The following is a 1,153,433-nucleotide window of genomic DNA, read 5'->3' on the forward strand; positions in this document are numbered from 1 at the left end:
TCTCTTTGCATGCCTTTCATACGTCACATGTCCCTGGGAGAGAGACTGCCCGACAATCCTCAAGCCTTCGTATTGTTCATTCCTTTGTACATTACAAACATTCTTGTTTGGGGCAGATTGTATCATCAATCCACAAGCCTCTTGTCATTTGTTTTTGTACGTTACTTACGCCCCTGTTAGAGGCAGATTGCTTGACAATCAACGAGCCTCATGTTGTTTCCGTTTCTATGTTTCATGCGATTTTGTCCGAGGCAGATTCAGTCCAAGAGCCTCATGTTGTTGCCATCTCTATCTTGCTCTTATGTTTGTTACTATGTGTCTGATTGTGGTCTTAGTTGTACACGTCTTAGTGTTAAGTTCTTTGATGTGGGTTCAGCTTGTTCATGTCTCGTCATGTGTACCTGTTGGGAAATTTGCCCTTATCGGTCTTTGTAACCTGCTGGTCATGTATATTATATTTTGCAATAAGCCTCAGGACGTAGCAGTAATAATCTTCTTTACACCTTCAAGTATGTGGAGACTACCTTACTGGTACACGAAACCTCAGGTTAAGTATGTTATATACTTTTTTATGTTTTTCTATGTGGGTCTGTTGTTGTCACTTTATGTATGGCATGGTTCAATAGGATTACTTATATATGTAGCTCGGGACACTTTTCAAATCTTCCTCTTCTGGCACTACCTATCTAAATACCTACTGACGTTTGTGTTTTGGCCACTTTTCTAACCGACTCATTGTACCTTCTATCTTAAAAAAAAAAAATTCTACCGGAGTACCCCTTTAACTCCTACAGGACCCATGACGTACATGTACATCATGAATCCGCTCAAGTTCTATAACGCGGGGCCACAGCGTGGCTAATATCGCGCAGCACTGATTGCAGTGCCGCGCGCTATTAACCCTTTAGATGTGGCGTTCAAAGTTGATCGGCATCCCAAACAGCTTATAGAACAGCCAGAGCGTCCCTACCTGCCTTCTTGCGGTCCAATCGCCAAATGACTGCTCAGTGCCTGAGATCCAGGCATGAGCAGTCAAGCGGCAGAATCATTGATCAATGGTTTCCTATGAGAAACCATTCAACAATGTAAAAGATCAGTGTGTGCAATGTTATAGCTGTTACGCCTAGCGCTCCGGGCCCCCGCTCCTCCCCGGAGCGCTCACGGCGTCTTTCTCCCTGCAGCTCCCCGGTCAGTCCCGCTGACCGGGAGCGCTGCTCTGTCATGGCCGTTGGGGATGCGATTCGCACAGCGGGACGCGCCCGCTCGCGAATCGCATCCCAGGTCACTTACCCGTTCCCGTCCCCTGCTGTCATGTGCTGGCGCGCGCGCGCCAGCTCCCTGAGACTTAAAGGGCCAGTGCACCAATGATTGGTGCCTGGCCCAATTAGCTTAATTGGCTTCCACCTGGTCCCTGACTATTTCTATCCTCCTCCCATGCACTTCCTGGCCGGATCTTGTTGCCCTTGTGCCTAGTGAAAGCGTTTTGTGTGTTTAAAGCCTGTGTACCAGAACTTCTGCTATCTCCCCTGACTACGAACCTTGCCGCCTGCCCCCGACCTTCTGCTACGTCCGACTTTGCTTCTGCCTACTCCCTTGTACCTCGCCTATCTTCAGCAGTCAGAGAGGTGAGCCGTTGCTAGTGGATACGACCTGGTCACTACCGCCGCAGCAAGACCATCCCGCCTTGCGGCGGGCTCTGGTGAAAACCTGTAGTGGCTTAGAACCGGTCCACTAGCGCGGCCCTCACCATCCCTCTCTGGCACAGAGGATCCACTACCTGCCAGCCGGCATCGTGACAGTAGATCCGGCCATGGATCCCGCTGAAGTACCTCTGCCAGTTGTCGCTGACCTCCCTACGCTGGTCGCCCAGCAAGCTCGTCAGATCGCCCAACAAGATCACCAGCTGTCGTACTTGACCACCATGACACAGCAACTCCAGTCACAACTACAGCAAGTACAGTCACAGCTACAGCAGCAACAACCATCTCCTCCGCCAGCTCCTGCACCCCTTCCGCAGCGAGTGGCCACTCCTAGCCTCCGCCTGTCCTTGCCGGACAAATTTAATGGGGACTCTAAGTTTTGCCGTGGCTTTCTTTCGCAATGTTCCCTGCACTTGGAGATGATGTCGGACCAGTTTCCTACTGAAAGGTCTAAGGTGGCTTTCGTAGTCAGCCTTCTGTCTGGAAAAGCTCTGTCATGGGCCACACCGCTCTGGGACCGCAATGACCCCGTCACTGCCTCTGTACACTCCTTCTTCTCGGAAATTCGAAGTGTCTTTGAGGAACCTGCCCGAGCCTCTTCTGCTGAGACTGCCCTGCTGAACCTGGTCCAGGGTAATTCCTCCGTTGGCGAGTACGCCATACAATTCCGTACTCTTGCTTCTGAACTATCCTGGAATAATGAGGCTCTCTGCGCGACCTTTAAAAAAGGCCTATCCAGCAAAATTAAAGATGTTCTGGCCGCACGAGAGACTCCTGCTAACCTGCATGAACTCATTCATCTAGCCACTCGCATTGACATGCGTTTTTCTGAGAGGCATCAAGAGCTCCGCCAGGAAAAAGACTTAGATCTCTGGACACCTCTCCCACAGTCTCCACTGCAATCTGCGCCTAGGCCTCCCGCCGAGGAGGCCATGCAAGTGGATCGGTCTCGCCTGACCCTGGAAGAGAGGAATCGCCGTAAGGAAGAGAATCTTTGTCTGTACTGTGCCAGTACTGAACATTTTTTGGTGGATTGCCCAATCCGTCCTCCACGTCTGGGAAACGCACGCTCGCACCCAGCTCTCGTGGGTGTGGCGTCTCTTGATGCTAAGTCGGCTTCTCCACGTCTCACGGTGCCTGTTCGGATTTCTACTTCAGCCAGCTCTCCCCTCTCAGCCGTGGCCTGCCTGGACTCTGGAGCTTCTGGGAATTTTATTCGGGAGTCCTTAGTGAATAAATTCCGCATTCCGGTGACCCGTCTTGTCAAGCCACTCCACATTTCCGCGGTCAACGGAGCCAGGTTGGATTGCACCGTGCGTTTCCGCACGGAGCCCCTCCTAATGTGCATCGGACCTCATCACGAGGAAATTGTATTTTTTGTCCTTCCTAATTGCACTTCTGAAGTTCTCCTTGGACTACCCTGGCTTCAACACCATTCCCCAACCCTGGATTGGTCCACTGGGGAGATCAAGAGTTGGGGTCCCTCTTGTTCCAAGGACTGCCTTCAACCGGTTCCCAGTACTCCCTGCCGTGACCCTGTGGTTCCTCCTGTATCCGCTCCCCCTAAGGTCATTAAGGACTCTGCCTGCCACAGGAAATGCCTCTCCCCCCCTCCCAGTCCCATCAGGCAAGCCCCTGTGTCCCCTCATGGCCCTCGTCCTGGTGTCACACTGCCCCGTGCCAGGTCTCGCCCTCTGCCCTCTCTCCCCATTCCTACTCCTGCTGTTCTGCCTGCCGTTGAGGAATCCCTCCATCCTTTCCCGGTGTCCTCATCCCAGGGGAGGCAGTTACCGGATAAAGAGAAGGGGAGACCTAAGGGGGGGGGTACTGTTACGCCTAGCGCTCCGGGCCCCCGCTCCTCCCCGGAGCGCTCACGGCGTCTTTCTCCCTGCAGCTCCCCGGTCAGTCCCGCTGACCGGGAGCGCTGCTCTGACATGGCCGTTGGGGATGCGATTCGCACAGCGGGACGCGCCCGCTCGCGAATCGCATCCAAGGTCACTTACCCGTTCCCGTCCCCTGCTGTCATGTGCTGGCGCGCGCGGCTCCGCTCTCTAGGGCGCGCGCGCGCCAGCTCCCTGAGACTTAAAGGGCCAGTGCACCAATGATTGGTGCCTGGCCCAATTAGCTTAATTGGCTTCCACCTGGTCCCTGACTATTTCTATCCTCCTCCCATGCACTTCCTGGCCGGATCTTGTTGCCCTTGTGCCTAGTGAAAGCGTTTTGTGTGTTTAAAGCCTGTGTACCAGAACTTCTGCTATCTCCCCTGACTACGAACCTTGCCGCCTGCCCCCGACCTTCTGCTACGTCCGACTTTGCTTCTGCCTACTCCCTTGTACCTCGCCTATCTTCAGCAGTCAGAGAGGTGAGCCGTTGCTAGTAGATACGACCTGGTCACTACCGCCGCAGCAAGACCATCCCGCCTTGCGGCGGGCTCTGGTGAAAACCTGTAGTGGCTTAGAACTGGTCCACTAGCGCGGCCCTCGCCATCCCTCTCTGGCACAGAGGATCCACTACCTGCCAGCCGGCATCGTGACAATAGCCCCCTATGGGAGCTATGACACTGCAAAAGTGAATAAAGATCATTTAACCCCTTCCCTAATAAAAGTTTGAATCACCCTCCTTTTCCAATAAAAAAAAAAACTGTGTAAATAAAAATAAACATATGTGGTATCGCCGCGTGCGGAAATGTCCAAATTATAAAAATATATCATTAATGAAACCGCTCGGTCAATGGCGTACGCGCAAAAAAATTCCACTTTTTATATCATGAAAAAATGAATAAAAAGCAATCAAAAAGTCCGATCAATACAAAAATGGTACTGCTGAAAACTTCAGATCATGGTGCAAAAAATTAGCCCTCATACCGCCCCATACGCGGAAAAATAAAAGTAATAGAAGATAATTTTAAACTTATACATTTTCCTACATGTAGTTATGATTTTTTCCAGAAGTATGACAAAATCAAACCTATATAAGTAGGTTATCATTTTAATCGTATGGACCTACAGAATAAAGAGAAGGTGTCATTTTTACCAAAAAAATTACTAGGTAGAAACGGAAGCCCCCAAAAGTTTCAAAATGGCTTTTTTTTTTTTTTTTTTCAATTTTGTCTCAAAGTAGAGTTGGTGGCACAAAAATAAGCCATCATATGGATTTTTAGGTGCAAAATTGAAAGAGTTATGATTTTTAAAGCTAAAGAGGAAAAAACTAAAATGCAAAATGGAAAAACCCCGGGTCCTTAAGGGGTTAAGGCAGATTCCATAGCTGCTTTATGATAGTGCCTCTGCTAGCCTTCCTGACCCTTACCCTCTACCCCACCATTCAACTGTCATTAAACTAGCTGCATCCTTCTCCTGTACTTCTATACCAATATCTTCACTCACCTCTGCTCCAGAGACTGCTGGCTCATTAAAGGGGTACTCCGGCATTTTTTTTTTTAAATCAACTAGCGCCAGAAATTAAACACATTAATAAGTTACTTCTATTTATATATCGTCATCCTTCCAGTACCTATCAGCTGCTGTAGGCTCCACAGGAAGTTTCTTCTTTTTGAATTTCTTTTCGGTCTGACCACAGGGCTCTCTGCTGACAACTCTGTCCATGTCAGGAACTGTCCAGAGCAAGAGCAAATCGCCATAACAAACCTATCATGCTCTGGTCAGCAGAGAGCACTGTGGTCAGACGGAAAAGAAATTCAAAAATAGAAAACATCTGTTAAATCTGTTTAACTTTCTGGCACCAGTTTATTTAAAAAAAAAAAAAAATTCCATACCCCTTTAAAGGGGTTCCCCACTGCCCTGTCTTCCGGAGCTCCGCTCGCAGCATCTGGAAGTTTATTACTCCGGATGCTGTGTGCGAGCTTCCGTGTTCGAGGGCGCCCCCCTCGTGATGTCACGCCCGCCCCCTCGTGACGTCATGCCCGCCCCCTCAAGGAAAGTCTATGGGAAGGGGGCGTGGCAGAGTGTCGCTGTTTAAACCAATAAGATGTTCAGTATACAGTATAGTTACATTGAAACACAAATTACCTGGCCCAGATGGAATCCATCTCAGAATTTTGTAGGAATTAAGTACAGCACTAGATAGCCCCATATCCCTGATATTTAAAGATTCTATAGTAACAGGGGTTGTTCCACATGAGTGGTGCTTAGCCAATGTGGTGCCTTTATTCAAAAAGAGGTCAAAAGGAATCCTGCAAACTTAGGCCTGTAAGTTTAACCCCTTAAGGACATATCTTTTTTTCTGTTTTTGCACTTTCGTTTTTTCCTCCTTACCTTTTAAAAATCATAAGCCTTTCAATTTTGCACCTAAAAATCCATATGATGGCTTATTTTTTATATATTTTTGCTCCACCAATTCTACTTTGTAATGACATCAGTCATTTTACCCAAAGATCTATGGCGAAACGGGAAAAAAATAATTGTGCGACAAAATGGAAGAAAAAATGCCACTTTGTAAATTTTTGGGGGCTTCTGTTTCTACGCAGTACATTTTTCATAAACAATTACACCTTTTCTTTGTTCTGTAGGTCCATTCGATTAAAATGACTACTTATATAGGTTTGATTTTTTATTACTTCGGAAAAAAATCACAACTACATGCTGGAAAATTTATACGTTTAAAATTGTCCTATTCGGACCCCTATAACTTTTTCATTGTTCCATGTACGGGGCAGTATGAGGACTCATTTTTTGCGCCGTGATCTGAAGTTTTTATTGATACCATTTTAGTTTTGATCGGACTTTTTGATTGCTTTTTATTCATTTTTTTAATGTTATAAAAAGTGACCAAATATACATTATTTTGGACTTTGGAATTTTTTGTGCGTACGTCATTGACCGTGCAGTTTAATTAACAATATATTTTTATAGTTTGGACATTTACAAACGCAACAATACCACATATGTTTATTGTTATTTTTATTCACATAGTTTTTTTTTTTTTTTTATGGGAAAAGGGGGGTGATTCAAATTTTTGTTAGGGAAGAGGTTAAATGATCCTTAACTTTTTTTTCATTTTTTTTTGCAGTGTTATAGCTCCCATAGGGGGCTATAACACTGCACACACTGATCTTTTACACTGTTCATTGCAAAGCCATAGCTTTTCATTGATGAGTGTTTTCGGTGGTTGATTGCTCAAGCCTGGATTTCAGGCTTGCAGCAATCAATTGCCGTTCAGACGTGCAGGAGGCAGGTAAGACACCCTCCTGCTGCGTCCTAGCTGATCGGGACATCACAATTTTTTTGTGATGTCCCGATCAGCCCGACTGAGCTGCCGGGATGCTTTTACTTTCACTTTTAGATGCGGCGATCAACTTTGATCGCCTTCGTCTAAAGAGTTCATGCCAGACATCTGCAGGAACGGCGATGTCTGGCATTTGCCACGGGCCCTGGCTGCTGACAGTAGTCGGGACCGTGCGGGTATGTTGCAAGCTTAGCTCCTGAGCTTGCTTCATAACCCTCCTATGCTGCAGCGCCATAAAAAAATGGGGTTCTGCGGCAAGGGGTTAATATCTGTTGTGGGTTTTAACACAGCACTAACACGGGTTTATAATAAATTGATCCTGTCAGACTTCTCTCATCAGCTTCTACGCGGAGGTCAGTTATAGATTGGACTGGGATGAAGCTGTGGATGTTGTATATCTGGACTTTACTAAGAATTTTGATACTGTGCCACCCAAAGGGTTAATACATTAAATGAGAATGCTGGGACTAGGGGAGGATATGTGTGAATGGGTTAGCAACTGGCTCTGTGATAGGAAGCAGAGGGTGGCTATAAGTGGAATTTGGCAAGTTGGGTGCTGCAGGGGTCCACTTCTTTTTAATATGTTTATTAATAAGAGGGATTACAGAGTAGAATTTCAATATATGTCATTACCACAGTGGAGGATAATATAATATAAAAGAGGAATCTGAGAAAGCTGGAGGCTTGGGCCCACACAGGGCAAATGACGTTTAATGTGGATATTAGAGATGAGCGAATCAAGCAAATCTGAATTCATTACAAATTTAATGTAAAATTTGATTTGCAATGAATGTGAATACTGTCGCGATTCTATCATGCAAATTGCTTCATTAAACTCCATGTAGTGCGGTCCAGGCTCCAGGGCATCTAAAATTGCAGCCAGTGCAGCCACTAAAATTTGAAATTGCGCCCCTCTTATGTCTTCCAAAAGTAAAAACATGTCAACTTTATGATGCCAACATAAAGTAGACATATTGTATATGTGAATCAATATATAATTTGTTTGGAATATCCATTTTCTTTATAAGCCGTGAATTTCAAAGTTAAAAAAAAATAACATTTTCAAATTTTTCATAAAATTTTTGAATTTTTCACCAAGAAAGGATGCAAGTATCGCCGACAATTTACCACTAACATAAAGTAGAATATCTCATGAAAAAATATTCTCAGAATCAGAATGAAAAGTAAAAGCATCCCAGAGTTATTAATGCTTAAAGTGACTGTGGAATTGGCAAAAAAGGGCTGAGTCCAGGACAACTGTTGTGGGACACTTTTATATATGCCCGTGCCCGGGCCTCAAAAATAAACTAAATAAACTCATACGGACCTTCCTACGAGACCCCGTTGGTCCGGCACAGGCCTCACTGTCCGGGAGTGCTGACGTCATTCCACTTCCTGGGGACGGGGACGCCGCAGAGCCGTCGGTGTATCACTGGCCGTAGTGATGTCCTGCCCCGATCGGTGATAGGCTGAGCTCACTGTCATGTAAGTAGCCGGCCAGAGCTTCTTACATGACAGTGGGCTCAGTCTATCACCGGCCCTGGCGGACATCGTTACAGCCAGTGATACGCCAACGGCTCTGTGGTGTCCCCGTCCCCAGGAAGTGGAATGACGTCAGCACTGCCAGATCGTGAGGCCTGTGCCGGACCAACGGGGGCTCGTAGGAAGGTATGTATGAGTTTATTTTGTTTCTTTTTGAGTCCCGGGCACGGGCATATATAAAAGTGTACCACTACAGTTGTCCTTTAAGGTGAAAATGGGCTTGGTCCTTAAGTTGTTTAAAAAAACTTTTGCACCACACTTTGCCATTTGCCCTGGATTATTTATTTAATGCATTTTCCACCATTATAGTGAGTTTCACAGTTTTCCCGTAGGTCTGGTATTTTTTTGCTCAGGCTTTGTTGCAACTTTGACATTTTTAATATTTATTGCAGTTTGACCCATGTGCTCTGTATACTTTACCTTTGTTGCCATCTGCCCATTTTACATTTAATTTATCTTTAACTAGCGGAGTACCCTTCGTTGCCCGTTTTTTCCTTCTTAATCCTTGTTGTGGAGGAAAATCAACAGAGGAAGCTTTTGACTTCTTATCCCGTCTTCATATATTGTTGTCATATCCCGACCTCCTATCCCGACCTCCTATCCCGACCTCCTATCCCGACCTCCTATCCCGACCTCCTATCCCGACCTCCTATCCCGACCTCCTATCCCGACCTCCTATCCTGACCTCCTATCCCGACTTCCTATCCCGACCTCCTATCCCGACCTCCTCTCTCAACCTCCTATCCCAACCTCCTATCCTGACCCGTAATATGTGTACAAGGTATTGAAATATCTACAGCCGTACAGAAGTTATGCAGTAACATATATTTCCCATAGACCCTGGCGGAGTGTTTTTTTGGTCACAAACAGTGTCGCATAGGTCATGCGACTGAAAATTAGGCGCAAAATCCGACAAAAAGACTCGGGTTCACGTTAGTAAATGAGGGCCATTGAGTTTTATATATATATATATATATATATATATATATATATATATATATATATATATATATATATATATATATATATAGATTATTAATAAATAATCTTCACATAATACCATATTTATATAATAATTGATCTCCTTTTTCCTTTTTGTCCATCACATACATTATGGTTGTCATCTTGTCTGTGGTGTCTTTCTCGGCCTGTATGCTCGGCACTGTGCACTTCCTCACCGGTCCCCTTTTTCATTAGGTCCCTACAGCACTTTCTTTTTCTCTCGCCTTCTCTACGTTGTTCCGTGTCATGTCGTCTTGCGCACACGTCACTTTTCATCCGGCTGTAGAGATCCATGACACTCGGAGGCTCTGGCTCAGAACTGACAGCAGGGAATAAGTCACCACAAGGCAAGCTGCGGGGAAGTGGGGTTTCTCTATAAACATGGCGATAATATTGGGATACAATTATTGGAAATGGCCTGCCAAGGGGTACTCAGGGGAAAAAGGTTAAAGGGGCATTCCAGGAAAAAAAATGTGTGTGTGTGTGTGTGTGTGTATATATATATATATATATATATATATATATATACATACCATATATTATATATACCATATATTATATTATATCTACCATATATTATGTCTACCATATATTATGTCTACCATATATTATGTCTACCATATATTATGTCTACCATATATTATATCTATATATATATATATATATATATATATATATATATATATATATATATATATATATATATCACTCAAGGAAAACGTCCGGCACTCGAGAAGATGCAGGTAAAACTTGTCAATGGCTTTATTCACACGCTTAAGGCAGGACACAAACTGACGCGTTTCGCACACTCAGGTGCTTAGTCGTAGATAGACATACTGTCACGATTCGGCTTCCAGGTAGTGGATCCTCTGTGTCAGCGAGGGATTGGCGTGGACCGTGCTAGTGGACCGGTTCTAAGAGGCTACTGGTATTCACCAGAGCCCGCCGCAAAGCGGGATGGTCTTGCTGCGGCAGTAGCAACCAGGTCGTATCCACTAGCAACGGCTCTACCTCGCTGACTGCTGAGAAGGCGTGGGACAGAAGGACTAGGCAGAGGCAAGGTCGGACGTAGCAGAAGGTCGGGGGCAGGCGGCAAGGTTCGTAGTCAGGATGGGTAGCAGAAGTTCAGGTACACAGGCTTTGGACACACAAAACGCTTTCACTGGCACAAGGCAACAAGATCCGGCCAGGGAGTGCATGGGAGGAGGTCAGATATAGTCAGGGAGCAGGTGGAAGCCAATTAAGCTAATTGGGCCAGGCACCAATCATTGGTGCACTGGCCCTTTAAGTCTCAGAGAGCTGGCGCGCGCGCGCCCTAGAGAGCGGAGCCGCGCGCGCCAGCACATGACAGCAGGGGACCGGGACGGGTAAGTGACCTGGGATGCGATTCGCGAGCGGGCGCGTCCCGCTGTGCGAATCGCATCCCCGACGGCCATGACAGTGCAGCGCTCCCGGTCAGCGGGACCGACCGGGGAGCTGCAGGGAGAAAGACGCCGTGAGCGCTCCGGGGAGGAGCGGGGACCCGGAGCGCTAGGCGTAACACATACACTCAATAATGCAGGTTAAAATACACATGAGTTTGGTCACATGACCACATGAATCTTAATTAAAAACAGTTGGTTACAAAACATGGCATTGGGAATCATGATCACATTTAGTCATTCGGAGAAAGTTCACACAAGGGTGCAGATAATGCGGTTTTAAATTTCAACTTTGATTTAGATTTAAATTTCGAATCCTCTGAAAACTAGTTATTCAATACTACTCCTAAATGTTCCATCATCAAAGATATTCATGTTCATTTGGAGTACATATTTACCGAGATAAATAGTTTGGACTATACCTATACATCAGGATCTGAAATATTTATATATAGATTAATGACCGCATGATACGCATCTCCCCGTGCGAACACCCCCCTATAATTTGCGACACTCCAAAATTTATTATAAATATTAAAGAAACGAGAAGTATATATTAAACCGGGAACTAAACATATGCTGTTGGCAATGAATTGTATACATCAAATATATTCTCTTAATCAATTTATGCACACGTTAACATTAAATCCAATCTTTTATTTAACCCTTGCGGGTATCTTGTTCCCAAAAGGAACATCCAATGTGCCTCTCTATTGTATAGTTTCTTTCTAAGATCGCCTCCCCTGGGTCCTAAGGTGACTTTTTCCACCCCCAATACTCGTAAATGGGTAGTATCCCCTGAGTGGGACTCTCTAAAGTGACGTGACAGCATGGAAATATTTGTTAGGGTAATATGTTTCCTAAACCTCATTTTTAATGAATTCCCCGAGCATCCTACAAACTGCAAATTGCAAACAATACATGTTGCTACGTATATGATGGATTTAGTGTTACAATTGATATACTGGTGTATATTGTATGTCCTACTTGTTGTGCAAGACGTTACAGTATTTGAATTTACCATGTGTGTACATGTAATGCATCTGGTATGACCGCATTTGCGATTACCTATGTTCCTCAACCAGTCCCGGTCCTTTACACTTTCCTTTTGGCTAGTAAATAAACTAGGTGAGACTCTGGTTCCAATAGTGGGGCCTCTCCTGGATACAATGGAAATACCTTCCGATAATATGTCTCTTAATATTGGATCTGTTTCTAGTACCGGAATATATCTGTTTATTATTTTCTTGATCTGTCCAAATTGCCTACTGTATGATGTCACGAAAAATGGTGGTTTATCCTTATTCGGATTTATGTTTTCATTTTTGATTTCATTTATGGCTAATTTACCTCCAGCCTTGTGTAAGTCCCTTCTATTTTGGTGTCTTCTAGAATAGGATACTAGTTCCTCGCGCCCCAGTCCCTCCATTTTTATCTGTGCTTTTTTTTAGTGTTTTTTCGCTATAACCCCTCTGCTCAAATCTAGTATGGAGTTCTTCTGCTGCAATTTTAAATTGTTTCTCACTAGAGCAGTTACTGTTACGCCTAGCGCTCCGGGTCCCCGCTCCTCCCCGGAGCGCTCACGGCGTCTTTCTCCCTGCAGCTCCCCGGTCAGTCCCGCTGACCGGGAGCGCTGCACTGTCATGGCCGTCGGGGATGCGATTCGCACAGCGGGACGCGCCCGCTCGCGAATCGCATCCCAGGTCACTTACCCGTCCCGGTCCCCTGCTGTCATGTGCTGGCGCGCGCGGCTCCGCTCTCTAGGGCGCGCGCGCGCCAGCTCTCTGACACTTAAAGGGCCAGTGCACCAATGATTGGTGCCTGGCCCAATTAGCTTAATTGGCTTCCATCTGCTCCCTGACTATATCTGACCTCCTCCCATGCACTCCCTTGCCGGATCTTGTTGCCTTGTGCCAGTGAAAGCGTTTAGTGTGTCCAAAACCTGTGTACCTGAACTTCTGCTACCCATCCTGACTACGAACCTTGCCGCCTGCCCCCGACCTTCTGCTACGTCTGACCTTGCCTCTGCCTAGTCCTTCTGTCCCACGCCTTCTCAGCAGTCAGCGAGGTAGAGCCATTGCTAGTGGATACGACCTGGTTGCTACTGCCGCAGCAAGACCATCCCGCTTTGCGGCGGGCTCTGGTGAAAACCAGTAGCCTCTTAGAACCGGTCCACTAGCACGGTCCACGCCAATCCCTCGCTGACACAGAGGATCCACTACCTGGAAGCCGAATCGTGACAGTTACGTTTTATTCTGCATAATTCCCCAAAGGGAATATTATCCAAGACGTGTGGTGGATGGCAGGAGGAGGCCAATAAAATAGAGTTAGAGGCTGTATCTTTTCTATAGGGACGAATTTCTATACCGTCACTCCCACTAATCAACGAAATGTCCAAAAAATTAATTGTATTTTTATCGTAATGTGAGGTGAACCCCAAATTTAAATTGTTGTTCCCAATGTACCTAACAAATTCCGAAAATTGTGTCTCTGTACCCCTCCAGATTATCAGTAAATCGTCTATATAGTGACTAATCCAGTGTATATTATCATGATATGGGTTATTATCACTGAAAATGAAGAGCTGCTCCCAATGAAACATATAGATATTTGCAAAAGATGGGGAATATTTGGCACCCATTGATGCTCCCCTGGTCTGCAGGTAGAAACCACCATCAAACACAAAGTAGTTGTGTTTAAGCAAAAACTCTGTGGCGATGGTGATAAATTCCCGCAGACCAGGGGAGTATGTACTGAATTTTTCCATATGGGCGGACAGAGCCTCTAAGCCCTTAGACCAGGGAATGCATGGATATAAGCCTAGAACATCACAGGTTGCCCATGACAACTGCTCATCCCAAACAATTTTTTCTAAGATATTGATAACATGCTTAGTATCTTGTGTAAACGTGGGGGTAATTTTAGTCAAGGGTTGGAGATAGTGATCCACCCACTCCCCAAGGCGCTCACCCAGCGATCCAATGCCGGCGACTATAGGTCGAAGGGGAGGTGGGAATACACCTTTGTGCACCTTGGAGTGAGTGGAACACTGGGGTAACTGGATTCTCTACAAATAAATACTCCTCCAGTTTCTGGGGGCAATTAATAAAAAACTGGAGGAGTATTTATTTGTAGAGAATCCAGTTACCCCAGTGTTCCACTCACTCCAAGGTGCACAAAGGTGTATTCCCACCTCCCCTTCGACCTATAGTCACCGGCATTGGATCGCTGGGTGAGCGCCTTGGGGAGTGGGTGGATCACTATCTCCAACCCTTGACTAAAATTACCCCCACGTTTACACAAGATACTAAGCATGTTATCAATATCTTAGAAAAAATTGTTTGGGATGAGCAGTTGTCATGGGCAACCTGTGATGTTATAGGCTTATATCCATGCATTCCCTGGTCTAAGGGCTTAGAGGCTCTGTCCGCCCATATGGAAAAATTCAGTACATACTCCCCTGGTCTGCAGGAATTTATCACCATCGCCACAGAGTTTTTGCTTAAACACAACTACTTTGTGTTTGATGGTGGTTTCTACCTGCAGACCAGGGGAGCATCAATGGGTGCCAAATATTCCCCATCTTTTTCAAATATCTATATGTTTCATTGGGAGCAGCTCTTCATTTTCAGTGATAATAACCCATATCATGATAATATACACTGGATTAGTCGCTATATAGACGATTTTACTGATAATCTGGAGGGGTACAGAGACACAATTTTCGGAATTTGTTAGGTACATTGGGAACAACAATTTAAATTTGGGGTTCACCTCACATTACGATAAAAATACAATTAATTTTTTGAACATTTCGTTAATTAGTGGGAGTGACGGTATAGAAATTCGTCCCTATAGAAAAGATACAGCCTCTAACTCTATTTTATTGGCCTCCTCCTGCCATCCACCACACGTCTTGGATAATATTCCCTTTGGGGAATTATGCAGAATAAAACGTAACTGCTCTAGTGAGAAACAATTTAAAATTGCAGCAGAAGAACTCCATACTAGATTTGAGCAGAGGGGTTATAGCGAAAAAACACTAAAAAAAGCACAGATAAAAATGGAGGGACTGGGGCGCGAGGAACAAGTATCCTATTCTAGAAGACACCAAAATAGAAGGGACTTACACATGGCTGGAGGTAAATTAGCCATAAATGAAATCAAAAATGAAAACATAAATCCGAATAAGGATAAACCACCATTTTTCGTGACATCATACAGTAGGCAATTTGGACAGATCAAGAAAATAATAAACAGATATATTCCGGTACTAGAAACAGATCCAATATTAAGAGACATATTATCGGAAGGTATTTCCATTGTATCCAGGAGAGGCCCCACTATTGGAACCAGAGTCTCACCTAGTTTATTTACTAGCCAAAAGGAAAGTGTAAAGGACCGGGACTGGTTGAGGAACATAGGTAATCGCAAATGTGGTCATACCAGATGCATTACATGTACACACATGGTAAATTCAAATACTGTAACGTCTTGCACAACAAGTAGGACATACAATATACACCAGTATATCAATTGTAACACTAAATCCATCATATACGTAGCAACATGTATTGTTTGCAATTTGCAGTATGTAGGATGCTCGGGGAATTCATTAACCTGTTGGGGACGAAGGGCGTATGCATACGCCCTTGCGTCCTGGTACTTAAGGACGAAGGGCGTATCCATACGCCCGTGGGAATTTCGGCCCCCGCCGCGCGCCGGGCGGGGACCGGGCCGGGGTGACTGCTGATATCTATCAGCAGGCACCCCGTGCAAATGCCCAGGGGGGTCATTAGACCCCCCCATGTCGGCGATCGGTGCAAATCGCAAGTGAATTCACACTTGCGATTTGCGCCGATTCCGGGTCATTACGGGTCTATGGTGACCCGGTGACCCGGAATAGAAGGGGGATCGCGGGTGTCTAAGACACCCACGGTCCCCCTAAAGCGATAGGAGTGAGGTGGCAGAGTTGCCACCCCTCCTATCTCTGCTATTGGTGGTCTAGATGCGACCACCAATAGCAGATCAGGGGCGGAGGGGTTTACTTTTGTTTTCCCCGTCCTGCCCTCCCACAATAGGCGGGGCAGAACGGGGAAAACGAAGAGGAGTGGCGCCGGAGTCCACTTACCCCTCCAGAGACAGCGGAGCGTCGGGGATCGGCGGCGGCGACGGAGATCTGCGGCGGCGTGCGGCAGAAGAGGACGGCTCCCGGATGCGACGGAAGCCGGTGAGTAGTTGCATAGCAACATCTAGAGGGCTACAGTCTGAGACCACTATAGTGGTCTCTAGACTGCAGCCCTCCAGATGTTGCAAAACTACAACTCCCAGCATGCCCAGACAGCTGTTTGCTGTGTGGGCATGCTGGAATTTGTAGTTTTGCAACAGCTGGAGGTCTGCAGTTTAGAGACCACTGCACAGTGATCTCTATACTGCCCTCTAGATCTTGCAAAACTACAACTCCCAGCATGCCCACACAGCTGTTTGCTGTCTGGGCATGCTGGGAGTTGTAGTTTTGCAACATCTGGAGGTCCACAGTTTGGAGATCACTGTTCAGTGGTCTCTAAATTGTAGCACTCCAGATGTTGCAAAACTACAACTCCCAGCATGCACGGTCTGTCAGTACATGCTGGGAGTTGTAGTTTTGCAACATCTGGAGGTCCACAGTTTGGAGATCACTGTTCAGTGGTCTCTAAATTGTAGCACTCCAGATGTTGCAAAACTACAAATTCCAGCATGCCCACACAGCAAACAGCTGTCTCGGCATGCTGGGAGTTGTAGTTGCGTACCTCCAGCTGTTGCATAACTACATCTCCCAGCATGCCCTTCTGTGATCAGACATGCTGGGAATTGTAGTTTTGCAACAGCTGGAGGCACACTGGTTGGAAAATACTGAGTTAGGTAACAGAACCCAACTCAGTATTTTCCAACCAGTGTGTCTCCAGCTGTTTCAAAACTACAACTCCCAGCATGTACTGACAGACCGTGCATGCTGGGAGTTGTAGTTTTGCAACAGCTGGAGGCTCACTGGTTGGAAAATACTGAGTTAGGTAACAGAACCTAACTGAAGGTTTTCCAACCAGTGTGCCTCCAGCTGTTGCAAAACTACAACTCCCAGCATGTACTGACACACCATGCATGCTGGGAGTTGTAGTTTTGCAACAGCTGGAGGCTCACTGGTTGGAAAATACTGAGTTAGGTAACTGAAACTAACTGAAGGTTTTCCAACCAGTGTGCCTCAAGCTGTTGCAAAACTACAACTCCCAGCATGTACCGACAGACCATGCATGCTGGGAGTTGTAGTTTTGAAACAGCTGGAGGTTCCCCCCCCCCCCCCCATGTGAACGTACAGGGTACATTCACACGGGCGGGTTTACAGCAAGTTTCCTGCTTCAAGTATGAGCTGCGGCAAATTTTTCGCCGCAGCGCAAATTCCTAGCGGGAAACTTTCCGTAACCCGCCAGTGTGAATGTACCCTAAAAACACTACACTAACACCTAATAAAGAGTAAAACACTACATATACACCCCCTTACACTGTCCCCCCCAATAAAAATAAAAAACGTATTGTACAGCAGTGTTTCCAAAACGGAGCCTCCAGCTGTTGCAAAACAACAACTCCCAGCATTTCCGGACAGCCACTGATTGTCCAGGCATGCTGGGAGTTTAGCAACAGCTGGAGGCACCCTGTTTGGGAATCACTGGCGTAGAATACCCCTATGTCCACCCCTGTGCAATCCCTAATTTAGTCCTCAAATACGTATGGCGCTCTCTCACTTGGAGCCCTGTCGTATTTCAAGGAAACAGTTTAGGGCCACATATGGGGTATTTCCGTACTCGGGAGAAATTGCACTACAAATTTTGGGGGGCTTGTTCTCCTTTTACCCCTTATGAAAAGGAAAAGTTGGGGTCTACACCAGCCTGTTAGTGTAAAAAAAAAAAATGTTTACACTAACATGCTGGTGTTGCCCTTTACTTTTTATTTTCACAAGAGGTAAAAGGAAAAAAAGACCCCCAAAATTTGTAACGCAATTTCTCCTGAGTACAGAAATACCCCAGATATGGGCGTAAAATGCTCTGCGGACGCACAACAAGGCTCAGGAGTGAGAGCGCACTATGTAGATTTGAGGCCGAAATTGGTGATTTGCACAGGGGTGGCTGATTTTACAGCGGTTCTGACATAAATGCAAAATAATAAATACCCACATGTGACCCCATTTTGGAAACTACACCCCTCACGGAATGTAATAAGGGGTACAGTGAGCATTTACGCCCCACAGGTGTCTGACAGATTTTTGGAACAGTGGTCTGTGAAAATGAAAAATTAAATTTTTTTGTTTGCACAGCCCACTGTTCCAAAGATCTGTCAAACGCCAGTGGGGTGTAAATGCTCACTGTACCCCTTATTACATTCCGTGAGGGGTGTCGTTTCCATAATAGTGTGCGATGTGGGGTTTTTTGCTGTCCTGGCACCATAGGGGCTTCCTAAATGGGACATGCCCCCCAAAAACCATTTCAGAAAAACTCACTCTCCTAAATCCCATTGTTGCTCCTTCGCTTCTGAGCCCTCTAGTGCACCTGCCGAACACTTGACATACACATATGAGGTATTTTCTTACTCGAGAGAAATTGGGTTACAAATTTTGAGAGGATTTTTTTCCTTTTACCCTTTGTAAAAATTCAAAAACTGGGTCTACAAGAACATGCCAGTGTAAAAAATGAAGATTTTGAATTTTCTCCTTCACTTTGCTGCTATTCCTGTGAAACACCTAAAGGGTTAACACACTTACTGATTGTCATTTTGAATACTTTGAGGGGTGCAGTTTTTATAATGGGGTCATTTATTGGGTATTTCTAACCAGAAGACCCTTCAAATCCACTTCAAACCTGAACTGGTCCCTGAAAAATTCCGATTTTGAAAAATTTGCGAAAAATTGGAAAATTGCTGCTGAGCTTTGAAGCCCTCTGATGTCTTCCAAAAGTAAAAACTCGTCAATTTTATGATGCAAACATAAAGTAGACATATTGTATATGGGAATCAATACATAATTTATTTGGAATATCCATATTCCTTATAAGTAGAGAGCTTCAAAGTTAGAAAAATGCAAAATTTTCAAATTTTTCATGAAATTTTAGCATTTTTCACCTAGAAAGGATGCAAGTATCGCCGAAAATTTACCACTAACATAAAGTAGAATATGTCATGAAAAAACAATCTCGGAATCAAATTTATAAGTAAAACAATCCCAGAGTTATTAATGCTTAAAGTGACAGTGGTCAGATTTGCAAAAAATGCTCCCGTCCTTAGGGTCATAATGGGCTCCGTCCCCAAGGGGTTAAAAATGAGGTTTAGGAAACATATTACGGATGCCAAAAGTACCCTAACAAATATTTCCATGCTGTCACGTCACTTTAGAGAGTCCCACTCAGGGGATACTACCCATTTACGAGTATTGGGGGTGGAAAAAGTCACCTTAGGACCCAGGGGAGGCGATCTTAGAAAGAAACTATACAATAGAGAGGCACATTGGATGTTCGTTTTGGGAACAAAATACCCGCAAGGGTTAAATAAAAGATTGGATTTAATGTTAACGTGTGCATAAATTGATTAAGAGAATATATTTGATGTATACAATTCATTGCCAACAGCATATGTTTAGTTCCCCGTTTAATATATACTTCTCGTTTCTTGAATATTTATAATAAATTTTGGAGTGTCGCAAATTATAGGGGGGTGTTCGCACGGGGAGATGCGTATCATGCGGTCATTAATCTATATATAAATATTTCAGATCCTGATGTATAGGTATAGTCCAAACTATTTATCTCGGTAAATATGTACTCCAAATGAACATGAATATCTTTGATGATGGAACATTTAGGAGTAGTATTGAATAAGTAGTTTTCAGAGGATTCGAAATTTAAATCTAAATCAAAGTTGAAATTTAAAACCGCATTATCTGCACCCTTGTGTGAACTTTCTCCGAATGACTAAATGTGATCATGATTCCCAATGCCATGTTTTGTAACCAATCGTTTTTAATTAAGATTCATGAGGTCATGAGACCAAACTCATGTGTATTTTAACCTGCATTATTGAGTGTATGTCTATCTACGACTAAGCACCTGAGTGTGCGAAACGCGTCAGATTGTGTCCTGCCTTAAGCGTGTGAATAAAGCCATTGACAAGTTTTACCTGCATCTTCTCGAGTGCCGGACGTTTTTCTTGAGTGACTTCTACTTAGCCGGGAGCGGTACCGGTGTCCGTTGCACGAGACAGTGCAGCAGGCGTGAGAGTGGTGAGCAGCCTTACCCTATCTGCATATATATATATATATATATATATATATATATATATATATATATATATATATATATATTATATATACTGGCTTCAGAAAGTTAAACAGATTTGTAAATGACTTCTATTAAAATCTTAATCCTTCCAATAATTATCAGCTGCTGAAGTTCAGTTCTTCTTTTCTGATGACTGACAACAGTGCTCTCTGCTGACATCTCTGCTTGTCTCGGGAACTGCACAGAGTAGGAGAGGTTTGCTATTGGGATTTGCTTCTACTCTAGACAGTTCCTGAGACAGGTGTCATCAGAGAGCACTTAGGCAGAAAAGAACAACTCAACTTCAGCAGCTCAAAAGTACTGAAAGGATTAAGATTTTTTTTTTTTATAGAAGTAATTTACAAATCTGTTTAACTTTCTGGAGCTATTTGATATATAAAAAACAATTTTTTTCCCTGGATAATCCATTTAAGAACCACTGCTGTAAATGAACGGCTGGTGCAGCAGGGAGATCACGAGGGTCCTTTAGATAAGGTAAAAGATGTCTAGGGGTAGAGTACCCCATTTAACCCCTAGGTGTCTTTCTTCACAGCAACCTGCTGTTTACTGCTTGTTGTTAGGCTTAATCTGTCTCTAGTAACAGAAAGTAACTTTTATGGAACTTTTATGGAACTTTTAACTCTAGTAACTTTTATGGAACATAGGAAGTGGGGGTGGGGCTTAGCTTCTGTAGGAGAGTGACAAGGCTGTATACCTGCAGTCTGTGAGCCTGACTGCTTCCTTCAGAGGATTTTAGTGTCTTTAAATCAGTGTTTCTCAACCAGGGTTCCTCCAGCTGTTGCTAAATTACAGCTGAGTTATACTATATTTCTTATTTTTCCTGCTCCCCCTAAAAAAACTAATTAGACCAGTGTGTCCCCAGCAGTTGCAATCCTAAAACTTGTTTTAGGGTTTTTGTTTAATTCACTAACAATGCAATATTTAAAAAGGACCTGTCACCAAATAAACTTTTCTAAACTAACTCAGGCTATGCTCCCTAACTACTCCTAACACCCCTCCCACCTTTAAAAAAATTTCAGAGCTTTAAAAAGCTGTGTATCATACCTATTATTGCTCACATAGTGGAGTCTCCCTGCATCAGAAAGTGGGCGTTACGATGTGAGGGCAGAAGTGGTCCTCCAGCAGGCTTCAGTGATGTTGTTCCTGCTGGGGCACCATTTCCGCCTCACATCATTGCAGCTCTGTGATGAATAGAATACCTCAGTCTCTGTACGCCCCCTCTCTTAGTCTTACATTGAGGGAGCATGGCCGTGACGTCACGAGCCTCTAGCACTGCATCCGATGCTCAAAACCAGTGATTCCCAACCGGGGTGCCCCGACACACTGGTTTGCCATTCGGCATTGCCCAGGATGCCGCAGGCTCTGTCGGCCAAAAAATGATTTTTTTCTTCTTAAATTCCATCCTGATGGAAGCATCAGCATCATGCTCTGAATGCTTCTGCCAGAAAGGATCCTGCTTCCGGGCAGGGAAGCGCCCATGTCACTGCATTGATGACGTGGGACGGGGGGGGGAGGGGATGAATGGAAGGAGCAGGGGGGTTAATGGAAGTGGGGGTAATGGGAGCAGGGTGGTTGTTGAATGTATGCAGGAGCAGAAGTGGGTAAGGGTGGAATTTGGAATTTGAATGGAAACAGAAACAGGGGGAGGATGAATGGAAGCAGGGACAGGGGGTGATTGGAAGAAGAAGCAGAGGGAGTTAATGGAAGCAGCGGGTGGTTAATGGAAGCAGGGGGGCTAATGGAAGCAGGGGGGTTAGTGGAAGAGGGAGGTGTTAATAGAAGCAGGGTGTAATGGAAGCAGGAGGTTTAATGGAAGCAGGCGGGGTTAATCGAAAGAGGGACAGAATGGGGTAAATGGAAGAAGGAGCAGGGGAGTTAATGGAAGCAGGGAGGTGAATGGTAATAGAGGGGGTGAATGTAAGGAGGGGCAGGATGGGGTGAATGGAAGAAGGAGCAGGTGGGTTAATTGAAGGGGGGTAATGGAAGTGGGGGAAGGGTAAATGGAAGCAGGGGGGTTAATGGATGCAGGGGGGGGGGTTAATGGAAGCAGGGGGGTTAATAGAAATGGGTGGGGGAGTTAATCAGTGGGGTAGGATCAGTGGGGTTAATGGGAGCAGGATCAGGGGGGTGGATGGAAGCAGGAGCGGGGGAGGGGGTGAATGGAAGCAGGGGTGTGGTTGGGTGGCTGCGGGGTGAATGGAATCAGTGAAAGGGTTGGATGGGTGGCTGCAGGGTGAATGGAAGCAGTGGCAGGGTGGATGGGGGTGAATGGAAGCTGCGGTGGGGAAGGTGAATGGAAGTAATGGAGGAGGGTGAGTGAAGGCGATGGCGCTGGGAAGCAGGTGGGTGGCTCGAGGCATTTTGGTGGGAGGCTGAAGGCAAAAGGTGTGAGTGGTTAGCTAAAGATAATAATGGTGGGTGGGAGTCTAAAGGCAATAATGGAGTATGAAGGCAATAGTGGTGGGTGGATGGGAGTCTGGAGGAAATAGGGGTGGGTGAGAGGCTGGAGGCCATAGGGGAGGGAGAAAGGCTGGAGGCATTTGAAAGAGGTTGGAGGAATTTGTGTCTGGGGAGGCTTGAGGTATTGTGTGTGAGAGGGAGGCTGGAGGCATTTGGGGGAAGCTGGAAGTATTGTGTTTGAGTGGGGGGAGAAAGGTTGGAGTCCTTTGGGAGGGGATGCTGGAGGCATTGTATGTGTGTGGGAGAGAGGTTGGAGGTATTTTGGGGGAGGCTGGAGGTATTGTGTGTGAGGCTGCTGGAGGCATTGTGTGTGTGTGTGTGTGTGTGGTTGCTGGAGGCATTGTGTGTGTGTGAGGTTGCTGCAAGCATTGTGTGTGAGGCTGCTGGAGGCATTGTGTGTGTGTGTGGCTGCTGGAGGCATTGTGTGTGTGTGGGGGGGGGGGGCTGCTGGAGGCCTTGTGTGTGTGAGGTTGCTGTAAGCATTGTGTGTGAGGCTGCTGGGGGCATTGTGTGAGGCTGCTAGGGGCACTGGGGGACATGTATCAAAGATTTTACCCCTGTTTTGTGTGTATTTTTTTGCGCAAAATTTTGCGCAAGTGCTTTTTTTCCCCCATTTTTTTGCGCACGTTTTGGTAGAGCATGTCGTCCAGATGTGGCTGAATCAGGGTACCTTGGAGCTGCATATATAGTACACATGGATTTATTACCTGCATTTTTTTCCTTTGCACCAAAAATTTTGACGCAAGTGCGTCTTTTTGCCCATAAATATAAGCCATCTTTAACTGCACGTACCTATCCTTTCTATTTCTGAAGGAAAGTTCTACTAAGGAACCACCAGAATGTTTTATCTTTCCTATCTCAATTCCTCATTTGGTTTGCTTTATATTGCTTTTTACTCCTTGGTTATTCCAAAGCACTTTTAAAATAATTTGCATATAGAATATTTATTTCCAGTTCAGTTATTCATTAGATCACTTGTATATTGGTTTTGTTCTTTTATGATCCAACAATTTAATACATTTACATAGGAAATGTTTGATAACTTATCATTGAACAAGATCCGTCACATTAAAATAGCTTTGTAATCCACTTAACACTGTAGATCATTCTCCTTTTATTTTTAAAATTTACTGCTTTCCGTTATACTTTTCCCCAGCGCCCGGTAAGATGGTGGCTATCACTGATAGCCAGCCATCTTACCATGTGACCATCTGGGCATGCTGGGAGTTGTAGTCTTGCAACATCTGGAGGGCCACAGTTTTGGAGACCACTGTATAATGGTCTCCAATCTGTGCTCTTCCAGATGTTCCAAAATTACAAATCTCAGCATGCCCACTCTGTCGAGGCATGCTGGGAGTTGTAGTTCTGTAACATCTGGAAGACCACAGATTGGAGACCATTATACAGCGGTCTACAAACTGTGGACCTCCAGCTGTTGCAAAACTACAACTTCCAGCATGCCCAGACTGGCCAAGCATGCTGGGAGTTGTAGTTCGTCAACATCTGACCCTTCAGATATTACCGAAATACAACTTCCAGCATGTCTGGCCATGCTGGGAATTATAGTTTTGCAACAGCTGGAGGCACACTAGTTGGGAAACATTGTTGGTTTCCTAACTCTTTTTCCCAACCTGTGTGCCTCCAGCTGTGCCTCCAAACTATAACGCCCAGCATGCACTGACAGACCATGCATGCTGGGAATTGAAGTTGTGCAACAGCTGGAGGCACACTGGTTTGGAAACAGTAAATTAAGTAAAAAACTTTCAAGTGTTTTGCAACCAGTGTGCCTTCAGCTGTTGCATAACTACAACCCTCAGCATGCACGGATTGCCAAAGGGCATGCTGGGAGTTGTAGCAGTATGCCTCCAGCTGTTGCATAACTACAAGTTCCAGCATGTCCTTCTGCTGTCACTGCATGCTGAGATTTGAAGTTTTTGCAACAGCTGAAGGCACACTGGTTGCGAAACACTGAGTCTGTTTCCGTGTTTCGCAACCAGTGTGCCTCCAGCTGTTGCAAAACAACTCCCAGCATGCACGGACAGCCAAAGGGCATGCTCGGAGTTGTAGTTTTGCAACAGCTGGATGTTCCCCCCCCCCCCCTCCCTCCAATGTGAATGGACAGGGTACACTCACATGGGCGGAGGTTTACAGGGAGTACTGCAAGATTGAGATGCAGCAAACTCGCTGTCAACCCCCGCCTGTGTGACTGTACCCTAAAAACACTACACTACACTTAAATAAAATAAGTAAAAAACACTATATATACACACATACCGCTACACAGCACCCCTCCCCTCCCCAATAAATATGAACAACGTCTGGTACGGCACTGTTTCCAAAATGGAGCCTCCAGCCGTTGCAAAACAACAACTCCCAGTATTGCCGAACAGCCATTGACTGACCAGGCATGTTGGGAGTTTTGCAACAGCTGGAGGCACCCTGTTTGGGAAACACTGGCATAGAATACCCCTATGTTCACCCCTATGCAAAACCCTAATTTAGGCCTCAAATGCGCATGGCGCTCTCACTTTGGAGCCCTGTCGTATTTCAAGGCAACATTTTAGGGTCACATATGGGGTATCGCCGTACTCGGGAGAAATTGCCTTACAGATTTTGGGGGGCTTTTTCTCCTTTTACCCATTATGAAAAGGAACAGTTGGAGTCTACACCAGTATGTTGGTGTATAAAAATAAAATTATTTACACTGACATGCAGGTGTTGCCGCATACTTTACATTTTCACAAGAGGTAAATGGGAAAAAAGATCCCCATGTTTTGGGACACAATTTAGCCAGAGTACGGAGATACCACATATGTGGGCGCAAAGTGCTCTGCGGGCGCACAACAAGGCCCATAAGATAGAGTGCACCATGTACATTTGAGGTGATTTGAGGGGTGTCACAGATGTTAAATGAAGAATAAGGACATTGGTATGATTGATGTGTTATAATTGGTGCAAAAAGTGGTATTATTGTGAGATTAAAACTCTTCATAATGAAGAAAAAAAATTCTAAAACAAAAAACGAGGACACACTTACTGTTTAGGTACAGATACGCTGCAGACAAAGCTCCTACTAAATAGAGCTGCGGTGTAAATTTATGCTCTGTGGAGAATTCTAAATTTAAACGCAATTCAAGAAAGTAGCTGCACAAGAATGATAAATTTAACGCAGCTGCGCCAAATTTAGACAACAGGCAGAGGGGTAAAAAACTTCTATTATACACTGGAAATGATACATGTCCCCCACTGTGTGCATGAGTGTGTGTAAGGTTGCTGTAGGCTGTTACGTTTCTGGAGGTATTGTGTGTGTGTGTGTGTGTGTGTGTGAGAGGCTGCTGGAGGCACTGTGTGTAAGACTGGAGGTATTTGGGGGGGGGGGGAAGATGGTATGATGCTGGAAAAGTACGGAGCCTAATCTATATATTTGTTTTACAGGTCCTGCGGTAAAGAGTTGTGGCTGGACCAGATGGAGACGGTCTGGGCCAGATGGAGAAGTAAAAGAAATGAGTCTGATCAGAGAAGATATCATCTGTGAGTCCTGCATATGTAATCTACATAGCCAACAGATATATAGGTGTTGTATATTGCTTCTTTTTTGCCATTTTTTTGCCGTGCATCAAATATTATTGGGTAGGGGTGCCCCAAGCCGAAAAAAAGGTTGGGAACCACTGACCTAGATAGTCTTAAAAAATCCAATTTACCAATGAGAAGTGCCTAAAACAAAAAAATTTGTAAGGTCACTGTTAGAGATGAGCAAACTTTTCAAAAACTCGATTCGGCCGATTCGCCGAATTTTCCCGAAAAGTTTGTTTCGATCCAAATTTATTTGCGGCGAATCAATATTAAAAAAGGCTATTTCTAGCCTACATACAGCCTCTATAGGGGTATAGAGCACTTTGCTGTGTCCTAAAACGCATATGGAGTGTGCTGGGGTAGCGAAATAATACTGTTATTCAGAATAGCATGCAGATTACCAGCATCGCTCTTAGAATCACTGCCGCACAGGAGCACAATGACAGAGCCTGGTGGTGGCATCAGTGTCAGGAGACCATATAGTGACTGAATGACATAGTGTGGACATGTTGGCAGCAAGAGGAGACCATTTAGTGGCTGAATGGCGCAGCGGGGAGTTGGCTGATACACTAGTACACTACACACCAGGGCTTCACAATCCCCCCCAAAAAAACAACACAATATATTACATTTTTGACAAAGATTTCTCATTGGTAGCACCCGCTATCCAAAAATTTGAAATTAACAGACCCAGGCCCCACCTCTGCGGCATCAGTAACCCATATATTGCCTGCATGACACAGCCTGGAGTTGGCTGATGCACCAGTACACACCCGAGCTTCACAATCCCCTCCAAAAAACAACAAGTAGAGGGCTCAGAAGGGAAAGAGCGACAAGGGGATTTTGGAGAGTACGTTTTTCTGAAATGGTTTTTGGGGGGCATGTTGCATTTAGGAAGCCCCTATGGTGCCAGAACAGCAAAAACCCCTCACATGGCATACCATTTTGGAAACTAGACCCCTTGAGGAACATAACAAGGAATAAAGTGAGCCTTAATACCCCACAGGTGTTTCACGACTTTGGCATATGTAAAAAAAAATTATTTTTTTTCACTAAAATGTGTGTTTCCCCCCAAATTTCACATTTTTCCAAGGGTTAATAGCAGGAAATACCCCCCAATATTTGTAACCCCTTCTCTTCTGAGTATGGAGGTACCCCATAAGTTGACCTGAAGTGCACTATGGGCGAACTACAATGCTCAGAAGAGAAGGAGTCATATTTGGCTTTTTGAGAGCAAATTTTGCTCGGGGGGCATGTCGCATTTAGGAAGCCCCTATGGTGCCAGAACAGCAAAAAAAAACACATGGCATACCATTTTGGAAACTAGACCCCTTGAGGAATGTAACAAGGAATAAAGTGAGCCTTATTACCCCACAGGTGTTTCACGACTTTTGCATATGTAAAAAAAAAAAAAAAATTTCCACTAAAATGTGTGTTTCCCCCCAAATTTCACATTTTTGCAAGGGTTAATAGCAGGAAATACTCCCCAATATTTGTAACCCCTTCTCTTCTGAGTATGAAGGTACCCCATAAGTGGACCTGAAGTGCACTATGGGTGAACTACAATGCTCAGAAGAGAAGGAGTCATATTTGGCTTTTTGAGAGCAAATTTTGCTCGGGGGGCATATCGCATTTAGGAAGCCCCTATGGTGCCAGAACAGCAAAAAAAAAACCACATGGCATACCATTTTGGAAACGAGACCCCTTGAGGAACGTAACAAGGGATACAGTGAGCATTTGCCCCCCACTGGTGTCTGACAGATCTTTGGAACAGTGGGCTGTACAAGTTTTCATTTTCACGGACCACTGTTCCATAGATCCGTCAGACACCAGTGGGGTGTAAATTCTCACTGCACCTCTCATTACATTCCGTGAGGGGTGTCGTTTCCGAAATGGGGTTGCATGTGGGGTTTTGTTTTTTTTGCGTTTGTCAAAACCGCTGTAACAATCAGCCACCCCTGTGCAAATCACCTCAAATGTACATGGCGCACTCTCCCTTCTGGGCCTTGTTGTGCGCCCCCAGAGCACTTTGCGCTCACATATGGGGTATCTCTGTAGTCGGGAGAAATTGCGTTACAAATTTTGGGGGGCTTTTTTCCCTTTTACCTCTTGTGAAAATGTAAAGTATAGGGCAACATCAGCATGTTAGTGTAAAAAATTTAATTTTTTTACACTAACATTCTGGTGTAGACCCCAACATTTCCTTTTCATGAAGGGTTAAAGAAAAAGCCCCCCAAACCTTGTAACGCAATTTCTCCCGAGTACGGCGATACCCCATATGGCGCCCTAAACTGTTGCCTTGAAATACGACAGGGCTCCAAAGTGAGAGCGCCGTGCGCATTTGAGGCCTAAATTAGGGATTTGCATAGGGGTGGACATAGGGGTATTCTACGCCAGTGATTCCCAAACAGGGTGCCTCCAGCTGTTGCAAAACTCCCAGCATGCGTGGACAGTCAACGGCTGTCCGGCAATACTGGGAGTTGTTGTTTTTCAACAGCTGGAGGCTCTGCTTTGGAAACAGTGGTGTACCGGACGTTCTTATTGGGGGAGGGGGGCTGTGTAGGGGTATGTGTATATGTAGTGTTTTTAACTTTTTATTTTATTTTGTGTTAGTGTAGTGTAGTTTAGTGTTTTTAGGGTACAGTCACATGGGAGGGGATTACAGCGAGTTTCCCAGCGCAAAATTTGCTGCATCTCAAGATGCGAGAAACCCACTGTAAAAGCCTCGCCCATGTGAATGTACCCTGTACATTCACAGGGGGGGGGGGGGGGCACCAGCTGTTGCAAAACCACAACTCCCAGCATGCATGGTCTGTTAGTGCATGCTTGGAGTTATAGTTTTGCAACAGCTGGAGGCACACAGGTTAGGAAACACGGAGTTAGAAACAGACAATGTTTCCCACCCAGTGTGTCTCCAGTTGTTGCAAAACTACAACTCCCAGCATGCCCAGACAGCTGAATGGCATGCTGGGAGTTGTAGTTCGGCAACATCTGAAGGGCCAGATGTTGCTGAGCTAAAACTCCCAGCATGCCTGGACAGTCAGTGCATGCTGGGAGTTGTAGTTTTGCAACAGCTGGAAGAGCACAGATTGGAGACCATTATACAATGGTCTCCAAACGGGGGCCTTCCAGATGTTGCAAAACTACAACTCCCAGCATGCCCAGACAGCCAAAGGCTGTCTAGGCATGCTGGGAGTTGTAGTTTTCAGACTCCTAGAAGCAGCAGTGAAGATCTTCACTGCTGCCTCTGAGGACCACATACTTACCCGTCGCTGCTCGTCCACGTGGCCGGTCCCGCGCTGCTCCTCGGTCCTGCCGCTGGATCAGGTAAGTCCGCCGGTCCCCACGTGTTCCCCCCCCCCCTATGCTGCAGGTCCCGAGCGACTCCCTGCAGCCTTCGTCCCCCGTTCTGCCCGACTTCCGGGGCGGGCAGTGCGGGGGATCTGAACTTTCACCCCAGATCACTGTGATTGGTCCACAGGGACCAATCACAGTGATCGCTGACCAGGACCATCAATGGATGGTCCTGGGGGTGAAGCAGAAGTTGTCCCCTGCTGGAAACAGCGGGACTTCTGCCAGTTAACCCGTGCGATGCTGCGCATCGCCGGGTTAACTGAATGTCATTTATAAACGCCGGGATGCGCGAACGCACTGCACAACCCGGCGTTTATATATGACATTCTGAGGGAAGGGGTTAAACATTAATAACTCTGGAATGCTTTTAGTTATCAATCTGATTCCGAGAGTTTTTTCGTGACATATTCTACTTTAACATGGTGGTAAATTTTTGTGGTAACTTGCATCCTTTCCTTGTGAAAAATCCTAAAATTTGATGAAAAATTAGAAAATTATAAATTTTCCTTACAAGCAGAGAGCTTCAAAGTTAGAAAAATGCTAATTACAAATAAAAAAAATTTTATTCACATATACAATATGTCTACTTTATGTTTGCATCATAAAAGTGACGAGTTTTTACTTTTGGAAGACACCAGAGGGCTTCAAAATTCAGCAGCAATTTTCCAATTTTTCACAAAATTTTCAAACTCACTATTTTTCAGGGACCAGTTCAGGTTTGAAGTGGATTTGAAGGGTCTTCATATTAGAAATACCCCACAAAAGACCCCATTATAAAAACTGCACCCACCAAAGTATTCAAAATGACATTTTAACCCTTTAGGTGTTTCACAGGAATAGCAGCAAAGTGAAGGAGAAAATTCACAATCTTCATTTTTTACACTCGCATGTTCTTGTAGACCCAATTTTTTTAAATTTTTACAAGGGGTAAAAGGAGAAAATTTATACTTATATTTGTAGCCCAATTTCTCTCGAGTAAGCACATACCTCATATGTCTATGTAAATTATTCGGCAGGCGCAGTAGAGGGCTCAGAAGGGAAAGAGCGACAAGGGGATTTTGGAGAGTACGTTTTTCTGAAATGGTTTTTGGGGGGCATGTTGTATTTAAGAAGCCCCTATGGTGCCAGAACAGCAAAAAACCCTCACATGGCATACCATTTTGGAAACTAGACCCCTTGAGGAACGTAACAAGGAATAAAGTGAGCCTTAATAACCCACAGGTGTTTCACGACTTTTGAATATGTAAAAAAAAAAAATAAAAATTCACTAAAATGTGTTTCCCCCCAAATTTCACATTTTTCCAAGGGTTAATAGCAGGAAATACCCCCCAATATTTGTAACCCCTTCTCTTTTGAGTATGGAGGTACCCCATAAGTTGACCTGAAGTACACTACGGGCGAACTACAATGCTCAGAAGAGAAGGAGTCATATTTGGCTTTTTGAGAGCAAATTTTGCTTGGGGGGCATGTCGCATTTAGGAAGCCCCTATGGTGCCAGAACAGCAAAAAAAACACATGGCATACCATTTTGGAAACTAGACCCCTTGAGGAACGTAATAAGGAATGAAATGAGCCTTAATACCCCACAGGTGTTTCTCGACTTTTGCATATGTAAAAAAAAAAAAAAAAATTCCACTAAAATGTATGTTTCCCCAAAATTTCACATTTTTGCAAGGGTTAATAGCAGAAAATATCCCCCAAAATGTGTAACCCCATCTCTTCTGAGTATGGAGGTACCCCATAAGTTGACCTGAAGTGCACAATGGGCGAACTACAATGCTCAGAAGAGGTCTTTACCTCGGAGATAGGTGGGCGATCTATCCATTTCTTGGACCTCAATATTTATATTGATGAGTTCAACCATTTACAAACGGACATTTTTCGTAAGCCCACCTCTACCAATTCACTCCTCCACTGGGGTAGCTGGCATCTGGGATCCCTCAAGAGGAGTATCCCGGTTGGCCAGTACCTCAGAGCAAGGAGGCATTGTTCAGAGCAGGCGAATTTTCAGATGGAGAGCCAGAACCTGTATCATAGGTTCAGGCAGAGGGGGTACCCTCGCAAGCATCTAAAAACAGCGTACAAGAGGGCGTGTAGGGCAGATAGGAATACACTCCTGACCTCCACTAGAATAAATGATACCTCTAAGAAGGTGAGATGTATTGGAACATATGATGGGCCAGGTGATGGCAATAATGCGGAGACACTGGCATTTACTCACACGTGATCAGGATCTGGCACAGGTCATTGGAAATTTTCCTAGCATTACATTCAGAAAGGGCCCTAGTATTAAAGATCAGCTGATTCACAGCCACCTAGGGACCATAGGAAGAAATGAATGCTGGTTGAGGAACACTACCACTGGTTGCTATCCATGTGGACATTGTAGTTTTTGCCAACAGGTCAACAAGACAAAAATAGTGATGAATCCTATTGACGGACATCAGTATGAGATTAGACAGTTTATTAACTGTAGCTCTCATAATATCTACATAGCCCAGTGCCCCTGTCCAAAATGGTATGTGGGCAAAACGACACAGGAATTTCGTAAGCGTATCTCTCAACACCTTAGCTCTATTAGGACGCAGAAAGACATACCAGTAACTAGACATATGAGAGTGGCACATGGAGGACGGATTAGAGAGCTACGATTTGTAGGATTGTGTCAATTAAAATTAGGCCCACGTAAAGGGGACATTGATAACCTTCTCCTACGGGAGGAGGCAAAATGGATTTGGAGACTCCATTGCCAAGCACCGAGGGGTTTGAACGAAGGGTTCTCGTTTGCAGCATTCCTTTAGTTGTTTGATGTTACTTGTTAGTTATCACTTCCACTTTCCCAGTGCTGTACTTGATACATGATTACATGGCGGTTGTTTGTTAAACAATTCAGGATATGTTATGGTCCATATATCGTACATCATCATAGTAATATAGATGCCTATAACACTGCCCCCTTACACCTATCCACCTGTCTGTAACATAGCCTCCTCACACCTATCCGTTTGTCCGTAACATTGCCTCCTTACACCTATCCGTCTGCCAGTAACATTGCCTGCTTACACCTATCCGTCTATTGACGGATTGAGCCACTGACGTTGGGAATTTTATATAGCACATTTTCGTGGGTGCTGATTTGAGATAGTTTGCGTCTGAGATCACTTTAGCTATTTGGCAATATAATTGATTACTTGTCTATACTTGCCCATTGGTGAACTTAGTAACTGAGGGTGTTATTGCAGTTTGAATGCACATCACACTGGTGTTGGATACTTACCTGTACGGTATATGCACATTTATTCGTATCATAATCAATAATTATACTTATTGGAGGTTATTAATATATACCTTATATGTACACAAACATTTCTTATATTTTCACACACTCATATATTATTTATTATTCATTCACTATTTGGTTTAACTGTACTTATACCTTCAGGACACCATAATTCCTCCACAGCAAATATCCAGATGCACACTCTACAACCCACATAAGTGCAGGCAGACTATGACCAAAGTCTAAGTGCAGTAACATGCGCACTAGAGACAGTCACCGCGATTCAATGTATAAGTGCGGGCGCATGCGCCGGCTCATTCGCGGCCGGGTACTCACAGCGAAGTATAGTGGTCAGATGAGCGCATGCGTGACGCGCTGTTATGATGCGGCACACTTTGCCGACACAACATAATGACGTGGAGTATTGGACTGGCGCTTTAAGATGAGGTAGGCAATTGGTACCCTTTTCTATTGGCGCTCCCAAGGTAAGTTACCTGGGAAGTGTTTACCTATCCAGAATAGGGATTGGAGCAATTATAGGAGGCTTGTGATTGGTGGCATGTAAGAGTCGCTGAGTGATGATGATAGGGGCATTATCGATAAATAGTCCCCGTCGCCATTTTGTAGTGATGTTGCCACATTTTGCCTCTTGAAAACGCCGTGGAGACGGCGAAACATGTAGAGGCGGCAATTTAGTGTTTTAATTTGGTGTTAGTGTAGGAATGTTGGGCTGCTGCAGAGCTCTTGACTTTGAAGCCATACTGCTCTAATCACATTTATACTATCCTACCTGACATCCCAATTTTAATCATCACCTTGCTGGGTTATTGTTATTTTTATTTTTAAGAGTATATATAATAAAAGTTACATTTAAAAAAAGGGGGGTTAATTAGAGGTGTTTTTGCACCCCGGGCTACGGCCTTGGGGTTAGGAATTTAGGTTTGACTTTTGGCCTTAATAGCCCCCCCCAGGGGTCATCTTTGGAGTTTCAGTAGAGAAGGAGTCATATTTGGCTTTGAGAGCAAATTTCGCTCGGGGGCATGTCACATTTAGGAAGCCCCTAAGGTGCCAGAACAGCAAAAAAAAAAAAAAAAAACACATGGCATACTATTTTGGAAACTAGACCCCTTGAGGAACGTAACAAGGGGTACAGTGAGCATTTGCCCCCCACTGGTGTCTGACAGATCTTTGGAACAGTGGGCTGTACAAGTTTTAATTTTCACGGACCACTGTTCCAAAGATCCGTCAGACACCTGTGGGAGGTAAATTCTCACTACACCCCCTCATTACATTCCGTGAGGGGTGTCGTTTCCGAAATGGGGTCACATGTGTTTTTTTTTTTTTTTTTTTGCGTTTGTCAAAACTGCTGTAACAATCAGCCACCCCTGTGCAAATCACCGCAAATGTACATGGTGCACTCTCCCTTCTGGGCCTTGTTGTGCGCCCCCAGAGCACTTTGCGCCCACATATGGTGTATCTCCATAGTCGGGAGAAATTGCGTTACAAATTTTGGGAGGGTTTTTTCCCTTTTACCTCTTGTGAAAATGTAAAGTATAGGGCAACATCAGCATGTTAGTGTAAAAAATTAAATGTTTTTACACTAACATTCTGGTGTAGACCCCAACATTTCCTTTTCATGAAGGGTTAAAGAAAAAGCCCCCCAAACCTTGTAACGCAATTTCTCCCGAGTACGGCGATACCCCATATGTGGCCCTAAACTGTTGCCCTGAAATATGACATGGCTCCAAAGTGAGAGCACCATGGGCATTTGAGGCCTAAATTAGGGATTTACATAGGGGTATTCTACGCCAGTGATTCCCAAACAGGGTGCCTCCAACTGTTGCAAAACTCCCAGCATGCGTGACAGTCAACGGCTGTCCAGCAATACTGGGAGTTGTTGTTTTTCAACAGTTGGAGGCTCTGCTTTGGAAACAGTGGTGTACCGGACGTTCTTATTGGGGGAGGGTGGTTGTGTAGGGGTATGTGTATATGTAGTGTTTTTAACTTTTTATTTTATTTTGTGTTAGTGTAGTGTTTTTAGGGTACAGTCACATGGGCAGGGGATTACAGCGAGTTTCCAGCGCAAAATTTGCTGCATCTCAAACTTGCAGCGAGAAACCCACTGTAAAACCCTCGCCCATGTGATTGTACCCTGTACATTCACAGGGGGGGGGGGGGGGGGTGCACCAGCTGTTGCAAAACCACAACTTCCAGCATGCATGGTCTGTTAGTGCATGCTGGGAGTTATAGTTTTGCACCAGCTGGAGGCACACAGGTTAGGAAACACTGAGTTAGAAACAGACAATGTTTCCCAACCAGTGTGTCTCCAGTTGTTGCAAAACTACAACTCCCAGCATGCCCAGACAGCTGAAGGGCATGCTGGGAGTTGTAGTTCGGCAACATCTGAAGGGCCAGATGTTGATGAACTAAAACTCCCAGCATGCCTGGACAGTCAGTGCATGCTGGGAGTTGTAGTTTTGCAACAGCTGGAAGAGCACAGATTGGAGACCATTATACAATGGTCTCCAAACTGGGGCCCTCCAGATGTTGCAAAACTACAACTCCCAGACAGCCAAAGGCTGTCTAGGCATGCTGGGAGTTGTAGTTTTCAGACTTCTAGAAGCAGCAGTGAAGATCTTCACTACTGCCTCTGAGGACCATATACTTACCTGCCGGTCCCGTCGCTGCTCGTCCACGTGGCCGGTCCTGCGCTGCTCCTCTGTCCCGCCGCTGGTTGGGGTAAGGCCGCATGTTCCCCCACCTATGCCGCGAGCCCCCGCAGCCATCGTCCCCCGTTCTGCCCGACTTCCAGGGGCAGGCAGTGCGGGGGATCTGAACTTTCACCCCAGATGGTCCTGGGGGGTTAAGCAGAAGTTGTCCCCTGCTGGAAACAGAGGGGCTTCTGCTGGTTAACCCATGTGATGCTGCGCATCGCCAGGTTAACTGAATGTCATTTATAAACATCGGGATGCGCGAACGCACTGCACAACCCGGCATTTATATATGACATTCTGCGGGAAGGGGTTAAAAAAATCACACGCAACAAGTGTTCCCTTGTGTAACGATTAGCATTCTGGAAAATTCTGTTTTATTACTGATAAAATTATCAGTAAATAAAAATAAAAAAACACTACCCAAGAGTGTTTAATTACCCCATACATTGCACCAGGACAAAATTGAAATTGTCTGACAAAATACCTTTTTTTTAAAAATTTAAAAAAGCGCATATGCAGCAGTTCAGAAGACTCACACAATAAACCACACAATGTTTGAAATTTGGCTAAAAAAATTATTACATGTGTGTAAGCGCATCTGTCTCCAAAAAAATTAGATGACAAAAGGATTTTAATCGCCAAAAATGATTAAGCAGAGTTAATCCCTCTCCATCTATTTATATATTTTTTTCATTAAAAAAATCACACGCAACACCCCTACCCCTTAATTCCCTGGTTGAACTTGATGGACATATGTCTTTTTTCGACCGTACTAACTATGTAACTATGTAACTATGTAACAAGCGTTCCGTTGTGTAACGGTTAGCATTCTGCAAAATTCAATTTTATTACTGATAAAATTACCAGTAAATTTAACAATAACACTACCCAAGAGTGATTAATTACCCCATACATTGCACCAGGAGCAGTCAGGAGTAAGCCTCAGCAGTACCCAAGAGGCTTTAATAACCCCTTACCTTGCCCGATCAATTGCGAGATCGAGCAATAACAGGTGTGTTATGGCCTCAGATGTCCTGGGCTGCACTAGCGCTCCACTGAACGGCTTAGCGTGTCTCTATCTTTCAAGGACAGGTGCGTGTTGCACCCTGAAACCAGTTTGTGATAGGGATCTGTGATTGCAATTATTTAACCTTAAAACGAGGAATTACCAGTAAGTGAGGGTCATAAGCTGGCATTGATTAAGTCCCTTCCCTTTGTACACACCGCCCGTCGCTATAAGCGATTGGATTAGTTAGTGAGTTGGTTAGTGAGGTCCTCGGATCGGCCCAGGCGGGGTAGGAGAAGGCCCTGGCAGAGCGCCGAGAATTTAACGATCATTGTTGAAATTTGCATTAAACATGTATTTAGCTACTGCTAAACATCCAAAAATTTAAGGCCCAAGGCCAGAAGCACCAGGGAGGCAAGTAGTTCCTGAAAGACACAGAATGAGTCTGGAGCATGCATTTGCAGTACCCAAGAGGTTTTCATAACCCCTTACATTTAAAGATCAATGTTTACATTCGCATTAAGCATGTATTCAGCTACTGCTAAACTTTAAAAAAAATTATAGGCCCAAGGCCTGAGGCACCAGGGAGGCAAGTAGTTTGTAAAAGACACAGAATGAGTCTGGAACAGTCATTCGCAGTACCCAAAAGGTTTTCATAACCCCTTACATTTAAAGATCAATGTTTACATTCGCATTAAGCATGTATTTAGCTACTGCTAAACTTAAAAAAATTATAGGCCCAAGGCCAGAAGCATCAGTTTTCCCCATATTAGGAGCATAGTTGTCCCCCAGATTAGACAGCATAGATGTCACCCAGATTAGGCAGCATAGATGTCACCCAGATTAGGCAGCATAGATGTCCCCCAGATTAGGCAGCATAGATGTCCCCCGGATTAGGCAGCATAGATGTCCCCCGGATTAGGCAGCATAGATGTCCCCCAGATTAGGCGCATACTTGTCCCCCAGATTAGGAGCATACTTGTCCCCCAGAGTAGGCAGCATAGATGTCCCCCAGATTAGGAGCATACTTGTCCCCCAGATTAGGCAGCATACATTTCACCCAGATTAGGCAGCATAGATGTCCCCCAGATTAGGAGCATACTTGTCCCCCAGAGTAGGCAGCATAGATGTCCCCCAGATTAGGAGTTTAGTTGTCCCCCAGATTAGGCAGCATAGATGTAACCCAGATTAGGCACCATAGATGTCCCCAGATTAGGAGCATACTTGTCCCCCAGATTAGGCAGCATAGATGCCCCCCAGATTAGGAGCATAGTTGTCCCCCAGATTAGGCAGCATAGATGTCACCCAGATTAGGCACCATAGATGACCCCCAGATTAGGCAGCATAGATGTCACCCAGATTAGGCAGCATAGATGTCCCCCAGATTAGGAGCATAGTTGTCCCCCAGATTAGGCAGCATAGTTGTCCCCCAGATTAGGCAGCATAGATGTCCCCCAGATTAGGCAGCATAGATGTCCCCCAGATTAGGCAGCATAGATGTCCCCCAGATTAGGCAGCATAGATGTCCCCCAGATTAGGCAGCATAGATGTCCCCCAGATTAGGCAGCATAGATGTCCCCCAGATTAGGCAGCATAGATGTCCCCCAGATTAGGCAGCATAGATGTCCCCCAGATTAGGCAGCATAGATGTCCCCCAGATTAGGCAGCATAGATGTCCCCCAGATTAGGCAGCATAGATGTCCCCCAGATTAGGCAGCATAGATGTCCCCCAGATTAGGCAGCATAGATGTCCCCCAGATTAGGCAGCATAGATGTCCCCCAGATTAGGCAGCATAGATGTCCCCCAGATTAGGCAGCATAGATGTCCCCCAGATTAGGCAGCATAGATGTCCCCCAGATTAGGCAGCATAGATGTCCCCCAGATTAGGCAGCATAGATGTCCCCCAGATTAGGCAGCATAGATGTCCCCCAGATTAGGCAGCATAGATGTCCCCCAGATTAGGCAGCATAGATGTCCCCCAGATTAGGCAGCATAGATGTCCCCCAGATTAGGCAGCATAGATGACACCCAGATTAGGCAGCATAGATGACACCCAGATTAGGCAGCATAGATGACACCCAGATTAGGCAGCATAGATGACACCCAGATAAGGAAGCATAGATATCCCCCAGATTAGGCAGCATAGATGTCCCCCAGATTAGGAGCATAGTTGTCCCCCAAATAAGGAGCATAGTTTCCCCCAGATTAGGCAGCATAGATGTCACCCAGATTAGGCAGCATAGATGTCACCCAAATTAGGCAGCATAGATGTCCCCCAGATTAGGCAGCATAGATGTCCCCCAATCAGCGTGGGCCGGTCAGAGCCAATCAAAGGGCCGTATGTGGCAAGCGGGCCATACAATGCCCAGGTCTGCCCCAGAGGGTTTCATAACCAACCACAATAGAGAAAATTTTGTTGTAGGAGCATGGTCAATCTACTCAGACTCATCTGTCATTGGTGGCTGGAAATCCTGGCTGATCCATCCCTGATTCATCTTGAAAAACGTCAGTCTCTCTACATTTTTAGTGGACAGACGAGTTCGCCTTGGGGTTACTATGGCCCCAGCCGCACTAAACACCCGCTCTGATGGCACACTACTGGCCGGGCAGGACAGCTTTTCCAGGGCAAACTCCGCTAGTTGGGGCCATAAATCGAGTTTGGCAGCCCAGAAGTCCAGCGGATCTTTAACGGTTGTTGGGAGGGTCATGTTCAGGTCCTGCTCCATGTCCACCTGCTGCTGATGAGTAGCTTCACTATGCAGCTGAAGGAAGCTACTCATCAGCGACTGTAGACTCCGGCTGCTGCTGATTGAGCCGGTACTGCTCCTGCCACCCCTCCCCTCCCCAGCAGCCGTGGCAGTGGAAGGTGAGCGCAGAGGGCCCCCCCGAGTCAGACCTGCGAGTGGATGGACCATATGGCCGATAAACATCGGCCAACCGACTACGTAGAAGCTCCCTGTAGTAGGTCAGTTTGTCCTCCCTCTCAGTAGGTGTAAAAAAGGCCCCCATTCTGGGCCGGTAGCGAGGGTCTAATAAGGTGGAGATCCAGAAGTCATCGCGTTGATGAATTTTGACAATTCAGGGGTCACTACGCAAGCAACTCAGCATGCATCGTGCCATTTGTGACAGTGACTCGCTGGGACTACCTGCCTCCATCTCCACTGCATACTGCCACGGTGTGTCTGGGTCCTCTGTCTCGCCTCCCTCGTAATAACCCTCCAGCTCCTCTGGCTGCTCCTGTTCCTCCTCTCCTGTCCAATGACCAGAAACACCGGCCATCTCATCCACAGTAAACTGTGCTCCGCTCTGCCCCTCATCATCCTCCTCCAGTTTATCCCCCAATGGACTCATGTAGCCTTCTGATGTAGGCGCAACATCTCTATTGCTGTGACCAGCCATGTTTTCAATCATTTTTTGGAGTAAATGTAGAAGTGGAATTACGTCGTTCATGGCGTAATTCGAGCGACTAACAAAAAATGTGGCTTCCTCAAAGGTCCTCAGCAAACGGCAGGTGACACGTATGAGCTGCCACTCGTTCACATTGAAGTTATACAGGGGAGTACTCCTATCTGCTTGTATCATCAAAAAATCCGTGATGGCTTTTCTTTGTTCGTATAGTCTGTCCAACATATGGAGGGTGGAATTCCAACGTGTGGCAACGTCACAAATGAGACTATGTTGTGGGATACCGTTCTGACGCTGCAGCTCAAGCAAAGTGTGCTTGGCGGTGTACGAGTGGCTGATGTGCATGCACAGTTTCCTTGCCATTGTCAGGACGTCTTGCAACTGGGGTGAAGACTTGATGAACTTCTTGACAGCCAGATTCAACACGTGTGCCATGCAGGGCGAATGGTTCACACTTCCTTGTCGCAGCGCGGCCACAATGTTCTCCCCATTGTCGGTCACCACGGTGAAATACTCTGATTTCTTCCCTAATGAACTTTAGCAGTTCCTCCCCTGTGTGACTCCGTTCGCCAAGACAAACCATGTGAAGGACGGCTTGACATCGCTGTGCCCTACACACGTGGTACGATGAAGGGCCACCGAGATTTGGACAGGCAGTGGAGGCCAAGGACACGGGGGAGGAGGAGGCGCACACTGTAAAAGGACCAACTGCCTGGGAGCCAGAGCATGGAGGAGGAAGCGGTGTGACCTGTCCAAGTTGCTGTTGTGGCTGTGCAGTAACAACATTTACCCAGTGGGCCGTAAAAGACATGTATTGTCCCTGCCCGTAGTTACAGCTCCACACGTCGGCACTGTCGTGCACTTTTGAACACACCGACAGGCTCAAGGACTGGCCCACCTTCTCTTGTACAAACTTATGCAGGGCTGGTACTGCCTTCTTCGCAAAGAAATGACGGCTTGGGACTCTCCACCTCAGCTCGTCACAAGCCATCAATTCCCTGAAAGCTGCAGAGTCCACCAGTTGGAAAGGGAGGGACTTCAACACCAGCAACTTGGACAGGAGCACATTCAACTTCTGCGCCGTTGGATGAGTGGGCGCATACTGTTGTCTCTTGGACATGGCTTTGCCGATCAATTGTTGGCGAAATGGCTGACTATGAGCGGAAGAAGCAGGTGCGACAGAAGGAGGGTTTGACACAATGCTCCCTTCGGCTGAGGTGGTGGAGCCTTGGCTGGATGACAGAGGGAGCGAATGGCCACTGGGTGATGCGGCAGGCTAGACCACTACCCCGGAGCCAAGGTTATCCCAGGCCGCTTTATGGTGGCGAATCACGTGTTGACGCAGGGCCGTGGTTCCGAGATTGGGACCCTGGCCACGCTTCACTTTCTGCCGACAGATTTTGCTTGTGACTACGCTAAGGTCCTCCGAATTCTTTAGGAAGAACAACCACACCGCAGAGTAGCTGATTTTCCCACCCGCAGTTCGCACTATTTCACTGCTATTGGCGCCGTCTCCATGAACCCATGTTCCACTACCTCCCTGAATGATAGCTTGCCGCGAAGCAGGTGGTCTCCCCCTGGCACGTTTGGCTCCTGAATTTCCACTACTTTCACCACCACGCTTATTGTCAACCGTGCTACCGCCTTGCTGCCTCCTAGACAAAGAGCAAATCTCTTCTCCTGATGATGATGAAGCCCTGGCTTCTGCACCCGGCTCCCAATTGCGATCGGCTTCATCATCATCAAAAGATGTGTGCACGTCACTGATGTACTCCTCGTGTTCCACAACAGTGTCTGCCTCAGGACCCTGAACAATTGAAACAACGCCTCCCACATCACTCTTCACATCAATACTTGCCCGTCTTGCGGAGCTAGGCTATGAATGTCTCCTCACATTCTTGGCTGCCCATTAGATGCTGACTGTCCTCTATTACATCGTCCTCACTAAATAGTGGAGCTTAAACCAAAGCATGAGATACTTCTTTGGGAGAGGGAACAGCATAGGACAAAGGCAATGGGATTACGGGGACTGCTCCCGGGCCATGCCAACTAAGGGTTGTGTCTGAGAAACCCACCGACTCTTTGACTGGGGTTGTCAGATGTCGCTTGTGATGATGGGGATGAGTGTGCAAACCAATTGACGAGGAGAGATGGGTCGACGACACGGCCGCTGGGTGTTAACGGGAGCTCAGTCCTATTGCTGTGACTCCTGCTGCCACTTGCCCCAAGTCTGCTGCCAACTCTGCCTGACGTATGTAGGCCTCTGCCCCTTCTCTGTGCACGTCCTTACACTTCCCTGCCTGACATACTTATTGCGTTTAAGAGGGTATAGAACAGCAGCAGGCGATTACTTACGGCTGTCCTTTCAAAGTATATAGGCCCTAGACAGAATAACAGTTACTAAATAGTACACTCCTTTGTTGTATGTATGCCCTTTGCAATGATGAGCGCACTGTTAAGCGTATTTACACGCAGAAAAAAACTAATTTTTTGTTGTATACACCAGCCAGTGTATACTAATGTGTGGAATAGCACTGAATTTAGCACCGAGACAGAAATACAGGTACTAAATAGTACACTACTTGGTTGTATGTATGCCCTTTGCAATGATGAGAGCACTGTTAAGCGTATTTGTACACAGGAAAAACTTTTTTTTTTCTTTAATACACTGGCAGGTGTATAACGTGTGGTATAACACTGAATTTAGCACAGAGACAGAAAAAAATGTGGTATATGGTACGCTATTTGCTTGTATGTAGGCCCTTTGCAATGATAAGGCCACTGAAAAAGCGTATTTGTACTTAGGAAAAACGTTTTTTTCTTTAATACACCGGCAGGTGTATAACATGTGGTATTACACTTAATTTACCACAGAGACAGAAAAAAAGGTAGTATATGCTACGCTATTTGCTTGTATTTAGGCCCTTTGCAATGATAAGGCCACTGTTAAGCGTATTTTTACGCAGGAAAACCTTTCACACACTCTGTCACACAATTCTGAGCATCAGAAGATTTGTGGAGCAAAAAAAAAAATTCAATTGGGCTGAAAAATGAGGAGATAAGATGCTTCAGAAAGTTCAGGCAGCTTGGAAATCTGTACGAGGCAGCTGACAGCTATCTGCCCCTCTCTGCTGCAATGCTCAATAACGTGAATAGGAGGTTTAGCTATCAATGATCTTTCTCAGTGTAACAGCACAGCACTCTGCACTCCTGTCTTTCCCTAATGCTGATGTGACTAGCAGTTGCAGTGTAACGCTGTGGTATGAGCTATTCACACACACTAAGTCCCGTCCTCTCCATCTGAGTGCATAGATGAAATGAAGAGAGGCAAGATGGCCGCCGATTATATAGGGGCTGTGACATCACAGGGGTCAGTGAACACTGATAGGCTGCATCTCACATGTGGTTCAGGGTCAGCCCGCCTACCTTCATTCCCGCCGCTGTTTCCCACCCTCCCATAATCCCCTGCCCCATGTACTCACATGTGGATCCGCCATCTTAGCTCTCCAATAGCCTGGAACGCTGTAAAATTGAGTTTAATGAAGCACTTTGTGCAATAAAATCGCGGCGATATTCATTTTTGTTGCAAATCGAATTTTTCATGAAATTCGTAACGAATTTGGGTTTGTCAACTTCGATTCGCTCATTTCTAGTGAGTACTATTGCTTGCACTTTCACAGTATGTAGGCTCTTGAAAGATTCGCAGGTACAATATGGTAGACTACTTAGATGTAGGCATGTGGTATCCACGTTTGAGGGGAAAAATGCGCTACAGTACACTTGGAAAACGTATTCTTATGAAACGACAGCCAGTGATTAGTTTTTCCTGGCCTTTCACTGTATGTAGGCTTGTTACAGATTAACAGGTACAAAAAATTGCACTACTTAGATGTAGGTATGTGGTTTGCACGTATGAGGGCAGAAAAATGCGCTACAGTACACTTGGGAAACACTTTTTCCTAAAACACCAGCCAGTGATTACTTTTGCTAGGACTTTCCCAGTATTTTAACTTGCTACAGATTTGCAGATACAAAATAGTAGACTGATTTGCACTGAAAAAACTTATTTTTGCACAGCAGCTGGAGACAACAGTGCAGCACCACAAAAAAAAGGGGGGGGGATTAAACCCCAAATTGCACTCTGTCAGAGTATTAAGAATGGTGTGAACTGGTTTTTATACCGTCTATAGACTAGTATAAGCAGCAGATGATTTCTTGTGGGAAAAAATACACAGAATTGCGCTGAAAAATCATTCCTGTCTCCTGTGATAAGGTTCATGAAGTCTTCTTGATATGTATAAGGCAACGAAAATCTATCTCTCCCTCTGGCAAAATGCTGAATGAGGTGACTGGGAGCTTAATGGCTGTCATCAAAATCCTTCTCATTGAGAACAAGCACTGCACTTCTCTCTGTCCACAACGCAGATGTAACTAGCAGTTGGCAGTGGAACGCTGCGGTACAATCAATTCAGCGTCTCTGTGAAACACACACAGACTCGCAGTCCTTCCTATGTCTGCAGTGTATATGGCATGAAATGGGCAGCCGCAAGACGGCTGCTGATTATATAGGGCTGTGACATCACAGGGGTCAATGAATGCTGATAGGCTGCATCCCGCATGTGATTCAGGGTCATCACTCCTACCTTGCTTCCTGCCTCGCATTCCTGCCTTCCCAGCATCCCCTGTCCCATGTAATGACATGTGGATCATCATTTTAAAATGGAGTTTAATGAAGTGATTCGCACAATAAAATTGTGGTAATATTCACATTCGTTGCAAATAGAATATATCATGAAATTCGTAATGAATTTGGGTTTGTCTGCTTCGATTCGCTCATCTCTATAAAAGATCAGTGTGGGGGCTATTACATTGCAAAATAAAAGTGAAAAAAAAAAATTAGTAAAGATCATTTAACCCCTTCCCTAATAAGTTTGAATCACCTCCCTTTTCACATAAAAAAAAAAGAAAAACAGTGTAAATAAAAATAAACAGATGTGGTATCTCCGCGTGCAGAAATGTCTGAATTATAAAAATATGTTGTTAATTAAACCGCACGGCCAATGGCGTACGTGCAAAAAAATCCAAAAGCCCAAAATAGCATATTTTGGGTTGAAAAAATGAATAAAAAGGGATCAAAAAGTCCGATCAATACAAAAATGATACCACTAAAAACTTCAGATCACGGCGCAAAACAATAAGCCCTCATACTGCCCCCTACGCGGAAAAATAAAAAAAAGTTATCAGAAGGGGTCAGAAGATGACAATTTTAAACATATACATTTTCCTGAATGTAGTTATGATTTTTTTCAGAAGTACGACAAAATTAAACCTATATAAGTAGGGTATCATTTTAATCGTATGGACCTACAGAATAAAGATAAGCTGTCATTTTTACCCAAAAATGTACTGCGTAGAAACTGAAGCCCCCAAAATTACAAAATGGCAGTTTTTCTTAAATTTTGACGCACCATTATAACTTTTTTTCCATTTCACCATAGATTTTTGGGTAAAATGACTGATCTTATTACAAAGTAGAATTGGTGGCGCAAAAAATAAGCCATCATATTGATTTTTAGGTGCACAATTGAAATGGTATGATTTTTAAAATGTAAGGAGGAAAAAACGAAAGTGCAAAAAGGGAAAAAATCTCCGTCCCCAAGGGGTTAAAGTAGTAGCCCAGCTTTGAAAAACATATCCACTATGTTAAGGATAGGAGATAATTTTGAGATTATGGGGGGTCCAACCGCTGAGGCCCCCCGTGATCTTCCGTACGTGGCCCAGGCTCTCTGGCTAGAGATTGCTGAAGGCAGCGCTTCGGCTCTCCCATAGCGCTGTATTTCCTAGCCAGAGAGCCTTGGTCACGTACGGGAGATCACGGCGGACCTCAGTGGTTGGGCCCCCAACAATCTCAAAATTATCCCCTATCCTTAAGATAGGGGATAAGTTTTTTTTTTTAAAGCTCGATTACTACTTGTGAATGGGGGTGTACAAATATGCCTTGCATTATGAAGTGGGTAAATGCAAATAAAATTACTTATACACATCCTCTTTGGCCAGGTCACTCATTTCCTTATAGTTGCATTTGCAATAGGATGTTTACAACTTCTTTCCACGCATCATGGATTGATTGCCTGTTGCTGTGGTGTGCATCAGCTTGATTCCACAAAAGTGGGCAAAACTGTACCTAAAAAGATTTTGGACTTTGGAATTTTTTTGCGCGTACGCTATTGACCGTGCGGCTTCATTAATGATATATTTTTATAGTTCATTAATTATATATTTTTATAGTTCGGACACGCGGTGATGCCACATGTTTATTTTTTTATTTATTTACACTGTTTTATTTTTTTATGGGAAAAGGGGGGTGATTAAAAAATGTTATTAGGGAAGGGGTTAAATGACCTTTATTAACACTTTTTTTTACTTTTTTTGCAGTGTTATAGGTCCCATAGGGACCTATAACACTGCACACACTCATCTCTCATGCTGATCACTGGCGTGTATTAACACGCCTGTGATCAGTGTTATCAGCGCTTGACTGCTCCTGCCTGGATCTCAGGCACGGAGCAGTCATTCATTGATCGGACACCGAGGAGGCAGGTAAGGGCCCTCCCGCTGTCCTGTAAGCTGTTCCGGACACCGCGATTTCACCGCGGCGGTCCCAAACAGCCCGGATAGCTTCACTTTCACTTTAGAAGCGGCGGTCTAAAGGGTTAATACCGCACATTGCCGCGATCGGTGATGTGTGGTATTAGCCGCGGGTCCCGGCTGTTGATGAGCGCCGGGACCGACGCGATGCGATGCGGGGTCGCAGCTTCATATCGCGGGAGGCCGCGCAGGACGTAAATATACGTCCTGCGTCGTTAAGGGGTTAAGGACCAGGCCAATATTTGTTTTTGCACTTTTTTAAATTTTACACCTACAGACCCAAGAGCTTGTTTTTTAAATTTTTTGTGGCACCAATTGTACTTTGCAATTACATTAAACATTTCATAACAAAATCTATGGCGAAACAAAAGAAATTTTTTTGGGGGGTGAAACCCCACCCAACATTTTGTAAATTTTGGGGGCTACCGTTTCTACGCAGTGCTCTTTCAGTAAAAATGACACCTTATCTTTATTCTGTAGGTCCATGTTATTATATGGATACCTGATGTATGTTGGTTTTTATTTTATTTTACTACTATATGCACCAAAATTAGTAAAATTGTCCTCTTCTGATGTTTATAACTTTTTTATTTTTGTGCATACGGGGCTATATGAGGGCTATTTCTTTCCACTGTGGTCTGTAGTTGTTATCGGTATTATTTTTGTTTTAATGGGACTTTTTTTTTTTTTTAATTTTATGGTACATGAAGTGACCAAACAATTTTGGGCTTTTGGGTATTTTTCATGTGTACCCCATTGACTGTAAAATCTAATTAACCTTACATTTTAATAGTTCGGACATTTACGCATGGCACGATACCACATGTTTATGTTTTACTTTTTGTTCTTTTTTTAAAAAAAATTTAAAATGGGGGTGATTCTAACTTTTATTAGGGCAGGGGTTTGTTCACATATATATATATTTTTTTTTACACTTTTTACTTTTTTTTAGTACCCATAGGGAGCTATAACATGCAATCTTACGATTGCATATATTGTTAAATGCTGGGTTTTGGCTCTAGTCTACAGAGACTGGCTGGAGCATCAGAACACCAATCAGTGCAGCATTGAAAGGATTAATGCTGGGCATCGGCCAGATCGGCGAAGTCTGGCAATAACTGTGGGGCCTGGATGCTGATAGCAATGTGACCCACCAGTAATGAAGCTTGATCAGCTTGTGAGTGTGCTTTAAACTGCAGGAGCGGGACCAGGTTATACAGGTATGCCCTTGGTTCTTATGAGGTTAATGTCACGATGCCGGCTGGCAGGAGGAGGATCCTCTGTGCCAGAGAGGGATTGGCGTGGACCGTGCTAGTGGACCGGTTCTAAGTCACTACTGGTATTCACCAGAGCCCGCCGCAAAGCGGGATGGTCTTGCTGCGGCGGTAGTGACCAGGTCGTATCCACTAGCAACGGCTCAACCTCTCTGACTGCTGAAGATAGGCGCGGTACAAGGGAGTAGACAGAAGCAAGGTCGGACGTAGCAGAAGGTCGGGGCAGGCAGCAAGGATCGTAGTCAGGGGCAACGGCAGGAGGTCTGGAACACAGGCTAGGAACATACAAGGGAACGCTTTCACTGGCACAATGGCAACAAGATCCGGCGAGGGAGTGCAGGGGAAGTGAGGTATACATAGGGAGTGCACAGGTGAACACACTGATTAGAACCACTGCGCCAATCAGCGGCGCAGTGGCCCTTTAAATCGCAGAGACCCGGCGCGCGCGCGCCCTAGGGAGCGGGGCCGCGCGCGCCGGGACAGGACCGACGGAGAGCGAGTCAGGTACGGGAGCCGGGGTGCGCATCGCGAGCGGGCGCCACCCGCATCGCGAATCGCATCCCGGCTGGAGGCGGAATCGCAGCGCACCCGGTCAGTGGATCTGACCGGGGCGCTGCGGGAGCGAGAGTGTAGCGAGCGCTCCGGGGAGGAGCGGGGACCCGGAGCGCTCGGCGTAACAGTTAAAAAGGGGGTTTGTTAAGAATTTATGAATTTTTCACTAATGGATTGTGTGTGTTTAATTCACAATCAGCTCTGGGTTTTACCACATTGCCTTTGTAAGATAGTTTTATTATATAATAAGGAGAAAAAGAAGCAGTGTGTGAACTGATTTAAAGGGGTATTTCGGGATTTTTTATTTATTTTTTATTTGCCTATGCTTCAGGGGCTGAAAAGTTTATTTAGTTCATAACATAGTGTCTGTACCTGTGTGTGACGGTGGTCTCACAATTCTTCTGTGATTATCGCCCCAATATTTATTTTTAAGAGGATACAAAATTACTCAGGTCTCAGGATTTCGCAGGCTGCAGTGTGTCAAGTTGTGACATCACTTGTCAGGTGATCAGAGGGAGCCTGTACTGCTTCAAAGGATGGAGAAACTGCTGGGTGGGAAAGAGATCATTTTGCAACAGCTGTAGGCACCCTGGTTAGAAACTTTGGTCTATTGCATGTAATTCATCTCATTTGTGTTTCAATGGTTGGGGTGGCTGATGTGTGGGAGGGAGAAAACTGACCTCACACTTACAAACTATGGAAATATAGGACTTGTAGTTTGAGAACAAAATCCAACAGGTAATACCTAGTTCTGGTAAATAGCCCCTTTAAATATTTCCACTGTTCAAAGTTTCACAGAATAGTATGAAACTCTTCAACAGATGAATTGCTACAATTGCTTGAGTGCCCTCTTAGCAGAGAGTAATTATCAATGAGCAACTTTTAAAGCACAAAATTTGTTAAAAGTATTTCCGTTTTAATAATTTGTTTACTGCACAAGGAAGAAATGTTTTGCTTTCATGTATGCTCAAAGAGAAAACATAAAAGTCTAATGATTGTAGTTGCTAATCTCCATACTATCTTTACATGTGTTTCTTTGAAAAGGAAATTCATTGCACTCTGCCCAGAAAATTTTTAGATATTCAATAGTATATTTGGTTACAGATTATAAGCCACAAATATGTGATGTAATGTGGAGGGATTTGTTTACATACAATGTGATTATCAGTATTCCTAAACTACAGGAATATTCTTGTAACTAAAGCAATGGCTTTGCTAGAGGCTTAAAGTGATTCTGTCCGCGGTATTTGCTGCTAAGAGCTACAGATGCTGTTTGATAGCTGTAAGGGTATAATAGCAAATTGTTCCTTTCCTGAAGCTGATGATGCTTTCCAGATTTATAAAACAATTCAAGGAAGTGGGCTGAGCTTCTTAAGTGCCACAGCCTGGTACACATCCTTGCATGTCTTCACCTTTCAGATCCTCTTGGATTGATGTACAGGGCTCTGTAGATCAATCAAGGGGGAGCTGGGCAGCGAGGGTGAGCAAGAAGGTTTTCCAAGCTGTAGTTCAGCTCCATCTACTTGACACTACAATAAAAAGGTGACTTTATACGTTTGGCAAACTGCATCACCTCCAGGAAAGGTAGTTTGCTTTTTATCTTAACAGTTACCTAACAGTATCTGCAGATCTTAGCAGCAAATATAGCTGACAAATCCCCTCTAAAAGATCAGAGGCACACTCCCTAGGTCTTTCACCTTCCTTTTTCTTTTCAATCCAGGTTGAGACCACCATGATGAAAGCTTCCAGCCACAAGTTTCTATCTTGCTGAAAAACCAAATGCCAATCTTAGTGCCCCCCACACAGCAATGTGGGGGCAGATTTATCAAAAGCAATCCACCGTATTTTTCACTGTATAAAATGCACTTTTTCTTCCCCAAAACTGGGGGGGGGGGAAAGTCGGTGCGTCTTATACGGCGAATACACCCCTATTGTGGCGGTCCCTGCGGCCATCAACGGCCGGGACCCGCGGCTAATACAGGACATCACCGATCGCGGTGATGCCCTGTATTAACCCTTCAGAAGCGAAAGGGACTGGTCTGAAGGGAAAGTGACACTAACCCAGTGATTTCACCGCGGCGGTCCAGAACAGCCCGACTGAATAGCCGGGTTAGTGCTTACAGGACACCGGGAGGGACCTTACCTGCCTCCTCGGTGTCTTCTCCGTTCAGGGATCCCCTGTCGCGTACGTGCGTCGGCGTGCGTAACGACGTGATGGCGGCGACGGAGAGCAAGGATACCCGGCCGGCCGCAGAGACATTCCGGAGCGACGGGGACACGGCGACAGCGATGGAGCGACATCCATGGCAGCGGTGACGGGTCCGGAGCGGCGGGGACACGTGAGTGTTACCTCCTATGCAGTGGTCTTCAACCTGCGGACCTCCAGATGTTGCAAAACTACAACTCCCAGCATTCCCGGACAGCCGACGGCTGTCCAGGCATGCTGGGAGTTGTAGTTTTGCAACATCTGGAGGTCCGCAGGTTGAAGACCACTATTGAGTTCAAAATCTTAATTTTTTTAGATTTTGTACCTATAAATTTGTTGCGTCTTATACGCCGGTGCGTCCTATAGGACAAAAAATACGGTAATTGGTTGCTATGGGCAACTGGTCTACTTTTACTCTCCTTAGATTTTTTTTATGAATCTTGCCCATAGTGCCCACATAAGAAGACAGGCACATTTGTACCCTACATAGTAATAATTTCCTTAAGCAGTAATAATTGAAATTGAAATTTTATGTCCTAAATGTGTCCATGTTTGTGATGTATTTTTTATACCTAAATGGTGACACCTCATTTGATCGGTCAAATACTGACTCTATTTGAAATAGATAGAGCTGAGGAGAATAATAAAATACATGTGGGAACATAATAATCAGGGAATGTAACTACAAGGAACAACATGAAAGGAACATTCATGCCACAATTAAGGATGCAACAAATCCAGTGGGAGATACGTGATCCAACAAACACAATTGAGATGTTTAGAACCATGTATCTGAAACTTGTTTATAAGAGAAGATATGCTTCTTGAGTAGAAATAATAAGAAATGATGGACCTTGGATGGCTCATTTTCATAATTACAGTTCCTTAAAAGCCTGGGACTATGATACAGTTCATTGACAAGCAATTCACAAAATTTGACCAATGGACCTCTGATCCTTTAGTATGAACCAACAATTTTTGGGCCATAATCTATATCTACTCTATCTATCGTTCTACCTATCTATCCCTATGTGTATATGTATGTATATATATATATATATATATATATATATACATATACATACACACACACACAATATAGTATGCAAAGTTTCTCATCACACCCCCTTATAAGGTAGCGTGCCCTCTGATCAGCTCTGGCTCTGGTTACAAAGTCTCAGAAGCTTATTGGGATTTATGCCAATTCAGAGTTCTCCCCAGTAGGAAAGAGGAACCATTGGCAGCCAGCTGTTTTGGGTGCTTGCCCCTCGTCATTACAGAGCAGGGTGTTCTGCCTTGGCTGAGGATGAGAGACCTGTAGCGACTAGCTTAACGGGACAAGTATTTTCCTCAGGGAGAAGCACCGCTTCCAGTGCAAAACGGAGATTTAAAAAAGCCATTAGCACTCCACGGGCTTTCCAGGTAAGAAGCGTGATGAGAAACTTTGCATACTTCTTACCCGGAAAGCCCGCAGAGTGCTAATGGCCATTTTGAATCTTCGTTTTACATCGGAAGCAGTGCCTCTCCCTGAGGAAAATATTTGTCCTATATATATAGATAGATAGATACATACACATATATATATATATATATATATATATATATATATATATGTTATAAGCCTGCAGGGCTGTATTTGTGTGAGGGTGGAAGTAATTATCGCCTCCTGCATTTCCAGGTGTCTGGTTTGAATTCTCCGCCTAAATCGTTGGGCATCCGCTCGCTGTGCCAGAGCCTCGCTCTTCATGAGCCTATCTGGGTGGTGCGTATTCAGTATCCCTGATAACACAGCTGGCTTCCTCATAGTGGGATGCTGCGTTGCCTATGGACTGAAGGGTAATATACGTGCGGCATGCATCAGCTGCCGGTTGCCCTGCCTGCAGCAGTGTCGGGGTCCGGGAGCAGCAGGCAGGTAAGTTATTACTGGAGGTGGTGCGGGCTCAGCACCTCGCGCAGCCCAGCAGCTGCCTCATGGCTGGATTCCTGTCATAGGAGCGCGCACAGGGTGAATATGGTCCCTACACTGACTGACCTTACATGCCACCCGGGGCCGCTTTAAGAGCACAGGGGCTGATGAGTCAGGCATCAGTGCGCACGGCTGCACATGACATCTAGGTGACTCATGGTGCACAGTGCCTGGAGCCCGCACTCGCGCATTGTGTCTGGAGAGCCCGCACAGGAAAGGGCCACTGCCAGGGCAAGGACAGGCCCGCTTCCAGGACAGGAGAAGCCCGGGCCCCCAGCTCTGGAGTCTGGACTGCTGGAGAGGGCGGCTAAGGAGTGAGAGGCATGCAGCAGCAAGTGCCAGTAAGTGGCTGCTGGCCTGCTGCCATACATGATGGGGATGTAGTCCTGAACTGTGAGCCTACATTATGTAGGCTCACAGCTCAGGACTACATCCCCATCATGTGTGATTGTGACTGTCTATTATATGTAGGCTTACAGCTCAGGACTACATCCCCATCATGTGTGATTGTCTATTATATGTAGGCTACATATAATAGGCAGTCACAATCATACATGATGGGAATGTAGTCCTGAGCTGTGAGCCTGGGCATGTGTGGTGTGGTCAGGGCACACTGGGAGTTGCATGCTGGGAGTTGCAGTTACTACTGTAACGCCCAGCATGCCCTGATACAATCTCGGTTTGCTCTGCAGCTGTTCCAAAATTAGTTTTGGGTCAGCAGCAAAACCATAGGCTGTATCAGCCTGATACAGTCTATGGTTTTGCAGCTGACCCAAAACTACAACCCATTATGTTGCACTATACTATAATACAGGTTATATGGTGCTACATGCTGGGGGTAGCTGTAGTTTCGGTTCAGCTGCAGAGATATAGGCTGGAATCTGGATCAAGAAATTTTCTTGATCCAGATTCCAGCCTATATCTCTGCAGGTGACCCAAAACGACAGCTCCCATGTAGCACCATATAACCTATATTATAGTTTAGTGCAACATAATGGGAGTTGTAGTTTTGGTCACCATATATTGTATCAGGGCATGCTGGGAATTGTAGTTGGTAACTGCAAATCCCAGCATTGCATTCCTTGAAGTAATGCAATGCTGGGAGGTGCAGTTACCAACTACAATTCCCAGCATGCCCTGATACAATCTATGATGACCAAAACTATAACTCCACACATCTTGCACTATATAGGAGTACAATTTAGATTATGGTGCAACATGCTGGGAATCCTAGTTTTGGGTCAGCTGCAGACCCAAAACTACAACGTGCATGCTGCTCCAAGCTTGCTGGGTGCCGCATCACTTTTTCAACCAATCTGGTGCAAAAAAAAAATTCAATTTGGAATGTTCCCCCCTCTGTGCCACCATCTTATAGTAAAAGCGTTCTTCTGTTTGCCAAGTAAAGAAAAACATGAGTTTTACCATTCAACTTACAATTTTTTTCAAATGCACATCAAATGTATCCCAATAAACACCAGCAAACATGCACACAAGTGGGAGGTCTAGTCAGGGCTGGTGCATGGATTTTTGACACTCTAGGCAAAACCTAATTTTGACAACCCTTTGGCTCCGCCCATTGAACCCCTTGGCAAATATAAGATGATGGGTAGAATTAGTCCCGTAAGCCTCATGGTAAATTCTAGACTTGCCCACCTCCCTACAATTATAACTATACTGCACCTAACCTAATGTGGGGGAACTGTACTGCACCTAATGTGGGGGAACTGTACTGCACCTAATGTGGGGGAACTGTACTGCACCTAATGTGGGGAACTGTACTGCACCTAATGTGGGGGAACTATACTGCACCTAATGTGGGGGAACTATACTGCACCTAATGTGGGGGAACTATACTGCACCTAATGTGGGGGAACTATACTGCACCTAATGTGGGGGAACTATACTGCAACTAATGTGGGGGAACTTTACTGCACCTAATGTGGGGGGGGGGGAACTATACTGCACCTAATGTGGAGAGGGAACTATACTGCACCTAATGTGGAGAGGGAACTATACTGCACCTAATGTGGAGAGGGAACTATACTGCACCTAATGTGGGGGAACTATATTGCACCTAATGTGGGGGAACTATATTGCACCTAATGTAGGGGAACTGTACTGCACCTAATGTGGGCAAACTGTACTGCCAACCTAATGTGAGGGAACTGTACTGCCAACCTAATGTGAGGGAACTGTACTACTAACCTAATGTGGGGGAACTGTACTGCCAACCTAATGTGGGGGAACTGTACTGCCAACCTAATGTGGGGGAACTGTACTGCCAACCTAATGTGGGGGAACTGTACTACTAACCTAATGTGGGGGAACTATACTGCCAACCTAATGTGGGGGAAATATATTTCCATCCTAATGTGGGAGATTTATACTGCCAACCTAATGTGGGGGAACTATACTGCCAACCTAATGTGGGGGAACTATGCTGCCAACCTAATGTGAATACAAAAATACAGGATGCGTTTCTTCTCAATAAACCAGCAAACAAACCCTTATAATGCAAATCTGGCACCTTGCCAGTTTTATTAGACAGGTTGCAGGGAAAGAAATAAACAAAAAGTAGGAACAAAACAAAATTCTAGACCGTCTGGTCACTGACTAAACAGATCAGCTTGTCCTGACTAACAACCGCTGAGCTTCCCTCAGCCAGTTAAAACATATGTCCCCTGCAACCTTCTACTCACAATTCATGTCACTCTCTTTGAGCCCCTCATAGCTCAGCCTGTGTACTCCTCAGCAGGCTCTGTCTCTTCCCTACAGCCCACATGCTGTCTCCTAGGAAGAGCCCACATTAGACTGAGTCTCCATCTCATATACACTTCCCTTCCCTCCTGCCTCATTACTTAAGAAGCAGGTGAGAGCTTCTGCAGGGTGAGCCAAGGAAATACACCCTTTCCTTGCCACACTGCCACATATCCCCCCCCCCCCCTTTGCTCAGACCACCGGGAAGGAGCACATTTATTTGAAAGGCAGAAACCATCCGCCTTTCCTTTCTCTTGGAAAACTTTTGTCCCACAGTCTCTGAAGTCCTTGAATTTTTTTCTTCCGGACTTTTACCAGCCACCAATTGCAAGTCTCTCGGTCACACCTCTTCAGTACCAGGTTCTTCACCCTGGTGTGGGCAGGGTTCTTGAAATTAAGGAGTGAGAGGACCGATGCTTCTAACCTTTGTCTTCATCTGGCTTGCCTGACCTCTGCCTCTGCTTCAGAGAATCTTTCGGCCTCAGTGGCTTCACCAACCACTGTCTTGTTCTCTGTACCATCAGAGGACCTCTGACACGGGTCCATCTCAGTTTCAACTTTAGAGGACTTCCCACCTAGTTTCACCTCAGTCTTGACTTCAGTGGATTTCTCATATGGTTTCACCTCATCCCTTCCAGCTTTCTCTTTAGGGGCACCAGCTTACTCAGGTTTGGCTTCAGAGTCTTTGGCTCCCTCAGATTCTTGTGTAGAATCAGCTTCTACTACTGCAGCTTCTTCAGGCTTACTCTTTTCTTCACCTGTAGCTTCAGATGTGCCATTCTCTTTACTCACAGCTTTTGAGGTTGACTCTGGTTTAGCTTCTGCTTCAGAGGATTTCTCTGCCTCAGCATTACCTTCAGAATTTTTGGTCTGCTCAGGTTCAGAGGATTTCCCACCTCTCTTCTCCTTAGTCTCCACTTCAGAGGATTTCCCACCAGGTTTCAGCTCAGTCCTAGCTTCAGGGGACTTCTTACAGGACTTCACCTCAATCTTAGCTTTAGAGGACTTTTTGGCATTCAGAGAAAGCATAACTGTATCCTGTAACTTCTGCCCCAGAAGCCTTTCTTGAGCCAATTCCGCCATATCTTGGTCTCTGCTCTCTTTTAGGACTTCCTGGTCCTCTTCCTTTTTCCCACATTTTCGCAGCTTACACTGGAGCATAGCGGACTTCATCCTCTCACTGTCCAGCAACTGTTTCTTGGACTTCACTAACTCATTGATAGATTTTCCACTCTCACCAATCTGTTCAGATAAATCTGAGATCTCCTGTTGCAAGTTCTTGTTTTCATGTTTCAGAGTCTCAACTTGTTCCAGGGCCTCCTCATACTGCTCACGGAGCAAGTCATTGTCATGACGAGCATGTGCAAGGGCACTCTTCACCTTGACTTCCTCCTCAAGTTGTCTCTTAGCTTTAGAGACACTCTCCAAATTGCTGGCAAGATCATCAACTTCAATCTTCATTTCATTCTTCTGTTTTTCTATTTTTTCCATGGCTAGCAGGCTAGCCTTGTGATCACTCAGCAGAGCCTGATATGCACCATGTAGAAGACTCACTTCTTTCTGGAATGACATCCGCTTGGCCACACTCTGCACTTCACTCTCCTTACTGGTCACAAGACCCTGGGAGCAGGACAATTCATCCTGCAGAGCCACAAACTCACTTCTGTGGTGCTCCATTATTTTTTCCAGCTGAAGCCTCGCTTCTTGCTCTTTCTTAAAGTCAGCAAGTGATTTGTCCTTCTCCTCTGTCAAGCGATGTACCTCTTTTTCTTCCCCCAACAACTTCACAGAAACCATCTGCAGGGTTTCTTCCAGATTCTGGATCTGCTCCAGTTTTTTCCCAAGGCCAGCTCGTCATTTCTGAGACCTTTTACTGACAGCGGTCTCCTCACTCTCGCTGTTAGACCTTGAGACATCCTCTGGTCCTCTGTCAGACACTCGACCCAGCTCTTCTCCATCTCTAGATGAAGTCTCCCCCTTTTTCGGGGTTGCGGCCACTTGTGCCTCATTATCAACCACAACAGGTGCCACTGACACCTGGTACTCTTCCTCTCCCACCACATTGGCAACTCTGGAGACTCTCGCTAAACACTTCTGTCGGACCGGCAATCCCTTGGCGGTAAGTTTGTTGCCCCTAGCAACAACTTCAATGGCTCTTGGCACCAGCGAGTCAGGGAGATTCTTGATCAGTTCCTCTGAACTGTCTCTCGGCTTCTTGGCAGATTTTTCTTTTGTCTTGTCACAGTCTCCTTCACTTAGGACTCTGTCTGTGACCGTAAGCGCAGCCCCCAGTTCCACTGGTACTCTCTTCCGGAGTTTTGGTTTTTCCGCAGCCCTCTCCGTAGCTTCTATTCCAGTCACCACTTTAACTTGACTCGTGGACTGTTCTTCAGCTCCCCTAGTGGTCTGGCACACTCCCACCTGAGATATACCTAGGGTCTGCTGACACTCCCCGTCCTCATCTGAGTTACTGTCCTCTGCTATGTGTTGTGAGCCTATCAGGTGTTCCTGCTCTAGTCACCTGACTATCTTCCCACAACTGCTGAAAAAACGTAAAATCCTTCCCCAGCACTACTTCATACTCTAAGATAGGCTCTATTGCCACCTTGTGACTTATGGTACCATAGGGAGTAGAAATACACACATTAACTGTTTTATAACCCCAAATACCGGCTTGTATAGACACTATAGCGGGGTCTGGCTTTCTGCAGCTGGTCTTTACCAGACTTATTACACATTTTGGATCTAACAAAACCGTCATCTTTTTACCTTCTATTTCCAGCTCACACAGGTTTTCTTTTGTCCTGCGAGAGGTGGGAATAGAACTCTTTACATCAGAACACATTAACATAAGTGTTTCAAGAAAAACATTATCAGCCTGCATGGGTTCACAATATACAGCACCATTCACACAGTCCAGTAGAGACCCCCCAGTCCTCACTCCTTCCGGAACCTTTGTGTGCGAACTCTCAGGTGCACCCTCAGCATCCCACAGCTGCCAGAAATCCGGAAAGTCTCTGCCCAGTACAATTTCCACTATAAGTTCAGCACATACCTCCATCATATGGCTTACTGTCCCAAAACATGTATCAAAGGTCATTTGAACAGTCTTACCGGGCTCCGGGCGGGACTTCACAAATAGAATTATTTCTGGCATAACCCGAGATACAGTCTGGCAACAATCCAAGTCCACCCACAGTGGGATTCCGCCCACCGACAACTCACGGGACCTTGTCTTCGTCTTGGTGACCACAGCTTGTGGCCCATGTCGGTTGTTCCCAACCTTTCGAGGTTGTCCCATTTTCTTGAAAAAAATTCTCGATCCGTTGCCCCTAGCAACGCTCCTCCACAGACACCAAATTGGGCTTGAACTCCAATGCTGGGCTCCTCCGACTTGCAATTTTGCAAGGGGTTGCTCCTAGCAACAGCTCCTCTCCAACTCGCCCATTTGTTGCCCTTGGCAACGGGTTGCCCTTAGCAACGGCTTGCCCGCATCCTCCACCAAAATGTGACAATCCATCTTGGGGATTAGCTCTGGGATCGTCCTGGACCATGCCACAGAATGCGTTTCTTCTCAATAAACCAGCAAACAAACGCTTATAATGCAAATCTGGCACCTTGCCAGTTTTATTAGACAGGTTGCAGGGAAAGAAATAAACAAAAAGCAGGAACAAAACAAAATCCTAGACTGTCTGGTCACTGACTAAACAGATCAGCTTGTCCTGACTAACAACCGCTGAGCTTCCCTCAGCCGGTTAAAACATATGTCCCCTGCAACCTTCTACTCACAATTCATGTCACTCTCTTTGAGCCCCTCATAGCTCGGCCTGTGTACTCCTCAGCAGGCTCTCTCTCTTCCCTACAGCCCACATGCTGTCTCCTAGGAAGAGCCCACATTAGACTGAGTCTCCATCTCATATACACTTCCCTTCCCTCCTGCCTTATTACTTAAGAAGCAGGTGAGAGCTTCTGCAGGGTGAGCCAAGGAAATACACCCTTTCCTTGCCACACTGCCACAATATATACATATACATATAATATACATAAACACACACGCGTGCGCGAAGTGAGTTTGTGCTTTAGGGTGCACACCCTAATGCAATAGGCTGCGCACGCCTATGATTCCTGTCCGCCCGCCTCCAGTACACATGCATTAAGCAAACTCACCCTGCTCTGTAAATACCAGTAACCTGCCCACCGCTCGTAGACAGACATGTCAAGGTGTTCACAAGCGCTGCAGTCACCGGGAGCTTTACGCTCCACAATGCTTTCTCAGCTTTCCACTCTTCCAGCGGTTGCTATGGCACGTACCCTAGTCTCTGTACAGCTCATGCACTCATGGCTTGCTCTGCTTGGGAGATTGGTGCTGCGCTTTCACTCTTACTAGTCATGCATGCATCGTAGCATTCCATATACCAGTTAAATTATTCGGTACATTAGGTACATACGCTCACAGCTACATCCATAGCAACCATACAACACACGCCCATAGCACTTGTAAGGCACGCACGTTCCCAGTAAAATACAATGCACGCACTCACTCAGCATTGTACACTGCACGCACGTTCTTTAGTATCGTACACTGTACGCACGTTTACAGTAACTATACTACAAAAAAAAATCTTTTTTTTTTGTTTGCATGCTCATTGCATTCATGGTGTACGTACATGTGGTGTCCCGGTACCGTATCCTATCCAGTACGTTTTATTGTGGGTCCCCATAGCCAGAGCCCCTAGGACATCGGGGTCCCTATTGTCTTATCCACCCCTAGTCACCTCTCATCCCTATTGTGCTTATCCTGTAGCCATTTAGGATTTGTATGTGTAAGATTGTATAAATGTAAATAAATAGTTAATTACCTGGCCCATGGCGTAGCAGGACCTGCGGGTCACGTGGTTAGGTGAACTCTGTGGTATTTCTGCTTGAGGACCTTTGGAGGTCCCTGTGACGTTGTCAATCCCATCACACTGTGTAACGGTGAGTTACGGGTGTTCGGACCAATCAGATTAGCCCCGCCCCCTGCCCATATAAGGGAGCGGTGGCCATGTTCTCGCTCTCTTGTTCCTGTGCAAGCAAGCAAGAAGCATCTGCGCTGCTGAGATCAGTGAGTCTAGGCCTGAACCTTGCGGTGATGGCTGATAACTTCTAATTTCTGAGTGTATCAATCCCCACGCACTCTGCAAGATCACCGGACCCTATCTATCCCCTAAATCCGGACGGATCTGCAATAATTACCCTAAATTCAGAGACTTTTAATATCATTCAAGGTCCGCAACAATTGTCAGTCATTGAGATATATAAAGACTGTATTCCTGAGACTGTCATTGTTCATTGGATGTACTGCAAGCACTTAAGTAAAGTTTGTTCAAGTACCTTGTGGACCTTCAGTCACTTTATTACATGCATACATGCACCTATCGTTTCTGAGAAGGGCGGCGATAGGCCGAAGAATTACCTCAGCATACTAGCCCTCAGCCTGGCGTCACGAACTATAGGGTTAACATTAACCCCTTACCTACTACAACATCCCAACTACCCTACACCCCCAAGGCTACCACATACACTCATATATTTATTCTGTTCATTCACTTACAGCATTGGTGCCGCTCATTGCAGTCAGGCGGTACATATGCTCTTAGTTTTCCTGTTATACACGTATAATAGGTATATGGTTCATACACTCATGGTATTAAATGCAGTACGTAAGGTCAAAGCTTGTGCTTGTTATTTGCCTGTAGTATTGTTCATACGCTCATCACTTTATGGCCATAGCTTTGTGCTGTTTATCTGCTGTTAGCATTTATATGGTTCATACGTTCATGACATTATATCATTCACACGCTCGTAGTCTCCACTGGCAGGGGTTTTAGCGGTCTCAATATTTACTCGCTCGTAGCGGTTACCATACATAACCCCTTAACAGTTTAGGTTCACACGCTTGTAGCATCACTTAACGTCATACGTAGCATTTACCTATACCTTAGGTAGCTTATACTGTATATATGCTCATAATATTATACTGTTTCACACTCGTTACTGTCTACACGCTTACAGTTGATGCTGTTCATACAGTGCATACGCTTATAGTGTGCGGATTATTAACACTTATTATTGTACGATCATGGTATCCATACGATTAATACGTTTTGGCTTATACTGGTCATACATGCATTACTTTTATAATGTGCACACGGGTAAAGCATATTCACGTTTTGTAAACTGCATGACGTGCTTATCGTCCGTACGCTCATGGTTTAATTCATAAGCTTATGGCACACTACTCATACGCTCATAGAAGTTATACAGTTTTATATGCCATAGCATTTATACGGTACATATACTTACGGACAATACATTCATAGCATTCATACTTGGCAAACTCGTTTATTCTGTTCACCTCATGGTGGTTGTTCTCCCACACGCTTAGTGTTTTTATACGGTCCACAAACTCTTGACTTTCATGCTGTTCATATGTTCTTGGCATGTACGTGGTCTTAGGTTCATTTCATACGATGTTACATTCATGACAGCCAAACGCTTCATACTTTATTACTGGTTCACACGCTCAAACTTTATACTGCTCATTTGCTAAGGGTATTTCATATACTGCCCATGCTCAATTATACGGTTACATAGTTACATAGTTAGTATGGTTGAAAAAAGACATACGTCCATCAAGTTCAACCAGGGAATTGAAGGGAAGGGTGTAAGGGGATAAGGGGAAGGGATGTTGTTTTATAATTCTGCATAAGCATTAATGTTATTTTGTTCCAGGAATGTATCTAACCCTGTTTTAAAGCTATTAATTGTTCCTGCTGTGACCAGTTCCTGAGGTAGACTGTTCCATAAATTCACAGTTCTTATGGTAAAGAAGGCGTGTCACCCCTTTAGACTAAATCTTTTCTTCTCCAGACGGAGGGAGTGTCCCCTCGTCCTTTGGGGGGGTTTAACCTGGAACAGTTTTTCTCCATATTTTTCGTATCGGCCATATATATACTTATATACATTTATCATATCCCACCTTAAACGTCTCTTCTCAAGACTAAACAATTGTAACTCCTTTAATCGTTCGTCATAGCTAAAATGTTCCATGCCCCATATTAGTTTAGTTGCATGTCTCTGCACCCTTTCCAGCTTCGCAGTGTCCCTTTTATGGACTGGTGCCCAAAACTGAACAGCATATTCCAGGTGAGGCCGTACCAATGCTTTATAAAGGGGGAGTATTATGTCCCTGTCCCTTGAGTCCATGCCTCTTTTGATACATGACAATATCCTGCTGGCTTTGGAAGCAGCAGCCTGACATTGCATGCTATTCTGAAGTCTGTGATCCACAAGTACACCCAAGTCCTTCTCTACCAATGACTCTGCCAGTTTAATCCCCCCTAAGACATACAACGCATGCATGTTATTTGTACCCAGATGCATAACTTTACATTTATCCACATTAAACCTCATTTGCCAAGTGGATGCCCAGACACTTAGTCTATCCAAGTCCTCTTGTAACCTATACACATCCTCTATAGACTGTACCGTGCTACAAAGCTTGGTGTCATCTGCAAAGATAGAAACAGAGCTGTTAATACCATCCTCGATATCATTGATAAATAAATTAAACAACAGCGGGCCCAGTACTGAACCTTGGGGTACACCCCTAATAACCGTGGACCAATCAGAGTATGAATTATTGACCACCACTCTCTGGGTACGATCCATGAGCCAGTGTTCAATCCAGTTACAAACTAAAGTTTCCAAACCCAAAGACCTTAACTTACCTGTCAGACGTCTATGAGGGACAGTATCAAACGCTTTAGCAAAATCCAGAAACACTATATCCACAGCCATTCCTCTGTCAAGGCTTCTACTCACATCTTCATAAAAGCAAATTAGATTGGTTTGACAACTTCTATCCTTAGTAAACCCATGCTGGCTATCACTTATAATACAATTATCCCTTATGTATTCCTGTATGTAATCCCTAATAAGTCCTTCAAACTATTTACCCACAATGCACGTTAAACTTACCGGTCTATAATTGCCTGGCGAAGACCTAGAGCCCTTCTTGAAGATTGGTACCACATTCGCCTTGTGCCAGTCCCTTGGCACAATACCAGACACCAGAGAATCTCTAAATATCATGAACAAGGGTACAGATATTACTGAACTTACCTCTCCAAGAACTCTTCGGTCTAGTCCATCTGGCCCTGGAGATTTGCTTACATTTACTTTACTTAACTTACCTTGTACCATTTCTACATTAAACCAGTTCAGTACATTACATGATGTGTTACCAGCACTGACCTGGCCAAGATCAGCTCCTTCTTCCATAGTATATACAGAACTAAAGAACCCATTCAGTAGCTCCGCCTTCTCTTGATCGCCCGTGACAACCTCCCCATTATCATTATTAAGGGGTCCTACATGCTCTGTCCTTGTTTTTTTTTGTATTTATATATCTAAAAAATATTTAGGATTAGTTTTGCTTTCTTTGGCCACCTGTCTCTCATTTTGAATTTTTGCCATTTTTATTACATTTTTACAGATTTTATTAAGTTATTTGTACTGTTTAAATGTTATATCTGACCCCTCAGATTTGTATTTTTTGAAGGCTATTTTTTTGTTGTTGTTTATTGCTCTTTTAACATCATTTGTCAGCCATGTAGGATTTCGTTTTAATCATTTATATTTGTTCCCCTTTGGTATATATTTCGCTGTATAGTTATTTAGAGTTGATTTAAAAATTTACCATTTACCTTCTGCATCAGTATTTGAGAACACCTCCCCCCAGTCTATGTCCTGTAGTGCAGCTCTCAGCCCAGGGAAATTTGCCTTTTTAAAGTTATATGTTTTTGCCTTCCCCGTCTGTCTTTGTTTTCTACATTTTAAATCAAAAGTAACTATATTGTGGTCGCTATTACCAAGGTTTTCCCTCACAGTTACATTACCAACCAGCTCTGCGTTGTTGGAAATTATCAGATCCAACAAGGCATCACTTCTTGTTGGGTCCTCCACAAACTGGCCCATAAAATTATCCTGCAATAAATTCAGGAATTTTCTCCCCTTTGTAGTTTTAGCTAGCCCCAGACCCCAATCTATATCTGGATAGTTAAAATCTCCCATTATTACCACTGTACCTGCCCGGGCGGCCCTCTCTATTTGTTTATGCAGCCGACCTTCTATTTCCTCAGTGATATTAGGGGGTCTGTAGATTACACCAAATAGAATTTTTTCAGTATTTCCCTCCTTTTGTAATTCTACCCACAATGATTCTACGCTCATGGCAGTTACTTTGTTCACACACTCATGGTTTTATTTGTCATATGCTCACGGTTCTTAAATTGGTCACAAGCTCATAGTGTCATGCTGTTTCATGCGGTTGTGGCATGCGCTCGTAGCAGGTATACAGCATTATGCTGTGTATAGTATTTATACCTCATAGAATCATACCGCATTTATTCGAGGCACTTAGGCTGCCCATGCCAATAGTCGTTCTACTGTACGCATACTCATGGTAGTCAAACTGCACATTCACTTAGCGTTATATTACAAATACGCTCTTAGCGTTGATACCTCAAGTATACTCATAGCATTTTACTGCTCATAGTATCATACCGCATATACGCTCATAGCATTTATTCCGCACATAAGCTCGTTGTATTATACCATATACATGCTCATGTCATTTATATTGCACATATAATTGTAGCAATACACTACACACACTCACAGCATTTATTTCTGATTATATGATTGTAGCACTCATTCTGCTGACACGCCGTAGCATTTATTCTGTGTACTTGTAGCTTTTATTCTGTTATGTTCTCTGCACTAACATTTATAGTGTTTTACTGCACGTTGGTAATAGTATTTATTCGGCATGTTCATCCTCAGTGTCCACACTACACATATGCTCCCGTAGCTTTACTGCATAGCATTCATACTGTATATTCGTGCACAGTATGCCTACTATAGCTTCATACAGGTTGGTTAGGATGTTGCCCTATTGCCTGACTCTTCTTCAGGTTAAGGGGTTAATGTCGGTTGCTACTGACTCGTTCTCAGAGCAATTCCATCATTGTTTTACTGTCATGACCTGACACGTTCTCAGCTCAGATACAACCTCCTCTGTTGTATTTCACGACTAAGTTAGCAGTTAGTTATAGTACACATATTCATTTATCCGGCACAGGTGCACGTTCAAGGGTGGCCGTCAGTTTAGTTGCACTAATCATCTATTCAACACCCGGTCACCTGACTCGGTCCTTCAGGATCAGGGGTTGAACTGCAGTTGTTACTGTCTCATTGTCAGAGCAACCAATTTCACGTGGTTATGTAGGTAGTCTGGTTACGCTTATGGCTTTAGTCTGTCGATATGCTTATGGTTCAATGCTGCTTTACGTTCTTTACATTCATACAGTACATACTCTCATAGTGTGCTGCTTAATTGCTGCTACGTTTTGTTGTTCATATGCACTTTGCAGTTATACCGTACATACGCTGATAGCTCATACTGTTATACATCATAATAGTCACACAGTTGATGCGAGCGTTGTCATGCAGTACATATGCTCCTAGTATTGTGCTGTTATATTGTTTGTAGCAGTTATGTTGGTCATATGCTCATGTAATTCATGCCGTACATACGCTCATAGTTTCATACTGTTTGTCTGCTGATAGCATTCATGTTGTGCATACGTTCATTGCATTCATATCATACATACGCTCCTAGGTTCACTGGCAGGCATTTAACCTCTTAAGGACCCAGGACGTATGGGTACATCCTGGGTCCCAGTCCTGCGATATAACGCGGGGTCACATGGTGACCCCGCATCATATCGCGTCAGGCCCGGCGTCACAGTGAAGCTGGGACCCACCGCTAATAGCGCGCGGCACTGATCGCGGTGCAGCGCGCTATTAACCCTTTAGCCGCTCGCTCAAAGCTGAGCCGTGCGGCTAAAAACGAAAGTAAAAGTGCCCGGCTAGCTCAGGGAGCTGTTCGGGATCGCCGCGGTATAATCGCGGCAACTCGAACAGCTGTAGCACAGGAGGAGGTCTTCTTACCTACTCCTGTGCTGTCCGATAGCCGAATGAATGCTTCAAGCCTGAGATCCAGGCTTGAGCATTCAATTGCCGAAAACACTGATTGAGCCATTCCTAGTTAGATGAATCAATGTTATAGCCCCCTATAGGAGCTATAATATTGCATAAGAAAAGTGTAAAAAAAAAATCATTAACTCTTTCAATTATCCCTTCCCCTAATAAAAGTTTGAATCACCCGGCATTTCCAAGAATTAAAAAAAAACTGTGTAAATAAAAAAAAACATATGTGGTATCGCCGCGTGCGGAAATGTCCGAATTATAAAAAATACCACTTTTTAAACCGCACGTTCAATGGCGTACGCGCAAAAATATTCCAAAGTCCAAAATATTGCATTTTTGATCACTTTTTATACCACAAAAAAGTGATCAAAAAGTCTGATCAGAACAAAAATGGTACCGCTAAAAACTTCAGATCACGGCGCAAAAATTAGCCCTCATAGCACCCTGAACACAGAAAAATTTAAAAGTTATAGGGGTCAGAAGATGACAATTTTAAACGTATACATTAGGGACTTGCATAGGGGTGGACATAGGGGTATTCTACGCCAGTGATTCCCAAACAGGGTGCCTCCAGCTGTTGTAAAACTCCCAGCATGCTTAGACAGTCAGTGGCTATCTGGCAATACTGGGAGTAGTTGTTTTGCAACAGCTGGAGGCTCCGTTTTGGAAACAGTGGCGTACCAGACGTTTTTCATTTTTATTGGGGAGGGGAAGGGGGCTGTGTAGGGGTATGTGTATATGTAGTGTTTTTTACTTTTTATTAAATTTTTTGTTAGTGCAGTGTTTTTAGGGTACAGTCACACGGGCGGGGGTTCACAGTAGTTTCTCGCTGGCATTTTGAGCTGCGGCAGAAAATTTGCCGCAGCTCAAACTTGCAGCCGGATACTTACTGTAATCCTTCGCCCATGTGAGTGTACCCTGTACGTTCACATTGGGGGGGGCGGACATCCAGTTGTTGCAAAACTACAACTCCCAGCATGTAGGGTCTATCAGTGCATGCTGGGAGTTGTAGTTTTGCAACCACTGGAGGCTCCGTTTTGGAAACAGTGGCATACCAGACGTTTTTCATTTTTATTGGGGAGGGGAGGGGGGCTGTGTAGGGGTATGTGTATATGTAGTGTTTTTTACTTTTTATTTTATTTTGTGTTAGTGTAGTGTAGTGTTTTTAGGGTACAGTCACACGGGCGGGGGTTCACAGTAGTTTCTCGCTGGCAGTTTGAGCTGCGGCAGAAAATTTGACGCAGCTCAAACTTGCAGCCGGATACTTACTGTAATCCTCCGCCCATGTGAATGTACCCTGTACATTCACATTGGGGGGGTGAACAAACATCCAGCTGTTGCAAAACTACAACTCCCAGCATGTATGGTCTATCAGTGCATGCTGGGAGTTGTAGTTTTGCAACAGCTGGAGGCACACTGGTTGTGAAACACCGAGTTTTGTAACAAACTCAGTGTTTTGCAACCAGTTTGCCTTCAGCTGTTGCAAAAGCTACAACCCCCAGCATGTACGGACAGCGGAAGGGCATGCTGGGTCTTGTAGTTATGCAACAGCTGGAGGCATACTACTTTGGCTGGGGATGCTGGGGATTGTAGTTATGCAACAGCTGGAGACACACTGGTTTGCTACTTAACTCAGTGTGCCTTCAGCTGTTGCAAAACTACAACTCTCAGCAGTCACCGACAGCCAACGGGCATGCTGGTAGTTGTAGTTATGCAACCAGCAGATGCACCACTACAACTCCCAGCATGCACTTTAGCTGATTGTGCAAGCTGGGAGTTGTAGTTATAGTTTTGCAACAGTTGGAGGCACATTTTTTCTATGGAAAAGTGTACCTTCAACTATTGTATGAGTCCCAGCATGCCCATAAGGGAATGCTGGGAGTTGTGGTGGTCTGCCTCCTGCTGTTGCATAACTACAGCTCCCAGCATGCCCTTTTTGCACGCTGGGAGCTGTTGCTAAGCAACAGCAGGAGGCTGTCACTCACCTCCTACTGCTGCTGCTGCTGCTCCCGCACACATGTCAGTCCCTCGCCGCCGTCGCTCCTGGGGCCCCGATCCCAACAGGAACGCCGGGAATCGGGGTCCCCAGCACCCGCTCACGTCCTCCGGAAGAGGGGCGGAGCGGGTTGCGGGAGTGACACCCGCAGCAGGCGCCCTGATTGGTTCGGCCGGGAAACCGGCCGACGAATCAGGGCGATCGTGAGGTGGCACCAGTGCCACCTCACCCCTGCTGGCTACGGCTGTTCGGGGCCGTCAGATCAGCTAATAATTCCGGGTCACCGGGTCACTGGAGACCCGATTGACCCGGAATCCACCGCAAATCGCTGGACTGAATTGTCCAGCTATCTGTGGCCATCGCCGACATGGGGGGTCATCATGAACCCCCTGCGCGATATGCCCCGATGCCTGCTGAACGATTTCAGCAGGCATCGAGCACCCACTCCGCTCCAGATGGCTGCGGGGGGGGGGGCGGTAAAACACATGACGTTCTCATACGTCATGTATCCTTAAGGACTCGGAAATGGAGACGTATGAGAACGTCATGTGTCCTTAAGGGGTTAATGGGTTAAAAAAAATACAGTGGATGGAGGTTGCATTTTGGTTAGGGTATTTGTCACAATTTGGTCATTGTTATTACTGACACATCTTCAGAGCAACACAATAGCTCCCCACAGGTTTGTTGTCAGGAATACTCATGATGTTACCCAGTTGCCTGACTCCTCTTAACCCCTTAACGACGAGCGCTGTAAATGTACGTCCTGGTGACGTGGTACTTAACGCACCAGGACATAATTTTTACGTCCTAAGTATAACCGCAGGCATCGGAGCGATGCCCGGATCATGCGCGGCAGGCCCCGGCTGTTGATCGCAGGCAGGGACCCACCGGTAATGGCGGACATCCGCGATCCTGCGAATGTCGACCATTAACCCCTCAGATGCCATGATCAATACAGATCACGGCATCTGCAGCATCGCAGTCTCTTAATTGAATGATCGAATCGCCCGCAGCGCTGCCGCGGCAATCCGATCATCCAGCATGGCAGACGGAGGTCCCCTCACCTGCCTCCGCTGTCTTCCGGGAGTCTTCTGCTCTGATCTGCCTTCCCGCAGACCAGAGCAGAAGATGACCGATAACCCTGATCAGTGCTATGTCCTATACATAGCACTGAACAGGATTAGCAATCGAATGATTGCTTTAAATAGTCCCCTATGGAGACTATTAAAGTGTAAAAATAGTAAAAAATAAAGTTAAAAAAATGTGAAAAAACCCCTCCCCAATAAAAACGTAAATTGCCCCATTTTCCCTATTTCACCCCCAAAAAGTGTTAAAAAAAATATTTTATATACATATTTGGTATTGTCGCGTGCGTAAATATCTGAACTATTAAAATAAAATGTTAATGATACCGTACGGTGAACGGCGTGAACGTTAAAAAAAGGCCAATATAGCTGCTTTTTATAACATTTTATTCCAAAAATTTTTTTATAAAAAATGTATTCAAAGTTTTATATAAGCAAATATGGTATCAATAAAAAGAACAGATCTCGGTGCAAAAAATGAGCCCTCATACCGCCGCTTATACGGAAAAATGAAAAAGTTATAGGTCTTCAAAATAGGGGGATCTTAAATGTACTAATTTGGTTAAAAAGTTTGTGATTTTTTTTAAGCGAAACAGTAATAGAAAAGTAGGTTATCATGGTTATCATTTTAATCACATTGACCCAAAGAATAAAGAACACATGTCACTTTTACCGTAAATTGTACGACGTGAAAACAAAACCTTCCAAAATTAGCAAAATTGCGGTTTTCTTTTGAATTTCCCCACACAAATAGTATTTTTTTGGTTGTGCCATACATTTTATGGTAAATTGAGTGATGGCATTACAACGGACAACTGGTGGCACAAAAAATAAGCCCTCATACTAGTCTGTGGATGAAAATATAAAAGAGTTATGATTTTTTGAAGGCGAGGAGAAAAAAATGAAAACATAAAAAATAAAATTTTCTGCATCCTTAAGGCCCAAATGAGCTGCGTCCTTAAGGGGTTAAGGTTAAGGGGTCAATGTCGGTTGCTACTGACTCATTTTCAGAGTAATTTTGTTGTTGTCATATAGTGATGACCTGACACGTTTCGGGTTAGATACAACCTCGGTTGTTGTATGGTTGATTACGTTATCTCTTAGTTACAGTAGACAGTTTTAATTATCCAGCTTAGTTGCACATTGTCTTTTAATATGTCGTTAAAGTCGTACTTATAATGGTGTTGGACCATAAATTCATACATTCTTTACATTCTCACGCTTCTCATGCTCCCAGCTTGCCTATGACACATGCACAAGTACACAGCGTTAATGCACTCGACCGTAGTTTCTATGCGGGTAGGATTATTATGTGCATACGTTCCTAGTCTTGACTAGCAGTTGCGGCTCTTGCGTACATATATATAATACACGATTACAGTATTCATATTGTGCTGAAGTTTATAGCAGCATATCGAGCACATATTCTTAAAACCTGCCACATCTGCAATGGGGATGCACCACACAGATTATTGTTACAGGTTTAGCACCAGAACAATAACGTCTCAAGTAGCCTGTGGGGTTGTGCATGCTGTTAGCAGGTTATTCTGTACTTACAGATAGCATGTTTCATGCTGTGTATACAGTGGACATAGGTTTCATTGGTAGAGCATTTGACACAATTGGGTCATTGTTATTACTGACACGCCTTCAGAGCAACACGCTAGCTTCATACAGGCTTATTGTCAGGAATACTTATGTCTTTACCCACTAATCTGACTCCTCTTCAGATTAAAGGGTTAATGTCGGTTGCTACTGACTTGTTTTCAGAGCAATTTCATCGTTGCTACATAGTGATGACCTGACACGTTCAGGTCAGATACAACCTTGTTGTTGTAATCGTGATTACCTTATCACTTAGTTATAGTAGACTTATTCAACTATCTGGCATAGTTGTACGTTGTCTTCAATATTTTCATTAAAGCTGTACTTATAATGGTGTTAGGTCATAATGCATTACCTCCTTTACATTCTCTCGGTACTTACGCTCCCAGCTTGGGTATGAGATATGCACCAGTACGTAGCATTTGTTCCATCCAACCATAGTTGTATGTGTGTAGTATTAGTATGTGCGTACGTTCCCTGTGTCGTTTAGCAGTTGCATCTCTTGCTGTACATATTTTTATAATTCGCGATTACAGTATTCATATTGTGGTTACGTTCATAGCAGCTATATCGAGCATATATTTGTTAGCCTGCCAAGTCCGCAGAGGTGATGCGCCACATGGGTTATTGTTACGGACATGTCTTCAGAGCAATAACATATCGAGGAGCGAGTTGTATTGGGTATACTGTTAGCAGGTTATGCCGCATAAATGGTTAACATATTTCATGCGGTGCATACAGTGGACGTAGGTTATTTGGTTAGGGTATTGGATACAATTAGTCATTGTTGTTACTGACACGCTTTGTGAGCAATACGCCAGCTGCATACAGATTTCTTGTCAGATATACTCATGATGATTACCCAGTTGTCTGACTCCCTTCAGGTTGAGGGGTAATGTTGGTTGCTACTGACTCATTTCAGAGCAATTTATTGTTTATTATATTGTTATGACCTGACACGTTTTCAGGTCAGATACAACCTCTTCTGTTGTATTTCTCGATTACGTTATCATTTCATTATAGTACACGGATTCAACTATCTGGCATAGTTGCACGTTCTCTTTTAAGGAGTACCGGTATTTAGTTGCAGATATATTGTCTATTTAATACCCAGTTTCATGACGCTTTTGCAGGATCGGGGATTGAATCGTGGTTTCTGCTGACTCATTTCAGAACAACTGATTTTGACGTGGCATGAAGGTAATCTGACACGTTTTCAGATCTCATACAATCTCACTATTGCATTTCACACTTTCTTTTTAGAAATTTATTTTAAAAAAATGGTTTACTAAGACCTGTCACGGTTACAGACAAGATGATTTCTCTAAGACCTGTCATGTCTACAGGCTCAATGGTCACACGGGGACCTGTGACGGGTACAGGCATGACGGTGTCACAAAGAGCTGTCAGGTCTACAGGCATGATGGTTCATCTAAACACTGGTCACGTCTGCAGGTATGTTGCTCACGCAGAGACCTCTCATCTGCAACGGGTCATCACTCCCAAGTCCAGTTGGGTCAGTACATTGGTTAGTTAGGTTCGTCTGTCAGTACAGTTTCAATCAGGTAAGGTGGCTTCGGGAACCTTGTCAGGTGACATGACCCACACGGTCTATCATGTAGATAAGTATTTCTTGTCATTTACCTGTCAGTTTATGTTTTGCCTCTTAAATAGCAAGAGATTGGGGCTTGTGAGACCTGCCACGAAGTTAGCCCTTCAATGTCCATTTGAAACAGTCGTTACTACCACAGTTTCTAAGGTATGGTTACCACCTCTAGCAGCCACTAGTTGGTCGAGGCTACTCTTTCAGCACACAAGGTATAGTCTACTTCGGGTATGTGAAGATTGATGCTGGGTGTAGGATATGTTATTTCAATAATTGTATTCATCTTGGCATGGTTGCTTTGTGCCCTCATTACGCGGTTATGGCACAACTCAGACCACTATACTAGGGTTAGATCTCTGTATAGGTAGGTAGGCAACGTTTCCTGTCACTAGTACATGGATGGAGCCTGAACAAAAGTTATAAGCCCGCAGGGCTGCATTTGTGTGAGGGTGGAAGTAATTATCGCCTCCTGCATTTCCAGGTGGGGTTCATTGGGAACAGGTGGGGGATGTGTGTGTATATAACTCCTCCCTCTCCTACAGGCTACATGGATGGAGCCTGAACACAAACATATATATATATATATATATATATGCCTAAGACTAGCAAAAAAGGTTGACTGCAGCACACCGGAGTATCCAATAAAAGTTGTAGCTTTATTCCATGGATACAATGATACTATGCAAGATACAATGTAGCTATTCCATAGCTACAACTTTTATTGGATACGCCGGTGTGTTGCAGTCAACCTTTTTTGCTATCTGCTTTGTTGGACCCAGGAACGGGGCCTCTGTGACAGCTTGTACCCACTACTTGCACTTTGTCACTATAGTAGTGCTGCTCTTCTCTCCTATTTTGCACCTAAGACTATATATGGTCCCTATCAGGCTCTGTAAATTAAGTATGTTCTAAATATTTATAGAGAATATTGATGGCCTCTGGATATACTGTTACCATTTCTCTGTGTCATTTGGAGATGGACATTATGATAAATGATCATCATTTTAGTGTATAGAAGAGACCTGGTAACTTGGTGTTTTTGGTGTTCTACCCTGGTCCCCAACTGCAATCCTCTTCCTTCCTCATGACCCTTGGCCCTGGAGTGCCATACTGTTTCTCAGCCAATCACTGGCCACGGTGATGTCCTACTTCGGCCAGTGATTGACTGAGCGTCAGAATGATACTTTGGGCCTCTGCGTCGCTCCAGGCCCAAGTAGCATGCTCTCTTACAGAAATAGGATAGCAGCAAGGGACTGCTAGAGGTAAAGAAGGTTTATTTTCTTTATATAATGTAGAATGGTCATTCTTCTAACGCCCCACCACCACCACACACACACCACACACACACACCACATACACACACCACACACACACACACACCACACACACACACACCACACACACACACCACACACACACACCACACACACACCACACACACACCACACACACACCACACACACACCACACACACACCACACACACACCACACACACCACACACACACCACACACACACCACACACACACACACACCTGTCTTCTGGACCCATTTAAGTAAAATATGAATTTCCTTTTTTTTTTTTTTTTAGGTCACTGGTTGATAAACAATTGTCACATTTTGGCGTATATATTTTTTATACATAAATGTATAGCTTTTTTCAAACATTTTTGTACATATTTTTATTTAATTCTCTAAGGTTGTATGTTATACAGTCCCTTACTGGACTGTTAACCCTTAATTTTGATTTCAATACTCAGCTACAAAGTTCCTTCCACTGTGACTATCTGTCCTGCTTCCCTCTGCCCGTCTATGGGGAACAGATGAGATCAGAAGCCTCCCAGGACACCCTCGCTCCACCTGATTCCTGTGTTTCGGGCGAACATGCTGAAACCCTACCTCCTTCTGGATCCCTTTGCTGTGGCTCCCATCCTCTCCAAGATGGCGGTAGCCTCCTCTTCCATTAAGTCGTGTGCTCAGCTACCACTCCTCCTCCTGCCTGCATGTCTGGCTCGCTGGTGCGAGGTGCACTGTCAGCTGTGGCTGAGGCCCAGCAGCCCCTGCCACTTCCCCCCGACAACATCTCATCCCCACGTGGTGGGGCAGCCGCTATTAGAAAGGAGAGCCCGTATATCCAGCCAAGGGCCGCACTCTGGCAGGGGGGCCTCACCCCCTTGTTCTGACAACCACATATTGCAGGACTTCCTTCCCCTTGTACCCTCTCCTTCTGACCCTCTCTGAGGACTTCAGGAACACTCCCTCTGTGCTACAGACTCACTGAAGTCTATGGCACTCTTAGTCATCTTCTGGGGATCCCTCTGATATTGGTGCTTCTGTGCCTTTTGCACCCTGGGCCATGTACCTGCAAGAGCTGCCTACTATAAAAGATTTTCAATCTCTGATTTCTGAAGTGGGTAGCCTGCCACCTGGAAATTGCTGGAGTGTATGAAGATATGAAAGCTATCTCTGGCTTCATTGCAATGCTGGTAGACAATTTGGATCATACAATACATTAAGGATGGATAGGAAGCACCGCACTTTCCATCAACATGGGCAATCATCCACTCCCTGGTGTAATTTGTTGCATCACAGATTTTTCTACTACAGAAACCATCAAGTGCAAGGCCCGTTAGCTGTGTACCATTACTTTCCGAGATACTCCTGTGCAGCTTTTTCCGAACTTATCCAGGAGAGGGCACAGAAAGCATTGTTGTTGCATGGTTATTCTGGATGTGTTGCAAGATAATAACTTTGCCTACTGCTAGGGGTTCCCTTTTGCCATAATTGCCTAGTTACTTCTTTTCTGCAGCTACCCCGCACCACTGTCATTGGTGCTTGACCAAAGAACTGTTGAAGACTCCTGAGCACAGGGACAAACTTGCCCAACAGCTTGCAGAATACTTTGATAATATTGCCCCACTGTTCCTTCTGTGTCTGCTTTATAAACTAGTGTTCCGAAGTTGCTGCATCTCTCTGGCGTTTCATCTTCGGAAACATAGACTGACCCGTCTCTAGGATCTCAAGGCCCGTATTCTGAAACTGGAGAAACACCACTTTGCCCATCCTTTTATCCCAATTTGACATGCTCTTGTTGAAGTCTGGTCCTGGCTACAGGAAAGTTTCTTGGCTGGAGTCGAGAAGCTCCTTCAATTCTCCAGGGGACTCTACTGCAAGAGAGGCAGTGAGGTTCATTTTCTGCTGATACGTCAACTGTAGATCCAATCTACACCTTTTCACATTAGAGCTCCCGAAGGAACATTGCTTTATGACCTTGATTAAATTGCCTCTTCTTTTCAAGATTACCATGCTTCTCTTTACTCTCTTCCCTAGTCTTTACCCTCTGACCCCCAGGCCCAGTATGACTTGTTTCACGTTTTCCTCTCTGCTCTCCCTCTCCATAAACTGCCCTGGAAGCCCTACCCCATCTCAATGGGGCCTTCTCTGTTAAGAAGCTATCTGTTACTATTAATGACCAGGTGGAAAATCCCCTGATGAGTATGGTCTCTCCCATTTGTATTACAAAACATTTGGCGATATTTTTCACCCTCACCTGTTACGGCTTTTCAACTCCTCCCTACCTTGTCCCTCCTTCTATTCTTTTTTTTCATATTACAATTTGCCTAAGTCTGGAAAGGACCATGCAGATTGCTCTTGCTATCGCCTCATCGCCTTGTTGAGCTCCAACCTGAAAATATTTGCTAAACTGATGGCTGATCGCCTGGTCCACAAAGATCAGGTAGGGTATGTCCCTTGTCACCAAGCTGGAGACACTTCCAGACAGATTTTTGACTTGGTTGATGCAGTTGATCAGCCAGATGGGTCGATTCCCTTTCTCAGCTTGGACGCAGAAAAGACCTCTGATAGCCTCAGCTTGCCTTTTATGTTCACTACCATTTGGGCTTCCGGGGGTAGTTTATCATGGCTCTTTGTGGCCTCTGTTTTTCTCCTACTTATTTTGTCAGGCTTTCTCATGCTACCTCTCATGCTACCTTTCCTTAAATAGTACCCTCCAGGGCTGTCCTCTCTCCCTGATTATAGCTATTTGTATCGAACCCCGGCTGTGCGTGACTGCTCTGACATCAGTGGCGTGATGATTAGGGAATAGTTAATAGGGAATTTAATACCGCCCTTTATTCTGATGATGTCCTGTTGACGACTACCAAACCTCTTATAGCAGAAATCGTACAATTTTTCCTGATTATAATAATTAGGAAAAATTTGCCGATCATTTTAGCTGATCCCATTTTGAAATAAATAGTTCCAAAGACTCCCAATATAATATTCAGATGAGCAAAAAACCCCAAAAAAAAATACTAGCGCTAGGTAGACTCAAAGATACTCTACCCTCCGGAGCGGGTGGTGAATCAGTGGAGACAGGTTGCGTTCCGTGAGGGAAAAACTGCTGTCATTGTTGTGGTATGATCAAAGAGACCAGGATCAAGGAGTTTGAATCCTTCCAAACCAAAAAAAAAGATTTGTAATCATGGATAGAGTGGATTGCGGCACATTGCTGTCATTTACAATATGTGGAACGCACCGTGCAGACAGTGCATTCCCGCATGTGCAAACACCAATCAAATATAAAAAATGTTTTTTATTACATAGCGTATCACAACATTTTTCCAGTATACATAAAAATTATACTGGTTCCTTGTGTCTAACCCTTCTTGAAAAAATCCTAGAAGGTCATCCGTATCGATTTCAACGATTAATTAGCCGTGAATCCTTCCTTCTGGATTCGCAAGTGGCCACATTAGTCCCTCAGGGACTTAATGAAATGATTGAAAATGTATGTTAAATAAGATCCTGTTCTCTTTGTACATGCCACAGTATTGTGATATACATAAATGGTGCGTTTCTTTATTTATATGCATTAGAACCTATGGAGATGTGTATATATTTTCCTTTGGATGTTTTTAAGTGAGATGCATGTGGTTATATGCCCTTCTCCTGTTTTATAATGAAAATCAAATATTCCCCAAAATACTTTTTGGGATCAAAGTTGCTACATACATGGGTGAGTATGTACATAGTTACACTCAATAGACATTACCATATTGTGATTTTTATGTTTCATATACACACATGCATTCTCACCGTTGCATTGAATTTGTTCCTTTTCCATATATATATATATATATATATATATATATATATATATATATATATGTTTAGATGTTCATATCTATATTTATGACCATGTTGTGTTCGTGCTGGTATCTGTCCAGATAAAGATAAAGTATTGTTAATAGTTAAATTGGCTTTTTTCGAACCAACAATTTTAGAAGAAAGAGTTGATTTTATTTTATTTTGTATGTGAAAGGGTTAACTTAACCTTTTATATAAGACTCCTCCTCAGCCCTTTTTGTCATGCCTGATGAAACCACGCAAGCACGGTGAAACGCGCTGCATTCTTACCCAATACACCGTTCTTACCTTACCTGCTGTGCCTGTTCCGATCCCCACCGTTGAACCCCACTCCATCCTACGAAGTCGCCTGCTCAATATATCTATCTGTCGTAGAGGCTACAGACCGGGCTTATCACTCATCCACGCTGACCATTGTGTATGAGTCCACACAACCACCTATGGTAAGAGTTCCTATTGTTTGGATTATTTATTGGTGGTTTTACGCTATGGAGCACTCTTCTATTTTGTTCTGGGTCAAGGAATGGCCATCTATTTCTCTTCTCTTCTTTTTCTCTGTCTCTGTTTGTGTTACGGGAACTGCCCGCTCTTGTTGGTTGGAACCCCACTCCCTACCCTTTTCCTATTATTAAAGGGGAACTCTGGTGGAAAAAAATGTTTTCAAATCAACCGGTGCCAGAAAGTCGAGCAGATTTGTAAATTACTTCTATTTAAAAATCTTAAGCCTTCCAGTACTTATCCGCTGCTGTATGCTCCAGAGGAAGTTATGTAGTTCTTTCCAGTCTGACCACAGGGCTCTCTGCTGCCACCTCTGTCTGTGTCAGGAACTGTCCAGAGCAGAAGAGGTTTGCTATGGGGATTTGCTTCTACTCTGTACTCACACGGACACAGGTTGGATTAGAGAGCACAGTGGTGAGACTGAAAGAACTACACAACTTTCTCTGGAGTATACAGCAGCTGATAATGGAAGGATTGAGATTTTTTAATGGAAGTAATTTACAAATCTGTTTAATTTACAGGCACTAGTTGATTTGAGAACATTTGTATTTCACCAGAGTATCTGTTTTACCCCTTGTTTCTTGGGTCTCCTACTGCCTCTTTATCATGGAAAGGCTCCTCTCACTGTTCACAAAATTTGTTTGTTTACAATGCTTGCAGGCCTGCTGTAGTAATGCCTTCTGTATGAAGTCCCTCCATCCCATTTATGGCTTTTTTTTACCTGCGGTGCTCAACTGCGCCATTTATTGCTGTTCTTGATTAACATTGCCTATTGTCTTTTTTCATTTTGTGAAATTAACTCCTTAACGATGCAGGACGTATATTTACGTCCTCCGCCGACTCCCGCGATATGCCGCGGGGTCACGCGGTGTCCCCGCGTCATATTGGGTCGGTCCCGGGACCCGCGGCTAATACAGGACATCCCCGATCACGGTGATGCCCTGTATTAACCCTTCAGACGCGGCGATCAAAGCTGACCGCCGCGTCTGAAGTGAAAGTATCCCGGCTGCGCAGTCGGGCTGTTCGGGACCGCCGCGGTGAAATTGTGGCATCCCGAACAGCTTACAGGACACCGGGAGGGCCCTTACCTGCCTCCTCGGTGTCCAATCGACGAATGACTGCTCCGTGCCTGAGATCCAAGCAGGAGCAGTCAAGCGCCGATAACACTGATCACAGGCGTGTGATCAGCATGAGAGATCAGTGTGTGCAGTGTTATAGGTCCCTATGGGACCTATAACACTGCAAAAAAAAAAGTTAAAAAAAAAGTGTTAATAAAGGTCATTTAACCCCCTCCCTAATAAAAGTTTGAATCACCCCCCTTTTCCCATAAAAAAAAAACTGTAAATAAAAAAAAATAAACATATGTGGTATCGCCGAGTGTGTAAATGTCCGAACTATAAAAATATATCATTAATTAAACCGCACGGTCAATGGCGTACGCGCAAAAAAATTCCAAAGTCCCAAAAAGTGTATTTTTGATCACTTTTTATACCATTAATAAAATTAATAAAAAGTGATCAAAATTTCCGATGAAAACAAAAATGGTACCGATAAAAACTTCAGATCACGGTGCTGAAAATGAGTCCTCATACCACCCTGTATGTGGAAAAATAAAAAAGTTATAGTGGTCAAAAGATGACATTTTTAAACGTATACCTTTTCCTGCATGTAGTTATGATTTTTTCCAGAAGTACGACAAAATCAAACCTTTATAAGTAGGGGATCATTGTAATCGTATGGACCTACAGAATAATGATAAGGTGTAATTTTTACCGAAATAGGCACTGCGTAGAAACGGAAGCCCCCAAGATTTACAAAATGACGTTTTTTCTTAGATTTTGTCGCACAATGATTTTTTTTTTCCGTTTCGCCATGAATTATTGGGTAAAATGACTAATGTCACTGCAAAGTAGAATTTGGTGACACAAAAAATAAACCATAATATGGATTTTTAGGTGGAAAATTGAAAGGGTTATGATTTTTAAAAGGTAAGGAGGAAAAAAACGAAAGTGCAAAAACTGAAAAACCCTGAGTTCTTAAGGGGTTAATAAAAACAAATAAAAAGGTGTTACTGTCAATTAATAAGATTAATATCTACCATTCATGGAATGTATTTACTTGCCTCTGTCTATGTGACTTTAGAGCAGAGGTGTGCATCTCCCTATAGTATGGTTCGGATACTGTGCATGACACAGCACAGAATTTTGGCTTGGTTAAATGCCATATTTTTCACTGACTACACCTGAGATAGCATAAATGCTGTCCAACTAATATGCACACCTGCAATGTGCAACTGTACTAAAAGTTAACTTGCATATGTGCACAAAAGCAGTAACGTAAATAGGATTATGTTGAGATTGGAGGCTGAAAGTCGCATACTAATCTGTAACTTGGTGATGACAAAGTGTATCATACATCAAATTATTGGAGAAATATACCATGGAGCCTCTCCCACCTCACCTGCATGGTAATAGACATCATCAACTTGTGTATATACCTCACTGTAGATTCCTGTTTTAAAATATTTCCACATAATAATACTGGCACTTTTAATACTGCCCCTACACAGTAATAATTTGACATATTTTGCCCCGACACAGTTAATTTCCCTTTGTACCCTATAGTAATAATCACTCTTTTGTGTCCCCACACAGTCTTTGTGTATTACAGTACTAATACATGGAACTCCCCCTCCCCCACAGCAATCATTCCCCCACAAAGTAATAGTATACAGTGTGGCAAAAAAGTATTTTGTCAGTCACCAATTGTGCAAGTTCTCCCACTTAAGAAGATGAGAGAGGCCTGTAATTTTCATCATCTGTATACCTCAACTATGAGAGACATAATAAGAAACAAAAATCCCTAAAATCACAGTGTCTGATTTTTAAAGAATATATTTGCAAATTATGGTGGAAAATAAATATTCTGTCAATAACAAAAGTTCACCTCAATGCTTTGTTATATACCCTTTGTTGGCAATGACAAAGATCAAATGTTTTCTGGCATACTATTTTGGAAACTACACCCCCAAGGAACGGAACAAGGGGTCCGTTGAGCCTTAACACCCCACAGATGTTTGACGACTTTTCATTAAAGTCGGATGTGTAAATTAATTTTTTTATCACTAAAATGCTGGTTTTCCTCCAAATTTTACATTTTTACAAGGAGTTATAGGAGAAAATGCCCCCCAGAATTTGTAACGCCATCTCTTCTGAGTATAGAAAAACCCCATATGTGGATGTCAAGTGCTCTGCTGGCGCACTACAATGCTCAGAAGAAAAGTCACATTTGGCTTTTGGAAAGCAAATTTTGATGAAATAGTTTTTGGGGGGCATGTCACATGTAGGAAGCCCCTATGGTGCCAGAACAGCAAAAAAAACTACACCCCTCAAGGAGTGAGCCTTAACACCCCACAGGTGCTTTACAAATGCCTACTGAAGTTGGACGTGATAATGAAAAAGTAGATTTTTCTCACTAAAATGCTGGTGTTACCCCAAATTTTTCATTTTCACAAGGGGTAACTGGAGAAAAAGCCTCCCAAAATTTGTAACCCCATTTCTTCTGAGTATGGAAATACCCCATAAGTGGATGTAAAGTGCTTTGCGGGCTAACTACAATGCTCAGATGAGGAGGAGTGTCATTGAGCGTTTGGTGAGAGAATTTGGTTGGAATAGAAGTGGGAGGCCATGTGTGTTTACAAAGCCCCCCATGGTGGCAGAACAGTGGACCCCCCCACATGTGACCCCCATTTTGGAAACTACACCCCTCACAGAATTTAATAAGGGGTGCAGTGAACATTTACACCCCACTGGCGTTTGACAGATCTTTGGAACAGTAGGCTGTGCAAATGAAAAATAATTTTCACGGACCACTGTTTCAAAAATCTGTCAGACAACTGTGGTGTGTAAATGCTCACTGTACCCCTTATTACATTACATCAGGGGTGTAGTTTCCAAAATGGGGTCACATGTGGGGGGTTCCACTGTTCTGGCACTATAAGGGCTTTGCAAAAACACATGGCCTTCAATTTCAGACACCTTCTCTTGCCAAAAGCCCAATGTCGCTCCTTCTCTTCTGAGCATTGTAGTGCATCTGAAGAGGACTTTACATCCACGTATGGGGTATGTTCTTACTCAGAAGAAATGGGGTTACAAATTTTGGGGGCTTTTTTCCTATTCTCCCTTGTGAAAATGAAAAATGTAGAGTTATACCAGCATTTTAGTGATTTTTTTTTTTTTTCACATCCAAATTTAACAAAAATGTGTCAAACACCTGTGGGGTGTTAAGGCTAACTATACCCCTTGTTACATTCCATGAGGGGTGTAGTTTCCAAAATGGGGTTACATGTTGGTATTTATTGTTTTGCGTTTATGTCAGAACCGCTGTAAAATCAGCCACCCCTGTGCAAATCCCCAATTTAGACCTCAAATGTACATAGTGTTCTATCACTTCTGAGCCTTGTTGTGCGCCCACAGAGCACTTTACGCCCACATATGGGGTATTTTTGTACTCAGGAGAAAGTGCGTTACAGATTTTGGGGGTCTTTTTTTCCTTTTACCGCTTGTGACAATTAAAAGTATGGGGCAACACCAGCATGTTAGTGTAAATTTATTATTTTTTTTACCCTAACAGGCTGGTGTAGACCCTAACTTTACCTTTTCATAAGTGGGTAAAAGGAGAAAAAAGCCCCCAAAATTTGTAACGCAATGTCTCCTGAGTACACAAATGCACCATATGTGGCCCTAAACTGTTTCCTTGAAATACGACAGGGCTCCGAAGTGAGAGAGCACCATGCACATTTGAGGCCTAAATTGGGGATATGAATCCGCCACAAAAATACCCTACGCCAATGTTTCCCAAACAGGGTGTCTCCAGCTGTTGCGAAACTCCCAGCATGCCATGACGGTCAGTGGCTGTCCGGCAATACTGTGAGTTGTTGTTTTTCAACAGCTGGAGGCTCCGTTTTGGAAACAGTAGCATAAGACTTTTTTTTTTATTGTGGGGGGAGGGGACTGTGTAGGGGTATGTAGTGTTTTACTTTTTATTTTGTGTAGCGTATTGTAGTGTTTTTAGGGTACATTCACACGGGCGGAGGTTTACAGTGAGCTTCTCGCTGAGAGTTTGAGCTACGGTGGAAAATTTGCCGCATCTCAAACTTGAAGCAGAACTCGCTGTAAACCTGCCTGTGTGAATGTACCCTGTACATTCACATGGGGGGGGGGGGGGGGCAAACCTCCAGCTATTGCAAAACTACAACTCCAAACATGCAATGACAGACCATACATGCTGGGAGTTGTAGTTATGCAACAGCTGGAGGCACATTGGTTGCAAAACACTGAGAGATTGTTACTTAACTCAGTGTTTCGCAACCAGTGTGCCTCCAGCTGTTGCAAAACTAGAACTCCCAGCATGTACAGTCTCTAAGTGCATGCTTGGATTTGTATTTTTGCAACAGCTGGAGGCACACTGGTTGCAAAACACTGAGTTAGGTAACTCTGTTTCAAAACCAATGTGTATCCAGCTGTTGCAAAACTGCAACAACCAGCATGCATTGACAGCCGAAGGGCATGCTGAGAGTTGTAGTTTTTCAACAGCTGGAGACACACTGCTACAACTCCCAGCATACCCTTTGGTAGTTTGTGCATGCTGGGATTTGTAGTTATGCAACAGCTGGATGCACTTTTTCATAGAAAAAATGTGCCTCCAGCTGTTGCATAAATACATCCACCAGCATGCACAGACTACCAAAGGGCATGCTGGGAGTTGTAGTTGATACTCCAGCTGTTGCAAAACTACATCTCCCAGCATGCCATTTGGCTTTACATGCCGAGAGTTGTTGCTAAGCAACAGCAGGAGGTGAACAGGCCTTACTTCCTGCTGTATCCTGCCCCGGGACCGCCGCCGCTGTATCCTGCTTCCGGGAACGATCCTGCTGCTCCTGTCGCCGCCACCGATCCTGAGGGGACCCCCGCCGGACCAGGGCAAGGTAGGAGACTCGCGCCAGCGCCAATCTCTGCTCCGATCGCCATCCCCAGCAGGTCTTCAATTTGTTGGTCGTTCTGACCGATCAATCACATGATCATGAGGCGGCACCCGTGCCACCTCACTCCTGCTGAGTAAGGGTGAATTGGGCTGACTCGCACAGCCCCATTCACCCTTTTTTTCTGGGTAACCGGGTCACCAGAGACCCGATTGACCCAGAATAACCGCAAATCGCACGTCTGAATTGTTATGGGGGGGACCTCAGGACCCCCCCTGGACAATATGCCGGGATGCCTGCTGAACGATATCAGCAGGCATCCTGGTCCGGTCCCCGTACCCATACGCCCTGAGTCCTTAGGGACTCGGAAATGGGGGCGTATGGATACGCCTTGCGTCCTTAAGGGGTTAAAGAAGAAGTTACAGGTCTGTGAGAGTCAGAAATCTTGCTGGTTTGTAGGTGACCAAATACTTATTTTCCACCATAATTTGCAAATACATTCCTTAAAAATCAGACAATGTTATTTTATGGATTTTTTTTTCTCATTATGTCTCCCATAGTTGAGGTATAACTATGATGAAAATTTCAGGCCTCTCTCATCTTTTTAAGTGGGAGAACTTGCACAATTGGTGGCTGACTAAATACTTTTTTGCGCCATTGTTGTACTCTGTGCTCTCACAATTTTTAATTTTTCTAATGAAAAACTCCAATACTAACAAACTCCAATTTATCAAACAAATGCCAAGTGTTTACCTTTTATCCCACTCTAGTATGTAGAGGCTAGACTTCAACTGTTAGAAGATGCAAGGTCATTTTCCAAGAGTGTTTGGTTTGTAGTAGTTGGCCCAATAGACACCAGTGAAGGCACAAGGGGTCAGGGAAGGCAAATCAGATTCCAGAGGATCCAGGTATAGGTTGTGAGTAGGCGGTTGGGCAGTGAAGTCAAGAATAGGCCTAAGAGCTGTGGCATTTGGCACAAGTTTGTTGTCAGTAATCCTGGTCAAGCACATGAAAGTCTGTACGAAACACAGAGGTCAGACCGAAGACAAGTCAGGAGTAACAAGGACAGGTCATACAGGGATATCAGAAGAAATTCAGCCAACCTTCATTATGGACACTAAGGAACTACAATATTGTTCAGATACAAGTAAGTGGGAAGAGCAGAGTGCCCACTAGAGATAGGTGAGAGACAGAATAAGTGCATACTTTGGCCCTTTAAGTACCAACATGAGCCTGCAAAACACCCTATAGGCCAGACCAAGCACTACATAGGTAAAAGGAAATCCAAGAAAGGGAGATGAATTGGGCTGCTACAAGAGGTAGGTATAAGGTAACTTTATTGCACACAAAGATTCCATGCAACGCGTTTCAAAGCCACTCTGGCTTTTTCGTCAGGTGTGGTTACACATTCAACAAAATCCAGTGCACCTTCACATCAGTATCAACTTCACGTAAAGGGGTACTCCGCCCCTAGACATCTTATCCCCGCTGCTGGGGACCCCGGGGATCGCTGCTGCAGTACCCCGCTATCATTACTGTGGAGAGCGAGATCGCTCTGCACGTAATGACGGGCAATACAGGGGCCGGAGCATAGTTACGCCACGGCTTCGCCCCTCGACGTCACGACCCACCCCCATCAATACAAGTCTATGGGAAGGGGGCGTGTCGGTCATCACGCCCCCTGCCATAGACTTGCATTAAGGGGACGGGCCGTGATGTCATGAGGGGCGGAGCTCGTAACTCGCTCTGTGCAGAAATGATGGCGGGGTGCCGAAGTGGCGATCCCCGGGGTCCCCAGCAGCGGGACCACGGCGATCTAACATCTTATCCCCTATCCTTTGGATAGGGAATAAGATGCCAGGGGCGGAGTACCCCTTTAGGGCAACACAATTATATATCAGATCAAAAACATATATATATATATATATATATATATATATATATATATAACGGAAATTACACATAATGATACTCAAAAAACAACAAAATGTGACCATATATAGCTCTAAAAATCAGTTCAAAACATCATTCAGACCTGCCGGGGATAATGTGTTGAGACTAACTATACAGAAACATTCCCTATTTATTAATCTTTGGGGAAAAAAAGAGGCTTCTTTTGGGATTATTTCGTTCACTAGTACGGACAAACCTTCAGCCACCCATCATGCATCAAAGCAATATGCCGGAACACGCTATGCTGCATAAATTTTGCATGAATATTATTTATGCCTGCCCTCAGTGTTTGAATCGTGTGGCCAATATATTGCAGGCCACAGGTACATGTTAATAGATAGACCAAATAGGTGGAAGAACAATTGTTCACTTCTCTCAGGGCAAAAGACTCACCCGTAGAAAAGGATATCACCTTTCTTGAATTGCACTGAGGGACATATTTACAAAACAAACATCTAGAGACATTACATTTAACCCCTTAAGGACCCATGACGTACGCGTACGTCATGAGTCCTGGTCCTGCGATATAACGCGGGGTCACACGGCGACCCCGCATCATATCGCGGCAGGCCCGGTGTCATAGTGAAGCCGGGACCCGCCGCTAATAGCGCGCGGCTAAAATACGAAAGTGAAAGTGCCCGGCTAGCTCAGGGAGCTGTTCGGGATCGCGGCATCCCGAACAGCTGTAGCACAGGAGGAGGTCTTCTTACCTTCTCCTGCGCTGTCCGATCGCCGAATGAATGCTTCAAGCCTGAGATCCAGGCTTGAGCAATCAATCACCGAAAACACTGATTGATCCATTACTATGGAGATGCATCAATCAGTGTTAAAGATCAGTTAATGCAATGTTATAGCCCCCTATAGGAGCTATAATATTGCATAAGAAAAGTATAAAAAAAAAATCATTAACCCTTTGAATTATCCCTTCCCCTAATAAAAGTTTGAATCACCCAGCATTTCCAAGAATAAAAAAAAAACAGTATAATTAAAAATAAACATATGTGGTATTGCCGCGTGCGTAAATGTCCGAATTATAAAAATATACCACATTTTAAACCGCACGTTCAATGGCATACGCGCAAAAAAATTCCAAAGTACAAAATAGTGCATTTTTGATCACTTTTTATACCACAAAAAAGTGAATAAAAAGTGATCAAAAAGTCTGATCAGAACAAAAATAGCCCTCATAGTGCCCTGAACACAGAAAAATAAAAAAGTTGTAGGGGTCAGAAGATGACCATTTTAAACGTATAAATTTTCCTGCCTGTATTCATGATTTTTTTCTGAAGTGATACAAAATCAAATCTATACAAGTAGGGTATCATTTTACCTGTATGGACCTTCAGAATAAAGATAAGGTGTCATTTTTGACGAACAATGTACTGCGTAAAAACGAAAGCCCCCAAAACTTGCAAAATAGTGTTTTTTCATCAATTTTGTCGCACATTGATTTTTTTTCCCCGTTTCACTGTAGATTTTTGGGTAAAATTACTAATGTCATTACAAAGTAGAATTAGTGACGCAAAAAATAAGCCATAATATAGAATTTTAGGTGTCTTTAAGGGGTTAAGGGGTTAGAGGGGTTAAGGGGTTAAAGGGTTAAAGGTTTCTACTTTTTCCATATTCACCACAGCATGTTTGTCTTTTTTAAGACCACTGGGAGCAAAACTCTTTGCCCTCCGATATGTCATTGCTGGTGCTTTCAGGAGCTGCTGTTTTAAAATCGGATCTTGCATTAATATAGGCCAAAGATTTTTCAAGGTTTTTTGAAACTGGAACATGAAACTATCAAAACTGGTAATAAAATTTAATTTACGTTTTTCGGTATTCTTATTCTCTTAAATTTTTGTTTTCGGGACTAACAAGTCTCCTTGTTTGATAATGTTAGTTTTTTTAAGGCAGACTTCAAGATTTTTTTTTAGGGAAGCCCTTTTCTCTAAAACGCGTATACACTAATTTAGATTGTGTTTTAAATTCTACATCCAGGGTATAGTTCTTTTTGATCCTTTGATACTGTCCAAAGGGTATATTCCTGAACCACTTTGGAAAATGACAGCTATCGTAATTTAAAAACTGTTCACATCAACTTTTTTTAAATGTGTCCTTGTTTTAATTGTGTTGTTCATATCCTTGAAAAGTTCAAGATCTAAAAACACTATGGAAGTATCAGAATAATTCTGAATCTGAATTTATGCTGAGAAGCAATTAGATCAAAATACAAAATGTGGATGTGCGACCATGTCTGTTTTCTCTACTTGAATTCACATTGTGTTTTCTATCCCCTCCTTTTTTGTTGCTTTCACTTGGTCTGCACTCTGCCCCACCCCCTCAGCCCAACACTATATAAAGTAGCAGGTAGCTAGACGGGGCCCTTTCATTTCTGTCAGCCTCCCAGTCTGACTGGGAGCACATGGTAAGTGGGCTTTTGCACCTTGTTCACACTGGTGTGGTGCTGTGTCGTGTCCATTGCTGCCGTGACACCATGTCTGTGGGGAGGTGCGGCCCAGGGACTGGTTTGAGTGGCATTGGGGCCACTCTGCCATTGGGTCATTCTTTCTGTGGGCACTGGTGTTGCGTTGTTGGTCGCCACCCAATGCTACGCCATTTTATGCTAGGGACGTTAGGGACCCACTCTAAATAGGTGGCCTTGACGTGGCGAGTGGGCTTGTACTTTTTGATCAAAATGTATACTAACAACCTGTTAGTTTTTTAATTTATGCTGAGAAGCAATTAGATCAAAATACAAAATGTGGATGTGCGACCATGTCTGTTTTCTCTACTTGAATTCACATTGTGTTTTCTATCCCCTCCTTTTTTGTTGCTTTCACTTGGTCTGCACTCTGCCCCACCCCCTCAGCCCAACCCTATATAAAGCAGCAGGAAGCTAGACTGGGCCCTTTCATTTCTGTCAGCCTCCCAGTCTGACTGGGAGCACATGGTAAGTGGGCTTTTGCATCTTGTTCACACTGGTGTGGTACTGTGCGGTGTCCATTGCTGCCATGGCACCATGTCTGGATCAGTCGTCCTAGTCCCTTAGCAGAAATACAGCCTCAAAGCATGATGTTTCCACCACCATACTTCACAGTAGGTATGGTGTTCTTTGGATGCAACTTAGCATTCTTTCTCCTCTAAACACAACGAGTTGATTCTTCACCAAAAAGTTCTACTTTGGTTTCATTTGACTATATGACATTATCCCAATACTCTTCTAGATAATCCAAATGCTCTCTAGCAAGCTTATTGCAAATAATCATTTGCAAATAAATTCCTTAAAAATCAGACAATGTGATTTTATGGATTTTTATTCTCATTATATCTCTTATAGTGGAGGTATACCTATGATGAAAATTACAGGCCTCTTTCATCTTTTTAAGTGGGAGACCTTGCACAATTGGTGGCTGACTAAATACTTTTTAATCTCTGGGGGAAAAAAGGGTCTTCTTTTGGGATTGTTTCGATCACCATTACGGACAAACCTTCAGCCACCCATCATGCATCAAAGCAATATGCCAGGAGACGGTATGCTGCATAAATTTTGCATGAATATTAAATCTATGTTTATTTATGCCTGCCCTCAGCGTTTGAATCGTGTGGCCAATATATTGCAGGCCACAGGTACATGTTAATAGAGAGGCCAAAATAGGTAGAAAAACAATTATTCACTTCTCTCAGGGCAAAAGATTCACCCGTAGAGAAGGATATCACCTTTCTTGAATTGCACTGAGGAACCCATCTACAACACAAACATCTAGAGACATTACATTTAAAGGTTCCTACTTTTTCCGTATTCACACAACAGTTTTTGTCTTTTTCTCTTTTAAGACAACTGGGAAGAAAACTCTTTGCCCTCCGATATGTCATTGCTGGTGCTTTTAGGCGCTGATGTTTTAAAATCGGATCTTGCATTAATATAGGCCAATGATTTTTCAAGGTTTTTTTGAAACTATTAAAATTGGTAATAAAGTTTAATTTACGTTTTTCTGTATTCTTATTCTCTTTTAGTTTTGTTTTCGGGACTAACAAGTCTCCTGAGGACAGGATGGGAGGTCGAGATAGAAGGTCAAGATAGGAGGACAGGATGGTCGGGATAGTAGGTCGAGTTAGGAGGTTGTGATATAAGGACGGGATAGGAGGTGGAGATAGGAGGTCGGGATGGGAAGACGGGATAGGAGGTCGGGATAGGAGGACTTGATAGGTGGTCGGGATAGGATCTCGGGATAGGAGGCCGAGATAGGAGGACTTGATTGGTGGTCGGGATAGGAGGACAGGATAGGAGGACGGGATAGGAGGACGGGATAGGAGGACGGGATAGGCGGACGGGATAGGCGGATGGGATAGGAGGATGGGATAGGAGGTCGGGGTATGAGGACGGGATATGGAGTTGGGATATGACAACAATATATGGGGATGGGATATGAAGTCAAAAGCTTCCTCCTTTGTTGATTTTCCTCCCCAACAAGGATGAGGAAGGAAAAACCTAGCAACGCCGGGTACTCAGCTAGTATATATGTATATATATATATATATATATATATATATATATATATTTAGTAAATTTGAGTAGCCGTATTAGTCCAGTGATGCAGATGGAAATTGTAAAATGTTGCAGTATCTTGTAATACCGTTTTTATTGGACTTACAGCATTTTGTAGAGATAAGCTTTCGGGATTCCTCCCTTTATCAAGTCCAAAGCAAATCTAAGCTCACAAGTAGAAGACACAGGTTACATCTCACAAATATGCAGGGATTAAGACAATAGATGTGGAGAATTCACACTAAGATGGGCCATAAATTGTCCTGTTATGGGAACATAGACTAAATAGATAAGAATGAGAAAAAGGGGGAGGGAGGGGGGAGCAGGGGAGAGACTGATAATTAGCAGGACATAGTGAGATGTAAAAGAGAACACAGTGCAGGTTATACCATTTTATAAAGGGAGGAATCCCGAAAGCTTGTCTCTACAAAATGCTGTTAGTCCAATAAAATGGTATTACAAGATACTGCAACATTTTACGATTTGCATATATATCTATATATATATATATATATATATATATATATATATATATATATATATATAGTAAATTTGAGTAGCCATATTAGTCCAGTGATGCAGATGCAAATCAAAAATTGTAATACCTTTTTTATTGGAGTAACTGAATTTTGTTAGTCCAATAAAAAAGGTATTACAAGATTAAGGCACCAGAAGTCCTATATACTTGCATGGGACATGAAACAAAAACCCCATCCTTCACATATGGGGACAGGTTAGTGGTTAATTTAACTATTATATATTTTTTTGACATATAAGTAACATGTGTGCCAAGTTACTATCTTTAGCGGTTTGGACATGATGCTGGAACATACACATACACACACACACACACATACATACACACACGCACACATTGAGTTATATATAGACTAGCTGAGAACCCGGCATTGCTCAGTTTTTCCTTCCTAATCCTTGTTGAGAAAAATCAACAAAGGAGGAAGCTTTTGACTTCATATCCCATCCTCATATATTGTTGTCATATCCCAACCCCATCCTCATATCCCCTCCTCACATCCCGTACTGATATCCCGACCTCCTATTCTGATGTCCTATCCCATCCTTCTATCCTGACCTCCTATTTCAAACTCATATCCCGACCTCATATCCCGTCCTCATATCCCGTCCTCATATCCCGTCCTCATATCCCGTCCTCATATCCCGTCCTCATATCCCGTCCGCATATCCCGTCCTCATGTCTCGTCCTCATATCCCGACCTCATATCCTGTTCTCATATTCCGACCTCATATGCTGTCCTCATATCCTGTCCTCATATCTCATCCTCATATCCCTTCCTTATGTCCCATCCTCATATCATGTCCTCAGGTGGGACTGATTTGTGATGAAGATATTGTAAGCTGAAAACAGAAGGGGACATGGCTTTGTGGCACTGGGCATGATTTGCAACCAAGAAAAAGGATAGAGAATAAAAGGGGTGTGGCTTAAACTGTGGGCATGTCTTTGTGAGATGGGGTGTGACTTGAAAGCCAAACTGACACATTCACCAGGAGATGCAGAGCGGAGCTTGTGGAGTAAGGTACTGGAAGTCCCATATACAGTACGTGCATGGGGCTTGAGAAAAAAAAAACATATTTTATATAAGGGTGTAGGCAAGGGTTAATTTAACTATCCTATATTTTCATTTGACATATAAGTAATATATGTACCAGGTATTATCGAAATATCTCCAGCCGAATGGAAGTTATGTGGGAACATACATGTCCCATTGATTTGCATGGGACTTTGAACAAAAACCCCGACCCTCACAAATGGGGGGTAGTCAAGGCTTAAATTAACTATCCTATATTTTAAGTGGACATATAAGTAACATGTGGCCAAGGATTATCGAAATATCTCCAGCCGTTTGGAAGTTATGCAGTAACATACATTTCCCATAGACTTGTGTGGGACTTTAAAACAAAAACTCCAACCCTGGCAAATGGGGGTGAGTAAGGCTTAAATCACCTATCCTCCTATGTTTGTTGTTGACATATAAGTAACATGTGTGCCAAGCTTCATGTTAATATCCTATCCTTAGTGGCTTGGAGGTGATGCTGGAGCATACACACATATAACATTGAGTTATATGTATATATATATATATATATATATATATATGTGTGTATATATATATATATATATATATATATATATATATATATATATTATATATATATATATAGTAATCACTATGGGAACTCCAGCACAGGATTGCTCAGGTGTGGTGCAGTGTAACCCCCAGTGTGCCACACTGGATCCACATAGAACTTCCTCCGTAAGGAAACAGCACCCAACACCAGGTCCAGGTAAAGTGCAAGCTACAGGGTCTTTATTGCATCAAGAGAAACAATGCGACGTTTCGGCTGACAAGCCTTTTTCAAGCATGCTTGAAAAAGGCTTGTCAGCCGAAACGTCGCATTGTTTCTCTTGATGCAATAAAGACCCTGTAGCTTGCACTTTACCTGGACCTGGTGTTGGGTGCTGTTTCCTTACGGAGGAAGTTCTATATATATCTATATATATATATATATATATATATATATATATATATATATATATATATATCTATATATATATATATATATATATATATATATATATATATATAGTGTTGCTTTATAAGTCATTTATAATTATATTTCCACTTAAAAATAGCTTTATAGGAAAATGCAGAAAGCATGTTGTCACTCTGTCTCATTATGTCCTATGAAAACAAATCATTAATGTAAGCTAAGTGTGCAATATATATTTATTTACGAGCTGTCAATAAAGATGGATAGTATTCAGTGCATTACAGCATAACATTTTAAGGAGATAATTTTTATCATGGTACCAGGGGAGCTTCCTTTATTGTGTAATTTTCCTTTTATAACTGGGTCTGTGCAGCTGAATCATTTAAGGTTCTGCCAAATGTTTCATGGAATAAAGAGAGACCTAGTGGACAAGTCAATTAGAAGAAGCATTTGGATTTGCATGTGCCCATTTACCCAGAATGGCTCCTGGAGTTCCAAGCTGCTGGAATTTCTTGGACTGTGCGACATGATCCCTCTTGATTGATTAGTGAAAGAAATCTGCAGAACGGCAACAGAAAATTCAAATTTATGTTACCAGAAGGGCCAGCGGAGAGGAGAGCAGTTAATTACATTGAGTGATTCTAAACATGTTACAGGAGTCTCAAAGGGTCCTATAATTGAGAGCGTTTACTGCTGACAGCAAGACAAAAGTCACCACGGTTTTAATACAGCACGCCAGTAGAGTATTATATAGGAATTAAAACTCTCAGCTATGACATTAGCTAAGTACACCATTTTGCAAAGCTTTCAGATCTTATTATTATTTCATCCCAAGGCGGGTTTGATGCAATTAATTTTTTACCAACAAAAATATGTGCTTTTGCCGGATGGATTTGTTTAACTTCCATGATCATGTACTTAACTTTCTTCCTTATTTCAAATGTAATAAAAAAAAAAGGAACAAGTATCAAGTTAAGTAAAACTTCACACTAATACATATTCATTCATCAGTGTGGGTTCTTAATTCCCATATAATTAACAAGTAAATTGACATACTGTAGCTTTACCTATGGGAAACAATTTTGTGCACTAACCGGTGCAAATATGTTTGTTGTAATAAATACTGTGTTGGTGACCTTTAGAAACTCAATCAACTGGTGTTCCGAACTTCTGCAATAGTTTTCGTCACCCTTTCCAGTATTTTTTAATAATCAAACAGAACAGTCTGGAATGCTATACTGTAAAATTTTACAGAAAAAAGTATCCACTGGCTTTTGATAGAATTAGAAAAAAATATATAGAAACATCAGAATAGATAATAATGCACAGAGACCATAATGGAGCAATTTTTCTCAAAATAAAAACAGTTGACTGAGCCAAATAATAAAAATTTGGCATGTACATGAATATAATATATATATGAGCTTGATCACGGTGAGGTCACAGAAACGTTGCTCGCAACTCTGTTCACTGGTTTGATGGAATAAACCTTCACCCTTTGACACGATCTTCGCTTGTGTGCTGCTGCTTCTTGGAAATTTATATGTATGTATATATATATATATATATATATATATATATATAGATTAGAGATGAGCGAATCAAAGCAGACGAGCCTGAATTCGTTATGAATTTCAGGATTTATTTGATTCGCAACGAATGCAAATATCGCCGTGATTTTATCGCACAAATTGCTTAATTAAACTCCATTTTACAGTGTTCCAGGCTCCAGGACACCTAAAATGGCGGATCCACATGTCATTACATTGGGCAGTGGATGCTGGGAAGGGGGATTGCAAGGCAGGAAGCGAGGTAGGCGTGATGACCCTGAATCCCTGATGTAGCATATGGGCATTCATTGACCCCTGTGATGTCACAGCCCTATATAATCGGCAGCCATTTTGCGGCTGCTCATTTCATGCCATATACACTGCAGAGATAGGATGGACTGCGTGTGTTACACAGAGACACTGGATTGATTATACCGCAGAATACACAGAATTCTGATGAAAATCAATCCTGCCTCCTATGATAAGGTTCATGAAGTTCAGGCAGCTTGTTGATATGTATGAGGCCCCTCTGATAAAATGCTGAATGAAGTGACTGGGAGCTTAATGGCTGGTGTCAAAATCCTTCTCAGTGTAACTAGCAGTTGGCAGTGGAACACTGCCAACTGCTAGTTACATCAGCATTGTGGACAGAGAGAAGTGCAGTGCTTGCTGTCACTGAGAAGGATTTTGACACCAGCCATTAAGCTCCCAGTTACTTCATTCAGCATTTTATCAGAGGGGCCTCATACATATCAACAAGCTGCCTGAACGTCATGAACCTTATCACAGGAGGCAGGAATGATTTTCAGCGGAATTCTGTGTATTTTTTTTTCCACAAGTAATCATCTGCTGCTTATACTAGTCTGTAGATGGTATAAAAATCAGTGCACACCATTCTTAATACGCTGTGACAGAGTGCAATTTAGGGTTTAATCCCCCCTTTTTTTGCTGCACTGTTGTGTCCTTCTGCAGTGCAAAAATATGTTTTTTCAGCGGACTGTAGTGCATTTTTCTGTCCTCATACATGCATACCACATACCTACATCAAAGCAATCTACTATTTTGTATCTGTAAATCTGGGAAAGTCCAGGCAAAAGTATTCACCGGCTGGTGTTTAACGAAAATATGTTTTCCAAGTGTAATGTAGCGCATTTTTCTGCCCTCACACGTGCAAACCACATACCTACATCTAAGTAGTGAACTTTTTTGTACCTGTTAATCTGTAACAAGCCTACATGCGGTGAAAGGCCCGGGAAAACTAATCATTGGCTATTTCATGAAATTACATTTTCCAAGTGTACTGTAGCAAATTTTTTTGCCCTCATACGTGCATACCGCATATGTACATCTAAGTAGGGTACCATTTTGTACCTGTATATTTGTCAAGAGCCTACATACTGTGAAAGTCCAAGCAATAGTACTCACCAGCTGGTGTTTTTTAAAAATACAGAGTTTTTAATGCGTATTGTAGTGCGTTTTCTGCCCTCATCAGTGCATACCGCATATGTACATCTAAGTAGTGTACCATTTTGCACCTGTTAATCTGTAAAGGGCCTACATACTGTGAAAGCCCAAGCAATAGTACTCACCGGCTGGTGTTTTACAAAAATACAGAGTTTTTAATGCGTCTTGTAGGGCATTTTTCTGCCCTCATCAGTGCATACCGCACATGTACATCTAAGTAGTGTACCATTTTGTACCAGTTAATCTGTCAAGGGCTTACATACTGTGAAAGACCAAGCAATAGTACTCACTGGCTGGTGTTTTACAAATATACAGAGTTTTTAATACGTATTGTAGCGCATTTTTCTGCCCTCATCAGTGCATACGACATATGTACATCTAAGTAGTATATGATTTTTACTTGTTAATCTGTCAAGGGCCTACATACTGTGAAAGTCCAAGCAATAGTACTCACAAGCTGGTGTTGTACAAAAATACAGAGTTTTTAATGTATATTGTTGTGCATTTTTCTGCCCTCATCATATGTACATCTACGTAGTGTACCATTTTGTACCTGTCAATCTGTCATGGGCCTACATACTGTGAAAGTCCAAGCACTAGAACTCACCAACTGATATTTTACAAAAATATAGAGTTTTTACTGCGTATTGTAGTGCATTTTTCTGCCCTCATCAGTGCATACCGCATACCTACATCAAAGTAGTGTACTATTTTGTACTTGTTGATCTGTCAAGGGCTTAGATACTGTGAAAGGACAGCCAATAGTACACACCTGCTGCTGTGCTAGACAAATACTGTTTAAATGGTAGTGAAGCGTATTGTACTCTCCTCATATACACAATAAGTATGTCAGGAAGAGTATTGCCAGGACGTGCACAGAGGAGTGGCAGAGGCCTAAATTCATCAGGCAAGGCTAGAGGTCGCAGCAGCGTAGGGATGTTTGCCAGCTAGAGTCGCAGCGAGAGGTCTGAGCTCCCGGTGTCAGCTAGCACTTGTGTCGCGACCAGCAACCCAGCAGCCGTGATTGATCGGTTCACTCGGTCATCCATTTCATCTCAAGTGACATTCGACAACCCCAGTCAACAGTTGGTGGGTTCCTCACACTCAACCCTCAGTTGGCATGTCCCTCATGTTGCTGCTGCCACCTCCAGGCTCTGCCATTGTGCTGCTCTATGGTCTCCTCATGCTATTGCTACCACCTGCATGCTCTGTCATTCTACTGCTCTATGGTCTTCTCATGCTAATGCTACCACCTCCACGCTCTGTCATTGTGCCACCATATGGTCTCCTCATGCTGATGCTACCACCTCCAGGCTCTGTCGTTGTGCCGCCATATGGTCTCCATATGTTGATGCTACCACCTCCAGGCACTGTCATTGTGCCACCTTATGGTCTCCTCATGCTGATGCTGCCACCTCCAGGCTCTCTAATTTTGCTGCTCTATGGTCTCCTTATGCTGATGTTGCCACCTCCAGGCTCTATAAACGTGCTGCTCTATGGTCTTCTCATGCTGATGCTGCCACCTCCAGGCTCTACAATTGTGCTACTCTATGGTCTCATCATGCTGATGCTACCACCTCCAGGCTCTCTGATTGTGCTGCCATGGATACTGCAAAACATAATTAAGGTGCTGGTCCCCAGTTTCAGAAATTCCTTGCATTATGGTCACTTTCAGGACTCCTGATGCCACCTCTAGGCTGTGCCATTCAGCCACTATATGGTATCCTCATGCTTCAGCCACCTCTGGGCTATGCCATTCAGACACTATATGGTCTCCATATATTTACGGTGTATTGTAGGAGACATGTGGCTATCCTTGAGTTACTCTCCCAGTATTATTGCCATGTTGATACTAGACCAATAAGAAAAGGAATATTACCAAGGACTAGCAGAAACAGGGAACTGTGGATACTGACCACCGGCTGTTTGAATTGACTGACTATCCCAGGTTGTAGATTTACCATTTTGAAGTTCCAGTAGGCTTTAAGTCGTTCATTCTTTGTTGTGGTTCTTCAGTTGCAGAATTAAGTTGTATATAGTTTTCCTGTTCCTCCGATGAGCTAATGTCAATGGAACTGGGGTTTCCACATGCTTCAGCCAACTCCAGGCTGTGCCATTCAGACAATATATGGTCTCCACCCACTGATGCCACCTCCAGGCTCTGTCATTGTGCTGACATGAAACTATAGACCGGTAAGTTTAACGTGCATTGTGGGTAAATTGTTTGAAGGACTTATAAGGGATTACATACAGAAATACATAGGGGATAATTGTATTATAAGTGATAGCCAGCATGGGTTTAATAAGGATAGAAGTTGTCAAACCAATCTAATTTGCTTTTCTGAAGTTGTGAGTAGAAGCCTTGACAGAGGAATGGCTGTGGATTTAGTGTTTCTGGATTTTGCTAAAGCGTTTGATACAGTCCCTCACAGACGTCTGACAGGTAATTTAAGGTCTTTAGGTTTGGAAACTTTAGTTTGTAACTGGATTGAACACAGGCTCATGGATCGTACCCAGAGAGTGGTGGCCAATGATTCGTACTCTGATCGGTCCCCGGTTATTAGTGGTGTACCCCAGGGTTCAGTACTGGGCCCGCTGTTGTTTAATTTATTTATCAATGATATAGAGGATTGCATTAACAGCTCTGTTTCTATCTTTGCAGATGACACCAAGCTTTGTAGCATGGTACAGTCTATAGAGGATGTGTACAGGTTACAAGATGACTTGGATAGACTAAGTGTCTGGGCATCCACTTGGCAAATGAGGTTCAATGTGGATAAATGTAAAAATATGCATCTGGGTACAAATAACATGCATGCGTTGTATGTCTTAGGATGGATTAAACTGGAAGAGTCACTGGTAGAGAAGGATCTGGGTGTACTTGTAGATCACAGACTACAGAATAGCATGCAATTTCAGGCTGCTGCTTCCAAGGCCGGCAGGATATTGTCATGTATAAAAAGAGGCATGGACTCGAGGGACAGGGACATAAGACTCCCCCTTTATAAAGCATTGGTAAGGCCTCACCTGGAATATGCTGTTCAGTTTTAAGCACCAGTCCATAAAAGGGACACTGTGGAGTTGGAAAGGGTGCAGAGATGTGCGACTAAACTAATATGGGGCATGGAACATCTTAGCTATGAGGAGCGATTAAAGGAGTTACAATTGTTTAGTCTTGAGAAGAGACGTTTAAGGGGGGGATATGATAAATGTATATAAGTATTTTAATGGCCCATACAAAAAATATGGAGAAAAACTGTTCCAGGTTAACCCCCCCCCCCCCCCCAAAGGACGAGGGGGCACTCCCTCCGTCTGGAGAAGAAAAGGTTTAGTCTCAAGAGGCGACACACCATCTTTACCATCAGAACTGTGAACTTATAGAACAGTCTACCTCAGGAACTGGTCACAGCAGGAAAAATTAACAGCTTTAAAACAGGGTTAAATACATTACTGGAACAAAATAACATTAATGCTTATGAAGAAATATAAAATCCCATCCCTTCCCCAATATCGCGCCACACCCCTACCCTTCAATTCCCTGGTTGAACTTGATGGATGTATGTATTTTTTCAACTGTACTAACTATGTAACTATATGTGACATGGGACTCCTTGTTAGATTAGGTCGTTTGTACCCACACGACGGGGCCTGGGCTACTAAAACTTGGGAGTTAAAAGTTCCATTTCAAAATCCTCAATTTCAATTTCAAAATCTTAGATTTATTTTTAAAATTCTTGTATTTCAATGGTCTCCTCATGCTTCAGCAACCTTCAGGCTGTACCATTCAGACAATACATGGGCTCCTTATGCTTTCCCCACCTCCAGGCTATGTAATTCAGCAAATTTATTGTTTTCTGATGCTACTGGGACTGGGATATTAACTCCAAATATTTTCTGGTAGCACTAGCTAACATAAATGCTTAATTGAGATTTCAAGATTGATCTTTCAATGTAAGGGGTCATGAAAACCTTGGGTGTACTGCTGATGCCTTCTCCTGACTGCTCCTGTGTCTTTCAGGGATTACTTGGCTTACTGATGCTTCTGGGCATGGGCCTTAAATTTTGGGATGTTTAGCACGAGCTAAATACATGCTTAATTGAGATTTCAAGATTTATCTTTGAATGTAAGGGGTTATGAAACCCTCTTGGGTACTGCTGATGCCTGCTCCTGACTGTGTGTTTCAGGAACTATTTGGCTTATTGATGCTTCTGGGCTTGGGCCTTAATTTTTTGGATTTTTAGCACAAGCTAAATACATGCTTAATAGAAAATTCAAGATTGATCTTTCAATGTAAAGGGGTTATGAAACCCTCGGGTGTACTGCTGATGCCTGCTCCGGACTTCTCCTGTGTCTTTCAGGAATGACTTGGCTTACTGATGCTTCTGGGCTTGGGCCTTAAATTTTTGGATGTTTGGCACGAGCTAAATACATGCTTAATTGAGATTTCAACATTGATCTTTCAATCTTAGGGGTTATGAAATCCTCTTGTGTACTGTTGAAGCCTTCTCCTGACTGTGTGTTTCAGGAACTACTTGGCTTATTGATGCTTCTGGGCTTGTGCCTTACATTTCTGGATGTTTAGCACAAGCTAAATACATGCTTAATAGAAATTTCAACTTTGATCTTTCAATGTAAGGGGTTATGAAACCCTCTTGAGTACTGCTGATGCCTGCTCCTGACTGTGTGTTTCAGGAACTACTTGGCTTAGGGATGCTTCTGGGCTTGGGCCTTACATTTTTGGATGTTAAGCATGAGCTAAATACACGCTTAATGGAAATTTCAACTTTGATCTTTCAATGTAAGGGGTTATAAAACCCTCTGGTGTACTGCTGATGCCTGCTCCTTACTGTGTGTTTAAGGAACTACTTGACTTATTGATGCTTCTGGGCTTGGGCCTTACATTTTGGATGTTTTGCACTAGCTTACATACACGCTTAATGGAAATTTCAACTTTGATCTTTCAATGTAAGTGGTTATAAAACCCTCTGGTGTACTGCTGATGCCTTTTCCTGACTGTGTCTTTCAGGAACTACTTGGCTTACTGATGCTTCTGTGCTTGGGCCTTACATTTTTGGATGGTAGCACTACCTAACATGCATTTTCAATAGAGATTTCAACATTCACCTTTTAATTTTAGGGGTTGTGAACCCCTTTTGTGTACTCATGCTGCTTCCTGCTCCACTCTGTCAGCCCATTGGTCCTGTGACAGTGTGCGACTCTGCCTCCTCATCCTCCATTGTGTCCTAAGCCTCCACTGCCCAGACAAGTCTCAGTGGCCCTTCAGCATACCATGTGTGCAGGCAGTGTAATGCTGTTCTTCACTAGTGTTGCTCGCGAATATTCGCAATTCGAATATTATTCACGAATATCGCATATTCGCGAATTCGCGAATTTCGCGAATATAGCGCTGTATATTCGTAATTACGAATATTCGTTTTTTTTTTTTTTTTTTTCTTCACAGTACACATCACAGTGATCACCCCTCTCTGTTTCCAGCTTGTGTGGTGTAAAGAAGGCTGTAATACTACTGTGTGAGACTGGCGTGCGGAAATTCGCATATGCGAAAATTAGCATATGCTAATTTTCGCATATGCGAAAATACGCATATGTTAATTTTCGCATACGCGTATTTTCGCACACGCGAAAATAAAACGAGAATATAACGAATATGCGAATATTCGCGAATATATGACGAATATTCGTCCATATATTCGCGAATATTCGCGAATTCGAATATGGCCTATGCCGCTCAACACTATTCTTCACATGGTTTGCCTTGGCAAAAAGTGTTGGAAACAATAGCTGGTCAGGGCAATGAAGACAGTGCGCCCACATCTCATGGCAACATGAGCCCTGTGGGGGCCTGTTAGGTTAGGTCCTTTGTACTCACACGGTTCCGGGAAACTAAAACTTGGGAGTTAAAAGTTCAATTTCAAAATCATTGATATAAATTTCAAAATCTCAAATTTAAATAAAAAAATCATACATTTCAATGGTCTCCTCATGCTTCAGCCAACTCCAGGCTGTGTCATACAGGCAATATATGGTTTACTGATGTCAGGATCCGGACTGGTATGCAGCGAGGACACTGGTGGTGGATCCTCTGTGTCAGTGGGGTGATGGAGTGGGCCATACCAGGGGAATGGAGTCTAAGGGGTTACTGGTTTTCACCAGAGCTCGACGCAAAGCGGGATGGACTTGCAGCGGCAGGTAACCCCCAGATCGTTCCACCCGGTAGCGACTCAACCCCAGCTGACAGCTGAGACAGGCGCGGTACACAGGGACAAGGCAAGAGCAAGGTCGGACGTAGCAGAAGGTCAGGGCAGGCAGCAAGAGTCGTAGTCAGGGGCAACAGCAGGAGGTCTGGGTACACAGGCTTGAGAACACACTAAACGCTTTCACAGGGCACAAGGCAACAAGATCCGGCAAGGAGAGGAAGGGGAAGTTGGTTTATATACACATAGCGCAGGTGTAGGTACTGATTGGGCCAGGCACCAATTAATGGTGCACTGGCCCTTTAAATTTCAGAGAGCCGGCACGCACGCCCTAGAGAGCCGTGCCCGCGCGTGCCGGGACAGAACAGCAAGAGGACGGGGCAGGTGAGGAGATTGGGATGCGACCCGCGGGCGGGCGCGTCCTGCTACGCGAATCGCATCCCCGCCGGTGATACCAGTGCAGCGCTCCCGGTCAGCGGGTCTGACCGGGGCGCTGCACAGAGAAGAACGCCGCGAGAGCTCCGGGGAGGAGTAGGGACCCAGAGCGCTCGGCGTAACAGTACCCCCCCTTAGGTCTCCCCCTCTTTTTGGAGCCCAGGAACCTATGGTTGAGTTCCTTGTCGAGGATATTGTCCTCGGGCTCTCAAGACCTCTCTTTGGGGCCACAATTCTCCCAGTCAACGAGAATTTTATTTTTACCTCTGACCACCTTGGAGGCGAGGATTTCTTTTACCGTGAAGACATCAGAGGAACCAGAGACAGGAGCAGGAGCGGTGACCTTGGGGGAAAAGCGGTTAAGAACGAGAGGTTTGAGAAGGGAAACATGAAAGGAGTTAGAAATACGAAGAGAAGGAGGAAGTTGAAGTTTTTAGGAGACAGAATTGATTTGACTTTTGACTTTAAATGGTCCAAGGTAACGTGGACCCAGCTTGTAGCTAGGAACACGAAACCGGATATATTTGGCAGAGAGCCACACTTTGTCCCCAGGAGCGAAGACAGGAGGAGTTCTTCTCTTCTTATCTGCATGTCTCTTCATACCAGACGAGGCCAGTAGGAGCAACTTTTGAGTCTCCTTCCAGATAACAGAGAAATCCCGGGTTACTTCATCTACAGCAGGAACTCCAGAAGAAGTGGGAATGGGGAGGGGGGGCAGAGGGTGACGGCCGTACACCACAAAGAATGGGGATTTGGCAGAGGATTCCGAATTTTTGAAATTGTACGAAAATTCAGCCCAGGGCAGAAGGTCGACCCAATCGTCTTGGAGGGAGGAGACAAAATGTCGCAAGTAGTCACCAAGAATCTGGTTTACTCTCTCTACTTGTCCATTGGATTGGGGGTGATAGGAGGACGAGAAATGTCATTTGATTTTTAATTGGTTACAGAGAGCTCTCCAAAATTTCAACACAAATTGAACGCCTCTATCCGAGACGATATGAGTGGGAAGCTCGTGAAGGCGACAAATATGCAGAAAAAATTGCTTTGCCAACTGTGGCGCAGAAGGAAGGCCTGGAAGCGGAATGAAGTGAGCCATTTAAAAACGATCAACGACCATCCAGATGATGGTTGCCATGGGATACGGGCAGATCAGTAATGAAATCCAATGCAATTTTGGACCATGGTTGCTCAGGGACAGGCAAAGGAAGGAGGAGTCCAGCTGGCTTCTGGCGAGGGGTTTTATACCGGGCACAAATAGTACAGGCTTGAACAAAATCAGTAACGTCACCCTCTAGTGTAGGCCCCCAATACAGACGGGAAATGAGCTGGATGGACTTTTTAATGCCAGCATGGCCAGCTAGGTGAGAGGAATGCCCCCATTTGAGGATCTTGAGGCGAAGGCGTGGAGGAACAAAAGTCTTTCCAGGGGGGGGGGTTTGTCCCAGTGAGGCTGGAGCAGAGGAGACCAGGCACTCAGGTGGTACGATATGCTGCAGAGGGGTTTCAGATTCGGTGGCATCAGAGGAACGAGAAAGGGCGTCAGCTCTGACATCTTTGTCTGTGGGACAGAAATGTATCTCGAAGTTAAAGCGGGCAAAAAACAACGACCATCTAGCCTGGCGAGGATTCAGACGCTGAGCAGATTGGAGGTACGAGAGATTCTTGTGGTCAGTGTAAATGACAATGGGGTGTTTGGAACCCTCCAATAGATGCCTCCACTCCTCGAGTGCTAACTTGATGGCCAGAAGTTCACGATCTCCAATGGAGTAATTCTTTTCTGCCGGAGAGAAAGTTTTAGAGAAAAAACCACAAGTAATGTTACGTCCGGTAGTGTTTTTTTGAAGAAGTATGGCTCCGGCTCCGACTGAGGAAGCGTCAATTTCCAGGAAGAATGGCTTCAATGGATCAGGTCTGGACAGCACTGGTGCAGAAGCGAAAGCAGTTTTGAGACGATTCCCCCCCTGAGGAAGTTGGCCTTGTGTGGCAACGGAACGCGTGGGGATCTGGTGACCCCATCCTCCTTCACTCCTCCACCTTTATTTGGCCCTCGATATCTGGTCTGTGTGGTAACCTAGCACAGTGTAATGTTGCAGTCAGTTAGTGTATGGTTGATTATATCAATATTGTGATATATACCCCTTATTGATAGTATTACTTTCTGCATTACTGTTCTTTGTATATGATACGCGGACCCGACACAAGGTTGTTTATTGTATTATCGAGGACGGGTGTCAGGTAGGAGAGGGGGTTCATGGCCCTCCCCTAGTTGTGTGCTGGCTTCAGTTAGCCAGAGATTTTATTGCTTTTAACTTCTTCTTTGTGTGCAATTGCATGTTCTAATGTATTTTTTGTATCAATAAACATGGTTGATTAATTATATTGGGTGTGCTACCATTTATCAGTGATAGCTTTTTCTGGTTTAGACATTGTGTTGTTTTTTTCACTGTGTAGCACCCCACTTGTATTAGGTTGAGCCCCTCCTGTCTTTTTGTGTCATTGAGACGATTGAAGGCCTCATCAGCTTGAGGAGGCCATGACTTAGGATTAGCATTCTTCCTGGTCAGGGCCACAATAGGGGCCACAATGGTGGAGAAGTGGGGAATAAACTGTCGGTAATAGTTGGCAAATCCCAGGAAGCGTTGGATAGCGCGGAGTCCAGAAGGGCGTCGCCAATCCAAAACCGCTGACAGTTTATCTGGATCCATTTGAAGCCCTTTGCCAGAGACTAGGTAACCTAGGAAAGGAAGACTGTTGCATTCAAAGAGACATTTTTCAATTTTAGCATACAGGTGGTTTTCACAAAGTATTTGGAGCACTAGATGGACATGACGACGGTGTTCCTCTAAGTTAGAGGAAAACATCAAGATGTCATCCAAGTAAACCACAACACAGGTATACAATATGTCCCGAAATATCTCATTAACGAAGTCCTGGAAGACTGCAGGGGCGTTGCAGAGCCCAAAGGGCATAACTAGATATCCAAAATGTCCATCTCTATTATTGAACGCGGTCTTCCACTCATCACCCTTACTGATGCGAATAAGATTATACGCGCCCCTTAAGTCCAATTTAGTTAATATATTAGCTCGGCGAAGACGGTCAAAGAGTTCAGAGATCAAAGGCAGGGGATAGTGTTTTTTTATGGTAATTTTATTTAAACCACGGTAGTCAATGCATGGTCGTAAGGATCCATCCTTTTTAGAAACAAAGAACCCCGCTCCAGCAGGGGATGAGGACTTCCGAATAAAACCTCTCTTTAGGTTCTCTTGGATATACTCAGACATGGCTTGAGTCTCTGGGGCAGACAGAGGGTAGATCCTGCACCGCGGCGGAGTGGTACCAGGAAGGAGGTCAATGGGACAATCATAAGGCCTATGAGGTGGCAAGATCTCTGCTTGCTTTTTGCAGAAAACATCTGAAAAGTCCTGGTAGGCCTTGGGAAGTCCCGGTATAGGTGGAGCCAAGGGGTTTGACAAGTGGGAGCAGATGTGAGGCATCGTTTGAGACAAGAAGGACCCCAACTTTTGATCTCCCCGGTGGTCCAGTCGAGGGTAGGAGCATGACGTTGGAGCCACGGCAGGCCAAGAAGAACTTCAGAGGTGCAGTTGGGCAGAACAAAAAAAATCAATTTTTTCATGATGCAGTCCAATGCTCATAGGCAGGGGTTCTGTGCGGTAGCGCACAGTGCAGTCCAACTTTTCTCTGTTGACAGAAGAAATATAGAGCGGTTTGACGAGACAGGTTACTGGGATGCTGAACCTATGAACAAAAGAGGCCAAATTAAAATTTCCTGCAGAACCAGAGTCCAAGAAGGCCACAGCTGAGAAGGAGGAATTGGCGGAAGGAGAAATCCGCAAAGGCACAGTCAGACGTGGAGAAGCAGAATTCACACCAAGAGTCGTCTCACCTTTGTGAGGTAATAGAGTGCGTCTCTCCTGACGCGGAGGGCGGATAGGACAGTCTTTTAGGAAATGTTCGGTACTAGCACAGTACAGGCACAGATTCTCGTTACGGCGGCAAGTCCTCTCTTGTAAGGTCAGGCGGGACTGATCTACTTGCATAGCCTCCTTGGCGGAAGGCACAGGAACAGATTGCAAAGGTCTTTGGAAGAGAGGAGCCGGGGAGAGAAATCGCCTGGTGCGAACAAGATCCTTTTCCTGTCGAAGTTCCTGGCGTCTTTCAGAGAAACGCATGTCGATGGGGGCGGCCAAATGGATAAGTTCAGACAAATTTGCAGGAATTTCTCGTGCGGCCAGGACATCTTTGATGTTACTGGATAAGCCTTTCTTGAAGATCGCGCAGAGGGCCTCATTATTCCAGGATAGCTCTGAGGCGAGGGTGCGGAACTGCATGGCGTATTCGCCTACAGAAGAACTCCCTTGGATGAGGTTCAGCAAAGCAGTCTCGGCTGAGGAGGCCCGGGCTACTTCTGAGAAAAAGGGCTGGATTGTCGCGGTGGCGGGATCGTTGCGGTCCCAGAGCGGTGTGGCCCATGACAAGGCCTTTCCAGACAGGAGACTGACCACGAAAGCCACCTTAGACCGTTCAGTGGGGAATTGGTCCGATATCATCTCCAAGTGTAGGGAACACTGGAACAGGAATCCACGGCACTGTTTAGAGTCCCCATCAAACTTGTCCGGTAGAGACAGGCGGAAGCTGGGAGCAGCCACTCGCTGCGGAGGAGATGCAGGAGCTGGCGGAGGAGAGGATTGCTGAAGTTGCGGCAGAAGCTGTTGCAGCATGACGGTCAGTTGAGTCAGCTGCTGTCCTTGTTGAGCGATCTGTAGTGATTGCTGGGCGACCACCGTGGTTAGGTCAGCAACACTAGGCAGCGGGACCTCAGCGGGATCCATGGCCGGATTTACTGTCAGGATCCGGACTGGTATGCAGCGAGGACACTGGTGGTGGATCCTCTGTGTCAGTGGGGTGATGGCGTGGGCCGTACCAGGGAAACGGAGTCTAAGGGGTTACTGGTTTTCACCAGAGCCCGCCGCAAAGCGGGATGGACTTGCAACGGCAGGTAACCCCCAGGCCGTTCCACCCGATAGCGACTCAACCCCAGCTGACAGCTGAGACAGGCGCGGTACACAGGGACAAGGCAAGAGCAAGGTCGGACGTAGCAGAAGGTCAGGGCAGGCAGCAAGAGTCGTAGTCAGGGGCAACAGCAGGAGGTCTGGGTACACAGGCTTGGGAAGACACTAAACGCTTTCACAGGGCACAAGGCAACAAGATCCGGCAAGGACAGGAAGGGGAAATGGGTTTTTATACACATAGCGCAGGTGCAGGTACTGATTGGGCCAGGCACCAATTAATGGTGCACTGGCCCTTTAAATTTCAGAGAGCCGGCGCGCCGGGACAGAACAGCAAGAGGACGGGGCAGGTGAGGAGATTGGGATGCGACCCACAGGCGGGTGCGTCCCGCTACGCGGATCACATCCCCGCCGGTGATACCAGTGCAGCTCTCCCGGTCAGCGGGTCTGACCGGGGCGTTGCACAGAGAAGAACGCCACGAGCGCTCCGGGGAGGAGCAGGGACCCAGAGCGCTCGGCGTAACAACTGATATTGCTGCTGGGCCTGGCTCTGGGACTGAAAATGTTGTTATGGTAGGTAGCACCAGCTATCCAAAATATTCATTTTAAATTTCTTGTGATTTTTCTTGAGGATTGTGAAGCCCTGATGTGTACTTATGCTTCAGCCAACTCCAGGCTGTGTCATTCAGGCAATATATGGTTTACTGATGCCGCTGCCGGGCCGGGCTATGGGAATAAATATTTTGTTATGGTAGGTAGCACCAGCTTTCCAAAATCTTCGGCTTACATTTCTGAATTAATCTTTTCATCTTAGGGATTGTGAAGCCCTAGTGTGTACTGCTGCCAACTCCTGGCTTTGCCATTCAGCCACTATATGGTCTCCTCATGCTGCCACCACCTCCACACTGTGTCATTCAGCCACTATATGGTCTTCTCATGCTGCCAACAACTCCAGGCTGTGTCATTCAGCCACTATATGGTCTCCTCATGCTGCCAACACCTCCACACTGTGTCATTAAGCCACTATATGGTCTCCTCATGCTGCCAACAACTCCAGGCTGTGTCATTCAGCCACTATATGGTCTCCTCATGCTGCCAACACCTCCACACTGTGTCATTAAGCCACTCTATGGTGTCCTCATGCTTCAGCCTCATCCAAGCTGTGTCATTCAGCCACTATATTGGCTCCTCATGCTGCCAACACCTCTACGCTGTGTCATTCCGCCACTATATGGTCTCCTCATGCTGCCACCACCTCCACGCTGTGTCATTCAGCCACTATATCATCTTCTCATGCTGCCACCACCTCCACGCTGTGTCATTCAGCCACTATATCATCTTCTCATGCTGCCACCACCTCCACGCTGTGTCATTCAGCCACTATATGGTCTCCTCATGCTGCCATCATCTCCACGCTGTGTCATTCCGCCACTATATGGTCTCCTCATGCTGCCAACACCTCCAGGCTGTGTCATTCAGCCACTATATGGTCTCCTCATGCTGCCAACACCTCCACGCTGTGTCATTCAGCCACTATATCATCTTCTCATGCTGCCACCACCTCCACGCTGTGTCATTCAGCCACTATATGGTCTCCTCATGCTGCCAACACCTCCACCCTGTGTCATTCAGCCAATAAATGGTCTCCTCATGCTGCCAACACCTCCATGTTGTGTAATTCAGCCACTATATGGTGTCCTCATGCTTCAGCCTCATCAAAGCTGTTTCATTCAGCCACTATATGGTATCCTCATGTTGCCAACACCTCCACGCTGTGTCATTCAGCCACTATATGGTCTCCTCATGCTGCCACCACCTCCATGCTGTGTCATTTAGCCCTTATATGATCTCCTCATGCTGCCAACACCTCCACGCTGTGTCATTCAGCCACTATATGGTCACCTCATGCTGCCAACACCTCCAAGCTGTGTCATTCAGCTACTATATGGTCTCCTCATACTGATGGCACCTCCAGGCTCTGTCATTGTGCCACTCTGCGGCAGTGATTCTAAAAGCGATGCTGGTAATCTGCATGTTATTCTGAATAACAGTATTATTTCACTACCCCAGCACACTCCATATGCGTGCTATAACACAGCAAAGTGTTCTATACCCCTATTGAGGCTCTCTCTAGGCCAGAAATAGTAATTTTTAATATAGTTTCACCGCGAATAAATTCGGATCGAAACAATTGTTTACAAAAAATTTGACGAATCGGCCAAATCGAATTTTTGAAAAGTTCACTCATCTCTTATATATATCCGTCAGTTTTTCTTTGCATGTTGAATGTAACATGTATGGACATCCTCTTCTTTTTATTGAAATGCTTTTCAAATTCCAAAAATCAGCATTACTAATAGATTACCTGTCATAGTGGTTGTCCATTGACTGTATCGAATGCAATTCAGAAATTCATTTTTTTTTTTTTTTTTTTGCTCTCACCTTGTCTTTTGAGGAGGTTTAACCTGGAACAGTTTTTCCCCCATATTTTTTGGTTGAGACATTTATATACTTAAGTAATTTGATCATATCCCCTCTTATATTTCTCTTCTCAAGACTAAACCACTGTTATTCTTTTAATCTTTCCTCACAACTAAAATGTTCCTTGTCCTTATTAGTTTACTTGCCCTTATCTGCAACCTTTCCCTTTCATGAATCGGTGCCAAAGAGTGAACAGCATAGTCCAGGTGAGGCCGTACCAATGCTTTTAAAGGGGTAGTGTTATGTCCCTGTCCTGTGAGCCCATGTCTCTTTTGATACATGGCAATATTTACAGCCAACCCAAGATTGCTGTTTTAATTTCTCAGATGCCTTTTAAAAATGAAAGAAGCAATCTGATTGGTTGCTATGGGCAACTGCACCACTTTTCCTCAACACAGGTTTTTATAAATCTATTTCATATTGATTGGAAAATTACAAGACATAATACTATCTTATAAAGATTACTGATTTTATTTTTAAAAATATGGTTGACACGGAAAGATGAATTATTCCTAACTACTGTAGCTCACATAACATAGAACAATACTACAATGTTGTAGGTAATGATTCTGTAATTATTTATATATGGTCTGCAGAGCCCCGGTCTGACTTCCATATGGACACTGATGCGGGATATTATTACCTTTTTTTGGACTTTGTGGTGAATATATGTACTTGAAATGTGGAGGGATTATTTAACGTTAGTGTAGCGCTATTATTTTGTAAGTGCATGATTGAATTATTTAGAGAGATGCTGTGACAAAAGTGTTTATGATGGGGCACATTTTTGGGGGCACGGGTTTTGTGGGCCAGTGTACTGTTGAGATTGTGTATTTAGATATTGTGTCCTAAAAGTTGCTCCTGTCCTTTTTAGATTGTAAAAATGCCCCTGAAATCTGGTTATATCTTTTTTTCTTGCTTTTAGTTTGGGTATTTAATCAGTTATAAAAATCATGCTTTGTATTCCCTGTAAGAAGCTCAGTGGGTGAAACCCAGAGCTGGACTGTAATTTGGTTACGTTGCTCACTTAAGTTTTTTAACTTTGTTTTGTGCGTATGGGAAAATCACCTCTTTGTTGACTGTAGCAGTATTACACTATTCCTGACCTAATTTGTCAACTAGGTCATCCCTGTATCTAATCTTTGTTTTGCTGGAGGAGTTAATCAATATCTAGCTGTTTCTTTGTGCAAGCTTCATTGTAGACAATAAAAGTAGTTATCCTCTCATATAAATCTAATTTTACTTTATTTATCTGGACAATATTGAGTGGTGAAGTATTTTGAATTTGTGTATTTTGACCTACAAATTAACTATTTGTTTATCTCTTGTATGGACATGCACTAAAATGCTAAAAAAAAAAAAAAAAAAAGTATGTAAATGCATTATGATAGATCAAATGCCTTGGAATAGATCAACTGTGTCAAGAAACAAAAAAAATAGGTGCACAATAATTTTCTATGTGTTTTTAGACACTTTTTGCCCCTTGTCTGACAAGGGAGCATGGCCTCCCAGTTATGGGAACATGGCTTTAGATGCAACAACATACAATAAAATTGTGCCAATTTTTTAAATCAACTAATAGGTGGTGTAAAGTTAGACACAACATCTAGAGACACTATATTTATTAAACAACCTTAGCCACTTTGATATACTTGATGCATTTTAGACTGTCTAGTTTACACTGCCAAATAGTTAAAGGGGTATTCCGGTGGAAAACTTTTTCTTTTAAATCAACTGGTGCCAGAAAGTTAAACAGATTTGTACATTACTTCTATTAAAAAATCTTAATTTTTCCAGTACTTATTAGCTGCTGAATACTACAAAGGAAATTATTTTATTTTTGGAACACAGATCTCTCTGCTGACATCTCTGTCCATTTTCAGAACTGTCCAGAGTAGGAGAAAATCCCCATAGCAAACATATACTGCTCTGGTCAGTTCCTAAAGAGAGCACTGTGTTCCAAAAAGAAATGAATTTCCTCTGTAGTATTCAGCAGCTAATAAGTACTGAAACGATTAAGATTTTTTAATAGAAGTAATTTACTAATCTGTTTAACTTTCTGGCACCAGTCGATTAAAAAAAAAAGTTTTCCACCAGAGTACCCCTTTAAGCAGCTTTAATAAATATGGGCCATTGCGTTATAGGGCTTAGAGTAATGAGGCATTTTGATTTATTTTAGCCCTTTTCACCATAACCTTGTTATTAACACTCAAGAAAAGATTGAATGACAAAACTCTCAAAAACTAATTACATAGAAAATGTGTACTTTTGTTTTTCATTAAGAAAGAACATCATGTGCATTTTACCTTTCCAAGGAAAATGTGATTGTATACTGCTTCTGCACATCTTAAATTTTCCATGAAGTACTGATTTATCTAGAGACTGTACAATGATATGCTTCTGAACCTCAAAGGGGTGGTTAGGGTAGATTTTACAAATAATTTGCTACAGGCAAATGTGTGGGATACATTTAAGTCACATCACATTTCAATCCTTTACATGTTTTATGGCAAAAAAACTTTTAAACTTGCACCAATGTTACTAGTTAAAAACTGGTAAAATATTCAACTGTATTAACTTTGTTATTACATTTTTACGTGTATTTAACCCATTGCAATTATTCCCTCATTGAATTAAATAAGTTAATAAAAAAAATGTCACAGTGGTGGCAATTGCCGAGTATTTCTTTGAAAACTAAGAATAATTTATAATTTATATGTTTCAATATACGATTGATGTCATAGTATTCTCAGAAGCTTGCTTCTTACTCTCCGAGTTTCCCTCCATCTCCAGATAACTAATGCATAGATATGAATGGAATACATATATTTAATTTTAAATATTTTTTTAACTAGCCTATGAATGACAAATTCACCATTTTTTTCTCCATAGTTTATAATAAAAAATCATATTAAATAATGGAAACACACATAATATTGCCAAAGTGGAGATAAAGCAAATAGGGAAATATTTTTAATGTAGAGCAGTTGAGTATCTGTCCTTAAAGAATTCTCACATGTCTACAATAAATAAAAATGCTATCATATTAAAAGCATACAAATAAACTAAGAAACTATATATTTGTTTCTGAAGTCATTGACACTGCCCAAAAATCATCATTCAAGAACGTTGCTGCATGATCTCTGTGACCTCATTCAAATAATATACTGAAGTCAGGTGGGGACTGTGCTTGTCCACATGGCTCCACCAGAAGCTCTCCTCCTGAACTTGTAATTACTTCATCCTGTTAATAAAAATTAAAAGTTGTACGTTACAAATAAATACGTAAATAATAGTAACTATGGGGGATATTTATCAAAGGATTTAGACTGGTTTTTCCCATCTAAATTTGTTGCACAGAAAGTCGCAGTCTAAATATGTGCGACTTTTCTGAGACTTTTGCTTTAGAGGATTTTTAGAACGTGATGCATTCTAGTCTATTTTAGACAGAAAAATGCATTGGTGCTGAAATTATCAAAAGCGACTTTTTAGCGACAAGTCGCATCGGCTGAAAGTACCCCAAAATGTCAGACCATGCTGGAGCAGGTTTAAATACAGTCTAAAGCATAGATCCCAAAGTCTGTGCACAGGATTTATCAAGAGCTGTGCGCCTCTTGATAAATTAGGTGCACAATAGACCGGCCTAACCTTCTGTAGATTGGTCTATATTGATGCGGGACATAAACAGTTTTGATACATCTCCCCCTATATCTCAAGATCAAAAAAATTTCAAGAATGAAATTAATATGGTTTGTAGAAAAATCTATTTTCAAAACATATCTATCTACGTCGGGGAGTGAACTCTAAAAATACCTGATGTCAAAGATGAATGTTGAAGCTCCTGGTCACTTAGGAGGTGGGTCTTCCTTTAGATGCACAGAGGGCTTTACATTGAGAGTTTTTCCAGTCCCTGATCTGTTATTACTAATAGCTTTAGCATCCAATTAGGTGACCACTAGAGTTATAAGTAGAGATGAGCGGATTTTTGAAAAACTTGGTTCGGACCAAATTTATTCGCGGCAAATCACTATTGAAAATGGCTATTTCTTGCCTACAGAGAGGCTCAATAGGGGTTTAGAACACTTTGATTTGTCCTAACACGCATAGGGAGTGTGCTGTGTTAGTGAAATAATACTGTTATTCAGTATGACATGCAGATTACAGGCATCTCTATTAGAATCACTGCTGCAGAGTGTCTGGATGTGGCAGATTTTTTATGTAATTTTCATTTAATTTAATTTTCATTTATTTTAATTTTCATTTATTTACATTTTTTGATTACCCATTCTGGTGAGCATCAAGCTGGCGGTGCGCCACGAGGCGAGCTACCATCTGTTTCAGCCCCTGCCTCTCAGCGCGCCCTCATACTCTGAGTGTCAACTTGAAAAGGGAGGGACTGCAGTACCAGCAACTTGGACAGGAACACATTCAGCTTCTTTGCCATTGGATAAGTTGGCGCATAAAGCTAGTGCAAAAAGCTGTGCAGCGAAAAAGCTCATACTTGTATTGTAAAACCGAGCTGGGGGTCCTCTGCCAGGTTAGATACCACCTGTTCCAGCCCCTGCCTCTCAGCGCTCCCCCTGACTGTGAAAGTGTGAATGTTTCATTAAATCAGTTATGGTTCATTGTTATCGCTCAAAGCTGTTTCATTGAATTCTTGTGATAATTCCACAGGTAATATGACGGCGACGACCATAGGGCCTCAGTCTTGAAAAGATTACATCGATTTTTTTAAATTTAAGATTTATATTAGATTCCCAAGTTTAATGTCCCGGAGTTTACTTTGAACTAATACTGTATGACCCCCAAACTAACAAGGAGTCACATGGTGCCACAATGAGTCTAGAGATGGCCGCAGCATGAGGAGACCATAATCTGGCAGAATGACACAGCTGGGAACTGGCGACAGCAAGAGGAGACCATATAGTGGCTGAATGACACAGCCTGCAGCTCGCGGCAGCATGAGTAGAACATATAGTGGCTTAATGGCACTGCCTGGAAATGGTGGCAGATGAGGAGACAATAGGGCTTCACAAACCCTAAGATTCAAAGATGAATTTAAAAATTTAAATTGGAGATTTATGTTAGCTACTGCTATCATAAAAATGTGTAGGCAATATCCCAGGCTGAGCAGCATCAGTAAACCATATAGTGGCTGAATGACACAGCCTGCAGATTGTGGCAATATGAGGAGACCATAGGGCCTCACAATCCCTAAGATTAAAAGATGAATTTTAAAATTTAAATTGAAGATTTATGGTAGCTAATGCTATCATAACCATTTTTCAGCATTAGTACACAATAACATGGCAGTATGGCTCAGTATGACAGCATGAGTAGAACATATAGGGCCTCATTTACTAAGCTGAAACCGACCAGTTATTGTCTGGTTATTTTGGCGCAGAGTGTCTGAGACCTGTCTGCGCCAGTCTGTGCCAGTGTGCGACATTGTGCGCCAGGAAAATCCGACAAACCCGACATTGCACTGTGGAAAGCTGAAAAGGGGGCGTGGTCTGTCACAAAAGGGCATGGTTGGCCCGAAAAGGGGCATGGTTCCACAAACCAACTGATTTACTATTGAATTCACAGAAAATCCTGTGGATAAATGGCTGGAAATATCCAACTAGAAAAAGCTGGTCAGAAAATGTTCCTGACTTTTCCCAATAGTAAATAGAGAGGAATCCTGCAAGTCTGAAACAACTTTTCCCACTAGTAAAAACCCAACACTCTTTGTAAATGAGGCCCATAGTGGCTTAATGGCACAGCTTGGAGTTGGCGGCAGCATGAGTAAAACATAGTGGCTGAATGGCACAGCCTGGAGTTGGCGGCTGATGAGGAGGCCATATAGTGGCTGAATGGCACAGCCTGGAATTGGCAGCAGATGAGGAGACCGTATAGTGGCTGAATGGCACAGCCTGGAGTTGGCAGCAGCATGAGTAGGACATATAGTGGCTGAATGGCACAGCCTGGAGTTGGTGGCAGCATGAGTAGAACATATAGTGGCTGAATGGCACAGCCTGGAGTTGGCGGCATGTGAGGAGACCATATAGTGAGTTGACGAAAGCATGAGGAGACCATATAGTGGCAGCAGCAGCATCAGGAGTCCTGAAAGTGACCATGTGACAAAGTGGTGCGGTGGGTAGCAATACCAGTACCCGGTGACGAAGGTGGGTCAAAAAAGTGTGGAGGAATGTTTGTAACTGTGGAGCAGCACCTTATATCTGTTTGGCACTATCCATATTTGTGAAGTGTTGGTGTGGCACCATGGTCAATCTACTCTGATGCATCAGGCATTGGTGGGTGGAAATTCTGGCTGATCCATGCCTGATTCATCTTCACAAAGGTCATCTTCACAAAGGTAAGTCTCTCCACATTTTTCGTGGACTGAATAGTTCTCCTTGGGGTGACTATGGCCTCCACCGCACTAAACACCCGCTCTGATGGTACACTACTGGCCCGGCAGGACAGATTTTCCAAGGCAAACTCTGCTAGTTGTGGCCACAAAACAAGTTTGGCTGCCCAGAAGTCCAGTGGATCTTCAAGGTGTGTTGGCATGGGCATGTCAAGATATGCCACCACCTGCTGGTTCAGGTCCTGCTCCAGGTCTGGTCTACCTTCTGCTGATAAGTTTCTTCACTATACAGGTGAAGAAAGGTACTCATCAGTGACTGTAGACTAAGGCTGCTGCTGATTGAGCTGGTACTGCTTCTGCCATCCCAACCCTCCCCAGCAGCCATGGCAGTGAAAGGTAAACACAGAGGGCCCCCCGAGTCAGACCTGCGAGAGGACGGACGATAGCGCCGATAAGCATCAGCCAAATGACTACGTAGGATGTCTCTGTAGTAGGTCAGTTTGTTCTCCCTCTCAGTGGGTGTAAAAAATGTCCCCATTTTGTGGGGGTAGCAAGGGTCCAATAAAGTGGAGAGCCAGAAGTCATCCCGCTGCCAAATGGTAACAGTTCGGCGGTCACTACGCAAGCAAGTGAGCATGCATCGTGTCATTTGTGCAAGTGTCTCGGAGAGACTCCCTGCCTCCATTGCACGGTGTGTCTGGGTCCTCTGTCTCGCCTTCCTCATAACCCTCTGGCATTTCTAGCTACTCCTTCTCCTCCTCTCCTGTCAGATCACTAGAAAAACCACCCATCTCGCGAAGCGTACACTGTGCTCCACTGTGCCCCTCTTCCTTCTCCTCCAGTTCAGCCCCCACAGGGCTCATGTGGCCATGAGATGTAGGCGCCACATCTCCATTGCCCAGACCAGACGTCGTTTCCAACAGGTGTTGTAGGAAATGAAGCAGTGGAATTACGTTGTTTATCCTGTAATCCTGAAGACTGACAAATAATGTGGCTTTCTCAAAGGGCCTGAACAAACGGCAGGTGTCACGTATGAGCTGCCACTGGTTCACATTGAAGTTACACAGGGGAGTACCCCTATTTGCTTGGATCATCAAGAAATCTGTGATGGCTTTTCTCTGTTCGTACAGTCGGTCCAACATATGGAGGGTGGAATTCCATTGTGTTGCAGCGTCGGCTTCATCATCATCAAGTGTCTGCACGTCACTGATGTCCTCCTCAGGTTCCTCAACAGTGTCTGCTTTAAGACCCTGAATGCAGGCAACACATCACTTTTCTCATGACTACTTGCCCGCCTAGTGGAGGAAGTGGCGGATGTCTCCTCCACTTCTTGGTTGGGCAGTAGCAGCTGACTGTCCTTTTACATTGTCCTCAGATGGAGCTGAACACACTGATGCTTCTTTAGGGGAGGGAACAGCATAGGAAAGAGGCAATGGGAGGACAGGGACTGCTCCCGGGCCATGCCAACTGAGGGTTGTGTCTGAAGAACCCACCGACTGTTGACTGGGGGGTATCAGATGTCATTTGTGATGAAGTGGATGATCGTGTTAACCAATCGATGACGGCAGATGGGATGCGGGTCGAGACACGACCGCTAGCTGATACCGGGAGATCAGGTCTCTTGCTGCAACTCCTGCTGCCACTTGCTCCTTGACCCCTTACTGATAAATTTAGGCCTCTGCCACTCCTCTGTGCATGTCCTGGCACTTCTCTGCCTGACATACTTAGTGCGTATATGAGGGGAGTACAGTACACTCCACTACTCTTAAAACAGTATTTGTCTAGAACAGCAGCAGGTGTGTACTTTTGCCTGTCCTTTTACAGTATCTAGGCCCTTGACAGGTTAACAGGCACAAAACAGTTCACTATTTAGATATAAGTATGTGGTATGCACTTATGAGGGCAGAAAAATGTGCTATAGTACGCTTAAAAATTTATTTGAGTACAACACCAGCCGGTGAGTACTTTTGCCTGTCCTTTCACAGTATCTAGGCTCTTATATGTTAAACAGCAGTGGTCCTTGCCAGCACAATGATTCCCACATATCTAGTGCCTCAGTAGTGGCAATACAGTGATTAGTGGCACACATATTGAGAGGCATCTTTCCTTTAATGAACGAAGATGTGCTAGACAGTCCCTGTGTTTTTCATTTGTGTGGTACGCACACACAATTTTGTTTCAGTATAATCACCACATGTGTAGTCCGATTTTAGAAGTATAATTAAAAGTGATATTTTATTATTTACTTTTTTTTTGGGGGGGGGGATTCCAGTTAGGGTACCCCTTTGGTTGTTTCCCCTAAATTTGTTGTTCATTATAATTACCCTGTAACTCCCTGGGGTTTGTTGTTCATCATGCACTTATGTGGGCACAAAAATGCAATACAATATGCTTAAAGAACTAGTGGAGTAAAACACCTGCCGTTGAATACTTATGCCTAACCCATCACAGTATCTAGGCCCTTAACAGATTAACAGGTACAGAATAATACACTATTTAGATGTAGGTATGTGGTATGCGCTTATAAGGGCAGAAAAATGTGCTACAGTATGCTTAAAAAGTATTTGACAACACCAGCTGGTGAGTACTTCGGCCTGGCCTTTCACAGTACATAGGTCCTTAACAGATTAACATGTACAAAATAGTACACTACTTAGATGTAGGTATGTGGTATGCACTTATGTGGACACACAAATGAGCTACAGTATGCTTAAAGAAGTAGTGGAGTAAAACACCAGCCGGTGATTACTTTTGCCTGGACTTTTAAAGTATCTAGGCCTTTCACAGATTAACAGGTACAACATAGTACACTATTTAGATGTAGGCATGTGGTATGCACTTATGAGCAGAAAATGTGCTATAGTATGCTTAAGAAACATATTGGAGTAAAACATCAGCAGTGATTACTTCTCCCTGGCTTTTTTCCCAGTATCTAGGTCCTACAAAAATGCGGTACAGTACGCTTAAAAAAGTATTTGAGTACAACACCAGCTGGGGAGGACTTTTGCCTGGCCTTTCATAGTATCTAGACTTGTTACAGATTTACAGATACAAAATAGTAGACTGCTATGATGTAGGTATGTGGTATGCATGTATGAGGACAGGAAAATGCGCTACAATGAGCCTAAAAACCCTGTCATTTTTTTTAAAAACACCAGCCGGTGATAACTTTTGGCTGTCCTTTTACAGTATGTAGGCACTTGACAGATTAACAGGTACAAAATAGTACACTACTTAGATGTAGGTATGGGGTATGCACTTATGTGGGCACAAAAATGCGCTACAGTACGCTTAAAAAAGTAGTTGAGTACAACACCAGCCAGTTAGTACTTTTGCCTGTCCTTTCACAATATCTAGGCCCTTGACAGATTAACAGGTACAAAATTGTACACCACTTAGTTCTAGGTATGTGGTATGCACTTATGTGGGCAGAAAAATGCGCTATAGTATGCTTAAAAAACTTATTTTTGCACAACACCAACAGTACACAATAATGCTGCAGCACACAGTCACTGTGTACTAAACCCAAAATTGAACTCTCTCACAGACTATTAGGAATGGACTTCTGGGTGTGTATCATACCGTCTATAGACTAGTATAACCAGCAGACCATTTGTTGTGGAACAAAGAGGACAGAAAAATTCTCGCTACAGTACGCTTAAAAAAGTATTGGAGTAAAACACCATCCGGTGATTACTTTTGCCTGGCCTTTCACAGTATCTAGGCCTTTGACAGATTATAAGATACAAAAAAGTACACTACTTAGATGAGGGCAGAAAAATGCGCTACAGTAAGCTTATTTTCTTATTTTTGCACAACACCAGCAGTACACAGTCGCTGTGTACTAAACCCAAAATAGCACTCTCTCACAGACTATTAGGAATGGACTGCTGGGTGTGTATTATACCATCTACAGACTAGTATAACCAGCAGACCATTTGCTGTAGAAAAAAAGAGGACAGAAAAATGTGCTACAGTACGCTTAAAAAAGTATTGAAATAAAACACCAGCCGGTGATTACTTTTGCCTCGCATTTCACAGTATCTAGGCCCTTGACAGATTATAAGGTACAACATAGTACACTACTTAGATTTACATATGTGGAATGCACTTATGAGGGCAGAAAAATGTGCTACAGTACGCTTAAAAAACGTATTGGAGTAATACACAGGCCGGTGATTACTTTTGCCTAGCCTTTCACAGTATCACTGTGCACTAAACCCAAAATTGCACTCTTTCAAAGATTATTAGGGATGGATTGTTGGGTGTGTATTTTACCGTCTACAGACTAGTGTAACCAGCAGACCATTTGTTGTGGAAAAAAGACACAAAGTTTAGCTGAAAAATTATTCCTCCATCCTCGGCTGTTTCTCAAGCTGAGCCAGCTTATTCAAATGTATGAGGCAACACACAGCTCTCTTACCCTCTCTGTAATACACTGCTGTAGAAAGTGACTGGGAGGTTAACGGCTGCTGTAAAAATTATTTTCTGTGAAAAATGCACTGCTCTCTGTCCACCAGAACTCTGACATGACTATGAGGTGAAACGCTGCTGTAAAAAGCCACACACAGCGCTGTCCTATCTCTCAGCAGTGAAAGAATGAAGTGACGAGCCGGAATATGGCTGCCAATTTTGTAGGGCTGTGACATCACAGGGGTGACGCTGCTAATTGGCTGCATGTGATTCGGGGTCATCCTGCATATGCTCGTTCCCGCCTTCCCAGAGTTCCTTGCCCCATGTCCTCACATGTGGATCCGCCATTTTACATGCCCTGGAGCCTGGACCGCACTAAATGGAGTTTAATGAAGCCATTTGCGTGATAGAATCGCGGCGATATTCGCATTTATTGTGAATTGAACTTTTATGAAAATCATAACAAATTCGGATTTGTCAGATTCGATTCGCTCATCTCTATTTATTAGTCATTGCAGAGAGAATGGGCCAGGAACACTTTCAATGCAGAGTGCTCTAGGAATACAACAAGACTGATCTACATCTCAACAGTACTAAGTTGCCAGGCTTATAGATCTCTAGATGAATATATGGAGATGTCAGTTCAGAACATGAAACAGATCAATTTACCCTCAGTTCAGGGGCACATGCAAGGGGTGCCCTTGTGCCCCCAGTTCTGCTAATTTGCTTTTGGGCTAGTCTGAAAGCACCCGTGTGTTCACTGAGAGTTCACCAGCAATGTCCTCTGATAATAAGATAATGATATCTTTATTATATGGCAGGGTGACCATTAGAGATGCGCAAGTCACTTCACTAAACTCCATTTAGTGTGGTCTAGGCTCCAGGGCATAGGGCATGGGGCAAGGAACTCTGGAAAGGCGGGAGCAAGGGTAGGCAGGATGACCTTGAATCACATGAAGAATGCAGCCAATTAGAGATGAGCGAATCAAAGCAGACAAACACGAATTTGTTACGAATTTCATGATTTATTCGATTTGCAACGAATGCGCATATCGGCGCGATTCTATTGCGCAAATCGCCTCATTAAACTCCATTTTACAGTGTTCCAGGCTTTATGACACCTAAAATGGCGGATTCACATGTCATTACATGGGGCAGGGGATGCTGGGAAGGCTAGGCGGGAAGCGAGGTAGGCAGGATGACCCTAAATCACATGCGGGATGCAGCCTGTCAGCATTCATTGACCCCTATATAATCGGCAGCCATCTTGTGGCTGCTCATTTCATGCCATATACACTGCAGAGATAGGACAGACTGTGTGTCTGTGTGTGTTACACAGAGACGCTGAATTGATTGTACCACAGCTTTTCACTGCCAACTGTTAGTTACATCAGAGTTGTGGACAGAGAGAAGTGCAGTGCTTGTTGTCACTGAGAAGGATTTTGATGCCAGCCATTAAGCTCCCAGTCACTTCATTCAGCATTTTATCAGAGGGGCAGATAGCTTTTCGTTGCCTCATACATATCAACAAGCTGCCTGAACTTCATGAACCTTATCACAGGAGGCAGGAAAGATTTTTCAGCGCAATTCTGTGTATTTTTTCAACAAGAAATCATCTGCTGCATATACTAGTCTGTAGACGGTATAAAAACCAGTTCACATCATACTTAACACTCCGTGACAGAGTGCAATTTAATCCCCGTTTTTTTTTTTGTGGTGCTGCACTGTTGTGTCTTGCTGCTGTGCAAAAATATGTTTTTCAGCGGACTGTAGTGCATTTGTCTGCCCTCATACGTGCATACCACATACCTACATCAAAGCAGTCTACTATTTTGTATCTGTAAATCTGTAACAAGTCTTACTGGCAAAAGTACTCACCAGCTGGTGTTTTACAAAAATACAGAGTTTTTTTGGCGTATTGTAGCGCATTTTTTTGCCCTCATACGTGCATACCACATACGTACATCTAAGTAGTGTACCATTCAGTACCTGTTAATCTGTCAAGGGCCTACATACTGTGAAAGTCCAAGCAAAATTACTCACCGGCTGGTGTTTTACAAAAAGACAGAGTTTTTAGGCTTATTGTAGCGCATTTTTCTGCCCTCATCAGTACATACCAAATACGTACATCTAAGTAGTGTACCAATTTGCACCTGTTAATCTGTCAAGGGCCTACATACTATGAAAGGACAGCCAAAAGTAAAAACCGGTGTTTTACAAAAGACTGAGTTTTTAGGCTCATTGTAGCGCATTTTTCTGCCCTCATAAGTGCATACCACTTACCTACATCAAAGCAGTCTACTATTTTGTATATGTAAATCTGTAAAAAGTCTAGATACTGGAAAAGTCCAGGCACAAGTAATCACCGTTTGGTGTTTTATGTAAATACGTTTTCCAAACATACTATAGAGCCTTTTTTTCTGTCATATGTGCATACCACATACCTACAAGTAAGTAGTGTGCATTTTAGTACCTGTTAATCTGAAACAAACCTACGTACAGTGAAAGGCCAGGGAATAGTAACCACCGGCTGGTGTGTTACGAAAATATGTTTTCCAAGTGTACTATAGAGCCTTTTTTTTCTGTCATGCGTGCATACCACATAGCTACATCTAAGTAGTGTACTTTTTTGAATCTGTTAATCTGCAACAAGCCCACATACAGTGAAAGGCTTGTAGTGAAGCGTATTTTACTCCTCTGCCTGACATACTTAGTGCGTATACAAGGGAAGTGCCAGGACGTGCTCAGAGGAGTGGCAGAGGCCTAAATTTATCAGGCAGAGGTCGCAGCAGACTAGGGGCGAGTGGCAGCAGGAGTCGCAGTGAGAGGCCTGAGCTCCCATCTTCAGCTACCGGTCGTGTTTCTACCGACAACTCATCTGTCGTTGTAGATTGGTTGACGCGGTCATCCACTTAATCAGAAGTAACATCTGATACCCTCAGTAAACAGTTGGTGGGTTCCTTAGACACAACCCTCAGTTGGCATGGCCCGGGAGCAGTCCCTGTCCTTCAATTGCCTCTGTCCTATGCTGTTCCCACCCCTAAAGAATTATCTTACGCAGTGGGTTCAGCTCCATTATTCAGTGAGGAAGATGTATTAGACGACAGTCAGCAGCTACTGCCCAGCCAAGAAGTGGAGGAGACATCTGCCACTTCCTACGCTAGGTGGTGTTTCCAGCATTCAGGGTCCTGAATCATACACTGTTGAGGAACCTGAGGAGGACATCAGTGATGTGCAGACAGAACTCGATGATGATGAAGCTGATCGCACTTGGGAGCCGGATGCAGAGGGGGCTTCATCATCTTCAGCAGAAGATGGTTGCAGGTTGCCAATGAGGCAGCAGATAAGCCAGCAAGGTGATATCATGGTTGGCAGTCAGCATAGTGGCAGAGGTGGAAATTCTGGAGCCAAACGTGCTCGGTTAGGCCACCTTCTTCGCGTCAGCCTACCTTCCCGGGAGGTAGTGGAACAGGGGTTCCTGGAGACGGCGGAAGTAGCAGTCAAGTATTTTGCACTGTTGGTGGTAAAATCAGATACTCGGCGGTCTGGCAGTTTTTCATCAAGCATCCGGAGGAAGTTAACACAGCCACATGCAAGATATGTTGGCAAAAGGTGAAGCGTGGACAGGGTATCAATGTTGGCACCACGGCGATGCGTCAACATATGATGCGCCACCATAAAGCGGCCTGGAACAACCGTGGCTCAGATGTGGTTGTCCAGCCTGCCGCATCACCCAGTGGCACGCCACTCCCTCTCAACAGTATGCGCTCACTCATCCAATGGCGCAGAAGCTGGATGTCCTCCTTTCCAAGTTTCTGGCGCTGGAATCCTTCTCATTTCAAGTGGTGGACTCTGCACCTTTCAGAGAATTGATGGCTTGTGCCGAGCCGAGGTGGAGAGTCCCACGCCCTGGCCTGCATAATTTTGTACAAGAGAAGGTGTGCCAGTCCTTGAGCCGGTCGGTGTGTTCAAAAGTGCACGGCAGCGCCGACGCGTGGAGCTGTAACTACGGGCAAGGACAACACGTCTTTTACGGCACACTAGGTAATTGTGGTTCCTGCACAGCCACAACAGCAACTTGGACAGGTCACACCGCTTCCTCCTCCACGCTCTTGCTCTCAGGCAGTTGGTCCTGTGACAGTGTGCGACTCCGCCTCCTCATCCTCCACTGCACGTACAAATCTCAGTGTGCCTTTATAGTACCATGTGTGTAGGGCAAGGCGGTGTCACACTGTTCTTCACATGGTTTGCCTTGGCGAATAGAGTCACACAGGGGAGGAACTGCTAAAATTCATTCGTAAAGAAAGTATGGCTTATTCCACGAAAACTGGAAATGGGAACCATGGCGACCGACAACAGGAAGAACATCGTGTCCGTGCTGTGACAAGGAAGTGTGAAACATGCGCCCTGCATGGCACACGTGTTGAATCTGGTTGTCAAGCACTTCCTGAAGTATTCACCCCATTTGCAAGACATCCTATTAATGGCAAGGAAACTGTAAATGCACTTCAGCCACTTGTACACCGCAAAGCACACCCTCCTTGAGCTGCAGCATCAGAACGGTATCCTACAACATAGTCTTATTTGTGACGTTGCCACACGTTGGAATTCAACCCTCCAAACGTTGGACAGACTATACGAACAAAGAAAAGTCATCACCGATTTCTTGATGATCCAAGCAGATAGGGGTACTCCCCTTCGTAACTTCAATGTGAACCAGTGGCAGCTCATACGTGACACCTGCCATTTGCTGAGGCCCTTTGAGGAAGCCACATTATTTGTAAGTAGCCTGGATTACGGCATGAACTATGTAATTCCACTCCTACATTGCCTACAACAAATGATTGAAACAATGGCTGGTCACGGCAATGGAGGCGTTGCGCCTACATCTCACGGCTACATGAGCCCTGTGGAGGCTGAACTGGAGGAGGAGGATGAGGGGCAGAGTGGAGCACAGTTTAGGTCTGATGAGATGGGCAGTGTTTCTAGTCATCGGACAGTAGAGGAGGAGCATGATCAGCTAGAGGAGCTAGAGGGTTATTATGAGGAAGGCGAGACAGAGGACAAAGACACACCGTGGCAGTATGCAGTGGAGATGGAGGCAGGGAGTCCCTTCGAGTCACTGGTGCAAATGGCACGATTCATGCTCAGTTGCTTGCGTAGTGACACTAATAAGTGGATTACACTAATGAGTGTACTGGCCCTTTAAATCTTAAAGCTCCGGCACAAGCGCACAATAGGGGACAGGGACTAGCGCGCCGGAGCAGAGAAGCAGAGGCGGAGGAAGGGGAAACACCCGGAGAGTGACAGACTGGGGCTACAGCAGGTAATGGGACCATGCGCTCGTGGCCAGCGTGTGCGGCCGGAGCGCATAACGTAACACCAGTATCAGCTATCAGGTCGTGTCTCGACCAGCAACCCATCTGCAGTCATGGATTGGTTAGCACGGTCATCCACTTCATCACATGTGACATCTGATACCCCTAGTCAACAGTCGGCAGGTTCCTCAGGCACAACCCTCAGTTGGCATGGCCCCGGAGCAATCCCTGTGCTCCCATTGCCTCTGTCCTGTGTTGTTCCCTCTCCTAAAGAAGTATCTTACGCTGTTGGTTCAGCTCCACTATTCAGTGAGGACGATCTAATAGAGGACCGTCAGCAGCTACTGCCCAGCCAAGAAGTGGAGGAGACATCCACCGCTTTTTCCACTAGGCGGGCAAATAGTGATGAGGAGAGTGACCTGGGAGGCGGTGTTGCCAGCGTTCAGGGTCCGGAAGCAGACACTGTTGAGGAACCTTAGGCGGACATCAATGACTTGCAGACACTTGTTAATGATGATGAATACAAAAGCAATTGGGAGCCGGGTGCAGAAGGGGGCTTCAATATGAGAGGGTTGAAGGTTGCCCGTGAGGCAGCAGCTGAGCCAGCAAGGTGGTAGCATGGTTGGCAGTCAGCATGGTGGCAGAAGTGGAAATTCTGTAGCCAAACATGCCTGCGGGAGACCACCTTCGCGGCAGCCTACCTTCTCGGGAGGGTAGTGGAACAGGTGTTCCTAGAGACAGATGCAGTAGCAGTCAATTATTGTGGACTGGATGTTGAAAAATCAGCTACTCGTTGGCGTGGCAGTTTTTCACCAAGCATCCGGAGGAGGTTAACATAGCCACATACAAGATGTGTCAGCAGAAGGTGAAGCGTGGCCATGGCCCTGCGTCAACGAATGCTGCGCCACCATAAAGCGGCCTCGGAGAACCGAAGCTCCGATGTAGTGGTCCAGCCTGCTGCATCATCCAGTGGCACGTCGCTCCCTCTTTCAGCCAGCCAAGGCTCCACCACCTCAGCCGAATTGTTCTGTGTGTCATACCCTCCTTCTTTCGCTACAGATGCTCTTCCTACGTTTAGTCAGTCATTCTGCCAGCAATCCATCGGCAAAGCCATGCCCAAGAGACAACAGTATGTCCCCACTCATCCAATGGTGCAGAAGCTGAATGTGTTCCTGTCCAAGTTGCTGGTGCTGCAGTCCTTCACTTTTCAAGTGGTGGACTCTGCACCTTTCATAGAACTGATGGCTTGTGCCGAGCCAAGATGGAGAGATTGCTAAGCTATCATTTCTTTGTGAAGAAGGCAGTACCAGCCCTGCACAATATTGTGGAAGAGAAGGTGGACCAGTCCTTGAGCCTGACATTGTGTACCAAAGTGCACGGCAGTGCCGACGTCTGGATCTGTAACTATGGTCAGGGACAATACATGTCCTTTACGGCCCACTGGGTGAATGTGGTTCCTGCAAAGTCACAATACCAACTTGGACAGGTAACACCGCTTCCTCCTCCACGCTATCAGGCCATTAGTCCAGTGACAGTGTGCGACTCCGCCTCCTCATCCTCCACCTTGTCCTTAGCCTCCACTGCACAGACAAGTCTCAGTGCCCCTTCAGCATAATATTTGTGCAGGGCACGGCGGTCTCATGCTGTTCTTCACATGTTTTGCCTTGGCGAACAGAGTCACACAGGGGATGAACTGCTAAAAGTCCTTCATAAAGAAATCGGAGCATGGCTTACTCCATTAAAACTGCTGAAGCGCTGCTACAGGGAAGACTGAGCCATGCACCCTGCATGACACACTTGTTCAATCTGGTTGTCAAGCAGTTCATGAAGTGTTCCCCCCATTTGCTAGACATCCTAATAATGGAAAGGAAACTTTGCATGCACTTCAGCCACTCGTACACCGCAAAGCACACCCATAGTCTTATTTGCGACGTTGCCACACGTTGATTCCACCCTCCATATGTTGGACCGACTATACGAACAGAGAAAAGCCATCACCGATTTCTTGATGATCCAAGCGGATATGAGGACTCCCCTGTGTAACTTCAATGTGAACCAGTGGCAGCTCATACGTGACACCTGCCATTTGGTCAGGCTCTTTGAGGAAGCCACATTATTAATCAGTTGTCAGGATTACGGGATGAACAACGTAATTCCACTGCTTCATTTCCTACAACACATGGCTGGTTAGGGCAATGGAGACATGGGTGCCTACATCTCATGGCCTCATGAGCCCTGTGGTGGCTGAACTGGAGGAGGAGGGGAAGGGACACAGTGGAGCACTGTTTACATTTTCCGAGGGGCGGTTTTTCTAGTCATCTGACAGAAGAAGAGGAGCAGCCAGATGAGCTAGAGGGTTATGAGGAAGGCGAGACAGGGGACCCAGACACACAGTGGCAGTATGCAGTGGAGATGGAGGCAGGGAGTCCCTCCGAGTAACTTGCACACATGGCACAATGCATGCTCACTTGCTTGCGTAGTGACCGCTGAATTGTCACTATTTGGCAGCAGAATGACTTCTGGCTCTCCACCTTATTGGACCATCGCTACCGCCACAAAATGGGGGCCTTTTTTACACTCACTGAGAGGGAGGGCAAACTGACCTACTACAGAGACATCCTATGCAGTCAGATGGCTGATGCCTATCGGCGCCATCGTCCATCGCAGGTCTGACTCGGGCGCCTCTCTGCGCTCACCTTCCACTGCCATGGCTGCTGGGGAGGGGTGGGGTGGCAGGAGCAGTACCAACTTCATTAGCAGCAGCCTGAGACTACAGTCGCTGATGAATACCTTTCTTCACCCGCATAGTGAAACAGCTCATCAGCAGCAGGTAGACCTGGAGCAGGACCTGAACCAGAAGGTGGTGGCCTACCTTGACATGCCCATTCCAACACACCTTGAAGATCCGCTGGACTTCTGGGATGCCAAACTTGATTTGTGGCCACAACTAGCAGAGTTTGCCCTGGAAAAGCTGTCCTGCTTGGCCAGTAGTGTACCATCAGAGCGGGCGTTTAGTGCAGTGGTTGCCATAGTCACCCCAAGGAGAACTCGTCTGTCCACGAAAAATGTGTAGAGGCTGAATCAGGCATGGATCAGCCAGGATTTCCAACCACCAATGCCTGATGTGTCAGAGTAGATTAACCATGGTGCCGCAACAACACTTTACAAATATGGATAGTGCTAAACAGATTTAAGGCGCTGCTCCCCACTTACAAACATTCCTCTGCATCAGACCTTTTTTCACCCACCTTCGTCACCGGGTATTGGTATTGCCAACCAACACATCACTCTGTCAGCGGGTCAATTTGAGGACTCCTGATGCTGCTGCCACCTCCAGGCTGTCTCATTCTGCCAATATATGTTCTACTCATGCTTCTGCCAACTCCAGGTTGTGCCATTCGGCCATTATATGGTCTCCTCATTTGCCAACAACTCCAGGCTGTGCCATTCAGCCTCTACATGGTCTCTTCATCTGTCGCTAACTTCAGGCTGTGCCATTCAGCCACTATATGTTCAACTGATGCTGCTGGCAACTCCAAGCTGTGCCATTCATCCACTAAATGTTCTACTCATGCTGCCATCAACTCGAGGCTGTGCCATTCAGCCACTATATGTTCTACTCATGCTGCCACCAACTCCATGCTGTGCCATTCAGCCACTATATATTCTTTGCATGCTGCCGCCAACTCCAGGCTGTGCCATTCAGCCACTGTATGGTTTGCTGAGCCTGGGACATTACCTAAAAAATTTTATGGTAGCACTAGCTACCATACATCTTCAATTTATATTGTAAAATTCATCTTTTAATCTTAGGGATTGTGTAGCCCTATTGTCTCCAGGCTGCCACTGCCTCAGAGGACCCCTAGAAATGGCAGATGGGTTACTGTAGGTTCTGGAAAACTTAGAGTTGGGGATAGAAGACATGTCTCACAGTCTGTGATTCTCCATAATTCATTTGCAGCACTCTCAGAATGTAAGGGCAATGTGGATAGTGGCTCAAGCACAGAAGGTGAGGAACCATCGACTCCTATGTCTAATGTATGCAAGATTTCAGCCAAGGACAAAAAAGATAAAGTAATATCTGAAAGGAAGCAGCTGTTGCTGGGTGATTCAATCATAAGAAGTGTGGAGCTTAAGGAAAATGGTTTTGAGATGTCTCCCGGGTTCTACCGCTAGAAGAGATAGAAGACATATTCTTAATATTGTTAAGCAAGCAAAGCAGAAAGCAAAGTGCAAGGCGTAAAAACCCTCGGGCAGAATATAGAATATTTGACACAGTCCTGACCTCAGTATCTGGGGAAATGGATTGATGAGTAATTATTTCAGAAGACTTAAAGGTAGGAAGACCATGTAGTAGAGTATTGGAGTATTGTGCACAGTACTGGAGGCCGTATCTCTAAAAGGATAAAGATAGTCTAGAGAGAGTTCAGAGAAGAGCTACTAAACTAGTACATGGATTGCAGGATAAATCTTACCAGGAAAGGTTAACCTTTCATGTATAGCTTGGAACAAATAAGAGACAGAGGGGATATGATAGAGATTTTTAAATACATAAAGGGAATCAACATGGTAAAGGAGGAGAGCATATTTAAAAGAAGAAAAAGTACTGACGTCACCTGGTCACATGACTCAGCAATCACCTGATAAAAAACCAGCGCAATGACGTTTTCATTGGGCCGGAAGAAGCGTTGATTGTAACGCGAAACCGCCTGCTGTTGCCCATTTCTGAGCGCTGTCAGCGGCGGCTGCTACTCCCACGCCATTCGAGGAGGTCCGGAATCCGAGGCCGCGATACCCGTACTGTGCAGTGAGTGCAGGATATGTTTTCTCTTTGATTGTACTATATACTGATATTGATCCTTTGACCTAGCACCGCCGCACGTTTTTTGAACTCTGACTCCCATAGCTGCCCTTGGTCCATTGGTGGATTTAGATATAGTTGCTGGTGCCGCTGATCCTTTTGTTCTCTGGAGAAGTTTATATTTTATCCTTTTACCTTTAGCTGAGCACAGCATTTAGTATCGATTGTGTTTAAATGGACATGGAAACAGCTACAAGTACCGGGGAGTCGGTTCCTGACGTAGGGAGACAGCATGCTGACACGTTCTTTTCATCCTGCAATACGCAGGATGAATTGCAGATTCTTAGCACTAAATCACTTGAGCACAGGGTTTACTCACTAGCAGATAAAGAAGCCAGGTCCTTCTGGTCTATTAACTCTCTCCAAGCATATGTGGAGTCAGGAAGAGCACCGCAAGGTTTGAGGACATATAAGGTGCCTTCCCTTTTCCAAGACAGCATGGAATTTATTGACAAATGGAAAAAAGCACATATGATGCATGCCACAATGCTGGTAGAGATTGTTTTGGAACAGCACAGACTCGAATATGTAAAAATTACAGAGCAGTTGTGCAGGTCCAAATTAGAATTATGTTCACGTTTGTCGGAAGCACAGGCCACAGCATTTTTTTTTAAATTTAGACCAAAAAATAGCATTACTACAGATTGAAATTAAAGAGCAGAAAATAGATAAATGTATTCGCGATAAGCGTGATTAAGACTCCGATAACGTCTTTTCATGGAACACTTCAAAAAATAAAAAAGGAGGAAGATTCTACAGGAGGAGAACCAGCCAGAAGAAACGGAGTCAGGATTTTTGGACGACTGAATCCGACACTAGTGCCTCGGATGAGACAAGTAGAGAAACCAGTATCCCCGAGGAGTATGCTCAGAGGCCCCCTTTAGGAGAAGGACCCCTCAGCAAATATTATCAGAAGAGGAAAGGGGTGTCCTGGAGGGACTAGAGCCGGTCAATTTAGTAGTTAATTTATCGGAGGTGACTATTCCTGAAAACACTTTCTGCTCTTTCTAGGGGTTTAAATTTTGGTTTAATGGAGAATTTTGATTTCACGGCATTTGAAATTGATCTATTCAAAGCAACAAGAAAAATTAATTTAGAAACATTTTTTGCAAAAATTCCTGAAAAAACATCTATACCTAATGCGGATCATTATTCTCCATGTGTATTAGGTCCACTAGGCTTTTGCCCAATATCAGGGGTGGATCCCGAGGATCTGGAATTTACTAGGCTATTAGCTAACTTAGCAGCAGGGGAACCTGATCTACAAGATAGTGGTCAGACTCAGGCATTGCAGTTCACAGGGGGAGTCCCTTCATCCTTTAACCCTCCCGTTATTCCAGGAAGTCCTATAGACTTGTTTAATAAGGCAGTCAGGAATGATATGAAAGAGTTAATCTATCCACAAGCTACATGTAATATCTCCCAAAAAGAAAAAGAAGGTCTAGTCTGGATTATAGTATCCAGAGCTGACAAGGGAGGAAGTATTGTGGTTTGATCTCAGGAGCAATATAACAAGGAAGCAGTCCATCAGTTGCCTGATGATGTTACCTATGAAAAACTGGCTGTGAACCCCACCATCAAAATAAAAGAAAGATTGAGGTCATTTCTTAGGGGCCATGTAGAATCTGGAGCAATAGATATGAAATTGGCTGAACGATTGATACCTGAAAATCCCAAGGATCCTAAATGGTATCTACTTCCAAAGGTGCACAAATCTCGTACCTCCCCCCAGGTAGGACCATTGTGGCTGGAATAGGCTAAATTACTGAGCACCTTTCAAAATATGTAGATTGGGCTTTACGCCCACTACTGACTGAGATGCCAGCCTATTTGAAAGACACAGGGGACGTACTGAGATTTGTGCAGGATTTTTGTTGGCAGGATTCCTACACCTTGGCATCCATTGATGTGGAGGCTCTGTACACCCGCATTCCCCATAATGCGGGTGTGCAGGCCATCCGCACAGTGCTAAATCAGACAGATAAGAAATTGACATATGTCACCTTTATCTGTGATGCATTAATGTTTATACTTACCAACAATACCTTTAAATTTGATACACAATGGTATAGACAACGTACGGGGACTGCCATGGGGAGTCCGACCTCATGCTCATATGCTAACCTCTTTCTATCAATTTTTGAGAAACAATATATATATACAGTTCCACAAATCCATTTATCAGACATCTGAAGGCATATATGAGATATATGGATGACGTGTTAGTGGTTTGAGAGGGGACCCAGTCTGAATTTGAGGACTTTGTGTCTTTCCTCAATGTGGAGAATGAAATGAATATGCATTTGTGTGTATGGAGGAGACACTCTTGAGTTTCTTGATCTGCGACTATTGGTAAAAAACGGACAATTGATCTCTGAGGGCTACAGAAAACCTGTGGCAAAAAATGCCATCCTGCACTATGAAAGTTCACATCCGAAACAAGTCAAAGACGGAATTCCGTACAGTCAATTCCTGAGATTAAGGAGGAATAATTCTGAAGATGATTGTTATAAAAAACAAGCTGCTGAATTATCAGAAAGGTTAAGAGCGAGGGGCTATCCTTCTAATATTATTAATCAAGCATATAAAAGAGCAGAATCGAAAAACAGAACTGATCTTATTAAAACTAAGAATAACTTTAAGAAGACCAACTCAGCTAATAAAAGATTTATATTTGCATTCAAGAATAGTCCCTTGAACTCTATGATTAGAACAGCTATATCTAGTAATTGGCATCTTCTGTTTGCAGACCCTGATATACAAGATACAGCGTCAAATAGACCAATTGTAACTTTTAGAAAGAACATGGCAATTCAAGAATTCTTGAAAAATAAATCAAAACAAACTAAGAAGGAGAAAGGACAAGAAACCTGGTTAACTACTCCCTTCCAAAAAGGAAATAGAAAATGTGGATCGTGTACCCAGTGCAGTATGAATATTAATTCAAATATTGTGCTGCTGGGAGGTCACACAATTAGGATGAAGGAGTTAATTACTTGTCGCAGTAGTTTTGTGGTTTATTTTTTGCTCTGTACATGTGGCAACTTTTATGTTGGAAAAACAGAAAGACAGTTACGGATAAGGATCCAGGAGCATGTATATTCGGTAAAAAAAGGAGGTGGTTCCCCTCGATTTGTAGAACACATGCGATCTAAACATAATGGGAACTGTGCCGATATTCAATTTGGAGGAATAGAGTTGGTTGTGTCGTGTCATAATAACACGAATAGGAGGCAGGCTCTGCTGCAAGCTAAGGCCAAGTGGATCTTGCGCTTAGAAGCGCAAGGTCCGCTTGGGTTAAATGACAGATTAGACATGTCTCCTTTTTTATAATAAGTGCTGTAAATTAATAGGTTATATTTATTAATGTTTTTTGGTTGAGGGAGTTAGTTACACTTACGTTATTTTCCTTCCTTATTATTCTGCACTTTGACGTCACCTGGTCACATGATTCAGCAATCACCTGATAAAAAAACAGCGCGATGACGTTTTCAGTGGGCCGGAAGAAGCGTTGATTGTAACGCAAAACTGCAGGCTGTTGCCCATTTCTGAGCGCTGTCAGCGGCGGCTGCTACTCCCACGCCATTCGAGGAGGTCCGGAATCCGAGGCCGCGATACCCGTACTGTGCGGTGAGTGCAGGATATGTTTTCTCTTTGATTGTACTAAAAGAAGAAAAACTACCACAAGAGGACACAGTTTTAAATGAGAGGGGCAAAGGTTTAAAAGTAATATCAGGATCGTTGTGCCGCGCACTATTAACCCTTCAGATGTGGCGATAAAAGTTGACCGCCGCGTCTGAAAGTGAAAGTAAACGCTTCCCGGCAGCTCAGTCGGGCTGATCGGGACATCGCGATAAAATCACGATGTCCCAATCAGCTAGGATACGAGCTGAGACCCCTTACATTGCTCTGTCGCTTGCGATCAACATTTCATTGCTCCAAGCCTGAGCTACAGGCCTATCTCGCTAATCCATGCAAAGCTATGGCTTTGCAGGAATCAGAGTAAAAGATCAGTGTGTGCAATGCTATAGCTCCCTATGGGAGCTATAGCACTGAAAAAAAAAAAGTAAAAAAAAAAGTTAACAAAGGTCATTTAACCCCTTCCCTAATAAAAGTTTGAATCACCCCCCCCCCCTTTTCCCATAAAAAAAAAACTGTGTAAATAAAAATAAACATGTGTGGTATCGCCGCGTGGGAATCTAATATAAATCTTAAATAAAAAAAAACACTTTTCAAGACTGAGGCCCTATGGTCATCTACGTCATATAATCTGTGGAATTATTACGAGAATCCAATGAATCAGCTTGGAGCGATAACAATGAACCATAAATGATTAAATGAAACATTCACACTTTCACAGTCAGGGGGGTGCTGAGAGCCTGTGCCTGGAACAGGTGGTATCTCGCCTGGCGGAGGACCACCAGCCCCATTTTAAGATGCAAGTACGATCTTTTTCACTGCAGTCACTTCTAGCTTCATGCGCCCACTTATCCAATGGCACAGAAGCTGAATGTACTCCTATCCAAGTTGCTGGTACTGCAGTCCCTCCCTTTTCAAGTGGAAACTCAGAGTATGGGGGTGCGCTGAGAGGCAGGGGTTGGAACAGCTGGTAGCTCGCCTCGTGGTGCACTGCCAGCTCTATGCTCACTAGAATGGGTAATCAAAAAATGTAAATAAATAAAAATTTTATTAAATGAAAATTACATAAAAAATCTGCCACATCCAGACGCTCTGCGGCAGTGATTCTAATAGCGATGCCTGTAATCTGCATGTCATACTGAATAACCGCAATATTTTACTAACACAGCACACTCCCTATGCGTGTTAGGACAAAGAAAAGTGTTCTACACCCCTATTGAGGCTCTCTGTATGCCAGAAATAGCCGTTTTTAATAGCGATTCACAGCAAATAAATTCGACCCGTACCAAATTTTTCTAAAATTCACTCATCTGTAGTGACCATAAGTCTTTTAATAATAGTTACAGGCTCTTGATTCACAACACTGTTAGGACTGTATTTAAGTAGTTTTATAGTGTTTATAAGGCTCAGTTGTGGCTATATGCGGTAATCCATGGTAACTATTACAGTTTTTAGGCTTATTCACTCCAAAATAAAGCGGCATAAAGTATCCCTGGTTGTCAGTAGATGCCTGCCAGTTGTAATATGCACACAGAGGCATGGGAAGATGCAGTGACTTTTCCAAGAATCCCAAAAACTATGCCTTTTATTGTGGATGATGGGTTGTATACATGTAGGCCTGGCTGGAAGTAGGGTGATGGTGGATTGGTGTTATTAATAGTAGCCAGCGTACAGCTGGTGGTGGCTGACTGATATATCAGCGTACAGCATGAGATGGCGGAGTTAAATCAATAGAATACAGCAGGGGATGGTGGACTGCTAGTAGTAGGAAGGTGGTGATTTTTAAATGAAATTTGAAAATGTTTCAATGAAGTTTTATAATTTTAATTAATCCCTTAAGGACCAAGCATTTTTCTGTCTTTGCACTTTCGTTTTTTCCTCCTCACCTTTTAAAAATCATGCCCTTTTAATTTTGCACCTAAAAATCCATATGAGGGCTTATTTTTTTGCACCACCAATTCTACTTTGTAATTACATCAGTCATTTTACCCAAAAATCGAAGGCAAAACGGAAGAAAAATACTGTATTTATCGCGGTATAACACGCACCGGCCTATAACACGCACCCTCATTTTTCCAAGGAAATTTTGGTAAAAAAGTTTTTTTTACCAAAATATCCTTGGAAAAATGAGGGTGCGTGTGTGTGCAGGTGTATACCCTGATAGACTGTTTCTGGGGGCTTTTGCAGTTCAATGATTTAAAGGAGAAGTCCAGTGGTGAACAACTTATCCCCTATCCTAAGGATAGGGGATAAGTTGCAGATCACGGGGGTCCGACTGCTGGGGCGCTGCCTTCGGCAATCTCCGGCTCTGCCATAGCGATGTATTGAAGGGGCGTGTCGGCCGCTGCTTCGTGTGGTGGTCGACACCCGCTATCTGGCCGGGACCTGGCCCCCCCTACAGAATCAGCAGAGAGATTGCAGGGGGCCCAAGAGGTCGGACCCCACGCGATCACAAACTTATCCCCTATCCTGAGAATAGGGGATACGTTTTTCACCACTGGTCTACCCCTTTAAAGCAAGCACTTTAAATCATTGACGTGCAGTGGCTTCTGTGGGGCCAGAGTGCCGCTGCTCTATTCCCTCCCTCTAATTGGGCAGTGGCAGTGGCAGGATATTTAACTATAAAACGGGGACGGGGAGGGAATTGGGCCGTGGCGGTGGCGGGATATTTAACTCTAAAACCGGGGACGGGGAGGGAATTGGGCAATGGCGACGGCGGGATATTTAACTGTAAAACCGGGGAGGGAATCGGGCAGTGGCGGCGGCAGGACATATAACTATAAAGCCGGGGACGGGGAGGGAATCGGGCAGTGGCAGTGGGACTCTAGCCAGGCAGAAGCTGCTGCAGTTCAATGATTTAAAGCGCCCACTTTAAATCATTGAACTGCAGCGGCTTTTGAGTTGTCACAAACAGTCTATCGGCGTATAACATGCAGATAGACTTTAGGCTAAAAATTGCGTGTTATACGCCGATAAATACGGTAATTGTGCGACAAAATTGAAGAATAAACACCATTTTGTAAATTTTGGGTGCTTCCGTTTCTAGGCAGTACATTTTTCGGTAAAAATGAAATTTATTTATTCTTTGGGGCCATACGATTAAAATGATACCCTACTTATATAAGTTTGATTTTGTCATACTTTTGGAAAAAATCATAACTACATGCACAAAAATTTGTACATTTAAAATTGGCCTCTTCTGACCCCTATAACGTTTTTATTTTTCCGCGTACAGGTTAGTATGAGGGCTCATATTTTGCGCCGTGATCTGAAGTTTTGACCAGACTTTTTGATCGCTTTTTGTTCCTTTCTTTATGGTATAAAAAGTGACCAAAAATATGCTATTTTGGACTTTGGAATTTTTTTTGACCATGCGGTTCAATTAACAATATATTTTATAGTTTAGACATTTACACACATGGTGATGGACTAAAGGCACCAGGGATGGACTAAAGGCACCTTTAGACACCGCTGTCAGTTTTGACAGCGGCGATCTAAAGGTTTAATAGCTGCTCGCAGCGATCGCCGCATATCGGCTATTAACGCCGGCCCCCAGCTACAAGAATCAGCTGGGGGCAGGCCGGTATGACGCGGGCTCGAGTCGGGAGCCTGCACCATACCACCTTAACAGCCAAAATAAAAATTCAATTACATGGTTCCTGGACTCTTAATGCTGACATGCACTGGTTGTGTATGCGTAGACATGACAAACTACTAGCAGAACATATCATAGTGGCTTACTGGAGGAAGTTGTAGTAGTCTGCGTAAAGTAGCAGGTTGAGACACCTTTAAAATGTATTCAAATCTGGCCAGGCAGGTGACCCAGGCCTGGCTTGCTAAAGCAAAAGGTAGGTTGCAATAGCAACTTTCAGCATGTCACAGTGGTTTACTGGAGGAAGGTGTAGTATCTTGGGTACAGCAGCAGGTTGAGAAACCATTAAAAATGTATTCAAATTTGGCCAGCCAGGTCTGGCTAACAGGAGGAAGGGAGGGAGGGAGGTTGCAAAGTGGTTTAGCCTGCGTACAGCAGCAGGTTGAGAAACCTTTAAAATCAATTTTAATTTTGCCCAGGCCTGGCTGGCAGTAGCAGGTTTGCAAAAAAAAATCTATTTTAATTTGGCCAGCAGCCCTGGCTGGCTGCAGGGTGTTTGCATAAGCAAACACAATACATTTTTATTTTGCCCCAGCGAGTCAGGCAGCCCAGGCCTAGCTGGAAGTAGCAGGTTTAATAAAGTACATTTTGAATAAGGATTTTAGGGTGAGTGCCGATCACATGTCATACCATTAACATCTACTTTATTGGTTTACATAAGTGTTAGTGATAATTTCCACATATTATATATGCACCTATATTGAATGATTGTATACTATTTTCTATGTAGTGATAATAAAAATAAAGTCTTAGATGATGCTATTTTCTGTGTGTTTAATGTCTCACGTTAGTACGGTACTCAGTTTCTTTACTGGTTTTCATGTACCAAAAAGAGCCCGCCTTATGGGCACTTGCAGTGAAGGTCAGGAGGTTCAAAAACATTTTTCTTGGTCATGCAAGCTGCATGACAGAGACAATTAATATAACGGCACAAAATGTGGCCATGGAAAGATCTCCTATTGTGCCAATCAGATGACCAAAAGTATTAAAGTCCAGAAGTCAAAGCAGGATGATGTTCTAATAATTATTTATTGATTACTGTTATTACTGTTTCAATTTGTTCAAAAACATTTAATTTTTAAAAAGTACCTTGTGAAAATCAATGAGATCAGTAAGAGTTGAATGTCTGTTTGGGTCAACACCAAGAAAGCTGTAGTAATCTCCTGAAGCATCAACAAGGAAATGCTTGAAGCCAGTCTGATGCCGATAAGATAAAGCATAGCCCCAAATTTTTTCACTAACACGAACAAGGAAGGCTCCTTCAGGCATGTTCATCAGCAATTTTTCTGCAGACTCGCGACTTATGATTCCTGTTCAAATAAATTTAGAATTAGATAGATACATATCATAATAATGCAAATTAGTACCTAGGGTATTAAAGGGGTACTCTGGTGAAAAACATTTTTTTTTTTAAATCAACACATGCCAGAACACTAAACAGATTTGTAAATTACTTCTATTAAAAAACATTAAGCCTTAAAGTACTGTAAGCCACACAGTTCAGCTGCTGTATGCCACACATGAAGTTATTTTCTTTTTAAATTTATTTTCTGTCTGACCACAGTGCTCTCTGCTGACACTTTTTTCTGTCTCAGGAACTGTCAAGCAAATCCCCATAGAAAACCTCTCCTGCTCTTGACAGTTCCTGAGACAGAAAGAGCTGTCAGCAGAGAGCACTGTGGTCAGACAGAAAATACATTTAAAAAGAAAAGAACTTCCTCTGTAGTATAAAGATTTTTTAAATAGAAGTAATTTACAAATCTGTTTAACTTTCTGGCACCAGTTGATTTAAAAAAATAAATGTTTTTCACCTGAGTACCCCTTTAATGTGGACATCAAAAAACAGTCAAGAAACTATTAAAGGGACTTCTGTCAGTATATTAAATAAGAAGTGACTTATAGAAACAAGAGCAGTGATTAAGAATGACATAGTGCTCAAAGTATAACTAATAGAAACTCTGCCTAGACAGTAGGCATTTATGCACTATATAGAAAAAAAAATATTGGCCTACAGAAGATTTTAGGACATCCCATTCTAAATCTAAAGGCATTAATATGATGCCGATTTCTTATTGCACCTGTAAGGGCTCATTCACACTGCCGGGTGCTGTGCTAAAGAGAATTTAGTTGGTCAGTCTGTTGGAAGGACAAAAGTTGAGGGGAGGAAAAAATAGTTTATCAACTGCTTATGTAGGGGATCTGGCAGTTGTGCTCTGAACCGTTCGGGGTGCTTAACAGGTTGAAACACCGCGGCAATGTGAACCTAGTCTATCAGTTTCCACCCTACTGGGATTTGTACAACATTTTGGAGTGTGCCTGTATTTTTGCCCATTCATCCAGAAGAGCATTTTGAAGTTAGACACTGATGCTGGTTGAGGGGGTCTGGCATTGAATTTTCTACTCTAGGTTATAAATTAGTCATGCTTTATGCTGGAAGGTACAGTCATAAAGGAACAGGAAAGGGTCTCTAGAACATTCCCACAAAATTGGAAGCATACAATTGACTAACATGTCTTGGTATCTTTAAAGGGGTTATCCACCATGGGGTGATTTTAGTATGTACCTGCCAGACAGTAATGGAAATGCTTAGGAAGGATCCCCGTTTGTCTTGGGGCTAAATGGCTTTGTTGTGAGATTACCCTAATACTGTGGCTAGCTTTTTGTGAACTATTTCCTGTTGGAGTTTTCTTTTTTGCCTACAAATCCCATATTTCGATTTTCCTCCCTCCCACACATCAGCCACCCCACCCAATGAAATATAAATGAGCTGCAAAAGACCTGTGGTTTTCAACCAGGGTGCCTACAGCTGTGGCATTAGTTGCAGATTGATCTCTCTCCCACCAAGCGATCCCTCCACCGATTGAAACAGACAGGCTCCCTGTCATCAGCTGACTAGTGAAGTCAGGTTTCGCCTGCATTGCAACCTGGGAAAAATCTGAGACAACAGTCATTTTGTATGCTGTTAAAAATAAATATTGGGGTGAAAATCACAGAAGAATTGAGAAAAAACCCTCAAACACAGGTACAGACAGTATATTATGAACTACAATAACTTTACAGCCCCTGTTTCTATACCTGAATGAAGGGGCCTAGGCCAACACCTGAAAACAACCCCATAGCATCATTACTCCACCACAATTTACAGTAGGTACAATGTAGTCAGACAGGCAACATTCCTCTGGCTTAGCATGTTGATTCTAAATAAATCAAACTTAACCATTTTGGCCTTGAGGACACGAGCATTTTTATTTTTAACTTCTCTCTTTTTAAGAGCCATAACTCCATCCATTCACAGACCTATCAGGGCTTGTTTTGTTTGCAACCTATTGTACTTTGTAACAAAATCTTAAGGTATTTTTTTTCAAAGGGAAGAAAACCAGAATTTTGCAATGGGGGGTATTGATATACACAGTGCACTTCATGGTAAACATTACAAATACTCTTTATTCTGTAGATCAAGGAAATTAAAATGATATCCAATTGAGATAGTTTTTCTATTATTGTACTAATTATGGGACCATTTCTTTTTCTGGGACCTTTTGATCGCTTTTTAGTATATATATTTTTTCTGATATATAATGTGAGATCATGAACATTACATTTTAATAATTTGGAAAATTACGTACAATGTAATACCAAATATGTTTATTCTTTTATTTATTTTTTTAAATGGGAAAATATGAGTGATTTTTTTAATTATTAACGGAGGGGGTTTTATATACTTTTATAAACTTTTTTTTTTATTTTAAACCTTTTAAGTCCCCATAGGAGACTTTTACATGTAATCATTAGGTTCACTGTTTAATGCAACCTAAACTTAGCCCAGCTTAACCCTGATAGAATCAGGAACTCATCGCAGTATAATGATGGGAGTCAGGGTTCTGGTATAGTATATACATTGGTGTTATTTGCACCCCTAAGCAAAATATGACTGTCTAACCCTGTTCCTGTCTGTCATCTTCCTGTTTATTTCCGCCTCTAGTGACCCCATCACTAGAAGCGGGGCTACACAGGACCAGGCCAGTACAGGAACAGAGGTAAGTGGATGCCTGATCAAAGTATACAGAATACTCCCTAATCAATTATCTAGCATTCCTCAGCAGTACTTGATAACCCTTTTCACAGGTTTACTGTATGTTCTTGCTAGGCAGGAAGTATACAATATATAACTTCTGCCCAGCCTGAGTTGTACCTGCGACTATTTAGCCAATGACACAGCTCAGCTTGTCACTATAGTGATGGGAGTCTGTGCTCCGATACTGTATGCATCAGAGCACTATGCTCCCCTGTATATTATACAGCCAATGAAGGTAAGTAGTGATGCTATGCATCAGGAACCATTTCCAGTGTGGAACAGAGCTGGTAGCCATGTTATTTTTTGATATTACCTATATTAGAGTTCATGCCCACTACATTATTTGGCATGACTATGACACAGACCACAAATACAAAGCCCATAGTATTCCTTGAATTCCTACTGTAGGACCATATGCTTGAATTAGGAAGGTACAGAGAGGTATATGTTTACATATGCCATACAATGAATGTCTTTTTTGTAATCCTACATATTAAAAATAAATGTCAGAAAGAATCTTTAAAAAGTCTCGCAGTTCTCACAGCTGAAAATGTTCTTAGTTGACAAATGAATTATTAATTGTAACACCTGTTGCTGTAACAAATGAGATAAAGAATACATTGGTCACAGATGTGCTTCTGTGGATTTGGGGCCTGGAAGAGGCTTGTTTGACACGAAATGTCTGATGCCTGTCATTTGAGACTCTTCAATGCCATGTTTTAAAGAGTATTAAATAAAGTGTGTCTTAAAAAATAGTTGGCGAGCAGATTGTAACACAAATTACAGCTTTATTTTTCAGACACTACCTATTTGTCACGGTATCATTGTTTTTGTGAAAACATGAGCATACAAACCTAAGCTAAGCATAATAGACTTTTAAAAATTTAAAGCCATTTAAATATGCCCAATTGTTGGGAAATCTCCCCAAATTAACATCTCAATACGTCTTTTTATGGCAGTCATTGAATCTAGAGCACGCTCAAGAACTAAGCGAACTAGCTTTATATGTGTGCTGGAGCCATCTGTATTTTATGGTTGACACTTGCCTGCAACTGCTTTAACCACTTAAGGACCTAGGGCGTATGGATACGCCTTGACGTCCTTGTACTTAAGGACCCAGGGCGTATCCATACGCCAGTGGGAATTTCGGTCCCCGCCGCGTGCCGGGCGGGGTCCTGTCGGCGATTGGCGCAAATCGCAAGTGAATTCACACTTGCGATTTGCGCCGATTCCGGGTCATACGGGTCTATTGTGACCCGGTGACCCGGAATAGAGGGGGATCGCGGTTGTCTAAGACACCCACGATCCCCCTGTAGGCATAGGAGTGAGGTGGCAGGGTTGCCACCCCTCCCATCCCTGCTATTGGTCGACCAATAGCAGTCCGGGGGCGGGGGGAGGTTAACTTTCGTTTTCCCCATCCTGCCCACCCACAATAGGCGGGGCAGAACGGGGAACCGAAGGGGACCGGGCGCCGACGTCCACTTACCCGTCCGGAGGCTGCGGCGACGTTGATCGGCGGGCGGCGTCACGTGCGTCTGAGGACGACGGCTGCCGGGATCCTACGGAAGCCGGTAAGTTGATCTGGAGGGCTACAGTCTGAGACCATGGTCCGTAACTGTAGCCCTCCAGATGTTGCAAAACTACAACTCCCAGCATGCCCAGACAGCTGTTTGGGCATGCTGGAATATGTAGTTTTGCAACAGCTGGAGGGCTGCAGTTTGAGACCACTATACAGTGGTCTCTAAACTATATCCCTCCAGATGTTGCAAAACTACAACTCCTAGCATGCCCACATAGCTGTTTGTTGTCTGGGCATGCTGGGAGTTGTAGTTTCGCAACATCTGGAGGTCCACAGTTTGAAGATCACTGTGCAGTGGTCTAAAAACTGTAGCTCTCCAGATGTTGCAAAACTGCAATTCCCAGCATGCCCAGAAAGCAAACAGCTGTCTCGGCATGCTGGGAGTTGTAGTTGGGTACCTCCAGCTGTTGCATAACTACATCTCTCAGCATGCCCTTCGGTGATTAGTACATGCTGGGAGTTGTAGTTTTGCAACAGCTGGAGGCACACTGGTTGGAAAATATTGAGTTAGGTAACAGAACCTAACTGAAGGTTTTCTAACCAGTGTGTCTCCAGCTGTTGCAAAAGTATAACTCCCAGCTTGCACGGTCTGTCAGTACATGCTGGGAGTTGTAGTTTTAAAACAGCTGGAGGTCCCCCCCCCCCCCCCCCCCCCCCATGTGAACGTACAGGGTACATTCACACTGGCAGGTTTACAGTAAATTTCCTGCTTCAAGTTTGGGCTGCGGCAAATTTTTTGCCGCAGCGCAAACTCCTGGCGGGAAATTCACCGTAACCCGCCAGTGTGAATGTACCCTAAAAACACTACACTACCACATAATAAAGGTTAAAACATTACAAATACACCCCCTTACACTGCCCCCCCCCACACTAAACAATTTAAAACGTCTTGTACGGCAGGGTTTCCAAAACGGAGCCTCCAGCTGTTGCAAAACAACAATCCCAGCATGTCTGGACAGCCACTGACTGTCCAGGCATGCTGGGAGTTTAGCAACAGCTGGAGGCACCCTGTTTGGGAATCACTGGCGTAGAATACCCCTGTGTCCACCCCTATGCAATCCCTAATTTAGTCCTCAAATGCACATGGTGCTCTCTTACTTCGGAGCCCTGTCGTATTTCAAGGAAACAGTTTAGGGCCATATATGGGGTATCGCCGTACTCGGGAGAAATTGAACTACAAATTTTGGGGGTCTTTTTTTCCTTTTACCGCTTGTGAAAAGGAAAAGTTGGGGGCTACACCAGCCTGTTAGTGTAAAAAAATAAAAAAATTTACACTAACATGCTGGTGTTGCCCCATACTTTTTATTTTCACAAGCGGTAAAAGGAAAAAAGACCCCCAAAATTTGTAACGCAATTTCTCCTGAGTACGAAATACCCCAGATGTGGGCGTAAAATGCTCTGCGGACACACAACAAGGCTCAGGAGTGAGAGCGCACCATGTACATTTGAGGCCTAAATTGGTGATTTGCACAGGGGTGGCTGATTTTACAGCGGTTCTGACAAACGCAAAAAAAAAAAATACCCACATGTGACCCCATTTTGGAAACTACATCCCTCACCGAACGTGACAAGGGGTATAGTGAGCCTGAACACCCCACAGGTGTTTGACAAATTTTCATTAAAGTTGGATGGGAAAATGAAAAAAATTATATTTTTTCACAAAAATGCTGGTGTTACCCTAAATTTTTCATTTTAACAAGGGAAAATAGGAAAAAAGCACCCCCAAACTTGTAACCTCATCTCTTCTGAGTAAGAACATACCCCATATGTGAATTTAAAGTGCTTTGCGGGCAAACTACAATGCTCAGAAGAGAAGGAGCGCCATTGGGATTTTGTAGAGAAAATTTGTCCGGAATTGAAGGCCACATGTGTTTACAAAGCCCCCATAGTGCCAGAACAATGGACCCCCGACACATGTGACCCCATTTTGGAAACTACACCCCTCACGTAATGTAATAAGGGGTACATTGAGAATTTACGCCCCACAGGTGTCTGACAAATTTTTGGAACAGTGGTCCGTAAAAATGAAAAATAAATTTTTTTATTTGCACAGCCCACTGTTCCAAAGATCTGTGGGGTGTAAATACTCACTGCACCCCTTATTAAATTCTGTGAGGGGTGTAGTTTCCAAAATGGGGTCACATGTGGGGGGGTCCACTGTTCTGGCACCACGGGGGGCTTTGTAAATGCACATGGCCCCTGACTACCATTCCAAACTAATTCTCTTTCCAAAAGCTCAATGGCGCTCCTCCTCTTCTGAGCATTGTAGTTTGCCAGCAGAGCATTTTACGTCCTAACATGGGTTATTTCCATACTCAGAAGAAATGGGGTTACAAATGTTGGGGGTCATTTTCTCCTATTACCCCTTGTAAAAATGTAAAATTTAGGGGAAAAACTGCATTTTAGTGAAAAAAAAAATGTTTTCATTTACACATCCAACTTTAACGAAAAGTCGTGAATCACCTGTGGGGTGTTAAGGCTCAGCGGACTCCATGTTACGTTCCTTGAGGGGTGTAGTTTCCAAAATAGTATGCCATGTGGGTATTTTTGCTGTTCTGGCACCACAGGTGCTTCCTAAATGCGACATGCCCCCAAAAAACCATTTTAGCAAAAGTTGCTTTCAAAAAGCCAAATGTGACTCCTTCTCTTCTGAGCATTGTAATTCACCTGCAAAACATTTTACGTCCTAACATGGGGTATTTCCATACTCAGAAGAAATGGGGTTACAAATTTGGGGGGGGGGCATTTTCTCCCATTACCCTTTGTAAAAATGGAAAATTTGGGGGAAAAACAGCACTTTAGTGAAAATTTTTTTTTTTCATTTACACATCCGACTTTAACAAAAAGTTGTCAAACACCTTTGGGGTGTTAAGGCTCACTGGACCCCTTGTTACGTGCCTTGAGGGGTCTAGTTTCCAAAATGGTATGCCATGTCGGGGTTTTCTGCTGTTCTGGCACCATAGGGGCTTCCTAAATGTGACATGCCCCCCAAAAACCATTTCAGCAAAATTCCCTCTCCAAAATCCCATTGTCGCTCCTTCCCTTCTGAGCCCTCTACTGCGCCCGCCGAACACTTGACATACACATATGATGTATTTCCTTACTCGAGAGAAATTGGGTTACAAATTTTGGGGGGATTTTTCATCTATTACCCCTTGTAAAAATTCAAAAACTGGGTCTACAAGAACATGCGAGTGTAAAAAATGAAGATTTTGAATTTTCTCCTTCACTTTGTTGCTATTCCTGTGAAACACCTAAAGGGTTAACACACTTACTGAATGTCATTTTGAATACTTTGAGGGGTGCAGTTTTTATAATGGGGTCATTTGTGTGGTATTTCTAATATGAAGGCCCTTCAAATCCACTTCAAAACTGAACTGGTCCATGAAAAATTCAGATTTTGAAAATTTTGTGAAAAATTGGAAAATTGCTGCTGAACTTTGAAGCCCTCTGATGTCTTCCAAAAGTAAAAACACGTCAATTTTATGATGCAAACATAAAGTAGACATATTGTGTATGTGAATCAATGTATAATTTCTTTGGAATATCCATTTTCCTTATAAGCAGAGAGCTTCAAAGTTAAAAAAAAATGCAAAATTTTCAATATTTTCATCAAATTTTGGAATTTTTCACCAAGAAATGATGCAAGTATTGACCAAATTTTACCACTAACATAAAGTAGAATATGTGACAAAAAAAACTCAGAATCAAAATGAAAGGTAAAAGCATCCCAGAGTTATTAATGCTTGAAGTGACAGTGACAGATGTTCAAAAAATGGCCGGGTCCTTAAGGTATATTTGGGCTGGGTCCTTAAGGGGTTAAATAGTACAAATAGCCTTGCAAAAACAGTGCTGCTGTCAGTTTTCATAGACCATAGACTTACTGATTTTTTATTTTAGATACTGTCAGAGGCATAGCTTGTTGCTTCTGGGCCCATATGCAAAATCTGCAACAGGGCCCAATATGCCAATTATAATACTGGTCTCTTATAAGGGAAGATGTGCTTTGGGGCCTTATTAGGCACCAGGGCCCCGGTGCGACTGCTACCCCTGTTACCTCTATAGCTACACCCCTGGATCCCATTGACATCAGGCCATTAACCATGGCTTTCTTGGGAGCTAACTCCATGACAAGAGCACTCAGCTGGTACTGCTGTTAATAATCACTGACGCTTGTGTTTGTTTCACTTTAAATACATTAGAGTAATGGCCAAATGTATGTGGTTACCTGACCCTAACACCTACATTTCCTTTTTGAACATCCCGTTCCAAAACTATGCGCAATTGGTATGGACAAGCAAGCTTAAAGGGGTTCTCCACTGCCATGCCTTCCGGAGCTCCGCTCGCAGTGTCCGGAAGTTTATCACTCTGAACGCTGTGTGCGGGCTTCCGTGTTCGAGGCCGCTCCCTCATGATGTCACACCCACCCCCTCGTGACGTCACGTCAACCCCCTCGTGATGTCACACCCGCCCCCTCAATGAAAGTCTATGGGAAGACTTTCGTTGAGGGGGCGGGCATGACATCACGAGGGGGCGGCCTCGAACACGGAAGCCCGCACATAGCGTTCGGAGTAATAAACTTCCGGACGCTGCAAGCGGAGCTCCGGAAGGCAGGGCAGTGGAAAACCCCTTTAATCCCTTAAGGACTCAGCCCATTTTGGCCTTAAGGACTCAGACAATTACATTTTTACGTTTTCATTTTTTCCTCCTCGCCTTCTAAAAATCATAACTCTTTTATATTTTCATCCACAGACTAGTATGAGGGCTTGATTTTTGTGCGACCAGTTGTCCTTTGTAATGACATCACTCATTATATCATAAAATGTATGGCGCAACCAAAAAACACTATTTTTGTGGGGAAATTAAAACGAAAAACGCAATTTTGCTAATTTTGGAAGGTTTTGTTTTCACGCCGTACAATTTATGGTAAAAATGACATGTGTTCTTTATTCTGAGGGTCAATACGATTACAATTATACCCATTATTACATACTTTTATATTATTGTTGCGCTTAAAAAAAATCACAAACTTTTTAACCAAATTAGTACGTTTATAATCCCTTTATTTTGATGACCTCTAACTTTTTTATTTTTCCGTATAAGTGGCGGTATGGGGGCTCATTTTTTGTGCCATGATCTGTACTTTTTTTTGATACCACATTTGCATATAAAAAACTTTTAATACATTTTTTATATTTTTTTTAAATAAAATGTATTAAAAAAGTAGGAATTTTGGACTTTTTTTTTTTTTCGTTCACGCCGTTCACCGTACGGGATCATTAACATTTTATTTTAATAGTTCGGACATTTACGCACGCGGCGATACCAAATATGTCTATAAAAAATGTTTTTTACGCTTTTTGGGGGTAAAATAGGAAAAAACGGACGTTTTACTTTTTTATTGGGGGAGGGGATTTTTCACTTTTTTTTTTACTTTTACATTTTTTTACATTTTTTTTTTACACTTGAATAGTCCCCATAGGGGACTATTCATAGCAATACCATGATTGCTAATACTGATCTGTTCTATGTATAGGACATAGAACAGATCAGTATTATCGGTCATCTCCTGCTCTGGTCTGCTCGATCTCAGACCAGAGCAGGAGATGCCGGGAGCCGCACGGAGGAAGGAGAGGGGACCTCCATGCGGCGTTATGAATGATCGGATCCCCGCAGCAGCGCTGCGGGCGATCCGATCGTTCATTTAAATCGCGAACTGCCGCAGATGCCGGGATCTGTATTGATCCCGGCACCTGAGGGGTTAATGGCAGACGCCCGCGAGATCGCGGGCATCGGCCATTGCCGGCGGGTCCCTGGCTGCGTTCAGCAGCCGGGATCAGCCGCGCATGACACGGGCATCGCTCCGATGCCCGCGGTTATGCTTAGGACGTAAATGTACGTCCTGGTGCGTTAAGTACCACCTCACCAGGACGTACATTTACGTCCTGCGTCCTTAAGGGGGTTAAAGGGGTACACCGGTGGAAAACTTATTTTTTTAAATCAACTGGTGCTAGAAAGTTAAACAGATTTGTAAATTACTTCTAGTAAAAAAAATCTTAATACTTCCAGTACTTATTAGCTGCTTTCTTTTTGGAACACAGTGCTCTCAGCAAAATCACGAGCACAGCTCTCTCTGCTGACATCTCTGTCCATTTTAAGAACTGTCAAGAGTAGGAGAAAATCCCCATAGCAAACATATGCTGCTCTGGACAGTTCCTAAAATGGACAGAGATGTAAGAAAGAGAGCACTGTGCTTGTGATGTCAGCAGAGAGCTCTGTGTTCCAAAAAGAAAATAATTTCCTCTGTAATATTCAGCAGCTACTGGAAGGATTAAGATGTTTTAATAGAAGTAATTTACAAATCTGTTTAACTTTCTGGCACCAGTTGATTTAAAAAAAAGAAGAAGAAAAAACTGTTTTCCACAGGAGTACCTCTTTAACCAAGGAAACCCATTTTCATGAAACTCTAGACACATAAATGGGCATTCATCATTGTAGGTGTAAGTGAAGCATTTTTCTACACCTTTTTTTGTGTGCTCTGGTAATGTGTAGGATCACCAAATTTATTAAATGATCACAGGGCATTTGATAAATTTTGTGCAGGTAAACATTTTCTGAAATGTCACTCTTCACATACACCAAAAAGCTAAGCTCAGTCTGGGCTGGTTTAGTTTAGTCTAGTGTAGACTTTTCAATGGTTTTGCACCTTTTCTTGTGCCTTTTCACAAAAAGTCTCAGTTGATAAATTTATTACCACTGCATAAGACTAACCTAAACAGATGTTTTGTACACACTTAATAAAAAAAGTGTAAACCAAAAAGGTGCAAAAAATAGCCTGAGGTGCAGCGCTGCACAAATGTGAGACAAGAATAAAGACAATGATAAATGTCCCCTATAGCTATTGGGCTTTTATCACTTTTCGGGATAATTTAATACTTAGTAGTGAGTAATGCAATTCAGAGAAAAAGATTTTTATACAAAAAGATTTTTAGCATCCAGTGTCACGTTCTGTACATTTGTTCGGTCTGCCACTTCAGTACAGCCCATAGTACTACCAATGAGGTATAAATAGGGAACCTTTAAAACATTTAACTTTTATTCCATCCTTCTAAAATACATCGTAGAAAAAATATTAATAAGTAAACAAATAAACAATGACTTCCACCAGTGTCATGGAGTAACGTACTCCACAATTGCAGCTTTCTGTTGCAAACTTCAATTCTTCAAAGGTCATTCAGCACAGAAATGACCAGTTTATCCTTGTTTCTGTCACCTTTAATTATGTAGGTTCTTTCTTGCTTGCGCACTGTTCACATTGATGCTTCGTTGCTGATACATGAAAATCCATTTAAGCAGTGTCCAATCGTTGGTGCACCATATCTAATCGTTGGTGCACAATATGTCAAAACAGTATCCTTATACCAATGTCCAATATATACTGGTCATGAAAGTTGCTGTAATAAATGTCCACCTAAGTATATTGTTTAATACACAGGCCGATTCCAGTACTAGCATGTTATTAATAATTTTATACTAGTAATTCTGGAGTTCAAGATATTATTTCACTCACCTATTTCAACATCCAATGTATAATGATCTTTCCTGACATGAAGCAACATTAACATTTGAGTGAATAAGTCCGTAGATAGTATTTAATATTCCAGGAGATTGACACTGCTTTAAGTCTTTATTCAGACCTTATTACTCGGGTGATGCGTTTTTTCCTTTATTTCGCCCACTAGTGTCCAGCATATAATATGGACTCCTAAGTTGATTCTGTGCGGTCTCTACATCACCGTACACATTGATGTGAAATATAAGTGCGTTAATCAAGCTTTATGGAGTCGGACATCAAAGCCTAATGATCCCCACAAAGATTTGGAAAAGAAAACGTGTCGAACCGGAGTACAACTAGGATCTACAATACACCTGGGATCACCTTCAGGTTTATTTTAATCTTACATGATGGCTACCATATATAGTATAACTATGTTGGACTGTGTACACTAGAGTAGCATACTATATGGTTATTAAAAAAGGGGACCTAATAACTTAATAAGTATGCTGAACCTCATATTGTGGATAAGAAACTAACATTCTGACTGTTATGATATGGAACAATAAGTTGGAAAGTCAATTAAATATTGACACAATATAGGACTTTGTAAAACCTGAGGATTGTATCTCTACCCTTATACAGGACTTTGGATTTAAATTCAAACATTGTTCCCTTAAACATATATAGGACGATAAACAAAAAATCCACCTGCCTATTAACAACAGTATACACTGCATAATGCACATAACACTCTTTATGACTATAAGTTATAACAAAAAAGTGCGGGTCAGCATGCAACCTTGTTAAAGATGATGACTGTATGAATAACTGCTTTGTTTCATATCTAAAAATCGCCTAGCAATAACTAAATGCACTTGTAACAGAAATTAAGCATAAACGCACACAAAAACCGCACCAACAGTCTGAACATAGCCCTAATGAATTAGAGGTAAGCCCTCACTAGACACTATTAATTTAAATACAAGATAATCTACAAACTAAGGGGATAACAAAATAGTGAGTGGCTAACTTGAGTAACTGTGAAATAAGATAAAATAATAGAAAGTAGGAATCGACCGATATCAATTTTTTAGGGCCGATACCGATAATCTGTGGAGGTTAGGGCTGATAGCCGATAACTTATACCGATATTCTGGTATAAGTTATCGGCCATTTTAACCCCCACCCGCGCGCGACACCGCTGCAGATCATTGATTTAAAGCTGGCGCTTTAAATCAATGCATCACTGCTTTTGTGGTGCATACGCCGCTGCCGCCACCCGCTTCTCTCCCCCTGCCTGTCCGGGGGTCCTCCTGAGTCCTATCACCGTGACCACCCCCCCCCCCCCCCGCCGTACAGCCCGCTCCACCGCACCCCCCACCGCGTTGCACCCCCCACCGCACCGCCACGGCCCCATTGCCTCCCCCATCCCTGGTTTTATAATTACCTGTTCTCGGGGCCCGGGGTCCACTCTACATCTGGCTCCAGTGGCGTCCTCCTGAGCTGTCACTGTGTGCACTCACAGGACGCAGCAGGAGCCAGAAGTAGTGTGGACCCCAATCCCCGGGAACAGGTAATTATAAAACCGGGGATGGGGGAGGCAATGGGGCCAGGAGGGGGGTGCGACACTGTGCAGCGGGGGGTGCGTTGCGGTGAGGTGGGTGGTGAATTATCGGATTATCGGCAAGGTAATTGCCGATACAGATAACGCCCAAAATCATGAATATCAGCCGATAATATCGGCCAAACCGATAATCGGTCGATCCTTAATAGAAAGCTTACCGAACAGGTGCAGATAAACGTGTGTGAATTAAGGCATGCAAGTGTGTGATACAAATGTGAGTAAACATAACTCTCCATTTCAACACTGTGGCACATGCCAAAATAAAACTGCCAGTGTAACAGTGTTACAAATTACACCACAGGCAAACACTATGTGGACTGCGCTACAGTGATGTAGATCAGTAGACCTGGTATAACTTCATAATAATACTACGATCTATATCACTGTAGTCTGCTCTAACTCCACTACATGAATGAACGAATGTATATGTGTATACTGGTTGTAAGGCTCTAACAGTTTAAACGAGTTCTCCACTGCCCTGTCTTCCGGAGCTCCCCTCGCAGCATCTGGAAGTGACAGCGGTCGCGCCCCCTTCCCATAGACTTTCATTGAGGGGGCGGGCGTGACATCACGATGGGGCGGCCTAGAACACAGAAGCCCGCACACAGCGTCCGGAGTAATAAACTTCCAGATGCTGCGAGCAGAGCTCCAGAAGACAGGGCAGTGGAGAACGCCTTTAATTAAGCTGCAGTAATGACAGTCCGACTCCATAAAGCTTGATTAACGCACTAATAATTCACATCAATGTGTACGGTGATGTAGAGACCGCACAGAATGAACTTAGGAGTCCATATTATATGCTGGACACTAGTGGGCGAAATAAAGGAAAAAACGCATCACCCGAGTAATAAGGTCTGAATAAAGACTTAAAGCAGTGTCAATCTCCTGAAATAACAAATACTATCTACGGACTTATTCACTCAAATGTTAATGTTGCTTCATGTCAGGAAAGATCATTATACATTGGATGTTGAAATAGGTGAGTGAAATTATATCTTGAACTCCAGAATTACTAGTATAAAAATATTAATAACATACTAGTACTGCAATCAGCCTGTGTATTAAACAATATACTTAGGTGGACATTAATTACAGCAACTTTCATGACCAGTATATATTGGACATTGGTATAAGAATACTATTTTGACATATTGTGCACCAACGATTAGATATTGTGCACCAACGATTGGACACTGCTTAAATGGATTTTCATGTATCAGCAACGAAGCATCAATGTGAACAGTGCGCAAGAAAGAAAGAACCTACATAAATAAACAAAGGTGACAGAAACAAGGATAAACTGGTCATTTCTGTGCTGAATGAACTTTGAAAAATTGAAGTTTGCAACAGAAAGCTGCAATTTTGAAGTACGTTACTCCATGACACTGGTGGCGGTCATTGTTTATTTGTTTACTTATTAATGTTTTTTTTTACAATATATTTTAGAAGGATGGAATAAAATTTAAATGTTTTAAAGGTTCCCTATTTATACCTTTTTTTCCAATTTTCGGGGAGACCTAACCTCTGTAAGTGGACAGCACCACTATAATCTATCTGTATATATATATATATATATATATATATATATATATATACATACATATATATACTAGCTATATACGATCCTATAGTAATGAGGCCGCTCTAGGTAAAGGCTATGGGCATCCGAACGACCTGAAACATTACATCTGCTGTTTCATGGAATTGAAGATCGATATCCTTTGAGGACTTTTAACGAGTCTGCATGCAGGGGAACCCGCCTTCTCGCGCTACTTATATACTGCCAACAGTCCTCATATCCCATCCTCATATTCCGTCCTCCTATCTCGACCTCCTATCCCTTCCTCCTATACCGTCTTCCTATGCCGACCTCCTATCCCGACCTCCTATTCTGTCATCATATCCCTTCTTCCTATCCCGACCTCCTATCTCAACCTCCTATCCCGACCTCCTATCCCAACCTCGTATCCCGACCTCCTATCCCGACCTCCTATCCCGACCTCCTATCCCGACCTCCTATCCCGACCTCCTATCCCGACCTCCTATCCCGACCTCCTATCCCGACCTCCTATCCCGTCCTCCTATCCCGTCCTCCTATCTCGACCTCCTATACCGTCCTCATATCCCATCCTCCTATCCCGTCCTCCTATCCCGACCTCCTATCCCGACCTCCTATCCCGTCCTCCTATCCCGACCTCCTATCCCGACCTCCTATCCTGACCTCCTATCCCGACCTCCTATCCCATCCTCCTAACTCGACCTCCTAACTCGACCTCCTATCTCGACCTCCTATCTGGACCTCCTATCCCGACCTCCTATCACAACCTCCTATCTCGATCATCCCGTCCTCCTATCTCGACCTCCTATTTCGACCTGCTATCTCGACCTGCCATCCCGACCTCCCATCCAGTCCTCATATCCCGACCTGTAATATGTGTACCAGGTATTGAAATATTTCCAGCCGTACGGAAGTTATGTGGGAACATACATTTCCCATGGATTTGCATGGGACTTTAACCCCTTATGGACGATCGTCCGGCTAATAGCAGCCAGCAGGGGAGGGGTTAACCGCCCCTTCTCGCGGCTCTGCTTGCTCCCTAAGTTCATTCAGCGGCCAGAGCTGCGAGAAGGAGCCAGGGACCCCCCCTCTGTGAAGATCGGAGCCCCTCACAGAGGAAGACCCCCCTTAGAGCAGGGAGAGAGTACAGCCCCAGGGACAGGTATGGTTAACCAGTAAAATAAAGTTTAAAAAAAGTGTAAAATTTTTTTTAAATTTTTATCCCCCCCTGACCCCCTAATAGGACCTAAAGGGTCCGCCACAATTTTTTTTGTGTGACCCGGGCCCTATTAGGGATTCAGGGCGCTGCATTTGGCCATTTTATTTATTTTTTGGCCTTGGCCGCAGCGCTTTTTTTCCCCCCATACAGTTAGTTACACCAATCACACACACTACATACTCACCCCCCCCACACACACCCACCACCCCCGCCACCAACCCCCCCACCACCACCGTAGAAAAAAGGCGATGGCTCACCAGGCATTTTCAGCAGTAGAGGCATACGCTTTTCTTGCCTCCGACTCCGAATCTGTCAGTGAGAACGATGAAAATCCTACAATCCTGTGTTCTTCATCGTCCTCCTCATCATCTAGTACTGATGATGAGTCACCTATACGGCGGCGGAGATGCTGCCAGGCGAGGCCACGCACCCCCCATGATAGTGGCCCAGTGGCCAGCACTAGTGCGAGTGGTGATGGTACGCCATTGATGAAGCAGAGATGAGGACATTTTGGGGCCTCTTGCTGCATATGGGCCAGGTCAAAAAAACAAGTGTCAGACAGTACTGGAGCGGGGGCATTCTCTACCAGACCCCGCTTTACAGTATGGTCATGGCACAGAGGCGGTTCGAGGCCATTCGGAAATGCCTGCATTATGCAGATAATGCGGCATGTCTGCCCCGAGGTGATCCCGCCCATGACCGGCTTTACAAAGTGAGGCCGGTCATCGATCACTTTGGGGCCAACTTTTTGGAGGCCTACGTACCCCTCAGGGAGCTTTCGGTTGATGAGTCTCTTATCAGTTTTAAGGGGAGACTCATCTTCCGCCAGTATATTTCCTCGAAGCGGGCGCAGTATGGCGTGAAGCTCTATAAACTTTGTGAGAGTACCATCGGGTACACTCTCAAGTTTAGAGTGTAGGAGGGACGAGATTCCCGTATTGAACCCCTAGATTGTTCCCCCACTCTGGGTGTTAGCGGGAAAATCGTTTGGGAGCTTGTGCACCTTTTGCTGGATAAGGGTTACCACGTGTATGTGGACAACTTTTATACCAGCATCCCTCTGTTCACATCCGTTGCTGCCAGATCCACGTCCACTTGTGGCCTCTTGAGAGGCCTCCCTCTAAATTTTCTGCAGACACCTATGCCCAAGGGTGAGTCCTTACCCATGAAAACCTGTTGCTGGTCAGGTATAAGGATAAGAGGGATGTCCTTATACTGACCATTATTCATGGTAACGGCAGCTCACCTGTCCCTGTGCGAGGTACCACAACACCGGTCCTCAAGCCCGATTGTATTCTGGACTACAATCGGTATATGGGGGGAGTTGATCTTTCTGATCAAGTCCTCAAGCCATACATGGCCATACGGAAAACACGGGTATGGTACAAAAAAGTTGCGGTCTACTTGGTACAGGTTGCCATGTACAACGCTTTTGTACTGTCCCAGTACGCTGGCAACACAGGGACATTCCTCCAGTTCCAAGAAGAAGTCCTAAAGGTCCTGATCTTTGGCGACCGGGAAAGAGCAGGCCGGACTTCCCAAGGAACTGGATTTATAGGTGCCAGGATCGTCCCAGGCAACACTGGAAAGAAGGGACGATCCCAGAAAAAATGCAGAGTGTGTAACAGGAGGGGAATCGGAAGGACACCACCACTCAATGTGACACTTGCCCCGATCATCTGGGCCTCTGCATTAAAAACTGTTTCAGGGAGTATCACACTTCCATGCAGTACAAAATTTTCCCTTTTCATTTTCATTTTCCATAATTTGACCCCAATGTACCAAGTCCAGAGTACATTCCAAATTTTAACACCATAAAACCACTAAATTGCCCAAAAAAAACTCATCTAAAAAAAAAAATTATAAGACCTCTGGGGGTATTTTTTTCTCTGGGTCATGAGTCACTGAGTCACTATCATCGGGGACTTTTTTTGTTGCCTCAAATGCGCAGCGCTCTCTCTCCACCTAAGCGGGGTGCGCATTTGAGTCAACAGGTTAGGGACGGCCACACACGTCACATTCCCAGAATGATGATTCAGAGCATAGGGTTTGGGGCGGGCATATTTTTTGGTTTTGGCTATGCTCTGGGTCATCATTCTGGGAACATAACCTGTTTTATAATTTTATGTCCCACTGTACCCCATTTTAGTTATTTAGTGTACCCCAGTTATTTACCCCATGTAATGCCCCTTGAGTGGGGGTCCCACTGTTCTGGCTCCATAGGCCGCAACGCAGAAGCTCAAGGCCCCTGAATGCGACCTGCTCCTCTCAGACCAGTGTGCAAGCTGTTTACGCCCAGACTTGAGGTATGTCCTTACTCCAAAGAAATGTATTTACAAACTTACGGTGACATTTTCTCCTTTTACCACTTGTGAAAATGAAAAATTTGGTGTAACCCCAGCATTTTAGTGTAAAAAAATCTCATTTTTCATTTTCACATCCCACTTCATGAATATTTATCAAACACCTGTGGGGTGTTAAGACTCACTGTACCCCTTGTTATGTTCCTTGAGGGATGTAGTTTCCGAAATAGTATGCCATGTGGTTTTTTTTTTTGCTGTTCTGGCACCATAGGGGCTTCCTAAATGCAACATGCCCCCCAAAAACCATTTCAGAAAAACGTACTCTCCAAAATCCCCTTGTCGCTCCTTCCCTGCTGAGCCCTCTACTGCTCCCGCCGAACAATTTACATAGACATATGAGGTATGTGCTTACTCGAGAGAAATTGGGCTACAAATACAAGTATAAAGTTTCTCCTTTTACCCGTTGTAAAAATTCAAAACTTGGGTCTACAAGAACATGCAAGTGTAAAAAATGAAGATTGTGAATTTTCTCCTTCACTTTGCTGCTATTCCTGTGAAACACCTAAAGGGTTAAAATGCTGACTGAATGTCATTTTGAATACTTTGGGGAGTGCAGTTTTTATAATGGGGTCTTTTATGGGGTATTTCTAATATGAAGACCCTTCAAATCCACTTCAAACCTGAACTGGTCCCTGAAAAATAGTGAGTTTGAAAATTTTGTGAAAAATTGGAAAATTGCTCCTGAACTTTGAAGCCGTCTGGAGTCTTCGAAAATAAAAACTTGTCAATTTTATGATGCAAATATAAAGTAGACATATTGGAAATGTGAATAAAAAAAATTATTTGGAATATCAATTTTCCTTACAAGCAGAGAGCTTCAAAGTTAGAAAAAAGCTACATTTTCAATTTTTTCATCAAATTTTGGGATTTTTCACCAAGAAAGGATGCAAGTTACCACAAAAATGTACCACCATGTTAAAGTAGAATATGTCACAAAAAACTATCTCAGAATCAGAATAAGTAAAAGCATTCCAGAGTTATTAATGTTTAAAGTGACAGTGGTCAGATGTTCAAAAAACACTCTGGTCCTAAGGTGTAAAATGGCCTGGTCCTTAAGGGGTTAAACAAAAACCCTGACCCTCACAAATGGGGGTAGTTAAGGGTAAAATTAACTATCCTATATTTTAAGTGGACATATAAGTAACATGTGACCAAGTATTATCAAAATATCACGTCAATGTAATTGTTGTTTAAAGTTAGTCATGTTTAACCCATTCACATACACATTTATCTGGTGTCAGGATGCCACTGTGGTACTTGTGACCGTATGCAAGCATCCTCCATTGTATGCAATTTTTGCTGTGGATTGCCCTTAGCAATGGTTTACAAGTGCAGAACCTCTGCCCCAGCAAAGGTGCACAACTGCACTTGGGGTTGAGTTTTCTGCTGTAACCATGCTCATGCAAATATAAGCCGATATGTCTTTGCTTAAGGCTTATACTAATGCACCCTTTTATCTTGCTGGGTAGCATTAAGGTTTCACCTGTGAGGCCTGCTATTAATGAACCAACCAGGGTGGAGCTTGTAGCTTGGTAGGTAACTGAGGAGCAATCTGCAAGTCGGACCTATAGCTGCCTTAATTTGGTTCCTGGTTTTCTTGATCCAGCACAGGTAGGTTAGTTGATAGGTCCCGCATCATTTGAGAAACCTTGGTGTGCGGGCTCAAGTGTGTCCTTCATATAAGGATATACTGGCTAATGTCTCAATTTTACATCAGTTTTGAGGGTTAGCTAATGTCATTGTTTACATTAACCACAGCAGTGAAACCACATTGTGATCCATAGATGCAAGTCCTCCACTCCAACGTAGGTGCACAACTGCACTTGGGGAAGAGCACCTTGTATCACCTTAGATCACGTCATTGTAATTGTATTATCAAAATATCTCCAGCCGTTTGGAAGTAATGCAGTAACATATATTTCCCATAGTCTTGTATGGGACTTTAAAAAAACAAAACAAATCAAAAAAACCTTTTTCACCCCCTTAACCCCTTAAGGACGGAGCCCATTTTCACCTCTAGGACGAAGCCCTTTTTTGCAAATCTGACCACTGTCACTTTAAACATTAATAACTCTGGAATGCTTTTAGTTATCATTCTGATTCCGAGATTGTTTTTTCGTGACATATTCTAATTTAACATAGTGGTAAATTTTTGTGGTAACTTGCATTCTTTCTTGGTGAAAAATCCCCAAATTTGATGAAAAAATTAAAAATTTTGCATTTTTCTAACTTTGAAGCTCTCTGCTTGTAAGGCAAATGGATATTCCAAATAATTTTTTTTTTGGATTCACATATACAATATGTCTACTTTATGATTGCCTCATAAAATTGAAGAGTTTTTACTTTTGGAAGATACCAGAGGGTTTAAAGTTCAGCAGCAATTTTCCAATTTTTCACCAAATTTTCAAACTCGCAATTTTTCAGGGACCAGTTCAGGTTTGAAGTGGATTTGAAGGGTCTTCATATTAGAAATACCCCATAAATGACCCCATTATAAAAACTGCACCCCCCAAAGTATTCAAAATGACATTCAGTAAATGTTTTAACCCTTTAGGTGTTTCACAGGAAAAGCAGCAAAGTGAAGGAGAAAATTCAAAATCTTCATTTTTTACACTCGCATGTTCTTGTAGACCCAATTTTTTTATTTTTACAAGGGGTAAAAGGAGAAAATGTATACTTATATTTGTAGCCCAATTTCTCTCGAGTAAGCACATACCTCATATGTCTATGTAAAGTGTTCGGCGGGCGCAGTAGAGGGCTCAGAAGCGAAGGAGCGACAAGGGGATTTTAGAGAGTACGTTTTTCTGAAATGGTTTTTGGGGGCATGTCGCATTTAGGAAGCCCCTATGGTGCCAGAACAGCAAAAAAAAAACACATGGCATACCATTTTAGAAACTAGACCCCTTGAGGAACATAACAAGGAATAAAGTAAGCCTTAATACCCCACAGGTGTTTCACGACTTTTGCATATGTAAAAAAAAAAATAATAATTTTCACTAAAATGTTGGTTTTCCCACAAATTTCACATTTTTTAAATGGTTAATAGCAGAAAAGACCCCCCAAAATTTGTAACCCCATCTCTTCTGAGTATGGAGATACCCCATAAGTGGACCTGAAGTGCACTGCGGGCGAACTACAATGCTCAGAACGGAAGGCGTCATATTTGGCTTTTTGAGAGCAAATTTTGCTCGGGGGGCATGTCGGATTTGGGAAGCCCCTATGGTGCAGAACAGCAAAATAACCCCCACATGGCATACCATTTTGGAAACTAGACCCCTCACAGAATGTAATGAGGGGTACAGTGAGCATTTACCCCCCACTGGTGTCTGACAGATCTTTGGAACAGTAGGCTGTGAAAATTTTTTCATTTTCACGGACCACTGTTCCAAAGATCCGTCAGACACCTGTGGGGTGTAAATTGTCACTGCACCCCTTATTACATTACGTGAGGGGTGTAGTTTTCAAAATGGGGTCACATGTGGGTGTGTATTTTTTTTTGCGTTTGTCAGAACCGCTGTAACAATCAGCCACCTCTGTGCAAATCACCTCAAATGTACATGGTGCACTCTCCCTTCTGGGCCTTGTTGTGCGCCCCCAGAGCACTTTGCGCCCACATATGGGATATCTCCGTACTCGGGAGAAATTGCGTTACAAATTTTGGGGGGCGTTTTTCCCTTTTACCTCTTGTGAAAATGAAAAGTATAGGGCAACACCAGCATATTAGTGTAAAATTTTTTCTTTTTTTACACTAACATGCTGGTGTAGACCCCAACTGTTCCTTTTCATAAGGGGTAAAAGGAGAAAAAGCCCCCCAAAATTTGCTAGGCAATTTCTCCATATGTGACCCTATTCTGTTGCCTTGAAATACGACAGGGCTCCAAAGTGAGAGCGCCATGCGCATTTGAGGCCTGAATTAGGGACTTGCATAGGGGTGGACATAGGGGTATTCTACGCCAGTGATTCCCAAACAGGGTGCCTCCAGCTGTTGCTAAGCTCCCAGCATGCTTGGACAGTCAATTGCTGTCCAGAAATGCTGGGAGTTTTTGTTTTGCAACAGCTGGAGGCTCCATCTTAGAAACACTGCCATACAATACGTTTTTCATTTTTATTGGGGAGGGGGGGGTGGGGGGGCAGTGTACGTGTGTATATGTAGTGTTTTACTCTTTATTTTATGTTAGTGTAGTGTTTTTAGGTTACATTCACACTGGCGGCGGATTACACTGAGTCTCCCGCTAGGAGTTTGAGCTGCGACGGAAAATTTGCCGCAGCTCAAATTTGTAGCGGGGAACTCACTGTAATCTGCCGCCAGTGTGAATGTAGCCTGTACATTCACACGGGAGGGGGGTCAAAACTCCAACTCCCAGCATGCACTGACAGACCATGCATGCTGGGAGTTGTAGTTTTGCAACAGCTGGAGGCACACTGGCTGGAAAACCTTGAGTTAGGTTCTATGACCTAACTCAGTATTTTCCAACCAGTGTGCCTCCAGCTGTTGCAAAACTGCAACTCCCAGCATGTACTGATTGCGGAAGGGCATGCTGGGAGATGTAGTTATGCAATGGCTGGAGGCTGGAGTACAACTCCCAGCATGCCAAGACAGCCTTATGCTGTTCCTGAATGCTGGGAGTTGTAGTTTTGCAAGATTTAGAGGGGTTCAAGTTGTAAATCACTGTCCAGTGGTCTCAAAACTGTGGCCCTCCAGATGTTGCAAAACTACAACTCGCAGCATGCCCAGACAGCAAACTGCTGTCTGGGCATGCTGAGAGTTGTAGTTTTGCAACATCTGGAGGGCTACAGTTTGAGACCACTTAGTGATCTACAACCTGAACCCCTCTAAATATTGCAAAACTACAAGTCCCAGCATACCCACACAGCAAACAGCTGTCTGAGCATGCTGGGAGTTGTAGTTTTGCAACATCTGGAGGGCCACGGTTTAGAGACCACTGTAAACTGTGGCCCTCCGGATGTTGCTAGGCAACAACTCACCTAGCAAGACCCGGAAGCCGCCGCCGCCGCACGTGGGGGATCCCCGCATGGAGGATCGCGCTCCGGGATCCGGGATCCAGGTAGGGACCTTCGGCGCCGACCTTCCCTGGACGGTTCCCCCGTTTTGCCCGGACACCGATAGGTGGGCAAAGCGGGGGAACCGAACTTTAACCCCCCCTCCCCCGGTCTGCTATCGGTCGGTCGGTCGGTCGGCCGACCAATAGCAGGGATAGGAGGGGTGGCACCCCTGCCACCAAACTCCTCTCCCTTTAGGGGGATCGAGGGTGTCTCGGACACCTATGATCCCTCTTATTTTCCGGGTCACCGGGTCACCAGTGACCCGTATGACCCGGAATCGCGCAGATCGCAGGTCTGAATTGACCTGCGATTTGCGCGCATCGCGGTCTTGGGGGGGTCTCAGGACCCCCCTCGGCAATGTGCCGGGATGCCTGCTGTTAGATAACAGCAGTCATCCCGGCCCGATCACCGCTACCGGTACGTCGCCGCGCGCCAAGTGACACTTCGCGGCGCCGTACATGTACGTCGTTCGTCGTGAAGGGGTTAAGGGTGGAATTTCAAAATATCCTTTCTTATTCCTTGTCTACGTCTTAAAAACAACACCTCTAGGTCCAAGGGTTTAGTCTGGGCATTGATGAGTCAGTGAGTCAGGTCTTCTCTTTTTAAATATAAGATATATATCTTGTACTTTCCTTTAACCCCTTGGGGACAGAGGGTTTTTCCGTTTTTGCACTTTTGTTTTTTCCTCCTTACCTTTTAAAGATCATAACCCTTTCAATTTTGCACCTAAAAATACATATGATGGCTTATTTTTTGTGCCACCAATTCTACTTTGTAATGACACCAGTAATTTTATCCAAAAATCCACCGTAAAACGTAAAAAAAATTATTGTGTGACAAAAATTGAAGACGCCATTTTGTAATTTTGGGGGCTTCCGTTTCTACGTAGTAAATTTGTCAGTAAAATGACACCTATTTATTCTGTAGGTCCATACGATTTAAATGATATCCTACTTATATAGGTTTGATTTTGTCGTACTTCTGGAAAAAATCATAACTATATGCAGGAAAATTTATACGTTTAAAATTGTCGTCTTCTGACCCCTATAACTTTTTTTGTTCTGCATACGGAGCAGTATGAGGGCTCAGTTTTTGCACCGTGATCTGACGTTTTTAGTGGTACCATTTTTGTATTGATTGGACTTTTTGATAGCTTTTTATTCATTTTTCCATGATATAAAAAGTGACCAATAAGCTATTTTGGACTTTGAAGTTTTTTTGTGCGTATGCCATTGACCATGTGGTTCAATTATCAATATATTTTTATAATTCAGACATTTCCGCATGCGGCAATATCACATATGTTTATTTTATTTTTTTTATTTACACTTTTTTTTTTTTAAATGGGATAAAATGGGGTGCTGCAAGCTTTTATTAGGGAAGGGGTTAAATGATCTTTATTAACTTTTTTTTTTGCAATGTTATAGCTTCCATAGGGGGCTATAACACTGCACACACTGATCTTTTACAGTGGGGATCAAAAGTTTGGGCACCCCAGGTAAAAATTTGTATTAATGTGCATAAAGAAGCCAAGGAAAGATAGAAAGATTTCCAAAAGGCATCAAATTACAGATTAGACATTCTTATAATATGTCAACAAAATTTTGATTTTATTTCCATCATTTACACTTTCAAAATAACAGAAAAAAAAATGGCGTCTGCAAAAGTTTGGGCACCCTGCAGAGTTACGCACTGCTCTTTTAAGGTCTATCCATAGATTTTGAATTATGTTGAGGTCAGGTGATTGTGAAGGCCATGGCAAAACCTTCAGTTTATGCCTCTTGATGTAATCCCCCGTGGATTTCGAGGTGTGTTTAGGATCATTATCCATTTGTAGAAGCCATCCTCTCTTTAACTTCAGCTTCTTCACAGATGGCATCAAGTTAGCATCCAAAATTTGCTAAAATTTTATTAAATCCATTTTTCCTTCTACTCGTGAGATGTTCCCTGTGCCACTGGCTGCAAAACAACCACAAAGCATGATTGATCCACCCCCATGCTTAACAGTTGGACATAGTTTTTTTTTTATTAAATTATATTCCCCTTCTTCTCCAAACGTACCTTTGCTCATTCCAGCCAAAAAATTAAATTTTAACCTCATCAGTCCACAGAACGTGTTTCCAAAATGCATCAGGCCTGTCTATATGTTCATTTGCAAAGTTCAAATGCTGATTTTTGTAGTGAGGACTTAGAAGATGTTTTCTTCTGATGACTCTTCCATGAAGACCATATTTGTACAAGTATCTCTTTATAGTGGAATAGTGTACCACAAATCCAGCGTCTGCCAGATCCTTCTGGAGGGATTGTGCAGTCAAACGTGGGTTTTGAATTGTTTTTCTCACAATCCAGCAAGCTCTTCTGTCTGGTATTTTCTTGGTCTTCCAGATCTTGCTTCAACTTCCACTGTTCCTGATTTCTTAATTACATTCCGAATAGAGGATATTGACATCTGAAAACATTTTGCTATCTTCTTATAGCCTTCTCCAGCTTTGTGAGCGTCAACTATTTTCAGTTTCAGACTTCTAGACAACTGCTTAGAAGAACCCATAGTGCTGATTGTTGGGGCAAAGTCAGATGAGTCTGGGCATTTAAAATCTTTAAGATTGACATCACCTGGTCTTCACAGATGATGATTGAGAACAATCCATGACACTGGCAGGTCTCAGCTTTGCAAAGGGGCAGTGAATGCTATAAATTCTGCAGGGTGCCCAAACTTTTGCAGATGCATTTTTTTTGTTTTCTGTTATTTTGAAAGTGTAAATGATGGAAATAAAATCTAACTTTTGTTGACATATTATAAGAATGTCTAATTTGTAATTTGATGCCTTTTGGAGATTTTCCATCTTTCCTTGGCTTCTTTATGCACATTAATACAAATTTTTACCTGGGGTGCCCAAACTTTTGATCCCCACTGTACATAAATCAATGGTTTCTCATAGGAAACCATTGATCAATGATTCTGCCGCTTGACTGCTCATGCCTGGATCTCAGGCACTGATCATTCATTCAGTGATCGGACAGCAAGGAGAAAGGTAAGGGACTCTCCTGCTGTCCTACAGCTGTTCGGGATGCCGCGATTTCACCACGGCGATCCGGAACAGCCCCCTGAGCTATTCGGCATTCGTTTACATTCACTTTAGACGCGGCGTTCAACTTTGATCGTCGTGTCTAAATGTTTAAAAGCGTGAGGCACCGCCATCAGTGCCGCATGCTATTAGCCACGGGTCCCGGCCGTTGTTAGAGGCTGGGCCCGACCCGCTATCACGCAGGGCCACGGGGTGGCCCCGCGTTATAGAAATGGAGTGGTCGAAGGGCGTACAGGTACACCCTCCGTCCCCAAAAGGTTAAGGTTGATGCTTAATACATTTAGTGTAGCTCTATTAGGGGATCACACTAGCGCTATGTTGAAACGTCAGAATTTCTGTATAAAGATGCAGAATTCCGGCCAAATGATGCGGACACAGATTTCTGCATCTTACATAGTTACAAAGATAGTGCGATTGAAAAAAGACATACGTCCATCAAGTCCAACCAAGGGATTGAAGGGAAGGGGTGTGGTGAGATGAAAGGGATGTGATTTTATATTTCTTCTTCTTCTTCTCCAGACAAAGGGAGTGTTCCTTGTTCTTTGAGGGGGTTTAACCTGGAACAGTTTTTCTCCATATTTTTTTTGTACGGGCCATTTATATTCTTTTAACCTTTCCTCATAGCTGAGATTATCCATGCCCCATATTAGTCTAGTTGCGCGTCTCTGCACCCTTTCCAGCTTCCCAACCTCCCTTTTATGGACTGGTGACCAAAACTGAACAGCATATTCCAGGTGAGGCTGTACCAATGCTTTATAGAGGGGGAGTATTATGTCCCTGTCCCTCGAGTCCATGCCTCTTTTGGTACATGACAATATCCTGCTGGCCTTAGAAGTAGCTGCTTGACATTGCATGCTATTCTGTAGTCTGTGATCTACAAGTACACCCAGATCCTTCTCTACCAGTGACTCTACAAATTTAAACCCCCTAAGACATACGTTGCATGCAGGTTTTTAGTACCCAGATGCATAACTTTACATTTATCCACATTGAACCTCATTTGCCAAGTGGATGCCCAGACACTTAGTCTATCCAAGTCATCTCGTAATTTATTCACATCCTCTATAGATTGTACCGTGCTACAAATCTTGATGTCATCTGCAAAAATAGAAACAGAGCTGTTAATCCCATCCTCAATATCATTAATAAATACATTAAACAAGAGCGGGCCCAGTACTGAACCTTGGGGTACACCACTAATAATCGGGGACCATTCAGAGTATGAATGATTGACCACCACTCTCTGGGTACAATCCTTAAGCCAGTTTTCAATCCAGTTACAAACTAAAGTTTCCAAACCCAAAGACCTTAACTTACCTACAAGACATCTATGAGGGTCAGTATCAAATGCTTTTGCAAAAATACTATATTCACAGCCATTCCTCTGTCAAGGCTTCTACTCACATCTTCATAAAAGCAAATTAGATTGGTTTGACAACTTCCATCCTTAGTAAATCCGTGCTGGCTATCACTTATAATACATATATATTCCTTTTACTGGTCTATAATTATCTGGGGAAGACCTAGGGCCCTTTTTGAAGACTGGCACAACATTCGCCTTGCATTAGTCCCTCGACACAATACCAGACACCAAAGAATCGCTAAATATCATGAACAAGGGTACAGAAATCACTTAACTTAGTTCTCTAAGAACTCTTGGGTGTAATTGGTAGAGAAGGATCTGGGTGTACTTGTAGATCACAGACTACAAAATAGCATGCAATGTCAGGCTGCTGCTTCCAAAGCCGGCAGGATATTGTCATGTATAAAAAGAGGCATGGACTCGAGGGGCAGGGACATAATACTCCCCCTTTATAAAGCATTGGTATGGCCTCACCTGGAATATGCTGTTCAGTTTTGGTCGCCTGTTCATAAAAGGGACACTGCGGAGTTGGAAAGGGTGCAGAGACGCGCGACTAAACTAATATGGGGCATGGAACATCTTAGCTATGAGGAGCGATTAAAGGAGTTACAATTGTTTAGTCTTGAGAAGAGACGTTTAAGGGGGATATGATAAACGTATATAAGTATATAAATGGCCCATACAAAAAATATGGAGAAAAACTGTTCCAGGTTAAACCCCCCCAAAGGACGAGGGGGCACTCCCTCCGTCTGGAGAAGAAAAGGTTTAGTCTAAAGGGGCGGCACGCCTTCTTTACCGTGAGGACTGTGAATTTATGGAACGGTCTACCTCAGGAACTGGTCACAGCAGGAACAATTAACAGCTTTAAAACAGGGTTAGATAAATTCCTGGAACAAAATAACATTAATGCTTATGCAGAATTATAAAACTACATCCCTTTCCCTTATCCCCTTGCACCCTTCCCTTCAATCCCCTGGTTGGACTTGATGGACGTATGTCTTTTTTCAACCATACTAACTATGTAACTATGTAATTCATCTGGTCCTTGAGATTTGCTTACATTTACTTTACTTAATTCACCTTGTACCATATCTACATTAAACCAGTTCAGTACATTACATGATGTGTTACCAGCACTTGCCCGGCCTGCATCAGCTCCTACCTCTTCCTTCATATATACAGAACTAAAGAACCCGTTCAGTATCTCAACTTTCTCTTGATCTCCAGTGACCACCTTCCCATTATCATTATTAAAGGGGTACTCTGGTGGGAAACTTTTTTTTTGTAAATCAACTGGTGCCAGAAAGTTAAAGAGATTTGTAAATTACTTCTATTAAAAAAATCTTAATCATTCCAGTACTTATTAGCTGCTGAATACTACAGAGGAAATTATTTTCTTTTTGCAACACAGAGCTCTCTGCTGAATCACGAGCACAGTGCTCTCTGCTGACATCTCTGTTCATTTTAAGAACTGTTCAGAGTAGGAGAAAATCCCCATAGCAAACATACGCTGCTATAGACAGTTCCTAAAATGGACAGAGATGTCAGCAGAGAGCACTGTGTTCCAAAAAGAAATTTCCTCTGGGAAAAGCTCTGTTGACTTCAATGGGATTCTGCATCAGGATTCCGCACGGAATTAGGGTATGACCATTCTTTGTGAGGAATGCTGAAAGCAGAATTTCCGCAGCAGAAAGACCAATGCTGAAATTCTACTGTGTGAATGGGACAGCGGAAACCCTTTAAAGTGCATTGGCTTTAAATGTATGCAGAAATTAAATGCGGAATTAGATGCGAAAATCCAACTGGAATTTCCATTGTGTGAACATAGCCTAATTCTCTAAATTAAAGGGTCTGTCATAGTGACAGATTTTCCAAATAATTTATAACATCTTAATAAGCATAATCTATGATGTGATACATGCTTCTCCTACTGTCAAAAGAGATTTACTGTAAATAACATCAATTCCCTGCACAAAATGTCACAGTAGACTGAGGCATCACTTAGAATATATATATTTATATATGCGCCACAGTCAACACTATCACTATACTATATAATCACTATAGTAGAATGGCCATCTTTCTAATGTCAAGGCCAGTCCTGTTATATCCCATCTCCTTAAAAGTGAAGAGCAGCTAAGGAAATTACTGGCAGTTTGACAGTCTATAAATGGTTTGATCTACAGTTTCCTTAACTAAGTCAGGGAGTAATGTTTTAAAGCACATGTGACAGTTTGCAGAAATTGTGATTATTAAAGCACATCAACTCCGTAGTTGTGGTTATTACAAAGTGGAATATATTACAGCACTATAAAATGTATTAATGCCACTATGAAAGTGAATAAATTATACATTGAAAATGGATGCAAAAGATGTTTTATATTATCCTCAGATGGAGTTAAACTGCATCAGGAGCATTCAATTCTTTGCTCTTAGATTCCAAATGAAGTGATAAGTATTTAGAATACCAGGAAAGAAAAAAAATTGCTGAATTTTACTCCTATTTGCTTGTTTGCTTTAAAGTGCATGTGTCACCACTGCTTACTGTTTGTAAACTTATATCGCTGTTGCTTTTTATTTAGCTCATAGGTGGCTCTCCCATTAGGCAAGTTAGGCGGCTGCCTAAGGCCTCTCGCTTGAGGGGCCTCACAGCTGCCTAAATTGCCCCAAAGTAAGTGGTGATGCAGTGCTGGCCGATCCTCTACACATTAAATTATAAGTCCTACAGATATGTCTACAGTTAATTGTGTTGCTCGGCTGATTGACTTCTCGCAATGTCAATCACGCTTGTGGCCGCCCACATTATGCCGGCAACCACAAGAGGGCCAAGTGTTCATCCTCTGAGCTCCAGTCTGTAGTCCGGCACATGAGTGACATCATCAGTATGTGCTTGAGCACAGACCAGAGGAGAGAAGAGCAGAAGAGGGAGGACACGCTACCTGGGAGTAATTTTTATTTTATTTTTTTGACAGTGGAGGCCTCCACTAAAGCTACCTAAAGGCTACTACTTAAAGGGGGTCACTAAAGGGGACTGCTATCACTTCCTAAAGAGGGTCACTAAACTGAACTACTATTACTACCTAAAGGGGGTTACTAAAGGGAGCTACTATTACTACCTAAAGGCAGTTATTAAAGGGGTCACTAAATGTACGGCGCTGCTTACCACATCTTAGCACACAGCGCTGCACATTTACGGCGCAGTGTTCCGGGATCACCACATCACCGGACAGGGCGATCGGTCCAGGACAGCTTCTGTTATCTAACAGCAGCCATCCCGGCACATTGGCAGAGGGTCCTGAGACACCCCCCCCCCCATGTCAGCGATCGCCGCAAATTGCCGGTCAATTCAGACCGTGATCTGCGTTGATACCTGGTCATACGTGTCTCCAGTGACCCGGTGACCAGGAAAATAAAGAGGATCAGGGGTGTCCAAGACATCCCCGGTCCCCCTGAAGGGATAGGAGTTAGGTGGTAGGGGTGCCACCCCTCCTATCCCTGCTATTGGTGGGTCAGAAGCAACCTACCAATAGCAGATTGGGGGCGGGGGGTAAAGTTCAGTTCCCCCGTTCTGCCCACCGACCGTAATCCGGGCAGAACGGAGGAACTGTCCTGTGACCGGCGGCGGTGGAGGTACCTTACCGGCAATCGGCGGCAGACGGCGAACCTCTCTCCCCCATGGTACGGCGTGCAGCGATCCTACGGAAGCCGGTGAGTTGCCTAGCAACATCTGGAGGACTACAGTTTGGAGACCACCATACAGTGGTCTCTCAACTGTAGCCTTCCAGATGTTGCAAAACTACAAATCCCAGCAGGCCCAGACAGCAAACTGCTGTGTGGGCATGCTGGGATTTGTAGTTTTGCAACATATGGAGGGCCACAGTTTGGAGATCACTGTGCAATGGTTTCTAAACCGTGGCCCTCTAAATCTTGCAAAACTACAACTCCCAGCATGCACGAACAGCAAACGACTGTCTCGCCATGCTGGGAGTTGTAGTTGGGTACCTCCAGCTGTTGAATAACTACATCTCCCAGCATGCCCTTTGGCATTCAGTACATGCTGGGAGTTGTAGTTTTGCAACAGCTGGAGGCACACTCATTGGAACATACTGAGTTAGGTTAATAGAACCCAACTGAAGGTTTTCCAACCAGTGTGCCTCCAGCTGTTGCAAAAGTACAACTCCCAGCATGCATGTTCTGTCAGAGCATGCTGGGAGTTGTAGTTTTGCAACAGCTGGAGGTTTGCCCCCCCCCCCCCCCCCCCCATGTAAATGTCTCTCACTTCGGAACCCTGTCGTATTTCAAGGAAACAGTTTAGGGCCACATATGGGGTATTTCCGTACTCGGGAGAAATTTCGTTATACATTTTGGGGGGCTTTTTCTCCTTTTACCCCTTATGAAAAGGAAAAGTTGGGTTCTACACCAGCTTGTTAGTGTAAAAAACTTTTTCACTAACATGCTGGTGTTACCCCATACTTTTTATTTTCACAAGAGGTAAAAGGAAAAAAAAGACCACCAAAATTTGTAATGCAATTTTCTCCTGAGTACGGAAATACCCCATATGTTGGTGTAAAATGCTCTGCGGGCGCACAACATAGCTCAGTAGTGAGAGAGAGGGGTGGCTGATATTACAGCGGTTCTGCCCCAAATGCAAATAAATAAATACCCACGTGTGACCCCAGTTTGGAAACTACACCCCTCATGGAACGTAACAAGGGGTATAGTGAGCCTTAATAGGTGTTTGACGAATTTTCGTTAAAGTTGGATCGGAAAAAAAAAATTTTTTTAGCTAAAATGCTGGTGTTACCCTAAATTTTGCCAAAGATATGTCAAACACCAGTGGGGTGTAAATGCTCACTACAACCCTTATTAAATTCTGTGAGGGGTTTAGTTTCCAAAATGGGGGGGTCACATGTGGGGGGGTCCAATGTTTGGGCACCACGGGGGGCTTTGTAAACGCACATGGCCCCCGACTTCTATTCCAACCAAATTCTCTCTCCAAAAGCCCAATGACGCTCCTCCTCTTCTGAGCATTGTAGTGCGCCAGCAGAGCACTTGAGGTCCACACATGGGATATTTTCATACTCACAAGAAATGGGTTTACAAATTTTGAGAGGCATTTTCTCCTATTACCCCTTGTAAAAATGGAGAATTTGGGGAAAAACCAGCATTTTAGTGAATACATTTTTTTCATTTACCCATCCAACTTTAACGAAAAGTCGTCAAACACCTGTGGGGTGTTAAGGCTCACTATACCGCTTGTTTCCAAAAAAGTATGCCATGTGTTTTTTTTTTCTTTTTTGCTCTTCTGGCACCATAGGAGCTTCCTAAATGTGACATGCCCGCCAAAAACCATTTCTCGTCTGAGCATTGTAGTTCGCCCGCAGAGCATTTTACGTCCTAACATGGGGTATTTCAATACTCAGAAGAGATGGGGTTACAAATTTTTTTTTTTGGGGGGGGCATGTTCTCCTATTACTCCTTGTAAAATTTGGGGGGAAACCAGCATTTTAGTGGAAAAAATAATAATTTACACATCCAACTTTAACGAACAGTCGTCAAACACCTGTGGGGTGTGAAGGCTCACTGTTCCCCTTGTTATGTTCCTTGAGGGGTTTAGTTTCCAAAATAGTATGCCATGTGTGGTTTTTTTTTGCTGTTCTGGCACCATAAGGGCTTCCTAAATGTGACATGCCCCCACAAAAACCATTTCAGAAAAACTCACTCTCCAAAATCCCATTGTCGCTCCTTCCCTTCTGGGCCCTCTAGTGCACCCACAGAGAACTTGACATACACATATGAGGTATTTCCTTACTGGAGAGAAATGGGGTTACAAATTTTAGGAAAATTTCTCTCCTTTTGCCCCTTGTAAAAATTCTAAAACTGGGTCTACAAGAACATGCGAGTGTAAAAAATGAAGGTTTTGAATTTTCTCCTTCCCATTGCTGCTATTCCTGTGAAACACCTTAAGGGTTAACACACTTACTGAATGTCATTTTGAATACTTTGAGGGGTGCAGTTTTTATAATGGGGTCATTTATGGGGTATTTCTAATATGAAGGCTCTTTAAATCCACTTCAAAACTGAACTAGTCCCTGAAAAATATTGGGAAAAATTTGAAAATTGCTGCTGAACTTTGAAGCCCTCTGATGTCTTCCAAAAGTAAAAACATATCAACTTTATGATGAAAATATAAAGCAGACATATTGTATATGTGAATCAATATATAATTTATTTTGGATGTCCATTTTCCTTATAAGCAGAGCGTTTCAAAGTTAAAACAATGCTACATTTTCAAATTTTTCATCAAACTTTGGAATTTTTCACCAAGAAATGATGCAAGTATCGACGAAAATTTACCACCAACATGAAGTAGAATATGTAATGAAAAAACTATCTTGGAATCAGAAGGAAAAGTAAAAGCATCACACAGTTATTAATGCTGACAGTGGTCAGATTTGCAAAAAAGGGCTGCGTCCTTAAGGTGAAAATGAGCTGGGTCCTTAAGGGGTTAAAGGAATAGTCCATCCTGAAAAACATATCCCCTATCCTAAGGATAGGGGATACGTTTCAGATCGCAGGGGGTCCTACCGCTGGGGTCCCCCGCAATCTCCCATACGGGGTCCCAGCTTGCTGGCCAGAGAGCATGCATCGACTATTGTTCAAAGCAGCGGTCGACATGCCCCCTCAATACAGCACTATTGCAGAGCCTGAGATTGCCGAAGGCAGCACTCCAGCTCTGCCATAGAGTTGTATTGAGGGATCCTTTTAGTCACCGCCGCTTCGACACTCCCCCTTACCGCGGGCTGCCGGGACCCCTTATGGGAGATCCTTAGGAGAGGGGATACATTTTTCAAGACTGGAGATCTCCTTTAAAGGGGACTGCTATTACTACCTGAAGGGGATCATGAAAAAGGGAATGCTATTACTACCTAAAATGGCCTGCTGCTACTACAACCTAAAGGGTGGCTGTTACTACTACAGTGGTCCCTCAAGTTACAATATTAATTGGTTCCAGGATGACCATTGTATGTTGAAACCATTCTATGTTGAGACCAGAACTCTATGGAAACCTGGTAATTGGTTCTGAAGCCACCAAAATAGTATATAGATAAAGCAAGTCCTTATATATAAAAGTAAGAAAGGGCTGCTGGGAGCCGTAAATCACTGTCTATGTAGAGGACAGGAGCTTCTTCAGGGTCCTGTACAGTACACACAATGTCCTAAAAAAGTTAAATGAAGCTGACCTTACTTTGTGTCCCCACCCTTGGAGACACCAGGGTATCCCTTTAGACCGCAGCCCCCACCCTTGTAGACAGCAGGGCCCCCCTTTAGAGAGCAGGGCCCCCCTTTAGACTGCAGCCCCCACCCTTATAGACCGCAGCCTCCACCCTTTTATACAGCAGGGCCCCCCTTTAGACCGCAGCCCCCACCCTTGTAAACAGCTCACCTGCAGCTGTCCTCTGTTGGGGCTGCTGTTCCGCTGCACATTTCTAGCGTCTGCATCATGTAGTCCTATGGAGGAGCATGTGACACACACGTCACTCTGCTTTCTCCGTAACGTTACGCCGGGCGCAGGGGAGGAGTGGAGTGACGTGTATTTCAAATGGTCCTCCATAGGACTACATGATGTGGACGCTAGAACTGTACAGCGGAACGGCAGCCCCGACAGAGGACAGCTGTAGGTGAGCTGTCTAAAAGGGTGGGGGCTGCGGTCTAAAGGGGGGCCCTGCTGCCATCGCCACTCCCCATGTACCCGCCGCTGCCTTGCTCCTAGCGCACCGCCGGGACATGCCTATTTTCTGCTGCTCATCTCTATACCCGACGGAGATGAGCAGTACGTCTCTGTGCTGATTGCACTAGGAGCAGGGCAGCGGCGGGGACATGTCGGGCCGCGGTGAATAAACGAATGAATGTAGCCTATATGTGGGACATGTCGGCTTCATTCATTCACTGCCGCCACTGACGACAAACAACGATTCGGACGATTGTTCGATAACGGGATTCGTCGACAACGAATCTCGTTATTGATTTTAATCGATTACATCATTTAATCGTTGCAGCCCTAGTCCAAATGTCCCAACGCTTTCAAAAGGTTTGGTCATTGTTGTTGGCTAGGGCATAAGTGTGTTCATAGTCACAGGTAAGATTAGTATATGATAGTATCTCCGACAAAGTCAGTACTTTAGAGGATCTCCAATGCCTTGCTATAAGTAATTTCGTGAACATGAGCAGGTGGGCTATGATGGATCGTGATTGCGGAGTATATAAGTCCAAATCAATCAGAAGTAAGGCTAAGGAGGGGGACAAGGATACCTCCCATTTTAGAAGTCTAAAGATAACCAACTCAATCCCTTTCCACAGGTCATCTAAGCGAGGGAAGCTCCAGAGTATATGTAGCAATGTGCCAACCTGACCACTACCTCTCCAGCACTCACTCGAGCAAGTGGCAGCAATCTTATTCAATCTATTCAGTGTGAAGTATCACCTATGAATAGTTTTGATGAACGCCTCCTGATGGGTGATGCATTTGAAAAAGAATGTAATGAATTGAAAAGCTGAACATCATTGCTCCAGTGAGATCCGGACACCAAGGTCTCTTACTGTGATTTGTCGCTCAACAAGTCGTAGAAAGAAAGAGATACCCCTAATACTCGAGGCTGAGGCGTTCAGAGCACCCAGAAGCCGGGACGGTATTTGTAGAGAATTAAGCCAACCAGTGCTAAGCAAACTCCTTATCTGTAGGCCCTTATAAAAATCCCTGTTGGGGATGGAAAAACGTTCCCTGAGAGATTGGAAATGTAATGTGCCTGAGTCATCAAGGACATCTTTAACCGAGTGCATCCCTGCTTTCGTCCAGTCCGAGAGGTCTAGTCCAGGGATGCCAAGAGATAAATAGTCTAGTGGAATGTATCTGGGCGGACATTTAACAAAGTTGGAAAAGTCCCTAATAGAGAATCTCCAGATCCTGTCAGAGACCTCAATCAAGAGTAAATGAGATTTAGCCAGGGGAACCCCAGCCAATGTGGCTAGCATGCGGGATCTGAGTGAACATTCAACACTGTAAGTTTGTTAGATACCCACAATTTATTCGTGTTATCCAACCACCAGTGTTTCAACTGGTCAAGGATACAGGCTCTGTAGTAGCTCTCAATGCAATTCACCCCCGCCAAACTACAACATACTATAACACTCCTAGGTACCATTGGACGTTTTCCCTGCTAAATGAAGTCATCTACCATGGCATTCACAGTTTTTTTTTTTAATTCAACAAGTTTTATTGTTTTCAAAATTTCAACAGAACAGAAAAACAAATAATAATAATCATATTCATGTGAGTGCAAATGCATCAACAAACAACATTGCACGAAATACAACAATGAGGAATCAGCAATGTGGGGAAGTACGTCCCCTATTCGTTCAAAAGAATCCAAGTAAAGGAAAAAAGATGGTAAGGGACACAGGAGGGATGGAAAGAAGGGAGACAATGACAGCACACTGAGACAAGGAGGGAAATACAATGTTTGACTCAGTCGTACATATACGACGCATTAAATCCAAGTGAAGTAGACGGCTGCAAAATTTACCATCAATAGTTGTGATCAGAACAGTAACAGCCGTGGTGTCGGTAACTTAAAGGGTAACAGTAACAGGAACAGGAACAATGCCAGTCCATCCATCCAGTGGCCCATTGTGGGAAGCCGGAGAGCAGCAGGTATAGCAGACAAGGCAATCTTCTCAGATCATCAACACTAGGATTAGGAGGGGTGGGCAGCGAGGGGTTGCAAGCCATCATCCCCAACATTTTAGGAAGGAGGGATGGTGGGAGTGGGCAAATGCAAAAAATCTCTCATAGCCACACGTAAGGTTCACCAGGTTGATCACTTCGATCAGTGTGGGAACTTCCAAAGACCGCCATTTTCTAGTTATAAGTAGTTTAGTTGACATGAGGATATGAGCAATGGGAGAATGCAGATCCCCCGGCATTCGGTCCACATTGAGTAGTAACAAGGCTAGGCTAGGTTGCAAAGTGAAGGGAACCCCTAGGAGTGTCTGTATAAGGAGCTGTGTGCCCTGCCAGAGTGGCCGGACTTTCGGACAATTCCATAGTATATGTAGGAGAGTCCCCCTATGGCCACATTCTCTCCAACAAAGGTCAGTACATGACGGGTTGAGGAGGTGAAGTCAGGAGGGCGTAAAGTACCACCTATAAATGGTTTTCAGAATTGCTTCTCTGTGGTTGGTTGAGCGTAATAGTGTGTGTGAGTCCCCCAAAGCAAGGAGTCATTGGTCAGTAGTGAACGTCTCAATAGGTCCTGCTCCCACCTGTCCAAAAAAGGCTGTCTAATGTGGTCACTACGATCACTGAGAAGGTCATAAAATTGTGCAATCCCTTTGTTTGTGGACGATTGTTGAAAAAAGGCAAGTATGCTGTGGCGGGATAAGTGTATCTTTCACAAAGGTTGGCGTCAACAAGCTCCTAATATGGAGCCCCTTATAAAAATCCGTATGCGGTAGATTGTATTTCATTCTGAGGTAGGGGAAATGCACGGTGCATCGGTCATCAAAGAGATCAGCAACCCTGGTCTCACCCTTCTGGAGTCAGGTGGATAAGTTTAGGTCTGGAATGTAGTTGGAGAGGAAGTCTAGAGGGATTTCTTTCAGCGGGACCTGTTGTTTACGGGTAGACCGCCACAGAAAATATCGCCATATGGTATCAGAGATATTGACCGCTGTTAAGGGGGTTGGGGGGGAGCAGTCATTAGCCGCCACTAGGAGGCGCGACTTGAGAGAGATCGGAGAAGAATGAGCTTCTTCAATTCCTACCCAAAGCTTAGATCGAGTACATGACCACCAATGCTGAAGCTGGTCTAAAACGCAGGCTCTATAGTAATCATCAATGTGGGAGAAGCCTAAAACACCAGCTGCAATATGTGTCGTCATAAGTTTCCTTGGGATTCTAGTTTTTTTTTCTGCCCAAACAAATCGAAAAAGCGACTTGTTCAAGGAGGCAAAAAAGGACTTAGGGATGGCAATTGGCAACGTTCTGAACAAGTATAATAGTTTCGGTAACAGGAGCATTTTAAAGGCCGCCAGACGGCCCAGCCAAGAGGGAAGCTGTTTAGAGAATGTTAGCAGAGAAGCAGAAAGAGTGGCAGCCAGAGGGGGGAAATTAGTGAGGAAAGTGCGGGAGGAGGGGGATGTCAATTGTATGCCTAAATACGTCACAGATTCCATCTGCCAGTCGAGGTCAAAACATCGTTTAAAAGAGTCAATAGTGGGCGGTGTAATAGGAGAGGGTGCTAAATCGGTGTAGGAGGGAAAACAGGGCCGACAAGGAAGAGGGGACATCAGTTAACGTGAGGGTAATGTCGTCAGAAAATAACGCATGTTTATGTGAATGACCTCCAACGTCAATACCGTGAATGTCAGGGTGGGCACGTTTAGCGCATGCAAGGGGCTCAATAGAAAGAATGAAAAGGAGGGGCAAGAATGGGCATCCCTGTCTCGTGTCATTCGACAGGGTGAACTGGGCTGATAGTGAGCCCTCCACGAAAACCATCACTGCTGGATCGGAATATAATGCACCAATGACGTCCAGTATCGGGCCTGAGAAGCCAAAAGCTCGAAGCACCGAGAACGCGTATTGCCAGTTCACCCTGTCAAACGCTTTCTCAGCGTCAAGAGTGAGAAAAGCCGCAGGGGTATTATGATGTGCACAATGTTGGAGGAGGGACAGCATGCGCTGACCCGGTGTGAAGCCAACTTGGTCGGGTCCAACTAAGTAGGGGACAATGGGCAGGAGCCGGGAGGATAGAATTTTTGCATAGAGTTTAACATCCCCATTCAGGAGCGAGATCGGGTGGTAGCTGGGCGTTTGATCTGGGGGCTTTCTGGGCTTGTGGAGGGTTGTATTAAGGACAGTAAGCATCTCTTGGGGGAAAGAACCAGAGGACATGGCAGCCTTAAAAACTGCATGCAAGTAGGGGAGGAGGATGTCTTTGAATCTCTTATAATATTCATTAGGGAGACCATCAGGGCCAGATGTTTTGTGGGAGGGTAAGGAGGCTATGGCAATTTCGATTTCCGGTAGGGTGATTGGTGAATTAAGCAATTGAAGGGCAGAGTCAGACAGGCGAGGCAGGTGGAGAGAGGTAAGAAAGGAGTCTATAGCATCCTGAGTCGGCTGGGCCGTCTGGGGGTCGGAACGAACATTGTACAGGTCACTATAGTAGGACTGGAAGGCATTAGCTATATCCCTAGGAGAGCGGAGGAGAGAGCTCGAGGAGGGGTGTTTTATATTGCCAATTCTACATTTTGTCCTGGGGGGTTTAAGGCATTTGGCAAGCAAGGGTGAGGGTTTGTTGTCTTGGGTGTAAAAGTGAAATTTAGATCTACGGGTGTCCTTGTCATACTGATAGAGGAAAAGTTGGCGTAAGTGCGTGCGTGAATGTAAAAGTTGGGAGTACAAGTCAGGTGAGGGCACAGTCTTGTGCAGGCCTTCCAACACAGCGACCCTGTCGATTGGCCTCACAAATCGCAGCAGTACACTTTTTCATGAGCAAGGAGTCCAACCGAATAAACTCTTCTCGGATTACCGCCTTGTGGGCCAGCCACAAGTTCTCCAATGTCGGTAGTTGTGACCTGTTCAAGCAGTCCTATAGAAACTAAAATCAAATCTATTCAGGAATACGTGTGGAATCGATGGTGAAAAATAAGTAAAGTTGCGCTCCGCAGCGTGTCGAATCCACACGTCAAACAAGTCATGAGAGGAGAGTGCGGAGATCACAATAGCAGCGCGTGGAGGATCCTGAGAGGTCCAATGTAGGGTCAATGACAGAATTGAAATCACTACACACCATTACCTCGCCCAACCGTACAGAAAGAACCAACCTGAAAAGCCATTTTAGAAAACGACCCTGACCACTGTTAGGGGCATAAAGATTAACTAGAGTGAAAGGCTTGCCGTCAATGGTCCCCACAACAATAATGTAACAGCTACGGGGATCAATAATCTGTTGAGAGAAAGTTACAGGAATGTCATCTCTAAAGGCAACTAGAACCCCCCTCTTCTTAGAATCATAAGAGTGAATAATCACCAGGAATCTCCGATGGCGGAGGGGTGGAAGGCTACCGGAGGAGACACATGTTTCCTGTAGGCATACTATCGCTGCATCCCGCCTCTCCATCTCCCGCCATAGGAAATGCCACTTCTGGGGACTGTTGAGGCTATTCACATTCAGGTACATAACTACAGGTCCCATAGCTAGTTATGAAGGAGTCCCTAAGAGACGTTAATATAGTTTAGAAACCTGACTTACCACCGAGTGGTACAGACGAGGATGTCACAATGTACCTAATGCAGGAAGGGGGGAGGGGATCGAAAACTCGACTGACCACCGAGTGGCACTGCCGAGTATGGCACCCTTCAGCAAGATCGGGGTAGTACTATAGGAAGGGGAGAATTAAAAACCCGACTGACCACCGAGTGGCACAGACGAGGATGTCACAATGTACCTGATGTAGGAAGTAGTAGGGAGGGAGGGGTTAAAGGCCCGACTGATCACCCAGTGGCACAGACGAGAATGTCACACTTCAGCAAAATCGGGGGAGTAGAGTAGGAGGGGGACAAATAAAAACCTGACTGAGCCCACAGGGTCCAGACGGGGATGTCACAAATACAGACCTGAGTCGCTCTCCGGTGGACCCAAGGGATGGACTGGCATTATTGGACGGTGTGCCGATAAGGGCCGGGAGGTCTAGGCTGCAGGCACAAAAAAAGAAGCACAAATCTCAGCACAATGAATCGAGTGCAGTACAATTCTAAAAAAAATACTCTACTCACTATATACACTAGACAAGGACAGCAGGACAAGAGGGAGAAAAGGTAGTGGGGGAAAAGAGGTAGAAGAGAGGGGGAGAGAAGCAGAGAGTACCAAATATATGAGCACCAGTGTCCCAGTAACAATAGAAAGAGTGACACCGAGGCAGGGGAGGTGGAACAAAAACACTAGCAATACAAATGAGAGGATAATAAAGCTCCAGCATCGGGATATTACGAATCATCATACTTCAGAACAGCAAACCAGAGTTGGCGGGTGGGTGGGGCGGGCGTCTGAGAGTAACTAGTGTCCGTATCTGCTGGAATCATCCCCCCAGTAAACTTCTCCTGGTCTGTAGCGTCGCAGCCGACAGATCGGCATACATCTTCACCACTTCATACGGCTCCGGTAAGGTTGGGTGTCGTCGAGAAAACTGCAAGTCTTTAGTGCTGAAAAACATAAACCGCGCCAGCACATCACGCGGCACCTCCTCAGGGAGAGATCAAGGCTTTGGGACCCTGTGGGCCCGGTCTATGCTATATTCATAGTCCGCTAAGTCCGGCAACAGCTGCTTAGTGAGGTGATGCACATAGCGGACCAATTGAGAGCCCGCCACGTTCTCCGGTATGCCCCGGAAACATGACGTTATTACCCCGGTTGCGATCCTCAAAGTCCACCATTTTGATATGTAGAGAGTCCACTTTGGTGTCCAGCGCATTATGCGCAGTTTGCAGCTCATTGTGGGCTGTAGCAAAAGAGACCAACTTTGTCTCAGCCCTTGCGACATTATGTTCCAGGGCAGCAGTGGAATAATGCTGGAGTCGGCTTGGAGCGAACTCCTCAGGAGTAGCAACATGTCTTTTAATAAGGTACCCGAAACCACTTAATCAGAGGTCTGATATGCGGCAAAGATGTCAGGCACCGGGAAGTCGGCAGAGTCTTCAGGCTATAAGGGAACCTCATCTGGGGCAGCCAGGCGAGGCTTTTACTTCAGAGGACTGACCTGCGGGGAGGCATGCGGTAGATCCTCGGAGTCTTCTACTCGGGCGCCGGTATCTGCTTCAGCTGCTTGCAGCGGGAGGGGGGAGAAGCGGGGGCTCGTAGTCATCCCACGGGACCGGGTCCTCAAACGTTAAGGTCCGGTGTACCTGAGAGGAAGGTAGGGACTGATAGGGGCTCCCTGTTGCAGGAGGAGGGGCCGCTCCATTAGATGCCCGTGGAGAGCCATTGCGGCCTGCTGCAGGCTGGTGTGCGCGCTCCATGGCGCCATCTTGGGAGGGCTTACAGGCCGCGTCTCCAGACCAAAAAAAGTAGGAAAGCTGTTGAGTCCCGCTGGGCTTGATGTTCCGCTTTCTGCTCGAGGTCACCATGGTGGTTTTGAAAGCCTTTAGTGCAAGTTTTAAGTAACTAGCAGAGTTGTAGCCGGTAAAATCCCGACACTGGAGCAGGAGCACCTCTTCTATGCAGCCATTCAGCATGGTGGCCCAACCACGCCCATCCCCCCCCCCCCCCCCCGGCATTCACAGCTTTAAAGTAGGTCTGAGGTATACGAATAGTCAATGTACGGAACAAGTACAGTGGTTTAGGTAAAAGTAACATTTTGAAGGCCACCAATCGACCACTCCAGGAGAGAATCTGCTTACGGTAGGAAGCAAAGGAAGCAGATAGTGAACATAAGAGCGGTTGAAAGTTAGTTTGGAAAAGCAAAGAAGTAGGGGAGGTTAGCTTTATACCCAAATAGGTAATGCTGCTGCGTTGCCAATCAGGGGGGAATTTAGGTTTCAATGATTCGAACAACAACGGGGGTAACTGGACCGTTAACGTTTGCGACTTTGTCACATTCAGCTTGTAAAAGAGTTGAGTATCTGAAAAAGGGCAATCAAGCAGGATTCAGGATTGGATAAAGTTAATAACACATCATCTGCGAAGAGAGCAAGTTTATGCTCTATACCTCCGATCCGCACACCTGACACTGCACTGCACGACCTAATCGTCTGGGATAGTGGCTCTATAGTGAGCAGGAATATTAGCGGGGACAGGGGGCACCCCTGGCGAGTCCCATTCGACAGGGTGAACCGGCTAGAAAGAGCTCCATTGGTAAAGACGCTTGCTACAGGATTGGAATAGAGAGCCTGTATCGAGGTTAAAATGGAGCCTTGGAACCTGCTTTGTGGGTCAACATACTGTACCTGAACAGTAGCAGCCACTCTATAGCTAATGGCGATGAGAACACCCCTCCGCTTCTTCTGAAAAGAAGAGGATATGATGATAGGAAATTTCCTGTGGCGTAGAGCAGGGGGATGAACGGAGGACACATCTCTTGTAGACATAGGACATCAGCTTTGGACCTCACAGCCTCATGCCACATAAAACCCCTCTTTTGCGGGCTATTGAGCCCATTGGCATTCAGCGAGAATAGTTTTAAGCCCATGTTAGAGAATAAGAAATCCAAGGATGGAGAGAAAAGGAAAAGAGAAGAAAAGAGAGACTACGAATAAAGGGGGAGAAGGGCGGCCACCAAATAAGAAGTGATGAACACTTATAAGGAACAAGGTGATACATAAGCAAGTGAGCATAACACCTATGATAAAAAAAAAATAAAAAAACATATCAATATTGCAAGGCAACAAGAATAAACCTTAGGAGGAAGTCTAGGGGAGATGGCAGCTATACAATCAACCCGGATCCGTAGTGCGGGGAGAAGATATGCGATATTCGGCAACGGAAAAAAAACATTTCTATAGAGCTGCAAAGCCCATTTCTATGGAGGTGAAGATGTGCATCTTATTCTGTTGCTTGACAAGAAGTTTCATCGGGAACCCCCAGCGGTACGGAAGTTCCAGTCTGCGCAATTCTTGAGTGAGGGGATGAAGGTTCCTCCGAGCCTGCAGGGTAGCTGCGGACAAGTCCACATAAAGCTTGATGTCCTCAAATGGGGCAGGTAGAGCCTTGCGCTTTCTAGAATACTGCAATTCTTTGGTCTTGTAGAAAGTGTATCTGGCGAGAACATCTCTAGGAAGGTCATCTGGCAGGGACTTGGGCTTGGCTACACGGTGGGCTCTGTCAATGCTATATTCAAAAATAGCTAGGTCAGGTAGAAAGTGGCGAGTAAGCTTTTGGACGTATTTAGTCAATTGGGAGTTGTGAATATCCTCTGGGATGCCGCGAAACTTAATATTATCGCGCCTGTTGCGATCCTCGGAGTCCCTCAACTTCTCCTGCACTGCCGTCAGCTTATCTTCCAAAGTATTGTGAGCGTCTTCTAACTCATTATGGGCTTTGGCAAAGGATGCCATTTCATGCTCCACATGCTCCATTTTACTTTCTAGCGCCATTACTGAAGTGCGGACCAGTTGTAAAATAGAAGAGAAGTCTCTATGTAGAGAGGAGCGGAATAGGAGCAACATTTCTTTAAGAGTGGACTCAGAGACAGCCTTATCTGAGGCCTTGTATGAAGCAAACTGATCTATGTCCTCACTGCAGTCAGCACCAGCACTGATCGGGGCTGCCAGCCAGTCAGGGTCTCCAGCAGAGGTAAATTGCTTGAGTGCACTGACCTGGGGTGAGGAGGTAAAGGTCTGCGGCGGACTGTAGGTCTCCTCTCTAGCTCTGGCAAGAGCGCTGGTATCCACTACTTAAAGGGGTACTCTGTCCCTAGATATCTTAACTCCTATCCTAAGGATGCTGGCTTCAGGCGGCCGTGGTCATGACTGGGAACCCCAGCGATCAGACATCTTATCCTCTATCCTAAACATCGGGATGAATTATAGAGTGTTTGTCATAATAGTTAAATGCAGTAACTTTAAACTACCAGGCTCCAATACAACTTGTATAAGGAGCTAACCCCTTTCCCATCTACTATTTACAATAGTGCCCATGAGAGCCAAGGGTCTGGATTGTAATTTTTACCTACAGATGTGCTACCCTGCATTATAAATTTAGGGTTTTCAGTCCCTGAAATGCCAAATAAATATTGTATATATCTAGCATAAGTCCGTTATTCATTGAAGGACATATCACTAAATTACTTCTGCATCTGAAAGACTTTCCAGGCATTAGAAAATATTGCAGTTCCAGCAAAGGTCTCATGTACATTATGGGGCATAGAGCTCTCAAGGATAGGGCCCCTCCTGTATCTCTATACTATACCAGTTTTCTACAAATGCATATGAAGCTTTTTGCATATGAATTCAACAAAATCACCTTTACAGTGTTTTTGATATCTAAAAATAAAACTTCAAGTTGGCTGTATAACCAGTGAACACTAGCTACGCTATAAAGTGGATTATCCTTTAATGTATTAACAACTCAGTTGTTTATGATTTCAGATGCCTTGAAAAATTAATGGTTTCTATAGGGAATGCCTATTAGCTATTATTGTGCAGATCTCATGTTGTTTTACATGCTTTTTATTGCAAACCTTGACTGGAGCTGACCTGATCTTAACCTACATCCTTCAGCCATATTCCTGATTATGGCCTTTGCTGCAGTAAACATGGCTCTTTAATGAGCCAGATGACCAAACAAATAGATACTGCACTCACAGAAGCTCAGCAGGTTTGCCATTTCCCAGATGAATAAACAGTGAAGGTTTCAATGGAATGCTCACTTTCTCTCTGTGAATGTATGCTTTCCCCTAGGACCAGAAACACATCAATTTTGCATGCACCAATTACCTCTTACTATTTAAAATCTTAATGGCAAAATGTAGGATGGGATAATCTCTAAATTATAAACCAAATTTGTCAGTTTCAGTAAATTATTTACAGGCTTTGTATATTATGTCATTTTTCTTATTTCCTTTTTTGATTTAAGCTTAAATTTCCTCGGTCCCAAGGCAATATCTATTACACGCTCTCTTCCTAAGAAGAAGGAAGTGCTTTTGGTTCCCCCCAGGTGAAAGGTTCTGGGTGCAATTAATACCTCTACCCCCCCCCCCCCCCCTGTAGTTACATCTCTACCTTTAAAAGTAGGGAAAGAAAAAAGGACCCTTATGGTGGCACTGCTGGTTCTGAAATGAAGTGGATGCCAGACCAGAGGTATTATGAAAACACCGGAATGGTTTATTGAACATGAGAAAATAGCAAAAGTACAGGGATGACGCGTTTCGGGGGAGCCACCCTCTTCCTTAGATTAATATGAGTGACATAAGTACATGCTGGGTTTAAATACATTCAAAATTGGCACCAGTACAAAAAAAGGCAGGGCTAAAAAATTACATCACATCAAGCATCAAAGATATATACAATGAATAACATACATCTGTTTAATATAAGTGTACAATAATGTTACAAGGAAAATCAACCATGAATATAGCATAGATATGGAGAAAACTAAGGTAAGATTTTAAAAAGAGCAGCAGTGTCACAACTGACATCTGATCTCCAGATGTCAACATCCTGCTATGGAACAGCGGAGGATGCCGACAGCACTGGAGTCGGCATCAGGGACGCGTTGCTATGCTGGGGAAACCTCGTGACAGGAGCGAGCCACTCACACACAGGGGGCGGCATTCACGTCAGCGCTCCTGTCACTGGTATGCCAAGCACACAGAGAAGTTGCTGCATGATCGTATACCAGCGGCACTGCGTGTGGTGCGAAGATGTATATATAGATAACTCAAAATAGGGGTCCGGGGGGTCAGGGCAGTGTGTGGATACTTCTTAAGATGTCATAACCAGAAGTATGTGTAACATGAATAACGATGTGTCCAGCACTTGGTGAGCACGTGCTAATCCACCAATGCGCAGGGATATGTAGATTAGTATATGAGCGAGTAGATAGCCATAAGTGAATCAAGTAATGATAATAAAATTGACAACTAAAGGGCATATTCAGGGCACAGATGTGGATAAAGATAATTACTACAAGCAATAAATAGTACCAGCAATGATAATAGATGTGATGACGTAGGAGACATGATAATATAATATAAGAGATAGTAAAAAAAAATATATATATATATATATATACAGTGGTCCCTCAACATATGATATTAATTGGTTCCAGGAGAACCATCATATGTTGAAACCATCATATGTCGAGTACATACATGTCTATGTAAAAATGGTAATTGGTTCTGGGGCCTCGGAATCATTGTATGTTGAATACATATCTCTATGGGAAACTGCTAATTGGTTCTGGGATGACCATTGTATGTGGAGTGTATGGGGAGTGTTTAACAAACCAGGGTGCCTCCAGCTGTTGCACAACTACAACTCCCAGCATGCATGTACAGCCACTGACTGTCTGGGCATGCTGGGAGTTATAGTTTTGCAACAGCTGGAGGCACACTGATAGGGAAACATTGATGTATGGGGTGTATAGTGTGTATATGTATTGTATGTGATGTGTGACATCACATACAGTACTGTACAGTTCTTTAAATACCTTCAGGGGGGACAGAATGTCCTCCATTATGATCCTGCCGACTACAGCTCTATAGGAAAGGAAGGGGAGGGCCGCCAGCAGCTCATTGGATGCCTGCAGCAAGATGCTGCAGGCTATTGGCTATGGCTGCACTGGGGGGCGGGGCTTACACGGAGCTCACAGTGGAAGCCTGTATGAGATAGCAGGACAGCATGTGAGTAACAGGAGGCAGAACGGGGCGCACGGGGCACATTATACAACTATCTGTCAGATGCTGAAGTTGTCAGCGCTCTCAGATAGCTGTTTGTACGATGGCCCCGACACACAGCAGCATCATATGTCGAGGCTGCCTTCAACATACGATGGGCTCTGAGAGGCCATCATATGTTGAAATGATCATATGTCGGGGCCATCATAAGTCGAGGGGTCACTGTATATGTATATATATATATATATATATATATATATATTTATGAAGTAGAAGTACATGTGTATGTAAGCAATTCTATAAAGGAACCACATGACCAGGTTACAGTATATATGTGGATTTGTAAAGAACATGAAGGAAGCATAAAATCGTAAAACCATACAAAACACTCAGGTAATAAAACAGTGTGTGACCATTAAAAATGACATTCAATCATCTTGTTCAGACCATGCGGAACCAGAGTATGTAGGGTATGGATCCAAAAATTCTCACGTCTCCTCAGTGTGTCAAACCTTTGGGAAACATCCTTGGTAATGTGTTCGATGATAATAGCTTGTACCAGGCTAAAGTTGCCAGAGTGGCGTTCACTGTGTAGGGTAAAACCGTGTACTATGTTGTTACGGTGTTTATTAAGTCGTTCACGACTTAGGACAATCTAGTATCCACCTCTCCATCCACACAATTATCAATTTCACCAATTCTTCACTCCAATAAGCACACCACTTCCAAGCGACCATGGGCGACTTGCTACATCTCCAGTATCTGACACCTCTTTCACAGAGAATACTACTGTTTTTTTTTAGGGCTCCCCTCCACGGTGAAGAGCCCCACCTCTACTCAAACCATTGGAACACCCCTCCCCCCTGGAAACGGTACATCTGGCCCCTCCATTGGGCACAAAATGAAAACAGGCTGAAAGAGGGAACACAGGGGCAGAAGGGCTACCAGGCAGAGAAAAGAAGCTAAGAGCCAATTACACAAAAAAGAAAATGAACTGAACATGGTTAAGATATTTAACCTAAGCAGTTATGTCCTGGATGAGGTCAAAGAGAAGGTCCTCAAGAAGGGGTTATCCTTGTGTCCTATGGCCAAAACAAATGTCTTTGACCTCTTCCTAGACCTAAATCGCTTTATAAGCAAACTCACCATCAGAAGATTTTTTTGCCATGAAACAATCAGAAGGGGTCACTTCATCAAATCCCCTGAACTATATATATCTGTGCTAGACCCGCCACCCATTCACACTGAACTACGCCCCCCCGTTCCAGCTTCTATCCGCTACACACTAAGGGTAGTTACATTGAGGCCTTCTCAGCATTGATTCAATCGGAATTCGATTTACTTACTTCTATCAAACATACCCCACAGTAGACCTCGAACCTTACCCCTAGGGAGAAGGCCTCTGTAAAATCCCTTTCCGCTAACGAGTCCATTATCATTCGACCAGCGCATAAGGGGGGGGGGGGGGGCTATAGTTATCATGGGCAAATGTGACTAAATTATAGAGTCACAGAGACTTTTATTTGACCCTAAATATTACAAAGTCCTCCATTACAAATAACGGTTACACCCAGGAAGTCCTAAGCGGGTAAAAGATTACATTATCATCAAAGAACCCGCCATGCCATTATTCTACTACTTACCAAAAATCCATAAGAATCTCACTCACCCCCCTGGTCGCCCAATTATATCTGGTATCAACTCCATATCTTCAAACCTCTCCCACTATGTCGACCTTCTGTTTCAGAAAAATGTCACTAGCCTCACATCCCATCTTAAAGATACTACGGATTTCATCAACACCATCTTGGAGGTCGAGTGGTCCCCAGAGTATATATTGGTCACCATGGACATCTCCTCCTTGTACAAAGTGATAGAAAATGACCTGGGGATTAAAGCGGTCACACATTTTCTACACAGTGATCCAAACATGCCACCTGCTCAAATTGATTTGATTCTAAAGGGCCTTCTGTTTATATTACAACATAATTATTTTGAATTCCTCGGCAAAATCTACTTGCAGCACATCAGGACTGCTATGGGGTCCAAGGTGGCCCCAAGTTTTGCAAATTTGTTTGTTGGTTTGTTTGAAATGAAGTTTGTCTACCCGCACCCGCTATTTTCCAACTGTATTTATTATCATCGATTCATTGATGACATCTTCTTTATTTGGAAGGGTAGCACTGAGAATCTGAACACCTTTCTCACTGACCTCAATAGCAATCACTGGTCACTACATTTCACCCAGTCCATTTACGATAACCATGCGGAGTTCCTTGATGTCATCATCTCTCAGGATGAGGGCAATAAACTGTATACCAAAAAATTTTTTAAACAGGTGGACAGCAAGAACTATTTGAATTTTAGTAGTGCACACTACAAAAAATGGCTCTGCAATATACCCTTGAGACAATTCAAAAGGATTCGCATGAATTGTACCAATGCGGAGGATTCTAAGGCCCAGAGTATGATCATTAAAGCCCGTTTCAAGGCAAAGGGCGATCCTGCCCCCTTGGTACATTCCTCATTCAAGAAAGCACTAGCTCTCACACAAAAAAAGACTGCTTGGCCCCAAAAACCAATACCGATCCATCCACTCAGGATCGATCCATCCACTTTGTCACCACTTACACCAGGGAAGATGGAAATATTAGGAAAGTGCTCACCAAACATTGGGCAATTCTACTGAAAGCCCCCTAATTGAGCATTTTCCTCCCTTCCAAACCTCCTCTCACCTTCCACAGAGGTTGCACCCTTTGCAATTTGGTTGCCCTAGTAAACTCAAGTCCAAAACTACCAAGGACACAACATCTAACTTTCTGGCCACCATGGGCAACTACATGTGTGTGTCAGGATCCAGACTGGTATTCGGGGAGGACACGGGTAGTGGATCCTCTGTACCAGAGAGGCGATGGCGTGGGCCGTACAAGGGGAACGGAATCTAAGGGAATACTGGTTTTCACCAGAGCCTGCCGCAAAGCGGGATGGATTTGCTGCGGCAGGTAACCCCCAGGTCGTTCCACCCGGTAGCGACTCATCCCCTCTGGCGGCTGAGACTGGCGCGGGACACAAGGACAAGGCAAAGGTAAGGTCAGACTTAGCAGAAGGTCAGGGTAGCAACGGTTCGTAGTCAGGGGCAACAGCATGGGTCTGGATACACAGGCAAAAGGCTCACAAAAATGCTTTCACTGGCACAAGGAAACAAGATTTGGCAAGGACAGGAAGGGGAAGAAGGTTTTTATGTAAAATGGGAGTGATTACACTGATTGGACCAGGCACCAATTAGTGGTGCACTGGCCCTTTAAATTTCAGAGAGCCGCCGCACGCGCGCCCTAGAGAGCAGGGCCGCGCGCGCCGGGACAGAACAGAAGGAGAATGGGGCAGGTGAGAGGATCAGAATGCGACCTGCGGGCGGGCACATCCCGCCACGCGACTCGCATCCCCGCCGGGGACACTAGACCACTCCCGGTCAGCGGGTCTGAGCGGGGCGCTGCACACAGAAGAACTTCGTGAGTGCTCCGGGGAGGGACAGGGACCTGGAGTGCTCGGTGTTACCGTACCCCCCCTTAGGTCTCCCCCTCCTTTTGGAACCCAGGAATCTGAAGACAAGCTCTTTGTCAATAATGTTGACCTAAGGTTCCCAGGATCTCTCTTCAGGACCACATTCTCCCAATCAATAAAAAAAATCTTTTACCTCGGATGACCTTGGTGGCGAGGATCTCCTTGACAGAGAAGACATCAGAGGAGCCGGAGACAGGAACAGGAGCAGTGACCTTGGGAGAAGAACGGTTAAGTATGAGAGGTTTAAGAAGAGAAACATGGAAAGAGTTGGGAGTACGAAGAGAAGAGGGAAGATGAAGTCGGTAGGAGACAGGATTGATTTGTTTTTTGATTTTGAAAGGTCCAAGAAAACGAGGACCTAGCTTGTAGCTAGGCACCCGAAAACAAATGTACCTAGCTGAAAGCCACACTTTGTAACCAGGGACAAAAACCGGAGGAGGTCCTCTTATCGGCATGTTCCTTCATGCGAGATGAGGCCAGCAAAAGAGAATTAGAGTCTCACTTCAGATGGAGGAAAAATCTTCAGTCAATTCATCCACAGCAGGAACTCCAAAGGAAGAGGAAATAGGGAGGGGGGGAATCGGGTGACGGCCGTACACCACAAAAAATGGGGACTTGGAAGAAGACTCAGAATCTTTAAAATTGTATGAAAATTCGGCCCAGGGCAAAAGGTCCACCCAGTCATCTTGATGGGAGGAGACAAAATGACGCAAGTAGTCACCGAGTATTTGATTTACTCTTTCCACTTGACCGTTGGATTGAGGGGGGTGAGCAGAAGAAAATTTTTATTAGATTTTTAATTGACTACATAGTGCTCTCCAAAATTTGGAAACAAATTGGACACCCCTGTCAGAGACGATGTGCGTGGGAAGCCCATGGAGGCAAAAAAATGAAGAAAAAATTGTCTTGCAATTGAGGCGCAGTAGGCAGACCTGGTATAGGGACAAAATGGGCCGTTTTAGAAAAACGATCAACAACCACCCAAATGACTGTATTGTCGTGAGACGATGGAAGGTCAGTAATGAAATCCATAGCTATATGGGACCATGGCTGTTCAGGCAAAGGAAGAAGAAGGCCTGCAGGTTTCTGGCGTGGGGTTTTGTTACGGGCACAAACAGTACAAGCCCGAACAAAATCAGTCACATCCTTCTCCAAGGAAGACCACCAATAGTGTCTGGAAATTAACTGCACAGACTTCTTCACACCAGCGTGTCCAGCCAAATGAGAGGAGTGACCCCATTTAAGGATTTTGAGCCGAAGGTGTGGAGGTACGAAGGTCTTTCCAGGACGAATTTGCACAAGGGTGGTAGGAGCAGAGGAGATAAGGCACTCAGGAGGAATAATGTGCTGAGGAAGAGCTTCAGATTCGGAGACATCGGTGGAACGTGATAGAGCATCAGCCCTGACATTTTTGTTGGCAGGACGAAAATGTATTTCAAAATTTAAGCGGGCAAAAAACAACGACCATCTAGCTTGGCATGGATTTAATCGCTGTGCAGATTGAAGATACGACAAGTTTTTATGGTCCGTATAGATGATGATGGGGTGAGCGGATCCTTCCAAGAGATGTCTCCACTCCTCAAGTGCCAACTTGATGGCCAAGAGTTCACGGTCAGCAATCGAGTAATTTTTCTCTGCAGGAGAAAAGGTTTTGGAGAAAAAAACGCAGGTGAGGGTCTTTCCCGTTGCGTTTTTTTTAATTAAAATTGCACCAGCTCCAATAGATGAGGCATCAACTTCGAGGATAAAGGGCTACAATGGATCAGGCCTGGACAGTACAGGAGAAGAGGCAAAGGCAGCTTTGAGGTGGTTAAAGGCTTCCTCCACCTGCGGTGGCCAGGATTTCGGATTAGCATATTTCTTGGTCAATGCTACAACAGGAGCAACAATGGTGGAGAAGTGGGGAATGAATTGGCGGTAATAATTTGCAAATTAGAGAGAACGTTGGATAGCTCGTAGACCAGTGGGGCGTGGCCAATCTAACACCGCAGATAGCTTGTCAGGGTCCATTTGAAGGCCTTGACCGGACACTATGTATCCCAGGAAGGGTAGACTGCTGCGCTCAAAGAGACATTTTTTTATTTTGGCATAAAGATGATTTTTGGGTAGGCGCTGAAGCACTTGACGGACATGGAGGCGGTGTTCCTCTAGGTTGGAGGAAAAAATGAGGATGTCATCAAGATAGACTACCACACAGGAATACAGCATGTCCCGAAAAATCTCATTGACAAAGCACTGAAAGACTGCAGGGGTGTTGCAAAGTCCAAAGGGCATAACAAGATACTCAAAGTGTCCATCTCTAGTATTGAACGCGGTTTTCCATTCGTCCATGAGATTATAGGCACCCATAAGATCGAGTTTGGTAAAAAATTTTGCTCCCCGCAGGCAATCAAATAGTTCTGAGATGAAAGGTAGAGGATAACAGTTCTTTACAGTAATTTTGTTAAGACCGCGGTAATCAATGCAAGGCCGTAGGGATCCATCTTTTTTGGCAACGAAAAAGAAGCCTGCTCCTGCAGGAGATGAAGATTTTCTGATAAAACCCTTTTTAAGGTTTTCTTGTATATATTCAGACATGGCCTGCGTTTCTGGAGCGGATAGAGGGAAAATCCTGCCACGGGGTGGAGTAGTGCCAGGAAGCAAGTCAATAGGACAGTCAAAGGGTCTGTGTGGCGGTAAGACCTCTGCTTGCTATTTACTGAACATGTCAGAGAAGTCCTGGTAGGCCTTAGGTAAGCCTGGCAGAGGTGTAGTGATGGAAACTTGACAGATGGGTAGAGACTTCAGGCATCGCTTGTGACAGGAAGGACCCCAACTTTTAATGTCCCCAGAGGACCAATCTAGGGTAGGTGAATGGCGCTGCAGCCACGGCAGGCCAAGTAAGACTTCTGAGGTACAGTTGGGAAGTACAAAAAATTATATGTCCTCGTGATGGAGGACACCAACACCCATGTGCAAGGGTTGAGTGCGATAGCGCACGGTACAGTCCAAATTTTTACCGTTCACGGAGGAAATGTAGAATGGTTTGAGGAGACGGGTCACAGGGATGTTGAATTTATTGATCAATGAAGCTTCAATGAAATTTCCCGTTGAACCAGAGTCCAGAAAGGCCTCAGCAGAGAAAGAAGACTTAGTGGGCAAGGAAATCCGTACTGGTATAGTCAGGAATTCACACCTAGTAACACCTCTCCCTTGTTCACTAGGTGCGTGCGTTCCCCTGGCGCGGAGGACGAAGAGGGCAGTCCTTTAAGAAATGTTCGGAGCTCGCAAAGTACAGGCACAAATTCTTGTTCCTACGGCGAGTCCTCTCTTGTTGGGTCAGGTGAGACCGGTCCACTTGCATGGCCTCCTAGGCGGAAGGCACAGAAACAGGTTGCAATGGATGCTGAAAGAGGAGCCAGGCACGGATTACGCCTGGTGCGAACAAGATCCTTTTCCTGGCGAAGCTCCTGGCATCTTTCAATGTAGTGTATATCAATGCGAGTAGCCAACTGGATGAGTTCAGACAGGGAGGAGGGTATCTCTCGTGCGGCCAGACAATTCTTGATGTGGCTGGATAAACCTTTCTTGAAGGTCGTGCAGAGAGCCTCATTATTCCAGGCCAACTCAGAGGCCAATGTGCGGAATTGTATGGCATATTCGCCCACTGTAGAGTCTCCTTGGAAGAAGTTTAGCAAGGCTGTTTCAGCGGATGATGAACGGGCAGGTTCCTCAAAGACACTGCGTACTTCGGAGAAGAAGGACTGAATGGTAGCGGTGGAAGGATCGTTGCGGTCCCAAAGCGGGGCCCAGGACAAGGCCTTTCCAGATAGCAGACTGACTATGAATGCCACCTTAGACCGTTCTGTGGGAAACTGGTCCGACATCGTCTCCAGGTGCAGTGAACACTGGGTCAGGAACCCATGGCACAGCTTAGAATCCCCATCAAACTTGTCAGGTAGAGACAGGCGGACTCTGGACGTGGAAGCGGCAGCTCGCTGTGGAGGAGATGCTGGAACTGACGGAGGAGATGGTTGCTGCTTAGGAGGCAGAAGCTGCTGAAGCATGGCAGTCAACTGAGACAGCTGTTGTCCTTGTTGGGCGATCTGGTGAGATTGCTGGGCAACCACGGTGGTGAGGTCAGCGAGATTTGGCAGCGGCACCTCAGCGGGATCCATGGCCGGATCTACTGTCAGGATCCGGACTGGTATGCGGGGAGGACACGGGTAGTGGATCCTCTGTACCAGAGAGGCGCTGGCGTGGGCCGTACCAGGGGAACGTAATCTAAGGGATTACTGGTTTTCACCAGAGCCCGCCGCAAAGCGGGATAGACTTGCTGCGACAGGTAACCCCCAGGTCGTTCCACCCGGTTGCAACTCAACCCGTCTGGTGGCTGAGACTGGCGCGGGACACAAGGACAAGGCAAAGGCTAGGTCAGACGTAGCAGAAGGTCAGGGCAGGTAGCAACGGTTCGTAGTCAGGGGCAACAGCAAGGGTCTGGATACACAGGCAAAGGGCTTGCAAAAATGCTTTCACTGGCACAAGGCAACAAGATCCGGCAAGGACAGGAAGGGGAAGAGGGTTTTTATGTAAAATGGGAGTGATTACACTGATCGGGCCAGGCACCAATTAGTGGTGCACTGGCCCTTTAAATTTCAGAGAGCCGGCACGCGCGCGCCCTTGAGAGCGGGGCCGCGCGTGCCGGGATGGAACAGAAGGAGAACGGGGCAGGTGAGAGGATCGGAATGCGACCCGCGAGCGGGCACATCCCGCCACGCGGATCACATCCCTGCCGGGGACACTAGAGCAGCGCTCCCGGTCAGCGGGTCTGACCGGGGCGCTGCACACAGAAGAAACCCGCGAGCGCTCCGGGGAGGGACAGGGACCCAGAGCGCTCGGCGTTACAGTGTGGTCTTCCCAGGTGTAAGTACTGTCCCCACATTACACACAAACGCAAGGACTTCAGCTCACATGTCACCAAAACTTTGTATCCCATCAAGACATGCCTCAATTGCGGATCCTAGTATGTTATCTATCTACTACAATGTCCTTGCGGATTACAGTATGTGGGGAGGAGGATCTGGTGTTTTCGTGAACGACTTAATAAAAACCGTAACAACACAGAACATGGTTTTACCCTACACAGTGTGTCACGCCATATGTATGAACGCCACTCCGGCAACTTTAGCCTGGTACAAGCTACTATCATTGAACACATTGCCAAGAATTTTTCTCAACGGTTTGACACACTGAGGAGACGTGAGAATTTTTGGATCCATACCCTACATACTTTGGTTCCACACACTGCCCTGACCCCCCGGAACCCTATTTTGAGTTCTCTATACATACATCTTCGCACCACACGCAGTGCCACTGGTTCACGATTGCGCAGTGTACCAGTGACAGGAACGCTGACGTTAATGCCCGCCCCCCTGCCTGCGAGTGGCTCGCTCCTGTCACAAGGTTTCCCCAGCATAGCAACGCGTCCCTGACGCCGGCTCCAGCGCTGACGGCATCCTCTGCTGTTTCACAGCAGAATGTTGACATCTGGAGACCGGATGTCAGTTGTGACACCGCTGCTCTTTTTAAAATCTTTTCTACCTTAGGTTTATCCATATCTATGCTGTACTCATGGTTGATTTTCCTTGTAACATTATTGTACACTTATATCAAACAGATGTATGTTATTCATTGTATATATATTTGATGCTTGATGTGATGTCATTTTAGCCCCGCCCCTTTTGTACTGGTGCCAATTTTGAATGTATTTAAACCCAGCATGTACGTATGTCACTCATATTGATCTGAGGAAGGGGGTGGCTCCCCCGAAACGCGTCACCCCTGTACTTTTGTTATTTTCTCATGTTCAATAAACCATTCCGGTGTTTTCATAATACCTCTGGTCTGGCATCCACTTCATTTCGGAACCAGCAGCGCCACCATAAGGGTCCTTTTTTATTTCCCTGCTTTAACGTCCATAAGGATTGGATCATTTCTTTCCCTGGGACCCGGGCCTAGCAGCTGTTCCCGTTATTGGTTTCCCATGGCGTGGGTTGAAATGCGAATATCCTATTCGCTCAAGGTGAGCGGCCAATACTTAGGGGCACTCCTTGCCCAATGACGCTACTGTCTAAAACATTGCCATTTGTGTTAGTGGTAACGCACAAGGCGCCTCGGTCGGTTTCTCCTTTCTCTATTTCCAGGTATATCTTTAAAAGTAAACATTTTGAAAATAAACTTCCATTTAAAACAACCTTAATTTTCTCTTAAAGATGTGTGCAGTTACATTTGGCTAGTGGCACCCACTGAATGATCACCTAAACCCTAGCTTTTGAAGTTGGAGAACTTCCAGGTTAATGTTTCTCAACCAGCCATAAGGATGTACAATTGTACTTTTCTTAAAGGGGTTAGACAGCCAAAGAGAGGGGGATGGGGTGATGTTAAAAGAATGCCAATTCTATTTATTTTATAAAAAAAAAAAAAAAATAAATAAGCCTCCGGTGTCCCACTCCGGTCGCCTTGGGTATCATGATTGGCTAAGTGACGGTATGAAACTCAGGGCCCATGCATCATGCTTTCTCAGGACGATTGCAGCCAGGGACCAGAGGGGGGCACTGAAAGCACTGCGGGAGCACTGAAATTAAGTAACAGTTTATTTTTAAATAAAGTATAATGGACTGTCTTCTTTTAACCCCTTAACGACGCAGGACGTATATTTACGTCCTGCGCCGGTTCCCGCGATATGAAGCGGGATCGCGCCGCGATCCCGCATCATATCGCGTGGGTCCCGGCGCTAATCAACGGCCGGGACCCGCGGCTAATACCACACATCGCCGATCGCGGCGATGTGCGGTATTAACCCTTTAGAAGCGGCGGTCAAAGCTGACCGCCGCTTCTAAAGTGAAACTGAAAGTATCCCGGCTGCTCAGTCGGGCTGTTCGGGACCGCCGCGGTGAAATTTCACCGCGGCGTCCCGAACAGCTGATCGGACACCGGGAGGGCTCTTACTTGCCTCCTCGGTGTCCGATCGACGAATGACTGCTCCGTGCCTGAGATCCAGGCAGGAGCAGTCAAGCGTCGATAATGCTGATCACAGGCGTGTTAATACACGCCTGTGATCAGGATGAGAGATCAGTGTGTGCAGTGTTATAGGTCCCTATGGGACCTATAACACTGCAAAAAAAAAAAAGTAAAAAAAAAGTGTTAATAAAGGTCATTTAACCCCTTCCCTAATAAAAGTTTGAATCACCCCCCTTTTCCCATAAGAAAAATAAAACAGTGTAAAAAAAAATAAAAATAAACATATGTGGTATCGCCGCGTGCGTAAATGTCCAAACTATAAAAATATATAATTAATTAAGCCGTACGGTCAATGGCGTACGCGCAAAAAAATTCCAAAGTCCAAAAAAGCGTATTTTGGTAACTTTTTATAACATTAAAAAATGAATAAAAAGTGATTAAAAAGTCAGATCAAAACAAAAATCATACCAATAAAAACTTCAGATCACGGCGCAAAAAATGAGTCCTCATACCGCCCCGTACGTGGAAAAATAAAAAAGTTATAGGGGTCAGAAGATGACATTTTTAAACGTATAAATTTTCCTGCATGTAGTTATGATTTTTTCCAGAAGTGCGACAAAATCAAACCTATATAAGTAGGGTATAATTTTAACCGTATGGACCTACAGAATAATGATAAGGTGTAATTTTTACCGAAATATAATGTCACTGCAAAGTAGAATTGGCGACGCAAAAAATAAGCCATAATATGGATTTTTAGGTGGAAAATTGAAAGGGTTATGATTTTTAGTCCTTTGAGTCCTTAAGGGGTTAAAAAAAAAAAAAAAAAAAAAAAACTTTGGCCAAATAACCCGTTGCATTGCCGTGGAATGAGATTTGCCATAGAATGAGATGGTCCGCCTCCATCACATCCTATTGGCTCTCTCTTGTCACGTGACATATTTAAACGTCACGCATCGATGCGCACAGCAGTGTCAATTTGGCTATCACAGGGAGAGGATCTCCTCACCCTGTGATTGCTGAAGCTGTACGGAGCTCTCATGGCCTCTGTGGCCCGACAGAAGTTCACACATGTACGCAGCTCATACGGCTGGCTCATATACATTTACTGTTGATCCACAGCGCTATCGGGATCCCTATGCCCGATGGCGCTGTCATCAGTGTGCGTCCCCGCGAGCGCCCCACGCCCGCAGCTCTACTCCCCGTCCCCCGCAGCTCTACTCCCCGTCCCCCGCAGCTGTACTCTCCGTCCCGTTAATGCTCAGGGAGCGGGGAACAGAAAGTAGAGCATCGGGCGCAGGTTAAGTTATTCGCGTAGTGCTGCGCATGCGCAGTACTACTTTACCTGCGCCCGATGCTCTACTTTCTGTTCCCCGCTCCCTGAGCGTTAACGGGACGGGGAGTAGAGCTGCGGGGGACGGGGAGTAGAGATGCGGGGGACGGGGAGTACAGCTGCGGGCATGGGGCGCTCGCGGGGACGCACACTGATGACAGCGCCATCGGGCGTAGGAATCCCCATAGCGCTGTGGATCGCTCCCTGAGCGTTCACAGGGGACGGGGAGTAGAGCTGCGGGGGACGGGGAGTACAGCTGCGGGGGACGGGGAGTAGAGATGCGTAGGACGGGGAGTAGAGATGCGGGGGACGGGGAGTAGAGATGCGGGGGACGGGGAGTAGAGATGCGGGGGACGGGGTGTAGAGCTGCGGGGGACGGGGTGTAGAGCTGCGGGGGACGGGGAGTAGAGCTGCGGGGGACGGTGAGTAGAGATGCGGGGGACGGGATGTAGAGCTGCGGGGGACGGGGAGTAGAGCTGCGGGGGACGGTGAGTAGAGATGCGGGGGACGGGGTGTAGAGCTGCGGGCGTGGGGATCCTGATGACAGCGCCATCGGGCATCGGGATCCCGATAGCGCTGTGGATCAACAGTAAATGTATATGAGGCAGCCGCATGAGCTGCGTACATGTGTGAACTTTGAGAGCTCCGTACACCTTCAGCAATCACAGGGTGAGGAGATCCTCTCCCTGTGATAGCCAAACTGACACTGCTGTGCGCATCGATGCGTGACGTTTAAATATGTCACGTGACAAGATAGAGCCAATAGGATGTGATGGAGGCGGAGCATCTCATTCTATGGCAAATCTCATTCCACGGCAATGCACCGTTCAAAGCTATGTAGTTTGGAGTTTGAGACTATGGACAGCTTTGAAAAACTGTTTTTAACTCTTTAAAAATAGATGTGGGTGTAGCTCACGTTACCTATCTACAATTGAGGTGTCTGCTATTTGCCAATACCCCAAGGCAATATACAGCAATAAATATAGCAGTCCTCTAAGTGGTAGATAAATAAATAAAAAATGTATGGATATATTAAAATTATGAGAGTAAAAATAAGAATACATAAGTAAAATATTGTTAAGAATAGACGAGAGGTTGCAGGGCCCTTGTGAAAGAACACACTCACAGTATGTATATATAAATTTTATTCACACAACGTGCCTCACGTCGTGTGACATGCCTCACGTTGTGTGAATAAAATCCACTTTTTGCACCTTATGGAGTTGCTGCTGCCTATTTGCTACTATTTTATGGACCCCTGAACCTGGGCTCTATGCTGACGGCACCCGTGCACCTTACATTGGGGATGTACTGCTCTCCTTCTGCTATATGTATATATATATATATATATATATATATATATATATATATATATATATATATATATATATATATATATATATATATATACACACACAGGTGAAACCCAAAAAATTTGAATATCGTGTAAAAGTCCATTGTATTTCAGTAATGCAACTTAAAAGAAAAGGAAGCATGAAGTGCTCCAAAATGTCCTGGTAGATGGATGTGTTGACCCTGGACTTAACCTGTTGGGGACAGAGGGCATATAGAGATGCCATCACATCCCGGCACTTAAGGACGGAGGGCATACCTGGACGCCCGCTGTATTTCCGATCACCGCCGCTCGCCGGGTGGTGATCGGACCAGGATGACTGCTGATATCTATCAGCAAGCATCCCATGGCAATGCCTAGGGGGGTCCTGAGACCCCCCCTCCCATGTCGGGCATGCTTGGAGTGGTAGTTTCGCAACATCTGGAGGGCTACAGTTTGGAGACCACTACTTTGGTCTCCAAACTGTTCTTCCTCAGTTGTTGCATAACTACAACTCCTAGCATGCCCAGACTTTCCAGGCATGCTGAGAGTTGTAGTTTTGCAACATCTGAAGGGCCAGATATTGCAGAACTACAAGCCCAGCATCCCTGACTGTCTGGGCATGCTGGTAATTGTAGTTTTGCAACATCTGTAGGCACACTGGTTGGGAAACACTGAGCTAGAGTCTGTTTCCTACCTCAGTGATACCAACCCGTGCGCCTCCAGCTGTTGCAAAACTACAACTCCCAGAATGCACTGACAGACCATACATGCTGGAAGTTGTAGTTTTGCAACAGCTGGAGGTACACTGGTTGGAATCACCAAGCTAGAGTCGGTTTCTTAACTCAGTGGTTCCCCACCAGTGTGCCTAGAGCAGTTGCAAAACTACAACTCTCATCATTTACGGTCTGTCAGTGTATTCTGGGAGTTGTAGTTTTACCACAGCTGAAGGTTTGGGGCACCCCTCCCATATGAATGTACAGGGTACATTCACACGGGCAGGTTTACAGAAAGACTCATTGCCAAAGAGGTAAAACTAACCCCAAAATGTTCTTTAACTATATAAATAGCAAAAAGGTCAAACATGAAAGTGTAGGCCCTTTAAAAAATGATGAGGAAGAAATTATAAATGGGGATCAGGAAAAAGCAAATATGTTACACAAATTCTTCTCCACTGTATTCACTGAGGAAAATGAAATGCCAGGTGAAATACAGTGTGATAAGGTAAACTCCCCAGTACAGGTCACTTGTCTAACCCAGTAAGAAGTACAGTGTCGCCTATAAAAAAATCTAAATAGACAAATCACTAGGTCCAGATGGAATTCACCCCCGTGTTCTAAAGGAATTATGTAATGTAATAGACAGACCCCTATTTTTAATATTCAGGGACTCTATAGTGACAGGGACTGTTCCCCAGGACTAGCGCATGGCAAATGTGGCGCCAATATTTAAAAAGGGAACAAAAGGTGACCCCGGGAATTATAGACCTGTTAGTTTAACTTCGGTTGTATGTAAATTGTTTGAGGGTTTCCTAAGAGATGCTATTTTGGAATATCTTGATAAAAATAAATCTATGACCCTGTATCAGCATGGATTTATGAGGCATCAGGAGGTGAGCTCCAGACTGGACCAGGGGCAATCACTGGATGTTGTAGATCTGGATTTTTCCAAAGCATTTGATACGGTTCCACATCATTTTGGTGAATAAAATGAGAAGGATTGAGCTGGGGGAGAATGTGTGCAAGTGGGTAAGTAACTGGCTCAGTGATAGGAAACAGAGGGTGGTTATTAATGGTACTTATTCTGATTGGGTGACTGTTACTAGTGGGGTACCACAGGGTTCTGTCTTGGGTCCTGTCCTATTTAATATATTCATTAATGACCTTGCAGAGTAGTTGAATAGTAAAGTAGAAATCTTTGCAGATGACACTAAACTCTGTAAGGCGGTAAACACAATAGAGGACAGGGCACTGTTACAAATGGATCTGGATAGGTTGGAGGTTTTGGCTCAGAAGTGGCAGATGAGGTTCAACACTGATAAATGTAAGGTAATGCACATGGGGAAGAAAAATCCGGGCTGGGATTATGTATTAAATGGGAGAGCGCTTGGGACGATTGACATGGAAAAGGACTTAGGAATCATAGTTAACAGTAAATTTAGCTGTGCCAGAGGCTTTTCCGGTCACGTGACGAGAGGATGTGATCTCGTCAGCTCTGCCCGCTCCAGGGCTCGCTCTCTCCCTCCTCTCCCCCCCCCCCCCCCCAGGAGGCATGAGGCTGACCCCGGGAGGAACGTCCCTGACTAGGGCGAAAAAAGGAAGAAAAAGAGGAAAGAGAGAGGAGGGAGAGAGTGAAGATGTGAATAACTCTATGTTAACTTCCATATTAAGTGGTGTGGAAAAAAGTAATAAAGCATTAGAAGACTTAACAGTTCAAGTGGGCAGTCTCAGCTCAGACGTGAGTTTTATCCATGAAGATATAAAAAAGGTGAAAGAAAGAGTGGGGGAATTAGAGAACATGGTGCCCTAGATGACGGTAAACTACAAAGCATTGAGAAAGTGCAAGAAGAACTCACAAAGGAAAATAATTTCTTAAAAAGGAAGATAGAAGATTTAGAGGATAGATCAAGGAGGGCTAATGTAAGAGTTATTGGCCTCCCGGAAGGGGAAGAAGGAGCGGACCCTATTGCCTTCTGCACAAAATGGCTAGCTGACACCTTTGGAGAACGAACGATTTCAACCTGTTATGTTATAGAAAGAGCCCACAGGATACCATATACTAAACCACCACCCGGAGCTTTGCCTAGGACTTTACTGCTAAAATGTATGTGTGCTAAAGATAGAGACACCCTATTGAAGTTATCAAGGGAGAGGGGAAAAATTTAAGTTGGGAGCGCGGGTGTTTTTTTTTATCCGGATTTTTCAAAAGAGACTCAAAGGAAAAGAATGGAGTATAGAGACATTAAGAAGAGACTCCATAATTTGAATATTGCTTTTTCACTGTTATTCCCAGCCCGTTTGAGGGTGGTTCATGATGGAAAAACACTATTTTTTCTGTCCGCAGTAGAGGCGGGAAGATGGATGGAAAGTCAGGGGTTGTAAAAGCTCTGTAATGATTATTATTAAAAAATAATAATAATAATAATAATAAAAAAAAATAAAAAAGGGGGGGGGGGGCGGCTGGAGGGGCGAGGGAGGAATGGAGGAGCCAAGTGAATAGTGAAGGGATCCGTGGATAGAAGCGGATTGATGTGGGGGATAGGGGGGGAGGGAGGGTGGGAGGTGGGTGGGAAGACAGCCTGGAAATTGGTTAGAAGCAGAGATGGTGGAGTAAAAGAGTATGGGGACCCAGGGTAGCCAAGGAGGTAAAATGTTAGTATGGAATATTAGAGGTATTAAGGAGAGGAAGAAAAGAGTAGCTATTATGGATAGGGTTAAAAATTATCTACCCGCAGTGGTATGTTTGCTAGAAACAAATTTAACAAAATAATCTGTCCATCTAATGAAAAAGAAATGGGCTGTTCAGGAATTCCACTCGTTTGGAACAAATTACTCATCAGGGGTCTCGATGTTGATTCACGGTAAAGTGAATATGCAGGTTAAAAATGCTCGCTGTGATGATAGAGGGAGATTTGTTTTTCTCCACGTAGAGTGGAATATGGTACAAGTTATTCTTGCTTTTGTTTATATTCCTCCCCCTTTCAAAACAGAGGTAATGGTTAATCTGGTGAATTTTTTAAGTGATAAAAATTACAAAGATTTATATATTATGGGGGATTTTAACTCAGAAATGGATAACAAAAGGGATCGGAGAGGAGGAGTAATGAGGGAGGGGAGGAATGTCCTGGCAGATTTTTGTAAAGAAGCAGGATGGAGAGATGTATGGAGAAACCTGAATCCTTTGCGAGAAAATGTTTCCTGTTTTAATTTGAGCCATAAAACTGCATCACGTATTGATATGATTCTGGCCAATGATAGTGGAGCAAGGGGTATTAAAAAAATTGTCTATGAGCCCAAGGGCTTGTCTGATCACTTCATGGTGGTCTGTAGTTTCGGTGGTGAAGATCGGGTCCCCACCAGAACATGAATAGAAATATTAATCCGCATTGGAGAACGCCATGCGGAAGGGGGGAAATCCAATAAGTGGCTCTCTGGTATAATTAAAAATCAAAGGGAAAATACGGAAATTACTAATTTAGAAAATAAGCAGGGAATAATAGTAACGGATCAAGAGGAGATAAGGAAGATAGCGATGGAGTATTATCAAACATTATATGAATCTGAAGGGGTAAGATCAGAATCGGAGATTAAAACATTCTTACAAAATTTAGTTCTGCCAAGTTTAAATGAGGAGGGGAAGAAGAAAAGGAATGAGGGGATTAGCCTGGGGGAAGTCCAAGAGGCATTGAGAACATGCGCGGGGAATTCTGCCCCAGGGTCTGATGGGTTCTTGTCACGATGCCGGCTGGCAGGTAGTGGATCCTCTGTGCCAGAGAGGGATTGGCGAGGACCGCGCTAGTGGACCGGTTCTAAGTCACTACTGGTTTTCACCAGAGCCCGCCGCAAAGCGGGATGGTCTTGCTGCGGCGGTAGTGACCAGGTCGTATCCACTAGCAACGGCTCACCTCTCTGACTGCTGATGATAGGCGCGGTACAAGGGAGTAGACAGAAGCAAGGTCGGACGTAGCAGAAGGTCGGGGGCAGGCGGCAAGGTTCGTAGTCAGGGTGGATAGCAGAAGTTCTGGTACACAGGCTTTAGACACACAAAACGCTTTCACTAGGCACAAGGGCAACAAGATCCGGCAAGGGAGTGCATGGGAGGAGGTCAGATATAGTCAGGGACCAGGTGGAAGCCAATTAAGCTAATTGGGCCAGGCACCAATCATTGGTGCACTGGCCCTTTAAGTCTCAGGGAGCTGGCGCGCGCGCGCGCCCTAGAGAGCGGAGCCGCGCGCGCCAGCACATGACAGCAGGGGACGGGAACGGGTAAGTGACCTGGGATGCGACTCGCGAGCGGGCGCGTCCCGCTGTGCGAATCGCATCCCCAACGGCCATGACAGTGCAGCGCTCCCGGTCAGCGGGACTGACCAGGGAGCTGCAGGGAGAAAGACGCCGTGAGCGCTCCGGGGAGGAGCGGGGACCCGGAGCGCTAGGCGTAACAGTACCCCCCCCCCCTTAGGTCTCCCCTTTTTTTTGTCCGGTGACTGCCTCCCCTGGGATGAGGACACCGGGAAGGAATGGATGGTTTCCTCAATGGCAGGCAGTACAGCAGGAGTAGGAATGGGGAGGGAGGGCAGAGGGTGAAGCTTGGCACGGGGCAGGGAGACACAAGGACGGGAGCCATGAGGGGACACAGAGGCTTGCCTGAAGGGACTGGGAGGGGGGGAGAGGCATTTTCTGTGGCAGGCAGAGTCCCTAACGACCTTAGGGGGACCGGATACAGGAGGAACCACAGGGTCACGGCAGGGAGTACTGGGAACCGGTTTAAGGCAGTCCTTGGAACAAGAGGGACCCCAACTCTTGATCTCCCCAGTGGACCAGTCCAGGGTTGGGGAATGGTGTAGAAGCCAGGGTAGTCCAAGGAGAATTTCGGAAGTGCAATTGGGAAGGACCAAAAATTCAATTTTCTCGTGATGAGGTCCGATGCACATTAGGAGGGGCTCCGTGCGGTAACGCACGGTGCAATCCAACCTGGCTCCGTTGACCGCGGAAATGTGGAGTGGCTTGACAAGACGGGTCACCGGAATGCGGAATTTATTCACCAAGGACTCCCGAATAAAATTCCCAGAGGCACCAGAGTCCAGGCAGGCCACGGCTGAGAGGGAAGAGCTGGCTGAGGTAGAAATCCGTACAGGCACCGTGAGACGTGGAGAAGCCGACTTAGCATCAAGAGACGCCACACCCACGAGAGCTGGGTGCGAGCGTGCGTTTCCCAGACGTGGAGGACGGATAGGGCAATCCACCAAAAAATGTTCGGTACTGGCACAGTACAGACAAAGATTCTCTTCCTTACGGCGATTCCTCTCTTCCAGGGTCAGGCGAGACCGATCCACTTGCATGGCTTCCTCGGCGGGAGGCCTAGGCGCAGATTGCAGTGGAGACTGTGGGAGAGGTGTCCAGAGATCTAAGTCTTTTTCCTGGCGGAGCTCTTGATGTCTCTCAGAAAAACGCATGTCAATGCGAGTGGCTAGATGAATGAGTTCATGCAGGTTAGCAGGAGTTTCTCGTGCGGCCAGAACATCTTTAATGTTGCTGGATAGGCCTTTTTTAAAGGTCGCGCAGAGGGCCTCATTATTCCAGGATAGTTCAGAAGCAAGAGTACGGAATTGTATGGCGTACTCGCCAACGGAAGAATTACCCTGGACCAGGTTCAGCAGGGCAGTCTCAGCAGAAGAGGCTCGGGCAGGTTCCTCAAAGACACTTCGAATTTCCGAGAAGAAGGAGTGTACAGAGGCAGTGACGGGGTCATTGCGGTCCCAGAGCGGTGTGGCCCATGACAGGGCTTTTCCAGACAGAAGGCTGACTACGAAAGCCACCTTAGACCTTTCAGTAGGAAACTGGTCCGACATCATCTCCATGTGCAGGGAACATTGCGAAAGAAAGCCACGGCAAAACTTAGAGTCCCCATTAAATTTGTCCGGCAAGGACAGGCGGAGGCTAGGAGTGGCCACTCGCTGCGGAAGGGGTGCAGGAGCTGGCGGAGGAGATGATTGCTGCTGAAGTTGCGACTGAAGTTGGTGCACAATGGTGGACATTTCCGACAGCTGGTGGGTTAGATGGGCGATCTGTCGGGATTGCTGGGCGACCACCGTGGTGATATCAGAGATATAAGGCAGAGGGACCTCAGCGGGATCCATGGCCGGATCTACTGTCACGATGCCGGCTGGCAGGTAGTGGATCCTCTGTGCCAGAGAGGGATTGGCGAGGACCGCGCTAGTGGACCGGTTCTAAGTCACTACTGGTTTTCACCAGAGCCCGCCGCAAAGCGGGATGGTCTTGCTGCGGCGGTAGTGACCAGGTCGTATCCACTAGCAACGGCTCACCTCTCTGACTGCTGATGATAGGCGCGGTACAAGGGAGTAGACAGAAGCAAGGTCGGACGTAGCAGAAGGTCGGGGGCAGGCGGCAAGGTTCGTAGTCAGGGTGGATAGCAGAAGTTCTGGTACACAGGCTTTAGACACACAAAACGCTTTCACTAGGCACAAGGGCAACAAGATCCGGCAAGGGAGTGCATGGGAGGAGGTCAGATATAGTCAGGGACCAGGTGGAAGCCAATTAAGCTAATTGGGCCAGGCACCAATCATTGGTGCACTGGCCCTTTAAGTCTCAGGGAGCTGGCGCGCGCGCGCCCTAGAGAGCGGAGCCGCGCGCGCCAGCACATGACAGCAGGGGACGGGAACGGGTAAGTGACCTGGGATGCGACTCGCGAGCGGGCGCGTCCCGCTGTGCGAATCGCATCCCCAACGGCCATGACAGTGCAGCGCTCCCGGTCAGCGGGACTGACCGGGGAGCTGCAGGGAGAAAGACGCCGTGAGCGCTCCGGGGAGGAGCGGGGACCCGGAGCGCTAGGCGTAACAGTTCTCATTTGATTTTTATAAAAGATTTCATGGGTCTCTGTTGCCCTGCTTGTTGGAGATTATTAATGAATCCTTGGTAAGAGGGGCTATGACCCCTTCAATGTCTGAAGACAGGGATGTCCGTTATCACCTTTATTATTTGCACTCTTTATAGAGCCACTAGCAGCTATGGTTAGGAACACAGAAGTTTTTCAAGGGTTTGGGGTACAAGGGGATAGAGAAAGAATGTTATTATATGCCGATGATGTGCTTTTGTTTGTTAGGAATCCGGTAGAGAAAGTACAGGAAGTGATTAGGTTAGTGGAAAAATTTGGATATTTTTCAGGAATGAAAATTAATTGGCAGAAGTCCGGTCCCATACCTTTGGATGAAGAAATTGAGGTCCCTATTGGCCCTGTAAAAGTACTAAGACTTAATGATAATTTGGAATATCTGGGTGTTAAGATCTCTAGTGCTGTCTTGGATTTTGAGAGATTAAATTTGGTACCTCTGCTGGGGAAGGTAAGGGGAAAGGTAAATACATGGAGGAAAATGAGATTGGGAATGGCAGATAGGACTGCTGAGAATGGTATTACTCCCCATCATAACACATTGTTTGAGAGCTTCTCCCATATGGATTAATAAGACTTGGTTTAAAAAATTGGAAAGTATATTAAATAATCTTATATGGAGTGGAAAAAGAGTCAGAATCAAGAGTCAATATTTGTACCATCCCTTAGAGGAAGGAGGGCTGGGTCTCCCTAATTTTCACCAATACTTCATAGCATCCCAATTAACATTGGTTATTCAAGAGCAACAAACACTGTTGGATTATTTGGGAAGGGGGTGTAAGAAATATAGGTCCATATGGCAGTGGTTGGAGAGTGGGAGTTTGAAGAAGGGCGTAGAAGAGGAGAACATAGCTAAAGATTTATTGGTACAAGTATGGGATAGTATGAAGTCAGCAACAGGGATAATGAGTAGTGTGTGGTGTACCCCCTTATGGGAAAATGAGAACTTCACAGAAATAAAGAAAATTGCAGAATATGTGAATTGGGAAGATAAAGGAATTAGGTTGTTAGAGCAGGTTTGCACAAATGGGAAAATAATAGACTGGGAGTGTCTCAGTGAACGCTTTAATCTAAAAAATACTAATTACTTTGGTTATGTACAGTTAAAAGACGCCTTGAGACAGGAAGAACCGAAAGGGAAATTAAAGGTAGGGTGTTATCACATTACACAATATATTAAAAGTGCACAGGGGGGGGAAAAGAAAATAATGAGTACTTTATATAAAATGTTAGGTCAGAAGGGTTGGGAGGACGTAGTCAAACGGTTAGGACAGGCACACACATACATAGAATACTGTGTACAGTACTGGGCGCCAGTGTACAAGAAAGATATAGTGGAGCTGGAGAGGGTTCAAAGACGGGCAACCAGAGTAATACGGGGAATGGGAGGATTACAATACCCAAAAAGATTATCAGAATTAGGGTTATTTAGTTTGGAAAAAAGAAGGCTTAGGGGAGACCTAATAACTATGATTAAATATATCAGGGGACAGTACAAAGATCTCTCCCATGATCTATTTGTACCCAGGACTGTATCAATAACAAGGGGGCATCCTCTACGTCTTAAGGAAAGAAGGTTGCTACACCAGCACAGACAGTTCTTTACTGTAAGAGCAGTGAAACTGTGGAATTCTCTCCCAGAGGAGGTGACCATGGTGAACTCTGTAATAGAGTTCAAAAAGGGGCTGGATGCATTTTTGGAGAGTAATAACATTGCTGGTTATGTATACTAGATTTATAGGGACAGAATATTGATCCAGGGATTTATTCTGACTGCGATATTTGGAGTTGGGAAGGAATTTTTACCTCTAGTATGAGGGTTTTTTTGCCTTCCTCTGGATCAATTCAACTCAATAGGGACTTATTAAGGTTATAGGTTGAACTTGATGGACTCTGGTCTTTTTTCAACCTTATGAACTATGTTACTATGTTACAGTGGGTTTTCTTCTACAAGTTTGAGTTGCGGCAAATTTTCCGCCGCAGCTCAAACTTCCAGCGGAAAACTCACTGTGAACTCCCACCCGTGTGAATGTACCCTAAAAACACTACACTAACAAATAATAAAAAGTAAAACACTAAATATACACACCTTTACACGCCACCCCCCCCCCCCAATATAAAAATGAAAAACTTCTCATACGGCAGTTTTTCCTGAACGAAGCCTCCAGCTGTTGCAAAACAACAACTCCCAGTATTCCCGGACAGCCATTGACTATCCCGTCTTGCAACAGATGGAGGCACCCTATTTAGGAAACACTGCTGTAGGGTTTTGGTGGAGACAAGCCCTATCCTTGTATCCGGGTCTGCCACTATTGCAAATTCCTCATTTAGGCCTAAAATGCGCATGGAGCTTTTTTTTCAGAACCCTGTTGTATTTGAAGGCAACAGTTTAGAGCCACATGTGGGGTATTTCTGTAGTCAGGAGAAATTGCGTTACAAATTTTGGGGGGATTTCTTTCCATTTACCCCTTATGAAAATGTAAAGTTGGGGGCTACACCAGCATGTTAGTGTAAAAAAATTCAAAATTTTACACTAACCTGCTGGTGTTGCCCCATACTTTTCATTTTCACAAAAGATAAAAGGAGAAAAAGACCAATAACATTTCTAATGCAATTTTTTCTGAGTATGGAAATATGTGGACGTAAAATGTGTGGACCTAAATGTGGACGTAAATGTGTAAATGTAAAAAGCTCTGCGGATGAACTACATGGCTCAGGAGTGAAAAAGCGCCATGTACATTTGAGGCCTAAATTGGTGATTTGCACAGGGGTGGCTGATCGTTACAGCGGTTCTGAAATGAACGGAAAAAAAATTTTTTTTTAAAAATTGTGAAACTACACCCCTCACGGAATATAACAAGGAGTATAGTGAGCCTTAACACACCATCGGTCTTTGACACATTTTCATTACATTTGGACATGAAAATAAAAAATTTGTTTTTTTCCCTGAAATGCAAGTGTTACCCCAAATTTTTCATTTTCACAAGGGGTAATAGGAAAAAAGCCTCCCAAAATTTCAAACACCATTTTTTCTGATTAAGGGAATACCCCATGTGTGCATGTAAAGTGCTCTGCGGGCGAACTACAATGCTCAGAAGAGAAGGGGCGCCATTGGACTTTTTGAGAGAGAATTAGGCTGGAATTTAAGGCTATGTGTGTTTACAAAGCCCCCATGGTGCCAGAACAGTGCCCCCCCCCCACGTGACCCCATTATGGAAACTACACCCCTCACGGAATGTTATAAGGGGTACAGTGAGCATTTACACCCCAGAGATGTCTGACAGATTTTTTGAACAGTCGTCCGTAAAAATGAAAAATGTAATTTTTCATTTGCACAGCCCACTGTTCCAAAGATCTGTCAAATGCCAGTGGGATGTAAATGCTCACTGCACCCCTTATTAAATTCTGTGAGGGGTGTAGTTTCCAAAATGGGGGTCACATGTGGAGGGGGGGTCCACTGTTCTGGCACCATGGGGGCTTTGTAGATGCACATGGCCCCCGACTTCCATTCCAACCAAATTCTCTCTCCAAAAGCCCAATGGCGCCACTTCTCATCTAAGCATTGTAGTTCGCCCGCAGATAACTTTACATCCACATTTGGGGTATTTCCATACTCAGAAGAAACGGGGTTAAAACATTTTGGGGGCTTTTTCTCCTATTATCCCTTGTGAAAATAAAAAATTTGGGGTAACACCAGCATTTGATTGAAATATTTTTTTTTTTTTACATTTTTACGTCCCAATTTTTCGAAAGTTTGTCAATCACATGTGGGGTGTTATGGCTCACTGTACCCCTTGCTACGTTCCTTAAGGGGTTTAGTTTCCAAAATAGTATGCCATGTGTGCTTCCTAAATGCACCATGCCCCGCAAAAACCATTTCAGTGTGCATTCACACCACGTTTTTGCAATACAGTTCCCGTATATGTTTTCTATGTGAAAACCGTATGGAACCGTATTGGAAAACGTATGCATTGACTCTCCATTGAAAACCATATGCCAAAAGATGCATCAGGTTGTGTCCGTTTTGCATCCTCTACGGTTTTGTCAGGTTTTTTTCCCGTACCCAAAACCGTAGTCTACCATGGTTTTAGGTCCGGTTGAAAAACTGCATTAAACCGTATACGTTTTTTTTTTAACCTGGGAGTCAATGGGGAACCGTACAGAACTGTATGCGCAGTTCCATCCGGTTTTCACCATCCGGTTTTTGATTTTGCACAGTTTTTTTTCTTGGAATTTCAATTAAACAAGTAAAACTTTATTAAAAATGGAGTGAAAAGTTAAAAACGTATACATTTTTTTCTTTAAAAAAACATGCAACCGGATGTCATTTTTCAAACCGTATACGGTTTTTAACTGTATACGGGTTAAAATTTGTACACACGTTTTGATACAGTTTAGTCAGGTTTTGAGGAATTAGTTTTTCCTCAAAAACCTGATACGGGAACTGTATTGCAAAAACATGGTGTGAACCCAGCCTCAGCAAGATTCGCTCTCCAAAAGCCCAATGTCGCTCCTTCCTTTCTGTGCCCTCTAGTGCACCCACAGAGCACTTAACATCCACATATAAGGTATTTCCTTAGTCGAGAGAAATGGAGTTACAAATTTTGTGGGGCATTTTCTCATATTACTCCTTTTTTAGTGTTAAAAATCTAATTTTTCATTTTCACGTCCCACCTTAACGAAAGTTCATCAATCACCTGTGGGGTGTTAAGGCTTACTATACCCTTTGTTACATTTCTTGAGGGGTTTAGTTTCCAAAATTTTATTCCATGTGTTTTTTTTTTTATGGTTCTGGTATCATCGGGGCTTCCTAAATGGGACATGCCCCCCAAAATCAATTTCAGCAAAATTCGCTCTCCAAAATGCCATTGTCACTCCTTCCCTTCTGAGCCCTCTAGTGCACCCACAGAGCAATTTACATCCACATATGAGGTATTTCCTTACTCGAGAGAAAATTAGTTAGAAGTTTTGGGGGGGGCTTTTTACCTTTTACCCCTTGTAAAAATGAAAAAAATGGGGCTACAATAACATTTTAGTGTAAAAAATAGAGATTTTTATTTTTCTCTCAAATTCCCTCAAATTCACTTCTAAACTTAACTGGTCCCTGAAAAATTCAGATTTTGACATTTTTGGGAAGAATTGGAAAATTGCTGTTATACTTTGAAGCCCTCTAATGTCTTCAAAAAGTTTAAACATTTCAACTTTATAATGCAATCATAAAGTAGACATATTGTATATGTGAATCACTATGTAATTTATTTGATATGCCCCTTTTCCTTACAAGCAGAGTGCTTCAAACTTTAAAATTTTTCCTGAAATTTGGGAATTTTTCACCAAGAAATGATGCAATTATCGACTTAAATTTACCATTAACATAAAGTAGAATATGTCACGAAAAACAATCTTGGAATCAAATTTATAAGTAAAAGCAACCCAGAGTTATTAATACATAAAGTGCAGAAAATGCTCCCGTCCTTAGGACTCCGTCTCCAAAGGGTTAATGAAGCACAGTAGACCAACACCAGCAGATTACATGGCTCCCCAAATCATAGTAATTAGGGGGGGGGGGGGGCTTTGGGGTTTTCATGACCTTTAAGCCAAAATCATCAATATTCTGATAAATCATTGCTTGAACCATCTTGCTTTGCATGTAATGAGTCTCTCTCATATATTAGTTTCACCATTTAAATTGTACCTGTCAGATCCAACAAAAAGCTTTTTTTTTTTATTATATCACTCAGTACCTAATCCTGACCATGTACAATAAATGTATGTGTCTAACACCTTTATTTATTTTTTATTACACTTTTAATTTAGCTCACTAGTCTGAATTACTCTCAAAGGGAGGGGGTGTGGCCTTACTGTGCAGGTCTCCGCCCCCTCCCTCAGTATGCTGTTTGCTCACATCCACATCACATCCACCCTAGCATTAGCAAAGCTATAACTCAAAGCATGTCTTCACTCACAGTAGCGGGACACAAGCTGACAATGGGAGGGTTTTTCCTCCAGCTGGGAGCCCTAAGCTCACAGCTGTCAATCAAGGAAGTGTGTCCTTGACATAGGTGATGATACATGGACACAGCAGGACTAGTATGTGTCCAAGCAGGCAGGGGGGCAGTTGTTTAACTGGCTTTTTCAGTATGAAAATTTTCTAATGAAAGCAATTGCAATTTGCATGCTTTGCAACATATGAAAAATGTTGTATCAGACAGTGCCCATTTAACCTGTTGGGGACGAAGGGCATATGCATACACCCTTGCGTCCTGGTACTTAAGGACGAAGGGCGTATCCATACGCCGGTGGGAATTTCGGTCCCCGCCGTGCGCCGGGCGGGGACCGGACTGGGGTGACTGCTGATATCTATCAGCAGGCACTCCGTGCAAATGCCCAGGGGGGTCATTAGAATTCACACTTGCGATTTGCGCCGATTCCGGGTCATTCCGGGTCTATGGTGACCCGGAATAGAAGGGGGATCGCGGTTGTCTAAGACAACTACGATCCCCCTGAAGGTATAGGAGTGAGGTGGCAGGGGAGCCACCCCTCCTATCCCTGCTATTGGTGGTCTAGACGCGACCACCAATAGCAGATCGGGGACGGAGGGATTTACTTTCGTTTTCCCCGTCCTGCCCACCCACAATAGGCGGGGCAGGACGGGGGAAACGACGGGGACCGAACGCAGAACGTCCACTTACCCCTCCGGAGGCTGCGGGCGATGGTGATTGGCGGGCGGCGACGGAGATCGGCGCGGGCGGTGTGCGGCAGAAGAGGACGGCTCCCTGGATCCTACGGAAGTCGATAAGTTGGCTAGCAACATCTGAAGACTGTAGCCCTAGCAACGTCTGAGACTGTAGCCCTCCAGATGTTGCAAAACTACAACTCCCAGCATGCCCAGACAGCTGTTTGCTGTTTGGGCATGCTGGAATATGTAGTTTTTAAAAACAGCTTGAGGGCTGCAGTTTGAGACCACTATATAGTGGTCTCTAAACTGTATACCTCCAGATCTTGCAAAACTACAACTCATAGCATGCTCAAACAGCTCTTTGCTGTCTGGGCATGCTGAGATTTGTAGTTTTGCAACATCTGGAGGGTCACAGTTTGGAAATCACTGTGCAGTGGTCTATAAACTGAAGCCCTTCAGATGTTGCAAAACTGCAAATCCCAGCATGCTCAAACAAAAAACAGCTGTCTCACCATGCTGGGAGTTGTAGTTGCGTAACCTCCAGCTGTTGCATAACTACATCTCCCAGCAAGCCCTTCGGCGATTAGTACATGCTGGGAGTTGTAGTTTTGCAACAGCTGGAGGCACACTTGTTGGAAAATACTGTTAGGTAATAGAACCTAACTGAAGGTTTTCCAACCAGTGTGCCTCCAGCTGTTGCAAAAGTACAACTCCCAGCATGCACGGTATGTCAGTACATGCTGGGAGTTGTAGATTTGCAACAGCTGGAGGCACACTAGTTGGAAAATACTGTTAGGTAACAGAACCTAACTGAAGGTTTTCCAATCAGTGTGCCTCCAGCTGTTGCAAAAGTACAACTCCCAGCATGCACTGTCAGTGCATGCTGGGAGTTGTGGTTTTGAAACAGCTGGATGTTTGTCCCCCCATGTGAACGTACAGGGTACATTCACACGGGCAGGTTTACAGTAAGTTTCCTACTTCAAGTTTGGTCTGCGGCAAATTTTTCGCCGCAGCTCAAACTCCTAGCGGGAAACTCACCGTAACACGCCAATGCGAATGTACCCTAAAAACACTACACTACACTAACACATAATAAAGAGTAAAACACTACATATACACCCCCCTTACACTGTCCCCCCCCCCCAATAAAAATAAAAAATGTATTGTACGGCAGTGTTTCCAAAATGGAGCCTCCAGCTGTTGCAAAACAACAACTCCCAGCATTTATGGACAGCCACTGACTGTCCAGGCATGCTAGGAGTTAAGCAACAGCTGGAGGCACCCTGTTTGGGAATCACTGGTGTAGAATACCGCTATGTCCACCCCTATGCAATTCCTAATTCAGTCCTCAAATGCGCATGGCGCTCTCTCACTTCAGAGCCCTGTCGTATTTCAAGGAAACAGTTTAGGGTCACATATGGGGTATTTCCGTAATCAGGAGAAATTGCACTGCAAATTTTGGGGGGCTTTTTCTCCTTTTACCCCTTATGAAAAGGAAAAGTTGGGGGTTACACCAGCCTGTTAGTGTAGAAAAAAAAATGTTGACACTAACATGCTGGTGTTGCCCCATACTTTTTATTTTCACAAGCAGTAAAAGGAAAAAAAAGCCCCCCAAAATTAGTAACGCAATTGCTCCTGAGTACGCAAATACCCCATATGTGGGCGTAAAATGCTCTGCGTATGCACAACAAGGCTCAGGATTGAGAGCGCACCATGTACATTTGAGGCCTAAATTGGTGATTTGCACAGGGGTGGCTGATTTTACAGTGGTTCTGACATAAACGCAAAAACATAAATACCCACATGTGACCCCATTTTGTTTGGAAACTACACCCCCCCCCCCCCACAGAACATGACAAGGGGTATAGTGAGCCTGAACACCCCACAGGTGTTTGACAAATTTTCATTAAATTTGGATGGGAAAATGAAAAAAAAAAAGTTTTCACTAAAATGCTGGTGTTACCCTAAATTTTTCATTTTCACAAGGGAAAATAGGAAAAAAGCCCCCCCTAAATTTGTAACCCCATTTCCTCTGAGTAAGAACATACCCCATATGTGGATGTAAAGTGCTCGGCGGGCGCACTACAATGCTCAGAAGAGAAGGAGCGCCATTGGGATTTTGAAGAGAAAATGTGTCCGGAATTGAAGGACACATGAGTTTACAAAGCCCCCATAGTGCCAGAACAATGGACCCCCCCCCCATCACATGTGACCCCATTTTGGAAACTACAGCCCTCGTGTAATGTAATAAGGGGTACAGTGAGCATTTACCCCGCACATGTGTCTGACAGATTTTTGGAACAGTGGTCCGTGAAAATGAAAAATTTTATTTGCACAGTCCACTGTTCCAAAGATCTGTCAAATGCCAGTGGGGTGTAAATACTCACTGCACCCCTAATTAAATTCTGTGAGGGGTGTAGTTTCCAAAATGGGGTCACATGTGGGGGGTCCACTGTTCTGGCACCACAGGGGGCTTTGTAAACGCACATGGCCCCTGACTACCATTCCAAACGAATTCTCTTTCCAAAAGCTCAATGGCGCTCCTCCTCTTCTGAGCATTGTATTTCGCCCTCAGAGCATTTTACGTCCTAACATGGGGTATTTCCATACTCAGAAGAGATGGGGTTACAAATTTTGGGGGGCATTCTCTCCCATAACCCTTTGTAAAAATGGTAAATTTGAGGAAGAAACTGCACTTTAGTGAACATTTTTTTTTTTCATTTACACATCCGATTTTAATGAAAAGTTGTCAAACACCTGCGTGGTGTTAAGGCTCACTGGACCCCTTGTTACGTGCCTTGAGGGGTGTAGTTTCCAAAATGGTATGCCATGTGGGGTTTTCTGCTGTTCTGGCACCATAGGGGCTTCCTAAATGTGACATGCCCCCCAAAAACAATTTCAGCAAAATTTGCTCTCCAAAATCCAATTGTTGCACCTTCCCTTCTGAGCCCTCTACTGCGCCTGCCGAACACTTGACATACACATATGAGGTATTTCCTTACTCAAGAGAAATTGGGTTACTAATTTTTGGAGGCTTTTTCTCCTATTACCACTTGTAAAAATAAAAAAAACTGGGTCTACAAGAACATGCGAGTGTAAAAAATGAAGATTTTGAATTTTCTCCTTCACTTTGCTGCTATTCCTGTGAAACACCTAACTTACTGTAACAAACTTACCGAATGTCATTTTGGATACTTTGAGGGGCGCAGTTCTAAGTGGGTTATCTGTGGTGTATTTCTAACAGGAAGGCCCTTCAAATTCACTTCAAACCTGAACCGGTCCCTGAAAAACTCAGATTTTGAAAATTTTGTGAAAAATTGGAAAATTGCTGCTGAAGCCCTCTGATGTCTTCCAAAAGTAAAAACATGTCAACTTTATGATGCAAATATAAAGTAGACATATTGTATTTGTGAATCAATATATCATTTATTTGGAATGTCTAGTTTCCTTACAAGCAGAGAGCTTCAAAGTTAGAAAAATGCAAAATTTTCAAATTTTTCATCAAATTTTGGAATTTTTCACCAAGAAATGATGCAAGTATCGACAAAAATTTACCACTACCATAAAGTAGAATATGTCACAAAAAAAGTAAAAGCTTCCCAGAGTTATTAATGCTTAAAGTGACAGTGGTCAGATTTGCAAAAAATGCTCCCTTCCTTAGGGTTATAATGGGCTCCGTCCCCAAGGGGTTAAGTTGCACTACTGAAATAAATGCATGATATTCCAATTTTTCGAGTTTCACCTGTATTTATACTGTGAGTGTATCCATTAAATAGCGAAGAGTTTGCAAAAGCCCTGCGACCTCCCGTCTATTCTTAACAATATTTCACTTATGTATTCTTATTACTTTCATCATTTTAATACATTTTCAATTTATATGTCTACCACTTAGAGGACTGTTATATTTGTTGCTGTATATTTTTTTATTCTTGCTTTGTACTTACTGTAGACAGGGATGTGGAAATCCTATCACCCGATGCCCGGGACATGTAGTGCTGGGGCGCCAGGCAGGTACATTGAGTCCTGTATCGGGCAAGCAGGGCTGGACCGACTTCCCCCTTTATTTTTATAATGCCATCACTCTGGGTGTATGGAGCTGGCTCCTGACTTGTGTCCACTCCATACTCGACGGCCCCCAACTTGTTTCAGTAGCTGGGGGCCCCATCAATAGCCCGGCATGCGGCGATCAAAGTTTACAGCGATGTCGAAAGGGACCTTTTAACTATCCCTGGTGGTTTAGTGGTGTGGACCCCCCCCCCCCCCCCCTGCACATACAGTGCAATCGCATGGGGGTAATCCACCGTGGAGGGCAGGTAAATTTTTCATACATTTAGAAAGCAGGGCTGAACCGACTTCACCCTTTATTTTTATAATGCTGGCACTCAGGTTGTATGGAGCAGGCTCCTGACTCGTGCCCGCTCCATACTTGACGGCTGATTTCAGTAGCTGAGGGGGCGCCGCTAATAGCCTGGCATGCGGCGATCAAAGTTGACAGCGGTGTCTAAAGAGACCTTAAAACTATCCCTGGTGGTCTAGTGGTATGAATTGCCCTAACCCCCCCCCCCCCCCCACCCCGCAGTGCAATCGCATGGGGGTGATCCACTGTGGAGGTAGCCGGAGGGCTTACCTCTGCATTCATAGCTGCCCCCTTGCATCTGCATTTGATTTAGCCTCCCTTGATCAATAGAACTACATTGATCTTTATGAGGGATCTAATGATTCTTCCTAATAAAGTGTGTTTAAAAATTAAAAAAAAGTTTAATAAAAGTTTTAAAAAGCCCCAATTAACCCCTTCCATACTAAAAGTTCATATCACCCCCCCTTTTCCCATTTTCCATGTAAAAAATATGTAAACATAATAAAAAGAAACGTAGTTGGTATTGGCCTGTGCGTAATTGCCCCAATTGAAAAATAACATTTTATATCCTGTATGGTCAATGGCGTTAACGTAAAAAAAAATACCAAACCACAGAATTTTGTTTTTTCATTTATAACATCATATTCCAGAAAAAAATAAGTAAAAGTGTTCAAAAAGACTGATCACTACCAAAATAGTACCAATACAAACAGCAGATTACGGCCCCAAAAATTAGCCCTCATACAGCCCAGTATATGGAAAAATAAAAATGTTATACAGGATTTTTTTTCAAAAATTAAAAAGTAAAAAAAAAATTTGATTAGTAAAACATGACGGAAGCTAAACACATTGGTATTGATGTAATCAGACTGACCTAAAGTTTCAAAATAACAGGTAAGTTTGATCACAAGTTGAATGGCAAAAGAAAGAAAACCCTCAAGTTTGCATTTTTTTTTCAATTTCTCCTCACAAATATATATATATATTTTTTGTTTCAGAGCATAAGTTATGGAAAAATTAAAAGGGTCTTTACAAAGTATAGTTGGTCCCGCAAAAACAAGCCCTCATATGAGTCTGTAGATGGAAAAAAAAGAGTTAGGACTATTAAAAAAAACTAAAGTGCAGAAACCAATAAAGACCTTATTTACGTACTATTTTGGTTGAAATTATTTTGTCTACCAGGACAAGTGGATTTTCATGAGGGACAAGTAGACTGTGTTGCGTTTTTTTTTTCTTTTTATTTCCACACCCCTGTATAGGACAAAATATTTTTCTCTTTTTCTTAATTTAAAAGTTTGTTCACTTTTGCTTGTACAGCCTTAACAATGTGCTCTATTAGCTCTATTTTTCTCTGTACTTTCTATACACAGTCTATGAGGGGCATTTACTAATCTTTTACTATGTAGTCTGGTTTTTACCCTGTTTTTTTCTACTTCATTTCTGACTATGTGCGACAAATTTACTAAATTGTTGCACGGCATTAATAAATTTGGCACACATAGGCAAAAGTGGGAAATTTACTTCATGTAGTAGAAAAAATAGTCTGTTCCTTTTTCCTGCTGTCTGAATAGGTTTGGCTGCTAGGTTTCCTTCTGGATCTTTTGTTTTTTAGTTTTTTTTTTTTTTAGCTTTTTCACCACATCTAAATAATTCAATAACTAAATTGTAGTCATGGCTCAGAATAATGGTAAAGGGCGTTTAGTGTGTTTGTGTGTGTTTATTACATTTTTAATACAGTTTTTTTCTCCCTGAATGTACTTACACTTTTTTTTTTTTGTTACTTCTTCTACAGATCCGTGTATCCTGTGGACTCCTTCGGATTCGGTGGACTACTTCGACGACCAGCGTTTTTCTTTACTTGATGTTAATAAAATGGTTAACGAGGGCTTGTGGGGGAGTGTTTTTTGTAATAAATTTTTTTTTTAAACCTGTTGTGTTTTTTTTAAACTTTACTAGACAGGCTTAGTAGTGGAAGCTGTCTTATAGACGGAGTCCATTACTAAGCCGGGCTTAGTAAAAAAAAACACATAGGGTCCCCCCTATTTTTATTCTCAGCCAAATACCAACCAAACAGTAACAGCCTGAAGCTAACAGGGTGGGCGAGGACCATTGTTACTGGCCCTCCCCAGCCTAAATAACGCCAGCCTGTTACCGCCTAGGCCCAGGAGCGCCATTTTTGATGCTCCGGGCCTGTTGGTACCGGCTCTTCCCAGCACCCCTGTGGTGTTGGGTACCGGGGTAATAATTGGGGGTTAGCGCTAGCTGTTTTTGTGGCTGATGCTAAGCCCAGCTTAGTAATGGACTCCGTCTATAAGACAGCTTCCACTACTAAGCCTGTCTAGTAAAGTAAGGAAAAAACACAACAGGTTTTAAAAAAAATTTATTACAAAAAACACTCCCCCACAAGCCCTTGTTAACCATTTTATTAAAATCAAACAAAGAAAAAAACTGGTCATCGAAGTAGTCCACCGAATCCGAAGGAGTCCACAGGATACACGGATGTGAAATGAAAAGAAAAAAAAAATGGGTTAGTACATTTATTATTACCTGCTCACACATCTCCCGCCCCGCACGACTACAACTGCCAGCATGCCCTTACAAAGGCTGTCTAGGCATGCTGGGAGTTGTAGTCTTGCAACATCTGGAGGCACCCTGGTTGGGAAACACTGTTTTAGGCCAGTGTTTCCCAACCAGGGTGCCTCCAGATGTTGCAAAACTACAACTCCCAGCATGCCTGGACAGCTAAATGCTGTCCAGGCATGCTGGGAGTTGTAGTCTTGCAACATCTGGAGGCCCCCTGGTTGGGAAACACTGTTTTAGGCCAGTGTTTCCCAACCAGGGTGCCTCCAGTAGCTTTTCCTGCTTCATGTTGGAGCTGGAGTAAATTTAGTAAATTTTTACGGCCGTTGCGACAGTTTATTGCGCAACTGCGACTGTCTCAGTTATTAAATACCTGACCTCTGCAAGTAAAAAATGAAAACGTGCGTAAATTAAGCGGGAATTTTTTTTTTTACTTTCTAGCTCTTGCTAGAGAAAGTCGCACAAAAAATAGAGTAGGCGCAATTGCGACAATTTTGCGCCAAAAATAGTCAGAAAAAAAAGACTAAACCTCTTAGATTCTCCCATGCACACTGCCTTTTGTGTGCTCGCCTATGTAATTTGTCTTCTGTCTACTATCTGAGCCTGAGATTAAACCTCTCCCATGCTCCCATGCTATGTATGATATGAGCAAAAAGTCTGACAGAGTTATTTTTTTCTGAGTAGCAGTTTAAATGGGCACTATTATTAAAACAAATTTTTGCTATTGCACTTCTTATGGTAAATAAAAAATCTTTCTAATGTACTTTGCTTAAAAAAAAATGAATTTTTCTATATTTTATTTGTGTTTAAATAAGCTGCCACTAGGTGTCTCCCTACTTATCCAGAGCACATTTCCCCCTATCTCTTGCACAGACTTTGGACTCATGCTGACCTGGTAGAAGTCCAACATCAAGGAATGCAGTCTGGAGTGCTGAGGGGTGTGCAGCCTTATCCAATCATAGTTCATCTCATTCACTGAAATTCTTTTTATTATAAAAATACAAAACTTATCCAAGACAACAACAAAAAACAGCTTAACCAGCTATAATATAAATAAAAAACAATACTCTGCCTAAACGGCCAGCCCAGCTTTACAAAACAAAAAGAAAACAACAAAAACACATTGACACACATAATGAAAATAAACATTAAAAACAGCACAACTTGGCTTATCAAAATATAAGCATAAAATTAGCACTAACCGGCTGTAACTCAAAACCAACCATACTCGGGAAACAAACAAAAAATAAATAAATAAACCACATATCAATGCAACAACTGGTCCGTCTGCCATAACTATAATATGAAACAAAATAAAACAATATAGATACAAAATCACATGTAAACATAAATATATGCACTCTGTTTACAGAAAACCTACAAAATCTACAGAAAACTCTAGGAAAATCCCTACACTAGAACTGTACCCTCACGCACACCACCCCTCCTGCACATGGGTCAGAGTCCATACAGTTCTCTACAGTTTACAAAGTCCTGTCCTTAACTGACCCTTGTCAGGTCCCCCAAAACACAAAAAAACACACCACAACCCACAAATACACCCTCCCCACCTAGAACTCCACCCAAACAACTTATACACAAACTTATACATACTAACTTGCATACACTGATCCATAACCCATTTTAGGCCCAAGTTTGGTCGCCTGTAAGCCCTTCATGTCATATCAGCTTAAAACTAAACAAAAAGCTAGCGTGCACCTTCATTAGCCCACCATCAGGAAGAAGGATGGCAGACCTGATACATTCAAGATAATTTTAAACTCTTTCCCTAACTCCCCCTACAATTCTCCCTAATTCTATCCCTCCATTAAAGCTAATCCTGTTTTCACCCTCTCTCTATCCCTATAACACTGCCCCTAACCAAAATAAAGGTACTCTACCCAAAAGGTCTAGTACCTAGGGCACATCAAAAGAAAAATCTCTCCACAGGAGAGAAGCCCTACTGGTACTAAGACTGCCATACTCCAAAGAACTGATCTTCCCTAGGTCACCGGTCATATTCCTACAGACCTCCACCTCGGAGAGAATTCTCTGTTGGGTCAACAATAAACACCGTGCTTTCCACGAGTAGTACCTAACCACTAAGCTAACTAAGAATAAAGTGCCCCAGTCTCGGCCACCCAAGTCCCTAAATGCCCCATAAGCCCACTCCGGATAGGTAAGGCCGGCAAGTTGACTCCAGCCGATGGAAGCACCTACCCGGTTGTAAACCTATATTAAAGGGACAATGAAGCAGGAAGTGGTCCATGCTTTCCAGCGTGTCCCTGCACTCTTCTCGGGGACATTCCCGGTCATCAGAGTTCCTGTACTTCAGGTTGTCCCTTACATATATAAACCTACAAAATAATCTACCCTTTATAATCAAATAAATACTAGTACAGAGTGATAATCAACAATTAACAATCTTTATTACACAGATAATAATACAAAAACTGAAAACCCCATTTTCCCATGTTAAAACAATGGATGGGGGAACATCCTGGCAAATAATATATCACAATGATTATGAAATGCACACCCTCAAAAATTAATGTTTGTAAAGCTGCATAAATATCTATAGGAGTTACTATTGCACTAAGCCCCTAATAAACATAATAGTATGTATATCCAATGATGCAAATAGTTATACTACTATATGTGCAAAGAAGATTTTATCTAGCACCAATAATATAAATGATTATAATAAATATAATAGCATATGTATAGGGTCTAGTGCAAAATAAGAGCATCTTAAGGTACTAGTCCTAGTGAATGGACCATATTGTCAATAATGCAGCATGTAAATAGGGCAAAGTGCAATATAAAGTATAGCAGCATCTACAATGGTATGCTAACCAGCAGCAATGGAAAGTGAACCATACCGCAGGAAAGAGGGCACAGGATATGCACCAGGATGCTCCCCTACCTCACACTCTGTCGCATTTCGACAAGTTTCCTCTAGGGGTAGTATGTATGTCCCTTACATATAGCTTCCCCTGAAAGCAGCGCCAGGCCAAGTCCCAAAACTTCTGGGGAATCCTTTTCATGTTCAAAAGATACAATCCCACCCTATGATACCGACCTGGGGAGTCCCTGAGCACCAGAGGCTTCTGGAAGTGGGTCAACAGAACCCATTTGTCAAGGAACTGCCTTGACTGGGTCCTGATCTCCCACACCCCCAGACCCAACCAACGTATTGCCTTCAGAGTCGGGGTAGCATAAGCCGAAAGATATACATGGGGCATACGGAGGTCCTTCACTCGCCCTCCTCTCCCCCGTTCCTGGAAGAAAGGCCAAAACCATTACCTGGAGGAGAGTACCCAAGGAGGAGCCCTCTCTTTCCAGAGGTTTGTGATGTTAACTTTCAAGAAGGTGTTCGTAAAGAACACCACTGGGTTTACCATAGACAAGTCTCCTCGTGCGGTAGTTCACCTCCCTCTTGACTAGGTTCTTCCTGTTCCACCATATCATTTGAAAAACAGGCTGTAGATCCTATTGTAGTAAGCCTCTGGCAAGATACATACACTAGCCAGATAGATAAACAAGGGCAGCAGATAGGATTTGATCAGGTGTACCCTTTCCCTGAGGGTCAATGACCAACCCTTCCACTGGTTCACCCTCTGAGTGGCATCCTGTTGCTTACCATCCCAGTTTTTGGTGGCCGAATCATCCTGGCCGAATGTGATGCCTAAGACTTTTGTTGATTCTTGGGGCCCTGGAAGGGTGTCGGGGAGATCAAACGTGGGATCCACCCCTCCCAGCCAGAGACTCTCACACTTATCCCGATTGATCTTAGACCCGGATGCTTCGGGTTATCGGTCCACCTCCGACATCACCACATCGACCTCCTCTCTTTCTCGGAGACAAAAATAGTGACATCGTCAGCGTACGCCACCACTCTCTGGGCGACAGACAACTCTGCCAGACTCATCCCGACTCCCGCCAATGGTCCATGACTCACCCTCCTAAGGAAGGGATCGATCGCAAACACATATAAGAGTGAGCTCAAAGGACAACCCTGACAGTCTCCGGACCCCACCTCAAAAGAGTGGCCAGACCACCCGTTCACCAGCGGGAAACTCTCTGCCCCTGCATACAAGATCTTAAGCCAATTAACAAAAGTACACGGTAAGCCATATCTTAGGAGGACGGACCAGAGGTACTCGTGGTTCACCCGATCAAATGCTTTGGCCTGATCCAAGGACAGCAAGTACCCCTTCCAGAGATCCGCACTACTCCATTACTCCACTACTCCACTGCCTCCCTGACACTAAGGACAGCAGTAAAGGTGCTTTGGCCTGGAACAGTGCAGTGCTGGGCCTATGAAAGGAGCCAGGGTGCAAACTTCACCAACTGATTAAACAGTATCTTAGCCAGAAGCTTCCTGTCCGTATTGAGAAGAGATATGGGCCTCCAATTCTTAATATGGCTGGGATCTTTACCCTTTGAGAAAAGAATCAAGGCTGAACTCCTCATCGACTTTGGCAGAGTGCCCAAGGAGAGACACTCATTGAATACCTCAGTCAAGAGGGGAGCTAAGGACTCCTTAAAGGTCCTGTACCACTCGGATATCAAGCCCTCCGGACCTGGTGACTTCTTAGGGGCAAGCCCCTCAATCGCCAGTCTCACTTCCTCTTCCTAGATCTCTTTCCTGCAAAACGCCAAGAGAGGGGTCTACCCCTAGTTAAGCCAGGAAGCCCGACATCACATCCCGATCCAGATCTTTCCTTCCCAAGAGGTGCATGTAGAAGGATCTGACGACCTCCAAGATCACTGATCTGGACCGATTCAGAGATCCCGTACTATACATCCCATACATTACTACTCACTGACATCTTGCAGTTTCTGTAAGCGTCGGCTGAGCGGTACCTCCCATAATCCCTCTCAAAAACCAAAGATGCGTTCCTATCTTACTGACTCCTCATCAGCAAGGACTTCACTCAGACCCCGATGCAGGTGATTACCTATTCAGGGACCTGAGGCTCGAGAGCTGGCGGAAGAACCTCGCAATCCACTTCTTGAATATCTCTCACCACTCTGACTTACTACTACATAGGTCCAGTAAAGGTACCTGACTCTGAAGAAAATCCTCAAAGGACTGTCTTACCTCCACTTCCTCCAGGAGGGACAAATTCAGCTTCCAATAACCTTTCCCCATCCGGGGGGTCTCTGAAACATTCAAGGAAAACAAAATCATGCAGTGATCGGAGAACTCCACCTCAACCACGGACACTGCGGAAGAGACGGCTTCCTCCTTCAAATAAAACCTGTCTAACCTAGACCTGCAGCTACCTCTATGAAAGGTGAAACCAGCGTGGCCTGAGGGGCTCCGGATGTGGGCATCCTCTAGGCGAGCTTCCCTAACAATATTATTGAGGGCCACACAGTCATAAGTCAGCGTATTATTGGAACCTCTCCTATCTTGGGGCCTCGTGACATTATTGAAGTCCCCTCCAAAAATCACTTACCGACTCGTAAAAATAAAGGGCTTAATCTTCACAAAGAGATCCTAACGGCCCCACCTGGTTTGTGGGGCATAGATGTTAATGAGCAGGAGCTCTTGTCCCTTCATGCAGACATCTAAGATCAGGCACCTCCCCATTTCTAATTCAATTACCCGTCGGCATTCAACAGGTGCGGTAAAAAGGTCCGCCACCCCACTATACGGCTCAGCCGCAAGAGACCAGAGGGACGGATCGCGCCTCCACTCTCTCCTGGCTTTTACCAGGGAGGCTAGATCTGACAACCTGGTCTCCTGTAAAAAGAAAATGTCGGCTTCAACACGGCCGAGAAAATCAAAGGCTGCAAATCTAGCCATATCAGACTTTATGCTGGCACAATTAATAGATGCCAGTGTCAATGGGGTGAGTGCCGCCATACAGGGTGATTAAATTAGATGGCCACACCCTTTACTTTAACCTCCCTTTCTTTTTCTCCCCTCATCCCCCGAAGAAGGACCACACTTAGACCTTTTTTTGGATTCCGATTGATACTTTTGATCCCTGTCTCTGTCTGGCCCCGGTCTAGCCCTGCCCTCCGAGGAAGGTGCCTTGACAGGACAGGGCCCAGTTCCCTCCAGAGGTTTTTTTTTCCTAGGCACCCCACCCTCACCTTGGAGGGAGAGGAGAAGTATCGGGAATGAGGTACCGGTTTGACAGGTCAATCAAAGGGGGGCAGTCAGGCTTCCGTTTTGGACCTGACCCGGCCATATTGCCATCCTATTTGCACAGTCTCCTGATCTCTTCACCCAGCACGTTCTCCTCCAGGGTGTCAGCAGTTACAGGGCCTTCCCTCTACCTAAATCGACCTGTCGCCCCTGCGTAGAGCCTCCAGGAGGTGCTGTTGCAAGTGGCCTCCAGAGCCGGACAGAGACCCCCCTGAACCCCTGGCAGCGACATTGGCATAGCTCCTAGGAGCAGTGGAGCAGGGGGGGGGGGGGCAGCCGGACCAGACCTAGAACCAGAACCACTAATACCACCATTCACACCACTACTCTCATCATCTTTATTACCATCCATACCAGAATTCCCATTCATACCACTACCACTACCACATACACTCCTTTCATCCACATCACTACTACACCCATCATTCTCACATCTTGCACTCTTAGCATCCTGCACCACTTAGTATAAACACCATTCGAGTTAGGTTAAAACATAGCTTTTACTGATATTAGTAAAAAATAATAATAAGGGGTACACACATGGATTGGGGGCATACGGAAAAAAGGGGTACAGGTGAAACCCTATTCTTAAAGTCCCTAATCAATTCTACTCCTAATATAAGTGTGGAAATAGAAAAAGAACAATATATAGGGGGGTAGTACAATACAATCTAAAATTGTGGTAGGTCTCTTTTACCTACGTGTTTCGCCCTCCTTAATGAAGGGGGGACTTATCAGGGATAAGAGAACCACAAAAAACAAATGATATAAATGGGTGTACCTAATAAGACATACACAATAAAGTAATCAATAGTATGATAAAGGGTGACAGAAGTAAGCAGGCGTCTCAGAGAGGAAGTCTGTGTCAGTCTTAGTCAGAGATCTATCCTTAAAGATATGGTCAAATTTACATGATAGATAATGCAGATATAATGAACATATACATCCAATAAGTAATACAGATGCATTAATGATAAACATCCACTACAGAAATTGATGGCTTCAGAGGGTATTACACAGATAGTAGCCTGTATTGTGCATATATAAGGTAACAGCCACACTGTTGATAAAAATAGAGAGAGAGAGAAAATTCCACTTAGAGATAAATGTTCATAGGCTGAAATTAATGATATTACTCATAAAGCGTTTAGAGGGCTTACCCAAAGTTGGATATTGCACAACAGGCTGCCAGATATATTATTCAAATAACCACATACATGACCACAGATTCCTACAAATAACAATAATGAATGGAAAATAGAAAGAATTACAAATAAACCCCCATTAGGTGTAAAGGAAACACTGTGTTTAACAAGAATTTATGTATGGCTCACCTGGATAGTAGGCCAGAATGCAGTTAAATACGTGGCACATCCAGTGGAAACAGATGTACGTTAGTCTAAGGCTCTAGATCAAAACAAGATCACGGCATAACTACAGTATATAGTGAGCTTTTATATTCAAGAGAATAAGCCAGTTAGATACAAACAAGCAGCAATTTAAAAGAAAATCCTACCTGGGATATTTATGGTAGGAAAAACTACACCTGATGATGGTGGTAGAATTGTGCCCTTTGGCGGTGTGGTATCCCGCACTATAAAATAAAATCCAGCATGGATTTAATAATAAGACATGAGTACTGGCAATTAAAACATATACCAAGGAAAAAATATTTGCAAACCTGATAATATTGCCGTGTAGAGGATCTGGATGTGCCACGAGGACACCGCATCCTGCCTTGGTAGGTGCTCAGGTTTAAATACCCTGCCCGGATATTGATAGGCAGTGTTATTTCCGGTCTCATGGAACGCATGCTGCGTTCCACATACACGAAAAAGGCGCAGGTGGCCAGACCGGAAATAGGCGCAAGTTGCCGGACCTGAAGTTGACGAATATCGTCACTTCCGGGGCCGTGGAACGCAATATGCGTTCCACAGCCGGAAAATATACTTCCGATACGCAGTATTTGGAACGCAAGGCGTTCCATATTGACAGATAGAATATCCCAAATATAAAAGTAGATCAAATCATTCTATATGAATTTAAAAAGTAGTTGGCTTAGATGGAGACATACTAGGCATACTATGTGTATGCGATAATGATTGGTTTACGGCTAAATTGTGGAGCGTACAGACACAGTCAGGGGGAAAAAGAATATAGAAAGAAACATATTAATAGACAATATGTAAAATAGAATAAGCCAAACAAGAGCCTGCATTACTGTCAAATGAACCAGATATGTTAGGGCGAGAACATTTTTTCAGATGCATGTCACGATAGACCTGGAGTATGTCAGATAAGGCTGTTCAAATGAATGAGGTAAATGATAGACAATCATTGAGTCCAGAAGGTGTAACTGTATGGAGGCGATAGATCCATCTGGCCTCCGTTTGTAAGAGTAATTTGTCCACGTCACCTCCTCTAGTATCTAGTTTAACAGTTTCTATCATCTGAAATTGAATTTGGAGGGGGGCACTGGAATGAAACCTGTGCATATGATTCGCCAAGGTTTTGTCGCGTTTATTTTTAATATCCCCCACATGTTCAAGGATGCGCCTCCTGAATTCCCTATGTGTCTTACCCACATAACCTTTAGGGCAGTTACATGTGGCTAAGTATACCACATTATTGGTCTTGCAGTTAGCGTAATGGAAGTTTTTGAAGGTCTTATTGTCCGTATATCGATTGAAGGTTTTTGTTACCTTCACAAAATTGCAAGCCTTGCAAGACCCACATTTGTAGGTACCTACAGTTTTTACATCCAATCAACATCCCATTTTTTGTGGTGTGGTCAGATGACTATGTACTAGAATGTCCCCGATGTTTTTGGATCTCCTGTAGGTAATAGAGGCATGATCTTCTACCAGTGAGCCCACAAGTGTGTCAGATTTTAATATTGGCCAATATTTTTTGATGACCTGGCTAATTTCACCTGCTGCTGCATCAAAGGTTGCAATAATACGAGAATTATTTTCTACCGATGTAGCGTGTTCTCTTGGTTGTAGCAACTGCGTCCTCATCTGTTGATTAGCATTAACATAGGCTTCTTTCAATACCTTATCCGGATAGCCCCGTTGTTTGAATCTATCTCTCATTTGGTCAGCCTCAGTTCTAAACGATACCTCACTTGAGCAGTTCCTGCGTGCTCAGAGCACCAGCATGCGTTCCATAAGACCGGAAATAACACTGCCTATCAATATCCGGGCAGGGTATTTAAACCTGAGCACCTACCAAGGCAGTATGCGGTGTCCTCGTGGCACATCCAGATCCTCTACACGGCAATATTATCAGGTTTGCAAATATTTTTTCCTTGGTATATTTTTTAATTGCCAGTACTCATGTCTTATTATTAAATCCATGCTGGATTTTACTTTATAGTGCGGGATACCACACCGCCAAAGGGCACAATTCTACCACCATCATCAGGTGTAGTTTTTCTGAGTCTAGCTGAAGCTGGGTCTGTATTCTAAAGTGTTGTATTATTAAGTGTTACATTTGAGAAGTTTTATAAGCAGAAGTTTAAAAAGCAGGAGTTGTAAGCAGGACCCACTGTAACTGTAAGTATTACACTCCCTTGATAAAAGTAGTTTTTCTTAATAGTTAATAACAGCTGTTTGTCACCAAGGATATGGACAGCAGGATTGGAGGTTTTCTTCAGTGCACATTGTGCCACATGTATACATCTCTGGAGCAGCAGCTTCAGGGTGAATACCGCTGTGACAAATGTGAGCATGTTGCCCACCTGGAAGCTCGTATTAGAGATCTAGAGGAGCAAAATGCAACATTGAGGGCGATTGACAATCTTACAGAGCAAGCAGTTAGTGGGGTAGAAATGGAGGTTGGAGAAACTAGCCAGGAGGCCCAAGTAGGGAGCTGGGTTAATGTAGTTAGAGGGACTGGAAAGGGGGCAAGGAAAAGGAAGGTCACTTCTGCTTCTGATCTCCCAAGTAAAATTGCCAAGTTGGGCGATGATGCGAGGGCCTCAGTATCAGAGATGGCAACCCTAGTGGATACTGGTCTCCCTAACAGCCGGGGGAACAGCTCAACTAGTAGTGTGGGGGATGGTAACGCAGGTAGGCCAAGACAGTTAGTTGTGGTAGGGGACTCTATAATCAGGAAGACGGATAGAATAATTTGTCGCCAAGACCACCTCAACCGAATGGTTTGCTGTCTCCCTGGTGCCAGGGTTCGGCATGTGGTGGAAAGGGTGGACAAATTACTAGGGGGGGCTGGGGATGACCCAGCTGTCGTGGTCCATGTGGGAACCAACGACAGAATACATGGTAGGTGGAGGTCCTTGAAGAATAATTACAAGGAACTAGGTGCCAAGCTGAAGGGAAGGACCTCTAAGGTTGTGTTCTCTGGAATACTTCCTGTGCCATGCGCATCGCAGGAAAGACAGCGGGAGCTTAGGCAGTTAAATGCATGGCTTAAGTCGTGGTGTGAGGGGGAAGGGTTTGGGTTTTTAGAGCACTGGGCTGACTTTTCATTGGGGTACAAACTCTATTCTACGGATAATTTGCACCTGAATGGAAGTGGGTCTGCTGTGCTGGGGGAGAGAATCCTGGAAGGGGTGGCTGAGTATTTAAACTAGGTGAGTGGGGGGAGGATAATAAAGCAAAGAAAGCAGACAGTGGGATGGATAGGTTAGAGAGGGGTCAGGACATAATGTCGGGTGGAGAGGAGTCCTGTGGGGGGAGGTTAAGAACAGTGGATAAGGAGATTCATGCGTTACAAACCAGCTGTAAAAATAAATGTAGCCCGAAAAATTGTAATCCCAATAATTCAAAAAATTCCATTAGCCCCAATAACTCAATAACTACAATAAGCCCCATTAACTAAAAAAATACCGTTAGCCCCAATAATTTAAATAACAACGTTAGACGCAATAACGCAAAAAATCCCATTAGCCCCAACAACTTAAATAATAACGTTAGACCCAATAACTCAAAAAATCCCATTAGCCCCAATAACTTAAATAGTACAATTAGCCCTTATAACTCAAAAAATGACATTAACCCCAATAACTCTGAAAATCCCATTAGTGAGACTATATGTGTAAAACTTAATGGAAATGTAAAGTGTATGTTCACAAATGCCAGAAGCCTAGCAAATAAAATGGGGGAGCTTGAGGCCTTGATACTGGAGGAACATATTGATATAGTTGGGGTCACTGAGACATGGCTGGACTCCTCGCATGACTGGGCTGTCAATCTGCAGGGGTTTACATTGTTTCGCAAGGATAGAATGAACAGAAAAGGTGGTGGAGTCTGTCTGTATGTAAGAAGTGGTATGAAAGTCAATGTGAACGATGCCATAGTGTGTGATGATTCTGAGGAGGTGGAATCACTGTGGGTAGAATTACAAAAGGAGGGAAATACTGAAAAAATAATATTTGGTGTAATCTACAGACCCCCTAATATCACTGAAGAGATAGAAGGTCGGCTGTATAAACAAATAGAGAGGGCCGCCCGGGCAGGTACAGTGGTAATAATGGGAGATTTTAACTATCCAGATATAGATTGGGGCCGGGGGTTGGCTAAAACTACAAAGGGGAGAAAATTCCTAAATTTATTGCAGGATAATTTTATGGGCCAGTTTGTGGAGGACCCAACAAGAAGTGATGCCTTGTTGGATCTGATCATTTCCAACAACGCAGAGCTGGTTGGTAATGTAACTGTGAGGGAAAACCTAGGTAATAGCGACCACAATATAGTTACTTTTGACTTAAAATGTAGAAAACAAAGACAGACGGGGAAAGCAAAAACATATAACTTTAAAAAGGCAAACTTCCCTGGGTTGAGGGCTGCACTACAGGACATAGACTGGGGGGAGGTGTTCTCAAATGCTGATGCAGAAGGTAAATGGGACATCTTTAAATCAACTCTAAATAACTATACAGCTAAATATATACCAAAGGGGAACAAATATAAACGATTAAAACTAAATCCTACATGGCTGACAAATGAGGTTAAAAGAGCAATAAACAACAAAAAAATAGCCTTCAAAAAATACAAATCTGATGGGTCAGCTATATCATTTAAACAGTACAAGGAGCTTAATAAAATCTGTAAAAATGTAATAAAAACAGCAAAAATTCAAAATGAGAGACAGGTGGCCGAAGAAAGCAAAACTAATCCTAAATATTTTTTTAGATATATAAATACAAAAAAACCAAGGACAGAGCATGTAGGACCCCTTAATAATGATAATGGGGAGGTTGTCACGGGCGATCAAGAGAAGGCGGAGCTACTGAATGGGTTCTTTAGTTCTGTATATACTATGGAAGAAGGAGCTGACATTGGTCAGGTCAGTGCTGGTAACACATCATATAATGTATTGAACTGGCTTAATGTAGAGATGGTACAAGGTAAGTTAAGTAAAGTAAATGTAAGCAAATCTCCAGGGCCGGATGGACTACACCCAAGAGTTCTTTGAGAGGTAAGTTCAGTAATATCTGTACCCTTGTTCATGATATTTAGAGATTCTCTGGTGTCTGGTATTGTGCCAAGGGACTGGCGCAAGGCTAATGTGGTACCAATCTTCAAGAAGGGCTCTAGGTCTTCGCCAGGCAATTATAGACCGGTAAGTCTAACGTGCATTGTGGGTAAATTGTTTGAAGGACTTATAAGGGATTACATACAGCAATACATAGGGGATAATTGTATTATAAGTGATAGCCAGCATGGGTTTACTAAGGATAGAAGTTGTCAAACCAATCTAATTTGCTTTTATGAAGAGGTGAGTAGAAGCCTTGACAGAGGAATGGCTGTGGATATAGTGTTTCTGGATTTTGCCAAAGCGTTTGATACTGTCCCTCACAGACATCTGACAGGTAAGTTAAGGTCCTTGGGCTTGGAAACTTTAGTTTGTAACTGGATTGAACACTGGCTCATGGATCGTACCCAGAGAGTGGTGGTAAATGATTCGTACTCTGATTGCTCCCCAGTTATTAGTGGTGTACCCCAAGGTTCAGTACTGGGCCCGCTGCTGTTTAATTTATTTATCAATGATATAGAGGATGGTATTAACAGCTCTGTTTCTATCTTTGCAGATGACACCAAGCTTTGTAGCACGGTACAGTCTATAGAGGATGTGCATAAGTTACAAGATGACTTGGATAAACTAAGTGTCTGGGCATCCACTTGGCAAATGAGGTTCAATGTGGATAAATGTAAAGTTATGCATCTGGGTACTAATAACCTGCATGCGTCGTATGTCTTAGGGGGGATTGGACTGGCGGAGTCACTGGTGGAGAGGGATCTGGGTGTGCTTGTAGATCACAGACTGCAAAATAGCATGCAATGTCAGGCTGCTGCTTCCAAAGCCGGCAGTATATTGTCATGTATCAAAAGAGGCATGGAATCGAGGGGCAGGGACATAATACTCCCCCTTTATAAAGCATTGGTACGGCCTCACCTGGAATATGCTGTTCAGTTTTGGTCGCCTGTTCATAAAAGGGACACTGCGGAGTTGGAAAGGGTGCAGAGACGCGCGACTAAACTAATATGGGGCATGGAACATCTTAGCTATGAGGAGCGATTAAAGGAGTTACAATTGTTTAGTCTTGAGAAGAGACGTTTAAGGGGGGATATGATAAACGTATATAAGTATATAAATGGCCCATACAAAAAATATGGAGAAAAACTGTTCCAGGTTAAACCCCCCCCCAAAGGACGAGGGGGCACTCCCTCCGTCTGGAGAAGAAAGGTTTAGTCTAAAGGGGCGGCACGCCTTCTTTACCGTGAGGACTGTGAATTTATGGAACGGTCTACCTCAGGAACTGGTCACAGCAGGAACAATTAACAGCTTTAAAGCAGGGTTAGATACATTCCTGGAACAAAATAACATTAATGCTTATGCAGAATTATAAAACTACATCCCTTTCCCTTATCCCCTTACATCCTTCCCTTCAATCCCCTGGTTGGACTTGATGGACGTATGTCTTTTTTCAACCATACTAACTATGTAACTACCATAAATATCCCAGGTAGGATTTTCTTTTAAATTGCTGCTTGTTTGTATCTAACTGGCTTATTCTCTTGAATATAAAAGCTCACTATATACTGTAGTTATGCCGTGATCTTGTTTTGATCTAGAGCCTTAGACTAACGTACATCTGTTTCCACTGGATGTGCCACGTATTTAACTGCATTCTGGCCTACTATCCAGGTGAGCCATACATAAATTCTTGTTAAACACAGTGTTTCCTTTACACCTAATGGGGATTTATTTGTAATTCTTTCTATTTTCCATTCATTATTGTTATTTGTAGGAATCTGTGGTCATGTATGTGGTTATTTGAATAATATATCTGGCAGCCTGTTGTGCAATATCCAATTTTGGGTAAGCCCTCTAAACGCTTTATGAGTAATATCATTAATTTCAGCCTATGAACATTTATCTCTAAGTGGAATTTTCTCTCTCTCTCTATTTTTATCAACAGTGCGGCTGTTACCTTATATATGCACAATACAGGCTACTATCTGTGTAATACCCTCTGAAGCCATCAATTTCTGTAGTGAATGTTTATCATTAATGCATCTGTATTACTTATTGGATGTATATGTTCATTATATCTTCATTATCTATCATGTAAATTTGACCATATCTTTAAAGACAGATCTCTGACTAAGACTGACACAGACTTCCTCTCTGAGACGCCTGCTTACTTCTGTCACCCTTTATCATACTATTGATTACTTTATTGTGTATGTCTTATTAGGTGCACCCATTTATATCATTTGTTTTTTGTGGTTCTCTTATCCCTGATGAGTCCCCCCTTCATTAAGGAGGGCGAAACGCGTAGGTAAAAGAGACCTACCACAATTTTAGATTGTATTGTACTACCCCCCTATATATTGTTCTTTTTCTATTTCCACACTTATATTAGGAGTAGAATTGATTAGGGACTTTAAGAATAGGGTTTCACCTGTACCCCTTTTTTCCGTATGCCCCCAATTCATGTGTGTACCCCTTATTATTATTTTTTATTAATATCAGTAAAAGCTATGTTTTAACCTAACTCGAATGGTGTTTATACTAAGTGGTGCTTGAAACTCAATTCTTATCACCAAGAGTTCTATATCGTTGCAAGGTTGTGGTACCTATTATCCATACCATAAGTTGTGTTTTACTCTTAGCATCCTGCCTAACAAATTCTGGGCTGGCTGGGACTTGTAGTGTGGCTGGTTTTAGAAAGAACTTCTGTGCCGGCTTAGCTGCTGGGGTCAACGCTTATGGCTCCTCCTCCAGGGCTGATGTAACTTCTGCAGTCTGGGGCATCCCCTCCAAGCGCACCCCAGCTCCTCCCACACTCTCTTTTGCTTTATCGGACTGCAGACCGCCCCCCCCCCCCCCAAGCACCCGGACCCAACGCTCTCCACTGGCACCCAGAAACTCCCCCCCCCCCCCTCACAGGGGAATGCCCTGCTGCACAGGTAATGCTCGCAGCACTTGGGGAAACCCCCCCCCCCCCCCGAGCACGCGGCAACGCAACTTGCCTCTGGCGCTCGGACATGCCCCCGCCACCCTGGGGCGGTCCTGCAGTGCCAGAGCTGCCCACCATGAGCCCATCCTGCCCTTCCTTACCGGCAGGACAGGTGGGCTTTACATTTATAGCGTCTGCAGCCATATTTGACGCCATGCTGTACCCGCTCCACCACAGGAATGGGGTCTGGCAGTCTGGGGAGCCCCGACTGCTGGAAAGGAAGAAACATGTAACGCATTGTCAACGCATTGTCTCCTTGGTCTTCTGCTTCTTTACTTTATGCCTCACTGCCACATCCTCACACTGGTCGTCACCAAAGGTAAAATGCTGGAGGTGGGTTGGGGACTCCTGCATCTTGATCGCCCTCAATAATCCCCCAGGCTCACTCTCCATGTCATCCTCCTCACTCTCACTTGATGGTAGCGCCTTGATGGTAGCGCCACCTGTAGGTGTCCTGGGTGTCACATGGAGCAGCTACAGGCACAACATCTTCCTCCTTTGCAACATCACTGCCATCCTCACTTTCTTCACCGCCACTACTCTCCCCATTTTCCACCTCCACCTTACCTGGGGATTTCATGGAGGCAAAGCGATCCTCATTTTCTAGTTTTTCCCTGAAGAGACCACTCCCCTCCAGGATCCCCTCCAGCTTTGTGATCGCAGCCTTCAGGGATGCAATTCTTTTCTTCAGCACAGGCCTGCTTCTCTTGGATCCAGAGTTTGCCAGACTCTGAGCCCCACATAGATCCTCTCTGGCCAACCTAAGCTCCTTAGCACAGCGATCGTATTCATCAAACCGTGCGGCCATGCGGGAGCAATAGGTGGCGCTGGACTCCTTGGGCCCTCTTTCAGCCCACATCTCCGTACTCTTCCTCCTCGCCTTCCTTCCACCAGATCTCTGGCTGGCACCCGTCACCTGGGAAGCAGAGCCTGCATTTCTGCAGACTCTGCTAGATTGTTTCCCTCCGGACGGAATAATGGCTGTTGCAGTTTTCTCTCCACCTCCCGCCAGCCTGGAAGAACGGGAAGTGGAGGCCTGGGTCTCCCGGGGCTCCATACAGGAAAGCCTTCCCCAAGAGCCTGCCACACTCCCGTGAAAGGCTGATGGAATGCCTGCTTATCTTCTTGGAAGTCCTGAGAGCAAAAGGAGACACACTTGTACGAACTGCACACAGAACTGCTCTGGGCTGTGTGTAGCAGAGTAAGTGAGGAAGTTCTCCCCTGTATGGCTTTAGATGATGTCACGCCTGCTGGAGATTGCCCCTTCCCAGTCTTTAAATCAGACTGAGACTGAGCAGAAAATACAGAGCAATATCAAGGTAGAAAACTAAAAAATAATACAAATAAAGGCAGGTGGTGGTTTTATCATGATGGGGGCAGTGAGCTGGCAGGATTATAACATTTAACAAGATCATGAGAGGAACTCTTTAATTAAAGGGAATTAAAAAAAATGTAGAAAACTTCATATTTAAGCAAAATTGTTAAATTAGATGTGAGTCCCTTACATATCAATAAATACCTATGTACTGTTATTTAGATAAAATAACCTACATCCCTGTAGTGTTTTTTTTCCTTCATGAATATGATCACTTGCTAAATTCCTCCTTGAACTGAGACCCTGCTGTTGCCATGTAACAGAGCACCCACTTTCTCACAATTCTCTTTTCTTACATACACAGTAGAGACTAACAAGCAATATAAAGTCACATGGGGGATTTGTAAAGCTGATGCTATATTGTTTTTGTCCTACTAGCTGAGCATTTTTACAGCATAACGAATAAAGGAGATTGGCTTTTTTACTTTGATTCAAGACTACTCTTTTCTGTTTTGCATTCTGAGGCAGCAGAGCTCCCTTTGGCCTAGGCATGGATTCATCATACTAACAAGTGTGCTGATTTATGTTTTGTGTTGCATAGATAGACAGATAGATATGTGTGAATATATATATATATATATATATATATATATATATTCCTATATACTAGCTGAGTACCCAGTGCTGCCGGTTTTTCCTACCTCATCCTTGTGGGTGTAAGAAAAGCAACAAAGGAGGATGCTTGTGTAATCCTATCCCATCTTTAAATCCTGACCCCATATCCCCTCCTCATATCCTGACCCCAAATCCCCTTCTCATATTCCCACCTCATATTCCCACCTCATATCCTGTCCTCATATCTTGACCTCACATCTCGTCCCCATATTCCGTCCCCATATGCTGTCTCATATCCTGACCTCATATCCCGACCTGATATCCCGTCCCCACATCCCGTCCCCATATCCTGACCTCATATCTTGTCCTCATATCTCATCCTCATTTCTAATACTCGTATCCTGTCCTCAGGTGGGGCTGAGTTGGGATAAAGATATTGTAAGCTGAAAATAAAAGGGTGTGGCTTAAAGGATGGGCATGTCTTTGCAAGATTTGGCATGGAATACATGGAGGGTGTGGCTTGCCAGCCGGACTGACGCATTCACCAGGAGATGCTGAGTGTAGGTTGGAGTAAGGCACCAGTAGTCCTATATATTTGCATGGGACTTGAAACAAAACAAGTATCCTTCATATATGGGGGTAGGCTAGGGTTTAATTGAACTATTATGTATTTTAATTTGACATATAAGTAACATGTTACCAAGTATTATCGAAATAGCTCCAGCTGTACGGAAGTTATGCTGGAACATACATTTCCCATAGATTTGCATTGGACTTTAAACAAAAACCCTGATCCTCACAAATGAGGGTAGGTTGGGGTTAAATTAACTATCCTATATTTTTAGTGGACTTATAAGTAACATGTGACTGAGTATTATCGAAATATCTCCAGCTGTTTGGAAGTTATGCAGTAACATATATTTCCCATAGACTTGTATGGGACTTTAAATAAAAACCTCGACTATGGAAAATGGGGGGCAGGAAAGGGGTAAATTAACTATCCTATGTTCGTTGTTTACATATAAGTAACATGTGTACCAAGTTTCATGTTAATATATTTAGCCGTTTGGAAGTGATGCTGGAACATACACACATGCATACATACACACTCCCACTGATATATATATATATATATATATACTAGCTGAGTTCCCGGCGATGCCCGGTTTTCCTTCCTAATCCTTGTTGGGGAGGAAAATAAATAAAGGAGGAAGCTTTTGACTTCATATCCCGTCCTCATATATTGTTGTCATATCCCAACCCCACATCTCGACCTAAGTGGACATACAAGTAACATGTGACCAAGTATTATCGAAATATCTCCAGCCGTTTGGAAGTTATGCGGTAACATATATCTCCCATTGACTTGCATGGGACTTTAAACATAAGCCCCACCCCTGGCAAATGGGGGTGAGTAAGGGTTAAATCACCTATCCTATGTTTGTTGTTGACATGTAAGTAACATGTGTGCCAAGTTTCATGTTAATATCTTTAGCCGTTTGAAAGTTTTTGTGTAACATACACACATACATACATACATACACACGTTGAGTTATATATACATATTATATATATATATATATATATATATATATATATATATATATATATATACTAGCTGAGTACACGGCATTGCCCGTTTTTTCCTTCCTAATCCTTGTTGTGGAGGAAAATCAACAGAGGAAGCTTTGACTTCATGTCCCGTCCTCATATATTGTTGTTATATCCCAACCCCATATCCCGTCCTCATACTCCGACCTCCTATCCCGACCTCCTATCCCATCCTCATATCCCGTCCTCCTATCTCGACCTACTATCCTGTCCTCATATCCCGTCCTCATATCCCATCCTCCTATCCCGACCATCCCATCCTCCTATCCCGTCCTCATATCCCGTCTTCCTATCTCGACCTCCTATCCCGACCTCCTATCCCGTCCTCCTATCCCGTCCTCCTATCCCGACCTCCTATCCCGACCTCCTATCCCGACCTCCTATCCCGACCTACTATACCGTCCTCCTATCCCGTCCTCATATCCCGTCCTCATATCTCGACCTCCTATCCTGACCATCCCAACCTCCTTTCCCGTCCTCATATCTCGTCCTCCTATCTCGACCTCCTATCTCGACCTCCTATCCCGACCTGCTATCCCAACCTCCTATCCCGACCTGTATATCCCAACCTCCTATCCCGACCTCCCATCTTGACCTCCTATCCTGTCCTCCTATCCCGTCCTCAAATCCTGACCTCCTATCCCATCCTCATGTTGCGACCTCCTATCCTGACCTCCTATCCCGACCTCCTATCCCGACCTCCTATCCCGACCTCCTTTCCGGTCCTCCTTTCCCATCCTCATATCTCGACATCCTATCCCGTCCTCATATCTTGACCTCCTATCCCGACCTCCCATCCCAATCCGTAATATGTGTACCAGTTATTGAAATATGTCCAGCCGTACGGAAGTTATGTGGGAACATGTGGGGACTTTAAACAAAAACCCCGACCCTCACAAATGGGGGTAGTTAAGGGTTAAATTAACTATCCTATATTTTAAGTGGACATATAAGTCTTATCTAAATATCTCCAGCCATCTGAAAGTTATGCAATAACATATATTTCCCATAGACTTGTATGGGACTTTAAACAAAAACCCCGCCCCTGGCAAATGGGGGTGGGTAATTGTTAAATTAACTATCCTATGTTTGTTGTTGATATGTAAGTAACATGAGTGCAAAGTTTCATGTTGATATCTTTTGCCGTTTGGACGTGATGCTCTAGCATACACACACACACTTAAATACACACACACTTACATACACACACACACTGAGTTTTATATATATGCTAGCTGAGTACCCGGCGTTGCCCTGTTTTTCCTTCCTAATCCTTGTTTGGGGGGAAAATAAACAAATGAGGAAGCTTTTGACTTCATGTCCAGTCCTCATATATTGTTGTCATATTCCAAACCCATATCCCGACCTCCTATCCCGATCTCCTGTCCCGACCTCCTATACCGTCCTCCTATCCCGATTTCCTATCTCGACCTCCTATCCTGACCTCCTATCCTGACCTCCTATCCTGACCTCCTATCCTGACCTCCTATCCCGATCTCCTATCCTGACCTCCTATCCCGACCTACTATCTCAACCTCCTATCCCGACCTCCTATCTTGACTTCCTATCTTGACCTCCTATCCCGACCTCCTATCTCGACCTCCTATCCTGTCCTCCTATCCCGACCTCCTATCCCGTCCTCCTATCCCGTCCTCCTATCCCGTCCTCCTATCTCGACCTCCTATCCCATCCTCCTATCTCGACAACTATCCAAACCTCCTATCCCGACCTCCTTTCCCATCCTCCTATCTCGTCCTCCTATCTCGACCTCATATCCTGACTTCCTATTCCGTCCTCATATCCCATCCTCCTACCCCGTCCTCCTATCCCGTCCTCCTATCCCGACCTCCTATTCCGACCTCCTATCCCGTCCTCATATCCCGTCCTCCAGCCGTTCCTTCCTAATTCTTGTTGGGGAGAAAAATAAACAAAGGAGGAAGCTTTTGACTTCATCTCCAGTCCTCATATATTGTTGTCATATCCCGACCTCCTATCCCGTCCTCCTATCCCGTCCTCCTATCCCGACCTCCTATCCCGTCCTCCTATCCAGACCTCCTATCCCGACCTGTAATATGTGTACCAGGTATTGAAATATGTCCAGCCGTACGGAAGTTATGTGGGAACATACATTTCCCATTGATTTGCATGGGACTTTAAACAAAAACCCTGACCTTCACAAATGGGGGTAGTTAAGGGTTAAATTAACTATCCTATATTTTAAGTGGATATATAAGTAACATGTGACCAAGTATTATCGAAATATCTCCAGCCGTTTGGAAGTTATGCAGTAACATATTTCCCATTGACTTGTATGGGACTTTAAACATAAACCCCGCCCCTGGCAAATGGGGGTGGTTAAGGGTTAAATCACCTATCCTATGTTTGTTGTTGACATATAAGTAACATGTGTGCCAAGATTCATGTTAATATCTTTAGCCGTTTGGAAGTTTTTGTGGAACATACTTACACACACATGAATAGAGATGATAGAGATAGAGATAGAGCAAAATTGTAGAGCAGCACTCCCAGGTCAGACTAGTAGTAAATGGGTGCAAGCGGTCTCAGGGTTATATTTATATAGTTATATTCCCTGAGGAAGCTTGTTGCGAAACAACGTTGTTGGGATGGCGTTCTGGACGAGGGTAAGATGTTCGCAGCATGCACCTATGATGGGTGATGGGGGCTCGGATTTTTGAGCCGTTTTTCCAGGACTGAGGTATTTGCTGTGTATTTTCTCAGCACCTTGATCCCGGTTCCTGGGGCCATTGTCCCGCTCCTCCCATCTTCCCACTATCATAACTGCATACATGATTTCTTGCTGTGCGGGTATATCCTTTTGGGCAGTGTGCAATACTCTAACTAATAGTCAGATATCCTCTGTGTGTATACGTTTACATGTATTGGTATCATTTGCTAGTATATTTTTGTACAGCTATACTCCTTCTAGTATGTATACAACAGATTTGAGGTTACTTTGGTAAACCCATTCTCTTATATATTGTAGTCCCACTTTTTACTTGGCCCTTGTTCAGATGATGTAGTAGTCTATCTGCTGTTGTTCCATTTTACTTGATTTTATTATCATCACCAATAATAAAGCTTATACACTTTTTTGTACTTTACCTTTTGTCTCAGTGTTATTTCTTTGGTTATTCTATTTACAATTATTGTAGATTAACCCCTTAAGGACCGAGCCCTTTTTCATGTTAAGGACCAGAGCATTTTTTGAACATCTGACCACTGTCACTTTAAACATTAATAACTCTGGAATTCTTTTAGCTATCATTTTGATTTCGAGATTGTTTTTTCATGAAATATTCTACTTTAACTTAGAGGTAAAATTTTATGGTAACTTGCATCCTTTCTTGGTGAAAAATCCCAAAATTTGATGAAAAAAATGAAAATTTTGCATTTTTCTAACTTTGAAGCTCTCTGCTTGTAAGGAAAATGGATATTCAAAATAATTTTTTTTTAGGTTCACATATACAATATGTCTACTTGATGTTTGCATCATAAAATTTATGAGTTTTTACTTTTGGAAGACACCAGAGGGCTTCAAAGTTCAGCAGCAATTTTGAAATTTTTCACAAAATTTCCAAACTCACTATTTTTCAGGGACCAGATCAGTTTTGAAGTGGATTTGAAGGGTCTTACTATTAGAAATACCCCATAAAAGACCCCATTATAAAAACTGCACCCCCCAAAGTATTCAAAATGACATTCAGTAAGTGTATTAACCCTTTAGGTGTTTCACAGGAATAGCAGCAAAGTGAAGGAGAAAATTCAAAATCTTCATTTTTTACACTCGCATGTTCTTGTAGACCCAATTTTTGAATTTTTGCAAGACGTAAAAAGGAGAAAATTTTTACTTGTATTTGAAACCCAATTTCTCTCGAGTAAGTAAATACCTCATATGTCTATGTTAATTTTTCAGTGGGCGCAGTAGAGGGCTCAGAAGGGAAGGAGCGACAAATGGTTTTTGGGGGGCATGTCACCTTTAGGAAGCCCCTATGGTGCCAGGACAGTAAAAAAAACACATGGCATACCATTTTGGAAATTAGACACCTCAGGGAACGTAACAAGGGGTAAAGTGAACCTTAATACCCTACAGGTGATTCACACCTTTTGCATATTTAAAAAAAAATATATATTTTTTACCTAAAATGCTTGGTTTCCCAAAAATTTTACATTTTTAAAAAGGGTAATAGCAGAAAACACCCCCCAAAATTTGAAGCCCAATTTCTCCCGATTCAGAAAACACCCCATATGGGGGTGAAAAGTGCTCTGCTGGCGCACTGCAGGTCTCAGAAGAGAAGGAGTCACATTTGGCTTTTTGAAAGCAAATTTTGCTCTGGGGGCATGCTGCATTTAGGAAGCCCCTATGGTGCCAGAACAGCAAAAAAAAACACATGGCATACCATTTTGGAAACTAGACCCCTCGGGGAACATAACAAGGTGTAATGTGAACCTTAATACCCTACAGGTGTTTCACGACTTTTGCATATGTGACAAAATTTGAAGCCCAATTTCTCCCGATTCAGAAAACACCCCATATGGGGGTGAAAAGTGCTCTGCTGGCGCACTATAGGTCTCAGAAGAGAAGGAGTCACATTTGTCTTTTTGAAAGCAAATTTTGCTCTGTGGGCAAGCCGCATTTAGGAAGCCCCTATGGTGCCAGGACAGCAAAAAAAGAAAAACATGGCATACCATTTTGGAAACTAGACCCCTCGGGGAATGTAACAAGGGGTTAAGTGAACCTTTATACCCCACAGATGTTTCATGACTTTTGTATATGTAAAAAAAAAAAAAAAAAATTTTACCTAAAATGCTTGTTTTCTCTAAAATTTTACATTTTTAAAAAGGGTGATAGCAGAAAATACCCCCCAAAATTTGTAACACAATTTCTCCCGAGTACGGCGATACCCCATATGAGGCCCTAAACTGTTGCCTTGAAATACGACAGGGCTCCAAAGTGAGAGCGCCATGCGCATTTGAGGCCTAAATTGGGGACTTGCATAGGGGTGGACATAGGGGTATTCTATGCCAGTGATTCCCAAACAGGGTGCCTCCAGCTGTTGTAAAACTCCCAGCATGCCTAGACAGTCAGTGGCTATCTGTCAATACTGGGAGTAGTTGTTTTGCAACAGCTGGAGGCTCCGTTCTTGAAACAGTGGCGTACCAGATGTTTTTCATTTTTATTGGGGAGGGGGGCTGTGTATGGGGTATGTGTATATGTAGTGTTTTTTACTTTTTATTTTATTTTGTGTTAGTGTAGTGTAGTGTTTTTAGGGTACAGTCACATGGGCGGGGGTTCACAGTAGTTTCTCGCTGGCAGCTTGAGCTATGCAGAAAATTTGCCGCAGCTCAAACTTGCAGCCGGATACTTACTGTAAACCTTTGTCCATGTGAGTGTACCCTGTACGTTCACATTGGGGGGGACATCCAGCTGTTGCAAAACTACAACTCCCAGCATGTACGGTCTATCAGTGCATGCTGGGAGTTGTAGTTTTGCAACCGCTGGAGGCTCAGTTTTGGAAACAGTGACGTACCAGACGTTTTTCATTTTTATTGGGGAGGGGGGCTGTGTAGGGGTATGTGTATATGTAGTGTTTTTTACTTTTTATTTTATTGTGTGTTAGTGTAGTGTTTTTAGGGTACAGTCGCACGGGCGGGGGTTCACAGTAGTTTCTCGCTGGCAGTTTGAGCTGCGGCAGAAAATTTGCCGCAGCTCAAACTTGCAGCCGGATACTTACTGTAATCCTCCGCCCATGTGAGTGTACCCTGTACGTTCACATTGGGGGGGGGGGGGGAAAGAAACATCCAGCTGTTGCAAAACTACAACTCCCAGCATGTACGGTATATCAGTGCATGCTGGGAGTTGTAGTTTTGCAACAGCTGGAGACACACAGGTTGTGAAACACCGAGTTTGGTAACAAACTCAGCATTTTGCAACCAGTTTGCCATCAACTGTTGCAAAAGTTACAACCCCCAGCATGTATGGACAGCGGAAGGGCATGTAGTTATGCAACAGCCGGAGGCATACTACTTTGGCTGGGGTTGCAGGGGGTAGTTATGTAACAGCTGGAGACACACTGGTTTGCTACTTAACTCAGTGTGCCTTCAGCTGTTGCAAAACTACAACTCTCAGCAGTCACCGAAAGCCAACGGGCATGCTGGGAGTTGTACTTATGCAACCACCAGATTCACCACTACAACTCCCAGCATGCACTTTAGGTGATTGTGCAAGCTGGAAGTTGTAGTTATACAACAGCTGAAGGCACACTTTTCCATAGAAAAATGTGCCTTCAGCTGTTGCAAAACTACAAGTCCCAGCATGCCCATAAGGGCATACTGGGAGTTGTGGTGGTCTGCCTCCTGCTGTTGCATAACTACAGCTCCCAGCATGCCCTTTTTGCATGCTGGGAGCTGTTGCTAAGCAACAGCAGCAGGCTGTCACTCACCTCCTGCTGCTGCTCCACGATACCGCCGCACATGTCAGTCCCTCGCCGCCACCGTCGCTCCTGGGGCCCCGATCCCAACAGGGATGCCGGGGATCGGGGTCCCCAGCACCCGGGGTTGTCTTCTCGCACCCGCTCACGTCCTCCGGAAGAGGGGCGGAGCGGGTTGCGGGAGTGACACCCGCAGCAGGCGCCCTGATTGGTCGGCCAACGAATCAGGGCGATCGTGAGGTGGCACCAGTGCCACCTCACCCCTGCTTGCTATGGCTGTTCGGGGCCGTCTCTGACGGCCCCGATCAGCCAGTAATTCCGGGTCATCGGGTCACTGGAGACCCGATTGACCCGGAATCCGCCGCAGATCGCTGGACTGAATTGTCCAGCGATCTGCGGCAATCGCCGACATGGGGGGACATAATGACCCCCCTGGGCGATATGCCGGGATGCCTGCTGAACGATTTCAGCAGGCATCCGGCCCCGGCTCCCCTCCGGCTAGCGGCGGGGGCCGGAAATGCTCAGAGCATATCCATACGCCCTCGGTCCTTAAGGACTTGGAAACGGGGGCGTATGGATACGCCCTATGTCCTTAAGGGGTTAAACTAACAGGCTTATAATCATGGGGTTAGTTTTTTGGCCCCTTTTTGAATATTGAAACCCCATTTGCTATATGTCCTGGGGAACATACCCTATCACTATATTATTATAGAGTCTGAATATTTGAAAAAGGTCGTCACGCCTCCTCCTATAGACATGAATGGAGGGGGCATAACATGATATCACGCCCACGACATACATGCACGTCTATAATATGGTGTTGCACACAGGCAATATGCAGATACAGAATCTGTTCTTTTATACAGGGCTGAGGCTAATGAGGCTAACCCCTTAACTCCTTGGGGACGGAGCCCATTATAACCCTAAGGACGGGAGCATTTTTTTCAATTCTGACCACTGTCACTTTAAGCATTAATAACTCTGGGATGCTTTTACCTTTCATTCTGAGAATGTTTTTCGTGACATATTCTACTTCATGTTAGTGGTAAATTTTTGTCGATACTTGCATCATTTCTTGGTGAAAAATTCAAAAATTTGATGAAAAAATTGAAAATTTTGCATTTTTCTAACTTTGAAGCTCTCTGCTTGTAAGGAAAACAGGCATTAAAAATATATTGACTCACAAATACAAAATGTCTACTTAATGTTTGCATCATTAAGTTGACATGTTTTTACTTTTGGAAGACATCAGAGGGCTTCAAAGTTCAGCAGCAATTTTCTAATTTTTCACAAAATTTTCTAAATCGGAATTTTTCAGGGACCAGTTCCGTTTTGAAGTGGATTTGAAAGGCCTTCATATTAGCAATATCCCATAAATTACCCCATTATAAAAACTGCATCCCTTAAAGTATTCAAAATGACATTCAGAAAGTTTGTTAACCCTTTAGGTGTTTCACAGGAATAGCAGCAAAGTGAAGAAGAAAATTCAAAATCTTCATTTTTTTACACTTGCATGTTCTTGTAGACCCAGTTTTTGAATTTTTACAAGGGGTAATAGGAGAAAAAGACCACCAAAATGTGTAACCCACTTTCTCTCGAGTAAGAAAATACCTCATATGTGTATGTCAAGTGTTCGGAGGGCGCAGTAGAGGGCACAAAAGGGAAGAAGCAACAATGGGATTTTGGAGATTGAATTTTTCTGAAATGGTTTTTGAGGGGTATGTCACATTTAGGAAGCCCCTATGTGCCAGAACAGCAAAAAAAAAAAAAAACACATGACATACTATTTTGGAAACTACACCCCTCAAGGCACGTAACAAGGGGTCCAGTGAGCCTTAACGCCCCACAGGTGTTTGACAGCTTTTCGTTAAAGCCGGATATGTAAATAGAAAAAAGATTTCACTAAAGTACAGTTTTTTCCCCAAAATTTACCATTTTTACAAAGGGTAATGGGAGAAAATGCCCCCAAAATTAGTAACCTCATCTCTTCTGAGTATGGAAATACCCCATGTTAGGGCGTAAAATGCTCTGCGGGCGAACTACAATGCTCAGAAGAGAAGGAGTCACATTTGGCTTTAGGAAAGCAAATTTTGCTGAAATGGTTTTTGGGGGGCATGTGGCATTTAGGAAGCACCTATCATGCCAGAACAGCACAAAATACCCACATGGCATACTATTTTGGAAACTACACCCCTCAAGGAACGTAACAAGGGGTACAGTTAGCCTTAACACCCCACAGGTGATTGACAAACTTTCGTTAAAGTGGGATGTGAAAATGAGAGATTTGATTTTTAACACTGAAATGCCGGTGTTACCCAAAACTTTTCATTTTCACAAGGAGTAATAGGAGAAAATGCCCCACAAAATTTGTAACCCCATTTCTCTTGAGTAAGGAAATACCTCATATGTGTTTGTAAAGTGATCCGCCGGTGCACTAGAGTGTTCAGAAAGGAAGGAGCAACATTGGGCTTTTGGAGAGCGAATTTTGCTGAAATGGATTTTGGGGGCATGTCGCATTTAGGAAGCCCCCATGATGCCAGAATAGTAAAAAAAAAAAAACACATGGCATACTATTTTGGAAACTACACCCCTCACAGAACTTAATAATGGGTGCAGTGAGCATTTATACCCCACTGGCATTTGACAGATCTTTGGAACAGTGGGCTGTGCAAGTTAAAAATTTCATTTTTCATTTTTACGGACGACTGTTCAAAAAATCTGTCAGACACCTGTGGGGTGTAAATGCTCACTGTACCTCTTATTACATTCCGTGAGGGGTGTAGTTTCCAAAATGGGGTCACATGTGGAGGGGGTCCACTGTTCTGGCACCATGGGGGCTTTGTAAACACACATAGCCTTCAATTCCAGCCTAATTCTCTCTCAAAAAGCCCAATGGCGCTCCTTCTCTTCTGAGCATTGTAGTTCGCCCACAGAGCACTTTTCTTCCACATATGGGGTATTTATATACTCAGAAGAAATGGGGTTTCAAATTTTTTTTTGGGGGGGGGGGTTCCTTTTACCCCTTATGAAAATGAAAAATTTGGGGTAACATCAGCATTTCAGGGAAAAAAAACAAATGTTTAATTTTCATGTCCAACTTTAACGAAAATTTGTCAAAGACCTAAGGCTCACTATACCCCTTGTTACGTTCCATGAGGGGTGTAGTTTCCAAAATGGGGTCACATGTGGGTGTTTTTTTTATGCGTTAATATCAGAACCGCTGTAACGATCAGCCACCCCTGTGCAAATCACCAATTTAGGCCTCAAATGTACATGGCGCATTTTACGTACACATGAGGTATTTCCGTAAGAAAATTGTGTTACAAATTTGGGGGTCATTTTCTCCTTTTACCTCTTGTGAAAATGAAGTATGGGGCAACACCAGCATGTTAGTGTAAAAATGTTAAATTTTTTTTACACTAACATGCTGGTGTAGCCCCCAACTTTACCTTTTCATAAGGGGTAAAAGGAGAAAATTGCCCCAAAATTTGTAGTGCAATTTCTCCCGAGTGCGGAAATACCCCATATGTGGCCCTAAACTGTTGCCTTGAAATACGACAGGGCTCTGAAGTGAGAGAGCACCATGCGCAAATAAGGAATTTGCAATAGGGGCGGACCCGGTTACCTACAGTAAAACCCTACAGCAGTGTTTCCCAAACAGGGTTCCTCCAGCTGTTGCAAGACTCCCAGCCTGCCAGGACAGTCTATGGCTGTACGGCAATACTGGGAGTTGTGGTTTTGCAACAGCTGGAGGCTCCTTTTAGGAAACACTGCCGTGTGACTTTGTGACTATGTGACTTTTTTCATTTTTATTTGGGGGGGGGGGGACGACATGTAACAGGGTGTACATGTAGTGTTTTACTTTTTATTATTTGGTAGTGTAGTGTAGTGTTTCTAGGGTACATTCACACAGGCGGGGGTTCACGGTAAGCTTTCTGCTGGGAGTTTGAGCGGGAAATTTGCCGCAGCTCAAACTTGTAGAAGGAAACCCACTGTAAACCTGCCTGTGTGAATGCACCCTGTACATTCACATGGGGGGGGGGGCACCCCAAACCTTCAGCTGTTACAAAACTACAACTCCCAGAATGCTCTAGGCACACTGGTGGGGAACCACTGAGTTATAAAACAGACTCTAGCTCAGTGATTCCAACAAATGTGCCTCCAGCTGTTGCAAAACTACAACACCCAGCATGTATGGCCTGTCAATGCATTCTGAGAGTTGTAGTTTTGCAACAGCTGGAGGCACACGGGTTGGAATCACTGAGTTAGGAAACAGACTTTAGCACAGTGTTTCCCAACCAGTGTGCCTACAGCTGTTGCAAAACTACAATTCCCAGCATGGCCAGACAGTCAGGGATGCTGGGCGTGTAGTTCTGCAATATCTGGCCCTTCAGATGTTGCAGAACTACAACTCCCAGCATGCCTGGACAGTCTGGGCATGCTAGGAGTTGTAGTTATGCAACAACTGGGGAAGAACAGTTTGGAGATTGCTAAGTAGTGGTCTCCAAATTGTAGCCCTCCAGATGTTGCAAAACTACAACTCCAAGCATGCCCAGACTGTCCAGGCAAGCTGGGAGTTGTAGTTCTGCAACATATGAAGGGCCAGATATTGCAGAACTACATGCCCAGCATCCCTGACTGTCTGGCCATGCTGGGAATTGTAGTTTTGCAACATCTGGAGGGCTACAGTTTAGAGACCACCTTATAGTGGTCTCCAAACTGTGCCTCTTCAGATGTTGCAAAACTACAACTCCCAGCATGCCCAGACAGTCAGTGCATGTTGAAAGTTGTAGTTTTGAAACATCTGGAGGACCACAGTTTAGAGACCACTACACAGTGGTCTCCAAACTGTGACCCTCCAGATGTTGCAAAACTACAACTCCCAGCATGCCCAGACAGCCTTTGGCTGTGTGGGCATGCTGGGAGTTGTAGTTTTGCAGCTTTTAGAAGGCCACAGTGAAGATCACTTACTGCAAGGGGTAAAAGGAGAAAAAGCCCCCAAAAATTCGTAACCCCATTTCTCTTGAATAAGGAAATACATGTGTGAACGTAAAGTGTTCTGTGGGTGCACTAGAGGGCACAGAATGGAAGGAGTGACAATGGGATTTTGGAGAGTGAATTTTGCTGAAATGGTTTTTGGGGGCATGTCACATTTAGGAAGCCCCTATAGTGCCATTACAGCAAAAAAAAAAAAAAAAATAATAATAATATATATATATATATATATATATATATATATATATATATATATAAATAAAAAAAATAAACCACATGGCATACTATTTTGGAAACTACACCTCTTAAAGCACATAACAAGGGGTCAAATGAACCTTAACACCCCACAGGTGTTTAACGGCTTTTCGGTAAAGTCGGATGTGTAACTGAATTTTTTTTTTACAAAAATTTTCCCCAAATTTACCATTTTTACTAGAGGTAATAGGAGAAAAGCCCCCCAAAATATGTAACCCCATCTCTTCTGAGTATGGAAATACCCCATATGTGGACGTCATGTGCTCTGCTGGCGCACTACAATGCTCAGAAGAGGAGTCACATTTGGCTTTTGGAGAGAGAATATTGCTGAAATGGTTTTTAGGGGGCATGTCAGATTTAGGAAGCTCCTAAAGGTGCCATAACAGCAAAAAAAAACATATGGCATACTATTTTGGAAACGACCCCCCTCAAGGAACATAACAAGGGGTACAGTGAGCCTTAACACCCCACTGGTGTTTGACGACTTTTTGTTAAAGTCGGATGTGTAAATGAAAAAATGTTTTCACTTAAATGCAGTTTTTTCCCCAAATTTAACATTTTTACAAGGGGTAATAGGGGAAAATACCCCCCCAAAATGTGTACCCCCATCTCTTCCGAGTATGGAAATGCCCCATGTGGACGTCAAGTGCTCTGCTGGCGCACTACAATGCTCAGGAGAAAAGGAGCGCCATTGAGCTTTTGGAGAGAGACTTTGTTTGGAATGGAAGTTGAGGGCCATGTGCGTTTACACAGCCCCCCCCCCCCCCCCGTGGTGTGAGAACAGTGGACCCCGCACATGTGACCCCATTTTGTAAAGTGCACCCCTAACAGAATTGAATAAGGGGTGCAGTGAGCATTTACACCCCACTGGTGTTTGACAGATCTTTGAAACAGTGGGCTATGCAAATGAAAAAAAATTTATTTTTTATTTTCACGGACCGCTGTTCCTAAAATTACATTCTGAGGGGTGTTGTTTCCTAAATGGGGTCACATGTGGGGGTTGCATTGTTCTGGATTCATGGGAGCATTGTAAACACACGTGGCCTTCAATTCAGGCTCTCCTTCTCCTCTGAGCAATATAGTTCCCCTGCAGAGCACTTTACGTCCACATATGGGGTATGTTCTTACTCAGAAGAAATTGGGTTACAAATATTTTTTTTCTCTATTTTCCCTTGTGTAAATGAAAAATTTAGAGTAACACCATAATTTTTGTTAAAATATATTTCTTTTTTTTCCCCATCCAACTTTAACGAAAATTTGCTATGTTCCGTGAGCAGTGTAGTTTCCAAAATGTGGTCACATGTGGACATTTATTTTTTTATGTCAGAACCGCTGTAAAATGCACCCCTGTGCAAATCACCAATTTAGGCCTCAAATGTACATGGTGCTCTCTCACTCCTGAGCCTTGTTGTGCACAGAGCATTTTACTCCCACATATGGGGTATTTCCGTACTCAGGAGAAACTGCGTTACATATTTGGGGTCTTTTTTCCCTTTTGTGAAAATGAAAGGTATGGGGCAACACCAGCATGTTAGTGTATTATTTTTTTTTTTTTTACATTAATCAGGCTGGTGTAGACCCCAACTTTTCTTTTCCATAAGGGGTAAAAGGGGAAAAGCCCCCCAAAATTTGTAATGCAATTGCTCCCGAATACGGAAATACCCCATATGTGGCCCTTAACTGTTTCCTTGAAATATGACAGGGCTCCGAAGTGAGAGAGCACCATGCGCATTTGAGGACTACATTAGGGATTGCATAGGGGTGGACATAGGGGTATTCTATGCCAGTGATTCCCAAACAGGGTGCCTCCAGCTGTTGCTAAACTCCCAGCATGCCTGGACAGTCAGTGGCTGTGCAACAGCTGGAAGCTCAGTTTTGGAAACACTTCCGTACGGTAAGTTTTCCATTTTTATTGGGGGGGGGGGGGGGGACAGTATAAGGGGGTGTATATGTAGTGTTTTACCCTTTATTATGTATTAGTGTAGTGTAGTGTAGTGTTTTTAGGGTACATTCACACGGGCGGGTTTACGGTGAGTTTCCCGCTAGGAGTTTGCGCTACGGTTGAAAATTTGCCGCAGCTCAAACTTAAAGAGCACCTGTCATCAACAAAAACTTTTAATATGTTGTTCATAATCATTAATGAAGAGATATTGTAATATATCTTCATCAAAAAATATTAATATTTATACCAGTTTTTTCATTTTATACTTTTGGCCACTAGGGGTCACTCTTCTATGCCTGGTCTGCAAGCAGCATCCTATGCTTTTCATAGTAAGTGTACAGCTTTTAGGACTAATGCTGAAGGGCTCTGGTCCTTCCACCAGAAGTTCGGTGCTCTCAGCTCAGGACTCGCTCCCAGCCTGTGAGCTACAAGCCTACACATGCCTCTCATATAACAGCCAGTCACCTCCCCCTCCCCCCTGCTCTGTGTTCTCCCTGCCCCTCACCACACGTTATCTTATACATTGTATCATCTCACTGCACTCCCTGCTCTGTGGCCCCCCCCCCCCCCTGACATTCATCTTAATTACTGCCTCTGTAATTGCTCCCTCAGCCCCTGGTTCTCAGCATTGACTTTTTAGTGCAGAGAGACACAGGAGAGAGAGAGAGACAGGCTGCTGTCCCTACCCTGTACTTAGTCTGTATGCAACCAGGGTGCCTCCAGCTGTTGCAAAACTACAACTCCCAGCATGTCTGGACAGCTGTTGGCTGTCTGGGCATGCTGGGAGTTCTAGTTTTGCAACAGCTGGAGGTGCCCTGGTTGGGAAACACTGCTGCAGAGGGAGAGCAGCATACAGGAAGACTGGCAGAAGCAGAGTCCCAGCCAGGCTTCATGTGACATCATGCCTGCCGGGACCCGCCTCCTTCCACCCCTCAGAAAGACAGTGTTCGTGAGCTAATGAAGAGGGATAAAAAAAGTTATTTCCACAGCGTTTTAAACCTCAATAAACACAGGGATAGGCATAGTTAGAGAAAGGGACAGATGGGAAGGGGGATCAGGGAAAGTTTAGATGATGACAGGTACTCTTTAAAGCAGAAAACTCACTGTAAATCCATACGTGTGAATGTACCTTGTACCTGTCTGGGCATACTGTGAGTTTTAGTTTTGCAACATCTGGAGGGCTACAGTTTAGAGACCAATGTATAGTGGTCTCCAAACTGTAGCCCTCCAGATGTTGCTAGGCAACAACTCACCAGCTTCCATAGGATCGCCGCTCCAGGGAGCCGTATCTCTTCACCGCATCTCTTTGCCGATCACCGCCGGTAAGTTACCTCCGGTGCCGATAACCGCCGGTTCCCCCACTCTGCCCGGACAACAGTCGGTGGACAGAGCAGGGAACAAAATGTGGTGTCCCGGTACAGGACCTTGTCCTGACCCTGTCTTAAGTCCCCTCAGTTAGAGACCCTCCATTCCACAGGGCTCTCCTGCAGGGGTTTCCCCTTGTTTGCCTCATATAAATGTGTTTCTGAATAGTGTCCAATATGTATATAGAGGTTGTATAAATATTTAGGACCTTCCTAGGTCATGTAATATATTATAAAGGTTGTACGAATGTTTAGGACCTTCCTGGGTCATGTGATAATGTCATGTGATGTACGCAGAGTTCTCTGAGTTCAGGACCTACAGGCTTTACAACCAATGGGATTAGTCCAGCCTCCTTAGTATATAAGGGGCTGTAGTCACAAAATTCATGCTTTTATCTCCGGGATTTCAGCAAAGCAAAATCAGCATATCTCAATTTATCTCAACTAGGCCAAAGCCTAAAGAACCAGCAGCCACTAAAACAGTGAGTTATAAAGCACTATCTACAAATTCTTTGTGACTACTATTCAACTCAAATCCTATAATCACTAGCACAGTGGCCTGCTTAAGTCTCAAGACTATTAGTCCCAGCAAAGCCTGTGAGGAACCTGCATCCCGGTTACCTAATGAGAAACTGTTTAATTGTAAAGACTGTTGGCATAAGAAGTTCAGTAAAAGTTCCAGTTATCTCATAAAACCTGCTGTGGCCATTCCGTTTATTATCCTGCCATTTGTGAACCGTTTGTCGGAGGGCCTTCCATACAAAACAACCGCACCAAGGGTTAATACCACCAGACCCTGTAGCATTATTGCAACACCCCTGTACTACTACTCTTCTGGCTCACCATAAAAACTTTAACTCCCCCCGCCCCAGATCTGCTATTGGTCGGTCGCTTCTGTCCGACCAATAGCAGGGATAGGAGGGGTGGCACCCCTGCCACCTCACTCCTATCCCTTCAGGGCAATCAGGGGTGTATGGGACACCCCGATCCCCCCCTATTTTCCGGGTCACCGGAGACCCGCATGACCCGGAATCGCCGCAGATCACCTGTCTCAGGACCCCCCCTGGGGTTTGCACGGGGTGCCTGCTAAAATCATTGCCTGGTGTGCGGCGGGGACCAGAATTCCCACAGGCTTACAGGTACGCCCTTGGTCTTTAAGGGGTTAAAAGTGGGTGGATACAATATGATAAAACAGGAGCAAACAGGTTGTCCTTCTCCAAGTAATAACTTATGTCCTCTAGCTGATAAACAGATGCAAAATATTTTACTTAAAGTAATGTACAGATCTCTATGGCATCTGTAGTGGTTGAAAAAAGCCATAAAGACGTCAAATACAGAATCTCTATTGGGTCCAATAAACCAGCATAAATGTCAGAAAATTAAAAATAAATGGATTTTCTTCTCCCTGAAGATGCCTTAGAAAATGATTTAATTGCGCTATTCACCGGGCAATGAAATCAGCCTAAAGTCGAACTGCAAGTGCCTTACTACCATACTACCCTTATTGCATTCTTAATGACAAAGAAATCAAATTAGATGCATTCCTAGACCCTGTATAAGACCAGTACCTGGCAGAAATGAGCACTTAATTATTAATGCTCAAACTTTTATTGCTAGATCTATTCTGTTCAAATATATTCACATACCATACATACATAACATTGCATTTAGTTATGGATAAGATAGCTGAAGTGTAGAACAGTAAATGTAAAATAGTGTCAATGTATAAAATGTGTAGTCTGCACGCATATCAACTGTCATGTTCCACTGTTCCACTGTCAAAATGAAACATTAGCAATCTCATAGATACTAATGTCTGGTTTAGTTTTTATTCATTACTAGCTGAGTACCCGGCGTTGCCCATTTTTCCTTCCTAATCCTTGTTGGGAAGGAAAATAAACAAAGGAGGAAGCTTTTGACTTCATATCCCATCCTCATATATTGTTATCATATCCCAACCAACTATCCCATCCTTCTATCCTGACCTCCTATGCCATCCTCATATCCCGTCCTCCTATCCCGTCCTCCTATCCCGACCTCCTATCCCGACCTCCTATCCCGACCTCCTATCACGTCCTCCTATCTCGTCCTCCTATCTCGTCCTCCTATCCCGACCTCCTATCCCGACCTCCTATCTCATCCTCCTATTTCGACCTCCTGTCCCGATCTCATATCCCGTCCTCCTATCCCGTCCTCCTATCCCGACCTCCTATCCCGTCCTCCTATCCCGTCCTCCTATCCCGTCCTCCTATCCCGACCTCCTATCCCGACCTCCTATCCCGTCCTCCTATATCGACCTCCTATCCCTACCTCCTATCCCGTCCTCCTATCCTTATCTTGACCTCCTATCTCGACCTCCTATCCCGACCTCCTATCCTTATCTTGACCTCCTATCTCGACCTCCTCTCCAGACCTCCTCTCCTGACCTCCTCTCCCAACCTCCTCTCCCAACCCCCGCTCCCAACCTCCTCTCCCGACCTCCTATCTCGACCTCCTATCTCGACCTCCTATCCCGACCTCCTATCCTGACCTCCTATCTCGAACTCCGATCCTGACCCCTATCCCTTCCTCATATCCCCTGCTCCTATCTCGACCTCCTATCCTGACCTCCTATCCCAATCTCCTATCCCAATCTCCTATCCCAATCTCCTATCCCAATCTCCTATCCAGTCCATCTATCCCAACCTCATATCTCGACCTCCTATCATGTCCTCCTATCCCGTCCTCCTATCCCGTCCTCCTATCCCGACCTCCTATCCCGACCTCCTATCCCGACCTCCTATCCCGACCTCCTATCCCGTCCTCCTATCCCGTCCTCCTATCTTGACCTCCTATCCCGACCCGTAATATGTGTACCAGGTATTGAAATATTTCCAGCTGTATGGAAGTTGTGTGGGAACATACATTTCCCATTGATTCGCATGGGACATTAATCAAAAACCCTGACCCTCACAAATGGGGGTAGTTAAGGGTTAAATTAACGATCCTATATTTTAAGTGGACATATAAGTAACATGTGACCAAGTATTATGGAAATATCTCAAGCCGTTTGGATGTTATGCAGTAACATATATTTCCCATTGACTTGTATGGGACTTTAAACATAAATCCCGCCCCTGGCAAATCGGGGTGGGTAAGGGTTAAACCATCTATCCTAAGTTTGTTGTTGACATAGTTACATAGTTAGTACGGTCGAAAAAAGACATATGTCCATCAAGTTCAACCAGGGAATTAAGGGGTAGGGGTGTGGCGCGATATTGGGGAAGGGATGGGATTTTATATTTCTTCATAAGCATTAATGTTATTTTGTTCCAGAAATGTATCTAATCCTGTTTTAAAGCTGTTAATTTTTCCTGCTGTGACCAGTTCCTGAGGTACACTGTTCCATAAGTTCACAGTTCTCATGATAAAGAAGGCGTGTCGCCCCTTGAGACTAAACTTTTTCTTCTCCAGACGGAGGGAGTGCCCCCTCGTCCTTTGGGGGGGGGGGGTCAACCTGGAACAGTTTTTCTCCATATTTTTTGTATGGGCCATTAACATACTTATATACGTTTATCATATCCCCCCTTAAACGTCTCTTCTCAAGACTAAACAATTGTAACTCCTTTAATCGCTCCTCATAGCTAAGATGTTCCATGCCCCATATTAGTTTAGTCGCGCGTCTCTGCACCCTTTCCAGCTCCACAGTGTCCCCAGGTGAGGCCGTACCAATGCTTTATAAAGGGGGAGTATTATGTCCCTGTTCCTTGAGTCCATGCCTCTTTTTATACATGACAATATCCTGCTGGCTTTGGAAGCAGCAGCCTGACATTGCATGCTATTCTGTAGTCTGTGATCTACAAGTACACCCAGATCCTTCTCTACCAGTGACTCTGCCAGTTTAATCCCCCCTAAGACATACGACGCATGCAGGTTATTAGTACCCAGATGCATAACTTTACATTCATCCACATTGAACCTCATTTGCCAAGTGGATGCCCAGACACTTAGTCTATCCAAGTCATCTTGTAACTTATGCACATCCTCTATAGACTGTACCGTGCTACAAAGCTTGGTGTCATCTGCAAAGATAGAAACAGAGCTGTTAATACCATCCTCTATATCATTGATAAATAAATTAAACAACAGCGGGCCCAGTACAGAACCTTGGGGTACACCACTAATTACCGGGGACCAATCAGAGTACGAATCATTGACCACCACTCTCTGGGTACGATCCATGAGCCAGTGTTCAATCCAGTTACAAACTAAAATTTCCAAACCCAAAGACCTTAACTTACCTGTCAGACGTCTATGAGGGACAGTATCAAACGCTTTAGCAAAATCCAGAAACACTATATCCACAGCCATTCCTCTGTCAAGGCTTCTACTCACCTCTTCATAAAAGCAAATTAGATTGGTTTGACAACTTCTATCCTTAGTAAACACATGCTGGTTATCACTTATAATACAATTATCCCCTATGTATTCCTGTATGTAATCCATTATAAGTCCTTCAAACAATTTACCCACAATGCACGTTAAACTTACCGGTCTATAGTATCCTGGGGAAGACCTAGAGCCCTTTTTGAAGATTGTCACCACATTAGCATTGCGCCAGTTCCTTGGCACAATACCAGACACCAGAGAATCTCTAAATATCATGAACAGGGGTACAGATATTACTGAACTTACCTCTCTAAGAACTCTTGGGTGCAATCCATCTGGCCCTGGAGATTTGCTTACATTTACTTTACTTAACATACCTTGTACCATCTCTACATTAAGCCAGTTCAGTACATTACATGATGTGTTACCAGCACTGACCTGGCCAATGTCATCTCCTTTTTCCATAGTGTATACAGAACTAAAGAACCCATTCAGTAGCCCCATTCAGTAACATGTGTGCCAAGTTTCATGTTAATATCTTAAGCCGTTTGGACGTGATGCTGGAACATACAGACACACATACATATATACACACATACATACATACACGCACACACGTTGAGTTTTATATATATAGAAAAAGCACATGGAAGTCTAAACTAAATGCTCTTCTGATGTCATGGAAAAGTTTGAGAAAAAAGCTTTATATTTAAAGAAAATTCTCTATTGGACTTTGAAACGATAGACAAATGTTCTTGCAAATGTGGACATGGCCTTTAAGCCCCTTTAGTATTGCTCAAATATTTATACAGTGCCCCCCCCCCCCGACCTATGATGGACCCGACATACGATCATTTCAACATACGATGGCCTCTCCTTTCACCTACACTCTCATATATAAGGAAGTCACTTTCTCTTATGCTTTACTTGTGAATGTTACCTGTTGACTGAAACTAGCACTCATATATCTCTATATATTTTGGTACACTGATTTTTTTGGCTTGATTCTTGACATCTCTACTGGTATATGCATTGTTACTTTGCTATCTTCTGTTACCGACTTTAGCTAAGACTGACTTTGTTTTGACTGTGTGTTTGTCTTAGTGCATCTCCGTTAGTTTGTGTGCCTCCATCTATACCCCAAGAAAAACCTCCAAACCCCAGTCACCAAGGTGACAGGGTAAAAAACCCTTATTGAAAATTCCCTCCCTAACTGTAAATATAAAACTTCACTTTTATTTCACTATTATTAAAAAAGTCCCCTGTAGTGAATAAAATTAGCAGGCTATTCCCTCAACTAGTGTAACTTCTCCTATCTGGAGTTCACAGTAATATGTACTTGACAGTGGCTGCAGACCACTGTCGATTGGGGAAAGTGCTGCAAATAAAATGTAATCAATCTGTCTCCCCTACATGTTTCGTGGTATGACCCACGTCCTCAGGGGTTAAGAGACAAATGGCTGGCCTGGAGTGTCCAGAGGACGTTATAAAAGGAAGCACTTGCATATACACGTGGCCATTTGTCTCTTAACCCCTGAGGACGTGGGTCATACCACGAAACATGTAGGGGAGACAGATTGATTACATTTTATTTGCAGCACTTTCCCCAATCGACAGTGGTCTGCAGCCACTGTCAAGTACATATTACTGTGAACTCCAGATAGGAGAAGTTACACAAGTTGAGGGAATAGCCTGCTAATTTTATTCACTACAGGGGACTTTTTTAATAATAGTGAAATAAAAGTGAAGTTTTATATTTACAGTTAGGGAGGGAATTTTCAATAAGGGTTTTTTACCCCGTCACCTTGGTGACTGGGGTTTGGAGGTTTTTGAGGGCAAATTGTGTCAAAAAAAAAAAAAAAAAAAAGGCCATTTGTCTCTTAACCCCTGAGGACGTGGGTCATACCACGAAACATGTAGGGGAGACAGATTGATTACATTTTATTTGCAGCACTTTCCCCAATCGACAGTGGTCTGCAGCCACTGTCAAGTACATATTACTGTGAACTCCAGATAGGAGAAGTTACACTAGTTGAGGGAATAGCCTGCTAATTTTATTCACTACAGGGGACTTTTTTAATAATAGTGAAATAAAAGTGAAGTTTTATATTTACAGTTAGGGAGGGAATTTTCAATAAGGGTTTTTTACCCCGTCACCTTGGTGACTGGGGTTTGGAGGTTTTTCTTGGTTTATTTAACCCCTTTTCCCGCCCTGGGCATTAAAGTTTTTGTCCATCTATACCCCGACTCCTACTGTTTTGTAGTTTATTATTTTTACTCTGTCTGTCCATGCACATAGTAGGTAGGGAACATCCTCGTGGTTGTGGACCCAGTGTTTAGGATGGGTATGCAAGTGGGCAGGGACACAGGGTGTGGGCAAGATTAGGATTTCACTCTATCCCTGCTCAACGTGACAATATTAAAAAGAGTAGGATCCAAAACTAACCCCTGTGGTACCCTACTACTAACTGTCACCCAATCAGAGTATGTATAATTAATAACCACTCTCGGTTTCCTATCACTAAACTGAACAGTTATTTACCCACTTACACACATTCTCCCCCAGCTCAATCCATCTCATTTTATGTACCAAACTTTTATGTGGCTCCGTAGCAAATGCTTTAGAAAAATAAAGATATGCGACATCCAGAGATTCACCCAGATCCAGTCTCATGTTCACCTCCTCAAAAAAGCTGATCAAGTTAGTTTGACTATCCCTCATAAACCCATACTGAAATGGGGTCATACATTTATTTTTATCAAGATACTCCAAAATATCATCTCTTAGAAAACCCTCAAACAATTCATCAACTCAGTAGGGACTCATTAGGGTTATAGGTTGAACTTGATGGACTCTGGTCTTTTTTTCAACCTTATGAACAATGTTACTATGTTACTAATTTACATACAACGGAGGTTAAACTAACAGGCCTCTAATCCCATGGTCACTTTTTGGCCCCTTTTTAATAGGAGCAGCACATTCGCTATGCACCAGTTCTGGGGAACCATCCTTGTCAATAGAGATGAACAAATCGAATCTGACAAATCCGAATTCATTACAAATTTCAGGAGAAATTCACTTCGCAACGAATATGAACATCACCGTGACTCGTTCGCATGATTTGCTTCATTAAACTCCATTTAGTGTGGTCCAGGGCATCTAAGATGGTGGCTCCACAAGTCAGGTCATGGAGCAAGGAACGCTGGGAAGGTGGGAAGATGGGTAGGCGGGATGATCCTGAATCACATGCAGCATGCAGCCTATCAGCAGCCAGCCACCCCTGTGATGTCACAGCCCTATATAATCGGCAGCCATCTTGCGAACAGTCACTTCAGCATTCTATTGCAGAGAGAGTGAGAGAAAGAGAGGGATAGAGAGCAGTGTGTGTTGCACAGAAAATCATTTTTATAGCAGCGATTGACCTCAAGCCCAAATGCAGCCTAGAAGCACTGATAGGGAAGGGAGAGAGATTGAAAGAGAGTGCAATTTTGGGTGTAGTACACAACCACTGTGTGCTGCAGCACTGGTGTGTACAACAACTGAAAAGCTAATATTAGCCAGCCAGTTAGGATGAGCAGAGCACTAAAAGCCATAATCACCTGCTATTAGTGCCTAATACAGGTTTTGTAGCGGAGCGTATCGTCCTCTATTAAGTGTAACCTGTGCGTACATAAGTGGTGTACCATTTTGTTCCTGTTAAAGTCTTAAGGGTCTAGTTACTGTGTAAGGCAAGGCAAAAGTACACCCCTGCTGCTGTTCTAGACAAATACTGTTTCAAGTGTAGTGGAACGTATTGAACTCCCCTCATAAGTGCATATCACGTACGTACATCTACGTGGTGTACCATTTTGTTCCTGTTATAGTCTTAAGGGCCTAGTTACTGTGAAAGGCCAGCCAAAAGTACACACCTGCTGGTGTTGTAGACAAATACTGTTTTAAACCCTTCAGGACCAAGCGTTTTTCCGTTTTTGCACTTTCGTTTTTTCCTCCTTAACTTTTAAAAATCATAACCCTTTCAATTTAGTACCTAAAAATCCATATGATGGCTTATTTTCGAGCGACCAATTCTACTTTGTAATGACAGTAGTCATTTTACCCAAAAATCTATGGTGAAACAAAAAATCATAAAATTCATTGAGTGACAATATTTTTGGTAACTTTTTGACAGCTTCTCTTTATTCTGTAGGTCCATATGATTAAAATGATACCCTACTCATATAGTCTTGATTTTGTCTTACTTCTGAAAAAATCATAACTACATGCACCAAAATGAATACATTTAAAATTGTCATCTTCTGACCCGTATAACTTTTTTTTATTTGTATGCATACGTGGCAGTATGAGGGCTCGTGATCTGAAATTTTTTTGCTGCACCATTATTGTATTGATCAGACTTTTTTGATTGGTTTTTATTCATTGTTCTTTTCTTTTCATTTCTTGATGTAAAAAGTTGACAAAAATATGCTATTTTGGACTTTTGAATTTTTTTGCGCACACGCCATTGACCATGCGGTTTAATTATTGATATATTTTTATAGTTCTGACATTTACACACACACATGGCGATACCACATATGTTTATTTTTATTATGGTTACATGTTTTTTTATATGGAAATTGGGAAAAAGGGGATAATTTAATACATTTTAATAAGGAAGGGGTTAATGAGTGTTTTTCAAAACTTTTTATTCAACTTTTTTTTTATTTGCACTTCTAGTCCCCTTAGCAGAATTTTAGGAGGAATCATTAGATTCCTCATACAGATCAATGTGGTTTCATAGAACCACATTGATCTGTGTGCTCTGTGCTCGATTGATAAAGCCTTGTCCTGCCAGGCTTTATCATTCTTAGCGCCGGAGCTGGCACAGGAGGAGAGGTAAGCCCTCCGGCTACCTCAGCAGCGGGGGAGGGCTATCCACCCCATAGGACAACCAGGGATGGTTTAAATGTCCCTTTAGTTGCCTCTGTCTAAAGAGTTAAAAGCCTGCTGTGGCAATCCCTGCATGTCGGTTATTAAAGGGGTAGTCCAGTGGTGAAAAACGTATCCCCTATCCTAAGGATAGGGGATAAGTTTGAGATCGCGGGGGGTCCGACCGCTGGGGCCCCCTGCGATCTCTCTGTATGGGGCCCCGGCTCTCCGCCGAGATAGCGGGTGTCGACCCCCGCACGAGGCGGCGGCCGACACGCCCCCTCAATACATCTCTATGACAGAGACGGAGATTGCCGAAGGCAGCGCTTCGGCTCTGCCATAGAGTTGTATTGAGGGGGCGTGTCGGCCGCCGCCTCGTGCGGAGGTCGACACGCCCCCTTCCCGCGGGCTGTCGGGCCCCGTACAGGAGATCGCAGGGGGCCCCAGCGTTCGGACCCCCCGCGATCTGCAACTTATCCCCTATCCTTAGGATAGGGGATAAGTTGCTCACCACTGAATCACCACTGGACTACTCCTTTAATGCCGGCTCCCAGCTACAGGAACCAGTATATCAGCTGCCGGCGGGCTGGAATTCGCATCGCAGGACGTCCCCACATGCGAATCCCAGCCCGTCACTCACCTCCCTGTACTCGCAGCCCCGGTACGCATGCCCCCACCTCCTAGGGTGCGCGCGTGCCGGAGCTCTCACTCTTAAAGGGCCAGTGCTCATTTAGTCAAGTGTCTACACCTGCACCCTGGTCCTTAAATATCATCTCCTCCCTTGGTTCCCTGGGAGGGAAGTTCTGTGTCTCAGTTACTGTGTACCTGTTCCTTGCTACCTTCCTACCATGCACCTGTGATCCAGCCCTGACCTACTGCCATCTTCCCACATCCTGCCAGTCTCCTTCTGTGCCATGCCACCTCCCAGCTACCTGTGTGGACGAGTCGTGCCAGGGGTAGTGACCTGGGTGTCACCTGCCCCAGCAAGACCATCCCGCCTTGTAGCGTGCTCTGGTGAAAACCAGCAGCACCTTAAACACCGCTCCCTGGCACGGCTCACATCATCATCCACAATGGCCCAGAGGATCCATCAACTGCCGTGACCATTATATAGTGTACTAATTTGTACCTGTTGATCTGTCAAGGGCCTAAATACTGTGAAAGGACAGACAGAACTAATCACTGGCTGGTGTTTTACACAAATACAGAGTTTTTAGGCATACTGTAGCGCATTTTTATGCCCTCTTAAGTGCATATCGATTACACACATCTAAGTAGTGTACTATTTTGTATCTGTTTCACTGTATGTGGGCCCTAGACAGATTAAGTCCAGGCAAATGTACTCACCGGCTGGTGTTCTAGAGAAATACTGTTTTAAGCATAGTAAAGCTTATTGTACTCCCCTCATATACGCACTAAGCATGTTAGGCAGAGAAGTGTCAGGATGTCCACAGAGGAGTGGCAGAGGCCTAAATCCTTCAGGCAGAGGTCACAGTAGACTAGGGGCGAGTGGCAGCAGGTGCCGCAGCAGGAGGCCTGAGCTCCCGTCATCAGCTAGCGTTTGTGTCTCCAACAGCAACCCATCTGCCATCGTCGATTGGTTAACACGGTCATCCACTTCATCACAATTGACATCTGACACCCCCAGTCAACAGTCGGTGGGTCCCTCAGACACAACCCTCAATTGGCATGTCCCAGGAGCAGTCCCTGTGCTCCCATTGCCCCTGTCCTATGCTGTTTCCTCCCCTACAGAAGTATCTTGTGCTGTGGGTTCAGCTCCACTATTCACTGAGGACGAGCTTATAGAGGACATTCAGCAGCTACTGCCCAGCCAAGAAGTGGAGGAGACATCCACCGCTTCCTTCGCTAGGCGGGCAAGTAGTGATGAGGAGAGTGACGTGGGAGGCGGTGTTGCCAGGGTTCAGGGTCCTGAAGCCGACACTGTTGAGGAACCTGAGGAGGACATCAGTGATGTGCAGACACTTGTTGATGATGATGAAGCCGATCGCAATTGGGAGCCGCAGGTTGAGAGAATTGAGAGTTGCAGGTTGCCAGATAGGAAGCAGTTGAGCCAGGAAGGCGGTAGCATGGTTGGCAATCAGTATGGTGGCAGAAGTGGAAATTCTGGAACCAAGTGTGCCCGGTGGAGACCACCTGCTTCGCGGCAGCCTACCTTGCCGGGAGGTAGTGGAACAGGGGTTTCTGGAGACTGCAGTAGCAGTTAATTAGTACAGATTGTTGATGAGAAAATCAGCTACACGGCAGTGTGGCAGTTTTTCATCAAGCATCCGGTGGAGGTTCACATAGCCACATGCAAGATGTGTCGGCAGAAGGTGAAGTATGGCCAGGGTCCCAATGTTGGCACCACAGCCCTGCGTCAACATAAGCTTTGCCTCAATATAGCGGCCTGGGAGAAGCATGGCTCCGATTTAGTGGTCCAACTTGCTGCATCACCCAGTGGCCATCCGCTCCCTTTTTCAGCCAGCAAAGGCTCCACCACCTCAGCCGAAGTAAGCTGTGTGTCATACCCTCCTTCTGTCACTCCAGATGCCCCTGCTCCTCCTACTTTTAATCAGCCATTCCGCCAACAATCCATCAGCAAAGCCATGTCCAAGAGACAACATCATGCTCCCACTTATCCAACGGCGCAGAAGCTGAATGTGCTCCTGTCTAAGTTGCTGGTGCTGCAGTCCCTCGCTTTACAAGTGGTGGACTCTGCATCTTTCAGAGAACGGATGGCTTGGGCCGAGCCGAGGTGGAGAGTGCCAATCCGTAATTTCTTTGCAAAAAGGGCAGTACCAGCCCTGCACAATTTTGTGGAAGAGAAGGTGGTCCAGTCCTTGAGCCTGTCGATGTGTACTAAAGTGCACGGCAGCGCCGACGTGTGGAGCTGTAACTACGGTCAGGGACAATACATATCCTTTACGACTCACTGGGTGAATGTGGTTCCTGCACAGCCACAACCCCAACTTGGACAGGTCACGCTGCTTCCTCCTCGATGCTCTCAGCCTCCACTGCCCAGACAAGTCTCAGTGCCCTTCAGCATACCATGTGTGCAGGGCACGGCGTTGTCACACTGTTCTTCACATGGTTTGCCTTGGCAAAAAGAGTCACACAGGGGAGGAACTGCTAATAGTAATTCGTAAAGAAATCGGAGCATGGCTTACTCCACGAAAACTGGAAATGGGAACTTTGATGACTGACAACAGGAAGAACATCTTGCATGCGCTGCGACTGGAAAGGCTGAGCCATGTGCCTGTATGGCACACATGTTCAATCTGGTTGTGAAGCAGTTCCTGAAGTGTCACCCCCCATTTGCAAGACATCCTAAAAATGGGAAGTAAACTTTGCATGCATTTCAGCCACTTGTACAACGCAAAGGACACCCTCCTTGAGCTGCAGCGTCAGAACGGTATCCCCGAACATAGTCTGATTTGTAACGTTGCCACATGTTGGAATTCCACCCTCAATATGTGGGACCGACTGTACGAACAGAGAAAAGCCATCACCGATTTCTTGATGATCCAAGCGAGTAGGGGTACTCCACTGTGTAACTTCAATGTGAACCAGTGGCAGCTCATACGTGACACCTGCCATTTAATCAGGCCCTTTGATGAAGCGATATTAATATTAACAGCAAGGGAATAGAGAGGGTGCTACCTAGCGCATTACCACTAAAAACAAGGGTGAACAGAGGTAATTATAATGCTCACCCAGAATGTTACACTCGCCAAGTGTAACAATGAAAAAGGGCTTGTGTGTAAGTATGCCGGCAGCCGGTTCACCTTCAAACAGATGCCCAAAGAAACAAGGAGCCTCAAAGGAGGTGGCGGACATCAAATGGCGCTGGACACACTCGGAGGGTAAAATCTACTTTAATCACCCATCATACAACGCGTTTCACAGATTATCTGCTTCATCAGGCATCTATGCATCATATTATTATTAAGTCACCAGGATTATGGGATGAACGACGTCATTCCCCTGCTTCATTTCTTACAACACGTGTTGGAAATTATGGCTGGTCAGGGCACTGGAGATGTTGCACCTACGTCTCACGGCGACATGAGCCCTGTGGGGGCGGAACTAGAGGAGGAGGAGGAGGGGGAGGGGCACAGTTTAGGTTTTGCCAAATGGGCATTTTCTCTAGTAATCTGACAAGAGAGGAGGAACAGGAGCAGCCAGAGGAGCAAGAGGGTTATGAGACCGAGGACCCAGACACACCGCGGCAGTATGCAGTGGAGATGGAGGCAAGAAGTCCCTCCGAGTCACTTGCACAAATGGCACGATGCATGCTCACCTGCTTGCGTAGTGACAGCTGAATTGTCACCATTCGGCAGCGAGATGACTTCTGGATCTCCACCTAATTGGACTTAAAATAGGGGCCTTTTTTACACCCACTGAGAGGGAGGACAAAATTACCTACAACAGAGGCATCCTATGTAGTCAGTTGGCCGATGCGTATCGGCGCCATCGTCCATCCTCTCACAGGTCTGAATCGGGGGGGGGCCCCCTGCACTCATCTTCCACTGCCGTGGCTGCTGGGGAGGGTGGGGTGGCAGCAGCAGTATCAGCTCCATCAGCAGCAACCTGAGTCTACAGTCGCTGATGAGTACCTTTCTTCACCCGCATAGTGAAGCAACTCATCAGCAGCAGGTACACCTGGAGCAGGACCTGAACAGGCAGGTAAGGGCATACTTTGACATGCCCATGCCAACACACCTTGAAGATCTGCTGGAATTCTGGGCAGCCAAACTTGATTTGTGGCTGCAACTAGCAGAGTTTTCCCTGGAAAAGCTGTCCTGACCGGCCAGTAGTGTGCCATCAGAGCGGGTGTTTAGTGCGGAGGGGACCATAGTCACCCCAAGGAGAACTTGTCTGTCCACAAAAAATGTGGAGAGACTGACCTTTGTGAAGATGAATCAGGCATGGATCAGCCAGAATTTCCAACCACCAATGCCTGATGCATGAGAGTAGATTTGACCATGGTGCCACACCAACACTTCACAAATGTGGATAGTGCCAAACAGATTTAAGGTGCTGCTCCCCAGTTACAAACATTCCTCTGCATTAGACCTTTATACACCCACCTTCGTCACTGGGTACTGGTATTGCCACCCACCACATCACTGTCACCGGGTCACTTCCAGGACTCCTGATGTTGCTGCTGCCACCTTCAGGCTGTCTCATTCAGCCACTATATGGTCTCTTCTCATGCTTCAGCCAACTCCAGGCTGGGTCATTCAGCAACTACATGGTTTAATGATGCTGCTCGGCCTAGGACATTACCTATATATATGTTTATGGCAGCACTAGGTCCCATACTGTACATTTTCAATGGAAATTTCAAAATTCATCTTTTATTCTTGGAGATTGTGAGGCCCTATTGTCTCTTCATCTGCCATAAAAACCAGGCTGTGCCATTCAGACACTATATGGTCTCCCCATTCTGCCAAAAACTCCAGGCAGTCATTCAGCCACTATATGGTCTCCTCATACTGATGCCACCTCCAGGCTGTCTCATTCAGCCACTATATGGTCTCTTCTCTTGCTTCAGCCAACTCCAGGCTGTGCCATTCAGCCACTATATGGTCTCCTCTTATTGATGCCACCTACAGGCTCTGTCATTGTGCTGCCATGTGACATGTGACTCCTTGTTAGATTTGGTCCTTTGTCCCCACATGCCGGGGTCCAGGACACTAAAACTTGGGAGTTAAAAGTCCAATTTGAGAACCCTCAATTTCAATTTAAAAATCTTAAATTTCCATTTAAAATTCTTAAATTTCAATGGTCTCTTTATGCTTCTACTAACTCCAGGCTTTGCCATTCAGACACTATATGGTCTCCTCATGCGTCAGCCGCCTCCAGGCTGTGCCATTCAGCTACTTTATGGTCTCCTCATGCATCAGCCAACTCCAGGCTGTACCATTCAGCCACTATATGCTCTCCTCATGTGTCAGCCACCTCCAGGCTGTGCCATTCAGCCACTATATGGTCTCTTCTCATTCTTCAGCCAACTCCAGGCTGTGCCATTCAGCCACTATATGGTCTCCTCCTACTGATGCCACCTCCAGGCTTTGTTATTGTGCTGCCATGTGACTTCTTGTTAGATTTGGTCCTTTGTACCCACACTAAAACGTGGGGGATAAAAGTTCAATTTCAAAACCTTCAATTTAAATTTAAAAATCTTAAATTTAAAAATCATGGTCTCATGGTCTCCTCAGTTTTTGAATGGCACAGCTTGGAGTTGGCAGAAGCATATGTGTTCTCCTCATGCTTCAGCCAACTTTAGGCTGTGTCATTCAGCCCATATATGGTTTACTGATGCTACTGGGCCTGGGTCTGGGCTTAAAAATGTTTTATGGTAGCACTAGCTACCCTAAATCTTCAATTTAAATTTCAAAATTCTTCATTTTTTCTTAGGAATTGTGAAGCCCTGGTGTCTACTTATGCTGCTGCCAACTCCAGGCTGTGCCATTCAGACACTATGTGGTCTCATCATGCTTCAGCCAACTCCAGGCTGTGTCATTCAGCCAATATATGATTTACTGATGCTGCTGGGCCTGGGAATAAAATTTTTGTTATGGTAGCACTAGCTACCCAAAATCTTTAGTTTAAATTTCAGAATTTATCTTTTAATTTCAGGGATTGTAAAGCCTTAGTGTCTACGCATGCTGCTGACAACTCCAGGCTGTGCCATTCAGACACTATATGATTTACTGATGCTGCTGGGCCTGGGAATAAAATTTTTGTTATGGTAGCACTAGCTACCCAAAATCTTTAGTTTAAATTTCAGAATTTATCTTTTAATCTCAGGGATTGTAAAGCCTTAGTGTCTACGCATGCTGCTGACAACTCCAGGCTGTGCCATTCAGACACTATATGGTCTCCTCATGCTTCATCCAACTCCAGGCTGTGTCATTCAGCCAATATATGGTTTAATGATGCTGCTGGGCCTGGACCTAAAAAATTTTTATGGTAGCTCTAGCTACCATAAATCTTCAATTCAAATTTCAAAATTCATCTTTTAATCTTGGGGATTGTGTGACCCTAGTGTCTACTCATGCTGCTGCCAGCTCCAGGCTGTGTCATTCAGCCACTATATGGTGTCCTCATGCTGCCAACACCTCCACACTTTGTCATTCAGCCACTATATGGTTTTGTCATGCTGCCAGCACCTCCACGCTGTGTCATTCAGCCACTATATGGTCTCCTCATGCTGCCAACACCTCCACGCTGTGTCATTCATCCACTATATGGTCTCCTCATGCTGCCAACACCTCCACGCTGTGTTATTCAGCCACTATATGGTCTCCTCATGCTGTCAACACCTCCACGCTGTGTCATTCAGCCATTATATGGTCTCCTCATACTGATGTCACCTCCAGGATCTCTCATTTTGCCGCTCTGGGGAAGTGATTCTAAAAGGGATGCCTGTAATCTTCATGTCATACTGAATAACTGTATTATTTCACTACCCCAGCACACGCCATATGTGTGTTAGAACACAGCAAAGTGTTTTACACCCCTATTGAGGCTTTCTGTAGGCCAGAAATAGCCATTTTTTAATATAGATTTGCTGCAAATAAATTCAGATGGAAGCAAATTTTTCCGAAAAATCGGCCAAATCAAATTTTTCAAAAGTTTGCTCATCTCTAGTCACTGGTAGAGAAGGAGCTGTGTGTACTTGTAGACCATAGTCTACAGAATATCATGCAATGTCAAGCAGCTGCTTTTAAGGCCAGCACAATATTGTTCTGTGTCAAAAGAGGCATGAAATCAAGAGACAGGGGCATAATGCTACCCCTTTATAAAGCATTGGTACAGCCTCACCTGGAATATGCTGTTCAGTTTTGGTCACCAGTTCACAAAACCAACGTTGAGGGGCTGGAGAAGGTGCAGAGACGCGTGACTAAACTAATTTGGGGTATGAAACATCTTAGCTATAAGGAAAGATCAAAGAAATTAAATGTATTTAGCCTTGAGAAGAGACATTTAAATGGGCATTAAACGTGATTTTTAATATTTGATTCCTTATGTCAAATAAATAACTTTTTTAATTGGCTTCCATTTAAAAAAAAAAAATATATATATATATATATATATATATAAAAAAAAAAATTTGTTAGTTTTTTGGCTGTATACTTCTGACCACCAGGGGTCTCCCTTCTTGGCCAGAACACATTCTGTCTGGTCAAAATTTCAGCTGAACAGGCCAAGCTACACAGACTAAAAGCTGAACAGAGTCTCACTGAAAGCTATTGCACAGAGCTTGAGTTCTATTCATAACAGCACTGCAACGATGTGAGGGTGGAAGTGGCCCATTTGCAGGCTTCAGTTACATCAGACCTGCTGGGAAACGACCACTTTCTTCTGCTGAAAGGTATGATACAGAGCTTTTAAAAGTGTAAAATGTTTTAAGGGTGGGAGGGGTGTTATGAGTAGTTAGGGAACATAGCCTGAGTTAGTTTATAAAAGTACATTTAGTGACAGGTACTTGTTAAGAGGGGATTTGATCAATGCATATAAATGGCCCATACAAAAAATATGGTGAAAAACTGTTCCAGGATAAACCCCCCGAAAGAACAAGGGGGCACTCCCTCCGTCTAGAGAAGAAAAGGTTAGGTCTCAAGGGGCGACACTCTTTTTTTACCATAAGAACTGTGAATGTATGGAACAATCTACCTCAAGAACTGGTCCCAGCAGAAACAGTTGAAAGCTTTAAAACAGGGTTAGATACATTTCTAGAACAAAATAACATAAATACTTATGCTGAGATAGAATAAAATCCCTTCCCCTTCATCCCACCATACCCCTTCCCTTCAATTTCTTGGTTGAACTTGATGTACGTATGTCTTTTTTCGACCATACTAGTAACTATGTATACCTAAGAAGAAAGAGCTTCACCACTATTTGACCAATAAAAAAAACGACTTTATTTATATTTCCATAAAACATATATTACAAAGGATTGGGTCTTTTATTGCATCCATCCAATAATTTAAAGTGCATGAAGGGAGAGGGATGCCGCTTACTAAATCATATACATATTTAACCTGTTAATACATTACATGTAGAGATGAGCAAACTTTTCAAAAATGCGATTCGGCCGATCCGCCGAATTTTCCCCAAAAATTTGTTCTGATCCGAATATATTAACTATATTAAAAACAGCTATTTATGGCCAACAGAGAGCCTCAATAGGGGTATAGAACACTTTGCTGTGTTCTAACACGCATATGGAGTGTGCTGGGGTAGTGAAATAATACTGTTATTCAGAATAACATTCAGATTACCGGCATTGCTTCTAGAATCACTGCCACAGAGTGGCACAATGACTGGAGGTGGCATTAGTATGAGGAGACCATATAGAGGCTGAATGACACAGCTTGATGAGGCTGAAGCATGAGGAGACCATATAGTGGATGAATGACACAGTGTGGAGGTGGTGGCTGAAGCATGAGGAGACCATATAGTGGCTGAATGACACAGCGTGGAGTGTTGGCAGCATGAGGAGACCATATAGTGGCTAAATGACACAGTGTGGAGGTGTTGACAGTATGAGGAGACCATATAGTGTTTGAATGACACAGCGTGGAGGTGTTGGCAGCATAAGGAGACCATATAGTGGCTGAATGACACAGTGTGGAGGTGTTGGTAGCAAGAGGAGACCATATAGTGGCTAAATGACACAGTGTGGAGGTGTTGGCAGCATGAGGAGACCATATAGTGGCTGAATGACACAGCTCTGATGAGGCTGAAGCATGAGGAGCCCATATAGTGGCTGAATGATACAGCGTGGAGGTGGTGGCAGCATGAGGAAATCATATAGTGTCGGAATTACACAGCGTGGAGGTGTTAGCAGCATGAGGGGACCATATAGTGGCTGAATGACACAGCCAGGAGTTGGCAGCAGCATGAGTAGACACTAGACCTTCACAATCCCTAAGATTAAAAGATGAATTCAGAAATTTAAGGGGTTACTGGTTTTCACCAGAGCCTGCCGCAAAGCGGGATGGACTTGCAGCGGAAGGTAACCCCCAGGTCGTTCCACCCGATAGTGACTCAACCTCACTGGCAGCTGAGACAGGCGCGGTACACAAGGTCAAGGCAAGAGCAAGGTCGGATTTAGCAGAAGGTCTGGGCAGGCAGCAACGGTTCGTAGTCAGGGGCAACGTCAAGGGTCTGGATACACAGGCAATGGAACACAGAGAAACGCTTTCTCAGGGCACAAGGCAACAAGATCCGGCAGGGACAGAAAGGGGAAGTGGGTTTTTATGGTGTGGGGAGTGCTTGGAACTAATTGGGCCAGGCACCAATTAATGGTGCACTGGCCCTTTAAATCTGAGAGACCCGGCGCACGCCGGGACTGAGCAGAAGGACGGGGCCGGTGAGAGACACGGGATGCGACCCGCGGGCGGGCACGTCCCGCCACGGGGATTGCATCCCCGCCGAGGGAGACAGAGCAGCGCTCCCGGTCAGACTTGCTGACCGGGGTGCTGCAAGCAGGAGAGTAACGCCGCGAGCGCCCCGGAGGGGAGGCGGGGCCCGGAGCGCTCGGCCTTACATCAATGATGATAGGATGCATCTCGCTGTGATTCAGGGTCATCCCGCCGACCTCCCTTCCCGCCGTACTTTCCCACCCTCCCATAATCCCCTGCCCCATGTAGTGACATGTGGATCTGCCAATTAAGCTCTCCTTTAGCCTGGAACGCTGTAAAATGCAGTTTAATGAAGCGATTTGTGCAATAGAATCGCGGCGCAATATTTGCATTTGTTGCAAATCGAATATTTCATGAAATTCGTAACTAATTCGGGTTTGTTAGCCTCGATTCGCTAATCTCTAGTATGAACCTACAGAATTAAGAAAAGGTGTCATTTTTACTGAAAAATTTACTACGTAGAAACGGAAGCCCCCACAAGTTACAAAATGCCGTTTTTTTTCTTCCATTTTGTCGCACAATGTTTTTTTTTTCCATTTCGCCGTAGATATTTGGGTAAAATGACTGATGTCATTACAAAGTAGAATTGGTGGAGCAAAAAATAAGCCATCATATGGATTTATAGGTGCAAAATTAAAACAATTATGATTATTTAAAGATAAGGAGAAAAAAAAAACTAAAGTGCAAAGATGGAAAAACCCTGAGTCCTTAAGGGGTTAAAGAATAATTTTGGGATCTTTCCTTCGTGGTCATTAAAAGCTAACTCCTCTGTAGAATGTGGTACATTCCAGTTCAGCTGCATTCATGTACTTCATTATTGCAGCTGGATTATGTAACCACCCAGTAAGGATTTCTATAACTACAATATCTAAAAACAATAATTATGGGCACTTTTTTTCTTCTTTGCCACTGAAAACTGAGGCATCCTGAGCAATTGTCTTAATAACTCACACTTGTACTGATGGGAAGGAATATATGGCCATGACTTTGTGTTTCATGTTTTTATGTCAATTCTTGAAGCAGAAAATACTCCATGTCAGGACCTTCCACTGACATTAAAGGGACTTTGATTCAGGCAGAATTTCCACCTAAAAATTCTACTTGGAATGTGCCTCAAATGTGTGCCATGGTTTTTGCATGGAGAAGTAGAGGAAAATCATTGAGAAAATTCTGCTACTGTGCGCCAATAAGTTTGCAAGCTGACATCCAAAAATGATGTGGAGTGGAGGGCCTGTATAGGCAGTCTAAGGCCAAGATTACACTGCGGAATCTCGTCTGACCAGTCTGCGCTAGGACCGCACAGAGATTACTGTCCCCATAGATGGCAATGTCTATGGGGATTGACTCATTCAACACATCAGACATTTTTTAGGAGATTTTCTGTGCAGAATGTCTGCCTTGAAACCTGTGCACTGTGCAGGGGAATCCCTTTGCCAGTAATGGAACTCCCTGCACCAGAATTTGCAAGCTGAATTTCAAAATGAAATTGTGCTCAGAAATTCCATAGTATGGAATGTTTAACGATGCCAACCGTAACTTTCTCCCATACTTTTTATTGTGATTCATGGATTGGAATTACAGCCATTTTGTGCAGATTCTACCTTTTGCTGAACTGCACCCTGGGGGACTAAATCCACCCCATGATGATGTCAGCAACCAGTGTTCACACAGTTACATGGGAAAATAAATAAAACATTAAAAACCAGCAAATGTACAAAAGATTACAATAACATACTAAAGTCAATTCGGTAATTTAACCCTAACTTGTCTTGTGCGCTAGTACGTAGAATCCAACAGACTTCGGTACGAAGAAGTTCTTTATGCCTATCCATGCCATATACAGCATTAACCCTTCTAAGCCCGCAAATTTCAAGAGACCAGGGTTGCTATCATGCACTTCCCTGATGTGTTGAATAAGTCTCTGTGCTCCAATACCGATGCACATTAAACAAACTGTTAACGGATCCTGACATTTAGAGATCTAATAGTCTTTCCTAAGTAATAACATCCACAAGGGAAAAAAAGGATTTAGACAATAAAAGAGGTTCTGCTGTTCAATAAATTATTAATTTGGTAATTTTCACCTGACAAAAAGTCATTTTTACATGTAAAACAATAGAGACACCAATTGCAGCTACTGCATTTGTAATTCCCCTTAGGGGTACAGGATTGCAACTACCTGTTGTAGAATTCTGTGCTACAAAATTTGCTTTAATCCCTTCCCGACCCATGATATACATGTACGTCATGGGTTGGGTGAGCGGACATGATGCGGACCCGCAGGTGAGGTCAGCTTCATATCCGGGAGATGCCCACTGCTATCAGCAGCTGACATCGGCCAGTAATGACGGACATCAGAGATCACTCCGAGGTCTAAAATTTAACTGGTTTAACACCATGATCTATACAGATCACGGTATTTAAACATTAAAGGGGTATTCCAGGCAAAACCTTTTTTTATATATATCAACTGGCTCCGGAAAGTTACACAGATTTGTAAATTACTTCTATTAAAAAATCTTAATCCTTCCAATAGTTATTAGCTTCTGAAGTTTTCTGTCTAACTGCTCAATGATGATGTCACGTCCCGGGAGCTGTGCATGATGGGAGAATATCCCCATAGGAACTGCACAGCTCCCGGGACGTGAGTCATCAGAGAGCAGTTAGACAGAAAACAACAACTCAACTTCAGAAGCAAATAACTATTGGAAGGATTAAGATTTTTTAATAGAAGTAATTTACAAATCTGTTTAACTTTCCGGAGCCAGTTGATATATAAAAAAAAGTTTTGGCCTGGAATACCCCTTTAAATTCCGGTATTCCCTGGTGTCTAGTGGTCACATCGCCCCAGAACTCCCCCACCACCACCCCTCCTGTGCAATTACATCATGGGGAGATGTTGTGTTTTTAGGGAAGACAGGGGACTTACTTCTGCTCTGCAGGCTTTCCTGGCTCTGTGATTGCTGAAGGCTGCCTTTAGCACACTTTAGAAATCAAGCGCAGGTAGTATAGATCAATGTAAGCCATCTAATGAGGGCTTATGATAGGCCAATAGGGGGGCCAAAAATGTGTAAATAAAAAATGATATATATATTTCTACAAATTTTAATAATAAATAAATCCCCCTAATAAAAATTCTAATTACCATCTTTTCCCATTTTTCAAATAAAACACTGTAAAAAAATAAAATAATAAACACATTCGGTATCGCCGCATGTGTAATTGTCCGAACTATTCAATTATGATGTTACTGATTCTGCACGGTGAAAGGCGTAAAAGCAAAAAATAATCCAAACACCAAAATTGTGCAATTCCATACCATACCGTTAAAAACTACAGCACATGGCACAAAAAAATAAACCTTAACCCTGTAGGTTGAAAAAAAAAAAGTTATAGAGGTCAGAATATGGTACTGAACAATTTTTTTTTCCAAGTTTTCTTTTTTTTTTTTTTTACCATAAAAAATAATATATAGTAAATTTGAGTTGCCGTATTAGTCCAGTGATGCAAATCATAAAACGTTGCAGTATCTTGTAATACCTTTTTTTATTGGACTAACAGCATTTTGTAGAGACAAGATTTCGGGATTCCTTCCTTTATCAAGTCCAAAGATTTGCTTTGGACTTGATAAAGTGAGGAATCCCGAAAGCTTGTCTCTACAAAATGCTATTAGTCCAATAAAAAAGGTATTACAAGATACTGCAACATTTTATATATATATATATATATATATATATATATATATATATATATATATACACATATATATTTATATATCCAAGTTTGGCATCATTGGAATTGTACTGACCCAAACAATAAAGTTTGCATGTCAGACTTACCATATTGTGAACTCAAAAAAAATCCCCCCCCCCCCCCCCAAATTGTGCAATTCCATACTTTTTCAATTTTACCTTACATATATATTTTTTTTCTGCCACTGTAATACATTTTTTGATAAAATAAAGGGAGCCAATGAAAAGTACAACATGTCCCGGAAAATAAAGCCCTAATACAACTTTTCATTGGAAAAATAAATCAACTGGTGCCAGAAAGTTAAACAGATTTGTAAATTACTTCTATTAAAAAATCTTAATCCTTCCAGTACTTATCAGCTGCTTTTTGCTCCAGAGGAAGTTATTTTCTATTTTAGTTTCCTTTCTGTCTGACCACAGTGCTCTCTGCGGACACTTCTGTCCATGTCAGGAACTGCCCAGAGCAGGATAGGTTTGCAATGGGGATGTGCCCCTACTCTGGACAGTTCCTAAAATGGACAGAGGTGATAGCAGAGAGAACTGTGGTCAGACAGAAAGGGGAAAAAAAAAAGAAGAACTTCCTCTGGAGCATACAGCAGCTGATAAGTACTGTAAGTATTAAGATTTTTAAATAGAAGTAATTTACAAATCTGTTTAACATTCTGGCACCAGTTGATTAAAAAAAATGTTTTTAAGTGGAGTACCCCTTTAAGATTTTTATTTTGACGAAAGGCTACATGCAGTTTATTACATGCCATAGGAGCAAGATCAGGATCCTTTTAAATAAAGTACCAATACTAAGATATGATTAATTTTTATTGAACTGGCAAGGGAAGAACATTTCAACAAGAAAGCTGTCACAGTTGCGCTCCGTCCGGACTCGCCGGCCGTGAGCCCTCTCTGTCCCTGCTGCCGGCAGGGCTGAGAGTCGCATCGTGGGACGTGCCCTCATGCGAATCTCAGCCCGTTGTCACCTACGGTCCTGTGTCTATGTTCCATGTGTCCCCGCAGCTCTGGCGTGCGTGCCTCTGCGTGCGCATGCCGGAGCTCAAGTTCTTAAAGGGCCAGCATTCAATTAGTTCTAGCGCCTGCACCTGTTCCCTGGGCTTTAAGTATCTGCCCCTCCCTGTTCCCCGGGCCGGATCTTTGGTATTCCTTGGTTGTCTTTGGTTGTCTGGCTTTAGTGAAGTCTTGTTCCCAGAGTCTGTGTATCTGTTCCTAGTTCAGTCCTATCCGGTACCCGTGTTCCTGCCCTGTCCTGTTGTCATCCCGCCATGTCCTGCCTGCCACATCCTGTCAGTCATGTTCTGTTAGCCAAATCCTGTCTGCTGCATCCTGCCAGCCACGTTCTGCCAGTCTCTGCCTGTGCCAAATCACCCCCCATCTACCTGTGTGTACAGGGGTAGCGACCTGGGTGCCACCTGCCACAGCAAGACCATCCCGCTTTGTGATGGGCTGTGGTGAAAACCAGTGGCACCTTAGACCCCACTCAAGTCTCCTTCCACACAGGCCCAGAGGATCCACCACCTGCTGTCCACCTGCCGTGATTCCTAACAAAAGCTACATTTTTATTGCCTGATTTTTTCCTTTTAGGAGAAGATATTGATCCAGGGATTGTGTTTTTTTCAATGCTTTAAGGAGATTTTCGGGTTAACCCCTTATTAGTAAGTGATTTTTACATTCACTAACCTGAACCTTTGGAGTGGTGTTAGCCATAATTGACTTTCTATAGCCTTTGGTGGATAGATAGCCTTCCTTGTTAGTAACAAGCGCATCTAAGAATTTTATTATGTCAGGATGTGTCTTGAGATAAAAATCATTATTATTGTGCATATATTATGTACTTTTATCTCTTTTATATAGATCAGAAACATTAGTTAAAGGGGTGCTATCCCCATAGCAAACCTCTTCTGCTCTGGACAGTTCCTGACATGGACAGAGGTGTCAGCAGAGAGCACTGTGGTCAGACTGATAAGAAAGCCAAAATGAAAATAATTTCCTCTGTAGTATACAGCTGCTAATACGTACTGGAAGGATTAAGATGTTTTAATAGAAGTAATTAAAAAATATGTTTAACTTTCTGGCATGAGTTGATTTAAAAAAAAAATGTTTTTCACTGGAGTACCCCTTTAATACTATACAGAGATTGTCCCTATTTAGAAATACAATTTTATTTACTTATTTTAGACACAGATATTTAGGCAAGTTATTTCCTTTCAGTATATTTTTGGAGTGTCCAGAGGTATAACATGAAGCTTTTGGGCCCCAGTGCAAAATAGGGTCACCACTTATCATGTGCTATTTAAAATATTTTTGTCTTCTCATATGGCAGTGGAGCCTTTGAGCCCCCTTAGACATCAGGTCCCTAATGTTACCTCTGCACACCCTATTGTTATGTCCCAGAAAGTGTGGAGGGCATTAGAGGTACCAAAAGAAACCCTAATTAACATGGAAAAAAACATACGAACTGATACCAAAACATCAAGTATTACATGTCATGATTTATACAAAAAATTCTAAAAGCCTTAAACATTAGTTAATGATGTTGATTGACATTCATTCAAGTGTCAGAGGCTTTTTGCAGCTATAGTGACGGAACATGTGACGGAAGTTTGTAAACGGAAAAATTCATAGTGTGAAAGGAGCCTAATTCTCCAAAGTTATGAGTGACAGAAGAAACCAGTCTTGTCCCTAAAATGAACATTCTACATGACAGCTATTGTTAGTGAGACAAAAGCCACAGCAGATGATGTACTATGAAGAATTAAAAAGAAGGTTGTTTCCACATTGGTAATTATCCCATTTGCATGAATTATTCAGACCAATGTGCTCTCTGGTTACTAAGCCTTGGTGCCATGTGCGCCTGGTGTTTTTGTTCTCCTCTCTATAGAGAAGTTTACATTACCATTCTTCAATATTCCATTCTCCTCAGCATCAAGATTGGTTTCTAAACCATTTAATTTGTTTGCTAATAAACTTCTCTTCACAAGCACTTGCACAGTGGCAGGTAATGGGAAAGCCATCCCATCACCAATAAAAGCTGATGAACTGTAGCAATTACTAACAGCTACTGTGCCTGAAGTTACATCCCGGAGCTAGCCTTCTCTTATTCACAATCCATTCATTTATTGTGTAGCCTGTCAATCTATAGATTAGATAGATTGTATATAGTAAGGGGCTATACAAAAACCTTAGTTAGGTATTACCTCACGGCAATTAAAGGTAGAAAAAAGTGATCCCTGTGAAGGATTGAGGTGCCTTATTAAAATGTAACTTTTAATAGTTATACGCTTAAAAATCTTAACAAAATAATAGTGCTCTAATAGTGCAACCAAAAAAGAAAAAACGCTAGAGAGCTAGTTGACTAGCGTATGGCGCTCATATATCAGCCTCGTATCACGATAAAGGCTGATTAATACTTGTCAAACTGCTTCTTAGTACTTGTCAACATGTCACCATATCAAAACTATTACTGAAAAAACAGAATAATTGTATTTAGAATAACTGTTATAGAGTCCCTTGTCCCAACGCGTTTCCATGGGTGGAACTGATAAGTAGATTTGTTCCCACCACTTCATCAGGGGACTAGAAATCAACTTATTGTATTTATATGTATCCAAGTAATAGAATGGAGAACAGATACATTGTACTCCAAGTGATATGCAAAAAAAATGGACTATCACTGCCCGTGTCTCTCTAGAAGCTTAAAGCGATCAGTAATCCACTATTCATTCCCCTCAGGGTCCTGGGCGCAACCTAGAATAAACATAGAAATCTCCCTTAGCAACATATTATAACTCACCAGGGGTCGTGCCTGACGGATATAGTGCTTGTACTCACGATTAAGTGTGGATACTGGGCTAGTTTGAGAGACCACCGGGTGCTGTAAAGGCAATATGCCCAAATTAGATAACTATAGAGACGCCATAGGTGTATAATAAGGAGACCATAATATAGTTACAGACACACTTACAGTTTGTTGATAGAGATGCACGCATGAAACGCTGCAATGGCAGCGAGTGCCGGAGCGGTGTCCGGAGCTGGTGCGTGTATGGTGAACACGCCGGCGTCTACCTGAAGCCTGCGCGCACCTTATTTACGTCACCGGAGGGCGCTCCCCATGACGCCGTCAATAGGGGCGCTACCTCCCTGTCAATCATTAGAACTCCGTTCCTAGGATTGGAACATGTTCAGACGTCAGGTGCGGTAGGTATCAGAGGTACGTTAAATAAAGTAAATTATTATACTAACGACAATCCTGACTTAGGTTAACCATTAGATTAGTAACTATGGGCAAACTATTCTCCGCAAAAGCATATGTCGGGTAGATAGCACCTACATATGAAAACCATCTCCTTCTCAAACAATTTGTTTGAGAAGGAGATGGTTTTCATATGTAGGTGCTATCTACCCGACATATGCTTTTGCGGAGAATAGTTTGCCCATAGTTACTAGTCTAATGGTTAACCTAAGTCAGGATTGTCGTTAGTATAATAATTTACTTTATTTAACGTACCTCTGATACCTACCGCACCTGACGTCTGAACATGTTCCAATCCTAGGAACGGAGTTCTAATGATTGACAGGGAGGTAGCGCCCCTATTGACGGCGTCATGGGGAGCGCCCTCCGGTGACGTAAATAAGGTGCGCGCAGGCTTCAGGTAGACGCCGGCGTGTTCACCATACACGCACCAGCTCCGGACACCGCTCCGGCACTCGCTGCCATTGCAGCGTTTCATGCGTGCATCTCTATCAACAAACTGTAAGTGTGTCTGTAACTATATTATGGTCTCCTTATTATACACCTATGGCGTCTCTATAGTTATCTAATTTGGGCATATTGCCTTTACAGCACCCGGTGGTCTCTCAAACTAGCCCAGTATCCACACTTAATCGTGAGTACAAGCACTATATCCGTCAGGCACGACCCCTGGTGAGTTATAATATGTTGCTAAGGGAGATTTCTATGTTTATTCTAGGTTGCGCCCAGGACCCTGAGGGGAATGAATAGTGGATTACTGATCGCTTTAAGCTTCTAGAGAGACACGGGCAGTGATAGTCCATTTTTTTTGCATATCACTTGGAGTACAATGTATCTGTTCTCCATTCTATTACTTGGATACATATAAATACAATAAGTTGATTTCTAATCCCCTGATGAAGTGGTGGGAACAAATCTACTTATCAGTTCCACCCATGGAAACGCGTTGGGACAAGGGACTCTATAACAGTTATTCTAAATACAATTATTCTGTTTTTTCAGTGATAGTTTTGATATGGTGACATGTTGACAAGTACTAAGAAGCAGTTTGACAAGTATTAATCAGCCTTTATCGTGACACGAGGCTGATATATGAGCGCCATACGCTAGTCAACTAGCTCTCTAGCGTTTTTTCTTTTTTGGTTGCACTATTAGAGCACTATTATTTTGTTAAGATTTTTAAGCGTATAACTATTAAAAGTTACATTTTAATAAGGCACCTCAATCCTTCACAGGGATCACTTTTTTCAGCCTGTCAATCTATACAGCTGCTAATGGAACTATTTGGAATCACATATGATATCTATTTTTCTTATATAGTAAATGCAAATGTGTTCATATTATTATTGGATGTCTGCTTGTATTGCCATACCTTTGGCTTATTTAGGTAAGAATTCTGATATTGTTTGAATTGTTTCTTTTTTTCTAGATAAAATGAAGTCCTATGTTCATCTGTGCCGCATTTATATTCGAATCATGTTGTCTGTTTCAACGGGAACCTATCATCACACTAGTATATCCATCATTGGTTGCCCTTGTTTTGTAATATGTACCGTTGTGGCATGGGGCACATACATTATATAGCCCCCACCTTATTCCCCCCTACACTTTGTGATAGCAGATGAATTGCTTTGCTATCAGCTGGTCATATTGAAAGTTTTATGTCTTTATTTATATTATCAAAATATCTGTCAACTGCTTTCCCTGAATTGTCACTTTGTTTTCTTGATGTTGGCTTTAGCTCTGATTAAAGGGGTACTCCGGTGCTAAGACATCTTATCCCCTATCCTACGGATAGGGGATAAGATGCCTGATCGCACCCCGATAGAATCAGTCCCCGGAGCGTGCTCGCTCCGGGTCTGATTACTGGCGATCATGGGGACGGAGCATAGTGACGTCACGGCTCCGCCCCCATGTGACATCACACTCCACCCCCTCAATGCAAGCCTATGGAGGGGGCGTGACAGCTGTCTTAGCGCCGGAGTACTCCTTTAATCTCTGCTTACTCAAAACTCTGCTACTAATGCAGCTCTCAATCCTGCAGTCCTTGCTTCCCATACCATCCGTTATCTTCCGTTCATTTCCCATTCTGCTACAGATTATAGCAATCAGGTTCTTCTCATTGCATTTTGATCATCCGTCTGGCAGTAGAAGCGCATGGATATCGCTTTTTATTTCATTTTTTCTGCTGTTTATTAACAGGTTTTATGCACAGAAAGACTAGACTTTATAGTATATATTTATCAATACACATAATATAATTTATATATTCTGGTTAGCATTGCTGCATTTGCTGCTACTACGTGTGATCTTTGTGAATCCTCTAATTTGATGTAACCTTTTAGAGTACGTATCTATTCTATTTAAATTTGTCATGTCTTAGTTTGTAACATGCACTGTCCTGACAAAGGGCCTATTCAAGGCCAGAAACGTGTTGAAGTGTGCTACTAATAAACTTGATTTTAATGGTACTTAGAAGAGTTTAGTCTCGTTCATCGGTCTGGTCCAGCGCTGCAGAAAATCAATTTTTCTGTCCTGCCTTTTACCATTATGTTAGATCATAGGCTTTTATTATATATAATTCCTTCCCATACAGCTCTAACAATAAAATAAGAGACCTTTATGCAGAACTGGCTTGCAAAGCCCATGATGTCAAAGACAGAGAGGCAGCAAGAGGATCCACATAACCTGCTAGCCCTAAAGTTCCAAGAACCTAATAGACACCATATGGACCTGAGGTCACAAAAAAAAAAAATACTGATATAGAGAAGACATGACAAACAATCAAATAAATAGGCAATATAAGGAATTTAGAGAAGAGGCAAAAATTTGAAAAAAACTACATGGGTCAGTAGAGGAAAATTAGTAAGGCATAAATAATACAATAAAATGAGTAAGCTAAAGACAAAGACGGAAAGTGTATACTGCCAAATCAATAGAGGAAGAGGGATAAGAGAACGGAGACTGTGACAGTCTCCAAATCAATTCGGTAAGAAGGTGCTTCACATATACACAGCTTATAAAACATAGATCCACTAAAATATAAAAGTAGGTGCCTAATAACTCACAGGACCTCAGAGCGGCACTGATAAGCAGGAGAATAAAAAATCATAATGGATAAAAATTGCCTCCTCTCAGTCCAATCAGTCCCCTGATGCTCCAGCCAGGCTTTGCAGGCTGGAGCAGCAGAGCACCAATAACATGGCATAGCATTGATCAGTATATTCAATCAAAAGATTGCATGTTATGTATGGTATAGCTCCCTATTAGGGCTAAAAAACTATTTTAAAAAATTGTGTATTTAAAAAAAAAGTTAAAAAAAGTGAATTAACCCCTTCCTAATAAAAGTTTGAACCCCTCCCCTTTCCCATTTTTTAAATAAAATAAAAATAATCATATATGGTACCGCTGCATGCGTAAATGTCTGATCTATTAAAGTATAGGGTTAGCTAAACACGTAAAAAAAAAAAAATACCAAAGTCCAAAATTGTTCATTTTTGGTCACTTCATAAACCATAAAAAAATTTATAAAAAACGATCAAAAAGTCCCATCAAAACAAAAATGGTACCAATAAAAACTACAGACTATGACACAAAAAATTTGCCCCAGATAGATCATATGCGGAAAAATAAAAAAGTTATAGGGGTCAGAAGATGACAATTTTAAACATACTAATTTTGGTGCATGTAGTTATAATAAGTAGTAGAAAAAAATAAAACTTACATAAATTGGGTATCCTTGTAATTGTATGGACCTACAGAATAAAGAGAAGCTATGATTTTTACTAAAAAAGTGCACTGAGTAGAAACGGAAGCCCCCAAAAAGAACAAAACAGCATTGTTTTTTTATTTTTACCACACAAATAATTTTTTTTTGTTTTGCCGCAGATTATATTATACAATAAGTGATGTCATTACATAGTACAATTGTTGACAAAAAAAAATAAAAATCAAGCCCTTAAATGGGTCTGTAGGTGAAAAATTTTAAGCATTATGATTTTTAGAAGGAGAGAAGGAAAAAACAAAAGTGCAAAAACGAAAATTGGCCTGGTCCTTAAAGGGATACTCTGGTGGAACTTTTTTTAAATCAACTGGTGCCAGAAAGTTAACCCCTTCATGACCTGGGGTTTTTCCGTTTTTGCACTTTTTTCCTCCTTAGCTTTAAAAAAATCATAACTCTTTCAATTGTGCACCTAAAAATCCATATGATGGCTTATTTTTTGCACCACCAATTTTATTTTGTAATGACATCGGTCATTTTACCCAAAAAACTACTGTAAAATGGAAAAAATTATTATTTTGCGACAAAATTGAACAGAAAACACAATTTTGTGAATTGTGGGCGCTTCAGTTTCTACGCAGTAAATGTTTTGGTAAAAATGACATCTTCTCTTTATTCTGTAGGTCCATATGATTAAAATGACACCCTACTTATATAGGTTTGATTTTGTCATATTTCTGGAAAAAATCATAACTACATGCAGGAAAATTTATATGTTTAAAGTTGTCATCTTCTGACCCCTATAACATTTTTATGAGGGCTCCTTTTTTGCGCTGTAATCTGAAGTTTTTAGCGGTACCATTTTTGTATTGATTGGACTTTTTGATCGCTTTTAATTAATTTTATCATGATATAAAAAGTGATCAAAAATACGCTATTTTGGACTTTGGAATTTTTTTGCGCATTTGACCGCGTGGTTTAAATAATTATATATTTTTATAATTTGGACATTTCCACACACGGCGATACCACATATGTTTATTTTTATTTTTACACTGTTTTTTTTAAAATGGGAAAAGGGGGTGATTCAAACTTTCATTAGGGAAGGGGTTAAATGATCTTTTCACTTTTTTTGCAATGTTATAGCCCCCATAGGGGACTATAACATACAGTAAATTGATCTCTCATACTGTTCAATGCTATGCCATAGCATAGCATTGATCAGTGTTTCTGCCGCTTGACTGCGCATGCCCGGATCTCAGGCACTGAGCAGTCATTCGGCGATCAGACACGGAGGAGGAAGGTAAGGCACCTCCTCGTGTCCTCCAGTTGTTCAGGACGGCACAATTTCGCAGCGGAGGTCCCGAATAGCCCACTAAGCTAACTTGCACTTATTAGCATTTACTTTAGACGTGACAATCAACTTTGAACGCCACATCTAAAGGGTTAATAGCGCTATTAGCCATGGGTCCCAGCCATGGCCCAACTTTATAGAAAGGGAAAGGGGTCCGGAAGGGGTTGAACAGATGTGTAAATGATTCTATAAAAAAAATCTTTACCCTACCAGTACTTTTTAGCAGCAGTATGCTACAGAGAAAATTATTTTCTTTTTAAATTTCTTTTTTGTCTTGTCCACAATGCTCTCTGCTGACACCTGATGCCGTATCAGGAACTGTCCAGAGCAGGAGAAAATCCCCATTGCAAACCTATGCTGCTCTGAACAGTTCCTGACACGGCCAGAGATGTCAGCTGAGAGCACTGTGGACAAGACAAAAAAGAAATTCAAAAAGAAAGGAATTTCCTCTGTAGCATACAGCTGCTAAAAAGTACTGGAAGGGTAAAGATTTTTTAATAGAAGTAATTTACAAATCTGTTTAACTTTCTGGCACCAGTTGATTAACCCCTTAAGGACCAAGCATTTTTCTGTTTTTACACTTTCGTTTTTTCCTCCTCACCTTTTAAAAATCATAACCCTTTCAATTTTGCACCTAAAAATCCATATGAGGGCTTATTTTTTGCGCCACCAATTCTACTTTGGAATGACATCAGTCATTTTACCCTAAAATCTACGGCAAAACGGAAAAAAAATCATTGTGCGACAAAATTGAAGAAAAAACACCATTTTGTAAATTTTGGGGGCTTCTGTTTCTAGGCAGTTTATTTTTCGGTAAAAATGACACTTTATCTTTATTCTGTATGTCCATACGATTAAAAGGATACCCTACTTATATAGGTTTGATTTCGTCGTACTTCTGGAAAAAATCATAACTACATGCAGGAAAATTTATACATTTAAAATTGTCCTTTTCTGACCCCTATAACTTTTTTATTTTTCCACATACAGGGTGGTTTGAGGGCTCATTTTTTGCGCCGTGATCTGAAGTTTAATCGGTACCATTTTTATTTTGATTGGACTTCTTGATCGCTTTTTATTCCTTTTTTTTATGGTATGAAAAGTGACCAAAAATACGCTATTTTGGACTTTGGAATTTTTTTGCGTGTACGCCATTGACCGTGCGGTTTAATTAATTATATATTTTTATAGTTCAGACATTTACGCACGCGGCGATACCACATATGTTTATTTTTATTATGGTTGCATATTTTTAATATGGAATTTGGGAAAAGGGGGGTGATTTTAACTTTTAATAAAGAAGGGGTTAATGTGTGTGTTTTTAAACTTTTTTAAAACTTTTTTTTTACACTTTTTAGGAGGAATCATTTGATTCCTCATACAGATGCATGGGATTACATACAATCCCATTCATCTGTGCGCTCTGCGCTCGATTGATAAAGCCTGGCCCTGCCAGGCTTTATCATTCAGAGAGCCGGAGCCGACACAGGAGGAGAGGTATGCCCTCAGGCTACCTCAGTAGTGGATCGCTCCCCCGCGATCGCGCTGCGGGGGAGCGATCCACCCCACTGGACCACCAGGGACTGTATACAGGCACCTTTAGACGCCGCTGTCAACTTTGACAGCGGCGATCTAAAGGGTTAATAGCCGGCCGCGGCGATCGCCGCATGTCGGCTATTAACGCCGGCCCCCAGCTACAGGAATCAGCTGGGGGCTGGCCGGTATGACGCGGGCTCGAGTCGGGAGCCCGCGTCAAACCCCGGTAACGGCCATTGGACTAGTATAGACGTCCATGGTCGTTATCGGGTTAAAAAAAAAAAAATGTTAAATGTTTTCCACCTGAGTACCCCTTAAAGGCCAAAATGGGCTTGGTCCTTGAGGTGTTAATTCTCAATGAAGACGGTCAAATCAAAACATCAAAACATTCATCTGGGGCTATAAATGTTCCTGTAATAGCAGGATAGTTTTCAACTGTTTATGGGTGGCCTTTTAACTGTATGTTTCTCAATTTTTAGCTCTGGCAGATTGATTTAGGAGGCATGGTGCTCCAGATCATATTGGTGCTCAGCTATGCAATCGATTTTTTCATCCATCTTCATCTCTGCTTCAGAGACACATAAGGACTTCTGAGCTAGTTTGAGCTTTGCAGGCCCAGTCCTGATACCTGCCTCATAAAGTCTTTCACCGCTTTGCCAGTTCTTGTTTAAATATTAGCCGTATGGAGCATATTAAGTTCAGTGGACTAAGCTGGTCCCAAGCCTTCCCAACAGTGCCAGAGCACAGTCCTCTATGAAAGCAGGTCTGGGAGGGCAGGTTTCCATCACAACCATGCTGAAAGATTGTGTAGCTCATAATAAACACATATCCAAACCAACAGTGGGATATGTCTTCTGAAATAAGGTAATATTATTATGCTTGTGGAGCAACTTAGGCAGTGCTAAGAGGGCTAAGTAGTAAGGGGTGGCATGAAGCTTACAGCAGGGATATCTTTCTCAGTGACCCGTGCACATGCGTTGCCACCACCACCCAAGAGCAGCATTTACAATTTTGGAGGTTTCTGGAAAAGTAAACAAACATCCGTTTGAATAATATTTTCTGGTTTAGAAAAATGTTTTTATTGGTTGGTGGGGAAAAAAAGCTCTATTTAAAGCGGTTGTCCAAGATTAAATGATCAAAAAATAATTATAATGTTGTTACTGATGAAAATTAAAAAGCTTTTGTAATATAGTTGATTAAACTTTTTTGAATATTTAATAAAGAAAATGGCTCCTTGGTCCCCATAGCTACTTGGACACTAACCAGTCCTGCAGTAGCATCAAGCTTGTCCATGAGTCATGGACAAGAGATGACTCATGGACAAGGCTACATGAGTAGACCACCAATCACCTCCCACCACCACAAGGGAGGGACACACCCTTTTCCCATGAGAGGATTTCTAAAACTATGAGCTGATAAAAATAGGTATTTTTATAAAACATATAGGTATTAGAGGCATAAAACACATATGGTCAAGATTATGCACTGTTTTTAGGGGCAAAATAGCTTTTTTTTCCCCCTTTTTTAAATTCTGAATGACCCCTTTAGGGGTAAAGATAATTAAACAGGCTTGGGTGCTGCATGGTAGGTGCCACCAATTTTACTTTGAAGTGACATTAGTCATTTTACCCAAAAAATCTTGGCAAAACGGAAAGAAAATTAATTGTGCAACAAAATTGAAGAAAAAAATTTCATTTTGTAACTTTTGGGGGCTTCCGTTTCTATGCAGTGCATTTTTCGGTAAAATGACACCTTATCTTTATTCTGTAGGTCCATTCGGTTAAAATGATACCCTACTTATATAGGTTGGAATTTTTTGTACTTTGGAAAATAAATCATAACTACATGCATAAAATGTATACGTTAAAAATTCTCATTATCTAAACCCTGCAACGTTTTTATTTTTCCGCGTACGGGCCAGTATGAGGGCTCATTTTTTGCACGGTGTTCTGAAGTTTTTATCAGTACCATTTTTGTATTGATCAGACTTTTTGTTCACTTTTTATTAATTTTTTCATTATATAAAAAGTGACCAAAAATACGCTATGTTGAACTTTGGATTTTTTTTGCACGTACGCCATTGACCGTGTGGTTTAATTAACAATATATTTTTATAGTTCGGACATTTCTGCAAGCGGCGATAACACATATGTTTATTTTTGTTTACACATTTTTTTTTTATGGGAAAAGGTGGGTGATTCAAACTTTTATTAGGGAGAGAGAGAGGGAGAGGGAGAGGGAGAGAGAGAGAGAGACCCTTAAGGACGCAGGGTTTTTCAGTTTTTGCACTTTCATTTTTTCCTTCTTACCTTTTAAAAATCATAACCCTTTCACTTTCCCCCCTAAAAATCCATATTATGGCTTTTTTTTTGCGTCACCAATTCTACTTTGTAGCGACATTAGTCATTTTACCCAAAAATTCACGGTGAAACAAAAAAAAATCATTGTGCGACAAAATTGAAGAAAAACGCCATTTTGTAACTTTTGGGGGCTTCTGTTTCTACGCAGGGCATATTTTGGTAAAAATGACACCTTATTATTCTGTAGGTCCATACGGTTAAAATGATACCCTACTTGTATAGGTTTGATTTTGTCGTACTTCTGGAAAAAATCATAACTACATGTGTATACGTTTAAAAATGTCCTCTTCTGACCCCTATAACTTTTTTATTTTTCCATGTACAGTGCTAATGAGGGCTAATTTTTTGTGCCGTGATCTGAAGTTTTTATCGGTACCATTTTTGTTTTGATCAGACTTTTTGATCACTTTTTATTCATTTTTTAATGGTATAAAAAGTGACCAAAATAAGCTTTTTTGGACTTTTGAATTTTTTTTATGTGTACGCCATTGACCGTGCAGTTTAATTAACAATATATTTTTATAGTTCGGACATTTACGCACATGTTTATTTTTAAGAGAAGAGGTTAAATGACCGTTATTGACACTTTTTTAAAACTTTTTTTGCATTGTTATAGGTCTCATAGGGACCTATAACACTGCACAGACTGATCTCTCATGCTGATCACTGGCGTGTATTAACACGCCTGTGATCAGTGTTATCGGTGCTTGACTAACTCCTGCCTGGATCTCAGGCACGGAGCAGTCATTCGTCGATCGGACACCGAGGAGGCAGGTAAGGGCCCTCCCGGTGTCCTGTGCTGAGCAGCCGGGTCACTTTCACTTTCACCGCGATCGGTGATGTCCTGTCCTGTATAAATATACGGCCTTCGTCGTTAAGGGGTTAAACATACTAATTTGGTTAAAAAGTTTGCGATTTTTTTAAAGCAGTACAATAATAGACAAGTATGTAATGATGATCATTTTAATCATATTGACACACAGAATAAAGAAAACATGTCTAATTTTGCCATACATTGTACAGTGTGAGAAAGAAACCTTCCAAAATTTGCTAAATTGCGGTTTTCTTATAAATTTTCCCCCAGAAATAGTCTTTTTTGCACCATATATTTTATGGTAAAATTAGTGATGTCATTACAAAGGACAACTGGTCACGCAAAAAACAAGCCCTCATACTAGTCTGTGGATGAAAAAAGAGTTATAATTTTTCGAAGGAAAAAACTAAAACGGCAAAATAACATTGTCTGAGTCCTCAAGGCCAAAATGGGCTGAGTCCTTAAAGAAGAACTCCAGAATATAAAAATTGTCCCCCATACTGCCGGCAGTTAAAAAATAAAGCTGTACATACCTTCCTCCGCTCCCTCGGGGCCTTCAGTAACCGTCTCCGATCTCCGCCGGGATCCTCTTCCTGGTTGCCGGTGGTCGGAGAGTTTTACTGCGCTCAGCCAATCACCAGCCGCAGTGACATCCGACTCGGCCGGCGATAGGCTGATTTTTGTGTCCTGAAGCATTCTTACACTGCCGCTCAGCCTATCGCTGGCCGAGTCGGACTTCATTGCAGCTGGTGATTGGCTGAGCGCAGTAAGACTCTCAGACCACCGGCAACCAGGAAGAGGATCACGGTGGAGACCGGAGATGGTTACTGGAGGCCCCGGGGGAGCGGAGGAAGGTATGTACATCTTTATTTTTTTTACTGCCGGCAGTATGGGGGACAATTTTTATATTCTGGAGTTCTCCTTTAAGGGGTTAAGCATACTATTTTCGTACAAAAAGTTAGATTTTATTTAAATAAGTAGAATGAAACATAAAAATTATCATCTTTTTTCGTGACATATTCTACTTTGACATAGTGGCACATTTTCGTTGTTACTTGTATCCTTTCTTGGTGGAAAATCCCAACATTTCATGAAAATTTTTAAAAATTAGCACTTCTCTAACTTTGAAACTCTCTGCTTGTAAGGAAAATGGATATTCCAAATACATTTTATATTGATTCACAAATACAATATGTCTACTTTATGTTGGCATCATAAAGTTGACATATTTTTACTTTTTGACAACATTATTGGGCTTCAAAGTATAGCAGCAATTTTCAAAATTTTCAAGGAAATTTCAAAATCTTACATTTTCAGGGACTAGTTAAGTTTTAAGTATATTTGAGGGGCCTTTCTGTGAGAAATTCCCCATAAATGACCCCATCATAGAAACTACACCCCTCAAAGTTGTGTTTCACAATAATAGCAGCAAAGTGGAGGAGAAAAATGAAAATGATGAATGAATTTGCTGTCATGGTTTTTGGGGGCCCTGTTGCATTTAGGAAGCCCAAAGTTTAGCAGCAATTTTCAAATTTTTCCCAATATTTTTCAGGGACTAGTTCAGTTTTGAAGTGGATTTAAAGAGCCTTCATATTAGAAATACCCCATAAATGACCCCATTATAGAAACTGCACCCCTCAAAGTATTCAAAATGACATTCAGAAAGTGTGTTAATCCTTTAGGTGTTTCACAGGAATAGCAGCAACGGGAAGGAGAAAATTCAAAACCTTCATTTTTTACACTCGCATGTTCTTGTAGACCCAGTTTTTGAATTTTTACAAGGGGCAAAAGGAGAGATATTTTCCTAAAATGTGTAACCCCATTTCTCTCCAGTAAGGAAATACCTCATATGTGTATGTCAAGTGCTCTGTGGGTGCACTAGAGGGCCCAGAAGGGAAGGAGCGACAATGGGATTTTGGAGAGTGAGTTTTTCTGAAATGGTTTTTGTGGGGGCATGTCACATTTAGGAAGCCCCTATGGTGCCAGAACAGCAAAATAACCCCCACATGGCATACTATTTTGGAAACTGCATCCCTCAAGGAACGGAACAAGGGTTATAGTGAACCTTAACACCTCACAGGAGTTTGACGACTTTGCGTTGAAGTTGGACGTGAAAACGGAAAATTAGATTAACACTAAAATTATGGTGTTACTCAAAATTTTTCATTTTCACATGGTGTAAGAGGAGAAATGGACCACAAAATTTGAAGCCCAATTTCTCCCGATTAAGAAAATGCCCCATATGTGGATGTTAAGTGCTCTGCTGGCGCACTACAGGTCTCAGAACAGAAGCAGCACCATTGGTCTTTTGTAGAGAGAATTTTGCTGAAATTGAAGTCGGGGGCCATGTGCATTTTCAAACTTCCCATGATGCCAGAACAGCAGAAACCCACCACGTGACACCATTTTAGAAACTAGACCCCTCCAGGAATGTAACAAGGGTTACAGTGAGTACTTACACCTCACAGGTTTTTTGAACAGTGGGCCGTAAAAGTGAAAATTTTTATTTTTAACACTAAAATGATGGTGTTACTCCAAATTTTTCATTTTCACATGGTGTAATAGGAGAAAATGGATGCCAAAATTTGAAGCCCAATTTCTTCCGATTAAGAAAATGTCCCATATGTGGATGTTAAGTGCTCTGCTGGCGCACTACAGGTCTCAGAACAGAAGGAGCGACATTGGCCTTTTGTAGAGAGAATTTTGCTGAAATTGAAGTCGGGGGCTATGTGCATTTTCAAACCTCCCATGATGCCAGAACAGCAGAAACCCCCCACATGTGACACCATTTTTGAAACTAGACCCCTCCAGGAACGTAACAAGGGTTACTTACACCTCACAGGTTTTTTGAACAGGGGCCGTAAAAGTGAAAAATTGGATTTTTAATACTAAATTAGTTTCACAAGTAGTAAGAGAAAAAAAGCTCCACAAAATTTGTTGTCCAATTTCTCCAGAATAAGGATATACCCCATATATTGCAGTAAAGCACTATGCGGGTGCAAAACAGGAATTAGGAGTGAGACAGCACCAATGAGATTTGAGGCCTAAAGTGGTGCTTTGCACTGCAATGGTTTAGGTTCTGGCATCTAAGAAAAAAAAAAAAAAAAAAAAAGAAGCCGGCAAGTGACCACAATTTTGAAACTACACCCCTCAAGGAAGGTAACAAGGGGTACAGTGAGTACTTGTACCTCACAGGTTTTTTGAACAGTGTCCTGCAAAATGAAAAATTTTATTTTTTTACAGTAAAATGCTAGAGGTTACCCAATTTTTAACATTTTCCCAAGGGATAATTGGAGAAATTTTGGAGGGTTTTTTCTCCTGACTATGGAAACACATCCACATATGGGGTAACGTGCTGGGCGGGCGCACAACAAGGCTCAGAAGTCATAGAGGTCTGATTGCATTTGAGGCCTATGGCATATCAGTAGCTGACGGTTACATTCAGAGAAAGATACAAAAATGAAACACCCACATGTGACACCATTACAGAAAGTACCCCCCCTGAGGAATGGGTACAGGGCTAAAGAGGACATGGGTGTTTTTCTAAATATATTTTCCAGGAATGGATGAAGGGTAGCTTTAGAAAATTGCAATTTTCAACCTATGCTCTGCTTCATCTTTTTGGGAACAACTAACATGTGACTCCAAATTGTCGCTTGGAAATATGACAGAGCTCATGAGCAAGAACTCCGCATTTGAGGCCGATGTTTCTTACGGACCTAACAGTTACATACATTCAGGGGAAAATACAAGAAAAGCATACCCACATGTGAGCCTATTACTAACAGTGCACCCCCCCCAGGGAAGGTGTGGGGGGGGGGGCAATGAAAATTGCAATTTTAGTACTGATATGCCAATTATATTCCCAGAATGATGACCCAGAGTATAGTCGAAAGTAAAAATTATGCCCGCCAAAAACCCTATGCTCTGAATGATCATTCTGGGAATGGGATGTGTGTGGCCACCCCTAAACTGTTACCTCAAATGGGCACCCCGCTCAGGTAGGGAGAAAGTGCTGCGTATTTGAGACAACTGCAAACCCCCAATGCTGTTGACTCTGTGTCCCATGACCCATTTTTTTTTTTTGGGGGGGGGAGATATCAGGGGTACTGGGAAAGAGGTTTAGGAAAAAAAAATTGGGGTGTTTGATTTGGAAGATAATGTACTCTGGACTGGTACATTTGAGTCTAATTCAGGGGAATTAAAATTAGGGAAAAGGATTAAAAATGTAGTGCTCCATTAAAGTGTGATACTCCCTGAAGAAGTTTTTAATGCAAAGGCCAGGGTGGTCGGGGCAAGTGTCACACTGAGTTGTGGTGTCCTTCCGAATCCCCCTCCTGTAACACACACTGCAATTTTTCTGGGATCGTCCCTTCTTTCCAATGTGGGGGACCTCACCTGGAAAGTGTTGGCCGGGGACGATCCGGGGGCCCACAGTTCCAAAGGTGCTCTTAGCCACTCATTGGCTGCCACCAAAGATGAGGGCCTTTAGAACTACCTCGGGAAACTGCAGGAATGTCCCTGTTTTGCCAGTGTACTAGGACAGTACAAAAGAGTTCTACATGGCAACCTGTACCATGTAGACCACAACTTTTTTGTACCATGTCCGTGTTTTCCGCATGGCATCATATGGCTTGAGGACTTGATCAGAAAGATCAACTCCCCCCCATATACATATTGTAGTCCAGAATACAATTGGGCTTGAGGACCTGTCCCCCGATACCTCGCACAGGGACAGGGGTGCTGCCCCTTCCCATGAATTGTGGTGAGCAAAGGCACATCCATCTTGGTCTTTTACCTGACCAGCAACAGGTTTTCATGGGAAAAGGCATGGGACTCAGTCCGGGGGATAGGAGCATGTAGTGGATGGGTCAGAAGGCCTCTTTGATTCTTTCGTACTGTCCCATAAACGACCATGGATCTAGTGGCAAGGGATGTGAAGAGAGGGATACTAGTATAAAAGTTATCCACGTAAAGGTGGTAACCTTTATCTAGCACTGGGTGCAAAAGGCCCCAAACGATTTCCCCCCTAACACCCAGAGTGGATAGTCGAGTTGTATTAGATTTTTTTTTACTGGGTGGTAAGCAGTCTAGCTGGGACAGTTCACTAGCCTTCTTATGGGAAAAATCAATACTTTTTAGGGTAATGTTTGGCGCGGAATCTGGCTTTCAGGATATTACTTTGTTCCTGAAAGTCAGACACCGAAGAGCAATTTCGCCTGAGCCTCTTAAACTGACCTAAAGGTATATTGGTGATCCATTTTTTGTAGTGTGCACTTCTAAATTTAAGGTAGCTGTTACTATTAACTGTTTTAACCCTTTAAGGATGCCGGGCGTATCCATAAGCCCCGTTTTAACCCCTTAAGGACCACGTGTTTTTCCGCTTTTGCACTTTCGTTTATTTCCCCTCACATTTTAAAAATCATAACCCTTTCAATTTTGCACCTAAAAATCCAAATGATGACTTATTTTTTGCGCCACCAATTCTACTTTGCAGTGACATCAGTCATTTTACCCAAAAATCTACGTCGAAACGGAAAAAAAATAATTGTGCGACGAAATTGAAGAAAAAATGCCATTTTGTAATTTTAGGGGCTTCCGTTTTTACGCAGTACATTTTTCGGTAAAAATGACACGTTATCTTTATTCTGTAGGTCCATACGGTTAAAATGATACCCTACTTATATAGGTTTGATTTTGTCGTACTTCTGGAAAAAAATCATAACTACATGCAGAAAAATGTATACGTTTAAAATTGTCATATTCTGACCCCTATAACTTTTTTATTTTTCTACATATGGGGCAGTATGGGGGCTCATTTTATGTGCCGTGATCTGAAGTTTTTCGTGGAGCCATTTTTGTATTGATTGGACTTTTTGATTGCTTTTTATTCATTTTTTTATGATATAAAAAGCGACCAAAAATACGTTATTTTGGACTTTGAAATTTTTTGTGCGTACGCCATTGACCGTGTGGTTTAATTAATTATATATTATTATAGTTCAGACATTTACGCACGCGGCGATACCACATATGTTTACCGTATTTATCGGCGTATAACACGCACTTTTTAGGCTAAAATTTTTTGCCTAAAGTCCAGGAAAGGCAGGGGGAGCAGCTGCTGTCGGCCCTTTTCACCCCCTGGTTATCGGCGCCGCTGCCCGTTCTGTCCCCCTGACTATCGGTGCCGGCGCCGATAGCCAGGGAGAGAGAAGCGGCGCCGACAGCCAGGCCTCCGCGCTGCTCCAGGCCTCCGTCGTGCGTCCCCGGCGTCATTGCTATGCGCTGAACGGCGCGGCGCATGACGTCAGAGCGCCGCGCCGTGCATAGCAACGACGCTGAGGACGCACAACGGAGGCCTGGAGCAGCGCGGACCCGACTCAGGTAATTATGCCACCGGGGTTGGGGGGAGGCAACGGGGCAGTGGCGCCGGCAATGGGTGCCGCTGCCCCTTCTCTCCCCCTGGCTGTCGGCGCCGCTTCTCTCCCCCTGGCTATCGGTAACCAGGGGGTGAAAAGGGCCGAGAGCAGCGCTCTAGACCCCAGGAAAGGCAGGGGGAGAGAAGCGGGCAGCGACGGCCTCTCTCCCCCTGCCTTTCCTGGGAGTATATCGGGGTATACACGCACACACACGCACCCTCATTTTATCATGGATATTTGGGTAAAAAACTTTTTTTACCCAAATATCCTTGGTAAAATGAGGGTGCGTGTTATAGGCCGGTGCGTGGTATACCCCGATAAATACGGTATATTTATTTACATGGTGTTTTTTTTTTATGGGAAAAGGGGGGTGATTTGAACTTTTATTAAGGAAAAGGTTAAATCACATTTCTTAACTTTTTTTTACACTTTTTTTTTGCAGTGTTATAGGTCCCATAGGGACCTATAACACTGCACACACCGATCTTATACCCTGTTCACTGCAAAGCCATAGCTTTGCTGTGATCAGGGTTATCGGCGGTCGATTGCTCAAGCCTGAATCTCAGGCTTGGAGCAATCAATCGCCGAGGGGACATGCCGGAGGCAGGTAAGAGGACCTCCACTCATGTCCCAGCTGATCGGGACACCGCATTTTCACTGCGGTGGTCCCAATCAGCCCTGCTGAGCAGCCGGGAAGGTTTTACTTTCGGTTTAGACGCGGCGTTCAACTTTGAACGCCGCGTCTAAAGGGTTAATAGCGCGCGGCACCTCGATCACTGCCGCACGCTATTAGCCCCGGGTCCCGGCATCAGATACATGCTGGGACCGACCCGATATGACGCGGGGTCACCGCGTGACCCCGCGTTATATCGCGGGAGCCGGTCAAGGACGTAAATATACGTCCTTGGTCGTTAAGGGGTTAAAGTCCTAAAGGATTGAGGGTGTATGGGTACGCCCGTGGGAACTAGCCATTAGCCGGTCGGGGACCGGACCAGGATGCCTGCTGAAATCATTCAGCAGGCAGCCCGGCACATTGCCGAGGGGGGTCCTGAGGATCACCATGGAATCCTTCCCAATTAAGACATTTCTTAACTCTAATTCTAAATTTGTTATATACCTATTACAATACTCCTCTGGCCTACAATATTTTGGGCGTACTATCCAATGTTTAAAGGATAGAGTAAGTAAACACAGGAGCAACACTAAGTTAGGATTTTTGCTGCACAGTGTCTCTAAACATTTAGTAGAGGTTCACAACTCCGATTTTGGGGTTATCACGATCACCCCCATTGAAGAGATACCCAAAGAGAATTACCAGTGGTTCTCCATGTTAAAAAGAAGGGAGAACTACTGGATTTACAAATTATGCATTTTAATGCCTCTGGGTCTCAATGAAATGACCGAGAGCTCCCTGTAAGACTAGTTTATACAGCTATAACATTATATCAATTTGATGTTTTATTATTACAGCATTATGGTTATTTTATCGTGTGAATAATTTCATTCACGTACAGTACAGACCAAAAGTTTGGACACACCTTCTCATTCAGAGTTTTCTTTATTTTCAGGACTATGAAAATTGTAGATTCACACTGAAGGCATCAAAACTATGAATTAACTTAAATTAAAATTTAATTAAATTATGTGAAATTATATACATAACAAAAAAGTCTGAAACAACTGAAAATATGTCATATTCTAGGTTCTTCAAAGTAGCCACCTTTTGCTTTGATTACTGCTTTGCACATTCATTCTCTTGATGAGCTTCAAGAGGTAGTTACCTGAAATGGTCTTCCAACAGTCTTGAAGGAGTTCCCAGAGATGCTTAGCACTTTTTGTCCGTTTTGCCTTCACTCTGTTGTCCAGCTCACCCCAAACCATCTCAATTGGGATCAGGTCCTGCGACTGTGGAGGCCAGGTCATCTGGCACAGCACCCTATCACTCTCCTTCTTGGTCAAATAGCCCTTACCCAGCCTGGAGGTGTTTTTGGGGTCATTGTCCTGTTGAAAAATAAATGATGGTCCGACTAAACGCAAACCGGATGGAATAGCATGCCGCTGCAAGATGCTGTGGTAGACATGCTGGTTCAGTATGCCTTTAATTTTGAATAAATCATCACACCTCCTCCTCCACACCAGCACACCTGTGAAGTGAAAACCATTTCAGGTGACTACCTCTTGAAGCTCAACAAGAGAATGACAAGAGTGTGCAAAGCAGTAATCAAAGCAAAAGGTGGCTACTTTAAAGAACCTACAATATGACATATTTTCAGTTGTTTCACACTTTTTTGTTATGTACCGTATTTATTGGCGTATAACACGCATTTTTAGGCAAAAATTTTTAGCCTAAAGTCTATCTGTGTGTTATACGCCGATAAGCCGCTGCAGTTCAATTATTTAAAGTGGGCGTCACTCGTCATTGCACCGTGCAGCGCATAGCAATGAAGCAAGGGACGCCACACCGGAGGCCAGAAGCAGCGCGGACCCGACCCCGGCAACAGGTAATTATACAACCGGGGATGGGGGAGGCAACGGGGCAGCGGCGCTGGCAATGGGTGCCGATGCCCCTTCTCTCCCCCTGACTATCGGCGCTGCTGCCTCATTGCCGGCGCCGCTTCTCTCCCCCTGACTATCAGCACTGGAAATGGCGCAGCGGCACTGATAGCCAGGGGGAGAGAAGGGGCAGCGGCGCCGATAGCAGGGGGAGAGAAGCGGCAGCAGGGCTCTAGACCCCAGGAAAGGCAGGGGGAGAGAAGCGAGCAGCGACGGCCTCTCTCCCCCTGCCTTTCCTGGGGGCTTCTGCGGGGTCAAAAACAGTGTATCGGGGTATACACATGCACACACACACCCTCATTTTACCAAGGATATTTGGGTAAAAAACTTTTTTTACCCAAATATCCTTGGTAAAATGAGGGTGCGTGTTATAGGCCTGTGTGTGGTATACCCCGATATATACGGTATATAATTCCACATGTGTTAATTCATAGTTTTAATGCCTTCAGTGTCATGAAAATAAAGAAAACTCTGAATGAGAAGGTGTGTAAAAACTTTTGGTCTGTACTGTAGATATATATTTTTATGCCATTATTTTACATATCGTTATTTTACATACTTTCATGCTATCATGCAATTTTATTGCGTTCCTTTAATGTCCTCTCATCATCATTTTTTCCACTCCAGATTATTAATTGGATTGCGGCTTGGGTATATATATATATATATATATATATATATATATATATATATATATATACTTATATATATGATACGGCTACTCTAATAATACTCTACTACTATATATATATATATATATATATATATATATATATAATATGAACTAATACGGCTACTCAAATTTACTATATATATATATATATATATATATATATATATATATATATATATATATATATATATATAGTAAATTTGAGTAGCCGTATTAGTCCAGTGATGCAAATCATAAAATGTTGCAGTATCTTGTAATACCTTTTTTTATTGGACTAACAGCATTTTGTAGAGACAAGCTTTCGGGATTCCTCACTTGATAAAGGGAGGCATCCCGAAAGCTTGTCTCTACAAAATACTGTTAGTCCAATAAAAAAGGTATTACAAGATACTGCAACATTTTATGAAATATATATATATATATATATATATATATATATATCATAAATATATATATATATATATATATCATAAATATATATATATATATATATATATATATATATATATATACACATATACACACACAACGTATTTATCGGCGTATAACATGCACTGGCGTATAACACGCACCCCCATTTTAACAGGGAAATTTACCGTAAGTAAAAAAAATAAAATGTAAAATAAATGACTTGGACTAAATGCCACATCATCCCCCCAAATTTGTTTTCTTCTGCACTTCAGTTTGGTTCCGTCCCCTCCAGTGCCACATCATTCCTTCCCTTTTATCAGTCCCTGTGCCACATTTACCCCTCTCATCGCCACCCCCCATGTCTCATCATCCCCCCATGTCTCATCATTTGCCCTGTCATAGACCACCACTAGCCATAAAGACATTAAGCATTTAATTTCCCCCTGTCTCATCATCCCCCAACCCCCCAACCTGTCTCATCATTCCCCCCCATCATTCCCCCCTCATCATTTCCCCGTCTCATCATCCCCCACCCTGTCTCATCATGTCCCCCATCATTCCCCCCTCATCATCCCCCACCCTGTCTCATCATGTCCCCCATCATTCCCCCCTCATCATCCCCCCACCCTTTCTCATCATGTCCCCCATCATTCCCCCCTCATCATCCCCCCACCCTTTCTCATCATGTGCCCCATCATTCTCCCCTCATCATCCCCTACCCGGTTGAAGACCACTGTATGCTATTTTTCCCCTCCCTCATCATTCCCCCTTTCCCCTGCTTTTCATAGTTTTTTTTTTCCTTACCTGGCTGCGCTTCGGCTGTCTTGTGCGCTGCGGTCAGGGAAGCAGATGAGTGACGTCCTCTCCCGGCTCCTCTGTGCGGCATCAGGGATGTCACTTTTCGGCGGGGACTACAGGAAATGAAAAGTGACGTCACTGATGCCGCATAGAGAAGCTGGGAGAGGACGTCACTCATCTGCTTCACCGACCCCAGCCCGCAAGACACGCCGCCTGACCTGCCGAAGCGCAGCCAGGTAAGGAAACTAAAAAAAACTATCAAAAGCAGGGAAAAGGGGGAATGATGAGGGAGGTAAGAAAAATGAAAAGTAAAACTGCCACTTGTTTTCTCACGCACTATCCACAGGTACTGGTGGATAGTGCGGGAGACGCTGATTAAAAGGTAGGGCAGATCTGGACAAGGTAGGGCTCATTTTAATCGGCATCTCCCGCATCAACCAGTACCTGTGGATAGTGCGGGAGAAAACAAGTGACAGTTTTCCAGAGCGGGGAGGAGACGCCGCTGGTCACTGATTTAAAGTGGCCGCGGCCGTGCTGCTAATACTCAACAAGCAGACGCTGCTGCGGCCGCTTTAAATCAGTGACCAGAAGATTTATCGGTGTATAACACGCAGGCAGGCTTTTTGCCTTAAATTTAAGTTTTAAAAGTGTGTGTTATATGCCGATAAATACGGTATATACGTATATATATATATATATATATATATATATATATAAAGCATATATATATATAGTTTTTATAGTATATTTATATGTGCACCTTTATCCCTACAAACTTTATCCTTATATGCCTAGTTACCCCCCTTCCTTGTGTATTTATAAATTGTTTATGAATTGTTTATACCTCTCTCCCTTTACATATAACGTATTACTTATACATCTGATGCTGCTGCTACCATATATACTGCTGCTACTTCTGAGGCTGCTATTATATACTGCTGCTATCTTTGGTCTAAGCATATATTATATATATTCTTTCTGTCCGTGTGAAGCTGCTATTTGAGTCCCTGCTAATTTTAGCCCCGTTTTTAATTTTCTATGTCTGAGGCTGCTATTCTCTATTATATAGCATACACTATATGTTTCATTGCTATATCGCTTTAAATCCTCTAATGATTTTTTTATATTGTCACCACCTCATGCCCCTTAGACAAACTGTTTTAAAGACCCCTTACTATTCCGTATTATGCGTTATACCTGTTGGTGATATACTAGTACCGAAATGTCGTATCATAATATTCACATACTGTCTCCATTCATGTCTTTCTATACAGGAACATTGTCAGTGGCTGGAATAGGTCACGTGACTCCGCCCCTTAACAACGCATGGCAAGTAACCAATAGGCCGCCGAAGCTCTCTACACCATGAGTGCGTCTCACATCTGTGATTGGCTGGGACTCGTCACGTGACCCACAGCCCTGACGATACGTCCCCAGCAACCCAGCTTTTGTTTATACAGTATTGGAGAACTGCCGCATGAGCTCTGACATCACTGTTTGTTTACATTATGTGCATGGCAAGCCTCACTTTCATGCACTACTACTGGTGCATGTGAACAGGGCTTGCTCTGACCTCTAGTCACGCACACTGTGGGCGATCCGATCTAGTCACCCAGCGCTGCGGGCGATCCGATCGTTCATTTAAATCGCGAACCGCCGCAGATGCCGGGATCTGTATTGATCCCGGCACCTGAGGGGTTAATGGCGGACGCCCGCGAGATCGCGGGCATCAGCCATTGCCAGCGGGTCCCTGGCTGCAATCAGCAGCCGGGATCAGCCGCGCATGACACGGGCATCGCTCCGATGCCCGCGGTTATGCTTAGGACGTAAATGTACGTCCTGGTGCGTTAAGTACCACCTCACCAGGACGTACATTTACGTCCTGCGTCCTTAAGGGGTTAAGGTCTTTGGGTTTGGAAACTTTGTTTGTAACTGGATTGAACAATGGCTCATGGATCGTTCCCAGAGAGTGGTGGTCAATGATTCTTACTCTGAATGGTCCCCGGTTATTAGTGGTGTACCCCAAGGTTCAGTACTGGGCCCGCTGTTGTTTAATTTATTTATCAATTATATAGAGGATGGCATTAACAGCTCTGTTTCTATCTTTGCAGATGACACCAAGTCTTGTAGCACGCTACAGTCTGTAGAGGATGTGTATAGGTTACAAGATGACTTGGATAGATTAAGTGTCTGGGCATCCACTTGGCAAATGAGGTTCAATGTGGATAAATGTAAAGTTAGATTAAAGTGTGAGTGTTAGTGTAAAAATGTAAAGTGAGGTTCAATGTGGATAAATGTAACATGCATGTGTCGTACGTCTTAGGGGGATTAAACTGGCAGAGTCACTGGTAGAGAAGGATCTGGGTTTTCAGCAACCCATCTGCCATCACAGACTACAGAAAAGCATGCAATGTCAGGCTGCTGCTTCCAAAGCCGGCAGGATATTGTCATGTATAAAAAGAGGCATGGACTCGAGGAACAGGGACATAATACTCCCCCTTTATAAAGCATTGGTACGGCCTCACCTGGAATTTTCTGTTCAGTTTTGGGCACCAGTCCATAAAAGGGACACTGTGGAGCTGGAAAGGGTGCAGAGACGCGCGACTAAACTAATTTGGGGCATGGAACATGTTAGTTATGAGGAGCGATTAAGGGAGTTACAATTGTTTAGTCTTGAGAAGAGACGTTTAAGGGGGGGTAGGATAAATGTATATAAGTATATTAATGGCCCATACAAAAAATATGGAGAAAAACTGTTCCAGGTTAAACCCCCCCCCCCCAAAGGACGAGGGGGCACTCCCTCCGTCTGGAGAAGAAAAGGTTTAGTCTCAAGGGGCGACACGCCTTCTTTACCATAAGAACTGTGAACTTATGGAACAGTCTACCTCAGGAACTGGTCACAGCAGGAAAATTAAAAACAGCTTTAAACAGGGTTAGATACATTCCTGGAACAAAATAACATTAATGCTTATGAAGAAATATAAAATCCCATCCCTTCCCCAATAACGCGCCACACCCCTACCCTTCAATTCCCTGGTTGAACTTGATGGACGTATATCTTTTTTCAACCGTACTAACTATGTAACTATGTATGTACAGGTTACACTTATCAGAGGGAGACAATACTCTACACTATGCTTACAACTGTATTAGGCTGGGTCCACACTACGTTTTGTCCCATACGGGAGCGCATACGGCAGGGGGGAGCTAAAACCTCGCGCTCCCGTATGTGACCGTATGCGCTCCCGTATGCCATTCACTTCAATGAGCCGACCGGAGTGAAACGTTCGGTCCGGTCGGCTCATTTTTGCGCCGTATGCGCTTTTACAACCGGACCTAAAACCGTGGTTGACCACGGTTTTAGGTCCGGTTGTAAAAGCGCATACGGCGCAAAAATGAGCCGACCGGACCGAACGTTTCACTCCGGTCGGCTCATTGAAGTGAATGGCATACGGGAGCGCATACGGTCACATACGGGAGCGCAAGGTTTTAGCTCCCTCCTGCCGTATGCGCTCCCGTATGGGACAAAACGTAGTGTGGACCCAGCCTTAGGCTACAAAACCAGGTGTGTCGTTTTGGCTGGCCTTTCAGAGTAACTAGTTTAACAATCATTTTTATTAAAATTTTAGTACAAACAAGGCAATATACAAGCAATATCGTAAGAGGAACGCTTCTCTATGAATGATGGCATACACATATGTCATTAACAAATAAACATACACGAGCACACTTTTAACATGACTATGAACATACATGAGTCTACCATTGAGCGTTCACCCATCAATAATACTTAAGCTCGGAAGTGAACACTTGTGATATGTGTACACCTCCCATGAATGTTTGTTGTATTACCTGATAAACAGTTAAACAAAACATATCCATAGATGGACTAACATAACCAATGAAATTAAAGGAAAATTAAAGAAACTTAAAAATATAAGGTATGTTGTCTTCCCATTGAGTATTGTTTATCATATGATACAATATTGTCCCCAGTATACGTAAGTTATTTCAACTGACTAACTAATGAGTACAAATTGGTATAGATGTCGAGTAGAAATATTTCCATGTGTTTCACAGTACATTCTAGAACTCTAGTTAAACGAGAATAGTCATGGGGGTTTATATAGTCTTATCCAAGAATCCCATAATAAAGTGCATTTCTCTCTCTTGCCTTTTTTGCCCAGCCAGGACCAATTCAAAAGTATAATTATTTAATAGGGCATTTATTAGTTCTCCGATATGGGGAACATCCTTCGTTTTCCATTTGGAGGCTATCAATGATCTAAACATCAGACAAATATGAACAATTGGTATTTGAACATTCTTTGGAAAATGATCTATGCCTATAAGTAGTAAAAGTAGTTCATCATTAATTTGGGAATTTTGTGGGAGCAATTTGAACAACATTTTTTTAACATCTGATATAAAGTGGGATATAATAGGACATGTAAGAAAAATGTGCTTTAAGGAACCTTGTTCTCCACAATCCCTCCAACACATGGGAGAAATATGAGGGAGTATTAGTGACAGTTTTTTGGGGGTATGGTACCATCTATTTACAACCTTACAGTGGTGTTCCCACATGTTTGCACATGCAGTCGCTCTTTTTACTATTGTGAGTGAACTATACCATGCTGTCTCAGAAATGTTTATTGCCATGTCAGATTCCCATTTTATCATGTTAGAATTCTTTTGTGTCCATTTATCTTCATTAAAATAGACATAAAAGTTTCTCAAACCTTTTTTAATTTCTTTTTCCGGTTCTTGTAACCAGGCATGTAAACATTTTGGTATCTCTATATATGATTCAGGAAATTTTGATATATGTTTAAGTAATATGTCATGGAATTTTTTATCATTGTCAGTCAATTTGTAATGCAATTTTAATTCGTCAAATTATATTATTTCACCATTTTTAATTAAATCAGCCACATAGATGAGTCCCAAGTCTTTCCATTTATCAAGGGATATTTTTGGTAGAAATGGCAGGAGAGATAACAGTGGAATAGGACAAATTATTGTGCCTTCTATTTTATCTATAGTTATCATCTTTGAGCCCCATACTTTGCTCGCTGGCACCACCGTTGGTGGAAATCTAGGTTTAGTGAGCTTTTGGGTTCGCGAAGTGTTTAGTAGAATATCTCTCCAATCAGTGACGCCCGCCATTGAAGATTCTAATTTGGCCCATGGCTTTTATTTTTCTGGGGAAATCAACCATTCCAGTGACTGTTTAATAATGATGGCTGTGTAATAGGCATGGTAATTCGGTAAACTCATGCCGCCATGCCGAAACGATTTTTGCAGAGATGTTAGTGACACCCTCGGTTTCGAGTGTCCCCAGATAAAGGAGGTCATCCGTTTGTTAAGTGTATGTATTGTTTTTAATGGTATGTGTACCGGAAGGGAACGCATTATGTACAAGATTCTAGGCATAATGAACATTTTATATATTATCGATCGTCCCATCCAGCTCCATTCTCCTTTTCCATAATTATCCAGATAAGTTTGGAGTTCAGTTTTCAGAATTAAGAAGTTTGTTTTGACGATATTAGGGACACTTTTTTTTCAGTATTATTCCCAAGTATTTCATTTTGGGTGGATCCCAATTATACATGAAACGCTCACCCAATTCATCTTTAACTTGTTGGTCTATATGTATACTCAATATATTTGATTTGGGTTCGTTTATTTTATAGTATGTGAGTGTACTAAATCTATTGAGTAATTTTTGTACCCATGGAAGAGAATTCAGGGGATCAGATAAAGATAGAATTATGTCATCTGCGTATAGACCCAATTTTATGGATATCTTTATGTATTTGAATACCTTTGATTAAATGGTTATCCCTTATTTGTTTAGCTAGTGGTTCAAGAGAGATTAGGAATAGTAGGGAGGACAGCGGACATCCCTGTCTCGTCCCATTTGTAATGTTAAAGGGAATTGATAGGATGCCATTTACTAGTGCCGAAGCACTTGGTTCACTGTATAAAGCAAAAACAGATTGAATGAGTTCTTCTGGGAAGCCAAACAATCTCATTGTTTTAGAAGCGTACCCCCAATGTATCCTGTCAAACGCCTTTTCCGCGTCTAGTGAAACAAAAATAGATGGTAACTTAGTTTTATTTGACCAATGGATCAGGTTCAATATCTTTCTGACACCATCATTAGCCTGTCGATTAGACATAAAGCCTACTTGATCTCCGTGAATGATGTATCCAAGGACTGCGGATATTCTATTAGCTAATTTCTTGGCATAAAGTTTTATATCATTATTCAATAAGGAAATGGGTCTAGGCCCTTATGACTTTAACAGGAATAAAATCATATACCAAATAGGTGTATGTAGAGGTTACAATTATGACATTACACATCAGTAACCCCACCCACTGTAGCACAGCTGAGCAATATGTGCTGTTCACAATAATTATAAAACTATAATTCCCTGCAGCCCTGTGGAGAATGATCTCCTTCCCACTCCTTGGTTGCTCCACCCATTGAAGCAGACAGTTTACCTTTCAACAACTGATTAGTGATCTAATGTTTCAGACTGCACTGCAACCTGAAAAAAACTGAGACAACATTAATTTAAAAGAAAATAAAAAAAGGAAAATGCTGCAAAAAATAACATCAGGGCAATTATCACAAAAAAAAGTGCCAGACCAGCTATCAAACACAGGTACAGACACTGTATTATGAACTACACTACATTTACAGCCCCTGTAGCATAGTAAAATAAAAGGGATATTCCAGGATTATTTTTTTTAACTTGTAGGGTGGTCAGGATGACACACAGGTCTGCTTATACAATAATATAATTGTAGTGACTTACTGCATTAATTCAAATATGGACTATTGAATCCCCTCTCTAAACACATTTCCCTGCCAACTCAGCTATCTGTGTAAACCAATTTGCCTCTGTATGATATATACAGAGTTTCTCACAGTAAACTGCCTGCGAAAACTTCTTCAAGTGACGATCCCACAATTTTGAAATTTGGGCTCACCCCCGCTAGCGGCACCGACGATCGGCGGCTCCTGGACCATGCCGCAACCTATATGAAGCGCTACTTAGAGTCGTGCCTGCCATAAAATGAGAATGATGGGGCTGGGGGAGAATGTGTGTAAGTGGGTAAGTAACTGGCTCAGTGATAGGAAATAGAGGGTGGTTATTAATGGTACTTATTCTGATTGGGTGACTGCTACTAGTGGGGTACCACAGGGGTCAGTCTTGGGTCCTGTTCTGTATAATATATTTATTAATGACCTTGTAGAGGGGTTGAATAGTAAAGTAGCAATCTTTGCAGATGATACTAAACTCTGTAAAGCTGTAAACACTTTAGAGGACAGTGCACTGTTACAAATAGATCTGGATAGGTTGGAGGTTTGGGCTGGGAAGTGGCAGATGAGGTTCAACACTGATAAATGTTAGGTAATGCACATGGGGAGGAAAAATCCTGGCTGGGATTATGTATTAAATTGGAGAACACTTGGGACGACTGACATGAAAAAGGACTTAGGAGTCTTAGTTAATAGTAAATTTAGCTGTAGTGACCAGTGTCAGGCAGCTGCTGCCAAGGCTAATAAAATCATGGGGTGCATCAATAGGGACATAGATGCCCAAGACAAGGAAATAATTCTACCACTGTACAAATCACTAGTCAAACCACACATAGAATACTGTGTACAGTACTGGGCACCAGTGTACAAGAAAGATATGGTGGAGCTGGAGAGGGTTCAAAGACGGGCAACCAGAGTAATACGCGGAATGGGAGGACTACAGTACCCAGAAAGATTATCAAAATTGGGGTTATTTAGTTTAGAAAAAAGAAGGCTTAGGGGAGACCTAATAACTATGTATAAATATATCAGGGGACAGTACAGAGATCTCTCCCATGATCTATTTATACCCATGACTGTATCTATAACAAGGGGGCATCCTCTACGTCTAGAGGAAAGAAGGTTTCTACACCAGCACAGACGGGGGTTCTTTACTGTAAGAGCAGTGAGACTGTGGAATTCTCTGCCTGAGGAGGTGGTCATGGGGAACTCTGTAAAAGAGAGAATGGATGCATTCTTGGAGAGTAATAACATCGCTGGTTACGTATACTAGATATATAGGGACAGAACGTTGATCCAGGGATTTATTCTGACTGCCATATTTGAAGTCGGGAAGGAATTTTTACCTCTAGTATGAGGGTTTTTTGCCTTCCTCTGGATCAACTCAACTCAGTAGGGACTCATTAGGGATATAGGTTGAACTTGATGGACTCTGGTCTTTTTTCAACCTCATGAACTATGTATGTTATTATGTTACTATTTGCATGACATAATAAGGTGAGGGGTATTCCTGCTTTTTTACACACCTTTACCATCTAAAACTTAGTACACTATCAGAGCGCCATATTCTCTGTCTCCTTTTCACCCCATATTCCATGTATGCAGATGTGGGACAAATAAAAACTACAGATAAGTTTTAGGGTGGAAACATGGAGATGTGAAAAAAAAAAAAAAAAAAAAAAAAAAAAAATATATATATATATATATATATATATATATATATATATATATATACACACACACATATTAAAACAAAACAAAAAATATTACATTTGTGCTGACCTGTAGAACAAATTTAGCATGTCAGAGTTACCATGGAGTGAGTTTAGAAAAAATGGTGTCAGTAAAAAATACAACTTGTCCTGTAAAAAGCAAGCCCTCACACGATTCTGTCAGTGAAAAAAGAAAACTGCTTTGGGTCTTTGAGGAGAAAAATAAATGTCATGCTCAATGAAGCACTACTAAATGCTAAACGGCTGTGTCCTCTGGTCAGCTGTACACCCCTGCATTTGACACAGGTGTCCCCCCTGTACTTTTGCATGTTATTCCAATAAAGACCAGTGTGTGTCTAATGGTGAGTGCTTATTTTTGTTTTCTTACATAAAGATTGTGCTATCATAACTTACTGTAACCAGAGCACCACAGGGCATTGTTTGTAGCAACAGACTGCTCCGAGCTGGAATTACCTGGTGTCTGGGTTGTGGTAGGGCAAGACTGAATTTCTCAATGTGTGGATTAATGTAAATTGAATTTGCAGCAACTGAAAAGCATTGCCAAGAAAGTAAAAAATACAAGGGTATTACCATGAAACCAAGGGGCAATGTGTCCTGTGACCTTTTCCAAACCGGCACGTCGTGGAATCTGTTCTTCTTTAAACCAACGAACAATGACATCTTTGGATATTGGACGAGTTGGTCTTTCCCATATTTTTCTAGTAAATAGAGAATTTGAAAATGGGTAAATTGTGATCTGGAATACAAACTGTCAGTTTATCAGCACCTCTAACATCTGTTAAGTAGACTGCAAAGATTTATATTGGAGCCTAAGCCCAGTCACTTCATTGGAGCTTCTTACTATTAGACACATTGGGAGTTATTTATTAATTGTGTCAGTTTGTAATTTTCATATTGTGTGATTTCTGTCTGAGTGAAACTCATCTTATTTATTATTGTGTCTCGCTGTCTCTGTGTATCTCTATTGAAGCATTGTAGCCACATTTCTGACATACATAACAAGATTCATCTTTACCTTACAAATAGAACTTGAAGATAAAAAATAAACATGGAGGCCAGTGTGACTAGGTGTGAAGACTAAAGAAACACAGCAGTATTTTAAAGATTTCCAGTTCAGCAATTTCATGTTTTGGGTAGAAAGGTTCTCACACAGAAAAAAACTAAAATATTATTGAGGACTTATGTTTTACTCTGTGATTCAGGCTCCAATCATGGTTCACCACTTATGCCAAGTTTACACTGCACTTTTGTCTCCATTTCAATGTTACAGTTTGTTTAGTTTTGCTGTATACAAAGGTAGAAAGCTACACTAGTATATTAGCTACTTCCCAAGCGACAAATTATGATTTTTTGGGCTTAAATGGCTCTATCACAAAAACATTTTTGTTCAATTCAATAGATCGCTCTAAAATAAGTATATTTCTAAATACATTCAATTATTTTTTTCATTAATTTAACTTAGAAATTGCTTGTATAAAAGTGGCCACTAGGGGTCCTAATAAAAGAGGCCCACGCTGACCTCTGGCCGTCACTATGTGAAAACAGACGGTGGCAACAGTCCTGGCCCCTGTCGGAATACAGGAAGTGAGGGCGGGCTTTAGAAGGCTCTGCGCTCCTGGTGTGAGGTGGAAATTTGTGCCCCATGCAGACTTGCATCCGCTCCTCCCCTCAGCTCTCTGAAGATTTCTGAAGCTAGAGCTGGGGGGAGGGCAGAGCGAAGGTAGAGCAGGGGGAAAGAGGAGGTGCACGGAGAAAGAAGAAAGAGAAGGGGAGAAAGGATGTACAGGACTCCTCATCTCCCCTCCCCCTGCATGCAGGTCTGCACAGAGAAGAGACACAGAGTAGGGGAGAGAGGATGTACACGCCCCCCTCATCTCCTCACTGAGCTCTGCCTGTGTCCACTGAACGGGAGGAAGACAAAGTGCAGGGGCTGGGGAATAAATCTCGGACTGGGGATGACTTCTATGTGTGAAGGGGGGGGGGGCTCCTGAAAGACACATACTGGGAGTTGTAGTCCCTGTTATGTGTGTGTGTGTGTATGCTAGTGTTTCCCAACCAGGGAAGGCTGAGAGTTGTAGTTCTGCAACACCTGGAGGCACCCTGGTTGGGAAACATTAGCATACACACACATAACGGACTACAACTCCCAGCATGTGTCATGTAGGAGTCTTCAGTCTGTGGTATAACGCCAGCAGCTGCCTCAGTAGTCTCCTGGGGGTTGTAGTTCACCAACACCTCTATTTTCTCTCAGAAGTCTCCTGGGAGTTGTAGTTCACCACACCTCTACAGGGCATACACCAGCACCCTGGTTGGGAAACACTAGCATATACACACACATAACAGGGACTGCAACTCACAGCATGTGTCATTCAGAAGTCTTCAGTCTGTGGTATAACAGCAGTAGCGGACGCAAGTCTGCACGGAGTGCAAATTTCCACCACACACCGGGCACCATGCTGCAGCTGCTCGTCCGTCGCAGGTAGTGTCTGGGGCTAAAGCTCTATCCCAGGCAGAGTACACGACTGGCTGTGATTTGTAGTCCCATTATGCAATATGTAAGAGGAGCAGAGGATTATATACATTATCCTCTGCTCCTCTTTCATATTGCATAAGATATTGTGTGTGGGGGACTATAAATCCCAGCCAGCCATGCAATATGTAAGAGGATCAGAGGTTGAGGAGATCCAGAGAGGAAAGGGTTACAGAGCAGCCTACAGTGATTGGCTGACTGCCAAGCTCCCTCCCAGACTCAGTGACATACAGTGAAGGCAGAAGTTTAGTCATGTAGAGTGAGGGCAGAAGAGGGACCCCCCCCCTGCCTGAGAGAAGATGGGAAACCAGACTGCAACTGATGTAAGCTGTTTTTATTAGAAGTATAGGGGCTAAACACATAAAACTTAGATGTACATGATCAGGGTGAGGTACTGAGTAAAACATAACAGTTTTTAATTATTTGGGGGAGATGATAGGTACGCTTTAAGTTTTCTTCCTCCTCACCAATTGTTTTTCATTACATTACAGCTTATTGTTTGCTTTTACTGGCACCCTTTATATTACAAAGCCAGAAGAAATTATTTGTAGGGAAACTATGCCATAAATAAAAAAAATATTCTATAAATATAGAATTGTGCAATTGTTTTCACCATATGGCGAAACTGACATGCTAAATTTAATCGAAATAAATTTAATGCAAATTATATTTTAAAAAATAATGGCCAATTTCCCTTCATTTTGCAAGAATTTTACAAGCATTCCTATGTGGATTCTAAACAGCAAGAAACGAACACTTTCTGCAGGGTCAAATTGCTGACAAAATTGTGGTGCACAATTGTGGTTTTCTGATAATAAGTTACCCCCAATGTATACAAAAAGGGCAACATTGGCTCTGGAAAAACTTTTGGTGGAGTGGCCACAGCCTCTTTGCTATTGTGTTCACTGGGGGTCCCAGCAGTTGCACCTGTAACACATACCTATAATTGTGATATACACCTAATAATGTATTAACTATGCTAATTAAAGGGGTACTCCATCCTTAGTACACAGCCGTCATGCCCCCTCCCATAGACATGAATGGAGGGGGCGTGCCGTGACATCATGTGCATGGAAGCCCCAGGCTTCCGTGTTCATAAACACCGCAGCACCGGCCCGGAGATCATGGGGGTCCCAGCGTCCGGATCCCCCGCAATCAGACATGTTTTCCCTTATCCTTTGGACGGGGGGGGGGGGGTACACCTTTAAGATTTAAAATGAAATATGACAGCAGTCATTTAGCACTAAAAAGAATTTATAGGTAAATAGTGCAGTACGGGTGACCCTGCTTTTAATGCTTTTTACCTGACAAAAAATAGCTGCAGCTATCTGGGTGGTAATTTGGCAATTTCTTGTTATGTGCCCTGAAGGTGGACTGCTGCTGTATGTGCTGTGGTTTCTCCCATCCGTTTTGTCTGATAACAATGTCCCCTTCGGCCCATAATTCCCCCCATTATATAAATATTCATTTTCTCATCCTTATTACGTCTGTGAAGGGGCTGATTTATCAGCTTAAGGATGCGGGAGAAAGCCGCAGCAGCCTGTCTCTGTTGCATATGGGAAGAAATCCCCATATAAGCAATAAGATGGATTTCTCCTGAACAGCTGCAATCATTTTCACCTGATAAGAAGCGTTAGACACAGACACACCTGCACTATCTAGGCTGGTGAATGCAGTGAGAGAAAACTGCACCTGGACTGACCTGGTTATGGGCCTTGTGAGGGTACGCCTAAAGCCCGCTCCTTTGTGCCACAACAGCCCTGTCTTCCTACATAGAAGAAAGGACTCGAGGTCTGGTGGCGGACATTTACACAGCTCAGCCTATTTTTGGGATGCTGTGGAGCAGGACCTTTTAAAAGCCCCATCTCTTCTATGTACACCATCGACCGTTAGGGTGAAGATAAGGGGGAGGTGCTGCAGGTTTGCATGTGGGTTAGGAAAATCAATATCCACATTATTGCTTCTTGTATTATGATATGCCTGTTTTTTTTTCATTTTCTGTTCATTGTATCAAGTATGTTTCCGGTGGAACCCTGCATCCCTACTCCAGATTCCTTGCTGCAAATATGTACCCCAGCTACCAGAAAGTGGAGGCTCAGGATCCGCCTGTCAGGCATGGTGAGGTAACTATGGTAAGGGACCCCAGAGACACTAGGGGACACCCCCAAAACCCTGCTTCATTAACATAAACTTTTGAGCTTCTTACCCTAAACTTAAAGGGGAACGCTGGAGCCGGTGCCGGGAGCTTGTGACATCATAGCCCTGCCCCCTCATGTTGTCACGCCACACCCCCTCAATGCAAGTCTATAGGAGGGGGCATGGCAGCTGCCATGTCCCCTCCCATAGACTTTCATTGAGGGGGCGGGCTGTGGCATCATGAGGGGGTGGCGCTATGAAGTCACAAGCTCCCGGCGAACAGTTTCTTCCAAACGCTGAGCAGCGGAGTACCCCTTTAACACATTCAGTCTCAAAGTCAGTCTTTTTTTGGTGCATTGGTACCATGGACAAGCTGATCTGCTTCAGAGCAACTCATAATGGGCCTCATTCTAGAGCACCATATTTTTGCTGTGCTTTTTAGAATACAGATATTTCTAGTCATCTGGGGCCACATTTCACATCAAAATCGATAGCTGCTTTCAGCCACTTAGGATGGCCAATGGAAAATGAAAACAATTGAGCGGAATGTGGAACATCAATCTAAACATTATATATATATATATATATATATATATATATATATATATATATATATTTACATATATTTATATATATTTATAATATATAACATGATATAACATAATTTATACTGTATCATTAATAACTTACTGAACTGGCACTCGAAGTTTAACAGGTGATACACTAATGTTGTTGTGACTTGATTCTTCTTGCCCATTGCTGAGGTTGGCATTTTGGAATAAGTTACTTAGTCCAGCAACCTTTCCTTTCTGAATGGCTCGCAGAGATTGACGATGATATTCAGCCCTTGCCTTTCGAGCTTTGTGCTTGCGTTCTTCATCTGCTGCCTTCGACTTGCGCACTGAAAAATATTAAACGGAAGAGACAAATGGTCCTTTTAGACCTAAAATAGTGGGCACCAGAATGCAAACAAAACAATTTGTAAGCAAAAATAAAATAAGTTGATGTAAAAGGTATATTAGGGACAAAGAAATTGAGTATTTTTAGAGCGTGCACAAATATCCTATTTGGAGACTGCTATGTGGGAATGAAATATAATGAATGAATGAACATAATGGCAATTTATTAAATTCATTTTTCCGATTCCTACACAGGGGTATACTGTTAAACATATTTAATTTTAAGATCAGAGATTAACATTTGTGAGAATAAATTAAGATAATGTTTTAATATTGGCGATTGGTGTTACTTGCTAAACTCACAGCAAGACTGACTTGCATTGTCATTGCTTACAAAGGGGACCAGTAGAATCTGGGAAATCATTACCTAAACAGATATGACATATCATATAATGACAGATAGATAGACAGATAGACAGAATAATCAGTAATAAAAAATGGCTACATCAATTCGCTAAATGAGGGGATTCATTTAGAAGACTGAAAAGATTACCTGCCTGCAAATTTTTTTTGCTGCAGAGGGCTCAAATCCTTCATGAACACATAGGAACTGAGTTCCTGCACTTTTTCTGCAACAGGAATACTGTTCCCATTAGCAGGAGTCTTGCAGGACCAGCCCTTAAGTGAAAATCTTGGGTGAGTTTCTACACTTTTTTCCCAGGACTTGACCCCTGCTGCAGGGGTTCGGTTTTAGAGCTTTTTGCTACAGTGTACTGTGAGAGACAACAGCACACACAGCATGAAGCTAATGAAAGAGCTTTCTGAGGAGAACAACCAAGCAAAAGGTTGTTCATAACCAGTCTTGAAATGGCTTCTAAAAGATTAGACTATTCCACTTAATTTTGAATATTTCTATTAAAGGGTACCTCTCATCAAATAAACTTTTGATATATTTTAGATTAATGAATGTTGAATAACTTTCCAATAGCATGTTAATGAAAAATATGCTTCTTTCTATTGTATTTTTCCCGATCAGTCCTGTCAGCAAGCATTTCTGACTCATGCCGGAGTCCTAAACACTCAAAGCTGCCAGCCTGCTTTGTTCACAGCCAAACAGGCTGTGAACAAAGCAGGCTGGCAGCTCTGAGTGTTCTCCTTTGTGAACAAAGCAGACTGGCAGCTCGTAGTGTTTAGGACTCCAGCATCATTCTGAAATGCTTGCTGCCAGGACTGGTAGGGAGACCCCTAGTGGTCATTTCTTCAAAGTGGAAAATTAAATAGAATCATATTTTTTAATAACATGCAATTGCAAAGTTATTCTGCATACATTAATCTATAATATATCAAAAGTTTTTTTTTGATGAGAGGTACCCTTTAACCTCTTCAGGACATAGGGCGTGTGGATACGCCCTGCATCCGGAGTCCTTAACGATCGAGGGCATATCCATACGCCCGTGGGAATTCCGGCACCCACCGCTAGCCGGTTGGGGACCGAAGCCGAATGCCTGCTGAAATCGTTCAGCAGGCATCCCGGCACATCGCCCAGGGGGGTCATTATGCCCCCCCATGTCGGCGATCACCGCAGATCGCTGGACAATTCAGTCCAGAAATCTGTGGCGATTCCGGGTCAATCGGGTCTCCAGTGACCCGGTGACCCGGAATTACTGGCTGTTCGGGGCCGTCTCTGACGGCCCCGAACAGCCAGAGCCTGCAGTGGTGAGGTGGCACTGGTGCCACCTCACGATCGCCCTGATTCATCGGCCGGATTACCGGCCGACCAATCAGGGCGCCTGCTGCGGGTGTCACTCCCGCAGCCGCTCCGCCCCTCTTCCGGAGGACGTGAGCGGGTGCGGGACGTGCACCCCGGGTGCTGGGGACCCCGATCCCCGGCGTCAATGTTGGGATCGGGGCCCCAGGAGCAGCGGCGGCGGCGGGACGGACCTCATGCGGCTGGATCGTTGGAGGTGAGTGACAGCCTCCTGATGTTGCTTAGCAACAGCTCCCAGCATGCAAAAAGGGCATTCTGGGAGCTGTAGTTATGCAACAGCAGGAGGCAGACCACCACAACTCCCAGCATTCCCTTATGGGCATGCAGGGACTTATGGTTTTGCAACAGCTGGAGGCACATTTTTTCTATGGAAAAGTGTACCTTCAGCTTTTGTATAACTACAACTCCCAGCTTGCACAAACAGCTAAAGTGCATGCTGGGAGTTGTAGTGGTGCATCTGCTGGTTGCATGACTACAACTCCCAGCATGCCCGTTGGCTGTCGGTGACTGCTGAGAGTTGTAGTTTTGCAACAGCTGAAGGCACACTGGTTGTGAAACTCAGAGTTTTTTTTTACCTAACTCAGTGTTTCACGACCGGTGTGCCTCCAGCTGTTGCAAACTACAACTCTCAGCAGTCACCGTACACCATGCACCGTACATGCTGGGAGTTGTAGTTTTGCAACAGCTGGAGGCACACTGGTTGTGAAACACTGAGTTAGGTCACAAACTCAGTGATACATAACCAGTGTGCCTACAGTCGTTGCAAAACTACAACTCTCAGCAGTCACCGACAGCCAACAGGCATGCTGGGAGTTGTAGTTATGCAACAGCTGGATGTCCCCCTCCCCCCCAATGTGAACGTACAGGGTACACTCACATGGGCAGAGGATTACAGTAAGTATCTGGCTGCAAGTTTGAGCTGCAACAAACTTTCTGCTGCAGCTCAAACTGCCAGCTAGGAACTACTGTGAACCCCCGCCCGTGCGACTGTACCCTAAAAACACTACACTACACTACCACAAAAAATAAAATAAAAAGTAAAAAACACTACATATACACATACCCCTATACAACCCCCCTCCCCTCCCCAATAAAAATGAAAAACGTCTGGTACGCCACTGTTTCCAGAACGGAGCCTCCAGCTGTTGCAAAACAACTCCCAGTATTGTCGGACAGCCGTTGACTGTCCAGGCATGCTGGGAGTTTTGCAACAGCTGGAGGCACCCTGTTTGGGAATCACTGGCGTAGAATTCCCCTATGTCCACCCCTATGCAAGTCCCTAATTTAGGCCTCAAATGCGCATGGTGCTCTCACTTTGGAGCCCTGTCGTATTTCAAGGCAACAGTTTAGGGTCACATATGGGGTATCGCCGTACTCGGGAGAAATTGTGTTACAAATTTTGGTGGGTATTTTCTGCTTTTACCCTTTTTAAAAATGTAAATGTAAAATTTTTGGGAAAACAAGCATTTTAGGTAAAAAAATTTTTTATTTTTTTTACAAATGCAAAAGTCGTGAAACACCTGTGGGGTATAAAGGTTCACTTAACCCCTTGTTACATTCCCCGAGGGGTCTAGTTTCCAAAATGATATGCCATGTGGTTTTTTTTTGCTGTCCTGGCACCATAGGGGCTTCCTAAATGTGGCATACCCCCAGAGAAAAATTTGCTTTCAAAAAGCCAAATGTGACTCCTTCTCTTCAGAGACCTGTAGTGCGCCAGCAGAGCACTTTTCACCCCCATATGTGGTGTTTTCTGAATCAGGAGAAATTGGGCTCCAAATTTTTTGGGGTATTTTCTGCTATTATCTTTTTTAAAAATTAAACATTTTTGGGAAAACAAGCATTTTAGGTAAAATTTTTTTTTTTTTACATTTGCAAAAGTTGTGAAACACCTGTGGGGTATTAAGGTTCACTTTATCCCATGTTACATTCCCCGAGGGGTCTAGTTTCCAAAATGGTATGCCATGTGTTTTTTTTTTTTTGCTGTTCTGGCACCATAAGGGCTTCCTAAATGCAACATGCCCCCCAAAAACCATTTCAGAAAAACGTACTCTCCAAAATCCCCTTGTCGCTCCTTCGCTTCTGAGCCCTCTACTGCGCCCGCCAACACTTTACATAGACATATGAGGTATGTCCTTACTAAAGAGAAATTGGGCTACAAATACAAGTAAAAATGTTGTCCTTTTACCCCTTGGAAAAATTCAAAAATCGGGTCTACAAGAACATGTGAGTGTAAAAAATGAAGATTGTGAATTTTCTCCTTCACTTTGCTGCTATTCGTGTGAAACACCTAAAGGGTTAAAACACTTACTGAATGTCATTTTGAATACTTTGGGGGGTGTAGTTTTTATAATGGGGTCATTTATGGGGTATTTCTAATATGAAGACCCTTCAAATCCACTTCAAACCTGAACTGGTCCCTGAAAAATACTGAGTTTGAAAATTTTGTGAAAAATCGGAAAATTGCTGCTGACCGTTGAAGCCCTCTGGTGTCTTCCAAAAGTAAAAACACGTCAATTTTATGATGAAAACATAAAGTAGACATATTGTATATGTGAACCAAAAAAAATGTATTCGTAATATCCATTTTCCTTACAAGCAGAAAGCTTCAAAGTTAGAAAAATGCTACATTTTCAAATTTTTCATCAAATTTACGGATTTTTCACCAAGAAAGGATGCAAGTATCGACAAAAATTTACCACTATGTTAAAGTAGAATATGTCACGAAAAAACAATTTCGGAATCAGAATGATAACTAAAAGCATCCCAGAGTTATTAATGTTTAAAGTGACAGTGGTCAGATGTGCAAAAAACGCTCCGGTCCTTAAGGCCAAAATGGGCTCCGTCCTGAAGGGGTTAACTAAAACCAAGAAAATAAATAAGTAAATATATATATATATATATTGAAGCAAATCTTTCAGGACCAATATTTTACACATCTAGGATGCATAACTAAAGTTACCCATACACATTTGACAGCCATCTCTTCCAGTCTCCTCTTACATATGAACACTCAGCTCAGTCAAGCCTTTATGGGTTCTAAATTTAGAGTGTGTGTTTAGATAAGCTGCTAAACAAAAGTATTGGGCAGTTAAAACCTAACAGGCCCAATCCTTCTCTTCCCAGGAATCATCTGTCAAGGAAGAGTCAAGAGACCTCAATACAGATTTGAAAGTTGACTGGTCCCTGGGGTGGGTTTAGATGACTTTTCTCTTATGTGTATAGGGGCCTAGAAGTTTGAATGATTGCATATGTTTAATTTGTAAACTAGAAATTAATTAAAGAAAATTGAGCAAAATGGAGAAAAAGGATTATATTGACCCTTAAAATATTATTTTCCTCATTGCATAATAATGGGATTTTATTCTACATGGTTCAGTTGTCTGGAAGATACATGACAACAGATGATATGAATAAAGAAATACTTTAGCTGTCCATTTATTAGTGTTTTTTCTATACCTAAGGCCTGATTTACACATTCATAGTATGAATAAAAGCCCCGACCTAACCGTGAGTATAGAGACCTGAACTGAGAGCCTCATTTTTTTCACTTCACACCATTTGACCCACGGTCATGTAAATGAACCTTATTTTAAGACTCTATTTGCACGTTTTAGTAAAAGTAAATAATGTTTATTATTGTGATAGGGAACTTAAATGGGTACTCCGGCGCTAAGACATCTTATCCCCTATCCGAAAGCATAGGAGATAAGATGCCTTATAGCGGGGTTCCCGCCGCTGGGGACCCCCGTGATCTTTCACGCAGCACCCCGTTACCATCATCCCCCGGAGCATGTTCGAAGCAGGTCTGATGATGCTGTCACACCCCTCCCATAGGCTTGCATTGAGGGGGCGGAGCATGACGGCACACGGGGACGGAGCCATGAAGTCACAATGCTTCGCCCCGTGAACGCCAGTCATTAGATCCGGAGCAAACATGCTCCGGGGGCTGATGATAACAGGGTGCTGCGTGAAAGATCACAGGATCCTTTGGATAGGGGATAAGATGTCTTAGTGCCTGAATACCCCTTTAACATTATAACCGGACAGTCTATATTATCCAATATTGAGGTGTTTACAATGCAATATTGATCAATATAGTGAATTTAGTTAAATTAGTAACTTTTCCCCATGTTTAGTAACTAAAATGTATTGTCAAAGATCTTTTTGCTTTTCAAGATATCCAAAAGATGAAAAAATACAATCTATCAGTTTTACTTACATTGCTCTTGCCACTCTTGCTCATCATTTTCATTACGTTGACTTTGTAGCTGTGCATTCTTTAGACTCAAGTAGAGCTCTTTTGCACGTTGCTCTTCTCTCTGGCGAATTTGCTCCTCACCCCTTCTCCTTTCCTCATCTTCTCGTTTCTAATTAATGATAATCAATTAACACAAATTCAGTGTATCCTATATGTTAGACTGCTAAAAAAAAGTTTTCATTTAGTCAACAGGTTCACATATCAAATTATATTATACATTTTTTTAAATACATTTACACATCATGAAGCTACATCATTAGATGCTTAAAAACACTTAAATAGTTAAAGTTTAAAGTGAACCACTAAAAAAAGTCCCTGAGTAGTTTAGTTATTTGCCTGATATTGTCGATTTTTTACTCACTAACTGCCTTGTGCTGTTTCCTGTTATCTGACGTGACCTGACCTCTGTTTATGACCTGATCTTGCTTTTGCCAGCTCCCTTTATACCTTGCTTCCCTCTAGGTTTGAACTTTGCTTATCCTGACAGTGATTCTGATTTGGTACTATGCTCCCTTGCGAGGTTTAAAGGGGTACTCCGGTGCTTAGACATCTTATCTCCTATCCAAAGGATAAGGGATAAGATGCCTGAACCGCGGGAGTCCCGCCGCCTCATTGCAAGTCTATGGGAGGGGGCGTGACAGCTATCACGCCCCCTCCCGTAGGCTTGCATTGAGGGGCAGAGCGTGACATCACATGGGGGCGGAGGCGTGACGTCACACACCGCCCGCCCTGTAGTCGCCGGTAATCAGACCTGGAGCGAACACGCTCTGGGGACTGATTACAAACGGGGTGCCGCGTGCAAGATCACGGGGGTCCGCAGCGGCGGGACTCCGGTGATCAGGCATCTTATCCCCTATCCTTTGGATAGGGGATAAGATGTCTAAGCACCGGAGTACCCCTTTAAACTCTCTGACAGTAAAAGCAATAATAATGGAAATCAGACCTCAAGGAATGAACTGATATCATGGTGTGTAATTAATTGTAAATGTAGCAAGAGAAATACGATGTAGCTGGTTTCACATAAAATAGCGTAATTTATTATTTAACCCCTTCCCGCAGAATGACTTATATTAACATCATGATGTGCAGGTAGTTCGCACATCATGACGTTTATATAAGTCATTCAGTTAACCCGGCGATGTGCTGCATCGCATGGGGTAACTGGCAGAAGTCCTGCTGTTACCAGTGGGGGGCAACTTCTGCTAGCCCCCCCAGGACCATCTGTGGATGGTCCTGGTCAGCGATCACTGTGATTGGTCCCTGTGGGCCAATCACAGTGATCACTGACTGAGGGGGTTAAAGTTTAAATTACACCTCTGCCCGCCCCTAGAAGTCAGGCCCGCCCCTAGAAGTCAGGCAGAGTGGGAAAAGAGGATCCCGAGAGCTCTGGGGGGATGCGGCACATACCTGCGGGGAGACCGGCATGGCAGGGACAGGCGGCAGGCACACGTGGAGGCGGCAGGCAAGTGGAGAAGGCAGCGGAGGCAGGCAAGTGGAGGCAGCAGTGAAAATCGCTATAAAGTGATTTTCACTGCTGCTTCTAGGAGTTTGAAAACTACAACTCCCAGCATGCCCAGACAGCCTTTGGCTGTCTGGGAATGCTGGGAGTTGTAGTTTTGCAACATCTGGAGGGCCGCAGTTTGGAGACCACTGTGCAGTGGTCTCCAATCTGTGCTTTTCTAGATGTTGTAAAACTACAACTCTCGGCATGCCCAGACAGGCCAATACACTGACAGACCATGTAACCTGGGAGTTGTAGTTTTGCAACAGCTGGAGGCACACGGGTTGGGAAACACTGAGTTAGGAAACAATGTTTCCCAACCAGTGTGCCTCCAGTTGTTGCAAAACTACAACTCCCAACATGCCCAGACAGCCAAGGGCATGCTGGGAGTTTTAGTTTTGCAACAACTGGAGGAGATCAGTTTGGAGACTGCTAGTTAGTGGTGTGCAAACTTTAGCCCTCCAGATGTTGCAAAACTTCAACTCCAAGCATGCCCAGACTGCCCAGGCATGCTGGGAGTTGTAGTTCGGCGACATCTGAAGGGTCAGATGTTAAAAAACCAGAACTCCCAGCATGCTCCGCCCCTCAATGTAAACCTATGGGAGGGAGCATGAAAGCTGTCCTGGGACTGATTTTAATGGGGTGCGGCGTGCAAGATCACAGGGGTCCCCAGCGGCAGGACCCCCGCGATCAAGCATCTTATCCCCTATCCTTTGGATAGGGGATAAGATGTCTAAGCACCGGAGTACCCCTTTAAGTAATCTCTGGATAGCCAGAGATAGCAGTAGCAGTAGCAGTATAGTAGTGATATAGTGTGTCCAGCTGGATGAACTATACAGGATGGCATGGGCTGCGCCCGGCCTGCAGATACAAAAATGCCTGTATGAAAAACAAAGATCGCAGCTTTGGTAGTGTGTAACGTCGGGATGTGCTGACTCCGCTATGCGAGGGATTGTCTGCCATATCTACCAATATAAATCGAACTGTTATCTAACAAAGTGTTATGTGACTGGCATCTGAAATATTAATTCAGTCATCCTGAAGGGCAAATATATGTCTTTGTTCCACAACAACTGGTCTGCTGGTTATACTAGTCTGTAGATGGTATAATCCATACCCAGCAGTCCCTTCCTAATAGTATTTAAGAGAGAGTATTTTTGAAATTTTGGGTTTAGAACACAGTGACTGTGAGCTGCAGCATGGTTGTGTACTGCTGATGTTGTGGACAATTTTTTTTTTGGCGTATTGTAGCGCATTTTTCTGCCCTCATAAGTGCATACCACATACCTAAATCTACTAAGTGGTGTACTATTTTGTACCTGTTAGGCTGGGTTCACATCACCGTATGCACTCCCGTATGGGAGAAAACGTAGTGGGAACCCAGCCTTAATCTGTCAAAGGCCTACATACTTTGAAAGGACAGCCAAAAGTAATCACCGGCTGGTGTTTTACTCCAATACATTTTTTAAGCATACTGTAATGCATTTTTCTGCTCTCATAAGTGCATACCACATACCTACATCTAAGTGGTGTACTATTTTGTACCTGTTTATCTGTCAAGGGTCTAGATACTGTGAAAGTCCAGGCAAAAGTAATCATCAGCTGGTGTTTTACTAAAATACGTTTTTTAAGCATATTGTACCGCATTTTTCTGCCCTCATAAGTGCATACCACATACCTACATCTAAGTAGTGTACTATTTTTTTTTTTACCTGTTAAGCTGTCAAGGGCCTAGATACTGTGAAATTCCAGACAAAAGTAATCACAGGCTGGTGTTTTACTAAAAAAAAAAAATAATAATTAAGTGTACTGTACCGCATTTTTCTGCCCTCATAAGTGCATACCAATTATGTACATCTAAATAGTGTACTATTTTTACCTGTTAATCTGTCAAGGGCCTAGATACTGTGAAAGGACATCAAATAGTACACACCTGCTGCTGTTCTAGACAAATACTGTTTTAAGCGTACTGAAGCATATTGTACCTCCCTCATATACGCAATAAGTATGTCAGGTAGAGTAGTGGCAGGACGTGCACAGTGGAGTGGCAGAAGCCTAAATTCATCAGGTGCAGGCAGAGGTAGGGGCATGTGGCAGCTGGAGTTGCAGTGAGAGGTCTGAGCTCCCAGGGGTCAGCAAGCAGTCATGTCTCGACCATCAACCCAGCAGCCGTGATTGATCGGTTCACTGGGTCATCCACTTCATCCCAAGTGACATCTGACACCCCAAGTCAACAGTCGGTGGGTACCTCAGACTCAAACTTAAGTTGGCATGGCCCTCATGCTGCTACTGCCACCTCAGGGCTCTGTCATTTTGCCGCCATGTGATATGTGACTTCTTGTTAGATTTGGTCCTTTGTACCCACACGCCGGGACCCAAGACACTAAAACTTGAGAGTGTTAGCTAAAATTTCAAAATCGTAAAATTATATTTCAAAATCTTCTGCCAACTCCAGGCTGTGCTATTCAGCCACTATATGTCTCCTCATGCTTCAGCCACCTCCAGGCTGGGCCATTCTGCCACTATGTGGTCTCCTTATGCTTCAGCCACCACCAGCCTTTGCCATTCTGCCAATATATGGTCTCCTCATGCTTCAGCCACCTCCAGGCTGTGCCATTTAGCCACTATATGGTCACCTCATGCTTCAGCCACCTCCAGCCTGTGCTATTCAACCACTATGGAAATAATGCAAAAAAATAAAAAGTGGTCTGCTATGGCGCTGCCTTGTAGAGATTGGGATACAGGTTCAGTTCTTTAAGTATAAAATCTCATTTATAAGTACATAAATTGAGATGCAGATATGCAAAACGCGTTTCGGAGGTAAGTTCCCCCTTTATCAATTGCAAAATATACAATAACACTGTATATTTTGCAATTGAAAAAGGGGGAACTTACCCCTGAAACACGTTTTTGCATGTATGCATCTCAATTTATGTACTTATAAATGAGATTTCATACTTAAATGAGATTTTATACTTAAAGAACTGAACCTGCATCCCGATCTCTACAAGGCAGCGCCATAGCAGACCACTTTTAATTTTTTTTGCAATATTTCCAAGTCTTCTGCCGACCTCTTACTGAGTGCCCGGCCGAACCCTGCCGGCTGCAGCCCGAGATCATCTGACCCCAAACGGAGGGGTGATTTACCAAGCCATACCCCAGGTGAGTACAACTAACATTGGGGTTGTGGACCGGGATTATCCCACTGAATTATGCGAGGCACTATCCTCTCTCTCTCTTTTTTCTCCTTACCTGCAATTCTACCACTATATGGTCTCCTCATGCTTCAGCCACCTCCAGATTGTGCCATTCAGTCACTATATGGTCTCCTCATGCTTCATCCACTACTAGGTTGTGCTATTCAGCCACTATAGGGTCTCCTCATGACTCAGCAATCTCCAGGCTGTGTCATTCAGCCAATATATGGTTTACAGATGCTGCTGGGCCTAAAAATGTTTATGGTAGCACTAGCTACCATAAATCTTCAATTTAAATTTAAAAATTAATATTTTAATCTTAGGGATTGTGAAGCCCTAGTGTCTACTCATGCTGCTGCCAGCTCCAGGCTGTGTCATTCAGCAACTATATGGTCTCCTCATGATTCAGCCAACTCCAGGCTGTACCATTCAGACAATATATGGTCTCTCTTCATGCTTCTGCCAACTCCTGGCTGTGCCATTAAGACACTATATGGTCTCCTCATGCTTCAGCAAACTCCAGGCAGTCATTCAGCCACTAAATGGTCTCCTTATACTGATGCCACCTCCAGGCTCTGTCATTGTGCTGCCATGTGACATGTGACTCCTTGTTAGATTTGGACAGTGTTAGCTAAAATTTCAAAATCTAAAATTCAATTTCAAAATCTTCTGCTAACTTCAGGCTGTGCCATTAAGCCACTATATGTCTCCTCATGCTTCAGCCACCTCCAGCCTTTGCCATTCTGCCACTATATGGTCTCTTAAGGCTTCAGCCACTACTAGGCTGTGCCATTAAGCCACTATAGGGTTTCCTCATGACTCAGCCACCTCCAAGCAGTGTCATTCAGCCAATATATGGTTTACAAATGCTGCTGGGCCTAAAAATTTTCATGGTAGTACTAGCTACCATGAATCTTCAATTTAAATTTCAAAACTCATCTTTTAATCTTAGGGATTGTGAAGCCCTAGTGTCCACTCATGCTGCTGCCAGCTCCAGGCTGTGTCATCCAGCAACTATATGGTCTCCTCATGCTTCAGCCATCTCCAGGCTGTGCCATTCAGACACTATATGGTCTCCCCATGCTGCCACAAACTCCAGGCAGTCATTCAGCCACTCTATGGTCTCCTTATACTGATGCCACCTCCAGGCTCTGTCATTGTGCTGCCATGTGACATGTGACTCCTTGTTAGATTTGGACCTTTGTACCCACACGCCGGGTGCGGGACACTAAAACGTGGGAGTTAAAATTTCAATTTCAAAATCCTCAATTTCAATATTTTAAATTTCAATGGTCTCCTCATGCTTCTGCCAACTCCAGGCTGTGCCATTCAGACACTAAATTGTCTCCTCATGCGTCAGCCAACTCCAGGCTGTGCCATTCAGACACCTTATGGTCTCCCCATGCTGCCACAAACTCCAGGCAGTCATTAAGCCACTATATGGTCTCTTTTTACTGATGCCACCTCCAGGCTCTGTCATTGTGCTGCCATGTGACATGTGACTCCTTGTTAGATTTGGACCTTTTTTACCCACACACCGGGGCCCGAGACACTAAAACTTGGGAGTTAAAATTTCAATTTCAAAATCCTCAATTTCAATATCTTAAATTTCAATGGTCTCCTCATGCTTCTGCCAACTCCAGGCTGTGCCATTCAGACACTATATGGTCTCCCCATGCTGCCACAAACTCCAGGCAGTCATTCAGCCACTATATGGTCTCCTCTTACTGATGCCACTACCAGGCTCTGTCATTGTGCTGCCATGTGGCATGTGACTCCTTGTTAAATTTGGTCATTTTTACCCCCGCCGGGGCCCATGACACTAAAACCTGGGAGTTAAAATTTCTATTTAAAAATCCTCAATTTCAAAATCTAAAATTTTAAAATGTTAAATTTCAATGTTCTCCTCATGCCTCTGCCAACTCCAGGCTGTGCCATTCAGACACTATTTGGTCTCCTCATGCTTCAGCCACCTCCAGGCTGTGCAATTCTGCCACTATATGGTCTCCTCATGCTTCAGCCACCTCCATGTTGTGCCACTCTGCCACTATATAGTCTCCTCATGCTTCAGCCACCTTTAGGCTGGGCTATTCAGCCACTAAAGGGGCTCCTCACGATTAAGCCACCTCCAAGCTGTGTCATTCAGCCGATATATGGTTTAATGATGTTGCTGGGCCTGGGCCATAAAAATTTTATGGTAGCACTAGCTACCATAAATCTTCAATTAAAATTTCAAAATGTATCTTTTAATCTTAGGGATTGTGAAGCCCTAGTGTCTACTCATGCTGCTGCCAGCTCCAGGCTGTGTCATTCAGCAACTATATGGTCTCCTCATGCTTCAGCCATCTCCAGGCTGTGCCATTCAGACACTATATGGTCTCCTCATGCCTCAGCAAACTCCAGGCTGTGCCATTCAGACACTATATGGTCTCCCCATGCTGCCACAAACTCCAGGCAATCATTCAGCCACTATATGGTCTCCTTATACTGATGCCACCTCCAGGCTCTGTCATTGTGCTGCCATGTGTCATGTGACTTCTTGTTAGATTTGGGCCTGGGCCTTAAAAATTTTATGGTAGCACTAGCTACCATAAATCTTCAATTAAAATTTCAAAATGTATCTTTTAATCTTAGGGATTGTGAAGCCCTAGTGTCTACTCATGCTGCTGGCAGCTCCAGGCTATGTCATTCATCAACTAGAGCTGCCAACACCTCCACGCTGTGTCATTCAGCCACTATATGGTCTCCTCATGCTGCCAACACCTCCACGCTGTGTCATTCAGCCACTATATGGTCTTCTCATGCTTCAACAATGAGGGTCCTGGCTGGGGCCCAAATAAAAGGAATAAGCTCAAGAATAAATTGTATTTGTGTATCGGCGCACATAAAAGGAACACACATATGGGAACAAACTTACTAATACAGTTGGTTTAATAGTATCTGGATGAGATAAGAAGATTTTGAGGAGTGAGCTGGTGTTGGTTTCGTTCACTAGGCAGAAAAAATAAATAAAGGAACGGCTTTTAAGTAAATACTCCAGATACTATATCTATGTCATAGGATTGTGTCGATTTTGTACTGTTAAATACTGTAGCAGAAAGACTTACTTCTATCTTTAGAGTTGAGCTATGATGCAGATAGATGCCGACCCCCCGCCTCGATGACCGTAATTGGCGGAAAACTTCTGTCTCACTCACTACATATATTTGTAAGATAATCGTGATTGAGTGATTCGAATATAATGCAATCTGCTTACATGTACACAGTAATAGTAAAGTATAAATCTATATATGGTACCATGTAATAGGCACTATGAGTGGTTGAAGGTACCTGTGGTCTGAAAGCTGGTTTGCATAGATTGATCCACGGAGCGTTGTTTGTCCTGAGTTGCGGTGAAGGATACCAGTGTGCACGATACAATCCACGGAGCGTTATTCGTTCAAAGGTATGGTGTGGGTACTGAAGCACAGTCCTTCCAGGAGCCCCCAGAGGGACAGTATGACAGGCAGTCCAGATGGACAGCGGGTGAAGGCGCCGGAAGATCTGCTCCGGCCGTGAGCGTCTCACCGGTGCGACCACGCTGTGATAGTTTGCAAGGAGATCTGATTACTGAACGTGACGTCACGATTGCAACTACAGCAAGGCGCAGGAGCCAAAGAATCAACTAACGCGTTTCGGTCAGTACGCTGACCTTCGTCAGAGATGAAAAGTCACTACTGGCTCCTGGTATTTATGCAAACTATAGATGTTAGTCCGGGCCGGCCCAATATTCATGTTCGCCTCTCTGGCAACCATACTTTCCGGATTGCCAATTTCTAGTGGGGTGTATACACCATATCTAATCTTTATGGATAGTGTATTAATCAATATATGTCTCAGACTCCAAATCTAGTATTTGCACATTCATATACGCAATACTTCCGGACCTTGGCTATACAAAACGCATTAAAAACGCAAGCAAAGAATGCACAATGTGAACATGTTCCTATCTAGAAAATTTGTTGCTGAAACAACAAACTAAACGGTTAGGAATGGGGGGTAAAAATGTCCTATATATCAATATTGCCACTCTGACAGATAACCGGGCTAGCATAAGGGATATTACTTTTAATTTATTACGTTTTAAAAAAAATATTTTAATAATATTTTAAAATATTTGATTTTTAAATGGGACACTTATCAAAAAAATATATACGGTATATATCATAAAACGGCAAATAATTCCAGATCGATATTTAAACCGTATGGGGATATTGTGTTTAGATTAAAAATCCAGCGGCTCTCCGTTCTTGACATGTTTGCCACGTGATTTCCACCTCGCCAATGTTTTTTTAATAAGTGTCCCATTTAAAAATCAAATATTTTAAAATATTATTAAAATATTTTTTTAAAAACTTTAATAAATTAAAAGTAATATCCCTTATGCTAGCCCGGTTATCTGTCAGAGTGGCAATATTGATATATAGGACATTTTTACCCCCCATTCTTAACCGTTTAGTTTGTTGTTTCAGCAACAAATTTTCTAGATAGGAACATGTTCACATTGTGCATTCTTTGCTTGCGTTTTTAATGCGTTTTGTATAGCCAAGGTCCGGAAGTATTGCGTATATGAATGTGCAAATACTAGATTTGGAGTCTGAGACATATATTGATTAATACACTATCCATAAAGATTAGATATGGTGTATACACCCCACTAGAAATTGGCAATCCGGAAAGTATGGTTGCCAGAGAGGCGAACATGAATATTGGGCCGGCCCGGACTAACATCTATAGTTTGCATAAATACCAGGAGCCAGTAGTGACTTTTCATCTCTGACGAAGGTCAGCGTACTGACCGAAACGCGTTAGATGATTCTTTGGCTCCTGCGCCTTGCTGTAGCTGCAATCGTGACGTCACGTTCAATAATCAGATCTCCTTGCAAACTATCACAGCGTGGTCGCACCGGTGAGACGCTCACGGCCGGAGCAGATCTCCCGGCGCCTTCACCCACTGTCCATCTGGACTGCCTGTCATACTGTCCCTCTGGGGGCTCCTGGAAGGACTGTGCTTCAGTACCCACACCATACCTTTGGACGAATAACGCTCCGTGGATTGTATCGTGCACACTGGTATCCTTCACCGCAACTCAGGACAAACAACGCTCCGTGGATCAATCTATGCAAACCAGCTTTCAGACCACAGGTACCTTCAACCACTCATAGTGCCTATTACATGGGACCATATATAGATTTATACTTTACTATTACTGTGTACATGTAAGCAGATTGCATTATATTCGAATCACTCAATCACGATTATCTTACAAATATATGTAGTGAGTGAGACAGAAGTTTTCCGCCAATTACGGTCATCGAGGCGGGGGGTCGGCATCTATCTGCATCATAGCTCAACTCTAAAGATAGAAGTAAGTCTTTCTGCTACAGTATTTAACAGTACAAAATCGACACAATCCTATGACATAGATATAGTATCTGGAGTATTTACTTAAAAGCTGTTCCTTTATTTATTTTTTCTGCCTAGTGAACGAAACCAACACCAGCTCACTCCTCAAAATCTTCTTATCTCATCCAGATACTAATAAACCAATTGCATTAGTAAGTTTGTTCCCATATGTGTGTTCCTTTTATGTGCGCCGATACACAAATACAATTTATTCTTGAGATTTGTAAATTACATCTATTTAAAAATCGTAATCCTTCCAGTACTTATCAGCTGCTGTATACTACAGAGGAAGTTGTATAGTTATTTTCTGTCTGACTACAGTGCTATCTGCTGACACCTCTGTCCGTGTCAGGAACTGAAGTAATTTACAAATCTGTTTAACTTTTTAGCACCAGTTTATTAAAAAAAAAAAAATTTGTTTCCACTGGAGTATCCCTTTAAGCCAAATTTTGAAAACAGAGGACAATACTTCAAATCTAACCTCAGGACTTTCACAGCTCTGAAAGAACATAGAAACATAGAATGTGTCGGCAGATAAAAACCATTTGGCCCATCTAGTCTGCCCAATAATTTGAATACTATCAATAGTTCCTGGCCCTATCTTATATGAAGGATAGCCTTATGCTTATCCCATGCATGCTTAAAGGGGTACTCCGGTGAAAACCTTTTTTCTTTTAAATCAACTGGTGGCAGAAAGTTAAACATATTTGTAAATTACTTCTGTTAAAAAATCTTAATCCTTCCAGTACTTATAAGCTGCTGAATGCTACAGAGAAAATTCCTTTCTTTTTGGAACACTGATATCACGAGCACAGTGCTCTCTGCTAAGATCTCTGTCCATTTTAGCAACCATGCATAGGAGATGTATGCTAAGGGCAGCATGGTGGCTCAGTGGTTAGCACTGCTACTTTGCAATGCTGGGGACTTGGGTTCAAATCCCACTAAGGACAACAATAAAGTGTTATTATTATTATAATAATGTCAGCAGAGAACTGTGCTCGTGATGTCATCAGAGAGCATTCCAAAAAGAAAATAATTTCCTCTGTAGTAGTCAGCAGCTAATAAGTACAGGAAGGATTAAGATTTTTTTTATAGAAGTAATTTACAAATATGTTTAACTTTCTGTCACCAGTTGATTTAAAAGAAAAAAGGTTTTCACCGGAGTACCCCTTTAAACTCCTTCACTGTATTTGTAGCTAACACTTCTGCAGGAAGGCTATTCCATGCAACCACTACCATCCCAGAAAAGCAATAGTTCTTGATATTACTTTTAAACCCTTGCCCCCCTAATTTAAAACTATATCCTCTTGGGGTAGTTTTTCTTCTTTTAACCCCTTAAGGACTCATGACGTACCGCTACGTCATGAGTCCGCTCCCGATCTATAACGCGGGACCACGGCGTGGCCCCACATCATAGCGGGTCGGGCCTGGCCTCTAACAGTTAGAGGCCGGGACCCGTGGCTAATAGCGAGCGGCATTGATCGCGCTGCCACGTGCTATTAACGCTTTACACGCTGCGTTCAAAGTTGAACACGAGTCTAAAGTGAAAGTGAAAGCATGCCGGTTAGTTCAGGGAGCTGTTCGGGATAGCCGCGGGGAAATCGCGGCATCCCGAACAGCTTACAGGACAGCAGGAGGGTCCCTACCTGCCTCCTCGCTGTCTGATCGCCGAATGACTGCTCAGTGCCTGAGATCCAGGCATGAGCAGTCAAGCGGCAGAATCATCACTCACTGGTTTACTATGAGAAACCAGTGATCAATGTGAAAGATCAGTGTGTGCAGTGTTATAGGTCCCTATAATACTGCAAAAAAAAAAGTGAAAAAAAAATTGAATAAAGATCATTTAACCCCTTCCCTATTAAAAGTTTGAATCACCCCCCTTTTCCCATAAAAAAATAAATAAAAATAAATAAATAAAAACAGTGTAAATAAAAACATACATATGTGGTATTGCCGCGCCGGAAATTTCCGAATTATAAAAAATATATTGTTAATTTAACTGCACGGTCAATGGCGTGCGCGCACAAAAATTTCAAAGTCCAAAATAGTGCATTTTGGGTCATTTTTTATATCAAGAAAAAATGAATAAAAAGCGATCAAAATGTCCGATCAATGCAAAAATGGTACCGCTAAAAACTTCAGCTCACACAGAAATATAAAAAAGTTATAGGGGTCAGAAGAGGACAATTTTAAACGTATACATTTTCCTGCATGTAGTTATGATTTTTTATTTTTTAGTATGACAAAATCAAACCTATATAAGTAGGGTATCATTTTAATCGAATGGACCTATAGAATAAAGATAAGGTGTCATTTTTACCGAAAAATATACTGTGTAGAAACGGAAGCCACCAAAAGTTACAAAATGGCGTTTTTTTTTTCCGTTTCGCCATAGATTTTTTGGTAAAATGACTGATGTAATTACAAAGTAGAATTGGTGGCGCAAATAATAAGCCACCATATGGATTTTTAGGTGCAAAATTGGAAGAGTTATGATTTTTTAAATGGAAAAACGCTGAGTCCTTAAGAGGTTAAATATGCTCTACTCCTTTACCATGTTGATTCCCTTTACGTATTTAAAAGTTTCTTTCATATCCCCTCTGTTTCATCTTTCTTCCAAGCTATACATTTTAGAAGGGTATTCCAGCTGTTATGGCAGTATATTTTGGTGGTCCTGTACCAGAAAGCCGCATGGAGTTTAAATAAATTCAAAATGGAGGATCATCTTTAAGAGGGGTCTCCAAGGCTTGCTTAGAGGAGCCTTTTGTAACATTAGACAAAGACCACCTGTGGGCTGGATAAGGGGCGGAGACAACATAATAAAAAGCCCATTGAGAGGGGCCAAGGTCTCTTTCTCTTCCCGGACAGCATATCATCACACCATTCCATTTAACTTCCTGGTGGGACACTTTCCATTCAACTTCCTGTTGGGCCTGAATCCTGAAAGAAAGGACTACAGCTTTCCCATGCCTGGCTTTGTTCATTATACTTGCTTTAAAGGGTCCCCGAAGCTAAGCATTTCAGTATTATATTCTTTGTGTGTTTCATTTAGTATAGTTGTATCTTTTAAGGAAAATCCACCCAAATAGCCAACATATAGTGTTTCTACTATAATTGTTGTATATGTGTTTACTTACACTGCATATTTAAGTTTCTAGCTATTTAGTATTATCTAATTCTCTTTTCTCTCTTTAAGTTAGAGTGTGTTTAGTTAGTTGTATATTAAACATCTTCATTTCTGCCAGTATTTGGATGTGTAGTGTTGATTTGTGCATATGATATTAGGATATAACTCTTCCAAAATTCCTAACAATAGGTTGGTCTGTGGGGTGTTTATGAATGCATTTGGTCTCCGGTAGTACTGCTCAGCTAAGTGTCTATGCACCTGGTCTGTGAATATATTGTATTCACATGACCGCACGGTGGCAGTCATTTTGTGTCTCAGATGCATGGTCTGCAGATATTTAACTGTTGGAAAGCTTTGGAGCCAAATCCAATTCTGTCCCAAGCCCCAAACCACAACACCAGCCCTAATACATCTTATGCCCTATCCAAAGGATATGAGATAAGATGTCTGGTCGTGGGGCTCCCGCCACCCTTGCAATCTGTCATTGTGCACCCACATTTGTGAGCGCTCCGCAGCACCTCTTTGAGTTTTCTGAAATATTTACCCCTAAATCCCTTTCCTCAAATACTGATGTCAACACTGTGTCAAATGTTCTATAAAATGCCCATAGATTTTTATGCCCAAGGTGCATTATCTTGCACTTATCCACAATAAATTTCAGTTGCCAGAGTTCTGACCATTCCATTCTTCTAGTTTGCCTAAATCCTTTTTCATTTGGCATATGCTTCCAGGAACATCAACCCTGTTAAATATCTTTGTGTCATAAGCAAAAAGACATACCTTACCATCAATACCTTTTGTGATATCACTAATGAAGATATTAAACAAAAGTGGCCACAGTACAGATCCCTGAGGTACCCAACTGGTAACAAGACCTTGCTCTGAATATACTCCATTGACTCCAACCCTCTGTTGTCTGTCCTTCAGCCACTGCCTAATCCATTCAACAATATGGGAGTCCAAGCTCAAAGACTTTAGTTTATTGGTAGGGCTGCTATGTGGGTCACTGTCAAAAGCCTTACTAAAATATAGATATGCGATGTCTACTGCCCCTTCGCCATCCATTATTTTAGTCTTCCAATCAAAAAAATCAATAAGATTTGTTTGACATGATCTCCCTGAAGTAAACCCATGTTGTTTTTTTTATCTTGCAATCCATGGGATTTTAGATGTTACACAATCCTATCCTTTAGTAGGGTTTCCATTAATTATCCCACAATTGACGTCAGACTTACTGGCCTATAGTTACCTGATTCCTCTTTACTACCTTTTTTGTGAATGGGAACAATATTTGCTAATTTCCAATCTTTTAGGACAACCCCTGTTACAAGTGATTGGTTATATAAATCTGTTAACGGTTTTGCTAGCTCACCACTAAGCTCTTTTAATAATTCTGAGTGTATCCCATTAGGCCCCTGTGATTTATTTGTCTTAACTTTAGAGAGCTGACTCAGAACCTCTTCCTCTGTAAAAATACATGCATCAAACGTTTCATTAGTCTTCCTCCCTAATTGAGGTCCTTTTCCTTCGTTTTCTTTTGTAACAACTGAACAGAAGTATTCATTAAGGCAGTCCGCTAGCCCTTTATTCTCTTCTACATACCATCCTTCCTTTGTTTTTAATTTATTTAGTCCTTGTTTTAATTTCCTTTTTTCATGTATATCTGAAGAATGTCTTATCCCCTTTTTTTCACAGACTGAGATGGTTTTTCTTCTGCCTTTAGAAGTTCTTTTAACTTGCTTGGCCTAATTCTGGCTAATCTTGTCGATTTCCCTATCTTCACTGCTCTTTTTTTTTTTATTAAGAAATGCTAGCTTTTCGTTTTATGATTTGGGCCACTTCTGCTGAGTACCACAGTGGTCTCTTCCTTTTTCTGCTTTTATCTACAAGACTAATGCAGTTATCTGTAGCCTTCAATAATGCAACTTTTAAGTAGTTTTCTCCTGGACTTCATGTCATTAATTCCAGTCTGATAGGGACTCATTTATGACCAATCTAATTTTTGACCAAAGTATTTTTTTTATAAAATCCCCCCAAAAATCATTTTGTTTTTTGTGTGGTGTGACTCTCACTGTACTTATATTATATTAAATGAATCCACACTAGATCCCAAGTTTTTGCCTACAGAAATTTCATATACCAAATCCACATTTGTGAATACTAATTCTAAAATGGCCTCCTTCCGGGATGGCTCCTCAACTACTTGTTGTACAGATAATCCCAGTAGGGAATTTAGAATATCTGTACTCCAAGCAGAACTATCTATTTTGGTTTTCCAGTTAATATCCGGAAGATTGAAATCTCCCATAATGATAGCTTTTCCTTTCATTGTCATTTTAGCTATTTCCTTAACTAGTAGATCATCTAATTATTTATCTTGGCCAGGTGGTCTATATATCACACCTACACGAGTTACTGTCTGATTACCAAACTGCAACGTAACCCAAACTGACTCAATGTTGGCCTCACTAACTTGAGGTTCGATTTTATGCAATCTTTAACACACAGGGCCACCCTTCCCCATTTCTTGCCTTCTCTGTCTTTTCTGTATAGAGTACCCTAGTATGGTTATATCCCAGTCATTACTCTCATTATACCATGTCTTGTGAGATTACCATAGTGCTGTGGCTATCTTTTTGTGAACTGGTATTTCCTTTTTTCCTACAAATCCCATAATTAAATTTTCCTCCCTCCCACACATCAGCCACCCCACCCATTGAAACATAAATGAGCTGCATCCATTCAAAAGACCTGTGGTTTTCAATCAGGATGCCTACAGCTGTTGCATTAGTTGCAGTTGATCTCTCTCCCACCAAGCGATCCCTCCACCCATTGAAGCAGACAGGCTCCCTGTCATCAGCTGACTAGTGAGTCAGGTCTCGGTGCATTGCAACCTGGGAGACAACAGTAATTTTGTATGCTGTTAAAATAAATATTGGAGTGAAAATCACAGAAAAATTGTGAGAAAACCGTCACACACAGGTACAGACATTATATTATGAACTACATTAACTTTACAGCCCCTGTAGCATAGTCAAATAAATAAATAAAAAATCCTGGAATACCCCTTTAAAAGGAGAAAAGCCACACAAAATTTTTAACTTCAATAGTGCCTGGGCTGCAAAAACTAAAAAAACATTGCGCCACTATCGGCTCCTCGACCATTTTGAATAGTGTGACCTGTGGTAGTCTAAAAAAAAACCTGTTTATGTCAACTTGTTTAACCCTTTAAGGACATGCACAGTAAATGTATGGTGCCGCTTAGAATATCTTAGCACACATAGCTGTACATTTATTGTACATTTACACTTAGCGCAGTGTTCCGGGATCGCCACGTCACCAGACCCAGTGATCGGGTCGGGAGGGCTGCTGTTATCTAACAGCAGCCATCCCGGCATATAGCCCAAGGGGGTCCTGAGACCCCCCATGTTGGCGATTGCCGCAAATCGCGGGTCAATTCAGACCGGCGATTCCTGGTCATACAGGTTTCCAGTGACCCGGAAAATGAGGGGGATCACGGGTGTACAAGACACCCCAAGTCCCCCTGAAGGCATAAGAGTTAGGTTGCAGGGGTGCAACCCCTCTGATCCCTGCTATTGGCAGCTCAGAAGCAACCAACCAATAGCAGATCAGGGGCGGGGGGGGGGGTAATGGTTCAGTTCCCCCATTCTGCCCACCCACGGTACTCCGGGAAGAACAGGGAAACTGTCCTGTGACCGGTGGCGGCGGAGGTCCCTTACCAGTCGATCCTCTCTCCCCCCTGGTGCGGCGATGACAGGCGGCTCCCTTATGCAGCGTGCAGCGATCCTACAGAAGCCGGTGAAGTTGCCTAGCAAAATCTGGAGGACTACGGTTTGGAGACCACTATACACTATATCTCAACTGTAGCCCTCCAGATGTTGCAAAACTATAAATCCCAGCATGCCCAGACAGCAAAAAGCTGTGTGGGCATGCTGGGATTTGTAGTTTTGCAACAGCTGGAGGGCTTCACTTTGGAGATCCCTCTGCAGTGGTCTCTAAACTGTGGCCCTCTAGATCTTGCACAACTACAACTTCCAACATGCCCACGCAGCAGTTTGTTGTCTGGGAATGCTGGGATTTGTAGTTTTGCAACATATGGAGGGCTACAGTTTGGAGATCACTGTGCGTTGGTTTCTAAACCGTGGCCCTCTAAATCTTGCAAAACTACAACTCCCAGCATGCACGAACAGCAAAAGGCTGTCTCGGCATGTTGAGAGTTGTAGTTGGCTACCTTCAGCTTTTGTATAACTACTGTACATCTCCCAGCATGCCCTTCTCTTCTGAGCATTGTAGTGTAGCAGAAGAGCACCTGACATCCACACATGGGGTATTTCCATACATGGGGTTACAAATTTTGGAGGGAATTTTTTCCTATTACCACTTGTAAAAATGTACAATTTGGGGAAAAACCAGCGTAGTGAAAAAACTAAAATTTAATTTACACATCCAACTTTAGAAAAAAGTTGTTAAACACCTGTGGAGAGTTAATGCTCACCGTACCCCTTGTTACATTCATTGAGGGGTGTAGTTTCCAAAATAGTATGCCATGTGTTTGTTTGTTTTTCTGCTGTTCTGGTATGATAGGGATTTCCAGAAGAACTCACTCTCCAAAATCCCATTGTCGCTCTTTGCGTTCTGAGCCTTCTAGTAAAATATGTAAAAAAACAGATAAAAGCCGCAAAAATAGAGACAGAAAGACTCATTGCCAAAGAGAGTAAAACTAACCCTAAAATGTTCTTTAACTATATAAATAGCAAAAAAGGTCAAAAATGAAAGTGTAGGCCCATTAAAAATTTATGAGGAAGAAATTATAAATGGGGATCAGGAAAAATCTAATATATTAAACAAATTCTTCTCCACTGTGTTCACCGAGGAAAATGAAATGCCAGATGAAATACAGTGTGATAAGGTAAACTCCCCAGTACAGGTCACCTGTCTAACCCCGGAAGAAGTACAGATAGACAAATCACCAGGTCCAGATGGCATTCACCCCTGTGTTCTAAAGGAATTAAGTAATGTAATAGACAGACCCCTATTTTTAATATTCAGGGACTCTATAGTGACAGGGACTGTTCCCCAGGATTGGCGCATGGCAAATGGAGTGCCAATATTTAAGGAGTGGTCAAAAGGTGACCCTGGGAATTATATACCTGTTAGTTTAACCTCGGTTGTATGTAAATTGTTTGAGGGTTTCCTAAGAGATGCTATTTTGGAATATCTTGATAAAAATAAATGTATGACCCCGTATCAGCATGACTTTATGAGGGATCGGTCCTGTCAAACTAACCTGATCAGCTTTTACGAAGAGGTGAGCTCCAGACTGGACCAGGTGCAGTCGCTGGATTTTGTATATCTCGATTTTTCCAAAGCATTTGATACGGTTCCACATAAAAGGTTGGTGCATAAAATGAGAGGGATTGGGCTGGGGGAGAATGTGTGCAAGTGGGTAAGTAACTGGCTCAGTGATAGGAAACAGAGGGTGGTTATTACTGTTACTTATTCTGATTGGGTGATTGTTACTAGTGGGGTACCACAGGGGTCCGTCTTGGGTCCTGTCCTATTTAATATATTCATTAATGACCTTGCAAAGGGGTTGAATAGTAAAGTAACAATCTTTGCAGATGACACTAAACTCTTTAAAGTGGTAAACACTATAGAGGACAGGGCACTGTTATAAAATGGATCTGGATAGGTTGGAGGTTTGGGATGGGAAGTGGCAGATGAGGTTCAACACTGATAAATGTAAGGTAATGCACATGGGGAAGAAAAATCCGGGCTGGGATTATGTATTAAATGGGAGAACACGTGGGACGACTGACATGGAAAAGGACTTAGGAGTCTTAGTTAACAGTAAATTTAGCTGTAGTGACCAGTGTCGGGCAGCTTCTGCCAAGTCTAATAAAACCATGGGGGATGCCCATGAGAAGGAAATAATTTTCCCACTGTACAAATCAATAGTCAGACCACACAAAGAATACTGTGAACAGTACTGGGCACCAGTGTACAAGAAAGATATAGTGGAGCTGGAGAGGGTTCAAAGACGGGCAACCAGAGTAATACGGGGAATGGGAGGACTACAGTACCCGGAAAGATTATCAGAATTAGGGTTATTTAGTTTAGAAAAAAGAAGGCTTAGGGGAGACCTAATAACTATGTATAAATATATCAGAGGATAGTACAAAGATCTCTCCCATGATCTATTTATACCCAGGACTGTATCAATAACAAGGGGGCATCCTCTACGTCTAGAGGAAAGAAGATTTCTTTACTGTAAGAGCAGTGAGACTGTGGAATTATCTCCCGGAGGAGGTGGTCATTGTGAACTCTGTAATAGAGTTCAAAAAGGGTCTGGATTTTTGGAGAGTAATAACATTGCTGGTTATGTATACTAGATTGATAGGGACAGAAGATTCATCCAGGGATTTATTCTAACTGCCATAATTGGAGTCGAGAAGGATTTTTTACCTCTAGTAACCTCTAGAGATTTTTTTGCCTTCCTCTGGATCAACTCAATAGGGACTTATTAGGGTTATAGGTTGGACTTGATGGACTCTGGTCTTTTTCAACCCTATCAACTATGTTACCCACAGAGCACTTCACATACACATATGAGGTATTTCCTTACTCGAGAGAAATTGGGTTACAAATTTTTGGAAGATTTCTCTCCTTTTACCCCTTGTAAAAAACTGGGTCTACAAGAAAATGTGAGTGTAAAAAATGAAGATTTTGAATTTTCTCCTTCACTTTGCTGCTATTCCAGTGAAACCCCTAAAGGGTTAACACACTTATTGAATGTCATTTTTAATACTTTGAGGGATGCAGTTTTTATAATGGGGTCATTTATGGGGTATTTATAATATGAAGGCCCTTCAAATCCACTTTAAATCTTAACTGGTCCGTGAAAAATTCAGATTTTGAAAATATTTGGGAAAATTGCTGCTGAACTTTGAAGCCCATTGATGTCTTCCAAAAGTAAAAACATGTCAACTTTATGATGAAAATATAAAGTAGACATATTGTATATGTGAATCAATATATAATTTATTTCGGATGTCCATTTTCCTTATAAGCAGAGAGTTTCAAAGTTAAAAAAAATGCAACATTTTCACATTTTTCATCATATTTTAGAAATTTTCACCAAGAAATGATGCAAGTATCGACTAAAATTTACCACTGCCATGAAATAGAATATGTCACGAAAAAACATTCTCAGAATCAGAATGAAAAGTAAAAGCATCCCAGAGTTCTTAATGCTTATACTGAAAGTGGTCAGATTTGCAAAAAAGGGCATTGTCCTTCATGTGAAAATGAGCTGCGTCCTTATGGGGTTAAAAATGTACGGGTAATAGTTTAACCAGTAGTAGTTTTTTCCTTTTCTGTGGAGGAAAAGTGCAGTGTAAATTTTAGCCACCATTACAATTACAATTCAAGGCTTTCAAAAATGGTTCAGCCTCTAAGCAAATCTCCAACCAAATAATAAATAAATCATCAATGAGTCATCTAAAAAACACAATGAAGGAGATTTATCAAGCCCAGTAGTAGATTTTTTTGCGTAAAAAAGTTGCACGTCTATACATGCTGCGACTTTTTGATTTTTGCTTATTCCAAAGCACATTTCTGAAATCTGCTCATGTAGTAATTTCTTTTATTTTTTTTTTTTACTTTGCAGTGGTCATGTATTTATGAAATGCGATAGCCTCCATTTATGAAGAAAAAAAGTTGCATCTCCATTTAAAGGGGTTCTCCGGTGCTTAGACATCTCATCCCCTATCCAAAGGATAGGGAATAAGAGGCCTGATCGCGGGAGTCCCGCTGCTGGGGACCCCCGTGATCTTGCACACGGCACCCCGTTTGTAATCAGTCCCCGAAGCGTGTTCTCTACCGGTCTGATTACTGTCGATCCCAGGGCTGGCAGCGTGTGACGTCACGCCTCCGCCCCGTGTGACCTCACGCTCCGCCCCTCAATACAAGTCTATGGGAGTGGCGTGACAGCTATCACGCCCCCTCCCGTAGGCTTGCATTGTGGGGGGGAGCGTGATGATACACGGGGGCGGAGGTGTGACGTCCCACGCCATCGGCCCTGTGGTCGCCGGTAATCAGACCCGGAGCAAACACGCTCCGGGGACTGATTACAAACGGGGTGCCGCGTGCAAGATCACGGGGGTCCCCAGCAGCGGGACTCCCGCGATCAGGCATCTTATAGGGGATAAGATTTCTAAGCACCAGAGTACCCCTTTAAAAGTTACATATGTATTCCAGGTCTAACTAGGCTTACAGACAGTACATATGTCTGTAGAAAAGGACATTAACACCCACTTTAACAACTGTTCTTGTTCTGCATCATGAAACAAAGCTAATACATTAATGTTAATTATAGCATTATTTTTTTTATATAATTAATAACTCTATGAATTTTAAGGTTGAAAATACACACTGCACCCTTTATTAATTTTAGGACATGTACATTCTGGCGTACCCACTACATTTTAAAATTAATGTGTTAAAATAGAATAAGGCACAAAATAATTGTGTAAAATTTTTTACAAACTACGTTAATAACCCATATGTGGCACTAAAATTTTTCATAAAAAAAAAAACATCCATAGTAATACAGCTTCATGCACATTTTGGGGTGGGTAATGTTTTTTTTTTATTTTTTATTGTGGCTTCACTATTGTTTATGTGCCTGTTGGTGCTACGCTGTCTTCCTTCCTGACATAAACTTCAGCCTCAGCGCAGCGACGCAAGACTGCGCCCACCAACCAATCACAAAATGCAGGCTCAAAATTAAACAAAAAAGCCTCCAGAGTTCGGATGTTCATGGTGCGGCATAGTATGTATTTAATATTTTTTTAAATTCTGAGGAGGGTGGATGGGTTGTTGTAGGATAGTTGGAGTGCAGCTATTTAGTGCCAATCAGGCCAGTCAGGGTGTCACCCACTGGTGATTAAGGGTAGATAAAGAACTTCGTCTATTAACAAAAGAGAAACATTTTCTGCTTTAAAAAATGCTACTGGTTTCCTGGGTTTTGCTTATGTGTCATTTATTTATTAAGGTTGTGTGACTCTTTGATAAATAGGTCGCATGTAAGCCAAAGTAAGTAAAAAAAAAAATTGTCATATAAAAGTCATACATTTGAAAAGAGTGATAAATGTCCTTCAATGTGTAAACTAAAACCCAAGGACTTTGCTCACTCCATAAATCAATTTGCATAAAAAGGGCGAACCGAGTCCCCATAGCACAGCCCCTGGTCTGCCTGTAAATTATATTATCAAAAGAAAAAAAAATGTTTCAAAATAAAAGGAATGGAATCACAAAGGATATTAGATTGATGAGTATCTAGAGAAAAATCCCCCCCACAGATATTTACCAACAGTCTGAATCCCCAATTCAGTGTCAATGTTGGAATATTACAAATGTAATTAATGAGTTGAGTAGAATCTCTTAAATAAGAGGGTAATTAAAGAATATACGCTGAAGAAACAAATCAATAAAATGTGATTAGCCATGATAGAACTGATGCCGAAATAATCGGGGTGAACTGGTGGATTTTGAGAGCATTTATGTAACTTAAGCAATAATAAAAAATGGGTAGTGAATAGTGTTTAGACAAGAATGTGTGTTCCCTCTTTTCCATCAAAGACAACTTCTGTACACCCTTAATCAGATTGTTATATAAGCTAAAATCAAAAACTTCATAGGGGGAGATTTTTCAAAACCTGTCCAGAGGAAAAGTTGCCCAGTTGCCCATAGCAACCAATCAACTGGCTTCTTTTATTTTAAACAGGGCCTCTGCAAAATAAAAGAAGCAATCTGATTGGTTGCTATGGGCAACTTTTCCTTTTGCACAGGTTTTGATAAATCTCCCCCATAGTAGTCATGATCTGACAATATACAAAGTGCTTTAGTGATATACCTATCCCTATCTAGGATAGGAACCCCACCCCCTTTATCAGTGGGGTGCACAATGATTGAATGCTTATTCTGTAATGTTTTTATAGCTTTTCTTTCCTCTTTCGTTAGGTTATCATTGTATTTAAAATGAACAGATCTCTCCTTAAATTGGCAAAACTATTTGGACACTCGGGAAAAAAGTGTCTACATGGGATCCCCTATGGTGAATTGGATAAAATGTGGAAACTGCTTTAACATCCACATTTTTTTTTTTAAGGTAAAATTTCCACATTTTCACCTACTGCTGATCTAGATGTAATTTCACCAAAGTAAAGCTTCTCAAGTAAAGAAAAATGACAGCTCAAAGTAAATTTCCTAATATACTTATTTAGATCTAAAAAAAAATCTATAAGTTCTTAGTAGGTGACATGAGAGAAAATGACAGACCCTTATTTAGTAAGCTGATTTCATTTTCTGAGCATAAGTTAAAAAGTTTTACATTTTGTGTATATTGTGAATGGATTTTTTTTATTTAATCTGTTTATGTGTACCCCGGGGTTTGTTTTTCTTTTTGGGTTTATCATTTGAGGGTGATTGACAGGTGGGAAATAGTGAGTAATCCAATTAGGGACAGGACTCTGTACTGATGGATGATGGGACAGGAGCCTAAAAAAAGATGAAGAAGGGACTGATGAATTACTCAAGTTAGGTCAAAGAGAGGAGGGGATCCCCAAAGTGTCATGAATGACAACGAATGGAACAACAAATGATAAATTAGTATCCTCACCACCAAATGACACCTTTATGGTGTTAGCCGCACCCTCTGTCATGGTGTTAGGTAAAGTACATGATTAATTTAATTCACCAGAATTGGCTCCAGAAATAGAGACACATAAATGTCACATAGGACAGGGAAGAGCGAGCCCTAAGCTTATCACAGAACCCTCTTACTGGCAACTTGCACAACTGCCCTAAATGGCAGCTCACAACTAGGTGCCAGTCCCTTTGCTAACTAAAGTGCAAGTATTGTACAGGTCGGGACATACAGTCAATAAACCAGAATACAGAATTACAGCAGGAATACAACGTAGCACAAAACAGGCAACAGGGAAACATAGTAACAGGAATATAGCTTACAGACAACAGCCTGATAACCAAAACAAAATAACTGGTAGTTATGAAAATATAACACAATACACAATGCAGATAAAGGAGCCTTCTAAATATGGGAGAAATGGGGGGATATGAAGGTAATGTCTGTGAGGTGCCTTCTTTATATGGGGCAATGTATGTGAGGGAGCTTGCTATATATGGGGCCATGTGAGGGGATATGGGAGCATGTGAGGGGACCTGCTATATGGGGACAGTGTGACTTGGCCTGGTATATGGGGCAATTGTGCTGGTACGAGGAGTCTAAAATGTTTGTCCAGCAAATTCCGTAAGGACGAGTCATGGATAGAGAATTCATAATAGTCCGGGATAGCTGGGGATAACAGGGCTGCAAATTTGTCATGGCTGATGAAGAAATAAAGAGGGCAATCCAGGCATGCTTTCAGACAGAGGGGGAAATTTGGCTAGGATGGCTGTTAGCTAGCCCCGCTATGCCTCCATCTGGTATCAGAATGCCTATGACAGAAAATTCTTCTGCCCAGGGTAGGCGGTCCATGAAGCTTTCCCACCCCACAGTTCGTTTAAGCCTTAGCCCACCTCATTCTGTAGCTAGGCAGCAGGCATGTGCAGGACACTCTGGCCTGTTATAGTGGTGATACATGTAGGGGACAACCACCTGTGCTTGCTAGAAATAGCCGAGCTGCTTACACTTATGCAGGCTAATCTACAGAGATTTCCATCTTTCTTCTTAGAGCTGGTTTAGATATGGTCCAAGATTGTCCCCCGCATGGTATGGCAGGTTGCCCAGAATTTCTGGGCAATGGAGAGGGCTAGAAGTACTGAAAATGTTAGAATGTCCCATTTTGTGCAGCCACGTTTGGGAGTAGTGGTTAGGCATAGTCAATTGGAGGGCATAGCAGGGGTCTGATGCAGTCAGATGAGGTGCACCTTACTGACATTTGCATGGATATTTTTCTGTATGGTCTTCAAGACTGTATTCAGCAGGCTCTTTTCTTGCTTGGTGAGGGGCAGAGCCCTGTGTAAGAATACTTCATGGCAGTGATGGAAATAATGTTTGAGATGAGCAAGCTAGTAGGAAGACATGCATGCCTAGCGATTGGCGAGGTGATGATGATGCCAGCAATGTTTGTGGTATAAATATTGTTTGGAGTAAATATTGCATGTATTTAATAAAGCTGTGGCCTATCCAATCCACACACACACAGAGAAAAGTTTTCTCTGTGTTTATTTAGCTTATGCCGACTTGCCATGAAGGGTACATGTTGGATTGGGGTTGGGTCTGCAGGTAGTCTGGTAGCCCCTGACCAAATAGGGAAGAAGCGCACTGACTATATGTGACCCCAGATAGTGAAGAAGTACCAGGGAAACCCCACAGGAAAGGGTTAAACATAGGTTTGGAGGGGTTAAAATACAGCACCTTACCTCATGGCAGTAGCTTTCCCTCCCTAACTGATTCTTCTAGGTACTGGGGATTACAGAGCTGCAAGTTTGTCCCACCTACCCTCCCTCTGCAACACATGGAGAAAGTGATTTGTATTATCATGAAGTAGGACCTGACTGGAGATGTCAAGGAGAGAGTGATATGAAATTTTTTAAAGGAAGGAGAAAAGAAAAAGAAGTGAAAGAGGCACTGTAACATGGTAACATAGTTCCTAAGGTTGAAAAAAGACCAGAGTCCATCAAGTTCAACCTATATCCCTAATGAGTCCCTACTGAGTTGATCCAGAGGGAAAAAAAAAAAAAAAAACATACTCGATGTAAAGATTCCTTCCCGACTCCAAATATGACAGTCAGAATAAATCCCTGGATCAACGTTCTGTCCCTATAAATCTAGTATTCATAACCAGTGATGTTTTTATTCTCCAAAAATGCATCCAGACCCATTTTTTTTCACATATCTCTTTTTATTGAAAGTCATAAGAAGTCGAGTAAAACAATAACAGTGCGATGAAAGAATTCAGCGGTCATGTCTCAATACACAGTAGAATCTACACAGTATGATCATCAGATAGAGGCATGCCAATACAGATATAGGCGGGAGCTTCATCGCCAACAAGTTAAAGGGGTATTCCAGGCCAAAACTCCTCTTTATATATCAACCGGCTCCGGAAAGTCAAACAGACCTGCAAACCACTTCCACCAAAAAATCCCAATCCCCCCAACAGCCATCAGCCTCCGAGGTTGAGTTGTTGTTCTCTGTCCAACTGCTCAACGACAATGTCATGTCCCAGGAGCCGCGCAGTTCCTATGGGGATAATTTCCCATCATGCACAGCCCCCGGGATGTGACACCACCACCAAGCAGCCAGACAGAAAACCTTAGAAGCCAACAACTATTGGAAGGATCAAGACCTTCCAATAGAAGCAATCCACAAATCTGCCCAACCCTCCAGAGCCAGCTGATACACACAAAAAAAGTCACTGCCTGGAACCCCCCCCCCCCCCAAACAAAACATAACTATCACATAACTAATGAACAATGAAGCCCAAACTTGTCTACATCAGCGAAAAGCCTAGGTGTACAAGTGGCTACTAAGACAGGTGTGGAGATGCAAAAGGGTTTAACCATAGGGAGGAACTTGGTTAAAAGGTATGGAGGAAGGGGTTGTGGAGTAGGCTAGTGTATCATCCGGCCGGGCAAATGTCTGTTTGTGGCATATAGCCAGAAACTGGAGGGGGGGGGGGGGGTGGAATAGAACCGCTAAGGTTATGAGCACCAACCTTAAGTTAGGAGAGAAGAAAGGTTACGTGTAAGCAGTAAAGGGCCTATCCAGATGGGGCGGCAAGTCTGAGTTTATGTGAGAGCCATGGCTGCCACAGAGTTTTAAATTTATCATGCGTGTGTGAGTGCCAGCTAGTCATTTCCTCTATACGGCATATTTGATGAATTTTTTCGACCCACTGAACTGAAGGTTTGAACGAAGAAGTGGGTAGCGCTAATGCTACAGTGGCCATATTAAGAGAGATGAAGCTCCGACAGACTGAATTAATTGTGGCCTCAACCTCTCTTCAAAAGGGATTGATAATAGGGCATAACCACCATATGTGTTCAAATGTGCCCACAGCACCCTCACATCTCCAACACATCTTGTTGGGGGATAGCCCAAACCTGAATAGAGCCTCTGGGGTTTTGTACCACCTAGTTAGCAGTTTGAAATGATTTTCCTGAAGTTTGATACAACGAGAGAAGCCGTGAGAACACCGGAGCACCCAGCGGCGTAGGTCATCAGTTAAAGTAATGCCTAGTTCCTTTTCCCAGGACTGGAGGTAGAGAGGGTATGAAGAGCTGTCATTTTGAATAAGATGTTTATAAAACACAGAGTTTCAACTTGCCCTGTGTACCATGAATGTAGAGCTCGTCTATCCACGTAAGGGACTTGGCAATGGAAAATGCTTTCAAGAAGGATGAGCACGCTTGTCTAGCTGCATGAGCATGGAGTGGACCAGAGGGGTGAGATCGCACCAGAGACCGGAAAACCTCAATATCAGGCGGGGTGTTATCTGGAAGGAGATCTATCAAGGTGGTAGAGGGTATCTCGGACCAGAGCGGATTAGTGCAGCCTCCCAAAGGTCCAAGAGTTTGGGGGATTAGCGAGGCCGGGGCTATGGGGGGGGGACCTCCTTTTGGACAGAGTCAGGGGTCCTGAGATTGTATTTAACTAGTAGGGTGCCTTTTAGGAGTGGGTTACGAAGCGCGGAGATCTCCGCCCTCTGGGGGACCCTCAAGAAGCTAAGATTACGTACCCCTAACTGTCTGGTTTCCAGGCCTGGATCTCTTAAAAGACCTTTACCTGTTGTCAACTCCACCCACCGTTTCAAGTGGATCGCTTTATAATACGCCTCAATATCAGGGAGACCCAGACCTCCATGTTGTTTTTTACGTGTCAGGACAGGGTGGGCTAAACGCAGTTTCCCTTTCTTCCAAAGAAAATTAGAGAAAAGGCTTTTAAGGTTCAGGAGATAGGATTTGGGGAGGTGAATCGGGAGTGTAGATAGTGTGTAAAGAAACAAGGCGAGGACATAAGTCTGTAAGAGATTCTTAGGGCCCATCAAGGACAAGAAAGGCAAGTCATATGAGGGCAACGTGTCTTTTAGTTTACGCAAAAGAGGCGTAAAGTTACAATCAAATAACTTGGACAAATTATTCGACAGTCTGATGCCGAGGTATTTCATAGAGACTGAGGGCCATAAAAACGGGGCGAGGGAATTAATGTTGTGGCTAGTGTGTGCAGGTAAAGAGAGATATTGAGAATTTCGGACTTAGAGAAATTCACCTTAAAATTGGACGCCTCCCCAAAGGCTGACAAGAGCTGGAGTACCCCAGGTACAGATTTGCGAGGGTTTGTGAGCAGAAGCAGAACGTCATCTGCAAACGCCGAAACTAGGTGTGTCTGTGAGCCAATTTTAAGACCAGATATCTCCGGGTCCTGTCTGAAACCCTGAAGAAGCATCTCCACGGTCAGGATAAACAGAGTTGGTGACAAAGGGCAGCCCTGTCTCGTCCCATTCCTTATCAAAAAAGGGGGCGAGAGCGTGCCATTAATTTTAACGCGAGCGAAGGGCGTGGTATATAGAGAAAAGATTGCATTTATAAATTGGGGATGGCACTTTTGGCATTAAGTAGGTCTTTCAGCTTGTCCCTAAGGGTATTCAAAGCTTCATATACTTCCTGGGCCGCGGATTGCTTGTGTTGCTGTTCTAAGGCAGAAATCTGGCTAAGTAGCAATTCAAGTTCTTTGGCTCTTTCTCTCTTGACTCGGCTCCCCAAGGAGATAAGGAGACCCCTAATATAAGCCTTGTGGGCTTCCCATATACAGGGGAGTGATAAGTCAGGAGTAGTATTCAGCTCGAAATATTCTTTCAGTTTAGAGGCCAGTTCGGTTACATGCGCAGCCGAGTCAAGGAGAGTTTCGAGTCAAGGAGAGAGCCAGGTCATGTCTCGTCTGGGGAGGGTAGGGAAAATGACTGTTGCATCTACTGGCGAATGGTCAGACAGGGTGGTCGTACCAATGGCGGCCGAGCGCAAGAAAGGGAGCAGGCTCGCGTGTATAAAAAGGTAATCCAGTCTCTGATGCGATCTATGAGGGGCAGAAAAAAGGTGTAGTCAGATTCCAAGGGATGGAGCAATCTCCAGGAATCTACCAGGTCCAACTCTAGCAGTTTTTGTCTGAGACAGTTGAGCGCAGAGAAAGAGTGTACCGAGCGGCGCCTGGAGGAATCCCGCAGAGGGTCCAAGGGAATATTGAAATCGCCACCTAACACAATAGGTCCCTTGGCAAATTATTTTAGGTTATTTAATGTAGCTATGAGCCATCCAATCTGGCCTTTTTTATGGGGCATAGATGTTTGCAAAGGTGTAGGTTGCATTGCCAAGGTTACATTTGAGGAAGAGAGCTCTACCGTCACTGGAGGCATACTTGTCGGAGAGGATGAAAGGAGCATCTTTATGTATGGCTATTGATACTCCACAGCAGGTAGAAGACGGGCCTGGACTATAAGACCAAAAGGAATAAACATTAGTTGGTAATCTAGGTGTCTTACCCTCCTTGAAATGAGTCTCCTGTAGAAAGACTATGGATATGTGATCCTTCTTAAGCAATGAGAGAACATGACTATGTTTGGCAGGGGAATGGAAGCCCTTTACATTATAGGAGCATAGTTTCAGGGCGGCCATAGGGGAGGTGAAGGGTGTATGGATACATAAAAGTATCCCAGGGCTGTAAGTGAATGAGGTGCAACCATATAGCAGCAAGAGATATAAGGGTTACAAAGGGGGGGGGGGGGGGGGGGTGTAAGCCGGCCGGGCAGTATGTAGATATGGGGGACAATAAATGTAATTTCTGTGGAGGGATTACCATATCCAAGGGTGAATCCAATGTAGGGAATAGGGAAGTAACTTCAAACAGGGACATCTGACTTGTCCGCGAGATATGTTCGAAGTTTGTTAGAGAGTTATACTATACCAGAAGGGGGGGGGGAGGGGGGGGAGTGAAGGAACAGCGAAGGAAATGTAGGCAAAGGCCTTATGGGCCAGCAGGGAGGGGAAGGATGGAGGGGAGTGAGGGGGGGAGACTATAAAGGGGGGCAATAGGTACAGGGGGCCTGAAGCGTGAGCCCGCAAAGTGTGTAAATGGTGTGAGGGCAGGTTAAACAAGTACCTTAAACTTAAATTAACTAGTTGCAATTTCAAACAAAATTGAAAGCAGGCAACAGCAGAAATATAGAAAACATCACATCCTGGTATTTGAAAAAAGAGGAGGGGAGAGATGGGGGGAGAGGTAGGGGCAGCAAAGGAAACATAGGCAAAAGGCCTTGTGAGTGGGCAGGTGGGGGAAGGGGGAGGGCAGGGGAAGGGGGGAAGGAGAGAGGAAGGGAGGGGAGGAGGGGAGGTAGGGGGGAGAGGAGGGGAGGGAGGGGAGAGGAGGGGATGGAGGGAGAAACAATTACATGAGCCCGAAGCAAGAGCTCCAAGGCGTGTATGTTGTAAGAGGGCAGGCTAAGTAAGTACCTTGAACTCAATGTAACTAGTAGCAATAATAACACGAGTATGTCAATTCTCATCTAGTCCCCACCAACACTGATTCAACATAATCAAATAACAGTATCAGTGGAGACTAAAAATACATCACATCCAGATATTTGAAGGCCATCTGTCGTGCCCCATTTGGCATGCGGCACGTAACCTTCTAAGTCTCTGCTTCCACAAAACAGGTGATCACAGTCATCTAGTAGCAGTTCACCGCAGTCGGGTCACCTGTAGTTGCCAGCAGTCTATATATCTCATGCAGCCCCTGCTGCTTGTGCTCAGATCCTCCTAGCCTCGTGGGTCCTGTATGACAGCTCAGTCAGCTGCTGTCACACACGGAGGAGAGGAATCAGAGTGTCCTGTGGTGATGCAATAAGACCCCGAGCCTGTGGTCAGGGGATGCTGTGTGAGGGCTGTGAGCTGTATAAGGCAGGCAAAATGGCTCTCCTCTGTCAGGGGATAACACTTGGAGCGTGCTGCCTCCGGTACCAGTGGGGAGTTGAGAGAGGTTTCAAAATGATCCAGGCCTCCTCTTCCGAACCATATACGTTTTGGGGCACCCAGGTGAGAACCAGTCACTCAAAAAGTCCAGAAAGTGTGGTTCCTGTACAGAGCTGAGGTGAAGCACGTCCTCTCACTCTGCTGGCAAGCTCCGCCCCCTCATGCAGACCCTTTTTGAACTCTTTTACTGAGTTCATCATGACCACCTCCTCAGGCAGAGAATTCCACAGTCTCACTGCTCTTACAGTAAAGAACCCCTGTCTGTGCTTGTGTAGAAACCTTCTTTCCTCTAAACATAGAGGATGCCCCTTTGTTATAGATACAGCCTCAGGCATAAATAGATCATGGGAGAGATCTCTGTACTGCCCCCTGATATATTTATGCATAGTTATTAGGTCTCCCCTAAGCCTTCTTTTTTCTAAACTAAATAACCCTAATTCTGATAATCTTTCCGGGTACTGTAGTCCTCCCATTCCCCGTATTACCCTAGTGGCCCGTCTTTGAACCCTCTCCAGCTCCACTATATCTTTCTTGTACACTGGTGCCCAGTACTGTACACAGTATTCTATGTGTGGTCTGACTAGTGATTTGTACAGCGGTAGAATACTATCTTTGTCATGGGCATCTATGCCCCTATTGATGCACCCCATGATTGTATTTTCCTCTGCAGCAACTGCCTGACACTGGTCACTAGAGATGAGCGAACAGTATTTTGATTAGTCACAAACTTCTCGGCTCGGCAATTGCTGACTTTAGCCTGCATAAATTAGTTTATCTTTTAGGTGCTCCGGTGGTCTGGAAAAGGTGGATACAGTCCTAGGATAGAGTCTGGGAATGTGATGCTGTTGCTAAACTCCCAGCATGCCTGGACAGTCAGTAACATAGTAACATAGTTTGTAAGGTTGAAAAAAGACCAGAGTCCATCTAGTTCAACCTATATCCCTAATGAGTCCCTACTGAGTTGATCCAGGGGAAGGCAAAAAACCCTCATATTAGAGGTAAAAATTCCTTCCCGACTCCAATATGGCAGTCAGAATAAATCTCTGGATTAACATGCTGTCCCTAAATATCTAGTATACATAACCAGCGATGTTATTATTCTCCAAAAAAAGCATCCAGACCCCTTTTGAACTCTTTTACAGAGTTCACCATGACCACCTCCTCCGGGAGAGAATTCCACAGTTTCAGTGCTCTTACAGTAAAGAACCCCCGTCTGTGGTGGTGTAGAAACCTGCTTTCCTCTAAACGTAGACAGTGGCTGTCCGGAAATGCTAGGAGTTGTTGTTTTGGTGGCTCCATTTTGGAAACACTGCCGTACGATACGTTTTTATTTTTATTGGGGCGGATAGTGTAAGGGGGTGTATATGTTGTGATTTACCCTTTTTATGTGTTACTGTAGTGTTTTTAGGGTACATTTGCACTGGCGGTGGTTTACAGTGAGTTTCCCACTAGGAGTTTGCGCTGCGGTATAAAATTTGTCACAGCTCAAACTTGAAGCAGGAAACCCCCTGTAAACCCGCCTGTGTGAATGTAACTTGTATATTCACATGGGGGGGGGGGCAAACTTCCAGCTGTTTCAAACTGATATACCGTGCATGCTGGGAGTTGTAGTTTTGCAACAGCTGGAGGCACAATGGTTGGAAAACCTTCAGTTAGGTTCTATTACCTAACTCAGTATTTTCCAACCAGTGTGCCCCAGCTGTTGCAAAAATACAACTCCCAGCATGTACTGATCGTCGAAGGGCATGCTGGGAGATGTTTTTATGCAACAGCTCGAGGTACACAACTACAACTCCCAGCATGCTGAGACAGCTGTTTGGGCATTCTGGGAGTTGTAGTTTTGCAAGATCTGAAGGGCCACAGTTTAGAAACCACTGCACAGTGATCTCCAAACTGTGACCCTCCAGATGTTGCAAAACTACAACTCCCAGCATGCCGAGACAGCTGTTTGATGTTTGGGCATGCTGGGATTTGCAGTTTGGCAACATCTGGAGGGCTACAATTTAGAGACCCCTGCACAGTGATCACCAAACTTTGGCCCTCCAGATGTTGCAAAACTACAAATCCCAGCATACCCAGACATCAAACTGCTGTGTGGGCATGCTGGGAGTTATAGTTTTGCAACATATGTAGCCCTCCAGATGTTGCTAGGCAACTCACCGGCTTCCGTAGGATGCAGAGAGCCGCATCACTGTCCTCCTCTGCCGCCGATTATCGCCTCCGCCGATGAGTAAGTGGATCTTCGGTGTCGGTCCTCCTCGGTGGGTGGGTAGAATGAAGAAACTGAAAGTTAACCCCCCCACCCCGCTCCCGATCTGCTATTGGTCATCACTTCTAGACGACCAATAGCAGGGATAGGAGCGGCAGCACCCCTGCTACCTCACTCCTATCCCTTCAGGGGGATCATGGGTGTATTGGACAACCCCGACCCCCCTTATTTTCCAGGTCACTGGGTCACCATAGACCCATTTGACCCGGATCGCCGACATTGGGGGGTCTCAGGACCCCCCTGGGCATTGGCACGGGATTCTTGCTGAATGATTTAGAGCGGCGGTGATCGGAAATGTGGAGGGCGTACAGGTACGCCTTCCGTACTTAGGTGACGGGACGGGTTATTTTTAAAAGTCTTCCATTTAGTGTCAGTATTCTTGTTTGTGAGGACATTATCCCATTTTATATTGTTAAGGGCTTCTCTGAGTTGATTGAACTTTGCCTTGCTTAAGTTCATTGTTTTTGTGGCCGCCCGAGAGATTCTCTTATTGAAGAACAAGCTGTAATGTATTATATTATGATCACTATTTCCTTGGTGTCCTTCTACTTGCACATTAGTCACTCTGTCAGGTCTGTTGGTTAATATTAAGTCTAGTCGGACGCCCCCTCTGGTTGTTGCCTGCACCATTTTGGAAAAGTAATTGTCTTTAGTTATAGTCAGAAACCTGTTTCCTTTATGGGATTCACAGGTCTCAGTCTCCCAGTTTATATCAGGATAGTTAAAGTCCCACATTATTATCACCTCATTTTGATTTGCTGCTTTGTTTATTTGCCTCAGTAATTGATCTTCTGCTTCTTCCATTATGTTTGGTGGCTTATAGCAAACCCCTATCAGAATTTTATTATTTTTATCTCCATATATTTCTACCCATAATTACTCCACATTATCGTTTCCCTCCCAAATATCCTCCCGCAGTGCAGCCTTCAGACTGGACCTTACATAAAGACAAATTCCTCCCCCTTTCTGTTTTGTCCGATCCTTCCTGAATAGACTATAACCCTGTATGTTGACCGCCCAGTCACAGCTATCGTCCAACCAAGTCTCTATTATACCCACTATGTCATAATTCTCCTCAGACATTATCAACTCCAGTTCATCAGTTTTATTGGTCAGACTTCTGGCATTAGTCAACATGCAATTCAATGATTTTTCTTTTCCTATGAAGCCTATCCCTATTAACTATTCTAACCCCTCCTTCTGCTCCACCACCAGGTACATTATTAAGTCCCCCCTCTATCTACACCATCTTCCCCCTCTATATTGTAGGTTCCCTCCCCCCCAGTGCCTAGTTTAAACACTCCCAAACTTCTACACCAGCTTCTGAGCCACTTGTTTACCACCTTTTATTGTACAATGTCTGTTTAGTATTATATTAGTTACATGCAGACACTACATTTAGTTTTTCTGTAGGAGTACTATTGTTTTTATAATGTTACAGAACACCACTCTAACATATTACAAATACTATATTTTAAGGCACTGGAAATTACGTTTCTGTAAGCTATAGGACTGATAATTACACATGTACTTTCTGTGATTTATTATTTGTTATATAGGCTGAATGTAATAAATGTCTTATCTTTTTTCTTACAGTACAGCACAGAAATGTATTTGCATCTCTTCATTCCATCCTCCTACTGTCTGCATATTAAACATATCCCAGAGTATGAGGACTTGGAGCTCTCCTGCATTTTATGGCAACATTTTAAAATAATGGAAGGCACATTAATGGAAAGGTAAATTATAACAGGGTTCTGGGGAAAGTGCTACTTTAGCAGCGCATTAGTTCAACATGATTAACATAGTTATAATGAACACTAAATGAGATTCTAATGATGTGAAGGAGTAAGGAGTCATTGAGAAAGAAAAAGAGAGGGCGGGTTGGCAGTTTTATGTGAATAGTTCATGGGAGGAGGAGGATGTAGACTGTATTGTGGAAGTAATAAAAGGACAGCGATAACGTGACCTGTAATACAGTGAGGGCAGGTGCTTAAATCCTCAAAGGACAGAAAGGTCCCTGGAATGAATTTACAGGTGTTAACATCTAAGCTGCTGAAATTAATATACAATATAGAAATAGTTCACAACTATTCAATCAAGAAACTGAAAAGAGGGGAAGATTTATCAAAACCTGTGCAGAAGTAGAGTGGTGCAGTTGCCCATAGCAACCAGTCAGATTGCTGCTTTTATATAGTTTTTGAGACCTTTTTTAAAGACAATCTGATTGGTTGCTTTGGGCTACTTTTCCTCTGCGCATGTTTTCATATGTCCCCCAATCTATATATAGAAAACTCAATGTGTGTATGTGTGTATGTATGTATGTATGTATGTATGTGTGTATGTATGTGTGTATGTTCCAGCATCACGTCCAAATGGCTCAAGATATTAACATGAAACTTGGCACACATCTTACTTATATGTCTACAACAAACATAGGATAGGTGATTTAACCCTTACTCCCCCCATTTGCCAGGGGCGGGGTTTTTGTTTAAAGTCCCATACAAGTCTATGGGAAATATATGTTACTGCATAACTTCCAAACGGCTGGAGATATTTCGATAATACTTGGTCACATGTTAGTGCTGAGACAAAGGGTGCATACCCTAAATGCATCAACGCTGAATATTGGTTGTTGGTTGCCTGGCTGAGTCCCGCTTGCATGCGGTTTTATGGGATCCGAATAAACAGTTTTTTCATCGTACCACTGGCTACCTTTTTCTGTTCTATTGGTCACATGTTACTTATATGTCCACTTAAAATATAGGATAGTTAATTTAACCCTTAACTACCCCCATTTGTGAGGGTCGGGGTTTTTGTTTAAAGTCCCATGAAAATCAATGGGAAATGTATGCTCCCACATAACTTTCTTACAGCTGGACATATTTCAATACCTGGTACACATATTACAGGTCGGGATAGGAGTTTGAGATGGAAGTTTGAGATAGGAGGTCGAGATAGGAGAACAGGATAGGAGGTCAAGATAGGAGGACGGGATAGGAGGTCGGGATAGGAGGTCGGGATAGGAGGTCGGTATAGGAGGTCAGGATATGGCAACAATATATGAGGACGGGATATTAAGTCAAAAGCTTCCTCCTTTGTTTATTTTCCTCCGCAACAAAGATTTGGAAGGGAAAAACAGGCAACGCCGGGTACTCAGCTAGTATAACTATAAAAAATGTGTAGAAAAAAATGCTCTACCACAAGAACACAGTGCTAGACAATAAAATGCAGTTGTATTCAGGTCGGTCACAACTTTCAACATGTGGAAATATTTTTTTAATGACCGTGTAGTTTTCTGCAGATGTGGCTAGAAAATCAACAATAAATGAGTTTAACGTTTTTAAGAGCTAATTTAAAACAATTACTGATCTTCTGCCATTGCAATGGTGCTCAATGTCCACTGCTTAGTACTTCCAGTTTTTCATCTTAACAATCAGGAAATGTGAGCTTAGGCAATCATTTGCTGCAGCCGTGACTCCTTAGTCTGTAACTGGCTGTGTAAACAGTTTCTGCATGTAGAGATGTAGAACAAGGCTAACTCTCACAGAAATCAATCAAATCTGGAATACCCATTTAGGTATTTTGGGAAACACTTTGGGGGTGATATATACCTTGTGCAAAGGAACAGTGGAGAAGTTATCAATAGAAACTAATTGGACTGTTTCTAAATTTAGAAAAATGGCTCTGAAAAATGAAAGTTGGAATTGAGTAGAAGCCTTGACAGAGGAATGGCTGTGGATATAGTTGTTACGCCTAGCGCTCCGGGTCCCCGCTCCTCCCCGGAGCGCTCACGGCGTCTTTCTCCCTGCAGCGCCCCGGTCAGTCCCGCTGACCGGGAGCGCCGCACTGTCATGGCCGTTGGGGATGCGATTCGCACAGCGGGACGCGCCCGCTCGCGAATCGCATCCCAGGTCACTTACCCGTCCCGGTCCCCTGCTGTCATGTGCTGGCGCGCGCGGCTCCGCTCTCTAGGGCGCGCGCGCGCCAGCTCTCTGAGATTTAAAGGGCCAGTGCACCAATGATTGGTGCCTGGCCCAATTAGCTTTATTGGTTCCCACCTGTTCCCTGGATATATCTAGTCTCCTCCCTTGCACTCCCTTGCCGGATCTTGTTGCCTTAGTGCCAGTGAAAGCGTTTAGTGTGTCCAAAGCCTGTGTACCTGAACTTTGCTACCCATCCTGACTACGAACCTTGCCGCCTGCCCCCGACCTTCTGCTACGTCTGACCTTGCTTCTGCCTACTCCCTTGTACCGCGCCCATCTTCAGCAGCCAGAGAGGTGAGCCGTTGCTAGTGGATACGACCTGGTCACTACCGCCGCAGCAAGACCATCCCGCTTTGCGGCGGGCTCTGGTGAAAACCAGTAGTGGCTTAGAACCGGTCCACTAGCACGGTCCACGCCAATCCCTCTCTGGCACAGAGGATCCACTACCTGGAAGCCGAATCGTGACAGTAGATCCGGCCATGGATCCCGCTGAGGTGCCGCTGCCAAGTCTCGCTGACCTTACCACGGTGGTCGCTCAGCAATCGCAGCAGATTGCCCAACAAGGACAGCAGCTGTCGCAGTTGACCGCCACGTTACAGCAACTTCTGCCTCTGCTACAGCAGCAACCATCTCCTCCGCCAGCTCCTGCACCTCCTCCGCAGCGAGTGGCCGCTCCTAGCCTCCGCTTGTCCCTGCCGGACAAATTTGATGGGGACTCCAGACTCTGCCGTGGATTTTTGTCTCAGTGTTCCCTGCATATGGAGATGATGTCGGACTTGTTTCCTTCAGAACGGTCTAAGGTGGCGTTCGTAGTAAGCCTTCTCTCAGGAAAGGCCTTGTCTTGGGCCACACCGCTCTGGGACCGCAATGATCCTGCCACAGCCACAGTCCAGGCCTTCTTCGCTGAACTCCGGAGTGTCTTCGAGGAGCCAGCCCGAGCTTCTTCTGCCGAGACTGCCCTGCTGAACCTGGTCCAGGGTAATTCTTCCGTTGGCGAGTATGCCGTACAATTCCGTACTCTTGCTTCAGAATTATCCTGGAATAACGAGGCTCTCTGCGCGACCTTTAAAAAAGGCCTATCCAGTCGCATCAAGGATGTGCTGGCCGCACGAGAGATTCCTGCCAATCTGCAAGAACTCATCCATCTAGCTACCCGCATTGACATGCGTTTTTCTGAGCGACACCAAGAGCTCCGCCAGGAAAAAGACTTAGATCTCTGGGCACCTCTCCCACAGTATCCGTTGCAATCTACGCCTGGGCCTCCCGCCGAGGAGGCCATGCAAGTGGATAAGTCTCGCCTGACCCAGGAAGAGAGGAATCGCCGCAGGGAAGAAAATCTCTGTCTTTACTGTGCCAGTACCGAGCATTTCTTGGTGGATTGCCCTATCCGTCCTCCACGCCTGGGAAACGCACGCACGCACCCAGCTCACGTGGGTGTGGCGTCTCTTGGTTCCAAGTCTGCTCCTCCACGTCTCACGGTACCCGTGCGGATTTCTGCTTCAGCCAGCTCTTCTCTCTCAGCCGTGGCCTGCCTGGACTCTGGAGCTTCTGGAAATTTTATTCGAGAGTCCCTAGTGAATAAATTCCGCATTCCGGTGACCCGTCTTGTCAAGCCACTCCACGTTTCCGCGGTCAACGGAGCCAAGTTGGATTGCACCATACGTTTCCGCACGGAGCCCCTTCTTATGAGCATCGGATCTCATCATGAGAGGATTGAACTTTTGGTCCTCCCCAATTGCACCTCGGAAATTCTCCTTGGACTTCCCTGGCTTCAACTTCATTCCCCTACCCTGGATTGGTCCACTGGGGAGATCAGGAGTTGGGGGTCCTCTTGTTCCAAGAACTGTCTAAAACCGGTTCCCAGTACTCCCTGCCGTGACCCTGTGGTTCCTTCTGTATCCGGTCCCCCTAAGGTCATTAAGGACTCTGCCTGCCACAGGAAATGCCCTTCCCCCCCTCCCAGTCCCGTCAGCCAAGCCTCTGTGCCACCCCATGGCCCCCGTCCTGGTGTCACACTGCCCCATGCCAGGCCTCGCCCTCTGCCCTCCCTCCCCATTCCCACTCCTGCTGTACTGCCTGCCGTTGAGGAAACCCTCCATTCTTTCCAGGTGTCCTCATCCCAGGGGAGGCAGTTACCGGGCAAAGAGAAGGGGAGACCTAAGGGGGGGGGTACTGTTACGCCTAGCGCTCCGGGTCCCCGCTCCTCCCCGGAGCGCTCACGGCGTCTTTCTCCCTGCAGCGCCCCGGTCAGTCCCGCTGACCGGGAGCGCCGCACTGTCATGGCCGTTGGGGATGCGATTCGCACAGCGGGACGCGCCCGCTCGCGAATCGCATCCCAGGTCACTTACCCGTCCCGGTCCCCTGCTGTCATGTGCTGGCACGCGCGGCTCCGCTCTCTAGGGCGCGCGCGCGCCAGCTCTCTGAGATTTAAAGGGCCAGTGCACCAATGATTGGTGCCTGGCCCAATTAGCTTTATTGGTTCCCACCTGTTCCCTGGATATATCTAGTCTCCTCCCTTGCACTCCCTTGCCGGATCTTGTTGCCTTAGTGCCAGTGAAAGCGTTTAGTGTGTCCAAAGCCTGTGTACCTGAACTTTGCTACCCATCCTGACTACGAACCTTGCCGCCTGCCCCCGACCTTCTGCTACGTCTGACCTTGCTTCTGCCTACTCCCTTGTACCGCGCCCATCTTCAGCAGCCAGAGAGGTGAGCCGTTGCTAGTGGATACGACCTGGTCACTACCGCCGCAGCAAGACCATCCCGCTTTGCGGCGGGCTCTGGTGAAAACCAGTAGTGGCTTAGAACCGGTCCACTAGCACGGTCCACGCCAATCCCTCTCTGGCACAGAGGATCCACTACCTGGAAGCCGAATCGTGACAATAGTGTTTCTGGATTTTGCTAAAGCGTTTGATACTGTCCCTCACAGACGTCTGACAGGTAAGTTAAGGTCTTTGGGTTTGGAAACTTTAGTTTGTAACTGGATTGAACACTGGCTCATGGATCGTACCCAGAGAGTGGTGGTCAATGATTCGTACTCTGATTGGTCCCCGGTTATTAGTGGTGTACCCCAAGGTTCAGTACTGGGCCCGCTGTTGTTTAATTTATTTATCAATGATATAGAGGATGGCATTAACAGCTCTGTTTCTATTTTTACAGATGACACCAAGCTTTGTAGCACGGTGCAGTCTATAGAGGATGTGTATAGGTTACAAGATGACTTGGATAGACTAAGTGTCTGGGCATCCACTTGGCAAATGAGGTTCAATGTGACTATATGTAAAGTTATGCATCTGGGTACTAATAACATGCATGCGTCGTATGTCTTAGGGGGGATTAAACTGGCAGAGTCACTGGTAGAGAAGGATCTGGGTGTACTTGTAGAACACAGACTACAGAATAGCATGCAATGTCAGGCTGCTACTTCCAAGGCTGGCAGGATATTGTCATGTATAAAAAGAGGCATGGACTCGAGGGACAGGGACATAATACTCCCCCTTTATAAAGCATTGGTACGGCCTCACCTGGAATATGCTGTTCAGTTTTGGGAACCAGTCCATAAAAGGGACACTGTGGAGCTGGAAAGGGTGCAGAGACGCGCGACTAAACTGATATGGGGCATGGAACATGTTAGTTATGAGGAGCGATTAAAGGAGTTACAATTGTTTAGTCTTGAGAAGAGACGTTTAAGGGGGGATATGATAAATGTATATAAGTATATTAATGGCCCATACAAAAAAATATGGAGAAAAACTGTTCCAGCTTTATGGAACAGTCTACCTCAGGAACTGGTCACAGCAGGAAAAATTAACAGCTTTAAAACAGGGTTAGATACATTCCTGGAACAAAATAACATTAATGCTTATGAAGAAATATAAAATCCCATCCCTTCCCCAATATCCCACCACACCCCTACCCTTCAATTCCGTTGTTGAACTTGATGGACGTATGTCTTTTTTCAACCGTACTAACTATGTAACTATGAATTACAGGTAGTTGCTAATGGCAACTGCTCCACTGATCCTTTGCACAAGATCTGATAATTCTTCCCCATTAAGTGTTTTGCCAAAATATTTGCTAAGGGTTTGTAAATGTACCCTAAGTGTTCCACTCTTTAAAGGGGTTATCCAGGAATAGAAATGCACAGCTATTTTCTTTCAAACCCCGGGTGGTTTCCTTCAGGACGGAGCGGTGAGCGGTGCAGAAGCACCAACTACTTTTATTCTACTGTTGCAATCTGTGTCAAAAACTTGTTGCTATTGGTTATCACAAAGACTTGCTACAATTTAATTTAACATCATCTACAAAGACTTGGAAATGAAAAAGCTGAGTTGGAGGTACTCCATCTGCTTAGTATGTATTGTCCGAGATCTCTATCCTGGTGGAATCCTCAGACCACCTTGAAATTGAAGGAAAAGAAGTGATAGTAGTGGATAAGATCTCAAGGACTGGGGAATAAAGGGTGTGAAGTGGCTGGAATGAAAGAAGATGCAGGGAGTTGAATGGATGAATAGATACAAAGTAATAGATGCGAATATGGATAGTATCTATATTCGTATCCATTACTTTGTATCTATTCATCTTTCATTCCAGCCACTTCACACCCTTTATTCCCCAGTCCTTGAGATCTCATCCACTACTATCACTACTTATCTACAAAGACTTGCTACTATTTGACATCATAGAGAACATACTATATTTCAAAACTGGCTGATACACGGCCAGCTTCAGAATAATCCATTAGGTGGTACTGTATGGACTGTTTTTTTATTTGATTTATTATTTTTATTTTTATCAATATTGTATCATTATACTGTTTACCAACTTGTCCATAGCAAGGGCACTGCTCGGACTTTTTTCTGCGTAACAGTTCAATAAATATTTGATAAATATCATTTATACAACTAGTCTTGTTCTTATAATTTTTAATATTTATTATTTCACTATCTTTATACACACTAACATTATTTCACTATCCCAATTATCTATTCGCATATACAGTGACCCCCCGACCTACGATAGCCCCGACATATGATCAAATCGACATACGATGGCCTCTCAGAGGCCATCGCATGTCGATGTCAGCATCGACATACGATGCTTTTTTATGTCGGGGCCATTGCATTAAGTGCTATCCGGCAGCGCAAAATGCTTAAGCTGCTGTCGGATAGCAGCTTAATGTTTCCCGTGTAGTGCGATAAGTATTACTTACCCCTCCACGATGCTCCGGGGTGCCCTCTGTGTCCAGTGCTGGTCTTCCGGTGTCTTCTTGGCCCTCTCCGATGACGTCAATACGCTGCTGCGCACGTCATCCAATAGGAGTGGCGTACGCAGCGGCGTAATGACGTCGCTACGCAGGCCCAGTAAGGCCTTGCGGAAGACAGTAGAGGACCGTAGAAGACAGCGGAGGACCAGAGAAGACAGCGGAGGACCAGATAAGACCAGGAGAGCCCAGCGGAGGCCCGGGGTCACCATTGGGAGCGGCGGGGACACCATCGCGAGCGGCAGGGACAGGTGAGTACAGCTTCCTATACTTTACATTGCACGAATCCCTCAACATACGATGGATTCGACAAAGGATGGCTCGTTTGGAACGAATTACCATTGTATGTTGAGAGACCATTGTACTGATTTCACATCTCCACATCTGTATACCTAGAGGTCTGTATCCTTTATTTAAATATTTTATCTTCTTCTTGACACGTGGGGTTATGTGTATCACAGTAACCTTGGCACATAGTGTGAGCCCCCCCATTACCTTTTTTTTTTTTATAGTTATACACACCTTTTCTTATACCTTATTTATTTATATATATATATATATATATATATATATATATATATATATATATATATATATATATATATATATTTATTTTATTATTTGTTTTATATATATATATATATATATATATATATATATATATATATATATATACATATATATATATATATACACACACATATATATATATATATATATATATATATATTTTTTTTTTTACTATTATACACATAATTCAATGGAGTACGCATCTGTACTCCATTGAATTATGCCTATGCCTGTCAGTACTGACAGGCATAGGATAGATCAGTTAAGGACTGATCGCTCATGTTGCCATGACAACAGAGTCCAGTGTTAGGCCTCCGGTTGCCATGAAACCATCGGCACTTTGCTTTCACTTTGTAGTGCGCCGATCGGTGACAGATAGATACTAATAGACATTGTGGTCACAGTGACCGCAGGCTTACCTGAGTGCGCACGGGTGGCCTCCTCCGATGGGGCCCCCCTCACCACCAATCGATTCACACAGTGAAATGACAGAGGAGAGGGGGAAGGAGGAGACCCCTGCCAGATCCCTGCTATTGGTCCGTCTGTACTGACTACCACTGTGATTGGTCCCTGGCCGGCTTCAGGGAGGCTCGGCTATGCAGCGCAGCCGAGCACAATAAACTGTCTCATTATGACAGACAAAATGAGGGAAAAAAATCCATAAAATCACATTGTCTGATTTTTAAAGAATTTATTAAACCTGTGTGGTACCTTAATAAGACAGTTATAATAGAAAATATGATCCATTTGAAGAGACATCATACATCAAAGAATACATGAGTTCAAATAAACTAATAGGCAATAAACCCTCTGAGCCATAATAGGGTGTGATTATTCCTTCCTAAAAGATCTTATGGGAAAAGAAAATATCAACCAATATGGACAGAGATATTTTGGAGGCCTAAGGAATTGCATTGAACTCTATCAAGAATTGTCCAGCCGCAAGTTTCCCAAAGTACCTTTTAGGGAATCCAGACAGTACCATGTAAAATACCAAAAATGTTTTATAATATGTTACCATTCAGTTGCATCTAGAAGATACAGAATATACCGCCTCCACTTTTTAAAAAAGGCTTTCATGTAAAGATCAGTATTCCTAAGTGTAAGTATAAGTTCCTTTTGCATAGTCCCATGAAATTCTGGTAGGATCTCTGCCACTGTAGGGATAGTGTCAACTTACCAATGTCTAAGTAAGCATTTTTTAACCACTAATAATAGTAAATGGGTGCCCTTGGAAAATGTACCCCTATTGGGGGGGGGGGGAGGGGGGAATCAGATTCCATTAACGGTTGGTAATGAAAGATGTATGATTCAGGGGATAAAGTATTACACAAGTCCCAAATTTCCGCCACAAGGCATTCCACTTCTTTTCTCATTTGCATAACTGCAGGACAGTCCCACATACAGTTCCACAAATCAGCTTTATAAAGTTTACAAGTCAGAAAGCAATCTAAATATGGTTCGGGTGGTGGGGTGCCCCTCCAATGAGAGGCATAGGTAGCTTTTTGCACAATACACCGATAAGACTCTCTCAACTGCTCACTAGGCGTAGAGGAAGTGACAGCTTTTAAACCGTCTCTGATATTATGTTCAAGGTCCTGTTCCCCTGGCGAGATTTCCATTTCATGAGAGCTTTCATAACAATTTCAAACACTGTTGATGGTATTTTGGCCCATTCCTCCATGCAGATCTCTTCTGTAGCCATGGTGTTTTGGGGCTGTCGCTGGGCAACATGGACTTTCAACTCCCTCCAAAGGTTTTCTATGGGGTTGAGATCTGGAGACTGGCTAGGCCACTCCAGGACCTTGAAATGCTTCTTACGAAGTCACTCCTTCATTGCCTGGGTGGTGTGTTTGGGATCATTGCCATGCTGAAAGACCCAGCCATGTTTCATCTTCAATGCACTTGCTGATGGAAGGAGGTTTTCACTCAAAATCTCATGATACATGGCCCCATTCATTCTTTCCTTTACACAAATCAGTCGTCCTGGTCCCTTAGCAGAAAACCGCCCCAAATCATGATGTTTACACCCCCATTCACAGTAGGTATGGTGTTTTTTGGATGCAACTCAGCATTCTTTCTTCTCTAAACATGAGTTGAGTTTCATCTGACCATATAAAAATTCTCCCAATACTCTTCTGGATCATCCAAATACTCTCTAGCAAAATTCTGACGGCTAAAGCAGGGGTCAGGTCTGGCGCTGCATGATTTGAGTCCCTGGTGGCGTAGTGTGTTACTGATGGTAGCCTTTGTTACTTTGGTCCCAGCTCTCTGCAGTTCATTCACTAGGTCCCCCCATATGGTTCTGGGATTTTAACTCACCATTCTTGTGATCATTTTGACACCACTGGGTGAGATCTTGTGTGGAGCCCCAGATCGAGGGAGATTATTAGTGGTCTTGTATGTTCTAATAACATAACGTAGGTCTTCCATTTTCTAATAACAGGTGATTTCTTCACACCATGCTACTTGCCTATTGCAGATTCAGTCTTCCCAGCCTGGTGCAGGTCTACAGTTTTGTTTCTGGTGTCCTTCGACAGCTCCTTGATCTTGGTCATAGTGGAGTTTGGAATGTGACTGTTTGAGGTTGTGGACAGGTGTCTCTTATACTGATAAGTTCAAACAGGTGCCATTAATACAGGTAACGAGTGGAGGATAGAGGAGACTCTTAAAGAAGAAGTTACAGGTCTGTGAGAGCCAGAAATCTTGCTTGTTTGTAGGTGACCAAAAAATTATTTTTCACCATAATTTGCAAATAAATTCTTTAAAAATCAGACAATATGATATATATATATATATATATATATATATATATATATATTCTCATTATGTCTCTCATAGTTGAGGTATACCTATGATGAAAATTACAGGCCTCTCATCTTTTTAAGTGGGAGAACTTGCACATTAAAAACTTGAACATTGGTGGCTGACTAAATACTTTTTTGTCCCACTGTATATATATATTTACTTAAAAAGAATGTGAATGGCATGCAGTAGTAGGATAGCTAGAAAACTGCACTATTAGTTTTGTAGGTGATACCCTGAGTGTCTCTACCTTTAATAATCCTGGAAAATAAAGTTATACACAATTTGCTGATATGTTGCAAGAATAAACACAGTTAAGGAGTTTTATGGCACAGAGTGAGGATGAATAATAAATGGTCATGTACTGAAACATGTCATTAAGCCTTTTATCTCTGTACCTTGCTGGAAGATGAAGAATGTGGCCAATGAATTACAATGCAAATAGCCTGGTATGGGCTTTTAATACTCTCTCTCTATATATATAATTATGTCTGATTATAAACAACAATTATGTATTCACATAAAATAGCATTAAAACATCTTGAACATTATGTATTCAGTCCTCTCATGTTCAATATGCTTTAGCTTATGCTACTATTATATAGCTAGCAGTAAGTAAATTGTAATCTGCACTCACAACAAGGCTATGTTTACATGGCAGAATGTCCGTGTGGAATTCTGCATGAATATTTTGCTTATACATTGATTTCAATGGGATTCTGCTGCTCTGTTCACACAGCAGAATTTCCAAGAGGCGGTGCAATTTCCATCTATGCAATCTGAGACGGTGGAATGTCCGTAAAATTGTTATTGTTATTATTTGTTTTTTGTGGTAGAGTGGTCCTTTGGAAAGCCCACCACCACTTTTATATGTACAACTGTTTCTGATCAGCTGATGATGTACCTTTCAAAAGACGACTGCTTTAAATGAGTACTATAGTGGAATATAACATATCCCCTATTTGAAGGATAGGTTAAAAGTTATAGATCACGGGGGTCCAATCGCTGGGACCCACCGAGATCTCCTGTATGGGGTTGAGGGAGTCAGCAGGAAGCGCTGTGCCGTCCCCAGCAGGAAACCGGGGCAGACACACCCCCTCCATGTATCTCTATGGGATACATGGAGGGAACGTGTAGGCCACCACATGCGGATAGGGGATAAATTATATTCCACTTCAGTATTCCTTTCATATGGTTTTGCTTAGTGAAGTTTATTAAGGAAGACACAAGCACATCATAAGTGCTTTCACATTTTGCCATCTGTGTCTGCACCAGCAAACACAGATTGAGATTGCAAAGCTATTTAATTTTCAATCTTCCTGCAATACACTGTTCAAAAAAAAATAAAGGGAACGCTAAGATAACACATCCTAGATCTGAAGGAATGAACTAATTGTATTAAATACTTTCATCTTTATATAGTTGAATGTGCTGACAACAAAATCACACAAAAATTATCAATGGAAATAAAATGTATCAACCCATGGAGGTCTGGATTTGGAGTTACACTCAAAATCAAAGTTGAAAACCACACTACAGGCTGATCCATTTTTGATGTAATGTCCTTAAAACAAGTCAAAATGAGGCTCAGTAGTGTGTGTGTGTGTGGCCTCCACATGCCCGTATGGCCTCCCTACAATGGCTGGGCATTTTCCTGATGAAGTGGTGAATGGTTTCCTGAGGGATGTCCTCCCAGACCTGGACTAAAGCATCCACAAACTCCTGGACAGTGTGTGGTGCAACGTGACATTGGTGGATGGAGCGAGACATGATGTCCCAGTTGTGCTCAATCAGATTCAGGTCTGGGGAACGGGCAGGCCAGTCCATAGCATCAATGCCTTCCTCTTGCAGGAACTGCTGACACACTCCAGCCACATGAGGTCTAGCTTTGTATTACATTAGGAGGAACCCAGGGCCAACTGCACCAGCATATGGTCTCACATGGGGTCAGAGGATCTCGGTACCTAATGGCAGTCAGGCTGGCAAGCACATGGAGGGCTTTGCGGCCCCCCAAAGAAATGCCACCCCACACCATTACTGACCCACCGTCAAACCGGTCATGCTAGAGGATGTTGCAGGCAGCAGAACGTTCTCCACTGCGTCTCCAGACTCTGTCACATCTGTCACATGTTCACAACTATTTTAGGGGAAACCCCCCAAGGGGAACCCTTAAACTAAGTACCACCTAAAATCTAACTTTTATTGGTCTTATTAAAATATTAAACTAAATAGTAAATATACGATTTCCTTATGGTGTAATCTACACCACTAATTGTTTAAAACCACAGCCTTAGACCAACTCCCATTGTGATATTGTTGTAATGACTGCAATTAATGCCAGAATGATTGCACATTGATCATCCTCTTTGAATGTGATGATCTGTTTTTGGGGAGTTGTAAGTGGCTGATAATTAAAAACTCCGAACATTAGCCAGCACCTCCAACATTTCGCTGGCACCCCAGCTTCGTCAGGAAGGGCTGGGGGCTAATCTGTCACATGTGCTCAGTGTGAACCTGCTTTCATCTGTGAAGAGCAAAGGGTGCCAGTGGTGAATTTGCCAATCTTTGTGTTCTCTGGCAAATGCCAAACGTCCTGCACCGTGTTGGGCTGTAAGCATAACCCCCACCTGTGGAAGTCGGGCCCTCATACCACCCTCATGGAGCCTGTTTCTGACCATTTGAATGGAAATATGCACCTTTGTGGCCTGCGGGAGGTCATTTTGCAGGGCTCTGACAGTGCTCCTCCTTGCACAAAGGCAGACTTAGCAGTCCTGCTGCTGGGTTGTTGTCCTCCTACAGCCCAATCCACATCTCCTGATGTACTGGCCTGTCTCCTGGTAGTGCCTCCATGCTCTGGACACTACGATGACCGACACAGCAAACCTTCTTGCCACAGCTCGCATTGATGTACCATCATGGATGAGCTGCAATACCTGAGCCACTTGTGTGGGTTGTAGACTCCGTCTCATGCTACCACTGGAGTGATAGCACCTCAAGCATTCAAAAGTGACCAAAACATCAGCTAGGAAGCATAGGAACTAAGAATTGTGGTCACCACCTGCAGAAGCACTCCTTTATTGGGGTGTCTTGCTAATTCCTGTCACATACCGGCTGGACTGGTAGTGGATCCTCTGGACCAGAGAGGCGATGGCGCGGGTTGTACCAGAGGACCGGTTCTAAGTGGTAACAGGTTTTCATCAGAGCCCGCCGCAAGGCGGGATGGACTTGCTGCGGCGGTAACCACCAGGTCGTATCCTCTAGTAGCAACTTAACCTCTCAGGCAGCTGATATGGCGTGGTACACAGGGAGCAGGCAGGAGCGTAGTCGGACGTAGCAGAGGTCAGGGCAGGCGGCAAGGGTTCACAGGCGAGTAGGCGGTAGCAACGGGTTCGGCAACAGGCAAGGCAATACACACAATAGGAACGCTTTCTCAGAGGCACTAGGGCACAAAGATCCGGCAAAAGCAGGAAGGGGCAGGTGCCTTTTATAGGGAAGGCAGGGGAAGTGAAGAACCAGCGCACCAATTACCGGTACACTGGCCCTTTAAATTTACTGAAGGCGGCACGCGCCCTAGAGAGCAGGGCCGCGCGCGCCGGGAGGCAGAGAAGGACAACGCAAGGAGCCAGGTGAGTGGAGCTGGGATGCGGCGCGTGAACGGGGGCCAGCCGTCACGGCAGCCGCGTCCCCAACACAAGGGAACCCGGGCTCCCAGTCAGTGTGGCCGACTGGGAGACGCCGGGATCCCGTGGCAGAAGGCCGAGGGGGCGGACGCTCCGGTCCGGGGACGGGAACCGGAGCGCACGCTTTAACAATTCCCTATAATTTCCACAACAGCATGTGAAATTGATTGTCAATCAGTGTTGCTTCCTGAGTGGACAGTGTGATTTCACAGAAGTGTGATTGACTTGGAGTTACATTGTGTTGTTTAAGTGTTCCTTTCCTTTTTTTGAGCAGTGTATTTGACAAAACCTAACATTATTACTATTTGTATTCTCTAAGGCTGGGTCCACACTGCGTTTTCTCCCATACGGGAGCGCATACGGCAGGGGGGAGCTAAAATCTCGCGCTCCCGTATGTGACCGTATGCGCTCCCGTATGTCATTCATTTCAATGAGCCGACCGGAGTGAAACGTTCGGTCCGGTCGGCTCATTTTTGCGCCGTATGCGCTTTTACAACCGGACCTAAAACCGTGGTTGACCACAGTTTTAGGTCCGGTTGTAAAAGCGCATACGGCGCAAAAATGAGCCGACCGGACCGAACGTTTCACTCCGGTCGGCTCATTGAAAAGAATGACATACGGGAGCGCATACGGTCACATACGGGAGCGCGAGATTTTAGCTCCCCCCTGCCGTATGCGCTCCCGTATGGGACAAAACGTAGTGTGGACCCAGCCTTACTTCACTAAAGTGTGAGGCTTTATGTATCCTTTTTTATTTATTTGTAAAAATCAATATAGCATTCTTGTGTGACCTGATTGTGTTTCAGTTTTTAGTAAAGATGCCTTATGGTAATTGTACTAAGCTTAAATCAAATTGATCCTGAATGCAATGTCCATAAAACCAGGATTTGGACTGTAACATAAACAACCCTTTTTATGAGACAATGACATGAACAAATTTGTTTCTCCTAGCTTCATAAATGTACGAGTTGGAAAAGTAGTATTGATGTTGGGGTTAATATTGGCATAAAGGAAAATTGACCATGCCTCAGTTTGAGAATTGCAAATCTTATTGATCTGCTGCAGCAAGCTTTCAATTCCAAGCAACTGTACAGGATGGGACGTGCAGAAGTTGCTAAAGCAGGACTGGGCAGACTGCAGCTTGGCTCACAATGGAATAACTCAGCAAAATGCTTAATTATGAAAACTAGAATATGAGCAAAATAATTCAAAAGGTATGGGCACCTTTACTTGGTCAGATACGAATGAGTGGGCATATAACAGTAAATAAACAGTTGGATGCTCTATAAATAAAATTCACTGTCTTGTTTAAATTATGTAATAATATGGCTGACAAGTGATATGTTTTAGCTTAATGCTTCATTAATCCATTCTCATTCCATTACAACTAACTCAGTCACACATTTATTAAATCAGCAAGAGAAATGACAAGAGGCCACTCACCGCAGACTGTACTTTACTTTATTCTTCCTGCATAAAAATGCCAGCAAGGCAGGACAAGACACCTGGAAGGTGCTGCAGTTACAGCGGCTGTTTCACACAAAATAGTGCTTCATCAGACTGCATGTGGCTTCTCGTCATTTCTCTTGCTGATGTTTTAGATTTACCTGTGAATTTCCAGAGATTGAGCACCACCAGAATTTGCTTTTATTCATCTATCCATTGTTATTTGGCTAGAGTGACATATGGAAAGTGCTATAGTGTGGTTGTGCCGACCCCTGTATCTATCATATTGACATGTATTATCATTCATTACATGCATGTTGGTAAATGCAATCATTCAATGTAAATGCACTTCTTTGACTACACTAGATGCAAACCGCTGTTATTTTCACATATTGACTATACCACATCTCAACAACATACAAAACACACTTACAAATTTAATTAAAGTAGGAATTCCTGCAAGACTGTAGTAAAGGGGTCAAGGATGCTATGGAGCAAAACAGTTTGGACAAATGAAAAGTATTCCAGCTCACCCCCGTAGCCTCTCCACAACCCGGACTGTGCAAGGCAGCACACATGTAGCAAATGGAAAACATAGGAATGTCCAGCACAGATTTCATGTAAAGTAATTCTTTATTCAGGGGTGTGGAAATTAAAAAAATAAATAAAAACTTGTCCAAGGGACTAAAGCGGAACACAATCTACTTGTCCCTCAAGAAAATCCACTTGTCCTGGTAGATAAAATAATTTCAACCAAAATAGTACAATTCACCCCACTAGACCACCAGCGATGGATATAAGATCCCATTAGACACTGCTGTCAACTTTAACAGCGGTGATCTAATGGTTTAATAGCCGGCCATGGCGATCACAGCATGCCAGGCTATTAGCGGCGGGAGAGCTGTAGCTAGCTCCTTTTACACCTGAGGCAAGCCCAGAAAATCCCCCTCCCCCCCCCCCCCCCATCTGACCCCTATAGCTCCAATTTTTCCATATGCAGGGATGTATGAGGGTAATCTTATGTGCCATGATCTGTAGTTTATCGGAACCATTTATCTGAACTTTTATTAAGAAAGGGGCTTATTCACATTTATACGCACTTCTTAAAATATTGTAATCACTATTTTTCAGTCTTCATAGGGACTTCTATATGGAGTCTTTTGATTGGAAACCACTGAACAACGCTGTGTTACTGGGGGGGGGGGGGGTGTTCTGCTTCTTCAGTTTGTGTGGTGCATTTTATTTACTCTAATTTGTGTGTCATTATGTTGCATTTAGTTACTAGATAACTACAACTCCCAGCATGCCCTGATACAGCCTATGGTTGGGTGTTGCAGCATGTTGTACTGTATAGTAGTACAGTTAAAGTTATTGTGTAACATGCTGGGAGTTGTAGTTTTGGTTCGTGTCAGCTGCAGAGCCATAGGCTGTGTCAAAGGAATACTGGGAATTGCAGTTAGTAACTACAACACCCAGCATGCCCTGATGCAGCCTATGGCTCTGCAGCTGACCCGAACCAACACTACAACTCCCAGCATGTTACACTTTATAGTTCTAAAGTTTAGGATATGGTGCAACATGCTGGAAGTTGTAGTTTTGGTTCGGGCGTGTTTGCGTGCATCCATGGGGCTCTTGGTCGGCGGGCGAGTATGAAGGGGGCGGGATTCTGGGGGTGCAATTTAGTGCGGGTGGCCAGAAGCCACTAAAAAAAATTAAAAAATTAGATAGCACACCTGGCGGCAACATTTGTCAGTCCTCCCCTGTACAAAACATCCATACACATATCATACATACACTGGGCAACTGCCCCCTATATCATACGTTACATACATCATACATAAACACATCATAGATACACCCGCCGCTGCCCCCCAAATCATACATTACATACACACATCACACATACACTCACACCATACATATGCACACATCATACATACACCCGCCGCTGCCCCCCATCAAACACTACATGCACACATGACACATACACACATCATATATACACATGACACATACACTCACACCATACATATGCACACATCATACATACACCTGCCGCTGCCCAACCCACATCATACATTACATACACACATCCACAGAAACAGACACCATACACACATTATATATACACATAACACAAACACTCACACTATACATATACAAAATACATATGCACACATCATACATACAACTGCCGCAGCCCACCCCACATCATACATTACATACACACATCACACTTATACACATCATATATACACATGACACATACACTCACATCATACATACACCTGCCGCTGCCCACCCCACATCATACATTACATACACACATCACACATCATATATACACAACACACACTCACACTATACATATACACCATACATATGCACACATCATGCATACACCTGCCGCTGCCCATCCCACATCATACATTACATACATACATCACACATACATAGACACCATACACACATCATATATACACATCACACATACACTCACACCATATATATATACACAGACACCATACATACATACATCATATATACACACATGACAGATACACCATACATATGCACACATCATACATACACCTGCCGCTGCCCACCCCACATCATGCATGAGATACACATATCACACATACACAGACACCATACACACACATCACATCTACACATGACACATACACCATCATATGCACACATCATACATACACCCGCCGCTGATACACCCCCCCCCTAATCATACATTATATACATATACAACCACCCTTCCAGCTGCCTGCATGCTCTGCCTCCTCACCTGAGCCTGTGTGAGGTGAAATCCCCAGCCCGTGCAGTATGTCTCCTTCACACACACGTCCTCTCCCCTCCCCCTGCTCAGTATTTTCCCTCGTGAAAACTTGAAACCTCCCCATGATAAGCAGGGGAGGAGCTGTGTACAGGGGAGGGGAGGAGCTGTGTACGGGGGAGGAGCTGTGTACATCCTCATTCTCCCCCTGTCTTCTTGTATTATGCAGAGCTGCGCTCTCCATCCTCCGGGAGGGGCTCTGAACTCGCTCCTCCCCGCTCTGGCTTCGCATGGGTTCGGAAATCTCACCTCACACCGGCAGGGGGGGCTCTGAGCTACTTAAATCAGCTGGGGACCGCCGCCGCCACCCCCTCCATACACCCTGAGCGCCGGTATGAGGTGCAGACTGGCATCGGCTCCTGCGCCTCACACCAGCATTAAAGAAAAATAAGGGGGAAGTCGGTCTGTCCCTGCTTGCCCGATACAGGGCTAATTCTATGAAAAATTCACCTGCCCTGCGCCCGTAACTACATTTCCCGGGCATCGTGCAATAAGATTTCCACATCCCTGTTTATTGCTTAAAAACCAAAATCAGGATACATCTATAATGTGGTTCAGGTGCGTTTTCAGCACCTTTAATTGTACGATAAAGGGTGCAGAAAACGCACCTGAAACGAGTTACAGATGTATCCTGATTTTGGCTTTTAAGCAATAAAGAATTGCATGAGTTTGCGCTGGACATTCCTGTGTTTCCCAGTTTGGTAAGTTGTTAGATGTTGGTATGTGAGGCAGGTATCCACAATGTGAAGCGTTGAAATAGAATTATCCTACTTTATGGTTGACTTTATACTCCAAACTGTGGGGGAAAAATACATAATGGTGAGCATCAGATCAGAGTACACCTCCCTTATTTATCACTTCAATTATTAAGTATACCTGGCAAGCTTGTCAAGGCCCAGTGATTAGGGGAATGGGCTAAAATTCCTCCAGGTCCATGTGGACAACAATTACTAGAAACATATCACTTCAGTTCATTTTGCAGATTAGATTATACTACAGTAGATACTGAATGCAAATTTACTTACTTTTTACATGCATAATCATTGGATGATTTTCTTCAATAATTAAATCACCAAGTGTAATATTTGTGACACATTGGTATGATGCGTTTCCCTTTGGTTACGTTTAAGATTTGTGGGAAATTCTCACATAGTTTTAGGTTATATTTTGCAGAAAGAAAATGCTGGAGCATTCACACACTTTGAAGCATCATTGTAGTTGCCATGAACACTATCTGTCTGCATGATACAAATAACAATGACATAATGCAGTGGTTACCCTTGACAGCCCATTCCCAAAAATTGTACCCCCATTTTTTAGACATTTTTGTAATAAATATAGTATAGTTCATATGTTTTACTTTACTCCATTTCCTCTCCCCAGGCCCCCTGCTTCTCTCCCTATGATCTCAGTCCCCAAATTCACAGGTGACGTCTTCTCTGATCGGAGTTAACTTCTCCTTTTCTTATTTATCTGTCCTAGACCGCCATTAACAAACATTTCAGGCTCCTTTCTTTAGTACAATAGCTACCTCTTTACAAACTTCCCATATGTATTGTGCCACACAGTAATAGTTCCCGCTTTGTGTCCTCATAAAGTAGTTAGGCCCCCTCTGTGCCCCCATATTTAACCAATATATAGTTCTAGGCCCCTTTATATACACTGCTCAAAAAAATTAAGGGAACACTTAAACAACACAATGTAACTCCAAGTCAATCAAACTTCTGTGAAATCCCACTGTCCACTCAGGAAGCAACACTGATTGACAATCAATTTCACATGCTGTTGTACAAATGGAATAGACAACAGGTGAAAATTACACTCAATTAGCAAGACACCCCCAGTAAAGAAATGGTTCTGCAGGTGGTTACCACAGACCGCTTCTAAGTTCCTATGCTTCCTGGCTGATGTGTTTGTCACTTTCGAATGCTGACGGTGCTTTCACTCTAGTGGTAGCATGTGACGGAGCCTACAACACACACAAGTGGCTCAGTTAGTGCAGCTGATCCAGGATGGCACATCAATGCGAGCTGTGGTAAGAAGTTTTGCTGTGTTTGTCATCATAGTATCTAAAGCATGGAGGTGCTACCAGGAGACAGGCCCGCTACCTCCGCCTTTGTGCAAGGAGGAGCAGAAGGAGCACTGCAAGAGCCCTGCAAAATGACCTTCCGCAAGCCACAAATGTGCCCATTCAAATGGTCCGAAACAGGCTCCATGAGGGTGGTATGAGGGCCCGACATCCACAGGTGTGCTCTTTACAGATGAAATCAGGTTCACTCTGAGCACATGTGACAGACGTCTGGAGAGTGTGGAGATATCCAATTTACACTTAACCCCAGGGCAGTGACCCGGGGTAAACACCCCTTATGATATACCCCTATAATGTAACTTTTATTTGTGCTCAATTAAAACGATGTATATAGAAACCCAGAAAAGAATTATTCAAAATGGATGCCAGACAGGTATGTGCATTGGTAATATGTGATGGGGTATTGACCCTCTAATTCTTCTATTTCTGGTACTGCAGATACCGTTAATCCTGTCTGGAGATCGCTAAGATAGTATCACTAAATTGCCAGCCTTTACATGTTTCGCCATTACAACAGTGTTTTCAAAAGGCAACCATTAGCAATAGCTATGCCACTGGTTGTGGGGTGGCACAGCCCTCCATGTGCTTACCAGAGGTAGCCTGAATGCCATTAGGTACCAAGATGAGATCCTCAGACCCCTTGTGAGACCATATGCTGGTGCAGTTGGCCCTGGGTTCCTCCTAATGCAAGACAATGCTAGACCTCATGTGGCTGGAGTGTGTCAGCAGTTCTTGAAAGAGCAAGGCATTGATGCCATGGACTGGCCGCCCGTTCCCCAAACCTGAATCCGATTGAGCACATCTGGGACATGATGTCTTGCTCCATCAACCAACGCCACGTTGCACCACAGACTGTCCAAGAGTTGGCGGATGCTTTAGTCAAGGTCTGGGAGGGCATCCATCAGGAGACCATCCGCCACCTTATCAGGAGCATGCCCAGGCACTGTAGGGAGGTCATACGGGCACGTGGAGGCCACACACACTACTGAGCCTTATTTTGACTTGTTTTAAGGATAATACATCAAAGTTGGATCAGTCTGTAGTGTGGTTTTCCACTCTGATTTTGAGTGTAACTCCATATCCAGACCTCCATGGGTTGATACATTTGATTTCCATTGATAGTTTTTGTGTGATATTGTGGTCAGCACATTCAACTATGTAAAGATGAAAGTATTCCATACGAATAGTTCATTCATTCAGATCTAGGATGTGTTATCTTAGTGTTCCCTTTATTTTTTTGAACAGTGTAGTTGTAGGCCCCCATACTGCTCTGCTTTGGTGCTCCGCTGCTTCTCTGGTCTGTAACCTATTGCTATGGATTATAGCAGTTGGCCCTTGGTCTGCAGGAGCAGTGGGGCATCAAAGCTAATGGTAGTTGCTGCCCACACCGCCCGGTGTACATGTTCCTCCTCTGCTGTCCTCCTGCTCCACTCCTTGGTACAATGAAGTCAGCCTAGTATAAATATAAACTGCTTTTACATAACGTATCCAGCAGCAAGGACGAAAATAATAAAGTGAAGAAATAAACTCCCCCAAAAAATTATGTGAAAGGAATGTATAATCCAATAAGGATAAGGAAATTTGGGGGAAGGGTAATTAATACTTAGCTTTTATTGAATTACGCTAAAATCAGACAAGCACTGTCTAAATATATAAGTTTATACTATAATGCCGAATATGTCCATGGGGTAGCTGATTGAAGCCCCTCAATCAAACAGTGGTCAACATGTAACAAAGGTCACCAAGGGTCCAAAATCTTAGCCCAAGGCATAACCTTTAGCTGTGCATGAAGATATCACATGAAACAAATAGGTACCCTACGCGTTTCTGTCGCAATGAAACAACGTCCTCAGGGGTAACCCAATAAAAGAAAAACTGTGAAGTGCCCAGTCGACAAGGACACCCCAGAGCCCTTATATCTTATTAGAGATATCAAACAGCGCAATATTTTTTAACATAATAGTGTATATTCTAGAGGGATGGCCACTTGTGATATAAAGTATGTCTTTTTATATATAAAACCCATCAAAAAGGATATGCATTATGGCCGTGAGACTCCTAGAACCTGAAAAAAATGGAAACAGAAGAGGCACAAGAAAAGTGTACTTTAAAATGGGCCATTTGTTCCTGAAATAGAAAGAACCCCCTCCACATCAATGCAGTCCTACTCACAACCATTCATCAGTCTATTCAGATAACCTAGAGGGAAAAAGATGTAAGAAAAGTTCCTATCACTGCATGCTCCACCTTTAAAGTAAACAGGGGTGTGGGGGAGAGCCGCTCTGTGGTGTACTGATGGTCTCAGGTACGGCATAAATGAGATGCAGTGCACACCTACTGTCAGCAGGGAGCCGAGACTTTCAGCTTCTTTGCACTGTCTGCACATGTCAGCTGCGTCTGACGATATATCCGCTTCCTGTTCTGTGCCGCGTCAGAGATGTCACGCCCCCATCTGAACTCAATATAGGGCATAACCTTGTGCTCTGACGCCGCACTTAGATTCAGCACAGGAGCCGCATATACAAAGAGTGATTGCTGGCACTCAATTTGAGAGTATTGTCACAGAAACCAGAATACTGTGTATGGAGTGTGTAAAAGGGATCGTTTGTACCTATATATTTAATACAGAACTTGAACTTAATTATAGTTTTGCATAGTACATAAGAGGGACTTATTTACTTGTCGCCCAACAGTAAGTAAATATCAAAAACTGGTATCACAATAAATGTGCAATACATGTACAAAACTATAACGTAATGTAGTGCTTCAATAATAGTTTTGCTAGATACATAAAATGGACTATTTTCTTGTCGCCCAACAGTAGGTAAGTATCCAAATCTAGTATCATAATGAATGTACAAAATAGTGCGCACACATGGCCGTTCATGTTGGGGTGCCCCCTAATAATTATAAAAGGGGCACTCTGCCACTATTCATCAGGACACGGGTCGCCATCTAGCGCACAACTGATACTACAATAGGATTACCAGATGACTTATCTGCTATATCTAGAGTTGTACACATTAGGCATCAGCAGTTTCAGTGAATATAAAGACACGATGAGAAGGTAAAGAGGGGAGGGACCGAACACATTTGATTCAGAGAGATTTGGAGAAGCGAATAGAGTTAGAGGACACTGAAGACTAAATAAATGATAAAAACAATAAAACTAGGGTATAGCGGTCCCTCAGGGGAATAAGGTGAAAGTGGGGACAACAGGGCCTAGGGACCTATATTCCCTAAACTACCTATTAGGCCCTATTCCTAGGCAGGATGGTCTGCTTTTAGTGAGAATGTCTCCCAAATTATGTCCTCTTCTATACGTTATCAGAGGTCTCTCCGGCAGAGTCATTCCAATGTCTTGGTCCATCCTTAAGATGTTCCAATATTTGCTCAATATTCCTCTAACTTGTTCAGATTTCTGGTCATAAGTTGCAATAATTCGAGTACATTCTGTGCCCCCCTACATTCTGTGCCCCAATATTGAACAAATATTGGAACATCTTGGATGGACCAAGACATTGAATTACCCTGCCTGAGAAACCTCTGATAACGTATAAAAGAAGACATAATTTGGGAGACATGCTCACTAAAAGCCATCTGGGCCCTCCAATGAAATCACAACAAACTTGATTTGGCAGAACACCTCAACCAAAGGGTAATTTTCCCTGATGGAAAATGCAAGGCTTGCTCCTTCCTTCAAAAAACCGACTCTCTTTAATTCAGTTACTACTAAATGGATGAAAATCCAGCATTTCATCAATTGTAACACTAGATTTGTTGTCTATATGGCAACTTGTGAATGTGGGAGCAGATATATAGGGAAGACAGTGAGAGATTTCCAAAAAACGTATCCTCGAACATCTGGGAGACGTCAGACATAATCGAGACACCCCATTATCTAGACATATTAATACCATGCATGCAGGTGAATATAAGCACCTCAGGTTTATTGGTATTGATAAAATTATTCCATCATCTAGAGGAGGGGACACTGAGAGGGAGAGCCGTTGGATTCAACAACTGAATACGGTAGCTCCCTCTGGACTAAACGAACAATAACGTTTTGCATGTTTTTTATAATGCTAGATTAGGTATGGTGACAACTAGGCAGTTAGTAGAGGTTGCATCAGACCTCTTAAGGAAGAGTCACCCCTTACGGAATAGGAGGTCGAGAGCGGGACCACCCTTTTTAGGGCAAACCATCCTGCCTAGGAATAGGGCCTAATAGGTAGTTTAGGGAATATAGGTCCCTAGGCCCTGTTATTCCCACTTTCACCTCATTCCCCTGAGGGACCCCTATACCCTAGTTTTAGCATTTTTATCATTTATGTAGTCTTCAGTGTCCTCTACCTCTATTAGCTTCTCTTAAGCTTTCTGAATCAAATGTGTCCGGTCCCTCCCCTCTTTACCATCTCATTGTGTCTTTGTATTCACTGAAACTGCTGATGTCTGATATGTACAAATCTAGATATAGCAGATAAGTCTTCTGGTAATCCTATTGTAGTATCAGTTGTGCGCTAGATGGCGTGTCCCAATGAATAGTGGCAGAGTGCCCCTTTAATAATTATTAGGGGGCACTCCAACACGAACGGCCATGTGTGCGCACTATTTTGTACATTCATTATGATACTAGATTTGGATACTTACCTACTGTTGGGCGACAAGAAAATAGTCCCTTTTATGTATCTAGCAAAACTATTATTGAAGCACTACATTAAGTTATAGTTTTGTACATGTATTGCACATTTATTGTGATACCAGTTTTTGATATTTACCTACTGTTGGGCGACAAGTAAATAAGTCCCTCTTATGTACTGTGCAAAACTATAATTAAGTTCAAGTTCTGTATTAAATATATAGGTACAAACGATCCCTTTTACACACTCCATACACACTATTCTGGTTTCTGTAACACTACTCTCAAATAGAGTGCGAGCAATCACTCTTTGTATATGCGGCTCCTGTGCTGAATCTAAGTGCGGCGTCAGAGCACAAGGTTACGCCCTGAATTGACGTCAGACGGGGGCGTGACATCTCTGACGTGTCACAGCACAGGAAGTGGATATATCGTCAGACGCAGCTGACATGTGCAGACAGCGCAAAAACGCCGAAAGTCTTGGTTCCCTGCTGACAGTAGGTGTGCGCAGTAGGTGGAACATGCAGTGATAGGAACTTTTCTTGCATCTTTTTCCCTCTAGGTTATCTGAATAGACTGATGGATGGTTGTGAGTAGGACTGCATTGATGTGGAGGGGGTTCTTTCTATTTCAGGAACAAATGGCCCATTTTAAAGTACACTTTTCTTGTGCCTCTTTTGTTTCTATTTTTTTCTGGTTCTAGGAGTCTCACGGCCATAATGCATATCCTTTTTGGGTTTTATATATAAAAAGGCATACTTTATATCACAAGTGGCCATCCCTCTAGGACAGTGATTCCCAACCATGGTGCCGCTGCACACCTGTGTGCCTTTCGGCACTGCCTGTGGTGCCGCAGGATTTTGCCGTGTCCCCCTCCAGCCCACGCATTTATGACTTACACCGTGTCCCCTACGTCCCCCTGCGTCCCCCTCTCCCTTGCAGCACAGAGAGCCAAAAATGGTGCCCTGGGGCGGAATGAGCTGCATCTGCGCCAGACTCCCGTGCCTGCCATGGAACTGCAAGTTGCCTGGGCTGGCTTGCTTAAGGTACTGTACCTTTTCCACCCCTCTGTTACCCCTTCTCAACCCTGTCCAAACCCCCCCACCACCACCGTCACCCAGGTCCACCCTATACCCCTCGTCACTCATGTCCACCCCCCTGTCCATCCGTGTCACCCATGTCCACCCCCCTGTCACTCATGTCCACCCCCCCTTTCACAAATGCCCACCCTCCTTTTATCCCCGTCACCCATGTCCACCCTCCTGTCATCCATGTCTGCCTTGTCCACTCCCCTGTCCATCCCAGTCACTCATGTTTACCCCCCTGTCTACCCCCGTAGTCTACCCTGTCACCCGTGTCCACCCTCCTGTTCACCCATCAGTCCCTTTGTCACCCCAGTCCACCCCTCTCTATCACTCCTGTACTTCTTTTACCCCCTTGTCCACCCCTCTGACCCCCTTTCTCCCATGTCCACCTTTCTGTCATCCATGTCCACCCCCCATTCTGTCAACCCCTGTCCATCCCTGTCACCCATGTTCACCCTCCATTGTCCACCCCTCTGACCACATCCTTGTCACCCATGTCCACCCCCTATTCACCCCTCTGTCACCCCCTTTGCCCCCGTCACCCATGTTCACTCTTCTACACCCATCTGTCACCCTTGTACACCTCCCCACACCCCTCTATACACTCCTCTACACCCCTCTGTCACCCATGTACACCCATCTATCACCCATGTACACTCCTCTACACCCCTCTGTCACCCATGTACACTCCTCTACACCCCTCTGTCATCCATGTACACTCCTCTTTACCCCTCTGTCACCCATTTACATCCATCTGTCACCCATGTACACTCCTCTACACCCATCTGTCATCCATGTACACTCCTCTACTCCCATCTGTCACCCATGTACACTCCTCTACACCCAGCTGTCACCCATGTACACTTTTTTACACCCCTCTGTACACTCCTCTACACCCCTCTGTACACTCCACTACACCCCTCTATACACCCCTCTGTACACTCCTCTACACCCCTTTGTCACCATTGTACACCCCTCTTTCATCCATGTACACTCCTCTACACCCCTCTGTACACCCCTCTGTCATCCATGTACACTCTTCTACACCCCCCTGTCACCCATGTGCGGAGCCTAATAGGTTTGTTTTGCAGGTTTAACAGTGAAGAATTGTGTGTGGAAGAAATTGTGATGATGGGCCAGACCAGAGGGAGAAGAGAAGGCAACGATGCAAATTAGAGAAGACGTCATTTGTGAGTTACTGCTATTTATACAGCAACTCACAAATGACGTCTTCTCTAATTTGTTACCGTTTTTTCCTTTTTTTTTTTTTTTCTCGTCAACCTCGGTAGGGGTGCCCCGTGGAAAAAAAAAATTTCCGAGGTGTTCCCCAACCCAAAAAAGGTTGGGAAACACTGCTCTAGGATATATACTATTATGTTGTTTTTAAAAATATTATTGCGCTGTTTGATATCTCTAATAAGATATAAGGGCTCTGTGGTGTCCTTGTCGACTGGGCACTTCGCAGAGTTTTTTTGTATTGGGTTACCCCTGAGGACGTCGCTTCATTGCAACAGAAATGCGTAGGGTACCTATTTCTATTTGTTTCATGTGATATCTTCATGCACAGCTAAAGGTTATGCCTTGGGCTAAGATTTTGGACCCTTGGTGACCTTAGTTACATGTTGACCACTGTTTGATTGAGGGGCTTCTATCAGCTACCCCTTGGACATATTTGGCATCATAGTATATACTTATATATTTGGACAGTGCTTGTCAGATTTTAGCGTAATTCAATAAAAGCTAAGTACTAATTACCGTCCCCCGAAATTTCCTTATCCTTGTTGGATTGCAATGACGTCAGCCTACCAAGATCCATGGCTCATTTCTTTTAAAGTAGCCCTGGCTACTTTAGAAGCAATGACCAGTGGCTGTGGCCACCATTATTGATTTTCTTTTAAATACCCCCTGGGAACTTCTAAGTACCCCTGGGGGTACTTCTATCCCAGGTTGGGAACTACTAATGTAATGAGTAACTAAAGACCTATGGCCTACAATGTTTATTCTTCAGCCCCTACATTAAAACCCAAAGGGAACCTGTCACATTGAAAATGTACTCCAAACTGCAGGTAACGTGTTATAGAGAATATAGTATAGTTTTGCGAGAATAAGATTTAGTATAACTTGCCATTTATTTATATAAATTGCTGCCTTTCTGGGCTGTGTAGTCAAGTAGTCAGGCCTACTAATTGATTGAGAGCTAACTGTGTTCCAAAGTTTGACCAAATAACAAATGAATTGGAACACTCCAAGACTTTACTGGAAAAGCATACTAGCTTATTCACCGATTACATAACACAGCTATGTTTCAATCCGACAATAAGACTCACGCTTTGTAAGTGACCTTATACTGATTAGGTTAAAAGTGTCATATAAAATTTTTTGAACATTATCATCTTACAGATTAAGTTCACATCCATCAACACATCTCATATGGTTATATCATTAAAGTGCATTTTACAAATCCATTACACAGTATTTACATAATATAATCATGGACACATAATAAATATCACTAATTGCTTATGATTTGGAATAAATGGGCCGGCATTCATCAGGTGGTAATAATGAATAGACAGAAAATTAATTGTCTATACTCTGAACCGTCTTTGAACACAGCCATTCAATGGACCAACTTTGCTTCATGGTTGTTGATCATGTTTCACATCCAAAAAGAGGAGGCGACAGAGAAAAATAAAAAAAAATTATAATAAAATTAAAAACATTATTACTTTTTTCTTCTGTGTAATCTTCAATTATACCTACCACAGTCATGCAGGAATGAATCTGTCATATACCTTTTTTGTTTTCTTTTGAGCCTAATAATAAAACACTTCAATGACACCTTACATTATATACAATATATTAGCAAAAAAAAAAAAAAGGCGGTGCTCTAATCCCAAAGTATAGGAAATAAGGTGTGTGTTACTCACCCGGTGTGAGTGGGGGTCACACTAGATGTGTATTCCCCCACAAACACCCTGGGTCCTCTTCAAACGTAAAATTTATCTCCCAGTCTCTGACACAAGGACATCCCTTTCAGGAGTGCGCAAGGTATTCCGGAAAACCCATATGGAATCCGTAGCAATATAAAAACAAATGTAGAAAAAACCCAGCGCTCAGAGTGGGAGAAATGACAGTGTTATTTTATAGTGTCATAGAAAGCAGAGAGGTGGCTCACTTACTTCACATGGGGGGAGTGTAAGACCAAGTCTCACATACTATCCCCCCTTCAGGAAGGCATATAGATAATAACCAAGAGAGATCCTCGCATATCATATGGTTTTTAATGGATATGCGTTTCGGAGGTCATATATACAGCCTCCTTCTTCAGGCAACAGGCATGCCTGAAGAAGGAGGCTGTATATGTGACCTCTGAAACGAGTTGCCATTAAAAACCATATGATATGCGAGGATCTCTCTTGGTTATTATCTATATGCCTTCCTGGAGGGGGGGATAGTATGTGAGACTTGGTCTTACACTCCCCCCATGTGAAGTGAGTGAGCCACCTCTCTGCTTTCTATGACACTATAAAATAACACTGTCATTTCTCCCACTCTGAGCGCTGTTTTTTTTCTACATTTTTTTTTTACCTCACATTATATGAGATGTATACATAGATATATCTCAAATTATCTAATAACTTGGGAAAAAATATTCCATTGGGGCATTGAACCATTGCTGTATCACTTGATGGGTGAATAAACCAGTCTACTATTACACTAAAGCTATGTTATAGACCCTGGGTCAGGTATTTTAAATTTGAGCACCCACATTGGATTGCAAATTCCAGAACTGTGCCTCCTTCCTCTCTGTGTACAAATGTGTATATAAAAACATAGTAACACAGTTCATAAGGTTGAAAATAGTCCACCAAGTTAAACCTATATCCCTAATGAGTCCCTACTGAGTTGATCCAGAGGAAGGCAAAAAACCATCATACTAGAGGTAAAAATTCCTTCCCGACTCCAAATATGTCAGAATAAATCCCTGGATCAACGTTCTGTCCCTATAAATCTAGTATACATAACTAGCAATGTTATTATTCTCCAAAAATGCATTCAGACTCCTTTTAAATTCTTTTACAGTGTTCACCATGACCACCTCCTCTGGCAGAGAGTCCCATAGTCTCGCTGCTCTTACAGTAAAGAACCCCCGTCTGTGCTGGTGTAGAAACCTTCTTTCCTCAAGACGTAGAAAATGCCCCCTAGTTATGAATACAGTCCTGGGTATAAATAGATCATGAGAGAGATCTCTGTACGGTCCCCTGATATATTTATACATAGTTATTAGGTCTCCCCTAAGCCTTCTTTTTTCTAAACTAAATAACCCTAATTCTGATAATCTTTCTGGGTACTGTAGTCCTCCCATTCCGCGTATTACTCTGGTTGCCCATCTTTGAACCCTCTCCAGCTCCACTATATCTTTCTTGTACACTGGTGCCCAGTACTGTACACAGTATTCTATGTGTGGTCTGACTAGTGATTTGTACAGTGGTGGAATTATTTCCTTGTCGTGGGCATCTATACCCCTATTGATTCACCCCATGATTTTATTACCCTTGGCAGCAGCTGCCTGACACTGGTCACTACAGCTAAATTTACTGTTAACTAAGACTCCTAAGTCCTTTTTCATGTCAGTCGTCCCAAGTGTTCTCCCATTTAATACATAATCCCAGCCTGGATTTTTCCTCCCCATGTGCATTACCTTACATTTATCAGTGTTGAACCTCATCTGCCACTTCCCAGCCCAAACCTCCAACCTATTCAGATCCATTTGTAACAGTGCACTGTCCTTTATAGTGTTTACCGCTTTACAGAGTTTAGTATCATCTGCAAAGATTGATACTTTACTATTCAACCCCTCTACAAGGTCATATATTAAATAGAATAGGACCCAAGATTGACCCCTGTGGTACCCCACTAGTAACAGTAACCCAATCAGAATAAGTACCATTAATAACCACCCTCTGTTTCCTATCACTGAGCCAGTTACTTACCCACTTACACACATTCTCCCCCAGCCCAACCCTTCTCATTTTATGTACCAATCTTTTATGTGGCACCGTATCAAATGCTTTGGAAAAATCCAGATATATGACATCCAGCAATTCCCCCTGGTCCAGTCTGGAGCTCACCTCCTCATAAAAGCAGATCAGGTTAGTTTAACAGGACCGATCCCTCATAAACCCATGCTGATACATACATGTATTTTTAGCTGTCAGAGCTGTCAATCTTTTGATTGTAAACACTGAACAATGCTGTGCAATAACACAGCATTGATCAGTGCTATTGACGCTCTGTTTTGCTTGCCTGGAGCTGAAGAAACAGAGCACCATCGGGACAGCATGGAAGGACATAGGGACCCTTGGGCTGTCATGCAGTCTAATCGCAAATCGACCATGGAGGTTCCAATCAGCCACACCAAAGACCAGCTACAAAATTTTAACTTCTTTAGGTGCCGCAATTAACTTACTTTGATTCATCTGAAGGGTTAATGTCAGATATTGTGAGTTCACTGATGCCCTGCATTAGCAGTATTTCCCCGGCTGCTGATGTTTCGGCAATGAAATAAGCCTCAAAACAAGTGTATAACACTGCCTAAGAGCTCTGAAACATGTGTATAACACTGCTAAGGTCACCTAGTAATGTAATCAACTAGTTTTAAAGTTTAACCCCTTAAAGGGGTACTCCACCCCTAGCATCTCATCCCCTATCCAAAGGATAAGGGATAAGATGTCAGATCACCAGGGTCCCGCTGCTGTGGACCCCCGGGATCTCCGCTGCAGCTCACGCTTTCATTACTGCACAGAGCAAATTTGCTCTGTGCATAATGACCGGCGATACAGGGACCGGAGCATTGTGACGTCATGGCTCCGTCCCCTCGTGACGTCACGGCCTGCCGCCACGCCTCCTCCCATAGACTTGTATTGAGGGGGCGGACCGTGACATCACAAGGGGGCGGAGCTGTGACATCACGATGCTCCGGCCCCTGTATTGTTTGTCATTACGCACAGAGCGAGTTTGCAGTAATGATAGCGGGGTGCTGCAGCGGAGATCCCGGGGGTCCCCAGTGGCGGGACCCTGGCGATCTGACATCTTATCCCCTATCCTGTGGATAAAGGATAAGATGCTATGGGTGGAGTACCCCTTTAAGGACTCAGGGTTTTTCTGTTTTTGCACTTTCGTTTTTTCCTCCTCACCTTTTAAAAATCATAACCCTTTCAATTTTGTATCTACAGACCCATATGATGGCACTTTTTTTTGTGCCACCAATTCTACTTTACATGAGTAATTTTACCCAAAAATCTATGGCAAAAAAAAAAACTGTGTGACAAAATAGAAAATAAACACATTTTGTAAATTTTGGGGGCTTCCGTTTCCACGTAGTTAATTTTTCGGTAGCCCTGACACCTTCTCTTTATTCTGTAGGTCCAAACGATTAAAATGATATCCTACTTATATAGGTTTGATTTTGTATTACTGGAAAAAATTATAGCTACCTGCACAAAAATGTATATGTTTAAAAATGTACTCTTCTGACCCCTATAACTATTTTTATTTTTCAGCATATGGGGATGTATGAGTGCTAATTTTTTGCACCGTGATCTGAATTTTTATCTGTACTATTTTTGACATCCTGCGTCAAGGGATTAAAGTTACAGAGAGATATTGTTGCCGATGGTAACTAACAGTATGCTTAAAAACACACTGCACTACTGGATTTTGTATGCTATTTAACTGGATAAAGTATGTCCAAGCATTCCAAAAATTATCAATTTTTGAGTGTTTCAACAGGATGAGTGTCATACATAGTGAGTATGCAAGGTTGAAAAAAGCACAAGTTTATCAAGGTCAACTTAAAACCCTACTATGTTGATCCAGAGGAAAGCAAACCAATTACCCCATGACAGATGAAAAATTCCTTCCTGACTCCAATATGACTTGATAACCTATTTTGGTGCTGTAGTTAATTAAATCAGAAAATAAGGAATGCGAAAGTGTATACAATATCCTCCGTGGTCAGGACCATGGACCCTGATTGTAAGCGAACGTTGGAGATATGCATCTCAGCTAGTCTACTTCGCAGGCTCTGTCAAGCATACGACCATTTTTGTTCCCATATTCATAAAATTTACTTCAACCCAATTGGAGCCATCGACCAAATGAGGCCTCCAAGAGACGTTTCACCTAAAGCATGGCTAGCTGCAAATCAAGTAAAACAGGCTGTGAGAGCTAACACTTGTGTGCCAGTTCAAGTGAAGAGACTTTGGATGAAGCTCGACCAATGGCCAGCGCCCTCTCCCGTTTCAGTCAGGAGACATGTTTAATAAAGACTCCGCGGAGGACACCTTTAAGCATCTCCCATTGGAGAAAAGGGTCAGTGGAGTCAGATGCATGGTCAGTCACAAAAGTGGAAACCCCCGCAGTCAGGTCAGCTAAACACACTGGATCTAAAAGAAAGGATTCATTTAGCCTCCATGACCAAGTGGACTTCGTCAGGAAGGGAAGTTGGAGGGAACAGAAAACTGGGGCATGACCAGACCACTAGTGATGTCGCGAACATAACATTTTCGGTTGGCGAACGCGAACTTCCGCAAATGTTCGCGAACCGGGCGAACCGCCATTGACTTCAATGGGCAGGCGAATTTTAAAACCCACAGGGACTCTTTCTGGCCACAATAGTGATTTAAAAGCTGTTTCAAGGGGACTAATACCTGGACTGTGGCATTCTGGAGGGGGATCCATGGCAAAACTCCCATGGAAAATTTCATAGTTGATGCAGTGTCTGGTTTTAATCCATAAAGGGCATAAATCACCTATTATTCCTAAATTCTTTGGAATAACGTGCTTTAGCCCCCTTTAGGCAGCACATAGAGCCCCCCTTTAGTCATCACATAGTTAGATCCCCTCTTTTGACAGCACATAGATTCCCCCATATTAGGCAGCACATAGTTAGAGCCCCCCTTTAGGCAGCACATAGGTAGAGCCTCCCTTTAGGCAGCACATAGAGCCTCTTTAGGCAGCACATACTTAGATCTCGCCTTTAGGCATCACATAGTTAGATTCTCCCTTTAGGCAGCACATAGAGCCCCCTTTAGGCAGCACATATTTAGATCCCCCTTTAGGCAGCACATAGATTCCCCCATATTAGGCAGCACATAGATTCCCCCATATTAGGCAGCACATAGTTAGAGCCTCCCTTTAGGCATCACATAGAGCCCCCTTTAGGCAGCACATATTTAGATCCCCCTTTAGGCAGCACATAGATTCCCCCATATTAGGCAGCACATAATTAGAGCCCCCCCTTTAGGCAGCACTGGTTTTATTTCACAGACAAAACATTTTTTTTTTTTTTGAACAACTGTCACACCAAATGTGATTTGCACTAGTGGGACAATGAGCAAAAGAGGTTGCCAGCGGAGTTCCCCATTTAAGCAGAGGTCCGGAACGAGGGTGCCTCCAGCAGTTGCAAGACACACGGACTGAACTTATAGCCCTTTTAATACTGTAGTTAGTTACTTGAAGGAAATTAAGTTTTACATCGGAGTACCCCTTTTAACCAGCGGTTCCCTCCCAACCAGGGTGCCTCCAGCTGTTGCAAGACACACAGGCTGATATTTGAGCCCTAAAAAGGGCTTTTTTGGGTGCTGTCCTTAAAGCAGATGTTAGACTAGTGCTTTAGGAGTAAAGTGGACCCTGAATACACTACCTAGCAGCAACCTAGCTATCGCTTTCCCTATTACAGCAGGAGCAGCTTCTATGTCCCTGAACTTTCTAAGCCTGCAGCATGCCGAATGAAGGTAAAATGGCGTGCAGGAGGTAGGAGGGTCTGGAAGGGAGGGACTGCTGCTGATTGGCTGTAATGTGTCTGCTGACTCTGACTCAAAGGGTCAAAGTTTACCGCAATGTTAAAGTATAGGGGGCAAATCGAACTTCACATATGTTCGCCCGGCGTTGCGAACGTAAACATGCTAAGTTCGCCGGCGAACAATTTGCGACATCTCTACAGACCACGAGATGTTTCCAATTGAGGAGGAGGACAGCCAAGAGAGGGTGCTATGCTTGACCATTACGTAGTACAGGCGACTATAGGAGCTGTGTGGGGAGGAGAAAAAACTATAATCTTTGGCTGAGGGATGTTACAACTGCCAAGTGTCACAGAGCTGTAGCTGGGAGGGAGCTTTCATACGATTAATGGCTGCATATGAGAGGCTGGAAAAAAAAGTGGAATTGTCTAGGATTGGATCCAGAGTTAAATTCAGGACCCCGCACAGGACCACAGTCCTCTGAATCACTGGCAGGGCTAGGTCTACAAGACCTGTAGGTGGGGATAGGGCCTTCACCATCATTCATTTTGTGCCCCTAACGAATGATAGTGAAGGCCCTACCCCCACTGACAGGGTAAGGATGATATATCTAGAACGAGTATCTAGAAGCACAGTAAGAATTTGATTAAGATATTGTTCTTTGCCTGCACCAGCCGCTGCCCTCTGACATACCTACAATCAAAGGATGATAAGTGAACTAAGATCTTGCAATGAAATGCAGGAGCATTAAAAAGTATGGATTATGTTATCCTTACAAATTACGGAAAAAGCTGAAACTTCTAAAATGGAAATAGCCTTTTATGGGGAAAAAAAAACAAAAAAAAACAAGAGAAGTAAAGTAGTATAGCAAGTTGGGGTTTTACAGATTCCTGTAAGGTTTTATTTAATATAGCAGAAAATAAATTTATAGAATAATTTCCAATTTAATCTTCTTTATGAGCAAAAGGATTCTAAAATCATATTGTCAAATATTATGTCATTATAATTACTAAAGTGAAACAAATAGTTTTCATTTGGTTGATAGTGGAGAAATTATGTGCATAGGTCTGGAAAGTAAATGCTCTTTAATGGACTTGACATTTTTTTTAACTACACTTTCCCGACTTTAAATATGGTCCACTCATCATTTTAGGAGGGAGATTTGTGGAGTGTTAAATATTTTAGCATGGTCAAAGCACGCTTGTTAAGTGTTCTGCATATAATTCAAGACTTTGAATCCTTAATGAAGGCATACAGCTCTGGGAATTGTATTCAGTACATTATGGATTTTAGCCGACACAAAATGTAAAATACCCAGAAATATTAATACAATTTTAGCAAAAAATTACCAGAAAAAATATGTATTATTATAATTGAGCGGACTTTCAAAAAGTTCAGTTCGCCAGACTTGCCGAACTTTTTGGAAATTGTGAGTTCGGTTCGGCTTGGTTTGACTCGAACAGGCAATTCAATAAGCCCCTAAACATGTTTATAACACTAACACCTCTAAACCCCATGTCTAACACTGTGGAATGTGTTTTAAAGTGTTTTTAAGGCTCAGTTATGGTGACATGCGGTAACCCATGGTAACTACTACAGTTCACCGGCATAAATTATCTCTGGTTGTCGGTAGATGCCTGCCGGTGTTAATATGCTCACTGAGGCATGGGAAAATGAAGTGGCTTTTCCCAAACGTGCCAAAAATTATCCTTTGGATGATGGGTTGTATACTTGTAGGTCTGGCTGGAAGTAGGGTGATGGTGGATTTGTGTTTCTATTTGTAGCCAGCATACAGCAGGTGGTGGCTGGCTGATGTTACTAGTGTACAGTATGAGATGGCAGTTATGTCAATAGTGTACAGCAGGAGATGGCAGACTGGTAGTAGCAGAAAGGTGGTGGTTTTTAAATTAAATTGAAAATGTTTTAATGAAATTTATTTATTTATTTTGAAATAAAAATAAAAATGTAATCATATGGTTCCTGGACTGGTAATGCTGACATGCATGGGTTGTGTATGCGTAAACCTGGCTGACAGTACCAGCAGAACATGTCATAGTGGAGTGGCTTACTGGAGGAAGTCGTAGTAGTCTGTGTAAAGCAGCAGGTTGAGACACCTTTAAAAGTATTTCAAATTTGGCCAGCCAGGTGACCTAAGCCTGGCTGGCCAGAGGGAAGGAGGTTGCAATAGCAACCTTCAGCATATCACAGTGGTTTTCTGGAGGAAGGTGTAGTAGCCTGTGTACAACAGCAGGTTGAGAAACCTTTAAAATAAATTTTAAATTTTGCCAGAGCTAGCCAGGTGGCCCAGTCCTGGCTGGAAGTAGTAGGTTTACCAAAACAAAATCTATTTTAATTTGGCCAGCAGCTCTGGCTGGCCGCAGGGTGTTTGCAAAAGCAAACACAAGAAAATTGAATTTTGCCCAAGCCAGGCGGCCTAGGCTATGCTGGGGAATCACACTGTGACCACAGAAATGTAGCAAAAGTTATCTTCGATCATTTATTGCCCCTGGCCGTAGCTATTACTCTATGTATCAACCGTGACATGCACTGTTCTGTACACACAAGTTCATGGAGTGGTGCACCCTCTCCGCCACATGACTGTGCAAAGCAGGGATGGCTTTCTTTGCAAATTAATGGTGACTAGGTATGTGCCACCTGGGCTCGGCACACCCCATTAGTTGCCTGTAGGCCGTGGAGTCAGCAAGATGGTATGGGAAAGACTGCACCACCAATAACTTGGCAAGGTAGGAATTGAGGTGTACTACAACAGGGTGACTGGGAAAATACTTTTGTCTGGAGGACATGGATTCTCTAATGGATAACTGACGGGGTCGGGGAGGAGCGAACGACACAGATGAGGTAAATCCTGAAATTGTATAAAAGGCTTGCCTGTTAGACAGTTGGGATTGATCTGGAGGATCATCAGTAACAGCAGCAACAGTGTTTATATCACATTGCGGGGCATCTTGAGTGTCCCATGTGGCATTGTGGTGATGCTCCATATGCCGTATGGATAGACATACGAGGAGATTTATCAAAACCTGTGTAGAGGTAGAGTGGTACAGTTGTCCATAGTGACCAAAAATATTGCTTCTTTTTCTTTTTAAAGAGGCCTGTGAATAATGAAAGAAGCAATCTGATTGGTTGCTTTGAGCAACTGTACCACTCCCACACAGTTCATACACTCAGACCCTGGCCACAGCTTACTCACTGTTTGCAGAGACGACATATTGCCATGTCCTATGCATCAGGTAAGGTAGAAAAGAAGTTCTACACATCAGAATATTGGACAAGGACCACACCACCTGACAGTGCTCCTCCTCTGAACTTAACCCCTTAAGGACGCAGGATGTACTCAAACGGCCCCTTTTCCGAGTCCTTAAGGACTCAGGACGTTTGAATACGTCCTGTCAAATCCTGGCCCCGTGCCCGATGCCTGCTGAAATCGTTCAGCAGGCATCGCGGCATATCGCCCAGGGGGGTCAGGATGACCCCCCATGTCGGCAATGGCCGCAGATCGCTGGACAATTCAGCCCAGCGATCTGTGGCGGATTCCGGGTCAATCGGGTCTCCAGTGACCCGGAATTACAGGCTGTTCGGGGCCGTCTCTGAACAGCCATAGCCAGCAGGGGTGAGGTGGCACTGGTGCCACCCAACGATCGCCCTGATTCGTTGGCCGGTTTACCGGCCGACCAATCAAGGCACCTGCTGCGGGTGTCACTCCCGCAACCCGCTCCGCCCCTCTTCCGGAGCACGTGAGCGGGTGCGGGACGTGGACCCCGGGAGCTGGGGACCCCGATCCCCGGCGTCCCTGTTGGGATCGGGGCCCCAGGAGTGGCGACGGCGAGGGACTGGCTGTATGCGGCGGCTTGCAGCAGTTGGAGGTGATTGACAGCCTCCTGCTGTTGCTTAGCAACAGCTCCCAGCATGCAAAAAGGGCATGCTGGGAGCTGTAGTTATGCATCAGCAGGAGGCAGACCACCACAACTCCCAGCATTCCCTTATGGGAATGCTGGGACTTATAGTTTTGCAACAGCTGGAGGCACATTTTTTCGATGGAAAAGTGTACCTTCAGCTGTTGTAAAACTACAACTCCCAGCTTGCACAAACAGCTAAAGTGCATGCTGGGAGTTGTAGTGGTGCATCTGCTGGTTGCATAACTACAACTCCCAGCATGCCCGTTGGCTGTTGGTGACTGCTGAAGGCACACTGGTTGTGAAACTCAGAGTTTTTTTTTTTTTACCTAACTCAGTGTTTCACAACCGGTGTGCCTCCAGCTGTTGGAAACTACAACTGCCAGCATGCACCGTACATGTAGTTGTAGTTTTGCTTAGACACACGTGTATAGGGCACAATTCCAGCTGACACGCCGGCAACAAAGATTTAGGTGAGTGTACACATGAATGTTGTGACTCACTGTTTAGTAGAAAGTTTATTTCAGATTTATTCAAGTATATTTAGGTAATTTGTTGTCTCGCAGGACATCAGGTTAGCAGCACTGTATGCAAGCAGCAAAGGTGGAAACAAGCTCCGTGCTCCCTTCAGTCATGGCCCAATGTTTCAGGGGCAAGCCCCCTTAGTCATGCGCGACTATTCAACACTATTGAACAGAGAGGCTGGAGCTCGGTCGCATGGGCGTTTTATATACGTTCTACACATTGAGATAACTTGGTTATTATCGTACATACTAGTTGTAGTTTTGCAACAGCTGGAGGCACACTGTTTGTAAAACACTGAGTTAGGTCACAAACTCAGTGATACACAACCGGTGTGCCTACAGCTGTTACAAAACTTAAACTCTCAGCATGTACAGTCTGTCAGCACATGCTGGGAGTTGTAGTTTTGCAACAGCTGGATGTCCCCCCCCCCAATGTGAACGCACAGGGTACACTCACATGGGCGGAGGTTTACAGTAAGTATACGGCTGCAAGTTTGAGCTGCGGCAAATTTTCTGCCGCAGCTCAAACTGCCAGCGAGAAACTACTGTGAACCCCCGCCCCTTGCGACTGTACCCTAAAAACACTACACTACACTAACACAAAATAAAGTAAAAAGTAAAAAACACTACATATACACATACCCCTACACCAGTGAATCCCAACCGCGGTGCCGTGGCACACGTGTGTGCCGTTCAGCACTGCCCATGGTGCCGTGGGATTTTGCTGTGATTTTTTTTATTTTTTACTATTATTTTTTTTTAAATGTCCCGCCCCGGCCTGACGGCGCAGGGGGGACGGGAAGTCTGCGTGCGCACTGCGCACACAGCGTCCCCCTGCATCTCCTGTGTTCCCCTCTGTCTGCCGCGTGACCCGTGTTCCCCTCCTTCCCCCTCTGTTCCCTGTGTCCCCCGCGTCCCCCTCCTCCACTCTCCGTCTCCTGCGTCCCCCTCTCCCTTGCGGCGCAGTGAGCCGGATATGGTGCCCTGGGTCGGAACGAGCTGCACCTGCGCCGGACTCCCGTGCCTCCTGTGGAACTGCAAGCTGCGCGGGCCGGCTTGCTTAAGGTACCGTACCCTTTCCACCCCTCTGTTTACCTTCTCAACCCTGTCTAAATCCCCCCACCGTCACCCAGGTCCACCCTCTACCCCCCCCCCCTGACCCCGTCACTCATCTCCACCCCCTCTGTCAGCCATGTCTGCCTTGTCTACCTCCCTGTCCATCTCTATCACCCATGTCCACCCCCCCCTCACCCATGTAATCCCCCCCGTCACCCATGTAATCCCCCCCGTCACCCATGTAATCCCCCCCGTCACCCATGTCCACCCCCCCCGTCACCCATGTCCACCCCCCCCCAGTCACCCATGTCCACCCCCCCCCCTGTCACCCATGTCCACCCCCCCAGTCACCCATGTCCACCATCCCTCTGTCACCCATGTCCACCCCCCCTCTGTCACCCATGTCCACCCCCCCAGTCACGCCATGTCTGCCTGGTCCACCTCCCTGTCCATCTCTATCACCCATTTAAACTAGGTGAGTGGGGGGAGGATAATAAAGCAAAGAAAGCAGACAGTGGGATGGATAGGTTAGAGAGGGGTCAGGACATAATGGCGGGTGGAGAGGAGTCCTGTGGGGGGAGGTTAAGAGCAGTGGATAAGGAGATTCATGCGTTACAAACCAGCTGTAAAAATAAATGTAGCCCGAAAAATTGTAATCCCAATAATTCAAAAAATTCCATTAGCCCCAATAACTCGATAACTACAATAAGCCCCATTAACTCAAAAAATACCGTTAGCCCCAATAACTTAAATAACAACGTTAGACGCAATAACGCAAAAAATCCCATTAGCCCCAATAACTTAAATAATAACGTTAGACCCAATAACTCAAAAAATCCCATTAGCCCCAATAACTTAAATAGTACAATTAGCCCTTATAACTCAAAAAATGACATTAACCCCAATAACTCTGAAAATCCCATTAGTGAGACTATATGTGTAAAACTTAATGGAAATGTAAAGTGTATGTTCACAAATGCCAGAAGCCTAGCAAATAAAATGGGGGAGCTTGAGGCCTTGATACTGGAGGAACATATTGATATAGTTGGGGTCACTGAGACATGGCTGGACTCCTCGCATGACTGGGCTGTTAATCTGCAGGGGTTTACATTGTTTCACAAGGATAGAATGAACAGAAAAGGTGGTGGAGTCTGTCTGTATGTAAGAAGTGGTATGAAAGTCAGTGTGAACGATGCCATAGTGTGTGATGATTCTGAGGAGGTGGAATCACTGTGGGTAGAATTACAAAAGGAGGGAAATACTGAAAAAATAATATTTGGTGTAATCTACAGACCCCCTAATATCACTGAAGAGATAGAAGGTCGGCTGTATAAACAAATAGAGAGGGCCGCCCGGGCAGGTACAGTGGTAATAATGGGAGATTTTAACTATCCAGATATAGATTGGGGCCGGGGGTTGGCTAAAACTACAAAGGGGAGAAAATTCCTAAATTTATTGCAGGATAATTTTATGGGCCAGTTTGTGGAGGACCCAACAAGAAGTGATGCCTTGTTGGATCTGATCATTTCCAACAACACAGAGCTGGTTGGTAATGTAACTGTGCGGGAAAACCTTGGTAATAGCGACCACAATATAGTTACTTTTGACTTAAAATGTAGAAAACAAAGACAGACGGGGAAAGCAAAAACATATAACTTTAAAAAGGCAAATTTCCCTGGTCTGAGGGCTGCACTACAGGACATAGACTGGGGGGAGGTGTTCTCAAATGCTGATACAGAAGGTACATGGGACATCTTTAAATCAACTCTAAATAACTATACAGCTAAATATATACCAAAGGGGAACAAATATAAACGATTAAAACTAAATCCTACATGGCTGACAAATGAGGTTAAAAGAGCAATAAACAACAAAAAAATAGCCTTCAAAAAATACAAATCTGATGGGTCAGCTATAACATTTAAACAGTACAAGGAGCTTAATAAAATCGGTAAAAATGTAATAACAACAGCAAAAATTCAAAATGAGAGACAGGTGGCCAAAGAAAGCAAAACTAATTCTAAATATTTTTTTAGATATATAAATACAAAAAAAACAAGGACCGAGCATGTAGGACCCCTTAATAATGATAATGGGGAGGTTGTCACGGGCGATCAAGAGAAGGCGGAGCTACTGAATGGGTTCTTTAGTTCTGTATGTACTATGGAAGAAGGAGCTGACATTGGCCAGGTCAGTGCTGGTAACACATCATATAATGTTTTGAACTGGCTTAATGTAGAGATGGTACAAGGTAAGTTAAGTAAAGTAAATGTAAGCAAATCTCCAGGGCCGGATGGACTACACCCAAGAGTTCTTAGAGAGGTAAGTTCAGTAATATCTGTACCCTTGTTCATGATATTTAGAGATTCTCTGGTGTCTGGTATTGTGCCAAGGGACTGGCGCAAGGCTAATGTGGTACCAATCTTCAAGAAGGGCTCTAGGTCTTCGCCAGGCAATTATAGACCGGTAAGTCTAACGTGCATTGTGGGTAAATTGTTTGAAGGACTTATAAGGGATTACATACAGGAATACATAGGGGATAATAGTATTATAAGTGATAGCCAGCATGGGTTTACTAAGGATAGAAGTTGTCAAACCAATCTAATTTGCTTTTATGAAGAGGTGAGTAGAAGCCTTGACAGAGGAATGGCTGTGGATATAGTGTTTCTGGATTTTGCCAAAGCGTTTGATACTGTCCCTCACAGACGTCTGACAGGTAAGTTAAGGTCCTTGGGCTTGGAAACTTTAGTTTGTAACTGGATTGAACACTGGCTCATGGATCGTACCCAGAGAGTGGTGGTAAATGATTCGTACTCTGATTGGTCCCCGGTTATTAGTGGTGTACCCCAAGGTTCTGTACTGGGACCGCTGCTGTTTAATTTATTTATCAATGATATAGAGGATGGTATTAACAGCTCTGTTTCTATCTTTGCAGATGACACCAAGCTTTGTAGCACGGTACAGTCTATAGAAGATGTGTATTGGTTGCAAGATGACTTGGATAGACTAAGTGTCTGGGCATCCACTTGGCAAATGAGGTTCAATGTGGATAAATGTAAAGTTATGCATCTGGGTACTAATAACCTGCATGCGTCGTATGTCTTAGGGGGGATTAAACTGGCAGAGTCACTGGTAGAGAAGGATCTGAGTGTACTTGTAGATCAAAGATTACAAAATAGCATGCAATGTCAGGCTGCTGCTTCCAAAGCCGGCAGGATATTGTCATGTATAAAAAGAGGCATGGACTCGAGGGGCAGGGACATAATACTCCCCCTTTATAACGCATTGGTACGGCCTCACCTGGAATATGCTGTTCAGTTTTGGTCGCCTGTTCATAAAAGGGACACTGCGGAGTTGGAAAGGGTGCAGAGACGCGCGACTAAACTAATATGGGGCATGGAACATCTTAGCTATGAGGAGCGATTAAAGGAGTTACAATTGTTTAGTCTTGAGAAGAGACGTTTAAGGGGGGATATGATAAACGTATATAAGTATATAAATGGCCCATACAAAAAATATGGAGAAAAACTGTTCCAGGTTAAACCCCCCCCAAAGGACGAGGGGGCACTCCCTCCGTCTGGAGAAGAAAAGGTTTAGGCTAAAGGGGCGGCACGCCTTCTTTACCGTGAGGACTGTGAATTTATGGAACGGTCTACCTCAGGAACTGGTCACAGCAGGAACAATTAACAGCTTTAAAGCAGGGTTAGATACATTCCTGGAACAAAATAACATTAATGCTTATGCAGAATTATAAAACGACATCCCTTTCCCTTATCCCCTTACATCCTTCCCTTCGGTCCCCTGGTTGGACTTGATGGACGTGTGTCTTTTTTCAGCCATGCTGACTATGTAACTATGTAACATGTACACCCCCCTGTCACCCATATCCACCCCCCCCCCTGTCACCCAAGTAATTCCCCCCTGTCACCCATGTCCACCCCCCCCCCGTCACCCATGTCCACCCCCCCCCTGTCAGCCATGACCGCCTGGTCCACCTCCCTGTCCATCTCTATCACCCATGTCCACCCCCTCTATCACCCATGTCCACCCCCTCAGTCACCCATGTCCACCCCCTCAGTCACCCATGTCCACCTCCTCAGTCACCCATGTCCACCCCCTCAGTCACCCATGTCCACCCCCCCTGTCAGCCATGTCTGCCTTGTCCACCTCCCTGTCCATCTCTATCACCCATGTCCACCCTCCCCAGTCACCCATGTCCACCCTCCCCCAGTCACCCATGTCCACCCTCCCCCGGTCACCCATGTCCACCCTCCCCCAGTCACCCATGTCCACCCTCCCCCCAGTCACCCATGTCCACCCTCCCCCAGTCACCCATGTCCACCCTCCCCCAGTCACCCATGTCCACCCTCCCCCAGTCACCCATGTCCACCCTCCCCCAGTCACCCATGTCCACCCTCCCCAGTCACCCATGTCCACCCTTCCCTAGTCACCCATGTTCACCCTTCCCTGTCACCCATGTCCACCCTTCCCTGTCACCCATGTCCACCCTTCCCTGTCACCCATGTCACCCATGTTCACCTTCCTGTCACCCATGTCCACCCCCCATCACTCATGTCCACCCACACTCACACATGTCCCCCCACCTATCATCCCTGTCACCCATGTCCACCCTCCTGTCATCCATGTCTGCCTTGTCCACTCCCCTGTCCATCCCTGTCACTCATGTTTACCCCCCTGTCTACCCCCGTAGTCTTCTCTGTCACCCATGTCCACCCTCCTGTTCACCCATCTGTCCCTTTGTTACCCCAGTCCACCCCTCTCTGTCACTCCTGTCCCTCTTTTACCCCCTTGTCCACCCCTCTGACCTCCTGTCCACCCTCCTGTCACCCATGTCCACCCCCTGTCCACCCCTCTGTCACCCCTATGCCCCCGTCACCCATGTTCACTCTTCTACACCCATCTATCACCCTTGTACACCTCTCTACACCCCTCTGTACACTCCTCTACACCCCTCTGTCACCCATGTTCACTTCTCTACGACCCTCTGTCACCCATGTACACTTCTCTACAACCTTCTGTCACCCATGTACACCCATCTGTCACCCATGTACACTCCTCTATACCCCTCTGTCACCCATGTACACTCCTCTGTACCCCTCTGTCACCCATGTACACTCCTCTGTACCCCTCTGTCACCCATGTACACTCCTCTACACCCCTCTGTCACCCATGTACACCCTTTTGTCACCCATGTACACTCCTCTCTAGCCCTCTGTCACCCATGTACACTCCTCTACACCCCTCTGTCACCCAAGTACACTCCTCAACACCCCTCTGTCACCCATGTACACTCCTCTCTACCCCTCTGTCACCCATGTGCACTCCTCTACACCCCTCTGTCACCCATGTACACCCATCTGTCACCCATGTACACTCCTCTCTAGCCCTCTGTCACCCATGTACACTCCTCTACACCCCTCTGTCACCCATGTACACCCATCTGTCACCCATGTACACTCCTCTCTAGCCCTCTGTCACCCATGTACACTCCTCTACACCCCTCTGTCACCCAAGTACACTCCTCAACACCCCTCTGTCACCCATGTACACTCCTCTCTACCCCTCTGTCACCCATGTACACTCCTCTAGACCCCTCTGTCACCCATGTACACCCATCTATCACAAATGTACACTCCTCTACACCCCTCTGTCTCCCATGTACACTCCTCTACACCCCTCAGTCACCCATGTACACCCATCTATCACACATGTACACTCCTCTGTCACCCATGTACACTCCTCAACACCCCTCTGTCACCCATGTACACTCCTCTCTACCCCTCTGTCACCCATGTACACTCCTCTCTACCCCTCTGTCACCCATGTACACTCCTCTCTACCCCTCTGTCACCCATGTACACTCCTCTCTACCCATCTGTCACCCATGTACACTCCTCTCTACCCCTCTGTCACCCATGTACACCCCTCTGTCACTCATGTACACTCCTCTTACACCCCTCTGTCACCCATGTACACTTCTCTACACCCCTCTGTCACCCATGTAAACTTCTCTACACCCCTTTGTCACCCATGTACACTCCTCTACACCCGTCACCCATGTACGCTACTATACACCCCTTTGTACATTCCTCTACACCCCTTTCACCCATGTATGCTCCTCTACACCCCTGTCGCCCATGTACACTCCTCTACACCCCTGTCACCCATGTACACTCTTCTGCACCCCTCTGTCACCCATGTACACTCCTCTACACCCCTGTCACCCATGTACACTCTTCTGCACCCCTCTGTCACCCATGTACACTCCTCAACACCCCTCTGTCACCCATGTACACTCCTCTCTACCCCTCTGTCACCCATGTACACTCCTCTCTACCCCTCTGTCACCCATGTACACTCCTCTCTACCCCTCTGTCACCCATGTACACCCCTCTACACCCCTCTGTCACCCATGTACACTTCTCTACACCCCTCTGTCACCCATGTAGACTTCTCTACACCCCTCTGTAACCCATGTACACTCCTCTCTACCCCTCTGTCACCCATGTAAACTCCTCTACACCCCTCTGTCACCCATGTACACTTCTCTACACCCCTCTGTCACCCATGTACACTTCTCTACACTCCTTTGTCACCCATGTACACTCCTCTACACCCGTCACCCATGTACGCTCCTCTACACCCCTTTCACCCTTGTATGCTCCTCTACACCCCTGTCGCCCATGTACACTCCTCTACACCCCTGTCACCCATGTACACTCTTCTGCACCCCTCTGTCACCCATGTACACTCCTCTACACCCCTGTCACCCATGTACACTGTTCTGCACCCCTCTGTCACCCATGTACACTCCTCTATACCCCTCTGTCACTCATGTACACTCCTCTACACCCCTCTGTCACCCATGTACACCCATCTGTCACCCATGTACACTCCTCTACACCCCTCTTTCACCCATGTACACCCATCTGTCACCCATGTACACTCCTCTATACCCCTCTGTCACTCATGTACACTCCTCTACACCCCTCTTTCACCCATGTACACCCATCTGTCACCCATGTATACTCCTCTACACCCTTCTGTCACCCATGTACACCCATGTACACTCCTCTACACCCCTCTTTCACCCATGTGCACCCATCTGTCACCAATGTATACTCCTCTACACCCCTCTATCACTCATGTACACTCCTCTATACCCCTCTATTACCCATGTACACTCCTCTACACCCCTCTGTCACCCATGTACACCCATCTGTCACCCATGTACACTCCTCTACACCCCTCTGTCACCCATGTACACCCATCTGTCACTCATGTATACTCCCCTAAACCCCTCTGTACACTCCTCTACACCCCTGTCACCCATGTACGCTCCTCTACACCCCTGTCACCCATGTATGCTCCTCTACACCCCTGTCGCCCATGTATGCTCCTCTACACCCCTGTCGCCCATGTATGCTCCTCTACACCCCTGTCGCCCATGTATGCTCCTCTACACCCGTCACCCATGTACGCTCCTCTATACCCCTGTCACTCATGTACGCTCCTCTACACCACTGTCACCCATGTACGCTCCTCTACACCCCTCTGTCACCCATGTACACTTCTCTACACCCCTCTGTCACCGATATAAACTTCTCTACACCCCTTTGTCACCCATGTACACTCCTCTACACCCGTCACCCATGTACGCTCCTATACACCCCTTTGTACATTCCTCTACACCCCTTTCACCCATGTATGCTCCTCTACACCCCTGTCGCCCATGTACACTCCTCTACACCCCTGTCACCCATGTACACTCTTTTGCACCCTCTGTCACCCATGTACACTCCTCTACACCCCTGTCACCCATGTACACTCTTCTGCACCCCTCTGTCACCCATGTACACTCCTCAACACCCCTCTGTCACCCATGTACACTCCTCTTTACCCCTCTGTCACCCATGTACACTCCTCTCTACCCCTCTGTCACCCATGTACACTCCTCTCTACCCCTCTGTCACCCATGTACACCCCTCTACACCCCTCTGTCACCCATGTACACTTCTCTACACCCCTCTGTCACCCATGTACACTTCTCTACACCCCTCTGTAACCCATGTACACTCCTCTCTACCCCTCTGTCACCCATGTAAACTCCTCTACACCCCTCTGTCACCCATGTATGCTCCTCTACACCCCTGTCGCCCATGTATGCTCCTCTACACCATTGTCGCCCATGTATGCTCCTCTACACCCCTGTCGCCCATGTATGCTCCTCTACACCCGTCACCCATGTACGCTCCTCTATACCCCTGTCACTCATGTACGCTCCTCTACACCACTGTCACCCATGTACGCTCCTCTACACCACTGTCACCCATGTACACTCCTCTACACCACTGTCACCCATGTGCACTTCTCTACACCCCTCTGTACACTCCTCTACACCCCTCTAAACCCCTCTGTCACCCATGCCCACCCCTCTACACCCCTCTGTCACCCATGTAAAAAAAAAAGAAAAAAAAAGCTTGGCGCCTAATAGGTTTGTTTTGCAGGTTTAACGGTGAAGAATTGTGTGTGGAAGAAATCGTGATGATGGCCCAGACCAGATGGAGAAGAGAAGGCAACGATGCAAATTAGAGAAGACGTCATTGGTGAGTTGCTGTATAAAGCAGCACTTTAAACTACATACCCACTGATAAATAGATATAGTGCATTGCTTTTTTTACAGTTTTTACTTTTTTTTTTTTCTTGCTCGTCAACCTCGATAGGGGTGCCCCGTGGAAAAAAAAATTTCCGAGGTGTGCCCGACCCGAAAAAGGTTGGGAAACACTGCCGTGCACAGTCCCCCCTCCCCTCCCCAATAAAAATGAAAAACGTCTGGTACGCCACTGTTTCCAAAATGGAGCCTCCAGCTGTTGCAAAACAACTACTCCCAGTATTACCAGACAGCCACTGACTGTCCAGGCATGAGTTTTGCAACAGCTAGAGGCACCCTGTTTGGGAATCACTGGCGTAGAATACCCATATGTCCACCCTTATGCAATCCCTAATTCAGGCCTCAAATGCCCATGGCGCTCTCACTTTGGAGCCCTGTCGTATTTCAAGGCAACAGTTTAGGGTCACATATGGGGTATCGCCGTACTCAGGAGAAATTGTGTTACAAATTTTGGGGGGTATTTTTTTTTTTCTGCTTTTTCCCTTTTTAAAAATGTAACATTTTTGGGAAAAGAAGCATTTTAGGTAAAAAAAATTTTTTTTTTTTACATATGCAAAAGTCATGAAACCCCTGTGGGGTATAAAGGTTCACTTAACCCCTTGTTACGTTCCCTGAGGGGTCTAGTTTCCAGAATAGTATGCCATGTGGGGTTTTTGTTTGCTGACCTGACACCATAGGGGCTTCCTAAATGCGGCATGCTCCCAGAGCAAAATTTGCTTTCAAAAAGCCAAATGTGAGTCCTTCTCTTCTGAGACCTGTAGTGCACCAGCAGAGCACTTTTCACCCCCATATGGGGTGTTTTCTGAATCGGGAGAAATTGGGTTTCAAATTTAGGGGGGTATTTTCTGCTATTACCCTTTTTAAAAATATAAAACTTTTGGGAAACCAAGCATTTTAGGGAAAAAAAAATTTTTTTTTACATATGCAAATGTCGTGAATCACCTGTGGGGTATTAAGGTTCACTTTACCCCTTGTTATATTCCCCGAGGGGTCTAGTTTCCAAAATGGTATGCCATGTGTTTTTTTTTTTTGCTGTTCTAGTACCACAGGGGCTTCCTAAAGGTCATCATAATCGTTAAAGGGGTTCTCCACTGCTCTGCCTTCCAGAGCTCCGCTCGCAGCGTCCGAAAGTTTATTACTCTGAATGCTGTGTGCGGGATTCCGTGTTCAAAGCCTCCTCCTGATGACATCCCGCCCGGCCACCCCCTCGTGACGTCACGCCCACCCCCTCGTGACGTCACGCCCGCCCCCTCAATGAAAGTCTAACAGCTGTCTCGTGATGTCACGATACTCCGGCCCCGTGATCGGCAGTCATCAGACCCGGAGCGGATGTTCTCTCCGGGGCCTGATGAGAGCGGGGTGCTGCGTGCGAGATCGTGGGGGTCCCCAGCGGCAGGACCCCGCGCGATCAGGCAACTTATCCCCTATCCTTTAGATAGGGGATGAGTTGTCAGCATGGTAGTACCCCTTTAAGGATACCAATAATGTTGTCCAGCCCATTTTTTGGAGTTTGATGTGACATTATGTCCAATTTGCTTTTTTGGTTTTGTTCCAATTCACACAAAAGGAGTAAACATGTGTATAACAAAACATGTACTTCTGCAATCCTTTTCTGTGAAAAATCCTTCATTTTCTAGAAGAATTTCAGGGGTGCCAACATTTACGGCCATGACTCTAAGTTGTAGAAGTATTAATATAAGTATATGTACCAAATCAGTGGCTATGTCTTGTTGTATTATACTGTTAACTATAGAAAGAAATGGAATTGTCCAGCGCAGGATGTCAAGCAATGCAATTTTTATTCAGCGATAACAGTGGGTGATGACAAGGTGACGCGTTTCAGCCGCGCTCAGCGGCCTTAGTCATACAAAACAATAGTGCAAGTGAATTGCTTTTATGGAAGGGAAAAACTGGTATCCACCCCGGTGGGAACCTTCCCAGGGCTTAACCCATTATTCACCTCCATCTAGCAGATATAGTAAAAACGCACATATAATGTGAACAATAGTCAAAATATTAAAACACTTGAGTTACAAGCGATAATATAGAAAAAGACATTCGTTATTACTAAAAATATAAAAGCCAATTACAAAATGTCAGATAACATATGTACATGTGCGATCTCGTAGCAAAAAATTTAGAATGATCTACATAAATTTAACCTAATATCGTGTCATGCATAACAGACTAGATTTGAATAACCAATATGGTTGTGTGTACTTCCATAGGACATCAAAAAATTATATTACAATTGTATAATAGGAACGCACATGGACATATGGACTAATATGGAACAATTAAATTGTCTCAAAAAACCCCACATATAATATATATATTATTCAATAATCTATTATATATATATATATATATATATATATATATATATATATATATATAAAAACAAAAGGGCAACAGCACTCAAAAAGTCCAAACGATTTAAAGAAAAGGTGCAGGCAACCTGTAAAAGGATCAAGTCCAACGATCCATATAAATGTAAAAGAAGGAAGATCAGGGCAGCACTCCAATGGTGTGAAAAAAAGAGAAAATTTATTCCATCAAAACAATGTGCAAAACAGCAGCGACGTTTCGATCCTCTCCAGGTTGAAAAAGATCCTGGAGAGGATCGAAACGTCGCTGCTGTTTTGCACATTGTTTTGATGGAATAAATTTTATCTTTTTTTCACACCATTGGAGTGCTGCCCTGATCTTCCTTCTTTCATATATATATATATATATATATATATATATATATATATACTATTTATTATTTATCATATGTGCGAGAAACAATTATGGGAAAGAGTATAAAAGTGAAATTCCTCCCCGACTCCAAGAGAAACCAATAAAAATATCATACTGTAAGGGAACAATGGATCAATAATGGAGGATGACATCTTGTCTTAAATTTAAGCCAAGGGGACACCTGGTTTGAAGTTAAATAATCCAGAAGACTTCTCTGTCCAATAGTTTTTGTTTAATATTACCTCCTCTAATATTATTAGTAACCCTTTCAATCCCCTGAAGGCTAAGACCAGAAAAATCACCCTCATGCTTTTCGGCAAAATGCTTACTAACCATGGAAAAATGTCGGGACTGAAAATGTGGAATGTCTGACAGGTGTTTTCTGGTCCTAGCCTTCAGGGGATTGGAGGTGCACCCCACATACTGTAATTGGCAGATGTTACATGTCATTAGATAGACCACATGGCTTGTGTTACAATTAATGTATTCTGACATACCGAATGTTTCTCCAGTAACTGTGGACATAAAAGTTTTGGAATTCTTCATGACTTTGCAACAAATACACTTTAAATGTCCACATTTAAAGTTACCCTTGGTATTGAGCCAGGAGGGTTTCTTAATCACACCAGAACTAAACAAGCTAGGGGAGACACATTGGCCGATGGTTTTGGCCCTCCGTGACACAAATTTATACCCATGTTCAAAAATTTTTATGTATTGGCTATCATTAACTACCATTGGTAGGTATTTCTCAATTATTTTGCATATTGGTTTGAAATCATGGCTATAATTTGTCGAAAAAACAAGGGGTTTGACTTCACTGTTTCTCCTAGTAACTTGAGATGATGACTCTTTAATGCCATATACCAAGTCAAACCTATTTTTTCTCCTAGCAATATCCTTTGCTCGGTTCAATGACCAAGTCTGATAACCTCTCTGTCTCAGCCTCACTGATATGTTCTCTGCTTCATTTTCAAACAACTCCAATGTGGAGTTATTCCTCCTAGCTCTAATCATTTCTCCTACCGGAGATTTTTAACCACATGTGGTGGGTGGCACGATGCTGCTTGCAGTATCAAATTGGTGGCCAATTCTTTACGGTATGTAAAGGTAGTGACCCTGCAATTCAAAGGGTCACCTCTCAATTTCAGATCCAAAAAACTAACCTCGATCTCATCACAATGTAGTGTGAATCTGAGGTTACAAGGGTTCTGATTGAGATACAGGCCAAACTGTTGTATGGTCGGCATAGACGACCCCCCGATAAACAGGAGGTCGTCTATGTACCGACTATACTACAGGATGTGCTCCCCAAATGGATTGTCATGTGAGAAAAGAAAATTCCTTCCCCACCAGCACATGTATATGTTTGCCAATGAAGGCGAGAATTTAGCACCCATAGATGCTCCGGTGATCTGCAGAAAATAATCTCCATCAAACATAAAAAAATTGTGAGTGAGTAAATACTCCACCACCAAAATAATAAAATTCTGCAGGTCACCGGAGTATGGGGCATAAATGGACAAAAACCACTTGAGGGCAATCAGTGCCTCCTTGTGGGGAATCACTGAGTACAAAGCAGTGACATCAGCCGTTATCCATCTCATCCCGGGTTCCCACCGGATGTTGTCCATGGCAACCAGGACATCCCTGGTATCTTGGAGGAAACCCGGGATGAGAGGGACCAACGGCTGAAGTCTGGAATCGACCCACTCACAGAGTGTCTCATTGAGAGAGCCAATCCCCGCCACAATGGGACGCATCTGAGGAGGGAATGTATTTTTGTGGATTTTGGGGAGCGAATGAAAAATTGCCATAAGGGGATTGGCTATTTTGATATAATCAGCCTCCTTAGATGTAAAATGGCCATCATTCACTCCCAAGTCCACCAGGTTATATAGTTCCAATTTGAATTGTGGTGTTGGATTCATTTTTAATATTCTATATGTGTTTATATCAGATAAAATATCCATGTTTAGTTTTCTATAAAGTTTGGAATCCAGCACCATAACCCCTCCGCCCTGTTAACTATATAAACACATATATTAATAGATGGATATTGTACACACTGTAAATCTGCCGTGTTGTTAAAAAATAATAAAAATATATTTTAAAACAAAAATTACAATAAAAGGTAACACTTCTAATCTAAAGTAGAAGGCAGATAACACACGATCCGTCATTGACTGTTTCAGATTGCAGGTTTCTATGGTCCACGTGTCTGCAAAACGCATATCTCTACATCTTATGAACAGCAGCTTTGGCAAGATGGCTGCCCCCATAATTATGATAATTAAATAAAGAATCCATAACCAAAAATTTTATTAGATTACAACAACACAAATATGTATCTGGTTTTAAGTGGTAGAGCAAAATATAAGGAATATATTCTATTTAAATGTAAGGTTATTCTAGCCTACCAGAGAATCTTTGGTAGAACCAAGCTCTGAAGTAATAGTGACCAGCAGAATTCAAGCAGAAACTGCATTAAAGGGTTACTCCACTTCCCAGCGTCCAGAACATTGAGTTCATGAACGCTGTGTGCTGGCTTCCGTGTTCACACCTGCCCCCTTGTGACGTCACGCTCCGTCAAATGATGTCACGTCCTGCCCCCTCAATGAAAGTCTATGCGAGGGGGTGTTTGACGGCCGTCGCGCCCCCTTCCCATAGACTTTCATTGAGGGGGCAGGCCATGACGTCACGAGGGGGCGGGTGTGAACACGGAATCCCACACACAGCATTCAGGAACTCATTGTTCCGGACGCTGGGGAGCGGAGTAACCCTTTAAATAGTATAATGATTAATCCCTTGAGGACCAGGCCATTTTTTATTTTTGCACTTTCATTTTTTCCTCCCTTCTAAAAATCATAACACTTTAAATGTTTCATCTTCATATCCATATGAGGGCTTGTTTTTGCACCACAAATTTTTATTTGTAATTAAATCAATAATTTTATAACAAAATCTATATGCAAAATCCGGCATTAACTGTGGATCCTGGCTGCTGATAGCAACCATGACCCACCAGGTATGAAGCATGCTCAGCTTGTGAATGCACTTCAGACTGTGGGATCGGAACCAGGGTGTACAGGTGTGTCCTTGGTCCTTAAAGGGGTTATCCAGGAAAAAAACTTATATATATATATATATATATATATATATATCTCAACTGGCTCCAGAAAGTTAAACAGATTTGTAAATTACTTCTATTAAAAAATCTTAATCCTTTCAGTACTTATGAGCCGATGTAGTTGAGTTGTTCTTTTCTGTCTAAGTCCTCTCTGATGACACCTGTCTCGGGAACCGCCCAGTTTAGAAGAGGTTTGCTATGGGGATTTGCTTCCACTCTGTACAGTTCCTGAGACAAACAGAGATGTCAGCAGAGAGCACTGTTGCCAGACAGAAAACAACAACTCATCTTCAGCAGCTGATAATTATTGAAAGGATTAAGATTTTTTTTTATAGAAGTAACTTACAAATCTGTTAAACTTTCTGGAGCCAGTTGATATAAAAAAAAATAATAACATTTCCCTGGAATACTCCTTTAAGAGGTTAATATAACTTTTTAATTCAAGAAAGACACCACACATATGGTCTGTGTTCATTTAAAATGATTAAATGAAGTATAGGGAAAAAGGCAAAGCATTGTTAACCCCTTAAGGACACATGACGTACTGGAACGTCATGTGTCCGCTCCCGATCTATAACGCGGGGCCACGCGTCATGGCTAATAGCGCGCGGCATTGATCGCTGTGCCGTGCGCTATTTACCCTTTAGACGCGGCGTTCAAAGTTGAACGCCGCGTCTAAAGTGAAACTGAAACCATGCCAGTTAGCTCAGTGGGCTGTTCGGGATAGCCGCGGCGAAATCGCGGCATCCCGAACAGCTTACAGGTCTGCGGAAGGGTCCCTACCTGCCTCCTCGCTGTCCGATCGCTGAATGACTGCTCAGTGCCTGAGATCCAGGCATGAGCAGTCAAGCGGCAGAATCATCGATCACTGGTTTCTTATGAGAAACCAGTGATCAATGTGAAAGATCAGTGTGTGCAGTGTTATAGGTCCCTATGTGAGCTATAACTCTGCAAAAAAAAGTGAAAAAAATAAAATTATAATAAATACCATTTAACCCCTTCCCTATTAAAAGTTTGAACCCCCCCCCCTTTTCCCATTAAAAAAAAACCCAGTGTAAATAAAAATAAAAACATATATGGTATCGCCGCATGTGGAAATGTCCGAACTATAAAAATATATCGTTAATTAAACCGCACGGTCAATGGCGTGCACGCAAAAAAATTCCAAAGTCCAAAATAGTGCATTTTTGGTCACTTTTTATATCATGAAAAAATGAATAAAAAGGGAACCATTTTCACATTGATAGGACTAAACTTAAGATCATGGCGCAAAAAATGAGCCCTCATACCGCCCCATACACGGAAAAATAAAAAAGTTATAGGGGTCAGAAATGACAATTTTAAACGTATACATTTTCCTGCATGAAGTTATGATTTTTTCCAGAAGTACTACAAAATCAAACCTATACAAGTAGGGTATTATTTTAACCGTACAGAATAAATATCAGGTGTCATTTTTACCGAAAAATTTACTACGTAGAAACGGAAGCCCCTAAAACTGCAAAACTTACAAAACTGCATTTTTTTTTTCGTTTCACTGTAGATTTTTGGGCACAATGACTGACGTCATTACAAAGTAGAATTGGTGTCGCAAAAAATAAGCCATCATATGGATTTTTAGGTGCAAAATTGAAAGAGTTATGATTTTTTAAAGGCAAGGAGCAAAAAACGAAAATGCAAAAACGGAAACCCCCCGGTCCTTAAGGGGTTAAGCACAACCAATTTATTATAAGTAAAAGCACTGTATTATCCAACTCTTAGATAAAAGGGTTACAATGTTAAACCATACACCTTTAACCCCTTAAGGACCAGATGTTTTTTTTCATTTTTGCACTTTCGTATTTTCCACCTCACCTAAAAATCAGAACGCTTTCAATTTTGCACCTACAGACTCATATGAGGGCTTGTTTTTTGCATTTTTAATTTTACAACTTAAAAAAATTATAACTACATGCACCATAATTTTATGTTTAAAATTGTCATCTTCTGACCCCTATAACTTTTTTATTTTTCCATATATGCGGCGGTATGAGGGCTTATTTTTTGCACCATGATCTGAAGTTTTTATCGGTCCCATGATTGTTTTGATGGGATTTTTTGATCACTTTTTATATTTTTTTTAGGGTGCACAAAGTGACCAAAAATATGCAATTTTGGACTTGTGCAGTTTAGGTAACATTATATTTTTATAGTTCAGACATTTACGCATGCGGCAATACCGCATATGTTTATTTACATATTTTTTTATGAGAAAAGGGGGGTGATTCAAACTTTTATTCAGGAAGGGGTTAAATCACATTAATTCACTTTGTTTTAAACTTTTTTTTTTTTTTTTTACACTTTTTGTTGCCCCATAGGGGACTAATACATGCAATCCTTTGATTGCATTCACTGAACTATGCTATACCATAGCATAGTGTTATCTGCACTCGATTGCTCAAGTTTGGATCTCAGGCTTGGAGCAATCAAAACGACGATTATACAGTGGGAAGGAAGGTAAAAACCCTCCCACTTTCACAGCGGCAGTCCCGAACAGCTCAGCTGAGCTAACCAGCAGTATTTCCTCCTGTTTTAGATGCCGTGATCAACTTTGATGGCGGCATCTAAAGAGTTAATACCAGACATCAGTCCAATTGGCGATGTCCTGTATTAGCCACGGGTCCAGGCTGCTGATAACAACCAGTATCCAGCAGGTACGAAGCACGTTCAGTTCCTGAGCAAGCTTCACATACCGGGAGCCAGCCACGAGCGTAAATATATGACTGTGGACATAAAAGGGGTTAAGTGGGCTTCTATTTTCCATTCCATTTTCATTTATGGCATTTGCAGAAAAAATGACTAGCCAACTCGCCGTATTTTTCAAAAAAAATTTGTTTCGATCCGAATTCAGTTGCAGTGAATCTATATTGAAAACGGCTTCCAGAGAGCCTCAATAGAACACTTTGCTTGGTTCTAACACGCATATGGAGTGTGCTGGGGTAGTGAAATAATACTGTTATTCAGTATGACATGCAGATTACAGGCATTGCTTTTAGAATCACTGCTGCAGAACATTACAATGACAGAGCCTGGAGGTGGCATCAGTATGAGGAGACCATATAGTGGCTGAATGACACAGCATGGAGGTGTTGGCAGCATGAGGAGACCAAATAGTGGCTAAATGACACAGCGTGGAGGTTTTGGCAGCATGAGGAGACCATATAGTGGCTGAATGACACAGCGTGGAGGTGTTGGCAGCATTAGAAGACCATATAGTGGCTAAATTACACAGCATGGTGTTGTTGGCAGCATGAGGAGACCATATAGTGGCTGAACTACACAGCTTGGATGTGGCCACACCCCTACCCCTTAATTCCCTGGTTGAACTTGATGGACATATGTCTTTTTTCGACCGTACTAACTATGTAACTATGTAACTATGAGGAGACCATATTGTGGCTGAATGACACAGTGTGGAGGTGTTGGCAGCATGAGAAGATCATATAGTTGCTGAATGACACATTCTGGAGCTGGCAGCAGCATGAGTAGACACTAGGGCTTCACAATCCCTAATATTAAATGATTCATTTTGAAATTTAAATTGAAGATTTATGGTAGCTAGTGCTACCATACAATTTTTTAGGCTCAGGACCAGCAGCATCAGTAAACCATAGATTGGCTCCGGTGCTGGCGTGTGGGTACAAAGGACCAAATATAACAATGAGTCACATGTCACATGGCAGCACAATGAGATCCTGGAGGTGGCATCAGTTTGAGGAGACCATATAATGGCTGAATGACTGCCTGGAGTTTGTGGCTGCATGGGGAGACCATATAGTGGCTGAATGGCATAGCCTGAAGGTGGCAGAAGCATTAGGAGACCATATAGTGTCTGAATGGCATAGCCTGGAGTTCGCTGAAGCATGAGAAGAGACCATATAGTGGCTGAATGAGACAGCCTAGAGGTGGCAGCAACAGCATCAGGAGTCCTGAAAGTAACCCGGTGACAGAGTGGTGCAGTGGGTGGCAATACCAGTACCCGGTGACGAAGGTGGATGAAAAAAGGGTCTGATGCGGAGGAAGGTTTGTAACTGGGGAGCAGCATCTTAAATCTGTTTGGCACTATCCATTTTTATGAAGTGTTAGTGTGGCACCATGGTCAATCTACTCTGATGCATCAGACATTGGTGGTTGGAAATTCTGAATGATCCATGCCTGATTCATCTTCACAAAGGTCAATCTCTCCACATTTTTCGTGGACAGATGAGTTCTCCTTGGGGGGGGAAGGGGGGGGACTATAGCCCCCGCCGCACTAAACAACAACTCTGATGGCACACTACTGGCCGGAAAGGACAGCTTTTCTAGGGAGAACTCTGCTAGTTGCGGCCACAAATCAAGTTATGATTCCCAGAAGTCCAGTGGATCTTAAAGGTGTGTTGGCATATGCATGTCAAGGTATGCCACCACCTGCTGGTTCATGAGTTGCTTCATTATGCGGGTGAAGAAAGGTAAACATCATCGACTGTAGACTCAGGCTGCTGCTGATGGAGCTGGTACTGCTCTTGCCACCCCGCCCCTCCCCAGCAGCCATAGCAGTGGAAGATGAGTGCAGAGGGACCCCCGAGTCAGACCTGCGAGAGGATGGACGATGGCGCCAATAGGCATCGGCAAACTGACTACATAGGATGCCTCTGTAGTAGGTCACTTTGTCCTCCCTCTCAGTGGGTGTAAAAAAGGCCCCTATTTTGTGGTGGTAGCAAGGGTCCAATAAGGTGGAAATCCAGAAGTTATCCCCCTGCCGAATGGTGACAATTAGGCTGTCACTACGCAAGCAAGTGAGCATGCATCGAGCCATTTGTGCAAGTGACTCGAAGGGACTCCCTGCCTCCATCTCCACTGCATACAGCCACGGTGTGTCTGGGCCCTCTGTCTCACCTTCCTCATATCCCTCTAGCTCCTCTGGCTACTCCTACTCCTCCTCTCCTGTCAGATTACTAGAAAATCCTCCCATTTGGTGAAACCTAAACTGTGCTCCACAGTGCCCCTCCCCCTCCTCCTCCTCCAGTTCAGCCCCCACAGGGCTCATGTGGTTGTGAAATGTAGGCACCACATCTAAAGTGCCCTGACCAGCCATAGTTTCCAACACGTGTTGTAAGTAATGAAGCAGTGGAATGATGTTGTTCATCCCATAATCCTGGCGACTTACTAATAATCTGGCTTCCTCAAGGGGCCTGAGCAAACGGCAGGAGTCACATATGAGCTGCCACTGGTTCACATTGAAGTTACACAGGGGAGTGCCCCTATTTGCTTGGATCATCAAGAAATCGGTGATGGCTTTTCTCTGTTCGTACAGTCGGTCCAACATATAGAGGGTGGAATTCCAACATGTGGCAACGTCACAAATAAGACTATGTTAGGGGATACTATTCTGACGCGGCAGCTCAAGGAGGGTGTGCTTTGTGGTGTACAAGTGGCTGAAGTTCATACAAAGATTCCTTCCCATTTTTAGGATGTCTTGCAAATGGGGGGAGCACTTCAGGAACTGCTTCACAACCAGATTGAACACGTGTTATGCAAGGCGCACGGCTCAGCCTTCCCAGCAGCAGCGCATGCAAGATGTTCTACCCGATGTCAGTCACCATGGTTACTATTTTCAGTTTTCGTGGAGTAAGCCATGCTCAGATTTCTTTACAAATTACTTTTAGCAGTTCCTCCCCTGTGTGACTCCATTCACCAAGGCAAACCATGTGAAGAACAGCGTGACACCACCGTGCCCTGCACACATGGCATGCTGAAGGGCCACTGAGACTTGCCTGGGCATTTAAGGCTGAGGACACGGTGGAGGATGAGGAGGTTGAGTCACACACTGTCACAGGACCAATGGCCTGAGAGCGTGGAAGAGGAAGCGGCGTGACCTGTCCAGGTTGGTGTTGTGGCTGTGCAGGAACCACATTCACCTAGTGAGCCGCAAAGGACATGTATTTTCCCTGACCGTAGTTACAGCTCCAGACGTCGACGCTGCCATGCACTTTGGTACACACCAACAGGTTCAAGGACTGGCCCACCTTCTCTTCCACAAAATTGTACAGGGCTGGTACTGCCTTCTTCCCAAAGAAATTATGGCTTGGCGCTGTCCCCCTCGGCTCAGCACAAGCCATCAGTTCTCTGAAAGGTGCAGAACCCATCACTTGAAAATGGAGGGACTGTAGCACCAGCAACTTGGACAGGAGCACATTCAGCTTCTGCACCATTGGATGAGTGGGTGCTTACTGTTGTCTCTTGGACATGGCTTCACCAATGGATTGTTGGTGGAATGGCTGACAAAAAGTAGGAGGAGCAGGAGCATCTGGAGCAACAGAAGGAGGGTATGACACACAGCTCCCTTCGGCTAAGGTGGTGGAGCCTTGGCTGGCTGAAAGAGGGAGCGGCGTACCACTGGGTGATGCAGCAGGTTGGACCACTGCATCTGAGCCACGGTTCTCCCAGGCTGCTTTATAGTGACGAAGCATATGTTGACGCAGGGCCGTGGTGCCAACATTGGAACCCTGGCCACGCTTCACCTTCTGCTGGCATATCTTGCATGTGGCTATGTGAATCTCCTCCGGATGCTTGATGAAAAACAGCCACACCACCAAGTAGCTGATTTTTCCACCAACAGTCCACACTAATCGACTGCTACTGCCGCTGTCTCCAGGAACCCCTGTTCCACTGCCTCGTGGGAAGGTAGGCTGCTGTGAAGCAGGTGCTTCCCCTCGGGCACGTTTGGCTTTAGAATTTCCACACCTGCCATCATGCTGACTGCCAACCATGCTACCACCTTGCTGGCTCAGCTGCTGCCTCACTGGCAACCAACAACTCTCTTCTCCGGATAATGATAATGATGAAACCCCTTCTTGACCTGGCTCCCAATTGCGAACAGCTTCATCATCATCATCATCATCATCAACAAGTATCTTCACCTCACTGATGTCCTCCTCCAGTTCCCCAACAGTGTCTGCTTCAGGACCCTGGACCCTGGCAGCACTGCCGCCCTTGTCACTCTCCTCATCACTTCTTCCCCAGTTAGCGGGAGATGCGGCAGATGTCTCTTCCACCTCTTGGCTGGGCAGTAGCTGCTGACTGTCCTCTATTAAATCGTCCTCACTGAATAGTAGAGCTGAAGCCACAACATAAGATACTTCTTTAGGGGAGGGAACAGCATAGGACAGAGGCAATGGGAGGACAGGGACTGCTCCGGGGGTTGTGTCTGAGGAACCAACCGACTGTTGACTGGGGGTTTCAGATGTCACTTGTGGTGAAGTGGATGACCCTGTTAACCAAACAATAACGGCAGATGGGTTGCTGGTCGAGACGCGACCGCTAACTGATAACGGAGCTCAGGCCTCTCGCTGTGACTCCTGCTGCCACTTGCCCATAGTCTGCTACGACCTCTGCCTGATGAATTTAGGCCTCTGCCACTCCTCAAAAAAACAGTATTTGTCTAGAACAGCACCAGGTGTGTACTTTTGACTGTCCTTTCACAGTATCTAGGCCCTTGACAGAATAACAGGTACAATATAGTACACTACTTAAATGTAGATATGTGGTATGCACTTATGAGGGCAGAAAGATGCACTACAGTACACTTAAAGTATCTGAGTACAACACCAGCCGGTGAGTACATTTGCCAGGACTTTCACAGACTTGACAGATTAATAGGAACAAAATAATGCGCTACTTAGATGTAGGTATGTGGCGGTAGAGTACGCTTACAAAAACATATTTTAGTAAAACACCAGTCAGTCATTACTTTTGCCTGGACTTTCACAGTATCTAGGCCCTTGACAGATTAACAGGTACAAAATAGTATATATATACCATGTTTGTCTTGATCGGACTTTGTGATCGCTTTTTATTCATTTTTTTCATATAAAAAGTGATCAAAAATGTTGGACTTTGGAATTTTTTTGCGCGTATGCCATTCACCGTGCGGTTCAATTAACTATATATTTTTATAATTCAAACTTTTCCGCATGCATCGATACCACATATGTTTATTTTTATATTTATTTACACTGTTTTGTTTTTTTATGGGAAAAGGGGGCTGATTCAAACTTTTATTAGGGAAGGGGTTAAATGACCTTTATTACCATTTATTTATTGACCATTTATTTTTCACTTTTTTTTGCAGTGTTATAGCTCCCATAGGGGGCTATAACACTCCACACACTGATCTTTTACACTGATCCCTGCAAAGCTATAGCTTTGCATTGATCAATGTTATAGGTGGTCGATTGCTCAAGCCTGTATCTCAGGCTTGGAGCAATCAATCGTCGATCGGACGCGTCGGAGACAGGTGAGGAGACCTCTGCTTGCAATTTTATCGCAATGGTCCGATCAGCCCGACTGAGCTGCCGGGAAGCTTTCACTTTCATTTTAGATGCAGCAATCAACTTTGATTGCCGCGTCTAAAGGGTTAATAAAGCGTGGCACAACGATCATTAGCCGCTGGGACCGACCCGGTATGACGCGGGGTCACAGTGTGACCCCCGTTTTATTTACCTGGACCGGGCAAAGGGCGTACAGGTACGCCCTGAGTCCTTAAGAGGTTAAAAAACTTATTTTTGCACAACACCAGTAGTAAACAACAGTGCTGCAGCACACAGTCGCTGTGTACTAAACACAAAATTGCACTCTTTCACAGACTATTATGAATGGTCTGCTGGGTATGTATTATACCGTCTACAGACTAGTATAACCAACAGACCATTTGTGGTGGAACAAACAGGGAAGAAAAATGCGCTACTGTACGCTTCAAAAATGCACTTATGAGGGCAGAAAAATGCGCTGCAATATGTAAAAAAAAAAAATTTGCCCACAGCACCAGCAGTACACAACAATTCTGGAGCATATAGTCACTGTGTACTAATCCCAAAATTGCAAAAAGACTCTCTCTCAAATACTATTAGGAATGGACTGCTGGGTATGGATAATACCGTGTACAGACTAGTATAAACAGCAGACCAGTTGTTGTGGAACAAAGACACAGATTTGCCCTAAAAAATTATTTCTCCCTCCTGTTAAAACGTTTCTGCAGCTGAGGAAACACACAGTTCTCTGCCCCTCTCTGTAATACAATGCAGTGACTGAGGGGTTAATCGCTGCAGTAAGAATTAATTTCTGTGCAAATACGCTGTGCTCTGTGTCCTACAGAAGGCTGAGGTGACTAAGAGGTGAAACGCTGCTGCAATGAGCTTTTCTGTGTAACACACACAGTGATATCCGTCCTATCTCTCTGCAGTGTAATGAATGATATGACGAGCCACAAAATGGCTGCCGAATATATAGGGCTGTGACATCACAGGGGTGACTGACTGCTGATAGGCTGCATCCTGCATGTGATTCAGGGTCATCCCGCCTACTTCCCTTCCTGCCTCGCCTTCCCAACGTTCCTTGCCCCATTTACCGACATGTGGATCTGATATTTACATCCTCCGCGGGGTCATGCAGTCGGTCCCTGAGGCCATCAACGGCCGGGACTCGCGGCTAATACAGCACATCACCGATCGCGGTGACGCCCTGTATTAACCCTTCAAACGTGGTGATCAATGCTGACTGCCGCGTATGAAGCAAAAGTGAAAGTATCCTGGTTGCTCAGTCGGGTTGTTCGGGACAGCCGCGGTGAAATAGCAGCGTCCTGAACAGCTTACAGGACCCCGGGAGGGCCCTTACCTGCCTTCTCGGTGTCCGATCGGCGAATGACTGCTCCGTGCCTGAGATCCAGGCAGGAGCAGTCAGGCACCGATAACACTGATCACAGGCGTGTTAAGACACGCCAGGGATCTGTATAAAAGATCAGTGTGTGCAGTGTTATAGGTCCCTATGGGAGCTATAACATTGCAAAAACAAAGTAAAAAAAAAGTGTTAATAAAGATCATTTAACCCCTTCCCTAATAAAAGTTTGAATCACCCCCCTTTTCCCATAAGAAAAAATAACAGTGTAAATAAAAATAAACATATGTGGTATCGCCGTGTGCTTTAATGTCCGAACTATAAAAATATATCGTTAATTAAACCGCACGGTCAATAGCGTACACATAAAAAAAATCAAAAGTCCAAAAAAGCGTATTTTTGGTCACTTTTAATACCATTAAAAAATGAATAAAAAGTGATAAAAAAAAGTCTGATAAAAACTTCAGATTACGGCGCAAAAAATGAGTCCTCATACCGCCCTGTATATGGAATAATAAAAAAGTTATAGGGGTCAGAAGATGACATTTTTAAACGTATTCATTTTCCTGCATGTAGTTATGATTTTTTCCAGAAGTACAACAAAATGAAACCTATATATGTAGGATACCATTTTAACCGTATGGACCTGCAGAATAATGATAAGGTGTAATTTGTACCAAAATATGCACTGCGTAGAAACGGAAGCCCCCAAAAGTTACAATATTGCGTTTCTTCTTCGATTTTGTCGCACAATGATTTTTTTTTTTCCGTTATGTCGTGGATTTTTGGGTAAAATGACCAACGTCACTGCAAAGTAGAATTGGTGACGCAATAAATAAGCCATAATATGGATTTTTAGGTGGAAAATTGAAAGGGTTATGATTTTTAAAAGGAACGAAAATGCAAAAACTGAAAAACCCTGCGTCCTTAAGGGGTTAAAGGGAGTACACCCACTTCCATCATGAAAAAATATGCCTACCTTTAATTCTTCCTGAAACTTCATTTCTAGTAATTTTGCTGCTTTACGATCCTCAATCTCAACTTTCCATTTTTCAGCAACAATTCTTGCTTTTTCTTTGGCCATGGCATCTCGAAACTTCTTTTCAATTTCTGCTTCTTTCTGCTTCCTGCATTTATGTAAAATGATGATGTTATTGTTAAGTATGTCAGAAATCAAAGCAATTCAAGAATTTGTTCATATCATGAATGGACCATGGTTCTAACTGTATAATGTTGAAACATGTTCAAATGCTGTCATGCCATGTGTTGATCCATCTGTTCAATCACCTCAGAGCCAAGGGCACAGCTATAGAGGGTGCAATGGTAACAGTCCCACATGGAACATGGAAAATAGTGGGTAGGGGTGGGTCAAGCTTTCTTGATGACAAAGACTGGGGTTTTAAAACATACCTTGCATCCTATGGCCCACATTTAACATTCTACCCAGAACAGAAACTTTCTGTTTTTTTCCATAGCAACCAATCACAACCTAACTTTAAGTTTATCAGAACTGGTTAAGATATGAAAGCTAAGGTGTGATTGGTTGCTAAGGACAAAAACAGACCGTTTTGGTTTTAGGCAGGTTGATAAATCTGGGCCTGTGTGTTCTGAGCTTCTGAATTGTAACTGTTTGATGGGCAATCGTTAATTGAATTAGGTACAAGCAGTAGGAAGGTAAACAGGGCACTGCTCTATGCAACACGTATTCCCATAGGATAGGCTCTTATTGGCTCTAGGTATAAAATAGCAGCTAGCTGTGTTCTTGGGTGCAGACCTCTGAAGTGTAAGAAGCTTAAAGTAAATACCATATAGAAGAAGGAAATGAAGTTGCACTAACCCGAACGTTTCTTCAGCGTGATGACAATTTTATTCTAACAAATTGACTGCAAATAACAGGAAAAACAATTCATTTGGGAGAGCGAGGGCTGATGAGGCTCTCAGACGCGGGGCATACCACTGATACGCTACTAGTTTTGCGTCACTGAGGACGCTTTTTCTGTCTCGGAATCAGAATGAGAAGTAAAAGCGTCCCAGAATTATTAATGCTTAAAGTGACAGTGGTCAGATGTGCAAAAAACGCTCTGGTCCTTAAGGTGAAAATGGGTTTGGTCCTTAAGGGGTTAAAGATCGGTTAGTACACACTGAGGTTGAGTAAAAAAAAAAAGATAGACAGTAATTTCTGATCTCAAGTAGGCTGGGTTCTTTTTCCTGCCTTTCGTGTATAAACTGTCCAATAATGATTAAAGGATCCCATTTTACACATCAGAATACACAATAGCCCTCATTTACTAATGTCAACCCGACTCTTTTTGTCGGGTTATGTGACCAAAAATTTGGTCAACCCGACAAAATATATCATCACTCCGAGTGCTTTTTTAACCCATCAAAATGGGCGTGGTTATCACAAAAAGGGGCGTGTTTCTGACAGAAAAGAAAAAACACTCGGAGTATTATGAAAAACTCACAGGAAAACCTGTGAATTTTTCTTCACCAAAACCTGACAGCTCTGAGCTGTCGGGAAATGACTCAAAACTGACTAAATCCTACCCCCATCATGGAACAGGGTCTGTTCCATGTTGGGGGTAGTAATACAGGGGCAAAGGGGTTGATCACATCGGGTCTGATGAGACCCGATCCGATCAAAAGTTATTAAGCAGGGGAGAGGGCGGCATGGTCTGCTCCCCATCGATGTACGATGTATTTTACTTTCATTTTCAAATTCCCCGCCGGGATTCCTGAATGGGCGGTACTGAGGAACCATTCAGGGATCCCGTCAGAGTTCTCAAATAGAAGAGCTGCGGTGGGGAAAGATATATAGCATTGTCCAGGCAAGCTGGGAGTTCTAGTTTTGCAACATCTGGAGGTCCGCAGGTTGGAGACTACTGATATATAGAATCGCTGGGGGAATGTATATGTCCCCACAGCTTCTATATATCTTGTCCCCCGGTGTTATAATTACCTGTTCCCGAGGTCTGTGACGGCGCCTGAGCCAGAAGGATCGCGGACCCCGGGAACAGGTAATTATAACACCGGGGATGGGGGAGGCGATGGGGCAGCTGTGGTGTTTGTACTCAGGGGGATTGTGTATAGAAGCGAAGTGGGGACCAGATAACGCTTATATGTCTGGTCCCCACTTCACTTCTATACACATATGCCTCTGAAGCGCTATCACTCACAAGCGGAGCATTATCAGAGCATCAGGTAGCGGCTTCCCGGAGAGATGCTCTGCTAATAAAATGCTTGTCAATGATAGCGCTACCGGGAGCTTATGATTGCGCTGTGTGGGGGACATATATAACATGCGCTGTACAGGGGACATATATAACATGCGCTGTGCGGGGGACATATATAACATGCGCTGTGCGGGGGACATATATAACATGCACTGTGCGGGGGACATATACAACATGCGCTGTACTGGGCATATGATAGCACTGTGCGGGGGACATATATAACATGCGATGTGCGGGGGACATATATAACATGCGCTGTGCAGGGGACATATATAACATGCGCTGTGCAGGGGACATATGTACAATTTATCGTGCGACACAATTTCTTTTCCCATGCGACACATTCCAGGTTAAACCCCCCCCCCCAAAGGACGAGGGGGCACTCCCTCCGTCTGGAGAAGAAAAGGTTTAGTCTAAAGGGGCGACACGCCTTCTTTACCGTGAGGACTGAATTTATGGAACGGTCTACCTCAGGAACTGGTCACAGCAGGAACAATTAACAGCTTTAAAACAGGGTTAGATACATTCCTGGAACAAAATAACATTAATGCTTATGCAGAATTATAAAACTACATCCCTTTCCCTTATCCCCTTACACCCTTCACTTCACAGAGTAAATGAAGAAACACAAAGAGATAAACCCGACACTCTTAGTAAATGAGGGCCAAGGTGTATAATTTAAAACACTTTTTGAGATGGGTAATGTATGTGCTTGTATGTCTGTGCAAAAAAATTGTACGTGAGTCAAAAAATGTGAAGCTTAAAAACAAAGAATCAATAACCAAAGATATTGCATTAGGAAGGGCAAAAACAAATTGCCAGTATCAAAACATTGCATAGAGACAGGAAATTCTGAGAAGGAAATAAGGTTTATTGCGATAGACTATGTGCCAGTCCCAACAAGGGTGGGGGGGGGGTGGGGGGGCAGGTTAGCAGTACAGTACTTAGAAGGCGTGAATTATGGTGGATATACCAGTTGAATGCCCTTCGCCCTAATGGGCTCAATGTGGAATTTAATATGATTTAATGTTGCATGTGCTAGGTAAAGGTCTGTCAACTTGGAGTGTTTGAATTTAGTCTAAAATAAGATTGGGTTTGTGCATCATCACATTCAAGGTAAAACTACTTTTGCATTTTTTTCCCCCCCTAGTCTGCAGTGCACCTGGGGGAGGGGTAATTAATTAGTCTCAGGTGTACAAAATGAATTCCTTAACTCTGTAGAGCCCTGCTCTGGTTAAGAGTGCTTGTGAATAAATCTGTGGCTTGTGGATTAACCCCTTAAGGACGCAGGACGTACTCAAACGTCCCCTTTTCCGAGTCCTTAAGGACTCAGGACGTTTGAGTACGTCCTGTCAAATCCCGGCCCCCCGCCGCTAGCCGGAGGGGAGCCGTTGCCCGATGCCTGCTGAAATCGTTCAGCAGGCATCGGGGCATATCGCCCAGGGGGGTCATTATGACCCCCCATGTCGGCGATGGCCGCAGATCGCTGGACAATTCAGTCCAGCGATCTGCGGCGGATTCCGGGTCAATCGGGTCTCCAGTGACCCGGAATTATTGGCTGATCGGGGCCGTCAGAGACGGCCCCGAACAGCCAGAGCCAGCAGGGGTGAGGTGGCACTGGTGCCAACTCACGATCGCCCTGATTCATCGTCCGGATTACCGGCCGACCAATCAGGGCGCCTGCTGCGGGTGTCACTCCCGCAACCCGCTCCGCCCCTCTTCCGGAGGACGTGAGCGGGTGCGGGACGTGCACCCCGGGTGCTGGGGACCCCGATCCCCGGCGTCAATGTTGGGATCGGGGCCCCAGGAGCAGCTGCGGCGGAGACGACGAGGGGCTGACCTGTGCGGCGAGGATCGTTGGAGGTGAGTGACAGCCTCCTGCTGTTGCTTAGCAACAGCTCCTAGCATGCAAAAAGGGCATGCTGGGAGCTGTAGTTATGCAACAGCAGGAGGCAGACCACCACAACTCCCAGCATGCCCTTATGGGCATGCTGGGACTTGTAGTTTTGCAACAGCTGGAGGCACATTTTTTCTATGGAAAAGTGTACCTTCAGCTGTTGTGTAACTACAACTCCCAGCTTGCACCAACAGCTAAAGTGCATGCTGGGAGTTGTAGTAGTGCATCTGCTGGTTGCATAACTACAACTCCCAGCATGCCCGTTGGCTGTCGGTGACTGCTGGGAGTTGTAGTTTTGCAACAGCTGAAGGCACACTGAGTTATGTAGCAAACCAGTGTGTCTCCAGCTGTTGCATAACTACAGTCCCCAGCATCCCCAGCCAAAGTAGTATGCCTCCAGCTGTTGCATAACTACAAGACCCAGCATGCCCTTCCGCTGTCCGTACATGCTGGGGGTTGTAGCTTTTGCAACAGCTGAAGGCACACTGGTTGCAAAACACTGAGTTTGTTACCAAACTCTGTGTTTCACAACCAGTGTGCCTCCAGCTGTTGCAAAACTACAACTCCCAGCATGCACTGATAGACCGTACATGCTGGGAGTTGTAGTTTTGCAACAGCTGGATGTCCCCCCCAATGTGAACGTACAGGGTACACTCACATGGGCGGAGGATTACAGCAAGTATCCGGCTGCAAGTTTGAGCTGTGGCAAATTTTCTGTCGCAGCTCAAACTGCCAGCGAGAAACTACTGTGAACCCCCCGCCCGTGCAACTGTACCCTAAAAACACTACACTAACACACAGTAAAAAGTAAAAAACACTACGTATACACATACCCCTACACAGCCCCCCTCCCCTCCCCAATAAAAATGAAAAACGTCTGGTACGCCACTGTTTCCAAAACGGAGCCTCCAGCGGTTGCAAAACTACAACTCCCAGCATGCACTGATAGACCGTACATGCTGGGAGTTGTAGTTTTGCAACAGCTGGACGTCCCCCCCCCCCAATGTGAACGTACAGGGTACACTCACATGGGCGGAGGATTACAGTAAGTATCCGGCTGCAAGTTTGAGCTGCGGCTCAAACTGCCAGCGTGAAACTACTGTGAACCCCCGCCCATGTGACTGTACCCTAAAAACACTACACTACACTAACACACAATAAAATAAAAAGTAAAAATCACTACAAATACACATACCCCTACACAGCCCCCCTCCCCAATAAAAATGAAAAACGTCTGGTACGCCACTGTTTCCAAAACGGAGCCTCCAGCTGTTGCAAAACAACTACTCCCAGTATTGCCAGATAGCCACTGACTGTCCAGGCATGCTGGGAGTTTTACAACAGCTGGAGGCACCCTGTTTGGGAATCACTTGCGTAGAATACCCCTATATCCTCCCCTATGCAAGTCCCTAATTTAGGCCTCAAATGCGCATGGCGCTCTCACTTTGGAGCCCTGTCGTATTTCAAGGCAACAGTTTAGGGTCACATATGGGGTATCGCCGTACTCGGGAGAAATTGTGTTACAAATTTTGGGGGGTATTTTCTGCTTTTACCCTTTTTAAAAATGTAAAATTTTTGTTAAAAGAGGCATTTTAGGTAAAAAAAAAAATATTTTTTTTACATATGCAAAAGTCGTGAAACACCTGTGGGGTATTAAGGTTCACTTAACCCCTTGTTACGTTCCCCGAGGGGTCTAGTTTCCAAAATGGTATGCCATGTTTTTTTTTTTTGCTGTCCTGGCACCATAGGGGCTTCCTAAATGCGGCATGCCCCCAGAGCAAAATTTGCTTTCAAAAAGCCAAATGTGACTCCTTCTCTTCTGAGACCTGTAGTGCGCCAGCAGAGCACTTTTCACCCCCATATGGGGCGTTTTCTGAATCGGGAGAAATTGGGCTTCAAATTTTGGGGGGTATTTTCTGCTATTACCCTTTGTAAAAATGTAAATTTTTTGGGAAACCAAGCATTTTAGGTAATTTTTTTTTTTTTTTACATATGCAAAAGTTGTGAAACCCCTGTGGGGTATTAAGGTTCACTTTACCCCTTGTTACGTTCCCCAAGGGGTCTAGTTTCCAAAATGGTAAGCCATGTGGGGTTTTTTGCTGTCCTGGCACCATAGGGGCTTCCTAAATGCGGCATGCCCCCAGAGCAAAATTTCCTTCAAAAAAGCCAAATGTGACTCCTTCTCTTCTGAGACCTGTAGTGCGCCAGCAGAGCACTTTTCACCCCCATATGGGGTGTTTTCTGAATCGGGAGAAATTGGGCTTCAAATTTTGGGGGGTATTTTCTGCTATTACCCTTTTTAAAAATGTAAAACTTTTGGGAAACCAAGCATTTTAGGGAATTTTTTTTTTTTTTTTACGTATGCAAAAGTTGTGAATCACCTGTGGGGTATTAAGGTTTACTTTACCCCTTGTTATGTTCCCCGAAGGGTCTAGTTTCCAAAATGGTATGCCATGTGTTTTTTTTTGCTGTTCTGGCACCATAGGGGCTTCCTAAATGTGACATGCCCCCCAAAAACCATTTGTCGCTCCTTCCCTTCTGAGCCCTCTACTGCGCCCACCGAACAATTAACATAGACATATGAGGTATGTGCTTACTCGAGAGAAATTGGGTTTCAAATACAAGTAAAAATGTTCTCCTTTTTACCCCTTGCAAAAATTCAAAAATTGGGTCTACAAAAACATGCGAGTGTAAAAAATGAAGATTGTGAATTTTCTCCTTCACTTTGCTGCTATTCCTGTGAAACACCTAAAGGGTTAAAACGCTGACTGAATGTCATTTTGAATACTTTGGGGGGTGCAGTTTTTATAATGGGGTCATTTATGGGGTATTTCTAATATGAAGGCCCTTCAAATCCACTTCAAACCTGAACTGGTCCCTGAAAAAAAGCGAGTTTCAAAATTTTGTGAAAAATTGGAAAATTGCTGCGGAACTTTGAAGCCCTCTGGTGTCTTCCAAAAGTAAACACTTGTCAATTTTATGATTCAAACATAAAGTAGACATATTGTATATGTGAATAAAAAAAAAATATTTTGAATATCCATTTTCCTTACAAGCAGAGAGCTTCAAAGTTAGAAAAATGCAAAATTTTCAAATTTTTCATAAAATTTTGGGATTTTTCACCAAGAAAGGATGCAAGTTACCACAAAATTTTACCACTAAGTTAAAGTAGAATATGTCACGAAAAAACAATCTCGGAATCAGATTGATAACTAAAAGCATTCCAGAGTTATAAATGTTTAAAGTGACAGTGGTCAGAATTGCAAAAAATTTCCTTAAGGTGCTTAAGTAGTCCTTAAGGTGAAAAAGGGCTCAGTCCTTAAGGGGTTAAAGTACGGCTGAGGATTTAAGTGCAAAGTTTTAAAAACAGAAGTTGCATGTGCTAGGTGTGAGTCTGTGAACTATTTGAATTTAGTCTAAATAAGGGTATATTCACACGAGCGGACCCACAGCGAATTTTACTCTGCAGATCCGCCACTGAAGGACCTCTGCATGTTGGCTTTACATGTGCCTGCTCAGAGCGGCAATACCCCATTACGAGCAGACACACTGTGATGTGCGAGTCGCAGCGTGCATGCACAGTATACTTGCACATCGCGGCAGCTCTTGGCCTAGCTCATGGAGCAGGGGGAGTGACGGCAATGTGTGCGAGTACACCGTGCATGCACTGCAACTCGCACATCACAGTGTGTCTGCTTGAAGTGGCGTATTGTCACTCTGAGCAGGCACATGTAAAGCCACCATGCAGCGGTCCTTCAGCGGCGGATCTGCAGCGTAAAATACGCTGTGGGCCCGTTCGTTTGTGCAGATAGTGCTTCATCACATTCAAGGTAAAACTACTTTAGCATTTTTTTCCCTAGTCTGCAGTGCTCCTGGGGGAGGGGTAATTCATTAGTCTCAGGTGTATACAAGTAATGTAAAAGGTTGAGAGTGCTTGTGGACAAATCTGTGGCTTGTGGACTAAAGTGCGGCAGAGGATTTAAGTGAGAAGTTTTAAAAACAGATGTTTAAAAAGAACAGGAGTTGGAAGCAGGAGCTTAACATAACTGTAAGTATAACTATTCCTTAATAATGAATCACAGCTGTTAGTCACTAGTGTTGCTAGCGAATATTCGCAATGCGAATTTTATTCACGAATATCGCATTCGCGAATCCGCGAATATAGCACTATATATTCGTAATTACGAATATTCGTTTTTTTGGGTTTTTTTTCACAGTAAACATCACAGTGATCACCCCTCTCTGCTTCCAGCTTGTGTGGTGTAAAGAAGGCTCTAATACTACTGTGTGAGACTGGCGTGCAAATTTTTGCATATGCAAATTTTTGCTTATGCTAATTATGGTTTATGTAAATTTTCGTATATGCTAATTTTCACATTATTATTCGCATATGAGAAAATAAAACTCGAATATGCGAATTTAGCGAATATATGACGAATATCTGTCCACATATTCGCGAAATATCGCAAATTCAAATATGTCCTTTGCCGCTCAACACTATTAGTCACCAAGGATAATGGACAGCAGGATTGGAGTTTTTCTTCAGTGCACAATGTGTCACATGTATGCACCTCTGGAGCAGCAGCTTCAGAGTGAATACTGCTGTGGCAGATATGAGCATGTTGCCCACCTGGAAGCTCATATTAGATATCTAGAGGAGCAAAGTGCAACACTAAGGGCAATAGACAATCTTGAAAAGAGCTTATTGCTTAGAGAGCAAGCAGTTAGTGGGGTAGAAATGGAGGTTGGAGAAATAAGCCAGGAGGTACAAGTAGGGAGCTGGGTTAATGTAGTAAGAAGGACTGGAAAGGGGGAAAGGGAAAGGAAGGCCACTTCTGCTTCTGATCTCCCAAGCAAAATTGCCAAGTTTGGTGGTGATGCGAGGACCTCAGTATCAGAGATGGCAACCCTAGTGGATTCTGGTCTTCCTAACAGCTGGGGGAACAGTCCAACTAGTAGTTCTGGGGATGGTAATGCAGGTAGGCCAAGACAGTTAGGGGTTGTAGGGGATTCTAGAATCAGGAAGACTGATATAATAATTTGTCGCCAAGACCACCTCAACCGAATGGTTTGCCGTCTCCCTGGTGCCAGGGTTTGGCATGTGGTGGAACGAGTGGACAAATTACTTGAGGGGGAGGGGCTGGGGATGACCCAGTTGTCGTGGTCCACATGGGAACCAATGACAGAATACATGGTAGGTGGAGGTCCTTAACCCCTTAAGGACCCAGCCATTTTACACCTTAGGACCCGACCATTTTTTGAACATCTGACAACTGTCACTTTAAACATTAAGAACTCTGGAATGCTTTTAGTTATCATTCCGAGACTGTTTTTTTGTGACATTCTACTTTAACATAGTGGTAAAATTTTGTGGTAACTTGCATCCTTTCTTGGTGAAAAATCCCAAAATCTGATGAAAAATTAGAAAATTTAGCATTTTTCTAACTTTAAAGCTCTTTGGATATTCCAAATTTTTTATTTATTTTATTCACATACACAATATGTCTACTTTATGTTTGCATCATAAAATTGATGAGTTTTTACTTTTGGAAGACACCAGTTCAGCAGCAATTTTCCAATTTTTCACAAAATTTTCAAACTCACTATTTTTCAGGGACCAGTTCAGGTTTGAAGTGGATTTGAAAGGTCTTCATATTAGAAATACCCCACAAAAGACCCCATTATAAAAACTGCACCCCCTAAAGTATTCAAAATGACATTCAGTCAGCGTTTTAACCCTTTAGATGTTTCACAGGAATAGCAGCAAAGTGAAGGAGAAAATTCACATTCTTCATTTTTTACACTCGCATTTTCTTGTAGACCCAATTTTTGCATTTTTACAAAGGGTAAAAGGAGAAAATTTATACTTGTATTTGTAGCCCAATTTATCTCGAGTAAGCACACACCTCATATGTCTATGTAAAGTGTTCGGCGGGCGCAGTAGAGGGCTCAGAAGCGAAGGAGCGACAAGGGGATTTTGGAGAGTACGTTTTTCAGAAATGGTTTTTGGGGGGCATGTTGCATTTAGGAAGCCCCTATGGTGCCTGAACAGCCAAAAAAAAAAAAAAAAAAAACACATGCCATACCATTTTGAAAACTAGACCCCTTGAGGAACGTAACAAGGAATTAAGTGAGCCTTAATACCCCACAGGTGTTTCACAACTTTTGCATATGTAAAAATAAAAAAAGTGTGTTTCCCCCCCAAATTTCACATTTTTGCAAGGGTTAATAGCAGAAAATACCCCCCAGAATTTGTAACCCCATCTCTTCTGAGTATGGAGGTACCCCATAAGTTGACCTGAAGTGCACTACGGGCGAACTACAATGCTCAGAAGAGAAGGAGTCATATTTGGCTTTTTGAGAGCAAGTTTTGCTCGGGGGGCATGTCGCATTTAGGAAGCCCCTATGGTGCCAGGACAGCAAAATAACCTCCACATGGCACCATTTTGGAAACTAGGAAACTAGACCTTTGAGGAACTTAACAAGGGGTACAGTGAGCATTTACCCCCACTGGTGTTTGTCAGATCTTTGGAACAGTGGGCTGTACAAAATTTTTTATTTGTACAGCCCATTGTTCCAAAGATCTTTCAGACACCAGTGGGGTGTAAATTCTCACTGCACCCCTCATTACATTCCGTGAGGGGTGTAGTTTCCGAAATGGGGTCTTATGTGTTTTTTTTTTTTTTTGCATTTGTCAAAACCGCTGTAACAATCAGCCACCCCTGTGAAAATCACCTCAAATGTACATGGTGCACTCTCCCTTCTGGGCCTTGTTGTGCGCCCCCCAGAGCACTTTACGCCCACATATGGGGTATCTCCGTAGTCAGGAGAAACTGCATTACAAATTTTGGGGGGCTTTTTTTTCCCCCTTTTACCTCTTGTCAAAATGAAAAGTATAGGGCAACACCAGCATGTTAGTGTAAAACATTTTTTTTTTTTTTACACTGACATGCTGGTGTAGACCCCAACTTCCCCTTTTCATAAGGGGTGAAAAGAGAAAAATCCCCCCAAAATTTGTTAGGCAATTTCTCCCGAGTACGGCGATACCCCATATGTGGCCCTAAACTGTTGCCTTGAAATACAACAGGGCTCCAAAGTGAGAGCGCCATGTGCATTTGAGGCCTGAATTAGGGATTTGCATAGGGGTGGACATAGGGGTATTCTACGCCAGCGATTCCCAAACAGGGTGCCTCCAGCTGTTGCAAAACTCCCAGCATGCTTGGACAGTCAACGGCTGTCCGGCAATACTGGGAGTTGTTGTTTTGCAACAGCTGGAGGCTCCATTTTGGAAACAGTGGCGTACCAGATGTTTTAAATTTTTATTGGGGAGGGGGGCTGTGTAGGGGTATGTGTATATGTAGTGTTTTTTACTTTTTATTTTATTGTGAGTTAGTGTAGTGTAGTGTTTTTAGGGTACAGTCACACGGGCGGGGGATTATAGCGAGTTTCCCGCTGCGAGTTTGAGCTGCCGCGCAAAATTTGCTGCATCGCAAACTTGCAGCCTGATACTCACTGTAAGCCCCCTGCCCATGTGAATGTACCCTGCACATTCACAGGGGGGGGGGGGTTGGGAAACCTCCAGCTGTTGCAAAACTACAACTCCCAGCATGCACAGTCTATCAGTGCATGCTGGTAGTTATAGTTTTGCAACAGCTGGAGGCACACGGGTTGGGAAACACTGAGTTAGGAAACAGACAATGTTTCCCAACCAGTATGCCTCCAGTTGTTGCAAAACCACATCTCCCAGCATGCCCAGGCAGCCGAAGGGCATATTGGGAGTAGTGGTTAAGCAACAGCTGGAGGAGAACAGTTTGGGGACCACTGTGTAGTGGTGTCCAAGCTGTAGCCCTCCATATGTTGCAAAACTACAACTCCCAGTATGCCAAAACTGTCCAGGCATGCTGGGAGTTGTAGTTCTGCAACATCTGAAGGGCCAGATGTTACAGAACTACAACTCCCAGCATGCCTGGACAGTAAGGGCATGCTGAGGATGTGTAGTTTTGAAACATCTGGAAGGGCACAGTGGTCTCCAAACTGTGGACCTCCAGATGTTGCAAAACTGCAACTCCCAGCACGCCCAGACGCCAAGGGCTGTCTGGGCATGCTGGGAGTTGTAGTTTACAGGGTCTCATTACAGCAATGCATGTCGCTTTACGGCGACGTGCATTGCTGTAAAGGGCCCGACCACGGCTGAAGATCCACTCACCCGTCGCCGCTGCCGCCGCCGTCTTCATCACCGGGATCCGGGTCTTCAGGGACGAGGTAAGTACCGGGGCCGGGCCCCAGCAATCCCCCATCCCCCGCCGCGTCCTCCGGTCTTCCTCCCGTCCTCTCCGGACTTCAAGGGGCCGGGCAGGGCGGGAGGAAGTAACCGCCCCCCCCCCCCCCCCCCCTGCGATTGGTCGGTTAACTAACCGACGGTTCGCAGGGAATAGGAGGAGGTGGCAAGCTTGCCACCTCGCTCCTATACTTTAGCATGGTCCTGGCTGTCTGTGACAGCCGGGATCATGCAAAATTACCGGTCGGTCGGGTCCCAGAGACCCGATCAGCCCGGTATCGCCGCAGATCGCAAGGGCCCCCCTCGGCGTTTGCCCTGGATGCCTGCTGAAGCATTTCAGCAGGCATCCGCTTCAGATTTCTGCCCTGGGCGCGGCAGAGACCGGAGAAACACCAGGACGTACTAGTACGTCCTGGGTCCTTAAAGCCCAGGGTGCCAGGACGTTCTAGTACGTCCTGGGTCCTTAAGGGGTTAAAGAATAATTATAAGGAACTAGGTGCCAAGCTGATGGGTGTATTCTCTGGAATACTGTCTGTGCCATGCGCATTGCAGGAAACACAGCGGGAGCTTAGGGAGTTAAATGCATGGCTTCAGTCGTGGTGTAAGGGGGAAGAATTTGTGTTTTTAGAACACTGGGCTGATTTTTTTTATTGGAGTACAAACTTTATTCTATGGATAATGTGCACTTGAATGGAAGGGGGCCGCTGTGCTGGGGGAGAGAATCCTGGAAGGGGTGGCAGAATATTTAAACTAGGTAAGTGGGGGTAAGACAACAAAGAAAATCAAACAGATAGTGAGACAGATAGGATAGAGAGGGGTCAGGACATAATGGTGGGTGGAGCAGAGACCTTTGGGGGAGGTTAAAAGCAGTGGATAGGGAGTTCCATGTGTTACAAACAAGCAGTGAAAATAAATGTAGCCAAAATATATGTAGCCCCAATAACTAAAAATATTTAATTAGCCACAGTAACTCAAAAAAAAATCCCATTAGCCTCAGTGACTAAAAAAATCCCATTTGCCTAAATATGTCAGAAAATCCCTTAAGTGAGACTGAATGTGTAAAACTTAATGGAAATGTAAAGTGTATGTTTACAAATGCCAGAAGTCTAGCAAATAAAATGGGGGAGCTTGAGGCCTTGATACTGGAGGAATATATTGATATAGTTGGGGGTCATTGAGGCATGGCTGGACTCCTCACATGACTGGGCTGTCAATCTGCAGGGGTTTCTACTGTTTCGCAAGGATAGGATAAACAGGAAAGGTGGTGGAGTCTGTCTGTATGTAAGAAGTGGTATGAAAGTCAGTGTGAACAATGCCATAGTGTGTGATGAGTGGAATCCCTGTGGGTAGAATTACAAATGGAGGCAAAGACTTAAAAGGTCATTTTTGGTGTAATCTATAGATCCCCCAACACCACTGAAGAGATAGGTCAGCTGCATACACAAATAGAGAGGGCTGCCCGTGCCGGTACAGTTGTAATAATGGGAGATTTTAACTATCCAGATATAGATTGGGGTCGGGGTTTGGCTAAAACTACAAAGGGGCGACAATTCCTAAATGTATTGCCGGATAATTTTATGGGCCAGTTTGTGGTTGATTCAACAAGAAGTGATGCTCTGTTGGATCTGGTCATTTCTAACAATGCAGAGCTGATTGGGAATGTAACTGTGAAAACCTGGGTAATAGCGACCACAATATAGTTACTTTTGACTTAAAGTGTCAGCGATTGCGATTTGTGCGATTCCGGGTCATTACGGGTCTATGGTGACCCAGTGACCCGAAATATAAGGGGGATTGCGGTTGTCTAAGAAACCTACGATCCCCTTGAAGGGATAGGAGCGAGGTGGCAGGGGTGCCACTCCTCCTATCCCTGCTATTGGTCGCCAGTAGCGACGGCCAATAGCAGATTGGGGGCAGGGGGGGTTAACTTTAGTTTTCCCCGTCCTGCCCATCCACAATAGGTGGGGCAAAACGGGGAAACATCAGAGGACCGGCGCTGAAGATCCACTTACCCATCCAGAGGCAGCGGGCCACGGAGATCAGCGGGCGACGATGTCGTGCAGCTGGATCCTACGGAAGCCGGTGAGTATATAGTGGTCTCCAACTGTAGCCCTCCAGATGTTGCAAAACTACAACTCCCAGCATGCCCAGACAGCTGTTTGGGCATGTTGGAATATGTAGTTTTGCAACAGCTGGAGGGCTACAGTTTGAGACCACTATACAGTGGTCTCTAAACTGTATCCCTCCAGATCTTGCAAAACTACAACTCCTAGCATGCCCAACCAGCTGTTTGCTGTCTGGGCATGCTGGGATTTGTAGTTTTGCAACATCTGGAGGGCCACAGTTTGGAGATCACTGTGGCCCTCCAGATGTTGCAAAACTGCAAATCCCAGCATACCCAAACAGCTGTCTCGGCATGCTGGGAGTTGTAGTTGCGTACCTCCAGCTGTTGCATAACTACATCTCCCAGCATGCCCTTGGGTGATCAGTACATGCTGGGAGTTGTAGTTTTGCAACAGCTGGAGGCACACTGGTTGGAAAATACTGAGTTAGGTAACAGAAACTAACTGAAGGTTTTACAACCAGTGTGCCTCCAGCTGTTCCAAAAGTAAAAGTCCCAACATGCATGGTCTGTCAGTACATGCTGGGAGTTGTAGTTTTGAAACAGCTGGAGGTTTGCCCTCCATGTGAACATACAGGGTACATTCAAACAGGCAGGTTTACAGTAGGTTTCCTGCTTCAAGTTTGGGCTGCGGCAAATTTTTCACCACAGTGCAAACTCCTAGCGGGAAACTTACCGTAACACGCCAGTGCGAATGTACCCTAAAAACACTACACTACACTAACACATAATAAAGGGCAAAACACTACATATACACCCCCTTACACTGCCCCCCCCCAATAAAAATGAAAAATGTATTGTATAGCAGTGTTTCCAAAAAAGAGCCTCCAGCTGTTGCAAAACAACAACTTCCAGCATTTCCTGACAGCCACTGACTGTCAAGGCATGCTGGGAATTTAGCAACAGCTGGAGGCACGCTGTTTGGGAATCATTGGCATAGAATACCCCTATGTCCACCCCTATGCAATCCCTAATTTAGTCCTCAAATGCGCATGGAGCTCTCCCACTTCGGAGCCCTGTCGTATTTCAAGGAAACAGTTTAGGGCCACATGTGGGGTATTTCCATACTCGGGAGAAATTGCAATACAAATTTTGGTGGGCTTTTTCTCCTTTTACCCCTTATGAAAAGGAAAAGTTGGCGGCTATACCAGCTTGTTAGTGTAAAAAAATTAACATTTTCCACTATGAGGTGTTGCCTCATACTTTTTATTTTCACAAGAGTTGAAAGGAAAAAAAAGACCCCCAAAATTTGTAACGCAATTTCTCCTGAGTACGGAAATACCCCATATGTGGGCGTAAAATGCTCTGCGGACACACAACAAGGCTCAGTAGTGAGATTGCACTAGGTACATTTGAGGCCTAAATTGGTGATTTGCACAGGGGTGGCTGATTTTACAGCAGTTCTGACAGTTATAAAATAAATACCCACATGTGACCCCATTTTGGAAACTAAACACCTCACGGAACGTAACAAGGGGTATAGTGCACCTTAATACCCCACAGGTGTTTAATGAAAATTCTTCAAATTTGGATGGAAAAATGAAGAAAAAAAACATAAAATTTCACTAAAATGCTGGTGTTACCCTAAATTTTTCATTTTCACAAGGGAGAATAGGAAAAAAGCCCCCCAAAATGTGTAACCCCATTTCTTCTGAGTAAGAACATACCCCATATGTGGATGTAAATTGCTCTGCGGGGAACTACAATGCTCAGAAGAGAATGAGCGCCATTGGGCTTTTGAAGAGAAAATTTGTCCAGAATTGAAGGCCATGTGTGTTTACAAAGCCCCCATAGTGCCAGAACAATGCCCCCCCCCCATATGTGACCTGATTTTGGAAAATACACCCCTCACGTAATGTAATAATGTAATTTTTCATTTGCACAGCCCACTGTTCCAAAGGTCTGTCAAATGCCAGTGGCGTGTAAATACTCACTGCACCCCTTATTAAATTCTGTGAGGGGTGTAGTTTCCAAAATTGGGTCACATGTGGGGGGGGGGGGGTCCACTGTTCTGGCAGCACGGGGGGACTTTGTAAACGCACATGGCCCCTGACTTCCATTCCATTGCATTTTTTTCCCAAAAGCTCAATGGCGCTCCTTCTCTTCTGAGCATTGTAGTGCGCCAGCAGAGCACTTGACGTCCATACTCAGAAGAGATGGGGTTACAAATTTTGGCGGGCATTTTGTCCTATTATCCCTTGTAAAAAAATTTTATTTAAGGGAAAACTAGCATTTTAGTGAAAAAATAAAATAAAATCATTTACACATCCAACTTTAACGAAAAGTCGTCAAACACCTGTGGGGTGTTAAGGCTCACCGTACACCTTGTTACGTTCCTTGATGGGTGTAGTTTTTAAAATAGTATGCCATGTGTTTTTTTTTTTTTTTTTGCTGTCCTGGCACCATAGGGGCTTCCTAAATGGGACATGCCCCCCAAAAACCATTTCAGCAAAATTTGATTTGCAAAAGCCAAATGCGAACTCCTACTGAGCATTGTAGTTCGCCAGCAGTGCACTTGACATCCACATATGTGGCGTTTCCATACTCAGAAGAGATGGGGTTATACATTTTGGGGGGCATTTTCTCCTATTACCCCTTGTAAAAATTTTAAATTTGGGGGAAAACTAGCATTTTTGTGAAAAAAAAAATTAATCATTTACACATTCAACTTTAACAAAGTCGTGAAACACCTGTAGGGTGTTAAGGCTCACTGGACCCCTTTTTTTACGTGCATTGAGGGATGTAGTTTCCAAAATAGTATGCCATGTGTTTTTTTTTTTTTTTTTTTTTGCTGTTCTGGCACCATAGGGGCTTCCTAAATGCGATATGCCCCCCAAAAACCATTTCAGAAAAACTCACTCTCCAAAATCCCACTGTTACATAGTTACATAGTACGGTCGAAAAAAGACATATGTCCATCAAGTCCAACTCCTTCCCTAGTGCACCCGCCTAACACTTGACATACACATATGAGGTATTTCCTTACTCGAGAGAAATTGGATTACACATTTTAGGAAGATTTCTCTCCTTTTACCCCTTGTAAAAATAAAAAAAAACTGGGTCTACAGGAACATGCCAGTGTAAAAAATGAAGATTTTGAATTTTCTCCTTCAATTTGCTGCTATTCCTGTGAAACACCTAAAGGGTTAATAAACCTTTTGAATGTCATTTTGAATACTTTGAGTGGTGCAGTTTTTATAATGGGCTCATTTGTGGGGTATTTCTAATATGAAGGCCCTTCAAATCCACTTCAAAACAGAACTGGTCCCTGAAAAATTTTGATTTTGAAAATTTAGTGAAAAATTGCTGCTATACTTTGAAGCCCTCTGATGTCTTCCAAAAGTAAAAACATGTAAACTTTATGATGCAATCAAAGTAGACATGTTGTATATGTGAATAAATATATAATTTATTTGGAAGCGGAGAGCTTCAAAGTAAAAAAAAAATGCTACATTTTCAATTTTTTCATCAAATTTTGGAATTTTTCACCAAGAAATGATGCAAGTATCGACAAAATGTTACCACTAACATAAAGTAGAATATGTCACGAAAAACTCTCTCAGAATCAAAATGAAAGGTAAAAGCATCCCATTGTTATTAATGCTTAAAATGAAAGTGCAAAATGAAATGTGCAAAAAATGGCGGGTCCTACAGTGAAAATTGGCTGGGTCCTTAACCCCTTAAGGACCAAGGACGTACCGGTACGTCCTTGGTCCTGCTCTTCTGATATAACGCGGGGTTACACAGTAACCCCGCGTCATATCATGGCGGGCCCGGCGTCATAGTGAAGCCGGGACCCGCCTCTAATAGCGCGCAGCGCCGATCGCGGCGCCGCGCGCTATTAACCCTTTAGCCGCGCGCTCAAAGCTGAGCCGCGCGGCTAAAAGTGAAAGTTCCCGGCTAGCTCAGTCGGGCTGTTCGGGATAGCCGCGGCTAATCGCGGCATCCCGAACAGCTGACAGGACAGCGGGAGGGCCCCTTCCTGCCTCCTCGCTGTCCGATCGCCGAATGACTGCTCAGTGCCTGAGATCCAGGCATGAGCAGTCATGCGGCAGAATCATTGATCACTGGTTTCTTATGAGAAACCAGTGATCAACATAGAAGATCAGTGTGTGCAGTGTTATAGGTCCCTATGGGACCTATAACACTGCAAAAAAAAAGTGAAAAAAAAAAGTGAATAAAGATCATTTAACTCCTCCCCTATTAAAAGTTTGAATCACCCCCCTTTTCCAATAAAAAAAAAAACACAGTGTAAATAAAAATAAAAATAAACATATGTGGTATCACCGCGTGCGGAAATGTCCGAATTATAAAAATATATCATTAATTAAACCGCTCGGTCAATGGCGTGCGCGCAAAAAAATTCCAAAGTCCAAAATAGTGCATTTTTGGTCACTTTTTATATCATTTAAAAATGAATCAATAAGTCCTATCAATGCAAAAATGGTACCGTTAAAAACTTCAGATCACGGCGCAAAAAATGAGCGCTCATACCGCCCCATACACGGAAAAATAAAAAAGTTATAGGGGTCAGAAGATGACAATTTTAAACGTATTAATTTTCCTGCATGTAGTTATGATTTTTTCCAGAAGTCCGACAAAATCAAACCTATATAAGTAGGGTATCGTTTTAATCGTATGGACCTACAGAATACATATCAGGTGTCATTTTTACCGAAAAATGTACTACGTAGAAACGGAAGCCCCCAAAAGTTACAAAACAGCGTTTTTTTTTTTCAATTTTGTCGCACAATGATTTTTTTTCCCGCTTCACCATAGATTTTTGGGCAAAATGACTGACGTCATTACAAAGTAGAATTGGTGGCGCAAAAAATAAGCCATCATATGGATTTTTAGGTGTAAATTTGAAAGAGTTATGATTTTTTAAAGGCAAGGAGCAAAAAACGAAAATGCAAAAACGGAAAAACCTCCGGTCCTTAAGGGGTTAAGGGGGTTAAGGATTGTACCCAGAGTGTGGTGGTCAATGATTCGTATCCGATTGGTCCCTGGTTATTAGTGGTGTACCCCAAGGTTGAGTACTGGGCCCGTTCTTGTTTAATTCATTTACTAATGATATAGAGGATGGGATTAACAGATCTGTTTCTATTTTTGAAGATGTCACCAAGCTTTGTAGTACAGTACAGTTTATAGAGGATGTGCATACGTTACAAGAGGACTTGGATAGACTCAGTGCCTGGGCATCCACTTAGCATATGAGGTTCAATGTGGATACATGTAAAGTTATGCATCTGGGTACTAAAAATCTGCATGCAACTTATGTCTTAGGGCGGTTAAACTGGGAGAGTCACTGGTAGAGAAGGATCTGGGTGTACTTGTGGATCATAGATTACAGAATAGCATGCAATGTCAGGCAGCCGCTTCTAAGGCAAGCAGGATATCGTCTTGAATCAAAAGAGACATGGACTCGAGGGACAGGGACATAATACTACCTCTTTATAAAGCATTGGTATGGCCTCACCTGGAATATGCTGTTCAGTTTTTGTCACCAGTTCATAAAAGGGAGGTTGTGGAGCTGGAGAAGGTGCAGAGACGCGTGACTAAACTGATACAGGCATGGAACAGAATATAAATGGACCATACAAAAAATATGGGGAAAAACTGTTTCAGGTTAAACCCGCTCAAAGGACAAGGGGGCACTCCCTCCATCTGGAGAAGAAAAGGTTTGGCCTAAAGGGGTGACATGCCTTTTTTACCATAAGAGCTGTGAATTTATGGAACAGTCTACCTCAAGAACTGGTCACAGCAGAAACAGTTTAAAGCTTTAAAACAGGGTTAGATGCATTCCTAGAAAAAAATAGAGGGTATTTTACTTACCATATTTCTTCTTTACTCGAGTCCCGATGGGATATACTCCCATCCCAAATCAGGACCATCCACTAGAAAAAACTAAACAATTTACATAACAGCTGGGTTGAGCCAGAGGCCCTATAAAGATACCCAGCCCCCAAAACTCCTTGTGTAATAAAATAGACCGATAGAATGCAAAATAAAAGTTTATTGGGTGCATATTGTGCTGCTTTCGGGATTCGAGGAAAGAAGAATCACGGTAAGTAAAATACCCTCTTTCCTCATCGTCCCTCAGGCAGCACAGAAGGGATCTAACATAGAACCAAAAGGGGGGGGGGGTTAATCTTTTCATGCTGCAGACAACACTCCGGTGCTAAAGGCTGGGTTCGAGGTCTGGAGGTCCAGCCTATAAAGTCTAGCAAACGTAGAGGAAGACGCCCAGGAGGCTGCATTGCAGATTTCCATTCATGAGATTTGCTTTCTCTCTCCCACGATGCTGCTGTTGCCTGAGTAGAGTGCGCCTTCAAAGGATTTGGTGGTTTTTTACCCACACTTGCATAAGCTTCTACAATAGTTGAACGAATCTATCTGGCCAAGGTGTCCTTAGAAGCCTTGTTACCCCTGTTGACTCCAGCAGGAATAATAAAGAGGTTCTCCTCCTTCCTGAACTCCAATACTCGCTCAAGGTAAAGTGCGCTTAACATCCAGCAGATGCAACCTCTGACCCTCTTCAGACACCGGATCTGGAATAAACACTGGAAGAAATGTCTCCTTATTAATATTAGTAGAGGAACCTTAGGATGGAAAGTTGGCATTGTTCTCAATTTTACACCATCTGGTAATATCCTTAGATAAGGTTCTCTTGAACAGAGTGCTTGCAGCTCTCCCACTCGCTTGGCTGAGGTTATAGCAATAAGAAACAGGATCTTCATGGATAACCACTTTAGATCGATCAGCCCGACTAGTTCAAACGGGGCCTTAGTTAGCGCATTAAGGACCAGAACCAAGTCCCATGAAGCCACAGGCGGACGGATGTTGGGTCTTAGCTTCTTTAGTGCCTTAAAGAATCTTGTAATTATTGGATCATTGCTGAATCTACCATCCATCATGGAATTGATCGCTGTCATGTGGACCTTCAGGGTGTTAGGCTTTAACCCCTTTTCATAACCTTCCTGCAGGAAAGTTGATGTTTGGACATCCCCATTTGTCTACTAGCAAGTTGAAGTAAACCTGGTTCAGTGACCATTCTGTGGAAAGTATCTTTCCCCCGCTCAGCAGATCCGCTTGAACATTCAAGGTTGACTTTGATGTGAGATGCCTTGAGATGCAGCAAAACTAGCTCCGCCCATGCCATTATCTTTGCGTGCAGCGGGTACCTCCTTGTTTGTTTAAGCAAAAGGTTGCAGTGGCATTGTCAGTTCAAATCAAGACTGATTTGTTTGTGACATAAGGCTCGAAGCGACAAAGGGCTAGGTGAACGGCCATCAGCTCCCAAAAATTTGAGGATTTCAACGTCATTCCTGGACCCTAGGAACCTTGGATTCACTTGTCCTCTAAGTGGGCACCCCATCCGGTGGCAGAGGCATCGGTAGTGATGGTCACCTGGTGCTCCATGAGGAATACCTTCCCTCTGTTCAGATTGGACCGAACCGTCCACCATAGAAGATCCCTGCAGAAACAGGTGGAAATCTTGATAACAGACGCTAGAGAAGTCCATTGCTTGTTCCACAATTTCAAGAGACCGCTTCTATGGATGCTGTAAGCATTCCTAGGATACTCATAGCTCTCCTGATGGATACTTGTGGAGCATGGCACAGCTTCAGAACTTCGCATCTTATCCAGGCAATCTTGTCTTCCGGCAAGAAGATTTTCAATTGCTCCAGATCTACTACTAGGCCCAAGAATAGCATGTGAGATGAAGGAATTAGCTTAGACTTTTAAAAGTTTACCAGAAACCCCACTCTCTGTAATAACCGTAGACAAATATCCAGATGTTGCTTCAGTAATTCTGGGTTGCTGGCTACAATCAGCCAATCGTCTAAGTAGGGGACAATTCTTATCTCTTGAAGTCGCAAAGCTGCTACTAGGATCACCACCAACTTCGTGAAGATTCGGGGGGCTGGGCATAACCCAAATGGCAGCGCCTGAAATTGAAAATGTAGAATCCGATGCTGTACCTGAATAGCAATTCTTAAATACTTCCTGTCCTCTTTCTTGATGGGAACGTGATGATACGCATCCTTGAGATCTAAACACACAATCACATCCCCTATCATAATGCTGTACAAGGACCTCATATTGTCCATTCTGAAGTTGGTCTTCACCAAGTGCTTGTTTAAAAAACGCAGATCTATTATAAGGCTCTTACTTGTTTTCTGGTTTCGGGACAGGAAATACTTGGGAGTACACTCCTCTTAACTTCTCCTCGGGGGTACAGCTTTTAGAGCGCCTTTTTGGACAATTCTGTAAGGAGCGCCATCACCCTCCGATCTTGATCGTGATTTATCAGGAATCTGTCCCTTGGTAAATGACGAAATTCCAGGGCATACCTTGTTTGTATGATCTGTAAAACCCATGGATCTGATGTTGTTGCCTTCCACTCTCTTGTAAATTGAAGCAATCTCGCTCCCTCCAGATCATGATCCCTGGCATCCGAACTCCGTCTTGGTGTCGGTAGCCCCAAACTGTCTTCCTTTATTTTTATTCTGATATCTGAACTGAATTTTCTTTCTTGAAAGGTCTTCTTGCAATAGGTAGCTCTGGCCGACTGCCCCTGGGATCTTCTAAACGGTTTCCGAAAAGAGTGCGGCAGGGCCATTTGCTTGTCCTTTTTGTTCTTCTTCAAGACTTTATCCAAGCGCTTGCTAATTAGTTTGCCAGGCTGAAATGGCAGGGCACAAAAATGGGACTTCGAGGAAGTGTCCCCATTCCATAAATCACATAAGTATTCAGTAGCTGACTTCATGGCGGTAAGCTGATGCACCAAGTCCTGCCTGGATACTCCACTCTGAATATCCTGAGACAGGTGACTAAGCCAGAGTCTAAGTGCTCTAGACACTGGTACAGATGACATTGCATAAATCTGATGGCCAGCCTTCATGCAGTTTATCTAGACAGCTGATACATCTTTTAGTTTTAGCTACTGACACCTTCCTTTTATTTGTGAAGTTGCCACAATCATCATAGGCGCAATCATCTGGCAATGGCTGCTCACATGAAATACAACATCTGTGCTTTGTCTTGGACACTCTTTTCCCTGATCCAGCTTCAGACATCTGAGAACAAGCACAGAGGAGTTCCCTAACTACAACACCCCATAGGTTTAATAAAGAAACAGAAGGGGACTTGAGTTTACCATACCTTATCAGACCAAGAATCCGGCTGCCCAGCTCAGAGAGACTGAAGCAGCTACGGTCGCGGCCTGATGAGGCTTTCCCGCCGACACCCTGCCGTGCTGGACCACCCTGTGGAACACAGAACCGGCACACCGGACACAAGCACAGGAGACCGTGCGCATCAACAGCAGGGATGCGCACAGAGACCGGCGGCAAGAAACAGTACTGCGAACAGCCGTACAGCGTAATTGCGAAGCCAGATGTGAGCCAAGCACCCGCAAGGCTCATAGCCAGGTCCACGCAAGGCTATCTTCAGCCAGGACCCCGCAAGGCCATCGTTGTAGCCAAGACCCCGCAAAACTAATCCTTCCACTGATAGGATGATCCATCTTCTAGGAGGACTAAAAAAAAAAAAAAAAACACAAGGGGTTTTGGGGGATGGGTATCTTAATAGCTGTATGTAAATTAATTGTTTAGTTTTTTTCTAGTGGATGGTCCTGATTTTGCATGGGAGACTAGTATATCCCTTCTGTGCTGCCAGAGGGTCGATGAGGAAAACATTAATGCTTATGCAGAAATACACTGCTCAAAAATATAAAGGGAACACTTAAACAACACAATGTAACTCCAAGTCAATCACAATTCTGTGAAATCACACTGTCCACTCAGGAAGCAACACTGATTGACAATCAATTTCACATGCTGTTCTGCAAATGGAACAGACAAGAGGTGGAAATTATAGGCAATTAGCAAGACGCCCCCAATAAAGGAGTACTTCTGCAGGTGGTGACCACAGACCACATCTCAGTTCCTATGCATCCTGTCTGATGTTTTGGTCACTTTTGAATGCTGGCGGTGCTTTCACTCTAGTCGTAGCATGAGACAGAGCCTACAACCCACACAAGTGGCTCAGGTAGTGCAGCTCATCCAGGATGGCACATAAATGCGAGCTGTGGCAAGAAGGTTTGTCTGTCAGCTGTGTCCAGAGCATGGAGGCGCTACCAGGAGACAGGCCAGTACATCAGGAGACATGGAGAAGGCCTACACAGTGCGTTCTGAGTAGAAAGACGGCGGAGGGAGTGAGTGCTCGCTGGGAGAGCGAGCGCTCGCAAGCATTTTATGCAGCGGCACGCACGTTAGAAGAAGTGAACGGCGCATGTGCTTGAGTCCCAGCGCTGAATTACAGTAGGTGAGGGGGCATCGCAGACCTCGCGCCACGCCTACCCGACTGTCAGTGGCTTTCATAAAAAGCCTTTTTAGGGTAATAAAAGCCGGGAAATATTAGATAGAAAGGTTGTTATACAGTAAAAGTTCATGACAGTTGCACTTTAAGGACTGAGGGAGTATGGGTATGTCCGTGGGAATTTCGGTCTCCGCCGCTAGCCGGTCATACAGCAGACATGCCGGCACATCGCCCAGGGGGGTCCTGAGACCCCCCCCCCCCATGTAGGCGATCGCAGCAAATCACCGGAAAATAAGGGGGATCAGGGATGTCCAAGACACCCCGGATCCCCATGAAGGGATAAGAGTTAGGTGCCAGTGGTGCCACTCCTCCTATCCCTGCTATTGGTTGGTCAGAAGCGACCGACCAATAGCAGATCGGGGGTGGGGGTTAAAGTTCGGTTCCCCCGTTCTGCCCACCCACAGTAGTCCGGGTAGAACGGGGGAACCGTCGGTGACCAGCGCCAGAGGCGATAGTTGGCAGCAGCGGGCGGCGATGACGTGCAGCTGGCTCCTTGGTGCGGCGTGCTGCAGACTACGGAAGTCGGTGAGTTGCCTAGCAACATCTGGAGGGATAAAGTTTGGAGACCACTATATAGTTGTCTCTAAGCTGTAGCCCTCCAGATGTTGCAAAACTACAACTCCCAGCATGCCCCGGCAGCTGTTTGCTGTTTGGGCATGCTGGGATTTGCAGTTTTACAACATCTGGAGGGCCACAGTTTGGAGATCACTATGCGGTGTTCTCTAAACTGTGGCCCTTGAGATCTTGCAAAACTACAACTCCCAGCATGCCCAAACAGCAAACTGCTGTCTTGCCATGCTGGGAGTTGTAGTTGCGTACCTCCAGCTGTTGTATAACTTCAGTTCTGCAACAGCTGGAGGCACCCTGGTTGGAAAACAGAACCTAACTGAAGATTTCCCAACCGGTGTGCCTCCAGCTGTTGCCAAAGTACAATTCCTAGCATGCACAGTCTGTCAGTGCATGCTGAGAGTTGTAGTTTTGGAACAGCTGGAGGTTTGCCCCCCGCCCTCATGTGAATGTACAGGCGGGTTTACAGTGAGTTTCCTGCTTCAAGTTTCCGCCGCAGCTCAAACTCCTAACGGGTAACTAACCGTAAACCCCCACCCGGGCGCATGTACCCTAAAAACACTACACTACGCTAACACATAATAAAGGGTAAAACACTACATATACAACTCCTTATACGCCCCAACCCCCCCCCCCCACCCCAATAAAAATGAAAAACATATCTTACGGCAGTGTTTCCAAAATGGAGCCTCCAGCTGTTGCAAAACAACTGACTGTCCAGGCATGCTGGGAATTTAGCAACAGATGGCGGCACCCTGTTTGGGAATCACTGGGGTAGAATACCCCTATGTACACCCCTATGCAACCCTTAATTTAATCCTCAAATGTGCATAGCACTCTCTCATTTCGGAGCTCTGTCATATTTCAAGGAAACAGTTTAGGGCCACATATGGGGTATTTACGTACTACAAATTTTGGGGGGCTTTTTCTCTTTTTACCCCTTATGAAAAGGAAAAGTTGGAGTCTACACCAAAAAATTTTACACCAACATGCTGGTGTTGCCTCACACTTTTTATTTTCACAAGAGGTAAAAGGAAGAAAAGACCCCCAAAAATTGTAACGCAATTTCTCCTGAGTACGGAAATACCCTTTTGGTGGACGTAAAATGCTCTGCAGGCGCACAACAAGGCTCAGGAGTGAGAGCGCACTATGTACATTTGAGGCCTAAATTGGTGATTTGCACAGTTGTGGCTGATTTTACAGCGGTTCTGACATAAATGCAAAAAAAATAAATACCCACATGTGACCCATTTTGGAAACTACACCCCTCACGGAACGTAACAAGGGGTATATTGAGCCTTAACACTCCACAGGTTTTTGACGAATTTTCGTTAAAGTTAGATGGGAAAATGAAAAAGAAAATGTTTTTAAATAAAATGATGTTACCCTAAATTTTTCATTTTCACAAAGGAAAAAAAGGGGGGAAAAAGGCCCCTAAATTTGTAACCCCATATGTGTATGTAACATATGTGGATGTAAAGTGCTCTGCGGGTGAACTACAATGCTCAGAAGAAAAGGAGTGCCATTGGGCTTTTAGAGAGAAAATGTGTCCGAATTGTAGGCAATGTGTGTTTACAAATCCCCCATGGTGCCAGAACAATGGACCCCCCCCCCACATGTGACCCCATTTTGTAAACTACACCCCTCACGGAATGTAATAAGGGATGCAGTGAGCATTTACGTCCCACAGATGTCTGACGAATTTTGGAACAGTGGTCCGTGAAAATGAAAAATTTTATTTTTCATTTGCACAGCCCACTGTTCCAAATATCTATCAAATGCCAGTGGGGTGTAATTACTTACTGCACTCCTTATTAAATTCTGTGAGGAGTGTAGTTTCCAAAATGGGGTCACATGTGGGGGGTCCACTGTTCTGGCACCACGGGGGGCTTTGTAAATGCTCAAGGCCCCCGACTTCCATTCCAAACAAATTTTCTCTCCTTAAGCCCAATGGCGCTCCTCCTCTTCTGAGCATTGTAGTGCAGCAGCAGAGCACTTGACGTCCACACATGGGGTATTTCCATACTCAGAAGAAATGGGGTTACAAATTTTTGGGGGCATTTTTTCCTATTACCCCTTGTAAAAAAAAAATTATTTGGGGAAAAAAAACTGCATTTAAGTGAAATTATTATTTTTTCATTTGCACATCCGAATTTAACAAAAAGTCGTTAAACACCTGTGAGGAGTTAATGCTCACTCTACCCCTTGTTACTCTCCTTGAGGGGTGAAGTTTCCAAAATAGTAGGCCATATGTTTTTTTTTTGCTGTTCTGGCACCATAGGGGCTTCCTAAATGTGACATGACCCCCAAAAATCATTTCAGCAAAATTCACTCTACAAAATCCCATTGTCGCTCCTTCCCTTCTGAGCCCTCTAGTGCACCCACGGAGCACTTTACATCCACGTATGAGGTATTTCCTTACTCAAGAGAAATGGGGTTACAAATTTTTTTTTTTTGGAGGGGGGGGATTTCTCTCCTTTTACTTCAAAAAATGGCTCTGCAAGAACATGCGAATGTAAAAAAATTAAGATTTTGAATTTTCTCTTCCCTTTGCTGCTATTTCTGTGAAACACCTAAAGGCTCGAATTCCACTGAGGTTTTTTCCCCCCCAGCAAAAACGTCAGGAAAAACTTCCAGGAAAATTGCCACATATGTTTCCTGCGTTTTAGCAGTTTTTCTAGCATTTTTCCTGGTGTGTGGAAATAGCCAGTTGTGTCCCCTGTGGCAGTTTTTTCACTGTCTACTGGGTACCACTCTGTGGGTCAGATGCTGAGCACCCAGTCCACAGAGTGTAAGGAGATGAGGAGTGATATACAGCATCACTATTCACCTCCCAGGCCGTATAGTATACAGGGGGGCATATTGTACCTGTGTATACTGTACAGATTCCGGGAATCCTGGCACCAGACTGACAGGACTCCCTGCTCCTATAGCCCTTTGGGCGGTATACAGTATATACAGCTATCTATAGATAGCTGTATATAGTGTATACAGAACAGAAGGTCCACTTTCCTTTCTCGCTCCCTGTCCCCGTCGGGTCCGTGTAGCTCCTCCCCCTAGTGATGACGTCATTAGTGGTGGAGCTACATACGGGAGTCAGGCTAATAAGGGTCTGAAGCTCTGTTCAAATTGTCCATTTTGTATAATGTGAACAGACCCTTCTGGCAGTGTCTTCCTAGACAGGGAGACTCCAGCTGTTGCTAAACTACAACTCCAAGCATGCCCAGACAGCCAAAGGCTGTCTAGGCATGCTGGGTGTTGTAGTTTTGCACCAATTGGAGGCTCCCTGTTTGGGTAGACATTGCATTATGGGCACTCTCCCCAGCGGAGAGTGCCAAAAATGTACTAACCAATTTATAGTGTTTTTTTTTTCTTTCTTCTCGTTTCAAATACGTGTATGCAGAGGCTTACTGCGAATTCGATGGATTACGATGGATTAACTGGATTTTTTTCTTTTAATAAAATGGTTAACGAGGGCTGTGGGGGGAGTATTTTTAAAATAAAATTATATTTCCAATGTGTTGTGTTTTTTTTTTATTGAATTTTCAGGCTTAGTAGTGGAAGCCGGTCTTATTGACAGAATCCATTACTAAGCCAGGGCTTAGCGCTAGCTGTTTTTGGGGCTAACGCTAACCCCCAATTATTACCCCCAAAAATGGTGCTCCTGGGCCTAGGCGGTAACAGGCTGTTGTTTAGGCTGGGGAGGGCCAGTTACAATGGTCCTTGCCCACCCTGGTAACGTCAGGCTGTTGCTGCTTGGTTGGTATTGTGCTGAGAATGAAAATGAGGGGAACCCTATGCGTTTTATTTTTATAAATAAATTTAAAAAAACGCATAGGGTACCCCGTATTTTCATTCTCAGCCAGATACCAACCAAACAGCAACAAACTGACGTTACCAGGGTGGGTGAGGACTATGGTTACTGGCCCTCCCCAGCCTAAATAACACCAGCCTGTCACCGCCTAGGCTCCAGGCCTGTTGTTACCGGCTGTTCCTGGCACCCCTGTGGCAGTGGGTACCGGGGTAATAATTGGGAGTTATCACTAGCTGTTTTTGGGGCTAACGCTAAGCCCTGGCTTAGTAATAGATTCCGTCTATTAGACAGCATCCATTACTAAGCCTGAAAATTCAATAAAAAAAAAAAAACAACACATTGGAAAATTTATTTTATCTTAAAAAACACTCCCCCACAGCCCTTGTTAACCATTTTATTAAAATAAAAAAAATCCAGTTCATCCGTCATTATCCATCGAATCCGCCATAATCCTCTGCATACACTGATCTGAAACGAGAAGAATAAAAAAAAAACACAAAAAAATGGGCTAGGACATTTTTTGCGCTCTCCGCAGGGGAGAGTGCCCATAATGCAATGTCTTCCCAAACAGGAAGCCTCCAATTGGTGCAAAACTACAACTCCCAGCATGCCCAGACAGCCTTTGGCTGTCTGGGCATGCTGGGAGTTGTAGTTTAGCAACAGTTGGAGTCTCCCTGTCTGGTAAGACACTGGCAGAAGGTTCTGTTCACATTATACAAAACGGACAATGTTAACAGAGCCTTATACCCTTACCAGCCTGGATCCAGTCTGTAGCTCTGCCCCTAATGACATCATCACTAGGGGCGGTGCTACACTGACCCACGGGGACTGGAGGGAGGTAAGGGGACTTCTTAGTCTTCTGTATACACTATATAATGCTATCTATAGATAGCTGTATATATTGTCTACTGCCCAAAGGGTTAACCTACACTGTCCAGCAGTGTAAGTTAACTCTTTCCTTGCCGGGCTGGCTTAGCGCACAGCTCAGCAAGGGGTTACGTGAGCCACCAATGTATATTCTGTATACACACTTCAGGCTCACTGTAAGTTCTTGCCTGGCAGTAGATGTACGATGTATATCTCCCGGCTCTGTAGCCTTGGGTACAGCTGATTCCGACAGTCACTTCAGGAGGATCGCAGCGGGTGTCAGGAGAAGGGACATCTGCTGTGATATGTCCCTTACTGCAGGTACTACAGCTCCCAACATGGAGCACACTCTGCTCCCTGCTGGAAGCAGTAGTACATGCATGAATAGACAGATCGCAGCGAGTGCAACTTCTGACACCCGCTGTGATCCTCCTGTATAATGTATAGATGCGGCCAGCCGCTCTTCTATGGTCCCCTGCACTGACACTATATATATATATATATATATATATATATATATATATATATATATATATACATACATACATACATACATACATACACATACACACACACACACACACGCATTCATATTTCCCACAGAGTTGTGATTGGCTGGAACAATCTGACCAATCAGAGCTCTCTGCGGGAAATATGAAAAGGTGTATATATACGGCAGTGCAGGATACCATAGAAGAGCGGCCGCCCGCATCTATACATTAAACATGAGGATCGCAACAGGCGATCTGTCTATTAGTTCAGGTAATAGAAAGTTGTGCGAACCAGTTCACTCTTGAAAGCACCCAGACTGGATTGGACTAATCCTATGTAACAGCAGCAACGAAAGAAGGTGTCCAGCGCAGACTCGTAGATCATGGAACTTCTTTTTTGGTAAAATTGCATAGTAGCCATGGGATACAACAGCAAAGAATTCAAGTTGTGTAACGCGTTTCAGCCAGCAAGGCCTTAGTCATACAGGTACTACTACTCCCATCACGGAGTAAAATAAATGAAAAACACACACACTACATTTTTATTATTGTCGGCTAAATTTTTTGTGCTTTACCTGCCCACATAAATCGATCCCTGTTTAAAAATGAATAAAAATTTCGAAATAAAAAGATACATTTCGTTAGATACAATTTTTTCCATCACTACTGTATGTTTTTTTTTTTTGTTTGTTTTTTAATGGTACCCTACGAAATAAAAAAAAAGGTATCTCCATAATTTTTTTGGATCGCTAAAGTCTAAGAAAGAATAAAAACCACCTGTAAAAACGCAACATGTTAAAAACCAACATGTCATTTTTCTTGGAGTTTTTGCTCTTCCATAGACTTCTATGGGAGGAAAACGCCATGATTTCAGGGCAAAAAATGCAAGTAAAATTTAACACTACGTTAAAGTAGAATATGTTCCGAAAAAACATTCTCGGAATCAGAATAATTGGTAAAAGCATCCCATCTTATTAATGCATAAAGTGACAGTGGTCAGAATTGCAAAAAAGGGCTCAGTCCTTATGGGGTTAAACCCCTTCCTAAATAAAAGTTTGAATCACCCCCCTTTTCCCATTTAAAAAAAGATATATAAACAAAAATAAACATATGTGGTATCGCCGCATGCCAAAATGTCCGTACTATAAAAATACAATTGTGCAACACAAAAAGAGAAACACAGCCGCACATCCACCATTTGTAAGTTGATCTACTTGCTTCTCAGCATAATTACAAAAACTAACAGGTTGTTAGTATACATTTTGATCAAAAAGTACAAGCCCACACGCCTCGTCAAGCCCACCTCGTTAGAGTGGGTACCTAACCTGACACTGGCGTAGCCCCCAGCGGGGGGAGTGACCCAGTGGCCAGGGCCGGACTGGGGACAAAAACCAACCCTGGAAATTATTGCATACCAGCCCCACAGCACTGTGTCATTGTGCCAGCCAACAGCCGGCAGATAGGTGTATATATGTGTATATTATATATAAAATAGTTGGTATTTATACTTACCGTAATTGTACTTTCCTCGAGTCCCCGAAGGCAGCACAGAAGGGATATTCTGGTCTCCTGACCTCCCACTAGGACCGCCCATCTAGATTAACATAATTAATTATTTAATTGATTCCTACCCCTAGTCCTATATACAGGCCCCGCATACAATCCACCATGTGTAAAAAAAATAGACTGACTGATGCAAAAAAAAAAACTTTATTTGGTGGGTATTGTGCTGCCTTCGGGACTCGAGGAAAGTGTAATTACGGTAAGTATAAATACCAACTTTCCTCTTCGTCCACTACGGCAGCACAGAAGGGATTTAACATAGAACAAAAAAGGGGGGGCATCATTTATGAACAGCGGACAAGACCCCGGTGCTGAAGGCTGGGCTCTTGGACTGGAGATCCAGCCAATAATGTCTTGCGAAGGTAGATGTAGTCGACCAGGACGCAGCATTACAAATCTCTGTCAAGGACACCTGCTCCCTTTCAGCCCAAGATGTTGAGGTTGAGCGAGTGGAGTGCGCTCTAAGAGGGTGAGGAGGATCCTTCCCTTGGATAGTGTAAGCTTCTATGATGGAAGTACGGATCCATTGTGCCAACGTGTCTTTAGATGCTTTTAGACCTTTCTTAGCTCCGGTTGTTATAATAAATAGATTTTCATCTCTACGAAAATCTTGCACATGATGAAGGTAACACAATAAACCCCGCTTTACATCCCATGTGTGATATCGCAACTCTTCTTCCGAATTCGGATTGGGGTAAAAAAACGGTAAAAAAGATTCCCTATTCACATTAGCCGTAGAAGGTACTTTCGGAACAAACGAGGGCATTGTTCACAGTCTCACCCCATCCGGTAGAATTTTTAGGTATAGTTCCCGGGATGAAAGTGCTTGCATCTCTCCAAGTCTTTTGGCAGAGGTTACTGCCACGAGAAACAGAACTTTCATGGATAACCACTTAAAATCTATTTCTTCCATTGGTTCGAATGGTGGTAATGTAAGTGCATTTAGCACCAGACACAAATCCCAGGAGGCTACCGGCGGACGAACAGATGGGTTGAGATTTCTTAAAGCCTTGAAAAATCTTCCAATAAGAGGCTGATTATTAAACTTTACCTCTGTCATAGTATTTATTGCTGTTAAGTGTACCCTCAAGGTATTTGCTTTAAGTCCTTTATCATATCCTGACTGAAGAAATTGGAGGACTGCAGACAGAGATAGTTGAAGATTAGATGCTGTAAGCCATGCTTGCAATTTTCTCCACAGTCTAGAGTAAATAAAGTTAGTTGAAGACTTTCTAGAGGCCAGTAGAGTCTTTACTACATCATCCGATAGGCCCAAAAGTTTTAGTCTTTTCCCTTCAGTAGCCAGGCCGTTAGATGCAATCGTTCCGGATGAGTGTGACAGAATGTTTTCTGTAGAAGAAGGTCCGGGACTGGTGGCAACTTCCAATATCTCCCTTCGGACAGCCGCAAAATTGTTGGTAGCCAAGCTCGACGTGGCCAAAATGGTGCTATTAGAATGACCTTGGGAGACTCCAAAAGGATTTTGCTCAAGACCTTCGGCAACACTGGAAGTGGAGGGTACAGGTAGACAAATCTGTTCTTCCAAGGTATAGAAAAGGCATCTAACACGTCCGGCTGATCGTACTTGATCAATGAACCGAACTTCTCCAACTTGCGATTCCTCCGGGTTGCCATTAAATCTATCTCCGTAATCCCCCACCTGTCTGTCAACATCTGGAAATATCTTGGATTTAATGACCACTCCCCCGACTGTAGAGTCTCTCGACTTAGAAGATCCGCTTGGATATTCAGGCAGCCCTTTATGTGCACCGCATGGAGATCTATCACTACATCTTCTGCCCAGTTCATAATCTGTGCACATAACTGTTGAAGAGACCGACATCAGGTTCCGCCCTGCTTGTTTATGTAGTAGGCTGCGGCGATGTTGTCTGTCTGTCTCCAGAGGGTCTGTGCTCTTGCAGAGCACTTGTAGTGGAGGAGGGCCATCTGAATGGCCTTTAGCTCTTTGAAATTTGAGGATCTCTTCATCACCGATGGGTTCCAAACTCCTTGAATCCAGGTATTCCCTGAATGGGCACCCCAACCTGAAGCAGATGCATCCGTAGTAATTAGTACATGTTCGTTGTTGATGAATCTTTTGCCTGAATTCAGATTCGCTTTCTTGGTCCACCAAAGTAAACTGTGACGAACCTTCAGGGAAATTGTTATTATCGAATCCAGAGACTTGAATTGAGGATTGTGGGAGAGAATCTCCAGTTGAAGCTCCCTGAAATGTGCTCTTGCCCACGGCACAGCTTCTATTGTTGCCGTCAAAAGTCCCAAGACGCTCATTGCTCTCCTCACTGATATTGATGGATTTCTGTATACCTGCTGAATTGCCTCTCTTAGCTGAACAATTTTTGTTGAGGGCAAGAAAATCCTCATTCTCTCAAGATCCACCGTGAGTCCTAAAAACTGAATTTGACGTGTGGGTGTGAACTCCGATTTTCGGTAGTTCACAATGAACCCTACATTTTGTAGTAACTGGATACAAGCCTGGATGTGAACTTTTAATATTTCTGGTGTTGTGGCAACAACTAACCAGTCATCCAGGTATGGCACGATCCTGATGGTCTGCAGACGTAGGACTGCTACTAATACCACTACCACTTTTGTGAAAATTCGGGGTGCAAGTGACAGGCCGAATGGCAGAGCCCGAAACTGGAAATGGCGAAAACCTTCTTTTGAGGCAATAGCAAGCCTGAGGAATTTTCTCTCTTGTGATGCAATGGGGATGTGTAGATAGGCATCCTTTAAATCTAGTGATGCCATCACTTCTCCTTGTTGCACCAACCCGTATACCGATCTGATGGTGTCCATCTTGAACTTTACTTTGCGTAAGTGCTTGTTCAGATACCTGAGATCGATAATTAAACGCCATTTTCCATCTGGTTTGGGCACAGGAAATACACGTGAGTAAACTCCTCTGAATTTTTCTTCTTTTGGAACCGGTTCGAGAGCCTCTTTTTCCAGTAATTCTGCTAGGAGAGAAAGCACTCGCTGGTCTTCTCCTGAATTTAGTAGAAATCTGTCCCTGGGGAGATGCTGAAATTTGAGAGCATAACCTTCGCGAATGATTTGCATTACCCACACATCTGAGGTTATTTTCTCCCACACGTGCGCAAACTTTAAGAGTCTTGCACCTACCGGTTCCCCAATCCTGGCGTCAGAACTCTGTCTTCTGGTTTGGGAGTGGATTGGTATTCTTTTTCCCTTTGTTCTGGTATCTTGCCTGAAATCTTTTCGGTCTCTCCGGATAAGTACGCTTCCAAAAGCTGTTCTTTGCTTTCTGGGGGTGATTCGTCTTAAAGGGTTTGCGAAAGGACCGTGGTAAATACAGCACCTTATCCTTTTTATTTTCCTTCAAAACTCTATCCAGATGTTTTCCCACCAACCTGCCAGGTTCAAAGGGGAACGCACAAAAATTAGATTTTGTAGAAGTGTCTCCCGACCATGGCCTTAGCCAAACTGCCCTACGGGCAGAATTAGCTACCGCCATGGACTTAGAAGCGATCTTCAGAATGTCCACAGAAAAATCACACATGAATTCGGTAGCGGCCTTTAGAGAAGAAAGTTGTTCTTTAAGTCGTCGTCTTGAGCTGCCTGTCTGCAGATCCTGCGAAAAATGGGTTAGCCAAAGCCTCATAGCTCTTGATACAGGTACCGTTGATAAGGCTGCTTTGTTTAAAGCTGACATATTCCCATGCACTCTTTTCAGCATAGTTTCTGCCTTTTTGTCCATAGCATCCTTTAATAATACCGCATCATCTGCAGGGTAGAAGGCATTCTTTGATACTTGGGCTACCGCTGAATCTACTCTTCCCGGCTGCTCCCACTCTTCTGATACAGACGGGTCCAGCCTGTACACCTTTTTGAATCTTGATCCCATATCCAGGCGCTTATCTGGATTCTTCCACTCTTTTTGCATAATGCTCTGCAAAATGTGATGACCTGGCAAGACAGTAGACTTTCTCTTAGGAAAGTAAAATAGACTTTCCTTATCCTGCGCAGGTCGATCACTCTTACCTGACTCCATGCTCTTCTTAACTTTCTTAATCAGTTTTTCTGCAGCATTAGCATTAAACAGGTAATAGTCTTCTGCAACTTCATCTGACTCAGATGAGTCAGAGGAGTCAGAAGAAGACTGTCTTTTAGAATGTCTCTTTTTCTTTTTATGAGATGGACCAGGAGAACTATAAGAGTTAGAAGATAATTGTTTCCTAGACTGCCTCCTTCTCTTTTTGTGTGACGGTTCAGAAGTGCTCTCGGAAGAGGATGATAACAACAACTTTTTGACCCCTTTTTTATTTCTCTTCATAGTATGGTCCGATTCCGAATCAGATGATGAGGAAGCAGCTTTTTCTTTTTTATATATATACTTCTTGCGCGTAGCGGGACCAGAATCTGACATACGCTTACGCATCCAGCTAAAGAAGTTTCTAGCCTCATCCTCAAAACTTGATTTATCAGGGGGTGAACATGCCTCACATATATTAGATGGCCATCCTTCCTGCAGATATTGTAAACAGCTGATACAGCGTTTGATGATTGTGACTGTTGTTCCAAAAATGGAAAGGCAGAAAAGCCAATATCTAATAAAACCAAACGGGTATGAGTCAGGTAAAGGTTCACTGCAATTTATACAGCATCTATGTTTATACTTGGATCTCTTCTTCCTTGCCGAATCAGAAGACATCTGAAACAGAGGAAGGAGAAACTGAATGTAGTGTAGTGTAAGTGTTACTGAACTACAGGGACCCGCAGGAAGAAAATTACAGTACCTTATCAGTCCAAGAGCCCGGCTGCCCAGCAATGTGGCTGAACAACGCCAGGCTCCCGGACTAATAAGCATTCTCCTGCCGACCCCCTACTGTGCCAGAGTTGGCTGACGTCAGTAATGCGCGCCGCTGCAGCTGTACATATATGCTAACAGCTGGCAGCGCGCACCAACTAGAGACACCACAGCAGAGCGCGCGCGCCGATGCGCCCGAAGATACAGCACAGCGGCGCATGCGCACAGAGACGAGACACGGCAGAAGCCGACAAGTGCGCTACGATTCCTAACAGCAGGCACCACTGGAAGCGAGCGCATAGACGAGCGCACGGACAGGATACAAGTAAGATAACTTTTTCATACTTACAATGCGCCGTCTAGCTGGAACATCTCAGCATAAAACATATAGTAGAAAACTACTTACCAGGACCCCGCACTGGTTCCATAGTTTTCTTTGCCGTATAGTCATACCAGCCACATCACGCTGCCAGGACCCCGCACCGGCCAACAGTAGAAGGGATGACGGTGCTGGTATAAAGCTGGGACCCCGCACCAGCCGCACCTCCTGCTGTCCGAACGGCATGCCAGGACCCCGCACCGGCTTAAGGACAGCAGGGAAGCCAGGACCCCGCACTGGCACATACTCACATAATAGTTGCAGCCAAGAACCCTGCAAGGCTGAATCCAAAATGGGCAACCTAATGGTGAACTTCAATTTTGGAAGGAGGACCAAAAAAAAAACACATGATGGATTGTATGCGGGGTCTGTATATATGACTAGGGGTAGGAATCAATTAAATAATTAATTACGTTAATCTAGATGGGTGGTCCTAGTGGGAGGTCAGGAGACCAGAATATCCCTTCTGTGCTGCCGTAGGGGACGAAGAGGAAATATAGTTTTTTCAAGAAAACAGCACCTGAATGCATTGAAGAGTGCAGGCAAGTGTAGGAATCCTGGTTACAAATCCACAGCAAATTTTATAAAGAAAAGAATCAGAACGCTGCTTTTATTTTGCAAAGGCCCTTTTAAAAATGAAATAAGCGATCTGATTGGCTGCTGTGGGCAACTATGCAACTTTTCCTCAGGACAGATTTTGATAAATCTTCCCCAATGTCTGGGTGAGCCAGCAGAAACGATGTCTGTAACTCTACACATGTTGGAATAAAACTCACTTTTTATTTTTGCAAGAAACACAGATGTGCTGCAGGGATTCCTTCTCTCTCTCTTTCTCTCCCTCTCTCTGTATACACACAGACATCTATATTAATTTGTATATATATATATATATATATATAATGTCACCCATAGAATACAGCCAGTGGTATTGCTAGGGTTGGTATCACCCGGTGTGGTAGAAAATAGTGTCACCAAATGGCCAGTTGTGACAGACGCCACTGGTGTAGTGCATTGTGAAAAAATCCAGTATAATAATCAAATATACCAATTGCCACAGAATAGGAAAGCGCTAAAGAAGTCTTCACCATTTAAAACTACAGCTCCCAGAATGACTTAAAGGGGTACTCCGGTGGAAAGGATTTTCAAATAGAAGTAATTTACAAATCTATTAAATAAATTCACTAGCGCTGGATGGGTTTGGATATGATCAGTGTAGTAAGAACTAACCTGTAAAAGCTGTAGAAGGAGAGAGAGATCCTGGTGATATAGAAGGAACTGTAAGTGGTGTGGGGGAGTGCTCTCCTGATGACTAAAAATGAATACACAGTGACTTAATTATGTAAAATGATATGCATGTCATTAGATTTGAACTCTGTCTATATAGCGTGGTCTACCTTTAAATGATCAGTCGCGCTGGTGCAAGCGATGAAGGTTCGAACAGCTGATGTGGTAAGCTGAGAGGGTGATGTTCCTGTGGTATAGAATGGGTTAAAACAATCTGGTTATAATGAGAGGAGTGGTGAACGATTTCGGCAAAGTCGTTCCTATTGATACCTGTTAAAGAGCTGTATTGCTGAATCCGTGTGGGTATTATAGAGGAGAATGCTTGATACTGTATGCCTGCGTGGGCTCTCCCTGAGGGTGCTCCAGAGGTTGAAAGTACGAGAAGAATCCCTTTCTACTGTTCAACACTGAATAATTAGCAAAAATAATGTTCAGCAAAAATAATGTTGTCACAGCTAAGTATTGCAGGCTAATGGATGTCCGCAAAGCATATAAGTATTTTCATAAATAGCTGTTTGCTATTATAGCATTGAGTGGCGTACCTGATATTGCTCCCGCTGGTGTCTGTTGCGCGATTAGCGCTATTACGGGCCCTCAATGGAGGTGCTGCTGGATTGGTGAACGGGTATGGAATTGAAGTCCTGTCCGGGAATGGTTTTTTGTAATCCGGTTAGTTGAAAGGAGCGTTTGGCGGCAGTGGGAATGCGCCCCGGCCGGTGGCGCCTCAACCTACCTGCACGCTCGCTGTTAGATGATTCAGGTGGAGGTGATTTGGATCTGAGTGACATCACTACGGTATCCTCTGTGGTCCACAAACCTATCGACGCGTTTCAGAAGACTATCGGCTTCCTTCGTCTGGATAGAGCTGGTGGTTTGATGGTCCATTCTTATAGCGGCGTGTCTCTGATGTTAACCCCTTACTAACCGGATTGTCTAATAGTTACAGATATGCAAACAGTTCTAATTCAGCATTTAAACCATGAGGTGCTAAAGAATTGAGGTTAAATATCCATTTGGTTTCGCTTCTGGATAGTTGTGCAATAAAATTACCTCCCCTCCAGTGGGGGGTAATTTTTTCCAATCCAAAAAATTGGGACATTTTAACTGATTGTTTGTGCATGGTTTTATAGTGTGCAGATAACGGGTGACCCTCAAAACCCCGTTGTATATTATATACATATTCTTTAATACGCACACCTAGTTGCCTTTTGGTTCTGCCCACATATATTTTATCACAGGGACATCTAATTGCGTATATGACTCCCTGTGTCTTACAATGTATGTGGCTTCTAATTTTATATTCTGTTTGTTCTTTACTGTTTTTCACAATTGTTGTAGGATGTTTGTTATCCATAGCTTTGCATGCATTACACATTTTGCCAGGATAGAAGCCGTTTTTTAGGGGCAAGAAATTATTACTGGTGTCTTCTTTATTCTTATTTTTTGTTGTTTTATTCTGTATTGAGGGTGCTATGAAGGTTCCGATGTTTTGGGCCTTCTTATAGACAAAAGTCGGTACTTTTGGTATAGTACCCCCCAAGATTTTGTCTTGGAGTAGAATGTCCCAATGTTTTTTGATTAATTTTTGAAATAGCAGACTATGTTTATTGTATTGAATTATTATTGGGATTTTTGTATTACAATTTGTATCCTCATTCTTTCCAGTTGTTTTATCTTTTGGTATTAGTAATTTTCCTCTGTCCGCTTCAAATACCTGTTGTTGGATTAGATTTAAATCTTCCTCTTTGTATCCCTTACTGATACATTTTTTCTTTAGGTCCTCAGATTCCTGACTGTATTTTGCTACCTCTGTACAGTTTCTTCTTAACCTAAGAAATTGACACCTCAGCCAAATTGGTAAGTGGCAACTTTCTCTCTAGATAAAAGAATTGCTGTCGGTTGGTTTAGAATATGTGGGCGTAGTTACCTGGTTGTTAAGAATATTTATAGTGAGATCTAAAAAATGCACTGAAGTCTGGCTAAAAGACGCAGTTAAATATAAAAAGTACGGATTTTTATTAATATCTATTAAAAATGAAGCCAGACTATCAGGCCCCCCTTTCCAAATAAATAAAATTTCATCAATAAATCTACGCCAGAGGACGAGGTTTGCGCACGAGACTCCTCCTGGGTAGATGGTTTCTTCCTCCCAGAGTCCAACGTACAGATTTGAGTAACTTGGCGCAAACATTGCCCCTATAGCGGTTCCCCATTTTTGATTAAAAAACGTATTTTCATATTTAAAATAATTGTGGGTTAGTATAAAATTAATGCATTCACCAATAAAGCAAAACGAATCCTAAATATCTTTTTAGATATATAAATACAAAAAAAACAAGGACAGAGCATGTAGGACCCTTTAATAATGATAATGGGGAGGTTGTCACGGGCGATCAAGAGAAGGCGGAGCTACTGAATGGGTTCTTTAGTTCTGTATACACTATGGAAAAAGGAGCTGACATTGGCCAGGTCAGTGCTGGTAACACATCATGTAATGTACTGAACTGGCTTAATGTAGAGATGGTACAAGGTAAGTTAAGTAAAGTAAATATAAGCATATCTCCAGGGCCGGATGGACTACACCCAAGAGTTCTTAGAGAGGTAAGTTCAGTAATATCTGTACCCTTGTTCATGATATTTAGAGATTCTCTGGTGTCTGGTATTGTGCCAAGGGACTGGCGCAAGGCTTATGTGGTACCAATCTTCAAGAAGGGCTCTAGGTCTTCGCCAGGCAATTATAGACCGGTAAGTCTAACGTGCATTGTGGGTAAATTGTTTGAAGGACTTATAAGGGATTACATACAGGAATACATAGGGGATAATAGTATTATAAGTGATAGCCAGCATGGGTTTACTAAGGATAGAAGTTGTCAAACCAATCTAATTTGCTTTTATGAAGAGGTGAGTAGAAGCCTTGACAGATGAATGGCTGTGGATATAGTGTTTCTGGATTTTGCCAAAGCGTTTGATACTGTCCCTCACAGACATCTGACAGGTAAGTTAAGGTCCTTGGGCTTGGAAACTTTAGTTTGTAACTGGATTGAACACTGGCTCATGGATCGTACCCAGAGAGTGGTGGTCAATGATTTGTACTCTGATTGGTCCCCGGTAATTAGTGGTGTACCCCAAGGTTCAGTACTGGGACCGCTGTTGTTTAATTTATTTATCAATGATATAGAGGATGGTATTAACAGCTCTGTTTCTATCTTTGCAGATGACACCAAGCTTTGTAGCACGGTACAGTCTATAGAGGATATGCATAAGTTATAAGATGACTTGGATAAACTAAGTGTCTGGGCATCCACTTGGCAAATGAGGTGCAATGTAGATAAATGTAAAGTTATGCATCTGGGTACTAATAACCTGCATGCGTCGTATGTCTTAGGGGGGATTAAACTGGCAGAGACACTGGTAGAGAAGGATCTGGGTGTACTTGTAGATCACAGACTACAGAATAGCATGCAATGTCAGGCTGCTGCTTCCAAGGCCAGCAGGATATTGTCATGTATAAAAAGAGGCATGGACTCAAGGGACAGGGACATAATACTCCCCCTTTATAAAGCATTGGTACGGCCTGACCTGGAATATGCTCTTCAGTTTTGGTCGCCTGTTCATAAAAGGGACACTGCGGAGTTGGAAAGGGTGCAGAGACGCGCGAATAAACTAATATGGGGCATGGAACATCTTTGCTATGAGGAGCGATTAAAGGAGTTACAATTGTTTAGTCTTGAGAAGAGACGTTTAAGGGGGGATATGATAAACGTATATAAGTATATAAATGGCCCATACAAAAAATATGGAGAAAAACTGTTCCAGGTTAACCCCCCCCCCCCCCCCCCAAAGGACGAGGGGGCACTCCCTCCGTCTGGAGAAGAAAAGGTTTAGTCTAAAGGGGCGACACGCCTTCTTTACCGTGAGGACTGTGAATTTATGGAACGATCTACCTCAGGAACACAGCAGGAACAATTAACAGCTTTAAAACAGGGTTAGATACATTTCTGGAACAAAACAACAATAATGCTTATGCAGAATTATAAAACTACATCCCTTTCTCTTATCCCCTTACAACCTTCACTTCAATTCCCTGGTTGGACTTGATGGACATATGTCTTTTTTCAACCATACTATGTAACTATGTAATAAAATTTGTTTGGTTCAATGGCATATTTTGTTGTTTGTTTAAAAAATATTCCACTGCAGACTGGCTTTGTTTGTTTTCTATCACCGTATACAGGGATGTGATCTCCAGAGTTCCTATAATATACTCCTCTTTCCATGTGACATCTTTAAGTAATTGCAAAATATGCAACGTATCTTTCAGATAGGCTGGTAGTTGTGTGGCACATGGTTGGAGGTGGGTATCTATATATATCTTGACAGGTTAGCCGTAAGACAACCTATACCTGAAATAATAGGTCTCCCCGGTGGATTGTCTAAATTCTTGTGGATCTTCGGGATTTGATAAAATATGGGGATCCTGGGGTCTTTAGTGTTAATAAAGTCCTTTTCTTCTTTAGTAATAATGCCCATTTGAGTTCCCCTTTCTAATAGTAATAAGAGTTCTTTCTGATATTTAGTGGTTGGGTCACTCTTTAGTTCTTGATATGTCTGTCTGTCGCCCAAAAGGCGCATACATTCTTCATGGTACATATCGTAATTTAATATCACTACACTTCCACCTTTATCTGCTGGGCGGATCACTATATTGTTGGTTTGAAGTGTTTTTAATGCTTGTTGCTCTTGATGTGTTAGGTTATTTTTCTGGTACTTGTGGTTGGTTTTAATTTTTCTAAGATCCCAGGTCACTAAACTTTCAAAGGCTTGCATAGCCTCAGAATATTCAAACTGTGGAAAAAACTTTGATTTCTTTTTAAAATTTGTATGAATATAGGGTGTAGTAGTTACATTGCCCGATGTTGTTTCTGAAATTATGGGATTTTTAATAAAGTATTTCTTGAGTCAGTTTCCTCATGAATTTTTTGACCCCTATATACGCGTCTAATTTATTAATGGATGCAGTAGGCGCAAATTTTAGGCCTTTTTGGATCAACGCGTGTTCTCCTATGGTGAGAGTATGGTTGCTCAAATTAAAAATTTTCTGTTGTTGTTGTTGTTCTTGTTGGGGTTCTTGTTTAATTACTGATGTGTTTTTTTGGGAGTGCTTCCCGCCCCTTTTACCTCTTTTTTTGATGTGTTTGGTCCTCGTTTTTGAAAAAAATCCTGTTTAATGTTTCTCTGTTTAGGTGGCATATTGGTTTTTTGTTTTGGTCTCGTGTCTCCTGTTGGGTCCCTATACTGTGTCGTAATGCTGCTAGGATTTAGTTCATCCTGATGAAGTGGTGAATATCTATTTTCAGTTTGTAAGTTATATTGGCTCACACTGGGGATGATGTCCCTATTGTTACTAGTAGAATCTGATATCCTGTTTTGTACCTCTGTTGGAACTGGGTTTTGAGTACTGAAGTCTTGATTTAGACTGGGCTCATGTATAGTGAGGATGGATAGATCTAAATCGTTAGGGAGTTCAGGTTCTTCCCCTATTTGGTCCACTGTTTCTAGTTCTTCAAAGATATATGACTTTTCTCTATTTTGGTCTATACTTATGTTGGTCACATCTCTACTTAATTTACGTTGTTTCTTTTTGATGATATCATTTCCTTATTATAACTCCTCTCATTATAACCAGATTGTTTTAACCCATTCTATACCACAGGAACATCACCCTCTCAGCTTACCACATCAGCTGTTCGAACCTTCATCACTTGCACCAGCGCGACTGATCATTTAAAGGTAGACCACGCTATATAGACAGAGTTCAAATCTAATGATACGCATATCATTTTACATAATTAAGTCACTGTGTATTCATTTTTAGTCATCAGGAGAGCACTCCCCCACACCACTTACAGTTCCTTCTATATCACCAGGATCTCTCCCTCCTTCTACAGCTTTTACAGGTTAGTTCTTACTACATACCTTTAATTGATATGTGTCTGACTCAGCGCTTGCCAATTCAATAATATAATTTACAAATCGGTTTAACTTTCTGGCACCAGTTAAAACAAGCTCCCGGTGTTTAAAGCGTGGTCACGCCGTGACCCCACATCACACTGGGTCGGTCCCGGCTGCTAATCATAGCCGGGACCCTGGGCTAACAGCGCGCTGCACCAATCATTGTGCCGCGCGCTGTTAACCCTTCAGACGCGGCGATCAAAGTTGACCACTCTGTCTGAAAGTGAAACTAAACGCTTCCTGGCAGCTCAGTCGGGCTGATCGGGACATCGCGATAAAATCGCGATGTTCCGATCAGCTGGGACGCAGGCGGAGGTCTCCTTACCTGTGTCTGCGGCGTCCGATCAGGGTTTGATTGCTCCAAGCCTGAGCTATAGACTTGAGCAATCGAGCCCCTATCTCGCTGATCCATGCAGAGCTATGGCTCTGCAGGGATCAGCATAGGAGATCAGTGTGTGCAGTGCTATAGGTCCCTATGGGAGCTATAACACTGCAAAAAAAAAAAAAAAAGTGAAAAAAAAAAAGTTAACAAAGGTTATTTAACCCCTTCCATATTAAAAGTTTGAATCACCCTCCTTTTCGCATAAAAAAAAACTGTGTAAAAATAAACATATGTGGTATCGCCGCGTGCGTAAATGTCCGATCTATAAAAATATATCATTAATTAAAGCGCACGGTCAATGGCGTACGCGCAAAAAAATTCCAAAGTCCAAAATAGCGTATTTTTGGTCACTTTTTATATCATTAAAAAATGAATAAAAAGCGATCAAAAAGTCTGATCAATACAAAAATGGTACCGCAAAAAATTTCAGAACACGGCGCAAAAATGAGCCTTCATACTGACCTCTACGCAGAAAAATAAAAAAGTTATTGGGGTCAGAAGATGACAATTTTAAACGTATACATTTTCATGCATGTAGTTATGATTTTTTTTTAGAAGTGCGACAAAATCAAACCTATATAAGTAGGGCATCATATTAATCGTATGGACCTACAGAATAAAGATAAGGTGTCATTTTTACCAAAAAATGCACTGCGTAGAAACGGAAGCCCCCAAAAGTTACAAAATGAAATTTTTTTCTTCAATTTTGTCGCACAATGATTTTTTTTTCCATTTCGCCGTGGATTTTTTGGTAAAATGACTGATGTCACTGCAAAGTAGAATTGGTGGCGCAAAAAATAAGCCACCATTTGGAAATGTATGTGCAAAATTGAAAGCGTTATGATTTTTAGAAGGTGATGAGGAAAAAATGAAAATGCAAAAACGGAAAAACGCTGAGTCCTTAAGGGGTTAAGCAGGGGTAAGGTTATGCTGGGAGTTGTAGTTTCACTCATCATAACTGTAGAACTTACAAGTGACTCCAGCTCTGATAGGACATAGTGAGGAGAATACACAGGAATATCAGTGACTATAGGTGACGTCTTCTCTATAGTCTTTCCTTATTTAATTCAGATGGTACATACCGCCAGGACTTGTTCCAGCTAAATGTTCACTCAGTAGAACTTGATGGTTCCTCACTGTCAGCGGATTCTGATCCTCTATATGAAAACAATTAGTATGATAATACTGCCAAACACTGTATCCTTTGAATATAATACTGGCACACACCGTACCCTCTGAATATGATACTACTACACACTGTACCCTCTGAATATAATACCGTCACACACCGTACCCTCTGTATATAAAACCGTCACACACCGTACGTCTGTATATAAAACCGTCACACACCGTACCCTCTGTATATAAAACCGCTAGAGATGAGCAAACTTAAAGTAAATTTGATTTGTCACAAACTTCTCGGCTCGGCAGTTGATGGCTTATCCTGCGTAAATTAGTTCAGCTTTCAGGTGCTCCGGTGGGCTGGAAAAGTTGGATACATTCCTAGGAAAGAATCTCCTAGGACTGTATCCAGCTTTTCCAGCCCAACGGAGCACCTGAAAGCTGAACTAATTTATGCAGGAAAAGACATCAACTGCCGAGCCGAGAAGTTTGTGACGAATCGAATTTACTGTAAGTTCGCTCATCTTTAAAAACAGTCACACACCGTACCCTCTGTATATAAAACCGCCACACACCATAACCTCTGTATATAAAACCAGCACACACCATACCCTCTGTATATAAAACCGCCACATACCGTACCCTCTGTATATAAAACCGCCACACACCGTAACCTCTGAATATATTACTACAACACACTGAACCCTCCGAATATAATACTACTACATACTGTGCTCTCTAAATATAACCTTGCCATGCACCCTCTGAATAAAATACCGTAATGTATTGTGGCCCATAAAAACCATACAACCCCAAAAATTCCTTATAATATACACTATGGCCGACATGTCTTTTTTTTATATTGTGAGGGGCACAGGACATGGGGTATTATATATAAGGGGCACATGTCAGGGGGGGCATTATATATAAGGGGCACATGACAGGGGGGGGGGTCCTGTCATTTGCCCCCACATATAATGCCCCCCTTCCATGTGCCCCACATATATAATGCCCCCCTGACATGTGCCCCTTATATATAATACCCCATGTCCTGTGCCCCTCACAATATAATGCCCCCCTGACAAGTGGCCCCCACATATAATGCCCCCTGTCATGTACCCCCACATATAATGCCCCCTGACATGTGCCCCTCACATATAATGCCCCCCTGTCATGTGCCCCTCAGGGTGCATTATATGCGAGGGGCACAGGATTTGGGGCATTATATCTGAGGGGCACAGGACAGAGGGCATTATATATAAGGGGCACATGACAGGGGGGCATTATATGGGCACATAACACGGGGGGTTCCTGTCATTTGTCCCCACATATAATGCCCCCCTGCCATGTGCCCCTCATATATAATGCCCCCCTGACATGTGCCCCTTATATATAATACCCCATGTCCTGTGCCCCTCACATTATAATGCCCCCCTGACATGTGCCCCTCACTTATCATTTGCTTCCCCCCTTCTCACACCTATCACCTTTCTCACACGCTGCGGCTGCTCCGTTCCTGAAGTGTCAGTAACAGACGCGGGGACATGATTTCCGGGCGCCGGCGCGATAATGTGATGTCATCGCGCCGGCCTCCCGTGGATGGCGTCCCCACAGTGTGTGAGAAAGGTGACGGAGTGGTGGAGCGGGACAGCTGACAGCTCCCGCTCCACCATGCTAGCCGGAGCTTATAGCTCCTTCACTATGCGGTTGCTGCTCTGCATACAAGGACCTGATACTAGTATCAGGCCCTTGTTTGCTAGTGTAGTGTAGTGTGCATTGGCGTCCGCCGTGGCCCAACCGCACTGTGCCGCGCTGAATATATAAAAACGGGTCAGTCTGATGGTGCCTGAATTGCTCAGGCACCATCAGACTGACCCCTTTTTATATATTGCCGGGCCCAGGGTGAGCGGACCACCGGGAATTTTCCCGGTATCCCTCCAAGCCAGTCCGGCCCTGCCAGTGGCCAGGCAGACCCACTACTGCCCGACCAAGCCCCTGGCTCCGGGACACTCCACCACACAGACAAAGCATCACAGAAACAATGGTCACCACAGAGAACCACACCAGTATGAAACCTACCATGTGCTCACTGCCAGAGGGCTGGGAGAATGCTAGGAGGAAACCCTCATGCATAGTTACATAGTTAGTATGGTCGATAAAAGACATATGTCCATCAAGTTCAACCAGGGAATTGAAGGGTAGGGGTGTGGCGCGATATTGGGGAAGGGATGGGATTTTATATTTTTGCAGTTTCCTGCTAATTAAAACCGCCTGGGACAAATGGGTGGAGTGGAGTGCTGGCTGTGGAAGTGGTGAGTGGGCTTTTTGATCAAAATGTATACTAACAACCTGTTAGTTTTTGAAATTATGTTGAGAAGCAAGTAGATCAAATTACAAATGGTGGATGTGCGGCTGTGTTTCTCTTTTTTTGTTGCATATAAAAATACAATGTTAATTAAACTACATGGTCAATGGCGCACACATAAAAAAAATTCTAAAGTCCAAAATATAATTTTTTTGGTCACTTTGTATTCCCAAAAAAAATTTATTGTAACCGTATGGACCTACAGAATAAATATATGGTGTCATTTTTACCGAAAAGCGTAGAATCGGCACCCCCAAAAGTTTCAAAATATTTTTTTTCTGGGTTCGCTGTAAGTTTTGTGGTAAAATTATTGATGTCATTACAATTGGTGGCACAAAAAAAAAAGCCCTCATGAGTCGGTAGGTGCAAAATTGAAAGCGTTATGATTTTTAGAATGTGATGAGGAAAAAACGAAAATGCAAAAACAAAATAATCTGTTTTCCTTAACCTCTTAAGGACCAAGGACGTACCAGTACTTCCTGAGTCCTTTCCCTTTCTATAACGCGGGGCCACAACGCCTCTAACAACGGCCGGGACCCGTGGCTAATAGCGCACGGCAATGATCATGGTGCCGCGTGCTATTAACCATTTAGATGCTCAAAGTTGAACGCCGCGTCTAAAGTGAAAGAAAATCACTGCCGGCTAGCTCAGGGGGCTGTTCGGGATGTCCGCGGCGAAATTGCGGCATCCCGAACAGCTCTGGGACATGAGGAGGGTCTCCTACCTTGCCTCGATCGCCGCTTGACTTCTCAGTGCCTGAGATCCAGGCATGAGCAGTCAAGCGGCAGAATCATCGATCACTGGTTTCCTATGAGAAACCAGTGATCAATGTAAAAGATCACTGTGTGCAGTGTTATAGGTCCCTATGGGAGCTATAACACTGCAAAAAAAAAAAAGTGAAAAAAGAAAGTTAATAAAGATCATTTAACCCCTTCCCTAATAAAAGTTTGAATCACCTCCCTTTTCCCATTAAAAAAAAAAAACTGTGTAATAAAAATAAACATATGTGGTATTGCCGCGTGCGGAAATGTCCAAATTATAAAAAATACATCATTAATTAAACTGCACAGTCAATGGCGTACACGCAAAAAAAAAAAATTCCAAAGTCCATTATAGTGCATTTTTGGTCATTTTTTATATCATGAAAACATGAATAAAAAGCGATCAACAAGTCCGATCAATACAAAAATGGTACCGCTAAAAACTTCAAATCACAGCGCAAAAAATTAGCCCTCATACCGCCCCATAAACGGAAAAATAAAAAAAGTTATAAGGGTCAGAAGATGACAATTTTAAACATATACATTTTCCTGCATGTAGTTATGATTTTTTTCAGAGTACGACAAAATCAAACCTATAAAAGTAGGGTATCCTCTTAATAGTATGGACCGACAGAATAAAGAGTGTTATATTTACCGAAAAATGTGTGGCATAGAAACAGAAGCCCCCAAAAGTTACGAAATTACGTATTTATTTATTTTTTTTCAATTTTGTCTCATCAAAGTAGAATTGATGGCGCAAAAAATAAGCCATCATATGGATTTTTAGGAGCAAAATTGAAAGAGTTATGATTTTTTAAAGGTGAGGAGGAAAAAATTAAAGTGCAAAAATGGAAAAAAACCTGGTCCTTAAGGGGTTAAGGGGTTAAAGAGTATAGTGGCCTGTTAGTGTAAAAGCAGGGATATATAAACACACATTGGCCCTCATTTACTAAGAGTGTCGGGTTTATCTCTTTGTGTTTCTTCATCTACTCTGTGTATTTTTCTCCCCGATTTACTAATGTGTCGCATGGGAAAAAAAATTGTGTCCAAGGGTTGGAAATTGTGTCGCAAGGTAAATTGTATATATGTCCCCCGCACTGCGCTATCATATGCCCCGCACAGAGCATGTTGTAAATGCCCCCAGCACAGCGCATGTTATATATGTCCCCTGCACAGCGCATGTTATATATGTCTCCCGCACAGCGCATGTTATATATGTCCCCCGCACAGAGCATGCTATATATGTCCCCCGTACAGCGCATGTTGTATATGTCCCCCGCACAGCGCATGTTATATATGTCCCCCGCACAGCGCATGTTATATATGTCCCCCGCACAGCGCATGTCATATGTCCCCCGCACAGCGCATGTTGTATATGTCCCCCACACAGCGCATGTTGTATATGTCCCCCGCACAGCGCATGCTATATATGTCCCCCACACAGCGCATGTTGTATATGTCCCCCGCACAGCGCATGCTATATATGTCCCCCGCAAAGCGCATGTTGTATATGTCCCCCGCACAGCGCATGCTGTATATGTCCCCCGCACAGCGCATGCTGTATATGTCCCCCGCACAGCGCATGCTGTATATGTCCCCCGCACAGCGCATGTTGTATATGTCCCCCGCACAGCGCATGTTGTATATGTCCCCCGCACATCGCATGTTGTGTATGTCCCCCGCACATCGCATGTTGTATATGTCCCCCGCACAGCGCATGTTGTATATGTCCCCCGCACAGCGCATGTTGTATATGTCCCCCGCACAGCACATGTTATATATGTCCCCCACACAGCACATGTTATATATGTCTCCCCCACAGCGCATGTTATATATGTTCCCCCCACAGCGCATGTTATATATGTCCCCCGCACAGCACATGTTGTATATGTCCCCCGCACAGCACATGTTGTATATGTCCCCCGCACAGCGCATTTTATATATGTCCCCCGCACAGCGCATGTTATATATGTCCCCCGCACAGCACATGTTGTATATGTCCCCCGCACAGCGCATGTTATATATGCCCCCCGCACAGCGCTATCATATGCCCCGCACAGCGCATGTTATATATGCCCCCCGCACAGCGTATGTTATATATGTCCCCCGCACAGCGCTATCATATGCCCCGCACAGCGCATGTTTTATATGCCCCCCGCACAGCTTATGTTATATATGCCCCTCGCACAGCGCATGTTATATATGTCTCCCCCACAGCGCAAGTTATCTATGCCCCTCCCACAGCACATGTTATATATGTCCCCCGCACAGCGCATGTTATATATGCCCCTGCACAGAGCATGCTATACATGTCCCCCGCACAGCGCATGTAATATATGTCCCCCGCATAGCACATGTTATATATGTCCCCCGCACAGCACATGTTATATATGTCCCCCACACAGAGCATGCTATATATGCCCCCCGCACAGCGCAATCATAAGCTCCCGACAGTGCTCTCCGGGAAGCCGCTGCCCGATGTTCTCCGCTGTTGAGTGATAGCGCTTCAGAGGCATATGTGTATAGAAGCGAAGTGGGGACCAGACATAAGCGTTATCTGGTCCCCACTTCGCTTCTATACACAGTCCTCCTGAGTACAAACACCACAGCTGCCCCATAGCCTCCCCCATCCCTGGTGTTATAATTATCTGTTGCTGGGGCCCGGGGTCCGCGCTTCTTCTGGCTCTGTCGCAACGCACATTGACAGCGCCGGAGCCAGAAGGATTGCGGACCTCAGGAACCGGTAATTATAACACCGGGGATGGGGGAGGCGATGGGGCAGCTGTGGTGTTTGTACTCAGGAGGATTGTGTATAGAAGCGAAGTGGGGACAAGATAACACTTATATGTCTTGTCCCCACTTTGCTTCTATACACATAAGCCTCTGAAGCTCTATCACTCACAAGTGGAGGGCATCGGGCAGCAGCTTCCCGGAGAGATGCTCTGCTAATAAAATGCTTGTCAATAATAGCGCTACCGGGAGCTTATGATTGCGCTGTGCGGGGGGCATATAAAGCATGCTCTGTGCGGGGGACATATATAACATGCGCTGTGCGGGTGACATATTTAACATGCGCTGCTGGGGGGCATATAATAGCGCAGCGGGGGACAAGATGTATAGAGGCTTTGGGGACATATACATTCCCCCTAGCGATTCTCTATATCTTTCCCCACCGCAGCTCTTCTATTTGAGAACCTTGACGGGATCCCTGAATGGCTCTTCAGTACCGGCCATTCAGGGATCCCGGCAGGGATGCCGCCCGCTCCCCTGCTTAATAACTTTTGAACGTATCGGGTCTCAGAAGTGAGACCCAATGTGATCAACCCCTTTGCCCCTGTACTACTACCCAAAACATGGAACAGACTCTGTTCCATGATGGGGGTAGGATTTAGTCAGTTTTGAGTCAGAGCTGTCGGGTTTTGGTGAAGAAAAATTCACAGGTTTTCCTGTGAGTTTTTCATCATACACCGAGTGTTTTTTTCTTTTTTGTCGGGAACACGCCCCCTTTTGTGATAACCACACCCATTTTGACGGGTTTAAAAAAACACTCGGAGTAATTATATATTTTGTCGGGTTGTGCGACCAAATCTGTGTCGCATGGGCTATGCGACACAAATTTGGTCGCACAACCCGACAAAAAGAGTCGGGTTGACATTAGTAAATGAGGGCTAATGAGTGTTCTGCAAGTTTCTGTTGCAGCCGTAGAAGGGTATATATATGTATATATACATATATATATATATATATATATATATATATATATATATATATGTATGTATAAAACTCAATGTGTGTGTGTGTGTGTATGTGGGTATGTTCCAGCATCACTTCCAAACGGCTAAAGATATTAACATGAATAGCTAATTTAACCCTTACCCACCCCCATTTGCAAGGGTCAGGGTTTTTATTTAAAGTCCCATGCAAGTCTATGGGAATTATATGTTACTGCATAACTTCCATACTACTACGATAATACTCGATCACATGTTACTTATATGTCCTCAAAAAATATAGGATAGTTAGATTAACCCTAACCTAGTCCAATGCAAATCTATGGGAAATGTATGTTCAAGCATAACTTTAGTATGGCTGAAGATATTTTGCTAATACTTGGTCTTATGTTACTTAATTGTCAAATAAAAATATATAACAGTTAAATTAACCTCTAACCTACCCCCATATGTGAAGAATGGGGTTTTTGTTTCAAGTCCCCTGCAAGTATATAGGACTTCTGGTACCTTACTCCACAAGATCCATTCTTCATCTCCTGGTGAATGCGTCAGTCAGCCTGGAAAGCCACACCCTCCACGCATTCCATGCCTTATCTTGCAAAGACACGCCCTCCCTTTAAGCCACACCCCTTTTATTTTCAGTTTACAATATCTTCACCGCAATTCCGCCCCACCTGAGGATGGGTGAAAAGGATTAGAAATGAGGATTAGATATGGGGATGGGATATGGGGTCGGGATATGAGGGTCGGGATATGGGGACTGGAAATTAAGTCGGGATATGAGGATGGTATGTGAGGACGGGATATGAGGTCGGGATATGAGGTCAGGATATGAGGATTAGATATGGGGACGGGATATAGGGATGGCATATGAGGTCGGGATATGAGGTCAAGATATGAGGACAGGATATGGGGCCGGGATATGAGGCCTGGATATGAGGCCGGGATATGAGGTTGGGATATGCGGTTGGGATATAAGTTCGGGATATGGGGGTGGGATATGAGGTCAAGATATAGTTACATAGTTACATAGTTAGTATGGTCGAAAAAAGACATATGTCCATCAAGTTCAACCAGGGAATTAAGGGGTAGGGGTGTGGCGTGATATTGGGGAAGGGATGAGATTTTATATTTCTTCATAAGCATTAATCTTATTTTGTTCCAGGAATGTATCTAATCCTGTTTTAAAGCTGTTAATTGTTCCTGCTGTGACCAGTTCCTGAGGTAGACCGTTCCATAAATTCACAGTCCTCACGGTAAAGAAGGCGTGTCGCCCCTTGAGACTAAACTTTTTCTTCTCCAGACGGAGGGAGTGCCCCCTCGTCCTTTGGGGGGGTTTAACCTGGAAAAGTTTTTCTCCATATTTTTTGTATGGGCCATTAATATACTTATATACGTTTATCATATCCCCCCTTAAACGTCTCTTCTCAAGACTAAACAATTGTAACTCCTTTAATCGCTCCTCATAGCTAAGATGTTCCATGCCCCATATTAGTTTAGTCGCGCGTCTCTGCACCCTTTCCAACTCCGCAGTGTCCCTTTTATGGACAGGTGCCCAAAACTGAACAGCATATTCCAGGTAAGGCCGTACCAATGATTTATAAAGGGGGAGTATTATGTCCCTGTCCCTTGAGTCCATGCCTCTTTTGATACATGACAATATCCTGCCGGCTTTGGAAGCAGCAGCCTGACATTGCATGCTATTCTGTAGTCTGTGATCTACAAGTACACCCAGATCCTTCTCTACCAGTGACTCTGACAGTTTAATCCCCCCTAAGACATACGATGCATGCAGGTTATTAGTACCCAGATGCATAACTTTACATTTATCGACATTGAACCTCATTTGCCAAGTGGATGCCCAGACACTTAGTCTATCCAAGTCATCTTGTAACTTATGCACATCCTCTATAGACTGTACCGTGCTACAAAGCTTGGTGTCATCTGCAAAGATAGAAACAGAGCTGTTAATACCATCCTCTATATCATTGATAAATAAATTAAACAACAGCGGTCCCAGTACTGAACCTTGGGGTACACCACTAATAACCGGGGACCAATCAGAGTACGAATCATTGACCACCACTCTCTGGGTACGATCCATGAGCCAGTGTTCAATCCAGTTACAAACTAAAATTTCCAAACCCAAAGACCTTAACTTACCTGTCAGACGTCTGTGAGGGACAGTATCAAACGCTTTAGCAAAATCCAGAAACACTATATCCACAGCCATTCCTCTATCAAGGCTTCTACTCACCTCTTCATAAAAGCAAATTAGATTGGTTTGACAACTTCTATCCTTAGTAAACCCATGCTGGCTATCACTTATAATACAATTATCCCCTATGTATTCCTGTATGTAATCCCTTATAAGTCCTTCAAACAATTTACCCACAATGCACGTTAAACTTACCGGTCTATAGTTTCCTGGGGAAGACCTAGAGCCCTTTTCGAAGATTGGCACCACATTCGCCTTGCGCCAGTCCCGTGGCACAATACCAGACACCAGAGAATCTCTAAATATCATGAACAGGGGTACAGATATTACTGAACTTACCTCTCTAAGAACTCTTGGGTGTAGTCCATCCGGTCCTGGGGATTTGCTTACATTTATATCACTTAACTTACCTTGTACCATCTCTACATTAAGCCAGTTCAGTACATTATATGATGTGTTACCAGCACTGACCTGTCCAATGTCGGCTCCTTCTTCCATAGTATATACAGAACTAAAGAACCCATTCAGTAGCTCCGCCTTCTCTTGATCGCCTGTGACAACCTCCCCATTATCATTATTAAGGGGTCCTACATGCTCTGTCCTTGGTTTTTTTGCATTTATATATCTAAAAAAATATTTAGGATTAGTTTTGCTTTCTTTGGCCACCTGTCTCTCATTTTGAATTTTTGCTGTTTTTATTACATTTTTACAGATTTTATTAAGCTCCTTGTACTGTTTAAATGTTATAGCTGACCCCTCAGATTTGTATTTTTTGAAGGCTATTTTTTTGTTGTTTATTGCTCTTTTAACATCATGTGTCAGCCATGTAGGATTTAGTTTTAATCGTTTATATTTGTTCCCCTTTGGTATATATTTAGCTGTATAGTTATTTAGAGTCGATTTAAAGATGTCCCATTTACCTACTGTATCAGTATTTGACAACACCTCCCCCCAGTCTATGTCCTGTAGTGCAGCCCTCAGCCCAGGGAAATTTGCCTTTTTAAAGTTATATGTTTTTGCCTTCCCCGCCTGTCTTTGTTTTCTACATTTTAAGTCAAAAGTAACTATATTGTGGTCGCTATTACCAAGGTTTTCCCGCACAGTTACATTACCAACCAGCTCTGCGTTGTTGGAAATGATCAGATCCAACAAGGCATCACTTCTTGTTGGGTCCTCCACAAACTGGCCCATAAAATTATCCTGCAATAAATTTAGGAATTGTCGCCCCTTTGTAGTTTTAGCCAACCCCGGACCCCAATCTATATCTGGATAGTTAAAATCTCCCATTATTACCACTGTACCTGCCCGGGCGGCCCTCTCTATTTGTTTATGAAGCCGAACTTCTATCTCTTCAGTAATATTAGGGGGTCTGTAGATTACACCAAATACTATTTTTTCAGTATTTCCCTCCTTTTGTAATTCTACCCACAATGATTCCACATCCTCAGAATCATCACACACTATGGCATCGTTCACACTGACTTTCATACCACTTCTTACATACAGACAGACTCCACCACCTTTTCTGTTCATTCTATCCTTGCGAAACAATGTAAACCCCTGCAGATTGACAGCCCAGTCATGCGAGGAGTCCAGCCATGTCTCAGTGACCCCAACTATATCAATATGTTCCTCCAGTATCAAGGCCTCAAGCTCCCCCATTTTATTTGCTAGGCTTCTGGCATTTGTGAACATACACTTTACATTTCCATCCTTTATGTTATTGGGGTTAATCGGATTCAAGGGTGTAAGTTTTACTTTCCTATGAAGCTTATTCCTATTAACTATTCTAACCCATCCCTCCGCTCCACCCCCAGGTACATTTATAATTCCCACCTCTCTATCTACACTATCTTCCCCCTCTTTGCTGTAGGTTCCCTCCCCCCAAGTCCCTAGTTTAAACACTCCTCCACCCTTCTAGCCATCTTCTCCCCAAGCAAAGCTGCACCCTCCCCATTGAGGTGCAGCCCGTCCCTACGGTAGAGCCGGTAACCGACAGCGAAGTCAGCCCAGTTCTCCATGAACCCAAACCCTTCCTTCCTACACCAGCTTCTGAGCCACTTGTTTACCTCCCTGATCTCCCGCTGCCTCTCTGGTGCGGCTCGTGGTACTGGTAGTATTTCAGAAAAGACTACCTTGGAGGTCCTTGCCTTAAGCTTGCGGCCTAAGTCCCTGAAATCATTTTTAAGGACACTCCACCTACCTCTTACTTTGTCATTGGTGCCAATATGTACCATGACTGCTGGGTCCTCTCCAGCCCCGCCCAACAACCTGTCAACCCGATCCGCGATGTGCCGAACTCGTGCGCCAGGCAGACAACACACTGTTCGGCGATCCCGGTCTTTGTGACAGATTGCCCTGTCTGTGCCCCTAATAATTGAGTCCCCCACCACTAGTACCTGTCTGGCCTGCCCTGTACTCCTCCCTCCCTCCTTACTCGAGCAGACACCCCCCTGGCGGTCAGAGGCGGTATCCTGCTGCAGTTCTGCTAGCTCTGTAATGGCATCCCCCTCATCTGCCAAGCGGGCAAACTTGTTGGGGTGTGCCAGTTCAGGACTAGCCTCCCTGACACTTTTTCCCCTACCCCTCTTTCTAACTGTAACCCAGCTAACTGCCTGACTGTCCTGCAACTCCGTCCCACTGTCCTCCCCCACCTCTATTCCCGAGAGTGCCTGCTCAGTGAGCACGAGACTCCTCTCCATGTTGTTAATGCTTCTCATTGTTGCCAGTCGCCCCTCTAGATGCAGGATCTGGGCTTCCAAACGGACAACTAGCACACATCTCGCACAACAATATGCACCCTCAAACTGTTGTTCAAGGATTGCATACATTGAACAGGATGTACATTGGACTGCGTTTTCCAACATGGAGGTCATCTAATTATGGGGATTTCACAAATGTATAGGAAAAAACAGACAGTCAAAATTACACTTAAAACTTTTTGTAGACCTTGTGGGTTCAAAAATTAAAACTCACAGCGATCTCAACCTCCTGCTTTCAAACTCCAGTTTTTGAAACTCCTCTTTCACGCCCCCTCTTATACAGCAACACTCAGAAAGAGCAAGCTCTCAATAAGAGTCCCAAGCTAAGATTTATACACCTGTGCCCAATCTACTCCTCCTCCCCCTAGAGGTGGAACAGAGAAAAAAATAAAAATAAAAAAAATAAAAAAAATGAAAAAGGGTGTTTAAACTCTAACAGTTATCCCACTATGTGCAAAAGAGAAAAACTTACCCAAAATATGAATGTGGGCTATAAGCAGTTGCACCCACTCCACAGATTCACTCCGCACAACAGATAATCACAGTTTTTGAAACTCCTCTTTCACGCCCCCTCTTACACAGGGTGGTATATGAGGACGGGATATGAGGATTAGATATGGGGACAGGATATAGGAATGGCATATGAGGTCTGCTGGCACTACGCGCTGCTAATAGGAATACTTTTCATTCATAGCGCTGAAGGGGTATATGTATATAGAAGTGCTGGGGGTACAGACATAAAGCGTTATCTGCACCCCACATCCCTTCTATATACATATGCCGGTGCTGCGCTATGAATGAAAAGTATTTCTATCAGCAGTGGGCCGCCAGCTGCTGCTAGAATGCTTTTCAATATATAGACGCTGCGAGGGTACATATGCATGCGCCGGCGGGGGATACATTATACTTGCGCCAGTGGGGGATGCATTATACTTGCGCTGGTGGGGGATATATATTTATTGATGCGCTGCAGGGGGCATATTATAAATCCACTGTGGGGCTAGAAACATAGGCTATATGTCTGTCCCCCACCCTGCAGAGGTATATATCTTTCCCCCAAAGCACTTTTAATATAGATATGGCCCCCTGCTACTCCCAATGTTCATTTTTAAATCTCCTGCTGAGAGCCCTGAATGGCTCCTCAGTACCGGCCATTCACGGCTCCCTGCGGGGTGTTCAAAAATCACTTTGGATCGCATCAGGTCTCAGAAGTGAAACCCGGTGCAATCAATCCCTCAGCCCTGTACTACAACCCTCATCATGGAACAGACTCTGTTCCATGATGGGGATAGTAGTACAAACACTAATGTAGCCTCCCCAGCTGTATGCAGACTCCCGCAGCTAGGGAATTACTACTCCCAAAATGGAAACAAGTCTGTTCCATGATGGGAGTAGTAGCAGTCCTTCAGCACTGCAGGAGTCTGCTGATGTGCTGATGTCACCTCTTCTGAGCATGCTCAGAAGTAATAACGGATATCGTAAACCAGGTGCAAACGGATGACATAAAGGCTCATCCATTTGCCATAGACTTCAATGTTAAAAATAACGGCCGTTAATTTACCCGTTCCTTGTGACGGAAGAAAAATGAGTGCATGTGCCGTTATTTCTTCCGTCACAACTAACGGACGTTATTCATGACTGGCTATAAACGGTTCATAACGGGTAATAAAAAAAATCCCATAGACTTGAATGGGATTGTTTAACGGCTGTTTAACAAGGGTTTTCTGATGGACGTTTGTAACAGATGAATTTTTATAGTGTGAAAGCAGCCTAACAGCGATGCCTGTAATCTGCATGTCATGCTGAATAACAGTATTATTTCACTACCCCAGCACACTTCATATGCATGTTACGGCAAGGCAAAGTGTTCTACACCCCTATTGAGGCTCTCTGTAGCCAAGAAATAGCCGTTTTTAACCCCTTAAGGATGCAGGTTTTTTCATTTTTCTGCACTTTCGTTTTTTCTCCTCACCTTTTAAAAATCATAACCCTTTCAATTTTGCACCTAAAAATCCAAATGATGGCTTATTTTTTGGGCCACCAATTCTACTTTGCAGTGACATCAGTCATTTTGCCCAAAAATCTACATTGAAATGAAAAAAAAAATCATTGTGCGCCGAAATTGAAGAAAAAACGCCATTTTGTAACTTTTGGGGGCTTCCGTTTCTATGCAGTAAATTTTTCAGTAAAAATGACACCTTATCTTTATTCTATAGGGTCAAAATATTAAAATGATACCCTACTTATATCGGTTTGATTTTGTCATCTTCTGACCCTTATAACTTTTTTATTGCTCTGCGTATGGGGCGGAATGAAGGCAAATTTTTTGGGCCGTGATCTGAAGTTTTTAGCGGTACCATTTTTGTATTGATCGGATCGATATTTTTTTTTCATGATATAGAAAGCAAACAAAAATACACAATTTTGGACTTTGGAATTTTTTGGGCGCATACGCCATTGACTGTGCGGTTTAATTAATTGTATATTTTTATAGTTCGGATTTACGCAAGAGACGATACCACATATGTTTATATTTATTTTTATTTACATGGTGTTTTTTTTTTTTATGGGAAAAGAGGGGTGATTTGAACTTTTATTAAGGAAAGGGTTAAATCACATTTATTAACATTTTTTTACACTTTTTTTTGCAGTGTTATAGCTCCCATAGGGGGCTATAACATTGCATACACTGATTGCCAGCACTGTTCACTGCAAAGCCATAGCTTTGCAGTGATCAGTGTTATCGGCGGTCGATTGCTCAAGCCAAAGGGACACCCCGAAGGAAGGTAAGAGTCCTGATCAGCCCCACTGAGCAGCCGGGCAGCTTTCACTTTTGTTTTAGACGCGGCGTTCAACTTTGAACGCCAGGTCTTAAGGGGCTAATAGCTCGCTGCCACGCGCTATTACCCCCGGGTCCCGGCTTCAGATACATGCAGGGACCGACCCGATATGAGGCGGGGTTACCACGTGATGCCGTTAAGGGGTTAATAGCAATTCTGCGTGAATTAATTCGGATTGAACCAAATTTTTTCGGAAAATTTCGTAGAATCTGATAATTTTTTTGAAAAATTCACCCATCTCTTGTAACTATGTCAGCTATCGTGTGTGTCGTCTTTATATGTTTTCGTGAGGTCAGAAGACACGCATAGGCGTGTAACCGCCAGAAATCGCCTCTGAGCGCCCACGAATGTTCCGAGACCTGATCCACCGGTGTCCTCCATGTAGGAGCGTCAAGTCCATTACTTAGCGGTGAGTGCAGGGTGCTTTGTGTCTAGGGTCATTGTCTATATATGTTTTGGTTACATTGTCATCAGCGAATAATTGATACATTCATTGTATATATACTGTATAACATATTTATATGATCTTTTTTTTTTCGGTCTTTTCTTTTGCTTATGGATTTTTTATTAAGAAGAATCTGTAGGAGGATGGGACGCTACCCACTCTGTTTCCATCTATATATTTATGTTTGAATTATGTTATTATTATTAATTGATATTGCAATAATAATAATTTAGTTCATTATTTTTTTATATATATTTTGTTCTTTTTAAATTTTCGACATGCTATTCCCATTTTACAACAGGATTACTATCATGATTTTGTGATGAGAGGGGATGGCATTGGATCACAGGCTTTATTTATGTAGATTTATATATTTTTTTACTTTTTGGATTATTTTATTTCTTTCCTTTTTTTATAATTTATCATGTATTTATCATTTTTATTATTTAATATTCTGTATGGATTCACAATTATGAATATGTTACCCTAAGCTGAGTTAGCTGGTGCTTTTTGTTGGTGGTTAGAGATGGATTGAAACTTTGTGGTTTTTACCTTTCTAACCCCCTAAAATGCTGGTCTCCTCAGATCGTATATATGCAAGGAGGGAGGCCAGATGTCCCTCAGATATTTGGGTGGTATACTCTCAAGGAAATGTATGGTTCTACTTTGCATTAGGCCCATGATTAAAAAATTTTATAAAAAATTTAATATATTCATTTATTTAAACTTTTCATTTTTTATTATTTTACTAGCTGAGTACCCGGCGTTGCCTCGTTTTTCCTTCCTAATCCTTGTTGGGGAGGAAAATAAACAAAGGAGGAAGCTTTTGACTTCATAAACAGAGAGAGAGAGAGAGAGAGAGAGGAGAGAGAGGAGAGAGAGGAGAGAGAGGAGAGAGAGGAGAGAGAGGAGAGAGAGGAAGAGAGAGAGAGAGAGAGAGAGAGAGAGAGAGAGAGAGAGAGAGAGAGAGAGAGAGAGAGAGAGAGAGAGAGAGAGAGAGATTTTTAATTTCTATTCTTGTTGTTTAGCCTACTCTATTTCCATTCTTTGTTGTCTTTTTATCCCCCACATTGTTTTCCTATCTTTGCTTCTATTTCCTGCTTCTTGCTGTGCTGAAAAGTACAAATCCCAGCATGCCACATGCCTTGCTGGTTTGGGGCGGCTCCTTTTTGTTTGTTTGTTCCGCCCTTTACCCACCCTATTATTTTCCCGGGTCAGCCTCCTTACACACAGCACACTAATATAATCAGCCAATCAGCCTTGGTTGGGATACACTGGCATACACACACAAAAGAGACTACAACTCCCAGCATGTGTCATTCAGAAGTCTTCAGTCTGTGGTATAACACCAGCATGCTGCCTCTGTAGTCTCCTGGGGGTTGTAGTTCACCACACCTGTGTAGGGCATACACCAGTGTTTCCCAACCAGGGTGCCTCCAGCTGTTGCAAAACTACAACTGCCAGCATGCCCTCACACCCTTGGGGCATGCTAGGAGTTGTAGTTTTGCAACAGCTGGAGGCACACTGGTTGGGAAACACTGGTGTAACATGATGTGTATGCTGAATAGGCTAGAACAGTGTTTCCCAACCAGTGTACCTCCAGCTGTTGCAAATCTACAATTCCCAGCATGCCCAAAGTCTGTCAGGGCATGCTGGGAGTTGTAGTTTTGCAACAGCTGGAGGCACATTGGTTTGTAAACACTAGCATACACACACACACACACACACACACACACAACAGGGACTACAACTCCCAGCATGTGTCAATCAGGAGTCCCCCCTCCCCCTTCACATAGGGGGAGATTTATCAAAACCTGTGCAGAGGAAAACTTGCCCAGTTGCCCATAGCAACCAATCAGCTTGCTGCTTTCATTTTTATGAAGGCCTGTGAAAAATGAAAGAAGCTATTTGATTGGTTGCTATTGTCAACTGGGCAAGTTTTCCTCTGCAGAGGTTTTGATAAATCTCCCCTATAGAGATCATTCCCAGTATGAGATTTATTCCCCTGCAGTCCATACATCCTCAGCCCGTGCACCTTCTCATCCTCCCCTTAAGATAACACTTATCTTCTCTGTGAGGTCCTTCTCCTGTGCAGACCTGAGTCCTTATAATACAGAGCAGGGGGGAGCGGAAGTGAGGATGAGATGAGGGGGTGTGGCTTATTCCTCTCATGCAGACAGAGAAAAAAAAAGTGCTATGACATCAGAACTGTGGACAACGGTAAAAGAAAACCCTCTGAACTAAAGAACTTCCTGCCCAACAAACAGGTAAGAAAAACACACACATGCTGCCAAAACATATAATACATGTATATTGCAAAAAAACTAAACTTACAAAGAAGATGCCATGTAGTAAAAAAAAATTAACCACCGGAGTACCCCTTTAAGTTTCCTTTTAGTGTTCTGTTTAGCGTTAAACCCCTTAACGATGCAGGACGTATATTTAGGTCCTGCGCCGGCTCCCGCGATATGAAGCGGGATTGCGCCGCGATCCCGCATCATATCGCGTCGGTCCCGGCGCTCATTAACGGCCGGGACCCGCGACTAATACCACACATCGCCGATCGCGGCGATGTGCGGTATTAACCCTTTAGAAGCGGCGGTCAAAGCTGACCGCCATTTCTAAAGTGAAAGTGAAAGTGACCCGGCTGTTCGGGAAATCGCGGCGTCCCGAACAGCTGACCGGACACCGGGAGGGCCCTTACCTGCCTCCTCGGTGTCCGATCGGCGAATGACTGCTCTGTGCCTGAGATCCAGGCAGGAGCAGTCAAGCGCCGATAACACTGATCACAGGCGTGTTAATACACGCCTGTGATCTGTGTAAAAGATCAGTGTGTGCAGTGTTGTAGGTCCCGATGGGACCTATAATACTGCAAAAAAATTTTTTTTTAAAGTGTTAATAAAGGTCATTTAACCCCTTCCCTAATAAAAGTTTGAATCACCCCCCTTTTCCCATAAAAAAATAAAACAGTGTAAAAAAATAAAATAATAAACATATGTGGTATCGCCGCGTGTGTAAATGTCCGAATTATAAAAATGTATCATTAATTAAACCGTACGGTCAATGGCGTACGCGCCAAAAAATTCCAAAGTCCAAAAAAGCGTATTTTGGTTACTTTTTATACCATTAAAAATGAATAAAAAGTGATCAAAAAGTCCGATCAAAACAAAAATCATACCGATAAAAACTTCAGATCACGGGTCAGAAGATGGGGCATGGAACATCTTAGCTATGAGGAGTGATTAAAGGAGTTACAATTGTTTAGTCTTGAGAAGAGACGTTTAAGGGGGGATATGATAAACGTATATAAGTATATTAATGGCCCATACAAAAAATATGGAGAAAAACTGTTAAACCCCCCCAAAGGACGAGGGGGCACTCCCTCCGTCTGGAGAAGAAAAAGTTTAGTCTCAAGGGGCGACACGCCTTCTTTACCGTGAGGACTGTGAATTTATGGAACGGTCTACCTCAGGAACTGGTCACAGCAGGAACAATTAACAGCTTTAAAACAGGATTAGATACATTTACGGAACAAAATAACATTAATGCTTATGAAGAAATATAAAATCCCATCCCTTCCCCAATATCGCGCCACACCCCTACCCCTTAATTCCCTGGTTGAACTTGATGGACATATGTCTTTTTTCGACCGTACTAACTATGTAACTATGTAACTATGTTACATTTTTAAACTTATAAATTTTCCTGCATGTAGTTATGATTTTTTCCAGAAGTGCGACAAAATCAAACCTATATAAGTTGGGTATCATTTTAACCGTATGGACCTACAGAATAATGATAAGGTGTAATTTTTACAAAAATATGCACTGCGTAGAAACGGAAGCCCCCAAAAGTTACAAAATGGCGTTTTTTTTTCGATTTTGTCGCACAATGATTTTTTTTTTCCGTTTCGCCGTGCATTTTTGGGTAAAATGACTAATGTCACTGCAAAGTAGAATTGGCGACGCAAAAAATAAGCCATGATTTTTAGGTGGAAAATTGAAAGGGTTATGATTTTTAAAAGGTAAGGAGGAAAAAAGAAAGTGCAAAAATGGAAAAACCCTGAGTCCTTAAGGGGTTAATGTCCAAATGAGTTAGACGATCCCTCCCCCAGCGATGGCTGACAACTCGTTAGCGTCATCTGTTGCCAAGTGATGGGTCATGTGATCGCATGGATGTTACATAGTCACGGCCTCCGTGCTTTCCCATCTCGCTCTTGTGATCAGTTCACGAGATTGCATGCGCGTGGTGTTGCTGGTCACGTGACTTGCCATGATCATGTGGTTTATTCCATTGAAGTTTGCAGGTGTAGTGGAATTTACACCATGCTAGCAGCGCCATGTCGGCGATACCGAGCGGGTGAGCGTTACTTCTCCTTTGATTTAGTACATTGCTGTAATCATGTATGTAATTGGGTAGTATTTTGATATGTATGTTGGATAATTAATGATATTTGTTATGAAGAACTTGGAGTCATGGTTCAGGCATAATTTTAACACAGTATATGCACAGTAGCACTATTGGAGCCTCTACCTGCCGCTCGGTGAGTAACACCCAAACACCCCCGCGCCCCCTGTACCTTGCAGCAGCGCCCCCCCCCCCGTACCTTGCAGCAGGGCCCCCATCCCCCCCGCACCTTGCAGCAGCGCCCCCATCCCCCCCGCACCTTGCAGCTGCGCCCCCCCATCCCCCCCCCACACCTTGCAGCAGCGTTCCCCCGCACCTTGCAGCGGTGCCCCCCGCACCCCCCGTACCTTGCAGGAGCAGCCCCCACTGCGCCCCCCACACCTTGCAGCAGGGCCGTCGGTGAGTGCGGGAAGCCGATGCGCAGCCCTGGCTGCTACTGCGCCTGCGCAAAATTTCGACTGATGCCCTGCCGGAATCAGTCGGAATTTTGCAGTGCCGTCACTCCGCACTACATTCGGCCACTAGAAGAGTGCCCCCTAGTGGCCGAATTTCAAATTGCTTTTAAAATGTTTTAAAAGCATTTTTTTTTAATAAAAGTATATTAGAGATGTGTGGTAGTACTTAGGTACTAAAACATATCAAAAAAAAAATTTCATGACAGTGCCCATTTAATTTGTCATAATTGCACTTTGATGGGTATATACCCCTAAGGCTAAGTTCAGACTACTGAATCTCCGGGCAGAAAATTTCCGCCAGGAGATTCCGAGTGCGGCCAGCGCTGACTGAAGACACTGCAGTCTCCAATAGACTGCAATGTGTTCCGCGAGTATTTCCGCCTGAAGAAAGAGCAACCCCATTCTTCAGGCGGAAATTTCCAAGCGGATTTTCCGTTCACAAATTCCGTTTCACAAATTCCGAAGTGTGAATTTGTGATCGGAAACCCATTCACTACACTATACATTTAACAAGCGGAATTTCCGCCTGCAATTTCAAAGAGGAATTGCAGGCGGAAATTCCGTAGCCTCAACCTAGCCTTAAGATTTGTGTATTACTAAGCTTGAAAGAGGCTCCATAGGAGCAGAAACATTGCTGTATCAAGAGAGGAGTAAATACATTTACTTTTTGTTTATTGGAGTGCTGCACCATTGGCATTTTTTTTCTATCTGGATGGACCCTGATCAGGATGGAGGTGCTGTCACCACAACTGCATATGTTGGCTAGGTAGTGCTGCAAAAAACCATGTACCTCTAAATAAAATAGTTACCAAACAACACGGTATATAGGTACGAATATTATCATCATACATATTAACATCATACTGTTACTGACCAAATCCTGTATACTGACCAATATTACCAATAATACCTCTTTACAAGGAGGAATATTATCAGCATACATATTCCCTTTATACTGTTACTGACCAAATGCTGTGTACTGAGACCAATGTTACCAATAATACCAGTATCCAAGGATAAATATTATCACCATACATATTACCATCATACTGTTCCTGATCAAATCCTGTATACTGAGACCAATATTACCTATAATACCAGTATATAAGGAGGAATATTAACTTTTAGAATTTCTGCTGCAGGAATTCTCATGCACAGTTCTGTGCAGAAATTTGGCTGTATGAACATAGCCTTACACCAGTTTACAAGGATGAATATTATCACCATATATATTACCATTAGAGATGAGCGAATCGAAGTTGACGAACCCGAATTCGTTACGAATTTCATGAAAAATTTGATTTGCAACGAATGCGAATATCGCCGCAATTCTATCGCACAAATCGCTTCATTAAACTCCATTTTACAGCATTCCAGGCTAAGATGGTGGATCCACTTGTCAGTACATGGGGCAGGGGATTATGGGAGGGCGGGAATGAAGGTAGGCGGGCTGACCCTGAATCACATGTGAGATGCAGCCTATCAGTGTTCACTGACCCCTGTGATGTCACAGGCCCTATATAATCGGCGGCCATCTTGCCTCTCTTCATTTGATCTCTGCAGTCAGATAGAGAGGACGGGACTGCGTGTGTGTGAATAGCTCATACCACAGCGTTACACTGCAACTGCTAGTCACATCAGCATTAGGGAAAGGCAGGCGTGCAGAGTGCTGTGCTGTTACTCTGAGAAGGATCATTGATAGCTAAACCTCCTATTCACGTTATTGAGCATTGCAGCAGAGAGGGGCAGATAGCTGTCAGCTGCCTCATACAGATCTACAAGCTGCCTGAGCTTTCTGAAGCATCTTTTCTCCTCATTTTTCAGCCAAATTGAGTTTATTTTTATTTGCTCCACAAATCTTCTGCTGCTCAGAATTGTGTGACAGAGTGCAATTTAGGGTTTAATCCTTGGATTTTTTTTTTCTTTTGTGGTGCTGCACTGTTGGGTCCTGCTGCTGTTCAGAAATATGTGATTGTTCAGTGGACTGTAGTGCATTTGCTCCATTTGTACCTGTTCATCTGTCAAGGGGCCGGCTACATACTGTGTAAGTCCAAACAATACTATTCACTGGCTGTTTTTTTTATTTTTTTATAGTTTTTTCTGCGTATAGCACATATAACTGCCCTCATCAGTGCATACCGCATAGGTACATGCAAGTATTGTACCATTTAGTACCTGTTAAGCTGTCAAGGTGCTCCATACCGTCAAAGTCCATGCCATAGTATCCACCGGCTGGTGTTTTTCAAAAATACAGAGTTTTTTCAGCTAATAGTTAGGCATATTACTGCCCTCATCAGTGCATACCACATAGGTACATCCAAGTATTGTACCATTTAGTACCTGTTAAGCTGTCAAGGTGCTCCATACCGTCAAAGTCCATACCATAGTATCCACCGGCTGGTGTTTTTAAAAAATACAGAGTTTTTTCTGCTAATAGTTAGGCATATTACTGCCCTCATCAGTGCATACCACATAGGTACATCCAAGTATTGTACCATTTTGTACCTGTTAATCTGTCAAGGGGCTGGCTACATACTGTGCAAGTCCAAACAATACTATTCACTGGCTGTTTTTTTCTTTTTTTAAATAGTTTTTTTCTGCGTATAGTTAGGCATATTACTGCCCTCATCAGTGCATAGCGCATAGGTACATCCAAGTATTGTACCATTTAGTACCTGGTAAGGTGTCAAGGTGCTCCATACCGTCAAAGTCCAAACCATAGTATTGTACCATCTAGTACCTGTTAATCTGTCAAGGGCCTACATACTGTTCAAGGACAGCTGTAAGTAATCACCTGCTACTGTTCTAGATTAGTAGTGTAGCGTATTGTAATACCCTCATAAACGCACTAAGTATGTCAGGCAGAGAAGTGCCAGGAAGTGCACAGAGGAGTGGCAGAGGCCTAAATACTTCAGGCAGAGTTGGCAGCAGACTTGGGGCGAGTGGCAGCAGGAGTCGCAGTGAGAGGCCTGAGCTCCCTTTATCAGCCAGCGGTCGTGTCTCCACCAGCAACCCATCTGCTGTCGTGGATTGGTTAATACGCTCATCCACATCATCACAAGTGACATCTGACACCCCGAGTCAACAGTCGGTGGGTTCCTCAGACACAACCCTTAGTTGGCATGGCCCGGGAGCAGTCCCTGTCCTCCCATTGCCTTTGTCCTATGCTGTTCCCTCTCCTAAAGAAGTATCTTATGCTGTGGGTTCAGCTCCACTATTTACTGAGGACGATCTAATAGAGCACAGTCAGCAGCTACTGGACAGCCAAGAAGGGGAGGAGACATGCGCTGCTTGCTCCGCTAGGCGGCCAAGTAGTGATGCGGAGAGTGACGTGGGAGGCTGTGTTGCAAGTGTTCAGGGTCCTTAAGCAGACACTGTTGGGGAACCTGAGGAGGACATCAGTGACGTGCACACAACTGTTGATGATGATGAAGCCGATCGCAAATGGAAGCCGGGTGCAGAAGGGGCTTCATCATCATCAGGAGAAGAGAGTTGCAGTTTGCCCTTGAGGCAGCAAGGCGGTAGCACGGTTGGCAGTCAGCTTGGTGGCAGTAGTGGAAATTCAGGAGCCAAACGTGCCCGGGGGAGACCACCTGATTCGCGGCAGCCTACCTTTCCGGGAGGTAGTGGAACAGGGGTTTCTGGAGACGGCGCCAGTAGCAGTCCATTAGTGCGGACTGCGGGTTGGAAAATCAGCTACTCGGCAGTGTGGAAGTTTTTCATAAGGCATCCGGAGGAGGTTCACATAGCCACATGCAAGATCTGTCGGCAGAAGGTGAAGCGTGGCCAGGGTCCCAATGTCTGCACCACGGCCCTGTGTCAACACATGCTTCGCCACCATAAAGCGGCCTGGGAGAACCGTGGCTCCGATGTAGTGGTCCAGCCTGCTGCATCACCCAGTGGCCGTCCACTCCTTCCGTCATCCAGCAAAGGCTCCACCACCTCAGCCGAAGGGAGCTGTGTGTCAAACCCTCCTTCTGTCGCTCCTGCTTCTCCCGCTTTTAGTCAGCCATTCCGCCAACAATCCATCGGCGAAGCCATGTCCAAGAGACAACAATATGCGCCCACTCATCCAATGGCGCAGAAGTTGAATGTGCTCCTGTCCAAGTTGCTGGTGTTGCAGTCCCTCCCTTTTCAAGTGGTGGACTCTGCACCTTTCAGAGAATTAATGGCTTGTGCAGAGCAGAGGTGGAGAGTCCCAAGCCGTCATTTCTTTGAGAAGAAGGCAGTACTAGCCCTGCATAAGTTTGTACAAGAGAAGGTGGGCCAGTCCTTGAGCCTGTCGGTGTGTTCAAAAGTGCACGGCAGCGCCGACGTGTGGAGCTGTAACTACGGGCAGGGACAATACTTGTCTTTTACGGCTCACTGGGTAAATGTGGCTCCTGCACAGCCACAACAGCAACTTGGACAGGTCACACCGCTTCCTCCTCCACGCTCTCGCTCACAGGCAGTTGGTCCTTTTACAGTGTGCAACGCCGCCTCCTCAGCCTCCGTGTCCTCGGCCTCCACTGCACGGCCAAATCTCGGTGGAAAAGCCATCACCGATTTCTTGATGATCCAAGCAGATAGGAGTACTCCCCTGTGTAACTTCAATGTGAACCAGTGGCAGCTCATACGTGACACCTGCCGCTTGCTGAGGCCCTTTGAGGAAGCCACATTATTTGTGAGTTGCCTGGATTACGCCATGAACGCCGTAATTCCACTCCTACATTTCCTACAACAAATAATTGAAACCATGGCTGGTCACGACAATGGAGACGTTACGCCTACATCTCAGGGCTACATGGGCCTTATGGGGGCTGAACTGGAGGAGGAGGATGATTAGGGGCAGAGCGGAGCACAGTTTAGGTTGGATGAGATGGCCGGTGTTTCTAGTCTTCGGACAGAAGAGGAGGAGCAGGAGCAGCCAGAGGAGCTGGAGGGTTATGAGGAAGTTGAGACAGAGGAACCAGACACACCGTGGCAGTATGCAGTGGAGATGGAGGCAGGTAGTCCCTCCGAGTCACTGGCGCAAATGGCACGATGCATGCTCAAAATTCGTCAGCGCGATGACTTCTGGATCTCCACCTTATTAAACCCTCGCCACCGTCCCAAAATGGGGGCCTTTTTTACACCCACTGAGAGGGAGGACAAACTGACCTACTACAGAGAGTTTCTACGTAGTCAGTTGGCTGATGCCTATTGGCCACATGGTCCATCCACTAACTCGGGGGGCTCTCTGCGCTCACCTTCCACTGCCATGGCTGCTGGGGAGGGGAGGGTTGGCAGGAGCAGTACCAGCTCAATCAGCAGCAGCCTGAGTCTACAGTCGCTGATGTGTAGCTTTCTTCACCTGCATAGTGAAGCAACTCATCAGCAGCAGGTAGACATGGAGCAGGACCTGAACCAGCAGGTGGTGGCATACCTTGACATGGACATGCCAACAACCATTGAAGATCCGCTGGACTTCTGGGCAGCCAAACTTGATTTATGGCCACAACTAGCAGAGTTTGCCCTGGAAAAGCTGTCCTGCCTGTCCAGTAGTGTGCCATCAGAACGGGTGTTTAGTGCGGCTGGGGTCATAGTCACCCCAAGGCGAACTCGTCTGTCCACTAAAAATGTGGAGAGACTAACGTTTGTCAAGATGGATCAGGGATGGATCAGCCAGGATTTCCAGCCACCAATGCCAGATGGCTTGGAGTAGATTGACCATGCTCCTAAAACAAAAATTTCTCAATTATGGTTGGTTATGAAACCCTCTGGGGCAGACATGGGTATTGTATGGCCCGCTTGCCATATACTGCCCTTTGATTGGCTCTGACCGGCCCGCGCTGACTGGGGGACAACTATGCTGCCTAATCTTGGGGACATCTATGCTGCCTAATCTGGGGGACAAGCATGCTCCTAATCTGGGGGACATATATGCTGCCTAATCTGGGGCACATCTATGCTGCCTAATCTGGGGCACATCTATGCTGCCTAATCTGGGGCACATCTATGCTGCCTAATCTGGGGGACATCTATGCTGCCTAATCTGGGGTACAAGTATGTGTCAGGATTCGGCAGGCTGGACCGGTTCTAAGTTGCCACTGGTATTCACCAGAGCCCGCCGCAAAGCGGGATAGTCTTGCTGCGGCAGTAGCAACCAGGTCGTATCCACCGGTAACGGCCCAACCTCTCTGACTGCTGAGACAGGCGCGGTACAAAAGGACAAGGCAAGAGCAAGGTCGGACGTAGCAGAAGGTCAGGGCAGGCAGCAAGGGTGGTAGTCAGGGGCAACAGTTGGTCTGGAACACAGGCTTGGGACATACACAAAACGCTTTCTCTGGCACAAGGCAACAAGATCCGGCAATTCTGGGAAGGGGAAGTGAGTTTATATGAGCAGGGAGCAGGTGGAAGCTAATTAGACTGATTGGGCCAGGCACCAATCATTGGTGCACTGGCCCTTTAAATCTTAGAGAGCTGGCGCGCGCGCGTCCTAGAGAGCAGAGCCGCGCGCGCCAGAACATGAGCGCTCCGGGGAGGAGCAGGGACCTGGAGTGCTCGGATTAATAGTACCCCCCCTTAGGTCTCCCCCTCTTTTTGTCTCCTTGTCCCTTCAAGTGAGACGAGAACATAGGGGGCGACTCTTGAGTTTCCTTCCGGAAAAAAGAGAAGTCCTGGGAAGCTACATCAGCGGCAGGCAATCCAGAAGAAGTGGGAATGGGGGGGGGGGGCAGAGGGTGAAGCTTGTCACGGGGCAGAGTGTTACCAGGAAGGGGGCTATGAGGAGCAGATGTGAGGCATCGTTTGTGACAATCAGGACCCCAATTCTTGATCTCCCCGGTGGTCCAGTCAAGGGTGGGAGAATGACGTTGGAGCCATGGCAGACCAAGGAGGACTTCAGAGGTGCAGTTGGGCAGAACAAAAAATTCAATTTTCTCGTGATGCAGTTCAATGCTCATAAGCAGGGGTTCTGTGCGGTAACGCACAGTGCAGTCCAGTTTTACTCCGCTGACCGAAGAAATTTAGAGTGGCTTGATGAGACGGGTCACTGGGATGCAGAACCTATTAACAAAAGAGGCCAGAATAAAATTTCCAGCAGAACCAGAGTCCAAGAAGGCCACAGCTGAGAAGGAGGAGTTGGCAGAAGGAGCAATCCGCACGGGCACAGTGAGACGTGGAGAAGCAGAATTCACACCAAGGGACGCCACTCCCATTTGAACAGGGTGCGTGCATTTCCCAGACGCGGAGGACGAATAGGGCAGTCCACTAGGAAATGTTCAGTACTAGCGCAGTACAGGCATAAGTTTTTACCTCTGCGACGAGACCTCTCTTCATGGGTCAGGCGAGACCGATCCACTTGCATAGCCTCCTCGGCGGGAGGCACAGGGGTAGATTGCAAAGGATACTGGGAGAGAGGTGCCCAGAGATAAAGGTCCTTTTCCTGGCAGAGCTCCTGGTGTCTTTCAGAAAAACGCTTGTCGATGCGGGTGGACAAAAGGATAAGTTCTGACAGGTTAGCTGGAATTTCTCGTGCGGCCAGTACATCTTTGATGTTGCTGGATGAGCCTTTCTTGAAGGTCGCGCAGAGGGCCTCATTGTTCCAGGCTAGCTCTGAGGCAAGGGTACGAAACTGGATGGCGTATTCGCCTACGGAAGAAGTTCCTTGGACTAGGTTCAGCAAAGCAGTCTCGGCAGAGGAGGCCCGGGCTGGCTCCTCGAAGACACTACGGACTTCAGCAAAGAAGGACTGGACTGTGGCTGTGGCAGGATCATTGCGGTCCCAGAGCGGTGTGGCCCAAGACAAGGCCTTTCCAGACAGAAGACTAAGTACGAAAGCCACCTTAGACCGTTCTATAGGAAATTGGTCCGACAACATCTCCAAATGTAGGGAACATTGAGACCGGAAACCACGGCAGAGATTAGAGTCCCCATCAAATTTGTCCGGCAGAGACAAGCGGAGGCTAGGAGCGGCCACTCGCTGCGGAGGAGGTGCAGGAGCTGGTGGAGGAGATGGTTGCTGCTGTAGCAGTGGCAGAAGTTGCTGTAGCATGGTGGTCAACTGCGACAGCTGCTGTCCTTGTTGGGCGATTTGTTGGGATTGCTGGGCGACCACCGTGGGTAGGTCAGCAAGACTTGGCAGCGGCACCTCAGCGGGATCCATGACCGGATTTACTAACAGGATTCGGCAGGCTGGAGGTGGATCCTCTGTGTCAGAGAGGGATTGGCGTGGACCGTACCGGTGGACCGGTTCTAAGTTGCTACTGGTATTCACCAGAGCCCACCGCAAAGCGGGATGGTCTTGCTGCAGCGGTAGCAACCAGGTCGTACCCACCGGTAACGGCTCAACCTCTCTGACTGCTGAGACAGGTGCGGTACAAAAGAACAAGGCAAGAGCAAGGTCGGATGTAGCAGAAGGTCAGGGCAGGCAGCAAGGGTCGTAGTCTGGGGCAACAGCAGAAGGTCTGGAACACAGGCTTGGGACATACACAAAACGCTTTCTCTGGCACAAGGCAACAAGATCCGGCAATGCTGGGAAGGGGGAGTGAGGTTATATGAGCAGGGAGCAGGTGGAAGCTAATTAGACTGATTGGGCCCGGCACCAATCATTGGTGCACTGGCCCTTTAAAGCTTAGAGAGCTGGCACGCGCGCGCCCTAGAGAGCGGAGCCACGCGCGCGACCTAGAGAGCGGAGCCACGCGCGCGCCCTAGAGAGCGGAGCCACGCGCGCCAGAACGTAACAGCCGGGGACCGGGACAGGTAAGTGGCTTGGGATGCGATTCGCGAGCGGGCGCGTCCCGCTATGCGAATCGCATCCCCGTCGTCAGTGTCAGTGCAGCGCTCCCGGTCAGCGGGTCTGACCGGGGCGCTGCAGAGAGGAGAACGCTGTGAGCGCTCCGGGGAGGAGCAGGGACCCGGAGCGCTCGACATAACAGTATGCTCCTAATCTAGGGGACAACTATGCTGCCTAATCTGGGGGACAACTATGCTCCTAATATGGGGGAAACTGATGCTTCTGGCCTTGGGCCTATAAATTTGTGAAGTTTAGCAGTAGCTAAATACATGCTTAATGCAAATGTCAACATTGATCTTTACATGTAAGGGGTTATAAAACCCTCTGGGGTACTGAGAATTACTGCTCTAGAATCATTCTGTGTCTTTCAGGAACTACTTGCCTCCCTGGTGCCTCAGGCCTTGGACCTTGGACCGCAGCATATTTCACACCTTGGATGCCCCCCAGCAGTCACAAGGGGGAGATCACTGCTGTGGCTGGGTAGCTCAGTGTGTCCGCGCATGACTGCCAGTGGGAAATCCACCGCTATGAGTGGACACACAAAGCTACCAAGCCTCAGCAGGGAGCTCATTATTGTGACTGTTGGCGGGCATCTGCAGCACGTAATATGCTGTGGAAGTGCGTCGTGTGATCCTACACATTATACATTTTTATTTTTCATTATATTTAATGTATTTTTATTTAATTTTTTTACTTTTTTTTTACACATTTTTTATACTTATTGGGGTTTATTTACTAAGAGTGGAGTGTAGGTTTCTTTGTGGGTTTTGATTTCCCACTGGTATTTTCCCAAGGTATTTACTAAAGTTTCCCTACATTTTGCACTTTTCCCTACATTTTGCTTTTTTTACAACTGTTCTGATCTGTCGGGTTTTTCTTAGCTCAAATACACCACTTTTTTGGTGGAAACCTTAGTAAATATGTTGGGATTTTCCAAAACTGTCAGGGTCACGCCCCTTTTGTTTGGACCACGCCCACTTTATCCAGTGACCACGCCCCCTTTTCGGGTTTTTCTTGTAAAATGGAGGCTTTTGTTTTTTGGGTCGCAAATTGTGTCGAAATGGACGTGCGACACAATTTGGGCGCAAAATCTGATAAAAAAAAAGAGTCTGGATCACGTTAGTAAATAAACCCCATTGTTTTTACACTTTAAATTTATTTTATATTTTTTTCACTTTTTTTTATACTTTTGAATACTTAGTATTCCAAAGCATAGCAGATATATGATGCCTGTTAGTTTTACATTAGCAGGGAGCATATCATGACGTGCCTCTGGCACGTCCTGACAGGCAATAACTGGGACAGACCTGGGGGTCCTTGTAAAGACCCCCGGCTGCCCAGGTAACCAGGAGCACCCCACGATTGCTGCGAGGTGCTACAGAAAAGAGACAGAGGGAGCCCCCTCCCTCTGTCAAAACTTCTTACAGCTTGCGATCACTTCCGACCGCAGCTGTAAGGGTTAAACTGCCGGGACCAAAGTTTTCTTCGGTCCCGGCAGTGTGGCAGGTCCCCACCCGCCGGGGATTACACATAGCACCCTGCGATCGCGCTGCAGGGAAGACAGAGGGAGCTCCCTCCCTCTGTCATAACACTTACAGCCCGCGGTCACTTACGACCTCGTGGGTGCACTGGGCAGCACCCACGAGAAGCATGGACGAGTATAGACATCCAGGTGCCGAAACAGCCGCCAACCTGGACGTCTATACTCGTCCATGGTCGTTATCGGGTTAAAAGAAAAATTGCAACAAGAGGACATACTATTGAATTAGAGGGAAAATAACCTACTTAAGATAAGACCAGGAACTATTGAAAGTATTCAGAATATTGAGCAGAATAGATGGGCCTAATGGTTCCTTTCTGACACATTCTATGTTTCTACCTGACCCCATAGCACCTAGACCTGTTACATTCCCTGCTTCTTAGATATATATATATATATATATATATATATATATATATATATATATATGTATATCAGTCCTTTGCCCTTAACCAGTCTTTGCAATTCTTGCAAGTAAAGCCGTGTTCACACTCCATAATCTGTGACCGGAAAAATTCCAAGAGTCCAATTGCGGCCAGCACCTACTGAATTAGTTGGCACTATTACTCCGCTGTCCCAATAAATAGCAATGTCTGCAGCGTGGATTCTGCCAGAACATTGAGCCGATGTAAACTTTGCCCAAAAAATTCCACAGGTTAACGAAAAAAAACATTAACCTGCATTTTACCCTCGGGCAGCAAAGTTTCTGAACGAAATCCAGAAGCGAAATCACATTCAGAAAGTCTGTAGTTTGCCCCCGGCCTAACTGTTGTATTACACATATGTAACTGATAAAATAAACTTTAGATTTATATTAAATAGAAATGGTAATGTAATCAAATCAATATCTCACCATTGTTCCTCTGCTTCCTTCTGAGCTTGATATCTGGCTCTCTCTGCCATGAGCTCCTCACAGATTTGCTCATACTGCTTATCTCCCTGGGCTTCTCCCATAATCCAAACCCATACTTCTCCATCAGTAGCTCTTAGCCATTCAATATGTTTTGAATTATCTAGAAAGAATAAAAACATACAAAGAAAAAAAAAGAGATAATTTTTTTTTATGTATCCATTTTTATCTCACTATGTAGATTGCAAGCCCTCATCTGAAGGGTCCACTCTCCCTCTGTACCAGTCTGTCTTTTATTTATTCATGTTTTATTATGTTATATATTTTTTATATTTTACCCTTTATAATAATAATCTTTACTGGACATATATTCACGGATGTCACCATTAATGTGATTATTCAGTGCTGTATATATATATATATATATATATATATATATATATATATATATATATATATTAATAACCCCCACTGATAGAAGTGTCTAAGAAGCAAATTTTTTATTATTCTTATGCTGAGTGTTTTTTTATAGATTTTTGGATGAATGGCAATTCACCCTTAAATTAAAGGGTACCTCTCATCAAATAAACTTTTTATATATTTTAGATTAATGAATGTTGAATAACTTTCCAATTGCATGTTAATGAAAAATATGCTTCTTTCTATTGTATTTTTCCCGATCAGTCCTGTCAGCAAGCATTTCTGACTCATGCTGGAGTCCTAAACACTCAGAGCTGCCAGCCTGCTTTGTTCACAGCCAAACGGTCTGTGAACAAAGCAGGCTGGCAGCTCTGAGTGTTCTCCTTTGTGAACAAAGCAGACTGGCAGCTCATAGTGTTTAGGACTCCAGCATGAGTCTGAAATGCTTTCTGCCAGGACTGGTAAAGAGACCCCTAGTGGTCATTTCTCCGAAGTGGAAAATTAAATAGAAAGAAGCATATTTTTTAATAACATGCAATTGTAAAGTTATTCTGCATACATTCATCTATAATATATCAAAAGTTTTTCTGATGAGAGGTACCCTTTAACCTATCATGTACCGTTTCTTTAAAATATTAGTTTTTTGCAATTTGTTTGTCATATTATAATTCCAATAATATAAGCACATATTGCATATCTCCCTGGGCTTTTGACTAGGTGCAGAAAGCTTATAAGTCTGTAAGAGGGGTTACCATTAGAATGCAGTTAATAAAATAACTTTTATTTTTTCACAACAGTTTCCCAACTGTTCTAAGGCTGGGTTCACACCATGTTAATCACATACGGGGACCAGATATGACTGGGCAGGGCCGGACTGGGACCAAAACTAGGTCTGGGCATTTTACAATAAGCAGCCCATTTTAGCCATGGGTGTGGCTATGTGGAGGCGGGGTCACAAATGGGAGGGTACAGATGTTAATCATAGTTGGGTATAATAAGCTACCGTATATAATGGGAAAAATAGACAAATTTTAAAAACAAAATATATATAAGTATATATATATATATATATATATATATATATATATATATATATATATATACACACACGCTATACAGGCTATGATATATATTTTAAGTGTATTTCATTTCAAAAAATGGATCCGCAAAATCGCAGAAAGATTGTGTACTTTTTTCTTATATTTTTTGTTATATACACAAAAATATTGTACATAAATACATTATATTAGAAATCGAAGAAGAACAATATTTCAGTTCATGCACAAATATACATACAAAATTTATGTATTGTTTATATTAACCTCTTAAGGACGCAGGGCGTACAGGTGACCCCGCGTCATACCGGGTCGGTCCCAGCGGCTAATGATAGCCGGGACCCTGGGCTAATAGCGTGCGGCACTGTTCGTTGTGCCGCGCACTATTAACCCTTTAGACGCAGCGATCAAAGTTGATCGACGCGTCTAGAATTAAAGTGGAAGCTTCCCAGCAGCTCAGTCGGGCTGAACGGGACTATCGCGATAAAATCGCAATGTCCCGATCAGCTAGCACGCGAGCGGAGGTCCCCTCACCTGTTTCAGTCGCATCCAATCGGCGATTGATTGCACTAGGTTGAGATACAGGCTTGAGCAATCAACCACCTATAACGCTGATCAATGTAAAGCTATGGCTTTGCAGGAATCAGTGTAAAAAATCAGTGTGTGCATTGTTATAGCCCCTATGGGAGCTATGACACAGCAAAAAAAAATATAAAAAAAATTAACAAAAGTCATTTAACCCTTTCCCTAATAAAAGTTTGAATCACCCCTTTTTCCATAAAAAAAAAAAAAAACCCAGTGTAAATAAAAATAAACATATGTGGTATCTCCGCATGCTGAAATGTCTGAATTATAAAAATATATTGTTAATTAAACTGCACGGTTAATGGAGTACGCGCAAAAAAATTCCAAAGTCCAAAATAGTGTCTTTTTGGGTACTTTTTATATCGTGCAAATATTAATAAAAAGCGATCAAAAAATACAAAAATGGTACCGATAAAAACTTCAGATCACGGTGTAAAAAATAAGCCCTCATACCGGCCCGTACGCAGAAAAATGAAGGGGGTCAGAAAATTAGAATTTTTTATGTATAAATTTTCCTGCATGTAGTTATGATTTTTTTTCAGAAGTACGACAAAATCAAACCTATATAAAGAAGAAATCATTTTAATCGTATGGACCTACAGAATAAAGATAAGGTGTCATTTTTACCGAAAAATTTACTACGGAAGCCCCAAAAAATTACAAAATGGCATTTTTTCTTAAATTTTGTCGCACAGTGAATTTTTTTACCATTTCGCCGTGGATTTTTTGGTAAAATGACTAATGTCACTGCAAAATTGAATTTGTGGCACAAAAAATAAGCCATCAAATGGAATTTTATGTGCAAAATTGAAAGGGTTATGATTTTTAGAAGGTGATGAGGAAAAAATGAAAATGCAAAAACTGAAAAACCCTGCGTCCTTAAGGGGTTTAAAGGGGTACTCTGGTGGAAACCTTTTTTTTTTTTTTTTTATCAACTGGTGCCAGAAAGTTAAACAGATTTGTAAATTACTTCTATTAAAAAATCTTAATCCTTCCAGTGCTTATTAGCTGCTGAATACTGCAGCAGAAAGTATTTTCTTTTTGGAACACAGAGCTCTCTGCTGACACCTCTGTCCATTTTAGGAACTGTCCAGAGTAGGAGAAAATCCCCATAGCAAACATATGCTGCTCTGGACAGTTCCTAATATGGACAGAGATTTCAGCAGAGAGTACTGTGGTCATGATGCCAGCAGAGAGCACTGTGTTCCAAAATGAAAAGAATTTCCTCTGTAGTATTCAGCAGCTAATAAGTACTGGAAGGAGTAAGATTTTTTTTTAAATACAAGTAACTTACAAATCTGTTTTAACTTTCTGCCACCAGTTGATCAAAAAATAAATAAAATAAAAAATAAATAAAAAATAAAAAAGATTTCCACCGGAGTACCCCTTTAATGTGCTTTATGTAAGTGTATGGGAAAGTAGTTGTCTGTGCACACAATATGTAAAAAAGGACATATTTTCTACAGCCGTGTAAATAAGTGACACGTCTCTGACGCAAAAAAAATAAATATATATATATATATATATATATATATTTTACATATTTTGTGCAAAACAACCACTTTCTCATAGACTTAAAGCATATTAAAGGGGTACTCCGCCCCTAGACATCTTATCCCCTATCCAAAGGATAGGGGATAAGATGTCAGATCGCTGCGGTCCCGCTGCTGGGGACCCATGGGATCCCCGCTGCGGCACTGCACTATCATTACAGCACAGAGCGAGTTCGCTCTGCACGTAATGAGGGGCAATACAGGGGCCGGAGCATTGTTACGTCACAGCTCCGCCCCCTCGTGATGTCACGGCCCACCCCTTTCAATACAAGTCTATGGGAGGGGGCGTGGCGGTCGTCACGCCCCCCTGCCATAGACTTGCATTAAGGGGGCGGGCCGTGATGCCATGAGGGGCGGAGCCATGACGCCACGCTGCTCCATCCCCTGTATCGCCCGTCATTACGCACAGACCAAACTCGCTCTGTGCTGCAATGATAGCGGGGTGCTGCAGCAGGGATCCCGGGGATCCCCAGCAGCGGGACCGCGGCGATCTGACATCTTATCTCCTATCCTTTGGATAGGGGATAAGATGTCTAGGGGCGGAGTACCCCTTTAATGTTAAAAATACTGACACAGCCTTTCTCCTTACACATTTGGATTTTGTGGACACATTTTTTTTCTTATAAAATTCCCCCCTATGTCTTGTACTTCTTGGAGATTGTTTTTGCTTTTGTTTTTATCTTGTGTGGTTCTGTCTCCCCTTTACTTGTCGGGGGGCATTTAGGAGGGGTAGCAAAGAAATTGTGTGAGAAGGTAGTATTCTCAGCATTCTCAATTACCCTGGGGTCTAAGTGAACACTAGAGAAGAGAGTTTTTGTGTGATCAAGTAATGGGTAGCTTTAAGTGAACATATTTCAAATATGATGCAAAAGCAGGTCCTGATAATGTCCACATGACTGTAGGATATACTCCTCCAAAGGTTGGTAGGGAAATCGAATGTGGGGAGGGGGTGGGGGGGTCTGTATGGCTAATTAATGGTATGGTTGGATTGCAGTACCAAGACAGGTTACCAAGCTTGGAGAAAAGACATCTTGGGGCGATTTGGTCACATTGTAGAAATATATGAATGGACAGTACATCTTTCTAGTGATCTTTTTATACCTATACCGGTAACTAGAGATAAGCAAATTTTTTGAAAAATTCTATTCGGCCGATTCGCCAAATTTTCCGAATTTATTTGTGGCAAATCTGTATTAAAAACAGCTATTTCTGGCCTACAGAGAGCCTCAATAGGGGTGTAGAAAACTTTGCCTTGTTGTAATACGCATAGGGTGTGTATTGAGTTAGTGAAATAATACTGTTATTCAGTATGACATGCAGAATAGAGGCATCGCTATTAGAATCACTGTCGCAGAGCTGCACAATGACAGAGCCTGGAGGTGTCATCAGTATGAGGAGACCATATAGTGGCCTAATGACACAGCATGGAGGTGGTGGCAGCATGAGGAGACCATATAGTGGCTGAATGACCTAGCCTCGAGGTGGCAACAGCCTGACAAGACCATAGGTCCTCACAATTGAAAAGATTAACCCCCATCCCGACCCATGACATACAAGTACGTCATGGGTCGGCTCCCACTCTATAACGCAGGGCCACGCCGTGGCCCCGCTTCATAGCGGGTCGGGCCCGGTACCTAGCAATGGCCGGGACCTGTAGCACCGTGATCACTGCCGCGGGCTATTAACCCCTTTAGACGCGGCGTTCAAAGTTGAACACCGCATCTAAAGTGAAAGTAAACTAATGCCGTTTAGCTAAGGGAGCTGTTCGGGATCGCCGCGGCAAAATTGCGGCATCCCGAACAGCTTACAGGACAGCTGGAGGATCCCTACCTGCCTCCTCGCTGTCCGATCACCGAATGACTGCTCAGTGCCTGAGATCCAGGCATGAGCAGTGAAACGGCAGAATCATTGATCACTGGTTTCCTATTAGAAAACAGTGATCAATGTAAGAGATCAGTGTGTGCAGTGTTATAGGTCCCTATGGGAGTTATAACACTGCAAAAAAAAGTGGGAAAAAAAAGTGAATAAAGATCATTTAACCCCTTCCCTAATAAAAGTTTGAATCACCCACCTTTTCCCATTTAAAAAAAAAAAAATGTGGTATCGCCGCATGCGGAAATGTCCGAATTATAAAAATATTTAGTTAATTAAACCACATGGTCAATGGTGTACGCGCCGAAAAATTCCAAAGTAGCATATTTTTGGTCACTTTTTATATCATGAAAAAATGAATAAAAAGCAATAAAGTATGATCATTACAAAAATGCTACCGCTAAAAACTTCAGATCACGATGCAAAGAATGAGCCCTCATATCGCCCCATACGCAGTAAAATAAAAAAGTTATAGGGGTTAGAAGATGAGAATTTTAAACGTATAAATTTTCCTGCATGTAGTTATGATTTTTTCCAGAAGTACGACAAAATCAAACCTATGTAAGTAGGGTATCATTTTAACCATATGGACCTACAGAATAAAGATAAGGTGTATATTTTTCCAAAAAACGTACTACGTAGAAACGGAAGCCCCCAAAAATTACAAAATGGTGTTTTTTTCTTCAATTTTGTCTCACAAGGATTTTTTTTTTCCGTTTCGCTGTCGATTTTTGGGTAAAATGACTGATGTCATTACAAAGAAGAATTGGTGGTGCAAAAAATAAGCAATCATATGGATTTTTAGGTGCAAAATTGAAAGAGTTATGGTTTTTTAAAGGTAAGGAGGAAAAAACAAAAGTGCAAAAATGGAAAAACCCTGGGTCATGAAGGGGTTAAAGATATTTTTTAACATTTAAATTGAAGATTTCAAATAGATGAACCTACAATGTTTTATTTAACCCCTTAAGGACCAAGGACGTGTGAGTACTTCCTTGGTCCCACTCCCGTGATATAACGCGGGGTCCCACGGTGACCCCGCATCATATCACAGCGGGCCCGGCGTCATAGGGCAGACCCGCCTCTAATAGCATGCGCCTCTAATAGCATGCAGACCCGCCTCTAATAGCATGCGGCACTGATCGCGGTGCCGCGCGCTATTAACCTTTTAGCCGCTCGCTCAAAGCTGAGCCACGTGGCTAAAAGTGAAAGTAAAAGTGCCCGGCTAGCTCAGGGAGCTGTTCGGGATCACCACGGTATAATCGCAGCATCTCGAACAGCTGTACTACAGGAGGAAGGTCTCTTACCTTCCTTCCTGCAGTCCGATTGCCGATTGAATGCTTCAAGCCTGAGATCCAGGCTTGAGCAATCAATCGCCGAAAACCCTGATCAATGCATCCCTATGGAGATGCATTGAACACAGTTAAAGATCAGTAAATGCAATGTTATAGCCCCCTATGGGGTTGGTAGGTATAGTCTGGCATTCTTGATACCGACCCTATGGGGTCGGTAGGTATGGTCTGGCATTCTTGATAATTTGCTTGGGCATTGGGCTATGTTCTTTCCAATTTGACACATGCTTGTCACAGTCTTCTACTACGGTTTACCTGTATTTTCAACCCGTATTGCCATATATTTTTGTGAGTATTCCGGCGTATTATATCACATACAGACTTATACCTGCCTTTCTATAGGGATCCAGTGCCTCTTATTTTATGCATTCTGTACTTTTCTATGTATGTTTTAACTTTGTGAGTTTAATAAAGTATATGGATTTATAATGACTTTATGTATTTGTGTGCACTGACTGGTACACGTCATTGGGGTTCTAATTCAGAAAGTGCACTCTCACTTACTTTTTATAGTAAGTTGTTTTTTCTCCTTTCAGTGTTAATTATGCTACAGGGGCTGTAAAGTTAGTGTAGTTCATAATATAGTGTCTGTACCTGTGTGTTACGGTTTTCTCACAATTCTTCTGTGATTTTCACTCCAATATTTAATTTTACCAGCATACAAAATTACTGTTGTCACAGATTTTTCTCAATATATGACGTCGGTGACGTCATATATTACCTGTGGAATTACCACAAGAATCCAATGAAACAGGTTGGAGTGATAACAATACACCATAACTGATTAAATGAAACATTTGCACTTTCACAGTCTTGGGGGCGCTCAGATGCAGGGACTGGAATAAGTGGTAGCTCGCCTTGTGGCGGACCGCCAGCTCGATGCTCACCAGAATGGGTACTCAAAAAATGTACATAAATTAAATAAAATTTACATTAAAAAAATGTCTTTATTTTCTTCAATCTTGACACTATATGGTCTCCCTGCTGCCACATCCAGACACTTTGCGGCAGTGATTCTAATAGCAATACCTGTAATCTGCATGTCATACTGAATAACAGTATTATTTCACTAACACAGCACACTCCCTATGCATGTTAGGACAAGGCAAAGAGTTCTACACTCCTATTGAGGCTCTCTGTAGGCCAGAAATAGCTGTTTTTTAATAGTGATTCACCACAAATAAATTCGGACCGAAAAAATTTTGGGGGGAAAATTCGCTCATCTGTACTCTTCACAGATGAAAGCAGGTTCATACTGAGCACATGTGACCGATGTGAAAGAATCTGGAGATGCGGTAGCGTACATTCTGCTGCCTTAAACATCCTCCAGCATGACCAGTTTGGCGGTGGGTCAGTAATGGAATGGGAGGCATTTCTTTGGGGGCCACACAGCCCTTCTTGTGCTTGCCAGAGGTAGCCTGACTGCCATTAGGTTCCAAGATGAGATTCTCAGACCCCTTGTGAGACCATATGCTTGTGCGGTTGCCCCTAGGTTCCTCCTAATACAAGACATTGCTAGACCTCATGTGGCTGGAGTATGTCAGCAGTTCCTGCAAGAGGAAGGCATTGATGCTATGGACTGGCCGCCCGTTCCCCAGACCTGAATTCGACTGAGCACATCTGGGACATCATGTCTCCCTCCTTCCACCAACACCATGTTGTACTACAAACTGTCCAGGAGTTGGCCTCATCAGGAGCATGCCCAGGCATTGTAGGGAGGTCATACTGGCACGTGGAGGTCACACACACTACGGAGCCTCATTTTGACTTGTTTTAAGGACATTACATCAAATTTGGATCAGCCTGTAGTGTGATTTTCCACTTTGATTTAGAGTTTGACTCCTTATCCAGACCTGTATAGGTTGATAAATTTGATTTCCATTGATAATTTTTGTGTGATTTTGTTGTCAGCACATTCAGCTATTTAACCCCTTAAGGACATAGGGCGTATCCATACGCCCCCGTTTCCAAGTCCTTTAGGACCGAGGGCGTATGGATACGCCCTGAGCATTTCCGTCCCCCGCCGCTAGCCAGAGGGGAGCCGGGGCCGGATGCCTGCTGAAATCGTTCAGCAGGCATCCCGGCATATCGCCCAGGGGGTCATTATGTCCCCCCATGTCGGCGATTGCCGCAGATCGCTGGACAATTCAGTCCAGCGATCTGCGGAGGATGCTGGGTCAATCGGGTCTCCAGTGACCCGATGACCCGGAATTACTGGCTGATCGGGGCCGTCAGAGACGGCCCCGAACAGCCAGAGCCAGCAGGGGTGAGGTGGCACTGGTGCCACCTCACGATCGCCTTGATTCGTCGGCCGTATTCCCGGCCGACCAATCAGAGCGCCTGCTGCGGGTGTCACTCCCGCAACCCGCTCCGCCCCTCTTCCGGAGGACGTGAGCGGGTGCGGGCAGAAGACCCCGGGTGCTGGGGACCCCGATCCCCGGCATCCCTGTTGGGATCGGGGCCCCAGAAGCGGTTGCGGCGGCGGGACTGACCTGTTCCCTGAGCAGCAGCAGGTGGTGAGTGACAGCCTCCTGCTGTTGCTTAGCAACAGCTCCCAGCGTGCAAAAAGGGCATGCTGGGAGCTGTAGTTATGCAACAGCAGGAGGCAGACCACTACAACTCCCAGCATGCCCTTATGGGCATGCTGGGACTTGTAGTTTTGCAACAGCTGGAGGCACATTCTTTCTATGGAAAAGTGTACCTTCAGCTGTTGTATAACTACAACTCCCAGCTTGCACAATCAGCTAAAGTGCATGCTGGGAGTTGTAGTGGTGCATCTGGTGGTTGCATAAATACAACTCCCAGCATGCCCGTTGGCTGTCGGTGACTGCTGAGAGTTGTAGTTTTGCAACAGCTGAAGGCACACTGAGTTAAGTAGCAAACCAGTGTGTCTCCAGCTGTTGCATAACTACAATCCCCAGCATCCCCAGCCAATGTAGTATGCCTCCGGCTGTTGCATAACTACAAGACCCAGCATGCCCTTCCGCTGTCCGTACATGCTGGGGGTTGTAGCTTTTGCAACAGCTGAAGGCACACTGGTTGCAAAACACTGAGTTTGTTACCCAACTCGGTGTTTCACAACCTGTGTGTCTCCAGCTGTTGCAAAACTACAACTCCCAGCATGCACTGATAGACCGTACATGCTGGGAGTTGTAGTTTTGCAACAGCTGGATGCTCCCCCCCCCCAATGTGAACGTACAGGGTACACTCACATGGGCGGAGGATTACAGTAAGTATCCGGCTGCAAGTTTGAGCTGCGGCAAATTTTCTGCTGCAGCTCAAGCTGCCAGCGAGAAACTACTGTGAACCCCCGCCCGTGCGACTGTACCCTAAAAACACTACACTACACTAACACAAAATAAAATAAAAAGTAAAAAAACACTACATATACACATACCCCTACACAGCCCCCCTCCCCTCCCCCAAAAAAATGAAAAACGTCTGGTACGTCACTGTTTCCGAAACGGAGCCTCCAGCGGTTGCAAAACTACAACTCCCAGCATGCACTGATAGACCGTGCATGCTGGGAGTTGTAGTTTTGCAACAGCTGGATGTCCCCCCCCCCCAATGTGAACATACAGGGTACACTCACATGGGCGGAGGATTACAGTAAGTATCCGGCTGCAAGTTTGAGCTGCGGCAAATTTTCTGCTGCAGCTCAAGCTGCCAGCGAGAAACTACTGTGAACCCCCGCCCGTGCGACTGTACCCTAAAAACACTACACTACACTAACACAAAATAAAATAAAAAGTAAAAAACACTACATATACACATACCCCTACACAGCCCCCCTCCCCAATAAAAATGACAAACGTCTGGTACGCCACTGTTTCCAGAACGGAGCCTCCAGCTGTTGCAAAACAACTACTCCCAGTATTGCCAGATAGCCACTGACTGTCTAGGCATGCTGGGAGTTTTACAACAGCTGGAGGCCCCCTGTTTGGGAATCACTGGCGTAGAATACCCCTATGTCCACCCCTATGCAAGTCCCTAATTTAGGCCTCAAATGCGCATGGCGCTCTCAATTTGAAGCCCTGTCGTATTTCAAGGCAACAGTTTAGGGCCACATATGGGGTATCGCCGTACTCGGGAGAAATTGGGCTTCAAATTTTGCGGGGTATTTTCTGCTATTACCTTTTTTAAAAATGTAAAATTTTTGGGAAAACAAGCATTTTAGGTAAAAAAAAATAATTTTTTTTACATATGCAAAAGTCGTGAAACACCTGTAGGGTATTAAGGTTCACTTTACCCCTTGTTACGTTCCCTGAGGGGTCTAGTTTCAAAAATGGTATGCCATGTTTTTTTTTTTTGCTGTCCTGGCACCATAGGGGCTTCCTAAAGGTGACATGCCCCCCAAAAACCATTTGTTGCTCCTTCCCTTCTGAGCCCTCTACTGCGCCCACTGAACAATTAACATAGACATATGAGGTATGTGCTTACTCGAGAGAAATTGGGTTTCAAATAAAAGTAAAAATTTTCTCCTTTTTACCCCTTGCAAAAATTCAAAAATTGGGTCTACAAGAACATGCGAATGTAAAAAATGAAGATTTTGAATTTTCTCCTTCACTTTGCTGCTATTCCTGTGAAACACCTAAAGGGTTAACACACTTACTGAATGTCATTTTGAATACTTTGGGGGTGATGTTTTTATAATGGGGTCTTTTATGGGGTATTTCTAATATAAAGACCCTTCAATTCCACTTCAAACCTGAACTGGTCCATGAAAAATTGCGAGTTTGAAAATTTTGTGAAAAATTTCAAAATTGCTGCTGAAGTTTGAAGCCCTCTGGTGTCTTCCAAAAGTAAAAACTCATAAATTTTATGATGCAAACATAAAGTAGACATATTGTATATGTGAACCGAAAAAAAAATATTTTGAATATCCATTGTCCTTAAAGCAGAGAGCTTCAAAGTTAGAAAAATGCAAAATTTTAATTTTTTTCATCAAATTTGGGGATTTTTCACCAAGAAAGGATGCAAGTTACCATAAAATTTTACCACTAAGTTAAAGTGGAATATGTCAAGAAAAAACAATCTCGGAATCAGAATGATAACTAAAAGCATTCCAGAGTTATTAATGTTTAAAGTGACAGTGGTCAGAATTGCAAAAAATGCTCCGGTCCTTAAGGTGAAAAAGGGCTCGGTCCTTAAGGGGTTAAAGACGAAAGCATTTCATACGATTAGTTAATTCATTCAGATCTAGGATGTCTTATATTAGTGTTCCCTTTATTTTTTTGAGCAGTGTAGTAAAGCATGTAAACATAGATATCATTTTATTGTATTGACCCCCAGAATAAAAAGAACATTTCATTGTTAAAAAATAGAAGAAACACAGTCCTAAATGGCTCACTCAATAGCCAAGATGTACAAGCACAATAAAAAATCTAGAGATAGTGGATTCTCAATAACTATTAAAAGTGTGTCCGCAGGGCCCTTGCAGTTATATATAACACAGTAGCACTGAACGTATATCTCTACAATAGCGGCTCATTAAAGGAACATTGCATGTTTCACAATGCATACATATAGCATAGGATTCAACAGTTTAACGTCCGTTCCAGCAGCAAGAAGAGAAATGTCTCTCATGTCCGCAACACAACGTATATCTCTACAATAGCGGCTTAATAAAGGAACATTGCATATTTCACAATTTACACATATAGCATATGATTCAACAGTATGCTCCACCTGCAGAGAGAAAAAGTCATTGAAATTATTTTTATTTTAAGGGTAATTATTATTTAAAGCAGACAGGAACGGCCATGGGTACCAGGTTTGCGCCAAGTTATGCCAATTTGTTTATGGCAGCATGGGAGGAGGGTACTATCACCCCCATTCTCGGCGCAAACTTGGTACTATGGCAATGTTATCTTGATGATATTATTTTGATCTGGAGGGGACCCCAGGTGGACCTGGAGGCATTCATTGATGAGCTCAAGTCCAACAATCATAATTTAAAATTTACATCTACCGTTACATAGTTACATAGTTAGTACGGTTGAAAAGACATTCGTTCATCAAGTTCAACCAGGGAATTGAAGGGTAGGGGTGTGAAGAAATGAAGAAAATAATGCAAAAGGAAAAAAACACAGCCAAAGGTGCGCCCCTGGGTGAGGACCGTTTGGAAAGGTGAATCAGGGTAGAAGAAAAGATGGGTCCTTACCCTTAGTGTTGTGCTAAGAGCACAACACCTACAGGAGCGTCTGGGATAGAGGAAAGCTGGACAGCTGCCACGAGGAACTTCCCGGAGTGACGTCAGTCTAACTGGTAGCAGAACAGAAGAAGAATGAATGGAAACGTGTTCCTCAATTAAGGCGCTGGTCCATGGGTACATTTGAATATTTTATTTTGACATATAGAGCAATGCGTTTCCGCCCTGGACAGCGATCATCAGGCATCCATGATTCACCTTTCCAAATGGATGTTGTACGCATCCATATACACGTTTATCAGGTGTCAGGATGTGATTGTGGTACTTGTGACCGTCTGCAGGCATTCTCCATTGTATGCAATTTTTGCTGGGGATAGCAACGGTTGACAAGTGCAGGATCTCCACCCCAGGGAAGGTGCACAATTGCACTTGGGGTTTAGTTTCCTGCTATAGCCATGTCCATGCAAATATAAGCCGGCAAGTGTCTTTTAAGGCTTATACCAATGCACCCTTTTATCCTATTGGGTAGCGTTGGGGGTTTCACCTGTGAGGCCTGCTATATATAGGCCAGCAAGGGTGGGGCTTGTAACCTGTCTCCCCCCTCCCATTGTATGTGTGCTGAGTTCACACTGGAGGCGACTGGGGAGCAGTCTGCAAGTTGGACCTTAGGCTGCTGTATATCTGGTTCCTGGTTCTATGCATCTGGCCAGGTAAAAAAGGTTAGTGGTTAGGTCCCGCTTCACATGAGAAACCTTGGCGTGGTGTGCGGGCTCAGGTATGTCCTTCATTTAAGGATATACTGGCTAATGTCTCATTTTTACATCAGTTTTGAGGATTAGGATTTTTAGGATCATTGTATTTATTTACCACAGGATTGAAACCCCACTCTTGTCCATAGGTGCGGGTCCTCTACCCCACTGTATGTGTGCACAATTGCACTTGGGGTTGAGCACCTGTTATCACCTTGAGACCACGTTGTTTTGTTTTTCAACCTAAATGCATTTTTCCCAGGTACACAATAGGGATACTTCCAGTTTGGCTTTTATTGGTTTACAGGTAATTAAATAAGATTGGCGGGGAGGAGGTTGCATGCTGAAAATGTCGAACGTAGAAACTCAGAAGATTTATGAATTTGAAAGTTTAAAACCAAAGGGCTTGAATGCAAGTTTAGAAACATTTAGGTTTTTGTAATGGGCTGGTTTTCGTTTTGGGGGTTGCCCTGTTTTGATACCTGGGACACTTCACATAGTGGACTCCACCCCACCTATAGAAAATATGCAGGATGACTGTTTATTGCACCAAAGATGATTAGAGGTTAGGACCTGTTGTAGTAATTTTTTTTATTTATTTATATATTTTTTATATATTTATTTTCTATTTTTGTTTAATGGTATTCTCGTTTTGTCTATTAGTATTATATGAGTATCCTTTTTTTTTTATTATGTCTAGATGTTAATATGTATGCCTTTTGTGAAGCATTTGTATTTCTATATGTCTATCTTCCTCTCTATGAGTTATAATCCATGTCAGATTGTATCTATGACTCCAGAACAGATACAGGTGACCTCATTAGATGGACATAAATGGAGCCAGCAACAGAGTTATTTTACACACCACTGAAGAAGAGGTCTGGTGATATCCTTTTGTATCCTGAAACTTGTTTGGGGAAAATTTGGCGAGATTGTGGTCATTTGGGTTTAACCCATATTCACACTGAGCGTTTCCTAGTTCAGCAATTGAAGTCCAGAGCTGCTGTATGTTAAAAAAAAAAAAAAAAAAAAAAAAAGGTCATTTCACCTAAGGATCATTCAAGCAAGTAGACAATACATTGCTTTGCATTCCTGCATACTTGGATTCTGCACTATATACCAACTCTGCACTATATACCAACTCACTCTGCAAGTTCATAGTCTGTTTCAGGGAGCGTGCGCCCCTTGACTGTGGCCTCTGGCAAGCTCGCTAGCGAGGACGGCCATACGGAGCTCTGACCACTGGCCGCTGCTGGCTTAGGTGATCTAATACCACAACCAGAAAGAGCAGCTGAACTGAGACAACGTGGATCAGTGAGTGGCACGTAGTGTCTTTGAAAAATAGCTTTCTCCTGCAGGTCATCCCACCTCGTATTGGTGATTCCATCTTTATCCCCTGTTATTGTGAACTTGTATTACAAAAATATAATAGCGCAGGACTTGGTCCTTCCCCTTAAGAGTATAAACAGATGTTAGAGACACATTTTTCTCTTTGCAGGTGGAACATACCGTTGAGTCCTATGCTATGTGTAAATTGTGAAATATGCAATGTTCCTTTATTAAGCCGCCATTGTAGAGATATATGTTCAGTGTTACGGACGTTAGAGACATTTCTCTCTTTGCAGGTGGAATGGACGTTACACTGTTGAATCATATGCTATGTGTGCATTGTAAAACATGCAATGTTCCTTTATCAAGCCACTATTGAAGAGATATACGTTCAGTGCTACTGGGCACACTTTTAATAGTTGTTGAGAATCCACTATTTCTATATTGTGATTGTAAATCTTGGTTATTAAATGTTTTTTTTTATGTTTAGATGGCTCCATTGAATTATCTGAACCATCTATATGCCACACACTCAACCTTTAGATTGAGTGAGCCATTGAGGACTGCTTTTATTCTATTTTTTACTATTGTTCCCATTATTTCTCTTGGAGTGAGAGAAATTGCAGATAACCTTGTATCGTCTATTGTGAGCTCCACAATCCTCAGTTATGAACATTACATTTTTACCATAAAATGCACTGTGTAAAAAAGAAACCATCCAACAGTTGCAAAATTGCATTTTTCTTTTCAATTTCCCCACCAAATAATATTTTTTTTGGTTGCACCACACATTTTGTGGTAAAATAAAATGTGTTATTACAAAGTACAATTGGTCATGCAAAAAACAAGCGCTCATATGGTCTGTGGATGAAAAAATAAAAAACCTATGGATTTTAGAAGGCAAGGAGGAAAAATAAAAGTGCAAAAATGAAACTGGCTTTGTCCTTAGAGTAACTGTCATCAAACCATATCTTCTAAACTAACTTTTCTAATATCACTAGATTATACAGTCATGGCCGTAGAAGTTGGCCGTAAACGTATTTCTCACAGAAAAGGATTGCAGCAACACATGTTTTGCTATACACATGTTTATTCCCTTTGTGTGTATTGGAACTAAACCAAAAAAGGGAGGAAAAAAAGCTAATTGGACATAATGTCACACCAAACTCCAAAAATGGGCTGGACAAAATTATTGGCACCTTTCCAAATTGTGGAAACATAATATTGTTTCAAACATGGTTTGCCCCTTTTTAACTCACTTGGGGCAAGTAACAGGTGTGGGCAATATAAAAATCACACCTGAAAGCAGATAAAAAGGAGAGGTGTTCACTTATTCTTTGCATTGTGTGTCTGTGTGTGCCACACTAAGCATGGACATTAGAAAGAGGAGAAGAGAAATGTCTGAGAACTTGAGAACCAAAATTGTTGAAAAATATCAATAATCTCCAGGTTACAAGTCCATCTCCAGAGATCTAGATTTGCCTTTGTCCACAGTGTGAAACATTATCAAGAAGTTTGCAACCCATGGCACTGTAGCTAATCTCCCTGGGCATGGACGGATGAGAAAAATTTATGAAATGTGTAAACGCAGGATAGTCCAGAGGGTAGATAAGCAGCCTGTTACGCCGAGCGCTCCGGGTCCCCGCTCCTCCCCGGAGCGCTCGCTACACTCTCCCCACTGCAGCGCTCCGGTCAGATCCACTGACCCGGGGCGCTGCGATTCCGCTTCCAGCCGGGATGCGATTCGCGATGCGGGTAGCGCCCGCTCGCGATGCGCACCCCGGCTCCCGTACCTGACTCGCTCTCCCTCGGTCCTGTCCCGGCGCGCGCGGCCCCGCTCCCTAGGGCGCGCGCGCGCCGGGTCTTTGCGATTTAAAGGGCCACTGCGCCGCTGATTGGCGCAGTGATTCCAATTAGTGTGTTCACCTGTGCACTTCCCTATATCACCTCACTTCCCCTGCACTCCCTTGCCGGATCTTGTTGCCATCGTGCCAGTGAAAGCGTTTCCTTGTGTGTTCCTAGCCTGTGTTCCAGACCTCCTGCCGTTGCCCCTGACTACGATCCTTGCTGCCTGCCCCGACCTTCTGCTACGTCCGACCTTGCTTCTGTCTACTCCCTTGTACCGCGCCTATCTTCAGCAGCCAGAGAGGTGAGCCGTTGCTAGTGGATACGACCTGGTCACTACCGCCGCAGCAAGTCCATCCCGCTTTGCGGCGGGCTCTGGTGAAAACCAGTAGTGACTTAGAACCGATCCACTAGCACGGTCCACGCCAATCCCTCTCTGGCACAGAGGATCCACTACCTGCCAGCCGGCATCGTGACAGTAGATCCGGCCATGGATCCCGCTGAAGTTCCTCTGCCAGTTGTCGCTGACCTTACCACGGTGGTCGCCCAGCAGTCACAACAGATAGCGCAACAAGGCCAACAGCTGTCTCAACTGACCGTTATGCTACAGCAGTTACTACCACAGCTTCAGCAGTCATCTCCTCCGCCAGCTCCTGCACCTCCTCCGCAGCGAGTGGCCGCTCCTGGTCTACGCCTATCCTTGCCGGATAAATTTGATGGGGACTCTAAGTTTTGCCGTGGCTTTCTTTCCCAATGTTCCCTGCATCTGGAGATGATGTCGGACCAGTTTCCCACTGAAAGGTCTAAGGTGGCGTTCGTAGTCAGCCTTCTGTCTGGAAAAGCCCTGTCTTGGGCCACACCGCTCTGGGACCGCAATGACCCCGTCACTCCCTCTGTACACTCCTTCTTCTCGGAAATCCGAAGTGTCTTTGAGGAACCTGCCCGAGCCTCTTCTGCTGAGACTGCCCTGTTGAACCTGGTCCAGGGTAATTCTTCCGTTGGCGAGTATGCCGTACAATTCCGTACTCTTGCTTCAGAATTATCCTGGAATAATGAGGCCCTCTGCGCGACCTTTAAAAAAGGCCTATCCAGCAACATTAAAGATGTTCTGGCCGCACGAGAAATTCCTGCTAATCTACATGAACTCATTCACCTAGCCACTCGCATTGACATGCGTTTTTCCGAAAGGCGTCAGGAGCTCCGCCAAGATATGGACTCTGTTCGCACGAGGCGTTTCTTCTCCTCGGCTCCTCTCTCCTCTGGTCCCCTGCAATCCGTTCCTGTGCCTCCCGCCGTGGAGGCTATGCAGGTCGACCGGTCTCGCCTGACACCTCAAGAGAGGACACGACGTCGCATGGAGAACCTCTGCCTGTACTGTGCTAGTACCGAACACTTCCTGAGGGATTGTCCTATCCGTCCTCCCCGCCTGGAAAGACGTACGCTGACTCCGCACAAAGGTGAGACAGTCCTTGATGTCTACTCTGCTTCTCCACGTCTTACTGTGCCTGTGCGGATGTCTGCCTCTGCCTTCTCCTTCTCTACTGTGGCCTTCTTGGACTCTGGATCTGCAGGAAATTTTATTTTGGCCTCTCTCGTCAACAGGTTCAACATCCCAGTGACCAGTCTCGCCAGACCCCTTTACATCAATTGTGTAAACAATGAAAGATTGGACTGTACCATACGTTTCCGCACGGAGCCCCTTCTAATGAGCATCGGATCTCATCACGAGAGGATTGAACTTTTGGTCCTCCCCAATTGCACCTCGGAAATTCTCCTTGGACTTCCCTGGCTTCAACTTCATTCCCCAACCCTGGATTGGTCCACTGGGGAGATCAAGAGTTGGGGGCCCTCTTGTTCCAAGGACTGTCTAAAACCGGTTCCCAGTAACCCTTGCCGTGACTCTGTGGTTCCTCCAGTAACCGGTCTCCCTAAGGCCTATATGGACTTCGCGGATGTTTTCTGCAAAAAACAAGCTGAGACTCTACCTCCTCACAGGCCTTATGATTGTCCTATTGACCTCCTCCCGGGCACTACTCCACCCCGGGGCAGAATTTATCCTCTATCCGCCCCAGAGACTCTTGCCATGTCTGAATACGTCCAGGAAAATTTAAAAAAGGGCTTTATCCGTAAATCCTCCTCTCCTGCCGGAGCCGGATTTTTCTTTGTGTCCAAAAAAGATGGCTCCCTACGTCCTTGCATTGACTACCGCGGTCTTAATAAAATCACAGTTAAGAACCGCTACCCCCTACCCCTCATCTCTGAACTCTTTGATCGTCTCCAAGGTGCCCACATCTTTACTAAACTGGACTTAAGAGGTGCCTATAACCTCATCCGCATCAGAGAGGGGGATGAGTGGAAAACGGCATTTAACACCAGAGATGGACACTTTGAGTATCTGGTCATGCCCTTTGGCCTGTGCAACGCCCCTGCTGTCTTCCAAGACTTTGTTAATGAAATTTTTCGTGATCTGTTATACTCCTGTGTTGTTGTATATCTGGACGATATCCTAATTTTTTCTGCCAATCTAGAAGAACACCGCCAGCATGTCCGTATGGTTCTTCAGAGACTTCGTGACAATCAACTCTATGCCAAAATTGAGAAATGTCTGTTTGAATGCCAATCTCTTCCTTTTCTAGGATACTTGGTCTCTGGCCAGGGACTACAAATGGATCCAGACAAACTCTCTGCCGTCTTAGATTGGCCACGCCCCTCCGGACTCCGTGCTATCCAACGCTTTTTGGGGTTCGCCAATTATTACAGGCAATTTATTCCACATTTTTCTACCGTTGTGGCTCCTATCGTGGCTTTAACCAAAAAAAATGCCGATCCCAAGTCTTGGCCTCCTCAAGCGGAAGACGCCTTTAAACGACTCAAGTCTGCCTTTTCTTCGGCTCCCGTGCTCTCCAGACCTGACCCTTCCAAACCCTTCCTATTGGAGGTTGATGCCTCCTCAGTGGGAGCTGGAGCTGTTCTTCTACAAAAAAATTCTTCCGGGCATGCTGTCACTTGTGGTTTTTTTTCTAGGACCTTCTCTCCGGCGGAGAGGAACTACTCCATCGGGGATCGAGAGCTTCTAGCCATCAAATTAGCACTTGAGGAATGGAGGCATCTGCTGGAGGGATCAAGATTTCCAGTTATTATTTACACCGACCACAAGAACCTCTCCTACCTCCAGTCTGCCCAACGGCTGAATCCTCGCCAGGCCCGGTGGTCTCTGTTCTTTGCCCGATTTAATTTTGAGATTCACTTTCGGCCTGCCGATAAGAACATTAGGGCCGATGCTCTCTCTCGTTCCTCGGATGCCTCAGAAGTTGAACTCTCTCCGCAACACATCATTCCACCTGACTGCCTGATCTCCACTTCTCCAGCCTCCATCAGGCAAACTCCTCCAGGAAAGACATTTGTTTCTCCACGCCAACGCCTCGGAATCCTCAAATGGGGTCACTCCTCCCATCTCGCAGGTCATGTGGGCATCAAGAAATCTGTGCAACTCATCTCCCGCTTCTATTGGTGGCCGACTCTGGAGACGGATGTTGTGGACTTTGTGCGAGCCTGCACTATCTGTGCCCGGGATAAGACTCCTCGCCAGAAGCCCGCTGGTTTTCTTCATCCCCTGCCTGTCCCCGAACAGCCTTGGTCTCTGATTGGTATGGATTTTATTACTGATTTACCCCCTTCCCGTGGCAACACTGTTATTTGGGTGGTCGTTGATCGATTCTCCAAAATGGCACATTTCATCCCTCTTCCTGGTCTTCCTTCAGCGCCTCAGTTGGCTAAACAATTTTTTGTACACATTTTTCGTCTTCACGGGTTGCCCACACAGATCGTCTCGGATAGAGGCGTCCAATTCGTGTCTAAATTCTGGAGGGCTCTCTGTAAACAACTCAAGATTAAATTAAATTTTTCTTCTGCATATCATCCCCAGTCCAATGGACAAGTAGAAAGAATTAACCAGGTCTTGGGTGATTATTTACGACATTTTGTTTCCTCCCGCCAGGATGACTGGGCAGATCTCCTTCCATGGGCCGAATTTTCGTATAACTTCAGAGTCTCGGAATCTTCCTCCAAATCCCCATTTTTCGTGGTGTACGGCCGTCACCCTCTTCCCCCCCTCCCTACCCCCTTGCCCTCTGGTCTGCCCGCTGTGGATGAAATTTCTCGTGACCTTTCCATCATATGGAGAGAGACCCAAAATTCTCTCTTACAGGCTTCATCACGCATGAAGAAGTTCGCGGATAAGAAAAGAAGAGCTCCTCCCATTTTTTCCCCTGGAGACAAGGTATGGCTCTCCGCTAAATATGTCCGCTTCCGTGTCCCTAGCTACAAGTTGGGACCACGCTATCTTGGTCCTTTCAAAATTTTGTGTCAGATTAATCCTGTCTCTTACAAACTTCTTCTTCCTCCTTCTCTTCGTATCCCTAATGCCTTTCACGTTTCTCTTCTTAAACCACTCATCCTCAACCGTTTTTCTCCCAAATCTGTTCCTCCCACTCCTGTTTCCGGCTCCTCGGACATCTTCTCCGTCAAAGAGATCTTAGCTTCTAAAAAGGTCAGAGGGAAAACCTTTTTTTTAGTGGATTGGGAGGGTTGTGGTCCAGAAGAGAGATCCTGGGAACCTGAGGACAACATCCTAGACAAAAGTCTGCTCCTCAGGTTCTCAGGCTCTAAGAAGAGGGGGAGACCCAAGGGGGGGGGTACTGTTACGCCGAGCGCTCCGGGTCCCCGCTCCTCCCCGGAGCGCTCGCTACACTCTCCCCACTGCAGCGCTCCGGTCAGATCCACTGACCCGGGGCGCTGCGATTCCGCTTCCAGCCGGGATGCGATTCGCGATGCGGGTAGCGCCCGCTCGCGATGCGCACCCCGGCTCCCGTACCTGACTCGCTCTCCCTCGGTCCTGTCCCGGCGCGCGCGGCCCCGCTCCCTAGGGCGCGCGCGCGCCGGGTCTTTGCGATTTAAAGGGCCACTGCGCCGCTGATTGGCGCAGTGATTCCAATTAGTGTGTTCACCTGTGCACTTCCCTATATCACCTCACTTCCCCTGCACTCCCTTGCCGGATCTTGTTGCCATCGTGCCAGTGAAAGCGTTTCCTTGTGTGTTCCTAGCCTGTGTTCCAGACCTCCTGCCGTTGCCCCTGACTACGATCCTTGCTGCCTGCCCCGACCTTCTGCTACGTCCGACCTTGCTTCTGTCTACTCCCTTGTACCGCGCCTATCTTCAGCAGCCAGAGAGGTGAGCCGTTGCTAGTGGATACGACCTGGTCACTACCGCCGCAGCAAGTCCATCCCGCTTTGCGGCGGGCTCTGGTGAAAACCAGTAGTGACTTAGAACCGATCCACTAGCACGGTCCACGCCAATCCCTCTCTGGCACAGAGGATCCACTACCTGCCAGCCGGCATCGTGACACAGCCTAAAACAAGTTCCAAAGATATTTAAGCTGTCCTGCAGGCTCATGGAGCATCAGTGTCAGCAAGAACTATCCGTCGTCATTTAAATTAAATAAAACACTATGTCAGGAGACCCAGGAGGACCCCACTGCTGACACAGAGACATAAAAAAAGCAAGACTACATTTTGCCAAAATGAACTTGAGTAAGGCAAAATCCTTCTGGGAAAACGTCTTGTGGACAGATGAGATCAAGATAGAATTTTTTGGTAAAGCACATCATTCTACTGTTTATCGAAAATGGAATGAGGCCTACAAAGAAAAGAACATAGTACCGATAGTGAAATATGGAGGTTCAATTATGTTTTGGGGTTGTTTGCTGCCTCTGGCACTGGGTTCCTTTTTAATGTGTGCAAGGCATCATGAAATATGAGGATTACGAACGGATTTTGGGTCGCACTGTACAGCCCAGTGTCAGAAAGCTGGGTTTGCGAGATCTTTGGTCTTCCAGCAGGAAAATGACCCCAAACATATGTTAGAAAGCACCCAGAAATGGATGGCAACAAAGCGCTGGAGAGTTCTGAAGGGGCCAGCAATGAATCCAGATCTAAATTCCATTGAACACCTATGGAGAGATGTAAACCCCTTGGGGACAGAGCCCATTATAACCCTAAGGACGGGAGCATTTTTTTGCAAATCTGACCACTATCACTTTAAGCATTAATAACTCTGGGATGCTTTTACTTATAAATAGTGTTGCTCGCGAATATTCGCAATTCGAATATTATTCGCGAATATCGCATATTCGCGAATTTCACGAATATAGCGCTATATATTCGTAATTACGAATATTGTTTATTTATTTTTATTTTTTTTTCTTCACAGTACACATCACAGTGATCACCCCTCTCTGCTTCCAGCTTGTGTGGTGTAAAGAAGGCTGCAATACTACTGTGTGAGACTGGCGTACGAAAATTCGCATATGCAAAAATTAGCATATGCGAATTTTCGCATGTTCTAATTTTGTGTTTGCTAATATTCACATATGCTAATTTTCGCATACGTGAATATTCGCATATGCGAAAATAAAACGAGAATATAACGAATATGCGAATATTCGCGAATATATGACGAATATTCGTCCATATATTCGCGAATATTCGCGAATTCGAATATGGCCTATGCCGCTCAACACTACTTATAAATTTGATTCCGAGACTGTTTTTTCGTGACATATTCAACTTCATGTTAGTGGTAAATTTGTGTTGATACTTGCATCATTTCTTGGTGAAAAATTCCAAAATGTAAGGAAAAATTTGAAAATGTTGCATTTTTCTAACATTGAAGCTCTCTGCTTATAAGGGAAAGGGACATGTCAAATAAATTACATATTGATTCACATATACAATATGTCTACTTTATGTTTGCATCATAAAGTTGACATGTTTTTACTTTTTGAAGACATTGGAGGGCTTCAAAGTATAGCAGCAATTTTCCAGTTTTTCTCGAAAATTTCTAAACCAGCATTTTTCAGGGACCAGTTAAGTTTAGAAGTGAATTTGAAGGTCTTTATGTTGGAAATCCCCTATAATGGACCCCATTATGAAAATTGCACCCCTCAAACTTTTTTTTTTTACACTAAAATGTTATTGTAGTCTTTGAACAGCTACCTGAATATGCATCTTGGTTTACGAACTACAAGAAAAAAATGAATAAGCTTGAACATGATATCTTGTACAAAAAATTGGGCAAACTAAATAGAGACCGAGTTGATTATAGGTCTTACAATTTTAGATACTGGCTCAAAAATTAGGACCAAATTGAACTTGTAGAGGCATCAGAAAGTTCTGATACACCCCCAATTACCCACACTTCCTCTAACTAGAGGACACCACGTCCTATACACAACAAATCTCGACCACACAAGAGACTGCCTTCTAACCGCAATACTACTCATTCCAACCCGCAACAATATACATGGTCCTTTGTAGCTTCCAAATATCACAGTAACCGCACCAACCCTCAGAATAAACAGGGATCCACCACACGCATCAGTTAGTTTCAGGTCCACCTACCGTGACATGTCCCACAGGTTCAGGACAACTTCCAAATACCTCGGATCAGACAGTGAGGGGTTCCCTAGGATCAAACAACACTATCAAAAAAACACAAAATGTAACATCTGTGGCCTGCCCTCGTATTAACAGTTTCTGTAAAGACACTTACCTCCTCTACGCATATGGAGACGTCCTGCCATTCCAAGCCACTAATCGGTACCACTGGCAGTTCTAGTAGTATTCAATCCCATTCTGCTACACCTACTACTATTCCTCAAGATCTGTTAGACCTTCTTGATCATTAACCAGGGAATGGCAACCATCTTCCCACAGGAAGGTTTGACAGTATGGAAGAATCCTTTTTGGATGATTGCTTGATCACGGTACATCATGTCACACCCACCATCACCAATTCGGAACATCAATTCTATACCCCCACAGGCCCCAATATATCACTCTCAGCTCTGACCATACATGATTGTTCTGATTTAGATGCCTCCCAACAAGGCAACACTACAGCTTTTTTAGGACTTCCTCTTTCTATGAACGTCCCCTACCAGTCATGTCACCACTGGAAACCCAACCGGTGGAGACAGTACACTTAGCACCTCCCCTAGGTCTAAAAAGAAAAGACAGAGGAAAAGAGGATGTAGAGGAGGAAGAAAGAAGAGAAGAAAAAGAAGAAACTCACAGACACCCTCTCAAACAGTAACTACTGTTAAAATATTCAATCTCTCCAATTATGTTTTGGATGAGATTGAAAATAATATTTTACAAAGGGGCCTATCATTCTGTCCTACAGATAGTTCTGATAGCTTCAATTTATTTATGGACCTAATTAGTTTCATCAGAAAACTGACGATCAAACGTTTTTTTGCTATCAAAGAGAGCGATGGACCCAATATGTCAGAATGTAACCCAGTCTCCACACATTTAGAGACTTAAGACCCACCACCTATACATACAGAAGTGCACCCTAAATCGACTGTTTTTCCCCTTCAGTCGAGGGGCTGTTTTATAGAAACCTTTTCTTCTTTAGTTAATACAGAAGATCTAGAAGGGCTCTCTAAATCTGATACTCCTAAATACTCCAGTAACATTAATAAGAAGGAGGCAAGGGCCATTAAGAAATTAGCTGAGAATGACAGTATTGTGATTAAATGTGCTGACAAAGGGGGGGGGGGAATAGTCATCATGAATTGGGAGGACTACATCAGAGAAACATTGAGGCTTCTTTCTGATAAGTTCTACAGGCCCCTCCCCTTTAATCCCACAACTGAATATACCAAAGAGCTACACATCTTAGTTATGAAAGGCTTTAATCGGGGCGTTTTGAGTAAAGCTGAGAAAGATTTTGACCGAACCTGCTTCACCTATTTTTTAGTTTTTACCAAAGGTCCACAAATGTGTTACAAATCCACCCTGCCGGCCTATAGTGTTGGGAATTAATTCCCTGACTTCGAATCTGTCCCACTATGTGGATCTGCTTTTGCAGAAACACGTCGTGGGCCTTAAGGAAAGATTTAAGGATACTGCTCAGTTTATTAGCAGTGTGATAGATATACCATGGGAGGACCATTACCATCTAGTCACCATGGATATCTCATCACTTTATACCGTAATAGACCATGATTTGGGAGTTAATGCTGTTAATCAATTTTTATTAAGAGACAATATGATGCCAGTCGCTCAGAGAGAATTTATTTTAGACAGTCTCATGTTCACATTGAAACATAATTATTTTGAATTTAAAAATCATATATATTCGCAAGATACGGGTACCGCTATGGGTTCTATAATGGCGCCCAGTTTTGCGAATTTGTTTGTGGGTAATTTGAAGAAAATGTCATCTATGCACATCCTTTGTTTATGCACTGCCGCCACTTTAAAAGATATATTGATGACATTTTCATTATTTGGGATGGGAGTGTCATAGAATTTAATGATTTTGTTTCCTGTCTTAATACTTATCAATGGGGCTTGTCATTTACACATTCTGTTTTTAAAAATCATGCAGAGTTTTTAGATGTTGTGGTTTTTCACGATGACGCAAAGGTTCTGCTCACTAAGACTTATTTTAAGGCCGTAGATAGTAACAGCTATTTGGATTTTAACAGTGCACATTTTAAAAAATGGCTTGTTAATATTCCATTTGGGCAGTTCAAAAGAATTCATTGGAACTGTGATTTTGACAAAAATGGCACGTTTTGCAGCCAAAAATACCCTAAAAATTTGGTCAAGACATCCTTGAATAGGGCAAAAATTCTCACCCAGCAAGAATGTCTAGCCACAAAAAAGCCCCCTGAAAGTAAACGGCAAACAACTAAACCCGGTCTGCTAATTTTATAACCACATTTACTCGAGATCACCGAGCTATTCGGGATGTTTTTAAGAAACACTGGCATATATTATGTAAGGATCCTTTTCTGAAACCCCTTTTACCTCCTAAACCTGGTATTACCTTTAGGAGGGGCCGTGCACTTAAAAATATCCTGGCACCTTGTAGACTTAAGGCACCCAGGAAGACCTCCCAAACTTTTTTAGGGACGGTTGGGTGCTTTAAGTGTGGTCATGACAGGTGTAAGTGTTGTAACTCCCTTGAGAACCGTTGTAAAAGTTTTATCTCTACGGTATCGAAGGAAGTCTTTAATATCAAAACATTCATAAATTGTACCACCCGTTTTGTCATTTATCTTCTGGAATGCCCCTGCGGCCTCCAATACGTAGGTCGCATTACACAGTGCCTTAGGGACAGGATTAGCAAGCATCGTATTAACACAAATCTGGGTTTCACCCTACACAGTGTTTCTAGACACTTGATCACACACCATCAGTCCAATTTTAGCTGTATGAAACTTTTGGCGATAGAAAGCATATCCAAGGATAATCCGCAAAGATTTAATGTTCTTAAAAGAAGAGAAAATTTTGGGATCTTTAAACTACAGACATTTTTCCCCTTGGTCTAAACGAGATGGTGGAAAGTGCCCTATAATGACTCTAGTAATAATGTGTATCTGTGGGTCCATTTATAATCCCACGATTCACGGTATTTCCTTGTAAGAGACTGCGTCCTGGAGGTACGTTATATGGATTATATACATTTTAGATTATGTACTTTTACCTTTTCTCCATTGGCACACAACCTTCTGTTACTATTAGTGCACTTTTAATGACACCTTTGTGTGCATTCTTTCTGGATTTTATGTATTTATTTATATATTCCTATTTTGGGTTATCTCTGTTATTAACCATTTTAGATGTACATGCATTTTTTGTATTTATACATTTTAGCCACTTGTATTTATATATGGGTTTATGTATTATCTTTTCCCCATATCTAAATGTCCTTATTAAGCATAGTTAATACAGACTGAGTTTGGTGATCTCTATTAGCAACTATTCTCTTGCTTTATTATTGCATTCACCTCTGGTTTTACATACCCTGCTGATCGTATTAATTATACTGACATCTGACTGCCTTCTGATTAGCTCGTTTTATTTATGTGGACTAATATGTGCTTTTTCTGTTCATTTAGGACACACTTATATTCTGCCTGCACTGATCACTTTGTTAACAAATATATACTTACCTACGATCTTGTTGCCAGTTCGTGATCCTGCTATATGCTGCTATATATCCTGCTACGGCTCCCCTGTTTGTTTATTAAAAAGACACATGGCCAGTCTGTTTACTATATGTTATAAAGACTTCTATAGAGCCTCACTTTGAGGTTTTCACTACCGGGATGTGCTGTCTTCATACTGTTAAGATGGGCAGTTGTTTCCTAGTTATATGTATGTATATACAGTGGATCAACATATGTTATATTATACTAATAGTGAATATGCTGTTTGTGATATATTATTACTTGTTTTTTTTAAACAAAGAATTTTATGCTGAATGTGACATCATGTTAACTCCACCCCTTGACCTGTACTTACCTCCATCTTGTGCTATAAGCAGCCTGCTGGTGCCAGTAGTGCTTTAGGTTGTCTGGGGAAGGGGTAACATGCCCCGAAACGCGTCATTACCTTGTATTCCTGTAACCTGAATAAAAGCCTTTGGATAATATCCTCTTTGTGACTCTGAAAACCTTGGATTAAGCAGCACCTGGTTCCAGTGGTCTCTTCTTTCTTTATTACTGTTCCGGTTTCTTCAGGACGGGTTGCCCCCTCCTGCGACCATCAGGCTGAGCAGCTTATCACACAATTTGAGTACCCTTAAGGGGTGATATGAGCATTATTTCTGCAGTAAGGTGAGCGGCCACCCAGATCATAATTTCGGGTGTTATATTCCACACATATTGTTGGACTCCCTACCTTCTGAGGGTAATACACGAGGCGCTGCCTTTCGGTTCTTTTTTGCCTTTCTACTTCTATAAATGGTAAAAAGGCCCCCCAAAAATGCATTTTTTCTCGAGTAAGGAAATACCTCATATGTGGATGTAAAGTGCTCTGTGGGTGCACTAGAGGGCTCAGAAGAGAAGGAGCGACATTCGCATTTTGGAGAGCGAATTTTGCTGAATAGGTTTTTTGGGGGGCATGTCCCATTTTGGAAGCCCCCATGATGCTAGAACAGTTAAAAAAAATAAAAAAAAACACATGGCATACAATTTTGGAAACTATGCCCCTCTAGGAACATAACAATGGGTACAATGAGCCTTAACACCCCACAGGTGATTGACGAATTGGGATGTAAAAATAATAATAAAAGACATTTTCAATAAAATGCTGGTGTTACCCCAAATTTTTCCTTATCACAAGGGGTAATAGGAGAAAAAGCCCCCCAAATTTTTAAACCCCATTTCTTCCAAGTATGGAAATACCCCATATGTGGATGTAAAGGGCTCTACGGGAAAACTACAATGCTCAGAAGAGAGAATTTGGTTGGAATGGAAGTCAGGGGCCATGTTTACAAAGCCCCCATGATGCCAGAACAGTGGAACCCCCACATGTGACCCCATTTTGGAAACTACACCCCTCACAGAATTTAATAAGGGATGCAGTGAGCATTTACATCCCACTGGCATTAGACAGATCTTTGGAACAGTGGGCTGTGCAAATGAAAAATTACATTTTTCATTTTTACGGATGACTGTTCAAAAAATCTGTCAGACACCTGTGGGGTGTAGATGCTCACTGCAAACCTTGTTAAATTCCGTGAGAGGTATAGTTTCCAAAATGGGGTCACATGTGGAGGGGGTCCACATTTCTAGCAGCCTTCAATTCCAGCCTAATACTCTCTCAAAAAGCCCAATGGCGCCCCTTCTCTTCTGAGCATTGTAGTTCGCCCACAACGCACTTTACCTCCACATAGGGGTTACAAATTTGGGGGATTTTTTCCTATTACCCCTTGTGAAAATGAAAAATTTGGGGGGTAACACCAGCATTTCAGGGGGACATTTTTTTTTTTTTTTCATGTCCAACTTCAACGAAAATTTGTCAAAGACCTGTGGTGTGTTAAGGCTCACTATACCCTTTGTAACGTTTGTTACATGAGGGGTGTAGTTTCCAAAATGGGGCCACATGTGGGTGTTTTTTTTTATTTTTGCGTTCATGTCAGAACTGCTGTAACGATCAGTCAACACTGTGCAAATCACCAATTTAGGCCTCAAATGTACATGGCGCTCTCACTCCTGAGCCATGTAGTTCGTCCGCAGTGCATTTTACGCCCACATATGGGTTAGAAATTTTGGGGGTCTATTTCTCCTTTTACTTCTTGTGAAAATGAAAAGTATGGGGCAACACCAGCATTTTTTTTACACTAACATGCTGGTGTAGCCCCCAACTTTACCTTTTCATAAGGGATAAAAAGAGAAACATCGCCCAAAAGTTGTAACACTATTTCTCCTCAGTACGGAAATACCTCATATGGCCCTAAACAGTTGCCTTGAAATACGACAGGGCTCTGAAGTGAGAGCGCCATGCACATTTGAGGCCTAACTGAGGGTTTTGCAATAGGGGTGGACCCGGTTACAAGGATGGGGCTTGTCTCCCCCAACACCCTACAGCAGTGTTTCCCAAACAGGGTGCCTCCAGCTCTTATAAGACTCCCAGCCTGCCAGGACAGTCTATGGCTGTCTGGCAATAATTGGAGTTGTGGTTTTGCAACAGCTGGAGGCTTCGTTTAGGAAACACTGCCATATGGAATGGTTTTCATTTTTATTGGGGGGGGGGGGACGTGTAAGGGGGTGTATATGTAGTGTTTTACTTTTTATTATTTGTTAGTGTAGTGTTTTTAGGGTACATTCACACAGGCGGGGGTTCACAGTAAGTTTTCCGCTGGGAGTTTGAGCTGCGAAAATTTGCCGCAGCTCAAAGTTGTAGAAGGAAACCCACTGTAAACCCACCCGTGTGAATGTACCCTGTACATTCACATGGTAGGGGGGGGGGCCCTAAACCTTCAGCTTTGGCAAAACTACAACTCCCAGAATGCTGGGAGTTGAAGTTTTACAACAGCTATAGGCACACTGGTGGGGTACCACTGAGAAAACAGACTCTAGCTCAGTGATTCCAACCCATGTGCCTCCAGCTGTTGTAAAACTACAACTCCCGGCATGTATGGTCTGTCAGTGCATTCTGGGAGTTGTGGTTTTGCAACAGCTGGAGGCACACAAGTTGGAATCACTGAGTTAGGAAACAGACCCTAGCTCAGTGTTTCCCAACCAGTGTGCCTACAGCTGTTGCAAAACTACAATTCCCAGACAGTCAGGGATGCTGGGAGTGTAGTTCTGCAATATCTGGCCCTTCAGATGTTGCAGAACTACAACTCCAAGCATGCCTGGACAGTTTGGGCATGCTAGGAGTTGTAGTTCTGCAACAACTGGGGAAGAACACTTTGGAGACTGCTAAGTAGTGGTCCCCACCTCGCCGCCCGTGTCCCCCCCCCCTCACTCTACCCGGACTTCGATCGGTGGGCAGAGCGGGGGAAATTAACTCTAACCACCCCCCGCCCCCAACTGATGTTGATCGTCAGCCTGATGGACCAATGGCAGGGGATAGGAAGGGGTGGCAACACTGCCACCTCCCTCCTATCTTTTAGGATAGTCAGAGGTGTCTGACAGCTCCGATCATTCTTATTTTTTGGGCGATCGGTCACCAGTGACCCAATGGACCCGGATCGCTGCAAATCAACAGTCTGAATTGATCGCCGACATTGGGGGTCTCAGGCCCCCCCTTTGCATTGCCACGGGAAGCCTGCTGATAGATATCAGCAGTCATCCCCGTCCGATCACCGCACGGCAAGCGGTGCTGATCGGAAATGCAGAGGGCGTACAGGTACGCCTTCCGTCCTTAACTACCTGGACGCGAGGGCATATCCATATGCCCTCCATCCCCAACAGGTTAAAATTGCTGTTGGGAAAAGGTGCCCTTTCAATAAGAGAGACCTGGAGCAGTTTGGAAAGGAAGAGTGGTCCAACATTCCGGCTAAGAGGTGTAAGAAGCTTATTGATGGTTAAAGGAAACAACTGATTTCATTTATTTTTTCCAAAGGGTGTGCAACCAAATATTAAGTTAAGGGTGCCAATACCTTTGTACAGCCCATTTTTGGAGTTTGGTGTGACATTATTTCCAATTTGCTTTTTTTCATCCCTTTTTTTTGGTTTCAGTTCCAATACACACAAAGGGAATAAACATATGTACAGCACAACATGTGTTACTGCACTCCTTTTCTGTGAGAAATACTTCCTTTTCTTGAGAAAATTCAGGGGTGTCATCATTTATGGCCATGACTGTAACTGCTCCTAACAGCCCTCCTGCACTTAAACATTTTTTCCGAGCTGTAAAAAGGTCTGTATCACATTGCTCACATTGTGTGAGCTCCTAGCAAGAGAGAGTGGGCATTCCCTAGCAGACACAATTAGGGAGATTTATCAAAGGATTTAGACTGGTTTTTCCTGTCTAAATTTGTTACACAGAAAGTCGCAGTCTAAATATGTGCAACTTTTCTGAAACTTTTGCTTTAGAGGTTTTTTAGAACATCATGCATTCTAGTCTTTTTTAGACAAAAAAATGCATTGGTGCTGAATTTATCAAATGCGACTTTTCAGCGACAAGTCGCATCTGCTGAAATTACGCCAAAATATCAGACCATGTTGGAGCAGGTTTATATACAGTCTAAAGCATAGATCACAAAGTCCATACGCAGAATTTATCCTTTTGATAAATTAGATGCACAATAGACCAGCCTAACCCTCTGTAGTTTGGTCTATATTGATGCGGGACATAGACAGCTTTGATAAAACTCCCCCAATGTCACTGAAGCCTGTGAGAGCTGTGCCTCACCATGCCCCACACGCATTTCCTGAATTTGGTCTCCTGCCGGGCCAGGAGGAGACCAAACTGACTGTTTGACTTGTGCAGGGAACAGAAAAGAGCCACCCAGTGGCCGTTTTTCAATCATATTAAAAACATATAAAGGTTGAGAATGTTAACAGCAAGTAAATAGCAAAGTGTCTTATAATTACATAAGGAAAAAGATATTGAAAGTTTAGTTTCGTAACAGGTACTCTTTAACGGGGTGCTACCTGTGTAGTATTTCTTAAAAAATGGATGATGCAAATACCCGCCACCAACACCCAAGGTGACGTACTGACCTTGAGTCGATGTGCACAGAGGTGGGTGGGGCCCCTGTGGTATGGTGGTGGGTATAGAGAATGAGATTGCGACAGTCTGCTGCTCTCACCCCTTATTTTTCCGTATTCCCGAGAGAGACGGAAAACAAAGGCAGTGTAGAGAGTTCAAAAAGTTTTTTGTTTTTTTTTTGCTGAGAGTGCTACTGTGTTTCGATGGGAGTCAAATGAAACAGATATGAGCCAGCACTTACGCAGGACTAACTTTTATTAGAAAAAGAAGTCAAAGGTAAAACAGGACAACGAGTTTCGGCGCACATTCGCGCCTTCCTCAGGTCCACAATAACAACTACAGAGAAAGCATATATAAAGGTCAAAGTAAATGAATAAAAAATGAATAAAAAACACTTAAAAAATGTGTAATAAAGATGACAAAATTGTAATGATTGTGGTCTAAAAGCAAGTGAACAGAAACTTTGATGTGTAAGCATATATAAAAGCAATCTCATATAGAAAAACTATTTTTCAAATGCCTTGGCATGTAACTGCGAGCGTAAATCACATGCAATGACATATAACGGCAAATGTGGTTTGGAAGAGTGATGTCTTACAAACCAGAAAGGGAGATATCATAGGTGTGCGGAGTTTGAACCATGATATAGTGGTCCAATCAATCCCCCGGAGGTTCAGTGAGCAGGCTGCACCCCAGGGGTAGATGTGTATCTGGGTGCGGAGCATGTGTCGGTCATGGAGAGAGGCAGATACCATAGTACTATCTATTAGGTGCAGACAAAAACTGAGGTAAACACCATTCTTATTTATTATCTATTCAGCATAATATCACAATACCACTCATGGTATTGTGTGGTACTCAAAGGCATAATCTTCAGGCAAGTCTAAAAGCTAACAGAGGATTTACACGACTGGATACAGCCCTCTAAGTATGCATATACTACTAAATGTACTACTAAAATAAAAATAAATAACTGATATGGCTAGTTTTACTTAAATTTTTTTTAACTATTAATTGAAAGTAACGTCTATAGCAGGGCCATTGACACAGACGAGATACATACATATGAATTAGCAATTAATGTTGAGAGTAAAAATCAATATTAAGTCCAATGAAAGACCACCTGCATAAAAATGTATATATAGTAACTCATTGGATACAGTCTATGATGTAATCAGATAGGTAAGTTAAGCATATATATAAAAATATGAGACAGTTGGTGTTCTGCACCACTCACCACCCGTCAGCCAGCAAATAGAGCGAGGTCGCTGCAGCTTTCAGAGTAGATATGCAATCTGGGTAGCAGTACAGCGATGTAAAGAGCCGTTCTACCTAATGCTTGCAGACTGGCACGGATACGCATCCAGCCCGAAATGTTAGCTTGAGACTCTGGAGAGTACTGCTTGTTGTGATCTGATCTTGCTGCAGGATGGCATGGCCGTGCGTCCGGCCCTGATGGAAGTGGCTGTAGCAGGGCCTGTGTTGGGGGGGGGGGGGGACAACCTGGGCAATTGCCCAGAGCACCCATGTCCTAAAGGGCCCCCATAACACATATATAATCAGAGGCACATTACTGTATTTTGCCCTGATTTGCGCCAAATTGCCGTAAAGTCGCTACAAAAACCCAGCGATTTTGTGCAAATTGCAGCAGACTACAGTAATTTGAGATTGGCACTGTGGGAGCCCGGGCTTCAGAGAGCCCACAGACTCTCACTCTGTATGGTAAAGGGCCTTACTGATTATATCATTACAGGTCCTTTAACATACAGTGTACAAAGGAGAGACAGAGGTAATAGGGAAAAGCATGGGGGGGAGTGGGCTGTGAGGAAGGTGGGGAGACCAGTACATGTGGTGAGGGGCATATAAACTGTATATAAGTAAAGTAAAATATATGGGGGTATAAGTAGCATTGTATAATGTGAAATAGAGAAAAGAATATGTGTAGAAGGGGGCCATAAGGAGCAGTATATGTAAGATATGGGGTCATGGGGAGCAGTATATGTGAGATAGGGGGTCATACGGAGCAGTATATGTGAGATAGGGGGCCATACAGAGCAGTATATGTGAGATAGGGGGTCATATGGAGCAGTCTATGTGAGATCGGTGGTCATAGGGAGCAATATATGTGAGATACGGGGTCATACGGAGCAGTATATATGTGATAGGGGATCATACGGAACGGTATTTGTGAGATAGGGGGTCATAGGAAGCAGTATATGTGAGATAGGGGGCCATAAAGAGCAGTATATGTGAAATATGGGGTCATAGGGAGCAGTATATGTGAGATAGGGGGTCACATATACATAAGGAGCAGTATATGGGAGATAGGGGGTCATAAGGAGCAGTATATGGGAGATAGGGGGTCATACGGAGCAGTATATGTGATATAGAGGGTCACATGGAGCAGCATATGTAAGACAGAGGGCCATGGAGAGCAGTGTTTGGGGGCGGGGGGTTGGTCCAATCTGGGATCTGTACACCATAGGTCATTACCTATACACAGAATATCTGATCGGTGAGACCTGACCCCCTGGGACCACCACTGATCATGAGGATAGAGGTCCATTGCCCCCAATTGAATGGAGCATCACCACATGATCACCTGCAGCTCCATTTGTTTTTTATGGGACTTATGAACATTGCTGATCACGGCACTCGCATGTATGGAGACCCTATAGAGAATGAATGGAGTGACATGGGATCATGTGCTGTTGCTCCAATCACCCAGGGGTTCCAGTGGTCAGATCTTACCAATTAGATTTTTACACTGTCCCCTAGGTATGCTGTAAGCATGATGATGGGGCAGCAGCAAGCACAGCATAAGCGGAGCAGGTTGGCAGTGTAAAGAATGGATTTCATGTTACTATAGAGTTTATGGTAGACTCCAGAAGTGAGGGGCCACAGGTGTCTTGGTATAGTCTTTCGTCATCAGGACACACCATTATATTTGCCTGGGCTGGATGGAGAAGATAACATATACAATCAGAGAAGACGCCCCCTGTGATTACTGGATTTAATAGTCCTGTATTCTGTGACTGCTTCTGATCAGGTGAGAGCTGCTCTAACAGGGCCAGAATACAGGAGTGTTTTAGGGTCTGGTTTATTTTAAAGGTTAAAGCGCAACTGTCACATAAAAATAAGTCAATAACCACCAGCACAGCCTACGAGCTGAGCAATGGTATACTGCAGCCTACAAGCTCATCAATGCTATACTGCAGCCTACGAGCTGATCTGTCGTATACTGCAGCCTACGAGCTGATCAATGATATACTGCAGCCTACGAGCTGATCAATGGTATACTGCAGCCTATGAGCTGAGCAATGGTATACTGCAGCCTACGAGCTGATCAATGTGTGGTAGCTTGGGGGTGTGGGTGTATGGGTGTAGGTGGTGTAGCTGTGCAGTAATGAAAGGGTGTTGGATTAACCCTTAACTGTCGTGACGCCAGGGTGTGGGTTCTTCCTCAGTGTATATCCTACCGCCACCCATCCCAGGAACGATAGGGAGGAATAAAGGATTGTCCACAATCAGAGGTTTAGTAAACTGTAGATAACTTTACTGCGGCTTTTATGCAGGTTGATAACGGCAAACAGTCTATACAGAGGAGTAGTCTAAGTTCCTCACAGTTGGTTGGGGCCTTGTGGTATATAAGCTCTAAGTCTGGAATTACGCTGTTCTGCTGGATTTAGGGGAATTGTTTAGGTCCAGCAGTCACACAGGATTAATGGGATTTAGATTTGGTAGACTCACACTTAGTAAGCTGCTGAATTGGTAGGCTTCAGGCTTAGTTTTGTCTTGTAGGTTTGCACGGATCTCCTCTCTCTCTGCTAGTCCGGAACCCAAGAGATGCTGCTTGCTTTGCAGCCCAGGAGTAAGAGAGCGAGGATTGGTTAACAGCTCCCTTATAAGGAAAGGTAACCACCTTTGACCTAGGGAAAAATCCTGGGTCACTAATACCCTTATTTTAATCCCACTCCCTAAAACTTAACTTTTATTAATGTTAGGTAAATAATGAATAATTGTGATCAAAGTATAATTAAAAACTGGCCTCCTTGTATGTTATTACTGTATCAGTAGTGAACTGGAAGCTGCCTGCTATCCAAGTATATTAGTCACAACCGGTGGACTGCAGTTCCACTGGTTAGAGACACACACCAAGGAGGTTAATTAAAAGCTGATAATGCCCCCTCTACATGTTTTGTTGCTTCAGCAACGTCTTCAGGAGGGCAATAAGGGTATTAGTGACCCAGGGCTTGTCCCTAAGTCAAAGGTGGTTACATTAATTTGACCCTAACCCATTCCGGGGTAATCGTTGTTGGTAGTTATAAGGAAAAGGGCAGGCTTAGAGCTTATTGGTTCCTTTCACAAAGCATTAATGTACATCATGTGACCACATCACGTGCCCTGGAAGGTCCTTAAGCTTAACTTAACCTTAGGCTTAGTAGTCATGTGACCTAAGGTCTGGAAGTACTATACATATAATAAAATATATACAATTTTTATAGATCAAACACAATAAAATTAAAGAAGGAATAGGTGACTAGGGGTTATCCCACCAGGAGGATCCTACCAGTATATAGGAACTCTGACTTTGGGGACTTAGCACACAAGGTACGGTACAAGTTACAGTACCGGGACACCACAAACCCCCTTACTTGAGATAAGTCGACCTCGATGACCGTCCCCTAACGGCAGAGGGACAAAATACTTAAAGTTCTGAAACAGTCCTGGGCATAATTTCAAATATCCTTTTGTCAGGCTGTATTAATATACAATAAGAGAGTCTTTGCGCATGAAAATGTCCTTGCAAGCTCTGAATAAACCAATTATTTTCCATTTGTATACCAACAAAATTACTTAACTTTAATGTACACACATAAGTACTGATAAACTCACGAACAAAAAAATGTATTGTCCATGAAATTAGGAACAGGATGACATTATAATGCAAGAAATTCATCCTAGTATCTATTTACTTTAATGTTTTTATTTTTTCTGACTGATTATAACTGTTATAAGTATGTATGACAGACTGAGAGTTACTACATACTAAGACATTAGAATTCTCACATCATATATTTTTTTTATTTCTACCACGAGTTACCTGTTACGTACACTGATACTGGCTTGCCTGAGGCTGTCTAACCAATACCTGGCTACTAGGGTCCATTGGCTACACGCACTATCCCTAGAACTCTTTTTAGATAAACCTTACCTAGGTTACCTTTATTGAATAAGTGTGTACACTTAGGCTAACAGGAGCGCCATCTGGCCAGGAAAAGCATCCTGAACAGAGAAAAAATTAGTGTACAAACAGTGGTATGGACTGGGTAATGACATTGTAACAGTCCCTAAAGTTTTATAAGTTGTTTAGAGTGTGAGATTTTAGTTTTGTGTACAATAATGAACATGAGGTAAGTACACTAAATAAGTGAAGATATGTATTATGTGTACATTAAATTACTTGAAAGTCAGTCTTGATATCTGAGGGGTAGATTACCCTGAGTAGGTGTTAGCGATGAGTGACATTAAAGCTACTCTCAGTGAAGCTAAGATAGCCACCTGGATACAACTACTATAACACCCTTGACATTTTGTGTACATGTGTACAGAGGTTGGATCTCCTGTACAATAACCATTTACATTGGTTTAACCTTTGGACTCACATTTATTAATGAGTACAACAATTTCAAGGTGCATTCACCTGATAGAAGTGTAAACAAGAAAATATTATATTACTTTTGTGTTATGTACAAGTAAACAGACGCATAAGGATCGACAGTCCACTTGTGCTAGGAGTCCAATAAAGCACGGCTACCACATTTAGCAGGGCACATACTTACAAATCTCCTAATGATCAAGAGTTTCTTGGCCGAGGGCCAGGCACAAGTTTGGTGGTTCCAGAAATAACTGGAGCTGTCTTAGCATAGTCCTGCTAGGTGCTTCCTTAAACATGGCAGTCTGTTAAGGTAAAATTGGACAACAACAAAAATGAGAGAAGAACATAACCAAGGTAGGCTTCACATAAACCCCCTCCTGATATGCCCTCCTCTATTGGTGACACTCTTGCACCTCTGGGAGTCAGGATGAGCTGAAGACCCCTTTATGGGGTTAATGATGGTGTCCCACGCAACATTAGACAGAGTGAACTGGGACACCGTGGGGTTTACATTCACCATGAACTCTACGGCTGCTGTTCCCGTTGGTGCCGGTTGGTCTGGCCAAACCTCAGTAGGAGTAGGCCTGGGTACATTACAAGGCGTGAAGTCATCCGGGTGCTGTGGAAAGAAATCTTTCTTGTTGGAGGCAATAGGGATGGACCTCTTCGGTCTCAGTCCATGTGGATCCGCCTCCCAGTCATCGGAGGGGAAATACTTGAAGGGGATCTGTGTGGTGTTCTTTGGCCTTGTGACCGCTGCAGCCCACTCACCCCTTAAACTTTTGACGTGGTATATTCGATGATCTCTCCAACTTCCAGGGAGGGGTATTTCTTTGGAAGATACTCCCTCTGGACGGCCCTTCTGTTCACCAGGATGGTACTCCCCGTCCTGCAATCGAGAAGAGTACCTTAACGCCTGGCCTTGTCAAATTTGGCCACTATCGCGCGGCGGCACTATAAAGGTGTTTCCCCTTCTCGGGGGTAGTCCCACATACGAATGTAGGGAGCCTCAAGGTCCTTGGTGTTTTGCTGTTGACGGACCCTCTCTTCATACGGTAGATGGACAGATTTAGGAGCATAAAGGGGCCTATGTCGAGCCTGGGAGTTGTTCCATAAGTTTAGCCATTTTGGACCCCCTGCGTGCCCTCTCCCTTTGTGCTGTAGGGACTGGTGGGAGTGGCTTCCCGGGCTCAGGGAGGACAGTCTTGTGCATGACCTCGATCAGTCCCAGTTGATCTCCAAACACCCACTTAGGCAGAGGGAGTGAGCGCGGTCGTGCACTCAGCAGGGTTACTTGGGGCTGGGGTATTTCTGGCTCTGGGCTGGAGGCGGATGAAAATGCGGCTTCCGCCGGGGTACTCACGGAAGACTCCTCCGTCAGGATCTCAGCCCAGGACCCGCATGTACGGTGGTGAGGGGACAGTTTCACCGGTGATGCCGCTCTTGATGTCCCTGAAGATTCCCCCAGAGGGGTTGCCGGCCAGTCGTCGTCATCAGGCAGCGGGGCAAGTCGCAGGCCGCCTCCGTATTCAGCGACAACTGCTGCAGACGGTCGGCTAGTTCTTGAAACAGTTGGGCTGCGACCGCCACAACTTTCTGCTGCCCCGGCGCCATCTTGGTACTTTCGCCACGTGGAACACTGCTCTCCGCCATGTTTGTACTCTCCTTCTCTTCCTCGTGCAGACTGAAGAGGTCACTGTGTAGTGCTCCTTTTATGGTCTTCTCCAAAATGGCTGCTGCCCGGAAGGGCGTCATCGGTACAGCCCTGACTTCCAGTCCTCCGGCAAACAACAGCAGTTAATTCGAGTTCCCCTTTGGCTGCAACACATGTACTTGGTAGCCACGCCCAGGGGTAGGTCGTGGTGCAGCACAGGCTTTCTTTGCATGCTTTTCAGGCAAGCAGTTAACCTCTGCAGTACTGTATGGCCCAGAGGATCATAGCATGGCTTCACTACGCACTTTACACATCTTCGCAGCAAATACATTTTCACTTCCCCCCCTTTTCGTACATACTTCCCGCACACCGTATCATAAGCACAGTCCCGTACACTTGAATGTGATTCACAGTACATTAATACAATCCGTTACATGGGGGGAGTACTCTGTTAATGGTGACAACAGCTGTAGGCACACATCCCTATTCTGTTTGTGACGCCAAAAAGCTATGTGGTAGCTTTGGGGGTTAGGGTGTAGGTGGTGTAACTGTGCAGTAATGAAAGGGTGATGGATTAACCCTGAACTGTTGTGACGCCAGGGTGCGGGTTCTTCCTCAGTATATATAGATAGAGATATATATATATATCCTACCGCCACCCATCCCAGGAACGATAGGGAGGAATAAAGGATTGTCCACAATCAGAGGTTTAGTAAACTGTAGATAACTTTACTGCGGCTTTTATGCAGGTTGATAATGGCAAACAGTCTATAAAGTAGAGTAGTATGTAAGTTCCTCACAGTTTGTTGGGACCTTGTAGTATATAAACTCTGAGTCTGGAATTACGCCGTTCCGCTGGATTTAGGCCAATTGTTTAGGTCCAGCAGTCAAGCAGGATTAACAGAATTTTGATTTGGTAGACTCACATTTAGTAAGCTGCTGAATTGGTAGGCTTCAAGCCTAGTTTTGTCTTGTAGGTTTGCATGGTTCTCCTCTCTCTCTCTGCTAGTCCGGAACCCAAGAGATGCTTCTTGCTTTGCAGCCCAGGAGTGAGAGAGCGAGGATTGGTTAACAGCTCCCTTATAAGGAAAGGGGCAGGCTTAGAGCTTATTGGTTCCCACCAGCTGTCAGTCCTTTCACAAAGAATTATGGTACATCATGTGACAACATCACGTGCCCTGGAAGGTCCTTAACCTCTTAAGGACCCAGGACGTACGGGGACGTCCCCGCATCCTGGGCCTTAAGGACCCAGGACGTCCCCGTACGTCCTGGCGTTTTCCGGTCTCTGCCGCGCGCCGGGCAGAGATCGGAACTGGATGCCTGATGTAGGCCCCCCATGTCGGCGATCGCCGCAAATCGCAAGGGAAATCACCCTTGCGATCTGCGGCGATACCGGGCTGATCGGGTCTCTGGGACCCGACCGCCCGGTAATTTCGCATGATCCCGGCTGTCACAGACAGCCAGGACCATGCTAACATATAGGAGCGAGGTGGCAAACCTGCCACCTCCTCCTATACCCTGCGATCTGTTAAGTTAGTTAACCGACCAATCGCAGGAGGGGGGGCGGTTACTTCCTCCCGCCCCGGCCCGGCCCCTGAAAGTCCGGAGAGGACGGGAGGAAGACCGGAGGACGCGGCGGGGGACGGGGGAGTGCTGGGGACCGACCTGGTACTTACCTCGTTCCTGAAGACCCGGATCCAGACGATGAAGATGGCGGCGGCGCCGACAGGTGAGTAGATCTTCAGCCGCGGTCGGGCCCTTTACAGCAATGCACGTCGCCGTAAAGCGACATGCATTGCTGTAATAGGACCCTGTAAACTACAACTCCCAGCATGCCCAGACAGCCCTTGGCATCTGGGCATGCTGGGAGTTGCAGTTTTGCAACATCTGGAGGTCCACAGTTTTTGGACCACTGTGCCCTTCCAGATGTTGCAAAACTACACATCCTCAGCATGCCCTTACTGTCCAGGCATGCTGGGAGTTGTAGTGCTGTAACATCTGGCCCTTCAGTTGTTGCAGATCTACAACTCCCAGCATGCCTGGACAGTTTTGGCATACTGGGGGTTGTAGTTTTGCAACATCTGGAAGGGCACAGATTGGGAACCACTGTATTAGTGGTCTGTAAACTGTAGTCCTCCAGATGTTGCAAAACTACAACTACAAGCATGCTGGGAGTTGTAGTTCGGCAACATCTGGCTCTAAAGATGTTGCCGAACTACTACTCCCAGCATGCCTGAGAATGTTTGGGAGTTGTGGTTTTGCAACAGCTGGAGGCACACTGATTGGGAAACATTGTTTCCTAACTCAGTGTTTCCCAACCCGTGTGCCTCCAGCTGTTGCAAAACCACAACTCCCAAACATTCTCAGGCATGCTGGGAGTAGTAGTTTTGCAACAGTTGGAGGTCCCCCCCCTGTGAATGTACAGGGTACATTCACATGGCAGGGGGCTTACAGTGAGTATCGGGCTGCAAGTTTGCAATGCAGCAAATTTTGCGCGGCAGCTCAAACTCGCTGTAATCCCCGGCCCGTGTGACTGTATCCTAAAAACACTACACTACACTACCACAAAATAAATAAAAAGTAAAAAACACTACATATACACATACCCCTACACAGCCCCCCTCCCCTCCCCAATAAAAATGAAAAACGCCTGGTACGCCACTCTTTCCAAAATGGAGCCTCCAGCTGTTGCAAAACAACAACTCCCAGTATTGCCGGACAGCCGTTGACTGTCCAGGCATGCTGGGAGTTTTGCAACAGCTGGAGGCACCCTGTTTGGGAATCACTGGCGTAAAATACCCCTATGTCCACCCCTATGCAAATCCCTAAATCAGGCCTCAAATGCACATGGCGCTCTCACTTTGGAGCCCTGTCGTATTTCAAGGAAACAGTTTAGGGTCACATATGGGGTATCGCCGTACTCGGGAGAAATTGACTAACAAATTTTGGGGGTCTTTTTCTCCTTTCACCCCTTATGAAAAGGTGAAGTTGGGGTCTACACCAGCATGTTAGTGTAAAAAAAATAAACTTTTTACACTAACATGCTGGTGTTGCCCTATACTTTTCATTTTGACAAGCGGTAAAGGGGAAAAAAAGCCCCCCAAAATTTGTAACACAATTTCTCCCGAGTACGGAGATACCCCATATGTGGGCGCAAACTGCTCTGGGGGCGCACAACAAGGCCCAGAAGGGAGAGTGCGCCATGTACATTTGAGGTGATTTGCACAGGGGTGGCTGATTGTTACAGCGGTTTTGACAAACGCAAAAAAAACAAAACCCCACATGTGACCCCATTTCGGAAACTACACCCCTCACGGAATGTAATGAGGGGTGCAGTGAGAATTTACACCCCACAGGTGTCTGACAGATCTTTGGAAGAGTGGGCTGTTCAAATTAAAAATGTTGTACAGCCCACTGTTCCAAAGATATGACAAACACCAGTGGGGGGGTAAATGCTCACTTTACGCCTTCTTACGTTCCTCAAGGGGTCTAGTTTCCAAAATGGTATGCCATGTGGGGGTTATTTTGCTGTCCTGGCACCATATGGGCTTCCTAAATGCGACAGGCCCCCCGAGCAAAATTTGCTCTCAAAAAGCCAAATATGACTCCTTCTCTTCTGAGCATTGTAGTTCGCCCGTAGTGCACTTCAGGTCAACTTATGGGGTACCTTCATACTCAAAAGAGATGTGGTTACAAATTTTGGGGGATATTTTCTGCTATTAACCCTTGCAAAAATGTGAAATTTGGGGGGGAAACACACCTTTTAGTGATTTTATTTATTTATTTTTTTACGTATGCAAAAGTCGTGAAACCCCTGTGGGGTATTAAGGCTCACTTTATTTCTTGTTACGTTCCACAAGGGGTCTAGTTTCCAAAATGGTATGCCATGTGTTTTTTTTTGCTGTCCTGGCACCATAGGGGTTTTCTAAATGCGACATGCCCCCGAGCAAAATTTGCTCTCAAAAAGCCAAATATGACTCCTTCTCTTCTGAGCATTGTAGTTCACCCATAGTACACCTCAGGTCAACTTATGGGGTACCTTCATACTCAGAAGAGATGGGGTTACAGTGTTTGGGGGGTATTTTCTGCTATTAACCCTTGCAAAAATGTGAAATTTGGGGGGAAACACACATTTTAGTGAAATTTTATTTTTATTTTTTTACATATGCAAAAGTCGTGAAACTCCTGTGGGGTATTAAGGCTCACTTTATTCCTTGTTAGGTACCTCAAGGGGTCTAGTTTCCAAAACGGTATGCCATGTGGGGGATTTTTGCTGTTCTGGCACCATAGGGGCTTCCTAAATGCAACATGCCCCCCAAAAACCATTTCAAAAAAACATACTCTCCAAAATCCCCTTGTCGCTCCTTCGCTTCTGAGCCCTCTACTGCGCCCGCCGAACACTTTACATAGACATATGAGGTATGTGCTTACTCAAGAGAAATTGGGCTACAAATATAAGTATACATTTTCTCCTTTTTCCCCTTGTAAAAATTCAAAAATTGGGTCTACAAGAACATGTGAGTGTAAAAAATGGAGATTGTGAATTTTCTCCTTCACTTTGCTGTTAATCCTGTGAAACACCTAAAGGGTTAAAACGCGGACTGAATGTCATTTTGAATATTTTGGGGGGTGCAGTTTTTATAATGGGGTCATTTGTGGGGTATTTCTAAGATGAAGACCCTTCAAATCCACTTCAAACCTGAACTGGTCCATGAAAAATTGTGAGTTTGGAAATTTTGAGAAAAATTGGAAAATTGCTGCTGAACTTTGAAGCCCTCTGGTGTCTTCCAAAAGTAAAAACTCGTAAATTTTATGATGCAAACATAAAATAGACATATTGTATATGTGAATAAAAGAATACATTTTTTTTTTATTTGAAATATCCATTTTCCTTACAAGCAGAGAGCTTCAAAGTTAGAAAAATGCACACTTTTCAAATTTTTCATAAAATTTGGGGATTTTTCACCAAGAAAGGATGCAAGATACCACAAAATTTTACCACTATGTTAAAGTAGAATATGTCACAAAAAACAATCTCGGAATCAGAATGATAACTAAAAGCATTCCAGAGTTATTAATGTTTAAAGTGACAGTGGTCAGATGTGCAAAAAATGGCCGGGCCCTGAGGTGTAAAATGGCTGGGTCCTTAAGGGGTTAAGCTTAACTTAACCTTAGACTTAGTAGTCATGTGACCTAAGGTCCTGGAAGTACTATACATATAATAAAATATATACAATTTATATACATCAAACACAATAAAATTAAAGAAGGAAGAGGTGACAAGGGGTTATCCCACCTGGAGGATCCTATCGGTACATAGGAACTCTGACTTTGGGGACTTAGCACACAAGGTACAGTACAAGGTACGGTACCGGGATACCACAAATGGTATACTGCAGTCTATGAGCTGATCAATGGTATACTGCAGCCTACAAGCTGAGCAATGGTATACTGCAGCCTACAAGCTGAGCAATGGTATACTGCAGCCTATGAGCTGATCAGTGGTATACTGCAGCCTACAAGCTGATCAATGCTATACTGCAGCCTACGAGCTGAGCAATGGTATACTGCAGCCTACGAGCAGCCATATCTTTGTTTTGGCACTTCATGTCTTCTATGCTGTAAAAATTACTTTTATCCACAGTCACCAAAAGTCAGAGAGGTGTAGTCAGGGATCTACAATGCCCCGGCGCCTTTTTTTTTTTTTGTGAATATATCTGAAAGTTCATCTGCAGGTGGTCTAATAGTATAAGGGTATACAGCAATGCCAAACCTAAATAGCGGTGTATAGTCTATACACCGCTACTGAGGAAGGGGAACCCCCCAAAAACGTGTTTGGCATTGCTGTATACCCCAATACTCTTAGACCACCTGCATGTGAACTTTCAGATATATTCACCAACAATTTTTTTTTACACCTGCATCTGCTGGAACCTCACTGCTTAGGTACCCCTGTACCACTCGCGCAATCCTCAGCACGAGGACGCCACTACTCCTCGCTGCACCCACCACCAACCACTGCTACCAACTACAGCCACTTCCATCACGGCTGGATGCATGTCCGTGCCATCCTGCAGCAAGATCAGATCGCGACAAGCAGTACACATTTCGGGCCGGACGCGTGTCTGTGCCAGTCTGCAAGCATTAGGAAGAATGGATCTTCACATCGCTATACTGCTACCCAGATTGTATATCTCCTCGGCTGTAGGGTTGTGAGTAGTGAATCGCACCAACTGTCTCATATGGTTATATAAACTTACCTATCTGATTACATCATAGACTATATCCAACGAGTGACTATATATACATTTTCATGCAGGTGGTCTTTTATTGGACTTAATACTGATTTTTATCATCTGTTTACTCTCATCATTTATTGCTAATTCATATGTATGTATCTTGTCTGTGTCAATGGCCCTGCTATAAACATGACTTTCAGTTAATAGTTTAATAAATGTTTTAAGTAAAACTAGCCATATCAGTTTTTAATTAATTTTTATTTTAGTAGTACATTTAGTAGTATATGCATAGTTAGAGGACTGTAACCAGTTGTGTAAATTCTCAGTTTGTTTTTTGGCATGAAGGGTATAGTGCAACACAGCAAACTTGGTATACATTGTATTTTATAGCCACCCACAACCCTTTTGTATTATTTACCTAAAAGCTCACTAGAACTTAAAAATATTGATGCTAGTTGTTTTGTTTGAAACTTGTATTACTCAAACAATGTAAAGGAAACACTGTCATTTTCAGTGGTGGCTACCAGCATTTATTTTCTTAGTGCGGGTGCCTATGTTTTTCTGACTCTATGGAGTGAATTCACTGAGGAAGCGGAATAAACTGATCCGACAATCCCCTGATAATAAAGTGACCTCTAGCAAGGGGGAGGATTTTTAGCAATCACCACAAGACATTGATTAGTAAAGCTTCTATGCGTATGCATATTTGTCATTGCTGAAATGAGGAAAAAAATAACCACAGCTCCATCTACCAACATTACAGATTATGCCACAAGAAGTGCTGAATAATAAAGCAAGCAAGAGCCTAAGATTGTGCTGCCTTTATGCAGAGAATGAGTAAGCTCGCACACCCACATAGGTGACATTTTTTTCTAATGCTAGAATTTCATTTCAATATTTTACTGCCCTATCTGGAATTGACCCATAGTAACTTACAGAGGCAAAGTGATTTTCAGTGTCACCTTTAACATTGAGCTTCTTCTAGGCAAAATAAACATAAATGGCAGAATGAAGGACTCTTTAACATATTGTTCTATTGCGGCATTTTAAAAAAAAAGAGTTCTACAGTATATTTCATGTAATTGTGTTTCTTTTTACATTTCCAACTGATTACAAGTAAAATTGCAGTCACACAGTAAGCAGAAGGCATAACAAAAGATATTGTAACATAGTGACTGGAATGGTCATCGTTGATCACTGTCTCCACAAGGTACCTGTCGTATGTGGATACCAGGTTTCAGGAAGTTCATATCTCGTTGAAACGGTGGGTAAAATATTGGAGATACAAAAATAGATAAATCCCTTATGAGACTATTGTTAGTTATCAGGCCTGGATCATTTTGGGTTGAAAGGCAAATTTGATAGTAGGGCCATTCATTCCCTTTCAATGTGGTCCAGATCAGCATAGGCACTAGAGGAACGCTAGTCACTGGGTTTTAAAACCCTCTCATGGCAATTTTTTAACTGGAAGTTTTCAGCCTCAAAAATCAGACTTTGTGACCTGTGTGAGTAACATATGTGTTGTCTACTATGTTGGGTTGCTGGTAGTAGGTCAACTGCATAGACAGAGAACATATCAGTATAGTAAATTCTGGACAAGAAGAATTTATTTTTGTGTTTATGCCTAAGTGTGAAGGTTTTTTTTATTTTGTTACTTAAAAAGGGGTACTCTGGCCCTGAGACATCTTATCCCCTATCCAAAGGATAGGGGATAAGATGTCTCACCACGGGGGTCCCGCTGCTGGGGACACCCGCAATCTTGTATTCGCCACCCACCTGTTTGAACTGCACGCCGCGGTGCCAGCTCACAAACAGCCGGATGGCGACTACGGGGCCAGAGTATCTTGATATCATGACTCCGCCCCCGTGTGACGCCACCCCCCGACCCCGCTATGCAAGTCTATGGGAGGGGCTGTGATGGTGACAATGTGTCTGATAAGAGGTCTGCAGAATTCATATTGGGGATTCATATCATGAAACACTGTTTCACTGACTTGTAGATTCCTTGCATGCCTCTTTCCCCTAACTGTCCCCCTCAGGCCAGCGGGCTGAGCAGCACCCCTTACAGGTCCTTCAAGTGGAGCAGAAGTTTGCCAACCAGCAAGGTGAAGTTTGCAAAGTACGGATTCAAGACCTCAGGTCGATAATCTTGCAACCCAACACAGAGACAGTCCTTTGGTGCCGCTCACGTTTTGGAGTGAGAAACCAGGACTACCAAGCCCTGCTAGAGCCTATACAGTTAGAAGATCATCCTCTAGTTCAAGCGACAAGAAGTCTGGTCACCATTACCAATGGGAGAGTTCCAGTTCGACTATTCAATTTGTCCAGTGTGGCTACCATCTTACCGAAATACATTCTGTTCACCCAGTTGTATCTTCTAGAGTCAAGTGACATGCTATCACAATGCAAGGTGGCTCAGCAACGGACAGCCCAAGTGACTCCTGGTTCTACTAAAAGTCCCCCTGAGCCCTGGTGGGCACAACTTCAAGTGGGAGATAAAACTACTCTGAGGGATCAAGTTAAGAGAGTCATCAATGTCACTAAGAGGTACCGAGAAGCTTTCAGTAAACATCCTATAGACTTTGGGCGTACGTCCATGATACAGCATCGGATTCTGACAGGCGACAGTCCACTTATCAAAGAAAGACACTGCCAGGTCGCGCCAGGCATGTACCAAACTGTCAAGAAGATGCTAGTCGACATGAAGGATGCAGATGTCATCCAAGAAAGACAAAGTCCCTGGGTGGCACCCCTTGTCTTAGTCAAAAAGAAGGATGGGACCATCCATTTCTGTGTCGACTACAGGAAGCTGAGCAATGTCACACATAAGGACTCTTATCCCCTTCCAAGAATCAAGGAGTCACTCACTGCCCTTGGATCAGCCGCTTACTTCTCCACCTTGGACTTAATCAGTGGGTATTGGCAAGTGCCTAAGGCTGTGGAAGACCGAGAGAAGAAAGCCTTCGTGACACCCATAGGGTTGTTTGAGTTCAAGAGTATGCCATTCGGGCTGTGCAATGTGTGTCCTATTGTACCTCGATGATGTGATTGTGTACTCCAAGTCCTACCAGGAGCACCTTGGTCATCTCGCGGATGTCTTCCAAGTTCTCATCAAACATGGATTAAAGATCAAGCCGTCCAAGTGTAATTTGCCTAAACCTCAGGTCATGTTGTTAGTGCCGAGGGAGTCCAGCCTAATCCCGAGAAGGTGGAGGTTGTCAAGAACTGGCCTACCCCGCGCACAGTGAAAGATGTCTGGAGCTTCCTAGGATTTGCCGGCTACTACCGCCTCTTCATCCCTCACTTCCGTCAACTTGCAGGACCCCTTACAACTCTCTTAAGAGGCACTGTGAAGGAGAACTACAGTGGGAAGCTACCTGTGGAATGGGCCAAGGAGCAAGAGACAGCATTCCAAGCTCTGAAACACCTGTTAACCGAGTCAGCCATTCCGGTTATGTACCGATGCCAGCTTTGAAGGTCTGGAAGCTGTCTTTTTCCAAGTTCAAGAGGGGCAAGTGTGGCTGATAGCCAATGCCAGTTGTATTCTAGAAGGAGCAGAGAAGAACAATGCCAATTACGATTCCTTCAAGCTGGAACTCCTCACCCTTGTTTGGGCTGTGACTGAGAAGTTCAAAGATTACTTGCCCGCTACGCTCTTCACTGTCTACACAGATAATAATGTGATTGTATGAAAAAAGGGGGGGAGCACTTTCCTCGAATCTGGTCTTTTATGTGCTCATAGATGAAAGCATAAGTAGATCTTGTATATTGTGTACACAGTTGGGTAAAGAAGTAGAATGCAATATAAATGAAACAATGATATATTTATTAATTGGTGTATAATGTCTATGGCATCTGCCTGCAGGGCCCTTGCAGCAGTGCCAGTAGATATATGATACATAAAATTAATAAAATCCAAATAAATAGGCAGCCGTTGTGAGTGTAATAATATACACTCTATAATCCAGTGGGTAAGGTCCGTGAATTAAGTAATTTGTGTGGCTCAGAGAGATTTGAAATTCTTATGCAGTAGTTGTGAGAATGTACAATGATTGGTGGTTGCAGGACAGTGTTGCTCGCCTTTCCTGATGTGGTCCCATGGTGCTCCCGCTACTTACCCACTGCGGCTTCCGAACCGAACGCCTGGTCGCTTCCTGGAGTGACGAGTCATCAGAGACATAATAATCCGTTAGCCCACATGAACACTGCCAAACTGGGGGCCAATGAGCAATGTTGGGCTTCCAGATTGGCCAATTACAATTTTGACATCAAGTACAGAAGCGGCAAGTCGAATGTCAATGCTGATGTGCTATCCCGAATGGCCCCAGGCGAAGAATCACCTGTCAAAGACGAGTCGGAAGACGTGGAGATGCCCCCGTTCTACCAGAGATTTGTAAGTCAGGATACTGCGACCACCTTTGAAGAGGGTGGATACAGGTCCAAGAAGGTTCAGGAAGACCTACATACCTGGAAGACTCTGCAGGACGAAAGTTGAGTCATGGGGGATCTGTTGGACTACCATCTGTTGAGAAACGTACCATCCCATCTATGCCGGGTCCAGAGCGACTTCAAGTTGAAGCATCTGTTGCGACAGAGGAAGCAACTGTTCGTACACAAGGGCCTGTTGTACCGAAACTCTTTGGATCCGGTTTCAGGTGAACGACTTAATCAGATCCTGGTACCCCGAAGGGATGCGGCGATGGTCATCAACGCCTACCATGATCCGTTGGGACACTTTGGAGTCCACAAGACCGAAGCTACTGTCAGGCGAAGATTCTACTGGATTGGGATGCAAAGCAACATTGAGAAATGGTGCAGTGAGAGTGCCGTCTGCAGCATCACCAAGTATTGGCGTAAGGAATCCAGAGCACCTCTCCATTCCATCCAGAGTGAAAGGCCTAATCAGTTGGTTACCCTAGACCATGTCAAGTTGTCTCCCACCTGATCCGGGTTCACTTATGCTCTCAACATGGTGGATCACTACTCAAGTGGGTTGCCATAGTCCCAGTTAAAGACCTCACAGCCAAAACCAAGGCCCAGATGTTCTACTTCTTGGGTGCAATTCCTGGGGTGTCTGAAGTCTGTCCTAACAGACCGAGGAACGGCCTTCAAAGCCCAACTCTTCCAGGAGCTGTGTCAATTCCATGCCTGCAAGAAACTCCAGACGATTGCCTATCCCTCTCAAGGGAACGGGCTCTGTGAGCATATTAATCAAGTTTTCATCCACATGCTGCGAGCAGCGTCTGTGTCCAGACACGAGGAGCTGCCCCGGTTGTTACCCGAACTGTTAGAAATCTATAACAACACCGTGCAGTGTTCCACTGGATACACTCTGTTCTATTTGATGATGGGCCGACATGGCCTGCTGCCAAAGGATCAGACGTGTGGACTTCAAACTCCATTCAATAACTCTCTGCAAGCTTCCATGCAGTGGGTCTCCGACCACCAGAGAAGGATCCAGGAAGCAAAAGAGATTGTTAACAGAAAGATGGGTGAGGCCCAACAAAGGCAACAGCAAGACTACAACCATCATGCTTTCGCCAAACCTCTCCAGATAAGTGACAAGGTCTGGCTGCGGAAGTTCCTGAGAACCCACAAACTGGACTACATCTGGGAAACAGAGCCCTACACGGTGACCGCCGTACCCTATCCAGACTCAGACGTGTATGCAATCCAGAAGTCAGGATACGGACCGCAAGTCGTTCATCGTAACCGAATCAAGCTATGTCACATGCTTGTGTTCATTGTCCCTTCCTCACCAACAGTTAGACCTGCAAGGGAATATGTGCCAACTTGTGGGGCGGTACAACCAACTCTAGTCACCCCACCAGCTCAAGTCTTGTCACTGTTGGTTCCAGAATATACTCCGGTCTCCAGACCACTTGCCTCACTCATTTCTGTACCAACATGTCCAAGTCCTGCCAGTCCAGAGTTACTACCTACTTCAGCCGCCGAAGAGGAAGAGCCTGTTGTAAGTTCAGCTGAGTCAAGAGCTCCTGAAGAAGTTGACGTTCCTGAGTCCCAAGAGATGGTGCTGCGTCGGTCCCACTGGTCCACGCAAGGGCAGTTACCAGCCAGATAAAAAGACTAAGCATCATATATCATAAACAGTAGTGTACTACACATAATGTACACCTAAAAGTTCACATAGTCCTGTACACACAATTGACGTGTACAAGTAGTGTACACCTCAAGTCACATACAGTAGTACTGTAGCACTCAAAATTACACAGTCTACTTTAATGTCATGTCAAATGTCTAATGTCATATGTTCTTGTGTTCGTGCACAGGATACTTTTCTGGCCAGAAGGTATTTGTGATACTAAGTAACATACGTAATCAAGTCTAAGGTAACAGAAATGTAAAATATTATCAAAATAAAATGTCTGGCATAAAAATGTCTAGCATAAACTTAAATATAGTGTTCTGGAGAGAAGTGTTTTCAATGCCAAGGGACCCCAGTAGCCAAGGCATCGGGCAGAAAGACTCAGGCATCCCAATCCGCAAATGTCTTGTACCAAATGTATAGAATGTTACCTGCATAGTCCAAAAATGTCATGTTATGTCTAGTCAACTGCATGGTCAAGTCATCAAATGCATAATTATAGATACTTAAAGTCAAGTTTTAAGTACTAGTCATAGTTTTCATTAATCCTTTTCTGAGTTGAGCAACCAAAAATCAGAGCATATATGGACAATATTACAGAGACTCTTATGTTATCAGTTTTACCAGCCTGGGAAGGACGTTTGCAGAAAATGCCTCAGGACTGCATCTGGCCCCAGGGCCACCTTGACTCTCAGCTCTAACCAGCGTTGAGGGTGACTTGTGTTCAGTAGGGGGGTTTGTGATGTCCCAGTACAGGACATGGTTCTGCACTACACTTAGGCCTTGCCAGGATGAGTCCCTCTGTGACCTGGTGGCTTTCCTGCAGTGTCTCCCTGCCTATGTCAATGTATAGTCAGTATAAAGGACCTTTGGAGGACTCCAGTAAATGTCTAAAGGACCTGTGAAAGTTCATATGTTATGTTTATGTTATCACATGTTACCCAGAGGGCACTAGTTTAACACATGACCTGCAGCTTAACCAATGGGCTTTGGCTCAGCCCCTCTTATATAAAGGGGAGGCCATTACAATTCTCTTTTTCTTCCATCACTATACTGAGACCAGCAAACACCAGATATCTCAGTGCTAGTGTCCAGTACCTGGAAGGCCTACAGTCATTCAAGTAAGTCAAGTCTATGTCTGCTGTCACTGTCTACAGTCTAATCAAGCCTCAAGTCAATTCTCTTAAGTCTATTACAAGTATAATTGTTCCCAGCAAACTGCAAGGTCCTTCTATGTTCCTGGCCACCTCTATGGGATTCTGGCCTAGCTGTGACGATTATAACACCTATGTGACCTCAGTAAAGCCTCCGTTAAACCATAAATCATGTGGACTCTCATTTTCACTGCCTAGCTATTGGAATAGTGGAGATACCTTTTGGGTGGTTCAAGTACCCAAAAACCACTCTAACGTCACAAACATTAGGGGTTAATAACATCTTGCCCCTGGGGTTAATACCATCTTGACCCGTCCACCTACACCGCTACACCCCGTAATCCCGCCATCACTGTGGGTCACCACAATAGCACTGATCAGTATTATCGGCAATCTTCTGCTCTGGTCTGCTAGGATGACTGCCAGAGCAAGTAAGGGGACCTCCAGCCTCCAAGTTGGATGATCGGATCCCTGTGGCAGTGTCGTGGGTGATCCAATCATCCATTTAAACACCCGCATTGCCCCAGATGCCGTGATCTGTATTGGTCACAGTATCAACCCGATCGCTGATGTCCACCATTACCGGCGGGTCCCTTGGCACATTTAAGTCACGTCCCTTTTACAAAAGCCATGTCTCTTTTACAAAACCAAAGCCTTTTGAAGTCTGTCCAAGTTTGCATTGTGTAAGTATTGGACAGTTTTAGTAAATTCCCCCATCATGTCTCTAAAACTTGTGACACAGTGATCAGCACAATATGTAACTAATATCAATATTTTATATTACTTTATCTATTATTTTAGATAAAGTTTTTCACAATCTGAAGTATTCTTGAAGTATTTTCAGCAATATTGCTTAAACCCTTAAGGACGCAGGGTTTTTCAGTTTTTGCACTTTCGTTTTTTTCCTCCTTACCTTTTAAAAAACATAACCCTTTAAATTTTCCACCTAAAAATCCATATGATGGCTTATTTTTTTGCGCCACCAATTCTACTTTGCAGTGACATTATTAATTGTACCCAAAAATTCACGGCGAAATTGAAAAAAAAAATCATTGTGCGACAACTTTCTACGCAGTGCATATTTCAGTAAAAATGACACCTTATTATTCTGTAGGTCCATACGGTTAAAATGGTACCCTACTTATATAGGTTTCATTTTGTCGTACTTCTGGAAAAATCATAACTACATGCCAGAAAATGCATGTGTTTAAAAATGTCCTCTTCTGACCCCTATAACTTTTTTATTTTCCATGTACAGGGCGGTATGAGGGCTCAATTCTTGCGCCGTGGTCTGAAGTTTTTATCGGTACCATTTTTGTTTTGATGGGACTTTTTGATCACTTTTAATTCATTTTTTAATGGTATAAAAAGTGACCAAAAATAGGCTTTTTTGGACTTTGGAATTTTTTTTACGTGTACGCCATTGACCATGTGGTTTAATAAACAATATATTTTTATAGTTCAGACATTAACGCATGCGGCCATACCACATATGTTTATTTTTATTTACACTGTTTTATTTTTTATGAGAAAAGGGGGGTGAATCAAACTTATATTAGGGAAGGGGTTAAATGATCTTTATTAACACTTTTATTTTCTTTTTTTTGGAGTGTTATAGCTTCCATAGGGACCTATAACACTGCACACATTGATCTTTTACACAGATCACTGGCGTGTATTAACACGCCTGTGATCAGTGTTATTGGCGCTTGACTGCTCCTGCCTGGATCTCAGCCACGGAGCAGTCATTTGTTGATCGGACACCGAGGAGGCAGGTAAGGGCCCTCCCGGTGTCCTGTAAGCTGTTCGAGATGCCGCGATTTCACCGCGGCTGTCCTGAACAGCCCGACTGAGCAGCCGGGATACTTTCACTTTCACTTCAGACACGGCGGTCAGCTTTGATCGCCGCGTCTGAAGGGTTAATACAGGGCATCACCGCGATCAGTGATGTCCTGTATTAGCCGCGGGTCCCGGCTGTTGATAGCCGCCAGGACCGACCCGATATGACATGGGGTCACCGTGGCATATCGTGGGAGCTGGCAGAGAACGTAAATATATGTCCTTCGTCGTTAAGGGTTTAAGGACATTTTTTTTTTTTTTTTTTTTGTACTTTCATTTTTTCCTCTTCATCTTCTAAAAGCCATAAAACTTTACATTTTCTACTTACAGACCCATGTAAGGGCTTTTTTTTTTTTTGCACCACTCATTACATCACTCATTGTACTGTTTCTAAGTCCCAATTGCACTCTGACATCCTGCCTGCTTCCTCCTTAGCAAATGCTGACTTTATTTATATGCATAACCATTCCCCTGTGATATCTCTTTCCCAAGAGAAGATATATAAAGGGGATATACATCATAAGGTGATTTTAGTACATACATGGCAGACAGTAATGGACATGCTTAGAAAGGATCTGCACTTGTCTTGGGGCTAAATGGCTATGATGTGAGATTACCATAACCTGTTTGATTTTTCTTTTTTTGACTACAAATCCCATAGTTCCATCTTCCTCCCTTTCACACATCAGCCACCTCACCCCTTGCAAGATAAAGGAGCTGAATCCATTCAAAAGACCTGCGGTTTTCAATCAGGGTGCCTACAGTTGTTGCATTAGTTGCAGATTGATCTCTCTCCCACCAAGTGATCGCTCCCCCCATTGAAGCAGTCAGGTCTTGGCCACAATATCTTAAATATTGGGGTGAAAATCACATAAGAATTGTGAGAAAACCGTCACACACGTACAGACACTGTATTATGAACAACACTAACTTTACAGCCCATGTAGCATAGTCAAATAAAAAAAATTCCTGGAATACCCCTTTAATTTACTGTCTCCTTTCGGTGAGTACTGCACATCAGTGATAACTCAGGGATCAGCATTCAGGGGAACGCTAAAGCAGAAGACAGTTTTTGGTGGCATAGAAAAAAGCTGATCATTGATAGGGCCAGACAAAATTACTTTCAGGGCCACTCGGCACAGGTTGACAGTTTATACCAATCCTGGACAAAAGATAGTAACATAGTTACATAGTTTGTAAGGTTGAAAAAAGGACAAGAGTCCAACAAGTTCAACCTAAGACCCTACTGTGTTGATTCAGAGGAAGGCAACCCCTCCCCCATGATGCTGATGCCAATTGCCCCATGAGAGAGGAAAAATTCCTTCCCAACTACAATATGAGAATAAGAATAATCTCTGGAGCAACATTCCCTGGATTTTTTTACATAGTGATCTCACTATTTCTTTCTAAAAGCTACCTCTTTACCTCTCTTGACACGTCTCCAGTCAGTATGCGCACAGCATGGAGAGGCACTGACTCCATCCTTAGCAACAGATAAAGATAGCCTGCTGTTAATAACAGAAGTCATCTTTACCTGATCACCATGTATAAGGCCCAGATGGCAGCATCGTTTGAAAACGGCACTTGTTGCAAAATGGTTAAAACCGCAGAGTGAAGACCTGGATGCAGGTGCACATTGAATCTTGCAGTGCAAATACTATGAGGCTAAGTCTCCATATTACCTTATTATTTTTATTTTGTTCTCTGACTTAAGACAGACATATACAGTAGCTAAAGTAAAAAGAATTTAACAAGGTGAACGATCTAAATAGGTAATAACTCCTGTCGTATTAAAAACAATAGTCAAGCTCTAAAAGGCCATTAAAGTATTTTTTGGTTGTGACTAGAGATGAGCGAATCAAATCTGACAAAGTCGAATTCGTTCCGAATTTCATGAAAAATTTAATTTAGGCCGAATCCGAACTTCGGCTCAATTCTAAATAACGGATTTCTTCATTAGCGACATCCCTGCAATCATCCTGTATAATGTACAGATGTGAGCGGCTTTCTCCAGCGCTCGCATCTCTGCAATAGCTAGGACGATTGCAGTGGCTGTCAGGAGTGACACTTGCTGTGGTCTGTCCTCAACTGCAGGTACTACTGCTCCCAACATGGAGCACACTCTGCTCCATGCTGGGAGCTGTAGTACCTACATTAATAGACCTTAATTAATGTCACTTCTGACACCCGACGCGTTCGGTCCTGTATAGTGTATAGATGCGGGCGGGTGGCCAGCCACTCTTCTCTGGTCCCACTGTAGTATAAGTATATGCCGTATATATATATATATATATATATATATATATATATATATATATGTATATATACCCCTATTATTCATATTTCCTGAGTGGCTGGAACCATCTGGCCAATCACAGCTCCCTACAGGAAATATTAATCAGTGTATTATTATAAGCACACTGTGGCCAATGAATTATAATAAACATACCTGGGGGCATAAATTTGGGGCCCTTAATGGCTCCTCGGTGCTGGCCATTCAGGGCCCCTGGCGGGGGATTTGAAAATCAAAGTTTCCACAGTAGTATATACATCGCAGGGAACAAAGCATGCCGCTTGCTCCCTTACTTTATAACTACTGATCACATCGGGTCAAGTGAGATTCGGTGCGATCAATCCCTTATCTCCTGTACTACTACCCCCAACATGGAACAGATTCTGCTCCATGATGGGGGTAGTAGTATAAACACTAATGTAGCCTCCACAGCCACCTGCAGACTCCTACAGCCGGGGAACTACTACTCCCATCATGGAGAGAAGTATGTTCCATGATGGGAGTAGTAGTAGTCCCGGCTGCGGCAGTCTGCCGATGGCTGATACTAATGGAGGAAAAACTGATACAAATGGATGTCAGTAAATGGCAACCCTTTGCATCAGTATGCATCCGTTATTAGAATGGTCCGTTTAGGAGGCAATAGCGGAGAAAATATGAACTTTAGCGATCCAAAAAAGTTATGGAGATACCCTTTTTAATAAAATTTTGTAGGGTACCATTTAAAAAATAATAAAAAAGATACAGTAGTGATGGAAAAAATTGTATTTAACGAAATGTATCTTTATTATAACAAAATTTTAATACATTTTTAAACAGGGATCAATTAATGTGGGCAGGCAGGGCACTCAAAATGTAGCCAACAATAATAATACTACATTTTCATTATTGTTTTCTACATTTTTAGGTCCCTGCCCGCCCATATAAAGTGAGCCCGGTTTAAAAATTTACATTTTTTTTTTTTGTCTTTCAATTTTCAGGAGCGGGCAGGGACCAGAAAATTCTACGCTCAATATTAAAAATGAATGAGAAGTGCATTTCATAATTTTTTTTCTAGTTTTTGTTCTAAATCATAATATTTTTTTAATTTTCACTTTACTTTTTTAGTCCCATTTTTTTATATTGAGCGCTGAATTATCTGGTCCCTGCCCGCTCCCGAAAGTTGAAAGACAAAAAAAGAAAATGTTAATGTAAATTTTTAACCCCTTAAGGACACAGGGCGTATCCATACGCCCCTGTTTCCAAGTCCTGCGCATTTCCGTCCCCAGCCGCTAGGTGGAGGGGAGCCGGTGCCGGATGCCTGCTGAAATCGTTCAGCAGGCATCCCAGCATATCGCCCAGGGGGGTCATTATGTCCCCCCATGTCGGCGATGGCCGCAGATCGCTGGACAATTCAGTCCAGCGATCTGCGGTGGATTCCAGGTCAATCGGGTCTCCAGCAACCCGGTGACCTGGAATTACTGGCTGATCGGGGCCGTCAGAGACGACCCCGAGCAGCCATAGCCAGCAGGTATAAAGTGGCACTGGTGCCACCTTACGATCGCCCTGATTCGTCGGCCGGTTTACCGGCCGACCAATCAGGGCGCCTGCTGCGGGTGTCACTCCCGCAACCCGCTCCGCCTCTCTTCCGGAGGACGTAAGCGGGTGCGGGAAAAAGACCCCGGGAGCGTGGCCCCAGGAGCGACGGCGGCGGCGAGGGACTGACCTGCGCGGCAGCGGCGTGGATCTGCAGTTGGAGGTGAGTGACAGCCTCCTGCTGTTGCTCAGCAACAGCTCCCTGCATGCAAAAAGGGCATGCTGGGAGCTGTAGTTATGCAACAGCAGGAGGCAGACCACCACAACTCCCAGCATTCCCTTATGGGCATGCTGGGACTAATAGTTTTGCAACAGCTGGAGGCACATTTTTTCTATGGAAAAGTGTACCTTCAGCTGTTGTATAACTGCAACTCCCAGCTTGCACAATCCGCTAAAGTGCATGCTGGGAGTTGTAGTGGTGCATCTGCTGGTTGCATAACTACAACTCCCAGCATGACCGTTGGCTGTCGGTGACTGCTGAGAGTTGTAGTTTTGCAACATCTGAAGGCACACTGAGTTAAGTAGCAAACAAGTGTGTCTCCAGCTGTTGCATAACTACAATCCCCAGCATCCCCAGCCAAAGTAGTATGCCTCCGGCTGTTGCATAACTACAAGACCCAGCATGCCCTTCCGCTGTCCGTACATGCTGGGGGTTGTAGCTTTTGCAACAGCTGAAGGCACACTGGTTGCAAAACACTGAGTTTGTTACCTAACTCGGTGTTTCACAACCAGTGTGCCTCCAGCTGTTGCAAAACTACAACTCACAGCATGCACTGATAGACCATACATGCTGGGAGTTGTAGTTTTGCAACAGCTGGATGTTTCTCCTCCCCCAATGTGAATGTACGGGGTACACTCACATGGGCGGAGGTTTACAGTAAGTATCCAGCTGCAAGTTTGAGCTGCGGCAAATTTTCTGCCACAGCTCAAACTGCCAACGAGAAACTACTGTGAACCCCTGCCCGTGCGACTGTACCCTAAAAACACTATACTAAACTAACACAAAATAAAATAAAAAGTAAAAAACACTACATATACACATACCCCTACACAGCCCCCCTCCCTAATAAAAATGAAAAACGTCTGGTACGCCACTGTTTCCAAAACGGAGCCTCCAGCTGTTGCAAAACAATTACTCCCAGTATTGCCGGATAGCCACTGACTGTCTAGTCATGCTTGGAGTTTTACAACAGCTGGAGGCACCCTGTTTGGGAATCACTGGCGTAGAATACCCCTATATCCACCCCTATGCAAGTCCCTAATTTAGGCCTCAAATGCGCATGGCGCTCTCACTTTGGAGCCCTGTCGTATTTCAAGGCAACAGTTTAGGGCATCGCCGTACTCGGGAGAAATTGCATTGCAAATTTTGGGGGGTATTTTCTGCTATTACCCTTTTTAAAAATGCAAGATTTTTGGGAAAACAAGCATTTTAGGTAAAAAACAAAAAAATAAATTATTTTTTACATATACAAAAGTCGTGAAACACCTGTAGGGTATTAAGGTTCACATTACCCCTTTTTACGTTCCCCAAGGGGTCTAGTTTCCAAAATGGTTTGCCATGTGTTTTTTTTTTGCTGTTCTGGCACCATAGGGGCTTCCTAAATGCGGCATGCCCCCAGAGCAAAATTTGCTTTCAAAAAGCCAAATGTGACTCCTCTTCTGAGACCTGTAGTGCGCCAGCAGAGCACTTTTCACCCGCATATGGGGTGTTTTCTGAATCGGGAGAAATTGGGCTTCAAATTTTGGGGGGTATTTTCTGCTATTACCCTTTTTAAAAATGTGAAAATTTGGGGAAAGCAAGCATTTTAGGTAAAAAATTTTATTTTTTATTTTTACATATACAAAAGTCGTGAAACACCTGTGGGGTATTAAGGTTCACTTTACCAATTGTTACGTTCCTCGAGGGGTCTAGTTTCCAAAATGGTATGCCATGTGTTTTTTTTTTGCTGTCCTGGCACCAAAGGGGCTTCCTAAAGGTGACATTCCCCCAAAAAAACATTTTTCGTTCCTTCCCTTCTGAGCCCTCTACTGCGCCCGCTGAACAATTAACATAGACATATGTATGTATGTCCTTACTCGAGAGAAATTGGGTTTCAAATACAAGTAAACATTTTCTCCTTTTTACCCCTTGCAAAAATAAAAAAATTGGGTCTACAAGAACATGCGAGTGTAAAAAATGAAGATTTTGAATTTTCTCCTTCACTTTGCTGCTATTCCTGTGAAACACCTAAAGGGTTAATACACTTACTGAATGTCATTTTGAATACTTTGGGGGTTGTAGTTTTTATAATGGGGTCTTTTATGGGGTATTTTTTTAATATGAAGACCCTTGAAATCCACTTCAAAACTGAACTGGTCCCTGAAAAATAGTGAGGGAAATTTTTTTGAAAAATTTCAAAATTGCTGCTGAACTTTGAAGCCCTCTGGTGTCTTCCAAAAGTAAAAACTCATAAATGTTATGATGCAAATATAAAGTAGACATACTGTATATGTGAACCCAAATTTTTTTTATTTTTAATATCCATTTTCCTTACAAGCAGAGAGCTTCAAAGTTAGAAAAATGCTAAATTTTAATTTTTTTCATCAAATTTGGGGATTTTTCACTAAAAAAGGATGCAAGTTACCATAACATTTTACCACTAAGTAAAAGTAGAATAAGTCACGAAAAAACAATCTCGGAATCAGAATGATAACTAAAAGCATTCCAGAGTTATTAATGTTTAAAGTGACAGTGGTCAGATTTGCAAAAAACGCTCTGGTCCTTAAGGTGTAAAATGGCCTGGTCCTTAAGGGGTTAAACAGGGATCAATTTTTGTATGCGGATAGAGACCTAAAAATGTAGCCAACAATAATAAAAATGTAGAAATTTGCCATTTTAATGTAAAAATAATATATTTTTTATAATTCATTTTGAAAAAAATGTTTTATTAGTAATGTATTTTAATAAAGTGTGTGAATATGTAGGTTTCACTTTTTTTTCTCAATTTTTAATTTTTTTTTTAGATAGTACTACTACTCCCAGCATGGAACAGACTGTACTAATAAACAGATCACAGCATGTATCACTCCTGACACCCGATGTGATCATCTTATCTATTGCAGAGATGGAGCGGCTTACTCCTGCACTCGCATCTCTGCACTATACTCTGGCCAGCCAGTGATGTGAATAGAATTCACATCACTTATTCATATTTCCCGCAGAGAGCTGTAATTGGCCAGATGGTTCCAGGCAATCACAGCTCTCTGCGGAAAATATGAATAATAGTTATGTATATGGCATATACTACAGTGAGACCAGAGAAGAGCGGCCGGCCGCCCACATCTATACATTACACGGGGCGATCACATCAGGTGTCAGAAGTGACACTCACTGTGATCTGTCTATTAATGCAGGTATTACAGCTCCCAGCATCAGTGGCGTCCCGGGTGCGGGGGGTGCGGCCCGCACCGGGTGACACCAACCTAATGGGGGGACACCAAGACGCTCCGCAGCCCCCCCCCCCATCTACACCGACACCCCCCATCTGTGCCTGACCGGCCTCCCATCCGTCAGCACCCCAAACCCCCCCGCCCGGCCTACACCTGCGCTGTGTGTGCGGTGCACCCGTCCGTCATCACCCCCCCCCTCACCTTCACCAGCACTGCGCCGGCCTGACGTCACACCGCATGGCCGCGCAGGAGGACGTCAGTTACGTCACTCGCAGGGCGCCCGGTGAGAAGGATCTCTGCGCTGGATGGGTGAGTGTGTGTCTGTCTCTCTGTCTGTCTGTCTCTATCTATGTGTGTGTGTGTGACCGTGTGTGTGTGTGTGTGACCGTGTGTGTGTGTGACTGTGTGTGTATGTGACTGTGTGTGTGTGACTGTGTGTGTGTGTGTGACTCTGTGTGTGTGTGTGACTGTGTGTGTGTGACTCTGTGTGTGTGACTGTGTGACTGTGTGTGTGTGTGTGACTGTTACGATTCGGCAGGCTGGATGTGGATCCTCTGTGTCAGCGAGGGATTGGCGTGGACCGTGTCGGTGGACCGGTTCTAGGTGTGCTACTGGTTTTCACCAGAGCCCGCCGCAAAGCGGGATGGTCTTGCTGCGGCGGTAGCAACCAGGTCGTATCCACCGGCAACGGCTCAACCTCGCTGACTGCTGAGAAGGCGTGGGACAGAAGGACTAGGCAGAGGCAAGGTCAGACGTAGCAGAAGGTCGGGGCAGGCGGCAAGGTTCGTAGTCAATAAGGATAGCAGGACATCTGGAACAAAGGCTTTGGACAACACTAAACGCTTTCACTGGCACAAGGCAACAAGATCCGGCAAAGAAGTGCAGGGGAAGTGAGGTAATATGGACAGGGAGCAGGTGGAAGCTAATTAGGCTGATTGGGCCAGGCACCAATCACTGGTGCACTGGCCCTTTAAATCTTAGAGAGCTGGCGCGCGCACGCCCTAAGGAGCGGAGCCGCGCGCGCCAGGACGTGACAGCCGGGGACCGGGACAGGTGAGTGACTTGGGATGCGATTCGCGAGCGGGCGCGTCCCGCTATGCAAATCGCATCCCCGCCGGCAATGTCAGTGCAGCGCTCCCGGTCAGCGGGTCTGACCGGGGCGCTGCAGAGAGAGGAACGCCGCGAGTGCTCCGGGGAGGAGCAGGGACCCGGAGCGCTCGGCGTAATAGTGACTGTGTGACTCTGTCTGTGAGTGTGTGTCTCTCTGACTTTTTTTTTTTGTGTGGGTCTCTGTGTTGTATGTGTTTTTTTGTGTGTGTGCTTGTGTGTGTGTGTGTGTGTGTGGGGGGGGGGGGGGGGGGTTGAACCAGCGATCTAATGTGGGGAGACTTTGACCCATTGTGGGGAACCTGCAAGGGAACCTGCGACCTAATGTGGGGAAACTACTACCAAATGTGCGGAGTCTATGCTACCTAATGTGGGGAGTCTATGCTACCTAATGTGGGGAATCTGTGCTACCAAATGTGGGGAGTCTATGCTACCTTATGTGGGGAAACTGCTACCTAAGGTGGGGAAATTGCTACCTAATGTGGGGTAACTGCTACCTACCTAATGTGGGGGAACTGCTGCCTACCTAATGCTCCCCCCCCCCCCTTGGCAGTAGCATCCTCATCATCCACCAGCAACACCCCCCCCCCCCCCCAGCAGCACCTCCATCAGCAGATCCTGATGGTGGATGATGGCGGTGCTCCTACCAGGAGGATGATCCTGCCGATGGATGATGGGGTGATACTGCTAGGGGGGATGGCCAGTAGGACCCTCATCATCCTCCAGCAACACCCCCCCAGTAGTAGCACCCCCATCATCCACTAGCAACACCACCAATGCCCCCCTCCCATGGTAATAGCATCAGCTAACGGATGTTGAGGGGTATTACTGCGGTCGTGGTATTATATTCAGAGGGTGCACGGTATGGCAACGTTATATTCAGAGGGCGCAGTTTGTAGAAGTATTATATTCAGAGGGCGCAGTGTGTGGTAGTATTATATTCAGAGGGGGCAGTGTGTGGTAGTATTATATTCCGAGGGCGCAGTTTGTGGTAGTATTATATTCAGAGGGCGCAGTTTGTGGTAGTATTATATTCAGAGGGCGCAGTGGGTGGTAGTAATATATTCAGAGGGCACAGTTTGTGATAGTATTATATTCAGAGGGCGCAGTTTGTGGTAGTATTATTAGAGATGAGCGAACTTACAGTAAATTCGATTCGTCACAAACTTCTCGGCTCGGCAGTTGATGACTTATCCTGCGTAAATTAGTTCAGCCTTCAGGTGCTCCGGTGGGCTGGAAAAGGTGGATACATTCCTAGGAAAGAGTCTCCTAGGACTGTATCCACCTTTTCCAGCCCACGGGAGCACCTGAAAGCTGAACTAATTTATGCAGGAAAAGTCATCAACTGCCGAGCGGAGAAGTTTGTGACGAGTTGAATTTACTGTAGTTCGCTCATCTCTAAGTATTACTTTCAGAGGGCGCAGTGGGTGGTAGTATTATATTCAGAGGGTACAGTATGTGGCAGTATTATATTCAGGGGTATAGTATTTGGCAGATTTATATTCAGGATTACAGTATGTGGCAGATTTATATTCAGAGGGCGCAGTTTGTGGTAGTATTATATTCAGAGGGCGCAGTGGGTGGTAGTATTATATTCAGAGTGTACAGTATGTGTTGGTATTATATTCAGAGGGTACAGTATGTGGTAGTATTATATTCAGTGGGTACAGTGTGTGGCTGTATTATATTCAGGGGTACAGTATGTGGTAGATTTATATTCAGGGGTACAGTATGTGGCAGATTTATATTCAGGGTACAGTATGTGGCAGATTTATATTCAGGGTACAGTATATGGCAGATTTATGTTCAGAGGGCACAGTGTGTGGCAGTATATTCAGAGGGCGAAGTGGGTGGTAGTATTATATTCAGAGGGTACAGTATGTGGTAGTATTATATTCAGTGGGTACAGTGTGTGGCGGTATTATATTCAGGGGTACAGTATGTGGCAGATTTATATTCAGAGGGTACAGTATCTGTTGGTATATTCAGAATGTACAGTGTGTGGTAGTATTATATTCAGTGGGTATGGTGTATGGAAGGTTTATAATCAAAGAGTGTAGTGTATAGTAGTATTATATTTAGAGGATACAGTGTCTGTCAGGTTTATAATAATACTTGTTTTCATATAGAGGATGAGAATGCGCTGACATAGTGAGGAGACGTCTGGGCGTCACATTCTGCAGAGAGAAGTTTTAGCTGGAACAAGTCCTGGCGGTATGTACCATCTGAATTAGATAAGGGAAGACTATAGAGAAGACGTCACCTGTAGTCACTGAGATTATTGTGTATTCTCCTCACTATAGAGAAGACGTCACCTGTAGTTACTGATAATGTACATTCTCCTCACTATAGAGAAGACGTCACCTGTAGTCACTGATACCATTGTGTATTCTCCTCACTATAGAGAAGACGTCACATGTAATCGCTGATATCATTGTGTATTCTCCTCACCATAGAGAAGACGTCACCGGTAGTCGCTTGTCAGTTCTACAGTTAGGTCAGTGAAACTACAACTCCCAGCATAATCTCACCACTGCTCAAAGGGGTACTCTACTGGAAAACATTTTTTTTAATCAACTGGTGCTATAAAGTTAAACAGATTTGTAAATGACTTCTATTTAAAAATCTTAATCCTTCCAGTACTTATTAGCTGCTGTATAAGCGATTTACAGGAAGTTATTTTCTTTTTTAATTTCTTTTCTGTCTGACCACAGTGCTCTGTGCTGACACCTCTGTCCATGTAAAGAACTGTCCATAGTAGGAGCAAATCCCCATAGCTAACCTATCCTGCTCAGGACAGTTCCTGACATGGACAGAGGTGTCAGCAAATAGCACTGTGGTCAGACTGGAAAGAACTACACAACTTCCTGTGAAGCATACACCAGCTTATAAGTACTGTAAGTATTAAGATTTTAAATAGAAGTAATTTAAAAATCTGTTTAACTTTCTGGCACCAGTTGATATAAAAGTAAATGTTTTCCAGTGGAGTACCCCTTTAAGTAATTCTGGGAGCTGTATATTTAAATGGTGAAAACTTCTTTAACACTTTCCCATTTTGTGGCAACTGGCATATCGGATTATTATACTGGAATTTCTCACAATGCGCTACAATAATGGTGTCTGTCACAACAGGCTAAAAACTTACTGGGGGGAGGGGGGGAGGTATGGGGGTGACACCATTTTCTGCCACACCGGGTGACACCAACCCTAGCAACGCCACTGCCCAGCATGGTTTAGCGTGTGCTCCATGTTGGGAGCAGTAGTATCGGCAGTTAAAGGGGTACTCCCGTGGAAAACTTTTTTTTTTTTTTTTAAATCAACTGGTGCCAGAACAGATTTGTAAATTACTTCTATTAAAAAATCTTAATCCTTCCAGTACTTATTAGCTGCTGAATACTACAGAGGAAATGGTTTTCTTTTTGCAACATAGAGCTCACTGCTGACATCATGACCACAGTGTTCTCTGCTGACATCTCTGTCCATTTTAAGAACTGTCCAGAGTAGGATAAAATCCCCATAGCAAACATATGCTGCTCTGGACAGTTCCTAAAATGGACAGAGATGTCAGCAGAGAGCACTGTGGTCATGATGTCAGCAGAGAGCTCTGTGTTCCAAAAAGAAAACCATTTCCTCTGTAGTATTCAGACCCAAAAAAGTACTGGAAAGATTAAGATTTTTTAATTGAAGTAATTTACAAATCAGTTTAACTTTCCGGTACCAGTTGATTTAAAAAAAAAAAAAAAAAAGTTTTCCACAGGATTACCCCATTTAAGGACAAATCACAGTAGGTATCATTTCATTTCTGACACTCAATGCGATCGTCCCATCTAGATGCGAGAAAGCAGTCTGCATCTATACATTATACAGGACGATTGCAGCGAGTGACACCCGGAGCAATCTGTCTATTAGCACAGGAACTACTACTCCCATCATGAAACAGCCTGTTCCATGCTGGGAGTAGTAGTACTACCTAAAAAATTTAAAAAAAATTTGAAAAAATGTTAAACACACACACACACACACACACACTATATTAACCCCCTTAAGGACTCAGCCCATTTGGGCCTTAAGGGTTTTATTTTTACGTTTTAGTTTTTTCCTCCTCGCCTTCAAAAAATCTCTTTTAAAACTCTTTTATATTTTCATCCACAGACTAGTATGGGGCTTGTTTTTTGCGTGACCAGTTGTACATTGTAATGCCAACACTCTTTACCATAAAATGTATGGCGCAACCAAAAAAATACTATTTGTATTTGTATTAAAAAGAAAATGATACCCCTGATAACGTACTTTTCTATTACTGTTGTGCGTAAAAAAAATTGCAAACTGTTTAACCATATTAATACGTTTAAAATCCCCCTATTTTGAAGACCTATAACATTTTCATTTTTCCGTATAAGCGGCGGTATGAGGGCTCATTTTTTGCGCCGTGATCTGTACTTTTTATTGATACCATATTTGCTTATATAAATCTTTTAATAAATTTCTTAAAAAATTTTTTGGAATAAAATGTTTTAAAAAAGCAGCTATTTTGGACTTTTTTTTTTTTACGTTCACCGTATGGTATCATTAACATTTTATTTTAATAGTTGGGATATTTACACATGCGGCAATACCAAATATGTATATAAAATATTATTTTTACACTTTTTGGGGGTGAAATAGGGAAAATGGACAATTCACATTTTTTTTAACTTTTTTTTTACTTTTACACTTTAACAGTCCCCTGGGGACTATTTATAGCAATCATTCTATTGCTAATACTGTTCAGTGCTATGCATAGGACATAGCACTGATCAGTATTATCGGTCATCTTCTGCTTTGGTCTGCTCGATCGCAGACCAGAGAAGAAGGCCCATGAGGCAGCGGAGGCAGGTAAGGGGACCTCCGGCTGCCATGCTGGATGATCGGATCACCACAGCAGCGCTGCGGGCGATCCGATCATCCATTCAAAGTACTGCGATGCTGCAGATGCCGCGATCTGTATTGATCACAGCATCTGAGAGGTTAATGGCCGACATCCGCACGATCGCGGATGTCCGCCATTACTGGCGGGTCCCTGGCTGCTATCAGCAGCCAGGACCTGCTGCGCAAGATGCAAGCATCTCTCCGATGCTCGCAGTTATGCATAGGATGTAAATGTATGTCCTGGTGCGTTAAGTACCAGCTCACCAGGACATACAGTTATGTCCTGTGTCGTTAAGGGGTTAAACACATTAAAATACAGTACTAATAAAAATTTGCCGAGAATTTATTTGGATCGAATCGATCCAAATGGCCAAATCGAATCTTCAAAAATGCTCTCATCTCTAGTTGTGACCACAAGGTCAACCAGAGAATGCAGGGCAAAGGCCACTAATCAGCTATAAACCCCAAATAATTAAATCATAGACCCATTCAATGAAAGTAAAAATTTCAAGGCCCCTTTAAACTATCTACTAAGGGATTACTGATGTAAACAAGCTGTTACATGGAATAACTACATGATAATGAAAAGTGATATATCTACATAATACAAATATATCTTTACAACAGTTGGTAAGATATATATATTTATATATAGGTTGAAAAACAATAATTACAGTAAAATAATATATTACACAAATTTTTTACCCAGAATAAGACCATTGTACTTTACCAATAAATACTCAATTTTAAATACCACATTTTTATTTAGTTTATATGGATCCTATACATCATTTTACAAGGTGACATGTAGGGATTATGTGGAAAGCATATTTTTAGAACTGGCATATAGGAACTTCAAGTATGTCTCTGGACATAAGCATATCAAACATCCATTTGTACTTTAGTCCTGCTCCACAGCACACAAAATGAATTCAGCCCAGGCCAAAACAAAGCTTTACCGGGCATTGAATTTGCAGATAAATCAGTAAGCATGCCGGGCACATACTGACTAATAATACTAGTGGAACAGAAACTTTCCTAAACAGGACATTGAGACTACAGCTAAAATACATAATTTCTGCACTCTCATGCCATAGTTATAGTATAAGATGTTCTGAGTCGTCTGGATGCTCAAAAGTTGCATCTGTGGGAATAGAAACTTTTGTTGGTGGAAGATCTAGAATGGCCCTTTGGAGACTACATCACTTTGCTACAATCATTCTCCTCTAAAGTTTAGAATTATTTAGAAGTCTCATCCACTCGCCTGTGGCCCAAAACCAATCTCTGTCCACTCTAGCAGTGACCTAAATTCAGCTACTCTTCTGCCATTGTTTGCTTTTGAACAATTTTTTGTTTAATTTTTCAGTTGTGTTTTAAGTGGGAGTTGATCTGAAAGATGTGCATAGCAATGATTGGGAAGCCCATAGAATAAGCAGTAGCTGTGCATTTGAGGCCTGCTCTGTTTATTCCGGGCTGCATTTTTACTTTATTTTGGGGATCAGTGGGGGTCTCATAGGTCAGACCCACCAGTGACCACAAGGTATCCCCTATCCTGTGGATGAGGATAACTTTCCCAAATGGGAAAACTCCCTTTAATGAAAATACAAGATCAAAGAGACCATGCAATCCATTTTCACATTTTGTGGCCTTGTACTAAAAGAAAAAAAAAAAAAATAGTTTTTCCCTATCATCCTGTACACAATAAACCATAATGAAATCTTACCCATTTGAAATCTTTCAAATTTGCTATTTACTATTGCAAACCCGACATGTTTTATCGGGTTGTGCGCCAGATTCTGTTGCAGTGCGCCAGAAATTCTCTCTGCGCCAGATTTTGTGCCATAATTCACACCAGAATTGAAAAAGTCCTGGCTAACTCTCCATTATGCTAAGAAAACCCAAAAAAGGGGCTTGACCGCCGGGAAAAGGGTGTGTGATCTCCAAAAGGGGGCGTGTTCCCGACATTTTCACAAAAACCCAACATATTCACTAAGGTTTCCACATGAAATGTGGTGGCTTTCAGCTAAGGAAAACCAGACAGATCAGAGCATGTGTAAAAAAAAAAAGCAAAATGCTGTGGAAATACCGTGGAAAATAAATTGTAGGAAATTAAAAACCACAAAGAAACCTACACAACACTCTTAGTAAGTAAGGACCAATAAGTTGTATTTTAGCCATTTTTTCAGATGTTTTTTGCAATAAAGCCCTAGACCAGCACGTGGAGTATTTAAAACACACATCAATATTTGAGGGAGGTGTAAAAAAATCAGTTGAAAAAAGTTGTTTGGGCCACGAACAGCTGAAAAAAAGGACATTGCATTTAATTTTATGGAAGCTAAAGGAACCAGACTCTCGGCACCAGAGTATGAATATATGGGGGGTAAGTAGAAGATGGTAAGTGTGGATGTCTGTGGATAGCTGGTAAGGGGGTGCAGTCTTCTAAGAATAAGATAAATACAGTGTGCAGTAGAAATGAAAGGAGGTCACTCACCCTTTGTACAGCAAACGTGGAGGGACTTTTATTGGAAAATCACAGTGCAAACCAACAAACTGGTAGGAACGAAGACACGGAGTTCCGAGAGCTGCGGCCACAATCCCATTTCTTGGTCAATCACACCGCTTGGTCACGCCTCCTTTCATTTCTACTGCACACTGCATTTGATTTTATGAGTGTAAAGTTTTACTCAAATCACCAACCTTTTTTCCACTAAGTTAAAGGAGGATTTTCCACCTTGGCAAGATGTCCCCTATCCACAGGATAGATAACTTACAGATCAGTTTGGTCCAAGGACAGTGCTTGGCAACAGCTGTTTTGAACAATACATTCTTAATGGTAACACAAAAATTGGTTTTAAAAATAATTGTAAACATAATTTAAATTTTATGCTATTAGTCCACATTTTTTATTTTTATATGTACAATATGTACATATGTACAGATTATATAAATGAACATGTGAGCCATTGACCAAGGTCAACTTCCTTTGTTGCTCTATGGTCCAGTTCTAATGCTCACATGTCCATTGTAGGTATGTTTAGGCTTGTGCAATTTGTTTTGTAGCAAATACATTTTCATACAAAAATGTACTTATTCAGACATTTTGATCCATGCACAGCTATGAACAAAATGTATTCACATGTTTTGTACAAATCCAATAATTGGAATAGACCGCATGAATAAGAAGAACAAAGGATTAAAATCTGAATCATGCAAAAGACTAAAAAACTGAAAAAAAGGAAACAAAACTGAACAGAACCAATTTTTTCCTTTGTGCACTTGTCATGGTATGCTAATTAGTGGGTGGGGGTTACATATAAGCTGCATATGCCACACTCCCTACGTTTAACAATGAACCTTAGGTGCCCCATGGCCCTATTGCTAGTACTCTGTACTTCTTGAGACCACTTTGATAATCACTGCATAAAACGGCTATTTTGAAAATGCTCTGACCCAGTAGTTTAGCCATCACAACTTTGCTTTTTTCCTTTGCAATTGTTCAAGAACTGCCTCTTCACTTGCAGCTTATTACATCCCACCCTATTACAGAAGCTTTTGTCACAAGAGAATACATGGTATTTATCTATCTTTTTTATTGTTTTGGCTCATCAGGGTATAGGATTAATTGAACAGGTTTTCTTATAATATGACCTTGGAAGTACTCTTCTCATTAATAGAAGAATAAAAAAGCATAACACAAGATGTAATCTCCATGTCAGAATAAAATGGTGGCCCTCTGTGTAATCATATTGCACTCATAGCCTTTTGGTTACATCTGCATATTTGATACTAATTAAAGAAAGATTCCACACAAGGATCCAACCTGCCGTCTGTAATCGCTGGGGTCAGCAGACTGCATGGCAGCCCCATTTATCATACTTGCCACAATTTTTTATTACATTAACAGAGTACCTCTGACTTCCTCTGCTGTCATTGCTGAAACTGCAGTACATAGAGATTCGACTGTGGAGAAAACAGTTCTTTCCCATGTTTCATGAATACAGTCAAGTGAGTCCCTAGTGATTGTTTTCTTTACTCGCAACATGATGGGATTTCGGAGCATTTATTTTTGAATTTTTTTAAATAAAAAGCTAATACTGTTTTCCTAGTCTTTAAGTATAATGGAAACCACTTGAAACAAGTTTTGGTGTAGCCTTAGTCTTTAAGAGTACAATAAAATAGCCCTTTATATTCCATGTGTCACACTAATTAGTTAAAACTTAAACTTTATTGTGAACAAATAATAAAGTAGGGAACATAAGTATTAAAATCACAATCCCACTGTACTCATATATGTCTGTGAAATCAGCCTATCAGTGTGGATGGGGCGACCTTATTGATAGATCTATGTAAAGATGTTGATTGCACCTCATGTGATGTTGAGGTGACAAAACGGTGTCACTCGAAGGTGATTCCTGATGCAAAAGTCACAATAGTCACTGTTAAACCACTTGTATATGTAGCAATACTAAGATCTTATATCTCCCCTCAGGGAGGTGTTTAGGGAGGTCACATACCTCAGCAACAAACACCTGCCGTGCACTGCAGGTGTGTGTCTAGGAACTGAATATTTTAGGCACTTTGGAAAGACATGGTGTACAGTGGAAATTCTAATTAAAATACACAGCTGTCACCCCCAACATGTTTTGCCACTTTGGTGGCTTTATCAAGGAGGCAAACTTACAGCAATGAGTGTCAGGGCTAAAATTAGTCTTTTTATATGGTGCCTCTCTGATTGTTTGGTACAATAGACCAATCCTGACCCTGAATACTTAGGACCAATCAATATGGTACTTTTATACCTCTTACAACCAATTACCAATCATTATACTAACATTACTCCTAATGTGCCATTCCAAATCTAAATTATACATGATGTCACACACCCGGGGAGATTGTTAACCACTTGGCATTGAAGCCAAATAGACCAATCAATGTTCAGGATTAAGTACCTACCTCTCGTTATGTTTGCGTCCATACACTTCCTGTTTCTGCCGGTCATGTGATCACAACACGGAGCATGACCCGCCGTCATCAGATGCGGTCACATGGTCAACTATGCGATCCTTTGAGCATAGGTTGCACTGGCGTGACATGTGCATGCGCACATGCGATATACTCGCGTACCGATGCTCATGTCTAAGGAGAATAGATGATTAACTCCTTCAGGACCCATAGTGAGTATCTCATGGTGCAAAGTACATTAATGATGGTCCATTGACTGCATAATACCCATATGAGGATATCTTCAATACATTGGTTCCTAAAGAGATATTTTTTTATATACCGTATATTGTTTGTAGTGCATCAGTAAACATATATGATTTAGACATTCAATTTTCAATGTTTATGGTAGGGCAACGTATATTAAATATTGATTTTATTAAAACAGGAGGCTCATAATATATGCATATCTTTCTCTTTTACTTGCTCACAGCAGCAAAATAGTTAACAGAATACAAGAAAAAAACTTTTTCAACATGCACAGGTAATGTCCACCAATCAGGTGAGACCCTAGGTTATATAAGTCCTGAATAGGAGGTAATCTTCCTTCTTTCTCGCTGCTCCCAGCAAGATAAGTATATTGCTCTCATGTTATTGTTCACTGGCTATTGTACTGTATCATTAGTCTCATATCTATTTACATTTTCACCTCATATTATACATACTCATTTAGTCTCACTCTCTTCCCTATAAAGACTCTTATCCTTTATGCCGGTTTTTCATTTGTTCGCACATCCCCTCTCCCTCTCCCCGTCCCTTTCCTCATCTGCTTCCCGCTGTCTTCAGCACTCCTGAGGGAGTTTCACATTCATTTATATTTCCTCTAGAGTATTGCCTTTCATTTTAGTATTGGTTGCGGTTTTACTTACCGCCCTCCTATTATCTTCAACTGGTCAGCGCCCTCCGCTCACCGCCGTTCACTGTTGCTTAATGCGCTGGTCTCGTCCTTCCTCTCTTCTCGCGAGACTTCGCTCCTTCTGATAGACGCACGCTTTCTCCTCACAGCTTAATCGCGTCTGTGGAAAGACTCCTGTCAGCATCTCCCACTGCCTCTTCTGCTTCCCCTCGGTTGTCACCTTGCTCTCTGCTGTCCCACTATCTCACCGCTGGTTTACCAACCAGTATTATACTTTGCTAGCCCACTGCTTGTGCCCCAACCAGCAAAGTTTATTACATTACCTTGTTCTAACATTAACCTTTATACCATCTCTGATATAGTACATTGCTAAGCTATATTGAATCCATTTTTCTAAGTTCTCTAATTTCCATATACTATTCTGTATCTCACTATGGAGAATGCTAAGAATGTCTCCTCTGAGGTTAACCCTTGCGGTGCGGACCAGGACCACATTCAATCACTATTGGATAAGCCGGTGCATAATGCCATGCTTACAGCTATTACCACAATAAATGATTCCATCACCAGATCTATTAATTCTGCTATGACACAGAACATACAACCCAATGTGTCCACCCCATCTGACCATTTCTGGTCAGCAGATGAGTCTACCACCCAACTTGCTAAAGGCTTTAGACCTTCCGGCAAATCCACTAAAAAACTACGGTTTTACAAAGACGACCAGAAACCCCATGGAAAATCCTCCCATAAAAGGGTAGGTCAAGAGAAATCAAAAACATCACTTAAATATAGTGAATCTGAACAATCTGCATCACATACGCAGACCAGACCCTCTGTCCAAGAGGAGGTAACTACCATTCTGACTAAGAAAGCCCATAAAAGGGCAAAGCCGGATTCTTATGTGGTCTCCTCTGCCGATTCTGACTCTGATCACTCTGATAATTATCATTCAGGTTATGAAACCATAGATGAAGCAGATATAGAAGAGGGTGAAATTTCTGATTCATGCACGGATCAGACTAACACAGATAACCCTACTTCTGTTATTCTGGACAGCTTAGGTAACCCCTTTTTTGATCCAGACTACATCACTCACCCCAGGTCCTCAGAATGGACCCCTCACCCACAGATTTCAAAATTCGTATCTGCTAGGGTTAAGAAACCCATTGACAGATCAGCATGCAATAAACTGCGATCTGAATGTCCAAGACCCTTCCTTCCGGACAAAGTAGCTATCACTCCGGATTTGGATCCTGTTCTTATTAAATATCTTCTAAAAACAGGAAAAAAAATCTCAAAAAGGGACTGGACCGCTCGTTAAAGAGCGTACAGGACAAATTATTGGATCTTCTCGGTCCTCTAACAAAATTATTGGACATATCTAAAGAGGCCTTGTCCTCTAATCAACCCATGGACACTCTTGTAGTTCGGGGTTGGCTACAAAGGTCCATTTGCATTTTAGGCAATATCAATGCCGCATTGACCGCTGAGAGGCGAAGGACTATTCTCATGAAGTTGGATCCCCAGCCTCTACTCAGAGACTACTTTTTGGAGAAAAATTCCTCAAAGAGATAAGCAAATTTGTTGGAATTTTTACCTCACTGGATAAAGCCCAGAACTCCCTTCGCAAGGTTTTTCCTGGGAGAGTTTTTGGGCGGGCCGGGAAAGGATGGAGTCGCTTTTCCAGCCGCTCTGCCTCCTCAAGAGGCACTTCCAGAGGCTCCTTTAATCAGGATAGGTCCCAATATGGATCCACAGCATACCAGTCAACTTCATTCTTCCCAACCAGATCCAGACCTTGGAGATCCAGAGGAGATAGAGGATCCCAGAGATCAAGATCATCTGCAGGTAAATCCTCCCCCTCTCCTTTCTTCCCCTTGAGGAAGACTCCAACATTTTTCTCAAGCATGGCAGGCCATAACATTAGACCCTTGGATCCTCAACACAGTCTCAGGGTACCTAATAGAATTTACAACTCTTCCCTTTCAATCTTCTTTCCCTTTACCGATTCATTTTTCCTCGTTCGACGAGAAGCTGATAGATCAGGAGATAGAAGATCTTTCTTTGAAACACGCCATTATGCAGGTCCCTCTGCAAACACCAGGTTTCCTAAGCAACATTTTCTTAGTCAAGAAAAAAGATGGAGGTCACAGACCAGTGATCAACCTTCGTTTCCTCAACGATTTTGTAGTATATCATCACTTCAAGATGGAGGGCATCCATATTTTGAGAGATCTCCTTATTCAGAACGATTGGATGGTTAAGGTAGACTTAAAAGATGCCTATCTTACAGTCTCAATACATCCATCTCACCAAGTTGTCCTTCAGTTTATTTGGAAAGACATAAAATGGCAATTTACCTGCCTTCCCTTCGGTCTTTCTTCAGCTCCTTCACCAAGCTGATGAAACTGATCGTAGCTCTTTTAAGGAGCAGAGGTGTTCGTCTGATCATATATCTAGACGATATCCTCATCATGGCTCAATCAGAGTTTACAGCTCATCAACACCTACAATGGACATTATCCCTATTAAACAATCTGGGATTTTCAATAAACTTAAAGAAATCGGTACTGACCCACACGAGGGAGGTAGAATTTTTGGGTTTTACAATAAACACCCAACTAACTACACTCAGCTTTCCATTCAAGAAGCTACAATTGATAAGCAAAGAAATCCGTTCAATATTGGACAAACAGATGATCTCCTTGAGAACGATTGCACGTATTGTAGGCCTTCTCTCAGCTTCAATTCAAACTATCTTTCCGGCCCCCTTACACTACAGAGCCTTACAGCAGCTCAAGATACAACACCTCAGACAAGGCTTATCTTATTCAGACAACATCCCTCTTTCCTCGGAAGCCAGGGAGGAACTTCTATGGTGGCTCCATCACATCCAACTCTGGAATGGCAAAACCATCTTCCATTGCAATCCAGACATCATCATAGAATCAGACGCCAGCCTTTCAGGCTGGGGAGCATGTTGTGGTCAACTGTCCACAGAAGGGAAATGCTCAGATACAGAAAAAATTCTTCATATCAACTGCCTGGAACTATTAGCAGGTTTCTTCGCCATCAAGAGCTTTGCAAAGTTCAGGTCTCATTGTTGTATCTTGCTACGTATGGACAACATTTCTGCTGTCCAGTATATCAACAAATTGGGAGGTACAAAGTCCAAAACCTTATCAGATATTACCGCCAATATTTTGACTAACTGTCTAGACAAAAATATCATCTTGAAGGCAGAATACTTACCTGGCCTCTCCAACAATGTGGCATATTGGAACTCCCGCTTCCTTGCAGACCACAGTGATTGGATGCCAGATCCTTCCGTGGTGGCCTTCACAGACATGGTTCCCACAAATCTTGAATCTCTTGATAGATTTTCCAATTCTCCTTCACTCTCACCCCCACATCCTTCTGAATCCGTCCTGGAACCTTCACCCTCTAATTCTTTTGGGAGGTTTTCCTCTTCTAGCTTGCCTGGTCTCAGGTCAACACTTCTTAACCTTGAAGTTTCTCAATCTACTAGAGACATCCTCTCGGATGCTTGGGCCCCAGGCACCAAAAAAGCTTACGGATCGGCCTGGCGACCTGGGTTCATTGGTGTTCTCAACGACACCTGGATCCCAATAACACATCTATCTCAAATATCTTAAATTATTTATCTGAAGCTTTTGATTTCGGCATAGCATATAGAGCAATTAATCTATACAGATCTGCTATCTCTTCTGAACATAATCAGATAAACTCTCTACCCATTGGTAAACACCCTCTTATTTGCAGACTTCTTTGGGGTATTCGTTTTCGCAGACCTCCTTTACCTAAATACCGTTCTACTTGGGATGTTTCCCTTCTTCTCACTCTTTTCTTCATGGGAAGACAATTAGTCTTTATCATTGAAATTTCTTTCTTATAAGTTAACCACTCTTTTGTGTCTAATTTCCATAAAAAGAGTCTCTGATGTTAGAGCCCTTGACATTTCTCACAGATCCTTTTCTCCTCAAGGAGTTCAATTCACCATATCTTGTTGCACTAAAACCAACATAAATTCTGTGTTCTACCCATCTTTTCTTCTACACCCCAAACTCTGTGTAGTCAGATGTTTAAAATCCTATGAAGCTAAAACTGCATTTATCAGGTCTCCTAGAGCTTCCCAACTTCTTATCTCTTTCCGTAAACCTCACCTTCCAGTCTCCTCTCCCACTCTCGCTAGATGGGTTAGACAAACCATGTCCCTAGCGGGTATTGATATATCTCAATTCGGGGCTCACTCTGTTAGAAGTGCCATGTCTACAAAGACCTTTCAAGTAGGTGGCTCATTGTCTGATGTCCTTAAAGCAGCAGACTGGTCGTCAGAGTCTACCTTCAAATATTTTTATTTCAAACCAGAACCTCACGTAACTATGTATATCTTATAATTGTACTGTAATCTTATTGCTTTAAACTTGCATATATTATGAGCCTCCTGTTTTAATAAAATTGGAGATTTTCCTAGTAATTCATAACGGAAAATATAGATTTTATTAATGACAGGAGGCGAGTAATATCCCTCCCTTTATCCCTCCCATATATTATCAGTTTGTCTCTTTTTCTTTTCAGTCTTCTGATTCATCACTCAACAACTACCTACATGAATTCCCCTTTTCAAAGTTATTCTTCTCTCAAGTCATCCTCATCGGATAGACCCTCCTACGTTTATCTGCATCCAGTTTCTACTGTTTCCTGGACTGTATTATTTTTTTTTCTTAGCTTACATCAAGCCTATTTGTAGTCGGATTCTTATATGTACCGTAAGTAGGGTACCACTTGCATGAATAATTAGGCCTGGGGTGTGCCTGGGTGGCCGTGAAAGGTATCCTACAGAAGGGGGATACCCTGAGAGTGACTGTAGAAAAAAAAGGGAAGGGAGGGTGGGGACATCTTGCATGCTGGCGACAGCACCTGTGTGGATAAGGTGGGTATATAAAGACCAGACTCCTCCCACAAATTAGGTTAACTGTTTCAGCTAACCTCCACTTGTGGTCGGATTCTTATATGTACCGTAAGTAGGGTACCACTTGCATGAATAATTAGGCCTGGGGTGTGCCTGGGTGGCCGTGAAGGGTATCCTACAGAAGGGGGATACCCTGAGAGTGACTGTAGAAAAAAAAAGGGAAGGGAGGGTGGGGACATCTTGCATGCTGGCGACAGCACCTGTGTGGATAAGGTGGGTATATAAAGACCAGACTCCTCCCACAAATTAGGTTAACTGTTTCAGCTAACCTCCACTTGTGGTCGGATTCTTATATGTACCGTAAGTAGGGTACCACTTGCATGAATAATTAGGCCTGGGGTGTGCCTGGGTGGCCGTGAAGGGTATCCTACAGAAGGGGGATACCCTGAGAGTGACTGTAGAAAAAAAAAGGGAAGGGAGGGTGGGGACATCTTGCATGCTGGCGACAGCACCTGTGTGGATAAGGTGGGTATATAAAGACCAGACTCCTCCCACAAATTAGGTTAACTGTTTCAGCTAACCTCCACTTGTGGTCGGATTCTTATATGTACCGTAAGTAGGGTACCACTTGCATGAATAATTAGGCCTGGGGTGTGCCTGGGTGGCCGTGAAGGGTATCCTAGAGAAGGGGGCAAAAATACCTCAGTTAGGTAATACATGAATTAATGGTTAAGCATAACCTACGTCATATGAACCCAAGATAACAGACAAAATGGTCCAATTAACAGCCGTAGGATGGAACGTGTCAATGGAACAGAGCGATAACAGTGCCCTAACTTACTTAACATCTAAGTGATAACTGACAAAGAGAAGCCCCTACCCAGAAGCTGGCACAGTCGTTATGGAGCTGAAGCCAAGTTAAATTTCTAGTTATACCATTTGGCACTACTAGACTCATAGCGCCTACCAGAATGGTACCACCAAGGTGCAAATGGATAGAGGTAACCCAAGTGCCAAATATAGAAAATGTTGAAGTGCTAAATAGACAGAAGGTACAATGATTCAGTTAGAAAAGTGGCCAAAACACAGACATCAGTAGGGATTTAGATAGGTAGTGCCAGAAGAGGAAGATTTGAAAAGTGTCCTGAGCTACACATATAAGTAATCCTATTGAACCATGCCATACATAAAGTGACAACAGACCCGCATAGACAAAACATAAAAGGATATAACATACTTAACCTGAGGTTTCGTGTACCAGTAAGGTAGTCTCCACATACTTGCAGGTGTAAAGAAGATTATTACTGCTGCGCCCTGAGGCTTATTGCAAAAGAAAATATACATGACCAGCAGGCTACAAAGACTGATGAGGGCAAATTTCCCAACAGGTACACACATGACAAGACATGAACAAGCTGAACCCACATCAAAGAACTTAACACTAAGACATGTACAACTAAGACCACAATCAGACGCATAGTAACAAACATAAGAGCAAGATAGAGATGGCAACAACATGAGGCTCGTGGACTGACAGTGCAATCTGCCTCAGACAAAATCGCATGAAACACAGAAACGGAAACAACATGAGGGTCGTTGATTGTGAAGCAATCTGCCTCTAACAGGGGCGTAAGTAACATACAAAAACAAATGACAAGAGGCTCGTGGAAAGATGATACAATCTGCCCCAAACAAGAACGATTGTATCGTACAAAGGAATAACAACTATACGAAGGCTCGAGGATTGTCGGGCAGTCTCTCTCTCCCCGGGAACATGTGACGTACGAAAGGCATGCAAAGAGACAGCTTAACACTTACCTGGAATGGCAAGGTCGATCTGACTGTAACAAGGAGTATGTCATGACCAAAAAGGAAACTATAAAGATGAAGCATTACGGATTGATGACAGCAATCAGCCTCTAACCCCACCAAATGTATAGCACTAAGCGGTAAAACAACCTAGAGTACATAATGTAAGCTGAAACAAAAGAGCTGAAACAACAGAAGGGGACAACAAACTATGAAACGTATAATGTAAGGAACTGTATGCGTATTAATTACCCTGTAGGGAACCATATGTATGTCCCACTGTAGGGAACCGTTAACATTGAAGTAACATAAGCTCTGTATAACATAAGCTATCTGCCTCTAACAGGGCGTATGTAACGTACACAAGAGGCTCGTGGATTGATGATACAATCTGCCCCCAATGAGAACATTTGTAATGTACAAAGGAATGACAATGCTATGAGGCTCGAGGATTGTCGGGCAGCCTTCTCTCACGGGAGCACTTGGCGTACGAAAGGCATGTAAGGTGACGACTTAAAGCTTACCTGGAATGGCGAGGTCAAACTGGCTGTAACAAGGAGTATGTAATGACCAAAAAAGAAACTATAAACATGAAGCTTTACGGATTCCCGACAGCATTTAGCCTCCAACCACATCGAACACATAGCGCTAAGACATAAAGCAACCTAGCGTACATAACATAAGATGAAACAAAAGAGCTGAAACAATAGAATGGAACAATAAACTATGAGACGTACACTGTAAAGATATGTATGTGTATTACCATAGATATGTCCCACTGTAGGGAACCGTTAACGTTGACGCATGGTATATCCCTTGAAGTAACGTAAGCACCATATAACATGAGCTATCTGCCTCTAACAGGGGTGTGTGTAATGTACAGACAAAAGATAACAAGAGGCTCGTGGATTGACGATACAATCTGACCCAAATGAGAACATTTATAATATACAAAGGAATGACAATGATATGAGGCTTCGAGGATTGTCGGCCAGCCTCTCTCTCACGGGAGGGGTGACGTACGAAAGGCATGTAAAGTGATAACTTAAAGCTTACCTGGAACGGCGAGGTCAACCTGGCTGTAACAAGGCATGTATAATGACCAGAAAGAAAACTATAAAGATGAGGCTTTACGGATTGACGATAGCAATCAGCCTTCAACCACACCGAACGTATAGCGCTAAGAGGTGAAACAACCTAGTGTACATAACGTAAGCATAACGTGACAGCTGAAACAAAAGAACGGCGAAAAAACTATTAAATGTACACTGCAAGGAACTGTATGCGTATTAACCTGTAGGGAAATGTATGTATGTCATCTTGTAGGGAACAGTATGTAAGTCACACTGTACGTAACCGTATGTATGTGACACTGAAGGTAACCGTATGCATGTGACACTGAAGGTAACCGTATGTATGTGACACTGAAGGTAACCGTTAACGTTGAAGCATGGTATATCACTTCAAGTAATGTAAGCACCGTATAACATCTCGGAAAACCCTGTATATAAGCTTACAGTAGTGTAAACCCTGAACAACATTAATGTTCAGCAGAACAGCTAAATTAACCACTAATACACAGTATATATAAGCCACAGTAAAGCAATTACCAGCAATAGAACATAGGCCCATATGTCAGCTAAAATAATGTTAAATGCCCAGTATATCTGCTACAGTAACATAAGCCCCAAGTGACATTGATGTACCGTATATCAGTTAATTAACACTAATGCATAGCATATAGACATTTGTTATGTAATGCAAATTATCAGCTATAGTAACATAAGCGTATGACCACAATAGGGACATTAATGCACCACATGACAGCTATGGAAACGTAACACAGCATTGGCTATATTAACACAAAGCCCAGTAAATCAACTATACCAAAACGAGCACAGTACATCAGCTATGGTATCAATGCATGGTACTGTAAACCAATATATAATGTGAAGCACAGTATCAGCTCAGGTAACACATGCCACCGGAACTATTGTAGCATAAATGTCATAGTCATGTGTGTACAATGTGACAACTCCAGAAAGGTATACATAATTTTATGCATATAGGAACATAGGAACATTTGCGTAGTCTGAACGTTATGGGGTAGAATGAATCATGTTCAATGAGAAACATTAGAGTAACATGACAGCGCTGAACATGAAAACGTACAAACATACAAGCCATGAAAACAATACTGCAAGAAATATATGCAGGTCACATTGAAGGAAGATGTACATGTTACATCACTAGGGAAACATATGCACGTACACTGAATGGGAACCTGAGTAATACACTGTGTTGAACGCAAGCGTGGTATACTGTGTGGGATATAAGCATTTAACACTATGTGGAAGGTAAGCGTGGGATACTGTGTGGGAACGTATGGACGTACGCGGTTTTGCTTGTTGCCTGCTAATGCAACTGAGTGGAAACACAATCATTTTGCAGTTGTGTAGAATGTAGCCATGACACAGGAAGCTAAGTGATGTTAGTACCCTGGTTGAAATGAATACGTGTTATCTTGTGTGAACCGTATGCATGATAAATGCAGGGAAACATGGCGTGTATGGTAACGAAATACAGAACGCTGTAAGGAAACATAAGTGTGGAGAACCATGTGGTAATGTTAGGAAGGGCATCCTATCACACCTGACCTCCCACATGAGTAAATGTAAAAGCAATGCCATGATAACAGCCTAACATACTAGACCTGAGAACCATGAGAGTCATGCTGTGACAGCGTGAAATACCTGACCTGCATACATTAATGAAAGCCTAACATGACAGAACTAAAAACCAAGACAAATGTGACAATAAAGCTACAAAACATCCGCTGAGGTAGCAGGTGGGCGCACAGTATATTCTATGGTGACATAACCCGTACATGACTATGTGTATGTAATAAACTATACAAGTTATATGAATGGTAACATAAAACAGTATAATAGAGACATATGATGTATCTACGATAAGTGACATAACCACAGTGACGTATAACCATATACTGACGGCAACTAACATGGTATATCCTAAGGATGTATAAGTGGTGTATATATAACTGACAAACAAAGTAAATGAATGCACTGGTGATGTATAACAGTACAATATATAATGACAATTTATACATGGCCTATAATGGATGACATGTCTGAGATAGAGTTCGGTCCTGGGCTGCAGCATAAAAGAGCGTACAGATGGGGAGACGCAGCAGGGGAGACTCCAGCGAGGGGACAGAATGGAGAGTGGTTGTGAGCATGAAACTGGATTACACCAGGTCACATATGAAGGAAAAGTTATCTCGTAAATCTAAGAACACAGTCAAAACACAACACCAAAATATGGAGGCCCCCACCAACACTGAGAGGGTTAAACCTGGAGATTCAGCAGCCTGTGCTGCTCTGTCAGCCCAAACACATCCTCCTGCTGCAGTCAATTATTTGTATAAGCCACAGCTGTGACCTCCTATGAGTGATCTTTGCAGACTAAGAGACTGAGGCAGGAAAGAGTTAATCTCAGGCTGAAATATGCAAATTACCTCATGGCCAGCAGGCCAGGCTGGAGCCTGCACAGCTACATGTGCTTACTGCATGTTTACAGCATATTGTAGAACGAGATGTAGCTACTTCACAGCCTGCAGCATGAAAGGTACCGTAACACATTACCGTATTCCTTGCATCATAGTTAGGCTAGCGAACAGTGCCTCTCTGCGACGTATGCATTCAAACCTCCCGCCAAAACCACAGCATCCGGTGCAAAGACATCTTGCATGCTGGCGACAGCATCTGTGTGGATCAGGTGGGTATATAAAGACCAGACTCCTCCCACAAATTAGGTTAACTGTTTCAGCTAACCTCCACTTATTTTTCCTTTAGAGGTCTCATCGAGAAAGATCGAAGATTACCTCATATTCAGGACTTATATTTGTCAAAATAAAAGCCTCCTTAAATAGGTAAGAATTAACCCTTTACATATCATTATTGCACATAGGGAAAGCACAATCACAATTATCTGACTATAATCCTACTATCATTGTGAATAGTGACCAGGTCTCCGTAGGACCGGAGTCCTCATCACACCGCATGCGCAGCGAAATGCGTTGCATTCTGGTCAATAAACTTACCTTGAATCTATCCACCTGTCTGGTCATTCAGTGCCGGGAACCGGGTTCACCTGAAGCCAAAAATATCCAAATGTATGCAGCCTGGACACACTTCTTTACAAACCCTAATCTCTCATGTACCCAGCTTTTCCAGATTCCTGCAAAACCTACGCTCTCATGTTCTCAGCTTTTCCAGATTCCTTTAACCCCTTGAGGACTCAGCCAATTTTGGCCTTAAGGACTCAGACAATTTAATTTTTACGTTTTCATTTTTTCCTCCTCGCCTTCTAAAAATCATAACTCTTTTATATTTTCATCCACAGACTAGTATGAGGGCTTGTTTTTTGCGCGACCAGTTGTCCTTTGTAATGACATCACTCATTATATCATAAAATGTATGGCACAACCAAAAAACACTATTTTTGTGGGGAAATTAAAACGCAATTTTGCTAATTTTGAAAGGTTTCGTTTTCACGTACAATTTATGGTAAAAATGACGTGTGTACTTTATTCTGAGGGTCAATACGATTAAAATTATACCCATTATTACATACTTTTATATTATTGTTGCGCTTAAAAAAAATCACAAACTTTTTAACCAAATTAGTACGTTTATAATCCCTTTATTTTGATGACCTCTAACTTTTTTATTTTTCCGTATAAGCGGCGTTATGGGGGCTCATTTTTTTGCGCCATGATCTGTACTTTTTTTTTGATACCACATTTGCATATGAAAAACTTTTAATTAATTTTTTATAATTTTTTTTTAATTATATGTATTACAAAAGTAGGAATTTTGGACTTTTTTTTTTTTTTCGTTCACGCCGTTCACCGTACGGGATCATTAACATTTTATTTTAATAGTTCGGACATTTACGCACGCGGCGATACCAAATATGTCTATAAAAAAAATGTTGACGCTTTTTGGGGGTAAAATAGGAAAAAACGGACGTTTTACTTTTTTAATGGGGGAGGGGATTTTTTTTTTACACTTGAATAGTCCCCATAGGGGACTATTCATAGCAATACCATGATTGCTAATACTGATCTGTTCTATGTATAGGACATAGAACAGATCAGTGTTTTCGGTCATCTTCTGCTCTGGTCTGCTCGATCACAGACCAGAGAGGGGGAGCCGGGAGCCGGACGGAGGCAGGAGAGGGGACCTCCTTGCGGCGTTATGAATGATCGGATCCCCGCAGCAGCGCGCACTGCCGCAGATGCCTGGATCTGTATTGATCCCGGCACCTGAGGGGTTAATCGCGGGCGTCGGCCATTGCCGGCGGGTCCCTGGCTGCGATCAGCAGCCGGGATCAGCCGCGCATGACACGGGCATCGCTCCGATGCCCGCGGTTATGCACAGGACGTAAATGTACGTCCAGGTGCGTTAAGTACCACCTCACCAGGACGTACATTTACGTCCTGCTTCCTGAAGGGGTTAAATCCTACGCTCTCATGTACTCAGCTTTCCAAGATTCCTGCAAAACCTACACTTATGTACTCAGCTTTTCAAGATTCATGCAAATCTTACACTTAAGTACTGAGCTTTTCCAGATTCATGCAATTCCTACACTCTCATTTCTTTTCAGCATCTTCTTGCACCAAAATGTACAGTGAAAAATCCACATGATTTTGCATTTCTGCGATGTGTGGCCATACCGTTAGGGTAGTGGTCTCTAAATTGTTGCCCTCCACCTGTTGCAAAACTACAACTCCCAGCATGTCCAGACAGCAAACGGCTGTCTGGGCATGCTGGGAGTTGTAGTTTTGCAACATCTGGAGATCCACAGTTTTCAGATCAATGTGCATAGCTCTCTAATATGTGCCCATCCACATCTTGCAAAACTACAACGCCCAGCATGCCCAGACAGCGGATTCCTGTCTGGACATGCTGGGAGTCGTAGTTTTGCAACAGCTAGAGGTCAACAATTTAGAGACCACTACCCTAAGGGAATGGCCACACATCGCAGAAATGCTAAATCATGTGGATTTTCCACTGTACATTTTGGTGCAAGAAGATGCTGAAAAGAAATGTTTCCTCAGACAACAGCCAGAGCGAGCATATAGAAAAGATGGGTACATGAGAGATTAGGGTTTGAAAAGATGTGTGTCTTTGAAAAGCTGGGTACATGAGAGTTTAGGGTTTGAAAATATGTGTGCTGGGTACATGAGAGATTAGGGTTTGAAAAGATGTGTGTCTTGGAAAAGCTGGGTACATGAGAGTTTAGGGTTTGAAAAGATGTGTGTCTTGGAAAAGCTGGGTACATGAGAGTTTAGGGTTGAAAAAATGTGTGCTGGGTACATGAGAGATTAGGGTTTGAAAAGATGTGTGTCTTGGAAAAGCTGGGTACATGAGAGTTTAGGGTTTGAAAAGATGTGTGTCTTGGAAAAGCTGGGTACATGAGAGTTTAGGGTTTGAAAAGATGTGTGCTGGGTACATGAGAGATTAGGGTTTGAAAAAATGTGTGTCTTGGAAAAGCTGGGTACATGAGAGTTTAGGGTTTGAAAAGATGTGTGCTGGGTACATGAGAGATTAGGGTTTGAAAAGATGTGTGTCTTGGAAAAGCTGGGTACATGAGAGTTTAGGTTTTGAAAAGATGTGTGTCTTGGAAAAGCTGGGTACATGAGAGTTTAGGGTTTGAAAAGATGTGTGCTGGGTACATGAGAGTTTAGGATTTGAAAAGATGTGTGTCTTGGAAAAGCTGGGTACATGAGGGTTTAGGGTTTGAAAAGATGTGTGTCCAGTCTGACTATATAAGGGATTAGGGTTTGCAAAAATCTGTGTCTGTGCTTGTCTAGAGGCTGCGAAACAGTGTGATCTGTGCAGTGAGCAGACACACCCTCCCATCAACCAATCACAGTGCAATCACAGTGTCTGTGCCGGCAGCTCTGCTGACTCAGAACTTTCATCAGCTCATCGGGACACAGAACTTGTCAAGACACAGAATTTCTCGGGGCTTCCAAAATGGGACATGCCCCCCAAAAATCATTTCAGCAAAATTCGCTCTCCAAAATCCCATTGAGGGGCATTTACTAAGGGGTTTAGTCATTTTTTTCTGACTATTTTTGGCGCAAAATTGTCGCAATTGCACCTACCCTATTTTTGTGTGACTTTCTTCAGCAAGAGCTAGAAAGTCAATTTTTTTTCCCGCTTAATTTACGCATGTTTTCAGTTTTTACTTGCAGTGGTCAGGAATTTATTAACTGAGACAGTCGCAGTTGCGCAATAAACTGTCGCAACGGCCGTAAAAAATGACTAAATTTACTCCAGCTCCAACATGGAGCAGGAAAAGCTACTGATGCCCGGCTCCGACATACTTTCTCCCCGCTACCCTCACTGCGCTACCGGGACACTACAGTGATTTACATCCCACCCCTCTCACCTGCCAGCACCACACAACTTCCATCTGTCTGCTGTTGCAAGACTACAAGTCCCAGCATGCCCTTACAGTGAGGAAACGCTGGGAGTTGTAGTCTTGTAGCAGCGGGAGCTGAGCGACGCGGGCGGGAGACAAGGGGGGGGGGGGTAGCAGGGAAGGCCGTATGAGGAGCCCGGGCGGCTGCACTGTAATCTCAGCCCGGGCTCCTGCCCTGAGAGCCAAAGGCTTTGGCTGTCAGGGCATGCTGGGTCTTGTAGTTTTGCAACAGCTGGAGGGCCACAGTTTGCAGACCACTGGTTTGTGGTCTGTAAACTGTAGTCATCCAGCTGTTGCAAAACTAAACAGCTGAAGGGGACCGGCGAAGACGTTCACTTACCCTTCCGAGGCTCCAGCGACGATCGCTGACAGAGATCGTCGGGTGGCACTGTCGTGCGGCAGTGTCGTGCAGCGCTGGATCCTACGGAAGCCGGTAAGTTGCCCAAGCTTCCCAACCAGGGTGCCTCCAGATGTTGCAAGACTACAACTCCCAGCATGCATGGACACCCTTTGGCTGTCCAGGCATGCTGGGAGTTGTAGTTTTTCAACAGCTGGAGGCAACCTGGTTGGGAAACACTGGCCTAAAACAGTGTTTCCCAACCAGGGTGCCTCCAGATGTTGCAAAACTACAAGTCCCAGGTTGAGAAACACTGTGCCCGGCCTCCGCCCCACCTTACTGTAAGGGCATGCTGGAAGTTGTAGTCCTGCAGCTGGGGGCAGGGGACAAGCTTGTCACTTGCCCACACATCTCCTGCACCACACAACTACAACTCCCAGCATGTCCTTACTGTAAGGGCATGCTGGCAGTTGTAGTCGTGCGGGGCGGGAGATGTGTGAGCAGGTGATAATGAATGTACTAACCCATTTATTTTTTTTCTTCTCATTTCAGATCCGTGTATCCTGTGGACTCCTTCGGATTCGGTGGACTACTTCGATGACCAGCGTTTTTCTTTGTTTGATTTTAATAAAATGGTTACCGAGGGCTTGTGGGGGAGTGTTTTTTGTAATAAAAATGTTTTAAAACCTGTTGTGTTTTTTCCTTACTTTACTAGACAGGCTTAGTAGTGGAAGCTGTCTTATAGACGGAGTCCATTACTAAGCTGGGCTTAGCATTAGCCACAAAAACAGCTAGCGCTAACCCCCTATTATTACCCCGGTACCCAACGCCACAGGGGTGCCGGGAAGAGCCAGTACCAACAGGCCTGGAGCGTCAAAAATGGCACTCCTGGGCCTAGGCGGTAACAGGCTGGCGTTATTTAGGCTGGGGAGGGCCAGTAACAATGGTCCTCGCCCACCCTGGTAATGTCAGGCTGTTACTGTTTGGTTGGTATTTGGCTGAGAATGAAAATAGGGGGGACCCTATGCGGTTTTTTTTTTAAATAAATAATTAAATATTTTCAAAAAACACATAGGGTCCCCCCTATTTTTATTCTCATCCAAATACCAACCAAACAGTAACAGCCTGACGTTACCAGGGTGGGCGAGGACCATTGTTACTGGCCCTCCCCAGCCTAAATAACGCCAGCCTGTTACCGCCTAGGCCCAGGAGCGCCATTTTTGACGCTCCGGGCCTGTTGGTACCGGCTCTTCCTGGCACCCCTGTGGTGTTGGGTACAGGGGTAATAATTGGGGGTTAGCGCTAGCTGTTTTTGTGGCTAACGCTAAGCCGGGCTTAGTAATGGGCTCCGTCTATAAGACCGCTTCCACTACTAAGCCTGTCTAGTAAAGTAAAAAAAAAAAACACAACAGGTTTAAAAAAAAATTTATTACAAAAAAACACTCCCCCACAAGCCCTCGTTAACCATTTTATTAACATCAAGCAAAGAAAAACGCTGGTCTTCGAAGTAGTCCACCGAATTCGAAGGAGTCCACAGGATACACGGATCTGTAGAAGAAGTAACCAAAAAAAAAAAAAAAAAGTGTAAGTACATTTAGGGAGAAAAAAACTGTGTTAAAAAAATGTAATAAATACACACACACACACACACACTAAACGCTGTTTACCACTATTCTGAGCCATGACTACAATTTAGTTATTGAATTATTTAGATGTGGTGAAAAAGCTAAAAAAAAAAAACTCAAAAACAAAAGATCCAAAAGGAAACCTAGCAGCCAAACCTATTCAGACAGCAGGAAAGAGGAACAGACTATTTTTTCTACTACATGAAGTAAATTTCCCACTTTTGCCTATGTGTGCCAAATTTATTAATGCCGTGCAACAATTTAGTAAATTTGTCGCACATAGTCAAAAATGAAGTAGAAAAAAACAGGGTAAAAACCAGACTACATAGTAAAAGATTAGTAAATGCCCCTCATTGTCGCTTCTTCCCTTCTAAGCCCTCTACTGGACCCAAAAAGCACTTTCCATCCACATATGAGGTATTTCCTTACTCAAGATAAATTGGGTTACAAATTTTATGGGCTTTTTTCCTTTTATCCCTTGTAAAAGTGAGAAAAAATGGGGCTACAAGAACATGTTAGTGTAAAAAATGAAGATTTTGTATTTTCTCCTCCACTTTTTTGCTTTTCCTGTGAAACACCTAAAGGGTTAACAAACTTTCTGAATGTAATTTTTAATACTCTGAGGAGTGCAGTTTTCATATTGGGGTCATTTATGGGGGATCTCTAACATAATGACCCTCAAATTCACTTCAAAACTGAATTGGTCCCTGAAAAATTCAGCTTTTGAAATTTACATGAAAAATTGGAAAATTGCTGCTAAACTGTGAAGCCCTCTGATATTTTCAAAAAAGTAAAAACATGCCAACTTTATGATGCAAACATAAAGTAGAAATATATCTTCAATAAAAGCACTGAAGCATTAGAAGAGAATGCTGCACTCACTCACCAAGTACGCAGTGGCGTAGCGGGGGCCCCCGCAGCCCCCGCGGTGCAGGGGAGCCCAGTCTAGGCTGGGGCCCCTTAGCCCCGGCCCCATGAAAGAATTGTGTGCCCAGGCCCGTCTGCAAAAGGGGCAGCTGCCCCGGGCCCTGTAATTCCTGGGGGCCCAAAAGCAGCTCGCCCCTTTTGCCCCTTTTGCTACCTTTTTATGTTCGCCGCCACCACTGTCACTCATCTCCAGGCAGCCAGTATCGCAATGGCTGTCTGGGAGATGGTAACGTGACGTGACGTGGCAGTACATATCAGTATGGGCGGAGTAATTTGTTACCCCACTGCAAGTACGGTTAAAATCTTCTTTATTTTGGAGCTTTACACAAACGGTGACAGACTTCAATGTAAGCGGGGAGCACGAGAGACACCGCTCTCAATGCAGGGGGCGTACACCAGAAAATTTAAAAACAGTAGAAATATTGTGTATGTGAATCAATATATGATTTGTTTGGCATGTCTATTTTCTTTATGAGCAGAGAGCTTCAAAATTAGAAAAATGCTAAATTTTCTAATTTTTCATCAAATTTTGGAATTTTTCCACCTAAAAATGATGCAAATTTCCATGAAAATTTACCACTAACTTAAAGTAGAATATGTACCGAAAAAAAACTATCTCGGAATCAAATTCATAAGTAAAAGCATCCCAGAGTCATAATGCTTAAAGTGATAGTGGTCAGATGTGCAAAATATGCTCTGATCCTTAAGGTCACAATGGGCTTGGTCCTTAAGGGGCTAGAAAGGAATGTCTGCAAAACTTGACAATTTTTTTTTTTTTTTTACAAAGACACAATGAAAGTGCCTTTAAAAGAAACTAGGAGTCTAATAAATGTATTCTGACATGCTGCCAGTAACTTGTTTTCTGCACAATAAATGGCTTTTATTTTTCTACAAAGGTTCCTGACACTATTTTCACATCCAATCCTAATGTCCATGTTCAAAAACATTTTCCAAGTTTTGATAAGTATTGCTCTGGGCCATGACTATTTGAACTGGCTTCTTAGTACAAGCATGAAATATTAATCATTTGTTCCCATTGTAATGATTATTTTACAGCAGCTCCTGCACGTTTCTCCCTGATCTCCATTGTATGCTGGAAAGGGGATAGTCATGTGCCAGGAAAATATCAACGACACTAGTCATTTCTTATTGTACTATAAGGACAAAAGCATTACAATTCGCAGAGTATACAATTTCCACATTAAAGAAAAAGAGAAAAGTGTAGTAGACAGTTATCAATAAAGACAAGACAGACAGAAACAGCACCTGACTATAATGTAAAGGCCAAAACAACAAATGTAAAGGTATATTTTTAAAATGTCTATTTATGTACAGTATTAGAGATGAGCGAATCGAAGCTGACGAACCCGAATTTGTTACGAATTTCATGAAAATTTTGATTTGCAACGAATGCAAATATCACCGCGATTTTATTGTGCGAATCGCTTCATTAACCCTTTAAGGACCACGGGTTTTACCGTTTTTTGCACTTTCGTATTTTTCGTCTTCCCCTTTTAAAAATCATAACTCTTTCAATTTTGCACCTAAAAATCCATATGATGGCTTATTTTTTGCTCCACCAATTCTACTTTGCAGTGACATCAATCATTTTACCCAAAAATCTACATCGAAACGGGAAAAAAATCATTCTGAGACAAAATCTCCATTTTGTACATTTTGGGGGCTTCCGTTTCTACGCAGTACATTTTTTAGGTAAAAATGACACCTTATCTTTATTCTGTAGGTCCATACAATTAAAATGATACCCTACTTATATAGGTTTGATTTTGTCGTACTTCTGTAAAAAATCATAATCTGACCACTATAACTTTTTTATTTTACTGCGTATGGAGCGGTATGAGGGCTAATTTTTTGCACCGTGATCTGAAGTTTTTAGCGGTACCATTTTTGTATTGATTGGACTTTTTTATCGCTTTTTATTCATTTTTTCATTACATAAAAAGTGACCAAAAATAAGTTATTTTGGAATGTGGAATTTTTTTGCGCGTACGCCATTGACCGTGCGGTTTAATTAATGATATATTTTTATAGTTCGGACATTTACGCACGCGGCGATACACATATGTTTTTATTTATTTTTATGTACATGTTTTTTTATGGGAAAAGGGTGGTGATTTGGACTTTTATTAGGGAAAGGGTTAAATGACATTTATTAACTTTTTTTACACTTTTTTTTTACAGTGTTATAGCTCCCACAGGGGGCTACAACACTGCACACACTGATCTTATACACTGTTCACTGCAAAGCCATAGCTTTGCATTGATCAGTGTTATCGGCGGTCGATTGCTCAAGCCTGCATCTCAGGCTTGGAGCAATCAGTCGCCGAAGGGACACGCCGGAGGAAGGTAAGAGGACCTCCGCTTGTGTCCCAGCTGATCGGGACACCGCATTTTCACTGCGGCGGTCCCGATCAGCCCCACTGAGCAGCCGGGAAGCTTTCACTTTCGTTTTAGACGCAGCAATAAACTTTGAATGCCGCGTCTAAAGAGTTAATAGCACATGGCACCGCGATTGCTGCCGCACGCTATTAGCCCCAGGTCCCAGCTTCAGTTACATGCCGGGACCGGTTACATTATCGAGGGAGCCGGCCAAGGACGTAAATATACGTCCTTGGTCGTTAAGGGGTTAAATTCCATTTAGTGTCATCCAGGATCCAGAGCATCTAAAATGGCGGATCCACATGTCAGTACATGAAGCAAGGAACGTTGGGAAGGTGGGAAGGTAAGGCGGGAAGGCAGGTAGGCAGGATGAACCTGAATCATATGCAGGATGCAGCCTATCAGCAGCCAGTCACCCCTGTGATGTCACAGCCCTATATAATGGGCAGCCATATTGCGGCCAGTCACTTCATTCATTATACTACAGAGAGATAGGACAGACAGCCTGTGTGTGTGTGTGTGTTACACAGAAAAGCTTATTACAGCAGCATTTCACCTCCTAGTCACATCAGCGTTCTGGTGGACAGAGAGCAGTGATTTATTTTTTTTTCACTGAAAAGAATTTTTAGTGCAGCAATTAACCTCCCAGTCACTTTCTACAGCATTATATTACAGAGAGGGGCAGATAGCTGTGTGTTGCTTCATACATTTCAACAAGCTGCTTCGACTTCATAAATCTTAGCAGAGGAGGCAGGAAAAAAATTTCTGCGCAATTCTGTGTCTTTGTTCCACAACAAACCTGTTGGTTATACTAGTCTGTAAATGGTATAATACCAAGCAGTCCATTCCTAATAGTCTGGGAGAGAGTGCAATTTTGGGTTTAGTATACAGCGACTGTATACTGTTGGTGTTGTGCAAAAAGTTGTATTTTTAAGCGTACTGTAGTTCTTTTGTCTGTCCTCATAAGTGCATACCACATACATACATACATGCATCTAAGTAGTGTACTATTTCATACCTGTTAAACTGTCAAGGGCCTACATACTGTGAAAGGACAGCAAAAAGTAATCACCGGCTGGTGTTTTACTCAAATAATTTTTAAAGCATACATTAGCGCATTTTTCTGCCCTCTTAAGTGCATATCACATACCTACATCTAAGTGGTGTACTATTTTGTACCTTTTAATCTGTCAAGGGCCTACATACTGTGAAAGGACAGCAAAAAGTAATCACCGGCTGGTGTTTTACTCAAATAATTTTTGAAGCGTACAGTAGCGCATTTTTCCGGTCTCATAAGTGCATACCACATACTTACATCTAAGTGGTGTACTATTTTGTACCTGTTAATCTGTCAAGGGCCTACATACTGTGAAAAGACAGCCAAACGTAATCACCTGCTGGTGTTTTACTCTCATATGTTTTTTTAAGCATAGTGTAGCACATTTTTCTGCCCTCATAAGTGCATACCACATACCTACTGTTACGCCGAGCGCTCCGGGTCCCCGCTCCTCCCCGGAGCGCTCGCTTCACTCTCCCCGCTGCAGCGCCCCGGTCACATCCTCTGACCCGGGGCGCTGCGATTCCGCTGCCAGCCGGGATGCGATTCGCGATGCGGGTAGCGCCCGCTCGCGATGCGCACCCCGGCTCCCGTACCTGACTCGCTCCCCGTCTGTCCTGTCCCGGCGCGCGCGGCCCCGCTCCCTAGGGCGCGCGCGCGCCGGGTCTCTGCGATTTAAAGGGCCACTGCGCCGCTGATTGGCGCAGTGGTTCCAATTAGTGTGTTCACCTGTGCACTTCCCTATATCACCTCACTTCCCCTGCACTCCCTCGCCGGATCTTGTTGCCATTGTGCCAGTGAAAGCGTTCCTTGTGTGTTCCTAGCCTGTGTTCCAGACCTTCTGCCGTTGCCCCTGACTACGATCCTTGCTGCCTGCCCCGACCTTCTGCTACGTCCGACCTTGCTTCTGCCTACTCCCTTGTACCGCGCCTATCTTCAGCAGCCAGAGAGGTGAGCCGTTGCTAGTGGATACGACCTGGTCACTACCGCCGCAGCAAGACCATCCCGCTTTGCGGCGGGCTCTGGTGAAAACCAGTAGTGGCTTAGAACCGGTCCACTAGCACGGTCCACGCCAATCCCTCTCTGGCACAGAGGATCCACTACCTGCCAGCCGGCATCGTGACAGTAGATCCGGCCATGGATCCCGCTGAAGTTCCTCTGCCAGTTGTCGCTGACCTCACCACGGTGGTCGCCCAGCAGTCACAACAGATAGCGCAACAAGGCCAACAGCTGTCTCAACTGACCGTTATGCTTCAACAGTTACTACCACAGCTTCAGCAGTCATCTCCTCCGCCAGCTCCTGCACCTCCTCCGCAGCGAGTGGCCGCTCCTGGGCTACGCCTATCCTTGCCGGATAAATTTGATGGGGACTCTAAGTTTTGCCGTGGCTTTCTTTCCCAATGTTCCCTGCATCTGGAGATGATGTCGGACCTGTTTCCCACTGAAAGGTCTAAGGTGGCTTTCGTAGTCAGCCTTCTGTCCGGAAAAGCCCTGTCATGGGCCACACCGCTCTGGGACCGCAATGACCCCGTCACTGCCTCTGTACACTCCTTCTTCTCGGAAATCCGAAGTGTCTTTGAGGAACCTGCCCGAGCCTCTTCTGCTGAGACTGCCCTGTTGAACCTGGTCCAGGGTAATTCTTCCGTTGGCGAGTATGCCGTACAATTCCGTACTCTTGCTTCAGAATTGTCCTGGAATAATGAGGCCCTCTGCGCGACCTTCAAAAAAGGCCTATCCAGCAACATTAAAGATGTTCTGGCCGCACGAGAAATTCCTGCTAATCTACATGAACTTATTCACCTAGCCACTCGCATTGACATGCGTTTTTCCGAAAGGCGTCAGGAACTCCGCCAAGATATGGACTCTGTTCGCACGAGGCGTTTCTTCTCCTCGGCTCCTCTCTCCTCTGGTCCCCTGCAATCTGTTCCTGTGCCTCCCGCCGTGGAGGCTATGCAGGTCGACCGGTCTCGCCTGACACCTCAAGAGAGGACACGACGCCGTATGGAGAACCTCTGCCTGTACTGTGCTAGTACCGAACACTTCCTGAGGGATTGTCCTATCCGTCCTCCCCGCCTGGAAAGACGTACGCTGACTCCGCACAAAGGTGAGACAGTCCTTGATGTCTACTCTGCTTCTCCACGTCTTACTGTGCCTGTGCGGATGTCTGCCTCTGCCTTCTCCTTCTCTACTGTGGCCTTCTTGGACTCTGGATCTGCAGGAAATTTTATTTTGGCCTCTCTCGTCAACAGGTTCAACATCCCGGTGACCAGTCTCGCCAGACCCCTCTACATCAATTGTGTAAATAATGAAAGATTGGACTGTACCATACGTTTCCGCACGGAGCCCCTTCTTATGAGCATCGGATCTCATCACGAGAGGATTGAACTTTTGGTCCTTCCCAATTGTACCTCGGAAATTCTCCTTGGACTTCCCTGGCTTCAACTTCATTCCCCAACCCTGGATTGGTCCACTGGGGAGATCAAGAGTTGGGGGTCCTCTTGTTCCAAGAACTGTCTAAAACCGGTTCCCAGTAACCCTTGCCGTAACTCTGTGGTTCCTCCAGTAACCGGTCTCCCTAAGGCCTATATGGACTTCGCGGATGTTTTCTGCAAAAAACAAGCTGAGACTCTACCTCCTCACAGGCCTTATGATTGTCCTATCGACCTCCTCCCGGGTACTACTCCACCCCGGGGAAGAATTTATCCTCTCTCTGCCCCAGAGACTCTTGCCATGTCTGAATACGTCCAGGAGAATCTAAAAAAGGGCTTTATCCGTAAATCCTCCTCTCCTGCCGGAGCCGGATTTTTCTTTGTGTCCAAAAAAGATGGCTCCCTACGTCCCTGCATTGACTACCGCGGTCTTAATAAAATCACGGTTAAGAACCGCTATCCCTTACCCCTCATCTCTGAACTCTTTGATCGCCTCCAAGGTGCCCACATCTTTACTAAATTGGACTTAAGAGGCGCCTATAACCTCATCCGCATCAGAGAGGGGGATGAGTGGAAAACGGCATTTAACACCAGAGATGGACACTTTGAGTATCTGGTCATGCCCTTTGGCCTGTGCAACGCCCCTGCCGTCTTCCAAGACTTTGTCAATGAAATTTTTCGTGATTTGTTATACTCCTGTGTTGTTGTATATCTGGACGATATCCTAATTTTTTCTGCCAATCTAGAAGAACACCGCCAGCATGTCCGTATGGTTCTTCAGAGACTTCGTGACAATCAACTCTATGCCAAAATTGAGAAATGTCTGTTTGAATGCCAATCTCTTCCTTTTCTAGGATATTTGGTCTCTGGCCAGGGACTACGGATGGATCCAGACAAACTCTCTGCCGTCTTAGATTGGCCACGCCCCTCCGGACTCCGTGCTATCCAACGCTTTTTGGGGTTCGCCAATTATTACAGGCAATTTATTCCACATTTTTCTACCATTGTGGCTCCTATCGTGGCTTTAACCAAAAAAAATGCTGATCCCAAGTCCTGGCCTCCTCAAGCAGAAGACGCCTTTAAACGACTCAAGTCTGCCTTTTCTTCGGCTCCCGTGCTCTCCAGACCTGACCCTTCCAAACCCTTCCTATTGGAGGTTGATGCCTCCTCAGTGGGAGCTGGAGCTGTTCTTCTACAAAAAAATTCTTCCGGGCATGCTGTCACTTGTGGTTTTTTCTCTAGGACCTTCTCTCCAGCGGAGAGGAACTACTCCATCGGGGATCGAGAGCTTCTAGCCATTAAATTAGCACTTGAGGAATGGAGGCATCTGCTGGAGGGATCAAGTTTTCCTGTTATTATCTACACCGACCACAAGAACCTCTCCTACCTCCAGTCTGCCCAACGGCTGAATCCTCGCCAGGCCCGGTGGTCTCTGTTCTTTGCCCGATTTAATTTTGAGATTCACTTTCGTCCTGCCGATAAGAACATTAGGGCCGATGCTCTCTCTCGTTCCTCGGATGCCTCAGAAGTTGAACTCTCTCCGCAACACATCATTCCACCTGACTGCCTGATCTCCACTTCTCCTGCCTCCATCAGGCAGACTCCTCCAGGAAAGACCTTTGTTTCTCCACGCCAACGCCTCGGAATCCTCAAATGGGGTCACTCCTCCCATCTCGCAGGTCATGCGGGCATCAAGAAATCTGTGCAACTCATCTCCCGCTTCTATTGGTGGCCGACTCTGGAGACGGATGTTGTGGACTTTGTGCGAGCCTGCACTATCTGTGCCCGGGATAAGACTCCTCGCCAGAAGCCCGCTGGTTTTCTTCATCCTCTGCCTGTCCCCGAACAGCCTTGGTCTCTGATTGGTATGGATTTTATTACTGATTTACCCCCTTCCCGTGGCAACACTGTTATTTGGGTGGTCGTTGATCGATTCTCCAAAATGGCACATTTCATCCCTCTTCCTGGTCTCCCTTCTGCGCCTCAGTTGGCTAAACAATTTTTTGTACACATTTTTCGTCTTCACGGGTTGCCTACGCAGATTGTATCGGATAGAGGTGTCCAATTCGTGTCTAAATTCTGGAGGGCTCTCTGTAAACAACTCAAGATTAAATTAAATTTTTCTTCTGCATATCATCCCCAGTCCAATGGACAAGTAGAAAGAATTAACCAGATCTTGGGTGATTATTTGCGACATTTTGTTTCCTCCCGCCAGGATGACTGGGCAGATCTCCTTCCATGGGCCGAATTCTCGTATAACTTCAGGGTCTCTGAATCTTCCTCCAAATCCCCATTTTTCGTGGTGTACGGCCGTCACCCTCTTCCCCCCCTCCCTACCCCCTTGCCCTCTGGTCTGCCCGCTGTGGATGAAATTTCTCGTGACCTTTCCATTATATGGAGAGAGACCCAAAATTCTCTCTTACAGGCTTCTTCACGCATGAAGAGGTTCGCGGATAAGAAAAGAAGAGCTCCTCCCGTTTTTTCCCCTGGAGACAAGGTATGGCTCTCCGCTAAATATGTCCGCTTCCGTGTCCCTAGCTACAAGTTGGGACCACGCTATCTTGGTCCTTTCAAAATTTTGTGTCAAATCAATCCTGTCTCTTATAAACTTCTTCTTCCTCCTTCTCTTCGTATCCCTAATGCCTTTCACGTCTCTCTTCTCAAACCACTCATCCTCAACCGTTTTTCTCCCAAATCTGTTCCTCCCACTCCTGTTTCCGGCTCCTCGGACATCTTCTCTGTCAAGGAAATCTTGGCTTCCAAAAAGGTCAGAGGGAAAACTTTTTTTTTAGTGGACTGGGAGGGTTGTGGTCCTGAAGAGAGATCCTGGGAACCTGAGGACAACATCCTAGACAAAAGTCTGCTCCTCAGGTTCTCAGGCTCTAAGAAGAGGGGGAGACCCAAGGGGGGGGGTACTGTTACGCCGAGCGCTCCGGGTCCCCGCTCCTCCCCGGAGCGCTCGCTTCACTCTCCCCGCTGCAGCGCCCCGGTCACATCCTCTGACCCGGGGCGCTGCGATTCCGCTGCCAGCCGGGATGCGATTCGCGATGCGGGTAGCGCCCGCTCGCGATGCGCACCCCGGCTCCCGTACCTGACTCGCTCCCCGTCTGTCCTGTCCCGGCGCGCGCGGCCCCGCTCCCTAGGGCGCGCGCGCGCCGGGTCTCTGCGATTTAAAGGGCCACTGCGCCGCTGATTGGCGCAGTGGTTCCAATTAGTGTGTTCACCTGTGCACTTCCCTATATCACCTCACTTCCCCTGCACTCCCTCGCCGGATCTTGTTGCCATTGTGCCAGTGAAAGCGTTCCTTGTGTGTTCCTAGCCTGTGTTCCAGACCTTCTGCCGTTGCCCCTGACTACGATCCTTGCTGCCTGCCCCGACCTTCTGCTACGTCCGACCTTGCTTCTGCCTACTCCCTTGTACCGCGCCTATCTTCAGCAGCCAGAGAGGTGAGCCGTTGCTAGTGGATACGACCTGGTCACTACCGCCGCAGCAAGACCATCCCGCTTTGCGGCGGGCTCTGGTGAAAACCAGTAGTGGCTTAGAACCGGTCCACTAGCACGGTCCACGCCAATCCCTCTCTGGCACAGAGGATCCACTACCTGCCAGCCGGCATCGTGACACCTACATCTAAGTGGTGTACTATTTTGTACCTGTTAATCTGTCAAGGGCCTACATACTGTGAAAAGACAGCCAAAAGTAATCAATGGCTGGTGTTTTACTCCAATACATTTATTAAGCATACTGTAGCGCATTTTTCTGGCCTCATAAGTGTCATGTCTGTATTGGCCTGTGTTCACACACAGCTATTGGTTTGGTTGTGTGATAACAACCCAGCCAGGGAATAGTTAATGCCTCTAACTTTTTCAGCCAATAGCTCCTAGGGTGTGTCTATTTAAAGTCAGCCCAGTCTAGCCTCTGGGCTGGTGATTGAGATCATTACATCTTGACTTGCTAAGATGCTGGACATGCTGCTTTGGAGCTCTTGGTGAAACCACTCTTTATTTGAGCTTTTAATCTACTATCTCTGTCTTAGCATGCACTTTCTATTTTCTAGTTTTAGCCATGGTTAGGCATGCTTATAGTAAATTTGAATCTGTTTGTATAGTCGGTTTTATGATTTGTATATTTTTTCTGCTATGTGTCTGTTCACACTGTTTTCTCTTGTATCCGTTCTTATGAAGTTCTGTGTTTTATATTTCTGTTATCTTACGCAGTCAGCATCCTGTCCACACTGGTGAGTGTGGCTCTGGCTAGTAGTATATTTGGATTTATTATTATGGCTACTCCTTTAGTAGAGTGGAGTGTCCAGTTTGTGCGTCCAGTGTGAACAGTGTCCTATGTTAAATCCCTATTACCGCTCTATGGGGATTCATTGTCTACTGGAGGTGTTCTGAAGGGATTGTGATTATTCCTGTCGTGTGTTCATTGTGAACAGTGTTGTATAATTATATCCTGTTGTATCTGTTTTCTCAGTTGTAACTAGGCATCCCTGTTACCTGTCCATGGGGAATCTGTGTCTACTGTAGGTTTTCTGAGGAATTGCGATTCTTGTCTTGTGTTCAGTGTAAAGAGTGGTCTATAAATATATCCTGTGTATCTAGGCATCCCTGTTACCTGTCCATGGGGGCTCCATGTCTACTGGAGGTTTTATGTGGGATTGCGAATATTCCTGTTTAGCGATAGATCCCTTTTACCGGTCCGTGGGGACTCAGAGGGTATTGTTATTCCTGTGTCTACCTGAGGTTTTTCTAGGGTATTCAGCTTGTTCCTGTTTTGTTTCTGGAATATGTTCAGGCTCATCTGTTTTCCTGTCTGGTGTTTTAAACTCTATATGTTTATTAGTTCTTTATTCACTTCTTTGGAGTTCTGTACATGACCACTGATCCTTAGTATTCCCTGTGCTGCTCATTGATCTGTGTCCTCTGAACTTAATCTGTTATAGAGTTATATGTTCCTGTTAGGGCTGGGCGGTATACCGGTTCATACCAAATACTGAAATTTTTGTGCTGCACGATATGAATTTTAACCCATACCGCAATACCGGTTTGGCCCCTCCCCCTGGGGAATGAATGAATTATCAGCCTAGCGCTGCGCTGTCCCCATCGGGGAACTAATCACATGTGGCCCTCTAGCGCTGTTATGCCCACCCCCCAATTATTTATCAGCGCTACTACTCATATATGTCACCTGCAAGCATTGCGTTCCTGGTCCTCCTGTTTGTTGTGGCCGCGCTGACACTCTATACCAGTGGTCTTCAACCTCCAGATGTAAAACTACAACTCCCAGTTGTAGTTTTGCAACATCTGGAGGTCTGCAGATTGCAAACTACTGCTCTATACTGTATCCCTATGCCCGGGCTGCAAAAGGTAAACTAAATAAACTTTAAAGGAAAAATGTCAGATATTTTCTCGTGCACTATCCACAGGTACTGGTGGATAGTGCGGGAGACACTGATTAAAACTAGCCCAACCTTGGTCGGATCCGCCCGGCCGTTCTCCCGCAATTGTAGTTTTATTCTATGTGTATATCTTGCTGTAACTGGCACGGGCGGGGCTTCTGCAGCTAACTGGCACTGATGTCAGTGCTATTTATGAATATTCATCCCCCCTCCCTTCAGTTCTCCCTCTCTTCACCGCTCCTAACTGGGGGGAGGGGGATGAATATTCATAAACGGCGCTGGCGTCAGTGCCAGTTAAGCACAGAAGCCCCGCCCGAGCCAGTTACAGAAGATTTCAACAGATAATAAAACTACAATTGCGGGAGAACGGCCGGGCGGATCCGACCAAGGTAGGGCTCGTTTTTAGTACCTGTGGATAGTGCGGGAGAAAATATCTGACAGTTTTCCTTTAACTTACCTTCCCCGTCGGTCCGGACTGGCTTCCCAGGGAATGGAATGTCGGACAGCCGTCAGCCTATCACCGGCCGCAGCGATGTTCCTCCTCGGCCGGTGATAGGCTGAACGCACTGTCATGTAAGAAGCCGGCAAGAGCTTCTTACATGACAGTGGGCTCAGCCTATCATTGGCCGAGGCAAAACTTCAATGCGGCCGGTGATAGGCTGACGGATGTCCGACGTTCCCGTCCCCAGCGTGAGGCCGACGTCGGAACATGCGTGAGTTTATTTTGTTTATCTTTTGCAGCCCGGGCATAGGAATACCACATAGGGATACCGCCGCCAAAAACAGGAGGAACGGGAGGCAGCGCTTGCGGGTGACATGTGAGTAGTACCCCGATGGGGACACTGCAGCGCTGGGCTAATAATTAATTGAGGGGGAGGGGTGGAATACCGTGGAACCACCATAAGTTACAAAAATAGCGCAATACACATATTTGGCCATACCGCCCAGCCCTAGTTCCTGTTATGTTTCTGGTTTGTGACCGACTATTTATTAGTATGTGTTTTTAGGCCCCTGCACTTTAGTTCAGGGAGGGACCATCGCCCAGTTGTCCATCCACCATTTAGGGTGGATGGGCAAGTTGGCAGGGAGAGTGGTTTTAGGGTCAGTTCAGGGCTAACTGTCCCTGTCCCCCGGTCGGTCCCTGATAATAAGTGCATTCCACATACCAACATCTAAGTGGTGTACTATTTTGTACCTGTTAATTTGTCAAGGGCCTACATACCGTGAAAGGACTGCCAAAACTAATCACCGGCTGGTATTTTACAGCACTTGTGTACTGCTGATGTTGTACAAAAATATGTTTTTAAGCGTACTGTAGCACATTTTTCTTCCCTCATAAGTGCATACCACATAACTACATCTAAGTAATGTACTATTTTGCACCTGTTAATCTGTCAAGGGCCAAGATTCTGGAAAAGTGCAGGCAAAAGTAGTCACCGGCTGGTGTTTAACCCCAGTGCTTTTTTAAGCGTACTGTAGAGCAATTTTCTGCCCTCATAAGTGCATACCACATACCAACATCTAAGTAATGTACTATTTTGTACCTGTTAATATGTCAAGGGCCTAGATACTGTGAAAGTCCAGGCAAAAGTATTCACGGGCTGGTGTTTTACCCCAGTGCTTTTTTAAGCGTAACATAGAGCATTTTTCTGCCCTAATAAGTAAATACCTTCATCTAAGTAGTGTACTATTTTGTAGCGGTTAATTTGTTAAGGGCCTACATACTGTGAAAGGACAGCTAAAAGTACACACCTGCTGCTGTTCTAGACAAATACTGTTTTAAGCGTAGTGAAGTGTATTGTACTCCCCTCATATACGCACTAAGTGTGTCAGGCAGAGAAGTGCCAGGACATGCACAGAGGAGTAGCAGAGGCCTAAATTCATCAGGCAGAGATCGCAGCAGACTAGGAGCGAGTGGCCTGAGCTCCCAGTATCAGCTAGTGGTCGTGTCTCGACCAGCAACCCATCTGCCGTCATCGATTGGTTAACACGGTCATCCACTTAATCACAAGTGACATTTGATACCCCCAGTCAACAGTCGGTTGGTTCCTCAGACACAAAGCTCAGTTGGCATGGCCCGGGAGCAGTCCCTGTCCTCCCATTACCTCAGTCCTATGCTGTTCCCTCCCCTAAAGAAGAATCTTATGCTGTGGGTTCAGATTCACTATTCAGTGAGGATGATCTAAAAGAGGACGGTCAGCAGCTACTGCCCAGCCAAGAAGTGGAGGAGACATCCGCATGTTCCCCTGCTCAGCGGGCAAGTAGTGATGAGAGTGATGTGGGTGGCGGACACTGTTGATGAACCTGAGGAGGACATCAGTGACGTGCAGACACTTGATGATGATGAAGCTGATCACAATTAGTTGCTGGGTGCAAAAGGGGCTTCATCATCATCAAGAGAAGAGAGTTGCAGGTTGCCAGTGAGGCAGCAGCTGAGCCAGCAAGGTGGTTGCAAGGTTGGCACTCAGCTTAGTGGCAAAAGAGGAAATTCTGGAGCCAAAGGTTCCCTGGGGAGACCACCAGGTTCGTGGCAGCCTACCTTCCCGGGAGGTAGTGGAACAGGGGTTCCTCAAGACGGCGGCAGTAGCAGTCAATTAGAGTGGACTGTTGGTGGAAAAATCAGCTACACGGGGGTGTGACACTTTTTTCATCAAGCATCCGGAGGAGGTTAACATAGCCACATGCAAGATATGTCGGCAGAAGGTGAAGCGTGGCCAGGATCCCAATGTTGGCACCACGGCTCTGCGTCAACATATGCTACACCACCATAAAGCGGCCAGGGAGAACTGTGGCTCTGACGTAGTGGTCCAGCCTGCTGCATTACTGTCACAATTCGGCTTGGCTGGAGGTGGATCCTCTGTGCCAGAGAGGGATTGGCGTGGACCGTGTCGGAGGACCGGTTCTAAGTTGCTACTGGTATTCACCAGAGCCCGCCGCAAAGCGGGATGGTCTTGCAGCGGCGGTAGCAACCAGGTCGTATCCACCGGCAACGGCTCAACCTCTCTGACTGCTGAGATAAGCGCGGTACAAGGGAGTAGACAAGAGCAAGGTCGGACGTAGCAGAAGGTCAGGGCAGGCAGCAAGGATCGTAGTCAGGGGCAACGGCAGGAGATCTGGAACACAGGCTAGGAATACACAAGGAAATGCGGGGCCGCGCGCCGGGACAGCACAGACGGGGAACGGGTCTGGTAAGGGAATTGAGATGCGCATCGCGAGCGGGTGCGTCCCGCATCGCGAATCGCATCCCGGCTGGGAACATTATCGCAGCGCACCCGGTCGGCAGGTCTGACCGGGGCGCTGTGAATAAGAGAACGTCGGAGCGCACGGCGTAACAGTACCCCCCCCCTTGGGTCTCCCCCTCTTCTTGGAACCTGAGAACCTGAGGATAAGACTCTTGTCCAGGATGTTGTCCTCAGGTTCCCATGATCTCTCCTCTGGGCCGCAATTCTCCCAGTCAACCAAAAAGAATTTTTTACCTCTGACCGTCTTGGATGCAAGAATTTCCTTCACCGAAAAAACGTCAGAGGACCCGGAAACTGGAGTGGGAGAAATAACTTTGGGAGAGAAGCGGTTAAGGATGAGTGGTTTAAGGAGAGAGACATGGAAAGCATTGGGAATACGGAGAGAAGTAGGAAGAAGGAGTTTGTAAGAGACAGGGTTGATCTGGCACTTGACTTTGAAAGGACCAAGATAGTGTGGTCCCAGTTTATAACTGGGGACACGAAAGCGGACATACTTGGTGGAGAGCCATACCTTATCTCCGGGAGAAAAAATGGGGGGAATTCTTCTTTTCTTATCGGCATATTTTTTCATCCGGGATGAAGCCTGCAAAAGAGAATTTTGAGTCTCTTTCCATATGGTGGAGAGGTCCCGAGTCACTTCATCAACAGCGGGCAAACCAGAGGGCATGGGAGTAGGGAGGGGGGAAGAGGGTGACGGCCGTACACCACGAAGAATGGGGATTTAGCAGAGGATTAGGAGACTCTGAAATTGTATGAAAATTCGACCCATGGTAGAAGATCTGCCCAGTCATTCTGGCGGGAGGAAACAAAATGTCGCAAATAGTCACCCAGAACCTGATATATCTTTCTACTTGCCCATTGGATTGGGGATGATAAGAAGACGAGAAGTTTAATTTGATTTTGAGCTGATTAGAGGGCCCTCCAGAATTTAGACACACATTGAACGCCTCTATCCGAGACAATATGTGTGGGCAACCCGTGAAGGCGAAAAATGTGTATAAAAAATTGCTTCGCCAACTGAGGAGCCGAAGGAAGACCTGGAAGAGGGATAAAATGTGCCATCTTGGAGAATCGATAAACGACCACCCAAACAACTGTGTTGCCATGGGATAAAGGTAAGTCAGTAATAAAGTCCATACCAATCTGAGACCAAGGTCGTTCAGGAACAGGCAGAGGATGGAGGAGACCAGCAGGCTTCTGGCGAGGGGTCTTGTCCCGGGCACAGACTGTACAAGCCCGCACGAAATCAACAACATCAGTTTCCAGGGTAGGCCACCAATAAAATCGAGAGATGAGTTGGATGGATTTTTTGATGCCAGCATGGCCTGCGAGGTGAGAGGAGTGTCCCCACTTGAGAATCCTGAGGCGCTGGCATGGAGAGACGAAGGTCTTCCCTGGAGGAGTTTGTCTGATGGAAGCTGGAGAAGAGGAGATCAGACAGTCCGGAGGAATAATGTGTTGCGGGGAAGTTTCCACTTCAGAGGCATCCGATGAACGAGAGAGGGCATCAGCCCTAATGTTCTTGTCAGCAGGGCGAAAATGAATTTCAAAGTTAAAACGGGCAAAGAACAACGACCACCTAGCCTGGCGAGGGTTCAGCCGTTGGGCAGACTGAAGATAAGAGAGGTTCTTGTGGTCAGTGTATATAATAACTGGATATTTGGATCCCTCCAGCAGGAGCCTCCATTCCTCAAGCGCCAATTTTATGGCCAGTAGTTCTCGATCACCAATGGAGTAGTTTTTCTCCGCCAGAGAGAAGGTCCTAGAAAAAAAAAACACAAGTAACAGCATGCCCGGAATAATTTTTTTGTAGGAGAACTGCTCCAGCTCCCACCGAGGAGGCGTCTACCTCCAATGAAAAGGGTTTGGATGGGTCAGGTCTGGAGAGTACGGGAGCAGAAGAAAAGGCAGTCTTGAGATGTTTGAATACGTCTTCCGCTTGAGGAGGCCAGGACTAGACTTGTGCACTAGAAAAAATTTCGTTTAATTTTGTTTCGTTTTTTCGTTTTGGAAAAAAATTTCGGTTCGGCAATATTTTCGGTTTAGATTTTTCGGATACATTCGGTATTCGGGTATTCGGGTTGTTTTTTTCGGATACATTCGGTATTCGGGTACATTCGGTAAATCTTTTTAGTCTTTTTTTGGACTTTAGCGATCCTAATAAATTATGGAGATACCTTTTTTATTAAAATTTTGCAGGGTATCATAAAAAAATCATAATAAAAAAGATACAGTGGTGATGGAAAAAATTGTATCTAACGAAATATATCTTTTTTATTATTAAATGTTTATTCATTTTTAAACAGGGATCAATTTATGTGAGCGGGTAAAGCACTAAAAATGTAGCCGACAATAATGAAAATGTAGTGTGTGCATGTTTTTAACTTTTTTTTAAAACATTTTTTAGGTAGTACTACTACTCCCAGCATGGAACACACTCTTCCATGATGGGAGTAGTAGTTACCTGTACTAATTGACAGATCGCAGGGGTCCCTTGCGATCCTCTTGTATAATGTATAGATGCGGCGGCTGCTCTTCTATGGTCCCCTGCACTCATTCATATTTCCCGCAGAGCTGTGATTGGCCAGATGGTTCCAGCCAATCACAGCTCTCTGTAAGAAATAGGAATATGTGTATATATACGGCCGTGCAGGGGACCATAGAAGAGCGGCCGCCGCATTCATACATTATACTGGAGGATCGCAACGGGCGTCAGGAGTGATACCCGCAGTGATCTTCCCTTTACTACAAGTACTACCACTCCCAACATGGAGTACACTCTGCTCCATGCTGGGAGCTGTAGTACCTGCATTAATAGACAGATCGCAGCGGGTGTCAGAAGTTACACTCGCTGCCATATGTCTATTAATGCAGGTACTACAGCTCCCAGCATGGAGCAGAGTGTGCTCCATGTTGGGAGTATTAGTACCTGCAGTAAGGGACAGATCCCAGGGATGTCACTTCTCCTGACACCCGCTGCAATCCTCCTGATGTGAATGTCGGGATCAGCTGTTCTCAGGGCTACAGAGCCGGGAGAACAGCTGACGCTGAGCCGTAGGTATACATCGTATATCTACTGCCCAGCAAGAACCTGCAGTGAGCCTGCAATGTGTATACAGTATACACATTGCTGGCTCACTTAACCCCTTGCTGAGCTGTGCGCTATGCGCAAGCCCAGCAAGGGAAGAGTTAACTTACACTGCTGGACAGTGTAGGTTAACCCTTTGGGCGGTATACACTTTATACAGCTATCTATAGATAGCTGTATACAGTGTATACAGAAGACGAAGTCCAGCTTACTTCCCTCGAGTCCAGTGCCGGGTTCGTGTAGCTCCGCCCCCCTAGTGATGACGTCTTTGGGGGCGGAGCTACAGAAGGGAACAAGGCTAGTTAATCTGAAGCTCTGTTCACATTGTACGTTTTGTATAATGTGAACAGACCCTTCTGGCAGTGTCTACCCAGACAGGGAGACTCCAGCTGTTGCCAAACTACAACTCCCAGCATGCCCAGACAGCCAAAGGCTGTCTGGGCATGCTGGGAGTTGTAGTTTTGCACCAATTGGTGGCTCCCTGTTTGGGTAGACATTGCATCATGGGTGCTTTCCCCAGCGGACAGCGCCAAAAATGTCATAACCAATTTTTTGTGTTTTTTTTTCTTCTCTTTTCAGATCCGTGTATGCAGAGGATTACTGCGGATTCGATGGATTACGGCGGATTATTTATTTTTTCCTTTAATAAAATGGTTAACGAGGGCTGTGGGGGAGTGTTTTTTAAAATAAAATAATTTTTCCAATGTGTTGTGTTTTTTTTTATTTTTATTGAATTTTCAGGGTTAGTAGCGGAAGCTGTCTTATTGACGGAATCCATTACTAGGCCAGGGCTTAGTGCTAGCCACAAAAACAGCTAGCGCTAACCCCCAATTATTACCCCGGTACCCACCGCGACAGGGGTGCCGGGAAGAGCCGGTACCAACAGGCCCGGAGTGTCAAAAATGGCGCTCCTGGACCTAGGCGGTAACAGGCTGGCGTTATTTAGGCTGGGGAGGGCCAGTAACAATGGTCCCCGCCCACCTTGGTAACGTCAGGCTGTTGCTGTTTGGTTGGTATTGTGCTGAGAATGAAAATACGGGGAACCCTATGCGTTTTTTTTTTTAAATTTAAATAAAAAAATTTTAAAAAATAAACGCATAGGGTTCCCCGTATTTTCATTCTCAGCACAATACCAACCAAACAGCAACAGCCTGACGTTACCAGGGTGGGCCAGGACCATTGTTACTGGCCCTCCCCAGCCTAAATAACGCCAGCCTGTTACCGCCTAGGCCCAGGAGCGCCATTTTGACGCTCCGGGCCTGTTGGTACCGGCTCTTCCCGGCACCCCTGTGGCGGTGGGTACCGGGGTAATAATTGGGGGTTAGCGCTAGCTGTTTTTGGGGCTAGCACTAAGCCCTGGCCTAGTAATGGATTCCATCAATAAGACAGCTTCCACTACTAACCCTGAAAATTCAAAAAGAAAAAAAAAAAACACAACACATTGGAAAAATTATTTTATTTAAAAAAACACTCCCCCACAGCCCTCGTTAACCATTTTATTAAAGGAAAAAATAAATAATCCGCCGTAATCCATGGAATCCGCAGTAATCCTCTGCATACACGGATCTGAAACGAGAAGAAAAAAACACAAAAAATTGGTTATAACATTTTTGGCGCTGTCCGCTGGGGAGAGCACCCATGATGCAATGTCTACCCAAACAGGGAGTCACCAATTGGTGCAAAACTACAACTCCCAGCATGCCCAGACAGCCTTTAGCTGTCTGGGCATGCTGGGAGTTGTAGTTTAGCAACAGCTGGAGTCTCCCTGTCTGGGTAGACACTGCCAGAAGGGTCTGTTCACATTATACAAAACGTACAATGTGAACAGAGCTTCAGATTAACTAGCCTTGTTCCCTTCTGTAGCTCCGCCCCCCAATGACGTCATCACTAGGGGGCGGAGCTACACGAACCCGGCCCGGGACTCGAGGGAAATAAGCTGGACTTCGTCTTCTGTATACACTGTATACAGCTATCTATAGATAGCTGTATATAGTGTATACCGCCCAAAGGGTTAACCTACACTGTCCAGCAGTGTAAGTGAACTCTTCCCTTGCTGGGCTTGCGCATAGCGCACAGCTCAGCAAGGGGTTAAGTGAGCCAGCAATGTGTATACTGTATACACATTGCAGGCTCACTGTAGGTTCTTGCTGGGCAGTAGATATACAATGTATACCTACGGCTCAGCGTCAGCTGTTCTCCCGGCTCTGTAGCCCTGAGAACAGCTGATCCCCACATTCACATAAGGAGGATCGCAGCAGTGTCAGGAGGAGTGACATCCCTGGGATCTGTCCCTTACTGCAGGTACTAATACTCCCAACATGGAGCACACTCTGCTTCATGCTGGGAGCTGTAGTACCTGCATTAATAGACATATGGTGAGCCAGGGTAACTTCTGACACCCGCTGCGATCTGTCTATTAATACAGGTACTACAGTTCCCAGCATGGAGCAGAGTGTACTCCATGTTGGGAGTGGTAGTTCTTGTAGTAAAGGGAAGATCACTGCGGGTATCACTCCTGACACCCGCTGTGATCCTCCAGTATAATGTATGAATGGGGCGGCCGCTCTTCTATGGTCCCCTGCACGGCCGTATATATACACATATTCCTATTTCTCACAGAGAGCTGTGATTGGCTGGAACCATCTGGCCAATCACAGCTCTGCGGGAAATATGAATATGTGTATATATACGTGAGTGCAGGGGACCATAGAAGAGCAGCCGCCGCATCTATACATTATACAAGAGGATCGCAAGGGACCCCTGCGATCTGTCAATTAGTACAGGTAACTACTACTCCCATCATGGAAGAGTGTGTTCCATGCTGGGAGTAGTACTAAAAAATGTTTTGAAAAAAAAGTGAAAAACACGCACACACTACATTTTTACTATTGTCGGCTACATTTTTAGTGCTTTACCCGCTCACATAAATTGATCCCTGTTTAAAAATGAATAAATATTTCATAATAAAAATGATACATTTCATTAGATACAATTTTTTCCATCACTACTGTATCTTTTTTATTATGATTTTTTTATGATACCCTACGAAATTTTAATAAAAAAGGTATCTCCATAATTTTTTAGGATCGCTAAAGTCCAAAAAAAGAATAAAAAGATTTACCGAATGTACCCGAATACCGAATGTATCCGAAAAATCGAACTATCTGTATCCTTTTTATTATCTTTGTTATCAGAATGAATTCTTCACGTTCGTTTACGGATAACGAATGCATTCGTTATTTAAAGTATATGGTCGGGAAATAACAAATGTATTCGTTACTCTGCTATTCGTATTATCGTGGCTATTCGGGAATGTTCAAAATATGTTTTTGTGCATTCGGATAGGTCCGAATGCACGAAAACGGTAAAATTCGGTAATTTAGACATTCGTGCCGAACCGAATTGCACATGTCTAGCCAGGACTTAGGGTTGGCGTTTTTCTTGGTTAGGGCCACGATAGGAGCTACAATAGTAGAGAAGTGTGGGATAAATTGTCTGTAATATTTGGCGAACCCCAAAAAACGTTGGATAGCACGGAGTCCGGAGGGGCGTGGCCAATCCAATACGGCAGATGGTTTATCTGGGTCCATTTGTAGTCCCTGGCCAGAGACTAAGTATCCTAGGAAGGGAAGATACTGACATTCAAAGAGACATTTTTCCATTTTGGCATATAATTGATTGTCCCGAAGTCTCTGAAGAACCATGCGGACATGCTGGCGGTGTTCTTCCAGGTTAGCAGAAAAAAATCATAATATCGTCTAGGTAAACCACAACACAGATATATAGAAGATCACGAAAAATTTCATTTACAAAGTCTTGGAAGACGGCAGGGGCGTTGCAAAGGCCAAAGGGCATAACCAGGTTTTCAAAGTGTCCATCTCTGGTGTTAAATGCAGTCTTCCACTCGTCCCCCTCCCTGATGCGGATGAGATTATAAGCACCTCTTAAGTCCAGCTTGGTAAAGATGTGGGCGCCACGTAGGCGGTCAAAGAGTTCCGAGATAAGAGGTAGGGGATAGCGTTTTTTTACAGTGATTTTATTAAGTCTGCGGTAATCAATGCAAGGGCGTAGGGAGCCGTCTTTTTTGGAAACGAAAAAAAATCCAGCTCCGGCAGGAGAGGAAGACTAGCGGATAAACCCCTTTTTTAAATTCTCTTGGATGTACTCCGACATGGCTTGAGTTTCCGGAGCAGACAGAGGATAGATTCTGCCCCGGGGTGGAGTAGTACCAGGGAGGAGGTCAATAGGACAGTCATAAGGCCTGTGAGGAGGCAAAGTCTCTGCTTGTTTTTTGCAAAAAACATCAGCATAATCCAAATAGGCCTTGGGGAGACCAGATAACGGGGGAACCACAGAGTCTTGACTGACAGTACAGGGAGCAGGCTTAAGACAGTCCTTGTGGCAAGAAGTACCCCAGTTCTTGATTTCCCCGGTGGTCCAATCAAGGGTTGGGGAATGGCGTTGAAGCCACGGTAATACAAGAAGAATTTCTGAAGTGCAGTTAGAGAGGACCAAAAATTTAATTTTTTCGTGATGGGGTCCGATGCACATTAAGAGGGGTTCCGTGCGGTAACGCACAGTACAGTCCAATATTTCATTATTAACAGAGTCAATGTAGAGGGGTCTAGCGAGACTGGTCACCGGGATGTTGAACCTGTTGATGAGAGAGGCCAAAATAAAATTTACTGCAGATCCGGAATCCAAGAAAGCCATAGCTGAGAAGAAGAAGGTAGAAGAAGAAATCCGCACCGGCACGGTAAGACCTGGAGAAGCAGAGTTCACATCAAGAGCTGTCTCACCTTTGTGCGGAGTCAGCGTGCGTCTTTCCTGGCGTGGAGGTCGGATAGGACAATCCTTCAAGAAATGTTCGGTACTGGCACAGTACAGGCAAAGGTTCTCCATGCGGCGTCGTGTCCTCTCTTGAGGTGTCAAGCGAGACCGGTCAACTTACATAGCCTCCACGGCGGAAGGCACAGGAACGGATTGCAGTGGACCAGAGGAGAGAGGAGCCAGGGAGAGAAACCGCCTCGTGCGAACAAAGTCCATATCCTGGTGGAGCTCCTGACGCCTTTCGGAAAAACGCATGTCAATGCGGGTAGCAAGATGAATCAGTTCATGCAGGTTAGCAGGGGTTTCTCGTGCGGCCAGCACATCTTTAATGTTACTGGATAGGCCTTTTTTAAAGGTCGCGCAGAGGGCCTCATTATTCCAGGACAATTCGGAGGCGAGAGTACGGAATTGGATGGCGTACTCGCCAATGGAAGAATTACCCTGGACCAGGTTCAGCAGGGCAGTCTCGGCAGAAGAAACTCGGGCAGGTTCCTCAAAGACACTTCGAATCTCCGTGAAGAAGGAGTGTACAGAGGCAGTGACAGGATCATTGCGGTCCCAGAGCGGTGTGGCCCATGACAGGGCTTTCCCAGACAGAAGGCTGACTACGAAAGCCACCTTTGACCTTTCAGTTGGAAACTGGTCCGACATCATCTCCAAATGCAGGGAACATTGCGAGAGAAAACCACGGCAAAATTTAGAGTCCCCATCAAATTTATCCGGCAAAGATAATCGGAGGCTGGATGCGGCCACTCGCTGCGGAGGAGGTGCAGGAGCTGGCGGAGGAGATGATTGTTGAAGCTGTGGTAGTAGCTGCTGTAGCATCACGGTCAATTGAGACAGCTGGTGGCCTTGTTGCGCTATCTGTTGTAACTGCTGGGCGACCACCGTGGTGAGGTCGGCGATAACTGGCAGCGGGACCTCAGTGGGATCCATTGCCGGATCTACTGTCACGATTCGGCTTGGCTGGAGGTGGATCCTCTGTGCCAGAGAGGGATTGGCGTGGACCGTGTCGGTGGACCGGTTCTAAGTTGCTACTGGTATTCACCAGAGCCCTCCGCAAAGCGGGATGGTCTTGCAGCGGCGGTAGCAACCAGGTCGTATCCACCGGCAACGGCTCAACCTCTCTGACTGCTGAGATAAGCGCGGTACAAGGGAGTAGACAAGAGCAAGGTCGGACGTAGCAGAAGGTCAGAGCAGGCAGCAAGGATCGTAGTCAGGGGCAACGGCAGGAGGTCTGGAACACAGGCTAGGAACAGACAAGGAAACGCTTTCACTGGCACAATGGCAACAAGATCCGGCGAGGGAGTGCAGGGGAAGTGAGGTATAAGTAGGGAAGTGCACAGGTGAAGGTACTGATGAAAACCTGATGCGCCAATCAGTGGCGCACCGGCCCTTTAAATCGCAAAGACCCGGCGTGCGCGCGCCCTAAGGAGCCGGGACAGCACAGACGGGGAACGGGTCTGGTAAGGGAATCGAGATGCGCATCGCGAGCGGGCGCGTCCCGCATCGCGAATCGCATCCCGGCTGGGAACATTATCAAAGCGCACCCGGTCGGCAGGTCTGACTGAGGCGCTGTGAATAAGAGAACGCCGTGAGCGCTCCGGGGAGGAGCGGGGACCCGGAGCGCACGGCGTAACAATTACCCAGTGGCACGCCGCTTCCTCTTTCAGCCAGCCAAGGCTCCACCACCTCAGCCGAAGGGAGCTGTGTGTCATACCCTCTTCTGTCACTCCAGATGCTCCTGCTCCTCCTACATTTAGTCAGTCATTCCGCCAACAATCCATCGGCGAAGCGATGTCCAAGAGACAGCAGTATGCGCCCACTCATCCAACGGTGCGGAAGCTGAATGTGCTCCTGTCTAAGTTGCTGGTACTGCAGTCCCTCCCTTTTCAAGTGGTGGACTCTGCACCTTTCAGAGAACTGATGGCTTGTGCCGAGCCGAAATAGAGAGTGCCTAGCCGTCATTTCTTTGTGAAATAGGTAGTACCAGTATTGCACAATTTTGTGGAAGAGTCCTTGAGCCTGTCGGTGTGTACCAAAGTGCATGGTAGCGCCAATGTCTGGAGCTGTAACTATGGTCAGGGACAATACATGTCCTTTACGGCTCACTGGGTGAATGTGGTTCCTGCACAGCCACAACCCCAACTTGAACAGGTCACGCCGCTTCCTCCTCCACACTCTCAGACTGTTGTCCCGTGACAGTGTGCGACTTCGCCTCCTCATCCTCCACCGTGTCCTCAGCCTCCACTGCCCATACAAGTCTCAGCGGCTTTTCAGCATTCAATCTGTGCAGGGCACAGTGTTGTCACGCTGTTCTTCACATGGTCTGCCTTGGCAAACGAAGTCACAGGGGAGGAACTGCTAAGAGTCATTCGTAAAGAAATCGGAGCATGGCTTACTTTAAGAAAACTGGAAATGGGAACCATGGTGATTGACAATGGTAAAAACATTTTGTTTGCACTGCGACTGGGAAGGCTGAGACATGCGCCCTACATGGCACACTTATTCAATCTGGTGGTGAAGCGGTTCCTGAAGTGTTCCCCCCCCCCCCCCCATTTTCAAGACATTCTAACAATGGGAAGGAAACTTTTCATGCACTTCAGCTCGTACACCGCAAAGCACACCCTCCTTGATCTGCAGCGTCAGGACCCCCCCCCCCCCCCAACATAGTCTGATTTGTGATGTTGCCACACCTTGGAATTCCACCCTCCATATGTTGGACCGACTGTAAGAACAGAGAAAAGCCATCACCGATTTCTTGATGATTCAAGCGGATAGGGGCACTCCCCTGTGCAACTTCAAAGTAAACCAGTGGCAGCTCATACGTGACACCTGCCATTTGCTCAGGCCCTTTGAGGAAGCCACATTATTATGCTTCATTTCTTACAAAACATGTTGGAAACAATTGCTGGTCAGGGCGTCTACATCTCACAGCCACATGTGCCCTGTGGGGGCTGAACTGGAGGAGGGGGAGGGAACAGTGGAGCTCAGTTTAAGTTTTGCCAAAAGGGTGGTTTTTCTAGTAATCTGACAGGCGAAGAGGAGCAGGAGAACCCAGAAGAGCTAGAGGGTTATGAGGAAGGCGAGACAGAGGACCCAGACACACCGTGCAGTATGCAGTGGGGATGGAGGCAGAGAGTCCCTCCGAACATTTGAACAAATAGCACGATGCATGCTCGCTTGCGTAGTGACAGCCGAATTGTCACCATTTGACAGCTGGACTTCTGGCTCTCCATCTTATTGGACCCCTGCTACCGCCACAAAATGGTGGCCGTTTTTACACCTACACCTATTTTACACCTTATACTGCCATGGCTGCTGGAGAGGGGAGGGGTGGCAGGAGCAGTACCAGCCAACACACTTTGAAGATCCGCTGGACTTCTGGGCAGCCAAACTTGATTTGTCGCTGCAACTAGCAGAATTTTCCCTGAAAAAGCTGTCCTGCCCGGCCAGTAGTGTGCCATCAGAGTGGGTGTTTAGTGCGGCGGGGGCAATAGTCACCCCAAGGAAAACTTGTCTGTCCACGAAAAGTGTGGAGAGACTGACCTTTGTGAAGATGAATCAGGCATGGATCAGCCAGGATTTCCACCCACCAATGCCTGATGCATCAGAGTAGATTGACCATGGTGCCACACCAACAATTCTCAAATATGGACAGTGCCAAACAGATTTAAGGTGCTGCTCCCCAGTTACAAACATTCCTCTGCTTCAGACCTTTTTTTTACCTACCTTCGTCACTGAGTATTGGTATTGCCACCCACCACACCACTCTATCACTGGGTCACTTTCAGGACTCCTGATGCTGCTGCTGCCGACCTCCAAGTTGTGCCATTCAGCCACTATATGGTCTCCTCATGCTTCAGCCACCTCCAGGCTGTGCCATTCAGACATTATATTGTCTCCTCATGCTGCCACAAACTCATTTTTCTTTATTCTGTGGGTCAATATGATTAAAATGATACCCATGTTAAATGCTTTTCTATAATTATACCGCTTAAAAAAAATCTCAAACCATTTTAACAAAATTAGTATGTTTGAAATTGCCCTATTTTGACCACCTATAACTTTATCATTTTTAAGTATATGGGACGATATGAGGGCTTATTTTTTGCGCCATGATCTGTAGTTTTTATCAGTACCACTTTTGATTAGGTTTAACTTTTTATAATTTTTTAATAATTTTTTTTGGAATAAAATGTGACAAAAAAGCAGCAATTTTGGACTTAAAAAAAAAATGTTACGTTTACGCCGTTCAACCGTACGGGATAATTAACAATATATTTTAATAGTTCAGATTTTTACGCATGCAGTGATACCAAATGTTTGTATTAATTATTATTTTTTTTTACGCTTTTTCGGGGGTAAAATGGGAAAAACGGACATTTAACTTTTTTATTGGGGGAAGGGATTTTTCAAATTTTTTTAACTTTTTTATTTTAAATTTGTAAACTTTTTTTTTTACACTTTTTATGTCCCCATAGGGGACTATTCATAGCAATCATTTGAGCACTGATCAATGTTATCTGCTCTGGTCTACTCGATCTCAGAAGCCAGGACCTGCCGCGCATGACGCGTGCACCGCCCGGTGCTCGCGGTCATGGCGACGCGTAAATGTACGTCATGGTGTGATAAGTATCACTTCACCATGACGTACCTTTACATCCATTGCCGTTAAGGCGTTAATTATGTTTAACCTTTTAAGGACGCCGGGCGTATGCATACGCCCTGCATCCCGAGTACTTAAGGACGTAGGGTGTATGCATACGCCCTTGGGAATTCCGGTCCCCGACGCTTGCTGGTTGGGGACCGGACTGGGATGCATGCTGAAATCATTCAGCAGGCATCCCGGCACACCACCGAGGGGGGGTCCTGAGAACCCCCCCCCCCCCCGCCCCATGTCGGTGATCGCAGAAAGTCGCACGTCAATTCAGACATGCGATTTTCTGCTATTTCGGGCTGATCGGGTCTCTGGTGACCTGATCACCCGGAAAATAGGGATGATCGGAGCTGTCAGTGACAGCCCCGATCATCCTGAGGGATGGGAGCGAGGTTGCAGTGCTGCGATCTCCTTCTATCCCCTGCCATTGGTCAGAACTGATTCTGACCAATGGCAGGGCAGGACAATGGGTTGCATGGTTCTGCCCACCCCTGGATGTCGAGGGGAACATGGGGAGAAGATGGAGGCTGGTACCTGGAGGAGAAGATGCCTGGGGACCCCCGATCGTCGCTGGAGACTGCTGGATCCTGGCTCAGGTAGGGAAACCACATTGGGGGGGGGGGGGGGGGAATGAAAGTGAAAGTAAAGTGATCTTTACTGTGGCAACCACTAGGAAGGCCAAACTGCCACTCCCAGCATGCCCAGACAGCCTTTCATGCTGGGAGTTGTAGGTTTGCAACATCTGGAGGGTCACAGTTTCGAGACCACTGTTACAATGGTGCCCAAACGGTAGTCCTCCAGATGTTGCCAAACTACAACTCTCAGCATGCCTAGACTGCCCAGGCATGCTGGGAGTTGTAGTTGTGTAACATCTGTCCCTTCAGATTTTGCAATTTTCATGACATTTTTGAAAATTGCTGCTCTAAATTGAAGCCCTCTCATTTTTTCAAAAAGCAAAAATATGTCCATTTTATGATGCCAACATAAAGTGGACATATTGTATTTGTGAATAAAAATAAAATTTCTTTGGAATATCCATTTTCCTTACAAGTAGAGAGCTTAAAAGTTAGAAAAATGCTAAATTTTCATGACATTTTGGGATTTTCCACCAAAAAAGGATGCAAGTAATGCCGAAAATTTACTACCAAAATAAAGTAGAATATGTCACGAAAAAAACAATCTCAGAATCAGAATATTCGGTAAAAGCGTTTTCGAGTTATTAATTCGTAAAGCGACGGTTGTCAGAATTGCGAAAAAGGTCTCAGTCCTTAAAGGGGTATTCCAGGCAAAACATTTTTTTATATATATCAACTGGCTTCGGAAAGTTAAACAGATTTGTAAATTACTTCTATTAAAAAATCTTAATCCTTCCAATAGTTATTACCTTCTGAAGTTTTCTGTCTAACTGAGTCTCGGGAGCTGTGCATGATGGGAGAATATCCCCATAGGAACTGCACAGCTCCCGGAACATGAGTCATCAGAGAGCAGTTAGATAGAAAACAACAACTCAACTTCAGAAGCTAATAACTATTGGAAGGATTAAGATTTTTTAATAGAAGTAATTTACAAATCTGAAATAGGAAGATAAAGGCAACTCGGCACTGCTGAGACTGTACTGCGGATAGATGAGTAAAGGAGGGGATCGCTGGTGGACTGCTGTATGAACTCGGGTGGTACTCAAACTAAATAGCAACAGTTCAATATATCTTGATAGAAGAAAGAATGGAAAAAAGTCGGCAACTCACCACGCTGGTTCTTGTGTGATCCTTCATTTATTTACGGCATACTCACATGCAACAAACAGGGGAGAGACAGACTGCGGGGAGTACAAAGTTTTGGTCTGGAATACCCCTTTAAGGTGAAAAAGGACTGCGTCCTTAAGGGGTTAATAATTTTTTTTTTATGCATTCAAGTGTAAGCTCTACATTCTTTTGGGTGTATAATGTTTATGAGTAGAGTACTTGGTACTTATTATTTAACTCCTTAACAACGCAGGACGTATATTTACGTCCTCCGCCGGCTCCCGCGATATGCCGCGGGGTCACGCGGTGTCCCTGCGTCATATCGAGTCGGTCCCGGCGGCTATCAACGGCTGGGACCCGCGGCTAATACAGGACATGACCGATCGCGGTGATGCCCTGTATTAACCCTTCAGACGCTGCGATCAAAGCTGACCGTCTGAAGTGAAAGTGAAAGTATTCCGGCTGTTCGGGACCGCCGCGGTGAAATTGCGGTGTCCCGAACAGCTTACAGGACATCGGGAGGGCCCTTACCTGCATCCTCGGTTTCCGATCGACGAATGACTGCTTCGTGTCTGAGATCCAGGCAGGAGCAGTCAAGCGCCGATAACACTGATCACAGGCGTGTTAATACACCCCAGTAATCAGCATGAGAGATCAGTGTGTGCAGGTCAATGGCGTACGCGCAAAAAAATGGCGTACGCGCAAAAAAATTCGAAAGTCCAAAAAAGAGTATTTTTGGTCACTTTTTATACCATAAAAAAATGAATAAAAAGTGATCAAAAAGTCTGATCAAAACAAAATTGTACCGATAAAAACTTCAGATCATGGTGCAAAAAATGAGTCCTCATAACGCCCTGTACATGGAAAAATAAAAAGGTTATAGGGGTCAGAATATGACATTTTTAAACGTATAAATTTTCCTGCATGTAGTTATGATTTTTTTCAGAAGTAGGACAAAATCAAACCTATATAAGTAGGGTATCATTTTAACCGTATGGACCTACAGAATAATGATAATTTTTACCGAAATATGCACTGCGTAGAAATGGAAGCCCCCAAAAGTTTCAAAATGGGGTTTTTTTCTTCAATTTTGTCGCACAATAATTTTTTTTTTCGTTTCGCCGTGAATTTTTGGATAACATGACTAATGTCACTGCAGAGTAGAATTGGTGACGCAAAAAATAAGCCATAATATGGATTTTTAGGTGGAAAATTGAAACGGTTATGATTTTTAAAAGGTAAGGAGGAAAAAACCTAAGTGCAAAAACTGAAAAACCCTTAGTCCTTAAGGGGTTAAGCTAAGTGGACATAATGATGTTAATATGTTAATATGAATCACGATAAACATTATCTGAGATGTCCTAATGGACTAATTGGTATACTAAAAATTTATAAATGTTGCACACCAAAGAGTTAAAAATTACCTCACAAGCAAAAATCTAAGCACAAAATCTCTGATACGGAGGGAGATCTGCAGGAACAGCTTTGATATTCTTGCCTAGCCTGTTTCACTTAGCACACCTAGGCATTTTAAGTAGTTTTTTTCTTGAAAAACATATTTCAATGTCCAACAATGTCTCTGGGGTAGGGTGATTGGATTCTAAAAGAATACAAAAAAGGTGCACCAACATTTTGTCCACATATGGTAAGCTGATACTGTAAACAGGATCACCTTGCTGGATGTTCATTAGGTAGATGGGTCAAGCTTTGGCACTTAGGACCCATACTACTTTGGACTGCATGAAACTTAAAGCACCAAAAGTATGGTTATCGAAGTTATACAGAATGTCAGCAGCAAGTTTATGGGTTCCACATACTGGGTTAACTTATGTGGATTCTGCAGTGTCTTGTTGGAATAGGAAAGAGGGCCAAAACCGAGAGAAAATTGTTGCCATTAAATGAAGATTGTGATAGATCCTAGCGTGTTAAGGTGTTGACAAAGTGGCTTTTTTGGGCAAAAGTTCACAAGGTAAGGGTGCATGTCTATAACGTCTTAGGGATACAGCAGCCACATTTGGTGGGAGAATTTGCAAACTGGTCACTGTTGTATCCCGGTTAGACCCGCACCACACCCTATTCTTTGGACAGCGTGAGGCAATGACTCCGGTGGGGTTATTTCTGACACCTATTCAGTTTGCGATACTGAGTAGAAAAAGAAGATCGCACTCACCCAGTAAAATAAAACATCCTCTTTATTAGATAATTTCTTTAAAATGTGTCCAAGAAAGGGTAGAGAGATGCGGTCAGCATAGGCTGACAGGCTGACTGAACGGCCGAGGCGAGGCAGCGCTCCTTTCGCAGTTCAGCCCTCTTTCTCAAGCCTGCTGCATGTCACACCTATGCACCTTTTTACCTGGCGCAGGTGCTGATGTAACGGTCAGAAGAACCAAGGTAAAGTGAGAGGAAAGGGGAAGGGGGGAGGGGAAAGGAGAAAAGAAAGGAGGGGAGGGGAGAAGCAAAAGGGGAAAAGCAAAAAAAGGGGGAAAAAAGGAAGAAAAGAAGAACAAAAGTGAAGATAAAAATGAAGAAATGCAATAAAAACAGTCATTTTGCAAGATGTATAGAATTAATTAGACCAGGAATGCATTAAGTTTGTTTCTTTCATTTAGTCCTAGGTTCCCTAGAGCTTCGGTTTTTGCAATCAATTTTGCTTCACACCTGCGGAGGGCATTGACTCTATAATGACTCATTTTAGGCCGATGAGCTTTAGGGTGTTTTTATCTCCTTTATGTATTGTCCTCATATGTTATATCATTCTGATAGCTCCTGTACCAGTAATAATTGACCTCAAATGTTCAGGGAATCTTGTGAAAACACATCTGGTGGTTGAACCGATATAATATCGGCCCCAATCGTAGAATAGACAGTAACTACATACTTCGATCTACAGCAGATAAATTGTTTAATCTGTACTTCACTTCCTCCTATTTTGAAGAAGGTTGTTTTTTTTAGTATGGGAACAATAGGGACAGTTTCCACATGGAAAATTTCCTGTTGGTTGTTCGCTTTGTAACCAGTTTTTGTTTTTAATTTCAGAGGAAAATGTACTTTTAACCAATTCATTTTTAATAGTTTTACTTCTCTTGAAAGCAATGATAGGTTTATTCTTTGCTTCTGGACCTATACTTGTATCTTCGGCCACTATATCCCAATACTTGTGGATAGATTTTTAATCAAATCTGCCATTGGGCTGTAATCAAATGTGATTTAATTAATAGTTTTTCTCAACAGATCTTGTCTTTTCATTTTTCGAACTCTTTCTAAGCTCTCTGTTAATAACTTTTCAGGATAGCCTCTTAAAAATAGTTGATTTAATAATTTAATTTAGCTTTTTCCTAAAACAATTCTTCACTGTTATCCATTTTTCATAAACGAAGTAGCTGGCCATACGGTATGGCTTTTTTTTTTATGTGATTAGGGTGGTAGCTCCCATAGTGAAATAACATATTACCTGAGGTTGGTTTTTTTCTAATTTTTTGTCAGGATTCCTTCTGCTGTTTTTTCTAATTCTACATCGAGAAATTCCATCTTCGTGGTGCTGAACTTAGAAGTGAAGGCCATATTTACTTTATTTTCTGTATTCAGAAAAGTGACAAAATCATGAAACTCGATTTCTGACCCCCTCCAGGCTATAAAAATTTCGTCCACGTATCTGGCATATGTGGAGATATTTTTAACAAAAGGATTAGAGGGAACTGTGGTCTGCATTGCAGCAGAAAATGCCGGTGCGTTCAGGCGCTCTCCTCGCAAGTGTAGATCAATCCAAGGTTGGATACAAATCAAATCCAAAATGGGAAATTATATTTAGGCAAAAGAATTTTATTTAACATAAAAGAATAAAATGGGGATAGTGAAAAAGGCCGTAACATGGGGGGTGGGACAACGCGTTTCGAAGGGCGTGATCCCTTCTTCGTCAGGTCCAATGGTTATGCAGATGGAGATGTCGTCATTTATACTGGTGAGTAAAAGAACGCGAAAATCATACACAGGTGTTGCGGAACAGTAAATCTCTTAAAAATGACATATCCTTAGTTCTAAAAAATTTATAAAAAAGGATTTTAACAAAACAATTTGATGTTATAAAAGAACAATGAATAAAATATGCGATTACATTTATAAGATTGTGCATAAACTCAATACTACAGTTACTGATAGCTCTCTCTTCGTACAGAACCTCGGTGTACTGGTATGCTAGGAAAAATGCGGACTCTGTTTAGTGCAACAGAATGGGACCTGTCCATTCTTAGTATGGGAGACTCCAGGGGAAAAAAGAGAAAAAGCTGTATATCTCTATTGCACACATTCATATTTTTATGTATGATTATTTGTATTTTTGATTTTTGATATTTTTGATATTTTATGGTGACCCATAGAATAAGTAGTAATAAAATTGATATTATAATTGGCCTTCACTTTTTCTTCTGTAGACTGAACATCTAGAAGTCCGCCAACAACAGGAAGCGAGCCGGGACCAGACGACAGGCACTCCTCCTGGGTAAGTTTTCGTGCTTTATTATATGCATGATTTATAAGTGTTTTTGGGTAGCCCTTGGCTATAAAACGATTTTTTAGAATTATGGACTGTTTGGAAAAGGTACTTGAATCTGTGCAATTTTTTCTGACTCGGCGGAACTGGCCGTAAGGAATATTCTCTTTCCACTTTTTGTAATGTCCGCTGTAAAGGCCAATTATAATATCAATTTTATTACTACTTATTCTATGGGTCACCATAAAATAAAAAACATCCTGAATAAACATTGGAACCTTTTGAAAAGTGACCCATACCTGAAGGATATTATACCATCCCATCCGGGACTTACCTTCAGGAGAGCGCCTTCTTTAAAAAATATCATCGCTCCAAGCAAATTGAAGAGACAAACCTACAAAAAAGTTAATACAATAGAATCTTCATATAAGAAAGGGGTTTATAAATGCGGCAAGAGAAGATGCCTCTGCTGTCGGAAAATCGAAGATGGAAGTAAAGAGTTTTTCAGCTCATACACAAAAGAAAAATTTCCTATCAAGTTCCACATGACCTGTCAGACCAAATTTGTCATTTATCTTGTTACCTGTATCTGTGAAAAACAGTATGTGGGCCGGACATCACAGCAGTTACACATTAGATTAAATCATTATAGATGTAATATCAAAAAGAACTACATGTGCCATAGCCTCTCCAGGCACCTGTCGACAAAACATGGAGGAACTGAAGACAGCATAACCATTTTACCTATAGACCATATCCCAGAAAATTGTGGGAACCGTTTGGAAGCTCTAGCAGAAAAAGGAAATGTATTGGATCTACCATCTCCAAACGTTACAACCTCACGGGCTTAATGAAGCGATCAAATTGATTTGCTAATTCTGGCCAGCGCATGAAACTAAGATAATACTAAATTTCCTGGAGATACGATATCAAAAATATAAATATCAAAAATACAAATAATCATACATAAAAATATGAATGTGTGCAATAGAGATATACAGCTTTTTCTCTTTTTTCCCCTGGAGTCTCCCATACTAAGAATGGACAGGTCCCATTCTGTTGCACTAAACAGAGTCCGCATTTTTCCTAGCATACCAGTACACCGAGGTTCTGTACGAAGAGAGAGCTATCAGTAACTGTAGTATTGAGTTTATGCACAATCTTATAAATGTAATCGCATATTTTATTCATTGTTCTTTTATAACATCAAATTGTTTTGTTAAAATCCTTTTTTATAAATTTTTTAGAACTAAGGATATGTCATTTTTAAGAGATTTACTGTTCCGCAACACCTGTGTATGATTTTCGCGTTCTTTTACTCACCAGTATAAATGACGACATCTCCATCTGCATAACCATTGGACCTGACGAAGAAGGGATCACGCCCTTCAAAACGCGTTGTCCCACCCCCCATGTTACGGCCTTTTTCACTATCCCCATTTTATTCTTTTATGTTAAATAAAATCCTTTTGCCTATATATCATTTCCCATTTTGGATTTGATTTGTATCCAACCTTGGATTGATCTACACTTGCGAGGAGAGCGTCTGAACGCACCAGCATTTTCTGCTGCAATGCAGACCACAGTTCCCTCTATTTCCAAGACCGCCTAGGATCATCCTAAGACGGAGAAGGTGACGTGGCAGCACTCCCGGACTTTCTATTCACCACGCTATATGGTGTTGTACCCGTAGTGCAACACCCAAAGGCGAGCAGAACTGCTTCTCTTCTCATTTACTCTCAGTTATTAGGAGTAACTGCACATTGCTGCGCTTTTTTTCTGTTCCCTTTTTTTCTATAGTTTCTCTAACAAAAGGATTAGCTTTATTGAAAATCAAATCCATCTCAATTGTAGCAAGAAAGATATTAGCAAAGCTACATGCTACCGATGTACCCATCGCAGTCCCTGAGCATTGAGCACACCAGTCTTGGTCGAACATAAAACAGTTATTGCTCAAAACTAGATCCAGAGATTTGCATACAAATTCTACTTACTTCTCAGTTTTGCCTGCAAATACCAGGAATCTTTTAACTGCTTCTATCCCAGCTGTTTGAGGTATTCTGGTGTAGAGACTTCTACATCTACTGTTGCAAAGGCTGTCTCCAGTTCCCAGGTATGGCAATTAAATTAAAAAAAGAATGAGTGTCCTTAAGATAGGATGGTATTTTGGCAAGGAGGGGGCGGAGCAAGCAGTCTAGATACTGGGATAGCGGCTCTGTAACGCTCCCTATGCCCGCTACAATAGGCCTTCATGGGGGTGATGACAGCGATTTGTGAGTCTTAGGCAGAAAATACCACTGAGGTGGTTTTTGGGTATGGAGGGAGTCGTTTTTTGGCTTGTTTTTTAGAAATCATTCCTGTGGTGACATATTTTCTGAGAAAACTGGTAAGTTTATTTTTGAATTTGGTTGCCAGACCAAACCTGCAACACACCTGGTTTTTCATGTGGGCAACAATATCAGATATGTTCCAAAAATGACCCAACCTGAATCAGTAGCTGACTCCCTTCCACTTATTCAAAGAAATGGGATGCGTCAGGGGTTCAGATAGCAGCCTGATTTAAAATTCTCCCACCGTATCTAACGTATCACCTAAATGTAATGCGAATGAGCACTTACAGAGAGCTAAGCAAGGGTTCCAAACTTACACAGATATGGGGACAAAAGAGCTTGACTCAGTCCCCCATAACTTAAAATTTTTAGGTCTAGGGAATTAAATGTGACCTATAGCTTTAGTATTGTTAAATAGGCAGCATATTATAGACAATATAATATCTATAATATCCGCGACATCCAAAGACATGATTCTGCAAATTAATATTTCTACACAGCTGAGTCATTGCTTTAGTAACATTTATGTAACTGTGTTATATTTATTATGTATTGTTCCTTGGCCACATTGTTTTCTTTGGCCAATCTTTCCTTTGTTATAAATTTCTCAAAAAATCCAATAAAAATCATTTAAACCAAAAAGGCAACATATAGGGGGTAATGGATTATTCAGCATTGTCTGATTGTAAGCATTTTTTGGAATGAGAACCTCTTAAAATGTAAAGTTTGGGGCATTCGTTAACTTTACATATTATAATTTAGACTTTGGCTTGCTATTCTCCAGCTTGTTTCTGCAGAATAGGTGATTTTGCTTTTGTAAGCTGGTTTTGTAAGCCAGGGTCCTGTTTACTTTGATTTGCATTGTTTTTGTGCGAAAGTCACAGTTGATAAATCTCGGACCACTACAAGTCAATTTGTATTTTTTAAGTACAGGCTTTGGAAGTAACTTTCTTTTCTTCCCTGCTGTGCAATGAGGTGCACTGCTACCAAATTTTTCCCAATTGCATCTTTAAATATGCCATATGGAATGTGAAGGCTCTGTAAATGAGCGCTGATCTGTGGCTTTTGGTAGAGGGTGCCAATAAAGATATTATCAAAGAGAATATTGATCTCCGAAATGTCCTATTTTTCATGCCCTCCATCCAATAGTAGCTGGGATAGATTCCCTTCTTGAAATATTGAGATATTAAATGGACCATTTGTTACAGCCCTTAATCTCCAGAACAGCTGAGAACATATAGGATATTAATGTTATGCACTAGCCAGAGGCATGTGTATCCTGTAATATAGTTTCATTATATACATGCATCTCTCATGAAAAGAATGTCCAGGCAATGGCATTTCACGTGAAATATAGCAATTTTGATAAACATCTTAAACAATTTATATTGGATGTTTTGTATTTTCTGCTAAAACATAACTTTTTCAGCTTAAAAAAAAAAAATCTCCAGAGAACAGGTTGTCTAATGGTTGCCAAATTTACTCATTCAATGGCCAATTTGTACATGGCCCACTGGGAGGAGAGTCATTTGAATGTGACTATTAACCTTTTCAACATCCTATGGGTTGAAATTGTGTGGCTTGGCATGGTAATGGAAAGCAGTCGAGGGTTCTATGTCATCAGCAATTTTGCAGGAGATTCATCATGCTGCAGATTCATTTACATTTATGAAAAATTCTTAGGTGGGAGAGATCATTGGTTCGTCAGCAGTTCACAGCAAAACAGAGCAAATTTCTTCGGCAACAGCTTCACTCCTGTCCTCATGTTGTGATTAATATTACAACGTGCCCTTATTCACTTCAATGGAACTGAGCTGTAGTACCACACACAACCTAAGGATAGGTGTGGTGCTGTTTTTGGAAGCAATCAGAAAGAAATTGTCCTACACGTTTAGCGATCAGCCTATCAGCATTCATTGACCGCTGTGATGTTACAGCCCTATATAATCAGCAGCCATTTTGCGGCTGCTCATTTCATGCCATACACTGTAAAGTGATAGGAGGAACTGAGTGTCTGTGTGTGTTACACAGAGACGCTGAATTGATTATAACGCAGCGTTCCACTGCCAACTGCTAGTCACATCAGCATTGTGGACAGAGAGAAGGGCAGTGATTGTTGTCACTGAGAAGGATTTCGACGCCAGCCATTAAAGAGGTAATCCCGTGGAAAAGTTTTTTTTTTTAAATCAGCTGGTGCCAGAAAGTTAAACAGATTTGTAAATTAGATTCAGAAGAAGGGTAGAGCCAGCACTGAATAAAATATCCTTTTATTTATATCCAAGTTAAAATTCCATGGCAGGGGGCGCATGCGCGCAGCTCACCAGAAGGACGTGCCTCATGTGAGCTCCGCGCCGACCTGAGCTTTCAGCCTAACTCAGCGCCGTATAACGGCTCCATTTCACCAGAGACTTGCTTTATTCTGTGGGGGAACATGCCCCGCTCGCAACGGAGAGAAAGCCAGAGGAATACACAGCGCCTCTCGCAATCTATACCTGATATCTTCAGGGCAAGCGTGCAGACCAAGATGGCGGCGTCCCACACTGACTCGCCGGCCACTCACTCTGACGAGGAGGAAGCTCTAGCTTGCGAAGATCTTACTCCAGCGGCCATGTTCAGCCGCATCAAGACTTTATTCCAGTCTGAACTTGCTAAAGCTGTCACCGATATCACTACCCAGATACATGACCTGGGGCAACGAGTGGCGGTCACAGAAGCCAAAGTGGATGAGCTGGTGGACACCGTGGAGTCTGACAGACGCGATATTGAGGATCACTCTGCTCAACTCCAGGCCCTAGAACTGAAATTAGAGGATCTGGAGAACCGCTCCCGCCGAGCGAACTTGCGCATAAGGGGGCTGCCTGAGGAAGCTACTGACCTCTCTAAAATTGTCACTGCAATGTTCTTTGAATTAGCTCCCCAGCTGGAGCCGGAGCTCCTACGGCTGGACCGAATCCACAGAGCGCTGGCCAGGCCTAAGAACTCAGACCTCCCGAGAGACGTCATAATGAAGCTCCACTACCCAGAGGTGAGAGACATTTTATTGCAAGCTGCACGAAATTTGTCCACCTTACCGGGTCAGCCCCCCTCTGTGCGCTTATACTCAGACCTGGCGCCAACTACTCTGGCGCGTCGCAGAGACTTTCGCACGATAACCCTGGCTCTGCAGAGAGATGGAGTGAAATACAGGTGGGGTTTCCCATTCTCCCTCACCTTTCAGATGAATGGCCGCACTCATACGTTTCGAACCCTCCCGGATGCTAGAGCTGCTCTGGTCCACGAGAATGTTGCAGTGCTGGATCTCCCTCCGCTCCCTCAACGCCCTGGACGCCCCGCACGGATGTGGCAGTCAGTCGCCAGGGCCCACCGATCTCTGCCACCCGAGGCTCCTCCTGACCCGCTGGGCTGATCTCCTTGTACTGGTTGGTGAACCCCCTCATCCTGCCACTGCCTTACATGCTATCTCTGCATAATCAGGGACTCCTGGTCTTCCTCGGGAAGAACTGTTTATTTTTATTTTTGCTTTTTCAGAACACCCCACTGCCCCTAGTTTACTTTTTTGGAAGTGGTGCGTATGCACCATGGTGCCTGGGTGTTTCCCCCAACCATAATTTTTTCTAGGTGGCACATCCACTCCCTATACTTTGGAACTGACTTGGACAGGTCTCTGTCGGCCTCTTTATTTGTATATTAGGCTGGCTCAACGTCGGACTATGGCGCCCCCCCTCACCCTGATGAGGGTACTTGGAAGTAGGGCAGACCATGCTTTTTGGTGGTCTGTCTTTCCAGGCTCTATGGACTTTCAATATGTTTTTTATTTCTGTTTGTACAGTTTTTTTTTGTTTTGTCTGTTTCATGGTGTGCGCTTCTATGACTCCCTTATGGAGCTATAGGGTACTGTATTTCGGTTCACTCGGGGTGGTGACCCAGTATGATCTAAGCAATTTTCTCCCTCTACTGATGGGTGGGTGTTATATTATGCAATCGTTTTGTGTGGAGTCATGAGGGAAGTGCTTTCTCATAATGTGCGAGGATTTAATTCCCCGCCGAAACGTAGTAAAGCTTTTAGAGCTTATCTAGTTCATGCTCCGGCAATCATCTGCCTGCAGGAGACACAATTTACGCCTGAGTCCCACCCGACTTTTTTCCACAGGGCTTATACCAGGTTTTCTATGTCCAATTATAAGACGAAATGCAGGGGTGTAATGATATTGCTGCATAACACATTTCTTTTTCAAGTCCAGGAGGAACGATTGGACCCTGAGGGGAGGTACTTTGTCATGTAACAATCCACAAAGTACTAACGGATATGCATACTGAACACTTACGCCCCTACTGACTCTCCCATCCCCTTTTTCCAGAGAATGTGTGACATGCTAGACACTTTGACATATGACGTTTTATTGTGGGCGGGAGACTTTAATTTAGTTTTTAATGGTAAATTGGATCGGTCTAATCCGACTCCTTTCCGTAGGTCCGGAACTCAACAGCGCACACTCTCCTCTCTGTTTACCTCACACTCTCTAGCAGACACTTGGCGAGAATATAATGGTTCTACCAGAGGCTATTCATATTATTCTCCCGCACAAGGGCACTACACTCGTATTGACTGGATCCTAACCAATACCACATCCTTGCCCCAATTGTTGTACGCTAGACATGTTGTCACACCCTGGTCGGACCACGATATGGTACTTGCAGCATTTAACTTTATGAACCCCCTCCGATCCCCCTTTCGGTGGCGCCTCAATGAGGCGCTACTTACCATTTCCAGAGTAAAGCAACAATTGTCAGATGATCTTTCCTCTTACTTTGCCACTAACGTTAGTGTTGATGTGGACCCTAAGTGGGTTTGGCTGGCCCATAAGCCCTTTATTAGGGGCCGCATTATTTTCCTGGCCACCGGTATTAAACGGGACAGGCCTCAGACCCAGGTAGCGCTGGAAGCTAGATTACATAGCCTTACATTTGCACACCAGCAAAACCCGTCGCTGTTTCTTTATAGGGAGTTGAGAGATCCACTAAGGCAGAGAAAGCGTTGAGGTGGACGAAGGCGTCCTACTACAGGTATGCTAACAAACCTGACCGCTTGCTGGCTTCTATGCTGAAATACACTACCACCTTCAATAGGGTAAATAGCTTGCAAATACGCCCTGGACTGCGCACCTCCCACCCTGACAAAATAGCCTCTGCTTTCCACTCCTTTTACTCTAATCTCTATACTGAACCTTCTCGCCCCGCTCCCTCCACGGACACCCTTCGCTCTTTTCTGTCTTCTGTTTCCCTCCCTTCTCTTTCTCCTGAAGCCAGAGAGTCGCTTAATGCCCCTATAACGGTAGAAGAGATTGAACATGCTATCTCCCGCCTCAAGGCTGGCAAATCTCCGGGGCCCGATGGATTGTCCGCGGCCTACTATAAAAAGTTCGGACCCTTGTTGATGCCTCATATACTGAACCTATATAATTCCTTAATGTCCTCCTCTCCCCTTCCTTCTGAGTTTTTGGACGCACTTATTACTGTGCTTCCCAAGCCTCACAAGGATCAGTTGGATGTGGCTAATTACAGACCGATTTCCTTGCTTAATATTGATTTGAAATTGTTGACTTCCATTTTGGCGGCCCGCCTTAATAGATACCTGTCAAGCTTGATAAATTTAGACCAAGTGGGCTTCATACCGGGCCGTCAGGCTCCTGATAATATTACAAAAATTGTCTCCATCATACAATGGTCGCACGCCCACTCTGTCCCTATGTCAGCAATATCTTTACATATAGAAAAGGCCTTTGACTGTGTCTCTTGGCAGTATCTGTTTGCGGTCTTGACCAAATTCGGAATTTCTGGACCTTTTGTGAGTATTTTGTCTCATCTCTACTCCTCTCCTAAAGCTTTTCTTAAACTCCCATCTACCTCTCCTCAGTCTATCTCCGTTGGCAGGGGCACCAGACAAGGGTGTCCTCTATCTCCGGCTTTATTCGCCTTGGTGATGGAACCTCTGGCCGCTAAAATCAGAGCTCATCCGGATATTCAGGGTGTTGTGATTGCTTCCTCCGAATACAAGACTTCATTGTTTTCTGATGACCTACTTCTGACGCTTACTGAACCTCTGGTGTCCCTGCCGAACCTTTTCTCTCTTCTTGATTCCTTTTCCGCTCTCCCTGGTCTTCGGGTGAATGTCTCCAAATCAGAAATCTTGCATTGTAATGTACCAGATCACCTCAAGGACCTTATTGCCCATAATTTTAAATTCCAGGACGCTTCCCGAGGCTTGAATTATCTAGGACTCACTCAATCTGTCTCCTCTTTATACCAAAGTAACTATACTCCTTTGTACACCTCTATTCGCTCTGACCTGGCTAAGTGGGATTTTCCTTATCTGTCCTGGACAGGGCGAATAATCGTGATTAAAATGGTGATTTTACCCCGGATTCTATATTTATTTTGTTCCCTTCCCATATCGGTAGTCACCCGTGATGTTCGAGCATTGCAACAGGAAGTTTTTGCCTATATTTGGGCACATAAACGCCCCCGTATAGCGCGCTCTATGATGCATTATAATAAAAAGGTTGGTGGTCTGTCAGTCCCCAACTTACTTAAGTACTATTACGCTGCTAGGCTGGCGCAGCTCGCACTAATTAACCGAACTGAGGGGACTCCTCGTGGGTCACCTTGGAGGATTCTTTACTCCATCCCTACTCTTATAGGGCGTTTATGTGGTCTTCTTGCCCCCTGACTGGTCTACTCCCTTCCTCAGCCCTGGTAGTTTTATATTCGCTGTCTCTCTGGCGTCAGGTGCGCTTCAAATTTCAGCTTCAGTCTCCTGTTTCTCCCCTTCTTCCTATTCTTTCTAACCCTCTCTTCCCTCTTGGACTGACCGCACAAAATTTTTCCTGGTGGGTGCGGGGCAAGTTACTCCGCCTACACGATGTACTGGTAAGGCGACAGCTTCCTTCACTGGAACACTTTCACTTAGCACACGCACCCCCCCCCCCCCCCCGAACGAATTTCTACGTGCCAGACAAGTTTTCTCCTTCTTTCGCTCGCAAGTCATTTCTCTTGGAGCTATTTCCCCTATTTTTTTTTAATCGAGCATGCTTTTCACACCCGACAGGTTAGGTATGCTCTCCTTTCTATACTCTCATCTGAATGCCCCTCCGCGAGATGACAAGCTCCGATTCATGGTTGACTGGGAAATGGACTTAGGTTCCACCCTGACATTGTCACAGTGGCAGGACTGTTGTACCACCTTGAGCCGTGGCAGCTGGCAGGTGTCCTTGATGGAGACAGCACTTAAAGTTCTGCACAGAACCTACTTTGTCCCCGCTAAATTACACGTTATTTATCCGTCAGTTTCCCCTTTATGTTTCCGAAATTGTGGGTTTCATGGGACCATGTACCATGTATGGTGGTCATGTCCTGTGGTCACTGATTTATGGGTTAGAATTTTAAACCTCCTTTCCTCTTTATTTTCGTGCACCGTCCCTAGGACACCTGCCTTCTGCTTACTAGGTTTTAAACCATTGAGGATGCAGTTTAAAACTTTCCGCTTGATCCAGCTGATTCTACTGGCTACCCGCATACATATAGCCTCCCAATGGAAAAAACCTCAGCTGCACTTCAACACTGTGATACAAAGGGTGAACATCATTATGCTGAATGAAAAGATTACTGCCATTAGAGAGGACTCTGTTGACCGTTTTGAAGAGGTGTGGGAACTGTGGCTGACTTCCACGCACAGTCCCAGTATGTCTCATTGCTTTTCCTTGTATTAACATAATTTATTTTTCATACCCACCCCATGTGAACGTCACATGTCTATGTAATACCCTGATTGCTTTGCATTTCATGTGTTTTTTTTTTTTTTATATGCCTAACTGTAAGTCGTGTACACCATGTGTTTATCTGTTTTGTTGTCGCTTGGCCTTGTTGGCCTGCGATTTCGCCATCCTTTCGGGATGACTTCCTTCTTTGTTGTGCTTTCATTATCTAATAAAAGCTTCATGGTTTGACTGTTAAAATTCCATGGCAGGCAAAAAATGTGACACAAGAACAAAAGTGTAAAACAGCATAGCTGAAAGTCTTCAACGCCGATGTGTTTCAGGCCATAAGGCCCTTATACATGTGATCACTTCAACACATTATTTTATACTGAGGTAGCTCAGGTGTTCACCTCCCACAAGGGGAGGGAACGCCGGAAACTGATCACCTAGGACAACAAACTTTATTGTCCAATGTGCATTAAAACAAACATATATAAAAATGAGAAACATTTGCAAATAGAAGAGAAGATATTATAATTATGGTAATGCATAAAGTATACCAAGGGGTAAACTAAATCCATAAAAAAAAAAAAAAAAAAAAAAATGGAAAAAGCTATATATAGAAAAGTATTATATTTTATCACACAGAGGATGCGGAAAAAATCACAGCATCATTCACAAGATTTAATAGTGAAGGATCAGATCAGTCCTATTATTCAGACCATAAGGAAAAATACTATTAAACCAGTAAATCCACATAGCCTCCCTGTTATCACCACTTCTTTTACTAGGTGTAATTTTTTTCTAAGGCTGGAAACGTCACCATTGTGAACTAAAAAAAAATGTTTAGATATATTAGGGGGGACCACTAGAATGACGAATGTGTTCCTGAATGCGTTTTTTCAGTGAGCGTTTTGTACTACTAATATAAGCCAAAGAACAAGCAGAACACAAAATTTTGTATATAACTAACTTAGAATTACAATTAATAAAACTATTAATTCAATGTTTTTTTATTATCAACTGTGCCCTCAATGGTGGTACATCTAGTGGCATATTTGCAAACTACACATCTTGCTTCTGAACAGTTAAAGATTTATTTTTGTTTAATGGTGTTTTCTAAAACTGGAGCATCAATGGATGCAAAATCTTCACCCACTCTTGCTAATTTATTTGTGTTCTGGTGGGAGAATTATTATATTTTTTCTGATCACAATCCTTATCGAGACAATATCGCATGGTTTGGCAGAAACATCGATGACGTCATTGTTGTATGGAAAAACAATGAAATGTTCGCGAATACATTCATGTTCTATCTTAATGATAACCACTATAATTTACGATTTACTCATACCTGGTCTAAAACCTGTACACCCTTCTTGGATGTGCTTTTGATTGCTAATGGCAACAGCGTTTAAGTCCGTCCATTTCGTAAAGCCATTTCTGGCAACACCCTACTTAGAGCTGAATCCTGCCATTCAAAGCACACCATCAAGGGTGTTCCAATTGGCGAGCTGATCCATGTTAAATGGAATAGTTCTGAAGAGTCTGTATACCAAGAGGAAGCTAAATCTATGTGCACACGCTTCAGACAGTGTGGTTATCCTAATTGGATGTTGGATAAAGCCTGCAAATGGGTAGACCCCTTACAGAGACCGGACCTTCTTAAAGTTAAAGAACGTAAACAGGTTAGTGACCCTATAACATTTGTTACCACCTATAGCCCACAGTTCAATAAAATTAGGAATATCATTTTAAAACATCTTTCCATATTACACTTAGATTCCGGTTTAAGTACATAATTACAAAAAGGCATTAGATTTTCCACCCGCAAAGCACCTACATTGGCTAACTCATTATCACCCAGTACAGTTGTTGATCGCGATACTCACAATACTTGTCTTAAAACTAAGCGTTTCTTTAGATGTTCAGAAGCGAGATGTGTAGTTTGCAAATATACCACTAGATGTGCCCCCATTGAGGGCACAGTTGATAATAAAAAAACATCAAATTAATAGTTTTATTAATTGTAATTCTAAATTAGTTATATACAAAATTGTGTGTTCTGCTCGTTCTTTGACTTATATTGGTAGTTCAAAATGCTCACTGAAAAAACGCATTCAGGAACACATTCGTCATTGCAGTGGTCCCCTCGGTGGTGGTATGTCTAATGTATCTAAACATTTTTTTTTTCAGTTCACAATGGTGACGTTTCCAGCCTTAGATTCCGTGCCTTAGAAAAAATTACACCTAGTAAAAGAGGTGGTGATAACATCAGACACCTCCATAACAGGGAGGCTATGTGGATTTACTTGTTTAATAGTATTTTTACTTATGGTCCTCTGTGTGATAAAATATAATACTTATATATATATATATATAATCTTTTTCCAGTTTTTTTTTATAGATTTAGTTTACCCCTTGGTATACTTTATGCATTACCATATTTATAATGTCTTCTCTACTATTTGCAAATGTTTCTCATTTTTATATATGTTTGTTTTAATGCACATTGGACAATAAAGTTTTCTGTCCTAGGTGATCAGTTTCCGGTGTTCCCTCCCCTTTTGGGAGGTGAACACCTGAGCTACCTCAGTATAAAAGAATATGTTGAAGTGATCACATGTATGCCATGACTAAGGGCCTTATGGCCTGAAACGCGTCGGCGTTGAGGACTTCCAGCTATGCTATTTTGCACTTTTGTCCACATTTTTTGCCTGCCATGGAATTTTAACTTGGATATAAATTATAGATACTGGGAAAGTCCTGGCAAAAGTAATCACCAGCTGGTGTTTTACAAAAAATAAATTTTCCAAGTGTACTGTAGCACATTTTTTTGCCCTCATACGTGCATACCTCATACATACATCTAAGTAGTGTACCATTTGTACCTGTTAATCTGTCAAGGGCCTACATACTGTGAAAGTCCAAGCAAAATTACTCACCGACTGGTGTCATAAAAAAAAAAAAACCTCAGTTTGTTGGCGTATTGTAGCGCATTTTTCTGCCCTCATCAGTGCATACCACATACCTGCATCTAATTAGTGTACCATTTTGTACCTGTTTAACTGTCAAGGGCCTACATACTGTGAAAGTCCAAGCACTAGTACTCACTGTCTGGTGTTTTACAAAAATACAGAGTTTTTAATGCGTATTGTAGCACATTTTTCTTCCCTCATCAGTGCATACCGCATATGTACAAACAAGTAGTGTACAATTTTGTACCTGTTAATGTGTCAAGGGCCTACATACTGTGAAAGGTCAGCCAAAAGTAATCAACTGCTGCTGTTCTAGACAAATACTGTTTTAACAGTAGTTAAGCGTATTGTAATACCCTCATATACGCACTAAATATGTCAGGCAGAGAAGTGCCAGGACGTGCACAGAGGAGTGGCAGAGGCCTACATCCTTCAGGCAGAGGTCGCAGCAGACTAGGAGTGAGTGGCAGCAGGAGTCAAAGCAAGAAGGCTGAGCTCCCAGTATCAGCTAGCGGTCAACCCATCTGCTATCGTTGATTGGTTAACATGGTCATCCACTTCATCAAAAGTGACATCTGACACCCCCAGTCAACAGTCAGTGGGTTCCTCAGACACAACCCTCAGTTGGCATGGTCCGAGAGCAGTCCCTGTCCTCCCATTGCCTGTGTCCTATGCTGATCCCTCTCCTACAGAAGTATCTTATGCTGTGGGTTCAGCTCTTCTATTCACGATCTAATAGAGGACGATCTAATAGAGGACAGTCAGCAGCTACTGCCCAGCCAAGAAGGGGAGGAGACATGCGCCGCTTCCTCTTCTAGGCGGCCAAGTAGTGATGAGGAGAGTGACGTGGGAGGTGGGGTTGCCAGGGTTCAGGGTCCTGAAGCCGACACTGTTGAGGAACCTGAGGAGGACATCAGTGACGTGCAGACACTTGTTGATTATGATCAGGAGAAGAGAGTTGTCGGTTACCCTTGAGGCAGCAGCTGAGCCAGCAAGGCGGTAGCATGGTTTTCAGCCAGCATGGTGGCAGAAGTGGAAATTCTGGAGCCAAACGTGCCCGGGGGAGACCACCTGCTTCGCAGCAGCCTACCTTCCCAGGAGGTAGTGGAACAGGGGTTCCTGGAGACGGCGGCAGTAGCAGTCAATTAGTGCAGACTGTTGGTGGGAAAATCAGCTACTCAGCGGTGTGGCAGTTTTTTATCAAGCATCCGGAGGACGTTCACGTAGCCACATGCAAGATATTTCGGCAGAAGGTGAAGCGTGGCCAGTGTCCCAATGTTGGCACCACGGCCCTGCGTCAACACATGCTTTGCCACCATAAAGCGGCCTGGGAGAACCGTGGCTTCGATGCAGTAGTCCAGCCTGCTGCATCACCCAGTGGCCAGCCGCTCCCTCCTTCAGCCAGCCAAGGCTCCACCAACTCAGCCGAAGGGAGCTGTGCGTCACACCCTCCTTCTGTCTCTCCAGATGCTCAAATGCTCCTGCTTCTCCCGCTTTTAGTCAGCCATTCTGCCAACAATCCATCTGCGAAGCCATGTCCAAAAGACAACAGTATGCGCCCACTCATCCAAAGGTGCAGTCCCAGCAGCGGGATCAGTAAACCATATATTGCCTTAATGACACAGCCTGGAGTTGGCTGAAGCATGAGGAGACCCCAGGGTTTCAAAATCCCAAAGAAAAAAACTGAAGAATTTTTGAAATTTAAATTGAAGATTTTGGATAGCTAGTGAGACCTACCATGACATTTTTATTCCCAGACCCAGGCCCAGCAGCAGTATCAGTAAACCATACATTGCCTGATTGACACAGCCTGGAGTTGGCTGAAGCATGAGGAGACCCCAGGATTTTAAAATCCCAAAGAAAAAAACTGAAGAATTTATGAAATTTAAAATGAAGATTTTGGATAGCTAGTGCTTCCTACCATAACAAAATTTTTATTCCCAGACCCAAGCCCAGCAGTATTATCAGTAAACCATAAATTGCCTGAATGACACAGCCTGGAGTTGACATAAGCATGAGGAGACAATTGAAATGTATGATTTTTGTTATTTAAATTTAAGATTTTGAAATTTAAACTAAGGATTTTGAAATTGAACTTTTAATTCCCAAGTTTTAGTGTCCCGGGCCCCTGCGTGTGGGTGCAAAGGGACAAATCTAACAAGGAGTCACATGTTACATGGAAGCACAATGACAGAGCCTGGAGGTGGCATCAGTAGGAGGAGACCATATAGTGGCTGAATGGCACAGCCTTGAGTTGGCTAAAGCATGAGAAGAGACCATATAGTGGCTGAATGGCACACCCTGTAGGTGGCTGATGCATGAGGAGACCAAATGATGTCTGAATGGCACAGCTGGGAGTTGGCAGAAGCATGAGGAGACCATTGAAATGTATGATTTTTTTATTTAAATTTAAGATTTTGAAATTTAAATTAAGGATTTTGAAATTGAACTTTTAACTCCCAAGTTTTAGTTTCCCGGGCCCCTTCATGTGGGTACAAAGGGCAAAATCTAAGAAGGAGTCACATGTCATATGGAAGCACAATGAAAGAGCCTGGAGGTGGCATCAGCATGAGTTTACAAGAGGGCTTCATAACCCTTAACATTAAAATGTTAATGTTGAAATCTGCATACAAGATGTATGTAAGCTAGTGTTGTCCTCCAAAAATTTTAGGCACAGGCCCAGCAGCATCACGAAACCATATAGTTTCTGAAACACACAGCCTGGAGCAGGCAGCAGGATGCGTACATAACAGGACTTCACAACCCCTAACATTAAAAGATCAATGTTGAAATCTCGATTGAGCATGTATGTTTGCTAGTGCTAACATAAAAAAATTGTAATATCCAAGACAGTCCCAGCAATATCAGAAAACAATATATTGGCTGAATTACACAGCCTGGAGATGGGGAAAGCATAAGGAGCCCATATAGTGACTGAATGGTACAGCCTGGAGTTAGCCGAAGCATGAGGAAACCTTATATAGCCTGGAGTTGGCAGAGACAAAATAGGGGCTGAATGAAACAGCCTGGAGGTGGCTTGTTAGTGGATGGACAATGGCGCCGATAGGCATCAGCCAACTGACTACATAGGATCTCTCTGTAGTAGGTCAGTTTGCCCTCCCTCTCAGTGGGTGTAAAAAAGGCACCCATTTTGTGTCGGTAGCGAGGGTCCAATAAGGTGGAGACCCAGAAGTCATCCTGCTGCCAAATGGTGATAATTCGGATGTCACTACGCAAGCAAGTGAGCATGCATCATGCCATTTGTGCAAGTGACTAGGAGGGACTCCCTGCCTTCATCATCACTGCATACTTCCACGGTGTGCCTGGGTCCTCTGTCTCACCTTCCTCATAACCCTCTAGCTCCTTTAGTTGATCATGCCCCTCCTCTCCTGTGAGATGACTAGAAACACCGCCCATCTCATCAAACCTAAACTGTGCTCCACTGTGCCCCCCCCCCTCCTCCTCCTCCTCCAGTTTAGCCCCAACAGGGAACATGTTGCTGTGAGAAGTAAGCGCAAAGTCTCCATTGCCCTGATCAGCCATCGTTTCCAACACTTGTTGTAGGATATGAAGCAGTGGAATGATGTCGTTCATCCCATAATCCTGGGTGACTTATGTATAATGTGGCTCCCTCAAAGGGCCTGAGCAAACGGCAGGTGTCACGTATGAACTGCCACTGGTTCACATTGAAGTTACACACAAGATTACCCTTATGCGCTTGGATCATCAAGAAATCAGTGATGGGTTTTCTCTGTTCGTACAGTCGGTCCAACATATGCAGGGTGGAATTCCAATGTGTGGCATCGTCACAAATCAGACTATGTTGGGGGATACCATTCTGACGCTGCAGCTCAAGGAGGGTGTGCTTTGCAGTGTACGAGTGGCTGAAGTGCATGCAAAGTTTCCTTCCCATTCTTAGGATGTTGTCAGGATCTGGATACTGTGAGGATACTGGTGGTGGATCCTCTGTGTCAGTGGGGTGATGACGTGGGCCGTACCAGGGGAACGAAGTCTAAGGGGTTACTGGTTTTCACCAGAGCCTGCCGCAAAGCGGGATGGACTTGCAGCGGCAGGTAACCCCCAGGTCGTTCCACCCGATAGCAACTCAACCCCAACTGACGGCTGAGACAGGCGCGGTACAAGGGATTAGGCAAGAGCAAGGTCGGACGTAGCAGAAGGTCAGGGCAGGCAGCAAGGATCGTAGTCAGGGGCAACGGCAGAGGGTCTGGAACACTGGCTTGGGACATACAAGGAAACGCTTTCACTGGCACAAGGCAACAAGATCCTGGGAAGGGGAAGTGAGGTTATAAAGACATGTCACAGGTGTGAGCACTAATTGGGCCAGGCGCCAATCAGTGGCGCACTGGCCCTTTAAATCGTAGAGAGCCGGCAGCGCGCGCCACGACTGAGCCGTGGGGGAATAGGACGGGTGAAGAGACCGGGATGCGAGCCGCGAGTGGGCGCGTCCCGCTAAGCGGGTCGCATCCCCGCCGGTAACATTAATGCAGCGCTCCCGGTCAGCGGGTCTGACCAGAGCGCTGCAAGAAGGTGAACGCCGCGAGCGCTCCGGGGAGGAGCAGGGTCCCGGAGCGCTCGGCGTAAAAGATGTCTTGCAAATCGGGGGGAACACTTCAAGAACTGCTTGAAAACCAGATTTAACTCGTGTGCCATTCAGGTCGCATGGGTCACCCTTCCTTGTTGCACCTTGGGCAAAATGTTCTTCCCCTTGTCGGTCACCATGGTTCCCATTTCCTATTTTCGTGGAGTAAGCCATGCTCCGATTTCTTTACGAATGACTTTTAGCAGTTCATCGACTATGTGACTCTTTTTGCAAAGGCAAACCATGTGAAGAACAACGTGAGACACCATGGTATGTTGAAGGGCCACTGAGACTTTTCCAGGCAGTGGAGGCTGAGGACACGGTGAAGTCGCACGCTGTCACAGGACCAAAAGGCTTACAGCGTGGAGAAGGAAGCAGCGTAACCTGTCCAAGTTGGGGTTTTGCCTTTGCAGGAACCATTTTTACCCAGTGAGCCGTAATTACAGCAAGTTACAGCTCGTAGTTACAGCTCCAGACGTCGGTGCTGCCATGCACTTTGGCACACACCAACAGGCTCAAAGACTGGCCCACCTTGTCTTCCACAAAATTGTGCAGGGCTGGTACTGCCTTCTTCGCAAAGAAATGACAGCTTTGCACTCTCCACCTCGGCTCGACACAAGCCATCAGTTCTCTGAAAGGTGCAGAGTCCACAACTTGAAAAGGGACGGACTGTAGAACCAGAAACTTAGACAGGAGCACATTCAGCTTCTGCGCCGTTGGATGAGTGGGTGCATACTGTTGTTTCTTGAACATGGCTTTGCTAATGGATTGTTGGCGGAATGGCTGACAAAGTAGGAGAAGCAGGAGCATCTGGAGCGACAGAAGGAGGGTATGACACACAGCTCCCTTCGGCTGAGGTGGTGAAGCCTTGGTCAGCTGAAGGAGGGAGCGGCTGGCCACTGGGTGATGCTGCAGGCTGGATCACTAGATCGGAGCCACGGCTCTCCCAGGCCGCTTTATATTGGTGAAGCATGTGTTGACGCAGGGCCGTGGTGCCAACATTGGAACCCTGGCCACGCTTCACCTTCTGCCGACATATCTTGCATGTGGCTATGTGAACCTCCTCCGGATGCTTGATGAAAAACTGCCACACCGCCGAGTAGCTGATTTTCCCACCAACAGACCGCACTAATTGACTGCTACTGCCAACGTCTCCAGGAACCCCTGTTCCACTACCTCCTGGGAAGGTAGGCTGCCGCGAAGCAAGTGGTCTCTTCTGGTCACATTTGGCTCCAGAATTTCCACTTCTGACACCAAGGTGACTGCCAACCATGCAACCACCTTGCTGGCTCAGCTTCTGCCTCAAGGGCAACCAGCAACTCTCTTCTCCTGATGATGATGAAGCACCTTCTTCACCCGGCTCCCAATTGCGATTGGCTTCATCATCGAGTTGTGTCTGCACGTCACTGATGTCCTCCTGAGGTTCCTCAACAGTGTCTGCTTCAGGACCCTGAACCCTGGCAACTCCGCCTCCCATGTCACTCTCCTCATCACTACTCTCCCGCCTAGTGGAGGAAGCTGGGCAGTAGCTGTGCTGCTGATTGTCCTCTATTGGATGGTCCTCAGTGAATAGTGGAGCTGAACCCACAGCATAAGATACTTCTGTAGGAGAGGGAACAGCGTAGGACAGAGAGAACAGCATAGGACATGCGAACTGAGGGCCACTAGTCTGCTGCGACCTCTGCCTGAATGATTTAGGCCTCTGCCACTCCTCTGTGCACGTCCTGGCACTTCTCTGCATGACATACTTAGTGCATATATGAGGAGAGTACAATATGCTTCACTAGTCTTGAAACAGTATTTGTCTAGAACAGCAGCAGGTGATTACTTTTGGCTGTCCTTTCACAGTATGTAGGCCCTTGACAGATTAACAGAAACAAAATAGTATACTACTTAGATCTAGTTATGTGGTATGCACTGATAGGGGCAGAAAAATTCTCTACACTACACTTTAAAAAGTATCTGAGTGCAACACCAGCCAATGAGTACTTTTGGCTGGACTTTCACAGTATGTAGGTCCTTGACGGATTATCAGGTACAAAATAGTACACTACTTAGATGTACGTATGTGGTGTGCACTGATGAGGGCAGAAAAATGTGCTACAGTACACTTGGAAAATGTATTTTCCTAAAACAACAGCCAGTGATTACTTTTCCCTGTCCTTTCACTTTATATAGGCTTGTTACAGATTAACAGTTACAAAAAAGTGCACTACTTAGATGTTGGTATGTGGTATGCATGTATGAGCGCAAAGAAATTAGCTACAGTACACTTGGAAAACTCATTTTCCTAAAACACCAGCCGGTGATTACTTTTGTTTGGACTTTCACAGTATGTAGGCCCTTGACAGATTAACAGGTACAATATGGTACACTACTTAGATGTAGGTATGAGGCATGCACTGATGAGGGCAGACAAATGCGCTACAATAAACCAAAAAAACTCTGTATTTTTGTAAAACACAACTGGTGAGTACTATTGCTTGGACTTTCACAGTATGTAGGCCCTTGACAGATTAACAGGTACAAAATGGTACACTACTTAGATGTAGGTATGTGATATGCACATATGAGGGCAAGAAAATGCGCTACAGTACACTTGGAAAACATATTTTCATGAAACAACAGCCAGTGATTAGTTTTCTCTGGCCTTTCACTGTATGTAGGCTTGTTACAGGTTAACAGGTACAAAAAAGTGCACTACTTAGATGTTGGTATGTGGTCTGCACATATGAGGGCAAAAAAATGCGCTACGGTACACTTGGAAAAGTATTTTCCTAAAACACCAGCCGGTGATTACTTTTGCTTGGACTTTCACAGTATGTAGGCCCTTGACAGATTAACAGGTACAATATGGTACACTACTAAGTTAGATGTAGGTATGCGGCATGCACTGATGAGGGCAGAAAAATGCTCTACAATACACAAAAAATCTCTGTATTTTTGTAAAACACAACTGGTGAGTACTATTGCTTGGACTTTCACAGTATGTAGGCCCTTGACAGATTAACAGGTACAAAATGGTACACTACTTAGATGTAGGTTAGTGTTGAGCGGCATAGGCCATATTCAAATTCGCAATATTTCGCGAATATATGGACGAATATCCGTCATATATTCGCTAAATTCGCATATTCGTAATAGTCGCGCTTTATTTTCGCATATGCAAACATTCGCGTATGCGAAAATTAGCATATGTGAAAATTAGCATATGCAAACATTAGCATAAACGAAAATTCGCATATGCGAAAATTCGCACACCAGTCTCACACAGTAGTATTAGAGCCTTCTTTACACCACACAAGCTGGAAGCAGAGAGGGGTGATCACTGTGATGTATACTGTGAAAAAAAAAAAAACGAATATTCGTAATTACGAATATATAGTGCTATATTCGCAAATATTCGCAAATTCGCGTATATGCGATATTCGCGAATAAAATTTGTATTGCGAATATTCGCGAGCAACACTAATGTAGGTATGTGGTATGCACATATGAGGGCAAGAACATGCGCTACAATACACTTGGAGAACGTATTTTCATGAAACAACAGCCAGTGATTAGTTTTCTCTGGCCTTTCACCGTACGTAGGCTTGTTAAAGATTAACAGGAACAAAAAAGTGCACTACTTAGATGTAGGTATGTGGTTTGCACATATGAGGGCAAAAAAATGCGCTACAGTACACTTGAAAAACGTATTTTCATGAAACAACATCCAGTGATTAGTTTTCCCTGGCCTTTCACTGTATGTAGGCTTGTTACAGATTAACAGGTGCAAAAAAGGGACTACTTAGATGTAGGTATGTGGTATGCATGTATGAGGGAAAAAAATGCGCTACAGTACACTTGGAAAACGTATTTTCATAAAACACCAGCCGGTGATTACTTTTGTTTGGACTTTCACACTATGTAGGCCCTTGACAGATTAACAGGTACAAAAGGGTACACTACTTAGATGTAGGTATGCGGTAGGAGTTTGTCTGTATGTGAAATCGAGTCTGAAGGCCATACTGTGGGAGGATATATGGGAGGGAAACAATAATGTGGAGTCATTATGGGTAGAAATATATGGAGATAAATTCTGATAGGGGTTTGCTATAAGCCACCAAACATAATGGAAGAGGCAGAAGATCAATTACTGAAGCAAATAAACAAGGCAGCAAATCAGAATGAGGTGATAATAATAGGGGACTTTAACTATCCTGATATAAACTGGGAGACTATAACCTGTGAATCTCATAAAGGAAACAGGTTTCTGACTATAGCTAAAGACAGTTATCTGGCCCAAATGGTGCAGGGCCCGACCAGAGGGGGCGCCCTACTAGACTTAATATTAACCAACAGACATGACAGAGTAACTAATGTGCAGGTAGAAGGACACCTAGGAAATAGTGATCATAATATAATACATTATAAATTGTTCCCGCGAGGGGGCCACAAAAACAATGAACTTTAGGAAGGCAAAGTTTTATCAACTCAGAGAAGCCCTTAACAATATACTATGGGATAATGTCCTCAAAAACATGAATGCTGACACTAAATGGGAGACTTTTTTAGAATATTTTAAATTCTCACTGTAAGATGTATATACCTTTATGGGAATTAAAGGATTAGGAATAAAAGAAAACCAATATGGATGAATAAAAGTGTTAAGGGGGCAATAAATGACAAAAATAAAGCATTTAAACTACTAAAACAGGATGGCAGTGAAGAAGCATTAAAAGCTATAGAGAAAAATGTAAAACATGTAAAAATATGCTGCAAAAATAGACAAAAAGACTCCTTGCCAAAGAGAGTAAAACTAACCCCAAAATGTTCTTTAAATGGGCACTGTGACCAACTTTATTTTTTAATATGTTGTAGTACTTATGTACTACAACATATCTCTAATATACTTTTATAATTTTTTTTTTCATTAAAAAGGTTTAATTTTCATTTAAAAACCGGCTACTGAAAAAGGACTGATTTTGGAGTGGCAATCAGTCCTTTTTCAGTTAGGCTGCACTCGCTCCCTGCCTGTCAATCAGACAGGCGGGAGCGAGAGCATTGGCTCCCCGGCCACTGGCTGGGAGGCTTACTCCTCCCGCACATCGCCGCCGCCACCTCGTTGCCGCCGCTGTCCCTGCATGCCCGCTGCCGGACTCTGCAGTAACTGCAAGTGTAATGAGGGAACGGGGTATGCGGGGCGGGGCGGGGCGGGGCGGGGGGGGGAGGGGAGGGGGGGAACGGGCTAGCAAAAAAAAAAAAATAGGATGGTGGAAGCTACCCTTAAACTATATAAATGGCAGAAAGGTCAAAAATGAAAGTGTATGCCCTTTATAAATGATGAGTAAGAAATTATAGACAGGGATCAGGAAACAGCAAATATATTAAACTCCCCAGTACATGTCACCTGTCAAACCCAGGAAGAAGTACAGTGCCGCCTACAAAAAATCAATAGACAAATCACCAGGTCCAGATGGCATTCACCCCCGTGTTCTAAAGGAATTAAGTAATGTAATAGACAGACAGACATTTGATATGGTGCCGCATAAAATATTGGTACATAAAATGAGAAGGATTGGCGCTTGGGGAAAATGTGTGTAAGTGGGTAAGTAACTGTCTCAGTGATAGGAAACAGAGGGTGGTTATTAATGGTACTAATTCTGATTGGGTGACTGTTACTAGTGGGGACCACAGGTGTCTGTCTTGGGTCCTGTTCTATTTAATATGTTTATTAATGACCTTATAGAGGGGTTGAATAGTAAAGTAGCAATCTTTGCAGATGATACTAAACTCTGTAAAGTGGTAAGCACTTTAGAGGACAGTGCACTGTTACAAATGGATCTGGATAGGTTGGAGGTTTGGGCTGGGAAGTGGCAGATGAGGTTCAACACTGATAAATGTAAGGTAATGCACATGGGGAGGAAAAATCCGGGCTGGGATTATGTATTAAATGGTAGAACACTTGGGTCGACTGACATGGAAAAGGACTTGGTAGTCTTATTTAATAGTAAATTTAGCTGTAGTGAGCAGTGTCGGGCAGCTGCTGCCAAGGCAAATAAAATCATGGGGTGCATCAATAGGGGCATAGATGCCCACGACAAGGAAATAATTCTACCGCTGTACAAATCACTAGTCAGACCACACATAGAATAATGTGTACAGTACTGGGCACCAGTGTACAAGAAAGATATAGTGGAGCTGAAGAGGGTTCAAAGACGGGCAACCAGGGTAATACGGGGAATGGGAGGACGACAGTAGCCAGAAAGATTATCAGAATTAGGGTTATTTAGTTTATAAAACAGAAGGCTTAGGGGAGACCTAATAACTATGTATAAATATATCAGGGGACCGTACAGAGATCTCTCCCATGATCTATTTATACCCAAGACTGTATCTAAAACAAGGGGGCATCCTCTACGTTTTGAGGAAAGAAGGTTTCTACACCAGCACAGATGGGGGGTTCTTTACTGTAAGAGCAGTGAGATTGTATAATTCTCTGCCTGAGGAGGTGGTCATGGTGAACTCTGTAAGAGAGTTCAAAAGGGGTCTGGATGCATTTTTGGAGAGTAATAACATTGCTGATTATGTACCGTATATTTAATTTACAGGGACAGAACATTGATCCAGGGATTTATTCTGATTTCATATTTGGAGTCAGGAAGGAATTTATACCTCTAGTATGAGGTTTTTTTTTGCCTTCCTCTGGATCTCAGTAGGGACTAATTATGGATATAGGTTGAACTTGATGGACTCTGGTCTTTTTTCAACCTTATGAACTATGTTACTGTGTATGCACTGATGAGGGCAGAAAAATGCGCTACAATACTTAAAAAAAACTCTGTATTTTTGTAAAACACCAGCTAGTGAGTACTATTGCTTGGACTTTCACAGTATGTAGGCCCTTGACAGATGCTGAATAAAGTGACTGGGAGGTTAATGGCTGGCGTGAAAATCCTTCTCAGTGAGAACAACCACTGTTCTCTGTCCACAACACTGATGTCCATATTTCGCGAAATATCGAATATGGCCTATGCTGCACATCACTGGTACTGACATGTGGATCTGACATTTTAGGTGTTCTTCAGCCTGGAACGCTGTAAAATGGAGTTTAATAAAGCGATTTGCGCAATAGAATCTAGGCGATATTCTCATTCGTTGCGAATTGAATAAATCCTGAAATTCATAATGAATTTGTGTCCATCTTCTTTGATTAGCCCATCTCTAATCACAAGCATAATTACATATTTACATAGTTCATATTGTTGAAAACAGACATATGGCTATCAAGTCCAACATATATCCCTACTTTATTGATCCAGAGGAAGGCAAAAAAGAAAAAAAAAACTTATAAGGCTGATGCCAACTGCCCCATGCCAGGGGGAAAATGTATACTAAATTCCAAATATGGCAATTAGAATAAATCCCCGAATTACAATTCAACACTTGGGATATATCAGTGTCCACAGTGTTTTTCCATTTAATACATAATTTCCGCCTGCCTTTTTATTTTAAGATTGACACATTCTCTCTACAAGTTCATAAATAAATACATTAAAGAGAATAGGACCCAGCGATTTGCATTATAGAATCGCGGCAATATTCGCATTTGTCACGAATCGAATAAATCCTGAAATTCGTAACAAATTTGGGTTTGTCTGCTTCGATTCGCTCATCTCTACTGATTACCCTAACTCAAAAAAGCAGCGCAGCATGTAGGGAAGTGAAAGTCAAATTGAGTACAGCAGGGATTCCTTTTTCTTCGCTCTTTCCGGCAAGGTTGAGAATAGTGCATAATAATTCAGTAAAAATCTTTGTTAACCAGTAGGAAGTGGCTCCTGGTTGGAAAGTGTTGGTGCAAAAAGAGATAATTAAAATACAGATCTGCTATTAATATTTTAGGGGAGATTTGGGGGGTGGTGGTGGAGTTATCCACTAGGAGGGGACACATGGTTCGTATGGGTAAGGTAGAAGGGGAGGGGAGACAGTTCTGCCTGGTGAGAGAGGGTTATTTTTTCTTTTTTTTCTTTTCTCGCATGGAACATTAGGCATATTGCAGATAAGATAAAAAATGCAATTTTTTATTTTGTTAAGCATATTCCCTCTATTATTTGTTTAATAGAAACTCATATTCCTACTCTTCAGGTATATCCTTATATATAGTAAAATAGTAACATAGTTCATAAGGTTGAAAAAAGACCAGAGTCCATCAAGTTCAACCTATATCCCTACTGAGTCCCTACTGAGTTGATCCAGAGTAAGGCAAAAAACCCTCATACTCGAGATAAAAATTCCTTCCTGACTCCAAATATGGCAGTCAGAATAAATCCCTGGATCAATATTCTGTCCCTATAAATCTAGTATACATAACCAGCGATGTTATTATTCTCCAAAAATGCATCGACCCCTTTTTGAACTCTTTTACAGAGTTCACCATGACCACCTCCTCAGGCAGAGAATTCCACAGTCTCACTGCTCTTACAGTAAAGAATCCCCATCTGTGCTTGTGTAGAAACCTTCTTTCCCCTAGACAAAGAGGATGCCCCCTTGTTATAGAGACAATCCTGGGTATAAATAGATCCTGGGAGAGATCTCTGTACTGGCCCCTGATATACAGCCCATTCTGCAGCACCTGAAACTACGGATACTGGAAGCCTGTGCTAGCATTTCTCCTGCGGTGTTGCTATCAGTGTGTGAAAAGTGGGAGAAGAGGGTTGCATTGACAATCCAAAACAATGGGCAGCACATTGAACACGTTTTATAAGTGGTCAGAAACTTGTAAATAACTCATGAAAGAATAAAATTACGTTACAACCAAGCACATCATTGTTTTTCTTGTGAAATTCCCAATAAGTTTGATTTGTCACATGACCCTCTTCCTATTGAAAAAACTAAAGTTGGATTCAAAATGGCCGACTTGGTCACCACCCATCTTGAAAAGTTTCCCCCCTCACATATACTAATGTGCCACAAACAGGAAGGAGGGGGAACTGTACTGCACCTAATGTGGGGGAACTGGTCTGCACCTAATGTGGGGGAGCTATACTGCACCTAATGTGGGGGAACTGTACTGCACCTAATGTGGGGAACTATACTCCACCTAATGTGGGGAAACTATACTGCACCTAATGTGGGGGAACTGTACTGCACCTAATGTGGGGGAGCTATACTGTACCTAATGTGGGGGAACTGTACTGCACCTAATGTGGGGGAACTATACTGCACCTAATGTGGGGGAACTGGTCTGCACCTAATGTGGGGAACTATACTGCACCTACTGTGGGAGAACTATACTGCACCCAATGTGGGGGAACTATACTGCACCTAATGTGGGGGAACTGTACTGCACCTAATGTGGGGAACTATACTGCACCTAATGTGGGGGAGCTATACTGCACCTAATGTGGGGGAACTGTACTGCACCTAATGTTGGGGAACTATACTGCACCTAATGTGGGGGAACTGTACTGCACCTAATTTGGGGAACTATACTGCACCTACTGTGGGAGAACTATACTGCACCCAATGTGGGGGAACTATACTGCACCTAATGTGGGGGAGCTGTACTGCACCTAATGTGGGGAACTATACTGCACCTAATGTGGGGAACTATACTGCACCTAATGTGGAGAACTATACTGCCAACCTAATGTGGGGGAACTATACTGCCAACCTAATGTGGGGGGACTGTACTGCACCTAATATGGGGAACTATACTACCAACCTAATGTGGGGGAACTGTACTGCACCTAATGTCTAATGTGGGGGAACTCTACTGCACCTAATGTGGGGAACTATACTGCACCTAATATGGGGAAAATTATACTGCACCTAATGTGGGGGAACTATACTGCACCTAATGTGGGGAACTATACTGCCGACCTAATGTGGGGGAACTATACTGCACCTAATGTGGGGAACCATACTACACCTAATGTGGGGGAACTATACTGCACCTAATGTGGGGGAACTGTACTGCGCAGTCTTGTGCAGGGGGGCAGGGTCTTGTGCAGGGGGGCATGGGGTCTTGTGCAAAGGGGGCATGGAGTGTTGTACAAAAGGGGCATGGGGTCTTGTGAAGGGGGGTCATGGGGTCTTGTGAAGGGGATCATGAGGTGTTGTGCAGGGGGCATGGGGTCTTGTGTTGGGTGGACATGGGGTCTTATGCAAAGGGGGCATGGGGTCTTGTGCAGGGGGGCATGAGATGTTGTGCAAAGGGGACATGGGGTGTTGTGCAGGGAGGGCATGTTTTTTTTTTTTTTTTGATGCGGCCCACATAAACTTAAACCTTGTTTTTTTGGCCCATGTTAGCCTTTGAGTTAGACATGCTTGCTGTACACAGTATTCTATGTGTAGTCTGACTAGTGATTTGTACAGCGGTAGAATTATTTCCTTGTCATGGGCATCTATGCCCCTATTGATGCACCCATGATTTTATTTGCCTCGGCATCAGCTGCCCGACACTGGTCACTACAGTTAAATTTACTTTTAACTAAAACTCCCAAGTCCTTTTCCACGTCAGTCGTCCCATGTGTTCTCCCATTTAATATATAATCCCAGCCTGGATTTTTCTTCCCCATGTGCATTACCTTACATTTATCAATGATGAACCTCATGTCCCACTTCCCAGCCCAAACCTCTAACCTATCCAGATCCATTTGTAACAGTTCACTGTCCTCTATTGTGTTTACTGATTTACAGAGTTTAGTATCATCTGGAAAGATTGCTACTTCACTATTTAAACCCTCTACAAGGTCATTAATCAATATATTAAATAGGACAGGACCCAAGACGGGCCCCTGTGGTACCCCACTAGTAAGAGTCACCCAATCAGAATAAGTAAAATTAATAATCACCCTCTGTTTACTATTACTGTGCCAGTTACTTACCCACTTACACACATTCTCCCCCAGCCCAATCCTTCTCATTTTATGCACCAATCTTTTATGTGGAACTGTATCAAATGCTTTGGAAAAATCCAGAAATGCAACATCCAGCGATTCCCCCTGGTCTAGTCTGGAGCTCACCTCCTCATAAAAGCTGATCAGGTTATTTTGACAGGACCGATCCCTCATAAAGACACGCTGATATGGAGTCATACATTAATTTTTATCAATATACTCCAAAATAGCATCCCTTAGAAAACCCTCAAACAATTTACATACAACAGAGGTTAAACTAACAGGTATATAATTCCGGGGGTGACTTTTTGACCCATTTTTAAATATTGGCAACACATTTGCTATGCGCCAGTCATGCGCCAGTCATGTCCCTATAAAGTCCCTGAATATTAAAAATAGGGGTTTGTCTATTAGATTGCTTAATTCCTTTAGAACACGTGGGTGAATGCCATCTGGATCTGGTGATTTGTCTATTTTGATTTTTTGTAGGCGGCACTGTACTTCTTCCTGGGTTAGACAGGTGACCTGTACTGGGGAGTTTACCTTATCTCGCTGTATTTCACCTTGCATTTCATTTTCCTCGGTGAATACAGTGGAGAAGAATGTGTTTAACCCCTTAACCCCTTCCCGACCTATGACATACCTGTACGTCATGGGTGGCAAGGTGTTCCCGACCCATGACATACAGGTTCGTCATGAACATTTTTGCCGCTACTCGCGGCATCCCGCAGCGCCCGGAAAGATGGTGGCTATCACTGATAGCCAGCCATCTTACCATGCGACCACGGGGGGTTTCATCCCCCACCCCGCCCAGCGATCGCTGCTATCAGCTGGTCAAATCTGACTAGCTGATAGCAGCGTTTCGCTATGAGAATACTTAGCAGCGCAGTGTGTGAGTCCGGATCACAGATCACCGCTCTGCTAAGTGTCCCTGACCCGTCCCCCGGCGTCACTTACCCGTCCGAGCGGTGTCCCGAGCGCTCCCGGCGCGAGCGACGTCCTCCAGGCGGTCCCGGCGGCGCTGCGTCCCGGAGGTGAGTTTCTGGCAGCATTGCGGCATCTTCATTGGCAGCAGTGAGATCGCCGTAAAGCGATCTCACTGCTGCCTCTAGGAGTTTCAAAACTGCAACTCCCAGCATGCCCAGACAGCCTTTGGCTTTCTGGGCATGCTGGGAGTTGTAGTTTTGCAACATCTGGAGGTCCTCAGTTTGGAGACCACTGTATAATGGTCTCCAATCTGTGCTCTTGCAAAACTACAAATCTCAGCATGCTCAGTCTGTCCAGGCATGCTGGGAGTTGTAGTTCTCTAACATCTGGAAGTGCACAGATTGGAGACCATTATACAGTGGTCTCCAAACTGTGGACCTCCAGATGTTGCAAAACTACAACTCCCAGCATGCCCAGACTGCCCAAGCATGCTGGAAGTTGTAGTTCGGCAACATCTGATCCTTCAGATATTGCCGAACTACAACTTCCAGCATGCCTGGGCAGTCTGGGCATGCTGGGAGTTGTAGTTTTGCAACAACTGGAGGCACACTAGTTGGGAAACATTGTCCGTTTCCTACCTCATTGCCTCCAGCTGTTGCAATTGTTGCAAAACTATAACTCCCAGCATGCACTGACAGACCATGCATGCTGGGAGTTGTAGTTTTGCAACAGCTGGAGGCACACTGGTATGGAAACACTACGTTTGGTTGCAAAACACTTGAAAGTTTATTACTTATTACCAGTGTTCCTCCAGCTGTTGCAAAACTACAACTCCCAGCATGCACGGACAGCCAAAGGGCATGCTCGGAGTTTGCAACAGCTGGATGTTTGCCCCCTCCCCCCAATCTGAATGCACAGGGTACACTCACATGGGCGGAGGTTTACAGTGAGTGCTGCAAGTTTGAGATGGCGCAAATTTTGCGCTGCAGCTCAAACTTCCACCAGCAAACTTGCTGTGAACCTCTGCCCATGTGACTGTACCCTAAAAACACTACACTACACTGACACTAACCTAAAATAAAAAGTAAAACACTACATATACACATATCCCTACACAGCCCCCCCTCCCCAAAAAAATGAAAAACGTCTGGTACGCTACTGTTTCCAAAACGGAGCCTCCATCTGTTGCAAAATAATAACTCCCAGTATTGCCGGACAGCCATTGACTGTCCAGGCATGCTGGGAGTTTTGCAACAGCTGGAGGCACCCTGTTTGGGAATCATTGGCATAGAATACCCCTATGTCCACCCCTATGCAAATCCCTAATTCAGGCCTCAAATGCGCATGGCGCTCTCTCACTTTGGAGCCCTGTCGTATTTCAGGGCAACAGTTTTGGGACACATATGGGGTATCGCCGTACTCGGGAGAAATTGCCTTACAAATTTTGGGGGGCTTTTTGTTCTTTAACCCCTTGTGAAAAGGTGAAGTTGGGGTCTACACCAGCATGTTAGTGTAAAAATTTTTTTTTTTTACACTGACATGCTGGTGTTGCCCTATACTTTTCATTTTCACAAGAAGTAAAAGGGAAAAAAGACCCTCTAAATTTGTAATGCAATTTCTCCCGAGTACGGAAATACCCCATATGTGGGTGCAAAGTGCTCTGGGGGCACACAACAAGGCCCAGAAGGGAGAGTGTACATGTACATTTGAGGCGATTTGCACAGGGGTGACTGACTGTTACAGCAGTTCTAACAAACGCAAAACAATAAATATCCATATGTGACCCCATTTTGGAAACTACACCCCTCATGGAATGTAATAAGGGGTGCAGTGAGAATTTCCACCCCACTGGTGTATGACAGATTTTTGGAACAGTGGTCTGTGAAAATGAAAAATAAAATTTTTGATTTGCACAGTCCACTGTTTCAAATATCTGTCAAACGCCAGTGGGGTGTAAATGCTCACTGCACCCCTTATTAAATTCCATGAGGGGTATAGTTTCCAAAATGGGGTCACATGTGGGGGGGTCCACTGTTCTGGCACCATAGGGGCTTCCTAAATGGGACATGCCCCCCAAAAACCCTTTCAGAAAAACTCACTCTCCAAAATCCCATTGTCGCTCCTTCCCTTCTGAGCCCTCTACTGCGCCCGCCGAACACTTTACATATGCATATGAGGTATTTCCTTACTCTAGAGAAATTGGGTTACAAATTTTAGGGTAATTTCTCTCCTTTTACCCCTTGTAAAAATTCAAAAATTGGGTCTACAAGAAAATGCGAGTGTAAAAAATGAAGATTTAGAATTTTCTCCTTCACTTTGCTGCTATTCCTGTGAAACATCTAACGGGTTAAAACACTTACTGAATGTCATTTTGAATACTTTGGGGGGTGCAGTTTTTATAATGGGGTCATTTATTGGGTATTTCTAATATGAAGACCCTTAAAATCCACTTCTAACCTGAACTGGGCCCTGAAAAATTACGATTTTGAAAATCTTGAGAAAAATTGGAAAATTGCTGCGGAACTTTGAAGCCCTCTGGTGTCTTCCAAAAGTAAAAACTTGTCAATTTTTTTATGCAAACACAAAGTAGACATATTGTATATGTGAATCAATATGTAATTTATTTGGAATATCCATTTTCCTTTCAAGCAGAGACTTTCAAAGTTAGAAAAATGCTAAATGTTCAAAATTTTCATGACATTTTTAGATTTTTTACCAAGAAAGGATGCAAATATCAGTGAAATTTTACCAATAACATAAAGTAGAATATGTCATGAAAAAACTATCTCGGAATCAGAATGATAAGTAAAAGCATTCCAGAGTTATTAATGTTTAAAGTGACAGTGGTCAGATGTTCAAAAAATGCCCAGGTCCTGAAGGTGAAAATGGGCTGGGTCATGAAGGGGTTAAGGACCAATGCAAATAAACCTGTACGCCCCTGAAAGACCAGGCCTGTTTTTTCAAATCGGGGATGTCTGTCTTTATTACAGAATAACTCTGTTAACGTTTTGCCAATCACGATAATTCTGACATTGTTTTTTTGTCACAAGTTGTCCTTCATTTACATAGTAAAAGTAAGCCGATATCATTTGTAGTTTTTTTTTACAATGCAAAAAATCATGACATTTTTACAAAAAAATTACGATTTTTTGCTATTTTAACACTGATAGGTTGCATATATTTATACTTACTGACCAAATAGTGCAATTTTTCACAAATGCATCATTTGGGGGGCATATTTTTTGTACATCACTTCTGATATTGAAAGAAAGGCACCCTATATTTTATTTAGCCGCTTGTCCCATGTTCGGAAATACCCCCGCTTTGGCCATATATGGTTCCTTGGCCGCGTGGTAGGACTCAGAAGCAGAGGAGCGCCATTTGGCTTTCAGGGCAGAACAGTACCCCCACCCCCACAAGTGACCCCATTTATATACCGCACCCCTACAAGTTATTGGCTGGACCAGGGACCTCTCTGATTGGTCCTTGGTTGGCTGGCAGTATAACGTGTCTGTCTGTGACAGTTAAGGCTCCTGATGGATATATCCACCATGTTGCGGGAATAAGCAGCCGCTCATGGTGAATATATCCATAACTGCTGCGGCTGGGTAGCTCAGTGTGTCCACCCATGACTGCTGGCGTGAAATCCGCTGCTATGAGTGGACACACAAAGCTACCCAGCCGCAGCAGCGAGCTCATTACCGTCACTGCTGCATAATGTGTAGGATCACATGGTGGACATCCGCAGCATATTACATTACGCTTTTTTTTATTAGATTCATTTAATAAATGTATTTTAAATATTTTTTTTTTATACTTTTATTACATTTTTATTTATTTTTACACTTTTATTTTATTTATTTATTTATTTTTACACTTTTTAATGCTTTGGAATACTTAGTATTCCAAAGCATTGCAGTTATATGCTGCCTGCCAGTTTTCACTAGCAGGCAGCATATTAGGACTTGCCTCTCAGGCAATACCCAGGGCAGACCTGGGGGTCTTTGTAGGAGCCCCGGCAGCCCAGGTATGCAGAAGCACCCCGCGATCGCGATGCGGGGTGCTGCAGGAGAGACAGAGGGAGCCCCCTCCCTCTGTCAGAACTCCTTACAGCGCACGGTCACTTCTGACCGCGGCTGTAGGGGTTAAACTGTCAGGAGTGAAATGAACTTCACTCCCGGCAGTGCGGCCACACACAGCACCCCGCGATCGCGCTGCGGGGTGCTGCAGAGGAGACAGAGGGAGCCCCCTCCCTCTGTCAGAACTCCTTACAGCGCACGGTCACTTCTGACCGCGGCTGTAAGGGTTAAACTGTCGGGAGTGAAGTGAACTTCACTCCCGGCAGTGCGGCAGGCCCCGGCCAGCTACGTATTACACACAGCACCCCGCGATCGCGATGCGGGGTGCTGCAGAGGAGACAGAGGGAGCCCCCTCCCTCTGTCATAACACTTACAGCCCGCGGTCATTTCCGACCACGGCTGTAAGGGTTAAAACTGCCGGGACCGAAGTTTACTTCGGTCCTGGCAGTACAGCAGGATCCCGGTTGTGTGATACAGCCGAGTCCCTGCCGCGATCTCGTGGGTTCACTGGGCAGCACCCACGAGAATAATGGACGAGTATAGACGTCCAGGTGTGGGAATGGCCGCCAACCTGGACGTCTATACTCGTCCATAGTCGTTATCGGGTTAATATATTAGCTTTTTCCTGATCCCCGTTTAACCCCTTAAAGACGCAGGACGTAAATGTACGTCCTGGTGAGGTGGTACTTAACGCACCAGGACGTACATTTACGTCCTATGCATAACCGCGGGCATCGGAGCGATGCCCGTGTCATGCGCGGCTGATCCCGGCTGCTGATCGCAGCCAGGGACCCGCCGGCAATGGCCGACGCCCGCGATCTCACGGGCGTCCGCCATTAACCCCTCAGGTCCCGGGATCAATACAGATCCCGGCATCTGCGGCAGTGCACGATTTGAATGAATCCGATCATTCATAGCGCCGCACGGAGGTCCCCTCTCCTTCCTCCGTCCGGCTCCCGGCGTCTCCTGCTCTGGTCTGTGATCGAGCAGACCAGAGCAGGAGACCGAAAACACTGATCTGTTCTATGTCCTATACATAGAACAGATCAGTATTAGCAATCATGGTATTGCTATGAATAGTCCCCTATGGGGACTATTCAAGTGTAAAAAAATGTAAAAAAAAATGTAAAAGTAAAAGTAAATAAAAAGGGAAAAATCCCCTCCCCCAATAAAAAAGTAAAACATCCGTTTTTTCCTATTTTACCCAAAAAAGCGTACATTTTTTTTATAGACATATTTGGTATCGCCGCGTGCGTAAATGTCCGAACTATTAAAATAAAATGTTAATGATCCCTTACGGTGAACGGCTTGAACGGGAAAAAAAAAGTCCAAAATTCCTACTTTTTTAATACATTTCATTAAAAAAAATTATAAAAAATGTATTAAAAGTTTTTTATGTGCAAATGTGATATAAAAAAAAAGTACAGATCATGGCGCAAAAAATGAGCCCCCATACCACCGCTTATACGGAAAAATAAAAAAGTTAGAGGTCATCCAAATAAAGGGATTATAAACGTACTAATTTGGTTAAAAAGTTTGTGATTTTTTTAAAGCGTAACAATAATATAAAAGTACGTAATAATCGGTATCATTTTAATCGTATTGACCCTCAGAATAAATAACACATGTCATTTTTACCATAAATTGTATGGCGTGAAAACAAAACCTTCCAAAATTGGCAAAATTGCGTTTTTCGTTTTAATTTCCCCACAAAAATAGTGTTTTTTGGTTGCGCCATACATTTTATGATATAATGAATGATGTCATTACAAAGGACAACTGGTCGCACAAAAAACAAGCCCTCATACTAGTCTGTGGATGAAAATATAAAAGAGTTATGATTTTTAGAAGGCGAGGAGGAAAAAATGAAAACGTAAAAATTTAATTGTCTGAGTCCTTAAGGCCAAAATGGGCTGAGTCCTTAAGGGGTTAAAATTTCTCTCTCACAATTTTTAAAGGGCCTACACTTACATTTTTTACTTTTTTGCTATTTATAAAGTTAAAGAATATTTTGGGGTTAGTTTTACTCTCTCTTAGACAATGAGTCTTTCTGTCTCTATTTTTGTGGATTTGTCCTGTTTTAGTAGTTTAAATGCTCTATTTTTGTCCTTTATTGCCCCCTTAATGTTCTTATTCATCCATATTGGTTTTCTTTTATTTCTGACCCTTTTATTCCCATGAGGTATGTACATCTTACAGTGAGAATTTAAGATATTTTTAAAAGTCTCCCATTTAGTGCCAGTATTCTTGTTTTTGAGGACCTTATCCCATTTTATGTTGTTAAGGGCTTCTCTGAGTTGATCAAACTTTGCCTTCCTAAAGTTCATTGTTTTTGTGGCCCCTCACGAGATTCCTTTATTGAAGAACAAGTTATAATTTGTTATATTATGATCACTATTTCCTAGGTGTCCTTCTACTTGTACATTTGTTACTCTGTCAGGTCTGTTGGTTAATTTTAATTATAGTAGGGTGCCCCCTCTGGTTGGGCTCTGCACCATTTGGGGCAGATAATTGTCTTTAGCTATAGTCAGAAACCTGTTTCCTTTATGAGATTTACAGGTCTCAGTCTCCCAGTTTATATCAGGATAGTTAAAGTCCCCCATTATTATCACATCATTTTGATTTGCTGCCTTGTTTATTTGCCTCAGTAATTGATCTTCTACCTCTTCCATTACGTTTTGTGGCTTATAGCAAACCCCTATCAGAATTTTTTTTAATCTCCATATATTTCTACCCATAATGACTCCACTTTATCATTTCCCTCCCGTATATCCTCCCGCAGTGCGGCCTTCAGACTGGACTTTACATAAAGACAAACTCCTCCCCCTTTCCATTTTGTCCGATCCTTCCTGAATAGACTATAACTCTGTATGTTGACAGCCCAGTCACACCGATCATCCAACATAAGGGAGTCCCATTTGTATTACTTAACAAAAAAATTTACAATTATGGTAGATATATATTTATACATGGAAAAGGGGATGGGAAACTCATAATTCTGGCTTTTGTTTACATTGCCCCACCATTTAAAACCAAGGTGTTGATTAAATTACTCAATTTTTGTGCGGATAAGACACACACTGGGTTATGGGTGCTAGGGGATCTGTACTGTGCAATGGACAATAGCAGGGATAGATGCTCAAGTAGTAAAGTAAGGAAAGTAGGAACATCCCCACTGGCAATATTCTGTAAAAAGGAAGGATGGATAAATGCATGAAGGGTTTTTAACCCCAATATACAGCAGTATTCTTGCTTTAGCTCATCGTACAGTTCAGAATCATGGATTGATCTGTCTGTGTGATGCACATGCTTTGTCTCAGATTAAGAAAATATTTTATGCTACCAGGTCAATAACAGACCATTGTCCAGAGACAACCAGAGACTCAGAGATTGGGCAAATGCCCTATCTTTAAATTAAATCCTCATTGGATGGAGGTTGTCAGTGAGACGGCCTGGTTTAATGAGGAAATAGGATAATTTTGGCAGATTAGCTGCAATTCTACTTCTCGAGCAATGGTGTGGGATTCTATGAAAGCCTTTCTAAAGGGATTATATATGAAAAAAAATAAGTGAGAAGAGAAAGAAATATCACGAACAGGAAGTAAAATTGAAACAAGTGGATTACCTAGTGCATAACTTTGGTGGGAATGATCAAGTGACACAAATTGATGAAATAAAATTAGCCCAAGATGAATATGCCACCTTCCTTATGAAAAAAGCTCAACATAAAGTAAAATTTAGAGGACAAAAGGATTTCTTTGGAGGGGGCAATCCAAATAAAATTTTTACATGAGCTTTTGGAAAATCAGAAAGACAGTCAGGAAATTTTAGCCTGTAGGAGTCAGAATGTTGCTATAGTTAAAAATCAACAGAGTGTAGAAAGCATGTTGGTATCAATTTATTCAAATCTCTATCAAACTGAAAGTATTCTAACAGGAGACGGAATTGGGCTTTTTTTTTTAAGAAAATTAATACCGCAAAATTATCAAATCAGGCTAGGGCTAGTTTAGATGAACCAGTTACAATAAATTAATTAGAAAGTGCACTAAAATCAATTACAGGTAACACCTGTCCCAGGCCGGCTGGTCTACCCTTCCAAATCTATAGGAATTCTATTCAGCTTTGTTGCTCAGACTGTGCGAGATAATAGATGAATCTTTAGAAGTGGGTGCCCTGCCAGACTGAATGAGAGGTGCTAGTATCATTCTAATAAAGAAGCAAGGCCGGGACTTGCTGGACCCTGGGTAATATCGACCCATATCCTTACTAAATACCCATATAAAACTAATAGCTAAAGTTCTAGCAAAGAGATTGAACAAGGTAATATATGAGATAATAGGTAAAGTACAGTGTGGTTTTATGCCGGGAAGCACAGTCTATGATTACATACACAAAGTTTATGAATATGTGCAAATGCCGGGAAATGACCCTAGCTCTATCCTGTCTCTGGACGCTACCAAAGCTTTTGACAGGGTAGAGTGGGGGTACCTTTGGCTAACACTGGAGAAGTTCGGAATAGGCCCTGGGTTCATTAATTATGTTAAATTACTATATAACAATCCCAAATCAAATACAATCCTTAACGGTATTCCATCAAAATCATTTAAATTAAACATGGGGACAAGAGTGCCCGCTATCGCCCTTGCTTTTCGCCATATACATAGAGGCTCTCGCAGTCTGGATAAAACAAAGAAACACATTTGGGTGGTGGGGAATTGAAAACAAAATCTTATTATATGCTGATGATGTGCTCCTCTTTGTAAATAATCCCAAAGAAAAGATCCCCATTATTATGGAAAAAATTTAAAATATTATGGTACACTGTTTATAGTTATTTCTATAGAAATTTTTTTATATTTGAAACAATGCATACAGTATCTACTGTAATATGTAATTTGTCTATTTATTTGTTAATATTTAACTTTGAATAAAAAATAAAAAAAAGTTAAAATTTATTCTCATACATAGTCTAGTGCATTTATTCATATTTGTCGTTTAACTGGATTCCGGTTTTTGAACTGTTTGTTAGTACACTATATTCTGCCCTGTTTGCCTGTATATATTCTGTCTTGTATTTCTGCTTGTTTGGTAGTGTTCCCGTTATGTTTCTGGCCTGTGATCGACTATGTATATTATTTGTTTTTACACCCACTGCACTTTAGCTCAGGAAGGGACCGGCAACGTAGTTGTCGATCTGCTGTTTTGGGGGGCTGGGCAAGTAGGCAGGGATAGTGTTATAGGGACAGAACGTTGGTCCAGGGATTTATTCTGACTGCCATATTTGGAGTCGGGAAGGATTTTTTAAGTCTAGTATGAGGGTTTTTTGCCTTCCTCTGGATCAACTCAGTAGGGACTCATTAGGGATATAGGTTGAACTTGATGGACTTTGGTCTTTTTTCAACCTTACGAACGATGTTACTATGTTACTATGTTACAGCTTAGGGCTTACTCTCCCTGTCCCTCCAGTCGGTCATAACAATAACATATAGTTTTATTCCATTACAAGGTTCAGCAGCAGGGAAGCGGGCAGGAGGGGCCTGACAAAGCGATATGTTGACAAAGCAATACAGACAGTTGTCCAACACTCCTGTCACGATGCCGGCTGGCAGGAGGTGGATCCTCTGTGCCAGAGAGGGATTGGCGTGGACCGTGCTAGTGGACCGGTTCTAAGTCACTACTGGTTTTCACCAGAGCCCGCCGCAAAGCGGGATGGACTTGCTGCGGCGGTAGTGACCAGGTCGTATCCACTAGCAACGGCTCAACCTCTCTGGCTGCTGAAGATAGGCGCGGTACAAGGGAGTAGACAGAAGCAAGGTCGGACGTAGCAGAAGGTCGGGGGCAGGCGGCAAGGTTCGTAGTCAGGGTGGATAGCAGTAGTACTGGTACACAGGCTTTGGACACACAAAACGCTTTCACTGGCACAAGGCAACAAGATCCGGCAAGGAAGTGCATGGGAGGAGGTCAGATAAAGGCAGGGAGCAGATGGAAGCCAATTAAGCTAATTGGGCCAGGCACCAATCATTGGTGCACTGGCCCTTTAAGTCTCAGGGAGCTGGCGCGCGCGCGCCCTAGAGAGCGGAGCCGCGCGCGCCAGCACATGACAGCAGGGGACGGGAACGGGTAAGTGACCTGGGATGCGATTCGCGAGCGGGCGCGTCCCGCTGTGCGAATCGCATCCCCGACGGCCATGACAGTGCAGCGGTCCCGGTCAGCGGGACCGACCGGGGCGCTGCGGAGAGAGAGACGCCGTACGCGCTCCGGGGAGGAGCGGGGACCCGGAGCGCTAGGCGTAACAGTACCCCCCCCCTTAGGTCTCCCCTTCTCTTTGTCCGGTAACTGCCTCCCCTGGGATGAGGACACCGGGAAAGGATGGAGGGATTCCTCAACGGCAGGCAGTACAGCAGGAGTGGGAATGGGGAGGGAGGGCAGAGGGCGAGGCCTGGCACGGGGCAGTGTGACACCAGGACGAGGGCCATGAGGAGGCACCGAGGCTTGCCTGACTGGACTGGGAGGGGGGGAGAGGTACTTCTTAAGGCGGGCAGAGTCCATAACGACCTTAGGGAGACCGGATACAGGAGGAACCACAGGGTCACGGCAGGGAGTACTGGTAACCGGTTTAAGGCAGTCCTTGAAGCAAGAGGTACCCCAGCTCTTGATCTCCCCTGTGGACCAATCCAGGGTTGGGGAATGGTGTAGAAGCCAGGGTAGTCCAAGGAGAACTTCAGAAGTGCAATTGGGGAGGACCAAAAACTCAATTTTCTCATGATGAGGTCCGATGCACATTAGGAGGGGCTTCGTGCGGAAACGCACGGTGCAATCCAACCTGGCTCCGTTGACCGCGGAAATGTGGAGTGGCTTGACAAGACGGGTCACCGGGATGCGGAATTTATTCACCAAGGACTCCCGAATAAAATTCCCAGAGGCACCAGAGTCCAGGCAGGCCACGGCTGAGAGGGAAGAGCTGGCTGAAGAAGAAATCCGTACAGGCACCGTGAGACGTGGAGAAGCAGACTTAGAGCCAAGAGACGCCACACCCACGTGAGCTGGGTGCGTGCGTACGTTTCCCAGGCGTGGAGGACGGATAGGGCAATCCACCAAGAAATGCTCGGTACTGGCACAGTACAGACAAAGATTCTCTTCCTTATGGCGATTCCTCTCTTCCAGGGTCAGGCGAGACCGATCCACTTGCATGGCCTCCTCGGCGGGAGGCCTAGGCGCAGATTGAAATGGAGACTGTGGGAGAGGTGTCCAGAGATCTAAGTCTTTTTCCTGGCGGAGCTCTTGATGCCTCTCAGAAAAACGCATGTCAATGCGAGTGGCTAGATGAATGAGTTCATGCAGGTTGGTAGGAGTATCTCGTGCGGCCAGAACATCTTTAATGTTGCTGGATAGGCCTTTTTTAAAGGTCGCGCAGAGGGCCTCATTATTCCAGGAAAGTTCAGAAGCAAGAGTACGGAATTGTATGGCGTACTCGCCAACGGAAGAATTACCCTGGACCAGGTTCAACAGGGCAGTCTCAGCAGAAGAGGCTCGGGCAGGTTCCTCAAAGACACTTCGAATTTCCGAGAAGAAGGAGTGTACAGAGGCAGTGACGGGGTCATTGCGGTCCCAGAGCGGTGTGGCCCATGACAGGGCTTTTCCAGACAGAAGGCTGACTACGAAAGCCACCTTAGACCTTTCAGTAGGAAACTGATCCGACATCATCTCCAAATGCAGGGAACATTGCGAAAGAAAGCCACGGCAAAACTTAGAGTCCCCATTAAATTTGTCCGGCAAGGACAGGCGGAGGCTAGGAGTGGTCACTCGCTGCGGAGGAGGTGCAGGAGCTGGCGGAGGAGATGGTTGCTGCTGCTGTAGCTGAGACTGAATCTGCTGTAGCTGCGACTGGAGTTGCTGAGTCATGGTGGTCAAGTACGACAGCTGGTGATCTTGTTGGGCAATCTGTCGGGCTTGCTGGGCGACCAGTGTGGGGAGGTCGGCGACAACAGGCAGAGGAACTTCAGCGGGATCCATGGCCGGATCTACTGTCACGATGCCGGCTGGCAGGAGGTGGATCCTCTGTGCCAGAGAGGGATTGGCGTGGACCGTGCTAGTGGACCGGTTCTAAGTCACTACTGGTTTTCACCAGAGCCCGCCGCAAAGCGGGATGGACTTGCTGCGGCGGTAGTGACCAGGTCGTATCCACTAGCAACGGCTCAACCTCTCTGGCTGCTGAAGATAGGCGCGGTACAAGGGAGTAGACAGAAGCAAGGTCGGACGTAGCAGAAGGTCGGGGGCAGGCGGCAAGGTTCGTAGTCAGGGTGGATAGCAGTTGTACTGGTACACAGGCTTTGGACACACAAAACGCTTTCACTGGCACAAGGCAACAAGATCCGGCAAGGAAGTGCATGGGAGGAGGTCAGATAAAGGCAGGGAGCAGATGGAAGCCAATTAAGCTAATTGGGCCAGGCACCAATCATTGGTGCACTGGCCCTTTAAGTCTCAGGGAGCTAGCGCGCGCGCGCCCTAGAGAGCGGAGCCGCGCGCGCCAGCACATGACAGCAGGGGACGGGAACGGGTAAGTGACCTGGGATGCGATTCGCGAGCGGGCGCGTCCCGCTGTGCGAATCGCATCCCCGACGGCCATGACAGTGCAGCGCTCCCGGTCAGCGGGACCGACCGGGGCGCTGCGGAGAGAGAAATGTCTTTTTTTCGAGAAATGTCAAATTTTATATTAATGTAATCATACTCCTCCCCAACCCCTTTCCTCAATACAAATAGTGTCTTCTCACTATGGTCATCAAAATTGGACGCACCCCTATGTCTCTCTATTCTCTTAATTACCCACCTCTTTTGAAACTTACTGAAGGGCACTCTATTATACCCCTATACTATTATTATGCACACATTACCCCATACATACAATTCCACTCTTGTCATAATGATGTTCGTTAAATCCAATCTGCATTTTTTCATTTTATCTGGCATAACAAAAGACCCTGCATTGCTTCATATACTTTGGGGGACATTTATCAAAACTTGCGCAGAGGACAAGTTGACCAATTGCCCATAGCAACCAATTTTATGTTTGTCTAGGTATGAATATAAGGTTTTATAATTTAGCAGCTCTACTGAGACATTTTCATTACTGGCTTTCTCAGAATGTGAGGAGAAGTGCTAGAAAACTTAAGAGATGATCTACTAAAAGCCCGCTCCTCTACTCCCAGAAAACAACTTCAAGAGGTTCAATGGCGCCTTTTGCACCTTATGTGCCATTAATTTACCTACCCTAGCTTTAACTTCTAAATGCCTCTCTGAATGTCCTAAATGTGTCTACCCTAAAGCTGACTTGTGGCACTGTATTTGGCAATGACAATTAGCCCAAATATGGAGTCAAATTAAGATATTGGACTTATGTTTGCTTCTGTACATTAGGTTATTACCCCTGGTCTATACAGCAGGGGTTCAGCTGCACAGGGGCCCAACGTGTGAGGGGGCCTGCCACCCTTTGAAAGGGTGGCGGGCCCCCTCACACAACACACACATGAGCAGCAGCGCAGCAGCACAGAATAGTGCAGCGGGCACTTTAGACCAGTGATTCTCAACTGGTGTGCCGTTCGGCATTGCAGGCTCCAGCGGACAAAACTGAATGTATGCAGAGTCAGAAGCAGGGGAGGGGGGAATTTGAATGGAAGCAGGGGCAGGGGGGGGATGAATGGAAGCAGGGGCAGGGGGGATGAATGGAAGAAGGAGCAGGGGGTTATGAACCGGGGGGGGGGGGGATTAATAGAACCAGGGGGGGTAATGGAAGCTTGAAGCAAGGGAGGGTGAATGGAAGCAGGAACAGCAGGGGTGAATGGAAGAAGGAGCAGGGGGGGTTAATGGAAGGCTTGGGGTTAATGGAAGCAGGGGGTAATGGAAGAAAGTGGGGTGAATGGAAGGAGGGGCAGGATGGGGTGAATGGAAGAAGGAGCAGAGGGTTAATAGAAGCAGGGGGTTAATGGAAGCAGGGGGGTGAATGGAAGGAGGGGCAGGATGGGGTTAATGGAAGAAGGAGAAGGGGGGTTAATGGGAGCAGGGGGGTTAATGGAAGCAAGGGGGGTTAATGAAAGCATGGGGGTTAATAGAAGCATGTTGGTCAATGGAAGCAGGGGGGGTTAATGGAAGGAGGGGCAGGATGGGGTGAATGGAAGAAGGAGCAGGGGGGTTAATGGGAGCAGGGGGTGAATGGAAGCAGGGGGGGATGGGGCAGATGAATGGAAGCAGGGTGGGGAGGATGGGGGGTGAATGGAAGCAGGGGCAGGGTGGGGGTGAGTTGAAGCAGGGGCAGGGTGGAGGTGAATGGCAGCAGGGGCAGTGGGGGTGAATGGAAGCAGTGGGGGTAAATGGAAGCAGGGGTGGGTGGATGGTGGCTGCGGGGTGAATGGAATCAGTGGCAGGGGTGGGTGGCAGGGAGGTGAATTGAAGCAGTAGCAGGGTGGATTTGGGGGGTGAATGAAAGCAGGGGTGCGGGATGAATGGAAGTAATGGCGGGGTGGTGAGTGGTGAAGGTGCTGGGAGGCAGGTGGGTGGCTGGAGGTGTTTGGGTGGGAGGCTGAAGGCAAAAGGTGTGAGTGGTTAGTTGGCTGGAGGAAATAGTGATAAGTAGGAGCCTGGAGGCAATAAGGGAGTATGAAGGCAATAGTGGTGGGTGGATGGGAGTCTGGAAGCAATAGGGGTGGGTGAGAGGCTGGAGGCAATAGGGGTGGGTGAAAGGATAGAGGCATTTGAAAGAAGTTGGAGTTATTTGCGTGTGGGAGAGGCTTGAGGCATTGTGTGTAAGAGGGGGGCTGGAGGCATTTGGGGGGAGGCTGGAAGTATTGTATGTCTGTGTGGGTGGGTGAGAGAGGTTGAAGTCATTTGGGGGGATGCTGTAAGCATTGTGTGTGGGAGAGAGGTTGGAGGCATTTGGAGGAGGCTGGAGGTATTGTGTGTGAGGCTGCTGGAGGCATTGTGTGTGTGTTAATAGAAGCAGGAGGGCTAATGGAAGCGGGGGGGGGGGGGGGTAATGGAAGCAGGGGGGTTAATGGAAGCAAGGTGGGTGAATGGAAGGAGGGGCAGGATGGGGTGAATGGAGGAAGGAGCAGGGGGGTTAATGGGAGCAGGGGGTTCATGGAAACAGGGGGGTTAATAGAAGCAGGGGGGGTTAATGGAAGCAGGGGGGTTAATGGAAGCAAGAGGGGGTGAATGGAAGCAGGGGCAGGAGGGGTGAATGGAAGAATGAGTAGGGGTGGGGTTAATGGGAGCAGGGGGTTAATGGGAGCAGGGGGGGTTAATCGGAGCGGGGGGTTAATGGGAGCAGAATCAGGAGGGTTAATGGGAGCAGGATCAGGGAGGTTAATGTGAGCAGGAGCAGGGAGGGTTAATGGGAGTAGGGCAGGGTGAATGGAAGCAGGAGCAAGGGGGTGAATGGAAGCAGGAGCAGTAGGGGGTGAATGGAAGCAGGGGGAGGTTGCGTGGCTGCGGGGTGAATGAAATCAGTGGCAGGGGTGGATGGGTGGCTGTGGGGGGAATGGAAGCAGTGGCAAGGGTGAGTGGCTGGGGGTGAATTGAAGCAGTTGCTGGGGGGTAAATGGAAGCAGTGGCAGGGTGGGGGTGAAAAGAAGCAGGGGCAGGGTGGGGAGGAATGGAATCAGCGGGGTAAATAGAAGAAGGATTTGGTGGATGCAGGGTGAATAGAAGCAGGAGCAAGGGTGGGTGGCTGGGGGCGTGAATGGAAGCTGTGGTGGGGGAATGGGCAGGTGAATAGAAGAAGGGTGGGGGAAGGGGGCAGGTGAATGGAAGCAGGATGGGGAGGAGGGGCAGGTGAATGGAAGCAGGGTGTGGGGGAGGGGGCAGGTGAATGGAAGCAGGGTGGGGGGAGGGGACAGGTGAATGGAAGCAGGGTGGGGGGGGAGGGGGCAGGTGAATGGAAGCAGGGTGGTGGGGATGGGGTGGATGAATGGAAGCAGGGTGGGGGATGGGGCGGTAGAATGGAAGCAGGGTGGGGGGATGGGGTGGGTGAATGGAAGCAGGGTCAGGGTGGGGGTGAATGGAAGCAGGGTGGGGGGATGGGGCGGGTAAATGGAACCAGGGGCGGGTAAATGGAAACAGGGGTGGATGGGGTGTGTTAAAGTAAGCATGGTGGGGGGATGGGGGGATGAATGTAAGCAGGGTGGGGATGGGGGTGAATGGAAGCAGGGGCAGGGTGAATGGAAGCAGGGGCAGGGTGGGGGTGAATGGAAGCAGAGTGGGGGATGGGGTGGATGAATGGAAGCAGAGTGGGGGATGGGGTGGATGAATGGAAGCAGGGTGGGGGATGGGGTGGGTAAATGGAAGCAGGGGGATGGGCGGATGAATGGATGCAGGGTGGTGGATGGGGTGGGTAAATGGAAGCAGGGACGGTAGGGGTGAATGGAAGCAGGGGAGGGTGGAATGTGGCTGCAGGGTGAATGGAATCAGTGGCAGGGGTGGGTGTCTTCTGGGTGAATGGAAGCAGTGGCAAGGGTGGATGGCCGGGGGGGGGGGGGTGAATTGAAGCAGTGGCAGGGTGGATTTCGGGGGTGAATGAAAGCAGGCGTGGGGGTGAATGGAAGTAATGGCGGGGTGGTGAGTGAAGGAGCTGGGAGGCAGGTGGGTGGCTGGAGGTGTTTGGGTGGGAGGCTGAAGGCAAAAGGTGTGAGTGGTTGGTTGGCTGGAGGCAATAGTGGTGGGTAGGAGCCTGGAGGCAATAAGGGAGTATGAAGGCAATAGTGGTGGCTGGATGGGAGTCTGGAAGCAATAGGGGTGAGTGAGAGGCTGGAGGCAATAGGGGTGGGTGAAAGGCTGGAGGCATTTGAAAGAGGTTGGAGGTATTTGTGTGTGGTAGAGGCTTGAGGCATTGTGTGAGAGAGGGGGGCTGGAGGCATTTGGGGGAGGCTGGAAGCATTGTTTGTGTGTATGGGTGGGTAAGAGAGGTTGGAGTCATTTGGGGGGATGCTGGAAGCATTGTGTGTGTGGGTGAGAGGTTGGAGGCATTTGGGGGGAGGCTGGAGGTTTTTGTGTGAGGCTGCTGGAGGCATTGTGTGTGTGTGTGTGTGTGTGAGGCTGTTGGATGCATTGTGTGTCAGTGGGGGGCTGCTTGAGGCATTGTGTGTGAGGCTGCTGGAGGTATTGTGTTTTTTGGGCTGCTGGAGGCATCGTGTGTGTGGGGCTGCTGGAGGCATTGTGTGTGTGAGGCTGCTGGGTGCATTGTGTGAGGCTGTTGGGGGCATTGTGTGAGGTTGCTGGGGGAATTGTGTGCATGTGTGTGAGACTGCTGGGGGCACTGTGTGCATGAGTGTGGTTGCTGGAGGCACTGTGTGCATGTGTGTAAGGCTGCTGGAGGCACTGTGTGTGTGAGACTGGAGGTATTTGTGTGTGTGTGTGAGGCTTCTTGAGGCACTGTGTGAGGCTGCTGGAGACACTGTATGTGAGACTGGAGGTATTTGTGGGGGGGGGGGGAAGATAGGATGATGCTGGAAAAGTACAGAGCCTAATATATATATATATATATTTTTTTTTTTTTTTTTGCAGGTCCTGCGGTAAAGAGCAGTGTCTGGAAGAAACAATCATGACTGTCTGGGCCAGATGGAGAAGCAAAAGAAAAGTGAATGACTCTGATCAGAGAAGACATCATATGTGAGTCCTGCATATAGCAGCATTGTTGTCTACATAGCTAACAGGTGTTGTATATTGCTTCCTTTTAGCCCTTTTTTGTCGCGAGTCAAATACTATTTGGTAGGGGTGCCCCGCAAAAAGTTTTCTTTTTGCGAGGGGTGCCCCGAGCCAAAAAAGGTTGGGAACCACTGCTTTAGACAGTGAGTCTGCAGCTGGCCGACCTGGGTCTGACGAGGAATGTTGCGCAAGTGACATCACTCGTCAGGCCGCTGCCGGAGAGTAGAAGTGCTGTGCAGGCCAGGTATGTGTGCCTATGTGTGTCTATGTGTATGTGTCTCTCTGTGTGTGTCTCTGTGTGTGTCTGTGTGTTGGGGGGTATGCTACCTAATGTGGGGAAAATGCTAGCTAATGTAGGGAATCTACGTTACCTAATGTGAGGAAACTATGCTACCTAATGTGGGTAAACTATGCTACCTAATGTGGGGAAATTATGCTACCGAATGTGGGGAAACTATGCTACCTAATGTGGGGGGCCTGAATGAGCTTTAGCATATGGGGGGCCTTAATAAATAATTAACAACTGATATTAGGGGTCCTCCTGAGCAACTGAAATGGGTGGGGGACCCCCTGAGCAAGTGACACACGGGGTCCACGAGAGTAAGTGACATATGAAGGGGGGGTTCCTGAACAATTTACATATGAAGGGTGGGGCAGGCACATCCTTTGCACAGCGGCCCTCTGCTGTCTGCTACAGCTGTCTGCTGTATCTCGCTTCTCATACAATTACCATATATTAACCCCTTTCCTCTTTGACGATTTTTCATTTTTGCACTTTTTTTTTTCCTCCTCACCTTCCAAAAATCATAACACTTTCAATTTTCTACCTACAGACCCATATGAGGGCTTGTTCTTTGCGCCAACAATTTTACTGTGATACCATTAATAATTTCACCACAAAATTTATGGGGAAACCAGAAAAAAAATATTTGTGTGGCAAAATAAAAATAAAAAAGCCATTTTGTAATTTTTGGTGGCGTCCGTTTCTACGCAGTGCAGTTTTCGGTAAAATTGACACTTTATATTTATGTGCAATTTATTTTAGTTTGATTTTATTTTACTACAAAAAAAGTGTATAACTACATGCACGAAAATTTATAAGTTTAAAAATGTCCTCTTCTGAGCCCTATAACTTTATTTTTCTTCATACGGGGATGTATATTTATCGGTACCATTTTTGTTTTGCTCTGACTTTTTGATGGTATAAAAAAGGACCATAAATACGCTATTTTGGACTTTGGAATTTGTTGACGTGTATGCCATTGACCGTGCGGTTTTAATTAATGATATATTTTTGTAGTTCGGACATTTATGCACGTGGTTATACCACATATGTATATATTTATTTTTATTTACACTGTTTTTTTTTTTTTAAATGGGAAAAGGGGGTTGATTCACATTTATTAAAATCACATTTATTAACTTTTTTTTTACACTTTTTTTTTCAATGTTATAGCCGCCATAGGTGACTATAACATGCAATACCTTGATTGCCAGCACTGATCAATGCTATGCCATAGCATTGCATTGATCAGTGTTATCGGTGCTCCTCTGCTCCTGCCTGGATCTCAGGCACAGAGCAGTCAATCGGATGGCAGGAAAGAAGGTGAGAGACCTTCCTCAGTCCTCTCAGCGGATCAGGATGCCACGGTTTCGCTGTGGCAGCCCCGATCAGTCCACTGAGCTAGCCGGGAGTTTAATTGACCTCTTTTAGACGCCACAATCAACTTTGATGGCAGCGTCTAAAGGGTTAGTGCGGGACATCAGCCCGATCGGCGATATACGGCATTAGCCGTGGGACCTGGTTGCTATAAGCGGGTATAAGGTGTGCTCACCTGCTGAGCGTGTGTCATACCTCAGGAGCCCACAATGGACGTATATTCACGTTCATTTATGGCAAGGACTTAATAGTTTATCATTGTTTTGCAACAACTGGTTGCGAAACACTGAGTTAAGTAACAAACTCTGTGTTTTGCAACCAATGTTCCTCCATCTGTTGCATAATTATAACTCCCAGCATGTATGGTCTGTCAGTGCATGCTGGAAGTTGTAGTTTTGCAACAGCTGGAGGTTCGCCCCCCCCCCCCATGTGAATGTCCCCCCCCCCACGGGCGGGTTTACAGCGAGTTCTGCTGCAAGTTTGAGATGCGACAAATTTTCTGCCGCAGCTCAAACTCCCAGCGAGAAACTAATTGTAAACCTGCGCCCGTGTGAATGTATCCTAAAAACACTACACTAACACATAATAAAGGGTAAAACACTACATATACACATGCCCCTAGCCCCCACTCCAATAAAAAAAAAAAAAATTATTGTACGGCAGTGTTTCCAAAACGGAGCCTCCAGCTGTTGAAAGACAACAACTCACAGTATTGCCGACAGTCACTGACTGTCAAGGCATGCTGGGAGTTTTGCAACAGCTGGAGACACCCTGTTTGTGAAACACTGCCGTAGGGTATTATTGTGGCGGATTCAAATACCCTATTTAGTCCTCAAATGTGCATGGCGCTCTCTCACTTCGGAGCCCTGTCGTATTTCAAGGAAAGAGTTTAGGGCCACTTATGGGGTATCTCCGTACTTGGGACAAATTGCATTACGAATTTTGGGGGGCTTTTTCTCCTTTTACCCCTTATGAAAAGGAAAAGTTAGGGGCTACACCAACATGTTAGTGTAAAAAAAGATCTTTTTTTACACTAACATGCTGGTGTTGCCCCATACTTTTCATTTTCACAAGCGGTAAAAGGAAAAAAAGACCCCCAAAATTTGTAACACAATTTCTCCTGAGTACAGAACTACCCCATATTTGGGCGATAAGTGCTCTGCGAGCGCACAACAAGGCTCAGGAGTGAGAGCGTGCCATGTACATTTGAGATCTAAATTGGTGATTTCCACAGGGGTAGCTGATTTTACAGCGGTTCTGACATAAACGCAAAACAATAAATACCCAGATGTGACCCCATTTTGGAAACTACACCCCTCACGTATTGTAATAAGGGGTGCAGTGAGCATTTACACCTCACAGGTGTCTGACAGATTTTTGGAACAGTGGTCCGTGAAAATTAAAAATTTTATATTTTATTTGCACAGCCCACTGTTCCAAAGATCTGTCAAACGCCAGTGGGGTGTAAATACTCACTGCACCCCTTATTAAATTCTGTGAGGGGTGTAGTTTCCAAAATGGGGTCACATGTGGGGGGGTCCACTGTTCTGACACCACGGGGGGCTTTGTAAACGCACATGGCGCCTGACTTCCATTTTAAACAAATTCTCTCGCCATAAGCTCAATGGTGCTCCTTCTCTTCTGAGCATTGTAGTTCGCCTGCAGAACACTTTACATCCATATATGGGGTATTTCCATACTTAGAAGAAATGGGGTTACAAATTTTGGGGGGCATTTTCTCTTATGACCCCTTATAAAAATGTAAAAGTTGGGGGAAAACAATTTTAGTGAAGAAAAATAAAAATTCATTTACACATCCAAATTTATTGAAAAGTCATCAAACACCTGTGGGGTTTTAAGGCTCACTGGACCCCTTGTTACGTGTCTTGAGGGGTGTAGTTTCCGAAATGGTATGCCATGTGGGGTTTTCTGTTGTTCTGGCACCGTAGAGACTTCCTAAATGGGACATGCCCCCAAATAACCATTTCAGCAAAATTCACTTTCCAAAATCCCATTGTCGCTCCTTCCCTTCTGAGCCCTCTACTGCGCCCGCCGAACACTTGACATACACATATGAGGTATTTCCTTACTCAAGAGTAATTGGGTTACAAATTTTTTTTTCTCCTTTTACCCCTTGTAAAATTTGAAAAACTGGGTCTACAGGCATCCCGTGCAAATGCCCAGGGGGGTCATCAGACCCCCCCATGTCGGCGATCGCGGTATATCGCAAGTGAATTCACACTTGCGATTTGCGCGATTCCAGGTCATTACGGGTCTATAGTGACCCGGTGACCCGGAATAGAAGGGGGATCGCGGGTGTCTAAGACACCCAGGATCCCCCTGAAGCGATAGGAGTGAGGTGGCAGGGGTGCCACCCCTCCTATCCCTGCTATTGGTGGTCTAGACGCGACCACCAATAGCAGATCGGGGGCGGGGGTTAACTTTCATTTTCCCCGTCCTGCCCACCCACAATAGGCTGGGCAGGACGGGGAAACGACGGGGACCAGCACCGAAGATCCACTTACCGATCCGGGCGACGGAGGCTGCGGACGACGGAGATCGGCTGGCGGTGATGATGTGCAGCTGGATCCGATGGAAGACGGTGAGTTGCCTAGCAACATCTGCCGGGTACAGTTTGAGACCATTATACAGTGGTCTCTAACTGTAGCCCTCCAGATGTTGCAAAACTACAACTCCCAGCATGCCCAGACAGCTGTTTGGGCATGCTGGAATATGTAGTTTTGCAACAGCTGGAGGGCTACAGTGTGAGACCACTATATAGTGGTCCCTAAACTGTAGCCCTCTAAATCTTGCAAAACTACAACTCCTAGCATGCCCAAACAATTGTTTGCTGTCTGGGCATGCTGGGAATTGTAGTTTTGCAACAGCTGGAGGACCACAGTTTGGAGATCACTTTGCAGTGGTCTCTAAAACTGTAGCCCTCCAGATGTTGCAAAACTGCAAATCCCAGCATGTCCAAACAGCAATCAGCTGTCTCGGCATGCTGGGAGTTGTAGTTGCGTACCTCCAGTTATTGCAAAACTACAACGCCTAGCATGCCCAAACAATTGTTTGCTGGAGGCAGACTGGTTGGAAAATACTGAGTTAGGTAACAGAACCTAAATGAAGGTTTTCCAACCAGTGTGTCTCCAGCTGTTGCAAAAGTACAACTTCCAGCATGTACGGTCTGTCAGTACATGCTGGGAGTTGTAGTTTTGAAACAGCTGGAGGTTTGACCCCCCCCCCATGTGAACGTACAGGGTACATTCACACAGGCAGGTCTACAGTAAGTATCCTGCTTCAAGTAAGTATCCTGCTTCAAACTCCTTTCGGGAAACTCACCACAACACGCCAGTGCGAATGTACACTAAAAACACTACACTACACTACACTAACACATAATAAAGGGTAAAACACTACATATACACCCCCTTACACTGCCCCCCCCCCCCCCCCAATAAAAATGAAAAACGTATTGTATGGCAGTGTTTCCAAAACAGAGCCTCCAGCTGTTGCAAAACAACAACTCCCAGCATTTCCGGACAGCCACTGACTGTCCAGGCATGCTGGGAATTTAGCAACAGCTGGAGGCATCCTGTTTGGGAATCACTGGTGTAGAATACCCCTATGTCCACCCTATGCGATCCCTAATTCAGTCCTCAAATGCGCATGGAGCTCTCTCACTTCGGAGCCCTGTCGTATTTCAAGGAAACAGTTTAGGGCCAGATATGGGGTATTTCCGTACTCAGGAGAAATTGCACTACAAATTTTGGGGGGCTTTTTCTAATTTTACCACTTATGAAAAGGAAAAGTTGGGGCTACACCAGCTTGTTAGTGTAAAAAAATTTAAAAAATTACACTAACATGCTGGTGTTGCCCTATACTTTTTATTTTCACAAGCGTTAAAAGGAAAAAAAGACCCCCAAAATTTGTAACGCAATTTCTCCTGAGTACAGAAATACTATGTAGGCGTAAAATGACAGATTTTTGGAACAGTTGTCTGTGAAAATGAAAAATTTAATTTTTAATTTGCGCAGCCCACTGTTCCAAAGATCTGTCAAACGCCAGTGGGGTATAAATACTCACTGCACCCCTTATTAAATTCTGTGAGGGGTGTAGTTTCCAAAATAGGGTCACATGTGGGGGGGTCCACTGTTCTGGCACCACGGGGGGCTTTGTAAAAGCACATGGCCCCATACTTCCATTCCAAACAATTTTTTTCCCCAAAAGCTCAATGGTGCTCCTTCTGTTCTGAGCATTGTAGTGTGCCAGCAGAGCACTTGACGTCCACACATGGGGTATTTCCATACTCAGAAGAGATGGGGTTACAAATTTTGGGGGGTCTTTTCTGCTATTAACCCTCGCAAAAATGTGAAATTTGGGGGGAAACACATTTTTTTTTACATATGCAAAAGTCATGAAACCCCTGTGGGGTATTAAGGCTCACTTTATTCCTTGTTACGTTCCTCAAGGGGTCTAGTTTCCAAAATGGTATGCCATGTGTTTTTTTTTGCTGTCTTGGCACCATAGGGGCTTCCTAAATGCGACATGCCCCCGAGCAAAATTTTCTCTCAAAAAGCCAAATGTGACTCCTCTTCTGAGCATTGTAGTTCGCCCGTAGTGCACTTCAGGTCAACTTATGGGGTTACTCCATACTCAGAAGAGATGGGGTTACAAATTTTGGGGGGGTATTTTCTGCTATTAACCCTTGCAAAAATTTGAAATTCGGGGGGGGGGGGGGGGAAACACACATTTTAGTGGAAAAAAAAGGCTCACTTAATTCCTTGTTACGTTCCTCAAGGGGTCTAGTTTCCAAAATGGTATGGCATGTGTTTTTTTTTCTGTTCTGGCACCATAGGGGCTTCCTAAATGCAACATGCCCCCCAAAAACCATTTCAGAAAAACGTACTCTCCAAAATCCCCTTGTCGCTCCTTCGCTTCTGAGCCCTCTAATGCACCCGCAGAACAATTTACATACACATATGAGGTATGTGCTTACTTGAGAGAAATTGGGCTACAAACATAAGTATAAATTTTCTCTTTTTACCCCTTGTAAAAATTCAAAAATTGGGTCTACAAGAACATTCGAATGTAAAAAATGAAGATTGTAAATTTTCTCCTTCACTTTGCTGCTTTTCCTGTGAAACACCTAAAGGGTTAAAACGCTGACTGAATGTCATTTTGAATACTTTGGGGGGTGCTGTTTTTATGATGGGGTCATTTGTGGGTAATTTCTAAGATACAGACCCTTCAAATCCACTTCAAACCTGAACTGGTCCCTGAAAAATAGTGAGTTTGAAAATGTTGTGAAAAATTGGAAAATTGCTGCTGAACTTTGAAGCCCTATGGTGTCTTCCAAAAGTAATAACATGTCAATTTTATGATGCATACATAAAGTAGACATATTGTATATGTGAATCGAAAAAAAAAATATTTGGAATATCCATTTTCCTTACAAGCAGAGAGCTTCAAAGTTAGAAAAATGCAAAATTTTCAAATTTTTCATCAAATTTTCGGCTTTTTCACCAAGAAAGAATGCAAGTTAACACAAAATTTTACCACTATGTTAAAGTAGAATATGTCACGAAAAAACTATCTCGGAATCAGAATGATAACTAAAAGCATTCCAGAGTTATTAATGTTTAAAGTGACAGTGGTCAGATGTGCAAAAAATGCTCTGGTCCTAAGGTGTAAAATGGCCTTGTCCTTAAGGGGTTAAAGGGGGACTCCGGTGGAATTTTTTTTTTTTTAATCAACTGGTGCCAGAAAGTTGAACAGATTTGTAAATTATTTCTATTAAAAAATCTTAATCTTTCTAGTACTTATTAGCTGCTGAAAACTACAGAGGAAATTATTTTCTTTTTGGAACACAGTGCTCTCTGCTGACATCTTTGTTCATTTTAGGAACTGTCCAGAGCAGCATATGTTTGCTATGGGGATTGTCTCCTACTCTGGACAGTTCTTAAAATGGACAGAGATATCAGCAGAGAGCACTGTGCTTGTGGTGTCAGCAGAGAGCTCTGTGTTTCAAAAAGAAAATCATTTCCTCTGTAGTATTCAGCAGCCAATAACTAAAGGGAGGATTAAGATTTTTTTTAATAGAAGTAATTTACATATCTGTTTACATTTCTGGCACCAGTTGATTAAAAAAAATAAAGTTTTCCACCGGAGTACCCCTTTAAATAAACAAAGAAGTAGGTAATAAAATAAATGTGACATCAATTTGGTTATTCTTGATCAGCTAAACATACAATATTTTTATGTCTTCTTCTATATGGGAGTATAAAATGAAGACTGTAATCTTTTTTTATAATTCATATTCAAAGACTGCATTGTACATTGTACTAATGTGAGTCTCTATTCGCTCTTCTATTCCATTTGTGACACTAATAGGCTTTGCTGGAAGGACAAACTCAATCCCGTGTAATTTAAATTTAACATTAGCATTTAAAGTGCTAATTTGATTTAACCATGTTATTCTTGCAAGTCTTACTCTATGTATATGTCCTGTAGCAAATCCCTATGGCTTATCTGTGGCCAATTTTCCAATCATGTCATTGTAAGCTGGGACTCACAACCGAAAACAATGATATTGTTAGCCATTGATTTGATTGCTGCATTTTTATTCTAAGAATTGAAGCTCATCAATGCTATTAAAAGAAAAACCTCATTGTAGAGAAAATTGTGGGGTAAGGTGGGTGATTTTAAACTGTGGTTAAGCTGTCAAGATAATAGGCAAGTTAAAGTAAAGATTCACCTAACAAAATGTCTGCAGAATTCAATCAGAAAGTAATACAAAGAAGTACCAAGAGGACTGTAAAGGAGTTAGAAAAAGATTGTTTTTCTCACATTTCAAGCTTTTAATTGCTGATTTTTGTCTATTGAAATAAAATGTAACTCAATACAATTAAAATTAATGGCTCATTGTTTTTATGGAGTGAGCTTTCTTCTGGACCACCATAATAGTTAAAAATACCTTTCCTAAAGGAAATTTTGTGCATATTTACCCATTTCTGTTAATTCTTCTGCTATTAAGTAGATGCTGAAAGGGACCAGGCTTTTGAATTTCACTGAATAACACCAAAGTAGTATATGGCACACAAATGTGTCAAACGTAGTCAGTTGTAGACAATGTTCAACATATTATACTCCAGCATCCTATCCTCCTGGGCTGCTGATGTATACCTAGCCTAAGTAAATTTGTAACTGCAAAGTTTCAGTTCACTATTTTAGCCAAGTGCTAAAATAATCTGCCAAAGGTTACCTGACTGGCTAATAAGACAATTACCTAAATTACTTACTAAAGGAATTTTTTTAAGTACAGGTTTAGTAGAAAGAAGCTTGAATGTCGCTATCAGGTAAATGATGTCCAGATTCTTAGAATAACAAACTGCTAGGTAGCCACAAGGAGCTAGGAAAAGGGAAGAATGGAGGAAGAAATTGAAAAAGGCTAAGGGTATGTTCACACTGAGGAAATGAAGCGGAATTGAAGAGGAATAAATTTAGTCAGGAAAATCTTAATTTTCACTATTTTCTCCCTTCCACAGAATTTGTGCAGAATTTTCACATGGAATTTCAGTACGAATTAATTCTGTGTGAACTCGTTTAGTCAGTAAAACAAATCCCATTGACTTCAATGGGCTTTTACTCGTGGATTCAGCCTGAAGAATGAACTTGCTCTACCTTTAGGCAGAACAGAATTCAGGGTCATAATTCTGCTTGAAGACATTCCACAGTGTGAACAGGGCAGCGGAAAGTCCATTATAGTCAATGGAACTTTCATTGGTGGATGATTTGGAGTGGAATTACTTGAGTAAATTTCTCTCCAATTCCTCAGTGTGAACATAACCCTAAGGTTGTACTTAGACTTGATGAAAAATAAAACAAATGATTAACAAAAATGTAAGCGGGTTTCCAAGTTTCCATGATACCCACAGCTAAACTTAAATGTATGGCATGCATGTGTACTGATTATATAGCTTGTAAAAGATAACTGAAGATATTTATCTTTCATAAGAACTGAGTTCAATAACACTGAATGCATAATGCACTCATTTTAAGTGCATATTATGTGCTATGCATAGAACTTTGTGGGGTGGATTGCTTATTTATAATGTAAGCAGCCTCTATGGACAAGATTTGTGGGTTATTGTGGAGCACTGACTATTTGAAGCTGCTGTATGTTCCCCAATATCGGCTTCAAAGAACCAAATATTAGCATTTTTTATACTTGGAGGTATATAAGCATTCCCAATTATATGATCCTAAAATATATTTCAGAAGCAAACATCACACACTTTATACAGCTTAAAGTTTGCTTATTAGCAATGATATTACAGATTATTGACATATATTATAATCTATCATCATTTTCCATGCAGGCAATCAATAATATTTTTTTTTCTTCATTGCCACTTACTGTGTTGGAACTTGGCTTTGATTTTCATTTTGGACTCCTCCTTATCCAGATTTCTATCCCACTCAGTCCAACGTCTGATTTGCTCTTCCCTCATCTTATAAAATAGAATTTGTTTCTGCTCCTCATTGAGCTCCGCAAGAAGGTCAGGATCAATGTACATGTCCCTTAAAATTTGTTGCAACATATTGACTTTGAATCCTCTTTGTGATGGGTCAGACAAAAGCAAAACTTAATTCCACCAAACTCCTTTCATTGCTTCGTAAAGGGAGTATATATCAGGAATAAACATTAAGTCAGAATGTAAATAAGAGTTGTAAGAAGTTAAATGTTGCAGGAAAACAAAGTACAGGTCAATAATCTGTAGTAGTATCTACATGCAGTAAACCTGAATAAATATGAACTAGACTTAACAGGAAAAGATGTGTAAAGAAGCAACAGAGCAGCACACAGAGTATCACACCCTTTGCTATGGTTGATTTGTTCCTGGCTTTGAAGTAATGTGTGCTCAGGATAACAATGTTTTGAGTGATGTCATGGTTAAAAGTAACAGCTACACCAGCAATATCCATGTCAAGGCTGTTCGGCCTTTGAGAACTGATCTCTGGTGACAGACAGGAAAGCTTGGTTTTGTTCTGAGTGCCATTCGATTACAGCACAGGGCAGCTTGGTGCTAGGCACCAGGGTATGAAGTTTCACTCTTTATTGATTAAACGTTGTAATGTTTAGAAGGCTGTAGCATAAAGGTAGAAAATTATGTGACCCACCTTGCATAAACACACACATGAAATATATGTTATTATTATACCTCTTACAGGTTAACAGTTTCCAGGAAAAAGGACAGTACAAGCTCTTTTTAAAAGAATAAGGCTAAGTTTCCACTTGGTTTTCTTTCTGGCAGTTTTTAGAATACTGCCACTGCAGTTTTTGAGCCAAAGTCAGATGTGGATCCACAAGGGAGGACAAGTATAAGTCCTTCCTTTATATGTCCTATTCCTTTTGAATACACTTCTTGCTTTGGCCACTTAGCCTTATAAAGACTCAGAACAAGGTACAAAAAATTTTGTGGAAATTCCAGCTAGGGCATAGCTGAATGGTGGGGAGGGGGATTTCCTGCATGGCACTCTGGCTCTCCTCGTGCACAGAGTGTGAGTTGGCACGTGCCCTCCATTCGAAGTTCACAATATGGTCAACATGACATGCTAACTTTATTCTTTGGGTCAGCATGATTCTAATTATACCAAACATGGATCATTTTTGTTTTGTTTTATGGTTAAAAAAATAAAAATAACAGAAAACTTGAAAAAGAATGTTTGTTCCATGACATGTCCTGACCCCTATTATTTTTTTATTTTTCCACCTATGGAGCATTGTTAGGGTTAATTTTTTGTGCCATGATCTGTTATTTTTAACCCCTTAAGGACGCAGGGTTTTTCTGTTTTTGCATTTTCATTTTTTCCTCATCACCTTCTAAAAAATCATAACGCTTTCAATTTTGCACCTAAAATTCCTTATGATGGCTTATTTTTTGCACCACCAATTCTACTTTGCAGTGACATCAGTCATTTTACCCAAAAATTTATGTCGATTTGGAAAAAAAAAATCATTGTGCGACAAAATTGAAGAGAAAATGCCATTTTGTAACTTTTGGGGGCTTCCGTTTCTATGCAGTGCATTTTTCGGTACAAATGACACATTGGGGGAGATTTATCAAAACCTGTGCAGAGGAAAAAATGACCAGTTGCTCATTGCAACCAATCAGATTGCTTCTTTCATTTTTCACAGACCTTGTTAAAAATAAAAGAAGCAATCTGATTGGTTGCTATGGGCAACTGCACCACTTTTCCTCTAGTCAGGTTTTGCTAAATCTCCCCCTTTATCATTATTCTGTAGGTCCATACGGTTAAAATGATACCCTACTTATATAGGTTTGATTTTGTCGTACTTCTGAAAAAAATCATAACTACATGCAGGAAAATTTATACGTTAAATCTGACCTCTATAACTTTTTTATTTTTCTGCGTACCGGCTGGTATGAGGACTCATTTTCTGCAGCGTGATCTGAAGTTTTTAGCGGTACCATTTTTATATTGATGGGACTTTTTGATCGCTTTTTATTCATTTTTTCAGCATATAAAAAGGGACCAAAAAGACGTTATTTTGGACTTTGGAATTATTTTGCGCATACACCATTGACCGTGCAGTTTAATTAACCATATATATATTTATAATTTGGCCATTTACGCATGCGGCGATACGACATGTTTATTTTTATTTACACAGTTTTTGTTTTAAATGGGAAAAGGGGGGGGGGTGATTCAAACTTTTATTAGGGAAGGAGTTAAATGACCTATATTAACTTTTTTTTTGCAGTGTTATAGCTCCCATAGGGGGCTATAACACTGCACACACTGATCTTTTACACTGATCCCTGCAAAGCCATAGCTTTGCATTGATCAGTGTTATAGGTGGGCGATTGCTCAAGCCTGGATCTCAGGCTTGGAGCAATCAATCGCCGATTGGATGCGACGGAGGCAGGTAATGGAACCTCCGCCCGTGTCGTAGCTGATCGGGACATTGCAATCTTATTGCGATTGTCCAGATCAGCCCGACTGAGCTGCTGGGAAGCTTTCACTTTCACTTTAGAAGCGGCAATCAACTTTGATCGCCGCGTCTAAAGGGTTAATAGCACGTGACACAGCAATCGGTGCCGTAGGATATTAGCCCAGGGTCTGGCTATCATTAGCCACCGGCACCGACCCTGTATGACGCGGGGTCACGGCGTGACCCCGCGTTATATGCCGGGTCCTGGTGCAGGGCTTACAGGTATGCCCTGCGTCGTACCACTTTGTATGCATGTAACTTTTTTTGGGATGGGATGTGACCAAAAATCAGCAATTTTAGTGTTTACGGCATCACCTGTGCAGGATCAGGAACATTATTATTCATTAGTTCAGGCAATTACGCATGAAGCGTAATAGTACTTATACTGCAAGCATGTTCATAGTATTCATACCGTGCGTGCGTTCATAGTATTTATACCGCACGCACTCTCATAGTATTCATACCGCACGCACACTCATAGTATTTATACCGCACGCACGGTCATAGTATTTATACTGCACGCACCCTCATAGTTTTTACACTGCACACACCCTCGCAGAAGTTATGGCATTTATGTTCATAAAATGTATACTGCACATTGTTCAGCATTTATACTGCATATGCACATAGTTCGGTTATTGCATTGACGCTTATAGCAGTCATACTGCATATACACTCATAGCGTTGATTCTGCTCGCACACTTTCAGCACTTATACTGCACATACGCTGATAGCATTTATACTCCACTTTTTCTCAAAGTGTTCTTGTTGCACTTATGCCAATAGCATTTATACTGCACATACGCTCATAGCATTTATTCTGCACGCACACTCGTAGCATTGTACTGTATCATAGTTTTCATAATTTCATACGGTTCATATGCTTGTAGCATTTTAATGCACATATGCACATAGAGTTCATACAGTACATATGGTCTTAGCATTTATATGGCACATAGCATTCATACTGTATGCACGCTCATAGCATTCATAATGCACGTACGCACATAGCTGTTATACTGCACTTATGCTTTTAGCCTTCATACTGCACATAGGCTCATAGTTTGTATATCGTTTGTATATTCATACTGTACGTACGCTCAAAGCATTCATTATGCACGTACGCACATAGCTGTTATACTGCACATATGCTTTTAGCATTCATACTGCACATAGGCTCATAGTTTGTATATCGTATGTTCACAGCATTTGTGCTGTTTTATGCATATAGTGTGGTGTGATACAGAAGTGCATAGTTTTACATGGGTCATAGGCTCATAACATTGGTGCTGTGCATAGTACATAGTATTTAGGTCGGGTTTACATAGAAACGTTTATTGGTCATACGCTAGTAGCACATGGTCGTAACATTTAGACTGTACACGTGCTTGCAAGGTTCATACGGTTCATACGCTCATAGCATCTATTTGGTACATATGCTCATAGCATTCATACTATGCATATGTTTTGTTAGCATTTATACTGCACATGATAGCACATGATATTCATAGCATGCATATCTAACTTTATGGACAAAAAAATCAAAGCCTTACATAACTTTAATACATCCTCAGAGGTTTGTAATATATGACAGCATACATGTTAGGCCTGCCACGTCTGCAGGGGGAGGCCCTGCGTAATTATTGTTTCTGACACGTCTTCAGAGCAATAATATTATGACTCATAGATGGTAATATACCCGTTATGCCTGCCACGTCTGCAGGGGGATGCACTGCGTAATTATTGTTATTGACACTTTGACAGCATAACATTACGAACCATAGGTGGTAGTATACCCGTTATGCCTGCCACGCCTGTAAGGGGATGCACTACAATTGTTGTTACTGACACCTCTTCAGAGCAATAATATCACGACTCATATGCGGTAGTAGACCTGTAACATCTGCCATGTCCGCAGGGGGATGCACTGCGTAATTATTGTTATTGACACATTCAGAGCATAACTTTACAAGCCGTAGGTGGTAGTATACCCATTATTCCTACCACACCCGCAGGGGGGGGGGGGGGGGTGCACGGCAATTGTTGTTACTGACATCTCTTCAGAGGAATAATATCACGACTCATATGCTATAGTATGCCTGTTACATCTGCCAACTTCTGCAGGGGGATGCCCCACGCAATTATTGTTACTGACACATTTTCAGAGCAATAATATCACGTCCTACATATGGTAGACTACTGGTTATTCCTGCCACGTCTGCAGGGAGATGCACTGCATATTTTGCTACTAACACATTTTAAGAGCAATAATAAGACTCTTAGGCAGCAGTATTCCCGACATGCCTGCCACATCTGCAGGGGGATACACAGGGCTTAATAGTCCTTGTTTCTCACTCCAGGACGTGCATGGCACCACAGAACGGTCTCTGTGTTAGGTTGTAATATCACCAACCTGAGGTCTTGAATCCGTACTTTGCAAACTTCTCCTCGTCGATTGGCAAACTTCTGCTACACTTGGAGAACCTTTAGGTGGTGCTGCACAGCCCGCTGGCCTGATGGGGACATGTAGGGGAGAGAGGCATGCTAAGAATCTACTATGTCAGTAAAGCAATGTTCCCCAATATGAATTCTGAAAACCCCTTATCAGACACATCAGTTACAATCACTCCCTGTCCCTTAAGCACATGTTTTCCCACTTGAATGGTGGGTTCCCCATATCCATGCCTGGGTATTGGTTTCCCGTTACTTGCCACTACCTTGAAATCAACACTGTCGGGTTCACAAAACAAATTAGCATTCCAGCACTTGTAAAACATGTCTTTAGATACAGTGGACACTTGTGACCCTGTATATATTAGCGCCTCCAACGGGATACCTTCTACAATGACTTTAACATAGGGGCAGGGGGCGACATGTAGTGAGAGTCCTGACTTAGATTGTTCTGGGTTTGGACCTGATATCTGTTTTCCTAAGGGCCGGTCCGCGACCTCAGGGGAAATCTGTTTAAATCGCAATATTGTACCTTCCAATGTCCCGATTTGTTACAATAGGTACAAAAGGGTCTTTGAGTCCCTGGGGGGGCCTATTGGGCAGATTATGGTGGGGATTAACCTGACGAGGGGCATCAGCAGATATAGGTCTCTTAGGTAGGGGCTGTTCACGGTTGGCCTGAGCGGCCTGACTGGAAAGTTCATTCACAGCCTGAGTCAATTGTTCAATGTCCGGTTTGACACTCTGAAATTCTGAGGCTGTAAAGGCTGATAGGGTATTGGACACTGGGGCTGGAGCCGGTGGTGGTGGTATGGGGCCGGCTTCCGCACCCTGGGGTTCTGGCATAGGGGCATAACTCTCTTCAGACTCAGTGTCGGGCTCTATAACATGAATAGCCAGTCTTTTAAAAGCAGAGAAGGACAGATTGGGATTTTGTACCGCTAACGTCCTCAACTGAGCTTTGTCCCATTTGTTATGAGCCCCATCAATAAACCTGTCCATCAATACTTTGTTACCCTGATTGGGAGTGATACTGTCTAACTTTTGAACAGTCTCTAGGGTATTTTGTAAAGCTACTGCATAAGCTCTCAGAGTCTCACCTGGCTTTTGTCGCCTTTCGTACAACCGGAGGCGAACCTCTGACGGAAAATGTGCCTCAAATACCTGATATAACACCTCGAAGATCTGTTCTACCATCGCCTTCTCGGAGGCGGGCCAAGTGTGGACTTCCTCTATTGCTAGCCCTTGTAGTTGTCCTGTGAGCAGTAATTGTTGATTAGGAGGGAGAAAGTTAAAGACAAACAAGCTCTGAATATTCTCCTTGAAAACCCTCAGGGTGAAGGGGTCTCCGCTGTAGGTAGGACAGGATTCCCCAGAAATACTGGGGCACCCACATGATTTACATGAACTGCAAGCGGGACCAGCAAGACCCCTACCGCTAGTGTAGCAGATGTTCCCACTGCTGGTGATGGAGGGGTACTTTCACCGGGTTGATCTGGAGAGCTGGGTGCTGACATGTTGTCAATCTCTTTGAGTGTGCTGTCGCTTTAAGAGGATTTGAGTGCGCTGTCACTTTAAGAAGATTTGAGTGTGCCATCACTTTAAGAGGATTTGAGTGTGCCGTCACTTGAGTGTGCTGTCTCTTTAACCCCTTAAGGACTCAGTGTTTTTCCGTTTTTGCACTTTCGTTTTTTCCTCCTTACCTTTTAAAAATCATAACCCTTTCAATTTTCCACCTAAAAATCCATATTATGGCTTATTTTTTGCGTCGCCAATTCTACTTTGCAGTGACATTAGTCATTTTACCCAAAAATGCACGGCGAAACGGAAAAAAAAATCATTGTGCGACAAAATCGAAGGAAAAACGCCATTTTGTAAATTTTGGGGGCTTATGTTTCAACGCAGTGCATATTTCGGTAAAAATTACACCTTATCATTATTCTGTAGGTCCATACGGTTAAAATGATAATCTACTTATATAGGTTTGATTTTGTCGCACTTCTGGAAAAAATCATAACTACATGCAGGAAAATTTATTTGTTTAAAAATGTCATCTTCTGACCCCTATAAATTTTTTATTTCTCCACGTACAGGGCGGTATGAGGACTCATTTTTTGCGCCATGATCTTAAGTTTTTATCGGTATGATTTTTGTTTTGATCGGACTTTTTGATCACTTTTTATTCATTTTTTAATGGTATAAAAAGTGACCAAAATATGCTTTTTTGGACTTTGGGATTGACCGTGCGGTTTAATTAATGATATATTTTTATAGTTCGGACATTTATGCACGCGGCGATACCACATATGTTTATTTATTTATTTTTTTTACACTGTTTTATTTTTTTTATGGGAAAAGGGGGGTGATTCAAACTTTTATTAGGGAAGGGGTTAAATGACCTTTATTAACACATTTTTTTTGCAGTGTTATAGGTCCCATAGGGACCTATAACACTGCACACACTGATCTCTCATCCTGATCACAGGGGTGTATTAACACGCCTGTGATCAGCATTATCGGCGCTTGACTGCTCCTGCCTGGATCTCAGCCACGGAGCAGTCATTCGTCGATCGGACACCGAGGAGGCAGGTAAGGGCCCTCCCGGTGTCCGGTCAGCTGTTTGGGACGCCGCGATTTCACCGCGGCGGTCCCGAACAGCCCGACTGAGCAGCCGGGTCACTTTCACTTTCGCTTTAGAAGCGGCGGTCAGCTTTGACCGCCGCTTCTAAAGGGTTAATACCGCACATCGCCGCGATCGGCGATGTGTGGTATTAGCCGCGGGTCCCGGCCGTTGATGAGCGCCGTGACCGACGCGATATGATGCGGGATTGCGGCGCGATCCCACTTCATATTGCGGGAGCCGGCGCAGGACGTAAATATATACATAATAGAAAAGCATGTGACAATGGGTACCACTGTAATTATGAATTTCACATGAGAAAAAACCGACATGGTCACACATCCACGACATGCACCTTAGTCTAATGCTTCTCAGCAACATTTATTAAAATAACAGGTCGTTAGTCTACTTTATGAACATGAAGTGCAAGCCCACTAGCCAGGTCCCGGACACATGTAAGAAGTGGGTCCCTAGCTTCCCTAGCATAAAATGGTGCAGCACTGAGTGGCGACCACCACCGCTCCAACATCAGTGCCCACAGGAGGAATAACCCAACTGGCAGAGCAGCCACAATGCCACTCAAACCAGTCCCTGGGCCGCACCACCCCACAGGCACAGCGCCGGGGTGGCAACGGATGCCAAACATCACCGCACCAGGGGAAAAAGATGTATAAAGCTCACTCACCATTTGCTCCAAGTATGAGAGGGGGAGGCTGCCAGGAGGAATAGGGACCTAATGCATCTTCCTGCCAATTATATAGGCCTGGGCTGAGGGGGAGGGGTAGAGTGCAGACCAAGCAAAAAAAAAAAAGAATAGAGAGAGGAGGAAAGGATAGAAAACACAATGTGAATTCCACTTGAGAAAAAACAGACATGGTCACACATCCACAACATGCACCTTGATCTAATGTTAGCTAGGGATGCTAGGGACCCACTACTTACAGGTGGCCATGACGTGGATAGTAGGCTTGCACTTCATAATCATAAAGTACACTAATGACCTGTTAGTTTAAGAAATGTTGCAGAGAAGCATTACATCCTTTGACTGTCCAGGCATGCATGGAGTTGTAGTTTTGCAACAGCTGGAGGCCCATGTTTGGTAAAACGCTGTTTTACAGCAGTGTTGATGGCAGCTGTGTTCCTCCTGAAGCCTTGTCCATCAGCCATCCCTTGTACATGACCCTTGGACAAGCTGATGTTGCTGTGGAACTCATTATTGTCCCAGGAGGTATGGGGACCCCTAGTGGAGTTATTTTCCAAGGCAGTTTTCTTCTTATTATTATTATTTTTTTTTTTAAAGAAGTACATATTAGAAAAACTATTGTTTTGTCAACATGTACAACATATCATTTTTTTTTATATCAGACAGTGCCCATTTAAGGCCAAAATGGCTGTGTCCTTAAGGGGTTAATGGTGCAGCAGGGCAGCAGTGTGACAGGTGAGTTTTTTTTTTCATGTGTGTCCAGGGAGGGGAGTGGGTTAATATTGTATGTGCTAAAGAAAACAAAAGAAAAACACCGTACTGGTTGGCGTCATGAATAGAGTAAGCATGAAGATGACCACTTACCAGATATTGTTATCCTCAGGGTGCGACACTTCCTTAGGTATATAGCAAAATCAAAGATCAGTCGCCTCAGTTTCTTTGGTATCTGCAGTGGTCAAGCTGATATCCAAGCATACAAATGAAATGTGATATAGTTAGTGTTGAGCGGCATAGGCCATATTCGAATTCGCGAATATTCGCGAATATATGGACGAATATTCGTCATATATTCGCGAATATTCGCATACTCGTTATATTCTCGTTTTATTTTCGCATATGCGAAAATTCGCGTATGCGAAAATTAACATATGTGAATATTAGCATATACAAAATTAGCATACGCGAAAATTCGCATATGCTAATTTTCGCATATGCGCATTTTCGCACGCCAGTCTCACACAGTAGTATCAGAGCCTTCTTTACACCACACAAGCTGGAAGCAGAGAGGGGTGATCACTGTGATGTGTACTGTGAAAAAAAAAAAAAACGAATATTCGTAATTACGAATATATAGCGCTATATTCGCGAAATTCGCGAATTCGCGAATATGCGATATTCGCAAATAATATTCGAATTGCGAATATTCGTGAGCAACACTAGATATAGTTACAAAGTAAAACTAGAAAAATATCTTATGTCGCATGTATTGTGCTAACATGGACCAGTTTATTATGAACAAGTATGATACAGTGTGACATGTTTCCCACCTGGACAGGACATTTCATCCGAGATGCCTGATGAAGCGTTCTGTCTGAAGTTTACGTAGAAGTGTGTGTGTATGTGCGATGGGTGGGGGATTGATGGGGTTTTAGGATGGCTGAGGTGTTGCTGAAGGTTGGGTCTCCAGAATAATTTACTCTGGTGAGTTTATAGCAGCCACGGGGAGTTAGACAGATTGGGTTACATGACTCGAAGTGGTTAGATTTATCACTTTGTGACACCAGGGCACCGTTAACCTACACAGTTCGAGCATACGACAGCTTCTCCTGGATCAGGCACAAAAAAATAAAGGGAACACTAAGTTAACACATCCTAGATCTGAATTAATGAACTAATCATATGAAATACTTTTGTCCTTACATAGTTGAATGTGCTGACAACAAAATCACACAAAAATTATCAATGGAAATCAAATTTATCAACCCATGGAGGTCTGGATATGGAGTCACACTCAAAATCTAATTGGAAAACCACACTACAGCCTTATCCAACTTTGATGTAATGTCCTTAAAACAAGTCAAAATGAGGCTCAGTAGTGTGTGTGGCCTCCAAATGCATGTATGACCTCCCCACAATGCCTGGGCATGCTCCTGATGAGGTGGCGGATGGTCTCCTGAGGGATCTGGACCTGGACTAAAACATCCGCCAACTCTGGGACAGTCTGTGGTGCAATGTGGCGTTGGTGGATGGAGTGAGACATGATGTGATTCAGGTCTGGGGAACGGGCGGGCCAGTCCATAGCATCAATGCCTTCCTCTTGCAGGAACTGCTGACACGCTCCAGCCACATGAGGTCTAGCATTGTCTTGCATTAGGAGGAACCCAGGGCCAACGGCACCAGCATATGGTCTCTCTGACAAGCACATGGAGGGCTGTGCGGCCCCCCGAAGAAATGTAACCACACACCATTACTGACCCACCACCAAACCGTTCGTGCTGGAGGATGTTGCAGGCAGCAGAACATTCTCTACGGTGTCTCCAAACTCTGTCAGGTCTGTCACATGTGCTCAGTGTGAGCCTGCTTTCATCTGTGAAGAGCACAGGGTGCCAGTGGCGAATTAGCCAATCTTGGTGTTCTCTGGCAAATGCTAAACATCCTGCACGGTGTTGAGCTGTAAGCACAAACCCCACCTGTGGACGTCGGGCACTCATACCGCCCTCATGGAGTCTGTTTCTGACAGTTTGAGTGGACATATGCATATTTGTGGCCTGCTGGAGGTCATTTTGTGGGGCTCTGGCAGTGCTACTCCTGCACAAAAGCGGAGGTAGCGGTCCTGCTGCTGGGTTGTTGCCCTCCTACGGCCTCCTCCACGTCTCCAGATGTACTGGCCTGTCTCCTGGTAGCACCTCCAAGCTCAGGACACTACAAACACAGCAAACCTTCTTGCCACAGCTCGTATTGATGTTCCATCCTGGATGAGCTGCACTACCTGAGCCACTTGTGTGGGTTGTAGACTCCGTCTCTTGCTACCACTAGAGTAAAAGCACCGCCAGCATTCAAAAGTGGCCAAACTATCAGCCAGGAAGCATAGGAACTGAGAAGTGGCCTGTGGTAACCACCTGCAGAACCCCTCCTTTATTGGGGGTGTCTTGCTAATTTCCTATAATTTCTACCTGTTGTCTGTTCCATTTGCACAACAGCATGCGAAATTGGATGTCAATCAGTGTTGCTTTCTGAGTGAACAGTGTGATTTCACAGACGTTTTATTGACTTGGAGTTACATTGTGTTGTTTAACCCCTTAAGGACTCAGCGTTTTTCCGTTTTTGCATTTTCCTTTTTTCCTCATCACCTTCTAAAAATCATAATGCTTTCAATTTTGCACCTAAAAATCCATATGATGGCTTTTTTTTTGCGCCACCAATTCTACTTTGCAGTGACATTAGTCATTTTACCAAAAAATCCACGGCAAAACGGAAAAAGAAAAAATGTAATTTTGTAACTTTTGGGGGCTTCTGTTTCTAGGCAGTGCATTTTTTGGTCAAAATTTACACCTTATCTTTATTCTGTAGGTCCATACCGTTAAAATGATACCCTATTTATATAGGTTTGATTTTGTCACACTTCTGAAAAAAATCATAACTACATGCAGGAAAATTTATACGTTTAAAATTCTCATCTTCTAACCCCTATAACTTTTTTATTTTTGATCCCTTTTTATTCATTTTTTTAATCATGTAAAAAGTGACCAAAAATACGCAATTTTGGACTTTGGCGCGGCACAATGATTGGGACCGACCCGGTGTGATGCGGGGTCACGGCATGACCCTGTTTTTCACACCGGTACCTGGCTCAGGGCATACAGGTACGCCCTGAGTCCTTAAGAGGTTAAGTGTTCCCTTTATTTTTTGAGCATTGTAAATACATTGATGCCGGGTTAAGGATAACTGTCTCTTTACTTTGCTGGAGGTAGCAGAACTTAAACAATGCAGACTTTGGTTTGTGAGGGATGGGCAAACTGGAACCCAGGGAGCCTGTTGCCTTGCTGGGAGTTGTAGTGGCTGCTCACTGTCTCATAGTGATTAGCGGCATTGCCCATATTCAAATATTCGTACTATATTTGCGAATTTCACGTATTCGTTATATTGGTATATTTGCGTATTCAAGGAAGAAAACAGTGAGGGGGTGGGCAACTTTACTATTGGTTGCTAGGGATGTTGTTGATAACCTATGATAAGTGTATTTGCATCATTCTAATTGGCTCACAAGTGAAAAGAAGGAATATGCGAATATTCACATATGCGAATGTGGAAAATATGGATATTCTCATATGCGCATATGCAGAAAAAATTTATATTCCCAATTTCGAATATATAGTGAATATATTCGCAATATTCACAAATTTGCAATATTCGCGATAAAAATTCGAAATGCGAATGTTCCCGCCCAACACTACTGACTGACTGACTGACTGAAGTAGAGATTTACCTCAAGAACTTTGCTTACCGCCAGGTTTGACAAATCACCTGTGCGTCGGGGTCTTTTCCTAAGATTTGGAGAGGCTATGCAATTTAGTAGACTTCTTTTCCCAAGGCTTCACCTCAGCTTTCTAGCTGGAACACGCTCTCCTCCTTCTACTCCCTCCTCCCTCACTAAGCTGAACTCTCCTTCTCCCCTAAATTACATTAACCCCTGAAGGACCCAGACAATTTTCACTGTAGGACCCGGGCATTGTTTGCACATCTGACCACGGGCCCCTTTAAGCATTAAAGGGGTTATCCAGGAAAAAACTTTTTTTTTTATATATCAACTGGCTCCAGAAAGTTAAACAGATTTGTAAATTACTTCTATTAAAAAATCTTAATCCTTTCAGTACGTATGAGCTTCTGAAGTAAAGGTTGTTCTTTTCTGTCTAAGCGCTCTCTGATGACACGTGTCTCGGGATCCGCCCAGTTTAGAAGCAAATCCCCATAGCAAACCTCTTCTAAACTGGGCGGTTCCCGATACACATGTCATCAGAGAGCACTCAGACAGAAAAGAACAACCTTAACGTCAGAAGCTCATAAGTACTCAAATGATTAAGATTTTTTAATAGAAGTAATTTACAAATCTGTTTAACTTTCTGGAGCCAGTTGATATATAAAAAAAAGTTTTTTTCCTGGATAACCCCTTTAATAACTCTGGGATGCTTTTACTTTTCATTATGATTCCGAGATTGTTTTTTCATGACATATTCTACTTTATGTTAGTGGTAAAATTTTGTGGATACTTAAATAATTTCAAAAATGTTATGAAAAAATTGAAAATTTAGCATTTTTTTACATTTTGAAGCTCTCTGCTTATAAGAAAAATGGATATTCCAAATAAATTATATATTGATTCACATATACAATATGTCTGCTTTATGTTTCCATCATAAAGTTGACATGTTTTTACTTTTGGAAGACATCAGAGGGCTTCAAAAAATAGCAGCAATTTTCAAATTTTTCACAAAATTTTCAAAATCTAAATTTTTCTAGGACCAGTTCAGTTTTGAAGTGCATTTGAAGGGCCTTCTTATTAGAAATACCCCATAAATGACATCGATATAAAGACTGCACCACTCAAAGTATTCAAAATGACATTCAAAATGTTTGATAACCCGGGGGGGGGGGGCATGGCCTGGCTGCTGTGGTGTATGGTCGCAAGAAAGTGGAGCTCCGTTCACCGGCCTGAACCAGCGACAAATTACCTAGCTTTTCACCAACCCACCTGGCCCCAAAAGATCTTATCTTGTCCCTCTACTCCCCCGCTATGCCTGCGAGAAAGAAGAAGCCTCTGCGACATCGCTCGCTGGCGAAATTCAGCTTCACTCCCCTGGAGTCCTCGGGCCAAGATGGCGCCGCTGGAGAGCACGTAAGGTCTCGCTCACCAACACAGTTGCAGGGCGGACACCGCTCCCCGGCCTCCATCTCCCCTCTGCAGCGCAGATCTTCCTCCTACACGGCGCTGCATGCCACCTCTGCCGCATCACCGGAGACAGAGACGGGGGTGAGACTTACCTCCGGTACAGCCTCTGGAGCCGTTCACCGTCCAGGCAGACGCAGCAACTCACCGGACCCACAACGGCAGGTTGGTTCTCCTACCATCCCTCTCCTCAGCACAGCTCAGGCGCGCCTGACTCGCAGCTGCTTCCTCGGATCACATTACCGGAGGGGAATGGAGGGAAGTCCTGGGCAGATGCAGTAACTGATACAACAGACCCCTTGGCTGCCATGCCTGTGCTTAACCCCTTAAGGATGCAGGACGTAAATGTACGTCCTGGTGTGGTGGTACTTAACGCACCAGGACGTACATTTACGTCCTAAGCATAACCGCGGGCATCGGAGCGATTCCCGTGTCATGCGCGGCTGATCCCGGCTGCTGATCGCAGCCAGGGACCCGCCGGCAATGGCCGACGCCCGCGATCTCGCGGGCGTACGCCATTAACCCCTCAGGTGCCGGGATCAATACAGATCCCGGCATCTGCGGCAGTGCGCGATTTGAATGAATGATCGGATCGCCCGCAGCGCTGCTGCGGGGATCCGATCATTCATAACGCCGCACGGAGGTCCCCTCTCCTTCCTCCGTACGGCTCCCGACGTCTCCTGCTCTGGTCTGTGATCGAGCAGACCAGAGCAGAAGATCACCGAAAACACTGATCTGTTCTATGTCCTATACATAGAACAGATCAGTATTAGCAATCATGGTATTGCTATGAATAGTCCCCTATGGGGACTATTCAAGTGTAAAAAAAAATGTAAAAAAATGTAAAAGTAAAAAAAAAGTGAAAAATCCCCTCCCCCAATAAAAAAGGAAAACGTCCGTTTTTTCCTATTTTACCCCCAAAAAGCGTAAATTTTTTTTTATAGACATATTTGGTATCGCCGCGTGCGTAAATGTCCGAACTATTAAAATAAAATATTAATGATCCCGTACGGTTAACGGCGTGAACGAAAAAAAAAAAAAGTCCAAAATTCCTACTTTTTTAATACATTTTATTTAAAAAAAAATTATAAAAATGTATTAAAAGTTTTTTATATGCAAATGTAGTATAAAAAAAAAGTACAGATCATAGCACAAAAAATGAGCCCCCATACCGCCGCTTATACGAAAAAATAAAAAAGTTATAGGTCATCAAAATAATGGGATTATAAACGTACTAATTTGGTTTAAAAGTTTGTGATTTTTTTTAAGCGCAAAAATAATATAAAAGTATGTAATAATTGGTATCATTTTAATCGTATTGACCCTCAGAATAAAGAACACATGTCATTTTTACCATAAATTGTACAGCGTGAAAACGAAACCTTCCAAAATTAGCAAAATTGCGTTTTTCGTTTTAATTTCCCCACAAAAATAGTGTTTTTTGGTTGCGCCATAGATTTTATGATATAATGAGTTATGTCATTACAAAGGACAACTGGTCGCGCAAAAAACAAGCCCTCATACTAGTCTGTGGATGAAAATATAAAAGAGTTATGATTTTTAGAAGGCGAGGAGGAAAAAATGAAAACATAAAAATTAAATTGTCTGAGTCCTTAAGGCCAAAATGGGCTGAGTCCTTAAGGGGTTAACCAATCTCTCACAGACACTGTAATGAGAGACATGCTTCTCCTGCTGCGTACTACCTTCTTAAAGGACATTCATAAGCTAGTTCATCCATTGCAGGCTGAGGTCCAAGATATTGGGGGTAGAGTGGACCATCTAGAAAACAAGCTTGGTGAGTTTGCAGACTCCCACAATTCACTTATTGACATGCACAATGAAGTTGAGGATGATATAACTCTGCTGAAAGCTAAGGTGGCAGACCTGGAAGATCGCAGCCGCCGAAATAATATCGAGTTACGCGGTATGCCTGAAACGGTCGCCCCGGCGGAGATTCCTGCATATGTACGTTCGCTTCTGAAACACGTATTGCCGGACTGCAACCCACAAAACCTAACTATTGACAGGGCGCATAGAATCCCCCGGCCGAAGCATCTTGAGCACTCTGTCCCGTGGGATATTTTAGCCCGTGTACATTTCTTTCACATCAAGGAAACACTTATGGAACTGGTGCGGCGCAACAATGCCTTACCATATCATCATGTCCTCCTATATGCGGATCTCTCGGCAGCGACACTCCAAGCTCGCCGAGCACTATTGCCCATTACCTCTGCCCTTCGTGCAGCTGACGTGCCATACCGCTGGGGGTTCCTGACCCGCCTTTTGATCAAGAGAAACAACGCTGTTCATGCTGTCCGCACGCTACTGGAGGGAGAATCCCTCTTGTCCTCCTGGAACATTGCTTTAGCTCCGTCTAAAGCACCTCGCTCTGGCTCGAAGGCACCTCTTGTAAAACAAGGACTGGGACACTGCTTGAGGATGGTGAAAACTTCTCTCTGCTGGCATTACCTGGCCTTGGTGGATTCCTTATACACCACGGTTTTCAGAGTGGACTCTGACCCCCACTCCTTTGTGGACGGTATTGGGCGAAAACCGTCCGTTTTTGTGTGTCACGTTGTTCTGTTTATATTGTTATTGTCCTGTTTGTTTGTTATATGTCACAATACCAATCTCTCATGTTTTGGTCTGTTCAATATGTACTGCCTAGTGATGACAGGCACACGCTGGCTGGGAGGTGTGTCCTGTCCGAGTAGTTAATTGTCTTTGCTACCACTTGGAGCAATTTTTTTTGCTTCTACAGTATAGTTGTTAAGTTTGCTAGTATCAATGTGAATGGGCTCAACGCTCCACATAAGAGGTCGCATTTGTGGAAGGAGGCGAGGGATCTCAAATGCGACGTCCTGTGCATACAAGATACTCACTTATTGGTTGAGGATGCTCCCAGATTGACTAACTCTTTGTTCCCACATATCTTTCATTCCCATTATAGCACCAAATCAAGAGGAGTGGCGATCGCAATCAAACACACGGTGGCTTTCACAGTGAGAGAGGTGGTCTCCGACCCGCAGGGAAGGTACATCATACCACGTTGTGTCGTCAATGCCGCGCCGCTCACCATTGTGGCTCTCTATGCCCCCAATGTAGGTCCCCTGAGATTCTTCAGAAAACTCTTGAAGGAGGTTCGTACTAAGCCTTGGGTGTCTCTGCTCCTGTGTGGGGACTTTAATACTGTCTCTGATCTTCATCTAGACTCTACTTCTATTTCTTGCTCCACTTCCGCCACCCTATCTTCCTTTCTCCTTGAGGAGGACCTGTTTGACATATGGAGAGCGCAGCATGCCACAGAAAGGGACTATACGTTCCTATCTACTGTCCATAACTCCTATTCCAGAATAGATATGTTCATACTGGACAGGTCACTTCTCTCCACCTCCATTGCATCATCTATTGAATCCATTAAGTGGTCTGACCACGCGGCCATTACCTTGGACCTGGCAGACGCAGTCTCCTCCCCCATAACCTATACTTGGAGGTGCAACCCTTTTATTTGGTCCCATGCAAAATATGGGGAATGCTTAAATAAGGATATAGTTGATTATTTTTCCCACAATGCAGGTTCGGTGGCTGATCCGTTCATTGTCTGGAACTGTCACAAACCTGTGATTCACGGTTCCTTTATCAAATATGGGTCCCTCATTAAAAAACAGCGTGAGCAGCAGCTGGAGGACATATTACACCGCTTGCAATTAGCAGAGCAGGCCAACAAAACTTCAACCTCGGCGGCTCTAGCTGCTGAAACCACTAAACTGCGGCATGAGCTCCGCTGTGTTTTATTAACGGCCTATGAAAAATCCTTTAGAAAATTAAAAGCCACCTATTATTCTCAAAATGATAAAGCAGGTAAACTCTTAGCTAATAGACTTAAAAGGCGACAGGTTAGATCCCGAATCCCACATCTCCTGCACCCTACCTCTGGGGCTAAATTGTATACTCCCACTGATATAGCGAATGGTTTTCTCTCTTTTTATGACAAACTTTATAATTTGGGTGATAACGCAACAACCTTGATAGATGTCCCTGCTCTGACCTCAGACTTTTTAAACTCATTACGCCTCCCATCCCTAACTACAGAACAGCTTTCTGACCTCAACGCTGAGGTATCTACTGCCGAAGTACAACACACAATTAAATCTCTTCCCTCTGAAAAAGCCCCGGGCCCTGAAAGGTACGGTATATAAATGCGTATTATAAGAAATTTAACACGTTACTTTCCCCATACCTGGCCAATTTTTGTAATAGTGCAATGTCCACGGGTTGTGTCCCAGAGGAAAATTTACGGGCCACCATCACTGCGTTACCGAAGCCCGGAAAGTCCCCGCACCGTCCCCAAAACTTTAGGCCCATCTCGCTCCTTAATCAGGACTTTAAAATATACGCCAAGATATTGGCCTCCCGGATTTCACAAGTACTTCCACGCCTAATATCCACGGATCAATCTGGCTTTGTGGCGGGCCGTCAGGCCTCTGACAATACCAGAAGATTACTCAATGTACTGGACTACTTGGAGCATTCTGGGACACCGGCGGTACTCCTGGCGCTGGACGCTGAGAAGGCGTTTGACCGCCTTTGGTGGTCTTATGCCTTCGCGGCCCTAGTGCAGATGGGATTCGAGGGTGGGATAGTGTCGCCACTTAAATCCCTTTATTCCTGTCTCTCTGCCAAGGTGGCGGCTAATGGCGCACTGTCTAATGTCTTTTATATCACAAACGGATCAAGGCAGGGGTGTCCGTTGTCGCCACTCATATACATTTTATCCATGGAGCCGCTGGCACAGGCCATCCGCCAGCATCCAGACATATCTGGGATTGCGGTTGGAGGCAGACAACACGTAATCTCACTATATGCGGACGATATTATCCTAATTCTCACAAACCCCAGTGTCTCAATACCAGCGGTCATGGATACAATCTCTACATTTGGCGATTTCTCATATTATCTTCTTAATGCTAATAAAACCCAAGCCTTGGCTGTCAACGTGCCTCCAACGCTCCTACTACCTCTCAAAGCTAGATATTTGTTCGACTGGAAAGAATCCTCCCTGAGCTATTTAGGCATACAACTCTCTTTCCCACACAAGTCTTTATTTGCCAATAATTATGCCCCATTGTTGACCCGCATTAGGGATGACGCAGAAACTCTATCGAAAATAGAGGTCTCCTGGGTGGGCAGGGTCGCAGCTTTTAAAATGTTTCTCTTGCCTAAATTTCTTTACCTATTCCGAACTCTGCCTATTGCTTTACCTTTATCTTTCTTTACTCAAGCCCAAAAAATACTAACCTACTACATATGGGCGGGCGGACGCCCAAGGCTCTCCGTGAATATTCTTACCAGGACTAAGAGGTCAGGAGGCCTAGGTTCTCCTAACCTTCATTATTATTATATAGCCACTCTGGTGTCGGCGTTGCGGCAGTGGCGGCGTGACCCTGCGGATTCTCCGTGGGTGGATCTGGAAAATCAATCGATGCTTCCCTTCCGGGTGGAAGACCTCCTACACCTTCCTTATTGGGAAGTGCCCTCCCCTCCTATGTCAAACCACTTGGTGAAAGCTTCATACGCAGCGTGGGTCCAATATATCACACGGTCCCCGTTGACCAGTGGTATGTCATGCAGAGATTTACCTCTTACATTTGTACAAAGTTGCATTCCAGACTTGGATTTGACAGGTTGGTTAGCCAGGGGTATAACACATGTACACCATTTATTTGTAGACAACTCTCTTGCCCCCTTTCGAACCCTTACAACCACCTTCCATTTACCTCAACAAGATTTTTATAAATACTTGCAAATCAGGCATTTCCTGCAGGGCCTGACTAGAACAGGGACCCCTCGGGATGCCTCGGCTCTCAAGTTACTAGCCTCCCAATTTAAGGGATTAAAGTTATACTATCTCCAACTACTACAGGATAATACATTTATAAAATCTCACCCCTTACGGCTTTGGGAGAGGGAATTAGGGTTCACAAGCAACTCAGAGGAGTGGCGTACAGCATTTACTCTTTTGGGAAGGTCCTTTCAATGCTCGTCTCATTTGGAGTCGGCCTATAAAACTATATTACGCTGGTATTTCACGCCTGACAGATTATGTGTAATGTACCCAGAAGCCTCTGATCGTTGCTGGAGGGATTGCGGTTCCAGGGGCTCGCTGACCCACATTTTATGGTCCTGCCCTTTAATACAGCCCTTTTGGTCTACTTGCAAACGACTTCTACAAGACCTTTTTGGTAGACATATTCCCTGGTCTCCCCAATCAATCCTGCTTTTTCTCAATCTAGATGGTTTGCCGAGGGATTCTCAGGAATTGTTCTGTATAATATGTATATTGGCTAAGATTTTGATAGTAACTGGAAATCTCTGACTCTTTCTAACGCAGACACCTTACTGCAGAAAATACACACGACCTTTGCATATGAAAAAATCATAGCCAGAGGGGCGAACAAAATGCCTAAATTTGCCGCTAGATGGAGGCAGTAGTCCTTATCAACACATTGCATTGATACTTCTTAACAAGACCATCACATCCCTATAGTTAAATGTCTTCCTGCATTCTCTGACATAACCCCACTCACTAGAGCTATATTATAATACTGAGTTACTCAGTTTAGTTTCTTGATGACAGTCGGGCAGTACATTGGACTTTTTAAGCACACGATATTGATTGTATATTGAAAGACCGAATTAGCTATTGCATTTATATGATGTGAATGCTATTGTAGTGACATGTTTTTTTATGTTCAAGGTTTGGACTTGTCGTCCACCCATTGTTGTATTATTTGAAAATGTTCAATAAATACTATTTACAAAAAAAAAATAAAAAAAAAAAATGTTTGATAACCATTTAGGTGTTTCACAGGAATAGCAGCAAATTGAAGGAGAGAATTCAATATCTTCATTTTTTATACTCGCATGTTCTTGTAGACCCAGTTTTTGAATTTTTACAAGGGGTAAAAGGAGAGAAATCTTCCTAAAATGTGTAACACAATTTCTATCAAGTAAGGAAATACCTCATATGTGTATGTCAAGTGCTCTATCCTTTGGATAGGGGATAAGATGTCTCGGGGCGGAGAGCATATTACGCCCACATATGGAGCATTTCCGTAGAAATTGTGCTTCAAATTTTGGGGGGCTTTTTTTCCCTTTTACCGCTTGTGAAAATAAAAAGTATGGGGCAACACCAGCATGTTTAGTGAAACATTTTAATTTTTTTACATTAACAGGCTGGTGTAGCCCCCAACTTTTTCGTTTCATAATGGGTAAAAGGAGAAAAAGGCCCTAAAAATTTTAAGTGCAATTCCTCCCGAGTACTGAAATACCCCATATGTGGCCCTAAACTGTTTCCTTGAAATACGACAGGGCTCTGAAGTGAGATAACGCCATGCGCATTTGAGGACTAAATTAGGGATTGCATAGGGGTGGACATAGGGGTATTCTACGCCAGTGATTCCCAAAAAGGGTGCTTCCAGCTGTTGCTGAACTCCCAGCATGCCTGGACAGTCAGTGGCTGTCCAGAAATGCTGGGAGTTGTTGTTTTGCAACAGCTGGAGGCCAAGTTTTGGAAACACTGGCGTACGATACGTTTTTCATTTTTATTTGGGGGGACAATGAAAGGGCTGTATATGTCGTATTTTACCCTTTATTTTGTGTTAGTGTAATGTATCGTTTTTAGGGTACATTCGCACTGGGGGGGGCGTTTACGGTGAGTTTCCCGCTAGGAGTTTGCCCTGTGGCTCAAACTTCACACAGGAAACTTACTGTAAACCCGCCCATGTGAATGTGCTGGGAGTTTTAGTTTTGAAACAGCTGGAGGTTTGCCCCCTCCCATGTAAATGTACAGGGCACATTCACATGGGCGGGTTACATAGTTACTATGTAACTATGCAACCCGCCCATGTGAATGTGCCCTGTACATTTACATGGGAGGGGGCAAACTTTCAGCTGTTTCAAAACTAAAACTCCCAGCATTTACTGGCAGACCGTGCATGCTGGGAGTTGTACTTTTGCAACAGCTGGAGGCACACTGGTTGGAAAACCTTCAGTTAGGTTATGTTACCTAACGCAGTATTTTCAAACCAGTGTGCCTCCAGCTGTTGCAAAACTACAACTCCCAGCATGTACTGATCTTTGAAGGGCATGCTGGGAGATAGTTATGCAACAGCTGGAGGTACACAACTACATCTCCCAGCATGCCGAGACAGCTGTTTGGGCATTCTGGGATTTGCAGTTTTGCAACATCTGGAGAGCTACAGTTTAGAGACCACTGCACAGTGATCTCCAAACTGTGGCCCTCCAGATGTTGCAAAACTACAAATCCCAGCATGCCCAGACAGCAAACTGCTGTGTGGGCATGCTAAGAATTGTAGTTTTGCAAGATCTAGAAGGCCACAGTTTAGAGACTATTGCACAGTGATCTCCAAACTGTAGCCCTCCAGCTGTTGCAAAACTACAAATCCCAGCATCCCCAAACAGCAAACAGCTGTCTGGGCATGCTGGGAGTTATAGTTTTGCAACATCTGGAGGGCTACAGTTTAGAGACCACTGTATATTGGTCTCAAACTGTAGCCCTCCAGATGTTGCTAGGCAACTCACCGGCTTCCGTAGGATCCAGGGAGCCGCATTGCCATCCTCTGCTGCTGCCAATCGCCGCCCGCTGCCACCGCTGATGGATAAGTGGACTATGGGTGGGCAGAACAGGGAAACCGAAAGTGAACAATTAATAGCACGGATAGGAGGGGTGGCACCCATGCCACCTCACTTTTATCCCTTCAGGGTGATCGTGGTTGTCTTGGACAACCCCAATCCCCCTTATTTTCTGGGTCACCGGGTGACCGAAGAGCTGTATTACCCTGGTCGCCGCAAGTCGCTGGTGTGAATTCACCCGTCCACATGAGGGGAGGGTCTCAGGACCCCCCTGGGCATTTGCACTGATAGATAGGTACACCCTGGGTCCTTATGTACCAGGGAGTCAGGGTGTACCTGTACGCCCTGGGTCCTTAACTGGTTAAAATATATGTTTGGGGGTCTCCCATTGGATGTCAGGGGGACCTGGTCCCTTTGCCACAAACCCTTAAAGGTACAGAGCATAAATTAACACATAACATAGTTACATAGTTACATAGTTAGTATGGTTGAAAAAAGACATACGTCCATCAAGTCCAACCAGGGGATTGAAGGGAAGGATGTAAGGGGATAAGGAAAAGGGATGTAGTTTTACAATTCTGCATAAGCTTTAATGTTATTTTGTTCCAGGAATGTATCTAACCCTGTTTTAAAGCTGTTAATTGTTCCTGCTGTGACCAGTTCCTGAGGTAGACCGTTCCATAAATTCACAGTCCTCACGGTAAAGAAGGCGTGCCGCCCCTTTAGACTAAACCTTTTCTTCTCCAGACGGAGGGAGTGCCCCCTCGACCTTTGGGGGGGTTTAACCTGGAACAGTTTTTCTCCATATTTTTTGTATGGGCCATTTATATACTTATATACGTTTATCATATCCCCCCTTAAACGTCTCTTCTCAAGACTAAACAATTGTAACTCCTTTAATCGCTCCTCATAGCTAAGATGTTCCATGCCCCATATTAGTTTAGTCGCGCGTCTCTGCACCCTTTCCAACTCTGCAGTGTCCCTTTTATGAACAGGCGACCAAAACTGAACAGCATATTCCAGGTGAGGCCGTACCAATGCTTTATAAAGGGGGAGTATTATGTCCCTGTCCCTTGAGTCCATGCCTCTTTTGATACATGACAATATCCTGCCGGCTTTGGAAGCAGCAGCCTGACATTGCATGCTATTCTGTAGTCTGTGATCTACAAGTACACCCAGATCCTTCTCTACCAGTGACTCTGCCAGTTTAATCCCCCCTAAGACATACGACGCATGCAGGTTATTAGTACCCAGATGCATAACTTTACATTTATCCACATTGAACCTCATTTGCCAAGTGGATGCCCAGACACTTAGTCTATCCAAGTCATCTTGTAACTTATGCACATCCTCTATAGACTGTACCGTGCTACAAAGCTTGGTGTCATCTGCAAAGATAGAAACAGAGCTGTTAATACCATCCTCTATATCATTGATAAATAAATTAAACAACAGCGGGCCCAGTACTGAACCTTGGGGTACACCACTAATAACCGGGGACCAATCAGAGTACGAATCATTGACCACCACTCTCTGGGTACGATCCATGAGCCAGTGTTCAATCCAGTTACAAACTAAAGTTTCCAAGCCCAAGGACCTTAACTTACCTGTCAGATGTCTGTGAGGGACAGTATCAAACGCTTTGGCAAAATCCAGAAACACTATATCCACAGCCATTCCTCTGTCAAGGCTTCTACTCACCTCTTCATAAAAGCAAATTAGATTGGTTTGACAACTTCTATCCTTAGAAAACCCATGCTGGCTATCACTTATAATACTATTATCCCCTATGTATTCCTGTATGTAATCCCTTATAAGTCCTTCAAACAATTTACCCACAATGCACGTTAGACTTACCGGTCTATAATTGCCTGGCGAAGACCTAGAGCCCTTCTTGAAGATTGGTACCACATTAGCCTTGCGCCAGTCCCTTGGCACAATACCAGACACCAGAGAATCTCTAAATATCATGAACAAGGGTACAGATATTACTGAACTTACCTCTCTAAGAACTCTTGGGTGTAGTCCATCCGGCCCTGGAGATTTGCTTACATTTACTTTACTTAACTTACCTTGTACCATCTCTACATTAAGCCAGTTCAATACATTATATGATGTGTTACCAGCACTGACCTGGCCAATGTCAGCTCCTTCTTCCATAGTATAAACAGAACTAAAGAACCCATTCAGTAGCTCCGCCTTCTCTTGATCGCCCGTGACAACCTCCCCATTATCATTATTAAGGGGTCCTACATGCTCTGTCCTTGGTTTTTTTGTATTTATATATCTAAAAAAATATTTAGGATTAGTTTTGCTTTCTTCGGCCACCTGTCTCTCATTTTGAATTTTTGCTGTTTTTATTACATTTTTACAGATTTTATTAAGCTCCTTGTACTGTTTAAATGTTATAGCTGACCCATCAGATTTGTATTTTTTGAAGGCTATTTTTTTGTTGTTTAGTGCTCTTTTAACCTCATTTGTCAGCCATGTAGGATTTAGTTTTAATCGTTTATATTTGTTCCCCTTTGGTATATATTTAGATGTATAGTTATTTAGAGTTGATTTAAAGATGTCCCATTTCCCTTCTGTATCAGTATTTGAGAACACCTCCCCCCAGTCTATGTCCTGTAGTGCAGCCCTCAACCCAGGGAAGTTTGCCTTTTTAAAGTTATATGTTTTTGCTTTCCCCGTCTGTCTTTGTTTTCTACATTTTAAGTCAAAAGTAACTATATTGTGGTCGCTATTACCAAGGTTTTCCCTCACAGTTACATTACCAACCAGCTCTGCGTTGTTGGAAATGATCAGATCCAACAAGGCATCACTTCTTGTTGGGTCCTCCACAAACTGGCCCATTAAAATTATCCTGCAATAAACATGTCACAGCAATAAATCACATTATAACAGGTTAGGCAATGGAGCCGTGGGCCTAACACATAGACAGCAGGGATGCCCGAGGCAATCTTTTGCCCACAGGACAGCCTTTGGTGTTGGAACTAGAGATGAGCGAATCTAAATTGACGAACCCAAATTCATTTTACAGCGTTCCAGGCTATGGTAGAGCTAAGATGGCGGATCCACATGTGAGTACATGGGGCAGGGGATTATGGGAGGGCGGGAAACAGCGGCGGGAATGAAGGTAGGCGGGCTGACCCTTAATCACATGTGAGATGCAGCCTATCAGTGTTCACTGACCCCTGTGATGTCACAGCCCCTATATAATCGGCGGCCATCTTGCCTCACTTCATTACATCTATGCACTCAGATGGAGAGGACGGTACTGTGTGTGTGTGAATAGCTCATACGACAGCGTTACACTGCAACTGCTAGTCACATCAGCATTAGGGAAAGGCAGGAGTGCAGAGTGCTGTGCTGTTACTCTGAGAAGGATCATTGATAGCTAAACCTCCTATTCACGTTATTGAGCATTGCAGCAGAGAGGGGCAGATAGCTGTCAGCTGCCTCATATAGATCTCCAAGCTGCCTGAACTTTCTGAAGCATCTTATCTCCTCATTTTTCAGCTCTATTGAGTTTTTTTTTCTCGACAAATCTTCTGCTGCTCAGAATTGTGTGACAGAGTGCAATTTAGGGTTTATTCCCTGGATTTTTTTTTTGGTGGTGCTGCACTGTTGGGTCCTGCTGCTGTTCAGAAATAAGTCATATTAGTGTGGACTTTAGCGCCTTTTTACAATTTTTCACCTGATACTCTGTCTCTGTGCTAAATTCAGTGTTATACCACACGTTATACACCTGCCGGTGTATTAAAGAAAAACATTTTTTTCCTGAGTACAAATACGCTTTTTCAGTGGCCTTATCATTGCAAAGGGCCTACATACAAGCAAATAGCGTACCATATACCACCTTTTTTTCTGTTTCTGCGCTAAATTCAGTGTTATACCTCACGTTATACACCTGCAGGTGTATTAAAGAATTTTTCCCTGAGTAAAAATACACTTAACAGTGGCTTTATCATTGCAAAGGGCCTAAATACAAGCAAATAGCGTACCATATACCACCTTTTTTTCTGTCTCTGCGCTAAATTCAGTGTTATACCACACATTATACACCTCCCAGTGTATTAAAGAATTTTTTTTTCCTGAGTAAAAATACGCTTAACAGTGGCTTTATCATTGCAAAGGGCCTAAATACAAGCAAATAGCGTACCATATACTATCTTTTTTTCTGTCTCTGTGCTAAATTAAGTGTTATACCACACGTTATACACCTGCCGGTGTATTGAAGAAATATTTTTTTTCCTGAGTACAAATACGCTTAACAGTGGCCTTATCATTGCAAAGGGCCTAAATACAAGCAAATAGCGTACCATATACCACCTTTTTTTCTGTCTCTGTGCTAAATTAAGTGTTATACAACACGTTATACACCTGCCGGTGTATTAAAGAAAGAAAAGGTTTTCCTGCGTAAAATTACGCTTAACAGTGGCCTTATCATTGCAAAGGGCCTAAATTCAAGCAAATAGCGTACCATATACCACCTCTTTTTATGTCTCTGTGCTAAATTCAGTGTTATACCACACGTTATACACCTGCCGGTGTATTAAAGAAAAAAAAGTTTTTCCTGAGTACAAATACGCTTTTCAGTGGCATTATCATTGCAAAGGGCCTACATACAAGCAAATAGCGTACCATAGACCACCTTTTTTTCTGTCTCTGTGCTAAATTCAGTGTTATACCACACGTTATACACCTGCCGGTGTATTAAAGAAAATATTTTTTTTCCTGAGTAAAAATATGCTTAACAGTGGCCTTATCATTGCAAAGGGCCTAAATACAAGCAAATAGCGTACCATATACTACCTTTTTTTCTGTCTCTGTGCTAAAGTAAGTGTTATACCACACGTTATATACCTGCCGGTGTATTAAAGAAAAAAAAGGTTTTCCTGCGTAAAAATACGCTTAAGAGTGGCCTTATCATTGCAAAGGGCCTACATACAAGCAAATAGCGTACTATTTTGTACCTGTATTTCTGTCAGGTAGGGAAGTGCCAGGACGTGCACAGAGAAGGGGCAGAGGCCTACATACGTCAGGCAGAGTTGGCAGCAGACTTGGGGCGAGTGGCAGCAGGAGTCGCAGCAATAGGCCTGAGCTCCCGTTAACACCCAGCGGTCGTGTCGTCGACCCATCTCTCCTCGTCAATTGTCTTGCACACTCATCCCCATCATCACAAGCGACATCTAACAACCCCAGTCAAGAGTCGGTGGGTTCCTCAGACACAACCCTCAGTTGGCATGGCCCGGGAGCAGTCCCTGTAATCCCATTTCCTTTGTCCTAAGCTGTTCCCTCTCTCAAAGAAGTATCTCATGCTTTGGGTTCAGCTCCACTATTTAGCGAGGACGATGTAATAGAGGACAGCCAGCATCTAATGGGCAGCCAAGAATGTGAGGAGACATGCGTCCTTTGCTCCGCAAGGCGGCCAAGTAGTGATGCGGAGAGTGACATGGGAGGTGGTGTTTCAATTGCTCAGGGTCCTGAGGCAGACACTGTTGTGGAACACGAGGAGGACATCAGTGACGTGCACACATCTTTTGATATGATGAAGCCGATCGCAATTGGGAGCCGGGTGCAGAAGCCGGGGCTTCATCATCATCAGGAGAAGAGATTTGCTCTTTGTCTATGAGGCAGCAAGGCGGTAGCACAGTTTGCAATCAGCGTGGTGGTGGCAGTAGTGGAAATTCAGGAGCCAAACGTGCCAGGTGGAGACCACCTGCTTCGCGGCAAGCTACCATTCAGGGAGGTAGTGGAACAGGTGTTCCTGGAGACGGCGCCAATAGCAGTGAAATAGTGCGAACTACGGGTGGGAAAATCAGCTACTAAGCGGTGTGGTTGTTCTTCATAAAGAATCCGGAGGAACTTAGCGTAGTCACATGCAAAATCTGTGGGCAGAAAGTGAAGCGTGGCCAGGGTCCCAATCTCGGCACCACGGCCCTGCGTCAACACATGATTTGCCACCATAAAGCGGCCTGGGATAACCATGGCTCCGAGGTAGTGGTCCAGCCTACCGCATCACCCAGTGGCCATCCGCTCCCTCTGTCATCGAGCCAAGGCTCCACCACCTCAGCCGAAGGAAGCATTGTGTCAAACCATCCTTCTTGCACTCCTGCTTCCTCCGCTCGTAGTCAGCCATTCCGCCAACAATCGATCGGCGAAGCCATGTCCAAGAGACAACAGTATGCGCCCACTCATCCAACGGCGCAGAAGTTGAATGTGCTCCTGTCCAAGTTGCTGGTGTTGCAGTCCCTCCCTTTCCAACTGGTGGACTTTGCAGCTTTCAGGGAATTGATGGCTTGTGCCGAGCCGAGGTGGAGAGTCCCAAGCCGTCATTTCTTTGCGAAGAAGGCAGTACCAGCCCTGCATAAGTTTGTACAAGAGAAGATGAGCCAGTCCTTGAGCCTGTCGGTGTGTTCAAAAGTGCACGGCAGCGCCGACGTGTGGAGCTGTAACTACGGGCAGGGACAATACATGTCTTTTACGGCCCACTGGATAAATGTTGTTCCTGCACAGCCACAGCAGCAACTTGGACAGGTCACACCGCTTCCTCCTCCATGCTCTCGCTCCCAGGCAGTTGGTCCTTTTTCAGTTTGCGCCTCCTCCTCCCCCGTGTCCTCGGCCTCCACTGCACATCCAAATCTCGGTGGCCCTTCATCGTACCACGTGTGTAGGGCAGAGCGGTGTCAAGCCGTCCTTCACATGGTTTGCCTTGGCGAACGGAGTCACACAGGGGAGGAACTGCTGAAGTTCATTAGGGAAGAAATCAGAGTATGGCTTACTCCATGAAATCTGGAAATGGGAACCATGGTGACCGACAATGGGAAGAACATTGTGGCCGCGCTGCGACAAGGAAGTGTGAACCATTCGCCCTGCATGGCACACATGTTGAATCTGGTTGTAAAGAAGTTCATCAAGTCTTCACCCCATTTGCAAGACGTCCTGACAATGGCAAGGAAACTGTGCATGCACTTCAGCCACTCGTACACCGCCAAGCACACTTTGCTTGAGCTGCAGCGTCAGAACGGTATCCCACAACATAGTCTCATTTGTGACGTTGCCACACGTTGGAATTCCACCCTCCATATGTTGGACAGACTATACGAACAAAGAAAAGCCATCACGGATTTTTTGATGATACAAGCAGATAGGAGTACTCCCCTGTGTAACTTCAATGTGAACGAGTGGCAGCTCATACGTGACACCTGCCATTTGCTGAGGCCCTTTGAGGAAGCCACATTTTTTGTTAGTCGCTCGAATTACGCCATGAACGACGTAATTCCACTCCTACATTTACTTCAAAAAATTATTGAAAACATGGCTGGTCACGGCAATGGAGATGTTGCGCCTACATCAGAAGGCTACATGAGTCCTGTGGAGGGATGAACTGGAGGAGGATGATGAGGGGCAGAGCGGAGCACAGTTTACGGTGGATGAGATGGCCGGTGTTTCTGGTCATTGGACAGGAGAGGAGGAGCAGGAGCAGCCAGAGGAGCTGGAGGGTTATTACTAGGGAGGTGAGACAGAGGACCCAGACACACCGTGGCAGTATGCAGTGGAGATGGAGGCAAGTAGTCCCAGTGAGTCACTGTCACAAATGGCACGATGCATGCTGAGTTGCTTACGTAGTGACCCCTGAATTGTCAAAATTCGTCAGTGCGATGACTTCTAGATCTCCACCTTATTAGACCCTCGCTATCGGCCCAGAATGGGGGCATTTTTTACACCCACTGAGAGGGAGGACAAACTGACCTACTTCAGGGAGCTTCTACGTAGTCGGTTGGCCAATGCCAACATCGGCCACATGGTCCATCCACTCGCAGGTCTGACTCGGGGGGCCCTCTGCGCTCACCTTCCACTGCCACGGCTGCTGGGGAGGGGAGAGGTGGCAGGAACAGTTCCAGCTCAATCAGCAGCAGCCTGAGTCTACAGTCGCTGATGAGTAGCTTCCTTCAGCCGCATAGTGAAGCTACTCATCAGCAGCAGGTGGACATGGAGCAGGACCTGAACCAACAGGTGGTGGCATACCTTGACATGACCCTGCCAACAACCGTTGAAGATCCGCTGGACTTCTGGGCAGACAAACTCGATTTATGGCCGCAACTAGCGGAGTTTGCCCTGGAAAAGCTGTCCTGCCCAGCCAGTAGTGTGCCATCAGAGCGGGTGTTTAGTGCGGCCAGGGCCATAGTCACCCAAAGGCGAACTCTTCTGTCCACTTAAAATGTGGAGAGGCTGACGTTTGTCAAGATGAATCAGGGATGGATCAGCCAGGATTTACAGCCACCAATGACAGATGGGTCTGAGTAGATTGACCATGCTCCTACAACAAAATTTTCTCTATTGAGGTTGGTTATGAAACCCTCTCGGGCAGACCTGGGGATTGTACGGCCCGCTTGACACATACGGCCCTTTGATTGGCTCTGACCGGCCCGCACTGATTGGGGGACAACTATGCTGCCTAATCTGGGGGACATCTATGCTGCCTAATCTGGGTGACATCTATGCTGCCTACTCTGGGGGACAACTATGCTCCAAATCTGGGTGACATCTATGCTGCCTACTCTGGGGGACATCTATGCTGCCTAATCTGGGTGACATCTATGCTGCCTAATCTGGGGGACAACTATGGTCCTAATCTGGGGGACATCTATGCTGCCTAATCTGGGGGACAACTATGCTCCTAATATGGGGAAAACTGAAGCGTCTGGCCTTGGGCCTATAATTTTTTGAAGTTTAGCAGTAGCTAAATACATGCTTAATGCAAATGTCAACATTGATCTTTAAATGTAAGGGGTTATGAAACCCTCTTGGGTACTGCGAATGACTGCCCCAGACTCATTCTGTGTCTTTCACAAACTACTTGCCTCCCTGGTGCCTCAGGCCTTGGGCCTATAATTTTTTGAAGTTTAGCAGTAGCTAAATTCATGCTTAAGGCAAATGTAAACATTGATCTTTAAATGTAAGGGGTTATGAAAACCTCTTGGGTACTGCAAATGTATGCTCCAGACTCATTCTGTGTCTTTCAGGAACTACTTGCCTCCCTTGTGCCTCTGGCCTTGGGCCTTACATTTTTAAATGTTTAGGAGTAGCTAAATACATGATTAATGCAAATTTCAACAATGATCGTTAAATTCTCGGCGCTCTGCCAGGGCCTTCTCCTACCCCGCCTGGGCCACTCCGAGGACCTCACTAACCAACTCACTAACTAATCCAATCGCTTATAGCGACGGGCGGTGTGTACAAAGAGTAGAGACTTAATAAATGCCAGCTTATGACCCTCACTTACTGGTAATTCCTCGTTTTAAGATTAAATAATTGCAATTACAGATCCCTATCACGAACTGGTTTCAGCGTGCAACACGCACCTGTCCTTGAAAGATAGAGAGACGCTAATCCGTTCAGTGGAGCGCTGGTGCGGCCCAGGACATCTGAGGCCATAACACACCTGTTATTGCTCGATCTCGCAATTGATCGGGCAAGGTAAGGGGTTATTAAAGCCTCTTGGGTACTGCTGAGGCCTACTCCTGACTGCTCCTGGTGCAATGTATGGGGTAATTAAACACTCTTGGGTAGTGTTATTGTTAAATTTACTGGTAATTTTATCAGTAATAAAATTAAATTTTGCAGAATGCTAACCGTTACACAACAGAACGCTTGTTGCGTGTGATTTTTTAATGAAAAATATAAATAAATAGATGGAGAGGGATTAACTCTGCTTAATCATTTTTGCCATCTGATTTTTTGGAGACAGATGCACTTACACACATGTAATAATTTTTTTAAGCAAATTTCAAACATTGTGTGGTTTATTACTTTTGAGAAAAATGTCTTTGGGTAGTCCACCATCCTGCATTATAGAGTATTCTGAACTGCTATATATGTGCTTGTTTTTAAAAAAAAAAAAGGTATTTTGTGCGACAATTTCGATAACATTTTACGGTTTTTGGGGTGGATTGTGAAGCCCGGGTGACGGGTGTGTAGTGTGTACTCGTGCATCAGTCAACTCTAGTCTGTGTCCGTTAGGCAATATATGGGTTACTGATGCAGCAGAGGTGGGGCCTTGTTCTTGGAATTTCAATTATTTAAAAAAATTTAACATATTGTGTGGTTTATTATATTATAGAAGAATGTCTTTGGGTGGTCCACCGTCCTGCATTATAGAGTCTTCTGAACAGCTGTATATGCGCTTGTTTTAACAAAAAGGTATTTTGTCAGACAATTTTTTAAAAATTTGCGTTTTTTGGGGGTGGATTGTGAAGCCCGGGTGTGTACTCATGCATCAGCCAACTCCAGGCTGTGTCTTTCAGGCAATCTATGGGTTACAGATGCAGCTGAGGTGGGGCCTGGGTCTAGGAATTTCAATTTTTTTAAAAAAATTCAACAATTGTGTGGTTCATTATTTTTGAGAAGAAAGTCTTTGGGTGGTCCACCGTACTGCCTTATAGAGTCTTCTGAAATGTTGGATATGCGCTTGTGCTTACACAAAGTTGTAAATAAAAAAAAAAAATTATACAATTTTGTTGATTTTGGGGCGGATTGTGAAGCCCTGTGTGTACTGGGGCATCAGCCAACTCCAGGCTGTGTCCTTCAGGCAATAAATGGGTTCCTGATGCCGCAGAGGTGGGGCCTGGGTCTGGGAATTAAAAAATTTTGGATTGCGGGTGCTACAAAAAAAGATGGACACACACTAATCCGTTCAGTGGAGCGCGCCTGCGGCCCCGGACATCTAAGGGCATAACACACCTGTTATTGCTCGATCTCAGGAGAAGGGGGTTCATCATCGGGAGAAGAGAGTTGCAGGTTGCCCTTGAGTCAGCAAGGCAGTAGCACAGTTGGCAGTCAGCGTGGTGTGGCAGTAGTGGAAATTCTGGAGCCAAACGTGCCCGGGGGAGACCACCTGCTTCGAGGCAGCTTACCTTTCCGGGAGTCAGCGGGTTACCAGCAACGGTCGATGAAAGATAGAGACACACTAATCCGTTCAGTGGAGCGCGCCTGTGGCCCCGGAAATCAGAGGGCATAATACACCTGGTATTGCTCGATCTCGCAATTGATCGTGCAAAGGTAGGGGGTTATTAAAGACTCTTGGGTACTGCTGAGGCCTACTCTTGACTGCTCCTGGTGCAATGTATGGGGTAATTAAACACTCTTGGGTAGTGTTTTTTTTATTTTTATTTACTGATAATTTTATCAGTAATAAAATAGAATTTTTCAGAATGCTAATTGTTACACAACGGAACGCTTGCTGTGTGTGATTTTTTAATGAAAATAAAAAAAAAAATATGGACAGGGATTAACTCTGCTTCATCATTTTGGGCGAAAAAAAGTCCTTTGGTGATCTGATCTTTTGGAGACAGATGCGCTTAAACACATATTGAATTAGTTTTTGTAAAAAAAATTCAAACATTGTGTGGTTTAATATTTTTGAGAAGAATGTCTTGTTCTTACACAAAAGTATTTCTTTAAAAAATTTCTAAAATGTTGAGTTTTTTTGGAGGGAATTGTGAAGCCCGGGTGTGTACTGGTGCATCAGCCAACTCCAGGCTGTGTCCTTCAGGCAATAAATGGGTTCCTTATGCCGCTGAGGTGGGGCCTGGGTCTGGAAATTTCAAATTTTTGGATAGTGGGTGCTACCAATGAGAAATCTTTGGCAAAAATGTCATATATTGTGTTGGTTTTTTGGGGGGGATAGTGAAGCCCTGGTGTGTACTCTTGCATCAGCCAACTCCAGGCTGTGTCATGCAGGCAATATATGGGTTACTGATGCCACAGGGGTGGGGCCTGGTTCTAGAAATTTCAAATTTTTGGATAGCGGGTGCTACCAATGAGAAATCTTTGACAAAAATGTCTCATTGTGTTGATTTTGGAGGGGGGATTGTGAAACCCTGGTGTGTACTGGTGCATCAGCCAACTCCAGGCTGTGTCCTTCAGGCAATATATGGGTTACTGATGCCGCAGAGGTGGGGCCTGAGTCTGTTAATCTCTAATTTTTGGATAGCGGGTGCTACCAATGAGAAATCTTTGTAAAAAATGTCATATATTGAGTTGTTTTTTTGGGGGGGATTGTGAAGCCCTGGTGTGTAGTGTACTAGTGCATCAGCCAACTCCACGCTTTGCCATTCAGCCACTAAATGGTCTCCTCTTGCTTCCAACATGTCCACGCTATGTCATTCAGTCACTATATGGTCTCCTGACACTGATGCCACCACCAGGCTCTGTCATTGTGCTGCTGTGCGGCAGTGATTCTAAGAGCGATGCCGGTAATCTGCATGCTTTTCTGAATAACAGTATTATTTCACTACCCCAGTACACTCCATATGCGTTTTAGGACACAGCAAAGTGTTATATACCCCTGTAGAGGCTGTATGTAGGCTAGAAATATCCTTTTTTAACATCGATTTGCCGCGAATAAATTTGGATGGAAACAAACTTTTCGGGAAAATTCGGCGAATCGGCCGTATCAAATATTTGAAAAGTTCGCTCATCTCTAGTTGGAACACCACAAGTTCAAGATACTTATGTTCAGCATTGGCTATATAAATCTATACACAATGATCTCCCCTTAGTAGTGTGTGACTGAATATGTTTTTAAAATGGTTTAACTGATGTTGCGTATTCAGAGCTATAGTACAACGTTTTTTTCTTCCTTTTCTTTGTGGACTCCTTATTCTTCCCCTGCAGTAACAACTCTCCATGTAAAAGTTTCTCTGTAGGATCACTAATATATTTGTCCTGTAGAGTAAATTAGCTGAAATCTAGTATCTTGCTATCTCATATGTCCCCGTTTGTTACCTTTATTGCTATGCTTATTTATTTTTTTCTATTTTACTGCTAAAACAAACCCTGGACATTCAGATGTGTCTATATCATCAGTGGTCAGAAAAACATCTACTCAACTTCATCTGCATGACTTTTTCAATACCCTGCTTATTTCTGTTACAGTATCATTTTCACTATGAACTGGATTTTGGTCATTGACATAATCAATATAGTAAATTTTAATTCTCAATAAAATTTTGGTAGCATTTTCCCCAGTTTTCCTTTCCAAATTACTAAAGCTGTAATATGTTGATATTTTTTCTTTAAGGCATATTTAAATTTTACCAATATAATTCTGGCAACTAGATGTCCCAATACAGGCTAATTTGATATTCAGTTCCTTGAAGAGTCATTTATGTATTCACAACATCACCTTTGTCCCTGCAGCAGGAGCTGGGAGATACAGTTAGGAAGTAAAATCTGACATAGCTTGGAAGCTAAAGGAACAGATATCAGGCCAGAAATTAACTTTAAACATATAATAATGATATAAACAAAATGCTATTTGAATTGTTAAGCTAGGTTCACACGGCCGTTTGCATCCGACCCGATGGGTCTGATCGGCTCTTTTTATTTTGGAGGTGATCGGACCCTGAAATGGGTCAGATGCAAGCGGCTACTGCTTGATCCCGACAGCCCCCATTCACTTGCACGGGTTCTGTCGGTGACAGGGTAATTTTACAGGATTTTAGCGCAGAATAAAAATAGAGTTTGCCTTATTTTTTTCTCCGCAAAACTCCCTCCCTTCTGGCCAGATTGCCAATGGAACTCCAAATAGCGAAGTCCAAGGGCAATGGGAACAAGGGATTAGTAACATCCATGTTTTTTTTGTGTTTGTTTTCTTGTTTTCTTTTAGTTGGTGACATGAAAGGAAGACAGAGTAGTATACCCTTTGCTCTTATTCTCTTGATTACGAAGATTTTTTTTTACTATAAGCTGAGCAGTTAAGTTATACAAGCACAATGTTATGTGTTTGAATTAAAGTCAGATGCATTTGTAGAGAAGGAAAAAAAGTCTGTTATTTAGCTACTAAATCATAGTGGAAATCGTGGCATTAATCAATAAAACTATTTATTGTCTGACTAATTTGTTTATGTTTCACTGTTTCTTTGTTGTAAGCTTAAAAACTAATTGTTTTTCTAATAAAGTGAGCCAGAGTTAACAAAAGGCAGCAGAGTTAACAAAAGCACCAGGGCCCAGAATTAAAGGGAATCTGAAGGCTCTATTTTATACCCATAGCTGTTAGGTCAAAAAAGCTGACTTTTAAACTGAATTTAATTTGGAACTAAGGGTACTAACGAAACTAAACAATAAAAAAAATTAAATACCACCTTAGGGTCAAGGAGGGGATACCAAGTTTCCCAAGTGCCACTACCCGGCATTCCTCCTTGCTTGCTCTCACCTCCCAGCACACCAGTCAAGAAGGGGCATGGAGGGAAGGACGAGTGAAGAGAACATGTCACTTTTTTCAACTCCCTATAAAATCAGAGGAAGATATCATACATTTTTATGACAGCTCTATTATTGTCTAGCCTTAATGCTCTTACAATTATACCAGTAGAATATCAATGCTCATAAACTAGTTTCAGTACATATTCTTACTGTCTTACTATTGGTAATGTTAAATGATCAGTAGTTTTCTGCTCTTGCTAATAAATGGGCAATAATAAATGGGCAATAATGGTTATATTTTCAAGCAAGAGGCTTTTTTTTTGCCCTAGGCAGATGAGACAAATCCCCCCCCCCCCCAACCCCAATACAGCAACGTGCCTTAAACCCCCACATGTACACTTCCCCTGGTAAAAGAAAAAAAAAAAAGCCCTCAATGAGCCAGTCAGTTCAGTAATCTGCAAAGGCTTCATTAGCTATTTAGGCTATCTAACTCGATAGTATAGTAGTATCAAATCAGTAGCTGGTCACTAGAATTGAAGCTGACAAACACAAATTTGTTATGAATTTCAGGAAATATTCGATTTGCAACAAATGCAAATATTGCCGCGCTTCTATTGTGCAAATCACTTAACCCCTTAAGGACTCAGCCCATTTGGACCTTAAATGGGCACTGTCACCAACTTTATTTTTTGATATGTTGTAGTACTTATGTACTACAACATATCTCTAATATACTCTTATTATTTTTTTTTTCATTAAAAAGGTTTAATTTACATTTAAAAAACGGCTACTGAAAAAGGACTGATTTTGGAGTGGCAATCAGTCCTTTTTCAGTTAGGCTGCACTCGCTCCCTGCCTGTCAATCAGACAGATGGGAGCGTGCGCATTGGCTCCCCGGCCACTGGCTGGGAGGCCACTCCTCCCGCACATCGCCGCCTCCTCGTTGCCGCCGCTGTCCCTGCACGCCCGCTGCCGGACTCTGCAGTAACTGCAAGTGTAATGAGGAAACGGGATATGCGGGGCGGGGGGGGGAAAGGAGGGAACGGGCTAGTGCCGTAGCGGGGGAGGGGAACGGGCTAGCAAAAAATATATATATATAGGATGGTGGGAGCTACCCTTTAAGGTCTCAGACAATTTTATTTTTACGCTTTCGTTTTTTCCTCCTCCCCTTCAAAAAATCATAACTCTTTTATATTTTCATCCATAGACTAGTATGAGGGCTTGTTTTTTGCGCGATCAGTTGTCCGTTGCAATGCCATCACTCACTCTACCATAAAATGTATGGTGCAACCAAAAAAATACTATTTGTGTGGGGAAATTAAGAAGAAAACCGCAATTTTGCAAATTTTGGAAGGTTTTGTTTTCATGCCGTACAATTTATGGTAAAAATGACATGTTTTTTTTATTCTCTGGGTCAATACAATTAAAATGATACCCATGATTATACACTTTTCTATTACTGTTGCGCTTAAAAAAAATCTCAAACATTTTAACCAAATTAGTACGTTTAAAATCCCCCTATTTTGAAGACCTATAACCTTTTCATTTTTCCATATAAGCGGTGGTATGAGGGCTCATTTTTTTTATGCAATTTTTTTAATAAATACCATATTTGCTTATACAAAACTTTTATTACATTTTTTATTAATTTTTTTGGGAATAAAATGTTATAAAAAAGCAGCTATTTTGGCCTTTTTTTTTTTTTTTACGTTCACGCCGTTAACCGTATGGGATCATTTACATTTTATTTTAATAGTTCAGATATTTACGCACGCGACGATGTATATAAAATAATTTTTTTTACACTTTTTGGGGGTAAAATTGGGAAAATGGGACAATTATTTTTATTGGGGGAGGGTTTTTTTCAAATTTTTTTACTTTATTTTTTTACTTTTTTTACTTTTATTTTTACACTCTTATAGTCCCCATAGGGGACTATTTAAAGCAACCATTCAATTGCTAATCCTGTTCAGCGCTATGTATAGGACATAGATCAGGATTATCGGTCATCTTCTGCTCTGGTCTGCGGGAAGACAGATCAGAGCAGAAGACTCCCGGAAGACAGCGGAGGCAGGTGAAGGGACCTCTGTCTGCCGTGCAGGATGATCGGATCACTGCGACAGCGCTGCAGGCAATCCGATCATCCTGATAAGTGACCGCGATGCTGCAGATGCCGTGATCTGTATTGATCACGGCATCTGAGGGGTTAATGGCGGACATCCTCGGGATCACGGGTGTCCACCATTACCGGCGGGTCAATTAAACTATATTTACTGCTCCAGGACATCTAAAATGGTGGCAAGGAACGCTGGGAAGGCTGGAAGGCAAGGCGGGAAGGGAAGTAGCTGGGATGACCCTGAATCTTATGTAGGATGCAGCCAATCAGCAGCCAGTTACTCCTGTGATGTCACAGCCCTATATAATTGGCAGCCATAATTCCGGCTCCTCACTGAATCACAATACACTGCAGATCATAGGATGCAGAGCCTGTAGAGGGAAGCACAGTCCAGCTGCGTTTAACATCCTCCTAGTCACATCAGCGTTCTTATGGACGGAGAGCATTGTTTTTTCACTGAAAAGGATTTTTACTGCAGCTGCAGGCATTAACCTCCCAGTCTCTTTCTTCAGCATAGTATTAGAGAGAGGGGCAGATAGCTGTGTGTTGCCTCATACAATTCAACAAGCTGCATCAACTTCATAAACCTTAGCAGAGGAGGCAGGAATAATTTTTCAGCGCAATTCAGTGTCTTTGTTCCACAAAAAAATCATCTACTGGTTATATTAGTCTGCAGATGGTATAATAACCAGGAGTCCATTACTAATAGTCTGTGACAGAGTGCAATTTTGTGTTTAGTACACAGCTTTTTTTGGCTGCAGCACTATTGTATACTGCTGGTGTTTTACAAAAATATGTTTTTTAAGCATACTGTAGCGGATAATTCTGCCCACATAAGTGCATACCACATAACTAAATCTAAGTAGTGTACAATTTTGTACCTGTTAATCTTTCAAGGGCCTAGATACCCAGGCAAAAGTAATCACTTGCTGGTGTTTTACTAAAATATGTTTTTTAAGCATACTGTAGTGCATAATTCTGCCCTCATAAGTGCATACCACAGACCTACATCTAAGTAGTGTACTATTTTGTACCTGCTAATCTGTCAAGGGCCTAGATACTGTGAAAGTCCAGACAAAAGTAATCACCAGCTGGTGTTTTACTAAAATCAGTTTTTTTTAAGCGTACTGTAGTGCATTTTTCTGCCCTCATAAGTGCATAACACATACCTACATCTAAGTAGTATGCTATTTTGTAGCTGTTAATCTGTCAAGGGCATAGATACTGTAAAAGTCCAGGCAAAAGTAATCAACGGCTGGTGTTGTACTCCAATATGGTTTTTTTAAGCATACTGAAGCGCATTTTTCTGCCCTCTTTGTTCCACAATAAATCATCTGCTGGTTATACTAGCGCGTAGATGGTATAATACATACCCAGCAGTCCATTCCTAATAGTCTGTGAGAGAGTGCAATTTTGGGTTCAGTACATAGTGATTGTGTACTGCTGGTGTTGTGCAAAAATACAAATTTTTAAAGGGGTTGTGCGCTGCCCGGCCTTTCGGAGCTCCGCTTGCATCGCCCGGAAGTTCATTATTCCGAACGCTGTGTGCAGGCTTCCGTGTTCGCGGCCGCCCCCTCGTGACGTCATGCCCGGCCCCTCGTAACGTCACGCCCTCCCCCTCAACAAAAGTCTATGGGAAGGGGGCACGACCGCTGTCGTGACGTCACAAGGGGCCGGGCGTGACGTCACGAGGTGGCGGACGCGAACACGGAAGCCTGTACACAGTGTTCGGAGTAATGAACTTCCGGACGCTGCGAGTGGAGCTCCGAAAGGCAGGGCAGCGCACAACCCCTTTAAGCATACTGTAGCACATTTATCTGCCCTCATAAAAGCATACCACATACCTACAACTAAGTAGTGTATTATTTTGTACCTGTTAATCTGTCAAGATCCTAGATACTGTGAAATACCAGGCAAAAGTAATCACCGGCTGGTGTTTTACTAAAATATGTTTTTTTTAAGCGTACTGTTCCGCATTTTTCGGCCCTCATAAGTGCAAACCAAATACGTACATATAAGTAGTGTACTATTTTGTAGAGATATGAAGACAAAGGAATGGATCCAGCTCCCAGGTGTAAAGTAATCCAGTAAAACTTAGCTTTTAATCATGCATATTAAAACCAAAAAAGGGATAGCCACGAAGTGGCAAGTGACATGTCACTGATAAAAAGGAGGTGAAACGCCTACGCATTTCGAGCTGTCACTCTTAGTCATGGCACCAAAACAGTCATGGCAACAAAAATAGTTTTAAGCGCAGTGAAGCGTATTGTACTCCCCTCATATACGAATTAAATATGCTTGGCAGAGAAGTGCCAAGATGTGCACAGAGGAATGGCAGAGGCCTAAATTCATCAGGCAGAGGTCGTAGCAGACTAGGGGCGAGTGGCAGCAGGAGTCGCAGCGAGAGGCCTGAGCTCCCGGTATCAGCTAGCGGTCGTGTCTCCACCTGCAGCCCATCTGCTGTCATTGATTGGTTAACACGGTCATTCACTTAATCACAAGTGACATCTGATACCCCCAGCCAACAGTCGTGTGGGTTCCTCCGACACAACCCTCAGTTGCCATGGCCCGGGAGCAGTCCCTGTCCTCCCATTGCCTCTGTCCTATGCTGTTCCCTCCCCTAAAGAAGTATCTTATGCTGTGGGTTCAGCTCCACTATTCAGTGAGGACGATCTAATAGAGGACAGTCAGCAGCTACTGCCAAGCCAAGAAGTGGAGAAGACATCCGCCGCTTCCTCCACTAGGCAGGCAAGTAGTGATGAGGAGAGTGACATGGGAGGTTGTGTTGCCAGCATTCAGGGTCCTGAAGCAAACACTGTTGAGGAACCTGAGGAAGACAGACGTGCAGACACTTGTTGATGTTGATGAAGCCGATCGCAGTTGGGAGCCGGTTGCAGAAGGGGCTTCATCATCATCAGGAGAAGAGGGTTGCTGGTTGCCCTTGAGGTAGCAGCTGAGCCAGCAAGGTGGTAGCAGGGTTGGAAGTCAGCATGGTGGCAGAAGTGGAAATTCGGGGGAGACCACCTGCTTCGCGGCAGCCTACCTTCCCAGGAGGTAGTGGAACAGGGGTTCCTGGAGAGGACAGCAGTAGCAGTCAATTAGTGCAGACTGTTGGTGGTAAAATCAGCTACTCGGCAGTGTGGCAGTTTTTCATCAAGGTTAACATAGCCACATGCAAGTGGTGTACCCCAAGGTTCAGTACTGGGCCCGCTGTTGTTTAATTTATTTATTAATGATATAGAGGATGGTATTAACAGCTCTGTTTCTATCTTTGCAGATGACACCAAGCTTTGTAGCACAGTACAGTCTATTGAGGATGTGCATAAGTTACAAGATGACTTGGATAGACTAAGTGTCTGGGCATCCACTTGGCAAATGAGGTTCAATGTGGATAAATGTAAAGTTATGCATCTGGGTACTAATAACCTGCATGCATCGTATGTCTTAGGGGGGATTAAACTGGCAGAGTCACTGGTAGAGAAGGATCTGGGTGTACTTGTAGATCACAGACTACAGAATAGCATGCAATGTCAGGCTGCTGCTTCCAAGGCCGGCAGGATATTGTCATGTATCAAAAGAGGCATGGACTCAAGGGACAGGGACATAATACTCCCCCTTTATAAATCATTGGTACGGCCTTACCTGGAATATGCTGTTCAGTTTTGGGCACCTGTCCATAAAAGGGACACTGCGGAGTTGGAAAGGGTGCAGAGACGCGCGACTAAACTAATATGGGGAATGGAACATCTTAGCTATGAGGAGCGATTAAAGGAGTTACAATTGTTTAGTCTTGAGAAGAGACGTTTAAGGGGGGATATGATAAACGTATATAAGTATATTAATGGCCCATATAAAAATATGGAGAAAAACTGTTCCAGGTTAAACCCCCCCCAAAGGACGAGGGGGCACTCCCTCCGTCTGGAGAAGAAAAAGTTTAGTCTCAAGGGGCGACACGCCTTCTTTACCATGAGAACTGTGAACTTATGGAACAGTCTACCTCAGGAACTGGTCACAGCAGGAACAATTAACAGCTTTAAAACAGGATTAGATACATTCCTGGAACAAAATAAGATTAATGCTTATGAAGAAATATAAAATCTCATCCCTTCCCCAATATCGCGCCACACCCCTACCCCTTAATTCCCTGGTTGAACTTGATGGACATATGTCTTTTTTCGACCGTACTAACTATGTAACTATGTCAGCAGAAGTTGAAGCGTGGCCAGGGTTCCAATATTGGCACCACAGCCCTGTGTCAACATATGCTTCACCACCATAAAGCGGCCTGGGAGAACCATGGCAATGATGTAGTGGTCCAGCTTGCTGCATCACCCAGTGGAATGCCGCTCCCTGTTTCAGCCAGCCAAGGCTCCACTACCTTAGCCGAAGGGAGCTGTGTGTCATACCCTCCTTCTATTGCTCCAGATGCTCATGCTCCTCCTACTTTTAGTCAGTCATTCTATCAAAAATCCATTGGCAAAGCCATGTCCAAGAGACAATAGTATGTGCCCACTCATCAGACGGCGCAGTAAATGAATGTGCTCCTGTCTAAGTTGCTGGTACTGCAGTCCCTCACTTTTCAAGCCGCAACACCAACTTGGGCAGGTCACACCGCTTCCTCCTCCACGCTCTCAGGCCGTTGGTCCTGTGACAGTGTGGGGCTCTGCCTCCTCATCCTCCACCGTGTTCTCAGCCTCCATTCCCCAGATAAGTCTCAGTGCCCTTCAGTATACCATGTGTGCAGGACACGGCAGTGTCACACTGTTCTTCACATGGTTTGCCTTGGCAGTTCGCCAAGGCAAACCATGTGAAGAACAGGAAAAGTCAGGAAAAGTAATTCGTAAAGAAATCTGAGCATGGCTTACTCCACGAAAACTGGAAATGGGAACCATGGTGACAGACAACAGGAAGAACATCTTGTATGAGCTGCGACTGGGAAGGCTGAGCCATGCGCCCTGCATGGCACACGTGTTCAATCTGGTTGTCAAGCGGCTCCTAATGTGTTCCCCCAATTTGCAAGACATCCTAACAATGAGAAGGAAACTTGCATGCACTTCAGCCACTTGTACACAGCAAAGCACATCCTCCTCGAGCTGCAGCATCAGAAAAGTATCCCCCAACATAGTCTGATTTGTGATGTTGACACACATTGGAATTCCACCCTCCCTTTGTTGGACCGACTATATGAACAGAGAAAAGCCATCACCGATTTCTTGATGATCCAAGCGGATAAGGGGACTCCCCTGTGTAACTTCAATGTCAACCAGTGGCAGCTCATACAAGACACTTACCGTTTGCTCAGGCCCTTTGAGGAAGCCACATTATTAGTAAGTCGCCAGGATTACGGGATGAACGACAGCATTCCACTGCTTCATTTTTTCCAACATGTGTTGGAAACGATGGCTAGTCAGGGGACTGGAGATGTGGCACCTTCATCTCACGGCCACATGTGTCTTGTGGGGGCTAAACTTGGGGGCAGAGTGGAGCACAGTTTAAGTTTTAAGTTTAAGTTTTGCCAAATGAGCGGTTTTCTAGTAATCTGACAGGAGACGAGGAGCAGGAGCAGCTAGAGGAGCTAGAGGGTTATGAGGAAGGCAAGGCAGAGGACACAGACACACCGGGGCAGTATGCAATGGAGATGGAGGAAGGGAGTCCCCCGAGTCACTGGCACCAATGGCCCGATGCATGCTCACTTGCGTAGTGACCCCCGAATTGTCACCATTTGTCAGCAGGATGACTTCTGGATTTCCACCTTATTGTACCCTCGCTACCGCCACAAAATAGGGGCCTTATTTACACCCACTGAGAGGGAGAACAAACTGATCTACTACAGAGGCATCCCATGTAGTCAGTTGGCCGATGCCTATCGGCGCCATTGTCCATCCTCTTGCAGGTCTGAATCAGGTGGCCTCCCTGTGCTCACCTTCCACTGCCTTGTCTGCTGGGGAGGGGAGGGGTTGGGTGGCAGGCGCAGTACCAGCTCCATCATCAGCAGCCTGAGTCTACAGTAGCTGATGAGTACCTTTCTTCACCCGCATAGTGAAACAATTCATCAGCAGCAGGTAGACCTGGAGCAGGATCTGAACCAGCAGATGGTGGCATACCTTGACATGCCCATGCCAACTTGATTTGTGGCCACAACTAGCAGAGTTTGTGCTTGAAAAGCTGTCCTGCCCGGCCAGTAGTGTGCCATCAGAGTGGGTGTTTAGTGCGGCGGGGACCATAGTCACCCCAAGGAGAATTAGTCTGTCCACGAAAAATGTGGAGAGACTGACCTTTGTGAAGATGAATCAGGCATGGATCAGCCAGGATTTCCAACCACCAATGCCTGATGCATCAGAGTAGATTGACCATGGTGCCACACCAACACTTCACAAATATGGATAGTGCCAAACAGATTTAAGGTGCTTCTCCCCGGTTGAAGACATTCCTCTGCATCCGGACACAAGTAAGTATTGAGGATATGCATTAGCTAAAACGTAACTTTTCTTAGGATGAAATATGTATGTACCCAAAATTTTTTGGAAAACAAACAAAAGGAAAGCTGTGCAGAAACACCATGTGCCAACTACACCACCAAGTATTGATGTAATGCAAAGACCTCTGGGTGAGGGCGGTCACGTGACGGCATGACGTAACACCGTCAGCTCCAGGTCTGCGGACCGGCCCTTCTCTCGCCGAACGCTGCAAGGAAAAAAAAAACCTCTGCTACCCTGCCCTGGTTCCCCCCCCCCCCTCACCTCGGTGAAGATGTGCCGCGGATCGAGCTCCCTCATCGGAGGATGGGACCTGGATTTGTTCGGGCGATGCTGAGCTCGGGCGCGGCTGAGCCAGCCCAGGCCCCTGGAGAGGGGCCTGACAGCTTTGCGATGAGTGGCTGGATGGGGTCATGTGATCCAGCAGACATGTGACTCGGCGTTCCCGGAAGACACCGAGGCAGGACGAGAGACATAGGCGCCTGCACCAAGGGCTGGAGGAGTGTGTGGAGATTGACTGAGCCAGCGAAAGACTGTAAGTTGAGCTAAGTTACTCTATATGCTGCTGCACTGGTGGTGGGGCTCCACTGCGCTATGTGAATACTAGCTCTCCTCGGGATACTTGGGCTCTCCAGGCTATATTATGATTAGTGGCTCAACCAGTACTATGGAAAATGCTATGGAAAATGCTTGCCAAGAGAATACCAGGGTATGTCCCTCTTACTACTATAGGAGGTGTCATGGAAGGACGCACGGAAAAATAATGAGGCATCCCTGGTATCCTTTATGGGGACGCTGGACCCTGTTGTTCTGACAGCCTCGGCACAAACCAAACTAGAGGGGGCTGGATGTGATGGCATCCCTACCTCACTTGGAGCTCTGATGATCTCTACCAGTACATTTGCTTATTCGCCTGTCTTTATTTCTTTTCCCCCAGCAAAGTGAGAGGTGGTGGACTGTACGCATTTCTGGTCTGGGAACTGAATATACTGCAGAACTGTGAGTCTCGTTTGTTTGTTCCTCTTTTTTTTTTCTTTCTGCTCCACCTCAGGCTATTAAAAGAGGAGCATGGTAAGAATTAAGAATTTTCTCCAAACACATTTTATTAAAACACCTTCCCGTATTGTGTTTAATTATAGACTTTCGGCTCCAGGTGTTGCCATGCCTCCCAAAGTCAATGCCAGGGGGAGTGATGCCCCACACAATATAAGAATGGATAGATTCCTGAAGTCCCCACTCGATAATATCAAAACTAGGAACCAAAAATAAGTGGGACAAGAACAAGAACATCATAATACTATGAGTGGATCAAGATTTACTATATTACAAGCAGGAGATGACTTGCCAGAGGTGGAAGGGGGGGAATCTAGACTCACAGGTTCTGAAATCTATTATGAACGGGGTTGAAAAATGTAATAAGTCACTGGAGGACCTAACATCACAAATGGGCGCTTTAAGTGCGGAGGTCTCCTTTATAAGAGAAGACACCAACAAGATAAAAGATAGAGTTAAGCAGATAGAAAAAGCAGTTCCACGCATGGAAAAAGAGCTGGGCGAGATGTGAAAGGAGCGGGAAGTTTTGAAAGAGGATAACAAATATTTTAGAGAAAAGCTGGCAGACTTAGAGGACAGATCAAGACATAACAATGTACGAATTGTGGGGATCCCGGAGGGTGAAGAAGGGGAAAACCCAACATCCTACATTGAAAAATGGTTGAAGGAGGTTGCTGGGGAATCCCTACTCACAAATTTATTTCATGTCGAGAGGGCCCACAGGATCCCCATGAAAAAGCCTGCTCCGGGTCTTGCGCCAAGAACGCTCTTGGTCAAACTATTATGCTCTCAGGATAGAGACTGCCTTCTGAAATTGTCAAGAGAAAAGGGAGCAATCCCAGTCGGCAACTTTAGGGTGTTCATGTACCCGGATTTCTCAAGGGATACCCAGTGTAGAAAAATGGCCTTTAACCCTGTTAAAAAGAGACTGCATGCGTCCGGCATTAAATTCTCTCTTTTGTTCCCCGCCAGGCTGAGGATAACATTTGAAGAAAGGTATTTCTTCACTAGTGACGATGAGTCCAGTAAATGGTTGGAGGAGAGGGGATTGTAGGAGTGGTAGGGGAAGCAGAAATTATGTAGAAGGTGGTGGAGGGGGGGGTCCGGAGGAATGGGGCATAGTGCAGTTTAGAGATTCGTGGGTATCACAAGTCAACAGAGGGGGGGGTTGGGGGGTTTGATGGGAGGTTGGGGGGAGGGTTGAGGCACTACCAGCTGGGATGCACTCCATAGTGAGAAGTGGAGCCTGTCGGTTCCGAAAAAAAAGAACAGTAAAATGTTTATGTCTATGAATAACAGTAATAAAATATTAATATGGAACGTGAGAGGGTTAAAAAAACAGGAGTAAACGGGTAGCAATATTCGATAGAATAAATAAGCATCTCCCAGCAATTGTATGTCTCCTAGAGACCCATTTGACTAAGGATTCGCTGAATATTTTAAGTAAGGGTTGGGTAAAGGAAGCTTTCCATTCTACTTTTTCAGAATATTCCTCAGGGGTCTCAGACTTAATCCATAAGGCTGTAAACATGCAAGTGTTAAACTCTCTAATCGATCATAGAGGTAGATTTGTATTTCTCTATGTCAAATGGGTGGGTAGGTTATCTATCCTAGCGTTTACATACATTCCCCCTCCCTTTTCAACAGAAGTATTTCAAGTCTTAAAGGATTTTCAAATGGATAAATAGTTTACTGACCTTTGGGTAATGGGTGATATGAATGGCATCATGAATAAGGATCTTGACTGGCAGGGTAGAAATTTGGGAAATAATAATACTCTGCTTTATAGCTGGTGTCAGGAGGTGGGATGGGAGGATGCTTGGCGAAAGTTATACCCGTATAAGAAGAAATTCTCTTGTTATAATGCCACTCACAAAACAGGCTCCAGAATTGATCATGTCTTGGTTAATAATGCAGGTTTAATCTTCACTCATAAAATAGTGTATGAGCCCGGGTGTGTGTCAGATCACGCAATGTTAGTTTGCTATATTAAAAAGGAGATGAAGACACAAGATGCCTCTAGGAGTATGTATATAAATCCCCATTGGTTAAAAACGTAGGACGTAACAAAGGGGGTAAGCTCCGAAATTAGAGAATTTTGGGAAATAAACAAAAGCACAGCTGATACTCTGATAGTATGGGATACATTAAAAGCTTTCTTGAGGGGGCTTCTAATTAGGAATATCGCTAGGTTGAAAAGGAAATGTAAGGAGAAGGAAAACGCGATACTGGGTAAAATAGTGGCAGCCGAAAGCATATATGGCATTAATCCTAATTCAGAGAACTGGGACCATCTTAAAAAGCTGCCAGACATGTACATTAAAATTGCCCTAGAGAAGGCTCAACATGCTATTTTTTTCAGGAAACAGAGACAATATGTTGAAACAGGTAAACCAAACAAAACACTTATGGGAATTATTAACCAGAAAGGGAAAAAAACAATTATTGGGATAAAAAATAAAGAGGGTAGGGAATGTACTAAACAGGAGGAAATAACAAGTGTGGCAACTCAATTTTACCAGGATTTATATTCGAGGGAAAGCTTTGTGTCAGATGATGAAATTGACATTTTTTTGAAGAAAATAGGGCTCTCTAGTATCAGCGAGGAAGAAAAGGCGAAAATGGGGGAAGGGATTAGTATAGGAGAAATGGAATCTGCCCTAAAGTCCATTGTACATAACTCCGCCCCGGGCTCGGATGGTCTGGTCTTTGAAGTTTATAAATGTTTTGGGGGTGTGCCACTGCCATACCTTTTAGAGGTTTATAATGAATCCTTGAGTAGGGGGGAGTTATCCCCAACTATGGCTGAAGCCATCATTGTACTGATTCCTAAGAAAGGTAGGGAAAGTGGCGTAATGGATGATTTTAGGCCAATTTCACTCCCAAACACAGACCAGAAAATACTAGCTAAAATATGGGCCAGGCGCTTGCAACGAGTGATGGATAAGCTAATGGGGAAGGAACAGAAAGGATTTATGCAGGGAAGAAATATCTATAATAATATTAGAAGAGTTTTTCTTAATATGCAGGCAAGGGGTGAGGGGGGCTCCCACTCCATCCTGTCTCTTGACGCTCAAAAAGCGTTTGACAGGGTGGAGTGGGGCTTCCTCTTTAAAATAATAGAACATATGAATCTTGGAGAAGGCTTTTTGCAGGGGCTTAGGACCCTATATAGATCCCCCAAAGCCAAAGTTAATATTAATAATATTATTTCCTGGGAGGTAGTGTCTCTGCAGAGAGGAACTAGGCAGGGATGCCCTCTATCACCGCTCCTCTTCTCCCTCTTCATTGAACCACTCGCGCAGTTGATTAGATCTTCCAGCTTGTTTGATGGGTTTGGTGTCGAGGGAGAGGAGGAGAAAATATTGCTTTATGCAGACGATGTTGTATTGTTTGTCACAGATCCTGGAAGAAAGCTTGTTAGTATTATCGATTTAATAAAGGATTTTGGTAAATATTCTGGCTTTCAGATAAACTGGAATAAATCAGGATTATTAATGTTGTCAGGAGATAGCCAGGGCTGCCAGGGAGTGATACATGTCTTGCAGGAAAACGAGGCCCTGGAATACCTAGGAATTAAGATTTCGAGAAATATAGAAGAGTTTGCCCAGTTGAATATTACTCCATTGAGACAGAAAGTAAGAAATAAAATCCAAATATGGAAAAAGTTGCGCATGAACATGGCTTAAAGAATTACTCTGATAAAGACGATTATTTTCCCTATGGTTTTGCATGTGATCAGAGCAGCACCAGTATGGTTAGGGGAACACCATTTTAATAAAATACAGAGTGAGATCAATGATTTTTTATGGGACGGGAAACAAACACGGATGAAACACACATTTTTGAGTCCTCCTTTGAGTAGTGGTGGTTTGGGTATACCAAATATGCAACTGTATTATATAGCGGCACAAATTGAATACATGATAAAGGACGATGACATTTAAACATTTTTTTTTCTAAACTAGGTATTAGGGGGGATAGCACTTTGGAGTTAATTGAAGGGGGAAGATGTATGCACATGGAGAGGGGAAAAATCCCCACTTGTAATATGTTTAATAAAGTATGGAGATTCACGAGACATTTATTAGGGATTAAGGGTAGTATGCACTACACACTAATGTGGGGTAATGGAAATTTTCCAGAAATGCTGAAACTAAAGGAATATGTTAACTGGGAAAGAAATGGGGTTATTAGAGTTAAAGATTTTGTGATAGAAAGCACGTTAAAAGAGTGGAAAACATTTAATAGGGAATTTAGTATTAGTCAGAGCGATTATTTTTCATATTTACAAATTAAAAGCGCTTTTGAGAAGGAGAAGAACAACCCTAGATGGGCAATAAATAGACATGAGTTAATTGACTATATGTTTGGGCTTCGGTCCTCCTCGACAAAGGTATTAGGTAACTTATATAAGGGCCTAGTTAGATTTTCCGTTGAAAAATTTCCTCCAAAGAGTAGGGATAAATGGAAGCAAGTGATTTGTCAAATCGATGGGGAAGAATGGAGGGAAGTGTTTATAAATATTTCCCAATCATCTCTCAATATGAACCATAAAACTTCTATGATAAAGCTGATACACAGGATCCCATATACGCCGGGGTTCTTGTATAAGATAGGAAAAAGACTTGACTCTAAATGTCCGAAATGTAATATGGAAGGTGCGGATTTGTCACACATGGTGTGGAGCTGCTTAAAACTGCTTTCTTTTTGGACAGGGGTATATAAGATGGTAGAAACGAAATTGGGTACTAAGATAAGCTTTGATATTAAAACTGCCATTTTAGGGATAGGACTTAGGGTGCAGTGTAAGAACAGTGTTCTGATAAAGGCTTTCGGATTAGCTAGAATAATTATTCTTAGGAGATGGTTTGCTCCCCAGGGCCCATGTTGGTTTGAGTAGCAGAGGGAAGTTCAACAAATGAGAAGATTTGAAGTTATTTACTATCAGGGAAAAAAGATAGGTCAAAAAGTTGAAAACGAGTGGAAGAAATGGGATGAGGCATCCTAGCTGGTAGTGGGTTGGGGGACAGGGGTGTGGGTGGGATTGTTTACATTGTGTAAAGCGATTTTTGAAATGCATTACTGTAATTTTGTAATTTGAAATAAAAAATTTATAAAATAAAAAAAAATGCAAAGACCTCTAAAAGGTGGAAGGGAACAACGTATGGTTCATTGTTACCGGTGGGGGTAAAAACTTCCTCTGCAAGGCCCTACTCTGACACTATTAATTCCCTCTTTGGCGAGTGTTACTCGCCCTATAAAGGGCAGCCCCACTCAGGATCCTTTCCCTATTTCAACCTACAAACACTGCCATTTTACAGGGTTTTTAGGTGGAAATAGAAAGAGTTTCCTGTGTGGGGCCACCCTTTTTAGGGTGAGTAACAGTTGCCAAGAAGGGAATTAATTGTATGAGAGTAGGGCCTTACAGGGGAATTTTTCCCCCCACCTGCTACAAGGGACAATACGTTGTTCCCTTCCAACATTTCAAGGAAAGTGTTCCTCGTCTTAAAAAGTGTGGCCCCACAAAGGAACCTCTCCATATTTCCACCTAAAAAACCCTGGGAAATGGCAGTGTTTTGTAGGGGGAAATAGGGAGAGGTTCCTGTGCGAGGCTGCCCTTTTTAGGGAAAGTAACACTTGTCAAGAAGAGAATTAATAATGCAAGAGTAGGGCCTTACAGGGGAAATTTTTACCCCCTCCAGTTACACTGAACCACACGTTGTTCCCTTCCACCTTTTAGAGGTCTGTGCATCACATCAATACTTGGTGGTGTAGGTGGCACATGATGTTTTTGAAAACCTTTCCTTTTGTTTGATTTCCAAAATTTTTTGGATACATATATTTTATCCTAAGAATATTATTAAAAGTTAAGCGTTACGTAATACATATCCTCTATACTTACTTGTGCACACTAACACTTTTACAAAGGAGACCGTTTTCTTCTGCCTACCTTCCTCAGCTACTATTCTGATCCTGCCACCCGCCTGATGCCACACATCTGATGCCAAGATCTACTTTTTTCACCCACCTTCATCACCTGGTATTGGTGTTGCCACCCACCGCCCCACTATGTCACTGGATCACTTTAGGACTCCTCATGCTGCTGATGCCAGATCCAGGCTATCTCATAATGCCACCATATTCTCCTCATGCTGATGCCACCTCCAGGCTGTCTCATACTGCCATCATATGTTCTCCTCATGCTGCTGCCAACTCCAGGCTGTCTCATTCTGCAACTATATGGTCTCCTCATGCTGCCGCCAACTCCAGGCTGTGTCATTCAGCCACTATATGGTCTCTTCATGCTACCGCCAACTATAGGCTGTGTCATTCAGCCGCTATATGGTCTCCTCATACTGCCGCCACCTCCATGCTTTTTCATTCAGGCACTATATGGTCTCCTCATGCTGCCACCACCTTCATGCTGTGTTATTCAGCCACTATATGGTTTTCTCATACTGATGCCACCTCCAGGCTCTGTCATTGTGCCGCTCTGTGACAGTGATTCTAATAGCGATGCCTCTAATCTACATGTCATACTGAATAACAGTATTATTTCCCTTACCCAGCACACACCCTATGCATGTTACAGCAAGGCAAATTGCTCTACACCCCTATTGAGGCTCTCTGTTGGCCAGAAATAGACATTTTTAATACAGATTTGCCGCAAATAAATTTGGACAAAACCAATTTTTTTTTAAAGAAAATTTAGCGAATTGGACAAATTCTTTAGCATTCTTCAAAAATTCACTTATCTCTAAAGAGCACCACACTGTCTTAAGTTAAGATCATCCCAATTAAAAAAAATGTATGCTGCATTGAAGAAGTGCTGGATCTTCTTGTTCCACTGGCTGTATCATATAATTGGGATGTTTGATTGGTACTTTAACTCTTGCTGCTACTGTCAGCAACAATTCACACCCCAGCTCCTATAGCACATGCCTGACAGTAAATTAGTGCCACTGTCACTAGATGCTGAGCCATTGTAAGAATAAAAGAGAGCTTCAGCTCTATCACTATGAAGGAACAAGGACTGATCACTAAGTGATGGAAGTGCTACTTTGCACAAGATTATTTGTGGTTGGTTTAGCCTATTTATAGTAATCATTGTCTAAAATATAGGAAATCAAGCCATAAATAGTTTAACACTTTTTCTGTGGGTGAAAAGAAAGCCAATATACTGTCTCAACTACAAATACAGTCCTTTTAAATACATTCATTAACTATAAAGAGTCAGCCAAGTAAAACCAAGAAAAGATCCTTAGTATAGCAAAGTCAGGAACATGTGAGTCATTGGAGAGATAAGTCAGGATCAGACGGAGCACATTAATCTTATGTTTCCAAAGGAGCCATCATTGTGGGTAATAGTACTGTCAGTCAGCATTTGATACTTCTTACAAGTAGGTAGCTACACACTGACAGCTGGTGAAGCTTCTGGGGAATCAGTTAAGAAGGTTTTGGCTGGAGTTACCCATAATGTGCTGTAACAAAGCCGAGGAAGCTGTACTTAATGTTATCAGGATACCTTGCTCTAATATCAAGGGTTGCAAGTTCATGCCCTTTGGACAAAGGGTTGTATAATTATGGAGCAAGTGTTTGTTATTTATGGACTCACGCATGGCTTGTTAAGAAACAACAACAAACATTTCATTGTCATAGGTTATATAGAATAATAAGTAGCAATAATTTATCTTACAAACTACATGCTTCAACAGCTTAAATAATTTTTTTTACATACATTTTTTAAATCGTTTTTTTAGTTTCCCCAATTGACTTTCATAAGTAATTATTAGATTGTTTAGACAGATCAAAACATTGTCTTTGCATTGATCTGATTAAAGGAAAACTGTCAGTAAACTCCCCGCGCACTAACCAGAGGTACTGGCTGGTACTGTAGGGGATGCTAATCAATATGCTGCCTACCATGCCCAGATCCGCCCCTTCATCTTCATTCTTCTGGATATGCAAATGAGCTGCTAATGGGAAGGGGCGGGGTAACAAGGCTCCTTCTGGCACTCTGACATCAGCGGCACTTGTCCGTCGCACCGCCCGGCTTATGAATATTAATCTCTTCCCTCTTCAGTTTGACTCCAGTACAGAGCGGGGAGGAGGAACAGTCGGAGGGAGTGGATGAATATTCATAAGCCGGGCGGCACTGCAGACGAGCGGCGCTGACGTCAGAGTGCCTTGTAACCCTGCCCATGCCAGTTAGCAGCTCATTTGCATATCCAGAAGAATAAAATGGTAGGCATATTGATCAGCATCCCCTGCACTACCAGCCAGTACCTCTGGTTAGTGCGGGGGGAGTTTACTGACAGTTTTCCTTTAATTAAAGGAGTATTCCGGTGAAATACAAATTTTTCAAATCAACTGATGCCTGAAAATGTAACATATTTGTAAATTACTTGTATTTAAGAATCTTACACCCTCCAGTACTTATCAGCTGCTGTAAACTACAGAGGAAGTTGTATAGTTTTTTTCAGTCTGACCCCAGTGACCTCTCCTGACAGGACCTATCCAGTGCTGAAGAGGTTTGCTATGAGTATTTGCTTCTACTCTACTAGGCTTGCTTCTACTAGAGCATACAGCAGCTGATAAGTACTGGAATGTTTAAGATTTTTAAATAGAAGTAATTTACAAATCTGTTTAACTTTCTGGCATCAGTTAATTTGAAAACATTTATTTTCCACCAGAGTACCCCTTTATATTGTTTCATAAACACTTTTGAAATTCCTACTGCTGCCATGATGACTGATTGGCACCCCACAATTGCATTGAAGTAGGTACCAGTCGGAGGTCTTACAACCATGGAATCTGTCAAACAACCTCCTAAATTCAGTTGTGATTGCTGATGTTGTTCGTTGACCACAAGTGTCAGCTGCTAAAAGCATGTAATGCAAATGTTGTCAATGGCTTTCCTTTACAAAATTGATGTAATGTGCACCTGTCATTTCAGGGGAGTTTTCAGGATAAACTGCCATGTATGTGTACTTGAGGAGCAGCACTATTTAAGGCCATTATATAACCTGTATATAGCATATTTTATCAGATTTCTGCTCTGCAGGCTTTATCTTTAATTTGTATTTATCCCAGATCTGGTGGGCTGAGCTCCATCCTCCCCCATCTCTGCACAAAAGCAAATACAGATATGTAGTCATTAAAATGAAAGATCGGTCCCCCATGCAAGGTCTCTCTGTGAACTCTGAACTGTATGTTCCATTGAACTCATTTTTGTTTATTTTCTTTTAAGATGTCATGTGTTAATTCAGTCTAAAAATAAGCAAAATATAAAAACCTTGGTGTTTGTGTGTTTCTATGGAATCTGATGGCTGATGATAGAGGAGGCCTTGTTTATACGATATAGACTGGTGTAGACTGGCTTTGCAACCTTTCCCCATATAAAGACAAAAACTCTTGCATTAGGTCATATTTATCATCAAAATCACATTCATTATCCTGATTTTTAAATTTTTAGTCTATATTTTTATTGTTAGACTAGGTTTAGCCAGCACTACTACTGTGTATGGTAAATCACATTAGAAATAAAAAAAAGATGCTTGTATTAGCAGAGTATGTCACCTGACATTCAACTCCATTCAGACTAACTGAAAGACAAGGGGGTCATATTCAAAACTCTTTACATCAAAAATGTTGTGTTTCGTGCCATACTTTTTGTGCAAAAAAGTGTTCATCAGATATTCAAAGTGTTTTACATGAGAATGATCCAAGGTTTATACTAGTCACGCCAAAACTTCATGTTTTACATGATATTTTCAAAGGAGTGAGAGTTCATTTTACATAAAAAATTTAGCTATTATAGAAATCACAACAATTATAGTTTTTTTGTTTGTTCTGTTTTTTTTGTTGTTGTTTTTTTATTTAAAAAAAATTGGGGGGGAGGGGGGGAGTGTTATTTAATATTGAAATATAAATGTTAATTATTGTCAAATGTTAATCAAATTTGTTATTATTTTTTTCATGGTCACTGCACCTGCACTTGCATTTAACCCCTGGACATGATTTATCCACACAGTTACCGCTTGTCTGGGCACTAGTAATCATAGAATATTACATGAGATGCTTCCACCAGAACTTTCAAGGATTAACATTTTGGCGCCAAAATTGATGATTTTGCGCTTTGCACAAGAGAGCATTTAAAAATGTCAGGAGAAAAAAAGTGTGATCAATATTGCTGTAACCCTTTTTGAATATGTCCCCTAAGTTCTTTGTTTTGTTATAAATCTTGGTCAAAATGTAAAAATCGCACTGAAGTTGTAAAATGTCCTAAAACATAGCTATACTTCATTATAAGCATTGAAAATAGAAAATGTTTTATTATTATGGTCTTCACCCTTGTGCTGTTTTCTCTCATCCTCAGTCTCTCTGTGTCATTCATTGCATTATCCACTTTCTCCTTGTTTTAAACATGCTCCTCCATCATTCACTGTGATTGCTAATTTCCCTTCACCTCTGAAGCTCTCTTTACATTTTAGGCAGCCTCCCTGAATGGCCCCATAACAGCTGTTACATCTTCTGCCAGAAGAATTTTTATAATGTAAAGTTGATTCCCTCCTTAACTTTGCAAATTATAATATAATAATATAAATTACAAGTGTAAATGCCCTTCAGTTGTTGACAATTCAGCTTGTTAGTAACAATGTCCATTATAACTTCTACACAGCCATCACCCAGTTTTCCAAAACTACCTGGAAGCTAATCTACAAAGGCATTCTGCTATAAGTGGGAGACTAAGGATGGGTTCACACTGCAGAATCTCCTGGTTGAATTTCTGCCGGAGATCGAGACGTCGGCACTAGGACCGCGTTGACTGCATTGCCGTCCCCATAGATCGCAATGCATTTCTGAACAGATCTCAAAAGATCCAGCCAGAAATGCTTTGGCGTCTATCGGGACGGCAATGCAGTCCGCGCAGTCCGCACAGTCCTAGTGCCGCCGGCTCGATCTCCGGCAGAAATTCAGCCCGGAGATTCCGCAGTGTGAACCCTGCCTTTGGGTCTATTCACACAGCAGAATTCAACCTAAAATTAAAGCCTATAGACTTCTAAGGGATTCCGCACTCCCATTCACACTTCCGAATTTCCACTTGCGTAGGCGGAGTCGCAGCGCATGTAGTCATGCTGCCTAGGCTCTCCTCCCAGACTTTCCTACGAGTGCATGAAGTTCCCATCACTGAGAATCAAGAACCCATAGTGTTAAAGGTACTGGGGAGGGCCAATAGCAAAAAGGGACCTGACAGGTTCCCTTTCATTTGTTCTTTATTATTATTGGACCTCTATCTTACCTAAGCTATTTCTTTACTTTCAATGTTTAGTTTTTATTTTTTTATTATTATTTTCAAAGAAAGGAGAAGTGTAAATGAAAAACAATAAACAGGAGAAAAACTTAGCTGTCAACTATGAAAATAAGGACAGACGCAGCTGTCATTAGGGTAAAAGTATCTAATAACCACGATGAACACGTATCTCATTACCTTTTGAGGTTATAAAGCAAATAAAACTTAAACAAGAAAACATACCTATGAAGAGAGAAGAATAGAACAGTATGCTTAAGTGAGTGTTTGTCTGCTCAAGTATTTTATATGGACAGTCTGAATAATTAGTGTTAAGATTAATCCGAGTATTGATAAGGATCGCTTGAATCATAGGGACGTAAAGTGCCGGCGCTATGACTGCTCGGGAATGCGTCGTCTCATAGATGGCAATGCATTTTGTGTGTTATCTGCAGAAAGAATAGACATATCTAATTTGAATTTCTGTGCCAGATGTTTCCAGTGCGGAAATTCGGCTATGTGAACAGTGCAGGACAACCCCATTGAAATCTCTGTGTGGAATACTAATGCCAATACCAAATACCAAATTCCATTGTGTAAACATAACCTAATGCTTTCTTTGCAGTTTAGTCACCCTTGCCCTTAGCCAGAGGTTCAGTAACACTTCAGTAGCATCTCTAGTTTGTTCCAGGGGGCTTGGCTTGAGCTCTCCTCCCCTAAGCAACATTACCACCTCTGGCCCACCCCTACCGAGTGTAAGGATGTGACTGTAAGAACTGGCCGGAGTTAGAGATGTCGCTCAGGGAGTAGACATGAACTCAGGAAGGAGCTCAAGCCAAGCCCTCTGAGACAAGCTAGAGATGCTCTGTTGTCAAGCAAACATCATATGTCACTGCTAAAAAAGAAGGGGCTCTTATAGTAGTGTTCTATGCATTATATTCCTTAACCCCTTAAGGGTTTTTCAATTTTTTGCACTTTAGTTTTTTTTCTCCTTACCTTTAAAAAATCATAATTCTGTAAATTTTTTGCGCCACCAATTCTAACTTGTAATGACATCAGTCATTTTACCCAAAAATGTACAGCAAAACAGAAAAAAAATCATTTGCGACAAAATTTGGTTAGATTTTGTCGTACTTCTGGAAAAAATCATAACTACATGCACGAAAATGAATATGTTTAAAATTGTCATATTTTGACCCCTATAAATGTTTTCTTTTTCTGCATATGGGTCGGTATGAGGGCTCAGTTTTTTGCGCCGTGATCTGAAGCTTTTAACAGTACCATTTTTGTATTTATCCGACTTTTCGATCGCTTTTTATTCATTTCTTCATTATTTAAGAATTGACCAAAAATACGCTATTTTGGACTTTGGAATTTTTTTGCTCATACGCCATTGACCATGCGGTTTAAGTAACAATATATTTTTTATAGTTTGGACATTTCTGCACGCGGCAATACCCCATATATTTATTTTTATTTACACCGTTTTTCTTTGCAATGTTATAGCCCCATGGGGGGCTATAACACTGCACACACTGATCTTTTACATTGATCAATGATTCTGCCGCGTGACTGCTCATGCCTGGATCTCAGGCACTGAGCAGTCATTCGGCAATCGGACAAGCAGGAGGAAGGTAGGGACCCTCCTTGTGTCCTGCAGCTGTCACGTCCCCTCCCATAGACTTGTATTGAGAGGGGGCGGGGCGTGATGTCACGCTGGGGTGGAGTCGTGACGTCACAATCTTCCGTCCCTGTGGTCGAGAGCCAGCCAGAACCTCCAGCGCTTCCAGAAGCAGATACAGGTGGGTTCTGCATGCTATATTGTGGGGGTCCCCAGCGGCAGGACCCCCACGATCAGACATCTTATCCCCTATCCTTTGAATAGTGGATAAGATGTCTAGGGGTGGAGTACCCCTTTAAGAGGTTAAGAGCAAAGGGGGGTATGTATGAACGATTTTACCCTGTTTTTTTTACTGTGATTTGTCTCAAATTTCCTTTTATGTCATTTTTTGCGACAAACAATTGCGCCAAATGGTTTAGAACAAAATCACTGATTTCACTTTGTTAGTCGTGATTTCAGTTACAATCATTCTTTGGTCTGGAATTCATTATTTGCGACTTTTCGATTTGGCGCAAGTTTAGGCACAAATACCTCCATTTAGGCGCACATCTACACCATGAATAAAGTGACAGAGAAAATAGCTACAACAATAGAATGTCCCAAAGTCAGATTTACTGCCTGGAATTCTGAGGTCTGCGCCTTTTGTAGGGCTACATTTGTGCCAAAATTACAAACTTGCGTACAACAATGAATAATTTTGGCACAAATAAGCTCCATTTGACGCAAAAAAACATACATAAAATCACGCATTGCTACACCATTATTGAAACATGTCCCCCAAAGTCTGCAAACCATTACAATAGTAAACACAAATCCTCTAGACTACCTTTATCACATCCATGGCAACAAAATACAACTAGGTGACAAAATGATGCACCTGCAGTGCTCTACCAAGGTCCATTTTAAAGCATATTTATGAGTGTCAAGTTCTTCTGTTAAGCTGAACAGTTCCCAAGCTCTGTCATTAAATACACATTTTACAGACAGAAGATTTATTCTATAAAAACCCAGCTAATAAACCATGACAAGTCAACACAACGTTGTTCACCTGGCTATTAACAATCCTGATTATAAACAAAAAAATATGATGCAAAAGAGAAAGCCCAAGCAGAATATAATGCTGCGAGGGCTGGAACAGTCTCTGACTGTTTAGCTTATTCTCTAGAACATATTTTTTTATCCTGCCATGACACAGTAGAATATGTAGATAGGGCTTCACCAAGAGCAAAATGAACCTTTCTTAGTAGATAGAGAAGCAGCACATATTTTCCCAAAGTAAGGTGTTGCTATAAACATTACATAGTCTCTGGTGCCCTCTAGAGGAAGTCATGTTATTACACATTCTATGTTTGAACCAACTCGGTGTGTACTCTAGCCAAATCAGGAAAAATAAATAAATAACACTGCACAATATTTTCCACTGAAGTAAAAATATTCAGGCACTAGAAGAATTAATGATACTGTAGTTAGTATCATTACCCTATATTCTAATACATATTAAGCAGCGGTAACATATCTATGTTTATAAGTCTAGTTAAGAGCTTTATGGTCCAGACATGAAAGCTCTACCTAGACATAACCCTCTGCTATGAAGTAACAGGGAATATATGGGGTAGATTACAGAAATAAAGTAAAATTAAAGTAACTTGCAGCGTTAAAGCAAATGTTTATAGTTTTTATAGTTGTGTGATTTGTAATTATATGTTTAAGTATGTTTAATTAACACCTCCGGTGACAAACAATATATATATTTTTTTTAAATCAACTGGTGCCAGAACATTAAACACATTTGTAAATGACTTCTATTTAAAAATCTTAACCCTTCCAGTACTTATCAGCTGCTGTATACTAGAGAGGAAGTTCTTTTCTTTTTAAATGTATTTTCTGTCAGACCACAGTGCTCTCTGCTGACACCTCTGTACATGTCAGGAACTGTCTAGAGCAGGATAGGTTTGCTATGGGGATTTGCTCCTGCTCTTGACAGTTCCTAAGACAGACAGAGGTGTCAGCAGAGAGCAATGTGGTCAGACAGAAAGAAATGTAAAAAGTAAAGAATTTCTGTGGAGCATATAGCAGCTGATAAGTACTGGAAGGATAAAAAAATTTAAATAGAACTAATTTACAAATCTATAAAAAGAGAAAGGTACCATAAGCGTCTAGACTAATACCACAAAATGGTACTTGATACCATTTTATGGTATTAGTCTAGAGGCTTATGGTACCGTTCTCTTTTTATAGTTTTTTACTCTTTGTACTTTTTTAGGTGTAAGTACTTTTTCCATCTAGCCTCGACTAATACATTTTTGTGAGCTGCACAATACCCATTTTTTCTTTGATACGCATTAACAAATCTGCTTAACTCTCTGGCACCAGTTGATTATAACCCATTAAGGACACAGCCCATTTTGGCATTGTGGACACAGCTAGTTTTCATTTTTGTGTTTTCCTTTCTTTCCCCTCCAGACCATATATGAGTGATAACGCTTTTATTTTTCCATCCACATACTTATGAGTTTTTTTTTTTTTTTTAGGGGGACCAATTGTACTTTTCATTTCAATTGTACCTTTTCTTTTATCATGAAATGTACGGCAAGTCAAAACAATTATTATTTGAGGGGAAATTGATAAGTAAACTGAAATTGTGCAACTTTTGGAGGGTTTGGCTTTTATACAGAGCACGTTATGGTAAAAATGACATGTTATCTTTATTCTGTAGGTCAATGTTATTAAAATGACATTCATTGTCTATTATTGTACTACAAAATCAGTATTCCTAAATGTTTTTGCGCCATGTAGTTTCTACTTTTATTTTGTTTTGATGGGACTTTTTGATCACTTTTTATTCATATGGTATGCGTTTTTTTTTTTGTTTTTTTTTAATGTTTACAATGTTTACTGTATGGGGTCATAAACATTATATTTTTATAGTTCAAACAATTACGTACGCAGAGATACCAAATATGTTTCTTATTTTATGTATTTTATTGGGGGAGGGCAGGGTAAAATGGGAAAAGAAGGGTGATTTTATCTTTTATAAGGCAAGGGTTTTTATGTAATTTTAATATTTTTATTTTTTTATTTTACACATTTTGAGTCCCCATAGAGCAATTTTACATGCAAACACTAGATTCCATTTACTGTATGGTGTTATGATTATTGCAAAGCATTGTGCAGTGTGATTGAGATCCACTGATACAGCCTGGCTAAGCCAGGCCGCATCTGTCAATTGGCGATCTGGTGTCTGAAATCAGGTAAGGGCACCCTCTGCTGCCATTTTAACTCATGGAACCCTGCATCCATTATGAGCCCACTGAGGTAGCCAGCATCTAATATTTGAAACTTTAGATGCTGTGACCAGCATTGATCACGGCATCTAAAGGGTTAATGGCTGGGACTCATCATTAGCAGTGAGTGTCTGGCTACTTATAGTAACTGACACTCACCGCGCTCGCTTCAAAATCACTTAAAGCTCCAAGGCGTACACTTATGCCCTTGTACGATAAGTCCCAGGCATCAAGGGCATACGATTACACCCTGCATCCTTAACAGGTTAAGAAATGTAACTCTTTAGTTTTTCCATCCACAGAGCCATTTAAGGGGCCTTTTTTGCAGGACCACTTTTGCAATGGCTTCTTTCATTTCACTATAAAATGTGAAGCAAAACAAAAAAAAAATTATTTGTGAGGGGGAAATAAAAAAAAAAAAACCTCTTTATTCTGTGGATCATTATGATTACAACAGTAATAAATGACCCAAAAGGAGCGTAAGGGGTCCTCAACAGTTAGGCGAACTAACCCATGTTTCGCCATCAAAACAGCGTTTTCAAAAGGCTGATGTTTGGCAATGGCTGGCACCAATGGTCTCTGCAGTACTATTTATAAGCAATGTTGGTGACCTCATCAGCAACCACCTTAATCAGGCTACCAATCCAGGAGATCAATACATATGTTTCAATAGCTCTGCCAATCAGCTACATAGTCCTGATATCATCTCAGAGTAACAGATCTACTACTAACATATCCCAAGTTACAGAAAAGAAAAAAGCTCCCATGTTGCTCCAGTGCCCGTCCGCACATCACAGCTAGAGTGCCGTGACATAACATCACTGTACCTCGCATGCACCTAGCTGTCGGACCTATTCCCTTACTGTGCATGTCTGTATTTCCCTACATCATGCGCATGTATTCGGACTTAATCTTTTTCACTGACTATTTCACTGAATGCGCATGTCATTGGTTATAATAGTAATACATAAAGAATTGTAAAGGCCAACAATCCCCAAACATATCTTATTATGTATAATGTATTATATTAATAAAAGTTTTTTTGTCACCAATCATAGGATAAATTGGAAGTTTTTTTGTCACAGATCATATTAAATTGTATGATGGCATAATTGGATGTAAAGTAAATAGTCCTCATGATGATGTCATAATGTCATTAGAAATAAAAAAAAATTCTGATACTTATGAAGTAATAATAATAACTAGTAAATCTGGAATAGTGATAGTAAATATTAAATACTACTCACAGAACATTTTTTATTATTCGTTAAAATTAATGGAAGTATGGAATGGTAGAGAATAAAGATCCCTGAACTTATGCATATCAATTATCGGATGATGGGTCATCCAACTCTGACCTCACACAAATTATTTAGCAGCCACTGTAAGCATTTGGTTGACAGAACATTACAAAATAACAACGTTACGTATAGACATGGAATTGAGAAGTATTTTAGAAACCGATAACTCTGATAACAACCGATCATAAAAATGCAGCAAAGGAGAAACCCTTGTTGATCCCACAAGGGGCTTGACTATGCAATCGAAAAATCCATTTTGCTTCCTCTCTCAAGAGGCGAATATCGATATTCCCCTTTCGGGGACCCAACTTCCATTGACACAGGCCAAACAATACGATTACAACAATAACCATATTTACATTTTGGATTACTGTACTATATTAAAAAATGTACTTTTTTTTTTTTTTTTTTTTAAAAGGTCTGCTTAAAGTGTACCTGTCGTTAACAAAAACATTTTTTGTAATGTAGATAACACCATTATAAGTATTTTTGTAATATACATTGGTTAAAAAAAATTGTATATTTATAGGTGAAAAAATGAAGAAAAAAAATGCTGTCCCTGCAGCTATTGCCTGTGTGTCTCTGTGCGGAGACCAAATATAGGAAGTGAGGGCAGGACAAGCAGGGCTCTGTTCAGGCTCCTGGCCTGTCAATCATCCTGCTGTGTGAGGTAGGAACATATTACAGAGTCTCAGCTTCTCTGCCAACACTTGCTGTATTTGGTATCTGCATAGAGACACAGCTGCAGGGACAAGACAGGATTTTTTCACCCAAAAATATACACATTTTTAAACCAATTTATATTACAGCTATACATATAGGGCCTCATTTACTTAGTTTTTGTTTTTTGTTTATGACAGGTATTTTCCCATGGTATTTATTATTGTATCTTTTCCCCAAAATGTTGCTCTCTTTGCACATTCTCTGAGCTATCAGGTTTTCCAGAGCTGAAATTCACTACATTTTATGTGGAAACATTAGTAAATTTGTAGGTTTCTTTAGAAAATGTAGGTTTTTTTGGAGACACTTTTCTCTGATGATCACACCCCTTTGTGGGCTTTTCTGAGTAAAGTTGAGAGTTAGTAAGGTTTTTTGGATTTTTTGTCGGAAATTCTGGCGCATGACACATGTGAAAAGCCTTAGTAAATGAGTAAATGAGGCCCATAATGTTTTTATCTGCCTTATATAAAAAGTTTTTGCAAATGTCAGGTACACTTTAATATTGCACTTTTCTGAACCCTATAACTTTTCAATATTTCTATGGGGCTGTTTGACTTTTTTGCAACAACAAAAACGTGGTCTCAAATGGCTGGAGTTGCTCAACCCCAAATGCAGTTGTACAATTGTGCATTTATACTGGGGGAGCAGATCCTGCCCTTGTAGTCCGTAGCTAGGGGCAATCCCCAGCATAAAATGCATACAATGGGGGATGCCTGCAGCAGACGACAAGTGCCACAATAGAATCCTACACCAGATAGACAGTGTGGATGTGTAACAATTAGAATAATACAGGAATTTAGGTGCACTATGTGGTAGATGTAAACAATGACATTGGCTAACCCTCAACACTGATGTTGAAATTGAGACATTAGCCAGTATATCCTTGTAGCTGCACATCAACGCCAAGGTTTCTCAAGTGGCACGGGACCTAACACTAAACCTGCCTGTGCGTGAGAAGCAAAACAGGGGCCAGTGGGCAATTACGGAAGCATTAGGCCGACTCACAGCCTCCCCCCAGGTACCCTCCAGTGTGGCTGAGCACACATACAATGGGAGGAGGGAGGCAGAACATAAGCCCCACCTAAATTGGCTGATGCAGTTGCTGGCCTCACATGTGTAACTTAAAGGGGTATTCCAGGCAAAAACTTTTTTTTATATATCAACTGGCTCCGGAAAGTTAAACAGATTTATAAATTACTTCTATTAAAAAATCTTAATCCTTCCAATAGTTATTAGCTTCTGAAGTTTTCTGTCTAACTGCTCATTGATGATGTCACGTCCTGGGAGCTGTGCATGATGGGAGAATATCCCCATAGGAACTGCACAGCTCCCGGGATGTGAGTCATCAGAGAGCAGTTAGACAGAAAACAAAAACTCAACTTCAGAAGCTAATAACTATTGGAAGGATTAAGATTTTTTAATCAAAGTAATTTACAAATCTGTTTAACTTTCCGGAGCCAGTTGATATATAAAAAAAAGTTTTGGCCTGGAATACCTCTTTAATGGTGCCTTGAAAGTGTTCAAGGCGCATTACATATGGAGTTTACACACTGCCTCCCACTGTATGTGTGCTTAGCCACACTGGAGGGTACCTGGGGGGAGGCTGTGAGTTGGCCTAATGCTGCCATAATTGCCCATGGGCCCCTGTTTTGCTCATCACGTGTTTTGCACCTAAATGTATTATTCTAATTGTTACACATCCACACTGTCTATCTGGTGTAGGATTCTATTGTGGAACTTGGAGTCTGCTGCAGGCATCCCCCATTGTATGCATTTTATGCTGGGGATTGCCCCTAGCAACGGACTACAAGGGCAGGACCTGCTCCCTCAGTATAAATGCACAATTGTACAACTGCATTGGGGGTTGAGCACCTCCAGCCATTTGAGACCACGTTTTTGTTGTTGCTTTAAATATTATACTTGGAGGTGTGTAAACTCCATATGTATTGGGCCTTGAACACTTTCAAGGCAGCATTAAGGTGCACATGTGAGGCCAGCAACTGCATCAGCCAACTTAGGCGGGGCTTATAGTCTGCCTCCCTCCTCCCATTGTATGTGTGCTCAGCCACACTGGAGGGTACCTGGGGGGAGGCCTAATGCTGCCGTAATTGCCCACTGGCCCCTGTTTTGCTTATCACGCACAGGTAGGTTTAGTGTTAGGTCCCGTGCCACTTGAGAAACTGTGTCGTTGGTGTGCAGGCTCTGGTATGTCCTTCATACAAGGATATACTGGCTAATGTCTCAATTTTAACATCAGTGTTGAGGGTTAGCCAACGTCATTGTTTACATCTACCACATAGCGCACCTTAATTCCTGTATTGACTTTTTTGCACTATGAGCTGTAGTTTTTAAAAATGTTTATTTTCCGTTCATTTTTAAGTCCCCGTAGGGCACTTTAATAAGCAATCATTAGATTGATAATACTAAATAATGATATGCTTTTACATAGAATTACTCAGTGTGAAAGGTACACTGCTGATAGAGTCATGAAAAATGATGAGGGAGGGGGTGATTGGACAGGTAACCAAAGTTGCACCTGCCAGACTCAGAGGCAAATGGCCAACATCAGCATGATCGCTAATGTCAGTCATTTACTGTAAGTGACAGCTGCTAATAGCTGCTATGCTCACTAAATAGACTTGTTATTCAGTGCAATGTACATCGCTGTTTGCCAATGCCAGGGTGGTAGTGCCATTCATGTACGTTACATGTCCCCTAGTTGTTAAATAATTAATTGGCTCTCAATCATATTTCTATCCTTGAATTGCAACACCAGTGAACTGCAAATGATCATCAGCATGCACAGTTCAATGGTATCTAATAGGGATAGAGGGAGCTGGCGCCTTTTCCTGGAGACTAAGAGTCACTGGACAAATGAATGATCAATGAGGACTTCTGGCAATGGCTATGGACAAGAGAAACGCACAGGAAGCAGAGGAGCTATTATCAGGAAAGGGGTTAAATTTATGAGAGGCATCAGTAAGGTTCCAGTGGCACAGGGGAGCAGAGATCGAGTGGTATCTGCGGAAGAGGCAAACGTAGGCAAACAGGTGGTTAAGGGAGGCCCAGGTGGCTACAGGTGGCTAATTGGAGCACCAATAAGAGTACCCCACAAAAAGGTTCCAGACTATCATATAAGCATAACAGATATTCTAGGGCTATTATGTGGGGTACATACTGTACTGACATAAATACACGCGTTACCTCCTAGAGCACACTACCATGTAAGTACAATATATAAACTGGCCTAGGATGTTATGCATGCTACTTTGACAGTATAATATATAGCATGGATAATGTCCCAGCCCAGAATATGTATTTCCCTGACACAATACCGTGGCCACAAACTGAGCAGCAAACAGGAAAATCACAGGGTAGCATAAACTAAAATATAAGCAATGTCAAACTAGCCGGGATGGGAACAGTACAGAAACAGTAAACAAAATGGTAGTCAAAGAACAAGCTAAGTATAAATAGCATTCCTTAGGAATGCATGGATGCCTGGACTGAACCCAATGGACCAGGCTTCTCACCCTCGGACAGGTACGTACATGATACAGCTGCAGGGGCATCATCAAGCTAACGACCAATGCCTGCTGCATACACAGAAGGAAAGAGAACTGCTGAAATCCGGGAGATGCATGGGTGTGATAGAATGTTTTGTCAGTATAATACATATTCTGGTATAGTAGTATGCATTACCTCTTGATCCAGATATTATATGCCACTATAATAAATATTCTGGGTGAGGAGGTAATATAGGCTATACAATTATAAGAGAAGCAGTCTGGCACATGCAGGACTAGGGTTCGGTGGCTGTAAATAGGAAACCCGGGGAGATGTGGATATAGGTGGTGCAAAGTCTGATACCAGTAATAATATGGAGGATAAAAGAAAACAAAGACTGCACTCACCATCCAACGTGTCTTTTATTCATTCATGTGTAAGCGTTCAGCGGAGGAGGCAGGGGTACTCCAGGACAAATTTTGCGCTGTATCGCGCTTCTTCTAGCCGGTGTGCCTGCACACCTACACATGAATGAATAAACAACACGTTGGATAGTGAGTGCAGTCTTTGTTTTCTTTCATACTCTGTAATATAGGTTATTATGTCAGCATAATACATGTTCCATGTATGGACCATGTTATGCATGTTATAATATAGTGACATGATAGCATGCATTATTTCCTGGCACACACTTACATAGCAGTCACTTTGCATGTCACTTGAAAATGCTATTTTGCACTTGAAGGACCAGTCAGTGGACATTGTTATGCTGTGTGCCATTTTCTACACTGTGTATGTATTGTGTTCTGTCTCACAGATATAGTTAGGCAGTGGGAAATAAGTACTGATTCCGCATAAGTTTAAAAACTGCAGAATTCTGCACCGAACCAATGTGGATGCAGAATTCATGCAGATAGGCAGAATTTCTGGCATGTGAACGCTGCCTTAGGTCGATTTTACACGGCAGAATTTCTACATTGAATTCTGCATGAGTTTATTGCCAATACACTTCAATGGGATTCTGCTGTCCCATTCACATAGCAGAATTTCCACAGCAGAAATCTTATTGAAGTAAATTGGCTGTGAATGCATGCAGAATTCAGTGCAGAAATTATGTCGTGTAAAACCAGCCTTAGGGTACGTTCACATGCGCAGATTTTTTAGCGGGTTTTCCGCTGCGTATTTGAAAGTGGGCGCCTGGGCGGGCTCTTCTCGGCTGTTCGCAGCAGATTTTCCGCGGCGGAATGTACACTGCGGACAATCCACAGCAAGCCCCATTAAAGTCAGTAGGGACTGTGGGGGATTTTCCGCAGCGTAAATTCCGCCACGGAAAATCTGCTGCGGAAAGCCGAGAATAGCCCGCCCACTTTCAAATACGCAGCGGAAAACCCGGAAAAAATCCGCACGTGTGAACGTACCCTTACGCTGCGTTCACAAGGCGGAAAATGCGCATATCTGCATGAATTCTGCTTCCGCATTGGTTCTGTGCTGAATTCCGCAGTTATTTCTCATTTGCGATATTCATGCAAAAATGTTTGCACTGATTCCGCAGCTCAGTAAAAGTTAGACTTTATTTAAAAGAACTGTCAAAGTTTGTGCATTCCGCATGCATCTGCACAAATTTGGCAGACTGAAGTCTGGAAAAATATAAGACCAGACTTATATTTTTCCGGACAGAGTACTCCTGCCTCCAATGCGCACAAGATTGACTTTTCATACTAGCAATGGGGCCAATATGTAGAAAACGACTGGACCGATTTTAGTAAGTATAACATAATTTTACTCCTGTTCACCCACACTATAACCCAGTGTATTGGGTTGAGTGCGGGTGAACAGCCTGTCAGTTGCCACCATTAATGAACTATACACTGCGCCTCAATAATTATATATGTTTTAGTCACCTTTGAATTGCATGTTGACTAATGCCAGAAGTCTGACCAATAAAACTGACGAACTGGAGTTGATAATGTCTGAGGAAAATTATGACATAGCGGGTATAACAGAGTCATGGTTGGACGATAGCTATGACTGGGCGGTCAACATACAGGGTTATAGTCTATTCAGGAAGGATCGGGAAAAAATGGAAAGGGGGATGAGTTTGCCATTATGCAAAGTCCAGTCTCAAGGCTGCACTGCGGGAGGATATACGGGAAGGAAACGATAATGTGGAGTCACTATGGGTAGAAATATACGGAGTTAAAATTTAAAAAAATCTGATGGGGGTTTGCTGCAAGCCACCAAATAAAATGGAGGCAAAAAGATAAATTAGTGAGGCAAATAAACAAGGCAGCAAATCCAAATGATGTGATAATAAGGGGGGACTTTATCCTGATATAAACTGGGAGACTGAGACCTGTGAATTTCATAAAGGAAACAGGTTTCTGACTATAGCAACAGATAATTATCTGTCCCAAATGGTGCAGGGCTTGACCAGAGGGGGCACCCTACTGGACTTAATATTAACCAACAGATCTGACAGAGTAACTAATGTGCATGTAGAAGGATACCTAGGAAATAGTGATCATAATATAATACATAATAACTTGTTCTTCAATAAGGTAATCTCTTGAGGGGTTACAAAAACAATGAACTTTAGGAAGGCAAAGTTTGATCAACTCAGAGAAGCCCTTAACAATATAAATTGGGCTAATGTTCCAAGAATACTGACACTAAATGGGAGACTTTTAAAAATATTTTAAATTCTCGCTGTAAGAGGTACATACCTTATGGGAATAAAAGGGTCAGGAATAGAAGAAAACCAATCTGGATGAATAAAACTTAAAACATTTAAACTTCTAAAACAGGACAGCAGTGAAGAAGCATTAAAAAGCTTTAGAGAAAAATGTAGAATATGTAAAAAGACAGATACAAGCATCAAAAGTAGAGACAGAAAGACTCATTGCCAATGAGAGTAAAACTAACCCCAGAATGTTCTTTAACTATATAAATAGCAAAAAGGTTAAAAATGAAAATGTTGGCCCTTTAAAAAGTGATGAGGAAGAAATTATAGATGGGTATAAGGAAAAAGCAAATATATTAAACACATTATTTTCCACTGTATTAACAGAGGAAAATGAAATGCCAGGTGAAATACAGCAAGATAAGATTTACTTACCAGTACAGGTCACCTGTCTAACCCAGGAAAAAGTACAGGTCACCTGTCCAACCCAGGAAGAAGTACAGTGCCACCTACAATAAATCTAAATAGACAAATCACCAGGTCCAGATGGTATTCACCCCATGGTCAATTCTATGGGAGTTAAGTAATATAATAGACAGACCTCTATTTCTAATATTCAAGGACTCTATAGTGACAGGGACGGTTCCCCAGGACTGGTACATAGCAAATGTGATCCCAATATTTAAAAAGGGTCAAAAAGTGACCCCGGGAATTATAGGCCTGTCAGTGTAACCTCCGTTGTATGTAAATTGTTTGAGGGTTTTCTAAGACATGCTATTCTGGAGTATCTTTATAAAAATATCATATCAGCATGGGTTCATGAGGGATCGGTCCTGTCAAACTAACCTGATTAGTTTTTATGAGGAGTTGAGCTCTAGACTGGACCAGGGGGAAACGCTCAATGTTGTACATCTTGATTTTTCCAAAGCATTTGATACAGTTCCACATAAAAGGTTGGTGTATAAAATTAGAAGGATTGGGCTGGGGGGAAATCTGTGCAAGTGGGTAAGTAACTGGCTCAGTGATAGGAAACAGAGGGTGGTTATTAATGGTACTTATTGTTGGGTGACTGTAACTAGTGGGGTACCACAATGGTCAGTTTTGGGTCCTATTCTATTTAATATATTTATTAATGACCTAATTGAGGGATTTTATAGTAAAGTAGCCATTTTTGCAGATAATAAACTCTGTAAAGTGGTTAACACCATAGAGGACAGAGAACTGTTGAAAATTGATCTGGATAGGTTGGAGGTTTGGATTGGGAAGTGGCAGTTGACATTCAACACTAATAAATGTAAGGTTATGCACATGGGGAGGAACAATCCAGGCTGGGATTACAGTATGTAGTAAATGGGGAAACACTTGGGACCGCTGGCATGGAAAAGGACTTTTAGTTAATACAAAATTTAGCTGTAGTGACCAGTGTCGGGCAGCTGCTGCCAAGGCAAATAAAATCATGGGGTGCATCAATAGGGGCATAGATGCCCACGACAAGGAAATAATTCTACCGCTGGACAAATCACTAGTCAGACCACACATAGAATACTGTGTACAGTACTGGGCACCAGTGTACAAAAAATATATAGTGGAGCTGGAGAGGGTTCAAAGACGGGCAACCAGAGTAATAAGGGGAATGGGAGGACTACAGTGCCCAGAAAGATTATCAGAATTAGGGTTATTTAGTTTAGAAAAAAGGCTTAGGTGCGACCTAATAAATATGTATAAATATATAAGGGGGCAGTATAGAGATCTCTCCCATGATCTATTTATACCCAGGACTGTATCAATAACAAGGGGGCATCCTCTACGTTTAGAGGAAAGAAGGTTTCTACACCAGCATAGACGGGGGTTCTTTACTATAAGAGCAGTGAGACTGTGGAATTCTCTCCGGGAGGTGGTCATGGTGAACTGGGTAAAAGAGTTCAAAAGAGGCCTGGAGTAATAACCTTACAGGTTATGGATATTAGATTTATAGGGACAGAATGTTGATCCAGGGATTTATTCTGATTGCCATATTTGGAGTCAGGAAGTAAGTTTTACCTCTAGGCTTTAGCTTTTTTTTCCAAATTCAAAAGAGATTTATTGAACAGACCCAGAGAGTACATAGTCAAAAATGAGCAAGAAGTACAAACAGGCAACAGCTGTGTGAGGCCAAAACACGAACAGGTCAAAAAAATCATAAAACAATACAATGCAGTACACTTAAACCGATATGCATATAAATAATAAATCCAAAAGTGTAATATATGGAATAAGCCTACTTCATGCCAGGGCAGAGACAAAGAGGAAACAAAAAGTAGGATCAAGGTAGGCAGGGGGTGATGAAAGCCTAGACAGCAGGGTAGGCAAAAGCAAATTATCCAATCAAAGGAACAAGACATATAACGTACTACAGGACACAACAAACTCACTGTCACGATTCGGCTTACAGGTTGTGGATCCACTGTGTCAGCGAGGGATTGGCATGGACCGTGCTGGTGGACCGGTTCTAAGAGGCTACTGGTGTTCACCAGAGCCCGCCGCAAAGCGGGATGGTCTTGCTGCGGCAGTAGCAACCAGGTCGTATCCACTAGCAACGGCTCAACCTCGCTGACTGCTGAGAAGGCGTGGGACAGAAGGACTAGGCAGAGGCAAGGTCAGACGTAGCAGAAGGTCGGGGCAGGCGGCAAGGTTCGTAGTCAAGATGGATAGCAAGAGTTCAGGTAACACAGGCTTGGACAACACTAAACGCTTTCACTGGCACAAGGCAACAAGATCCGGCAAGGGAGTGCAGGGGCAGTGAGCAGATATAGCCAGGGAGCAGGTGGAAGCCAATTAAGCTAATTGGGCCAGGCACCAATCATTGGTGCACTGGCCCTTTAAGTCTCAGAGAGCTGGCACGCGCGCGCCATAGAGAGCGGAGCCGCGCGCGCCAGCACATGACAGCAGGGGACCGGGACGGGTAAGTGACTTGGGATGCGATTCGCGAGCGGGCGCGTCCCGCTGTGCGAATCGCATCCCCGACAGCCATGTCAGTGCAGCGCTCCCGGTCAGCGGGACCGACCGGGGCGCTGCAGGGAGAGAGACGCCGTGAGCGCTCCGGGGAGGAGCAGGGACCCGGAGCGCTCGGCGTAACACTCACATACAAGACAAAAAAGGGAAACTCAGAAAAGATGAAGAGGGAACAAAAGAAGGAGAGGCACAGTAGAAAGGAAAAACCCAACCAAGTAGGCCTGCAACATAAGAACTAAGCCAAGGTGGACACCAATGGGACCCAAAACCCCAGTTGGGCGCACCTGGGAAGGCAGAGCAAATCATGACACAACAATCAAGCGGAACAGAGAGGCCTTAGCTATAAAGTCGGTATTTAGGGGAAGAAGAGAAATTGGATCACGAGAGCCAGGTAGCACCAAACCTGGAGACATCCACAGGATGAATGGCCAGAAGCTCTTCAACATGTTTGATTTGTGCCACTTATGCAAACCATTCCTCAAGGGGGGGGGGCTGGACATTTCCAGCATCTGGGAATAATTGTTTTAGCAGCCTGGAGAAGGTGTTGTGCAAGGGACTTCTTATAATTTTGCTTGTGCCATGGGAAACATGCAGAGCAAGGCAGCATCAGTGTTAAAGGGGACCTGAAGCCCCATTACATCCTAGATAACCTGAAGAATCGAGCGCTAAAAAGACAGCAGTTTGGGGCAGCTCCACCATATGTGCATCATGGTACCCTCGGCACCACCACATCGCCAACAGGAGCTCTGCACAGAAGGGTACCAACGATGAAGTGTCATCGGCACCCAGTACCATTGGGACAAGATCTTATAACTCGTCTCCTGAGATTTCGTAGCAATCACTGCCATTTGAGTTAGGAAGAAAAACTGAGGTCATTGGTCAGGAGGAAAGGATTTACCCAATTCGGTTTCCCAAGCTCGACAAAAGGTCGGGAGGGACTCAGATCTGTGAGACAGTAACAAACCATAGATGGCAGAGATTGAGTGCCGAAGGTACGAGGAGGCTGCGATATAGGGTAAAGTGCCCAGGAAGGCCAGAGTAAAAATGTCGTAGCTGGAGATAAGCAAAGTAAGCACATTTAGACAGAGGGCGATATCCCACCAGAACATCCATAGGCTTAAGCACACCACCAGCTAGGACATGGTGAAAATGGAGGGGGTTGGATAGAGTGGCCCCAAGGAAACAACCATTGAGGGAGGACCCAGGTAACAACTGCGGATTGTCAGTAATAGATTGGAAAAGATGGAATGAAAGGTGGACATGATATCTTCCGTGGTGTGTACCATATCCCCAGAAGGACACCGTATGGAGGGGATGTGGGTCTGGGCCAGCCTATTTCGCAGAGCCCTGGCAAGCATTTTTCCACTCTTATTTCCATATTTGTAGAACCTACTACGGCCCACTTGGAGCCAACGGTCCCAGAAAGCACCCAGAAGGTGTTTCCCCTCCTAAGTAGCCAGCTGCAAATCATGCAAAACAGGCTATGAGAGCAAACGCTTGTGTGCCAGTTCAAGTGAAGATACCTTAGATAATGCCTGACTAAGTGCAAGGGCTTTCTCAGGTTTTAATCTAGAGCCTTGTCTTATAAGAACCCCCCTGATGACAAATTTGAGAACCTCCCACGGAAGTAGTATCCGATGTATGATCAGACACAAAATCAGAAGCAGTTCGGGTGAGATCAGCCATAGAGACTGTATCAAGAAGAAGGAACTTGTTCAACCGCCACGACCATTCAGACTTAGTCAGGAATGAAAGCTAGAGGGAACATAAGACCAGGGTGTTATCACACCAGAGAATGATTCCGATCGCAGTGGTGGACAACCAGGAGAGAGCATTGCGTTGAACCAGGACATATCCAGCTGGCTGTAGGACTCGTGCGGAGAGGAGAAGAAACTATAATCCCTATCAGAGGGATGTTGTAAGCGCCAAGGGTTGCAAAGTTGGAGCTGAGCGAAGGAAGGTTTGACTCACCTAATAGCAGAGTAGGAAAGACCAGAGCGACCCAAGGAATTATCCAGGGTAGGATCCAGAGTCAAGTTAAGATCTCCGCACAGCACCACAGTCCCCCGTACTATTGGCAACACATGGTCTACAAGGTTAACCAGAAAATCACACTGTCCTTGGTTAGGAGTATACACATTAATGAGGGTGAAGGCCCTGCCACTCACTAACAGAGAGATGATGATGTACCTAGCTTGGGCATCAAGAACAACATTAGTGACCTGATGAGTTAATGACTGGTGTAGGGCAATCGCTACTCCCTTGGATCTGGAGTCAGAATTATTGGCACAGGACAAAACGGGATAATACCTATTCTTAAGGGCCAGGGTATTTCCCTCCTTAAAATGTTCTCAGGAGACGGATACACTCAGTCTAAACACAACCAGCAAGCAAAAGCTACAAGGAGTCTTGGAAAAGGTATAAAAATAGATTTTCTTGACATTTCATTAAAATAACAACACACATAGAGGAAAAACTGAACATCAAAAGAAAGCGGCAACACCGGACAACCTGCACCCCAGATGGTAATCAAAAAGGATATAAGTATACAGAAAATATGTATAGGCAATCAATAAATGCACATATAGACGCCAATCAATCTACACCAATAAATGTAAACAGTATTGCATATAGTAAAACACAGATGTAGATAAAGTGCAAGGTAGATATAAGGTGCTAAGTGCATATATAACTAAATTGTATCAACCATAAAGTGCATAAAAACATGTCAAATATCCACAAGAAGACCGAAGTGGTCAATATAACAGTGCAGGGTCCGGGATGCCGCCACTCCAACACGTGTTTCGGCACGCTGACCTTTGTCCGGGAGTGGCAACATGCCCGACCATCAAATCTTATAAATCAATGGTGGCCATTGGGTGGGAGTGTAACACATGCAATTAGATATACTGCGCACCTGTATCAGTTGCCGAGTGGCCGTATATGGCGCACGCCAAGCCGCCAACACCATCCACGGCATCCGGAAGGGCTGTGTCACATGATCGGAACACATGATAACAACACGTTACTGGAATCACCAAAACGCGACCCCCCCCCCCGAACGCTCGCGAGAGGCCTCAGCCGTGCGTGCACACCAGCGATGCGGCAATTGTAAAAGAGTGACATCTAGTGGTAAAAAATTAATACTGCGGACTGGAAACCAGAAAGCCGTACAGACAACAGGATACATAGTAACAGCAAACAAACAGAACATATATGGAGGGCAGGGGTATTCAGGTACACATATTAGTAGTATATATGTAGAGGTGAAAAAGGAAAAACGTATAAAAAAAATAATAATTAATTGATAACCTGCAGTGATAAATGTGTACGGTCTGTCACTATGTACAGCAGCCAAATCCTTTCTTTCAAAAGGTTAAAACAGCAGCAGGAAAGAAGGTAGGCGGGCTGACCCTGAATCACATGTGAAATGCAGCCTATCAGTGTTCAATGACCCCTGTGATGTACAGTCGCTGATGAGTAGCTTTCTTCACCCGCATAGTGAAGCAACTCATCAGCAGCAGGTAGACATGGAGCAGGACCTGAACCAGCAGGTGGTGGCATACCTTGACATGGCCATGCCAACAACCATTGAAAATCCGCTGGACTTCTGGGCAGCCAAACTTGATTTATGGCCGCAACTAGCAGAGTTTTCCCTGGAAAAGCTGTCCTGCCCGGCCAGTAGTGTGCTATCAGAGCGGGTGTTTAGTGTGGCCGGGGCCATAGTCACCCCAAGGCAAACTTGTCTGTCCACTAAAAATGTGGAGAGACTGACGTTTGTGAAGATGAATCAGGGATGGATCAGCCAGGATTTCCAGCCACCAATGCCAGATGCCTCAGAGTAGATTGACCATGCTGCTACACCAACATTTCCCAATTATGGTTGGTTATGAAACCCTCTTAGGTTATCAATTAGGGTTATGAAACCCTCTTTGGTACTGCGATTGCCTGCTCCTGGCTCATCCTGTGTCTTTCAGGAACTACTTGCCTCACTGATGCTTCTGGCCTTGGGCCTTTAATTTTTGGATGTTTAGCAGTAGCTAAATATATGCTTAATGCAAATGTCAACATTGATCTTTCAATGTAAGGAGTTATGAAACCCTCTTGGGTACTGCGAATGCCTGCTCCTGACTCATCCTGTGTCTTTCAGGAAATAATTGCCTCCCTGATGCCTCAGGCTTTGGGCCTACAATTTTTGGATGTTTAGCAGCAGCTAAATACATACTTAATGCAAATTTCAACATTGATCTTTAAATGTAAGGCGTTGGTTATGAAACCCTCTTGGGTACTGCTCCTGACTGCTCCTGACTCATTCTGTGTCTTTCAGGGAACTACTTGCCTCCCTGATGCCTCAGGCCTTGGGCCTTCAATTTTGGGATGTTTAGCAGTAGCTAAATACATGCTAAATGCAAATTTAAACATTGATCTTTAAATGTAAAGGGTTATGAAACCCTCTTGGGTACTGCGAATGCCTGCTCCTGACTCATTCTGCGTCTTTCAGGAAATAATTGCCTCCCTGATGCCTCAGGCCTTGGGCCTTCAATTTTTGGAAGTTTAGCAGTATCTAATACATGCTTAATGCAAATTTCAACAATGATCTTTAAATTCTCGGCGCTCTGCTACCCCGCCGGGGCCGATCCGAGGACCTCACTAAACCATCCAATCGGTAGTAGAGACATGCGGTGTGTACAAAGGGCAGGGACTTAATGAACCCGAGCTTATGACTGGTGCTTAGTTGTGATTCTTCTTTCCTGGCAAATAATTGCAATCCCTTATCCCTATCGCGAAGGGGGTTCAGCAGGATACCCGCACCTGTCGGTGAAAGATAGACACACGCTGGTACGTTCAGTGTAATGGGCGTGCACACACCTGTTATTGCTCAATCTCGCGAGTGATCGTGCAATGTAAGGGGTTATTAAAGCCTCTTGGGTACTGCTGATGCCTACTCCTGACTGCTCCTGTGTCTTTCAGGAACTATTTGACTTCATGATGCTTCTGGGCTTGGGCCTTTAATTTTAGGATTTTTGAAATACATACATACATGCTTAATTTAAATTTCAACATTTATGGTGCAATGTATGGGGTTATTAAACACTCTTGGGTAGTGTTTTTTTCAAATTTTCAGATAATTATCACAGTAATAAACTTGAATTTTCCACAATAATAACCATAACACCATTGAACGCTTGTTGCGTGTGATTTTTTAAGTAAAATAAAAATAAATAAAAATACGCAGAGGGATGAACTCTGCTTTTTTATTTCATAAAAAATTATTTTATAGAAGAATGTCTTTTGGTGGTCCACCGTCCTGCATTATAGAGTCTTCTGGACTCTTGGATATACACTTGTTTTTAAACAAAGGTACAAAAACCAAAAATGGCCGGTCAGGGCTATGGAGACGTTGCCACATGAGCCCTGTGGGTGCTTGTGAGATTAGGTTATTTGTACCCACACGGCGGGGTCCGGGACACAAATTTTGATTTAAATTTCAAATAAAAAAATCACACATTTCAATGGTCTCCTCATGCTGCAGCCAACTCAGGGCTGCGTCATTCTGGTAATATATAGAGAGCACTCGCTGTCCTAAATTTTCGTTAATAATTTTCGTTAATAATGCCTGTGGCATTCAGGCAATATATGGTTAACTTATGGCGCTGCTGGGCCTGGGTCTGGGAATTTCAAATTTTTTCATAGGTAGCACCCGCTATCCAAAAGTCTTCTTCATAAATTTCTACAATTGTTGTGTTTTTTTGGAGGGATTGTGAAGCCCTAGTGTGTACTCTTGCATCAGCCAACTCCAGGCTGTGTCATTCAGGCAATATATAGGTAGCACCCGCTGTCCTAAATATTCTTAATTTTTTTTTTTTAAATGGTTGTTTTTTCTTTGGGATTCAGAAGCCCTGGTGTGTACTCAATGCTGCTTCCTGCTGCACTCTGTCAGCCCGTTGGTCCTGTGACAGTGTGCTACTCCGCCTCCACATCCTCCACTGTGTCTTAAGCCTCCACTGCCCGGACAAGTCTCAGTGGCCCTTCAGCATACCATGTGTGCAGGTCACGGCGGTGTCACGCTGTTCTTCACATGGTTTGCCTTGGCGAGAAGTCTTGGAAACAATGGCCGGTCAGGGCAATGGAGACTATTGATGTAGCGAACATAAAATTTTCGGTTCGTGAACGGCAAAGGCGAACTTCCTCAAATGTTCGCGAACCGGGCGAACCGCCATCGACTTCAATGGGCAGGCGAATTTTAAAACCCACAGGGACTCTTTCTGGCCACAATAATGATTTAAAGGTTGTTTCAAGGGGACTAATACCTGGACTGTGGCGTGCTGGAGGGGGATCCATGGCAAAACTCCCATGGAAAATTACATAGTTGATGCAGAGTCTGATTTTAATCCATAAAGGGCATAAATCACCTATTATTCCTAAATTATTTGGAATAACATGCTTTAGCCCCCTTTAGGCAGCACATAGAGCCCCCTTTAGGCATCACATAGTATGATCCCCCCTTTAGGCAGCACATAGATTCCCCTATATTAGGCAGCACATAGTTAGAGCCCCCCTTTAGGCAGCACATAGGTAGAGCCTCCCTTTAGGCAGCACATAGAGCCCCCATTAGGCAGCAGATAGATCCCCCTTTAGGCATCACATAGTTAGAGCCCCCCTTTAGGCAGCACATAGAGTCCCCCTTCAAGCAGCACATAGATTCCCCCATACTAGGCAGCACATAGAGCCCCATTTAGGGAGCACATATTTAGATCCCCCCATTAGGCAGTACATAGATTCCCCCATATTAGGCAGCACATAGTTAGAGCCCCCCTTTAGGCAGCACTGGTTTTATTTCACAGCCAAAAAAGGTATTTTATTTATTTATTTGAACAACTGTCACACCAAAAGTGATTTGCACTAGTGTGACAATGAGCAAAAAAGGTTGCCAGCGGAGTTCCCCTTTTAAGCAGAGGTCCCCAACCAGGGTGCCTCCAGCAGTTGCAAGACACACGGACTGAACTCATAGCCCTTTTAATACTGTAGTTAGTTGCTTGAAGGAACTTAAGTTTTACACTGGAGTACCCCTTTTAACCAGCGGTCCCCTCCCAACCAGGGTGCCTCCAGCTGTTGCAAGACACACGGACTGAACTTATAGCCCTTATAATACTGTAGTTAGTTGCTTGAAGGAACTTAAGTTTTACACTGGAGTACCCCTTTTAACCAGCGGTTCCCTCCCAACCAGGGTGCCTCCAGCTGTTGCAAGACACACAGACTGATATTTGAGCCTTAAGATATTTGCCTGAGATATTTGCTGTCCTTAAAGCAGATGTTAGACTAGTGCTTTAGGAGTAAAGTGGACCCTGAATACACCACCTAGCAGCAACCTAGCTATCGCTTTCCCTATTGCAGCAGGAGCAGCTTCTCTGTCCCTCCACTTTCTAAGCCTGCAGCATGCCGAATGAAGGTAAAATGGCATCTGTGCAGGAGGGTCTGGAAGGGAGGGACTGCTGCTGATTGGCTGTAATGTGTCTGCTGACTCTGACTCACAGGGTCAAAGTTTACCACAATGTTAAAGTATAGGGGGCGAATCAAACTTCACATATGTTCGCCCTGCGATGCGAATGCGAACATGCTAAGTTCGCCGGGAACTGTTTGCCGGCGAACAATTCACAACATCTCTAATGGAGACGTTGCACCTAAATCTCACGGCCACATGAGCCCTGTGGGGGCTTGTTGGATTTGGTCCTTCATTCCCACACGCTGGGGTCCGGGACACGCAAAAGATGTTTTAAATTTCAAATCAAAAAATGATGGCGCTGCTGGGCCTTGGTCTGGGAATTTTTAATTTTCTCATAGGTAGCACCCGCTATCCAAAATCTTCAGTTTAAATTTCTTGATTCATCTTTTAATCTTAGGGATTGTGAAGGCCTAGTGCCTACTCATGCTGCTGGCAACTCCGGGCTGCGCCATTCATCCACTATATGAACTCCTCATGCTGCCAACACCTCCATGCTGTGTCATTCAGCCACTATATGGTCTCCTCATGCTGCCAACACCTCCACGCTGAGCCATTCAGCCACTATATGGTCTCCTCATGCGGCCAATACCTCCATGCTGTGTCACTCAGTCACTATATGGTGTCCTCATGCTTCAGCCTCATCTAAGCTGTGTCATGCACCTTTATATGGTGTCCTCATGCTGCCAACACCTCCACACTGTGCCATTCAGCCACTAAATGGTCTCCTCATGCTGCCAACACCTCCATGCTATGTCATTCAGTCACTATATGGTCTCCTGACACTGATGCCACCACCAGGCTCTGTCATTGTGCTGCTGTGCGGCAGTGATTCTAAAAGCGATGCCGGTAATCTGCATGCTATTCTGAATAACAGTATTAGTTCACTAACCCAGCACACTCCACATGCGTTTTAGAACACAGCAAAGTGTTCTATACTCCTATAGAGGCTGTATGTAGGCAAAAAATAACCTTTTTTAATATAGACTTGCCGCGAAAAAATTTGAATCGAAACAAACTTTTTCGGAAAATTCGGCGAATCAGCCAACCAATGGCAGTTAGGGGCAGGGGGTTAAAGTTCATTTCCTCCACTCTGCCCACCGATCAAAGTCCGGGCAGAGCAGGGGGGAACACGTACGGCGAGGGGGGGAGCATGGCCGTCTTACCAGCCCAGCAGCGGCGCCGGCATGTAGAAGTGGTGTAATAGGAGCAGCGGCGGCGGCAGGAGGAGTGTGGCCGGAAAGTGCGGCGGTGGAGGAGGCTGCAGTGAAGATCAAAAGTGATCTTCACTGTGGCCTTCTAAAAGTTGCAAAACTACAACTTCCAGTATGCCCAGTCAGCCAAAGGCTGTCCGGGCATGCTGGGAGTTGTAGTTTTGCAACATATGGAGGGCCACAGTTTGGAGATCACTGTGTAGTTATTTACTGTGGGTTTCCTTCTACAAGTTTGAGCTGCGGCAAATTTTATGCCTCAGCTCAAACTCCCAGCAGAAAACTCACTGTGAACCCCCGTCAGTGTGACTGTACCCTAAAAACACTACACTAGACTGACACATAATAAAAAGTAAAACACTACATATACATATACATCTCCTTACACGTCCCCCCCCCTAATAAAAATGAAAAATGTCTCATACGGCAGTGATTCCTAAACAGAGCCTCCAGCTGTTGCAAAACAACAACTCCCAGTATTGCTGGACACCCATTGACTGTCCTGGCAGGCTGGGTGTCTTGTAACAGTTGGAGGCACCCTGTTTGGGAAACACTGCTGAAGGGTTTTGGTGGAGAGAAGCCCCATCCTTGTATCTAGGTCCGCCCTTATTGCAAATTCCTCATTTAGGCCTCAAATGTGCATGGCGCTCTCTCACTTCAGAGCCCTGTTGTATTTCAAGGCAACAGTTTAGTGCCACATATGGGGTATTTCCGTACTCAGGAGAAATTTAATTACATATTTTGGGGGGATTTTACTCCTTTTATCCCTTTTGAAAAGGTAAAGTTGGGGTCTACACCAGCCTGTTAGTGTAAAAAAATTAACATTTTTACACTAACATGCTGGTGTTGCCCCACACTTTTCATTTTCACAAGAGGTAAAAGGAGAAAAAGACCCCCTGTTATGGACCCCCAAAGCCACGAACCACAACACCCCCAAAATTTCTAACACAATTTCTTCCGAGTACAGAAATACCCCATATGTGGACGTAAAATGCTCTGCGGACGAACTACATGGCTCAGGAGTGTGAGAGTGCCATGTACATTTGAGGCCTAAATAGGAGTTTTGCACATAGGTGGCTGATCATTACAGCAGTTCTGACATAAATGCAAAAAAACAAAAAAAAAACACCCACATGTGACCCCATTTTGGAAACGACATGCCTCAATTAACGTAACAAGGGGTATAGAGAGCCTCAACACCCCACAGGTCTTTGACAAATTTTCGTTAAAGTTGGACATGAAAATTAAAAATATTTTTTTTCCTGAAATGCTGGTGTTGTCCCAAATTTTTCATATTCACAAGGGGTTATAGGAAAAAATCCTCCTAAAATTTTTAACACCATTTTTTCTGAGTATGGAAATACCCCATATGTGGATGTAAAGTGCTCTGCGGGCGAACTACAATGCTCAGAAGAGGAGGAGCAACAATGGGCTTTTGGAGAGAGAATTAGGCCATGTGATTTTAAAAAGCCCCCATGGTGCCAGAACAGTGGAGCCCCCCCAAATGTGACCCGATTTTGGAAACTACACCCCTCACGGAATGTAATAAGGGGTACAGTGAGCATTTATGTTCCACAGGTGTCTGATAGATTTTTTGAACAGTCGTCCGCAAAAATGAAAAAAAAAAAAATTTTCTACTGTTTCAAAGATCTGTCAAACGCCAGTGGGGTGTAAATGCTCACTTTTTTTTTTTAACATCCCAATTTAACAAAAGTTTGTCAATCACCTGTGGGGTGTTAAAGGGGTACTCCGGTGAAAAACTATTTTTATTTTTTTTTAAATCAACTGGTGCCAGAAAGTTAAACAGATTTGTAAATTAGGGACAATGTAGAGAAAACCGCACTCACCCGATCAACGTGCACAGATTCTTTATTCCGTTGGACATCAACATAGAACACAGGAGGACTTATGGTCGGCAGGAACGCCAGGGAACAGGAGGTGTTGTTACAGCTGTTTCACGGGAACACAGCCCGCTTCGTCAGACTACACCCTCTGATGATGCGTCGCAGGTTAAATACACACCCACGATTATGTCAGCAGAAGGGTGTTACACACAGGTAAGTGATTTAAAATCTTACAAAAGTAGAAAAATCTTTAAAAACAATACCCTCTACAAAAATCTATGACATATATGGACTTCTATTTATAAAAATACACTGAAATCTAGCTTATCATTAAGTCCAAGATTACCTTGGGCATCCGTGCGCAGGATGAACTCCGCCTCCGTACGCAGTAGTAGCTTTTTCCTATCAATCCCTTCTTTGGGCATTATTCTCTTTATCCCAAAGAATTTTAATGCGGCTGGGTCATTATTATGAGTGGTTTTTAGATGTTCCAAGACCCGAGGGCACCCTTTTCCAGAACGAACTGAATAAAGGTGTTCTCTAAATCTGATGTTTAGCGATCGTGTGGTGCTACCTATATAGTAGCGGCCACAGTCGCAAAACATACAGTAGATAATATGATTCATTTTACAATTGATGAATTCCCTCACTTTGATTTGTACACCTCCAATGGTGAAAATTTTACCTACTTTGAGTTTAGGGCACTAATGGAACCCCTTTCCAAATACATAGACTGGATCTTACACCCCATCTTGAAAGAAATCCCACATATGGTCAAGGACACCAACCATTTCCTCGAAACTCTGAAAGACATACAGTGGCAGCCCAACTATTTGCTGGGAGCCATTGATATCGAAAGTTTGTACACTAACATCGATCAAAATATAGCAATTCAATGTGTGAGGGAATTGTTGGTGTCCTCGGATAAAAGTGATTCTTACATCACATTTATTTGTGAAGCCTTACATCTCATCCTTACCAATAATGTGTTTCAGTTCAATAACACATGGTACTCACAAAAAAGCGGTGTTGCCATGGGCACATCGGTGGCATGTACCCTGGCAAACATCTATGTAGCCTTTTTGGAAAAGAGATGGATTTTTTCAGAAATTAATCCTTTCAGAAAGATGATTGCCAGTTATGTAAGATTTGTGGACGACGTCCTAATAACCTGGACAGGTACGGGAACAGAGTTCACAAATTTTATTACATGGCTTAACACTAATAACAATATGTTTCTCAGCTTCACTAGCAAGTCAAGCAAAGAAGAAATAGAGTTCTTAGACGTTTTGGTAAGAATTAGTGAAAACAAATTGCGCACGGAGGGTTACCGGAAACCGACGGCGGGTAATTCTCTCCTACACCATAGGAGTTACCACCCGGGTCACGTCAAAACCGCCATCCCCTATGGGCAATTTCTTCGCTTGCGGAGAATAAACGATACCCAGAGTAGCTTTGAAAAGCAAGCTAAAGAACTCACTGCACGACTACTAGAAAGAGGTTATCCACCTCCAATTCTACAGACAGCTTACAATAGGGCCAATAGACAAGACAGAAATTCCCTTCTACAAAATAGTGGTTTAAAAAACTCAAAAAAAAACCAGCATAAATCGAAAAACATTAATAGAAGATTTTGCTTTACATTCACACACAGCCCGATGGCTGAGAAGATAAAGCAAAGTATTCACAAGCATTGGTACTTAATCCAGAGTGACCCTATTTTATCTGCACAATTTGATAATAAACCCCTCATCTCCTACAAAAGAGTTACAAATCTAGGTGACATCCTAACTAGCAGTAAATACTCCAGTAAGGAGAACTCGAGCTGGCTAAGCGGCCCCACAATATGCGGTAATTTCTGCTGTGGGAACTGCAAATGGTGCCCTAAACTCAAAGTAGGTAAAATTTTCACCATTGGAGGTGTACAAATCAAAGTGAGGGAATTCATCAATTGTAAAATGAATCATATTATCTACTGTATGTTTTGCGACTGTGGCCGCTACTATATAGGTAGCACCACAAGATCGCTAAACATCAGATTTAGAGAACACCTTTATTCAGTTCGTTCTGGAAAAGGGTGCCCTCGGGTCTTGGAACATCTAAAAACCACTCATAATAATGACCCAGCCGCATTAAAATTCTTTGGGATAAAGAGAATAATGCCCAAAGAAGGGATTGATAGGAAAAAGCTACTACTGCGTACGGAGGCGGAGTTCATCCTGCGCATGGATGCCCAAGGTAATCTTGGACTTAATGATAAGCTAGATTTCAGTGTATTTTTATAAATAGAAGTCCATATATGTCATAGATTTTTGTAGAGGGTATTGTTTTTAAAGATTTTTCTACTTTTGTAAGATTTTAAATCACTTACCTGTGTGTAACACCCTTCTGCTGACGTAATCGTGGGTGTGTATTTAACCTGCGACGCGTCATCAGAGGGTGTAGTCTGACGAAGCGGGCTGTGTTCCCGTGAAACAGCTGTAACAACACCTCCTGTTCCCTGGCGTTCCTGCCGACCATAAGTCCTCCTGTGTTCTATGTTGATGTCCAACGGAATAAAGAATCTGTGCACGTTGATCGGGTGAGTGCGGTTTTCTCTACATTGTCCCGATTGTGTCAAGCGATATGTGCCTTCTCTAACCAGCACCCCGACATAGCACACACCGTTCAGTCTCTACCCATACCTGAGAAAGCGGATACCTATTATCCAGTAAACTGCCTTCACCTGCATAGCAGTGCCGGACTCATACTCTTTCTACCTGCTCTAGTATATCTTGGAATTGCTTTCCACTTAAAGTCCAGAGCACGCTGCATCATACAAGGCGACCCGTCTCAAGGAATTGTATACTATATACTGCAATAGTACTTCGATCCGAGATGGAAATGGAAACCGCATCAGGGTCTTTAGAGACAAGTATGAACACAGACCAAGCCATCAAGGCAGGCCGGCAGGACGCGGGAGCATTTTTTACCCTCTGCAACGACTTGGACTCATTACAGTTCACAAGCACTAAAAACTTGGAACAGAAAATCAGCCAACTAGCTGAAAAAGAAATGAAACTCTTTTGGACTATCAATTCTCTAAAATCATATAAAGATTGCAAAAGGGTCCCTAGAGGCCTTAGAAATTATAAGGAACCCTCTCAATACCTCGATGACACCGAATTCATACATAAATGGGAGCAACTTCACCTGGATTATTCAATGAATATGTTAATCACTATCCTGGAAAGGAATGAAAAGGAATACGCTTGTGTGTCTGAAGCCCTTGGAAAAGCTAAAACAGAGCTGAAAACTCGTCTATCAGAACCGAAAAGACAAGTCTTCTTAAAACGACTAGATACCAAACTTCTAAATCTTCAAAGTACTCTTAAAGAAGAAAAAAGAGATAAATATCTGAGAGACAAACAAGATTTTGAAAGTGGGAAAATATTTGTAAAGAAACCGAACATCCCGAGAGGAAAAAAAACCACGTAACTACACCAATAAAGGCAACAATAATAATAAAAAATATCGCAAGAAAAATGAACGTACAACCTCCGATTTCATGACCACAGATTCGGACTCTAGTGATCCAGAAATAGTAACCCCTGGCAACCCATCCAGCACAATTGCAAAGGGGCACCCTTTAGAGTCAAGACAAGAAGAGGAGGAAAAAAGAATAGGAAAAGGGGGAGCAGAAAAAAGAAAAAAAGTAACGTGGAGATAATAAAGGACACTCAAGAGGCCACTACCACCGAACCCTCTGCTTATACGGACATTACCCCCCTTGAAACCCTCTCCAACCATATCCCCTATAACAGCCATATTACCCCGAATCTTGCTACCATAGTAAACCTCACGGACTTGACTTTGAATGATGATGTTACATCTCTATTACAAAAAGGTCTAAATTATTGCCCAACTAATGATTTTGATTTAGTGTCCTTTGAGGTAGATTTATTCAAAAGCATGCGTAAATTGAACCTTAAAAGAGTGTTTGCTAGCAAAGATAATAATACCTTAAAGAAAGAGGGAGATATTCCGATACAAATAAGCCCCTTGGGGTTTAGCCCTCTTATTAATCCTAGCACTTCTGAAAATGAATGTTTGTTAGCTTTGACTGAACTGTTGGGGACCAATGATGTCATTATAGGAGAAACCCCCAAAGGCGAAGCTATGACCAGCAATCCGCCGGAACATGGCTTTTTGTCTGGTGGGATAAAATCGACCTATAACCCCCCCATAGCACCAGGTAATAACCTAGATATGTTCCAACATAAAGTCATGGAGGATATAAAAGCACTCATGTACCCACAAGACAGTCCCAATCTTACTTTAAAAGAAAAAGAAGCACTAAAATGGATTCAATTACAAAAAGGTATTATTATCAAAAAATCTGACAAAGGGGGGAATATTGTGTTGATGAGAGAAAGTTATTATGTATCCGAAGCCAATCGCCAATTGTCGAATAAAAATAACTACGAGGTCCTAGAAATCAACCCTATACCTAAGCTCTCCTCACGACTGCAGTCCTTCTTACGAAGGGCTGTAGAGACGGGGACAGTTTCAAACTCCACTGCCACAAAATTGTTCCCCACTACACCAACATATCCAGGGTGGTACTTTCTACCAAAAATACACAAAACATTGGAGACCCCACCCGGGAGACCTATCGTCTCCGGGGTGGGGTCTCTAATGGAACCCCTTTCCAAATACATAGACTGGATCTTACACCCCATCTTGAAAGAAATCCCACATATGGTCAAGGACACCAACCATTTCCTCGAAACTCTGAAAGACATACAGTGGCAGCCCAACTATTTGCTGGGAGCCATTGATATCGAAAGTTTGTACACTAACATCGATCAAAATATAGCAATTCAATGTGTGAGGGAATTGTTGGTGTCCTCGGATAAAAGTGATTCTTACATCACATTTATTTGTGAAGCCTTACATCTCATCCTTACCAATAATGTGTTTGTCACGATGCCGGCTGGCAGGTAGTGGATCCTCTGTGCCAGAGAGGGATTGGCGAGGACCGCGCTAGTGGACCGGTTCTAAGTCACTACTGGTTTTCACCAGAGCCCGCCGCAAAGCGGGATGGTCTTGCTGCGGCGGTAGTGACCAGGTCGTATCCACTAGCAACGGCTCACCTCTCTGACTGCTGATGATAGGCGAGGTACAAGGGAGTAGACAGAAGCAAGGTCGGACGTAGCAGAAGGTCGGGGGCAGGCGGCAAGGTTCGTAGTCAGGGTGGATAGCAGAAGTTCTGGTACACAGGCTTTAGACACACAAAACACTTTCACTAGGCACAAGGGCAACAAGATCCGGCAAGGGAGTGCATGGGAGGAGGTCAGATATAGTCAGGGACCAGGTGGAAGCCAATTAAGCTAATTGGGCCAGGCACCAATCATTGGTGCACTGGCCCTTTAAGTCTCAGGGAGCTGGCGCGCGCGCGCCCTAGAGAGCGGAGCCGCGCGCGCCAGCACATGACAGCAGGGGACGGGAACGGGTAAGTGACCTGGGATGCGATTCGCGAGCGGGCGCGTCCCGCTGTGCGAATCGCATCCCCAACGGCCATGACAGTGCAGCGCTCCCGGTCAGCGGGACTGACCGGGGAGCTGCAGGGAGAAAGACGCCGTGAGCGCTCCGGGGAGGAGCGGGGACCCGGAGCGCTAGGCGTAACAGTACCCCCCCCCCCCTTAGGTCTCCCCTTTTTTTTGTCCGGTGACTGCCTCCCCTGGGATGAGGACACCGGGAAGGAATGGATGGTTTCCTCAATGGCAGGCAGTACAGCAGGAGTAGGAATGGGGAGGGAGGGCAGAGGGTGAAGCTTGGCACGGGGCAGGGAGACACAAGGACGGGAGCCATGAGGGGACACAGAGGCTTGCCTGAAGGGACTGGGAGGGGGGGAGAGGCATTTTCTGTGGCAGGCAGAGTCCCTAACGACCTTAGGGGGACCGGATACAGGAGGAACCACAGGGTCACGGCAGGGAGTACTGGGAACCGGTTTAAGGCAATCCTTGGAACAAGAGGGACCCCAACTCTTGATCTCCCCAGTGGACCAGTCCAGGGTTGGGGAATGGTGTAGAAGCCAGGGTAGTCCAAGGAGAATTTCGGAAGTGCAATTGGGAAGGACCAAAAATTCAATTTTCTCGTGATGAGGTCCGATGCACATTAGGAGGGGCTCCGTGCGGTAACGCACGGTGCAATCCAACCTGGCTCCGTTGACCGCGGAAATGTGGAGTGGCTTGACAAGACGGGTCACCGGAATGCGGAATTTATTCACCAAATACATAGACTGGATCTTACACCCCATCTTGAAAGAAATCCCACATATGGTCAAGGACACCAACCATTTCCTCGAAACTCTGAAAGACATACAGTGGCAGCCCAACTATTTGCTGGGAGCCATTGATATCGAAAGTTTGTACACTAACATCGATCAAAATATAGCAATTCAATGTGTGAGGGAATTGTTGGTGTCCTCGGATAAAAGTGATTCTTACATCACATTTATTTGTGAAGCCTTACATCTCATCCTTACCAATAATGTGTTTGTCACGATGCCGGCTGGCAGGTAGTGGATCCTCTGTGCCAGAGAGGGATTGGCGAGGACCGCGCTAGTGGACCGGTTCTAAGTCACTACTGGTTTTCACCAGAGCCCGCCGCAAAGCGGGATGGTCTTGCTGCGGCGGTAGTGACCAGGTCGTATCCACTAGCAACGGCTCACCTCTCTGACTGCTGATGATAGGCGAGGTACAAGGGAGTAGACAGAAGCAAGGTCGGACGTAGCAGAAGGTCGGGGGCAGGCGGCAAGGTTCGTAGTCAGGGTGGATAGCAGAAGTTCTGGTACACAGGCTTTAGACACACAAAACACTTTCACTAGGCACAAGGGCAACAAGATCCGGCAAGGGAGTGCATGGGAGGAGGTCAGATATAGTCAGGGACCAGGTGGAAGCCAATTAAGCTAATTGGGCCAGGCACCAATCATTGGTGCACTGGCCCTTTAAGTCTCAGGGAGCTGGCGCGCGCGCGCCCTAGAGAGCGGAGCCGCGCGCGCCAGCACATGACAGCAGGGGACGGGAACGGGTAAGTGACCTGGGATGCGATTCGCGAGCGGACGCGTCCCGCTGTGCGAATCGCATCCCCAACGGCCATGACAGTGCAGCGCTCCCGGTCAGCGGGACTGACCGGGGAGCTGCAGGGAGAAAGACGCCGTGAGCGCTCCGGGGAGGAGCGGGGACCCGGAGCGCTAGGCGTAACAGTACCCCCCCCCCCCCTTAGGTCTCCCCTTTTTTTTGTCCGGTGACTGCCTCCCCTGGGATGAGGACACCGGGAAGGAATGGATGGTTTCCTCAATGGCAGGCAGTACAGCAGGAGTAGGAATGGGGAGGGAGGGCAGAGGGTGAAGCTTGGCACGGGGCAGGGAGACACAAGGACGGGAGCCATGAGGGGACACAGAGGCTTGCCTGAAGGGACTGGGAGGGGGGGAGAGGCATTTTCTGTGGCAGGCAGAGTCCCTAACGACCTTAGGGGGACCGGATACAGGAGGAACCACAGGGTCACGGCAGGGAGTACTGGGAACCGGTTTAAGGCAGTCCTTGGAACAAGAGGGACCCCAACTCTTGATCTCCCCAGTGGACCAGTCCAGGGTTGGGGAATGGTGTAGAAGCCAGGGTAGTCCAAGGAGAATTTCGGAAGTGCAATTGGGAAGGACCAAAAATTCAATTTTCTCGTGATGAGGTCCGATGCACATTAGGAGGGGCTCCGTGCGGTAACGCACGGTGCAATCCAACCTGGCTCCGTTGACCGCGGAAATGTGGAGTGGCTTGACAAGACGGGTCACCGGAATGCGGAATTTATTCACCAAGGACTCCCGAATAAAATTCCCAGAGGCACCAGAGTCCAGGCAGGCCACGGCTGAGAGGGAAGAGCTGGCTGAAGTAGAAATCCGTACAGGCACCGTGAGACGTGGAGAAGCCGACTTAGCATCAAGAGACGCCACACCCACGAGAGCTGGGTGCGAGCGTGCGTTTCCCAGACGTGGAGGACGGATAGGGCAATCCACCAAAAAATGTTCGGTACTGGCACAGTACAGACAAAGATTCTCTTCCTTACGGCGATTCCTCTCTTCCAGGGTCAGGCGAGACAGATCCACTTGCATGGCTTCCTCGGCGGGAGGCCTAGGCGCAGATTGCAGTGGAGACTGTGGGAGAGGTGTCCAGAGATCTAAGTCTTTTTCCTGGCGGAGCTCTTGATGTCTCTCAGAAAAACGCATGTCAATGCGAGTGGCTAGATGAATGAGTTCATGCAGGTTAGCAGGAGTTTCTCGTGCGGCCAGAACATCTTTAATGTTGCTGGATAGGCCTTTTTTAAAGGTCGCGCAGAGGGCCTCATTATTCCAGGATAGTTCAGAAGCAAGAGTACGGAATTGTATGGCGTACTCGCCAACGGAAGAATTACCCTGGAGCAGGTTCAGCAGGGCAGTCTCAGCAGAAGAGGCTCGGGCAGGTTCCTCAAAGACACTTCGAATTTCCGAGAAGAAGGAGTGTACAGAGGCAGTGACGGGGTCATTGCGGTCCCAGAGCGGTGTGGCCCATGACAGGGCTTTTCCAGACAGAAGGCTGACTACGAAAGCCACCTTAGACCTTTCAGTAGGAAACTGGTCCGACATCATCTCCATGTGCAGGGAACATTGCGAAAGAAAGCCACGGCAAAACTTAGAGTCCCCATTAAATTTGTCCGGCAAGGACAGGCGGAGGCTAGGAGTGGCCACTCGCTGCGGAAGGGGTGCAGGAGCTGGCGGAGGAGATGATTGCTGCTGAAGTTGCGACTGAAGTTGGTGCACAATGGTGGACATTTCCGACAGCTGGTGGGTTAGATGGGCGATCTGTCGGGATTGCTGGGCGACCACCGTGGTGATATCAGAGATATAAGGCAGAGGGACCTCAGCGGGATCCATGGCCGGATCTACTGTCACGATGCCGGCTGGCAGGTAGTGGATCCTCTGTGCCAGAGAGGGATTGGCGAGGACCGCGCTAGTGGACCGGTTCTAAGTCACTACTGGTTTTCACCAGAGCCCGCCGCAAAGCGGGATGGTCTTGCTGCGGCGGTAGTGACCAGGTCGTATCCACTAGCAACGGCTCACCTCTCTGACTGCTGATGATAGGCGAGGTACAAGGGAGTAGACAGAAGCAAGGTCGGACGTAGCAGAAGGTCGGGGGCAGGCGGCAAGGTTCGTAGTCAGGGTGGATAGCAGAAGTTCTGGTACACAGGCTTTAGACACACAAAACGCTTTCACTAGGCACAAGGGCAACAAGATCCGGCAAGGGAGTGCATGGGAGGAGGTCAGATATAGTCAGGGACCAGGTGGAAGCCAATTAAGCTAATTGGGCCAGGCACCAATCATTGGTGCACTGGCCCTTTAAGTCTCAGGGAGCTGGCGCGCGCGCGCCCTAGAGAGCGGAGCCGCGCGCGCCAGCACATGACAGCAGGGGACGGGAACGGGTAAGTGACCTGGGATGCGATTCGCGAGCGGGCGCGTCCCGCTGTGCGAATCGCATCCCCAACGGCCATGACAGTGCAGCGCTCCCGGTCAGCGGGACTGACCGGGGAGCTGCAGGGAGAAAGACGCCGTGAGCGCTCCGGGGAGGAGCGGGGACCCGGAGCGCTAGGCGTAACAGTGTTTCAGTTCAATAACACATGGTACTCACAAAAAAGCGGTGTTGCCATGGGCACACCGGTGGCATGTACCCTGGCAAACATCTATGTAGCCTTTTTGGAAAAGAGATGGATTTTTTCAGAAATTAATCCTTTCAGAAAGATGATTGCCAGTTATGTAAGATTTGTGGACGACGTCCTAATAACCTGGACAGGTACGGGAACAGAGTTCACAAATTTTATTACATGGCTTAACACTAATAATATGTTTCTCAGCTTCACTAGCAAGTCAAGCAAAGAAGAAATAGAGTTCTTAGATGTTTTGGTAAGAATTAGTGAAAACAAATTGCGCACGGAGGGTTACCGGAAACCGACGGCGGGTAATTCTCTCCTACACTATAGGAGTTACCACCCGGGTCACGTCAAAACCGCCATCCCCTATGGGCAATTTCTTCACTTGCGGAGAATAAACGATACCCAGAGTAGCTTTGAAAAGCAAGCTAAAGAACTCACTGCACGACTACTAGAAAGAGGTTATCCACCTCCAATTCTACAGACAGCTTACAATAGGGCCAATAGACAAGACAGAAATTCCCTTCTACAAAATAGTGGTTTAAAAAACTCTAAAAAAACCCAGCATTAATCGAAAAACATTAATAGAAGATTTTGCTTTACATTCACACACAGCCCGATGGCTGAGAAGATAAAGCAAAGTATTCACAAGCATTGGTACTTAATCCAGAGTGACCCTATTTTATCTGCACAATTTGATAATAAACCCCTCATCTCCTACAAAAGAGTTACAAATCTAGGTGACATCCTAACTAGCAGTAAATACTCCAGTAAGGAGAACTCGAGCTGGCTAAGCGGCCCCACAATATGCGGTAATTTCCGCTGTGGGAACTGCAAATGGTGCCCTAAACTCAAAGTAGGTAAAATTTTCCCCATTGGAGGTGTACAAATCAAAGTGAGGGAATTCATCAATTGTAAAATGAATCATATTATCTACTGTATGTTTTGCGACTGTGGCCGCTACTATATAGGTAGCACCACAAGATCGCTAAACATCAGATTTAGAGAACACCTTTATTCAGTTCGTTCTGGAAAAGGGTGCCCTCGGGTCTTGGAACATCTAAAAACCACTCATAATAATGACCCAGCCGCATTAAAATTCTTTGGGATAAAGAGAATAATGCCCAAAGAAGGGATTGATAGGAAAAAGCTACTACTGCGTACGGAGGCGGAGTTCATCCTGCGCACGGATGCCCAAGGTAATCTTGGACTTAATGATAAGCTAGATTTCAGTGTATTTTTATAAATAGAAGTCCATATATGTCATAGATTTTTGTAGAGGGTATTGTTTTTAAAGATTTTTCTACTTTTGTAAGATTTTAAATCACTTACCTGTGTGTAACAGCCTTCTGCTGACGTAATCGTGGGTGTGTATTTAACCTGCGACGCGTCATCAGAGGGTGTAGTCTGACGAAGCGGGCTGTGTTCCCGTGAAACAGCTGTAACAACACCTCCTGTTCCCTGGTGTTCCTGCCGACCATAAGTCCTCCTGTGTTCTATGTTGATGTCCAACGGAATAAAGAATCTGTGCACGTTGATCGGGTGAGTGCGGTTTTCTCTACATTGTCCCGATTGTGTCAAGCGATATGTGCCTTCTCTAACCAGCACCCCGACATAGCACACACCGTTCAGTCTCTACCCATACCTGAGAAAGCGGATACCTATTATCCAGTAAACTGCCTTCACCTGCATAGCAGTGCCGGACTCATACTCTTTCTACCTGCTCTAGATTTGTAAATTACTTCTATTAAAAAATCTTAATCCTTCCTGTAGTTATTAGCTGCTGAATACTACAGCGGAAATTATTTTCTTTTTGAAACACAGAACTGTCTGCTGATATCACGAGCACAGTGCTCTCTGCTGACATCTCTGTCCATTTTTAGGAACTGTCCAGGGTAAAAGGAAATCCCCATAGCAAACATATGCTTTTCTGGACAGTTCATAAAATGGACAGAGATGTCAGCAGTGTAGTTTCCAAAATAGTGTGCCATGTGTTTTTTTTTTTTTTACTGTTCTGGCATCATGGGGGCTTCCTAAATGCGACATGCCCCCCAAAAACCATTTCAGCAAAATTCGCTCTCCAAAAGCCCAATGTCGTTCCTTCCCTTTTGCACCCACAGAGCACTTAACATCCACATATGAGATATTTCCTTTATTGAGAGAAATGGGGTTACAGATTTTGGGAGGCATTTTCTCCAATTTCTCTTTGTGAAAATGGTGGGGCTGTATACAAAAAATACAAAAACAGAGCTTCCTATTGGGCAGTATGTTTGTACTAGGTGGAAGAGATAGGTGGATATGAATGATGATCTCACCTTGCAAGGTTGTGTTGGCACACAACAACCTTGTGGACGTTTGGTAGATATGATCCCTTTGGATGTTGTTTGCGGTACAGCCGTCCGGGTTGCTCGAGATGTGTGGCAGCACACTCGATAAGCTGGTTTGCGGGGTCTGGAAAAAAGGTTCCCGGGATGTTCGGCGCCAACCGTAGATGGAATAAACATGTGGTGAGTCTCCGTTATTTAAAAGTGTTCTTTATTGCCGTATCAGACGCGTTTCGAGGTCTTGCACCTCTTTATCAATGATTATGGCATGCATACATAAAAGCATTATCACTGGCTTTTTATAATTTCTAAAATGGGCGCCAGAGAGTACAATTGGATGAGTAAAATGAGTGTCATAAGGCTGCGCTCTGGTGTGTTGTAGTGGCGCTGTCTGATGACATAGGAGTGTTTCATTCATAAAGTTTAAAAAAAAAAAAAAAAAAACATTTTTTGTTTAGCAGTAAAATGTGGCCATACATTAAAAGCAAGGATTGTGAAAATGTCCCATGTTGTATGAGGAGGTATAGTGTTATGCGGTGATGCGAGTATGTCAGATGTGTTATTTCTTTTTTTAGCAATGGTTGGATGATGCGTGTCCGATGCCAGGTGGTGGAGATGTTCTATTGACAGAGATGCTGCGTGAGATGTCATTTGTCGGGCCGTTGCGCTTTTTTCTGCTAGATGGTGGGTACCATGGCTGGTTATTTCGTATCCATGTTTGTAACTATTTTTATTTATTTTTATTTTTATTTGTAGAAGAGAGGGTTTCGGTCCATGATGCAGTTGTCTCTTATTGCCGGATGATCGGACGGGGATTGCTGTGCTGGTTATTACCAGGTGTGTGGTATGGTAGGTGTGTTTTGGTATATATGGATATGGGGATGGCAAAAGGATGCTGTGGTGCTGTCATGGTTTAGTTTGTGGAGAGGAGTGTTTTGTTAGCGCTGGTGTGTATAGATGTGACAGCAGCGGTTTCATAAGATGGTACTGCAGCGCTTTAGAATGTATGGGCTTGTAGATGGGTGTTATTGATTGTTGGTGGATGGCATGCTGTATGTGACTGCAGCGGTGATCTCTAATGATGGTGCTGCAGCACTTACAAAAAGGGGAGGGGAAGGGGCCTGTGGGTAGGTTGCGAGAGATGTGTGTGTAGTTGGTATTATGTTGTGTATGACATGCTGTACGCTATGTATGTGGGATAGGTGGTGTTCAATGGGCTGCCTGTGAAAAATGGGTGATAGGCTGTATTTTGTTGGGTTTTGGATTGAAGGACAGTATGTCGTGGGTTGGGTATTGTGTTGGGGTTGTGGAGTGGTTGGTATTTAGGGATTTTCGGATGATTTCCCATTTGGGGGTTTTCTGAAAATTTTCCAGTGTTGGATTCCGGGTGTATAAATTATTATATATTGTCAATATTTTCATTAAGGCCCAAGGGGGTTAAAGTGTTGATCTTGAAGATCCAAAATGACTCTCTCCTACAGAGTCTTTCAAATCTATCATTGCAGTTGTCCGATATCTGTTCGATTCCAGTGATTCTGAATTCTTTGAAGTTGTTGTTATGTTTTTCAGTTGCGTGTCTGGATACACTGTGTTTGGGAAATTTATGTGTGACATTGAAACGGTGTCCCCTCATACGATTTCTTAGGGTTTGTGAGGTACGTCCAATGTATTGTAGGCCACAGCCACATTCTATTAAATAAATGACATGGGTTGAGTTGCAGTCTATTCTAGATTTTATTTTGAATGTTTTGCCTGTTTGGTTGCTTTTGAACGTTTTTGCATTGTGGTTGATGTTTATACATAATTAACAGTTTCTTACTCCGCATCTGAAGCATCTATTTTGGTCCATTTGGTCCAAGGCGACTGGGAGCTACCATGTTTTTTATGGTTTTTGCACGTCTGTATGTGAATCCTGGTTTATTTGGAAGTACTTTTTTGAGAATGGGGTCTTGCAATAGAATCTTCCAGTGTATTTCCATTATGTTATTGATTTTTTGTTTGTCCGCAGTATAATCCGTAATAAAGTTGTACTTGTATTGTTCTTATCCTTTTTTTGTTGTTTGGGTTTTCCTAGTGTGATTTGACTATTGTCAACACTCCTATGTCATCAGAAAGCGCCACTACAACACACCAGAGCGCAGCCTTATGACACTCTTTTTACTCATCCAATTGTACTCTCTGGCGCCCATTTTAGAAACTATAAAAAGCCAGTGATAATGCTTTTATGTATGTATGCCACAATCATTGATAAAGAGGTGCAAGACCTCGAAAAGCATCTGATACGGCAATAAAGAACACTTTTAAATAACTGAGACTCACCACATCTTTATTCCATCTACGGTTGGCGCCGAACATCCCAGGAACCTTCTTTGTGAAAATGAAAAGTTTGGGGTAACAACAGCATTTTAGTGTTAAAAATAAAAATTTTCATTTTCACGTCCCCCTTTAACGAAAGTTCGCCAATCACCTGTGGGGTGTTAAGGCTCACTGTACCCCTTGTTATGTTCCTTGAGGGGTATAGTTTCCAAAATTGTATGCCATGTGTTTTTTTTTTTTGCTGTTCTGTCATCATGGGGGCTTCCTAAATGGGACATGCCCCCTAAAAACCATTTCAGCAAAATTCGCTCTCCAAAATGCCATTGTCGCTCCTTCCCTTCTGAGCCCTCTAGTGCACCCACAGAGCACTTTACATCCACATATGAGGTATTTCCTTACTTGAGAGAAAATTAATTACAACTTTTGGGGGGGCCTTTTTACTTTTTAACCCTTGTAAAAATGAAGAAAAAAAAAATGAAATGGGGCTACAATAATATTTTAGTGTAATAAATGGAGATTTTGATTTTTCTCCTCCATTTTGCTGCTATTCCTGTGAAACATCTAAAGGGTTAAGAAACTTTTTGAATGTCATTTTGAATACTTTGAGGGGTGCAGTTTTCATAATCAGGTCCATTATAGGGGATTTCTAACATAAAGACCCTCGTATTCACTTCTAAACTTAATAGGTCCCTGAAAAAATTTAGATTTGAAAATTTCGGGAAAAATTGGAAAATTGCTGCTATACTTTGAAGCCCTCTGATGTCTTCAAAAATTTAAAATAAGCCAACTTCATGATGCAAACATAAAGTAGACATATTGTATATGTGAATCAATATGTAATTTATTTGACATGTCCCTTTTCCTTACAAGCAGAGTACTTCAAAGTTAGAAAAATTCTACATTTTCAAATTTTCATGAAGTTTGGGAATTTTTCACCAAGAAATGATGCAAGTATTGATGTAAATTTACCACTAACATAAAGTAGAATATGTCATGAAAAAACAATCTCGGAATCAAATTGCAAAGCATCCCAGAGTTATTAATGCATAAAGTGATACAGGTCAGATTTGCAAAAAATGCTCCCGTCCTTAGGGTTATGATGGGCTCCGTCCCCAAGGGGTTAAAAGAACAAGGAATCTCAGAGACGCATTAAAATGCAGTAAATTAAAAGAGGAAAAAGTAAATAAAATTGGTTAGGAAAATGCGCAATGAAAGGGAATTTCAAATGCGGGAGCTGCAAATGGTGTCCACAGTTTGTGCAGAGCAAAACCAAAAATATTACTGAATTAATTTGCTGCAGGACCTCTTTTGTAATTTATGCACTTACGGGAGGTTCTATATTGGCAGCACTGCCCGAGCTTTGAACACCAGATTCTGCCGTCACGTTTGGTCTCTCAGGTCCTGTAAAGGCTCTCCGCGGCTAATTGAACACATGAGAACAGCACACAACAGAGATGCTACTGCACTGAAATTCATGGGACTGAAAAGAATTATCTGTCAGAAAGGGATAGATTGTATGAAAATGCTCTGTGAAACTGAGGCCCGCTGGATCCACAGCACAGGAAGAAGCGGGTCTCAATTATCGGATCGATATGAGGATATTTCTCTAAGTATTGCATTGTTTTTAAACTTATTTGTTATGTAAGTTTTATCTCTCTGCTTGTAATCCCCACCTCCTTTCAGATGTTATCTTGGAAGGTGAATTTAGATGTCGTACCTGAGCAGGAAGGGGAGGGTCTGTTGAAGCATGAGCACGCACAAAACAATTGTCACCTGAGCAAAGTACACTGGCGTCCAAGTCTCCAGCGGTGTGATGCCTTGTTTTTACACCTGCACCTGAATAAAGTCACATAAAATACATGGTGAGTGCCATTCATACTTTCTACTGTACGTTTAGAGAGCAGCACAGAAAAAAAATGTGTATAATCTCCTGGGTTAGCAGTGCATCCACATTGGAGGTAGTGCCGGTCAGCTGTTTTTTTTGAAGTTCCCTCCATAAAATGGATTATCTGGAAACAAGCGACATGTACCTTGCGCTTATGTAGGTGGTGCAGGAATGTTGAAACCTTTCACATTGAAGCATGAGATATTGAGGTCCGCCATTGGAAGAAGGTAGGATGAGGCCACGCTTCCAATTGGGTCAGCCCCAGCCAGCACAGAAACAAACATACAACAAGCACGGAACTAAGAAAGAGCAGGGGAGAAAAAAGGGAGGCGGGGGGTACAAGGAAAAAAAAGAGAGGGGGTGAAAAAAGAAAAGAGAACACAGACCAACAAGGAAAGTAGCAGCAGAAAAAGAAACTGCTGTGGGACTCACTAAACACAGAATTGTTAGCTAGAAGAGACCCAGACACCAAAGGACACCTCCAGCAGGATCTCCCACCTAATGGAGGGGGGAAGTGGAAGTTAAAAAAGCAGGAGGGGTGTCCAGAACAGCACCCGACACAGGAATAAGAGAAAAGGAATGAAGAGGGCATTTGGCATACAAGAAAGGCCTGAAGAAGAGATAATGAGAAGGGGATAAAATCCTAATCAAGCAACAGTGGTCAAGTAAATAGAGGAAAGGAGGGGGAAAAGAGGGAGGGGGGAGAAAAGGAAAATAAGGAGGGGGGGATAGAGAAAGGAAAGTAGTGAAGGCCGAGGAGGGAATGGGAAAATGAAGAAGGGAAAAGGTAAAAGGAACAATCAGGAGCAATACAATACAGTAATATGGGTGCACTACTGTGGTAGATGTATACAATGACATTGGCTAGCCCTCAACACTGATGTTAAAATTGAGACATTCACCAGCATATCCTTATATGAAGGACATACCAGAGCCCGCACACCAACGCCAAGGTTTCTCAAAATGGCGCAGGACCTAACGCTAATCCTACCTGTGCGTGATAAGCAAAACAGGATCCAGTGGGCAATTACGCCAGCATTCGGTCGACTCACAGCCTCCTCCCAGGTACCCTCCAGCGTGACGGAGCACACATACAATGGGAGGAGGGAGGCAAGCTGAAAGCCCCACCTGAGTTGGCTAAAATAGGTGCATGGCCTCACAGGTGCTACCCTAATGCTGCCTGGAAGATATTCAAGGCGCATTAACTATGGAGTTTACACACCTCCAAGTATAAAATTTAAACAAACAACAAAAAAGTGGTCTCAAATGGCTGGAGGTGCTCAACCCCAAATGCGGTTGTGAGTTTATACTGGGGGAGCAGATCCTGCCCTTGTGGTCCGTTGCTAGGGGCGATCCCCAGCATAAAAATGCATACAATGGAGGATGCCTGCAGCGGACTACAAGTGCCACAATAGAATCCTACACCAGATAGACGGTGTGGATGTGTAACAATTAGAATAATACAATACAGGAATGTGGGTGCACTACTGTGGTAGATGTATACAATGACATTGGCTATCCCTCAACACTGAGGATTAGCGTTAGGTCCCGCGCCATTTTGAGAAACCTTGGCGTTGGTGTGCGCGCTCTGGTATGTCCTTCATATAAGGATATGCTGGCGAATGTCTCAATTTTAACATCAGTGTTGAGGGATAGCCAATGTCATTGTATACATCTACCACAGTAGTGCACCCATATTCCTGTATTGTATTATTCTAATTGTTACACATCCACACCGCCATTTGAGACCACGTTTTTGTTGTTTGTTTAAATTTCATACTTGGAGGTGTGTAAACTCCATAGTTAATGCGCCTTGAATATCTTCCAGGCAGCATTAGGGTAGCACCTGTGAGGCCATGCACCTATTTTAGCCAACTCAGGTGGGGCTTGCAGCTTGCCTCCCTCCTCCCATTGTATGTGTGCTCCGTCACGCTGGAGGGTACCTGGGAGGAGGCTGTGAGTCGACCGAATGCTGCCGTAATTGCCCACTGGCCCGTCTTGCTTATCACGCACAGGTAGGATTAGCGTTAGGTCCGGCATCATTTTGAGAAACCTTGGCGTTGGTATGCGGGCTCTGGTATGTCCTTCATATAAGGATATGCTGGCGAATGTCTCAATTTTAACATCAGTGTTGAGAGATAGCCAATGTCATTGTATACATCTACCACAGTAGTGCACCCATATTCCTGTATTGTATTATTCTAATTGTTACACATCCACACCGTCTATCTGGTGTAGGATTCTATTGTGGCACTTGTAGTCCGCTGCAGGCATCCTCCATTGTATGCTTTTTTATGCTGGGGATCGCCCCTAGCAACGGACCACAAGGGCAGGATCTGCTCCCCCAGTATAAATGCACAACCGCATTTGGGGTTGAGCACCTCCAACCATTTGAGACCACGTTTTTTGTTGTTTGTTTAACAATCAGGAGCACAATATCAACGGATCACCAGGGTGACAGGTAAGTCCATTCGCCGTCAGAAAAGAGCCAACCTGTAGCAATTAAAACAAAAAACAATAGCAACATGTTAAACAATAACTACAAGGGTCCCTTGTAGGAGGCAGGGTAGGGCGAGGCAGCTTGGAGGAGTGTTGGGGGACTGCAGGAGAGGTCTCTTAGGGGCTCCAGAGGACAATTGGGGCCAGGCAGGCAGGTACAGAAGGCAAGTCCTCTTTAATGGGTTAGAAGTGTACCCAACAGATCACAGCTCGGGGGCATTGATCATCAGGACTAGGAGGCCGAAGAGCTCTGTGCGCCCTATCCATTTCAATGTGAGCATCCAGAGCACGTTCCAAAAGGTCATTGAAGATGGATAACAAGGCAGGGTATAACTCATCCGGGCCAACAGCTTCAGGCAGGCCTCGCAGACGAATATTGTTCCGTCTGTTATGGTTCTCAACGTCGTCGAGATGTTGTTGTAGAATAAACAGCAGATCACTGTGTTGCCGCACCACATGTTGCAGAGCTTGAACAGAAGAAGACGAAGATTCCTGTGCAATTTCCACTGCCCAAGCCTAGCGGACAGATAGGAGACGTCCTGACGAAGTTGAACAAATTCTTTCTTGCACTCGGCCACCATCTGTTTAGCCAAGGAAGACAGATCACCCTTCGTGGAGAGTGAGGCAACTAGGGAGCATAGGTCTTCCAGTGAGTGATTGGACAATCAGATGGAGAGGGGAGATAGTGTCCCGGAGAGTGGGGGTCCCCCAGTGAAGCTTGTGTATGTGTCAAAGGGTCATGGTCAGGGGAAGGAGCCCCAAAGATGGAAGGGGTAACCCTCACACTGGGTGGAGGGCCCCGTGTGGAGCAGGTGGGGTTCCGCCAGCAGGGTGTGCCTTCACTTGTGGTGCAACTGACTGGGGCAGCAGATGGTCCACAGCAGAAGGACATAGGGAGCAATGAGAGGGGGATTCCCACAGGGAGCCTAAGGACCATGGCGGGGGGGGGGGCAACAGCAGTCCCTTGGTGTGAAGTAGGCAGGAGGCCCCCAGGACAGCATGGAAGGCCATCACAGGAGGGAAGCCCTGCAGAGAAACAAGGAGCCACTCTTCAGTCATATCAGGCCTGAGCCCCATATCATCAAGCCACCAGGAGCTGGCCAAAAAGAACAGATGGAGACTGGGGGAGGGGGAAGCTGCAGGAGTATGGGAGTGCAGGCCAGCCATCTCAGGCTTCTGTGGAGGGAACAGCAGGAGCTGGATCCCTCCTCATAGAGGGTGCAGTGCAGGGAGACAGTTCATATGCTGCGCTGTCAGGAGTGAGCACAGAGCCTAACTGGGACCCAGAGCATGCCGACAGCTTGGAGGTAGGACCACCATCCTTTCCGGCAGGAGAGTTGCAGGCTGAAACGGCGCCGCCATCTTGCGAGGCACCAGGAGGAGACAGAGTCCGGTTGTGGCAGGGAAGCAGTGGCAGGTCCCGCCAGTGGAGAGGAGGCAGGAAACGGAGTGGGCAGATGAGCAGGGGGCCAGAGGGGGAGCAGGCAGGCAGGAGTGCAGGGCCTGCCAGCACAGTGGAGCCAGCGGCCATATTGCCGGGTGGCAGAGATGCAACCTTTTAAAATAAGCAGAAAGGTCCGGTTGAGCAGAGGAGGGATGAGAGAGAAACCCTTTCTTTTTTTTCTTATAGGTTCTCCCCATATAGGACACCAAATTCCTTGGTATAACGGGGTGCAGGACATAAGCTCCAGCAACATGCAACCTCACTCAGCCATTGCAAGCCAAGCCCCCGTATGAGTTTTTTTTGCCTTCCTCTGGATCAACTCAGTAGGGACTCATTAGGGATATAGGTTCAACTTGATGAACTCTGGTCTTTTTTCAACCTTATGAACTATATATATATATATATATATATATATATATATATATATATATATATATAAATATATATATATATATATATATATATATATATATATAAATATATATATATATATATATATTGTGACTCCCTCCCTGACCTACGATGGCCCAGACACACAATAATTTTAACATGCGGTGGCCTCTCAGAGGCCATCGCATGTTGAAGGCAGCATCAACATACAATGCTTTTTTATGTCGGAGCCAGGGGCGGATCCATAGTCGAGTCTCGGGAGGGGCACTATTAGAGTATTTTGTGTTGGCGGACAGAAAATAAGATTACGGAACTTACAGTATTATTAAATGCATCATACAGTCCTAACCTTGTTTAAGACTCTTAGGCCGTGCTCATATGTCAGAATATTAATCAAATATACCAATTGCCACAGAATGGGAAAATGCTAAAGAAATTTTTACCATTTAAAACTACAGCTCCCAGTATGACCTAAGCAGTGGTAAGGGGATGCTGGGAGTTGTTGTTTCACCCATCATAACTGCAGAACTTACAAGTAACTCCAGCTCTGAAGGGACACAGTGAGGAGAATACAGAATGATATCAGTGATTACAGATGACCTCTTCTCTATAGTGAGGAGAATAGACAGTGATATCAGTGACTACAGATGACGTCTTCTCTATAGTGAGGAGAATAGACAGTGATATCAGTGACTACAGATGACGTCTTATCATTGTGTATTCTCCTCACTATAGAGAAGACGTCACCTGTAATCACTGATATCATTGTATATTCTCCTCACATTAGAGAAGACGTCACCTGTAATCACTGATATCATTGTGTATTCTCCTCACTATAGAGAAGACGTCACCTGTAGTCACTGATATCATTGTATATTCTCCTCACTATAGAGAAGACGTCACCTGTAGTCACTGATATCATTGTGTATTCGCCTCACTATAGAGATCAGTGATTACAGGTGACATCTCTATAGTGAGGAGAATACTGTTACGCCGAGCGCTCCGGGTCCCTGCTCCTCCCCGGAGCGCTCGCGGCGTTCTCCTCTCTGCAATGCCCCGGTCAGACCCGCTGACCGGGAGCGCTGCACTGACATTCACGATGGGGATGCGATTCACATAGAGGGACGCGCCCGCTCGCGAATCGCATCCCAAGCCACTTACCCGTTTCGGTCCCTGGCTGTCACGTTCTGGCACGCGCGGCTCCGCTCTCTAGGGCGCACGCGCGCCAGCTCTCTAAGAATTAAAGGGCCAGTGCACCAATGATTGGTGCCTGGCCCAATCAGCCTATTAGCCTTCACCTGCTCCCTGTCTATTTAACCTCACTTCCCCTGCACTTCCTTGCCGGATCTTGTTGCCTTGTGCCAGAGAAAGCGTTTAGTGTTGTCCAAAGCTTGTGTTCCAGATCTTCTGCTATCGCCATTGACTACGAACCTTGCCGCCTGCCCCGACCTTCTGCTACGTCTGACCTTGCCTCTGTCTAGTCCTTCTGTCCCACGCCTTCTCAGCAGTCAGCGAGGTTGAGCCGTTGCCGGTGGATACGACCTGGTTGCTACCGCCGCAGCAAGACCATCCCGCTTTGCGGCGGGCTCTGGTGAAAACCAGTAGCAACCTAGAACCGGTCCACCGACACGGTCCACGCCAATCCCTCGCTGACACAGTGGATCCACATCCAGCTAGCCGAATCATAACAGTAGATCCGGCCATGGATCCTGCTGAGGTGCCGCTGCCAAGTCTCGCTGACCTACCCACGGTGGTCGCCCAGCAATCTCAGCAAATTGCCCAACAAGGACAGCAGCTGTCGCAGTTGACCAACATGTTACAGCAACTTCTGCCACTGCTACAGCAGCAACCATCTCCTCCGCCAGCTCCTGCACCTCCTCCGCAGCGAGTGGCCGCTCCTAGCCTCCGCTTGTCCCTGCGGACAAATTTGATGGGGACTCTAGACTCTGCCGTGGTTTCCTGTCTCAATGTTCCCTATATATGGAGATGTTGTCGGACCAATTTCCTACAGAACGGTCTAAGGTGGCATTCGTAGTTAGTCTTCTGTCTGGAAAGGCCTTGTCTTGGGCCACACCGCTCTGGGACCGCAATGATCCTGCCACAGCCACAGTCCAGTCCTTCTTCGCTGAAGTCCGTAGTGTCTTCGAGGAACCAGCCCGAGCTTCTTCTGCCAAGACTGCCCTGCTGAACCTGGTCCAGGGTAATTCTTCAGTAGGCGAGTACGCCATCCAATTTCGTACTCTCGTCTCCGAATTATCTTGGAATAATGAGGCCCTCTGCGCGACCTTTAAAAAAGGCCTATCCAGTAACATCAAGGATGTGCTGGCCGCACGAGAGATTCCTGCCAACCTGCATGAACTTATCCATTTGGCCACCCGCACTGACATGCGTTTTTCTGAAAGACACCAGGAGCTCCGCCAGGAAAAAGACCTTGATCTCTGGGCACCTCTCTCACAGTATCCTTTGCAATCTACCCCTGTGCCTCCCGCCGAGGAGGCTATGCAAGTGGATCGGTCTCGCCTGACCCATGAAGAGAGGACTCGCCGTAGGGATAAAAATGTATGTCTGTACTGCGCTAGTACCGAACATTTCTTGGTGGATTGCCCTATTCGTCCTCCCCGTCTGGGAAACGCACGCACGCACCCAGCTCACGTGGGTGTGGCGTCTCTTGGTACGAAGTCTGCTTCTCCACGTCTCATTGGGCCCGTGCGGATTTCTCCTTCTGCCAACCTCTCCTTCTCAGCCGTGGCCTTCTTGGACTCTGGTTCTTCTGGAAATTTTATTCTGGCCTCTTTGGTTAATAGGTTCTGCATCCCGGTGACCCGTCTCGTCAAGCCGCTCTACATTTCTTCGGTCAACGGAGTGAAGTTGGACTGCACTGTGCGTTACCGCACAGAGCCCTTGCTTATGAGCATTGGACTGCATCACGAGAAAATTGAATTTTTTGTTGTGCCCAACTGCACCTCTGAAGTCCTCCTCGGTCTGCCATGGCTCCAGTGTCATTCTCCCACCCTTGACTGGACCACCGGGGAGATCAAGAATTGGGGTCCTGCTTGCCACAAGAAATGCCTCACGTCTGCTCCCAGTCCCGTCTGTCGGGCCTCAGTGTCTCCTCCTGTGCCTGGTCTCCCCAAGGCCTATCAGGACTGTGCCATGCCTCCTCATAGCCCCCGTCCTGGTGACACTCTGTCCCGTGACAAGCTTCACCCTCTGCCCCCCCTCCCCATTCCCACTTCTTCTGGATTACCGGCCGCTGATATAGCTACCCAGGACTTCTTTTTGTTCCGGAAGGAAACTCAAGAGGCGCCCCCAAGGTTCTCGTCTCATTTGAAGGAACAAGGAGACAAAAAGAGGGGGAGACCTAAGGGGGGGGGTACTGTTACCCCGGAGCGCTCGCGGCATTCTCCTCTCTGCAGCGCCCCGGTCAGACCTGCTGACCGGGAGCGCTGCACTGACATTCACGATGGGGATGCGATTTGCATAGCGGGACGCGCCCGCTCGCGAATCGCATCCCAATAAACTTACCCGTCCAGATCCCCGGCTGTCACGTTCTGGCGCGCGCGGCACAGCTCTCTAAGATTTAAAGGGCCAGTGTACCAATGATTGGTGCCTGGCCCAATCAGTCTATTAGCCTCCACCTGCTCCCTGTCTATTTAACCTCACTTCCCCTGCACTTCCTTGCCGGATCTTGTTGCCTTGTGCCAGAGAAAGCGTTTAGTGTTGTCCAAAGCCTGTGTTCCAGATCTTCTGCTATCGCCATTGACTACGAACCTTGCCGCATGCCTCGACCTTCTGCTACGTCTGACCTTGCCTCTGTCTAATCCTTCTGTCCCACGCCTTCTCAGCAGTCAGCGAGGTTGAGCCGTTGCCGGTGGATAAGAACTGGTTGCTACCGCCGCAGCAAGACCATCCCGCTGTGCGGCGGGCTCTGGTGAAAACCAGTAGCAACCTAGAACCGGTCCACCGACACGGTCCACGCCAATGCCTCGCTGACACAGTGGATCCACATCCAGCTAGCCGAATCATAACAAATACACAATGATATCAGTGATTACAGGTGATTTCTCCTCTATAGTGAGGAGAATACACAGTGATATCAGTGACTACAGGTGACGTCTTATCATTGTGTATTCTCCTCACTATAGAGAAGACGTCACCTGTAATCACTGATATCATTGTGTATTCTCCTCACTATAGAGAAGACGTCACCTGTAATCACTGATATCATTGTGTATTCTCCTCACTATAGAGTTCAGTGATCACAGGTGACATCTTCTCTATAGTGAGGAGAATACACAATGATATCAGTGACAATGGGTGACGTCTTCTCTATAGTGAGGAGAAAACACAATGATATCAGTGATTACAGGTGACGTCTTCTCTATAGTGAGGAGAATACACAATGATATCAGTGACTACAGGTGACGTCTTCTCTATAGTGAGGAGAATACAGAATGATATTAGTGATTACAGGTGACGTCTTCTCTATAGTGAGGAGAATACACAATGATATCAGTGATTACAGGTGACTTCTTCTCTATAGTTTTTCCTTATCTAATTCAGCTGGTACATACCGCCAGGATTTGTTCCAGCTAAATCTTCTCTCTGCAGAACTTGATGCCCAGACGTCTCCTCACTATGTCAGCGCATTCTGATCCTCTATATGAAAACAATAATTATTATAATACTGCCAAACACTGTATTCTTTGAATATAATACTGGCACACACCCTCTGAATATAATTCTGACACACTGTACCCCCTGAATATACAACACACTGTACCCTCTGAATATAATACTGCCTTACACTGTACCCTCTGAATATAATACTATCACACACTGTGCCCTCTAAATATAACACTACCACACACTGCACTCTCTGAATATAATACTACCACACACTGCACCCTCTGAATATAATACTATCACACACTGTGCCCTCTAAATTTAATACTACCAAACACTGAACCCTCTGAATATAATGGACTTGAATTGGATTTGAAGGGCCTTCATATTAGAAATACCCCACAAATGACCCCATTATAAAAACTGCATCCCTCAAAGTATTCAAAATGACATTCAGTAAGTGTGTTAACCCTTTAGGTGTTTCACAGGAATAGCAGCAGAGTGAAGGAGAAAATTCAAAATCTTAATTTTTTACACTCGCATGTTCTTGTAGACCCAGTTTTTGAATTTTTACAAGTGGTAATAGGAGAAAAAGCCCCCAAAATTTGTAACCCAATTTCTCTCGAGTGAGGAAATACCTCATATGTGTATGTCAAGTGTTCGGCGGGCGCAGTAGAGGGCACAGAAGGGAAGGAGCGACAATGGGATTTTGGAGAGTGAATTTTTCTGAAATGGTTTTTGTGGGGCATGTCACATTTAGAAAGCCCCTATGGTGCCAGAACAGCAGAAAACACCACATGGTATACCATTTTGGAAACTACAACCCTGAAGGCACGTAACAAGTGGTCCAGTTAGCCTTAACACCCCACAGGTGTTTGACAACTTTTCATTAAAATCGGATGTGTATGGAAATACCCCATGTTAGGACGTAAAATGCTTTGCGGGCGAACTACAATGCTCAGAAGAGAAGGAGTCACATTTGGCTTTTTGAAAGCAACTTTTGCTGAAATGTTTTTTTGGGGGCATGTCGCATTTAGGAAGCCCCTGTGGTGCCAGAAGAGCAAAAAATACCCACATGGCATACTATTTTGGAAACTACACCCCTCAAGGAACGTAACAAGGGGTCCGCTGAGCCTTAACACCCCACAGGTGTTTGACGACTTTTCGTTAAAGTTGGATGTGTAAATGAAAAACATTTTTTTTTTTACTAAAATGCAGTTTTTCCCCTAAATTTTACATTTTTACAAGGGGTAATAGGAGACAATGACCCCCAAAATTTGTAACCCCAATTCTTCTGAGTATGGAAATACCCCATGTTAAGACGTAAAATGCTCTGCTGGTGAACTACAATGCTCAGAAGAGGAGGAGCGCCATTGAGCTTTTGGAAAGAGAATTAGTTTGGAATGGTAGTCAGGGGCCATGTGCGTTTACAAAGCCCCCCCCCCCCCCCCCCCCGTGGTGCCAGAACAGTGGACCCCCCACATGTGACCCCATTTTGGAAACTACACCCCTCACAGAATTTAATAAGGGGGTGCAGTGAGTATTTACACCCCACAGATCTTTGGAACAGTGGGCTGTGCAAATGAAAAATTTAATTTTTCATTTTTACGGACCACTGTTCCAAAAATCTGTCAGACACCTGTGGGGCGTAAATTCTCAATGTACCCCTTATTACATTACGTTAGGGGTGTAGTTTCCAAAATGAGGTCAAATGTGTCGGGGGTCCATTGTTCTGGCACTATGGGGGCTTTGTAAACACATGTGGCCTTCAATTCCGGACAAATTTTCTCTACAAAATCCCAATGGCGCTCTTTCTCTTCTGAGCATTGTGGTTCGCCCGCAGAACACTTAAAATTCACATATGGGGTATGTTCTTACTCAGAAGAGATGGGGTTACAAATTTGGGGGGGCTTTTTTCCTATTTTCCCTTGTGAAAATGAAAAATTTAGGGTAACACCAGCATTTTAGTGAAAAAATATAATTTTTTTCATTTTCCCATGCAACTTTAATTAAAAATCCTCAAACACCTGTGGGGTCTTAAGGCTCACTATACCCCTTGTCACGTTCGGTGAGGGGTGTAGTTTCCAAAATGGGGTCATATGTGGGTATTTATTTTTTTATGCGTTTGTCAGAACCGCTGTAAAATCAGCCACCCCTGTGCAAATCACCAATTTAGGCCTCAAATGTACATGGTGCACTCTCACTCCTGAGCCTTGTTGTGTGCCCGCAGAGCATTTTACACCCACATCTGGAGTATTTCCGTACTCAGGAGAAATTGTGTAACAAATTTTGGGGGTCTTTTTTTCCTTTTACCGCTTGTGGAAATAAAAAGTATGGGGCAACACCAGCATGTTAGTGTAAAATTTTTTTTTTTTTTTACACTATCAGGCTGGTGTAGCCCCCCAACTTTTCCTTTTCACAAGCGGTAAAAGGAAAAAAAGACCCCCAAAATTTGTAGTGCAATTTCTCCCGAGTACGGCGATACCCCATATATGGCCCTAAACTGTTTCCTTGAAATACGACAGGGCTCCGAATCAAGAGAGCACCATGCGCATTTGAGGACTAAATTAGGGATTGCATAGGGGTGGACATAGGGGTATTCTATGCCAGTGATTCTCAAACAGGGTGCCTCCAGCTTTTGCTAAACTCCCAGCATTCCTGGACAGTCAGTGGCTGTCCAGAAATGCTGGGAGTTGTTGTTTTGCAACAGCTAGAGGCTCCGTTTTGGAAACCCTGCCGTACAATATGGTTTTAATTTTTATTGGGGAGTACAGTGTAAGGGAGTGAATATGTAGTGTTTTACCCTTTATTATGTGTTAGTGTAGTGTAGTGTTTTTAGGGTACATTCACACTGGCGTGTTACAGTGAATTTCCCGCTAGGAGTTTGTGCTGCGGCGAAAAATTTGCCGCAGCCCAAACTTGAAGCAGGAAATTTACTGTAAACCTGCCCGTGTGAATGTACCCTGTACGTTCACATGGATGGGCAAACCTCCAGCTGTTTCAAAACTACAACTCCCAGCATGTACTGACAGACCGTGCATGCTGGGAGTTGTACTTTTGCAACAGCTGGAGGCACACTGGTTGGAAAACCTTCAGTTAGGTTCTGTTACCTAACTCAATATTTTCCAACCAGTGTGCCTCCAGCTGTTGCAAAACTACAACTCCCAGCATGTACTAATCACCGAAGGGCATGCTGGGAGATGTAGTTATGCAACAGCTGGAGGTACCCAACTACAACTCCCAGCATGCCGAGACAGCTGTTTGCTTTCTGGGCATGCTGGGAATTTTAGTTTTGCAACATCTGGAGAGCTACAGTTTTTAGACCACTGCACAGTGATCTCCAAACTGTGGACCTCCAGATGTTGCAAAACTACAACTCCCAGCATGCCCAGACAACAAATAGCTATGTGGGCATGCTAGGAGTTGTAGTTTTTCAACATCTGGAGGGATATAGTTTAGAGACCACTGTATAGTGGTCTCAAACTGCAGCCCTCCAGCTGTTGCAAAACTACATATTCAAGCATGCCCAAACAGCTGTCTGGGCATGCTGGGAGTTGTAGTTTTGCAACATCTGGAGGGCTACAGTTAGAGACCACAGTCTCAGACTGTAGCCCTCCAGATCAACTTACTGTCCTCTTCAGATGCACGTGACGCCGCCCGCCGATCAGCGTCGCCCGCAGCCTCCGATCGGTTAAGTGGACGTCGGTGCCCGGTCCCCTTCGTTTCCCCGTTCTGCCCCGCCTATTGTGGGTGGGCAGGATGGGGAAAACGAAAGTTAACCGCCCCCCCGCCCCCGGTCTGCTATTGGTCGTCGCCTCTGACGATCAATAGCAGACCAATAGCAGGGATAGGAGGGGAGGCAACCCTGCCACCTCACTCCTATGCCAACAGGGGGATCGTGGGTGTCTTAGACAGGGGGGGGGGGTTATGCTAAAGAGTTACTAGCACCTTTATTAATTTTTTTATTACACTTTTAATTTAGCTCACTAGTCTGAATTCCTCTCAAAGGGAGGGGGCGTGGCCTCACTGTGCAGGTCTCCGCCTCCTCCCTCAGCATGCTGTCTGCTCACATCTCCCCTAGCATTAGCAAAACTACAACTCCCAGCTTGTCCTCACTGACAGTAGCGGGACACAAGCTGACAGTGGGAAATATTTTCCTCCAGCTGGGAGCCCTGCGCTCACAGCTGTCAATCAAGGAAGTGTTTCCATGACATAGGTGATGATTCAAGGACACAGCAGGACTAGTATGTGTCCAAGCAGGCAGGGGGGCAGTTGTTTGACTGGCTTTTTCAGTATGAAATACTTGGTTTTGCATGCTTTACAACATATCAAAAGTTTTCGTATCTGACAGTGCCCATTTAATTATTTCCTAAACACGCTGCCCACACCGACACTGTCATACAGTATAGCGGAGATTGTAGTGTGTTCAGAAGGCACTATGTGCTCACCAAGACACCAAGACCAGATTGTTGTACGTTTTTCAGAAACCTACCGGATCTCATTTTCAAAAGAGATGAAGCAGAGCTGCATTAGTTTTGTTGATTACGTTTACCGGCAGTTCTATGTCTTGGTGAAAAATATAACAATATCAATAAAAGAAAGCACAAAAAAGAGAAAGCACAAAAGAGAGAAAGCAAGAGAAAGAAAAAGAGAGAGAGAGAACGAAAGAGAATGAGAGAAAGAGAAAGAGAGAGAGAGAGAGAGAGAGAGAGAGAGAGAGAGAGAGAGAGAGAGAGAGACCGGTCTTGCCGATCGGAGTAACAAGTGTTTATTCTCCGCTATCCAAAATGGAATGCGGCACGCAAGCAGTGTAGACGGCATGTTAAAATCCATTGTACGGCCAGTCTCAGATGGTGCCAGCCGTCCTCCTGCTGTCAGAGCTGACCATATACAGGATGTCCACAACGTATTTGTTGAGATTATCGATAAGTACTTGTTACCATTCTTTATTACCTTACCATTCGTATCTTGTGTTAGTGACTGTGAAGCATTTAGGCCGATAGCCACAGCCTTTTAACCATCTGCAGCCACCAGTGCCGGAGTAGTAGATGCCGGATTAAGTAATATTGAACAGGAACTTTCATTTCTACCACCTTGATCAAGCATATATATATTTTATGCCTATAATATACATTATAAGTGCAGTAATAGTGTGTATCTACAGTTTTTAGTTTGCTAATATAAATAAATCTTATTCAGGATTTGAAGCACGGTCTCCTCATATTTTTTATATATTTTATTATTGTAACACTCATGTTTCTGAAGACAGGAACTCCGGTGTATGTTGGTCCGCTGGACCTGTGTGGCAGATGACTCGGACCTCACCAGAGAGCGGAGTCTAAGATGCCGCTGCTCTTCACCAGAGCCCGCCACAAAGCAGGATGGGCTTGCAGCTGCAGATGACACCCAGGTTGCTACCCCTGGCACGGCTCGACCACAAAGGCGGCTGAGGAGATGCAAGGCACAGGAGGGATGAGACAACTCGTAGTCAGGATAGCAGTAGGTCAGGGCAAGCGGCACAGTAACGTAGTCGGAACGTAGCAGGAGTTCAGTAGGCAGGCGGCAGAGGAGCAAGGTCAAGTCACAAGAGCAGGAAATCTGGTACACGGCAAGGCAATACAAAGGAACGCTTTCTCTAGTGCACAAGGCAACAAAGATCCGGCAGAGAACTGAGGAGGGTGGAGGAATTTATAAATAAGCAACAGGTGGTTACACTAATGAGCATACTGGCCCTTTAAATCTTAAAGCTCCGGCGCGTGCACAACCCTAAAGGACGGGGACACGCGCACCGGAGCAGAGAGGTGGTGGCAGAGGCAGGAGAAACACCCGGAGTGTGACGGACTGGGGCTCGCATGTGGGTGCGTCCCGCCATGCGAGTCCCAGCCCCGTCGGCAGCAGAAGGTAAGGGTACCATGTGCTCACGGCCAGCGTGTGAGGCCGGAGCGCATAGCGTACCAATTATCATACTACAATCAAGCACCAGTATCTCTGGTGAGGTCCTGGAGATTTCAGATTTTTGTTTTATTTATCGAATACTAGTTGAGTACCCGGAATTGCCCGGTTTTTCCTTCCTAATCCGTGTTGGGGAGGAAAATAAACAAAGGAGGACGCTTTTGACTTCATATCCCGTCCTCATATATTGTTGTCATATCCCGATTCCCTATCTCGACCCCCTATCCTTATCCCCTATCCCGTCCCCCTATCCCATCCCCCTATCCCATCCCCCTATTCTGTCCTCCTATCCCGTCCTCCTATCTCGACCCCCTATCTCGACCTCATATCCCTTCTTCATATTCCGTCCTCCTATCCTGACCTCCTATCTTGACCTACTATCCCGACCTCCTATCTTGACTTCCGATCTCGACCTCCTATCTCGACCTCCTATCCTGACCTCCTATCCCGACCTGTAATATGTGTACCAAGTATTGAAATATCTCCAGCCGTACTTAGGTTATGTGAGAACATACATTTTCCATTGATTTGCATGGGACTTAAAACAAAAACCCCGACCCTCACAAATGGGGGTAGTTAAGGGTTAAATTAACTATCCTATATTTTAAGTGGACATATAAGTAACATGTGACCAAGTATTATGGAAATATCTCAGAAACATATATTTCCCATAGACTTGAATGGGACTTTCAACAAAAACCCCGCCCGTGGCAAAAGGAGGGGAGTAAGGGTTAAATCACCTATCCTATGTTTGTTGTTGACATATAAGTAACATGTGTGCCAAGTTTCATGTTAATATCTTTAGCTGTTTGGATGTGATGCTGGAACATACACGCATACATACATACACACATTGAGTTTTATATATATAGTCTAGCTGAGTACCCGGCGTTGCCCGGTTTTCCTTCCTAATCCTTGTTGGGGAGGAAAATAAACAAAGGAGGAAGCTTTTGACTTCATATCCCGTCCTCATATATTGTTGTCATATCCGAACCCCACATCCCGACCTCCTGTCCCGTCCTCCTATCCCGTCCTCCTATCTCGACCTCCTATCCCGTCCTCCTATCCAGTCCTCCTATCCCCACCTCCTATCCTGTCCTCCAATCTCGAGCTCCTATCCCGACCTCCTATCCCGTCCTCCTTTCTCGACCTCCTATCTTAACCACCTATCTTGACCTCCTATCCCGACCTCCTATCCCGTCCTCCCATCCCGTTCTCCTTTCCCGTCCTCATATCTCGACCTCCTATACAGACCTCCTATCCCGTCCTCCTATCCCGTCCTGCTATCCTGTCCTCCTATCCCGACCTCCTGCCTGACCTCCTATCCCGACCTCCTATCCCGTCCTCCCATCCCGTTCTCCCATCCCGTCCTCATATCCCGACCCGTGCCTCCTATCCCATCCTCCTATCTTGACCTCCTGTCCCAACCTCCTATACCGTCCTCCTATCCCGACCTCCTATCCCGACCTCCTATCCCGTCCTCCTATCCCATCCTCCTCTCTCAAGCTCCTATCCTGACCTCCAATCCCGTCCTCCTATCCCAACCTCCTATCCCGACCTCCTATCCTGTCCTCCTATCCTGTCTTCCTATCCTGTCCTCCTATCCCGTCCTCCTTTCCCATCCTCCTTTCCCGTCCTCATATCTCGACCTCCTATCCAGACCTCCTATCCCGTCCTCATATCCCGACCTGTAATATGTGTACCAGGTATTGAAATATCTCCAGCCGTACAGAAATTATATGGGTACATACATTTCCCATTGATTTGCATGGGACTTTAAACAAAAACTCTGACCCTCACAAATGGGGGTAGTTAAGGGTTAAATTAACTATCCTATATTTTAAGTGGACATATAAGTAACATGTGACCAAGTATTATCGAAATATCTCCAGCCGTTTGGAAGTTATGCAGTAACATATATTTCCCATAGACTTGCATGGGACTTTAAACATAAACCCTGCCCCTGGCAAATCGGGGTGAGTAAGGGTTAAATCACCTATGCTATATTTGTTGTAGACATATAAGTAACATGTGTGCCAAGTTTCATGTTAATATCTTTAGCTGTTTGAAAGTTTTTGTGGAACATACGGACATACATACATACACACACACACACACGTTGAGTTTTATATATATAGATAAGTGTAATATACGCACTTAGCGCTTTTATGTTTTTTCATGTTAAACTCATAGGGGCCAGTTATTTTTAAAGGCCACAAATACCTCCTGGCTGTGTCATTCTTCCACCATATGGTCTCCTCATGCTCCTGGCACATTAAATTAAACTTAATCTATTTAAAATCGTCAATTTAAATAAGATAAAAAAAATGGTAATCTTTTCAATTGTGAGGCCCTATGGTCTCCTCATGATGCTGGCACCTCCAGCCTGTGTCATTCTGCTGCCCTATGGTCTTCTTATGCTGCTGCCATCTCCAGCCTGTGTCATTCTGCTGCTTACTCCGGGTACGTCACGCCCCCGTGTGACGTAACGCTCCGCCCCTCAATGCAAGCCTACGGGAGGGGGTGTGATAGCTATCACGCCCCCTCCCGTAGGCTTGCATTGAGGGGCAGAGCGTGACGTCACATGGGGGCGTGACGTCACACGCCGCCGGCTCTGCGGTCGACCGTAATCGACTGATTACTAACGGGGTGCCGCGTGCATGATTGTGGCGTCCCCAGCTGCGGGACTCCCGCGATCAGGACCTTTGGATAGGGGATAAGATGTGTAAGCACCGGAGTACCCCTTTAATGGTCTACTCAGCTGCTGCCACCTCCAGGCTGTGTCATTCTGCCACTATATGGTCTACTCATGCTGCTGTGACCTCCATCCTGTGTCATTCTGCTGCTCTATGGTCTACTCATGCTGCTCCCACCTCAAGCCTGTGTCATTCTGCTGCCCTATTGTCTATTCATGCTGCTGCCACCTCCAGCCTATGCCATTCTGCTGTCCTATGGTCTACTCATGGTGCTGCCACCTCCAGCCTGTGTCATTCTGCTGCTCAATGGTGTACTCATGCTGCTGCCACCTCCAGCCTGTGTCATTCTTCTGCCATATGGTCTACTCATGCTGCTGCCACCTCCAGGCTGTGTCATCCTGCCACTATATGTCTACTCATGCTGCTGCCACCTCCAGCCTGTGTCAGTCAGCCACTATATGAGCTCCTCATGCTGCTGGCACATTAAATTAAACTTTTAATGTTCATTGGGTGAGAGGGGCAGGGGAGGGGCAGGGGAGGGACGGGACGGGACAGGGGTGGTGGCTTTTGCCTTCTTACCCTCCTTGGTCGGCTTGGTCATCTGTGATGCTGGCTCCGGAGCTGGGGCTGGCTTCAGTGCTCTCCCTCTGAGGGCAGTCCTTGTAGCTGGGGGCCGCCAGTCCACAGAGGTTGCAGGTCTTGCTCTTGGGGCAATCCTTGGTCATGTGACCTGTCACTCGGCAAAACCTGCAGGCATCTTCCTTACAGTCCTTTCCCTTCGTGGCCCATCTTGCCACATCTCCTGCAGGTTTGCGGCATGTCTGGGTAGAAGATAAGTCCTGTGGAGTTGCCCAAGGAGAATGTCGGTGGCAGGTGCTTGTAGACCATCTGGAGAAGCAAGCTTCTTGTTCAGTCTGACGACCACAGACCACTTGCAGGTCCAGTATCCGAGAGAGTTCAGGATGTGGGTGGGCTCCCTCACCACAGTGCAGAAGCGCTTCAGGAAGGTCGAGATGTCCTTGTGGGTTCCGCATTGAGACTGTTACCTGCCTCTCCTTTCTTTGAATAGGGCAGTTGCCCATAAAGCGCCTCCCAGTATCTTCTACAGGTTCCAATGGTGGCAAAGGTGATGTAGAAGATTCCAGACATAAATGTTACAATTCCAAGTTTGTCAGCCGAAGAGAACCCTTGATCCGCCAGCATCTTCTGGCAGAACACGTTGTGAGACATGTCCGGCACCCTTCCGTCCACAGGCTTTAGCTTCAAGGCAACAGTCTGCCTCATCCAGGGCTCAAGGGCTGGAGCTTCTAGGTTGGGGATTCTGCCGCCCTTCTGCCTTACTGTGGTGGAGATTGAAGCTTGCTGTGGTTGGGGCTGGATCTCCAGGCCTTGCCCTGCAGCCTCCTGGGTGGACTTGCTGGTTGAGGCCATGGCTTCTTCCAACAGGCTCTTATCTGCTTCCTTGCTTGTGGAGAGTCTTTGCAAAGTCCTCTTTCCAGGGTGGGAGTAGCTATGCAGATACGGTCCCGGTGGGAGGAGCTATGAAAATCTTCTCAGCGAGTTTCTTCAAAAAGATTCTGCGCCGCCTTCGTCTTTGCCGAAGTTCCGGAATTCACCGCCGATTCCCTTCTTCCAAGTTCTTCGTCGGCTTCTTCCGGAGCTTCAGTCTTCAAGATCTTCTCCTTCTTCAGATGTTCCAAGGCAGGCAGGAGATGATCTTCTGGTGGTATGCTCTCGAGAAATGTGGTTCTAACAAGAACGAAAAGTACTGCAATCGTACTACGCAAAATCTCTACCACAATGCTGGAAGTTCTTCAGGTCAACTTGATGATCGTGGTATCTCCCCTGCCAGGTAAGCTCAGTGTCAAATCACGCCTCGGTATGACTTCATGGGCAATGATACTGCCACTGCGCATTGTGCCGCTATGTGGCAGTGAATCTAATATTGATGCCTGTAATATGCATGTCATACTGAATAACAGTAATATTTCACTACCTCAGCACACACCCTATGCGTCTTAAGGCAAGGCAAAGTGTTCTACACCCCTATTGAGGCTCTCTGTAGCCTGGAAATAGCCGTTTTTAAATAGCGATTTGCCGCAAATAAATTTGGATCAAACCAAATTTTTTCTGTAAATTTGGGGAATCTGCCAAATCAATTTTTTTTTTTAATTTGCTCATCTTTAGACTTATTTATTTGGTTAGTTAGTGTTAGTTCTGTATAGTTTAATGTTATTTAGTTGGCTAGTTTGTGATAGTTATGTAGAGTATAATGTGATTTAGTTGTGTATTTTAATGGCTTTTATGTAGATTTATGAATCAGTGTCTAGTGATAATGTATTATATTACTGTATTGTGTGGTTTTCCCTTCATTGTTGGACATTTTTTTCTGTACATCTTGTGGATACAAAATTATAATGCTGTGTGCACATATTTACTCTCCTGACGGGGGCAGTGGGCAACTTCCTCCCCTTCTTCCTCACCAGGAGCTGGGGCGGGGGGGGGGGGGGGGGGTTGCGGGATGCGTTTCCTGACATGGAGAAGCCTCTTCGGCCTCCACATTTTCACCCATATCAGGTTGTGATGGAGCAGGTGAACGATGGGAGGGTCCTGCCTGCTCTCCGTCATCTTTTTCCTCCTCTGCCGACCACCACCATCTCCTCGTTTGCTCTCGTCTGCCGTACAGAGGGAAGTGGAGCCCCTGTAATCACACAATGTTCAGAATGTAGGCAAACAACTTAAAAGTCATAATAAATTCAAATTCACCCTTAATGACCAGGCCATTTTTCCTCTTTCTGCCCAGTCCAATGTTAGCAAATTGGACATTTGTCACTTTATAAGGTAGTTTCTTTAAAACACTTTTCCTTATCCTAGCCATTGTGAGATGTTTGCTCATCAAATCTTATATTTCATGACAGTGGTAAAATTCAGTCACAAAATGTCTTTGTTATGTTTAAAATAATTAAAATTTACCTAAAATGTGATCAGTTGGTATTATACTTTTTGTGATGCAAGGTGACAAAATGGCTTTTTTTTTTTTTTTTTACTAAGTAATCATTTGTAAAGGGATGAAATACTTATTTTCATAACTGTATATATACACATGTAATGTAAACATTGTACCTGGGCATTTGGTGTCCCAGATCTTTGTGATCAGATCCATGTTCCTCCTTTTCAGATCTGACCACTTTTTTGGCCATTTGGTGGTGCCTTTTTTGGTACTGGGAGTAAAGCTCCACTTTCGAGCCTTTCACTATGGCCTGTTTTTCGGCCTGGATCCGGATCTGGTCATAGCCCTGCTGCAAAAAGCACGGCAGGATGAAGGTGCAAGTATATAATCCCAATTTTGTTTAAAACAAGTATTGAAAATAATTTAATCAACAAAACCATGTAAAAGTATTTGTTGTAACAGCACAGCACTATGTCTGTGACATGTACATATGGTCAGCATTGAAATATATCTCACATTCAGATTGCACATCCATTTCATGCCACATACTATATACCCCTCTCACACTTGCTCACAGTGTATAGATTATAGTTAGTATCCTGTTAGTCTGGACTCAGGAGAAGCTTTATTTGTCAGACCACCAGTATTTGCTGGTTCATTCAGAGTTACCCCGGGTGCACCATGAGACGAACCAGCTTCACACATCATACTGTGCCGTTAGTTCATAAGACAGGTAAATGTTTGCTCAGCTTGACAATATCCGATTGCTCAGACCCCACACACATACAATCACAATACAATCTAATCTTATAACGGTAATATTAAATCTAATATTTCCTCTTCAAAGATTTAATACTTAGTGCACCAATCAGTAATATCTACTTAGAACTGATAAATAGTGAAGTTGTATATAGTGTGAAAAAAATATTCTCAGCAAGTGCCGATTTTCGCATGTGTGAATATATTTTAACACTATCGGCATATAAAGAGATTGATCTAACATGCATGTGAAATGTAATGAAATACACTGGTGTAATGTGAAATTACTTACAAGGATCCAGAGTTCTTCCTAACTCTCGTGAAACTTGCTTCCAACCATCTTTTCCAGTCAGTGGAAACTTCGCTTAGTAAACCAGATGTGGAAGTAGATCACGCCTATATCGCTCATGCGCACTATGCAAATTTCCCTACAAATTTTTGCATAGAAAAAAAAGTGTACAAATATAGCGAATATGCAAATTTCGCAAATATATGACAAATATTCTCCATATATTTGTGAAATATTGTGAATTCGAATATGGCCTATGCCGCTCATCACTAATAATGACAGGGTAAGTGGTGTGCCCTTCCTGCTTGGAGAGCACAGCACCCTACATTAAATGCACATACAAATCCTGTATTTTCTTACTACACCTGTCACCCTGAGTTTGCAGCCTCTTTTTGTGAGGGCAATAAAAGGGCAGGGGCTTAAGCCCCCTTTTGAGCCTATGTGTGCACGTCCCTGGCTGGCATGACTTAGGTGAACATGACTTTGTTACATAGTACGGTTGAAAAAGACATACGTCCATCAAGTTCAACCAGGGGATTGAAGGGTAAGGGTGTGGCGCGATATTGGGGAAGGGATGGGATTTTATATTTCTTCATAAGCATTAATGTTATTTTGTTCCAGGAATGTATCTAACCCTGTTTTAAAGTTGTTAATTTTTCCTGCTGTGACCCGTTCCTGAGGTAGACTGTTCCATAAGTTCACAGTTCTGATGGTAAAGATGGTGTGTCGTCCCTTGAGACTAAACCTTTTCTTCTCAAGACGGAGGGAGTGTTTTTTGTATGGGCCAATAATATACTTATATATATTTATCATATCCCCCCTTAAACGTCTCTTCTCAAGACTAAACAATTGTAACTCCTTTAATCACTCCTCATAGCTAAGATGTTCCATGCCCCATATTAGTTTAGTTGTGCGTCTCTGCACCCTTTCCAGCTCCACAGTGTCCCTTTTGTTAAAGGGGACCTGGCTTAAATGCGACACTGTACACCAAATAGACACCAACTTTTGGTGCACATTTTTGGTGTAAAAGAGTGTCAACTGAAAAATGGTCTAAACTCAGTCTAGGCAGTCTAAAGATGTTCCAGACTGTCTAGTCTATGTTACATGGACTAATAGTATTTATTTAGTAGTTTTTCTCAATAAATTTTAACATTACTGTTATTCCTTTTTGTGTCAAAGTTTGGATAACAGAATAATCGTTACCAAACAGAACCGAAAGCACAAGTCAGATGTTCAGCAGAGCTGATTAAAAGTATATAGCTATGAGAAAAAATAGCTGATTGCTTTCTGGTAAATGTAATATTCCTTCTGCATTTAAGTTTAAGAGATATGATACTGTGGGTTCCTTTAAAAAAAAAAAAAAAAAGTTTGTCTATTTACAGTATGTATATATACTTTGTACAGAACTGATACAAAACTGTATAACACATTGTGTTATGCCAAGAGCAGTGCCTAAAGGGGGGGGGGGCATGAAAGTGATTTTATCTTTGGTACAAGGCCCCCACAGGTGAGTATATAGGCCCCCACAGGTGAGTACATAGGTTTTGCCAGGAATGTTTCCTCATCTGAGTATGTTATCAGCAAGTCACTGTTCCAAACTCTGTGTTGGTGTGAATCTATTGAAATAACTATTAAAAAACACATCACAGAGGAGTTCATCAAAGAAAGACTAGCAAAGCTGGCTCTAAGTAATCAAATATTCAATACAAGGTTTTCTGCCACTTCTCTCTACAGACAGTTTATTATTAAGGTTTTATAACACACAATAGGGATTAGAAACAAAAATCCCAAAGCCATAGGTAAAACTATGTATATTTTGTACACAATGTTGAATTAAATATGGAAATGCCAGCCCTGAGTTTATCAGTAATGATGAGCGGCAGGGGCCATATTCGAATTCAGTATATTTTGCGAATATATATACGAATATTCATCCAATGTTCGCGAAATTCACATATTTGCTATGTTTGTTCACTTTTTTTCCATGTGAAAATCGTAATGAAATTTGTATAGTGTGCATGAGCGATTATATCAACTACCTAACATTATACCCTACACTAGAACCTATCGCCTAAATTAACCTACTCTATCTAAAGCTAAAAGAAGGGAGGGATCAGTGACCTCTGGAACTGCCGACATTCACAAATATTTGCATATTGGCATAAACAAAATATTTGCGCTCCACACCGACTCACACAGTAAATAATATTGGAGCTTTCTTTGGACCACAAGCTGGAAGCAGGCTGGAAGCAGGGAGGGATGGTAAAAATTTGCATTTCGAATATTCACGCTCAACACTATTTATCAGATGCATCAAAGCTACAAAGCTTTGTATGGCTCCTAATGTTTCTATGTATAATCTGTATCACATATTACATTATCTTAACTTACGTGGCATATAATAGCAGTTGGATCTTCTATGCAAAGAACTGAATTGATTGCTGTACGTAAATAATTTATAATATAAATACTTAAATATTTATATATGTAGCTTTCCACAAACACTATTGCTTTTAGTACAACACAATACTGTATGTTTATATCAAATCATACTTGCTAAGTAACTCAAGCCACATTAGGTTTAACGCTATATTTATAATGATGTTCTGCGTTGAATGCCCTGCATTAAATACACAGTGGAATTGTTACACAATTTTTCCCAATCTTTACCATAAACCACAAATGTAGGTCAAGTATTGTAGATTACACAGTGGAAAATAACTTTAGCATTAGCAGGTATGCATCATTGTTTATTCATTAACTATTTTCACTATGTACTCATAAGCACTATTGCATGAGAAGAGACATTTACATTTAAGGATGAGATACACATACAGTAACATTTTGTTAAGGCTTTATGCACATGGCCATATTACAGCTTTGTTTTGTACAGAACATTAATAGGGCTACCCAGGGGCGTGATTCACATTTTTATACAACAGGTTTCCTACTTGGCATGGCTGACGGCAACAATGTAGTGAGTTGAGGCAAATTATTTCAACTATAAAAATCAAATATGCCAATTGTCAATTAAGGTGAGAGCATTAAATAGGTCTTCACCATGTGAAACTACAGCTTCCAGTATAATATAAACAGAGTTAAGGGTATGCTGGGAGTTGTTGTTTCAGCTAACATAACTGTGGAACTTACAAGTAACCACAGCACTCATAGACACATAATCAGCTATAGAGATGAGTGAATTTTTGAAAAAATCGATTTGACAAATTTTCTGAAAAAATTTGAATCGGTCCAAATTTATTTGCGGTGAATCACTATTAAAAAAAAACATCTATTTCTGTCCTACAGAGAGGCTCAAAAGGGGTGTAGAACACTTTGCTTTGTCCTAACACGCATAGGGAGTGTGCTGTGTTAGTGAAATAATACTGTTATTCAGTATGAAATGCAGATTTCAGGCATCACTATTAAATTCACTGCTGCAAAGTGTCTGGATGTGGTGATTTTTTATGTAATTTTAATTTAATTTTAATTCATTTAAATAGTGAGCATCGAGCTGGCAGTGTGCCACGAGGTGAGCTACCACCTGTTCCAGCGCCTGCCTCTCAGCACACCCCCATACTCTGAGTGTCCACTTGAAAAGGGAGGGACTGCAGTACCAGCAACTTGGACAAGAGCACATTCAGCTTCTGTGCCATTGGATAAGTGGGCGCATTAAGCTAGAAGTGGCTGCCGTGAAAAAGCTTGTACTTAAAATCGCTTGTATCTTAAAATCGAGCTGGCGGTCCACTGCCAGGCGAGATACCACCTGTCCCAGCCCCTGCCCCTCATAGTCCCCCTGACTGTGAAAGTGTGAATGTTTCATTTAATCAGTTATGGTTCATTGTGATCGCTCTAAGCTGTTTATTTGGATTCTTGTGATAATTCCAAAGGTAATATGACAACGACGACCATAGGGCTTCAGTCTTTAATAGATTACATCGATTAATTAAAATTTAAGATTTATAATAGATTCACAATTTTAATGATCCTGGTGTTTACTTTGAACTAATACTGTATGACCACAAAACCCAAATTAACAAGGAGTCACATGGCGCCACAATGATAGAGCCTAGAGGTGGCAGCAGCATGAGGAGACCATAATCTGGCAGAATGACACAGCCTGAAATTGGCGGCAGCAAGAGAAGACCATATAGTGGCTGCATGACACAGCCTGCAGCTTGCGGCAGCATGAGGAGACCATAGGGCCTCACAATCCCTAAGATTAAAAGATTAATTTTAAAATTTAAATTGAAGATTTATGGTAGCTAGTGCTACCATAAAAATTTGTAGGTAGTGTCCGAGGCCCAGCAGAATCAGTAATCCATATATTGGATGACACAGCCTGCAGCTCGCAGCAGCATGAGGAGACCATAGGGCCTCAAAAACCCTAAGATTTAAAGATACATTTTAAAATTTAAATTGAAGATGTATGGTAGCTAGTGACAAGAAAAGGAAAGTCCAGCACTGCAGGTCCAAAGCAAGGAAGCCGTTTTATTGTATAAGAACACACGGACACCAAACGTGGATCACAAGTGACGCGTTTCGGCGTGCTCTCTCGCCTTAGTCGTACCTAAGTGGTACGACTAAGGCGAGAGAGCTCGCCGAAACGCGTCACTTGTGATCCACGTTTGGTGTCCGTGTGTTCTTATACAATAAAACGGCTTCCTTGCTTTGGACCTGCAGTGCTGGACTTTCCTTTTCTTGTCAGTTTGCATTTGTATGTGGAGTCCACACGTTTCCGCGCACTTTCCGAGACGAGGAGTGGTGAGCTGGACACTACGAGAATATGGTAGCTAGTGCTACCATAAAATTTTGTAAGTAATGTCCAAGGCGAATGACACAGCCTGCAGATTGTGGCAGCATGAGTAAAACATATAGTGGTTGAATGGCACAGCATGGAGTTGGCGACAGATGAGGAGACAATAGGGCTTCACAAACCCTAAAATGTAAAGATAAATTTTAACATTGTAACATTGAAGATTTATGGTAGCGCTACCATAAAAATGTGTAGATAATGTCCCAGGCCCAGCAGCATCATTAAATCATATAGTGGCTGATTGACACAGCCTGCAGCTCGTGGCAGCATGAGGAGACAATAGGTCCTCACAATCCCTGAGATTAAGATGAATTTTAACATTTAAATTGAAAATTTATAGTAAATAGTGCTATCGAAAAAAAATGTAGGTAATGTCCGAGGCCCAGCAGCATAAGTAAACCATATAGTAGCTGAATGGCACAGCCTCGAGTTGGCGACAGCATGAGTAGAACATATAGTGGCTTAATGGCACAACCCGGAGTTGGCGGCAGATGAGGAGACCATATAGTGGCTGAATGGCACAGCCTGAGTTGGCAGCAGATGAGGAGACCATATAGTGGCTCAATGGCACAGCCTGGAGTAGGCGGCAGCAGGAGTAGAACATATAGTGGCTGAATGGCACAGCCTGGAGTTGGCGTCAGCATAAGTAGAACATATAGTGGCTGAACGTCACAGCCTGGAGTTGGTGGCAGCATGAGTAGAACATATAGTGGCTGAATGGCACAGGCTTGAGTTGGCGGCATATGAGGAGATCATATAGTGGCTGAATGGCACAGCCTGGAGTTGGTGGCAGCATAAGTAGAATATATAGTGGCTGAATGGCACAGCCTGGAGTTGGGGGCAGATGAGGAGACCATATAGTGGCTGAATGGCATAGTCTGGAGTTTGCGGCAGCATGAGTAGAACATGTAGTGGCTGAATGGCACAGCCTGGAGTTGGCGGAAGCATGTGGAATATGGTGGCAGAATGAGACAGCCTGGAGGTGGCAGCATCAGGAGTCCTGAAAGTGACCCGGTGACAGAGTGGTGCGGTGGGTACCAGTACCCGGGTGAAAAAAGGTCTGATGAGGAGGAATGTTTGTAACTGGGGAGCAGCGCCTTAAATCTGTTTAGCACTATCCATGTTTGTGAAGTGTAGGTGTGGCACCATGGTCAATCTACTTTGATGAATCTGGCATTGGTGCGTGGAAATCCTGGCTGATCAATGCCTGATTCAACTTCTTAAATGTCAGTCTCTCCACATTTTTCGCAGACAGACGAGTTTTCCTTGGGGTGACTATGGCCCCCGCCATACTAAACACCTGCTCTGACCGGGCAGGACAGCTTTTCCAGGCAAACTCTGATAGTTGCGGCAACAAATCAGGTTTGGCTGCCCAGAAGTCCAGCGGATCTGCAAGGTGTGTTGGCATGGGCATGTCAAGGTATGCCACCACCAGCTGGTTCAGGTCCTGCTCCAGGTCTACCTGCTGCTGATGAATTGTTTCACTATGCGGGTGAAGAAAGGTACTCATCAGCGACAGTAGACTCAGGCTGCTGCTGATGGAGCTGCTACTGCTCCCATTCAGACATGCAAGAGGATGGACGATGGCGCCGGCCAACTGACTACATAGGATGCCTCTGTAGTAGGTCACTTTGTCCTTCCTCTCAGTGAATGTAAAAAAGACCCACATTTTGTGGCGGTAGCAAGGGTCCAATAAGGGGGAGATCCAGAAGTCATCCCACTGCCGAATGGTGACAATTCGGCTGTCACTACGCAAGCAAGTGAGCATGCATTGTTCCATTTGTGCAAGTGACTCAGAGGGACTCCCTACCTCCATCTCCGCTGCATACTGCCATGGTGTGTCTGGGTCCTTTGTCTCGGCTTCCTCATAACCCTCTAGCTCCTCTGGCTGCTCCTGTTCCTCCTCTCCTGTTAGATTACTAGAAAAACCGCCCATTTGGCGAAACCTAACCTGTGCTCCACTGTGCCCCTCCTCCAGTGTAGCCCTCACAGGGCTCATGTGGCCATGAGATGCAGGCGCCACGTCTCCAGTGCCCTGACCAGCCATCGTTTCCAACACATGTTGTAAGAAATGAAGCAGTGCAATGACTTTGTTCATCCCATAATCCTGGCGACTTACTAATAACGTGGAATCCTCAAAGGGCCTGAGCAAACGGCAGGTGTCACGTATGAGCTGCCACTGGTTCCCATTGAAGTTACACAGGGTAGTACCCCTATCTGTTTGGATCATCAAGAAATCGGTGATGACTTTTCTCTGTTCGTACCATCGGTCCAACATATAGAGTGTGGAATTCCAATGTGTGGCAAAGTCACAAATCAGACTATGTTGGGGGATACCATTCTGACGCTGCAGCTCAAGCTCATGCAAAATTTCCTTCCCATTGTTAGGATGTCTTGCAAATGAGGGGAACTCTTCAGGAACTGCTTCACAACCAGATTGTACATGTTTGCCATGCAGGGCACATGGCTCAGCCTTCCCAGTCGCAGCGCAGACAAGATGTTATTTCCATTGTCAGTCACCATGGTTCCCATTTCCAGTTTTAGCCATGCTCCCATTTCTTCCCGAATGACTTTTAGCAGTTCCTCCCCTGTGTGACTCCTTTAGCCAAGGCAAACCATGTCAAGAACAGCGTGACACTGCCATGCCCTGCACACATGGTATGCTGAAGGGCCACTGAGACTTTTCTGGGCAGTGGAGGCTGAGGACACGGTGGAGGATGAGGAGGCATAGTCGCACACTGTCACAGGACCAACGGGTTGACAGCATGGAGGAGGAAACGGCGTGACCTGTCCAAGTTGGTGTTGTGGCTGTGCAGGAACCACATTCACCCAGTGAGCCGTAAAGGACATGTATTGTCCGTGACCATAGTTACAGCTCCAGATGTCGGCACTGCCGTGCACTTTGGTACACACCGACAGGCTCAAGGACTGGACTACCTTCTCTTCCACAAAATTGGGCAGGGCTGGTGCTGCCTTCTTCGCAAAGAAATGACGGCTTGGGACTCTCCACCTCGGCTCTGCACAAGCCATCAGTTCTCTGAAAGGCGCAGAGTCCACCACTTGAAAACGGAGGGACTTAAGCACCAGCAACTTGGTCAGGAGCACATTCAGCTTCTGCGCCATTGGATGAGTGGGCGCATACTGTTGTCTCTTGGACATGGCTTCGCCGATGGAGAAGCAGGAGCATCTGGAGCGACAGAAGGAGGGTATGACACACAGCACCCTTCGACTGAGGTGGTGAAGCCTTGGCTGGCTGAAAGAGAAAGTGGCGTGCCACTGGGTGATGCAGCAGGCTGGACCACTACATCGGAGCCACAGTTCTCCCAGACAATTTTATGGTGGCGAAGCATATGTTGCCGTAGGGCCATGATGCCAACATTGGGACCATGGCTACGCTTCACCTTCTACAGACATATCTTGCATGTGGCTATGTGAACCTCCTCCGGATGCTTGATGAAAAACTGCCACACTGCCGAGTAGCTGATTTTCCCACCAACACTCCACACTAATTGACTGCTACTGCCGACATCTCCAGGAACCCCTGTTCCACTACCTCCCGGGAAGCTAGGCTGCTGCGAAGCAGGTGGTCTCCTCCGAGCATTCTTGGCTCCAGAATTTCCACTTCTGCCACCATGCTGACTAGCAACCATCTTACCACCTTGCTGGCTTAGCTGTTGCCTCACGGGCAACCTGCAACTCTCTTCTCCTGATGATGATGAAGACCCTTCTGCACCCAGCTCTAAATTGTGATCGGCTTCATCATCATCAACAAGTGTCTGCACGTCACTGATCCCCGCTTTGTAAGGCTGGTGTGGTGTGATTCACTATTTGCCATATTTATAAGGAAAGGAAAAGGAAGTCCATTTAAAAATTTTCCGGGTGAAAAGTTTCTGATTTCATTTCATGACGGAAGTGAGATGGTGATTGGCATGGTTGGCAAACAGGCGCATCCTAAAGTGGTAATATGACACGTCCATCTTGTTTCTATTACTGACAGGGCTTTGACATATGGACATTGTGCTTTTATAATACTGTGACATTATAGCATTATAACATTATAATATTAAAAATTTAAAAACATTGGGACATAAAAATTAGAACATTCAATCATTATACATTTCGTATATTAATAAACTCAGATTGAACTGTGGAACTATTCAGGATCGATGTGTATTGGCATGTTTGTTTTAATACTATAGCGGTGCACTATTTGAATATATGAAAACTATTCTGTATTGTTTTCAGAATGGTTATATAACATGGGACGGAGAACATATATATATATATATATTTTTTTTAATTCATTTAGGTTACTTATTTGATTTTATTGAAATTTTCCAAATGTGTCAATCCTAATACTAACCTCGTATCCTCCCTTTATTCCTTTTACATCTTTTCAAAATAGAAATATAATAGCCATCTCCACTTGACCTATTAAATGTATTACTGTGCACTCAGAAGCATAATAACCACTACCAACTGCAGTAAGTACAATTTGCAAACCAACTCTGGCATCTCTCAGAGATAAGATTAATTTACACCTCACCCACCATCGTCATAATTAGATTTTTTCTATATTTCTATATATTCATTCTCATTAGAGATGAATGAATTTCAGGAAATATTCGATTAGCAAAGAATGTGAATATCGCCGCAATTCTATAACATGAATCGCTTCATTAAACTCAATTTTTCAGCGTTTCAGGCTCCAGGGCATCTTAAATGGTGGATCCACATGGCAGTACATGTGGCAAGGGACGCTGGGAAGGCGGAAAGGCAAGGCTGGAACGGAAGTAGGCGGTACGACCCTGAAACACATGCAGGATGCAGCCTATCAGCAGCCAGTCACCCCTGTGATGTCACAGCCCTATATAATCGGCAGCCATATTGCGGCCAGCCACTTCATTCATTACACTGCAGAGAGATAGGACGGACATAGCTGTGTGTGTATGTTACAGCAAAGAAAAGCGCATTCCAGCAGCGTTTAACATCCTCCTAGTCACATCAGCGTTCTCATGGATGGAGAGCATTGTTTTTTTCACTGAAAAGGATTTTTACTGCAGCTGCAAGCATTAACCTCCTGGTCCCTTTCTTCGGCATAGTATTACAGAGGGGGCAGATAGCTGTGTGCTGCCTCATACAAGCTGCATCAACTTCATAAACCTTAGCAGAGGAGGCAGGAATAATTTTTCAGCACAATTTAGTGTCTTTGTTCCACAAAAAAATCATCTACTGGTTATACTAGTCTGTAGACAGTATAAAAACCAGCAGTCCATTCCTAATAGACTGTGACAGAGTGCAATTTTGTGTATAGTACACAGCTTTTTTTGGGCTGCAGCACTGTTATGTACTGCTGGTGTTTTACAAAGATATATTTTTTTAAGGGTACTGCAGCACATTTTTCTGCCCTCATCAGTGCATACCGCATACGTACATCTAAGCAGTGTCCTATTTTGTACCTGTTAATCTGTCAAGAGCCTACATACTGTGAAAGGACAGAAAAAGTAATCACCGGCTGGTGTTTTACAAAAATACAGAGTTTTTAGGCATATTGTAGCACATTTTTCTGCCCTCATCAGTGCATACCACATACGTACATCTAAGTAGTGTACTATTTTGTACCTGTTAATCTGTTAAGAGCCTACATACCGTGAAAGGACAGACAAAAGTAATCACCGGCTGGTATTTTACAAAAATACAGAGTTTTTAGTTGCATTGTTGCGCATTTTTCTGCCCTCATGAGTGCATACAGCTTATATACGTCTAAGTAGTGTACTATTCTGTACCTGTTAATCTGTTTAGAACCTACATACTGTGAAAGTCCAGGCAAAAGTATTCATCGGCTGGTGTTGCACTCAGATACATTTTTAAGTGTACTATAGAGCATTTTTCTGCCCCCGTCAGTGCATACTACATACCTACATGTAAGTAGTGTACTATTTTATACCTGTTAATCTGTCAAAGGCCTACATACTGTGAAGTGGAGGTCAAAGGGTAAAAGATAAAGAAGGGTTTCTTTATTAGCCAGTGGGCACAGATGCGTTTCGAGGTGGCAACTTCTTTTTCAGTGTGAATATGACTTTTTATGGAAAAAGCCATATTCACACTGAGAAAGAGGTTGCCACCTTGAAACACATCTGTGCTCACTGGCTAATAAAGAAACCCTTCTTTTATCAATATTAACTTGGAACAATGTTTCCCAAAGTGGATCACGCCTGACATCCGGTAATTTTACCCTTTGACCTCCACTGCATACTTCGGTCCGGAGCAACCCGAGTTACCGATCACCGGGAGGCAGCACCACGGATAATTACCATCCTGTATGCTTTTAAGTTGTTGTGTCTTACTAAACATTGCATTGCAGTGCATTTTTCTGCCCTCATAAGTGCATACCGCATACGTACATCTAAGTAGTGTACTATTTTGCATCTGTTAATCTGTCAAGTGCCTACATACTGTGAAAGTCCAGGCAAAAGTACTCATCAGCTGGTGTTGTATTCAGATACTTTTTTAAGTGTACTGTGGAGCACTTTTCTGTCCTCATCAGTGCATACTAAATAACTACATCTAAGTACTGTACTATTTTGTACCAATAGTTATCACCGTCTGGTGTTTTAAAATAAAACTTGCAGAGTTTTTAGGCTCATTGTGGTAAATTTTCCTGCCCTCATAAGTGCATACCGCATATGCGCATCTAAGTAGTACTATTTTGTACCTGTTTATCTGTCAAAGGAGTACATACTGTGAAAGTCCAGGTAAAAGTATTCATCGGCTGGTATTGTACTCAGATATTTTTTTATGTGTACTGAAGAGAATTTTTCTGCCCTCATCAGTGCATATTGCATACCTACAATAGTGTACTATTTTGTACCTGTTAATCTGTCAAGGGCCTACATGCTGTGAAAGGACAGCCAAAAGCAATCTCTGGCTGGTGTTTTAAAAACAAATTACAGAGTGTTTAGGCTCATTGTAGCGCATTTTTCTGCCCTCATAAGTGCATACCACATACATACATCTAAGTAGTTTACTATTTTATACCTGTTAATCTGTCAAGTGCCTACATACTGTAAAAGTTCAGGCAAAAGTACTCATCAGCTGGTGTTGTACTCAGATACTTTTTTAAGTGTACTATAGAGCATTTTTCTGCCCTCATCAGTGCATACTGCATACCTACATCTAAGTAGTGTACTATTTAGTACCTGTTAATCTGTCAAGGGCCTACATACTGTGAAAGGACAGCTAAAAGTTATCACCGGCTGGTGTTTTAAAATAAAACTTACAGAGTTTTAAGGCTCATTGTAGCGCATTTTTCTGCCCTCATGAGTGCATACCACATACATACATCTAAGTAGTGTACTATTTTGTCCCTGTTAATCTGTCAAGGGCTTACATACTGTGAAAGTCCAGGCAAAAGTCTTCATCAGCTGGTGTTGTACTAGGATACTTTTTTAAGTGTACTGTAGAGCATTTTTCTGCCCTCATCAGTGCATATTACATACCTATGTCAAGGATGGCTCGAGGATAGGCTTTCAAATGTGATTGACTGTGCTGTTATATACTGCTAAGTGTTGACACAAGAATTATACACCAAACAGGCCTGTTGGTATAAACTCTTTCTCAGCATACATACTAAGGAGCTGCCCCAAAGGAGTTCTGTTTAATTCAGGAAGTACATTTGATTTTTACATTTTACAAAGGAGGAGGTTCAGTTATAATGTCAAAATCAGTTACATTATGTTACATTTTGATTGGTTATTTGAGCTTTATCTCTGTATATATTAGGCATCTATTTCTTTCTCGGCCAAAGTTCACTCATGTGGCTCCTTTTACTCTGAGACTGGAAAAACCCGGATCCGTATCTTCCTCAAATATTTTGTCTTCTAAAGTCTCATCTTCCAAGGTTTCAATCTTAGTCACGAGCAGATAGCAAGATCAGGAACATGACATCAGGAACATGGTGTATAGTTTAACCCCTTAAGGACGCAGCCCTTTTCCCCCCTTAAGGACTGAGCCCTTTTTCGCAATTCTGACCACCGTCAATTTAAGCATTAATAACTCTAAGATGCTTTTACCGAATATTCTGATTCTGAGACAGTTTTTTCGTGACATATCCTACTTTATTTTGGTGGCAAATTTTTGTCGTTACTTGCACCCTTTCTTGGTGAAAAATCCCAAAATTTCATGAAAATGTAGAAAATGTGGCATTTTTCTAACATTGAAGCTCTCTGCTTGTAAGGAAAATGGATACTCCAAATAAATGTTATTTTGATTCACAAATACAATATATCCACTTTATATTGGCATCATAAAATGGACATATTTTTACTTTTTGAAAAAATTAGATGGCTTCAAAGTAGAGCAGCAATTTTCTAAATTGTCATGAAAATTGCAAAATCTGAAGGGACAGATGTTACAGAACTACAACTCCCAGCATGCCTGGGCAGTCTTGGCATGCTGAGAGTTGTAGTTTGGCAACATCTGGAGGGCTACCGTTTGGGCACCACTGTAACAGTGGTCACCAAACTGTGACCCTCAAGATGTTGCAAAACTACAACTCCCAGCATGCCCAGACACCCTTTGGCTGTCTGGGCATGCTGGGAGTTGCAGTTTGGCAACCACTAGGATGGCCACAGTAAAGATCGCTTTACTGCCACCTAACTTTGCCCCCCACTGTCGCTTCCCTGCCTGCGCCGTGATCTCCGCTGGATGCCTCCGGTGATCAGAGATCAACACACCATCTTCTTTTCAGGTACCGGCCTCCATCTTCTCCCCCCCGTTCTGCCTGACATGCAGGGGTGGGCAGAGCTGGGGGTTTCCATAGCAACCCACTGTCATGCGCTGCCATTGGTCAGAATTCATTTCTGACCAATGGCAGGGGATAGGAGGAGATCGCAGCACTGCGACTTCGCTCCTATCCCTCAGGATGATCGGGGCTGTCACTGACATCTCCAATCATTCCTATTTTCCGGACGACCCGATCAGCCTGGAATAGCAAAAAATTGCATGTTGGAATTGATTTTCTGCGATCGCCAACATGGTGGGGTCTCAGGACCCCCCTCGGTGATGTGCCGTGATGCCTGCTGAATGATTCCAGCAGGCATTCCGTTCCGGTCCCCAACCGGCTAGCGGCGGGGACCGGAATTCCCACGGGCGTATGCATACGCCCTACGTCCTTAAGGACTTGGGATGCAGGGTGTATGCATACGCCCCACGTCCTGAAGAGGTTAAGAGTAGGTAACAAATATCTTTTTTCAACGTTAGAGAGGGCACATAAATATATAAGTATTAATATATATATATATATATATATATATATATATATATATATATCCAATAGAGTGTAACAAGAATAGCAGGAGGCACTCACCAGGCTTCATTAAAAGTCGAGCTTTATTTTCAAAGGTGCAAATACAACAATATGTTAAGATGCAGACGCCAGAGACCGGGCATCACAACTACAGGGTGCAGCTGTGCTTGGGGAAAAGATAGCTAGAAGGGTGGAGGAGTGTTTAAACTAGGGACTGGGGGGAGGGAACCTACAACATAGAGGGGGAAGATAGTGTGGAGCGGGGGGTGGAGCGGAGGGAGGGGTTAGAATAGTTAATTGGGATAGGCATCATGGGATACACCATTGAATTGCATGTTGACTAATGCCAGAAGTCTGTCCAATAAAACTAACGAACTGGAGTTGAAAATTTCTGAGGAGGATTATGACATAGTGGGTATAACAGAGACTTGGTTGGTCGATAGCTGTGACTGGGCTGTCCACATACAGGGTTATAGTCTATTCAGGAAGGATCGGACAAAATGGAAAGGGGGAGGAGTTTGTCTTTATGTAAAGTCCAGTCTGAAGGCCGAACTGCTGGAGTATATTTGTGAGGGAAACGATAATGTGGAGTCACTATGGGTAGAAATATATGGAAATAAAAATAAAAAATTCTGATAGGGGTTTGCTATAAGCCACCAAACATAATAGAAGAGCCAGAAGATCAATTATTGAGGCAAATAAACAAGGCAGCAAATCAAAATGAGGTGTGAATAATGAGGGACTTTAACCCCTTAAGGACCCAGGACAAAACAAAACCCCACATGTGACCCCATTTCGGAAACTACACCCCTCACGGAATGTAATGAGGGGTGCAGTGAGAGTTTACCCCCCACTGGTGTCTGACAGATCTTTGGAACAGTGGGCTGTGCAAATTAAAAATTTCGTACAGCTCACTGTTCCAAAGATCTGACAGACACCAGTGGGGGGGTAAATGCTCACTGTACCCCTTGTTACGTTCCTCAAGGGGTCTAGTTTCCAAAATGGTATGCCATGTTGGGGTTATTTTGCTGTCCTGGCACCATAGGGGCTTCCTAAATGCGACATGCCCCCCCAGCAAAATTTGCTCTCAAAAAGCCAAATATGACTCCTCCTTTTCTGAGCATTGTAGTTCGCCCGTAGTGCACTTCAGGTCAATTTATGGGGTACCTCCATCCTCAGAAGAGATGGGGTTATACATTTTGGGGGATATTTTCTGCTATTAACCCTTGCAAAAATGTGAAATTTGGTGGGGAAACACACCTCTGCTCTGACTGAGTCTAGCTGAAGCTGGGTCTGTATTTTAAAGTGTTGTATTATTAAGTGTTACATTTGAGAAGTTTTATAAGCAGAAGTTTAGAAAGCAGGAGTTGTAAGCAGGACCCACTGTAACTGTAAGTATTACACTCCCTTGATAAAAGTAGTTTTTCTTAATAGTTAATAACAGCTGTTTGTCACCAAGGATATTTGTCAGCAGGATTGGAGGTTTTCTTCAGTGCACATTGTGCCACATGTATACATCTCTGGAGCAGCAGCTTCAGGGTGAATACCGCTGTGACAAATGTGAGCATGTTGCCCACCTGGAAGCTCGTATTAGAGATCTAGAGGAGCAAAATGCAACATTGAGGGCGATTGACAATCTTACAGAGCAAGCAGTTAGTGGGGTAGAAATGGAGGTTGGAGAAACTAGCCAGGAGGCCCAAGTAGGGAGCTGGGTTAATGTAGTTAGAGGGACTGGAAAGGGGGCAAGGAAAAGGAAGGTCACTTCTGCTTCTGATCTCCCAAGTAAAATTGCCAAGTTGGGCGATGATGCGAGGGCCTCAGTATCAGAGATGGCAACCCTAGTGGATACTGGTCTCCCTAACAGCCGGGGGAACAGCTCAACTAGTAGTGTGGGGGATGGTTACGCAGGTAGGCCAAGACAGTTAGTTGTGGTAGGGGACTCTATAATCAGGAAGACGGATAGAATAATTTGTCGCCAAGACCACCTCAACCGAATGGTTTGCTGTCTCCCTGGTGCCAGGGTTCGGCATGTGGTGGAAAGGGTGGACAAATTACTAGGGGGGGCTGGGGATGACCCAGCTGTCGTGGTCCATGTGGGAACCAACGACAGAATACATGGTAGGTGGAGGTCCTTGAAGAATAATTACAAGGAACTAGGTGCCAAGCTGAAGGGAAGGACCTCTAAGGTTGTGTTCTCTGGAATACTTCCTGTGCCATGCGCATCGCAGGAAAGACAGCGGGAGCTTAGGGAGTTAAATGCATGGCTTAAGTCGTGGTGTGAGGGGGAAGGGTTTGGGTTTTTAGAGCACTGGGCTGACTTTTCATTGGGGTACAAACTCTATTCTACGGATAATTTGCACCTGAATGGAAGGGGGTCTGCTGTGCTGGGGGAGAGAATCCTGGAAGGGGTGGCTGAGTATTTAAACTAGGTGAGTGGGGGGAGGATAATAAAGCAAAGAAAGCAGACAGTGGGATGGATAGGTTAGAGAGGGGTCAGGACATAATGGCGGGTGGAGAGGAGTCCTGTGGGGGGAGGTTAAGAACAGTGGATAAGGAGATTCATGCGTTACAAACCAGCTGTAAAAATAAATGTAGCCCGAAAAATTGTAATCCCAATAATTCAAAAAATTCCATTAGCCCCAATAACTCAATAACTACAATAAGCCCCATTAACTAAAAAAATACCGTTAGCCCCAATAACTTAAATAACAACGTTAGACGCAATAACGCAAAAAATCCCATTAGCCCCAATAACTTAAATAATAACGTTATACCCAATAACTCAAAAAATCCCATTAGCCCCAATAACTTAAATAGTACAATTAGCCCTTATAACTCAAAAAATGACATTAACCCCAATAACTCTGAAAATCCCATTAGTGAGACTATATGTGTAAAACTTAATGGAAATGTAAAGTGTATGTTCACAAATGCCAGAAGCCTAGCAAATAAAATGGGGGAGCTTGAGGCCTTGATACTGGAGGAACATATTGATATAGTTGGGGTCACTGAGACATGGCTGGACTCCTCGCATGACTGGGCTGTTAATCTGCAGGGGTTTACATTGTTTCACAAGGATAGAATGAACAGAAAAGGTGGTGGAGTCTGTCTGTATGTAAGAAGTGGTATGAAAGTCAATGTGAACGATGCCATAGTGTGTGATGATTCTGAGGAGGTGGAATCACTGTGGGTAGAATTACAAAAGGAGGGAAATACAGAAAAAATAATATTTGGTGTAATCTACAGACCCCCTAATATCACTGAAGAGATAGAAGGTCGGCTGTATAAACAAATAGAGAGGGCCGCCCGGGCAGGTACAGTGGTAATAATGGGAGATTTTAACTATCCAGATATAGATTGGGGCCGGGGGTTGGCTAAAACTACAAAGGGGAGAAAATTCCTAAATTTATTGCAGGATAATTTTATGGTCCAGTTTGTGGAGGACCCAACAAGAAGTGATGCCTTGTTGGATCTGATCATTTCCAACAACGCAGAGCTGGTTGGTAATGTAACTGTGAGGGAAAACCTTGGTAATAGCGACCACAATGTAGTTACTTTTGACTTAAAATGTAGAAAACAAAGACAGATGGGGGAAAGCAAAAACATATAACTTTAAAAAGGCAAACTTCCCTGGGTTGAGGGCTGCACTACAGGACATAGACTGGGGGGAGGTGTTCTCAAATGCTGATGCAGAAGGTAAATGGGACATCTTTAAATCAACTCTAAATAACTATACAGCTAAATATATACCAAAGGGGAACAAATATAAACGATTAAAACTAAATCCTACATGGCTGACAAATGAGGTTAAAAGAGCAATAAACAACAAAAAAATAGCCTTCAAAAGATACAAATCTGATGGGTCAGCTATAACATTTAAACAGTACAAGGAGCTTAATAAAATCTGTAAAAATGTAATAAAAACAGCAAAAATTCTAAATGAGAGACAGGTGGCCGAAGAAAGCAAAACTAATCCTAAATATTTTTTTAGATATATAAATACAAAAAAAACCAAGGACAGAGCATGTAGGACCCCTTAATAATGATAATGGGGAGGTTGTCACGGGCGATCAAGAGAAGGCGGAGCTACTGAATGGGTTCTTTAGTTCTGTATATACTATGGAAGAAGGAGCTGACATTGGTCAGGTCAAAGCTGGTAACACATCATATAATGTATTGAACTGGCTTAATGTAGAGATGGTACAAGGTAAGTTAAGTAAAGTAAATGTAAGCAAATCTCCAGGGCCGGATGGACTACACCCAAGAGTTCTTAGAGAGGTAAGTTCAGTAATATCTGTACCCTTGTTCATGATATTTAGAGATTCTCTGGTGTCTGGTATTGTGCCAAGGGACTGGCGCAAGGCTAATGTGGTACCAATCTTCAAGAAGGGCTCTAGGTCTTCGCCAGGCAATTATAGACCGGTAAGTCTAACGTGCATTGTGGGTTAATTGTTTGAAGGACTTATAAGGGATTACATACAGGAATACATAGGGGATAATAGTATTATAAGTGATAGCCAGCATGGGTTTACTAAGGATAGAAGTTGTCAAACCAATCTAATTTGCTTTTATGAAGAGGTGAGTAGAAGCCTTGACAGAGGAATGGCTGTGGATATAGTGTTTCTGGATTTTGCCAAAGCGTTTGATACTGTCCCTCACAGACATCTGACAGGTAAGTTAAGGTCCTTGGGTTTGGAAACTTTAGTTTGTAACTGGATTGAACACTGGCTCATCGATCGTACCCAGAGAGTGGTGGTAAATGATTCGTACTCTGATTGGTCCCCGGTTATTAGTGGTGTACCCCAAGGTTCAGTACTGGGCCCGCTGTTGTTTAATTTATTTATCAATGATATAGAGGATGGTATTAACAGCTCTGTTTCTATCTTTGCAGATGACACCAAGCTTTGTAGCACGGTACAGTCTATAGAGGATGTGCATAAGTTACAAGATGACTTGGATAGACTAAGTGTCTGGGCATCCACTTGGCAAATGAGGTTCAATGTGGATAAATGTAAAGTTATGCATCTGGGTACTAATAACCTGCATGCGTCGTATGTCTTAGGGGGGATTAAACTGGCAGAGTCACTGGTAGAGAAGGATCTGGGTGTACTTGTAGATCACAGACTACAAAATAGCATGCAATGTCAGGCTGCTGCTTCCAAAGCCGGCAGGATATTGTCATGTATAAAAAGAGGCATGGACTCGAGGGGCAGGGACATAATACTCCCCCTTTATTAAGCATTGGTACGGCCTCACCTGGAATATGCTGTTCAGTTTTGGTCGCCTGTTCATAAAAGGGACACTGCAGAGTTGGAAAGGGTGCAGAGACATGCGACTAAACTAATATGGGGCATGGAACATCTTAGCTATGAGGAGCGATTAAAGGAGTTACAATTGTTTAGTCTTGAGAAGAGACGTTTAAGGGGGGATATGATAAACGTATATAAGTATATAAATGGCCCATACAAAAAATATGGAGAAAAACTGTTCCAGGTTAAACCCCCCCAAAGGACGAGGGGGCACTCCCTCCGTCTGGAGAAGAAAAGGTTTAGTCTAAAGGGGCGGCACGCCTTCTTTACCGTGAGGACTGTGAATTTATGGAACGGTCTACCTCAGGAACTGGTCACAGCAGGAACAATTAACAGCTTTAAAGCAGGGTTAGATACATTCCTGGAACAAAATAACATTAATGCTTATGCAGAATTATAAAACTACATCCCTTTCCCTTATCCCCTTACATCTTTCCCTTCAATCCCCTGGTTGGACTTGATGGACGTATGTCTTTTTTCAACCATACTAACTATGTACATTTTAGAGACATTTTTTTTTTTAACTTATGCAAAAATCGTGAAACCCCTGTGGGGTATTAAGGCTCACTTTATTCCTTGTTATGTTCCTCAAGGGGTCTAGTTTCCAAAATGGTATGCCATGTGGGTATTTTTTGCTGTTCTGGCACCATAGGGGCTTCGTAAATGTGACATGCCCCCGAGCAAAATTTGCTCTCAAAAAGCCAAATATGACTCCTTCTCTTCTGAGCATTGTAGTTCGCCCATAGTGCTCTTCAGGTCAACTTATGGGGTACCTCCATACTCAGAAGAGATGGGGTTACAAAAGTTGGGGGGTATTTTCTGCTATTAACCCTTGCAAAAAAATTTAATTTGGGGGGGAAACACACATTTTAGTGAAAATGTTTATTTTTTTTTTACATATGCAAAAGTCATGAATCACCTGTGGGGTATTAAGTCTCACTTTATTCCTTATTACGTTCCTCAAGGGGTCTAGTTTCCAAAATGGTATGCCATGTGTTTTTTTTTTGCTGTTCTGGCACCATAGGGGCTTCCTAAATGCAACATGCCCCCAAAAAACCATTTCAGAAAAACGCTTCTGAGCCCTCTACTGCGCCCGCCGAACACTTTACATAGACATATGAGGTATTTTCTTACTCGAGAGAAATTGGGCTACAAATATAAGTATACATTTTCTCCTTTTACCCCTTGTAAAAATTCAAAAATTGGGTCTACAGGTACATGCGAGTGTAAAAAATTAAGATTGTGAATTTTCTCATTCACTTTGCTGCTATTCCTGTGAAACACCTAAAGGGTTAAAACACTTACTGAATGTCATTTTGAATACTTTGGGGGGGGTGCAGTTTTTATAATGGGGTCATTTGTTGGGTATTTCTAAGATGAAGACCCTTCAAATCCACTTCAAACCTGAACTGGTCCCTGAAAAATTGTGAGTTTGGAAATTTTGTGAAAAATTGGAAAATTGCTGCTGAACTTTGAAGCCCTCTGGTGTCATCCAAAAGTAGAAACACGTCAATTTTATGATGCAAACATAAAGTGGACATATTGTATATGTGAATAAAAAAATTATTTGGAATATCCATTTTCCTTACAAGCAGAGAGCTTCAAAGTTAGAAAAATGCAAAATTTTCAAATTTTTCATCAAATTTTGGGATTTTTTTCCAAGAGAGGATGCAAATATCGACAACATTTTACCACTATGTTAAAGTAGAATATGTCACGAAAAAACAGTCTAGGAATCAGAATGATAAGTAAAAGCATTCCAGAGTTATTAATGTTTAAAGTGACAGTGGTCAGATGTGCAAAAAATGGCCGAGTCCTAAGGTGTAAAATGGCTGGCCCCTTAAGGGGTTAACTATCCTGATATAAACTGGGAGATCTAATAAAGGAAGCAGGTTTCTGAATATAGCTAAAGACAATTATCTGTCCCAAATGGTGCATGGCCTGACCAGAGGGGGCGCCCTACTAAACTTAATATTAACCAACATACCTGACAGAGTAATTAATAAGCAAGTAGAAGGACGCCTAGGAAATAGTGATCATAATATAATACATTATAAATTGTTCTTCAATAAGGGAATCTCTCGGGGGGGCCACAAAAACAATGAACTTTAGGAAGGCAAAGTTTGATCAACTCAGAGAAGCCCTTAACAATATAAAATGGGATAATGTCCTCAAAAAGAACAATACTGTTACAAATGGATCTGAATAGGTAGGAGGTTTGGGCTGGGAAGTGGCAGATGAGGTTCAACACTGATAAATGTAAGGTAATGCACATGGGGAAGAAAAATCCGGTCTGGGATTATGTATTAAATGGGAGAACACTTGGGACGACTGACGTGGAAAAGGACTTAGGAGTCTTAGTTAACAGTAAATTTAGCTGTAGTGACCAGTGTTGGGCAGCTGCTGCCAAGGCTAATAAAATCATGGGGTGCATCAATAGGGGCATAGATGCCCACGACAAGAAAATAATTCTCCCGCTGTACAAATCACTAGTCAGACCACATAAAATAGTGTGTACAGAACTGGGCACCAGTGTACAAGAAATATATAATGGAGCTGGAGAGGGTTCAAAGAGGGGCAACCAGAGTAATACGGGGAATGGGAGGACTACAGTACCCAGAAAGATTATCAGAATTAGGGTTATTTGGTTTAGAAAAAAGAAGGCTTAGGGGAGACCTAATAACTATGTATAAATATATCAGGGGACAGTACAGAGATCTTTCCCATGATCTATTCATACCCAGGACTGTATCTATAACAAGGGTTTATCCTCTACGTCTTGAGGAAAGAATGTTTCTACACCAGCACAGACGGGGGTTCTTTACTGTAAGAGCAGTGTGACTGTGGAATTCTCTCCCGGAGGAGGTGGTCATGATGAATTCTGTAAAAGAATATGAAAGGGGTCTGGATGCATTTTTGGAGAATAATAACATCGCTGGTTGTGGATTCTAGATTTATAGGGACAGAACGTTGATCCAGGGATTTATTCTGACTGCCATATATGGAGTCAGGAAGGAATTTTTACCTCTAGTATGAGGGGTTTTTGCCTTCCTCTGGATCAACTCAACTCAGTAGGGACTTATTAGGGTTATAGGTGGAACTTGATGGACTCTGGTCTTTTTTCAACCTTATGAACTATGTTACTATGTTACCATTATACAGCCGTTTCACTCCGCCATGGAGTTTCATGAGGTTGTGCTGTCTCACCTGTGTGACTGAGGAAATAAACCCTGCTACATCACGTGACTCAGGTGAGAGGCAGGTTCACACATATCAATAGTGAATAGGTTAAAAATAGACTTAGTCACAGTATCAATAAAAGAAAAATAACAAACATCCAAACTCTGCAACAACATAACAACAAAATATATAATGCAGTATTAAATAGAAATGCTAAGATCGGATCTATTGTTTAAACTCAGATTATTCAATGCTCCAGTTCGAATGATCCATCAGGATTCTTTTTGTAAGAAATATTTCCGTCTGTCTATGCCATCTGTTGCAAAAACGCGTTCAATACCGCACATTCTTAAACTAGTGTGATCATTGTTGTGGAATTCTTCCATATGGGCAATAAGGTGTGGAGCGCCCTTTTAAGTTTTTAATGAGTAGAAGTGCTCTCTGAATCTTGTGTTCAGTGCACGTATCGTGTAACCGATATAGAATCGTTTGCAAGTGCAAAACATGGCATATACGAGATAAGATGTTTTACAGCATATACAGTGTCTGAAGTCAATTGTGGTGCCTTCCAGGTTTATGGTTTTCCCTTTAAACATGAAAGGACACCACATACATTTAAAGTTACCTTTAGAAATTGTTTTATCTAGCCAGAATTTACTGTGGGTAATCAAATCTCCCAAATTCTGACATTTTTTTTTATTATATCAAAGGTTGACTTTTTCTATAATCCTTAAAATCTGGGCCATTTTGAATGATGAACCAATTTTTTAAGATAATTTCTATTATCTTACTAGCAAGTGGACTGAAGTGAAAGGAAAAAGTAAAATGTTTTTCTTTGTGTGTATTCAGATTTCTGCGTTTTCCCTGGATCAACAACAATCCTGATCCAAAACCTGAGAGGCATAGCCTCTATACCCGAAGCGATCATATAGGTCACTGGCTTGATTTAAAAAATCTGACTCAGTGTCGTTGATTCTTCAAAGACGCAGAAACTGACTGTACGGGACAGAAGACTTAGTGTGCACAGGATGATAGCTCTGGTAATGCAAACCCCCGCTGTGGGTTTTCCGTACCCTGTTATTTTTATCCCATTTTCATGTATGGTGAGTAGTGTTGAGCGGCATAGGCCATATTCGAATTCGCGAATATTCGCGAATATATGGACGAATATTCGTCATATATTCGCGAATATTCACATATTCGTTATATTCTCGTTTTATTTTCGCATATGCGCAAATTCGCGTATGCAAAAATTAACATATGTGAATATTAGCATATACAAAATTAGCATATGCGAAAATTCGCATATGCTAATTTTCGCATATGCGAATTTTCGCATGCCAGTCTCACACAGTAGTATTACAGCCTTCTTTACACCACACAAGCTGAAAGCAGTGATCACTGTGATGTGTACTGTGAAAAAAAAAAAAAAAAAATTACGAAAATAATTACGTAATTACGAATATATAGCGCTATATTTGCGAAATTCGCGAATTCGCGAATATGCGATATTCACGAATACTATTCGAATTGCGAATATTCGTGAGCAACACTAATGGTGAGTAAAACATCAAAACATTCCAGAAAGGAAGTGCTGAATTTATACGTAAACTTTAAATTCATGTTGTTGATGCCATTCATGTGCTGCACAAAATCTTCAAAGTTGCTTTTTGTACCTGTCCAAACGATAAATACATCATCCACAAAATGGAAATATTTGTGGACGTAACTTAAAAAGGGATTCTAAACATTGAACACACACCATTTTTCGAAAATGGCGACAAAGAGGTTTGCGAAAGGTGTACCCATCGCCACACCGCTGATTTGAGCATACCAATCATCATTAAATTGAAAGGTGTTGTATGATGAAATGAGTTCTTAAGCATCGCATACAAAATTAATAAAATCTTCACTCTTGCCCGTGTCGACAAGGAGATTTCTAATACACGAGATCCCCAATTGTTGGGGGATACTCATGTAAAGGGACTTGATGTCAACAGGCAAGATTGAATGCCTCAGGCCATTCTAGATCGTGTAGATGTATTAAAAAATCACTTGTATCCTTTACCAGTGCAGGGACCGAAAGCAGCAATAGTCTAAGTAACCAATCAAACATTGTGAAAGAAATTCAGTTACTGAACCCCTCCCAGAAACAATGGGTCTTCCGGGAGGTGCAGTAGAATTTTTATGTATTGTAGGTAAAAAATACCACTGAGCTGCCTTCGGGTCCATTGGCAAAATTTTATGTGCGTTTTTTTCAAAGATGACTCCCACGTTCGAATAATGTCTCAACAAAGAATGTAGTTTTTCTAAAATACCTTGAGTGGGGTTCTTATTAAGTTTTTTATAAACTTTACTATTTTTTAATTGGCGGAGGGCTTGTATAATTGGCGGAGGGCTTGTATAATAAGAGACCGTCATCAGCACCACATTACCCCCCTTGTCTGCTTTTTTTAATTATGATATTAGTATTATTTTTACAAAGCGATCTGTTCTGTGGCAGACAAATTAGGGGGGTCGCGTGGGTAAATGACGGCCTGCATATCGAGCAACACTCTATTCCAAAATAAATCCAACCCAGAACCAGGTATAGTTGAAGGACAAAAGAGGAATTTGTTGCCTCTATTGAACACGGGAACCTGTAAAAAATCAGAGTTACTTGTATCATGCTTATCTTCATCTAACAATCTAAGGGCCCTGGCCTGGGCAACTCCACTATGGGATCGCAGTGATGCCATCACTACTAACCTCTAGGCACTCCTGATGGAATTTAGCACAGTCTTTGAAGAACCTGCCCGAGCTTCCTCCACTGAGACGGCTTTACTGAGTCTCTCCCAGGGCAACTCCACTATGTGTGAATATGCCATCCGATTCCGGACCCTTGCCTCGGAGTATTCTTTGAATAACAAAGCTCTCTGCGCTACTTTCAAGAGAGGGTTATCTAGCCAAATAAAGGATGTTCTCGCTCCCCGGGAATTGCCATCTAATCTGAATGAACTGATACAATTGGCATCCCAGATTGATATCTGTGAGAGACGTGAGGAACAACGTCAAGAAAGAGAATCTGCATGAACTCGAAGCTTTCCTCGCTTGGCACCAGTCTTCCAACAACCACCACAACCTTCTACTTTGCCTCCTGCAGTGGAGGCTATGCAGATGGATCGGTCTCGCCTGACTCCGCAGGAAAGAACTCGCCGACAAGCTGACAATCTGTGTCTCTACTGCGCCAGTACCGATCATTTCCTCAAAGATTGTCCTGTACGTCCACAGCCACAGGGAAACGCTCGCACCTAGGGTTTGTGGGAGAGGCCTCCCTAGGCGTGAATTCCTCCTCCCCACGCCTTAATATGACAGTTCAGCTTCATCTTCCTTCTAAAGTGAACGTCTCAGTTTTGGCCTTCCTGGACTCTGGTTCTGCTGGTAACTTCATTGATGCCTCTCTAGTGCACAAGTATCTCCTGCTAGTTCTACGCCTCCCAAAACCGCTGTTCATCTCCACGGTCAATGGAGGAAAAATTGGACTGTACCGTGCTATACCACACAGAACCCCTTTTGATGCAGGTTGGAGTCCCACACAGTGAGAACTTGTCCTTCTACGTACTCCTACACTGTACTTCCCCTCTCTGGCTAGGTCTACCTTGGTTGCAGCTCCATGCCCCACACCTGGATTGGAAAACTGGAGAAATCCTATGCTGGGGTCCGCACTGCAACAATCATTGCATTCACGTACGGGTGACAAAGTTGGAACCATCATCTCGTCCACTGCCCGGTTTGCCTTCCTTTCTCTTGGATTATGCAGATGTCTTCAGTGAAAAGTAAACAGAAGTGTTACCTCCACATCGCCCCTACGATTGTCCCATAGACCTGCTGCCCAGCACCACACCTCCCAGGGCCAGAATCTACCCGTTATCTGTTCCCGAAACTCAGACCATGTCTAATTATAACCAGGAAAATTTACAGAAGGGATTCATTCCTCCCCTGCCGGAGCTGGTTTCTTCTTCGTAGAAAAGAAAGACGGGTCTCTACGACCTTGCATCGACTACCGTGGCCTGAATAAAATCACTGTAAAGAACCGCTATCCACTTCCTTTGATCACAGAGTTGTTTGACCGTCTGCGAGGGGCCAAAATCTTTTCTAAGTTGGATCTTCGTGGGGCCTATAGTTTGATCTGTATACAAGAAGGGAAGACTGCATTTAATACTCGTGATGGACATTTTGATTATCTGGTGATGCCATTTGGACTCTGTAATGTTCCGTCGGTCTTCCAGGAGTTTGTCAATGACATTTTTCGTGATCTCCTATACTCCTGTGTTGTCTACTTAGATGACATTCTAATCTATTCGGCCGACCTCCATACTCATCGTTCTCACCTCCGCCAAGTCTTACAACGCCTCCGAGACAATCATCTCTATGAAAAAGTTTAAAAGTGTACTTTTAAGAAGACCAGTCTTCCGTTTCTGGGGTATATTGTCACCAGTCAAGGTCTGTAAATGGATCCTAACAAATTATCTGCAGTACTGGATTGGCCTCGACCATCTGGCTTTAAAGCGATTCAGCGCTTCCTCGGCTTTGCCAATTACTATCGGCAATTTGTTCCGCATTATTCCACCTTGGTCGCCCCCATGGTCTCTCTTACAAAAGAAAATGCTAACCTGAAGGTCTGGACTCCAGAGGCCGAAGAGGCCTTTAAACAGTTGAAATCTGCCTTTGCTTCTGCTCCTGTGTTGTCGAGACCAGATCCAGTCAAGCCATTTATTTTGGAAGTGGATGCTTCTTCTGTCGGTGGAGGTGCTATTTTGACACAAAAATCATCCAAAGGAAAAACTGTAACCTGCGACTTCTTCTCTAAAACCTTCTCACCAGCGGAGAAAAACTATACAATAGGAGATCGTGAGCTCTTGGCTATTAAGTTGGCTTTGGAAAAATGGTGCCATCTCTTGGAGGGCTCTGTACATCCACTTGAAATTTATACTGACCACAAGAACTTGCTATATCTACAGACTGCTCATCGTCTCAACCCTCGACAGGCCCGTTGATCACTGTTTTTCTCCAGATTTGACTTTTTTATTCATTTCCGGCCAGTAGAGAAGAATCGTCGTGCTGACACGCTATCTAGATCCTCTGAAGTACTAGATCAAGAGTCACTTCCTCAGCATATTATACCTCCTGATCATCTCATTACTGCAGCTCCAGCAACTCTTCAGCACCTGCCTCCTGGGAAGACCTATGTTACTTCCCGGCTAAGACTCCGAATCTTGAAATGGGGTCATTCCTCTCTTTTGGCCGTCCATGCCGGCATAAGTAAGTCCTTGCAACTCATCTCCCGAGTTGAGTGGCCAACTCTGAGAAAAGATGTTGTTGACTTTGTCTGCTCTTGTTCGGTCTGTGCCGGGGACAAGACCCCTTGTGCCAAGCCTGCTGGTCTACTACAACCTTTGCCAGTTCCCGACTTGTCCTGGACCAACATAGCAATGGACTTCATCACCAACCTTCCATCTTCCAGCAGCAACACAGTCATCTGGATTGTGGTGGACCGGTTTTCTAAAACAGCCCATTTTGTGCCCTTGCCAGGTTTGCCATCTGCACCACAGCTTGCCAAGCTATTCTTCACTCACATCTTCCGTCTCCATTGATTACCAACCCATATTGTCTCCGATCGGGGGGTCAAATTCATCTCCAAGTTCTGGAGGGCCCTCTGTTCCCATCTCCAAGTAAAACTGGACTTCTCCTCGGCTTACCACCCTCAATCCAATGGTCAAGTCGAAAGGGTGAATCAGGTCCTGGGGGATTATCTTCGCCATTTTGTCTCCGCCCGTCAAGACGACTGGACCGATTTACTACCCTGGGCCGAATTTTCTTATAACCATAGGAATTCTGAATCCACTGGAACTTCCCCCTTCTTTGTGGTCTTCGGCTTTCATAATCGTCCACCTCTTCCCTTGTCTTCCTCTTCCTCCGGAGTACCTATGGCTGAGGAACTGGTTCGGAATTTCACATCCATCTGGCTGAAGACTCGTCCTTCTTCATGCTACGAATTGTATGAAGTCGAAGCGGACAGAAAAAGAAGTCCTCCTACCAAGTTCTCTCCGGGGGACAAGGTGTGGTTGTCCTCCAAGTACATCCGTTTTAAGGTACCCTCTTATAAACTAGGTCCTCGTTTTCTGGGTCCCTATAAAGTAAAAAAACTACTTAATCCCGTGGCTTATTCCCTCTATCTGCCCGCCTCTCTCCGGATCCCGAATTCCTTCCATGTCTCCCTATTGAAACCTGTCATTCACAATCGTTTTTCTCAAAATGACATCACACCTTCCTCCATCTCTGGTACCTCTGGATGTCTTTGCTGTAAAGGAAATTTTTGGCTCCAAACTGGTCAGAGGGAAACGCTACTTACTTGTGGATTGGGCAGGATTCGGTCCTGAGGAGAGGTCTTGGGAACCTCAAGACAATATTCTGGACCAAGATCTTCTTAAAAGGTTTCTGAGCCCTAAGAAGAGGGGGAGACCAAAGGGGGGGGGGGTATTGTCACACGCTGTGCTCCGGCCGCAAGCTCCGGCCGTGAGCGCAGTGTCCCTGGGTCCCCTTCTGTCGGCGGGGCTGGGATTCGCATCGCAGGTCGCTCCCGCATGCGAATCCCAGCCTGTCACTTACCTCGCTCTTCTGCCACTGTAAAGCAGCTCCACCACGCTCGTCACCGTCTCCTAGGAAGCGCGCGGAGCTCTGAAATTTAAAGGGCCAGTGCGCCCATAATTAGTCTTGCACGTGAACACCACATTAAAGTTCCTGCACCTCCCACACCCCCCTGCCGGATCTTCAGTGCCTATTGCCTGAGAGAAAGCGTACCTTATTGCCTGTTTGCCATACCCGTGTACCCAGACCTTCCCGCTACGTTTTTGACTACAAACCTTTGCCGCCTGCCTTGACCTTCTGCTATGTTGACTACGCCTCTGCCTCATCCTCCTGTACCTCGCCTTGCCCAGTTACCTGTGTGGTCGAGCCGTATTGGGGGTAACGACCTGGGTGTTGCCTGCCGCAGGAAATCCATCCTGCTTTGCAGCTGGTTCTTTTGAAGACCAGCGGCACCTTAGACTCCGCTCCCCGATACGCTCCGAGTCCTCAGCCACACAGGTAGAGGATCCACATCCTGTTCAAGACCGCCCGCATCCAGGTGTGTGACAGTTCCTCAGTGCGTACAAAAAATGAGTCCCACAGAAAGTAAAGATGGCATAGATTTATCAAGCGTGAGGTCTGTGAGATTGATAATCATAGGGTTTTTCTCTGAAGTGGATGTTACTCTCGCCAAGTCACTCCTTTCCTTTTCTGACTTTTGTTGGTGATGCGCTTTTCTGTGACGGCCCCATCTGATTTTACGCCTAAAGGGTCCAAGTTGGTTTTTGACGGAATTTTTACATGTGTATCGTCATATCCGCTTGATTCAGTGTCTGTGGTCCAAAAGTCTGTTACTTTCTTTTTCCCTTTAGGTTTTTTTGGACGTAGTTTGCGATTCTGTTGGTATGAATAAACATTATCGTTGTCACAGTCCATTTTGTCCCTAACGAACGTATCCCTTTTTTGATCTTTAAGGACAGATTGCAGAGCATAAGTTTACGTTCTAATTTCTTTTGAAAATTAGAGTAGTGGTCCTCTGTGATTCTTTTGCGGTGTTCTTTTTCAACCCGACATAAGTCCTGAATTTGGTTCCATTTTTCCAAGAAAAGTGATTCATCAGTATATTGCGAGGGGGTTTTAAAATTTCTGAGCCCTCTAGGGACTCTAGAACTTTCATTGTATGACTTCAAAGATTCCAAAGTCCAAAACAATCGCATCTCCTTCTCGGCAAGAGTGGAGACCTTGAATTCCAGGGTTTTAGTGCTTAAGATTTGTAAAGCATCTTTTTTGTTGCAAGCTGTAAAAAAAACTGTTGGCGTCTGCTCTACCAGCTGTGATAGGACCAACCTCCTCAGCTGCCCCACCATTGGAGTCGTCTGACTCGGGTAAAAAAGTAGGTTTAAAGCAATAAAGTGCACAAAGAAACAGGTACCGGCACTAACTGTAATGTAGTCCTTGTGGCCAGCTGAGGATCACGGAAAAGGGCTAAGCGATGAATGAGGTGATGGAAGCTTTGCGGTGGTGCTCAAATCCCAAAGAGTCCAAGACATGCAATAGAGTGTGACAAGAATAGCGGGAGGCACTCACCAGGCTTTATTAAAAGTCAAGCTTTATTTTCAAAGGTTCAAATACAACAGCATGTTGAGACGCAGACGCCAGAGACCGGGCATGACAACTACAGCCGTTTCACTCCACCATGGAGATAAAGTCAACCTTTGATATCATTCAAAAAATGTCAGAATTTGGGAGATTTGATTACCCACAGTAAATTCTCCAGTAAATTGAAGGAAAAAACCTGGCTAGATAAAACAATTCCTAAAGTTAACTTTAAATGTGGATCATGTACGTAGTGTCCTTTAATGTTTAATGGGAAAACCATAAACCTGGGAGGCACCACAATTAACTTCAGAGACTGTATATGCTGTAAAACATCTTATCTCATATATGCCATCTTTTGCACTTGTAAACGATTCTATATCAGTTGCACGATACGTGCACTGAACACAAGATTCAGAGAGCATGTCTTCTCATTAAAAACTAAAAAGGGCGCTCCACGCCTTATTGCCCATATGGAAGAATTCCACAACAATGATCACACTTGTTTAAGAATGTGCGGTATTGAACGCGTTTTTGCAACAGATGGCATAGACAGACGGAAATATTTCCTACAAAAAGAATCCCGATGGATCATTTGAACTGGAGCATTGAATAATCTAGGATTAAACGAAAGATCCGATCTTAGCATGTTTATTTAAAACTGCATTATATATTTTGTTGTTATGTTGTTGCAGAGTTTGGATTTTTGTTATTTTTCTGTTATTGATACCAAGTCTGTTTTTAAAATATTCACTGTTGATATGTGTGAACCTGCCTCTCACCTGAGTCACGTGACGTAGGAGGGTTTATTTCCTCAGTCACACAGGTGAGACAGCACAACCTCATGAAACTCCATGGCGGAGTGAAATGGCTGTAGTTGTCATGCCCGGTCTCTGGCGTCTGCATCTCAACATGCTGTTATATTTGCACCTTTGAAAATAAAGCTCGACTTTTAATGAAGCCTGGTGAGCGCCTCTCGCTATTGTCACACTCTATTGGATGTCTTAGACTCTTTGGGATTTAAGCACCACCGCAAGGCTTCCATCACCTCCTTCATCGCTTACCCCTTTTCCGTGATCCTCAGCTGGTCACAAGGACTCCATTACAGTTAGTGCCGATATCTGTTTATATATATATATATATATATATATATATATATATATATATATATATATTGATCGGCAGTCAGAATTATTTTAATCAACTTGACAATTCCCCCCTAAAAAAGATATTTGTTAAGCAAACACCACATCTTTCCCTAGAATATACTCCGCCTAACAGTCTCAAAGTTCAGGGAGAAAAAAGAAAAAAACGGGTATGGGATGCTTCACTGGTTTGAGTCGAGTGGGTCCTAATGAACAACCCCCCTTTGCACCCAGACTGATCCTTTACCTGAGACTCCTATATTAGCCCTATTCTACTGGAGCCACTAATAAGCACCAACACTACTACATGTCAGTGAATGCAATCTACACTTAACCCAACGGGACAACAATGGTTAAAAAGCAGCACTTCTAAGCTGGTAAAAGTACAGTATGTTCTATAAGACCTGATAAGTAGTTAAAAGGAAAAATTATGCAAAACAGAAAATGTGACTTAACAGTATCTGTGAGAAAAAAACAAACCATAACAAGGAAAAATAAGGAGTTCAGCTGCAGTTGAGTATTTGGGCTGCTATTCCCTCCGTTACATCTCCTTAAAAATAACATAAGCAGGTTTTCATACTCCAGTATTCCCATTAATTTGGCAAATTTTTTCTTTTTCTTTCTTTTCTATACACTTAAATTAAATTACAATGAAATAATGACACATTAATACATTCATTGTTTTCTTTTATCTTCTTTTTTGGGGACTTATTTCAGCTGTTTATTTTTTGACAATGTGATTAAAGGGGTTCTCCACTGGAAAACAATATATATTTTTGAAATCAACTGGTGCCAGAAACTCAAACAGATTTGTAAATTACTTATATAAAAAAAATCTTAATTCTTCCAGTACTTATCAGCTGCTGTTATGATCCACAGGAAGTTATTTTCTTTTTGAATTTCCTTTCTGCCTGAGCAAAGTGCTCTCTGCTGCCACCTTTGTCCATTTTAAGAACTGTCCAGAGCAGGATAGGTTTTCTGTGGGTATTTGCTCCTACTCTGGACATTTCCTAAAATGTACATTTTAGGAAATGTCCAGAGTAGGAGTAAATCCCCACAGAAAACCTATCCTGCTCTGGACAGTTCCTAAAATGGACAAATGTGGCAGCAGAGAGCACTGTGGTCAGTCAGAAAGGAAATTCAAAAAGAAAAGAGCTTCCTGTGGATCATAACAGCAGCTGATTGTTTTTTGCGTGACCAGTGGTCCGTTGTAATGCCATCACTCACTTTACCATAAAATGTATGGAGCAACCAAAAAAATACTATTTGTGTGGTGAAATTAAAAAGAAAAGCGCAATTTAGCAAATTTTGGAAAGTTTCATTTTTTACACCATACAAATTACGCTACCCATGATAATATACTTTTCTGTTACTGTTGTGCTTAAAAAAAATTGTAAACTTTTTAACCAAATTAGTACGTTTTAAATCCCCCTATTTTGAAGACCTATAACTTTTTCATGAGGGAGGTATGAGGGCTAATTTTTTGTGTCGTGATCTGTACTTTTTATAGATACCATATTTGCTTATATAAAACTTTTAATAAATGTTTTATAAAAAAAAATTTGGAATAAAATGTTAGAAAAAAAACAGCTTTTTTGGACTTTTTTTTTACGTTAACGCCGTTCACCATACGGTATCGTTAACATTTTATTTCAATAGTTTGAATATTTACGCACATGGCGATACCAAATATGTATATTAAATGTGTTTTTTTTTTTTTTTACACTTTTGGGGGTGAAATAGGGAAAATGGGACAATTTACGTTTTTATTGGAGGAGGGGGTTTTTCAAATTTTTTTACTTTTTAGTTTAATTTTATTTTTATTCTATAATAGTCCCCATAGCGATCGCGGATGTCTGCCATTACCAGTGGGTCCCTGGCTGCTATCAGCAGCCGGGACCTGTTGCGCATGACCCAAGCATCACTCCGATGCTCGCTGTTATGCATAGGACGTAAATGTACGTGAAAGTACCAGCTCACCAGGACATACAATTATGTCCGTGTCGTTAAGGGGTTAAAGGATTTCTATTATAGAAAATAAAAATACACACAAATATACCTTTACACACAGTTTTAGCAGTAATAACTCTAAATCTATAGAAGGCATCAAGTACAGTACAGTATTCTGCACATATTTGATGTGCAGGATTTGAAGCTGCAGATTTTATTTTATGCTGCAGATTTCAATGTGAACTAAATAACTGAACATATCTTCAAATCTACAGCTTCAAATCCTGCACATCAAAAATACACAGGATACTGTACATGTAAATAGTCCCATGAAGTGTAAAATGTTCCATTAATACAAATTTAATCAGCTCCCCTGATTCCAGCACAACCTGCCACATGCCCCTCATGGGGGAAACTTGGTTATGTTGTGTAAACACATGCTGCAGCTTATCTCTTATACACAAATTAATCATATGGGCCCTAAACAAAACATAAAACTGATATTTACATGTCATGAAACATATATGAAAGGAGACAACTTTCCATTCTTTGCCATCTTCATAAGGAAACATTCACAGGTTTATGTCTGCCTTGTACGTGTTAATTGCCCCACTCAACTATTGCAGAAAGATACCTTTATGTTACAGTAACAAAATAATCTGGAAATAATAGACATAATAGACCAAATAAAATCTGTTATAGAAATGACCATTTCTTTGTAGACTTTCACCCTCCATTGACCAATTAACAAGCAGCTCTTTCCATCCCAGATTTAGTGGTCTGTTACAGGATCTAAGAAGCATATCTCATGGTCTACTGTCTGAGCATCCGGTCATGCTCTGTTTAGGCATTCAGTAAATGACTCACAAAGCTTCCAGAAAGAGAATCATCAAGGTTACAGTCAGTTAGAAGCAATCAGGGGAGGAGATCTTACGAAATGGTTAGTGCTGGGCTCCAGCTGACTTTCAAGATCACAAGGCAGGTTACACCTTGGCTGTTAATGTTGCAGTAGATTCCTGTCCACAATGTCACCAATTTAAGAATAGTGTTGAGCGGCATAGGCCATATTCGAATTCGCGATATTCGCTAAATTTGCATATTCGTAATATTTGCGTTTTATTTTCGCATATGCGAAATTTCGCACATGCGAAAATTAGCATATGCAAAAATTAGCATAAAATAAAATTAGCATAAGCGAAATTTTGCACGGCAGTCCCAAACAGTAGTATTAGAGCCTTCTTTACATCACACAAGCTGGAAGCAGAGAGGGGTGATCACTGTGATGTGTACTGTGAAAAAAAAAAAGAATATTCGTAATTACGAATATATAGCGCTATATTCGCTAATATTCACGAATTTGCGAATAAAATTCACATTGCGAATATTGGCGAGCAACACTATTTAAGAATAGGTAATATAATAGGCGTAATGCTGCTGGTAGCATGTGTCGTGGTTCTTACCAGCGTCGGGCAACATTCTCCATGTCTGCTATATTTCTTGGAAGGAAAGGAGCACTCCTGTGGTGCTTCTCTTGAAAACTGGATACTTCTTGGCACTGATGTTGGCTAGAACCTAATGAAGAGGGGAGCCCGATTCACCCCCACCCCCACCCCCGAAACGTGTTGTCTGTCACTTTCCCTTAAGAAATAAAAGGACATTTATTTGATAATTTTCTTGTCTGAACCAGTTAAATATATATATATATATATATATATATATATATATATATATATATATATAAAATATCGAGCCAGACAGTACTGAATAATACTGTCCTGCCTAAATCTGTAGTTCTAGGCATCGGTGAGGCTTTCCAAATGGGCCAGTTTAATATTTATTACTTTCATTCTAGGAGGAATGTTTACAATATAAGATAAAAATAAAGATAGAAATAAAATAAGAAAGAAAAAAAAATACAAAGTATACATGTACATGTTTTTTTCTTAACCTCCCTGGCGGTATGATTCTGTCTGGAAATTTGTACCAAAAGCGGTACAATTTTTTGCACTAAATTTCACATCTCCCTCCCGCCCATTTCACATCTCCCCGTCACATTCCCCCTCCCTTGTCACATTCCTCCTCTCCCTTGTCACATCCCCCCCATCACATTCTCCCCCCTCCTTGTCACATTCCCCCCCCCCCTTGCCACATTCTCCCCCTTCATGTTACATTCCCCTCCCCCTGTCACATTCCCCCCCCTGTCACATTCCCCCCTGTCACACCCCCCCGTCACATCCCCCCCTTGCCACATTCCCCCCCCAGTCACATCCCCCCCCTTGTCACATGGTCATGAAGGGGGGCTTCATGTCACATTCCCCTCCCCCTGTCACATCCCCCCTTGTCACATTCCCCCCCCCCTTGTCACATTCTCCCCCTTCATGTTACATTCCCCTCCCCCTGTCACATCCCCCCCGTCACATTCCCCCCTCTTTCACATCCCCCCTGCCACATTCCCCCCCCCCTGTCACATCCCCCCCTCTGTCACATTCCACCCTCTGTCACATTCCCCCCTCTGTCACATCCCCCCCCCCTCTGTCACATACCCCCTCTGTCACATTCCCCCTCTCCCTTGTCACATATTCCCCCCTGTCACATTCCCCCCTTTGTCACATTCTCCCCCCCCCCCCCCCCCCTTGTCACCTTGTTCTGCAGCAGAATACACTGGGTTTGCCGGGCAGATTTCAAACCTAGTGTATTTGCTGCAGAACAAGACCTTTCCCCTTCAGCCAATCACAGGCTTTACACCACTGCGGCCTGTGATTGGCTGAGAAGTGAAAGGTCCTGTAAGATGAATAGTGCAGAGAGCAGGGACCAGAGCGCACGGAGGGGAACGACATCTGCAGGGACCGGGATTAGGTGAGCAAAAGTTTTTTTTATTTTACTACTTTTTCCTTTTACACTTAGCTCAGTGTTTTTCTAACAGGGGGCCTCCGGCTGTTGTGAAACTACTACTCCCAGCATGCCCGGACAGCCTTTGGCTGTTCGGGCATGCTGAGAGTTGTAGTTTTGCAACAGCTGGAGGCCCCCTGGTAGGGAAACACTGACTTTTAGTATTTTTCTTTACCTGCTCTGGCCGGCCCCCGCCACAGGAGCCGACCCGAGCAGATAATCGCATGTTTTCCCGGGGGCCGCATCGCTATATCGCATTGCTTTTGCAATATATCGTGCAGCCCCGCCGGGAACTCTGCAATTCTACCCCGAGCGTGACTCGGGGTTACCGATCCTGGCAGGGAAAATTAACCCCGAGTCACGCTCGGGATTACCACTCAGGAGGTTAATTTGTTGGTTCAACAGCCTTACATATATATTGCCTAGCCAAGGCCGAGTGTCTTTTTGGGGTTTTAAAAACCTGCAAGGTTTGGTTGCACTAACCCTTTAGAGTAGTGATGTGATTTTAGTGCTCTCACTGCTGTTATTGAGCCCTTGAGAATTATGGTCTTTCTCTTTTAGGAAAGTGCACTAATGCTGGTTTATTTGCCTCAGTATTCACACAGGGACATCCTTTCCCTTACTTGTATGGCCAATTATAGATCAGTACCTAGTCCTCTGTGCTATGCCATTACATAGTGCTGGAGAAAGTGTTCTGGACTGAACATGCTGGCTCTGTGATGTGGGATGATGTATATTGCACTGTTATAGATGACATGTGGGGGTAAAGGGTTTTATTGATTCACTGGGTTTGAGTTGCTATGTGAGAAACATCAAATAATGAAACAGAAAGTAACAGCTGAAGATGGTGATAATGATTAGTGATGAGCGGCATTGCCCATATTCGAATTGGCGATATCTCGCGAATATATAAACAAATATTTATCCTATATTCGGGAATTTCACATATTCATTATATTCGCATATGTGAATATTCGCAAATGTGAATATTTGCATATTCGTGTGTTGGAGGAAGAAAACAGTGAGGGGGTGGGCAACTTTACTTTTGGTTGCTAGGGATGTTGTTGATAACCTCTGACAAGTGTATTTGCATCATTCTAATTGGCTCACAAGTTTAAAGAAGGAATATGCGAATATTCACATATGCGAATATTCACACATGCGAATATGCGTGAATGCGAATATACACATATGCGAATATTCTCATATGCGAATATGCGCATATGCGGGGAAAAGAGAATATTCACAATTTCGAATATATAGTGAATATATTCACAATATTCGCGAAATTCGTGAATTTGCAATAACAATTTGAAATGCGAATATTCGCGCCCAACACCAATGATGATGTTGACAAGACTACAGACTAAAGGGGGTATGTGTGAAGCCTAGTTAGGCTGTATTTGTGAGAGGGGCGGTAACATCTCCACCCCCCTCGCACGTCAGGCGGCACATAGGGTTGTGGGCGGGGGCAGGGGTATATAACGCCCCTACCTCCTATCAGTGGGCCGTTCCTGACGTTTGCGGAAGCAGGAAGTGGTGCGCGCCATGCATGGTAGAGGGGGTAAGAGCCGGTCTCCGGCGTTTCAGGTATGCAGCTGGGTGCTGCTGGAGTTTTGCGTGACACTCGTGTTCCGCAGCGTACGTTTGTATTTCCCACCAACTATCGGCACTCGGGCACCCAGTGGTGTTGGTGCCTACACCGGGTGTCTAGGTGCGGGCTTCCGGCGCAGCCCGTCAGCTGCCTCAGTGCCGGATGCATGGGACGCGCAGTCACCCGTTGTCACACAGAGTAAGCATCTATGTGCTGAGGGCAGGGGGGAGTAAAGTGAGTACGGTGACATGCTTTGTTCAAGGCATGTCTGGCGCGGTCCTCGGCATTACCCATAGCCTCCCGGGGCACCCGGCTCCCACCGGGTAAGATCGTGGCTTATCTACAGTGCCGGGGTTGCTGCAGATGCTGGTTAAGGCAGCCACTGGTAGCGGGACTCAGAGAAGTTTGCGCAGCGCCTTACAGCCAGGGGCCTGCTTGGTGGATTGAGGGTACACTCCTCCTGTGATTCACAGGTAGTCTTTCTCGCTGTGGGCTGACGCCATCACCGGCAGGTCAGATGATTCCCTGGTGTGCTCGGCACCTGGATAGCGGTCAGTCAGCCGCTTTCGGGGATCGGAACGGAGAACTGATTGGCGGGGGTTTAGTTCCCCCAGCAGATGCACATTCTGGCCATACAGCTTGTTGTGGTACTGTATTTAATTTTATGTATATGCGGACTGCTGGGTCATCAGGGCTTTACAGGGAGTCACCCTTTCTTCACGGTCCGTTCACACAACGTTTATGCATAAGTTGTATAAGGTATCTAACATTCAGTCGCTAGGGATACATACCCTGCGTGCACACTTACTGGTACTAACAATTTCCAGGTATACCCGTTACTCTGTGCACACCATGTACACGTTGCACTAAAAAAAAAAAAAAATAAAAAAAAAATAAAATAAAGTAATGCACTGTGACGGGCATATCAGTTACGGTTGTTACAGCAGTTATCACATGTTTCTGGGGTTTGTCTGCAAGGTCACAGCACTTGTAATCAGGTTATAGCATCGGCTACACTTCCATCCGAGGCAGCATGTCATAATCACTTCTTCACATCCACGTCCATACCATCGTTACTGTTCCATCACCATTTTACTATTTAGGTCATAACATTGACGGTCATCAGCCCATAGCATTTTGCTGTTTCACACGATCACTGCATTACACTGCCCATACGCTCATGACTTTTCACATGATTCATATGCTATGGCTTTTACATGGTTCACAAGCTCGCAACATTTATTGTTTATACGATCATGACATTCATCCTTTCTCACGACCAGGGTTTTGTTATACGCACATAATTCTTTCACTGGTTATACGTTTTTAGGGCATCTTCACTGTCTTTCATTCATGGTTCGAACATGCTAATGGCATTTTACGCTCGTGTCATTTATTTTTCACACGCTCATGGCATACTGTTTGCACGCTCGCAATATTCACACAAGAAATATGCTCATAAGCATCCATACCGTACATACGCTCACAGTATTTATCTGTCCATACGCTCATTAGATTCACTATGCAAGAACCTGATGTTGCTCTGTTAAACTCACGGTATTCATACCATTATACTCATTATTTTATACTGTCCACACAGTGCGTTCATGCTTTTCATATGTCCATGGCATTTACATTTTCATTTGCTCTTCGTATTCCGTGTTACGTATCTTTGCATCCACACTGTGTTACGCTCATGGTGTTCATACTGTTTAATATTCTCAAGGCATTGAGGTGGTTCATACGCTCATGGTATTTCATATTGTTCTTCACCCATGATTAGCTACATCATCACACGCTCGTGGCATTTATAGTGTTAACACGTTTGTTTTTGATGCTGTATTGACATGCTCACGATTTTCATACGATCATACGCTCACAAGCTGATACTGCTCATATGCTCATGGCTTTCATGCTGCTCACACACCTATGGCTTTTGTATTGTTCACATGCTCATGACAGTCATTTGTGGCATTCATACGGTTCATACGCTCACGACTTCATACTGTTACACGCTCATGGCATTGATGCTGTTCATACACTCCGGCTGCGATGCTGTTACTTGCTTTACAGTTTGATACGGTTTCACGTGTACGACATCAATATTTCATACATGGCATTGATGCTGTTCATACGCTCTTGGAATTGATTCTGGTCCACACGCTCTCCGCATTGATGCTGTTTTACATGCCCATGCCATCGTTGCTGGGTTCTACGTCTATGGCGTTGATACTGTTCTGTCACTCCCGATATTCATTGTTAACACACTCATGGTGCTCACATTGTTTCATGCGCTCACATAATTTATACTGCTCACATGCTCATTGCAGCTATTACGGTCCTCATGCCAATAAGCCCTTAACACTGGTCTTACACTCGTGGTTTCACACTTGTCATACGCTCTCGCTGTGCATTCATTCATAGCATTATGCTACATGGTCCCTTGTGGCGTTCATGCGGCACATGCGTTCGTGGCATTCAAAGGTTCACGCGCCCGCAGAGTTCGTATTGTACATGTCTCTGTGGCATTTGTGCAGTGCATACGCCACAGTATTTGCCACACAGTATTAGTCATCCATGATGAGCACATTTTCATTTATACAGTACACATTCGTAGTATCTCATGGAACACACGCTTATAGTTCTATAACATGCATGCACTCAGTGTAGTAGTCGGTACATACAACCAGCTCATACAATAGTTGCTCTCATTCTTACACGGCATACTTGCTAGATACAATTGCGGCACTTCCTTTGTCGGCACATGCGCCCATTATGTCACAGGGTACACATGGTCATCATCCATTCTAGTCATTGGCCCACAGTGCTCACATTACATAAATCCACACAGCATTGATACCGGTAATACATTTATAGGATTCATACTGTCATACTGGGAGAATTTATATATTCGTGCTCTTTCACACTGGGCAGTCACACATAACACTTTAGCCACACCAGCCCGGCATACAGGACCAATTACTGACATTAAAATTTACATGCATACTCTTAGGTCCATAACATCTATAGATTAGATCACACTTCAGCCGTCATTCCACGTATGTGCTAGAAATTGTCAGCATATGGATCAACTTCTCATGGGCCCGATCTGAACTGACTGTTATTGAATTTTCTTCGGAATATTAGACACCCAAGCAGTGATACAACTGTCATCCCTGACACGGCTGCAGGGAGGTGCTGTGAGCAATTGTTGCTCCCGACACGTCCTCAGAGCAGTGACATCACGGCAGTTGTATTCCTACCACGCCTGCCACGTCTGCAAGGAGATGCACTGCTTAATTATTGCTAATGACACGTTTCAGAGCAACAAAAATCACATTACATGAGCGGTTGTATACTCGTCATGCCTGCCATGCCTGCAGGGGGATGCACTGTGCAATAGTTGTTACTGACACATCTTCGGAGCAACAACATCACCTTACACGGGCAGTTGTATACCCTTATACCTGCAACGCCTGCAGGGGGATGCACGGCGCAATTTGTTGTTACTGACACGTCTTCAGAGCAACAACATCATGACACATAGGCGGTTGTATACCCTTATACCTGCCACGCCTGCAGGGGGATGCACGGCGCAATTTGTTGTTACTGACACGTCTTCAGAGCAACAACATCATGACACATAGGCGGTTGTATACCCTTATACCTGCCACGTCTGCAGGGGGATGCACTGCGCAATTGTTGTTACTGACACGTCTTCAGAGCAACAACATCATGACACATAGGGGTTGTATACTCTTATACCTGCCACGTCTGCAGGGGGATGCACAGTGCAATTGTTGCTACTGACACGTCTTCAGAGCAACAACATCACGTCACAAAGGTGGTTGTTTACCATGCCTGCCACGTCTGCAGGAGGAGGCACCACGCAGGTTGTTACTGACACGTCTTCAGAGCAATAACATCACTATTCACAGGTGGTTGTTTACCCGATTTGCTTGCCACACCTGCAGGGGAGGTACCACGCAGCTAATGGTTACTGCCATGGCTTCAGAGCATAACATTACGACACATAGGTGGTTCACCCGTCATGCCTACCACACCTGCAGGGGGAGGTACCACACAAGTCATCAGTACTGACACGTTTTTCAGAGATATGACTTTTTGACAGGTGGTTGTTCACCAGCAATACCTGCCATGGGGGGCACCACACAGGTTATTGTTACGGACAATTTTCAGAGCAATGACATTTCAACATAGGCATTTGTTACCCTTTAGGCCTATCACACCTGCAGGGTAAGGCTCACGCAGGTCTACATTACAGACACGTCTTCAGAGCAACATTCCGAATTATAGAAATAGAGGAATGTCCAGCACAAAGCACGATGCAAGGTGTAAATTTATTGAAGATACACACAGCAAACAGCAACACGGATCATGGAGTAAAGTGATGCGTTTCAGCAACCTTGGTCGCCTTAGTCATAAGGCGACCAAGGTTGCTGAAACGCATCACTTTACTCCATGATCCGTGTTGCTGTTTGCTGTGTGTATCTTCAATAAATTTACACCTTGCATCGTGCTTTGTGCTGGACATTCCTCTATTTCTATTGTTCGTCTTCGTGGTGTCCGCACGAGTCCGTGCACTGAGGCGGCGGTGGAGAGCTGGATGACCTTTGCATCTCCATAACATTCCGAATTAGGTTTGTTACCCTTCATGCCTGCCACGTCCGCAGGGCAAGGCTCACGCGGGTCTACACTACTAACACAGTCGCAAGGCAATAGACCACGGGTGAGCAAAAGCAACTTGCCACACACATGGGGTCACCATGTGTGACAACACGTCTGCCAGGGGATACACCATACAGGTTGTCACCAACATGTTTCCAGCAGAGTCCATTCACACGGTCCATGGCCCTATTAGCGCCTGCTTCACCGGCATTATCATTTGCACAATTGTCCAGCGTGTGGGCACGACTGCTCAGGCACAGAGCGGTAGTGTCTGCAGGTACATTTGGGTAGGCAAATTACAGACAGGATAGCTAGTGGGTCACTCGCAGTGGGACACCATTCATGAGGCAGTGGTGTTAGGAATGGGGCATTGGGTTAGCTTAGTTTTCAAGTAAGGGGCTCAGATATTGTTGGATTTACAGGAAATTAGGCTGTTCAACGCCAAGGGTAATCGGGGGGGGGGGGGGTGGTTGTGCCTATATGCTAACAGTTATATATTTGGCCACTTATTAGCAGGAACATGATAGGATTCATCAGGCCTGATAGGTCACAGTGTTTCACTCCTGCACTGATATTAGGCAGCATGCTACAGCGGACATCGGCTGGGGGTTTGGCCTGACCTTGCTCAATTGCCAACTCTGGTTTCGGTCAGGGGTGGGCATGAATACAAAGTTCTTCAGTTTCCAGGCATCGATTCCTCGGCCAGTCAGTTCGCTTCACCAATTCCATCTCAATATCAGAGCTTTATCTTGGTCAGTGCTAGGGTAGGGGCTTTAGTCCTTGATTACATTTAATTCCCTACTAGATCTACTTTTTGCCCTCTTAAGGTATGGCCTCCGTCGCGGTCATTGGGCACATCTCAGACCGATAGGTTAAGTCATAATGTGTACATAACAAGTAAGTATATATCATTGTTATCACGAGTACGAATGTGTAAGCCCCGATCACAAGTGTGAGAGGGGCGGTAGCATCTCCACCCCCCTCGCACGTCAGGCGGCACATAGGGTTGTGGGCGGGGGCAGGGGTATATAACGCCCCTACCTCCTATCAGTGGGCCGTTCCTGACGTTTGCGGACCCCTCCCAACCCTCCCTTTCTTTTTCCTCTTTTATTCTTCATTTCATCCATTACAGGGCATGCCCTCTTAAGGTATGGCCTCCGTCGCGGTCATTGGGCACATCTCAGACCGATAGGTTAAGTCATAATGTGTACATAACAAGTAAGTATATATCATTGTTACCACGAGTACGAATGTGTAAGCCCCGATCACAAATTATATTCAGGAGGTAACAATGTGTACCTATAGTAGTGGAAACACTTGTATGTGGCACAGCTGGAACATGGGTTAGTTAAAGATTAGAGGGAAACATGGCTTTAACTTTCAGGTTCAGCAGAACCTCCTGGGGGAGAGAGACAAGTTAACAGCTTTCGTAATTTAAAATGAAAGACAGAGGTGTAGACTTCCCAAACAATGCAGATAAGGGAGGGGGATCAGCGGTTTACCGGAGCAAGTTGTGTATCTGCATACACAACAATGTTGAGCGAATATGAGGGGATTCCAGCCTGTCGCCAGCCTTCCTGAGATAGATAGTAGAAAAAGACAAGTGACTTCAGAGGTTTTAAGGAATTCAGTGGGGCTGTACAGGACTTAGTTCACGGGAGTAAGCAGTAGGTGTTAAAAACCTTTAATCTTTATAGCATGCAACCCATTTCACTGTGCATGCGCAGCTACCTCAGGAATGTCAGGTAAGGGAAATCCTCACAGTTTTATACAGGAGGGTTTTAAGCCTTTTTAGGGTTTGCTGAATTGTATTCTGATGTAAAGGGTTAAAACCCTCTTGTATAAAATTGGGAGGGTTTCCCTTACCTGACATAAATGAGGAAGCTGTGCATGCACAGTGAAACGCGTTGCATTTTATACAGATTAAAGGTTTTTAACACCTACTGCTGGCTCCTGTGAACTAAGTCCTGAACAGCGCCACTAAATTCCTGAAAACCTCTGAAGTCGCTTGTCTTATTGTCAGTTCACAGCTTGAAATGTATACAGCCCAGGCTCTCCCCCTCTATACTTTTCATAGCAATAGCTAAGCCCCACCCTAAATTCCTGTGCTTTGTGTTAGAAATGTCAAATTAAGAAAACATTTCTTATCTATGGTGGAGAATTATCATCCAGGCTTTTTATATATAAAAAAATGATTATTTATAAAAAATTTAATGAAAATTACAGTTTACATACATAGATATATTGTCTCTTAGTACAATTAACAATATTAGACTAAATATATACTATGTAGGAGATCCTTATGAATAATAGAGGCAAATGTTAAAGGCTAATTACATCTCACCAGCTTAGGCCTAGTCAGTTCATACAAAATGGTGGATTCATCTTGTTTCCTTGTCCAAGATCGCCTTCTCCTTCTTCCATCCTTCTTTATCCAGACATCCTCATGTGTCCACCTTCAGGCTGGCTTGGTCTGGTCTGGCTTGGTCCAAAATGCTTTCTTATATACCATTGACTAAACTCTGATTGGATGTTGAACACTTTCCTTTAAGCTAAAGATTCTATTTGAAGTTTGCTCATGTAAGCATGCTGTCATGGTATACAATTATGCAAATTAAATACTTCTTAGCGTCAGGTATTCTATCTATAGGATTCAGCTAACTCAACTAGAATATATTTAACTTGTTTCAAAAGGTTAGTTCAGCCATCTTGTATTCGATACCCTTGCTCAATTACCTTGATCCATGGATTATAATTAGTGTTGCTCGCGAATATTCGCAATTCGTAATACGAATATTTGTTTGTTTGTTTTTTTTTTTTTTTTTTTTTTTTTTCACAGTACACATCACAGTGATCATCCCTCTCTGCTTCCAGCTTGTGTGGTGTAAAGAAGGCTCTAATACTACTGTGTGATACTGGTGTGCGAATTTTCGCATATGCGAAAATTTACATATGCTAATTTTCGCATTTGCGAATTTTCGCTTATGCTACTTTTGTATATGCTACTTTTCGCATACGCGTATTTTCGCATATGCGAAATAAAACGAGAATATTACGAATATGCGAATTTAGCGAATATATGACGAATATTCGTCCATATATTCGCGAATATTCGCGAATTCGAATACGGCCTATGCCGCTCAACACTAATTATAATGATATTGTATATTATGCACAATATTTTACACTCTGTCATGGCTCTCTTCTGCTAGAGACAGCATCTCCTGACAACAGACATTGGCCAAGTTTTTTCTTTTGGGTGTAAGAAGAGATTTTTCGTAAATTTAATTATTTGCAATGGATTAGGAATCATATAAGCTATCAAATAGAGAGAAATAGTTTGAAACAAAATGACCAGTTATAGAGGACAATGGCTTTCAATAAAAAATGATCCACCAAACTATTTACAATGCTACTGTATGTGTATTTTCTTATTATGTCTTTGCAAGCTTTTACTGGAGGGTTAACTGAACAAGTCAAATAGGGAATCTGTAATTCATGGTGAATCACACAGTTTGATATGTGAATATATGAATTGATAAGAATTAATTAATTTTACAAAGATGATTTTATGTTTTTTTTCTGCCTAAAATGTCCTTCTCATGACAAATGAAAAATCTTGCGATTAAAATATATAACATAGAATGACAGTTAAATGTGTCACTGTCATTGGAAGACATGAGTTGTTTTGGCACTTTCATTTTTTCCTCCTTACCTTTTAAAAATCATAACCCTTTCAATTTTGCACCTAAAAATACATTTGATGACTTATTTTTGTGCCACCAATTCTACTATGTAATGCCATCAGTCATTTTACCCAAAAATCTACGGCGAAACGGAAAAAAAATCATTGTACGACAAAATGGAAGAAAAAACGCCATTTTGTACATTTTGGGGGCTTCTATTTCTACGCAGTAAATTTTTCAATAAAAATGACACTTTATCTTTATTCTGTAGGTCAATACGATTAAAATGATACCCTACTTATATAGGTTTGATTTTTTATTACTTCGGAAAAAAATCATAACTACACGCAGGAAAATGTATACGTTTAAAATTGTCCTCTTCTGACCCCTATTACTTTTTTATTGTTCCATATACAGGGCGGTATTAGGGCTAATTTTTTTGCACCATGATCTGAAGTTTTTATTGGTACCATTTTTGTTTTGATTGGACTTTTTGATTGCTTTTTATTCATTTTTTAATGTTATAAAAAGTGACCAAAATACGCTATTTTGGACTTTGAAATTTTTTTGTGCAGTTTAATTAACAATATATGTTTATAGTTCGGACATGCACGCGGCAATACCACATATGTTTATTTTTATTTCCACAGGTTTTTTTATATAGGAAAAGGGGGGTGATTCAAACTTTTAATAGGGAAGGGGTTAAATGATCTTTATTAACTTTTTTTGTTCACTTTTTTTTGCATTGTTATAGCCCCCATAGGGAGCTATAACACTGCACACTGATGTTTTACACAGATCACTGCAAAGCCATGATCAGTGTTATCGGTGGTTGATTGCTCAAGTCTGGATTTCAGGCTTGCAGCAATCAATCGCCATTCGGACATACAGGAGGCAGGTAAGACACCCTCCTGCTGTGTCCTAGCTGATCTGGACATTGCAATTTTATTGCAATGTCCCGATCAGCCCGACTGTGCTGCCGGGATACTTTCACTTTTAGGCGCGATGATCAACTTGGATCGCCGGATCTAAAGAGTTCATGCCGGACATCTGCCGGAATGGCGATGTCCAGCATTAGCCACGGGTTCTGTCTGCTGATAGCAGCCAGGACCGTGCGGGTATGATGCGAGCTCAGCTCCTGAGCTTGCTTCATAACCCTCCCGTGCTGCAGGGCAGTTTAAACCCGGCGTTCTGCGGCAAGGGGTTATAGGGGTACTCCGGTGAAAAACTTTTTTTTTAAATCGACTGGTGCCAGAAAGTTAAACAGATTTGTAAATTACTTCCTGTACTTATTAGCTGCTGAATACTACAAAGCAAATTATTTTCTTTTTGGAACACAGAGCTCTCTGCTGACATCACAAGCACAGTGCTCTCTGCTGACATCTCTGTCCATTTTAAGAACTGTAAAGAGTAGGAGAAAATCCCCATAGCAAACATATGCTGCTCTAGACAGTTCCTAAAATGGACAGAGATGTCAGCAGAGACCACTGTGTTCCAAAAAGAAAATAATTTCCTCAATAGTATTCAGCAGCCAATAAGTACTGGAAGGATTAAGATTTTTTAATTCTATTTAACTTTTTGGCACCAGTTGATTTAAAAAAAAAAAAAAGTTTTCCACCAGAGTACCCCTTTAAGGTCACCGAGAAGTTTCTTTTTTCATATGGCAATGGTTATATATAATAGACTGTGTACACTTTTTTCTTAGAGTTTATAATACAGCAACTATAAACAGAATTAATTCAACATCTGCCCAGGAATCATTCTGTCTTAGGCAACTACAATTTATTTTTAAGCATTTAAAAAAAAAAAAAAAAAAATGCCTTCTTTTTTATTTGAACCATTTACATCCTCAAGACATGGGCAGATCTTAAAGTTTTAGATTGTAGATTTCATTTTGCATGTTTGCAATGTAGACAATGAGGCACATTATGTAATAGATCCTCATAGAATGGACCTATCAAATGGTCTCAAGCACTTTTATCACACATAGCTCACACAATCCGCAATGAGGTAGAAAAAGGCTCAGCACATCTGGAACAGGATTGTCTTTAAAAACATAGTTTATTCTTATCTTCTTAAAAAATCCATAAAACCAAAAGACCAACACGTTTCTGTTTAACCCTTTTTCAAGCTTTTAACTATCAAAACACTGAATAAATACAAAAGTATCAAAAGTGCCCCTCCCCCTGACCCCCAATGCCATGCAGCAAACTAAGCAGGATTTTAACCCTATGATCACCTCCGAATCTAAAGAAACAATGCTCTCTTAGTTACACAAGAGTATGTACCAGCACTTGAAACATGTCACATTGTTCCTGTACCATGCTTGCTTTTAAAGAATACATTTTTTTCTACATTGCTTGCACCTTATCTGCGCTGGATCCCTTCTGTTTCTTGGATGATGTTCTGTTGTGCTGCAATGCACTGATCCGGGCTGCAAACAGGTTTGCATAGTGAGCTGGAATTTAATTGTTCTTTTGTCTATATTACAGTAATATTCTAAAAAAAAAAAAAAAAAAAAACATACCACTTAATTACATAAGCAAACGCATTGTCCCAAATAGAAATGTGAAATGTAACGAAAATAGCTACATACACAAGTTGCTGGAATGTTGGATCCCCTATTTAGGTTACTTATCAATAGAACAGCATTATGTCCGACCTATTGTTAAAGGGGCATTCCAGGCCAAAACTTTTTTTATATATCAAATGGCTCCGGAAAGTTAAACAGATTTGTAAATTACTTCTATTAAAAAATCTTAATCCTTCCAATAGTTATTAGCTTCTGAAGTTGAGTTGTTGTTTTCTGTCTAACTGCTCTCTGATGACTCACGTCCCGGGAGCTGTGCAGTTCCTATGGGGATATTTTCCCATCATGCACAGCTCCCGGGACGTGACATCATCATTGAGCAGTTAGACAGAAAACTTCAGAAGCTAATAACTATTGGAAGGATTAAGATTTTTTAATAGAAGTAATTTACAAATCTGTTTAATTTTCCGGAACCAGTTGATATATATATAAAAAAATACCCCTTTAAGGCCCTGTGGGGACCGGGAGCCAATTTTAATGATCCAGTAGGCTTTGCGTGTGAGGCGTTTCCTCCTCCTGTCTCCACCATGTATAGATCTGGTAACAAATTCAATTGGAACCACACACATAGTAGATACATTGCCATTGTGTGTGTCCCGGAAATGTTTTGACGCTCCAGATGGCGCTCTAGTCTGAATTGGATTTGTAACCTTTGCTCCTGAATTGAATTGGTTACCAGACCTATACGTGGTGGAGACAGGAGGAGGAAACTTCTCACACGTGAAGCCTTCTGTATCATTAAAATGGGCTCCTGGTCCCCACAGGGCCTTAACAATACGTTGGATATAATGCTGATAAGTAACCAAAATAGTGGATCCCACATTCCAGCAACTTGCGCATGTAGCTATTATTCCTTACAATACAATATTACTATAATATGAGCATGGCCATACTGTTCATTGGAAGATATGCACAATCTTGTACGTCATTTGCATTGTTCTATATTTGCTAATTCTGTCTCTGTTTTTGTTAAACAGCATTGTTTCATTAGGTTAAAGGATTAAAATCCTGCTTAGTTTGTTGCACAGCATTGTGGGTCAGGGGGGAGGGGCACTTTTGATACTTTTGTATTTCTTTGGTGTTTTGACAGTAGTTAGGACCTTGAAAAAGGGTTAAACCGAAACACGTTGGTCTCTTGGTTTTATGCTTCACCTTCCCTTATGTATTTTTTAAGAAGATAAGAATAAACTATGTGTTTTGAAGATAATCCTGTTCCAGAGTGCTAAGCCTTTTTCTACCTTGGCTGCTATGCCCTCATGCACCTGGCTAGAAGGACCATGAGATACAGAGTGGAGGAGGGAGCTGAATACAATTTTTCCTTTCTTCTAACTTTTATCACACAGAATGGTCTGGTTGGAGAGGGCTATATTGTAACACCAAGCGCTCCGGGTCCCTCTCCTCCCCCGGAGTGCTTGCGGTGTTCTGCTCCCAATCGCAGTGCCCCGGTCAGACTCGCTGACCAGGAGCGCTGCTCTGATTTCCCCGGCGGGGATGCGATCCGCGTGGCGTGAAGTGCCTGCCTGCGGGTCGCATCCCGTTCTGCTCGCCTGCCCTGTCCTCCATCTGCTCAGTCCCGGCGCACGCGTTCCCGCTCTCTAGGGCGCATGCGCCGGTTATCTTAGATTTAAAGGGCCAGTGCACCATTAATTGGTGTCTGGCCGAATCAGTTCCTTCTCACTCCCAACACTTAAAAACCCACTTCCCCTTCCTGTTCTCGCCGGATCTTGTTGCCTTATGCCAGTGAAAGCGTTTATTGTGAGCCTATTGCCTGTGTATCCAGACCCTTTGCTGTTGCCCCTGACTACGAACCCTTGCCGCCTGCCCTGACCTTCTGCTACGTCTGACCTTGCCTTGCCTTGTCCTTGTGTAACGCACCTGTCTGAGCTGCCAGAGAGGTTGAGTTGCTACCAGGAGGAACGACCTGGGGGTTACCTGCCGCAGCAAGTCCATCCCGCTGTGCGGTGGGCTCTGGTGAAAAACAGTAATCCCTTAGATTCCGTTCCCCTTGTATGGCCCACGCCATCGCCTCTCTGGCACAGAGGATCCACAAACTGTGTCCTCCCTGCATACCAGTCCGGATTCTGACAGTAGATCCGGCCATGGATCCCGCTGAGGTGCCGCTGCCCATTATCGCTGACCTCACCACCGTGGTCGCCCAGCAATCTCGGCAGATCGCCCAACAAGGACAACAGCTGACTCAGTTGACTGCCATGCTACAGCAGCTTCTGCCTCCACAGCAGCAACCATCTCCTCCGCCAGCTCCAGCTTCTCCTCCACAGCGTGTTGCCGCTTCTAGACTCCACCTGTCCCTACCTGATAAGTTTGATGGGGACACTAAGCTGTGCAGTGGGATCCTGTCCCAGTGTTCCCTACACCTGGAGATGATGTCGGATCAGTTTCCCACAGAACGGTCTAAGGTGGCGTTGGTGGTCAGCCTGCTGTCTGGAAAGGCCTTGTCCTGGGCCACACCGCTTTGGGACCGCAACGATCCTGCCACTGCTACCATTCAGTCCTTCTTCTCCAAAGTATGCAGTGTCTTTGAGGAGCCAGCCTGGGCTTCCTCAGCCGAGACGGCTTTATTGAATCTCATCCAAGGGAGCTCTTCAGTGGGCGAATACGCCATACAGTTCTGCACCCTTGTCTCTGAGCTAGCCTGGAACAATGAGGCCCTCTGCGCGACCTTCAAGAAAGGTTTATCCAGCCACATCAAAGATGTTCTGGCCGCAAGAGAGATTCCTGCTACCCTGTCTGAACTTATCCATTTGGCCACCCGCATTGACATGCGTTTCTCAGAAAGACGCCAGGAGCTTTGCCAGGAAAAGGATCTTGTTCGCACCAGGCGGTTTCCTCGCTTGGCACCTCCCTTCCAGTGTCCTTTGCAACCTGTTCCTGTGCCTTCCGCCGAGGAGGCTATGCAAGTGGTTCGGTCTCGCCTGACCCAACAAGAGAGGACTCGCCACAGGAACAAAAATTTGTGCCTGTACTGTGCTAGTACTGAACATTTCCTGAAAGACTGTTCTATTCGTCCTCCACGTCAGGGAAACGCACGCACCTAGTTAACGTGGGAGAGGCGTTACTAGGTGTAAATTCATCCTCTCCACGACTGACTATACCTGTGTGGATTTCTCTACCCGCAAATACTTCCTTCTCCGCTGTGGCCTTTCTGGACTCAGGTTCAGCAGGAAATTTCATTGAAGCCCCACTTATCAGCAGATTCAATATTCCTGTTACCCGTCTTGTCAAACCTTTCTTCATTTCATCAGTGAATGGAGAAAAACTGGATTGCACCGTGTGTTACTGCACAGAACCTCTGCTCATGAGCGTTGGAGTTCTCCATCATGAAAATTTAGAATTTTTTGTATTGCCCAACTGTACCTCTGAAATTCTTCTTGGCTTGCCCTGGCTCCAGCGTCACGCACCTACCCTCGACTGGACCACTGGGGACATTAAAAGTTGGGGATCTTCCTGCCACAAGCGATGTCTCAAGTCTGTTCCTACCAGCCAAGTCTCCATCGCTACACCATTGCCAGGCCTTCCTAGGGCCTATCAGGACTATTCTGAAGTTTTTTGTAAAAAGCAAGCAGAGGTCTTACCACCACACAGATCCTACAACTGCCCTATTGACTTGCTTCCTGGTACCACACTGCCCCGTGGCAGGATTTACCCACTCTCCGCTCCAGAAACGCAAGCCATGACTGAATACATTCAGGAAAACCTAAAAAGAGGTTTTATCTGGAAATCTTCTTCTCCAGCCGGAGCTGGATTCTTCTTTGTTGCCAAAAAGGACGGATCTCTACGCCCTTGCATAGACTACCGAGGTCTTAATAAAATCACATGTAAAAAACGCTATCCCCTGCCACTTATTTTTGAACTCTTTGACCGACTTCGCAGAGCAAAATTTTTTACCAAACTTGATCTAAGGGGCGCATATAACCTCATTCGAATTTGTGAGGGTGACGAGTGGAAAACCGCATTTAACACTAGAGATGGACACTTTGAATACCTCGTCATGCCGTTTGGACTTTGCAATGCCCCTGCAGTCTTTCAAGATTTTGTTAATGAATTTTTTCATGACTTGCTGTATACCTGCGTTGTAGTTTACTTAGATGACATTCTAATTTTTTCCTCCAACCTAGAGGAACACTGTCTCCATGTCCGTCAAGTGCTCCAGCATCTTCGTGAAAATCATCTGTACGCCAAATTTGAAAAATGTATTTTTGAATGCAGCAGCCTTCCTTTCCTGGGATACTTAACCCCTTAAGGACTCAGGGTTTTTCCGTTTTTGCACTTTCGTTTTTTCCTCCTTACCTTTAAAAAATCATAACCCTTTCAATTTTCCACCTAAAAATCCATATTATGGCTTATTTTTTGCGTCGCCAATTCTACTTTGCAGTGACATTAGTCATTTTACCCAAAAATGCACAGCGAAACGGAAAAAAAAATCATTGTGCGACAAAATCGAAAAAAAAACGCCATTTTGTAACTTTTGGGGGCTTCCGTTTCTACGCAGTGCATATTTCGGTAAAAATTACACCTTATCATTATTCTGTAGGTTTATACGGTTAAAATGATACCCTACTTATATAGGTTTGATTTTGTCGCACTTCTGGAAAAAATCATAACTACATGCAGAAAAATTTATAAGTTTAAAAATGTCATCTTCTGACCCCTATAACTTTTTTATTTTTCCACGAACGGGGCGGTATGAGGACTCATTTTTTGCGCCGTGATCTGAAGTTTTTATTGGTATGATTTTTGTTTTGATCTGACTTTTTGATCACTTTTTATTCATTTTTTAATGTTATAAAAAGTTACCAAAATACGCTTTTTTGGACTTTTGAATTTTTTTGCGCGTACGCCATTGACCGTACGGCTTAATTAATGATATATTTTTATAGTTCGGACATTTACACACGCGGCGATACCACATATGTTTATTTTTATTTTTTTTTACACTGTTTTATTTTTCTTATGGGAAAAGGGGGGTGATTCAAACTTTTATTAGGGAAGGGGTTAAATGACCTTTATTAACACTTTTTTTTTACTTTTTTTTTGCAGTGTTATAGGTTCCATAGGGACCTATAACACTGCACACACTGATCTCTCATCCTGATCACAGGCGTGTATTAACACGCCTGTGATCAGCATTATCGACGCTTGACTGCTCCTGCCTGGATCTCAGGCACGGAGCAGTCATTCGTCGATCGGACACTGAGGAGGCAGGTAAGAGTCCTCCCGGTGTCCGATCAGCTGTTTGGGACGCCGCGATTTCACCGCGGCGGTCCCGAACAGCCCGACTGAGCAGCCGGGATACTTTCAGTTTCACTTTAGAAGCGGCGGTCAGCTTTGACCGCCGCTTCTAAAGGGTTAATACCGCACATCGCCGCGATCGGCGATGTGTGGTATTAGCCGCGGGTCCCGGCCGTTGATTAGCGCCGGGACCCACACGATATGATGCGGGATCGCGGCGCGATCCCGCTTCATATCGCGGGAGCCGGCGCAGGACGTAAATATACGTCCTGCGTCGTTAAGGGGTTAATCTCTGGTCAAGGTCTTCAAATGGATCCTGGCAAACTCTCCGCGGTGTTGGATTGGCCACGCCCCTCTGGACTCCGTGCTATCCAACGCTTCCTTGGATTCTCTAACTATTTCCCACTTCTCCACCATCGTTGCTCCTATTGTGGCACTGACTAAGAAAAACGCCAATCCAAGATCTTGGCCTCCCCAAGCGGATGAAGCTTTTAACCAACTCAAGGTTGCCTTTGCCTCTGCACCAGTCCTGTCCAGGCCTGATCCTATGAAGCCTTTTTTCCTTGAGGTTGACGCCTCCTCGGTCGGAGCTGGAGCCATTCTTCTTCAAAAAAAACGCTTCTGGAAAAAACACACTTGCGTTTTTTTCTCTAAAACCTTCTCTCCTAAAGAAAAAAAACTATTCTATTGGAGACCGTGAACTTTTTGCCATTAAGTTGGCGCTTGAGGAGTGGAGACATCTCTTGGAAGGATCCATTTGTCCCATCACCATCTACACGGACCATAAAAATGTATCTTACCTCCAGTCCGCCCAGCGGTTAAATCTTCGCCAGGCTAGATGGTCGTTGTTTTTTGCCCGCTTCAATTTTGAAATACACTTCCGTCCTGCTGACAAGAATGTCAGGGCTGATGCTCTATTATGTTCCACCGATGCCTCCGAGTCTGAAGCTCCTCTACAGCACATTATACCTCCTGAGTGCCTGATCTCCTCTGCCCCAGCCTCTCTGGTGCAAATTCTTCCTGGAAAGACTTTTGTCCCTCCACGTCTTCGCCTCAAGATCCTCAAATGGGATCACTCCTCTCATTTGGCGGGCCATGCTGGAATCAAAAAATCCATTCAGTTAATTTCTCGTCTATATTGGTGGTCTTCCCTGGAGAAGGATGTGACTGATTTTGTTCGGGCTTGTACAGTTTGTGCCCGTGATAAAACTCCTCGCCAGAAGCCTGCAGGTCTTCTCCTTCCTCTGCCAGTGCCTGAACAGCCATGGTCCCATATTAATATGGACTTCATCTCTGACCTTCCATCTTCTGACGGCAATACAGTCATTTGGGTGGTCGTTGATCGTTTTTCTAAAATGGCTCATTTTGTCCCTCTGCCAGGTCTTCCTTCCGCGCCACAGTTGGCGAAACAATTTTTTCTCCACGGGCTTCCCACGCACATCGTCTCTGACAGAGGCGTTCAATTTGTTTCAAAATTCTGGAGGGCACTCTGCAGTCAATTAAAAATCAAATAACATTTTTCATCTGCTTACCACCCACAATCCAACGGTCAAGTGGAAAGAGTGAACCAGATACTTGGTGACTACCTGCAACATTTTGTTTCATCCCGTCAAGATGATTGGGTCGACCTTCTGCCTTGGGTAGAATTTTCTTACAATTTTAAAAACTTTGAATCCTCTTCTAAGTCTCCATTTTTTGTGGTGTACGGCCTTCACCCTCTTCCCCCCCTCCCCATGCCCACTTCTTCTGGAGTTCCTGCCGTGGATGAGCTGACTCAAAATTTTTCCTCTATCTGGCGTGACACTCGAAAGTCTCTTCAATTGGTAACTTCCCGTATGAAGAGACACGCAAAAAGGAGAGAAGGGTTCCTCCTGTTTTTTCCCCCGGTCACAAGGTATGGCTTTCTGGGTACCCAGGGTACCCAGTTACAAGTTGGGCCCTCGATTTTTAGGCCCATTCAAAGTCAAAAAACAAATTAACCCTGTCTCTTATCAACTTCATCTTCCTCCCTCTCTCCGTATCCCTAATTCTTTCCATGTTTCTTTGTTAAAGCCTGTTGTTTTCAACCGTTATTCTCCCAAGGTCACTTTTCCTGCTCCTGTCTCTGGCTCCTCCAATGTATTCTCTGTGAAGGAGATCCTCGCCTCTAAAGTTGTCCGAGGTAAAAGATTTTTTCTAATTGACTGGGAGAATTGTGGTCCTGAAGAAAGGTCCTGGGAGCCTGAGGCCAATATTTTGGACAAGGAGCTCATCCACAAATTCCTTGGTTCCAAAAAGAGGGGGAGACCTAAGGGGGGGTACTGTAATGCCGTGCGCTCCGGGTCCTCACTCCTCCCCCGGAGCACTAGCGGTGTTCTGCTCCCGTTTGCAGCAACCCGGTCAGACTCGCTGACCGGGAGCGCTGCTCTGATTTCCTCAGCGGGGATGCAATCCGCGTGGCGGGACGCGCCTGCCCCCGGGTTGCATCCCGTTCTGTTCACCTGCCCCGTCTTCCGTCTGCTCAGTACCGGCGCGCGCGGTCCCGCTCTCTAGGGCGCGCGCGTGCCGGGTCTCTCAGATTTAAAGGGCCACTGCACCATTAATTGGTGTCTGGCCCAATCAGTTCCTTATCACTCCCAACACTTAAAAACCCACTTCCCCTTCCTGTTCTCACCGGATCTTGTTGCCTTGTGCCAGTGAAAGCATTTATTGTGAGCCTATTGCCTGTGTATCCAGACCCTTTGCTGTTGACTGACTGACTACGAACCCTTGCCGCCTGCCCTGACCTTCTGATACGTCTGACCTTGCCTTGCCTTGTCCTTGTGTACTGCGCCTGTCAGCTTCCAGAGAGGTTAAGTCGCTACCGGGAGGAACGACCTGGGGGTTACCTGCCACAGCAAGTCCATCCCGCTTTGCGGCGAGCTCTGGTGAAAACCAGTAATCCCTTAGATTCCATTCCCCTGGTACGGCCCATGCCATAGCCTCTCTGGCACAGAGGATCCACTACCCGTGTCCTCCCCGCATACCAGTCCGGATCCTGACATATATAATGTTACATCATTAGGATATGGGGTTCAAAGAGGCACTGCTTGAATGGACTGAAAAAAGACGACCACAGGACAAACATTTACTTTATTGAGTATAATAATGTGACAGCACATTTCGGCACAAACCTGCGCCTTCCTTAGGTACACCAGTTTAGCTGATGACGTTTCCCTAGATGCACAGGCACACAGTTCAGGACTCATCATTAGATAAACTGGTGGACCTGAGGAAAGTGCAAGTTTGTGCCGAAATGCGTTGTCCCACTATCATACTCATTAAAGTTGATTTAGGCCCTGTGCATCACCTATGGTCATCTTTTTTTCCAGTCCATTCAAACAGGGCCTCTGTAAATCCCATTTTCCCTTACTCTCCCATTGCTTTGATAATTGGTCTCTGGCAGTTACCAGTTTGGGTGTGAGTACAGCAGCTTGTCTATCATTTATGGACACAGTGGATTTGTGCCTATTTTTAGCTCAACTCCTGAATATTAGTATTTCACGGGCATCTATACCTTCAGGCACACACCATATTGAGAATCTTCACAAGGGAGCTTCTTATTTTTGCTGCCCAATTTATCATTAGGATATGTTATAATTTTATCTGCTTATTCCCTGTACAACTATGCTACCAGGTACCCATTGTGCACGTATCTGCAGTGAAGTCCCATTTAGGTGAATAGAGCTGTGTTGTTCTTTCCTACACACCAGGTGGCTATAGAAAATCTGTGAGGGAGCAGCAATACTCCTTCATTTTGAGGATTTTTAACGGGCCAATGCAGTTAGAACATTCCGAATCATGTGTCCTCTCTTACTTAAAGGGGTACTCGGCCCCTAGACATCTTATCCCCTATCCAAAGGATGGGGGATAAGATGTCAGATCGCCGGGGTCCCGCTGCTGGGGATCCCCGGGATCCCCGCTGCGGCACCCCGCTATCATTACAGCACAGAGCGAGTTCGCTCTGCACGTAATGGCAAGCAATACAGGGGCTGGAGCATTGTTACGTCACGGCTCCGCCCCTCATGACAACACGGCCGCCCCTTTCAATACAAGTCTATGGGAGGGGGCGTGGTGGTCGTCACACCCCCTGCCATAGACTTGCATTAAGGGGACGGGCCGTGATGTCATGAGGGGCGGAGCCTTGATGTCACACTGCTCCGTCCCCTGTATCGTCCATCATTACGCACAGAGCGAACTCGCTCTGTGCTGTAATGATAGCGGGGTGCCGCAGCGGGGATCCCGGGGATCCCCAGCAGCGGGACCGCGGCGATATGACATCTTATCCCCTATCCTTTGGATAGGGGATAAGATGTCTAGGGGCGGAGTACCCCTTTAACTAGGAAAGCCATTATACATTTGACTTGGTTGTATGTTACCCTTTGCTGGCATTAGTAACATAGTTCATAGTAACCTAGTTCTTAAGGTTGAAAAAAGACCAGAGTCCATCAAGTTCAACCTATATCCCTAATGAGTCCCTACTGAGTTGATCCAGAGGAAGGCAAAAAACCCTCATACTAGAGGAAAAAATTCCTTCCCGAAAGAATAAATCCCTGGATCAACATTCTGTCCCTATAAATCTAATATACATAACCAGTATTGTTATTACTCTAAAAAAAATGCATCCAGACCCATTTTTAACTCTTTTACAGAGTTCACCATGACCACCTCCTCCTGGAGAGAATTCAACGGTCTCACTGCTCTTACAGTTTAAAACCCCCGTCTGTGCTGGTGTAGAAACCTTATTTCTTCTACACGTAGAGGATGCCCCCTTGTTATAGATACAGTCCTGGGTATAAATAGATCATGGGAAAGATCTCTGTACTGTCCCCTGATATATTTATACAAAGTTATTAGGTCTCCCCTAAGCCTTCTTTTTTCTAAACTAAATAACCCTAATTCTGATAATCTTTCTGGGTACTGTAGTCCTCCCATTCCCCGTATTACTCTGGTTGCCCGTCTTTGAACCCTCTCCAGCTCCACTATATCTTTCTTGTACACTGGTGCCCAGTACTGTACACAGTATTCTATGTGTGGTCTGACAAGTGACTTGTACAGTGGTAGCATTATTTTATTGTTGTGGGCATCTATGCCCCTATTGATGCACCCCATGATTTTATTTGCTTTGGCAGCAGCTGCCCGACACTGGTCACTACAGCTAAATTTACTGTTAACTAAAACTCCCAAGTCCATTTCCATGTCAGTCGTCCCAAGTGTGCTCCCATTTAATACATAATCCCAGCCCGGATTTTTCCTCCCCATGTGCATTGCCTTACATTTATCAGTATTGAACCTCATCTGCCACTTCCCAGCCAAAGCCTCCAACCTATCCAGATCCATTTGTAGCAGTGCCCGGTCCTCTATTGTGTTTACCGCTATACAGAGTTTAGTATCATCTGCAAAGATTGCTACTTAACTATTCAACCCCTCTACAAGGTCATTAATAAATATATTAAATAGAACAGGACCCCTGTGGTACCCCACTAGTAACAGTGACCCAATCAGAATAAGTACCATGAATAACCACCCTCTGTTTCCTATCACTGAGCCAGTTACTTACCCACTTATACACATTCTCCCCCAGCTCAATCCTTCTCATCTTATGCACCAACCATTTATGTGGCACTGTATCAAATGAGGTTAAACTAACAGGCCTAAAATTTCCGGGGTCACCTTTTGTCCCCTTTTTAAATATTGGCACCACATTTGCTATGCGCCAGTCCTGGGGGACAGTTCCTGTTACTATAGAGTCCATGAATATTAAAAATAGGGGTCTGTCTATTACAGTACTTAATTCCTTTAGAACACGGGGGTGTATGCCATCTGGACCTGGCAATTTGTCTTTTTTGTTTTTTTGTCGGCGGCACCATTCTTCTTCCTGGGTTAGACAGGTGACCTGTACTGGGGAGTTTACCTTATCTCGCTATACTTCACCTGACATTTCATTTTCCTCGGTGAACACAGTGGAGAAGAATTTGTTTAATATAATAGCTTTTTCCTGATTCCCGTTTATAATTTCTTCTTTATCATTTTTTAAAGGGCCAACACTTTCATTTTTGACCTTTTTGCTATTTATATAGTTAAAAAAACATTTTGGGGTTACTTTTACTCTCTTTGGCAATGAGTCTTTCTGTCTCTATTTTTGCGGCTTTTATCTGTTTTTTTTACATATTTTACATTTTTCTCTATAGCTTTTTAATGCTTTCTCACTGCCGTCCTCTTTTAGTAGTTTAAATGCTTTATTTTTGTCATTTATTGCCCCCTTAACATTTTTGTTCATACATATTGGCTTCTTTTATTTCTGGCCCTTTTATTCCCATAAGGTATATACATCTTACAGTGAGAGTTTAAGATATTTTTAAAAGTCTCCCATTTAGTGTCAGTATTCTTGTTTTTGAGGACACTATCCCATTTTATATTGTTAAGGGCTTCTCTGAGTTGATCAAACTTTGTCTTCCTAAAGTTAATTGTTTTTGTGGCCCCTCGAGAGATTCCCTTATTGAAGAACAAGTTATAATGTATTATATTATGATCACTATTTCCTAGGTGTCCTTCAACTTGCACATTAATTACTCTGTCAGGTCTGTTGGCTAATATTAAGTTTAGTAGGGCGCCCCCTCTGGTCGGGCTCTGCACCATTTGGGACAGATAATTGTTTTTAGCTATAGTCAGAAACCTGTTTCCTTTATGAGATTCACAGGACTCAGTCTCCCAGTTTATATCAGGATAGTTAAAGTCCTCCATTATTATCACCTCATTCTGATATGCTGCCTTGTTTATTTGCTTCGTTAATTGATCTTCTGCTTTTTCCATTATATTTGGTGGCTTATAGCAAACCCCTATCAGAGTTTTATTATTTTTATCTCCATATATTTCTACCCATAATGACACTACATTATCATTTCCCTCCCATATATCCTCCCGCAGTGCAGTCTTCAGACTTGATTTCACATAAAGACAAACTCCTCCCCCTTTCCGTTTTTTCTGATCCTTCCTGAATAGACTATAACCCTGTATTTTGACCGCCCAGTCACAGGTATCGTCCAACCAAGTCTCTGTTATGCCCACTATGTCATAATCCTCCTCAGACATCAATCACTCCTGTTCCTCAGTTTTATTGGTCAGACTTCTGGCATTAGTCAACATGCAATTTAATGGCATATGGTTTTTCTTCCTTTGAAGCCTATCCCTATTAACTATTCTAACCCCTCCCTCCGCTTCACCCCCAGGTACATTAATAAGTCCTCCCTCTCTATCTACACTATCTCCCCCCTCTATGTTGTAGGTTCCCTCCCCCCCAGTCCCTAGTTTAAACTCTCCTCCACCCTTCTAGCCATTTTCTCCTCAAGCACAGCTGAACCCTCCCCATTGAGGTGCAGCCCATCCCTATGGTAGAGCCGGTAACCGACAGCGAAGTCAGCCCAGTTCTCCATGAAACCATACCCCTCCTTCCTACACTAGCATTGTAATAACATTTGTTAAAAATAGTTAACAATCGATGGCCGCAGTGCTGTCCCGTCACAGTTAGTGAACTGCTGAACCGTCAGCTCCTGCTGAGACTATTTTTTATTTTATTTTATTTGTTTGGCTGTGAAAAAAGCAGGCTGGCAGCTCTGAGTGTTTAGGACTCCAGCATGAGTCAGAAATGCTTGCTGACAGAACTGATCGGGAAAAATACAATAGAAAGAAGCATATTTTTCATTAACATGCTATTGGAAAGTTATTCAACATTCATTCATCTAAAATATATCAAAAGTTTATTTGATGAGAGGTACCCTTTAAAGAAATAGTTTCTGATATTACTTTTAAATTACTTTTAAACCTATGCTCCTCTAATTTGAAATTATGTCTTCTAGTATTTTTTTTCTTTTAAATATACTCTCCTGTGTTGTGTTGTGTTGATTGCCCTTATCAAAATAGTCTATATGGAACAAAAGAAAGAAAAAAGATGAGGTGTGCTCCCTGAGAAGCGCGCAAGATGATTGAATAGCAAAGGTCAGAACAGTTTACTTCTTACCGGAGCAGGTTGTGCTCAGAGCAAAACACCATGAAGGGCATGAATCAAATAGGGGTGAGAAGCCTTGTGGTTTGACAGGTCGAATTCTTGGACCAGATTTGTACTGAATGCCGCCTAATGAAGACCCCGGACCATGTTGAAACACAGTGCAATTATAAAATACAATACTATACATTTTAACATACTCTATTATCCGTGACTCCATTTGGGTGAAGCGCCATCAAATTGTTGGTTGTTTTTCCATTACGGGTCCCTGGACACTATCTGTTTGCTTTATTTAAATAGGCACTGACATTTGAACATACTTTGCATAGATTGATAGTACTAGGGAATATACAGTAAGAAACTGTAATAAATCTTATTAGAAAAAACGTATTTCTTCTTATATCAAGCGTCCTCCCATGCCCCCACTCTTTAAAAGCCTGTATTCTACTCTAAACATTAGCCAAGCTTTTTCCTGTGTCAAGGAGAAAATATATAATCAGAGATAATTATATGACCAGTTCTCAAAAAGTAGTGGAAAGAGAAAAAAGAAAAAGGAAAGAACAAGGGATAATGGTGATAGTGGTTTAGGATAAATATATATATATATATGTGAGTGAATGAAAAAATCTGAGTGGAAAAATAAGGGTGATAAGAATGAGCTATTAAGGGTGAAAGGGTTTATACGATATCAAAAAGAGTGAATGGGTGCAGAGTTATAATCGGAAAAATGAAAATATTAATAATTACTAGACATCAAAGATGAGAAATAATGTATATAGATAATTAAAATACCTGCAAAAGATAATAATCTTAAATAATCATATGCATTTATTAAATGATAACAAAATAATAATCAATGCCTGAGCAGGGCCCTTGCTCAGGCATGCGATGTGAATATTAAAAATGTATAACAATTAAAAAGTGCCAACTATCTAAAAAATGTGGAATTAAAAATAGTCCTTTATAGCCGAAAAAAGTCTTATAGAATAGATTTGTGTGAATAGCAGCAGTATTGAATGTATTGTCCAGCGATCAAAGAGTCTGCATAATCCAGTAGTACTCCAATGTAAAACAGTCACTTTAAACTGTAGCAAATATAGTGGATGAATGGCACAGCTCGGAGTTGCCAGCAGCATGAGTAGGCACTAGGCATTCACAATCCCTAAGATTAAAAGATGAATTAAGAAATTTAAACCGAAAATTTTGGATAGCGGGTGCTACCTATGAGAAAATTTGAATTTCCCAGACCCAGGCCCAGCAGCGGCATCAGTAACCCATATATTGCCTGAATGACACAGCCTGGAGTTGACTGATGCACAAGTACACAGCAGGGCTTCACAATCCCCCCAAAAAACACAACAATTTTATAAATTTCTGAAAAAGATTTTGGATAGCAGGTTCTACCTATGAGAAAATTTGAAATTCCCAGACCCAGGCCCCGCAGTGGCATCAGTAACCCATGTATTGTCTGAATGACACAGCCTGGAGTTGGCTGATGCATGAGTATACACCAGGGCTTCACAATTCCCCCCAAAAAACACCACAATTTTTGAAAAAGATTTTGGATAGCGGGTGCTACCTATGAGCAAATTGGAAATTCCCAGACCGAGGCCCAGCAGTGCCATCCTTTTTTTATTTGAAAATTAAAACAAACTTTGAGTGTCCCGGACCCCATCATGTGGGTACGAAGGACCAAATCCAACAAGCCCCACGGCAACATCAGTAAAGCATTTATTGCCTGAATGACACAGCCTGGAGTTGGCTGATTCACAATCCCCCCCCAAAAAACACCACAATTTTAGAAATTTTTGAAAAAGATTTTGGATAGCGGGTGCTACCTATGAGAAAATTTGAAATTCCCAGACCCAGGCCCAGCAGCGCCATCAGTAAACCATATATTGCCTGAATGACACAGGCTGGAGTTGGCTGATGCATGAGTATGCACCAAAGCTTCACAATCCCTAATAAAAAAGACAAACATTTTTGACGAAAAATGTTAACAAAAATTTAGGACAGCGAGTGCTCTCTATATATTACCAGAATGACGCAGCCTGGAGTTGGCTGCAGCATGAGGAGACAATTGAAATGTGTGATTTTTTTATTTGAAATTGAAATCAAAATTTGTGTCCCTGACCCCGCCGTGTGGTACAAAGGACCTAATCTCACAAGCATCCACAGGGCTCATGTGGCCATTTTGGTTTTTGTACCTTTGTTTAAGAACAAGCGCACATCCAAGAGTCCAGAAGACTCTATAATGCAGGACGGTGGACCACCAAAAGACATTCTTCTATAAAATATTTTTTATGAAATAAAGAAGCAGAGTTCATCCCTCTCCGTATATTTTAGGAAAATGTTACTTTAAAAATCACACGCAACAAGCATTCAATAGTGTAATGGTTATTATTCTGGAAAATTCTACTTTATTACAGTGATAATTCTCAGAAAATTTGAAAAAAACACTACCCAAGAGTGTTAATATCCCCATGCATTGCGCCATTAATGTTGAAATTTAAATTAAGCATGTATGTATGTATTTCAAAAATCCTAAAATTAAAGGCCCAAGCCCAGAAGCATCGTGAAGTCAAGTAGTTCCTGAAAGACACAGGAGAAGTCAGGAGTAGGCATCAGCAGTACCCAAGAGGCATTAATAACCCCTTACATTGCACAATCAATTGCGAAATCGAGCAATAACAGGTGTGTTATGCCCTCAAATGTCCGGGGCTGCACGCGCACTACACTGAATGGACCAGCGTGTGTCTATCTTTCACCGACAGGTGCGGGTAACCCGCTGAACCCCGTTCACGATAGGGATCAGGGATTGCAATTATTTGCCAGGAAAGAAGAATCACAACTAAGTGCGGGTTATAAGCTCGGGTTCATTAAGTCCCTGCCCTTTGTACACACCGCATGTCTCTACTACCGATTGGATGGTTTAGTGAGGTCCTCGGATCGTCCCCGGCGGGGTAGGAGAAGGCCCTGGCAGAGCGCCGAGAATTTAAAGATAATTGTTGGAATTTACATTAAGCATGTAATAGCTACTGCTAAACTTCCAAAAATTAAAGGCCAGAAGTGTCAGTGAGGCAAGTAGTTCCTGAAAGACACAGGATGAGTCAGGAGCAGGCATTCACAGTACCCAAGAAAGTTTCATAACCCCTTACATTTAAAGATCAATGTTGAAATTTGCATTAAGCATGTATTTAGCTACTGCTAAACATCCAAAAATTGAAGGCCCAACGCCTGAGGCATCAGGGAGGCAAGTAGTTCCTGAAAAACACAAGATGAGTCAGGAGCAGGCATTCACAGTACCCAAGAAGGTTTCATAACCCCTTACATTTAAAGATCAATGTTGAAATTTGCATTAAGCATGTATTTAGCTACTGCTAAACCTCCAAAAATTGAAGGCCCAAGGCCTGAGGCATCAGGGAGGCAAGTAGTTCCTGAAAGACACAGAATGAGTCAGGAGTAGTCATTCGCAGTACCCAAGAGGGTTTCATAACCCCTTACATTTAAAGATCAATGTTGAAATTAGCTTTAAGCATGTATTTAGCTACTGCTAAACTTCCAAAAATTAAAGGCCCAAGGCCAGAAGCATCAGTGAGGCAAGTAGTTCCTGAAAGACACAGGAGCAGGCAATGGCAGTACAAAAGAGGGTTTCATAACCCTAATTGATAACCCAAGAGGGTTTCATAACCAACCATAATTGGGAAATGTTGGTGTAGCAGCATGGTCAATCTACTCTGAGGCATCTGGCATTGGTGGCTGGAAATCCTGGCTGATCCATCCCTGATTCATCTTGACAAACGTCAGTCTCTCCACATTTTTAGTGGACAGACGTGTTCGCCTTGGGGTGACTATGGTCCCGGCCACACTAAACACCCGCTCTGATGGCACACTAATGGCCGGGCAGGACAGCTTTTCCAGGGCAAACTCTGCTAGATGCGGCCATAAATCAAGTTTGGCTGCCCAGAAGTCCAGCAGATCTTCAATGGTTGTTGGCATGGTCATGTCAAGGTATGCCACCACCTGCTGGTTCAGGTCCTGCTCCATGTCTACCTCCTGCTGATCAGTTGCTTCACTATGCGGGTGAACAAAGCTACTCATCAGCGACTGTAGAGGCTGCTGCTGATTGAGCTGGTACTGCTCCTCCCACCCCTCCCCAGCAGCCATGGCAGTGGAAGGTGAGCACAGAGGGCCCCCCGAGTCAGACCTGCGAGTGGATGGACCATGTTGCCGATAGGCATCGGCCAACTGACTACGTAGAACCTCTCTGTAGTAGGTCAGTTTGTCCTCCCTCTCAGTGGGTGTAAAAAAGGCCCCCATTCTGGGACAGTAGCGAGGGATAAGGTGGAGATCCAGAAGTCATCCCGCTGACGAATTTTGAAAATTCGGGTTCACTACGCAAGCAACTGAGCATGCATCGTGCCATTTGCACCAGTGATTTGGAGGGACTACCTGCTTCCATCTCTACTGCATACTGCCACGGTGTGTCTGGGTCCTTTGTCTCGCCTTCCTCATAACCCTCCAGCTCCTCTGGCTGCTCCTGCTCCTCCTCTCCTGTCCGATGACTAGAAACAAAGGCCATCTCATCCAAACTAAACTGTGCTCCGCTCTGCCCCTCATCATCCTCCCCCTCCAGTTCAGCCCCCACAGGGCTCATGTAGCCTTGAGATGTAGGCGCAACGTCTCCATTGCCGTGACCAGCCATGGTTTCAATAATTTGTTGTAGGAAATGTAGGAGTGGAATTACGTCGTTCATGGCGTAATCCAAGCGATTTATAAATAATGTGGCTTCCTCAAAGGGCCTCAGCAAATGGCAGGTGTCACGTATGAGCTGCCACTGGTTCACATTGAAGTTACACAGGGGAGTACTCCTATCTGCTTGGATCATCAAGAAATCGGTGATGGCTTTTCTTTGTTCATATAGTCTGTCTAACATATGGAGGGTGGAATTCCAACGTGTGGCAACGTAACAAATAAGACTATGTTGTGGGATACTGTTCTGACGCTGCAGCTCAAGGAAGGTGTGCTTGGCGGTTTAAGAGTGGCTGAAGTGCATGCACAGTTTCCTTGCCATTTTCAGGATGTTTTACAAATGGGGTGAAGACTTGAGGAAGTGCTTGACAACCAGATTCAACACGTGTGCCATGCAGGGCGCATGTTTCACACTTCCTTGTCGCAGCGCGGACACAATGTTCTTCCCATTGTCGGTCACCATGGTTCCTATTTCCAGATTTTGTGGAGTAAGCCATACTCGGATTTCTTTACAAATGAACTTTAGCAGTTCCTCCCCTGTGTGACTCCGTTCGCCAAGTCAAACCATGTGAAGAACAGCTTGACACCGTCGTGCCCTACACACATGGTACGATGAAGGGCCACCGAGATTTGGACGTGCAGTGGAGGCCGAGGACACGGTGGAGGATGAGGAGGCGGTGTCGCACATTGTAACAGGACCAACTGCCTGGGAGCGAGAGCGTGGAGGAGGGAGTGGTGTGACCTGTCCAAGTTGCTGTTGTGGCTGTGCAGGAACAACATTTACCCAGTGGGCCATAAAAGACAAGTATTGTCCCTGCCTGTGGTTACAGCTCCACGCGTCGGCACTGCCGTACACTTTTGAACACACAGGCAGGCTCAAGGACTGGCCCACCTTCTCTTGTACAAACTTATGCAGGGCTGGTACTGCCTTCTTCGCAAAGAAATGACGGCTTGGGACTCTCCACCTCGGCTCGGCACAACCCATCAATTCTCTGAAAGGTGCAGAGTCCACCCCTTGAAAAGGGAGGAAGTGCAACACCAGCAACTTGGACAGGAGCACATTCAACTTCTGCGCCGTTGGATGAGTGGGCGCATACTGTTGTCTCTTGTACATGGCTTCGCCGATGGATTGTTGGCGGAATGGCTGACTAAAAGCGGGAGAAGCAGGAGCGACAGAAGGAGGGTTTGACACACAGCTCCCTTCGGCTGAGGTGGTGGAGCCTTGGCTGGATGAAGGAGGGAGCGGATGGCCACTGGGTGATGCAGAAGGCTGGACCACTACATCGGAGCCACGGTTCTCCCAGGCCGCTTTATGGTGGCGAAGTATGTGTTGACGCAGGGCCGTGGTGCCGACATAGGGACCCTGGCCACGCTTCCCCTTCTGTCGACAGATCTTGCATATGGCTACATGAACCTCCACCAGATGCCTTATGAAAAACTTCCACACTGCCGAGTAGCTGATTTTCCCACCCGCAGTCCGAACTAATTGACTGCTACTGGCGCCGTCTCCAGGAACCCCTGTTCTACTACCTCCCGGAAAGGTAGGCTGCCGCGAAGCAGATGGTCTCCCCCGGGTACGTTTGGCTCCTGAATTTCCACTCCTGCCACCACGCTGACTGCCAACCGTGCTACCGCCTTGCTGCCTCAAGGGCAACCTGCAACTCTCTTCTCCTGATGATGATGAAGCCCCTTCTGCACTCAGCTCCCAATTGCGATCGGCTTCATCATCATCATCAACAGTTCTGTGCACGTCACTGATGTCCTCCTCAGGTTCCCCAACAGTGTCTGCTTCAGGACCCTGAACACTTGCAACACCGCCTCCCACGTCACTCTCCGCATCACTACTTGGCCGCCTAGCGGAGCAAGCGGCACATGTCTCCTCCCCTTCTTGGCTGTCCAGTAGCTGCTGACTGTCCTCTATTAGATTGTCCTCATTAAAAAGTGGAGCTGAACTCACAGCATAAGATACTTCTCTAGGAGAGGGAACAGCATAGGACAAAGGCAATGGGAGGACAGGGACTGCTCCCGGGTCATGCCAACTGAGGGTTGTGTCTGAGGAACCCACCGACTGTTGACTGGGGTTGTCAGATGTCACTTGTGATGATGTGGATGAGAGTGTTAACCAATCGACGACGACAGATGGGTTGCTGGTGGAGACACGACCGCTGGCTGATAACGGGAGCTCAGGCCTGCTGCCACTCGCCCCAAGTCTGCTGCCAACTCTGCCTGAAGTATTTAGGCCTCTGCCATTCCTCTGTGCACGTCCTGGAACTTCTCTGCCTGACATACTTAGTGCGTTTATGAGGGTATTACAATACGCTACACTACTCTTTAAACAGTATTTGTCTAGAACAGCAACAGGTGATTACTTACGGCTGTCCTTTCACAGTATGTAGGCCATTTACAGATTAACAGGTACAAGATGGTACACTACTTGGATGTACGTATGCAGTATGCATTGATGAGGGCGGTAAGATGCGCAACTATAGGCAGAAAAAACTCTGTATATTTGTAAAACAACAGCCGATTAATACTATTGTTTGTACTTTTACGGTATGGAGCACATTGACAGATTAACAGGTACTAAATGGTACAATACTTGGATGTACTTATGCGGTATGCACTGATGAGGGCAGTAATATGCGTAACTATTAGTGATTTCGCCTCACAGTCTCATCCCTGGGTCTTTAATGAAATGATACAAGCATTGCATTTATCAGTTGAAGGAGATCCCTACAATGTGCTCAGTTTTTAAAACAGTTTGAAAACTAGACGAATATTTGTAATAGCGAATTTAAATCACGAAATTCTTAATATTCGCGAATTCACGAATATGCGATATTCGCAATGAATATTCGAATTGCGAATATTTGTGAGCAACACTAGTAACTATACGCAGAAAACAGGTACTAAATGGTACAATACTTGGATGTACCTATGCGGTATGCACTGAAGAGGTCAGTAATATGTGTAACTATACGCAGAAAAAACTCTGTATTTAAAAAAAATAAAACAGCCGGTGAATACTATTCTTTTGACTTGCACAGTAAGTAGCCCCTGGACAGATTAACAGGTACAAAATGGTACAAATGCACTACAGTCCACTGAAAAATCACATATTTCTGAACAGCAGCAGGACCCAAAAGTGCAGCACCACAAAAAAAAAAAAAAAAAATCCAGGGATTAAACCCTAAATTGCACTCTGTCACACAATTCTGAGCAGCAGAAGATTTGTGGAGCAAACAAAATAAACTCAATTGGGCTGAAAAATGAGGAGATAAGATGCTTCAGAAAGTTCAGGCAGCTTGTAGATCTGTATGAGGCAGCTGACAGCTATCTGCCCCTCTCTGCTGCAATTCTCAATAACGTGAATAGGAGGTTTAGCTATCAATGATCCTTCTCAGTGTAACAGCACAGCAATCTGCACTCCTGTCTTTCCCTAATGCTGATGGGACTAGTAGTTGCAGTGTAACGCTGTGGTATGAGCTTTTTACACACAATCAGTCCCGTTCTCTCTATCTCTGAGTGCATAGACGAAATGAAGAGAGGCAAGATGGCCGCCGATTATATAGGGGCTGTGACACCACAGGGGTCAGTGAACACTGATAGGCTGCATCTCACATGTGATTCAGGGTCAGCCCACCTACCTTCATTCCCGCCACTGTTTCCTGCCCTCCCATAATCCCCTGCCCCATGTACTCGCATGTGGATGTGCCATCTTAGGTCTCCAATAGCCTGGAATTCAGTAAAATGGAGTTTAACCTGTTGAGGACCCAGGGCATACCTGTACGCCCTGAGTCCGCTCCCGATCTATAACGTGGGGCCACTGCATGGCCACGCGTCATAGTGGGTTGGGCCTGGCCTCTAACAACGGCAGGGACCCGTGGCTAATAGCGTGCGGCATTTATTGCGCTGCCGCGTGCTATTAACCCTTTAGACGCGGCGTTCAAAGTTGAATGACGCGTCTAAAATGAAAGTGAAACCAAGCCGGTTAGCTCAGTGGGCTGTTCGGGATAGCCGCGGTGAAATTGTGGCATCCCGAACAGCTTACAGTACAGCTGGAGGGTCCTTACCTGCCTCCTCGCTGTCCGATCGTGGAATGACTGCTCAGTGCCTTAGATCCAGGCATGAGCAGTCAAGCGGCAGAATCATCGATCACTGGTTTCTTATGAGAAACCAGTGATCAATGTGAAAGATCAGTGAGTGCAGTGTTATAGGTCCCTATGAAAAAAAAAAGTGAATAAAGATCATTAACCCCTCCCCTATTAAAAGTTTGAATCACCCCCCTTTTCCCATTAAAAAAACAAACAAACAGTGTAAATAAAAATAAACATATGTAGTATCACCGCGTGCGGAAATGTCCGAATTATAAAAATATATCATTAATTAAACCGCACGGTCAATGGTGTGCGTGCAAAAAAATTAATCAATAAGTCCTATCAATGCAAAAATGGTACCGCTAAAAATTTCAGATCACGGTGCAAAAAATGAGCCCTCATACTGCCCCATACACGGAAAAATAAAAAAGTTATAGGGGTCAGAATATGACAATTTTAAACGTATACATTTTCCTGCATGTAGTTTTGATTTTTCCAGAAGTACGACAAAATCAAACCAAATAAGTAGGGTATCATTTTAACTGTATGGACCTACAGAATAAAAAGAAGGTGTCATTTTTATCGAAAAATGTACTGTGCAGAAACGGAAGCCCCCAAAAGTTACAAAATGGTGTTTTTTTTTTCAATTTTGTCTCACATTGATTTTTTTTCCATTTCGCTGTAGATTTTTGGGTAAAATGACTGATGTTATTACAAAGTAGAATTGGTGGCACAAAAAATAAGCCATCATATGGATTTTTAGGTGAGAGATTGAAAGAGTTATGATTTTTTAAAAGTAAGGAGGAAAAAACGAAAATGCAAAAACGGAAAAAACCCGGGTCCTTAAGGGGTTAATGAAGTGATTCGAATCGCAGCGATATTCGCATTCATTGCAAATCTAATTTTTCATGAAATTCGTAACGAATTCGGGTTCGTCAACTTCGATTCGCTCATCTCTAGTCATGATGTCAGCAGAGAGCTCTGTGTTCCAAAAAGAAAACCATTTCCTCTGTAGTATTCAGCAGCTAATAAGTACTGGAAGGATTAAGATTTTTTAATAGAAGTAATTTACAAATATGTTCAAAAAAAAAGGTTTTCCACGGGAGTACCCCTTTAACCTCTTCAGGACCCATGACGTATGCATACGTCATCACACCCTGGGTCTTAAGGACCCATGACGTATGCATACGTCATGGTCTTTTCCTGGTCTCCGCGCTCACCCGGCGGAGCTCGGAAGCGGATCTCTGCTGAAATCCTTCAGCAGGGATCCAGGGCAGACGCCGAGGGGGGTCCCGGGACCCTAATAGGCCCCTAGGGTCCTGTGATCAGTGTCACCCGGGACCTATTAGGCGCCACCCCTTTTTTTTGGCCGCAGCGTGTTTTTTTATTTTTTCCATTATAACGGTGTGTGAGTGATAATCACACACCGTTATATAAAGTATTACACCAAGCACCACACTACATACTTCCCCGCCCCCCCCCGCACACACCCCCTCCCCTCCCCGTCACCGCCCCTCCCCCCGCCACCGTAGAAAAAAGGCGATGGCTCGCCGGGCATTTTCGGCAGTGGAGGCTTACGCTTTTTTAGCCTCCGACTCCGAATCTGCCAGTGAGGGCGATGAAGATCCTACATTTTTGTGTTCTTCATCGTCCTCCTCATCATCTAGCAGTGATGATGAGTCCCCTGTACGGCGGCGGAGACGCCGCCAGGCGAGGCCACGCACCCCCCATGATAGTGACCCAGTGGCCGACACTAGTACGAGTGGCAATGCTGCTCGTAATAGGAGTCCGACCCCCCAGACAAGTGCACCGGAGCCCCCTTCCGATGAACCTGTCTGGAGCCCCCAGAGGGTTATCAGCCACGGATTCCTGAGTATGTTGGCGACTCAGGAATCCGGATTGACACGGCTGGCTTCACTGATCTGGACTTTTTAAAGTTTTTTTTTCAGTGACAGCCTGGTCAATCTAATGGTGGAGCAAACGAACTTGTACGCCCAGCACCCAGATTCGTTTTTGGCCAGGTCCAATGAATGGCGCGCCATTGATGCAGCGGAAATGAGGACATTTTGGGGCCTCACGCTGCATATGGGCCTGGACAAAAAACCAAGTGTCCTTCATTACTGGAGCGGGGATGTCCTCTACCAGACCCCGCTTTACAGTATGGCGATGACACGGAAGCGGTACGAGGTGATTCGGAAATGCCTGCATTATGCAGATAATGAGGCATGTCCACCCCGAGGTGATCCCGCCCATGACCGGCTTTACAAAGTGAGGCCGGTCATCGATCACTTTGGGGCCAAATTTTTGGAGGCCTATGTACCGCTCAGGGACCTCTCGGTAGATGAGTCTCTCATCAGTTTTAAGGGGAGACTCATCTTCCGCCAGTATATTCCCTCGAAGCGGGCGCGGTATGGCGTGAAGCTCTATAAACTCTGCGAGAGTACCTCCGGGCACACTTGCAGGTTTAGAGTATATGAGGGACGAGATTCCCGTATTGAACCCCCAGATTGTTCCCCCACTCTGGGTGTTAGCGGGAAAATCGTTTGGGACCTTATGCACCCATTGCTGGATAAGGGTTACCACGTGTACGTGGATAACTTTTATACCAGCATCCCTCTCTTCACATCCCTTGCCGCCAGATCCACATCCGCTTGTGGGACCGTGCGGAGGAACCAGAGAGGCCTCCCTCTAAATTTTGTTAAGACGCCTATCCCCAAGGGTGAGTCCCGTGCCCTTACCCATGATAACCTGTTGTTGGTGAAGTATAAGGATAAGAGGGATGTCCTTATGCTCACCACTATTCATGGGAATGGCAGCACCCCTGTCCCTGTGCGAGGTACCGTGGGACCGGTCCTCAAGCCCGATTGTATTCTGGACTACAATCGGTATATGGGGGGAGATGATCTCTCAGATCAAGTCCTCAAGCCATACAACGCTATGCGGAAAACACGGGCATGGTACAAAAAAGTTGCGGTCTACTTGGTACAGGTTGCCATGTACAACGCTTTTGTACTATCCCAGTACGCTGGCAACACAGGGACATTCCTCCAGTACCAAGAAGAAGTCCTAAGGTTCCTGATCTTTGCTGACCGGGAAAGATCAGGCCGGAGTTCCCAAGGGTCTGGAGTTGTAGGCGCCAGGATCGTCCCAGGCCAGCACTTTCCAGGTGTGATCCCCCACAGTGGAAAGTCGGGACGATCCCAGAAAAGATGCAGAGTGTGTCACAAGAAGGGGAGACGGAAGGACACCACGTATCAGTGTGACACTTGCCCAGATAATCCGGGCCTCTGCATAGGCTGCTTCAGGGAGTATCACACTTCCATGGAGCACTAAATTTTCCCTTTACATTAAAATTTTCCATAATTTGACCAATGTACAAAGTCCAGAGTACATTCCAAATTTTAACTCCCATAAACCACTAAATTGCCCAAAAAAACTGAAAAAAAAAAAAAACTTATAAGACCTCTAGGTGTGGTTTTTTTTAGAAATGGGTCATAGGTCACTGAGTCACTATCATCGGGGACTTTTTTTACGGTGCCTCAAATGTGCAGCGCTCTCTCTCCACCTGAGCTGGTGCGCATTTGAGGCAACAGGTTAGGGACGGCCACACACATCACGTTCCCAGAATGATGACTCAGAGCATAGGGTTTGGGTCGGGCATATTTTTTTTAGTTTTGGCTATGCTCTGGGTCATCATTCTGGGAACATATCCTGTTTTATTATTTTATGATTTATAGTTTTCTGGCCCACTGTACCCCATATTACGGGCCTCTGTACCCCACCTGTCTACCCCAGTTACGGCCCGTTGTCCCCCATAGTGTTCCCCTATTTTAGGGCTCAGTGCTCCCCCCATTAATGCTCCTTGAGGGGGGGTCCCACATCCTGGCTGCTATAATAAGCTCAAGGCCCCTGACTGACTTCCCACTCCAAGACCTGGTGTGCACCCGCGGAGCGAAAATCATAAAAAATTAAGGTATGTCCTTATTCCAAAGAAATGTATTTACAAATTTTGGGGTGTCTTTTCTGCTATTAACCCTTGTAAAAATGTTAAATTTTGGGGAAAACCCACATTTTAGTGAAATTTTTATTTTTTTATTTTACATATGCAAAAGTCGTGAAACCCCTGTGGGGTATTAAGGCTTACTTTACCCCTTGTTACGTTCCTCGAGGGGTCTAGTTTCCAAAATGTGATGCCATGTGTTTTTTTTTTTCTGTCCTGGCACCATAGGGGCTTCCCAAATGCGACATGTCCCCCCCATTTCAGCAATGTTTGCAAATGTGACTCCTTCTCTTCTGAGCATTATGGTGCTCCTGCAGTGCACTTGACGTCCACTTATGGGGTATCTCCATACTCAGAAGAGATGGGGTTACAAATTTTGGGGGGTATTTTCTGCTATTAACCCTTGCAAAAATGTGAAATTTGGGGGGAAACACACATTTTAGTGAAAAAAAAATAAAAAAAATTTTACATATGGAAAAGTCGTGAAACCCCTGTGGGGTATAAAGGCTCACTTAATTCCTTGTTACGTTCCTCAAGGGGTCTAGTTTCCAAAATGGTATGCCATGTGGGGTTATTTTGCTGTTCTGGCACCATAGAGGCTTCCTAAATGCGACATGCCCCCTAGCTAAATTTGCTCTCAAAAAGCCAAATATTACTCCATCTCTTCTGAGCATTGTAATTCGCCCGTAGTGCACTTCAGGGGAACTTATCGGGTACCTCCATACTCAGAAGAGATGGGGTTACAAATTTTAGGGGGTATTTTCTGATATTAACCCTTGCAAAAATGTGAAATTTGGGGGGAAACACACATTTTAGTGAAAAAAAAAGAAAAAAAATGTACATATGGAAAAGTCGTGAAACCCCTGTGGCGTATTAAGGTTCACTTAATTCCTTGTTACGTTCCTCAAGGGGTCTAGTTTCCAAAATGGTATGCCATGTGGGGTTATTTTGTTGTTCTGGCACCATAGGGGATTCCTAAATGCGACATGCCCCCCTAGCAAAATTTGCTCTCAAAAAGCCAAATATTACTCCTTCTCTTCTGAGCATTGTAGTTTGCCCGTAGTGCACTTTAGGGGAACTTGTGGGATACGTCCATACTCAGAAGAGATGGGGTTACAAATTTTGGGCAGTATTTACTGCTATTAACCCTTGCAAAAATGTGAAATTTGGGGGGAAACACACATTTTAGTGAAAAAAAAATAAAAAAAAAATGTACATATGGAAAAGTCGTGAAACCCCTGTGGGGTATTAAGGCTCACTTAATTCCTTGTTACGTTCCTCAAGGGGTCTAGTTTCCAAAATGGTATGCCATGTGGGTGTTTTTGCTGTTCTGGCACCATAGAGGCTTCCTAAATGCGACATGCCCCACTAGCAAAATTTGCTCTCAAAAAGCCAAATATTACTCCTTCTCTTCTGAGCATTGTAGTTCGCCCGTAGTGCACTTCAGGGGAACTTATGGGGTACCTCCATACTCAGAAGAGATGGGGTTACAAATTTTGGGCAGCATTTACTGCTATTAACCCTTGCAAAAATGTGAAATTTGGGGGGAAACACACATTTTAGTGAAAAAAAAATAAAAAATAAATGTACATATGGAAAAGTCGTGAAACCCCTGTGGGGTATTAAGGCTCACTTAATTCCTTGTTACGTTCCTCAAGGGGTCTAGTTTCCAAAATGGTATGCCATGTGGGTGTTTTTGCTGTTCTGGCACCATAGAGGCTTCCTAAATGCGACATGCCCCACTAGCAAAATTTGCTCTCAAAAAGCCAAATATTACTCCTTCTCTTCTGAGCATTGTAGTTCGCCCGTAGTGCACTTCAGGGGAACTTATGGGGTACATCCACACTCAGAAGAGATGGGGTTACAAATTTTGGGCAGTATTTACTGCTATTAACCCATGCAAAAATGTGAAATTTGGGGGAAAACACACATTTTAGTGAAAAAAAAAATGTACATATGGAAAAGTCGTGAAACCCCTGTGGGGTATTAAGGCTCACTTAATTCCTTGTTACGTTCTTCAAGGGGTCTAGTTTCCAAAATGGTATGTCATGTGGGTGTTTTTGCTGTTCTGGCACCATAGAGGCTTCCTAAATGCAATATGCCCCCCAAAAACCATTTCAGAAAAACGTACTCTCCAAAATCCCCTTGTCGCTCCTTCGATTCTGAGCCCTCTACTGCGCCCGCCGAACACTTTACATAGACGTATGAGGTATGTGCTTACTCAAGAGAAATTGGGCTACAAATATAAGTATACTGTTCTGTCCTCACTACACGTTACCCTGTGGTGTGTGTAGTCTGACATGCAGATAAACCACCCTATTCTTCAATAGCCAAGACTGTATGGTGAAGTCTGTAGATTTATTGAGTCATAGGTAATAAGCACGCGGTGAAACTAGAAAACAATAGAGCAGAAAACATGAATAAACACATGTTCATATACAACTAACATATCAGCATATCAGCATTACAACATATCAGCATTACAAGATAGCTGAAACATAGCATGTAATAACATGGATGACATGTGGACAGCTGGTCTGCTGGTCACAACTTAAGACAGTGCAGCTGCTGCTCTGGAACATAAGAGTCTGTGTAGCTGGAAGAAGCTGTGGCTGAGAAATACTGTAGGGCAAGTCCATTGATGCTATCATGCAGTCTAGTTACTAACTTATTTATTTTGCACATTACAGATGCACATGCGTATAAGAATTATTCACACATTCATTCACGCAGTTTAGTGAATCTGAATCAGTTTAGTGTACCTGAATCTACAAAACAAATTTGCCCTAACTTCTGGCATCTGTGTTACACTCACGTTTCTGAAGACAGGAACACCGGTAGATGTGGATCTGCTGGACTTGTGTGGCAGATGACACGGGCCATACCAGGTAGCGGAGTCTAAGGTGCCACTGGTTTTCACTAGAGCCCGCCGCAAAGCGGGATGGACTTTCTGCGGCAGGCGGCACCCAGGTCGCTACCGCTGGCACGGCTCGACCACACAGGCGGCTGAGGAGATGCGAGGCACAGGAGGTATAATGCAGCTCGTAGTCTTGATAGCAGAAGGTCAGGGCAGGCGACACAGTAGCGTAGTCCAGACGAAGCAGGAGTTCAGTAGGCAGGCGGCAGAGGAGCAAGGTCAAAGTCACAAAGCAAGGGTTCAGATACCCGGCAAGGCAATATTGAGGAGCGCTTTCTCTAAGGCACAAGGCAACAAAGATCCGGCAGGGAAGTGAGGAGCGTGCAGGAATTTATAAATGAGCCACATGGGAATTACACTAATGAGCGTACTGGCTCTTTAAATCTTAAAGCAGAGAGGCAGAGGCGGAGGAATGAGAAACACCCGGAGAGTGACGGACTGGGGCTCACATGTGGACACGTCCCGCCATGCGAGTCCCACCCCCGTCGGCAGCAGCAGGTAAGGGGACCATGCGCTTACGGCCAGAGTGTGTGGCCGGAGCACATAACGTAACAATCTGCTTACCTCTAGGTCCCTCCCTCAACTTAAAAATCCATCAGCAGTGCGTCCGCATATACATATGGCAGGTGACAAGAACATGGCTTTTAGAATAGTACAATAAAAGAATATTATCAAAGATTAATATGGCTTATACATTTTGTTTATGATCTTTCTGCCTTCTTTGACCTTTTCTTGACAGAAAAAAACATAGTACTGTACAAGATTTAGTTTGTTGCAGGTCCAAAAATAAGAATTATGTATTACCCTAGTAATTTTGTCTGTAATCATTTTAGGCTATTGATTTTTGTCTCTTCTTTGTTAATTATTATGTTACAAAGTTTATGAATACAAAATTCTTAAATTATAAAAAACAACATATACTCACTTAGGCTGGGTTCCCACATATCAGTTGATTGGCAGTTTTCCTCCGGCATGCACCAGAGGGAAACTGATGCTAGAACTGATCGCATTCATTTCAGTGGGACAGTTCACAATCATACAGCGTCTTAATTTTGACACTGGATGGTTGGACATGCCAGAAGGCACTGGACAGGGAAACACAGATTGTAGTATCAGTTGCGTCGATATCTAGGCTGAGTTCATCTATGCCGGACATAAGTGAACCGAGACTTATAGATCAACAGTTATCAGTTTTATCTGTTTATTAAGCAATGTTTTTCTTTACCCTTGCCCCCTCCCTTTCTACCTAGATGCACTCTATTTTGTAATCGCTACTTCTCTGAAACTCTGTGGAACTAATTTGTGACAAGAACGCAGCTTGACCTAGCCAAGTACAGCTCTTGAAAGAATATGTTACAAGGAAAAAGGTGCTAAACCTTTTCAGAAAAAATGTCATGACAAAAGTAGTAGAGCAGAGATATTAATGACTGCTTTCTTCTTTGTCTTGTTGAGCTTTATAGATCAGTTATATCTGTTTTTGAGCAATGTTTTTCTCTACCCTTGCCCGCCCCCCCCCTTTCTATTTAGATGTACTGTATTTTGTAATCACTACTTCTCTGAAACTTTGTGACAAGAGCACAACACAAGGAAAAAAGTGCAAAACCATCTAAGGAAAAATGTCATGACAAAGGAGTAGAGCAGAGATATTAACATCTGCTTTTGTCTTCTGAGGCTGTTACTGAATAGAGAAATAATTGGTAAATACAATGCAACAGAATAACAAAATGTTCCATGTATAATTAATTTTTGATTGGCATCAGGCAGCAATTTATTGATTTGGCCTCTTTTTGTATACTTGGGATGCTTTTTTCATGTCTCATTAATTCTTTTCTGATACAGATCTTTTCATGGAATAAATATAAAAGTAAAATGCCATCTTCTTTCAATAATAATGAAAATGACTTAATGTATGCTTGTTAGAAAAGGATGATACATATAACAGATATTAACAGAATAGCAGGCTGTATTGACAGGGAGCAGAATAGATTTCAATTGGAAAGTCACACTGACTCCATGTGACAGATCCAGGGAATGCCTTCAGCATCATCTTAATAAAATGATGAAAGATGGAGAGATCTGGATAACGTGTTTATTTGATTTGCCAGCATTAAACAACATGGTCATGTAATACTATGAAATGCTATACTATACAAAGCAGAGGTAAAAATGCAAAACCCCAGTTAAGACATCCTCATATTTGCACTTAGAATCTGTTTAACAAAAGATCATCACCATCTCTCCATAGGTCATTTTATTAGATACTAGATTAAGCACAGATAAAAAAATAAGTTGTATGTAACCAACAGATTTTAACCTCTGCCTCCCTATACATGTGTATTAGTTGCCCTGCGTTAGAGAATCCACTATTGGCACATCTAATTACAGAGAGCATTGCAACTAAAGGAGTACAGTAACACAGAATTAGCATGGATGAAAGAAAGTGGATGATATTTTACCAGATCTCACCTTAACACTGTAGACCAATCCCTATTATTATAGAATCTTTAACCCCTTAACGACGCAGGACGTATGGGACCTATAACACTGCAAAAAAAAAGTAAAAGAAAAGTGTTAATAAAGGTCATTTAACCCCTTCCCTAATAAAAGTTTGAATCACCCCCCTTTTCCCATAAAAAAAATAAAACAGTGTAAAAAAAAATAAAAATAAACATATGTGGTATCGCCGCGTGCGTGAATGTCCGAACTATAAAAATATATCATTAATTAAGCCATACGGTCAATGGCGTACGCGCAAAAAAATTCCAAAATCCAAAAAAGCGTATTTTGGTAACTTTTTATAACATTAAAAAATGAATAAAAAGTGATCAAAAAGTCATATCAAAACAAAAATCATACCAATAAAAACTTCAGATCACGGCGCAAAAAATGAGTCCTCATACCGCCCCGTACGTGGAAAAATAAAAAGTTATAGGGGTCAGAAGATGACATTTTTAAACGTAAAAATTTTCCTGCATGTAGTTATGATTTTTTCCAGAAGTGCGACAAAATCAAACCTATATAAGTAGGGTATCATTTTAACCGTATGGACCTACAGAATAATGATAAGGTGTAATTTTTACCTAAATATGCACTGCGTAGAAAAGGAAGCCCCCAAAAGTTACAAAATGGCGTTTTTTTTTCGATTTTGTCGCACAATGATTTTTTTTCCGTTTCGCCGTGCATTTTTGGGTTAAATGACTAATGTCACTGCAAAGTAGAATTGGCGACGCAAAAAATAAGCCATAATATGGATTTTTAGGTGGAAAATTGAAAGGGTTATGATTTTTAAAAGGTAAGGAGGAAAAAACGAAAGTGCAAAAACGGAAAAACCCTGAGTCCTTAAGGGGTTAAAGGGAGACTCCGGTGAAAAAAATTTTTTTTTTTTTTTAATCAACTGGTGCCACAAACAGATTTGTAAATTGCTTCTATTCTTCCACGACTTATCATGAGGAAGTTCTTTTATTTTCGAATTTCTTTTCTGAACCCCCTTAGCAAACCTATACTGCTCTGTAGCTGTTTGGTTGGTATCTGACTGTTAATACAAATAGAGGGAACCACACACATTTAAAAAAAATTATTTATGCAAAAAATGTGTTGGGTTACCCGTATTTTTATTCTCAGCCAGATGTTACCAGGGTGGGCGAGGGCCATTGTTGCTGGTTTTCTCCAGCCTAAGTAACAGCAGGCTGTTAACACTTAGGCCCAGAAGTGCCACACATTTTAACCCCTTAAGGACTCAGCCCATTTTGGCCTTAAGGACAATTTAATTGTTATGTTTTAATTTTTTCCTCCTCGCCTTCAAAAAAATCATAACTCTTATATTTTCATCCACAGACTAGTATGAGGGCTTTTCTTTTTTCCGCGCAACCAGTTGTCCGTTGTAAAGCCATCACTCACTTTCCCATAAAATGTATGGTGCAACCCAAAAAATACTAAGAAAACCGCAATTTTGCAAATTTTTGAAGGTTTCGTTTTCATGCTACACAATTTACGGTAAAAATTACATGTGTTCTTTATTCTTTGAGTAAATGCGATTAAAATGATTTCCATGATTACATACTTTTCTATTACTGTTGCGCTTAAAAAAAAATCGCAAAATCATTCTATTTTGAAGACCTATAACTTTTTCAATTTTCCGTATAAGCGGCGGTATGAGGACTCATTTTTGCGCCGTAATCTGTACTTTTTAATGATACCAGATTTGCATATTTAAAACTTTTAATGAATTTTTTATCAATTTTTTGGGGAATAAAATGTTATAAAAAAGCAAGCAAGCAATTTTGGACTTATTTATTTTTTTACGTTCTCGCCGTTCGACGTACGGTATCATTATATATTTTAATAGTTCAGAAAATTATGCACACGGCAATACCAAATATGTTCATTAAATTATTTTTTTTTACACTTTTTGGGGGTGAATTGGGGAAAATGGGACAATTTTTATTGGGGGAGGGGAATTTTTTAACTTTTTTTTTACTTTTCTTAACTTTTTTGTTTTACACTTTAAAAGTCCCCATAGGGGACTATTTATAGCAATCATTTGATTGTTAATACCGTTTAGTGCTATGCATAGGGAATAGCACTGATCGGCTCTGCTCGATCTCAGACCAGAGCCGAAGACCCGAGGAAGGCAGCGGAGGCAGGTGAGGGGAACTCGGTTTGCCATTCTGGATGATCGGATCGCCGCACTGCCACAGATGCTGTGATCTGTATTGATTATCGCATCTGAGGGGTTAATGGCGGACATCCACCCGATCGCGGATGTCCACCATTACCGGAGGGTCCCTGGCTGCTATCAGCAGCCGGGACCTGCCTCGCTTGACCCGAGCATCGCTCTGATGCTCGCAGTGATGTATGGGACGTAAATGTACATCCTGGTGTGTCAAGTACCACCTCACCAGGACGTACTGCGTCGTTAAGGGATTAAACATCTTTCATTTTTTTCACAACTGCTACTTTAGAGCAGAATATTCAGGAGAGGAAGTAGCTTGCTCTCCTGAAACAGCTTGCTCTTTCTGAGTGTTGCTGTGTAAGAGGGGGCGTGAAAGAGGAGTTTCAAAAACTGTGATTATCTGTTGTGCGGAGTGAATCTGTGGAGTGGGTGCGACTGCCTATAGCCCACATTCATATTTTGGGTAAGTTTTTCTCTTTTGCACATAGTGGGATAACTGTTAGAGTTTAAACACCCTTTTTCATTTTTTTTTTTTTTTTTTTTCTCTGTTCCACCTCTAGGGGGAGGAGGAGTAGATTGGGCACAGGTGTATAAATCTTAGCTTGGGACTCTTATTGAGAGCTTGCTCTTTCTGAGTGTTGCTGTGTGAGGGGGCATGAAAGAGGAGTTTCAAAAACTGGAGTTTGAAAGCAGGAGGTTGAGATCGCTGTGAGTTTTAATTTTTGAACCCACAAGGTCTACAAAAAATTTTAAGTGTAATTTTGACTGTCTGTTTTTTCCTATACATTTGTGAAATCCCCATAATTAGATGGCCTCCATGTTGGAAAATGCAGTCCAATGTACATCCTGTTCAATGTATGCAATCCTTGAACAACAGTTTGAGGGTGCATATTGTTGTGCGAGATGTGTGCTAGTTGTCCGTTTGGAAGCCCAGATCCTGCATCTAGAGGGGCGACTGGCAACAATGAGAAGCATTAACAACATGGAGAGGAGTCTCCTGCTCACTGAGCAGGCACTCTCGGGAATAGAGGTGGGGGAGGACAGTGGGACGGAGTTGCAGGACAGTCAGGCAGTTAGCTGGGTTACAGTTAGAAAGAGGGGTAGGGGAAAAAGTGTCAGGGAGGCTAGTCCTGAACTGGCACACCCCAACAAGTTTGCCCACTTGGCAGATGAGGGGGATGCCATTACAGAGCTAGCAGAACTGCAGCAGGATACCGCCTCTGACCGCCAGGGGGGTGTCTGCTCCAGTAAGGAGGGAGGGAGGAGTACAGGGCAGGCCAGACAGGTACTAGTGGTGGGGGACTCAATTATTAGGGGGACAGACAGGGCAATCTGTCACAAAGACCGGGATCGCCGAACAGTGTGTTGTCTGCCTGGCGCACGAGTTCGGCACATCGCGGATCGGGTTGACAGGTTGTTGGGCGGGGCTGGAGAGGACCCAGCAGTCATGGTACATATTGGCACCAATGACAAAGTAAGAGGTAGGTGGAGTGTCCTTAAAAATAATTTCAGGGACTTAGGCCGCAAGCTTAAGGCAAGGACCTCCAAGATAGTCTTTTCTGAGATACTACCAGTACCACGAGCCGCACCAGAGAGGCAGCGGGAGATCAGGGAGGTAAACAAGTGGCTCAGAAGCTGGTGTAGGAAGGAAGGGTTTGGGTTCATGGAGAACTGGGCTGACTTCGCTGTCGGTTACCGGCTCTACCGTAGGGACGGACTGCACCTCAATGGGGAGGGTGCAGCTTTGCTTGGGGAGAAGATGGCTAGAAGGGTGGAGGAGTGTTTAAACTAGGGACTTGGGGGGAGGGAACCTACAGCAAAGAGGGGGAAGATAGTGTAGATAGAGAGGTGGGAATTATAAATGTACCTGGGGGTGGAGCGGAGGGAGGGGTTAGAATAGTTAATAGGATTAGGCTTCATAGGAAAATAAAACTTACACCCTTGAATCCCATTAACCCCAATAACATAAAGGATGGAAATGTAAAGTGTATGTTCACAAATGCCAGAAGCCTAGCAAATAAAATGGGGGAGCTTGAGGCCTTGATACTGAAGGAACATATTGATATAGTTGGGGTCACTGAGACATGGCTGGACTCCTCGCATGACTGGGCTATCAATCTGCAGAGGTTTACATTGTTTCGCAAGGATAGAATGAACAGAAAAGGTGGTGGCGTCTGTCTGTATGTAAGAAGTGGTATGAAAGTCAGTGTGAACGATGCCATAGTGTGTGATGATTCTGAGGATGTGGAATCATTGTGGGTAGAATTACAAAAGGAGGGAAATACTGAAAAAATAGTATTTGGTGTAATCTACAGACCCCCTAATATCACTGAACAAATAGAGAGGGCCGCCCGGGCAGGTACAGTGGTAATAATGGGAGATTTTAACTATCCAGATATAGATTGGGGTCCGGGGTTGGCTAAAACTACATAGGGGCGACAATTCCTAAATTTATTGCAGGTTAATTTTATGGGCCAGTTTGTGGAGGACCCAACAAGAAGTGATGCCTTGTTGGATCTGATCATTTCCAACAACGCAGAGCTGGTTGGTAATGTAACTGTGCGGGAAAACCTTGGTAATAGCGACCACAATATAGTTACTTTTGACTTAAAATGTAGAAAACAAAGACAGGCGGGGAAGGCAAAAACATATAACTTTAAAAAGGCAAATTTCCCTGGGCTGAGGGCTGCACTACAGGACATAGACTGGGGGGAGGTGTTGTCAAATACTGATACAGAAGGTAAATGGGACATCTTTAAATCAACTCTAAATAACTATACAGCTAAATATATACCAAAGGGGAACAAATATAAACGATTAAAACTAAATCCTACATGGCTGACACATGATGTTAAAAGAGCAATAAACAACAAAAAAATTGCCTTCAAAAAATACAAATCTGATGGGTCAGCTATAACATTTAAACAGTACAAGGAGCTTAATAAAATCTGTAAAAATGTAATAAAAACAGCAAAAATTCAAATTGAGAGACAGGTGGCCAAAGAAAGCAAAACTAATCCTAAATATTTTTTTAGATATATAAATGCAAAAAAAAACAAGGACAGAGCATGTAGGACCCCTTAATAATGATAATGGGGAGGTTGTCACAGGCAATCAAGAGAAGGCGGAGCTACTGAATGGGTTCTTTAGTTCTGTATACACTATGGAAGAAGGAGCTGACATTGGCCAGGTCAGTGCTGGTAACACATCATGTAATGTACTGAACTGGCTTAATGTAGAGATGGTACAAGGTAAGTTAAGTGATATAAATGTAAGCAAATCCCCAGGACCGGATGGACTACACCCAAGAGTTCTTAGAGAGGTAAGTTCAGTAATATCTGTACCCCTGTTCATGATATTTAGAGATTCTCTGGTGTCTGGTATTGTGCCAAGGGACTGGCGCAAGGCGAATGTGGTGCCAATCTTCAAAAAGGGCTCTAGGTCTTCCCCAGGAAACTATAGACCGGTAAGTTTAACGTGCATTGTGGGTAAATTGTTTGAAAGACTTATAAGGGATTACATACAGGAATACATAGGGGATAATTGTATTATAAGTGATAGCCAGCATGGGTTTACTAAGGATAGAAGTTGTCAAACCAATCTAATTTGCTTTTATGAAGAGGTGAGTAGAAGCCTTGACAGAGGAATGGCTGTGGATATAGTGTTTCTGGATTTTGCTAAAGCATTTGATACTGTCCCTCATAGACGTCTGACAGGTAAGTTAAGGTCTTTGGGTTTGGAAATTTTAGTTTGTAACTGGATTGAACACTGGCTCATGGATCGTACCCAGAGAGTGGTGGTCAATGATTCGTACTCTGATTGGTCCCCGGTTATTAGTGGTGTACCCCAAGGTTCAGTACTGGGACCGCTGTTGTTTAATTTATTTATCAATGATATAGAGGATGGTATTAACAGCTCTGTTTCTATCTTTGCAGATGACACCAAGCTTTGTAGCACAGTACAGTTTATAGAGGATGTGCATAAGTTACAAGATGACTTGGATAGACTAAGTGTCTGGGCATCCACTTGGCAAATGAGGTTCAATGTGGATAAATGTAAAGTTATGCATCTGGGTACTAATAACCTGCATGCATCGTATGTCTTAGGGGGGATTAAACTGGCAGAGTCACTGGTAGAGAAGGATCTGGGTGTACTTGTAGATCACAGACTACAGAATAGCATGCAATGTCAGGCTGCTGCTTCCAAAGCCGGCAGGATATTGTCATGTATCAAAAGAGGCATGGACTCAAGGGACAGGGACATAATACTCCCCCTTTATAAAGCATTGGTACGGCCTCACCTGGAATATGCTGTTCAGTTTTGGTCACCTGTCCATAAAAGGGACACTGCGGAGTTGGAAAGGGTGCAGAGACGCGCGACTAAACTAATATGGGGCATGGAACATCTTAGCTATGAGGAGCGATTAAAGGAGTTACAATTGTTTAGTCTTGAGAAGAGACGTTTAAGGGGGGATATGATAAACGTATATAAGTATATTAATGGCCCATACAAAAAATATGGAGAAAAACTGTTCCAGGTTAAACCCCCCCAAAGGACGAGGGGGCACTCCCTCCGTCTGGAGAAGAAAAAGTTTAGTCTCAAGGGGCGACACGCCTTCTTTACTGTGAGGACTGTGAATTTATGGAACGGTCTACCTCAGGAACTGGTCACAGCAGGAACAATTAACAGCTTTAAAACAGGATTAGATACAATACTGGAAGAAAATAAGATTAATGCTTATGAAGAAATATAAAATCTCATCCCTTCCCCAATATCGCGCCACACCCCTACCCCTTAATTCCCTGGTTGAACTTGATGGACATATGTCTTTTTTCGACCGTACTAACTATGTAACTATGTAACTATGTAACTATGTGTTACAAAGTGTTGTTCTGGCGTCATTTATTGGTTTTTGCCTATGTGTGCAAAAAAATGGTATTCTAAAGTGATTTATAGTTTTTTGCTTATGTGTGCCAAATTTATCAACCCCTTGAGCCAGTATAATAAATATGTCACACATAAGCCAAAGCCAACTAAAAGCCCCAAAAAATGCCTACAGAACTCACTTACCAAAGAAACAATGATAAATATTAGCTCTACTGTATTTACATTCATTGTCAGATGATATATGTAAAGAACAAGGAGGGGCATTTACTAATCTTTTACTATGTAGTCTGGTTTTTACCCTGTTTTTTTCTGCTTCATTTTTGACTATGTGCGACAAATTTACTAAATTGTTGCACGGCATTAATAAATTTGGCACACATAGGCAAAAGTGGGAAATTTACTTCATGTAGTAGAAAAAATAGTCTGTTACTTTTTCCTGCTGTCTGAATAGGGTTGGCTGCTAGGTTTCCTTCTGGATCTTTTGTTTTTGAGTTTTTTTTTTTTTAGCTTTTTCACCACATCTAAATAATTCAATAACTACAGTGGTCCCTCAAGTTACAATATTAATTGGTTCCAGGACAACCATTGTAAGTTGAAAGCATTGTATGTTGAGACCATAACTCTATGGAAACGTGGTAATTGGTTCTAAAGGCACCAAAATGTCATCCAAAATAGGAAAAAGTGACAAAGAAAAATAAGTAGATAACTAATATAGATAAAGCAAATCCTTACATATAAAAGTAATAAAGATCTGCTGGGAGCTGTAAATCACTGTCTATGTCAGTGTTTCCCAAGCAGGGAGCCTCCAGCTGTTGCAAAACTATAACTCCCAGCATGCCTGGACAGCCAAAGGATGTCCGGGCATGCTGGGAGTTGTAGTTTTGCAAAAGATGGGGCCACCCTGCTTGGGAAACACTGGTCTATGTAGAGGACAGGAGCTTCTTCAGGGGTCCTGTACAGTACACAGTGTCCCAAACAAGTAATGGAGTCGCCCTCACCTGGTGTCCAAAAGAGCAGCTAACCCTGATACAGGTAAAGTGTACAGAACATGTAATACCAGACACCAGTCAGTGCATACACTTCAGTAATACAGGGATTTTACCAGTGAATGCCCATTTTGATTGGTTGGTTCTTCCAGCCATTGACACGTTTCACAGATCTGGACTGTCTGTAGCATTGTATGTTGAGTCTGGTTTCAACTTACGATGGTCCAGAAAAGACCATTGTATGTTGAAACTATTGTATGTTGAGGCCATTGTAAGTTGAGGGATCACTGTAAATTGTAGTCATGGCTCAGAAGTGGTAAATGGCATTAAGTGTGTGTGTGTGTTTATTACATTTTTTTAACACAGTTTTTTTTCTCCCTAAATGTACTTACACTTTTTTTTTTTTTGGTTACTTCTTCTACAGATCCGTGTATCCTGTGGACTCCTTCAGATTCGGTGGACTACTTCGACGACCAGCATTTTTCTTTGCTTGATGTTAATAAAATGGTTAACGAGGGCTTGTGGGGGAGTGTTTTTTTGCAATAAATTTTTTTTGAAACCTGTTGTGTTTTTTTTTATTTTACTTTACTAGACAGGCTTAGTAGTGGAAGCTGTCTTATAAACTGAGTCCATTACTAAGCCGGGCTTAGCGTTAGCCACAAAAACAGCTAGCGCTAACCCCCAATTATTACCACAGGGGTGCCGGGAAGAGCCGGTACCAACAGGCCCGGAGCTTCAAAAATGGCGCTCCTGGGCCTAGGCGGTAAACGGCTGGCATTATTTAGGTTGGGGAGGGCCAGTAACAATGGTCCTTGCCCACCCTGGTAACGTCAGGCTGTTACTGTTTGGTTGGTATTTGGCTGAGAATAAAAAAAGGGGGACCCTATGCGTTTTTTTAATATATTTAATTATTTATTTAAAAAAAAAAAAAAACGCATAGGGTCCCCCCTATTTTCATTCTCAGCCAAATACCAACCAAACAGTAACAGCCTGACGTTCCCAGGGTGGGCGAGGACCATTGTTACTGGCCCTCCCCAGCCTAAATAACGCCAGCCTGTTACCGCCTAGGCCCAGGAGCGCCATTTTTGACGCTCCAGGCCTGTTGGTACCGGCTCTTCCCGACACCCCTGTGGCGTTGGGTACCGGGGTAATAATAGGGGGTTAGCGCTAGCTGTTTTTGTGGCTAACGCTAAGCCCAGGTTAGTAATGGACTCTGTCTATAAGACAGCTTCCACTACTAAGCCTGTCTAGTAAAGTAAGAAAAAAACACAACAGGTTTTAAAAAAAAATTATTACAAAAAACACTCCCCCACAAGCCCTCGTTAACCATTTTATTAAAATCAAACAAAGAAAAACGCTGGTCATCGAAGTAGTCCACCGAATCCGAAGGAGTCCACAGGATACACGGATCTGAAATGAGAAGAAAACAAAAAAAATGGGTTAGTACATTTATTATCACCTGCTCACACATCTCCCGCCCCGCACGACTACAACTGCCAGCATGCCTGTCACGATGCCGGCTGGCAGGAGGTGGATCCTCTGTGCCAGAGAGGGATGGCGAGGACCGTGCTAGTGGACCGGTTCTAAGACACTACTGGTTTTCACCAGAGCCCGCCGCAAAGCGGGATGGTCTTGCTGCGGCGGTAGTGACCAGGTCGTATCCACTAGCAACGGCTCACCTCTCTGGCTGCTGAAGATAGGCGCGGTACAAGGGAGTAGACAGAAGCAAGGTCGGACGTAGCAGAAGGTCGGGGCAGGCAGCAAGGATCGTAGTCAGGGGCAACGGCAGGAGGTCTGGAACACAGGCTAGGAACACACAAGGAACGCTTTCACTGGCACGATGGCAACAAGATCCGGCAAGGAAGTGCAGGGGAAGTGAGGTGATATAGGGAAGTGCACAGGTGATCAGACTAATTGGAACCACTGCGCCAATCAGCGGCGCAGTGGCCCTTTAAATCGCAAAGACCCGGCGCGCGCGCGCCCTAAGGAGCGGGGCCGCGCGCGCCGGGACAGGACCGACAGGGAGCGAGTCAGGTACGGGAGCCGGGGTGCGCATCGCGAGCGGGCGCTACCCGCATCGCGAATCGCATCCCGGCTGGAGGCGGTATCGCAGCGCCCCGGGTCAGTGGATCTGACCGGAGCGCTGCAGTGAGGAGAGTGTAGCGAGCGCTCCGGGGAGGAGCGGGGACCCGGAGCGCTCGGCGTAACAGTACCCCCCCCCTTGGGTCTCCCCCTCTTCTTAGAGCCTGAGAACCTGAGGAGCAGACTTTTGTCTAGGATATTGTCCTCAGGTTCCCAGGATCTCTCTTCTGGACCACAACCCTCCCAATCCACTAAAAAAAAGGTTTTCCCTCTGACCTTTTTGGATGCCAGAATTTCTTTGACGGAGAAGATGTCCGAGGAGCCGGAAACAGGAGTGGGAGGAACAGATTTGGGAGAGAAACGGTTGATGATAAGTGGTTTAAGAAGAGAAACGTGAAAGGCATTAGGAATACGAAGAGAAGGAGGAAGAAGAAGTTTGTAAGAGACAGGATTAATCTGGCACAAAATTTTGAAAGGACCAAGATAGCGTGGTCCCAACTTGTAGCTAGGGACACGGAAGCGGACATATTTAGCGGAGAGCCATACCTTGTCTCCAGGGGAAAAAATGGGAGGAGCTCTTCTTTTCTTATCCGCGAACTTCTTCATGCGTGATGAAGCCTGTAAGAGAGAATTTTGGGTCTCTCTCCATATGATGGAAAGGTCACGAGAAATTTCATCCACAGCGGGCAGACCAGAGGGCAACGGGGTAGGGAGGGGGGGAAGAGGGTGACGGCCGTACACCACGAAAAATGGGGATTTGGAGGAAGATTCAGAGACTCTGAAGTTATACGAGAATTCGGCCCATGGAAGAAGATCTGCCCAGTCATCCTGGCGGGAGGAAACAAAATGTCGTAAATAATCACCCAAGACCTGGTTAACTCTTTCTACTTGTCCATTGGATTGAGGATGATATGCAGAAGAAAAATTTAATTTAATCTTGAGTTGTTTACAGAGAGCCCTCCAGAATTTAGACACGAATTGGACGCCTCTATCCGAGACGATCTGCGTAGGCAACCCGTGAAGACGAAAAATGTGTACAAAAAATTGTTTAGCCAACTGAGGCGCTGAAGGAAGACCAGGAAGAGGGATGAAATGTGCCATTTTGGAGAATCGATCAACGACCACCCAAATAACAGTGTTGCCACGGGAAGGGGGTAAATCAGTAATAAAATCCATACCAATCAGAGACCAAGGCTGTTCGGGGACAGGCAGAGGATGAAGAAAACCAGCGGGCTTCTGGCGAGGAGTCTTATCCCGGGCACAGATAGTGCAGGCTCGCACAAAGTCCACAACATCCGTCTCCAGAGTCGGCCACCAATAGAAGCGAGAGATGAGTTGCACAGATTTCTTGATGCCCGCATGACCTGCGAGATGGGAGGAGTGACCCCATTTGAGGATTCCGAGGCGTTGGCGTGGAGAAGCAAAGGTCTTTCCTGGAGGAGTTTGCCTGATCGAGGCTGGAGAAGTGGAAATCAGGCAGTCAGGAGGAATGATGTGTTGCGGAGAGAGTTCAACTTCAGAAGCATCCGAGGAACGAGAGAGAGCATCGGCCCTAATGTTCTTATCGGCAGGCCGAAAGTGAATTTCAAAATTAAATCGGGCAAAGAACAGAGACCACCTGGCCTGGCGAGGATTCAGCCGTTGGGCAGACTGGAGGTAGGAGAGGTTCTTGTGATCGGTGTAAATAATAACTGGAAATCTTGATCCCTCCAGCAGATGCCTCCATTCCTCAAGTGCTAATTTAATGGCTAGAAGCTCTCGATCCCCGATGGAGTAGTTCCTCTCCGCCGGAGAGAAGGTCCTAGAAAAAAAACCACAAGTAACAGCATGCCCGGAAGAATTTTTTTGTAGAAGGACAGCTCCAGCTCCCACTGAGGAGGCATCAACCTCCAATAGGAAGGGTTTGGAAGGGTCAGGTCTGGAGAGCACGGGAGCCGAAGAAAAGGCAGACTTGAGCCATTTAAAGGCGTCTTCCGCTTGAGGAGGCCAAGACTTGGGATCGGCATTTTTTTTGGTTAAAGCCACGATAGGAGCCACAACGGTAGAAAAATGTGGAATAAATTGCCTGTAATAATTGGCGAACCCCAAAAAGCGTTGAATAGCACGGAGTCCGGAGGGGCGTGGCCAATCTAAGACGGCAGAGAGTTTGTCTGGATCCATTTGTAGTCCCTGGCCAGAGACCAAGTATCCTAGGAAAGGAAGAGATTGGCATTCAAACAGACATTTCTCTATTTTGGCATAGAGTTGATTGTCACGAAGTCTCTGAAGAACCATACGGACATGCTGGCGGTGTTCTTCTAGATTGGCAGAAAAAATCAGGATATCGTCCAGATATACAACAACACAGGAGTATAAAAGATCACGAAAAATTTCATTAACAAAGTCTTGGAAGACGGCAGGGGCGTTGCACAGGCCAAAGGGCATGACCAGATACTCAAAGTGTCCATCTCTGGTGTTAAATGCCGTTTTCCACTCATCCCCCTCTCTGATGCGGATGAGATTATAAGCACCTCTTAAGTCCAGTTTGGTAAAGATGTGGGCACCTTGGAGGCGATCAAAGAGTTCAGAGATGAGGGGTAGGGGGTAGCGGTTCTTAACCGTGATTTTATTAAGACCGCGGTAGTCAATGCAAGGACGTAGGGAGCCATCTTTTTTGGACACAAAGAAAAATCCGGCTCCGGCAGGAGAGGAGGATTTACGGATAAAGCCCTTTTTTAAATTTTCCTGGACGTATTCAGACATGGCAAGAGTCTCTGGGGCGGATAGAGGATAAATTCTCCCCCGGGGTGGAGTAGTGCCCGGGAGGAGGTCGATAGGACAATCATAAGGCCTGTGAGGAGGTAGAGTCTCAGCTTGTTTTTTGCAAAAAACATCCGCAAAGTCCATATAGGCCTTGGGGAGACCGGTTACAGGAGGAACCACAGAGTCACGGCAAGGGTTACTGGGAACCGGTTTTAGGCAGTCCTTGGAACAAGAGGGCCCCCAACTCTTGATCTCCCCAGTGGACCAATCCAGGGTTGGGGAATGAAGTTGAAGCCAGGGAAGTCCAAGGAGAATTTCAGAAGTGCAATTGGGGAGGACCAAAAGTTCAATCCTCTCGTGGTGAGATCCGATGCACATTAGAAGGGGCTTCGTGCGGAAACGTATGGTACAGTCCAATCTTTCATTGTTTACACAATTGATGTAGAGGGGTCTGGCGAGACTGGTCACTGGGATGTTGAACCTGTTGACGAGAGAGGCCAAAATAAAATTTCCTGCAGATCCGGAGTCCAAGAAGGCCATAGTAGAGAAGGAGAAGGCAGAGGCAGACATCCGCACAGGCACAGTAAGACGTGGAGAAGCAGAGTAGACATCAAGGACTGTCTCACCTTTGTGCGGAGTCAGCGTACGTCTTTCCAGGCGGGGAGGACGGATAGGACAATCCTTCAGGAAGTGTTCGGTACTAGCACAGTACAGGCAGAGGTTCTCCATGCGGCGTCGTGTCCTCTCTTGAGGTGTCAGGCGAGACCGGTCGACCTGCATAGCCTCCACGGCGGGAGGCACAGGAACGGATTGCAGGGGACCAGAGGAGAGAGGAGCCGAGGAGAAGAAACGCCTCGTGCGAACAGAGTCCATATCCTGGCGGAGCTCCTGACGCCTTTCGGAAAAACGCATGTCAATGCGAGTGGCTAGGTGAATGAGTTCATGTAGATTAGCAGGGATTTCTCGTGCGGCCAGAACATCTTTAATGTTGCTGGATAGGCCTTTTTTAAAGGTCGCGCAGAGGGCCTCATTATTCCAGGATAATTCTGAAGCAAGAGTACGGAATTGTACGGCATACTCGCCAACGGAAGAATTACCCTGGACCAGGTTCAACAGGGCAGTCTCAGCAGAAGAGGCTCGGGCAGGTTCCTCAAAGACACTTCGGATTTCCGAGAAGAAGGAGTGTACAGAGGCAGTGACGGGGTCATTGCGGTCCCAGAGCGGTGTGGCCCAAGACAGGGCTTTTCCAGACAGAAGGCTGACTACGAAAGCCACCTTAGACCTTTCAGTGGGAAACTGGTCCGACATCATCTCCAAGTGCAGGGAGCATTGGGAAAGAAAGCCACGGCAAAACTTAGAGTCCCCATCAAATTTATCCGGCAAGGATAGGCGTAAACCAGAAGCGGCCACTCGCTGCGGAGGAGGTGCAGGAGCTGGCGGAGGAGATGATTGCTGAAGCTGTGGTAGTAACTGCTGTAGCATAACGGTCAGTTGAGACAGCTGTTGGCCTTGTTGCGCTATCTGTTGTGACTGCTGGGCGACCACCGTGGTGAGGTCAGCGACAACTGGCAGAGGAACTTCAGCGGGATCCATGGCCGGATCTACTGTCACGATGCCGGCTGGCAGGAGGTGGATCCTCTGTGCCAGAGAGGGATGGCGAGGACCGTGCTAGTGGACCGGTTCTAAGACACTACTGGTTTTCACCAGAGCCCGCCGCAAAGCGGGATGGTCTTGCTGCGGCGGTAGTGACCAGGTCGTATCCACTAGCAACGGCTCACCTCTCTGGCTGCTGAAGATAGGCGCGGTACAAGGGAGTAGACAGAAGCAAGGTCGGACGTAGCAGAAGGTCGGGGCAGGCAGCAAGGATCGTAGTCAGGGGCAACGGCAGGAGGTCTGGAACACAGGCTAGGAACACACAAGGAACGCTTTCACTGGCACGATGGCAACAAGATCCGGCAAGGAAGTGCAGGGGAAGTGAGGTGATATAGGGAAGTGCACAGGTGATCAGACTAATTGGAACCACTGCGCCAATCAGCGGCGCAGTGGCCCTTTAAATCGCAAAGACCCGGCGCGCGCGCGCCCTAAGGAGCGGGGCCGCGCGCGCCGGGACAGGACCGACGGGGAGCGAGTCAGGTACGGGAGCCGGGGTGCGCATCGCGAGCGGGCGCTACCCGCATCGCGAATCGCATCCCGGCTGGAGGCGGTATCGCAGCGCCCCGGGTCAGTGGATCTGACCGGAGCGCTGCAGTGAGGAGAGTGTAGCGAGCGCTCCGGGGAGGAGCGGGGACCCGGAGCGCTCGGCGTAACAATGCCCTTACAGTAAGGACATGCTGGAAGTTGTAGTTGTGTGGTGCAGGAGATGTGTGGGCAAGTGACAAGCTTGTCCCCTGCCCCCAGCTGCAGGACTACAACTCCCAGCATGCCCTTACAGTAAGGTGGGGCAGAGGCCGGGCACAGTGTTTCCCAACCTGGGACTTGTAGTTTTGCAACATCTGGAGTAACCCTGGTTTTGAAACACTGTTTTAGGCCAGTGTTTCCCAACCGGGGTGCCTCCAGATGTTGCAAAACTACAAGTCCCAGCATGCCTGGACAGTCAAAGGCTGTCTAGGCATGCTGGGAGTTGTAGTCTTGCAACATCTGGAGGCAACCTGGTTGGGAAACACTGGCCTAAAACAGTGTTTCCCAACCAGGGTGCCTCCAGATGTTGCAAGACTACAACTCCCAGCATGCCTAGACAGCCTTTGACTGTCCAGGCATGCTGGGACTTGTAGTTTTGCAACATCTGGAGGCAACCTGGCTGGGAAACACTGGCCTAAAACAGTGTTTCCCAACCAGGGTGCCTCTAGATGTTGCAAGACTACAACTCCCAGCATGCCTAGACAGCCTTTGACTGTCCAGGCATGCTGGGACTTGTAGTTTTGCAACATCTGGAGGCAACCTGGCTGGGAAACACTGGCCTAAAACAGCGTTTCCCAACCAGGGTGCCTCCAGATGTTGCAAGACTACAACTCCCAGCATGCCTAGACAGCCTTTGACTGTCCAGGCATGCTGGGACTTGTAGTTTTGCAACATCTGGAGGCAACCTGGCTGGGAAACACTGGCCTAAAACAGTGTTTCCCAACCAGGGTGCCTCCAGATGTTGCAAAACTACAACTCCCAGCATGCCTGGACAGCCAAAGGCTGTCCAGACATGCTGGGAGTTGTAGTCTTGCAACATATGGAGGCACCCTGGTTGGGAAGCTTGGGCAACTTACCGGCTTCCGTAGGATCCAGCGCTGTTTTACAACAGCTGGAGAACTACAGTTTACAGACCACACACCAGTGGTCTGCAAACTGTGGCCCTCCAGCTGTTGCAAAACTACAACACCCAGCATGCCCTGACAGCCAAAGCCTATGGCTCTCAGGGCAGGAGCCCGGGCTGACATTACAGTGCAGCCGCCCGGGCTCCTCATACGGTCTCCCCGCTACCCCCCCTTGTCTCCCGCCCGGGCTCCTCATATGGCCTCCCCGCTACCCCCCCCCCCCCCCCCCCCTTGTCTCCCGCCCGGGCTCCTCATACGGCCTCCTCGCTCCCCCCCCCCCCTTGTCTCCCGCCCGCGCCGCTCAGCTCCCGCTGCTACAAGACTACAACTCCCAGCGTGTCCTCACTGTAAGGGCATGCTGGGACTTGTAGTCTTGCATCAGCAGACAGATGGGAGTTGTGTGGCGCTGGCAGGTGAGAGGGGGGGATGTAAATCACTGCAGTGTCCCGGTAGCGCAGTGAGGGTAGCGGGGAGAAAGTATGTCGGAGCCCGGGCCAAAAATAGTCAGAAAAAAATTACTAAACCCCTTAGTAAAAGTGCCCCTCATAATGTTTAGTAGATTAGCCTTTTCCTCATCATCCTCCACCATTACACCCAAATAATTTCTTAGGGGGCCAACATTTTCAGTTTTAAATTTCTTATTATTTATGTAGGTGAAGAATAATTTTGACTCTTTTTCACTTTCTATGGTAATCATTCTCTTTAACTTTTGCTAATGTTATTTCTTGTACAGAATTTATTTTTCTCTTTCATAATTTTTTTAATGCCTCCTCACTAGCTTCTTGTTTTAGTAGTCTGGAGGCCTTCATCTTATCATTTATTACATCCCTAACTGTTTGGGTATTCCCATAGGGTATATGTCGTTTACAAAATCTATTTAGGATAAACTTAAAAATGGCCCATTTAGCTTGTGTACTTTTATTACTAAGGACGAGGTTCCTTTAGTGAGCGCACCTGAACAGTCTGTGTATTTCTTACTGGACAGGTAAGGCCAACAGCTCTCTGGAACCAATTGCGCTCTGCTGCTCCGGAATATCTAGCAGAATTTCGAGGTGGAATTCCGCACAGAAATTTGGGGCGTGTGAACATGTCCTAAGAGTTACAGTATAAGATCAATCAGCAGCTAGCAGGTTTTGATTCCAGGCTACCAGCCTTTCTGGCTTGGCTACTGATTTTTACTCTCATTTTGTCTCTGTCTGTGCACACATGTATTTGGTGTAGTCATGGCTTTCTTTCCTGTTAACTTTGTACTTGGTCGGTTTTAGTCTTTCCCATTTGTATCCTGTTATGTGAACCTTAGTCCTATGTGTTTGTTAGTGTCCACTCCGTGAATCTTTACCTGTCTTTAGATGTGTTTGCATTTTGCATATTCCTCCAAGGTTAGATCCTGTCCCACATAGTTGTGTGCCCCTAACTTGGAGTCTTTTTGGATTTTGTGTCCCTCCATGATTGGCGTTTGAGTTTGTAGTTTTATTCCTAATGTTAGATATATTTCCTGAGCGTTGCTTTGTCCCTAAACTAGGAGTCAGTTTTGGTTCTTAGTTCTAATGTATCCTGATCTGTTTAGTATCTTGGTCCTTGTTGAGATCTGTTGGTCTTTGTGCGTTTTTGTATTTTATCTAGTGTGAATTGGTTCTTATGCATCCTTGATCTATACTGTCCTCTGTACATGATCATTGATCTATAGTGTCTTCTGTACATGGTCACTGATCTAAAGTGTTTTCTGTACATGATCACTGATTGATAGTGTCCTATGTACATGATCACTGATCTATAGTGTCTCTTTACATGATCTCTGATCTATAGTGTCTCTGTACATGATCACTGATCTATAGTGTCCTATATATATGATCACTGATTTATAGTGTCCTCTGTACATGATAACTGATCTTTAGTGTTCTCTGTACATGATCACCAATTTATATAGCGTCTGACTTCAGTTTACCTGTCTATCCCTTGAATTCCTGGTCTAGACTCACCGTATATATTTCTAGTCATTCTGTCTTGCTCATTTTATCATATCTGCTGTATTATTGCTTTGGTCCTAAAGCTGTATACCTGCTGCTATGATTCCCTGATATCCATTTACTACTTTGTATGCCTGCCGTTATTCACTATTCTGATTTCTTGATTTGTGTCCTTGACCTTGTACTGTTCTGTTTATTGTTCTGACCATGACGCTCATGCACTTTAGTTAGTGTTTGGACTGTCGACCAGTTGTTGACAAGTTGATTATGGAAATAGGCAGGAAAAGTGGTTCAGGGTCCGGTTAGGGCTCACTCCTTTCCTGTCCTACATGATGTTATCCTTCATAAAAGTTCCACTCTATGTCACTGAGGTTGGTGAAAATTGGCCTTCCTAAAGTTTAATGTTGTGGTCACTTTTACCAAGATGACCCCTACCTCTAATTCGAAAACTATGTCTGGCCTATTGGTTAGGGTAAGGTTCAGAAGTATACAAAAAAGAAGGTTGCAGCAGCACTCTTGATAAAAATTGGAGGCTCTTAGCGCACTTTTTGATCAAAATGTGTTCCCCATCCACCACACGGATGTGGCCTTTTGTCGGACGGGACCCTAACATGCTTAATTCACTCAACTCTGCTTGGCATATGGCCTCTGAACTGGTGACATGCAGGATCCACTATCAATTTAAAAACCTCCTGTGAAACAAGTAGGGGTGCACGGCTAGAGAGGGTGTCACCCCCCCCCCCCCAACTTGCATAGCAAAAACACAAAAAAGAAAAATATCCAGCAAAACTACCTAATACAACTGTTTTGTTCTTTTTGTTACAGAAGAGAATTCTCATTTCTTACATTTGATTGTAGTATAAGATTAAACCAAGTAGGAATTTGAAAGATCTTTTGCAATATTTTTTTGTATTATTTAACTTGACCTTTATTTCAACACTATTCTCAATCCTCCGACACATAATAACATATATAACCTAGAGCAGAGGTCGGCAACTTATAGAATATGGGGTGCTTTTGAGTGGCACGCGGGGCTGGCTCTGGGCGAGAGGCACTCACTTTGCTAATGAGCGAGCGCCGCTTTAAGCTGTGTGCACACACGCACACAGCTTAAGCCTCCTCTCAGTATGAGCTGCAGGACCTGCGGCTTCACTGAGAGGAGACCTGTGAACTTTGCACCCACGCAGTGCAGGAGCTGATGATTTCACTCATCGGTGCCTGCACTGTAATGGGAGAAGAACGCAGACAGCTCATGCTGCCCAGAAGATCGCTGCGTGGGAAATAGGTGAGCAGAGCAGTGGAGGCAAGGTGACGGGAGGGGGGAAGGGGGGATGCAAATTATGATGATGAGGGGAGGAGAGAAGGTGCAAATGATGATGATGAGGGGAGGAGAGAGGGTGCAAATGATGATGATGAGGGGAGGAGAGAGGGTGCAAATGATGATGAGGAGGGGGTGCAAATGATGTTGAGGAAGGGGGGTGCAAATGATGTTGAGGAGGGGGGGTGCAAATGATGATGATGAGGAGGGGGAGTGCAAGTGATGATGATAAGTGGGTGTAAGTGATGATGATGAAGGGGGGTGCAAGTGATGTTGATAAGGGGGTGTAAGTGATGATGATAATGAAGGGGGTGCAAGTGATGATGATGGGGGGGTGCAAGTGATGGGGGTGGTGGTGCAAGTGATGATGGGGGGGTGCAAGTGATGATGGGAGGGTGCAAGTGATGATAAGGGGTTCAAGTGATGATGAGGGATTGCAAGTGATGATGAGGGGTGCAAGTGATGATGGGGGTGCAAGTGATGGGGAGGGGGGTGCAAGTGATGGGGGGTGCAGGTGATGGGGGGTGCAGGTGATGGGGGGTGCAGGTGACAGGGCTGGCTACTTCCCTACCTGGCTACCTACACAAAAACCTGCCTGGCTACCTACCATATTAATTTCCTGGGTACATACCCACCTACTTAGCCACCTAGCTACCTACCTACATAGCTACCTATCTACATAGCAACCTAAGTACCTACCTACATACATACATAGCTACCCATTTACCTACCTTGCTACCTACCTATGAACTTACCTCCATATCTTCTTACCTACCTGCATAGCTACCTATTTTCCAAAGAAAATTGTAGCTCACCAAAGTGCAGAATTCAGTGCAGTTTATTCCATTTAAAACAGAAGTTACAGAGCAGGCTACATTTTGTCACCTCTCATGCTTGACAAAGGCAAAGACAGGTCACTGAAATGTAGCCTGCTCTGTAACACTGTTGGGAATGGAATAAACTCCATCGAATTCTGCACTTCTGGGAAGTGCACTGGAAAAATGCAGAAACTAAGAGGTTTGTATTGCAGATGCTGCAGTGATGGGTTTTGGCTGGAAGAAGTCGTCATGGTGGTCTGAGCAAGATGGAGAAAAGAAGGAAAGCGAACGATGCCGACCGTAAAAGACTTTAATTGGGAGTCAGTTAATGTAACTGTATGTATATTATTGTGCAACACAACTGGGGTCTGATCCTGGGGTCTATATTATGTAAAGGGGGGGAGGGTCTGTATTATGTAAAGGGGGGAAGGTCTGTATTATGGTGGGTGGTGATTCTGGGGTCTGTATTATGGTGGGTGGGGATTCTGGGGTCTGTATTATGGTGGGGTCTGATTATGGGGTCTGTATTATGGGGGTTTGATTCTGGGGTCTGTATTATGGGGGGGTCTGATTCTGGGGTCTGTATTATGGTGGGTGGTGATTCTGGGGTCTGTATTATGGTGGGTGGGGATTCTTGGGTCTGATTCTGGGGTCTGTATTATGGTGGGTGGTGATTCTGGGGTCTGATTCTGGGGTCTGTATTATGGTGGTGTTAACTCTGTGGACTGTATTATGAAGGGGGGGTCTGTAGTATACAGGTCTGAGTTAAAATGGTGGTTCTCACTGTAAGGTCCTTACAGGGAGAACAATATATAGGGACAATTCTGAAGAAAAAAACACCCTGTGACAAGCCACACCCACAGCAAACCACACCCACAACAAGCCACACCCATATTGCCGACACACCAAGTGACTTAAAAACCTTTTTTGGCACAGCACTACGAAAAGGTTGCCTACCCCTGACTTAGAGACTAATATTTATAAAACCTAAGGCTGGGTTCACACTGCAGAATTTCTGGGCAGAATTTCTGACGGAGATTGAGCCTGCGGTGCTAGGACCGAGCAGACTGCATTGCTGTACCCATAGACTGCTATGCATTTCTGGGTGGATCTTTTGGGAGATCTGCTCAGAAATGCATTGACATTGGGGACGGCAATGTAGTCTGCGTGGTCCTAGTGCTGCCGGCTCGATCTCTGGCAGAAATTCTGCCCAGAAATTCCACAGTGTGAACCTAGCCTAACACTAGCACTTATACAAACATTATTATTAGTTCATTGTTATATAGTCTTTGTTTTCATTCCCCTGATGATAGTTTGGAGCTGAAAATATGGAATCTAGTATTCACAATGCATGAAACTAGTGTACATTTTTTCTGCTATATTTGATATCTTCGCTAATTGGACACTATCATAATTTTTTTTTAATCAAGTTTATATGGTCAACATATATTCAGAGCTAGCAGTACTGCAGCAGGAGTCTGACGGCCAGGGGGGTGTCTGCTCCAGTAAGGAGGGAGGGAGGAGTGCAGGGCAGGCTAGACAGGTACTGATAGTGGGGGACTCAATTATTAGAGGAACAGACAGGGCAATCTGTCACAAAGACCGGGATCGCCGAACAGTGTGTTGTCTTCCGGGCTCTCGAGTTCAGCACATCGCGGATCGGGTTGACAGGGTGGAGAAGTCATGGTACATATTGGCACCAATGACAAAGTAAGAGGTAGGTGGAGTGACCTAAAAAATGATTTCAGGGACTTAGGCCGCAAGCTTAAGGCAAGGACCTCCAAGGTAATATTTTTTACCTGTACCACGAGCCACACCCGAGAGGCAGCGGGAGATCAGGGAGGTAAACAAGTGGCTCAGAAGCTGGTGTAGGAAGGAGGGGTTTGGGTTCATGGAGAACTGGGCTGACTTCACTGTCGGATACCGCCTCTACTGTAGGGGAGGGTGCAGCTGTGCTTGGGGAGTGTTACGCCGAGCGCTCCGGGTCCCCGCTCCTCCCCGGAGCGCTCGCTTCTCTCTCTCCGCTGCAGCGCTCCGGTCACGTCCTCTGACCCGGGGCGCTGCGATCCCGCTGCCAGCCGGGATGCGATTCGCGATGCGGGTAGCGCCCGCTCGCGATGCGCACCCCGGCTCCCCTACCTGACTCGCTCCCCGTCTGTTCTGTCCCGGCGCGCGCGGCCCCGCTCCCTAGGGCGCGCGCGCGCCGGGTCTCTGCGATTTAAAGGGCCACTGCGCCGCTGATTGGCGCAGTGGTTCCAATTAGGGTAATCACCTGTGCACTTCCCTATATTACCTCACTTCCCTTGCACTCCCTTGCCGGATCTTGTTGCCTTAGTGCCAGTGAAAGCGTTCCTTGTGTGTTCCTAGCCTGTGTTCCAGACCTTCTGCCGTTGCCCCTGACTACGATCCTTGCTGCCTGCCCCGACCTTCTGCTACGTCCGACCTTGCTTCTGCCTACTCCCTTGTACCGCGCCTATCTTCAGCAGCCAGAGAGGTGAGCCGTTGCTAGTGGATACGACCTGGTCACTACCGCCGCAGCAAGACCATCCCGCTTTGCGGCGGGCTCTGGTGAAAACCAGTAGTGGCTTAGAACCGGTCCACTAGCACGGTCCACGCCAATCCCTCTCTGGCACAGAGGATCCACTACCTGCCAGCCGGCATCGTGACAGTAGATCCGGCCATGGATCCCGCTGAAGTTCCTCTGCCAGTTGTCGCTGACCTCACCACGGTGGTCGCCCAGCAGTCACAACAGATAGCGCAACAAGGCCAACAGCTGTCTCAACTGACCGTTATGCTACAACAGTTACTACCACAGCTTCAGCAGTCATCTCCTCCGCCAGCTCCTGCACCTCCTCCGCAGCGAGTGTCCGCTCCTGGGATACGCTTATCCTTGCCGGATAAATTTGATGGGGACTCTAAGTTTTGCCGTGGCTTTCTTTCCCAATGTTCCCTGCATCTGGAGATGATGTCGGACCTGTTTCCCACTGAAAGGTCTAAGGTGGCTTTCGTAGTCAGTCTTCTGTCCGGAAAAGCCCTGTCATGGGCCACACCGCTCTGGGACCGCAATGACCCCGTCACTGCCTCTGTACACTCCTTCTTCTCGGAAATCCGAAGTGTCTTTGAGGAACCTGCCCGAGCCTCTTCTGCTGAGACTGCCCTGTTGAACCTGGTCCAGGGTAATTCTTCCGTTGGCGAGTATGCCGTACAATTCCGTACACTTGCTTCAGAATTGTCCTGGAATAATGAGGCCCTCTGCGCGACCTTCAAAAAAGGCCTATCCAGCAACATTAAAGATGTTCTGGCCGCACGAGAAATTCCTGCTAATCTACATGAACTTATTCACCTAGCCACTCGCATTGACATGCGTTTTTCTGAAAGGCGTCAGGAACTCCGCCAAGATATGGACTCTGTTCGCACGAGGCGTTTCGTCTCCTCGGCTCCTCTCTCCTCTGGTCCCCTGCAATCTGTTCCTGTGCCTCCCGCCGTGGAGGCTATGCAGGTCGACCGGTCTCGCCTGACACCTCAAGAGAGGACACGACGCCGTATGGAGAACCTCTGCCTGTACTGTGCTAGTACCGAACACTTCCTGAGGGATTGTCCTATCCGTCCTCCCCGCCTGGAAAGACGTACGCTGACTCCGCACAAAGGTGAGACAGTCCTTGATGTCTACTCTGCTTCTCCACGTCTTACTGTGCCTGTGCCGATGTCTGCCTCTGCCTTCTCCTTCTCTACTGTGGCCTTCTTGGACTCTGGATCTGCAGGAAATTTTATTTTGGCCTCTCTCGTCAACAGGTTCAACATCCCAGTGACCAGTCTCGCCAGACCCCTCTACATCAATTGTGTAAATAATGAAAGATTGGACTGTACCATACGTTTCCGCACGGAGCCCCTTCTTATGAGCATCGGATCTCATCATGAGAGGATTGAACTTTTGGTCCTCCCCAATTGCACCTCGGAGATTCTCCTTGGACTTCCCTGGCTTCAACTTCATTCCCCAACCCTGGATTGGTCCACTGGGGAGATCAAGAGTTGGGGGTCCTCTTGTTCCAAGAACTGTCTAAAACCGGTTCCCAGTAACCCTTGCCGTAACTCTGTGGTTCCTCCAGTAACCGGTCTCCCTAAGGCCTATATGGACTTCGCGGATGTTTTCTGCAAAAAACAAGCTGAGACTCTACCTCCTCACAGGCCTTATGATTGCCCTATCGACCTCCTCCCGGGCACTACCCCACCCCGGGGCAGAATTTATCCTCTCTCTGCCCCAGAGACTCTTGCCATGTCCGAATACGTCCAGGAGAATCTAAAAAAGGGCTTTATCCGTAAATCCTCCTCCCCTGCCGGAGCCGGATTTTTCTTTGTGTCCAAAAAAGATGGCTCCCTACGTCCTTGCATTGACTACCGCGGTCTTAATAAAATCACGGTTAAGAACCGCTACCCCTTACCCCTCATCTCTGAACTCTTTGATCGCCTCCAAGGTGCCCACATCTTTACTAAATTGGACTTAAGAGGCGCCTATAACCTCATCCGCATCAGAGAGGGGGACGAGTGGAAAACGGCATTTAACACCAGAGATGGACACTTTGAGTATCTGGTCATGCCCTTTGGCCTGTGCAACGCCCCTGCCGTCTTCCAAGACTTTGTCAATGAAATTTTTCGTGATCTGTTATACTCCTGTGTTGTTGTATATCTGGACGATATCCTAATTTTTTCTGCCAATCTAGAAGAACACCGCCAGCATGTCCGTATGGTTCTTCAGAGACTTCGTGACAACCAACTCTATGCCAAAATTGAGAAATGTCTGTTTGAATGCCAATCTCTTCCTTTTCTTGGATATTTGGTCTCTGGCCGGGGACTACAGATGGATCCAGACAAACTCTCTGCCGTCTTAGATTGGCCACGCCCCTCCGGACTCCGTGCTATCCAACGCTTTTTGGGGTTCGCCAATTATTACAGGCAATTTATTCCACATTTTTCTACCATTGTGGCTCCTATCGTGGCTTTAACCAAAAAAAATGCTGATCCCAAGTCCTGGCCTCCTCAAGCAGAAGACGCCTTTAAACGACTCAAGTCTGCCTTTTCTTCGGCTCCCGTCCTCTCCAGACCTGACCCTTCCAAACCCTTCCTATTGGAGGTTGATGCCTCCTCAGTGGGAGCTGGAGCTGTTCTCCTACAAAAAAATTCTTCCGGGCATGCTGTCACTTGTGGTTTTTTCTCTAGGACCTTCTCTCCAGCGGAGAGGAACTACTCCATCGGGGATCGAGAGCTTCTAGCCATTAAATTAGCACTTGAGGAATGGAGGCATCTGCTGGAGGGATCAAGTTCTCCTGTTATTATCTACACCGACCACAAGAACCTCTCCTACCTCCAGTCTGCCCAACGGCTGAATCCTCGCCAGGCCCGGTGGTCTCTGTTCTTTGCCCGATTTAATTTTGAGATTCACTTTCGTCCTGCCGATAAGAACATTAGGGCCGATGCTCTCTCTCGTTCCTCGGATGCCTCAGAAGTTGAACTCTCTCCGCAACACATCATTCCACCCGACTGCCTGATCTCCACTTCTCCTGCCTTCATCAGGCAGACTCCTCCAGGAAAGACCTTTGTTTCTCCTCGCCAACGCCTCGGAATCCTCAAATGGGGTCACTCCTCCCATCTCGCAGGTCATCCGGGTATCAAGAAATCTGTGCAACTCATCTCCCGCTTCTATTGGTGGCCGACTCTGGAGACGGATGTTGTGGACTTTGTGCGAGCCTGCACTATCTGTGCCCGGGATAAGACTCCTCGCCAGAAGCCCGCTGGTTTTCTTCATCCTCTGCCTGTCCCCGAACAGCCTTGGTCTCTGATTGGTATGGATTTTATTACTGATTTACCCCCTTCCCGTGGCAACACTGTTATTTGGGTGGTCGTTGATCGATTCTCCAAAATGGCACATTTCATCCCTCTTCCTGGTCTTCCTTCTGCGCCTCAGTTGGCTAAACAATTTTTTGTACACATTTTTCGTCTTCACGGGTTGCCTACGCAGATTGTCTCGGATAGAGGCGTCCAATTCGTGTCTAAATTCTGGAGGGCTCTCTGTAAACAACTCAAGATTAAATTAAATTTTTCTTCTGCATATCATCCCCAGTCCAATGGACAAGTAGAAAGAATTAACCAGATCTTGGGTGATTATTTGCGACATTTTGTTTCCTCCCGCCAGGATGACTGGGCAGATCTCCTCCCATGGGCCGAATTCTCGTATAACTTCAGGGTCTCTGAATCTTCCTCCAAATCCCCATTTTTCGTGGTGTACGGCCGTCACCCTCTTCCCCCCCTCCCTACTCCCTTGCCCTCTGGTCTGCCCGCTGTGGATGAAATTTCTCGTGACCTTTCCATCATATGGAGAGAGACCCAAAATTCTCTCTTACAGGCTTCTTCACGCATGAAGAGATTCGCGGATAAGAAAAGAAGAGCTCCTCCCGTTTTTTCCCCTGGAGACAAGGTATGGCTCTCCGCTAAATATGTCCGCTTCCGTGTCCCTAGCTACAAGTTGGGACCACGCTATCTTGGTCCTTTCGAAATTTTGCGTCAAATTAATCCTGTCTCTTATAAACTTCTTCTTCCTCCTTCTCTTCGTATCCCTAATGCCTTTCACGTCTCTCTTCTCAAACCACTCATCCTCAACCGTTTTTCTCCCAAATCTGTTCCTCCCACTCCTGTTTCCGGCTCCTCGGACATCTTCTCGGTCAAGGAAATCTTAGCTGCCAAAAAGGTCAGAGGAAAAAATTTTTTTTTAGTGGACTGGGAGGGTTGTGGTCCTGAAGAGAGATCCTGGGAGCCTGAGGACAACATCCTAGACAAAAGTCTGCTCCTCAGGTTCTCAGGCTCTAAGAAGAGGGGGAGACCCAAGGGGGGGGGTACTGTTACGCCGAGCGCTCCGGGTCCCCGCTCCTCCCCGGAGCGCTCGCTTCTCTCTCTCCGCTGCAGCGCTCCGGTCACGTCCTCTGACCCGGGGCGCTGCGATCCCGCTGCCAGCCGGGATGCGATTCGCGATGCGGGTAGCGCCCGCTCGCGATGCGCACCCCGGCTCCCCTACCTGACTCGCTCCCCGTCTGTTCTGTCCCGGCGCGCGCGGCCCCGCTCCCTAGGGCGCGCGCGCGCCGGGTCTCTGCGATTTAAAGGGCCACTGCGCCGCTGATTGGCGCAGTGGTTCCAATTAGGGTAATCACCTGTGCACTTCCCTATATTACCTCACTTCCCTTGCACTCCCTTGCCGGATCTTGTTGCCTTAGTGCCAGTGAAAGCGTTCCTTGTGTGTTCCTAGCCTGTGTTCCAGACCTTCTGCCGTTGCCCCTGACTACGATCCTTGCTGCCTGCCCCGACCTTCTGCTACGTCCGACCTTGCTTCTGCCTACTCCCTTGTACCGCGCCTATCTTCAGCAGCCAGAGAGGTGAGCCGTTGCTAGTGGATACGACCTGGTCACTACCGCCGCAGCAAGACCATCCCGCTTTGCGGCGGGCTCTGGTGAAAACCAGTAGTGGCTTAGAACCGGTCCACTAGCACGGTCCACGCCAATCCCTCTCTGGCACAGAGGATCCACTACCTGCCAGCCGGCATCGTGACAGGGAGAAGATGGCTAGAAGGGTGGAGGAGTGTTAAAACTAGGGACTGGGGGGGAGGGGACCTATAACATAGAGGGGGCAGACAGTGTAGATAGAGAGGGGGGACTTAGTAATGTACCTGGGGGTGGAGCGGAGGGGGGGGGTTAGAATAGTTAATAGGGATAGGCTTCATAGGAAGAAAAAACATACACCACTGAATTGCATGATGACTATTGTCAGAAGCCTGTCCAATAAAACTGATGAACTGGAGTGGTTGATGTCTGAGGAAAATTATGACATAGTGGGTATAACAGAGACTTGGTTGGACGATAGCTGTGACTGGGCGGTCAACATACAGGGTTATAGTCTATTCAGGAAGGATCGGACAAAATGGAAAGGGGGAGGAGTTTATCTGTATGTGAAATCAAATCTGAAGGCCGCACTGCGGGAGGATATATGGGAGGGAAACGATCATGTGGAGTCATTAGGGGTAGAAATATATGGAGATAAAAAAATAATAATTCTGATAGGGGTTTGCTATAAGCCACCAAACATAATGGAAGAAGCAGAAGATCAATTAATGAGGCAAATAAACAAAGCAGCAAATCAAAATGAGGTGATAGTAATGGGGGACTTTAACTATCCTGATATAAACTGGGAGACTGAGACCTGTGAATCTCATAAAGGAGACAATTATCTGTCCCAAATGGTGCAGAGCCCGACCAGAGGGGGCTCCCTACTAGACTGCAATTAACCAACAGACCTGACAGAGTAACGAATGTGCAGATAAAAGGACACCTGGGAAATAGTGATCATAATATAATACATTATAACTTATTGTTCAATAAGGGAATCTCTCGAGGGGCCACAAAAACAATGAACTTTAGGAAGGCAAAGATTGATCAGCTCAGAGAAGCCCTTAACAATATAAAATGGGATACTGTCCTCAAAAACAAGAATACTGACACTAAATGGGAGACTTTTAAAGATATCTTAAATTATCACTGTAATAAATATATACCTTATGGGAATAAAAGGGTCAGAAATAAAAGAAAACCAATATGGATGAATAAAAACATTAAAGGGGCAATAAAGGACAAAAATAAAGCATTTAAAATACTAAAACAGGACAGCAGTGAAGAAGCATTAAAAAGCAATAGAGAAAAATGTAAAATATGTAAAAAACAGATAAACGCCACAAAAATAGAGACAGATAGACTCATTGCCAAAGAGAGAAAAACTAAACCCAAAATGTTCTTTAACTATAAAAAAATAAAGCAAAAAGGTCAAAAATGAAAGTGTGGGCCCCTTAAAAATTGATGAAGAAGAAATTATAAACGGGGATCAGGAAAAAGCAAATATATTAAATCAATTCTTCTCCACTGTGTTCACCGAGGAAAATGAAATGCCAGGTGAAATACAGTGTGATAAGGTAAACTCCCCAGTACAGGTCACCTGTCTAACCCAGGAAGAAGTACAGTGCCGCCTACAAAAAATCAAAGCAGAGAAATCACCGATTTCACCGCGGCGGTCCCAAACAGCCCGACTGACTAGCCGGGATAGTTTCACTTTCACTTTAGAAGCGGCGGTCAGCTTTGACCGCCGCTTCTAAAGGGTTAATACCTCACATTGCCGCGATCGGCGATGTGTGGTATTAGCCATGGGTCCCGTCCGTTGATGAGCGCCGGGACCAACGCGATGCGATGCGGGGTCGCAGCGCGACCCTGCTTCATATCGTGGGAGCAGGCGCAGGACGTAAATATACGTCCTGCATCATTAAGGGGTTAACCTCCGTTGTATATAAATTGTTTGAGGGTTTTCTAAAAGATGCTATTTTGGAGTATCTTGATAAAAATAAATATATGACTCCATATCAGCATGGCTTTATGAGGAATCAATCCTGTTAAGCTTTTATGAGGAGGTGAGCTCCTGACTGGACCAGGGGCAATTGCTGGATGTCGTTTATCTGCATTTTTCCAAAGCATTTGATACGGTGCCTCATAAAAGTTTGGTGCATAAAATGAGAAGGATGGGGCTAGGGGAGAATGTGTGTAAGTGGGTAAGTAACTGGCTCAGTGATAGGAAACAGAGGGTGTTTATTAATGGTACTTATTCTGATTGGGTGACTGTTACTAGTGGAGTACCACATGGGTCTGTCTTGGGTCCTGTTCATTTTAATATATTTATTCATGACCTTGTAGAGGGGTTGAATAGTAAAGTAACAATCTTTGCAGATGATACTAAACTCTGTAAAGCGGTAAACACTATAGAGGACAGTGCACTGTTACAAATGGATCTGGATAGGTTGGAGGTTTGAGCTGGGAAGTGGCAAATGAGGTACAACATTGATAAATGTAAGGTAATGCACATGGGGAAGAAAAATCCGGGCTAGGAATATGTATTAAATGGGAGATCGCTTGGGACAACTGACATGGTAAAGGACTACGTCTAGAGGAAAGAAGGTTTCTACACCAGCACAGACGGGGTTCTTTACTGTAAGAGCAGTGAGACTGTGGAATTCTCTCCCAGAGGAGGTGGTCATGGTGAACTCTGTAAAAGAGTTCAAAATGGGTCTGGATGCATTTTTGGAGAGTAATAACATCGCTGGTTATGTATACTAGATTTATAGGGACAGAACGTTGATCCAGGGATTTATTCTGACTGCCATATTTGGAGTCAGGAAGGAATTTTTACCTCTAGTATGAGGGTTTTTTGCCTTCCTCTGGATCAACTCAGTAGGGACTCATTAAGGATATAGGTTGAACTTGATGGTCTCTGGTCTTTTTTCAACCTCATGAACTACGTTACTTTGTTACTATGTTACTAACATACTTATAAAACATTTGTAGGTTTTTGAGCCACGTTTTTTTTTTTTTTGCATTTTTCTTTTTGAATTCTCATGTTAGAATGTGTAGTATGAAAAAATTGTCAGTTAGCATTCACAATAGATTGACATTTTCTGTTTGCAAGTGATAACATTTCAACTATGTACAATGGGGAAGGGATCAGCAGTCATTTTATTATCGCTACACAAGATTGAAAGACAGCATTGCTTTTTATAAAGATTGGGGGCACATGGTGTGTCCTGTAGTTTCAGGATTTTAGACTGAATTTAAATAGGAATTTAAATTTGTCATTTGAACAAACTGCACAGATCAATAGTAGAAGTTAATATAAGAAACTTTGTTGGGACAAAATGCTTCTTTTTCCTGTTATAAATCTTTTTCCCTCTCCCCCTTCTACTGTTTTTAAAATTGTCTTTGAAAATCAGCTCAGCTTTGTCCTGTGTTTGCCAGACAAATCACTACAAGTGTATGGAAGGGGAGGAGGGAGCTCTGTCCACCAGCTCTGGGAGACCTGAATATTAGAGATGAAGCCTGCAGAGCAAAAATCGGGTAAAAAAAAAAAAGATACCATATGCAAGTTATATAATGGCATAAAATAGTGCTGCTTCTCATGAACACACATGTCACGATGCCGGCTGGCAGGTAGTGGACCCTCTGTGCCAGAGAGGGATTGGCGTGGACCGTGCTAGTGGACCGGTTCTAAGCCACTACTGGTTTTCACCAGAGCCCGCCGCAAAGCGGGATGGTCTTGCTGCGGCGGTAGTGACCAGGTCGTATCCACTAGCAACGGCTCACCTCTCTGGCTGCTGAAGATAGGCGCGGTACAAGGGAGTAGGCAGAAGCAAGGTCGGACGTAGCAGAAGGTCGGGGCAGGCAGCAAGGATCGTAGTCAGGGGCAACGGCAGAAGGTCTGGAAACACAGGCAAGGAACACACAAGGAACGCTTTCACTGGCACTAAGGCAACAAGATCCGGCAAGGGAGTGCAAGGGAAGTGAGGTAATATAGGGAAGTGCACAGGTGAAAACCCTAATTGGAACCACTGCGCCAATCAGCGGCGCAGTGGCCCTTTAAATCGCAGAGACCCGGCGCGCGCGCGCCCTAGGGAGCGGGGCCGCGCGCGCCGGGACAGAACAGACGGGGAGCGAGTCAGGTAGGGGAGCCGGGGTGCGCATCGCGAGCGGGCGCTACCCGCATCGCGAATCGCATCCCGGCTGGCAGCGGGATCGCAGCGCCCCGGGTCAGAGGACGTGACCGGAGCGCTGCAGCGGAGGGAGTGAAGCGAGCGCTCCGGGGAGGAGCGGGGACCCGGAGCGCTCGGCGTAACAGTACCCCCCCCCTTGGGTCTCCCCCTCTTCTTGGAGCCTGAGAACCTGAGGAGCAGACTTTTGTCAAGGATGTTGTCCTCAGGTTCCCAGGATCTCTCTTCAGGACCACAACCCTCCCAGTCTACTAAAAAAAAATTTTTTCCTCTGACCTTTTTGGCAGCCAAAATTTCCTTGACCGAGAAGACGTCCGAGGAGCCGGAAACAGGAGTGGGAGGAACAGATTTGGGAGAAAAACGGTTGAGGATGAGTGGTTTGAGAAGAGAGACGTGAAAGGCATTAGGGATACGAAGAGAAGGAGGAAGAAGAAGTTTATAAGAGACAGGATTAATTTGACACAAAATTTTGAAAGGACCAAGATAGCGTGGTCCCAACTTGTAGCTAGGGACACGGAAGCGGACATATTTAGCGGAGAGCCATACCTTGTCTCCAGGGGAAAAAACGGGGGGAGCTCTTCTTTTCTTATCCGCGAACCTCTTCATGCGTGAAGAAGCCTGTAAGAGAGAATTTTGGGTCTCTCTCCATATAATGGAAAGGTCACGAGAAATTTCATCCACAGCGGGCAGACCAGAGGGCAAGGGGGTAGGGAGGGGGGGAAGAGGGTGACGGCCGTACACCACGAAAAATGGGGATTTGGAGGAAGATTCAGAGACCCTGAAGTTATACGAGAATTCGGCCCATGGAAGGAGATCTGCCCAGTCATCCTGGCGGGAGGAAACAAAATGTCGCAAATAATCACCCAGGATCTGGTTAATTCTTTCTACTTGTCCATTGGACTGGGGATGATATGCAGAGGAAAAATTTAATTTAATCTTGAGTTGTTTACAGAGAGCCCTCCAGAATTTAGACACGAATTGGACCCCTCTATCCGAGACAATCTGCGTAGGCAACCCGTGAAGACGAAAAATGTGTACAAAAAATTGTTTAGCCAACTGAGGCGCAGAAGGAAGACCAGGAAGAGGGATGAAATGTGCCATTTTGGAGAATCGATCAACGACCACCCAAATAACGGTGTTGCCACGGGAAGGGGGTAAATCAGTAATAAAATCCATACCAATCAGAGACCAAGGCTGTTCGGGGACAGGCAGAGGATGAAGAAAACCAGCGGGCTTCTGGCGAGGAGTCTTATCCCGGGCACAGATAGTGCAGGCTCGCACAAAGTCCCCAACATCCGTCTCCAGAGTCGGCCACCAATAGAAGCGGGAGATGAGTTGCACAGATTTCTTGATGCCCGCATGACCTGCGAGATGGGAGGAGTGACCCCATTTGAGGATTCCGAGGCGTTGGCGTGGAGAAACAAAGGTCTTTCCTGGAGGAGTCTGCCTGATGGAGGCAGGAGAAGTGGAGATCAGGCAGTCAGGTGGAATGATGTGTTGCGGAGGGAGATCAACTTCTGAGGCATCCGAGGAACGAGAGAGAGCATCGGCCCTAATGTTCTTATCGGCAGGACGAAAGTGAATCTCAAAATTAAATCGGGCAAAGAACAGAGACCACCGGGCCTGGCGAGGATTCAGCCGTTGGGCAGACTGGAGGTAGGAGAGGTTCTTGTGGTCGGTGTAGATAATAACAGGAAATCTTGATCCCTCCAGCAGATGCCTCCATTCCTCAAGTGCTAATTTAATGGCTAGAAGCTCTCGATCCCCGATGGAGTAGTTCCTCTCCGCTGGAGAGAAGGTCCTAGAGAAAAAACCACAAGTGACAGCATGCCCGGAAGAATTTTTTTGTAGAAGAACAGCTCCAGCTCCCACTGAGGAGGCATCAACCTCCAATAGGAAGGGTTTGGAAGGGTCAGGTCTGGAGAGCACGGGAGCCGAAGAAAAGGCAGACTTGAGTCGTTTAAAGGAGTCTTCTGCTTGAGGAGGCCAGGACTTGGGATCAGCATTTTTTTTGGTTAAAGCCACGATAGGAGCCACAATGGTAGAAAAATGTGGAATAAATTGCCTGTAATAATTGGCGAACCCCAAAAAGCGTTGGATAGCACGGAGTCCGGAGGGGCGTGGCCAATCTAAGACGGCAGAGAGTTTGTCTGGATCCATCTGTAGTCCCTGGCCAGAGACCAAATATCCTAGAAAAGGAAGAGATTGGCATTCAAACAGACATTTCTCAATTTTGGCATAGAGTTGGTTGTCACGAAGTCTCTGAAGAACCATACGGACATGCTGGCGGTGTTCTTCTAGATTGGCAGAAAAAATTAGGATATCGTCCAGATATACAACAACACAGGAGTATAACAGATCACGAAAAATTTCATTGACAAAGTCTTGGAAGACGGCAGGGGCATTGCACAGTCCAAAGGGCATGACCAGATACTCAAAGTGTCCATCTCTGGTGTTAAATGCCGTTTTCCACTCGTCCCCCTCTCTGATGCGGATGAGGTTATAGGCGCCTCTTAGGTCCAATTTAGTGAAGATGTGGGCACCTTGGAGGCGATCAAAGAGTTCAGAGATGAGGGGTAAGGGGTAGCGGTTCTTAACCGTGATTTTATTAAGACCGCGGTAGTCAATGCAAGGACGTAGGGAGCCATCTTTTTTGGACACAAAGAAAAATCCGGCTCCGGCAGGAGAGGAGGATTTACGGATAAAGCCCTTTTTTAGATTCTCCTGGACGTATTCGGACATGGCAAGAGTCTCTGGGGCAGAGAGAGGATAAATTCTGCCCCGGGGTGGAGTAGTACCCGGGAGGAGGTCGATAGGGCAATCATAAGGCCTGTGAGGAGGTAGAGTCTCAGCTTGTTTTTTGCAGAAAACATCCGCGAAGTCCATATAGGCCTTAGGGAGACCGGTTACTGGAGGAACCACAGAGTTACGGCAAGGGTTACTGGGAACCGGTTTTAGACAGTTCTTGGAACAAGAGGACCCCCAACTCTTGATCTCCCCAGTGGACCAATCCAGGGTTGGGGAATGAAGTTGAAGCCAGGGAAGTCCAAGGAGAATCTCCGAGGTGCAATTAGGGAGGACCAAAAGTTCAATCCTCTCATGATGAGATCCGATGCTCATAAGAAGGGGCTCCGTGCGGAAACGTATGGTACAGTCCAATCTTTCATTATTTACACAATTGATGTAGAGGGGTCTGGCGAGACTGGTCACCGGGATGTTGAACCTGTTGACGAGAGAGGCCAAAATAAAATTTCCTGCAGATCCAGAGTCCAAGAAGGCCACTGTAGAGAAGGAGAAGGCAGAGGCAGACATCCGCACAGGCACAGTAAGACGTGGAGAAGCAGAGTAGACATCAAGGACTGTCTCACCTTTGTGCGGAGTCAGCGTACGTCTTTCCAGGCGGGGAGGACGGATAGGACAATCCCTCAGGAAGTGTTCGGTACTAGCACAGTACAGGCAGAGGTTCTCCATACAGCGTCGTGTCCTCTCTTGAGGTGTCAGGCGAGACCGGTCGACCTGCATAGCCTCCACGGCGGGAGGCACAGGAACAGATTGCAGGGGACCAGAGGAGAGAGGAGCCGAGGAGACGAAACGCCTCGTGCGAACAGAGTCCATATCTTGGCGGAGTTCCTGACGCCTTTCAGAAAAACGCATGTCAATGCGAGTGGCTAGGTGAATAAGTTCATGTAGATTAGCAGGAATTTCTCGTGCGGCCAGAACATCTTTAATGTTGCTGGATAGGCCTTTTTTGAAGGTCGCGCAGAGGGCCTCATTATTCCAGGACAATTCTGAAGCAAGTGTACGGAATTGTACGGCATACTCGCCAACGGAAGAATTACCCTGGACCAGGTTCAACAGGGCAGTCTCAGCAGAAGAGGCTCGGGCAGGTTCCTCAAAGACACTTCGGATTTCCGAGAAGAAGGAGTGTACAGAGGCAGTGACGGGGTCATTGCGGTCCCAGAGCGGTGTGGCCCATGACAGGGCTTTTCCGGACAGAAGACTGACTACGAAAGCCACCTTAGACCTTTCAGTGGGAAACAGGTCCGACATCATCTCCAGATGCAGGGAACATTGGGAAAGAAAGCCACGGCAAAACTTAGAGTCCCCATCAAATTTATCCGGCAAGGATAAGCGTATCCCAGGAGCGGCCACTCGCTGCGGAGGAGGTGCAGGAGCTGGCGGAGGAGATGACTGCTGAAGCTGTGGTAGCAACTGTTGTAGCATAACGGTCAGTTGAGACAGCTGTTGGCCTTGTTGCGCTATCTGTTGTGACTGCTGGGCGACCACCGTGGTGAGGTCAGCGACAACTGGCAGAGGAACTTCAGCGGGATCCATGGCCGGATCTACTGTCACGATGCCGGCTGGCAGGTAGTGGACCCTCTGTGCCAGAGAGGGATTGGCGTGGACCGTGCTAGTGGACCGGTTCTAAGCCACTACTGGTTTTCACCAGAGCCCGCCGCAAAGCGGGATGGTCTTGCTGCGGCGGTAGTGACCAGGTCGTATCCACTAGCAACGGCTCACCTCTCTGGCTGCTGAAGATAGGCGCGGTACAAGGGAGTAGGCAGAAGCAAGGTCGGACGTAGCAGAAGGTCGGGGCAGGCAGCAAGGATCGTAGTCAGGGGCAACGGCAGAAGGTCTGGAAACACAGGCAAGGAACACACAAGGAACGCTTTCACTGGCACTAAGGCAACAAGATCCGGCAAGGGAGTGCAAGGGAAGTGAGGTAATATAGGGAAGTGCACAGGTGAAAACCCTAATTGGAACCACTGCGCCAATCAGCGGCGCAGTGGCCCTTTAAATCGCAGAGACCCGGCGCGCGCGCGCCCTAGGGAGCGGGGCCGCGCGCGCCGGGACAGAACAGACGGGGAGCGAGTCAGGTAGGGGAGCCGGGGTGCGCATCGCGAGCGGGCGCTACCCGCATCGCGAATCGCATCCCGGCTGGCAGCGGGATCGCAGCGCCCCGGGTCAGAGGACGTGACCGGAGCGCTGCAGCGGAGGGAGTGAAGCGAGCGCTCCGGGGAGGAGCGGGGACCCGGAGCGCTCGGCGTAACAACACACAGGGCAGCTTATTGTGAAAAGTCACCTGAAATGCTAGGTACACTTGGGTCACACATGCCATATTATGCTATGTAATTTGCTGTATATTTGCTGCTGCATATTTTCCTATCCTTTGAAGTCATTGAATGGCAAAATCACCTGCAGAAAATGTGTCGCAAAATACACAGCAAAATACGCCACACGTGACCCTAGCTTCAGACCTGATTTTAGTGTGCAAAGTGACTTGTTGTTTGTAGGCATATGTGGGTATTGGCCTATAGCATGCCTTCTTTTTTAGCATGTCAAAGTCTGTGAAATTTTAGTTAGCTGAATATTGACTGTAATGGCGCGTGGTAGACAGTGCATAATCACACAATTAGCAAAAGGGTAATTAGGATAGCCCTCCTCGACCTTACAGCACAGTTATGTCTGCAAATGCTCTTATGGAAATTAGGTGTATGTATTTTAACAATTAGTTTTATTATGTCCAATAGTTTGATGTAAGGTAAATATTTGCATCTCCTCTACTGCTGGTGTCTTTGGGTGCTATGGAGGGGGAGATTGGCAGAAAAATAAACCACTGGCAGCGCACTGGCGATTCCTAGTACAGTGGGCCTCTCTGCTGTTTATTTAAATCATTAATTCATTTACACTGCAGGCTGCCCTCAGTCCTGAGACGCTTGGCACAATGCATCCTTAACTGTACATTCTATACAAGGCAGAGTTCAGCTCCACCCTCCTCCATTAACCACGCTTCGTGCTCTCCCTCTTCCTTCTGCTCAAGGCTGATGCCAGCTGTCTCCTGAGGTCACAGTCTGGTAAGTTATATAGTAGTAGGAAGGATGCCAGTGATAATAGAGGGGGTCAGGAATGTCACAGGGGAAATGTATGTACCTGAACACAGGCAACAGATTCCATCCTCTGCTGCTGTGCATGCAGTTTAGCTGCTAACAGTGGATCCTACAATGTGTCAATTATTGCTTTGTATTGCTCTTTTTTGACTTTTTTGTATTAGACGTTGAGCTCTAGCACTACGATGGGTGTGTTCATTAGTGAAGAGAATGTACTGTACATCTAAAAAATACTTAGTCTTTAACATTTCTACAGATTCAAGATGCTCTACTACACCACATCACTCTGTAAGCAATGAACTGCACAGCTAGTAAAATGCCACATAAAAAACAGATGTCTACTCCATTATCCAGTAATAGAAGAGTGTTCAGGAGGCCTATTTCATTTAGACAGCCACTTTGTTGTAGAACTTGGATTGAAATGCAGCAACATTAAACGTTCACTTAGCACATTTTCCTATAGTCAGAACATTCATTTCTATACACATAATCATAAAGCAACATTACTGGGGAAATGGTTCACTCATTTATACACTGCCCAACAGTGCTGCAAGGATCCATATTTGTATTACTTTTGACACCGCTCTGCAGAGTGCATTAACACTATTAATGAAAAAAAAAAACATGTCAGTAAATTGGAGTAGTGATGGAGGGATACTTCTCTTCAAATGCCCATCGGAAGTGAATTGACAGGTGCCATATCCCCTGATACTTCTCATCAATGCGGCCACCGGAAGTGAAGTAAGAGTTACCACGCCCCCTTTTCTGATATGCCACGCCCCTTTGTGACATCATGCTAAGACCCCTTTTAACTGCATAGCCACGCCCCCTTTATCCCACAGGCACTGTCGTAAACTATATGGCTGCCTAGCAGAATGCCTTATAGAAAAAAAAAACATTAATGTATCACGACTATCTTCCTGATATCTTTACATGCCCCATCACTTTCCCATAGCACTTGTTAACCCCAGCGACACACAGCAGGGCTGATAACAACGCTGCATTAAGCATGAATATAGCTCCAACCCCATTGACCTCCGCTATGGTCCCTGTAGCACTCCTGATCTAAGTGTTCTAAGCGGCGCTCATACAAGCGCCAATAACAGCGCTGCATTAAGCTGTCACTTTTCCATAGCAATAGTTAAACCCGGAGCCACTCATCAGCGCCGATAACAACGCTGCATTAAGCATAAATATAGTTCCTCCCCCTTAGACCTCCATTACGGCCCTGTAGCACTCCTGATCTAAGCGCTCTAAGCAGTGCTCATACAAGCTCCAATAACAGCGCAGGCAGCCTGGAGCAGGAATATAGCTCAGCTTTTTTTGCACTCCACTACGGCCCCGTAGTGCTCTCTATGTGAACATTTATGTCAGCGCTAATTGCAGCGCTTGCCAGTCATAACCATACTACTTTAAATCATTCACATTTATTAAAATTTCCTGTTCTGTCAATACCAGCCCTTCCCCCCGCCCCGTTTGAACAACGCTCTTACTATACAGCGCTTATTACAACGGAACTCACCAGCATTTGCATATCTCTACTAAATGCATGAGGAGTTACGTTATCCTCCATGGAAATCTTTTAGACCATATAATTTTTTATATTCTACGTTACCCATTCCCATTATACTGTATATGTGTACTAACACTTTCAGCACTAAAAGTGAATATCCTCATCCTAATTTATGTAACTCCTGTTTGTAATGAATCTCTGTGTGCATATATTGTCAGTACATCCCAACTTCTGTTTCAGCACCATTGTCACGATTCGGCTTCCAGGTAGTGGATCCTCTGTGTCAGCGAGGGATTGGCGTGGACCGTGCTAGTGGACCGGTTCTAAGAGGCTACTGGTGTTCACCAGAGCCCGCCGCAAAGCGGGATGGTCTTGCTGCGGCAGTAGCAACCAGGTCGTATCCACTAGCAACGGCTCTACCTCGCTGACTGCTGAGAAGGCGTGGGACAGAAGGACTAGGCAGAGGCAAGGTCAGACGTAGCAGAAGGTCGGGGGCAGGCGGCAAGGTTCGTAGTCAAGATGGATAGCAAGGGTTCAGGTAACACAGGCTTTGGACACACTAAACGCTTTCACTGGCACAAGGCAACAAGATCCAGCAGGGGAGTGCAGGGGCAGTGATCAGATATAGTCTGGGAGCAGGTGGGAGCCAATTAAGCTAATTGGGCCAGGCACCAATCATTGGTGCACTGGCCCTTTAAGTCTCAGAGAGCTGGCGCGCGCGCGCCCTAGAGAGCGGAGCCGATCGCGCCAGCACATGACAGCAGGGGACCGGGACGGGTAAGTGACCTGGGATGCGATTCGCGAGCGGGCGCGTCCCGCTGTGCGAATCGCATCCCCGACGGCCATGACAGTGCAGCGCTCCTGGTCAGCGGGACCGACCGGGGCGCTGCGGGGAGAGAGACGCCGTGAGCGCTCCGGGGAGGAGCGGGGACCCGGAGCGCTAGGCGTAACAGTACCCCCCCCCTTAGGTCTCCCCTTTTCTTTGTCCGGTAACTGCCTCCCCTGGGATGAGGACACCGGGAAAGAATGGAGGGTTTCCTCAACGGCAGGCAGCACAGCAGGAGTGGGAATGGGGAGGGAGGGCAGAGGGCGAAGCCTGGCACGGGGCAGTGTGACACCAGGACGGGGGCCATGAGGAGGCACTGAGGCTTGCCTGACGGGACTGGGAGGGGGGGAGAGGCACTTCCTATGGCAGGCAGAGTCCCAGTTCTTGATCTCCCCGGTGGTCCAATCAAGGGTGGGAGAATGAAGCCGGAGCCATGGCAGACCGAGGAGGACCTCAGAGGTACAGTTGGGAAGGACAAATAACTGAATCCTTTCGTGGTGGGGTCCAATAGACATCAGGAGGGGTTCTGTGCGGTAACGCACGGTGCAATCCAATCTGACTCCGTTGACCGCGGAAATGTAGAGCGGCTTGACGAGACGGGTCACCGGGATGCTGAATTTATTCACAAACGACTCCAAAATAAAATTCCCAGAGGCACCAGAGTCCAAGCAGGCCACGGCTGAGAGGGAGGAGTTGGCTGAAGGAGAAATCCGCACGGGCACCGTGAGACGTGGAGAAGCAGACTTAGAACCAAGAGACGCCACACCCACGTGAGCTGGGTGCGTGCGTGCGTTACCCAGACGTGGAGGACGGATAGGGCAATCCACCAAGAAATGCTCGGTACTGGCACAGTACAGACAAAGATTTTCTTCCCTACGGCGATTCCTCTCTTCCTGGGTCAGGCGAGACCGATCCACTTGCATGGCCTCCTCGGCGGGAGGCCCAGGCGTAGATTGCAACGGAGGCTGTGGGAGAGGTGCCCAGAGATCTAAGTCTTTTTCCTGGCGGAGCTCTTGGTGTCGCTCAGAAAAACGCATGTCAATGCGGGTAGCCAAATGGATGAGTTCTTGCAGGTTGGCAGGAATCTCTCGTGCGGCCAGCACATCCTTGATGCGACTGGATAGGCCTTTTTTAAAGGTCGCGCAGAGAGCCTCGTTATTCCATGATAACTCGGAAGCAAGAGTACGAAATTGGATGGCGTACTCGCCCACTGAAGAATTACCCTGGACCAGGTTCAACAGGGCAGTCTCGGCAGAAGAAGCTCGGGCTTGCTCCTCGAAGACACTCCGGACTTCAGCGAAGAAGGACTGGACTGTGGCTGTGGCAGGATCATTGCGGTCCCAGAGCGGTGTGGCCCAAGACAAGGCCTTTCCTGAAAGAAGGCTTACTACGAACGCCACCTTAGACCGTTCTGTAGGAAACAAGTCCGACAACATCTCCATATGCAGGGAACACTGAGACAAAAATCCACGGCAGAGTTTAGAGTCCCCATCAAATTTGTCCGGCAGGGACAAGCGGAGGCTAGGAGCGGCCACTCGCTGCGGAGGAGGTGCAGGAGCTGGCGGAGGAGATGGTTGCTGCTGTAGCAGAGGCAGAAGTTGCTGTAACGTGGCGGTCAACTGCGACAGCTGCTGTCCTTGTTGGGAAATTTGCTGCAATTGCTGAGCGACCACCGTGGTAAGGTCAGCGAGACTTGGCAGCGGCACCTCAGCGGGATCCATGGCCGGATCTACTGTCACGATTCGGCTTCCAGGTAGTGGATCCTCTGTGTCAGCGAGGGATTGGCGTGGACCGTGCTAGTGGACCGGTTCTAAGAGGCTACTGGTGTTCACCAGAGCCCGCCGCAAAGCGGGATGGTCTTGCTGCGGCAGTAGCAACCAGGTCGTATCCACTAGCAACGGCTCTACCTCGCTGACTGCTGAGAAGGCGTGGGACAGAAGGACTAGGCAGAGGCAAGGTCAGACGTAGCAGAAGGTCGGGGGCAGGCGGCAAGGTTCGTAGTCAAGATGGATAGCAAGGGTTCAGGTAACACAGGCTTTGGACACACTAAACGCTTTCACTGGCACAAGGCAACAAGATCCGGCAGGGGAGTGCAGGGGCAGTGATCAGATATAGTCTGGGAGCAGGTGGGAGCCAATTAAGCTAATTGGGCCAGGCACCAATCATTGGTGCACTGGCCCTTTAAGTCTCAGAGAGCTGGCGCGCGCGCGCCCTAGAGAGCGGAGCCGCGCGCGCCAGCACATGACAGCAGGGGACCGGGACGGGTAAGTGACCTGGGATGCGATTCGCGAGCGGGCGCGTCCCGCTGTGCGAATCGCATCCCCGACGGCCATGACAGTGCAGCGCTCCCGGTCAGCGGGACCGACCGGGGCGCTGCGGGGAGAGAGACGCCGTGAGCGCTCCGGGGAGGAGCGGGGACCCGGAGCGCTAGGCGTAACAACCATGTCCCGACGAAGGCGTTGATATGTCATTGCAATAAACTATATTTTATTAATCTGGTTTCCAAGCCTTGTGAAACAAACACTTGGAGAGGTCTGGCGCTTGAAAAAGTCCCATTTTCTTTTTCTGCTTGTGTCTACTATTACCGAACTAGAAGGCATCAGGGATCAGGAGGAACTAAGCGCAGAACATCGATTTATCATACCTGTGCAAATAGATTTTCTTACCGCCGCCTAATATGTTTCAGCAGCCAAAATATTAATACCACCTTTAATATAGCGTTCCATGACCCATAAAATTAATAACACTGTCTAATATTGTGCCCCAGCACCCAGAACATGAATAACCTAATATTGGGCCCCAACAGTCATAACATAAATACTACACCTAATATGTTTCAGCAGCCATAATATTAATAATCCCTTCTAATATAGCGCTCCATGACCCATAAAATGTATAACACACCTAATATTGTGTCCCAGCAGCTATAGTATTAATACTACGCCCTGATATTATGTCCCATCAACCATAAGATTACATTTTCAACCTTACAAGCTGTTATTATGTGTGTTTTATATAGTTTTTGATACATATATCAAACACATTTCATAGAATAAGCTGTTTTCTTGTGTACATTTGTAAAGTTAATATTGTGCCCCATTCATAACATGAATATCACAGCCTAATTTTGTGCCCCATCAGTCATAACATGAATACCACATCTAATATTGTGCCCCAAGCAGGCATAACATTAATTCCACAACTAATATTGGGCCTCAATCAGTCATAACATGAACTCCACCACCTAATATGTTTCAGCAGCCATAATATTAATACAAACTTTTAATATAGCGTTCCATGACCCATAAAATTTATAACACTGCCTAATATTGCATCCAGCAGCTATAATATTAATACCTCGGCCTGATATTATGTCCCAAGAACCATAATATTAATACCAATGCCTAATATTGGTTCTCTAGGCTCTGGTTCTCTTTTTTCAGCCTTACAAACTGTTACAATGTTTCCCTTTGGAGCATTCTAGGTTTTGTTTTCCTTCTTTGTAATCCATGATATGCTCAAAGTTCACAACTTAGAGTTACAAATATTTTACACCACTTTATAATCCCTTTAGGTACTGTATACATGACAAAGATTTAGGAAAATATCACAACCAATAATATACAGCGCAACGAGGTATTGTTCCAAATGTAAGGAAAATAAATATGTCCAAACCAAGCTGTATAAACAGCGTTTTCCAGCAGAAGCAAATTTATTTTTCTGTACAGAAGCCACACATTCCACAGAGTAGTGAAAACGGGTACAAGCAGGTTTTTCTTTTACACCCTTAAAAACCGCACAAAAGCAGTGTACATAGCCGTATCCCAGAACAGCTGTATACACAAAGCATTTTCTAACAGTCAATCCCCCTATTTCTCACATTAGACACCCCTAAAAGTAACATAGATGTGTATGTAGGGGCTATATCAATGAATAGAGATGCATCTATATAAGGGATCTTGAATTATTTTAGCAAAGGATCAAAAACAGATCATTTATAGCATTGTACATTGCATAATGTTAATACCACACCTAATAGTGTTTCATTAGACATAACATTAATACAGCCTTCTAATATAGAGATTCATGACCTATAACATTATTACCACCCACTAATATTGTGTCCCATGAGCTATAATATTAATGCCTCAGCATGATATTATGTCCCATCAACCATAATATTAATACCACTGCTTAATATTGTTTCTCTAGGTTAAAGTCTTTTTGCAACATTACAAACTGTTACAATGTTTCCCTTTGGACCCCTTTTGTTTTCTTTCTTTGTAAACAATGACATTCTCAAAGTTCACCATTTACACACCGCTCTAAAAGTGCTTTAGTTACTGTATACATGACAAAGATTCAGGAAAATATTATCCCCAATAATATACATTGCAACCAGTTATTTTTCCAAATGTAAGGGGAAAATATACCCAATCATACAAATATTACACTACAGGTCTCAGAAGAGAAGGAGTCACATTTGGCTTTTTGAAAGCAAATTTTGCTCTGGGGGCATGCCGCATTTAGGAAGCCCCTATGGTGCCAGAACAGTAAAAAAAAAACATATGGCATACCATTTTGAAAACTAGACCCCTCGGGGAACGTAACAAGGGGTAAAGTGAACCTTAATACCCCACAGGTGTTTCACGACTTTTGCATATGTAAAAAAAAATTTTTTTTTTACCTAAAATGCCTCTTTTCCCAAAAATTTTACATTTTTAAAAAGGGTAAAAGCAGAAAATACCCCCCAAAATTTGTAACACAATTTCTCTCGAGTACGGCGATACCCCATATGTGACCCTTAACTGTAGCCTTGAAATACGACAGGGCTCCAAAGTGAGAGCGCCATGCGCATTTGAGGCCTAAATTAGGGACTTGCATAGGGGTGGACATAGGGGTATTCTACGCCAGTGATTCCCAAACAGGGTGCCTCCAGCTGTTGTAAAACTCCCAGCATGCCTAGACAGTCAGTGGCTATCTGGCAATACTGGGAGTAGTTGTTTTGCAACAGCTGGAGGCTCCGTTTTGGAAACAGTGGCGTACCAGACGTTTTTCATTTTTATTGGGGAGGGGGGCTGTGTAGGGGTATGTGTATATGTAGTGTTTTTTACTTTTTATTTTATTGTGTGTTAGTGTAGTGTAGTGTTTTTAGGGTACAGTCACACGGGCGGGGGTTCACAGTAGTTTATCGCTGGCAGTTTGAGCTGCGGCAGAAAATTTGCCGCAGCTCAAACTTGCAGCCGGATACTTACTGTAATCCTCCGCCCATGTGAGTGTACCCTGTACGTTCACATTGGAGGGGGGGGGGAAGAAACATCCAGCTGTTGCAAAACTACAACTCCCAGCATGTACGGTCTATCAGTGCATGCTGGGAGTTGTAGTTTTGCAACAGCTGGAGGCACACTGGTTGTGAAACACTGAGTTTGGTAACTAACTCAGTGTTTTGCAACCAGTGTGCCTTCAGCTGTTGCAAAAGCTACAACCCCCAGCATGTACGGACAGCGGAAGGGAATGCTGGGTCTTGTAGTTATGCAACAGCTGGAGGCATACTACTTTGGATGGGGATGCTGGGGACTGTAGTTATGCAACAGCTGGAGACACACTGGTTTGCTACATAACTCAGTGTGCCTTCAGCTGTTGCAAAACTACAACTCCCAGCATGCAACCAGCAGATGCACTACTACAACTCCCAGCATGCACTTTAGCTGTTTGTGCAAGCTGGGAGTTGTAGTTACACAACAGCTGAAGGTACACTTTTCCATAGAAAAAATGTGCCTCCAGCTGTTGCAAAACTGCAAGTCCCAGCATGCCCATAAGGGCATGCTGGGAGTTGTGGTGGTCTGCCTCCTGCTGTTGCATAACTACAGCTCCCAGCATGCCCTTTTTGCATGCTGGGAGCTGTTGCTAAGCAACAGCAGGAGGCTGTCACTCACCTCCAACGATCCAGCCGCACAGGTCAGTCCCTCGTCGTTGCCGCCGCGGCCGTCGCTCCTGGGGCCCCGATCCCAACATTGACGCCGGGGATCGGGGTCCCCAGCACCTGGGGTGCACATCCCACACCCGCTCACGTCCTCTGGAAGAGGGGCGGAGCGGGTTGCGGGAGTGACACCCGCAGCAGGCGCCCTGATTGGTCGGCCGGTAATCCGGCCGACGAATCAGGGCGATCGTGAGGTGGCACCAGTGACACCTCACCCCTGCAGTCTCTGGCTGTTCGGGGCCGTCGGAGACTCTAGCTCTGGCTGTTCGGGGCATAATGACCCCCCTGGGCGATATGCCCCGATGCCTGCTGAATGATTTCAGCAGGCATCGGGCACCGGCTCCCCTCCAGCTAGCGGCTGGGGGCCGGGATTTGACAGGACGTACTCAAACGTCCTGAGTCCTTAAGGACTCGGAAAAGGGGCCGTTTGAGTACGTCCTGCGTCCTTAAGGGGTTAATGCCATTATTTATCATGTGCTATAAATATATAACATCATTATTATTATTTTTATTATAGTATTTTCTTTAACCCCTTAAGGACCCAGCCATTTTACACCTTAGGACCTGGCCATTTTTTTTTAACATCTGACCACTGTCACTTTAAACATTAATAACTCTGGAATCCTTTTAGTTATCATTCTGATTCCAAGATTGTTTTTTCGTGACATATTCTACTTTAACATAATGGTAAAATTTTGTGGTAACTTGCATCCTTTCTTGGTGAAAAATCCCAAAATTTGATGAAACATTTGAAAATTTAGCATTTTTCTAACTTTGAAGCTCTCTGCTTGTAAGGAAAATGGATATTCAAAATATTTTTATTTTATTCACATATACAACATGTCTACTTCATGTTTGCATCATAAAATTGACAAGTTTTTACTTTTGGAAGACACCAGATGGCTTCAAAGTTCTGCAGCAATTTTCTAATTTTTCACAAAATTTTCAAACTCACTATTTTTCAGGAACCAGTTCAGGTTTGAAGTGGATTTGAAGGGTCTTCATATTAGAAATACCCCATAAATGACCCCTTTATAAAAACTGCACCCCCAAAGTATTCAAAATTACATTCAGTCTTCATTTTAACCCTTTAGGTGTTTCACAGGAATAGCAGCAAAGTGAAGGAGAAAATTCACAATCTTCATTTTTTACACTCGCATTTTCTTGTAGACCCAATTTTTCAATTTTTACAAGGGGTAAAAGGAGAACATTTATACTTTAATTTGAAGCCCAATTTCTCTCGAGTAAGCACATACCTAATATGTCTATGTAAAGTGTTCGGCGGGCGCAGTAGAGGGCTCAGAAGCGAAGGAGCGACAAGGGGATTTTGGAGAGTACATTTTTCAGAAATGGTTTTTGGGGGGCATGTTGCATTTAGGAAGCCCCTATGGTGCCAGAACAGCAAAAAAAAAAAAAAAAACAACACAGGGCATACCATTTTGAAAACTAGACCCCTTGAGGAACGTAACAAGTAATTAAGTGAGCCTTAATACCCCACAGGTATTTCACGACTTTTGCATATGTAAAAAAAAAAAAAAAATGTCACTAAAATGTGTATTTCCCCCAAATTTCACATTTTTGCAAGGGTTAAATACCCCCAAAATTTGTAACCCCATCTCTTCTGAGTATGGAGGTACCACATAAGTTGACTTGAAGTGCACTACGGGCGAACTACAATGCTCAGAAGAGAAGGAGTCATATTTGGCTTTTTGAGAGCAAATTTTGCTCGGGGGCATGTCGCATTTAGGAAGCCCCTATGGTGCCAGGACAGCAAATTAACCTCCACATGGCATACCATTTTGGAAACTAGACCCCTTGAGGAACGTAACAAGGGGTACATTGAGCATTTACCCCCACTGGTGTCTGTCAGATCTTTGGAACAGTGGGCTGTACAACATTTTTTATTTGCACAGCCCACTGTTCCAAAGATCTGTCAGACACCAGTGGGGTGTAAATGCTCACTGCACCCCTTATTACATTCCGTGAGGGGTGTAGTTTCCAAAATGGGGTCACATGTGGGGTTTTGCTTTTTTTGCGTTTGTCAAAACCGCTGTAACAATCAGCCACCCCTGTGCAAATCACCTCAAATGTACATGGGGCACTCTCCCTTCTGGGCCTTGTTGTGCGCCCCCAGAGCACTTTATGCCCACATATGGGGTATCTCCGTAGTCAGGAGAAACTGCAATACAAATTTGGGGGGGGCTTTTTTCCCTTTTACCTCTTGTCAAAATGAAAAGTATAGGGCAACACCAGCATGTTAGTGTAAATTTTTTTTTTTTTTACACTAACATGCTGGTGTAGACCCCAACTTCCCCTTTTCATAAGGGGTGAAAGGAGAAAAAGCCCCACAAAATTTGTTAGCCAATTTCTCCCGAGTACGGCGATACCCCATATGTGGCCCTAAACTGTTGCCTTGAAATACGACAGGGCTCCAAAGTGAGAGCGCCATGTGCATTTGAGGCCTGAATTAGGGATTTGCATAGGGGTGGACATAGGGGTATTCTACGCCAGCGATTCCCAAACAGGGTGCCTCCAGCTGTTGCAAAACTCCCAGCATGCTTGGACAGTCAACGGCTGTCCGGCAATACTGGGAGTTGTTGTTTTGCAACAGCTGGAGGCTCCATTTTGGAAACAGTGGCGTACCAGACATTTTTCATTTTTATTGGGGAGGGGAGGGGGGCTGTGTAGGGGTATGTGTATATGTAGTGTTTTTTACTTTTTATTTTATTTTGTGTTAGTTTAGTGTAGACTAGTGTTTTTAGGGTACAGTCGCACGGGCGGGGGATTACAGCGAGTTTCCCGCTGCGAGTTTGAGCTGCAGCGCAAAATTTGCTGCATCGCAAACTTGCAGCCTGATACTCACTGTAAGCCCCCTGCCCATGTGAATGTACCCTGTACATTCACAGGAGGGGGGGGACCTCCAGCTGTTGCAAAACTACAACTCCCAGCATGCACGGTCTATCAGTGCATGCTGGTAGTTATAGTTTTGCAACAGCTGGAAGCACACGGGTTGGAAAACACTGAGTTAGGAAACAGACAATGTTTCCCAACCAGTGTGCCTCCAGTTGTTGCAAAACGACAACTCCCAGCATGCCCAGGCAGCCGAAGGGCATATTGGGAATAGTGGTTACGCAACAGCTGGAGGAGAACAGTTTGGGGACCACTGTGTAGCCCTCCAGATGTTGCAAAACTACAACTCCCAGTATGCCAAAACTGTCCAGGCATGCTGGGAGTTGTAGTTCTGCAACATCTGAAGGGCCAGATGTTACAGAACTACAACTCCCAGCATGCCTGGACAGTAAGGGCATGCTGAGGATGTGTAGTTTTGCAACATCTGGAAGGGCACAGTGGTCTCCAAACTGTGGACCTCCAGATGTTGCAAAACTGCAACTCCCAGCATGCCCAGACGCCAAGGGCTGTCTGGGCATGCTGGGAGTTGTAGTTTACAGGGTCCCATTACAGCAATGCATGTCGCTTTACGGCGACGTGCATTGCTGTAAAGGGCCCGACCGTGGCTGAAGATCCACTCACCTGTCGCCGCCGCCGCCGTCTTCATCGCCGGGATCCGGGTCTTCAGGGACGAGGTAAGTACCGGGGCTGGTCCCCAGCACTCCCCCGTCCCCCGCCGCGTCCTCCGGTCTTCCTCCCGTCCTCTCCGGACTTCAAGGGGCCGGGCAGGGCGGGAGGAAGTAACTGCCCCCCCCCCCCCCTGCGACAGATCGCAGGGTATAGGAGGAGGTGGCCGGCTTGCCACCTCGCTCCTATACGTTAGCATGGTCCTGGCTGTCTGTGACAGCTGGGATCATGCAAAATTACCGGGCGGTCGGGTCCCAGAGACCCGATCAGCCCGGTATCGCCGCAGATCGCAGGGGCAATTTCCCTTGCGATTTGCGGCGATCACCGACATGGGGGGCCTGCATGGCCCCCCTCGGCGTTTGCCCTGGATGCCTGCTGAAGGATTTCAGCAGGGATCCACTTCCGATCTCCGCCAGGGGCGCGGCAGAGACCGGAGAAACACCAGGATGTACTAGTACTCGTATTGTTTTCCTATCAGCTAGTTAGGGACAAACTTCAAATGGCCCCTATGAATATTTTTGGAATTTTGGTCATTTTTTTGCCAAAATTAGGATTAGCCTGCTGTAATTTACAAATAAAGAACACAAAACAGAAAAATTCTCAAAATTATAGACTCATTTTTAAATCCACCGCAAATTTGGGTGATGTTTATTTTATAAATTAAACTCTACTATTGAAGTTTAAAACTACAGTTGTAAAATGACAAACATTACCAATGTAGCTCACTTGGTCTACCACTAAGACATATGCTCTCAGGCCTTGTATGCTTGAATTGACCCTGTCTTACATAGATTGCTACATTGAAGATGTGTAACCTTACAGTTCATCAGAACATTAGATGTTGCCAGGAGCCTAAGAATATACCATGATTTTCAGCACTGCCAGGCAATTACATTGGTAGTGCCTTCATTATAGAATGTGAGTTTGTATCATTCTTAGAGATGAGATCCTTGCCTCAGACTTAATTTGTCTATGTTACTTACTTGCGTTCTCCAGCAACCCTTTTATTGTATTAAATTAAAGGGCTATTCCAGGAAAAAACTTTTTTTATATATATCAACTAGGTTTGCTATGGGGATTTGCTTCTAAACTGGGCGTTTCCCGAGACAGGTGTCATCAGAGAGGATTTAGACAGAAAAGAACAACTTTAACTTCAGAAGCTCATAAGTACTGAAAGGATTAAGATTTTTTTAATAGAAGTAATTTACAAATCTGTTTAACTTTCTGGAGCCAGTTGATATATATAAAAAAGTTTTTTTCCTGGAATACCCCTTTAAGCTTTAACCCCTTAAGGACCCTTGACGTACGCGTATGTCATGACACCCTGCTACTTAATCCCTTAAGGACCGGGGTTTTTTCTGTTTTTGCATTTTCGTTTTTTGCTCCTTGCCTTTAAAAAATCATAACTCTTTCAATTTTGCACCTAAAAATCCATATGATTGCTTATGTTTTGCACCACCAATTCTACTTTGTAATGACGTCAGTCATTTTGCCCAAAAAAGCTACGGTAAAACAGAAAAAAAATCATTGTGCGACAAAATTGAAAAAAAAAACGCAGTTTTGTAAATTTTGGGGGCTTCCGTTTCTACGTAGTACATTTTTCGGTAAACATGACACCTTATCTTTATTCTGTAGGTCCATATGATTAAAATGATACCCTACTTATATAGGTTTGATTTTGTCGTACTTCTGGAAAAAATCATAACTACATGCAGGAAAATTAATACGTTTAAAATTGTCATATTTTGACCCCTATAACTTTTTTATTTTTCCATGTATGGGGTGGAATGAGGGCTCATTTTTTGCGCCGTGATCGGAAGTTTTTAACGGTACCATTTTTGCATTGATAGGCCTTATTGATCGCTTTTTATTCAATTTTAAATTATATAAAAAGTGACCAAAAATGCACTATTTTGGACTTTGGAATTTTTATGCGCGCACGCCATTGACCGAGCGGTTTAATTAACGATATATTTTTATAATTCGGACATTTCCGCATGCGGTGATACCACATATGTTTATTTTTATTTACACTATGTTTTTTTTTTATGGGAAAAGGGGGGTGATTAAACTTTTAATAGGCACTGAGCAGTCATTCGGCGATCGGACAGCGAGGAGGCAGGTAGGGGCCCTCCAGCTGTCCTGTAAGCTGTTCGGGATGCCGCGATTTCGCCGCGGCTATCCCGAACAGCCCACTGAGTTAAGCGGCAGCTTTTACTTTCACTTTTAGCCGCGCGCTATTAGCGGCGGGTCCCGGCTTCACTATGATGCCGGGCCCGCCGTGATATGATGCGGGGTTACCATGTAACCCTGCGTTATATCACGGGAGAAGGACCAAGGACGTACCTGTACGTCCTTGGTCCTTAAGGGGTTAAGGACCCATGACGTCAGCGTACGTCATGGAGAATTCTGGCCCCTGCCGCGCACTGGGCGGGGATCGGACCGGGATGCCCGCTGAAATCATTCAGCAGGCATCCCGTGCAAAAGCCCAGGGGGGTCATGAGACCCCCCCATGTCGGCAATCACGGCAAATCGCAAGTGAATTCACACTTGCGATTTGTGCAATTCCGGGTCATTACGGGTCTATAGTGACCCGGTGACCCGGAATATAAGTTGTCTAAGACACCCACGATCCCCCTGAAGGCATAGGAGTGAGGTGGCAGGGGTGCCACCCCTCTTATCCCTGCTATTGGTGGTCTAGACGCGACCACCAATAGCAGATCGGGGCGGGGGGGTTAACTTTCGTTTTTCCCGTCCTGCCCACCCACAATAGGCAGGGCAGGACGGGGGAAACGACGGGGACCGGCGCCGAAGATCCACTTTCCGATCCGGGCGGGCGACGGGGGCTGCGGGTGATGGAGATCGGCGGGCGGCGATGACGTGCGGTTGGATCCAACGGAAGTCGGTGAGTTGCCTAGCAACATCTGGAGGGTACAGTTTGAGACCATTATACAGTGGTCTCTAACTGTAGCCCTCCAGATGTTGCAAAACTACAACTCCCAGCATGTCCAGACAGCTCTTTGGGCATGCTGGGAGTTGTGGTATTGCAACAGCTGGAGGGCTACAGTTTGAGACCACTATATAGTGGTCCCTAAACTGTAGCCCTCCAGATCTTGCAAAACAACAACTCCTAGTATGCCCAAACAACTGTTTGCTGTCAGGGCATGCTGGAATTTGTAGTTTTGCAACAGCTGGAGGACCACAGTTTGGAGATCACCTTGCAGTGTTCTCTAAAACTGTAGCCCTCCAGATGTTGCAAAACTGCAAATCCCAGCTTGTCCAAACAGCAATCAGCTGTCTCGGCATTCTGGGAGTTGTAGTTGCGTACCTCCAGCTATTGCATAACTACATCTCCCAGCATGCCCTTCGGCGATCAGTACATGCTGGGAGTTGTAGTTTTGCAACAGCTGGAGGCAGACTGGTTGGAAAATACTGAGTTAGAACCTAACTGAAGCTTTTCCAACCAGTGTGTCTCCAGCTGTTGCAAAAGTACAACTCCCAGCATGCACGGTCTGTCAGTACATGCTGGGAGTTGTAGTTTTGAAACAGCTGGAGGTTTGCCCCCCCATGTGAACATACAGGGTACATTCACATGGGCAGGTTTACAGTAAGTTTCCTGCTTCAAGTTTGGGCTGCGGCAAATTTTTCACCGCAGCGCAAACTCCTAGCGGGAAACTCACCGTAACACGCCAGTGCAAATGTACCCGAAAAACACTACACTACACTAACACAAAATAAAGGGTAAAACACTACATATACACCCCCTTACACTGTTCCCCCCCCCCCCAATAAAAATGAAAAACGTATTGTATGGCAGTGTTTCCAAAACGGAGCCTCCAGCTGTTGCAAAACAACAACTCCCAGCATTTCCGGACAGCCACTGACTGTCCAGGCATGCTGGGAATTTAGCAACAGCTGGAGGCACCCTGTTTGGGAATCACTGGCGTAGAATACCCCTATGTCCACCCCTATACAATCTCTAATTTAGTCCTCAAATGCGCATGGAGCTCTCTCACTTCGGAGCCCTGTCGTATTTCAAGGAAACAGTTTAGGGCTACATATGGGATATCTCCGTACTCGGGAGAAATTGCACTACAAATTTTGGCTTTTTCTCCTTTTACCCCTTATGAAAAGGAAAAGTTGGGGTCTACACCAGCTTGTTAGTGTAAAAAAAAAAATAATTACACTAACATGCTGGTGTTGCCCCATACTTTTTATTTTCACAAGCGTTAAAAGGAAAAAAAGACCCCCAAAATTTGTAACGCAATTTCTCCTGAGTACAGAAATACCCTATATGTGGGCGTGAAATGCTCTGCGGGCGCACAACAAGGCTCAGGAGTGAGAGCGCACCATGTACATTTGAGGCCTAAATTGGTGATTTGCACAGGGGTGGCCGATTTGACATAAACGCAAAAAGATAAATACCCACATGTGACCCCATTTTGGAAACTACACCCCTCACGTAATGTAATAAGGGGTACAGTGAGCATTTACGCCCCACAGGGGTCTGGCAGATTTTTGGAACAGTGGTCCGTGAAAATGAAAAATGTAATTTTTCATTTGCACAGCCCACTGTTCCAAAGATCTGTCAAACGCCAGTGGGGTATAAATACTCACTGCACCCCTTATTAAATTCTGTGAGGGGTGTAGTTTCCAAAATAGGGTCATATGTGGGGGGGTCCACTGTTCTGGCACCATGGGGGGCTTTGTAAACGCATATGGTCCCTGACTTCCATTTCAAACAATTTTTTTCCCAATAGCTCAATGGTGCTCCATCTCTTCTGAGCATTGTAGTGCGCCAGCAGAGCACTTGACGTCCACACATGGGGTATTTCCATACTCAGAAGAGATGGGGTTTCAAATTTTGGGGTAGCATTTTGTCCTATTACCCCTTGTAAAAATTTTACATTTGAGGGAAAGCTAGCATTTTAGTGAAAAAAATATAATCATTTTCACATCCAACTTTAACGAAAAGTCGTCAAACACCTGTGGGGTGTTAAGGCTCACTGGACCCCTTGTTACGTGCCTTGAGGGGTGCAGTTTCCGAAATAGTATGCCATGTGGATTTTTGTTTGCTGTTCTGTCACCATAGGGGCTTCCGATATGTGACATGCCCCCCAAAAACCATTTCAGAAAAACTCACTCTCCAAAATCCCACTGTCGCTCCTTTCCTTTTGAGCCGTCTACTGCGCCCGCCGAACACTTGACATACACATATGAGGTATTTTCTTACTCAAGAGAAATTGAGTTACACATTTTGGGAAGATTTCTCTCCTTTTACCCCTTGTAAAAATTCAATAACTGGGTCTACAAGAACATGCGAGTGTAAAAAATTAAGATTTTGAACGTTCCCCTTCAATTTGCTGCTATTCCTGTGAAACACCTAAAGGGTTAACAAACCTTTTGAATTTCATTTTGAATACTTTGAGGGGTGCAGTTTTTATAATGGGGTCATTTGTGGGGTATTTTCTAATAAGAAGGCCATTCAAATCCACTTCAAAGCAGAACTGGTCCCTAAAATATTTTGATTTTGAAAATTTTGTGAAAAATTATTGTCAGGATCTGGACTGGTATGCGGAGAGGACACTGGAGGTGGATCCTCTCTGTCAGTGAGGTGATGGCGTGGGCCGTACCAGTGGAATGGAATCTAAGAGGTTACTGGTCTTCACCAGAGAACGCTGCAAAGCGGGATGGACTTGCAGCGGCAAGTAACCCCCAGGTCGTTCCACCCGATAGCAACTCAACCTCACTGACAGCTGAGACAGGCGCGGTACACAAGGACAAGGCAAGAGCAAGGTCGATCGTAGCAGAAGGTCTGGGCAGGCAGCAATGGTTCGTAGTCAGGGGCAACGGCAAGGATCTGGATACACAGGCTTGGGATACACAAAACGCTTTCTCAGGGCACTAGGGCAACAAGATCCGGCAATGACAGGAAGGGGAAGTGGGATTTTATATGTTTAGAACTGATTGGGCCAGGCACCAATTAGTGGTGCACTGGCCCTTTAAATTTCATAGAGCCGGCGCACGCGCACCCTAGAGAGCAGGGCCGCACGCGCCGGGAGGGCAGTGAAGGAGGACGTGGTGGTGAGAGACAAGGGGCGTGCTCTGAGAGTGCGCACGTCCCGCACCTCGGAATGTGTCCCCTCCGGGAACATGGAAGCAGCGCTCGCGGTCAGCGGTGCCGACAGGAGTGCTGCATACACTCCGGGGAAGCAGCGGGACCCGGAGCGCTCGGCGTGACAGAAACCCTCCCTTGGGTCTCCCCCTCTTTTTGGAGCCCAGGAACCTATGGATGAGTTCTTTCTCGAGGATATTGTCCTTGGGCTCCCAAGACCTCTCTTCGCGGCCAACATTCTCCCAGTCAACAAGAAATTCTTTTTTACCTCTGACAATCTTGGAGGCGAGGATTTATTTTACCGAGAAGATGTCAGAGGACCCAGTGAAGGGAGCAGGAACGGTGACCTTGGGGGAAAAGCAGTTAAGAATGAGAGGTTTGAGAAGGGATACATGAAAAGAGTTAGGAATACGAAGAGAAGGAGGAAGATGGAGCTTGTAGGAGACAGGGTTAAACTGGCTTTTGACTCTGAATGGCCCGAGGTAACGAGGACCCAGCTTGTAGCTAGGGACACGAAACCAAATTTATTTGGCAGAGAGCCACACTTTGTCACCAGGGGCAAAGACAAGAGGAGTTCTTCTCTTCTTATCTGCATGTTTCTTCATGCGAGAATAGGCCAGTGAGAGCGATTTTTGAGTCTCCCTCCAGATAGTGGAGAAGTCCCGGGTCAATTCGTCTATGGCAGGAACTCCAGAAGAAGTGGGGATGGGGAGGGGGGGAAGTGGGTGACGTCCGTACACCACAAAGAACGGAGACTTGGCGGATGACTCCGAGTTTTTGAAATTGTACGAGAATTCAGCCCAGGGTAACTGGTCGACCCAATCATCTTGGCGGGAGGAAACAAAATGTCGCAGGTAGTCACTAGTGTTGCTCGCGAATATTCGCAAAGCGAATTTTATTCGCGAATATCGCATATTCGCGAATTCGCGAATATTCGCGAATATAGCACTATATATTCGTAATTACGAATATTCGTTGTTTTTTGGGTTTTTTTTCACAGTACACATCACAGTGATCATCCCTCTCTCCTTTCAGCTTGTGCGGTGTAAAGAAGGCTCTAATAGTACTGTGTGAAACTGTCGTGTGAATTTTCGCATATGCGAAAATTAGCATATGCGAATTTTCGTTTATGCAATTTTTTATGCAAATTTTCGTATATGCGATTTTCCGCGTATGCGAAAGTAAAACGAGGATATTACGAATATGCGAATATTCGCGAATATATGACGAATATTCGTCCATATATTTGCGAATATTCACGAATTCAAATATGGCCTATGCTGCTCAACACTAGTAGTCACCAAAGATCTGCTTCACTCTCTCCACTTGTCCATTGGACTGTGGGTGGTAGGAGAACGAGAAATTGAATTTGAGAGCACTCCAAAATTTAGACACAAATTGAACGCCTGTATCCGAGACGATATGCGTGGGAAGCCCTTGAAGACGAAAAATCTGCAGAAAGGATTGCTTCGCCAACTGTGGCGCAGAAGGAAGGCCTGGAAGCGGAATAAAGTGAGCCATTTTGGAAAAACGATCAATGACCACCCAGATGACAGTGTTGCCATGGGATACAGGAAGATCAGTGATGAAGTCCATGGCTATGTGGGACCAAGGCTGTTCAGGCACCGGCAGCGGATGGAGAAGACCTGAAGGTTTCTGACGAGGGGTCTTGTCACGTGCACATATTGTACAGGCTTGTACGAAATCGGTCACATCCTTTTCCAAGGAGGACCACCAATAGTGTCTGGCAATCAACTGTAAAGTCTTTTTTATTCCAGCGTGACCAGCCAGAAGGGAGGAATGGCCCCATTTGAGGATCCAGAGGCGAAGACGGGGAGGAACATAAGTCTTTCCTGGAGGGACAGGTACCAGAGAAGCAGGAGCAGAAGAGATCAGGCACTCAGGGGGAATGATGTGCTGAGGAAGGGTCTCGGCTTCAGAGGCATCGGTGGTACGAGATAAAGCATCAGCTCTGATATTCTTGTCTGCGGGACGAAAATTGATCTGAAAGTTGAAACGGGCAAAAAACAACGACCACCTAGCCTGGCGAGGATTTTGCCTCTGGGTGGATTGGAGATAAGACAAGTTTTTGTGATCTGTAAAAATGGTGATGGGGTGAAGGGATCCTTCCAAAAGATGTCTCCATTCCTCAAGAGCCAACTTAATCGCCAACAGTTCACGGTCTCCGATGGAATAATTTTTTTCTGGAGGTGAAAAGGTTTTGGAAAAAAATTCGCGAGTGACATTTTTTCCTTTGGCGGATTTTTGTAGGAGAACAGCTCCGGCTCCAACAGAGGAGGCGTCAACCTCGAGGAAGAAGGGCTTCTGAGGATCAGGTCTGGACAAGACTGGAGCAGAGGAGAAGGCGGCTTTGAGGTGGTTAAAGGCTTCCTCCGCCTGTGGCGGCCAGGATTTCAGATTAGCATTTGGGGAATGAATTGGCGGTAGTAATTTCCATATCCGAGAAATCTTTGGATTGCTCGCAGGCCAGTGGGACGAGGCCAATCAATTACCGCAGAAAGTTTAACAGGGTCCATTTGAAGACCTTGTCCTGACACAATGTAACCCAAGAAGGGAAGACTGCTGCGTTCGAAAAGACACTTCTCGATTTTGGCGTAAAGTTGATTTTGGCATGGTCGCTGGAGCACTTGATGAACATGAAGGGGATGTTCCTCTAGGTTGGAGGAAAAAATGAGGATGTTGTCAAGATAGACTACCACACAATAGTACAGCATATCCCGAAAGATTTCATTGACAAAGTCCTAAAAGACTGCTGGGGTGTTGCATAGACCAAATGGCATAACTAGGTATTCAAAGTGACCATCTCTGGTATTGAAAGCGGTCTTCCATTCATCACCTGCTCGAATACAGATGAGGTTATATGCGCCCCTTAGATCTAGTTTGGTGAAAATCTTAGCACCTCGCAGTTGGTCGAAGAGTTCGGAGATGAGAGGCAGAGGATAGCAATTTTTTACGGTAATTTTATTGAGACCGCGGTAATCAATACAAGGGCGGAGAGATCCATCTTTTTTAGCGACAAAGAAAAATCAAGCTCCAGCCGGGGAAGAAGATTTCCGGATAAAACCTCTTTTGAGGTTTTCTTGTATGTACTCAGACATAACTTGGGTTTCTGGGGCAGAAAGTGGGTAAATCCTGCCACGGGGAGGTGTGGTACCAGGGAGCAGGTTGATGGGACAGTCATAGGGTCTATGTGGTGGTAAGACCTCTGCCTGCTTTTTACAAAAGACGTCCGAAAAGTCCTGATAGTCCTTAGGAAGACCTGGCAAAGGAGTAGCCATGGAGACTAGGGAGGAAGAAACTGGGTGAAGACATCGCTTGTGGCAAGAAGATCCCCAGCTCTTGGCTTCCGGTTCCGGGGCGCTGATGGTGTAGTCGCACCCGCGGGAGCTCCGTCCTACCCCCGGACATTCGCCGCTGACCCAGCCAGTTTACCTGCTACACGAGGGTGATCTACTGCCCGGATCTCCTCTGGTTACTCTCCGATGGAGAGGTTTGTAACCCGCGGCACTATTGCTTCCTCCCAGCCTCCGCACAGCCCGCAGTCACAGGTCAGCACGGCTCCCAAAATGGCGGCGAGCGGCCCAGCTCCGGAGGTGGAGACGCTGCAGCAGCAGATGCCACAGATGCCACAGAGGACCCAGGACTCACAAGTAAGCGGGGTGATTGACACTCTGATACAGCCAAGCAGTTTGTTATGGAGATGGCGAATTTGTTGTCTCCCCAGATTACCGCCACCATAGCGTCTTCCATATCCACGGCTGTGGCGCAGTTAAAATTAGAGGTGGCCACCCACTCCTCACAGATTAATGAGTTGGAGCGCAGATATGTTCATATGGACAATGAGATGGATACTATGGCAAGGGAGTTGCGCTTATTTTCTAAGGCCCAGCAAGCGCTCCAGGACAAGGTGGAGGATTTAGAAAATAGATCCAGGAGAAACAACTTGAGGGTGGTGGGGCTCCCGGAATCGGTGCCACACAGCCAACTTGGCAAGCTGTTGTCTGTGGATCTACCTAAAGTGCTTGGCTTAGACGGTGGCTACCTGACTGAACATAGGGTGGGCCCCCCGCCACAGGTGGACGCTAACAGACCTAACCGCTCTCCAAAAACGTGATTGCCCGTTTTCTCAACTATACAGACAAAGAATTGGTCCTCCATACCTTTAAGAAGCGCTCTACTCCACTCCTCTTTCAGGGCCATAAATTGCTCATCTTCGGTGACTACTCGGCAGAAGTAGCCCAGAGACGCAAAGCCTTTGCCCCCATCTGCACCAGCCTTGTAAAGAAACAGATACGATTTACTCTACAATACCCGGCCATCTTGCGAGTGTTCCTGAAGGACGGGTCTTCTTCCACTTACCAGACTCCTGAGGCGGCGGCCGTGCTGTTGGACTCCACAGAAGATATGGAGACCTCTTCCAGATCAGCACAAAAACGCAGAAGGGACGACAAGACCGGATCATCACCAGAACCTACAGGATGAGAGTGCTGTTTGCTAACTTTGCCCTATTTTTCTTTTTTCTCCTCTTATGTGGCTGACTGAAAGACTGTTCTTGCAGTTTCAGACTTTTCAGGGGGGTTCTTCTGAGTGTTGTTTTGCCACGAATAGTGCCCCCTTCTTGTTTCTCAGGCATAATGCCTTTCTGGTTCTGCCCTAACATACATTTTTCCCCTACAGGTTTTCGGAGTCATTGGGAGGACGATGGACACCGAACAAAGTCCTTTATATGATGTGTTATTAACAAGCTTTAATGGGGTGTTCTAATGCATAACGGTTATTCCTACCCTCCGCTCTCACATTAGGGATCATACTGCACAGCTTATGTCCGTTAGATGTGCTGACACCCTGTTCTGTGACGGCATATATATTTATGTATATATAACTGGGGGAAATTTTTTATTTTTTTTTTCTCCGCGGAGGAGGAAGTGGGGATGTATCTAGATGTTTTAGCTTTTGGGAGGGGGGGGCGGGGAGCCGCCTTTTGAGTTTCTTTATTTTTGTCCCCATGGGGGTTAGGATAGTGTGGTTCAGTGCCCCACAGGTTTCCATCAGCGAAAAAAGTGAAGCCCATTACGATATAGGCACTGGAGGGGGATGTTACATGCTCCTGATTATTAGTTTTCTTGGTTCACGTTTTTTTTTGGGTTATGTTTACATTGCTACTTTACTTAGGTTCCACCAGAGGTCATACACAGAGATGGTATACGGAGTGCCTGACTGCTGAGATGTTTCCTGTCCCCAGATCTATACAGAGTGACACCGAGAGATGTGAGTGGACATTACTTTCATAACCTGGAATGTTAAGGGCTTACGCTCCCCTACTAAACGACGTATGGTGCTGAGACACCTGCATAAACTTAAAGCTAGTGTTGCACTCCTGCAGGAAACGCACCTAGAGATAGGAGATTTTTTTAGGATGCGTCAGATGTGGGTCGGTGAGGTGTATGGCTCCCCAGCGGTGAATGGGAAGGCAGGGGTTCTGATCCTGATTAATAAGACATTTGCGCACACACTCATCTCCAAGACTATTGACGCTGAGGGCAGAATGTGTCACATTGTTATTGACTCTTCGATGGGGCGACTGAGCTTATACAGTGTGTATGCACCCAATGACAATCAGTCCTCTTTCTTTCGAGACATGCAAGACACCATTCAGGGTGACAGGGAGAGAGACATACTTATTGGGGGAGACCTTAATACGGTACACTCTAGTGGAGAGGATAGAAGACGTTCCTCAGGGGGATCCATGCGAAGAAGGGGGGGTGAAACTTGGATTACTGATTTACTTGACTGTACGACCCTTACAGATACGTGGAGACACTTACACCCGGACGAGAGAGAGTTTAGCTTTTACTCACCGGCATGGGAGACGTGGTCTCGTATAGACTATTTTTTAGCATCCCCTCCCTTGCTTAATAGAATTGTAGATGTAGAGATAGCAGACATTGTTATTTCCGACCATGCCCCAGTACTATTGAATATAACCCCTGTAATCCCCAAGGGACAGGATATCTTGTGGCGCTTCCCATTGGCCATGGCTGCTGACTCTGATTTTAGAACACAGCTACTTGGCTGGTGGATGGACTATAAGATCACGAAGGTGCTCATGAAGGTGATCCGAGACTATTCTGGGACACAGCGAATGCCGTACTAAGGGGAAGGGTCATGGCGTATGTCTCCCACAAAAAGCGGTCTACAGCGGCAGCCTTTAAGGCAGCAACGCAAACATTGAGGGATTCGTACACCATATTTTTGGAGTTTCCTAGTCCGGAGAACAAGGCCAAATGGGTAGACGCCAGGTCTGATTTTTTGGAGAAGCAGGAAAGGTTAGATGCTTTATTTAGGGACCAAAGGAATGCCACATTTTATAAATACGGGAATAAAGCAGGAAAACTGCTGGCAAACTTGGCGAAGGGGTGGAGACCCCTGACTGACATTAGATGCCTGCGAGATGCCAGGGGTATACCAACAACGCTGCCTAAAAAAATAAATGGCATTTTGGGCGACTATTATCAAACTCTATATCAGGGAGATGATTTAAACAGGGAAAAGGGCAGTGCCTTTTTGCAGTCACTCGATTTACCTCGCTTATCTAAGGAAGATCTAGCTTATTTGAATGCTCCAGTTACTTTAGAAGACGTTATGGCGTCTATCAGTGGACTGCAGAGAGGTAAGGCACCAGGGCCAGATGGCTTTGGACCAGATTTTTATAAATTGTTGGGAGAGGAAGTGGCCCCTACATTAACCTTACTGCTTAACTCTATACTAAGTGACAAGCGTATGCTACCGTCTGGCGTATATCAAAGTCATACCCAAGCCGGGTAAGCCCGCTGACTTCGCATGATCCTATCGGCCGATATCACTCATTAACCAGGATTACAAACTGCTTTCTAAAATATTGGCTGATAGGCTGGCGAGACTCCTACCAAAACTGATTGGAGCGCATCAGGTGGGATTCATAAAGGGGAGGTCAGCTGTTACTAATATTAGGGCGGTTATTGCTGCCCAGGACATAGCAACCAGGCAGGATCCCTCCAGGACTCCCCCAGCCTTGCTGGCTATAGACACTGAAAAAGCATTTGATAAGATCAGCTGGCATTGGCTGGGGGATGTCTTGGACAGATTCGGAGTTAGAGGGACGTTCAGTGAGTACATTCAGACCATGTACAGTGCCCCGGTAGCGAAAGTATATACCCCGGGTTTTCTGTCAAAGCCGATTCGTCTGCAGAAGGGGACGCGACAGGGGTGCCCATTGTCACCTCTTCTTTTCGACTTGGCCTTGGAGCCTCTGGCGCGTCGCCTGATCTCCTCCACAGAGTTCGGGGGTATTAGGGTGGGATCTACAGAACTCAAATTGACTTGTTTTGCAGACGATATGCTGATCTTTCTTGAATCACCAGATCTCCACGTCCCGTCAGTATTATCCATGCTACAAGATTTTGGCACTTTTTCCGGTTTTAAAATAAATCCCACCAAATGCCAGCTGCTATTCTTGGGGACGGGTAGAATGCCACGGATACCCATGCCGGTGGTGGAGGTCCCGACTTCACACATGACGTATCTAGGTATACAGATAGGACGTACCACGACGGACCTGTACAATCTTAACTACAAACCCATTTTTGATAAGGCAGAGGAGAAAGTAGCATCCGGCTCCCAGACTGGATAAAATACTGGCTTTATTAGAAAATGTTAAAAACCAAACTGGAACATAATGTAGATAAGAACAAACGAAACGCAACCAACGCGTTTCGACCTGTTAACAAGTCTTAATCATGGTAAGTGTAGTAGACAAAAGATGCATCTTAAATACTGTGGTAACCGGTGACATCACATAAAGATGTATAGAAACTGTGGAGCTGGGAGAATGGGTAAACCCGAAATGGAGTGTACGCAGGAGGCACCGGGCAGGGAGGAAACACAAGAACCATATACAAAAGAGTGAACAAGTACCAACAGAAATACAAGTAACTAATTGTTCAGTAATAAATTTGTCTGCACAAATTCTGAGCCAAGCACAGATTGAGGTCCTGGAGAAGGGGTTAAGTTTTGTGCCATCGTGCAATTTTGATTTTTATGGCACTTTATTGGATGTCAACAAGTTTGTACGTCTCCTCACGGTGAAAAAACATTTCTTTGCAGAGGATACGACTGAAGTATTAGACAACTTGGGAACCCCAGATCCCTTAAATAATGTGGGACAAGAAGGTTTACCCCTATATAGTGATTTCGGGGAACATTTGAATATACAAATCCTTGAAGATCTACAATCGGAAGCAAATCCATGTATCAATACCATTGAGAATACGTTCAATTCCTTTTCAACTAAAAATCCTGATTTTTACCCGATCCAATCCCGGTCGGAGGGCATGGACATTTTTCAAACTAGAGTAGAAGAAGATCTAAAGAAATTGTATCAACAAACATCCACTATCAAACATCCCAATCTCACATTTCAGCAACGTCAAGCCCTAAAGGAATTATCCAACAACAAATTACTTACTATACGTCAATCTGACAAAGGAGGCTCTGTTGCAGTGTTAGATTCTTCACTCTATAACAAGTTGGTGCTGGACATGCTAAATGACACACATACCTATCGATGTTTGACGCACGATCCAACCAATACCATTAAAAGCAAATTATCACGGCTTGTAGAAGAAGGTGTAGCACTGTCCATCATTACCAAGAGACAAGCAGATTATCTTTTACCCCCGTTTACGAAGTGTCCGGTGTTCCATGCGTTACCCAAGCTACATAAAGACAAATTTCCTTTGAGGCCCATAGTTGCGGGCATTGATTCTCTCCTAGAACGACTCAGTGCATGGCTGGATGGGATGTTACAGCCCCTGGTATCCCGGACGAAGGGATTCATCAAGGACACCAAGAGCCTACTACAAGCCATGAGACTTCGTGAATGGACTAATGAGGACAGTTGGATGTCATGTGACATCACTGCCCTTTACACATGTATCCCCCATGATCGGGCAATAGAAGCCATATCCTACCATCTTAGGAAGTACAGTACCTATGGATCAATTCTGCAGCAGTATATACTGGACGTTTTGCATTTTTTGCTACATCACAATTTTTTTTAGTTTTGATTCTGTTTTCTATTTACAGGTTACGGGTTGCCCGATGGGCTCTAAGTTTTCCCCCTCGCTAGCCAATTTGTACATGGCATATTGGGAGGAGGTCGTCCTGTTCTCCCATGCCAACCCATTCATTCATCTTGTGGGTTGGTATGGGAGATACATTGACGACCTCCTCCTAATCTGGAGGGGACCCCTGCACAAGGGGAGGATTTTTTCAAGTTCTTGAACAATAACGATCTGTCATTAGTTTTTACGGGCAGTACCTCAACTAGTCAAACAGATTTTCTAGATATTACCCTGAGAGGTGACTGTATATCACATGTTATTCACACCAAATTGTTCCGTAAAACTTGTGCAAGCAACAGTTTACTCCACTCATCGAGTTGTCATCCAGAACACGCAACACGTAACCCACCCATTGGGGAATTTGTACGAGCAAGACGCGCATCGTCTGAACAACATACATACGAGGAGGTATGCAAGGATATTAGAGAACGTCTATCTACCAGAGGGTATCAACCACATATCATAAATAGAGCAGAAAATATTGTTAATTCAAAATCGGCTAACTACTATCTTTGTGACAGGAAACATATTCAGTCTAATACTAAATCGCTTCCCACCTTTACCACACAATTTTCCAGACAATTTCAAGATATTAAACATATTATACTTAAACATTTACCTGTATTACATCTTGATAAAACCATGTCTGATATTGTGCGACAAGGTGTTCGGGTAGTACCCCGCAAAGCACGTTCACTGCATAATCAACTTTCTCCCAGCGATTTTAGTACAGCTCCCCACACGGACACATGGCTAACATGCAAAGGCAGCTACAAATGTAGCCACCCAAGATGTACAGTCTGCCAATACATGCCCAATACTAACAAGTTTCATTCATGTACCACAGGACAAGAGTTTCAAGCAAAAAGTTTCATTAATTGTCAGACACATCATGTTGTCTACACCATCATTTGTATACCATGCAACCTTCAATACATAGGATGTACGAGCAGAAAACTTAAAGTTAGGATCAAAGAACATCTATACATACCCGACAGTAATAAAATCGGTAGTAGGTCTGTGTCAGGCTTTACCAAACACATTATTGATCATCATGCAGGTATTGTTCCGAATATTTCAGTGACAGGTATAGAAAGAGTACGCCCGCCTAGGAGAGGCGGAGATTGGAGTAGAGTCGTGTTCAGACGGGAGGCCTTTTGGATATTGTGTTTGGACACACGCTTCCCGTCTGGACTTAACTACAGACATGACTTAAGTTATATATATTAACCATTTGAATGAGATATAGTCTATGCCCAATTTATTGTTCACCTATGTATACACTCCATTTCGGGTTTACCCATTCTCCCAGCTCCACAGTTTCTATACATCTTTATGTGATGTCACCGGTTACCACAGTATTTAAGATGCATCTTTTGTCTACTACACTTACCATGATTAAGACTTGTTATCAGGTCGAAACGCGTTGGTTGCGTTTCATTTGTTCTTATCTACATTATGTTCCAGTTTGGTTTTTAACATTTTCTAATAAAGCCAGTATTTTATCCAGTCTGGGAGCCGGATGCTACTTTCTCCTCTGCCTAATTGCCGCACCTGGGAACACGGCCCTTGCCTCATTCCGAGTCTTCCAACTGGAGAGGTGTGTTACCATATATGTAATCTGGGTCTGAGAACTATAACGGTGAGCTGAATTTTTCCTCTATTTTGCTTGTGATATCTCCATTTTTGATAAGATTAAGAAGGACTTAGACAGATGGGCCTCTCTTCTGTTGTCTGTTGTGGGTAGAGCGCACCTGATCAAGATGATGTGCTTCGATAAGCTTCTATACCCCCTACAGACAATACCATTGTTGCTCCAACATGGTGACATTCGATCTCTTCAGTCACTCATAATCAAATTTTTGTGGAAGGGACGCAGGTCGCGTATTGCCTATGGTAAATTGCAACTCAGTAAATCCCTGGGAGGTTTGAACATGCCATGTATCCGCACCTATAACTTAGCGGCACTATATAGACATGCCAGAGACTGGATACTACATAGCTCCCATTTCTCTGACTTGACGGTGGATGGACAATTAGCGGCCCCTTGGAACCTTAATGCTTTACTACATTCCAAATACTCTGAATTACCATTGTCAGTTAGACATAGCGCACTACTAAGGGACACAATCGCTGCTTGGAAAGCCATTAGAAAAATGTATAACTTACCCTTTGGGATATCTCCGGTCATGTCTCTGTGGAATTCCCCAGCCTTCCACCCTGGACATTCTAATAAACTGTTCGATAAATGGAAGGCTGAGGGAATCACTTCTATAAAAGACCTCTTACTGCCCCCTAGAGGGACTCTCATGTCATGGCCGGAGGTGCGGGACAGGTATCACTTGCCCTCCTCACAGATACTACAGTATTACCAGATCAGAACCTTCTGTAGATATAGGGCATCTAATTTTGATGAACTGCCGGGGGAAGTACAGTTTGCGGACTTGGTAGGCCAACGCTCTGAGCCGTTGTCCTTATCCCATATCTATAAAGCAATGAGAGACCATGGCTCCAGAGGACTAGCAGACAGATTGTTTGATCACTAGGCCCCGACTGTTTCCACAGACGACCTGACACCTAAACTGCTGCAGGGACTACGACACGTAAGGGATGCGATTGTGGGGGAGGACTGGAGGGAGATGCACTTTAAGATACTACACAAAGCTATATACGCCTTTAACTTCTCCCGCTGGGAAGTACCACCTCATTATCTAAAGGTGTGTCCGAAATGTCTGCTGGAGGGAGCTGACCTCTGGCACTGCCTGTGGGACTGCGACAGTCTTGATGGTTACTGGAAGGACATACAGACCTTTATATCTCAAATCTTTGACACCCATATACCTCTAGACCCATTGCACTTTATCTTTCACCATATACCTCGGCCGACACCAGGTGGTACATCGACCACCCTGGCCTCCAAGGATGTGCATATTTCCTTATTAATTGGGGTGAAATGTTTATTGCGCCATTGGCTTGTAGACACAGTACCTACACTTACTGAGGTGAGAGACACTCTGCTGCATCTTTTAGGAATGGAATCACGGGAGACGCTTAAAGACCCTGACAAACTTGCTAAGTCGTTTTTTCTTAAATGGAGGAGGGTCATTGAAAAGGTTATGCCTGCTGGGGACAGGAGACATCTGATGCTCAAATATCGGATGACTGAATGGTATGCTTTGGAGTCCCTGAAGGGAACTCTTGGAGCTCTTGCTGTAGTGGAGGAATGATTACCCGCTTGTATGAAAATATGATGATATTGTTTCATAATGCTCTGTTGTGTTCTTTGTTTTTAGATTTGGGATCTCTATATTTCGATTGAAATTTTACAGACCACGATGTGACATGAGATACATTGTTCTATCCTGGTTGTAGTCCTTGGTTGCTCCGTATGTACGACACAGTCACATTTTAGGAATATGTATGTCTCTTTTCTTATGTTGCGGGAATCTCTGTACTTCACAGATACTTTCTGCGATCTTGCTATATGACTACCTGACATGAATGTATGTACATTTGCTTTATAAAAAAGTTCAATAAATTATTATAAAAAAAAAAAAGAAGATCCCCAGCTCTTAATGTCCCCGGTGACCCAGTCAAGGCTAGGCGAATGACGTTGGAGCCAGGGCAAGCCCAGAAGAATTTCAGAAGTGCAGTTGGGAAGCACAAAAAATTCAATATGTTCATGGTGAACTCCTACAGTCATGAGTAGCGGTTGAGTGCGGTAACGCACGGTACAGACCAGTCTCTCTCCATTGACGGATGAAATAAGAGAGGCTTGACGAGACGGGTAACTGGAATGTTGAATCTCTTTACTAGGGAGGCTTCAATGAAACTTCCTGCTGAACCTGAGTGCAAGAAGGCCACAGCCGGAGAAGGAAGTAGTATTAGCGGGTATAGCAATCCGCACAGGTAAAGTCAATCGTGGAGAGGTAAAATTCCCTCCTAGCAACGACTCTCCTACGTTGACTAGGTGAGTGGGTGTGTCTCTCAGACGCAGAGGACGAATAGGACAGTCCTTAAGGAAATGTTCGGTGCTTGCACAGTATAGGCACAAGTTTTCATTCCTATGGCGAGTCCTCTCTTGTAGGGTCAGGCGATCCACTTGCATAGCCTCCTCGGCAGGAGGCACAGGAACAGATTGCAAAGGACATTGGAGGTGAGGAGCCTGGGAAGAAAACCGCCTGGCGTAAACAAGATCCTTTTCCTGACGAAGCTCCTGGCGTCTTTCCGAGAAACGCATGTCGATGCGGGTGGCCAAATGGATGAGTTCAGACAGGTTAGCAGGAATTTCTCGTACGGCCAGGACATCTTTGATGTGACTGGATAAGCCTTTCTTGAAGGTCGCGCAGAGGGCCTCATTATTCCAGGAAAGCTCAGAGGCGAGGGTGCGGAACAGGATGGCGTATTCGCCCACTGAAGAACTCCCTTGGACAAGATTCAGCAAAGCACTCTCTGCTGAGGAAGCCCGGGCTGACTCCTCAAAGACACTACGTACTTCTGAGAAGAAGGACCGGATTGTAGCTGTGGCAGGATCGTTGTGGTCCCAAAGCGGTGTGGCCCATGACAAGGCCTTTCCAGACAGGAGGCTGACCACGAACGCCACCTTAGACCGTTCAGTAGGAAATTGGTCCGACATCATCTCCAGGTGTAGAGAACACTGGGACAGGAATCCACGGCATAGTTTAGAGTCCCCATCAAACTTGTCTGGAAGAGACAGGCGGAGGAGCAGCCACTCGCTGTGGAGGAGATGCAGGAGCTGGCGGAGGAGATGGTTGCTGTTGTTGCGGCAGTAGCTGTTGCAGCATAGTGGTCAACTGAGTCAGCTGTTGTCCTTGTTGCGCAATCTGCTGAGTTTGCTGGGCGACCACGGCGGTTAGGTCAGCAACACTGGGCAGCGGGACCTCAGCGGGATCCATGGCCGGATCTACTGTCAGGATCCGGACTGGTATGCGGAGAGGACACGAGAGGTGGATCCTCTGTGTCAGTGAGGTGATGGCGTGGGCCGTACCAGGGGAACGGAATCTAAGAGGTTACTGGTTTTCACCAGAGCCCGCTGCAAAGCGGGATGGACTTGCAGCGGCAGGTAACCCCCAGGTCGTTCCACCCGATAGTGACTCAACTTCATTGACAGCTGAGACAGGCGCGGTACACAAGGACAAGGCCACAGCAAGGTCGGACGTAGCAGAAGGTCTGGGCAGGCAGCAATGGTTTGTAGTCAGAGGCAACCGCACGGGTCTGGATACACAGGCTTGGGATACACAAAATGCTTTCTCAGGGCACTAGGGCAACAAGATCCGGCAATGACAGGAAGGGGAAGTGGGTTTTTATATGTTTAGAACTGATTGGGCCAGGCACCAATTAGTGGTGCACGGGGCGCGATCCGAGAGCGGGCACGTCCCGCACCTCAGATCGCGTCCCCTCCGGGAACATGGAAGCAGCGCTCGCGGTCAGCGGTGTCAACCGGAGCACTGCATACAGAAGCACGCCGCGAGCGCTCCGGGGGAAGCAGCGGGACCCAGAGCGCTCGGCGTGACAATTGGAAAATTGCTGCTGTACTTTGAAGCCCTCTGATGTCTTCCAAAAGTAAAAACATGTCAACTTTATGATGGAAACATAAAGTAGACATATTGTATATGTGAACCAATATATAATTTATTTGGAATATTGATTTTCCTTATAAGCAGAGAGCTTCAAAGTTAAAAAAAATGCAAAACTTTCAATTTTTTCATCAAATTTTAGAATTTTTCACCAAGAAATGATGCAAGTATCGACAAAATGTTACCACTAACGTAAAGTAGAATATTTCACGAAAAAACATTCTCGGAATCAGAATGAAAGGTAAAAGCATCCCAGAGTTATTAATAAAGTGACAGTGGTCAGATGTGCAAAAAAATGGCCTTGTCCTACAGTGAAAATTGGCTGGGTCCTTAAGGGGTTAAACTAAATGAATGGGACTTGTTCATGTAAATACTGACTCAGAAGCCTAAAATACACCTATTCTAGTATTTGCTATGTGTTCATGCATGTCCTGTTATTATTATTACAGTCACTGATAATAATAAATTGAGCTATTTATGTATTATAATTATATAACATCATGAATATAGTATTTTATTTTAGTTCATATGTTAGTAATATTTGTATGATTGGGTATATTTTTTCCTTACATTTGGAACAATAACTGATTGCAATGTATATTATTGGGGATAATATTTTCCTGAATCTTTGTCATGTATACTGTACCTAAAGCACTTATAGAGCACTGTGTAAATGGTGAACTTTGAGAATATCATTGTTTTCAAAGAAAGAAAACAAAAGGGGTCCAAAGGGAAACAATGTAACAGTTTGCAATGTTGCAAAAAGACTTTAACCCCTTAAGGACCCAGCCCAAATATACCTTAACCTCCCTGGCGGTATGATTCTTTCTGGAAATTTGTACCAAAAGCGGTACAATTTTTTGCACTGAATCTCACATCTCCCCCCACCCATTTCACATCTCCCCCATCACATTCCCCCTCCCTTGTCATATCCCCCCTCTCCCTTGTCACATCCCCCCGTCACATTCTCCCCCCTCCTTGTCACATTCTTCCCCCCTTGTCACATTCTTCCCTCCTTGTCACATTCCCCCCTTGTCACATCCCCCCCTTCATGTCACATTCCCCCTCCCCTGTCACATTCCCCCCTCTTGTCACATTCCCCCTCTTGTCACATTCCCCCCTCTTGTCACATTCCCCCTCTTGTCACATTCCCCCTCTTGTCACATTCCCCCCTGTCACATTCCCCCCCTTGTCACATTCCCCCCCCCCTTGTCACATTCTCCCCCTTCATGTTACATTCCCCTCCCCCTGTCAAATCCCCCCCTTGTCATATTCCCCCCCCCCTTGTCACATTCCCCCCTGTCACATTCCCCCCCCCCCTTCATGTCACATCCCCCCCTCTGTCACATTCCCCCCTTTGTCACATTCTCCCCCCCCCCCCCCCTTCTCACCTTGTCCTGCAGCAGAATACACTAGGTTTGCCCGGCAGATTTCAAACCTAGTGTATTTGCTGCAGAACAAGCCCTTTCCCCTTCAGCCAATCACAGGCTTTACACTACTGCGGCCTGTGATTGGCTGAAAGTTGAAAGGTCCTGTAAGATGAATAGAGCAGGGGCCAGAGCGCACGGAGGGGAACGACATCTTCAGGGACCGGGACTAGGTGAGCAAATTTTTTTTTTATTTTACTACTTTTTCCTTTTACACTTAGCTCAGTGTTTTTCTGACAGGGTACCTCCAGCTGTTGTGAAACTACTACTCCCAGCATGCCCGGACAGCCTTTGGCTGTTCGGGCATGCTGAGAGTTGTAGTTTTGCAACAGCTGGAGGCCCCCTGGTAGGGAAACACTGACTTTTAGTATTTTTCTTTACCTGCTCTGGCCGGCCACCGCAACGGGAGCCGACCAGAGCAGATAATCGCAAGTTTTCCCGGGGCCGCATCGCTATATCGCATTGCTTTTGCGATATATCGTGCAGCCCGGCCGGGAACTCTGTAATTCTACCCCGAGCGTGACTCGGGGTTACCGATCCTGGCAGGGAAGATTAACCCTGAGTCACGCTCGGGAATACCGCTCAGGAGGTTAAGGACCTGGCCATTTTTTTAACATCTGACCACTGTCACTTTAAGCATTATTAACTCTGGGAAGCTTTTACCTTTCATTCTGATTCCGAGATAGTTTTTTCGTGACATATTCTACTTTATGTTAGTGGTAAAATTTTTCGATACTTGCATCATTTCTTGGTGAAAAATTCCAAAATTTGATGAAAAAATTGAAAATGTAGCATTTTTTTTTACTTTGAAGCTCTCTGCTTATAAGGAAAATGGATATTCCAAATAAATGTTATATTGATTCACATATAAAATATGTCTACTTTATGTTTGCATCATAAAGTTGACATGTTTTTACTTTTGGAAGACACCAGTGGGCTTCAAAATTCAGCATCAATTTTCCAATTTTTCACAAAATTTTCAAAATCTGAATTTTTCAGGGACCACTTCAGTTTTGAAGTGGATTTGAAGGGCTTTCTTATTAAAAATACCCCATAAATGACCCCATTATAAAAACTGCACCCCTCAAAGTATTCAAAATGACATTCATAAAGTTTGTTAACCCTTTAGGTGTTTCTCAGGAATAGCAGCAAAGTGAAGGAGAAAATTCAAAATCTTCATTTTTTACACTCGCATGTTCTTGTAGACGCAGTTTTTGAATTTTTACAAGGGGTAATAGATGAAAAATTACCCCAAAATTTGTAACCCAATTTCTCTCGAGTAAGGAAATACCTCATATGTGGATGTCAAGTGTTCGGCGGGCTCAGTAGAGGGCTTAGAAGGGAAGGAGCGACAATGGTGTTTTGGAGAGTGAATTTTGCTGAAATGGTTTTTGGGGGGCATGTCACATTTAGGAAGCCCCTATGGTGCCAGAAAAGCAGAAAACCCCTACAAGGCATACCATTTTGGAAACTACACCCCTCAAGGAACGTAACAAGGGCTCCAGTGAGCCTTAACACCCCACAGGTGTTTGACGACTTTTCGTTAAAGTCGGATGTGTAAATGAAAAAAATAATTTTCACTAAAGTGCAGTTTTTTCCCCAAATATATATTTTATAAAGGCTAGTGGGAGGAAATGCCCCCCAAAATGTGAAACCCCATCTCTTCTGAGTATATAAATACCCTAAGTTAGGACGTAAAATGCTCTGCGAGCGAACTACAATGCTCAGAAGAGAAGGAGTCACATTTAGCTTTCGGAAAGCAAATTTTGCTGAAATGATGTTTGGGGGGCATGTCGCATTTAGGAAGCACCTAGGTGCCAGAACAGCAAAAAAAAACACATGGCATACTATTTTGGAAACTACACCCCTCAAGGAACGTATCAAGGGGTACAGTGAGCCATAACACCTCACAGGTATTTCACGACTTTTTGTGTAAATGAAAAAAAAATTTTTTTTTCACTAAAATGCTGTTTTCCACAAATTTTACATTTTTACAAGGGGTAATAGGACAAAATGACCACCAAAATTTGTAACCCTATTTCTTCTGAGTATGAAAATACCCCATGTGTGAACGTCAAGGGCTCTGCTGGCGCACTACAATGCTCAGAAGAGAAGGAGCACCATTGAGCTTTTTGAAAGAGAATTTGTTTGGAATGGAAGTCGGGGGCCATGTGCGTTTACAAAGCCCCCCATGGTGCCAGAACAGTTGACCCCCCCCCCCACATGTGACCCCATTTTGGAAACTACACCACTCACAAAATTTAATAAGTGGTGCAGTGAGTATTTACACCCCACTGGCATTTGACAGATCTTTGGAACAGTGGGCTGTGCAAATGAAAAATGTAATTTCATGGACCACTGTTCCAAAATTCTGTCAGACACCTGTGGGGCATAAATGCTCACTGCACCCCTTATTACATTACGTGAGGGGTGTAGTTTCCAAAATGGGGTCACATGTGGGGGGGCGTTGTAAACGCACATGGCCTTCAATTCCGGACAAATTTTCTCTTCAAAATCCCAATGGCGCTCCTTCGCTTCTGAGCATTGTAGTGCACCCGCAGAGCACTTTACATCCACATATGGGGTATGTTCTTACTCAGAAGAAATGGGGTTACAAATTTTGGGGGGCTTTTTTCCTATTTTCCCTTGTGAAAATGAAAAATTTAGGGTAACGCCAGCATTTTAGCGGATATATTTTTTTTCTCATTTTCCCATCCAACTAGGCGCACTATACCCCTTGTTAGGTTCCGTGAGGAGTGCAGTTTCCAAAATGGGGTCACATGTGGGTATTTATTTTTTTGTGTTTATGGCAGAACCGCTGTAAATTCAGCCACCCCTGTGCAAATCACCAATTTAGGCCTCAAATGTACATAGTGCACTCTCACTCCTGAGCCTTGTTGTGCATCCGCAGAACATTTTACAACCACATATAGGGTATTTCCGTACTCAGGAGAAATTGCGTTACACATTTTGAGGGTCTTTTTTTGCTTTTACCGCTTGTGAAAATAAAAAGTATGGGGCAACATCAGCATGTTAGTGTAAAAAAAAAAAATTAATTACACTAACAGGCTGGTGTAGACCCCAACTTTTCCTTTTCATAAGGGGTAAAAGGAAAAAAGCCCCCCAAATTTGTAGTGCAATTTCTCCCGAGTACGGAAATACCCCATATGTGTCCCTAAACTGTTTCCTTGAAATATGACTGGGCTCTGAAGTGAGAGAGCGCCATGTGCATTTGAGGACTTCATAGGGATTTCATAGGGGTGGACATAGGGGTATTCTATGCCAGTGATTCCCAAACAGGGTGCCTCCAGCTGTTGCTAAACTCCCAGCATGCCTGGACAGTCAGAGGCTGTCCGGAAATGCTGGGAGTTGATGATTTGCAACAACTGGAGGCTCCGGTTTGGAAATATTGCCGTACGATACGTTTTTCATTTTTATTGGGGGGGGGGGGGAAGGTGTAAGGGGGTGTATATGTAGTGTTTTACTCTTTATTATGTGTTTGTTTAGTGTAGTGTTTTTAGGGTACGTTCACACTGGCGGGCGTGTACAGTGAGTTTACCGCTAGGAGCTTGTGCTGCGGTGAAAAATTTGCTGCAGCCCAAACTTGAAGTAGAAAACTAACTGTAAACCTGCCTGTGTGAATGTACCCTGTACATTCTCATGGGGGGGACAAACCTCCAGCTGTTTCAAAACTACAGCTCCCAGCATGTACTGACAAACTGTGCATGCTGGGAGTTGTACTTTTGCAACAGCTGGAGGCACACTGGTTGGAAAACCTTCAGTTACCTAACTCAGGTCTCAGACTGTAGCCCTCCAGATGTTGCTAAGCAACTCACTGGCTTCCATAGGATCCACGGAGCTGCGTCGCCTTCCTCTTCTTCTGTCGATCGTCGCCCACTACCGCCGTCGATCGTCGCCCGCTGCCGTAGCCGATGGATGAGTGGACTTCGGCGCCGGTCCTGTGTTGTTTCCCCGTTCTTCCCCGCCTATTGTGGGTGGGCAGGATGGGGAAACCGAAAGTAAAAAACCCCGCCCCCGATCTGCTATTGGTCATCGCGTCTTGATGACCAATAGCAGGGATAGGAGAGGTGGCACCCCTGCCACCTCACTCCTATCGTTTCAGGGGGATCGTGGGTGTCATGGACACCCACGATCCCCCTTCTATTCCGGGTCATCGGGTCACCATAGACCCGAATTCACTTGCGATTTGCACCGATCGCGGACATGGGGGGGGGGGGGGTTTGATGACCCCCCCTGGGCATTTGCGCGGGGTGCCTGCTGATCGATATCAGCAGACACCCTGGTCCGGTCCCCGCCCAGCGCGCGGTGGGGTCAGAAATTCCCACGGGCGTATGGATAGGTCCTGGGTCCTTAAGTACCAGAGAGCCAGGGCGTATCCATATGCCCTAGGTCATTAAGAGGTTAACCTAGAGAAACAATATTAAGCAGTGGTATTAATATTATGGTTGATGGGACATAATATCATGCTGAGGCATTAATATTATAGCTCATGGGACACAATATTAGAGGGTGGTAATAATATTATGGGTCATGGATCTCTATATTAGAAGGCTGTATTAATGTTATGTCTAATGAAACACTATTAGGTGTGGTATTAACATTATGCAATGTACAATGCTATAAATGATCTGTTTTTGATCCCTCGCTAAAATAATTCAAGATCCCTTACATAGAGGCATCTATATTCATTGATATAGCCCCTACATACACATCTATGTTACTTTTAGTGGTGTCTAATGTGCGAAATAGGGGGATTGACTGTTAGAAAATGCTTTGTTTATACAGCTGTTCACCTATTCTAGTATTTACTATGTGTTCATACATGTCATGTTATTATTATTACAGTCACTTATTATAATAAATTTAATTATTTATGTATTATAATTATATAACATCATCAATATAGTATTTACTTTTAGTTCATATGTTAGTAATATTTGTATGATTAGGTATATTTTCTTCCTTACATTTGGAACAATAACTGGTCGCAATGTATATTATTGGGGATAATATTTTCCTGAAATTCCTTTGTCATGTATACAGTACCTAAAGCACTTATATATCAGTGTAAAATAACTAACTGTAAATGGTGAACTTTGAGAATATAATTTTATTACAAAGAAAGAAAACAAAACCCAGAATGCTCCAAAGGGAAACATTAAAACAGTTTGCAATGTTGCAAAAAGACTTCAACCTAGAGACACAATATTAAGCAATGGGATTAATATTATGGTTGATGGGACATAATATCATGCTGAGGTATTAATATTATAGCTCATGGGACACAATATTAGGGTGTGGTATTAATATTATGGGTCATGGATCTCTATTAGAAGGCTGTATTAATGTTATGGCTGATGAAACACTATTAGGTGTGGTATTAAAGTTATGCAATGTACAATGCTATAAATTAACTGTTTTTGATCCCTCGCTAAAATAATTCAAGATCCCTTATATAGATGTGTCTCTATTCATTGATATAGCCCCTACATACACATCTATGTTACTTTTCGGGGTGTCTAATGTGAGAAATAGGGGAATTGACTGTTAGAAAATGCTTTGTTTATGCTTTTGCACAGTTTTTAAGGGTGTAAAAGAAAAACCTGCCTGTACCCCGTTTTCACTACTCTGTGGAATGTGTGGCTTCTGTACAGAAAAAATGTGCTTCTACTGGAAAACGCTGTTTATACAGCTTTATTTGGATATTTATTTTCCTTACATTTGAAGCAATACCTCGTTGCACTGTATATTATTGGGTGTAATATTTTGCTAAATCTTTGCCATGTATACAGTACTTACAACGCTTATAGAGTGGTGTAAAATAATTGTAACTCTAAATTGTGAACTTTGAGCATATCATGGATTACAAAGAAGGAAAACAAAACCTAGAATGCTCCAAAGGGAAACATTGTAACAGTTTGTAAGGCTGAAAAAAGACTTCAGCCTAGAGACACAATATAAGGCATTGGTGTTAATATCATAGTTGTTGGGACATAATATCAGGCCGAGGTATTAATATTATAGCTGCTGGACCCAATATTAGGCAGTGTTATTAATTTTATGGGTCATGGAACGCTATATCAGAAGGTTGTATATTAGGTGTGGTATTCATGTTATGACTGATGGGGCACAATATTAAGAGTTAGTATTACTTTATTCCAGTAAATGGCATTTAATATATGTACAAAACAAAACAGCTTATTCTATGAAATGTGTTTGATATTTGTATCATAAACTATATAAAAGACACATAATAACAGCTTGTAAGATTGAAAATGTAATATTATGGTTGATGTGACATAATATCAGGATGTGGTATTAATATTATAGCTGCTGGTACACAATATTAGGTGTGTTATTAATTTTATGGGTGATGGAACGCTATATTAGAAGGCATTATTAATATTATGGCTGCTGAAACATATTAGGTGTGGTATTCACGTTATGACTGTTGGGGCCCAATATTAGGTGTGGTATTCATGTTATGGGCACTGGGGTACAATATTAAGAGTTAGTATCACCTTATTCCTGTAAATGGTATTTAACTTTACAAATGTGCAAAAGAAAATCTTATTCTAGGAAATGTGTTTGATATATGTATCAAAAACTATATAAAAGACACATAGTAACAGCTTGTAAGTTTGAAAAAAGACTTCAGCCTAGAGACACAATATTAGGCAGTGGTAATAATATTATGGTTGATGGGCCATAATATCAGGGCATGGTATTAATATTATAGCTGCTGGGACACAATATTAGACAGTGTTATTAATTTTATGGGTCAGGGAATGCTATATTAAAGGTGGTATTACTATTATGACTGCTGAAACACATTAGGCAGTGGTAACAACATCTATTTGCGCATGTATGATTAATCGAGGTGGGGTGTCACGGTACCTATGCGGTCCCTTTATGTGTATGGGTCCCCATAGCCAGAGTCCCTAGGACGTAGGGGTCCATGTTGTATAGTCCACCCCTTGTCACCTCTATTCCATCTAGTAAACCAGTAACTTATGCAAGGTTTATGTAAATATAGTTATATAAATGTAAATGAATAGTTAATTACCTGCGCGTAGCGTACCAGGACCTGTGGGTCACGTGACTAGGTGAACTCTATGGTATTTCTGCTCGAGGACCTGTGGAGGTCCCGATGACGTATGCACTCCCATCATTCTGTGTATGAGTGAATGACAGGTATTCGGACCAATCAGATTCACCCCGCCCCTGCCCATATAAGGGAGCGGCGGCCATTATTCTCTCTCTTGTTCCTGCATAGCCAAGCAGTAAGGATCTCTCTTGTTCCTGGGCTGTCAACCGAGAAGGACCTGCGCAGCTATTCTCGCAGTGAGTTAGGCCTGAGCCTTGCGGCGACGGCTGATCAATACTAAATCGAGAGTGTATCAATCCCCAGGTCAAGGTCAAGGTCCGCAACAACTGTCAGTCACTGAGCAATATAAGGACTGTTATATTAGACTGTTACTGTGCCTTGGATGTACCGTAAGCACTTAAGTAAAGTTGTTCAAGTTCAAGTTAAATCTCCTTGTGGACCTTCAGTCATTTCATGCACCTATCGTTACTCGGAAGGACGGCGATTGGCCGGAGAATTACTTCAGCATACTAGCCCTCAGCCTGGCATCACGAACTATAGGGTTAACATTAACCACTCATATACCGATAAAACATCCTCACTACTATACACCCCCCAAGGGCTACCATAGAGGTTCTGCGCTTAGTTCCTCCCGATCCCTGATGCCTTCTGGTTCGGTAATGGTAGACACTAGTAGAAAAAGAATATGGAACTTTTTCAAGCGCCAGACCTCTCCAAGTGTTTGTTTCACAAGGCTTGGAAACCAGATAAATAAAATGTAGTTTATTGCAATGACATATCAATGCATTTCTGGCCCGGCATGGGCCCTTCTTCGGGACAAGGTGCTGAAACAGAAGTTGTGATGTACTGATAATATATGCACACAGCGATTCATTACAAACAGGAGTTACATCAATTAGGATATTCACTTTTAGTGCTTAAAGTGTTAGTATACATATACAGTATAATAGCAATGGTTTAACGTTGAACAGTGTTTCCCAACCTTTTTCGGGTCGGGTCACACCTCTTCCCAGCTACATCTATCTCTGGCGAGTTTGACATCTAGACATCATTGGCTCCTCACTTTGTCAGCAGATCCTCATCCTCTGTATGAAGATAATGATCATTATAACCCAGCCAGACACTATTAGCTCTGAATATAACCCTGCCTCATATAGTACCCCCTAAATAGAACCCTGTCAGACATCAGACATCATGTTCCTCCAGATGCCTCTGACCCTCCCACAAAAAAAACCTCTGTCCCCTCTTTCTCCAGATAAATTTGACCCCCTTAGACCCTCTGACCCCCTAAAACCCCTGCCCACTACTCATTCATATTTCTCTGACCCCCAAACCCTTCAGTCCTCTCCTCCTTCAGTTGCTTCTGACCTCCTCCAGACCCCTCTGTCCACTCCTTCTCCAGACTCCTCTGAACCCCCCCAAATCTCCTCCAGATGCCTCTGACCCTCCCAGAACCCTCTTTCTCCTTCTCCTAAAGATGCCTCTGACCCCCCAGACCCCTCTGCTCCCTCCTCCTCCAGATGCCTCTGACTCCCACAAACCCATTTGTCCCCTCCCCCTACAAATGCCTCTAACCCCATTCCCAGACCTCTCTGTCCCCTTCTCCTCCAGATGCCTCTCCAAGCTGGTGAAGATTTCTGCTCGGACATACCATTACAGAACATCAAATTTCCTACACTGCCACAGTGTAACAAAATAAAGTTATGGATGCAGCCACCATCAGGGTAGAGATTAGGAGTTAAAAGGGAACCTGTCAACTCCCTAATGCCTTGTAAACTACCCCCATTATATGTTAGATTGACCCCATGGGGGCCAGTAATTTCATGCAAAGCCCAGCTCTCAGAATGCTTATCAAGCCTGAATGGGTAGGAGCAGAGCACAAGGAGCAGGACAAGATGCTGCTGCTCATCCTCCATGCCTACTTACCAGGTGCGGGAAGCAACAATTTACCACTTAGGGACCAAGGGCGTACAGGTACACCCTGGCTCCCCGGTACTTAAGGACCACAGGCGTACCTGTACGCCCATGGTAATTCTGGTCCCCACCATTCAGCAGGCACCCTGTGCAAACCCCTGGGGGTCCTGAGCCCCCCCCCCCCCCATGTCACTTCAGACCTGCGATCTGTGGCAATTCTGGGTCATATGGGTCTCCGCTGACTCGGTGACCCGGATAGGGGGATCGGGGGTGTCCAAGAAGGGACAGGAGTGAGGTGGTAGGCCTTCAGAAGTGACCGACCAATAACAGATCAGGGGAGGGGGGTTGAAGTTCGGTTCCCCCGTTCTGCCAACCCACAGTTGTCCGGGCAGAATGGGGGAACTGTCCTGTGACCGGCACCGGAGGGTCACTTACCATCGGCAGCGGCATCAGTGGGTGACAATGATGGGCGGCTGGCTCACTGGTGCAGATTACAGAAGCCAGTGAGTTGCCTAGCAATATCTGGAGGGCTACAGTTTAGAGACCACTATACAGTGGTCTCTTAACTGTGTACCTCTAGATCTTGCAAAATTAAAACTCCCAGAATGCCCACACAGCAGTTTGCTGTCTGGGTATGCTGGGATTTGTAGTTTTGGAACAGCTGGAGGGCTACAGTTTGTTGATCATTGTGCAGTGGTCTCTAAACTGTGGCCCTCTAGATCTTGAAAACTACAACTCCCAGCATGCCCAGACAGCAGTTTGCTGTCTGGGCATGCTAGGATTTGTAGTTTAGCAACATCTGGAGGGCCACAGTTTTGAGATCACTGTGCGGTGGTCTCTAAACTGTGGCCCTTCAGATCTTACAAAGCTACAAACTCCCAGCATGCACGAACAGCAAATGGCTGACTCCGCATGCTGGGTGTTGTAGTCGCATACCTCCAGCTGTTGCATAACTACATCTCCCAGCATGCCCTTTGGCGATCAGTACATGCTGGGAGTTGTAGTTTTGCAACAGTTTGAGGCAAACTGATTGGAAAATACTGAGTTAGGTAACAGAACCTAACTGAAGGTTTTCCAACCAGTACAACTCCCAGCATGCAGTCAGTGCATGCTGGGAGTTGTAGTTTTGAAACAGCTGGAGGTTTGCACCCCAGGGTGCAGGGTGCATTCACACAGGTGGGTTTACAGCGAGTATCCTGCTTCAATTTTGAGCTGCGGCAAATTTTCCACTGCAGGGCAAACTCCTAGCGGGAAACTCACTGTAAACCCCCGCTTGTGTGAATGTACCCTAAAAACACTACACTACTCTAACACAAAATAAAGGGTAAAACACTACATACACACCCCCTTACGCTGCCCCCCCCCCTCCCACACACACCCAAAAAATGAAAAACTTATTGTTCGGCAGTGTTTACAAAACGGAGCTTCCAGCTGTTGCAAAACAACAACTCCCAGCATTTCCGGACAGCCACTGACTGTCCAGGCATGCTGGGAGCTTAGCAACAGCTGGAGGCACCCTGTTTGGGATTCACTGGTGTAGAATACCCCTATGTCCACCCCTATGCAGTCCCCAATTTAGTCCTCAAATGTGCATCGCGCTCTCTCACTTCGGAGCTCTGTGGTATTTCAAGGAAACAATTTAGTGCCACATATGGGGTATTTCCCTACTCAGGAGCACTTGCACTACAAATTATGGGTTTTTTCTCCTTTTAACTCTTATGAAAAGGAAAATTTGGGGGTCTAAACCAGCCTTTTAGTGTAAAAAAATAAAAAAAATTTACACTAACATGCTGGTGTTGCCCCATACTTTTTATTTTCACAAAAGGTAAAAGGAAAAAAAGACCCCCAAAATTTGTAAGACGATTTCTCCTGAGTACGGAAATACTCCATATGTGGGGTGACAACAAGGCTCAGGAGTGAGAGCGCATTATGTATATTTGAGGCTTAAATTGGTGATTTCCCCAGGCGTGGCTGATTCTACAGCTGTTCTGACATAAACACAAAAATATAAATACCCACGTGTGACCCCATTTTGGAAACTACACCCCTCACGGAATGTATCAAGGGGTATAGTGAGCCTTAACAACACACAGGTGTTTGACAAATGTTCGTTAAAGTTGGATGGGAAAAAAAAAAAATTTTTTAAACTAAAATGCTGGTGTTGGGGCGTGGCTTGGCGCTTGCCAGAGTTGGCTGCTTGATTTAGGAGCTCTTTGCATGGCTAGCAACTAAAGCGACATACAGCCCGCTTACTTGCTTGGATTGGCTTTTGCTCACACCTGCCATTCCACTACGTCTTCTGGATCCTGCAGGAGGGCGAAACCTGGAAGCAAGGTCCGTAAACTTACAGATTTTTATGTCCAAACGGACCAGGGAGGATTTCAAGATGGCGCCGGCGCGCGATACCCACCCTGATTTTCCTGCATGGCAAGACCTACTATGTGCCGCAGTGGGTGGCCGGCAGAGGAGCACTTCTATGCCGCCTTCACCTCTCTTACCTGCTCCGACGGCTGGTCCGCTCGACACACGATCCTCTGAAGTCTCCAAGCGGCGGTCCTATGGCAACAACTCCGCTTCCTCCCCGGCAACACCATCTTCCGGAAGTCCAGCAAAGCAGAAGCAGGGCTTGCAAGGGGAGGATGATGAACCCGCTGCTGAAGCCAAGGTGAGCGACTCCTTATGCTCTGTGGCCGACTGCTTGGCTAACCAGCCTTCCTCCAATGCACCAGTGACTGAATTGACCCTTAAGAATATGCTGTTGGCACTCCACCAGTCTATCCATTGTGACGTTCCCGTCTTTTACACCGAGTGCGAGAAGACCTTGCTGAGGTCCATTCTAGGGTCACCCACATAGAAAACAAGATGGGTGATCTGGTGCCATCCCATAATGAGCTGGTGGATGACCACTATGAATTGTTGGATGAAGTAACTGCTATTAGAGCTAAAATAACAGACCTCTAGGACCTGTCATGCCGGAATAATATCAAGTTTCGGGGCATCCCGGAATCAGTGGCTTCAGATCCTTCTGTCTTTAAGCAGTACTTACAGGACTTTATCCAACTGGTCCTCCCACACTGCACACCTGTGCATATGGTAATTGACAGGGTCCACAGGGTCCCCAGACCTAAATACTTGGCGGGTGACGTGCCTTGGGACATATTAGCAAAGATCCACTATTTGTATAGGAGTTGATAGCTGCTCCACAGAAATTGCATCCTTACCTGATATATTCCGTGATGTGCTCCTGTTTACAGATCTGTCTGCTGTGACCCTTCAACAGAGGCGCTTACTTGCGCCCATAACAGCGGTGCTGTGAGAGCATAACATCCTGTATAGAGGGGTATTTGTCTCCTTATCCATTTGTCTCCTTATCCAGAAGGACAATGTTCTACATGTTATCTACGATATTGAAGAAGGTTCACGCCTCCTGTCAAAAGGACTTACCTCCGTCCAGGGATCCGACTGCTGGTAGAAAACCTCCTGCCCGTGTTTCTCCGGACTGGCAGGTGGTTGGCACTGTTACTTGAGGGCCTTTGATTTGGCAGTGCTGGCCCCAATTGAGTGGCCACTGTGGCTCATGTGAACTATGCTCCTATACCACCTATGTGATATCTGCTTCATATTGCATTTTCCTAACCTACACTTTTTTGTTGACCTGTGTTCTGTTATCTTTTCAGTTTTAGGTAGATCTTGCAACCTTCTAATTCTCTGTCATATGGGTCATCATACTGTATTTTGCTGGAATGCTCCATTTGTATTTGCGTGTTATGATGGGTTGTAATGGTGCTTTTATTTACTTCTATTAATGTTAACGGTCTTAATTGCCCTCAAAAAATGGATTCCTTGTGGAGGGAGGCTAGAGTTCTAGGGAGCGACATTGTGTGTGCCCAAGAGACACATTTATTATCTGCTGATGCTCATAGAACTAGGAATAGATCCTTCCCTCATATATTCCAGGCGCATGCTGACACTAAGGTTCAGGGAGTGTTAATTGCTATAAGAAATACTGTGGCGTTTCAATTGCTTGAATCCTATGCAGACCCCCTGGAGATGTTCATTATTGTAGTGGGTCACCTCCACAATATCTTGTACACTTTAGTCACTTTATATTCCCCTAATTGTGGACAGCTATGTTTTGTTCGCAAAGCTCTGAAAAAGGTTGAGAAATGAAAAAGAGGCTGCCTTGTCATTTGTCAGGATTTTAATTCTGTCGCTGATAAGGAATGGGACTGCACACCTGGCTCGCATGCGGGCTCTGCTGACATTAGTGAGGTCTTACAGTCCTCAGACATATATGATGTGTGGCGAGCCATGCACCCCACTGAGAGGGATTACTCCTATCACTCCTCCGCACATAACACGTATGCAAGGCTGGATATGTTCTTGGTTGACAGTGCGGTTCTTTTAGATGCTGCCTCCATTGACTTAATTAAATGGTTGCATCATGCAGCCATCACTCTGTCAATAAGAGAACAGAGTTCCACTCACATATATTTGGCGCAAAAATCATTTCTTACTTAATCATACTGCACACCACGCTACTCTCCTAAGGGATTTAAAGGAATTCTTCTCCATCTGGAACACTCATAAGGCTTTTCTAAGGGGGACTTGTATTAAATTGGGTGCAAGTGTTAAACGAGAGAGGGAGGTGACTTTGCGCACTTTACTAGCAGATATTAAACAATATATAAACATCTCCATCAGCCACCACCGCTGCCACTTTAAAAAGATTGAGGGACGAGCTGAGAGAACATCTGTTTGTGGATTATGAGAGGAAAGCTAGGAAGGTTAAGGCATTGTATTATGTTTGCTCAGATAAAGCAGGGAAACTCCTGGCCTCCAGGTTTGAAGCCAAACATAGAAAATCTACTATTCCGTTCCTTTGGAATGACAATAAAAGTGGGAACTGAAAGACCCAAAAGCGATTACCAATAGATTTAAGAGCTTTTACGCGTCTCTCTATAATCTGCAGAATGATTCTTCTACTCTGCAACCTTCTCTCTCTACTATAAATTCCTTCCTGACCTCTGTACATCTCCCTACCTTGTCTACTACTGGTCACTACTTCCGGTGGGGAAGTCTCCGGGTTCTGATGGCCTCACCAATGAGTACTATAGAAAATTTGCTGATGTCCTCGGGCCTTCTATGCTTGCATTCTTTCAGAGAGCATACACCTCTTGCTCCTTTCTGGCTGAAAATCAGGAAGCGATTATTGTTACCTTGCCTAAGGCCGGTAAGGACACAGATGTTCCGCAAAACTTTAGGCCCATATCGCTCCTCAATTGCGATGTCAACATATATGCTAAACTGATGGCTGCTGGACTACCCTCATTGATCAAAAGTGATCAAACGAGATTTGTAAGGGGGCGCCACTCGTCAGACAATTCCAGCAGAATAGTTAATCTGATCCACTGTGTAAAAATCGCATACACTGGCATTGATGGTGTTGTTGGACTCCGAAAAGGTGTTCGATCGCCTCCATTGGAATTATGCTTTCTGAGTGCTGGATAGGATGCGGTTTGTGAGGCCAATCCTTAGCACCATCAAAGTCTTATACTCTTGCCTTTCTGCTCGCCTCTGTGTGAATGGTACCTTATCGGATCCCTTTCGCCTGTCCAACGGTACATGACAAGCGTGTCAACTATCCCCGCTCCTCTTTATTATCTCTTTGCAACCATTGGCAAAGGCGATCAGGGAATCAGATGAGATATCAGGGATTCAGATTGGGCCAGTGGAGCATGTCATCTCATTATAAAATGATGATATAATTTTATCTTTATCTAATCCTTCAGTTTCTCTCCCAGAAGCCCTGTCCCTCCTGGCTCGCTAGTATCCATGAGTAAGGTGGAGGTTTCCTGGCTTGGTAGTGTGGCGGCTTTAAAATGACCATGCTCCCGAAACTCCTATACCTATTCTGTACATTGCCTATCAGACCCCCTCTTTCTTTCTTTACTAAGGCACTTAGGCTACTTTCGGCCTACATTTGGGCGGGCCGTATACCTAGGGTAGCATACTCTGTAATCACGAAACATAAAAGTGTTATGGGCTTGGGTGTTCCCGATTTGCCACATTGACATCATAATTGCCCCTTTTGGGATAGGCTTATGGAGATGCCATGGGTCCAGATTGAATGTCATCTCATGTCTGTGGTTAACCCCCGCAGTCTGCTGTTTTTATTTGGGTGGAATTTAAGCATGCCACTGGGGATCTCGCCTCTCACTATAGCTGAACTAGATAGCTGGGCTTATGGTCACGGCTTATGTATGTTTTCCTCTCCAGCGTGTAAACCAGATGCCCCTCTATCACTGCTCAACTTGGGGGTCCCTGATTTGGATGTCTCCACGTGGATGGTTTGTGGTATCACTCTTATCTCACACTTATTTAAAGAGGGCTCTCTGCTGCCTTTTCCAGCTCTTATATCTACCTACTAACTACCACCTAATCAGCTGTTTACTTACCTGAGGGTTAAACACTTCCTATTCTCCTACTTTCCTATTACCTCACCTTCCTGTCCGACTCTCCATTTCGCTATATCTCTTGTCACCGTAAAGGCCTTAAACCTATTTATGAACCCCTTGCTGGGTATTTGGAATTGGTCCTTACTAGGTATATGAAAGTTTGGGAATTGGAACTGAATCACACTTTTACACCAGACCAATGGACTAAAGCTTTTAAGTATTCCCGCACATCCCTGAAATCCATATCTCAAATAGAGGCTATTGTTAAATCTCAGTTACGATGGTATTACACCCCCATGAGATTGAGAGCTATGTATCCCTCAAGCTCTGACTTGTGTTGGAGAGGGTGCTCGCACAAGGGCACTCTGACGCATCTACTATGGAAATGTCCCCTAATTAGCAGAAACTGGGAAGAAGTGGAGGGATTAGAACAGTTATTGGCTTACTTTTTACCCTTACGTTACAAATTTCTGGAGTGTTTCCACCCATGGATGTCTCAGCTCATATGACATTATCGTCTAAGTAATGCAGATCGACCACTGGTTTTGCTTGTTGCTCGGTTATGGGTTTTGTTTCCTATGTTTTCTTATCCATGCAATGCTGATGTGCATTTATGTTCCGTCCGTCTTATGCTGACTTGCCATGCTGTTTGCTTGCCGACTCAACTGCAGGATGGGTTATGTACCATTATTTTATCATCACCGTATGCTTATGTTCACATCATTATTGATTATTGTTTGGTCAGTACTTTATGCCAGATATATGTATTCTTCTGACTATGCTTTGTACTGCCTATGTCTATTGATATCTGTTTGAACATTTTCAATAAAATCTGTTAAAACTTAAAATGATGGTGTTACCCTTAATTTTTTATTTCCACAAGGCAAAATAGGAAAAAAGACTCCCAAAATTTGTAGCCCCATTTCTTCTGAGCAAGAACATACCCCATATGTGGATGTAAAGTGCTCTATGGGTGCACTACAATGCTCAGAAGAGAAGGAGCGCCATTGGGCTTTTGGAGAGAAAATTAGTCCAGCATTGAAGGCCACGTGTGTTTACAAAGCCCCCATAGTGCCAGAACAATGGACCCCCACCTGTGACCAACATTTTGGAAACTATACCCCTCATGTAATGTAATAAGGGGTACAGTGAGCATTTACGCCCCACAGGTGTCTCATAGATTTTTGGAACATTGGTCCGTGAAAATGAAAAATGAAATTTTTCATTATCACAGCCCACTGTTCCAAAGATCTGTCAAACGCCAGTGGGGTGTAAATGATCACTGCACTACTTATTCAATTCTGTAAAGGGGGTGTAGTTTCCAAAATGGGGTCACATGTGGGGGAAGGGGTCCACTCTTTTGGCACCACGGGGGGCTTTGTAAACGCACATGGCCCCTGACTTCCATTCCAAACAAATTCTCTCTCCAAAAGTTCAATGGTGTTCCTCCTCTTCTGAGCATTGTAGTTCACCCGCAGAGCACTTTACATCCACATATGGGGTATTTCCATACTCAGAAGAAATGGGGTTACAAATTTTGGGGGGCATTTTCTTCTATTACCCCTTGTAAAAATGTAAAATTTGGGGAAAAAACCTGCATTTTAGTGACCTTTTTTTTTTTCATTTACACATCCGACTTTAACTAAAAGTCGTCAAACACCTATGGGGTGTTAAGGCTCACTGTACCCCTTGTTACGTTCCTTAAATGGGTACTGTCACCAACTTTTTTTTTATATGTTGTAGTACATATGTACTACAACATATCTCTAATATAGTGTCATTATTTTTTTTTTTTTAACATGGTGTAATTTACATTTGAAAACCGGCCACTAGGGGTCTCCCTCCTAGTGGCCGGCTGCAGCTTGGCGTGACGTCATGCCTCAATTGGGACTGATGCGGGCCTGGCAATCAGTCCTTTTTCACTCAGGCTGCGCTCTCTCCCTGCCTGTCAATCAGACAGGCGGGAGCGAGCGATGTGAATGCAGGGGCTGCCTGGCGCTCATTGGCTGCCTGGCCTCGCAGCTGCATCATTGGCTGCCCGCCCCCGGCATGTACAGTCTGGAGGCAGCGTGGCACTGAATCTCAGTGCTGCGCTGATGCTCCAGGACTATACATGTCCTGTATGGGTAAGTGAGATCTTATTTCACTTACCCATACTTTATTTCGGTCCCGCGCCCCGTGAATTCCTGCGCCCGCTCCTCCCCCAGCTCTCCGAAGATAGAGTTGGGGGAGGGCAGAGCAAGGGGAGAGAGAAGGTACACACCCCCTCCCTCATCTCCCTGAGCTCAGGACACAGATCTCCACGGGGAGAAGTACACGCCCCCTCCTTCCTCTCCCCGAGCTGAGGACGAAGATCTCCACGTAATGCAAGAGCAGGGGAGAGAGGAAGCCAGAGCACTGTTCCTCATCTCCCCTGCCTGAGTTCTGACTGTGTTTACTGTAAATGGGCTGGGGATTCATACACTGCAGGGACTGGGAATAAATCTCTGCCTGGGGATGATTTCTATGTGAGGAGGAGGGGGGGGGGGGTCCCTGTTATGTGTGTGTAAACTGGGAGTTGTAGTCCCTGTTAGGTGTGTGTATGTTTGGAGTTGTAGTCCCTGTTAGGTGTGTGTATGCTGGGAGTTGTAGTCCCTGTTAGGTGTGTGTGTGTATGCTGGGAGTTGTAGTCCCTGTTAGGTGTGTATGCTGGGAGTTGTAGTCCATGTTAGAGGTGTGTGTATGCTGGGAGTTGTAGTCCCTGTTAGGTGTGTATGCTGGGAGTTGTAGTCCCTGTTAGGTGTGTGCATATGCTGGGAGTTGCAGTCCCTGTTAGGTGTGTGTGTGTGTGTGTATGCTGGGAATTGTAGTCCATGTTAGGTGTGTGTGTGTGTATGCTGGGAGTTGTAGTCCCTGTTAGGTGTGTGTATCCTGGGAGTTATAGTCCCTGTTAGGTGTGTGTGTATGCTGGGAGATGTAGTCCCTGTTAGGTGTGTGTGTGTGTGTGTGTGTGTGTATGCTGGAAGTTGTAGTCCCTGTTAGGTGTGTGTGTGTATGCTGGGAGATGTAGTCCCTGTTAGGTGTGTGTATGCTAGGAGTTGAAGTCCCTGTTAGGTGTGCGTATGCTAGTGTTTCCCAACCAGGGAATGCTGGGAGTTGTAGTTTTGCAACACCTGGAGGCACCCTTGTTGGGAAACACTGGTATATGCTCTACAGAGCTGTGGTGAACTACAACTCACAGGAGACTACATAGGCAGCATGCTGGCGTTATACCAAAGACTGAAGACTCCTGAATGACACATGCTGGGAGTTGTAGTCCCTTTTATGTGTGTATGCCAGTGTATCCCAACCAGGGCTGAGTTATATTAGTGTGCTATGTATAACGCTGTATATATATATATATATATATATATATATATATATTTATATATATATATATATATATATATATATATTAGTGTGCTGTGTATAATGCAGGTTTCCTCAAGCTGCAAGGGGGGGACCAACTGCACGGGCTGGTTTCTGCTTTTTCATGGGGTGTTCATTAGCCCCTTAACCCCTTAAGGACTGAGCCCTTTTTTACCTTAAGGACTGAGCCCTTTTTCACAATTCTGACCACCGTCACTTTAAGCATTAATAACTCTAAAACGCTTTCACCGAATATTCTGATTCTGAGACTGTTTTTTTGTGACATATTCTACTTTATTTTGGTGGTAAATTTTCGGCGTTACTTGCATCCTTTCTTGGTGAAAAATCCCCAAATTTCATGAAAATTTTGAAAATTTAGCATTTTTCTGACTTTGAAGCTCTCTACTTGTAAGGAAAATGGATATTCCAAATACATTTTCTTTTTATTCACAAATACAATATGTCCACTTCATGTTGGCATTATAAGATGGGCATATTTTTACTTTTTGAAAAAACTAGAGGGCTTTAAAGTAGAGCAGCAATTTTCCAAAATTCATGAAAATTGCAAAATCTGAAGGGACAGATGTTACAGAACTATAACTCCCAGCATGCCTGGGCGGTCTAGGCATGCTGAGAGTTGTAGTTTGGCAACCTCTGGAGGGCTACCGTTTGGGCCCCACTGTAACAGTGGTCACCAAACTGTGACCCTCCAGATGTTGCAAAACTAAAACTCGATTTAGCCAAACAACAAAACGGCAAAACAATATGTGCCGTATGTAGGTCCGGGGGTACCGATATATAGCCAAAAACAAAGAGACCCACAATACTAATATTATTTCAAAAAGTATAACAATCTTTATTAGACAATAAAAAACAACCAATTTAAAAATAGTAAAAGGCAGAGGATGACCTTATGCAGGAGACAACAAGTGCCAGTGGACCTGGTATGGGCAATATAGGCATTCAGTCAAGAACATACATAATGTAAGACTGGCACAGCTGCACACTTATGATATCGTAACAATAGATATAATATCTAACATACATTGATGTAACATAGGGAGCAGCAATGCAATATAACAAACATAAATAGGGACCCAAGATGGGTAATACCTAAAAAGACTACCTGTCATATACCCAAAGGCCAGGAACACTAAGCACCAACACCCCAACGCACGTTTCGCGTATGGGCTTCGTCAGGGGGCGTGTCCTGATTCCCAAAAGAGGCAAGTATATAAGGGCTAACATGCCCAATCAACATCCGCAGATCATGGTGATGGACAATCGTCAAGGCCAATAAGATCCAGCTGATCGATAAAGGTCAGACCGGATAGGGTAAGTACAAACCGCCCAATTAGGCGGTTTGTACTTACCCTATCCGGTCTGACCTTTATCGATCGGCTGGATCTTATTGGCCTTGACGATTGTCCATCACCATGATCTGCGGATGTTGATTGGGCATGTTAGCCCTTATATACTTGCCTCTTTTGGGAATCAGGACACGCCCCCTGACGAAGCCCATACGCGAAACGTGCGTTGGGGTGTTGGTGCTTAGTGTTCCTGGCCTTTGGGTATATGACAGGTAGTCTTTTTAGGTATTACCCATCTTGGGTCCCTATTTATGTTTGTTATATTGCATTGCTGCTCCCTATGTTACATCAATGTATGTTAGATATTATATCTATTGTTACGATATCATAAGTGTGCAGCTGTGCCAGTCTTACATTATGTATGTTCTTGACTGAATGCCTATATTGCCCATACCAGGTCCACTGGCACTTGTTGTCTCCTGCATAAGGTCATCCTCTGCCTTTTACTATTTTTAAATTGGTTGTTTTTTATTGTCTAATAAAGATTGTTATACTTTTTGAAATAATATTAGTATTGTGGGTCTCTTTGTTTTTGGCTATAAAACTAAAACTCCCAGCATGCCCAGACAGCCTTTGGCTGTCTGGGCATGCTGGGAGTTGCAGTCCGACCTTCCTAGTGGTTGCCACAGTAAAGATCACTTTACTTTCACTTTCATTTCTCCCCCCCCCCCCCCCCCCCCACCGTCGATTCCCTACCTGTGCCGTGATCTCCGCTGATGTCTCCGATGATCGCCGGGCCCCACGCATCTGGTCCTCAGGTAAAGGCCTCCATCTTCTCCCCCCCCTGTTCTTCCCGACATCCAGGGGTGGGAAGAACGGGGGGTTTCCATGGCAACCCCCTGTCCTGCGCTGCCATTGGTCAGAACTCAGTTCTGACTAATGGCAGGGGATAGGAGGAGATCGCAGCACTCAAACCTCACTCCTATCCCTTAGGATGATCGGGGCTGTCACTGACAACTCCGATCATCCCTATTTTTCAGGTGATCGGGTCACCAGAGCCCTGATCAGCCCGGAATTGGAGAAACTCTCATGTCTGAATTGACATGCAATTTTCTCCGATCCCCGACATGGGGGGTCCCAGGACCCCCCTCGGCGATGTGCTGGGATGCCTGCTGAATGATTTCAGCAGGCATCCCGATCCGGTCCCCAACCGGCTAGATGCGGGGACCGGAATTCCCACAGGCGTATCCATATGCCCTCAGTCCTAAAGGACTTTAAAACGGGGGCGTATGGATACGCCCGCCGTCCTTAACAGGTTAAAGAGGACATAGAAATGAATGGGGTTTGTACAGGACATGAACATCACTGTATGAACCATGTGCATTTATATGTCAGAGTTCATACAGGCTTGTAGAAATGCACGAGGTTCATACAGGGGAGCAGAGATGCACCGGGTTCATACAGGGAAGCAGAGATGCACGGGGTTCATACAGGGAAGCACAGATGCAGGGGGGTTCGTACAGGGAAGCAGAGATGCACAGGGATCATACAGGGAAGCAGAGATGCAGGGGGGTTCAATCAGGGAAGCAAAGATGCACGGGGTTCATACAGGGAAGCAGAGATGCACTGGATCCATACAGGGAATAAGATATGCACGGGGTTGGTACAGAGGTCTTCATGTCAGCGTTCATTGCACAACAGCTTTGAGAGAAAATCAAGTCAGGAGGGACGTACAGGAGAAATAACACAGTAGCATGTACAGCTTCATCCAGGGGAAATTGAGAAGGAGGGGAAAACGGATTTTGGCGGCATCCACCAATTGAAATCTACACTTGCAGAATTCTGCAGGTGGAGTTTTAGATTAAATCATTAACCTGTCTAGGACCAAGGGCGTACCTGTACGCCCTCAGGGTTTCCGGTCACCACCGGTAACCGGGCGGTGAACGAAACGGGATGCCTGCTGAAATCGGGGGAACTGTGATGTGAGCAGCGGTGGAGGTCCCTTACCAACTGCGGGCAGCAATACTCCTCTAGGTGTGGAGGGCGGCGATCGTGCTGTTGACGGGAGCCAGGAGGTGAATAGTTGCCTAGCAACATCTGGAGGGCCCCAGTTTGGAGATCACTGTGCAGTGGTCTCTAAATTGTGGCCATCCAGATGTTGCATAACTACAACTCACAGCATGCACTGACAGACCATATATGCTGGGAGTTGTAGCTTTGCAACAGCTGGAGGCTCACTGGTGGGGAAGCACTGATTTTGGTTCCGTTACCTACCTGGGTGCTTCCTCACCAGTGTGCCTACAGCTGTGGCAAAACTACAACTCCCACCATGCACTGTTAACCGAAGGGCATGCTGGGAGTTGTAGATATGCAACAGCTGGAGGTACACAAATACAACTCTCAGCATGCCCAGACAGCCATGCTGGGAGTTGTAGTTATGCAAGATGGCTACAATTTAGAGACCATTGCACAGTGATCTCCAAACTGTGGCCCTCCAGATGTTGCTAGGCAAGTACCTCACCTCCTGGCTCCCGTCAACAGCACGATCGCTGCTCCTCACACTTAGAGGAGGATCACGCCCGCAATTGGTAAGGGACCTCCACCGCTTCTCACATCACAGTTCCCCCGCTCTGCCCGGACTACAGTATGTGGGTAGAGTGGAGGAACTGAATTTAAACCCTCGCGCCACCTCCCCGATCTGATATTGGTCCATTGCTTCTGACCGGCCAATAGCAGGGGTGGCACCCTTGCCACCTCACTCCTATCACTTCCTATCACTTCAGGGTGATCGAAGCTGTCTTTGACAGCCCCGACCACCCTTATTTACGAGGTCACCGGAGACCCATATGACCTGGAGTCACCACAAATCTCAGGTCTGAATTGATCAACATGGGGGGGGGGGGGCCTCAGGAGCCCCCCAGGCATGGGATGCCTGCTGAACGATTTCAGCAGGCATCTCGTTCTGTTCACCGCCCGGTTACCGGAGGTGACCGGAAACCCTGAGGGCGTACAGGTACGCCCTAGGTCCTAGACAGATTAATGATTTAATCTAAAACTCCACTTGCAGAATTCTGCAAGTGTAGATTTCAATTGGCGGCGGCCGCCAAAATCTGTTTTCCCCTCCTTCTCAATTTCCCCTGGATGAAGCTGTACATGCTACTGTGTTATTTCTCCTGTACGTCCCTCCTGAAATGATTTTCTCTCAAAGCTGTTGTGCAATGAACGCTGACATCTGAAGACCTGAAGACCTCTGTACAAACCCTGTGCATCTCTGCTTCCCTGCATGAACCCCGTGCATCTTTACATCCCTGTATGAACCCTGTGCATCTCTGCTTCCTTGTACGAACCCCCTCTGCATCTTTGCTTCCCTGTATGAACCCTGTTCATTTCTACAAGCCTGTATGAACGCTGACATATAAATGCACATGGTTCATACAGTGATGTTCATGTCCTGTACAAACCCAATTCATTTCTATGTCCTCTTTATGGGGCTAATGAATAGTGTTGAGCGGCATAGGCCATATTCGAATTCGCGAATATTCGCGAATATATGGACGAATATTCGTCATATATTCGCGAATATTCGCATATTCGTTATACCCTCGTTTTATTTTCGCATATGCGAATATTCGCGTATGCGAAAATTAACATATGTGAAAATTCGCATATACGAAAATTAGCATATGCGAAAATTAGCATGTGCTAATTTTCGCATATGCGAATTTCCGCACGTCAGTCTTACACAGTAGTATTACAGCCTTCTTTACACCACATAAGCTGGAAGCAGAGAGGAATGATCACTGTGATGTGTACTGTGAAGAAAAAAAAAAAAAAAAACAAAAAAAAAAAAAACCAATATTCGTAATTACGAATATATAGCGCTATATTCGCGAAATTCGCGAATTCGCGAATATGCGATATTCGCAAATAATATTCGAATTGCGAATATTCGCGAGCAACACTACTAATGAACACCCCACGAAAAAGCAAAAACCAGTCTGTGCAGTTCGTCTCCCCCTTGCAGCTTGAGGAAACCTGCATTATACACAGCACACTAATATATACACACACACATATATATATATATATATATATATATATATATATATATATGTATATATATACACACACACATACACACAGGGTTATACACAGCACACTAATATAGATATACAGCGTTATACACAGCACACTAATATAACTCAGCCCTGGTTGGGATACACTGGCATACACACACAAAAGGGACTACAACTCCCAGTATGTGTCATTCAGGAGTCTTCAGTCTGTGGTATAACGCCAGCATGCTGCCTATGTAGTCTCCTGGGAGTTGTAGTTCACCACAGCTCTACAGGGCATACACCAGTTTCCCAACCAGGGTGCTTCCAGGTGTTGCAAATCTACAACTCCCAGCATTCCCTGGTTGGGAACCACTGGCATACACACACAAACACACACATAACAGGGACTACAACTCCCATCATTCTCTGGTTGGGTAACACTAGCATGCACACACCTAACAGGGACTACAAATCCCAGCATACACACACACACCTAACAGGGACTACAACTCCCAGCACACACACACACACAGACACCTAACAGGGACTACAACTCCCAGCATACACACACCCAACAGGGACTACAACTCCCAGCAGACACACACACACACAGACACATAACAGGGACTACAACTCCCAGCATACACACACACACACACACCTAACAGGGACTACAACTCCCAGCATACACACACCTAACAGGGACTACAACTCCCAGCATACACACACACCTAACAGGAACTACAACTTCCAGCATACACACACCTAACAGGGACTACAACTCCCAGCACACACACACCTAACAGGGACTACAACTCCCAGCATACATACACACACCTAACAGGGACTACAACTCCCAGCATACACACACCTAACAGGGACTACAACTCCCAGCATACACACACACACCTAACAGGGACTACAACCCCCACCATACATACACACTCCTAACAGGGACTACAACTCCCAGCATACACACACACACACCTAACAGGGACTACAACTCCCAGCATACACACACCTAACAGGGACTACAACTCCAAACATACACACAACTGACATGGACTACAACTCCCAGCACACACGTACACCTAACAGGTACTAAAACTCTTAGCACACACAGACACCTAAAAGGGACTACAACTCCCAGCATACACACACACACACACACACCGAACAGGGACTGCAACTCCCAGCATACACACATACACTTAAAAGGGACTACAATTCCCAGCATACACACACACACACCTAACAGGGACTACAACTCCCAGCATACACACACACACACACCTAACAGGGACTACAACTCCCAGCATATACACACACACCTAACAGGGACTACAACTCCCAGCATACACACCTAACAGGGACTACAACTCCCAGCATACATACACACACCTAACAGGGACTGCAACTCCCAGAACACACCCACACTTAACAGGGACAACAACTCCCAGCACACACGCACACCTAACAGGGACTAAAACTCCTAGCACACACAGACACCTAACAGGGACTACAACTCCCAGCATACACACACCTAACAGGGACTACAACTCCCAGCATACACACATAACAGGGACTACAACTCCCAGCATACTCACACACACCCCTAACAGGGACTACAACTCCCAGCATACACACCTAACAGGGACTACAACTCCCAGCATACACACACACACCTAACATGGACTACAACTCCCAGCATACACACACACACCAAACAGGGACTACAACTCCCAACATACACACACAACTGACAGGGACTACAACTGCTAGCATACACACACCTAACAGGGACTACAACTCCCAGCATACACACACACACCAAACAGGGACTACAACTCCCAACATACACACACAACTGACAGGGACTACAACTGCTAGCATACACACACCTAACAGGAACTACAACTCCCAGCATACACACACATAACAGGGAGCCCCCCCCCCCCCCCTCCTCCTCACATAGAAATCATCCCCAGGCAGAGCTTTATTCCCAGTCCCTGCAGTGTATGAATCCCCAGCCCGTGTACAGTAAACACAGACAGAGCTCAGGCAGGGGAGAGGAGGAACAGTGCTCTGGCTTCCTCTCTCCCCTGCTCTTGCTTTCCGTGGAGATCTTCGTCCTCAGCTCGGGGAGAGGAGGGAGGGGGCGTGTACTTCTCCCCATGGAGATCTGCATCCTGAGCTCGGGGAGAGGAGGGAGGGGGCATGTACTTCTCCCCGTGGAGATCTGCGCCCTGAGCTCGGGGAGAGGAGGGGGGGCGTGTACCTTCTCTCTCTCCCCTTGCTCTGCCCTCCCCCAGCTCTAGCTTAGGAAATCTTCGGAGAGCTGGGGGAGGAGCGGATGCGAGAATTCACGGGGGCGCAAAAATCTCACACAGGGTCTCGGCGGTGATCACGGCAGGTGAGCAATGCTCCGATACTCCTCCTCCCTGGATAACACTACACTGCTAAACAGGGAGGAGGAAACCCTGGAGCAGCCTGCTGTGCGATTCGCTGCTCATCTATGCGCGCTCCCATGCGCAGAAGTCTTTGCCCAGCAGGAGTCAGTGACGTCGCGCCTGCTGGGGAAATTGGCTTACAGCAGAGCTAGGGAGAAGAGCAGAAGAGGAGACATTTATAAGGTAGCAAACATTTTTTTTAAAGGCAGGGAGGGGGTTAGGGATAATTTAGCAATAAGTAGGGCCAGGAAAAAAAATACAGATGATGGGAGCTACTCTTTAACCCCTTAAGGACTGAGCCCTTTTTCACCTTAAGGACTCGGCCATTTTTTGCAAATCTGACCACTGTCACTTTAAACATTAATAACTCTGGAATGCTTTTAGTTATCATTCTGATTCCGAGATTGTTTTTTCGTGACATATTCTACTTTAACGTAGTGGTAAAATTTTTTGATAACTTGCATCCTTTCTTGGTGAAAAATCCCAAAATTTTATGAAAAATTTGAAAATTTTGCATTTTTCTAACTTTGAAGCTCTCTGCTTGTAAGGAAAATGGATATTCCAAATATTTTTTTTTATTCACATATACAATATGTCTACTTTATATTTGCATCATAAAATTGATGAGTTTTTACTTTTGGAAGACACCAGAGGGCTTCAAAGTTCCGCAGCAATTTTCCAATTTTTCACAAAATTTTGAAACTCGCTTTTTTTCAGGGACCAGTTCAGGTTTGAAGTGGATTTGAAGGGTCTTCATATTAGAAATACCCCATAAATGACCCCATTATAAAAACTTCACCCACGAAAGTATTCAAAATGACATTCAGTAAGCGTTTTAACCCTTTACGGGTTTCACAGGAATAGCAGCAAAGTGAAGGAGAAAATTCACAATCTTCATTTTTTACACTCGCATGTTCTTGTAGACCCAATTTTTGAATTTTTGCAAAGGGTAAAAAGGAGAAAATGTTTACTTGTATTTGAAACCCAATTTCTCTCGAGTAAGCACATACCTCATATGTCTATGTAAAGTGTTCGGCGGGCGCAGTAGAGGGCTCAGAAGGGAAGGAGCGTCAAATGGTTTTTGGGGGGCATGTCACCTTTAGGAAGCCCCTATGGTGCCAGAACAGCGAAAAAAATCCACATGGCATACCATTTTGGAAACTAGACCCCTCGGGGAACGTAACAAGGGGTAATGTGAACCTTAATACCCCACAGGTGATTCACGACTTTTGCATATGTAAAAAAAAAAAAAAAAATTTACCTAAAATGCTTGATTTCCCTAAAGTTTTACATTTTTAAAAAGGGTAATAGCAGAAAATACCCCCCAAAATTATAAGCCCATTTTCTCCCGATTCAGAAAACACCCCATATGGGGGTGAAAAGTGCTCTGCTGGCGCACTACAGGTCTCAGAAGAGAAGGAGTCACATTTGGCTTTTTTGAAGGAAATTTTGCTCTGGGGGCATGCCGCATTTAGGAAGCCCCTATGGTGCCAGGACAGCAAAAAAAAAACACATGGTGTACCATTTTGGAAACTATACCCCTCGGGGAACGTAACAAGGGGTAAAGTGAACCTTAATACCCTACAGGTGTTTCACGACTTTTGCATATGTAAAAAAAAAAAAATAATTTACCTAAAATGCTTGGTTTCCCAAAAAATTTACATTTATACAAAGGGTTAAAGCAGAAAATACCCCCCAAAATTTGAATCCCAATTTCTTCCGATTCAGAAAACACCCCATATGGGGGTGAAAAGTGCTCTGTTGGCGCACTACAGGTCTCAGAAGAGAAGGAGTCACATTTGGCTTTTTGAAAGCAAATTTTGCTCTGGGGGCATGCCGCATTTAGGAAGCCCCTATGGTGCCAGGACCGCAAAAAAAAACCACATGGCATACCATTTTGGAAACTAGAGCCCTCGGGGAATGTAACAAGGGGTTAAGTGAACCTTAATACCCCACAGGCGTTTCACGACTATTGCATATGTAAAAAAAAGAAATTTTTTTTTACCTAAAATGCTTCTTTTCCCAAAAACTTTACATTTTTAAAAAGGGTAAAAGCAGAAAATACCCCCCAAAATTTGAAGCCCAATTTCTCCCGAGTACGGCGATACCCCATATGTGACCCTTAACTGTTGCCTTGAAATAAGACAGGGCTCCAAAGTGAGAGCGCCATGCGCTTTTGAGGCCTAAATTAGGGATTGCATAGGGGTGGACATAGGGGTATTCTACGCCAGTGATTCCTAAACGGGGTGCCTCCAGCTGTTGCAAAACTCCCAGCATGCCTGGACAGTCAACGGCTGTCCGACAATACTGGGAGTTGTTGTTTTGCAACAGCTGGAGGCTCCGTTTTGGAAACCGTGGCGTACCAGACGTTTTTCATTTTTATTGGGGAGGGGAGGGGGGCTGTGTAGGGGTATGTGTATATGTAGTGTTTTTTACTTTGTATTTTATTTTGTGTTAGTGTAGTGTAGTGTTTTTAGGGTACAGTCGCACGGGCGGGGGTTCACAGTAGTTTCTCGCTGGCAGTTTGAGCTGTTGCAGAAAATTTGCTGCAGCTCAAACTTGCAGCCCGATACTTACTGTAAGCCTCCGCCCATGTGAGTGTACCCTGTACATTCACATTGGGGGGGGACATCCAGCTGTTGCAAAACTACAACTCCCAGCATGCGCTGACAGACTGTACTTGCTGAGAGTTTTAGTTTTGCAACAGCTGTAGGCACACTGGTTATGTATCACAGAGTTTGTGACCTTATTCAGTGTTTCAAAACCAGTGTGCCTCCAGCTGTTGCAAAACTACAACTCCCAGCATGTACGGTGCATGGTGTAAGGTGACTGCTGGGAGTTGTAGTTTGCAACAGCTGGAGGTACACCGGTCGTGAAACACTGAGTTAGGTAAAAAAAAAAAACTCTAAGTTTCACAACCAGTGTGCCTTCAGCTGTTGCAAAACTACAACTCTCAGCAGTCACCGACAGCCAACGGGCATGCTGGGAGTTGTAGTTATGCAACCAGCAGATGCACCACTACAACTCCCAGCATGCACTTTAGCTGTTTGTGCAAGCTGGGAGTTGTAGTTATACAACAGCTGAAGGTACACTTTTCCATAGAAAAAAATGTGCCTCCAGCTGTTGCAAAACCATAAGTCCCAACATGCCCATAAGGGAATGCTGGGAGTTGTGGTGGTCTGCCTCCTGCTGTTGCATAACTACAGCTCCCAGCATGCCCTTTTTACATGCTGGGAGCTGTTGCTAAGCAACAGCAGGAGGCTGTCACTCACCTCCTGCTGCTGCTCCATCGCAGGCTGTCCCTCGCCGCCGCCATCGCTCCTGGGGCCCCGATCCCAACATGGACGCCGGGGATCGGGGTCCCCAGCACCCGGGGTTGTCTTCCCGCACCCGCTCACGCCCTCCGGAAGAGGGGCGGAGCGGGTGCGGGAGTGACACCCGCAGCAGGCGCCCTGATTGGTCGGCCGGTAATCCGGCCGACGAATCAGGGCGATCGTGAGGTGGCACCAGTGCCAACTCACCCCTGCAGGCTCTGGATGTTCGGGGATGTCAGAGACAGCCAGTAATTCCGGGTCACCGGGTCACTGGAGACCCGATTGACCCGGAATCGCCGCAGATCGCTGGACTGAATTGTCCAGCGATCTGCGGCGATCGCCGACATGGGGGGGCATAATGACCCCCCTGGGCGATATGCCGGGATGCTTGCTGAACGATTTCAGCAGGCATCCGGCTCCAGTCCCCAACCGGCTAGCGGTGGGGACCGGAATTCCCACGGGCGTATGGATACGCCCTGCGTCCTTAAGGACTCGGGATGCAGGGCGTATCCATACGCCCTGCGTCCTTAAGAGGTTAAGGGGTGTAGTTTCCAAACTAGTATGCCATGTTTTTTTTTTTTATTTTGCTGTTCTGGAACCATAGGGGCTTCCTAAATGCGACATGCCCCTCAAAAACCATTTCAGCAAAATTTGCTTTCCAAAAGCCAAATGTGACTCCTTCTTTTCTGAGCATTGTAGTTTGCCCGCAGAGCATTTTACATCCTAACATGGGGTATTACAAATTTTGGGGGCATTTTCTCCCATTACCCTTTGTAAAAATGGTAAATTTGGGGAAAAAACAGCACTTAAAAAAATTATTATCATTTACACATCCGACTTTAACGAAAAGTCGTCAAACACCTGTGGGGTGTTAAGGCTCCCTTGTTACATACCTTGAGAGGTATAGTTTCCAAAATATTATGCCATGTGTTTTTTTTTTCTTTTGCTGTTAAAGGGGTACTCCGGTGAAAACCTTTTTTCTTTTAAATCAACTGTTGCTGGAAAGTTAAACATATTTGTAAATTACTTCTATTAAAAAATCTTAATCCTTCCAGTACTTATTAGCTGCTGAATGCTACAGAGGAAATTCCTTTCTTTTTGGAACACTGATGACATCACGAGCACAGTACTCTCTGCCGACATCTCTGTCAATTTTAGCAACCGTGCATAGCAGATGTATGCTATGGGCAGCATGGTGGCTCAGTGGTTAGCACTGATGCTTTGCAGTGCTGGGGCCTTGGGTTCAAATCCCACTAAGGACAACAATAAATAAAGAGTTATTATTATGATGACGTCAGCAAAGAGCACTTTGCTCGTGATGTCATCAGAGAGCATTCCAAAAAGAAAAGAATTTCCTCTGTAGTATTCAGCAGCTAATAAGTACAGGAAGGATTAAGATTTAATAAAAGTAATTTACAAATCTGTTTAACTTTCCGGAGCCAGTTGATTTAAAAGAAAAAAGGATTTCACTGGAGTACCCCTTTAAGGCACCATAGGGGCTTCCTAAAGGCTACATGCCCCCCAAAAACCATTTCAGCAAAATTCCCATTGTAGCTCCTTCCCTTTTGAGCCCTCTACTGCGCTCGCCAAACACTTTACATACACATATGAGGTATTTCCTTACTCGAGAGAAATGTGATTACACATTTTTGGGGGGCTTTTTCTCCTATTACCCCTTGTAAAAATTCAAAAACTTGGTCTTCAAGAACATGCGAGTGTGATTGTGAAACACCTAAAGGGTAAACAAACTTCTTGAATGTCATTTTGAATACTTTGAGGGGTTCAGTTTCTATAATGGGGTCATTTATGGGGTATTTCTAATATGAAGGTCCTTCAAATCCACTTCAAAACAGAACTGGTCCCTGAAAAATTACGATTTTGAAAATTTCGTTAAAAATTTGAAAATTGCTGCTGAAATTTGAAGCCCTTTGATGTCTTCCAAAAGTAAAAACATGTCAACTTTATGATGCCAACATAAAGTAGACATATTGTATATGTGAATCAATATAAAAAAAATGGAATGTCTATTTTCCAAGCAGAGAGCTTCAAAGTTAGAAAAACATAAAACATTCAAATTTTTCATGAAATTATGGAATTTTTCAAGAAATTATGCAAGTATCGTCGAAAATGTACCACTATGTTAAAGTAGAATATGTCAAGAAAAAAACAACCTCAGAATCAAATTAATAAGTAAAAGCATCCCAGAGTTATTAATGCTCAAAGGGGTATTCCAGGAAAAAACTGTTTTTTATATATCAACAGGTTCCAGAAAGTTAAACAGATTTGTAAATTACTTCTATTAACAAATCTTAATCCTTTCAGTACTTATGAGCTTCTGAAGTTAAGGTTGTTTTTTTCTGTCTAAGTAAACTCTTATGACACATGTCTCGGGGAACGCCCAGTTTAGAAGCAAATTCCCATAGCAAACCTCTTCTAAACTGGGCGTTTCCCGAGACACGTGTCATCAGAGATTACTTAGACAGAAAAGAACAACCTAAACTTCAGAAGCTCATAAGTACTGAAAGGATTAAGATTTTTTAATAGAAGTAATTTACAAATCTGTTTAACTTTCTGGAGCCAGTTGATATATAGAAAAAAGTTTTTTCCTGGATAACTCCTTTAAAGTAATATAAAAAGGAGAAAAAAGGCAACAGGAGATGCGTTCCTAGTGAGGACAGTTTTGCAGGTAAATCAGGATAAAAAGAAAGATGGGTCCTTACCTTTAGGTGTTACTCTTAGAGCACAACACCTATAGTAGCGTTTGGAACAAGGGAGAGGCAGGGCCGCTGCCAAGAGGAACTTCCCGGGTGACGTCAGTCTATCCAGTGGAAGTACAATGCAGAAATATTGGAAAATAATTCCTCACAATGAAGGCGCTGGTCCCCAAGTATGGTATAAAGATTTTATTTAGCACAACGCGTTTCGATCCCCATCCGGGATCGAAACGTGTTGCGCTAAATAAAATCTTTATACTATACACTTGGGAACCAGCGCCTTCATTGTGAGGAATTATTTTCAAATATTTCTGCATTAATGCTTAAAGTGACAGTGGTCAAATGTGAAAAAAATGCTCTGGTCCTTAAGGTGAAAATGGGCTTGGTCCTTAAGGGGTTAAAGGGGTTATCCAGGGGAGAAAAAAAAATGCAGATTTCTTCAAAAAACAGCATCATGCTGTCTTTAGGTTGTGTGCGGCATTGCAGCTTAGTTTGTTTGAAGTGAATGGAGCAAAGTTGTAATACCACACACAACTCTGCCAACTCTGCCACAAGACATCTTATCCTCTTATATAAAGTATAGGGGATTAGATATCTGATCGAAGGGAGTCCACTGCTGGAACCCCCCCCCCCCCCGTGATCTCCAGTCTGGTACCCCGATGATCAGAACACCAGTTCAGGCGATCAAGGTCGTGAAGTCATGCCACCTCCATTCATGTCTATGTGAGGGGGTGTGACGGCTGTGAACATGAATGTTCAGAACACTGCGGTGCCTGGCCAGAGATCGGTGGGTTCCAGCTGCCAGACCCCCCGTGATCAGAAATCCTATCCCCTCCTTTGGATAGGGGATAAGATGTTTAGGGATGGAGTACCCTTTTAAGGACAGGTGTCATGCTACTTTTCTAAAAAAAAAAAAAATTGCTTCAAAGTTTATTTTAGTTGAAGTGCCGCATCACTGAAATCAGGTAATGAAGACAGCTTATAGGCCATCAGGTATCCAACAGGTTCCCTTTAATGCATACTGTTGTAGTTTGAGCTCAAGGCAAAAGTAATTTATAGTAAGCTGGTCCCGTCAGGTCCCGCCAGGTGGCCAGAATGTTATAATTTAATGCTATGGTCTTCTCAAGCCAAACTTTGCTAGTAACGTGTGATGCAATGGCATAGATTTACGACATAAATTACAATAAATTTGTTGGGCTGTTGGAGCACATACTCTTCTCTGCTAAAAATTGCAGCTTTTTTACACCAGGAAACTGGCATACATAGATTAATAAATTTCCCAAACAAAGATAATTTCAGAAACCAATGAGCACAGAATTTTGACATATATAGATTTGTTAAATGACAAGCTCCATTTCATAAAATATACTCAATAAAAAATATATACATAGTTGTCAACAAAACACAGCTGCATTTTTATGACTTTATTTGCAGCAGATGTTCTTATCCCAAATAACCTGATTAAAAAATCACCACTGCAAGGAACTCCAGTACTGTATTCAGCTCCAGTCATTGGTACTACATGTCTTAGCATGTCACATGTGTAATTATAAGTAACTTAGGCAATTACTGTTGTTATTCTTCTTCTTCTTATAGTTTGTTTTTAATCAGCAGGAATATCATAGGCAGTACTTCATATTTGTTCCTGGAAGTTTGGCCATGATGGGAGCTCTAGTCAGCAGTCATTTTACTGCTCCATTTTGTATTGGGAGATAAATGCATTGTAGTTCGTAAGGTATTTGCTGTAAGCCTTTAGTTTCATTTGGGGCTTTACTTTACTTACATGTTTTTGTTTTTGTTTTTTAACATAGATTCAAAAAGCTTGCATTCATGTAGATATTATCTGCATTGTTGCTGAATTGAATATCTATAATATTTCTGAAAACATACCTACTTACTACTAATGGCTTACACTATGCTAGTCCTTCAGCTTGCAACATGACTTTTTTTTAATCTAATGTCTTTATCCTACCAATAAAGAATTACCCACTGGACAGATGATGCTGCAAAGGATTAACTGAGAAAGTCAGATTAAGTGCAGGGACCTACATTCCAGATGGTGATATTTCAGGTTCATTTTGCTTTTTTGGCACAAGTAAAACACTTTCATCTGTTCCACTTAATGATTTTAGAGGAATTATTCCTTATAATTATAGATGAGCAAATTATTTTTTTTAAATCAATTTTGGCCGATTCGCTGAATGTGTTTCGGTTCAAATTTATTTGTGGCGAATTGCTATTAAAAATGGCTATTTCTGGCCTATTCAATCTCAATAGGGGGTGTAGAACACTTTACCTTGTAACACGCATAGGGTGTGTGCTGGGTTAGTGAAATAATACTGTTATTTAGTATGACATGCAGATCAGAGGCGTCGCTATTAGAATCACTGTCGCAGAACGGGACAATGACAGAGCCTGGAGGTGTCATCAGGATGAGGAGACAATATAGTGGCTGAATGACACAGCGTGCAGGTGGCGGCAGCATGAGAAAATATAGTGGCTGAATGACACAGACTGGAGTTTGCTGCAGAGTGAGGAGAACATATAGTGGCTGAATGACACAACCTGGAGTTGGCAGCAGCATGAAGAGACCACATAGTGGATGAATGACACAGCCTGGAATTGGCGGCAGCATATAGGGGCTGAATGACACAGCCTGGAGCTTGCAGCAGCATGATGAGAACATATAGTGGCTGAATGACACAGCCTGGAGGTGGCAGAAGCATGTGGATACCATATAGAGGTTGAATGACACACTGTGGAGGTGGTGGCAGCATGAGGAGGCCCTATAGTGGCTGAATGACACAGTGTGGAGGTGGTGGCAGCATGAGGAGACCCTATAGTGGCTGAATAACACAGCCTGGAGTTGGCGGCAGCATGAGGAGACCATATAGTGGCTGAATGACACAGCGTGGAGGTGGCGGCAGCATGAGGAAAGCATATAGTGGCAGAATGACACAGCCTGGAGTTGGCGGCAGCATGAGGAGACCATATAGTGGCTGAATGACACAGCCTGGAGGTGGCAGCAGCATGAAGAGAACACGCGACTAAACTAATATGGGGCTAGCTATGAGGAGCGATTAAAGGAGTTACAATTGTTTAGTCTTGAGAAGAGACGTTTAAGGGGGGATATGATAAATGTATATAAGTATATTAATGGCCCATACAAAAAAAATGGAGAAAAACTGTTCCAGGTTAACCCCCCCCCCCCCCAAAGGACGAGGGGGCACTCCCTCCATCTGGAGAAGAAAAGGTTTAGTCTCAAGGGGCGACACACCTTCTTTACCATCAGAACTGTGAACTTATGGAACAGTCTACCTCAGGAACTGGTCACAGCTTGAAAAATTAACAGCTTTAAAACAGGGTTAGATACATTCCTGGAACAAAATAACATTAATGCTTATGAAGAAATATAAAATCCCATCCCTTCCCCAATATCGCGCCACACCACTACCCTTCAATTCCCTGGTTGAACTTGATGGACGTAAGTCTTTTTTCAACCGTAGTAACTATGTAACTACATAGTGGCTAAATGACACAGCCTGGAGTTAACGGCAGCATGAGGAGACTCTATAGTGGCAGAATGACACAGCCTGGAGTTGGCAGGAGCATGAGGAGACCATATAGTGGCTGAATTACACAGCCTGGAGTTGGCGGCAGCATATAGTGGCTGAATGACACAGCCTGGAGTTTGGGGCAGCATGAGGAGAACATATAGTGGCTGAATGACACAGCCTGGAGTTTGCGGCAGCATGAGGAGACCATATAATGGCTGAATGACACAGCCTGGAGGTGGCGGCAGCATGAGGAGAACATATGGTGGCAATATGAGACAGCTTTGAGCTGGCATCAGCATGAAGAGAACATATGGTGGCAGAATGAGACAGCCTGGAGGTGGAATAAGCATGAAGAGAACATATGGTGGTAAAATAAGACAGTATGGAAGTGGCATCGGAATGAGGAGAACATATGGTGGCAGAATGAGACAGCCTGGAGGTGGCATCAGCTCGAGGAGAACATATAGTGACAGAATGAGACAGCCTGGAGGTCGCAGCAGCATAAGGAGTCCTCAAAGTGACCCAGTGACAGAGTGGTGCGGTGGGTGGCAATACCAGTAACTAGAGACGAAGGTGGGTGAAAAAAGGAGAACTTGGCATCAGATGTGTGGAATCAGGCAGGTGGCAGGATTGGAATAGTAGCTGAGGCAGGTAGGCAGAAGAAAACTGTCTCTTTTGTAAAAGTGTTAGTGTGCACAAGTAAGTATTGAGGACATTATGTAAAACTTAATTATTAATAATATGCTGAGGATGAAATATATGGACCCAAAATTATTTTTTTTAAATCAAACAAAAAGAAAGGTGTGCAAAAAACACCATGTGCCACCTACACCACCAAGTATTGATGTGATGCACAGACCTCTAAAAGGTAAAAGGGAACAACGTATGGTCCTTTTTAAACAGTGGGGGTAAAAACTTCCCCTGTAAGGCCCTACTATCGCATTAATTTCCTTCTTGGCAAGTGTTATTCACCCTAAAAAGGTGGCCACACACAGGAACTTCTCCCTATTTCCACCTACAAACACTGCCATTTCCCAGGGAAATAGGGATTGGTTCCCATGTGGGGCCGCCTATTTTAAGACGGGTAACGCTTTCCTCGAAAAGGTGGAAGGGAACAACGTATTGTCCATTGTAGCAGGTGGGGGTAAAAACAGAGGAACAGAGGTTCCTGTGTGGGGCTGCCCTTTTTAGGGTGAGTAACACTTGCCAAGAATGGAATTAATAATGTTAGAGGGGTAGTTTTTACCCCACCGGTTACAATGGACCATACATTGTTCCCTTCCACCTTTTAGAGGTCTTTGCATCACATCAATACTTGGTGGTGTAGGTGGCACATGGTGTTTTTTACACACCTTTCCATTTGTTTGATTTTAAAAAAAATGTAGTCCATATATTTTATCCTCAGAAAAGTTAAGTTTTAGCTAATGCATATCCTTAATACTTACTTGTGGTCTGATGCCGAGGTATGTCTGTAACTGAGGAGCAGCACCCTAAATAGGTTTAGCACTATCCATATTTGTGAAGTGTTGGTGTGGCACCATGGTCAATCTACTCTCATGCATCAGGCATTGGTGGGTGGAAATCCTGGCTTATTCATGCCTTATTCATTTGCACAAAGGTCAGTCTCTCGACATTTTTCATAGACAGACAAATTCTCCTTGGGGTTATTATGGCCCTGCCGCACTAAACACCTGTTCTGATGGCACACTACTGGCAGGGCATGACAGCTTTTACAGGGAAAAACTCTGCTAGCTGCGTCCACAAATCAAGTTTGGCTGCCCAGAAATCCAGCAGATCTTCAAGGTGTGTTGGCATGGTCATTCCAAGCAAGTGAGCATGCATCGTGCCATTTGTGCAAGTGACTCAGAGGGACTCCCTGCCTCTATCTCCATTGCATACTGGTAAGCGTTGGCATGCTCATACGCAAGCAAGTGAGCATGCATCATGCTATTTGTGCAAGTGACTCGGAGGGACTTCCTGCCTTCATCTCCACTGCATACTGGTGTGGTGTGTCTGGGTCCTCTGTCTCATCTTCCTCATAACCCTCTAGCTCCTCTAGCTGCTCCTACTCCTCCTCTCCTGTCAGATGACTAGAAAAACTGCCCATCTCACAAAACCTAAACTGTGCTCCACTGTGTACCTCCTCCTCCAGTTCAGCCCCCACAGGGCTCATGTGGCCGGGAGATGTAGGCGCCACGTCTCCAGTGCCCTGGCCATCATTTCTAACACGTGTTATAGTAGATGAAGCAGTGGAATGACGTTGTTTATCTCATAATCCTTGTTAAGCCGAGCACTCCGGGTCCCTGCTCCTCCCCGGAGCGCTCGCGGCATTTCTCTCTCTGCAGCGCCCCGGTCAGACCCGCTGACCGGGAGCGCTGCACTGACACTGCCGGCGGGGATGCGATTCGCATAGCGGGACGCGCCCGCTCGCGAATCGCATCCCAAGTCACTCACCTGTCCCGGCCCCCGGCTGTCATGTCCTGGCGCGCGCGGCTCCGCTCCTTAGGGCGCGCGCGCGCCAGCTCTCTAAGATTTAAAGGGCCAGTGCACCAATGATTGGTGCCTGGCCCAATCAGCCTAATTAGCTTCCACCTGCTCCCTGGCTATATTACCTCACTTCCCCTGCACTTCCCTGCCGGATCTTGTTGCCTTGTGCCAGTGAAAGCGTTTAGTGTTGTCCAAAGCCTGTGTTCCAGACCTTCTGCTATTCCATTTGACTACGAACCTTGCCGCCTGCCCCTACCTTCTGCTACGTCTGACCTTGCCTCTGCCTAGTCCCTCTGTCCCACGCCTTCTCAGCAGTCAGCGAGGTTGAGCCGTTGCCGGTGGATACAACCTGGTTGCTACCGCCGCAGCAAGACCATCCCGCTTTGCGGCGGGCTCTGGTGAATACCAGTAGCATCTTAGAACCGGTCCACCGACACGGTCCACGCCAATCCCTCGCTGACACAGAGGATCCACATCCAGCTAGCCGAATCGTGACAGTAGATCCGGCCATGGATCCCGCTGAGGTGCCGCTGCCGAGTCTCGCTGACCTATCACGGTGGTCGCTCAGCAATCGCAGCAAATTGCCCAACAAGGACAGCAGCTGTCGCAGTTGACCGCCACGTTACAGCAACTTCTGCCACTACTACAGCAGCAACCATCTCCTCCGCCAGCTCCTGCACCTCCTCCGCAGCGAGTGGCCGCTCATAGCCTCCGCTTGTCATTGCCGGACAAATTTGATGGGGACTCTAGACTCTGCCGTGGCTTCTTGTCTCAATGTTCCCTACATATGGAGATGTTGTCGGACCAATTTCCTACAGAACGGTCTAAGGTGGCGTTCGTAGTGAGTCTTCTTTCTGGAAAGGCCTTGTCTTGGGCCACACCGCTCTGGGACCACAATGATCCTGCCACAGCAATAGTCCAGTCCTTCTTCGCTGAAGTCCATAGTGTCTTCGAGGAACCAGCCCGAGCTTCTTCTGCCGAGACTGCCCTGCTGAACCTGGTCCAGGGTAATTCTTCGGTAGGCGAGTACGCCATCCAATTTCGTACTCTCGCTTCCGAATTATCTTGGAATAACGAGGCTCTCTGCGCGACCTTTAAAAAAGGCCTATCCAGTAACATCAAGGATGTGCTGGCCGCACGAGAGATTCCTGCCAACCTGCAAGAACTTATCCATTTGGCCACCCGCATTGACATGCGTTTTTCTGAGAGACACCAGGAGCTCCGCCAGGAAAAAGACCTTGATCTCTGGGCACCTCTCCCACAGTATCCTTTGCAATCTACGCCTGTGCCTCCCGCCGAGGAGGCTATGCAAGTGGATCGGTCTCGCCTGACCCAGGAAGAGAGGACTCGCCGTAGGGAAAAAATTTTTTGTCTGTACTGCGCCAGTACCGAACATTTCTTGGTGGATTGCCCTATTCGTCCTCCACGTCTGGGAAACGCACGCACGCACGCACCCAGCTCACGTGGGTGTGGCGTCTCTTGGTACGAAGTCTGCTTCTCCACGTCTCACGGTGCCCGTGCGGATTTCTCCTTCTGCCAACTCCTCCCTCTCGGCCGTGGCCTGCTTGGACTCTGGTGCCTCTGGAAATTTTATTCTGGACTCTTTGGTGAATAAGTTCTGCATCCCGGTGACCCGTCTCGTTAAGCCACTCTACATTTCTTCGGTCAACAGAGTGAAGTTGGACTGTACTGTGCGTTACCGCACGGAACCCCTCTTAATGTGCATTGGACCCCATCACGAAAAGATTGAATTGTTCGTCCTTCCCAACTGTACCTCTGAAGTCCTCCTCGGTCTGCCATGGCTCCAGCATCATTCTCCCACCCTTGACTGGACCACCGGGGAGATCAAGAATTGGGGCCCTGCTTGCCGCAAGAAATGCCTCATGTCTCCTCCCAGTCCCGTCAGGCAAGCCTCGGTGCCTCCTCCTACATCTGGTCTCCCCAAAACCTATCAGGACTATGGTTTGCCTCCTCATAGCCCCTGTCCTGGTAACACTCTGCCCCTTGCCAAGCTTCACCCTCTGCCCTCCCTCCCCATTCCCACTCCTGCTGAACTGCTTGCATTTGATGAGGAAACCCTAAAATCGCTCCCAGTGTCCTCGTCCCACGTGAAGCAATTGCCGGACAAAAAAAGCGGGAGAGTACTGTTACGCCGAGCGCTCCGGGTCCCTGCTCCTCCCCGGAGCGCTCGCAACGTTTCTCTCTCTGCAGCACCCCGGTCAGACCTGCTGACCGGGAGCGCTGCACTGACACTGCCGGCGGGGATGCGATTCGCATAGCGGGACGCGCCTGCTCGCGAATCGCATCCCAAGTCACTCACCTGTCCCGGCCCCTGGCTGTCATGTCCTGGCGCGCGCGGCTCTGCTCCAGCTATCTAAGATTTAAAGGGCCAGTGCACCAATGATTGGTGCCTGGCCCAATCAGCCTAATTAGCTTCCACCTGCTCCCTGGCTATATTCCTCACTTCCCCTGCACTTCCCTGCCGGATCTTGTTGCATTGTGCCAGTGAAAACGTTTAGTGTTGTCCAAAGCCTGTGTTCCAGACCTTCTGCTATTCCATTTGACTACGAACCTTGCCGCCTGCCCCGACCGTCTGCTACGTCTGACCTTGCCTCTGCCTAGTCCTTCTGTCCCACGCCTTCTCAGCAGTCAGCGAGGTTGAGCCGTTGCCGGTGGATACGACCTGGTTGCTACCGCCGCGGCAAGACCATCCCGCTTTGCAGTGGGCTCTGGTGAATACCAGTAGCATCTTAGAACCGGTCCACCGACACGGTCCACGCCAATCCCTCGCTGACACAGAGGATCCACATCCAGCTAGCCGAATCGTGACAATCCTTGTGACTGACAAATAATGTGTCTTTCTCAAAGGGCCTGAGCAAACGGCAGGTTTCACATATGAGCTGCCACTGGTTGACATTGAAGTTACACAGGGGAGTCCCCCTATCTGCTTGAATCATAAAGAAATCGGTGATGGCTTTTCTCTGTTTGTATACTCGGTGCAACATATGGACGGTGGAATTCCAACGCGTGGAAACGTTGCAAATCAGGCTATGTTGGAGGGATGCCGTTATGACGCTGCAGCTCAAGGAGGGAGTGCTTTGCGGTGTATGAGTGGCTGAAGTGCATGCAAAGTTTCCTTCCCATTGTTATGATGTCTTGCAGATGGGGGGAACATTTCAGGAACCACTTGACAACCAGATTAAAAACATGTGCCATGCAAGGGCGCATGTCTCAGGCTTCCTTGTTGCATCACAGACAAGATGGTTTGTCACATTCACCCAGTGGGCCGTAAAGGACATGTATTGTCCCTGACCATAGTTACAGTCCACACATCAGCACTGCCATGCACTTTGGTACACCGACAGGCTCAAGGACTGGCCCACCTTCTGTTCCACAAAATTCTGCAGGGCTGGTACTGCTTGGCACTTTCCAACTCGGCTCGGAACAAGCCATCAATTCTCTGAAAGTTGCAGAATCCACCACTTGAAAAGGGAAGGACTGCAGCACCAGCAACTTGGACAGGACACTTTCAGCTTCTACGCCGTTGGATGAGTGGGCGCGTACTGTTGACTCTTGGACATGGCTTCGCCGATGGATTGCTGGCGGAATGACTGACTCAAAATTGGATGAGTATGAGCATCTGGAGTGACAGAAGATGGGTATGACACACAGCTCCCTTCGGCTGAGGTAGTGGAGCCTTGGCTGGCTGAAACAGGGAGTGGTGTGCCACTGGGTGATGCAGAAGGCTTGACCACCACATCGGAGCCACGGCTCTCCCAGGCCGCTTTATAGTGACGCTGCATACATTGACGCAGGGCCTTGTTGACAACATTGGGACCCTGATCACGCTTCACCTTCTGCCAACATATCTTGCATGTGGCCAGGTTAACATCCTCCGGATGTTTGATGAAAAATTGCCACACCGCAGAGTAGCGGATTTTCCCACCAACAGTCTGCACTTATTGACTGCTACTCCAGGAACCCTGCTGCGCATGGCGCAAGCATCGCTCCGATGCTCGCAGTTATGCATAGGACGTAAATGTATGTCCTGGTGCGTTAAGTACCAGAGCACCAGGACATACATTTACGTCCTACATCGTTAAGGGGTTAAATTATGATGTTCCTGAGGCATAAACGGCAAAAAATTCCAAATGCTGAAATTGCTGATTTTTGGTCACATCATGTCCCAGAAAAATTTTTTAATAAAAAATGATTTTAAAAAAAAAAGTCATAAATAACTAAACTACATCTCATGGGGCAAAAAATAAACCCTAACATAACTCTGTAGGTGGAAAAATTTAAAAGTTATTAGGGCAAGAACATGGCATTAAACATTACATTAAACTTTTTTTTTTATTATCTTAAAACAAAACAAAGATAAAAAAAACATCAAAATAGATGGACAGCTCACGACAAAAATTATATGAGGTTTACTGGGTTGGGTGCACCTGTACCCTCAGGTGAAATGAAAATGGAAAATAAAATAATAGAGTTCCCAGTCCTCAAATACCTCAGCCAAAAAGGTTGTACAATAGATGTTTGGAAAGATGCATACATTTTATTAACTTTTACACATAAAATTTCTCACAGGGCCCGTGTCATATAATAGAAAAATATACTTGATAATAAATGGACGATCTTTAAAAAGGGAAACCTGTAAGATACAAGAAAAATGTCCAGTGTGTATAGAAGGCCACTTCTGAATATATATATATATATATATATATATATATATATATATATACCACGTTTCAACTCCAGGAGCCATTTTTCAAGCTTGAAAATGGCTCCAGGAGGTGTTGAAATGTTGTAATGCTGACATGAGGCATTAACCTGTTGGGGACGAAGGGCGTATGCATACGCCCTTGCGTCCTGGTACTTAAGGACGAAGGGCGTATCCATACACCCGTGGGAATTTCGGTCCCCGCCGCGCGCCGGGCGGGGACCAGACCGGGGTGACTGCTGATATCTATCAGCAGGCACCCCGTGCAAATGCCCAGGGGGGTCATTAGACCATATCGGCGATCGGCGCAAATCGCAAGTGAATTCACACTTGCGATTTGCGCCAATTCTGGGTCATTACGGGTCTATGGTGACCTGGTGACCCGGAATAGAAGGGGGATCGGTGTTGTCTAAGACAGCTACGATCCCCCTGAAGGCATAGGAGTAAGGGGACAGGGGTGCCACCCCTCCTATCCCTGCTATTGGTGGTCTAGACGCGACCACCAATAGCAGATCGGGGGCGGAGGGGTTTACTTTCGTTTTCCCCGTCCTGCCCACCCACAATAGGTGGAGCAGAACGGGGAAGCGAAGGGGACCAAAAGCCGAAGGTCCACTTACCCCTCCGGAGGCTGCGGGCGACGGTGATCGGCGGACGGCGATGTCGTGTGGCAGAAGAGGACGGCTTCCTGGATCCTACGAAAGCCGGTAAGTTACCTAGCAACATCTGGAGGGCTACAGTCTGAGACTGTACCCCTCCAGATGTTGCAAAACTACAACTCCCAGCATGCCCAGACAGCTGTTTGTGCATGCTGGAATATGCAGTTTTGCAACAGCTGGAGGTCTGCAGTTTAAGACCACTATACAGTGGTCTCTAAACTGTATCCCTCCAGTTCTTGCAAAACTACAACTCCTAGCATGCTCAAACAGCTCTTTGCTGTCTGGGCATGCTGGGATTTGTAGTTTTGCAACATCTGGAGGGTCACAGTTTGGAGATCACTGTGCAGTGGTCTATAATCTGTAGCCCTCCAGATGTTGCAAAACTGCAAATCCCAGCATGCCCAAACAGCAAACAGCTGTCTCAGCATGCTGGGAGTTGTAGTTGCGTAACCTCCAGCTGTTGCACAACTACATCTCCCAGTATGCCCTTCGGAGATTAGTACATGCTGGGAGTTGTAGTTTTGCAACAGCTGGAGGCGCACTGGTTGGAAAATTCTGAGTTAGGTAACAGAACCTAACTGAAGTTTTTCCAACCAGTGTGCCTCCAGCTGTTGCAAAAGTACAACTCCCAGCATGCACGGTCTGTCAGTACATGCTGGGAGTTGTGGTTTTGAAACAGGTGGAGGTTTGCTCCCCCCCCCCCCCCCCCTCATGTGAATGTATAGGGTACATTCACATGGACAGGTTTACAGTAAGCTTCCTGCTTCGAGTTTGGTCTGCGGCAAATTTTTCGGCGCAGCTCGAACTCCTAGCGGGAAACTCACCCTAACACGCCAGTGTGAACGTACCCTAAAAACACTACACTACACTAACACATAATAAAGGGTATAACACTACATATACACCCCCTTACACTGTCCCCCCCAATAAAAATGAAAAACATATTGTACGGCAGTGTTTCCAAAACAACAACTCCCAGCATTTCTGGACAGCCACTGACTGTCCAGGCATGTTAGGAGTTAAGCAACAGCTGGAGGCACCCTGTTTGGGAATCACTGGCATAGAATACCCCTATGTCCACCCCTATGCAATCCCTAATTATGTCCTCAAATGCGCATGGCGCTCTTTCATTTTGGAGCCCTGTCGTATTTCAAGGAAACAGTTTAGGGCCACATATGGGGTATTTCCGTAATCGGGAGAAATTGCACTACAAATTTTGGGGGGCTTTTTCTCCTTTTACCCCTTATGAAAAGGAAAAGTTGGGGGCTACACCAGCCTGTTAGTGTAAAAAAAAAAAAAATGTTTACACTAACATGCTGGTGTTGCCCCATACTTTTTATTTTCACAAGCAGTAAAAGGAAAAAAAGCACCCCAAAATTAGTAACGCAATTTCTCCTGAGTACGGAAATACCCCATATGTGGGCGTACAATGTTCTGCGGGCACACAACAAGGCTCAGGAGTTAGAGCGCACTATGTACATTTGAGGCCTAAATTGGTGATTTGCACAGGGGTGGCTAATTTTACAGTGGTTCTGAAATAAACGCAAAAACATAAATACCCACATGTGACCCCATTTTGGAAACTGCACCCCCCATGGAACGTAACAAGGGGTATAGTGAGCCTGAACACCCCACAGGTGTTTGACAAATTGTCATTACATTTGGATGGGAAAATGAAAAAAAAATGTTTTCACTAAAATGCTGGTGTTACCCAAAATTTTTCATTTTCACAAGGGAAAATAGGAAAAATGCTTGCCAAAATTTTTAACCCCATTTCTACTGAGTAAGAACATACCCCATATGTGGATGTAAAGTGCTCGGCGGGCGCACTACAATGCTTAGAAGAGATGGCCACATGAGTTTACAAAGCCCCCATAGCGCCAGAACATTGGACCCCCCCACATGTGACCCCATTTTCGAAACTACACCCCTCATGTAGTGCATTAAGGGGTACAGTGAGCATTTTAGCCCCACAGGTGTCTGACAGATTTTTGGAACAGTGGTCCGTGAAAATGAAAATTTTTATTTTTAATTTGCACAGTCCACTGTTCCAAAGATCTGTCAAACGCAAGTGGGGTGTAAATACTCACTGCACTCCTTATTAAATTCTGTGAGGGGTGTAGTTTCCAAAATAGGGTCACATGTGGGGGGGTCCACTGTTCTGGCACCACAGGAAGCTTTGTAAATGCACATGGCCCCTGACTACCATTCCAAACAAATTCTCTTTCCAAAAGCTCAATGGCACTCCTTCTCTTCTGAGCATTGTAGTTCGCCCGTAGAGCATTTTACGTAGTAACATGAGGTATTTCCATACTCAGAAGAGATGGGGTTACATATTTTGGGGGGCATTCTCTCCCATAACCCTTTGAAAAAATTGTAAATTTGGGGAAAAAACTGCACTTTAGTGAAAAAAAATGTTTTTCATTTACACATCCGATTTTAATGAAAAGTCGTCAAACACCTGCGTGGTGTTAAGGCTCACTGGACCCCTTGTTACGTGCCTTGAGGGGTGTAGTTTCCAAAATGGTATGCCATGGGGTTTTTTCTGCTGTTCTGGCACCATAGGGGCTTCCTAAATGTGACATGCCCCCCAAAAACTATTTCAGCAAAATTCACTCTCCAAAATTCCATTGTTGCTCCTTCCCTTCTGAGCCCTCTACTGCGCCCGCCGAACACTTGACATACACATATGAGGTATTTCCTTACTCGAGAGAAATTGAGTTACAAATTTTGGGGGGCTTTTTCTCCTATTATCACTTGTAAAAAATGGTGTAAAATATGAAGATTTTGAATTTTCTCCTTCACTTTGCTGCTATTCCTGTGAAACACCTAAAGGGTTAACAAACTTACTGAATGTCATTTTGGATATTTTGAGGGGTGCAGTTTTTATAATTGGGTAATTTGTGGGGTATTTCTCATTTGAAGGCCCTTCAAATCCACTTCAAATCTCAACTGGTCCCTGAAAAATTCAGATTTAGAAAATTTTGTGAAAAATTGGAAAATTGCTGCTTAACTTTGAAGCCCTCTGATGTCTTCCAAAAGTAAAAACATGCCAACTTTATGATGCAAATATAAAGTAGACATATTGTATTTGTGAATCAATATATAATTTATTTGGAATGTCTATTTTCCTTACAAGCAGAGAGCTTCAAATTTAGAAAAATGCTAAATTTTCAAATGTTTATCAAATTTTGGAATTTTTCACCAAGAAATGATGCAAGTATCGACAAAAAATGACCACTACCATAAAGTAGAATATGTCACGAAAAAACAATCTCTTAATCAAATTTATATGTAAAAGCATCCCAGAGTTATTAATGCTTAAAGTGACAGTGGTCAGATTTGCAAAAAATGCTCCCGTCCTTAGGGTCTTAAATGGGCTCCGTCCCCAAGGGGTTAAAGGGGTACTCCGGTGAAAAACGTTTTTTTTTTTTTAATCAAGTGGTGCCAGAAAGTTAAACAGATTTGTAAAAAAAATGTAATCCTTTCTGTACTTATTAGCTGCTGAATACTACAGTGGAAATTCTTTTCCGTTTGAAACACAGAGCTGTCTGCTGACACATGAGCACAGTGCTCTCTGCTGACATCTCTGTCCATTTTAGGAACTGCCAGCGTAAAAGGAAATCCCCATAGCAAACATATTCTGGGCAATTCCTAAAATGGACAGAGATTTCAGCAGAGAGCACTGTGCTTGTGATGTCAGCAGACAGCTCTGTGTTTCAAAAAGAAAATAATTTCCGCTATAGTATTCAGCAGCTAATAAGTACAGGAAGGATTAAGATTTTGCAATAGAAGTAATTTACAAATCTGTTTAACTTTCTGGTACCAGTTGATTTAAAAAAAAAAAAAAAAGGTTTTTCACCGGAGTACCCCTTTAATTCACTTTTTTGTTGGAGTGCTGCGCCTGTATCTGGTTTTTATCTTGGATGGACCTTACTCAAGTCATTTGGGTCGCTGGCACCAACTTTCTTATTGGACTGGATAAGTAGTGCTGCTTTACTTTGGGACATATATATATATATATATATATATATATATATATATATATATATATATATCTGCAATAGGGATTGACCACAATTCACATTCAATAGCAGTTTGTATTCAATAATGCGGTATCTGAGTAACTGATGGTACTATGTACTTCTCACCGCTCCTTGAATAGTCCACCACTCTGTAAAGGCTCTGCTGATATATTTAAAAGTTGCCAGTATACAGTAAATAATATTGCGACTCTGCCGGAACAGTATACAGCCAAGGTGCTCCAGACCAGGCGCCGTAAAATGGTAAGTGAAAGTGGCGTCTGACGTCATTCAGTCAGCTGTTTCTGCTGCAGCCAGCAGTCCCAGAGCTTCAGTGATTTTGAAGTGCTGGAGACACGCAGTGGTATGCAAAGTAGTACCTGGCATGGTACACAGATGGAGGCAGCTGGAATAGTACCTGACAGGGTACACAGATGGAGCTAGTTGGAACAGTGTGGCAGCCGGAGTGGTAGAATTTTAAATCTAATAGCGGTCAGATAGTAATTCAGGTAAAGTTCCTAAATAAAAAGTCCTTCCTTAGCACTTTGTTCAGACAGCGTAGGTAGGCCATACGTGTTTTGGGGCATGGATAAGTGTATACTAGCCCCTTCCTCAGTGGCTTTAGAATGGTATACTCAGACAACAGGTCATTTATATAGGCAGCTCTGATTAATCAGCTGTGAGTTAGGAGATGTGGTTACTCATTCAAAATATGGCACGGATTATCCAGAGATGCAAAACATGGATAGAATCATATAACAAATAATTCTGGACAAATAATGTACAGAATATATTTAGATGGGGAAAATAAATAGATATAAATAAAAATATAAAGTTTGAATTCAGGTAGAAGAAACATACATGGTGCACATCTACAATCTTGTATAATGATCTGATTGCTTCTCAGCATAATATCAAAAACTAACAGGTTGTTAGTATACATTTTTGATCAAAAAGTACAAGCCCAGTCTGACTGGAAGAGCATGGTAAGTGAGCGATTACACCTTGTTCACACTGGTGTGGTGCTGTGCAGCGTCCGTTTCTGCCGTGGCGCCGTGTCTGCGGGGGGGGGGGGGGGGATGCGGCCCATAGACTGGTTTGAGTGGCATTGGGGCTGCTCTGCCGGTGGGTCGTACCCCCCTGTGGGCATTGGTGTCGCGGCGGTGGTGGTCGCCGCCCGGTGCTGCGCCATTTTATGCTAGGGACGTTAGGGACCCACTCTAGATAGGTGGCCTTGACGTGGCGAGTGGGCTTGTACTTTTTGATCAAAAATGTATACTAACAACCTGTTAGTTTTTGATATTATGCTGAGAAGCAATCAGATCATTATACAAGATTGTAGATGTGCACCATGTCTGTTTTTCTACCCAAATTCACAAAAATATAAAGTTGTTTAGAATATGTCACTATTTACACACTAGGTGCGATTTGGGTGCAGTTTCAGACACCAGGTTTATGTAGGCAACTCTGATTAAAATAAGGTGCAATTTGGGTGCAGTTTCTGACCCCTTTAACTTTTTAATTTTTCCACGTACAGGGTGGTTAGAGGGCTAATTTTTTGCACAGTGATCTTTTTGCACAGTGATACAAGTTTTGATTGGACTTTTTGATCGCTTTTTATTCCTTTTTTTATGGTATGAAAAGTGACCAAAATATGCTATATTGACTTTGGAATTTTTTTGCGCGTACGCCATTGACTGTGCGGTTTAATTTACGATATATTTTTATAGTTCGGACATTTACGCACTTGGCGATACAATATATGTTTATTTTTTATTATGTTTATATATATATTTTTATATGGAATTTGGAAAAAGGGGGGGGGATTTCAACTTTTAATAAGGAAGGGGTTAATGTGTATGTTTTTAACCTTTTTTTTTTTATACTTTTAGTCCCCTTAAGGGACTTTTAGGAGAACTCATTTGATTCCTCATACAGATCAATGGGGTTACATATAATCCCATTGATCTGTGTGCTCTGCGCTCGATTGATAAAGCCTGGTCCTGCCAGGCTTTATCATTCTGAGCACCAGAGCTGGCATGAAAGGAGAGATAAGCCCTCAGGCTACCTCAGCAGTGATCACGCTGCGGAGGGGGGGGGGGGCGATCCATCCCACTGGACCACCAGGGATGGGATGCAAGCACCCCCGATCTAAAGGGTTAATAGCTTGCCGCGGTGATCGTCACATGTCGGCTATTAATGCTGGCCCCCAGCTACAGGAATCAGCTGGGGGCCAGCCGGTATGACGCGGGCTTGATTGGGGAGCCATGTCATACCCCGTTAACGGCCATTGGACGAGCATAGATGTCAATGGTCATTATCGGGTTAATCAGCCACCTTAGTAGATGGCAACTGCTACATTTGATGTAGCAGTTTTTTGCTGTCGGTTTTCTTAATGTATAACACTGTAATTGGGTGGATGTGGCAGAAATGTCTAAATCTAAGAATTCAATCTTATCAGTGCTGATGGTAGATGTAAATTTTATATTTTGAGCATTGGAGTTTAACACAGAAACAAGTCGTTCCAGACCATCCCGAGATCCCCTCAAAAAAAAAAAAAAAAGGTTTTCAATGTAAGGATGCCATAGCACCAGGTCCGCGCAGAGTATTGGGGTTTTGATGGAATCTTCCCATGCTGCCATAAAGAGGCCAGCATAACTTGGCGCGAACGTAGGGCCCATGGTGGTTCCAATCAACTGTAAATAAAAATGATCTTCAAAATAAAAATATTTATGCGTGAGAATAAACTTAATGGCATCCGTGACATTTTTTTATTTGTTCTGCTTTAATGTGACACTTCTGCAAAAAACCTTTCACCGCTGTGATCCCGTGTGAATTATCAATAATAGTGTATAGGGAACTAACATCTAAAGTGTGCTCAGGAGTTCAGGGACAGTGCTCTACCAACTGAATAACCTGGATAGTGTCTCTTAAATAATAATCCTTGGATTGAACAAAAGGTTGTAAAAATGTATCAACATATTGGGATAAATTAGAAGTGAGGGAACCAATACCTGAAACAATAGGAAGACCAGGGGGTGATTTAAACATTTGGGAGTTTTAGGTAAAAAATAAAAAACAGGAATGTGGACGGGGGTACTCAGGATGAATCTGGACTCAGACTCACTAATGATGTTGCTCTCCAATGCTCGTTCACAGAGTAATTACAATTCTTGGCTGAAAGCAGAGGTTTGGTCCAACTCCAACTTCCTGTATGTCTGGGTGTCTTGCAATTGTCTTAGAATCTTCAGTGTTTTTAATCACGATCGCCACTCCTTTATCGGCGGAGCGGATCATGATTTCACTATTTTTCTGTAATTGTTCAATGGCTAATTTCTCTTTATGACTAATATTATATTTCCTTGGTGGCTTGGGCTGAATCTCAAATCACTTTCTACTGATGTTTTGAAAGTGAATATGTCGGTTTCCATCTTTGGGATGAAACCAGGATTTCTGTTTACAGTCAGTACGTGTGAAATCTGAAGTGGCATTTCTATTTTCCAAAGGATGCTCAATAAAGTATTTTTTGAGGCACAGGCTTCTGACAAACTTTCCAACTCCAATAAAGTCATCAAATTTCTTCAATGGCTGACTGGGTGCAAACTTTAAACCTTTGTTTAACAATAAGTTGGGGTAAGTGTACAACTACTCAAATTAATAATGTATGTATTTAAAGATGGTTGAATAGAAGATGTGTTGTTAATTTGCTGTTTTTGAGGGGTCAGTTGGTTTTGCCCATCTTCTGGGGTGGTTGTGTGTGGTGTTTGACTTTCTCTGAATCTCCGACATATCCTCTTTCTAAATGGGAGGGGGGGGGGATGTTGCTGGTACCAGGTTTGGTATCATTAAATCTTACTGACTAATAGAATAAAGATAGCATATTATACATGCAGTACTGTGAACCCTAAAAAAACATTATTGCCTCGCAAAATTGTGCAATTCCATATTTTTTATTTTATTTTGCCTTACATATATTTTGCTCCGTAGTACATTATATGATAAAAAAAAGTGTGCCAATAAAAAGTACAACTTTTCTTGTAAATAAGAAGCCCTAATACAACATTGTCAGTGGTATATAATAAAATAAAAAAATTATGGGTCTAAAAATGTGAGGAGCAAAAAAATGTGAGCCAAAAAAAAAAAAAAACAATCGTCATGAAAGGGGTTGAATGGAGCAAACTCTCTAACTGCCTATATATGGTACAATTTTAAGATGAAGAGATGGTGTTTCCTTATTGTTTAGACCACGCCCGGTATTTTAGACTAAGCAGCCCATTTCGGCCATGGGTGTTGCTATGTGAAGGCGGAGCCAAAAAGGAAATGGCAAAATGTAAATCATAGTTAGGCATAATATGGTACACAATAGGATAAAAAAAATATATCTGACAATTACCCATGATAAACACATAAACCTCTATAAAAATCTCATATTTACCAAATAAAACCGGTATATATGGAGGAATATTATCACCATACATATTACCACCACACTGATATTGACCAAATCCTGTATACTGAGACCAATATTACCGGTATACAAGGAGGAATATTATCACCATACCTATTACCATCATATTGATTCTGACCAAATCCTGTATACTGAGACAAATATTACAAATAATAACAGTATACAAGGAGGAAATGTGCCCCCTACAGTGAACATATAAAGGTAGATAATAGCTTTACATTGCTCTGCAGACCATAATTGATTACATACAGCTAAATCTGGGGACTCGCAGGTGATGTCTTTTCTTATTAGATTTGTTCACTTTCCTTTTTCTTCTTCATCGGCCCAGACCGTCATGATGATTTCTTCTTTCAGCCACAACTCATCTCCACAGAACCTGCTAGACAAATATTTTAGGATCTGCACTTCTCCAAACAATAATAATAACCCTCTTAGTCTCCTACACAGTAGAAAGGATAGATAAGTGGGTTGGGAAAGAATAGGTATGCCTCCCCCATGAAGTAGTTAGGTTGCTCCTGTAGGTATACAGGCCTCTTCACATTGTTTCCCCGATTATGTAGGTGCCCTAAGTAGGTAGGTTCCCTATGTAGGAAGGTATCCCCTGTAGGTAGCTGCCTCTGTAGATAGTTACTCCCTTTAGGTAGTAGCAGCCCCCTCTAAGCTGTTAGGCCCCCTATAGATAGTACCCCATTGTATATAGTAGCAGCCCTTTTTAGGCAGTTGTAGGGCAGCAGCCCCCTTTAGATAAATTTAGGTGCAGCAGCCCCCTTTAGGTAGTTGTAGTGCAGCAGCCTGCTTTAGGTAGCTGTAGATGCAGCAGCCTTCTTAAGGTAGCTGTAGATGCAGCAGCCTCCTTTAGGTAGTTGTAGGTGTAGCAATCCTCTTTAGGTAAATATAGGTGAAGCAGCAACCTTTAGGTAGTTTAAATGTAGCAGCCCCCTTTAGGAAGTTGTAGGTCCTGCAGCCCCCTTTAGGTAGTTGTAGGTGCAGCAGCCCCCTTAAGTGTAACAGCCCCCTTCAGTGCAGCAGCTCCCTTTCGTGCAGCCACTGATGTTAAGTTAAAATAAAAAATAAAATTATACTCACCTGGCTCACCCGTAGTCCTCAGCAGTGCCTTTCTCCTTGTCTTTTACTCCAGTCCGTGCTACGGTGCATGATGATGACGTCACTTATGCACTGGAGCATAGAGCGCAGAGGATGGACACTCGGGCATCTTGTCGGCTGCATTTTGCAGGCGGCCGCAAGAGTAATTGACAGGGCGAGGAACCAATGGCTCCTGCATCTGTTAGACATGCTTATAGATAAATTTGTGGACCAGCTTGCCCTGAGGATGGCCCGGCCCACCAGGCAAATGCCGGGTGTGCCCGATGGCCAGTCCTGCCCTGCCCTGGTTTAAATTTCACATATTTTGTTAGCTCTCTTGCTGATTTTTTTGCTTCTCTTAAAGCCATTTCAATTCATCACTCTGAAGGGGTTAAAATTGCTAGATATTTCTTTCCTATCAGTTGTCTTTCCCACATAATTTCTATGTTTGTCTCTTCGTATATCATGTCTCTACTGTAGCAAACCCCCCTTGAAATGAAATCTATTTATAGTGAGGCACAGAGAACAGAGGAAGGATTCCCATTGTAAATGTGTCTAGCTAAATAATAACTGGCTGGTTGAAATGAAATCAGATTCACAGTGAAACAGAGAATGGAGCATATCGAGCATCCCGTGACCCTGCTACCCTGTTATTTCTATGTTTACATTACTGCTCATGACAATTTGAAGCTTGTCATGTAAGCCGTTGTTGCAGATTAAGTAATTAGAGAGTATTAAAAGCATTTGAGGAGCTGGGTCATTGAAAAGGGAGAGGGAGGGAGAGAGAAAATAGAGGGAGCAAGAGAGATATAAAAATCCCTTACTCACAGCCTGCAAGCTGTAAGGGACAGATCGTCTCTATAGGCTTTTTTTCATCTTTTTTTTATTTGCACATCTACCTGCTTGATATTTACGACAGAGATGGGTGAGTATTGATTACAGGATGATGGATTGACAGAAGTAGTTATGTTTATCTTGGCTTGCAATAGACAGGAATGTACAATGCACCGTAGGTATTCAGAACGATTAAGGGACCATTCCAGCTGCAAAGGTTTCTCAAAGCAAAGCATGCAGTATAACAGCAGATATCAGTATAACACCTGACTATATGATTTTCTTCAAAAACTTCAACACATTTTTGCTAGATACACAATATGAGGCCTTTTCTTGGAATGCAATTCTTGATAGATTAAATACTTTGATTCAATCTTACATTGGCTTTTATGAAAACTATTGTTTGAGATTACATACATATAATGCACAGGATTTTTACATAATATTTCCATAATGTTTTATGATGATACACATAACCTCGATATGCTTGCCTTTGATTTAGAAATGACTGGTAGCATGTCACATGCTGATTTTGCTGTGGCTTTTCTAAAGATTTCACCACTGCTGGGGATAAAATTGATGGTAAAATCTGTAACAGATCCACAAAAGAATGAGCATGCTACGGACATGAAAATCTGGAACAAGCTCATATTTTTACTCCAGATACTGTAATCCACTTCAGCTTTTATCTGCACAAATCTGTAAGTGAACAAAATTTCCGTCATGTGTGCCTCGAGGCTTAAGCTGACTTTGCTTTTCAGTTAAATGTTATGTGGGAGATAAAACTATGAATTATTAGAGTCACAGGACATATTCACGTAAACATGTTGTTTGCTCAGTTGTACTCATGAACATGTAATGTTTTCTCTTTCTGAAACATGTAATTGTTGCATGAATATGTTATGAAGATCTTAAAAGGGCCCTCCGTTACAAACAATCAAGGACGTGCACAGACATTTTGAAGGGCAGGGGCTCAAGTAAAAAAAAAAGGCACTTTACTTTGTGTATTATGTGTTTTCTTTGTGCTCATTATCCCTGCACTGTGATGTCACATCACTGTGCATATTAATCCTGCAATGTCACATTACTGTGTATATTAACCCTGTACTGTGACATCACTGTGCATTATGCCTGTACTGTAATGCCACTGTGTGCATTATCCCTCTTCTGTGACGTTATTTTGTGCATTATCCCTGCACTGTCATGTTACTATTCGCATTAGCCCTGTACTGTAACATATTAGCATATTAGCATGTAGCATATTAACCCTATACTGATGTCACAGTAAAGTGATAATACACACAGTGATGTCACAGTACAAGGTTCATACGCACAGTGATGTCACAATACAGGGATAATACACACAGTGATATCACTGTACAAGGATAATACACACAGTGATAACACTGTACAAGGATAACACACACAGTGATGTCACAGTACAGGGATAAAACACACTGTAATGTCACAGTACATGGTTAATACGCACACTGATGTCACAGTACAGGGGTATTACACACAGTGATATCATGGTACAGGGATAATACATACAGTGATGTCACAATGCAAAGATAATACACACAGTGATGTCACGGTACAAGGATAATACACACAGTGATGTCACAGTACAAGGTTAATACGCACAGGGATGTCACAGTACAAGGTTAATACGCACAGGGATGTCACAGTAAAGGGATAATACACACAGTGATGTCACAGTACAATGTTCATACACACAGTGATGTCACAATACAGGGATAATACACACAGTGATGGCACGGTACAAGGATAACACACACAGTGATGTCACAGTACATGGATAATAAACACAGTGATGTCACAATACAGGGATAAAACACACTGTAATGTCACAGTACAAGGTTCATACGCACACTGATGTCACAGTACAGGGGTATTACACACAGTGATATCATGGTACAGGGATAATAAATATAGTGATGTCATAGTACAAAGATAATACACACAGTGATGTCACGGTACAAGGATAATACACACAGTGATGTCACAGTACAAGGTTCATACGCACAGTGATGTCACAGTAAAGGGATAATATACACAGTGATGGCACAGTACAAGGATAACACACACAGTGATGTCGCTGCACAAGGATAAAAGACACAGTGATGTCACAGTACAGGGATAAAACACACAGTGATGTCACAGTACCAGGATAATACACTTAGTAATGTCACATTACCAAGTTAATATGCACAGCGATATCACAGCACAGGGATTAAACACAGTGATGTCACAGTGCAGTGATAATATACAGTGATGCCACAGTACATGGATAATATACACAGTGATGTCACAGTAGAGGTTAATACAGTGATGTCACCGTGCATGGTTAATACGCACACTGATGTCACAGTACAGGGATTTTACACACAGTGATATCATAGTACAGGGATAATAAACACAGTGATGTCACAGTACAGGGATAATACACACAGTGATGTCACAGTACAGGAATAATACACAGTGATGTCACAGTACAGGGATATTACACACAGTGATATCATAGTACAGGGATAATACACACAGTGATGTCACAGTACAGGGATAATACACACAGTGATGTCACAATACAGGGATAATACACACAGTGATATCACTGCACAAGGATAATACACACAGTGATGACACTGTACAAGGATAACACACACAGTGATGTCACAGTACAGGGATAAAACACACTGTAATGTCACAGTACATGGTTAATACGCATACTGATGTCACAGTACAGGTGTATTACACACAGTGATATCATGTTACAGGGATAATACATACAGTGATGTCACAGTACAAAGATAATACACACAGTGGTGTCACAGTACAAAGATAATACACACAGTGATGTCACGGTACAAGGATAATACACACAGTGATGTCACAGTACAATGTTCATACGTACAGTGATGTCACAGTAAAGGGATAATACACACAGTGATGTCACAGTACAATGTTCATACGCACAGTCATGTCACAATGCAGGGATAATACACACAGTGATGGCACGGTACAAGGATAACACACACAGTGATGTCACTGTACAAGGATAAAACACACAGTGATGTCACAGTACAGGGATAAAACACACAGTGATGTCACAATACAGGGTTAATTTGCACAGTGATGTCACAGTACAGCAGGTACTATGTCACAGTGCACATGGGAAAGTTCATGGCGGGGGCAGGGGAGGGTAGAGCATAGCATGGCATGGGCCAATGCATGGTATTTACACTATGAAATTGATAACCTTACCTGACAGCTGCCCGATAATCTTTTCTCTCCACCGGTGGCCATGGCACATACAGTGGAGGTTGGAGCCAGAGCCGAGCATGGATGAACTGAAACAGGCATCAAGGGTGGCGGGACAACTCCTCCTTTCTCCCCTGTGCTGATACTTGCATGGGTGGTAGCCGTTGAAGAGCCCCCTCTGGATGTTGCAATCAGCGTGCTTGCCGCTGCTTCACTTAAAAAACACATTCCCACCCCAGCTATTAAATGTGCTGTCAGAACACTTGTGTAGCATCCTGTTATTGCACCTTTCGTTCTGTAGCTCAATTTGTGAGGGCAATAGGCAGGACCGGTTTTAAACTAAATGTAGCCCTGGGTGAATTAAAAGTGAGGCCCATTAGTCACACCAATAAAGATCACCTTGTCCCACTCGCAGTGCTGCATATATGCTAATGTGAGTGAATGATCTTGTATTACAAACCACATATGGCTGCAACCGCGACCTGAAAAACGTGTCATCACAGGTCCCTAAAGGTCCTGTAACATGGTTTGTGCTGCTCTATATACTCTGTGCAGCCAAAACAGCTGTATGACAACATTTATATTACTGCAATGTGATGCATTTGCACAAAATCGCTGTTGTACACAAATTGGGGCAAAATGCAATAATATGTCAATGCCAATAGGGCATAAAAGGGCAGGTGCAGAAAAAGGACAGGGACTCAAGCTCTTTTTTATGTCTATGTGTGCATGTCCATGCAAAAAATACTATTGGATATTTGCTCACAACAGAGATTTGGGGCTTGTGAGACGAGGGGTTAATGGATAACAGACCTTACATAATGAATCCAACCTTGCTCAAAAAAACATAACTTTGCTTTTAAGTGAACTGCCTTTCATCCATGTTTTCTAGGTGTTAAGAAGGTAGTCCTCTATTCCAATCCTCTTTTACACTGCTGCTTCACTGTAGCGAGGATTACATAGTTTATAAGGTTAAAAAAAGGAAAGAGTCCATGAACCTCAAGCTATAACTCAACAGTGTTGATCTAGAGGTAGGCAGAGAATTGCCATGAGTCAGATATAAATTACTTCATAAGGTTATGTAAACACTGAGGAATTGGTGTCAAAATTCCATAGTGTGAACCCCTAACATTAATGTGAATAGGTCTTCCGCAGACCCGTTCACACTGCAGAATTTCAGTGGTGGAATTGTCCGTCGTTGAAATTGATCCTAGCAAAGAAAGAACATGTTCATTCTTTGCACAGTAGTCCACAAACCCTGCATTGCCATCAATGGTGATTGCGCAGGGCAGCGCGGTCCTACCGCAGCGCGGTCCTTTCGATGGAATCTCTGCTCTTGGAACTCTGCAAAGGAGATTCCATTCACATTTCTCAGTGATACCCTATCAAAGGAAAAATTGTTTCTTAACTACACTTTAACAATCAGAATAAATCCCTGGATCAATGTTCTATGCCCATAGATCTAATATCATAACTTGTCATAATATATTTTTCTAGAAAAATATCCAGGCCCCTCTTGAATTATTTTTCAGACATCACAACATCATGTGGCAGAGAGTTCCATAGTCTCACTGCTCTTATAGTAAAGAACCCCTGTTTGTGATAATGGTGAAACCTTCTTTCCTCTAGATGTAGTGGGTGCCCTGGGTTACTGGCCTAGGTATAAAAAGATCACTAGTAAGGTCTCTGTACAGTCCATTCATATATTTGTATGTTGTGGTAAATCATACCATAGGAAAATCATACCATAGGCTTAATCTACCATAGGCTTAATCTACCTATACCATCAATTACCTTGGTCAACCTCCTCTGCACCTGCTCCAGTTCAGACAGTTCACATATGCAGGTGCCCAACAGTTGACACAATACTCCATGTGGTCTCACTAATAATTTAAAACTTGTCACAAGCCTTCATGCCTAACTTGATACATTCCATGACTGTATTAGCCTTGGCAGCTGCTGCCTGGCACTGATCACTAAAGTTGAGTTTAATGTCCACCAATACTCCCAAGTCCTTTTCAGTAGTTATAACTAACATTTTATTATTAGCACATAATTACACATGCTGTTTTTACGGCCCAAGTGCATAACCTTATGTTTATTAACATTAAACTTCATTTGCCAGTTTTCTGCCCAAGCTTCCAGCATCCTTAGATCCCTCTATACTATTTTATCCTCCTCTGTGGTGATCAATTTACTCACTTTAGTGTCATCCACATTTATAGAAATTCTACTCTGTAGTCCCTCTACACGGTCATTAATTTACATATTGAAAAGAAGTGGACCAAGTACTCACTCTTGCGGTACCCCACTTGTATATTTGACCCAACCAGAGTAATTTATATTGATATCAGCCCTTTGCTTCCTATCACCGAGCCAGTAGGTAACCTATTTACATATAACCTCCCCTAGTCCTAGCATCTCACTTTATGTGCTAACCTTTTGTATGACACAGTATCAAATTCCTTAGCAAAGTCCAGATGCTCAACATCCACATCTTAAATCTCTTTATATAAGCTGATGAGACTAGTCCAGCATAAACCCATGTTGGTGCTGTGTTAGAAGGTTATTTTCATTAACCCCTTAACGACCATGGACGTAAATGTACTTCCTGGTGCTGAGGTACTTGGCGCACCAGGACGTACATTTATGTCCTGTGTATGATCGCGAGCATCGGAGCAGTGCATACACGGCAGGTTCCGGCTGCTAGCGATCGCGTTCCGGCTGCTAGCGATCGCGCGGATGTCCACCATTAACCCCTCAGATGCTGTGATCAGTACAGATCGCGGCATCTGCGGCAGTGCGCATGTTAAAATAGATGATCTGACCATCAACAGTGCTGCCTCCGGGATCCGATCATCTGTAATGGCAGACGGAGGTCCCCTCACCTGCCTCCATCCGTCTCCCGGCGTCTCCTGCTCTGGTCTGAAGTTGAGTAGACCAGAGCAGGAGATAGCTGATAACACTGATCAGTGCTATGCCCTGTGCATAGCACTGAACAGTATTACCAATCAAATGACATAAAAAGTGTAAGAAAAAAGTTGGAAAATGTGAAATTAAAAAGTGAAAAATCCCCCCAAAAAGCATTTTTTTTTTTATAAACATATTTGGTATCGCCGCATGTGTAAATGCCCAAACTATCAAAACATAATGTTAATGATCCCGGACGGTGAACGGCGTAAATGTGCTGCTTTTAGTCACATTTTATTCCCAAAAAAATTAATAAAAAATTATCTAAAAGTTTGATATATGCAAATGTGGTATCAATAAAAAGTACAGATGACAGCACAAAAAATTAGTCCTCCTACCGCTCTATATACAGAAAAATTTTAAAGTTATAGGTGGTCAAAATAGAGCGATGTTAGATTACTGATTTTGTACAAAAAGTTTTAGTTTTTTTTTTAGCGGTACAAAATATAAATGTATCTAGCCATGGGTATCAAGATGTGCAAAGTTGTGGTTTTCATAAAAATTTCCTCCCTAAAAAAAAAAATTAGGGGGGGGGGGGGATTTGCCATACATTTTATGGTAAAATTTGAGGTTTCATTACAAAGTACAATTGGTCATGCAAAAAACAAGCCCTTATATGGGTCTATAGATGGAAATATAAAATAGTTATGGATTTTAGAAGGCAAGGAGGAAAAAAACTAAAACGTAAAAATTTAATTGGCCAGGTCCTTAACCCCTTAAGGACTCAGCCCATTTGGGCCTTAAGGACTCTTTTATATTTGCATCCACAGACTAGTATGAGGGCTTGCTTTTTGCGTGACCAGTTGTCTGTTGTAAAGGAAATAGAATGCCCAGCGCTTCTGGTGCTGTTTCTTGGACTTTATTAGATTATAAAAGCATATACAAGACAGAGACAGGAACGCCAACGCGTTTTGGATCCGTATGATCCTTAGTCATGGCAATGAGTATAACAAACCTTCTCATATAAATACACAAAATAGTAAGTCACATGATTGATGAACAGTGATCTGAAGGTGTTAGTGGTACCTGTATTGATCAGACTTTTTGATTATTTTTTATTAATTTTTCCATGATATAAAAAGCGAACAAAAATACACTATTCTGGACTTTGGAATTTTTTTGCGTGTAAGCCATTGACCATGGGGTTTAATTAAATATATATATTTTTATAATTCGGACATTTCCGCATGCGACGATACCACATACGTTTAATTTTATTTGCACAGTTTTTTTTTTTTATGGGAAAAGGAGTGATTCAAACTTGTATTAGGGAAGGGGTTAAAGGGGTTATCCAGGAAAAAAACTTTTTTACAAATATCAACTGGCTCCAGAAAGTGAAACAGATTTGTAAATCTTAATCCTTTCAGTACTTATCTTAATCTTAATCCTTTCAGTACTTATGAGCTGATGAATTTGAGTTGTTCTTTTCTTTCTCTCTGATGACATGTGTCTCGGGAACCACCCAGTTTAGAAGCAAATGCCCATAGCAAACCTTTTCTACTCTGTGCAGTTCCCGAGACAAGCAGAGATGTCAGCAGAGAGCAATATTGCCAGACAGAAAACAACAACTCAACTTCAGCAGCTGATAATTATTGAAAAGATTAAGATTTTAATAGAAGTTATTTACAAATCTGTTTAACTTTCTGGAGCCAGTTGTTAGGGAAAAAAAGTTTTTTTCCTGGAATACCCCTTTAAATGATATTAATAATATATATTAGAAATATTTAAAAAAAATTCCACTTTTTTTTTGCAATGTTATAGCTTCCATAGGGGTCTATAACACTGCACACACTGATCTTTTACATTGATCATTGGTTTCTCATAGGAAACCATTGATCAATGATTCTGCCGCTTGACTGCTCATGCCTGGATCTCAGGAACTGAGCACTGATCATTCGGCAATCGGACACCAGGAGGCTAGGTAAGGGACCCTCCTGCTGTCTTACAGCTGTTCGGGATGCGCGATTTCACCTCGGCCATCCTGAACAGACCTCTGAGCATCCTGAAACATTTTACTTTCACTTTAGACGCGGCATTTAACTTTGAACGCCACGTCTAAAGGGTTAATAACATGTGGCACCGCGATCAATGCCGTGCCCCGCATTATAGAAAGGGAAAGGACTCAGGACGTACTGGTACGTCCTTGGTCCTTAACATGTTAATCAAATTAGTACATTTAAAATCCCCCCCCTATAACTTTTTAATTTTTCCGCATGAGTGGCGGTACGAGGGCTAATTTTTTGTGCCATGATCTGTACTTTTTATTGATACCCTATTTGCTTATATGGTATCAATAAAATGGAATAAAATGCTATAAAACAGCAGCTATTTTGGACTTTTTTCTTTTTACGTTCACGCCATTCACCGTACGGTATCATTAACATTTTATTTTAATAGTTCATATATTTACGCATGCAGCAATACCAAATATGTACATAAAATAATTTTTTTACACTTTTTGGGGGTGAAATAGGGAAAATGGGACAATTTACGTTATTGGGGAAGGTGTTTTTTCACATTTGTTTAACTTTTTTTTAACTTTTTTAACTTTTATTTTTACACTTTAATAGTCCCCATAGGGGACCATTTATAGCAATCATTCGATTGCTAATACTGTTCAGTGCTATGCATAGGACATAGAACTGATCAGTATTATCGGTCATCTTCTGCTCTGGTCTGCTCGATCTCAGACCAGAGCAGAATACCCGTGTAAGGCAGTGGAGGCAGGTGAGGGGCCCTCGTCTGCCGTTCTGGATGATCGGATCACCGCAGCAGCACTACAGCCGATCCGATCATCCATTTTAGTGACTCCGATGCTGCAGATGCTGGGATCTGTATTGATCACGGCATCTGAGGGGTTAATGGCAGACATCCGTGCGATCGCGGATGTCCGCCATTACGGGCGGGTCCCTGGCTGCTATCAGCAGCCGGGACCTGCCGTGCATTACCTAAGCATCCGATGCTTGCGGTTATGCATAGGATGTAAATGTATGTCCTGGTGCATTAAGTACCAGCTCGCTAGAACGTACATTTACGTCCGGCATCGTTAAGGGGTTAAAGCGTACCCATCAGATCCAACAAAAAAATTTTTTTTTTTTAAATATATCACTCAATACCTAATCCTGACCATCTAATTTTTATGTGTCTAGCGCCTTTATTTTTTATTTTTTATTACAATTATAATTTAGCTCACTAGTCTGAATTCCTCTCAAAGGGAGGGGGCGTGACCTTGCTGTGCAGGTCTCCACCCCCTCCCTCAGTATGCTGTCTGCTCACATCTCCCAGCTTGTCCTCATTGACAGTAGCTGGTCACAAGCTGACAGTGGGGGGATTTTTCCACCAACTGTGAGCCCTGCGCTCACAGCTGTCAATCAAGGAAGTGTGTCCATGACATAGGTGATGATGCATGGACATAGCAGGACTAGTATGTGTCCAAGCAGGCAGGGGGGGCATTTGTTTGACTGGCTTTTTCAGTATAAAATACTGAAAATTTTCTAATGAAAGCAATTGCAAAACCTATTGGTTTTGCATGCTTTACAAAATATCATTTTTTTTGTATCTGACAGGTTAAGGTTAAAATGGGCTTGGACCTTAAAGGGGTTAAGATACTCCAGAATAGCATCTCTCAGAAAACCCTCAAAAATGTTATTTTCTAATTAGGCTTATCCACACTAAAGTAAAGCAACATCAAGTATTCGTGGTTGTAGGCAGATGCCTGCAGATGTTAAAATGCACACAGTGGTTTTTAAAGACTGAATTTTTACATTTTCATTTTCAAATCATAAAATACTACCTTTTTAGGGAAGTTGCTTTATCCTTTAAACTGAAGACATCCTAAACAGCCTAAACAGTAATGAAGTCACTTTTTTTTTATTTTGAAAATTTGAGTCTGCCAAGCGATGAAGACTGAATAGATTTTGTCAAGGGTTTCAAAAGTTTCCCCTTTTGGGAGTAGCAACAGCTTTTTAGTCCACTAAACGAAGAAGACAGCAAGGATTGTGTGAAGGGTATCCAAAAATGTCCCATTTTTGGAAGTAACAACAGCTTTTAGTCTGCCAAGCAAATAAGAGGACATGAATTTGGTCAAGGGTTATAAAAAAAATATTTTGGGAGTAGCAACAGCTTTCAAGAAGAATTAGCTTTTGTATTAAAAGAAAAAAATCCCTTTTTGGGGGATCATGGGTTGTATATATGTAGGTGGACTAGAGGGATTTTAGTAGCCAGAGTACAGTAGGAGGAAACGGACTGGTACAAGTTGTAGTAGCCTGCAGAGATCAGGAGGTTCCAAAATGTTGTTTATTAAAATTATGCCAGGTGGCCCAGTCCTGTCTGTAGTTAGCAGCAGCTAGGTTGATGGCACACTAAAGGGACTTGTAGTAGCCATCATACAGTGGAAAGAGACAGACTGGTAAGAGTTTAGTAGCCTGCAGACAGCAGATTAAAAAACTTGGGATTTTACATTTGGCCAGGCAGCCCAGGCCTGGCTGGAGGTAGCAGCAGCAAAGGTTATGGTGGACTAGTGGGACTGGTAGTATCAAACATACAGCAGGAAGAGGTAGACTGGTAAGATTTGTATAGCAGGAGGATCAAAAAATGTTTTATTTTTTTTGTTCAGGCGTCCAAGGCCTGGCTGGAGGTAGCAGCAGCAAGGGTGAAGGCTGACTAGTGGGACTTGTAGTATTCAGCAGACAGCAGGAAGAGGCAGATTGGTAACGGTTCGAGTATCCTGCGGACAGCAGGAGGTTCAAACATTGATTTGATTTAAATTTTACCAGTTAGACGGCCCAGGTCTAGCTGAAAGTAGTCAAATTCTGCACAGCACGGATTGTACTGCACACCGACAACTGACAGCAGACAATGATGAAATAGTATAGCTATATAGCTTAGAAGAAAGAAGAGACAGAGGGGATATGATGGACACTTTTATATACATAGAGGGAATCAACACGTTAAAGGAGGAGATCATATTTAAAAGAAGAAAAACTACCACAAGAGGACACAGTTTAAAATTAGAAGGGCAAAAGTTTAAAAGTATTATTGGGAAGTATTACTTTACTGAGAGAGTAGTGGATGCATGGAATAGCCTTCCTGCAGAAGTGGCCGCTGCAAATACAGCGAAGAAGTTTAAACATGCATGGGATAAGCATAAGGCTACCCTTCATGTAAGATAGGGCCAGGGACTATTAATGGGATTCTGATTATTGGGCAAACTAGATGGGCCATATGGTTCTTATCTGCCGATACATTCCATGTTTCTATAGTGTTTCTATGTTTCTAAAATGAGAGACAGGTGGCCGAAGAAAGCAAAACTAATCCTAAATATTTTTTTAGATATATAAATACAAAAAAACCAAGGACAGAGCATGTAGGACCCCTTAATAATGATAATGGGGAGGTTGTCACGGGCGATCAAGAGAAGGCGGAGCTACTGAATGGGTTCTTTAGTTCTGTATATACTATGGAAGAAGGAGCTGACATTGGTCAGGTCAGTGCTGGTAACACATCATATAATGTATTGAACTGGCTTAATGTAGAGATGGTACAAGGTAAGTTAAGTAAAGTAAATGTAAGCAAATCTCCAGGGCCGGATGGACTACACCCAAGAGTTCTTAGAGAGGTAAGTTCAGTAATATCTGTACCCTTGTTCATGATATTTAGAGATTCTCTGGTGTCTGGTATTGTGCCAAGGGACTGGCGCAAGGCTAATGTGGTACCAATCTTCAAGAAGGGCTCTAGGTCTTCGCCAGGCAATTATAGACCGGTAAGTCTAACGTGCATTGTGGGTAAATTGTTTGAAGGACTTATAAGGGATTACATACAGGAATACATAGGGGATAATAGTATTATAAGTGATAGCCAGCATGGGTTTACTAAGGATAGAAGTTGTCAAACCAATCTAATTTGCTTTTATGAAGAGGTGAGTAGAAGCCTTGACAGAGGAATGGCTGTGGATATAGTGTTTCTGGATTTTGCCAAAGCATTTGATACTGTCCCTCACAGACATCTGACAGGTAAGTTAAGGTCCTTGGGCTTGGAAACTTTAGTTTGTAACTGGATTGAACATTGGCTCATAGATCGTACCCAGAGAGTGGTGGTAAATGATTCGTACTCTGATTGGTCCCCGGTTATTAGTGGTGTACCCCAAGGTTCAGTACTGGGCCCGCTGCTGTTTAATTTATTTATCAATGATATAGAGGATGGTATTAACAGCTCTGTTTCTATCTTTGCAGATGACACCAAGCTTTGTAGCACAGTACAGTCTATAGAGGATGTGCATAAGTTACAAGATGACTTGGATAGACTAAGTGTCTGGGCATCCACTTGGCAAATGAGGTTCAATGTGGATAAATGTAAAGTTATGCATCTGGGTACTAATAACCTGCATGCGTCGTATGTCTTAGGGGGGATTAAACTGGCAGAGTCACTGGTAGAGAAGGATCTGGGTGTACTTGTAGATCACAGACTACAAAATAGCATGCAATGTCAGGCTGCTGCTTCCAAAGCCGGCAGGATATTGTCATGTATAAAAAGAGGCATGGACTCGAGGGGCAGGGACATAATACTCCCCCTTTATAAAGCATTGGTACGGCCTCACCTGGAATATGCTGTTCAGTTTTGGTCGCCTGTTCATAAAAGGGACACTGCGGAGTTGGAAAGGGTGCAGAGACGCGCGACTAAACTAATATGGGGCATGGAACATCTTAGCTATGAGGAGCGATTAAAGGAGTTACAATTGTTTAGTCTTGAGAAGAGACGTTTAAGGGGGGATATGATAAACGTATATAAGTATATAAATGGCCCATACAAAAAATATGGAGAAAAACTGTTCCAGGTTAAACCCCCCCAAAGGACGAGGGGGCACTCCCTCCGTCTGGAGAAGAAAAGGTTTAGTCTAAAGGGGCGGCACGCCTTCTTTACCGTGAGGACTGTGAATTTATGGAACGGTCTACCTCAGGAACTGGTCACAGCAGGAACAATTAACAGCTTTAAAGCAGGGTTAGATACATTCCTGGAACAAAATAACATTAATGCTTATGCAGAATTATAAAACTACATCCCTTTCCCTTATCCCCTTACATCCTTCCCTTCAATCCCCTGGTTGGACTTGATGGACGTATGTCTTTTTTCAACCATACTAACTATGTAACTATGTAGCTGTAGCCACCAGATGGCAGGCCTTGGTGGATGATGTATACTTCTAGCTAGGCATTGTGATGTCTCTCCATGTGCAGATGTAGAGGCCTAATTCCTAAAGTCAGACCCTGGCTGTGCCTTACTTTCTCTCTGCAGATACGGCACTGTACCTGTTTTCCTGCATCTGGTAACGTAATAGTAAAAGGTTTCAACGCAGCAGAATACTGTAAAGAGCTAGGTACATCGCCACCCAACTGTGCCCCTAAGTTTCTCTTCATCATCCCCACCACTCCTCTCTGTTAGAACTTCTGATGTATGATCGTGACTCCTTGTTTTAGAATATCTACCATTATGCCTTACAGTATCCCAGCATGCCTTCCACCACCAGTCCCACTAGTGCTATGCTCAGCCACTGCATTCCCCTTCACCACATCAGCACGCTCCAAAGGCTCACCATGACACAACTTTTCCTCGTGGCTATTGATATCCAACTGCGTAGCAGAAGGGAGGGGCAAATGCAGAGATGATGAAACAGAGAATTTAGGACGAGCAATATATTTACCAGACATTTTTTTAACCAACATTTTAGATTTTACTTTCATTAATTAGCTTAGGGTGCCCTGAGCAAACCTCTACAGATTCTTGATAAGATCAATTACTGAGGCAAATAAACAAGGCAGCAAATCAGAATGAGGTGATAATAATGGAGGACTTTAACTATCCTGATATAAACTGGGAGACTGAGTCCTGTGAATCTCATAAAGGAAACAGGTTTCTGACTATAGCTAAAGACAATTATCTGTCCCAAATGATGCAGGGCCCGACTAGAGGGGGCATCCTGCTAGACTTAATGTTAACCAATAGACCTGACAGAGTGGCTAATGTACAGGTAGAAGGACACCTAGGAAATAGTGATCATGATATAATACTTTTTAATTTATTCCTCAATAAGGGAATCTGGCGAGGGGCCACAAAAACAATGAACCTTAGGAAGACAAAGTTTGATCAACTCGGAGAAGCCCTTAACAATATAAAATGGGATAATGTCCTCAAAAACAAGAATACTGGCATATACCTTATGGGAATCAAAGGATCAGGAATAAAAGAAAACCAATATGGATGAATAAAAATGTTTAGGGGGCAATAAATTACAAAAATAAAGCATTTAAACTACTAAAACAGGATGACAGTGAAGAAGCATTAAAAAGCTATAGAGAAAAATGTAAAATATGATTTAAAAAAAACTGATAAAAGCCGCAAAAATTGAGACGGAAAGTCTCATTACCAAAGAGAATAAAACTAACCCCAAAATGTTCTTTAACTATATAAATAGCAAAAAGGTTAAAGATGAAAGTGTTGGCCCTTTAAAAAACGATAAAGAAGAAATTAGAAACGGGGATCAGGAAAAAGCAAATATATTAATCCCTTAAGGACCAATGCAAATAAACCTGTACGCCCCTGAAAGACCAGGCCTGTTTCTTCAAATCGGGGATGTCTGTCTTTATTAGAGAATAACTCTGGTAACGTTTTGCCAATCACGATAATTCTGACATTGTTTTTTTGTCACAAGTTGTCCTTCATGTACATAGTAAAAGTAAGCCGACATCATTTGTAGTTTTTTTTTACAATGCAAAAAATCATGAAATTTTTACAAAAAATTTAGATTTTTTGCTATTTTAACACTAATTGGTTGCATATATTTATACATACTGACCAAATAGTTTATGAAACTTATACTTTCAGATGTCTACTTTATTTTGACGTCATTTTTTAGTTTTTAATTAACATTTTAAATTAGTTAGAAGCCTAACAATTTAACTTGAAATTTTGAAAATTTTATAAGTACATCTTTTTTTATGTGCTATGCAAGGTTTGCAGAAATTAAAAGGTAGTAGAACATAGGAACACCCCCCCAAATGACCCCATTTTAAAAACTAGACCCCTCAAGGTATTCGCTAGGGGGTACAGTGAGTATTTTAACACCATAGTTTTTTGGCAGGAATTATTACAAAGTCAGTGTTAAAAATTCGAAAATTGCAATTTTTCACAAATGCATCATTTGGGGGGCACATTTTTTGTACATCACTTCTGATATTGAAAGAAATGCACCCTATATTTTATTTAGCTGCTTGTTCCATGTTCGGAAATACCCCCGCTTTGGCCATATATGGTTCCTTGGCCGCATGGTAGGACTCAGAAGGAGAGGAGCGCCATTTGGCTTTCAGGGCAGAACAGTACCCCCACCCCCACAAGTGACCCCATTTATATACCGCACCCCTACAAGTTATTGGCTGGACCAGGGACCTCTCTGATTGGTCCTTGGTCGGCTGGCAGTATAACGCATCTGTCTGTGACAGTTAAGGCTCCTGATGGATATATCCGCCATGTTGTAGGAATAAGCACCCGCTCATGGCGAATATATCCATTACTGCTGCGGCTGGGTAGCTCAGTGTGTCCGCTCATGACTGCTGGCGGAAAATCCGCCGCTATGAGTGGACGCACAAAGCTACCCAGCCGCAGCAGCGAGCTCATTACCGTGACTGCTGCATAATGTGTAGGATCACGTGGCGGACATCCGCAGCATATTACATGCTACGGATGTCCGCCAATGCGATCCTACACATTATGCTTTTTTTAAATTAGATTCATTTAATAAATGTATTTTTAATATATATATATATATTTTTTTTACACTTTTATTACATTTTTATTTATTTTTACACTTTTATTTTATTTATTTATTTATTTTTACACTTTTTAATGCTTTGGAATACTTAGTATTCCAAAGCATTGCAGTTATATGCTGCCTGCCAGTTTTCACTAGCAGGCAGCATATTTCACTAGCAGGCAATACCCAGGGCAGACCTGGATGTCTTTGTAGGACCCCCGGCTGCCCAGGTATGTAGCAGCACCCCGCGATGCTCCGGGGTGCTGCAGGAGAGACAGAGGGAGCCCCCTCCCTCTGTCAGAACTCCTTACAGCGCGCGGTCACTTCTGACCGCGGCTGTAAGGGTTAAACTGCCGGGAGTGAAGAGAACTTCACTCCCGGCAGTGGGACAGGCCCCGGCCAGCCGCGTATTACACGCAGCACCCCGCGATCGCGATGCGGGGTGCTGCAAATAAGACAGAGGGAGCTCCCTCCCTCTGTCATAACACTTACAGCCCGCGGTCACTTCCGACTGCAGCTGTAAGGGTTAAAACTGCCGGGACCGAAGTTTACTTCGGTCCTGGCAGTGCAGCAGGGTCCCAGCTGTGTGATACAGCCGAGTCCCTGCCGCGATCTCGTGGGTGCACTGGGCAGCACCCACGAGAAGAATGGACGAGTATAGACGTCCAGGTGCGGGAACGCCCGCCAACCTGGACGTCTATACTCGTCCATGGTCGTTATCGGGTTAAACAAATTCTTCTCCACTGTGTTCACCGAGGAAAATGAAATGCCAGGTGAAATACAGCGAGATAAGGTAAACTCCCCAGTACAGGTCACCTGTCTAACCCAGGAAGAAGTACAGTGCCGTCTACAAAAAATCTAAATAGACAAATCACCAGGTCCAGATGGCATTCACCCCTGTGTTTTAAAGGAATTAAGTAATGTAATAGACAGACCCCTATTTTTAATATTCAGGGACTCTATAGTGCCAGAGACTGTTCCTCAGAACTAGCCCATGGCAAATGTGGTGGCAATATTTAAAAAGGAGTCAAAAGGTGACCCCGGGAATTAGAGACCTGTTAGTTTAACCTAGGTTGTATGTAAATTGTTTGAGGGTTTTCTAAGAGATGCTATTTTGGAGTATTTTAATAAAAATAAATGTATGACTCCATATCAGCATGGCTTTATGAGGGATTGGTCCTGTCAAACTAACCTAATCAGCTTTTATGAGGAGGTAAGCTCCAGACTGGACCAGGGGGAATCGCTGGACGTCGTTTATCTGGATTTTTCGAAAACATACGTTTCCACATAAAAGGTTGGTGCTTAAAATGAGAAGGATTGGGCTGGGGGAGAATGTGTGTAAGTGGGTAAGTAACTGGCTCAGTGATAAGAAACAGGGTGGTTATTAATGGTACTTATTCTAATTGGGTGACTGTTACTAGTGGGGTACCACAGGGGTCAGTCTTGGGTCCTGTTCTTTTTAATATATTCATTAATAACCTTGTAGAGGGGTTGAATAATAAAGTAGCAATCTTTGCAGATGATACTAAACTCTGTAAAGCAGTAAACACTATAGAGGACATTGCACTGTTACAAATGGATCTGGATAGGTTGGAGGTTTGGGCTTGGGTTGGGTTTGGGCAGATGAAGTTCAACATTGATAAATTTGTATTAAATGGGAGCACACTTGGGACGACTGATGTAGAAAATGACTAAGTTAACAGTAAATTTAACTGTAGTGACCAGTGTTGGGCAGCTGCTGCCAAGCAAATACAATCATGGGGTGCATCAATGGGGGCATATATGCCCACGACAAGGAAATAATTCTACTGCTGTACAAATCACTAGTCAGACCACACATGGAATACTGTGTACAGTACTGGGCACCAGTGTACAAGAAAGATATAGTGGAACTGGAGAGGGTTCAAAGACAGGCAACCAGTGTAATACAGGGAAAGGGAGGACTACAGTAACCAGAAAGATTATCAGAATTGGGGTTATTTAGTTTAGAAAAAATAAGGCTTAGGGGTGATCTAATAACTATGTATAAATATATCAGGGGGCCATACAGAGATCTCTCCCATGATCTATTTATACCCAGGACTGTATCTATACCAAGGGGACATCCTCTACATCTAGAGGAAAGAAGTTTTCTACACCAGCACAGGCGGGGGTTCTTTACTGTAAGAGCAGTGAGACTATGGAACTCTCTGCCAGAGAAGGTGGTCATGGGGAACTCTGTAAAAGAATTAAAGAGGGGTCTGGATGCATTTTTGAAGAATAATAAGATCGCTGGTTATGGATACTACTAGATTTATAGGGAAAGAACATTGATCCAGGGATTTATTCTGACTTCCATATTTGGAGTCGGGAAGGAATTTTTACCTCTAAGATGTTTTTTTTTTTTTTGCCTTCCTCTGGATCAACTCAGTAGGGACTCATTAGGGATATAGGTTTGAACTTGATGGACTCTGGTCTTTTTCCAACCTTATGAACTATATTACTATGTTACCCATCTGACTTGATTCTGTAACGATCATACCTGGCTAGGCTGTCCCTGTTACTTTCTGTTCAGGTAAGAGTTACACTTCTTGAAAAATAGGCAGCTAGGAGAAGTTATTTCAGGCTTTCACATCCTTTCAGACTGGGTGCTAATTTTACTATGCACTCTGTCTCTCTCCACATGGTATCTTAACTTGTTTCTTGTCTGCACGCTATATACCTGCAGCTGTTTCTTTGATAGCTGTTTGTATCTACTTTGCATTCCTGCTGTTATTAAGTATCCTGGTTTCCAGTCTGTGTTAACTTGTAAACTTTCATTATCCTGACCAGTGTCCCTGACCTCATACTGTTCCGTTTATTGTTTTGACTATGTTTCCCTTTCACTTCAGTCAGTGGAGGGACTGATGCCCAGTTGCAGAGACGCTACTTAGGGCGGTTATGCAGGAGGCAGGGAAAGGGGTTCTGGGATAAGCTCAGGGCACACTGCCCTATGTGACGTGATTGTGACAGATTCCCTAAACTATCAGGGAACCCTCATATTTCTGAAACAGGAGGATGTATTAAGAAACCATAAAAATGTGTGTGATCAGGAAACCCTAATGATAATGCAACCTATTCTTTTTTGGATTGGTTGCATATCCTCTTTAATGCCTTATGCCTTAGTGTTGCATGAAACATGGCCAAAATCTGTAATAAGAATTAGCAGCAGGACATAGTATAGACTGAAAATTAAGTAAAAGTTTTATTCATACACTCACAAACATTACTATCATCTATGCATATCAAAAAATAATAAAATAAATGTGCATACACCTTACCTGACCCTGGGTTTCGCTCTCTGTCAGCTCCTACAGGGACAACCCTCTATGAAATGTACAGGTATATGGCCTAATGCAGAACATGAACAGGGACACCTTTAATACTGGCTCATGATATGAGCAGTCTCTTTCTTTTAGGCTGATATATTCAGTGTGGATTATCTATTCTATAGCATTACCATAGGATCTACCTCTTTACCTCCTAGTACACTCTATACTAAAATATGATGCCCCCAAACAGAGCCACATAATAGAGATATTCTTGTTTTCAAATTTTGGAAGGTTTTGTTTTCATGCTGTACAATTTACAGTAAAAATGTCAATACGATTAAAATTATACCCATGATTACATACTTTTCTATTATTGTACCGCTTTAAAAAAATCTCATACTTTTTAACCAAATTAGTGCGTTTAAAATCCCTCTATTTTGACGACCTATAGCGTTTTCATTTTTCTGTATAAGCAGCGGTATGAAGGCAAATTTTTGGCACAGTGTTCTGTACTTTTTATTGATACCACATTTGCATATATGAAACTTTTAATAAATGTTTTAAATATTATGAATATTATGTGACAAAAAAGCTGTCACGATGCCGGCTGGCAGGTAGTGGATCCTCTGTGCCGGAGAGGGATTGGCGTGGACCGTGCTAGTGGATCGGTTCTAAGTCACTACTGGTTTTCACCAGAGCCCGCCGCAAAGCGGGATGGTCTTGCTGCGGCGGTAGTGACCAGGTCGTATCCACTAGCAACGGCTCAACCTCTCTGGCTGCTGAAGATAGGCGCGGTACAAGGGAGTAGACAGAAGCAAGGTCGGAACGTAGCAGAAGGTCGGGGCAGGCAGCAAGGATCGTAGTCAGGGGCAACGGCAGGAGGTCTGGAACACAGGCTAGGAACACACAAGGAAACGCTTTCACTGGCACGATGGCAACAAGATCCGGCAAGGAAGTGCAGGGGAAGTGAGGTGATATAGGGAAGTGCACAGGTGATCAGACTAATTGGAACCACTGCGCCAATCAGCGGCGCAGTGGCCCTTTAAATCGCAAAGACCCGGCGCGCGCGCGCCCTAAGGAGCGGGGCCGCGCGCGCCGGGACAGGACCGATGGAGAGCGAGTCAGGTACGGGAGCCGGGGTGCGCATCGCGAGCGGGCGCTACCCGCATCGCGAATCGCATCCCGGCTGGAGGCGGTATCGCAGCGCCCCGGGTCAGTGGATCTGACCGGAGCGCTGCAGTGAGGAGAGTGTAGCGAGCGCTCCGGGGAGGAGCGGGGACCCGGAGCGCTCGGCGTAACAGTACCCCCCCCCTTGGGTCTCCCCCTCTTCTTAGAGCCTGAGAACCTGAGGAGCAGACTTTTGTCTAGGATATTGTCCTCAGGTTCCCAGGATCTCTCTTCTGGACCACAACCCTCCCAATCCACTAAAAAAAAGGTTTTCCCTCTGACCTTTTTGGATGCCAGAATCTCTTTGACGGAGAAGATGTCCGAGGAGCCGGAAACAGGAGTGGGAGGAACAGATTTGGGAGAGAAACGGTTGATGATAAGTGGTTTAAGAAGAGAAACGTGAAAGGCATTAGGAATACGAAGAGAAGGAGGAAGAAGAAGTTTGTAAGAGACAGGATTAATCTGGCACAAAATTTTGAAAGGACCAAGATAGCGTGGTCCCAACTTGTAGCTAGGGACACGGAAGCGGACATATTTAGCGGAGAGCCATACCTTGTCTCCAGGGGAAAAAATGGGAGGAGCTCTTCTTTTCTTATCCGCGAACTTCTTCATGCGTGATGAAGCCTGTAAGAGAGAATTTTGGGTCTCTCTCCATATGATGGAAAGGTCACGAGAAATTTCATCCACAGCGGGCAGACCAGAGGGCAAGGGGGTAGGGAGGGGGGGAAGAGGGTGACGGCCGTACACCACGAAAAATGGGGATTTGGAGGAAGATTCAGAGACTCTGAAGTTATACGAGAATTCGGCCCATGGAAGAAGATCTGCCCAGTCATCCTGGCGGGAGGAAACAAAATGTCATAAATAATCACCCAAGACCTGGTTAATTCTTTCTACTTGTCCATTGGATTGAGGATGATATGCAGAAGAAAAATTTAATTTAATCTTGAGTTGTTTACAGAGAGCCCTCCAGAATTTAGACACGAATTGGACGCCTCTATCCGAGACGATCTGCGTAGGCAACCCGTAAAGACGAAAAATGTGTACAAAAAATTGTTTAGCCAACTGAGGCGCTGAAGGAAGACCAGGAAGAGGGATGAAATGTGCCATTTTGGAGAATCGATCAACGACCACCCAAATAACAGTGTTGCCACGGGAAGGGGGTAAAACAGTAATAAAATCCATACCAATCAGAGACCAAGGCTGTTCGGGGACAGGCAGAGGATGAAGAAAACCAGCGGGCTTCTGGCGAGGAGTCTTATCCCGGGCACAGATAGTGCAGGCTCGCACAAAGTCCACAACATCCGTCTCCAGAGTCGGCCACCAATAGAAGCGAGAGATGAGTTGCACAGATTTCTTGATGCCCGCATGACCTGCGAGATGGGAGGAGTGACCCCATTTGAGGATTCCGAGGCGTTGGCGTGGAGAAACAAAGGTCTTTCCTGGAGGAGTTTGCCTGATGGAGGCTGGAGAAGTGGAAATCAGGCAGTCAGGAGGAATGATGTGTTGCGGAGAGAGTTCAACTTCAGAAGCATCCGAGGAACGAGAGAGAGCATCGGCCCTAATGTTCTTATCGGCAGGCCGAAAGTGAATTTCAAAATTAAATCGGGCAAAGAACAGAGACCACCTGGCCTGGCGAGGATTCAGCCGTTGGGCAGACTGGAGGTAGGAGAGGTTCTTGTGATCGGTGTAAATAATAACTGGAAATCTTGATCCCTCCAGCAGATGCCTCCATTCCTCAAGTGCTAATTTAATGGCTAGAAGCTCTCGATCCCCGATGGAGTAGTTCCTCTCCGCCGGAGAGAAGGTCCTAGAAAAAAAACCACAAGTAACAGCATGCCCGGAAGAATTTTTTTGTAGAAGGACAGCTCCAGCTCCCACTGAGGAGGCATCAACCTCCAATAGGAAGGGTTTGGATGGGTCAGGTCTGGAGAGCACGGGAGCCGAAGAAAAGGCAGACTTGAGCCGTTTAAAGGCGTCTTCCGCTTGAGGAGGCCAAGACTTGGGATCGGCATTTTTTTTGGTTAAAGCCACGATAGGAGCCACAACGGTAGAAAAATGTGGAATAAATTGCCTGTAATAATTGGCGAACCCCAAAAAGCGTTGGATAGCACGGAGTCCGGAGGGGCGTGGCCAATCTAAGACGGCAGAGAGTTTGTCTGGATCCATTTGTAGTCCCTGGCCAGAGACCAAGTATCCTAGGAAAGGAAGAGATTGGCATTCAAACAGACATTTCTCTATTTTGGCATAGAGTTGATTGTCACGAAGTCTCTGAAGAACCATACGGACATGCTGGCGGTGTTCTTCTAGATTGGCAGAAAAAATCAGGATATCGTCCAGATATACAACAACACAGGAGTATAAAAGATCACGAAAAATTTCATTAACAAAGTCTTGGAAGACGGCAGGGGCGTTGCACAGGCCAAAGGGCATGACCAGATACTCAAAGTGTCCATCTCTGGTGTTAAATGCCGTTTTCCATTCATCCCCCTCTCTGATGCGGATGAGATTATAAGCACCTCTTAAGTCCAGTTTGGTAAAGATGTGGGCACCTTGGAGGCGATCAAAGAGTTCAGAGATGAGGGGTAGGGGGTAGCGGTTCTTAACCGTGATTTTATTAAGACCGCGGTAGTCAATGCAAGGACGTAGGGAGCCATCTTTTTTGGACACAAAGAAAAATCCGGCTCCGGCAGGAGAGGAGGATTTACGGATAAAGCCCTTTTTTAAATTTTCCTGGACGTATTCAGACATGGCAAGAGTCTCTGGGGCGGACAGAGGATAAATTCTGCCCCGGGGTGGAGTAGTGCCCGGGAGGAGGTCGATAGGACAATCATAAGGCCTGTGAGGAGGTAGAGTCTCAGCTTGTTTTTTGCAAAAAACATCCGCAAAGTCCATATAGGCCTTAGGGAGACCGGTTACAGGAGGAACCACAGAGTCACGGCAAGGGTTACTGGGAACCGGTTTTAGGCAGTCCTTGGAACAAGAGGGCCCCCAACTCTTGATCTCCCCAGTGGACCAATCCAGGGTTGGGGAATGAAGTTGAAGCCAGGGAAGTCCAAGGAGAATTTCAGAAGTGCAATTGGGGAGGACCAAAAGTTCAATCCTCTCGTGATGAGATCCGATGCACATTAGAAGGGGCTCCGTGCGGAAACGTATGGTACAGTCCAATCTTTCATTGTTTACACAATTGATGTAGAGGGGTCTGGCGAGACTGGTCACTGGGATGTTGAACCTGTTGACGAGAGAGGCCAAAATAAAATTTCCTGCAGATCCGGAGTCCAAGAAGGCCATAGTAGAGAAGGAGAAGGCAGAGGCAGATATCCGCACAGGCATAGTAAGACGTGGAGAAGCAGAGTAGACATCAAGGACTGTCTCACCTTTGTGCGGAGTCAGCGTACGTCTTTCCAGGCGGGGAGGACGGATAGGACAATCCTTCAGGAAGTGTTCGGTACTAGCACAGTACAGGCAGAGATTCTCCATGCGGCGTCGTGTCCTCTCTTGAGGTGTCAGGCGAGACCGGTCGACCTGCATAGCCTCCACGGCGGGAGGCACAGGAACAGATTGCAGGGGACCAGAGGAGAGAGGAGCCGAGGAGAAGAAACGCCTCGTGCGAACAGAGTCCATATCCTGGCGGAGCTCCTGACGCCTTTCGGAAAAACGCATGTCAATGCGAGTGGCTAGGTGAATGAGTTCATGTAGATTAGCAGGGATTTCTCGTGCGGCCAGAACATCTTTAATGTTGCTGGATAGGCCTTTTTTAAAGGTCGCGCAGAGGGCCTCATTATTCCAGGATAATTCTGAAGCAAGAGTACGGAATTGTACGGCATACTCGCCAACGGAAGAATTACCCTGGACCAGGTTCAACAGGGCAGTCTCAGCAGAAGAGGCTCGGGCAGGTTCCTCAAAGACACTTCGGATTTCCGAGAAGAAGGAGTGTACAGAGGCAGTGACGGGGTCATTGCGGTCCCAGAGCGGTGTGGCCCAAGACAGGGCTTTTCCAGACAGAAGGCTGACTACGAAAGCCACCTTAGACCTTTCAGTGGGAAACTGGTCCGACATCATCTCCAAGTGCAGGGAACATTGGGAAAGAAAGCCACGGCAAAACTTAGAGTCCCCATCAAATTTATCCGGCAAGGATAGGCGTAGACCAGAAGCGGCCACTCGCTGCGGAGGAGGTGCAGGAGCTGGCGGAGGAGATGATTGCTGAAGCTGTGGTAGTAACTGCTGTAGCATAACGGTCAGTTGAGACAGCTGTTGGCCTTGTTGCGCTATCTGTTGTGACTGCTGGGCGACCACCGTGGTGAGGTCAGCGACAACTGGCAGAGGAACTTCAGCGGGATCCATGGCCGGATCTACTGTCACGATGCCGGCTGGCAGGTAGTGGATCCTCTGTGCCGGAGAGGGATTGGCGTGGACCGTGCTAGTGGATCGATTCTAAGTCACTACTGGTTTTCACCAGAGCCCGCCGCAAAGCGGGATGGTCTTGCTGCGGCGGTAGTGACCAGGTCGTATCCACTAGCAACGGCTCAACCTCTCTGGCTGCTGAAGATAGGCGCGGTACAAGGGAGTAGACAGAAGCAAGGTCGGACGTAGCAGAAGGTCGGGGCAGGCAGCAAGGATCGTAGTCAGGGGCAACGGCAGGAGGTCTGGAACACAGGCTAGGAACACACAAGGAAACGCTATCACTGGCACGATGGCAACAAGATCCGGCAAGGAAGTGCAGGGGAAGTGAGTTGATATAGGGAAGTGCACAGGTGATCAGACTAATTGGAACCACTGCGCCAATCAGCGGCGCAGTGGCCCTTTAAATCGCAAAGACCCGGCGCGCGCGCGCCCTAAGGAGCGGGGCCGCGCGCGCCGGGACAGGACCGACGGAGAGCGAGTCAGGTACGGGAGCCGGGGTGCGCATCGCGAGCGGGCGCTACCCGCATCGCGAATCGCATCCCGGCTGGAGGCGGTATCGCAGCGCCCCGGGTCAGTGGATCTGACCGGAGCGCTGCAGTGAGGAGAGTGTAGCGAGCGCTCCGGGGAGGAGCGGGGACCCGGAGCGCTCGGCGTAACAAAAGCAGCAATTTTTGGACTTATTTTTTTTATTTTATTTTTTTTACGTTTACGCCATTCACCATACAGGGTCAATAACTTTATATTTTGATAGTTCTGACATTTATGCATGTGGCAATACCAATTATGTTTATTAATTTAGTATTTTTTTTTACACTTTCTGGGGGTAAAATAGGGAAAAAGGGATGATTTATTGGGGGAGGGGATTTTTCAAATTTTTTTTATGGGACTATTAATAGCAATTGTTTGATTGCTAATACTGTTCATGCTATGCATAGGGCATAGCAGTGATCTGTGTTATCGACTATCTTCTGCTTTGGTCTGCTCGATCTCAGAGCAGAGCAGAAGACCCCTGGAGATGGACAGAGGCAGATAAGGGGACCTTTGGCCACCATTATGGATGATCGCAGTAGCACTGTGGGCGATCCGATCATCCATTTTACCGACGACACTGCCGCAGATGCCGTGATCTGTATTAATAATGGCATCTGAGGGGTTAATGGTTAATGATCACTGATGTCCGCCATTACCAGTAGATCCTTGACTGCTGATAGCAGCCGGGACTTGCCGCGCTGACACGAGCACCACTCCGGTGCTTGCGTTCATGTACAGGACGTAAGTGTACGTCCTGGTGTGTTAACTACCAGGGCACAAGGACGTACATTACGTCCTGTGTCTTTAAGGAGTTAACATGTATAATTTGGAAGAAAGATGAGACAGAGGGGATGGTGGGGAACATTGTAAAGGGGAGAGTATATTTAAAAGAAGAAAAACAAATACAAGGTGACATGGTTTTAAATTAGACAGGCAAAGGTTTATACATAATATCAGGAAGTATTCCTTTACTGAGAGAGAGTAGTGGATTCATGGAAAAGCCTTCCCGCAGCAATGGTAGCTGCAAATACAGTGAAGGAATTAAAGATTGTATGGGAGATAGGCATAATGCTATCATTCATATAAGCATATTGGTTAGACTAGATGGGCAGAATGGTTCTTATCTGTTGACACATACTATGTTTCTATGTTATACAGGGTGGGCCAATTATATGGATACACCTTAATAAAATGGGAATGGTTGGTGATATTAACTTCCTGTTTGTGGCACATTAGTATATGTGAGGGGGGAAACTTTTCAAGATGGGTGGTGACCATGGCGGACATTTTGAAGTCGGCCATTTTGAATCCAACTTTAGTTTTTTCAATAGGAAGGGGTTTGGATTGTCAATGCAACCCTCTTCTCCCACTCTTCGCCCTCTGATAGCAACACCGCAGGAGAAATGGTAGCACAGGCTTCCAGTATCCGTAGTTTCATGTGCTGCAGAATGGGCAAAAAAAAAATTGGAACAGGACTCTCAGTTTACGCAGAAGATTTTGTTCAGTGATGAGGCAAACTTTTATGTGAATGGTGAAGTTAACAAACAAAACCACAGCTATTGGTCTGACACTAACCAACATTGGATAGATCCCTCCAAGACTGTTTGAACACAAAAATTGAGGGTATGTGTGGTATATGGGGTACAAAGATAGTGGGGCCATTCTTCATCAATGGAAACCTCAAGGCCACTGGATATGTGAAATTGCTACATGATGATTTGTTTCCCTCTTTATGCACTGATGGCACATTCTCTGAGTTTTTCCAGGAAGATGGTGCACCACCACATTATGGGTGTCAGGTCCGAGCATTCCTGGATGAACAGTTTCCTGGAAAGTGAATTGGTCATCGTGGGCCAGTTGTATGGCACCCAAGGTCTCCCAATTGGACTCCCTTAGACTTTTATCTTTGGGGTCATCTGAAGGCAATTGTCTATGCTGTGAAAATACGAGATGTGCAGCACCTGAAACTACGGATACTGGAAGCCTGTGCTAGCATTTCTCCTGCGGTGTAGCTATCAGTGTGTGAAGAGTGGGAGAAGAGGGTTGCATTGACAATCCAACACAATGGGCAGCACATTGAACACATTTTATGAGTGGTCAGAAACTTGTAAATAAATCATGAAAGAATAAAGTTATGCTAAAACCCAGCACATCATTGTTTTTCTTGTGAAATTCCCAATAAGTTTGATGTGTCACATGACCCTCTTCCTATTGAAAAAACAAAAGTTGGATTCATAATGGCCAACTTCAAAATGGCCACCATGGTCACCATCCATCTTGAAAAGTCCCCCCCCCCTCACATATACTAATGTGCCACAAACAGGAAGTTAATATCACCAACCATGCCCATTTTATTAAGGTGTATACATATAAATGGCCCACCCTGTAGATTCTGTAACTGCTGTTTAAGGTGTTTTTTGAAAATAAGCCATCATTTGTATTTCTTACTATTATATGACTTTTATCCAACATCTATCAGCAGTTTTACCTCTCTGCAATCTCTATCTCTAAACTAGTTTACCCTGATTTCACTTCTAGAGAAGGTGTAGATTAGCTGCTATGACATCTCCTTTACAGAGCACACAAGGTGAAAAGAAGATGCTTGCTCCCCTAACTCTCTCTCTCAGACACACTCAGCAGTAGAGAGCAGTGGAATTGTGAATTCAGCACTTGCGTGAGATATCACACGTACTAGAACCAGCAGCATATTTTTCTGTGGCTCCATCTCCCACCAGCAACACCATGTGTAACTTGATCTGATAAAGAGCTGATAATCTGTCTTTATTTTGACCTCTCTGGAGATGTACCAGGGAAGTGTTAGTAGTGTAGGAGGCAGGAGGTGAAGGAAAGAAGTATGAGAAGTGGAAATGAGCCATTTTTCTGTAATTAGATTCATTTCAAATTTGTTTCTTATCACTGCTAACACTATAGGCTATTCCAATACAGCCTAGGGATCAGGAGAAGGAATAGGCAGTAGCTTTACAGCTAGTTTATATCCTAGTGCCTGTGTATGGTACTGCAACTCAAAGTAAAACAAGTGAATAAAGGTGGACGAGCTGCAGTACCAGACAGTTACAATAAAGAGACTCTGTCACTTCCAACCCCCCATGCCTTAACCTCTTAAGGACCACAGGTTTTTTCATTTTTAAACTTTAGTTTTTTGCCTTCTAAAAATCATAACGCTTTAAAATTTCCACCTACAGAACCATATGAGGGCTTGTTTTTGTGCCACCAGTTTTACTTTGTAATGACATCATTAATTTCACCACAAAATTTATGGTGAAATCAGAAAAGAAATATGTGTGTGGCTAAATTGAAAAAAAAAAAAAAAAAACTGAATTTTTTAACTTTTAGGGGCTTCCGATTCTACGTAGAACATTTTTGGTAAAAATGACCCCTTATCTTTATTCTGTAGATCCATATGATTAAAATGATACCCAACTTATATAGGTTTGATGATGTTTTACTTCTGTTAGAAAATATTAATTTTATGCACGAAAATTAGTAAGTTTAAAAATGTCCCCTTCTGACCCCAATAACTTTTATTATTTTTCCATATGCGGGGATGGGTGAGGGCTAATTTTTGCGCCATTATCAGTACTATTTTTGTTTTCATGGGACTTTTTGATTGTTTTTTATAAATTTTTTAGGGTATACAAAGTGACCAAAAATACGCAATTTTGGTATTTTTTTATGTATACGCCATTGACTAAGCAGTTTAATTAACATTGTATTTTTATAGTTCGGAGTTCTGAGATCAAGGCTTGAGCAATCGCCAATAACACTGATCAATGCTATGGCATAGCATTGATCAGTATATTCAATCAGTTTAATGCATGTTATAGTCCCCTATAACGTTGCAAAATAAAATAAAAAATAAAAGTGTAATATAGAGTTAATGTGATTTAACCCCTACCCTAATAAAAGTTTGAATCACCCCCTTTAACCATTTAAAAAAAAACTATGTAAATAAAAATAAATATAAACATATGTGGTATCGCCGCATGTGTAAATGTCCAAACTATAAAAATATATCATAAAAAGCAATCAAAAAGTCCGATCAAAACAAAAATAATACTGATAAACACTTCAGATCACTGCACAAAAAGTGAGCCATCACACCACCCTGAATACGGAAAATCAAAAAGTTATATGGGTCAGAAGTGGACAATTTTAACCTCTTCAGGACGCATGGTGTATGGATACGCCCTGCATTCCGAGTCCTTAAGGACGCAGGGCGTATCCATATGCCCGTGGGAATTCCGGTCCCCACCGCTAGCCGGTTGGGGACCAGAGCCGGATGCCTGCTGAAATCATTCAGCAGGCATCCCGGCATATCGCCCAGGGGGGTCATTATGCCCCCCCCCCCCCCATGTCGGCGATGGCCGCAGATCGCTGGACAATTCAGTCCAGCGATCTGCGGTGATTCCGGGTCAATCGGGTCTCCAGAGACCCGGTGACCCGGCATTACTGGCTGATCGGGCCGTCTCTGACGGCCCCGAACAGCCAGAGCCAGCAGGGGTGAGGTGGCACTGGTGCCACCTCACGATCGCCCTGATTCATCTGCCAGTTTATCAGCCGACCAATCAGGGCACCTGCTGCGGGTGTCACTCCCGCAAACTGCTCCACCCCTCTTCCGGAGGACGTGAGCGGGTGCGGGAAGAAGACCCTGGGTGCTGGTTACCCCGATCCCCCGCGTCCATGTTGGGATTGGGGCCCCAGGAGCGACGGTCGCGACGAGGGACTGTCCTGCAGCTGAGCAGCAGCAGGAGGTGAGTGACATGCAAAAAGGGCATGCTGGGAGCTGTAGTTATGCAACAGCAGGAGGCAGACCACCACAACTCCCAGCATTCCCTTATGGGCATGCTGGGACTTATAGTTTTGCAACAGCTGGAGGCACATTTTTTCTATGGAAAAGTATACCTTCAGCTGTTGTATAACTACAACTCCCAGCTTGCACAAACAGCTAAAGTGCATGCTGGGAGTTGTAGTGGTGCATCTGCTGGTTGCATAACTACAACTCCCAGCATGCCCATTGGCTGTCGGTGACTGCTGAGAGTTGTAGTTTTGCAACAACTGAAGGCTCACTGGTTGTGAAACACAGAGTTTTTTTTTACCTAACTCAGTGTTTCACGATCGGTGTGCCTCCAGCTGTTGCAAACTACATCTTCCAGCAGTCACCTTACACCATGCACCGTATATTCTGGGAGTTGTAGTTTTGAAACAGCTGGAGCCACACTGGTTGTGAAACACTGAGTAAGGTCACAAACTCAGTGATACATAACCAGTGTGCCTACAGCTGTTGCAAAACTAAAACTCTCAGCATGTACAGTCTGCCCGCGCATTCTGGGAGTTGTAGTTTTGCAACAGCTGGATGTCGTTCCCCCCCCCCCCCCCAATGTGAACGTACAGGGTACACTCACATGGGCGGAGGTTTGTAGTAAGTATCCGGCTGCAAGTTTGAGCTGCGGCAAATTTTCTACCGCAGCTCAAACTGCCAGCGAAAAACTACTGTGAACCCCCGCCCGTGCGACTGTACCCTAAAAACACTACAACAACACAAAATAAAATAAAAATTAAAAAACACTACATATACAAATACCCCTACACAGCACCCCTCCCCAATAAAAATGAAAAACGTCTGGTACACCACGGTTTCCAAAACGGAGCCTCCAGCTGTTGCAAAACAACTACTTCCAGTATTACCAGACAGCCGTTGACTGTCCAGGCATGCTGGGAGTTTTACAACAGCTGGAGGCCCCCTGTTTGGGAATCACTGGCATAGAATACCCCTATGTAATCCCTAATTTAGGCCTCAAATGCGCATGGCGCTCTCACTTTGGAGCCCTGTCGTATTTCAAGGCAACAGTTTAGGGTCACATATGGGGTATCGCCGTACTCGGGAGAAATTGTGTTACACATTTTGGGGGTATTTTCTGCTTTTACCCTTTTTAAAAATGTAAAATTTTTGGGAAAAGAAGCATTTTAGGTAAAAAACATTTTTTTTACATATGCAAAAGTCGTGAAACACCTGTGGGGTATTAAGGTTCACTTAACCCCCTGTTACATTGCCCGAGGGGTCTAGTTTCCAAAATAGTATGCCATGTGTTTTTTTTTTTTTTGCTGTTCTGGCACCATAGGGGCTTCCTAAATGCGGCATGCCCCCAGAGCAAAATTTGCTTTCAAAAAGCCAAATGTGACTCCTTCTCTTCTGAGACCTGTAGTGCGCCAGCAGAGCACTTTTCACCCCCATATGGGGTGTTTTCTGAATCGGGAGAAATTGGGCTTCAAATTTTGGGGGGTATTTTCTGCTTTAATACTTTGTAAAAATGTACATTTTTTGGGAAACAAAGCATTTTAGGTAAAAATCTTTTTTTTTTTTTTTTTTTACATATGTAAAACTTGTGAAACCCCTGTGGGGTATTAAGGTTCACTTTACCCCTTGTTACGTTCCCCAAGGGGTCTAGTTTCCAAAATATCCGCAACATCCAAAGACATCATTCTGCAAATTAATATTTCTACATACAGCTGAGTGATCGCTTTAGTAATATTTATATAACTGTGTTATATTTGTTATGTATTGTTCCTTGGCCACGTGGTTTTCTTTGGCCAATCTTTCATTTGTTGTAAATTTCTCAAAAAAAGAAATCCAATAAAAATTATTTCAACCAAAATGGTATGCCATGTGATTTTTTTTTTTTTTGCTGTCCTGGCACCATAGGGGCTTCCTAAATGCGGCATGCCCCCAGAGCAAAATTTCCTTCAAAAAAGCCAAATGTGACTCCTTCTCTTCTGAGACCTGTAGTGCACCAGCAGAGCACTTTTCACCACCATATGGGATGTTTTCTGAATCGGGAGAAATTGGGGGGGGGGGTATTTTCTCCTATTACCCTTTTTAAAAATGTGAAACTTTTGGGAAAGAAAGCATTTTAAGTAAAAAAATTTTTATTTTTTTTTTACATATGCAAAAGTCGTGAATCACCTGTGGGGTATTAAGGTTTACTTTACACCTTGTTATGTTCCCCGAGGGGTCTAGTTTCCAAAATGGTATGCCATGTCTTTTTTTGGCTGTTCTGGCACCATAGGGGCTTCCTAAAGGTGACATGCCGCCCAAAAACCATTTGTCGCTCCTTCACTTCTGAGCCCTCTACTGCGCCCGCCGAATAATTAACATAGACATATGAAGTATGTGCTTACTTGAGAAAAATTGGGTTTCAAATGCAAGTAAAAATTTTCTCCTTTTACCCCTTGCAAAAATTCAAAAATTGGGTCTACAAGAAAATGCGAGTGTAAAAAATGAAGATTGTGAATTTTCTCCTTCACTTTGCTGCTATTCCTGTGAAACCCCTAAAGGGTTAAAATGCTGACTGAATGTCATTTTGAATACTTTGGGGGGTGCAGTTTATATAATGGGGTAATTTATGGGGTATTTCTAATATGAAGACCCTTCAAATCCACTTCAAACCTGAACTGGTCCCTGAAAAAAAGCGAGTTTAAAATTTTGGGAAAAATTGGAAAATTGCTGCTGAACTTTGAAGCCCTCTTGTTACGCCGAGCGCTCCGGGTCCCCGCTCCTCCCCGGAGCGCTCGCAGCGTTTTCCTGTTCGCAGCGCCCCGGTCAGACCCGCTGACCGGGAGCACTGCGATAATGTCCCTAGCCAGGATGCGATCCGCGATGCGGGACGCGCCCGCTCGCGATTCGCATCCCGGCCCGCTTACCAGACTCGTTCCCTGTCTGTACTGTCCTGGCGCGTGCGGCCCCGCTCCCTAGGGCACGCGCGCGCCGGCTCTCTGCGATTTAAAGGGCCAGTGCGCCGCTGATTGGCGCCTGGTTCTAATTAGTGTATTCACCTGTGCACTTCCCTATATAACCTCACTTCCCCTTCCCTTCCTTGCTGGATCTTGTTGCCATTGTGCCAGTGAAAGCGTTCCTTGTATGTCCCAAGCCAGTGTTCCAGACCTCTTACCGTTGCCCCTGACTACGATCCTTGCTGCCTGCCCTGACCTTCTGCTACATCCGACCTTGCTCTTGCCTAATCCCTTGTACCGCGCCTATCTCAGCAGTCAGAGAGGTTGAGCCGTTACCGGTGTATAGGACCTGGTTGCTACCGCCGCTGCAAGACCATCCCGCTATGCGGCGGGATCTGGTGAAAACCAGTAGCAACTTAGAACCGTTCCACCGACACTGTCCACGCCAATCCCTCTCTGACACAGAGGATCCACCTCCAGCCTGCCGAATCCTGACAGTAGATCCGGCCATGGATCCCGCTGAGGTCCCGCTGCCAGTTGTCGCTGACCTTACCATGGTGGTCGCCCAGCAGTCGCAACAGATAGCGCAACAAGGCCAACAGCTGTCTCAACTGACTGTTATGCTACAGCAGCTTCTACCACAGCTTCAGCAACCATCTCCTCCGCCAGCTCCGGCACCTCCTCCGCAGCAAGTGGCCGCATCCAGCCTCCGTTTATCATTGCCGGACAAGTTTGATGGGGACTCTAAACTTTGCCGTGGTTTTCTCTCGCAATGTTCCCTGCATTTGGAGATGATGTCGGACCAATTTCAAACTGAAAGTTCAAAGGTGGCTTTCGTGGTCAGCCTCCTGTCTGGGAAGGCCCTGTCATGGGCCACACCGTTCTGGGACCGCAATGATCCTGTCACTGCCTCCGTACACTCTTTCTTTGCGGAGATTCGAAGTGTCTTCAAGGAACCAGCCCGAGCATCTTCTGCCGAGACTGCCCTGCTGAACCTGGTCCAGGGTAATTCCTCAGTAGGCGAGTACGCCATCCAATGCCGTACTCTCGCCTCTGAATTATCCTGGAATAACGAGGCTCTCTGCGCGACCTTCAAAAAAGGCCTATCCAGTAACATCAAAGATGTGCTGGCCGCACGAGAGATTCCTGCCAACCTGCATGAACTTATTCATTTGGCCACCCGCATTGACATGCGTTTTTCCGAAAGACGCCAGGAGCTCCGCCAGGATATGGACTTTGTTCGCACTAGGCGGTTTCACTCCCCGGCTCCTCTCTTCTCTGGTCTGCTGCAATCTGTTCCTGTGCCTTCCGCCGTGGAGGCTATGCAAGTAGACCGGTCTCACCTGACACCTCAAGTAAATGAAATTTTTCGTGATTTATTATATACCTGTGTTGTGGTCTACTTGGACCATATTTTGATTTTCTCTTCTAACCTAGAAGAACACCGCCGTCATGTCCGCATGGTTCTTCAGAGACTCCGGGAAAACCAGTTATATGCCAAGATGGAGAAATGTCTCTTTGAATGCCAATCTCTTCCCTTCCTAGGATATTTAGTCTCTGGCCAGGGACTTCAAATGGACCCGGACAAACTGTCAGCCGTGTTGGATTGGCCACGCCCCTCCGGACTCCGAGCTATCCAACGTTTCTTGGGGTTTGCCAATTACTACAGACAATTTATTCCACATTTTTTCACCATTGTGGCCCCAATTGTGGCCCTAACCAAGAAAAACGCCAACCCCAAGTCCTGGCCTCCTCAAGCGGACGAGGCGTTCAACCATCTCAAAACTGCCTTTTCTTCTGCTCCCGTACTCTCCAGACCTGATCCATCTAAACCCTTCTCACTGGAGGTAGACGCCTCCTCGGTAGGAGCCGGAGCTATACTCCTACAGAAAAACTCTTCCGGACATGACATTACTTGTGGTTTCTTTTCTAGGACCATCTCTCCAGCGGAGAAAAATTACTCCATTGGTGATCGAGAACTGCTGGCCATAAAACTGTCCCTCGAGGAATGGAGGCACCTGCTGGAGGGGTCCAAATACCCAATTATTATATACACTGATCACAAGAATCTCTCTTATCTTCAGTCTGCCCAACGGCTGAACCCTCGCCAGGCTAGGTGGTCGTTGTTTTTTGCCCGTTTTAGCTTTGAGATTCATTTTCGCCCCGCTGACAAGAACATCAGGGCTGACGCCCTCTCTCATTCCTCGGATGCCTCTGAAATGGAAGCCTCCCTGCAACACATTATTCCTCCTGACTGTCTGATCTCTGCTTCCTCAGCTTCCATCAGACAAACTCCTCCTGGAAAGACCTTCGTCCCTCCACGCCAGCGCCTCAGGATTCTCAGGTGGGGACACTCCTCACACGTCGCCGGCCATGCTGGCATCAAAAAGTCCATCCAGCTCATCTCTCGTTTTTATTGGTGGCTTACCCTGGAAGCAGATGTTGCTGATTTTGTTCGGGCTTGTACAGTCTGTGCCCGGGACAAAACTCTTCGTCAGAAGCCTGCCGGTCTCCTTCATCCTCTGCCTGTTCCTGAGCTACCATGGTCTCAGATTGCTATGGACTTTATTACAGACCTGCCTTTATCCCATGGCAACACAGTCATTTGGGTGGTCGTTGATCGTTTCTCCAAGATGGCACATTTTATTCCACTTCCAGGCCTCCTTCTGCGCCACAGTTGGCGAAACAATTTTTTGTGCACATTTTTCGCCTTCATGGGCTTCCCACGCATATCGTCTCGGATAGAGGCGTTCAATTTGTGTCGAAATTCTGGAGAGCTCTCTGTAATCAACTAAAAATCAAATTAAATTTCTCGTCTTCCTATCATCCCCAATCCAATGGGCAAGTAGAGAGAGTTAACCAGGTTCTTGGTGACTATTTGCGACATTTTGCTTCCTCCCGCCAGGATGATTGGGCCAATCTTCTACCCTGGGCTGAATTCTCTTACAATTTCAAAGTCTCTGAGTCCTCCGCTAAATCCCCGTTCTTTGTGGTGTACGGCCGACACCCTTTTCCCCCCCTCCCCACTCCCACACCTTCTGGTTTGCCCGCTGTTGACGAGGTTACCCAGGACTTCTCCACCATCTGGAAAGAGATTCAAAAATCCCTCCTACAGGCCTCATCCCGGATGAAGAAGCATGCCGACAAAAAGAGAAGAACTCCTCCTGTCTTTGCTCCTGGAGACAAAGTGTGGCTCTCCGCCAAGTATATCCGCTTCCGTGTCCCCAGTTATAAATTGGGACCACGTTATCTTGGACCCTTTAAAATCAAGTGCCAAATCAATCCTGTCTCCTACAAACTCCTTCTTCCCCCTTCTCTCTGTATTCCTAATGCTTTTCATGTTTCTCTCCTTAAACCACTTATCCTTAACCGCTTCTCTCCCAAGGTTGTCGCTCCTACTCCTGTCTCCGGGTCCTCAGATGTCTTCTCGGTTAAAGAAATTCTCGCGTCTAAGACGGTCAGAGGTAAAAAAAAAATTCTAGTAGATTGGGAGAATTGCGGTCCTGAGGAGAGGTCGTGGGAACCTGAGGATAACATTCTCGACAAGGACCTCATTCACAAATTTTCAGGTTCCAAAAAGAGGGAGAGACCCAAGGGGGGGGGGGTACTGTTACGCCGAGCGCTCCGGGTCCCCGCTCCTCCCCGAAGCGCTCGCAGCGCTTTCCTGTTCGCAGCGCCCCGGTCAGACCCGCTGACCGGGAGCGCTGCGATAATGTCCCTAGCCGGGATGCAATCTGCGATGCGGGACGCGCCCGCTCGCGATTCGCATCCCGGCCCACTTACCAGACTCATTCCCCGTCTGTACTGTCCCGGCGCGCGCGGCCCCGCTCCCTAGGGCGAGCGCACGCCGGCTCTCTGCGATTTAAAGGGCCAGTGCGCCACTGATTGGCGCCTGGTTCTAATTAGTGTATTCACCTGTGCACTTCCCTATATAACCTCACTTCCCCTTCCCTTCCTTGCTGGATTTTGTTGCCATTGTGCCAGTGAAAGCGTTCCTTGTATGTCCCAAGCCAGTGTTCCAGACCTCTTGCCGTTGCCCCTGACTACGATCCTTGCTGCCTGCCCTGACCTTCTGCTACGTCCGACCTTGCTCTTGCCTAATCCCTTGTACCGCGCCTATCTCAGCAGTCAGAGAGGTTGAGCCGTTACTGGTGGATACGACCTGGTTGCTACCGCCGCTGCAAGACCATCCCGCTTTGCGGCGGGCTCTGGTGTATACCAGTAGCAACTTAGAACCGGTCCACCGGTACTGTCCACGCCAATCCCTCTCTGACACAGAGGATCCACCTCCAGTCTGCCGAATCCTGACACCTCTAGTGTCTTCCAAAAGTAAAAACACGTCAATTTTATGATGTAAACATAAAGTAGACATATTGTATATGTGAATAAAAAATTATATTTGGAATATCCATTTTCCTTACAAGCAGAGAGCTTCAAAGTTAGAAAATTGCAAAATTTTCAAATTTTTCATCAAATTTGGGGATTTTTCACCAAGAAAGGATGCAAGTTACCACAAAATGTTACCACTATGTTAAAGTAGAATATGTCATGAAAAAACAATCTCGGAATCAGAATGATAACTAAAGCATTTCAGAGTTATTAATGTTTAAAGTGACAGTGGTCAGAATTGCAAAAAATGGTCCTTAAGGTGAAAAAGGGCTCAGTCCTTAAGGGGTTAAACAGACAAATTTTGGTGCATGTAGTTAAGAAAAACCTATATAAATTTGGTATCATTGTAACCGTATGGACCTACAGAATAAACATATCGTGTCATTTTTACCAAAAAGTGCACTGCATAGAATCGGAAGCCCCCAAAAGTTACACAATGGTATTTTTTTTTTCAATTTTGCCCCATAAATATTTTCTTTTCTTGGTTCGCCTTAACTTTTGTGGTAAAATGATTGATGTCATTACAAAGTACAATTGGTGGAGCAAAAAATAAGCCCTCATATTAGTCTCTAGGTGCAAAATTTTAAGTGTTATGATTTTTAGAAGGTGATGAGTAAAAAACAAAAGTGCAAAAATGGAAAAACCTGTGGTCCTTAAGGGGTTAAAGGTCCCCTTAGACGCCACATGCCGGCTATTAACGGCAGCCCTTAGCTACAAGAATCAGCTGAGAGCCGCCCGATATAGAACGGGCTTCAGTCTGGAGCCTGCACCATACATTGTTAACAGTTAAAGGAAAGTCACCAATAATTAGGTTGAAAGATGCTGATTCGGAATCTATAATTTTTTTTCTTTCCACTCAGCTGCTGTAAGTCTACAACATAGATGTTTCAGCATGCTCAGCATGCTCAGTTTACAGACACACAGCAGGTAATGAAAGTGGATGGAAAGATAAAAATGTAAAATTCAGAATCAGCATTTATTAACCTATTTACTGATGATTTTAGTTTAGAAGTTTTGGGGAGGTGACAGAGTCCCTTTAAGAGAGAATTAATTTGGGGCATGTGTATGTGTAGGCTATTAGGATGTGCCTCATGGGAATACTCAGATATACCCAGTGTGGTATTTATAGTACAGTGCATTTACTTTCTGTCCTTTAGCCACCCCACTTAGATTTTTCCATTCTCATAAAAATGATGGCAAATCTCTAGTTCAAGTTACATAGTTCTTAAGATTGAAAAAAGACAAGAGTCCATCAAGATCAACCTATATCTCTGTTTTGTCCCTACTGTGTTGGATGTGAGGATGATGGCAATTGCCCCTACCAAGGCGAAAGAAAACTCCTTTACAACTCCAAATATGGCAATCAGAATAAATCCTTGGACCAACGTTCTGCCCCTATAGATCTCGTACCCATAACCTGTAATATTACTCTCCAGAAACATGTCCAGGCCTCTTTTGAACTCTTTTAAGTTCACCATGACCATTTACTCTGGCAGCGAGTTCTATAGTCTCATGGTTCTTACAGTAATGAACCCCCATCTGTGCTGGTATAGAAACCTTCTTTCCTCTAGACGTAGAGGATACCCCCTTGTTATAGATATAGTCCTGGGTATAAATAGGTCATGGGAGAGATCTCTGTACTGCCCCCTGCTATAATTATAGTCATAGTTATTAGGTTTTTTTTTCTAAACTAAATAACCCTAATTCTGATAATCTTTCTGGGTACTGTAGTCCTTTCATCGCCCTCATTATTCTGGTTGCACGTCTTTGAACTCTCTCAAGCTCTACTACATGTTCTTGTACACTGATGACCACAACTGTACACAGTATTTCATGTGTAGTCTCACTAGTGATTTGTACAGTGGTATAATTATTTCCTTGTCATTGGCATCTATGCCCTTTTAATGAACCCCATTATTTGTTTTGCCTTGGCAGCAGCTGCCTGACACTTGTCCCTGCAGGTAAATTTACTGTTAACTAAGACTCCTTTTCCATGTGATTAGTCCCCAATATTTTCCCAGTGCACTGTCCTCTATTGTGTTAACCACTGTAGAAAGCTAAGTATCATCTGTTAAGATTGATACTTTACTATGTAAACCCTCTAAAAGGTCATCAATAAATATTTTAAAGACAATAGGACCAAAAACTTGTGGTACCCCACTAGTAACAGTCACCAACTCAGAGTATGTACCATTAATAACCACCCTCTGTTTCCTATCACTGAGCCAGTTACTTATCCACTCACACACATTCTCCCCCAGCCCAATCCATCTCATTTTATACACCAACCTTTTATGTGTCACTGTATCAAATGCTTTGGAAAAATAAAGATATACATCAACCAGCGATTCCCCCTGATCCAGTCTGGGATTCACCTCCTCATAAAAGCTGATCAGGTTAGTTTGACAGGACCGATCCCTCATAAACCCATGCTGATATGGAGTCATACCTTTATTTTTATTGAGATACTCCAAATAGCATCTGTTATAAAACCCTCAAACATTTTAAATACAGAGGTTAAACTGACAGGCCTATAACTTTCAGGGTCAATTTGTGTCCCCTTTTTGAATATTGGCACCACATTTGCTATGCACCAGTCCTGGGGAACAGAACCTGTCACTATAGAATCCTTGAATATTAAATATAGAGGTCTGGTTATAACATTACTTGGAGAGATACTCCAGTAAAAAAAAATCAACTGGTGCCAAAAAGTTAAACAGATTTGTAGATTACTTCTATATAAAAATATTAATCCATCCAGTACTTATATGCTGTTGTGTGCCCCAAAGGAAGTTGTGTAGTTCTTTCCAGTCTGATCACAGTGGTAACTGCTGCCACCTCTGTCCATGTCAGGAACTTTCCAGAGCAGGAGAAGTTTTCTATGAGGATTTGCTTCTTCTCTGGACAATTCCTGACATGGACAAAAGTGGCAGCAGAGAGCACTCTGACCGGACTGGAAAGAACTATGTAACTTTCTCTGTAGAATACAGCAGCTGATAAGTACTGGAAGAATTAAGATTTTTATGTAAAATATTTACAAAACAGGAGGATTTTTTCCACCGGAGTACCCCTTTAACCCCTTAACGACCACTTCCGGCTACCGATCTGTGAAGCGCGCTCAGAAGCTGAGCGCGCTTCGTATCTGCTGGGTCCCGGTGGCCATCAACAACCAGGACCCGCGGCTAATACCGGACATCGCCAATCGGGCTGATGTCCGATATTAACCTTTGATTGCGGGATCTAAAACGGAAGAAAACCATGCCGGTTAGCTTAGCGGAGCTGTTCGGGACCGCCGCAGTGAAATCGCGGCGTCCTGAACAGCTGAGAGGACAGTGAGAGGTGTCTTATTGTGCTCCTCTCTGTCCAATCGGCATTCAATTGCTCCAAGCCTGAGATCCAGGCTTCAGCAATCAAGCGAGAGCATGATATATATATCTGCTATATATAGCATAGCAGTGATCAGTGTAAATGATCAGTGTGTGCAATGTTATAGCCCCCTATGGGGGCTATAACATTGCAGAAAAAAAGCAGAAAAAAGTTAATGAACGTGATTTAACCCCTTCCCTAATAAAAGTTTGAATCACCCCCCCACCCTTTTCCCATAAAAAAAAAAAATGCGTAAATAAAAATCAACATATATGGTATCGCCAAGTGCGTAAATGTCCAAACTATAAAGATATATAATTAATTAAACCGCACGGTCAATGGCGTTCGTGTAAAAAAAATTCCAAAGTCCAAAATAGCGTATTTTTGGTCACTTTTGATACCATAAAAAATGTATTAAAAGCGTTCAAAAAGTCTGATTACAACCGAAAAAACTTCAGATCATGGTGCAAAAAATTAGCCCTCATACTGCCCCGTTCGCAGAAAAATGTAAAAGTTTTAGGGGTCAGAAGATTACATTTTTAAACATTAATTTTCTTGCATGTATTTATGATTATTTCCAGAAGTAAGACAAAATCAAACATATATAAGTAGGGTATCATCATTTTAATTGCATGAACCTACAGAATAAAGATAAGGTGTCATTTTTACACTGCGTAGAAACGGAAACCCCCAAAAATTACAAAATGGCGTTTTTTCTTTAATTTTGTTGCACAAGGATTTTTTTTTCGGTTTCACCGTAAATTTTTCGGTAAAATGACTGATGTCATTACAAAGTAGAATTGGTGGCAAAAAAAAATAAGCCATCCTATGGATTTTTAGCTGCAAAATTTAAGGGATAATGATTTTTAAAAGGTAAGGAGGAAAAAACGAAAGTGCAAAAACTGAAAAACCCTCACTCCCCAAGGGGTTAACTCCTGTAGAAGTTACTGTACATCAATTTGGTGTGGTATATGCAAATGGCAACACAATTTCTTAGTCTAGTTGCATGAGTAGGATCCCACTCCTTGTTGCCACATAAATGGAAGTTTTTCACTCTCTTGTACTGCTCAAAAACGATTCTTTAATAATTGGCAATGCACAGATCATATGTAATATTTTCATCTAGCACATTCGGAGTTCTAGACCAAAACATTATATATTGTGTGATCCTATTACTGCTAAGGTATGCCATGACTTTGCAATTGATGGTGGTCAGACCTCTGGGAAATCATGGGGATAATAGGTGTAGTGCTAAATTTGCTGGTACATGGCCATCCACTGTACAGGGAAAATGCAGTAAAGCCCCATTCGAGTATACAGGCCCAGCACAGCTGGGTGGCTGGGAACCCACCAATTATAAAAGGATAGCACATTCTAGCTATATTCTATGACTGTATGAGCTACAAATATCTCTTTGAGCAAATAAATATAGTAAAGTGGTAAGGATATATGTGCAGCAGCCCAAAGGGAATGTGATTGCTAAATATCCTGGTGGGTTGTAGTCTTCTGCTAGTCATGTTGTTTAGTCCTTTGCTAGTCAGGGTGTCAGTCACAGTGGTCATGGCTTGCTTGGCTTTTGCAGTATCAAGGCTTACTTAAGGTGTATACTTCTTCCTTAGGTATAGGGATCTGCTTCCTTTTTACTCTAGCCCTGTTCACAAATCTTGTTTCTCTCTCCATAGTGCAGGTAATAAATTGCTTGTCTCACACTTCTTCAGAAAACCCATCCTATTTCATGGTGTGGTACAGAGGCAGGGACACTTGTATGTTTCACTAGTACTGCAATGTCCGACAGCGGGTTCAGAACTGTAGGATAATGATGTGGAAGCCACATTGCACTAAACCTGGCCAGAACCCTTAATCAGTTATGGGGTCATTGCTCAAGTTTTCCCTACAGGCTCCTAATTTCTCTCCTACAGAACACTGATTTTGAACTAGGCTTAAAACGGTCACTCATTCACCCGCACTATAACCCGATACACCAGTTTATAGTGCGGGTGAACAGGAGACCGATGCGGGGTCTCGGACTGCTATACCTACCTGCAGTCCGGTACCCCAATCCTCCAAAAGTCCCCCTCTTTCAGCACTGACTTGCGCTCTGGAGGCAAGCCCGCTGGCTAGATTTAAATATTCATAAGCGCCGGTCACATCATCGCTCAGTAGACACGAGCGCTCACGTGACCAGTGCTTATGAATATTTAAATCCGGCCAGCGGGCCCGCCTCCAAGTGCAAGTCAGCGCTGGAAGAGGGGGACCTTTGGGGGATCGGGGCTCCGGACTGCAGGTAGGTATAACAGTCTGAGACCCCGCATCGGTCTCCTGTTCACCCGCACTATAACCCGGAGTATCGGGTTGTAGTGCTGGTGAATGGGTGAGCGTTTTCCTTTAAACCTAATTCAAAAACTCCTATTTTCTCTGAGAACAGGCTTCTATTTTCCTGAGCAGACAGCTCAGCTAACGCTTCTCACTCTATGTTACCTCACCCTGCACTGCTAAATAGCTGAAGACAGATTAGGCTAACCAAGCACCATTACCATCACATAACACATTAGATATGTTGCAGCATAAAACAAGTAGCATCAGACTGTGAACAATACAAACATTACAAATTAATAAAGGTACATGGGTAATGTATATATATATATATATATATAGAGAGAGAGAGAGAGAGAGAGAGAGAGAGAGAGAGAGAGAGAGAGAGAGTAGTTAGGAGTAGCCGTATTAGTCCAGTGATGCAAAAAGCAAAATCATCGGTAGTTGCAGTATCTTGTAATACCTTTTTTTATTGGACTAACAAGATTTTGTAGAGACAAGCTTTCGGGATTCCTCCCTTTATCAAGTCATAAGCATTTCTGAGCTCACAAGGAGAAAACACACGTTCTATCTCACAAAATATGCAGGGGTTAAAATAACATATGTGGAGAATGGACATTAAGTTGGGCCATAAATTGTATAGCTATAGGACGATAGACTACAGATAAGGATGAGGGGGGGGGGAGGGCTGGAGAGCAGAGGTGAGAATGGTGATTACGCTTGACAGAGGAGTAAGGACAATTTTACTACAGAGCCATAGACTTATATATACATATATTATCCATGTACCTTTATTAATTAGTAATGTTTGTATTGTTCACAGTCTGATATTACTTGTTATAGCAACAATAGATTAACGCTGCACCGCACTGATCCTTTTTTTTTATTATTTTGACTAATGATAAAAGAATATCTATATAAAACATTATATAGTCTAAGGCATTCCAGTCAACACTACTGTAAGCCAGATATAAATCTGATAAACTCACTGGTATGTATTTATTTGAACAAGTTGTCAAACAAAATGATCACCTGGGACAACAACATATATTACACCATCAATCATTCTACAAATCAATAATTATTAATAATGTTTACTTGACATGCACTCAGCTCACAGAGCAATGAATGCAGAATTTGTAGTGGTATGCATACTTGGCAGTTATGTACAGGATTTGATGCCGTCTTCGTAACTTCTTGTGAAACTGCTGAGATCCAGAGAAATATAAAATAGATGTGTTTATCTGGTATTAATAACCATTTAATAAACTATGTGTCATGCATGCTGTTAACCCTGTAGACATATTACATCCTTAGTATAAAAATAATAGTTTCCAAAATGCTTATGTTGAGTGATAAACATTAGACAAAGACATACTGTACTTTGACACTCTGTGACCACATTTTTATAGACACATTTCAGACTGCTCATCTATAAGTAATTTGAGTGTCAAAATTTAAATACCTATTAGTTTTTATATTTAGAATACATTGATATAGATTTTATCAGTGCTCCTGTAACTATCTTACTTCCGGCCAAATCCGTACACAGAATTTATATACCGAAATATACCAAAGTAAACCAAACAGAGGCATGTCGGTTTCAAATGCTTCTGCCTTTTATTAGCCTGTTCACTTGGTTATATAACTTTTGTACTTATCACAAATTCCTACCCTCGCTAGTGGGATGTTCTTAGTCTTAGCATATCATATGAGGTATAGTCCTTTGTTAAACTTCAGGGGGCTTCAAGTCCTCTTGCGTGCTAGCCAGCAATTTCCTCTGTTAGATGATGGGGGTCAGACAGGATGGAGCAGAATAACATTAGGGGGAGGGGCAGCTTTGTCCAAATTGGCATTTTACATATATAGTACATAAACTTTGTGTATATATATATATATATATATATATATATATATATATATATGTACACACACATATACATCCATTACAATCCCCCCTAAAATGACCATTTTCCCTTTCCCTAACTTCCATCATCCTAAATCTTCTGCCCCAATGTCTTTTCTCGAACGCTTCACTGTACTTTAGATGACCCATGCCTTTTCCATGGACCCCCTTAGCCTCAGACTTTACACATATGGAGTCAGATGCTGTCCCTATGGTTCACTGGTTTTATATATGGCATTGAAGCTCTGTAATGGGGTATGGCTTCATCTGTAATCTCGAAGTCCACAATTGTCATCACTGGCGGGGCATTCTCGACGGTCGTCTCACACTTCTTCTTTAAGCAAGGCAAAATACAACGCACAACAAAGCAAGATTATCAGAATTATAAGTACGGTTATTTTACTGGTCCTGTATTGGCTGAGATATATATGTGCAACAGGTCTCCCCAAACATTTTACATACCCCCCTTTTTCCTCTTACACCGTACATCATATCTAATATGGTACCATTTTGGAATGTTATAGCGGATGTGGCTCTTAGTTGTTCGGCCTGACCTTTAAGAGCATTTATAGAGAAATGTATTAATCTCTGTTGGTTATAATAGATGTAATTAATCTTGCTCATGGAAATCTGGGATATTATTGACTCAACTCCGGCTTTTTACTTGACCTATAGCTTTAAACTCATCTAGGACCCCCCTTAGGACTCTTATAACATCAAATACACAAAGGATCAAGACTCCCAGCAGGGGCTGCACATTTACTTCTAGAGTGTGGTTTGGGTTCCTTTGTAGGTTCGGTAATGTAAGTGTGTATGGGCAGACGTGTCTTGACTAATGTGCATTCTTCAGTTCAATTCCCTTCAAAAACGATTCTAAGCTTCATATCCCCAAGTATCCCATACTTTACGATAGTTACCATTTACTCATTCCACTAGCTAGGCCTATATTTTCTACAATCTTACACCAAGTATTCCTTTTCTTTATAACATTATCACCCACTGAAATACTTATTTCACCCCGCTATTTGAACATGTTCACCTATTGATTCTCGTCATACATTGTCGCATCCTAACAATCTGTTGTGATAATCTTTCCCTTTGGAACAACCATGGTTATGCACAGACATAGATTTAACAGTTAGCAGTGAATATATCTTAGATATATCTATACGGAACCATTATATGTAAGCATCTCTTTCCTCACTTATCTCCTGACACACCCTCCTAGGTTTTAAAGAAATGGATGACAATGCATAATCTGAACCAGGCACAACTTTATAAAAGGTTCTTAATTGTATTCTTTACTGTATCTATGGTTTGAGATCAGTACAATCAGACGAGGACATACTGATATTAGTCCACCATAGGCAGTTAGATGAAGTCTACTCATATTCTCTGAAACAGGTAAGATGATTATGGAGCATGTTGGTCAGGTACCTTTATTGTTTTACCTAGGTCATAACAGATGTAAATCATGACGTCTGTACAAACCTTCTTTCTGCATTGTTGAATCCTGAGGCCACCCAATGTATGGACATTACTACACACATAGCTCCCCTCTGCTTAGTGTATGGGGTCATATATGTTACCATGGGGTACAAGACTGCTGGCACACATAGTTTCTTACCAACTCTCCAGATGCCGTCTTTGCCCTGTACCACCTCTTTCTTTTTCCATTGGTCTCTGTTAGCATGCATTGCCGGTTCCTGCAAGAGACTTAACCAGAAAAAATCCACATTGCCCATCCACCTGTACACTTTGTACCATAACTGTGGGGGAACAGGAGCACTCCAGCCTCCTTCACTATTTAGTCCCCTTGGCTTCTGGGGCTGTTTCCTTCATGTTGGTTTGATCTTCATGATGAACACCCGAATTACAAACTACAGATTGGTTTGCCCAAGGATTCAAGAAAACCTTCACTCCAATAGGCCCATACTTGTGGACGGTAATTAAAGTGTACCCGTACTCATTGTGTCATATCTTCAGATATCTTACACATCTCAGGGAATACCTTCAACTCTACTTTCCTGAACCACCAGCTCAGATCGAGTGGTTTATTGCAGTAGAACTTCATTCTGCGTGTGGTCACCATATATCCTGTCTTATGTAGTACATGTTTACATTACTTGGAACAAGCTTACATTTCTAACTCAGCATCGACCTTGGATTCTCTGATATCCTATCATGGCTCTTGAATTTTTAACCATATAAGTTTAAGACAATCAGCATCTTCGTGTTACACTAAATTATCATTATAAAATTATCCACTCAAAATTGATTTTATTCAAATAAATGCAATGTAGAATGTATAGGTATATCACATTGTATATGCAGGTACTATAAACACATTCAAGTTTAAACAGTATATATGTCATTTCTTCAATTTAATGTGACAGTGTTCCAGTAGACCAAGGCTATTCTGTCAATCTTCCTATAAGCCCTGCCTTTCTCCTCCCACTCCTCTATGTAACTGGTCACCACCCCTTTGAGTCTGGCTTTTTGTCCTCTCTCCGGTTTGGTCATTCCTCAATCACAATCGAACGTCTAGGTGTCTGCCTTCAACCCTGTGTTACTTTACAAGGAGACATACAATACACATGTAATATGTAACAATACCAACATTTACAAATACTCAACGTACAACACACAGGGCCCACATTCTCACCAAAAACAAAATGTAAAAGAATAATAAAGATACAGAGCTCTTTCAAAAATTGGGAAAAATCACCTTCAATGTGCATTATTTATCAATAAACCATTAGCTGATTTTAAATGCTTAAGGTAATATTCATTAATTAAATAGTGATAACTTTTTAATTTATTTTGCGTTTTATTTCATTTTCCTTGGCCAAAATTCTTCTCTGGTTAATCCTATAATATAATCAGACCACTAATTGCATTTCCTTATTCATTTCAATTTTTTTCTTCTTCTTCAGTTTCATCCATCTTGCATCTTGTTTGTTTGAAAACAAACCTTACTAAGACATTAATAAAATATCATCAAATAGGTTCAGTTAATACCACTTAGATTTTTTCATTTGTTCTTTACCAATTTAAAAACTGATTCATTAAAGGGTGACCACATTTCCTAACTGCCATTCAGGGACACTTACTTTCACAAGTGCATTTTGTCAAACTTCAACAATTTCCCATGATAAAAACCTCTAAATAAATCATACAGTTACAAAATAACACCAATATATAAGGAGAGATATTATCACCATACATATTGCCATCATATTGTTACTTACCAAATCCTGTTTACTGAGACCAATATTACCAATAATACCAGTATAAAAGGAGGAGTATTATCACTATACATATCAACATTATACTGTTACTGACCAAATCCTGTATACTGAGACCAATATTACCAATAATACCAGTATAAAAATAAGAATAATACTGACTGTATAAAAACTACAGAAAATAAAACCAATATCCCCAATACAAAGCCCATAGAGTAGTGACCCTGGCTCTATACAGGCGCTGCCGACCGTATAAGTGATTGCAGTGCAGTTACATCTACTGACTCACAGAAAGAGTCTTCTTGGAGTCGTTCTCTTATCTTTTCTTCTCTGTCTTGCTTAGATCGTCATGAATTATTCTTCCAATCATGAGTTGTCACCGCAGAATCTGCCAGGCAACCAACATATTAGGCTCCACACTTTTTAAGCACATTCCCCACCTGTTCCCTACCTGTGCCCTAGGTAATGCCCCCAGTAGGTAGGTAGAGAATCTCCCCAATAAGGTAGAAGCCCCCAGTAGGTTGGTAGTGCCCCCAGTATGTAGGGAATGTCCCTCGTTTGCTCCCAGGGAGGTAATGCCCCCAGTAGATAGTGTTACGCCTAGCGCTCCGGGTCCCCGCTCCTCCCCGGAGCGCTCACGGCGTCTTTCTCCCTGCAGCGCCCCGGTCAGTCCCGCTGACCGGGAGCGCTGCACTGTCATGGCCGTCGGGGATGCGATTCGCACAGCGGGACGCGCCCGCTCGCGAATCGCATCCCAGGTCACTTACCCGTCCCGGTCCCCTGCTGTCATGTGCTGGCGCGCGCGGCTCCGCTCTCTAGGGCGCGCGCGCGCCAGCTCTCTGAGACTTAAAGGGCCAGTGCACCAATGATTGGTGCCTGGCCCAATTAGCTTAATTGGCTTCCACCTGCTCCCTGGCTATATCTGATCTCCTCCCTTGCACTCCCTGGCCGGATCTTGTTGCCTTGTGCCAGTGAAAGCGTTTAGTGTGTCCAAAGCCTGTGTTACCTGAACTTCTGCTATCCATCTTGACTACGAACCTTGCCGCCTGCCCCCGACCTTCTGCTACGTCTGACCTTGCCTCTGCCTAGTCCTTCTGTCCCACGCCTTCTCAGCAGTCAGCGAGGTTGAGCCGTTGCTAGTGGATACGACCTGGTTGCTACTGCCGCAGCAAGACCATCCCGCTTTGCGGCGGGCTCTGGTGAAAACCAGTAGCCTCTTAGAACCGGTCCATTAGCATGGTCCACGCCAATCCCTCGCTGACACAGCGGATCCACAACCCGTAAGCCGAATCGTGACAGTAGATCCGGCCATGGATCCCGCTGAGGTGCCGCTGCCAAGTCTCGCTGACCTTCCCACGGTGGTCGCTCAGCAATCGCAGCAGATTGCCCAACAAGGACAGCAGCTGTCGCAGTTGACCGCCATGTTACAGCAACTTCTGCCTCTGCTACAGCAGCAACCATCTCCTCCGCCAGCTCCTGCACCTCCTCCGCAGCGAGTGGCCGCTCCTAGCCTCCGCCTGTCCCTGCCGGACAAATTTGATGGGGACTCTAAACTCTGCCGTGGATTTTTGTCTCAGTGTTCCCTGCATATGGAGATGTTGTCGGACTTGTTTCCTACAGAACGGTCTAAGGTGGCGTTCGTAGTAAGCCTTCTTTCAGGAAAGGCCTTGTCTTGGGCCACACCGCTCTGGGACCGCAATGATCCTGCCACAGCCACAGTCCAGTCCTTTTTCGCTGAAGTCCGGAGTGTCTTCGAGGAGCCAGCCCGAGCTTCTTCTGCCGAGACTGCCCTGTTGAACCTGGTCCAGGGTAATTCTTCAGTGGGCGAGTACGCCATCCAATTTCGTACTCTTGCTTCCGAGTTATCATGGAACAACGAGGGTCTCTGCGCGACCTTTAAAAAAGGCCTATCCAGTCGCATCAAGGATTTGCTGGCCGCACGAGAGATTCCTGCCAACTTCCAAGAACTCATCCATTTGGCTACCCGCATTGACATGCGTTTTTCTGAGCGACACCAAGAGCTCCGCCAGGAAAAAGACTTAGATCTCTGGGCACCTCTCCCACAGCATCCTTTGCAGTCTACGCCTTGGCCTCCCGCCGAGGAGGCCATGCAAGTGGATCGGTCTCGCCTGACCCAGGAAGAGAGGAATCGCCGTAGGGAACAAAATCTCTGTCTATACTGTGCCAGTACCGAGCATTTCTTGGTGGATTGCCCTATCCGTCCTCCACGTCTGGGAAACGCACGCACGCACCCAGCTCACGTGGGTGTGGCATCTCTTGGTTCTAAGTCTGCTTCTCCACGTCTCACGGTGCCCGTGCGGATTTCTTCTTCAGCCAACTCCTCCCTCTCAGCCGTGGCCTGCTTGGACTCTGGTGCCTCTGGGAATTTTATTTTGGAGTCGTTTGTGAATAAAATCCGCATCCCGGTGACCCGTCTCGTCAAGCCGCTCTACATTTCCGCGGTCAACGGAGTCAGATTGGATTGCTCCGTGCGTTACCGCACAGAACCCCTCCTGATGTGTATTGGACCCCACCACGAAAGGATTGAGCTCTTCGTTCTCCCCAACTGTACCTCTGAGGTCCTCCTCGGTCTGCCATGGCTCCGGCTTCATTCTCCCACCCTTGATTGGACCACCGGGGAGATCAAGAACTGGGACTCTGCCTGCCACAGGAAGTGCCTCTCCCCCCCTCCCAGTCCCGTCAGGCAAGCCTCTGTGCCTCCTCATGGCTCCCGTCCTTGTGTCTCCCTGCCCCGTGCCAAGCTTCACCCTCTGCCCTCCCTCCCCATTCCAACTCCTGCTGTACTGCCTGCCGTTGAGGAAACCCTCCATTCTTTCCCGGTGTCCTCATCCCAGGGGAGGCAGTTACCGGACAAAAAAAAGGGGAGACCTAAGGGGGGGGGGTACTGTTACGCCTAGCGCTCCGGGTCCCCGCTCCTCCCCGGAGCGCTCACGGCGTCTTTCTCCCTGCAGCGCCCCGGTCAGTCCCGCTGACCGGGAGCGCTGCACTGTCATGGCCGTCGGGGATGCGATTCGCACAGCGGGACGCGCCCGCTCGCGAATCGCATCCCAGGTCACTTACCCGTCCCGGTCCCTGCTGTCATGTGCTGGCGTGCGCGGCTCCGCTCTCTAGGGCGCGCGCGCGCCAGCTCTCTGAGACTTAAAGGGCCAGTGCACCAATGATTGGTGCCTGGCCCAATTAGCTTAATTGGCTTCCACCTGCTCCCTGGCTATATCTGATCTCCTCCCTTGCACTCCCTGGCCGGATCTTGTTGCCTTGTGCCAGTGAAAGCGTTTAGTGTGTCCAAAGCCTGTGTTACCTGAACTTCTGCTATCCATCTTGACTACGAACCTTGCCGCCTGCCCCCGACCTTCTGCTACGTCTGACCTTGCCTCTGCCTAGTCCTTCTGTCCCACGCCTTCTCAGCAGTCAGCGAGGTTGAGCCGTTGCTAGTGGATACGACCTGGTTGCTACTGCCGCAGCAAGACCATCCCGCTTTGCGGCGGGTTCTGGTGAAAACCAGTAGCCTCTTAGAACCGGTCCATTAGCACGGTCCACGCCAATCCCTCGCTGACACAGCGGATCCACAACCCGTAAGCCGAATCGTGACAGATAGGTTGTAGGTAATGCTACAAGAAAGTAATGCCCCCAGGTAGGTTATGTTCCCAGTAGGTACCAGGTGATGCCCCCAGGTAGGTTGTAGTTAATGCCCCAAAAGGTAGTAGGTAATGTCCCCCAGTAGGTAGTACCCCCGCAGGTAGGTAATACTCCCAGTAGGTAGTAGGTAAGCCCCAAGAGAGGTAATGTTCCAGTAGCTAGTGCCCCCCCAGGTAGTTAATGCACCTTGTAGGTAGTGACCTCAGTAGGTAATGCCCATAATAACTGGTGCCCTCAGTAGGTAGTACCCCCAGTAGGTACTTTACCCAGGTAAGTAATGCGCCCAGTAGATAGTGCCCCCAGTAGACAGTGCCCCCAGAAAGTAGTGCCTACCCCTGGCAGCCCCTGTGCTGGCTTTAAGGTACCCGCAGCCCATCCTGCAGTCTAAGTGAATAGAGGTTTGGGGCTACACTTGGGGTTAGAGGCTGCCAGTGGGCCCCCTTTCTGCCATTTAAAAGGAAAACTGTCAGCAAAGCACCTGCACTAACCAGTGGTACTAGCTGGCTTTCTGGGCTGTACTGAAGCTGCGCAGAGGCCACTTCCGGGTGTACCCAGGAAGCAGCACATGTGCAGAAGACGTGTTTGGGAAGTGGAGAAGGAGAAGTGGAGGGAGGGAATGAATGTTCGTTAGCCCAGCCGATGTCACAGTGCCTGAAGCCAAGCTTTTAACCTCGCCTGTGCCACTTGGTCCTCATTACCATTATCACAAAAATGAATATAACAGCGCAACGAGGTGACTGATCCGGGAAAGGTTAGCATCATTTTAATCAGCGTCACCCACACTGCCAGCTAGTACCACTGGTTAGTGCGGGTGCTTTGCTGACAGTTTTCCTCTAAGTATGCTATGAGCAAATGAAAAAAAAAAAAGTCTGTCCCCCTCTCAGGAAAGTCCCTATATATAAGATAGATATAAGATAAATAGAAAGACAGACAGATAGATATGAGATAAATAGATAGATAGATATGATATAAGATAAATAGATAGATATGAGATAGATAGATATGAGATAAACATGAGATAGATAGATCAGTGTTTCCCAACCAGTGTGCCTCCAGCTGTTGCAAAACTGCAACTTTCAGCATACCCACAGAGCCGAAGGCATGCTAGAAGTTGTAGTTATGAAACAGCTGGAGCCCCCCCCCCCCCCCCCCCGTTAGAAAACACTAAGAGATAGATTGATAGATTAATAGATAGATCAGTGTGTCTGAACCAGGGTGCCTCCAGCTGTTGCAAAACTACAACTCCCAGCATGCCCACACAGTCAGAGACATGCTGGGAGTTGTATTTTTGCAACAGCTGGAGGCACCCTGGTGAGATGAAAGAGAGTGAGATGAAAAGTAGAGAGATATATAGAAAGTTACTTACTGTACATGGCACCAGCTGTGAGCAGGGGAAGGCTTCCTTTTCCGTGGGCAGCTTTAGAGTCTGTTGTGGAGCAGGAAATACAGCATGATCCTCCTCCTCCAATCAGACTGCACACAGAGGGTCATGTGGGGGAGTGCGGCCTCTGCGCTGATTTAAAAGGGCCTGAAGGGGGAAACTGTCAGTAAAAACTCCGGCAGCAGCGGCCACTTCACAGGCTCTCAGACCTGTCAGTCACTGTACCCCTGATGACGGCCATGGGCATAGCTGCGGCTGCTTAGTATTAGGAGCAGGCAGGGGGACGGCCCGGCCCACCGGGAAAATGGCCGGTGTGCCCAATCATAAGTCCGGGCCTGATTCCGGGACACTGCATTGTCCCGGAATGAGGGTGACTGGGACCCGGGACAGACTCTCCAAATGCGGGACTGTCCCGGGCAATCCGGTTCACGTGGTCACCCTAATTCATTACGACATAAACACTTACATAAACAGCTTCACCAGAAAACATTCACTGATTATACTCCACATATTCCTAATTCATTTAATCTACATCATACGTACTTCACTATACTAGGTGTGCTAAAATGTCTGCCGGGGAGTGGAGGTGGGAATAATTGGGGGAGCCAATATGGCTGCTGGGGGAGGAACTTCACTTCCGCGGGTGGTAACATGGCTGCCCCCCATACCGAGTAAGCATGGCGCAGACTAGCAGCCTCATGGCTATCTCCATAAAGAGAGAGAGAGAGAGCATAGGATGAATAAAGGTAAAATCTGGGGTTGTGATTTTAGTGTGTAGTTGATGTGCGCCACAGCTGTAACAAATATCACTCCATAAGGGATTCTTAGCTCAAAATGATAGCATTATACAGACAGTTCTATTTTTACATTTCCTTCCCCCCCTCAAATACCTTTTTTCCCTCACTCAATCTCCATTTTTCAATCATGGTATCCCACACCCTAAAACAAAGGCTCTCTTCATTGAATATATGATATTTCTCACTATCCTAACAATAGTTTACAAAAATGTATGTCTGTACATCAGTGTTAATTTCATTACCTAAATATTTTCATCATACTTTCAGCCAACAGCAACTTCTGCCTATCTATATCCATTCAGATGACTACAATATAACTAAGTTAAATCACAATTGTTCTCAAGAATCACACTGCTGTGTATGACTGTATATAACACTGCTATATGTATGAATACTCTTGTCCATCAAGCATTAATATATTTCAAACTTGCAACTGCCCTAATATCTATAATCCATCCATTCCATTTTGAACTCACCACGTTTTCCATCAAAACTTCATTTATTTTTCCCTTACTCTAGTACAAATCTATACAGTTCCCCTCCCCCTTTCCTGTCAGCAACTCTATCAGTGAGATCAGATTACTCATCTAGAGCCCACAGCCCCCCTTCCTGGTGGGACCTATTCATGGGCCTCCAGCTGTTGCACAACTAAAACCCTCTCAAACCTTTCTGTACTTTAGGAGATATCTTTAACCCCTTAAGGACCGGGGGGTTTTCTGTTTTTGCATTTTCGTTTTTTTGCTCCTTGCCTTTAAAAAATCATAACTCTTTCAATTTTGCACCTAATAATCCATATGATGGCTTATTTTTTGCGCCACCAATTCTACTTTATAATGACGTCAGTCATTTTGCCCAAAAATCTACGGTGAAACGGAAAAAAAATCATTGTGCGACAAAATTGAAAAAAAAAAACGCCGTTTTGTAACTTTTGGGGGTTTCCATTTCTACGTAGTACATTTTTCGGTAAAAATGACACCTTATCTTTATTCTGTAGGTCCATACGATTAAAATGATACCCTACTTATATAGGTATGATTTTGCCGGACTTCTGGAAAAAATCATAACTACATGCAGGAAAATTAACACGTTTAAAATTGTCATCTTCTGACCCCTATAACTTTTTTATTTTTCCGTATATGGGGCGGTATGAGGGCTCATTTTTTGCACTGTGATCTGAAGTTTTTAACGGTACCATTTTTGCATTGATAGGACTTATTTTTATTCATTCTTAAATGATATAAAAAGTGACCAAAAATGCACTATTTTGGACTTTGGAATTTTTTGGCGCGCACGCCATTGACCGAGTGGTTTAATTAATGATATATTTTTATAATTCGGACATTTCAGCACGCGGTGATACCATATATGTTCATGTTTATTTTTATTTACACTGTGTTTTTTTTTTATTGGAAAAGGGGGGTGATTCAAACTTTTAATAGGTTAAATGATCTTTATTAACTTTTTTTTTCCACTTTTTTTTTGCAGTGTTATAGGTCCCATAGGGACCTATAATACTGCACACACTGATCTCCTATGCTGATCACTGGTTTCTCATAAGAAACCAGTGATCAACGATTCTGCCGCATGACTGCTCATGCCTGGATCTCAGGCACTGAGCAGTCATTCGGCGATCGGACAGCGAGGAGGCAGGTAGGGGCCCTCCCGCTGTCCTGTAAGCTGTTCGGGATGCCACGATTAGCCGCGGCTATCCCGAACAGCCCGACTGAGCTAGCCGGCAACTTTCACTTTCACTTTTAGCCGCGCGGCTCAACTCTGAGCGCGCGGCTAAAGGGTTAATAGCGCGCGGCACCGCGATCGGCGCACCGCGCTATTAGAGGCGGGTCCCGGCATCACTATGACGCCGGGCCCGCCGTGATATGATGCGGGGTTACTGTGTAACCCCGCGTTATATTGGGAGAGCAGGACCAAGGACGTACCGGTACGTCCTTGGTCCTTAAGGGGTTAAAACACTTTTTAACTAGGTCTAGTATTAGAAAGGGGAAATCTACTCCCTCTCTTCGTTTGAATTAGCTAATTTAATGATAATCCATGGACACATTAAGAGAAAAAAAGACGCATATACCACATATCAGTTGCAATGGGACAGGTCCCAAGAATATTGCAGAAGGTACCCGACAGGGGTGCCCCTTCTTTCCCCTTATGTTCATACTCTGTATAGAGCCGCTAGCCTTAGCCCTCAAATCAAACACAAGAATTAAAGGTATCATGGTAGATGACCACACCCATTTAATATCAATGTATGCAGATGATGTCATATTGTCCTTAATAGAACCTGAGTGCTCCCTTCCCGAAGCTATAGCAACGATAGAACGTTATAGTGCGGTCTCCTTTTACAAACTTAACACATCTAAAACTCAAGTATTACCTATACATATTCCCGGTGCTATTAACACAACATTAAGAAATAGATTCCCCTTGGATTGGAGATCGGAGTGCATAACGTACCTTGGGATCCAAATTACACCATCTATCTCTCAATTATATAGTAAGAATTATATGCCGTTTCTTAAAACATTTGAAGAAGACTTAAACCGTCTATCAAAAAATGATATCTCTTGGCTCGGCAGAATTGCCTCTTTTAAAATGTTGGTCCTACCCAAACTACTTTACTTGTACAGAACACTCTCAATAGGTATTCCACAGGGGTTCTTCCAACGACTTAAAAGTTTACTCATAGCATATATATGGAAGGGCGGTAGGAAAAGAGTTTCTGCTGACCTACTAACTAGGCATAAATACAGAGGGGGCCTGGGACTCCCTGACCTCCATCATTATTATATTGCCACACTAATAGCACAACTAAAAACGTATGTACTGCCTAGTGCCCAAGCTCCCTGGTTGCAACTGGAATTGTACTTTTGTAAGCCATGGGACCTGAATACACTACTGTACCTACCTATTTGGAATCTAAAAATACCTATGACCATGTCCCCCCTTACATCTGCCGGACTACACTGCTGGCATTCCATTCATAAGAGCACTGGTAAGACATCCTCCACCTGCCCACCACTTAACCCCTTACGACTGCTAACACTTATTATACCCAACATGGAACTGCATGGTTGGTTAGACAAAGGGATAACACTCATAGCACATCTCTACGACCATGGTGGACTCGTCTCATTCACAACGTTAGTTGACAAATATGTTATTCCTCCCCATGACTTATACAAATATCTGCAGATACGACACTTTATGCAACAATATGACCGTGGGCCCTGGTTCTATAATGCGGACCTTATGCGGCTGATGGCTCTTAAGTTTAAAGGCTTACGTCCAATATATGATATGTTGGAGAGTGATAAACCTCTATCGGTGTATGCCCCTTATAAGTCATGGGAAAAGGATTTATCTCGTTCTATAACTGACGAAGAGTGGGGTATGACATGCAAATGGTCCTGTAGAGTCCTACCATGTATACTACATTTAGAAGCTGTGGTGAAATCTAGACTCCGGTGGTACCTTACACCAGATAGAATTCAAAAGATATACCCAAATACATCTGCACGTTGCTGGAGAGGATGCGGTGAAAAGGGTACATTGCTGCACACTCTGTGGTCCTGCCCTAAATTGCAGTTGTATTGGAGGGACGTTAACAGTATTATATGGCACATACTTGGTCGCCAGATAGTATTGTCTCCTGCCTTGGCCATTCTTTTGTTAGACCTTCAATTTATTACACCTTCTTTGAGACTTATTGTTTGCAAAGTATTAGTTTTGGCCAAATTGCTCATAACAAGAAATTGGAAGTCTCAAGATGCTCCATTAAGGAGTTGTACTCTTTACTAGATTATGCTCATGAGTGTGAGAAAGCCCTTTCTTATCATATGGGCTCTATAGCATCGGTGCGAGATGCGTGGCAACCATGGCTGTGTCTTCGTTCTTTGACCACAGGCTCTAACTAAAATGGTATAAAAGATGTTTAAATATGTAACAGATAAAGACCCTTGTATAAGACCGATCTTGCAATGAAAAGGATGGCGCCCACACTCGGATCCCCCCCTCCTTATACCCACCCCCCTCCGTACATCCAACTCCTTCCTTCCCTCCCCTCTCCTACTCCCTCTGACACGTTCCCCCATCTCAGTTTCACCCAGTTGTTTGCACTATATTGGTTGATATGAGTCAGAACCTATTCTGTTTGTTTTTACAGATTATATTGTACATCTTAATGAGCTAGATGTTATATTGTTTGGAGCGATGATTTCATTGTATGTAAGTCTGGTGTCATAGACATTGGATGCAAATACTGATTTGTTCTTGTTCTTATGTGTATCTTTGAAAAATTTTTAATAAAAAAGATTGACTAAAAAAAAAAGAATATTGCAGAAGGTCCCGTGTATACACCCTGTCCTAGGCTCACATCCAGAGTCTATTTATAACAGCATACCTGGCATCCTGCACCACTCCGTTCTAGACCTGCCACCTACTTATAACAGACTGTGTATACACCTTGTCCTAGCCATGCCATGCCTACTCATCCCAGACATGCAAATGGCTACTTACGACAATTTACTTTGCAATTCATTCCTCGATTATGACCCAGCCCCTCCCACCAGGATCCTACGTACTCACTCACTCACATTTCATACGCACTCAGGACGAAGATAGTTACTTTATGACAGGTACAAGGTTTGTGACACTGGGCCAGAATTTACCGGTCTGTTTCTGGTAGGTCACAAGAAAGTCAACTAGAGCAGCAAGATACAACAAAGGGGGAGACAGGGGTACTTTGGCTAGGTACAAGAATGTCCTACCATACGCCTGGAGTTGATCAAATTCCGTCTGCATTCAACCTTTGTCCAATCTGTACACTCTGTATATTGCAACTTGCACATGAGGGCTAAAACCCAGTGCCCCACTTTGATCGGCGCCGCCTGATATAAATGTTATCAGTGCTCTTGTAACTATCTTACTCCCAGCCAAATCCGTATACAGAATTTATATACCGAAGTATACCAAAGTGAATCAAACAGAGCCATGTTGGTTTCAAGTGCTTCTGCCTTTTATTAGCCTGTTCACTTGGTTATATAACCTCTGTACTTATCATAAATTCCCACCCTCACTAGTGGGATGTTCTTAGCCTTAGCATATTGTATGAGGTATAGTGCTTTGTTAAACTTCAGGAGGCTTCAAATCCTCTTGCGCGCTAGCCAGCAATTTCCTCTGTTCGATGGTGAGGGTCAGACAGGAAGGAGCAGAATAACACCTCCTCAATCGAAAATTGATTATGGATCTCAAGCCTTCTTGCTTGTGTGTGACGTACATGTCACAATATGATCTGCACAGAAGTATGGTTCTTTAACATAACTGTGAAATGTAAATACCATTCAGTGAAGTCCTATATGATGCGGCTTAACCCTGTGTAATAAAGCCAATGATCTGCCAACAAATGAGCAAATAAATGCTTATTCATTGGATCACCACTTTGTTCTGACATGCAAAACATAATTGCTCATTGGCCACACATCTCACTGTGCAATAGGGGATGTGTGGCTGATGAGTGATGCAAGCAAAGGGCCACACAAAAGATTTACCCGCACAGTAGTCTAGCCTTGTATAGGTTCAGTAAATGAGTGATGTTCTAAAAGATCGGTGCTCCCTTCTGTATACATCGGACTGTGGAATAGAGGGGGATGTCAGCAGCAATATAACTTAACACTAACTTATGCTGAACACTTGCAAAACATAAAGTTACCATAGAATGTCTCCTTGTCCCACCTTTCCACTAACTCTATATGGTTAGAAGGATGGGCCCATGAAGGTGGACTCTGAAGGCCTCATTTTCCTTCTACCGAAGTGTATTTTTACATACTGTTAGGTTGCGCCAAACTGTGTTAATAATAATGATAATATATATTTTTATTGGGTCAACAAGTTACAATTTTGAGGGTACAGATAAGGACAAAATTAGACATTCTGATAATACATACTGATTATTCAAACAAGAGGAGTAAGGGCCCTGCTCACAAAAGCTTATAGTCTATGAGGAATGTAGTTCAGACAAGAGTTAGCAAGTGCTTTGTATATTTAACAGTCCAGCCATGTTTTATAAATAAGATAGATTAGATAAAAGTGGTCCCCCAACTTAACAGTATGTATAAATACATATTGGTGGCTGGGGAACTGATTCTCTTTTTGGTCCTCAGAGCTATTGGGGATAGGTAACATAGCTAGTAAAACATTCTTAAAGGTTGTGAATCTTCTGGGGCAGATAGCCCAATGGAGATCCTTTTCACCAAAATATATCTGTATTTCTTCTTTACACTGAACTATTCCACAGTTCCTAACCAAGACCAACTTTGCACACCTGCCCACAGCACTCTCTGCCATCGCCAACTGTCAAACAGTTCTTTCTACTTTAACCTGACTGGGGGCTTAAAGGGGTACTCTGGCCCTAATACATCTTATCCCCTATCCAAAGGATAGGGGATAAGATGTCTGATCGTGGGGGTCCCGCAAAGGATAGGGGATAAGATGTCTGATAGTGGGGGTCCCGCCTTCTGTCATTCAGCACCCACCTTTGCGAGTTCTTCATGGCGCTGAAGGCTCCGAGTGTGTAGAGTGACGACCACGGGGCCGAAGTATCGTGACGTCACGACTCCGTCCTGTGTGACGTCACACCCATCCCCTCCCTCAATGCAAGTCTATTGGAGGGGGCTTGGCGGCCATCATGCCCCCAACCATAGTCTTATATTGAGGGGGCGGGGCGATCCCGGGCAACACAGTAGGAACGCTGCCACTGATTATCTAACTGTAGCGTCTACACCTAGAGCTCCATGGTCTATAATACCAGCCATTGGAAGCCCAGCAATATGACACATTTACCAGTAGGGAGATAACATGGTGACTCTACCTACATACTTTTTGTTGTTTTTATTTTGGGGTCGATCACAGGACATTTGCTAGGAGTTTATTCTATAAACAGGTAATCTCTGAATTATATGGTGAATGTATATATGGTTATAAAAGTTGTGTTATTCTGACACAGGCCACTTGCAGTCACTACTATTTAGGTGGACTGTTCGTCCTTTTATATATATATATATATATATATATATATATATATATATATGTCATTAATTACTATATTCTTGGTATCCACTATGTTCTTGGTGTATTTTTTAACCATTTACTCATCAACTTTTTCTCCATGGTTATCTGGTAGCATTCTTACCTCTAACCCTCTTAGGCTAGGTTTACACTGTTTTTAGCCACATTTAATTTGTAAAAATGTGTCCGCAAAATTGCAGGCAAATTACATCCACATTATTAACTTAATATGCTCTATGTCTAGTGTAAAGTGTGAATCTGTGCATACAATGTGTAAAAATTGGGATGCATTTTTTACAGCCACATAAATAAGTGACATGTCACTTTTTGACGTGGTTCTAAAAAACGCTTCTGTATTTTTACACATTGGCCCAGATTTATCAAACTGTGTGAGAGAAGAAATTGAGTGATTTTCCCATTACAACCAATCAAAGCTAAGCTTTCAGTTTACCAGCGCTCTTTAGCTAAGCTTTGATTGGTTGCTGTGGGAAAATCCCTCCATTTTTTCTCTAACACAGTTTGATAAATCTGTGATTATGCGGACACTATTTTATAAAGGAAACACGCCTGAAACAAAACATTGTGTTAACCTAGCCTAATAGCATCATTGTCACTAGAATAAAGGTTTGACATGTCAAAAATGTAGATCTCTCCAGATCTCACTCTCAAGATTCACTACAATTACAATGTTATAACCCTCTGAATTGTTACAGCTGGCCAGCTGCTCCATAGTTATGCAGTAAAAGGGTCAGGTTCGAGTGACAACCCAACAGTAGCTTGCTATCTCAGTGGGTCTCAGGAGTGAGACCCAGAATGATATTAACTTTTGAAATGTCAAAAGTTTATACATTGTATTATAAAGAGGGAAAAGAAACTTGGATGGATGGCGCTTTTCCTGGACACAATTGGAATGAAATAAAACCAAATTTTTGGTAAAACAACGCATTTCGATCCTGAACTAGGATCCTCGTCAGGCAGAACAAAAAATCTAATTACAATGAGTTATATACAAAATTAGTCAATGAATTCTAGGTTACAGGTAAACTGGTATGCAAACTCACCGGAAAAAGGTGCAAAAGCCTGTTATAATTAATTTTGTTCTATCCGGCAAATTTTCCTTGACTAAAACCATAAAAATATCACAATGGTTATAACAGCATTTAGTGAAAAGCTTTACTGCAGGAACAATGGACAATAGACAGCAATAGATAGGACCTGTCCCGATCAGATGAATTGGAGACCTTTCCAGAGGTCATTTTACAGGAAGGGGAAGGCTGATATTTGCTGTGACTAGTGAACAGTTCTTTACTGGTGTACAAGGGGCATGAATACTTATGCAATGCACTGTACTGCATATCAACTGCCAGAATTGGCTATACTATTTTATACATTGAACAAAGCAAGAAGGTGGCCTGGGATAATAAATAATGTTTTTTTTTTTTTTTACATTTATGCAGAAACACTAAGACAGACTATAGGAAGGAGGCAAGTTGGCAGATGCAATATGATGCTCTGGGAAATGTTTGCTTTGTAAATCATGGTTTCTGACATTCATATGGATGTACTCTGTTGCATACTATCTACCTTCTGCTGCTAACAGTTGCTTCTGCTGTTACGGACTTGGTGCCAGATACCACAAAAAGTATTAAGAAGTCTTGTGGAATTGATTCTGTAATGGTTCAGAGCTGTTTTGAGGCCACATGGGGATCTACCCAATATTAACCCTTTCAATGATGCAACCTGATTTAGCCTTAAATGGACACTGTCTGAATCAAAAACTTGATCACAATCTCCTTTCTATAGAAATCATGGTTTATAAAAAAAAAAAAAAAAAAAAAGACCACTAAGGGTCTCCATACTATCCAGAGCAAGGTCCTGTCCGGCTGGCTGCAGCATTATCTTTGTCTGGTTTGAAATCCAGGCTAGGACAAAGCCCAGGAAGTGAAGACAAGACTAGCGCTCCTCGTTGCTCACTCCTGACTAACAGACTTCTGTCTGACAACAGAGAGGAGTGAGTACACAGCGCCTGCAATGATTGAATGAACACAGCAGACTTAGGGCAGAAGTAAATGAGGGGTCAGTGCTTGCCTTAGACACACCCCTTCCTGAGCAGTGGATGTTAGAATAAGGGAGCAGCAGAACAGAGGGATTTGCAATCCAAATAAAGAAGCTAGACACATTTAAAAAATATCATGTAAGGCATTAGCATGGCCTAATGAGTTACATATAGAAGCATTATTTTTTTCTGTGACATGACAGGTATGCTTTAATGACCAGATCAATATTCATTCTTGTATCTAGTTTTTTTCCACCTTGTCTTTTAATAACTATAAGGCTAGGTTTCAACACAGGTTTTTTATTGGTGCTTTTTTCTATTTTTTTTATTTTTTAACTGCCACTGTAGTTTGCAAGCCAAAGCCAGAAGTGTATTCAAAAGGAATATGACATATATACGAAAAGGACTTATTCTTCCCCTTACTGCTGGACCCACTTCTGACTTTGACTCAAAATCTGCAGTGGCAGATTAACAAAAAAAACGTCAAAAAGAAACCTTTGTGGAAACCTAGCGGAAGTCCTACAATTTTCCACCTAGAGGGCCATATGAAGGCTTGTTTTATGCCAGACTGATTTAACTTTGCAGTGACATTGTACCACATAGTCTATGGCAAAGTCCAAAAATATTATTTGTGGGGTAAAATTGATTTAAAAAAAAAAACACAATTTGGAAACTTTTGTTTTTTTTTATTTCTATGCAGTGCACTTTGTTGTTAAAATAAAAAGTTTTCTTTATTATTATTTAGGTCAATACAATTACAACAATACCCAATTAATATAGGTTTTGTTTTATTTTACTGCTTTAAAAAAATTATAGCCTTTTGTAAGAAAATGAGTATGCTTAAAACGGTCTTCTGACTCCTGTAACCCTTTTATTTTTCCATATATGGGGCTGTATGAGGGTTCATATTGGCTCCATTTTATGCAGTTTTATTACCATTTACTATCGTTAAATTGTATTAGTTTGGACATTTTTGCATGTGGTAATACCAAATATGTTTATGTTTATTATTGTTTACATTATTTTATTTGAAAAATACTCCCTTAAAGACTGGCACCAGTATTTTAATGGTTTTTGATCCTGTGGTCGCCTTTGAATGATTAATGCTGGACATTGGCGTAATCACCAATGCCCAGCATTAGTGGTGAATCCTGGCTACTGATGGAAGCCATTACTCACCATCAATGAAGTTAGCCTAGCTCATAGACTGATAACATTTCATGGTATTTACATACGTCATTTCGCATTAACCTATTCCGGGCCGTGATGTAAAAAATTCACGCGGCTGGAACTGGTTTAGCAGGTGAATTAAATGCTATGGATAATGGAAGTATGTTAGCATCTGAGCTATCCCCAGCTATAGTAAGCAGATGTTTTTAAACTTGTCCTTGAGGGGTCATTTTTGTCAGTTGTATAATCACTCAGGCAATCGATCAATTCATTATTCTATATTTGTCATCAAGAGAATTCTGTTGCTTTGCATTACGCTGAAAATTTGTCAGCTGCAAAGTCATCACTGTCATGCATAACAATAGCATGAAATCTGTGAAATCTGTTTGTAAAGTTTTTGTCTTTTTGTGATTTTTAATATGACTTAAAATTGAACATGGTAGTCTGAGGATTTAGATTTTAAATCTGTTCTTCCTGTTAATTTTTCCTTTTCACTGTACCTCATTCACTCCACTGAACAAAAACCTTTCAGGAGCTGTCAGACAGATTAAATTTGTGGTTCCTCAGCTGTGAATTCTAATTAGGTTTTCCACCACTGACACTTTGCACATGCTAAATTTAGGTTGGCAGAGGCTAAGGACTATGAAGAGACCCAGGACACACTTTTTAATTGCATCTAAAAAGAACTGGGAAAAACAAATAATCTTCCATAAATTGAATATTTTTTTTTGTTTTTATGTAAGTGGCACGATTAAAAGGACTTTAGCAGTAGAGTGGCAATTATAGAGAAATGTATTGCATTGTACTCACAATGAACACATTCTACAACACTGTATCAAAATGTCTACCTATCTATGGTACAATTTAAGAAATCTAAAGCAAATATGATCTTATCATACAGAGATAAGAAAAATTAACAGGTGTGACAAATAGTGACATAACTGGTGTGACAAATGTGTTTGCATGTGAAATAAAAAATTAATCTGTCAGCTCTACTCGCATGGCTGGCGCTAGTCCAAAGCATCTAAGGCAGCTGCTGTAGGGTGCCCAGGAAGACAAAATCAGTGGTGATGCGTACGATGAAAGAGGAGGTTTTTGGTGTCAGCACGAGAGCATAGGTAAAGTGAGTGGGATTATTTTTTTTTTTTTTGGGGGGGGGGATTGTGGATTACATATATGCCTGCCTACACTGGGTACCTACCTACTTATCTAAATGCCACTGCCCACTGTCTATCTACCTACCTGCCTGCACATATTTACTGCCACTACCTTTCTGCACTATACCTATCAACACTATCTACCTACCTACCGGCATTATCTACCCACACTATCTATCTACTTACTGCCACTACCTACCTGCACTATACCTACCAACACTATCTATCTACCAACACTGGCAACCTACCTACTGCCATTATCTACCTTCCTACTAAAATTTTTTATCTGCAATATTTAGGGCACTGAGGGGAGGAAAAAGTTGGGAAATGTGCTGGAAACGTGCAGAGTCTAACATATTTTTCTGGCAGATTCTGTTGGGACATGGTTGGAAGAATTATAATGGTGGTCTGAGCCAGGGGTGGATCCAGAGTCTAGTCTCAGAAGGGGTACTTTTACAGTATTTTGTGTCAGCGGACACAAAATAAGGTGTTGCTTATGGAACTTACAATATTATTAAATGTATCATACAGTCCTGACCTTATTTAAGACTCTTAGGTTATGAAATCGGCACGGAAATTCCGCTGCAGCAGAGTCCCGTTGGGAAAGCACTAAATACGTTTTTACTATCTAAAACTAAAGCCCCCAGTATGACCTTAGCAGTGGTAAGGTTATCATTACTTCAAAACTTGCAAGTGACTCCAGCTCTGTTGGGAAATAGTGAGGAGAATACACTGTGATATCAGTGACTACAGGTGACATCTTCTCTATAGTCTTTCCTTATCTAATTTAGATGGTACATACTGCCGGGTCCAGCTTAATCTTCTCTGTGCAGAACTTGATGCCCAGATGGCTCCTCCCTATGTCAGTGCATTCTTATCCTCTATATGAAAACAATAATTATTATAATACTGCCAAACACCGTATCCTTTGAATATAATACTGGAATACACCCTTTGAATATAATTCTGACACACTGTACCCTCTGAATTTAATATCGCCAGATACCGATCCCTCTGAATATACTACCACATACTGTACCCTCTGAATATACTACAACACACTGTACCCTCTGAGTATAATATTGATACACACCGTACCCTTTGAATATAATACTGCCACACACTAAACCCTCTGAATATACTACCACACACTTCACCCTCCGAATATAATACTACCACACACTGCGCCCTCTGAATATAATACTACCACACACTGCACCCTCTAAATTTAATACTACCACACATTGCGCTGTCTGAATATAACCTTGCCGTGCAGCGCACCCTCTGAATACAATACCGTAAGGTATTGTGGCCCATAAAAACGGTATCACCCCAGAAATTCCTTATAATATACACTGTACCTCTGAAATGCAAAACACTCTGTTTCCCTCACATATAATAATAATTATGACCCATCCTGTGCCCCCTACATAGTAATAATCCCCCCACATAATAATATTGCCCTTTGTCCTGTCCCCTTAACATATATTCCCCCTGTGCTTTGCCCCTCACATATAATGCTCCCGTAATGTGCCCCTCACATATAATGCCCCAGTCATGTTCCCCTCACATATAATGCCCCCTGTCCTACCCCCTCAGGGGGCATTATATGTGAAGGGCACAGGACATGGGGCATTATATCTCAGGGCCAATGACGGGGACATTATATGTAAGGGGCACAGCACAGGGGCATTATATGTGAGAGGCACATGACAGGGCCCCTCTTGTCATGTGCCCCCCAAATATAATGCCCCCCTGTCATGTGCCCCTCATTTATAATGCCCCCTGTGATGCCCCCTTTTAAGTGCCCCCCAATATGTCAAACTGTCCCTGTACCATATAGCGCCCCAAATAACTTACTGGTGTAACTACAGCTAACTAGCAGTGTTTGAATTGCGGGGACGTGATCTCTGGGCGCCGGAGCAATGATGTTACGTCATTGTGCCGGCCAGCCATGGATCATGTCCTTGTGGCTCATACGCTGCAAGCAAGGAGCCTGCAGCATTTGAGAAAGGTGGGTGAATGGTGGAGCTCCACCATACTAGAGTATGGATCCGCCACATTTCTGAGCAAGACAGAGAAGAAAAGAAGAGAGAACGACTGCACAAAGACGCCTCTGTGAGTCACTATATAGTGGTAATGGTGGTGGCCATGGTGCAGTGTAATAATTTTCCTTTGTATAGCGATGATATTGGTCTGTGTGTAGTGGTTTTTACATAATAACAGCATGCTGGTATTAGTCACTGCAGTAGCATTTTGTCTTCCTGGTGTGCTGTGATGCATATACTATATTATTCACCATTCTTTTTCATTCACAGGCCACGGGGGGAGTTGTGGTCTTCTTCCATCCCACGCTATGTCAGAGATCACCTTTGCCTGTGTAGACAAAAATCCTTGCTCTGGCCCTGCCTATAGAGCTTCAGATCCCAATATTTAGGGCTTATCAAGATAAGAAAGACAGTACCTTTGTTGATTGTGATCAATGTTTGTAAACTTATATTCCCTCTGTTTTCTAATTCAGCAGAACAGTCAGAGAAGGGGGGTCATGGTGTGTGTCTTTTTTTTTATTGTATACCAGTTGCATCCCTTAAAGGGGTACTCAGCCCCTAAACATCTTATCCCCTATCCAAAGGATAGGGGATAAGATGTCAGATCGCGGGGGTCCCGCTGCTGGGGATTTGCGAGTTTGCTCTGTGCGTAATGACGGGCAGTACAGGGGCCGGAGCATTGTGACGTCACGGCTCTGCCCCCTCGTGACGTCACGGTCCACCCCCTCAATACAAGTCTATTGGAGGCGTGGCGGCCATCACACCCCCTCCCATAGACTTGCATTAAGGGGGTGGGCCGTGATGTCATTAGGGGCGGAGCCGTGATGTCATGACGCTCTGGCCCCTGTACTGCCCGTCATTAGGCACAGAGCGAACTCGCTCTGTGCAGTAATGGTAGTGGGGTGCCACAGCGGAGATCCCAGGGGTCCCCAGCAGCAGGACCCCTGCGATCTGACATCTTATCCCCTATCCTTTGGATAGGGGATAAGATGTCTAGGGGCGGAGTACCCCTTTAAGGCTTGGTTCTCACATTGTAAAAAATCATATCATCTTCATAATTAGAGACGAGCAAGCCAAACATGGCGAACCTGGATTTGACCCAAACGTACATTTTGCTTGTCTTGCAAAACTTCAGAACTTTTACCGTCTCGGTTTGTTTGAACTGGTAAAAGTGCAGCAAATTCACTGCGCAAAAAAATAAAGGAAACAGAGATAACACATCCTAGATCTGAATGAATGTCTTTACATAGTTGAATGTGCTGACAACAAAATCACACAAAAATGATCAATGGAAATCAAATTTATCAACCCATGGATGTCTGGATATGGAGTCACACTCAAAATCAAAGTGGAAAACCACACTAGAGGCTGATACAACTTTGATGTAATGTCCGTAAAACAAGTCAAAATGAGGCTCAGTAGTATTTCTGTTGGGGGCTGCACAGCCCTCCATGTGCTAGCCAGAGGTAGCCTGACTGCCATTAGGTACCAAGATGAGATCCTAAGACCCCTTGTGAGACCATATGCTGGTGTGGTTGGCCCTGGGTTCCTCCTAATGCAAGAAAATGCTAGACCTCATGTGGCTGGAGTGTGTCAGCAGTTCCTGCAAGAGGAAGTCATTGACGCTATGGACTGGCCCGCCTGTACCCCAGACCTGAATCCGATCGAGCACATCTGGGACATCATGTCTCGCTCCATCCACCAATGCCACGTTGAACCACAAACTATCAAGGAGTTGACGGATGTTTTAGTCCAGACCTGGACTAAAGCATCCGTCAACTCCTTGATAGTTTGTGACTCTGTCACATCTGTCACATGTGCTCAGTGTGAGCCTGCTTTTATCTGTAAAGAACACAGGGCGCCAGTGGCGAATTTGCCAATCTTGGTGTTCTCTGGCAAATTCCAAACGTCCTACACGGTATTGGGCTGTATGCACCTGTGGACGTCGGGCCCTCATACCACCCTCATGGAGTCTGTTTCTGACCATTTGAGTTGACACATGCACATTTGTGGCCTGCTCAAGGTCATTTTGCAGGGTTCTGGCAGTGCTCCTCCTGCTCCTCCCTGCACATAGGCGGAGGTAGTGGTCCTGGTGCTGGGTTGTTGCCCTCCTACGGGCTCCTCAACATGTCCTAATGTACTGGCCTGTCTTCTGGTAGCGTCTCCATGCTCTGGACACTATGCTGACAGACACAGAAAATCTTCTTGCCACAGCTCGCATTGATGTACCATCCTGGATGAGCTGCACTACCTGAGCCACTTGTGTGGGTTGTAGACTCTGTCTCATGCTACCACTAGAGTGAAAGCACCTCCTGCATTAAAAAGGGACCAAAACATCAGCCAGGAAGCATAGGAACTGATAAATGATCTGTGGTCACCACCTGCAGAACCACTGCAGGTGGTGACCACAGTTGAAGTTGCAGTGTTGCTTCCTGAGTGTGATTTCACAGAAGTGTGATTGACTTGGAGTTACATTGTGTTGTTAAAGTGTTCCCTTTATTTTTTTGAGCAGTGTACATAAAAAAAGCATGGCGTTTTGGCAACAAGAGGAAGCGGGAGAATAATGGGGTGGTGGCATCACGTCAGATTATTATAATCCCAGTTATCATATGATTTGCTGGTTTATGTGTTAATCAGCCCAAAGGACCAATAGGAGTCGGCAAGGGGGGGGGGTGCAGTTTTACACAGTCAAAAGGTTGCACACGCTGCACTCTGCACTCAGTCTGATGAAAAAGAGAGAAAGAGGGACAGACAGGCAGAGAAAGATATATAGAGTTTGTGTGTGTGTGTGTGAGAACAGGGGCCCGAATCCATTTTTGCACTTCTCTTGGAGGCTGGGGGCTTTTCTCCAGGAGCATTATGAGCTCCTTTCCTTCCCCCTCCTTCTCCCTTGTCATAAGGTCTGCTGAAACATTTTTACATTTGCACAAATTTGTGCCCAACGTGCATGCATGCTAAAACAGCCACATGGAACATATATGGTGCAAATATACAAGACATAAGTTTATAAAATGACCAAAGAGAAACCATTTTGCATGTAAATAATTATTGTCAGTGTGCATTGAAATGTTCCTCTTCTGAAAAGGCTCCAAAATGTCTCACACTGGTGAAAGCTAACTGATACACTAGCAGGGAGAAAACCACACCCCTCCTACCCTCTCCCCTCATGGACCAAAAAGACTTGGATACCAGAGTTTTTTTTAGCAAAATTAAAGAGACAGAGATCCCTAGTGTCCGTTTTTTTAAACCATCTTTTCACATCTTTAGCAATCAAATATTTTATTAAAGTACGTTAGGAAAATGCATAGTTTTAAATGAAAAAAAAAAGTTGTTTCTAACAATAGTAACATTTTAAACTGTGTTAACACAGGGTTAATTTTCAGTTATAACAACAACAAAGTATAATACTGCTCACAGCAAAACCACAAATCCTGTACAGGATTTGTAAATACACATACTGTTACATATTTGCATGGACTGTTGCTTTAGTATTTTTATTGATTATTTGCAGGGTCATTGCTAATGTCTTCTATAAATAGCTGAAATAACATAAAAACATGTCCTTCAAAAGCTGCTATTACAACAGAACGACATAGCATGTTTGGATGCCGAATTGTTAGGACTGCATGGAGCGGCATGCTTGTGTCATAAGAAGGATAGGAAAATATGTAGTCCTATTGTAATGTCTCAAAACAGGTAAAAGGTTGGGTAGCAGATTTATTGCAGCTTTAATAGAAAATGTATTTTCTCCCTAGCTCAGTTATGCTGCTTGACATTCAAAAGTTTACAACACAGTCATCGCACACATTTGGACACATTGCTGCAGAGTTCACATCAGTTATAACTCTTTGCAATCTGATGACCAAACAGTAAAGTAGTCCTTTCTATAGAAAGCAATGGGAAGAAAAGTTCTAGACATATGTCAGGCCATTTGCCTCAGAGCCCATAGAAGCTCTGGGTCAATGCCCCTGGAGAGAGAGAATCTGCATTTTCACATTGTCAAAACTACTCTGCCAGGATATTTCTACATGGTCACATTGAAGGAAGATACTCTGCAGACTTCATTGCATGTCTCTAGGTCCCAGGCCAGTTAGCAGACCAGTTAACAGATAAGTCAGGGGGATACGCACATGGATGCACCGAATCTGAGGCACCATGGTAGGTGAGAGATTCTAGGAGATCTTCCATTGGGAAGATTCTGGACAGCGAGGACCACATTGGCCTTGTGCTAGAGAACCCCAAAATCTTTAGAGACAATTGCCAGTACAAGAACAAGTCAGACTATCACCATTGGGACCTATAAGGAGTCCAGGGATAGAACTGACATAGAACTGAGTCAGACAGTGAGAGAAACAGAAAAAGTAAAGCAGCACCTTTCCTCTGCAGCATGCACAAAAGTAGCCCTTTCTGCACCATCAGTCTAGGAGCTGTTAAGAACTCTTTGTTACCCCATCTGAAGTTACTAAGTAAAACTGCATTTCGCTGTCTCCTCACTTCTCTGTATCTGGTATTCTGTACCCAAAACACCAAGAGCATCTTAATTTCCATCTGCCAGCCCATAGTTAATTGGGTGCACCAGAGGATCCTGCGTACACTACCATCACATTCATGCCCTCCACTACAATGGCTGTGTGTGTAACTTGAAGTTACAAGGGACTGTTGTTTGCCAGTCCCAGCATCATCACCAGCGTAACACAATTTATAGTGTGGTGTTGTCTCCAGCATCCCCTGTCTCCCCAGATAAAAAGTCATAATCTGCTGTCTCAGGAGGCTGAGCTGGATCTTGTCTCTAAGCTCATGTCCTGATGTCACCAACTCTGACCAGCCCCTACATATCTTTCTATCTATCTATCTATCTATTAATCTATCTATCTATAAATAGGAAAGGATCGCAGCACACAGAGTCCAATGAAGTGCAATGTTTATTACATCCTCAGCAAAGAAAGTGCAACGTTTCTGCGGTCTCTCACTGCCCTTTTCAAGCATAATAAGTCATACATGGGTTCCTCAATAATCCCCTTTTACAATAAACAATTAAACAATCAATATAATGCAAACACATCATATTTCCATATTTTGCAGTGAATAAGAAGGCTGAGGACACAGTATGTGCAAAATACATAAGTAAGGTGCATAAATATAAAGATAATCAGTGCATGATCTCTTAGAAACATAGTGCAGATTGAAAACAATAGATAATTAATACTAATAATGCTGAAATATGGGCGGGCACTCACCACCGATTACAGTACAGTATGAACACATTAGTGTGGGTAAAGAACGACTACGCAGGTGCAAGGCAAAAGGCCCACGTTTACACCAAGAGGAAGTCGGATTACATGCATCAATCGGAATTCAGCATCTGTGTTGTCATAGAGATGGCTTCTGTAGCAGGCAGTGCATGTGTATAGAGCTCCAGCGCTGACAGTGTCCATTTTTAAAGCGGGCAGTAGCAATAATAAGCAATAAAGGCAACATTTTTTGCTACTGCCCACATAAAATATGGACACTGTCAGCGCTGGAGCTCTATAGGCATGCACTGCCCGCTACAGAAGCCATCTCTATGACAACACAGATGCTGAATTCCGATTGATGCATGCAATCCGACTTCCTCTTGACTTAACGTGGTCCTTTTGCCTTGCGCCTGTGTAGTGGTTCTTTACCCACGCTAATGTGTTCATACTGTACTGTGTTGTGTGCTAGCTTCAGTGATGAGTGCCCACCCATATTTCAGCATTATTAGTATTAATTATCTATTTGTTTTAATCTGCACTAAGTTATTAAGAGATTATCTTTATGTGTATGCACCTTACTTATGTATTTTGTACATACTGTGTTATTGTTCTGGTTCACCCCGTCCTCCACCACACCTCCCCTGCCTGTAACCTGTATGATGTCCACAAGACCTGAATAAACATACCTGCCTGGTGAGTGTGGCCTTCGTCTCTTGGTCTCGCTGCACTTTATTGGACTCTTCGTGTGCTGCGATCCTTTCCTATTGATTGATGTCTGGATTCCGTGACCAGGAACCATATGATGGTGTGCACCTAAACTGGATATTATGCTGTAGTGGATGTGCTGTTCTTCTGGACTATTGTCTCTATCTATCTATCTATCTGTCTGTCTGTCTGTCTGTCTGTCTATCTATTCTTTATTGGGCCATTTATATAGAGAATAAGGTGTGTTTGCAGCATGCTGCCTAATATTACATTATGCCACAAGCAAAGAATGCAGGGTGGGACTGTGAGTAATAGCTGGGGAAAACAGTGCATTCTGAGAATTGTACTGAACAACTGCCCAACCAGGATATACATCCATGAGGAGACGTGTGCACAGTGCTGCAGAGTTCACATCAGTTAAAACGCAGTGCAATCTGGTGACCAAACAGTAAAGAAGCACATTGCATAGAAAGCAATGGGAAGAAAAGTTCCAGACATATGTCAGGTCATTTGCCTCAGAGACCATAAAAGCTCTGGGTCAATGCCCCTTAGTGAAAGAATTGAGAGAGAAAGAGAGAGAATCTCCATTTCCACATAGTCAAAACCACTCTGCCAGAATAATGCTACATGGTCTTTGCCACAGGCAAAGAAGACTGGCAATGAATGCAGCAGCTGCTGTGAAATTAGATGTTCTTCAACAGCTCTAGGAGGAGAACTGGCCAGGGTGCTGAGGAGGGGAGTAAGCAGGGTGGGACTGTGATGAAGAGCTGGGGGAAAGCAGTGCATTCTGAGAGTTGTATTGAACAACTGCTCAACTAGGAAATACATCCATTAACCTATTGCGTACATTGAGTGTACCGGTATGCCCTTGCCATTTGGGACTTAATGCACCAGGGTGCACCTGTACATCCTGGAGCGTTGAGTGACTTTAACCACTTGGGTGATAAACACCAAATTCCAGTCACCTAAGTGACGGGGTATAAACCCATAAACAAAAAACTCCCCCCTTAATTACATATGTGTATATTAAAACGTCACTTTTATTAGTAGACTTGTTAAAAGGGACTAGTAAGCTTTTATGTTAAAACCACAACTCAATGTCTCCCCTATATGTTTCGTGGTACCAACCACGTCTTAATTTTTTTTCCATTTTTGTACTTTCGTTTTTTCCTCCTCACCATTAAAAATCATAACCCTTTCCATTGGCACCTACAGACGCATATGAGGGCTTTTTTTTTTGCGCCACAAATTCTACTTTGTAACAACATCAGTCATTTTACCCAAAGATCTACGGCGAAACAAAAAAAATTGTTGTGTGACAAAATTGAAAAAAAAATGGGCTTCCGTTTCTACACAGTACATTTTTCAGTAAAAATGGCCCCTGATCTTTATTCTGTAGGTCCATATGATTAAAATGATACCCTACTTATATAGGTTTGATTTTGTCTTACTTCTGGAAAAAATTATTAACTACATGCACGAAAATGTATGATTTAAAAAAAAATGACCTCTTTTGACCCCTATAACATTTTTATTTTTCTGTACACAGGGATATATGAGGGCTCACTTTTTGCACTGAAGTTATCGGTACCATTTTTGTTTTTATCTGACTTTTGAACACTTTTTTATAAATCTTTTATGGTATAAAAAGTGACAAAAAAAACGCTATTTTGGAATTTGGATTTTGTTTACGTGTACGCCATTGACCATGCAGTTTAAGTAATGATAAATTGTTATAGTTCGGACATTTGCGCACGCGGCAAGACCATATATGGCTATATTTATTTTTATTTACAAGTTATGTTTAAACATTTTTAAATGTTTTTTTTTCAATGTTATTTCAATGCTATGCCATAGCATTGCAGTGATCAGTGTTATCGGCGGTCGATTGCTCAAGCCTGAATGTCAGGCTTGGAGCAATCAGTTGCCGATCGGATGCACCGAAGGCAGATAAGAGACCCTCCGCTAGCATCATAGCTGATCGGGACACCGCGGTTTCAGCCAGACTGAGCTGCGTGGAATGCATTTTTTATATTTTAGATGTGGCGATCAACTTTGAAGGCCGTGTCTAAAAGGTTTATAGAGCGCATCACCACGATCGGTGATGCGTGTTATTAGCCCGGGTCCCCGCTACCGTAAGCCGTTGGGACCGACTCGATATGATGCAAGGTCACCGCGTGACCGTGTGTTATATTGCGAAAGAGGGCACAGGACATACAAGTACGTCCTGCTTCCCCAAGAGGATAAAGCCTGAGCAGGAGCTGCGCTCACCTCAGAGTAGTGAATGTTGATTATTAGTTGCCAGACAGAAAACACCACACCCCATAAACAGTTTATCAGCATATAACACGCACATAGACTTTAGGCAAAAATGTAAGCCTAAAAAATGCAGGTTATACGCTGATAAATTTGGAATCTCATAACTGTGCGCTGTGCATGCGCTCTGGTATGTAAAAACACAATCGCTCATGTCAGAAAACCAGCACCTGGGCATTGCCGTGCCTGGGAGACTTAGTCTCAGCGATGTAGACTAATCACCACTGTACATGTCATTGGACTTAGTTTCTAACACGAACTGCACATATGGTTATCATCTGAAGAAGGTGTCAGTAACAAGTAGTGGTTTTATTAGTTACATCACTAGCTATGACCAATGATTTATAATATAACTCTACACTCATGCTAGACAAACACTAATCGCTGGGGGGGGGTATAAATGAAAAAAAGAGACATTGGGGGGTGGGTAATTTCTATCTATTCTAATGGCAACAATATTAATCTAGTTTTATGTTTATAATTATATATTTATATGACACTCCATCTGTAAAGATAGACGTGAAATGAAACAAATATATAATATCTAACATATTTTTATACATATTAGTTACATAGTTACATAGTTAGTACGGTTGAAAAAAGACATACGTCCATCCAGTTCTACCAGGGAATTGAAGGGTATGGGTGGGGCGCGATATTGGGGAAGGGATGGGATTTTACATTTCTTCATAAGCATTAATGTTATTTTGTTCCAGGAATGTATCTAACCCTATTTTAAAGCTGTTAAATTTTCCTGCTGTGACCAGTTCCTGAAGTAGACTGTTCCATAAGTTCACAGTTCTGATGGTAAAGAAGGCGTGTCGCCCCTTGAGACTAAACCTTTTCTTCTCCAGACGGAGGGAGTGCCCCCTTGTCCTTTGGGGGGGGGGGGTTAACCTGGAACAGTTTTTCTCCATATTTTTTGTATGGGCCATTAATATACTTATATACATTTATCATATCCCCTCTTAAACGTCTCTTCTCAAGACTAAACAATTTTAACTCCTTTAATCGCTCCTCATAACTAAGATGTCCCGTGCCCCATATTAGTTTAGTCGCGTGTCTCTGCACCCTTTCCAGCTCCACAGTGTCCCTTTTATGGACTGGTGCCCAAAACTGAACAGCATATTCCAGGTGAGGCCGTACCAATGCTTTATAAAGGGGGAGTATTATGTCCCTGTCCCTCGAGTCCATGCCTCTTTTTATACATGACAATATCCTGCTGGCCTTGGAAGCATCAGCCTGACATTGCATGCTATTCTGTAGTCTGTGATCTACAAGTACACCCAGATCCTTCTCAACCAGTGACTCTGCCAGTTTAATCCCCCCTAAGACATACAATGTATGCATGTTATTAGTACACAGATGCATAACTTTACATTTATCCACATTGAACCTCATTTGCCAAGTGGATGCCCAGACACTTAGTCTATCCAAGTCATCTTGTAACTTATGCACATCTTCTATAGACTGTACCGTGCTACAAAGCTTGGTGTCATCTGCAAAGATAGAAACAGAGCTGTTAATGCCATCCTCTATATCATTGATAAAGAAATTAAACAACAGCGGGCCCAGTACTGAACCTTGGGGCACATCACTAATAACCGGGGACCAGCCAGTGTTCAATCCAGTTACAAACTAATCTTTCCAAACCCAAAGACCTTAACTTACCTGTCAGACATCTATGAGGGACAGTATCAAACGCTTTAGCAAAATCCAGAAACACTATATCCACAGCCATTCCTCTGTCAAGGCTTCTACTCACTTCTTCATAAAAGCAAATTAGATTGGTTTGACAACTTCTATCCTTAGTAAACCAATTCTGGCTATCACTTATAATACAATTATCCCCTATGTATTCCTGTATGTAATCCCTTATAAGGCCTTCAAACAATTTACCCACAATGCACGTTAGATTTACTGGTCTATAGTTTCCTGGGGAAGACCTAGAGCCCTTTTTGAAGATTGGCACCACATTCGCCTTGCGCCAGTCCCTTGGCACAATACCAGACACCAGTGAATCTCTAAATATCATGAACAGGGGTACAGATATTACTGAACTTAGTTCTCTAAGAACTCTTGGTTGCAATCCATCTGGCCCTGGAGATTTGCTTACATTTATATTACTTAACTTACCTTGTACCATTTCTACATTAAGCCAGTTCAGTACATTACATGATGTGTTACCAGCACTGACCTGTCCAATGTCAGTTCCTTCTTCCTTAGTATATACAGAACTAAAGAACCCATTCAGTAGCTCTGCTTTCTCTAAATCACCTGTGACAACCTCCCCATTATCATTATTAAGGGGTCCTACATGCTCTGCCCTTGGTTATTTTGCATTTATATATCTAAAAAAATATTTAGGATTAGTTTTGCTTTCTTTGGCCACTTGTCTCTCATTTTGAATTTTTGCTGTTTTTATTACATTTTTACAGATTTTATTAAGCTCTTTGTACTGTTTAAATGTTATAGCTGACCCCTCAGATTTGTATTTTTTGAAGCTATTTTTTTTGTTGTTTATTGCTCTTTTAACATAATTTGTCAGCCATGTAGGATTTAGTTTTAATCGTTTATATTTGTTCCCCATTGGTATATATTTAGCTGTATAGTTTTTTAGAGTTGGTTTAAAGATGTCCCATTTACCTTCTGTGTCAGTATTTGAGAACATCTCCCCCCAGTCTATGTCCTGTAGTGCAGCTCTCAGCCCAGAGAAGTTTGTCTTTTTAAAGTTATATGTTTTTGCCTTCCCCGCCTGTCTTTGTTTTCTACATTTTAAGTCAAAAGTAACTATATTGTGGTCGCTATTACCAAGGTTTTCCCGCACAGTTACATTACCAACCAGCTCTGCGTTGTTGGAAATGATCAGATCCAACAAGGCATCACTTCTTGTTGGGTCCTCCACAAACTGGCCCATAAAATTATCCTGCAATAAATTTAGGAATTGTCGCCCCTTTGTAGTTTTAGATAACCCCAGGCCCCCAATCTATATCTGGATAGTTAAAATCTCCCATTATTACCACTGTACCTGCCCAGGCGGCCCTCTCTATTTGTTTATGGAGCCGACCTTCTATCTCTTCAGTGATATTAGGGGGTCTGTAGATTACACCAAATATAATTTTTTCAGTATTTCCCTCCTTTTGTAATTCTACCCACAGTGATTCCACATTCTCAGAATCATCACACACTATGGCATCGTTCACACTGACTTTCATACCACTTGTTACATACAGACAGACTCCACCACCGTTTCTGTTCATTCTATCTATGCGAAACAATGTAAACCCCTGCAGATTGACAGCCTAGTCATGCCAGGAGTCCAGCCATGTCTCAGTGACCCCAACTATATCAATATGTTCCTCCAGTATCAAGGCCTCAAGCTCCGCAAATTTAATTGCTAGGCTTCTGGCATTTGTGAACATACACTTTACATTTCCATCCTTTATGTTATTGGGGTTAATGGGATTCAAGGGTGTAAGTTTTATTTTTTCTATGAAGCCTATTCCTATTAACTATTCTAACCCCTCCCTCCGCTCCACCCCCAGGTACATTATTAAGTCCCCCTCTCTATCTACACTATTTTCCCCCTCTTTGCTGTAGGTTCCCTCCACCCAAGTCCCTAGTTTAAAGGGTAGCTCCCACCATCCTATTTTTTTTTTTTGCTAGCCCGTTCCCCCCCCCCCCCCCCGCTACGGCACTAGCCCGTTCCCTCCCCCCCCCCCTCCACGCATACCCCATTCCCTCATTACACTTGCAGTTACTGCAGAGTCCGTCAGCGGGCGTGCAGGGACAGCGGCGGGAACGAGGCGGTGGTGCCGATGTGCGGTAGGAGTGGCCTCCCAGCCAGTGGCCGGGGAGCCAATGCGCTCGCTCCTGCCTGTTTGATTAACAGGCAGGGAGCGAGTGCAGCCTAACTGAAAAAGGACTGATTGCCACTCCAAAATTAGTCCTTTTTCAGTAGCCGGTTTTTAAATGTAAATTAAACCTTTTTAATGAAAAAAAAAATAATAAAAGTATATTAGAGATATGTAGTAGTACATAAGTACTACAACATATCAAAAAATAAATTTGGTGACAGTGCCCATTTAAACACTCCTCCACCCTTCTAGGCATCTACGCTCCAAGCACAGCTGCACCCTCCCCTTTGAGGTGCAACCCGTCCCTACGGTAGAGCTGGTAGCCGACAGTGAAGTCGGCCCAGTTATCCATGAACCCAAACCCCACCTTCCTACACCAGCTTCTGAGCCACTTGTTTACCTCCCTAATCTCCCGCTGCCTCTCTGGGGTGGCTTGTGGTACTGGTAGTATTTCAGAAAATACTACCTTGGAGGTCCTTGCCTTAAGCTTGCGGCCTACGTCCCTGAAATCATTTTTAAGGACACTCCACCTACCTCTTACTTTGTCATTGGTGCCAATATGTACCATGACTTCTGGGTCCTCTCCAGCCCCTCCCAGCAACCTGTCAACCCGATCCGCGATGTGCCGAACTCGAGCGCCATGCAGACAACACACTGTTCGGCGATCCCGGTATTTGTGACAGATCGCCCTGTCTATCCCCCTAATACCCTAATCCCCCACCACTAGTACCTGTCTGGCCTGCCCTGCACTCCTCCCTCCCTCCTTACTGGAGCAGACACCCCCCTGGTGGTCAGAGGCAATATCCTGCTGCAGCTCTGCTAGCTCTGTAATGGCATCCCCCTCATCTGCCAAGTGGGCAAACTTGTTGGGGTGTGCCAGTTCAGGACTAGCCTCCCTGACACTTTTTCCCCTACCCCGCTTTCTAACTGTATCCCAGCTAACTGCCTGACTGTCCTGCACCTCCGTCCCACTATCCTACCCCACCTCTACCCCAGAGAGTACCTGCTCAGGGAGCAGGAGACTCCTCTCCGGGTTGTCAATGCATCTCAATGTTGCAAGCTGTTCCTCTAGATCCAGGATCTGGGCTTCCAAATGAACAACTCGCTCACATCTCACACAGCAGTATGCACCCTCGAACTGCTGCTCAAGAATTGCATACATCATGCAGGATGTACACCGGACTGCATTTTACAGCATAGAGGCCATCTAGTTATGGGGATTTCACAAATGTATAGGCAAAAACAGACAGTCAAAATTACACTTCAAATTTTTTGTAGACCTTGTTACTATTAATATTGTTTCATAGTTCATAAGATTGAAAATTACCAAAGTCAATCAAGTTCAACCTATATCCCTAATGAGTCCCTTCTGAGTTGATCCAGAGGAAGGCAAAAACCCCTCAAACTAGAGGTAAAAATTATTCCTGACTCCAAATATGGCAGTCAAAATAAATCCCTGGATCAAAGTTCTGTCCCTATAAATCTTGTATACATAACCAGTGATGTTATTACTCTCCAAAAATGCACCCAGACCCCTTTTAAATTCTTTTACAGAGTTCACCATGACCACCTCCTTCGGGAGAGAATTCCACAGTCTCACTGCTCTTACAGTAAAGAACCCCCGTCTGTGGTTGTGTAGAGACATTCTTTTCTCTAAACTTAGAGGATGCCCCCTTGTTATAGATACAGTCCTGGGTATAAATAGATCATGGGTAAGATCTCTGTACTGTCCCCTGATGTATTTATACATAGTTATTAGGTCGCCCCTAAGTCTTCTTTTTTCTAAACTAAATAACCCCAATTCTGATAATCTTTCTGGGTACTGTAGTCCTCCCATTCCCTGTATTACACTGGTTGGCTATCTTTGAACCTTCTCCAGCTCCACTATATTTTTCTTTTACACTGGTGCCCAGAACTGTACACAGTATTCCATGTATTGTCTGACTAGGGATTTGTACAGCGGTAGAATTATTTCCCTGTCGTGGGCATCTATGCCCCTATTGATGCACCCCATGATTTTATTTGCCTTGGCAGCAGCTGCCCGACACTGGTCACTACAGCTACATTTACTGTTAACTAAGACTCCTAAGTCCTGTTCCAAGTCAGTCATCCCAAGTGTGCTCCCATTTAATACATAATCCCAGACCAGATTTTTTTTCTCCATTTGCATTACCTTACCTTACCTTCGTATTCCTCGCTCACTATACACGCAGGGCTTTCCGGCGGCAGCCCTATGCGTGTAGTGAGTTTTGGAGGCGGAGCCGCGCATCACAGTCACGCCGGCACACGGCCCCGCCTCCAAAACTCACTATACACATAGGGCTGCCGCTGGAAATCCCTGTGTGTATAGTGAGCAAGGAATACGCAGAATATTTCCCGCTGCTTCCATAAATTTTGCGCAGCGTCAAGTACGCTGCCTATACGCCCTGTGGGAAAGCACCCTTACAGAGTTTAGTATCATCTGCCAAGATTGCTACTTTACTATTCAACCCTCTACAAGGTCATTAATAAATAAATAGAACAAGACCCAAGACTGACCCCTGTGGAACCCCACTAGTAACAGTCACCCAATCAGAATAAGTACCATTAATAACCACTTTCTGTTTCCTATCACTGAGCCAGTTACTTACCAACTTACACACATTCTCCCCCAGCCCCATCCTTCTCATTTTATGCACCAAACTTTTATATGGCACCATTTCAAATGCTTTGGAAAAATCCAGATATATGACATCCAGCAATTCCCCCTGGTCCATTCTGGAGCTCACCTCCTCATAAAAGCTGATCAGGTTAGTTTGACAGGACCGATCCCTCATAAATCCATGCTGATATGGAGCCACACATTAATTTTTTATCAAGATACTCCAAAATAGCATCCCTTAGGAAACCCTCAAACAATTTACATACAACGGAGGTTAAACAAACAGGCCTATAATTCCCGGGGTCACCTTTTGACCCCTCTTTTTAAATATTGGCACCACATTTGCCGTGCACCAGTCCTGGGGAACAGTCCATGTCACTATAGAGTCCCTGAATATAAAAAATAGGGTCTGTCTATTACATTTCTTAACTCCTTTAGAACACAGGGGGTGAATGCCATCTGGGCTTGTTGATTTGTCTATTTTGATTTTTTGTAGGCGGCACTGTACTTCTTCCCGGGTTAGACAGGTGACCTGTAAAGGGGAGTTTAACTTATCTCGCTGTATTTCATCTGGCATTTCATTTTCCTCGGTGAATACAGTGGAGAAGAATTTGTTTAATATATTAGCTTTTTCCTGATCCCTGTCTATAATTTCTTCCTCGTGATTTTTTATCCCCTTAAGGACGCAGCTCATTTTCACCTTAAGGACGCAGGCCTTTTTTGCAAATCTGACCACTGTCACTTTAAGCATTAATAACTCTGGGATGCTTTTACTTTTCATTCTAAATCCGAGATTGTTTTTTCATGACATATTTTACTTTATGTTAGTGGTAAAAATGTGTTGATACTTTCATAATTTGTTGGTGAATTCCAAAATTTGATGAAAAATTTGAAAATTTTGCTTTTTTTTTTTTACTTTGAAACTCTCTGCTTATAAGGAAAATGGACATCCCAAATAAGTTATAGATTGATTCACATATACAATATGTCTACTTTATGTTGGCATCATAAAGTTTACATGTTTTTACTTTTGGAAGACATCAGAGGGCTTCAAAATATAGCAGCAATTTTCAAATTTTTCCCAAAATTTTAAAAATCAGAATTTTTCAGGGACCAGTTCAGTTTTTAAGTGGATTTGAGGGGCCTTTGTATTAGAAATACCCCACAAATGACCCCATTATAAAAACTGCACCCCTCAAAGTATTCAAAATGACATTCAGTAAGGGGTAAAAGGAGAATAATCTTCCTAAACTTTGTAATACAATTTCTTGCGAGTAAAGAAATATCTCATATGTGGATGTGAAGTGCTCTGTGGGTGCACTAGAGGGCTCAGAAGGAAAAGAGCAACAGTGGGATTTTGGAGAGTGAGTTTTTCTGAAATTGTTTTTGGGGGGCATGTCACATTTAGGAAGCCCCTTTGGTGCCAGAACAGCAAGAAAACTACCACATGGCATACAATTTTGGAAACTACACCACTCAGGGAACGTAACAAGGGGTCCAGCGAGCCTTAACACCCCACAGGTGTTTGACGACTTTTCGTTAAAGTTGGACGTGTAAATAAATTTTTTTTTTCACTAAAATGCTGTTTTTTCCCCAAAATGTTACATTTTTACAAGAAGTAATAGGAGAAAATGTCCCCAAAATTTGTAACCCCATCCCTTCTGAGTATGGAAATACCCCATGTGTGGACATCAAGTGCACTGCGGGCACACTACAATGCTCGGAAGAGAAGGAGTCACATTTGGCTTTTGAAAATTTTGCTGAAATGGTTTTTGGGGGCATGTCACATTTAGGAAGCCACTATGGTGCCAACAAAAGCATAAAAAAACACATGGCATACTATTTTGGAAACTCCTCTCAAGAAATGTAACAAGAGGTACAGTGAGCCTTAACACCCCACAGGTGTTTGGCGACTTTTAGTAAAATTTGGATGTGTAAATTCATTTATTTTTTTCACTAAAATGCTTGGTTTTTCCCCAAATTTTACATTTCTACAAGGGGTAATAGGAGAAATTTCCCCCCAAAATGTGTAACCCCATTTCTTCTGAGTATGGAAAGACCCCATGTGTGGACGTCAAGTGCTCTGCTGGCGCACTACAATGCTCAGAAGAGAAGGAGCACCATTGAGATTATGGAGAGTGAATTTGGTTAGAATAGAAGTCGGGGGCCTTGTGCATTTACACCCCACTGGCGTTTGACAGATCTTTTGAACAATGGGCTGTGCAAAATTAAATTTTTCATTTTCACGGACCACTGTTCCAAAAATCTGTCAGACACCTGTGGGGCGTAAATGCTCACTTCACCCCTTATTACATTCCGTGAGGGGTGTAGTTTCCAAAATGGGGTCACATGTGGGGGGGGGTCCATTGTTCTGACACTATGGGGGTTTTGTAAACACACATGGCTTTCAATTCCGGACAAATTTTCTCTTCAAAATCCCAATGGCGCTCCTTCTCTTCTGAGCATTTTGGTTTGCCCGCAGAACACTTTCGATCCACATATGGGGTATGTTCTTACTCAGAAGAAATGGGGTTACAAATTTTGGGGCGCTTTTTTTTCCTATTTTCCCTTGTGAAAATGAAAAATTTAGGGTAACACCAGCATTTTAGTAAAGAAAAATTTTTTAAAAATTCATTTTCCCATCCAACTTTAACGGAAATTCTTCAAACACCTGTGGGGTGTTAAGGCTCACTAAACCCCTTGTTATGTTCTGTGAGGGGTGTAGTTTCCAAAATGGGGTCACATGTGGGTATTTATTTTTTTGCGTTTATGTCAGAACCACTTTAAAATCAGCCACCCCTGTGCAAATCACCAAGTTAGGCCTCAAATGTACATAGTGCGCTTTCACTCCTGAGCCTTGTTGTGTGTCCACAGAGCATTTTACGCCAATATATGGGGTATTTCCGTACTCTGGAGGAATTGCTTTACAAATTTTGGGGGTCTTTTTTTCTTTTTACCTCCTGTGAAAATAAAAAGTATGGGGCAACACCAGCATGTTAGTGTAAAAAAAAGGTTTTTTTTTACACTAAATGGCTGATGTAGACCCCCCAACTTTTCCTTTTCATAAGGGTAAAAGGAGAAAAAGCCCCCAAAATTTGTAACTCAATTTCTCCCGAGTACAGAAATATCCCATATGTGGCCCTAAACTGTTCCCTTGAAATATGACAGGGCTCCGCCATGCGCATTGGAGGACTAAAATAGGGATTGCATTGGGGTGGACATAGGGATATTCTACGCCAGTGATTCCCAAACAGGGTGCCTCCAGCTGTTGCTAAACTCCCAGCATGCCTGGACAGTCAGTGTCTATCCAGAAATGCTGGGAGTTGTTGTTTTGCAACAGCTGGAGGCTCCGTTTTGGAAACACTGGCGTACGATGTTTTAAAAATTTTTATTGGGGGGGGGGTACAGTGTAAGGGGGTGTATATGTAGTGTTTTACCCTTAATTAAGTGTTAGTGTTTTAGTGTACATTCGCACTGGCGCAGGTTTACAGGGAGATTCCCGCAAGGAGTTTGCGCTGCGGCAGAAAATTTCCAAACGGGGTGCCTCCAGCTGTTGCAAAATGATGTAATTATGCAACAGCTGGAGGTACGCAACTACAACTCCCAACATGCCGAGACAGCTTTTTGCTGTTTGGGCATGCTGGGATTTTCAGTTTTGCAACATCTGGAGGACTACAGTTTAGAGACCACTGCACAGTGATCTCCAAACTGTGGCCCTCCAGATGTTGCAAAAACACAAATCCCAGCATGCCCAGCAAGCAAACAGCTGTGTGGGCATGCTGGGAGGTGTAGTTTTGCAAGATCTGGAGGGCCATAGTTTAGAGATCACTGCACAGTGATCACCAAACTATGGCCCTCTAAATTTTGCAAAACTACAAATCCCAGCATGCCCAAACGGCTGTCTGGGCATGCTGGGAGTTGTTATTTTGCAACATCTGGGGGGGCTACAGTTTGGAGACCACTGTATAGTGGTCTCCAAACTTTAGCCCCCCACCCCCACCCCCGAGGTTGCTAGGCAACTACTCACCGGCTTCGGTAGTCTTCACCAGGGAGCCAGGAGGGAACCGCACATCATCGCCACCCACTGCAGCTGATCAGGTAAGGGACCTCCACCGCTGCCGCCGCTGGTCGCGCTACAGTTCCCCCTTTCTGCCCGGATTACCGTCGGTGGGCAGGACGGGGGAACTGAACTTTAACCCCTCCGCCCCTGATCTACTGTTGGTCGTCGCTTCTTGACGACCAATAGCAGGGATAGGAGGGACTCATGACATCATGGGTCCTTAAGGGGTTAACGAACAAGTTATAATGTATTATATTATGATCACTATTTCCAAGGTGTCCTTCTACCTGCACATTAGTTACTCTGTTGGTTAATATTAAGTCTAGTAGGGCACCCCCTCTGGTCGGCCCTACACCATTTGGGACAGATAATTGTCTTTAGCTAAAGTCAAAAACCTGTTTCCTTTATGAAATTCACAGGTCTCAGTCTCCCAGGTTATATCAGGATAGTTAAAATTCCTCATTATTATCGCCTCATTCTGATTTGCTGCCTTGTTTATTTGCCTAAGTTATTGATCTTCTGCCTCTTCCATTATGTTTGGTGGCTTATAGATTTTTTTTTATTCTCCATATATTTCTATAATGACTCCACATTATTGTTTCCCTCCCGTATATCCTCCCGCAGTGCGGCCTTCAGACTGTACTTTACATAAAGACAAACTCCTCCCCCTTTCTATTTTTATGATCCTTCCTGAATAGACTATAACCCTGTATGTTGACCGCCCAGTCACAGCTATCGTCCAACCAAGTCTCTGTTATACCCACTATGTCATAATTCTCCTCCAGTTCATCATATTTATTGGTCAGACTTCTAGCATTAGTCAACATGCAATTCAATGGTGTTTTCTTTTTCCTATGAAGCCTATCCCTCTTAACTAATCTAACCCCTCCCTCCGATCCACGGCCAGATACATTAATAAGTCCCCCCTTTCTATGTACACTATCTTCCCCTTCTATTTTGTAGGTTCCTTCTCCCCCCCCAGTCCCTAGTTTAACCACTTAACGACGCAGGACGTATATTTACGTCCTGCGCCGGCTCCCGCGATATGAAACGGGATCGCGCCGAGATCCCGCATCATATCGCGTCGGTCCCAGCTCTCATCAACGGCCGGGACCCGCGGCTAATACCACACATCGCCGATCGCGGCAATGTGTGGTATTAACCCTTTAGAAGCGGCGGTCAAAGCTGACCGCCGCTTCTAAAGCGAAACTGAAAGTGACCCGGCGGTGAAATTGCGGCGTCCCGAACAGCTGACCGGACACCGGGAGGGCCCTTACCTGCCTCCTCGGTGTCTGATCGGCGAATGACTGCTCCGTGCCTGAGATCCAGGCAGGAGCAGTCAAGCGCCGATAACACTGATCACAGGCGTGTTAATACACGCCTGTGATCTGTGTAGAAGATCAGTGTGTGCAGTGTTATAGGTCCCTATGGGACCTATAACACTGCAAAAAAATGTAAAAAAAAAGTGTTAATAAAGGTCATTACCCCTTCCCTAATAAAAGTTTGAATCACCCCCCTTTTCCCATAAAAAAAATAAAACAGTGTAAAAAAAAAAAAATAAATAAACATATGTGGTATCGCCGCGTGCGTAAATGTCCGAACTATAAAAATATATCATTAATTAAACCGCACGGTCAATGGCGTGCGCGCAAAAAAATTCCAAAGTCCAAAAAAGCGTATTGGAAAACATGGAAAAATTTTATATATTATATATTTTTATTTAAAAAATGTCATTTCACACCTTTCTGTACAGATGGAGGGTAATATAAATATAAAATTATAAATATAAAACTAGATGAATATTATTGCCATTAGAATAGATAGAGATTACCATCCTAATGTCTCCTGCTTTCACTTATTTCACCCCCCCCCACCTGTCTCCTGCTGCCAATCGCCAATTCACTGATGATGCACACTGTATAATGCTATGCCATAGGTATGGCATTGTACAGTAAATGCAATCTAGCAATTGCATTTAAAAATTCTCTATAGGGATTTAAAAGTGTAAAGAAAAAAATATTAAAATGTTTTCCAAATTACATAAATCCCCTCCCCAAATAAAAAGTAAATCACCCTTTTTCCCATTTTACCTCTTCTCTCAAAAAATACATTAAAATAATAAACATATTCAGTATTTTCGCATGCGTAATTGTCTGACTTATTAAAATATACCGTTTATGATCCCGCACAGTGACCAGTGTTAAAAAATATCAAACATCATAAATGCAGATTTTTGGTTTCATCAGATATCATGAAGAAAATTATAAAAAGGTCCCATTAAAACAATAAGTGTATCAATAAAATCTACAAATCACAGCGCAAAAATATAAGCTCTCAAACAGCCCTGTATATGAAAAAATGAAAAGGTTATAGGGTTCTGAAGAGGAGACTTTCAAGAATACTGATTTTGTTAAAGTTTCACTTTTTGTTAAAGTAGTACAAAAACTAGAAAAACTATTTAAATTGGGTATCATTTTAATCACATTGAACTACAGAATAAAAAGAACATGTTATTTTTACCATCAAGTGCACTGTGTAAAATTTATTTTCCTGGTTCAATGAAAACCACAGTTGTGCCATAGCAGCAAAGTAAAAAGGGTGTGCATTTGACACGGATTTGCCATGTGAACAATTTTTTTGTGAATATTATTGGCTTCACCAAACACCTGTTACATCTTCCTAGCTGTGGGTTAGAAGCAAAGTAAAAAAGGGTGCGCATTTGAAATGGATTTGCCCTGTGAACACAATTTTCATAATTGGGTTCATCAGACCTGTTTTCCTGCTTGAGACAGAACAGCGTACGAAAAAGCGTCTGCAATCCATGTGCATTAGCCTTCTCAAGTGATTGTACATTTAAAGTTTTCTGGGTTAATCAAATTTGCCTTATACCTTCCTGGCTGTAAGAAAACTAACCTCCAAACTGTCCTCCATAACAATGTTTGGTAAAGAAAATGATGGATGGGTTAGAAGACAGAAGACCCCTGCCATGTCCTCTGCCAGTAAGAATGCTAATGTCAGTACCACCACCAGTACAGGAAGTAGCAACAGCATCCACATGTCCGGGGGTAGTAGTAGCAGCCATGTAAGCCATCCCAAGTTCTCATTTCCATCCAGAGGCTATTTGGTTTCAGCAGATGATCTGGCTTTTCTGGACTACATGAATATAAAGGAGGGGGCAGAGCAGCCTGCCAGTGAATTCCTCCGTGTCTACAGTCACATGGCGGAGTGGAAAGGTCTGTCCTGTACACCGTGTTTCCTCATCTCTATCTTAGCCACCCCTCCTACTGCTACACAGAAGGATGGTACTAGCCACAAGGTGAAGATGTATGAGGAGAGTTAAGCTTTGGAATGTGTTGCCTAGGTGATGGAGGTAGAATCAGTGACCAAGCGTAGCACAAGCGGAACAGGTGGTGGTAGGTGGGGTGGGGATACTGTGCTATGCTGGGGGGAAGCAATGAGCCCAAGAACTTCATGCAGAGAGGAGTGAAGTGGACGATGAGGAGTTTTATGTTGACAATGATGTCATGTTGGACAGGATGTGGGAACCAGTTGAGGCAAAGCTGACCTGTTCAGAGCAGGAGGGTAGTGGCAGTGGCAGCAAAGAAGAGAGTAGTCAACGTAAGGGCAGAGCACCTGTCAAACAGATGTTGGTCTGCTAATCTGATAAGCGGAGAGAAGGGGCACAGTCAGGTGGTGCAGTCCCTGTCTAATATTCTGCTGTGTGGAAATTCTTTTTTACCTTACCAAATGCAGAAAATGTGGCATTATGTCCACTCTGCAAACAAAAAGTAAGCTGTAACAAGAAAAAAATATATAGTGCAGCTGAGCTCACAATTAAATTATCTAAGGTAAAATGTGATATAGTGATATACACCTATACCCTTGGTGTCAGAAGAAATAATGTAATAGAAAAAGAAGGTGGATGATGGAAAGGACTATAGGAGGGACCGTGCTTCAATTATATGTGGATTTTATTAAAATATCTGATGACCCTGAATCACATGCAGGATGCAGCCTATCAGCATTCATTGACCCAGGTCATGTCACAGCCCTATATAATCGGCAGCCATTTTGTGGCTGCTTATTTCATGCCATTCACTGCAAAGAGAGAGGACGGCTGCTTGTGTGTTACACACACACCCTGAATTGATCATACCGCAGCGTTCCACTTCCAACTGCTAGTCACATCAGCATTGTGGACAGAGAGCAGTGCAGTGCTTTGCTTGTTCTCATTGAGAAGGATTTTTACGCTTGCCATTAACCTCCCAATCACTTTATTCAGTATTTTATCAGAGAGGGGCAGATAGCTTTTCGTTGCCTCATACATATCAACAAGCTGCCTTAACTTCATGAACCGTATCATAGGAGGAATGATTTTTCAGCGCAATTCTGTGTATTTTTTCCACAAGAAATCATCTGCTGCTTATACTAGTCCGTAGACGGTATAATAACCAGCAGTTCACACCATTCTTAATACTTTGTGCAAATGTTTTCTCTTTTTATTTATTTATTTATTTATTTTTTGCTGCACTATTGTGTCCTGCTACTATTTTGTACCTGTTAATCTATCAAGGGCCTACATACGGTGAAAGGACAGCCAAAAGTAATCACCTGATGCAGTTCTAGACAAATACTGTTTTAAGAGTAGTGAAGTGTATTGTACCACCCTAATATACGCACTAAGTATGTCAGGCAGAGAAGTGCCAGGACATGCACAGAGGAGTGGCAGAGGCCTAAATCCTTCAAGCAGTGGTCACAGCAGACTAGGGGCGAGTGGCAGCAGGAGTCGCAGCGAGAGGCCTGAGCTCCCTTGATCAGCTAGCGGTCGTGTCTCGACCAGCAACCCATCTGCCGTCGTCGATTGATTAACATGGTCATCCACTTCATCACAAATGACATCTGACACCCCCAGTCAACAGTCGGTGGGTTCCTCAGACACAACCCTCAGTTGGCATGGCCCTGGAGCAGTCCCTGTCCTCCCATTGCCTGTGTCCTATGCTGTTCCCTCTCCTACAGAAGTATATTATGCTGTGGGTTCAGCTCCACTATTCACTGAGGATGATCTAATAGAGGACAGTCAGCAGCTACTGCCCAGCCAAGAAGGGGAGGAGACATGCGCCGCTTCCTCCGTTAGGCGGCAAGTAGTGATGAGGAGAGTGATGTGGGAGGCAACGTCAGTGACGTGCAGAGACTTTTTGACGATGATGAAGCCGATCACAATTAGGAGCTGGGTGCAGAAGGGGCTTCATCATCATCAGGAGAAGAGAGTTGTAGGTTGCTGGTGGCAGAAGTGGAAATTCTAGAGCCAAACGTGGCCGGGGAGACCACCTGCTTCGCGGCAGCCTACCTTTCCGGGGGGGGGGGGGGTCAATTAGTGAGGACTGTAGGTGGGAAGATCAGCTACTCATTGGTGTGGAAGTTTTTCATCAAGAATCCGGAGGAGGTTCACGTAGCCACGTGCAAGATATGTCGGCAGAAGGGGAAGTATGGCCAGGGTCCCAATGTCGGCACCATGGCCCTGCATCAACACATGCTTCGCCACCATAAAGTGGCCTGGGAGAACCGTGGCTCTGTGCAACACCCAGTGGCCAGTCGCTCCCTCCTTCAGCTGGCCAAGGCTCCACCACCTCAGCTGTGTTTCATACCCTCCTTCTGTCACTCCAGATGCTCCTGCTTCTCCTACTTTTAGTGAGCCATTCTGCCAACAATCCATCCACAAAGCCATGTCCAAGAGACAACAGTATGCGCCAACTCATCCAATGGCGCAGAAGTTGAATGTGCTCCTGTCTAAGTTGCTGGTGCTGCAGTCCCTCCCTTTTCAGGCGGTGGACTCTGTCAGCACGTTGGTCCTTTGACAGTGTGCGACTCCGCCTCCTCATCCTCCACTGTGTCCTCAGCCTCCACTGCCCAGACAAGTCTCAGTGGCCCTTCAGCATACCATGTGTTCAGGGCACGGCTGTGTCATGCTGTTCTTCACATGGTTTGCCTTGGCGAAAAGAGTCACACAGGCGAGGAACTGCCAAAAGTCATTCGTAAAGAAATCGCAGCATGGCTTACTCCACAAAATCTGGAAATGGGAACCATGGTGTCCGACAACGGGAAGAACATCTTAGCCGGGCTGCGACAAGGAAGGTTGAAACATGCGCCCTGCATGGCACACATGTTAAATCTGGTTGTCAATGAAAAGAGTGGTCCCAAAAGGAAGCTGCTCCAGCAGTTTCCAGGGAGGAAAAATACGGATGATGTCTGTGGCGTCTTGAGAGTATATTGAAGCCAAACAAGTATCCCCGGATTATGGGGTTACTTACCTGGATTTTTATCTGGATTTTTCCAAAGCATTTGTTCCACATAAAAGGTTGCTGCATAAAATGAGAAGGTTTGAGCTGGGGGAGAATGTGTGTAAGTGGGTAAGTAACTGGCTCAATGATAGGAAACAGAGGGTGGTTATTAATGGTACTTATTCTGATTGGGTGACAGTTACAAGTGGGGACCGCAGGGGTCCGTCTTGGGTCCTGTCCTATTTAATATATTCATAAATGACCTTGCAGAGGGGTTGAATAGTAAAGTATCAATCTTTGCAGATGACACTAAACTCTGTAAAGCTGTAAACACTATAGAGGACAGTGCACTGTTACAAATGGATCTGGAATGGTTGGAGGTTTGGGCTGGGAAGTGGCAGAGGAGGTTCAACACTGATAAATGTAAGGTAATGCACATGGGGAAGAAAAATCTGGGCTGGGATTATGAATTAAATGGGAGAACACTTGGGACGACTGACATGGAAAAGGACTTAGGAGTCTTAGTTAACAGTAAATTTAGCTGTAGTGACCAGTGTCGGGCAGCTGCTGCCAAGGCTAATAAAATCATGGGGTGCATCAATAGGGGCATAGATGCCCACGACAAGGAAATAACAATGTACAAATCACTAGTCAGACCACACATAGAAAACTGTGTACAGTACTGGGCCCCAGTGTACAAGAAATATATACCGTATATACTCGAGTATAAGCCGACCCGAGTATAAGCCGAGACCCCTAATTTCAACCCAAAATCCCAGGAAAAGATGTTGACTCGAGTATAAGCCTAGGGTGGGAAATACATCATCCCCCCCTGTCATCATCCAAAACCCGTCATTAACATCCTCATCATCATCACCGCCTGTCATCATCCAGACCCTCATCATTAGTGTTGCTTGCAAATATTCGCAATTCGAATATTATTCGCGAATATCGCATATTCGCGAATTCGCGAATTTCGCGAATATAGCGCTATATATTCGTAATTACGAATATTCGTTTTTTTTTTTTTTCTTTTCTTCACAGTACCCATCACAGTGATCATCCCTCTCTGCTTCCAGCTTGTGTGGTGTAAAGAAGGCTGTAATACTACTGTGCGAGACTGGCGTGCGAAAATTCGCATGTGCGAAAATTAGCATATGCTACTTTTCGAATATGCGAATGTTCGCGTATGCTAATTTTCGCATATGCGAATGTTCGCGTATGCTAATTTTGAATATGCAAATTTTCACATGTGTTAATTTTCGCATACGCGAATTTTCGCATATGCGAAAATAAAACGAGGATATAACGAATATGCGAATATATGACAAATATTCGTCCATATATTCGCGAATATTCGCGAATTCGAATATGGCCTATGCCGATCAAGACTACTCATCATCATCACCTGTCATCATCCCCTTGTCATCATCCCACACATCCCCCCTTCATCATTCCCTTGTCATCATCCCACACATCCCCCCTTCATCATCCCCTTGTCATGATCCCACACATCCCCCCTTCATCATCCCCTTGTCATCATCCCCACCCCCTTCATCATCCCCTTGTAATCATCCCACACACCCCTCTTCATCATCCCCACCCCCCTTCATCATTTTTTTCGTTTTTTCGTTTTGGAAAAAAATTTCGGTTCGGCAATATTTTCGGTTTAGATTTTTCGGATACATTCGGTATTCGGGTATTCGGGTTGTTTTTTTTCGGATACATTCGGTATTCGGGTACATTCGGTAAATCTTTTTAGTCTTTTTTTTGGACTTTAGCGATCCTAATAAATTATGGAGATACCTTTTTTCTTAAAATTTCGCAGGGTATCACAAAAAAATCATAATAAAAAAGATATAGTGGTGATGGAAAAAATTGTATCTAATGAACTGTATCTTTTTTATTATGAAATGTTTATTCATTTTTAAACAGGGATCAATTAATGTGAGCGGGTAAAGCACTAAAAATGTAGCCGACAATAATAAAAATGTAGTGTGTGCGTGTTTTTAACTTATTTTTTTTTACATTGTTTTAGGTAGTACTACTACTCCCAGCATGGAACACACTCTTCCATGATGGGAGTAGTAGTTACCTGTACTAATTGACAGATCGCAGGGGTCCCTTGCGATCCTCTTGTATAATGTATAGATGCAGCGGCTGCTCTTCTATGGTCCCCTGCACTCACGTATATATACACATATTCATATTTCCCGCAGAGCTGTGATTGGCCAGATGGTTCCAGCCAATCACAGCTCTCTGTGAGAAATAGGAATATGTGTATATATACGGCCGTGCAGGGGACCATAGAAGAGCGGCCGCTGCATTCATACATTATACTGGAGGATCGCAGCGGCTGTCAGGAGTGATACCCGCAGTGATCTTCCCTTTACTACAAGTACTACCACTCCCAACATGAAGTACACTCTGCTCCATGCTGGGAGCTGTAGTACCTGCATTAATAGACAGATCGCAGCGGGTGTCAGAAGTTACACTCGCTGCCATATGTCTATTAATGCAGGTACTACAGCTCCCAGCATGGAGCAGAGTGTGCTCCATGTTGGGAGTATTAGTACCTGCAGTAAGGGACAGATCCCAGGGATGTCACTCCTCCTGACACCAGCTGCGATCATCCTTATGTGAATGTCGGGATCAGCTGTTCTCAGGGCTACAGAGTCGGGAGAACAGCTGACGCTGAGCAGTAGGTATACATCGTATATCTACTGCCCAGCAAGAACTTACAGTGAGCCTGCAATGTGTATACAGTATACACATTGCTGGCTCACTTAACCCCTTGCTGAGCTGTGCGCTATGCGCAAGCCCAGCAAGGGAAGAGTTAACTAACACTGCTGGACAGTGTAGGTTAACCCTTTGGGCGGTATACACTTTATACAGCTATCTATAGATAGCTGTATACAGTGTATACAGAAGACGAAGTCCAGCTTACTTCCCTGGAGTCCCGGGCCGGGTTCGTGTAGCTCCGCCCCCTAGTGATGACGTCATTGGGGGCGGAGCTACAGAAGGGAACAAGGCTAGTTAATCTGAAGCTCTGTTCACATTGTACGTTTTGTATAATGTGAACAGACCCTTCTGGCAGTGTCTACCCAGACAGGGAGACTCCAGCTGTTGCTAAACTACAACTCTCAGCATGCCCAGACAGCCAAAGGCTGTCTGGGCATGCTGGGAGTTGTAGTTTTGCACCAATTGGTGGCTCCCTGTTTGGGTAGACATTGCATCATGGGTGCTCTCCCCAGCGGACAGCGCCAAAAATGTCATAACCAATTTTTTGTGTTTTTTTTTCTTCTCTTTTCAGATCCGTGTATGCAGAGGATTACTGCGGATTCGATGGATTACGACGGATTATTTATTTTTTCCTTTAATAAAATGGTTAACGAGGGCTGTGGGGGAGTGTTTTTTTAAATAAAATAATTTTTCCAATGTGTTGTGTTTTTTTTTATTTTTATTGAATTTTTAGGGTTAGTAGCAGAAGCTGTCTTATTGACGGAATCCATTACTAGGCCAGGGCTTAGTGCTAGCCCCAAAAACAGCTAGCGCTAACCCCCAATTATTACCCCGGTACCCACCGCCACAGGGGTGCCGGGAAGAGCCGGTACCAACAGGCCCGGAGCGTCAAAAATGGCGCTCCTGGACCTAGGCGGTAACAGGCTGCCGTTATTTAGGCTGGGGAGGGCCAGTAACAATGGTCCTCGCCCACCCTGGTAACGTCAGGCTGTTGCTGTTTGGTTGGTATTGTGCTGAGAATGAAAATACGGGGAACCCTATGCGTTTTTTTTTTTATTTAAATTAAAAAATTTAAAAAAAAAACGCATAGGGTTCCCCGTATTTTCATTCTCAGCACAATACCAACCAAACAGCAACAGTCTGACGTTACCAGGGTGGGCGAGGACCATTGTTACTGGCCCTCCCCAGCCTAAATAACGCCAGCCTGTTACCGCCTAGGCCCAGGAGCACCATTTTGACGCTCCGGGCCTGTTGGTACCGGCTCTTCCCGGCACCCCTGTGGCGGTGGGTACCGGGGTAATAATTGGGGGTTAGCGCTAGCTGTTTTTGGGGCTAGCACTAAGCCCTGGCCTAGTAATGGATTCTGTCAATAAGACAGCTTCCACTACTAACCCTGAAAATTCAATGAAAAAAAAAAAAAAAACACAACACATTGGAAAAATTATTTTATTTAAAAAAACACTCCCCCACAGCCCTCGTTAACCATTTTATTAAAGGAAAAATTAAATAATCCGCCGTAATCCATCGAATCCGCAGTAATCCTCTGCATACACGGATCTGAAAAGAGAAGAAAAAAACACAAAAAATTGGTTATGACATTTTTGGCGCTGTCCGCTGGGGAGAGCACCCATGATGCAATGTCTACCGAAACAGGGAGCCACCAATTGGTGCAAAACTACAACTCCCAGCATGCCCAGACAGCCATTGGCTGTCTGGGCATGCTGGGAGTTGTAGTTTAGCAACAGCTGGAGTCTCCCTGTCTGGGTAGACACTGCCAGGAGGGTCTGTTCACATTATACAAAACGTACAATGTGAACAGAGCTTCAGATTAACTAGCCTTGTTCCCTTCTGTAGCTCCGCCCCCCTAATGACGTCATCACTAGGGGGCGGAGCTACACAAACCCGGCCCGGGACTTGAGGGAAGTAAGCTGGACTTCGTCTTGTGTATACACTGTATACAGCTATCTATAGATAGCTGTATATAGTGTATACAGCCCAAAGGGTTAACCTACACTGTCCAGCAGTGTAAGTTAACTCTTCCCTTGCTGGGCTTGCGCATAGCGCACAGCTCAGCAAGGGGTTAAGTGAGCCAGCAATGTGTATACTGTATACACATTGCAGGCTCACTGTAAGTTCTTGCTGGGCAGTAGATATACGCTGTATACCTATGGCTCAGCGTCAGCTGTTCTCCCGGCTCTGTAGCCCTGAGAACAGCTGATCCCGACATTCACATAAGGACGATCGCAGCGGGTGTCAGGAGAAGTGACATCCCTGGGATCTGTCCCTTACTGCAGGTACTAATACTCCCAACATGGAGCACACTCTGCTCCATGCTGGGAGCTGTATTACCTGCATTAATAGACATATGGCAGCGAGTGTAACTTCTGACACCCACTGCGATCTGTCTATTAATACAGGTACTACAGCTCCCAGCATGGAGCAGAGTGTACTCCATGTTGGGAGTAGTAGTACTTGTAGTAAAGGGAAGATCACTGCGGGTATCACTCCTGACAGCCGCTGCGATCCTCCAGTATAATGTATGAATGTGGCGGCCGCTCTTCTATGGTCCCCTGCACGGCCGTATATATACACATATTACTATTTCTCACAGAGAGCTGTGATTGGCTGGAACCATCTGGCCAATCACAGCTCTGCGGGAAATATGAATATGTGTATATATACGTGAGTGCAGGGGACCATAGAAGAGCTGCCGCTGCATCTATACATTATACAAGAGGATCGCAAGGGACCCCTGCGATCTGTCAATTAGTACAGGTAACTACTACTCCCATCATGGAAGAGTGTGTTCCATGCTGGGAGTAGTAGTACTACCTAAAAAATGTTTAAAAAAAAAAAGTGAAAAACACGCACACACTACATTTTTACTATTGTCGGCTACATTTTTAGTGCTTTACCCGCTCACATAAATTGATCCCTGTTTAAAAATGAATAAACATTTCATAATAAAAATGATAAATTTCATTAGATACAATTTTTTCCATCACCACTGTATCTTTTTTATTATGATTTTTTCATGATACCCTACGAAATTTTAATAAAAAAGGTATCTCCATAATTTTTTAGGATCGCTAAAGTCCAAAAAAAGAATAAAAAGATTTACCGAATGTACCCGAATACCGAATGTATCCGAAAAATCAAACTATCTGTATCCTTTTTATTATCTTTGTTATCAGAACGAATTCTTCACATTCGTTTACGGATAACGAATGCATTCGTTATTTACAACATATGGTCGAATGTATTTGTTACTTTGCTATTCGTATTATCGTGACTATTCGGGAATGTTCAAAATATGTTTTCGTGCATTCGGATCGGTCCGAATGCACGAAAACGGTAAAATTCGTTAATTTAGACATTCGTACCGAACCGAATTGCACATGTCTAGACATATATGATCAGAGGTGGGATCAGAGGGGAGGGGGGAATGGAGTCTCCCTCCCAAGAAAGCAGATATGATATTTAAACAATGCTAGACTCAAAGTTGGGTGTTCAAGGCTGTGCCCAAAGCTGACAAGATAAAAGGACGGCTATACCATCATGCTGTAAAAAGTTCATTTTTGTTTTCTGAACTTGTCTTGCAAAACTCTTTTATATACTTTTGTACCTGTATGTCATTTGTTCCTGTATTTTTATATATTTAGCACTATGATACCTTTTATCAGATTAAATGTTTAATTAATCAGCTCTGGTCTTTGATCTCTAAATATATGAGCTCACCTTTCTGAAGGCGGCTCTGGTGGAAACACGTTATCTAAGGGTTAATTTGGTGACTTGCTGGGACTAGTAGTGGATACCCAGAGGTCCGGTGACCTTAACTCTTGCACCATCACACTCTCTCTAATGTCTTGGCTGGACCGATAGGGTGTGATCATGACACTGAGTCTACAGTCACTGATGAGTACCTTTCTTCACCCGCATAGTGAAGCAACTCATCAGCAGCAGGTAGACCTGGAGTAGGACCTGAACCAGCAGGTGGTGGCATACCTTGACATGCCCATGCCAACACACCTTGAAGATCCGCTGGACTTCTGGGCAGCCAAACTTGATTTGTGGCTGCAACTAGCAGAGTTTTCCCTGGAAAAGCTGTCCTGCCTGGCCAGTAGTGTGGCATCAGAGCAGGTTTTTAGTGTGGCGGGAGCCATAGTCACCCCAAGGAGAACTTGTCTGTCCACGAAAAATGTAAAGAGATTGACCTTTGTGAAGATGATTCAGGCATGGATCAGCCAGGATTTCCACCCACCAATGCCTGATGAATCAGAGTAAATTGACACCAAAACTTCACAAATAGGGATAGTGCCAAACAGATTTACGGCACTGCTCCCCAGTTACAAACATTCCTCCGCATCAGACCTTTTTTCATCCACCTTCGTCACCGGGTACTGGTATTGCCACCCATTGCACCACTCTGTCACCGGGTCACTTTCAGGACTCCTGATGCTGATGCCTCAGCCACATCCAAGCTGTGTTATTCAGCCACTATATGTTATCCTCATGCTGCCAACACCTCCACACTGTGTCTTTTAGCCACTATTTGGTCTCCTCATGCTTCAGCCACATCCAAGCTGTGTCATTCAGCCACTTTATGGTCTCCTCATGCTGCCAACACCTCCACGCTGTGCCATTCAGCCACTATATGGTCTCTTCATGCTTCAGCCAACTCCAGGCTGTGCCATTCAGACACTATATGGTCTCTTCATGCTTCAGCCACATCCAAGCTGTGTCATTCAGCCACTATATGGTCTCCTCATGCTGCCAACACCTCCACGCTGTCATTCAGCCACTTTATGGTCTCCTCATGCTGGCAACACCTCCACACTGTGTCCTTCAGCCACTATATGGTCTCTTCATGCTTCAGCCACATCCAAGCTGTCATTCAGACACTATATGGTCTCCTCATACTGCCAATACCTCCACGCTGTGATGTTTAGCCACTATAAGGTCTCCTCATGCTTCAGCCACTATATGGTCTCTACTCATGCTTCATCCACCTCCAGGCTGTGCCATTCAGCCACTATATGGTATCCTCATGCTTCAACCATCTCCAGGCTGTGCCATTCAGACACTTTATGGTCTCTTCATGCTTCAGCCAACTCCAGGCTATGCCATTCAGGCACTATATGGTCTCCTCATGCTTCAGCCACCTCCAGGCTTTGCCATTCAGACACTATATGGTCTCCCCCTGCTCCACAAACTCCAGGCAGCCATTCTGCCACTATATGGTCTCCTCATACTGATGCCACCTCCATGCTATTTCAGTGTGCTGCCATGTGACATGTGACTCCTTGTTAGATTTGGTCCTTTGTACCCACACACCGGGGTCCGGTAGACTATAACTTGGGAGTTAAAATAAAAATTTAAAAATTCTCAATTTAAATGTAAAAATCTTAAATTTAAATTTAAAAATCTTAAATTTCAATGGTCTCCTTATTCTTCTGCCAACTCGAGGCTGTGTCATTCAGCCACTGTATGGTCTCCTCATGCTGCTAACACCTCCACGCTGTGTCATTCAGCCACTATATGGTCTCCTCATGATTCAGCCACCTCCAGGCTGTGTCATTCAGCCAATATATGGTTTACTGATACTGCTGAGCCTGGGCCTAAAACTTTTTGTGGTAATACTAGCTACCATAAATCTTCAATTTAAATTTCAATTTAAGATTTTTAATCTTAGGGATTGTGAAGCCCTCGTGTCTATTTATGCTACCAACACCTCCACGCTGTGTCATTTTTCCACTATATTGTCTCCTTATGCTGCTAACACCTCCATGCTGAGTCATTCAGCCACTATATGGTCTCCTCATGCTGCCGACACCTCCACGTTGTGTCATTTAGCCACTATATGGTCTCCTCATACTGCCAACACCTTCACACTGTGTTATTCAGCCACTATATGGTCTCCTCATGCTTCAGCTACATCCAAGCTGTGTCATTCATCACTATATGGTCTCCTCATGCTGCCAACACCTCCACGCTGTGTCATTCAGCCACTATATGGTCTCCTCATACTGATGCCACCTCCAGGCTCTGTCATTGTGCCGCTCTGCGGCAGTGATTCTAATAGCCATGCCTGTAATCTGCATGTCATGCTGAATAACAGTAATATTTTACTACCACAGCCCACTCCATATGCGTGTTTGCACAATGCAAAGTGTTCTACATTCCTATTGAAGCTCTCTGTAGGCCAGAAATAGCCGTTTCTAATATAGATTTGCCGCAAATAAATTCGACCCGATACAATTTTTTTCGGAAAATTTGGTGAATCGGCCAAATATATTTTACAAAAGTTTGCTCATCTCTACTATTAAGATAAGTCATCCACCACCTGCTGTATGCAGCCTACTACTAATAACACCGATCCACCATCACCATACTTCCAGCCACACCTACACATACACAACCCCTCATCCCCAGAAAAGGGATAATTTTTTCGGCTTTCTATACAAGAGCTATTTCTTCTTCAGTCTTCACAATTTTAGAACACCAATTCTGTTGCTACTCCCAAAGAAGGGATAATTTTTGGAACACTTGGAAGAATCCATGTTGTCTCTTCACTTGCTAGACTAAGAACCTGTTGCTACTCTCAAAAAAGGGATAATTGGGAAGGGCAAGCTGGGATAAAGCCACTACATCTTCTGATGCCTCTGTGTGCATATTAACACCGGCAGACATCTACCAACAACCAGGGATACTTTATGCCACTTTATTTTGGTGTGAATAAGCCTAAAATATATACAAGCTGGAATAGTTACCATGGTTTACCACATGTCACCATAACTGAGCCTTAAAAACACTTTAAAACTACTTGAGTACATTCCTAACACTGTTAGACAGGGGTTTAGAGCTATTAGGCAGTGTTATATATGTGTTTAGAGGCTTATATCGGACCGAACTTGCGATTTCCGAAAAGTTTGGTAAGTCTGGTGAACCACAATTTTCAAAAGTTTGCTCAACTCTAATTAGGATACATGGCTCCCTCTAAACACCGGTTAACATTAAAATGGAACTAGACAGGACTGCTTCCTCTCCCCGATGTTATATGTCCTATGTATAAAACATTTAATGACAGGGCTTTGGTGAAACCATCATATTAAAGGTCTCCTCATCCTAGTACCCCTGTCAAGTGCTAGGTTTTCACTAATGACCCAACTCTTGTATATATTCTTGTTAGTTCCCCTACCTGCTCTTCTTTCCACTAATAAAACATATACTCACTTTAGCAACTTTAAGATTAATTTAGATAAAAGTACAGTGATCCCTTAACACACAATGGTATTTCCTTCCAAGCGAACCATGGGTACTTGAATTAATCTTATGTTGAGGGATCCGTGCAATAATAATATACAAAGTTATACTCACGTGTCCCCACCGCTCCGGACCATCACCGCTGCCCTGGATCGTCGCTCTCCATCACTGTCATCACTGTCATCATGTCCCCAGGGTGTCCCCGCCGCTTCAGACCGTCACCGCTTCCCTGGATCGTTGCTCTCCATCGTCGTCATCACGTCGTTGCGCACGCATCTCCTATTGGATGACAGGATAGCATGCGCGGTGACGTGATGAGGACATAGGAAAGTGATGACTATGCAGCAGAGCATGAAGAGGACAGTCCAGAGCAGCGGGGACAGGTAAGTGACACTCACCAAAACACACGGGCACATTAAATGGCTATCCGGAGGCAGCTGAACCAGTCTACGCTGCCGAATAGCCGTTTATGCGATGGCCCCGACATACAAAAGCATCGTATGTTAATGCTGCCTTCAACATGCGATGGCTTCTGAGATCGTAGGTCAGGGGTTTATTGTATTACCCTTAAAGGGGTGTTCCAGGCAAAACCTTTTTTTATACATATCAACTGGCTCCGGAAAGTTAAACAGATTTGTAAATTACTTCTATAAAAAAAATCTTAATCCTTCCAATAGTTATTAGCTTCTGAAGTTTTCTGTCTAACTGCTCAATGATAATATCATGTCCCGGGAGCTGTGCATGATGGGAGAATATCCCGGGACGTGAGTCATCAGAGAGCAGTTAGACCGAAAACAACTCAACTTCAGAAGCTAATAACTGTTGGAAGGATTAAGATTTTTTAATAGAAGTAATTTACAAATCTGTTTAACTTTCCGGAGCCAGTTGATATATAAAAAAAAAGTTTTGGTCTGGAATACCCCTTTAATGTCACTCTCTTCCAGTCCATGGTAAATGTTCTGAGGAAAAAATTCCCCTTTAAATGGGCTACTAGATCCATCAAATATTTGGGTATTCAGGTCCCCACTGCTCACTCTGATACCTTCTCTCAAAACTGCCCACCACTTCTCTACCATTTGCCCTACCAAGACTACAATATCTCTTTCACACCATACCAGTTTTTATACCATGGTCGTTCTTTAACAAAGTGAACACCGTTCTCTCAAAATTATTGTGGGCCCATAAACCTTCCTGGATAGATAAATATGTCTTAATCAGACATAAATTAAAAAGGTGATTAGGATTACCAGACAGTTACTTATACTACTTGGCAACTTATACTACTAGTGCAACTTCCACTTACCTCTCTCTCCTGGCATTCTCCTAATGTCTTGCGCAATAACCTATGAAATTTTTACACTCTCCTTAGGCACTCTAAGAGGTATGTAATTTCTAACTCCCTTAACACTCTATTCCTACCCCTGATAGATATCTCTTGCCTATTACAGCAAATAGATCCTTCCTACCCGGTCTATCCTCACCATACTTTCTATCCTGGCACCGAACCATTTCGTTTACATGTGCCCAAGTCTGTAGTGGTGCTGTCCTGCTTCCTTTGCAAGATATACTCTCTTAGACATCCTGTACGTATCTCCATGTGTTGAAATATGCTCAACTGAAACATTACTTGGACACTAATAGAGAGAACCTGAGATAGACTTGAGGCCATTTGAATTGTGTTTTGCCTCTGAACCCCCTATTAAAACAGTGTCTCAGCTTTATGATATACTATTAATGATACAGTCAACCACAGACTTAGCTTCACTCCAGTCGCTACGCCACAAGCTGCTACTCTCTGCCAGGATCTAGAAGTAATTTACAAATCTGTTTAACTTTCTGGCACCAGTTCATTTAAAAAAAAAAACGGAGTACCCCTTTAAGCTGTAGCCTCTCCTGTTATTCCACCTATGGTTTTTCCTTTCTCTCTCTGTGGATTCCCATTGCCTCTACAGCAAAGCAAAACAAAGTATTTATTGTGAGAAACTTTAACCATAAAAGGGACACTGCGGAGTTGGAAAGGGTGCAGAGAAGCGCGACTAAACTAATATGGGGCATGGAACATCTTAGCTATGAGGAGCGATTAAAGGAGTTACAATTGTTTAGTCTTGAGAAGAGACGTTTAAGGGGGGATATGATAAACGTATATAAGTATATTAATGGCCCATACAAAAAATATGGAGAAAAACTGTTCCAGGTTAAACCCCCCCCAAAGGACGAAGGGGCACTCCCTCCGTCTGGAGAAGAAAAATTTTAGTCTCAAGGGGCGACACGCCTTCTTTACCGTGAGGACTGTGAATTTATGGAACGGTCTGCCTCAGGAACTGGTCACAGCAGGAACAATTAACAGCTTTAAAACAGGATTAGATACATTCCTGGAACAAAATAACATTAATGCTTATGAAGAAATATAAAATCTCATCCCTTCCCCAATATCGCGCCACACCCCTACCCCTTTATTCCCTGGTTGAACTTGATGGACATATGTCTTTTTTCGACCGTACTAACTATGTAACTATGTAACTATGTAACTACCCCAATATAAATTGCAAAAGCAGAAAAGGGCAAGTCTAGCAAAGGGAACAGATCTGACAATGGGAGAGATTTATCAAAACCTCTCTAGAGAAAAATTTGCTGAGTTGCCCATAGCAACCAATCAGATTACTTCTTTCATTTTTGAAAAGGCCTCTGAAAATGAAAGTTTTGATACATTTTCCCCAATTACCTTTCACAAATAGTGCAAGGTGCATCAAAAGAGAGAAACGTATCTAGATCTAATTTTAACCAACAGACTGGTCAGACTGGGTAGGATATTAACTCCTTAAAGGAGAACTCCAGAATATAAAAATTGTCCCCCATACTGCCGGCAGTAAAAAAATAAAGATGTACATACCTTCCTCAGCTCCCCTGGGGCCTCCGGTAACCGGCTCTGGTCTCTGCCGAGATCCTCTTCCTGGTTGCCGATGGTCGGAGAATCATACTGCGCTCAGCCAATCACCAGCCACAGCGAAGTCCTACTCAGCCGGCGATAGGCTGAGCGGCAGTGCGAGGACACAAAATTCTTCATCGGCACCTGCTGCCGGGGCCGAAAACATCACACTGTCGCTCAGCCTATCGCCGGCCGAGTCGGGACTTCAATGCGGCTGGTGATTGGCTGAGCGCAGTAAGACTCTTCGACCACCGGCAACCAGGAAGAGGATCGCGGAAAAGACCAGAGCCGGTTACCGGAGGCCCTGGGGGAGCGGAGGAAGGTATTTACATCTTTATTTTTTTACTGCCGGCAGTATGGGGGACAATTTTTGTATTCCAGTGTTCTCCTTTAACAACAATGGACATAAATGCATGTCATGGTGCCGTGGTACTTAATGCACTATGACATACATTTATGTGCCGTCATGACCGCGAGCACCAGACCGGTGCTCGCATCATGCGTGCCAGGTCCCGGATATTAACCCCTCAGATGCCATGATCAATACAGATCACGGCATTTGCGGCAGTGCGGTACTTTGAATGGATGATCAGATCACCCGCTGCGCTACCGCGGGGATCCGATCATCCAGCATGGCAGCCGGAGGTCCCCTCACCTACCTCTGGCTGTTTCCTGGGGTCTTCTGCTCTGGTCTGACATCAAGCAAACCAGAGCAGAAGATCACCGATAACACTGATCAGTGCTATGTCCTATGCATAGTACTGAACAGTATTAGCAATCAAATGATTGCTATAAATAGTCCCCTATGGGGACTATTAAAGTGTAAAAGAAAAAGTTAAAAAAATGTAAATAGAAAAAAAAATTAAAAATTTGAAAAATCCCCTCCCCCAACAAAAAAGTAAAACCTCTGTTTTTCCCATTTTACCCAACAAAAAAGCATAAAAAATATTAATAAACATATTTGGTATCGCCGCATGCATAAAAGTCTGAACTATTAAAATATATTGTTAATAATCCGATGGACGGCGTAAACATAAAAAAATATAAAAAAGTCCAAAATTGCTGCTTTTTTGTCACATTTTATTCCAAAAAATAATAATAAAAAATGTAGAAAAAGTAAAACCTAGGCAAGTGGTACTGATAAAAACTACAGATAGTGGCTCAAAAAATGAGCCCTCATACCGCCCATATAAATGGAAATATAAAAGAGTTATGATTTTTAGAATGCGAGGAGGACAAAACGAAAATGTAAAAATAAAATTGGTCTGATCCTTAAGGCCAAAATGGGCCTGTTCCTTAAGGGGTTAAATGTACATGATGGTGGTCACCTAGATATTGTATAAATAATTATTTCAGAACAAATCCCTCTGGTGGGCTTTAAGTACCCGAAGCAAAAGCTGACTGCAGTACACACTGGCCCTGATTTACTAGGAGTGCAGTGTTCTTGACTTTTCTTTGTGGGTTTTGTTTCCCAACAGATATTTTTCCACCGTATTTACTTATGTTTCCCTACGTTTTGCACTCATCCCTACATTTTAGTTTTTTTGTTTTTTTTTACAACTACTCTGGGCTGTGGGGGTTTTCCAGAGCTCAAATCTACCACATTTTCTGTGGAAACCTTAGTAAATATGTTGGGATTTTTCAAAAATGTCAGGAACACGCCCCTTTTCAGCGTTTTGGTCATGTTTTTTGGATTTTTGTGCAAATTCTGGCACAGACAAAATTTATCATGCAATTTTGGTGCACAACCTGACAAAACAGGTTGGGGGAGATTTATCAAAACCTGTTGCCCATAGCAACCAATCAGATCGCTTCTTTCATTTTTCACAGGCCTTCTTAAAAATGAAAGAAGCGAGCTGATTGGTTGCCATGGGCAACTGTTCAAGTTTTCCTCTGCACAGGTTTTGATAAATCTCCCCCGTTGAGTTTACAATAGTAAATCAGGGCCATTGTGTCCTTTACTCTTCCACCATGTATCCTACATCTATAAGTATAGAGTGCAGTAAACTAAAGTAAAGAACTATCTCCAGGCTATGGAAATTAATATTAGTTCCTTTTCATTTTTATTATTTTGTACATTGAAGTTTGTCCGTACAAATTCTTTGAGCTGTCATGTTTCTCTCCATGAGGCAGATATTTCTAATTCCCTGATTATAGTACAGAAGTTTGTCTTCAAGTCATCAAAAATGTTGCACCTATGAGTACTTTTGATCAAGGCTTTAACAATCTCATATTTTACATTACTTTTTTTTATCATTCTGGTCACCTTTAAATGCCATGTGAGGGTAGAGTCACATCTTACAAAGTGTATTACCAAAATTACTTTCTTTTTTGCAGATAATAGCTCCACTGATTTATTGCACACTGCACGGCTGACCTTCTGAAAAGATTAGGGAAATTTGCTCTCTTTTTATTGTTTCTAGATGTCTACAACACTAACTGTATTTTCTTTAGCTCCATCCTGTGTGTACGTTTACGGATGATAGAGATGTACAGGCAGTGAAAATGAGTAATATCTCTGCTCCAGCCTTTTTACTGTAAGGAGAACATGAGATTAAACCACTAGCCTGACAGGCATATAAATATTTGATGGAGGGATAGAATTACTCTACACCAGAATTAATGCATCAAAAATAAATACATGACTACTAGAGTATATTATTATATAATATTGTATTTGCAAACAAAATTTTTAGATCCCCATTCATCAGGAGAGTCTTTAAAAACAGCTGCTACTAGTTTCTACTCTAGTAACAGTATTCTAAAGATTTACAAGTGAATTGATTCAGACCAATAAAAATGTTGATAAATGACAATTATTAAAGGGGTACTCTGGCTGCTGGGGACTCCCGCAATCTGCCATTCAGCACCCACCTTTGCGGGCTCTCCGCAGCGCTGGAGGCTCCGAGTGGGCAGGGTGATGACAAAGGGGCCGGAGTATCGTGATGTCGTGACTCCACCCCCATGTGACATCACACCCCGCCCCCTCAATGCAAGTCTATGGAAGGAGGTGTGACGGCAGTCACAAGGGCTGTGATGGTTGCCATGGCAGCGAGTGTCCAAAGCATTACGACTGGTCTACAGAAGACTGGGTCTCAAAGGCTAACTGTGAGCATGTAACTGACAGTGTACAGTACACAACAGTTAAATAGTTTGTAAGGTTGAAAAAACAAAAGTATATCAAGTATCAAGTTTAACCTAAACCCCCTTGAGGCTGATGACAGAGGAAAAATTCCTTTCCAACTCCAGAGCTGTTACTGGAAAAATGTATGGCAGCTCTGTTTATCATTAGTTTAACCTTAAGGAACAGACCATTTTACACCTTAGGACCAGAGTGTTTTTTGAACATCTGACCACTGTCACTTAAAACATTAATAACTCTGGAATGCTTTTAGTTATCATTCTGTTTCCGAGATTGTTTTTCCATGACATATTCTACTTTAACATGGTGGTAAATTTTTGTGGTAACTTGCATCCTTTCTTGGTGAAAAATCCCAAAATTTGATGAAAAAATAGAAAATTTTGCATTTTTCTAGCTTTGAAGCTCTCTGCTTGGAAGGAAAATGGATATTCCAAATAAAAAAAATTTTGATTCACATATACAATATGTCCACTTTATGTTTGCATCATAAAATTGACAAGTTTTTACTTTTGGAAGACTTCAGAGGGCTTCAAATTTCAGCAGCAATTTTCCAATTTTTCACAAAATTTTCAAACTCGAGGAACGTAACAAGGAATAAAGTGAGCCTTAATACCCCACAGGGATTTCACGACTTTTGCATATGTAAAAAATAAATAAAAAATTTCACTAAAATGTGTGTTTCCCCCCAATTTTCACATTTTTGCAAGGGTTAATAGCAGAAAATACCCCATCTTGTAACCCCATCTCTTCTGAGTATGGCCCCCCGTGGTGCCAGAACAGTGGACCCCCCACGTGAACCCATTTTGGAAACTACACCCCTCACAGAATTTAATAAGGGGTGCAGTGAGTATTTACACCCCACTGGCATTTGACAGATCTTTGGAACAGTGGGCTGAGCAAATGAAAAATTACATTTTTCATTTTCACGGACCACTGTTCCAAAAATCTGCCAGACACCTGTGGGGCGTAAATTCTCACTGTACCCCTTATTACATTATGTGAGGGGTGTAGTTTCCAAAATGGGGTCACTTGTCGGGGGGTCCATTGTTCTGGCACTATGGGGGCTTTGTAAACACACGTGGCCTTCAATTCCGGACACATTTTCTCTTCAAAATCCCAATGGCGCTCCTTCTCTTCTGAGCATTGTAGTTTGCCTGCCGAGCACTTTACATCCACATTTGGGGTATTTTCTTACTCAGAAGAAAGGTGTTACAAATTTTGGGGGGCTTTTTTCCTATTTTCCCTTGTGTAAATGAAAAATTTAGGGTAACCAGCATTTTAGTGAAAAAAATATATATATTTTTTTCATTTTCCCATCCAACTTTAACGAAAATTTGTCAAACACCTGTGGGGTGTTAAGGCTCACTATACCCCTTGTTACATTCCGTGAGGGGTGTAGTTTCCTAAATGGGGTCACATGTCGGTATTATATATTTTTTCGTTTATGTCAGAACCGCTGTAAAATTAGCCACCCCTGTGCAAATCACCAATTTAGGCTTCAAATGTACATGGTGCGCTCTCACTCCTGAGCCATGTTGTGTGCCCACAGATCATTTTACGCCCACATCTGGGGTATTTCCGTACTCAGGAGAAATTGCGTTACAAATTTTGGGGGTCTTTTTTTCCTTTCACCTCTTGTGAAAATAAAAAGTAAAGGGCAACACCAGCATGTTAGTGTAAAAAATTTTTTTTCTACACTAACAGGCTGGTGTAGACCCCAACTTTTCCTAGTCATAAGGGGTAAAAGGAGAAAAAGCCCCCCAAAATTTGTAGTGTAATTTCTCCCGAGTATGGAGATACCCCATATGTGGCCCTAAACTGTTTCCCTGAAATACGACAGGGCTCCGACGTGAGAGAGCACCATGCGCATTTGAGGACTAAATTACGGATTGCATAGGGGTGGACATAGGGGTATTCTACTCCAGTGATTCCCAAACAGGGTGCCTCCAGCTGTTGCTAAACTCCCAGCATGCCTGGACAGTCAGTGGCTGTCCAGAAATGCTGGGAGTTGTTGTGTTGCAACAGCTGGAGGCTCCGTTTTGGAAACGCTGCCGTACAATACGTTTTTAATTTTTATTGGGGGGGACAGTGTAAGGGGGTGTATATGTTGTGTTTTACCCTTAATTATGTGTTAGTGTAGTGTAGTGTTTTTAGGGTATGTTCACACTGGCGGAGGTTTGCAGTGAGTTCCCTGGTAGGAGTTTGCGCTGCGGCGAAAAATTTGCCGCAGCTCATTCTTGAAGCAGAAAACTTACTGTAAGCCTGCCCGTGTGAATGTACCCTGTACATTCACATGGGGGGCAAACCTCCAGCTGTTTCAAAACTACAACTCCCAGCATGTACTGACAGACCATGCAAGCTGGGAGTTTTACTTTTGCAACAGCTGGAGGCACACTGGTTGGAAAACCTTCAGTTAGGTTCTGTTACCTAACTCAGTATTTTCCAACCAGTGTGCCTCCAGCTGTTGCAAAACTCCCAGCATGTACTGATCACCGAAGGGCATGCTGGGAGATGTAATTATGCAACAGCTGGAGGGATCGCAACTACAACTCCCAGCATGCTGGGATTTGCAGTTTTGCAACATCTGGAGAGCTACAGTATAGATTCCACTGCAAACTGTGGCCCTCCAGATGCTGCAAAACTACAAATCCCAGCTTGCCCAGACAGCAAACAGCTGTGTGGGCATGCTAGGAGTTGTAGTTTTGCAAGATCTGGAGGGCTATAGTTCAGAGAATACCATATAGTGGTCTCAAACTGTAGCCCTCCAGCTGTTGCAAAACTACAACTCCCAGCATGCCCAAACAGCTGTCTGGGCATGCTGGGAGTTGTAATTTTGCAACATCTGGAGTGCTACAGTATAGAGACCACTATATAGTGGTCTCGGACTGCAGCCCTCCAGATGTTGCTAGGCAACTTAACGGCTTCCGTCGGATCCAGGGAGTCTGCTGCACGACATCGCCACCAGCCGATCTCCAACGCCGATCGTCGCCCGCAGCCTCCACCGATCCTCAGTCATTTCCCCGTCTTGCCCAGCCTATTGTGGGTGGGCAGGACGGGGAGACGAAAGTTAACCCCCCCCCCCCGCCCCCGATCTGCTATTGGTGGTCGAGTCTAGACCACCAATAGCAGGGATAGGAGGGGTGGCACCAGTGCCACCTCACTCCTATCTCTTCAGGGGGATTGTGGGTGTCTTAGACACCCGCGATCCCCCTTATATTCCGGGTCACCGGGTCACCATAGACCCGTAATGACCCGGAATCGCGCAAATCGCAAGTGTGAATTCACTTGCGATTTGCGCCGATCGCCGACATGGTGGGATCTGATGAACCCCCTGTGCATTTGTGCGGGGTGCCTGCTGATAGATATCAGCAGTCAGCCCGGTCCGGTCCCCGCCCGGCACATGGCGGGGACCGAAATTCCCACAGACGTATGAGTACGTGCCTGGTCCTTAAGTACCAGGGTGCAGGGACGTACTCATACGTGCCTGGTCCTTAAGAGGTTGAAGGAATACCAGCAGCAGCTTAGAAGATGAGAAGTTCTCTTCTATTGCTTTGATGGATTTGATTTAAAAGTAATTCTCCACTTTAAAGGGGTTATCCACCATATGGTGATTTCAGTACGTACCTGTTTGTTCTCCATGGCATTCCAATAAAGTGTTTGTTCCCTGAGTCAAGCGCTGGACGACCCTTCTTCTTATTCCATTGTTGGGGCGGAGTCCACGCCTGGTCCGTGCGCCCGTCACGAGGGTGAGCTGTTGCGAACTGTGCTCTACATTTCTTGGACTGTATCATGCTCCCCTCGGTCCTGTACCAATATACGGTAATCTGACTCGTGAGGAACATATTGCTAAATTATTTAATGCTACGGACGTGGAGACACAGGGGATCTTAATATCACTATGAAAGCCTTGGAGGAGGCACTTGTCAACGAGACGAAGGTATGGTGGGACATGTCTACGTTGAAAAAATATGTATCACAAAACATGATCCTTAGGGGACTTCGGAAAAGGAAGTGTCCCACAACCATCTTCTCACCTGAGTTTAAGAGTGATTGGGAACACCTGTTGGCTGATATGTCTTTACGGTTTGTTCATTTAATTATTGATTATGAAGAAAAAGCTTTGATGGGAATGAACGAAAAAAATCAATGATCTCCGTGCAATACTTGCTCCGTTCGAACAAGATGAAGCATATAAAGAATGTGATGAGAAAATGAAAGACAATCTGCACAAACTATGAACACGGTGTTCCTTTGGCCTAATAGGGACTATCCAATTCAAACCCCAAAATCCATTTTGAAAAAGCAAAGGAGAACCTCAAAGAACAAAGCACCGAAGGTCCAAAAAGACCTGAGAGTAAGTTTCTAATCTCTGGATTCTACGGACGGGGACTCTGGGGATTCAGACGGGCACTCTGATCCTGTTCCACCTAATGCTGTGTCTTCTCCATTACAAACACCAAAGATAACTTTACCACTAAGTAAGGCGTCAAAAAACAATGTGCGGGCAGGAAACATCGTTGCCACAAAGAGAAACACGAGGAACAGCAACCTGAAAAGGTAACCACGATTCCCATCTATAATCTATCAGCTGCCATCCTGTTTGAAACCCAGCTGTCTGTACTTGCACGCGGACTTACTTTTGAACCTACGAATAGACTTGATTTTTTAGGACAATGTTAGATGTCAACCGCTTTGTCTGAAACATCACAGTCCGCAAGCATTTTGCCAAGATGTCTAGCTCTGAATGCATTGATAGCGATATCCCTGTAGATGAAAATGTGAATATAAATTAATTGCAGCAATTTTCTGTGTGTGATGATATTGTCACATTGGCTAGTGGTAATGAAAAATATTCATTCTGGTTTTAAGTTTGCTGAGCTCAGTGTCATTGCACACCTCCAGGAGTCTTGAGACCAGGGTCCCTGCACTTACATTCCCGAGTTCAGCACAACCAATCCTTCATTTTATCCTATTATGTCTCGTTCCACTGCTCTTGATCTTTTCAGGATGCAGTGGAGCGAGACATTTATGATCTTTCCACCCGGAGCACTAACAAGGAATATAACCTTTCTAAGAAAGAGAAAATTGCATTAAAGGAGCTTAATGACATGGAAAATGTTATATTTAGACAGGCCAGTATTTCTTCATTGAACGAGCGCCTTTGTGTCTGGGTGGACTCACTCCTACAGCCCCTAATTCCACATATCCCTGGCCATATTAAAGACACGCAGCACCTTTTGGATATGATGCATGGTGTCACTTGGAGCGAGTCACACAGCTGGGTGTCGGCAGATGTACCATCTTTATATTCCGTCATTCCCCATGATAGAGCACTTGTTGCTCTATCATGGTTTCTGAGAGTTTACTCCCGTTATTCTGAGGAAATATGTGAGTACATTTTAGTGGCAGTGGAATATCTACTGAGCCACAATTTCCTTATGTTTAACAATTCCTTTTTCCTTCAGGTAACGGGGGAATCAATGGGGGCGGAGTTCTCCCCCTCTCTCGCCAACATTTACATGTGTTGATGGGAGAGGGGGATTCTCTTTGCCCCCAATAACCCCTACAGCGAACATCTGCTGTAGTATGGCCACTACATTAATGATCTCCTGTTTATTTGGGGGTCCGATGTAGCGGCCATACAGGAGTTTATGGAGTTTCTTAACTCCAACGATCTTAATCTCAGATTTGCGGGCAGTCATTACCAGGGAGAAATAGATTTTCTCGATTTACACTTGCGGGGTGACAGCTGTAGCAGCAAAATTATATCTACTACGTTTAGAAAGAAAACATCAGTGAATTCTATTCTTCATGCCGCATCATGTAATTGAGAATCTACCAGTGGGGTAAATGATTTGTAACTGCTCCCTTGAGGTTGATTTTTCTGGTAAAGCAGTTGCCGTTGGCAACCGCCTGCAGCAGCGTGGATACCCCGACTGATCTATCTCCAGAGCAGTGAAAATTGCCAAGGAGAAAACCGTGAAGACCTTATCAAAACCGATAATATCTATTCTTCATCTGGGGAAAAGTAGAATAAGCCTATAATTTTTTCGCCACAAGACAGCACAGAATTCAAATCGGTTAAGAAAATTATTGATAAATACATACCTATCTTGTACACCGATCCCGGTGTCAGAGAAGCCTTGGATTCTGGGTACATGTGTGTATCACGAAGGGCTCCCACCCAAGGTCAAATGCTATCGCCGAGTTTGTTTTCTGACCGTCCCGAGAGGAAACCCCCTTGGCTAAACTATACGGGATCTTACAAATGCGGGGCGACAAGATGTGTGTGCTGCAGTTATATGTGTAACTCCAATAGCTTTTCATCATGGAGTAATCATAGTAATTTCAATATGAAACAATATATTAACTGCAGCACAACCGGAGTCATTTACCTATTCACGTGCCATGACTGTAATCTTCAATATGTGGGATTCACCACGAACCCTTTAAAGGTTAGGATACGTAAGCATCTGTCAGATGCCGGTCATTTTCAGTCATGGCATGTGTCTATGGTATCTAGGCATATTGCTGAAGTTCACGGGGGTAAAACATCCTCCTTACAGTTGCAGGGTATGGAAAGATTGAGATTGTCTTCAAGAGGTGGCAATCTGAAAAAAAAGTCCTGGACCGTGAGGTTTTCTGAATTCTCAAAATGAATACCATATTTCCTCACGGTATAAACAGAAGACTCAATACCATCTTACATTATTAGGAACCCTCAATATATATTTATGGCAAATCTGTGTTTATTAATTTTCAAGCATCCAAGTAAAATACAAAGAAAATAACAAGGTACATGAACATAAGAGGACTTCCATCCAGTAGATCCAGTAGAACAATCCTCAAGGTGAGGAGCGGTAAAATATAGAACATAGGTCCATAGCAAGTGATAGACATGTCCAACTGTTCATCAAAGAAAGGAAATAACTTGTCACAGGCAGAAGGAAAAGGAAATAGAAGAGAGTAAAAGAAGAAGGACCGAAACAACAGTGAGGACTGGAAGAAGAAGAGGTAGACAAGGAGAGACAAAGACAGGGACAAGACCAAGACGGTGACAAAGAGAGGGGAGAAAAGACACAGCTTACAAGACCAGGGAGGGGGGAAGAACCAAGGAAATGGAAGGGTGGGAGGAAAGGGGAGGCTATGAGACCATGGGAAAGGATGTAGTCAGTTTGGGAAGGTAGCTCGGGGGCTCACGACAACCAGGAGGTAAAGTCAGGAGACTCCCGAAACGAGTCCCCAGGGTGCCACACAGCAAAAAACTGAGTATGTTGATCCCTATCATACGCTATCAGCTCCTCCATCCTATGAAACTTGTTCAACGTCTCCACAAACTCCAACCGTGTCGGAGGAGTGGAGGACTTCCAATGACGTGGGATAACTGTACGAGCAGCACTTAGAAAGTGTAGCAGTAGACCCCCTTCAGCTCGTGGGATAGAGGAGGAGTAAAGTGACAGAAGGGCAGGAAGCGGGGAGGGTGCAATGTTGTCAGAGCAGATTTGATTAAACAAGGTAAATACAGATAGCCAGAACGGCTGGATAAGGGGGCAGTCCCACCATATATGAAGATATGACCCCAAGGCATTGCGACAATGCCAACATGTATCCGACACCATCGGGTACATGGCGTGGAGACGATCCGGACACCTGTACCACCTGGAAAGTATCTTAAAATTGCGTTCTTGCGAGTGAGAGGACAGCGAAGTCTTATGAGTAAGAATAAAAAATTTTGACAAGTCCGAGTCCGATAAGGAGACCACCAGGTCAGATTCCCATTGATGGATATAAGGGGGTTTGGCACCAGTCTCCGCCCCCGTCCACAACGCTCCGTAGACTTGAGAAACAAGATGGGATGGAGAACTAGACGCCACACACAACTGCTCAAAGGTAGTAAGCTTCCGATGGAGCTGATCTCTAGGGTGCAAGGAGCTATAAAACTGTTGTTTTTCCTATACGAGAGCCATGCGCAGGAGGGCTGGGAAGGGAGAGGAGGGGGGCGAGAAGGTCTGAGCCAGAAAAAGCCATGTAGAGGCGAGGGAGTGAGGTGGTCGGGATCCCCAGGAGAGCATGGACACCACTTGGGTCAGCAAACTGGGGGTTGTCGAAAAAGGGGGTCAGAGGTCCGGGTCTGCTAGATATGGGCCATCTCCCCAAGGCTGCGTCCCATATGGGGAGCTGAACCCTTTAGAGATACGGGAGAACAGCGCCCGGAGGGCGAAGATCGGGGGGGATCCAAGGCAATGCCGCCGGGTGAAGAGGGGAGAGGAGCGTCTCAAGGGCAACCCATTGTTTTGGACTGGATCGCTGGCAGAGATCAACAACCCTGGTGCAGACCGAGGCCATATAATAGAGACGGAAGTCTGGAAGTCCGACTCCCCTCCGCTCCTTGCGCCTGATCAATAAACGATGAGCAAGTCTCGGGCCTCGAGGGGACCAGAGAAACCGAGAGCAAATGGAGCGGAGACGCGCCAGAAAGGCCGCAGGTATACGAATGGGCAGGGCCTGCATCAGGTATAGCACCTTAGGCAGCACATCCATTTTCAGTGCAGCCATCTTCCCAAACCACGATAAAGTGAGGAGGCGCCACTGTTTTAAGTCCCGCTCAACCGTGGACAGTAGGGGGTAAAACTTAAGTGGGAGTAAGGTATCCAAGTCCACAGAGAGGTGAACTCCAAGGTAGCAGAGGGAACGGTGTTGCAATCGGAAGGGGAACTGCGAGGTAAGCCATGAAAGTGTTTCCGGGGAGAGGGAGATATTTAGTAGCTCTGACTTGTGGGTGTTTACTTTAAAGTTCGATAAGGCACAAAAGGCATTGAATTAAGAAAGCAGTACCGGGAGGGACGTGTGCAAAAAGTGACATATAGTAGGAGGTCATTGGCATAGAGGGACAATTTATAAGGGCAGTCCTTAAGTATCAACCTTGGGATGGAAGGGTTCTGTCTCAACGCCACCGCCAGATACTCCATGGTGATGACATAAAGCAAGGGAGAAAGTGGACACCCCTGACGGGTACCATTATGTATGGGGAACGAGGAAGAGAGCATGCTGTTAACACAGACCTGAGCCGAAGCCCCAGGATAGAGAGCTATGATGGAGCGAAGAAAGACAGGGCCCATGCCAAGAGCTTCCAGTGCAACACATTCTCAGCGTCAATGGAGAGCAAGCACATGGGGACATGACGGGATCTGGCAGCAGCGATGAGAGAGACTGATTTCAGGGTATTGTCCCTGGCCTCCCTGCCCCCCACAAAGCCCACCTGGTCATTATGTATCAGAGAGGGAACCCAGGCACAACACCAGGAGTTTGGCATAAAGTTTAAGGTCCAAATTGAGTAAAGAAATGGGGCGATAATTACTACATAAACTGGCATCTTTATCTGGCTTAGGGATCACTACAACATGCGCCATTAAGGACTGAGGAGGAAAAGGGTCTCCATTAGCCATTGCATGAAAAGAGGCCAGCAGAGGAGGCACCAGTAATTTACTGAAAGATTTGTAAAAGTGGGCCGTAAACCCGTCAGGGCCCTGGCTCTTCACATTTTTCAGGCCCAAAATCACAGATAAGAGCTCCTCAGCCCTCAACGAAGCTTCTAGGGCTTCCCAGGAATCAGGGGGCAGAGTGGGGAGTTTATGCAAGGATAAATAGGTCCTAATCTTGTCATGAAGGAGGTCTGGGGGGAGGTCAGCGTAGTGCCCTTTAATGTTGTGGAGGGATTCATAATAGCTTGGGGTGCAGGACTCTAGACAACCAAGTGCCACAACGGTCCGCATATTCATAGTAACCCCTATGCGCACGTTCAGAGAGGCAGAATGATATCTTGTCCAAACAGGACAGCAGTTTCTGTCTTGTGGTGGATATGCGAGCCTGAGTGTCTATAGTGAAGGATCGTTTGTTTTTGTTTTTTCAAACTTTGTTTATTGAAAGGATTTTAAAAATTTTACAATTAAGGTAAACCACAATCAGGGTAATAAGACAGGTATGCAATCAAAGAGAGGGTCACACCGGACCCAACAGTCATAAAAGCAAATACGAGATATAAGTCCTCGTTCGAGGGCAAACAGATCGCTGGACAACAGGCAATCACAATCCAAATTACAGTGAAATAAATTAGTACGATTGTCAGCATGGTGCAAAACACTCACTCCCACACATAGGGGCCTCCTCCACTTACCACTCCCGACATCCTTCCAACTTCCAAGCACACATACCAACACACAAAAAAAAAAAAAAGGGGGGGAAGGGGGAAGGGGGGGGGGGGGGGGGGAGATGACATGGAGAAGCATGGAAGAGGTAATTGAGGAATAAGAATATAGAAGCACGAGAGAATCAACCCCTGTCATCAGAAAGGCAGAGTGGGCCCAAAGTGTTGCTGAGAGAAACCAAAGAGTACCATTCCGTATGACGGAACGGCAGTACAATTTCGTCTATTTGTGGTTTAGTGAAGTGGGCAGCCAAGAAGGTGCGCCATTTAGCAAAGAATTTCCTAGCATCCCTCTCACGATGCCTCTCCGTGTCCAGTCTATCGACCTCCAAAAAGTCCTTAAGATCTTCCACCACTGCCGCCAAAGACGGCATCGCGGGTTTGATCCATTCCCGTAAGATTATACGTTTAGCCACCAGGAGTATGACATGAATGAACCTGGGTAGTGACCGTAGGCCTGTCTCTTCCATAATGGATGCATCAACAGACTGGAACAGGAGAGCACGCTGTGTCAATGGTAAGCTGACCTTCCAAAACTTGGATATGTATTCCACCACCTCCCTCCAGAATAGCTGGATTTTCTCACAGGACCAGATACCATGCAGAAAACAGTAGCAGGTGCGTTACATTTCGGGCATGACGTGATCCTGTCAGGAAATGCTGCCGAGGCCGGGATGTTAAAGCCCAGATAACCAAAGTGCATCATTTTAAAGTAAGATTCCCGCCACCTTTCATTTATGACATTCTGCCTAACCTTTGTCCATCCTTCCAGTATGTGTTCTCTAGTCTCGGGGTCCTGCAAGATAGCTTCCCACTTGTCAAAAAGAGTGTGTTTAGAGACTCTCAAAAAGCGTTCATTGAAACATCTATACAAGGCAGAGATGGACAACTTTTTGGGCTGCGTCCCTATCAAATCCTCCAGGGGTGAGGGCCGTAATTCCGAACTCGGATCTCGGAGCCTAGAGGCACAGAAGGACATCATTTGTGACACCTGGAGAAAGTGAGAGGGAGGCTTGTCAAATTGCTGTAGGAGCTCGTTTGGGGTAAACCAGCGACCTGCCTCAGGATGCATTAGTTGCCTAGCTGTGCTCAACCCTTTGCGCCTCCACTGAGTAAACAGTGCATTCTCCCTACCCTGGGGAAATTCCGGACGACCCCACAGATGTAACCTCCCAGACAATAAAAAGGGTAGATTGTAGACCTTGCGTACTGACCGCCATGTCACTACCGTGTCCCTAATCAAGACAGAGCGTTTTATATGTGCGGGCAGGCATGATAATTTAGAATGCAAGCAGGACACCAAATTCCAGGGGGATGCGTAATCCGCCTCCACCTCAAAATTGGAGTGAAAGCTGGATGTATAAATCCAGTCCAAAACATGTCTAAATAGGCACGATAAATTGTAGCCTCGGAGATTGGGGAAACCTACTCCCCCATCCACTCGGTGAAGCATCAATTTTTGGAGGGAAATGCGAGGACGCCTGCCCGACCAGATAAAGCGAGTAAAGGCTGAATTAAGAGTGTTGATGTCCTTGTGCTTCAGAAGAATAGGTAAAGTTTGCAGATGATATAGGAGTCTAGGAAAACTAATCATCTTTACCAGGTGGCATTTGCCCAGGAAAGAGATTGGCAGGTGACTCCATTTTTGTAGTTCGTTGCAGATCTGTTGGAAAAGTGGGGGGTAATTCAAGGTATACATGGAGGACGGGGACTTCCCTATTTTGATTCCTAGATATGTGATGGAAGATTTGAGGAGCCCCTCTGGGATATTGAGTGCAGCCCAGTAGGAGGAGGATCCCGGGGTTGCCAACGACAAGAGTTCACTTTTAGATTGGTTAATTTTATATCCCGAGAAAGTCTCAAAGTGAGTCAACGTTGACATCAGGTTAGAGTAATGAGCCTTGGGATCCGCCATGAAGATAAGTATGTCATCTGCAAAGAGAGTCAATTTGACCTCCGTGTGTTGAATAGGGATACCACGATAAATCGAGGAATCCTCGAGATATCTGGCCAGAGGTTCAAGTGCTACATTAAATAATAGCGGAGAGAGTGGACATCCCTGTCTCGTCCCCTTAAAAAGGGGGAAGGAGGGGGAGAGGACACCGGACGTGAACACCCTTGCTTGTGGCGAGAAAAATATACTGTGCAGAAAGGTCCGGAAGCTCCTGGTGATGTCCATCTTGTCCAGCACCATCCCAAGCCAGTCCCATTTGACGTTATCAAACGCCTTTTCAGCGTCCAGTGCCAAAAGCACTGGATGTTCATCCGGTCTGGGGCGGTGCTGTACCCTATCCAGGACCGCGAGGACCTTTCGAATGTTAGTCAAAGCTGAGCGATTACGTATGAAGCCCACTTGTGAGGGACCAATCAATGAAGGGAGGGAGATACTGAGGCGATCCGCCATTATTTTAGACATTAATTTGAGGTCTTGATTGATTAGCGAGATGGGGCGATAAGATTGGGGGAGTAGGGGGTCCTTACCCGGTTTCAGCAACAGTTTGATCGTGGCCGTGTTGGAGTGAAGGGGGAGAGAGCCAGTGCGCAAAACATGGTTGAAGTAGGATGTCAGAGGAGTCGCCACCTGTTCCACCAAAATCTTATAAAATTCGCCTGTGAACCCATCCGGGCCAGGTGCCTTGGAGTTGTGAAGGTGTTTGATTGCATTGCGCACCTCCTCCTCTGTAAAGTCAGCGTTCAAAAGATCACGCTGATCAGAGGTCATGGTCGGGAGGGTGACCGACTCCAGAAACGCCCCGCCAGCAACCATGTCAGTAGGCGAAGTAGCATAAAGCGCGGTATAGTATGAGCAAAAGAGGGAGTTGATAGTGTTGGGGTCGGAGTGCGTCGTGCCCGATTCGTCCCTTAGGGAGGAAAAGTGTTGGGGAGAATGTCGTCCCTTGGCAAGGCGTGCCAAGAGGCGGCCCGATTTATTGCCGAATCGAAACAATTCCGCTCTAAAACGGGAATAAGTCGCCATACATTTTCGCTCTGACCACAGATCAAAGGTCGTCTTTGCTGCCTTCCAAGCATGGCACAGCGCCGCCGAGGGACGAGAAATATAATCAGTGTATGCCTTCTGTAGTGCCGTGCTAGCCTCTTGAAAGTGAAGAAGAGATTTCTTCTTCACCGTTGACATATAAGCAATTAGGCGACCCCGTAAAACAGATTTAGCAGACTCCCAGAAAAGTGGTGCATTACTGGTATGATTACCATTATCCCAAGTAAACTCTTGCCACCAGCTTCTCAACGAGTCCGCGAAATTGTCGTCCTTATACATGTAAGCAGGGAAGCGCCACTGGAAGTCGGACCCTTTCGGGAAAGAGACCGCCAGGAGCAATGAGATGGGAGAGTGATCTGAGATCACCATGGTATGTATGTCCGTGTCCGCTACCCGGGGCACTAAACCAGCAGGTAGTCTATACGGGACCATGATGAGTGGCTGTGTGAAAAGTGGGAAAAGTCCCTACTATCTGGGTGCATTAACCTCCACATGTCCTTCAGACCTACTGAACCCAGAAAGGCCCCAAACACCCTGTCGTTCGTACGAGGAACCGTCCTGTCAGCCGTCCCACCTTTCCTATCCTCGTCTGTCGTAGCCACAGCATTCATATCTTCTCCTACAATCTTATTAGGAAGCGTGTCCGCTAAGAGTCTGTCCTCCAAAGCCTGAAAGTAAGGTCTATTATCTCCGTTAGGTGCATAGCAACAGTAGAAACTGAAGTCACGGCCCTCGAATCTAACGTGAGCCCACGTCCACCGCCCCTCTGAATCCATTTCATGTGACACAATCGTCCCCCCAAAATTTTTGTGAAGAAGCAGTAAAGTACCCCCCTTACCTCCTGCTGCCGGGGATCCCAGAACAAAACCTACCCATAGTTTGGACCTGCGTGCAATATCGTCTGCGGCTAAATGGGTTTCCTGTAGCATTACTACATCAGGATGAAGACGTTTCAAATGTCTAAGTATCTGCATCCTTTTGTTAGGAGAACGGAGCCCCTTCACATTCCACGAGATGATCCGCATGTCTCTAAGAGCAAGGAGAGAAGAAAAGAGAGAAAAAAAAAAAACACACTCAATCAGGCAGGCCTCTCAAACACCGCACACACCACACACTCCTTCAATGTATACCGACAACCCTACTACCGTTAGAGACTGTCGCCCAACCAACAATCCAGGGACCGGGCTCGAGGCGACTAAGCTCTAACTTGTCTAGTTAACACAAGAACTGAATTTGCACTACGTGCGTAAAGACCGTCGGTCGACCGTCAGCACCGTGCTCGGGACTTCGCTTTTTTCTGCCAGAAAGTGTGCGGACCTCCCGACTAAACATATAAGTGGAAACATAGCCAGGTGAACTTCAACCCCAACCACCCCCCCCCCACCCACTGAATTATTAGCCCGCTACCCCTCAAGAGAAATCGTCAGTCTCAGGTCCAACAAACTCAGAATCCCGGTGGAGGAGCAATATCACCCTCTAGTCAAGCATAAGTGCAAACACTGCTCCCCTGAGGACGCCAAGGACCCAAAAGTGAACAACAACAGAATAATTACTCAGGATATCTATACCTCCCTCCAGCTATCAGCCCTGTACAGCAGAGGGACACATGGATAAACAGGGGAGTGATCAGGAGACATCTCGGAGTGGACTCCCCCGTCCAGATGAGCGAGCAGGGAGAGGTTCAGTAGCGTCTCTCTGTGACCTTCTCATACAATCATGTCCAGCCGGACTAAGCAACGCTGCCTCCGCTGCGGCTGGGGTTCGGTAAACCGAGGAAGTCCCGTCTTCGTGAAAAATGCGCAGGATAGCAGGAAACTGTAATTGGAATTTGACTTTCCTATTGAACAGGTCTGAACAAACGCCACTGAAGGCTCTGCGCCTCTTAGCAACAGGTGCAGAAAAATCTTCGAAAATAAGAATGCGACAGTCTCGAACAATTAGCGGTGCAGTGCGCCTCCGAAAGGCTCTCAGGATGGATTGTCGATCATTATAGTCCAACAGTTTGAAGATGACCTGGCGTGGTCTGCTCTGCTGGCCAGGTTGAGATGAACGAAGGGCGTCAGGTCGATTCCCCAAGTCAGGTCCCAGTCTATGAGCCCTTTCCACCCTACAGTAATGATCCAGGCCCATAGCCTCGGTCAATTCAATCGCGCACAAGTGCTGAAGGTCTAGGGAGGGTATCCGTTCAGAAAGACCCACAATACGCAGGTTATTTCGCCTCGAGCGGTTTTCCAGATCATCAAGCTTAGCCCAGAGGTTGGCGTTTTCCTGCGCTAGGTCAGCCACTTGATTAGGTAAATCAGATTGGTGGGCCTGGAGATCAGTAACATCAGAGCGCACTGCAGCCACTGACATGTTAGTTTGAGAAATGTCCCTTCTCAGTGAATCAAAGGATGCCTGCAGCGTTGCTTCCAAGGACTTCTGTATGTCTGGGACAATCTGCGCCATTATCTGTTCAGCCAATGCTTTAAAGTTGACAGTCTGTGGTGTAAAGGCAGGCTGTGGATGAGCAGGGACAGATGAGCTCCCAGGGCTGCCCAATAGGTTGGTAGGGACGGGCTGCATGGATGAGGAGGTGGGGGGGGAGAACCCACCTGCAACTCTGCTGGATACTGAGAGAGAGGACGACCAGAGTTGGGGGGCCTGTTGGAGGCCATGTTGCCCCTTGCGCCCCCTGAGGGGACCAGGGAGGGAGATGCAGGCCTCCTAAGTGAGTTACAGTCCTGAGCAGGAGACAGAGCCATCGGTGGGGGATCAGCTGGCCCCTCCGGGGAAACACTGACCTGCGCTGGGTAAGCAGTACCTCCGATATGGGCGCTCTCTCTCTCCACTTGCAGGGTACGAGGCTCGGTCAGGACGTCCTCCGCTGCTGGAGATGCCGAGTCCGGAGAGGGAGCACTGAGTTGCGCTGACGAGGCCGCCACCGGAGAGGAGCAGAACTGTCCAGCAGGTACCGGGCTCCGGCGGGTGGGAGACTGCCCGTAGGAGAAGCGGGACAGGCGCTTCTGCAGTGATCACGTTGCCGACACGGCCCACGTGGAGCTGTCGCCGCGCGCTTCGCTGAGGTCGGGCGGGAGATGCGGGAGGCCGGTGATTCTCGGGGTCGGCAGAGCAGGTAACGCTCCATACAGCAGGGCTAGAGAGTGTAGCGGGTATCCGTGGGTACAGGGGTCCCGGAGGGGTCACAAGGCTGTTAGAGAGACCGGATAAGAGTCAGGAGGCGCGGGAGCTCTGCTAGCCGCGTCCTCTCATGGCAGCGCCGGAACCGGAAGTCCAAGGATCGTTTGTTAAGGACCTCAAGGGAAGCGAGGTCAATGAAGAGATCCACCAGAGTCCGAGAAGCCGATTTCTTAAGACGCGCTCCATGTGTTATGAATACCCCCCGGAGCATGCACTTAAGCACCTCCCATTTCACCGGGGCCGGAGTGTGATCTGAGCGATGAGTTTCCGCGAAATCAGAGATTGTCCGGCGGATCTCCACACCACACAACTAATTTCTGAGGAGGTGATCATTGAGCCTCCATGTAAAAGGATGGGGAAGTAGGAGGGGCGAAATTTTTTTTTGCAGTGTGTGGGCGAATAGTAGGTGTAGTACTTATCATCTGGATGAAGGACCCTCCACAAATCTATGAGTTTACGGGAATGAAATTCCTTACGCAATCTATGGAGCGCTTCAAAAGAAAGCGAAGACTTACCAGAGGAAGAGTCAACAGTCAGGTCCCAGATCCAGTTGAAATCACCACCCATTATAACCTGAGAAGAGCCGGCAAAGGAGTCTAGGCAAGTCAGGAGATCAAGCGCGAAGGCAACCTGGCCATGCTTAGGGAAATAAATAGAGACTAACATAAACACCTGGGATGCATGGGAAAATTGTAAGAACAGGTAGCGACCCATGGGGTCCTCAAGGACCTTAGTAAGAGAGGGTTGAAAGGTCCTGTGGAAGGCTATGAATACACCTTTAGACTTAGTGGAAGGGTTCATAGAGTGGTACCATACATGGTAATTACGGTAGTTAAGGGACGGAGGGGAAGAGGAATGGAAATGGGTTTCCTGAAAAAGGGCCACAGATACACCCCGTTTATGGATATGGTGGAGGATCTGTCGCCACTTCTCAGAAATATTAAAGCCCCGCACATTGAAGGAGCACACCGCTAGAGAATCCATGATAGGTTAGGGTGAGGGAAGGGGAAGGAAGCACACAAAAGGGAGGAAGGGAAGTACAAGGGGAAAGAGGAAAAACACATGCAGAAGAGGACCGCAGAAAAATAGACAGAAAAGCAGCAAGAGCAGAGAGAAAAAACATGGAGAAAAAACAAATCAGACCGACCAACCATCTTAAGCATACAGCGCACCAGTATATGACCAGCCTGCTGAGCATCACCCACGTGGGATAGTGAAAGCCCAAGAGAAATCTTCTGGGCCGCTGTGTCTAGGCCCGAGGGAGCGACCGTCTCCGGGATGCCCAGGAATCTAATATTATTTTGAGGTCCTCCTGATGGGAGAGGAGCTCTGCAATTTGCATGGATTGTTCCTGTAGCACCTGAGAGTGCGAGTCCACACAAGCCTGCAAGGCATCATGACGTTGGTCTAAATCAGTAAGGTGTTGCCCCAGGGAGCGCAGCTCACCTTTAACGAACTCCGTCTGCCGCTTGTATGTGCTCTCCAGCCTGGAGACACAGAGCTCAAAGTTCTGCTTGGTCGGGAGAGCTTTCAGGTAAGACTTAACCCCTTAAGGACCCAGCCATTTTACACCTTAGTACCCGGCCATTTTTTGCACATCTGACCACTGTCACTTTAAACATTAATAACTCTGGAATGCTTTTAGTTATCATTCTGATTCCGAGATTGTTTTTTCGTGACATATTCTACTTTAACTTAGTGGTAAAATTTTTTGGTAACTTGCATCCTTTCTTGGTGAAAAATCCCACAATTAGATGAAAAATTTGAAAATTTAGCATTTTTCTAACTTTGAAGCTCTCTGCTTGTAATGAAAATGGATATTCCAAATATTAATTTATTTTATTCACATAAACAATATGTCTACTTTATATTTGCATCATAAAATTGACGAGTTTTTACTTTTGGAAGTTCAGCAGCAATTTTCCAATTTTTCACAAAATTTCCAAAATCACAATTTTTCAGAGACCAGTTCAGGTTTGAAGTGGATTTGAAGGGTCTTCATCTTAGAAATACCCCACAAATGACCCCATTATAAAAACTGCACCCCCCAAAGTATTCAAAATGACATGCAGTCAGCATTTTAACCCTTTAGGTGTTTCACAGGAATAGCAGCAAAGTGAAGGAGAAAATTCACAATCTTAATTTTTTACACTTGCATGTTCTTGTAGACCCAATTTTTGAATTTTTACAAGGGGTAAAAGGAGAAAATGTATAATAATATTTGTAGCCCAATTTCTCTCGAGTAATCACATACCTCATATGTCTATGTAAAGTGTTCGGCGGGCGCAGTAGAGGGCTCAGAAGGGAAGAAGCGACAAGGGGATTTTGGAGCGTACGTTTTTCTGAAATGGTTTTTGGGGGGCATGTTGCATTTAGGAAGCCCCTATGGTGCCAGAACAGGAAAAAAAAAACACATGGCATACCATTTTGGAAATTATACCCCTTGAGGAAAGTAACAAGGAATAAAGTGAGCCTTAATACCCCACAGGTGTTTCACGACTTTTGCATATGTAAAAAAATTTAAAAAAAAATTCTATAAAATGTGTGTTTCCCCCCAAATTTCCCATTTTTGCAAGGGTAAATAGCAGAAAATACCCCCCAAAATTTGTAACCCCATCTCTTCTGAGTATGGAGGTACCCCATAAGTTGACATGAAGTGCACTATGGGCGAACTACAATGCTCAGAAGAGAAGGAGTCATATTTGGCTTTTTGAGAGCAAATTTTGCTCGGGGGCATGTCGCATTTAGGAAGCCCCTATGGTGCCAGGACAGCAAAAATTACCCACATGCCATACCATTTTGGAACTAGACCCCTTGATGAACGTAACAAGGAATAAAGTGAGCCTTAATACCCCACAGGGGTTTCACGACTTTTGCATACGTAAAAAAAAAAAAAAAAATTTCACTTAAATGTGTGTTTCCCCCCCCCAATTTCACATTTTTGCAAGGGTTAATAGCAGGAAATACCCCCCAAAATTTGTAACCCCATCTCTTCCGAGTATGGAGGTACCCCATAAGTTGACCTGAAGCGCACTACGGGCGAACTACAATGCTCAGAAGAGAAGGAGTCATATTTGGCTTTTTGAGAGCAAATTTTGCTCGGGGGGCTTGTCGCATTTAGGAAGCCCCAATGGTGCCAGAAAAGCAAAATAACCCCCACATGGCATACCATTTTGGAAACTAGACCCCTTGAGGAACGTAACAAGGGGTACAGTGAGCATTTACCCCCCACTTGTGTCTGTCAGATCTTTGGAACAGTGGGCTGTACAAGATTTTTAATTTGCGCAGCCCACTGTTCCAAAGATCTGTCAGACACCAGTGGGGTGTAAATTCTCACTGCACCCCTCATTACATTCCGTGAGGGGTTTAGTTTCCGAAATGGGGTCACATGTAGGGTTTTTTTTTGCGTTTGACAAAACCGCTGTAACAATCAGCCACCCCTGTGCAAATCACCTCAAATGTACATGGTGCACTTTCCCTTCTGAGCCTTGTTGTGCGCCCCCAGAGCACTTTGCGCCCACATATGGGGTATCTCCATAGTCGGGAGAAGTTGCATTACAAATTTTGGGGGGCTTTTTTCCCTTTTACCTCTTGTCAAAAGGAAAAGTATAGGGCAACACCAGCATGTTAGTGTAAAAAAATTATTTTCTTACACTAACATGCTGGTGTAGACCCCAAATTCACCTTTTCATAAGGGGTGAAAGGAGAAAAAGCCTCCCAAAATTTGTAAGGCAATTTCTCCCGAGTACGGAGATGCCCCATATGTGACCCTAAACTGTTGCCTTGAAATACGACAGGGCTCCAAAGTGAGAGCGCCATGCGCATTTGAGGCCTGAATTAGGGATTTGCATAGGGGTGGACATAGGGGTATTCTACGCCAGTGATTCCCAAACAGGGTGCCTCCAGCTGTTGCAAAACTCCCAGCATGCTTGGACAGTCAACGGCTGTCCGGCAATACTGGGAGTTGTTGTTTTGCAACAGCTGGAGGCTCCATTTTGAAAACAGTGGCGTACCAGACGTTTTTCATTTTTATTGGGGAGGGGGGCTGTGTAGGGGTATGTGTATATGTAGTTTTTTTTACTTTTTATTTTATTTTGTGTTAGTGTAGTGTAGTGTTTTTAGGGTACAGTCACACGGGCAGGGGGGGTTACAGCGATTTTCCCGCTGCGAGTTTGAGCTGCCGCGCAAAATTTGCTGCATCGCAAACTTGCAGCCTGATACTCACTTTAAGCCCCTGTACCCTGTACATTCACAAGGGGGGGACCTCCAGCTGTTGTAAAACTACAACTCCCAGCATGCACAGTCTATCAGTACATGCTGGTAGTTATAGTTTTGCAACAGCTGGAGGCACACGGGTTGGGAAACACTAAGTTAGGAAACAGACAATGTTTCCCAACCAGTGTGCCACCTGTTGTTGCAAAACCACAACTCCCAAACATGCTCAGCATGCTTGGAGTTGTAGTTTGCAACATCTGGAGGACTACAGTTTGCAGACCACTAATACAGTGGTTCCCAATCTGTGTCCTTCCAGATGTTGCAAAACTACAACTCCCAGTATGCCAAAACTGTCCAGGCATGCTGGGAGTTGTAGTTCTGCAACATCTGAAGGGCCAGATGTTACAGAACTACAACTCCCAGCATGCCTGGACAGTAAGGGCATGCTGAGAATGTGTAGTTTTGCAACATCTGGAAGGGCACAGTGGTCTCCAAACTGTGGACCTCCAGATGTTGCAAAACTGCAACTCCCAGCATGCCCAGATGCCAAGGGCTGTCTGGGCATGCTGGGAGTTGTAGTATATAGGGTCCCAATACAGCAATGCATGTCGCTTTACGGCGACGTGCATTGCTGTAGAGGGCCCGACCGCGGCTGAAGATCTACTCACCTGTCGCCGCCGCCGCCATCTTCCGGATCCGGGTCTTCAGGGACGAGGTAAGTACCGGGGCCGTGCCCCAGCACTCCCCCATCCCCCGCCGCGTCCTCCGGTCTTCCTCCCGTCCTCTCCGGACTTCCAGGGGCCGGGCAGGGTGGGAGGAAGTAACCGCCCCCCCCTGCGATTGGTCGGTTAACTAACCGAAGAATGGCAGGGGATCGGAGAAGGTGGCAGGCATGCCACCTCGCTCCTATGCTTTAGCATGGTCCTGGCTGTCTGTGACAGCCGGGATCATGCGAAATTACCGGGCGGTCGGGTCCCAGAGACCCGATCAGCCCGGTATCGCCGCAGATTGCAAGGGCGATTTCCCTTGCGATTTGCGGTGATCACCGACATGGGGGGCCTACATGGCCCCCCTCGGCGTTTGCCCTGGATCCCTGCTGAAGGCTTTCAGCAGGGATCCGCTTCCGATCTCCGCCGGGTGAGCGGCAGAGACCAGGAAAAGACATGACGTAAGCATACGTTATGGGTTCTTAAGACCCAGGGTGTGATGACGTATGCATACGTCATGGGTCCTGAAGAGGTTAATGTCCCAGTCACCCCCTGACTCATCTTCCCCCGAATCCCCGGCTTCCGACATCTGGGAGAGCGGCGGGGAGGCAGAGCCCGCTCGCTCCAGATCACTGACCATAGATCTGGATCGCATGACGGCGGCCATCTTAGCTGCAGGTGCAACGGACTCCAGGAAGGCCTGACTGCCAAAAAAATGGGAAATACCACCGGAGGACCTCAGATGCGGATCAGCTGAGTCTCTGTGCTTCTTAGAACGAGGCATCAATGCGGGATTGCGGGGTTCAGCTGAATAAATAGTGGGGAAGGAGATGGCGGGAGAGCGGAGCAGAGAACGTCCTGACTCCTCCATAGGCAAGCCACGCCCCCCCCCCCCCCTCAATATATAGGAAAATAAATAATTATTTTCATGTATACACTGTTGTGTTTTATATTTATTTTTTCAAATATTTTCCATACGGATAGCCTCTTTAAATACTCTCCGGCCTTGTGCCTCCAATCGTTCTTTCTCTTTTCATTTTAATGATATGTTTTCGGCTGTACTCGATTGATACTGTGTATTTATCTTTCTATACATTTCTATTTCATGTTTGTGTATCATGAAGGTATTTATGTACAGTGTTAACCTATATGCTCTAATTTGTGGTTTTTAAATGAAATTTTTCCAAGTGTTTGTGTCTGAATATGCTCCTATATCTCCTGCATTGCAACTACAAGCGGCACACTCACCTTTGGATCTCTTTGTAATTAAGTGTGGTTTGGGTCAGGTGGGGTGGCCCAGGTGGGCGTGCCTCACCTGTTCAACCCACATATAAGAAGCAACCTTTGAGATAATTTTATTGCATGACTAAGGCTCGGTGACTCGAGCTGAAACGTGTCACAAGTCTCCGTGTACCTGTTTGTTCTCCATGGCATTCCAATAAAGTGTTTGTTCTCTGAGTCAAGCGCTGGATGACCCTCTTCTTATTCCATTGTTGGGGCAGAGTCCACGCCTGGTCCGTGCGCCCGTCATGAGGGGGAGCTGTTGCGAACTGTGCTGTACCTGGCAGACAGTAATGGACATGCTTAGGAAGGATCTTTTGCTTGTCTTGGGGCTAAATGGTTATGTTGTGACATTACAATAACACTGTGGTTAGCTTTTTGTGAACTGGCATTTCCATTTGGAGTTTTCTTCTTTGCCTACAAATCCCATAATTCCATTTTTCTCCCTCCCACACATTTAACCCTTAACTACCCCCATTTGTGAGGGTTGGGGTTTTCTTTAAAGTCCCATGCAAATCAATGGGAAATGTATGTTCCCACATAACTTCTGTACGGCTGGAGATATTTCAACACCTGGTACACATATTACGGGTCGGGATGAAGATGGGATAGGAGGTCGGGATAGAAGGTCGGGATAGGAGGTCGAGATATGAGGACGGGAAAGGAGGAGGGGATAGGAGGTCGGGATAGGAGGACGGGATACAAGGACGGAATAGGAGGTTGGGATAGGAGGTCGAGATAGAAGGACGGGATAGGAGGATATGATAGGAAGTTGGAATAGGAGGTCGGGATGGATGGTCAGGATAGGAGGTCGAGATAGGAGGGCGGGATAGGAGGTCGAGATAGGAGGTTGAAATAGGAGGACAGAATAGGAGGACGGGATAGGAGGACGGAATAGGAGAATGGGATAGGAGGACGGGATAGGAAGTCGGGATAGAGGGAAGGGATAGGAGGATGGGATAGGAAGTCAGGATGGGAGGTCGAGATAGGAGGACGGGATAGGAGGTAGGGATAGGAGGTAGAGATAGGAGGTCGGGATAGGAGGTTGGGATATGAGGTCGGGATATGAGGACGGGATATGGGGTTGGGATATGACAACAATATATGGGGACGGGATATGAAGTCAAAAGCTTCCTCTGTTGATTTTCCTCCACAACAAGGATTAGGAAGGAAAAACCGGGCAACGCCGGGTACTCAGCTTGTCTATATATATAAAACTCAATGGGGGAGATTTCTCAAAACTGAGGAAAACTTGCCCAGTTGCCCATAGCAACCAATCAGCTTGCTTCTTTCATTTTTAGGAAGGCCTGTGAAAAATGAAACAAGCTATCTGATTGGTTGCTATGGGCAACTGGACAACTTTTCCTTTGCACAAGTTTTAATAAATCTCCCCCAATATGTGTATGTATGTGTGTATGTGTGTGTATGTTCCAGCATCACTTCCAAACGGCTAAAGAAATGAACATGAAACTTGGCAAACATGTTACTTATATGTCAACAACAAACATAGCATAGGAAATTTAACCCTTACTCACCCCCATTTGCCAGTGCCAGGATTTTTGTTTAAAGTCCCATACAAGTCTATGGGAAATATTAACTTCCAAACGGCTGGAGATAGGCTGTATAACTTCCAAATGGCTGGAGATACAGTGGTCCCTCAACATACGATGGTAATCCATTCCAAATGAATCATTGTTTGTTTAAACCATCGTATGTTGAGGGATCCATGCTATGTAAAGTATAGTAAGCTCTACTCACCTGTCCCCACCGCTCTGAACCCGTCATCGCTGCCCTGGATGTCGCCCTCCATTGCTGTTGTCGGGTCCCCGTGGTATCCCCGACACTCCGGACTTCTCTGCTTCACCGGGATCCTGGCTCTCCATTGCCGTCATCACGTCACGCTGCCATATAGCCGTTTATGCGATGACCCCGACATACAAAAGCATTGTATGTTGATGCTGCCTTCTACATGCGAAGGCCTCTGAGAGGCCATCGCATGTTGAAATTATCGTATGTTGGGGCCATCGTAGGTCAGGGGGTCACTGTAGTTTGATAATATTTGGTCACATGTTACTTATATGTCCACTTAAAATATAGGATAGTTAATTTAACCCTCAACTACCCCCATTTGTGAGGGTCGGGGTTTTTGTTTAAAGTCCCATGCAAATCAATGGGAAATGTATGTTCCCACATAACTTCCGTAAGGCTAGTGATATTTCAATACCTGGTACACATATTACGGGTCGGGATAGGAGGTCGAGATAGGTGGTCGAGACAGGAAGACGGAATATGAGGACGGGATATGAGGTCCAGATATGAGGGCAGGAAAGGAGGACAAAATAGGAGGTCGAGATATAAGGACGGGAAAGGAGGACGGGATACTAGGACGGGATAGGAGATTGGGATAGGAGGTCGAGATAGGAGATCAAGGTAGGAGGACAGGATATGAGGACTGGATAGGAGGTCGGGATAGGAGGTCGGGAAAGGAGGATGGGATAGGAGGACGGGATAGGACGTCGGGATATGAGGACGGGATATGGGGTTGGGATATGACAACAATATATGAGGACGGTATATGAAGTCAAAAGCTTCCTCCATTGTTTATTTTCCTCCCCAACAAGGATTAGGAAGGAAAAACTGGGCAACGCTGGGTACTCAGCTAGTAAAAAAAAAAAAAATCACCCTTTTTTTTCCAATAAAAAAAAAACGTATTTGGTATCGCCACATGAGTAATTGTTCAAACTATTGAAATATAATGTTTATGATCTGGCACAGTAAACGGTGTAAGTGTAAAAAATACCAAACTCTAAAATTACAGATTTTTAACCCTTGGCGATGAAGCCCTGTCACGATTCGGCTCACAGGTAGTGGATCCTCTGTGTCAGCGAGGGATTGGCGTGGACCGTGCTAGTGGACCGGTTCTAAGAGGCTACTGGTTTTCACCAGAGCCCGCCGCAAAGCGGGATGGTCTTGCTGCGGCAGTAGCAACCAGGTCGTATCCACTAGCAACGGCTCAACCTCGCTGACTGCTGAGAAGGCGTGGGACAGAAGGACTAGGCAGAGGCAAGGTCAGACGTAGCAGAAGGTCGGGGGCAGGCGGCAAGGTTCGTAGTCAGGATGGATAGCAGAAGTTCAGGTAACACAGGCTTTGGACACACTAAACGCTTTCACTGGCACAAGGCAACAAGATCCGGCAAGGGAGTGCAAGGGAGGAGATCAGATATAGCCAGGGAGCAGGTGGAAGCCAATTAAGCTAATTGGGCCAGGCACCAATCATTGGTGCACTGGCCCTTTAAGTCTCAGAGAGCTGGCGCGCGCGCGCCCTAGAGAGCGGAGCCGCGCGCGCCAGCACATGACAGCAGGGGACCGGGACGGGTAAGTGACCTGGGATGCGATTCGCGAGCGGGCGCGTCCCGCTGTGCGAATCGCATCCCCGACGGCCATGACAGTGCAGCGCTCCCGGTCAGCGGGACCGACCGGGGCGCTGCAGGGAGAGAGACGCCGTGAGCGCTCCGGGGAGGAGCGGGGACCCGGAGCGCTAGGCGTAACAAGCCCATTTTAACCTTAAGGGCTAGGTCATTTTTTGCAAATCTGCCCACTGTCATTTTAACCCCTTAACGACCACGGACGTAAATGTACGTCCTGGTTTGGCGGGACTTCCCACAAAATAATGGTCATTTTTACCAGAAATTGTACAGTGTGAAAACGAAACCCTCAAAAATGTACAAAATTGTGGTTTTCATTTAAATTTCCTCCCTAAAAAAATATATTTTTGGGTTTGCCGTACAATTTACGGTAAAATCAGAGGTTTCAAAGTACAACTGGTCATGCAAAAAACAAGCCCTTAGATGGGTCTATAGATGGAAATATAAAAGAGTTATGAATTTTAGAAGGCGAGGAGGAAAAAACGAAAATGCAAAAGTAAAATTGGCCTGGTCCTTTAAGGGGTACTCCGGTGCTTAAACATCTTATCCCCTATCCAAAGGATAGGGGGTAAGATGCCTGATCGCAGGAGTCCCACCGCTGGGGACCCTCGTGATCTTGCACGCGGCACCCCATTTGTAATCAGTCCCCGGAGCGTGTTCGCTCCGGGTCTGATTAGCGGCGACCACAGGGCCGACGGCGTGTGACGTCATGCTCCGCCCCTCAATGCAAGCCTATGTGAGAGGGCGTGATAGCTGTCACGCCCCCCACCCACAGACTTGCATTGAGGGGCGGAGCGTGAGTTCACACGGGGGCGGAGGCGTGACATCACACGCCGCTGGCCCCGTGGTCGACAGTAATCAGACCCGGAGCGAACATGCTCCGGGGACTGATTACAAACGGGGTGCCGTGTGCAAGATCACGGGGGTCCCCAGCGGCAAGACTCCTGCGATCAGGCATCTTTGGATAGGGGATAAGATGTTTATGC

At 44.1% G+C, this 1,153,433-nt stretch overlaps 2 protein-coding genes across 3 annotated transcripts in view; one reads left to right on the top strand and one right to left on the bottom strand.

Annotated features, from left to right (window-relative positions):
- Nucleotides 1–113,628: 113,628 nt before the first annotated feature.
- SH2D4B (SH2 domain containing 4B) lies at nucleotides 113,629–687,829 on the bottom strand. Its single transcript, XM_056529781.1, has 8 exons — nucleotides 687,444–687,829; nucleotides 504,891–505,050; nucleotides 427,549–427,696; nucleotides 325,957–326,104; nucleotides 319,761–319,971; nucleotides 314,975–315,102; nucleotides 139,993–140,213; nucleotides 113,629–113,912 (listed from the first exon to the last, which is right to left on the bottom strand). Exons 1-8 carry the CDS (start codon nucleotides 687,625–687,627, stop codon nucleotides 113,820–113,822), a joined length of 1,293 nt encoding a protein of 430 aa, XP_056385756.1. The 5' UTR covers nucleotides 687,628–687,829; the 3' UTR covers nucleotides 113,629–113,819.
- Nucleotides 687,830–1,017,479: 329,650 nt separating this feature from the next.
- The window catches only part of LOC130282579 (rap1 GTPase-GDP dissociation stimulator 1-A-like), a 475,415-nt gene continuing 339,461 nt past the window's right edge, over nucleotides 1,017,480–1,153,433 (top strand). For both annotated transcript variants that reach the window (XM_056530939.1, XM_056530940.1), the window contains exon 1: nucleotides 1,017,480–1,017,610. In XM_056530939.1, the coding sequence (XP_056386914.1) occupies nucleotides 1,017,607–1,017,610 (4 nt within the window). In that variant the 5' untranslated portion in view covers nucleotides 1,017,480–1,017,606. The remainder of the gene's footprint in view (nucleotides 1,017,611–1,153,433) is intronic.

Source organism: Hyla sarda, chromosome 7 (assembly GCF_029499605.1).
Source record: "Hyla sarda isolate aHylSar1 chromosome 7, aHylSar1.hap1, whole genome shotgun sequence".
Taxonomy (NCBI): domain Eukaryota; kingdom Metazoa; phylum Chordata; class Amphibia; order Anura; family Hylidae; genus Hyla; species Hyla sarda.

What these genes read in the sequence shown, in the direction of transcription:
- SH2D4B (XM_056529781.1), bottom strand. Translation starts at nt 687,627, where the DNA reads ATGTTGCAACAAATTTTAAGGGACATGTACATTGATCCTGACCTTCTT. An exon ending in CAAAGCCAAGTTCCAACACA is followed by an intron (nt 505,051 to 687,443) that starts GTAAGTGGCAAT and finishes TATTCTTTCTAG; the next exon opens with ATAATTCAAAACATATTGAA. An exon ending in AAACTTCGAGTGCCAGTTCA is followed by an intron (nt 315,103 to 319,760) that starts GTAAGTTATTAA and finishes TCTATTTACTAG; the next exon opens with AAAAATATGGGAAAGACCAA.